General features: G+C 45.1%; 1 protein-coding gene across 2 annotated transcripts; it reads right to left on the reverse strand.

Moving 5' to 3' along the window:
- Positions 1-176684: 176684 nt before the first annotated feature.
- Positions 176685-973016, reverse strand: Grid1 (glutamate ionotropic receptor delta type subunit 1). Of its 2 annotated transcripts, XM_045137810.1 has the most exons (17): positions 972892-973016; positions 970374-970529; positions 798818-799102; positions 725675-725880; positions 480227-480280; positions 432553-432723; positions 418147-418308; positions 416590-416709; positions 302474-302575; positions 300790-300987; positions 297178-297505; positions 295467-295605; positions 221740-221935; positions 194482-194648; positions 187747-187987; positions 187401-187491; positions 177211-177347 (listed from the first exon to the last, which is right to left on the reverse strand). In XM_045137810.1, the coding sequence occupies exons 1-16, from the start codon at positions 972968-972970 to the stop codon at positions 187402-187404; spliced, it is 2694 nt and encodes an 897-aa protein (XP_044993745.1). In that variant the 5' UTR covers positions 972971-973016; the 3' UTR covers positions 177211-177347; position 187401. The 2 variants fall into 2 exon arrangements, with proteins under 2 accessions (XP_004658066.1, XP_044993745.1); XM_004658009.3 differs by lacking the exon at positions 187401-187491 and having other exon boundaries at positions 176685-177347.
- Positions 973017-984756: the final 11740 nt, after the last annotated feature.

Genomic DNA, 984756 nt, shown 5'->3' on the forward strand with positions numbered 1-984756 from the left:
TTGTTCTGTTTTGTTTTATGGTCTGTTTTTTGCAAAGTGTCCTGGCATGTTTTTATTCTCAGTAATTTCTTTACACCTCAGGGTTAGATCTAAAGATTATTATTGTCTCCCTCAGATGCCCCTGGAGGATAACCGTTTTTTAATAGAATCACATTCCTTCACGGAGACTTCCCTGCAGGACGGCAACTAGGGGCAGCCATCAGCCACAGAGTTCACCTTGGCTAGGAAGGAGGCCATGGGTTTCCCTTGGGCCAGCAATACATGCAGTGAATTGGGGGATGGGAGGCCAGCCTGGCTTTGGCTTCCTGTCAGCGAGTCTGCCTCCAGGATCCACCTTCTCCCCACAGACCAAATGTGCAGTGGTGGGAAAATGTTGCTACAGAATCTTGGAGGCCCACAGGCAGAAAGCTGATCCCATTACCCATCAGTCTTCATTCAAGTGACAGAAATCAGAGTTGGGAAGGCCCCTCCGGGTTCTCCTGAGCTGCCTCCTTCCCTTTCTTGCAGAGGGTCACCCCGACAATTAATTGCACAAAAACTTCTTGGAGAATTACAAATTTTCAACTAAAGATAAAACTGCCCATTTAAAGGAATCTAGTTCTATTCCTTTTCCATGGCTGCTTCTATCATTGTTTTGTTGTTGTTGTTGTTGTTTTTATTATTTTATTATTTTTTTTCCTATTTGACGTGCCTAAAAAGGCCCAGTGCAGATGCTAAGGTCACCTCTGTTCTATGAGGGAAGACTGTAAGCCCCAGACAACTGGGATCAGGAAAACACCTTTCCAAGGTCCTGATGCACCTGGAGAAGCTTCCTCCAACCTTCTGATGTGGGAAGAAAAATCAAAGGGGGTTCTGACAGTGAGGTTCCTAGCCCTCTAACATTAGAATCACTTGCAAATTGATAGAAATGGAAAATTTTGGACCCTGGTTAACCCACTGAGTCCAAAATTGTGAGGGTAAAACCAAACCACCTGTGTTTTTTTTAACTTTATTTTTATTTATTTATTCATTTGAGAGAGACACAGAAAGAAAAAGAAAAAGGCAGAGAAAGGGAGAGAGAGAGAGAATGGGCACAACAGGGCCTCCAGCCACTACAAACGAACACCAGACACACGCACCCCCTGTGCTTCTGGTTTACATGGGTACTGGGGAATCGAACCGAGGTCCTTTGGTTTTGCAGGCAAACTCCTTATCTGCTAAGCCATCTCTCCAGTCCGCACCTGTGTTCTAACAAACCTTCCAGACAATGTTTATGTACACTCCAGTTTGAGGAGCACTGGGCTAGACATCATGGATCCACAGGGTCAGCAGGACTCTGGGGGAATGTCTGGCACGGAGGAACAGAAATGACGCTATACTCGAACTCCTGAGATGGAGGAATAGCTGAGTTTAAAATGGTTTGTTCAGCCATTACAAAAGCAAGGGTTAAGTAGATGGCCTGTAAATGCCTATACATCTCAGGAGCTTAGCCCATAAAATACAAGTCATTGCAGTTCCTCCAGGACACCACCTTCGGATAGTGCCTCAAGCAGTCCAGGTTATCTCCATTTTCTAACTCGGCTGACATGACATGCCAAAAGGTCATGTTGAAACAGCCTGGTGCCACTCAAGAGGGTTAGACTCATGCAGGGACCGAGGCCCTCACATGCAGCACCAGAGTTTTAACCCCACAGTTATAAGCACATCCTACTCGTCGATGGTCAGAAGCCTGCCTTGCGCTGACGGTGGTCGCTGGCACGTGAACTGCCTGCCTGCAGCTGCACCCAAATGCCCACCAGTCAGGACTCGACACGGTCCACATAACTGAATTATTCTTTAGCCTGAAGGTCCACACACTGGGAGTTAGGAGTGGGCATTTTCTGGTTAGAGCCTTCTCTGCATGGGGCATCCCATTCCCTAGAGAGCTGCTTGCATATGGTCAGGGCTGCGTCCCCTGTACAGCCCAAGCAAATGTTCTGACCAAGAAGGTTTATTTACGCTTCTCTGGATCCAGATGAGTTCCACCATCTTCTGTTCCAGTGACCACACAGCCATGGTGACTGCCTGGGAGCAGAGCACATCTCTTTTCCTCTCATCTCACTGCTAGCAGAAAACTCCTGCTTTTGAGCTCCCCTGATGAAACTGCCTGGGAAATTTCAAACTCCATGCGCCCCAAAAGCGGAGACATGGTGATAAAACAAGTATACTCTCAGGCAAATGGTTAAAAGAACATTATAACAAACAGAGTTCCCTAGTAGCACTGAACCTCTTATGTGGCTTCATCCATTTCATTATCTTTTCATGGGAAAATTGTATCTTAAATTTCGCGTTAGCCACTCCTTTCTTTTTCCATAGATTCTGGTATTTGTCTATATTTCCTTAAAAACAGATACAGATGTGCTACTCTTGAATTTTTCATCAGAAGAGTCATCACGTTTGTGTTTGCCAGAAGTACATCTTCAGCTCAGTATCGCTTTTGAGATTTATTTGCACTATAACATGTTTCTCCAATTTGCTTATTTTTACTTATGCTCACAACTGTATTGTGTGAATGGACTATACATGTTTATCCTTACTGCTGTTTATATATGCATAAGTTGTTTCTTTTTGTTCACACGCATGACTGTGCTATGGACATTTAGACGTGTGTTTCCTCACGAACTTTCTCTAGAGTATTTCAGCATATGCACTGATGAAATGAACTGCTAAACTATATAGCATTCTCATTTTCACTAGGAAATAAGCAACGCTTTATGCATAAATGGAATTTGACAATCATCTATGCTGGTGATGCCACGCAGCAATGGAGATTCTCATCTACTTCCAGTGGGAATGCATGTTGATAAAAACCACTTTGGAAAACAATTTATAAAGGATCCTCATCATCAGAAACAATGTTTGGGATAAAAGGATAATGACCACGGCATTCTATAAATCTTTGGATGTTGCTTCTGGCAGCAACATGAGATATGAAAGCAAATTCACATCTAAGACAAAAGGCTTTCTGGTGGATACAGACACAACTGTGATGAAAATCTCATTTGTAATGCAACGGGTTACTACAGGTATCCTGCTAGGTAGCTATCTGATTCCCCCGTAGAACAGAGATATGTCGGGAGGTCCACCCTGTTCTCAGCCATAGATACACAGACAGGAAAGAAAAGATGGCTAAGTGAGTGGTGGTCAGGAGATGCCTAAGTTGTCTAGTCCATGTATTTTCTTCACTCCTACGGCTCTAACCACTTTCACACAGCTGTACTTTAGTGGCTGACAAATGACATCACATATATCGACTCTTTTCTCATCCTATGTGGCAGTTTGAATGTAAAATGTACCCCATAGACTGGTTTTGTTTTTGTTTTTGTTTGAATGCTGAATTCCCAGTTGGTGGTGCTATTTGGCAAAGTTGTGGCATCTATAGGACGTCGAGCCTGGATGGAGGAAGTATGCTACTTGGGTGCAGGCCTTGAGGTGTGACAGCCCAACCCCGCTTGTTCTCTCTGCTTCTTTCCTGCTGATGTGATGCCAGTCTTCCTATTTAGGCCTACCACGCCTTCCCTGCCATAATGGACACTTACTCTCAAAACCTCAAGACAGAATAAACCCTTTCCTTGCTTGAGGTGCTGGTAGTTAGGTATGTTTGCCTGGCAACAAGAAAATAACTGTGCCTTCTGTCAAGATGATATTGAGCGGAACTTCTACAGTGGTTCCCATTTACACAAAGTAAACAACAATCATCCCATTAGTGACACTTTGAGAAATGCCCCAAGAATCTCATTTTCCTAACTCCTGTCACTAATTCTCAAACCTTGTCCTTCCAAGTAACTGATTACTAGACACAACCATTTACCATTGCCCATGAAACAATGTATGCGTACACTTCTAAATATTTCCTCTTTCCAAGCAAATTTACCAATCAATGTCTTGTCCAATGATAAAACATAACTGCCCAGTGTATTGTACCTACTCCCCGTTGGTGATACAAAATTGGCCATTGCAGATATATTGTGCGTCAGAGCCATCTATAAGACAAGACTAAAATATCTGGTCACAGAAAACTCCTCATCAGGCTGAGCGGGATGGCAGTGCAATGAAAGTGAATGTCGTGGAAATCTTGTGCTTTTCACAATCTGCATAAGCCTGGTCTCTCATAAACCATTTCTGGGAACCAGTGAGGCATTTCAAAACACGGCATGCATTACAGTCAGAGTGATTAGACAGCAACATGGTGTCCCATTATCATTCACACTTTTTCTACCACATTCCAATAAGAAACCAGAAATATTTTGAAGAAAAAAAAAATGTGTAGAGTTGGTAGCTATCAATTTCAGTGTCTACCCATAGACACAGAGAATCAAGTGGACTCCACAGATGCATTCATGCGTGCCCTAAAAATGAAGACATGCCTAAAGTAAACTGAACATGATACAAACACAAGTCCTTCAGTTGGGGTTAAAAGATGATAGATAACTCAAAGCTATATGTCTTTGACAAAGGTAACCACAGAGGTCAAAATCAGATGACATGCTTACATTTTTTTTTTTTGATTTATCACTCCATTGTTATTTCCTATGAGGTTTAAAAGACAAATACATAACTATAAATCTGTTATTGAACTAGTGTGCAAAGATGTAATTTGTGACAGCAGTATAAAGGGGACAGAGCTACATAAGGGGAGCAGGTACTTTGCTGTTTAAGCTAGCTCGATATTAATTCTTATCAGATTGTTATAAATTTAGGATATCACCTATAACTCACTATAATCACTCACAATTAGAATCCATGGCAACCACTAAAAATATATCTAAAATATATTACACAGAGAAAAATTAGAAAACAATCAAAATGGCACATTGCTAAAATCAAGCACACATGAAAAGTAGGTAGAAATGGAGAAAATTAGGAATAAAAGAGATAAAAGTTACATTAAAGCAAATAGGAAAATATAAGAAATCATTCCACTCAATAACTGATTTCTATACAAATGAATCAGATACTCCAATCAAACTATATAGCTAGGTAAAATGGATTTGTAAAAATAGCTGAACTATATGCTGTCTATGAAAGTTAAAGTTTTGATTCAAGGGCAATGTGATAGTTTGAACATGCTCCCCCCCACAAAAAAAATTAAATAATGTCAGAAAGTTAATCTTCAGTGAAATATCTTAAGAAGTGATAGCTTTGAGAGAGAATTGATCTGTGAAATCTCTGCCCTCATGAGTGGACTAATGCCAGTTATAAAAGACCCACGGCTAAGAGTTTGATTTCATGACCTCTTCTGTGTCCTCTTGCCCCATGCTTAATGCCATAGGCTGACATAACCAGAAGGTCCTTACTAGATATCAACTCCTTGATCTTGGACTTCTAGCCTCCAAAATTATAAAGAATTAAATTTTTTTCCATTAAAAATTAATCAGTATATGGTATTCTGTGATAGCATAAAATAATGGTCTGAAACAGAAAAATAGGTACTGAAAAGTTGGGGGTGTTACTATGAAATGTATAGAAATGTAGAAAGCAGTTTTGGAGCCTCATGAGTACAAGCTGGGAGAACTTGAAGATGCACGTTAGAGAAAGTCTCAATGGTTATGAATTAAAAGTAATTATGGTGAGAGCTCAGAAAAAAGAAATATAGAGGAAGTCTGGAACACCATAGAGATCATTGAAGTAGTCATGACCAGCGGTGGAATACATGTGGATGGTACAGGCAATTCTGATGAAGATTTAGATGGAATGGAGTTATGTCAGTGCAAACGTGAGTGAAGCCCATTTTTGTTACGTAGAACTTGGAAGGAGTATCTGTGTCCTAGGATTTTTATGCATGGCAGAAGTTAATGTTGACAGGCTAGATTGCCTAGCAGAAGGAATATCAAATCAGAAACATGTTCAAGGAATTTTATGGCTTCTTTTGGCTGCTTATGGTGAATGAAGAGAAGTAGTAATAAGTGATTCAAAGACTAAAATGATAACATGAAAGTGTTTCTTGTCCCTGTTTTCTCTCTGAATAAGTTAGCCAACATACATCTATGGCATTGAATAGATTTGAAAACTAATACAGGGTGTGGCTTAAATTCATATTATTATGATCATTTTAATTGAATTTCCTGACTCCTGCATGTTTAAATGTCAACTTTTTCCATTGCATTAAATAGTAATATTAGTTAAAGAAAAAGAAAGAAAGAAAGAAAGAAAGAAAGAAAGAAAGAAAGAAAGAAAGAGAGAAAAGAAAAGAAAAGAAAAAAAAGAAAAGAAAAGAAAAGAAAAGAAAAGAAAAGAAAAGAAAAGAAAAGAAAAGAAAAAAGAAAGTTGAGTTAAATGCTTTAGAAAACTCAGGCTGGCCAGGTAAACAATAAACAAGGATGCTCAGGAGAGGATGCAAAAGGTTTGGCCCATTGACTATTTATTAAAGATACTGATATTAATAAAAGAAAACTGGGACTGAGGAAATGGCTCAGGATGGGGCAGGGTAAGGCATTTGTTGAGAAGGCATAAAGACCTGAATTTGGATCCCTACAGTGCATATAAATAGCCAGGCATAGTTTTACAAATCTGTAATCCCAGCATGAAAGAGGTTGTGTGAATCTCTGTGGTTTACTGAATTGGTGAGCTCTAGGATCAGTGAGAAAGCCGGTCTCAAAGAAAAAATAAAGAAAGAAAGTGGAGCGTAATTGAGAAAGACACACAAAGTCAACTTCTGCCCCCTGCATGGGCATCCATATGGAACATGCATAAACACATGCACACATGTAAACATAACCAAAAAAAAAGAAAAAAGAAAAGAAAAGAAAACCAGTTTTATTCCTTAGGCCCATGAGATAATGACCTGTAAAGCTTTTGACAATATTTGACACAAGTTATGAGCTTTAAGTTAGGATTCCGAAAGACACACCACGGGGCATCAGCACTCACTTCTGGGGCTCCTTCAGGGTTCTGTTCCTGGATTCAGTAGCAATACTCTTCTGCTCCCCTACCCATGGCTCACATCAGCCCAAGTGTGGCTTGTACTGCAGGCCTGAGAGGCATAAATGGTCAGTTTAGATGGCATCCATGTGTTAATGGCTCTTATGACACATGACTGAAGGAGCTATGACAGCCTCCACCTAGAAGTCAAAAGATGTCCTGCAAAGCCTGGAGGCTCAGACAAGGTTTTCTACAAGGGTGAGGCTAACATAGATGACTCCTGACTAGCTCAACAGCTAATGGAAAGTCACAATGAAACAGAATCCCTGAATTGAATGGCCGCCCGTTTTGATTGCAAGCCTAGGAAAGTTATAAGTCACAGAAACATGTTCAAGGAATTTTATGGCTTCTTTTGGCTGCTTATGGTGAATGAAGAGAAGTAGTAATAAGTGATTCAAAGACTGAAATGATAACATGAAAGTGTTTCTTGTCCCTGTTTTCTCTCTGAATAAGTTAGCCAACCTAAATAAGACACCAACCTGTGAGAGCTTCTTGAGTCCAAGAAAGTTATATGCAGGACATGGAGTCAAAGCTGATTATGCTGACATCTTAAATCTAATATTACCTTTCCTCTTGGGTTGTGAAGTGATGTGAGGACAGTTATACATTTTTTGTTTGTTTTCCTTGCTCATTTCTTCCTTTAAGAATGGGAATATACATGTTTTCCCCATATCACCTCTGTGTTTTGGAAGCTTGATAATTTGTTTTGATATCATGAGTTCACAACTGCAGGGGAAATTACCAAAAGGTAATATGTCCCTTAAATCTCACGCATGTATGATTTGGATGAGACTCGGTGTATTGACCTTCTGGGTTTGTATTGGAATTTGTTTGTTTTGAGGGTATTGAGGTGGAATGAATAAATTGGTATGTGAATACATCATGAATTGTGGGGGGACAGTGGGTGTAATGCAGTAGTTTAAATATGTCTCCCACATACACTGGGATGTCGACAGCTTAATTACTAACACAACATTATTAAGAGATAGCTGATTAGAACATGAGGACACCACCCTTTTGAATCGATTATTGCCAATTGAAATAGTGCTTGAAACTTCAAATTTGATCTCTTGTTTTCTAGCGCTCAGTAATTCCTTCTGTCTCCTGCCACAGGATGAATGACACAGTAAGGTCCTCATTAGAAGCCACACTCTTAATCTTGGACTTTCTACCTTTCAGAAGCATGAAAAACAAATTTCTCTTCCTTCTAAATTACTCAGCCCATGGCATTCTGTTATATCAGTACAAAACAGGCTAAGACAGGCATAAATATGCTGAAAGTGAAAGGATGGAAAATATATTACATGCAAATGGTAACCAAATAAGAGCTAAAGTGGCCACGCTAATACCAGATTAAACAGACTTTAAGTAAAATACTACTAGAAGACACAATGAAGGACACTGCATATTTTTAAAGGGCCAATCTATCAAGAAGCCATAACAATTACAAAATGCATGCACTAAACTCCAGAACATCAACACAGATGAAACAAGCATTAATAAAACAGAAGAGACTAGAGCATAGTTCCATAATAGTATTTGGAGGCTTTAATGCACCACCTTATTATGGGTAGGGCTTATGGACTGAATATAAATAAGATGCTGAGGTCTTTAACAATTCTGTGAATCAACTAAATCGATGGGTACACATAGAACATTCAGGGCATCAGCAGCTGAGTATACATTCTCAAGTGCCCATGGGACAGTCTCTAGACTAGACCATTGGTAAGATCACAAACCAAGTTTCAGAGAATTAATACTGAAACCATACAATGTCTATTTTTCCTATAACAATGGAATATAGTCAGAAGTCAGGAAGAACTAGAAAACATATTTTAAAAGTCGCATGGGGCTGGGCGTGTTTACTGCTGAGACAAAATACCAACTGGAAGCAGCTCATGGAAGGAAAGGGTTTATTTCAGTTTAGAATTGGGAGGGGAAGTGCCCGTCATGGCAGGAGAAGCATGGCACAAGGCAGGGCAGATAGCCAGGCATCACCTCATCAAGGAGGAAGTAGCAGAGATGAATTGGATCAGCCAGCTTTCTCCTTTTAACCTAGCCCACAAACCTAGCCCAAGGATGGAGCTGCCCAGATATGGTGAGTCCTTCACCTCAACTAATGTAATCTAGAAAATGTGAGCAGAGATTTGTTCCCATAGTGATTCTCAATTCTGTTCAATTAACAACCAGAGATTAACAATTACAACAGCCTTAAATAAGTAGTGGATAAACCAGTGGAAATTAGAAAATAAAAAAGAATGAAAAAATTTTTAAATGAGCCAAATGAAACTAAAAGAATGCAATGTAAGAGTACTCAGGGTATATCTCATCATTATAAAAATCTTCAGTATGTGCTGGACATAATAGCATGCATCTGTGATCACAGCACTCAGGAGACAGAGGCAGGAGGATCAAGAGTTTGATCCCAGCCTGGGCTACAAAGGAGACCCTGTCTTAAAAACAAACAAACAAATAAAAGCTACATTATGGGTTTTGAGTACAGCTCAGTAGTAGAAAACTTGGCTGTCATTTGTAAGCTTTTCAGTTAGATATCCAGCACCACAAAATAAAAACTACAACAGACATCAACAACCTGTCTGTAGAGATGTATCAGCCATTAATCAAAGCCTGAAAGACTGGGTTTGACTACCCAGCACCCACATAAAGCCAGATGCACAGGGTGGCTCATACATCTGAAGTTCATTTGCAGTGGCAGGAAGCCCTGGTACACCCATTCTCATTCTCTCTATCTCTCTCTATTTTTGTCTCTCTCTCTCTCACTGTTCTCTGCCTCCCTCTGCTTGAAAATGAATAATAAATAAAATATTTTTAAGAATCAAGAACCTAAATTTTTATTCCTATGGCCTTATGAAACTAGATTAGAATGTAAAACTAAATATAGAAATATAGAAAGAATAAGAAAATAAAAATTAGTGTTTAGATGAGTGAAATAAAGAAGAGAAAATGGTATAAAGAATTATTGAAACTAATAATTGATTATTTGGTAACATCAAGAAAATTGACAAATTCTTAGATATACAAACAAAGGGGGAAAAAAGAGAAGGTAAATATCAGAACTGAAAGCAGGGGCATGACTCCAGCTCTTGTATAAATGAAAGGTGTTACAGGAAAATAACGGGATCTATAGCCCACAAATGAAATAACCTAAATGAAATTACTGAATTCCTAGAACAAGCAAACTATTGAAACTGGCTCAAGAGAAAAATAAAAACTCTGCCAGTCTGGGGAGAAGGCTGGGTGGACAAAAGTGCTTGCCTTGCCAGTGTGCCTGAGCTCAGATCCCAGAAGGCACATCAACCTGAAAGCAGTAGCACTGGCTTCTGCAACCCATGCGTCCTACAGCGATACGGGAGGCAGAGACCAGAGAATCCCCTGGAAGTTCACAGGCCAGCAAATGCAGCAGTGAATAATGAAAGATGCTGGCTCAAGCAAATTGGAGGGCAAGAACCAATATGCAAAGTTATTCTTTGACCTCCAAGTGCATATTATGGCACATTCACAGTTATACTCACGAACACAGCCACCACCCGCCCCCGACACACACACTCCAAAAATCACAGCACCAAATGACATTTTAACCCAGCACTATCATTGCATTCATTAGCAGGCCAGCGCCTTTTATAAATATAGATTTCAATGGCTTCGTAAGATACAAGCAATCTAAATTTAAATCTGAGGACATTAATAATGTTTATACAGCGGTTGGGGATATGGTTTAGTGTTAAAGTGCTTGCTATACAAGCATAAGGATCGAGTTCGGATTCTCAGCATCCATGTAAAATGCTTGCTGGTTTGTAATCCCAGAACTAGGGAGGTGGGGACAGGAAGATCTCTGGGATTTGCTGGTTCACTTCTCTAACCCAGTTGGTGAGTTCTGGGTTCAGTGACAGATCCAACTTCAAAAAGTAACTGTGGGAGATGGCTCCATGGCTAAAAGCACTTGCCGCTGAAACAGAGGGCCCCTCCAGCCTGAGACCACCAGGACTTACTTCTCAGAACTCTCCTATGAAGCTGTGTGTGACCACTCATCTATGTGGCCCTAGTCTGGGAGGGGGATGAAGACCAGAGAATCACTGGAACTCACTGAAAGACATCGGCTCCAGGTTGAGGAAGAGACCCCGTTTCAGCAGAAAAAAAAAAAAAAAAGATATGCAGATGAGCAAAAAGAGGAGGAGGATACCTGATGCTCTGCTCTGGTGTCTGTGTTCATGTATAGAGATGTATATAGCAGACACATACTACACCACACACATATACTACACACAGACCACACACATGTAACACATATAAAGATGTGTGTGTGTGCATGCACGTGTGTGTGTGTGTGTGTGTGTGTGTGTAGAGACAGAGATTAAGATACCAATGTTGATACCACACATGGGCACAGATAAACATGTGCTCTGGTACACAAGTGTGTACCACACACATACAATAATGCATACACACACCATACTCACACACATACACACTATACACTGTGGCCCAAGTGAGGCTTGTGTTGAAACACAAGAGTAATTCACCATTTAAAAAATTAACCATTATAACACATTATATTAACAATGAGGGGAAGCCCAGTAACCCCAATAAATGCAAAAAAGCATTTAGAAAACTTCAATGCCTTTCCATCATTTAAAAACCACTCAGAAAAATAGAAGCAGAAGGAAATTTTAATGTGATAAAATATGTTCCTGAAAACCTAAAACTTATACCATACTCAATGATGAAAGGTAGAAAACCTTTCTCTAAGACCAGGTGAAAGTCAAGGATTTCTGCTTTCACTAATGCTATACGAAGTTTACTGGAAGTTTGAGACAGGGCAATTAGGCAAGAAAAATCAATGAAAGATGTCTCAGCTGGAAGAGAAGTGAAATGTTTTTTATTTTCATATGGCATTATCTTATATATAGAAAATTCCAAACAATCCACCAAAGGCCATTACTGCTAACAAAAAATAATCTAGAAGAGTTGCAGAGCAAGCAAAGTAAACTTGCAAATAATTATTTGTGTTCCTAATATACCATCAGAGAACAATCCAAAACAGAAATTAGCAAAGCAATTCCACATAGAGTAATATTGAAAAGAATAAATTACCTAGGATTATATTTACACAAGTAAAGGATTTGTTCTGCATGTTGAAAATTTCAAGTCTTTGCAGAGGAAATTAAGAACTCTGAATAATATAAAAAGCATTAGGTTAGTAGATTGGGAATGTTAATATTGCTAAGATCTATATATGGCCCAAAGTGATACATAAAGTCAATCCAATTCCTACTCAAATTCCAAAAGTCATCTGTGTTGGTGTGTGTGTGTGTGCATATGTGTATGTGTGTATTGTGTGGTATATGCACATTCCATGCACATGCATGCTGAGGCCAGAGAGAAATCAGGTCTCTTCTTATTGCTCATTCATGTATTTTCCAGAGACTGGTTTCTCTCTCAACCGGGAGTTGCTGTAACTGAGCCCTAGCAATTGCTGGGTCTCAGATCCTACCTACCTTCCCCCAAATCCCATGGACTGGGCTTACAGAAATGCATGGCTGCCCAGATTTTTACATGTGTGCTAGGGAGTAAAAGTTGGTGGTATCTCTCTCCAGCTCCCCAACAGTCATGATCCATTTGCTTATTTGATTTTCTTTTATTTGAGATAGTATCTCACAATGTAGCCCAGGCAGACCTGTAACTCATCATGTGACCCAGGGTGGTCTCCAGCTCACAGATCAGCCTTCCAAGTGCTAGGATTCTAAGTATGCATGAGCTACCATGCCTGATACTAGCTGTTTGTAAATCAGCATACAATATAATGGATTTTATTATCACATGCACTTTGCATATATCTTTGGCTCATATTTACCTGCCCTGCAACCTCCTTTTTGCCTACTCTTCCTACTATACCCTACTTCCCCCAATAGTTCCCTTTTACTTCATGTTATACTTATGTATCTTTATAAAATCTAGGTTTCACATGATATGGAAAACATATCTTTCTGAGTCTGGATTATTTTACTTAACATTATGGTCTTCAATTTCATCCACTCCCTCCAAATGATATGATTTTATTCTTCTTTTTGGCTGAATAAAACTTCATTGTGGGGCTGGAGAGATGGCTTAGCAGTTAAGTGCTTGCCTGTGAAGCCTAAGGACACCAGTTCAAGGCTCGGTTCCCCAGGTCCCACATTAGCCAGATGCACAAGGGAGCACACGCATCTGGAGTTACTTTGCAGAGGCTGGAAGCCCTGGCGCGCCTATTCTCTCTCTCCCTCTATCTGTCTTTCTCTCTGTGTCTGTCACTCTCAAATAAATAAATAAAAATTTTTTAAAAAAAACTTCATTGTGACTATGTGCCATAGGGTTAATCATTCATCTGTTGGTGGACATTTAGGATGGTTTTCTATCTTGGCTCATGTGAATAGTGCCAAAATGAACATGAGTGTACAGGTATCTCCCAGCATCCATTTAAAAAGACATAGGCTATTCAGCCCTCAAACACCTTCTGCAAGGGTCCCTAAATAGGTAAGATAATTTTGAAAAACTAAACTTCAATGATTTTATAGAATCTCATTTTCTGAGATCAAAACTTACTTCTAAGCTACAGAAATCAAACAGTATGTTACTAGCATAAGGATACAAACAGAATAGAATGGAGAATTCAGACATTAACCTACACATCCCTGGGTAGTGAGCTTCAACGTGACTACCATGATCATTCCATAGAGGAAAACATGTTCTGTACAACAAGTAACTTTGGGATAACTAAACATTGAAATGAATGATGCTGTACCTCTATATCACACTACTTGGAAAACTAACTTCTTCTGACCTTTTTTTTTTCTTTTTTTTTTTCTGAGGTAAGGTCTCACTGTAGTTCAGGCTGACCTGGATATCACTATGTCAACTCAAGGTGGCCTTGAACTCATGATGATCCTCCTGCCTCTGCCTTCCGAGTACTGGGATTAAAGGCCCGGCTCTTCTGACCTTTTTTAAAGCCAGTGGTTGCATGCATTATTTTGTAAGTTGTTCAGAGCAGCCCCTCGCGTCTTACCTCAAGATCTCAGAGTAGTCCCACAAAATCACTCTCTCTCTCTCTTCATGTGCAGCACCTTCCACATCTGGAGAGAATGAAGCAAGCATAGAGCATTGGCTCTAAGACATTCTCAATCATGTGCCAGTCCTCTGCACTTCTTGGTTCACCTCCTCCAACCTAGTCTTCATTTTCGTTCCACAGTGGAGACTGTAGTGACATCACTGATCATACGAAAACCAGAGCAAAATACCTGAGTATGCTATGGCCACAACCTCAAAAGTTATGAATTTTCAAGTGATGCTTATAGATGTTGAATTAATGTATTCACTGGATGCAGAACTTCTGTTTATCTGATAAAACAACCTCTTAAATTAGATCAGATGACCGCCTTTTAAATTAGTTTCACATATATGTTATCCCAAATTTTCTTAGGACTCTACAGAGAAAATAAATAATAGCCTTGAAGGGAAGAAGGAGTATTTTATAAATTACTAAATGAAAAGAGACTTTTATAATTATTATCTAAAGTTTGTAATGGAAAATTATTCTATTTAGTTCTAGTAATTGGTCATATTTTTCTCGTTAAGAGAAGTAAATGAAATGACTGAAAGCTCATTCTATCCCAGAACTTGGGGAGGAGAGGCAGGAGGATGAGGAGCACAATGTCATCCCATGCTTCAAAGCAGAAGTTAAGGTCAGCCTAGGGATAAATGAGATTCCATATCCAAAAAAATAAAAAGCTTTATTCTACTAAAAATAAAACATTAGATGTTATTATGAATGTAGTTTGAACAAGAGAATTCATTTAAAATTAATGTGTTGTTCAGTAAAAGCACAAATAAAAATTTTAGTGAAGTGCAACTTTATCATCTTTATTAAAAGAACATTAGGGCTGAAAAATGGCTTAGCAGTTACACGCTTGCTTGTGAAGCCAACAGACCCATGTTCAACTCCCCAGAACCCACATAAGCCAGATGCGCAAGGTGGTGCATGCATCTAGAGTTCATTTGCAGTGGCTAGAGGCTCTGGTGCACCCATTCTCTCCCTTTCTCTCTCTCTCTCTCTCTCTCTCTCTCTCTCTTTCTCTCCCCCTCCCTCTCCCTCTCCCTCTTTCTCTCTTCTTCCACGTTCCCCAAATAAATAAAAAGAATAAAACACATTTTTTTAAATTTAAAAAAGAACATTATACTAAATGGACCTATGGATCAAAAAATGCGCTAGCAATTGCTAGTAGTTGTGGTAATTTGAATGTGAAATGCCCTCCTTTGTCTCATGTGTTAATGATAAAGATAGCTTAATGGTTAGGGCACTTGCTAGCAAAGCCAAAAGGATCCAGGTTCAGTTCCCCAGTAAACACATAAAGCCAAATGCACAAGTGGCACATGCATTTGTAGCACGTTTGCAGTGGCCGGTGGTACTACTGCACCCATTCTCTCTGTCCGTCGGCTTTCCCTTCTCTCTCTCTCTCCCCCTCCCCATCTCTCTCCTAAATAAATAAATAAAACATAGAAGAAGAAAAAGAGTCTTAATCACCAGCTGATAGAGCCTTTGGGAGGAGGAGCCTTGCTGGAGGAAGTGTGTCATTGGGATCTTATAATTCAAGTCTGCTTGCCACATTCTGATTATTCTACTTCCTTCCTGCTGTGTGGAGACATGATGTCCTGGATGTCCTGCTCTCTGCTCTTGCTATTGTTTTCCTAATATAATGAAACTTCCCCTTGATACTGTAATCAGCAGATAAACCCTTTCCAACTGCTTATTTTGTACCCCCAATGAGGAGGTATAGGAGTGAGCCTCAGGTTGCTAGGATGAACTTACAGACCAGACACAATTTATGGGAGGAAGGGATCTGTTGAAGCTGACAGATGCAGAGGAAAGTCCATAATGGCAGAAGAAGTTGGTCCCCTTCCACAGGCCCAGGCAGAGAGAAAAGCAACCACCAACACAAGCAAGAACACTTCAGAAACCCGAAGCAGAACTCCAGCACTTTGCCTATCTTTGGCTGGACTTCAGATCTGCCACCAAATATACCTTATGGCTGAATCCCAGGATCCACCCAACCAGGTACCTGGAGATCTAAATAGATGTCTCTTAAGACATCTATTCAAACTACTACAGGAGGTAACTGCTACTCTAGGAACACATAATTCCTGATTGTTTTTAAATAAGCCACAATATTCTAATGATAGTGAGAAAAACAATAGCCAAAATACATGACTATTAGCATATACACAGAACAAGTAAATGACAGAATGCATGTGACAAACATGTTGACTGCAAAAATTCATTTTGGCAACACATGCTTTTGACTTTGTCTCCTGATATCAGTCAAGTAAAAAAAAAAAAAGTTTGAGCCTTTAAGGAAATATTTTGTAAATTAGATGTCTTACAATGGCATTAAACATTATTTAAATGAGTGTTATAAATTTGACATGCATTTTATCCAAAAATATCTATCACTTTTTAATAAGTTTACTCAACAAATGATTCCCCAAAAACCCAGCTTTTGAGCTTTTAGCAAATTGAGATTTTTGAAAGGCAAGATTGCAAACAAGAAGACATTTAAATTTAATCTTGCGAAAGGAAAACTGAACAAATTAAACAGAATTCAAGTGGTATTCAGGATTTAATTTTTAAATTCTAGATTACTCATTCAAGTATCTTCACTTGTGAGAGGGATATTTTAATAGCAATTTTATTTTTATTACAGCAAATTGATTTTCAGAGGCAAAGCAGAATGAAGTTTAGATGACCTCTAGTTTTCTGACATCTGCGTTTGGTAAAAAAGTCAAAATAATTATAAACATACACAATTTATTTAGCATTCAATTTGTGAAAATATTTCTCAATGAAAAGTACATTTGATTAGCATCTGAAAATATATGATCTAAAGTAGATATCAATTTAATCCAAAAAATAGAATCATGAATCAGCTCTGCTTAGCAGTGTTTTCCTTGAAATTATCTAACATATCCGCACTTGTAAAGAGTACTTTTTCATTTGGAAAAATTATGATATGCAGAGAGGAAGATTAATTGAACATGTCAACAATTTGAAATTTATTATCTATAAAATACAGGTTCTATCTTTTCAGCTAATTCTCTTTAAAAAATAACTAATAAGTGCATATTAAAAGCATTGCAGGAAAGAGGGCAGAAAAAATGTAAGAGCCACAGGGTAAGAAATGCTTTGGGAAATTGCCCTTGGACATGAACTGACTTGATACATTCATGACCTCACAGTGGATGACATTACCCCCATAAAGTGTACACCACGCTGAACCCATCAGCATTTAGAGGAGAACAAAATGAATGAAGCATCAAAACAGAAAGACTAGGGAGAAAGGGAGGGGCTCAGTGGAATAGCGGTGAAAGACAAACGAGGGGAATAGGAGGGGATTATGATCAAATTATAGTATTCTCAAGATCAAAATCTTTACTGAAAATGGAGAATGAGATATAATGCTCAGAAAAATAGCAGTGACACCAATACATTGCAAAACTTATGACAATATACAAGTGTGGGCCAATAATAAATTATTTTGATTGATTTATTTTATTTCACCTAATCAATATAAAGTCAGAGTTAATTTTTAACACATCAAGAGACATTGTCTTAGCAATGACTATGGAAATATTTTTGATGAGCACTATTTCATATACCTACCATAAAATCCACACAACTTGCCAGTTATTATGTAAGTACTTAATATTACATGGCGGTAGTTTGGTAGTTATCGAATCAGCTCCATCTACCACCCACTTTAAGTTCTGATTCTGAGGTATCAGTTACAGCGTGCCTAAGATAGATAGCATGCTATATCCAAACTGAACTAAACAGATGTAAATAAGCATGTGTGAGAAAGAATATAACTTTTGAGTTGTAACAATAGATTCTGGTGCCATACTAGAGTTGTGGCCCTTAAACTATATTATCTTGCCTCAGTTCACTTCTCTAGAGGCTCAAGGGAAATAGGCTAGCTGTGTGTGTCGTGACAACCAACGACTGAATGCATATCAAGCCTTCACAGCAGTGCTCACGCTTAGCATGAACATAGCAGGCATTGGTGGTCTCAGTCCTGCAGAGTGAAAACAATCAGCTTTTGGTCCCAGGACTTCCATGGACGCTAAGCAATATGGAGATGCTCCAGTGTCTTATGTAAAATGGCATCTCCACATACATCTCATGCGCATCACAGTATAAATGCCATGTGAACAGTTGTTATATTGTCTAAGGAATTGCTGTTAAGGAAAATGTCGGTGAATGGTCTGGCAGGGCATCTGATCTTGTTTTCAAATATTTTCAACCAGCAGTCTGATGCATCCTAGGATGCAGAACCTGTGGATCCAGCAGGCCAAGTTTCCCAGACGTGTCTTCTGTCCACAGCTTTCCTCCCATCCTCAATTGGCCACTTTGAAACGCCTTGTATTCCATTGACTTTTTCCTCTTCTCTGTATCAGTAAGCAGTTCTATAATTTAATATTTATTTATTTATTCATTGGTTGGTGCGGCAGAGTCTCAGTGCATTGCCCAGACTGGCCTCAGACTCACCATGTAGTCCTGGCTGGCTTCAGTCTGACTGTTACCCTACTGCCTCAGGCTCCTGGTGCTAGGATTACAGACAGGAGCCACCACACCCGGCTATATCGCATTTGTTTTTAAATATTCCTTGTTTCTGTGCTAGATTCCCTCTGTATTTCAATTTCCTCTGCTAAATCTGCCAAATCCGTGGCCAAGCATGGTCGACCAGCAGTAAGGACATGTGTGAATAGAATCTGTCAACAGGTTAACAGGTGGTACATCCAGGTAAGTCACAATGTCCAGATGGGATATTCACATGCTGGCAGGGGGATGGGTTTCTTCTGCCTGTGATCCCTAGGAGACAACAGATCCACATACTGTCCTCTCTAACAAGCCCCCCTCCCCCACACTGCAGCAACACAGCCTTCTGTTGGGCACAACACACGCTCTACAGGTGACTGGGATGGCTTCACATGTGAGTTTTGCCAAGCCGCCTCTGTATTGTGAGGATTTGGGATTCTAGCAAAGGGGAGGCCAGAGTGGCTTCCAGCCCAGGAATGCATTTGTGAAAGGACAAAGCACACAAGAGAAGCAGGAAAATAACCAGCCAGAAGTCTTAAGCAAATGTTTCCCTTTAATAATTGTGACTGGTTAAACAAGCAGAGTCAGCTGACTATCCTTGGCTCTCACAGCAAAGGGCACTAAGAACTTTTAGCCTGACTCCTATATGAGAGAGCGAGAGCATTTCCAGGAGCCAAAATCTCATCCACACTCTAGTCATAGAAGCCTCTGGGCCAAAGTAACCCAATCATGGAGAGCTCCCAGATCTCCAAGGTAAATTCTCAGCAATAGTAAAAAGACTTTTCCCTCTAATTACAGGATTATGGAGAATCGATTAACACATTCATTTTCCTTTCTTTTGAATTTTGCCACGTTGGCTTGATCTGTATTTAAATTTTCTTACTTCATGGCTAAAACATGACATGTTTATCCCCTGACTCTCCTGTGGTGATGCCTTTCTTGGCCCACTTTCTTCTCCTATTTCTTGGCTTGACACTCAACATCTGTGGTCTTCTTCCAACCCCTCATCACCGGCCACATTCCTTCCCTGATTTCAGTTGCCATGTTTGGTCTCCTAAATGTTTGCTCTCCATCAACTGTCTCCATAATATCAAAGTAGGAAAAAGAATCTCTTCTCCCATTACCCGGGGATCTTCTTTCAGCAGAAGGTTATTATTAGCACAAGCAAGACCACGATTGTGGTCTTTATTGTATTTATGTGTGTGCGTGTGTATACACACACACACAGACACACACATACACACACACACACACACACACACACATATATATATATGTCATATATATATGTATATATGTCATATATATATATATACATATATATATATATATATATATATATATATATATATATGTACACATTTGACACAGAAAAAGGCCAAGAGAGAAAGAGATGAGAGACAGACAGAGAGAGAAAGAGAATGGTCATGCAAGGTCCTCCAGCTGCTGTAAATGAATTCCAGACATATGTGCCACCTTGCACATCTGGTTTACATGGGTCCTGGGGAATCAAACCTGGGTCCTTTGGCTTTGCAGACAAGTGCCTAAACTGCTAACCCATCCTCTAGCCCTACTGTGGTCTTTCTAATCTAGTCTATGGAGATCCCATTGAATGATACTTATCAACTAGTCTTAACATTTTCCCTTCCTTCTAATAAGCCTCAGTCCTAAGACTACCAAACTCACAGGCAATATCATTCAGTAGCCATTTCCTAATATTGAACAGTTTTAAATGCTGGATGTTTAAAATCAACTGCCATCAGTGTATGTTTCTGAAAGTACTGAGAGAAAAAATAATCTATCCCGTGCCTTTCTCATATCCTTTGACAGTTCCCAAACACCCTGGGCATTCCTTCAGCTCTAAATGTATTATTCCAATCTCTGCCTCTCATGGGCTTCTTCACTATGTGTGCCTGTGTCTTCCTATATCTTCCTTCTATAGAACTATTGATCTAATTGAATTTAGGATAGGTCCTAATCAAGAATGGCCTCATCTTAAATTAATAAGTTATATCTGCAAAGACTATTTCCACATAAGATCATGTTTCCAGGTACATTCATTGACTATTCAGCTTGGTACACATTTCTTTCAAATTCACACTGACGATTGAATATTTAAGAAATCAACTACCATCAAGTTTAGTATGAGTTTTGCCAAATATCAGCTAGGAGAGCAAACACGGCAAGGAAACACTCAATGAGCTCAGTAATAGGACACAGTTCCCCTGAACATCTACCTTCTTAAATGAAAGTTGAAGGCTGCTCAGGAAATGGTAATCCCACAGTTGATGCTGGTTGTTATGATATGAATCAGCACTATGTTGTATATTTATTTAATGTGCTAAAGGAGTCCCAATGCAAGAGAAAGAAACAAGATGTTTGTACAAAATGGCAGACAGGTGAAGATAATGAATGCATGAATACTTTCTAGAAAAAGAAGTGACTCTGAGAAGACCTTGATAGAGGACAGAAGATAGAAAATGAGGGACTCTGTCTTGATAAATGCAAGGATTATAGGAGGCATTCAAGTGTCCAAATGAAGTTACCTTGAAGTTTAGAAAAGTGATAAGATCCTGTCTACAGTCATACCATCCTGAATGCACCCAATCTTGTCTGAACTGAGAAGCTAAGCAGGGTCAGGCCTGGTTAGTACTTGGATGGGAGACAATGGTAAAACCCCAGAAGTTGGAAGATCCTAGGTGCCAAGGTATTGGATGTATATTTCTGTATCTGACCTCAGTGATAACACTGGGTCCTATAGTACCTCAAATTCCACATCCTTTAAATTGTGTTAATGGCCTGGTAATGAGTACAAAGGGCTTTATGGACGGGGGTCATGAGTTCTAATAACCATCATAATTATCAACACTCATTAAGTGCTCTCTGTGAAGCAGTCCTGGGGGGGGGTGTCTCTTCTTATTTCCCTAGTTTGCAGAATGCTATAGCTACAGGACAAGAAACTATTCATCAGTGTATCTGACTCTGGTTGTGCACCTGTTGTAGACCACTCTTCTCTGGACATGTTCTTCCATTGCTCTCTTTAACTTTTCTTTTTTCACTAGTTTACCAGAAGGAAACCTGCACAAGATTGGACCCATTATTTTTGTGTAAAGTGGGAGGTAGGTGATATGAGTTCATACCCTTCCCCAAGGGTTTATTGTAGACAATTAACAACTGCCATGGCTGAGGAACTCACAAGATCCACTCTTCCCAAAGTATATACAGTTAACAGTTGTCAGAGAAGAAAGGGAGATGTTTTCATCAGTGCTGTAACCCCTTTTAAGTTGCCTATGCTCCTGTAAGTAAGCCCTCACCCATCGCTAACTTTACCTTCACTTTGCTGGGACAGAACACCCAACCAAGATCAGCCGATGGGAGGAAAGTTGTGATATTTTGGCTTACAGTCTCAAGGGGAAGCTTCATGATGGCAGTAGCAGAGGCTGTACATCACAACTGTGCCGCAGCAGGTGCAAAACAGTAGCAAGAGAGTGAGCTAAACTCTGGCAAGGGGGAAGCTAGGCTGTAACACCCCAAAGCCTGCCCCCAACAACATACCTCCTCTAGCAAGTCTCCACCTCTTAAATTGTCACCAGCTAGGGAACAAGCATTCAAAACACGTGAGTTTACAGGGAACATCTGATTCAAAGCACTCCACGCATGATCCTAAATAAGCTCCACTAAACTCATTGGTTCACCAAGCTACACTTGCATGGTTTGGTGGGTTGAATGAAATGTCCCCTATAAGCTCATATGTTTTGAATACTTGGTCCACAGCTGGTGGCCAACTGGGAAAGTTGTGTGGCCTTTGGGAGGTGGAGCCTTGGTAGTGGAGTGTGGTACTGCAGACTGGCTTTCAGCTAATATAGCCCAGATCCAAGCACAGTGCTTAGACTATTTCCTTCCTGCTGCTGTGGAGATATGATGCCTTGCCTGGCTGTTCGCTCTTGTCATGTTTCCCCACCATGAGGAAACTTCCCCTTGAAACTGTAAGCTGATGGGCTGAAGAGGTGGCTTAGCAGTTAGGCACTTGCCTGCGCAGCCTAAATCTCTGGTTTGAGGCTTGATTTACTAGGACCTATTTAAGCCAGATGCACAAGGTGGTGCATGCATCTGGAGTCTGTTTGCAGTGGCTGGAGGCCCTGGTGTGCCCGTTCTCTCTCTATCTGCCTCCTTTCTCTCTGTGTCTGTCACTCTCAAATAAGTAAGTAAAAAATAAACAAAAATTTTAAAAAAAAGAAGAAACTGTAAGCTGAAATAAACCCCATCCTTCCATAGCCTGCTTCTTGTGGTGTTTCATCCATAAAAAAAAAATAATAATAACTGCTCTACATGGAACCCTTCCTTTGAATCTGTATGTTACCTATCTGAGGTGAGAGAGGTTTTTCATTCACATTGTCTCAGAAACAGTTCATACCCCTTCATACCCCTTCACAACAGCCACAACCAATAGACTTTGCTATTCTGAAGAACAGACTTGGAAGAGGAACTGATGTCTAAAATAATGGTGAGGTCACTTTCCTGCCTTAAAATGAGTCTCTACAGAAAACTGGCAACAACAACAAAAAAGTCAGCATCAACAGGAGATACGGAATCTGAGTTTTCTCGGGCCGGGGGAAGATTCGGTGAGGCTGTGCTGCTGAGCATGTGTTGGTTTCATGCTCAGCAATACCTCAAGGCTCCAGGAATGGAGACAGTTCAATAGTGTGAAGGGGCTCTTTGAAAACAGGGGATCTCTAAAGCAACCTGAAGTTAAGAGGCATGTGCTTTATGATAGAATAAAGACTTGCAAGGATATGAGACAGGAAGTTTTCACTAGTTTTAAGATTTCACAAGAAGATGCTGTATAGAGCTATTTATCACCAGCATGGACTGTAGCCCAGGGAGCCATATGCTGTTTTGTGAGGCCACTAGATAAGGCCTCACAACACTCATCTTCCCATGAGGTATAATCTTTATCCTCCCAGCTTCACTATGACATATTTATATTCACATTAAAGCTCACTTCAGATTTTCTGGGAGCTAAAGGTAAAAAACAAACAAAAAAAGGACTATATTCCATTCTAATACTACTGGTCATTGTTTGGCCAATAAGATAAACATGGCCATGGAGATTATGTTACCAGGATTCAAGGAAGTTGACACCTGTTAGGGACAAGGTTCCTCTTCCTAGATGCCTACCAGAACCAAATCAATCCAGCCATTACCCATTAAACAAGTACAGGGAAAGACGAACAGCATGACTTCAAAGAAATAAGGGCTCAAACAAGAGAAGATAGATGAGTGAGACTTCAGGTTTCAACTTTGCTTTTGACCAAGTGGAGAATTATTTTTGGTATCAGAAACCAGTGGGTTTATGACAAGGCTTGTTAAACCTACTTTACCATTTGGAAAACACACTAAAAATCAAACTTCCAAAATGTATCATTCACACAAAACTTCATATATAGACAGGTATCCAAGGCCAAGCAAGAAACAGACAAAAGCATATCAGCCTGCCAACGTATGTATGCTAACTAATCTTGGCCAAAATCGTGCATGGAGACACGCACACACATACACACGTAGGAAAGTGATCAATCTGATCTCCAGCTATATAGACATGAAAGCTATGCTGTCCAATGTGAGGGACACTGTCACCACACATGGCTAGCCAGCACTTACAATGTTGGTAGTATGACTTACAAACAGAATATTTAACACTCTACATCTTACAGAATCAGCAACATGATAGGAAGTGAAACAGTAGTCATTTACTACGACTGTCAGATTGTTGATTTTACTTGTTAATACTCCCACCAAGCGCAGAACAACCATGTTTCCTGTTAAACACACATCAGCATCTTGGCATGACAGACACACTAAAACCCATCTCATGGTCCTCAGCTTCCTTGCTGCAGAAATCTCCTCCCAATGCAGTCAGTTACCACGCTCTCGAGATTCTGCGGCCTCGGGGCTTTCTGATTTTGCTAGCTGCTCTCCAGTCTGTGAGCCACATGCACACAAGCTTTGCCTAGAATTCTGCAGAAGCTACCCAACTAAATGGCTGCTGGCTAGATTCGCCTACACCCTTCTTTCCCATGCATTCCTTCTACCCTCAGACCGAAGTTCACATTCTGCCCCTTTGCATGACTTCTACTTTCCACCACCACCCCCACTCCACAGCCTTTGAAATTGTCTGAGTTCTTTAGGAAGCTGTCCAGACCTCTAACTACCCAAAGCCTATGAAAGATAATCTATTTGTTCATCTACAACACCCTGTGTCTAGCTATGAAATGGTTTGTCACAGGACACTACAAACTTGGTGAGAACACACTGCCCGCCTTCTTCACATTTGTGCTCACTGCAGAAAAGGCCCTGTAGATGCCGTGTGGGTCTGAGCCATTCACAGCACCAGAGAGGAAGGATTTTATAAGGACACAACAATAAGGCACTATTGACCTAGAAGACAGGACACAATAGGACCCAAGCCTGCTGGCACTTTGTTCTTGGACTTCAGGCTCTAGAACATGATATATTTATGTTATTTTAGCCAGCCAACCTCTGGTACATAGTATAAGAGGCTAAGCAGGCTTATATGAACATACATACATATATGTGTGATATATGAACATATAGGCATATGTTTTCAGGTGAACATTTGGAAATATGCATATGTATGTATATGAAATGTATATGTGCATTTTTTATGATATTCAGGATTGAACCCATGGTCTTGTGCATGCTAGGCACCTGTGTGTGTGTGTGTGTGTATGTATATGTGTGTGTATGTGTGTGCATGTAGACCTTGAAATAGATAAAAACTACCTTAAGGGTTGGAGAGATAGCTTAATGGTTAAGGTGCTTGTCTGCGAAGCCAAAGGACCCAGGTTCATTTCTCCAGGCCACATGTAAGCCAGATGCACAATGTGGTGCATGCACCTGGAGTTCATTTGCAGTGGCTGGAGGACCTGGCATGCACATTCTCTCTATTTGCTTTCCCCCATCAAATAAATAAATAAAATATATTTTAAAAAATATAGAAACTCTACAACTAAAACTAAAAACATACTAAAAACAATGGGACCCAAGCCTGTCTTCTAAACAATGGTGTTATCTCCAGATTACTTTCATCTGTTTCTTGTCCAACTTGATAAGGTAAAAAACTGGTAGTTTTTTGTTTTTTTTTTTATTTGCTTATTGGTAAGTTTATTATATGAACATGTTGCAAACTGGTCATATTCCAATCTGGTTATATTTTTATATCCCCTCTCACCTGTCTGTATTCCACTGAGGAGGGGCTGTGGGGACCCAGTGTGGGGACATGAATGTACCAGTCAGTCTCTGTGGGGGACAATGCCTCAGTGTACGTTCTGACATTCAGAAGTGTGAACCCCTCAACAGTATTCTTTGTCCTAGACTGTTTTCCAGGACTCCCTTGTCTTTTACTGTTCTGTATGAATTTGGGGGGTTTTCATAATCAATTTCTAAAAACCAAGTGGTTGTAATTTTCATAGAGATACCTGAGTCTTCTTATAAATTGAGGCGTATTTGCAGCTTGACAGGATTAGCTCCTCCAGCTGATGAACACGGGTCCTTGCTTTGCAGTTTGGATACACTGAATCCTTTCTGATGCTGTTGTGAGTGTAATTGTTTCCTTAGTTGTGTTTCTATGTTATCCATTCCTAGTGCGTAAAGATGCAATTGATTTGGACATTGATTTTGTATCCGGCAACCTGCTGGATAGCTTTGTTGTCTCTAGGAGACATGTTTCAGATTTGGGCCTTGGAAGATTTCCTATATAGAAATTAAAGGTAGTTTTACTTCTGCCTTTCCTACATGGATGCATTATTTCATTTTCTTACCCAGTTCCCTGGCACAATTATGAATGACACAACAAAGGTGAATGTCCTTTTCTTATTCCTGCCACTAGTGACCAAGTCTTTCACTCTGAGGATGGTGTTGGCGCTGTGCCATTTCTAGGTGTCCTGTATCATGTTGAGAAAAGTTGATTTTGTTCCTGTTCGCTGACTGTTGTCATCATGGGAAAACATTGGAATTGTTTTAACAAATGCAATTTTTGCATCTACTGAGCTGATCCTGTTGGCCTCCCTTCCTTCTACTAAGGTAGCGAATTCCATTGATTGATTGAGTCAACTTTGGTTTTAGGAATAAGTCCCACTTGTCCACGTGGCTGTGGTAGATGTTCTTAATATACTAGAGGACTTGGTTTATTCTCTTGAAGAGGATTTTTGTTTATTTGGATTTTCTTGTATTTTTTTTATATTTTTTTAGAGATAGTATCTTGTTCTGGAGCTCTGGCTGGCCTAAAACTCCTTATGCAGTTTAGGCTGGCCTTTAACTTGTAGCACTTTTCCTGCCTCTGCTTCTTGAGTGCTGTGATTACAGGTCTGTGACACTGTGTCTGGGTTTTTGTTGTTGTTGTTTGTTTGTTTGTTTGTTTGTTTTGTTTTTGTTTTGTCTCTTGCTGAGGATCCAGCCCAGGACATTGCACATTGCTAGTTTAACACTCCCACTGCTTAGTTACATCCCTATGTGTCCCTCCCTCCCTCCCTCCCTCTCTCTCTCTCTTTCCATACAGACACACACACACACACACACACACACACACACACACACACATATATATATATATGTTGAGTCAGTGTCACATTGTTGCTCAAGCTACACTCAAACATCCAATCCTTCTGTCACAGCCTCATGGGTTGCTGGGACTAAAAGTGTGTCTCCATCCCCTGACTAGCCTCTTCTTTAGTGACTTCTTATCTGGTTTGGATACCAGAGTAAATTTGGCCTCATAAAATAAAGTCAGGGGCTGGAGAGATGGCTTAGTGGTTAAGTCATTTGCCTGCAAAGCCAAAGAATCCTTGTTTGATTCCCCAGGACCCACATAAGCCAGATGCACAAGGGGGCACGTGCATCTGAAGTTTGTTTGCAGTGGCTGGAGGCCCTGGCACACCCATTCTCTCTCTTTCTTTTTCTCCCTCTGCCTCTCTCTCTCTCTCTCTCTCTCCCAAATAAATAAATAAATAAAATATATTTTAAAAAATAAAATAAAGTCAGAACTACTCGTTGCTCCTTGAGATTTTTATTTTTACAAAACTTGCACAGGATTAGTGCTCATTCATCTTTAAATGCTTGTTATAATTCATCAGTTTAGCCATCTGTGCTATCTTTTTGTAGAATTTTTTTTTTTAATTGCTAACACATTTTTACTTGCTAAAGGTCTATCCAGATTTTCTATTTTGCTTTGAGTCTCTGCTGGTGACTTGCATGTTTCTAGGGATTTCACCTCAGTCACATGACTTGTTTGTAAGTGATTTTTCATAGGTTTCCTCTATTTTGTGTCTGCTATTGGTGGTAATGTTCCACTTCACAGTCATTGTACTTTCTCCTTGGGTCGTAGTTAAAAGTTCAGAAGAGCAGGTTAGAAGGGGTTCCCCCTAGTAAACTCAGGGTCTAGTAAAGCAGTAAAGTATACATAATGACATAGTAGATATAAACCGGTGAATGAAGGAGGAAGCCATTAGTCCACACGATCGTAATTAAGTCAGTGAGGATGTGGGTGGAAGAAAACTCTTCTCTACAAGAGCATGCCAACTGTGCACTGTCATCAAGGTCGTTGCTGCCTAGCAGCTTTTCTGTCAGTGGTGAACTTCACATAGGAGGGTAGGCACGTATCCCATCAGATTATGACGGAGCTGAAAAGTTCCATTGCCCAGCATCACGTCAGCTATCATGGTGCAGCAAAACGGGTTACTTGTGTGTTAGGTTAGCATGATGTCAGTACAGACCAACCCACTGCATTGTCATTGGTCATGCAGAAGTGCAGTGCATCCAATCATAAACAGCACACACTACTTGACATTGAAATAAATTCTCACACTGCTGGTTTTTGGACTGACTATATTAGACTTGTCACTACTTTAGCGTGTCTTCTTTCTATTTATAAAAAAAAGATGACTATAAACATGTGCTATGTTACGCTGGTAGCAGCCTTAGTCACCTCCTGATTACTATATCTCTTGGTTACATCAGGAGGTTCACCTGCACAATCCAGATTCGTGTAACTCTGTGATGTTCACACAATGTGGATTCATCTAGTGTATGTATATTTCTCAGAATATATCTATGCCATTAAGTGACATGTGGCTATAAAGAAATAAAATTTGAAAGCCTCTATCAGTAAAAAATTAGAGAATAAATGTTACATCAGATATATATATATATATATATATATGATTTTGTGACTATATATATATAGTCACAAAATCATTGACTTTTTCACAAAGGAAAATGCTCATTTCATGATTAATAATCTGATTAATTCCACACAAACGACACGATGAATGATATTGTTACTGTCATATTCATTATTGGTTGCTCTAATATAAAACTTGAGATGGGGTAATTTCTAAAAACGTATTTAGCTATGGTTCTGGATGTTAGAAAGTCCATCAGGTGGTTACAACTGCTGATGGTCGTATGTTGCACAAGTGATGATGAAAGGCCAAACTTTGGCCTAGTAAGCACATGCACAAGACAAAAAAAAAAAGAAAAAAAAAAAAACGAAGAAGAAGAAGGTTGAACTCTCAAGAGAAAGGTACCAAGTCATGAGGGTTCCACCTCCATGAGCCAAATACATGCCACTAAGTGTCATCTCTTAGCTCTGCTGAGGTCTCTAATTATTACGTCACTCCATACCACTCCTTCCATTCCTGGCAATCCTTGCTTGATCTATAGACAGGCTCATGTGTTGAGTGCGTATTCATTTGTGCATTGCTTAATAATGAGGGGTAATTCTAAGAAATTTGTCATAGAATTTTGAAGGACACACTCACACTGTATCAGTAACACTGGGAAATATAAAATCACTATTTTATATTTGATGCATTGAGGAGAGTCACTACTGTTCATAGGAATAGAAAGAGCATTAATATATAGTCATAGAAACATCAGCCAAGCACAAGTCAACGAACACTGAAAAACGTGTTGTATTCAAACATGTCAAGATCAAGACACAAAGTAAAATCTCAGGAACTATTCCGAAGTAAAGAAGACTAAATATTCATGATAATTACATACAATTCACAGTTTTATATTGGACACTGAGCTTGGAAATTACTATGCAAAGGACATCATGTGGCAGTTTAATAATAATTCAACCAATTCTGTGCCTCGTTGTTATAAACTGCCAACTCGAGATAAACCTGCGCATCTCTAAAGGTTACTCATGCATACAACAAGATATCTTTGCAAAGCGTGTAGCAAGGGTCTGAGCACAAAGAAGGTGTAATATTCCTCATGGATAGCCCCGTATTTACTATAGCCCTTGTCTTCCAATTCATGATTCATTATTAATCTGTTGGCCAATTCTGCCAACTTATGTTTGTCAGCCAGCTAGTTTAGCCTTCAGGATAATTTTTGGCAACTGTCCTACCCAGTCTCAGGTTGGGGCCATTTTGTTTCTCACCTTTGCCTACCTGTGCCCCCTTTATCCAGTCTCTGTGTCTTTGTGCAATTACTTTAGAGTACACCCTTTCATTGTTAAAAACAAAAAATGTTTATCATAAAATAGTCAATGTTAGGCTAGCAGCAGCCTCATGTAGGTCATGTTAGTGATCTCTTGCTCATAGCAACAGGCTAAGTTGAATCATTTAACCATGAGTGCACTCTATGTGCTTGCCCAATGTTGAAATTGCCTAATGGTGCATTTCTCAGAAGTATCTTTATTGTTAAAGCAGTGCACAACTGTATATGCGTCTGAGTAATTCAATACCTATTGCAGTAGTGTAATAACTACATATTTCAAAGTGCCACTCTTAATATGATCAGACCCTTTATTGAAACACCATTCACCGATGGCAACAAGGCAGATGCCAGCGGCCTTATAGACCAAACAGACTGCACTGGTGCTTACAGAAGAGCCTGCCCCTCAGCAACATAATCCATATTCTTCTCAAATGTACACATGTATAGTTCTTTGGATCAACTGCATGTTTAGGTCACAACACAACTCCTAACAAACTTAAGAAGACTGAAATCTTACAAATTTTCTTTTCCAAGCACAATGGCGCACTAGAAAAAAAAATTAGAAGGGAAGTTTCACAAGAATGTGGAAATTAAAAAAAATAATAATAATTCACACCCTTGGATGCCCACTGGGTCAAACAAGAAATTAAAAAGAAAACAAGGAAACACTTTGAGAGCAATGAAAATGTAACAAACAGAGCATAACAAAATGTTGGAATGCAGCAAAAGCAGTAATAAAAGTGACTACGGTAACAATAAACATTGCATTGCAAACATAGGGTTTCAAGTAGCAAACCAACAACGCCTCACGGAGGTGAATAGAAAGAACAAACTAATGCACAACTCAGCCTTCTTCTCTTCCTCACGCTCCGCCTGCAACAATGTTAGAGATTATTCCTAGGACCTTACATAAGCTTATTGAGCATTCTACCACTGAGCTACATCCTCAGCCTTGAACATAATTAAACTCCTTTTAATTTTTTAAATTTATTTAAGAGAAAGAGAGAGACAGAAAGGCAGATGGGGAGGGAGAATGGACACACCAGTTTCCTTCAGCCACTGCAAAAGAACTCCAGATACGTGTGCCATCTTGTACATCTGGCTTGCATGGGCCCTAGGGAATTGAAGCTGGGTCCTTTGGCTTGGCAGGCAAGCACCTTAACTGCAAAGTCATTTCTCCAGCCCATAACTAAACTTTTGCTGAGAACTGTCTTCCTTTGCAAGAAAGGCTGTGCTTGGCAAAGAATAGAAATAGACTCAATAGATGGATGGATGTTCTGTGATGCTAGTAGCATCAAGAATATTTGATGTTTTAACAAATTTTCGCCTCCATTTAGAAGCCTCTAGATAGCATTTAAAGTATTAGTGACTTTGTCATTACTGTGACAAATACCTGACCAAAGCAACTTAAGGAAGGAAGGCAGGAATGGTTTGTTTATTCCAGCTTACAGTTAGAGATGCAGTCCCTCATGGTGGGGAAGACACGATGCACACACAGTCAGGCAGCAGAGACTAATAAATGTTCATGCTCAGCTGGTGCGCTCTCTCTCTCTCTCTCTCTCTTTTTGTTCAATGCTATCTAGGATGCTGTTGCAGCCACCTTCACATTGCTGTGACAAAACCTGACCAAAAAGTAGCTTGTGGAAGGAAAGGTTTCATTTTGTTTATAGTTTTGGAACAAGTTTCATCATGGCATGGCAAACATGGCAGAGAAGGGCCTGGGCATCACATCTTGTCACACCAGCTGGGAGGTGGGAGGAAGAGTGAATGGGCCCCGGTCAAATGGAAGCTGGGCTCCACCTCTCAAAGGCTCTACCTGCTGGGGGTTGAGTATGAGGCTGAATCAAAAACACATAAGGCTGTAAGGGACATACATTCAAACCACTACATGCCAACCCATAGAATGGCACTTCTAAAATTTAGGGTAGATTCTCTCTCAAAAAAAAAAAAAAAAAAAAAAAAACTTACTGTGGAAAATCCCTCACAAACTTATACAAATATTGATTTCCATAGTGATTCTAAACCCAAGTTAACCAATACTAGCTATTACAATGAATCTAGACCATTCTCTGTATTGCATTCCCAGGAAAGAAAATTCAGAAGTTACCTTTGTTTTCTAGCTTTTTTTTTTTGTTGTTATACAGACACTCTGATTTTCAGCTATTTATTGATCATTTTCATACATGTATATAAAGTATTTTGATAATAATGCCCTCCCATGACTTTTCTTTTTCTTCCTGAGGTAGGGTCTCACTATAGCCCAGGCTGACCTGGAATTCACTATGTAGTCTCAGGGTGGCCTCAAACTCACGCATGGTGATCCTCCTACCTCTGCCTCCCAAGTGCTGGGATTAAAGGCGTGCACCACCATGCCAGGCCCTCTTACTTTCTTTTGTGCACTTTCTCTCATCCCCCTTTCACTGAATGCTTTCCTCTCCAAACGGGCCCCTCTTCTATTGTGATGTCTCTTGGCTCACTCCTCTATTATCCATGACAACATGTTGATGGACCTAACATCATACAGGTCTTATGCAGAGATGACAGCTGCTGTGAGGTTATAAATGACTCTTAAAATTCAATTTAAGACTGGGTAGATGGTTCAGTAATTATAGATACTTCAACAAAGCCTGCTGGCCTGGGTTTGATTCCCTCATACCAAGTAAAGCAAGATGTACAAAGTGGTACATGTGTCTGGAGTGTTTTTTTTTTTTTTTTTGTATGTTTTGTTTTTTTTTCTCAGTAGCAAGAGGCCCTGGCATGACCATTCTAGTTTTTTCTGTGTGTGTGTCTCTCTCTCTCAATTAAATAAAATTATTTTTAAAAATTCATGAGCTGGAGAGATAGATTATCAGTTAAAACACTTGCCTGTAAAGCCAAAGGACCCAGGTTTAATTCCCCAGGACCCATGTAAGCCAGATGCACAAGGGTGCTCATGCATCTGGAGTTCATTAGTAGCAGCCAAAGGCCCTGGCATGCCCATTCTCTCTCTCTCTCTCTCTCTCTCTCTCTCTCTCTCTCTCTCTCTCTCTCTCACACACACACACACACACACACACACACACACATACACACTTCTTCTCACTCTCACTGTTAAATAAAGAAATAATATTTTAAGTATTTTATTTAATTAATTGTCCATTCTAACCCATTTCAAAGTTTCCTGAGTAATTCATATCTAAGTTTCCCCCTCTAGCGATAAATGACTTTGTGAAACAGAGACAGGACTGCCTCAAAATTCATAGCTCTTCTGCCTCCAAAAATAAACAACAGCCACATTTGTTCACCTGAAGTCACATTGAATCTAAAATTTTTAAATACTTTGAAGAATGTTAGAGATTCTATCATGTCTCCCTGTCATCACTTTGTTCACAGAAAGTAGACTTTTATTTCATTCCACAAAAGGGAAAAAAAAATTGTTGGAGTGAATAATTTCGATTCCTTCTGCATTTCTTACTGAGTTTGAAAGCACATTTAATTTGCTTCAAAACTGGAATAAGTTCCTCCTGTCACTTCCTAGTTTCTGATTCTACTGTGAAAGCACGGGCCTCTGCGTTCTCATGCACTGAAACTGGAGCAAGTCCCTGTCCCTCACCTCTTCCTACTTTGGATCCAAAACTGGTAACCCTCTTTTGGTGTCAGTTAACTGGAACCCCCATATTGAAGTCTTAGAGGAGCATCCCAGAAATGAATTAGTCATGTAAGATGTTTCTTGCTTTTTCTTTAACTCTGCTGGAACTCGAGAGACAGGGGAGGGGGTATTTTAATCACTCCTTCTCAACTTCAACAAAAGCAATTCTATAATTAAAGCTTTCAGAGATTCTAAATAAAATTGAGCATGAAACAGTATTTTAATCTAGAAACATCCCATAGCTCAGCTTTGTCTTCTATGAACCACGGAAACAGTGTGAGGGAAGACCTAAGAAAGAGCTGCTACAAGGCAAAAGAAAGGGGCAGGAAATTTCATTTTTAGACCTAGCTGATAGTGCTGCCTAGCCCTGGCTGGGCCAGCACTGGGGGGAGGTATGTGGGCTGGCGGTAGAATTAATTGAATTTCACAACTTGCCTCACATTCCTGCTGGCACAAAGTGCCTTGGAAGGAGGGAGGCATCCTAGGAGGCCGACACAACGACACAACGGCAGGACCAAGGCTGGGCACTGCTGTGAGCCTTTCTTTATACAACTCCCGCCTCAAAATAGCTTGCCTGTTAGCACCCCAGCTGAGATCCCCTACAGGCATAGGAGGAAGAAGTGTGCCGTCTCTAAGATACAGGCTCTTGCCCTGTGCTCCCAGATGAAGCCCTGAATGGACTTGCAATATCCTTCCTTCTCTGAGCCCTAGAGCCTCCCAGCTGCCTATAAATAGAGGTATTGGAACTCTATAGATATCAAATCCTTCCCATCTGAGACATGGGATTCTCAGGACCTGAAAGCCAATTCAAGGCTTCTTTAGTCTGGGTCCTCCAGCCCCAATGATGTGCAGAGTCTTACATATTTAAGGCTCAAGTTTCCTGTTGCACTTCTTTCTTAGACACGAACCAAGCAAAAAAATGTTCTGCACCAGACACCTAGTCTTTAAATGGTCACCATATACCATTTTCACAAAGATACTATAAGAATTAACAGTGAGTCTTATTATGCCAAGAAGGAAAGTATGGCTTAAAAGATTTTGGAGACACAGGGCTAGAGAGATGGCTTAGCAGTTAAGCGCTTGCCTGTGAAGCCTAAGGACCCCGGTTCGAGGCTAGATTCCCCAGAATCCATGTTAACCAGATGCACAAGGGGGCACATGCATCTGGAGTTCGTTAGCAGTGGCTGGAGGCCCTGGCATGCCCATTCTCATTCTCTTTCTCTTTCTATCTCTTTCTCTCTCTGTCTGTCACTATCAAATAAATAAATAAAAATAAACAAAAAATGTAAAAAACAAAAAGATTTTGGAGTCTAGCCCAATGGCAAAAAAAAAAAGTACAATAAAAACAGAATTTGAATTTAAACTCTACACCTTAAATCCAGGGCTGTTGATACAGAACTATTCTATTCACACAAAACTCAACTTACTTGCGTGACCATTCCTTTGTCCCATGGTGCTATTTTTCTTAGTACCTGGCATAACATTACTATTAACTACATGTTTATTAATCAATGGCTCTCTGAATGAATATGTGATTTATTGGTTTAAATACATTAAAGAATTTGATCAGTGAGCATTATCGCTAATAACATTGCAAGATGACAACTCTGGCTTCCTTAAATAATATTTCTAAGAATATGTCTGTACAACTTCCATTTATTCATGTATTCATGCATTCAGATATTGCACCTACATGAAGCTAGGCACCATGCCAGGGGTTGGTCCCAAGAAAAAATACACTCAGAATACACAGCACATACTGTCCTGGGGGAGGACAGCCTAAATGAAATGAATATTCAGTTGCAACAGGGGTATGTACTGTGAAGGAAAAGTGCTCTTGAGTTACGGATGTGTTCTGAGGAGTCAGGATGTGTGTGTGTGTGTGGGTGTGGGTGTGTGTGTGTGTGTGTGTGTGTGTCAGAGAAAGAGAGAGAGAGCTTCAGGTTTGCTGAGATGAACTTCCAGATCAGGCACAGCTATGGAGGAAGGGATACTTATTGAAGCTGATAGATGCACGGGAAATTCCATAAAGGCAGAAGAGGGGCCAGGCAGAGAGAGAGAGAAAAAAGCAAAAACCACATAGCACACTTCAGGAACGCCTGGTGGAACTAAACACTTTAAACACTTTGCATATGTATAGACTGGAATTTCAAACCCACCACACCTTAAGATCTGCCCAGTGACACCTCCTCCTACAGCCAGGGGGCTGCTGATGCAAACCACAAATTAATAAAACGCTGACTATATTGGGGGCCATCTATTCAAACTACCACTCTGTGTGTGTGTGTGTGTGTTTCTGTTGATCTTTCAGGATGGAAAGATGTCAATCAAGTGAAGACAGCTGACAGATAACCACTCTGGACAACAGAGAGCAAGTTCAAAGGTGTGTTGGGAGGAAGTAGCCTGACCCACTGCATGGGCAGAGTGAAGGCTGTGGAGGCTGAGTTGAACCTAAGAGGGTCTAGTGGCTTTATCTCCTGTGGTGGTTTGATTCAGGTGTCCCCCATAAACTTAGGTATTCGGAATGCTAGGTTCCCAGCTGAGGGTGATTTGGGAATTAACGCCTGCTAGAAGCAGTGCATTGTTAGGGGAAGACTTATGGGTGGGATAGCTGGCTTCCCCATGCCAGTATTTGACACATGCTCCTGTTTCTGTTGCCCATCTGATGTTGGCCAAAAGGTGATATCTGCCCTTTGCTCATGCCTTCATTTTCCCCTGCCATCATGGAGCTTCCCCTCAAGTCTGCAAGTCAAAAGCAAACCCTTCTTTCTCTCACAAGCTGCTCTTGGTTGAGTGTTGTCTGACAGCAATCTGAACCTCACTGCAACACCTCTCACAGGAAAGAGATGACTTCTAAGACTAATACATAAAAATATTCTGACATTTTGAGTTATCTGGACCTTCTTCAAGGTCCTTTCGCTGGAGAATCCTTTCTTTTGAGAGTGTCAATCCATTCATTGTCTGCACCTCATTCCCCATTCCAATACCACACAACCATTTCAAGGATTATACATTTTTTTGTTGATTTTTGAGTTCAACATAATTGAAGCACTTTTATCTTTTTCTAAGTTACTATTAGCATATAAACATACCATACGTCTCCCAGCTAAATAAAAAAACTTCATTGACGCCCACATCCATTTCTTTTTATAGGTGATATTCTTTAGATGTCTTATAAGCAGTCTTTCTTTCTCTTCCTTACTCCTCTGTGTCTCTCTGTCTCTCTGCCCCTCTTTTACTTTCTCTCTCCACCCACACACACATATACACACACACACAAACACACACATACACACACACTTTTTGCTTTAATAAAATTGGAAAATATAGCAAATATTTACAAAGAGTCAATGATCAATTAATTGCTACTCAGAATTAGAAAGGATGGTAAAACCGTCAGCACTTTAGAAGTCTCTACCCTTCCCATTTCTCTTTCTCCACCATAGACAACACTATTCTTAATTTTACTTAATAACCTTCTTCATATGCTTTATAGTTTTAGCACCTATATCTAATGTTTGCATAACAGTGACCGACCACCTGGCAGAAGCCACTTGAAGGAGGAGGGCTTATTTTGGCTCACGGTTTCCAAGGAGACAGTCCATCATGGGTAGGGAAGGCCTGGCAGCTGGAGCAGCTGGGTCTGTGGTGGCAGCTTGCTCACAACAAGACATATTAAGATGCATTGAGGTAGCTTTGACAGGTAGTTTAGGGTGACTGGGACCCTGAAAGTGAAAAGTAAGAAGGTCTTTGAGCCTATCTTTGCAGTCTCCACTTTTCTAGAGACCAAAGCGTGATCTGTCTTCTTATCTCTTCCCTAGGTCTGTTCCACATACAACCTGAGCTCCTCCTGGGAGGAAGGTTCCCTTTCCTTGAATTTAAATCTAAACCTGACATTGTGGTTGAATAAGTTCAGCTACCAGAACTTGGCATCGTGGCTAGCCTCTTTCTGAGACAGCCTCTAGCCCAGACAACCAGCTGTCCCTGTGGCTCACCTGAGCTGGAAAGGAGGGCCCACCGCCATAAGGTTATAAATACATTTACCAGAGGAGTCAAGCTCTCTGGACTGGCTCCTGAACTTTGAGGTTCTGTTAAGCTTCCCTCATCTTAGCTAGGCTGAGCCAAGATGAGGGAAGACACCTCCCTTCCTCCCACTTGGGCTCTCTACTCCCTCCTGCTCTCTACAGGGCAGAAGCTATCTATACTTTTTCTTCTTTCTAAATCTCTTTTGATATTTCTTATGGGTCCACAAGGACTCTCAGACCACGTCTGTATATTCACTTTCCTTTTCTTGACTTTGTACTTTCCTAAATAAATATAATAATTTAATAATTATCCTTCTCAGTTTGTTTTGCCTAATTCTTAATTAAATGCAAACATGAACCTAGGGTTTAGGGGTTCAAGGACTCTATTCCTGTACCCTTAACATCCCATTTCAGGATCAGAAAGCAGAAAGCCCTAGCCAGAACCAGAAGTGAATATAATATTCAAGCCCACCCTTGCTCACTCACTTTTGATAGAAAGGATACAGATCCCAAAGGTTTCAAAGTTCAAAACAGTGCTGCCATCTTGGGACCAGCTATGATATACATGAACTATGGGGCCATGACACAACATGCATGTGTTCTTTAGTGCTATGTCTTAGTTTGCCTAGAGTTGGTTGCATGCAACTTATTTTTTAAAATATTTATTAATTTATTTGAGAGAGAGCAAGTGAGAGAGAGAAATGGGCATGCCAGGGTCTCTAACCACTGCAAACGAACTCCAGACACATGTGCCACCTTTTGCGTCTGGCTTATATGGGTCCTGGGGAGTCGAACCTGGATCATTTGGCTTTGCAGGCAAGTGCATTAACCAATAAGCCATCTCTCCAGCCCGCATGTAAATCATTTTTGTCAACATCATGTCTGTGAGATTTATCCATTTTGTAGCACAAAACTGTTATTTACACAAAATCTTAATTATATAAATATAGGTACTTAATAGTTCTTTGTCGATGGACATTAGATTGGATGTAACTTTGAGTCCATAAGTAACGCTTCTCTCAGTATCCTTTCATATGTCTTCTGCACACGGTGGTAGACATTTATCTGGATATAACTAAGTGTGAACATGGGAAGTACAGGCTTTACATATGATCAACCGTAGTACATAATGGCAGATGCTTTCCAAAAACTTAAAGCAATTTACTCTCCCATTAGGATAGGATATAGTTTATTTCACATCATATTAACCAGAATTCAGAAACACCAATTTTGTGGGCTATAGGAGGGGATAAAGACACTCTTGCTATCTTGCTCAGGATGACCACGAACTGACAATCAATCAATCCTACTGCCTCAGTCTCCCAATTGCCAAGATTGCATGCATGAGCCACCTCACCCAACTTTCCTTTTTTATCTCCTGTCGGTTCTTGTGGGTGGAAGGTTGCATTGCATGTGATCAAATTTCTTTTTCTTTCATTATAATCATAATGTTGAATGTGTTAAAAATATTTTTAAGCCAGATGGACATATAATTTGATAAAACACATTTTTTAATATAACTTGGCTATTCTCTTATTTGTACCAATAAAGTTTGTACACAAGCACTATATTTGTTATATACATTGCAATGTACTTTTTTACTTTGTGGCTTATTTATTAATTTGTCAATCATGTCACAGAATGCAGAAGGTTAAATTTAATGTAGTAAATAGTTTTCAATAGTTTATTTTATGTTTATAGATAGTTATGATTTCTTTTTCTTTTTCTTTTTTTAATATATTATTATTAACATATTATTTATGGATACATTGTATGTTAGTACCCTCTTTTACCTCCTACCCATCTCCATTCCTTTGGGAATGCTCCTCAATGGAGTTGCACTTTTTCCTCCTAGGGTTGTGGTTTATGAGTTGTGGGAGCAGCAATCAGTTATTTGGGGAAGGGAGGGAGAAAAGGAATGCCTCTGGGCATTACATCCCAACCTGTGGCTCTTACAATCTTTCCACCCTCTCTTCTGCAAAATTGCCTGAGCTGTGGGGGCTGAGTTTTAAGTCTACTTCTGTGATGAGCTCTTAGGAGCCTCTGGATCTCTGCTTTGGTAGGTGCTGAGAATCATCAGGGTCTGTCTCTGTTGCAGTCAGGTTCACATTGCTGGTAGAAATCAGCCAACCAAGAGCAGCTTGTGGGAAAAAAAGAGGATTATTTTTGGCTTACAAGGTCAAGGGGGAAGCTCCATAATGGCATGGAAAATGATTACACTAGACAGGGTGGACACCACCCAGTGGACAACGGGAATAGGAGAGTGAGTGTGCCAAACACTGGCAAGGGGACACTGGCTCTAATACCAATAAACCCACTCACAACAAGTAACACTGCCTCCAGGATGCATTAATTCCCAAATCTTCATCAGCTGGGAACCTAGGATTCAGAACACCTAAGTTTATAAGGGACAACTGAATCAAACTGCCACATTCCATCCCTGGTCCCCATAAACTGATAAGCATTTTGTAAAATGCAGTGCATTCATTCAACTTTAAAAGTCCCCATATTTTTTATCAATTCCAATGATGTTCATACATCCTCATTGTCCAAGATATTTTAACTGAGCCATAATGCCAAAAAATAACTTCAAAAACCCATAATGGCATATAACGAGCATTCACACTGCAAAAGATGGCATTGGGCATAGCAAAGAAATACTCAAACAATACATGATTTAAACAGGGCAAACACCAAACTCTGTAGCTCCAAGTCCAACGACTCTAGTTAGTGACAAATCCCCAAGTCCAATAATTCTAACTAGCAACAAGTCTCTGGAGTTCCAATCCCGCCCCTCCAACTAGGCTACTCACAGTCCTGGAAAACTTCATTGCGCTGGCAGCTCTCCTTGACAGCCAACTCATGGTTCCAGCATCTCCACTGGGTCTCCACTGCAATCTATCCTCAGGGCCCCATGGGGTCTCCATGCAGGCATCCAGAAAACCTGCTTCACACTGCCCATGGCTATTTCCAAAATACAAGACTGTGTTGCAAACTCAATGACCTTCTCTTTTCTGCACTTCTTATATTCCACAATACCAGGTGGAGTGCCAATTTTTTAATCCAGGTGGTTTTTTAATCCAGGTGGGAATAAAGCAGACACTGAAGAACAGGACACTCCTTGAGCACTCAGGCCCCTTCATAAGAGTCTATATTCTTCCTGTTGCCCCAGTGCAGGTCAGCTGGCCCGATCTCAGAGGTTGTTATCTCTCAAACAATTTGCAGGTGAATGAGCAGGAATTTAGGCTCAAATATTTTATTTTTTCTGTCCTATATCCCTCTGTTCACCCTAGTTCACTTCTATGCAAAGCAACCCTGCACAACTTCTCAGGACACAGGTATAATGGCAAGCTTCTCACACAAACTGCTAGCCCAGTCCAAGCAAAGCTCTTTCTCACCCTCATAAGCCAAACCTCACAGTCCATAGTTCTTACTGCATTCAGGTCTTTGAACTCTGACCAGAATAGCCCATCAAGCTATACTTACAGCACTGCAAGGCATCTCTTATGCTAAGGTTTCAAATCCTCTCACATTCCTCTTGAAAATCAGCTCCAAAAGGCCAAAGCCACACAGTCAGGTGTCTAGCAGCAATCCCACTCCTCGGTACCACTTTACTGTTGCAGTCAGGTTCACATTACTGATAGAAATCAACCAACCAAGAATAGCTTGGGGGGGGGTGGAAAGAGGCTTATTTTGGCTTACAGACTCAAGGGTAAGCTCCATGATGGCATGAGCAGTGGGTAGACACACCCTGGCCAATATAAGGTGGACCATAGCAACAGGAAAGTGTGCCAAACACTGGCATGGGGAAACTGGCATTAATTCCAAAATCTCCATCAGCTGGGAACCAAGCATTCCGAACATCTAAGTTTATGGGAGACATCTGACTCAAAATGCCACAGTCTCCTACACCCTGGCGCTGATTATCAAGTTCAGCATGGAAGCAGCACTCTTTCTTGTCTCCCCAATTCCTCTGTGGTTTCAGCTGTAGCTTGGCTGAAGTGTGAGGGGGTAGTTTATCTCCTTGGGTCTCACTACCTTGTGAAAAAGAACAGATTCTCCAACAGAGTGAAATCAACATAGTTTAAATGGCATAAGCATTATTAATTTAGGGAGTCTTTTAGGCAAGACTAGTGAGTGCTTGACACTGGAGAACTTAATCTTTCTCCCCATAGGATTCTGATCTGGAATTAAGAACCAGATCAGAATCCTATGGAGACAAAGTTATGATGTATCTTTATTTATTGTTTCTCTTGTGTTGGTATATGTGAGTTGTGTTCATGTGGACACCAGACAACAATCTCAGTTGTCCTCCACAGGCATATTGCCCACCTCTTTGATACAGGGTCTCTCATTAGCCTGGAACTTAATGATTAGGTTAAACTGGCTGCCAGCAAACTCTGGGGATCTACTTGCCTCCACCTTTCCAATTCTCTGATCATAGGCAACCACTACACTTGGCATTTAGGTGGGTACTGAGGGTTGAACTCAGGTACTCACATTTGCAAAGCAAACACTTTGTTGATTGAGCTATCTCCCCTGCCATATTGATTGCATAAGATTGAATGATGGATTTGCACACATACATGTGGGAAGGAGGGGTGGGAACACTAGGGAGTCTTGCCACTGCAAACAAACACCGGACACTGATACCACTTTTTGCATCCACGGGAGTGGCTTGGGAACTGAAGCCGGGCCAGAAGACTTTACATGCTGAGCCATCTTCCTAGTCACTTTATGTCTTATTTTATAAAGCTTTCTCTACTCCAAAGAATGAGCATATATTCGAATATTATATACTAGAAATTTTATTGGCTTGCAATCTACATAAAAATTTACAGCCCCTCTGAAATTTGTTAGGTACAAGACCAGGGTCACATTCCATTTTTATCCATTTTGATGCCCAATTGACTGAGAATCTTTATTACAAGTACTGTTTTCTGCTGCACTGTAGTTCCTTCTTTGCTTAAAGCAGGGAGGGACCCTCTACGAACAGGTATGTCTGTCAGCTGTTTATTACTTTGGTCTACTTTATTGTTATACATTATTATTTATTATATAACACTGCATTATATATTGCTATACATTGTTATTGTTTATTGTCTTCATATTGGCTTTATGTATGGCTTTGAAACCAAATTTTTTAGAGATAACTTTAATCAAATCAAAGCAATTCTCTTCTGTTCCGAGTTTCCAAAGACATCAAAGATGAATGGGTAGTAAATCGTATCAGCATCTTTACATCATTTGTAATGATCATATAATTTTTCTTCCTTTTTCTATTAGTATGATAAATCACATTATTATACTGTCTAATGTTTAAACCAATAATGGCACCTGGCTTATGGTGTGAAGCTTCACACTTTTCATATATATTTTTCGCTGTTTTGACTCACTGAATCTTTGAAGAGTGAGAGGGTTCTTGGCTTTGTTATTTACGTGTGTTAATTGTCAGATTGTCACACTAAGGTTATTCTGGACTCACAAAACAGTAATAATCTTTTGATAACAAATTTTTTGTTTGACTCCATATGTCATAGAGAAATTTTTAAAAATGCTTTCAAGTTTTGCCTTATTTTCTCTTAAGTAACAGAATAGTTTTCCAAAGGTATTCTATTTCAGTATAAACTTCCATTGGCTGAGGGCTGTAAATTTCAGATTCACTTTCCTTCACATTTAGAAGATTCCTGATTTTTCTCTTTCCACCCATTTTAATATTTTATTTTTCTAGTTATTTCTTTACTTGGTATGCATTATGGTCATAATGATTTCTATATTTAATTATCTAAAATTCCCTTCACATTTGCATCACTAGCCCATCTCTTTCTTAAAAAATGGATTATTGAATATTTACTTTTATGTATTTTTGTACAGGGGGTTGAGCCTATAGGCAATGGCAAACACAAAGGGTTGTTAGGTTTAAAGCCTGGTCCCTGAGTGTCCTAACAAGTTAGACTCAGCCAATTAAACAAGTAAGTAATAGTGAAAAGCAGAAGAAAAAAAAAAGAGATTTATTCAATGTGGCCACAGTTGGTGCAGGAACAGATAAGAGGTCCAGTAACTTCAGGATCTTGACATGAGATTGAGGTTTAAATAGCAAGCAAGAGGTACGCACATATTTGCAATCCTGCTCAGGGTGTGGTCCTGCCCATCACTGACTCATCATTATTTTGGCTTCTGGCTCCTGGTCTTTCCTGAAAGATGTCAGCACTATGGAAAACCATTTTCTGAGAGATAGGCTGGCTCTGTGGTCCCATCCTTTTCCTTTCCCACCATGAGAAATTCCAGTTCGTTGAGGACTATGATCCCAACTGTCTGTTAGCCCAAGTGAAGGGAACAGGGTCTCTCTTTCGAATAGCTTCTCTCCTGCCAGGATTGTGAGAATACTAAGACTTCTCTGCATCTCCAGAACTCTTGTTACTTTTAATTTTGAGAGAGGGTCTTAAAAAGCCTAGGATATCCTTGAACGTACTCTGTAGTCCAAACAGGCCTCAAATTTGAAACTATTCTGCCTCAAACATGAATAGCCCAGGGAATAGGTCTATGGCACCAATTCCCACTTAAACATTAATTTTTAGGGCTGGGAATATGTCTCAGCAATTAAGGCATTTGCCTTAAAAGCCTAAGGATCCAGGTTCAATTCCCCAGTACCCACATAAATCCAGATACACAAGATAGTACATGGATCCAGTTTGTTTGCAGTGGCTAGAGATCCTGGTGTGCCCATTATCTCTTTCAATCTGCCCCTCTCTCTCTTAACTATCTGTGGTGGTTTGATTCAGGTTTCTCTCATAAACTAAGGTGTTCTGAATGCTAGGTTCCCAGCTGATGGACATTTATGGGTATTATAGTGAATTTCCCTTGCCAGTGTTTGGCATACTTTCCTGCTGTTGTGGGCCAACAGATGTTCACCAGGAGGCGATGTCTACTCTCTGCTCACGCCATTGTTTCCCCCTGCCATCATGGAGTTTCCCCTCAAGTCTGTAATAAACCTCCTTTTCCCCGCAAGCTACTCTTGGTCGGGTGATTTCTGCCAGCAATGCAAACCCGACTGTAATACTTTCTATCTCTCAAATAAATATATATATATATATATTTTTTTTAAAAAAAGCATTAATCTCCTTCATATGTCTTTTGCAGTTCACAGATTTCTTATCTTATCTTTGCTTTTCTGTGAGGTGAACCTGTCTTACTCTTTTGCCTTCTTGAAATGGCCACCTAGATCACAAATTATCAGCTTTCATTGTTTTATAATATTCACATTTGGTAACAAAATTTCCTTCAATGATGCTTGTTTACATTTCAAAGTTTTGATATGGAGCACTATCATTCAGTCGAAACATTTTTTTCTAATTATATCTGTTATTTATAGATACATGTCTTAGAACTCTACTACCAAATTTTTAGGTAAATGGGAATTTCCTACTTACATTTGTTTTTTCTTACCAGGTACTCATTTAGTACCATTATGGTTAATCAACCTTCATAAAATTTTTTTAGCCTTGTGAAATTTCCTTTATGGCCTACTGTGGTCAATGTTGGCAAAAGCCTTATGAGTACAAAGTGACATTTGTTTAGTATTTGTTGTAAGCACTGTCCTGTGTATTGCCTACTCTGTCAGATTTGCTAGTCATTTGATTCAAATTTACTTTTCTTCTGGTCCTTCTTTCACACATTACACAGAGGAGAGCATTAAAACTTCAAAATATGATTTGGATTTGAACATATCTCTGCTTCTGTCATTGTTTGCATTAAAGTCTTCATTCTGATATTAGCAGCACACACACTAGAATGGATAATTGCACTCTGAACATTATGAAAAACTGCATGTGCTGCTGAAAAGAATGTATGTTCTGCAGCCTTTGGATGAAATGTCCTGTATATACCTGTTAGGTCCATTACTTCTATGACCTCATTTAGTCCAGATGCCTCTCTGTTTATTTTTTTCCCCTGGATGACCTATCAATTGATGAGAGCAGGGTATTGAAGTTACCCACCACCACTGTGTTTGGTGTCCTCTGTGACCTTAGTTCTAATAGTGTTTGTTTGATGAATTTGGGGGCCCCCATGTTAAGTGCATATATGTTTAGGATTGTAATGTCCTCCTGTTGGAGGGTGCCTTTAATCAATATAAAGTGGCCTTCTTTATCTTTCCTAACCAATGTTGGACTGAACTCTACCTTGTCAGATATTTTCCAACCTTTCACCCTAAGATACTGTCCATCCTTTGTAGAAAGGTAGGTTTCTTGGAGGCAACAAATTGAAGGATCGTGCTTTTTTTTAAATTTTTATTTATTTATTTATTTACTTATTTGAGAGCAACAGACACAGAGAGAAAGACAGATAGAGGGAGACAGAAAGAATGGGCGCGCCAGGGCTTCCAGCCTCTGCAAATGAACTCCAGACACATGCGCCCCCTTGTGATCCCCGTGGGATCTGGGGAACAGAGCCTCGAACCAGGGTCCTTAGGCTTCACAGGCAAGCACTTAACCACTAAGCCATCTCTCCAGCCCGAGGATTGTGCGTTTTAAACCAGTCTGCAAACCTATGTCTTTTGGTTGGGGCATTGAGGCCGTTGATATTAAGAGCTATTGTTGAAAGGTGTGTATTCATTTTTGCCATTTTTTTATAGTTCTGGTGTTACCTTTACTCTCTTGCATTAACTAGTATTTGAGTATTGTTTGTTTTTTTCCCAGTTCCTTATATGTGTGCTTTTCTTTTTCTTCACCATGGAGGATTCTTGCAAGTATTTTCTGTAGAGCTGATTTTGTCTTCAAATACTCCTTTAGCTTGCTTTTGTCTTGGAATGTCCTTATTTCTCTATTTGAATGGAAAGCTTTGCAGGATAAAGTAACCTTGGTTGACAGTTGTTATCTTTCAGAACTTGGAATATATCACTCCAAGCCCTTCTGGCTTTTAAAGTTTGTGTTGAGTAATCTGTTGTAATCCTGATAGGCTTGCCTTTGTAGCTAACTTGATTTTTCTCTCTGACTGCTTTCAATATTTTTGCTTTGGTTTGTGTGTTTTGTACTTTGATTATAATATAGCAAGGAGAGGTTCTTTCCAGGTTTTGTCTGGCTGGTGTTCTAAAGGATTCCTGTATCTGCATTGGCACTTCTTTCCCAATTTGGGGGAAATTTTCTTCTGTGATTTTGTTGAAGATGCCTACTATGCCTTTGGAGTGAAATTCTTCTCCTTCCACTATGCCCTGAATTCTTATGTTTAATCTTTTCATAGTGTCCTGATTATCTGCAAATTCCCACTCATACTTTTCTATTAGTTTATCTTTCTCTTTGTTGGACTATATTAGATCTGCCACCTGGTCTTCTAGCTTAGACAGTCTGTCCTCTCCTTCATCTATTCTACTGGTGAGATTTTCTACAGAGTTTTTTATTTCATTAACTGTGTTCTTTACTGCTAGTAATTCTAACTGGTTTATCTTTTACTTTTTTTTTGTTTTTTTTGTTTGTTTGTTTGTCTGTTTGTTTGTTTGTTTGTTTTTCAAGGTAGGGTCTCACTCTAGCTCAGGCTGACCTGGAATTCACTCTACATTCTCAGGGTGGCCTTGAACTCACGGAGATCCTCTCACATCTGCCTCCCGATTGCTGGGATTAAAGGCGTGTGCCACCGTGCCCAGCTACTGGTTTTTCTTTATTGTTTCTATTTCCTTATTTATGTCTAATATTGACCTATTTATTTCATTAAATTGGCATCCTGTATCTCTTTTGCTTCCTTTGATTTCTTCTTTGAGTTCTTTGAACATATTTATAATCATTCTTTTGAAATCTTTCTCAGGCATTTCCTCTAACTTGTTTTCACTGGAGGTCATTTCCAATGCATTAATACTTTTTGGTGGATTTATATTGTCTTGATTTTTGTTGTTTCTTATGTTATAATGTATATATTTTTATATCCTGAATTATTTAATTATTGGATTTTCTAGTTAGCTGGGTATTATTAGATGTATCAATCAATCTGATGTTATATATCTTCAGGGTAGGAGCTTAAGGCACTAGGTGTAGCTCTCAAGACTCTCAGACTATCTATAAAAGTTACTCTGGGTGTTGGTTTTGCCTGCTCTCATAGTATTCAAGTAGGCTGAGTGGAACCAAATACAGATAGTTTCTAAAATTTAACTAAACATTATACACTTTCAGTAAAAAAGAGTACATAGTATTTATCCAAGAGTAGGAATTATGACAACCAGATCCTCTGTCTGTCCCTTAGGCTGTGTGGTGCCCCACCCATTCTCTTAATCCTGACAAGAAGGAGGTTAATATTTCTGGTCAGCTTGTGACCAGGTGAGACCCTTCCCTAATGTATAATAGAGGAGGAAACAAAGCCACTATAAATCAAGAAGCAACAAATAACAAGCCCAAAATACAGCTTATTTAAGAATGGCAAATCTGACCATCCATCTGATTTAACATATAATTTATCCTGATATGGAGGGTGCAATTAGCACTTCTGGTTCAGGCCTATATACCAGGTTTATTAAGTGGGTACTGACTTGGTGTAATCCCACTTACCTGTTGGGATGATTTGGGTCTAAGTTATTCTGCTCCTGCTTGGGTCCCTCCGTCTGCTCAAGTTGGCATGGCCGTGTCCCTGGACCGCTGCTTTGTTCACTGGAGCTGGGCACAGGCAGTGGGGGAGGGGAGGCAGCCGATGCTGCTCTAGTTCCCCCGCTGTTCCACGTGTTCTTCTACCTTGCGGTCTGCTCCTCCGTTGTTCACTGCCGCTCTCCCTTCACGTTCCTTGAGTTTGCGGAGAGCGCGGTGTGAGGGAAGCGCCCGCACCTGGCTTTTCCTGCGGCTCACGCCGAGCCTGGTGGCTGGCTTGCACCACCGCCGCCACTGCCGCGGGCCCGTGTGTGGACCTGCGGAGGCGCTTCTGCTGACCTGTGCGGGCTCTGGATGCTCCCAATCTCTCCTACTCCTCCGCTGATGTTTCAATTTCCTATACACGTCACTTTTTAGTAAAGTGTGTATTTTGCTGGGTTTTTTTTGTTTTGTTTTGTTTTTTTTTGGCTTTTTCCCCCCCTAGGCTACTTTGGCGTGGTACCTGCACCGCCATCTTAACTGGAAGTCTGAAAAACTCCATATCTAGATCCATCTATCCCATTGCTCACTCAGTGCCTTCAAATAAGGGCCCAGTGGCCTTGCCAAATGTTACATATATGCAATTAATTTCCCCTCAAAGTCATTCTTCCTCATGATATTCCTCTTCTGTGAAATAAAGATGACTCCTCTTACTATGCAAACCATGACTTCACAAAGACTTCCTGATGTCCCTTTTTCCCCAAACTTTCACACGTGTCATGGTCTGAAGAGCAATGACTTAATCTCCCATCCTGCTTAGTATTGTTCTCTTCTTCATGCTTTTTATCCTGCCCCACTGTTTGTTTCAACTCCCTAGGGTCTTTTCCCACATCAGATATTTGCACATACTCTTCTTTGTGCCTCAGTTCCCCCCCCCCCCCCGTTATTCAAGTACACTATTCTTTGGGGCACTGGTAGTGTAGTGGTGAGCATAGCTGGCTGTATTCCAAGTACATGGTTCTTTTTCTTTAAAGGAAAGCCTTTAGAATGGATAGTAGACCACTTGTTTTGCTAGCATCCCATTCTCTTGTTTATGCCTGTTGTTAGGATCTAGAAGCTAGAAAAGACATAGAGATTCCCCTTGAGGCTTCTAGAGGAAACATAGCCTAGAATGTTCATGTTTGCTTGAGAATCTCAAGAGATTGATTTTTCCTACTACTGTCATTCTACTTTGCAATTATTTTCATGCCATTTTCTTTAATTATCTTCGCCAGTCAATGAAAAAGACCCTTAAAAGGAAATGTTATGTTTGTCTTGCACTTGCCTATGCCTCTGGTGACTTGCCCTGTGCTTAGTACAGGAAATCAGTCAATAGGCTCCTATTGAATGCATAAACAAACAAAACACTCTTCATGCTAATAGTGAGGGGATCTTAAAGGGGGTATAGTTGAGGATTTGATCTGATCTTTTTACATCTTGCAAATATCATTCTGGCTAGTGTGTGGAATAATAGTTCAGAGGAAATAAAAGTGGATGCACGAAGACCACTCCACATAAGAACTGATGTCCATTGGAACAAGGAGCAAGGTAGTGAAGTGGGGAGAAATTGTGGTGTCAGGAAGGGTTAAAGAATGACAATTTCATTTGTTCTTTGTTCAGCAGAATGTTATGGTATTTACTGAGGTAGGGAAGAGGCTGCCTATGAACAGGGAATGCTGAGAGTTCAAACTTGGAGATATTGACTCTGAATGAAGAATGAGGAAATGGAGAAATCAGAGATTGATTGTGTCTTGGGTTTTTCAGAATCTCAAGTGTAGGCCAATTGTTCCAGTGTCAGATTTCAGTAGCCTCCTTTCACTCTCAGATTTATTTGTTTAGGTATCTAGCCTCGGAACTTGACAAGGTTGAGGCACATGTGGTATTTTTCTGTAAATTGAATTCAAGTACTGGCAAAGGATGTTGCTGCTTAAGGAGAGAGAGAGAAAGAGCATAGGACCAAGAAAGGATCAAGGACCTGTGACAAAACTGAGACTGCTGAGCCAGCAAAGGAGATAGATAAGTTTCCTCTATGAAAGACAATGCATAAAGACAATAATTCCTATAGTTTTATATAAAAAGATGTTAGATGGGTTTACATTGGCAGAGTATTGATTAAATATAATAACAATGAATAGCACTAACTTGTTTGATTCTAAGGTCCTTCTTTCTCTTTTAACTTATCACTTCCCAAATAAGCACTAGAATACAATTAGGAAAATGTCACTGGGACATGAGAACAGAGAGAGATGGGGCGGGGGGGAAGGCAAGGGAACAAGGTATACACAGGCCTTATCCAGGAAAGAAAATTGTTCAGAATATTTAGTGAAATAGACTGTAAGGAGTTTAGGCCATAAAGAATACGCAGGCTATAAAGACTTAGTGCAGGCTTCCAGATGGACTGGACATCAAATAGCACCACAAATATAATAAATAAAATAGTGGCAAACTCACAAAAAAAAACCTTTACAAATAATGGTTTATAAAGAAAATAATTTCTTTGCCTGCTATACAATGAAGCCTGAATTTTCATATCTTGGTAGAACAATGGATCCTCAAACATACTTATATACTAATTCCCCAGACTTGTGAATGAATATACTGCCTTATCTGGAAAATAGAACTTTGCATATGTGATTGAGTTACATACTTTGATGTGAAAAGGTTACTATGGCTTATCTAGATGGGCCCATTATATTATAAGACACCTTACAAGCCAGAAGCAGAAATGAATGAGTAAGAGATTCAAAGATGCTTGCCAACTGGCTTTGAAGGTAGCAAAAGAGACTGAGTCAAGTGATGAAATTAGGATCTAGAGGCTGGAATGGACAATAGAAAGAGATTCCTCTCTAGTCTTCTAGAAGGAACACAGCTTAGGTAACACTATGGATTTAGCCCAGTAAGACTCATTTAAGACTCTTCTTTATAAAAATGTAAGAAACTAAATTTATGCTGTTTCAAATCGTTGAGTTTATGGTAATTTATTACAATTGTGATGGGAATTTAATATACCTGCACATCCAGAAATGAAAGCTGATATGTGTATTTTTCATGCTGTGACCTCTCAAGCAATGAATCCTTCTCAGAAATCATTTTCCATGTTTCCAAGTTTCTGGATGTTAATGGAGGCTATGTCTGAGAAGACAAACGTGGGCAAGTATGTACATAAAAATTCAGTGTTTTTTTTTTTTTTAACTAAGAAAGATTGGAAAAATATGATTCCACAAAAAAACTTCTTGTCTTTAGTCACATTGCCAGATACTGCTAAATGTATGAGACCCAGATTCTCTTACTTCCCTATCAGCATTCACTTTATTATTCTTTTTTTTAAAATTTTGTATTTATTTTAGAAAGAGAGAAGGAGAGAGGGAGAATTGGTACACCAGGGCCTCAGACACTGAAATTGAACACCAGACTCTTGTGCAACCTAGTGGAAATGTGAGACCTTATGCTTGCTTCACCTTTGTCTGGAATAAAGAGATGTCTACTTGCCAGGTGTGGTGGCACACGCCTTTAATCCCAGCACTCGGGAAGCAGAGGTAGGAGGATCGCTGTAAATTCAAGGCCACCCTGAGACTCCATAATGAATTCCAGGTCAGCCTGGGCTAGAGTGAGACCCTACCTCAAAAAAAAAAAAAAAATGAGAGAGATATCTACTCGATCACTCAGATAATTCATGATTCATTTATTTACTTACTCATTCACCAAGTAATTATTAAGTGGCTAGACTATGCCAGACATTGCTATAGAGATGGAACACGGTGTTCATTAGAATAGCCAAGAGCTGTATGTTAAAGGATTTTCATTACAAAAGGAAAAAGCAGACAATGAAGATCTAAAATCAACTGTAGTGATGGGGGTCACATTAGGACAGAAAGGTTTAGAAGCCTGGCATGGCCGTGATAGGCTCTGTACAGGGATGATATTTAAGTTTATGCCTAGATAAGAAGAAGACTCCAACCAACTCCAGCTCTACCTAGAAGAGCATTCGAGGTAGAGAGGTCGGCAAAAGCTACAGGAGCTGTGCATTCACGATAGAATACAACATGCTAAGACAGTCACTGACATGCACTATGTCTTTTGCAAGTTAGATATGTCACCCAAAGCAAGTTACTTATCTATGACCCAGCTATGTTCTCTTCTAAAATGGAATAATCAAATAAGCTTCACTGACCTGTGGTAAAATTAAATTAGATAATATTTGTGGAAGTGCCTGGAGCAACGTAGAGGGCTCACAGCGCTTCTGCTTTTTCTTTTGAAAGAAGATACACATTGGTTACCTGCCTAAGTCTTTCTTTCAAAGGCACTTTCCTAGCAGGTTTACAGGAAGGCGGGGTCAAAGGAGACGAGGAGACCCACAATCTATTTGCAACTTAGAGAAGAGATTGAATGGGGAGATTATATCATATTCTTGTGACCGCATCAACGTAAGGACAGAGAGCTTTCAGATGCAATTGGCAAGCAGATTATTGGTTGTGCTTCGGATAATTGGTCAGCGTCCCTGAGGGGGTAAAAAAAAAATGATAGAATTTGGACACCATCCAACTTTAATTTCTCAAGCTATGAACAATGTCCCTCCTTTGGTTATTTTCCCAAACCAGCTAATTAAAAATGTCTTTGCCCAGTGAGAGGCCATGATTGACAGTCACCATCTCTTAAGCATACAGCTGTTAAACAGTGTGTTGCTTTTATTCTAACATTTGCACTTATAATGGATAAATTGTCATCACTCTGTGAAATTATCTCAGAGCACTCTTGTGTGTATTGTGTGGGATATAACTACTGAGCCCTCCCTGGGGAGCGGGCTGGATCAGCCTAAGCAGAACAAGTGCTGAGAGCTCAAAACGAAGAGCTCATGAGGTTGCACGTGAGCACTCTCAGGAGGCCCAGTCACAAGGCTAGCCCTAAGAAACCTGCAGATGTTCCTAGGAGGTATGCGTGCCGAAAGCAGATCTCTGGAGGCAGAGGGATACCCAGACTCTAAGAAGGAGAAAAGGTGTGTGATTATACATCTGTCATGTGTCGGATCCATAATTGAGGACTTCAAAGCATGCAAAATTCTGCAGGAAATTATTTCCAAAATTCACTTTTTTAAAATTTTATAATCCCTGCCGCACTAGTATAATCTGTCTTCCATGCCTACCTCCCACTTGAATCTGGCCTCCCTGGGAACAAACCACGTCTGCATGCTTTAATCTTCAGTTGCAAGTCCTTGACCTTCTAATCATCTTCCCCTTCGTACCATATGATAGACAGAATACTTTCTTCTAGCCACTGTCCCTCTGTTCAGTATTTTTGCAGCCAGGTTCGCATTGCTGGTAGAAGTCACCCATAAAGAGTAGCTTGTGGGAAAAAAGAAGTTTATTTTGGCTTACAGGCTCAAAGGGAAGCTCCATGATGGCAGGGAAAATGATGGCATGAACAGAGAGTGGACATCACCCCCTAGCCAACATAAGGTGGACAATAGCAACAGAAGAGTGTGCCAAATACTTGCAAGGGGAAACTAGCTATAACACCTATAAGCCCACCCCCAACAACACACTCCCTCCAGGTGGTATTAATTCACAAATCTCCATCATCTGGAAACCTAGCATTCAGAACACCTAAGTTTATGAGGGACACCTGTATCAAACCACCACATTCCGCCCCTGACTCCCATAAAGTGATTTTGGCACATGAGCCAAAATACAATAGAGAAGGAACATGGTGTTCATTAGAATAGCCAAGAGTCCCCATAGTTTTTATCAATCCCAATGATGTTCAAATATCCCCATAGTCCAAGATCTTTTAGCTGAGCCATAATACCAATAATAATAATAATAATAATCCCCCAAAACCCATAATGCCACAGAATAAACATTCACACTGTAAAAGGTAGCATTGGGCATAGCAAAGAAATACTCAACCAATATAAGAGTTAAAAACGCTGGGCTTGGTGGTGCACACCTTTAATCCCAGCACTTGGGAGTCAGAGGTAGGAGGACTGCCATGATTTCGAGGCCACCCTGAGACTCCATAGTGAATTCCAGGTCAGCCTGGGCTACAGTGAGACCCTACTTCAAAAAAAAAAAAAAGAAAGAGTTAAAAACAACCAGGGCAAACATCAAACTCTGTAACGTCAAGTCCAACAACTCTAGTTAGTAACAAATCTCCAAGTCCGATAATTCTAACCAGCACAAGTCTCTGGCATTCCAATTCCACCCCTCCAGCTAGGCTACTCACAGTCCTGGAAAAATTCATCCTTAGCAGCCATCACATGGTGCTGGCATCTCCACTACAATCCATGGTTCATCCTCATGACCCCATGGGGGGGGAGGTCTCCATGTAGGCATCCAGCAAACCTGCTTCACACTGCCCATGGCCGTTTCCAAAACACAAGACCGTGTTACAAACTCAATGACCCTCTCTTTCCTGCATTTCTTATAGTCTATAACAACAGGTTGGATGCCAGTTTTTTAATCTGGGGGGAGGGGCGGTGGATAAAGCAGATTTTGAAAAACAGGACACTCCTTGAGCACTCAGACCCCTTCAAAAGAGTCTACATTCTTCCTGTTGCCCCAGTGCAGGTCAACTGGTCCAATCTCAAAGGTTGTAATCTCTCAATTGCAGCTGAATAGACAACAATTCACCCAAAGATTTTTTTTTTTTTCCTGTGCCATATCCCTCTGCTCACATCAGTTCACTTCTATGCAAATCATCCCTGCACATCTTCTCAGGACATGGGCATAACAGCAAGCTTCCCACACAAACTGCTAGCCCAGTCCAAGCAAAGTTCTTTCTCACCCTCATAAACCAAACTTCACAGTCCATAGTTCTTAGTGCATGCAGGTCTTTGAACTCTGACCAGAATAATCCATCAAGCTGTATTTATAGCACTGCAAGGCATCTGCTAAGCCAAAGTTTTAAATCCTTCCACATTCCTCTTGAAAATCAGCCCCAAAAGGCCAAAGCCACACAGCAGGTATCTAGTAGCAATCCCACTTCTCGGTACCACTTTTCTATTGTAGTCAGGTTCACATTGCTGGTAGAAATCACCCAATCAAGAGCAGCTTATGGGAACAAAAGAGGTTTATTTTGGCTTACAGACTCAAGGGGAAGCTCATGATGGCATGCACAGAGAATGGATATCACCCTCTGGCCAACATAAGGTGGACAATAGCAACAGGAGAGTGTGCCAAACACTGGCAAGGGGAAACTGGCTATAACACCCATAAGGTCTCCCCAAAACTACACTCCCTCCAGGAGGCATTAATTCCCAAATCCCCATCAGCTGGTAACCTAGCATTCAGAACACCTAAGTTTATGGGGGATACCTGAATCAAACCACCATAAGTATTATGTTGGTCTCCTGAGGCTAAACATTGTTAGTCTCTTTCATTTCTCTTCATATGCTTGTCTAGAAAATTTAGTTGTGGCCATGGAACCAGCTACCAACCAAATGTTGAACACTATTACTGGTACAAAATGTGCCACCTTGAAATTCAGACATAAGTGGCCTGTGAATAGACAGATAAGCATGAGCTTTCTTCTCTACATGGCTTAGCTTGAGCTCTGTCCAAGGGACATGCTATATAATGTGGCCACTTTGAAACCTAAACACAGCCTTTACTTGCATATTTATAATGTATCTAAGAACTTTATCTAAATCTTTAACTAATTTACAAACACCTTAGCAACCTTAGAATTTGAATTAGCATAAATCCTAATCCCATGATAAGGAAAAGTGCATGTAATTCACACATTAACTAGCGTCTCTTGATCTATTGATATAATAAATTCACCTATAATCCTCATTGAGGTTCTCATGAATTGGGTCTCAGCTATGATGAAGTAGCATATAATTTGTGGATTATTACCTCTTTCTCTAAGTGTTTCTATTTGTATGGTATGGTAGTTTGAATGCATGCCTCCCAATAGGCTCAGGTGTTTTATTAAAGCTTACAATTTGGATTCCCAGCCACCTGGCTGGAAGAGCTGTCACTGTGGGTGGATCCTAGGGCCCACCCCTAAGGTGTGTCTAGGGGGCAGATCTGATTTCTAGCCCAAAAATATTCAGGAAGGGATTTTGAGCTCTGCCCGGGCCCTTGCTGTTTGCTGCGTTTGGTATGTGCTGGCTGGTGTTGGTTTCTCTCTGCTTTGGTCTGTGAAAGGGGCCCGTCTCTTCTACCATTATGGAACTTTTCCTGGCTCTGTAAGCCTGAAATAAATCCTGATCCTCCAATGAACTGGGCCTGTTTGAAAGTTCCAACAATGTGATACTGTCTACTACAAAAGCATGTCACATGAAAAACATCTCCTATATTTTTATTCTTTCTCTTCATTCTTTTTTTTAATTATTTTTTTGTTATTTTTATTTATTTATTTGAGAGAGACAGAGAAAGAAGGAGAGAGAGAGAGAGAGAGAGAAAGAGAGAGAGAGAGAGAGAGAGAGAGAGAGAATAGGCACACCAGGGCTTCCAGTCACTGCAAACGATCTCCAGACGCATGCGCCCCCTTGTGCATCTGGCTAACGTGGGTCCTGGGGAGTTGAGCCTCAAACTGGGGTCCTTAGGCTTCACGGGCAAGTGCTTAACTACTAAGCCATCTCTCCAGCCCTCTCTCTTCATTCTTAAATGTGGGCTCCATTAACTCTTTAATTTACGTAATGAACGTTATGAAAGTTCATTGTAGATGGGAATGGGGTGATTAAGACAGGTTTTAACATCAACACAAAATACTAAACATCTTTATTCCTGTATATCCTTCTCTTGGCATTCTTGTTCGCATGAGATGTCCTATTCACATGTCTCTCTGGTTCTTTCTCCTCAGGAAAACTATAATTGTTAGAAATAATGTCAAAGGCTATCTTTGAGAGCTCTCAAAGACAGAGGAAAAGAGACATACCAGCCAGTGACCTAAATGGCAACCTAAATGGCAGGATACCCTAAACTTCCATACTCCAACAAAGGAGACTATTCCAGGCCCAGTATTTTCCAAATCTCAACCTAGCCAGAGAAAACATTCCAGGAAGGTCCATTTCTCTGCCAGATTAATTGTCAATCTGCCTGACAGGAGATCTGGCAGTACTGTCTGCCAATTTTTGGCTTAACTATTGTATGTTGATGAGAACTGTGTCCCTTGACAAGTAGCATCATGTAACCATGTGAACCTCATAAGCAGGTGGGATGTGTCTTTTGAGCTTCACAGTAGGATGGCATTCAAAAGACAGCACTGAGGTGACAAGGGCTTGAATACCTGCATTCAGTTACCTAACTTCCCTGAATTATATAATTACAAATGTGTACACTGATACAAAGGCCATGGCTGATTACTGGGCCAGCTCGCTAGGAGGTACGCAGATGCCATTTCACCAGATACGAGGTATCTTTATTATTACTTTGTTAAACTGTGACAAAATGGCTTACAGGAAAAGTTTATGGGAGGAAAGACGTGTACTTTGGATAGTAATTTTATAGGGTCTCAGTTCTTCATGGATAGGGGAGGCATGACAGAGTCCATGTGGGCAGGGACATGTGGCAGATGCTCCTCAGATTATGGATGACCAGGAAGCACTACCATAGCGGAAACCAAGCGCAGGCCAGAACTTTCAAATGCCCTCCCATACTGACTTATTTCTGCCATCCAGGCCCTGCCTCCTAAACGTCTCACAGTCTCCAAAAAGCATGCCACCAGCTAGGGATCAACCACTCAAACATGAGCCTAAGGGAAAAAATAATTTTGATTTAAGTCGTAACAGTATTCAGTATAAGGAAATCATTTAAATAATCAAGTAAAGCAAGACCTCCTATTGTGTGTCCAGCACGGCCCCTTCCCTTATCCATCCTTTCACCTGATCAATAGGTCCCTGAGTAAAGTTACAAGGGTGGCATTGACGGGAGCTAAAACACAAGCCTGACAACACAAATTTAATCTTACCAAAACTGATGTGGTTTCTTCCTGTGCTGAGTGCCCACGCTACTGAACTAAGTGCCTGGTGTGGAACCTGTGATCCAGCACCTCTCACTGTTAGCTGTCTACGGTCACCAGATCCTTTCCATTATAGAGCAGAGAGATTTATCTTTTCAAGGATAGTCTTTTATTCTAGACACATACTTGCCTTCCCCATGTAACATGCTTCTTCTAATACTACCTTTCATGGTGTCTTATTATCCCTCTAGGGCATTATTTCTGTCTGACCAAAGATTTTTTTTTTTAATAGCAGTATAAGTTTGCCATGTATTTTTGTCCATAAAATCCTCTGATCAGGGCTGGAGAGATGGCTTAGTGGTTAAGCGCTTGCCTGTGAAGCCTAAGGACCCCGGTTCGAGGCTTGGTTCTCCAGGTCCCACGTTAGCCAGATGCACAAGGGGGCACACGTGTCTGGAGTTCGTTTGCAGAGGCTGGAAGCCCTGGCGCGCCCATTCTCTCTCTCCCTCTATCTGTCTTTCTCTCTGTGTCTGTCACTCTCAAATAAATAAATAAATAAATAAATAATTTAAAAAAAAATCCTCTGATCATATCCCATACTCCATCACCCCAAAGCAGTTGGCCTGATAGAATGGCAGAGCACCACACAGAAAACCCAGTTAAAGTGCCAAAACCCTGTGAGTTAGGTCAGCTGCTTATAGATGCTGGTAGCTAGCATCTCTAGTAGCAGCCAATGCATGCTGCTATTTATCCCTTGCCACATTGCATGGATCCAGTACTCAAGGAGGAGAGCAACCTAAGTCGTACCGAGCTTTTTTTACTTTTAGTCCTTGTGATGGGGAAGGTGGGGTGACTCTAGGTTTAGAGGTTGGCTCCAAAGGAAGAAAACTTCCACCAGGTACTGATAAATAGCTCCATTGACTTGGAAGTCACTGTTGCCAATAGACAAGCTATTGAACAACTTGACGGGGAATGATGTATTCATTGAACTGGCATTACTTTTATTAATTAATGAGAATTGGGATACTTCTACCAAATAACACAGAGAGGAAGATATGGATGAAATAGTCAGTAAATATGTCTGGAACCCAGAGGACTGATTAGAACACTCATTTCTAAAAGTAAAATGAGATGCAAATCAACAAAAACAAGTTGCATTTGGAAATGCCAGAGTGAATGAGACCTAAATCTTCCTGGCCACCATGAAATGAGCAGCTGGGCTCCATCATGTCCTTCTGTCATGGTGTTCTTCTCCAACTCACTACAAACTCAGGAACAATGAAGCCAGCCAACCAGAAACTGAAACCTCTGAAAGCATGAGCTAAAATAAATCTTTCCTGTCTTTTTAGTTGTTAGGCTCAGGTTCTTGTCACAGCAGTGAAAACCTAATACAACCTTACCCTACTGGATAAGAATCGCAACTGTACAGATGTTGCGTGAAGGCTAAGAAAAGAAGAAATTAACTAGAAACAGAACCAATATGGCAGCAGCCATGCACACTTTTTTAAAAATTTTTATTTATTTATTTGAGAGTGACAGAGAGAGAAACAGGCAGATAGAGAGCGAGAGAGAGAATGGGCACACCAGGACTTCCAGCCACTGCAAATGAACTGCAGACACGTGTGCCCCCTTGTGCATTGGCTAACTTGGGTCCTGGGGAATCAAGCCTTGAACCAGGGTCCTTAGGCTTCACAGGCAAGTGCTTAACCACTACGCCATCTCTCCAGCCCATGCACATGTTTATTAAATATACCGGTACATATCCATCAGCTGTCTGCTCTTCTACTTTGTCCCTCTCCTTACCAACTTTCATGAACTGTGTAACTGGTATTAAAGGTTGTATTTCACCTCATAAGCCAAAGAATAAAATAGCTAATGTGGAAAAGTCTGTCCTTTGCTAGACTCTGAGACAGGGCCAGTGAATGGCGGGTTTTTTGTTTCCCTTTTGGTCTCAAAAAGTCGCCTTTATATGCAAGTTAAGTAAAAGCACAAATATGAGAGGAGCTACTAACAGCATGATGGACATATATCTGTTTCCTTCCAGACATGTTGTCTTTGATTAGAGTCCAGAGAAGAAGCAATGCAGGGAGTCGGAAGCAGTATTAGTAGCAGTGAAGCTGGAGTGAGATGGGAGGAAAATTTTTCAAAAACAGGAGGTCGATTAAGGAGAAGTGAGTACTGTAAGTTCAGTGAAACTGTCAGAGCAGACTCATACCACTGACAGCTGAGTAATGCATGAGAATGACAGCCTAGATGGAAGGGTTAGATTCCTCTTTCAAAACAGCTTCACCTGACATGCTAAACAAGACAGATCGGACCCCAGACATGGAGCATGGCATGGGGAGACCACAAAGCTCCCACCACCCAGAGCGTAGTGGTGGTTCAGAGGTTGTCTCTGCAGATACAAAGAGAAATGGACTCTGAGTCCAGTAGATCCTGACTGTGGTTAAAAATCAATCACTCTGTAATTGCTTACCTTGCTTGCTTGCATTTTGACATTGAGTTCAATGCTGTGTGAGTTCAAACCAAGTATCAGGTATGAACACAACCGCTGGCTCATGAGCTTAGCATACGGGTGAGATTTGATTTAATGGAGGCGGCAAGGAGAGGGCAGGTTTAGCAAGACAAAGGACATGTACTCATCAATCCCAGGAACTTAAGTACAAAGGCAGAGTGCTGGGGCATGAAAGGTGAGCAAGAGAGAATACGAAGAACAGACACAACCAACAGGCCAGGATCAGAATAGCGAGGACTAATGTAGAGGATTTCCAAGCAAAGTTAGTTTCATTTAAAGACAAACTATAGCCCCAGGGTATGCACCAAGAATGCTACCAAGTGATATAAAATTCACAGACAATAACATATCAAACATTTGGAAGGAGAAAAAAAAAAACAGAGAGAAAAGTATCCTATTGTTTTGAAGGCAACTGGCTTCCTCCTACTAGATAGCACGTAGCTTCTAGCAGAAGAAAGAGAAATAGACTGGAGGAGAGAGCAGCCAGACAGGCAGTAGGGAGAATAATATTCACCGGTACCAACTGGCAAGAAAGATGAGATGTGCTTGATGAGCCTTGAGCAAAGGGGTAGCTGCTGGCCTGGGACTTTCCCTGCTTTACAGCAGAGGCTGTGTCTACAGCCAGAAGGATTCTTGGGCATTGAGGTTGTGTTTGCAGAGAATGTTATTAGCTTTAAGAAATAGGAAAAACTCCCCAGAGCTAACCAGCCTGTCCTCAGGAGTGATGGAATGAAAATGATTTCAAGCTCCTTCTCGCTCAGGCAAGGATCACACCCACTGTGCTGTTTGCAAGGACCCCACTACAAAGTCACAGCACTCGGGGTACATATCTCTCCCCAAAGCAAACAGTTCCTGGGCTCCTACTGTTTGCCCAGGTTCAAATCGCTGCAGGGAAGAGGTAGGACTTAGAGAAAGCCACTGAACTCAGGGAACATACTGTCTAGAAGGAGAATATGACAAGGACTTAAATATGTATTAAGAAAAGATAAAAAAGAAAAGGGACGTGTGGCTGCAGACAAGGAGAGATGAGATTATTATTCTGTGCGCTCATGGTACAGCTCTGCCTGCCTGGAACTGCCCTGGGCAGACTGAGTTTGAAAGGCTGCTCTCTGGCTTTGGTATATTACTTGTTTTCTCTCTTTCTGCACTGCTTACATTCACACTGTCTCCACATGTGCCCCAGCATTATCCAGCCTATAATTGGATCTTGCACGCATCAGTGTAACATCATGTAAAAACAAACAAACAAACCAAAAAACAGTATTGGATGTATAGCATCCTTTCATGCCTTCTTGCCTGATTTTCTTTGTTTAATACACTGTGTTGGTTCAGGGTACACATCCAGGCACTCGAATGTCTGTACACATGTGTGTCAGGTGCCCACTCATTGCTGGGACAAAACACCCAACCAGAAGCAACTTCTGGAAATTTCAGATTAGGGTCTTGAGGGACAGTGTCATCATGGCGGGAAAAGCACAACAGGAGCAAACAGCCAGGAGCTATCACATCGCCATAGCAACAAGGGAGAAGAAGTTTGAGCTTGAAGCCAGACTATATTGCCCCAAAGGCCACCAGCAGAGACACACCTCCTTCAGCCAGGCTCCACCTCCCAAAGGCCCCACAACTTACCCAGTCTGCCACCACCTGGGGACTAAGTTTTCAAAAGGCATGAGCCTATGGGAGACATTTCACATTCAAACTACCACACCACACATGTCACACTGTTAGGTTGTCTCAGCCTTCACCCAACTCTGTTTGTCTCCAGGTGCTGTGTCCAGAAAGCTGAGCCTTCTGCTCTGCTCACCCTGGAGGGCTTCAGTTATAACTGGGGGCCTTTTGCTTGGGAGTGAGTGGTCCCTTTTGCTTGGGAGAGCCGCTTGTCCATCATTGCTCTGTTTAGTGCAGAGAGGTTCATGGTGTGAACTCCAGTACAATTCTGACCAGCCATCTATGTCATCTTCTTTGATCCCCACCATACTCAGGGGAGGTCAGGAATATCATAAATCATATGGCAGTTTTTCATATAGAAGATATTAAAATAAAAATTTCACAAGTACTTGGTTATGTGGAAAAGAGTAATAGTGTATATTCATATTTTAGCTGTAAGTAGGGTTAGAAACAATAACCTAACCAAATCAAGCCTGTGCTATCATTAGAATGGGAACTTGACTCCATAGTTGTTGAGCTCCAGAGATTGTATATGATATTGTTTTATCACTTTACAGGGGCTGGAATTCATGTCAGGTCTTATCAGTCTGAAAAATGAGCAAGGATAGCAGCATTTTAGACATGTGAGTTTATAATGGACAAAGTGCCGGGTATCAAAACTATCAGATGCATTTTCAGAAAGATCAGTACTCAAAACTAAAGCACCTTCCTTCCAGTGATCAGCCTTGTAATATGTCCAACCTGTCCATTCCAGTAAAGTCACAACACTTATTAAATACTTCTGCATGCCCTCCACTAGGTACTGATAATGTAAAATGAGGGAGGATGAAGAAAGTTTTATCCTTTCTGTTAGGGAACTCCCAAGCTGATAAGAGGAAAAGATATCTTAACAAGAATGTTTACTACTGTCTGTATGTTAAAAGGTATGATAAGTAATGACCAGGGCATCCTAGAAACACAGGGAAGGATGTTATCAACATTCCTAAGGTTTCAGAGAGGAGATAAAAAGACAAATCTAGTTTCTAGGTGATATAGAAATGCAAGTGTAGCAGTCACCTTCTTGTTGCTGGGATAGAATAGCCAACCAGAAGCAGCCTTTGGGAGAAAAGGGTTTATTGCCACATAACAGTTTCAAGGGAAAATTTTTAGCATGGCAGGAAAAGTATGGTAGGAGCAGACCACCAGGTGTCACATCTTCTCATCAGCAGAGAGAAAGGAAAGTAGGCTCAGAGTGGCAAGAAGGGCTAATCTATGACACACCAAGGCCCATTCCTCCACCTAGACTCCACCTACCAAAGGCTTCACCGGCTGAGGGGCTGGGTATGAAATACCTGTCATAAACACTGATGCAATGAAACACCGTGCCAAATGAACTGTTAAGTCATATCCCTGCATCCTCTGAACCCCTGATACCCAGAAGCAAAGACTCAGAGTAGTATGGAGGAGAGGAAACACACTAAGGCTGGAAGAGAAGGTTGGGATGGATCTCTGCTGAGACTGCTTTCCCCAGAGGAAATCCTCCGGGCAGAGGCTGGCCAACCACCATGGCTGAAGGTGTAGTGAAGCCATTGTCTCCTGGAAATACCAAGCTTATTGTCAGCCTCATCCAAGAGCAGTGCTTGCACATATGTTTGGTGTCTCTCACAAGAATGAGGATATATATATATAATGTTTGAGATAAGGTTGCATAACCCAGGCTAGCCTGGAGCTTGCTACAAAGCTCAGGCTGGTCTGGAACACAAGTTCCTCCTGGCTCAGCTTGTCATGTGCTGGGACTGCAGGCATACTCAACCACATTCAACAAGAACACATTTTCCCCCACATGAACCCTCTGTCGACAGAGCTCCTACTTATGGGCTTGCTGTCTGTCCTTTTTCCGTGAAAGGTGCATGGAAAGCTGCAATATAAGGAGTAATTTCTTATCACAGGGCTATCAAAACTATTTCATTCTGGAGACCGGTCACAAACAGCACAGCATTGGAGCCTGTCTTTCCAGGGTGAAGGGTGAAATGCAGCTGTGCCACAGAACTCTCTGGACCTGACATGTGAGGAAAGAAGGACTGTGTAGGGTGGAGAAGGTGGTGAGAAAGAGGTGGACACCTTTATTCCTATTGTCTGCTTTTTTTTTTTTTTTTACTTCTTTCAGTTTTCAAATTCTTCTTATGTGACTTGATAGCCAGCACTTTCTCCAAGGCCTGCAGTTAGTATTTCTAAACACATAGTTTTATTTATTTATTTATTTTTGTCATTTCTCTTTCAAATCCCTGCCCTTTCTGAAGTGCAGATGTTGAGAACTGGAGTTCGAGAGAATAAAGGCATGACCTTCATTTTCATTCTTATGAATTTACTGTCTAAAGGGGAGGGGCATCACTCAATGTATCAGATTAAAAAACAAAAAAACAAAAAAACAAAAAAAAACCCTCCAGTTCAATGGAAGAGACAGGCCTCAGAGCTGAGAGTTTGTAAAAAGGAAGATCCTGGAATGTAACCCATAGCTGGAACTGGGAAAAAGTCAAAACCATATCCAAAAAATGAGTTCACTCTCCAATATCAAGCTCCCTCCAGTCCTGAACTACAAGAGGGCCTACATGTATTAAATTATCTGTAAAATAATAATAGTTATCCCATTTATATGGTGCTGACTTTACTCTCCATTGGGGAATCTGCTTCTCTTTTTCAGATGGACACAGAACCTGAGGAGAGATTCAGTCCATTGCACCTCACCAGGGCCCCAGCTGAAACCATAGAGGAACTGGGGAAATGAGCAAGGTGCTGCTTTCTTGGTGAGCCTATTACCAGCACAAGGGTGAAGCAGATAAACACAGAGAACATTCAACTCCTATCAAACCAGATATCCAGAGACACAGGCTCCCAAGACTTCATCACTGAAGTAGACCTAAAATGAACCCAACATGGCTCAGGGAAATTCATGGAAGAAGGGGAGGAAATATTGTTAGAGCCACAAGTTGGGACATTATGCACAGACACATTGCCTCTTCCCCATAACTTATGGTGAACCCCACAATGCATAACCTACAGTCTCCAAGGAGGAGGGTCCCTTCAGAGGGGAGAGGACAGGGAGGAATCTAATGATAGTACCAACTTGTGCTTTTTACACACTGAGTAGGTACCTAACTAATAAAGAAAAAAAAGTGTGTGTGGGGGGGAATGTTTGCTAGTACATAGCAGGGACACCTAAATTAAAAAGAAAAGACATTTTAAAAAAAGGAAGACCCTGGGAGCAGGAGTGGACAAGACTTCTCAGGCATGCCAACTGCCTAGACTAGATAAAAAATAATGTTCATACCCATATATTAACACTAATCACACTTTTGGTTAGTGACACTTCCCTTTTCATATGACAGTGACCTTGGGATAACACAAAAGGCACCATGATGCTGAGAAGAAGTGACAGAGGAGTGCTCAGCACTGAAACATCTCTATCACATCTTCCAAGGCTCGGGGTCCATTGTGGAAGATGGTGGCAGAAAGAATGTAAGAGCCAGAGGAAGGGTAGGACTCCTTACAACATGCTCCTCCAGACACAAAATGGCCTGGATATGATGACCTCACAATGCCTGACACTATCTACACATGACCATCATGATAGGAGGAAAAGATCATGACATCAAAATAAAAGAGAGACTGAATGAGAGGGTGAGGGGATGTGATAGAGAGTGGAGTTTCAAAGGGGAAAGTGGGGGGAGGGGAGGAATTACCATGGGATGTTGTTTATAATTGTGGAAGTTGTCAATAAAAAAAAATAGTAAGTTGGAAATATGTTTAGTGTTAATGACAGTGTTGACCATAATAACTGTTCTGAATAGGTGGCACAAAGCAATTGTGAATCAACACAAACATAACAAGTGCTATAGAGAAGAAAGTAATGGAGTCACAGCTTTGTTAGGAAACCAAGTCAGCTCTCTAAGTCTTTTTTTTTTTTTTTGGTTTATTTTTATTTATTTATTTGAGAGCGACAGACAAAGAGGCAGAGAGAGAGAGAGAGAGAGAGAGAGAGAGAGAGAGAGAGAGAGAGAGGGAGAGAGAATGGGCACTTCAGAGCTTCCAGACACTGCAAACAAACTCCAGATGCATGCGCCCCCTTGTGCATCTGGCTAACGTGGGTCCTAGGGATTTGAGCCTCAAGCCAGGGTCCTTAGGCTTCACAGGCAAGTGCTTAACTGCCAAGCCATCTCTCCAGTCCCTTCATTTTCTTAATCAGAGACATGGCTTCACAGGCAAGTGCTTAACTGCTAAACCATCTCTCCAGCCCCAGCTCTCTAAATCTTTAACAGATCAAACAGAAAATAGTAAATGAGTTTGGGTAAGACTGAACAATATAATAGAATTGATTTGCTAGATTTTTATTTTGTATTTGTGGTAGTTTGAATGTGAACTATCTCCCATTACCCATGTGTTTGTCATTAAACCTCAGACTCAATCTCCAGCTGCTAGGCCCTGCCACTTAAAGCTACCTCCCAATAGGGTGGTGCTGGAGACCAAACATTTAATACATGGGCCTGTGGAGGACTTTCCACATCTGAGCTACATTCTATACCCTTACTCCTACTGTTTGGAGACAGTCTTGTTGTTTCCTATTTTTGTCTTCTATTTTACTTTTCTGTTGTCATTTTTAAACAAATATTTTATTTACTTAATGGAGAGAGAGAGAGAGAGAAAGAATAGGTGCACTAGGACCTCTAGTCACTGCAAAATAACTCCAGATGCATGCCCCGCCTTGTGTTCCTGGCTTATGTGGGTACTGGGGAATCGAACCTGGGTCCTTAGTCTTTGCAGGCAAGCACCTTAACCACTGATGAATCTCTCCAAGCCCCATGTTGCTGTCATTTGCTTTTCTTTTGCTTTAATCTTTATGTTTGTGGAGGGGCACTAATAGAATGAAACACTCTTACTTCTTCTATTAACTTCTCAGCAACACCTCTCTGAGGTGTTTTTAGTAATTTCTCTAAGTACTAACAGTCCGTATGTTGCATGTTCACTAGTTAGATGAACATTACAGTGCTTACACCTGGCTCTTCCACCTCTGACGGCACACATCTTGCTTTCCCTTTATACCTCCCACTTAGCACTTTTCAATACAGTAGCTAAAGTCTAGTAAAATGATATGCACACAGTCTCTTTGCTTGACGATATTATGTCATTTCCTATTGCCTTATGATGCTACTTTTATTTTAATCTCTTATTTTTATGGGAATTATAAACAGAAAAAAGGCACAGTCTTTCATGTATAACTGGTTTGTTTGCACGTATTTGTATGCTCGTGTGTGCTCCTGGAGGCCGAGGAGGTCAGAGGACAGCCTTGGGTGGCCTTCCTCAAGCACCAACCACCTTTTTATAAATCAAGGTCTCTCATTGGCCAGAAACTTCCCAATTATGGCCAAACAGCAAGCTCCAGGGATCCACATGTCTTTGTGCCTCCCCTGCCCCCCACCCTTGATTTTTTGCATGGGCTCTGGGAATCAAACTGAGGCAAGCACATTACCAAATGAGCTCCAGTCCCATTCCTCTGTATAACTGTTTATGTTTCATTTCTGTTGCCTTTATTTACTAACTATATGTATCTGAAATCATTTTGCTTTGGCTTTAAGAACATTTTTTTTGTTGTTGTTGTGCTGTTGAGTTGTCAAAGTTCTTCTTAAAGTTTGGTATTAATCCTTTATTAAAATTTCTAATTTTACATGGTAACTAAATGAAAATTTTAAATGTGGCAGTTCTATTTTGCCTCTCCATTGTCTGAAACTCTGCAGAGGATTGCCACTTCATGTCACAGGAAGAATCAGCCATCAGCCACCACCCACCAGTTAGGACTCTCTCTGTTTCTCTTGCTGAAGGGTCTTGGGCCTCCTAGAACCTGGAAACTTTTTATCTCAGAATATTTGTAAGATTCCTGAACTTTAATAGACTCAGTTTTACATGGACTAATTCCTTAACGTTTTCCAGAAATTATCTTTTTTTTTTACATATTTTGTTCATTTTTTATTTATTTATTTGAGAGCAAAAGACACAGAGAGAAAGACAGATATAGGGAGAGAGAGAGAGAGAATGGGCGCGCCAGGGCTTCCAGCCACTGCAAACGAACTCCAGACGCGTGCACCCCCTTGTGCATCTGGCTAACGTGGGACCTGGGGAACCAAGCCTCGAACCGGGGTCCTTAGGCTTCACAGGCAAGTGTTTAACCGCTAAGCCATCTCTCCAGCCCCAGAAATTATCTTAAATACCAGCTTCTCAAAGCTTATTCTTTTACAAATGTTAACACCTCTTGCCCCAGCCCCGTTTTTCTTTATGACAAGACCCTGTTAATTCTCTGCTACTCTTCACACTTCTAAATGTTCCATGTGTTATAGTCTCTCCTGCCATGAAGGAGGAGACCTGATCCCCCCTCCTGTGTCCTATGGACCACAGGAAGTGCCGTGTCTCTCATTTACTCTGGTGTCACCCTGACAAGAGGCATAAAAGTTGTAAAACCCACAAATGTATTGATATCATTAAGTTAACCATATCTGTAAAAGTCAAAAGCAATCTCAGTGGTTCTCAAAAGAGACTTGAATAAAATAAATTATTTTATGCTTGATAAAATTTTGAAATCCCAAACAAGGTACGAGGATGTCAATGCTATTGAATATTGATCCAGAAAATGGAACCCAATGTAATTAGAGTCAAAATAATCCATAGCCAGAGTAAAAGAGCAGACTAACCAACATGACATTATAATGAGATTAATGGGCACTCCCTTTTCTGCCTGGCAGAATGGGCAGAGAGGTAAAAGGGCCCATGCTTTGCAGTTAACACAGTCTTGGAGGATCCAGTTTGCAGCTGACTTGTTCAGCCTCACTGGTAACTAAAATCCCGCAGGTCTTGGTAGCAACAACATGGGCAATTCACTCTGTATTGGGCCTAGAGATCAGATGGGAACTCAGTCAGTGTTGTGTATTGCTTTTGTTAGTGTTACAAAGATGGGCTTTTATTTTGGGTTTGAGAAGAAAATCTATTAAAATAAACATTACTAAAAGAAGTAATGAGCAGCATTCTGTGGGATTTGGTATTTTTTTTTTTCCTTTTTGATTTTCTTTTACTAGGGATTAAATTAGGGCTTCAAATATATGCATGCACTGTACCACCAAGATGTATCCCAGTCTTTTTTTTTTTTTTTAATCTTTAATTTGGGACAGGGTCTCACTCAATTGTCCAAGCAGTCCTTAAAATGCAGTATTTTTGCCCCAATTTCCTAAATAGTTGAGGTTTCAGGCCAGATCCACCAAGCCTAGGTAAGCTTCCCTCTTGATGTAACCAAATATGAAAGATGCAGGAACAGTAATTATGGGAGAAAACAGAAGCCAGAAGGGGGAAGGGCAGGCTCTTCTTACCCTACTGGTCCTGCAGAGCTCTAATCTAAAACTGGGTACTTTCTTTGCTGTCTCCTCTGTTAACAACCTGTGATCTAGGGAGGGTGCTATCCTGGTTCATCCCCTTCTCAGTGCCCACACCTTGTTTTCAGTGACCAGTCTAATGTCTGAAAGGGATGAAAAAAGGAAGTCTGATAAAAGGAAGGAGAGAGGAAGGGCAGGTAGAAGTTTTCTTAGACCCATTCAGTCTTGCTATTATGATACTGAACCCCTTGCCTTTTCATCCTCAGCTGCAGTTCTTAAAATAACCTAAACCTATGATCCCTGAAACTGACAAAGAAATGAAATCAGAAGTAATCTGATTTTGCCATGACTCCCTTTGCTATTGTCTCTGAGGCAACTGGGAACAACTGGGAAATTGTTCCAAGCAGGGGAAAATTAGGTGTGCTCTTTCAAATGCAACATATAGCTGGGAGATGGGCCTGGGTTTAAAGCAAACACTGTCTCGAAGGCTCTGGAAAGCATTTAGACTCAAATTCCATCTCAATCCTCCACCACCGAGAAAGCCATACCTCAGCATGTCAGCTGCATTTCTTCTCTTCTTCATCACATAGGACTCCAGTGGATGAAGAAAGACCTTGCTTCCAAAGACAACTGTACTTGGTAATTAGCCTGAAGCCTTTGAGCAGCCAGACAATGCACAAATTAGCCTGAATTGATTAGGAAAACTAGGACATGAGGAAAAAGAACATCCCGAGTTTATAACAATTGGAGACTCCCAGGAAAGTACAGTCAGCCTTCTGTGTTCATAAGCCCTGTGTCCATGAATTTTGTATTCCCTAAACAATGTAGTGTGACAACTGTTTACGTAACACTTGCATTGTATTAAGTATTGTCACTCATCTGGAGATGATTTAAGTTATATGGAAGTATGGGTTTGGCTTATATTGAAATGCTAAGTGGGACTTAAGCATCTGTAATTTGGGTATCTGTGGGAGGTCCTGTGAGCCCCTCTGACCAATCTGCTGAAGCTACCAAGGGATGGTGGTACCACTCAGAAGACACCATCACCTCTTTCTTTGCTAGCATGCTATGGGTCCATCTCTGTATGCTTATCACCAGTGATCTCTCTCTCTCTCTCTCTCTCTCTCTCTCTCTCTCTCTCTCTCTCTCTCTCTCTCTCTCTCTCTCTCTCGGGCTTCCAGTTTCTTAGCTCCTTGTGCAAAGAATTAGGAAAGATTGACACACAAAGCACAGTTAAGTTTGATCAAGAGCAAAGCAAAAGTACAAAATTTGATATACTACCAAGAGAGCTCACATATCCCTCCACCTAGATTGCCCAAAAGCAGCAGTCTGTTTTGGCTTCTTTCAGGAGGTCTAGGAGAAAGAGTGGCTGGTTAGCACGTAGCATAGTGTGGGTGGTTCTCTGGATTGACAGTCTCTGGTTATGTAAGCTTTCCTCTACTGTACATGTCCCTTCCCATCATGCTTCTTATTTTAATCAAATAAACCCCTCCCAATTACAAATAGTTATAAGATGGTGAATAGGGTATTCTTCATAGAAGCTCACTCAGAGGATACAGTTTCCTTACTGCATGTGCACCCCTACCCTACTCCAGTCCAGATTTGTCTGTTGTCTCCCCACCTAGGGAAGATATACCCAGGAACATGTTTGAATAGAAACTTAAGCATAAGGGGAATTGCTAAAGGTTTCCAGAAGAAGAAAGAGACACTTAGTCCATTATTCAAAGCAAGGTGTCCATGCAGCTCAAGTGCAGGTGAGGGTTATAGTAGGTTGCTAATTGGTGCAATGTTGGCAAAGGAGTGTATTTACTGTCCAAGCCCAGTGGCATCCTGTGTTGTTAAACTCTTCCCTATGCTTGCTTGACTCACTTCCTTTTGTTTAATGTTGTTGTAAGTTTCAGTAGTGACCAAGACCACAGAGAACACTCTAAGGCAAAGATGGAAGCTTTTATTTGGGAAAAGCACAAGCTGCCAGGACTGACTCTCAAGAGCAGAGCACAGGTAACTTTGAGATTACAAATAGTGGGCTATACAGAGCTCTTCAGTTGGGGAAAGGTAAGGAAGGGAAAAGAACTCCTTTGTTCTTTACATCAGCCATTTCACATAGCTAAGGTGTGAGACCAGAACAGTGACCAGGTGGGAGATAAGGGGGCAGGAAACCTAGACCTGGTGTATTGTTAAGCAAGGAAGGGATAATGGCTGGGCGGTTTCTTGAAGAATGTGGATGACCCACTTCCTTGTCTCTGTCACCGTCCTGCTGTCTTTGGTGATTCCATTTTGAGAAGCCCATCCTGACCCAATAGTTGTATGTATGCACCTAAAACTGTGTGAGGTTCTAGGACTGATCATGGTAGTGCATGTGTCAGAGGCTGTGGGAAGAGGTACAACAAGATGCATACAGCAGCAAACAAGACAAGTCTCCTGTTTCTTCCACATGTCATACAGTGTCCTAGACTATAACGGTATAGGTACTGTCAAGGAGAAACACAGGCTGGCTGTGACTCTTATGAACTGAAGCCACACTGAGCTATGCTGGCAATGAGAACCCTTCCCTTGTTCAGTGTAGCAGACAGCTTCAGGTTCACTGAGATGAGCTTCCAGACCAGGCACAGTTATGGAGGAAGTGATATTTATTGAAGCCCATCGATCCAGGGGAAGTTCCATAAATGGCAGAAGAAGCTGGCCTGCCTTCGCAGGACCACGAAGAGAGAAGTATAAGCCAAAAGCCACAAGCCACACAGCACAGCACACTTTGCATATCTTTCGATTGAAATCTGAAACCCATCACCACACCTTAAGATCCACCCAGTGACACTGCCTCCAGCCAAGTGGCACAGATGAAAACTGCAAAAATAAAAATCTGAATATATTGGGGGCCATCTATTCAAATCACAACATTCTGCCCCGACCCCCAGTATATTTATGACCATCACACGTTGTAAATTGTACTCAGTTCACTTTTAAAGGTCCCCATAGTCTTGACCAATTTAAGATACTACGACATGTAAAATCAAACAAGTTAAACACTTCTAACATATAAAGGCACAAAGTAAACATTTTCAACTGGTATAATGCATAGCAAGGAGAGACTAAAACAATGCAAATCAACCACCATCAAACAAACATCAAATTTCTGCAGTTTAAGTTCAATATAACCAGAGACTGACAGTCTCAAGGTTTTCCAATTTGCCCCTCTATCTAGGCAGGGTAGCCAGGGAACACTTCAATCCTAGACCAACAGTGCCCTCCATGGTAGCCCTTGCACAGTCCTGGCATATCCAAAATGTTTTCTGGTCTCCATGCAAACCACAGTCCATTTTGCCAAGGCTCTTTCAGACTATCAGGACATCAGGCCCAGCCTCATGCTGCATCTCAGCAGCAGCTCCTGGAAGCATGTGCAATTCACAACCACTCTTTGCATTTTTATGTTTCTGAAACTAATACCAGTTGTGTAGGACACAGCCATATTCTTAATTCAGGGATGAAACAAATCATAGCCTTGAAAAGCAGGTTCCTTCTCCAGTCAACTCTTTTGCAAAGTGTTTACATTTCTATGATAGTCTTTCCTCAGGCAACCTTTCCATGGTAAAGCAATTGGACCATCTTCCTTAAGATTGCCAGTGTGTTGACAATAGCAGCTTTAGTAGCCTAAAACCAGTCTCTGTGCCAGTAAACGTAACTTTCTTAAGGTTTTCCAGCTTAAAAATCCCAAAGCTCTCAGTCCAATATCTCTAGCCAAGCACATCATCCCATAAAAATGTAACCTTGATCAAACTCTCTGGGCCTCAGCAACAGAACTCAGCCAGCCCTTATGCCAGTAGCCCTGTTCCAACAAAGTCCTCTGTAGTCTTTTCTTCCCCTTAGAAACCACAATACTGTCTTGCACTTAGCATTCTCAAACTCTCATCAGAATAGTCCACAAAACTTGGCTTACCGCTCCAGAAGTCATCTTCAGTTGCAAGCACCAAATCCAGGCCTATTCCTCCAAGACAAAGGTTCCAAAAGACCAACATCCACATGGCCAGGCACCTCTCAGCCCACTCCTCGGTACCAAGTTCTGTAGCAGACAGCTTCAGATTCACTGAGATGAGCTTCCAGACCAGGCATAGTTATGGAGGAAGGGATATTTATTGAAGCCTACAGATCCAGGGGAAGTTCCATCAATGGCAGAAGAAGCTGGCCTGCCTTCACAGGTCCAAGTGGGGAGAGAGAGAGAACAGAAGCCTAAAGCCACATAGCATAGCACACTTCAGGAACTCCAGCTAGGCACACTTTGCATATCTTTAGATTGAAATCTGAAACCCACCACCACACCTTAAGATCCACACAGTGACACTGCCTCCAGCCAGGTGGCTGCATATGCAAAGTACAAACAAATAAACTGAATATATTGGGGGGCCATCTATTCAAACCACCACATTCAACCACTCAAAAATTGTTCAAATCAGTTAAACACAGTTTAGATACAAAAAAGGGAGATTTTGAAAGAAGACATCATTGAACTGGTCAATTGAGTGTTCTGTGCAAATAGAAACCATTGTACAAATGAGAATGTGGCTGGAAACGGAAGATGGGCTGTGTGTTCCTACCATGGTGAATGGACAGTGTAGCAGACAGCTTCAGGTTCACTGAGATGAACTTCTAGACCAGCCCCAGTTATGGAGGAAGGGATATTTATTGAAGCTTACAGATCCAGGGAAAGTTCCATTATGGCAGAAGAAGCTGGCCTGTCTTCACATGTCCAAGCAGACAGAGAAGCACAAGCCTTAAGCCAAAATCCACACAGCACAGCACAGCACACTTCAGGAGCTCCAGCTAGGCACACTTTGCATATCTGTAGATTGAATTCTGAAACCCACCACCACACCTTAACACTGCCTCAAGCCAGGTGCTGCCTGCAGATGCAAACTACAAACTAACACAAAGCTGAATATATTGGGAGCCATCTATTCAAACTACCCCAGACAGATAGAAGGTGTGGAGAGCAGGTGGGCGCAGCACAGCTAGTAGGCGAGTTGCGGTGGCAGGAGACATAGGAGATGTAGGTAAGAAGAGCCGAGAGAAAGGGAAACAATAGAGAAAACTGTGGTCTGGGTTCCAGGCTTGAAGGTTTTCTATTCATGCTGCAAGTTGGAACCCTTATGGTCCAATAACAGCCATCTCTGAAACGCATTCTCAGCTCATTTCTTCCTATGGTCTTGGGTGGTGGGCATTATTATTCCCATTTTACAAATAAGTGAACAGAGTTTGAGGGAGAAATTTTTAAGAACTTTTAAAACAACTCTACCTATGACCTAGTACAATACTCATATTTTGCCTTTATTTTCTTTATATTATTTTATTACATTGCTTCTGTTCTGGCAAAAAAAAAAAAAATCTTGTTGGCTGATCATCTGCTTGTCATATAAGTCCCACCTGACCTTGGTTTCCCAGCCTACGGTACATGGGTATTGACCTGGGGCATCTGTAAAAGCCCACCTTACTCTAATGTACCAGGTATCTTATGAGGGCACAAGCAGGGAGAACTAGTCAAAATGTATCACTAAGCCATACAAGAATTGAAGTTCATTCTTGAATTCCATAGCCATGCTCTGTGATTGCCTGTAGACTACAGCAGAGTCATTTTAATGTAGATATTCTCTCTTCAAATCTCAGCTGTGACCTGACTGTGTGAGCTCATGAAGCTGCCTTAACAACTCTGAGCACCAGTTTCTTAGTCAAATAAATGAGGATAATTGTGCTGACTTGAACCAGCTATACCAATGATCAAGGAAAATGATTCTTCCTTCCCTTTGCATAAGAAGATATCCATCCCTCCCTGGCAATGGCTAATCTCCAGGAATTTAGATCAGTCTATTGCTAACATAAAAGGAGCCTCAGTCTGATAGATTGTGCTGGTCCAGTTCTCTATGAGATGAAAACACAGCTGGGCTGGAGATATGGCCTAGAGGTTAAGGTGCTTGCCTGTGAAGCCGAGGGACTCAGGTTTGATTCCTCAGGACCCACATAAGCCAGATGCACAAGGTGGTTCATGTGTCTGGAGTTCATTTGTAGTGGCCAGAGACCCCAAATGTCCAATCTCTCTCCATATCTCTTTCTCAAATAAATAAATATTTAAAAAAGGATACAACCATGTATGCTGACCCCTTGAGTATGTCACGTAAAAGTACTTCCAGTGAGACCTGATGGTTGGGAGCTTGTTCATAGTTGAGTTACAGGTCTGCCTTCCAGATTGGTGCTGGGTGATGTGTGGGGAGGAATGACAGTTTGGCAGACACTTTAGGGAACAGAAGTGTCTAGAATGCCCCTTTCAAGATATTTGGGTATTTTCCTCCAGTACGGTGAGCCAAGATGATGATATTAGAGATTCTTAAGTGCCATGAGAAGCTGAGCAATGACAAAGATACCAGGAATCATCATTGGGAGTCCCTGATTGGTGGTAACCTCCTCCACTCATATTCTACCCCTGTTTGGGGATATAGAATGCTGTTATCATCACAGGAAAGTGAATATCAATTTATAGAATCCAGAAGAACCAGCTTTCCTACATTCACATGTCTGAATTTAAAGGAAGTGATATTGTGCATGGAGAAAAGTTATAAAGGAAAAGTTCACCTCCAAAAGTCTTTTCCTTTTAGATTGTTTCCACCAAGATGGGAGGAAAGAGAGAAGCTGAGAAGACACAGGGAGACGGACTAAAAGCCAGGGCTAGTGAGGAACCCCAGCAGGATACGTTAGAGCGGGACAGCTGCATGGGCTAAGCCACTGGAGGCAAGCCTGTGAGGGACTTCTCCCCATTCACTGAGAAAACCACCATCTCCAGCCTTGACCTACATGAGGAAGACCTAGGCTGTGTGAAGGACACATGATGGTCCTGGCCCTGTGCTACAACTAACTTGGCATATGTGGTATCCCATTAAATCTCATATCATCCATGAGAAAAATTAATAAGATTCAATGTCACTGACTAACCCAGAATCATGTAGGCTCTAAGCGCACTTTTTCTGGGTAGACAGAGAGGAATTTCCTTGGTTGGTATTCAGGTTCATGCCTTTTCCAGGTCATGTCTTACTCTGTGGTCGGATGCACAGTGAATACAGGCTGTGTCAGGGGTTAGTGAGCCTGGAGACCAGTCCAACTTGTCATTATGATTAGTGCATAGGCCAGACTGTCTGAGGCCAGGCTCAGATAAAACTAAGGGCAGATCAGCGTTGTGCATTAGAATATCCCTGTCGGCACCTGGAGTCTTCCTGTACATTCAGGGCTCATTTCTGTCCTTGGCCTTCTCCTCCCTCACCTGAGTTAGCAGTCTGTGTCACCCTACACACCACTTCTAGCATAACACACCTCCACTGCAGAGCATGGGCCCTGAAGCCCTCAGCACCAGGCCATGACTCATGCCTACTACCAGAAGGCTCTATTCCAAAATGCCAATGGTAAGACAATACAGAATGCTGCCAGGTGGCCCTGCTTTCTGGACAGCCCATGTTATTCCCTTACCTCCAACATGAAAAGATACATGAGAGAGAAACAGAAAAACACAAGCTGGGAGGAAGAGAGGTATTAAACCTCAGGAAATTCAATTACAATTAAAGCTGGATTGCAATTGTCACACTATCAGAATGGACCATCAAGTCCCAAATCCTCTTCTGCACATTTTCTAGTAGGTTGCCTGCAGAAATGGAAAGGGCATGGGAAGTTTGCCGTCTCCTCTGATGTTCATTTCCTTCCCCCAAAGACACAGAAACAGAACTGGGAACTACCGGGACCCAAATGTGTAACATACGATGTGGCTAGGAAGAGTGCACTAGGAACCAAACTGACTGTCCATTTCACTCCTCTTGTGGTAATGAGAGAGAGGGAAGACTAGAAAAAATATTAAGAAGCAAATGGCTAGACATGTTGTGAACTTCCCCCAAGGATGTACGGTGTGGTGGTTTGAATGTAAAATTGTCCTCCATAGCCTCATGTGTTTGAATCACCACTTAGTGGTACTATTTGGTGAGGTTGTAGAGCCTTTAGGATTGGGATCCTTGCCAGAGGAAGTATGTGACTGGAGATAAGCCTCAGTGTTACATCCCATCCTCACTAGCCACACTAAACTCACTCTCTATTTCTGACCTGCTGATGTGAAGATGGGATATCCAGCTGTCTGCCCCTGCCAAGTTTTCCTCACCATGACGAAACTACCCCTTGCAACTTTGAGATGAAAGTAAGCCCTTTCTTTCCACAAATGGCTTCTTGTCAGGTACTTTGTCCTGGTGATGAGAAAGTAACTGGTACAGGAGGCATCTCTGCAGATGGACTTGGTCACAGGATCCAGGACTACATGTTGAAGCTAACACCAACAAAACTTTCCTCCTGAAAACAGCAACTGTGAAAAGCAACTTGGCCATATACAAGTCTTAAAAATGCCTGAAACTATTGCTCTACTAATTTCACTTCTAAGAGAATTTTATTGTAAGAAAACCATAGAACATGTAAACCAAGATACATTTCAACACAGATCATAACAGTGAAAACTGGAATATAACTTGGAAAATTTTCAACACTATGGGAATAGTCTTGAAAATTTTAATGGGGATGAACAATGGAAAAATATCATGCCACCAAAAAAAATGATGTTTACAGGCTGGAGGGATGGCTTAGAGGTTAAGGAATTTGCCTGCAAAGCCAAAGGACTCAAGTTCAATTCCCCAGGACCCACATTATCCAGATGCACAAAGAGGAGTATGCATATGAAGTTCATTTGCAGTATCTGGAGACCCTGGCGTGCCCTTTCTCTCTCTCCCTCCCTCCCTCTCTCTCTCTCTCTCTCTCTTTCTCTCTCTCTCTCTCCCCACTCAAATAAGTAAAAATTAAGAGAAAAATGTGTTTACAAAGAATCCTTAATAACACAAGGAAGTGAATCAACAAAACTTTTAACCATTCATTCAGCTTACAAATCTAACAGAGCACAGTGACCTTAGCTGTTTTAACTACCAGCTGTGTCTTCATATAGCTTTGAAAACCTCATTGTAGATGCTTTAAAAATTATGAATAGTAGTTATTGCTATGTTTTGAGCTCTTGGGAGAGTTAAAACATTTTTAAACTATTTTAAATATCTCATAGAGATATGCAATGTTTGACAAGCTGAAAATGTGCAGCCCTTCCCCTGTCTCTTTCTTCCCTCATACCGAAGGCAAGCTGCATCTGAGATCATAGGCTCTGAGGATCTCCAGACCCAGGCTCAGAGACTCTGACTAGAGAGGAACTTGACTCTGTAGGAACAGTGTGTTTACTCATCAGAAGCAGTAGCTTATAAGGTGGCCAGAGCCAGATGAGGTCCAAGTGACAAAAATGCTCCTTTGAAAGTGGTTGCTATTCTCAGAATGGAGACTTAAAGAACCTAGGATGTTGGCTTCAAACTCCTACTGCTATTACCCAAAGTGTTGGGACTGGGTTCTATAAATCTGCATCATCCAGGAGGTTGCTAACAGGCAAACTTGGCAGTTTCACCCAAGACATAATGGGGCTACAGTTTTCATTTAATGAGATTCTTCGATGAAGCTTGTGTGCCTTAAGGTTTGAACGTTGCTGTTCACTATAGATGTGCAGCAGCCTGGGTGTGATGAAAGAAGGGCAAGAGGATGAAACGGGGCCCTTGACCTTTTGTACCAGCTCTGTAGCCCCAAACCACATGACCTAAAAAAGCTACATGCTCTTTCTTGAGGGATATAACATCTAGATTGCCATTATTACAGCTAAAAGATGGGGATAATAAAATATCTCCATCACAGACTTTGGATGAATCTACTTATGGTGTAAAAACCTGTGTGATACTGTGATATTACCTGAGCCAGAACAAAACGCGTTTAATGACTTTCACTATTGTCATTATAATTACGCATGACAGTTGTAAGGATCAAATGAGATAATGAATATTGAAGGTTGCTATAGATGCCAGTGATTCTTGCGCAGATGTGAACAGAAATTATTTACAGATGTGAGGACCCATTCTCATCCTGAAACCCAGCTGTGAAATGATATTTGGGGAAAAAATAAACAAAACATAGGCTTATGGGTAAGTGTGGGCTCCCTGGGCCTAATGTGGCAGAATTCAGAGAGGAGGAAGAGAGTGGGGAGGGTGAAGTTTCTCTCTTTATTCAGTTTCCCTCACTCAGAAAAAGAGGGATGCACATCCTAATCCAGAGAGTCAAGGGAAGGTTTAATGAATCTGCTCGCTCATTGTTTCCCCCCATACTTTCCAGATAATCCCAGAAATCATGCATATCACATAGTCTGGGAGAAAATGCATCAAGAATGTATCCCTGGAAGAGAGGCTGGAGAGCAAAAGACAGAACAGGATGGACCAAAGCTGAGAAAATTCACAGGGATAATCCCAAGTGGGGACAGACCTGTGTCAAAAGAATGGGTACAGAAACCCAAGGGAAATGGGCTGGAGAGATGGCTTAGCAGTTAAGGCATTTGCCTGCAAAGCCAAAGGATCCAGGTTCCATTACCCATTACCCAGCTAAGCCAGATGCACAAGGTAGCACAGGCATCTGGAGTATGTTTGCAGTGGCTAGAGGCCCTGGCATGCTCATTCTGTCTTTCTCTGTCTCTCAGACTCTCTCTCTCTCTCTCTCTCTCTCTCTCTCTCTCTCCTTCTCTCTCTGCCTCTCTCTGTGTGTCTCAGATAAAGATAAAATAGAATAAACTTAGAAACCCAAGGGAAAGTGACTTAGTATTGCTCTTCCTTTAGCTTTAGTCATTGGCCACCTAAATTAAAGCTCAGTTGCTTTTGCTATAATCCTTATAGGATAAAATCAATCGAAAAAGTAAACTAAGAGGCTAGGGAAATGGCTCAGTGGGTTAAGCTCTTGGCACTCAAGCTGGAGGACCCAAATTCCAATCCCAAATCCTATGTCAAAAGTGAGAAGCTATGCAGTCTTCCATAAGTGCAGCATACTGGGGGAAGATTGGAGGCGAAGGGCAGGAGAATTTTCCAAAGGCTATGGCAAGTGCAGCAAAGAAATAACATTGGGGAGAGAGTCCAGAGAAAGAAACCCTCCCCAAAAGGAGGCAGAAAAGTGAGAGCCGACCACACAGTTTCCCTCTCATCTCCACACATGTTCTGTGGTGGTGGCCACATGTCTGCACTCATATACACACCCATGCTCACACAAATGCACAGTAAATCAAACAAAAGATAATTTACCTTTCAGTTTTTACAAAAGCATATTGAGGACTGGTAAGGTGGAATCAGTGGTTAAAGGAACTTCCTTGCAAAGCCGGACAGCCTGGGTTGGATTCCCCAGTAGCCACATAAAGCCAGATGCACAAGGTGGTATATGCATCTGGAGTTTGTTTGTTCTCTCTCTCTCTCTCTCTCTGTCTCATAGATAAATAAATAAATATTTAAACACTAAAAATGTAAACTGACTAGTAAGATCAATAGGATGATTGATCCCTGGAACACTCAGGAGCACATGGCCATGCATGCCGCAGGATTTTTTTTTTTTTTTTTTGACACAGTCACCAGACAGGAGCAGACTTGGTATTGCTTGGGTTCCACTCAATAGACCTCAGAGGTGCAAATAAACTGATCTTCTTCAGACAGTAAAGCTGCTCGTTGCCTCTCCACCTCTCTTCTCAGAGACCATCCGGTCTCCAGGCTTCCTGTGACCCTTGTACTGTGGTCTTCCCCAGGCTGACTTTGATGGGCCCCAGAGTTCTGTTACTATGAACTCAAATGCTTGAGGGCCAGGGAAGGAAGACAAATGTGTAGATGGATAAGGGATGGTGTGGAGCGTGTAAACCTGGAAATGGAATGTTCTGCTGAAAAGATTGCAGAAAGTTTTGTGGGATGCCTCTGGTGCTCTCCATCATGTGATGATGGCTGTCTCTTAGTTCAGGCCAGCCAGAGTGATTAGTTTCACACAAACTTAGCATCATTTTAAAGGGACAGTGTCAGGATTTGTTTTTCTGTCCAGGCCTTTATGGACACCATAACTCTGTGCTCTGGCTGTGTTTGAACCCAGGAAGAAAGCATCAGGAATGAAGTTAACCTCTGCATCTCCATCTCCTGCCTTGTTCCATGCATCCGTGGGCCACCTCAGAGCTTGTCAATCTTTCCCTTAGGGCATCACACTCTTAACACGAGCTTTGTCCTCCATTTTATCACTAGCCACTTGCCTGATTACTATTTGTTTTTCACAATTCTATTCATCTTGGGACTCCTGCCATTCCCCTCTTAATGTCTGGATCTCAAGAACATCCAAAGGCCATGCTATGAACACCTGATTTCCAGCCTGTGATGCTATTGGAAAATGATCAAACTTTTAGCAGGTGGAGCTCAGTGGAAGGGTGGAGCTCATTGGGGTGGGGGTGTCCTTGAAGAGAATGTTGGATCCTTAGTTCTCATTTTCATGACTCTCTCTCTCTCTCTCTTTCTCTCTCTCTCTCCCTGCTACCATCCAGTAATGACGAGCTTTTATCCACCATACATTTCTGCCTTGATGCTCTGCCTTACTTCAGGTTCTAAATTATTAGAGGTAACTGGTTATGGGCTGAAATCTCTGAAACCATGAGCCAAAATAAGCTTTCTATAAATGGATGGCATCAGCTATGTTGTCATAGAAAGAAAAAGCTGACCAGTAAACTGCCTCCTTCCAGTTATGTTAAATCCTTTCTTTCTGTTTGCATTCTTCTCTGATTCTTTTTTCTTATAATTACTAATTTCTTCTTTAGCTCCTACTAATATTAGAATATTTATGAAGGAGAAAAGACTTTGTATTGCATTCCTAATGTGTGACGAATTTCTGTCATTGATTAAAGATTTGTTCAATGAATGGATGAAGGAATGGATGCATGCATGCACACAAGTATGTGTCCAAGTAGGCTCATAATCTTCCTGGCACCACATGCCCTATTTTGTATAAGAGCAATATCAAAATATTAAATATTATGCAGGAGTTATTTTCCATATGGAAGTCATGCAATAAATGCGAACCCTTATTTAAACTATAAAAATAATATTCGAGAAAGTGTGGCTAATGAACAAGCAACAAACATGGCCAAAGTGATTTGATTGTTTAGGGGAGTAGCTAGAGACCAATATTACTATTTCAAGAAACACTTACAGGACATGTAGTTAATGCTGGGTGAAGTATACTGTAACACCAATCTTATATTAGAAATATCAATTATTCACCAAGCTGTAATTACTATGAAAGCAAAAAAAAAAATATTTGCCTTGTTTAAAAAAAATTAAACCAAGTTTTATTGATTTACTTGGGCGTGTATGGGCACATATGCCAAGGAATGCATATGGAGATCAGAGGACAACTTTGAGATATTACATGGGTACTGGAAAAATTGAACCAGGCCAGCAGGCTTTGCAAACAAGCTCCCTTAAACACTGAGTTATCTCTCCAGACACGAATTTGTTTTAAACCAAAATATATATATATATATATATTTATTTATTTGCAAGCAGAGAGAAAGAGAGAGACAGAGAGAGAGAGAGAGAGAGAGGAAAGAAAGACAAAGCATGAGCACACCAGTGCCTCCATCCCCTGTGAACTCCAGATGCATGCACCACCTGGTGCATCTGGCTTTATGTGGGTAATGGGGAATCGAACCTGGGTCAAAAGACTTCCCAAGCAAGCACCTTAACTACTAAGCCATCTCTCCAGCCCAAATTTTAAACTTTTAATACCTGAAGGTAAAATATGAATTCAAGACAATATGATATAGTGAACTGAAGTTTCCAGAAAAAGAAAAAAAAAAGACAAATCTTTGTTAAAGACTCTGGTAGGCTGATAAACTAAATAGAACTTCCCTGATTTCAGAGAGTTGAAATGTCTCTGGTCTAGAGTCAAATTATAGGGGACTATATTTAGTTCCCTTAATAGCCATTCAGTGTCCCACTCTGTGTATGACCCAAGATTCTCGGGACTATTAGATAAATCCCTTTGGAATGCACCATGAGACCACTAGCTTCCACCATCTGAGGCCTAAAAAGAAAAAATCTCCACTTTGCTATAACCCACTTACCTGATGTCTCCATCAGTAATGTATCCTCGGCTGCAGAGATGGCTTAGCAGTTAAGGTGCATGCCTGCAAAGCCTAAGGACCCTTGCAAGATTGATTCTCCAGGTCCCACATAAACCGGATGCACACAATGGCACATGTGTCTGCAGTTCATTTGCAGTGGCTAGAGGCCCTGGCACACCCATTCTCACTCTCTCCCTCTCTGACTCTCATAAATAAATAAATAAATCTTAAAAATAAGAATGTATCTTTAGAACACTTTGGGGATGGAGAGATGGCTTCACAGTTAAGGCACTTGCCAGCAAAGCCAAAGGACCCAGGTTCAATTCCTTAGCATCCACATAAAGCCAGATGCACAAAGTGACATATGCATCTGGAGTTTATTTGCATTGGCTAGAGGCGCTGGCATACCCATTCTCTTCCCCACCCTTTCTCTATCTTTTACTCTCTCAAATAAATAAGTAAATAAATAAAGTATTTTAAAAAGAAAGAAGGTTAAAATGATAAAATTAATTATATAAAGAGGAACGCTTAGATTTATGATTTCCTTTGTTCAGTTACCATAAAAACTTCAGCAAACTGTTACTACATAGAAACATGGTATTTGGGGCCATCTGGATAAGTGTTTTCAAACTACCTCATATATACCTTTGGGGTGAGAGCTGTTTTTCTGTCAACAATATCCCAGCAGTGAGTACCCCTGGTTACATCTTGGGTTTTAGTTAACAACAGACTACTTGTACCTGATGTCTGCGGCGGATGAAGATAATTGTGAAAACTGTCTTTCAAGGTGCCGCCAATTTTGCTGCTCTGCGTAGGAGGGAGGGAGAAGCAAGCACCCAACACCTGTTTCTGGGAATCATGAACCTGTGGCTACCTGGTCTGAGGCCTCAGATCATCCTTCCACAGAGATAGCTGTTGTCATTTCACTGTTCATTTTGTTATTTGTCTCCATGATTCCACTGTGAACGTTAGGAATTGTTAGAAACTTGGGAGTCAAATTTCATAACTTGAAACAAGTTAGCTTTTCTTTTGGAACTTTGGGGTGCTTTCCTAAGCCAATAGAGAAAACAAGAGAAAGATTTGGCAGGCAGTAATTGGAAACGGAAGGACATTCCATTGAAACCCTTGTGCCGTATTGATATCATCTGTTTTTGGAGTTCAATGAGCACCTCAGGTGGGCTTCCAGGTTCTGGGACAGAGACGTGCAAATAGAAGCAGGAAAAACTTATCATCAGTCAACAATATGCTTTCCATGGGCCAGGATGAGGAGGAAGTTTAGCAGCTCAAACAGCAATGATGGTACAAAGGATGCGACTTTTATGTCACAAGGTGCAGGCTTGCTGGCTCATTTGCATAGCATTAGCTTTCTAACATATGCTCCGTTCCATGTATTTCTACATACAACTTCATACATCCCATGTCTCATGGGCATCTTAGTCTCTACCCAGGAGATTATTACTATATACTGAGCCACAGGTCACCTTCAGACTCTCTGGAGATCCTCCATGCCTGAGCCCGAGGCTCCAGCCAGTTCTAGTTGGCCTTGGCTAAGGGTTTCAGTCTTCCTGTTTTTCTCTCTAAGGCTGATTTGGTTGCCATGTGTAAGGTGTTCCCGACCCCGCTCTCCCCTCAATCCTCCTGCTTTAATAGAAACCATGAGGATCTTCAAAGAGGCAGAAGTGCAAGATGTTAAGGAAAAAAGTAAAAGGGGAAAGATTATGTAAACTGATTTGACTAATCCCAAGTGTGCAGTCAGTGACGGTGAACTGACCACTGCCGAGCAGATGTCCTTGCAGGGGCATTTTCTTGTCCATGTGTGGTGCATATGTATGCAGACTCACATGTATGAGTACGTATGTGTAGGTGCTATGCACACATGTAGAGACCGTATGTTGATGTCAGGAGTCTTTCTTAATGGCTCTCCATCTTATGTGTTTGAGGAAGGGTCTCTTATTGAACCTGTAGCTCACCAATTGGTTCTGTCAGGCAATCGTGCCTGAGAACCATTCCTTAACAACCTCCTTGCTTTATTTATTTTTGTTATGACTGACACAAGTGACAACTTTCAAACCTGAGACACAGGGACCAAACGGAGAAGTTAAGTAGGTTTGGCCAGATCATGGGGAATGAGGGACAAGAATTCCTTCTTCTTTTTTTATACTTATAATGTCCAGAGCTGAATTGTTAATTGATACTTGTTTTATGTTTGTTTTTGTTTGGTGCCTAAGCTAGAAGCAGCTTCAATAAGGAGGTTGAGTACCCTGGAAAGAACTAGAGATTCTGGAATTTTTGTTTTCAGTTATGTAAAATAAACATATTTGAAATGGATGTGTAAATGTCCATTTGTTATTATTATAATCTCTTACTTTATCTTCATTTCTGATTACTATATAATCAGCAGTAGCTTGGAACACTTCAGCTTTTAGTTTCTTCCTCTGTTAAGCAAGTAATGATCTGTAAACAAACACTTAAATAAGTGCTGTTTTAAAAGACCTTTTCATCCCTCTGTAATGTTAAGAATCATTTCGTGATGCAAATGAATCTACCCTCTAATTTGCAAGTAGTATATTCACAGACTCCATTTACCTATTCTGTTTAGAATTTAATTGTACATGATAGAGTATATACTCGTTCTCTATTGCTGCTCTGATAAATTTTTACACTTGCCCGCAGAAACAAAACTTTTTATCCTTTTATTAGCTCACATTTCTGCATGTCAGAAGTCTCATCCAGAAGGACTCAGCTGGGTTTGTACACTGTGTCTCATAGGGAAGGTCTGGCCAAGATGGACTTGCTTTTGAAGGCTCTGGGAAAGAATCCATTTCTAGTCTTACTCATAGGGTTGGTAGTCTTGGACTCCCAGGGTCCCCATTTCACTGCTAGATATCACTTGAGGCCTACCCTGTGCTCCTTTGAGTCAGGAACTGAATCAGGACAGGAAAATTGAAAATTAAAGTGCACGGGGAAGAAAAACCAACTCCAACCTCCCGGCGTCTGGTTTGTATTTCTTACAGGCTGAGAGTAAAATTTCCCGTGTAACTAAGAAAATCTGTGGAAATAGCTTATACAATATTCCCTTTCCTAAAGCTTATCTCAAACAAGAGTGTTAAAACAGCTAATGAACTCTGCTTAAGTATGTAAAAAAAGTATGTAACCTTTGAGTTTCTATCCTTAAGAGTTCTCCTTTCTTTTATGGAAACCTGTTTAATCTCCTGACCTGAAGACATGCTATGGAAATGGAAGGAATGATTATCCCCTTAAAGAAATAATGTACTTAAACCCAGAGTAGCTCCTCCTTCCAGGCGGCAGGGGTTGGAGTCGGGAAGTGATTAGATTTCTGTAAAGACACGGAAGACGTCCAGGCCCATAAACTCCAACTTCGGGGGTCCTTATCTAAGTTACCAAAGAATTGCAAATGCAGACTTAGGAAAGGGTAAATTATGAATTATGATATTTCTTTTAGAGAGAATTTTGACTCAGAGGGAAGGCAAGCAGAAAAGCCAAAAGAAATTCCAGCCAGGCTAGGAAAGGGAAGGATTAATGAAGATTTTAGACTTAGAGAGAAAGGGAGGGGTGAAAAGTGGGCCAAGAGTGCTCACACAGGTGGCTCAGGAACACTACGGGAATGAAGCATCCAATCAGAATTAGCCTCATCATCAGGAAGAGACCTGATTGGTTGGCGGGCATAAGAGGCTAACTCGGAAAGGCCAGGCCAGGAGTTGAGGATACAGGAAACTGTTTCTGAGGTTGGGTTTGGAGGTTGTTGCTTGCAGCCATCTTGGGTGAGACCGAATTAGATAGCGGGTTCGAGTCTTGCCAGAGCAGGCAAGAAGTCATCCGTGTTTCCACAGGATAGTCCCTAGTTACCTAACAGAAAAGGAAAAAACAAAAGCTATCTTGTTCCTAACCCATATCACAGACAGTTACTCTTTTCTGAGTTCTAATTCACAAGAATAACTTTTCCTACTTTCTGTTTCTTCTCTGGATCTGACCAAAATCCCAAGCATGTTTGCCTGCTGTGATGCTCTGGCGTTCTCATTCTTTCTCAGAAGACTCCCTCCGCGTTTCTACAGCTGCTTGCAGATCTCCATTGTTCAGCTTACATCAAAAGGCGTCTCTCTCTGTGTCCTTCCTCCTTCCGATAGCTGTCAAGATTTACATCTTGTCTACTCTGTTGTTTTTCACAAAATGGTCTTTATGTGTGTGTTTCTTTTTTCTGAGATTCCATTTTAAAATTCTTTTATCAACAAGATTAATAACCCATAAAAGGGAACTTTGCTTCCCTAGCAACTCACACTTAAGACAAAGGGTATATTGTGCTTTCCTTAATTAATCCCAACTCTGTATCATATTGGTTATACTGAATTGTCTTGAAAGTTTGGGGGTTTTTTGTTTGTTTGTTTGTTTTGTTTTGTTTTTTTTCCTCAGCAACGGCCACGATCTTGGCTTTGGAAGGAACTCCTAAGGCTGTAACTTGGAGTTGCATCTCCTGCTGCTGTTGACGAGGCCACCTACTGTCCTTCTTAAGCAGGGTTCTAACTTCACACTAGCAATAATGTACTGAAGTCTCTTTTGTTCTTCATACCTGACTTTTCCCTCTGCTGTGGTCTCTGAAAGAAAAAAAGGATTACTCACCTGTGGTAGTTTGAATGTGAACCATCCCCCATAGCCTCATGTGTTTGTGTTTAAGCCTTATATTCAATCCTGGTGGCAATTTGGAAGGTGGAACCTTACGAGAAGGCAGAAGGATCTTGAGTTCAAGGCTGGCCTGAATTGTATAGACAGACTCTATCTCCAAAAAACAAGTAAAGCAAAAAAAGTAAAACAGATGTGATTAGGACTATCACAAAACTTGTAAGCACGCATCAATAGGATTTTATTATGGGAGGAAGGGTAGGTTCAACTCCAAATTCAGCATGAGCAAGTGGGGATTTATAGCTGAGAGGCATGCTGGGTTTGGTGGGTGGAAATAAAGAGAACATCAGTAGCAAAGGGTTTCCCGACTGGTGTTTGAATGTAAAATGCTCCCCCCACCCACCCACCGCCCAGCCTCACATGTTTTGAATACAGGGTCCCCAACTCATAGCAATTCTGGAGAGCTGTGGAACCTTTGGGATGCGGAGCCTTGCTGGAGGAGGTATGTCACTGGATAGGAAGATTTTGAGGTTGGTTAGTCCAGCCCACTGTGTATTCAGAACCACTTCTCTAAGACTATTTGCTTCCTTCTGCTATAACAAGATGTGACACCTCACCTACCTGCTCTGCTATGCTCTTCCTGCCCTGACAAAACTTCCCCTCAAAACTATAAGCTGAGGGTTGGGGAGGTGGCTCAGTGGTTAAAAGCACTTGCTTGCAAAGCCTGCCATTCAGTTGGTTTCCTTAGTACCCACATAAATCCAGAAACACAGAGTGGCAAATATATCTGGAGCTTACTGGAAGAGGCAAGAGGTCCCGGTATGCCCATTCTCTCTCTCTCTCTCTCTCTCTCTCTCTCTCTCTCTCTCTCTCTCTCTCAATCTCTCTCTCTTGATCTGTCGATCTATCTACCATCATCTATCTATCTTTCTTTCTCTCTGCCAGCAAACATATAATCAATAAAAAAATTTAAAAACTATAAGCAGAATTAAATCATTTCCTTCCATAAACTGCTTCTTGTCAGATGTTTTGTCCCAACAATGCTATGCTGACTAAGGCAACCTAACAGAATTCATGCTGAAGATAGGCCAATGTGATCAGCCATCACCTGGGGAATGGCTGAGGGTAAAGGGCTCTCAGGATAAAGGACTGAATACCCAGAATGAGGGTTTTTTGATAAACTGACTTAGCAGGTATATATATATTATATTTTATTTTATTTTACTTTATTGTTTATTTGCAAGAGAGAGAGAGAAAGAGGGTGGGTGTATGGATGTACCAGGACCTCTTGCTGCATCTGGTACTGCTGCATGGGAACTGGGAAATTGAAACCCAGGCTGACAGGCTTTGCAAGCAAGCGTCTTTAACTGCTGAGGCATCTCTCCACCTCACAGGGTTCTTCTTAAGCTTGATTTTGTAAGGTATACACAAGGTCAGGAGCCTGATTGAAGTCAAGTCAGACAAAGAATCTGTACTAAGAAAATTTTGTGTGTTTAAGGACTTGTGACTAGTTCACCCCAAATATCTCTCTTTTGTACCATATAATATAGCTGAGCCATGAATATACTGCCTTGACATTTGTTCCAGGGATTAAGACATGGAATCTTGAGTGCCATTCCTGGAAATTCCTGTCCCACATGTATTATTAAATAAAAAGTATAAGAGACCATTGATTTGGGCTAAGCTCTACACTGGGCCCCATGAACCAGATAAAAATCAAAATAGAGTCATGTGGGCTTCAGAGATGGCTTAGCAGTTAAGGCACTTGCCTGCATAGCCAAAGGACTCAGGTTCGATTCCCCAGGACTCACGTAAGCCGGATGCACAAGGGGTTGCTTGTGTCTGGAGTCATTAGCAAGCAGCTGGTGGCCCTGGTGTGCCCATCCTCTCTCTTTCTCTTTCTCTCTCTCTCTCTTTCTCCCCCTACTCTCTTCCTCTCTCCCTCTCCCTCCTTCTTTTATCTCTTGAATAATAGATAAAATATTTTTTTAAATATGTTTTAAACTGGAGTAATGCATGCTAAAGTTCAGGTTCAACAAACTATATTATCTGATCTTCCAAGTAGAGAGACAACAGCTGTGTTTTTCAAGTGGGCTAATTTTAATTCAATTTTAATCATATATAAAAGATCACCTGGAATAGTCTCATGTTAACCCATCAGCCATTTTGCTATTACTCTATTTCCCTTTCCTTGATTTTATAATGAAAAGTAACTTTGAAATGACCAATCTGTTTTCTGTTCTTGGTTTAAGCTTCTTTCCCCCTTATCTATTTATAAAACCAACTGCCTCTGCTCAGCCCTTCAGAACACTTGCTCTATTTTTATAGAATGTAGTGTTTCTCAATACTAGAATCACAAATAAAGCCTGTTGAGATCTTTAAACTAAATTCATTGTAATTTTTTCCCCTTTAACAATCTCTGTAGAAAAATGGCTCCACAGTCTGTATCCTCCTTCTTCCCTTCTCTTGACTGCTCCCGAAGAAGAGCCACCCTTAGGCAAGAAAAACGGGGAAATTGGATAAAAGTAGACAGAGTACCAGTGACAGTGTGAGAAATCAAATAAAAACATGGATTTCTCAACAATTTTCTCAAGTTAACATCACTGAAAAATAGGAGCTTCTGCAAGAGGGCTGATCTCGAGTGCTAAAGAATCAGGCTTGAACCAGAAGGAACATACATACACAAAGTGAAATTTTCTCTATGCAAGAAAAAGCAATTCAATGGAGATACACACACACACACACACACACACACGCACACGCACACGCACACGCGCACACACACACGCACACGCGCACACACACAATGGTGAATAGAAAACCTCTTGGTGGAGAAATTATATGCTAATGGGCAACTTAAAGTGCTCTAGATTACTAAAAAAGAATGAGTCAGGGTGATTGGATCAGTTTAGCTGGTTCCTTGTTTCTCAGAAAGTAAGAAGGGAAGGAGGAGGATGGGAATAAGGAGGGCAGAGGAAGATGAATGATCTTTGCAAGTGTGTTAGCAGTCATTTAAGAGGAAAGCAACTTTTCCTTGAAAATACAGGTGATTTATTCTAAAAGTAACTGCCTAGTGGTGAACAACCTCCCCTTGCTTGTCTGCTTTAAGTCCAGACCTGCCAAGGGCCCTTTCCTGAGTTTCTGTTTAACTAAACTCACATCGTGGGAAGAAAGACTGCCAATATGATGGGACAGACTTTGTTACAAACCATTGTCTTCCATTTCGATTTTCAGTCCCACTCAGTGTTCCAAAGGCAATGATTTTCAATCTGCTGTATGCCCTGTGGGCACAATGGGTTTTGTCTTGGGTCATCACATCTTTCTCTAAGCACATTGAATTCCACTAAATCATGTACTGTCCCCCTGGAAGTTGTCTACATTCCTCACTCCTCCCTACTCTCATGGAAAGGGGGTCATATAACCCCCAGAGAGTCATGTCTAGCTAAGTAGGTCACTACATTATGGGATGGCCTCCCTGCCTCTATTAGCTCTGTGTGTCTTTTCTCCTATTTAAGCCTTCTACAATCAGTTCATGGCAGCAACTCTTCAGAAGGTGGAGGGAAGATAATTCCCTTTCCTCCTACACTTTAAAATCTTCTCTGGTGAGGGTGAACATACACTGTTTGTCTATTGCCTAGCAGATTGAGAATACTAAAGAGTTCTCATGAAAACTGACAGGTAAGAAAGCTCAGAGTTAAAGCTAGATGTTCATTTCTTTATGCATTGTTTATAAGTCTATCTTAGTCATTTGTTTGCATTTAAGTACGTACCCCAGTGTATTGGAGCTCAAGCTGAATAATTTATTAAAATCTTCTACATGCTGTGGGCAGACAGAGTCTTCATGAAGCAAAGAATTGAAAAGAATCTGGCTGATGTTCATTCATTTTTCAGTAGATACTACTGCAAGGCACTGTTGTGGAAAAGGAGGAGACAGAAATGAACAAGATGTGTCCCATCCCTGACCTAACTCCTCACCTTAGAGTCTATTTGAAAAGTAGTCTTAGAGGCCCCAATGGTCCTGGGCATGGGATGCAGATTTGGGAACTGCAGAATGGTGGCCCTGGAGGAGCTTGTCCCTGCACATACCCCCTTGAGGCACCAGAGTTTACTCAGAGTGGAAGTTAGCTTTAAGGGTCCATCCATGTCATACACAGAGTGTCCCATTACATCATGCAAGCTCAAGTTCACCTGGGCTTGCCTGAGTAGATGGAGGCATTCAAATGGGAATATTTAATCCAAAGATAGCAAGGTTTATCTAAGGATTCAGGAACCCCTGACATTTAAAACACGTAACAAAATTCTGACTTGATTTGAGCACAAGGACCTAACTGCCTTTCTCTCCATTAATTCCATTAGAAGGATTGGCAGGTAGTAAAAAGTAGGGAAATTTTTCATTAGGCTTGGGTTGTGATCAAAAATGAAAAATAGAAGAATTTGGGATGGGACTTCTGGTTAAGATGGTGGCATAGGCACCACGCCAAAGCAGCCTAGTGGGTAAAAAGACCAAAAAAAAAAAAAAAAAACCTCAGCAAAATGCACACTTTTACTAAAATGTGAGGTATATAGGAAATTGAAATGGCAGCGGAGAAGTAGGAGAGATCCAGAGCATCCAGAGCCTGCACAGGCTGGCAGAAGCGGCCCCAGCAGGTCCACCAACTGGGGCACACCAGAAAGCTGCCAGAATTGGATTGAGCTGCAGGAAAAAGCCAGGTGAGGGGAGCTTCCACTCACACAGGATCTCTACAAACTCTTGAAACTTAAGGGAGATTGGCAGTGAACAACGGAGGAGCAGATCACAAGGTAGAAGAACACGTGGAACAGCAAGAGAACTAGAGCAGCATTGGCTCCCTCCTCTTCCCCACCGCCTGTGCCCAGCTCCAGTGAACAGAGCAGTGGTCCTGGGACCCGGCCATGCCAACTTGAGCCGACAGCGGGATCCAAGCAGGAGCAGAGTCCAGCAGCATCACCAGCAGCTCCAGCACCAGCAACAGCTGCCCCAGCAAAGGTAGATCAAGCAAGCAGCTTCAGCAGCAGCAGCGGTGGTTCCAGCAGCAACAGCTTCAGAGCCAGCAGCAGCGGATCCAGAAGTGGCAGCTACAGAAGCAGCAGCAGCAGCAGTGGCAGCAGCAGCGACAGATCCAGCAACAGCAGTTTTAGCAGCAGCAGCAGCAACAGATCCAGCAGCAGCAACTTCAGCAGCAGCAGTAGCGGTTCTAGCAGCAAGGGTGCCGATCTGAAGGACCACAGTTGCCAGGCTCAGTTTGCCCCACAGGAAAATCCAGTGCCCACCTCCAGAAATCAGAATAGCAGCCCAACGACAAAGCCAGCAACTTAACTGAGACCAAATTCATCCAAAAAGGTAACTGGGATTTCATCAGGGAAGGGTCTCACTTGGTCACAAGCTGACGTGGATCCCTCAATGGACCAGAAATCTTAACCTCTTTGTTGATAGAGGATCTGGTAATTATAATACCTACTCTTACATAAACATTCGGTGCTGTTTTTGATTGAGTTTAGTTAAACTTTACTATCTTCCTGTATTTTATTCCACCCAGCCTACTTGAATATTTCCATAGCAGGCAAACTCAACCCCTAGGAACACCTTTGTAGATACTCTGGGAGTCTTAAAAGCCACACCTAACACCTTAAGCTCCTACCCTGAAGATAAATAACATCAGATAACTTGATACAGCTAAGAATACCCAGCTAGCTAGAAAATCCAAACATTAACTTAATCCAAGATGCAAAAAATATATACATCATAACACAAGAAACACTAAAAAGCAAGACAATATAAATCCACCTGAAAGTATTAATGCATCAGAAATGATCTCCAGTGAGAATGAGTTAGAGGAAATACCTGAGAAAGATTTCAAAAGAATGATTGTAAATATGTTCAAAGAAGTCAAAGAACAAATCAAAGGAGTCAAAGAGAAAATCAAAGGAATCAAAGAAGATTCAGGATACCAATTTAATGAAATAAAGAGGGCAATACAAGCATAAATACGGAAATAGAAATAATAAAGAAAAATCAGTCAGAATTACTAGCAATGAAGAACACAGTTAATGAAATTAAAAAAAAAAAAAAAAAAAAACTCTGTAGAAAATCTCACCAGTAGAATGGATGAAGGAGAGGACAGAATATCAAAGCTAGAAGACCAGATGGCAGATCTAATATAGTCCAACAACGAGAAAGATAAACTAACAGAAAAGTATGAATGGGAATTTCAAGATATTCAGGACAATATGAAGAGATCAAACATAAGAATTCAGGACATAGTAGAAGGAGAAGAATTTCACTCCGAAGGCATAGTAGGCATCTTCAACAAAATCATAGAAGAAAACTTCCCCCAAATTGGGAAAGAGGTGCCAATGCAGATAGAGGAAGCCTTTAGAACCCCAGCCAGACAAAACCTGGAAAGAACCTCTCCTCATTATATTATAATCAAACTACCAAACACACAAACCAAGGAAAAAATATTGAAAGCAGTTAGAGAGAAAAATCAAGTTAGCTACAAAGGCAGGCCCATCAGGATTACAGCAGATTATTCAACAGAAACTTTAAAAGCCAGATGGGCTTGGAGTGATGTATTCCAAGTTCTGAAAGATAACAACTGTCAACCAAGGTTACTTTATCCTGCAAAACTATCTATTCAAATAAATGGAGAAATAAGGACATTCCATGACAAAAGCAGGTTAAAGGAGTATTTGAAGACAAAACCAGCACTACAGAAAATACTAGAAAGAATCGTCCATGCTGAAGAAAAGGAAAAGCACACATATAAGGGACCTAGAAAAAACAAGCAATACTCAAGTACTAGTTAACACAAGAGAGCAAAGATAGAACCAGAACCACAAAAAAAAAAAATGGCAAACATAAATACACAACTTTCAATAATATCTCTTAATATCAATGGCCTCAATGCCCCAACCAAAAGACATAGGTTTGCAGACTGGATTAAAAAGCAGGATCCTGCAATTTGTTGTCTCCAAGAAACTCACCTTTCTACAAAGGATGGACAGTATCTTAGGGTGAAAGTTTGGAAAACGGAGTTTCAAACAAATGGGCCTAGCAAACAAGCAGGGGCTACTATCTTAATATCTAACAAGGTAGACATCAGTCCAATGTTTGTCAAGAAAGATAAGGACAGACACTTTATATTGATTAAGGGCACACTCCAAGAGGAGGACATTACAATCCTTAACATATATGCACCTAACATGGGAGCTCCCAAATTCGTCAAACACTATTAGAACTAAGGTCGCAGATAACACCAAACACAGTGGTGGTGGGTGACTTTAACACCCCACTCTCCTCAAGTGACAGGTCATCCTGGGAAAAAATAAACAGAGAGGTATCTGGACTAAATATGATCATAGAAGGAATGGACCTAACAGATATATACAGGACATTTCATCCAAATGCTGCAGAATATACATTCTTTTCAGCAGCATATGGAACTTTCTCTAAAATAGATCATATATTAGGACACAAAGCAAATCTTAACAAATTCAGGAAAATTGAAATAATTCCTTGCATTCTATCTGACCACAGTGGAATTAAACTACAAATCAATATCAAGAAGGGCTATAGAGCATACACAAAATCATGGAAGCTAAACAATACACTACTAAATGATGAATGGGTCAATGCAGAAATCAAGAAGGAAATTAAAAACTTTATAGAGTCAAACGATAATGAGAACACAACATACAAAAATCTCTAGGACACAATGAAGGCAGTTCTAAGAGATAAATTTATAGCTTTAAGTGCCTATATTAAGAAATTAGAAAGGTCATAAGGAAACGACCTAATGCTTCACCTTAGAGCCTTGGAAAAAGAAGAACAAGGCAAACCAAAAATCAGTAGACGGGAAGAAATAATAAAGATTATGGCAGAAATTAATGAAATAGAAACAAAAAAAAATCCACAAAATTAATGAAACAAAGAGTTGGTTCTTCGAAAGGATAAACAAAATTGATAAACCCTTAGCAAATCTGACCAAAAGAAAGAGAGTAGAGACACAAATTAATAAAATTAGAGATGAAGAAGGTAATATCACAACAGATTTCAGAGAAATTCAAAAAATCATAGGGACATACTATAAAAGCATATATTCCACAAAGTATGAAAATCTGAAAGAAATGGATGATTTCCTTGATTTATATGACCTACCTAAATTAAATCAAGATGAGATGAATCACTTAAGTAGACCTATAATAAGCATGGAGATCCAAACAGTTATCAATAATCTCCCAAATAACTAAAGCCCAGGCCCCGATGGATTCACTGCTGAATTTTACCAGACCTTCAAGGAAGAGCTAACACCATTGCTTCTTAAGCCTTTCCAGGAAATAGAAAAGAAGGAATTCTACCAAATTCCTTCTATGAAGCCAGCATCACCCTGATACCAAAACCAGGCAAAGATACAACAAAAAAAGAAAATTACAGACCAAGCTTCCTCATGAACATAGATGCAAAAATTCTCAACAAAATATTGGCAAACAGAATACAAGAGTATATCAAAAAGATCATTCACCCTGACCAAGTAGGCTTTATCCCAGAGATGCAGGGATGATTCAATATATGCAAATCTATAAATGTAATACATTATATAAATGGATTGAAGGACAAAAATCACATGATCATCTCATTAGACACAGAGAAAGTATTCGACAAAATCCAACATCCCTTCATGATAAAAGTCCTACAGAGACTGGGGATAGAAGGAACATATCTCAATATAAATAAAGCTATTTATGACAAGCCTACAGCCAACATATTACTAAATGGGAAAACACTGAAAGCTTTTCCACTAAAATCAGGAACAAGACAAGGGTGTCCACTGTCCTCACTTTTATTTAATATATTTCTGGAAGTCTTGGCCGTAGCAATAACGCAAGAGACACATATAAAAGGGATACAAATTGGAAAGGAAGAGATCAAGTTATCATTATTTGCAGATGACATGATTTTATACATAAAGGACCCTAAAGACTCTATTAGCAAACTGTTAGAGCTGCAAAGAGCTATGTGGGAGTCTCCAGAGGGGCATCGTGGAGCCTGGCACACGTAGTCAAAGCACATCAATTCCTAAGCCCACATCCAAAAGTGAGGTTGACAAATGTTCCTGGCTGCCTGGGATCCTTACATGGCAAGAGACAGAACGCTGTACTGAGAGGGGAAGTTGGGAGATGCTATACTCAGTCTAGCACAGGAAGGAGAAAAATAAAGGAAGGGTGCTGAACCCAGGAAGATGGAAAGTCATGAGATCTCAGTGTGTCCACACAGGGTGGTGAGAAATCCTACATTCCCCAGTCACCAAGAGGGGAGCAAGGTTAGAAGGCAGCCCAGGCCAGAGCAGCAGCTCTCTTCCTCCATTCCTTTTGACATGGGCAGGTTGGGTTAGAAAGCACCTGCCCAGCATCCCAGACTGTGAGCCTGGAGAAAATGGCAAGTGGAGCCACAGTGGTGCCTTTATAGTAGCGCCCACTGCACAGGGACCATGACTGCCCCGCTTTCCAGATGAGAAAACTGAAGGCCACACGCACAATGCTTCTTAGCGGTACATAGCATGATTCAGAAATAGGATTCTGAGCATGACAATCAGATTCCAGAAAGAGAATTCACCATGACTGTATCACATTGCCTCTGTCAGGAATAACACTGGACAGTGCTATTGATTTGTAGCCAGATGTTAATGAAAAACAAAAAAGCCAGTGAGGAGGCTGGCATCAGTGCTACATCATCAAAATGGAGATTAGAATATTCCACCTCCAAATATTCCACTGTGGCCTATGGAGACTTTTGAGTTGAGGTCCGCTGAGAAGCAACGGATGCAGATGTGTTCTCGAAGCTCCTCTTACCTGGCACGAAGTAGGCTTCTGGGCTAAACTGCTGTGATGTGACTCTTCAGGGGTGTTTCTTGGCCATGAAGAAGATGGAAAGTCCTTATCAAGATGGCTGTGAATAAGCAAACCTTCCTAAAATAACCTTTATTGGCTATGGCTGTTTGGATCAGGTGTCCCCCAATAAACTCGTGTGGTTTTAATGCTTGATCGCCCAGTCTAAAGCAACTTGGGAGGTGTGTTGCTGAGGGTAGACCTTGAAGTTTATTAGCCTTAGCTTGCCAGTGTTAGTGTGGCTCACTCTCCTGTTTTAGTTGCCCCCCACCCCCCCCTGCTGTAGCAGACATCCTGTATAGCCTCTGCTCATGCCATGTTTTCCCCTACCATCATGGAGCTTTCCCTCAAAACTGTAATGGGCTGGAGAGATGGCTTAGCGGTTAAGCGCTTGCCTGTGAAGCCTAAGGACCCCGGTTCGAGGCTCGGTTTCCCAGGTCCCACGTTAGCCAGATGCACAAGGGGCGCACGCGTCTGGAGTTCGTTTTCAGAGGCTGGAGGCCCTGGCGTACCCATTCTCTCTCTCCCTCTATCTGTCTTTCTGTGTCTGTCACTCTCAAATAAATAAATAAATAATTAAAACTGTAAGCCCAAATAAGCTTTCCTCTCACCAGCTTCTTTTGGTCGGGTACTTTGTCCCAGCCACATGAACGTAACTGCAACATTAGCTACCCCACGCATTTACCTTCACACGATTTACTTTCCCTAGACCTTCTCTTTCTAGCTACTGTCCCACCATTCATTACCCTTTGTTGAAATGGTATGTAACCTTCCTAGTACAGACACTTCCCTGAGTTTTCCCTTCCTTTCTGAGAACCTCCATGCACATAAGATATCACCATTTGCATACTTTTATTCCAGCTCTATTTTTTTTTTTTTGTTTTTTGTTGTTGTTGTTGTTTTTTGAGGCAAGCCCAACAGACTGGCCTTTTTATTTACATGTGTGTGAGAGAGAATTGGTGTGCCAGGGCCTTCAGCCACTGTTCTTCACACATACACACAGTGGCTAAATGGACATTTTAACCCTTCTCTGGCTGTCCATCATGCTGGGAACAGATCCACCATCCGCAGCACAATCCGCATGGTCTGGTCCAGCCTCATATTTTCCATTCTCCCCCTTGCCCACTTGGCTCCAATCCACTGAAGAACTCGCTAACTGTCCATGTGCCAAGTGTGAACCCAGGGGGACTTTTTATATGCTGTTCTCTATTACAGCTTTTCCCTGGATAGTCACATGACTCGTCCCTTTGGTTCATCATAGTCTCTGCCAAAAGGCCACTCCTCAGAACACTCTTTGCTGCACCACTTATCCAAGTTGACAATCTCCTTATGCTCTGCCTCCTTGCCCAGCCCAGCTTGGCTATCTCTTCTCACACCTCCTTGTGCTTAGTTATTAGCTCACTGCCTTTTGCTTTCCTGTGACATATCACAGTGTTCCACCCAATGCTAAGACCAGGGCTGGCAGAGAGATAATCAACCATTCAATAAAAATTACTTGGGCTGTAGCGATGGATTAGTGGTTAAGCACTTGCCTGTGAAGCCTAAGGACCTCAGTTCAAAGCTCGATTCCCCAGTACCCATGTAAGCCAGATGATGCACAAGGTGGTGCGTGCATCTGGAGTTCGTTTGCAGTGGATGAAGGCACTGGTGTGCCTATTCTCTCTCTCTCTGTTTCTCTCTGTCTGTCACTCTCAAATAAATAAACAAAAAATTTAAAAAAATAAAATTACTTATCCTTTCTATTTTTGTTCCCCATCTTCTCTCACAACAAAGAATCTCAATTCTGAAAGAAAAGAAGATCAGAGTTATAACTTCATGAGGGACAGACTCAAACCACTCCCTGGCTCCTGCAGGCACATCAGCTCCACCTGTCAAAGCTGGACCAAGAACACATGCTCTGTCCACTTCCTCCTCCGGGTCTTCACCACCTACAGTCTTCAGAGCTCTGCATCCATTTCCCCAGCTATGAGGAAGCTTCCCAGCAGCTCCTGCCTCAGCCTCGGCCCTTCGGCTCAGCCCCCGAGTAAGTACTTAAGTAGAACTGTGTGCTCTGCATCCAGTGGCTGGTATCTTTACAGCCACCTGATAAGCTTTATGATCCTTGATGGCACTCGATAGCTAATAAATAATAATATACCAAGAGATGATTAATATATGACTGCTGCTGTGATGAACCACTCAGTAGGAAGTAATAACCATGAGCAAATAGAAAAGCAAACAAAGAAACAATCTGTTTTTCTGCACCTAATAATAAATCTAGGAAGACAGAGAGATTCATCAGGAATTGAAATATTTTGTTGACAAAGCCGCAGGGGTAATAGGTGTGTTTAAACGTGCCTTTTTCCGCACAGCTTTGCTATGCAATGCCTGCACACCACTCTCCAGCCTTCACATCGCAGCCAGGGAAAAGGCATGCACTGCCTCCTTGTCATATTTGTGACTTGATACGAACACCCAAATGTATTTTGTCCAAGGGAAGCTGGTTTCATTCTGAATCCAGCAGGCCAGCAGTTGGACACTCATAAATGAACAAAATAGAATAATGATTCTTTAACAGACTCTACTCAATAGAAAGGGAATGACTGTATATTTTTTGTCCCAGTAAGAGGAATATTACTGGATGTCAAAATGCCTACCAGCAACAAAACACATCATTTGGTGTCCCAAATTGGATTCTGTTAAAATAGGATGGATATACTGTATCATTCCATTTATAGAACAACCTTGAAATGACAAAATTATAGTGATGGAGAATAGATCAGTGGTTGCCAGTGGTTAGGGGTAAGGGAAAAGGTGTTGGCTATACACAGGTAGCATTGAGGAGTTTCTTTCTAGCCAAAGGGGGAGAAAAAAAAGATTTTATGTATTTTCCATGTGTTAGTGTCAACACCGGAATTCTATAATGCCACCACCATCATCACCACCATCACAAAATCAAATAAAGCCTACAGTTTAACTAACAATATTGGATCAGTGCCAATTTTCTGGTTTCGAAATTATACTCTCATACATATGTTATTATTGGAGAAAGCCAGGTGAAACATATGCAGAAACTTCTGATATTATTTTGGCAACATCTGTAAGTCTTAAATTAGTTCATATAAAAAGCTTTATAAAACATAAACTTAGAAGAGTCCACTGGATGTGTTCCAGTTTTGCGTGTTTAGGAGACTCAGCTTCTGTTGGCTGCAAAGTCACACTTGGACAAGTTATTTCAGGGTGCTGAAAAGCAAACGGTAACAGGAAGACTGGGAAAGAAGACCAAAATTCCACCAAAACATGATGCTTATAGATGTTCTTTGTCCTATAGCATTCCCTGGTTTAAAAGCATTTTTAACTCGGACATTGAAGCCTCCAGTTTTGGATCAAGGGGCTGGACAGAATCATGAAGGGAATGTGGATTTCCTTGCTATGGTGTTTTTGTTTTTGTTTTTGTTTTTGTTTTTGTTTTTCATCCTCTCCTCTGGCCTCTCTTGCATTCAAGGCAGTGGTGGGCGACGCCTCTCACTAGCAGAGCTGCAATTCTAGTGGTATGTAAAACAAATAAACAACCAAACAAACAAACAACCTCTCCCTGTTTCTTCAACAGTAGTTCTCTGGACTCTGGACAAAGGTGTAACTTAGAGGTGCCAACAAAGCAGAGGAACTAAAGCCACTGTACTTTGTATCAAGGTCAAAGAAGAGGAGTGCCAGAGACACTTCAGAAACTGTTAAGAACCAACGGGCAGGCTGTATCTGGGAGACTATGAGAGTTAGAGCATCAGAGAAACACCCAACAAACTCAGAGAGTACCTTCTGGCCTCAACGCCAAGCTTTCCAGGCACAAAGATGTCTCTACTCAGCATGCAAAGGATTTGGATAGTTGAACTGGTACACAAATTTTCCAAACTCTGAGATCACACATGGGACAAGTCTGAACAGGGAGCTCATGTCGCGTCCACATCTACAGAGAGCTAGTTAAATTCATAGTTGAAATCTAACCAAGTCAAACTGAGAATTTAAGGATCAGTAGTAACATTAGTCATCATCTCCCTCTCACAGCCTCCCTTCCTTTCTCTTCTTCTTTCCAGTAACTGATTGATGATTTACTGGTTGATAGTTAGTTGACTGATGGATTGAATTGTCTGTCATGGCCTCATTATGTAACCCAAGTTGGCCTAGTTCAGGCTCAACTTGAACTCCAACTCTGTCTTCCTCAGCCTACTCACTGCTGGGATTGGAAATGGGATTACAAGTAAGGCAGTTTATGAGATCATTTTATGACTTCTTGATGTGGTAAAATTTTAACAGCTTGTGCAAATAGGATGCCCATTTTGTAATTGTGGCAGAAACCACTAAACTTTACAAGAGTTAAAAGAAGATGTAATGAAGACAATACAAAAAGCACTCAGTGAAGGCAAGAGAAAAGAAAAAACAGCAAGAAGAAATAGTCTGAGAACAGAAATTGAATGGTAGAGCTGAATCTAAATCTACTAATAATTATCTTAAATGAAAGTAGTCAAAACATAGAAATTAAATGAGAAAGACGTTCAGAATAGATTTTTTTCTCTTTTTTTCAAGGTATGGTCTTGCTCTAGCCCAGGAAGACCTGGAATTCACTATGTAGTCTCAGAGTAGCTCCGAACTCATGGCAATCCTCCTACCTTTGCCTCCCCAGTGTAGGGATTAAAGGCATGAGCCAACACACCTGGCTCAGAATGGATCTTCAAATGGCCCAACTGTATATGATCAAAACAATCTCACTTCAAATAGCCCAAAATACAATAATTAAAAGCAACAGAATAGACTACCATATCTTTCCCCAGTTACAGTCCACCATTGTGAGGAAGGATTGACAGCATGAGCTGGTTATGCTCAGTCCATTGTGCTTAGCCAGTTCTCACATATGCAAGAAGTCTATTAAACAAACCAAACTTATAATTGAAAAACAGATTCCCAATTTTTGATAGTTTTGTGGGCAAATTATATCAATTAAAATATTTTATTTATTTGAGAGAGAAAAAAAGGCAGATAGATGATGATGATGATGATGACAGATAGATAATACATAGATAGATCATAGATAGATAGATAATACATGATAGATAGATAGATAGATAATACATGATAGATAGATAGATAGATAGATAGATAGATAGATAGATAGATAGATAATACATGATAGATAGATAGATAATACATGATAGATAGATAGATAGATAGATAGATAGATAGATAGATAGATAGATAGATAGATGGCCTGATAGACAGATAAGATAGAAAAAGAGAGAGGGAGAGAAACGACATACCAGGGCCCCTACTCATGGCAATCAAACTCCAGATGCATGTGCTACTTTGTGCATCTGGCTGATGTGTGTCAAATCTGGGTCCTTAGGCTTCACAGGGAAATGCCTTAACTGCTAAGCAATCCCTCCAGTCCTTTAATATACATATTTATTTATTTGAGAGAGAGAGAGATACACAATATGGTCACTCCAGGGCCTCCAACTACTGCAAACAAACTCCAGATGCATGCATCAACTTGTGCATCTAGATTTACATAGGTACTGGAGAATTGATCCTGGGTCCTTAGGCTTTGCAGACAAGTAACTTAACTGCTCAGCCATCTCTCCAGCCCCAACATTTTTTTTATGTAACACCTTTTAAACTAAAAGTTTTTCAGATGATAAATAAAAAGAAATACTTCCAAAGATTATTTTATGAAACTATATAACTCTATGCCAAACTAAGCAATTGTATTAGAAGAAAATGGAAAAGTCCAAACAAAAATCCTTCATTAACTGTGAAATTCAACAATAAATCATGAAATTACATAAAGCAATATGACAGTAATACAAATCACAGTATACTATGAGCAAATAGAATTTACCTCAGGAAAACAAAGCTGGTTCCAGGTTTGAAAAAGAATCAATCAGTGTGACATCCCTTATTGGTTCTAACAAATAAAATATTAGGTCAACTGATTAAGAAGAATTTGGCAAATTTTACCTTTATACATGATCACAACAAAAATAAACTTCCCAAATATTTACTAGCCATTTGTGTTTCCACCTTTAAGAACTGTCAAATCACTAGCACATTTACTAACTTCATGATTTGAGGAGGGGGGTGGTGATAATTTTTAGAGTTGCCTAAAATTCTAATCATTAATCCCATATATACACGTGTGTGTGTGTGTGTGTGTGTGTGTGTGTGTGTGTAAACACTAGCAAGTGCTTACATCTAATGCAAAATGCACACACATTTATATTTTTTACATATTATATATGTATATATTTACATTTATATATGTAGCTAAGATTTTTCTCCCATTCTGTAGTTTATTGGCTTTCCTGATTGCATATTTTGCTATTCAGAAGCTTTTTATTTTTCATGTGAGTCTGTGTCAATTTTTGAGACTATGTCTTGTGATATTGGAGTCCTTTTCAGAAAGTCCTCACCTATGCCTACGTTTTGAAATGCTTTCCTCTATTAGAGGAGGTTAGACGGAATAGGAAAAGGCAGTGGAAGGGGGAATCAGAATTATAATTCTATATATATATGTATATGTACATGAAAATTCCACAGTGAAATCCATTACTTTGCATGTTAACTACAATAATAATTAAAAATAAAACTTTCAGCTGAGCATGGTGGCTCACACCTTTAATCCTGGCACTTGGGAGGCAGAGGTAGGAGGATTGCCACAAGTTCGAGGCCAACCTGAGACTACATAGTGATAATCAGGTCAGTATGGGCTAGCGAGAGACTCTACCTCAGAAAAATGAAAAAAATAAAAATTAAAAAATTAAAAATATAATAAAACTTTGCACAAACTAGAAAAAAATGTTTCAATATGATAGGGGGTACCCAAAAATATAACCTAAGGTAATATCATACTTATGAGTAAATTTTTTAACATGAAGAATAAGTTCTGTGAATTGTATTGTCCAATTTTTTTAAAGTTGTAATATTAATCAAGATAGTGTTGTACTGATGAAGGCTTTGGAATCAATAATTTGAAATACAATGTCCGGTAACAGACTCACACAAAAATGGTCAGTGAGGGCTGGAGAGATGGCTTAGTGGTTAGGCACTTGCCTGTGAAGCCTAAGGAACCCGGTTCGAGGCTCGACTCCCCAGGACCCTCGTTAGCCAGATGCACAAGGGGGTGCAAGCATCTGGGGTTCATTTGCAGTGGCTGGAAGCCCTGGTGCACCCATTCTCTCTGTCTACCTGCCTGTTTCTGTACCTCTTTCTCTCTCTCAAATAAATAAATAAAAATAAAAAATTTAAAAAATGGTCAGTGATTCTTGACAATGCTCAAAAACATCTCAATGGAAGAATTATTCTTCAACAAACTGTAATAGAAAATTAATATACACAGCAAGCAAATCATAACCTGTATCTCACATCTTATGCAAAAATTAGCTCAGATTTTATAAATCTACACAAATGGAAGGAGCATAACGAAAAATTTTAAGAGAAAAAAATTTGTAATCTAGGGCTACATATGCAAATAGAATTCTTATTTACAACAACAAAAACCAGAGCAATAAATGAGAAAAAAAAGAAGCCAAATTTAACTTTAGCAAACTTTACAACTTTGACTCTCACAAGACAGAAAGATGGAAGGAATGTTGCAGAATGGGAGAAAATTTTACAAGTCATATATCTGTCAAGGGGTTTCTATCTATAGTAAATACAGAACCCTCAAAACTCAATAACAAAATAGCGCTATTTTTTTTTTCTTTTCCAAATGGCAGAAGAGATTGACAGATAATTCCTCAAAGAACATACACAGCAGGCAAATCACCACGTGGCAGTATGTTCAGTATCATTAGCAAGTAATGCAAATTAAAATCATGATGAAATACCACTACCACCTATTGCACGTCCAAACTACACAGTACTGACTACAGCAAGTCCTGGTGGGCATGTGGAACCGTCTCTTATATCTTGGTGGTGGGACTATAAAGTGATGCAGCCACTATGGAAAACAGGTGCATAGTGGGATGGTTTGAATGTGAAATACCCCTATAGCCTCACAGGTTTGTGATTAAGCCTCATAATTGAAGCCTTGCTGGAGGAGGCATGCCACTGGGGCTGGCACTTGAGGTTTATTAGCCCAGCCCTACTGGGTATTCTCTAGCTAGCTCACTCTTGCTGCTACCACCCAGCTGGCATGACAAGATATGATGCCCAGCCTCTACTCTGCCATGATTTCTCCACCATGATCAATCTTCCCCTCCAGACTGAAAGCTGAAATAAACCCTTTTCTTCCACAAGCTGCTAATCCCAGCAATGCGAAGGGAGCTACAACAGCTTCTTTAAAATAATCAAACACTTATCGTGAGTCAGTGTCTCATCCTCTTATTTATGCTAGGGAAATGAACACTCTCGCTCACATAAAAGTCTATATAAGGATATTTATACCAGTGACTCCTAGTTAGGGGATAGGTAAACCAAAGGTGGCACATTCAATGGGAGTATGCCTCAGTCACAATTAGGATGACCATGTTCCACCAGAATGTGAGTGAATCTTCAGAGCATTACACTGCGTGACAGAAGCTAACCGCAAAAACTTGCATACTGTATTATTTCATTCTGATGGAATTCCCTAAAGGCAAAGCTATTGTAATGAAAATAAGATCCAAATTGGTGGTGTCCAGAGGCTGAGTGGGAGTGGGAGGAATGAGTATAAAGAGATAGCATGATGGGCTGATGAGATGGCTCGATGGTGAAGACACTTGCCTACAAAGCCTAATAACCTAGGTTTGATTCCCCAGTACCCATGTAAGGTCAGCTGCACAAAGTGATGCATGCATCTGAAGTTCCTTTGCAGTGGCTGGAGGCCCTAGTGCACCCATAATCCCTCCCCACTCTCTTCCTCTGTCCTTGCAAATAAAGAAAATTTTCTTATACTTTTTTGTTTATTTATTTATTTTATGTATTTATTTGATAGTGACAGAGAGAGAGAGAGAATGGGCACGCCAGAGCCTCCAGCCACTTCAGACGAACTCCAGATGCAAGCACCCCCTTGTGCACCTGGCTAATGTGGGTCCTGGGGAATTGAGCCTCGGGCCGGGGTCCTTAGGCTTCACAGTCAAGCAATTAATCTCTAAGCCATCTCTCCAGCCCCTTCTTATAATTTTTTTTTTTTATGTGAGAGAGAGCAAGAGAGAGGGGAAAGAGAGAGAAAGAATTGGCATGACAGGGCCTCCAGCCACTGAAATCAAACTCCAGAAGCATGCATCACCTTGTGCACATGTGCGACCTAGCACACTTGAGTCACCTTGTGTGTCTGGCTTACATGAGATCTGGAAAGTCAAACATGGATCTTTAGGCTTGGCAGGCAAGTGCCTTAACTGCTAAGCCATCTCTCCAGCACAAATAAAAATATTTTTAATTAAATAAAGAGATAGTAATGGTTACAGAAATGTATATATGAATTAAAATTCATAGGCACAATAATAATATAAACTGTGATATTAGCAAAAAATAAGACAAACCTATCATTGGGGTATAATGGGGAGTGTGGAAATAACCCACATGCACACTGTTATCTTTGATTAGAGAGTAATGTAATTCAATGCACATGGATAAATGATAGTCTTTACAATAAATAATGTTCAAGTTACTGAACATTCACATCACTCTTCCCAAATGAATCCAAACCAATAATTTACACCTATTCCAAGCATTAAGTCAAACTGGAACACAGACATCAATGTAAACACAGGACTATGAATTTCTAGAAAATCTGCATGGCAGTATTTTTTTTTTTAAATGACACAAAAGCACAATTCATGGAAGGAAAAATCAATAAGCTAGACTTCCTTAAAATTGAAACTTCTTCTCCATCAAGAGTTAAAAATACCATCAAGAGTTAAAAAATGCCACAGCTTGAGAAAGATAACTGCGTAACAGATACCCTAGTTTCCAAAATGTACAAAGAAAATTTAAAACTTTAAAGAAAATGATTAAGTGAGCAAAACGTTTCAATACAAATTCACCAAGGAAGATATACAGATGGAAATCAAGTATATGAAAAAATTCTCAACATCCCATGTCATTAGATAATAATTATTAAAAATCCAGTACTCTGGCAAATGTTAAATGCTGCCCAGAGCAAAGAGATCAGGAACTCTAGTTCATTGATAGTAGGAGAACAAGATGGCACAGCCGTGTAGGAGGACAGCCTGGGCATTTTCTACAAATGTAAACACATAGTCTTATACAGAAATCACCAAACAAAATCTAATGTCCCCTAAAACCTGCACAGGAATGTTCACAGCAGCTTTATTCTTAGCTGCCAAATCTTCAACAAATGAATAGACTGTGCTTTATTGATACAATGGGGCATGACTTGTTAAAGGCATTTGCTTGCAAGTCTGCAAGCCTGAGTTCAGTTGCCCAGAACATGCAAAGTGGTGCAAGAGTCTATAATCCAAGTGCAACTATGGCAATAAGAGGTGGAGCTAGGAGAATCCAGGTCAGCTGAAGTGATGCATAGGCAACAGCAAAAACAAGGGAGATCATGCCTCAAGCTTGGTTGAAAAACAGGACAAACACACTCAAGTTGTCCTCCGACCTCTACACATGCACTGTGACACACACACACCCATACATGCATACACATCATACCCATCCACAATGCGTCCATACACATACACACACCATAAAACACTTAGCTCTGGGCTAGACAGATGGCTTAGCAGTTAAGTAGGCAGCCTCTCATGGCTGAGATGGACTTTCAAGTGAGGTACACTTATGGAAGGAAGGGAATTTATTGAAGCTTAAAGGTCCAGGGGAAGTTCCACAATGGCAGAAGAAGGTGGACCTCTTTCACAGGCCCATGCTGAAAGAGAAAAGCAACCGGCATCAAAAGGAAGCAAGCGCACTTATGGAAGTCTGGGCAAAGCTCCCGCACTTTGAATATCTTTAGCTGTAATAACCAAATCAAGTCCACCCCACACCTTAGGGCTGCACCCTCAGATCTGCCCTCAGTGTGGGATAATTTATTGGCAATCTAAATGATAAGCTTTAATAAGCTCCTGAATATACTGGAGGACTTCCATTCAAACTACCACACCTGTGAAGCCTAAGGACCCAGATTTGATTCCACCAATACCCACATAAGACAGATGCACAAGGTGGCACATGTGTCTGAATTTCACTAGAGACCAAGGCATGCCTATTCTCTCTCTCTCTTATAAATAAATAAAAATAACGTACAAAAATGGTCTTTTAAAAGTTAGTTTCAGGATGGAATAAAACATGGATGCACCTTAGGGTGCATCTTACTAAGTTTAAGAAGATAGCCCGAAAATACCATATACCATGTTAACTACATGATTTTCTGAATTAGGCTAAAACATAGAGGCAATAAAAATACCAGTGGTTACTAGGGATGAGAAAAGGATATAAGCAAGGATATGTAGGTAGGTGTTTCAGTCCGGTTCACATTGCTGGTAGAAATCACCCAACCAAGAGTAGCTTCTGGGAAAAAGAGGTTTATTTTGGCTCACAGGCTTGAGGGGAAGCTTCATGATGGCAGGGGAAAACAATAGCATGAGCAGAGGGTGGACATCACCCCCTGGCCAACAGAAGGTGGACCACAGCAACAGTAGGGTGTGCCAAACACTGGCAAGGGGAAACTGGCTTTAATACCCATAAGCCCGCCCCCAACAATACACTCTCTCCAGCAGGCATTAATTCCCAAATATCCATCATCTGGGAACCTAGCATTCAGAACACCTAAATTTATGGTGGACACCTGAATCAAACCCCGCACATTCCGCCCCTGGCCCCCATAAACTGATATCCATACATGATGTAAAATATGATGCATTCAGTCTGACTTTAAAAGTCCCCATAGTTTTTATCAATTCCAATGATGTTCATACATCCTCATAGTCCAAGATCTTTTAACTGAGCCATAATACCAAAAAATAACCTCAAAATCCCCACAATGGCACAGAATAAATATCCACACTGCAAAAGATGGCATTGGGCATAGCAAAGAAACATTCAACCAATACAAGATTTAAACAACCGGGACAAACAAACTCTGTAGCTTCAAGTGCAGCAACTCTAGCCAGTGACAAATCTTCAAGTCCGATAATTCTAACTAGCAACAAGTCTCTGGCATTCCAATTCCGCCCCTCCAGCTAGGCTACTCACAGTCCTGGGAAACTTCATCGGGGCCGGCAGCTCCTCGGCAGCCATCTCATGGTCCCAGCATCTCCACTGGGTCTCCACTGCAAGCCACGGTTCATCCTCATGGCCCCATGGGGTCTCTATCCAGGCAACCAGCAAACCCGTTTCACACTGCCCATGGCCATTTCCAAAACACAAGACCGTGTTGCAAACGCAATGATCCTCTTTCCAGCATTTCTTATACTCCACGATACCAGGTAGGGTGCCAATTTGTTAATCCATGGGGAATAAAGCAGACTTTGAAGAACAGGACATTCCTTGAGCACTCAGGCCCCTTCAAAAGAGTCTACATTCTTCTTGTTGCCCCAGCACAGGTCTGCTAGCCCAGTCTCAAAGGTTGTAACCTCTCAGTTGCCGCTGAATGGGCAACAGTTCACCCAAAGATTTTTCTTTCTGTGCCATATCCCTCTGCACACACCAGTTCATTTCTACGCAAAGCAACCCTGCACAACTTCTCAGGACACAGGCATAAGAGCAAGCTTCTCACATAAACTGCTTACCCAGTCCAGGCAAAGCTCTTTCTCACCCTCATAAGCCAAACCTCACAGTCCATAGTTCTTACTGCCTTCAGGTCTTCCAGCGCTGACCAGATTAGTCCATCAAGCTGTACTTACAGCACTGCAAGGCATCTCTTAAGCCAAGGTTTCAACTCCTTCCACAGTCCTCTTGAAAATCAGCTCCAAAAGGCCAAAGCCACAGTCAGGTGTCTAGCAGCAATCCCACTCCTCGGTACTACTTTACTGATGCAGTCCGGTTCGCATTGCTGGTAGAAATCACCCAACCAAGAGTAACTTCTGGGTAAAAGAGGTTTATTTTGGCTCACAGGCTTGAGGGGAAGCTTCACGATGGCAGGGGAAAATGATGGCATGAGCAGAGGGTGGACATCACCCCCTGGCCAACAGAAGGTGGACCACAGCAACAGGAGGGTGTGCCAAACACTGGCAAGGGGAAACTGGCTTTAATACCCATAAGCCCGCCCCCAACAATACACTCTCTCCAGGAGGCATTAATTCCTAAATACCCATCATCTGGGAACCTAGCATTCAGAACACCTAAGTTTATGGGGGACACCTGAATCAAACCACCACAGTAGGGCATCACAGTTTTTTAAGGCAGTGAAGCTATTCTGTATGTAACTTAAAAAGCAGATCCATGACATCAATAACCACAGAACTATATTGTGCAAGGGAGAATGGTAAAGAATGAAATTCAATTAATATCATAGAAATACTGATCCATTTAATTATAACAAATGTCACATTAACACAAGATATTAACTATATGGAGACTATGGACATGGTGTGATATATGAGAACTCTTTACTTTCTCTTCAATTTTTCTGCAAACCTAAGACAAACCTGAAAAGTCTAATACTTTGAAAAAAAAACACAGGCTATGCACGGTATTGATACTTTCAAAAACAAATAGAACTTAATATGGGTGTCTAACAACAGTGGAAAGTTCACATGTATCTATGGTCAAATCCACTCGCTTATAACAAATTTCAGCAGTTAGCTTTGTATTCATGTGGCAAAACTACCTGAAACCATCAACTTAAAAGGAAGAAGAGTTTGCATAGCTCACAGTTGTGGGGCCTTCCATCCATGACTGGCATTTGGGACACTACAGCGCATCATGGCAAAGGCATGTAGTCGAAGAAGCCCGTTCATCTTGTGTGGCAGGAAATTTAGAAAGGAAATTTAGAAAGAAATAGAGAGGCACTCGGACCTGACAATCCTCTTCAAAAGCACACCCTCCATAGCAGCGACCTTCTCATTCCTTTGACAAAACACCCAACCAGGAACAACTTATGAAGGGAAAATGCTTCATTCCTGGCTTACCCTTCAAGGGGCAGCTTCATCATGGCGGGAGAAGCCACAGCTGAGAACTGGGGCTCCTATCTTGTCCCATCGGCATGGAGGAAGGAGAAAGAATAAGCTGGGAACACCCAGTAGTGCCGGACTGACCGACCTCACGACCCTTCCTCAGTGTTATACCTCTTCTCACAACACACCACCTCCCAAAGGCTCCACCAGCTGAGGACTACGTAGGAGGCTTAATCACAAACGTATGAGGCTAGGCAGGACATTTTACATTCAGACCCCACCACCACCACCAAAGACCTGAACATCTTACATTCGAACTAACTTATTAAAGGTTCCACCACTCCTCCATAATGCCATGAGATAGAGATCAAGTCTTAAGCACATCCCGGCCAAAAATTAATTTATATTCCTGTAGACTCTGTATGACATTAAAGAGAGAGATATCCATTTTAAGAGCATTATCATTTCTTTTCCTTCTTTCAGTGAGTGTTATTTATTCTCTCCATTTCATGAAACCCTCAAACTTATGAAACCGTTTCCTTTCTCCATTATACATTGAATCATATCCACCAAAGCCTGCCATCATTGCACTCACAAATGCAGCCACATGCTGAATCATGGTTGCTTTTACTGACTAATACAAAAGAATCTTCATTCCTTCACATATGTTCCTGTGGTCTCATCGTACCAGTTACTCCTCTAACTATTACCTCTCTAAGCGCTTCTCTCTACCAGCTTCCTTTCCCCAAAGCATTTATGCTTCATCAAATCTTTCCCAGCTTGGGGAGCAAACATCTTAAACACTAGAGAGCAGAGACCTAGAGACCTTCAATCCTCTTTTATTTCCTTTAGTGATAGGTATCTACTCTCATGATATCTGGTTTATCACTAACCACTCACTTCTCTTTTTAAAATATTTTTAATTATTTATTTGCAAGGAAAGACAGACAGACAGGGGGAGAGAGAGAAAGACAGAAGGGGAATGGGCACACCAGGGCCTCTTGCCCCTGCAAGTGAACTCCAGATACCTCTGGCTTTATGTAGGTACTGGGGAATTAAACCCAGGCCATCAAACTTTGCAAGCAAGTGCCTTTAATGGTGAGCCATCTCCCCAGCCTCCACCACTTACTTCTGAATCCACATCTTGTGACTTTTTCCTTTTCTCACAAGGCCATATTTATAAAGGTAATATTTAACAGTTTGGTAGTAAATCCAATAGGTACTTTTTCATGTTTATTTTCTGGTCTCTTATCAACACTTAATAATTTCTTCTTTTAGTTATTGTGACTTCAGTTTCATAATGTTCCTGATTTTTTTTTTTTTTGATCTTTCACAAACTCCACTGTCAGCTTTTGTTCCTTTGTCTCTCATTAAAATGTTGATATTCACTCCTGACACATGGCCTTTGAATGACTCCTTTAGAACCAAAAATGAATCTTTTTATAAAAAAAAATTTTTTATTGACATCCTTTATCCATATATACAATATGCCCTGATTGTAATCCCCTTCCAGCACCCTTCTTTGTTTCCTCTCACAATCTTCCTCCACTGAACCCTTTCGTCTTTCTAACGACTACCTCTCCTATTTTTACATCACCAAAAATCTCTACCTGACAACCAGACTTGTTCCATAAGACCAGTGTATATACCTATAGATTTTATATAACTCATTGATTTGAGATTTCTCCTAACATAGCCCTCTAACATCTCATATCCAGTCAGTTCCAAATATCTAGGTGTTTTACCACCTAGATTTTCTTGAGTATTAGTGCGGTGGTTTGAATGTGAATGTATGTCACCAATAGTCTGAGGGATTTTTGGTTAAAGTTAAGCTTGCAACTTAAGTCTCCAGCAGCCTACTGAATGAAGTGTCACGGGGGTGGGTCTTTATTCCTGTTCAAAGTTGTATTCTGAGCACTGTGAGCTCTGGCTGTTCGTATTTGCTGGCTGTCGGTGGTGTCTCTTTGCTATGAGTCTATGGAAATGGGTCAGGTTCTTCCGCCATTGATGATGTTTCCCCTGGATTCTGTAAGTCCGAAATAAACTATTTCTTCCTATAAGCTGCTTTTGGCCTGGTGTTTGTCCAAGCAACAAAAAAATAACTTCAATAGCTACTTACTACTCTCCAACGTTAATCACAATCTGAAATCAAACCATCATCACATTGCATCCCAGTTCTGGGCTCTATTGCATGACTGTTCTCTTGCCTCTGATAGATTTTTTTTTTTTTCATATTAGGGTTTTGTTTATCAAGTAGTATTCTGATCATGTAATTTTCCTTCTTAAACTACTTCACTGGCCCCTTTTATGTTTAAAATTGTTTTCCCTTTAGCGGTTGATGAACCTTCACTATTTGATTGCATCAGATCTCTCTTGACTCATTTCTCACCATCAGCCAGTCAATTTCAACTCTTTGCAATTCCCAAAATTCAGTGTGGCAGCTCTTGTCTCATTCTGGAACAGTGGTGCCCCTCCCCCCTGGAATCTTGTTATTTTATCCACACTAGCTTCCAGTTATACAGCCATGCTCAGCTCTAATACCACTTTCCCACTTTCCTCTGGATAAGGACTGTCACCAAATGGTATGCCTTACATCATAGCCACTGTCACACTATGTTGTATTGATTGCTTACTTGTCAGTTCTTGCATTGTGGGAACTCCTTAAGGGCAAATTTAAACATTCCATTTCATTGATCTCATTATTATTTCTGCCTAGTCCAGTAGATAGTCAGAAGTGTGTGAAAAAGGATGCTTTGAAGGAAGAAAGGAAGAGAGGGAAACAGGGGGAGGAGGGAAGAAGGAAGGAAATTTAAGGCTATCATTAGATAAAGCTTCATACATACTAGCAGTTACTTTTTACCAGCAGGGAATCACAGTGATTTTCTTCTAATTATAAGGCATATCTAATCTCATCACATTTCTCCAAAATGGTTTTTTATTGTAAAGGTAGTAACAAGAGATCTAGTTATGTCAGAGATGTGTCTATGTTCTCCCAAAACAACAATAATAATAAATAATGTCTAAAGCAGTTGAATTTCACAGCTTTACCCTGTGTTAGTTTGGTCATGAGACTAAATTCCAACACAGTGAATGTGCCCAGCTGCGGTACAGATCCCCTCCGGACCTGGTTCACAAAGCCCTGTCTCAGTGATCCTCTGTCTTTCCTACCCATCCGAATGGTGGGTAGGAATGACACCAAGAACTTAAAGAAGAGAAAAAGTAGTTTAAAAAAAAAAAAGTCCTTTAATGATTTCTTAGAGAGCTGTTCTAGAAGAACCACTTGATTGAGTTCAACATAAGTAAAATGTCAGTTTCTGTGGAGACAAACCACCAAGATTTTGAGAGTATATTTATATGGCATTTAAACTAACATAACACACTCAGTATACAGTTTAGTAGAGTCCAACCTAGAAACCATACAAATCTCTTAAGAGCATGTAAGAAGCTGATAGCGACAAATTTGATTCCTCAGGAATGAAGAACTTAATGAATCAAGGGAAACAATTTGATCATAGACTGCTTGAGTCTGATGGGAAGTAGAGGAGATATTACCCATCCTCTCAATGTTACACATGAACATTCTGAATTCTTACTTCCAATTCTCCTAACTCACATGTGTAAAAGACTTATCTGGAACAGCTCTCAATCCACTGATGGCCCAGGAAACATGAACTCTGTCTAGATTCAGGCTTCTCCCTCAAATACCTCTGGCATTCCTTCTGGATGGAGCTGTCTCTGGTGAAGACAGATCAACTTCTCAGATAAGGGGAGACAAATTCTTTGACTCAGAGCATTCCCCCCACAGTGGTTTTTAAACTTCACCTGGAATGAGTACCATATATTGGATGCAAAAGTAAACATATCATATGATAGAAAAATGAACTGATCTTGCCATAGCATATTTAAGAATTCTTGTTTAAAAGAAAGACATTGTAGATTTTATTATCTAAAAAGAACCTGGGATATTATCGCTGAAAATAAATGGAATTCCTCACTCGCTTCTGACAGAAATACAAAATGAGAAGCCATTCAGAGCTCTCTGGGCGTGCCAAGGGAAGGTATATTATGTGTGCATTAGATGACCCAGCCGCACACAAATAAGGTCCTTTCAAGGCTACAAGAAGTCAGCTGCAAGGACAAAAGGTATTTATTTGTTTCTCAATTGAATAAAAGCAAAATCAGATGGATAGATATGGAAATACAATATAGTGCTCATAAACACTGTAGATAGAAATCCCTCAGCAGTATTCAAACCAAATATTGAAAAACAAAGTTTTTAAGAATATGTTAGAAAGCAAAGCTCCATCCCTTATATGCTAAAGATACATACACACACACACACACACACACACACACACACACACACACATATATATATATATATATATATATATGGTCTGAAGAGGTTGCTTAGTGGTTAAAGTGTTTGCCTACAAAGCCTAAGGACGCAGATTCAACTCCCCAGTACCCAAGTAAGTCAGATGCACAAGATGGTACATGCATCCGTAGTTCATTTGCAGTGGTTGGAGGCCCTGGTGCACCCATATTCTCTCTCGTGCCCTACAAATAAAAAAATAAATAAAATATTTTAAAAAGATACATAGATATAATGAACACACATATACACATATAAATTTAAATACATTGAAAACAGCATAAAGTTATTTTCCTTTTTATTACAAAGGTTTTCAGGCATACAAAAGTATACACAATTAACAAGAAACTATCCATTATCAAGTTTAAAATCAAATTATGCCAAATAAAATTCAAGTTTAATCAAAAATTAAACTTCTAAGAGAATATCCTCTCATAAGATTTTAAATTAGTCTGACTTTTTTTTATCATGTATACTTTTTCATTCTTTCACACATCTATTTCTGCACAAACAGTATATAATATTATTTTGTATGTCCAAAGCTTTTCTAGAATGAGATTACATTATACATGCAACTGGATATATATATATATATATATATATATATATATATATATATATATATATATATATATATGTGTGTGTGTGTGTGTGTGTGTGTGTGTGTGTGTGTGTGTGTGTGTGTATGTATAATAGTAAAAATAAATATTATATAAAACTATAGTAAAAATAAATATTATATATAATACACTGCACATTAATTCCTTTGACTGACAGACAGATAATTACAATAATAATTTTGCAATAAGTATTTTTTTTGTGCTCTTCTTCTTGTTCACATGTGTTTTCACCTAGGAAGAGTCCAGATCCAAAACTTACAGTCCTGTGGCATTTGCTTGGTTTGACAAGATCATGACCAACCATAATTCCTGTTCCATTCTCATCAGAGTTGCAAGATGGCAGCCACTCCTCTTTCTTTTTTCCACATCCTTGCCAACACATGTCATATTCAGGGCTTGTTACTTATTGCTTTTTAATTTTATTTATCTCATGAAAATAAAAAAAAATCTTCTAAGGTTGAGAATTACAGCATGTATTATTGATTCTTTTGGGTTTGCCTGTTTATGTGATTTATCTATATAGGTTTTCTTATTGATTTATGTACTTCTTATATGCACTGGATGATAATGCTCTATTTTTATACACTGCAAATCTCCTGCTCGTGTCTTATTTTTCAATATTTATGCTTTTGCTACAGAAACTTTTTAAATTAAAATTTTAAATACATCTTTTCCTTGATTGCTCACATTTTTCTTAAAGGATTTAAAAGTATTCTTCAATATCAAGGTCATAAAGATGTTTGGTTATATTTCTGGCTAAACATTTTAAATTTTTATTGTTCACACTTACCTCTTTAATTGAATGGAATGGATTTGTTTTACAGCATGACTATAAGAGTCGATATAATCTTTTTCATATGGATAAGCTATAGCTCCTGAAATATTTACTGAGCCATCCCTCCTTCCCAACCGATTCACATCAATTTTCCACTCATTTACTAGGGTTTCTCTATCGCAATTATAGCACTGTTCTGAACCCCAGTATCGGGGATAAAATAATTCTGTGTGCATCTCACTCTGATTCCACTCTGTCTCTTTACTAAAGTTTACACTTCTAAGACTAAAAATCTCATCCTCGTAATGGCTATAATGTTTACATAGTCACACCAGTAAATTAGTTTCCATTCTCCTGTTCTTATGTTTACAATTATTTTTAAATATACTTGGCTTTTTGATCCTATATTAATATACATATTATGTTGTTTGGGACTTTTTTCAACTTAATTTTGTGTGTGTGTGTGTGTGTGTGTGTGTGTGTGTGTGTGTGTACATGCACATATGTGCTTCAAGCACACCTTTTTCATCTGGCCTTATGTGGGGACTGGGGAATGAAACCCCAGGATGGCAGAATTTGCAAGTACCTTTTACTTCTGAGCCAATGCTCCACCTTTATATATATATTATGTATATTGACTGGTCTTAACAAAGCAAATCCATGTCCTAATTAGACTCTCTAAAAGCATAGCATGCAAGATAGATTCTTGTCAAAGTGCTACTTTTGAAAAACAGAATGATGAAGGGAGGCAAGACTGTATGGGAGAGAGTTCTACTATGCAGCCAAGGACAACAGCCCAGCAAAGAAGGCAACTGGGTGCCATGGCATCAACTTTCCTGGCAGGTAAGGGACATAGCAGGGCACCAAAGTGATCCACTGTAGTCCAGAATATGATTTTTCCCCCAAAACAGAACCCAAGAATGCAGATTTTACACATTGTGGTTATTATGGTTGCAGGAAAATGAAGTTTAATAGGTTTTAAAAAGCCAAAGGGATTTCTTACCAGATGTTGAAGGGCAAAGTTTTATTCATGCACATATTTGTATTGTGTATTACAATAAAAAGCTGGTGTACATAAATACAGAGTAATCAATAAATACACAATCCCAACTCCAAGTACACTGTTACCTTTTAAAAACATTGATTTACCAAGAGCCTAGGAAGCCCAAGAACTGCTGAGGTCTATAATTTAGGTGGTTTTGTTGAGCTTTTGTAGCTCTCTTCTAATGAGTCAGTTTTCAGCCTCTGTTCAGTTGTAGCTTTTAATTGCAAACTTTGGGACAGCCTAAATTATGGGATGAGCAAAGCCAGATTCACTAAAATCCAATACACACTGATGGGCTTAATTTCTTTTCCCTTTGTGGGCTTGTTTTCAGCCTCAGCTCTTCCATGTATTTGCATCATGAAGAAGATTTTGTGTTCTGTTTTATTTATGCCTAATACCATGAGCATGGTCTTTGCTAAGACTTGTTTGATATCCAAGATATCTCATGGGTAATATTTTCTATGCTGGCTATCTTGCAAACAGAGCACAATTTATATTCCACAGTCCACCCATGGTCTTGCTGCTTCCTGATTGTCTGGAAGCACTGCTATATGATTCTAAAATGCAGACAAGTGTTGTCAATGTTGCTGCCTCGCTTGACATGCACAAAGCTGACTCTAGTGGAACTTGAGAAGCAATGTGGGGAGCAGTAATATGGTAGAAGGAATTATCATTAATCTTTGCACCAGTGCAGCATCCATTCAAATGTTCAAGAGAAAAGGAAACATAGAAGCAGTAAAGAAATGAAGAGGGCTGGAGTTAAGTTGCTTGACTGCAAAGTCTACAGACTCACATCTGACACCCCAGATCCTGCTTAAGCCAGACACACAGTAATGCAAGTGCACACAAGGGGTGTACACATCTGGCGTTTGATTGCAGTGTTTGAGGCCCTGGCACACCAGTTCTCTCTCTCTTTCACACACACACACACACAGACACACACACACACAATCTCATTCTTGCATAGAAATGCTATTTGGCTTTTCTCAAAAAATTAATTAATTAAATTAAATTAAGAAATTAAGAGCTAGGCACGATGGCACACAACTTTCATCCCAGCATTCTGGAGGCTGAGATAGGAGGATCACCATGAGTTCAAGGGCAGCCAGGCTTACATAGTGAGTTATAGGTCAACCTTGGCTAGATTGAGACCTGTTTCAAAAATAAATAAATAAATAAATAAAAGAAAGAAAGAAAGAAATTAAGCGAATTAAGCAAAAAGCCCCATCAATGTTATTTAGCTAAATTCCTGGCATGATAGACTGCTTTGCCAGCCAAGGTTTGGAAGGAAGGGTTGGGGTGTTGGTGTTGCCTGATGCAGAAAAATTTGCCTTGGTGCCAAATTAATCAGAAAGGGATAACTGAGGTCCTATCTTTTTTATTTATTTATTTATTTATTTATTTATTTATTTATTTATTTATTTAAGAGCGACAGACACAGAGAGAAAGACAGATAGAGGGAGAGAGAGAGAATGGGTGCGCCAGGGCTTCCAGCCTCTGCAAACAAACTCCAGACGCATGCGCCCCCTTGTGTATCTGGCTAACGTGGGACCTGGGGAACCGAGCCTCGAACCGGGGTCCTTAGGCTTCACAGGCAAGCGCTTAACCACTAAGCCATCTCTCCAGCCCCTGAAGTCCTATCTTAAATGAGAATAAGAAAAAGAAATGTACCTATGTGGCAGGAAATGAAGAACAAGTATGCTTATGTAAGGATGGGGGAGGGCTTGCAAAATGTCTTCTACATACTTTATGGAAATTAAGCTCCTAAGCCTTTTCATGTATGGGAAGGAAGTCAAAATTCTCTATGCTCCTAAGCATGGAAAATAATCCATAATTAAAAAAAAATTGTGAGGTTTAGTTCCAAGCTGATAGAACTCTTAAGCTGTCTGGCAAAACCAAATGTAAAGCAATCCACATTCACATTACACAAATTAGAATGTTTATGAACATAACAATCTGTGCTTAAGATGTGCTTACATAAAATAAGGGGAAGATCCACCACGAGGGAAGTTAAGATACACAACGCACAGGAGATTCCCCACAACATGGAAGCATAAAGGAAATAATATGAAGAGAACCAGTGTGGAGGTTTAATGTAAAATATTCCCCACCCACTCAAGCATTTGAATAGTTCATCCCAAGCTGTCAGCGCTGCTTGGGAAGGTTGTAGAACTTTAAGAAGTGAAGCCTTGCTGGAGATAACATGTCAGTGGGGGCATAATTGTCCTGGAGAGCTAACATTGCATTCCTACGTGCTCTTTGTCTATTCCTTCCTGCTGAGGTGACAGTGTCATAGGACACGAGCTACCTGCTTCTGCCATGCTTTCCTCTAAACTATAAGCGAGCCAGGAACAGTAGTGCATGCCTTTGATTCTAGCACTGTGGAAGCAGAGGTAGGAAAATTGCTGTGAGTTTGAAGCCAGCCTGGGTCTACAGAGTGAGTTCCAGGCACCCTGGAGTAGAGTGAGACTCTACCTCAATAAAATAAAATAAAATAAAATAAAATAAAATAAAATAAAATAAAATAAAATAAAATAAAATAAAATAAAATAAAATCACCTATAGGCAGAAAATAAACTCCTGCTTCTGGATGGGTATTCTCAGCAACATGTAAGGAATGGATTCAACCAGTATCATAAAAAATTAAATAGATAACAAAACATAATCTTGAGGATTTAAGCTTTAAAAATTGTTCACTTTTGGGCTGGAGAGATGGCTTAGCAGTTAAGTGCTTGCCCGTGAAGCCTAAGGACTCTGGTTAGAGGCTCAATTCCCCAGGACCCACGTTAGCAAGATGCACAAGGAGGCACATGCATCTGGAGTTAGTTTGCAGTGGCTGGAAGCCCTGGCATGCCCATTCTCTTTCTCTCTCTGCTTCTTTCTCTCTCTCTGTCTGTTGCTCTCAAATAAATAAATAAAATAAACACAAAAAAATTAAAATGTTCACTTTTTTAAATACTCACAACGACAAAAAGGAAAGAACACACTCCAAGAATCAGAAATGAAAAGGAAGACAAACTTAAAACAAAATTCAATTATAAAAAAATTATAATTTATTATGACTGGCATAAACAAGGAAAATATAGTCCTTTTCTATAATGAAAATTTTAGCCTTCTTTCAAAAGATCCATTCCAAGTGAATGGGCAGTTCCAACTGGCTTTACAAGGAAAGCCTGGCAATATCAGAAAAGAATAACATGAAGCTCAGAGAAAATTTTCCAAATAAAGAAAAAATAAGAGCACTGACTAAGAAACTCGCTGGACATTGTGTTGTACACTTGTGATCCCAGTACTCAGGAAGATGAGGTAGGATACTCACAAGTTCCAGTCTAGCATGGGCTACGTAGTGAATTCTGGGCTATGTAATGAGCTCTTTCTGAAATAAATAAAGGTGAGAGAGAGAGAGAAAGAGATCAAAAATAACTTGGCTTTAATACATGATGCAACATTTAAAATAGGAAAGGTATTGGCCAATAATATGTATAAATGCAATTTCTTGACAATGTTTAACAATAAAATCTACTAATACAAAACATTATAACATGTACAACTGAAGTTTATTTCATGATGGTAAGGTGTAGCATTTGAAAATCAACCAACTCCATATATCTCATCATGAGAATAAATCATTATGTCAATGGGTACCTAGCTATCGTTGGATAATATTCAACCTTCATAAATTGCAGTTCAAGAATGTCAGTGTTTCTCTTTATTGTCAAGTAAAGAACAAAAGCCTTCTGCTAATTAGCAACCGATATTTTCACCCTCATGCTTTGATTCAACTTGGTAGTAGTAGTCACAGGTATCAAAATGCTCCAAGAACTAGAAAACAAATATATAATGAGCAGATAGTAAGAAACAAGATATGACTTTCTGTATATTTAGCAAAATTTTTAAAATTTCATTTCCAATGGCATGTGTTCAAAAAGAATATACAAATAAATATCATACCATATAATAGAATCATCATATGTTAAAAGAATATCTTATAGCTATAAGTGAGTGAACTAAGACTATCCATGACATATTAGTCGGTCGGCTCTGACAAGTGCATTATTGAGTAAATATGCCAGACAAAAGAGCAGGTTTGTATAATGTCACAAATGAACTGTCAAAACTGGTAGGACCATGAGTGATGGCCATAGCTACTGACTTTTATCTGGGGAAAAAGATCAGTGAAATGATTGACAGGGAATGAGAGAAGATAATGAGTTCCTAGTAAACTTTATTTTTAGAAAATATGGTGATCATACCAATACGTTCGTGGGTCATTATTTGCCAGCTTAAAGTCCTAACATTAGCTTAACATTATACATTATAGAATATGATATTAATGTTTTAAGAGTATAATCAAGAAAAGTACAAAACAGGGTTTAGAATGTTATTTTCTGTGGTAGGAAAAATGAAAAATTTACCTATCTTCTAGCTATACATAGACACACACTTTACCAAAGACACACCGAGAAGTAAACAATTCTTTCAACAGAGTGAAGAATCCAAGTAAAATTCATACAGCATAACTCTTAAACATACTTGGTTTTGAACCAAATAAATGTTTTATGTGTTTAAAAATGGGCTTTTTATAAACAGTCCATGAAATGAAAAAAAAAAAAAAACCTTAAACAGACTTTCTCTTCTTCTATTAGTATTTAGAAAGTTAAAAACAAAATATTTTTACATGCTGTCATTGTCAGCTTTACGTTGCTGGTATGAACCTCCAGACCAGGCACAGTTTAAAGGAGGAACATAATTTACTGCAGCATATAGATTCACAAGAAGTTCCATAATGGCAGAAGAAGCCGGTTCCTTTAAGACAGATGCACACAGAGAGAAATAACACCACCAGCACCACAAAACAAGCACACTCCACTAGTCCCAGGCAGAACTCCAGCACTCTGCATTTCCTAGGCTGGAATTCACATCTGCCCCCAGTAACACCTTAGGGCTGGACACTAGGATCTGCCTGTGATGACACCTCCTCAAGCCGGGCAGCTGGAAATCCAAGAAGCTTTAATAAAACTAAATTTGCTGGGGGACATCCATTCAAACTACAACACATGCTATCTACGAAACAATGATCTTGCTATACAAAAGAAAGTAGGAAGGGAATGAGGAAGGGAAAGAGAGATGAGAGAAAGGAAGGTGGGAAAAAGGGAAGGAGAGAGAGAAAGAAATGGAGGGAGGGAGAGAGGGAAAAGGAAAGGGAAAGGAAGGAGTTCTCCCCTATAACCTTCTGAGAAATCTAATAATGCTAACACAGCAATTCCAGAAAAGCATAACAAATTATAGGATAAAAATGACTGAAGGCTAATGGAGAAATGAGAGAAGGAAAAATCCACCACAGTGAGTTTTAGGAGGAAGTTTGGAAGGTTTTAGCCAGCTTGCCACGGCCACGCATGGGGCAGCAGGGCAATATGAATAAGAGGCAATCCTGCCACAGATTATATCTGCACCCCCAGGAGCTCTTTCCCATGGGGCTGTATGGAGTGTTTATGGCGAGTCTGCCCAGGGGTGGATGCAGAGAACTCGCGGAGGAACTGTACTCTCCCATCCCCCAGCTGAAGGCATCAGAGGCACGAACGAAATGGAAATGTTATCTACCTAGCTTAGCCAGGCTTGAAGAGGAGCAGTAGAGCTGAAATTTGAACATTTTGTACTCTTCTCTAAGAGGATGTGAGAATACAGAGAAACCTGTAAAACACAAGAGTTGAAAAACACCATCATGTAACCAGATCTCACTAGCATTTATGTAACAGTTCACCTCAAAAGTGCAGAGCACCCATCACTTTTAATGATATGAATGAACAGTCACCAAATTATACCAAAGTACTCTGGGTCCTAACATACGTTGGTATCAATAAAAAAAAAAAAAAAAAAATAACTTAAAACAATATGAAATACATTCACCAACCAAAAAGCTGTAAAATTAGAAATCAATTAGCATTAAGGTACCCAGAAAATGTTCCAAATATTTGACTTTTTTTACTAGTGCCACTTTAAATAACTCATTAATCAAACAAGGGACTGAAACCACCCTGTCAGGAATTAAATATTCTAAAAAGACCCTCATTCCCCTTCATTTGTCTATTGGACCATTGAGAAGGTGGATCTCAAGAAATTTGAATTTCCCCAGGAATCTCAGGTTGGGTAACCGGAAGGCTAGGATCCTGCTACAAGCCAGATGGGGAGCTTGTCTCACAGAATGATTTCACTCAAGGCTGACAAGTCGTAGGAAAGACTGAAGTTCATTGATTATGGGCAGGACCACATCTTGAGCAGGACTGCTTACTTATGTATGCCTCTTGCCTTTTATTTAAACTTGAACCACATGCCATGACCCCAAAGATTAACTCAGATGTGGGTTTTGGACCTTGATATTCCTCTTTCCCCATGTGACCACATTCAATAAATCTTTTTTTTTTTTCTTTCTGCTTTTTAGTATTGTTTGTGCAATTTGGTTACTGAGGATGGGTACCCAAACCTAGCTGATTAGGGTGCTATTAGGGATCAAGCTCTGATTCCAATATTTCTAGTAACAGAATCAGAAAAGAGACATTTTAAAATATTTCAAACTGAGTAATGAAAAATAAAAGAGAGAATGATTGAGATACAGAGGGGATATGATGGAGAATGGAATTTCAAAGGGGAAAGTAAGGGGGGGAGGGTATTACCATGGGATATTTTTATAATCATGGAAAATGTTAATAAAAAATGAGAAAATAAATAAATAAATAATCAAAAAAACTGAGTGATGAAAAAAATATGACATTGGTGAATGTGTGGTTACAGAGTTATCTTCTGCTATCTGTAAAATAAAACAGCTTCTCCACCCAAGGATGAGAGCAAGTTTGATTACAGGGAATATGCATAGGAGCGTGGAGATGTTTTGAAGAGGGGTACTCACTCCCCTTCTACCTGGGATACTGGGAGCTTCTCTTTAGATGTCTTAATTTTCCCCACCAGGGGATTCTGACTTGGTTCCCAGTACCAGTTATGAGCTCTCTCCCATTGAGTACCATTGAGTACCAGTTATGAGCTTTCTCCCATTGAGTACCAGTTATGAGCTCTCTCCCATTGAGTGGGCCTCATGTCCAATCCGAGGGGCAGTTGGTTACCCACAAAGGCTGTGTGCCACTATTGACTGTGTACTTCTTCTCTGGTGGGTGGATGCGTGTCGCTTATTCATGCTGTTTGGTGATCTTGTTCACTCAGTAGCTTCCTTAGCACTTCCTAGCGCTATGAATGTTTGACGTCCTCTCACGGTCCACATTGTCCGTCCATGTGCAGACACGGCAGCCTGCAGTGTCTTCAGCATTAGGGTCTTATCTTTTAGCTCTCTGAAGTGCTAGGCAAAGGCCAGCATGGTTTGGGGGGATCTCATGGTTGAACCCCAGGCAGCTGCTTGCTGTGGGGGTTAACCCCGATCTGGTCGTGGGATCCATTAGCCAGAGCCAGTGGCTTAAGGATTCAGTTCTCTCCACCTTCAAGAGAGGATTTGGGTCTGGTCTGTCCACCTCCCTTAACTGGAGGTCCCACCTGGGATATTGTTGTGTTGACCACTTTAGCCTTTAGTTTTGCGTAGTTCCCCTCCACACTCTCCCTTTCCCTGAATCTCCCCTTACACCCCCATATTCTTTCTATCTACTAGTTTTCCATAGTTCTACTTCTCCTCCCTCCCTGGTTCCTTTTTCTCCTGGTCTCATTCTATTTAGCCATCCATAGACCTAATGCTTACTCCTTTTTACACTCTTCTTGACCTGGTCCAGATTATGAGCCACATGTGACAAGAAGAAGAAGAAAAAACACTGTGACATTTGCCTTTCTGTTTTCCTGTGAATTTTGTTATTTCATCTTTCCTTACTGCTGAGTAGAATTCCACTGTGCAAATGTTCCACATGTTCATTATCCCTTCATCAGCCGATGGGAAACTGGGTTGATTCCTATTTCTACCTGTTGTGAATAGGGCAGTGATAAACATGGTTGAGCAAGTATCTCTGAAGTAGAGAGCGGAGTTTTCAGGGTACATAACAAAGAGTGGGGTAGCTAGGTCAGATGTTAAATCAATTTTCATCTTTTTCAGGAGTCTCCATACTGATTTCCATAGTGGTTGTTCAACTATGCATTCCCACCAGCAGTGAATAAGTGTTTCTCTTTCCTCACAGTCTTGCCAACATTTGTTGTCATTTGCTTTTTTGATGATTGGCATCCTGACTAGAGTAAGAAGGAAGCTCAAAGTTGTATTAATTTTCACTTCCCTACTGACTAAGGATGTTGAACATTTCTTTAAGTGAGTATTGGCCATTTGACATTCCTCCTTTGAGAATTCCCTATTCAGTTTTCTGTCCCAATTTCAAGTGTATTGTTTGATTTTTAAAAATATTTTATTTGTGGGCTGGAGAGATGGCTTAGTGGTTAAGCGCTTGCCTGTGAAGCCTAAGGACCCTGGTTCGAGGCTCGGTTCCCCAGGTCCCACGTTAGCCAGATGCACAAGGGGGTGCACGCGTCTGGAGTTCGTTTGCAGAGGCTGGAAGCCCTGGCGCGCCCATTCTCTCTCTCCCTCTATCTGTCTTTCTCTCTGTGTCTGTCGCTCTCAAATAAATAAATAAATAAATAATTTAAAAAAAATATTTTATTTGTATTTATTTATGAGACAATATGAGTGTACCAGATCCTCCAGCCACTACAAACAAACTCCAGATGCATGTGCCACAAAATATATTTGATTTCTGTGGCTCTGGGTAATCAAATCTGAGTTCCTAGACTTCACAGGCAAGCACCTTAACTGTTAAGCCATCTCTCCAGCCTTAATGTTCAATTCTTTTATTGCTTAGTTTTTTGAGTTCTTTGAATCTTCTAGATATCAGGTTTCTGTCAGAGGTATAGCTGGAAAAGATTTTTTTTTTCCCATTCTGTTGATTGTCTGTTGGCTTTGTTTATGGTATGCTTATCTGTATAAAAGATTTTTAGTTTCACAAGCTCCCACAGATTGTTTGTTTAATTTCCTGAGCTCCCAGGGTCTTGTTAGGAAGTCTTTCCCCACTCCTATGTTTTGGAAAATTCTCCCTATCCCTCCCACCACTCATTTTAGAGTTTCAGGTCTTATATTAAAGTCCTCAATCCATTTAAAGTTGATTTTGTGTCAGGTGAGGGAAATGGATATAAATTCATTTGTCTGCATGTGGTGGTCCAATTTCTCAACATTTGTTGAAGATGTTATCTTTGCTCCAGTGTTCATTGTTAACTTCTTTGTCAAAGATAGGGTAGCTGTAGTTGCTTGAATTAAGAACTGGATCTTCTAGTCTGTTCCATTGATCTATATGTCTGCTTTTGTGCCAGTACCATGCTGGTTTTATTACTATGGCTTTGTACTATAATTTGAAGTCAGGTATGTTGATACCTCCAGAGTGTTTCTTTTGCTGAGGATAGTTTTGGATATCTGAGGCCTTCTGAATTTCCATATGAATTTTGGGACTACTTTTTCTATCACTATGAAAAATCTTGCTGGACTATTTACTGGATTGCAGTAATCCATAAATTCTGTAAATTGCTTTTGGTAGAATGACCAGTTTTACGATTTTGATTTTTCCAATCCATGAGTTTGGGAGGTCTTTTCACCTTCCTATATCTTCCTCAGTGTCTTTCTTCAGTGTTTTATTGTTGTTGTTATTGTTTTTGTTGTTGTTGTTTTATGTTGTTGTTGTTATCATGGTATAAGTCTTTCACTTCACTGGTTACTGAAATTCCAAGATATTTAATATTGGGTGGGATATCACAAAATGGAACAGACTGATTTATACCATTGCCGACCACTTCCCCCAGTAACTCATGTAGTGCTTTCCAGCACTAGATGGACTATCTGGGGACTGAATCTCTTCCTGATTCCAGCTGTGGGGGCACTGGGCTGATGCCCCAGGCCTGGGAGTGATGTTGCTTTGCACTGAGGCAGTGTGGACCTCTCTGTTAACAACTACCTCTAGAGGAGCATGATCTCCTGAGGCTGACCTTCCAGCCTTGCTGTACTATCAGCCTCACAACCCTGTCTGCAGGGAAACTGCAGCCACAGGCTTGATGGCCTGGGTGTTCCTTCTGGTGGGTAGTCTCCTCGCCTGTTGAACTTCTTAAATCTCTTGTTGGGGAGAAAGCTCCCCTGGGCTTGAATACCCTTCCCAAATGGCAACTTCACTTCTTCCCTTGCCTCACCCACTTTCTTACAAATGTTGCTTCTTGTGTGGCTTCCCTGCTGGAGGTCACTGCATTCCTAGCAAGCATGCACTCTGGCAGGAGAATTCCTTAGTTCCCTCTCCCTGGCTCTCAATACTCTGGAAGCGTTCCTCAAGCTCCTCTTCCAACCTCCTGGTGCTGGCCCAGCGCTAACTCAAACCCACCCTAGTAGCTCCCCACTCTGCCTCTCCTCTCCCTTCCTCCCACACCTTAGGGTGACCACTCACACTGTCACTCCCTCACAGACTGTTCTGTTCTCCCACTTCCTCTGTGACTTTCTCGCATTACTCAAGCCCCAGGGACTCCCACCTCAGTGCCAGCTTTGATTTTCATCCTCTGCTGCTGCTGTCCAGGCTTGGAGCCACATCTGGTCAGTGTGAGTAATCATGGGAGACTCTGATAACCATTGTTCCTTTGCTGAGTTCTCCCTTGTGTTAGAAATTATTGACCGGCCTTGATTTTGGAGGGTAGTGGGGGAGACTTGTCTCTTGGTTCCCTGACTTTTTTGGCTTGACTACTACTCTGCCATGTTGACTAGAAGCCCAGCAATACATTATTATTTTTTAAGAATCACCTTACTAGCTGGGCGTGGTGGCGCACGCCTTTAATCCCAGCACTCAGGAGGAGGATTGCCGTGAGTTCGAGGCCACCCTGAGACTACAAGGTGAATTCCAGGTCAGCATGAGCCAAAGTGAGACCCTACCTTGAAAAAAAAAAAAAAAAAAAGAATCACCTTACTTATTAGCAATTTAATTTACAAAAGAATTCTTTTCACAAAGGAAATTCTGGGCCCAGAAGACTTCAATAAAGCCTATAAAAACAAAAAGTACACATACTACACAAATATTTTTAGATCAAAAAATAGGGGAAACAGAGTATTCTGACATATTTCATGCAAATGACAAAAAATTGATGCTAATATGTGACAAAAACACTTTTAAAGGAAAATGGTTACCAATCGATACCTCTCACAAACATGGACATAAAATCCTTAAGAAAATATTAGTGAATCCTTCCCAGCAGTATATAAAATAGATAATAAATCATTACTAAGTTCAATTGATTTCAAGGATGCAAGACTATGCCAACATTTGAAAATCAGAGGACATAATTCACCGTATCAACAGGAGGAAGTAGAAGAAAATGAGCGAGCATATCAATAAAGGCAAAAAACTGTTGTTTAAATTTACAGCCTCTGCACAATAACAATTCAGGAAACTGAGAGCACAAGAAGCACTCTTTACTTTGAAAAAGGTTTACAAGGTGAAAACAAAAATAAAAACTACTGCATGTGACATCACACCTAATGGTGAAACACTGAACTCTTTTCCCTCACAGTAAGAATGGAGAGAATGCTCAATGGTTAAAGGTACTTTCTCGAAAATACTGCCAGCCTAGCAACAAGAATGTTGATTATTATTATTATTTTTTTTTTTTTTTTTTGCTGCTCAGACTAGGGACAAAACACCCAACCAGAAGCAGTTTATGGGAGGAAAGGGTTTATTTCAGCTTACGGTTTTGAGGGGATGTTTAATCATGGCAAGAAGATGCAGGGCACCAGCAAGCCAGCAGGAGAAGGAAGTAACAGCAGTGAGCTAACTAGCCCACGCCCCATAGCAGTAAACCAGTAACCCAGAAGGTCCATCCCCAGTAACACCCCTCCCCAGCTGGTGGCAATGTGGGAGGTGGGGCCTTGTTGGAGGAGGTGTGTCTCTGGGAGTGAGCCTCCATGTTTACTAGGCCAGCTTGCCAGTGCTAGCTAGCTGATTCTTGCTGCCACTTCCCAGCTGCTGCGGCAAGTTGTGATGCCCAAGCTGTGCTCTGTCAGGTTTACTCCACCACGAAGCGGCTTCCTCTGGAAACATGCCTCTACGAGCTGCTTTGTTTGGGTGTTTTGTCCCAGCAATGACAAGGGGACTGCAACAAGCAGGAAGGATGACTGGTAACAATTATTCCACCATGGGTAGAAGCAGAACTCCATATATATATATATTTTTTTTCATTTTTCAAATTTGCAAACCACCAGAAATTCTGAAAGAATATTGGCAACTGTTAACAGTTTTCAACTTTAAAAAAGTTCTCTCCCTGCATCACTTTTGTCCCAGTCAGTTTTGGACAAGCTACAGATTTTAGAACAACAGATGCTTTATAGGTTTCTTCTGAATGAAGACTTTCCCCAATATAATAATATTTTAAAACTAATTATTAATTATAAAACTAGTTATTAATCCCATAATATCTAAAATACATTCTAAAGCCGGGCGTGGTGGCGCACGCCTTTAATCCCAGCACTCAGGAGGCAGAGGTAGGAGGATTGCCTTGAGTTCAAGGTCACCCTGAGACTCCATAGTGAATTCCAGGTCAGCCTGGGCCACAGTGAGACCCTACTTCAAAAAAAACAAAATAAATAAATAAAATAAAATAAAATACATTCTATATGTGAACTTAACTTTAAAATATGTAACTGTTTCTTTAAATTATCTCAACAGATCATTTGTTTTGATTGCATATTTATTTAACATAAAATTTATTGAATAATGGATCTCTTTAGTTTCATTGTTATCTTATGCTTTTGTGATCTTTTATATCTAGAGCAGAAATCCTAGTAATTTCTTTTTGCTCTTTCTTTCTGTCTCTTTTCTTCTTTCTTTCAGGGTTTTTTTTTTTTTTTTTTTTTTTGACAGAGATATAGCTCATTCTAGCCTTGAATTTATGACCCCCTGTCTCTTCCTTCCCCAGTTGCTGAGATTACAGGTATGTATCACAATATATAACCTGTCAATTTCCGTTATAAAAGAGTCTTAGCCATCTGTTCTACTACAGGAATTTCTACATTCTGAATTTTCCTCATAGTTTATTGATGCTGCTGCTTAATGCGTTAATCATCTTCTATGATTTAGTTAAACTTAACCTTAGTGCTGAGATGGCTCAGTGAATAAAGCACTTGTCAAGCAAGCACATTGACCTGAGTTCATATCCCCAATACCCATATAAAAATAACATTTTTGGTGACACATACTTATAATTCCATTGCCGACAAGTCTAAGATAAGTGGGTCCCTGGGGCTTATGGGCTAACTTATCTATCCAGATCAATGAGCTCCAGAATAATTAAAAGACTTGTCTCCAACAGTAAGGCAGAATGTCACTGTGTAAGTGAGAATTTAGGTTTGCACTCCCCACCAGGGCTTCTAGCTGCTGCAAACAAACTCCAGATACATGTGCCACTTTGTGCATCTGGCTTTATGTAGGTACTGGGGAATGACAAGAAAACATAGCACTAGAGGAATCATCTCTGTTTCACCCACCATGTTCTAGGAACTATTTCAGAGAACTGACAGATAAAATAAGAGTGCTGTTGTCATAGCTAGCCTGAAAACCTTCTCTAGGGAGATGCTGGTAGACACTGAGGAGAGTCAAAACTTAACTCAAGCAGAAAATCAGAGGCTGCTGAGAGCTGAATCCTACAGGAGACTTACAACATGCCCTTCAAGGCTCATGATGAATTGCAAAAGAAGGTACATAAAGAATGTAGGGGCCACACACCATATGAAGATGTGCTCTGAGGCTTTGCCCCTCACCAGAGACTGACCGGTGCATTCATGACCCCACTGTGAGTACTGATAACCCCATTGAGAAGGACCCTCAGTGGAATAAATGCAGAACAGAAGGGACAAAAGAATGTGGCCTGTTGGGAATATGACTAATTTACAATATGTTCTTCTATTAACGTTCTCAATAAAAATTCAATTATTAAAAATAAGAATGATGAGGACAGACAAGATAGAAAGGCACGTGAAGCAAAGGTCCTTTAGAAAAGCAAATGGAAGTGAAGCAGGACAGCCCCTCAGCTGAGAGTTGAGAGCTGGGCGGGGTCATAGCGACTTGCGTGGGGTGTGGCTTTTGCCCTTTTGCAGCATCAGCATGAGTCAGGGCCTTTTGAATTTTAGTTCTTGGATTTGGCTTTCCTGACTCACTACAGAAAGCTCTGTGCTGGGCTGGAGGGATGGCTTAGCAGTTTAGGCATTTGCAAAGCCAAAGGACCCAGGTTTGATTCCCCAGGACCCATGTTAGCCAGATGCACAAGGGGGCACACGAGTCCAGAGTTTGTTTGCAGTGGCTGGAGGCCCTGGAGCGCCCATTCTCTCTGTCTGTTTGTCTCTCTTTCTCTCACTCTCTCAAATAAATAAATCAATAAAACTTAAAAGAGTAAAGCTCTGTTCTGGTAAGCTCTAGCAGGCCATGGAGATAACTTGTTAGTCTTTTTGAACTAGTAAGCCTAACTTCCTACTAAATGGGGCTGACTTGGACTTCCAGTCCCTATCACTGTGTCGAGGTGGAGCGCTGAGTGTGGAGGCCAGGCTGACTGGGGTTTCCTTCTTTGAAGGCAAGATGACAGCTACAGGCCTTGTTAAGTTCCAAGAGCCATTTACCAGGGCGCCTCCTGTGGGCATTTCCATTTGAGTGGGGTGCGGTGCTGATGGACCATCACTGATGATAGTCCTGTGTCTCCTGCCTGCAGAGTCCAGCAGACCAAGGCAGGTGGCAGAGTGACGGTACCTGACCTGCGTGTGTTAAGACAGGCTATGCACGGCACAGCCCTGGTCAAATCCTGTGGATGGCTGCAGGCTACAAGAAGCAACCTTCTAATGAGAGCCCTGCCCTGGCCATAGAGGCTGCAGTGGCTACTTGCACCTTGTTCTGCAGTCCTGCCTCTGCCCTCCTGGGCTACGATGCAAGACATCTGGAAAATGAGCAGGAAGGAGCATCCTGCTGCCTTGACTTGCACTGAGAGAGAGCCAGGCTTCAAATAAGCTGTCCTTAATCAGGCAGGCCAGATGGAAATTTCCACTCCACCTGATGGAGGGAAGAAGAGCCTTGACGAGAGGGACTAATAAGAACAGGAGGAATCAGATCCGTCATTAGCATAAAGGGAGGGAAGGCGGAGCCTGCCCTGATACACTGCCCATCCGCAAAGGCTGCTTTTGTTCATAAGAAAGCAGTTAGCTTTGTTTTCTCTGCATCTCTTAACTTATGTCTGATCTGGGGTGTCCAGTTCTTTGCTTTAAGGAAAAAACCCACACCCCTAGAAGGCCAGATGGCGCCAGAGCTCTCCCACTCCTCCAGCCCCCAACCCATCACAGTGGTCCGTCTCTGGACAGGGATTTTCTTTGTGAATTCCATAAGGATTGACTCATTTCCCACTGAAGATATATGGGTTTCTCTATTGCAGTGGATACAAAGGTGTGTGTAAATCTCCTACCCAAACATTCACCAGTGGTAAATGCCAGCTTACCAGCTTGAGCAAAATAAATTTTATACCCAAGGGCATCTTCTCTTTCCTAAGCCAATTATCCTCCTTCAACGCAGAGAAAATGATCCTACAATTGCTCTCAGAACTGGACATGACTACAGCAGAACCTGCTCCATTTTATCTCTGTCTTATTTTCTTGGGATTATTAGTCAATTATCTAACAGAAATTCAAAAGAGTGGTTAATTTCTTTCTGAAATAATAAACTTCAGTTCAACAGCGCCAGCTCTTCTGAAAATCATTCAGCATTCTTTAGCTCAAATGCTCTTGATCAAAGTCCTAGCCATTCTCTTTGGTGAAGGGACTCATTGGGACAAAAGGGGCTCTGGTATGTGACTATGCCTGGAGAGATGTGAAAAAAAAAAAAAAATCTATTCAGATAAGGCACCAATGAGAGACCAGTGAATGAAAGTCTAGCTTCCTGAACCAATGTATTTATCAAGGTTACTTACATGGGTGACCGGAGGGCTCTATGCGTGACAACGCAGGAAAGCTACATCCAGGGAGTTCCCTGCCCAACTTGCAGGCAAATCCTTGGAAGAGTTTCCTCTTCCTCAGCAAAGTGAAAAATCTTGCAGGGGGAAGAAGAGGGTTCTTCCTATGTTTTATAACTTCCTGAATCTTATACATTTTATTTATTTATTTATTTATTTGACAGAGAAACAGGGGGGGAAGAGAATGGGTGCTCCAGGGTCTCTAGCCACTGCGAACGAACTCCAGATGGGTGCACCTCCTTGTGCATCTGACTAACATGGGTCCTGGGGAATCGAACCTGGAAATTTGGCTTTACAGAAAAATGCCATAACTGCTAAGCCCTCCCTCCAGCCCTGAATCTTAGAAATTTTGGTGAGCTTCCTCCATTTCCTGAGTCTTATGGGCCTCCCTCTGGAAGGGAATGTTTCAGTTGGAGGAAATACTACACTAAAGGGGCCCAAGGCTTGAATTCACAAATTCACTGCCAAAGGAATTAGGTGACATTTAATTCTTCACACTTACTACTTGATAAGTAAATGATACTCCACTCTTTCCCAGCCTTCAAACTTGGGATGCATATCCTAGTTCTCAAGAATTACTTTTTACATTAGAAAAAAAAATAATACAAATATAGGCAGTATTAAAGGAGACACTATAGAGCTGTGTGTGTGTGTGTGTGTGGTGCGGGGGGTGTTCTGAGAGAATGCTCCATTACCTTAGCTCCTTGTCCCTTTCTCTTCAAGGCTTGTGAAACCTTTGGCCTCACAATAAACACAGGTGAATGGAATCTCTCTCACATCATAGTTAAGGATGTCAAGATCACTGACCATAGTCGAAAGCACTTATCTACCCACTTGACCCATTCTGAACCTCCCATGAAACACAGTCCCAATTCATCTATACTAAAGGATTTTCCGGAATCAGGATTTTTAGTTCTATAATTAGGGAAGTGAAAGATAAGCAGGAATTCCCTGGATGAAATTGGTTTCTCCTCAGAAACAAGCCTTATCTGTGATCCATTTCCATTTCAGTATCTTCTCAGATACAACCAGGATCAGAACCACAGGGAGCTATCAGGCCAGACTGGTACATGTGTAATAAGGCAGAAACATGTCCTCTGAGTGAACTTGTAGAGAGAATCCCCTATTTACCATCTTATTACTAACATGCATAACTGAACATACATAGGATTCAAATCAGATGTATCATGGGAAGGAACATATGGAAGAGAGAAAAGGTTAAATAACTCAACTCTGTCATCACAATAGAGGAAGACTATGGTCCTTAACAACTGGACTCTTTTTGTGCGCTCCTTCAAAAGAAGCCCTGGGCAATAACCAGGAGGACTCTTGAGTCCTTCCCACTGGAGTGAAGTATATTAAAATTTTTACTATTGCTTGCTCCTTTTGCTAAACTTTTTTTTTTATTAAGAATGTTCAAAGGAGAAAGTGTTGGGGGAGGGAGGGAGGGAGGGAATTACCATGGGATTTTTTTTTATAATCATGGAAAATGTTAATAAAAATTTAAAAATTAATAAAAGAATGTTAATACATGAATACACACTAATTTGATCATCTTCCCTTCCTGTTATTCTCTTTTATTCCTTCACCTCTTCTCTCTTCCCATTTAGTCCTTCTATTTTTTTAAATATATATTTTAATTTATTTTATTTGTTTGGAGTGAGAGGTAGAGGCAGAGAGACAGAGAATGGGCACACTGGGGCATCTAGCCACTGCAAATGAACTCCACATGCATGCATCATCTTGTGTGTCTGGCTTATGTGGGTCCTGGGGAATTGGACCTGGGTCCTTTGGCTTTGCAAACAAGCACCTTAACCACTAGGCAATCCCTCCAGCCTAGTCCTTCTGTTTTGATGTCTCATTCTTTCAGTTTCTTGCCCCTTTCCTATTTGTGTATGCCTATGGTGGTTTATATTGATTGTCAACTTGACAGAATGTAGAATCTCCTAGGAAAGGGGCCTCTGGGCATTACTGGGATAGATTATCTTGATTAGGTGAATGGGAGTAGGAAGATTTACCTTTACTATGGGTGGTCTCATCCTATGGGTGGAGTCCTGGACTAGAGAAAAATATGAAAGCTCGATACACACACTACCATTCATTGATCTCTGCCTCCTCACTGGAGGCTGAATATAATTGCTTCAAGATCCTACTGCCTCACCTTCCCCAACATGATGGACAGTAATCTCAAACTGTAAGATGAAGTAAATTCTTTCCTTTCTTAAGCTGCTTTTTGTCAGCTATGTGGTCATACTAATGAATAAAGTAACTCATACCGTGCCTTTCTTAATTTTTTTGGATAAGACACCAGGAGCCTGGAAACACCCACAGACCACAAGTAACAACAGAACACACACACACACACACACACACACACACACACACACACACACACCTGGAATAGTACTCAAACTTAAAGAAGAAAAAATTCCTGTTTATTCCTAAAACGTGGGTAAACCTGCTTAGTGAAATAAATCAAGCACAAAGGCAGATATTGTATCTTCTCTCTTACATGTACCATCTTGAAATTCTGCCTAGATGTACTTAGTGGCCTGTGGCCACTCTTCATGAGAGGGTGGAGGGCCCAGAGAAAACCACCTGCTCCAGTGATGTTCATCACCCCTTCCTAGTGCGCCTTGCACTGCTGATAATGTCCAGTGTTCTGCTCATCACAGGTCAAGATCTCACTTAGCTTCTGGAGTCACAAAGGATGTCTTTTGGGGAATAGAGGAATAATCTTTTATATAAATTATCCAAAATTTTCAATAAGTACTGACAAAAAAAATTCCAGGAGACCAACACATACATGCACGCACACACTCACACACACCAGGGAAGAAAGCATGGGGGGGGGCATTAGAGAACCTAACGCCTGGGGGCGTATCACTCTGTGTGGTTATAAGACAGGATGTTTGTTTCTCTGGGTCTAGTTCTCTTTGCCACAAGAGAGAGTTAATGATGAAATGACTTGCTACAATTACTGTTTGGGATAGTAACTGCCAAATGGTAAGTGATTGTTAATGGCTAACTTCCCTTCTTCTCTTAAATTAAGAATCATGGTCTGGAAAGATGGCTTAGCAGTTAAGGCACATGCCTGTGAAGCCTAAGAACCCTGGTTCGATTCTCCAGGTCCCACGTTAGCCAGATGCACAAGGGAGTGCATGCGTCTGGAGTTTGTTGCAGTGGCTAGACACCCTGGAGTGCCCATTCTCTCTCTCTCTCTCTCTCTCTCCATCTCTCTGTCTCTAATTAATAAGTAAATAAAAGTAAATCTTTAAAGAATCACAAGATTTCCCTGCCCAGGTTTTTCTTTTGGGGGGAAGGGGGCTGGGCTGAGTATCCAGACTCATGGATTTTAAAAGGTTTCCAGCAGCTCATGCCTGCCCCTCCCCACCCAAGGTGAAGGTCAGTAGAGGCAGACGGGGTATTATGAGTGTCATTTTGCTAGAGACAGAGTCTCTCATCTTCTATGTAGGACATGTGGTGACCAGATTCTCCTGGGAAACACTTGAAGTCAGCAGCCATTCCACCTGTGTCCTCACTGACAGTCGGTGTTGAAGGTGCACGTGAGCACTAATTGAATAAAGCTGCCTCAGGATCAATATGGCTTGAGTCCAAGTAAGCCAACTATTGAAATAAGCAGAGGGAAATGCTACTTACTGGCCCCTGCTGTTTGTCTCCTAATTGCGAGCATAGTTGGCTGACTCACAACCAATTTATGCATAGAAACTAAACAATTAAAAAGGTTTTGTGGCTAAAACCTGGGTGGCCTTTTATGCAAATGATGCACTGAGATATCCAGGGATTTACTTAGCAGAAACAAGAAGCTGAACTTGGGAGCATGTGTACTTCCAGTCAAAGGAAGGTTCCCGTCTGGGTGGAGCCTAGGGCTGCCTTTCCTGGCCACCTTGTGTGGGGTGGCAGAGGTCAACAGCGGCTGTCCTTTGGCCTTGACAGTCCAATAAATAACCTCAAAGCGAGGAGGTCATTAGCCAGCGAAGCACCCAGACACACGGCTCTTCTTCGAAACCCTGATCTCAGGCGCCACGTTCCTCCACTCCAGATTCTTGCACTTCCGCACGTTTTCTGCCACTTTCACCTAGAGCCACACCCCGAGGTCATATCATGATCGTTATACAAGCAAGAGTATAAATACCCGCCTACTCCCACAGAGCATACCATATCCCAGGCTGTGCTAAGTGCTCTGCAGGCAGTATCCCATTTAATTCCCACCACAAGCTTTTGACATGCGAGCTATTATTATCTCTACTTTACAGATTAAGTAATTGAGTTCCAAGTTCACACAGCTCATAACTAAGAGACAAGACTCACGCAGGTGTGTCTAACATCAAAGTACATATTTTTTTTTTATCCGTTCCACATTTTCGTTTCTTTCTTTCTTTTCTTTCTTTTCTTTTCTTTTCTTTCTCTCTTTCTTTCTTTCTCTCTCTCTCTCTCTCTCTCTCTCTCTCTCTCTCTCTCTCTCTCTCTCTCTCTCTCCTTCCTCCTTCCCTCCCTCCCTCCCTCCCTCCCTCCCTCCCTCTCTCTCTCTTTCTTTCTTTCTTTCTTTTTTCCAGTAGTTTAACCTTTCAATGTCTGACTGCGGCCTCTTCCTTCCCCAGCCCCTGTAAAGCTGCGCCGCTGTGAGGCTCTCTGGACAGCTCCAGCTCCAGCTCCGGCCTCGCTTGATCGGTCCAGCCCGCCAACCTCCTCTCAGCCTTACGCTCTCCTGGCAACCTGGCTGCTGTTGTCAATCATTTTAACTACATGTTTACCAACTCCCTCAACTCCCCTGATCCCTTAATCTTCTTCCACGTGGGCACTGAGGATGCCCAGGTCTGCCTTACCACAAACAACTGTTTTGCCTTCGGCTGCCCTGGCAATGAGGAGTCTGTTACAAAATAATAATAATTAATTAATTAACTTTTAAAAACCCACTACATGTATGTAAGTCCAGCCTTTCTGGAGCCTTTGGCCTCCCTTGCAGTCCTCTATCCTGCTCTGTCCTCTCGCTGAGGACATTCATCCCTTTCTCTCTCTCTCTCTCTCTCTCTCTCTCTGTGTGTGTGTGTGTGTGTGTGTGTGTTGAAGTCTCTGTCAGGGCCCTGCCCTCATTTCCACTGTCTCAACAATGAAAAAGCATGCTGTCATTAGGAAAATTAGAATCGCTAGACATAAACTCCTGCAACTTTCCTCTCAAAATCCCTGCATCCTCGTTTTATTCCTCACTATTGCCCAGATTTCAAGAATCCTCACCTTCAGCTAGAACAACCATACTTGATTTAATAAAAGGGGGAGGGGGGGGACTGGAGAGATGGCTTAGCAGTTAAGTACTTGCCTGTGAAGCCTAAGGACCCTGGTTCGAGCTCGATTCCCCAGGACCCGTGTTAGCCAGATGTACAAGGGGGCGCACACATCTGGAGTTCGTTTGCAGTGGCTGGAGGCCATGGTGTACCCATTCTCTCTCTTTCTCTCTCTGCCTCTTTCTCTCAAATAAATTTAAAAAAAAAATGAACACACACACACACAAACACACACACACACACACAAACATTCCTCAGAAAGAGGGCTGGGGAGATTGCTCCGTGATTAAAGGAACTTGCTTGCAAAGTATGCTGGCCCACGTTCCCAGTTCTCAAGCCACCTATGTAAGCTGGACACAAAAATGCCTGGCAATCATTTGCCACAGCAAGAACCTTGGTGTGCACACACACACACCTGTGTGTGCAAATAATTTAAATCATTGGCTTCAGGCTCTATTTGCTATGAAACTCCCCCTGTTTCTTAGATTTATCATGCATGAGTCCGTTCTTTCCTAACTCCTTGACAATATCCAATGCCCCCTGTGGGAAAACTAGGTCCCTAGTTCCCTCTTGATTCTTCTCCCTAGCAGACATTTAGAGTTTCTATAGTGCACCTCAGGACTTATTTTTGGAAATATTCCCCCCTTGACTTCTGTAAGGGCACACTGTTAATCTTGGTGGGTATTTGAGGTCTTCTTGACCTCTTCTCTCCTCACTGTGCTCACATCCCCTAACTCCATCCATCAGATTTGATCCACAGACAAACGCAAGCACTATGTGTGTTAATCTGCTTTAATTGACTCATCTGTTGCACTAACAAAACGCCCAAAGCTCGGTAGTTTATATAAAGAAAAGAGGTCCATTAATGTAGAGTATTAGAGGCTGAAGGTAAAAGACTGAGCATCTCCATCCTGAATGAGGCAGAGAAGAGGCAAGAAATGGCCATGTGCAGAAGGGGTCAAGAAAAAAGAGGGAGCTCCCTTATGACAATCCACTCTAGCAAGGACTAACTCACTCCAGGAAACCAGAAGCACAACACCAGCGTCACCTAATCACCTTCTTGCAGATTTCATTATCTGTCAATGTACTAGGCAGAGAACCAGTGCTTACACTGGTTGGGGGACATCTTTGAAACAGGCTCAAGCCACATCATCACCTGTAAGTTAATGGCTCAAAAATCAGTGTTATAAATTTTCAAGCCCAGCTCTCAGATAAAGATCACTTACACAATAAAAATTATATCTCAAAACAAATCCAACTTCCTCCTCTTAAACCTAGATTTATTTTATTGTAGAAATCCCAACAGACTGGCCTTTTCTTTTTCTTTAATGCAGGAGAAGAGAAAGAGAGAGAGAATTGGTGTTCCAGGGCCTTCAGCCACTGTAATCAAACTCCAGGTGAGTGTGCAAATCTTGTGCGCAAGTGTAACCATGCATGCTTGGGTTACCTTAAACTCCTGGGTTACATGGGATCGAAAGAGGTTAACATGGGTCCTCAGGCCTCACAGGCAAGTTGTTTAACTGCTAAGCCATCTGTCCAGCCCTAAACCTAGATTTTGAATGACCCATTTAAGTTAATGACATTAGCACTGACCACATCACTAAAGCAGAAGCCTATGAATCAAAATTCACTTCTCATCAATTCTTCTTATCAATTTATTCCCATACCTGTGCACAATATAAAATAGATCACATTGATAAAAATCTCATTCATTCATTCCCAAATATTTCTTTGAATCCTCACCACATGAAGTGAGTAATTCCAGCTGCAATGATGCACAACTCCCAGAACATCAGGAATTATGTGTGACATAATGACTCTATGAATCAGGATACCATACCTGGGAATGTAAGAAGATACATTATATGACATTCTTTGCCCTTATGGCTCTTAAAATCAAATGGAAATACATATGGTATGAATAAGATAAATGGACTTGGGCTGAAGAGGTGATTCAGTGGTTAAAAGCACTTGCTTGCAAAACCTGATGGCCTGGGTTCAATTCCCCAGTGCTCACTTAGAGCCAGATGCACAAAGCAATGCATGTATCTAGACTTTGTTTACAGTGGAAGAAGGCCCTGGCATGCCCCTTCATCTCCTCTCTCTCTATCTCTCTCTCACAAATAAAGAAATAAATATAAAAATGTTAAGTAGACTTCAGTAAATGATGATTGAATTAACAAATGAAGGATGAGAGAGGAAGAGCTGAATAGAAAGATGATAAATGAACTTATGCAGGGTTCTTCAAGAAAATGTCTTGGGACAGAGATGCTAGGAGACACAATTGTCTGAAAGACTGAAGCAGAAACTAATATGAAATTGTACAAAGTGAGACTATAAGTTAGGAGAAAAGCAGACCATGCAGAGCCTTGACCATATACATAGAGCTGTGTCTTGATCTGTTCCAAGAGCACTGGCAAGACAGTTATAGACAGGGGAGAGGGGGAAGAGAGAGAAGAGCAGAAAGGAATTTTGAGAAAATTACTCTGGCTGCAGCATGGCCATCAGCTTGTTTAGGAGCCAGGGTAGAAGCGGTGACATGTTTGGACAGCTGTGTCAATGTCTGTGGCAGGAGAGGAGAGAGGTCTTGATAGCTCTTGAGTCAGAGTAAAGGGAGGGAGTGTGGAAACCAATGGTTCATGAGTAATTTAGAAAGTGGAAATGCCAGGCTGAACACCATGACATGTTAAATAGGAAAGATGAAGCATAAGGAAACATCATATCAAATCCCTACAGAGATTCTTGGCATTTATAATTAGGCAGAAGACTCAGAGGATAAGGGAAAGTGATATGAGACAAAGGGACAGTACTGGGGAACCATTAGATTTCGATTTCATTTCTGGACATACTGGCTTGCAGAGACTTTCAGTCTTCCAAAAGGAGATAGGCCTTGCAAGTCTGAAGCTCGAGAGAGTTGAGGCTGCATATACATGTTTGTGCTGTGTGCATATTGATAATCACTGAAGTCGTGGTGTAGATAAGAATGTCCAGGGAGAAAAACTAGAATGAATAGAGTGGGGGTGTAAGGGACTTTGCACAAAATAAACCAAAGAAATGCCAACAGAAGTAAAAGCCAAAGAATGTTTTCTGACTCACAAAAGCCAAGGGCTTTTAAACATTTTAAAAAGTAGGTTATCATCACATCCAAAGGGTGATTCTAGGGTTGTTTTCTTGTTGTTGTTGTTAAGTTTATAGAAATATCTCTATTCAGTGGCACTGCCTGGAAGTAGGATTACCAGAACCAAAGTCACATTGGAATGATTCAGTAATAAGTGGAAGAAGATTTCATTGAAAGATGAGAGAAGGCAGAGAAATAGCTTCAAGGAATGTGGAGATGGGCATGAAGTTTTACTCAATGGAAAGGGCTTGAACAAAATTGAAAGCTAGCAGAAAAAATAAATCTAGTTAACTAGAGAAATCTTGCTGAAGACACCAAATGCTAGACAAAGAAATCACACAGGACTGACCAGGAAACTTCCTTCTTACTTGTTAGCTTCCATAGTGCAGGAAGGAAATGCAGATGGTTAAGGTAGAAAAGTTATCAATAGTCTTACCAAGTTGGGGACCCTGTGTGTTCCATTATCAGCCTGCTAGGCAAAAAGAGTCCACTGGTACAATAGTGACATGGCTGTTATGGCAGTAACCAACTGTGGATTGGATTTGAGCTCCTCTTCACATGGGAGAATTCATTTCTGACGCTGGGACCCTTGTCAAAAACCCATGGCTGAAGAGATCATAGAACCTAGGGGAGAACCTATTACTGTTATTTACTGTTGTTATACTAAATGTGCAGGTTGTCAAATTGCCATCTAAATATGTTTATACCATAGATTTAATGCTGTTCTCAATCTCATTCACAGGAGTTTCTTTTTGCAGTAGGTAGAGGTTAATACCAAGCACATATCTGCTGAAAGTGGTGAGACTAAGTGACTATTGTACGTTTAGCCCTAAGTAGTACATCTATGTCACCCCTTTGAAGGCTCAGGGAACAGAGTAGAAGAGGGAGTAGAAAGAATATATGTTGTATGGCAGGTTGCTCCAAATTAAAACATTCCCTCCTGGACCGAGGAGAAAGACTTATGAAACTCAGAAGGTGAACAATGGCTAGGAAAGATGAAACTTGAAAGATCCACAAGGGGGATGGAGAGATGGTTTAGTGGTTAAGTACTTGCCTGTGAAGCCTAAGGACCCGGGTTCGAGGCTTGATTCCCCAAGACACATGTAAGCCAGATGCACAAGTTGGCACATGCATCTGGAGTTCTTTGCAGTGTCTGGAGACTCTGGCATGCCCATTTTCTCTCTCTCTCTCCCTCTTTCTCCCTTTCTTGCTCTCAAATAAATAAATAAAAATAAACAAAAAATATGATCCACAAGGACCCTCCCTAACGTTATAAATTGTTTAAGCTGCCTGCAAATTGTGCTGTCAGTTCAGAGATGTAGTTTCCATGAGTCATCCCCTATGCTGGGTGGGCTTTTACTCATGCAAGGGCTTTTGAGTCACGCATGTTCCTGTAAGTAACCCCTCACCCATACTCCTGTAAGAAACCACAATAAACTCACTGGTTCACAAAGCTAGACTGGGATGGAATCTTTACTTTGGCCTGTCGTTGGCACCCTATCTAGAGTGGATGGATAGTTGTTGTTGCTGCTGTTCACATAGCCCCAGGACAAGTTCACACATCGATGCAAGAGCTGAAGGATGAGGAGGAGTGCTGGGGAATGCTGTGTTCTAGACACAGCACGGTCAGTACACTCATGAACTCACGAATATGGTTGCCTGCACAAGACTGAGCCCATCAACATTCCATCATGACTGGGGAAGGGACTCACGAGATCCCACTCCCAGAGTAGATACTGGCAGTTTGTATGTGGTGGCATGAATGTTTGTATGTGGGAGAGGATGGGTGTGGGTCAGCACACATGTGCACGCATATGTATGGAGGCCAAAGGACTTCCTCAACCGTCATTTCTCAGGATTCACACACATTTTCTTGAGACAGGGTCCCTCATTAGACTACAGTGTGACAAAGTAGGCTGGCAAACAAGCCCGTAAGATCCACCCCAGTGCAGGGATGGCAAACATGTGCCACTCTTCCCGGGGAGAATCAAGCTCAGCTCCTCATGCTGGCAAGGCAAACGCAGAGCCAACTGAGAAATCTCTCCAGTGCTCAAAACTTTTTATATAGCTGCATATATTTATATAATTGTATCGGGGGAGTGATGTGCATACAGACTAATGAAATAAAAAGCAAACATTTCAACAAATCAAAACATTGGTTGGTTTTGACAAAAGTAAAAAAAAATAAAAAAATTAAAAAAAAAAACAACAACTCTCCCAAATGGAAAAGAGGCCTTGCAAACAAATGGTGTTGGAGTAAATGGATATCCTCAGCTAAGCAATGAAGGAGTAAACCGTAGACCTGAGTCTCACACTTTGTATAAACAGTAACTCAAAACAAATCACACACTAAAATGTGGTCTATAAAACTTCTATAGAATTGTGCAACCTTTTTTAATTAAAAAAGCTTTTTTATTCATTTATTTATTTGAGATAGAGACAGAAAGATCGAGCATACCAGGGCTTTAACCACTGCAAACAGAATCCAGATATGTTCACCACCTTGTGCATCTGGCTTAACTGGATGCTGGGGAATCAAACCTGGGTCCTCTGGCTTTGCAGGCTAGTAGCTTAACTGTGAAGCCATCTCTCTAGCCATATACAACCTTTTTTAGGAAAAGAGAATATCTCTGAGATCTAAGGCTAGGAAAAAAAAAAAAAATCTTAAGCATGACTCTAAGCCACAAACACTATCCATAAAAGGAAATTGGTAAATTTAGCTTCATCAGGATGGGAAACGCTTTCTCTGTGAAGAGGACACAAAGACAAGCGACGTGCTGGGAGAGCACTGCAGCAACCACAGGTCTGACCAATGACTCATTTTAGATTACATAACAAACTCTCGAAACCTAGCACTGATGTCACAGTCCAATTTGGCAAAAAAAAAAAAAAAAAAAAAAAAAGGCAAGAGACACAAGAAAACAAAGGATATGCTGATGGCCAATAAATGCATGAAGAAATGTTAGATACCTGCTCAGGGACCTGCAGATGAAAAACAGACTGAGCTATCTTTACAAAGCTCAGAATGGTTAAAATTAAAAGGTTGTGTAACACCAAAGGCTGGCAGGGATGCAGAGAAACATCAAGCTTCCTTTGCTACTGGGAATGTGAAACAGCATGGTCATTCTGGAAGACTGTTTTTTGTTTTTTTTTTTTTTTGTTTTTTTTTTAATGGCCACTTTGTAGCTATCAAAGTAATTGTTTCCTATAAGCAGTAGGACGAACCCTAGCGTTCTTATAAAGTGCATTCTTTATTTGTAATATACAAAAGGTCAAAACAACCTAAATGATCCTCAGTGAATAAGCTGCGAAAAGCATGGTGCTGTGTCTACATCATGCGATGTTAGCCAGCATACATAGGAACAGATAAGGGGTATAGCTCAGGGGTAGAGCATTAGACTGCAAAGACACAGCCTATTAACACACAATGATTGCAACATGGATGGCACATGCTGAACATGACTATAAGCCTGTTGAGCATCTACCTATCTATTAATCTATCATCTCTCAATATCTGTATCTATCTATTCTTGAAAAGGCAATATTACCAGCATACAGAACAAATTCGTATTGGCAGAGGTTGGGAAGGAGGAGTGAATGGAGTGACGAAACTCTAAGAGAGCAACATGAAGATTGTGGCTGAAGTGTAAGCATTCTCTATGCTGCCTGCAACAGTGACGGTCTCCTGGTTTTGGTATTATACCATAATTTTGCAAGCTGTTACCATTAGAGGAAACTGAATGAAGACTACAGGGAATCCGTGAGTATGATTTCCTACAACCTCATGTGAGTTTATAATTGTCTGAAAATAAATGTGTAATTTAAAAAAAGTGTCAAGTGAGGGAATGGAGGCATGTTTACATATTTTTAAAGTGTGAAGAGTTTATAAAGAGTGTAAAGATTGAATTGGCCCAAAATTCCCAATAGGATTCCCCAGGCCTCTTTGAGATTGGTAATCATGAGTTTATAAAGACAGCAATCTGCTCTCCTTTGAAGCTCTCATTGCCTGTGCTCCACTTTCTGGGTGTAGAACTAAATGAGACAGGTGGTTGTGTTGGTTTAGTACACAGGTGTCCAAACAGGTGCAACACAAACAACAATAACATCATAATAGTTTCTCAAATCCATTTCTGTCCTTTCCAACTTCTATCCTCTTTCCTTGGCTCAGAAGGTTTTCCCGTCCCCTCAACATCCCCAAGCCCTTGTCTCTGTTCTTCCTTCGTTAGTCTTGACCTTTAACCAGTTGCTCTTCAAATTTCTAGGCCAAGAGAAAACAATAGCAATTACAACTCTACATATGCTCATGTTAAGCAATCTGCCACTGACTGAAATCTAACATGTATTCCTAGCTTCATTTCTTAAAAATGTACGTTACTTCTATTTATTTATTTGAGAGAGAGAATGGTTGTGCCAGGGCCTCTAGCCACTGCAAACAAACTCCAGATGCATGCACCACCATGTGCATCTGGCTTCCATGGGTCCTGGGGAATTGAACCTGGGTCCTTTGGATTTGCAGGTACACTCCTCATCTGCTAAGCCATCTCCCCAGCCCCTTCCTAGCTTTTTTTTTTTTACATAAATCTATTATATTACAGTTTCCAAGAGAAACAAAGAGAACAGGAGGGAAATGTAGAGAGATAGACAAATGAATGACACACAAACAATAGGCGTTAATCTATTTTAAGGGATTGACTCACAGGACTTCTTTTGCAGTACTGGGGAGTGAACCTAGGGCCTCATGCATGATAGGTAAGCATTCTATCACTGAGCCATGCCTCCAGCTCTGGCTCTCGTGATTATGGAGACCGACAAGTCTGAGAGGCAAAGGACCCCAGGAATGTCTTGGAAACTCTTTTGGAGACAATGTTGCCATATAGATCCAAAGGCAGGAAGCCGCTTTCCCCTTCTCTTAAGTTCAACTTGTCAGATAAACCCAACCTACATTATAGAGCTAAATCAGCCTTCCCCCAAATTGATTGATTTAAAACAGGGGTGTCAAATCTCTGGGCCTCAGTGGATGAAGAATTGTCTCAAACTATTAAAATTGTCATAAAGCAATATTTTCATAGTCTATCACTGTGAAGAATCTACGCCAAATGCAAGTATAATGACTCTAGCCACCTTGACACAAAACTAACTGCCACGTTGACTGCAGCTAGAGTGACCATATCATTTATCCTTCTGAGTGGAATGATATTCTCTTTGATGGAACAGTAAAGTCGACTGTCTCTGACAATGTAAGACATGAGAACACCCTCATGCCTGTGTTCTTACAGTATGTTTGACCTCCACGGAAGTGTATCTCCAGGAGATACGGAGGCCCTCCACCTTGTGGTATTGGATAACTGTTACCCGCCCTCCTGGCCCATCTTGATTTCTATGTGTTTCTGCGATTTGTCCTCACCTTGCTGCCCATCCTAGGTTCTTCCCATCTTCTCCCAGACTCATCCAAGAGACAATGTGCTCATTCATTTTCTGTTTGGCCCTACAACACAGCAGCTTATTCAGAAGCAAGGATCAAGGAAATGAACAAGACATTGCCCAAGTTGATGGTGCACCTGCTATTGATACCACACCTGGGCCTCAGACTGCCTGATGTGACAGTCACACCATCCTCCTAGCCCTTCCCTTGGCTCCCTGTGCTCTGCTATGGTTTTGCCACTACCTGCTCAGTCGCCAGGATTCCAGGTGGCCCCAGTGAGCTGGCCTTGTCGGTGGCCTTTCCCCAGATGAGTAACACTGTCTCCTTATCCTGCGGAGTCTTTGTATCAGCCCCAAACTACAAGGTCACCAATCAATACCCCGATGGCTGCTATTATCTGGATTACATTGCCTTGTCCACAGGCATGAGCCCTGAGTCATTGCAAGTATGAAACCAGAAGTTCTTGAGACTGAATTTCACCTCCTCTGAGTCCTGACGTCACTCTTGAAAATCCCTCACCATGAGCGTAGCACCTATCTCCTGAGCTCCAAGGGAAGACCCCTGCCGATTGCTGGAGGTGTTTGCTTGTGTTGTGGTGCACACTAGTGTCACCATGCCGCGTAGCAGGAAAGCACCTGAGACGAGCTGTGGCCTCCTGGCTTCCTAAGACGTGGACTTATGCTGCCTTGATGCCCATGGGGCTTGCCTGCATTTCTCCTGTGGAACCAGCGTGTGCTTGGTTCCAGCAGCCGTCCTTGAGCTTTGCCACACTGCTTTCATCTGCTCTCAGTAACAGAACACTTGATCCTCCTTCTGTTCTAAGATAGGGCCTCCCAGAAGGTGCTTCGGCAGGGAACATTATTTGTGTGACAGCAAATACCAATATTTAGGGGTCAAGCTGGCATGGTTGCCACGTGGACTTAACCAGCTCTCATGTAATTTCCCAGCCTCTGTGATCCGATCTCACAGTGTGTCTGAAGGAACGTAGGTGAAGAATTCTACGCAGTGACTATTGCTGAGTCAGTCCTTGCTGTCTAGGACCTACAGGGCTTGAACTGCAGGCCCAGTGTTCCTACACACTTCCCCTCTGGGAGAAGCTAGGCTGCTCGATATGTTTTCTAAGCAGCTATTTGGGATACAACAAACCTCTGATTCATAGTGCTTGCTGATTTTCATGATGTAAATATTTACACTGTGACCGGTTTTCTGTTATGCAATGTGACTAAACACAGAGCAAGGAAAAGATAGACACAAGAAAGCTGGAGGGATGGCTGAGCGGGTAAGATGCTTGCGTGCAAAGCCTAAGCATCCAGGTTCTATTCCTCACTACCCACATAAACCAGATGCACAAGGTGGAGCATGTATGTGGAGTTCATTTGCAGTGCCTGGAGGCCCTGGCGTACCCATTCTCTCTCTCTCATAAAATAAATGAATAATAAAAATTTTAAAAAATGATATTGTTTATATCTTTATTGTTTTTGTGAGGTGGTAAGATCAGGCTCGAGCCCACCCTGACATGGGAGCTATGTTCTTTCCTGGAACTGTTTTAAGGCACACTCTGCTCACTCTGCCTGCCGCTGAAGCTAACTGGCTCCTTCATGCTCCTGGGGGTGACACTCAAGAAAACATGGTCTCATCTTTGCAAACAACATGATGCAAATGATCCTGTTCTGCAGAGAAGCGCAACCTCCTCAAGCGTAGCCATGCATCCGTCATCTCATAACGTCGGTGGGAAGGACTGCCCTTCTGGGAGCTTTCCAGCAGCCTCGGTTTCACTTCTTTACTCACAGCTGTATGAACACCTGCCTGCAACTTTTACTCCTTATAAGTAAGTGGCCCCAGGACTTTCATTTCTGTCTATTAAGACCAATACTTCCAAGAATAACATCTAGACAAGCTGATTAAATATAAAGAAACATCTGCTGTCAGGTATTAAGGAGTTTCTGAAACAACCAAGATTAGAGGAGCGCAGTCCAACAGGGAACGATGGGAGGCTTTCCCAGATTTCCATGGCCATTTGCAGCAAGGAGCTGAGAAGTCAGCCAAGAAACAAAGCTAAATATGGGGAAGATGGTGGACTGGAAACTGCCTGTCAGGTGGGGAGTTTGGGTGGAAGGGTCAAGAAAAAAAGACATCAGTAGAAGAGAGAGAAAGAGAGAGCTACAGACAGTGGAAATATGATTAAATGGATACCCCCATCCCCCACAAAGTAGCCAGCCAGGGCACTCAGCCATACCAAGCAGCAACAGGGCTGGATCTTGCCAGGGGAGAACTCCAAGCACTCAGAGAGCTGCAGAGCGACAGTTTGCTCTGCTGGAAACCAAGGGCTTGAACTCTGTGGCTGAAGAGGAAACTGGACCTCAGGCATATGCTAGAAATGGAGTACCAGATTATGCAATTGAGAAATTTCCAACGTGCCCAATCTGTCACCCCTGCCACGGGCCAGAGATCAGACTGTGGGAGATGAGCAGAGCAGAAACTAACTCAGTATGCCTGACAGTGCCAGCGGAGGAAAGAGGCTCAAGCGACCCAGAGACACAACTCCAGAGAAGGGGTAAGGCACCAGAACACTGAGAAACAGGCAGTGCTTATCGTCCTCCCCATCCCCAGGGATTGCTCCATGGAGCAGGGGATCCACAGGGAACCTGGGAAAATCTCAGCCGAGGTGGAATGGGATGCGGCCTCCACCGGGAGTGACACCCTTCAAGTGTCACAAGCTGCACAGGGAGTAGCAGACGAGAGATGAGGGAGGTGGAAGCTGGGAGACTCTCAATACCCTCTCCTAGGGCCAAAGAAAGGGGAGTTATGGGAGTTTGCGATAGAACTAGGTGCAGTATCAAGACAGAAATATGTTAAAACTTAGAGGTGGGCTCTCTCCCAATGAGGAAGAAGCATTGACTGGGATCATAAGACCCTCTATGTCATTTTACTGATGCTTCATATTTATATATTTCTAAGTTTTATTATATATATATATGTATTTATTTAAATTTTAAGATAATTAGCATAAATGATTAGAAAAGAAAAAAATGTTTCAAAATGCCCCAAATAGTTAACTTCATCTTATCAGACCACAGTGGAATGAAACTAGAAACAATAGCAAGACTAAAATAATACATAATACTTGGAGACTGTCCAACACATTTTTTATTAGATATGGACCTATTTAGTATGTAAACAACACATGTGTACAACACACTTTTGAATAATCAATGAATTACTGAAGAAATAATAGTGGAAATTGAAAAATTACTTCAACCAAAGGCAAACAAGAACACAAACTTATCAGAACCTGTGAGATGCAGCCAAGGTAGTCCTAAAAGGCATGATATCTCTAAGTGCTCCCATTAAAGAATCAGAGAGATCTCAAATAAACAACCTAGAGATTCACCTCAAGCTTCCAGGAAAATAAGGATCAAACACAAATGCAGCAGATGACAAAAATAATAGAAATTGTCGGGCGTAGTGGAACACACCTTTAATCCCAGCACTCTGGAGGTAGAGGTAGGAGGATTGCTGTGAGTTCAAGGCCACCCTGAGACCACATAGTGAATTCCAGGTCAGCCTGAGCTAGAGTGAGACCCTACCCTGAAAAATACAAACAAACAAACAAAGAAATTAATGAAATTGACTGCAAAAGATCAATGCTTAGAATGAATCAAGAAAACAACTCGTTGTTTGAACAGATCAAGAAAACTGACACACACCCCCCAACCAAATTAACCAAAAGAAAGAGAAGACCAAAGTTAATAAAGTTAGAAAAGGAAATGAGTTATTACAAGACTCATGAAATTCAGAAGATTATTAGAGAATACTTGGAGAACCTATATATTCCACAAAATTAGAATATCTAGAATAGATGAATAAATTTATAAATTTATAAGACTCATTTAAAGCCAAAAGAGATACAATTTAAATACTCCCATAAGAAACAATGATATTGAAGATCTAGTACCAACACTTCTCAAACTCTTCCACAAAACTAAAAGGGAAGGAATACTATACAACTCATTCTATGAAGCTAGTATTATCCTGGTGCCAAAACCAGATGAAAACACAACAATAAAAAAATGAACATGAGCTGAAGAGATGGTTTATCAATTAGAGCATTTGTCTGCAAAGCCAGAGGGCCTTGGTTCGATTCCCCAGGACCCAGATGCACAAGGTGGTGCATGTGTCTGCAGTTCATTTGCAGTGGCTGGAGGACCTGGCATGCTCTCTCTCTCTCTCTCTCTCTCTCTCTCTCTCTCTCAAAATAAAAAATTAAAGTAAAAAAAAAATAAAAAGAAACACTATAAACAATTTCATTGGTGAACATAAATGAAAAATTTCTCAATAAATTACTTGCAAATCTAATTTAAGACCACCTTAGGAATATCATGATAAAGCTGGTTTCCTCCAAGGAATGCAGCATTGATTCACCATATGCAAATCAACAAATGTAACTCAATTTATCCATATGCTTCAAGAGAGAAATAATATAGCATGTGGATATGTGCAGAAAAGATATTTGACAAACTTCAACACATGAGAAAAGGAATGGTTGAACATATACAAGCATAAAATAATATATATGGCAAGCCTATAGTCAACATTATACTAGGAAAAAATCTAAGAGCATTTCCTCTAAAATTTGGAATAATACAAGGCTGCTGTGATGGTTTGATTCAGGTGTTCCCATAAACTTATGTGTTCTGAATGCTTAGGTCCCCAGCTGGCGTCAGATTGGGAATTAAAGCCTCCTGGGGGCTGTGTCTTGTTGGGGATGGGCTTATAGGCGTTATAGTTAGCATTCCCTTGCCAGTATTTGGCACACTCTCCTAATTGCTGCTATCCACCAAATATGGTCCAGGAGGTGATGCCCATCCTCTCCTTATGCCATCATTTTCTTCTGCCATCATGGAGCTTCTCCTTGAGTCTATAAGCCAAAATGAACCCTTTTCCCCCAAAACTGCCCTTGGTTGGGTGTTTGCTACCAGCAATGCAAAGCTGACTACAATAGATGCCAATTCTCTCCACACTTACTCAACAAAGTGCTCAAAGTCTTAGCACAATAAGACAAAAGAAATAAATAAAAGAGATAAGTAAATAAAAAATAAAAAAGTTAAGCTATGTCTTTTCGCATATGACATCATTCTACACTTAAAAGACCCCATAGACTCTTCAGGATACAAAATCAACACAAAACCTCTGTAGTTTTTTATATGTACCAATAGCAAACTGTCTGAGGAACAAATTGGGGAAAACATCCCATTCATGATAGATTTAAAATAATAAAATATCTAATAATAGACCTAATCCAGGAAGTAAAAGACCAATATAAGGAAAACTTTTAAGATACTGAAAATAAATTTAATATATCACTAGACAATGGAAAGACCTTCCATGTTCCTAGATCAGCAAAGTTAATATTGTGAAAATGGCTATATTATCAAAAGTAATCTATAGATCCATAGCAATCCCCATCAAAGTTATAATGAATTCTTTTTTTTTTAATATTTTTTATTTATTTATTTGAGAGCGACAGACACAGAGAGAAAGACAGATAGAGAGAGAGAGAGAGAGAATGGGCGCGCCAGGGCTTCCAGCCTCTGCAAACGAACTCCAGACACGTGCGCCCCCTTGTGCATCTGGCTAACGTGGGACCTGGGGAAGCGAGCCTCGAACCGGGGTCCTTAGGCTTCACAGGCAAGCGCTTAACCGCTAAGCCATCTCTCCAGCCCTATAATGAATTCTTTAAAGAACTCTAAAAAAAATTCTAAAATTCATATAGAAACACAAAAGACCATGGATAGTTGAGGAAATCTTAAGCTGAAATAATAGAACCAAAGGTATTGTATTACCCAACCTCACTCTGGAGGATAGAGCCATGATGACAAAGACAGCATGTTCCTGGCACAAAATCAGCCATAAAGACAAGGTGAGTGGAACATATGGAGGACCCAGAAATAAATTCACATAACCACAAAACCTAAATTTTGACAAAGGTATTAAAAATATACACTGGGAAAAAAAAGTCTATTTGCTGGCAAAGCTGAATACCTACTTGCACAAGAATGATATTAGACTCATATATCTCACACTGCACACAAAATTCATTCAAGGGCTGGAGAGGTGCTTAGCGGTTAAAGCACTTACCTGAAAAGCCAAAGGACTCAGGTTTGATTCCTCAAGACCCACATAAGCCAGATATACAATGTGGCACATGTGTTTGGAGTTTGTTTGCAATGGCTGGAGGCCCTGGCATGACCATTCTCTCCCCCCACCTCTCTTTCTCTCTCTCTCTCTCTCTCTCTCTCTCTCTCTTAAAAAAGAATAGATAAAATAAATTTTTAAAAAATATTCAAAATGGATCAAGGAATTCAATTTAAAATAAAAAAATGCTGAAACTACAAGAGGGAAAACACTTCAGGGTATAGATATAAGTGAGAACTTTTTGAGTATACCCTTACCAGCATAGGAAATAGCGTCAAGAAATAACAAATAGGATTACATGAAATTAAACAGCTTCTGCACATCAAAAGGAACTATGAGCAGAGTGAACAGACAGTCCACAGAATGTAAGAAACATCTTTGCCAACTATTTTCAGATGAGGGGATAACTAATATGAAGAGTGTATAAAGAACTGTGAACCTTAAACACACATGCAAAGAAGAAACCTTCAAAAGCTACAAGAGTCGGACTTTTTTTGGTTAAATTAGGAACCTTACCAGTGAAACTCAATGAAAGATAATAGTCAACATAATATATAATCTCCTCATATACAAGAGACAAAAACCTATAGGTGAACTTATTAGTGAAAGTGAGATTTCCATGGGGAGGCATGTGGGAGCCACTGCAAGGAGGTATTAATCAGCGTGCCAGGGCAGACGGAGCTGTTACGCAGAACCCTGCAGAGCCTCCTGCGAAGAGCATCCTCTTACACACTGGTCCTATGGCAAAGGGAGAAGCTGATGCGGAGTGGTGGGAGGCAGGCTGGGGTCCTTGGGAACTCCCCGGCAACAACTTAGTCCATGGGATTTAATTCAGCCATAATCAACAATGAAACTTCCAGAAAAATGAATGGGACGGGAAGACATTATATTCAGTGAGATAACTGAGGCTTAGAAAGACAAAGTATACATGTTCTCTTACCGATATGTAGATCCTAGCTTCTAATTTTTATAAATGTGTAATTATGTGAGAATGATTGTGGTTAGATGCCAGGAAACCAGAAAAGGGTCCATGAGAGGGGATTAAAGGAGACTTCAAGGAAGGGAGTATGGGGCGCACACACACTATGAATGGAAGAAGGAATCCTGGGTGTGGAAGAGTTCATGCAGGGATGGGGAGGCAGAGTAATATAGGGAAGAGGCATGGGAGGTGAGGGTCAGTCCAAAAAGTATCTAAAAACTACAACAAAGAAACCTATTATTTTGTATGTTGACTTAGAAAAAAAAATTCTTAATGTTCAAGAAATGGCATCACCCTAACATCATGAGTTAAGCACAGCTCTCAGTCTGTCACAGACCAGGAGAAATAAAAGTTGTAGATTAGGCCCATTAAGGCATCTAGATCTTGCAGGTTCTCACTGGTTGAGTGGGCAGAACAAGGGAAGATAAGAGCCACCCTATGCCAGTTTTCCTAAGAACAAATTAGGTTATTTTTAGATTGCATGGGAAACCAAATTAAGGAGCAGACGGAAAAGAGACTAGGAAATGGTTAGCAGACTTTTTATCCATCTGACAATGGTGAAGAGACAAAACAATGAGATGAAAGAAAGTGTTGGTAAGCATAACACATGTTCATGTGGTTACCAGAGGTCAGCATCTACGGGTAGGGAGGAACAAGGATTTGACAATCTTTTAAGAAGTAAGAGACAGGCTGAAGTCAGTTCCATCCTTGAATAATGGAGGGTTTTGGAGTTTTGTCTCATCCTAGTTGTCTGGTGTAAGATTGAGTCAATTATCTCGGGGGAAAGAAAATGCCATCTGTACTTCCACAGTTTTTTTTTATACACAATGTCCAACTTTCATTAAAATATTGTCAGTTTTTCTCTCTGTCTCTCTCTCTCTCTGTCTCTCTCTCTCTCTGTCTCTCTCTCTCTCTGTCTCTCTCTCTCTCTCTCTCTCTCTCTCTCTCTCTCTCTCTCTCTCTCATTCAGCTATAACAAGGAAAACACTGAAGAAACTGAAAAAATCATCTCTGACATTCATCATAGCAGTAGTCTTACAGAGGAAATCATTTCACCCCAAAAGGATAAAAGACAAAGTAGCAGATACAGGAAATCACAGCTTGTCCAAAGGACACCTGCATGCAGAACCCACTGTGGAAGTCAGACCCAGACTGTCTCTGGTGAGCTAATGGAGGTTCAGATGGACTGAGCTGAGAGTTGGGAACTACAGGTAGGACAGACAGAGGAAGGACTGTCACCCTTCCTGACTTGTACCCAGAAGCTTTGTCTACTTCTCTCCATGAATATCAGAAAAATTCCTTTCATGTTTTTGGCAGTGGGAACAGAAGAGAAGGGATTTGGAAATATGTCATAGCATTCTGTTCCTAATGGCTGCAGTCAAGATGAACTGTTTTGTCAAAGTGGAAACTAGCAGGGTTTTATCAGAGCCTAATCAATTCTAGCACCTTTCAAGGATGGGCTGTCATCTCTGGGAAAGATGTGGAAGCAACAGACACACCTGTGAAATTCATAACCAAGAGACACAGGCTCATTAAAAAGATGGGCACCTCATCATAGGACTACAGAAGGCTTCCCCCTCCTAAAGACCTTGCCACCAGAGTCCCATTGATTAAATACATTATGGTTAAGCTTTCAACAAAACACTTATAATAAAGACATCATAAGGTCAAAACTAAAAATTAGGAGACAGCATCATGGGTGGGGAATGTTGGATTGGTAAATATCAGAAATTTAAAATCACCATGACTAATATTATATAGGTTCTAATACGAAAATAAGACAATAGGAGAGAAGATACAAATGGTAAAGGAGGGCTGGAGAGATTGCTTATTAGTTAAGGAGCTTGCCTGTGAAGCCTAAGGATTCAGGTTCAATTGCCCATTAACCAGGTAAGCCAGATACACAAGGAGGTACATGCATCTGGAGTTCATTTGCAGTGGCTAGAGGCCTTGGCTCACCCATTCTCTTTCTCTCTATCTGTCTATTTTGCTCTCTCTCAAATTAATATATAAATAAAATATTTTAAAAATAGTGTAGGAGAGATATGGAAATGTTAAGAAAAAAATTAAAAAGAAATAATGCAGACTAAATCCATTGTCATAGACGCGAAGGATAACTTTGATAGACTGCACATGGCTGAGGAAAATAATCTCTGAGCTTGAGAATATGTCAAAACTGGAAACAGAAAAGGACACAGAATGCCATGGAACCACATATCCAAGAACTATGCAACAATTACAAAAGGTTCAACAAATACATCATGGTAATATTGGGACAGGAGAGAGCAAAAGAATCAATATTTAAAACCAATATTTAAAATCAAAAATCAATATTTAAAATGATGACTGAAAACTACTTGATCAAAAATCCAAGAATTTGAGATAATACCTGTGATCTCTAATCCAGAAACTACACTGTCAGATAACTTACACAGTATATACAAAATCAAAGGTAAAGAAAAGGAAAATCCCAAAAGAAGCTAGAGGAAAGCCATAGAGGTTAATCATATTTGCTGCTTGGATCACATCCGAGTTGTCCTCAGAAATTCTGTGCAGGAGTACAGTGAACTACTTAAAATGACAAGAGGGAAAATAACACCAACCTAGAATTCTGTCTATAACAAAATTACCTTTCAAAAAGAAAAGAAAAATAAAAATTTCCTCCAACAAGTAAAATGTGAGGAAATTTATTTCTAGTAGACTTTCCTTGCAACAAATGGTAAAAGAATTTCTTCAGGGAATGGAAAAATGACATAGGTAAGAAACTCAGATCAAATCATCAAAGGAAGCTCATGGAAGAAATAAGCGAAGATAAAAGGAATTTTTTTGTATTCTTAAGCTGACTTAAAAGATAATTTGTGCAAAATAATAACAGAAAAACTTTCAAAGATTATACCCTATGTTTAGATGAAATGAATAGCAGAAATGGTAAAAAGAATATGAAAGGTAATTAGAAAGTCTTATATCCTATAATGCTGTATGGTGATATAATATTATCTGAAAGTGCATTTGGATTAGCTATAAATGTATATCACAAACTCTAAAAACACTGAAAAAGTTGAAGACATATAAATGATACTCTAAGAATGGAGATAAGATAGGATTTCATACACTGTCCCATTAAAATCACAAAAACAGGGGCTGGAGAGATGGCTTAGCGGTTAAGCGCTTGCCTGTGAAGCCTAAGGACCCCGGTTCGAGGCTCGGTTCCCCAGGTCCCACGTTAGCCAGATGCACAAGGGGGCGCACGCACCTGGAGTTCGTTTGCAGAGGCTGGAAGCCCTGGCGCGCCCATTCTCTCTCTCTCCCTCTATCTGTCCTTCTCTCTGTGTCTGTCGCTCTCAAATAAACAAATAAATAATAAATAAATAAAAATTATAAAAAAAAAATCACAAAAACAGAAAGTGGAAATAAAAAATGAGAACAAGGCAGGGCACTCTGGAGGCAGAGGTAGGAGGATAGCTGTGAGTCTGAGGCTACCATAAGACTACATAGTGAATTCCAGGTCAACCTAGGCTAGAGTGAAAGTCCACCTTGAAAAACAAAACAACAACAACAAAAGGAGAACAAATTAAAATAGTAAAAAAATTGGTAAATATTTATCCAACAATATCGGTAATTTACTGTAATTATTAAGACCTAAACACACAATTAGAAGTCAGTTTGTCAGAGTAGATAAGAAAACAAGACCCACTCATCTTTGCCTAAGAAGTTCCTGTTGAATTTAAAATGCACATAGATTAGAAGTACAAGAATGGAGAAGGTACATTATGCCGGTGCTAATCAAAAGAAAAAAACGAAGCTCTGTTAATTTGAGTGTACTTTAGGTCAAAGTAAAGTTACCAAGAGTCAGGTAAGGCATTGTATAACAATAAAGGGGTAGATTTTAAAAAAATCCATTGCAAGTCTTAATGTGTAAGCACCTAACAATATAACATCAAAATACGTGAAGAAAAAACAGGCAGAACTTTATGCAGAAAGAGACTAACATAGCACAATACTTTGAAAGCTTAGCACTACTTTATCAGAATTGGGCAAAGCCAGTGGGCATCAGATCAGTAATCACATAGTTAAAAATCAATATCCATCAATTGTAGATAATTCACACTTCATCCACAAAGAAAAAAATGCAAAGACCTCCCAAATACTGACAGAATATTCACCAAGGTAGATGTAATTCTAGGCCAGGGTAAGCAAGAACACTTTTTAAAATTTATTATTGTTTATTTTTATTTATTTATTTGAGAGAAACAGACAGAGAAAGGCAGAGAGAGAGAGAGAGAGAGAATGGGCGTACCAGGGCCTTCAGCTACTGCAAACGAACTCCAGATGTGTGTGCCCCCTTGTGCATCTGGCTAACGTGGGTCCTGGGGAATCAAGCCTTGAACCGGGGTCCTTAGGCTTCACAGGCAAGTGCTTAACTGCTAAGCCATCTCTCCAGCCCAAGAGCACTTATTTAAAAAGTAGGAAACATACTGTATTTGTTCTCAAATCAAAATGGAATTAAACTAGAATCAATAGCAGACATATAGTTTGAAAATCCTGAATCCTTGAAGATGGAACAATACAATTCTAAACAACACATGAGTTAAGGGGGAAAAAAAAATCTCAAAAGACATTTGGAAGTATTTTGAAAGAAATGAAAATGCAGCCTGTCAAAAATTTTTAAGGTACAGGAAATGCTGGAGTTTTAGAAAACAATGACAGCATTGAATGTATATGTTAGAAACAAAATGAATTATCAGTGCTTCAGTGAAAAAATACAAATAAAATTAAATCCAATGTAAGAGGAAACAACTATAAAAATTAATGCAGAAATCAATGAGATGGAAAGTAGTAAGTTAATAGAGGAAATTAACAAAATCAAGAGCTAATTCTTTAAAAAGACAAATATACCTGAAAAAGCTCTTGTAAGCCAAGAAACAATGAAAGAGAAGACAAAAATTACTAAGATCAGAAATGAAATGGAAATACCACTGCATAGTTGAAGGACATTAAAACATAGTAAATATATAATATGAACAGAATATGATGGTACATGCCTATAAGGGAGAGGCAGGGACAAGGGGCTCATGAGTTTCATGTCAGCCTGGACCATATAGAGAATTCAAGACCAGCCTCAGCTATCTGGATGCTGTCTCAACAATAGCAACAAAAACAAGCAAACAAAGTAAAAAGAACAATAATACTATGAATAGCACTATGTTTACAGGTGAGATAACCTTCATGAAACAGACCAAATTTCTGACTCATCTACCAAAACTCATACAAGAATACATGTGAGCAGATCTAATAAAGTTATGAAAACTTCAAGCCAATAATTATCTCTGGCAATAGAAAACAATGGGTCAAGACTGATCCATGGATGACTACTGCCAAACATTTAAAGAAAAACAAATCATACCACTGATCTATAATCTTTTCTAGAATATTCAAACAGAGGGAATATTCTCTAATTTATTCTATGAATCCAGTATTACTCAAATGATAAAGACATTAGAAGAAAGAAAATATTCAGTGAGCTTATTCATAAACACAGATGGAACATCTCCCAAGAACCATAAACAACCCAAAGTTAATAATGTATGAAAACTGATATACCATGATTAAATGCTGTCTATGCCAATTTTAAAAAAATCAACTAATTAATTAATCCCATCAATAAACTAAAAAAAAAAAAAAAAAAAAAAAGAAGATCTGGCTGGCAGGATGACTTAGAGGTTAAGGCACTTGACTGCAAAGCCAAAGGATCCAGGTTAAATTCCCCAGAACCCATATAAGCCAGGGGCACAAGGTGGTACATGTGCCTGGAGTGTGTTTGTAGTAGCTGGAAGCCTTGGCATGCCCATTCTTTCTCTCTATCTGCCATTCTCTCCCTTGCTTCCTCTCTCCCTCACACCTCTCTATTAAATAAATAAATAAATAAATAAATAAATAAATAAATAAATAAATAAATAAAAGAAATATTTAAAAAGCGCATGATTGTATCAAGAGATGCAAGAAAAGCATTTGAGAAAATCCAACATTTATTCATCGTCAAAACTGCTCACTGAAGAGTTGAAAAGAAGGGTTTTTTACTCAATGATGAGAAATTAAAAGCCTTTATAGGATGATTAGGAAAAAAGATAGAGATGTTTTCTCTTTTCTCTCTCATTTGCTGTCTTTGAGACAGGACCTTGTGTTGCAGCCTAGGCTGATCACAAACTTATGATTCTCCTACTTGCTCCAGACTCCCAAGGACTTGGCACACAGCATCACATCTGGATATAAATAACACTTAAACTCAACAATGGTAAATTAAAACTCCAAATTTAAGAGAAATTACATATTATGAAATATTAAGTATTATTTTTAAAAAATTACAAGTGATAGCTGAGTGTTCAGCATTTGATCAGTCATATTTATCACACCCTCTAATTGCTCAGGGACTATTGTGGACAAAGTGGCAGAAAGAATCTAACAGCCAAACGATGGTGAGGAGTACTTTGCAACACTGGTTTCAAGACACAAATTGATTATTGTATTTACTACCTCATGGCAGCTGTCATTACCTACACAAGACCTGTATAATATTAGGTCATCAATGGGTTTTCATGGATGATCAGAGAGGGCAAAAAAGGAGACATCAGAGCCTGGAGAGATGGCTTAGCAGTTAAGGACACTTGCCTGTGAAGCCTAAGAACTCATGTTTAAATCTCCAGATCCCAAGTAGCCAGACACACAATGACTCAAGCACACAATGCCACACCAGGGGGTGCATGTGTCTGGAGTTCATTTTCAGAAACCTGAAGTTCCTAGCATACCCATTCTCTCAGTCTCTCTCTCTTAAAAAAATAATAATAATTTAAAATAAGAGACACCAGGGCTGGAGAAATGCCTCAGTGGTTAAGATACTTGCCTACAAAACCTAATGATTGGAGTTTGATTCCCACGAAGCCATGTAAAGCCAGATGCACAGAGTGGCACATGCAGCTGGAATTTGATAACAGTGTATGAAGGCCCTGGCACACCCATACCCCCCCCTTCTCTCTCCCCTAGTAAATAAATAAATCAATATTTAAAAAAGAGACATCAATATAGAAGCAAGAATAGTAGGAAAAAAGAGGGGTCTAGGGAAAGGGGATGGAGAGGAGGACAAAGGAGGCTGTTAGGAGATGGTTGTGTATAATTTAATAATTTTTAATAAAAATTAAATCATAGGAAAAAGACACTAAAAGACCCCCTCCTCAAAGAAGAAATACAAGTAGCAAAAACATATGTGAAGATGCTCTCCATTATATATTATGGAATTGCAGATGAAAACAATGATGAGATCTGCTGTATCTCTTTCAAAATGAATAAGTCTGAGATAGTAATGACCCTAAATTTGAAGTCACGGGGACTTCCACTAACTGATAGTGGCTACAGCCACCTAGCATTCAGTATAGTAAGTTCTATCAAGGTCGGTATTATCATGCTATAAAGCAAGTATACTTCTTGGTGTTTATCTAACAAGTTGAAAATTTAACATTCGTGTTTATAACAGCTTTGTTCAAAATTGCCAAGTCTTGAGCTACAGCAACTGGTAAGAGCCAAAGATTGGGAGGAAAGCTTTGGAATGCTGTCTCCACGACACAAAGCGGCATATGCATTTATGATTTCACAGTTATTGCTGCTACCTGCACAAGATCTGCATAATATGAGAGCAAAACAGACATCAAAATAGAAGAGGGACTAGCTGGAAAAAAGGGATTCAGTGAAGGAAAAATGGAGAAGAGGTACAAAGGAAGCTAGTGAGAGGGGATTACAATCAGGGCTCTCTCTCTCATTCATATATATATATATATATATATATATATATATATATATATATATACATATATATGAATAATCAATTGTTGAGCAGTAGCAAGAGAATATTATTCAGTGATAAAAGAATTAAGTATCAAGCCATAGTGACATATCGAAAAATCTTAAATGTATATTGCTAAGAAAAAGAAGCCAAACTGAAAAAAAAAAAACTACTCTCCTATGTGAGTCCACCCAAGCGACCTTTTGAAAAGACAAAACTGTGTCCACTAAAAAGATCAGAGTCACCAGGATTTGGGGGTGGGGTAAGTAGTAGGAGAGTAGAGGATTTTTTTAATAACCGTGCAGTTTTTCTAGATGATACTAGAATAGTGGATTCATGCTGATATGCTTTGAATGTGTTCCCTGCAACATTTAGGTGGTAAAATTTAAGACTAACGTAAAGATATTTAGAGGTGAATACAGGCAGGCAAGCATAGTGAAAGTTATCAACCTGGGACCCCAACCTACACCCAGGTGTTCATACATCCCACTTCAAACAATGGTACAGGCTTCCTATGCCCTAGTGACCATTACTTGTGATTGGCTTCAGTTCAAGTATGACTTGAGATATGCTGGCGATTGAAATCGCAGGGGTCCATCCTGCCTGGACTGGTTTTGAGTAAAGGAGCAATTATACAAAGTCGGTGTCTTTTAGATGAAATTTTGGGGAGAATTCTCTATTTATTACTTTCTGCTTAAGCATGAATAGGCATAGATAGGATTTAAAATGGATGTCCCATGGGAATGGAACGTGTGCAATAGAGCAAAGGTTATAAACCTCATTTGTCAATCAAATGAGAGCACCACCCAAACTACACCCCTAGGAACTGACCCCAGACCTTCTCATAGACTCCATAAAAAGAAGCCCAGGCAATAACCAGGGTCCTTAGATACTTTCCACCGAGCAGCCTGCTGATCCTCTTAGCAGCGTATACAAACACATCAAGAGCACATCACATTCAAAGTAGTCCAGGCTCTGCCTCATTAACCGTCAGGACATCCATATTAAATCCTTCATGGACGTACATTCCAGGGCCTAGAGATGTAGTTTAGCTGGTAGAGCACTTGTCTTCCGTGCACAAGGGTTTGGGTTTGATTCCCCCCCCCCAAAAAAAAAACGACATAAAATTGGGCATAGTGGTACATTCCCATAATCCCAGCACTCTGGAGGTGGAGAAGGAGCATCAGAAGCTCAAGATCATCCTTGGCCACCAAGAAAGTTTAAGGCCAGACTCTGTCTCACAAAAAACAAATAAAATAAAATGTGTGATATCAACAATAGCAGTATGGCATGAAATATCAAATCAGCACAGCTCTTTCTGGAAACTTTCTAGCATTATGTACATCAAGTTCAACCTATGCATGCTGATGACTCAGAAATCCAGCAGAAAAGCAAAATAAATCCAGCCAACATGTGCACCACAGTTGGTCATTTTATAACTCCAAATGAAAACAAATTAAAAGTCAACTAACAATAGAATTCATACATGGCGGTGTATTCTTCCAATGGAATCCTCCAGAGCAGTGAAAATGAGCTGCATGAAGAAATGTGGATAAATCTCTAAGGTGGACATAGAATGAAACAATGGCCAACAACAGAGTGGATTTTCTCTAAATATAGTTCAGAAACTTATATCAGTAGCACCACTTGAGTTCGGGGTAGGGGGCATCATCCGCAGAGATGGCATAACATGAGCGTCAGGCAGGCTGGTTGCATGTTATTCTTACTTTGGTTCAGGGCTATACAACAGATCTTACTTTGCTCAAATGAACTGAGCTATATATTCACAGCAAGTCTGCTTTTTCATGCATTTTGTATTATTTTAGTTTTTTTTTTAAATTTTATTTATTTGCAATCAGATAGATAGAGTGAATGGGCATGCCAGGGCCTTTATCCACTGCAAACAAATTTGAGATGCACATGCCCTTGTGCATTTGGCTTACATGGATCCTGGGCAATCAAACCTGGGTCCTTTGGCTTCACAGGCCAATGCCTTAACCGCTAAGCCATTTCTCCAGCCCCATTTTATATTTCTTAAGTAATACTTTAAAACGGTGGCTTTGTAGCTGGGCACGTTGTGCCCATGTTTCCTGTACTAATAATGGTCATAATTGATTAAGAGCTTACCGTATACCATGAATTAATGGTAGCAGTAGGTGGTTTAGTTTAAATTTTCTCAATACATCCTTTAAGATAGAATGGTTGTCCTCCTAGTGTGGATTTCACAGATGTGCCTGCTGCTGTTCAGAGAGATGAAGTGACTTCATATTGCTAGAAAAATCACAGGACCTGGCTTCAAAAGCACACCTTTCTCATTTCAAGACATTGAGCCCTGTCTAGCTCCCTGCTTTCTTAATCTTGGGGTGGGGGTGGGGCTTCATGTAGAAGAATGGCCTCATAACCAAACCACACAACACTGCAACTGCAAAAGGCAGTTTCTCCACTGTGCCACGCCCAGCCTCAAGCTTGCAGTCGCTGGTGACGGATGCCGAGGTCGGCAGCGGTGTGGCTTGGCCTTGCTCTCTTGTATCTACATCTCCTCAGCACACAGCGTGTCCGGCGTAGAAAAAGCACAGTTTTTATTTACTCTGGTAGGTTATTTGGATGACCTTGAGCTAATCTCTTAATTACTCCAAATCTTTTCTGTAGTTTGTTTCTACGTTTGCCAAAAATTTTTCTAAATGACCCAGGGGCAAAACAACTTAGTTTTAGGAGGCGATGAACATACAGTTCATGTGGATTGTTATTCTTTTTTTTTTTTTTTTTTTGATTCTTCTATGTTTAACTTCATTGAACCAAGCATGGTTAGGGAAGCCAGGAATCTCAGCCGTTGGGAAGCTGAGGGAGGAGACCAGCCAGGTTCACATAGTGAGTTCAAGACCAGCCAGGGCTATGTAGTAAAACCCTGTCACATACAAATTTTTTTTTAATTCGCCACCCCTACCACTTCTCTTTCCTCATATATATTCTCTACATTTCTCTTACTTCTTGTTCCCAGGAAGTCAGACATGAACAGCCCCACTGGGCTCTTTTGTGGTTAAGAGATTAGAAGCCAAGGGCTGCAGACCGGTGTGGTTAGTGTGTTTCCCCTCGCTCGCTGCTAGTAGATCCGCTTATTTCTAGACTCAGCTCTGGTCAAGTGGCCTTCCCATGGTAAGAAGACATGGTCCCTCCCACTGCCCTTTCAGTCTTTAGGGGGTGAAGGCTGTCTCCAGCCCCAGGCTTTTCCACTCTCCTTGTGACTTATTCTGTGTCCATTGCTGTGAGCACTCTCTCCGAATCCTCAGCATCCGGGCACCATCACTTTCCTTGCATGGAGGATTACCGCTGATAAAGCAGCCCACTATGTCATTTCCTCCCAAATGCAACAGGCACGCCATCTATGTGAGATAACTTAGCGGGTCCTGATGATAAGCAGCAGAATGAGAAAGATTAAACCAGTGTGGGCTGCACGCGTCAAGCAGCGGGAGGAGCTAAAATATAAACACAGGTAGAGTAAACGTGAAATGATCCGCCACGCAAATTCCTCCAATATGTGCATTGATTTTTCTTTTTCCCCATAAGACACAAGGAGGTTGTGTCCCACTTCAGAAGTAAAAGGCTGTCATCTTAGGAAGGTCCCTGTCATTTTATAGAAGACTTCATCAATGTTTCCCTCCCCACGATACACACACTTAGAGACATGACTCTAAACCCCTAACACACAAAACTCAGCTGTCTTCTTTGCATTTCTTCATAACCATGCCTATAAGTTGAAAGATCCTTGGCTCGACTACAGTCAGCTTATAATCAAAGCGTCCTCTCCAGCTAAACCAGGCCACTTTTCATTCGCTTCTGGGAACAATCAAAATCATGCGTGTGGGCCTCGGGAACAGTGATGAAGGCTGCTGGTACTGTGAGAGCCCAGCAAGGCAAAAAAAAAAAAAAAGGGGGGGGGATGCAAAAAGCAAAGCAAGAGGATTAGTTATGGAGATGTGGATGGAAATGATGCACTCTGCTATCCTCACAGACAGCTGTTCTACCTCTGCCCAGGCTGGGAGCAAGTAAAGGCACCTTACCTGCCTCGTGAGATCCTCACAAGGACTCAGAACCATTCTACAGCTGGGGGGACAGTACAGAGGCTCAGGATGGCAGTAGGAAGACTAAGCATACTCACAGACTGGGTGAAAAGAAGATTTTAGGCAAAAGGGCTTTCAAGTCCCAATCTCAACTACCGAGTGCCAGGCCGGGCTGCTCTTTTCAGGGGTGCATTTGCCCTCACCTCAACGCAGAAAGAATATAACTTTGGTGCCAGGAAACTGAGCTAAGCACAGCTTTGCTTGTCAGACGTCAGCACTGGCCTTTGGGATCTGTGTAGTTTCTGCCAAAGGCTTACGTTGTCAGGAGTGAGAAGCGTACGGACTGGGAACACTTCATTCCAGCTACTGTGGACCACAGAGAGCTTTGTGCATCCCCTCCCAGCACTTCAAATCCAAGAGCACACAGCTGTAATGCCAGAGCAAAATGCAAAACCAGGCGATAATGCAGCATTGTCTCCATCAGAGGGGCATGATACCTTTCCTTGCCCCTCTTTTTTTCACACTTTTTTTAACTGACAAATTTCATGATTGCATGATTGGAAACAATATCCCATGGTAATTCCCTCTATTCCCCCACTTTACCCTTTGAAACTCCACTCTCCATCATATCTCCAATCCCTCTCAATCAGTCCCTCTTTTATTTTGATGTCACGATCTCTTCCTCTTATTACGATGGTCTTGTGTAAGTAGTGTCAGGCAGTGTGACGTCGTGGATATCCAGGCCATTTTGTGTCTGGAGGAACACACCTTCCAAGGCCACAGGGTCCATTGTGGAAGAGGTGATGGAAAGAATGTAAGAGCCAAAGGAAGGGTAGGGCTCCTTACAAAATACTCCTCCAGACACAAAAGGCCCCCCTTGCTCTAGGAAGCCAGGCCTGGAAAACCAGAAGTTCCAGGCTCTGCACTGACTCTTGCAGATGCAACGTAGGAATTCACCTTTGCGCGTGGGCTGTTTGCATGACACATCCCTCCACCATGTGCTGTGAGGCCTGAACGTAGATGTCCCCTCAAATCCATGCTTAAATTCTAACACCTTAAGGTGATGGTATTAGATAGAAGACAGGGCTTCTAGGTAATTAGGTCCTACGTGGGACCACCAGTCTTACCAAGGGGACGCACAGAGGGTTGTGAGACTCCTGCCACCTTGTGAGGACCCTGAGAAGGCACCGTTCATGAGCTACGAAGGGAGCACTCGGTAGATGGGAAGCAGCACCTCAATCACGAAGTCCAGAACTGTGTGAATTCCATTTCCGCTGTCAATAAGCAGCCCAGTATCTGGCATTTTGTTGTAGCCACCAAGGTGATGAACACCCTATGCAAGCCAATTGCTGAACTTCTCTGAACCTAATTTTCCGCAGTGATCACAGGAGGATTTGGTGATATGAAACGGAAAGTTCTGGCCCATAACACACACTCACTAGGGTCTGGATAGTATCATGGTACTGGCTATAGAATTCTTACAAAAAAAAAAAAAAAGAGGTTATTGTCATTAGTATGTTAAACAGACTCAATGTAAAATGCCACTATCAGTAAATTATAAAAGCAGGATTCTAGAGCTTTCCTTTGTAATTTTTTGTTTTTGATATTTATTTATTTATTAGAGAGAGAGAGAGAGAGAGAGTGAGTGAATGGACACACCAGGGCTTCTAGCCACTGCAAGTGAATTCCAGACACATGCATCATCTTGTGCATCTGGCTTATATGGGTACTGAGGAATTGAACCTGGACCTTAGGCTTTGTAGGCAAGCACTTTCACCACTAAGCCATCTCTCCAAACCTCCTTTGTATTTTTAAAATATTAATTATTATTATTTTTACTTTGTGAAGAGAAGGAGAGAGAGACAGAGATTCCAGGGCCTCTGGCCACTGCAAACAAACTCCCTGCACTACTTTGTACATCAGGATATATGTGGGTACTGGGGAATCTAAGCCAGGCTGACAAAGTTCACAAGAAAGCATTTTTAACCACTGTGCCACCTCCCTAGGCCCTTCTTTATATATTTTTTTATAGTATTAGTATCCACAAACATGGGTTTTTCCTAAGACATACATCTGCATATGTATGCATCACTGTGCTTTGCTCAGTCACCCCTGCATGTCCCATTGCCTCCTCTTGACCATCTCCCTTTGCACCAGGATTAGGCAACACCTCCCATGACCCATGACACTAGTGGTTCCTACTGTGCCTCTATGCTCAATGATGGGATCTGTTCCCCGCAGGGTCAACTCCAGAGCCGTATCTACAAGGCATTTCACATACTCATCTAATTCTTCTGGCTACTATTCCAATCCTCACATCAGATGAATATGCAATTGAACGTGGAGGGGCTTGCTGGAGAGTCAACTCCATAGAGATTTTATACGAGAATTTTAAGACTACATTGGAGGATGTGAACCCCATTCTGGGAAAATGTAAACCCATAAACAATCTTCTGAAAGGTTCTTGGCACCTCATACATTGCACCCGAGGATTTGAATTTCTGATATGAGAGAAACCTTGAATATCTCTCGAGCACTAGTGACCCTTAAGCTTCCCTTGGCATGGGACAGTTCACCATCTGCAGAAAGAAGGGCTAGTTCTTGAGGAGAACATAGGAGAAGCTACTCTTCATCCAGGTAAACCCAGAAGACCCCAGTGCTTTATGTGGCTGAGGTAGATTGAAGGGAAAGGATCCCTGGCCCGATTGAGCTCTGTGGGTAACAGTGACCATTCTGGCTGACCCTGGCCATTGCAAGGGCAGAAACAGAAGCTACGTCAGTCAGACCCTTTCTCCTTGGTACTCAAATACTTGAGTAAAACTACATGTGGGAGAATAGGTGTACTTAGACTCATGGTTTTAGAGATTTCCATCCATCATGTCAGATAGGGTGAGATAGAGCTGAGCAGCTCATACCATGGCTGAGAAGCAGAAGGAAAATGCCAGTTCTAGTAGATTTTCTCTTTTTTCCTATCCTGTACCCAGAGTGAATCTTCCTTCCTTAGTTAATCCCATCAAGGAAACGCTGTCACTGAATACTCTGATGGTGTTTTACAAATCTCCTAAGGGCTTCTTGATCCAGTCAAATTAGCAAGATGAACCATCCTTTGTCAACTTGACAGGCAAACACATCTTAAACTGTGACATTCCACCCTTGTAATGGAGCAGTACAGCATGTACTATGGTGTCCAGGGACAGAGAAGTAGAGTAACTACATAGCAGGCTTTCTTTTTCCTCCTGTAGTTAATGTACGTACCCTTCCCCAGACAATGAGACAATGTCATCCATATCCAGAGCCTGTGTCCCCCTTCTGGAAAACAAGCTCGCAGGCACACTGAGAAGTATGCTTTATTGATATCTTAGCTATTTTCAAATTGATAATCAAGATCAATATCACATTCACCCAGATATCCTGAGGTCACCAAAGAGAAGGCAGCGGCTGTGGAGGCCAAGGGGCGAATTGGTGTTAAGGACACTGTAGCTTGGGACAGAGAAGGCCAGCCTAGTTCCAGTGGCTGAGAAACAGTATTCTTGCTTCCTTCTGGGAAAACCAACTGCAGCAATAGGGGCTTGCATTACAACCTCAAAGGGAGTAGAAGTGAGGGCCAGAACACACTCTCCCTCACTGAACAGATCACGCTCCTAGTTTTCTGTTTCTCTATGCATACCTTGCAGATAATACCTTCTACGTTGCACATATGATTTTAGGATAAGAAGGTGTTCGAATATAAGTGGTAGTCTCTGGAAAATGATATGTGATCGATCAATGGTTATGGATATGACCAAAGTATTTGATTTGGAAACAATTATGATGTCTTGGAGAATAACTGGACCCTTTTGCATATTTCAGGGATTCTATAGAAATTCAATATTTCAGAGTAAACAATAAGAAGAGGATGGTCTGTGTGTACAGCAAAACATCTGAAAGGAAAGAGGCCACTTTGTAAGGAGAATGCCTCCTTACTGGACAGCTGGTTGCATAGGTAGGACTGCTTGGCAAATTGCGTTGGGCAGGAATGCCTTGAAGTAGCCTCTTTCCTCCCCTAGACCCTCTTTCCCAAGACTGATGAGCAGAACTCCCTGCCTGATGGGCTCTAGGGCATTACCTTGTGCTTTTAAGCTGTATGTGTGTGCTGTATCGGGTGAACATGTCTGTGTATACCTGTATGTTTACTCCTGGGCATGTGCATGTATGAATATGTGCCTGTGTATACTTATTTTGAATGTCAAAAGGCTCTATGTTGCTTTCATTTGAGCTTTGACATCTGGTGGCCCTTGGCAATCCCATGCTAGCATTTCCCAGCCACTGAGTTATCCTTGAATAACACTTGGTCAGGGGAGGAGCTGGCTCTTGCAGATCCTGGCTACTGCCCATTTCCGTAGCTGCAGAGAGGAGACCTACCGCCTCTGGAGCTCAGTGCGAAGCTCAGACATGAGAGATCGAGAGCTGAGGAGGTCAGGAGTGATCAGAGAGTACCCCTTTTGTAGCCAGTGACTATTAGCTCACTGTAGGTATCTGAAATATGTGAATTTCACTCTTGAATAATTTCTTCTGATTAAAGTACTGCTGAGAGAGGAAAACAAGACAGTGATTAAAGTTATTGGCCATGAAAAGAGTTATTATCCAGACTGTCTTGGTATGAAGGTGAGGGTAAGAATGAAGCACAATTGCATTTATTAGAAACAACTAATGGCACGAGATAAAAGGATGTTTCCGGCACCGAAAAATGTTGCATTAGAAAGAGAAATGTTGCCTCTTTTGCTGTGACTACAGAAAGGAAAGGTCAGCAAAAACGATTTTTGAGCTTGTATCTAATCGGGCAAAGCGTTAAGACACAGGGCCTCATTCATGAGCTTGTACTTATAGGCATAAAGATTTACTGCACAGAGAGGTAGAGGCACACCATTAACTAACCCTGTGGACATGAAAGCAGAAGGTGACATAGAGGGCCACATTATCCTTTAGGCACTGCCCACTTCTATAAGATACATAAGCACATTTAAATAGAATTATGGCATTTAATTATATGAAAATATTCAACACTCTTTTTATTATGTATTCTTAAACTAACAACTTTTGAAATGAAGGGGAGGTCATAGACAGCAAATACTCCATCATGCCACCATACTACGAAAGTAAATACTCCATTGTGCCACCATACTACGAAAGCAAATACACCATCATAGCAAACCAGTGCCTTTTCTTGGTGACACTGTTCCTCTTCCAAGCTTGAAAAGAAAAAGATTAGGTATGGGGTTGATTTAGTTTGTGTATAGTTTGTGTGCTATGGAATTTAGGAGTAGGGCTTTTTTTTTTTTTTTTTTTTTTTTTTAAGAGAAGAGAGTGCTTTGGAGGGTGCCTGAGGCTGCTCCTATCTATCCCATTGGTCCTGATAAACCTGAGAAGTTTCCGCCTGCCCCATTTCCAGTGTGAGGAGCTTTCCCCCAACATTGGAAAAGCCCACTATCAGTACATAGGTGTAAAAACAAAAACTGGACGCTCACCTTTGGTCTTCAGATATTTATCATGAAAAACAACCTCCTCAACTCAGCCTGACACCCCAAGGCTGACAAAAGTGCTGTCTTCTCCTAAGGTTCCAGGAATTGGAAGACACATTGAGATGATGTAGATGGGGCTTGGGGCACACACATCTGGGAAGAAAAGAATGAGGAATTTTGGCCAAGGAGATGGTCAAGTATGGGGCATGTCCTTGAAAGAAAGAGATACACAGACCCTGCAAAGGCCAAATGTTCATTAAGTCAAAATGTGAGAAGTAAGTATACAGGAGTGAGTTGGACCTGATGCCAGAGAGAACACAGAGATGGGAAATAATGATTATTATGTTCTGCGAATTATACTCCCCAAGAGCCTCCTAAGAACTTGATAAGCATGGAGTTGCCACCCAGCCTCCCACTCTCTGCTGGCTGATGTCAGTGGACTTTAGATACACACTGGAAAACAGTGCATGTCCCTGCTATACCTAAGACCCACCTGGAATGAAGGTGCTCCAACTACTGTGCCTGCCAATAGAACTCAGGCCATGGCTGCAGCACACCCAATCAGACTGTACTTCTCCAGTCCAGAGAATAAGAGTATAGGGAGCAGACACGTTTTATTAAACAACTTTAATCCAAATGCTGATTATTATTTGCAGTGTCTGAAGGCACAAAATATACCTAAAATGTATGGAAGAGTCTAAACAGAGTTATAAATCCACAGAGAAAAGCATGAAAAAGATACATTCTGAGCTGACACAGAGATCAGAGTTGGAAAGATTCTGGTTTTTGTTGTTGGTTTTCCTCTTGGAGAACTTGCTTGGGTATCAACCATTTCCCGTTATGCCATGAGTAGGAAATTCAAATGACATAAACATAGTGAAGATTAATACCAAGTGGTATCAAAGGCTTTCCCCCACAAAGATAATGTTCCCCCCGCTCTCTCTCTCCCTCCTCCCCTCCCTCCCTCCTCTCCATCTTTCTCATTTCCTGACACATTCTAAGCAAAGACATCCAAGAACACATCCACATCCATGGCATACCAAAGACAACAGGTCATCTCTGGGGGGAAAAATAAATCAGACGTGGATATAAGATAAGGCAGGGAGACCATATTTTTTTAATAGTGTGATTATTTATATGAATAAAAAAAACCCTGACCATCCAGAACAGGTCTCCCAAAGTATTGATGGAATAACAGTTTTCTGATCCTTAGGGTGATAGTTAGCCAACCCAGGCTTTGGCATGCAGCGCTGACTCCAAGCTCCACAAACTGACTAGAGATGTTACTGGAACACTTGAAGAAGCACTAACATCAGACCATCCCCAGTATCCAAAGATAAATAACGTAATTATAAATGCTCTCTTCCCCAGTGTGCTTTCAGCTAACTGTGAAGTAGTCAGTCTTTACTCTTCAATCATGTCACTAGAGATATTTGGAAAGAAATCAATCCTGGGAAAGCCTCATGAATACATTTCTCGAGTAACTCAGCAAGGATAGGCAGGGAGCAATAGAGAGGATGTTGTATCTCTCCTTATCCATAAACCTAGGCTCTCAATACCCTGATTTCTGATAGGGGCAGAAGTGCCATAGCCACACCCATTGGTTATGGGTTTGGTTCATCAGCCCAGCAGTTTGGGAGGTTAGCATCACCTTGGTATTCAGAGCAAGTGACTGAAGGGGCATAGCTCGGGTCCCTCTGATTACTCAAGTCCTAATTGTTCTTTGCTTCAAAAGTTTAATCCCCAGAATGGCAAAAAGGGGGAGAGGAGGACTTTTGGTTGTCCAAATCTTAGGGAACAGGATTTCTGAGCAAGTTTTCCAGCTCAGGCAAAGCCCTGAGGATCTCAAAGGATGTAAGCTTACAGTCTGCATAGCCTCTCCTAGGGACTGGATCACTCACTACTCGAAGCCTCCTGATCTAGAGAGAGGAATCAGCTTTGGATGAGGCCAAGCGCTAGAGTTTGACTCTATTTGGCTGGCTTCATGAAGGATGAAATACCCAGAGACATGTCTTTACTTGGGGATTATAGGTAGCTTCCCTAGGGGAAGACAGCTATTGTCACATTACAAAGCTACTCCTCCCTACAAAGAAACAAGCCTTCTTCCTACCTGGCCTCGTTTCTCTTTTCTCCAGTCTTCCCCATCACCTGGAGACCCCCCCCCCCATGTCCTTCTAATGGAAGCCTAATTTTTTTTTAATGGAAGGAAAAGTTTAATTTGGCCTAAAGTGTTACAGGGTAGAGTTGATCATGTCAGGGAAGACATGGTGGGCCTGTGTCACGTTTGCATGGAGGAGGCAGAGAGAGAAAGAATGAGAGAGAGGGAGAGTGAGTAGCTTATGAGGCAAGCTAAAAACACCTCAAAGCTCACCCGCAGTGATATGCTTCCCCCAGCAAGGTCCCACAACCTTCCAGAACAGCATCACCAGCACCTAAAGCCACGAAGCTTCTACTCCCTGCATAGCTGACAACACACTCCTCTTCTCACCCACATTCAAGTAACTAGTCTTCCTCTCCCTGGTTTATTTTAATCTTTTAAGACGACTCACTGTGCACTATGAGGACACGCCTACGTGAAAGCACACAGAAATGGTGACCTCAGTCTAGGCAGCTTCTCTGGGCCCAGGAGCGGCTGCACACTAGACAGTGTGATGCATCATGGGTTCAGTGTCTTGATGCAGCTTGACCAGGACTGCCACATACATGGGAACAGATCACCCTATACATCAGGTACCCGGTGAGCCCAGTGAACATGGGCTGTGCACTCTCGTCATCTACTGGAGGGTACACAAGGAAGAATGAGGGACTGTGTGCAAAGGAATGAGACGTGGACACAGCAGCAGGCAGCATTCGGGGCTTTGTCCTCCTTGTCCCCAGCAGGCAGGGCTCCTTATTGGATCATCCTTCCTGCCCTCAGGAAGGCCCAGAAACGGGGGTCCCTTTGGTACTTCAGAATGATCACAAGTAATTTGCTTTTATTCATATAGAACAAAATTTACAAAGTCATTCATACAGTTTTTGTGTTTTTTTTTTTTTTTTACTGACTTCGAAAATTGGGAATATTCAAAATACACTTTTACCCCACTCCATTCTTTCATTATTTACACATATGTACAAGAAAAATGAAAGAGTCTCTGTGTGTATCTGTGTGTGTGTGTGTGTGGTCTGGGTCGTTATTTTCTTGTATTAAAAAGCTCTGCTGGTCGGGTGGGTGGGTAGGTGGACGGGCAGGAGGGCAGGCGACGCGGTCAGATGGAAGTGCCGTGGGAAGTGTCCAGGGCTTCTGGAAGGACGCCTCCAGGCACCGGCTGGAAGGACATAGGGATGGGGGTCTTCACAGGGCTCTGTCGGAACAGCCCCCCGTTGGGTGACCTGTGTTTGCACTGAATGGAGGGCATGGTGGCAGAACTGCTGAGTGGCAGTGGCAGGTTGCTGCTGGGCCCTGATGACAGTGTCCGGCTGGTGCCATGGCTGCTCTGCTCAGGCAGAAAGGTGCTGACCGAGAGCTGCGTGTTCTGGTACTCCCGTGTGGGCTCCAAGGTTTGGCTGGGAGCCAGGCCCCCCATCTCCAGGGCTGAGAGCTCAATGGACGCTGGGGAAATTTGCTTGTGGGCAATGTCTTCATCCATGAGACTGTTTATACGCCGATGCACCTGCTCCAGATGCACCTCTTTGTCCTGGAGAGAAAGCACAGGGAGGTCAGAGCCAGTTCTGAGAGCACGCTGTGCCCAGCTCGCTGCACACTCTGGGCACTGGGAGGCACCAGGCCAGTTCGGCCTGCCAGACAGAGTATCCCCACCCACTGCTCCCAGCTCCCCTCGTTGGATGGCCAATCCTCTGCTATCTGGGGAATCCGTAATCTGGGACACTAGTGCTCATATAGCCAAGATCCTGCCAGCAGGCATAGGCAGCCTCAGAATCACGGACATACTCGGAGGCAACCTTGTGACACGATGCTTTGAAGAGCTGGCAGAGACAGGAGATAACTAGAGCCTCAGGAGAGCAGAGAAAATGGTCCTCAATGCCCTAACAGGCACAGTACATTTGCCACTTGGGTTCACTCCCCTCAAAGGCTTGATTTGGCCTCCTCTGTCCTGCATAAAAGGAGGCTCAGGATCAGGAAGGACCCACGGCCTCATGGCCTAACCAGTCAGGAGCCCCATCCATGAATGTTAGGGATGTCCTGAAACCTGCAGCGGGAGAGCGGCCTTGCCCCACCCTGTAACCTGTGTTCTCTCTGTACAGCGTCTCCAGGCCACCCCAGCAGGGGACATGTCCCTATCTGGCTAATGGGGTATGGGTTTCTGGGTAGGGATGAGGAGAGGGGACAGGGAGGAGAGGGGCTCTTCATGTTCTGCTGACTCCTGGGTATCAAGGAGGGCTTGAGGTTGCCCAGGTTAAGTGTTCCTCACCCTTGATAGTGCCTCCCATGCACTGGCGTAAGAGAAGACTGCTTGGCTTACTTATGTACTCAAGAGAGGAAACAAAGCAGGCTAGTGTTATGCTTTTCAAGTAAGCTGATGATAATGCCTTCAATGTTAGAATGAACCAAGGTGTTCCCACTGCTTGAGAGCTAAAGGAAGATGTCACCCGCTCCCTCTGTTCCCTGCAGGGAAGAGTACACTGACAGAGCAGCTGTGTGTGTGGGGGGGGAAGCCACACAGCTGCTGGAGGTTAGAAACTGAAGTATTCATTGTTGACCCCAGGGTAACAATATGCCAGGTCAGATGATGGATGCTGATATCCCTGCCCACGCCCACCCATGACACCTGCCAGGAAAAAAAAAAAAACAAACTTTGCATCAAAGCTTATTTATAAAACACAACCCTACCAGTGGTCGACCCAAGGAAGACTCAATTCATCATTTTAGTGGATCAAAAACTAAAGAACCTGTAACTCGTTCCTTTCCCAACATGGGGGTGGGGGGGAATCACTTCTGTCTGCCCTTATGACTTCATAGCTGACACACAGTGCTTGTCTTCTTTCTGGTGAGACACTTACTGTCATTCTCAGAACCTCTCCTGGGACAAGAAAACTGACAACTTCCATAAGACAATGGAAGACTCATTTCAGGCCAGGAGGAAATCAGATGATAAGAACACACACTGATTTGAGGGTGAGGAAATACTTTGGAATCCAGCTTGGTATCAGATGGAGATGACTAGCCAGGCCCTAAGGAAGAGCCTGGGAGTCCAGTGATCAGAATCCACATAGCTCAGCTGGTTGGTGCTTAAGACCATCTCTGAGAAAAGACTATCTCTTGGTGACTTGTGCTATGTGTTAAAATAGAAGATTGAGCCTGGAATACAACACCTTCAAAAGTTTGTAAGCTAAAGATGCTTGTGGAGGTTTAGATGTAAAATGTCCATGATAGCCTTGTATATTTGGGATTGACCTTTTTGTTTTAATGCGCTCATTAGAGAGACAGAGAGAATGAATGAGAATTGGTACACCAGGGTCTTCAGCCACTGCAGCCAATTTCCAGATGTGCATGCCCCCCTAGTGTGTGCGTGAGCAATCTTGCACACTTGCATCACTGTGCATCTGGCTTACGTGAAACCTGGAGAGTGAAACATGAGACCTTAGTCTTCACAGGCAAGTGCCTTGATCACGAAGAAATCTCTCTGTCCTAGGGAACATAGGGCCTCATATTTGATCCCAAGCTGGCAGAGCCTTTGGGAGATGGAGCCTTGGAGAAAGTGTGTTGCTGGGGGTGGGCCTTGAAGTTTATTTGTTCAGCCTTATTGTGTGTTCGTAGCTCAGTTCATTCTTGTTGCCTCTTACAAGCTGATGAGACAAGATGTGATACCCAGATGTCTGCTCCTATCCTGCTCTGCACACCATGATGAGGCTTCCCCTGAAACTGTAAGCCAAAGTAAGCCCTTTCCTTTCATAAGCCGCTTCCTGTCATGTGCTTTGCCCCAGCAATGTGAAGGTAACCGCTATAATGCTCCTCGGTTTAGGAACTTAAATTCCAAAAGTGTCACTGCAAGATCAAAATCACCATAAGTCAACAATGCATCTACTCGACCTAGCCCATTGGGCACCCCACTTCACAGCATAGCACACTGTAGAGCACTGACAAGTTCTGCTTATGATCCTGTGCCTCCCAGGGAACTGTGGCTCACTCCTGCCGTCCAGCATTGTCAGGGGATGGGACCACACAGTGCTTGCTCAGGAAAAGATGGAAATTAGAAGAACAGTTCCCATTGAATGTGTACTGCTGTGGTACCACGGTAAAGGTGGAAGAAAAAAAAAAAAAAACAAGCAACAAAAAACATCAGTTGACCACAGTAAATTGAAGACTATCTGTATATTTAACTAATCAAATTTCAGTTCTTTTCTTAATTACCTTATACCACAGTTGAGCCATGTCTGTGCAACTTTTCCCCCATTGTGTGTTTTTGTCTGCTTTGGTTTTGCATGTAAAACTTTTAGAATAGTATTTCCTACCTATTACTTGGGGGCACTAGCATCTTTGAGTCACTAGGCATTAATGCCTTGAAGAAGCCCATGATTTCCTTACTTTGGGGAGTTATTTGCTTGGGGGGGGTTTACTATCTGCACTACTGAGTTTGGTAAGTGACCTTCTTACTAGTGAAGGGGATGAAGGCCAAACAAGGTGAACAGACTAAGTCTGCGTCCTGATCAGAGACACGGATTCAGGGAGTAGCTGGTATTTCCTTAAGTAGCAGTAGTGCTCCGCTCAACTCTCCGTTCTGCGCTGGAGCTCCTCCCCGAACCTCTGAACAAGTCAGGGCTCTGCCTGCCACCAAACCTGCACCTTCAGCATGCTCATGGCTGCCATGTGCTCCTGAGTAGCTTCTAGTTTTCTTTAAAACATGGGTGGGGGGCGGGGGGAGAATGGGCATGCCAGGGCCTCCTGCTGCTGCAAACCAACTCCAGACTCATGCTCCGCTTTGTGCATGTGCCTTTGTGTGGGTCCCGGGGAACTGAACCTAGGCCATCAGGATTTGCAAGCAAGAGGCCTTTAACTTCTGGGCCATCTCTCTGGCTCCATGAGTAGCTCCTGTTACACAATATAGCCTCTTGATGTTCATCAGCCAAAGTCAGTGGCACAATTGCGCTGGTGAGTGTCTTCAGCCACAAGCAAGTTTCTCTCAAAGAGGTACAAAGGGCACAGGACAGCCTGGAAGCTGGAGACATGGAGTACACTGAGTGAGAATTTCAGATGCTCTTCAGGGTTTAAGAAGACTCCTTCCCTTTTCTGTAGCCAGCAAAGGCTGGACCAGCTGGCAGCTCTCACTGCAGAGCCTGTGATTTTCATGGAAGGGGAACTGATCAACAGGTTGTGTTGTACTGAGGATATTGGAAAACTGATTAGTTGTATGACCTTGGCTTTTCCTCCTTTTTGTACTCCCCCCACCCCCGCCAAGGACTGTAAAGCTTCAACTAGAGATGGACAGACATAATTTATAGAGTGAACTAATTTGTAGCACATAGGAAGCAAGCGTCTCAGTTCCAGCTGTGTTCACTCTGGATTCTGAAAGGTGGAACAGAAAGCCTGGCTCTTTAGTTCAGAGTCAAACACTGGGCCCAGGATAGGTGTTCAGGAGACCGTGTTTTATTAGGGGTCGGAGACAGAAAAAGGATAACTTCCGGACCAAGAATGCAGCAGAGAGACAGAGAAATAAACCTACTTGGGTAGAAGAGAGGACAACGAAAATCCTTTGGAGAAAAATGTGAGCCAGGGAAGTATCCTAGGTACATGCCTTCACCATGGTGGCACAAGGCACAGAAAGTGGAGGCAGTGGATTGTGATGGAGGCAGATCACAGGCAGCAAGCCTGCTTCAGTACAGCTGTGAGGACAGCCTCTGTGAGCAGCTACCATCAAAGCACCTACAATAAAGACCAACCAAGGTAGTGGGCAATTACCTTTGGGTCAGTATTTCTAAAGGAAAGGGCTTGAATAAATAGGTTCTTAAACCCACATAGTTTTTCCTTACCTCAAATTAAAGATGGACAAATTGGTTCTAAGTAGTGCAAAATCATGTAGTATCAATCGACTCCCAGTCGTGGCTATCCATTAGCCTTTAACCTCTCCACATCAGGACACACAGAAAATGTCCACACCAATTGAACAAATTTTCCATAGGGAGCTTCCCACACCAAATAGTTATCAAGGATCCAAACTCCCCACACCAGCGGGACTGCTTTCTATTCAAACCCCATTATTCCAGTAGTGTCAACAGCAAGAGAAACCCTGGGAGGTGAGGGGACCATCAGGAGCCTCCTGTACTAGGTTAACTGCCCAAGAAGATGGGTAGAGCTGGCACAAAAGAGTCCTGAGCACTGTGGAAAATGAATGCAGCTAGATTTCCTTAGACTCTCAGCAGCCTTAAAGCTGCCTGCCCCTGGTGCTGAGCATGGGAGTCAGAGCTGAGCAACACAATGCCAGCCCACTTGTTTAGGACCCTGGAAGCTTCGTCTTCTTGTATCACTAGGGTCACAGACTTAGCACATACAAGGTCATGTCTGACTGTACCTCCTGCATCTCTGGTCAAGGAAAGAAGAGGCAGAAGTAATCAGCTTACCCAGGGAAAGAGGCAGGAGTGATTTGAATAATTATCCATCTTTCAGACAAAATGGTGCATTCTAGAATGTTATGCAAATTCAAATAATGGGCTTTTTTTATGTGAACTACATCAGTTTACATTCTCATTATCCGAAGGTTTCGGTGTTGAGCCAGGTAATGACAGCTGTGGAAAGAGACCTGGAAACTTACAGCTGCCTTCATTAATCTACCATAGGTAACTGACCTAGTCAAATGCCCCTGAATATGACATAAAATTCATTGACTGTGTTCATCTATGAGCAGGCTGGGTTCCAGCTCTGCATTCCTCACCCTGTATTAAGCATGGCAACAGATGCAGCAACAGAGGTTACCAAGGAACCTCTCTCAGGCATTGTCTTGAAGAGATAAAGTTCCGTAATTAAGCCGCTGTTCGCCAACGTGGAAATAATACAGTGTATTGGAAAAATGGTAATTAACTAAACTATCATCTATGTAACAGCCTGTTACACGTGGGGCTCGTTAGAGCTGACTTTGTTTAAAGCCCAACAGCTCCCATTTTAAGTTGGGCAGGAACAAAACTAGGACCAAGGGACTGACCCGGATGGCTGTTGGCAGTGTTCTGTTACCACTGAGACCAACCAGGTGTTGAATGACACCCAATTGCTGGGAGCATGCCACCAACATAGTCTCCTTCAGTGTGGCTAGGAGCTGGGCTGGCACCTCAGAGTAAGGATTGGGCCAAAGCAAAATGGGTGAAGGTCAATACGGTGAAGTGAACATCATGAGGACCAGTTCTGTTCAACTCACAGATTTTGCTGGGCAGGGCAGGGAGAGGGGACAAGCAAGCACTATGCATCACCGGTGGGAGCAGCAAGACAAAGGAGTAAACTGAGGCTCGGAGTGAGATGACTTGCTAAAGGACACACAACTCCACGACAAGGAAAGCCTCAGGATCAGGACTCGCGTCTACGTGACTGCCAAACGTGGGTGTTATTCCACAGTGCCAGTTGCACCTTGGCTGAAAGCTAGCAGAAGAAGGGGTTTTTTGTTGTTGTTGTTGTTTATTTGTTTGTTTTAAATCTTCGGCAGGATATCAGAAACAAGCGTGGAGACTACATAAATTATAGTTTTCCCAGATCTCCTCAATACGACCCTCTGGAAAACCAAGTCCATGCATATGTATTTCTAAAAAGCTCCAATATTAATCACCTCTGATGTGAAGCCAGAACTGAAAGTCACTGAACCAGCTGCAATGGCTACACAGCAATATAACACGAGTAACAGTTTCTTTATAAAATCCCAGGTTGCTTTATTCATTCAATAAATATGTTGGAGCCCTACTACTGGATGAGCTAATGTTCTTGATACAGCATTCATCCCTAGTTCTTGGCACAGAGAAGATGCTCAGTACTTCGACTGTGTTCATCACCCCTTAACAAGAGAGAGCTCCCTTGCTGAAGAGAGTGGGCAAAGTGAGGGGAACACAGAGGTGGGAGGAACTGGTAGACGTGAAACAGAAACAGGCAGGTGAATAGTCACCGGCAACAAGAGCGGAGGGCAGTGGCCGCAGGTAAGGGAAGGCTTTCTCGAGCACATGGTTCTAAGATACTATGTGAGTGTTCTGTGTCTTCTTGGTGAGCTAAGTATTAGAACATGGCTCGAGCTGCCTGATCTCAATAGCACAGCTGTTTGGCCAGACTCCATTTTTCAGCAGAAGAGAAAACCCACGAAAGAGTTAATGCTCCATGGAAGAAAGGCGAGTCATAACCTCCTTTCGCAAAGCACTCTGGGAAATGCCGGGGATGAGCTCATCATACTGCACGCACCTGGTAGAAAGGCCAGTGCTCTTGTTCCGAGACAAACCTGTCTCTGCCTGGCATGAAGGCAGATGCATCGTTCACTTGCTAGCTCTGACCCAGTGACTTCGGACTTTCTCCCACTCCTCCTAGCAACAAGGAAGTCTTCCTCGAGTGTTGTTGAAGAGAGGCCAGAAGACAGAATGTAATTTACCCAGCACGGGCGTGAAGGCAGAGAAAGAATGTAAGGTGGAAGTGAGGACCCCTAAGATCCAATCTCCCATGGGAAGCAGCACCGAGGGGCGGGCACTGGCCAGAACAGAAGGGCACTTGCTACTCTGCCACTTGCCTCCCAGTCACCCTGGTCTCCACTATCCCGTCAGCCTCGGAAACACAGGGGAGGGAAGGGGAAGGCAGGAGAGGCAGGAAGTGACAAGAATTGCGACTTCCAGCCTCATGATGGATGATTCATGTCTCAATCCTCACGTCAGCTCCCATTAGTGCAATCCTCATCTTTATTTCATGAATATTTCATCCTTGCAGCAATGGTTCCTCATCCCCCATAAATCCAGCGGGTGGCTCTTTACTGCATTCTGAGAACTTGGTGCACTCACCTGCATTGGGTAACTACATAATTGTCTGATTCTTCAGGAAAAAAAATATGAGCTCAGAACGCACATGAATATTGAGGGGTTGAACGCACATTACTACTCTTCCCCAAGTAGGTGTCTAAACTCTGAAGACATTGCAGCACAAGCCATTAAACACAGCTTGGGCTCTACCCAAAGACAAGTTTCTGACTCTTAAGAAATGCAGCCAATGCCCCCAAATGAAATATTCAAAGAGTCACCAGACACCCTCACCTAATTGCAGCACTGATGCATAAAACATGGGCCACCAGCATCACCATCATTATTTCCCCAAGGTTTTCAAGATATCCTTCTAAAATAACATAATTTCAGACCTGTCCCTTGTCCGAACTCCTCACCCTGGCCTTGAGGCTTTGGGGGCAGGCTCGGCTTGCTACTTGAGCCTCGTATGTCAGCATCTTCCTCATTCTCTGACTTTCTGGTAACCTGAATGGAAACTTCACATTTTATCTCCAGCTCTGGGATGTCTACAATTTCTCAACTGTCCATATTAACATCCCAATGCCCCACCCCCACTGCGCATGCGGGCGGTGGGGGGGACCTTCACTAAGCATCACGCCTATCCACCAGGTGCTATCTCGGTTGGGCCTCTGCAGACAAGTGGTTCTCACAGGCCACTTCTGGAGAGCCTGGTGAATAAGATGGAGATGGTGAGCTCTGCTTTGGCTGCTCAGCTGCCCATGAGGAGGCCTGTACTCTGAGGGGAGGACCCATAGATAAAACTGCTAAAGGAAGCTGGGAGGTAGGTGGGACAGACCACATTTGAAAATTGGAAATGTTCAGTAAAGGATGCGATAGTTCCAGGCAGCTCTCCTGAGCCACACCAGAATGGGAAGCATGAACATCAGGTATCACAATTCCTCCCAGTCTCTCTATCAAGTGCTCACTCCTCCCTGAAAGCCCGCTGTGGCTGGGGCAAGGAGACCTGCATCTTAAAACACGGAACCAGCACATTCATTCTTTGGTACCTGAGACCTTGGATTGATGCAGAAGTCAGAAAGGAAGATGAGATGCTGGCAAGAAAGGGGTAGTGTCTGCCAGGCTGGTTTGGTCATCTCTTAGTCTCCTGGCCTCTTATTGCCTCAATCCTCCCTCAAATAAGTTAAGACTAAAAGCAGACAAGGCCACTCAGTTCAAAACACAGCCTCCCCTGCACTTGGCACACAGGTGATGTGTTACAGGCATGACCTTGAGCCCACATCTTTGCTTATGCCAGTCAGGAAAGCCACCTCCACAACAGCATAAAGTGTACCCAACTGGAGACCCTCCCCTGCTCCCCTGATCCAAGGGGTACTTGCAATGAGGAAATCGGGTGGCTGACAGAGGATAGCAAACACAGCCTTGGCGTATAATGTGGGTGCCAATCCACCTACCCTCTCCCTGTTCCTACTGAGTGGCTCTGGATCCATCCCACCCTGCCTTCCTGGAGATGCTTCTATGCAGACAGACTGGCAGAGAGGGAGCCAAAATATGAAGCTGCACAGGGCATGTGGGATTCTTCTTTAAATCTACTCAGAACAAGTCACAGTCCCTTCTCAGTGGAGATTATATATGCGTGCATGCGCGTGTGTGTGTATGTGTATAGTCATGGTCCCTTCTCAGTGGAGATTTTATATATGTAGTGGAGTCATTAGCTGTTCATTTCAGTGAGTTTTCCACAAAGTGATTCCTTGTTTTCCTCTGTGACCTAGGAGTGACAAGATGGCCACTGAGGCAATGATGGGACCAGGCCTTATTCTTCCCTTCCATGGAGATATTAAAAGGCAGGAGGGGAAAATGCATGTCACCAAAGTACTTTGTGCCTCAGCAGTGTCCTCCTTTCTGGGAGAGGGAAGTTGGATGATAGAGCTTACTGCATGGCATAAGTAGAGAGCCACCGAAGGATGCAGGGGCGGCCATTGCCCTTGCCAAGGCTTTCTTAAAGGCTGATGGGTAAGGGTGTGGCCAGCCTATCACAGCGGATCTCAGAGACAGAGCCAACCCTGCTGTTCAGAGGCACCAGGCTGAGCAGAATGGTCAGCTCTTTCCTCCTGCTGCTGGCTTCTTTTGGCTACCCACTTTAGTTTGCCTTCACTCCCTACATCTGAAGCTGTTTTATGAATTTGTCATGTGTCAGCTGAGCCTCCAGTAAACACAAAGACAGGCAATAAAGAAGAAAAAAAAAAGGAGCTTTTTTTTTTTTTTTTGGACAAGCTGTTGGTTGCTTCACAGCTTTCTGTTTGAGATTTATCTCCATTCGCCCCAGCAAGATCTGTAAGCAGAGGTTCCTCACATAGCTAAGGTGTGTGTGGCAGGCAGTGACAGACAGTGGATGGGGTGGCCAAGATTGTGTCACAAAAGCCTGTATGCAGGTTTGTGTGGGCTGAGAATAATCATCTCTGAGTGATATTCCTCGTCACCCTCTTTTAGGAGAACTGTCTTTAAAACGCTCATTTCCAAAGAAAGTAAAAACTGAGCTTGGAGAAGAACAGACAACTGATGAGAAAGAAGTGTTGAGAGACCAAGTGGTTGGCACACACACACAAGGAGAGAAGCGTCCAGAGCCTGGGGCCTGGATAAAGTGCCAATATCCTCTGAGGGGTATACACTGGGAGGATAGTGGGCGAGGCTGGGCCCTGTAAGGATAAGGGGAAGAGGGAGGAAGGGATGATGGGAGGGGCAGGGACCCCTCACTCTCTAGGGCACAGGGCCTGTGGCTCCGGGTGAGAGGTCAAAGAGCAGGGAAGGAATGCGGGCTCCTCTCTTACCCTACAGGTGGTCTCTCCAGGTCAGGGTGGAGGCACATGAGCGGGGCAGGGTAGGGAAGGGCTCTCTGGCGCTGCCCACGCTGTACCTGCTCTATAGATAAATACAGGACTTTAGTGGCCATGATTGGCCCCTCAGTACTTTGTTCAAACATGAAAACATACCCTACATTTTATCACTCCCTTTATAAACAACAAAATGAAACCATGACACAATCCCCCAATAGCAAACACTGCTGTGTCCAGACAAGACGACTCAGGTCAACAGCAACTGCAAGAAAACCACCCACCCCAGAAGTGACCAAGAGGACCCCCGCCTCTAGGCTGTGGTAAGACCCAGGGTACCAACCTCTTTGGGGGTCTCCTGGTGGCATCGATTGCTGTTCCACCATAATTCCAGGGCAGCCACCAGGCAGGCAAGGAGAAGGCCAATGGCCAGGATGCAGAAGACCCCAGCAAAGCTATGTAGCTTGAGGGATTTGCCGTCGGTCTGGGTGCTAGAATGGCTGGTGAGGTCACAGCGGCCTGTATGTGGCCACCACTTCTGCTTGAGCACATCCAGGTCCCCTGTGTCTTGTAGCTCCAGGATCCTGTAAGATACACCGCAGGTGAGCCATAGCTACTGATCTCATCCACTTAGCCATGGTCCTGGCCCCCTGCCCAGCCTAGGCTGGCCATACCATGGCAACCTTGAACCATCATAGTGGCTCTCTGTCTCAGCTTCCCCTGCAATTCACTGTGTACCCTGTAGCTGGAATGCCCTTCCCAAAATGCGGATCAGGTTTTGTCTCTCTCCTAGCCCCACATTCCTTCCGTCCTCTCCCACCCCACTGCACTGGTGTTGGACAAGGTCCAGTGATGAATCATGTGCAGGAAGCACTCACAATAAAACGGGGAAAACACAGAAATGCAGTAGGCAAACACCCAGAATGTGGACCTAGGATGCCCCTGGTTACAAAAATGCTTTAAAAAAAAATCTTCCAAACTTCAATGTCTGTAGTTAGAACATTCCGATTCCAATAATCTGGAATTCCAATACTTCAAGATCTGAAACTTTTTCAGCACCCACACTGATGCCGCAAGTGGAAAATCCCACACCGGTTCTTTTCTCGTTCAATGAACACCAACTTTGTTTCACACCCAAACTTATTTACAATAATGCATAACATTACATTCAGAGTGTACATATATGATGCACATGACACAGCAGTGAATTTCACTCTTACACTCTGGCCTCATTCCTAAGGTAGATCAGTGTGCCTGTGCAAATATTCCAAAACTGCATAAACATCCGAAGTCATAAATGAAGTCGTGGGCATTCTTGTCTGTTCTACATCTGTCTCTTCCAGCAGGATCCACGCAGCCCTTCATTAATTCATTTGATTTGAGAAGCTTCCTCACTGTAAGTATGAGGCTCAGTGCTGCTGAGCTTGTGTCCCAGGGACACAGACAGCAGTCTTGAGACAATGAGAGCAATCATTGTCAGTGCAGATCCTGCAACGTTCAGAACTCAAGACAGAGGCGCCTGAAAATGGGCACAAGTATGGGTGACTTAAGCTGGAGACTTAAGGAAGCACTCATGGAAGAGTGAGACATGAGCCCAGAAAAATGAGTAATCATACAGCAGGTCACAGTGGTCTTGCAGCTTCTGGGAGACAGGAAGTATCTATCCTAAGTGCTTAAAAGTAAGTGTCGAGTCATGTCAGTGTTTCGACGTGGTTAGTACTTTTTCTCATTTTTTAAAGAGAAATAAATGGAGGCAGAGTTTGGTAGAATACCTTCTCCAAAATCACTTGGAGCCTGGCAGGGCTGGCTACCTTTGGGACTGGCATCAGTGTTTGGACAGGGGCTCATCGTGGCTAAGCAGGTGCAATGCGGCCAGGGAAGCTGCCAAGTGGCAAGTGAGGATGGAGGTCTGAGATGAAGAAGATGAAATTGGAGCTGAGATACGGGCTCTGACAGGGTAAGAGTGGAGTGTGGCTTCTATCGCTGTGGCACTATGTGGATCTCCTCTGCAACCCAGGACCCCACGGTAGCCAGCCAGTAGTAAGAGATAGGTAGCTTCCAGATGCCCAACATGAAAGGTTTCCATTTGATGAGACACTTTGAGTCTGATCTATGGAGATATATTCAGCTCACAACAGTGACCTCCCTGGGCTCTTGTGTGTACAGCTAAATGGTAGCAGTCCTTCACCAGCTGAGGCTCAACGTGGGTGATTGCTGTCTCTGCCCTGGACCGAGCTTAGGAGAGACCAAAGATGAGAGCTCATAGGGGTCCATGAACATACCAGCATCTTGGCCCCCAGCACAGCATCACCTCTTACTGGCTGGAAAGAACCTGGCTTGGGGCTAAGAGCAGGCTTTGGAGGCACCAGATTCCATCTGTGGTTCATTGGATGAGGTACATGCCCTCTTAGACCTCAACATCCACATCTTTCCGACAGATTTCAGATTCTCACCTGATGAATAGGTCAGTGGCTTTGGGGCAGGGGCTCTGCTTTCCTTACATCATTTCCATATACAAGCCTGGAGCCCACACAAATGGCTACCAGCAGATACACTTATTCCACCAATAAATGCACAAATGCATTTACTGAACAATGAAAGCCAAAAAAAGTGAAATAGCCATGAGAAGATCATGCCATAATAGTGTCTGGAGAAAGACTAGAACACTGAGAGGCCCACAAGACTTAGGATGTCACTGTGCATGGAGGGACTCTGTCTTCCCAATAAGTGCATTTGTAAGAATGCCTCGGAGCATCGTAGCTCTCCCAGATGGCAAAACTCATGGTTAACTGGTCAGTTGCAGTTTCTCTGTCATACCCGCACATGGCTCTTGTCAGGCTGGGGAAGCTGCCCGGCCTGTGCACTGTGCACTGACTTTCACGAAGTATCGGCCAGCAGGGGTGAGCTGGATGGGATTTCTATAAGCTACAGGAACTGCTGTGTAATGATGCAGGATTTCAGGACCCTGGAGAAGGCTAGCGGCACAACTGTTGGCTTGCCATGGAGACATGTGGACATTGGCTCTAACTGACAAACATTAGTTCAAATCTAGACTTGGAACCTCTTGACCTTAGCTCTCTTATCACTAAACTCTGATATTGAAGGCACATGCATCAGAGGCCTTTAGCGCAAAACCAAGCAAGGAATAACAACTCCATAAAAGGAGGTCACAAGCAGATGGCCATTTTGACCAGCAACTTTCTTAAGCCAGTCTTCAAGTGGGTGACTTCTTACTAGCAACACAGTAGGGCCAAATGATTGCCACTGCCTGAATCCTTCTGCCAGTCTAAAGCACCTTTTCTATTCCTGTTTACTTTCTGAAGCTCAGAAGTCTGTATGACTTGCCCAAAGTTGCAATTAGAAAGTGTCAAGGCTTCTCCTCAGATCTGTACCATTCTGACTGGAGAGGCCTTGCTCTTTATAGAACAAAAGGCTATTCGCCAAAGGTTAGGTTCTGGCCTATGGGCAGGGTGAAGCCCTGGACAGACCATGGGGTCATATGCCCTTACGGTTCTTGGGGAACATCAAGCAGGCTGCTTAAATTTGCTGACTTTCTTTCCTGGCCTTTCTTTTCCTCTATAATTGTATGCCTCTTTTAGGGCCAGTCTTGTTCCAGGATGAATGGGAGACAATTTATAAGAAAACACAGGATAAAACAAAAATAAACAAACCAAGTAAGAAATGTAAATATGGAAGCAATAGGGGGAAAAAAAAAACAAGTCACAGACACAAAATATCTTCTAGAACGAGGCTGAACTAATGTACACCATAATAACCCATACTCCTGCTTACGAGGAAGCCAGAGCGATAATAGCCACTTCCTGAAGCCAGTTGCTCTATTTTCCAGACAGATATAATTGCAGGTGCTTTCCTTTATTCAATAGGCATGGAGCCTGCTACACAGTAGGTGCTCAATAAATGGCTATTAAGTTGCTAAACATTTATTGAGTGCCCACTCTGCATGCTGTGGTCTGCAAACTTGTTACAGCACATAACATCTAACACACACAACTACCTTTACCCTGGCATATTCCAAAGCAGGGGAAGAGCTTTGCATCCAGAATGAAGGAAAATGTAGTTACAGAAGCTTGACGTAAGGCCCTGACTTGTGATTTATCCATGGACCCTTTATCGACAAATGGCATAGCTCATGAGGCCCAGAACGATACCCTTTCACTCAGAGGCATGTTCGAGCTAAGCAAAGCTCCCAATGCTGCTTTCACCATGCAATGCAGATCTTTCTAGAGCCATTGATAGCAGTAAATTAGCAGAGGTCTGAATATTCCCCCCACAGTAGACACCTGTCTGTTGGGAATGCTCAAGGCAGGCTGCACCATAGAGGCACATGACCATCTTGCAGGAGACCTGCACAGCCCACTGAACACACAGCCTTCTGCTCAAAGTTAAGAGGAAATCAATTACTTCTCGTGGGGCATGAAAGCTGGAGTAACCACTTTTATTTATGTTGAGCACTGGGAAACAGGGAAGAAACCACAATATTCCCAAGGGGGGATCTGCACGGGAGATTTCACAGTCATTAAGTCAACACACCGCAAGCTACAATTGTTCCAGAGCTAGCCTCCCTCTCTGGAACCTTGGGCTCACAAGATGGTTCTTGGTGTACTGTTTCTGGAGTCACATAAAGAATATTTAGCTCTTTCTCTACCCAGAAAGCCCCCTGCTCATTTCTATCTTCTCTGAGATAAGGACTTTCATACATTCTTCTGATCTAACTGGAGTTTCCCCAACCACCGCGGCTGCCCTGACTCCATCAGACAATCCAAGCTTCCCAGTCAATGTCTGCTTTCTTCTCTCTCCAGTGCATTGATGCTCAATTTATGAAGACTTGTGGTAGGTTAACTGAGCGGTAGCAGAACATGGGGCTCTCACCTCCCCTCTCAGGACCCTGGTGATCCCATGAGCATTGTCTTTGGTCCCATTAGCTGTGTGGGGTGCTGCTACTGTGTTGGCCCATGGGCTGCCTTACCATCTGCTCCACAGAGATGCTCTTGGGCTGATGGTCTGTGCCATCCCGCTGTGCCTCCCATCTAGGGAAACCAACTTGTGTAAAGTTCAAGAACTGCGTGTTCTGTACCCTGGAGCAAAGCCAGCTTTTCTCCACATCTTTGGTGTGAGCCATTGAGCCACCAACTCCTCCTCTCTTATCCCTGCCCTCTGCTACAGGGAATAAAACTTATACTTGATGAAATTCTAGAGAAAACCCCAAGATGTCTTTACTGGTCCTAACCCTGTACCAAGTTTTCCAAATAAGACGCTGGCTGGACTAGTTGCAATCCCTCCTCCTCAGCCTCCATGATGGGGCCGAGGCATGGGTGATTAGGAGCAGAATGAGCCAGTCTAGGAGGAAGAGGAGAGAGATTGTAAGCTATTATGACCACAGGCCCAGCATTGGAGCTCAGGAGATACACATTCCGCTCCCTGTCTGTCAGCAGCCAGATGAATAACCACGGGTGATTATTTCCTGAGCTCGCAGATAGATAATAGATGGTCTTTAAGGGCATTCCTGCCTCTACTTGGATAGTCCTCAGTGTTTGAATTCATATGTAAACCAGACAACTAGGAGTTACTCCTTGCACTGAATAGGCATTTTCACATTGATATTCCTGCCACATCTTGGAGTTTGATGGACCAAGACAGAGCCTCCCCAAATCGCTTCTTCACTGGGTCTGAAATTCTACCCTCTTTCATTCAACAGGATTCTACCTCACAGACACGTGCAAGAAGAAGACACCAGGCTAGACATACTTGAGGACGGGAGTCCGTGCTGATAAATGGGCTATGAGAGAGAGGGTACCAATGTTACCCCTGTCCTTCAATTCCGCTCCCGCTAACCAAGGCCAGGTCACTCACTGATCAAAGGAGGAGGACTTACGGCTGAAATTGGGAGTAGGATGAGCAGAGCATCATGCTGAGGAAGTTGTGCAAGTTTCTGGAGGGAGCACGTGTTAGCGTGATCATGCCCAAGGGCCCAGAGCCAAGAGTGCTCCAGGGATGGACTTACCAGCAGTTGCGAAACTAAGCTAAATTTAAATGCAAAGTAGACATGCTGCATTCCTTTCTGGTGGTGGGTGCTTGGTCAAGGCTGAAACCTTCTCACCCAGTCCTCACTTCCTTTTCCCTCCGGCGTGCATGAGTATTCCCAAGTGTTAATTAGCAGAAACGAGGATTGATTTTTCAGAAGATACTTTGGCAACCTAGAAACTCTTCTGACTTGGATGGGTAGGGGAAGGCAGGTAATGAGTGTCTAGCCTCTCTTTCCAGCAGAGGGCTAGGTCCATTCCTCACCCCAGCAGGCAGTATCTCTTCAGCCAGGAAACCCCTGGTCTAAATTCTTTAGCCCCTAGGGTCATGGGCACGTGAACGTGGAGACGTTCTTCTTGTGTGAGCCCATTACTTTAAGATGACACACTGGGGCTGGAGACATGGCAAAGCCAAAGGATCCTGGTTCAACTCTCCAGGACCCACATAAGCCAGATGCACAAGGGGGCACACGCATCTGGAGTTCGTTTGCAGTGGCTGGAGGTCCTGGCATGCACATTTTCTCTCTCTCTCTCTCCCATAAATAAATAAAGTATATAAAAAAGATGACACACTGATGATGGCCACTTTGAATAAACCTTTATCTTTATATGTGATTGTTAGGCCTCTCTAAGATTCTATTCATTCTTCATTTATCTGATGAACTCTTACTCCAACAATATGCCTTAGGGATCATGATCTCTGAGAAGTCATCCTGGGTCTCCTAGATACAGTTAGGTGGCTTCCTCCACTCCCAGCACCCTGAGAATGTCACCCCTACAACATTTACACCCTGGGATGACATTGCCTGTGCACATTACAGCTCTGTTCATGATATGTGCCTGTGTGGGAAGACATGCACATCTCTTCACGGAAGGACTGTTCAGGGTCCCGGTGAAGGTGGGAAGGAGCCTATAGTGGTACCTAGGAAGAAACAAGTGTGTTCATGCTAGCTCTTGTGTTGCAAGAGGAGGCTGTCCTCCTACCCTAGTGGCTGCAGTTCCAAGGCTGCCGGCATTGTCTTGTTGACTGTGCCTACCTTTGGGAGAAGAGGTCCCTGTAGGGGCTGCCATGCTGCAGGGCAATCCCATAGCCCTTGCTGCTGATGCTGTTGCTAATGACAGTCACCGAGCAGTCATCGTCTGTCAGGGCTGCGTACTCCACCACAGCCACGTCCCAAAGAAAGGCGTAGTTCCCCTTCTTTGCCTGAAAAAAAAAAGAAAAAAAAAAGAAAGAATCCAAATCACCGTGAAGTTCATCAGGCTTGTTTGACTATGTTAATTTTAAGAAGTGAGACATCTCAACTGCAGCATTTGAGGCAAACCTCTAAATGGTCCTCTGACAAGGAGACTCTATATCAACCTCTCCTAGCATTCTCTGATCTACAGAAGCCAACACTGACTAGTTAATGCTCCTTATTTAAGTTACATACGAAGAACAATGTAATGGATGGGCCTGGAAAGGATTATACTTTGCGCGGTAACCCTGGCCCAGAAAACCAAGTTAGCATGTGTTATCTCTCATATGTGGATCCCGGCTACTAATGTTTGGACTTGTATGTAAGTTGGAATAAAACTCGGTAGCAGAGAGGCCAGGAAGCTAGGAAGAGACTCTAAGAGAAGGAAAAAGGGTGGACTTAAGGGGATAGTGATAAGGTCTTATTTAGCCCAAGTTTGGCATTGAACTCATGATCCTTCTCCCTCAGCCTTCCAAGAGTTGAGATAACAGAAACACACCAGCGTCACTAGGAGGATTTTTATCTTATTTCAAGATCCTATGTGACCATGACCCAATACATCCCATTTCCTTGTCAGATTCTTTCCATTGAAAGGATTTGTGGACAACTGGGTGACCTCCTACAATGGCAATCTGCCACCTTGTCAGAGATGACACACACCTGTGCCACCCATTGCCTTTCACCTCAGGGAGCAATTCCAATATCACACCAAAGCCCCACTCCTCAGCCAATCCAATTCCAGAAGTCTTAAACGACTCTGACCCAGGCTACAAAATTATACACATCTTTCTCTCTGTCCACATAGGAAGATAACAGGCTTTGAATTTTTTTTTTCCTGCTGGCAAACAAGGTTTCTCATGAAAAGATATAAATTTTCAACCTCTTAGTAACCAACTTTCTCAGCAGAATGTTGACTTATGACCTAATATTTGGCTTTAGTCAGACCGCAGAGCATTTCACATCCATGCTCGCAATTCAACATGACAATCAGACACTGTTATTTGTACGATTTCAAAAGGGCATGTCATGTTGAAGGAAGAATTAAGATCAGCTTCATTTCTACCTTTCAAGGGATGTCGTAAGAAGGAAAAGAAATGGAAATAAGCTGGCTCAGGCCAACTGGAAACTGACTCTGGGAAAAGCTCACCACCATGGCCACTTGGATGTGACACACCCGGATGCCTTTAAGCCACACTGTGGCTGCAGTGTGGGCACACGGGCAGGTGAGCTCAGCTCAGCTGGAGGGGAGAACCTGTATTTGCAGCCTTGCTGGACTAAACTGTGGAGGGTGTAGCATCCAGAATTCATGCTGGCTGTGCCCCAGTTTCCACTGCCTGCTTCTCCAGTTATCCAGACAACAGGGTAAAGGAGAAATCTCCTTCTTGGCCTGCTGGGTGACCATAGACACCCAATGCCCCTCCCTTTGTAACTATCAACGAAACTGACGACCACTGTATTTTTTGTGTTTACTTGAGGAAGCATGCGGCTAGAACCCTAATCTAACCAACGGTGCTAGAACAGAAGGACTTGTGGAAAGTGACATGTCCCTTATTTTAATGGGACCAGTTCAGGATCTTCCACAGTGGAGAAACAGGCCACATATAGGGTCTCTCTATATAGCCTATACCTTGTTCTCAACATCTTTGTATCCCTTCTCGGCATACTACAGTCCGATAGCCCACCTCTCTCAGCCCAACACCTGGCAGAATATCCAAGAGAACATTCTGAACTTTGCAAATCAAATCTCTATTCTTTCCTGTTTGGCCCAGAGGATGTAAGAGACAGAAGCCATATTCAGTCAGACCATGAATCAAGAACATTTCACGTGCAACTGTAAGAAATTAACCCAAGAGATTGCTTAGTGGTTAAGGCACTGACCTGCAAAGCCAAAGGACCCAGGTTCGATTCCCCAGCACCCACATAAGCCAGATGGTCAAGGGGGCACATGCATCTGGAGTTCGTTTGCAGTGGCTGAAGGCCTTGGCACACCCATTTCTCCCCTCTGCCTATTTCTCTCCCCCTTTATCTCAAATAAATAAATAAATAAATAAATAAACAAAACAAAATAATCCAACCCACCCCATTACAGCTCTGCTGACCTTATGTAGATTCCTCCCTTGTTGCCTCTTCTTGTGAGCTTCCTGCATATAAATATCTAAGATATACTTGCAGGGTCAGCTCCACATGGCCCTTAATAACTAACAATCCACATCCTTGTTCTGTGCTCCTTGTCCAAAAGCTTAGCTATCTCGTGTCAAAGACACTCAACATAGCAAAATGTCCAATATACCTAGGAGAGCTGAGAACTTCCTCTCTTTCTTGTCCTTTCCATCACAAGCTCACCTCCTCTTTTCTTGGATATTACAGTTTGAATGTGAAATCTCTTGCAGGCTCATATTTTGAACATTTGTTCCCAAGCTTGTGGTGATATTTTAGGAGATTTTGGAACCTTTGGGAGGTGCAGACTGGTTGGAAGACTTTGGTCACTAGCAATAGGCCTTTGAAGTTCATGCCCAGCCCCTGGCTGCCTTACTGTTTGCTCCTGGGTTCACCATGATGTGAACAGCTTCTACTATGTGGCCCCTACCAACGAACCGCACAGCTCCATCGTGACTTCCCTTCCATGGAGAACTGAACCTGAGACAAAATGAACTTTAACAAAATGAACTCCTTTAAGTCACTTCTGTCAGGTCTTGTGGTCACATAAATGTGACTGTAACTTACACATTATCTCTCAGCGTTTCTCCCCAGCCTGCTCTCAAATTGTTACATCCTCTGGACCCCAACCTCTTGTTAAGTCTCTGGCCTCTTTGGAAGAGTATGTCTATCCTAGCTTTTCATTGTCTATCCCTTCAGCTCCATTTCACACTAGGGGACATTATCAACTTCGTATTTATATTAACCTACCTCCTCTTTCTATAGAGAATGTTTTAAAGTTCTTATGAAGACTGGAGGCAGAATTGAACCTGCTCTCAACTATGCACCATTGGCTGGGTCTCACAGAGAAGGTGAGACCAGCTAACTACTAACTACTTGCAGTGTCCTAGAGTCCCTTTACTAAGTATCCCAACAGATTTTTAATTTCATTGCTTTTTCTCTTTTCTTTCTTTCTTTCTTTTTTCTTTTTTTTTTTTTTGACATTTCCTGTTCTTATCAACATTTTCTTCTTTGTATTTTCTGGTCTGTTTCTCTCCCTGCTTCCCAGGCAGCTGTGGGATTTTTAGAGAAGACAACGTCTGAGAGCAGGCATGACAGGAAGTGAGCTGTTTATAAACAGTGTTGACGATATTCCATAAGGCCTAAAAAAGAAAAGTAAACCCATTGCCCTGTGTTCTGCTATTAAAACCAAACCAAACCAAACACTAGATTCCACCTATATACTGTGTTTAATTACCTTCATCTGGCCAGTTCTCACTACTGATTTATATGTGTCATGTGGCTCTCATAAAGCTGGGCTACTGTCATGTAGCTGTTACAAAGATGGGCTATAGACAGGGTCACTAATAGAGCCTTGTGTCTCATATATCTATGTAAAGCACCAATTGTGCACCAATACTCAGCTTCCCAGGTTCCTGTGAGCCTAGAAAACCCTTGAGGACTAGCTTCAGGGTCCTGGGATGTAAGTTCAGACTTCTTCCAAATGCTGCAGAAGGGATAGCAAGCAGATATCCTAAATTGATAGAGCCTAGAAATACATTTTAGCATTTTCTACGATATGATTGTCCATCAATAGTACTCAGTGTTGGTGATGCTCTGGCAAAATGGGATTATCTTGTACAGCCATTGGCACTGGAGGAAGGCACAACATTTTGAAAAGCAATGCAACAACATGTAACATGAACATTTAAAGCTACTTATCCAGACAAATTGAATTTAACCTAAAAATAACTCAAATGTATCTCCAAGACGTGACAAATCTCTCAAGTGTAGAGCTGATGACAAGGCAAACATGCAAGCAGTTTAAGTGTTCAATGCTAGGGGAATAACAAATTAGAGTTTATAAATATGATGAGATTTATGCAACACACTAATTAAAAGGACTAAAGAACTGTATACATAGCCTTAAGGCACTTTGGAAACTCTCCCTGACATCGTGTCCCACTTCTAAACATTTCTTTCTTTTCTTAAAAACAGAAAATATTTAGAAAAAATAAACCAACAAAAAACATTGGCACAGACATTATAAAAACAGATGTGAGGATATTCAAGAAAGGAGGCAGAATATCTTTGCCAGCCAAAGGACATCCAGACATCTATAGGCAGAATGTCACACAACAGCAGGTGTAGGGACCTCTGGCTCATCTCCCATCAAGCATCTTAGCAAACAAAATCCATGTCCATCCCAGATGTAGATTCCCTTCCCAATCTGTCTGTATACTGGAGAGCTGCAAATGGGAAGGAATAGAGATCAAGAGGCTGCCTGGCCCAGTACTCTGGACACCCTTTCTAACATTTGGCATAAAATGATAAGCCAATATTGCTAAAGGAAGGTTGGGCACTATAAAGACAGCCACAAGTGAGCTGCAGCAGTGGTAACTCGCTGGCTCTCCCTTGTCTCACACTGGTAATAAAATGAGATTGCTCTGTCTTTCATTGTCCCATTGCTTTGGACCTTTCTGGAGCTCACTTGGAGTACAAAATTTCAGAGCCTTCAGCCTTTGAGAAAAGAGCCTCATTACACTTTTCTGTGCCATCCTAAATGTTTTGAGAAAGAGGCAAGCAACTATATATCCCCCCTCCTGCCAAGAATGCTGGTACTGCCAACACCAGCCACAAATACTGGAATGAGGTGGTGAAGGAAGCCAGGTGTGTATAGTGCCAGGTCTCGGCTGGGTGTGGGGCATCATCTGAGTGCCAGGGCCTTTAGCAGCCCAGTACTTCAATATGTAAGGGCAGAGCATCTATCCCCTTTTGTAGATGAAGAAACCAAGGCTCAGAATAATAAAGCGACTTGTCCCAAATAAGCTCAGATAATGACCAGTGGAACCAAGTCAACCTGGGTGGGTTACAGCTGTTGCCACAGAGGCCTGTGCTTTCTTCTCTGCCTGGCTTGAGCTCTCACGGAAGGAGGGCAGACTGGTGTCTGTGCCCTTGGATCTTTTCCCAGGGGAGGATGCTGGTGACAAACCACATATGAATGACAATACTTGTTTTTCTCTGGCTTTGCACACAAAGGGGAAGGGAGAACACAGTGTCTGCGCCATCCCTGGGGAGGCTTAAGGACATCCAACCCAACTGAACCACCCACCTGGCACCCTCACTGCTTTCCCTTGCATCCACCCATTCACCTCCACGAGACAGAGCTCCGCTTGTTAAGTCTCAGCTCCTCTGGCCATGTTCTTACAGTGCAAGTACATGGCCAGACACAGCCTGAGCCCTGGCTATGGTAACACTGCATTGTGCACCGTGCCAAATCACAAGAGGCAATAGTAAAACCCTACACCATCTGCAAAGAAAAAGGATAATTTTACAGCTTGCTGGTAGGAGTGTGGGCTGGCATGATATTTCTGGAATGGCAATTTGGTGGGAATTGAATGCTTCTAAAAATCTGCATATGCAGTGGTTCTACCCTTTGGGATTTATCCTATAGAATTTCTCTGTTGCTGAAGAGATGCTTATGCAAAGATTTATTTTTTTTTCAGAGTAATACTGTTAAACTAGAATAAACTGGAAACTATCTAAATGCCCAAAACGTGAGAATCAGGTAGGTAAATGGTATTATTAGGTGACAGAATATTATCTTTCTGCTAATATGGTGCTTCAAAAGAACACTGATTGCTGAGGGAAATGTCCAGGACAAAACAGAGGCAGCCCTGGGCTGTTTCAGAGTCTAACTGCATGGATTTGAATCCCAGCTGCATGATTTGCCAGCTGTGTAAGTGCAGATAAGTTGTTTAACACCTTTGGGCCTACATGCTACTGGATATAAAATTATAAAATGGACACCATTCTGACGAGAATTAAATCCCTCAACATATATGACATGCTTAGGGCTCTCCTAAGTAAATTACAACTAATATTAGAACATTTAGTGAAAAAGAAACTGCTGTAATAGATGATAGCTTTTTTTTTTTTTTTTTTGCAATTTTCTTATCTAAGGTTTGTACTTTTAAAGAATCAAAATCAAGTACCAAGTATAAACAATTGTCATCTCAGGGAGGTGCCATTATGGGAGAACTAAAGAAAAAATAATTCTGAGTTTTCCATGCTTTTGCAGTGCAGTGAGTCTTTCTTTCGTGACTGCAGATATCTAAGAAGGTAATATTAGAAATTCCCTCTCATATCTTTAGCACCGTGTGAGGAAAGAGTGGCAGAGGAAGGTCAACCCTTCATATCCAGTTATTGGCCGGACGTACATTCTCGGGAGCTGATTGCTTCCAAAGAGAACTGTCCTCCCGTGAGAGTCCAGAGTGCAGAGCACTGGGTCTGGCACAGGGCAAGAATCCCACAGGGCCTCTGCTTCCTCCTCCTCCAGTCAGTCCCAGCAGGGGTCAGGAGATGAACCCACCAGCTGGGACCAAAACACCCTTCCTCCTGCTCACTCCGCATCTGAAAGCTATCCTTTCACTTTCACCAAGCCAACAACACACACTGTGTGAGTAAGGCATGGGTGCAGGTCTGTGAGAACGTGTGTTCTAAAATACAAGTATTTTTTTTAATTTATTTTTTAAAATTATTTATTTATTTATTTATTTATTTGAGAGCGACAGACACAGAGAGAAAGACAGATAGAGGGAGAGAGAGAGAATGGGCGCGCCAGGGCTTCCAGCCTCTGCAAACGAAGTCCAGACGCGTGCGCCCCCTTGTACATCTGGCTAACATGGGACCTGGGGAACCGAGCCTCGAACCGGGGTCCTTAGGCTTCACAGGCAAGCGCTTAACCGCTAAGCCATCTCTCCAGCCCTAAAATACAAGTATTTTAGAGTGGTGTGTTCATATACCTAAGTATGGGGAATGTATATGAGCGTATATATGCATACAAAAATGTGTGTTCACATAAAAATATGTACCAGAATGTTTATCTGTGTAAGTGTGGGTGTGAGAATTGTGAAAGCATATGCATGCGTTTATCTGGCTATGAGTATATATGGGTATGTGTTAGTGTGTATGTGAACGTGGGTGAGAATCACTTGAATGTACACTTGTATGAGCACATCCTCGTACAAGAATTGTGTGGCTGTGCCGGTGTGTATGCATGTGGAAATTTATTTGTGCTTGTGTATGTGTGCAAGAAAGAGAAGAAGAGGGAGGAGGGAGAGAGAAAGAGAGAGAAATTATGAGCCTCACATCTCCCAAGGAGGCACCAGAGAAGAGAACTCAGATACTCAAGTACCTAGAAGCCCATGAAAGAAGCAGGAAGATTATCTTTTTCCTCTAGAATTAAGAAGCCAGCTGTCTTGGTCTTTCAGAATAATGGAAAGAGGTTGTCTCAAATGACATGTCATTACACGAGACAAAGCCCCATTGAGGAAGCTGCAGGAATCTGAGATCCAACGAGTGTTAGCTAAGGACCTTACCTGGCCCAGACCCTAGACCAGCAGGAGGAGGAAATGAGAATAAGGCACATTTAGAAGGAGAGAGATCATCACAGCTGGTTTACCCCACTTGCTACAAAAGTGATTTTTCCTGACGTTCATGGGGTGCAAAGTCAGTTGGCTCCTGGCTTCAGACCACAGTGAATGGCACGGAGCTGGGCCGTGAGGTAACACAACCACAGAGACATCAAGGCAGAGGGACATCCTCAGCGCATGGCCATGAGTGGAGGCATGCAGTTTGGTGGTCACACCAAGACTAACTGTTCCCTCTGCAAGAGGACAGAGGGAATGGACACTAGAAATTTGGTCCATGATTGCTCATCCTCTTCTAGTGTGTTGCTGGGTCCTGAGGAGCTCATTCTATAGTAAGAAGCACAGCAGACAGAGAAAGCTGCAGGAGATTACACATCTCAGCAAAGAGCAACAGCGCCTGTTAGGCCCTTTAACACCCTCCCTAGAGTCTTCAACCCGAGTTCATGGGGAGCACAGCATGCTGTATTGGTGAAATGATTGGACATAGTAAGCCAGGCTGTTTCTTGGCATTCTTGGCCAGCCACTTGGGTCCTGTAAGTTAGTGGCCTCACTTGGAGGGCAAGCATAGCATGTCCATCTCACATGCCTGCTAGGGGGGAAATAACATGGGAAGTGTCTGACCCACACACACAAAAATTCAAACGAGTGTCAACACATTATCCTCGTGATCACCAACATCACAGCATCAAGTTTGGATCTTGATTAAAATGCAATTGCCTCGGGATAAATAACACTTGAAATTGTCTTCCATCAGCCTGGCAAATTAGAAAGACTATTAGACTGGGTTACAGTCTCATACCAATTACCGACTCATTATCAATTTATGAAAATGCAAGAGATTCCCAGACGGTCGTTAAGATCTTCTTCCCCAGCTTCAATATCCTCCAGGTCTATGTGGAACACTAGTAGTCATCCAAACGTGCTCAGGGACCGGGTACACCTGCATCATGATGAACTTAGCGTGCATCATGAACTTACCAGCATCATGGAGAATGTGTAGGAAGCGTAAATTCCCAGGTCTCATGCCAGAACCGCTGCATAAAGGTGAGATTTAACCATAGATAGATAGATAGATAGATAGATAGATAGATAGATAGATAGATAGATAGATAGATATAGTTCCTGATCTCTCTTGAAATTAGATTTGAAAAGACCTGGATACCAGGGCACAAAACTCTAGAAGGAAGATGGCAGCATAGAGAGACCAACGCTTCTAAACACAAAGCTTAAAGGAAAGTCACGCTGGACACCTTCCAGAAAAGGCCTCTGGCTTGGTGCTTTCCCACTTGTTCTTCTCCTGGAAAGTTCAGGATTTATTTACAAACTGTGTCTAGTTCCTCCTCAGGAAATGGAGGCTTAGAAAGAACTCTGCCCAAAGCCACAGCCTCAGCTTAAATCTCTGTGCTTAAACTCTCCCCCGATCTCCTCAATTCGCTTTCCTTTCTTCCACATCAAAGGTTCAATACCAGTCGCCCCAAAAAGCTCCCACGGTGTCCCTTCAGCAAAAGGCTGCATTCTAACGGTTATTCAATGTCAACCATCAGAGTCTGATCAAGTTTTGGCAATGGACATCTGCCCTGGAAACTGAACCTATATGGCTACATTCCTTTTTGGCTCTTGGGAGAGACACAGTCTGGTGTAATAAACCTTCCATCATCCTACTGGGACAAGGTTTGCCACATATCCAAGGGAAAAGGAGCATGTTTGGCATTAAGACAAAAGAAAATTCCTAACCTGGAAGAATCTATGGCTCCTGTCTTGAAATGTGGGACTGTACACCATCAGCAAAACTAGGGGCTATAAACAAGCTTCTCAGAGGGGCAAAAGTACATGCTGATTTCCAGTGATGGGTCAAAATTTTAAATTGTCCAATGACCATGATAAATAACAGGCTAGCCTAAGTTATTCTATGGGGAAAAAATAAAGAATGATCTAGAAAGAATAGGTGTGTTTGCATAGATACCAAGTAGGATGAATGAAGAACGAAAACTGTCATCCCACAGAAATGAAATAGTCTAGTGAATACGTGAGTCCAGAAAGCAGAAAGTGGCATTTGCGTGGTCAAAATTCTCTCCAAGTATAGGGGCAGGGTTGTGTAGATGTTCCCTATGGACCATGCACACATGCACTCCCTCACATGCACAGAGACGTAAGCTCTTATCCTCTACCCATCTAGCATGATGCCTAGAGTACGGTTGGTGCCAGATAATCTGAGGAGCTCTGGCCCTTGAGTGAGCGAGCTGATGTGGCCATGTCCTGTCTGTCCCTCCAGAGGCATTTTCCATGCAGAAATATCACCAATGGACATGCTGGGACTAGCTAAGAGGCAGTTGCTAAAAGTTACGATGAAATCAAGTATTAATAAAAAAAAAAAAATCAATGATAGTAAGTACAACTCTCAAATTCAAAGAACCACAAGAATCAGCTGGGGGGGGGGTGGGCATTGTAAAACCCAGGTGCTAGCCTCCTCACCCCTCAGCTTCTAATTCACTAGACTTGGATCAGAGCCTTAGAAGTGATGTTTCCAGTAATTTCCAGTGGGTTGCTAGCGCTGCTGGAACAAGCCTACCCTACGAACCAACTCTAAGGGGTTGAATTACACTCTGTAAGGAATGATGCTAATCACTTTACATCACTTCTACCCTTCATAATAACTCGGGGAAGGTCAAGTGTTATTCTTTTTTTCTTTTCTTTTCTTTCTTTTTTTTTTTTTTTAGACAGAGAGAGAAAGAGTGAGATAAAGATTAAGAATTGGCGTGCCAGGGCCTCAGCCACTGAAATCAAACAAACTCCAGATGCTTGTGCTAACTTGTGAGCATGTGTGACCTTGTGTTCACCTCATCTTTGCGTGGCTGGCTTATGTGGGATCTGGAGCGCTCAACACAGATCCTTAGGCCTCATGGGGAAGTGCCTTAACCTCTAAGCCATCTCTCTAGCCCCTATTGTCCTATTTTTGAGAGTTACTTAACCTGTTCAAGATCCCGTAACTGGCAAAAAGACCAGTTTGGTAAGAAACAACCCCAGTTCTTACTGACTCATACCCCGTATTTCTATTCACTACACTATGAGGCAGTGTGAATGTAAAATAACCCCCATAGTCTCGTGTGTTTGAATACTTGATCCCCAGTAAAGTAGCACTGTTTGGAAAGGTTATGAGACTGTTAGGAGGTAGAGCCTTGCTGGAGGAAATTGGTCACTGGAGGTAGGTGATACAGCTCACGGCATGCCCTGCTTCTCACTTGCTACTTCCTGCTAATGAGATGGTATGACACTGGCTTCCTGTCCCGGCATGCTTTCCCTGCCACAATAGACTCAACCATGTGGAACTGAAAGCAAAATTAAACGTGGTTCCTTCCCTAAGCTCTTTCTGGTCAAGTTATTGTTTCCTAGAGGTGATAAAGTAATTAGTATAGTATGTTGCTGTAACAGAGCATGCGATTTCTTTGAGGTAAAGTTTAAATGAGACACAGAGTGTCTGGTCTTATCCCCTAACACAGATGTGGTTAAGTGTTCCTTCACAGCCTCTACTAAAATGTTAGCCTTAACAGAAGGAGTTTATATTAGTCTTTAAATGCATAAAAGGAATACTTGATGCCATTCCTGACCGGGATTTCCAAAGGGACTCCAATCCTTCACATTTAGACAAGATCCAGGCTTTACCCTTCAGTACTTGCAGCTTTGTCAAGTGGTACCAAGTCAAAGTCTGTACCGCCTTGATGGAGGCCCTGCCTGTAGCCCAAGGACATGGCATCCCTACACTTTCTTGAAAGTCCTCTTGGTCACATCCCTATGTAGCTAACTTTCATCTGGCACCTGGAGCTCATGGAATGGGCTCAAGGCCGTCTCCAGGGGAGGACCCTTCAGATGTGAGAGATACCAACTTTCACGGGTGAAGACTTTTGTTACCAGGAGAACCATCCCTGCTTCCCTTTCTCGTATTCTCCAGAGGGATGCTCTTCTGAGCTCTTCTACTGCGTTTCCTGGTCTGGGGATGTTGAGTTAATTGATCTGTCACAATCTCCATGCTTCTCTCTGTCTGTCTTTTAAAATTTTTAAATGTTTAAAGTTTGCCCGCAGCAAATCTCCGTACTTCTGTGTTGGAGAGCAGGGAACTATCGACTCTTTATTGAATTTTCGCAACCCACTAGCAACCATCATTCCTAACCAGGTGCCCTCATACTACTGCTGCTGCTGATAGTCACAAACCACAGGATGATAGGAGAGGCATCTTATCTATGGACAACTGGCCTAATTGTTTCATACTTGGCATTCCTCATCTGCCAAACAGCAGCATCACAAAAATGCTCTGCACAGGAAGCTTGGATGACTCAGCCCACTACCACAGGTCTCCAGTCCTCCGTACATGTTATTGCCCCTTCCTCTCTCTCTCTTTTTTTTTGTGCCTATAAAAAGACTATCATACCAAGAAAATGGAAATAAAAATAAGCTTAACAAAAATGACCAACAATTTGGTTGGTACAACAAATCAAAGTGTTCTCATCAGCAATTGCTTCTTGATTTTAATGTAATCAAATAACAAAATGTTTTCCTTCAAAATGTAAAAACTCACAAAACCCAAAAGCAATAATACTCAGTGCAACCAACAGGATGGAATTGGCCCACATTTACAGCCAGTGCTAAGATAAAGCACATCAGGCTGAGGTACAATGAAAATTATGGAGCAGAGGAAATCTGAAAAAAAAAAAATCAGATTTAAGGGGAATCAACATCCTCCCACTCTCTTTAATTAGGAGTTTGAAAATAATCCAAGTTAGCATGATGGCATGGATATTGGTTTGACTCCAGAACTTACCGTACCAAATTATAAAAATTGCAGAAGAAGGTAATTGAAGAATTCATAACGAGATTTGCTTGGCAATGCTCAAAACCCAAAGCAAAGTAATTTAATAAGGAAGGCTCAGAGGGGGCTTTCCTTGATCTTTGGACTGTATTATCCCAAACCAGTCACCATCAAACAGAATTAAACAGCAAGGGGGTCATGCAGGGGCCAACTCAATCAATTGTATGGTAAAGAACTCCAAAAAGACAGAGCCAGCACCCAGGGCTGTCTCATCTTACCTCTCTTGGCTAGTCTTTCACCTGAACCCCAGTAATTCAGTTCATGCATGTTTAAGATGGAGAGATGGCCATCACTGCATTTCCATCCACTTTCACTTCCTGTTCACTGAACCTTTATTTTGTTTGCTTAAGTACTTAAGTGATTTTGAATGCGCCCATGCCTTATCCGGGTGCCTGTCTCCACCCAAGATCACACGTGGAGAGAGGGAATAACAGCTAGTTTCCCAAGGCCTGGGATGTACTGACGCCATGCCCTGGAGTTTCAGTGTGGTAAGAAGAGGCGGGAGGCGTGAATGCTCCCGTAAAGGCTCAGCACACAAATTCTGGTGCCTCCCCCTTCCCACTGCTGGAGTTATAAGTATGACCAACTTTACCCAGCTCTGAGCATTTTTTTTTTTTTTTGCTCTTTTGCTTTTTTTTTTTTTAATGTTTTTTAAAAACAGTTTTTAAAAAAGAAAGAAGAGCTACAGACAGAGAGAATGGGCATGTCAAGGCCTCCAGCTGCTGTAAACGGACTCCAGATGCATGAGCCACTTTGCACATCTGGCCTTATGCAGGCACAGCGGAATCAAACTCAGGTCATTAGGCTTTGCAGGTAAACACCTTAACTGAGCCATCTCTCCAGCCCTGCCTTTATTTCTGATTCCCCCAAATAAGACTGCAACTCATTCAAGCCATGCTTTTGATAATACTCCATATTTTTGTCAAGAGCTTTAAATATTTATTATCTTTTGATGTATATTAATTTTACCTTTGAGAATTAGACCTATAGGAATGAATGTTATAACTGGAAACAATTAGGGATGAATATGTTCTTTACAATGTTATTTATATTTCTGAAAAGCTGTAATTTATCCAAGTGACAACAAGAAGATGTTTACATAAGTCCTTTTATATCTATTTGATGAAATATTAGCTGTCACTAAATGATTAAACGTTACAAAAGCATTAGAATAATACAGGATATGCCACATTAAAAATTTATTTATTTATTTGAAAGATAGATAGATAGAGAGAGAGAGAGAGAATGGATACACCAGGGCCTTCAGCCCCTGCAAATGAACTCCAGACACATGAGACACCTTGAGCATCTGGCTTATATGAGTCCTGGGGTATCAAACCCGAGTCCTTTGGCTTTGCAAGCAAGTGCCTTAACCACTAAGCATCTCTCCAGCCTGGTAAACCACATTTTCTAGAATATCTAAGTATATAAATCTTTGGTTGAATTTTGGAAAAAAGATAAAACACAAGTAAACAAAAAATTTCTGGCATCATAGTTAGAAGGTAAAGAAAGGTAATAGAACATTGTGCTTATATTAGTTTTCTAACTTACTCTAACATTTTCTAAATGATCAAATACATTACATGTAAATTATAACCAGAGAGCCTAAATATTTTTCCCTCCAAAACCAGGTGTTAACAGTGACTCAAACTGCATTTGGAAATGTGTTTGGACCACACCGGTATGACTTGAAGAAAGAGCTTGGGCATATCCACTTGTCAAGGCATCTTGAATTCAGCAGTCTGAAGCCCAAGACCATGCAAAGGGGTTTAGAAAACAACAACTGTTAAGCAGAAAAAACAAAAAAAACAATAATAGAAAATAAACAAAAACTCACCACCTTCATTCTCCTACCAGGAACCCTACAGTTAGTAGAAATGCAAGTGGCTCTGTTCACATGGAGTTCAGCTGCCTTTTCTGCCTCTCTGATTTCCATTATCTTTCTGTACATTTAATTTCCTGCTTGACAGTTTTCGCTCACATTCTCATACTTTCCTCTTCAGTACAGAAAAGGCACCAAGACATATGGACTATAAAATGCATGCGCATGATGAAACTGTTGTGGGAAGCTTCCAGTGTCACTAAGTAAACAAAGCCTCGCTCTGTAACCCATGGTCTTCTCCCTATTAAATCACAGCCAGTCGCTGCTGTCTACCAGAAATCAATTAGGGATACTCTGATATTATGATATTAAGGATATTCTTTTAAATTTTTAAATGGTTTATTTGTATATTTTAAATGTGAACAGATACATTAAAAATATAAGCAATGTGCACAGTTAATGTTTGATATCTATATGCATTGAATCATGTTTAAATCTGATTAAACATACTGCAAACAATGACCATCTTTGCGTGGCTAAAACTTTCAAATTCCTCCCTACTAGCTATTTTAGAAGTGTGCAGTACATTATTATTATCTACCAAGGCTTCCTATTTTGGGAATGAAAAACCTATATATAAAACTCGAGAAGGGGCTGGAGAGATGGCTTGGTGGTTAAGAAGCTTGCCTGTAAAGTCTAAGGACCCACGTTTGATTCCCTAGTATCCACTTAAGCCAGATATACAAGGTGGCACATGTGTCTGGAGTTTGTTTGCAGTGTCTAGAGGCCTTGGTATACCCATTGTCTATATCTGCTTCTTTCTCTCTCTCTCTCTTTCTCTCAAATAAGTAAATATTTTTTAAAAAACTCAATGGATGCAGTAAAACAGTGCTTAGAGGAAAATGAATAGCTTTAAGGCTTATATTAGGAAAGGAATCAATATAAAATTAATTATCTAATTTCTAACATTAAAAATCTTTAAGAAGAAACAGCAACTTAGATCTAAAATAAATAAAAGAAAAATGATTTAGAAAAGTCACAATTAACAAAATAGAAACAATAATGAAAATCAATGATGGCAAATTTAGTTGCTTTTTGTCTTAGAAAAGCAGGCTCATGAATTCAGTATCATGTTCCCACAGTATTTCACCATATTAAATATAATGTTATCAAAATCCTTATAATCTTTGTGAATAAATTAACAAGATGATGCCAATACTTAAGTGGAAATGCAAAGAATTCAGAAATACCCAAGCAATCTTACATACAAAGGTGGAATGGTTTATGTTAGTCATAAATTTAAGAATTACTGTAAAACTATAGTGATCATTTTTGTGCTGGTATAAGAATAGACAAATAAGTCACTAGAATAGAGTGAAAAAGTCAAAAACAGAGTAACATGTATACAGCCTTAGATTTCCAATCAAGGAATCTCATCAATTTGTTAAAGCAATACAGAATGTTTTAGTGAATTGTGCTAGGCCAAGTGAACACGCATATCGACAGTAAGAAAACATGGAAAAATTTCTCATACAAAATGTTAATAATAAAATTGATATAAATTATTAGAATAAGCCTAGAACTAAGCATAATAGCTTATAGAAGAAAATTTGCAATGTTAGACTAAGCAAAAGTTTTAGATCGAACACAAAACATATTAACCATAAAAGCAAAGAAAAAATTGATGTGTAGTGTCTTATCAAAATAAAAAATTCTACTTCCCAAAAGATACTATTAAGGGCTGGAGATGTGCCTTAGCGACTGAGCTGCTTTCCTGTGAAGCCTAAGGACCCATGTTTAACTTCCAGGTCCCACGTAAGCCAGATGTACAAGGTGATATAAGCATGTAAGGTCTCACATGTTTAGAAGGTGGTACGTGCTTTTGGAGTTCAATTACAGTGGCTAGAGGCCCTAGCACCTCAATTCTCTCTCACACACTCTCTCTTGCATAATAAACAATGAAGTCCAGTCTGCTGGGCTTGCATCCAAAGAAAATGAATGGGCTACGCATGGTGGTGTATGCCTTTAGTCCCAGCACTTGGGAGGCAGAGGTAGGAGCACAGCTGTGAGTTCAAGGCCACCCTCAGAGTACAGAGTGAACTCCAGGTCAGCCTGGGCTACAGTGCAACCCTACCTCAAAAAAAGAAAAGAAAATGAATGGGCAAGTTACAGACTGGAAATTATATTTGTAGTACTTATATTTCATCAAGAAGTTATATTCATAATATATTAAAACTCATATAAATCCACAATAGAGAGATGAAAAGCCTAATAAAAATTAACAAAAGACTTGAGGGCACACCTCTGAAGAAGATATATGGTGGCTAATAAACACATGAAAAGGTAGTCAACATGGTAGTCAGGCACCAACTCAAATCAATTAATATGATAGTGCTGTAATTTAGTCCAAAGTTAACACTGGAAATACTTACATTGGTTAGGATGTCCAGCAGCTGGACTTATGCATATAAAGTGAGTTACTAGTAGAAATGTGAAATAGCATGGCTACGTTTGAGATGGCTGTTCACTTCCCAAAATTAGTAAATATACACCTGTACTTTGACTTAAAAATTCACCCTTTAGAGGAAGCAAAAGAAAAATGGAAACACATTCAAGAGAGAGAAGCTGGTTAACCCACAACAGTCAGGCCATCACTGTACCAGTCAGACATCCTGCTTGGCTAATCAACTATGTAGCATACAGGGTGCATAGGTGGGCAAGACTACTGGTGACTTTTCTCCCCCAGCAGCCTGCATAGCACCTTCTACTGCTATGAAAGCTAGCCAGCAACACTTCCAGCTCAGTTCTAGCTTGATTTCTATATGTCCTACAATCAAGGCATGTGATGTTTTCAACAACAGGGCCTGACCATCTAGTTCCAGTGGATAATCAAGGACAGTGGAAAATAGCCTGTTCTGTTTGGGGGTACCAGGAACCTCTCTGGCTAATAGCTAATAAGGAGATATCCCAACCATGGCACTAGGAGTTGTATTTAATAATTTAAGGCTTCTGCAGTAATTAATCATAAATTCTAGTGCCAGGGGTGAGACACCTCCCAATGAGTTATTGGTCATGAAGGCTACAGAGGCCTCTAAAACAACATAGGGCACTGCCATTGTTTTTGTTTGCCCACGGAATCTAGATGGTAAGTGTCCATTGCTAAAAGATGCCACATGTTTTCTCTGCAGGACCTAAGAATCTAAGCCGGAACTGTGGTGAATGCTTCTTGCCTGCCAACTAGCTTTCTTTGTACCAAAGGTGCTATACAAGCTGCTGGGGGAGAAAAGCCATAGACAGTACTACGCAGCTATGGACCCTTTTTATTCTACAACTGACATGCCAGGGCAAGGTATGCCCACTGGCACAATAGTGGTATGGATGCTACAGGCGTAACCATTTGCTTTCTGATCAGATTTAAGGCTCACTCCACAGGAAGGATTTTATGCTTGGTACTATAAACTTGACAAAAGCCTATGGGATACAGGCCCTAGGGGGCTTCCTACTGCTCTGGTTATTCTAAACAGACAGCATGCCAAACTGTCTTCTAAACATCTATATTTGCTTCCATAGATCAGTGCTGCTTAAAGTCTTGATCTCGGGTGTTTCTTACTACAATGGACAGTGGTTAATGTGGAGGTGCATAGCTGGCGGAATTGCTGAGATTAAGGGACAACTCAATCAGGACATCTAGACCACCCCCTTCAAGACTTAGGGAACTTCTCAGAAGAGGAAACTGAAAGAATGTAAGAGTAGGGGATGGATGGGGCTGCAAAGTCCTGTCTTCTGGATACACTCATAAACACAGAGTAGCTGTGGTTTTGCTGCAGAAGACCAAGCTGGTCAATACTTCACCACCCGTGAGGGAGGGACACTTGAAACCTCAGACCTCCCGGAGTAGCTAATGGTGGATAATGGTTGCTGAGAGGAGGATAGTCAGGTTCATCAGTAGTGAGCCACCGGTAAGCTGCCCATTTCACAGGAAATAACCTTCTACCCATGATCATGCAAGCCACCCAAGTAGGTTTTTAAGTCATAAAGGTAAGCTGAAGATTATTCAGGAAAAGGAAGCTTACCAATGAGAGGGAGAGTAGATAAGAAAAGGTAATTGGGGAAAATAAGACTAAAATATGTACATGTATGAAAATGGTTTTAGAAAAGTGAATGTTCTTTTAAAAATAGCCTAAGGCTTCTGGGAACAGCATCACCCACCCATGCAAGGCAGCTCTGCTAAACTTTCTTTAATTTATACTTTTGAATAGATTGCTACTAAGAGTACTGTGTGTGTGCGTGTGTGTATACACAGATAGATAACTTTTTTTTTTTGTTTGTTTTTGAGGAAGAGTCTTTCTCTAGCCCAGGCTAACCTTGAATTCACTCTGTATTCTCAAAGAGGCCTCAAAATCACAGTGATCCTCCCTCCTCTGCCTCCCAATTTCTGGGATGAAAGGATTGTGCCACCAAGCCCCATTCCCTATGTTTTTCATACACCGTTAGGTTCATCTCCCCCAACTCTCTCCTGCCCTTCACCCCTTCCACCCTCATCCCAATTTAACCCTTTCAGTACCCAATATTACTTTCTTCTACTTTCATATATTGTGTGTGTGTGTGTGTGTGTGTGTGTGTGTGTGTGTGTGTGTAGTTTGTTTGTTTGTTTGTTTGTTTTTCGAGGTAGGGTCTCACTCTAGCCCAGGCTGACCTGGAATTCACCATGTAGTCTCAGAGTGGCCTCAAATTCACGGTGATCCTCCTACTCCTGTCTCCCAAGTGCTAGTGTCAAAAGCTCCTGTCACCATGCTCAGCTAGTATCCTTTTTGCTTATTACAATAGTATTCTATTTTTAGACTAAATATCAATTTGTTTTTCCACTCTCCTATATGTACATTTCTGTTGTTACTAATGTAAAGCCATTAGGAATAGGACAATATAAATATTCTCTAACATGTCCTATTAAAATATATGTTCTCACTTTTTTTCTTTGCTACATACAAAACATGGACTTACTAGTTCTCATACAGGTGTGTACTTACTGCTGGTTGCCCAGTTATCTCCAATGCATCCTTGTGATTTTACATTGGCACTAGTAAAACATTACTCCCACAGGAAGGAAATTCATGCCTGATACTTTAAACCTATCAAAAAGTCTGTGGCTGGGGATGTCATAGGCACTTTGGGGACGTTACAGCTGTTGTTTTGCTAAATGGACATACTGTACCCATCAAACTTCCTTCTAAGTATTTATATTTATGTTTATGTCCATAGATTAGTGCTGGTCAGCTTTTTTTTTTTTTTTTTTACAGAGGGTTTTGGTTACTGCAGATACTTATAACTGGCCAAAGGGATGAAAATAAGGGATTCAGCCCTAAAATGGGGCATCTATATCACCTCTTCTACGACTTAAAGAATATCACAGAAGAGACAGCAAAAGGAATGTAAGGTCTGGAGGACAGAGAAACATGGCACGGCCACTGTGCTTGTGAGCTCATAACGGCAGCTGCGGGCCTGGCAGCGCCCCATGGCGACAGGGGAGGGACTCATGAAGCTTCACTCCTCTCCGAGGATTGTTTGACAGCTAGCGGTTGCTGGAGAAGCAGGAGACATTTGCTTCAGTGGTGCGGCCACTGGTAAGATACCTATGCTCAGGTCAGTAAGTTCTAGACCACGCTCATGCAAGCAGTCTTAATTAAGTTCAGTGGATTGATCACCAAAAATATCATGGAATAGAAGGGAGATGAGATGGGAAGGAGAAGGAATTCGGCAGGAGTGGCATGGGCATGAGAAAGATGAAGGGGGACAGTGTGGCCAAAACACATTATGTGCATGTATAAAATTGACAAGAAAAAGTTCAAAAAAGAAAGACAAAAATACTCACAAATAAACAAAAGGAAGAAAAAAAAACAAAATACAATACTAATGCTTATAATATCATGGGTAAGTCTTATAGACTTTTTCTTTTTATTAGATAACTAAGTACACTATGGGTTTATTATAATAATATTTTATGGATCGATATATAATACAGTTAATAAATGCCTATCTAGTAGAAATTTTTATGTAGAACTTTAACATATATATTTTCTCAGGTAGAATAAATTAAATACAAAAATTATATTTGTATTCCATTTATATGAATGATAAAACAGGTAAATTTCATCTACTTGTTACAAATCTATATAAGTAGTTATCCCTGGGAGTATGGAAAAGTCTAGAACTTGACAAGAGAAACCTTTAGAAGGTGATGGAAATGTCCAACATCTTGTTTAGAGTGGCAATTATGCAATTTATGCATATAATTATCTAATGCATGATAGGCACAATGTATGTGCATAATATTTCATGTGTGCCAATTATGCCCCATGTAAAGATTAATCGTTGTTTGCCTTTCTTTCTTTAATTTTCTTTTTTCTAACATATGGCAGATGCAAATAGACAGTGTGCTGTCATCTACAGCAGATCTCCTGTGGGCTACACTGTACACTTTACACACCGGTGATCTCACATCTACGCTGAGCAGGCTTTCCTGAAGTCTCCACAGATGATTCAAAAAGATGAGCTCACTTGCTCAAAGTCACAGATTAAATTAGGTAGAAAGTATAATTTAAACTCCTTTAAAAAACTCCTATGCAGAAACCACTCAACCTGCATGTCTCTATGGATGAACAAGTGAGTGAGTGAATGAGTAAAGAGAACAGACCATCCGACCTGTAAAATGGATGAAGTGCTGAGAAGCACATACAGAAGGCATAGAAATGAACAATGGATCGGCTGAGTGGTTGAGAAAGAAGAAGCTTCTAGAACCCCAATCCACACTGACTTGGAAGCAGAGAGAGGACTGCATTTGTTTCTTGAGGCATCCAGTGGCTAGTATTGAAGGCTCTGTCCTTGCTTTCTACTACAGAGAGAGATTTACTCCCTGCCTGCCAATCCCTTTCCTGAAGGGCCAGAAGTACCACCTACCCATTATCTGTGTCAAACCCTCCTGGTCTTTGCCTCAAATCCCCTAAAAGGACAAAGAAGTGTCTGGCCATAGAAGCTTCCCTCCCTTCTCTGCAGAAATTCCCATTGTGCTATGAACCAAAGTACCAGCGCACATGATCACCCCAACCCATCTTGCTCTTCGCAAAGGTAGGTTATACGGAATCACACAGTCCCTGGCCTTTCCACAGAAGACTTCAGTCCTTCCAATGACCACTTTCCCCTGCCACAGAATACAGTCCCAGATCTTCATCAGAAACTATGTGCAAGGAAAGCAACCCCTCCTCACAGGGCCGGAAGAAGAGCAGGGATGACTTCAGGCACTGCGAGGTGGTGCCAGGGCAAGCATTAGAGATTGGGAGGAAATAAATAAGATTGGTGAGCCGTTTTCTCTCTGCATTTGCATTCACACTTTATGAGTTCAGCATTATTCACTGAGTGGAAAAAACCACCTTCTGTGAAGACTGCTGGCCTCAAACACTACTTGATGCTGAAAAAATACTATCTCCAGCCACAAGGTCTGAGACAAGCTGCTCATCTATTTATTCAAAGAGCTCAATGGGCTGTAAAGATTGACATTTAAACTATTAACACTATATTCTATTTGACAATGTTATTAAATATTAGGTCTGATTTATGGAAAGACTTAATCACTTGGCAGTCAAGGTCAGCCTGGTACTGCACAGACATTGGGTTACATTGGAGGTTACTTGGTGGCACTGATTGAACTAAAGAAAAAAAAAAATTCCCACCAGCAACATTCAAGTCTGACTTCATGGGACACAGTTATTAACATATAAACTTGAACCACTTGCCAGCTCATTTCTGTATATCAAAGTTTCTCCAATGGACAATTTTAAGTTTGGAAATCAAAAAATAAAATAAAATAAAATTTCACACTTTAATAAATCTTTGCTTTGACACATGGACGTTGGGAAAGGACTTTCAACATAGAAGCCATGTGTGTATCTTGCTATGTCGATGTAAGCATGGAAGGGAAATAAGAAACAAAAGTATGCAAAGTGATGTCGACCCATCCAAGATGAAAATGGCAATCTTGCCCTGGGGAAACAGGCAACACTTGGGGTGAGGTATTCATGACTGTGCCATTTTTTTTTTTTTTTTTTTTTTTTGTCTGTGTGACCTTTGGCAAGTCAGCTTTCCTAAGTAAGGCTCAAGTCCCATTTCTACATGATGGGGATCATAAAACAAACCAAGCAGGCTATTTAGGGTGAAAGCAAGAATCCATGGAAATCATTTGACATGGTGTCTGGAGCTCAAAGACTGCAATAGATTTTTAGGGTGACACGAATGAAGGCCAGGACAAAATCTGGGGCCCAGTGTAATAGGAGAGAAGTCCCGCAGCTACCAGACATAGATGGCAAAGGACACAGGGCAGAGAACTATGCACTAGGTAGGGCAGAAACAGATGATGGGTTACTATAGGTGCCTATGAGCTCTCAGATAGCTCAGAACCCTGTTACAGGCCAAAAGACAGCTTTTTTGTGGGGGGGGGGGGAGGGAAGGATAGATAATAAATGTTTTCGGTTTTAAAGGCCTATGTCTCTGTGACATTACTCACCTGTGCTGAAGGAGCAGAAAAGCAATTGAATAGATGAAGATTTTTTTTTTTAAATGTGAGTACAATTGTGTTTATATAGGAGTACCCACGCATGTAAAAGCCCAAGGACAACCTCTAATTTTACTCCTCCAGAACATCTATTTTTTAAAAAAAAAAAAAAAGTATTTTATTTTTATTTATTTATTTGAGACAGAGAGAGAGAGAGTAGAGAGGAGGGATAGAGAATTGGGAGTGCCAGGGCCTTTGGCTGCTGTGAATGAACTCCAAGGTGGCATGTGCTACCTTGTGCATCTGGCTTACGTGGGTCCTGGGGAATCGCACCTGGGTCCTTTGGCTTTGCAGGCAAGTGCCTTAACCACTAAGCCATCTCTCTAGCCCAGGAATATCTTTTTTTTTTTTTTTTTTGAGTCAGGGTTTCTCATTGGCCTGGAGTTCACCAAATAGGCTAGATAGGTTGGCCAGTGAGCTTGCCTCAACCTTTTCAGTAGTTGGATTATAAATGCCACCATACCTGGGGATTGAATTCAGGTCCTTGTATTTACACAGCAAACAATTTTTGGACTAAGCTATTGCCCCAGCCATGGAGATATTTTCTAATAAAAATTAACAAAACCATGTTTGGACCAAGGGCCATAGTTTGCCAACATCTGACTAGTCTTTCATGGGTCTGTGAGGTACATGTGGCTGACAGGAATAAAGGAAGTCTCATCCCTTTCTGTGACACCACATCTCTCAGGACAAGCATGATCCCTACCCACTAAAAGGCTATCAAGAAACAACCTGAAAATAACCCTGGAAATATTGCCCTCATTCCTTCTATCACAGACAGTAAAGAAGATAACCTGCTGAGTCCAGGCACTATGTCACTGCCTCATCTGTCTTTGCTCCATCAGACTGTGAACAGGTGAATCATTCAGGAAGAATGCAATATTTATTGAGACATACCAGATGACAGGCAGGCTTTATAAGTGACTGTTGCACTCTCTTAAAAAAACAATCCCTCCTCTTTCAAATTCCTCCTTACTCTCTTCACCACGACCCCCAAGATCTGTGTCCCTCCTTGGCTGAGCAATACGGACATGAAACGGTGGACCTCAGTGGTACAGCAACCATGGCCCGATTGTTTCCCAATTCTGCTACTGGAGATAAAGACTTCCTCTTCCTGAGCAATATCCCGCCTAAATTGGTTTCAAGTCATTAAAGGCTGGAGTACTCCCCAGTAAAAAATAACAGCAGCTCTCCAAGGTTACCCGGATACCAAGCTCCTTGACATCAGTAGCAATTAGACATTCACTCCACTATTGCACACTGTCTGGAAATGGAGCCAGAGCCGCCAAAGAGCGACTGGAAATTAGAAGTGTGATTGTCCTTCTGTGTCTAAAGCAGGCTCCAAAGTCCCTTGGTGGGCATCTCTGGCCTTTGCAGAGCAGCCTGCACTCCGCATGAGCGGGCTGTTTGGGGCTTGGAGAGGCAGCTCTTGGGTGGATGCTAGGCTGCAGCCCATATTTCACTACTTGCTGGATTTTTCCCTCATCATTTTTGGATTCAGAGAATGGTCCTTGTTTAGGGCACGGTCATCCCTAGTCTCGCTTGCTTCAGTCCAGTGACCTACAAAGATACCAAATCTGTCCCCTGGGGCAGTTCCACGGGGAGGGCGGGTGTTTCAGTTCATGGCTTGCAGACAGGCATATGCAGGAGGAGGATTCTTTTTCCAAAAACAACAACGAAAATGTTGCCACTTCATTTTCCAGCAATACTATAAACTTTTTTTTTTTTATGGCACTAGTTATAAAAACCTTAACATTTGTCAAGTGCTGCCAGTCTTTCCCCCACCTCCCGTGGAGTCAAATGCAAAAGGGAGATTTGTGACCCAGCTCAAGGTTTACAGAATGACGGTGTTGTAAAAGCAGTACACTCCCTCTGCAATATTACCTTCTGGCCCATGAAGCTATAGAGTTTGATAAGGAATCCTTTATCTGTATTCGTTGCTATTTCTACAGTTTTATTCACAAGTGAGATTGACTTATTGCCAGGCAGTAAACAACTTCTGATGTGACTACCAGTGGATGAAAGAGGAGAAGAACGATGGGAAAAGTATGTCCTAGATGACCATCTCCAATGCCTGCCACCCTCCAAAAGAATTTTTAAAGGTTTTATATTAGCACATCTTAGTTATGCTTAGTGGCACAATGATCCCATTGTTAATGTTTTTATACACATATAATGCCTGTTTATCACCTTAATCCCCACGACTCTTTCTCATCACTCCGACTGCAACTGCACCCCATCGCCTCAATCAAAAGCCCTCTTTCATTTTCATGTCATTGTTTCTGATGACCCAATGAGTTTAGTTAAGGTTACTGACAGAACCATAGGGGAGGTTATTTACGTGAGCCTGGGCTACGTGACCGTGGCCACACCACTGAAGAAAATGCCTCCATAGCGACTTAATGCTGTGTTTGCCTTCTTCAGGCGCATCAGGGCAGACATGGAGATGGTGCCAGAAGGGCTGGCCCCAGGTGGGAAGCCAAATCCTGCCTGCCTTGGCTTGAATTTGCTAATTTGGAAGAGTTGAAAGGTGCACAGAATGACATGACTCTATAATAGGAAATGAAGCATTAAAATAAAACCATGCTAATCTAAGCCTAATACTGACTTTGACTTAAATGTAACAATGTTTCTCTTATTCCTATTTCTCCATACCTCCCGCCTGTAGCAAACACTGTGCTGAGTCTTATATCCTATTATAATTTTGGATGTGCATATGAGTGTTTTTAGACATCATTAAAAGGGTGAGATGGCAAATGTTATTTTCTACTAGTTGACCCACATGAAATCACCCATAATGCTTTCTTGCTCAGTGTTACCCTGTTAAGACTCAGCTATGCTATGTAGTCTGGCTATAGCTCATCCACAGCTTCATAGACGACTTTTTTTTTTTTTTTTCCCATGTCAGAGGTCATGTGGATTGCTTTCAGGGATTTGGCTCCATAAACAATGCTACCATAGGCTTTCTTGTCTTCATCCATTCACATGGGCATTTATTTGGGGTGCAAACACAGGAGTGGAGCTGCCAGGCCAGAGGATACATGATGTCCCATTTTATAAGAGAATGACAAACTTCCCCAAAGTGGCTGTGCTGCGTACACTCCCACCAGCAATTAAGCACCTGTTACTCTGCCTCCTCTCTAGCACCTCTCATTTTATGCCCACCTAATTGGTATAAAATGATATATCTTTATGGTCTTGATTTGCATTTCACAGATCACTAATGACTTTGAGCATCTCTTCCTAGGATAACTGGCCATATGTGTATTCTCTCCTGTGAAAGGCCCAGGCAAGTCTTTTACCCATCTTTCTACTAAATTGATGGAGCTTGGCTTGTTGATTTGTTCATGAAGCATTCTTGATGTTGATCAGATATCAGTTTCACATGGTTGTAACCATCTCTATGATGCCTGCCTGCATCCCACCACAGAGCTATGGGGCCACATAGGAGCACATTTCTAATAAATGCCAACTTTCAGCTGGACCGCAAGGAGTCACAGTGTGAGAACCTGACTAGAACTGTGACGTATGAGCGTCTCTGAGCTTCATCGGTGTGACAAGATGATAATGTGCAGTGCGGGCCATTGTGTGGCATGCGAGGGATAAAGGAGCAAAGCCTGGCGTGCTGCTCGAGAGAGCAGCGATGCCCATTCTCAGCCCTTGCTCTTTGGCTCTAGCCTCCACCTTCTTGTCCTTCCAAAGGGTTTTTTTTTTTTTTTTTTTTTTCCCCAGTACAGGTTCCATCCTAGGACCACTGTCCTTACCACTATTCTCTAAACACACCATTCTCTCTAAAGTATGACCTCAAAGATGTGTCCAGTCCTCCTGAGAAGGCTTGCCCTGTGTGTGGTCTTCTGTTCCAACCCTGTGGCCCATGTGCAGGCATAACTCTTCTGAAATGGCTGGTTCCCTATGTGGTTCAATTGGTGCTCCCCTCCTCTTCTGCCAAGTGCTCTTACCTGCAGAGGGCAGGCTCCCTGTGCCACCAGCCCACTAGCCCAGGGGGAAAAAAAATAGGTTCAAGGTTCTAGCCTGCATCCCTCAGGAAACTCAGAAGGCATCTATTGCACAGCCCCTTCATTCCAGCAGCCAAGGACGGACTTCCTGCAGACAGATGCCCCTAGGAAGGCGTTTCTGACCTTAGCCATGGCCATATCTATGAACCCCATCCCAGTATATATGCCCAGGCACGAACAACCCTACTTACCTTCCTGATACCTTCTGAAGGATTGGACACACAATTGTCAGCCCCTCCATTCTTGCTGATCGTCCGCCAGAGCTCAGCAAATGTGCTATCTTGCTCCAGGGGATTGGTGCCCTTGGCTCGGAAGTATTCATAGACAGCAGAATCCCGGACAGTTCCATAGGACATCTCCAGTTGTTTGGACAGGTCCTGGAATGTCCTAAAAGGAAGAGAGACAGCAAAGAATGGGCACATGCTACATACGACACATTGCCAGTCCCTCCTGGTCTCTGAGCCCTCCCCTAACCAGCTTATCCACATTCTGCACACTTAGCTCCAAGTATTACCCTTCTCTCAACCTGGAGCTGGCTTGCAAGAGCTCCATCTTTCATAGGTATGTCTTCTCAATAAGGTCACCGAACACATAAAACCAGATTCTGTACTGAGCTCAAGGCATAAAAGGATGGATAAGAAATGGTTGCTGACATCAGGGAGCTTAGAGTCCAGCTGTAGACATAAACATCTAGACAGACAATCATCATATAACAGAGTCAGGGCACCACAAGACACTAATTACTGAAGTCTTCAGATTTGAGCACCCACGGAGGCTGAGCAGGCCAGAAGGACATCAGCCAAATGGACGATGACAATGAGTGACACTGACACGCAGGGCTAGTGTGGGACAAAGCACATGCTAGATGGCTGGACAAATTAAGAGTCCCCCCCTCCAAAGTGTATGGAGTAATTGAGAACAAATTACTGCCCCTGAACAAAAGCCACAACCAATTTGTGTTTTGAGAAAGTACAAAACCAGATTTTTTACTTAGCTCTCCTAATTTTTAAGGGTTTAAATTTACTTAAAAAGATACTGAAGACTAAGCCCAAATACTTTTGAGGGACTTGGATTTGTTGTATGGACAAGAAAGGCAGGTAGCTCCAGGCAGGTGCATAGCGGAAGGACAGAAGGCACAGGGAAGGCCCGTTAGCAGTCAGGCAGACAATTGAGCTTGGATAGAGGAGGGTATTTCTTTCTGGAAGAAGCACTGATGCATTTGATTTAGGAGATTACATCGCTACAAAACCATCTGGGCTGGAGAGATGGTTCAGTGGTTAAGGCGCTTGCCTGTGAAACCTTGGTTCAATTTCCAAGTACCCATGTAGAACCAGATGCACAAAGTGGCATGTGCATCTGGAGTTCATTTGCAGTGGCTGGAGGCCATGGCATGCCCATATTCTCATTCTCATTCTCCCCTGGCAAATAAATATTTACCAAAAAATAAAATAAAAACATCTGGAGCTGAAAATGTCATCAAGTTGAAAATGTGTTTAATACACATTCTCTATTTTTAAACATTCTATTTATTTATTTATTTGAAAGAGGGAATGAGGCAGAGAGAGAGAGAGAGAGAGAGAGAGAGAGAGAGAATGGGCATGCCAGGGCTTCCGGCTACAGCAAACGCCAGATGCATGTGCCACCTTGTGCATCTAGCTTATGTGAGTACTGGGGAATTGAACCGAGGTCCTTAGGCTTTGCAGGAAAGCACTTTAACTTCTAAGCTATCTCTCCATCCCTACATTCACTATTATTTTAATGTTTTTTTTTGTTTTAGTTTTATTTATTTGAGAGTAAGAGACAGAGAGAGAAAGAGAGAGAATGGGCACACCAGGGCCCCCAGCCACTGCAAATCAACTCTAGAGGCATGCACCACCTGTGCATCTGGCTTACATGGGTACTGGAGAATCGAGCCTCAAAGAGTCTTGTACTGTGGTCCTTATGCTTCACAGGCAAGCGCTTAACCACTAAGCCATCTCTCCAGCCCTACATTCTCTATATTTAATGCATCACTTATGCTCACCTATACTTAGGCAAATCATATAACACAAAGCCTATTTTATAGTAAAGTCTTGAAAATCTTGTGTGATGTATTTAATGCCTGTGTACACACACACACACACACACACACACACAAAGCCTGTGAAACTGGTGGCAATCTAGCACATTGTAGAGGATCAGCTGTTCACGCACATGATTCGCCCCGTTCACTGGGATCTGCAGCCTCTGTCAGTTCCCAGCCTCATAAGATCACCAGCCTGGAAGGGGATCAAACGCAAACTTCGCAGTACAAGTTCCACTACCTGTCTGTTGCCTTTTACAAAGGCATCAAAACAATACACATTCGTAGAAACAAACCATAGTTAAGTTGGGCGTCGTCTGTGCAATGAGAGCAGGAAGGATTTTCTTATTTGCCCTTTGAAAAGCAGTGCCCATCACGATGCGTTGAGAGAATACTACGTACCAGGCAGATTTGCAAATATCAAAAGATCCCAGTGGGAATCTAGGCTTTCTCTCCAGGGTCCAACCAGATTGCTCTGTATTTATTTATTTATTTTCTTTGGGAAATCTCCGTCTCATCTTTATCAACCCACATCATTAAGTGAACATTACCTTGGGAAGAGGTCCATCAAACCAGTATTCCCAGCACATTCGGTACAATTTCCTTCTTCTACCCTCCTCTCTAGCATTTCCTCATCCCCACCCAGCACCATTGCCAACCTGAAATTGAGAAGTACCATCTGCTCCTGCCTACAACACCAGGCCATGCTGCTCCCACTGCCTAGAATGCCCCATCTCTGTCATGCCTCTGCATGCCCCTACCAGCCCCTGAAGCTCTCTTCCCTTGGGAAGCTACCGCACATCCCTGGCCTCTCGATACTGTCTCCACACCTTAAAGGCTTTTGTAGATGCAGCATTTCAAGGATCATGTACCAGAGCAGGAGCTCTGTGGTCCAATTACCTGCCTTACTTCCCATCTTCACCAAGATTAACACTGCAGGCCTGTGCACGTTATCTGATATCTCTGTGACTTGGCTTCCAAATCTTTCTTTTTAAAATATTTGTTTGCAAGAGAATAGAGAGAGAGAGAGAATGGGCATGCCAGGGCCTCTAGCCAACGAAAACAAACTCCAGATGCACGTGCCACCATGCATCTGGCTTTACGTGGATTTTGGGGAATTGAACATGGGTCATTATACTTTGTAGGCAAGTGCCTTAACTGCTGAGCCATCCCTCAAGCCCCAATCTTAAGCTGGGCCATAGAAGCAGAGCCTGCAGCGGTCGGTTGATCAGAGGGCTCAATGGGATGTGTGCTCAGCTCATAGAGAAGTACCTGGAGCAGTCAGCGTCTGGTCAATGGTACTGCGTTATTATTAATCTGGGTTCACAGTAAGTGTAAGGATTTGGATGACTGGAACTTAAGCTGTCCCATCATCATGCTGTAGACCCAGGGATGGTAGCAGCAAGCACACAAAAGGACCAGAAGTGTGCAGGAGGTTCCTCCTGCTCTGTAGCCACCCTCCAAAGCATTCCTCTAGTCCCTGCCTATATGGTTCAGAAACAGAGCTCAGGATTCATTTCAATACATTCCAGATGAAAGGAAACATAAAATAACAAATTTGATGAAGAATTATTTCTAACGATTGTTCATTATTTATATCTAATTGAAGCAAGATGTTCCTTTGCTTGAAGGGCCCCAAGGGTTGTAACTCTGTTGTAATTTGCCTGTAATGAAAGGAGGGGGAATCTTTCTTCTGTGCTTTTTTAAATTTTTTTTTCTCATGGTAATATAAACAAACACAGGCTCTGATGAATGGGAAATATCAGGATAAATTACACAATTGAGTCTAAACACTGAACTACTCTAAATGACTACAGTTTCTACAAGTACAAATGAATGCATAACTTCCAGGAAGCTCAGATCTCCTGCTTCACCCCCACATTTGAGATGGAGATTTCCTCTCTCATCCTAGTAATTATTGATGGTAGTGTCCATGGCCAGAGGCTCCTGGAGTGTCTCTACATGACAGCAGGCAGCTTAAGTGCTTATGCCTCCGTGTTCCCTTCTGCCCCAGAATAACTCACTGCTCCCTACCTAAAACACCAGCCCAGTCCTTTTGCTGTTACCTTCTACCTGACCCACGGGCCTGACCCATTGCCTCTCACATCCACAGATCTGCAGAGAGATAGCTCTCACCACCGACACCCTCTGTCTCTCTCAACAAACTCACTAGAATGCCTGGGACTCAGTACGTCCTACCATCATATTTATTTATTTATTTGAGAGCGACAGACACAGAGAGAAAGACAGGTAGAGGGAGAGAGAGAGAATGAGCGCGCCAGGGCTTCCAGCCTCTGCAAACGAACTCCAGACGCGTGCGCCCCCTTGTGCATCTGGCTAACGTGGGACCTGGGGAACCGAGCCTCGAACCGGGGTCCTTAGGCTTCACAGGCAAGCGCTTAACCGCTAAGCCATCTCTCCAGCCCCCTACCATCATATTTTCAGAGTGGATAAAACTAAAACGGCAAGCTGGCATACAGGGAGTGGGCAAGAGGGCTCAAATGATACACACTAAAGCCATCATCTCCCTGGGTCTTGTCGGAGTGCAGAGTTCAGGAAGAGGCATGAAGGAAAGGGTAATGGAGGTAAAGGACAGCCAGCCAGCCAGGCTGCCAAGACAACACTGGCAATCTGCAGGAACCAGATGTTGAAGCCAGATAATAAAACAAAACACACACACACACACACACACACACACACACACACACACACACACACACAAAATAAAAACTCGAATACAGCTTCACCAGCAGGGGGCAGCACGCACAATGCAGCCCTTTTCAGAAGCCAATCTCACCAGGCTTTTCCTGTTCCACACAGGTGAAGAGCATGCGTGCCCATCACAGGAGGGATCTATGTCAAGGCAGGGTGCACCATACACCTCAATAAAGTCCTTGAACCGGTCATCACCATATGGTGTCTGTCCTCTAGGCAAGGCTCAATGGGAACAAGGGATAAGCGATGAGCACCTCCCAGAGGTCCGCAGTGGGAGGTGGTCAATGGCTGGAGAAGTAAACCAACAGTGATCAAATGCCAGTGAGAAGAAAACAAAAGGGCCAGTGGGGGAACATCTCAACCCCAGGGCAGAGCCACTAAAGGCTGAGCCGAGCTAAGGAAAGGCTTCCTAAAGAGGAATTACCAAGCTGTCATGAAGCATGATCGAGGCAGCAAGGGGGAGAAGCAAGAGGTCTGGCGTTCTGAGAAGAGAAGACATTACCTCAGAAGGCTCTGACGGGTGAGAGGATGCGGCTCTCCGGGGACTCACACTATAAAACAACTCTTAGCGGCTGCCACACAGCGCTTCTGTAACCTGGTAGATCTGGCTGTGAATGTTTTGGTGGTCTGATGCAGTCTGATAAATCTCAAAGTGGTCCTTGGCGCTGTAGTCTTGGCCCTAGGGCCTTATGAGAAATGCAAATCTTTGTCCTCATCCCAAACACATCAGTTCAGAAGCCACTGGGATGGCGCTAGGCAGTCTGTGTTTTCACAGCCCTCCAGGTGACCCTAATGGATCTAAGCTCCAGAAACACTGGTCAAGAAAATATACTTGATGTCAGAGGCCTTAGTGTTCATAACACATACCTATCTCCCAAGGCTGATGAGCATTAATGATCACGGGCATGCATCAAACAGGTAGTCAATGTTTCATGAACGTCTGCTCTTCTATTAGACTTCCAACAAGTAGTTCAAGAAGTTCAAGTATCAGGCCCCTGTGCAAGAGTTAAGGGTACTGAATGGAAGACAGCATGGGCAGTGAAGGGTGCTAGCTGAATGGAAGAAAGCGTGGGCAGGCTGCATCTCTGAGTTTCCAGGATCATGGGATCAGAGCCTATCTCTTTATTGGTCTATCTATCTCCGGAGTAAATACACCATGGTCCATCTTGTTTCCATATCCGTACCAAGGCATAAGCAATCAGGTCCTACCAGCATCTAAGCTGAGGACTTAACAAGAGCATCCAGTGGAGGTGTCCAGGATTCCTAATGTCATGGCCTGGAGACGTTTGAGACCAGATTGAGCCTAGAGATTCAAGAACTCCACTGTCTTGCTTTGTGGGTGAAATAGTCACTGAATCAAAGAGGTCACCTGGGAAAGCAGAGGACAGCTGGGCAAGGAACTGCTCAGGATAATTGGCTTCAAAAGCATCATCCCTAGGGTGCCCACATGGCTGCACTTGGATCGGTTGCTGCAGTGCCACAGTGCAAGCTTACTGCATGTCCCTGGACTCTCCCCTGGCTTCACCTTTCATAGTATTGTGTTAGAACCTTCCCATGGTAAAGCCTGTTCTTTCCTCCATGCTTATGTTCAAACAAATATCATCCTCTCAGCTACGCACCATCAAAAGTGGGTTTGGCGGGGCTGGAGAGTTGGCTCAGCAGTTTAAGGTACCTGCCTACAAAGCCCAACAACCTGGGTTCAATTCCCCAGTACTCACAGAAAGCCAGATGTATAAAGTGGCACATGCACCTGAAAGTTCCTTTGCAGCAGCTGGAGGCCCTGGAGTGTCCATTGCGTGTCTGCCTCTCTGTCTCTCACTCTCTCTTACTGCTTGCTAATAAATGAAAATATTTAAAAAGTGAGTTTAGAACCAGTAGGAGCTGCTTCTCTGTATCCTTTGCCCTGGATTGGTGGGTCTTTCCTTGCTGAAATCACAGCTGACACTAGGAGCTCCTTAGAGCATCTTGCCACAAAGCTTTCGCAGGTACCCCTTGGCTCTGAGAGCAGGTTCCCCTCCACGTGCACATTTGCCCCCTACAAGCCTCCTTGAATCACAGCGAAGGTCAGTCTCCCCAGCTAGGTCTTACCTCACTTCCTCCTCACACCTTTCCCTGGAAATCAATCTTACTACTTCCTAAATACATTTTCATTAACAAAGAGATAAATGCGTTTGCAGCATGAGAAAAAAAAAACAATCAATAAGACAGAATTTATAAACACATCTTTGCATGTCAACAAAAATATTCACATTGGCAATGGAGACCGATACACTTGCGATGAGTAGAATCAACGTCCAGTATGTGTACAATAAATTTCGACCACTTGGGGATTGCCATGTCCTGGGCCTGGGGAATCTACACCCAGAAGCTCTGTTATTCTTCCTGAGGGAGAAAGGAAAGCAGCGGAGGGAGGGCGGTGATGGGACACTCACCCTCATGACTGGAAGTTGTCTCGAGTACAGTGCATAAATGCATTTGCTATCACCACAGCACACTTGTCTTTGTCTCATGTCTGAATCTACAGAGGACAACTCTGCACTCGGCAAGGAGCCCATGTAGGTTGGGCTCTGCAGCCCACTTCTGGGACCTTTGGCACTGCAGTGTCTTCCCTTGCCTTCGGTCTTCTCTCTGAGGTTTCTGTAGCAGAGCTCCTCCCATACCTCATTCCTCCGCCTTCTTCCATGCAGAGCAAGGCTTTGCATGAGTCTTCCTTGTCTCATTCCCTCATTATTCAGTAAACCGCACTTTCTGAGCATTTGCTTGTGTGAGGCCCTTCTCTGGGTTTAGGGAATAGATCAAGGACAACATTGAATTCCTGCTGTCATGGTTTTCACACAGTAGAGAAGGAGACAGACTAACAAGAGCCACCAGAAACAATACAATAATTAGGTGGTGCTGGGTCTTCAAGGAAAGAGACACAAATTACATATGTAATTTTAAGGCCATATGCAGCTCTGTCATATGTTCTTTGCTTACGATGAGTTTTTGTTTTCCTCCACTATTTAAAAAATAATAATTTTGAAGCAGTCTAAGGTTTGCAGGTTATGGGAAAAATAGGGTGTATGTCAGAAATGACCTGTGAGGGAACAGCCAACCAGCTGCTAACATAATGCATCAAGGGAGGAAACTGCTGGAGAGATCAACAAAGTGAACTAGGAGTCTCAGAACATAGCTTGTGCAGGCCAGAGACGACCACAGTACTAGTTTAACTCACAAAAGACTGCTTTGAAAAATTAAAAAAATAAAAACACCTCAAAGGATTTTAACACAATATATAGTCCCATCCTTACTAAAAGCAACAATTAATAAATGTAAATAAATATAAAAACAAAATCAATAGGAAGTCAGGAGCGGTAGCACATGTCTTTAATGGCGGCTCTATGGAGGCAGAGGTAGGAGGATTGCTATAAATTCGAGGCCAGCATAGGACTGAGTGAGTAAGTGCCAGGTCAGCCTGGGCTACAGTGTGAGACCATACTTTGAAAACAAAACAAAATAAACAAAAAGGAGAACTGGACAGATGGCTTAGTGGTTAAGCACTTGTCTGTGAAGCCTAAGGAGCCTGGTTCGAGGCTCGATTCCCCAGGATCCACGTTAGCCTGATGCACACGGTGGTACATGCATCTGGAGTTCGTTTGCAGTGGATGGAGCCACTGTGTGCACCCGTTCCCTCTCTCTTCTCTCTCTTCCCTCTCTCTCTCTCTCTCTCTCTCTCTCTCTCTCTCTGCCTCTTTATCTGTTGCTCTCAAATAGATAAATTAAATAATTTTTTAAAAAGAATAGGAAAACATGGTTCTAAGATTTCCAGTTCTCACAAATATATTTCTGAAAATTTTGCATTTTTATTATGCTAGAAAAATGTGATCAGAATGATTTTTAAATTCCCTCTGTTATGCAAAGTCAGTTCTGAACCTTGAGAACTTAGCTGTACGTTCCCTTCTCTCCTTGGAAGCCGCTCTCCTCCTCCCGGGTGGACGTGCCAGTCCACTGGGATTCATCTGCAGAAGGAAGCTCTTCCCCGCACCCCACTCCCAGCTCCATCAAACACCTGCCCTGCATGTTGGTGGTGGAGTAGATTTGTTCAGAGATCTGTATCTTTAGTCCCCAGAGCTGGATGAACCCAATGGAGCCCAAGGCTATCCCTTCACCCTGGGCTCACGGATGAAGTTTCTAGTCCAGGCAAGCTAGAGTTTCCCTCATTTTTGCATCTGTGATGGTTTGAATGTGAAATGTCCCCCATAAGCCTATATGTTTGCAATTAAGCCTAACATGTCATATCCAACTGGAGAATCTTTTGGCAGGTGGACCTTGCTGGATATAGTGTATCATGGGTGGCGTGGGGAACTTGTGTTTTACTGGTCTAGCCCACAGGGTGTTGAAAGCTAGCTTGCTCGGACTCCTTCCTTCCCCTGATATCTTCCTTGCTTGTGCTCTGCTTTCTTTGACACGATGAATCTTCACGTAGAACTGTAAACTGAAATAAACCCTTTCCTCCTGTACGCTGCTTCTGGTCGAATGTTGGGCTTCAGCAAACTGCAACAGCATTTTATCCCCACATTCAACCCAGGTATGGTACCCTGACACGACACCATCATGGCTGGGGGTAGAGTCCCTGAAAGTGAGCGTACATGGTTTCCATTGTGCCATATTCAGCCTGCAGTCTGGCAGTGAGTAGAGCTTAGTGCTGAAAGCTGTGAACATCTGCTCCTCAATGAGGTCATATAACCACGAGGCCAGGTGCAAAGGTAAAGTCCTTGTATGTGGCAGAAATTTAATGTCAATGCTCAAATCTGCAGGCTTCTATTGCCCTGGACAAATAATAATAACAATAATAATAATTTTAAAAGGCTTGTTGGGCTGGAGAGATGGATTAGTGGTTAAGCGCTTGCCTGTGAAGCCTAAGGATCCTGGTTCGAGGCTCAATTCCCCAGGACCCACATTAGCCAGATGCACAAGGGAGCACACACGTCTGCAGTTTGTTTGCAGTGGCTGAAGACCCTGGCGTGCCTGTCCTATCTCTCTCTCTCTCTGCCTCTTTTTCTGTCTGTCACTTTCAAATAAATAATAAACAATTTTTTTTTTAAAAAAAAAAAGGCTTGTGCCTTCTGAGCTCCAATTAATGCTTCCTCCAGCCACTTCACCATGGTGGGTTCCTGGCCTGGAGGACCCTCTGTGTATTCAAGTCTCCCTGCCTACACTGAGGCACACTGTCTGTCTGCTAAACTATTCCCAACTAATCAGCCCGCTAGATCCAATTCAGTCCGCATGTCCTGGGCTGAGCTCGGTCCTGATGTTGACCCCTTGTACACCACGTGTTCTGACTTCCAACTCGACCAGGAGCTCCCTTACGCATGGACTGCGTTTGTTACTGGATCCACTCACCCCACATGGGCTAGGATAGACACGGGTATTGAATTTATGGTTTTGAAAGAATTAACTCTGGCTTTAACACATTCTATGCTCATAGCTAACAGGCTGAATGTAGCTGGAGTAGGGGAGGGACGAGGTTGGAAACCAGCAGAGGGATAAATCTAACATTAGAATCACAAACCCTGCTGACTTTAAGAAGTAGACCCCTGATGTTGCCTGGCAATCTTGTAAATTTCCCTGTGAAATTCATTCTCCCACTCCTTTGGATGACTCGTAGAAAATGGTTCTGCTTAGATCGTACAAGAATACAGAAGCAATAAGTAAATAACTTTGCTTTAGTAATGAATTCTGTTTTCTAAAACCACTGACTGACGCCTACCTGACCTCCTTTTTAAAACTGGCAGCTCTGCCCTTGCTCGAGTGTAGATCTAACTCTGTACCCTAGATCCAGGGCTTGCTTGCCTTCCTACATTGTTCTACCTGTTGTCAACCCTGTCTCTTATGTCATGAAATTACTTCTCTATACATAAGATCATCTCCACTGAATCAAACACACACAGAGAGGTAATAGGTAGGTAGATGTATACTTCTTTGATACTGCATTCTTCCAATCTCCCCTCCAGTTCTTTGGAAGAGTTACCTGTGCTTATCATTTCCATCACCCTCTTCCCATTTCTCATGATTTTGCCTTCCTTAGGTTTTCATCCCACCACTCAATGGAAGCTGTCTTACTCCAGTTCATCGATGGTCTCCCAATGAGTCCACACACCTCCCACGCCAGCATTAGACAAAGCCATCACGTTACCCTTCTTGAAGCTCTCTTCCCCTGGGGACCCTGAGACCTCACTCTCCATTAGTTCTTCCATCTTGCATGCACCTTCTTATCCCCTGAGTTTTGGGGGTGTCCCAGAGCATTAACATCAGATTCCTTCTTTTCTCTGGTGACAGAACTTTTCCTAAAATTTCAAGTCCATAGCTAGGGCTACATCTCTACACATCCAGCTCCCTGTGGACCACCCAAACCTGCTCTGCTCTGTGGACTCCAGGAAAAGTCCCAACTAAGAGGTTAATCAGTCCCCAGACCACATAGGGTCAAATTCAAGCACTTAACCTACAAACTTCCAAACTCACATGAAAATCTGTTATTCCTCTACTTTTCCCATCTCAGTCAAATGCTGCTCTGTTCTTTGAGATGCTCAAAGCTTTGGAATCGCTATACATTCTCTCTTACATAACTCATACACAATTTCAGCATTTCTGATATCTTCTAAAACAGGTATAGAAATCTTTTAACTTCTCACTTCCACAGTGAACCACCTTACCTAAGTATTGAGATTATCCCTTGAATGTTCTTACTGCTTCCAGAATTAAACCCTTGGGGAAGCAGAGCAATCTTTTCAAAATCTATTCATGTGCATGTCATATCATTGCTCAAAACCTTCCAATGACATTTTGTCTCTTAGAGAAACATTCAAGATTTCCTCATGACCTTAAGAGCCCCAAATTACTTGGACTCCAACACATCTGCTCTCAAAATATCTGCCTCTCTGCCTTCCCACTTTGGGGGTTTATAGCTGTATATTATCATTATCTTGGTATACTTTTTCCTCCAGCCTCTGATTACCCCCTCCCTTGGCATCTTGAATCTCTGAAAAATGTCACTGTCTCTATGAGGCCTTTGCTGACAACCATATGTAAAATACCTACTCCTTAAGGCATATGATAAAAATAAAGAAGGGTATATTAACCTGATATATGTCTATTTAATGCCAATTCTCTCCTGACGATGGGACTGGACTTTTAAAATTATTATTGTTACATCATCAGTGACCAGTTATCTCCATTTTTCCAGGACTGAGAGATTTCTAGGGGTGTAAGACTTTCAGTTCTAAAACCAGGAAGCTCTAGCAAAATCGAGATGATGTTTCCCTGCCCACAACACTGCTTGTTGCATGGCATACTTTAATGAACATAGGTTATGTACATGAATCATAAAAAATAAACAAATTAAGCCCTTCTTGCCTATATAACATCTAAGTTGGACACTTGGGTTGACCAGTCTCATTTCAGGACAATAGTTGGGTGGATCACCTGCAGAGATGCGGGCATAACCATGGCTTGGGCACTTGAAAGGAAGAGCTGTGGCCCAGGAGCCAGAAGCCTCGGCACGGAGCTGAGCAGGCGACAACCATTCCAGTCACCAAGGAGGCCAGGCATCAGCCCTGCTTCCTCACAGGGTCCATTTCCAGAGTGTTGGAGCTTCAAGGTCGACTTTCTTTGTGGGTCTAGCGGAAGTCAGCATCTATCCGCCGAGAACTCCCCTGGGAAGCAGCCACTGCCTGCTTCCCTGGTTTCTGTGTCCCTGCTGCTGGGGGGTGGGTGGGGGGAGAGAGCCTTGCACAAGCAGCCCTGCCAGCTGCCAGCACCTCAGAGCCAAGAACATGGCTGGCTCCCAGCTCTCAACACCCGCAAATATTTGCTGCCACAAATCAATACAAAAGCAGAATGCACCATTAACCTTTAATATTATCAGTACCGGGGCTCTTAATCCATTATGGGGCTGTCATAAATGTGACTGGAATGCAAATCGTAAGGGTCACCCTCCCGGGAGTCTGTGAAGGTGCCTTCCCTCCCACTTGGCACAGCTGACCTCTCCTCCTCCTCCACGGCAAAACCCAAGCCCCTTCTCTCCCCTGCCCGCCTCTTCTCCTTTCTGTGTGTCTGTGGCCCTATGTGGACACTGCTCCTCTGTCAGTCCCTTGATATGCTAAGAGAGAGATACCGTGGCAGCAACTCACAGACTCTGTAAATGTCTTATTTACATTACTTCATTTTGCCTGGCAATAATGCTTTTCTAAGGTTATTACAAACCCCCATTCTACAGATGAGGAAACCGAGGCTCAGAGACTTAAACAATTGATGAAAGGAGCAAGGCAAGAAGTTGACCTCTGGATGTAAAAACCTTTCCACCTTGGCATCATCTGAGGATGACACTAAGTAGACAGAGCTAAGTGTGGAGGGTTTGAAAGCACACAGAAAAGAAAGAAAATCTTGCAAACTGTACGACTAGGGCTGAGCACAGAGTCATGGGAACATGATACTATCCTATCTGGGCTTGTCAGGTGAAGCACTGTGGCTTCATTTGGAAAAGAGAGAGTTAAGGAAAGAAGAGGCCAAGAATAAGACTTGAGAAAGAAGAGAGTAACTGATGTTCCAGACCAAGATACTTTCAAGTCATGGGTGTGTGTGCAAAAGTGAAATATTCGGGGAATCATTCATAGTTCACTAAGGGAGGCAGAAATAGTGAATAACAAAGGGACATTAAGCCCAGGATCAGGATTCAGCAATTGCCCATAAAATACTTAGAGGGCAGTTATAATGGAACCATAGAAGTGCACAGATAATAGAAAAATGACAAAGTATCAATGCTACATAGACAATTAGGGGTCAGAGCATGCAGAGATGAGCAGGTAGCTTGTATTGTGCACCGGACAGTGGGAGGCCACTGTGGAAAGCTGGCTGCACGCATATTAGAACAGAGCTATGGCACAACGGTGCGTCCATGTGCTTGTGCATGTGTGTGAGCACATGAACGTACACCAGCGCAGGCCTTCGTGCCTGCATGTGCGAGTGTGCATGCACTCAAGGAAAATAGGGTATGAAGAAGAGAGGAATAGCCACTTCCTCAATATTATTACTAGAGGGCTGGGACACTAGGCCTAAGGAATTCCACTCATGGGGATAGACTTCACAACCAAGGAGGAGCTCTGGGTTTCTCAGTGGCAGGATAGTAACCTTATAATGGGGCAGAATTTGTAACAGACGAAAAGTCCAAGCCAACTGGAGCAGGGATAACTCCTCAGGAGACCTGAGTTTCTTCGTAGGTCAGGGCAATCAGCAGTCATGGTGCAGGGAAACAGACTCAGGATGTTCCCTTGCAGCAAAGCCCAAGAGAAAACACTAACATGCATGAGCCTATTACTGAACAATGCAAAACCAGCTGGGATTAAGTGTGAAGCTACAAGACGCTAGCCATTCTGGGTCAGCCTGCAGAAAAATCACTTAAACAGGGGTATAGACTCAGGTGGAAAGGTGAGGAAAGAAGGTTGAGAGGAGAAAGTGATGTTTATTATTGATTAGATTTATTTGCCTTCTGAGGCAGGAAGGAGCCCAACTCTGAGACAAATGCCTGTTAAACTGACTGGTCTCTCTTTTCATCTTCAGAAACCTCCCCGCTCTCTGGCCAGTTATTCTTCCTCTATCCTTGGGAGGAAGCCTTTGCTCCCTGGAGCTGGCACTTGCCCAGAGCTGGTTAAGATGGCTTGTCAGCCCAGCATGTCCAAGATGCCTGAACGTTAATCCCAACCCAACTCTTAATTAGAGATGATGTCTGGGCATGGACCATTCACATACAGCTGGTTTTCTCTAGGACAGAAGGTTCTTGTGGCACTGTTAACAAGGGCAGGTACCAGCCATACCACTCCAGGAGCTCCATAAGCCCGCTGGTTTCAGCCTGGCACTCTCTCCAGCCAGTGATGGGAACTGTCTGCTGCCAGTGTCTGCGCTCCCCAGGTGGGCATCATCAAAGGTATCATTTGGAGTCTGCCTGTGCCCCATCAGAGCAGGACTGTCTACAGCTGCAGCACCAGGATGTTGGCCAGATGTCTGTGGTCCTTCTTCTTGTTCTCTGGGATAATTATTCAGCCTGTGAACTTCTTACGGTTTGGGCAAGACATTGGGGATCCATGTGCCAGTGTCCATCAGCACAATGTCTGAAAGGAACACAACCTAGAACTAGATTAAATGACCATAGAAAATGACTGGCAAAGTACATGGAAGACGAGACCGGGCATTGAGGGGAGCATCAAATTCACCCAGGCCCAGTGACATTCCGTTTTCCGTGGGATCCTCATAGCAGCCCCGAGAGGCACAGTCCTCAGCCAGCAGCCCCTAACTTCTCCAAGAAATAGAGGTGTGCGCCAGTTCCTCAAGAAACTCCAGCTGATCGCCACAGAAACTGCGTCTGGAAACCCCTGTGCTTGCCCTGCAAAGCATGGCTCTATCTCTGAACATTTACCTCTTGAAAAACAGAAGAAAACTATGAAAGAAATACAGTTCCGTTCAAGCACTATCGTTTTGAGAGTCTAGCACCTCATCCACAGACCATGGTACAGTTCTGCTTGGAGGGCACCCTGCTCAGGTAACACGTATAAGGACAGGCATTCAGGACTTGGGCATAGGAGTCAGAGTGTGTTTTGGAATACCATTCTAGGGCCACTCATGGATTGGGTGAATTCAGGTAAAGCCCATGAGAAACATTCCCCGAGAAACAGTTGCTATGATAAGCTTAGTTATTCAGACAAGCAAATGAGAGAACCAGGATCTATAGTGGTCACAAACAGTCAAGTCTGTATGACGGCTCCAGAGGTACTTGCTTGAGCTAGCAGAGGGCATGCTTGTTTTAAGGTGGGTGTTCTTAGTGACTCGTGATTTCTGGATATTCACAGGCTTTCTTTACTTGCAGACTGACATTTACATTCTCTGTCTGGCCCTGTAAACATGTGCGATGAAAACCTCTGGACAAGAGGATAGCCAGATCTTCTCCTGCTGTGATAATTTCATCATCTTGTAGCCTTGACTGGAACTAAAAAACAAGCAAGCAAGCAAGCAAGCAAACAAACCCCACTCATCTTGTTTAGGATTTTTCTCTTCCAACAAGTCAGTGAGGACCGTTTTCTCTGAAAACTGGAATCTCTTTCTGCAGGGTCTGTCGGACCTCAGAGCTACTGAGAGGAGGATCTCACAGATCTAGAGCAATTCCCATTCAGTTCGTCTGGACACAGGGGTCACTGTCCCTGCAGGACACTGGCAGCTCTTCTCTACAAGGAGGCTCTCCAGGAGCTCCTCTTCAAGTTACAACAAGGTCACAACCACATCATACCCAAAGGGGTGGGAGCCAAAGTCAATTCAACACTTCCAAGAGCCATCAGTTCAGGTGGCTCTGGGCTACCCTGATGTAAGGACCTAGTAATCCTTATCAGTGCCTTGAGATGAAAAATAATGGGCAAAACCTAGCCACAAACCTGGAGCAAGGCCAAACCCTCCCTCAGACATCAGTGGGAAGAGCTTGCACTGAATTTCTGGTCGGATGCTTTAAGAGAGATAAGCATTCCTCGGGAGCCTACACAGCTCTGTGTGACCCAAGGTTGTTTCTCCATACTGCTGGCCCTTCCAAAGCTCTATCTGCTAGAAGCCAGGTCTTCTGGGACATTTTCCTATGCCACATTCACAGGGTGTCCCCACATATTTTGGGGGCTGATTCCCCAGGGTACCACCAGGGCCAGGAAACATATTTTCTTCTGGATCCCACAAGAAATGGAGTAAACAATGTGCCTACTGCTTCATCTCTATCCGTCTGCATTGTTTTCTAGACACTTTAGTCAAACAAACAAACAGGAATGCTTACTTCCCTCTGAAGGCATTTCAGAAGATTTCCTTGCTAGGTTTGGCCAGACAGACTACAGAAATAAAGGCAGAAGGACCATGGTCCACTGGCCGGGAGGTCTCCAGGGAGAGATGGGTCAGGTGTGGAGATGGTTGGCTTCACAGGCAAAGTGAATGGAATGAAAGAAGACATTTGAGGGCAGGCAAGGCTATCCCAAGGAAGCTCGGCTCTCTCCTAAGCCTGGTCACTATATCCCATCACGGCCAGAACTCTTCCCACCCATCCACTCTACCAATGCCAACCACAGACAGGTTCCTCTCTTCCAAACACCAGAACCCTTCTTCTGTGGAGAAGACATGCTCCTCCCCACACCTAAACGGAACATAAACTGAAATGTGGCTAACAAAACACAGATGGCTCCCTGTTGGAAGAGGCACAGTGGCCTGCTGCACAGCCATGACAAGATATTCCTGGGGAAGCAGTGACCAATTTTGACCATATTTTTTTCAGGATAAGCGCTTCACGCACCACCTCCCCCCACTGCTGTCAGATTGAAATAACCCCTCCAAATACAGCTCTGTGGGTCACATAGGACGTCACTTAGTCATCTAGCAACCCCCTATACTGTGTATTTTGGCCAAACTGCAAATTTCTCCCAAGCCTACAGCAGTGTTTTTTCTCCACTCTGGACTCTTCCATTGGCGCAAGGTAACACATCTACCAAAGCGGGAGGCCAGCTCTTTAGGCTCCAGGGCGAGGCTGCATACCACTACCTCCACGCTTCCACCCAGCACCTTCCTCCTTTCTATGGGTTGAATTGCATCTCACAAAGCACATGGGCTGAAGTTGTAACACCCCTCTCCCTATTATCTGTGAATGTGACCTTATTTTGAGATAAGCTAAGTGGGGTGGACCTTATTTAATACAACTGATGTCCCTATAAAAAAAAAAAAAAAGGAAGTTTGGGGGCTAGAGAAGATGGCTTAGAGGTTAAGGCACTTGCCTGCAAAGCCAAAGGACTCTGGTTCGATTCCCCAGCACCCACATAAGCCAGGTGCACATGGAAGCACATGCATCTGGAGTTCATTTGAAGTGGCTGGAGGCCCTGGCACACCAATAGTCTCTCTCTCACACACACACTCTCTGCCTCTTTCTCTCTCTCAAATAAATAAATAAATAAAGTATAAAGGAGGAAATTTGGGCTAGAGAGATTGCTTAGTGGTTAAGGTGCTTGCCTTGAAAAGCCTAAGAATGTTTATGTGAATCTCCAGATCTCATGCAGCCAGACACCAGGGACGCAAGCATACAACGCCACACAGGCACACAAGGGGTGCGCATGTCTGGAGTTCGTTCACAGAGGCTGTCTCTCTCTCAAAAATAAAATTTTAAAAAAGGGGAAATTTAAGACGCAGATACACTTTCACATTTCATTAGGTGAAGACAAAGGTTGAGATCAGAGTTGTGTGTGCGTGTAGAAAGCCAGCGAATGAAGAGACGGTCAGCGACCATCAGAAGCTACTGCAGGGATGGTGAAGGACAGACGGTTCCTCTTAGCCTGCAGAAGGCGTCAGCCAGCATCTTGAGCTGAGACTTCCAGCCTCTGGAATTGTAGGACAATACATTCCTGTTATGTGAGCCACCTAATCCATCGCACCTTGCCCTGACTGCCCCCAGGAAACTAACACAGACCCCCATTTCTTTTGGCAGTTACAGGGATGTCCCTTGCCACAGTGCATTCTTGCTGCTGGGGACCGCCAACCAGTACTCCGCCAAGCTTGAAACATCTCTTCATTTCTACATTACTTCATCGATCTATTTATATTTCATATGTTTGGCCCAACACAACGCTAGACACATAGGAGCAAGTGATTTCTTTGCTACGGAAATGTCTGGATGATGGATGGTTGTGTGGATGGATGATGGATGATGGATTTTTGATGATGAACTCTAGTCAACACATCACTTACTTATATGCTCACACCTCTTTGGAGCTGTTAGCCCACCAATGCCCAGCCCAGCCTGAGTACTGGATGTGCTCAACGACTGCCAGGTGGGTGACTACGTGAGCAAATGACTCGATCCACTTGTGAAGAGACATCGCTGGGAGAAGAATTTTCCACAGGGAGTAAGGGTTCAGTATTATTGTACAGCAGAGCCAGAGGACTCCTGACTGAGGGACCCAAAGTCACATCCCCTTGCATGATGGTCTGATGCCAACATGTAAGGGCCTCTAACAAGGATAAGTGTCCTGTCTAAAGGCTGTTTACTTGTTGGAACCTGGGAAAAGTCCTCATGAACTCCAAAAGAGGCAAATATGAACATCACCTTCCTAGGAGGATACTAAGGCACACAGGAGAAGTTAGCAGTGGGGGTGGGGAGCACTCTAGACATTAAGAAGGTGAACAAGGATTTCTGCCTAGCGGTGCATGAAACAAAAATGCTTTTCCTTTGAAATTAGAGCAGTACATTTAGACTAAGCTTCCAGCTCAAACTTGACATTCTCTTTCTGGCTTTCATATCTCACGCTGTCTGAGTATGAGATGATTATGTGGAGTGTGTTCGCAGTCCCGGCCAACGTCAGCTGAACATGGGAATCCCAACTGACGAGCTCAGCCTTTGCAAAGGATCAAGCCAAAGTCCGCAGCCATGAGCGCTTGAAGGGGCAGGAGCCGTGATATTAGAACGCGAGGTTTCATTTCCCCCCCCAAAGGAAATGAGACCCAGGAGAATACAATAGTCTCTTCTCTTCTTGGAGATTTTCTTTTCAACTTTTCAAGCTGAATAGGTTTCATTAAGTGATATGTGCCAGGAAAAAGTGTCCTTTTTGATTCAAGAAGCTTACATTTAAATATGCCACACATCAGTTGTATGGACTGGTTTCTCTGCTTCAGATTTCTTACTTGCAATAACAGCTCAATGCAGCAAAAATTAAATTATATCACCTATTGAGAGTACATAGTTTCTAGCATGTAGTTATAGGATACAACTGCCTACACACACATCATTGACGCTCCACCAATACACACAGATTTTGTATCTAAGGGTTCAACCAAATATAGGTTGACAATATTTGGGGAAAAAAATTGTATCTATAATGAGCATGTACAGACTTTTCTTTGTTGTCTCTACTCCCTTAACAATGTTACATTATTTAGATACACAGCATTTATACTGCATTAGGTATTATGAGTAATCTAGAAATTTAAAATATATGAGGGACTATAAGTAGGCTATGTGAAAATACTATACAGGTGACTTAAAGACTTTTGGATTTTCATTTCCAGTGGAGCTGGAAGAGCTACAACCAATTCATCACAGCTCCTGGAGGATAGTGTAAATGCACACATGGACACTGAGTACATACAATGTTGTAGAATGCAGCACAATAATAGTAACCACTCAACAAACCACACTCACTGTTCGCATCACCACTCTATTATTAGTAAGATATTGGTGAGGCAAATTGCCTTAAAGAGTTGACAAAATAGGTGTGTCTAAAACTTCAGTTGGCTCCCTCTCAGTCAAACCAACCTGCTATAGATTTTTGTTCACAAAAGAAAGCCCCCCCAAAACCCAAGGGTCATCTCTGGGCAAGGACCAGCAATGGAACTCAGGATGAAATGTATTAAAATACACATCCAAACCCTTCAAAGAATTGCCTGGGAGCTGGAGAGACGTCTCAGTGGTTAAGGTGCTTGCCTGCAAAGCCTAATGACCCAAGTTTGATACCCCAGTACCCATGTAGATAATGTAAAGCCAGATGTACAAAGTGGCGAATGCATCTGGAGTTTGTCTGCAGCTACTAGAGTCCCTGGCATGTCCATCCTTCCAGCCCCCTCTCCTTACAAATAAAATTTTTTAAAAAGAATTACTTAGGTCCATAACTGCATTCCCCACCCTCCTTCTTACCATAATCCTAAAGGGCTAGCATGGTTAATGAAGCCATGGGATCCTAATTCTTACGATATTAATTAAAGTGAAAACTGCAGATGGTGTTTAATAACAACTTAGTCCCAGCAGGTTCCAGGCACTTTACCTAAATCAAACATATCATAAAGTTGGCATGAGAATCACAGAGGCTGTCCTCGCCACATCTGGCCAGGGATGCATGTTTTCACCTAGAGTGAAAATAATTAACCATCTCTAATACTAATGCAGATGTGGCCTTAAAATTGCTTGACAGTCTGACTTTACCCTGCCATCTTCTTGAGCCACAAATAAGGGAGTATTGATTGCAAAGATTAATAGCAGAGCTCAAAAAGAAAATGGTGCAAAACACCTTCTTTCTCTCCCTTCGTGATATAAATGCCTGCCACCCCTGCAACCTAATTTTGTCACCCAGCACACGGGAGTGTATTAATTAAAGTGACACCAAGGACAGGAAAATCTGAGCTCTTGGTGTGATGACTGGAAATACATAAATATGCATCTTCAGACTGTCTCAGTGAGAGAGACACATTACCAGGCAAGATCAGCATAATTCTTCTAAGGGGAGGGGCATGCATGGCTCAGCCCTGGAGGTCAGGGCTCAGGTTCTGACAAATACCTTTCAAACCTAAACAAATGAATTACACAAAGAGTCACTACCTGATAGTCCAATTCTTTTGTAAACAACTAGACTATTGCTTTCAGCAATGTCCCTAAATAGGACCTGGGGAGTAGCTAATATTTCATGAATATTCATTATGTACCATGTCTTCAGAATACAGATGGTCTTTGACTTCCGCAATAGTTCCACTTACAATCTTTTAACTTTGCCGTGGTGTTAAAAGGTTACATATTCAGGGAAAACATGCTTTGAAGTGTTGATCTTCCAGCAAGTAAAATGCTATGCAGTGATCTCCATTCTCTCATTAGGTGCTGGTCAACAGCAACATCTGAAAGCATCTGGACTTAGGATGTTTTCTACTTACAGTGGGCTTATTGAGACACAGGCCCATGCTAAGTCAAGGAGCATTGGTACACCGAGAAAAATAGGGCACTGTTATTTTATAGGTGAGGAATTTGAGGATCAATGGAGCCCCGCCAGAACTTAAAACCAAGTTTGACTAAAACCTTTTCCGTACACCATTCTGATAAGAGAGGTGGACTGAAGGGCAAGGATAGAAGGAGCAGGCATTTCCCAGGGGAACAGTGCTAGAGCCATTCTCTGGGATGGTGTGGGTGTGATCTTCCCTCCAGGCTTGACATCTTCCTCTGAAGAGCCATCCTTATGACCCCCTCCTACCTACAAAGGGTGACCTGGGACGCTGATTCCCCAATCAGGAGAATTATTTCCCAGAGAGGGGCAGGTCCTGATACCCTTGTGTGGAGAAGTATAAACTAGGTTGGGATATCATGTAGGGCATGAAAAGAAGGTGAATGATTTTTACAGATGTTCATGTTTGCCCTGCCTTATGTAGGTCAGTTTTTCTGCAATCAATAAATCAGTCTCAACAGCCAAGTCTTAACTGTCACTACCTGCTGGAGGTCTCTACTTAAGCACCTAACTAAAGGACTGTCACATGGACTTGCCTCCACACTGACACGATGGCACTTCTAAGCTGGCTCCTCCTCTGCCTACATATCAGGCACAGGGATCATCATTCTCCCAGATACTGGAGTCAGGACCCGGGCTGTCCTGCCCTTCAGTTCAGACTTGCTTCCTTGTCAGTTCCCAACAAGCACCGATCAAACTGACTACACAGTGTTTCACAGATCTCCTGTCTCTGCCAATGTCAGTGCTACTGGCCTAGTTTAGGGGAATGCGGAGAACAGTCATTAGGCTAGGACAAGAGAGCAGAAGGAGAGAGGAGCGGGGCCCTGCTAACAGCAGAAAGGTGGCACAGGCCCGTATCCCCATCTCCTCACGGTGCCAAAGGGACAGCATGGGTAAGGGTTGCACATGACACCTTTAAGCACTGAGCCACCTTTCCAGACCTGCTTTGGTGTAAATCAACACCTATTCCTCATTTCTGAGAAATGTGCCTGTACCTCCCAGGACAACTTTCCCCAGTATCCTTCTGTGACCTGGGACCTCCAAGTACGGAAGACATCTTGATATGTAGTATCTTCTGTCTTTAATCACACACACACACACACACACACACACACACACACAAAGAGAGAGAGAGAGAAAGAGAGAGAGAGAGAGAGAGAGTTTTATTTGCCTCCTTTCTCCACTAATAGGCTATGATTTTTTTTTTAATAGAAGAAAAATAAGAGGAGATTATTTGTGTATGCTATGTACAGAACACCGTTCTGAGTATTTACAGAGCACCCCTTTTAGGAAGGGCCTATTATTATCCTTAATCTACAGAGGACGAATCAGGGGTTAGAAGGTTAATTAACTTACCCAGCATCACAGATCCATTAAACAGTGGATCCAACGTATGAGCTCAGATAGTCTAAGAATGAAACTCCTAACCACACTCCTATGCTTTATGCTCCCGAAGACACATGATGGGTCTGGCTTCTTCCTGAATGTATCTGCAGAGCTAACCATGCCACCTGATACATAGCAGTTGGTCAACAGAAGCAGTGAGTCAGTGACTTGGTGAGTCCACCCTTCCACGCTGCCATGCATGACTGCAAACTCTTGATGAATGGGTCAGTGAGCTCCATCGCTGGCCCAGCAGCATAACTCAGCTTCTTCACTCCTCCTCACACAGAAAATGGCACTGTCTTCTTCCTCACCTCTCTGTGAGTGTTCGTACCGAGCCCGTTTCCTCAATACGGGAGAACAGTGTAAAAGCAAAGTCGCAACCACACCATCGATATGCTCGCCGGATGTCAGAGGGGAAAAAAAGTTCCTGATGCTCTGTGTTAAAGCTCCTCACTTCAGAGACCAAGACAATGAGAGGATAAGAACTGTCCCAGGGCACACGGTGCATGAGTAATGCCCAATGCTGACCTGATACCCGAAGGACTGTGCAAAATGGCCAAGGGATTGCTACAAAGCCTGTCACTGCTGAAAGACGGACTTGACCTCACACTTTGGTGGTGGCAGTGAGACATTCTTCCAAGAGAAGGCCACCTCAGTCAACGTGGCGCATCACCGAGCAGCATCCGTGGTTCTTGCAGCATCCAGTCTTCCCTGAGCCCAGAAATTAAGTCATGGCAGCACAGCCCTATCTAAAGGGCGCAGCTGTCAGCACCCAGTGGGCTCACAGTGGCAATGCCAGGAGTCGGAGCAGCATTATTTGAGTTAACACTCCCTTGGCATCCATCACCAAAGGATGATACATGGCTGCCTACAGGACTTCCCACTTCAGGCCTAAGCAAGGACGTTGTCCTAACTGGACTGAGCTTGACCACTCTGTCCAATAGCTATTGCGCAGTGACGACTCAAATGCAGGGCTGTGCCTCCTCCTCCGACTCCACAAAGTGGGGCAGTAGGGAGGAAGAAAGAGGCAGAGGAGAAGAGGATAAGGGGTGATATGTTACTCTGAACAGCCCCACAGCAGCATTTCTTTGCATATTCGCTGCCTTTGGGGATGTTAGCATTATATCCTGAAGAGCATAGTGAGGAGTTTTAAACGCCAAGGAATCCTTTAGGGGTCATGGAGGTGGGCACCAAAGACAAATAATTTTCAAAGTGCGCAGGTTGGCTGGGGAAAAAAAATACAAATTCATCCACATAGAGCAATGTTCATACTCTCTGAAGCCTCTGGATTTATCCTCCACAACTATATCCCTCTCCCTTGACTCCTGGTCTATTTTCCATCCACAGATACCTCCTCTGACTTCACTTTGACTCTGGCCCTACTCCTCATTGCCTTTACCCGATTCTTGCCATCCTGTCTTAATTTGTAGGTTGTGACACTCTAGGGAAGGGCTTTGGGTTTCCACTTCCCACATTGATCAGATCCTGGGGCACTTTTCCATACCCTGTGTCAGCTGAAAGCCAATGCTTGCATCTTTGTTTTGTGAGATAACAAACAGAAGATCCCTTAACCAAGTTTACTTTTCAACATGGGCCTAAAAAGCCTTAGCAATCAATGAGCATGGGAGAAAGAAGACCACTCCAGCTTAGTTCATATTTTTCCATTTCTCAAGTGAGTAATATATTTTGCTGTGTTTTGGCTTGTAGTGAGGACTACTGACAAAGCTATGTCATTAAAAAAAGATATTTTATTTCCTTTGAAATTGTGATGAAAATTTGTCTTTCAAGTTAGGTTACTGAATTGTCTTTTTTGTATATTATTTTAGATAAATATTTTCAATGTTTTCGAGTACTTTTGGGAAATGCTTCACACTGCACCTCCCTCTTGGAGACTTAGGGTGGATAATAATACAGCAAAGACTCTGAAGTGTCCCTTAAAAGACAACTATTAAATATAGACCAGGTTTGTTCATCTCAGAGAGACAGAGTAACTATGAGTTCACCTGGGAAATGTACTGACTAGACAGAGACCAGAGCTCTGAAGTGGGCATAATTAAAACTGAGACCTGCCTCAGAAACAGAACAATGAGGGTTTTATCAACACAGATGAGATTTCACTGGGCTTTTGAATAAATTCATTGTCTTTCCATCTTGAATACTCTCCCTTAAGAGGAGAAATCTCAGGCAAAGGGCCCAGATACAGTCTTTCCCAGTTCAAAATGGGAAGTGGGAACAAAAGGACATTAAAGACACAGACTTTAGGATCTTTAACCAAATGAGGTGCAGCTGAGCGCACAAGAAGTACACGGACGCCTTGAAGCCCCGCGGGCTTTGAGTCTTCACCCCCTGCTGCCTGTCTCCTGATCCACCCCTCAGCTTGCAGGACCTGTGACCGTGCCCAGATCAGCGGACTCCACAGGTCACCACACCTGGAAACTGCCTTGCCCTTGTACACCCATCTTTATAATGTGCTGTGTTTCTCTCATGGGATTGGCACAAGCACCTCCCAAAGTCAAGTGCGTATTTTCACTCTGCGTATCTGATCACTCAGCCCTCTTCTTCAGAAGCAAGCTCACCTCCTGGCTCCCATATTATTGAATAGGACACAGCCATTCTCTTAATGCCCCACAAATGAGGTCTTAGGATGCCTTATTTAGCCTTTATTTTTCTACGTGTTCCATGTGTTGTCAACGGTATTCTACTGTCTTCCCCTGCTCATTTATTCCTACTGTGAGTAACCCTTTAATTGAGTCTCGGTTCCTCCTCTTACTCTCCCACTATTTCACTCTCTCTCTGCTCTAGTTGGACAGAGATGACCACAAATCTCTCTCTGATCGTTCTTCTGAACTGATAAAATCCAATCTCAAATGTTACTTATGTTAAAAATGTGTTTGTTTTTCAATATTTATGTTTATGCCCGTGTACTAATGCTATTCTCGCTTTTGGTTAAAGAAGCTCTTTGTAGATGAGAGAGACTACGGGGGAGATTCAGAACTCGCCCATGCACTGAGAAGAAGTGATAGTTGGGTGCTTAGCACTAAAAAAGACATCTCTATTGTATCCTCCAACACTCTGGGACCACTGTGGAAGAGGTGGGGGAAAGAAAGTAAGAGACAAAGGATAGGAGGGATGCTGTGGAATGCTGTTTTCCAGACAGAAAGTGGCCAGTGCATTCATGACCTCATCGGAGTTGCCCTGCCATGGATTACGAAGGAGTGAAAAAAAAAAAAAAGATATAAAAATGTAAGAGGGAGTACTTGGAAAGAGTATATTTGATGGAAAGGGGATAGGTAACAAATGAAAGCAGTGAGAGTGGGTTACTATCAAATTACATTAGTGTACGTATGGAAATTATTGATTAAAAAGTTAAAAACATCTCCTTCGAGCATCTATCTTTCTAGTTTCCCAGCTAGTCCTATTTCAGATCTAACTTTCTTCATGCTCCCTTCTAGCAACTTGGCTTGTGTACTGAGACTTTCCCCATGGGTCACAATGACATGGACCAGTCCACCATCCCTTAGATTGAGGAGAAGCATGTATCTTTCCTCATTTGGTACTCTAGTACAAATTAGGCATCCCTAAGAGAACCTCCTTTAGACCAAGTGCCCAAGAAATGTGTGTGAAAGAAAGATCCAACAAATTAGAGGAACTTTAGCATATCCCATTGCACAGCTCAAAGTTCAAGGAAGACTAATTATAAAGCCCTATTTCAGAAATTGATGGATTATAAAGCTTATAGGTTATATCTCATAGGATACCTTAGAATAGTCCAGGAATCATCATAGAGATTTCAATAATTTATCAAGATGACTGTCATATAAAATCAACTGCAATTAATTATAATCATGCGAATGACAAGGAACAGAGGCTCTCGGAGGTTAAGTTATTCAAGATCACAGGTGTAGTATTTTATACACAATGTAATCTCTTCCACATCAACCAGCACATGGAAAGTCGAGGGTAGACACTGTAGGTCTGAGGAGATGGCTCAGCAAAGCACTTGCTACACAAACGTGAGGCCCAAGTTCAGATCCTAAGGTCCCATGTAAAGTTGGACATAGCAAGAGGTATCTGTACCCCCAGTGTGTCTACAGCAAGACGGAAGGTAGGGAAAGGAGACTATCCAAGCATCCACAGGCCAAGTAGCCTGGCAACCAAGAGACCCTGCTTCAAACAAGGTGGAAGGCAAGGACACTCAAGATTGTCCTCTGACCTCCACATGTGCTGCGACACATATATGTCTACACACACACACACACACACACACACACTTTAAAAAAGTGAACATTGTAGTATGTTTATGTGCTATATAGGTCTGTCCTTTGCCATCAAATGGATTATCTGCCTTGGACACACCCAGTGTATGCTCCTGGAAGCTCATTCATTATTAATGTAAATCATAGCCAAAGACATTCTAGGTGCTTTATCCCCGGAGGAGATAAATGTAGGACAAACCATGAGCGTGAGGCTCAGGCATTCAGAGAAGCATTCTGCCTAACATGCTGATATATTCTGCTGGAGCTTACTGAGAATTATTTTTTAGAGCTCACTTCTGGGTTCATGTGCATTGCACTATCAATGGCATTACAGCTGTTTCAGAGGAGATAAGAAGCCGTCCATCAGCCTCAATGCTGCTGGTGTGTGTCATTTTTTGTGTTGGGAAAATTGCCTAGAAAAAAAAAAAGGGGGGAGGGCAACCCATTCCTAGGGAAGGTTTCCAAAATCATTCACACTATTGGAAGATCTAGATGAAACCTAATGATGGTGTCTACTCCATGGTGGCACAAACCTGAGAGATGTGGCAAGGAGGCGGTAATGAGATCTACTAAGGCCACCAGTCCACCAATTGATTATGTGTGGGACATCTGAAATGCAAGTGTCCTCTTCTCCTTCATCTCCTCTACCCCCCATCTGTCCAAGCTGCTCCCTGGATAACGAAAATGATGACCAACCTCGTCCTGGGGCAACATAAAGGAGGAGGGGCTAGAAGTTACAGCAGGGCAGCAGGGAATTAAAGTCTCAGGTTGTCAGGGAAGGACGCTTGGAGCAATGGCATTGCGTGTGCATGTGTCACCTGGGGAGTTGCATGACCCCTAGTCTTGCCTCTCATTCCTTACTGACAATGTCTGAGATAACAACAAAGCAAGTTAATTAAAATATGTTTGTGTGATGGAAAATGAACTCTACCACTCTCCACATCATCTTTATCTTTGCCCAGCAGAGGGACACCATTAACACAATAAGCGCAACATTTAAACTTCAGGGATAAGACGATTAGAAAAATGTCCTTTCAATGTCCATGGGAGTCTCTGGTTTAAAAAAAAAAATGCTGCAAACATTGATATAACATTAACCCACACAAGATTTGAGGTATCAGCTTCAGTTTATGAGAGGGACAGGCTATGTACACACACACACACATTTATAAATATATACATATACATATATATAAAGAGAGAGAGGGGAGGGAGAAAGAGAGAAAGTACTGTGTCTTTATGGAGGGCAAATGTATGTATGCAAATGCACGTACATATGTGTGCCTGCATGTGGAGCCCAGAAGATAACACAGGTGTCATTCTCACACACACAATATACACAGTCTCTCTTAGCTTAGAGCCCACCAATTAAGCTAGGCTGACTGGTGAGTGAGCTTCAGGGGTTCCCTCTCCTGCTTTGTTTTTTAACCTTATTGTTTATTTCTTTACTTGAAAGAGGGAGAAGGGAGGAGACAGAGGGAGGGAGAGAGAGAGGGAGAGAGAGAGAGAGAGAGAGAGAGGATGGGAATGAAGGGCTTCTAGTCACTACAAATGTACTCCAGAGGCATACACCACCTTGTGCATTTGGCTTTACATGGATACTAGGAAATCGAACTTGGGTCTTTAAGCTTTGCAGGCAAAAGCCTTAACCACTGAGTGATATCTCCAGCTGCCTCTCCTGTTTACAGTGCTAGGCTTATAGGCCTGTGCCACCTGGCTCTGATTTATCTGGGTACTGAAGATCAAACTCAGGTCCTCACACTTTCAAGGCTACCACTTTCTTGATGAGATGGTCTTGTAAGCCTCCTACCCTCTGCAGGCTTGGTTCTTGACTTATTTGGCAAAGTGTGGGGCAGTCCATGTCAGGATACACCAAGAGGGTGTTGGAGGTTTTCGGGCACCGTGTGAAGGTTGAGGCCTGCCTGTGAAGTAAAAGTTCTGACTGGGAAGTGAAGATACATTCAGTCAGACACTGGGTTCAGAATCCTGGGCTTGGTCAAAGGATCTTTGGAATCTTCTGCACCCCTGCCCTGTTTGTGACATAGACTTGCACGTGGCTTGCAAGGCCATGGGATGAGACCCAACAAGATGCATTCCTTGTCAACAAAGACACAGGTACATACTGACTCCTACCTTGTTGCAGGGAGGTCACCAAAGACCTGCAGAGGCTACTTTTAGTGCCCTGCCTAGAGACCCCCTTTGAATTAGTCCCTTTTGCAGGTTCTGGCTGCTAATGTGCAAGTACCGGCCCCTCCCCAGAGGGAATTGCTGCCCCTAGAAATGACCCTTCTATTGCTTCTTCAAGGGACATGCCACAGCCAATGACTGAAGGACATGAAGCGATAAAATAACCCCTACAACTGGGGGTAAAACCAACTTGTGGGGAGCAACTTCACCCCAGAGCCCTCCTAGTTGAGACTGCGGCGTGTTTCCAGTCAATGCACCTTCCCTCGTACTTTGTCTGTCTTCCCTATTTTTCTCAGCCTGCTTCTCCTGAGACTTCCCCATCTGCCCCAAAACCTATCTGAGCAAGAAGCCTCAGCTTATGTTGTAGTTGTGCAGAGCCTACCTAAAGGCACAAGGACTTTGGTTTTGTTATGTCATGGAGGCACAGGTCCAGTGAGCTTCTCTCTGCCTTAGGCTGTTAGATGAAGCTAGAACACTTGGGATTCCAAGTTATAAAAGCTATTGGGCATGGGACTGAACACATCCCAAGCACTCAATCTGTCCTGGAGGTCTGACTTGATTGATAAACCCCCACATTTTCATATGCCTGGCTCTTTGCACACTTGCATTCCTGCTTTTCCCCAAGACCTCAGAAGTCAGTCTTTGCAAGGACAATTAATCTCACTTGCTCACCAGATTCAAGCGCAATTAAGTCACATTAGTTAATGGCAGGCAGAGTTGTCAAAGCCCTAATTTTCCCATTTGGGGAAGGAATAAAATAAATAAGGCCCAGTAGACGAGCTGACCCCATACTTTCTGTTGCTTGCAGATTATCTGAGAAGGCACAGGGCTAGCCACTGCGTCTGGATGGCACATTTCGACCTTCACCATTTTAGACAGTGTGACAGGTCTCCTCTGACACAGTCAGGCAACCTTCCCCCATATCAGCACGGCCACTCCAGTTGTAGGCCTGAAATCCGTTTCTAAATCAAAAATTTAATTTTTGACAAGCTGGTTAGCGGGATAGGAGATTAAGGGGAGATTGGGCTAGGTAAGTTGTAATAGAGCCCAGGATCCAAGTGTGACAGTAGTAAATAGACCAAGAATGCCCACTCTGAGACATGCCCAGCACAAAGTGGCCAGAGAGCAGCAGAAGGTGGGACTGGACTACATGAGTCAGCCATGCGCTTCAATCAAGGGATGAAAACACAGCCCAGTGTGCATTTTGGGGTACATTAGAAATGAAGGGGAATAAAAGGAAGGGGATGACTTGAAGTCATGCTTGAACTCACACCAACTGCCTTTTAACCCTTTTTTGTAGCCTTACGGAGAAGGGATTAGGATTTCTATCTAGGAGCCAAACAGAGGTGAGGATATATAAAACTTAACTTGTCATTTAGCAAAATCTAAGCTCTGCCCCATCATGCTTTTACCCCATACTTTTATCTTTTATTTTTATTTTTATTTTTTTGATGTAGGGTCTCATTCTAGTTCAGGCTGACCTGGAATTCACTATGTAGTCTCAAGGTGGCCTCAAACTCTCGGTGATCCTCCTACCTCTGCCTCCTGAGTGCTGGGATTAAAGGCGGACACCACCATGCCTGGCTTCTCCATACTTTTAAGGCATCTCATTTGGATCGGGCCTTCTCTGTAGAGCACGGGCTTTCGGCTCAAGGCCTGCCTCCCTCCAGACCTAGTGCATATGACTGCGCTGTATGTAAGAAGTAGAAAGTTTAGGGTAAGTGAATTGCGAAGTGAGTCTAGCGTAAGCAGTGGCGGCATAATGGAGGGCATGGTCCACTTCTCAGCCTGGTGAAGACGGACGAGCAAGTTGATCAGGCTGCATCTTGAGATGCAGACAAAGGAGAGGCTAGAGAATGCAATGGCACACCAAGAAATCAAGTTCATAGAAAAGGGGGGGGCTGGTTTGCAAAGAGGCCACTGTATACATGTGTTTGTTCGGCACTCAAAGACCAAGGAATCCATTTCTGACCACTAGCAGCACTTCCTGCCCTACCCTACACCTCAACTGTAATTTGGCCCGAAATGAGCTAGGATCCAACCATCTTTCGGTGGTTTGATTCAGATGTCCCCCATAAACTTAGATATTCTGAATGCTAGGTTCCAAGCTGATGGAGATCTGGGAATTAATGCCTTGTGGAGGCAGTGTTTGTTGGGGGTGGGCTTGTGGGTCTTATAACCAGCTTCCTCTTGCTAGTGTATGGCACACTCTCCTGTTGCTATCGTCCATCTGATGTTGGCCAGGAGGTGATATCCACCCTCTGTTCATGCCGTCATTTTGCCCTGCCGTCATGGAGCTTCCCCTCAAGTCTATAAAGCAAAATAAACTTTTTATCCCCACAAGCTGGTCATGGTCAGGTGTTTCCTACCAGCAATGTGAACCTCACTGCAATAACATCATAAGTCTTTTGACTCATGTCTCAGTGAAGTAGGAGACTCACTTCCCTTCAGGGTGTCAAGAAGAATCACCTTCCTCATCCTGCTGGCTAAGCAGTCATAATCCTCCCCACTCCTTTTCTAAAAAAATTTTTCTTCTTCTTGACCCTGGCTGCCCTCAGTTCAAAAGTAAATCAGGTCTGCCTCATTCTAAAACAGTAACTACAACATCCAAATCTCCTTGGACAATGGCCTTAACCAGTCCCTGCCTCTGGCACACCTGGAAGAAATTGCCTTCTCTCCCTTTCCTTTCACCATGAAAGTGTGCAATAGCAATATTTCCTCAACTCTGGTTCGTTATACCCATAGCATGGTGGATACCATGAGTTAGGGAGAGGAAGCCACATCCAACAATCCCCCCCCAACGCATGTGCACGCGCACACACACTGCTGCCTAACACATGCAACTGTAGCATATCTATGCCTGGCATAAGAGAAAATAGGGCTCCGAGGAACACTCGTGAATTCATTTGACATTTATTCCAGTATTCTTTCTAGCCTTGAATGCCTCATCACAGAGCATTGTCCTACTGTGCCATAATGCCAGTGAGCTTTGGTGGTGTAAAGGGAATAGTTTCAAAGTCTCCCCAGAGTATCCCTCCTGGAGTACCCAGGCATCTCATCTGCCCAGACCTCTCTCTCTCCTCCCTACCCATGACCTTTCTCTTCTTCTTCCACACCCTAAGTAGGACTCCTTTCCAAAGTTTCTATCCAAATCCTTTTGTGTCTCAATCTATAGTTTCTCTGCTGGGAATCCATTAGCTTGGCATATGGCACCCATGTACTCTCCTTCTCCCTGCTCTTCGGCTGTGGGTCTTTGAAGGAGACACGGAGGGTTCTGGGCTTAGCTGCTTGGGCTTCTCTCACACCAATAGGGACATTGCTTTTCAGCTCCTCTGTTCAATCTGAAGGGATCTTGGAAGGGCTTTCAGAGGAAAAAATAACTGAGTTGAGTCTTATGGGATCGATTGTTTGGAGAATCAGGGCTACAGAGGGAAAGATCCCCTGACACGTTAAGCAAAAAATTCACTGGGAAGATTATGGATGTAGATGGGATAAGAATCTTTCCAGAAGAAAATGATACCCTACTAACTGAGAAGAAACTAGGAGAGGACCTAGTGACATAACCAAGGCAGGAAGTCTCCATAAGTTCACATGGCAGGCAGCCAGCGAGGGTCACTGCAGAGCCATTAATTCACTCAATCTCTGTGACAGCTTCACTTACTACGAGGTCAGAGTCGAGCAGAGGAAGCTCATGATGGGCCTGGATGAAGTGGTGGCTCAGCATTCAGGATACAGTAGGTGTCTAGAATCTCTGAGATGAGCGTTCAAGTGCCGCTGGGTTCCATCAGCACACAGGATGGTTTACTCACATCATATCCGCTCCCTTCTGATACCTAAAGCAGTGCCCCCCAGGCACTCCAGGATGCCCCAGATCCACCAATAACACTGAAGAGCCAAGTGAGAATAAGTATGCATAGTGGGGACAGCATGCAAAATGTAGCACAGGAAGTCAGCAAGTAACAACAAACAGAAAGGCCAACTTATCACTGCTTAGACTCCTTCCAGACTGCAACCCAGCAGCACCCTTCGCCCTTGACCCTCTGCTTCTTACACGCTTTGCATCCTTCACTCAAGATGCTCTGCAGACGACACTCTCAACTCTTGCCTAGCCTAGGATTCTGCAGCTTCTCTGTCCAGCCTATGTGCACGGCTCATCTCCCCAATATGCCACTGTGCTGACAGCCAAATCCTGATCAAAACTCTTTACCTGTAACTGAGGTTAGAAATCCTTAAACTTTATTAACATCTCTCCAGGATCTGGCCCAACTTAGCATGCATGTCAATCCTCATTTTCCATCTCATTCTGAACCCAGGAAGACAGGAAATGAGTTTTGACTTTGTCCTCAGTACCTAGGAGGGCACCCAACATTTGTAAACATATCAGCTTTTTAATCCTCTATTTAAAATAACCCTTGCTGGGCTGGAGAGATGGCTCAGAGAGACTTAGTTTGGATTTCTAGAGCCTGATGCAGTAGCTTGTATCTGTAATTCCAGTATGCATAAGGCAAGAAAGGAGGCAGAGTCAGGAGAATTCTTTGGAAGCTCATGGGCCAGCAAGCCTGGTGAACAGGACCCTGGAAAAAAAATGAGAGACCCTGACTTAAACCAGGTAGAAGGAAAGAATAGACTCCCAAATATGCTCTTGGACCTTCACATATGTGGGACCTCTGCATGCCTGCCCCCGTAGGCACGCACGTGCACGCATACACACACACACATGCAAACTCTCAAAACAAAGCCCTTACAAGGAAGATACTTTATTTTCCTTCATTTCTGAAAAATAGAGGAAAATGAAATGGGTTTGGAAATTTTCAGCTATTCGAGCTTTCGTAACTTCTAGGGCATTAATTATACATTTGGCAACCCCATGTCTTTCTCCTGCCCTCAGAGCCTTGGGGCTTCCCCTAAAGACACTGTGGATCCTCATCCCTGGTTTACCCAGCATGCACTGGCCCTTTGCCTGGAATGCCCCATTCACCATCACTCTCAATCTGAAGCACCCGTCACAGCCCAGCTCTCTTCTTGCCGCCTCGGCTGAGGATAACTATTTCCTCTGCACTGTCTTTGGCCCACGCATTTTGCACATCTCCATGCTATTCTGCCAGCATGGCTCCTTCTCACACAACCTACATAAAAACAGCAGTCTCCCTGACAGAAGGGCATTTACAAGGACAGGTCTCCATGACCCACTCTCCCAACAAGTGTTCAGCATGGCTTCTATAACAATAAAATATGTAAATAAGAGCTCAACTAGACTTGAATGGAAGTCGGGATATCTCAAGAAACTCATCCTAAAACACAATTCCTGGCAGAGCTGCGACAACAGCCAACCAACAGTAGGAGAGCAAGCCGGCCACCTCTGAGAACGCTGCGCACTATTCTTCAGGTGGAGGAAGCCACAGAGAGCAGTGGCTCAGGATGACATGGACAGGGAAGGCAGACATGCCTTATTCAGAACCAGCTGGCTTCTTTTCAGTGAGCGAGGCTCTCAGGCAAGACCTTGATGATGCAGAGACAAGGTGACACACCAGTAAGAAGGGTGACTCCAGGACCACATCCCTCTGAATTGCCAGGTAACAGCAAATAAGGTTTTTCCCTTTCCAGATCCAGGTTTCTCTTCCGTGAACTGAGAATGACAGAGCGCTCATGGCTCAGCGACTTGGGAAAGGTGACATGAGACCACATGGGGAGACATTTACTACTAAGTAAGTGGAATACATCAATTACGGTCAGTACGATGAATGTTCAACAGCAGATTAAATAAAAAAAAAATAAGCAAAATAACGCTGCATTGTAGAATCTGGTGATTTCCATGTAAAAGTACCATGGAGAAAATGAAAAGCGTGCGTCGCACAGTTACTGGGAGCTCACCCGCCAGCTGCAGCATGCCACTGCTCATGGCTCTCACAGTGTTCATGCCTTCCGTCTCTCACTCCACCTCCCTATCTTCATAGACAGAATTCTTTGCTAGGTGAAGAGAGGCTAACAACTGTGCCCTCCAACTGGGGATTTGAAGGAGAATGGGACCTGAGGCCTCCTCCAAGCCTGGCTGCCGGGCATCAGCACAGACAGCGCAGAGCAGACGCGTAGCCTGTGTGTAGGCTATCATTAGGTGCATGGAATGCAAGTACCTGGAATCACAAGCCTGCCTGTCCTGAGATTTCCCTTCAAATGCACAAGATCTGCCTGGTAGCGTCATCTCCAGGGAGGATGGTGCATAGCTAGACAGCCTTCCCACTGTGATCATTTCCCGCTTTTTAAGGATGTAAACAACATACTTATATTTTCCCTCATGATCCATTCCTACTTTGTTTCTTGGTTTTCCTTGGTTATTCTGGAAAAGCAAACTCTTTGTAAATCAGTACTTAAATGATAGTTCATTCCCATGGAAACAGGCTGGGCCAGTCGCCTTCACACACAGTTTACCCTACCCCCCAGAAGCACAGAAACTCCAACAGATCTTCCTACTGTGGTGGTTTGAATGAACTACCTCTGCATAGGCTCATGTGTTTTAAGCACTTGCTAGCCAGCAAGAGGCAACTGGGGAAAGTTGTAGGGCCTCTGGAAGGTGGAGCCTTGCTGGAGGAAGTATTTTACTGGGTGAGAAGATTTAGAATAATGGAATATGGAATGAGTTGTAACTAAACCAGACCATAAAACCTGACTCCATGTATGTTTTCCCCTTCCATGATAATCTTATAAATCACCCATTTAGAATGGAAGACTCGTAATATGTCAGATTTTGAATGCCTTTGACATCCTGGCCCAATGCCAACCCTGTGAACTATACTGGACTGTGTTACAAGCTACAAATGATTATGTTGAGACATTTTAGAAGCTGGACATTATGGTACATACCTGAAATTTCAGCAATTGGGGGTGGGGGAGGCTGAGGCAGGAAGATTGCAATGAATTCAAGTCTGGCCTGGGCTACATAGTAAGGCTCTACGTGCTAAAACTATAAAAGAAAAGATAGTTCAGTATTCACTTGTTACCACTAAACATCTCTATTCATCCCTCTGTCACAACTTACAAGATAAAGACAAGGAAAATGGAAAATTATAGGTCAAACTGCCTTAAACGCATGAATGGTGGTTGGAGAGATGGCTTAGTTAAGTTACTTGCCTACAAAGACTATGGACCCAGGTTTAATTACCCAGGACCCACATTAGCCAGATGCACAAGGTGGCGTATGCATTTGGAGTTCGTTTGCAATGGCTGGAAGCCCTGGTGTGTGTGCACTCGGCTCGCTCTCTCTCTCTCTCTCTTTCTGTCTCTCTCTCATAAATACATAAATAAATAAAATATTTATAAACAGGAATGAAAAAGTTCTTTAAAATTAGGAAAATGTATTCAGAAATTTTCAAAAACAAACATGGCAACAAATTGGGCTTCTTTCAAAAATGCAAAGCTAGGCTAGCAGTAGCAATATCAATATAACTTTCCATATTAAAGTAGAGAAAGTCTGTGATCAACTTCGTAGTCTCAGAGAAAGCATTTAAAGATGTAGTAATACCCGTTCTTCTTAGGGCAAAATAAACTTTGAGCATGGCAGAAATTTCTCCACATGGTAAGTAGTATCTGTGAAACACATAAAACTGCCTTCTAAATGGAAAAATGTTAAAAGCTCTTTCTCTGAGGCAAGAAACCTGTGGGACATATCCGCAGCAGTAATCAGCCCAGGTGACAATGACAACACATCACAGGCTGAGCGAAACAAATGTATTTCTCACACTTCCGGAGGCTGGAAGTCTACCATATTTTCACTGTGCATGCAAGTGTGTGTGTGAGAGAGAGAGAGAATGAGAGAGAGAGAGAATGAGAGAGAGAGAAGAGACAGAGCGCATGGCACACCAGATTATTTCATGCTTTCTTATCTTAGAAGACCACTGCTGATTTGGATTCAAAGCCTACCCTTATAACTTCATTCAACCTTAATGACTTCCTAAAGACTCGACTTGCCATGACACTAGTACCTAGGGCTGTAAAATATAGATTTTTGTAAGGATTACAATTCAGTCTCAAGTATCCATTAACATTGCTTTTGTTCAACGTTATACCCAAAACATTATTTAGTGTTAACATAGGGATAAAACTCTCAGGACAAGAATAAATTAAAATTTCAAGCTTCACAAGTGACACGATTATGTACATAAAATTCTAATAAAATACAAGAATTAGACTTTTTTAGAACTAATGAGGCTGGTTCATAAAAGTGACTAGACATAAAATCAATATTTAAAATCAATTGTTTTTCTATATATCAGAGATACAAAAGTGAAAAAAAATGTACAATATCATTGAAAACACCATAAAAATGTCAAGCATCTATTAATAAACCTAATGAATGATGTGTGAGTCTTCATGGTAAAAATGCTCTTGAGATAAATTCAATGGAGAGAAAGGATGATTCAAATGAATGGAAACTCTACCATGAATTATTGGAAGATCCAGTGTGTAAACATGTAAATTCTTCAAAAATTGACTTATAATTCAATGTAATAAAACTCCTCATAATACTCTTGATAAACTGAAATTTATATGGAAACAGAGTCAAGAGTGACCGTATTTCTTGGAGGTTACCTACAACAGAGGAATGACTACACCAGGGATCTAGATCCCTTATGAAATGATGTTAGAACAGGATAGTTAAACAGCGAACATTAAGTAGACTGAAGGGACAAAAGTCAGAAAGCCTGCAAACGTGTCTGCATACAAATAGGTCCTTTTGTGATAAGGAGCCATTATACTGAGGGAGGGGCAGAATTCTGATAGGGCAGTAACAGCACACACACACAAAAATAGCTGACTTACTCAGGGAAATTTTGTGGAAGAGGGGGCGGAAAGAATGTCAAAGCCACATATTGGGTCATGATATGCAGAGACATTTATCCCACCCCTAACTGGGCTAACTCCACAATGTATGACCCATATACCTCAACAAGGAGGGTCCAAGTGGAGGGTGTAGATCATGGATGAGCCTAATAATGGCACCAAACTGACTGTATTTGCTGAACTAATTAATAAAAAATAATAAAATTATATTTTAAAAAGAAAAAAAAATGGGCTGGAGAGACGGCTTAGCGGTTAAGCGCTTGCCTGTGAAGCCTAAGGACCCCGGTTCAAGGCTCGGTTCCCCAGGTCCCACGTTAGCCAGATGCACAAGGGGGCGCACGCGTCTGGAGTTTGTTTGCAGAGGCTGGAAGCCCTGGCGTGCCCATTCACTCTCTCTCCCTCTGTCTTTCTCTCTGTGTCTGTCGCTCTCAAATAAATAAATATTCTTAAAAAAAGAAAAAAAAATGTAGTATTTATACTAACAATACAAATGTGTTTGTTATATATCTAATAAGCAATGGGCAAGCACTCTATTAAAAACAACTTGAGGGCTGAAGAGATTCCTTAGTGGCTAAGGCACTTCTTGCCTGTGAAGCCAAGGACCCAGGTTCGATTCCCCAGGACCCACATAAGCCAGATACACAAGGTGGCACATATGTCTGGAGTTCATTTGCAGTGGCTAGAGGCCCTGGCACACCCAGTTTCTCCCTCTCCCACTGCCTCTTTCTCTCTCACAAATAAATAAGGTTTAAAAAACAATATGAATGATTAATGATGAAAATGGAAATATTCTATATGAAAATGTCATAAACATACTATGTATGCTCAAATTTATCTTCAAGTATATTATAATTTTGTTTTGTGAAGGATAAGCTAATTGAAAAAATGTATATGTGTGTGGGTCATACAAAAACATAAAACACACAGGAAAATAAGAGAAAAGCTAATTAGAAAAAAAGGTGTTCTATACAAAGAAGACAGGGAGAGAAAACAAGACGGGAGAATAGGAGGTATGATCAATATACATTATATACATTTATAAAATTGTCAATTAAAAAATAAAAGTAGGGCTAGAAAAATGGGTCAGCAGTTAAGGTGCTTGTCTGCAAGTTCTAATGACCCAGTTTAATTCCCCAGTACCCATATAAAGCCAGGTGCTCAAAGTGGCACATGCATCTGGAATTCATTCGCAGCAGCTAGAGGCCCAGACACACTCATTCTCTGTCTCTCTTCTGTTTCTCTCTGCTTGCCAATAAATAAATAAATAACTTTTGAAAATAAACAAAATATGTATACATACAGATAGATAGATGATACATAGATATAAAAAGAATTATGCTTCAGTAAAGTTCTTGGGAAAAAAAGACGAATGTGAAAGGCACAACACTACAATAATCAGACAAATATGGTTAAACAAACATTTCTGGAAAAGAAACTAAGACTCAGAAAGAGTCTCACATAAACCCTACTTCTGTACTTAAAGAGATGCTGGGAATCAGTGAAGATTGTCAAAACCCACAGAACTTGACAGCACAGTGTGAACTTTTATGTATAAAAATTTTTTAGACATTGGTTAGGAGTTCCAGGAAGTCCAAGATGGAGTTTATACTATATCACAGGAAAAGCAAAGTGTGATTGGCAGTGATGATGTAACCACTGGATACCACAGGAAAACGGAGAGAACCCAAGGAATTTTAGAAAATAGTGATTTGAATGGAACTTTTAAGACTAAATACCAAACACTGTTTTAGTGGATAATGTTGTCTTTCAGGGGAGTAGCTTATCAACTCAACTCTGAAAATGATATATATGAACATTAGAGCTGAATGAATAGAAATAACTGAACCATGGGTAGTGGGATCCAGGTTTGTGACTGAGAGGACATTGCAGATATACTAGGTATGAAAATTAGAATGGATCATGTGGTACTGGATTGGGGCTGGAGAGGGAGACAGTAGTATTAATTCATGTTTTATTTAATGAAGGTAGAGGTGAGTAGATAAAAATTACAGGTGTGTGAATTCATGGGTTAGTATACTTACAGATAGTTCCTATCTTGAAACCTCAGAAAGTCAAAGAGCAGTGACATCCCAGAAGTCAAAAGCATGCCCACAATTCATGTCTTCTCATCTAATACATTTTAAAATAAAGCAAACTTGTAGAAATAGGTGATTCTAGGGCTGAGGTAAGAAATATTCCAAATAAGTGACAGAAAGCAAGGAAATGCTAAAAGACAGAGTATCCCAAAGAAACACTGGGACCAGCCCAAAGGTCAATGCTGAAACAATCTGAACAAAATCAATATGGTGGAACAATAATGTAAAGAATAAAGTATTCTTGAGTCTGTACTAATGTAAATTAATGGCTTAGTAAATAAGTAAAGAAAGAGTAGGTAATTTTCCCTTTAGAGAAATATTCCAAATAATCCACATTGACCTTCCCTCTTTCAGGAGGTGAGACATAACAGTTCCTTAACAATACAAGAATCTGTGCTCAATGATTCATTTCTAAAACAGAATGCGGGGCTGGAGAGATGGCTTAGTGGTTAAGGCGCTTGCCTGCCAAGTCCAAGGACCCATGTTCAATCTCTCTCCAGATGCCGCGTAAGCCAGATGCACAAAAGCGAGGCAAGCGCAAGGTCACACATGCCCACTAGGTGGCTCAAGCATCTGGAGTTCAATTTCAGTGGCTGAAGTGCTGGTGTGCCAATTTATCTGCCCCCTTCAAAAAATCAAAAAATAAAACAGAATGTGGCAAAGAGGATAAAGTCACTTCACTCTGGAGACTGGCAAATACAGTTTTTTGGCTGAATGAACAAGAGTGAGACCATGGGTCATCCATAATGTCCTTAACATGTGCAGTTTATCTGATGTGTTAATAGTGGCATTCCTCTGGGGTACTTCTTGCTGCACTCGTAACCCTGGTCTCAGCATGGCAAAAGTAGGCAATTCCGAAATAAGAGAATTCTTCAAAACCATCAGACTAGTACTTTCTAAAACTACCTGGGTCATGAAAAATGAGGACTTCCAGAGAAACCATTAAGATTAAATAAGCTTACGGAGAAAAATGGTATCCTGGGTGGGGTCCTGGGACATAAAAAAGAACACTGGGGGAAATCAGTGTAATCCAAATAACTTCCAAGCTCAGTTCATAGAAATAAACAGTGTTGCATTGTATTTGTGACAAATGCACCTATATAACGTCAGAGAGGTGAACAAGAGGGGGAAATAGAAATCCTCTGAACTGTTTGTCAACAGCTGTGCAAATATAATATAAATAAGATGCTTTTAATCAGATGAAAGATGAAGACAAACATGGTGTGGTGTTTTGATTCAGGGGTCCCCCATAAACTCAGGTGTTCCAAATGCTAGGTTCCCAGCTGATGGGGATTTGGGAATTAACCTCTCCTGGAGGGAGTGTATTGTTAGGGGCGAGCTTATTGATGTTATAGCCAGTTTCCCCATGCCAGTGTTGGGCACACTCTCCTGTTGCTATTGTCCATCTTATATTGGCCAGGGGGTGATGTCCACCCTCTGCTCATGCCATTGTTTTCCCCTGCCATCTCGGATCTTCCTCTCGAACCTGTAAGCCAAAATATACCTCTTTTTCACAGAAGCAGCTCTTGGTTGGGTGATTTCTATCAGCAATGAGAGCCTGACTGTAACACATGGGATCTTCAGTAAATACTGCTGTATAAATTGTTTTTTTCACATAGGTTAAATAACATTCACTAAAATATATGTAAGATAGATAATCTTTATGCAAAAATAATACTGTATAAGTTTATAAACAAATTATATGTGCTGGACTTAGGGATGACATATTTAAAAAAATACACAGGTAGGAAAAACCCAATAGGGAATAATTTATAAACTTTACTGTATTAATACTAAAATTGCCTCACAGTAAAGAAGCTGGGTAGAAAATAAAATACAGATTGAAAGAAAGTGTCTGTATACATGTAACAGATATATGTACATAATGTAAGTTAAAAAGGCAAACATATAAACAGAAAATACGCAGAAGAAGCCCCATATAAATAAAATTATAAAAAAGAATTTCAGCTCACTTGTAATCAGGGAAGCACAAGTTAATATAGTCATCAAATAGCATGTGATGCCCATCAGATTGTCAAAATTGAAATGTAAGAAATCATCAAATATTCAAACCGTTGATAAACACTGTGTGCTCACATACATAGTTATTGACAATGCAAATTTGCAAAGTCACATTAGAGAGCAATTTTGCAATGTCTAATAAGATTAAAACAGGCCCATACAAATGAGCCAGCAATTCCATTACGGGATATGTATCCCTGGGAGCCCATTACTGTGTACACAGGACACACACCAAAATGCCCACTAAAGCAGTCAATACTGACAAACTGAAGAAATACTGTAATATTTCCAACATCACTAATGGTGTAGAAAAACATATGGCTATGTGAACTTTGCTTTTCTAGATGAAATCTTAATAAGTGTACTAAGTCCATATATACCATATCTTGATTGTAAAAGGCAAAATATTTTCTACTATATGAATGTTACATATAATTTATTTCTATAAAGTTTATACATACGTAACATAAGGATACTAAATATATATACATAAGTATCAAACAAATTAAGACAAAAATATGTGAAATAATTATATATTTTAATTATAAACACATATAAATGTTAAAGTTCATATATCCATATATATGTGTGTGTATATATATATATATATATATATATATATATATATTCAGTTCAATATACTGAATTCATGTCAATAAATCCCTGCAGATAGAAGGAAAAATCTGCCTTTAAGTATGTATTCAATTATACTTATAAGATTTTATTTTTAAAAAATGGAAACAAATTGATTAAATAACATCTGTCATGAGGGAATGACGATATAAGCTTTTGTGATTTTTTAAAAGTTTTTGCATTTAAATGTTTGTACAAAATCTAAGAAAATTAATGAAATGTGAACTATGTTAAAACTATAGCCATTGAGCAGCCCTGAATTCATTTACATATAGAAATAATATTTAGCATCTTGGAATAATTGTGGTTACATAATATAAATATATACTCAAATTTTTGCAATACAAATATATTAACTAAAAATACAAAATGATGCTTAGGGAAATAGGATGATATCTCTATATGATAATTCCCCTGTTTTCCATAGATGAGACTCAAATAATTAAATAGGCAGTCAAAAGTACACCCATATTCTCTCTCTCTCTCTCTCTCTCTCTCTCTCTCTCTCTCAATAAATTAAAAAGTACACCAAATTCTGCTTCCAAGATTTAACTTTATAACTGAAGGATAATTAACAAACCAATATCGTTTGTGATCAAGAAATGCATATAGCAATTCAGCGATAGCTTCAGCCACATCTGCATTCATCTTCCACAAAGTCAAGTTAAAATAAATGCAATGGCTGCTACCAAAAATTGTACTATCATATAATCCCATTGCTTTTTAGATTACTTCTCTATAGGGATCCATAAACAAGTAAAACCAGGCACATTGATTTCACAGCAGAGATGAAAGAACTTTGGTAATTTTTCTAATCTATTGGACTTTCGGGATCTTTTTTTTTTCTTTTTGAAAGGCAATAAAAGCAAACACAATATAATGCAACCATCATTATTTTACAATGGCAACACAAATAAAGTACAGTGTGGTAGAAAGAGAAAACATGTCACAAAGTATTTTAATAAAGCAAACCCCAACTAAATTGGCAAAGTTCAAGAAATATCAGAGGAAGAGCCAACCTTACTCAGTCCTAGGGAGACTTCAAAGAAATCCTAATTTTAACAAAGAAGAGCCAGAATGAATGTTAGGGGGATTGGAGGTGGTAGAGAACAAGCCTGAAATAACTGGTATCCTGACAGTGAAGTGACTGTATTTAAGTGTGTAGGAAATATGCTACATTAAGGGCACAATTTCAATGGAGGGAGTTGGCACTAATACTGGCATGTGAAGAGTGCTGGAAAAGCCCAGAAAATGAGATTGTTCAGAACCTGGCAGGTCATCAAGGATTTGTAGTGAATGGGACTCTTGAGAAGGTTCTAGAACGGAAAATTATGAGTGCTCTAGGAAGATGAGGGGAATAAATTATTCCAAGACAAAAAGAAAAAAGGAAAAATAAGAAATGCAAAAGACAGAAAGGAGACAACTTGTTATGACTTAAACATCAGCCCTGCCTGGCCTTGGAGAACTGAGCAGACAGGCACAGGCTTTGCTTTTATTAAGTTCCCACATGCTGGAGAAGTTTGAACTCCTAAAAGAAAATCATTAGCATACTTCTTCTTGAGATGGGGAGGGTAGGGAAGGCATGGGAAAATCACATGCTCCAGTGTGATTTATCTGTTTAAAAGACTCGTAAGGTAGTGTATTGAAGATAAGAATAGATTTAAATACATGCAAGGGCTGAGAAGTAATCCAGGATTACAAACACCTGATTCAAAAAGTACAGCAAACAATGAGAAATATTTATGAAGGAGATACAATATCTAGGTGGCAAATTATTTCTTGTGGGAAATGAGGACTGTAGGGGGTTAAGGGTGACTAAGTGACCAGGTGGAATGTGACACTCTTCTGCTAATGAGTAGGTGGTTAGGCGGTATGGAATTGAGCTAGCTAACAAGCTGAATGCTTAACAAGTTGAGTACAGGTGCCTGGCCTGGACCAGGTGTGACACCCCCAGCATGTGTTGGTAATTGAAGTGTGAAGGGCATTGCCAGGAAAGACTTAAAGGGAGCCGAGCAAGCCTGGGAACACACCAAGGCAGGCATCCTCCTCTTCAGGATTCAAGTGACATTATTTTTAGGCAGGATGTCAGATTTCATTTACTCATATCGTTGGTTTCGGCACTCTGTTCCATCCTGTTGAAATCATTTATAATCTTGATTCTGTAAGTCAGCATATCAGCCACATCAGGCTTGCCTGTTGAAAATGGCGTCTGTCTGGCACCTTCTAGTCTCCTAAACATCTAACAAAATAAACATAAAGGGGATAACATGCCATGCTACCCCTAAAACATAACAATTTTATAAAATGGCAAATGTGCCATTTCTAGATAAGCAGTTTTACAACTAGCTCAGACAGCATAAGAAGAAAACAGCAAGAAATGAAAATTAAATAGGATGAGGGCAGAAATGCAATGATTAATAAAAAAAAAAATGAAGGACTACAAGGGGAAAATTGAAACTGCCCAAGTAGCTTCCTTGTGGAAAGAAAACAATAAGTTGCATGAAGGATACATTTTACTCTGAACCCCAAGTAAAAGAATAAAGAAATTGGAGGAAAATGAAAATAAAAAGATAACTATTGCAGGGTCTAGAGACCAAGGTAGAGCAGCTGAGATAAATGAAACAACTAAAATAGAAGAGTAATAGCCTAAGTTATTATGGAAGAAAAAAAATCAAACAATAAATCAACAAAAGAAGCAATCATGAAAATTAAAAGAGTTCATCATATTCCAAGGGAATCCAGTAAAAGGAAACAAGCAGCATTTATATACATGCCAACAAAATTCTTTCAGAAACTATGCTCATAGGAATGTACTTTTAAGGGAGCATTTCAAATGCAGGAAAATAAAACATACATTTCTTCCTGTGTATTCCACAATGGTAAAGAATATAATCTGGATCCAACCAGCCATACTATGATCATGTATAATAAAATACGCATCATGAGCTGGAGAGATGACTTAGCAGTTAAGCGCTTGCCTATGAAGCCTAAGGACCCTGGTTCGAGGCTCAATTCTCCAGGACCCACGTTAGCCAGATACACAAGGGAGCACACACATCTGGAGTTTGTTTACAGTGGCTGGAAGCCCTGGCGTGCCCATTCTCTCCCTCCCTCTCTCTCTCTGCCTCTCTCTCTCTCCCTCTCTCTCTCTCTCTGCCTCTTTCTGTCTCTGTCACTCTCAAATAAATAAAAATGAACAAAAATTTTTTTTAAAAAAGAAACACGCATCAAACACAGCTGCCAAAATGTAGGAGTTTACAAAACAAAATGCCTATGTTTTCTCATTTAAAACACCTATTGAAAACCAACCAAGAATTAAACGGATGTTATATGATCCCCACATACATAGAAACATTACATAAAATGATTTTCACATTTTGCAAGACATACGTCAGCCAAAAAAAAAAAAAACTCACCTTAAAAATTTTCTATGGCTGCAGAGATAGCTCAGTAGTTAGGGCACTTGTCTGTGAAGTCTTCAGACCCAGGTTCAATTCCCCAGTACCCACATAAAGCCAGCTGCACTAGGAGGTTCATGAGTCAAGTTTGTTTGCAGTAGCTAGAGGCCCTGGTGCACCCATTCTCTCTCACACACAAATAGATAAAATATTTTTAAAAAATTAAGGGAGAATGTTTTATATGCCATGCCTATATGAACTCACCATAATTAAATCTGTAATAAAATAACTATATATTGAAATATACAACCTAGTGATTTTTACACTTTATAAAATTTTCTTTTAATTCTCCAGATAGTTCTTTTTAACTATATACTTTTTAATACCAAATTTAATATAAAAACTTAAGTTCTTCAATTATATGTCATTTTCAAAATTAACTAGTATGCCTTGTTATGCTGTTATGTCTTAGATTACTGTTACACAAAAAATGTTTTAAGATCAGAACTTTATGCTATTCAAATTGGCAATCAATGGTCACCTTTAACTAATATTGGCTTATTAATATTCTCATACAGTTTATAACCAGTAGCAATTTTATTTAATTATGTAACCACATTTTCCTTACTTGTCCATAAGGTTGCTATGCAATACTACCAAATGCATTGCCGAGTTCAAGATATCCTAGTTTTACACTTATCCTGACTTTTCAGCCTAATAGACCTATCTATCAAAAACAAAGAAAAACAAATTGCAAAAGGTTAGTCTAACACAACACAATTTGTTCTTGGAGAATTGATATGACCACCTAGGGATCTTTTCTTCCCTTTCTGAGTGCTCACACATCTCATTTCAAATAAATCATTTATAAGTACTGTGCAGTTACATGTCAACTTCACTGGTATAGCAAATCAAAAATTCAATAATAATTGAAATCTGTTTTTCAAAGTTATATATTTAACCATCTCCAATACTGTTTTATCATTACAATTTTCAAATGTTATCAGAAGACCACTTGCATATATATGCAACTTATTACAGTGTCTTGAAACAGCTTTTTCAAATTGAATCTAGACAGGGCTTTTAAGAGACATGAAAGTAAAGATGTAGTTACTTACTTGATGATGGCCATGTGAACGCCCACACCATTCTGATCTTATAATATGAACTTTAATTACCTGATGCAGCACAGTGCTGAATGGGTAGAATTATGTTTATTTTATAACTGGGAAAGCCAAGCTTCAAACTCACACAATGGCCATTGAAAGCCACGCAGCCAACAAGCCACAATTTTAGCAAAAATGTTGAACCTGATCATTCTTATGCAACAGTAGCAGTTCTGTTTTACTTTACTGTACATTAACTCTATCCAGTATTCCTAAATACTATACAGCATCATTGTACATTAACTCTATCCAATATTCCATGGACAAAAGCTTAAAGGAATGAAAATGGAATGGGGAAAAGTAAGTCAAACACTGTTAAAGTGGGCTTTATCCTTGATTATGATATTTTTAGCCAAAACTATACTTTATAAATCAATCCTACCCAAACTTTATCATTTTTTTCAGTAATTGCCCCTAGTTGAAGCTCATTCTATAATGTGGTCCTACTTGCATCAACGGTCAAGTGGATATCCTTGTTTTACTGCCCGTCACCATCTCTGCACCTCCATATTTTTGGTCAAAGTCACCTGACCTTGTGGAGAATCTGCAGGAATCTTTCTCCTTTCCCTCACTGAGATGTCTGGGGTGAGACCACCATGGTTGCAATACTTAATGATGTTTTTTTATCTCGTGCCACTGTCTCAGACCTCAGAATATTCCCTTTAGTAAAAATGTTGGAACTCTGCTTTTTTGTAGTCTGAACTGTCAAATCATGGTCTGGTCTTCTACTTATTCTTGTCTAGTATAATCAGTATCAATAATAGTATGTCCTATTCTCCCAAATTTCACATTGCATTATCTGACAGTTATTCTTTCCCTTATTTTGAAAATGCAAACAGCTCAACATGGCTCCAAATTTGTCAGATTTTGTTTTCTGGGCTTGGGAAATGGCTTAGCTGTTAAGGTATTTGCCTGCAAAGCCTAAGGACCTGGGTTCAATTCCCCAGGACCCACATGAGCCAGATGCACATGGGGTGGTGCAAGCACATGGAGTTTGTTTGCAGTGGCTAGGGGCCCTAGCATGCCCAGTCTCTCTTTCTATCTGCCACTTTCCCTCTCTCTCTCTCTCTCTTTCATAAATAAATAAAAATATTTTTAAAAAATATTTTGTTTTTCAAGTCATACGACTTGAACCTGCTAGAAGATATTCAGTCACTGAACAACAGGCACAGCCAGACTATCTTCTTTTATTTTTATTTTTTTATTTATTAGTTTTCTTTTCAGCAAATACAGGCAGTTTGGTACCATTGTTTAGGCTCATCCATGACCTACTCCCTCCCAATGGCCCTTCCTTGTTGATGTAAATGGGTCGTGCATTGTGGAGTTAACCCACAGTTATTGGTATGATATATGTTTCTGCATATCATGACCCAACATGTGACTGAAAGAATGTCAGCCAGACTATCTTATTGCCACTTCAGATAGCTCTTGGCCAGGCATCCCATGGCATACTTGGGGGTACTACCCCAGGTCATCACTGTACCCCTCTTAGTACTCTATTGTCACATGCTGTAAGCCTAGTGGGGAGCTCATTTTCAGTCTCAGCAGCAGCTCTTCTCCAAGGTGTTAGCAGGAGCCCCCATCATGATATTTCTCTCTACATGTGCTCCTTCTCCCAGCTTCCAAAAATCTTTTTTTCTCATTACTTAGTTATCTCTGGGCTCTAGGTGACCCAAGTTTCTTTAGATCCTTGTCTAATCATTCAGACATCTACTCAAAGCTTACCAACTGTCAAGTGTTCTGCTTAGTATCGAGAATTCTAATATAGACATAATACGTCTGTCTGCAAAGAAGTCACACTTAGCAACTGCGAAGAGAGATCAGTGGTTAAAGATGCCTGCCTGCAATGTCTACCGCTCAGGATTTGATTCCCTAGTACCCATGAAAGCCAGACACATGTGGGGTTCATTTGCAGCAGCACTAAGAGGCCCTGGTGTGTCCATACTCTATCTCTCAAATAAATAAAGTAAAAATTAAAAAAAAAAGTCATTTCTGGCTGGAGGAATGCCTTAGCAGTTAAGGCACTTACCTGCAAAGCCAAAAGACCCAGGTTTGATTCCCCAGAACCCATGTAAGCCAGATGCACAAGGTGGTGCATGTGTCTGGAGTTTGTGTGCAGTAGCTAAAGGCCCTAGTGGGCACATTCTTTCTCTATCTGCCTCTCCCTCTCCCCGCTCTCTCTCCCTATCTCTTTCAAATAAATAAAATAAATATTAAAAAGCCGTGTGTGGTGGTTTGAGTCAGGTGTCCCTCATAAACTTAGGTGTTCTGAATGCTAGGTTCCCAGCTGATGGAGATTTGGGAATTAGTGCCTCCTGGAGGCAGTGTATTGTTGGGGGCGGGCTTATGGGTGTTACGGTCAGTTTCCTCATGCCAGTGTTTGGCACACCCTACTGTTGCTGTGGTCCACCTTATGTTGGCTAGGGGGTGATGTTCACCTTCTGCTCATGCCATCGTTTTCCCCTGCCATCGTGGAGCTTCCCCTCGAGCGTATAAGCCAAAATAAATCTCATTTTCCCAGAAGCTGCTCTTGGTTGGGTGATTTCTACCAGCAATGTGAACCTGACTGCAACACCATGACTAATGAAAGAGAGAAGTTATAAATGAATAGCAACAACTCAATTTTAAGAGCTCAGTGATTAAAATGCAAAGATGACATGTAAGTAAATAGTTAAAATTCTATCTAAAAATTTATGCAGGAGATACAATAAACATAACAAAGAAAATTATATAGCAAAAAATACAAGGTAATTTTAATCAGATCCCCTCCCCCTTAAACTTATGTTCTGAATGCTTGGTCCCCAACTGGTGTTAATTTGGGAGGTGAAGCCTTGCTGGAGGAAGTGTGCTATTGGTGGTTGGTTTAAGGGTTTATAGCTAACTTCTGTTGCCAGAGCATGGCTTCATCTCTTGCTTCTATTTTCCAACTGCTGTGGTAGAAATAAAGTCCAGCCTCTGCTCATGCCAAGATCTGCCTTGTCATCATGAAGCTTTCCCTTAAGACTGTAAGCCCAAATCAACTTTTTCCTCCCATTGGCTGCTATTAGTCAGGCATTTACTCCTAGAAACATGAAGGTAACTAAACTACCCTGAATTCTGAAACTCTTAAAGGAGCTAAGATCAGGGAGTAAGTACATCACTATATTTACCAAAGACCTCACTATCTGAGTACATGCAGGTATGCACAAATTGAAGATCTAAAGGCAAGGGTGATCCTGGACTAAGGAAGTTCAACTTTAACCTCAATATTGCAGGGAATACCTGGAGATTTACAAGCCAGGAACTGACTTGACCAGACTTTATTTTTACCAAGATATTCTACTACCAGCATGAGTAGAGGTTTAAAGGAATGAAAAGGGAATGCGGGGAAGGTACATCAAAGATTGAAATGAACTAAATGGTCATCAGAACTGAGATATGTCATGAAATACAAAATGATACATCTGAGATTTAGGAGTAGACTGAATAGACTCTGCTGTTGGAGTATTTTAGGAAAGTGTCGTCCAGGAAGATATCTTAAATGGTTCTAATTTCTAGTTAGTTAATGAAAACTAAAGAGAAAGAGGAAGGTGGATAGAACACTGTAGAACACTGATATGTCTACCTGGCATCGGCATTTGTCCTTGAGCTAGAAGTTAAAAAAAAAAAAAGAAAAGATAAAACCTCCAACATAAAAAAGAAGAAAGAACATCTAAGCCAGCCTCTCCTTGTGCACAGAGCTCTAAGAAGAGCGAGACACAAGGAGGCAGGAGCATAGAATGCATGACTTCAGAGTTCACATTAAACACTTACGATCTGATCTCTCGGCTAATGCAGACACACCTCAGAGACGTGCAATACATCACTTCCCGAGGGTGTTTATTCAACTTCAGACAGTTCTGATGCCAAGAAATGACTTTGATGTTTTCACCCTGAACTAAACTCTGGCTGGAACTCTTCTATCCAAAGTTCCTAATTCTGAGGCTGAAGAGATGGCCAGGTTCCATTCCCCAGTACCCATATAAGCCAGATGCACAAGGTGGCACATGTGTCTCGAGTTTGTTTGCAGTGGCTAGAGGCCCAGATGCACCCATTTTCTCTCTCTCTCTCTCACACACACACAAATAAAAATATTAAAAATATTTTTTAAAAATTCCTAATTCTGTATCCATGAGCCAAAAATAACATGTCTTCCTTTAGTAAATAAGTCATCAAATTAATATTTGTATTGGGTTGTATGCTCTGCAAGCATTGTGCTTAGTGTTAGGTATACAAATAAGAAGAACAAAGTCTCTGATTACAATAGGATTATTATCCAGAGGTATGGATGCATTGTAAACCAAAAGTAAGTATACAAATTTGTAGATGCAGAGAGTAAGAAATAATAAGAAAGTAAGTAGAGCTGGTTAACAAACAATATATATATATATATATATATACACACACACACACACACACACACACACACACACACACACACACATATGGTCATTTAAACTGAGATGTATTCAGGAGGCCACTCTGAGGAAGGTACCATCTGCAGAAAGATTTGAAGCCTAAGGCAAAGTTGGCCTAGTGAAAAGCAGAGGGGAAAAAAGTGTTTTAAAAGTAAAAACCAAGGCCAGGCATGGTGGCGCACGCCTTTAATCCCAGCACTCAGGAGGCAGAGGTAGGATGATAGCCATGAGTTCGAGGGCCACCCTGAGACTCCATAGTGAATTCCAGGTCAGCCTGGGCTAGAGTGAGACCCTACCTTGAAAAACCAAAAAAAAAAAAAAAAGTAAAAACTAGGCAATGTAAGGACTAGAGGCCAGAACAGTGGACAGGATTTAAGGACACAACAGAGGTCAGGGAAGGAACAGCACAGAAAGATGGAGCTCACGCCCACAGTAGGCAGGACACCACCATTTGTGGTCTTCATGTCAAAAGCTAATCTCCTAATTTTAAAGAATTATTTTCACCCTTTTGGATCATCTGTATTTACATTCAGTTCCTAAAAATGAATCTATAACTCAGTTACAGAGATGTCTATTTCAGCAATATTGTTTCCCAATCCATGAATATGAGAAACCATTCCATGTTTTCAAGACCTTTTTCACTTCACTTCCCTTCACAACACGTTACAGCTTTCAGGGTACAATTCTTGTATCACTTTAAAATACAAGTTCCTGAAAGTTGTTAGCTGTGTATGCTTTTATAATTATTGAGCATATATTTTATTTTACAGTTATTGGTCATGAATAAATATATATATGTATGTATATATATACATATACATATGTAAATATATATACATATGTGTATATATATATATATATATACACACACACACACACACACACACAAAACAATGTTTTATTGTGTATCAATGCTATTTCCACAACATTTGAAAAAATATTTACTAACCTAAAATTTATTTGGTTGTTGGGATTTCCTACAAACGCTATCATGTCTCCATATCGAGAAGTTTTGCTTTTCAAATCTGAACACCTTCTACTTCTTTTATCTCTTCTTGCTCTGGCAAGAACCTCTGTCTGCTGCGAAGCTCTTTCATGTCAGGGTAAGTTCTCATTCATAGTCAGCTGGTTATTCCCTTTATCCAGTAATAGGTGATTGCTCTTTTCTATTCATTAATTCACTCTTTCCTTATCTTGGCCAGGTTTTTCTTTGAGACAGGGTCTCACATTATAGCCCAAGACATCCTGGCATTCACTATGTTGCCCAGGCTGGCCTCAATTTCTTGGCAATCCTCCTGCTTCAGTCCCCCTGAGTGCTGAGGTTATAGCCATCAGCTGCCACATTTTTTTTTCTCCCCATGGCTTGAGATGATATGATTTTTCTCCTATATTGTGTTTATATAGAAAATTATATTGATTTGGTCTCAACTGTCTTAACAAGTTTGTATCTTAAGGTTAAAACTCCACTTAGGTATAGGTTATTATCATTTATATGTAGCATTGATTTAACTTTTAGGATTTTGTTGAGGACTTCTGCATTTAAGTTCATGGATTGTATTGGTCTATAATTCATATTCATATCCTCTCTCTCTCTCTCTCCCTGCCCCTCCTTAAAGGATTAAAGGATGACCTTTAATAACTGGCACTCCAGCCTCCATCTCTCAAGTTCTAGGGTTACAGGAGTGTGCTACCATGCCTGCTCATATAGCATTCAGGCTCCAACTCATAGATTGCTAGTCATGCCCCCTACCAACTGAGCTACATCCCAGCCCCAAATATTCATTTCTGGCACAATCTTTTTCCTTTCTTGGTATCAGAGTTATGATAGTTTTATTAAATTTATTCTTGAACATCACTCTCTGGAAAAAAAAAATTGTTCTCTGGAAAAGTTTGTAATTAGCATTATGTCTTCAAGGACTGTATAGAACAAACCCAATATTTGTTTTAAGACAAACTTGTCTTTTTCATCTCAGTTGCTGAATTTATTATTCATAGTATTATCTTCTTATCCCCGAATGTCTAAAGAATCTGTAATGAAATCCTCCTTTCATATCTGCTATCAGTGTTGCATCTTTTTTTTATTTTATTGCATCACTGTTTTTTGAGAGAGAGGAGGAAGCCTCACAGCTCAGGCTGGCCTGGAAGTTGGTATACAGCGCAAAGCGGCCTTGAATCCACAATCCTCATGCTCCAGCCTTCTGAATGCTAAGATTAGAGAATTGCACAATTACACCCAGACTTCTCATTCAGGTTTCTTCATTAGTCTTACTTGAGATGTATCTTTAGTAAAAATTCAACTTTCAGGGCCTGGCTTAGCAGTTAAGGTGTTTGATTGCAAACAAAAGGACCAAGGTTCCATTCCCCAAGACCCACGTAAGCCAGATGCACAAGGTGGTGCATGCATGGGGAGTCTGTTTGCAGTGGCTGGAGGCCCTGGCACGCCCATTCTCTCCCTCCCTCTCTCATAAATAAATAAATAAATAAATAAATAAATAAATAAATAAATAAATTCAACTTTTAGGCTTTCATGTTATTATACAAATTCTATTTACACCTTCAAAATTACTTTGAGTTAAGCTTGTGTTAAGTTCTTTTTCTCTTTTTAAAGGAAAACCTAAAAACCTGGACCTTAATCGAAACAATAAATTTTTATGAGAATATAAATCCAGTTAAACTTAATCATAGCATTATTTTAGCTATATTTCACAATTTGTGACATACAGCATTTTCATTATTATTTAGTTAAAAATATTTTAGGGTTGCTTTGTGTCTTTTTGCTTGACGTGAAGGTTATTTAGAATTATGCCTGCACCACTCACTCCTTGTACGGGGCAATGCCTCAGGTTATTCCCTCCCACCCCTTGGCTCTTACAATCTTTCTGCCCCCTCTTCTGCAATATTCCCTGAGCCTCCAGGAGTCTGTTTATATTAGTCTTGAGCTCTCTACAGCCACTAATGTTTCTGCTTTAATAAGTTTTGAGACTGTTTTTTATTGGTTGCTGATTTAGCTTAATTGTGAAAGACTGAATATGCTTTATAAAATTTAGCTCTTGGAATTTATGAAACTTGAGCTTTATGACTCAACAAGTGGTCTCTCATTTTACATGATTTCTATATACTTGAATAATGTATATTTTACATGTTCTACAGATGTCGACTATGTAGAGTTAGTTGGTGGTGTTTGGATCTGGTTTATCTAATTGTATTTCCTAAGAGAATAAGGTTACATTTTTTTATGGTTTAGATCGTTTATATTTGTCCCATTAGATTTATCAGATTTTACCTAAAAATCTTTAATGTTCCCTTTATAAGTATGTGTGTTATAAATATATGTACATATGAAATTATCTTTTGATAAAATCATATAAAATTATGCTTTTTTCATTATGAAATATCCCTCATTACCTATAATGATACTGTACAGTAAGCCTATTCTGTGAGGTTATATCGATGTAACCTTGTCAGCTTTCTTATAATTATTATTTGCAGGATATATCATCCCCTTCTTCTCAATACACCTATGCCCTAATGGTTGAAAGGTTTCTGTGTTTCTTTCAGAGTCATATCATTAACAATGAAATGTCTATGCATGAATCAATTATTTAATCATGGTGTATAAAGAAACTCCCACAATATTATTTCATGAGCACCATTATGATATGCCACCTTCTTTATCCAGTTTGTGGTGCTTCAAAGGCAGGAACTGATATATAGCTGTAATAAAATGCATTTTGTGACATCGACAATCGCTTCAAGCTAATGGAAATGCATAGATCACCTTTTTCCTAACTAGAAGAACTGTTTACTGAGCATGAATGTGAATTAAATCACTTCCAGATCTATTCATATGCAGCCTCTGCTCCAGATCTATGATAAGGCCTGAGATTCTAATTCACCTCAGTGATGCCAGTTGACGTACCACCTTTTCAACAGAAGGAAGTTATGGTACTCACTAACTCCTGGAAAGCCACTCACCTACATGCCAAAAGTTAGAAGCCTGAATGCCTTTGTGGTGGAAGACGGAATGTGAGTGTGAGAAGTCAGCAGGTGTAAGAGAGCTCTGCGTCCAGAGGCAATTTAAGGAGTACAAATACAACACACACACGCACACACACACACACACACACACAACATTCAAAATAAAAAACATAACACACAGTTCTATCAAAAAAGAAGCACGTGGGTCAGATAGTATGTGACTACCGATGATTCTTGTTCCATGTTTTTAATCTATGCATTAATTAAAAACTGGAATCTGCACATCCAAAGTGATAATTACTCATAGAGATAGACATTAATTTTAGTCTCCAAAGAGCAATTAATCCATGTCATCTGTCCAATTCATATTTCCCAAGTTAAATAGCCATTATATTTTCTAAAACCTTGACATAGATGTTTTTAGAATCCATGTGTTATTTCTGTTTATCTTTCCTTATCAATATGCACTTAGTTTCTTCTAAGTCCTTTTCTATGTTCTTTTCCTTTCAGTTCTGAATGTGCTGTTTACTTATTCACCTATTGAAAAATATTGCTACTAAGGTTTTTAAAAACGGCTGATGAAGATATAAATATTTATTTACTGGCTGGGCACAATGGTATATGCCTGTCATCTAGTTACTTGAGAAGCTGAGGCAGGAGGCCACAAGTTCAAGTTTAGCCTGTGCTACATAGTGAGACCATTCCAAAAAAAAAGAATAAAAACCAGCCTATATGGTGGTACGGCTAGTATGGTTTCAACTATTTTGAGCAAATAGCAACAAGTGTCATTGTTATGACATGGTAATAATATAGTTTTATGACACCTCTAAACTGTCTTCCATATCGTCTATGCCATGAACAATGGGTAAAAACACCTACTGCTTCACATCTTCATCAGCAGTTGATGTTTGAAATGCACCTTGAACTCTGGTGATTACAGCAGATATCTAGTACAATACCACTGTTCTTTTAATTTGAAGTTCCCTAATTACATAAGATGTCAAAAACCTATTCATCTCTCTTTGGCCTCTGAATATCTTCTTTGGTGAGGTAGCTGTCCTTATCTTTTGTCCATGGTTAAACTGGTGCTTTGTTTTGCTGTGATCTAGTTTGGAGGGCTGTTTTCATAGTTTAGATACTGGACATTTATCTCCTGCACATTTTCCAAAGATCTGCTGCTGGTCTATGACTTGCCATTTCATTTCCTTAACAGTATCTTTCACAGAAGTCAAAAATGTTAACAGAGTCCAACATACCAATTTTCTCTTTATGTATTACATAAGACCATCTAGATTTTCAATGTGCCATAAGAACTCTGCAAATAAAAACTATATCTCAAATCAAAAGTTTACAGCTACTTCTGTTTACAGAAAAAAAAATCTAACTTTGCATTAAAGCAAACAGAAGGAAAACCATGTTTGAACACATTAAGGTTCTGGTGAATTCAGTTATTTTCATCCCCTTGAAATGGTAAGGATTTGGGGGTGTAATATAAAGCTACTTTTATAGGCTGCCTATTTCCCTTCCCTCAACAGAAGGCTTGATCATCAACAGACACTTGCTCATTTTTAACTTACACATCTGGTGTTTCCAAATTCTAGGAGCAGATGAGCAAAATCTAAACTTGCATGTGCACCAACTCCTGGCTCCCCAGTGCAGACACAAAAGCCAGCTCAGTGAAGGGACAAATGCCACACAGCCAGTCTGTCCCAGTTCCTTCTTCCACCACAGTCATCTGTTTTCCCCTATGTTCAAGTCATGGTGCCTTTCCTCAGTCTAGGACCCCAGATCCCAGAATTGACCCTTGACTAAGGTCCTAGATAGCAATCAACAACCACGGTCTAATGTTCTTATGACCCTTTCTGTGAACCAGGTAACTGTGTAAACTCTAATATGTTCGTTAGTAATTCTCCCAGTGACTCTGTGAGAGAGATAAGTGTTCTCCTTATGTGCAGATGGGAAAGAGATGGGCAAGGTGACTTCTATCGACTAGGCCACAGAGAGTAGAAAAGAGATGATGTGAACCTAGGTAGTCAGGCTCTAATGACTTTTCTCATGAAGGCAGTTATACAATACCAACTCTCTGGACCAGAACCTTGGACTCCTACTTTCCAACTTGACCCTCTAGGCTGAATGTGGCCTCTCTGAATATAGGCTGCCACATGCCCAGGAGTTTTAGCTAAAGTAGTTTCTGAACAGAGGTACTTATGAGACAAAGTGTCTGAGGAGTCCAGTCACCTGCCAATGCCAAATACTCAAATGATTCTGCCGTCAACAATGATGAATGACCATCTATTAGTAAATGCCATGGGGATGGAAGTAATCATAGCATTACCTTTAATGAGACTTTCGAGATGTTCCCTCTTTGATGAATGACCCCCCACCCCACCTGAAATGAACAGGTAAAAGGCATTTAACATAATTGTTAAGTATGAATTTTTGCTCCTTTTAAGATTCTTATTCTCTCTTGGAATCAGTATTTTCTGTATCTCCTAAGGAACTTATGCTTCTGGGAGAATTTATGTTGGGGGAGTGCTTATAAATACTTATTGAATAGGTACATGTTACATTGAATTTTTTGGTTGAAAATTACTTGGATTAATAAGAGAGATATTGATAGAGGACAGATATCCATCATTAATCCTTCCAGATACCTACTAAAATGACCAAGCAATTTTTTTTTTTTAAGTTGTAGGGCATCATGCACCACGAACAAGAGCAGGATGTTACACTCTCATTAGACACTGAAAAATGTCAGGAGGATAGAGGTGAAATTAATAAGAGGCTCAAATTTATCTCACTTTGAAAATACATCATCACAGCAGATTTCCTCTTATATATACAGAGATGAGAAAGTTTCAAGTAGCAACAACAGAAAGCCCCTGGGTTCCACTCAGCTCTGAGGATCACAGTATGCAGAAACCCAGCTCACTGGCATGTGTCTTTGACAAATACTAATTTGTCAGTAAAATGCAGAAAATAGTAATGACAAGGAGGAGGTGAAGACAACCTCCACTGTGGCTTTTCTTACTATTACAGGAGCAGATCAATCAGAATGCTAGACACAGAAACTTTGACACTGGGGCAAAAGAAAAACTTCAAAAGGGAAAATTTCCCACCAAGTCAAAGTCATAGGAATTTACAGCATAGTCTTTACCTGTAATCGCAAACCCCAGATTAAGATGAGAAAACAGAATTACAATTACAGCCAGGTGTACTGCTAGGAAATCCAAGGAAACTTCCTGTTTGTCTACGGCAAGAGTTCTACATAATCAAGGAAACTAAGTGGCAAAGACAACCTGGAAGAAAGATTTCAATAGACAATAATACCTAAACATATTTTCATATTGTAGCCAACATCCTGAAGAATATATGGCTAGAAAAATATATGTTAGAGAGAATGGAATTTAAGAAAAGAAAACACTTGTTTCTGTAACATTAATTCACTATATCAAGGACTCAACAACAAAATTTGAAAAAAGAAAAACCCATAAAAATTAAATCCATGAAATTTTGGCTGAGAAACCAAAGAGGTATTATAAAAGCAGTAGACAAGAGAATAAAGAAACAAAACTTGGTAAGCAAAGCTTATCTGTCATGAACATTGCCACAAAGAGGAAGAATATAAAACTTGCAATGGGGACTTGAAAGATGGCTCAGAAGTTCAAGCACTTGCCTTCAAAACCTAATTGGCCTAGCAGGGCATGGTGGCTTACGCCTTTAATCCCAGCACTCAGGAGGCAGAGGTAGGAGGATCACCATGAGTTCGAGGCCACCCTGAGACTACATAGTGAATTTCTGGTCAGCCTGGGCTAGAATTAAACCCTACTTCAAAAAACAAAAAATAATTAAAAAAACAAAACCCTAATGGCCTAGGTTCTAAACCCTAGTGCCCATGTAAAGCCAGATGAACAAAGTGATTCACGCATCTGGAGTTCATTTGCAGTGGATGGAGGCCCTGGCACACCCATATTCTCTGACTATCTCTGTATCTTTTATCTTGGTTTCTGTCTTCATACAAATGAATATTAAAAAAAAAATCTAATCAGAAGTGTTAAACACAAACACAAATTCCCACAAATGAGAAAAAACAGAAGATGAAAGTAATCCAAGAGAGCCATAGCTATGAAGAACTCATAAGGAGCCAAGGCTTGTGGAAAACAAACCAGAGATGCATGGTCTCTAAGTTATATAAAATGATCCAATACTCAGTAACATTACTTGGCTAGAGAATAGGCATGTTTTTGTACACAAGGCTTACAGAAATCTAAGTATAATTAATGGCACACAAACTCAATCAATATTAGAACAATATCTTAGTTAGGTCAATTAAAAATAATCACAAGATGATATAGTAAAAAGAGGGAGAAACAAAGGAGCTAAACAAAAGAGAAAAAGGACATGCATGGGGAGAAGTTTAAGATGAAGAAGAAGAGCAAGAGAAGAAACAGGAGAGAAAGGAGTTGAAGGGAAACCAGAAGAAACAGAAGAGAAAAAGGCATAAAGTAGCAAGAAGGGAGGTAAGGAGGAAGAAAAGAAGGGGGGATGAGGGAAGAGAAACAGAAAGCTCAACGTCTGACCCCATGTTTTATTGCACTAACCTCCATTTCATTAATTTCTGGCCTGATGCTTTATTATTTCTTACTTTGGGTTTGGCTTGTTTTTGTTTTACTCACACCTCGAGTGCCATCATTAGGTTGCTTATTGGAGATCTCCCTGATTTTTTTTTTAGTGTAAGCACCCATAGCTGTGAACATTCCTATTAAAACTGCCATAGCTATATCCCACCATTTCTGGTAAAGCTATGCTTTCATTTTCATTTGATTCTAACAATTTTTCAATTCTTGAACTCTGATTTCTTCAACATTGTATCAGTTCCAAGTATTTGTGTAGCTTCTCTTTCTTTCTCTCCCACTTTCTTTCTTTCTTTTATGAGAGTGAGGGAGAGAGAGAGAATTGGCACTCCAGAACCTCCATCAACTGCAACAGACCTCCAGACGTGTATGGTACCTTGTGCACATGTGCGATCTTGTGTACTTGTATCACCTTGTGCACCTGGCTGATGTCAGACCTAGAGAGTCAAACATGTGTCCTTAGGCTTTTCAGGCAAGTGCCTTACCCAGTAAACCATCTCTCTGGCCCTGTAGCTTCACTTTCTACTGATTTCTAGTTTCATTCCACGGTGATTTTACAGAATACAAGAGATTATTTTAATTCTTTCATATTGGTTAAAACTCGCTTTGAAGGCGTGGCTCAGTGGGAGAAAGAGAGGTGGTCAAGTGCAGGTAATGAGAGGGGACTGAGATCAAAACACATCACATATATGTAAAAAACTGTCAATAAAAATTAAACAAATAAAATGAACGAACTATGGGGAGGGTCTTGCATTGTGGCCTAGAATATATTCTATCTTAGAGATGTTTCCATGTGCTGGTACAAAGAATGTGTGTGGCATTTCTGTTGGATGGAATAACCTGTAGGTATCTGTTAGGTCTATTTGAGCTTATTGTATAGCTTAACTCTGGAGTTCCTTTGTTCATTTGTAGTTTGGATGATTTATCTAATAAAGACAGAGTAGGGTATTAAAATCACCTGTTATTATAATACAAGGACCTATGAGATCTTTATAGGCATTAGTATTTGTTTGATGAAATTGGGGTCCCTAATGTTTGATATACATACATACATACATACACACAAAAAAAATACATATCTGATATGCACATATCAGCACAGCTATTCCAGCATTCACTTGATAAACTGACTTTCATCCTTTGACTCTCCATCTGTGAGTGTCCTTACCAGGAATATGAGTTTCTTGCAGACAACAGACAACTGGATCTAGATTTTCTTTAATTCATCAATTTATTTGTAACCTCCTTGAGGTCATTTAGCATTTTCACTAATAAACTTTTGAAACTTTCATCAGGCGTTTTACCATTTCATTGTCTTTAATATTTACTTGTCTATCTATCTTGACAGAGAGATAGAGGCAGAGAGAGAAAGGGTGTGCCACGCCCTTCGGTCACTGCGAATGAACTCCAGACGTGTGCGCCCACTTGTGTGTGTGCACATGTACAACACTGCGCACTTATATCACTGAGCATCTGGCTTATGTGAGACCTGGCAATTCGAATATGAGCTCTTAAACTTTGCATGCAAGTGCCTTAACCAATAAGGCATCCCCCTAGCACCTTCTGTGTCTTTTTTTAAATTAAATTTTATTTTTTTAAAAAAGGTTATTCTCTTAGATACCCTCTCCTCTGTTCCCATTCCAATTAGGGCCCTTCTCATTGGGATTATTGGCAACCATTGTAGGGTCATGAAGGCACCATTAGAATTTTATAATCCATTAGCTGAAGACATGTGATCATTTATTTAGAAGTTATACCTTGTATTTTCATATTTCTTGTGTTTCTTTGATGTGATTTTTCACATCTGTCTAGGCACCACTTCCTGTTATATTTGAGTATCTTCTTACTGAGAAGCCCACTCTTGAGGGTTCAATCCCTAGTAACCCTCTTGGAGGAGTCTTCCACATCTCCTCTGGGAACTGTGCCTCCCGAATAAGTTTTGGTTGATGTAACAGTCACAGAAAGAGACCCTCAATATTCTATCTCAGAAATTCTATCAGCCTTGTTAGCTGTGACCTCACACAGTTACTTGAGATGATCAAAAATTGATAAAAATTAAGAACTAAACTATGACTAAATTTCAGTGTTAAAAAGCATTCACTCCATGTTAAAATGGCTATAAAATGGAATTTGGTGAATTTAATTACTATAGACATAGATGGATAAAACAAAAGAGTCTACAAGCTAAACATCTATCTTAAGGAAGCCATGAATGACTTAAAAGAAGAAAATGAAGAACTTGGCCTAAAATTCTACCAAGAAAAGTATTAATCAGTTAGAAAAAGAAGAGAATAAAATGATACTCTGGAGTTACCTTACATAAATAGAAAGATGAAAACATGATTTCACTGTAAACTCTAACACAGGCATAAGAAATATATATGTTTTTAAGTCCAAATGATGCCAATAGAAGTTAGAGAAGATATTTAACTTTAAGTACTTGGGGGAAATCTCAGTAATAACAGTGGTGACAGAATAGCAAACAATATGTAAAATGTATAGATTGACACAACAAAGGATCAAATATAATTATCAGTGGTTAAGTGGTCTCTTTAGAGTAACTTTTTTTGTTGTTGTTGTTGGTGGTGGTGGTTATGTATTAGAATTAAACCCAGGGCCTTGTATATATGCTAGCCATATGCTCTACCACAGAGCTACATCCCTATCCCACCAATGTTCTTCTTTATAAGATGAAATTGAGTCCAAATTCAGATGCATACTGACTATAAGAGAACCACAATGATTTGAATATAACAAATATTTTCAAGATACACAGATAAAAATAATAAGGGGAAATATACCAGCTCTTTTATGAAGTTGGCTTTTAAGCTATATAACATTAAATTGGATGACAATTTTTGTATCAGTAAAGTTTAAAAAGCTAATGAAGTTGGGGATTACAGAAGCATGTAAAGCAAAATCTGATTAAAAATAAGAAGAAAGTAGACTCAAAGGCATAAAGACAGCCAATCCCCAGGCTGTTAATCATTTATTAAGAAGAATGGAAATTAAAATAACATTAGACAAAAGATTCAGTGGTAATTAAACTCACAGTGATGACAGAAAGAGAAGGAATGGATAGAAATAAAATTAAATTGAACACTTAAAAATCAGTAAGTCGGACGCACAAAATGGTTCATGCCTCTGGAGTTCTTTTGCAGAGGCTAGAGGCCCTGGCATGCCCATTATCTCTCTTTCCTCTCTCTCTCTAATAAATAATTGTTTTTGAAAATTAGTAAGTGGTGATATGGGTATGTCACGTGCCATGTTTTACTGTGCGCTTAACACCACTTGTGGTTTTTGTCCCCTCTAACCCCTTTGGGTGAGGTAAGCAATTATCATCCTTTTATGAGAAAAATGAGACATGAGGAAATTAATTAATTTTCAATTAATAAAACAACAATTTGGTCCCTGATAGCCTAACTTTTATACTATAATTAAGTGTGCACAGTGTAGGATAACCTGACAGTAAAATCCAATGAGAAAGTCTAGGAAGGAAATGATATGCCCAGGCCTTAGGATGAACACAGGGCAACCATTACACATGCACAAGTACAGACACCAAGAAAGGAGAGAGAACAGAGAGCAGGGGAAAGCAGGAGAGCAGGGAAAGGGAGGAGAAGAGAGGAGAGGGGAGGGGAGGGGAGGGGCGGGGCGGGGCGGGGCGGGGCGGAGCGGAGAGGAGAGGAGAGGAGAGGAGAGGAGAGGAGAGGAGAGGAGAGGAGAGGAGAGGAGAGGAGCGGAGCGGAGAGGGAAAGGGTTAGGAAGAGAAGGGGAAGAGAGGAGAGAAAGATATAGTAATATATAGTGCTCCATTCAACAGTTCAAAAAGAAATTACCAAACTGGGCTAGGCATGGTGGTACACACCTGTAATCCCAGCATTTAGGAAATGGAAGCAAGAGTATGAGAAGTTTTCTGGGCATGATGGTGCATGCCTTTAATCCCAGCACTCAGGAGGCAGAGGCAGGAGGATCATCATCAGTTTGAGGCCACCCTGAGAATACATAATGAATGTCAGGTCAGCCTGGGCTAAAGTGACACACTACATCAAAAATAAAAACCCACAAAAAGAGTACCAGAAGTTTAAGGTCATCCTCAACTACACATCAAGTTAGAAACCAACCTGAGCTACATGAGACCCTTCTCAAACAAACAAACAAAAAACATCAGAGGGTGTACAACTGGACTGGATTATAGTTTTATGGCATTAAAAATCTAATACGGGGCTGGAGAGATGGCTTAGTGGTTAGGCACTTGCCTGTGAAGCCTAAGGACCGCGGTTTGAGGCTCAATTCCCCAGGACCCATGTTAGCCAGATGCACAAGGGGGCACATGTGTCTGGCGTTTGTTTGCAGTGGCTGACAGCTCTGGCGTGCCCATTCTTATTCTCTCTCTCTTTCTTTCTCTCTCTGTTGCTCTCAAATAAATAAATTTAAAAAATAAAAAAATAATAAAAGATATATTCTTTAAAGATTTTTAATATGAGTCTAAACTATATTTTTATAAATTAGGATTCATTGTATAGGAATTTCTTCCAGCCGACGTTAAGTTCCAAATTGAAATAGAGGCCTGTTAGGACTCATGAAGTTCCAAAGCTTGTGAACGCTCAGGATATAAACAAGTCTGAGGACCTCACAGCTCTCAGGAATTTCCTGAAACTTACAAGATTTACAGGCCCTCCCCAAGGTTATAAAAGGAGTAAGAACTACTTGAGAGAGGAGGTATAGAGCAGCCGAACTACCTGGAGGTAGCACAGTGAGCCCCAGAGATAGCTCTCCTGGATTGCCACCCAGACTGTGGCAGGCTTTTTCATAATACAGCTGTCTTTCACTCACCCACTCTTCCGTAATAAACTCTCTGGGTCACTAAGTCACACCTGGAATAATTCTTTGATCTGTTGTTGGTACTAATGGATTTTTATTCACATCTCCCAAGGAAAAGTTAATGCTACAGATAGTTAATTATAATGCCCAAAGCAATGTGAATAATAACTGATAATTACAAAGTACATAATATGTACAAAGAAACAAGGGAATTTAAATAGTAAAAATATATATTTTATACAAATAAATGTGGTAATGCAGAAACTGATAAATTATAAACAATATGAGAATATAGAAACAAAATAATACAGAAGTTAATCCTTACCAATGATTATGTTACATTAAATATAAATGGATTAATCTCTCTGCTTAAAAAGTAGAATGGCTTTTTTCTTCAAACTTTGAACTAAGTGTATGTTATTTACAAGTGACTTGCTACATTCAAAGGCACATAATTAAAAGAATGGAAAAATATTCCAAGCAAACTGAAAACAATACAGGTATGACTGTGTTCATATAAGACAGAATCTATGTTAAAAAATCCTAAGAAATAAGAAAAAGCATTACATAATGATAAAATCAATCATTCAAGAGGGTACATGTATATACTAAATATTGTACATAAATATATTAGGAAAATATTAACAAAGCTGAAGGAATAAAGAACAACTTAAAAAAACATGGAGGAGGGCTGGAGAGATGGCTTGGTAGTTAAGGTGCTTATCTGCAAAGCCTTAGGACCCATGTTCAATTCCCCAGAAACCACATAAGCCAGATGCATAAGGTGGCACATACATCTGGATTTTGTTTGCAGTGCTGTGCCCAATCTTTCACTATCTCTTTCTCTCTCTAATAAATAACATAAAATAAATGTTTAAAATATGCATAATAAGAGGAAGCATGGAGAATATCATTAATCTACTTTCAACAATGATCACTGAGATAAAACAAAATCAATTAAAAACATAGATAGCAGAACATTTGAATCAACAGCAATAAAATAAAATGTTTGTGTTTGCTTTTCAAAACCAGGTGGAATATTCTTTAGTAACAATTACATGTTAGGGCATAATACAAGTTTAACAAATTCAAGATTGAAATCTTATCAGGCATCTTTCCCAACCACAAAGCCAAGAAACTAGAAAGCAGTAAGAAGAGAACTAAGAAAATTCACTAAATGTGGAGATTAAATGCTACATACCTCAACACCTGAACAAAAGTGCCTAAAATATATCTTTAGACAAATGGCAACAGAAAATCAACCTAACAACATGGAGCAGTAGCGGCTCTAAGCATCAATAGTAGTTCTGAGAAGAAAGAAATGATTACAGACTACAATGAGATGTCAAAAACACCCTAACTTTACAACTAAGAAAATCAGAACAAAGCCGGGTAGTGCGTGCCTTTAATCCCAGCACTCTGGAGAGTAAAGTAAGAGGATTGCTGTGAGTTCAAAGCCACACTGAGACCACGTAGTGAATTCCAGGTCTGGAATTCTCCATCCTGAGCTAGAGGGAGACCCTACCTCAAAATAAACAAAAAAAAATATACATATATAAATGAAAATGAAGACAACTGTTACCACAGAAATATAAAGATCTCAAAACACTATGAACAATTACACACCAACTAACTGGATAGCCTAGAAGGAAAGGGATAAATTCCTAAAAGGCATGCAACCTGCCAAGATAAGAAACAGAAATTCTGAACAGTAAGGGGATGGAAACAATAAACAAAATCCTTCTAATGAAGAAAAGCCGAGCGCTTCACTGGTAAAGTACACAAATAATTAGACAGAAATTAATGCAAATCCTCAAACTCTTCTAAAATATTAAAGTGGATGGAATACTTCCAAACTCACTTTATGAAGCTACCATTACCATGGTACCAAAGCCAAACAGCAATAATGCAAGAAAAGAAAATGACAGTTTTATATTCCCAACTAACACAGATACACAAAGCCTCAATGAAATACAAGCAAAGTAAAAGCAATGCATTAAGACAATCACACTCCAGAACCAAGTGGACCTTATTGGGAAGATACAGGAAGGATGTGAGAATAGTCAAATACAGACACACCAATGATTGTGACACACTACACTAATATAACAAAGAATAAAGATTACATATCCACCTCAGCAGATGCCATAAAAATAGCTGATAAAACCCAAGATCCATTCATAATAAAATGATCTCATGAAATTAGAAACAAAAATCAGCATAACTGGGCTGGAAGGATGGTATAGTGGTTAAGGCGTTTGCCTACAAAGCCAAGGAACCCAGGTTTGATTCCCCAGGACCCACGTTAGACAGATGCAAAAGGGGCACACACATCTGGAGTTCCTTTGCAGTGGCTGGAGGCCCTGATGCACCCATTTTCACTTTCTCCCTTTCTCTGTCAAATAAATAAATAAATAAACATAGTTTTTTAAAAAAAAAAAAAAAAAAAAAAACAAGTGTAACTGAAGGCTACCTACAAGTCCCACAGCTACAATCACTCTTACTGGGGAAAAGATGAAAGCTCGAGAGATCAGGAATAAAACAAAACAAGGACACTCAGTCTTGCCACATATACTCAGTGCACTGAAAATCCTAGCCAAAGAACCAGAATGCAAAATAAATAAAAGACATTTAAAATTAGAGAATATAAAGTAGAAATGCTTCTGATTACAGATGAAACAATCTTCTATTATCAAGTAAATATCAGAAACAATATATTTTCAGGATTCAAAATTAACATAAAATCTGGAGTACTGCTATACACTAACAATGAACATGAAAAATAAATTAAGAAAAACATCCCAATCATAAAATATAAACTTAGCAAAGGAAGTAAAGGAGATATGCCATGAAAACTATAAAATATGTGGCTGAAGACTTGGCTTAGTGGTTAAAGAGCTTGCCTATAAACCCTAATGTCCCTGGTTTAATTCCTCAGTGCCCATGTAAAACCAGAAATGCAGGAAAGAGAGTTTGCAACACGGTCTTGTGTTTTGGGAATGGCCATGGGCAGTGTGAAGCAGGGCTGCTGGATGCCTGCATGGAGATGCTGGGACCATGAGATGGCTGCTAAGAAAAACTTTCAGCCCTGATGAAGTTTTTCAGGACTGTGAGTAGCCTAGCTGAAGGGGCGGAATTGAAACTCGAGAGACTTGTTGCTGTTAGAATTATCAGGCTTGCAGACTTGTCACTGGTACAGTTGTACTTGGAGCTAAAGAGTTTGGTGTTTGCCCTGTTTAAATCATGTATTGCTTGAGCATTTCTTTGCTATGCCCAATGCCATCTTTTGCAGTGAATGTAATTTGTAATGCATTCTGTGCCATTATGGGTTTTTTTAGGTCATTTTTTGGTATTATGGCTCAGTTAAAAGATCTTGGACTACAGGGATGAATGGGCATCATTGGAATTGATAAAAACTATGGGGACTTTTAAAGTTGGATGAATGCATTGCATTTTATATCATGTACGGTTATCAGTTTATGGGGGTCAGGGGTGAAATGTGGTGGTTTGATTCAGGTGACCCCCATAAACATAGGTGTTCTGAATTCTAGGTTCCCAGATGATGTATATTTGGGAATTAACACCTCCTGGAGGCAGTGTATTGTTGGGAGTAGACTTTCGGGTATTATAGCCAGTTTCCCCAAGCCAATGTTTGGCACACTCTCCTGTTGTCATGGCCACCTTATGTTGGCCAGGAGGTGATGTCCACCCTCTGCTCATGCCATTTTCCCTGCCATCATGGAGCTTCCCCCTGGAGCCTGTAAGCCAAAATAAATCTCTTTTTCCCCACAAGCTTCTCTTAGTTGGGTGATTTCTAACAGCAATGAGAACCTGACTGTAATACCTACCTTAAAAAAACAATAAAAATAAAATAACACTACTACCTAAAGTAAACTATATACAGTAAGTGCAACTCCTAACAAAATTTTCACAGACATAGCCTAAATTTCCCATAGAACAAGGAATGACTACTGAACAGCTGAAGCAATCTTCGGCAGCTAAAACAAAGATAGCAGTGTCATTATTACTTGATGTCAACATATCCTACAAAGCTTTAGTAAACCTAATACCATAGCACTGGATAAGACAGACACAGAGACAGATAATGGAAGAGAAGAGAGAGCCTAGAAACAAACCTGTGCATTCACAGTGAACTGATCTCTGAGGAGGCTGCCAAGAGTACACAGTGCGGGGGGGGGGGGGGGGTGACAGGGACACATACTCTCCAACAAATGGCACTGGGAAAATTGGATATTTCACATGCAGAGGATGTACAACCCCTCAAATCATATATAAAACTTAATTCAAAATGAATTCAAGACTTAACCATAAGCTATGAAGCTAACACTTCCTAAAGAAAACTGGGGAAAAGCTTTTTGATGTTGCTCTGGACAACGATTATTATTTTACTGTTGCTGTTGTTAACACAAGAATACAGAAAAACACAGCAAATAGACAATTTCAACTGCAACTAAAAATCTTCAACAGAAAAAAAAAAAAAAAAAAAACAAACTTCTACCCAATAAACAAACATGCTTTGGAATGGTAGAATATATTTGAAAACCATAAACATGATTATGTGCTAAAATTCAAAACATACAAGCCACTCACAACTCAACAACAAGAAAATAAGAAAAAACAACTTGATTTAAAGGTGGCAAGGAACTGGGCAGGGTGGCACATACCTAAGGGAGAAAGATGGTGAAAGTGAAGCCAGCTTTGGCTAAATAGCGAGACTGGCTCAAAAAAAAAAAAAAAAAAAATTAGTGAAAGGTCTGAATAGATGTTTCTCAAAACATACAAACTGACAGTAAGTGTGTAATAAAATGTTCTAGTGGTCAGATCATCACGAGTCAAAACCACAGTGGTATCTTACTCCTATTACAATGGCTATTATATTTAGGATGCATAAAAGGGACAAGTTTACACTGTTTTTGAAAATGTTAATTACCCTATGCATTATGGAAAGGACTTCAGAGATTCCTCACAAACTACATATAGAACTTCTATATGATCTAGGAACCCAACTTCTTGGTTAATATGTAAAGAAAAATGAAGTCAATCTCTTGAAAAGAAACCTCTACTTCCATGTTCATTACAGCACTATTCGCAATGGCCAAGGTAAGGGATTGACCTAATCAACCACGAGAAAACAAAACAAAATTTCTATCTATGGAAGAACAGATAAAGAAAATGTGGTATAGATGATAGATGAAGCGAGCAGGGATGCTAATTTGGTTTTTATAAAGGAAACTGACATTTGTAAAATCATGAATGAACATTGATGCCATTATTTCAAGTCTAAAGGCAGAGGCTGGAGAGATGGCTCAGTGGTTAAAGGACTTGCTTGCAAAGCCTGATGGCCTGGTTTTGATTCCCAAGTACCCACATAAAGCCAGATGCACTAAGGGGTACATGTATCTATAGTTTATTTGCAGTGGCCGGAGGCCTTATTACACACATAGTCAGTCTCTCCCCCATGTCTTTCTGTTTCTCTCTTAAAGTAACTAAAAAAAAATTTAAAAAATAAAAACGGGAACAGAGAAACAAATGCTACATGATATCACCTATATGTTGAATTCGAAAATGCCAAATTCATAGAGTCACAGAGTAGAAAGGAGATTGCCAAATACTGTGGACTGGGAATGTGCGTACAGAATTTAATCATGGAGAATAAAGGAATACTTCAACCTATACCTTAAGTCTGATATAAAAAATTAATTTCAGGGCTGGAGAGATGGCGTAGCGGTTGGGTGCTTGCCTGTGAAGCCTAAGGACCCTGGTTCGAGGCTCGGTTCCCCACGTCCCACGTTAGCCAGATGCACAAGGGGGCACACGCGTCTGGAGTTCACTTGCAGAGGCTGGAAGCCTTGGCGCGCCCATTCTCTCTCTCTCCCTCTACCTGTCTTTCTCTCTGTGTCTGTCGCTCTCAAATAAATAAATAAAAATATTTTTAAAAAAATAATTTCAAATTGATTACAAGCCAAAATTAAAAATATAAAACTATGAAAGTTTCAGAAGAAACAAAAACAAGAGAAAATATTCAGACTCTCAGGCCAGGCAAAGACTTGGCACAAAAACATACAGGAACCTGTCCATTTCTAAATTGGGCCTTATCAAGCTGCAAACTTAAGGGCTAGGGATGTAGCTCAGTGAGTAGAATGCTAGCTTAGTATGCATGAAGCCCTGTGTATGATCACTAGTGCCACATAAATTGGTTGTATCGTGGTAGATGCTTATAATCCCAGAACGCAGGTGGTAGAGGCAGGAAAATCAGAAGTTCAAGTTAATTCTTCAATGCATAGCCAATTCAAAGCCAGCCTGGGATATATAAGGCCACGCCTCAAAAAAAATGAAACTTTTTGTTGTGAAATATCTTGTTAAGAGATTGAAAAGACAATGCAGAGTGGGATAAAATATTTGCAAGCCACATTATCAGACAAAGAGCTATTATCTAAATTACATAACATTTAAAAAAATCAATGGTGATCATCACTGTCCAATTAAAAAATGGGAAAAATATACCCAAGTATTTTTAAAAATAATGTATTTATTTGCAAACAAAGAGAGAGAGAATGAATGAGTGTACCAGGGTGTCTAGCCACTGCAAACAAACTCCAGATGCATGTACCATTTTGTGCATCTGGCTTTCAGTGGGTACTAGAGAATTAAACCCAGATCATTAGGTTTTGCAAGCAAGTGCCTTAACTGCTGAGTCATCTCTCCAGCCCCATCCAGACATCTTAATGAAGAGGATACAAACACACAGGCATATTAGAAGTGTTAAATCTTAAGGATATATAAATTAAAACCACAATGAGATATCACTCTATACATATCAGAATGATCAAATGAAAACTAGAGACAATACTACTACTAAAACTAGAGACCAAATACTAGCACAGTTTCTTACAAAATTCATGCAGTTGCTATTCAGCCTAGCAACTGTGTTCTTGTGTATTGATCACATGTAAATGAAACCTTATGTTCACGGAAAAAGCTATGCACATAGTAGCTTTATTTATAATTGCCAAGAACTGGAAGCAACCCAAATGTCCTTCAATGGGTGGATGGTTAAACAAGCTGTGGTACATGGACTACACTAGTCTGTTAAATTCAATGAACTATGAATACATACCACAACCTGGATGAATCTCCAAGGAATTACGCTGACTGGAAAAGCCATGTCAAAAAGCACTATTTATGTAACAGATTTGATGCGGAATGTGAATAAACCCTGCCAATTGTATCAGTGTCAATACTCTGATTGTAATCTAATACTGCAGTTTTGCAAAATATTTCACTGGGGAAAACTAGGTTGATCCTAGGAGACCTTTCTGTGTTATTGCTTACAACTGCATGTGAATCTATAGCTATTTCGATAAAAATGTCAATTTCATAAAGATACGAGGCAATACCATATTGAATTTTGAACCCTAATCAAGGACTTTGAACCCTTAACCAGGCAGTGGGGAGCCATTCAAGCAGGTTGAATATGGATGGCTTAATATATCTGTGGATCAGAAGAACCAATAGGATGGTGGTGAGTGTGATGGATTAAAGGAGAAGTTATTCAAGCAAAAATTCCACAAGCAGAGCTCAATATTGAAGCCAATATTGTTTCCAACTAAGTGTGACAATGATCTATGCTCATGACCACTTCAAGAACTACATATGCAGTCCACACTCATGGGACTCAAGTTCCTTGGCAATTTGCCCTTGTTTGGGAATCTGATTATAAAATAAAGAGAATGTCCGGAGTTGTCTCGCTACATTGAACTCATTATTTTATTCCATGATTATACATTTTACAAAAGTGAAAAAGTACTTGATATTTAAAATGCTACACCTTTATAAACGTAAGTAAAAGAAAATGTTCCAGCCTGGCGTGGTGGTGCACGCCTTTAATCCCAGCACTCGGGAGGCAGAGGTAGGAGGATTGTGGTTAGTTCGAGGCTACCCTGAGACTCCATAGTGAATACCAGGTCATTCTGAGCTAGAGTAAAACCCCACCTCAAAAAAAAAAAATAAAAATAAAAATAAACAGAAAAAGCGCTCCAATCCTTGCAATGCTTAGCATGCCTGTACAAAACAATTTTAAGATGTTTGAAGGTTTGAAAATATATTAAGACATGGGATTTTAATTAATTTTAGGTAAATGTTGATAGAATTTGGAATCCAGGTTTAAATATCTGAGGAAATTTAATTTCAGTGTTTTGATTTACTAGCTTTATAAGCAGTATTTACAGGTTCCAATTAATATGATTTCATTAGCTTGTATATTTATGTAATTGCGCATGAAATACAATACATGATAGCAGCTCTTCTCACATCCTAGGCATCCTCATTATCCAGTTGGATATGTGAGTTTATCTCTGCCTGGGATTCTCTCCATGACGTTGGCCCACCTTTAACAGGGTCATGGGGCCACCGTCCAATCATGGTTTGAAGCCTTTCAGAGCCGAGGCTGCAAAATTCAGAAGGAAAACGAGCTTACCTTATGGGATTGTCCATCCTGGATACCGTAAGGAAGGCAGCAAGGTTGGCTGTGTAGGAGGAGCACACAATGAGGGTGAAGAGCCACCAGCTGCCCATCACAATGCGCATGGCCACCGAGTTCACAGAAGACTCGCCACCTGTGGGAGACAGACAGAGGGGTTGACCCATGCCTGCCACTCATTCTTGTCACTGGGAAGATTCTGTCCTTTGGACAGACTTGTCATTGCAGATGCACTGGGGAGCTGGAGAATGACCATCCTTGGGCTGTATTTTTTTTTTTAATAGGGTCTCACTTTAGCCCAGGCTGACCCAGATCTCACACTGTAGTCTTAGCCTGGCCTCAAACTCACAGCAACCCTCCTACCTCTGCCTCCCAAATGCTGGGATTAAAGGCGTGCGCCACCACGCGCGGCTTAGTTATTTATTTATTTTTAGGAAAAGTCCTTAAAGCTATCAGTACTGGACAAGGTCAGAAGATCACAAAAGACAGAAAAAGTTAAAATTGAACTTTGTCTCAATATCAGGATCACACCAAAATCTTCCAGCTCGAAGATTTGGCCTCATAGTGGAAGAGCTCCCTGGGCTACAGGGTATGTACGTCTAGCAATTTCAAATTCACATGAAGTAGACAGGAATTCTGTAAATACAGAATTACTTCCTGCCTGGAGGCCTTCTCAGCTTTCCTTTGACCCACAGAAATGAGATATACCATGTTACTTCTATTAATATTCAGCCCTCACTGGATGATTTTTTCCCCAGGATTTTTAGAAATCACAGAGTGTAACTTTCAGTGAGAAAATGCTTCTTTGAGGCCAATTATTATTTCTCTTTGGTCCCTTAGGTGGTAGCAGAGGAAAGCTTCTCTCTCACTATTTCCCTTATATACCCTTGCTAAGCTTTGGCCGGGATGCACATAGGGCATTGAGAACTTGGCAAGTTAGGGCTGGAGATGTGGGCTAGCGGTTAAGGCGCTTGCCTGTGAAACCTAAGGACCCACGTTGTCCTCTCCAGATCCCACGTTAGCCAGATGCACAAAGGCGAGGCAAGTGCAAGGTCTCACATGCCCTCTAGATGGCACAAGCGTCTGGAGTTTGGCTGCAGGGGCTGAGGCCACTGGCATGCCAGTTCTCTCTCTCTCTCTTTCTCTCTCTCTCTAAAAAAGAAAGAAACTTACAATGTTCACTTAAAAAGAACTTGACAATTTAATCATTTCCAGCCCAAACTGCAGAATCCTGCAACTCGCCAGTGCATGGGAATGTTCTGAGAAGGAGACCTCTTAGAACCAGCAGACTTTGGATCCCAAGAATCACTGGAACGCTGCCTATGTGACTGCAGCGCAACTGCGGTTCATTTTTTCCCCACTAAGGCTGCAGAGTTAAGCAAGCTTTGGCGTTTCACTTGACAACCTCATGCGCATGGCAATCAATCCATGGTGGAAGGTCTGGTGAATGCAAAGATCTCCCGTTAATTTTATCTGAAGTGGGGAGTCAGCATTGGAAGCCAAGCTCCTCGTTGCCATTTCACTTAATTGCTGTCTGATATTGCTGAAAGAAACCAAGTTGAGCCTGATACCAACAACTGTCCTAAAGATTATCATAGAACTGCATTTGAAAATGCCTTGTAGGGAAGGCCTCTGAGAACTCTGCCAGAGGAGAGATTCCTCCAAGTGCCCCGGGGTCTATTCAAGCATCAGGACACTGGGAAGGTACCTTGCTGGACGAAGGCTCCGTAGACGATCCAGATGGCACTGTGCAAGGTGGCGGAAGCGGAGGAGGGCCGTGGCTGGGCGGCGCTCTGAGCCCTCACCGCCTGGATCCGGTTCAACACAAAGATGAGCACGCCGACCACGGGGACGGCCGCCGCGATGCAGGCCCACACCGCGAAGTCGAACGGGGCAAAGAGGGAGAAAATGCTGATTTTTTCCTCGGGCTTCTTGATGAGAATGCCCACCGAGTAGTCCATGTACCGCTTGCTGAAGTCCACAACGCTCTCCCTCTCTGGGGTGATGGTGATGGCGGAGATTGCCAAGTCTGCTCTCTGTAAGGCAAGGGCAATGTCAGCTTCCTGTTTCTCCACCTAGGTGGAGATCCACCCTCTGCCCACTGAGCAGTTCTGCTCAGAGGTGATGGATTTGACAGCTGATCCTCTGGGACTTCAGAAAATATAAGTGTGTGTGGGGGGGAATCCAACACCATACCTATTATTTCTCTCGTCTTAGAAACTTCTCTTCTCATACCTAAAAGCTCCTCAAAATTTCTGGATAATTATGTCTACCAGGGCTGGAGAGATGGATGAGCAGTTAAGACACTTGCCTGCAAAACCGAAGGACCCAGGCTTAACTCCACAGGACCCAAGTAAGACAGATGCACAAGGTGGCACATGTGCCTGGAGTTCTTTGGCAGTGGCTGAGGCCCTGGTGCACCCATTCTCTATCTGTCTTTTACTCTCTTCCTCTTTCTCTCTCCCTCTCAAATAAATAAATAAATAATACAAAAATATATTTTAAAATGTCTAGGAATGTGACTTTACTATTCTAGGAACTGCAGTTGGTTTTCACAATTTGATAGTTCCACTTAGCAAACGTTATCTCCCTTGTTTTGCCTGTATTCCAGTCACACGTGAACAGTTGTGAAACCTACTACTGGGAAGAAGTTTTACTAAGAAGGTTCCTTTGCCTCTGACCTCCCACCAAGACACCTCCACCTTCTTGGCTCATCTGTGCCTTCCTTCTACATCAAGGCCACAGTTGCTTCCCCCACACCTCTGCCACATCCCCATCAAGCCTCGGCAAGTTCTATTAACCCACACTTACCACTCACTCTTTCAAAATACTTCAGAAGTTATATGGTGAGTCGTACAACTACAGAGTCTCATTAACATACCAGTCTCTTGTTTTATATGCAAATCCTCCTAATAGAACGGTCAGTGACTTATTTCTTTCTTCTACTACCCTTAACTCAAAGCCTGAAGATGTGAAGGGCTAAGTCCTCCTATATAAGGAGGAATAGCAATGTGAGCAGGGAGTCTCTCTGAACATGTCATATGTGACCTGAAAATTATATTCCAACATTTCTCTTTCCAACAGGATTCAATGTAAAGGCAGACAGACCACGATAAGATGGAACCAGGATGAGGAAGAAGCTGCCCATTGTAGTGGGGATTACAAGCCCCATCCTCGATTAGTGAACAGCAGTGAACAATGGAGTCTACAGCCCCCCCTTTGACTATAAAAGTACTGAAAGGCAGCCAACAGCTTGGCTCTTGGGCCTCCAAGTGTGAGTCATCAGAAGAATCAGGTGTGTCTCAGAATGAGCAATTATAACCTCAGATCCACCCTATATGCTCAACTGAGGGGAATTCAGATAGAACTGCATAGGGTTTAATGTGTGAGCTGGAGGGCTAAAGTCCCAAACTGAAATCCAACAACAGGGTAAAAAAGAAATAATGGTGGAGGGGCCTATGTCAGAGCATGTCTTGTTCTCTCTCTCTCTTCCCAGGAACCAAAGATCCAGGGTCCTCTTTGAGAACCAGAAAAGCTTGACCCATATTTAAAAGCTGTAGAAGATGCTTGGCTGGAACAGAGTAAGTTAACAGCATAGGAGAAAGGAGTCTTAACTTATGAAGAAAGATGTGTGAGAGGCACAATGGAGTCAACCTGTGTCACACATGTACAGATGGCAACTTGAGTGAAATACAGGGGATAACAGGTACCCATGTGTGTGCATGTCATAACGAGAACGTCATATCCAAACACCTTGATTTATTTTCCTGACTTAATTGAGGACAGAAGGTATTTAGGTAGCTGGAGGAGAAGGGTACATTTTGTGACCATATCTGAGGGATATAATCATGGTTTGCAACAAAGCACAAGTTGAAGGGATTTGAGCTGTATGTACTGGAGGTCTGGCCAAGGATGGAGACCATACCTAATGAGACCTTACTCTGTACCGACTTGGCATAGGCTTTTCTAACTTACATGGAGAAACCTGGATGCAGAGCGTAGATGATAGAATCTATTTAGGATTTGTATGTAACAAGGAAATCTAGGACACAGGAAATCCCATGGAATGAAGTATAACGGGATTTGTGTGGTCAACCACAGGACATGCATGATAGGGAAGTCTGCAGAATCAGAAGGGTACAGAAATATCCAAGAGGGATGTACCCCAAATACTTAAGTCAAGGGGGAAAGAGGCAGACACCAAGGCTCATGCATGGACCTCCGCTTACATGAAACGTCCCCTGTACAGAACTCTATAGAGAAAGCAAGTAGGTAAAGGTTTGCCTGGGCTGGAGGTGAGAATGCCATTGGCTGTCAACAGAAAGGAGTGGCTGCACACAGGAGTAATGACAGTGCTCTCAAGCTAGACTATGGCAATGGCTGCATCACTTGGGGCATTAACCAAACATCATTCAAGTGAACATCTAAAATGGTAAATTTTATAGCGTTGAAATTCTATGGCAATAAAGTTGTTTTCATAGAAGAGATGAAGGAAAATTGGAAAAGTAATGGGCCTAGCATCTACCTCCGCAGATCTAGAAAGCAAAGCCACCCATGCTTCAGAAATAAAGCCCCCAAACAGGCAGAAGGATAGCTTGTGGTCACGGAGTCAGACAGTGGCTGGCATGCAATGCTGTGGACACTGGAGCCACACAGCAATGCTCACGGGAGGAGAGGGCTCCAAGCCCTGGGAGTCTAGGCTCTTCCATAGCAACGTCAGAAATTGAAAAGGTTGGTGGAAGCAGTGATATTAGAGAGGGGGTCACCGCTGTAAATAACTGTGGGTAAATGACCCGGATGTTGTGAGGTGACAGCGGCAAGAATGGGCATATGGTGAATTGTCTTCATGCCATGAGTTTCAGTGGGGATGTGTTCTCCTGGGAGGGTAACATGTGAGAGGCATGCAAGGAGCTTAAGAACTGCATTGCTGACACAGCAGTGCGGACAATGCACACGTTCATTAGCATGGGCCACTTACACCTGCTTGAGTACACGCTGCTCTTGTAGTCTATAGGAGAATAAGCACTCGGTAGAACCCCAGGGACTGGGATAAATTTCCTAGTTCAACCTTAGTGTAAAGATGATTTACTGAAGTGTGTATTGCAGAGAGACAGCAATGGGCAAGGAAAATAAAGGCAGAAGGTCAGAGTGTGAGAAGATAAGAGAAACTGGCATAGCAGGAAAAGCAAGGAGAAAAAGAGGGCTTCGAAGGGTGGAGGGTGCTAACTGTGGTCAGTTCAGCTACCCCGAGGGCCAAGTTCAGGTACCTCCCAGAGACAGCAGCCTATACCCTCCTTGTGGCCCCGATCGTGGGACCTACCTTACTGATGAGCTCCCCGATCATTCCGTTCCAGGAGGTGTTCTGCAGCTGGTGACCGTACCTGCCGTCAGGGGCCTGGTAAATCTCATACTTGAAGCCCAGAGCCTTGGCCAGTGCATCTAGCACATCTATGGAAAACCCTTTGTAACGCTTGGGCTGTCCAAGGATGTTCTCCGCCACCATCACGAAAGGTTCTTCCTGGGGACAACAGAAGGAATGTTCTTCAACTCAGCAACAAGTTCACTGACAAATACTTCCAGGCCATTGCTGGAAAGACAGTTCTGATGAATCATGACTTGAGAATATTGAGGCAGGGAGAATGGCTTGGTGGTAGAGCCCAAGATGAATGCACATAAGGCTCAATTCCATCCTTAACTTTAACAGTATTAACAACAGCAATAATAATAGGATGTTAGCATTTAGCCAACTTCTACCTCGAAGCTGAATTCCTCCACCCTTTTTGAAAAGCACTTTATAGGTAATCAAGGGACAGAAGAAACCTCAGAATCACTAGGGCTACATGGGAAAGTGGAGATTTAATTGACGTATATATGTCTTCCCCAACCTCTGCCCTAACTCCTAGACCCTTAAGTAACATGGTGTGTTTTCTTAACGTCATTTGCAACATTCACACTGAACCATGAGCCTGTCCTCAGGAAATGCTCTGCATCTATGGGAACCATACAAGAAATATGACCTTCTCGTCCAGGATAACACATGGCAATAAAGCTATGTTGATGTCAGGCTGAGTGAAGACAGCTTTATATCTATCAAGTCGTACTAGAAAGGAAGAGCCGATTAATAGACCAAGGTCACTTCATAAGTCAAAGGACAGATTAATTAAGCACATGGATGCTAAATCCACAGCCATGCTAGGTGAATACAGGTTGTGTGCTTTGCCCTGTGGGCCAAGTGGCCAACTAGAAAAACCTCTCAGCCATCCCCATTGTCCCTTCTTGTGTGAAACTAACTATGAAGAGGCTTTTGGCACAGAGCCTCAATAAATGTATCTCATTAAATTAATTTTCCTAAGTAACTAGGTTATAAGGATTATTTGTGGCATACATATATGTAAATGCAGAAATACTTTAGGTAAATGTTTCCATATCCCTGGAATGGAGGGAAACATTTTCACTATATCTGGCCAATTGAAAAAAAAAAAAAAAAGTTCTTAAGGAGCAAAAAAAAGAAAAAAAAGAAAAGAAAAGGAATATGTACCTAAGGTGTCTCACTGAATGAAAGTCAATGATATGAGGAAAACTATTCAGAAATATTCAACTAATTAATGGCCTTCACAGTAAACTTCATATCATATGTGACCATCAGCAATCCTCTGCTAGGATAATGTCATCCTGCTAGCATTTCTTTGGAAACCCAAGCTGCCAATCCTAGTGCCTCCAAGCCCCAAGGAGCAGCAGTAAGTCAAGGCCCAATTGAATGGCCGAGTGTCCTTGGGAACCCAGCACAGGTGGCAGAAGTGGTCCTCAAATGCACCCAGGGGTTTCACAGATAATCTCTATCTTCACTCTCCCCTTAATTAATAACACAATTTGAATGGATGAAAGGCCTCCCAAGAACTCAAATAACCCCTTTGACATCCTCTTTAATCCCACATTAGCCAGAGAGAAACCTCTGACTTAGAAGCCTGGATGGTGAAGCTCCCACGACATCCCCAGGATCCTACCAAGACAGTCACCACTTTGAGAGTCAGTCCTTGGAGGCGGCTGCCCATGGGCCTCTCCTGCAGGCTGCCATTCAAGCCCTTCTCTGAGTCCCATGTCGCAAGCTGTGGAAGAAAAAACGGGATGTGAGGGATGGAAGTGGTACCCATGCATGCCTTAGGAGCTCCTCCTAGACCAGGATCCTGAATCAGGGAAGTGGGCAGAGAGTGGCTGTGTGGGCTTTAATTGAAAGATCCAGTGCTATCTCAAAACTGTAGATAAGAGAGGTATAACAAGACAGAAAAGTCCACTTCCTCCATCAACTTACCTGGAACTCTGCGATCTCACACATCCCTAGAAGGAAACCAGATAAGAACGTTTCTCTAGAATGAATGTTCATGTCCCATTTTATTCTGCTCTTCCATGGAGGCCATGCCATTGCTCCTTCCACAGTGTCCTCTTCTCTAATTACACCTTTGGCTTTCCTAGGCCATAGGGCCCTTATCTCTGGCCATTGCTACTCCCAAGCGCAGAATGAAATGTGCATTCTTGTCTTGTCCCCTGGCACCTACTTGCACCCAGGACCAAAAGCACCCTGTCCCAACACCAGAACTTTCTCTGATATGAGGTGGAAACTGAGAGTTAAACACATATGCTCTGTATCTACTGTATCATTATGAAGCTATAGGCTGTGTCCAACAGACAAATACATCTCCTCTGGGCATCATCAGGTGATGCAGGAGGACCCTATCTTGACTCAGAAACAACAGAGGAGGCAGGTATTCTTCAAAGTGATATTCCTCCTTTCATCCTTTAAAAGGATTTGACAAAATGACCAAGCCTTCATGTTACCAGTGCTTCTTAATTATTAACTGAGGAGCTACTAAAACGTATAGACACTAGACCCAGCTCAAGCCAACTAAATCAGAGCCTCAGGTTTTGGTCATGCGAGCGTTGATACTTCTGGAGTGGTCCTGCTAGCTCTTTGGGTCCCTGGGCTTCTAGCTTGGCTGCACATCAGGATATCTCAGAGGTCTTTTCGAACATACTGAAACCTTGCTCCACCTCCCGAGAGTCTGATTTAGTTGGTTTGCAGTGGACTAGACACGGATATTTCAGCTCCCTCCATGATTCAGACGTACAGCCGGGATGGTGAACCACTGCTGTGGATTAAAGTGGGAATTCTCAAACAATGGTACCTCCATAAATCACCTAGGGATTTTGCGTGAACTTTCAGATCCTGGGGCCTCAGATTATTCGTGTCTAACAAGCTCCTGATTGATGCTGCCATTGCGAGGCTGCTCCTGTATCGGGCCGTGTGGGTGTGTTTAACCCAAGCAGAAGAATGTACCGCTCTGTGACCATTTCCCACGGGCCCTGACACCCATGCCAGGACCTGCACACTGGACCCCAATAAGCCACGGTCCTAGAAGCTGTGGATCCTCTCACTTGAGACACGCTGCAGTTCTGAAGCCTTAAGCAAAACCACTGGAATGAGGCATGGAGTCTTAGATGTAGCTTAAAAGAATCTGGGGTCTCTTATTGCCACTTTGGACACAAAGCCTACTAAGTCCCACGCTACCCTATATAATAAGCTGCTTGGCGGTGAGGAGTGAATAATTTAATTCAGTGCCTGGCCATGTCCTCTGAAAAGCCCCACAACCACTGCTAGTTAGTCAAAGGGGGCACTGCAGGAAAGAGAAAGCTGAAATCTACCCAGAATTCTAATCAGAGGCATCAAAGATGTAAATGGCATCATTGAGATTCAAGAAACAGCGCTGGGAATTAGAAGCACTGAAGCTGGATTAAAATGCTCGTCAAAGAGGAAAGGAGGGGCTGGAGAGATGACTTAATGGTTAAGGCACTTGCCTGCGAAGCCTAAGGACTCATGTTAGACGCCCCAAGTCCCACGTAAGTCCGATACTGGAAGTGGATGCAGTGGGCAGGAATGTGTGTACATTATACCAGCTGTATCCACATTCCCATACCTGCTTAGTGGGAATTAAAGCTGTTAATCCCTGATTTGTGTTCCATACTCCCCTTGAGTATATGAAATTATAAAGCCCCCAACATGACCACCAGCGACTCAAAGAGTCAAGATGGAGGCAATCTAGACAATGACATATCAACTCTAGACAGCAAACATTCTGTAGTGTGTTGGAACAGGATTCTTACATCTGCTGCCAAACTGCTCTGGCACTGTGAAGGGAAGTCAACTCTTTGCTATCTTGGCCTGGATGAGCCAGGCTTTACCTAGATTTATACCGGGGACCATGCTTGGGCATGGGAATGGCGGGTAAAGTCAGGATGAAACATGGGATGAAGCCCAGTGCTGCTGGGGTTTCATATCAGCTCAAAGAAGAGCTCTGACTTGAAGTTTCTCCACAACATGCTCTGCTTCTAGGCACTTCTGTCTGGCTCCAGGCAGCGTCACCTCTGCTGCAGACCACAATGCCAGTCTCCTCCTGCCCTCCACACCATCAACCTCGCTATCCTCACTCTAAGCACTCCACAGTGCGCTGGCACACACCTTTAAAATAAAAACAAACTTAAACATCAACGATACTTATCAAAATGTTCTAACAATTTCTCATTTCTTACAAAATACACAGGATTACTTGTAAGTCTGACCTAAGAAGATTGCCCTTCCTGACTTCAAGCCTGCTCTTACTCTCAGCCCCTCTCACTTTTGCTAGCTATGATACCCACCAACCCCATGAGATCCTTGCCTTTTCTCACACACAAGCGTGCTTCCCTGGATATTTGTATCCAGTTTCTTCTGCCTGGGATGGTATTTCTCTTCTTTTGGGTCTAGTAAACTCTGACCCATTAAAAAAAAATACTTTCGGCCTGGAGAGATGGCTTAGTGGTTAAGCACTTGCCTGTAAAGCCTAAGGACCCCAGTTTGAGGCTCGACTCCCCAGGACCCACGTTAGCCAGATGCACAAGAGAGTCTGGAGTTTGTTTTCAGTGGCTAGAGACCCTGAAGCGCCCATTCATTCCATCCCTCTCTCCCTCTCCCTTCTCTGCCTCTTTCTGTTGCTCTCAAATAAATAAATAAAATAAACAAAAAAATACTTTCACCGTAGAATCCTTTAGATTTACAAAAGTGTGCAAAGGTTTTTCTGCATTCCTGATTCCCAGCTTTCCCTAATGTTAAGCCACCAATATATCATATATTAATACATTACATTCATCATAACTAATGAGTGGTTCACACAGTCTCAATGATTTATACAAAGCTGAAATGGAAGTGGCCTCCAAAGCTTTCTACTCAGCCCAAGTCTCCGAGGCACAGGCAGTTTGGAACATCATTTGGTGTCCTGATCTCTGGGACCATATGCTGCCGCTGGCCTCGCTCCTTTCTATCTCTGGGTCCCAGCCTTGCCCACGATACCATACTTGCTCTCCACTATCAATTTTAGAACTGATGTAGATTCAGAGAAGAAGGGCATTTTAGATGTTCAATTTGACTTTTATCACTGACCTTAACGACATCAGACAGCCCACGTGACGTCATGTGCTTGAGACAGATGGCAGTACTCAGACACTATTTTCTTATCCATAAAATGGGATACAAATATCTTTCCCGCCTACCAGAGAGAATTGGCACGCCAGAGCTACAGCCAGCACAATCAAACTCCAAATGCTTGCGCCACCTAGTGGGCATGCACGACCTTATACTTGCCTCACCTTTGTGCATCTGGCTTATGTAGGATCTGGAGAGAGATCCAACACCGGTCCTTAGGCTTCACAGGCAAGCTCCTTAACCACTAAGCCATCTCTCTAGACCTCAAACTAGATTTTAAACACTATGCAGTATATAACTTGAATTATGTTTACGGAAAAAAAGGTAAACATAGAAGGATATATATTAAAGTGTTATTATAAACACTCATATATATTGTATAGCGCTGGAAGAATCACGTATAGTAATTATTGCTATCTTTATGCTTGTATTGCATTTAATAGGATTTTCACAACCTTAATGGGAAGGAAAGGAACTTTGAATAAAAATGAATAGCACAGGTGATTAACCAAAATCCTGTCATATGCTTTTTTATGATGAGGACTGAATGACAAAGAAACAGAGAAATTATCTGTCAGTAAGTTAAGGCCCTTCTGAGAGACAAAATCAAATAAATCCATGTTCCTGCTGCAAGGAGTTAGAGAAATTCCTCATCTCCTCAAGGAGCCATATCAGTAGTTAAACCACTCTCACATTCCAGGACACTTCCACAAACCCAATGGATTAGGAGATGGAAAAGAGCCACAGATGAGGCCCAGACCATGAAAACAAGAATTCTTTCCCTTGTAAGACAGCAGGACGGAATCAAACATTGCCATTAATATTCAGACATGGGGCTGGAGAGATAGCTTGGTGGTTAAGGCATGTGTCTATGAAGCCAAAAGACTCAGGTTCAGTTCCCCAGAACCCATGTAAGCAAGATGCACAAGGGACACCTGCATCTGGAGTTCATTTACAGTGGCTGGAGGCCTTGGTGTGCCCGTTATCTCTCTGTCTCTCTTCTTTTCTCTCTCTCTCTTTTTGCTTGAAAATATTTTTAAAAAATTAAAAAAAATATTCAGACAACTCTAATGAGCAAAGAATGTTTAAATCCAAGTAAATTTCAAACAAGAGGAAGAAAGTTCTCTACATTGGCAATCATCCCTACCTTTGGTTCTCAACATACCTGGGACTTAAAGAGTTTTTTGTTGTTGTTGTTTTCTTATCCTTTAATACCAGATTTTTCTCTTTGGCCTTTAGGTATCCTATACCCTAACAAAGAAAGATGAACTACTTCAAAGTGAAAGTCAAGTTCTGCCTTTCAGACATATCAAAGTGCAGCCGTGTTCCAGGGCTAGGGGTCCTCCATGGTGGGCAGGACAGCTTATTCTTCTCTCCCATCAGCCTGGAGCCCAGAGCTCTGGGCTGGGAAAATCTGCCCTTTTCCACAAATCTATATGCTCTTGCCAAAAATCTTAAATCCAGAACAGGAGCTTTGATCATTTCTGAGCAAGACCATTGCTTGGAACACTCCATATACAGAATTGGACAGAGAAACAGAGCTCAAATGAAAGATTCCAGTGACATATTCCCAACCTTGCAGCTAGCCGACACGGGGACCGAATGCATCCCACCTTCATCCTGAGGGTGTCTGGTGCTCTCTGTTCAGAACATCGAGGAGAAGGTCTCAGTCGGTAAGAATCAAATGAGGCTGATGGGCTCGATAAATGGGAAGCCAGGAAAGCCTTTTACTTGAAGTCCTGACACTTAGTCACACTGCTCTACACCATTTCATTTGTACCAAAGTACATCTACTCAGACTTCCCCTTAGATTTTGCAGAGGGAAATTCTTTTTATGGGGTCGGCGATTTTTATGGCCATAGACACCCACTTTTGACAGCTGACCTATCAAGATCAGTGTCTGAAAAACTAATTTCCAGCACTGTTAAACAAAACGAGTACTGCCTCTAGTTGATAAGATCCATGGGTTTTCATTCATTGCCAAAATCTACTCTTCCTGGGCCAGAAATGTGGATAGAGCCGGGGTTACAGCATAGTCATTACTTGAAAGGAGATATATGGGTTCAAAATCTGACTATGACAAACAACTGTTGAAGAGACCAGCCAAATGGAGAATAAATTTCGTAAGTCACTGGTCTCAGAAGAATGTATTTTCCGATTCACTAGGGGTATTCTTCATGTTAGTGCTCCGAAGTTGTAAGATGTGAGCATTCAGAACTTTGTGGCCCTGTCCTTAATAAACGTAGGGCTATTAACCCTAAATGGGACAAGCTTCCTTTGAAAGACTGGACTTTGTGATCTGTGACTGCACTGCAGAGGTATCTTAAAGTGTCATTCTCTGTTCATAGGAATGGAAGGGCAAACCAACTAGATCGCAGCTCACAGACTAAATGGGAACAGTGTTATATAGTCTGTCTGATTCACAAGGTGGAAAAGACAAAATGAAAGATAAGAAGAGAGAGAAAAGGAAGGGAGAAAACTTGCTTTACTTAACCCCAAACCTCATGCCCAATAATATCCAACAACACAACAGGTAAGTGATATTGTGTTATAGTAGAAAGGGATGCTTTTCTGGGAGGCCTCTCACGGCAGAGCACTAGATGGGTTTCATTTCATGACCGTATCTGTCAGAAGGCACTGCCAGAGCTTAGGTCCCATGGGAGCTATAACCTGGTCAACCTGTGGTTGCCATCATCTGAATGGGATGGCCTTGAGGCTTCAGTGTGTTACTTTATCATTGCATCAGAGAAGGGGACTTCCTAAAATTATATGCTATTTTCACTCCTTTGCCCACTTCTTTGGAAAACAAAGGGGACAGTATATGCTTCGAAGGATTGCAGCTTTGGATTAGGGAAAGAAGGTGAAGATGAACCCATTATCTGAAGTCAGCTTGAACTGAACATTCAGCCAGCACTTAGTCAGGATAATTAACTACAAGTCTCTGGGTTATTGAAAAATATTTTTACTTTGTTTATTTTTTGAGAGGCAGAGAAAGAGAAATAGGCAGAGAAAGGGTGGGGGCAGAGAGAAAGAGAAAATGGGTGTGCCAGGGCCTCCATCCACTGCAAACAAACTCCAGATGCAAATGCCACCTTGTGCATCTGACTTATGTCAGGGTTCTGGGGGATTGAACCTAGGTCTTTTAGCTTTGAAGGCAAGCACCTTAATAACTAAGCCTTCTCTGTGGTGCAAGGTTTGTTTTCTTTCTTTCTTTTCTTTTCTTTTTTTTTTTTTTTTTTTGTCTTTTTTTGAAGAAGGGCTGTGGGAGGTAGGATTCTAAGCCCATCCTCTGGCACAGAGCCACACTCCCAACCATCCATTGCAATCCCTAAGCTTCAGACAAACGTATGGACAGCATGTTTCGAGAAAAACATGGCACCTTAGAAGCAGAGGGTAGGTAGGCACTCTAGGATAGAATGTGGATACTTGTAGGTAGGATTCCTAATGCAACAACCAATTCAAGAATTCATCTGAGAAATTCTGGATTAGCAGGGCTGTTAGGGATAGGCACTGGAGAATGCAAATTGCAGTTGGCAGCCAGCACCAACTTAATTTAGCTGCTGAACAAGGGGCGTGAACCACTCCCGAAGCTCCCAGATGTGCCACAGGACAGTGCAAAACTCAGAGTTCCTGTCTCAACCAAGACCAGAACCTAACTCTTCAGAGGGCAAAGCTGTGAGAAACAGAGTAAACTAGAAGGGAGAGAAATCACATATGGGGACTTCATGGAAACCTTTTCACAAGGATTTAAGAAAAGAAAACTAACCATGGGGTACTAGAGAGGAGAAAGAGAAAAGCTAGAAACAATGGCATTTGCCCTGACCATGGCTCATCATGGAGGAGGCAATGCACATGGCTAAGCCTTGGCCTTTGCCACCCCAAAGCCAAGGGCACCAAGGGCTCAATGGGATGGAAGGACGGACTGACTGACACTAATAGCGCCAGCAATAGAATCATTCTAGCACATTAATAATAATAATGGGGTTCCACTGCTGCCTAAGATACACAAAGCAAGTGAAACAACATTGATGTGATTGTAACAACAAGACAGATAATCAACAAAAGCACATTTGTTTTCTTGCATATTCCTTTGCTTACTGTATTGCTTTTTAACGCCTTATTCCTTTATTTTTGTTAATTTTTTTCTAATTAACATATCAAGTAATTAAGTCTCATTATATCATATTCATGCACCCTTTGTTATTATTCATACTAATTCCTTATGCCCCTTCCCTGTCCCCTCTACCTCCTTTCCACTGGTTCTCTTTCTCCCTCCAGTTAGTCCCCTATGGCGGTTTGAATCAGCTATCCCCCATAGACTCAGTGTTTGGAAGGCTTGGTCCCCAGCTGGTAGTAATTAGGTAGGTGGAGCCTTGTTGGAGGAGGGGTGTCACTAAGGTAGCCTTAGGGCTGTTACAGCCAGCTCTCTCTTGCCAGAACTCAGATAACTCTTGCTGCCTTCTGCCAGTTGCTCTGGAAAGATGTGTTGTCCAGTCTCTGCTCTACCGACTTTACCCTGTCACACTGAAGCTTCCCCTTGAGACTATAAGTCAAAATAAACACTTAGCCCCCCCCCCCCTGCCCAGTAGCTGCTTTTAATCAGGTGTTTTGTCCAAGCCATGCAAAGGTAACAATAACACCCCATTGTGCTTTCATGTCAACGGTATTCTATTTCCTGTCTTCCCCTACCAAGAGCGCATTCCCTCCAGTAAGGTCCTTTTCCTAGTTTCATGACCTACACCTGTTACACTTAACATATGTATGTATACTAACTAACACATAGGATCCGAATGAGAGAAAACATGCTGTCTTTATCTTTCTGAGTCTGGTCTGGGTGACTTCATTTGATAAAATAACTTCCAACATTTTCTTGAAAATATAATTATTTCATTTTTCTTTACAGCTGAATAAAATTCCACCAAACATAGGTACACCTCCACCTATTGATTGGCATCTAGGCTGTTTCCAATTTTTTTAGCTATTTTGAATAGTGCAGCATTAAACATGGATGAGCAAGTACCTAAGTGGCAGGAATTAGAGTCCTTTGGGTACACAGCCACAAGTGGCATAGTAGGGTCCATATGGGAATTATGTTTCCAGTTTTTCAGGAGCCTCCACACTGCTTTCCATAATGGCCATACCAGTTAACACTCATACCACTAGTGAGTAAGAGTCCTTTCTTCCTTCCCCACACCCGCACAGGCGTTTATCATCATTTGTTTTCTTCTTGATACTAGCCATTCTGACTAAGGTGAGATGGGATCTCAAAGTCATTTCAATTTACATCGCCCTGATGGCTAAGGGTGTTTAGCACATTTAGCAACATTTACCATTTCTGTGACTTCTTTGTGAACTATCTGTTCCACTTATTAGCCCATGTCTCACTAGAAGATTTGTTTACTTGGTATTTAAATTTTTACAACCTTTTATATATTATTGAAATTAAAACTTCGTTTGAAGCAGAGCCAGCAAAGATTTTCTCCAAGCCCGCATGTTGTCATCTCACCCTGCTCATAGTTTCTTTTACTGTGTAGAAGGTTTCTGTTGCTGTTAATTTCATATAATCCCACTTGTCAATTCTTGAGGTTGTTTCTTGCGTTATTAAAGTCCTTTTCAGGAAGTTTTCTTTATTCCTATATCCTGAAGTGTTTCCCTAATGTTTTCCTGTAGCAGTTTTAGAATTTTGTATTAACATCCTTGATCTTATGTTGAGTTGATTTAATAAAACCAAATGTTTAAATGCCTATGAGAGACCTGTAATCACAAAACCATGGGCAATCGTTCAGAGTGAGACAGGATATAAGAAACTATATCACTGTGGTAGCTTGAACATGAAATATCCCCCCATTGCTTCAAGTGTTTGTGACTCAAGCTCAGTCCCCAGCTGGTGGAGTCTTTGGGAGGTGGAGCCTTGTGGGAGGAGATATGTCCCTGGGAGCAGATTTGGGCTTATCAATCCAGCCCTACAGGTCATTGGCTAGCAAGCTCACACAGGACTATTACCTTCCCTGGCTATTCTTTCCATGTTTTCCCTCCCATAATGAAGCTTACCCTCAAAACTGTAACCTGAAATAAACTCTTTCCTCCTATAACCTTCTTTTGGTTGGTTGTCTTCCCACCTCCAAACAACAAGGAGGTAACTGCAACAGACAGTTGGTGCCAAGAAGTGAGGTCATTGCAGAAAACCTGACCATGTGGATGTTAGTCTGCTGGAACTTGTTTGTGGGAAGTAATAAGTGCTTGGAACTTTGGACTAAAGAAGCCTTGAATTTCTGCTGTACAAGAGCAGAGAGAACTATGGACTATAGAGTCTTAGCCAAGTGTTTTGTTCCTAGTGATAACAATGTAACTATTTTTTTTTTTATTTATTTGAGAGTGACAGACACAGAGAGAAAGACAGATAGAGGGAGAGAGAGAATGGGCGCGCCAGGGCTTCCAGCCTCTGCAAACGAACTCCAGACACGTGCGCCCCCTTGTGCATCTGGCTAACGTGGGACCTGGGGAACCGAGCCTCGAACCGGGGTCCTTAGGCTTCATAGGCAAGCACTTAACCGCTAAGCCATCTATCCAGCCCAACAATGTAACTATTACAATCATCTTTCTTTGGCTGAGTATGGGCAAATGATGAGGTAGCTGCAAAAGTGAGCAAGAATAAAAATAATCTGAAGTTTTAATAAATTATTAAAGGCTAGATACCATGTCATATGACAGATAAGGGTCTTAAGGAACCCCACACTGAAAAAAAGATATCATACCTTCATTTATAAACTCTTTTCTACCAAGTGTTTATACCAAGTATACTAAGTATTAGGATAAAGCAGTGCAGAATACAGTAATTAAAAGTAATGGGCAAGTATCAAATCTATATACACCAAATAGAGGACTGGAGTCAGCAGCATGTATAGAAAGCTTACAACTCAATTATAAGAATTAAATTTTTAAAACTAGAAAAAAAAAAGGACTCATTTTTCCAATGAAAATGAGTGGCATGCACCTTAAAATATACATGATCAACATCTGAGTCATCAGTAAACTGCAAAATAAGATCACAGTGAGACAGTTAAACTCACTAGAATGGCTAAAATCTAAACCTGGCATCACCAAGTGTCACTTAGGATCTGGCATAAAAAATCATGCACTAGGAGATGATTTGCCAATTTTGTATAAACACACACTTACCATACAATACACGCTAGGTGTTTTATAAGGGAAATACAAAATATGCTTATCCAAAGGTTTATATGGAAATTTTCACAGAAGCTTTACTTTTATAAGAAAAAAAAAAAAATGGTAGTGCCCAAATTTTGGTCAGCTGCCAAATGGATAAACAAAGTAGCGTATTTGTACAACCAAATATTATCTCAGCATTAGAAAGTAAAAAGCGACAGACACGTTCTTCATAACACGTGACACTAAGAAGCACTACAGCGAGAGAATGAAGCTCAACTCAAAAGGACCCACACTTCATGATTCTATTTATAAGACGGTCTCACAAAGGTAATACTACAGGTGAAGAAAATAGGTCTGTGGTTGCCTGAGGCTAGGAACTGGAGGAAGATTATCAAATGGAAGAGTAAGCAAGGGTTCTTGGAGGTAATTGAGGTGTTCTACATCTGTGTGCCTTGATGGTCACGCCGACATATATACATTTGTCAGAGTTTACGGAACAATGTATACCTCGATTGGGTATACAGAATAACTTCCAAATTGCCCGTGTGTGTGTGTGTGTGTGTGTGTGTGTGTGTGTGTGTGTGTGTGTTAGTGTGTGTGTGTGTATGCCATGTATGTGTGTTCAAAGAGAAAATGATGAGTCCATGTGCTGCGGAATAGGGTTAACTTGTCATGTGATCCAACTATATCCACTCAGCCAGGATAATAAGAAAGGATTCTCAATATAATAATATAACTAATGTTCCTGTAGTCAGGATCATGTCATAGCTACCTTGAACCCTAGAAATGGATGGTATTAAGTGGCCAAGAAATTGCCATTTTTAAAAAACTGAATGCGGGCTACAGAGATGGCTTAGCGGTTAAGCGCTTGCCTGTGAAGCCTAAGGACCCTGGTTTGAGGCTCGGTTCCCCAGGTCCCATGTTAGCCAGATGCACAAGGGAGCGCACACATCTGGAGTTCGTTTGCAGAGTCTGGAAGCCCTGGAGCGCCCATTCTCTCTCTCTTCCTCTATCTGTCTTTCTCTCTGTGTCTGTCGCTCTCAAATAAATAAATAAATAAATAAAACTGAATGCATCTTTATTAGCCTCTAAGAAGAACAAAAAGGAAGTCATGATGGTACAATATTTGTTATCTTAGCTCTTAAGAGGATAAAGCAGGTTGAATGCCATGAGTTTTAAGGTCAGCCAGACTTTGTATTAAAAAGCAAAAGGGGGCTGGAGATATTGCTTAGTGGTTAAGGCATTTGCTTGCAATGCCAAAGGACCCAGGTTCAATTCCCCAGGGCCCCTATAAGCCAGATGCACATGGAGTTCATTTGCAGCATTTGCAGTGGCTGGAGGCCCTGGCATGCCCATTTCTCTCTCTCTCTCTCTCTCTCTCTCTCTCTCTCTCTCTCTCTCTCTCTCTCTCTTTCTCTAGCATTCCCTCCCTCTTTCTCTATCTCAAATAATTTTTTAAAAATAAGAAAAATTTAAAAAAAAAATTTAAAGGAAGAAGAGAAGCTTGCTGGGTACTAAGGCATTTTGGGTAGATTCAGGTTAGGTGCTGTAGATGAGTGAGACTATGTGGCAATTTTCTTTCTGTGATTGGGTAAGTTCACTGAGAATGATCTGTTCCAGGTTCAACCATTTTTCCCTCAAATTTCATTGTCTGTTTTTCTTACTGCTGTGAAGAATTCCATTGTGTAGATATACCACAATTTAGTTGTCCATTCTTCTAGTGATGGACACCTTGGTTGATTCTAGCTCTTAGCTACTACGAATTGAGCCACTACAACCATGGTTGAGCAAAATTCTCTGGCCTGTGGTTTAAAAGTTTTAGGGTAGATGCCCAGTGAGAGAATAACTAAGTCTGTTGGTCTCTCTACATTCAGCTTTTACAGGAGTCTCCATATTGTTTTCCAAAGTGGTTGTACCATCTTACATTCCCACCAACAGTAGATAAGTGTTCCTAATTCTCCACATCCTTGCCAGCATTTATTTTCATTTGATATTTTTTTTAATTTTGGTGCATTTTTATTTCTTTATTTGAGAGTGACAGAGACAGAGAGAGGGAGGCAGACAGAGAGACAGAGAGAGGATGGGTGCCAGGGTTTCCATCCACAGCTAACGAACTCCAGACGTGTGTGCCCCTTGTGCATCTGGCTAACGTGGGTTCTGGGGAATCGAGCCCCGAACCAGGATCCTTAGGCTTCACAGGCAAGCGCTTAACTGCTAAGCCATCTCTCCAGCCCTCATTTGAGTTTTTGATTTTTGCTGTCCTTACTGGGTAAGGTGGAATCTCATAGTTGTTTTAATTTACATTTCCCTGATGATTAAGGATGATGAGCATTTTCTTTTTTTTTTTTTTTTATTTTTATTTTTTTGAGGTAGGGTTTCACTCTAGCCCAGGCTGACCTGGAATTCACTATGGAGTCTCAGGGTGGCCTAGAACTCATGGCAATCCTCCTACCTCTGCCTCCCGAGTGCTGGGATTAAAGGCGTGCGCCACCACACCTGGCTAGCCTTTTCTTAAGTGTATTTGCCATTTGTATTTCTTCCTCTGTGAACTGCCTGTTCAGCTCTTTACCCCATTTTTTGAGTGGGTTGTTTGACTTTTTTTTTTTTTTTTTTTTTAAATATTTTGTGTATTTTTATTTATTTATTTGAGAGTGACAGAGAGAGAAAGAGAGAGAATGGGCGCGCCAGGGCTTCCAGCCTCTGCAAACGAACTCCAGACGCGTGCGCCCCCTTGTGCATCTGGCTAACGTGGGACCTGGGGAACCGAGCCTCGAACCGGGGTCCTTAGGCTTCACAGGCAAGCGCTTAACCGCTAAGCCATCTCTCCAGCCCTTGTTTGACTTTTTATTGTCAGGTTTTTGAGGTCTTTTGGAAATAGGTACACTGTTACGTATAAATAGTTCCATGATATGTGTATGTGTGTGAGAGACAGATGGGGAACATACTACATAACATTATATATAGGAAGCATGTACCTTTAACCTGTGAGCCATCTCCCCAACCCAATACTATGTTTGTAATGTTTCAATTTTTCTAATGTTTATGTCTTTCAGCAAGACGATCCACATATATGCCAAAAACACAAAGGATACTGTGCATGGTTCTTTCTGGCATCGTTAGAGCAGTGGCCAGAATATGTTCATCTCTTGCCCATACAAGTCTGTAATATGCGAGTTGTTTTACAGAGAGGAAGCACTGCTTTTATAATCACAAGAAAAACAATGAAGCCATTTTCATTTTGAAATTTCATTATGATCTACCTTATGACTGGAAGCGTTGGTTTATATCTCTGTTTAATTATTTTAGGTGTATTGGGTTTTGCCTCTCCAAATAAATTGCAAGTTTTAGCAATGGCGCTCTCCAAGGTAGAACAAGCCAGGCTAGAAACCTTTTTTCTTCCACTTATGAATCTAGGACCTCCAGTGAGTTACTTTAACTGGTCATACACTTTCCTTGGTTCAAGCACCATGATCTGTAGCCTATATCAGATGCCATTTTTATGAAGAATCATTTATTCCCTCTTGGGCCTGTGCTTTGCTCAGGCCCATACTAACAGCTTATGAAAGTCTCATTAGTTTGAAGTGTCTAGAATTAATGGCACCCTGCGAACTATTCATCAGTCTGAATTCTGACAGGGTACATTCTGCCAGCCTGTTATATGAATTTCCAGATTAAAAAACAAAAAGTGGCAGGTGTCTCCAGTTATACTCTAAATTCTTGGCCATCTTCTCTTCCTGGATCACTGTTTACTTTTTTTTCTTTGACTCCAACTCATCCTTTAAAAATCATTCTTGAGGTCCTTTTCAAATCTTTGAGAACAAGGAGCTCCCTTTGTTTATGTATAATGTTCAGGCCATGGTGCTGTGGAAACACTCTTCGTAATCTAAGATTTCATGTCTGTCTCTAAAGAAACAGGCCATATTTCCTTGAAGGCAGGAAATATTGCTTCTGTGTTTTAGTCATTCAATAAAATTATTACAAAAATTAAAACACTTGATAATCCCCTGGTAACCCACTCACTAGCTGCCTGTGTTATCATTTCTGCAAGCTTTAGCTTTTAACAAACTCATGTTATGCCCCACATCTGCGCGTGGAAAATGGCTTATTCACTCATGCTGACATAATTACAATAGTTCAAAATTTCTGGGCTTAGTTTTTTTTCTTTTGCTTGGTTTTGTGTTAAAAACTAAAATTTGTGAATTGTTGGGAAGCACCAGTAAAATGAATAAACCATTTCCATCAACAAGGAGGGTCCATTGGGAGGGGGTAGATCATGGATGAGCCTAAACAATGGTACCAAACTGCCTGTATTTGCTGAAAAGAAAACTAATAAATTAAATTTTTAAAATTGGCGCTGGAGGCTGAGGGTGTAACTCAATGGGAGAACAAATAGAGTGCATTGTCCAGGTGCTAGCTTTTTATTCCTAGGACTACAATCAGTCAATCAACCAATCAATAAATTGTTATGTTAAAAAATACCTCATATAGCATTACTCTGGACCACAGTACATGATCAGTGGACCAGAAGAATCCCATCTAGGGCCCACCCCAAATTCATAGAATCAGTGTCTAAATTTAACAAGTCTCTAGATGACACACAGACAGAATAAGGTTTGTGAAGCACAGTCATTGGGTCACAGCACCATTGTTTCTTTCCTGGAATCTTCATGACCTGTCTTGCCTACCTCTTGATTCTTCTGCCTCCTATCTGACCTCTACCCAATGGTTAGAATTTTCTTTCTTTTATTTTTTAAAATTAAAATTATTTTATTTCACTCTCAGACTCTCAAGTTAAAGTTCACAAGTGTGTTTTCATTAAATCCGAATAATCTTTACAAGATCTGCAAGATTCTATTCCATCTCTTCCCATCAAACTCAACTCACATCCCACTTTGTACCCAGCTCACTACGTCCCACCAACACTGGCTACCTGTCATTTTCTCTCAAACCAAGGTCCTTGCTGCTTAAGAACTTGTGTACAGTCTTCTATTTCCTGATAAAGCTTATCTCTGTGATTCACATCCCATGCTTGGCTCTTTCTCATCTGCCTGGTCTTGCCTGGAGAGTTACATTCTCGATAAAGCCTTCCCAGTTCACTTATCCCAAGTAATTGTAGTATTTTCTAGCACAGGACTTGCCATTTTCTTCACAGCTGCCCAATGTTACAATTGTGAACAACATTATTTGTGGTAGATATTTGTTTGCTCACTGTCACATATTAATTATCTGACATCACTTCTTGCTCATTATCTTGCACTTAACAAATATCTGTTTAATAAATAACTTGATCATCTAGTCCCCCACAAATGGCCAGACTGTCATCCTTGAAGTGTAGTAGGATTTGTGGTCTCTGTAGTCAACTCTCTGATGAATTTAAGTAGGTTGTGACAAACTTTACTTACAAAATAAGTAGCAGGCTGGACAAAGCAAAGAAGCCACCATTTGCTAATCTACCAGCTACCAAAGACTTTATTTCTAACTTTCCTCCCCACCGCCCCCCCATCTAAAATATTTTCCCCTCCAAGTTCACTCTCAAAGAATTACCCTTCTCTGAGGATTTCAATACTTGTTTCATACGTTGTTTGTTATTTCCATTTTACCCCTCTAACAAGAAGTGACAAGCTCACATGCATTCTTATGGCATTATGCCAACCCTTCCTCATGGCACTGATCATATCAGAATTCCCTGATAGTTCCTGTGTCATACCGTATCTTCTAAATGTGACCGTAACAGTAGCGCTTGCTCCTCATGCTCTCGTGCAAAGTGATTTCTCCATCTCCTACAGTAATGTGAAATCCATTCGCAAGCTCTTGTGGACTAGTCTGAATCTGTGTGTCTTTGAGTCTTGGTGGGAAAGGCCAGTTAGTTTCTACTGGTTCTCTTGAGATGGTCCCTCTATGTCAGTGTTCCTTGGCACCACTGGTATCTTGGGTCAAATATATGTATTTTTTGGTAGTTGTGCTATCTTTGTACGTTACGAAGTGTTCAGTCACATCCCTAACTTTTATCATTTGTATCCCCTAGGGTGAGAATAAAAATAACTTCAGACATTGCCAAATATGTCTTGTAAGACAGAATTATCTGACAACCTGTCCACTGAGAACCATTTATCTAGGAGAATTTGGATTCCAATGCTAGTACAACAATGAAAGCCCCGTGCTAGAGGGACCACATGTAGCTGTTCTGGATGACAAACCCAGGTAAGTCTAGTCTTCTAGCCACCTCCTCCATGACACTAGAAATGTGAGTGAAGCCATATTAGGTCTTTAAGACACAACCTATTAACCAAGGCAGTACACCTAACTGACCTCAGTTAATATCAGAATATGGTATTCAAAAATAAAATTATTTTTTTCTTCCTGTCTCTTTCTAAAAACATCCTGAATGCAATCATCAAATACTACCCAGAATGCTATCTTCTCAAAGTGACATGGCCGTTATGCTCATGAATTTACAATGGATGTGGTTTCCTGCACAAGACTGAGTCTGTTGATATTTCATCACTGATGGAGGAAGAATAGTTTATGTGACCTCACATCTCCCAGAGTAAGGAGTCATGTCCTTCAGAGGTACAGCCATTGGTAAGTTGCTCATTCTCTGAAAAATAACCTCTCATCCCATGACCATTCAGGCAACCCTTATTTAGCCCTGTTGATCAAAAAATACACACACATGAAAAACAGGATGTTGTAGAAATGGGAAGAATGGTCTTAGGAGAGGTATGTGGTGGGTTTGAATGTGAATATATGGTCCTGTAGGGTCAAGTGTTTTATTAAGGTCATAAGTAGGGTCTTCAGCTGTCTGGCCAGAGGAGGTGCCAATGGGGTGGGGGTTTGCAGACCCTAGTGTGCAGCCCAAAGGTGTGTGGAGAGCAGATGGTGTGCTGGTGGTACATGCTTGCTGTGTCTGCTGTTTGGTGTTTGCTGGCTATTTGGTGGGTTTCTCTCTGCTTGGATCTATGAAAGGAAGCCAGCTTCTACCATTGATGGAGTTTCCCCTGAATTTGTTAGCTGAAATAAACCAAGTCCTATGTCTGGTTGGGTGTTCATCCAAAGCTTAACGTGGAGCTGACTGCTACAGGGAGTATGGCAGAGGGTACTTGGGAGATAGTGGGATCAAAATGTAGTGGGGTACACATGGATGAAAGAAGACAGAATAATTTACAATGTTATATTTCTGATGGGAAAATAATGCTCATCGCTTCGTTGTAATTTATATTCCCCTGATTACTAGTCAGACTGAACAGTTTATAATTGTTGATTCTCAATAATTGCTCTAATGTGAGTAGCATGCCTATCATTTAAAATGTGGGTGGTCCTTTTTGTACTGATTTGTAACAGTACTATGTGTATATGGCTTTTAATAATGTGTATGCTATATTGAGATAGAATTAAAACTAATATTTCCTCCCAGAAAAACAATTTGTTTGCAGTAAAACAAGAGTCTGCATATAAAACCCATTCTTAAGAGCTCAAAATTTATTTGAGATAGTATCTTATAGACCTTATAAAGAGACAAAAGGATCTCAGAAGGTATGAATCATAGACTCTTCCTGTACATATTACAGACAGCAGGACATCTGAAAACACATTGCATGCTGTTAGGGAACTGAAGGTAAAGAAGATCCTGCCTCAAAGAAATGCAGTGGCATGCTATCCTCTCATGTAGTGAACAATAGGCTTAACAAAAAACTCACACAGTCTTAAAAGAAATTACAGTGGGCAGAAGTACAACTAGGTCTATGAAATGGGTTGGAGAGAACACAGAATTAAATAACATTAAATTCCTTAACTTCTTTGAGGAATAAGACTCTGAGAAATTATTTACCTGAAAATAGAATGTGTGATATTTTAGGGGAAGGGAAGGATGACTGAAAAAGCAGAATCAATATCACAAAGCATAGGCAAGAGACAGAGAATCATGCCCTAGAAGCACCACAAGGCCCATATTAAGGAGCTCATGACCTGAGCCCAGCTAGATATCAGACGTACAATGGATGAGCGGTCACAGCACCTCCTAATTCATCCCTCTGATCTGCATGGGGTGTTTATTGCAGCCATCCTCATTATCTCTGAAGGGATCATACCACTTACCTCGTCGATTGACGTCTTCACATTGAAAGCCACTGAACTGCATCTAGGAATAGGTACCCAGAAGTCTCAAGGGAGTGGGGCTTTGGTGTTCTTCACAAAGGCAATGATAAAAATCTTTTCACTTGAGAGAGGTGTGGATCATGTGACCATCAGAAGCAGGTTGTACCTTGCAACAGTAGCAATAGTATCATTTGTCTCATGAGATCTCTCAGCACTCCACAAGCATATAGAGCCGGACCCCTCTTCTCTTTCCAAATCTTAACTGGTTTTACTTATAATACGTATATTATGGTGTAAATTATACCACACGACTTTTGATTGGCTATGAAATATTCACTTGATTACCCCATGACCCTTGCTGTTAGGAAACATGGCCATTATATGAGAGGTTCAACCATTTTAAGAGCACAGTGTAAAAGCGACTACACACAGGTGCCCAGGAAGTTAGCTCCAGATGAGCTCAACCTTCCAGTACCCTTCACCAAGGTACCAGCCATTAACGTGAAGCCCTCTTGAACCCTCCTGAATATAACTAAGTGCCACAAGGAGAAAAAAAAAAATCACCCAGCCAAGCAAGATATAATAAAATAAAATATAATTAAAGCAATAGGTTATACTATCATGCAATCATTGTTGTTTTAAGCCATTAAAGGCCAAGACCATTTATTATGCATCAGTAGTAACAGTTTCTGATGCATTTGCCCTTGAGTTCATCTTAAAAACAGGGGCTGGTTTATCCCTTTCTGTATTTTCACAGCATCTAAAATAATGCCTCTTATATAATGGTGGACATGTTTACACTTTGTAAAGACTTGTCATATACAAGATCTCTCAGTGCTACAAATGTTTTGTGACATAAGTAAAAAATAAATGATCATCATCAATTTTTCTGTTATAGAAACCAGATGGTCTGGGAATGTAAGGTCAGTAGTAGAAGGCTTGCCTATTAAGCACAATGCCCTAGATTTGACCCCCATAAGGGAGGCAGGGAGGGAGAAATGGGCTAAGGAGAAGGGAAGGAATGTAAGAGGAAAGGAAGGAGGGATGGAAGAAGGGTGGGTGGGAAAAAAAGAACTGGGACTCAGATTGGGGAAATGATGGGCTAATTATCTATTCAAGCCAAAGAAACAATGCACTCTTTCAATCTATCTACGCACATGGGACTTCCTTCATAAGATTCTCACCCTGTGCAGTCTGTATAAGCAAATGGTTCTTCAGTGGAAGAAGGGAAAAGATAGGGAACAGGAGGTAAGTAGGAAAAAGGGAAAGAGCAACTCCAAGATTGCTCGTTTCCATGATGATGGAATTTTACCTGAATGCCAGAGCTATTGATAGGCCTCGGGACCCAGACAAATTCCTGAGGTGAGCATTCTGCCAGCTCCCATTTTTTCTTACAGTTTTTTTGGGGGGCATCCTGGAAGCTATACCATTGCTTTGGTCCTACCTGGAAATCTCACAGGCCCTGGGAATACTTTTCCTTGTGCCTTCCTGTTAGCCCCACAGATCTGAGGTCTCTCCATCTGTGTAGAGGGTAAATGACTCACAGCACCAGAGTGCAATCATTGACTTTACCCAGAGAATGGAGGCCAGAGCTATCAAGGAAATTAAAGCCTTCCCTGAAATGATTAGTATCTAAAACTTGGAGGGACATTAGGAAGTGAGAATCAAGAAATAAAGGTTTAGGTTTTGATGGGGCTAGAGAGATGACTTAGTGGTTAAGGTGCTTGCAAAGCCAAAGGACCCCGGTTTGATTCCTCAGTGCCCACATAAGCCAGATGCACAAGGTGAGACATACATCTGGGGTTCTTTTGCAGTGGCTGGAAGCCCTGGCGCACCATTCATTCATCCTCTCTCTCTCTCCCTCCCTCCATCCCTCCCTCCCTCTTTCCCTTTCTCAGATAAATAAATGGATTAAATTTAAAACAAAATATTAAAAAGGAAATAAAGGTTTTGAAAATATCTTTATGTTTTGAGGGACATTCGAAGCTTTGAGCTCAGAGAAGCTATCTATGGGTATAAAGCAAAGGAAAGCTTTCCCCATCTCTAATGCTTTCCTGTGATATTTCATAATCCTAAAGAGTAAATAGTATTTTAGTTCCAGGGAGTCTTATTTAGATGACATGTAAGCTGGATCTGAACTAAATAAACCACATTTCTTCCTATAATAAAACAAAAGAGCATAAAAGGGTCAATACATTGCTTTGTAAGACCTGGAAAAGGCTGTATCCCAGAGCTTTGAGGATATGGCAAGGAAATAAGTCTCAGTAGTGAGGTGCCTCTGTCCCCACAGTTGCGAGCACTCCAAGGTCAGCAGCTGAGTGCCTGCCTCTCTGTGGCCTACAAAGACACTAAGCGCGCAGCAAGCAGTCACCGAGGTCATTATCAACTACACAAAAAGGAATGGAATAAAAGGGAGTGGAGAAAAATGGGCACAAACTCCCTGCTAATGAAAAAGGTACCTCACCTAGTGCCACATGTTGCATTCAAAGAGCTTTCAAAGAGGGAAGTAGCTGGAGAAATCACGTGTGGCCTTAGTCAATTCATATGATTACCCAATGTCCTATTATCTTCGCCTGAAAGTGGAGAGTGTAACTCCTTCCTATCTAACCTCTTCACCATGGAACTGCGTATCGAGGAGGACGGCAAGCTAAGAGATGGACTAGACAAAGATGTTAAAATAACTTGGTAGAAAGTGTCTGACAGGACTTGAATTTGAATCTCACCTCGATTACATTTATATACTAATGATGACCTGGAGCAGGCTGCTTAATTGTCTTAGCTACATTTAGTTTCTTCTTTAAGGGTAAATTATGAAAGATTTTAAGAGAGAATAAAAGCAGAAAAGCTCCCAAGCTAAGAGCACTTTGAGCCCTTTCCCTGTCCAGGCTGGGAGTGGGAACTAAGAAGGAGAAGTCAGGAAATCCTAGGTTCTTTAGAATAGAGAAGCACACAGGGCTGGGACGATGGCTCAGAAGTTAAGAGCGCTTGCTACAGCATCGATAAGGGACTTTCAGGTGGAAGGCAACCAAGTTCAACTCCCCAGAAGCCACATGAAAACCTGTGGATGGCTATGCACGTTTGTAACCTCAGTCTGCGAGGCAGAGACCGGGAGAACCGCAGGGGCTCACTAATGGACAGCCGCTTTGGGTGGGTAGAAAAACCCCATCCCAAGGAAATACATAAATGTGGGGTAAGAGAAGGACACCCAAAGTCCCATTCCTGGCCTCTGCATGCAAGCTTGTAGTACACACATCATCACATACACATGCATACACTATACACCACACACACACTCTACATACATACACATGCAAATAAAAAAAAAAAACACAATAACCAAAGCCCTGTGTGTGTGTGTGTGTGTGTGTATGTGTGTGTTTTAAAAATAGGCTTATAGTTTGATTGCTTCCAAATTTATATACTTAAATCACATTTCATCCCTGGGCTGCAGACTCTTGTGTTAAGATTCCAACTTGACATCTCTTGCTTGATGCCAAAGAGACAACTCAGAGATAATCATTCACAAAGTAAACCTTTTATACCAAAAGTCCTTGAACATGCCTCTGACTACCTTTTTACCTTTCAAATCTCCCTGTGCTCTGTTATGAGCATCATCACCTACCCAGTTGCTTAAGCCAATGACTTGGCAGTCATCCCTGATCCGATCACCACATCAAAGCCAACTGCTAACCATGATGGTTACCCTCAACCTGTTTATGCCCACCTCACAAGTGCCAGCTGCCATCACCACCTGGATCACTGAAACCGAGCTGTAACCAGTATCTGATCTCCCCACTGGCCTCATGTGCCTATAGGCAGTTATCCCTGAAATAACTCAAGCCTCTTTTCAGCGAGACTGGGGGCTACATACCTGAATCCTAACAAACGATACATTAGCAAAAACGATTATTAAATTAGGCCTAGAACATGTATCTCTATGCTCACCCTTCCATCTCTTCTATGGGGGTTACCTTGGAGCTCTTATGACAGGGTGGGGGAGGAAGGGGCCACTAGACTGACAAAGTCGTGACCTCTTCGTCAATGCACGGAGAAGATATTCTACAGAGAACTATCTAGCCATAGGTAGAAATAAACCTTTATTGTGTTAACACTGAAAATAATAGCTCAGCCTATCTGGACCGTAACTCATCCTCCACATACACGGCAGAATGATATTTCAGAGGTACCAATCATTTCATGTCACTCCTTCGTTCCAAATGTTCTCTTGTCATCCACTTGAAATAAGACCAGAATCGTGAAGCATGACCTACAACAACTGCCCTCATCTGATCCCCAATGCTGATGGCATCCTATCACTTTCAGTTGTGGAAAGCAGCCACGCTGGCCCGCTCTCTGCTCCTTGGGCATCCCTCAGCTACTTTCACCCTGTGTGCGTGCTCTCGAAACGCTTTTGCTCAGAGCCATGTCGGTTGTCATCTTGCCTCTGTCAGTCCTCATTCCCCTGAAAGGAATTCTTTGTCAATATTCTATAGATTCCCACCAGGCTTGGTGGGGTGGTGCACACCTTTAATCCAGGCAAAGGTAGGAGGATTGCTGTGAGTTCAAGACCACCCTGAGACCACATAGTTAAATTCCAGGTCAGCCTGAGCTAGAATGAGACCCTACCTCAAAACAAAAAAAAACAAAAAAATAATTACAGATTCCCCTAGATTCTTGCTATTTTCCTGCTTTACTTATTTTTTTTTATCTGCACACATGTGTGAGAGAGGATACACAAATATGTGTGTGTGCATACACTAAAGTCTTGCTTTTGCAAACAAATGCCCAATCCAGCCTTATGTGAGTGGCTGGGGAATTGAACACAGGTCAGCAAGTTTTTCAACCAAGAGCCTTTAGCCACCAAGCAATCACCCAAGCCTTTCATCTTTTTTGGTTTATTTTTTAGTTTTATTTATTTATTTAAGCTACAGGGAGAAGCAGAAAGACAGACAGGAGGGAGGGAAGGGAGAGGGAAGGGAGAGGAAGAGGCAGAGGGAAAGGGGAGAAAGAGAGAGAGAGAGAATGGGTGCACCAGGGCCTCTTGCCACTGTCAATGAACTCTAGTTGTATGCAATACTTTGAGCCTCTGTCCTTACATGGGTACTGGGAAATCAAACCCAGGCCATCAGGTTTTGCAAGCAAGTGCCTTTAACTGCTGAGCCATGACTCCAGTCTCACCTGTTTTAGTTTTGATAGCATGTATGTATATGTGAGAATATCCAGATACCAGGATTTAATTTATGAAATCTTCACATCGTTTTTTTTTTTTGTCAATATCTCATCCTGGAAGGTCAGCTGCCTGAGGACAGAGTATTTTTATCCCACATTCAATAGTACCCTCAGCACTTCTTAAAGTACCAGGCACAGAGCAAACATGCACTCAAAGCCAGCAATTAGCACCATCTTTATCAGAAAAATGAAGATATTCACGCCTAGGTTTATTATTAGCTGAGTTCCAGCAGGGACATACACCCTCAGACAGGCCACTGCCAGGTGGAGCTGGGAGAATCCTAACACAAAATCACATGGGGTTTCCCACCAGTGAAAATTCAGAGGAACACAGGACTCTTCTGCCCCATGTCCAGCTATGAGTTTTGGTGCCTGAACGTCAGCTGGGATGCTTCCCACAAAAGTAAGGCTGCTGCCCTTAGAGAACCTTGCCAAAGAAAATGTAGGAAAAATTGAAAAGGAGGAAAACCAGAGCAAATAAGAGAATATTCAATTCTCCAGCAAACATAGGATTATTCAATCTAACAACACATGAAAGTAAACTGTTAGCATATAATAAAAATATTTTAAAGTGGGATATCTAATGGTGACATTTATAAAGTGAGCACAGTGATGCCCCAGGGCAAACTGATGTTCCATGGGGGGAAGGGGAGCTAGCAGCAGGAAGCATCAAGAGCATAACCAATGTATCTGTTGACAAATAATGTTAATTCTAGGGATTTATTTTTAATAAAGGCCTTCTGAATATTAGTAATAAATACAAAGGTTATACACAATGATGACCATTAGAATAAGCATAATGGCTAACAAACAAAAAGGGAATCTACCTAAAATCCAATTAAATGGGAATCATCAAGTAGATATGGCCTGTCCCCTCAATATAGCATTAAGCAGCATTAAAAATGACTTCCATGATACCAGCAATTCTAGCACTTGGAGGCTAAGGCACAAGAGTTGTATGAGGTCAGCTTGGACTACCAAGCAAAACTATCTCAACAATAAAATTATCATTACAGATAAAAATTGTTATGCATAAACTGGGCACGGTGGTGCACACCTTTAATCCCAGCACTTGGGAGGCAGAAGTGGGAGGATCGCTGTGAGTTTGAGGCCACCCTGAGACTACATAGTGAATTCCAGGTCAGCCTGAGCTAGAGTGAGAGCCTACTATGAAAAACAAAAACAAAAAAAAAATTATTATGCATGATGACAATAAACATTTGTATTATCGCTATCAATGTGAACCATTATAAACATTAAAAATGTCACGGCTGGGTTGGACAAATGGCTTAGCAGTTAAGACACTTGCCTGCGAAGCCTAAGGACCCATAATCAACTTCCTAGAGCCCACATAAGCCACAAGGTGACACCTGCACACAACGTAGTTTGACTGTACTGGCTAGAGGCTCTGGTGTGCAAATTATCTCTATCTCCTCTCTCATAAAGAAATTAAGATAGTAAAAATGTCATGGCCATAAATACTGGGTATTAATACTAAGGGGAGTCATGTAACTTCTAGAGAAATATTAGATGGTAGAAATTGGGTGGACTGATGGAGCCTGGGAGTTTTAATGACAAAGTAAAAGGAGACTCTCGCTGTTTACATTCTGGCAATCTCAAGAGATGAAAAAGACAAGAATGTTCGAGAATATAATTAGATGGAGCAGGATGACTTCTAGAGCCTGACCTGCCCAGCACCATTTCCGGATGCTCTGAGTCCAGGCTCCCTTTTCTCAGCACCGATACTAGAAAGGACACTAGTCACCCACAAGAGAAGCAAGCAGGCATTAGGCTAGAGGCCAGGAAACCTCCGAGAAGCTTTGCTCAGAGATAGATGTGGGGAAGAGTTCAGGAAGGGTTTGTGCAGGGGATGCAAGGCGACATCAGGAAGAGAGAATTAGAAGCAAGAACGGACAGCTGTTGCAGCTTGAGAGTAATACGGCAGCTGTCACACCCGCTGGCATTGTCCCCATCACATCAGTGAGGTCAGCTGGTTTCATCAGCCTGGTGGCTCTTCTGTTACACTGAGGAGAAAAATCTAGAGCCAAAAGTCACAGCACAATTTCCTTACTAGCTCTTTGGTCAGTCTAGTTTGAAAGTGGCAAGTTAAGAGTGTGATATATATCATTTATCTATCTTTATATACGTGTGAATGTACTCTCTCGTCACAATCATACAGATATTTGTGTATCATAATAAATATATATGATAGGTGGTATGAGGATATATGAGAGATCCGAAAGTTAATGAAGTTCACTCTCACTCACTGTAAACATTCTACCACTGAATTATGTCCTCAACCCTAATAATTATTTTTAATGAAATCATTGCTTTTTTTTTCCAAATTCAACTCTCTATTATGAGCTTGGCTTATTTTTATAATGTGAAGAATTATAAAAATCAAACTTTAAAGCCATGCTTTTATATTTTTATGAAGTCAGGGTCATGGACTTGCCATGTCAATAAAGAGCTAACACGTCATCTCCACACTGCTGCTGTGTTAGGGTGCTCTAACTAACCAGGAAACAGCCACATCAGTCTTCTCAAAACGGCCTTTCCTTGGTCCCCATTCTTTAATGAAGCTTGCAATAGATAAACTGTACAAAGAGCCAATGTGCCCCTTGAGTGGATCTTTATGAGCTCCATAATTAGTGTAAGACCAAGGCACACACACTGCCAGCCATTGGGCCCTTTATGACTTAGAGCTGGTGGGAAACACATCTCAGGACCAGCACTGAGCTTATACCTCACCTGCAAAACCTCCCCAATCTTAACCTGTCCTTGCAGGGTAAAGACTGAGAAATGACTCACCACCTTCAGGGCTGGAATATCCTTTGAAGGAGTCTCCCATCCCATGGTCAGTGCATGTGCTAAAACCTTCCCTCTGAAAGCATGTCAATCATCATACCAGTATATGAATGGTTATTTATGAATGACATAGACACACAAACAGACATATTGCAGATATTATGATGTATATGCATTTGGTAGAACTTTTACAAGTGGGAATTCAGGTGAAATACATTATTGTTCAATTTCTTGCTAGATCTGATAGTTCATGTTGTCATTAGCAAATACTTTAAGACCTTATAACAATATATAGTTGTATCAAGGTGCATAATTAACCACTATAAACTTAGTTTGACGTTTGAAACAATTCTTAGCTGCCTTTATGTATTATTAGAACATTCTTTCTTTTGCTTCATAATATGATGGAAACATCATGAGGCTTTTGGGGAGCTCAGGCTAAGATCTGAAGAAGTACCCATGGCCATTTTTATATTGCTAGTTGTGTTTGCCTGGCTAGTATTAACTTCAGTTAGCCCACTGTTGATAGCTAACTTTGAATCTATTATACTAATTCCTCTATGGGTTATTTTAGTTAAGACTCAATATTATCCATAAATCCTTTACTTGGTAAACAAGAATTATAATGCATTATACTTATTGAAATCAAATAAAACCCTAAGACACTCCAGAAAATCACTTATTTCTAAAATCCCTGCTTTTCCCTTGGCTTGCCCATTGTTCTCCATTTCCATGCAGCTCAGAATGTGCTCTGTGGGGCTGCGCCAGCCCTAAAACAGTCTCCAGCCCTTGATGAGGTAGCAGAGATATCCAAAGGAAATATTTATAACCACCCAGCACTTGACAGCCAGTGTAAGCTTACAGGAGGGACTTGTAACTTATTTATCTTTCATTTCATTTTATTGCTTTATCAGGTCATCTGATTACACTTTATGAAACTATAGGCTGGGGACAGATGGAAAATAAAAGTAAGTGGCCTAGGCTGAAGAGATTGCTTAGTGGTTAAGGCAGTTGCCTGCAAAGCCAAAGGATCAAGGTTCGATTGTCCAGTATCCACATAAAGCCAGTTGCACAAGGTGGCACTTGCATGTGGAGTTCCTTTGCAGTAGCTAGAGGCCCTGGACTGCCCATTCTCTGTCTGCCTCTCTTTCCCTCTCTCCTCCCATAAATAAATATATATATATATATATATATATATATATATATATATATATACACACATATATACACACATATACATATACATATATTTTTTTTTAAAGTAAGTGGCCCATCATGAGAACCAAGAAGCACTGGTATATAGGATACAAATGGCAGTGAGGATGCTACCCAGCACACATCAGATCAGGCCAGGCCAGGGCCAAAACCTGGCAATTCAATATAAAGTTACTTTTAGATTCCATTTACCATATATAAAGATGAGGAAAGTAAAAGAGTAGCCAAGAATTGGGGAGATGGCTCAGCGGATAAAGCGCTTACCACACAAGCGTCAGTACTTGAGTTAGGATCCCTGCAGCCCACCTAAGCCAGAAGCCGTACAGGAAATCCACAAACCTAACACACAAGGGAAGCAGAGACAGGAGAGCCCCATGGGAGCTTGTGGGAGAGCCTGCCTCGAATGTGGCCGAAGGCAAGACCACACCCACAAGAAGCTGTCTTCTCACTTCCACGTTTGCCCTGACAGGTGGGGACCCACACTCTTTCACAAAACACCCATCTGCACACACTCCAAACCAGAGTAGCCACAGGTACCAGAACCTTAAATCTTTATTCTACAGGCCAGCAATAGAAAGAGCACTGAACCACTGAAAGGAAAGGAGGCGGGGCTGTAACTCGAGTGTAAGTTACTGTAGCTGAGGAACGCGTTCTAAGCCTCGGCTGAGCGGTTTTGCACTCTGTGGCTACATCCTGGAAAGGCAATGCATTGACTAGTACTTCATAGGCACCTAAGAAGAAATGAAAAACGGCCTTAGGGGGACTGGAGGGATGGCTTAGCAGTGAAGGTGTTTGTCTGCAAAGCCAAGGGACCCAGGTTTGATTCCCCAGGACCCACATAAGCCAGATGCACAAGGGAGCACATGCATCTGGAGTTTATTTGCAGTGGCTGGATCCCTGGCATGCCTATTCTCTCTCACTCTCTTTCTCCCCCTTTTTCTCTGTCAAATAAATAAATATGTTTTTAAAAGAAAAAATAAAAATGGCCTTAGGAGAGCCCTTCATAGCCTCCTTAACCTCATGTTCTAGGAGGATAGGAAGGTAACCCATCCGCATGTCCATCAGCTGCAATCCCAACCTTAGCCCGGACGGCTGTCTGGCATAAACTCAAGGCTGTTGGGGCATCATGGTGGAGCCCTGTGTCCATGAGGCATCAGTGTCCATTCTTACAGCACATAGTGTAAAGCTTAAGTTCTTAGGTCTCTGAGGGGAAAAAAATAGTTTAATCATCATTTATGGGTCCATATCAGTCATGAGACCAATAACATAGCAAAGTCTCCATAGGAAGCAAGAGTCTGCATGAAGCAACCTTAACTGATGACCCTGCGCACACCCAGTGGATGAGGAGAGGTGACAACTTTCACTGGAGGGGTGACTGTCCAAACCCAGACAATGATTCACAAAGCAGCTCTCTACTGAATCATCAGCCTAGTCATTAATTAAACAAGAACTTATTGGACCCGACCACCTGCTGGAATCTGACAGGCACGGGTCACAAAGATGAATAGAACATGATCCCTGCCCTAGAGAAAAATCTAGGGTCTGCAAGCGGGAAAAGGTTGAGTGAAAGGCTCTAATTAATTCCCTCTCACTATTTATGTTCATGCCCATGGATGAATGCTGCTCTCACCTTTGGTCAGTCAAGTTTCTTTTTGCAGTTGTTGGCAGTGACTACTGGGGAGACTCAAAGCACATCAAAGTGCTGAGAATGAGTGATGAGTAAACGCTACAAAATGAGACACTGCCATCATGCCCTCCAGGGCTCAGGAAACACTGTGGAAAGTGGGGCAGAAAGGAGGTGAGAGCCAGTGGGTAAAGAATGCTGTCTTCCAGCCATGAAGTGCCTACTGCATATATGACCTCATGGCACTGGTCATCACCTGAACAATAACTGTCCAACACTGAGTCTGGCAACAGTTCACCACGGACAGTGAAAAGGGGCAGAAAAAAAAAAAAAATCAATGTAGAAGACAGACTCGTTTGAAAGAAGAAGGTAGTCAGTGGAAGGGGGACAGCTGACAAGAGAAGCAAACAGGTGAACTATGATCTAAATACAATATGTACCTGCATAAATATCATCACTTAATAAAGAATAACTACATAATTGAAATCACAGGCTACATGAGAAGAGTGTTCTTAAAAGACACAAGGGCAAGAGTGATCTTAGGAGTCCCCAAGACTGAGGAAAGGTGAGAAGAGAAGAGGAAGATGTGATAATAAAGTTAAGCAGCAAGTAGGATTTTCCCAGAGAGTGGTACAGAGACCCTTGCTGTGAGAGGAATAGCATGTGCAATGCAATGGGAATTCAAAAATCCATACAACCTCTTCCTCCCGCCCGGCCACATACACCTTTCCTTCAGTTCCCCCCCGTGGGTTGAGAGAGAAAGAACAAGTCATAATGACAGAGGCTGGGCTTGAGAATCAAACCTGGGACACTTTGTACTCCCTACAGAAAGCATGAGCCTTTCAAGGCCACCCTTAGACTCCATAATTAATTCCAGGTCAGCCTGGACCAGAGTGAGACCCTACCTCAAAAAAAAAAAAAAAAAAAAGAAAGAAAGCATGAACTTGTTTGAGGAAGAACTTGGCCTTTTTCCTTCTATTTCTTCACCAGCCAAATAATTAGGTTAATGTCTGTGTACCCTAAAGAATTATTTACAGGATAGGATGGGCCATATATAAAATGACTGGCATATTGATGGTACTGAACTTATTTTTATCATTGTTACCACTTTTCTTAAAGAACTGGGGATGCTTTTAAATTCGCTTTGTCTTATTGGTAGTGACAGCTCTCTTGGTCTTGAAGTACCTTACCATGTGCCTGTAAGTTTTTAGTTTTTCATCTCATCTTCTTTCCCCATTATTTCTTGTGTTTGAGTATGGCCTTATTCTACCTCAGGCTGTCCCAGAACTCACTATATAGTCTCATGCTGGCCTCAAACCCAGCAATCCTCCAATACCGGCCTCGCAAATGCTGTGATTATAGGTATGTGCCACGATGCCTGGCTATTCCCATTATTCCTTATGAAGAGTGTTTTACTTGGTGGTCATTTTTCATGTGCTGATAAAGGGACAAATAGAAAGGAGCTTAGGATTCCAGACCTGGGGAGAGGAGGATCCAGGCTTCAGTGCTTCAGTCATCTATTACAGTGAAATAAACTTCAAACAACTATGACTTAATATCTCTAATAGCTCAGGGGCACCTAGGGGACTTCACTCAGCCAAGACCTGAAATGTCTTCCCTGTTCACTTGACATGGTTATGGATTCCTTCCTGGGCTCTTCTCTACCCAAGAGGGCAAGACAGAAGCTATGGGGTCTCCAGCGGCTCGGGCACTTCCACAGTCACTTCTGTGGTGAGCTGTGATTAAAAGCAGGGCAGGAAGGGAGGCTGGAGAGATGGCTTAGTGGTTAAGGCACATGCCTGTGAAGGCTAAGGACCCAGGTTCAATTCTCCAGGTCCCACGTAAGCCAGATGCCCATGGTGGCACATGCATCTGGAGTTCATTTGCCATGGCTGGAGGCCCTGGGGCGCCCTCCCCCTCCTTTCGCCCCCTCTTCCTCTCTCTTCCAAATAAGTAAATAAATAAAATATATTTTTAAAAATCAGGGCTGGGGCCAGCACAGACTTTTGGGGTCTCTCTCTCTCTCTCTCTCTCTCTCTCTCTCTCGGAGGGGAGGAATAGGAACCCCGCCTAGCTCCTGGGTGTGCTTGCAGAGAGATGCCTGCTCCTGAAGTCGGAGAACCTGACACTGCAGGACGGGGGGGTGAAGGGGGCATTCTCATTTCCTAGGCTCTGCCAGGGCACTTCCTCAGGGACACATTTGGATCTCCAGGATCCCAGAAGGCCAAGAGGTCCCATGCAAACAGGTGGTGGGGCTATGACGAAAAAGAGAGAGAGAGAGAGAGCCTGCCCAAGAACCCCGCTCACCACGCTGAGATACATGGTAAAGGTCCGACAGGAGCAGGCTCTGTGAATCATGCAGGCCGTGGGCAGCAGTTCCTTTACCCCTGGTGCCTCAGAGCCCTTCCTACAGGCTCAAGGACATACTGAGATCCTGCCATGCACTCGGTATTTCTGGAAGGAGCTGCAAGCCTTCCCCTGCCATGACTTTCTCCCACCCTAGCCACATGTTCAGTGGTCCCTCTTTATTAACTTATCCAACGAGGCCTTACGTAAGCTATACCAGGTGCTGCTGTGAGCATTATAGAAGCATGTGTCTCTCTGGTCCTGACAATGGAGAAGGGAAACCGCCATTACTGTCACATTACGCAACGGGGACACAGGGAGGAAGAATACTTGGAGTAGTTGTATCTTCTCATTGCTAGGACAAGCACCCAATCAGAAGCAGCTTATAAGAGGAAAGGGTTTAATTTCGCATGGAGCTTTACGGCTAAGTTTCATCACGGTGGAGAAAATGGGGGTGGGGCAAAGATAGCCAAGGCATCACATTGTGTCACAGAAGAGGAAAGGAAGTGGTCTGAATGCACTAACTGTGAACACCTGGCGGGGCAGAACGAATCACCCTCCTCCAGCAAGGTGCCACCTCCCAAAGGGTCCAAGTTGTCTCTGCAAATTGCCGCCAACTGGGAACCAAGTGTGTAAAAGCTGAGCGGACAGGGTCCAGAATGCCTGTATCATAGCACTCCTTATACAGGCCGACAGTCCTTGCACGCTTGGGAAATCCTCACAGAATCACCAGTGGAGGAGAAAGACAATCATAGCCGGGTGAGCAAACTCCTCCATCTCCATAATTCAATTTCTGCACCCACTACTTCCTAACTATATCATTTTCAGTAAGTCCAAGACCTCTTCAAACCTCACGTTTTGTACTGTAAAGTAAAGGCATCAAACAACCTGATTACTTTTTACTACATTATCAAATAATAACTTTACGGCTTAAGACAACCATTATTTTCAATCATTTTATTATTTGCCCTTTTTTTTTTTTTTTGTTTTCAATTAGGACAATGTTTGGCAACTGCTTGCCTCTGTGCCCTCTGTGGCATGAGCCAGGGAAGACGGTAAAGCTGGAAAATCTTCATGCTGCATAGCTTCACTCACAGACTGGAAAGCAGGAAGGACTATCAGATGGCAGTTTAGTTGGAGTCCGTGTCTTGAGCCTTAGTTTACCTCCATATTGCTTCTCTACAGAGCTTTGAGTCTAATAGCACTCTGACTTTTTGCGTGTGTGGTTTTTCAAGATAGGGTCTCACTCTAGCCCAGGCTGACTTGGAATTCACTATGCAGTCTTAGGGTGACCTTGAACTCATGGTGATCCTCCTACCTCTGCCTCCCAAGAGCAGGGATTAAAGACGTACGCCACCACGCAGTGGTACTCAGACTTTTGTATGACAGCTGTCACTCCCCAGAGGGCAAAGTGATCAGAAGTTTGAGGCCCGGTTTTGCTACATTGTAGTGATTAAAGCAGATCACAGGGCAGCCCCCATTCAAAAAGCGGTGAATGACCACCTAAGTGTGCAAATGCCAAGAGATATGATTGGCCAGATCATCTACAATGACCTGAGGCCCATGCTACCCAGCCCTCATTGCTCCATGTGACCCAAAAGGAGCCAATTGTGTTCTTCTGTCTCCACTAATAACCAACTCCCTTTTGGAATACGTCTCTCTGACGTTTCCTTGACTAATCACTGCTTGGAAACAACCCTCTCTAACCAAAGCAAAGTGTTCTCCTGGGTGGTAAGAGGCGATTTGCACAGTGATAGAAAAATATCATTTTTTTATCCAATCCATAATTAGGTCTCGGAGAAACAAATTAAATGAAGGCAAAATCATGTTTCTTTAAAGCATGAATACTGATCTGCATAATGATGTACATTTAATGATTTTAATTTCCAAGGGAAACTATTTTTAAAATGTGTTTGGAAAATGTATTTTCCCCTTCAATTTTACATCTATAAAGTTAAGTCCTCAGGCCCCGTATTGCATCACTCCAGCCTGCAATCCTAGCTAATCAGTGATGACATTTGCAACCTAATACAGCAAAGGCACCTTCTCCCTCTTAGGGTACCCTGCCATGTCAGGTGGAGGTTTAATGCAAAAGATGATCCCCAGAGCATCTGCCGCCACCACATTTTCAAATCTTTATGCCTAAGCCTTCTCAGTGAAGTCATGATCATAGCCATGGCTGTTATTGTGAATTACATAAAACATCATCCTGACATTCATGGTTAGCGGTACTCGATTCTACCTCCTTGGAAGGTGGCATTATGGTGCAAAACTTGAACCTGCCACACACAGTCTTGCTTGACTGCAGTTAGGGCAGCCATAATTGAAATACATAGAAAGAACTGACCTCAAATATTCTTGACTGACACTGGTGGGAATTTTATCTGACTCAGGTTTATTGAGTGCTTGATATATTACAAGTACAAGTACTCAGTATATTATTATTATTATTAGAGTTTTAATCTAATGTCTTTTTTAAGTAGAAATTTTGTATGGACACATCATGTGTTTGTAACCATCATTGCCCTCTTCCCTGGCAGCCCCCATCCACTGAGGACCCTCCTAAGGGGCATTGTTGGTATTCACCATGAGGTTGTGGACTATGAGCTATGAGAGAATCAGTCAGTCTTTGTAAGGGGAGGCAGTGCCTCTGGACATCACCTTCTACTCTGTGGCTCTTACCATCTTTCCATCCCCTCTTCCACAAAATTCTCTGAGTCATGGTGGGTTAATATTATTATTACTATTAATTATCAGTATAATTTGGGCAACACAACTCTAAATGGAAATACTACAACCTACTTCCCAGGTTACTTCTAATATGACATGAAATTAAATGAGATAATATGCTTGCTATTCAGTTTGGCCACAAGTCCTATGAAAACAATTCAGCTCGTTTGTTTTGTCCATTTTGTGTTTACCTCCATTCATTTGGCATTCAATAAACTAGGACAACTCAACAGAAGTTATGAGGGGGGGGTCTCTCCCCTTTTAGCTTGCCTGTGTCTCAGCAAAGCATTTGAGGCTGGTCACCCTGATTTTATTAGCTAATGTAAAGTAGGTCAATAATTAGTATACATTTGCAATACATTACACAGAGTTCCCAAACCCCTTGTTTTATGGCCCCTCAAAGTTCTGTGATGTAGGAGCAAGTGTGTGTTTTCTGGGTAGCAGTCATTCCGCTTGGCTGTAGTGCTGTGAATGAGATGGGCTCTCCCAAAATGCCCCTGCCAGGGAAAGCCACGTGTCATGGGTCCTGACCCCAGCAGTGTCATCAAACTCCACCAGAGGCAGGAAAGTTCTCAGAAGCACAGGGAAAAGGCATTTCTTCAATGCAGCAAGATTAGCCCTCTAAATTACCCCGCCCATCTGTGAAATGTGGCTTTAGCCTCATGGGATTGATAACCTAAGAGTACTTGTAGCTTTCTTTGAAAGGCTTCAGCTTGTGGGTCCTTGATGAATTCTTAGACAACTCTTCAAAAGATAAAGATTGGGCTCAGCTGTACAAACAGATAGTCATTTCAAAGGTGCCTCAGGAAGCAGAGAGCACCTGCCACCCATCAGACAGCATGATTTCAGAACATCCTCTCAATGATGCAGGCAGTGCCACAAACCTCAAAGCCAAAGTGAGGTTGACCAGTTAGCTGGTAGCCACCTTATCAAGTGGAAGACTCTCGTGTCCAACACTAACGGTATTATCCGGTGGTAACACCAAAACCGAAGATAACAGCTTTTAGGACAGCTTGTCTGGGCTCCACAACTGTCAGGAAAAGTGTGGAGGGGAGGAAGTGAATCATGTCCTTTCCAGTCTGATTGTCAGCTCAAACAAATATTTGTGTACCTGAGCTTACACTGTTGTGAAAGTAAGGGCAGGACAGCCAAGCCAACACAGGGCCATCACAGGAGGATCCCTAGAGAAAAGGCAATGGCAGTGGCTTCTAAAGAGTATAATCCAGCCAAAGGAATGAGTTGGATGGAAATAAACGACAGATAAACTTGACCTGGGACCCCAAGAGGTAATCAACCAATAGCCTAAGCTTGGAAAACATTAGCGTCCACAGTGCCAATGTCCATGTGTCCATCTGACAGCTCCTGTATCACCGCACCCTGCTCCTCCAGAAACACTCAACTCACACTGCCAAAGTCCTGCCAAGCACCTTACTTCCTTGAGTACTCCAGACTGAATTCTCCAACTCAGAAGAGGTCAGGGTGCCACGAGAACAAAGAAAATAAGAAGATGCTTAGGACAAGGAAACAGTTTTGTCAGCCTACTCAAAAATGTAATGTGCTCCTCGCCAATATGTTGAATACATTGAAAAGCCTTTTCAAATATTGCAAACGTCTGCTGAGTAGGTCAAATACCCAATCCCATCCATTCCACCAACCATTTTTGTATCCATCAAGCCTTCTTCTATTAAGCAGCACTCAATTACACCATGCAGAAGTTTGTAGCACAATCCTCAGTCCAGAACACATGTTGGGGCAGTTTGTCTCCCACTGTCCGCTGGGCATGCACAGCAATGCCAATGAAATGCACGTGTATAATAATTAAATTTGGTATAATTACTTTTCCAAATGATCACTGACACTCCATTGTTCTGAAAAGGATTAATCCTCAGAGCCTTCCAAATGCAGTCTGGTTTCTGGATCTAAATGAGATTTCAAAGAACGTAATTTATAATAACCACAATCCCTAATGCACACTTTAATATATCCTTTCTTCGTTACAGTCATTCGCTGGCAAAATCCAGCTGAATTAGAATTCTCCCAGGGTGATAAGCTACCTGTCCACAGATGCCATCAGGACTGTCACAGACATGCCAACTTGAGAACCTGAACATGCAGGAGTCACTTCCTGATTAGCACCAACTCCAGGACTGTGCTGAAAGCTGCCTCCAGCATTCTCCAAAAACCCTAGACTGTACCACGTACCACACAGAGGGAATGGGTTGCTTGTTCCCTTCCTACTGACCACAAAAGGTGCCTGGAGCTATGGCAGTTACAAAAACATCAGACCAGAGGAAGTGCAATATGGTGGGGACAAGAACTCTACTATTGATATGAAAACATACGGCCATCAGGTTAGAAGATAGGAGGACTGAGCGCATGCTCGGAAGCAGGTGACTTACCAAATGCTTGATATATGTGAGCTCACCGATACAAAGCCGAACCATCTTAGGAAGCAGGCATTTCCATACTCCCATCTCCAAAAGGTTAAAACCTGACAAAAGTCACACCTACTAGGTGGCAAGACTAGGATGTGCAAGTGCATATAGGGGACTAAAAATCTGGAAACTGGGGAATCCCAGCAGAACATGGAACCTAAGGGGTAAAGAGTAGGTGACAAGCAAAGAGGCAAAGACCTCCTGAGGTCAGGCGAGCTGAAGTCTTGGTCTCCACTGTGAGCGACCCCTGGCTTCAAGCCCACCTTGAAGTTCTCATGCCCAGTCCTCTGTTGCTGTCTGTCTTGTTCCCGTGCCTTCTACTCCTTGGAAGTAAGAAAGGCACAGCCAACTGCCCAAGGATGCCCACTTAGTAGATAGGCCTCCACTACATTTTCTCCTGTGAAGGAGAGCCGTTGACCATGACCACCCTTTCTTGGTGAGACTCTGAGTGGGAAGCACATGGCTGGGGAGGGAGATACTTTGCCCTTCCTATCACCAAAGGTCCCTTCATACTGTTGTCTGACACACCATTTCCCCAAGAAACTGACAAGGCAGCCCTGTCACTACCTTTATGTTTATACAATGTAACATAGCTTGGAAAAAAAAATCCTTTTGGCTAAGCCACCTTCTCACTCACAGCACCAATGTATCCTGATTATGAAAAACCCAAGTGACGAAACATCACTATGGATGCCATCAACGTGTGTCTGATTCACAACCCATGCTATTTTTTTTTTAACCTCACTCTGTAGAAATGGATAGCACAAATGGCATTTGCACAGTGACTTGGGTATTTCTGGTATTTTAAACAACAGCCTCTGCATTCAAATGTTACAATCTTCAGTATTTATGCAGATATGAATATGTATAACGTTTATTAACAGTGGCATCAGCAATGACATTTCAATTTAATCAGTTTTACTACAGATGAATAAAGTCATTCTCCTGTACTCATACATAAACACTATTATCTCTTCATTTCCAAAAGGTACCATTTCGTGATCCAAGGTGCTCAGGGAATAATTTCATCTCAGCAGGGGGGTAGGGGGTGGCAAATGAGGAAGATCCAGCCGGGTCTCTGTGAGACGGCATCTGAAGATTAAATAATGCATAAATTACAGTGAAGGCCACAGAAAGGGAGATCTCTGGAGACTGCTGGAGGCTTCACCATTAGTTCTTAATGAAAGTTAAATAAATATGTTGTTTTTTTGCCCAGAGGAAGCCAGTTTGCTCAAGAACAAGAAGACAAGGCTCAAACACAGTGAGTCATCCCACGAAGGGAAGACAAGAAGTGACCAAAATGCCCACCAAGGCCTTCTTCCCAGGACCATGAGCAGCCTGGCTTTAGTCAGTCAGATCCACAATCACCCCATCCTCTGAGCTCTCTTCAAAGAATTACACAGACTCCTCCTGACAAGGGCCTTGACTTAGTAGATGCCCTACCAAATTTAGCAAACCAATCCATCACTGGGCTCCAGAAATAGACGTGGGGATGTCCCTTAGCCCTGAATAGGAATCTGTGGCAAGACCCGCAAGTCCCCCATGATAGCGTGTGAGGAAGGAGCAAGTCCAGCTTTCAGGGTCTCTTTAAGTCAGTCTTCTTGGTCTGTAAGAGTTTAACTATGAGGGCTCCTGAAGGGTAATTCCAGGGTCCCACAGAAACCCAGGAAATAAGGGTCAAACAGGGAAAGATGAATGAGTTCCCCCGCCCCTGCTCCTCACCGCCCCCCCCCCATGCTCAGGGGTGGCCTGTCAAGTATGGGCTTTCCTCCCAACTCTAAGTCAGTAGAGCTGTGGCCTGCCTTCCACCGTCCTGGATGCTAGGGAGAACTTTTGCTCCATTCCTAACAGCAGGTGTTTCCGTAGCTGCCGCCCTCCCTGCTATTGGCTTGCACACCATGGTTCAAGCTGCACACCAGCCTCCATCCACAATTCAAAGTAAACAGAGCATAAACATGACCCTAGCCACTGCGAATGAACACCTGTCCAACTTTACATGGGTGGCTGAGGAATTGAACCTGGCCTGGCAAGGCTTTGCAAGCAAGCACCTTTGACTGCTGAACCTTCTCCCCAGCATCTTCTTTTCATTTTCTGTTCTTACCCAGTATATCATTATGTCTGACATTTAGCTAGAACTTAAGATGTGCATATTCTTTTTTTTTTTTAAGACGTGCATCTTAATCAACAGCACACCCTGCGAGCTTTACAGCTGGATAGTCACGCTAGATACACCCAACTGGTGTAATGGGGGCAGGTCAGTAATGGGGAAAATCAACTGCCCTCTAATTGGACTTGCACTCCTTGCCATGGGAGGGAATTCGTGTCCAGTGCTGAAATTCTAATCAAAAGCTTATGAGTGGGTAGGTTATAAGTCCTGGGGTGGGGGGAATACTACTGTTTGTTGGATAAGGAGAAATATTATGCTACCCAACTGCCCCCTGAATATTTAGGTTTATGCCAATATATTTATACTACTCTCATTTTTTTTTTTGTGAGAGAAACATCTCTTTCACATGATAGTGACCACTGAGAAGACTCAAAACTCAGCAAAGTGGTAAGAAGAGGAAACAGTGTCATGTTCAGCACTGAGACATCTCTTATCACACCCTTCAAGGCTCAAGGACCATTATGAAAGAGCTGGTAGAAAGAACATATGAGCCAAAAGAAGGGGAGGAGTGCTTTGTGATCCTGCCTCCCAGACACAAAGCAGTTGTGGTATTCAAGACCCTACGATGGCTGTAATACCTACATACAACCTGCATACTTGGAGGAAAAAAATGATGGCATCAAAATAGAAGAGAAACTACTAGGAAATGGGAAGGGATTCCATGGAGGGGATATTTGGGAGGGGAAAAGTAAGGTGATGGGAAGGGATTATGATCATAATATATTGCCTAAACTTAAGTTTTCTGTCATTGTTGTTGTTCAGTTTTAAAGCCAGGCATGGTGGTGCATGCTTTTAAAACCAGCACTCGGTGGCAGTTAGGAAAATCATCCCGAGTTGAAGGCCAGCCTGCAGCCAGAGTGTCAGTCAGCCTGGGCTCGAGTAACACCCTACCTCAAAATCTCTGCCCTCACCCCCCCCCAAAAAAAAGATACACAAAGAAGCATATGTATATGTCTTTTAGTCTTTAAACAATCTGTATTGACTTTTTCGGCAGTACTGAGGATTGAACCTAGTGCCTCATATACAATAAGTGAGTACTCTACTATTAAGCTAAATATATCCTTGGCCCTTTTAAATGATTTTCATTATGATTTGTTTTCTTAATAAACATTCACTTTCATACCTGGTTTTACGTTCACAATTTCATGGCTTCTAAAACTGCATATGTTTTATGTCTCTCAAAACCTGGATCTGCCTTGTCTGAAAAGATAACTAGAAGGAACGATGCTCTCTTCCATATGGTAAGGATATGTTTGTACTCCCCCGGCTTCCTGTAACCAAATCTACATCTGTGACTGTCAAATCCCAGTGAGACCTAAAATTTCTTTAATGAGAATTTGGGTCTTTGACAGAATTATGACCTACAATTTAGTATCAGAAGAAGTGGGGCTTCCCATGTACAGCCTTTTTGCAAAAGTGGTAAGTAAATCTTCCTTTTTCCCTTGTCTTATAGGAAATAGGATACAACTAACTCACAATCACACAGACTCATGCAGTTTCAGTTTACGTGTGTCGATGTTCCTTCCATACCACCACTCATCCATGCCTTATGAATTTCTTATCTTTCATTATCTAGGCCCCCAATTCTACCAATTATATTCTCTTCTCCTTCTCACTTTCATTAACTGGCTCAAGTGGTTTACTCGAATTCGTTAAAAATTCAGATAAGTTTAAGAGCATGGCTAATATACAACAAACGTGTTTATTTGTATAATGGGGAAATAAACTTTAAACAGGAATGCAAAAACAAACAAACAAACAAACAAACAAACAAACAGGACCCAAAATACTAGGCCATTTTTAATTTGCCAGAATTTTCATCTTGTAGCTAAGCATTCCACAAGCAAGACTTTATTACATGGGAGAGATGGAAAAAAGTACAAGGTGGAATTCAGGAAAATGAGTGGCATTTCTTTCAGTTATCTTTCATGTGCTTGATAGCTGACCACTTCCTTCTTGCTCTGTGCTCTCCCTTTCCAGATGTGATCCCTATTCCATCTTTATTTTTTCTGTTGGGTTAAACGTGTGTGTGTGTGTGTGTGTGTGTGTGTGTGTGTGTGTGTGTGTGATATGATGGGCACACTCATGCCATGGAATATATGTATGTCAAAGGACCACCCTGGGGTAATGGTCTTCTCTTTCAATCTTGTCTCAGGGTCTCGATTTTTGTTTTTTTTTCTTCTTCCAGAAAGGCCAGACTAGCTGCCCAGGGAAGCATTCTGGGCATGCTTAACTTTGCATCTGGCTTTACATGGGTACTGATGATACAAATTTGGCAGCCTTGCAGAGCAAGTGTCTTTAACCGCTGAGCCATCTCTCCAGCCACACCTCTGATGTTTTTAAGAGAGTCAATACTTGTCCTATCCTGTAGCAGATTCATTCGGCAGAAGTTAGCAAAACACATTTCTGAAGAGTTCTCTACTTGAAATGGTTGAGTTGCTATTTGACAGCAGTTACCATGAAGGTTCAACTGACATCTGGAACCTTGATGTGCTGCTTGTGGACAAGAAGTCTATCGGTAAGAGAGAAACAGACCAGAAAGGCTTGGGAACTACATAGTAACCCCAAATAGAACAGGGACTATAAATGCCAGAGGCCCTTTTCACCTTCCTGGGACATTCAAGACTAAAATCCGCAAAGGCAGAATGCAAGTTGGGCAACAACTTTCAAAACCCTACTTGAATGTGGAGAATATGAAACCATGAACAATTGGTGGTATGGTATCTAGACAACCATTAGGGAAGAATTAAGCGGGACCCATTCTTCCAACCATGCAGGCAATGCAGAAGGGTGAATTCCAAAGAACCAAAGACTTAAATGCATCAAATTAAAACTAAGATGTAATACTGGAACAAAACAGAAAATTGGTTTAGAATCTAGAGTTCATGAAATTAAAGAACGCTAACTGGACTACATTTAAAAAAAAAAAAAAAAAAAAACTTCCCAGCCAGGCGTGGTGGTGCACACCTTTAATCCCAGCACTCGGGAGGCAGAAGTAGGAGGATCACCGTGAGTTCGAGGCCACCCTGAGACTACATAGTGACTTCCAGGTCAGCCTGGGTCAGAGTGAGACCCTGCCTCGAATAAACCGGAAAGAAAAAAAAAACAAAAACAACTTCCTGCTGGGCATGGTGGCGCACGCCTTTAATCCCAGCACTTGGGAGGCAGAGGTAAGAGGATCACCATGAGTTCGAGGCCACTCTGGGACTACATAGTTAATTCTAGGTCAGCCTTAGAGTGAAATCCTACCTTGAAAAAAAATTCCTTAGAGTTAAAAAAAAAAAAGTGATGCTAATAATAAGCAAAGCAAGATGACTAATAATATTCCAAGGAAAACACTTGCAATGTGAAACACTAAGTGTAATAGCCTTGGTATATAAAATCAAAAGGAAGAAAGATCAATAAGCCACTTTTTAACATGGAACATTCTATGACAAATCATCAATAAAATAACCATACAGCTTTAAAACATTTGAAAAGATAATGCAGCTTCACAAAGGGTGAAAGACATACCAATTTCTATTTTTGCTTGGCAAAACCCCAAAGTTTGGCAAAAGCATTGAGCTGACCACATGAATGTGAAATTATATTCACAGATATAACTGATAGTGAAATTGATTCAACCTCTACAGAGGACAAGTTGGCAAAATTCTGCAAAACCACAAACATACACACACACACACACACACACACACACATATATTCCTTTAACTAGCAATATTATTTTTAGGCACTGATCCCAAAGTTATTCTCCCAGATTGTGAATTAACACATGGCAATAGTGTCTCATTCAATATTTTCAACATCATAAGACTACAAATAGACTAAATGCTCATCCTTTGAATCCTAATAAAATAGATCCATTCTAGTAAAAGTATCACATGTATAAAGACACAGACAAAAGGCTAAAACAATGTGCACGTAAAGAAAAGAGAATTCTCTCTCAAGTAAAGAAAAAAATTAAAGGATATATATTTTGTTTGTCTATGTGTAGTTTAAAGAAAAAACACACAAAGCTAACATTAGGCATCTACTGAGGCAGGGGTACAACAAGTATTAAATAAATAGGAGTTATTCTACTTGTGAGTGAGAAGGAGAAGTTTCAAAAAACAATAATTAACATTTTTCAACCAGGTGAATATATTACATAATCAAATAATTTTAAATTTACAATTTGGGGCTGAAGAGAGTATTCAGCGAGTAAAGTGTTGTCCTCACAAGCATGAGGACCTGAATTCAGATCCCTAGAACCCACATAAAATGCTGGGAGTGGGGTACACATCTGTGTTCCCACCACTTTGGGAGGCAGAGATAGGGAATCTCTAGGATTCAGTGGCTAGCTAATCTAACCGGATTGGTGAACTGTAGGTTCTCACAGAACATGGTGGAAAGTGTTAGAAGATACCTGACATCTGGCCTCCATAGGCACTTGTACACAACATGCACCTACACGTGTATGAACACATGTACATGTAAAAATTTAGAATAATTTTAACCCAGCGAATGTTTGAGAACAGTATTTGTTGGGACTGAGTATATAGTCCAGCAGTTAAGAGCACTTGCCACCGAAGCATGAAGGCCTCTCAGGCCCCAGAACCCAAGTAAAAAGCCGGGTATGAGTACACATGGCTTTAACGGCAGTGTGTAAGGTGAAGGAGGCAGGTCTGCTCTGGCTGCCACATGCACGGGCTTAGAGCGTGTGCATCTGCACACAGGTGCGAACACCACACACTACCCCTCACATACTCTACATCCAGACGCACGCACACAAAAATGTAATAATCGCCTAGTATCACAAAAGAGAAAACAATCAGAAAATGCAATCAAGTGTACCTTCTGGCCTTGCATGGTGCAGATGACACACAAGGCCTTTGCTATCACAAGAGAAGCTACAAGAGTTCAAAAGCTGTCCTTGATACTGTAAACCCAAGGCCTTAACACGTGAGACAGGAAATGAAAATTAGTCCTCAAAGCAACCCTGTTTCATAAGGGAGAAAAAGCAAGACTTAGGTAAATGGCGTGATTTCCACAACAAAGGGCATGGGACAGAGAGTTGATAGAAAATATAAAAGGCTTCTAAATAAAGTTTTTAAATGTTATACACTTCTCCCATTCAGGAGAAATTCAGAAGTAAGCTTTTACAAGACAGTACTAGGGTCCTGACTGGCACACAGCTGTAGGCCACCTATGCAGAGGACAGGCATATAATGGAGCAACCTATGCTGACGCACACAGCCCTGAAGGGATGGGGGAGGTACAGAAGGTGAGAGGAACACTAAAGAAAAAAAAATGTGATCTAAACATCAAGAGCATATTCCAAATCCTGTGACCACAGCCCCAAACCAGGGTGACCTCCAACTGCTAACAAGCAAGTATTCATTCCTCAGTATCCACGGTGATTACTTACAGTCATGATGTTATTTGTATCTGAAATGGCCCCCAGTAGACTCATGGGTCGAAGGCTTGGGCCCACTGTAGCAATATTCAGAGGTGAGTCTCTGGAGAAGTGCCTAGACATAGTTAATGGATTAATCACCGCTGAAGGGACTCAGGAGATGAGGTAGGAAGTACAGAAGGCAGGACCCGATTGAAGAGAATGAGTGCTTGGGCATACTTTTAGGGGCTATATCTTGCCCTGAATGGTCTCCACCATTTTATGTCTCTTGGTCTTTCTTCCTCTGTTCCTTCTTCTACCTGCCTCTCTCCCTCCTTTCTGGCTGCTGTGACAGGAGCAGCTCCCCGGCCACACTCCCACCTCCATGACATCCTGCCTCACCTTGGGCCGAAAGCAACAGAACCACCTAATCATGCACTGGAATCCTGAACCAAAATAAACCTTTCCTACATGAGAGCTCACACAATTCCCTTCTATAAAATGGCCTGATATTTGCATAGAACCTATGCATATCCTTCTGCATACTTTAAAAATGTCTATGTTAGTTATAATGTCCAACACAGTGTAAATGCTATGCAGATAGTTGTTAAACAATATTGTTTAGAGAATAACGGCAAAAAAATAAATAAATCTGCAAATGTCCAGTACAGATGCAATTTAGAATTTATTTTCCCCCATCGTGGCGGGTTCAATCTGTGGCTATGGAAACCAAGAGACATGGAGGGCTGGCTGCACTACGGATCATCTGATTGCCCAACCTCCTCTCCCAGGACAGAGAAGATCAGGCTGCAAGGTCAATGGCTGTCTGAACTGAGTGAGCCAAGCTGTGCATGGAGAGGCAGGAAAGAAGCTGACAGACAAGCTCTAGCAAAATCCTCCAATCTCCACTGTGCCATTAAAGCCCGAGGCCACTTGTCCCCACGTGGCATCTTCATTAGCTAAGACTTACAGGGCAAAGGAACAGGGAGGCAATCTCCAATAAAATATCAGCTACCTTTAGTTACTCATTGTGTGTGATCATTATCTGGATTAAAAAAAAAACACACACACAAAGAATAAGCTTAATGGACTATGTCGGTGATTTGCCATTTCCCACTGTCAAGGAGCCGATGTCAGCATGAACCCTCACCTCCATCAACGCATCACCCCAAAACATAAGCACAAGTGGACACCTTCTCAGTTGGTCTGTCAACCTCTACCTCTACACCCTAAATGGGCTGTAGCTCAGGAAGATGTTACTCTCAGAATTAGCCGCAGGATAGGGGCCATTTCTATTCAAAAGTGAAGGGTCTCTCTATACCATGGGTCCACCTTTCATCCATGAAATCTTACCAGCATGGCTTTGTCCATTCAACAAATTTACTCACACCTGAGTCGCGTCCCCCTACCTCCTGTGACGGCAGGTTTGAACTCTGCTAAACACTGGAATCCCTGGAAGCCTTTAAGGCAGACTGGTGTTGGCTATCACCCCAAACTTATGATTTAAAGGGGGGGGAGGGTGGGCTTGGATCTGGACAGTAGATACTGAAAAGCTCTCAGGTGATTCTAATGTACGGCAGGGACTAAGGACCTACATTTATCTCATGGCTGTCTTGTTTTATGTCTTTGACATTCTCAACATCTGTCTTCATAAAAATTGCTCTCTAATGGAGGACGCAGCCAAAATTCACATAGCAGAAAAATAGCCAACTTTACTTGACTTTCCTCTGCTAAGAGACTTAACTGGTCACAGCTCAGGATAGGAGGACCAACATTTCCATGCCTAGGAACCTCTTGCTCCCAGCCAGATCAGAAGTATTGACTGCCATAACTCAGTATCTCACTTCACTAAGAAACAGAGACATTTATAGCCATAAATTTACCTGAGAGATCATGGGGAAGACATTGAGGAAAAGTATGAATCCAAACCCCAAATGCATGTGTGCAGATAAATCTATCACCTTAAGAAACATTCACTTATCCAGCTCTTGGGCATCTCTAGGTCATGTTCTGTGGCCCATGGCATCTACAGGGAGGGCAATGCCCCTGTGGTTTTCAGGAAATGGGCAAGTGTAAGATGAAAACAGAAAAACAATGGTAGCAGGATTGCCACAAAGGAACAGAGGGGCATCTATTGGGAGCCATCATCCCTAGTTAGCCTTCAAGGTGCCCACATGGTCACATGAGTTCTCATACCAGTGAGGCAGGAGAGGGAAACTCCAGTAGGGACCCTGGGCAGATAGTGAGCCATGGAGAGACAAAGTGATGGCCAGGTGGTTCAATGAGGCCGGCAGACGACAGTGGATGCCTGGTAATTACTGTGATGCTAGTCTGTGTCAAGCACTGTAATAAGTCACCCCTGAAAATATGTGCAGCGCCTCTTTCCTCTGTCTGCCACTGTGAGCCCTCAAGAGACTGCGGCGAATGGAAGAACGCAGTTCCTGACCTCAGCAAACTCATTTTGTAGTGTGCGGGGAGACCTCTTAGAAATAATGTCAGGGCCAGGGACGGCATGCCACACACTTGCTACGCAGACGTTGGATTTTAACTCACAGCCAACAGGAAACCAGGAATTCCCAGCAGGAAAATGACCTCAGCGGTGTGTGTTAGTAAAACGCAGAGCAGGAGAAGAAGCCAGTGAAAGGCCTTCGGAGCTGGAGCCTGACACACTTACTGGGAAAGGTGTGCCACAAAGATACTATCCCCAGGAATGGCCATATTTAGAAAAAGGGTAAAGGAGAAATGTGAGGAGACACTAACTACTTAAATACAGAATGGATTTAGAAGTGGTTTCACTTGTCATTTTCCCACATCTTTTCAGTGAAAGAAAAAAAAAAATACTTTTTGTTTATGTAAACCCAAGTAGCTGTTGAAGAAAAACAAAGAAAGAAAAAAAAAAAAAAGAAAAAAAGAAAAAGCTCAGCTGCCTTTCAATGAGGGGAAATGGGACCTGACCTAGGAACACCTTACCTTATTTGCTTGTGTTTCTTGCCGCAGAAGGTTCCACACAAGCTCAGAGAACACACCAGACAGAAACATGGCTGCACCGCACCCCGCCAGGCTTCAGTGGGTCAGAAAATCCCAAAGCTCCTTGAGAGAATGAAATCAGCAAAACTCAACGGCCACCTGCCCAGATGTCCTCCCACATGTTTTTGCTCCACATGGATCGCTGCAGACGATTTCTGATCACCTACTAGGTGCTCCCAACACACTCTTGCTGCTCGCAAATGTTTCGAGACAGAGACCAAGAAAATGATCCACTCTGCTGCAAATCAGAAAGGACAGCCTCGACTGTTCTTCTCTCTCTGCCCAGCCCAGGCTTATCTGCTTGAATTAAAACATGTTGAACACCAGAAAGATTGGACAGCATCTGACAGTGTTATCCACTCTACAAGCTTAAATGTGATGAGGTTAATTGAATTGTCTAAAGAGGTCCTAACTACCCCTTTCAGGCATGTTCTCCAATCAGTTTACCCCTGAGTGGCTAGTAATGTCTCCCCATCTCAGCTAGCAATCAGGCAGCAGAGTTCTTGCCTAAACACAGCTGGGAAGGGAAGTAGGGAGCTTAATGTGCGGGGGACAAGTGCTATGAACATGACACTAGTTTCAGGCAAAGGGTCCTTTGCATGGGCACTGGGTTGGATGTGCCCACTAGAGGACTGGGATGAAGGAAAGCTGCCATCAGGAATGGGAAGGGGTGACATTCTGCCTCCTTTTCATGGACTAGCATGGGGTGCTGCTCCCCCACCTTCACACCAGGAAGTGCTCTGGATGAACAGAAGGAGACAAGCAATTCTACCTTTCAACCTGCTCAGGGCTGGGAAGACGTCTTAGGCTTGAAGCCTATAGCCAGCCCCACAGCACCAGAGCCAACTTACTAGATAGGAAAGAAGGGTCTTGTGGGGAAGACTGATTTGTTTTATTATTTTTTTAAATATTTTATTTACTTGAGAGTGACATAGAAAGAGGCAGAGAGAGAGAGAGGGAGAGTGGGCGCACCAGGGCCTCCAGCCTCTGCAAATGAACTCCAGACATGTGCGCCCCCTTGTGCATCTGGCTAACGTGGGTCCTGGGGAATTGAGCCTCGGGGTCCTTAGGCTTCATAGGCAAGCGCTTAACCACTAACCCATCTCTCCAGCCCTTATTATATTTGAGGCAAGCCCAACAGACTGGCTTTTTTTTTTCTGCAAGAGAGAGAATTAGTACACCAGTTCCTCAGACACTGAAATAAAACTCCAGTTACATGCCCTCCCCGTGTGCGTGTGTGTGACCTTGCGTGTTTGCATCACTTTGTGCGTCTGCCTTATGTGGGACCTGGAGAGTTGAACATGAGTCCTTAGGCTTCACAGGAAAGTGCCTTAACTGCTAAGCCATCTCTCCAGCTCAGTACTGATTTCTTTCTTTCTTTTTATGGTCACTTAATGCCAGGTTTCTCAAGGAGAATGTGTGTGTGTGTGTGTGTGTGTCACTGTTACACTCCAGTGATTTGTAAAACCCAGCCAGATGACTACTCGGAGCTCTGTCTGGAGTATAGGGGTTCCACAGCGGCTTATCATAGCTGGTCAGAACTCTGGGAGAGGAGATCTCACATACGCAGGCCTCCAGCATGTCCATCACATCTTATCAATACCTGGCAGCACACCTGGATGCTACTGGTCAGTTTCAGGTTAGTTCCAGGGGCACCCTCACCATGATGCTTCAGCCCCTTTGTCCTTCTCTCCCATTCACATTGAACAAGGACATCACCTTCCTAGACGGTAGTGTCTGAAGACACTACCTGTATGGGCAACGTATGCACCTTGTGTCCAGGCTTCTGATCACTTGGTACCAGGCTTCCAAGGGAACTTCAAATGAGCGACCAGAGCCAAGGCTTCACCTATTGCCAGATCTTCATAGGTTCATGAGCCAAAGCCAGCCTGAAGCAGGTTATGGGGAGATGTGGGATAAGGAGAACCCATGAAGATGTAATGCTACAGAGAGAATTGGAACCCAGATTTCAGTCTGTAACATTGGGCAAAATTCCATTTCTCCCAGAGACTATGGACACGAAAGCACATTCCAGATTTTGCCTCCCATCACTGAAAGGTGAACAATAAACCACCCCTGCTAGGACCAAGAGGCCAGGTGTAAAGTGCTGGGCACAGAGCAGGCTACATAGGAGATTAGATGGATCACAAGAGCATTTGTGAGTCAACGTCCCAGAGACAAACAGGCGGGGACAAATCTCCACCCCTGTCCAAATGTGTGACACGGGGAAGCTATAGCACTCTTGCCTCTTGTTTAGAAATGAGATACCAATATGCATTCCCAGTTACGGAGGATTAAGTAATTTAATAGATATAAAGTGGTTTGTAGAACTCTTGGCACACACTAAGTGTTTGATAAATATTCATTGCTGTCACGATTACGAGTGTGTGATCTTGCGAGGAGAAAGAGAGTGGGCCCTGCTTGGACTCATGTGAACTTCCAGAGTGGGAAAAAGTATACTGAGGCGCCCTAACCATGGACGAGTCCTGAGCGGTGACCTGGCTCAGGAGTGCCTGGGAGTGAGGAGCTCTCTGAACTACAGAAGGCTTCCTCCAGTACCTTCAGAGCTCCGGGCCTCCTCCTGGTTCCTCACCGGAAGCAAAGTGAGGAGCAAGGTGTTTGTGGGGTGAAGAGCTCACATTTGAATCTCTGTTCTCAGAGTGGGAAGGCAGCAGAACTAGTTTTTAAAACTCAATAGGAAATCATGGATAATTTTCTCCTCTAGTAGAAAGAAATGAAAGCTCATTTTCCTGGACTCTTGAGTCATGATATCATTTGAGGAAGATCATTTCCATTCAAGTATTGAGACACCTTTCTATGGTCCCACCATGTCACATGAACACTACTGGTACTGCCAGAAATTCATCCTTTGTCCTCTGAAATCTATATAGTTTTCTTTTTTAAAATAATGTACTTCTGATGAATGAATAACCTTTAGTAGTTTCTTTTTTCTTTCTTTCTTTTTTTTTTTTTTTTTTTTTGCCAAGGCAAAGAGCTTTATTTCAGAGTTAAGCTCTGACTTTTGACTTCACCAGCCCAGTGGATCTGTGCAAGAGCCCCCAGTAGTGGGAGGGCAGGGATTTTATAGGGATTTGAACAAAGAAGTAGGGGGCAGTTACATGATTGGTTGGTTTAAACAGTAACTGTACTTGTATTCTTTTGATTGGCTGGGGCAGAGAGACAGAAGGGACAAGTCTTGGACATGCCTGGACATGTCTAGGGGCTGACTCAAGTCCCATGCTTAAGGGGGAATTTGAAACTTAGGCCTAGCTGGGGCAGCGTCTTACTGAAGCCTGTCATGGCGCCAGTCTGGTTTCCGGATCTTTCAGTAGTGTCAGGCACTATGAGGTCATGGATATCCAGGCTAACCTTTAGTTTTGTAAAAGATGACATTATTGACTTCATGAGCTGAAATACAATGGTGTCAAGCCAGTTGCAAGGAGTCCAGATGAGAAAATATCTTAATGATACTGGACAGTGACTAGCTGTCAGTTCCCCAGTTACCTCACAACCTGAGGATTTGGCTATGGAAACATTAATCTGTTACCGTCAATTTGAAGAAAACTTTTTTAAAGAATGCCTGACCTTGATAAAAGCATTTTGTACAAAGGATCATGTATTTAAACCTATGAAGTAAATATCATTATCTCCATTTTCCAGCAAAGAAGCAGGAACTTACTACCCATTTTTAAAAACCTAGTTTAAAGCCACCAATTAGACCTGGATTTGAATTCAGAAACATATGGTTTTACAAGTGATGGTTTTACTCAGAAGGTCCTAAAGAGAGATTGTTGGTTATTTAGGAAGCCAGGGATCCTCAATAGTTAAGCATTGGTTTGGCCTATTTTATTAGTCTTTTGTCTCAAAATTAATCTTCCTAAAGGCACAAATTAAAAGTTTAATTATATCAAATCCAAATTAATGTTCTCATAAGAATTTCATAACATGTTTAAGTTGAAAAGCCAGCCAGGTTGGGAGGCCAAGAGTTTTAGCACAAAACGATAATGACAGTAATAATACTAATTACAACACTTTAACAATTAACCCTTAGACCAGAAATGTGCATGCATACACACACGGCACTCTGAATCTACATCATAACCAAGAAAGTAAAGGAAATGCATGGAACATTGCTGATCAGTGCCACACTAGCTCTCTGTGGGGTGAACAGTATATTGTGTATTGACAGCTTTCCAGCAAAGTTTCTTCCTTCCTTCAGTGAATTATTACTGAGCATGCAGGGCCTCTTGTCCACCTTGAGGAACCAGCAGTAAGCAAATCAAACCCCCAAGCTGCAGTGAAGCTCAGGGGGATGGACAGCAAGTCAAAAAGAAGACTGTGTTGGTGTGCTGGTTGAACTCATGTGTTCACTTAGCGGGGCCATGGGGGGCACCTTCTCCTCAACTTATTCTGAGTGTTCTGTAAGGACACCCTGGAGAAGTTTGCCTTTTGAATCAGAGAACAAAACAAAGCAGAGCCCCTCTATATTTGGCTGGGCCTCACCCAATCCATTGAGTTCCTGAACAGAGCAAGAGGTCTGACCTTACCCAAAGTAAAAGAAAATTCTTCACACCTGACATCCTTCATTATGGGGTCACTTATTTTTTTTCTTGTCTTCAGGCTCAAACCAAAATATCAGCTCTTGGGCTGGAGAGATGGCTTAGCAGTTAAGCACTTGCCTGTGAAGCCTAAGGACCCCAGTTCGAGGCTCGATTCCCCAGGACCCACATTAGCCAGATGCACAAGAAGGCACAAGTGTCTGGAGTTCGTTTGCAGTGGCTGGATGCCCTAGCACACCCATATTCTCTCTCTCTCTCTCTCTCTCTCTCTCTCTCTCTCTCTCTGCCTCTTTCTCTGTCTGTCGCTTTCAAATAAATAAATAAAAATGAACAAAAAAATTTTAAAAAGTATGTCAGCTCTTCCTGAGATGGAAGCCTGTTAGTCCTTGTAATGGAACTTACCCCATTGACTCTTCCAGGTCTCCAGCTACTGAATCATGGATCTTAGAACCTTTCAGCCTCCATTTTCGTTCTCATTGCCTCTCCTTTATCCTCACCTTGCTTGTCTGAAAAGTCCTAGAAGACTAAGAAGAATAGCTATGTAGAACTAGAGAGACTGCCTAATGGTTAAGGCACTTGCCTGCAAAACCAAAGGACCCAGACTCAATTCCCCAGGACCCAAGTAAGCCAGATGCACAAGGTAGCACATGCACCTAGAATTAGTTTGTGGTGGCTAGAGGCCCTGGTGTACCCAATTCTCTCTGTCTCTTTCTCACAAATATTTTTTTAAATTAAATTAAAAAAGAATAGCTATATAAAAAATAACAATAGTATATGTTAAGGGTTTAAATTTTAAGTAGAATAGACAAAAAAACCCTCATTTAAGGTAAGATATATGAGAGAAATACAAATAATTTGAGGAAGTAAGCCAAATAAATATCATCAAATCAGACCATCTGAAGCTGAGGGAAAAGCATGTGCAGAGGTCCTGAGGTAGGCATATGCATGAAGACATGAGGAACAGTAAGGCCAGGGTAGCTATAGTTGTATCAGGGAGGTCAGGAGTCACCTTCTAGAGTGGCAATTCTAGAAAAGACTTATGTACAAGTCAGATAATTTGTGTGGTAGCCTTCTTTCAGTAGAGATTTCGGGCATCTTACAAAGTTAGTTGCAGTGAGAGCATATATTGACAATATCAAAAGAGGAAAGAAAATGAGCAAGAGTGCTGCTTTCTTGGTGAACCCGCTACCTGCACAAGGGTGAAGGAGAGAGACACAGAGAACACTCGACTCCTACCAAACCAGAGATCCAGAGACAGAGGCTCCCAACACCTCTTCACCAAAGTAGACCTAAAACCAACCGAACACAGCTCAGGGAAACTCGTAGAAGAGGGGGCAGAAAGATTGTTAGAGCCACATGTTGGGACATTATTCCCAGAGACATTCCCTCTTACCCGTAACTGATAGCTAGCCCCACATTCCCCAACAAGGAGGGTCCCTGTGGAGGGGAGAGGACAGGGAGGAGGCTAATGATGGTATCAACTTGGCTGTATACACACTGTGTACTTAATTAATAAGAAAATAGTAATAATGAAAAGAGCTGGAAAAAAAAAAAAAACTAGAGTAGAAGTGAAGTGGAGATGCCAAGAAAAGGATCTGCTACCATATCTCCGACAAGAGAAGCACAGTGGAAATGCTAAGAAAAGGATCTGCTACCGTATTTCCTACAAGAGAAGTGCACTCATGCCCTTGGCCTTCTGAGAGTCAGACTGGTGGGAACCACAGAATGAAGCTAGCTGGACATGCACCACATTCATAAATCAGACATACGCGTCACTCTCGAGGGTTACAACTGGCTTGGACATTGTAATCACAGGAAGACTGTCTCTTGGGGGATCATAAACTCAGACACTGTGAAGCAACGTGAGTGGCAGGAACATTAGCAGCATCATTGTCATGTATGTGACCAGAACTTCCTGTCCCTTACACAGCAAAGTGCAAGGTGCTCAAATCCTCTGTTGAGGACACACGCTCTGACTCCGGGATCTATATATATAATATATATACATATACATATACATATATATATATATATATACACACACATATATATATCTATATATATCTATCTATCTATACATATATATATATATATATATATATATAATATCAAGAAAGGATTTTCTGGTGCAGTGGTGCGTTCCTGTAACACCAGCCCTTAGAAGTCTGAGGCAGGAGGACCAGGAGTGGAAGGCTAGCAGCTACACGGTGAGCTCAAAGCCAGCCTGCACTCACGAGACCCTGTCTTGAGAAAAAAAATACAGAGGAAAGACCCCTTGTCTTAGTGGCTAGAGTTTCTTAGAGCTCATTTGTGGCCGTCAAATGCAGCAGGGAGCTCTGTCCTCTGCTGGTTCTGCCCAGCAAACTACTGAAGTGTAGCTTTATGGCTGCCAGGTGAGAAGCAGCCATCGAAACTTGACAGGTGTGATGGTTAACTCTGATTACCAATTTGATTAGGTTAACAAATACCTGGGGGCTGTACTGGGTTGATGGCTCAGTGGATAAAGCAATCTGATTCACAGCCCTACATAAAGCCAGAAGCTAAAGCATTAGCATCCTAAATCCAAGCATGTCAACAGACACAAAGCAGCTAGAGATAGAATTGCCTGGAAAACTGTGGCCCCGGTTAGCCTGGCATTCACAATGGTGTGCAACCAGACACTTTGCTTCAAACCAGGCAGTAGCTGAGAGAACTGGCTCAAGAAGTTGTCCTCTGTCCTCCATACATGTCCCACAGCACACAGGCACCCATACACACGTACACGCGCTCATAGACACACACAGACTAAAACGCAAACAAAAAAATGCCAGCAGCATTAGTGAGGCATATCTCTGGGTGTGTTTGGGAAGACATTTCCAGAGAGGATTAACAAGGGGACCCCCCCCCCACACACACACACACACACTTTGAATATGGTCAGCACCTCCCATGGGCTGGTGTTCCAGACTGAATTAAAAAAGAAAAAAAGAAAAGAAAAGCCCAACTAAGTGTCAGCATTCCCCTCTCTCTGTGTCTTCTTTCACAGAGGTAAAAGGACGTGAGAAGTCCCGGAGGAATGTTCCTGGCACCGTGGAGCTGCCTGGCACCACCGCGTCACCGCCACATTCACTGTGCCACCTCAACCCACAAGCCAAAAGAAAAGGCCCTTCCTCCCTTAAGTTGATTTTGTCTGGGAACCTGCAATAATTGTAACTTGCTTTTTTTTTTTTTTTTAAGGAAGAAAAGAATTAATGCAGAAAAGTAATGCCCAAAAGTGGGACTGTTTATGTGACAAACCTGATCTTGTGGTTCTTGAATCTTTGGAACTTATTTGTGAGTGGAAAGATGAAGAACTTGGACTCTGGGCTAGAGAAGTCCTAGAATGACAGAATGCCCTGCTTAATGGGCCATTGTCATGGGACTTAGAAGACCAGCATGCCTACAGAAATGTGGGCTGTCAAGGACAGGCTCATGAGGTTTCATAAAATCTTACTGAGGATTAGACCAGAAATCATTCATGTTATTTTTTAAAATATTTTATATTTTTATTTGAGAGAGAGAGAGACAGAGAGCAAAAAAGGAAGAAAGACTAAAAGAGGCAGAGAAAGAAAGAGAGAGAGAGAGAGAGAGGGAGGGAGGGAGGATGGGCATGCCAGGGGCTCTAGCCACTGTAAACAAACTCCAAACGCACACACCACCTTGTGCATCTGGCTTTTGTGGGTATTAGAGAATCAAACCTGGGTCCTTACGGCTTTGCAGGCAAGTGCCTTAATGGTTAAGCCATCTCTCCAGCCCTTCTTGTCACATATTTTTCAAGCATCTGGCTATATTCTGCCCATGTCCTGAAAATACGAATAGGGTTGAATTCTAACGTAATGGGCTAATTTGTTTGGTGCAGGATATTTGGATACAGTGTAGCATTCAGGCTGTGGTACTGTTACTGCCCACTGTTCGTAGGTTTACACTGAGAAAGAGCAGCAAATGGAAAGGAATGGGTATGAAAAACGTACAATTTGGTAAGGAAAGGAACATTAATTACTTACAAATACCTAAGTTGAAAGTTGTAGCAAAGCAGGTACAGACAAGCATCTTTAATAGCTAATGATTTTATTGCCATTAAAAGAAATTATGGGGCTGGAAGGATGGTTTAGTGGATAAGGTATTTGCCTTCAAAGCCAAAGGGCCCAGGTTTGATTCCCCAGGACCCATGCACAGTGGGGCGCACATGTCTGGTGTTCATTTGCAGTGGCTGGAGGCACTGGCACACCCATATTCATTCTCTCTCTCTCTCTCTCTCTCTCTCTCTCTCTCTCTGTCCTTCTTTCTCTGTCAAATAAATAAAATATTAAAAAAAGAAATCATGGACTCTGTACAGGGACCATGGGGATGGTGCCATTGAGTATAAGACTCCATCAATCAGAGGTTCTAGGGTGTAAATTTACAAAGCCATTTGAACAAAAAAGATAGTGCCTGAACACAGAGCCCTGTTTAAAAATAAACCTCTCCAAGAAATATTTTCCTAAGTTCAGCTGCCCAACCAATCAGAGGTCGCGACTACTGAATTAAATTGGGAGGTGGAGGGGCTAAACCTAAAGCTGGAAGCAGAACTTGCTGTTTTCCGTGAGGTGCTGGCTTTCCTGGGTGTGATATTCTGGAGAAATGGGACTTGTGCACTGAGGCTCCAAAACGCTATCGAGGCAAGTTTGAATTCCCTGTAGGAAGGCACAGAAATGCCATTGCAGGATGTTGGGAAGATGAAAGCTAAGTTGCAATTGAGATTCCAGAACCATGGGATGTCCACCAAAGAACGCTGCAGGAATGAGGTGGAATTCGCCCAAATCAAACTATAGGTACTGTAATGACGGGACAGGGCTATGGCCTGTTGGAGCACAGATAATGTTACCACAGGTCTCAGTTGCCAGACAGCTACAGAGTTCGGTATCTGCCCTTCTAGATCTTTAGTCTTGCTTTGGTCCAATCTTTCCTTACTATGTCTTTATCCTTTCTGTGGTGCTTTGATTATATAGTGTCTGTCAAAGCCTCATACATGTGTGATCACTCCCCAGCTGGTGGAGACTTCAGGAGGTGGGCCATTGCTGGAGGGGCATGTGTCTGCAGCAGGGTTTGGGATTTATTAGCCCAGTCCCACTAGGTGGTCAGAATTCCTTCTCTCTACTTCGTCCCTGCTGCTGTGGAGATGTGATATGCAAGTGTCTGCTCTCCCATGCTTTCCCCATGATGATTAAACTTCCCCTTGAAACTGTAAGCCAGAAATAATTACACTTTCCTTCCACAAGATGTTTTTGGTGAGGTGTTTTGTCCCAGTAACAAAAAAAATTATGGCTATACTCTCTTTCTGAATAAGGATGCCTATTCTGCATCATTATCTATTAGAATTATATAACTTCTTTTTGTTTATTTTAGGGGCTCACAGATAAGAGACTGTGTGCATACTTGGTTACGTACTTTGTGCCTTGAGTCTCAGAAGAGAGTTTCGGCTTTTCAACTGCATTAAAACTGTAAGACTACAGGGGCTTTTGGAGTAGGACTACAAATATTTTGTTATGAGATGACCATGGTCCCATTGGGGGTTCAAATATGAAACGTTATGGATTCAATGTGAAATGTCTCCTACAGGTTCACGTATCTGCATAGGTGATCCCCAGAGGGCAGCACTGTTGTGGGAGGTTATGTTACCTTTAAGATGTAGAGCCTACCGGATGAACTGGTTTAACTGGAGGGAGTTGTGGATAGGTTACAGCCTGGCCTCACTTCCTGCCTCAGTCTCCTCTTCCTCCCTCCCTCTCTCTCTCTTTCTCTGCTTCCTTATCCACCCTGACGTGAGCACGCCCTGTTGTCACACCTTCCCCACCACAAAGATTTGCTTCCCCTCAAACTGTGAGCCAATGTAAGTCCTTCACCCCTTGAGTTGTGATGTCAGGTATTTTGTCTGTCACAGCAACAAGGACAGTAACTAGTATAGAAAATTTAAAAAAAAAAATAACCTTTCTAGAAACTAAGGGTCTTACTGGGAGGACTCCACACCTTCATCACAAGGCGAGCTGAATACTAGCACTGACTAGGACAGGATTCACCTTTGAAAACTGCTGTCAGTATGTACCTATGCGTGGACTTACGACTCAGCTCTCCCTTTCAGCCAGCCTTGTCAGAATCATATTAAAGAAATGCAAAATCATTAGCATCAGATACTCACTTGAGCCAAAACAAAACATCCCATGAATGTCCAGAGAGGAGCAGCTTTCAGAAAAGCTGGCCAAGCCGAGGAACAAAGGTTAAGTGGGTGCTTGACAACTTGAGGATCAAGAGATACCTCTAGCATCAGACACACCAGAAGGAGGGAGTTCATAAGAAAAGCAGCACGTAGTGTATAATTTCTATATGGTCTCCTAGGTGGGGTACTGTGAGTGACCTGATCTCCAGCATGATAAGTCACTCAGAAAAATTTGCTCTAAGTGGGAAAGACCTGAAAAATTTCTAGCAAAGAAAAATAATGTATATTTTGAGATAGCATTGACAGTCCCTAAGAAGAAATAAAAATATGAAAGTAAAAATATAAAAATAAAAAGAGGGTTTCTTATTAGCCAAGAAGATCTCAGGTCAACATGTTAAAATTATATTAGATATTTATAAAAATGTTCTCATCATATGTTCTCATCATAACATATGGATCATGTCCATTTATTTATGTAGGAAGACTGGATATCAAAAAATTGACTATATAATCATATATATATATATATATATATGATTATATAGTCAAATATATATATATATATATATATATATATATATATATATATATTATAATATCCTACCTCAAATGTATCCAAGCAAACCCAGGAGAGTGGACCAGGGGCCACAGTAGCTACGGAAGGTTCTTCAGAGAACAGAAGCCAGAGCAGTGGCAAGACAGGAGCAATCACAAGAGCTTCCAGGAAACTTAGAATCACACTGTCTCTCAAGTGAGAGGGTTTACTTGCCCATATTTTTTTCTTGTCACAGTTCCAGGACTCTGTGTGTGTTGGCCATAGGACTTGTGGTTCCAAGCAAATGAGAAGTTCTGACTTGTTTGCTTTCAGCAGTGTCGATGGCATCAACTACAAGAGACTCAGTGCAACCTGGAGTCGCACGGCCTTTGAACCAGATCACAGGCTGGGCAGGATTAGAAGATGTGTGCATCAGGAATGAGTGACATATATATATATATATATATATATATATATATATATATATCAGACTCAAAAGGTAAAACAGTATCTGGTGATCATAACGGCTCACTGGGAGTGAGATTTTGTTGTTGTTGTTGTTGTTGTTCACTGGGAGTGAGTTTTTAATTGTTTATTGTTGTTGTTGTTTTGTTTTTAGCAGATTACCAAGTTCTTTTTCTTTACTTTCTGAATGCATGTTTCAACTCCACCTCCAGCCCCACTTATACTTCTCCATGGTGATGTCACTGAGTCCTCTCAATGAGATGTGACAAATGACACTTCTATCCTGGTCCATGCCACCCCAGGATATCTATGATGCCCTCCCTTAGGTGAGAGCCAGCATTGCTTTGCAAGCAATCATCAAATCTGAGAGCCAGTACGACAGAGGAGGGTGTGTGCACACATATACACATGTATACACAGCATACGCAGTATACACATACACAGACAAATCACACACACACACATACACATATAATCTTAGGTCCTGCTACACTATACTGTGTGAATTGAATTTTTTATAAGTCATTCCCCCAAGCAATTATGTTTCCCAAATAACAGAAGGATAGAATCCTGTTTCACGGACAGACTGCTGCCTAAATTACATAATATCTTCTTACATCACTTCACCAAGCACTTATTAGGCATCTGCCACCAGCCAGATGCTGCATTTGGCATTTCAGAAAACTGGGTATAGGGGACTTTATCCCTATTCCCAAAGGGCTTTGCAAGCAGACTGGGGCAGTTGGAGCTGATCCCAGGAGCATCACCTGTTTTGCTGTACAGTTCAAGGTCTCCCTTTTGCCCATGAAGCAACCCAATTCTAGAATGGTCCTCATGACCCATCCTCTTTTCCAGTGGTTCAGGGACTTGTCCACTTACAGGCTCCCTGGACTCTAGGGAAGAAAGGGTGTTCTTAAGAGGGCAGCAAAAGACTCAGAAGGAGCAAGTTGGAATGGCTCGGGCGTGTGTGGAGCCGCAATGCCTCACGCTTCCCTCCCTATCCCACAGCCTCTCCTAGGGGCTTGTTTCTATTGACAATCTCACCACTGCACATTCACATTTAGATAAGTGGCACTAAAATAAAATGGACTATAATTATTGTTATAGATTACAGTAATTATAGAGGGGGAAAGAGCTTATTAGATTAGCACGCCCCACCCCCCATCTGAGATCAGGCTGATGTCAAGGAGGTTTGTGCAGAACGCCATGAAAGTGCTGAGAGCATTGGATGCCTCCATGGCCTCCCAGGGACCAGGATGCAAAGGATCAAGCTAGAGAGCAAGGATGGTGGGAGGGAAAGGCTTTCCACCTGGAAACAAACCAGCCATTAGAGACTAGGGCCTCTGGCCCGCCTGCCTAGGGGCAGGGCTCATGTGCAGAGCAGGGCTGCTCCTGTGGCTTGGTGCAGTCACAGCGTGGACGTCCTGACCACGAGGAGCTACATTTTCTGTCTACCTGCTCTGGGCAGCTGTCTCCATTGGTGCCTTGCATGCCTTAGTCCTGTATCCACTAGGGAGAGCAGTGACATTGAGCAAGCTGCCTCCTCCTCCACAGCAATAGATAAAGAAGCCATTCCCATTCTTGTGGTGATGTAGTGAGATCACAGAGAGTGTCCAGGACAAACTGTGCCTGGGCAGGAAGGGAAGGAGACCACTGGAAAATGTGCCTGCTCCTTCTCCCTCCCTGGCTACTCTCAGTCCCAGCTGCAACTGCTGATGCCCCCGTGCCCAGTGCCCCAATCTGAACAATATGTCTTCGTGGAAGTGCTGAGCCTGGAGTTGCCTCGTTCAAGGAATCTACATTGTGCCATGTGTCTGCTCCCCGTGGGGGCATCGTCCCTGGCTGGTCCACACTTCATGTGAGCTTCCAAGGCCCAGGAATCATCTCTCACTCATCCCTCCCACAGGAATGAAAGTCCTGACAGGAACCCTGCTGCAGGACAACTGCAAACTGCAGACTGGTGTCATGCGTATCTCTTGCCCAATGAGTCCTATCACCTATTGTCACCCAACAAGCTGGGAGCGAACATTAGTGAGATGGTACCTTGGTAGTGCCAGGCAATGCTCGGTCCAGTCACTACCCATTAGTTGGACCTCCATACCCCAGGGAAAACGGTTCCTCAAACCCTGGATGCGTGGCTGTTCTGTCCTGAAGACACCCCATGACCCTATCGTGGGGCCTGAGAAGGTCCCCCTGTGGCTCTCAGAATCTGCTCCAGAACCGCTCCCCAGGGTTTGGCCCTGTGTACGCTTTCTTACGCCCTTCTCCTGTCCCTCCTGCAAGATGTTTGTCACCAACAGGATCTGCTTACTCATCAGTCACCCTCCAGAGACTATAAAGTTCATTAAAAAAAAGTTATTTTTGTCTTTTAATTACCCCATAGCAGAGTGTCTGACACACAGCAGACACCAATTAAGAACTGATGAATTAATGAAAAGAATTGGGACTATTGACTGCCGAGCAGCTTCTAGCCCTTCACTTTAATTTGTACCTTCTCTATGGGCAAAAGCTCCTTACTGCATGGGCTTGGTGCAGGAGAGGCAATGAGTCTGGCCAGAGGCAGAGGTCAATCTCAGCACTAGATAGAGAAGGGATGACAATGTGAGGTCCAGCGACTGGAAGCGACTGGCTAGCAGGGAGGGAGGCCGACAGGAAGGGAGAGTTATCAGGTTGCACAGGGAGCCCCATGGTTTTCTCTAAGAGTCACGTGAGCTGCAAGTGCAGAAACCTGGCCTCTTAAAGGCTGCCTGGACCCTTGGGATACGGCCTTAGTTAGTTAGTGTACTCTAAATAGCAGACATTCAACTTCCCCAGGGCCTCGCCTCCTGCCATTCCTACACAAGTGGAAACTCCAAAGCCTGAGGAGGGTCATATACAGCTCAGGAGATAGGGCCAGACTATCACAACTGTTCTTACAGCATAGAGAAACTGAATCTACCTTGAATGTTTTCTTGAAAATATACAAAAGGCCACAGGGACCATCCTTTAGTTCGGGGCTCAAAGATCTGTGCTCTGGGTAGACTGTCAGAACATAGGTGTGACATGGAGCAGAGGCAGGGGCTGTGTCATCACATCGCCCCAACAACTAACCCCTCCACTTGCATTAACCCCGCACAATCACACACTCAACCACCTTTGCCCCGGAGGACATCTGCAGGATGCAGAGCCTCCAAACAATGACTGTGGTGGTTTGAATGTAAAATGTTTCCCACAGGCAGAGGTATGTGGTTGAATGCTTAATCCCCAACTGGTGGCTCAGGGAAGGTTATGGAGCATTTAAAAGGTGGGGCTTGGGCTGGAGAGATGGCTTAGCGGGTAAGCACTTGCCTGTGAAGCCTAAGGACCCCGGTTCGAGGCTCGGATCCCCAGGTCCCACGTTAGCCAGATGCACAAGGGGGCACACGCATCTGGAGTTCGTTTGCAGAGGCTGGAAGCCCTGGCGCGCCCATTCTCTCTCTCTCCCTCTATCTGTCTTTCTCTCTGTGTCTGTCGCTCTCAAATAAATAAATAAATAAATAAATAAAATTTAAAAGGTGGGGCTTGGGGCTGGAGAGGTGGCTTAGTGGTTAAGCACTTGCCTGTGAAGCCAAAGGACCTCAGTTCGAGGCTCAATTCCCCACGACCCACATAAGCCAGACACACAAGGGGGAGCACGCGTCTGAAGTTCATTTGCAGTTGCTGGAGACCCTGGTGGCGCCCATGCTCTCTGCCTCTTTCTCTTTCTGACTGTTGCTCTCAAATAAATAAAAATAAAAAATATTTAAAAGGTGGGGCTTGCTGGCAGAAGTGTGTCACTGGAGGGAGGGTCTTGAGGTTTTATAGTCCAGCCCCACCTGGAGTTCTTTTTCTGCTTCCTCAGTGTAGATGGGACAATGTGAGGCCAGGCTTCTATCTCCTGCTATGATTTCCCTTCCATGAAAGACTTCCCTTCAAAACTATGAGCGGAAAATAAACCCTTTCCTTCCTTAAGCTGCTTCTGGTCAGGTATTATATCCAGGAAGTGGATGATACAGCGAGCATGTGTAGCAGGGTGTCTTGGGACTCTGCCTCCCATGGGATAGGGCTCACCAAGGGCGTCTCTGCTTGCGTTCCCTATCTGCCTACGGTGCCCTGTGAGTGGCTCTGAGGCCAGCGTCTGACAAGATGGAAACATGGTCCATCTGATCTGCGTTATCCTGACCCTGCAATGCCCCAGGGTCAGATCGCATTGATGTCAGGAAGTGTCATTTCCCTGTATGTCTTAATGGCGTTATTGAATTTGGCCACCTGTCCTGTCCTGGGAATCTCCTGTTTACCACTAATGGTTCAAGTGAGGCAATGGCTTGTGAGCCTTGAATGCAATTACACAGCACAATCCTCAGAGAGACTATGTATAAAAAAAAAATATATATGTATGTATATGTATGTGTGTGTGTGTGTGTGTGTGTATATGTATGTGTATATATATATGTATGTATATGTATGTATGTATGTATGTATGTATGTATGTATGTTAGCCATGGTCACTACTTGGACCTTAGGGTCTGAGAGGTTGTGTGGTCTCCTAATCTTGGTCTCTAGTCTAACTCATATCCTCCAATCCTTCAAAGACTCAGGCCTGGGAGGCTCCAATTTCACCTTCACCAGGCAGGGACCATCCTTTCTGGAGAAGATGAAGAGTAACCTCTCATTCAGCTATTCAAACCCTAGAGACACTCATAGTCACAAGGATCTCCCGCCTGGATGCTTAGCCCTGGCCTTTCCCTCTGCCTGGAATATAGTTCTACTGGCTCTTTCTGTGGCCTTCTGCTTCTCAATGTTTACGTTTCCATCTGCAACCTCATAAGAAGAGCCCTGTAGATCAGCCTCCGCTATACCATATCTGTAGTACTCTGAACATATATCCTGCAGTAGAGTCTGATGTTTTTATTAAAGCTTGTCTCCGGCTACCTGGCTAGAGGAGGTATCTCTTGGTGGCAAATCCTGGAGTCCAGCCCTAAGGTGTGTTTGGGGGCAGATCTGACTTCTAGCCTAAAGGTATACAGAGCTTTCTGAGCCTGGGTCTCTGCTGTTTTGCTACCAGTTTTTGTGCTTACTTCTGGCGGTCTCTCTCTGCTTGGATTTATGAATGGGAGCCAGCTTCCTCCACTATTGACAGAACTTCCCCTCGGATCTGTAAGCTGAAATAAGCCCTGCCTCCTACAGACTGGATCTGTGACACTGACTATACCATCATCCTACTGCCAAGCCAACTCCTCACTACATCTATGAGAGCCTCTCTGACTACTGCTCATTAACCAGCCAGCACCCTGAAGGATGGTTGCTTGAGTGTGTGCTTAAGGCTGACCTGCCTCTCCTACAGACCTTAAGAAAGCATGAATGAATTCATCTGTCCATAGTCCTGTCTATGGCTCCTAGCATGGTCCTGGCTCAGAGGACGGTTGATGAGGAATTTGTTGGCTAATCTTGTTAACTTACTCTGCAATGAAGAAAATGGCTAGGGCTGGGGATATCATCAATTGGCAGAAAGTTTGCTTAATATGTAGGAAGTGCTGGCTTCCATCCATAGCACTACATAAACTGGGCACATGGGTGCAATCCCAGCACTGGGAAGGTAGAGGCAAAACAATCAGAAGCTCAAGGTTATATTTGTCTATATAGAGGGTTCAAAGCCAGCCTGGGATGCACTGGACCCTGTCTCAAATCAAGAAACATACACATATAAGTGTTAACTTTTCTTTTTTTTTATTTTTTTTTTATTTGTGAGTGACAGACACAGAGAGAAAGACAGATAGAGGGAGAGAGAGAGAATGGGCGCGCCAGGGCTTCCAGCCTCTGCAAACGAACTCCAGACGCGTGCGCCCCCTTCTGCATCTGGCTAACGTGGGACCTGGGAAACTGAGCCCCGAACCGGGGTCCTTAGGCTTCACAGGCAAGCGCTTAACCGCTAAGCCATCTCTCCAGCCCAAGTGTTAACTTTTCAAGTACAAACTACAAATTGAATACTTTCTTTAGGTTTGAATATGAGGAAAGGCTCATATTTTCCTCTCAGGAGAGGTTGGTACTTTAAAAAATATTATTATGGGCTGGAGAAATAGCTTGGCGGTTAAGCGCTTGCCTGTCAAGCCTAAGGACCCCGGTTCGAGGCTCGATTCCCCAAGACCCACATTAGCCAGATGCACAAGGGGCGCACATGTCTTGAGTTCCTTTGCAGTGGCTAGAGGCCCTGGCAAGCCCATTCTCTATCTCTCAATCTGCCTCTTTCTCGCTCTGTCTGTCGCTCTCAAATAAATAAATAAATATTATTATATTAGTTGGTTTTTTGTTTTCTCAAGGTAGGGTCTGGCTCAAGCCCAGACTGACCAGGAGTTCTTACATAGCCTCAGCAACGCTGCTCCCTCAGACTCCCAAGTGCTGGGATCAAAGGCCTACTTTTGAGTAGGACTTGTTTCCCTCTTTGCTGTGGCTAGCATTGGGTGCAAGAGGCCATAAGGAGTTTCTGGAGCTAACCTGGAGCAACTGGTCAAGTCCTTGGAAGACGAGCTAAGGAGCACCAGACTGCATCATCCAGGGGGCTTTTGTTGTCTCCAGCCCCCGCCTGATACACCTGGGAAATAGAACTGGGCTGCAGGACGCGGCACTGAGACGCGACGGTGGAGCACACACAGCGCACACCTGTCTTTCCCCCAGCTTCCTCTTGAAACCCTGCCCTCATTTTCTCTTTGCCCTGATTTCCTCCATGTCTTAATTAGGAAAAAAAAAATAATTCAACTCTCCAGTTGTACATTAAGTATGTCTGCACAAGGATAAGCTCCCACTAATCCTTTTCTGGAAACGAGGCAGGGTATAAATAAATAAATAAAAATAAATAAATAAACTCCGTCTTCCCCTAGGGTGCCCCACTCTGGATTTAGGTCATCCACATATGTATTTATGATCTATTTTCAAATTTGAGGATTCTGACTGCATAAGCAAACTGCTGAGCTGGCTCTGGGGCTGAGACACTTTGCCAAAGCTCGCGCGCAGGCTGATACTCGCTCAGGGCCATGGCAAAGAGGCTGGAGCTTTGCAGAGTGGAGTGGCCCGTCTGCCTCCAGGCCTGGGCAGCATTTCATAAACAGAAGAGTAATGAGAAATCTAGGGTTTCGTTTCCAGCTCAATTTACATGGGCTTAACGTGGGTTTGGGTTGAAGCTCATTCATTAGGAGGAAGAGGAGTGGATTTCACAAAGCTCCTGAAATAGCATCAGGGCCAATGCAAAGTTCTTACCCTAAAATAGCCCTTCCAGGGGCACAGTGGGCTTCAGATGGCATGGTTTTAGCAGTGGCCTTGTGAGTGGATACACGGCCCCAAGAGAAGTAGTTTCAGAGGAACGAGGAAGTTCCAGGCTGGATTCAGACATGCCCAGCATGGGATTGTCCCCCTGGCCCCTACATGGTTTGAGAGGTGCTTAGTCAAGAGGAACTGAGATTCAACTGGAGGGGAATAACCAGCCCCCCAGGCTTAGCTTGAGCCAGTCTTGGACATCCCCATACTGGTCGTGTCTCTAGAAGGCAAACCCATGCATGCATTTCCTAAGAGTCTAAGTACAGAACCCACCTACTTTCTCTTCTGCCTCAGCGAAGAGCTCTGGGGTTGGCAGCACCTCTTCCTAAGCCTTGCGCAGTCATACGTGCTCCGCCATCTGCAAGGAAACCCTCCCTGTTCTACTTCCTTGGCTGTGTGTTTTAGGTCTTGCCTTAAATGATCCTCTGCCAGGAATCTTACCCTGAAGCCCCCACCACCTGACGACTTGCTGTTCTGGGGACCCTCCTCCCTCCACCACAGCACCCAGTAGTTCTGAGCCTTTCTATAAAGGGAATCAAAGAACAGTCACCCACCTCTATGTACAGTAGGGCCAGGCTGCATGTCCCTTCATCCCCTTGTCATTTCCTAACATCTCACCCCATGACTGGCAGATACCAGAAACTCAATAAATATAGATTGAGCAGAAGAATGATGAAATGAGAGGACGTACAGTGTGCCAAGCACCAGCAGTTTGTCACTAGGCAATTGTCCTCAGGGGACCTGGCTCTCTACTCAGGGGTCATTTCAGGCCTCGCAAAAGGGAAACTGGCAAGAAACAAACAAGGTCTGTGTCTGCAGAGAGAGTACGGGACAAAGAGACAGAGGACCGGTGGTGGTAGGGACATATGCCACAGGGAAGGTCTGGCTGGGAGAGCCGGGGACAACAGGTCACACAGCAGGGGAAGTGGGGCTTCACACCCCTCAGCATGGAGAATCGGGACAAACTGAATCGCTTGTGGGGCCCACCCTAACCAGGGCCGGACCAGAAGCCATGTGGCAGGGTTCTTGGGCCTGAGCAGAGCACAGAGATAGAAACTGACACAAAACTGTTGTTGGGTGGGGAGCACCCTGAGATCAAGAACGAGGTGGCTATGGGCGGACACCCCACATTGTCATGCTGTGCACGTGTGCACTGTGTGGGACATGAAAATGATCCTGACGCTATCCCGACCTGGCCCTTGTCCTGCACTGCAACGGACCTCAAGCCAGCAGCTCATCCTGTCTCACTAGGGAAAGCTCCCAAGATGCCAGCCAGGTTTTGAAACTGTCAGAGACAGAACAGAAATTCGCTGGGCTCTGACTCCAATCTTGCCAAGGTCCTGGTATGACTCTATCCAATGCCACCTTTCCCAAAGAAAATGAGGAGGTCTTTATCCCTGGACACTCCAAACCACCCCAGACAGTGACATCTAAGGAATGAGGAGGCCACTGTGGCTGGCCACCCTGACAGCTCATGCGCTGAACACATTCTAGATATTCAGCTGTGTGGGATTGTTTCTGAGAGCTCAAGAAAGAAGGGAGGGATGTCCCTGAAGAGGGCCGGTCAGTCCCTAAGTGTACCAAGTCACCCAATGGGGCCGAGAGCACATTCTCCAGTGGCAAAGCAACCTTGAGAATCAGTGTCCCAGGGTCTAAGCCAACACCAGACGCTTGCGCCACCTAGTGGGCATGTGTGACCTTGCGCCTGCCTCACCTTTGTGCGTCTGGCTAAGGGGGGATCTGGAGAGCCGAACATGGGTCCTTAGGCTTTGCAGGCAAGCACCTTAACGGCTAAGCCATCTCTCCAGCCCTCACTCAGATTTTAAATCACAGAAGCAATGGAGATGCGTGGCCACGGGAGAGAATGGCAAGCAGAGTGAACGGCCCTCCAAAGAACACAGCTTCTTCAGCAAGCCTGCCCTGTTCAATATCACAGCCCTACCCTTTCTCCAGCACACTTCAAAGATGTGTGTGATATTCGGAAAGGAAGTCACTGTAAATACACAGAATTTCCCCCAAAACTGATGTTGGCCAGGGAAAGGAGGGAACATCAGAAAAGCAGATGAAGAAAATGTAAACCATCACAGAGAATTCTCGCTTAGGGAGGACAAAGAAAGAAAGAAAAAAAAAAGGATTAAGAGTTCAGACAAATATGCTGCCCAGCCTCAAAGAAGCTACAGATAACATAACCTCTCGAAGGGAAAGAAATCTAAGAGATCCCAGAGTTCAAAGAAAAGGTTATAAAACAACAGGCTAGATGAGAAGCTGACAGTAAAGTTTAGGAAGGGAACAAAGCTGGACACCCTAAGGTGTTTGTTCAGGGGTCACAGACAGTGGGCCTGGGGGCAGAGGCTAGGGAAAGGGAGGCAGAGCTAAGAGGTGTGGAAACAGCTAAGCCAGGGAGGTGGGCCAGGGCAGCAAGGGTCCAGAAGTGAATTATCCCTTCAGGTTCGGAAGGTAAGACATTATTCAAGTCAGCCAGACCATAGTGCATTGGCTTTCTCTTATTCTTTTGCAGACAAGGGGCTCCTATGTCATATGATCCTTTTGCCACCCTGTGGGTTGATCACACTCCATCATCAGAGACCTGGCATGACATTGGAAATGTCGCTGCAGCAGGAAGAGAGACAAGCTGTCGCTGTCAGCTCTGAAATGCAGATGGTGTTGTACCTGTCTCTAGATGATGCCACTGGACTAGGGACCTCAAATAAATCTTCTATTGGGTATTTCTACCAGTGGAGGGAGCCCTGGCGAGGTGCCTTTAAATATTTTTTTTAAATGATTTTTCCTCTTGGCTGTACTTCATAAGAAGCCGTCAGGCACGGGGAAACAAGAAATCTGCTTTCTTGCTGGAATGATTTGTTCCCCGGTGGGGTGTAGGGTTTATTACTGGGGAATCCAGCTCACGGTGAGTTACTGACATCCTGGGGACCCAAGCTCTCTTCCCTCCTGGCATCGTTGGCTATGCAAAGTGACAACTGGACTCTGTGGCAGAACGAACAGCCACACGGGGCAGCAGGGCCAAAGGAGGCTCACCCCAGACTCTCTCAAGGAAGCCATCAGTCATCTTCCCCTTGAAGCTGAAACCTCCTATCCCCGGGACCCCAGCAGAATGATGACAATGACACCTACAGATGTCAAAGTGAGGCAGACACAGAAGGACCAGCCCCTCAGAGAGACCACAGCAAGGACAATGTGGAACAGTTCAGACCAAATCAGCTGCCCACCTTCTTTTTTTCTTTTCTTTTTTTGAGGTAAGGTCTTGCTCTATCTCAGGCTGACCTGGAATTCACTCTGTAGTCTCAGGGTGGCCTCGAACTCACGGTGATCCTCCTACTTCTGCATCCCGAGTGCTGAGATCAAAGGCGTGTGCCACCACACCCGGCCAGCTGCCCACTTTGATGCCAGAGTCTACCCTGGTACTGAGGAGATTGCTCCATGGCTAAGAGCACTTGCCGCTAAAGCATGAGGGCCTCTCACGTTGGAGGCTGCCAAGTTCAATTCCCCAGGACTCACATAAAAAGCAGTGAGAGGGGATGACTGAGGCTAATGGACAGTGGCTCCAGGTCGATGGAGAGATCCCTTCTCAAGGAAAGAAATACACAGATGAGGGAATAAGAAAAGGACACTCAACATATTCCTCTGGCCTCAACACACATGCACATGGGGCATATACATCCACACACAGGTGCCTATACCACACATCAAACATACCATCATACACACACAACTACACAAAACCAAAAAAGGGGGGGGGGGGGTTCTGCTATAGAGCTCTGACATACCTTTGTCCCACCCTACTTCCAGTAGCTTTTACAACATTAATTATCTGTATGACGAAAGCCAACTGTTGGATCCAAGCGAGAGTGTTTCTTGTACAAGAGCAGATGCAGGCCCACTCCCAGTTCATTACGTGGGAATGGGCAGCCTCTCCAAGCCTGCCCTCGATCTTTGCCTCTCAAAGAGAACTGTGATCCAGCCACAGGAAACTCACTCCCTGCTCAAAGCAAGTAAGGTGCTTCCTGACACGTCATACCGCACGCTGAAGAGAATGCGTTCTGCCTCTCAGCCAGGACTCAGCCTGCGGCCCACATGCCAACCCCAGCAGGGAAGTGGGGCAAGTGGGCCTCCCTTGGGCAAGCTGTTCTGCCCTCTAGTGACCAAGCACTTCCTCTTGTGGCTTCGCAGACACTTTCTCCTGTGCAGACTTAGGCTGTTGTTTCCTCGCTCGCCTGGCACCACTTTTGATCTTACATCCTTAGAGACAAAGTATACATCTTATTTATAATTTTATTCATACAATCGGGCACAGGTCTGGAAGACGGTCGGGGAAAATGTGAGTGAAGGAATCCAGGCCTGTTCTTGAACTAACAGAGGTCACATGCAGTTCCCAACCTGGTCGGAGACTGATGGGTCACTCCATGCCTCCCCCCTTCAGTGCGCACATGGGCACTAACTTGGGTTAGGAACAACCTACAGAGATTCCGTAGTGGTAGTTGTTACTGTCACTGAAAGGAAAATCAAGTTCCAGGCCAAGAGTGAGCAGTGAGAGTTAAGGAAAAATAAAAATCATTGTTGCAGCTGGGGTCGATCAGCACAGAGAAGGAAAATGCACCACCGGTCTCAGAGGGAAGAACTTAACCTGGCACTTTCTTCCCAAGTGAGCCGTACAGGAACGGGGCTCAGGTCCTACAGGGAACAGTCACAGTAAAATCCCTGAGGCAAATGAACTTCGGAGGGAAAAACAGATGCAAAAAAAAAAAAAAAAAATTAAATCGATTTCTTTACTACAGACGTTTACTATGCTAATACGTGTGTGAATCATGCTAAGATAGATTTAACAGAAAGCGCTTCACACACTGAGCGCTCCCTGGGGTCTTTCCTCCCGGAAGCATCTCCATGAAGTAGGGCTGCTCAAAACACACTTTTGGAGAAGCCGAATTAATCTCTCTGTCAGAACAGGTGTTCCAGTGGATTGCTTTGGCCCAAATGAAGGCTGTAGATTTTCCCCTGCTGAGGTGATTTGGTTAGCCGCCACATAGCCTGCCATAATGATTTAAATATCAACTTTGTCACCCATCGTCTTAGCTCCTTAATATGATCAGTAACCTAATCATTTATAAGATTTATAACATCATAAGAAGGAAACAAGCACTGCTATTTCCATCCCTGCAACTGAATCTCAGAGCATCAGCGCTGAGAGAGAAAACACATGTCAGGCGGCGAATGTTTTCAGGATCACGCTCTCAATAAAGACAGTAATGAGTTTCAGAAGCGTGTCTCTGGCCGTGTCCTGCATGACAGCCAGTGACATCACACCAAAAATATTTGATGAGATGGGTGTCCAATGAGTAAAGCAATTCTCACAGAGGGAGCGAGCTTGACAGACTGAATAATACTATGGCTTTGATGTGATTTATCTCCATCAAAACAGATGTTGAAGTTTGATTCTCCAGAGTAACAGGAGTTCAGAAGTACAAGGACCTTTAAGGAGAATTCCTACTTTTCCTTCAGGAATCAGTCCTCCTGTTTATGAAACTTGTTTGGTAGCCACAGGAGTGAGTCATCAAAAAATCAATCCCGGCACATTGCCTCAGTTTCTCATATATGTATTCTTCTATACCTTTCCGTTGGTGACCAGCATGAGTTTCTATAAACTTACCTTTGATGGGGGTCAAGAGGTGCCAAGTTCAAAGTTTTCCTTCTAAACCAAAGTTTGGATGCAGCCAGAATTTACCATAGAGCATCACTGGAATCAGTTGCTGTAAAAGATCCACTCGACCACAGACAACAACCTATCCTGTTGTCATTGTGAGGAAACCCAGCCATGCCCTTGAGGTCAAGTTCTCATTTTAAAAAGTGCCAAGCGGGCACACTTCCAAATGACTGCTTTTCCTGCCCAAGAGAGATAGCAAATTCAACGTGGAGGAGCTACCAACCTCTTCTACTACATCTATACGTCTCTAGCTTAAAATGGCAGATGATACATCCTCCCTCCAACTTCTAAATAAAATATCCTCACAGGCACAGGAATGATAAAAGGATAAACAGAAAGAGAGTTGCCCTGTTACAAACACTGGGAGAATGCCCTTGCGTACAAAGTGGACAGGTGTGGATTGAGAAATGTGGTCACTGGACTACCTCTCCTCATCTCCAGAAGACAGGATGGCCCCGCCACTCAGAAACCCCCGTAGAAGGATATGTTAACGTGCTTCCCCTTTCATTGCTTGCTCTTGGCATTGGAGGTCCAAAGCTTGTAGCAAATTGAATCAAGAAGGCCATCCTCCCATGGTATGAACACTGCTCCTGGGGCAGCCGGCCAGTGTCCTGAAACTCCCAAATCGGTGACCTCAAAGAATTTGAAAAGTTGCTCTGCAAAATATCAGTCTTACAAGATGAACTTCAGAGATGGACTATCCTCGTCTCAAGGAGTAACAGAGCCATCAGTGGCTCTGGAAAGCCATTATGGCTTTCTGCTTTTTAAAAAAAAAAAAATTATTTGCAAGCAGAGTGTGTGTGAGAGACAGAAAGAGAGAAAAGAGAGATGGATAAAGAGAGAAGGGACACGTCAGGGCTTCCAGCCAGTGCAAACAAAGTCCAGACGCATGCGGCCCCTTGTACGTCTGGATTACGCGGGTCCTGGGGAATCAAACCTGGGTCCTTTTGCTTCACAGGCAAATGTCTTAAACACTAAGCCATATCTCCAGCCCCATTTAAAAAAAATTTATTCATCATGGCTTTCTTTAATTCAATGTAGTCCTTAAATGCATTTAGATACACAGCATTTTAATTCTTCATGTTACCTCAACAATCTCCTGAAGAAATAGTATTCCTTAAAACCTATTTTCAGATGATGCTCTCAACTTATTCAGGGCAAACCATTTCTAGAGAAGATAGGATATGAAACAAAGAATACAATGAGCACTGAGCCCTGGGAAATGTAGTCCACGCTAGCAAAGCTCCTTAGACTGAGAAAGATTTAGAAATATTCTCAATATTTTATGGCAAGAATTTCAATTGCTCATTGAGTAATCCAGATAAGGTGAGATTGTAAAGTGACTGCAACATATAACTTAGTATAAAACAACTTCAAAATAATTCAAAAAGTTCACTTTTAGTGGAACAGTTTCAAAGAACTAAAAGGCAGACAACAATGGCAAGTCACGGGAAAATATGGCAAAATAACAAGCTGAGATTAAAAGGGGAGCTGGCGAGTTTAAGCAGGAAGGATTGCAAGTCTAAGTGAATTTTTAATCCCAAGATTAAAGTCTATACTGGAACCAAGGAAAAGAAACCATCTGTAATGCAAAGCCTCCTCTCTCAGATAATACAAAGGAATGCCATGAACAGAAAGAGCAAGGCCTCAGGGAAAAGATGTGGCAACAACAGAGCATTGTGGAAAAACAAATGTAGAAACCAGAAAGCATACAAAAACTTTAACAAGATTAAAGAAGGAAAAATTAAGGAAATATTTTTTGAATTTGAAAGGAATTAACTATTAAAGAAATTTGCAAGTCTTTTAAACACAACTATTTTGATTTTTATTCATGATATTCACTATAATATAAATGCCTTGATAATACCATTTTGAGGAATGAATGACAAAAATAACTTAATATGTTAAGTTCAATTAAAAAGGAATCTTCCATTTCTTCACAAAAATTATTAAAAGAAACCTAAATATGTATTCTTATTTTTTAAAGGTATGTGAATTCATACCATAACAAATTTTTATAGAGGTAAGAAATGGTGTTGACTAAAAATATGCTGGATCTTAAATCTCCCTTTTTTTTTTTTTTTACACTAAAAGTGGTGGTGGTAGGGGGTGGGGAAAGCCTTCAGCTTATCCAGTGACACAGGAAATGCATTCTACATTAAGACATGACAAGATGTAAGACAGGCAAATGCATAAAATTACCTACTTGGAAAAATACCATGAATATGTATAAAAGATAACAGAATTAAGAAATCAAGATGGGCAAATCATGGTAGAAAAGAAATGACTGTGAAGTGAAGTAATTTAAGCACATAGTTAATGCGTTTTCTGATAATTCTATGGCAATCTGTCACTTTCTGCTTCAAAGTAGATGGGATATCAAGAAGCATTACTGATGACCTGCCTTTGTTTGGAGCACAGGAAATGTCTGTCATGGATTGGAAAGTAGGTAGAAGTCTTGCTGGATCATCACAGCACGGGCTGGGGTGGGGATCAAGGTCAAGAAAGAGGAGAAACGATCTCTGAGTGAGGGCAGAAGCACGGTGGAAGGAGAGAATGAAACAAGAGAAACAAGATAAAAACTTCCAAGATTTACAGAAAGATGGATGGTGTGGTGGTTTGTGTGAAAATGGCCCCACTTGGTCTCAGGTTTTGTTTTGTTTTTAACAAAGATAGAGAGGAGAGAGAGAGAATTGGTGCACCAGGGCATCAACCACTGAACTTGAGCACCAGATGCTTGTTCCACCTAGTGGGCATGGGTGACCTTGCGCTTGACTCTCCTCTGTGTGTCTGGCTTACATGGGATCTGGAGAGAGATCAAACATGGGTCCTTGGGCTTTGCAGGCAAGCGCCTCAACCGCTAAGCCATCTGCCCAGCCCTCGGGTAATTTTTATGAAGAAGCAGGGTCCTACCTAAGTGTTCATCAGCCTGCTGGAAGAAGCACATCGCTGGGGGCAGAACTTGAGTCCAGCCCTATGGTGTGTACACAGCGAGTTTGAGCTCTGGCTGTCCATACTCTGTGGCTGCTGGCTATGCCTCTCTGCTATAAATATGTGATGGAGTTAGCCAGCGACCTCCAACCTCCACCATAGCCATGCTTCCCCTGCAATCAGTAAGCCCATAATAAACTCTTTTCTCCCATCAGCTGATTCTGGTTGGGTGTTTTCCTGGCACATTAAAGGTAACTGCAACAGATTGTATTGGAGAGAAATTAACAGAGAACGAAATACAGAGAAGTGAGAAAATATAAGAATTGATATTATAATGAAATTTAAGTATCTCCACAAGAAGGGGGAAATGTAATATTACAGTTTTCAAAATATGTAGCTTTCAGAACTCTTTGATATTAGAATCTCCACTGTATTAGGTTCAAAAAGCAATGGAGTGATGTTTTCAAGGTATAGTAGATGAAGCAACATTACATTTAGAATTTATATCCAGCCCACCTGTCCTTCCAAATGTCACAAAGATGCTTACAGACATGCAAGGCTTCATGAGAATCACTAAAACATTTTAAGGGTCTTGGGAGATGGCTCACCAGTTAAAGGTGTTCGCTTGCAAAGCCTGCCAGCCCAAGTTAATTCCCCAGCCACCCACATAAAGCCTGAATCTTTTGTTTATTTTTAATGTCAAGATACCCTGGCATTCCCCCCATGCCTTTTCTCTATTAACACTCTAAAAGGAAAGAAAAAGGACACCCATTATCAACCAAAATGAAAATTTCAGGGCTGGAGAGATGGCTTAGTGGTTAAGCGCTTGCCTGTGAAGCCTAAGGACCCCGGTTCGAGGCTTGGTTCCCCAGGTCCCACGTTAGCCAGATGCACAAGGGGGCGCACGCGTCTGGAGTTCGTTTGCAGAGGCTGGAAGCCCTGGGGCGCCCATTCTCTCTCTCTTCCTCTATTTGTCTTTCTCTCTGTGTCTATCGCTCTCAAATAAATAAATTTAAAAAATTTTAAAAAAATGAAAATTTCAGAAAACAACAGTGATGTGGGTGATAGTGAGAAATTAACTGTATGAAATTTCTTATTTTTAAAATATTTTATTGATATTTATTTATTGGAGAGTGAGAAAGAGGCATAGAGAGAGAATGAGAATGGGTGCACCAGGGCCTCCAGCCACTGCAAATGAACTCCAGATGCGTTCATCACCGAGTGCATCTGGCTTATGTGGGTGCTGGGGAATTCAACTTCAAACCAGAGTCCTTACGTTTTGCAGGCAAGCATTTAACCACTAAGCCATCTCTCTAGCCCTCTTATTTTTTGAAACAGCCCAAAATATTAAAAGTCAGAAAATGTTAAATAAGTTGAATCAAACCTTCAAGTGGCAGAAACATTCAAATTTGATTTCACAATAATTATCTTCTGTATATGGCAATGGTTGGGGAAATTTTAGCTAATATGTGGTTTTTCTGTACCTTAGAGGCACAAAAAGATTAAAAAAATAAAAGAATGAGGAAATATATCAAGCAATACTAATAAAAACTATGTCACGCTCAGAGTAGATACTAGGGAAAAACGTGTAGAGAACATAGAGACTGTTGAAGGGGTGTTACCTCAATATAGGTAGAGCAAATACACACACACACACACATATACATACATACGTACATCTTCATCCATCCATCCATCCCCAAAAGGCTTGGGGACACAGACATGTAATACCAGCCTCTTGGGAGATTGAGGCAGGAGGATCCCAAGGTCAAGGACTAGAGTTGCCTCAACAAGGCCAACCTGAAAATCTTAGTGAAATCTTTGTCAAAATAAGAAGTAAAAATGGGCTGCTAATGGAATGCACAGGTTTAATATCCAGGACATTAAAAAATGACACAAAGAGTATAATTAAAATGGAATAATGTCAAATTTTTAGGAACTTTCATTGGTAAACCAAATAATCACTAAACACCTAGAAAATAAGAATAACACAATTGAATGAGCATATCATTGTGCACTAGATAATTAAAAAGTGCAATTCTTCTCAGATACATGTAGTTCATTTCCAAAGACAGAATGCATATTCAACACTAACAAGCTATGTCCTTTACAAAAATGTTACCAGTTAACAACAAAAACATAAATAAAATTTTCCTTATCAACATAGCAGATTAAAAGTACGAAATAAGGACTGGATAGATTGCTTAGTGGTTAAGCACTTGCCTGTGAAGCCTAAGGACCCCATTTTGAGGCTCCATTCCCCAGAACCCACGTAAGCTAGATGCACAAGGTGGCACATGCATCTGTAGTTCATTTGTAGTGGCTGAAGGCCCTGGCACACCTATTCCCTCTCTATATGCCTCTTTCCCTCTCTGCCTGTTGCTCTCAAACAAATAAATGAAAATAAACAATATTTTTAAATGTATGAAATAATATCAGTTTCCTCATGATAATATTTTAGTAGCTAGGGAAAACAAAGATGTGTTGAAAGTCACATAGAAATGACTCAAGAAGAAATAAAACATGAAAATTTCTAGAGGTTTTGGTCCCCAAAGGGATGTAAATAGTACAAGAAGAGAATTTAATAGGCCAATTCATAAATAGGAGCCAAGTATCTAATAGGACTCTCTGGAATGTAATTCTAAATAAGCAAGTACAATACCATATAAATTGGATTACAGAAATTAATGGAGAACACCCATGTTATCACAGAAGTGTGGGAAGCTTTCTATAATACTCTATTTCTAATTATAATGGAAACCAGAATACCAGTAATAGAAAGTTCTTTATTTTGATTGAAGGTACCTACAAAGTACATCCAGTAAGCATAATCCTAAATAGGTAAAATGTGAAGCAATTATTTAAAATCATAACTATGAATGGGTATTCACTGTTATCTAATGTATTCCACATTATACCAGATGTTCTAGAATATACAATTACAGAAAGAAAACCAACTATAGATTATAAATGAGAAAATAAGATTATTTTTAGATTACATGTGTATACATAAAAGAAATACATAATCTTGAGAAATGCATTAACTATAAGAGGTGAATTTGTAGAGAAGAATGAATATGAATTTCCTATGTGAAAACTGATTGCATTTTATACACCAAACAATGAGAGAACTGCCTTTAAAGGACAGAATGTGACTAAATAAATATCACATTATTGAAATTTGTATGGGGGAGAGGCATGGAGATGGCTCAGCAGGTGAGTGTGTTTGCCATGCAAGCATGAAGACTTCAGTTCAACCCCTAGCACCTAAGTATAAAAGTTAGGTGTAGCCACGCTTTCTGAGGAGCCTGGTGCCCAGGAGGACGGAGACAAGATAATCCACAGAGCTCATTGGTAAGCCAGTGTGATTGAAAATGGCAGTCCCAGGTTCAGTGCATGTAAAATTAAATATTCACTGGATCAACAAGCAGATTGGACACAGTAGACTATGGAGGTAGGTAGGCCAAAGACATACCCAGAATTCAAATGAAACAGAAAAAAAAAAAAAATGACAGGGAAATTAACAGCATAAAAGACTTGGGTTTCTGCTAAATCTGTCTCATAAATGTATAATTCTTGGTTAAAATAGAAAGTATTAAAACCTATGTTATAAGAAATAATGGCTATGAATTCCCCAAATATGATAAAATAAACCAGTTAATTGGCTTGATAACTATAGTGAAATAAAGGTAAGGAAAACCACATATACCCATATACATTATAGAAAAACTTCTGAAAATTGAATGCAGAGAAAAACCTTCAGCTACAGAAAAAGTATATGTTCCCGTGAAAGGTGCAATGGTAAGACTGATGGCTGTCTTATCAAAAACATCCGTCTACACGGTAGAACACTGAAAATATATGAGGTTATCATAGAAAAAGAACTAAAAACCTGGAATTTGATGTATGCAAAGTATCCTTCAAAAAATGATGGTGAGGGTGTCCACACAATGGCAGTGTGTGTGTGATGTGATGATGGTGGTAATATAAAGAGGTTCTAGTGTGCTCTCAAGATAGAATTGTGAATGCTTCATGATTTTTTTCTTCTTCCCTGGATCAACTTAAATCACATAGGACCACAGTTTCAGTTCTAAAGTTGCATGAGCCTTTAACATCCATCCTTACTTATTGGAACTATAATGTCTGGACAAAATGCAGAAAATAATTATCCAAGGATGCTAAAGGATTAAGAAACATTGGAAAACTGTGGAAGGAGGTCAAACTAGAGAACAAATAGCAAAAGCAAATTTGTTGTGTGTGTAAGAGAGAGATAGAAAGGAGGGAGGGAGGGAGGGGGGAAGGGGAGGGAAGATGGTAAAATTAGGTTGTCAACTTGATTGGATTAGGAATCAAGAGACACTTCTCTTGGTGAGGTGTGTGTGGATATTCCCAGGAAAGATTAAACGAAGGAAGTCCTTCCTCCAGAGTGGTCAGCCTTTCTGGTGGTGGACTATAAATAAGCTCAGGAGAACACAGTCCATTTTTCACCTGGCTGTCAGTGATACTCTTTGGTAAGCCTTTCTCCTGGCTTCCTGTGCTGTTCATGCATAAGTACATCTACCCTGTTTTGACAAGCCTCCATCAGCACTGGAACCAACAAGGACTTCAGACCAGTGGTTCTTCATGAATTCTTTTTTTTTTTAATTTTTCATTTATTTGAAAGAGAGAATGGGTATGCCAGGGCCTCCAGCCACTGAAGATGAATTGCAGACGCATGCAACACCTTGTGCGTCTGGCTTATGTGGGTCTTACAGAATTAAGCCTGAGTTCTTAGGCTTTGCAGGCAAGTGCCTTAGCAGCTAAGCCATCTCTTCAGATCATTCCATGGATTCTGTAAGCCTGCAGTGCCAGGTTGGGACTGCTGTGGCATTCAGCCACTTGGACTGAGCAGCTGCTAGGTTTCTCAGTACTCAAGCCTATAGACAATACTGTTGGATTGCCATACACTAATCCATGGAATATCCTGTTGTAGCAGTCAGCTTCAGGTTCACTGAGATGAACTTCCAGACCAGGCACATTTATGGAGGAAGAGATTTATTGAAGCTTGCAGATCCAGGGGAAGTTCCACGATGGCAGAAGAAGCTGGCCCTCTCTTCACATACCAGGCAGAGAGAAAAAGCCAAAAGCCAAAAGCAAAACCACACAGCACACTTGAGCTCCAGGAGGAACTCAAGCACTTTACATATCTTTAGATTAGAATTTCAAACCCACCACCACACCTTAAGATCCACCCAGTGACACTTTTCCCCCCACCAGGTGCCTGCAGATCCAAACTACAAACTAATAAGACACTGAATACATTGGGGGCCATCTATTCAAACTATAATACCTATATCATATAAAAGTCTTTCTAAATTCATTCTATGGGTTCTGTTCCTCTAGAGAACCCTTACAAATGCAGAGTGTGTATGAGTGTGTATATGTGTGCATGAGCGCATGTGCACATGTTTATCTCTCTCTATTATCTCTGTGTTGCTCTTAAGTGGCCTCATGTGGATCTACGTGGTGATGATGGTACATAAATCTACCACAGAAACTCATAAACTCATTTTATGGCTCAATATTTGGTGAATCTGAACATATAACATCAGAAATTGTTCAATCTGAAGATAAAAAGGGGAGAAACAGGGAGAATAAGAAAGATGGGGGTATCTCGGGTCTATTGTGTGTGTGCGCGCACACACACACACAAAGAAGGGAAAAAAGGCTATTACATAAAAAATTTAAAGCAACAGCTAAAGAAAACCTCCCAAGGGTGCTAAAATTATATATATTTACAGATTCAGACACTCAATGAACTCCAAAATTATGAACACAATGAAAACAATGTGTAGATACATCTTAATCAAATTGCTAAACACCAAAGGAAAAAAATGTTGAAACTAGAGGGAGACAAATGTCCCATTTGTTAAAATCACTATTAGCATTACATGAATTTCTCGTGAGAGAACAAAGCTGGAATACAGTGGAGCAGTATTTGAGGAGATTGTTCAGTGGGTAAAGTGCTTGCTCTGCAAACATGAAACAAATTAAGTGATGGGTGTGGTGGCTCATTCTTCTAAGCCCAGTGCTGGGAAGGTGGGAACAGGAGGATCCCTACAGCTCACTGGCCAGACAGTTTAGCTTAACTGGTGAGCCTCAGACCAAAGACACCATGTCTCGGGGGAAAAAAATAAAATGGTGGATCACATTCCTAAGGATAACTCCCAAGCTTGTCCTGTGCTCACAGCCATACATATTTGCACACTACACAGAGACAAATGCAGAATGCTAAGCAAAAAGAAATGCCAACCAGAATTTTATATTCAGTGACAATGTCCTTGAACAAAGAATAAAAATTAAAACCAGCTCAGATGGAGGAAAACAGTAGTTTTTAGCAGCAGTGTTGCTATGCCTTAAAAAAAAAAAAGAAGAAGAAGAAGAAGAAGTCCAGGACTGGAAATATAAAATATTGCTCAGGGGATCAAATGTCCTGCAACTCTGATTTCCTGAGTTCAGATCCCAAACTTCACCTAAAAGCTAGAAGTTGTGGTGGGCTTCTGGGATCCCAGTTAACCTATGGAGAAGAGGCAAAGACAGGGGAGTTTACCAGAAGCTCAATTGGAGCACTGAACCCTGCTTTCAAATGACATAGAGGATGAGGAACTGCCTGAAAGTTATTCTCTGACCTCCGAACACACACACACACACACACACACACACACACACCAATTTTAAAAATGTTTTAAACTATTCAATAAATTGCGTAGTTAGCCAGGGAGACCCCTGAGGTACCCAAAACAAGGTAGGGCATTGCCAAGCATTTGGTTACCAAACAGAGCTAAAAGGTAAGACTCTATTGTTGAAGACAACACAGGCTGCCATCTCAGGACACTGAAAGACTACGTGGGAACAGAGAGGAAAGCAAATCCTCTTCTGGAAAACCCTCATGGTGCTGGAAAGTGACATGGAAGCTGCTATGTGACAATGATCACCAGCAGCACAAATAAGCAGGAGACCCTGCAATCTACCACCTGGAAAAGACATACCCATTAGTACAACAGTGTCACACAGCCTCCATAGTTAAACAACTGCCCTCCAATTAGACACAAGGCCCGCTCAGTGGGAGAAAAATCATAACTGGTACTAGAAACTAAGTCAGTGCCCCACAGGCAGGAAGGCCACCATCTCCAGAGAGAAGCTCCCATCGTCCTCTGGACAAGTGCAGTGGGTATCCTCATCAAAATGTTTCTCCACATTATATGCATATCCCCCTTAATCATAGTTGATCTCATCCTTGGGTGGAAAATCTGCTTTATTTTGCAGGTGGCAGAGAAGACTGGGGAGATCCAAGATCCATCCATTTGTCAAAAAAAAAAAAAAAAAGGAGAGAGAGACAGCCAACTGCTTATCATAAGATGAGCCACCTCTATCACATTCACTGGGGACCAGAAGAATCTACAGAGGAAGCAGTGACGAGTACTGCTCCCAGTGCTAGCCTGACAACCACCTCCGGGGAAACAGCAACAAACTCAGCAGAGAACTGAAATATCTTAACAGAAATAAAGAGTCAGCAAAGAACTCAACACTAAAATCAAACTGCTAACACTCCTGCTAAGGCTCGCTGTAGCAGAAGAGGGGGCAGGAAGACTAGGAACCACAGGATGAACAGAAGTATCTTGAAACACAGTTCCCCGCCTCGCTCCAAGGACTTACAGAGGCCCTAATTACCCCACAGTGAATAACGAGAACCCTACCAAGGAGCACTCTCAGGGAAATGGAGACCAGGGGAAAAGGGAGATAAGACTATACAACCCATATAAAAATTATGTATTTTTTTAAAGGGAGAGAACACTTTACCCACTCATTTAATAAAGTCAGCATTTATCCTAATATAATCCATGACAAGGAAACTGAAGACTGATGTATTTAATGGGTTGAGCCATACATGAGGTAAACAATGCATCGTGAACAAGTGGCATTCATCTCTGAAGTTCAAGGATGAGTTGGGAAGGTAGAAAACTTGCCTGGCAAGCGAGAGGCACTGGGTGTGAATCCTCAACACAGAATAAAGTTGGGCACACTTGTAACTTCAGTACTTAGAAGGTAGGAACAGGAGGATCAGAAATCAAGGTCATTCTCAGTTACATAGCAAGCTGGAGGCCAACTCAGAACCCAGGAGACCCTTATCTAGAACAAGATTCAATTAAGATTAGAACCTCTCAACAGTAAAAGACTGAGAGCTTTGTCCCTAAGAAAGAGAACAACGAAGGAACCCCTTAACTCATAATCCCCAATTATTCTCTTCTTGGAATGTCATAAAAGGAAAAATTTTTAAAAATACATAGAATTGTATTAACAACTGAAATTATCCCATGTGCATAAAATCATAAAGGATTATATTAAAAAGCTACTGTTTGGGGCTGAAGAGATGGCTCAGGGGTTATGACACTTGTCTATGAAGCCTAATGACCCAGGTTCAATTCACCAGCGCCCATGTAAAGCCAGATGCACAAAGTGGCAAATGTGTCTAGAGTTTATTTGCAGTAGCTGAAGGTCGTGGTGTGCTTATTCTCTCTGTCTCTCTCCTCTCTACTTGCAAATAAAAAATAAAAATAAAATTTAAAAGCTCCAGTTTTATGCATAGATAAATTTAGCCAAGTCACAGCATAATCACTCACATTATACTAGTCTTGAATGTAAATCTTTCCAACTTCCAGAATAAAATTTAAGGGAAAATCTTCATGATTTTAGATTTTTGAGCGAGTTTTCCATGATACAAAAAGCATGCTCCAAGAAAAATATTAATTTGAAATTTAAAAATAATTCCACTAACATTTTTCTTGTTAAAAAAACCAGAACTGGGCTGGAGAGATGGCTTATCTGTTAAGGTATTTGCCAGCAAAGCCTAAGGACCCAGTTTTGGCTCCCCAGAACTCACATAAACCAGATGCACATAGTGACACATCTGTCTGAAGTTCATTTGCAGTGGTGAGAGGCCCTGGCATACCCATTCTCTTGCTTTGTCACAAATAAATAATTTTTTAAAAAACTTGAAAACAGTAAAAGGCAAGTGATAAATGGGAAGAAGTTTAAGATACATATTCAATAAACAACAATGTTAATGGTACATATACAGAAAATACTTTAAGCTCAACAATAATAAAGTGAAATAAATTCATTTTAAAAATAGATATAGGTGAGTTCAAGGCCACTCTGAGATTACATAGTGAATTCTAGGTCAGCCTGAGCTACAGTGAGACTCTATCATGAAGAAAAAAAGAAAAAAAGATATAGGGGCTGAATAAATGGCTTAGCAGCTAAGGCACCTGCCTGAGAAGCCTAAGGATCTAGGTTTGAGTCCCCAGTACCCACATATGCCAGGTGCACAAGGGACTTCATGCATCTGGAGTTCATTTGCCGTGGCTGGAGGCCCTGATGCACCCATTCTCTATCTGCCACTGTGTCTGTGCATCTCTCTCTCTCTCTCTCTCTCTCTCTCTCCTCTGTCTCAAATAAATAAATAAAACAAAATTATTTTTAAAAAATAGATACAAATAGCTGAATGGATACATCACCAAAAAATACATACAGATGGCAAATTAGCACATAAGTTGTGGCATTTGGCATTGCACATCATTATTAAAATGTAAATTGACACTACAGTGAAGCACTCCAATATATTTACTAGAATGGCCAAAAGTAATGTAAAAACAATTAACTGAGTTACCAAATCCTGAGGAGCATGTGCTGCAGCAAACACTTTCATTCACTGTACCCTAATATGCAAAGTCGTGCAGCCACTTAGATAAAGAGCTTGGCAGTGTCTTACAAAAATATGAACACATTTCCCACATGTCCCACCAAGCCCATTTCTAAGTGTTTGCCCAAGTGAATTGAAATGTATTTTCATATAAAAGTATTTACACAAAATGTTGATAATACTTTTATTCAAGAATGTCTAAAACCTAGAAATAACTAAAATATCCTTCAACAGCTTGACAAAAAAAAAAAACACACAAGTACACTCATTGAATGGAATCCTATTCAGCAATCAAAGAAATGCTAAATTACAGAAGTGTGCAGGTGAATATTAAGTGGATTTTGCTACATAAGAGAAAACAAGACTACAAAGGCTGTAAATCATGTAATTCGTTGATATGAAGTTCTGTCAAAGTCAAAACTATCACAGGAAAAATGAGGTTTCCAGAGGGCTGGAAGATTAGGAGGTCATACAGGGAACAATTTTTAGTGTTGAATTGTCCTATTGGTGGGGGGAATATGCAAAGTTGTGCTTCTGTCAAACTCATAGGACTATATACCATGAAAAGTAAACTTGATCACTTTTTAAGAGTAAAGTCAAAATGTCAGCAGATCCCCAGATAGAAAGTGGACTATGAAAATACGAGTCTGACTGCATTCATGCATGTAAGGCATCACCCTCACTGGAGATGCCGAGGGAAAAAGGAGTTGACTTAAGTAGCTTTGGGAACCAGTGTTTTGCTTGGACAGTGTGAAGCTAAATACCACAAGTACTATTGTTAAACACTGTTCTGTAGTTGGCAAATTTGTTTCTCACAAGCCTGCTGATTAGCAATTCTGATACTGCATGTATTCAAAGGTTGGAAAAATAAGTAATTTGGAGGTAATGGCAACCAGGTTTGTTGTAACTTCCAAAGAATGAGATAGCAAATGATCAGGGAGAGAAAGCTCAAATGTAACAGTTATGATTGAGTGAGATGTCATGATTATTTACAGATACATACATGTTTGAATCCATTCTCATCAATCTGTGTACATTCATATAAGCACACAGAGGTAAAGATGAAGTAGATAAATGATTGATAGATATTAGAGACTGATAAACATAAAATAGGTATAGATGAATATCAGATAGAAATAGATGATAAATAATTGTTGTCCTTACCTTTGTGTTGCTGGTATGAAACACCTGATCAGAATTAGTTTATGGGAGGAAAAGATTTATTTTGGCTTAGAGTCTCAAGGATATCCTTCATGATGGCAAGATAAAGCATGGTAAGGGCAGAGGCTGGATATCACTTCCTTTTCACAGCAGGTGGAAAACAACAGCAGTAGAGTAAGGCAATCCTCAGCAAGGTGAACTTGCTATAACACCCATAAGTCCACACCAAGCAACATACCTCCTCCAGCAAGGCTCCAACTTCCAAATTACCATCACCTTGGAACCAAGCATTCCAAACACAGAATTTTATGGGGGAATATCTTATTCAAACCATCACATTCTGCCACTAACCCCTATAAACTCGTCCCCATCTAACTGTAAAATGTGCATTCAGCCCAACTTTAAAAGTCTCCATAGCTTTTATCAATCCGAACATTGCTCAGAAGTCCAAGAACTCATCTGAGGCACAACACAGTCTCTTGACTACAAACCTACAAAACCTGAAACACAAGTCAAAGATGGCATAACAAGAAAAGATTGAACTGATGATGCAGAATCTAGAACAAGCAAGACAAATATCAAATCGCGCCGTTCTGTGTCCACCTAGAACCCACAATGAAGTCTAGGGGTACCAATTCCAGGTGTGCTGCTTACAGCCCAGGGAAAAACTCCATACCCAGCCAGGCGTTTCCCTTGGCAGATGTTCTATAGACCTGCCCTCTCAAAAATCCTGGGGTCTCCATTGCAAGCCACAATTCATCATCACAGCTCCACTGGACCTCCATGCAGGGACTCCAACAACTCTGCTTCACAATGCCCACTGACCATTTTCAAATAACAAGCCACATTGCAAATCTAGTGACCCTTTGTTCCCTGAATTTGACATATTCCCATAAGTACCAGGTAGGCTACCAAATCTGTTAGTGCAGGGAAAAGTTAAGCCAACATTGAAGAGCGTGCAAGTACCTTTAGCATTCTTCCTTCAAGACATCTCCGTTCAAAGTATCATCATTCATTCTACTGCCCAGTATGGAATAACTGGCCCAATCTCAATTCTGTTAATCTCTCAAATTACTGCAATGGAAGCAAGCTGTTATCTCATGTCCAAATCCTTTCTTTCTTTGTGTGCTATATCCATCTGTTCACAGTAGTCCATTTCTTCTAAAACCAACCCTGCTCAGGCAGAATGCAGCTAGCCTCTCACAGAAACTGCCTTTCAGTACAGTCCAGACAAAGCTCATTATTCCTCTCATAAGCCAAAGCCTCACAATCCAAAGTTCTTTCTGAAGTTTTCAACTCTGACCAGAGTGGTCCATCAAACTCTCTTAGTTCAAAGTTTCAAATCCTCCAGCAAATCAGCTTTAAGAGATCAAAAGACACAATCAGGTTTTGAACAGCAATAACCCTACTCCACTGGTTATTAATTTTCTTTTATAGCTATCTTCACATTGCTGGGACAAAACACGCAACCAAAGTCACTGATGAGAGGAGAGGATTTATTTTGGCTTACAGTCTTGAGGGGAAGTTTCATGATGGCAGAGAAAAACACTGTATGAAAAGCGGCTGGGCACCACTATTGTGCTATAGTAGGAAAACAGCAGCAGGAGAGTGAGCCAAGTCCTAACAAAGGGAAGCAGGCTATAACACTCACAATCCCATCCCCCAAAACACACCTCCTTTAGCAAGGCTCCACCTCCCAAACTGCCATCAGCTGGCAACTAAGCATTCAAAGCACATGAGCTTATTATGGGGGATATCTGGTTCAAATCATCAAAGTGATAGACAGATGATATAGATGGATGGATAATAGGTAAATAAATATAAATAGATGATAGATAATAGATACAGATGAATAGATACTAGATAAGAGAGAGAGAGATGATTCACAAAAGGATGATAGAGGAGATATATATATGGATAAATACATATTTGTGTTTACCTGGAGTAACACACATGCATTTATTTTCTCAATCTGTCACTTAAAGGTCTTGGAAACATTGATATATCAGTAACAAAAGACAAATCCATCACCCAGATTTTAGTTTCCAAATGCAACTTCTCAATAAAATAAACTTGAGTTCCTTGAGAAATAGCTAAGTTCAGGTCAAAAGCAAAGGAAATCTAGGACATGTCAAGGATACCTTGGGCATGGGGAAAACTAAGTAAGTATATAAGTCCAAAAGTCCTGAAAGGGGGGTTGTGCGGGAGAAACACAACCAAACAGGAACATGGGGAGAACAAACAAAACTATTCTTCATACAGGACTTCTAAGCAATGTGAGAGGACAGATAGAAATATAAAATATCCCAAGGGCATGGCAGTGATAAGTGCTTCATGAAGAACCCACTGATATATGCTAAAGCAGTAAGCAAAAATAAAAGACCAAAAAGGATGGATGTATGTGTATGTATATGTGTGTGTGTGTGTGTGTGTGTGTGTGTGTGTGTGTATGCTACACTTATACCTATATTTAACAGCATTGTCCTAAAATTAATTATATTGTGTGTGTGTGTGTGTGTGTGTGTGTGTGTGTATATATATATATATATATACACAATACTTAACAGCATTGTCCTAAAATTAATTTCTCAGTGTTGATATGTTTGTCATGTAAGATATTAACATTAAAGCAAGTTAAAGGAAATGTATATGATTACTTTCAGTTCTTTCCTTGCAACTCTTCTGACAAATCTCAAATTACTGTTTTATAAAAAACTATGAAAACCATGATTATACACTGCTATGAACCAATCATAATGGGTAACTGTATTAAGTTCATCCACACAAACTGTAGCCAAAGATGCAAAAATCTCGTCCACTGCTAAGGGAAATAAACAATTTGGAAGGTAGATTGGAATTTTCCTTTAAAATTAAGCATCAATTTGTCATGTGACCCAGGTATTCTTCCTCTTTGATATTTATCAGAGATATGTCAAAATATATGCTCACAAAAATATTTGTGCAAAAACATGTGTGCTGGTTTTATTGCACATAGTTAAAATCCAAAAACAACCCAAATGTCCATAAACAGATGAGCAGAAAAATAAAACTTGGCTCTCACATATAATGAAATTACTCAACAACAAAAGGCAATAGCCATAGCTGAATCTTAAAATACTTAATCTAAGAGAAAAAGTACAAATGAGAACATATTTATATAAAGTCCTAAAAAAAATCAAATAAACTTACAATGGAAAACAAGTTGGTGGTGACTGAGAATGAATAAATGGCATTAAATAGAGGGATGCATAAGCCAAATTAGGAAGATGCAAACATTTGTTATGCTTACTGCAATAAAGTTGTGTGTGTCTGTGTGTGTGTGTGTATGTGTGTGTGTGTGTATACATGCATACATATGGATTTATGGATGCATTTGTGAAGATGTGTGCATGTATATGGAACTTGTTGAAATTAACATTTTAGGTATTTAAATTATTTTAATTTTTTATTATTATTAACAACATATTCCATATGGATATATCATGTGTTAGTACCCTCTTTTCCCTCATACCTACCACCATTCCATTGGGGATGCTCCTTAGTGGGGTTGCAGGTATTCCCCATTATTTATTTATCTCTTGCTGCTGCAAACAAATACAAGGTGCATGTGCCACTTTTTTGTACCCAGCTTTACATGAAACTGACATTTTCATAGTCACGATTTCTTGGGCTTTGATTATCCCTTTGTAGAGTTGCTAAATGTCCTTATACACTGGAAATTGATGTATTTTATGAAATATGAAATGCACCTCAGATAAGTTTATAAAAACATTAACATATTCAAGAAAAATAGAGAAAATGTAAATTATTTAAGAGATAATTGCAATTTAATTGGAATCTATTAAACAAAGGAAATATAAATTGTGTGTCAACTGAACACAAAGAAAAGAAGAAAATGCTAATATGAGGTCATATTCAAAATCTGAGTTCCAAAAAGAAGAGTGAAAATGCACCAAAAGCAATACACTACAGTCCAAAACTCTTACAAAATGGATAATATATTTAAATACAAAGAATCAAGTTATCTTATGAAGACAGTGCATGGGAAATAAAAAGAAAACGGTATCTGGGCACTGTACAGCTACCAGAGGAGGAAACACATTTTACTGTCAAAAGAGAAACGATAAGGCTGAGCAAACACCAGTACTAAAGGGATCAAGAAGAAAGTGGATGATAACTTTAGAATGCTGAAGAATAAAACAGCTGCTAGGAATTCTATACCCATCTCCTTCATCGATGAGTATGGAATAAAGATACATCCAGAGAAACAACCAAGAGAATCCTTTTCACTGAAGAGTATACCTGCACTAAAGAAAATTCTTCAGGAAGAAAATAGTATTAGAAGAAACTTGCTGGTAAGGGAAAAGAGATTTCATATTCAGGGATTATTTATATATTTTATACTTGGATTGGAGTTAGGAGAGAACAAGCACAGCAGAAAAGTCAAATATGTGGACCAACATAGTTAAGTAATAATTAAGATTATTCAAAAATAATAGCAATAAAGCAGGGAGTTGAAAGTGTGCAATTAGGGCTGGAGGGATGGCTTAGTGGTTAAGGTGTTTGCCTGCAAAGCCAAAGGACCTTGGTTCAATCCCTCAGGACGCACCTAAGCCAGATGCACAAGAGGGCATATGCATCTGGAGTTCATTTGCAGTGGCTGGAGGCCCCCGACACACCCATTTTCTCTGTCTCTCTCTCTCTCTCCCCCTTCCTTGGTCAAATAAATAAATAAAAATAAAATATTTAAAAAAAAAGAAAAGCACACAATTAAGCCATGTCCTGATAGGGCTAAGAGTGAAAGATAGAAGAGAGGTTAAAACTGGAAGCAGTAGTCAAGAACAGATTTTAAAAAATGATGCCAAACTGTAATGAATCAAAATGTGTCATTCAATTTGGATTATTCACAATTCAAAAGATAGTAGTGGTGGGTGATGAACAAAGTTAAAGAAGAATCACCCAATAATACCTTGAGAGACAGATATGTCATCAACAAAACATAAAATAAAAGTGAATTTAAAAATGCAAGAAAAAATGATGACTGTTAATAGCAGAAAACAGAGTACTATTCCCCCCTCAAAAAAAACTCTCCAAGTTTCAAATGGAGGTGCCAAATGAAAATTCGAATGATATTCTTCACAGAAATGAAAGGATAAAAAAAAAAAAAGAAATGAAAGAATCAGTATTAAGGTTGGGAAGATGGCTCAGTGGTCAAAGGTGCTTGCTTGCCAAGCCTGTCAGCCCAGGATCCATTCCTCAGTACCAATATAAAGTCAGATACACAAAGTGGCTTATGCATTTGGAGTTCATTTGCTGTGGCAAGAGACCCTGGCTCTCTAGATCTTTCTCAAATAAATTTAAAAAAATAAGCTGGATATGGTGGCTTATGCCTTTAATTCTAGCACTTGGGAGGCAGAGGTAGGAGGATTGCCATGAGTTCAAGGCCACCCTGGGACTACATAGTGAATTCTGGGTCAGCCTGAGCGACAGTGAGACCCTACCTCGAAAAACCAACAAAAAAAAGGAAGAAGAAATAGTAAAAGAAAAATCAAAATTCATATGAAACCACAAAGACCCTTAATAGCCAAAGCAATCCTGAATAAAAGGAACAACTCCAGAGGAATCATAACACTTGACTTCAAATTACACTATAAAACCTTAATAAAAAAAAAAACAAACAAACAGCAAGACACTGGGGCAGGGGAGGGAAGAGACATGTAACAGACAACCAAAAAATAAGACACAGATATGGCCATCTAATTATTGACAATGTGCCAAAAAAAAAATGCACTGGAGAAAAAAGATGCTAGGAAAACTGGATATCAATATGTACAAGACTGAAACTAGAGCTTCCCTCACACACTGTATAAATACCAACCTCAAGAGCTGGAGAAATGGCTCAGAGGTTGAGGCACTTGCTTGCAAAGCCCAACCGCCCAGGTTAGAGTCCCCTGTACTTATGTAAAGCCAGAGGCACAAAGTGGTGCATGCATCTAGAGTTTGTTTGCAATGGCTAGAGGCTTTAGCATGCCCATCCTTCCTCTTTCCCTCTCTGCCTGCAAATTAATAAATTAATGAAATATTTTTAGAAATTTTAAAAAGTAACCTTAAGAGTTGGGGAGATGGCTTGCAGTTAAAGGTGCTTTCTTGCAAAGGCCTACTTGCCTGGTTTCAGTTACCCAGTATTCACTGAGAGCCAGATGCACAAAAGAGCCCATGCACTGACAAGAGGTCCTGCTACATCCAGACTCACACTCTCCTTCCAGTAAATAAATAAAAATATTGAAAAATACATCCTAAAATGGATCAAAGAGCTTACTGTAGAACCTGAGACTTTGAAATACCAGAGGAAAACACAGGGGAGACAGTTAAAGATCTGGGCGTAAGCAATGACTTTGTAAACAGGGCTACAACAGACTAAGAAATCACAGCAAGGTGCATGAGTGTGACCGCACTGAATTTAAAAGCTCTGAACAACAAAATAACCAGCAAAGTATACAGGCAGCCTACAGAAAGAGAAAGAAATCTTTGCCAACTTTTCATCCCACATGTGGTTAATATCTAGACGATATAAAGAAGCCAAGATATTAAACATCAGAAGAGCAAATAATCCAATCAATAAACAGATAAAACAAACTGAATCAATAACTTTCAAATGAAGTATAAATGAACCACAAATAAATGCAAATGTTCTAGTCATTAGGGCAATAAATACAAATCAAAAGAACCTAGCTAAGAGATTCGCCCAGCGGAAAGGAACCCATAGCTACACTGGGGAAACAAGACAGAATCCTAGGGAGACCAAGATTGTGGAATCCAATGAGAAGCTCCCACTAGTCTTTGCCAAAAGTGAGGCCACAACATCAGAATCTCTTTAATAATAATACTTATTCCCTTTAACCTATTCTGATCTTGATCTCTCCTCTCTCTCTCTCTCTCATTCCTTCTCAAAGAATCAGCTTTTCCTTTTCAGAAAGCAGCCAGAACCAAGGACAACCAAAATCCATCAACAAGACAAGAATAGATCGCTGACTCCCAGGCAGGAAGGAGATGAACTCAGCAGCCAGGGTCCAGGGGAAACCAGAGAGGAATGGCGAGATGAGCATGCATGCTGCTTCAACAAAGAGCCTGACAACCTGTGCCAGGGTGATGCAGACAGACACAGAGGACACTCAAAACACAGCAGAGCAGAAACCCAGAAGCTGCTGAGAGCTCAACGCTAAAGCAGACTTAAAGCACAGCCGCCAAGGCTCAGGGAATTTTGCAGAAGAGGAAACGGAATATAAGAGCCACAGGATAGGAAGGAACATCCAGAGACATTGCCTCTCCCCACCCCCGCAGTGACTGGCTGCTGCTCTCACAGCTCATAACCCGCAATTCCATGGTGAATACTATCAATCCCACTAAGGAGGACCCTCATGGGAGTGGGGGGCAGAAAGGAGGGAAATGATGGTACCCAGACGTAATGTATTCATTCAAAGTTTCTACTCGATAAAGAACAAAATAAATAAAATGTAGAACAATCTTGGCCATGAAAGACAATTTAGACAAAGCGGACAGATTCCTTGAAAATCATAGATAAACAAAATCGACTCAAATACAATAAATTTAAATATGTATACTATGTGTGTCAATACATAATAAAAATGAGATCGCTGCAGGGCGTGGTGGCACATGCCTTTAGTCCCAGCCCTTGGGAGGCAGAGGTAGAAGGATCGCTATGAGTTCAAGGCCACCATGAGACTACATAGTGAATTCCACATCAGCCTGGGCCAGTGTGAGATGCTACCTCGAAAAAGAGAGAGAGAGAGAGAGAGAGAGAGAGAGAGAGAGAGAGAGAGAGATTTAACCATGAGTGAATTCTAAACACTGAGATGAGAAGTTGTTTATAAGTTTATTAAAAAATTTTTAAAAGGGAAATATTTTACAGTCATGTGCAAGAATAATTAAATGATTAAATAAATCTATTTGAGAAGGCACTTTAAAACAAAAAAGGGAAGGACTTTTATGTCCTTTTTAGGACACACGCCTCAATAATCTGATTAAAACACGTAAATGCATACATATGGCATGAAATACAGTAAATTTATACATATGACATAAAAGTAGAAGGGGTTCTTCCTGGAGACCAGCAACGAGGAGAAGGGACAGGAGAATAAATATGAGCAAAGTATAATCATATATATGAATGAAAACTCAGTAATGAAACTGATTATTTTGTAGCCTAGCTAAAAAAGTTAATTTCAAAAAAAAATGTATTTCAAGGACATTGCCACATAGAAAAACTTCAAACTCTCCATGAATATAAAAGCTTTATTAAGAAAATATTAGCAAATCATATGTGATATATAGGATACTAAATTATGATCAGATATAAATAATTTCAACAAGAAAATGCATTTAGCTTTCAAATATCCACACCAAGGTGAGAGTTTCTAAGCAAGATAGTAGGCTTATTTCTTCCTGCTAAATACAACCTTAAACCATACAAATAATGCAAAAACTATCATATAAGAATTGTGAATGGTGAACAGAAGACAAAATGATAAAGGAACCCAGCATTGGAGAACAGAAAACACAACGGCTAGGTATTTTACATCCTCCAACTCACAGAAATTCAGGCAAAAAAACAAAATTATCTAAATCACAACCAAGAAAATGATATAGTCCAAGGCAACCCATTTTTACCTAATAAGACCAGCTCTGCTGCACCACAAAGAGCAATGAATAGGAAACCCATCCAGCTCAGCCTTCAAACATTCTTCACTGACCCCCTTGACCTACTGAAAGGCATCAAGCAGTTGAGCAGCGCTGATACAAAAGTAAGTCTAACACCCTAAGCATATAGTTTAGAATTTATTTATTTATTTATTTATTTTATTTTTATTTTACTTTTTTTTTTTTGTCACTGTGGACTCCATTCCAACTTACTGAGATGTTTTACAGCCAAGAGAGAAAAACAGAAAATTTTACTATTAAGTGCCCATTCTATGTAAACCCTTCATCCACCCAGAACTGAGTTCTCCTGTACTGGTAATAACAAGTGATTATAGGTACAGAGAATCCAACCTCAACCAGAGTCAAACTAGGGAAGTAGGTACCTATGGGTAGGATGCTTGGGTCTCACAGTCCTGGAGAGTGTTACCTTCACAAGGCAAAAGACTCCCTAGCTTCAATAAGAAATTCCAATCAAGCCATATGGAGGAACATCCTTTCCCCAGTACCAGAACTTGAGAAAGGAACTAACAGCACCAGATAAAGCAAGCAGGCCAACTCAGTACCACAAGCAGAACCAGCTACACAGTGAAGTTTGGCAGCTGAGGAAAGCACAGCAGACCTGGGAAGACGAGATCTATAAGCTGAAGCCAACCAAGATAAATCCTTACTAAAATAAAGGAGTTAACTAGCACCCAGAGTCTTTAGGACATAAAAGAAAATTACTCAGGAAATAATGAACCAAGAAAATCATAATTTGAATGGGAAAAGATAATCAACTAATGCTAAGACCAAGAGGAATCAGACATTTTAATTACCTGTTGAACACGTTAAATACATCATCATAAAAATGTTTTAGCAAGCAATTACAAATTCTCCTGAAGCAGATGAAAAAAAGAAAATCTCAGCAAAGACAAGAAGGTATAAAATAGAATTAATATAATTATGCAACTGAAGAAATTCACTATGGTTTTATGCTGGAATATATCTAAGCATTACTATAACTACCCCACATGCACAGAGTCCTGGTTTTGATCCCCAGCATGGCAAAAATTAATTAATTAAAATAATAATGAGGGACTGGAGAGATGGCTCAGTAGTTGAGGCACTTGCCTGCAAAGACTAATGACCCAGGACTCAAGTAAAGCCAGGTATACAAAGTGGTTCATGCATCTGGAGTTCATTTGCACTGGCTAGAGGCCCTGGTGCATCCATTCATATTCTGTTTGTGTGTGTGTGGTCTCAATCTCTTTCTCTCACTGCTTGCAAATAAATTAAAATAAAAATGAACTCACTGGATGGAATCACTCATAATGTTTATATGATATAATACATAATTAGCAAGTAAAAGATCAGTAAAACTTAGCAAATGTGAATAATACAGAGAAAATAGACTCAAAGAGAAATGAACAAAGCCTCAGAGGTCTGTGGAAAAATTACAAAAGATCCAACCTCTAATACTCATTACTCTGTAATATCAGAAAGAAGAGAAAAAGAGTGAGTCAAAAAGCTGTTCAAATATTGAAAAATTTAAATGTATAGATTTAAGAAGACAAATATAGATTTAAGAAGACAAATCCAAGAAAATTTATATCATAATAAATAAAAACTTCTGAAAATTAAATTTAAATATACAGGTAGGTCAATGATAGATGATAGAGAGATGGTAGATAGATTGATAGATGACAAGTAACAGAGAAGATTATCCTTTGGAGGAAACATTGTCACAGAATCCCTCACAGATACCAAAATTAAATCAAAGAAAAACTTATCAAATGCAAAAAATTAAAGTGAAATAAAACATCTTGAACTACATAAAATGAAGCTAAAAGGTTTTGATAGAGAAAATATACAGTATTAAAAGTTTGTGTTAGAATGCCAATTATCTCAATCGAAGATTATACCTCAAGACACCAAGAAAAGTGTGAGCAAAGTAAGCTCAAAGCAAGCATTAATAAAAAAAAATAACCATAATACCAAATAGTATCAAAGTAGAAAATGGAAAAATAATACACAAGATTAGTTAAACTAATGGACAATTCTTCAAAAAAGTTACAAAAATTGATAAACTATCAGGCTCAACTAACATAAATAACAGGGAAGAGATAAATCATCAAAGTCAGGAAAGACACAAAGGATTTGATAACAGATCCCACAGCTATTTAGAAGAAAGGTAATAAAACAAATTTATCCTCAGAAATTTGACAAGTTAGAAGAAATGGGCCAAGTCTTAAAACCCACAGCCAACCAAAATGCAGCCATCAAGAAACTGGCCAGAAGAGTTGTTCAGCAGCCATCAAATAAACTGACTCTGTAATGTAAATCTCCTTTAAAAATATCTTAATAGTTTTACTGAAGAATCCTTTCAAACATTAAAAGAATTTAAACAAATACCACAGTGTCACCCCAAAAGAGATGGCAGGCAGAGGCATGTTCTCCAGCATGTGCTTAGTCTATTACTTCCCTAAGGCCAAAACCAGATGCACAGTACAATGAAGGAAGGTGATAGCCTGATACCTGATATTCCCAGAATGGAAAAGCCCCTAAATAGGAACCAATATTGTATGAAAAGCTACAATACTCAAGGCAGTGCCGTCCTAACTCAGAATTAGGCATTAGAATTAGGCATACTTTTCAATGGAACAGACAACAGATACCACAAATGAACTCACACAAATATTCACAAATGACTTACAGCAAAATCGGAAAGTAGTTTGATGGAGGACAGAGAGCCTTTTATCTTAAATTATGGAGAAATACATTGAACATTCCTAGGCAACAAAATTAAAATCTCAATCTAAACTTCATAATTTAAAAAAATAACTCAAAGATAATTGGATTTAGGGCTGGAGAGATGGCTTAGCACTTGCCTGCAAAGCCAAAGGACCCAGGTTTGATTCCCCAGGACCCATGAAGCCAGATACACAAGGTGGCACACACGTCTCAGCTTGTTAGCAGTGACTAGATGCCGTGATACACCTATTCTTTCTCTCTCTTCCCTGTTCTCTCCTTCTCTCTGCCTCTTTCTTTCTCTCTCTGTTAAATAAATTAATAAAAATAAAATATATTTTTAAAAGATAATTGGGTTTAAAGGTACAATGTGAATATATGAAAATGTGCAATGTGAACATAACTGAGAAATGGAAGAGAAAAATTTTTAGGATATGAAGATAAGCAAATACTTTTCAGGCTTGACATCAAATGTATATCCTTATCTGATAATTTAGGCAACTAGAAAACATGAAAAATATACTTGCCAATTCTATATCCAATAGAAGTCTACTAGCTGGGGTATATAAGGAACTCTCAAAACTCAATTGTACAAAATAGGCAAAACTATTGGACAGGCTTCCAACTGAAGAAGCCATCCAGATCACAAATAATCACATGAAAAGTGTTCATCGCCACTGGTCACTAGTAAAATGAAGGTTAAAACTACAATAAGATAGATATGTCTTTGCAATTATCAGCTAAAATATTGATAACCCCAGAAGCTCTTGAAGCTGAGGGAAAACCATTTATTGAATACTGCATGGTTGAGGTATGAAATGGTAGTTACCCAAGAAAATAGCTGAATTGTGGTTTTTATAACCATAAACACACAATTAGCACATGACCCAACAACCGCAGTCTTGGGCATTAATCTCAGAAAACTTACACACTAATACTGTTCCTTCGCAGATTTAGTCAGACCACCATGTTGCCAAGAATCTAGGTGTCCTCCAATGGTTGAATAGGTTAGAAAGACAGTGAGCATATCTGTTTCCCCAAAATATATTGAACTATATTAAAAAGCTATCGATGTATGTATGCAGCAAATTGAGTGGATCACTAGGAAATTTAAATGAATGAAAAAAGCCATCCATAAGATTTTAGTACTAACTCATTCAACTATGTAACAGTTTTAAATTTTAATATTTTAGAAATGGGGAAAACATAGATTACTGGTTGTCAGAAGGTGAGAATGCACAGCGCATGGGCACATGAAGAAGGGAGGTGTGGACAAAAATAAAAGAGCAATTTGAAGCCAGGCATGGTGGCATACACCTTTAATTCCAGCACGTGGGAGGCAGAGGTAAGAGGATCGCTGTGAGTTTGAGGCCACCCTGAGAGTAGAGTGAATTTCAGGTCAGCCTGGGCTAGCGTGAGACCCTATGTCAAAAAAAAAAAAAAAAAAGCAATGTGAGGAGTCTTTATGGTAACAGAACTATTCTCTGTCCCCACTTTAGTGACAGACACATCAACTAACACGTGATAAAACTGAATGGAATGATACATGCATGTGCACACAAATACAAATAAGACTGGGGAAATGTGGACCTGAGCCAGATCTATGGGCTGTACCAATGCTAACATATCTGTTAAATCACTATAAAATAGGATGATGTCAAAGGAAAAGTCAGCAATATATTGGCTCCCTCTATATCACACATGATAACTTTGCATGAATCTGTATTAACTTCAAAATAAAAGTTTACTTAAAAGTAATATGACTGGGCATGTTGGCACTCATCTTTAACCCAGCACCTGAGAGGCAGAGGTAGGAGGATCACTGTGAGCTCAGGGACAGCATGAACTAACAGAGTGAGTTCTAGGTCAGCCTGGGCTAGAGTGAGACCCTACCTCAAAAAATAAATAAATAAATAAATAGGGCTGAAGAGATGGTTTAGTGGTTAAGGTGCTTTCCTATGAAGCATAAGAACTCATGTTTAAATCTCTGGGTCCCACATGAGCCACATGCAATGACACAAGCGCAATGTTGCACATGTGCACAAGGGGGTGCACACTTCTGGATCTCTCAAAATAAGCGTGTGTGTGTGTGTGTGTGTGTGTGTGTGTGTGTAAATATCACATGTCATGAAAGCAGAATGGGAACTATTCTGAAGGAGGAAGCAGAATAACAAGAGAAGGGTGGGGATGAGGGAGGACCAAAGGGGATAGTTATTAATAAAGTACGATGATACACGTGTATAAAAATTTCACAAAGAGCCAGGCATGATAGCACACACCTTTAGTCCCAGTATTCAGAAGGCAGAGGTAGAAGAATCACCATGAGTTCAAGGCCAACCTGAGACTACATAGTGAATTTGAGATCAACCTAGGCTAGAACAAATTGCTACTCCCCAAAAATGCAGCAAAAAAGAAACAAAGGAACCAATTTGTCTGTATGCTGACAAAATTATTTGTATAATAATATTTGGAAAAGGAGGAGAAACTAGAGTGCACCAATATTTTTAAAAAATATTTTTATTCTTTATTTATTTACAAGCAGAGAATGGGGGGTGGGATATGGGCTTGCCAGGGACCTCTAGCTGCTGCAAATGAACTCCAGATGTATTCGCCACTCTATGCGTTTGATTTTACGTAGGTCCTGGGGAAATGAACCTGGGTCTTTAGGCTTTGTAGGCAAGTGACTTCCCTGCTAAGCCATCTCTCCAGCTCCAGAGTACCAATCTTAACAACTATTGGAATGTATTTGTATATATGCACATGTGTATGTGTGTGCACGTGTGTGTGTGTGCATGCGCACGCATGGGTGCAAGTGTGTACACATGTGTGTGCATGACAGAGGACAAGTTCGGGAGTTGCTCTTCAGATACCACCCATCTTTTTTTTTTATTTTTGAGATAAAGAATATCACTTGCCTGGGACTCACTTAAGTAGGCTAGACTGGCAGGTCAGAGAACCACCTATTTCTACCTCCCCGGCATGGGAATTGCAAGCAAATGCCAACACAGCTGCCTTTTTTTTTTTTTTTTTTAAAGCATTGGTTCTGAGGATTGAGCTCAGGTCTTCATGCTAGCAAGGCAAGCATTTTACTACTGAACTGTCTCCCCAACCTTGGAACATATTTTAAACCTTCAAAGTAGTATAGTATGATATCGATAAATAAAAATGAGCAACATCAAAAAAATAACTGTCCAGTTTACTGGGGTTTTGATTTTTTTTTAATTTCTTTTTATGTTGCGGATAGTAACCCTGTGTCAGCTGTATAGTTAGCAAGGATTTTCTCCCTCCTGCAATCTGTTCTGTCACTTGGTTGCTTCCTTTGGCTTGTGCGCATGTAGTCATATATGTGTGGAGGTCAGAAGTCAACATCTAGTGACCTCAGCCACTATCCACCTTGTTTTCTGAGATTAGATCTCTCACTGAACCTGGGGCACATGGATGTCAGCATGACTAACTACCCAGCAAGCCTTTGGGATCTGCCTGTCTCCAATTCCTGAGCTCAAGAATTACAGGTGCACACCACACACGGCACTTTACACAGACGCTGGGATTTGAACTCAGGCCTTCATATCTGCGCAGCAAGCACTTTACCCACTGAGCCATCTCCCCAGGGCCCAATACAAGCTTTTTAATCCCACGAAATTCTACTTGTCAGTTACGGGCACTGCTAGTTCCTGAACTTGTATCGTGTAGATATCTTGAAATGTTTCCTCTACTTTTTTTTTTTAATATTTTTTGTTCATTTTTTATTTATTTATTTGAGAGCGACAGACACAGAGAGAAAGACAGATAGAGGGAGAGAGAGAGAATGGGCGCGCCAGGGCTTCCAGCCTCTGCAAACGAACTCCAGACGCGTGCGCCCCCTTGTGTATCTGGCTAACGTGGGACCTGGGGAATTCAGCCTCGAACTGGGGTCCTTAGGCTTCACAGGCAAGCGCTTAACCGCTAAGCCATCTCTCCAGCCCATCCTCTACTTTTTCCTCTGTCAGTTTTAGGGTCTTAGGACTCACATTATTATCTTCGATTCACCTGGAGTTGATTTCATTACAGTGTTTGAGGTAAGAAAGATGAATCTAGTTTCATTCCTAGGCTTGTGGTGATCCAGCTTCGCCAGTACTACGACCCAGTCAAAACTGAGCCAATAAAACGAGGAGACGGTGCTCAAAAGATAAATACAAATGGACAATAAATATGTTTTTAAAAGTCTAACATCACTAGCCATAAGAGAAGTATAAATAAAAACTGCATTGAGATACCATCTCACCTCAGGATGAATGGCAGTCATGAAGAAAACAAGCAGTAACAATTGCTAGTAAGGATGTGGTAAAGAAGATCAGTATGATCAGTATGATGGCTGACCAAAAACCTGTATGACCCAGCCATTCCACTCCTGGCTATCTCTACCCAAATCTCAAGGGTACATGCACAGCATTGTTTATTTCAGCACTATTCACAATAGCTAAATTATGAATTCAACCTAGATGTCTATCAGCAGAGGAACGAATACATAAGGAAAATGCAGTTTGTATACATTGAGGATTTTTTTTTTTTTTTTTTTAGCCATAAAGAAGAATGAAGGAATGTCAATGGTAGGATAACAGAGGCAACTGGAGATAATTATGCAAGTGAATCAAAATCAGTTTCAGAAAACCAAATGTCACATTTTTCCCTCACTTTTGGTCCCTAGTCTTTATAGGTACATAAAATAATGTATGTACCGATGACATCAAAGCAGAAGTGGCCTGGTCTAGGGGAACAAATGACCCTAGGGAGGGAGGAAGAGGAGGGGAGCAAAGTATGGAAGAAGGCACTAAAGCGTATTATATGGTGCATGGGAATAGCTATATGAAACCCTGTATAATAAAATAAAAAATAAATTTAAAACAGTCAACATAATTTATCATATGACCAGGAAAAAGTAGGATTAACACATATCATTGTCTTCATAGATTCAAATTGTCTGACCAAATGTAACACCCATTCTTGATAAAATTATGAGAAAACTGGGAATGTGAGGGAATATCTTTGTTTTCAAATTAAGAACTGAAAAAAAAAAGGCAATGAAGAGCGTCAGAGGAAAAAAATAATGGGACCAATTATGAGTATAGTGACCAGAAAGGGACACATGGGAGACTATGATTCCCTTGAGTTCTAAGTATTTCTGTATGTGAATGTTGCATTTCCGTTTACATTACAAAAACACTAGGATTCAGTCACAACAACATTCCAAAGGCTGGAAGCATAAAAATCGAGTATCTCACACTTCCTATCATAGCTTTAAAACAACAACAAACACCAGGCAGCAGGAGAGAAAACGTAAGTCAATTCAGCAGAATAATAAAATACTACAAAATTGATTAAGCAAACCGAGCCCACTTTGGGGGCGGGGGGAATAACAACTCAAATCCCGGGGTCTGTGGAGACGGCTCGGTGACTAAAAGCCAGTGTGATGTTTGCAGTGGTGGACAGTAAGATCGAGAACCTGTCTCCAACACGGGGGAAGGCAAGGACCGACATGCTGAGGCTGGACTCTGAGCACTACACACTTACTGTGACACACATGTTCAACAGGCACACACACACAAATAAAAGCTTCTGTTAGGTCTCATCAAGAAAAGAAAAAAAAAGAAGTACGTAGGAGCACTTGCTGCACACACATGAGGTACAGAGTTAGATCCCCAGCACCCAGGTACAAAGCCATGCACGGCCATGCCTGCCTACAGCCCAGCGCTAAGGAGAGTGGACACAGGAAACTCAGTGAAACCGCCGGTCAGCAGTAAGATGCTCCAGGTTCAGAAAGAGACTTTGCCTCAGGAAAATAAAGTGGAAGGGATCATCTCCCTCTGCTTCCTGTTGGTATCTACACACACACACATGCACAAAGCACACCTAATACACATATACAGAAAGAACTCAAAGAAGGCAACACAAATATTTAATTGTAGGAATGAAGAGGGAGAGATTTCAGGTTTTTTTTTTAAGTTTACAAATAATATATAGAGCTTTAGTATTGAATTTGGCAAGATTTTTCTGTGAAGTACATTGCTGAAAATAATCTGATAAAATGTAGAAACCAGGAAAATGTTCCCAACATATCAAAGCAATAGCTCCATACCAATAACTAGATCAAAGAAATCCACAGTCAACTACTTCCCAACTTTAGCGTGAAGAAGTAGAAGGGGACTGAGGAGGTTTCTCAGTGGCTGAGTGCACTATCTGTTCAAGCATGAGGGCCTAAGTGGGCCTGAGGCTGCTCAAGTTTGAACCTCCAGAACCCACGTAAGCAGCTGGGCTTGCCCACACACATCTGTAACCCAGTCCTGCGGGACAGACTGAAAATTCAATGGGCCTTGCAAAAGACAAGCTCCAGGGCTGGAGAGATGGCGTAGCGGTTAAGTGCTTGCCTGTGAAGCCTAAGCACCCCGGTTCGAGGTTCGGTTCCCCAGGTCCCACGTTAGCCAGATGCACAAAGGGGCACACGCGTCTGGAGTTCGTTTGCAGAGGCTGGAAGCCCTGGTGCGCCCATTCTCTCTCTCTCCTTCTATCTGTCTTTCTCTCTGTGTCTGTCGCTCTCAAATAAATAAATAAATAATTTAAAAAAAAAAAGACAAGCTTCAGGATCAATAAGAGGCTTCATGGCAAGCAGAACAGATTGGTGACTGGTGGAAGTGGAAGCTCAACATTCTCCTTCAACCACCTGCCAGCACCCAGCAGGGTGTTACACCCTGGGTGTTACACGAATGTACATATAACACACACACACACACACACACACACACACACACACACAATACACGCCATATATACCATGCACACACAAAATGTAGAAAAGGATGTTGGGTGGAAGGTGTTTTTTTTTTTTTTTTTCTCCAAAGGAAGCATGCTTGCACACACACAGTTACATACTACACACACTATGCACACACAAAAATGTAGAAAAGAATGTTGAGTTGGAAGTTGTTGCAGTCAGATATGCCCTGCTGGCAGAAATCACCCGCCCATGAGCAGCTTGTGGGGGAACAAAAAGGTTTATTTTGGCTTACAGACTCAAAGGAATGCTTCATGATGGCAGGGAAAATGATGTCATGAGAAGAAGGTGGACATCACTTCCCAGCCAACATCAAGTGGACAACAGGAACAAAAAAGAGTGTGCCAAACACTAACAAGGGGGAGCTGGCTATAACACCCATAAGCCCACCCCCAACAATGCACTGCCTCCAGGAGGCGTTAATCCCCAAATCTCTGTCAGCTGGGAACCTAGCATTCAGAACACCTAAGTTTATGGGGGACACCTGAATCAAACCACCACAGAATTTCTCTCCCCCGCAGAGGAAGCATGCTTGCACACACACAAATACATCCATGCACACACAAAAACATGGGTTGGAAGGTTCTTTTTTTTGTTTTGTTTTTGTTTGTTTTGTTTTTAGAGGAAGAGTGCTTGTCTAGCAAGTGCAGGGCTCTGGATTTGGTCTTTGGCCCTGGGGACAGGGGTAATCACAAAAAGAAATAGTAAAGGATGAGCGATTGTTTGTCCACACCATGAGGAGAGCAGCAGCCTGACTTACACTAAGCACAAGCACCAGAGAGGGGAAACCATGGCAGCTCCACGTGCGTATGAGTGGAAACGCTCAAACGCAAAATGATGATGAAGAAGAAACAGGCCTCAAAGGCCAACTCCACAGAAGCCCGTCCCATTCACACGAAGGAGTCGCACAGAGCAGAATAGCCTTCTTCCACATGCTGCCGTCACCCTGGGTATGACAGGTGAAAATGGCCCATCTTTCCTGAAACTAAGGACAGTTAAGCTGATGCCCAAAAAATGGCCAACTAGAAAGATGGAAGGAAAAAAAAAAATACCAGAGCCTTTGATCTGAGCAGCGAGCTTCTAAACTGGCCAAGCGTGAAGCTGTCTTATCTGCAGACCCCTTTGAAAGCGAGAAGAGGTTTGTTTCACTATGTATGGCACTGCAAAGGGGTCATTCTGCTACCCACAGACAGGTACATATCAGTAAGGTGCACCAGTGAATTGCATTACTCTGAGGTGGATAAAAGTAGAGAAAGAACTACAAATGATAAACTAGGAGATGGATATACAAATTTTAGAATGGCATAGGATAATATGGGACATTCAAGTCAGTGGCGGGTGGAGGGAAGAAGTAATATTCCAAAAAGTGAAACCAAAGTCAGCTCATCACAGCTCATTCCAGACCCATCCTTACAGATGGCAGAACTGGCTGAAAGAAAATCAAACTATGAAACAACTAAGAGAAGCATTCAGTACATACCATCTACTCTTCAGTTTGGGTAAAACATACAAATATGGAAAAAAATACTGCACATGAAAAATCTAAGTATTGGACCACATAAAAAACTAAATATCTCGGTGAAGATACTTTTAATTCAAAAGAAATTTGTTGAGACAAAATATCAGCCCCAACTACAAATTCCCTTCTTCAAAGAAATTTTTATAAGGTGATACATCCCCATAGAAAAATATACAAAAGGGTATAAATTTGAATTACAAAATGTGACATAAATGATCAATGATTATATTTTAATGTATAATATCATGAGAAAGTCAAATTTAGTAAAATCATTCTTATTGTTAACATATTAGTAAACAAATTTAACTTATCAGTAAGATTTTTGAGCATAGGTGTAATACAAATCCCACAAACTATGAGTGGATATGAAAATGACTATGCCTTTATATAATTTAAAATGTGTATAAAGTACATAAAAATTATTATCCTTGGTTTTATAAATTTACCTCTTAAAATATATAAGGAAGAAATAAACATGCATCAAATTAAAATATTACATATTTTGTATGTTCATTATGATACCATTCTATAATAACTTGATAACAATGCAGAAATATTCATCATATAGGAAGATTAAACAAATAATAGCTCCCTGTAAACTAAGCAATTATGTTCTCATTAAAAAAAAATAGTTGTAAAGAATAGTTTAAGACATGAGAAAATATTTGCAATACACTGCCAAGTGAGAAAAATCAGGACATAAAATGTTATGTATAATAAATAGCAATTTGGTAAAGATACACATCACTATCTCTATCCCCATGTAGAGGGAAGGGAGAAACCTATAGAAACTGCACCAGAAATGCAAACAATCTTTATTTCTTGGCGCAGAGATTATAGCTGACTTTTATATTCTCCACTTCATTTATCTGTATTTTCTAAGCATTCTACCCAAAATGAGCAAGTATTGACGAAATGTTACTTAAAATGAAAGGCTTAATTGCATCTCCTCCCTCTGCCTTTTCTTGGATGAAATGGCAATGTTTGTTTTGGTCCTCTGCTTTGTCAAAGGCAGTTCTTGCACAAGGGTTCAGAACACTTGACATTTTACCAGGGAAACTTGCTGCAGGAATCGTAATCCAGGCAGAGAATGAAGCTTGTTTCTCCTCTGCAGCTCTCTGTGTGCAGCCAGGAGCCTCTATGACTGCAGACATCGTACAAAGTTCCCAGTGCCACCCAAACTATTACTGGAGACTATGCCCACTTCGGGGCTCCTGGCACCAGCTACTAAAACCACCATGGTTCTGTTTCACCACCATAGCTAGCCTGGCTCTTCGGTGTCTTTTCAGCCCGGCCTTTACAATTTAGAACTCAAAGAATGAAAGACAGTTTGTCACAACGTGTAACAGATACGAGCAAGAAGGCTAATGACGAGCTTCCAAACCCAGCGAAGCCTGGGGTCCCATCACGTGGCAGTCACCACACGATGAGCAATTATTACTCTGTGAGTTATCAGCAGCCACAAAGCCCTCCTGGGGACATCACACCAAGGGGACATTTGATTCCTGTCTAAAGCCAGCTTTTATAAATCAGAATTGGCAGAGACAAAAGAAACACCAGAAACTTGTATGGGAGAATGAAGCCCTCCCATTTCCCTGGGTAACCGCTTGAACGTGGAGGGGTGGGCCAAGGTTAAGTGGTGGGACTTGAAGTTAGAAGGCTCCAGGACGTGAGGAAGGGATGGCAATTCTGTAAGGCTGGCTTAAGGGAGAAAGAGGATTGAGTAGAAAGTGGGCTAGTGGGAGTGAGAGAGTCAAGGAACGGCACTGTCTCATGTTCAGGAAGGCAGTTCTGGGTCCTCCCCTCCCCCCTCACATACACTAGAGAAGGGGGGGGGGAGATTTTCCAGCCCTGGTACAGCCACATTCTGTGTAATTATGCTACTACATAGTACTTTCTAGTCTATGGCCCTTAGATTTCTAGAGATGCCAGGACAGACAGGAGGTGCGTTAGAGAGCCTCAGAACTTCTTGCCCAGATTCCTCATCTATTGCAACCATCACGTGTATGCTTCTCCAGTTGTTAGTACTGTCAAGCAGAACCTGACAGCCAAGACTTCAGAGGCTACAGAAAGGCTTGAATTCCACCAGGCTCATACCTTCTCAGCCTCTCTTATTCCTCCTTCAATTGTCTATTCTAGAAAGGGGCATAAAGCAGCTGTGCTATCTCATGCCAGCCCAGGGTCCCCTTAATCCTGGGAGGCGAGGCATAAAGTAAATCCCATAAACTATCTGTATGCCCCGCCCACTCCCCCACCTTCCTTCCCAAATAAACGCTGCTCTCCACTGCATCAGTGAATCAGGTGTGTACCACCTGTGGAAAATGAGGTTCAAAGGGCCTGCAGGCAGCTAGCACATTTTCCAGGGTTTCGCTGCACCAGGGTCCTGTGTTTTAATAGAAGGTAGTTAAGTTCCCTGTGCCAATGTCACTAGGATGGAGAAGGGCAGGCAAGCTCAGCAGTCCTGTCATGAAAAAAAATATTTCCTCTGGGCTGTTGCCTGGTCTTACAGTCCAGGCAAATCATGCTCAGAAGGGAAGGAAGAATCAAGCATCCATATTTTCTATCTCCCATGGATTACATCAACGCGAAAACATCTCCCCAAATAAAATCTCACTCAGAGGTAAAGCCAGCAAGACTCTGCTCTAGACACACAGTGAGAGCTAAGTGCAGCCCCAACTCACCAAGCACCTGCTCAGAGCCACACCTGAGCTATTATTTATTTAATCTTCCTATATGATGAATATGTACGCATTGTTACCAAGTTGTTATAGAATGGCACCGTAATGAATATACAAAATATGTACTATTTTAATTAGATGCACATTTTTTATTATATACTGTAAGAGGTAAATTTATAAAGCCAAGGATAATAAATTTTATGTGTTTTAGACACATTTTAAATTAATCATGTAAAGGCATAGTCATTTTCACATTCACTCATAATTTATGGCATACACCTATGCTCAAAAATCTTACTGATGGGCTGGAGAGATGGCTTAGCGGTTAAGTGCTTGCCTGTGACGCCTAAGGACCCCGGTTCGAGGCTCGGTTCCCCAGGTCCCACGTTAGCCAGATGCACAAGGGGGCGCACGCGTCTGGAGTTCGTTTGCAGAGGCTGGAAGCCCTGGCGCGCCCATTCTCTCTCTCTCCCTCTATCTGTCTTTCTCTGTGTGTCTGTCGCTCTCAAATAAATAAATAAATAAAATTTTAAATAAATAAAAAAAATCTTACTGATGTGTTAAATGTGTTTACTAATACGTTAGCAATCGGAAAGATTTTTTTTTTTTATTAAATTTCTGCTTCTTGCCTTAGCTTTGGCACCTTGTATGATGAGGACCTTCAGTCTTCAGCACTGAGGCAGGAGACCCATGCCTGCTCTATGCTGCCAGGAATATGACTTCAAGTGCCCAAACCTGATGGTCCAGCCACACAGGAGTGCTCACCCTGACAAAGAGAATAATTATGTCTGAAAGGAGCTTCTCATGGACAGAGATAATGCTGACACCCTCCATCTGAAGAAGAGTCAGACAAGGGAAGGAGCTACAAGACACAGGAGAGGCGGAGCCAAGAGAAACCCAAGGCCTAGAGTCAATGAGGTGACGTACCCACGATGCACCTCTGTGTACAGTAGATGTTCAGTGGTTCCTGCTCTGCTCCCTCTTGTCCTATGCTAAAAGCTCCCTGAATAAATAAAAACAAAAATAAAAAAAAATTAAAGGGTTGGAGAGATGGCTTAGCAGTTAAGCACTTGCCTGTGAAGCCTAAGGACCCCAGTTCAAGGCTCGCCCAGGACCCACATAAGCTAGATGCAGAAGGGAGTTCATGCATGTGGAGTTCATTTGCAGTGGCTGGAGGCCTGGCACACCCATTCTCTTTCTATCTGCCTCTTTCTCTCTCCCTCCCTCTCTCTCTCTCCCTCCCTCTCTCTCTCTCTCTCTCTCTCTCTCTCTCTCTCTCTCTCTCTCTCTCTCTCTGTTGCTCTCAAATAAAAAGAAAATGAAGGACTGGAGAGATGGCTTAGAGGTTAAGCGCTTGCCTGTGAAGCCAAAGGACCCCGGTTCGAGGCTCAGTTCCCCAGGTCCCACGTTAGCCAGATGCACAAGGGGGTGCACGCGTCTGAAGTTCGTTTGCAGAGGCTGGAAGCCCTGGAGCACCCATTCTCTCCCTCTATCTGTCTTTCTCTCTGTGTCTGTCGCTCTCAAATTTAAAAAAATAAATAAAAAATTTAAAAAAAAAAGAAAATGAACAAAAGTACACTCCCATGTGGTGACACTTTACCCCAGCTGGCCTCCGATACACCAAGCTCATGCCATGAGGTAAGAGTAGTTGCACTGACAAGCCCACGAAACCCTCTTTTGGAAACTCTTGTTTAGGCAAAGACTAATAAAGCCAAGGTTGGGCTGGAGAGATGGCTTACAAAACCAAAGGACCCAGGTTAGATTCCCCAGGACCCACGTAAGCCAGATGCACAAGGAGGCCCATGCATCTGGAGTTTGTCTGTGGCAGCTAAAGGCCCTGGCACTCCCACCCTCCGCCTCTCTGTCTCAAATAGAGAGATAGATAAACAGAGAGGGAGAGAGAGATGTAAGGTAAGGGTAAGGGTCAGGGTAAAGGGAAGGGAAGGGAAGAGATAAGATAGATAAGAGATAAGAGATAAGATAAGGCATGAAAAAGCATGATCCCAATAGGATGGAGAACAGAACCTCTCCTAACAGGTCAGCCAACTCCACCAGTGACAGGGGTGACATCCTGGTAAACAGTGCCCCCAGTGGCAGACACAGGCCAAAAAGCTCCAAGAGCAAGACAGAGACAATTGCTTGTCTGGAGTTCACCATGAACTGTCTGTGAACCATCTGCCCTTACATTTTTGCCATGCGGTGCTGCCTCAACGAGAACGCGCCTCGGGGCAAGGTAATTTAATTAGCATTCGCCCAGCACCCTGCGGCGCACGGACAGCACGCACTGGCTCCCTCCTATGCAGGGCTGAGTAATCCACAGCCTCTCCATTCCACTTACTCTAGAGAATCTGGGTGACTCACCCTCCCTGAGATGTCCCTCCAGGGCATTTAGTTGAAGAAAAATATCCATTCGCTCCCTAATTTAAGTGATGGTGCCTCTTGGTTTCAATGTCGGTTCTTGTTTGGTCTTGTTTGTTGTATTTTTATTTATTTTTTTATTTTTTTCAGTTTCAACATACACGGTGAGCAGCATCATTACAAGAAATCCCTGATCCTGCCCAGGATGACAGCATCCAGCCATCTTCCCAGGTGCTTCCCAGGCAGCTGTGGGCAGCGCAGGGATGCAGAGAGCCTCCGTGTGCAGGGCTTCTCAGAGAGCTGCTCTTTGTACTGACTCCCTGGGCCTCAGGACACCCTAACCTTCCCCTCAAATCTGCAACCCACCTTCAGCTATTTTCTCTTTTATATGTCAATAGCCTCCATCATTACTTAAGTCACCCTAAATTCCCAGCATCTTGCACCAGGGAACCACAGCTCCGCTGCCCTGCCTTTAAGAGGTGCCCTGTGTCCACCAAACCATATCCTAACATCCTCTCCTGGCTTCATCCTGATCCCCACCCCACTTCACTTGAATGCACCCTGGGCCACAATTACAAACATTTGCTGTGGTAAATCCTATTCTCTGCCTCCCAGATACCTTCTCCTTACCAGGGATAAGCTGCTAGGCAGACAGACAACAACTGGGAAATGCAGTTATTTAGGGCAGATTTTCAAATGACAAAAGGGTACATTTTAAAATAAAGCCCACTTGAAACTCAGCTTCCTTCCAACTCAATTACACCCAGGGCTCCTGCTCAGAAGCTCCTAATAGCCAAGAGATTCCAGCTCCCATTGGCTTCGGGGTTTTTGAGGAGTGTTGCCTTGGTAACATGGAAGACCCTGACACCTGAAACAGGAAGTGAGGACACAGGGCCCCTCCTCCTCTCTCAGGCACCTAGAGTGGCCAGGAGGGTGCAAAGCATGGGATTCTTGAGGCTGTGGCATGAGCTGCCTAAGGGGGCAACGACTCCCATAGCCAACACTCTGCCCACCATGGCCAACTTGGTATCGGAGCACAGCTGAAAGGAAGGTGTGGGAAGAGCCTGCTTGTCACCAACCACAGAGAAGCACTGGGGGATGAGAGCAAGTGCCTAAACACTGTGCTGACATGAATGGAGATTTCAGCAGGCAGCTGTACTCTGCAATCGCACACAGACACACACACACAGCCAGACATGGTAGCACGTGCCTTTAATCCCAGCACTTGAGTAACAGAGGTAGGAGGATCATTGTGAGTTCGAGTCCACCCTGTGACTACATAGTGAATTCCAGGTCATCCTGGGCTACAGTGAGACCCTACCTTGAAGAAACAAACAAAAAAAAAACAAAAAATGACTGAAAGAATTGCTTTGCCTGCTAATCCCTGACTAAGTTAAGGATTGCAACACAAGCCAATGTTTCTTATCATCCTGGCCCACACCAGCACTGACCATCCATCCCCATTCCCCCAATCTCCAAAGTTGTGGGCATCCCTTCCGGACATCATAGGCCCTTCCTGACACACACAGGCCCTACAGGATGTCACAAGATCACCATCACTACAGGCACGCCTCTACGTTTAGAGATGTCACCAAGCAATATACTCCAGCCATCGTACTATGATTACTGAACCTCCAGAATTTGTACGACTGCCTCTTCACAAATCCTCCACAAGCAAAATCAAAGCTTCCCACCCAGATTCTCGGGATTCTCAACACCCCAATATTACCTAACCTTTGCATATCTCTGCACTGCCCCTAGCCTGGCTCTAGGGCTCTTTGCTAAGGGTTTATCCAGGCCCCTGCTTAGAGACCATCATCTATAGGGATCTCCTCCATGTGCGAAGTGCCATCATTGGTGAAACTAAAACTCCCTAACATATGAAGAAGGATGTGTGTTAGGGCCCAGGCACAGTTTAGTGTATTTGTTGCTGAGGGTGTGTCAATCAGTCAACGAGTCCATCCTTCCTCAGGAAGACTGCCTTCTTGCAGTTCCTTTGTACCATAAGCAGTGCCATCTCTAGAACCAACAAGCATGTGGGCCTCCTGCATGGGCTGTTTCTGGGAATGCATCCAAGGCAGCTGTGCTAGCCAGGCCCTGGACTACAGCCTCTGTCCTTCCTATGTCCCCATCATTGGCTCTACGCTGGCTTACTGATCGTCTCTGAGGTCCTTCCTTTGGATAATAATGCCAAGTCTTTCACAGTTATATGAACACCTTGGTCCAAACTTTTATTAGACCCTTGGCTTCACAGACTTCACTTAATTGCAGCTTTGGGGGGTGGGTCCCCCACTCTGGGTAAAAGACTTAGGTGGCTGACACACCTGGCCTGATGACATTCTGTGCTCCCTGCTGGGCTTGATCCTGAATAATCACTCTCCCCTCCCCCAAAAAAGAAGAAAGAGAAAGCAAAAGTTTACCAAAAAAAAAATCTCCTTTGGCCTGCCACCTGCATCAAATAAAAAAGTCAAGCTCGAGGTGTGGCCCTTACCTGTCTCTTATTTCTCCTTCCATCAGGCTCCAGGGAATCCCTACATCCCACCCTCTGTACAGCTCAGTTTTCTATCCATAGCCTTGTCCCACTTTTGGATCTGAAAGGTGCTCTGGCTTTCACCTCTGTCTCCAGTCTCAAATACAAGTGCCACAGATCTGAAGTTGAACTGACTGCATGGCTCGTGGTAAGAGTGTTCATCGCTCCAGCATCGAGGCAGTGGCAGTACCCGAGTCGAAGGACCCTGCTGTTCCTAAGGGGCCTCCGCTGGACTTCAGAATTATACTACTGGCACTTCCTGTCTGGGAACCTCTCTCCACTCCCTCAGCATGCCCCAGAAATGCCAGCAGAAACAGCTGCATCAGCAGAAAGTCTGGGAGACGGTGGGAAGGGGGGGTTCCTCTGCCAGTGCCATCTTCAGAGGCACTACAGTGGGAAGACCAGGAGGTGGAAACCATGGGGCCTACCTTGCGCATGTCCTTGCCAAAGGTCTCACTGTAGGTGGTGCCGAGGATTTCAAACTGGACGTAGGGATTCGAGCTGTCCTCCCGAAACTCCATCACTCCCGTGAGGCCAGTAATGTGGCCCTGCAAGAAAGGAGACAAGACCATCACAGGTGGGGAAAATAATGGACCCACCAAGAGGGAAACAGTCACCAAGACAAGGTAGTCTGGGTCTTCAGGAGGCCATGGATAACATTGGCAGTCCTAGGCCTCTGGAACAGGAAGAATATTTCCAGGGTCACCCTTTCACAGGAGAAATCCTGAAGATCAGTACCTGCTAACCTTGCAGATAACATATTTAAAGTGATTGCCATAAGCCAGGCACTGAGATTAAAATGTGATAGCATTTGTCCCTACCTTCCTGAAGCTTTAGTGCCCCCGCCCTCCCTGGGCAACCAGTTTCCCAGGGCTTCCCTTATCCTGCCACAAGAGGGAAGTCAAAAGTCAACACAAGCCGCATCTGACACATGCCCCGAAGTTACTGGGCACCAAGTAGCTTGAGGGCTGGTTTTTGCAGCATGTGCCACCTTGGGCAGATCATTGTCCATCTCCCATCCTCAGCTCGAAGTTAATCAGATCCACATCACAAAGCCCACAGGGTAAAGGAGAAAATGTGTTCAGAGAAAGTATGTTCAAAGAGTGTGTGGCACACGCTGGCTGTGGGTGGCATGCCAGCCCCACGCCTCCGTCGATCAGCCCACTGGGATCCGCAGGAGCAGCAGGAGTGGGGGACTGTTGAGAGAGCTGTGATGAGGCGCTCTCTCTTTCAATCGAGGCTACTTGACTCACTTGACTTTATTGCCTGTAAACCCTAGGAGCAGGGAGAGTCCTAGGAAGTGAGTTGGACTCTTCTGAGGTACAGGAAATCCAAGCCAACACCAGAACTTGTTCACTGCAATTCAAACCATGTGCAATTTGTTGTGACTAAGACTCCTAATGCTATAGATTTCCCTAAATGCTCTTTGGAAGCCTCTCAAAGCCAATTTACTCTAACAAGTCTTCTGTGGCTAACCCAGTCCATTTCACACCCAGCCATGTGACATGGGGCACTCCTCATCACATGGGACACAGTACAAATGCACAGTGGATATGCACACATGAGCACACAGGCATGCACACCCACTCCCATACACATGCTGGGATCATCATGTGGAAGTGCCGACTGAAACAGCCTCTCTTCTGGTCAATGGCAGCCTACATGGAGGGGCATTTGGCAGACATAGAATGGGCAGATACCTCCACAATGTCCTTACTTGTGACCTTGGCTATTTAACTTTCCAAAGGCAGATCTCTTTCTATTGAGGTGGAAATAATAACACATAATGTCCTTAGGCCACAGTTCGCTCAGATTTCTAATATGGAGACGGGAAAAATGACAAAGACCCCTGTACAGGAGACTAAGGCAGTCACACACAAGGGCCCAGCCTCAGGCCAGATGACTGACGGAGAGAGCAGGCGTGCAAGGAGGGAATCCATCTCCAACCTTAGTTCACTCCAGGCGTGCACCCCCTTTCTGCATACCTTTTTGATCGTGTCCAGCATGGATCTTCCTCCATTCCATGGCTTGGTGGACTTCCTTATGCAGTTAAGGCTTGCCATGCTGTGCCACTTCCGGTCCTCCAACTTCCTGTGGAAGGCGTTGGCCAGCATCAGAACACTGTCGTACAGGTAGAGATTGGAGATCTGCAAAGACAAAGGCAATGAGACTCCCTGCACTGGTGCACTTCCAGAGGAAGCTGAGGCAAAGCCTCGGAAGGCTGGCCGATGTGAGATACAACACTATTCTCTTCCAGTCCTGTGGGCTTTGTAGTCAATGGACCTCTGGCTTCCTGGTGTTCCTTCAGTAGCCCAACCCAGCTGTCAGAGAGTTGGGAGCAGAAGTCCTAGCCTACCTCATGAATGACAGAGAGACATGCATCTGCACAGCAACAAGGAGAACCTGTGTCATGAGCACTGTGATTGAGACTTTTCAAGCAGGCAGTTTATCTGCTTCATTAACAGGATGGAGAGCAGGAGGAAGGTTACGGGGGAAAGGGAGGATGCAACAATGCAAAGGCATGAAAGAGGAAGGCCTCTAGCAGGGCCTTGAGATTCATTAGGATTCTCTGCAGAGGACCAAAAGCAAAGACTGTAGGTTTGGGGGGACTTTGAATCTGTTTTTAAAAATATTTTTATTATTATTTATTTATATATATAGAGAGAGAAAGATGCTTGGGGGATGTGAGAAAATGGGTGCACCAAGGCCTTCAGCCACTGCAAATGAACTACAGACGTGTGCGCCCCCTTTCGGTGCATGCACAACATTGCTTGTGTCACTGTGCGCCTGGCTATGTGGGACCTGGAGATTCAAACATGATTCTTAGACTCCACAGACAAGCGCCTTAGCTGCTAAGCCATCTCTTCAGCCCTGAATAGCTTTTTTAATTGATGGATGCTGCTGTTAAAACCTGAAATCAGGCACAGATCAACAAATAGGTGCAGCCATGTACCAATAAGACCATTTCCCAAATGGACAAGGTGCTACATTCACCCTGTGGAGCCCATGGTTGTCCAAGTTCTTGGTTAGAACAACTGAAATAAGTTCAATATGCCTATGCTGAAACTTAATATGACAGTGCCAAGAGTATGGCCATAGATGGGACATGCTTAAGAAGAAGGAAGAGGGCTGGAGAGTTGGCTTCGCGGTTAAGCGCTTGCCTGTGAAGCCTAGGACCCCGGTTCGAGGCTCAGTTCCCCAGGTCCCACATTAGCCAGATGCACAAGGGGGCGCACGCGTCTGGAGTTCGTTTGCAGAGGCTGGAAGCCCTGGCGCGCCCATTCTCTCTCTCTTCCTCTATCTGTCTTTCTCTCTGTGTCTGTTGCTCTCAAAGAAAGAAAGAAAGAAAGAAAGAAAGAAAGAAAGAAAGAAAGAAAGAAAGAAAGAAAGAAAGAAAGAAAGAAAGAAAGAAAGAAAGAAAGAAAGAAAGAAAGAAAGGAAGGAAGGAAGGAAGAAAGAAAGAAGAAGGAAGAAAGGCTGGAGTGATAGCTTAGCAGTTAAGGCACTTGCCTGCGAAGCACAAGGATCCATGTTCAACTGCCCAGGACCCACTTAAGGCAGATGCACAAAGTGGCACATGCGTCTGGGGTTCATCTGCAGTGGCTGAAGGACCTGGCGCACCCATATTCTCCACCCCCTTCTCTCTACCTCTCAAATAAATAAGTATTTAAAAGGAGGAAGGAAGAAGGGTTTCATCATGAGTCTATGCACAGAAAGCTGGCAATTAAACTTGGTTATAAGAAAGACCACTCCAGTGTTGACAGACCCATGGTGAGTAGTGGCCTGAGTGACCACGTGAAGAAGTGGTAGAGATTCCTGTGTCTGACGGGCAGTGCCATCCAGTCAGGGACACACCGGGATTTATAAGGGGTTTGTCTGCAATAAAGCTGAACCACACAGGAGACACAGCACCATCTCGGAGCAAAGCCATGAATGAGAGTCTGGAATACCGCAGGTGAAGGCCAGCATTGACGCTTATAGCGTTAACCTGCCTGTGGGACAGCTTTGGCTCGCCCTTCCTGCTTGTGATCCCAGTCTCGCTGAGCACGAAGGCCAGCAGCTGCCCTCTGAAGAACCCTGAAAGAGTCCTCTGCATAGACAGGAGACGCCTTGTTCTCAGCTGCCCTCCCCCTTATGCCACCCCATCCTCCAAGAGGGCATCAGGGCACAAAGGAAAGGAGGAGGTAGGAAGGGGTGAGGGAGAGCAATATGCATTCCCAGGCAGGACTAAAGCCCCTCAGTGACAACTTACACAAACAGCGGTCATCCAAAGTGGGTCAAGGGAACCACATTCTGTATACACCCAAGCAACAGGTGGCGTGCTAAAAATACTTCAGAAGAAAACATAACCAGATAGAAACAGACTATGTTGGCCTCACAGGACTCCTGAGAAGATCAAATGGATTCCTTGGGCTGAAGGAAGAGCCCCATTACCCCCACCTCACCATCCACCCTTCTCCACATGCCCCTGGACCTGATACCCTGGTTCTCTGCCTGCATTTTCTCACCCATCCTAGTGTGAATGCCCCAGAGTCCTAGATAAAAACTTAGGCAGGAATAGTCCCCCCCCCCACACACACACACATCTAAAGCTAAACTTAGAGGTGGGCCAAAGGGAGAGGTACAGAGCACCAAAAAAAAAAAAAAACCCTCTGCTATAGCATGCCTGTCCAAGAACTGACATTCGCTCTCCAGGGCCATTTACATTATGCATTCACTTCCCCAACAAATACCCTTGTATCACTGCCTATAGCGAAGATGCTAGTTTATTTGCCTTGTGTGCTTGCTTGAGGTCGCCACGGGCTTTGTGACTGCGGCGTCTCCACACTACAAGAGTGAGAAGTGGGTGAAAGACAAATGGATGTGACAGAAGTGACAGGAGTGTGCCTGGACGACTGACCAATGCTGACCAGACCAAGAGTCCCAAGACCAGAGGAACCCACGAGTTAGGATTAAGTATGGCCCTCTTTAGGGACTTGTACCACAAAGACACTGACCCAACAGAGAGAGAGAGAGGGAGAGAGAGAGAGAGAGAGAGAGAGAGAGAGAGAGAGAGAGAGAAGTGTTTTCACCACTAGAAACTTGATGCTGTCATGCACAGAACACCATGGCCGAGCATGTTCCCAGCCTCTAAAGCTTGGGAAGGTACCTTCTCCATACCCAGGGCTAACCCACTCCTTATTCCTGCCATCAGCTCAGGAGCCCCCACTTCCACAAATTGTTTTGAAGTGTCTCCCACCCTCTGAAATACAAACCTATAATGGAGATGCTATTAAAAGGGAATATAAGCTACTGATGAGTTGGTGTGGGGCTTGGGGCCTGGGTTCCCCCCCCCACACACACTTCTTTTCTCTTTTTTAAAAGGAGAACTGGCAACGGAAAATCCTTAATGATGTGCAGGTTTCTCAAGACATTCATGGAACACCCAGCCACCCACTCATAGCGAGTGCTATTGAGTCAGCCAGGAACCTGTGACCCACGCCCACACCTGCCTATGCACTGGCACATCAGGGCAGAGCTTAGAGCACTACTTCAGCTCAGGCTCAGACCAGCACTCAGCAGAATTTCTCTTTTCCCTCCAGCACTTCTATGCACAATGAATTCAGGCACTCAACCAACGTGTGAATGCAGAGAGGCCTGCAAAGAAGAGGGCAAAAAGCGGAAGATGACCCACAAAGGCCAAAGAAAGCCCTGAGTCCTCCCACGAGTGCATCTGCTTGGAAGAGAGAAGGCATTCCAGTTCAAAGGAACACGCTTGAACAATGCTCTTTTTCAGTCATGGATAGGCCTTTCCAGCAACACCCCCACCCCCAGCCATATCGCCTGGAGTGTACCGTCTTCATAATGCACTGCACACTCCTAAATGTGTTTCCCTCACCAAGCTCCTTAAGGGAATATCTCTGGAACCATCACAAACAAGACACATGGCTGATGCCTAATGAATCTTTGACTGATGAATGCATAATGGGTACACATATGCATGGATGGAAAGACAGGTGAGTGGGTGGATAGATGGATTAGTAGATGGATATATGAGTAAGTAGGTAGATGGGTGGATGGATGAGTGGGTGCCAGGATAGAGAGATGATGGATGTGTGGATGAATGACGATAAATGGATGAGTGGATGGGTGAAATGATGGACACGGGTGGATGGATGGATGGATGGATGGATGGATGGATGGATGGATGGATAAATGAGTTGATGCATGGTTGGGTAGGGGTAGGCGGATGGATGGATGGGATGGTTGGTAGATAAATGGATGGCTATTATGTTATAAATGTACATACCAACCATGTCTCATTAAAAGAGAAAATAAAGAAAACAGCATGAGAAAAACTTGCTGCCTAAACTTTGGTTTGGGAGGGAACCTCATTCACATGGGTTCTCATTTATATCCTACTCCAAATGTATTTTTAAAATATTTAATTTTTGTTTATTTGACAGAGAGAGAGAGAATGGGCATGCCAGGACCTCCAGCCACTGCAAATGAACTCCAGATGCATGCGCCCCCTTGTGCATCTGACTAACATGGGGAATCGAACCTGGGTCCTTTGGCTTTTTAACCGCTAAGCCATCCCCCAATCCCCCAAATGTATTCTTGGTGCTCCCTTGGTGTTCTTTCCACTTATTTTACTTATACTTGCCCCTTTCTCCTGGCCATGTTTTGTTCCAACAGTTCATCCACTTTTAGGAAGAAACTAACACTCCAACCTCAGAATACTCAGGTGGATCCATTTTTTTGTTGTTGTTGAGAGCAGACCTAGATGATGGTTCCTTGGTGGAGATGCAGAGACCAAGGCCCTCGTTTTCTTTGAGAAGGGGCTTTTGTACAAAAGAGCATGAACAGATGGTAGGAAGATAGTCTATGTTTGGGGGCCCTCTCCAGATTGCAATAAATTAACAGAAGCCTTTCCTCGAGGCAGCTGGGTGGATGCGCATGTCAAAGCTGGCCATGCCAAGGCCCTGAGCCAGAAGTTATCTGGAAGGAGAGGCTCTGAGCTACATGGCATTCCCTCAGGATCATAAAGGGCCAATAGCTGAGGCTGGAGCTATGTGCCATCAGAGAAAGGGAACTCGGCCTGGCCATCCCTGCTTCCCTCCCTCTTATCAGAGGGAAGGCACCATATGCTATTCATCAGCACTGGGAAGATGAGCAGAGCAGATACTGTACTAGGAAAACTCTTATCCCCATGTACGAAGGAGCCCAGGGCTCTGGCTGATCTGGCGACATTGTGGCAGAAAATGACAGAAACCAATAAAACATCCTGGAGGAGCGTAAGTTCAAGAATCAAAAGTAAGGTCAAGATATCAAGGCCAAGGTCACGACACAAAGATATCCAGCTACAAATCAAAAGATGTCGACTCAGGTCAGAGATGCCAGGCAGCGTGAAGCCAGGGGCAGACAAAAGATATATTCTGGAGGGTGTCAGGCCTCTCTGAGAACCTGGGGCTCATTCTAAATGGGCAGAAAGCTGCCAGGGGAACAAGCTGGGCCGTTTCTCCACTTCTACACCCCGTGTTCCTCTTTTGCTTGATATCATATAGTTACAGTTCTCATGCTACCCTGTCCCCAGCTTGAGGGAGCAGCCTGACAGGATCAGCCAGAGCCTGAGATGCCTCACAGCCTGCACCAGCTCTGCTCCCTGCCTGGTCGGCCAAGTCTGCACTAGTCCGTGGATAGAGCGGACACTCGAATGTTCATCAGCTGGGTGAACCGGATCTCCCCCTGCGCTCGCTTACTGAGTGACATTGAACGCATCGCTTTGCATGTTTGGATTTATCTTGATGGCAGTACCATACAACACAATCTGGACCCGTGGTGCAACGTGACAGTCTTGTTTTACCCCTTTGTTCAAGGCAAACTGTAATATCCCCTGTCAGCCAGGGCTTTCCTAATCATCTCTGTGCACATATTTTCATTCTGAGAGAAAGCAGAGACAGAAAGGAATAGAAAAGCCAAGGGAAGAACTGGCCCTGATTTCAGTGCAAGTTAGCTGAGGCCTTTGTCCAGGGGTGACCCCAACGGCAGGAAAACTAGCATGGGGTCTCATGAGTCTGGTGGACAGAATGTGGGCACTATGGGAAAATTAAATTCTTATTTTTATTTATTTATTAGAGAGAGAGAGAAAATGGACAAACCAGGGCCTCCTGCCACTGCAAATAATGCCAGATGCATGTGCCACCATGTGCATCTATCTGGCTTACATGGGACCTAGGGAATTGAACCTGGGTCCTTAACCTTACAGGAAAATGCTTTAACTGCTAAGCCATTTCTCTAGCCCAGGGAAAAAAAATTAACTTTTACCTGCCACTGCTTCTCATCCTCTTCCCCAAGGTCCTTGGCCCTACAGACTCTCTAAAGCACATTGGGCGTCATATCTGCTTCATTAAGCTTATGGGTCAGAAGACGGAGCTAAAATTCGCTCTGGCCACTAACTCCAGCCGCATCTGCCTATGTAGGCCCCCTGGACACACATTGCTGGCCTCCTCCTGGCAGCACAGTCATAGTTTCTACAGCTTCAGGACCTGAGCTTGGTATTTCTTGCCCTGAGGTATTGCAGAGCTTCCCTTGGAGGGAAAGCTCATTTCTCTGATCCCTAGCGCCCCATAGAAAGGCCAGCAATGGAAGGCTCAGAGTGTTTGATTAAGGGTGGAGAGATCTACATACGCTGAGTCAGGTTCCTGAGTGGGAAGCAGGACAACATACACTCACACTTTGGGGATAGCTCATCTACAGGAACCTTTGGCGTAGACCATTCAGTGAGACCACCATGGGCCCAGGGGAACTGGGAAGGCAGGCAGGATATGACTGAACGAAGGGTCCACAGCAGCCCAGCACCAATGGAAAGCACCATGCTCTGTACCTTTCCAAATCAGATCATTTCCCTGCCTGGATTCAGGGTGCAGTACTTGGGAAGGCTCTCCAATGTCCTTCACTGTTGCTTAGACACATTTATTTCTCCCTCAGAAGATGGTAACTACTGTCACCTTGTCTCCTGATGGCAAGCATCCCCTATTCACCCAGAACAATTGTCCTTCTCTTAGACACATCCTATCTTATGGACTCTCCAAGGGTAGTACCCCAATATCTTTCCTCCTTTCATTTCACCTCTTGCCTCAGATCCTCTCCAAGGTTCCTAAGCCTCTGCGCATGTCATTCTCCATAATAAAGACATACCACAAAATTCCCAATTTGAAGGTGCTTGTGTGAGTGGAGACAGAACATGTTAAGTTTCTAACATGAGCTCTGGCTCATAAGTACTTCAAGTTTTCTGAATTAAGGAAAGTTGAATGAATAATTCTTAACCTTAGGATTCATCATCAACAAAAAGGCAGACATGCAGGTACTTGCATAAAGGATGATTCTTGTTAACACACAAGGGCTGGTGCATAGAGGCTACCTGGGGGAAGAGACAGGAACTCTGAACAGATCATCCTCACCTCCAGTCACAAGCCAGGGCTGCACATCTCCATCTCCATGAATCAGGAGGCAAGGCAGAAATCTTTGACTTCAGTTACCCATGAAGCTGCGCTCTCAGAAACAAGAGGGGAAGCATGTATCTCTGGGAGGCAAAAGAGGAAACTCAGTCGTGAGATCTCCATGGGGGCCCATAGCTCTTGAGAAAGTCAAATGGACTTGTTTGGCCACTGAAAAATTAGACACCAAGCACTTGAAGTCGACTGAGACCCAAGGATGGAAAGATTGATCCTTTTTTTCTCCCATAAGAGTTAACAGCAGAATTCCCCATAGATTAGTACCTGAGTTTTACTCAGGAACACACCTGTGTCAGCAGGAACAAAATATCTTCATTGGTAAATAAGAATTCGCTCCAGAGTCAAGACCAGAGAGATAAGCAGAGGAAAGATAAGGAGACCAGAAAGATAGACATTGGCACACAAGAAGCAGCATTTAGGAACACTGAACCCTCCTGAGAAAGAAGAGACGTAGAACATTAATGGCTCCATGCTGTCCCCTCTTTCCATAATACCACCTCAGATGTCAAGACGGTCTTCATCAGCTCGCATTGCTATCAATGAATACCACAAACTGGGAACAGAAGTTTGTTTCTCACACTTTTGGAGGCTCAAAGTGGAAGATCAAGGCTGTGACAGGTTTACTGTCTCATTAGGACCTATTTCCTAGGTCACAGATGACCCCCTTCTTGCCATGTCCTCATGATACTGAAGAGGACCTCTTGACACAGCAGAGGAGCACCCATCTTTTCTGATTCATTTTTAGGGTGCAAGTTCCATTTATGAGGATTCTGCCTTCATAACCTAATCTCCCCACAATGGGCTCAGCTCCAAGTATAGTCCCTTTAAGGACTAGGTTTCAACCTATGAATTTTGAGGGGACACAAGCATTCAGAGCTCAGTAGGAACCTTATGCAGGTAGGGACCTCTTGTCCTGCTGGAAGCAGGAAGGAAGAGCTTTCCTTCCTGAACAAGCACAACATGGCATAGACGCAGCACGTTGGAAAACCAGCTGCCCTGCAGGACCCACGGGCCCACTGGAGAAGTGTGCTTGGCTCCTGAGGAGAGTTCCAAGTATCCAAGCGCATGTGGATGCCAGCAGCCTGATCCCTCTCCATCAGCCAAGAAGGAAGAGGAACAGGCAGGTCAGGAGAAGGGGCCTGCCATGCATTGCAGCCAGACTGTCTGCCTCCCCAGCACTGGTGCTTTCCCTCCCCTTATTAAACCTGAGGCTCCAGTGAAGAGTTATTAGGGTGCTCCAGCTGTGTCCTCATCATGCTGTAGGGGCCCAGGGATGGCAGCAAACTTCATTATCAGGCAAAGGAAGATGAATGGCAGGCCAAGGTCAGAGACACACAGGCCAGCAAAAGTCTCACACCAAACCATTATCCTCCCAACACCAGGGCTAAAAATGCAGGAAGATTTTCATTAAGAAAAGCTGCATTTCCTCCAGGCTTCTCCAGAGCCCAGTGTTCTCTTCCCTCTATCATTCATCACTCAGAGTGGGCTGTTCCGGGAGATCACACAGGGACAAACAGCAGGCACTGACCTCTGACCAGATCTGCAGACAGACTGCTGGTTGGCCGGCAATGTCAGATAAGCAGTGGACAGAGGGTCCAGCTGGGAAGACAAGCTGACGTCCAGATGCCTCGGCTCAAGGAATCCAACCCCAGGCAAGGCCTCTGTGCCAAACTGTGGCCAGACCACCTGTCCTCAGAGATGGCACCGTGGCCAGGCCAGAGGATGGGGCAGATGGTGGAAGAGGTCAAAGGGGACACAGGGGCCTACGCTTATCACTGAATCAGAGGGGAGGCTGTGTAGCACACTGACGGGGCAGCTGTCCACATTCAAGGCTCTCTGGGCTCCCGTCATACACGAAGCCACCTACAGCCCGACTAGCAGCCAGCTGCCTTCTGTTTACCTGTGTCTGGCAAAGGGCTCCATGCTAACCTTGTCAAATCACCTATGTGGGTCTTTGGGGCTAAGTAAACCATGGAAAGTAACATGAAATCCAAGGTAGCTGGCTCAGGGAATCCTGCAAAACTCCAGACAGGTTGACAAAAACCTTATCATCATGGAAGAGCTGAGGAAACAGGGGTAGTATGTGTATGTGTGGGTGTGTGTGGGGGGTGACTGCTTTAATAGATCTTGTGCAAAAAGGACGGGTGAGGGCTGGAGAGATGGCTTAGCGGTTAAGCACTTGCCTGTGAAGCCTAAGAACCCCGGTTCGAGGCTCGGTTCCCCAGGTCCCACGTTAGCCAGATGCACAAGGGGGCGCACGCATCTGGAGTTCGTTTGCAGAGGCTGGAAGCCCTGGCGCGCCCATTCTCTCTCTCTCCCTCTATCTGTCTTTCTCTCTGTGTCTGTCGCTCTCAAATAAATAACTAAATAAATAAAAATTATAAAAAAAAAAAGGACGGGTGATTCCAACAAGCCATCAAACATGTTTAAATACACAAAGAAGCAAAACTCCAACCTGAGGGAGCATTTTATCACAACACCGCATTAGTTCTCTCAGCTTAATTCTTAGATCAGGTGCCACAGTGACCAGACAGCACAATTTACACCATCTGCCTTCCATCCTTTGGAAACACATTTGAATAAATGGGGAGGCAAAATGATAATGCATGCCTCTGTTGCTTCAATTACAGGTCTGAAGTCACTGTGAGGTGCAATTCCAAAGACAGCACAATACCAAGTCTCCACGGAGCGAGGCGGCATGGGAAATCTCCCAGCTAAGGCTCGGAGATCTGAGGGTTATTACTTTTATTACCAGCTGTGTCAGACCAGCCCTAAAACTAAGTTGTCAAGAAAAGAATAGGAAATACCCAAATCAGACAGTGCTTTGCGGCGGCGGGGATAGAGGACGAAACAACAGCACTGCGTGCCGGCAAATACAATGGTTTTGGGACCACTAGAAGCTACTAATTTAGGTATTTTTCTTCCAAGGAACTTTCTACTAAATAGCAACCAAGTTGATTTGCTGTAAAAGTAGCTGGTTGGCTTCCGAAAACAGAAAGCCCTGACCACAGGCCTCGCAGAAGAAGATAAGGGTTTCCGAGAGCGGTTCACTTTGCCCGAGAAGCCAGGGGACGGGTGACCTTGTGAAGTGTCCTGCTGTCTGCTGTCCCTCCATCTCCTAAGCCAGAATCGTCATCCCAAGAGCCACCATCTGGAGAAGGAGCTAAGATACACTAGAAAGCTCCATTTCCGAGGGAATTTTCATTAATTTCATCAAGACAAAGTTAATAATCCATGACACCAATGTTGTTGTTTTTTTTTTTTTTCCTTCAGTTGGTTGTTCTAAGCATGTTAGAGTCTTTTCGATAAATCTCACAGCTAGAGGCTAGTCGAAATTAGTTTGTCTTCTACACTGTCATTAGGAAAAAAAAAAAAAAAAGAAGTGGTAATAGTTTCTGAGGAAACTTGAAGGGAATAGCTTGTAAATGAGATGAATCTACAAGCTGCCCAAGTGTTGGGCAGGAGGAGTAAATAAATCCACACTTCTCTCCTACCACAGCCCCTCAGGAGAATGCAGATAAAACAAATGGAGAGAGATTTCTTCAGTAAAGTGCTTTATTCATCTATATAGAAAGAGGTTTCTGGAGAATATTTAACTTGTGTCAAGACCTACGTTCTTAACAGACCCATCCCATACATCCTCACCGAGGGTCTTCAGTGAGCAAAGTCTTTCATAAAGAGCTAAGTGGACTTAAAAGCCATGGTCCGTCCTCTCCCAACGAGGTGGCTGTGATTGAATATCTACAACAGTGACAAGGACAGTGAGAAGAAAAGAAGCCTAAGATACAGGACGGGTGGAGGGAGGGTAGATAAGAACTACTCTCATACATATGGTGGTGCTTTTAAGAAATGTGTGTAGGTTAAAGGAGCAATTGCATCATGACCTCACAGTAGCTGTTGTTGCCCGAACAAGACCTGAACCATATTGTACCTGTACCACCAACATTCCAAAATGGATGATTGAGGAGGGCATAAAAGATATCCCAATCAGAGAGGGACGAGTTGGAAAGAAGAAAGGACTCACGAGAAAGGAAATAGAGGGGGAACATAGGAAGGTACTAGGAATGGGTTATGAGCAAATGCATTATGTACATCTATGAAAACTGTCAATAAAAAGTAAAAACAGGAAATAACTGCCCAGTGTGGGAATGTGTGTCTTTCCTCTCATCACTCTGGAGGATCACCATGTGTTGAAGGCCAGCATGGGCTACAGAGTGAATTTTAGGCCAGGCTGGATTATAGTGAGACCCTGCCTCAAAAAAAAAAAAAAAAAAAAATTAAGCCTTTACAGTAGGAAGGTAAACATAAAAGAATAAAAATGATACCGACCTACTTGTAATGTTTGAAATGACATAAGGTGGCTGGAGAGATGGCTTAGCATTTAAGTGCTTGTCTGTGAAGCCTAAGGACCCTGGTTCGAGGTTTGATTCTCCAGGACCCACATTAGCCAGATGCACAAGGGGGCGCACATGTCTGGAGTTCATTTGCAGTGGGGCTGGAAGCCCTGGCACACCCATTCTCTCTCTCTACCTGCTTCTTTATCTCTCTGTTACTCTCAAATAAATAAATGAACAACAACAACCAAAAAAAATGACATAAGGCATAAACCACGTAAGACCTGGAAAAACAAAAGAAACATACCCAGGAAGATAGTAGACTACATGGTACCCATATGTACATATGTGGATATATTGAGCCTTTCTTTTTATTTATTAACTTTTTTTGTTTGTTTTAGAGAGAGAGAATTGGGGTGCCAGGGCCTCAGTCACTGCAAGCAACCTCCGGACGCTTGTGCCACCTAGTGGTCATGTACAACCTTGCACTGCCTCACCCTTGTGCATCTGGCTTATGTGGGATCTGGAGAGTCAATCATAGGCTTTGCAGGCAAGCACCTTAGCTGCTAAGCCATTTCTCCAGCACTATATCCAGCCTTTCTGTGGAAACCCTGATCACAGTGACTACTGATCATCAGCATCCATGATACTTTTAAAAGCCCAGCCTTTTTAAATGTGGTTTCCATATGTTCTCTCGTTTAGTTTTAATGATGACTGTCACAGGTAGGAAATATTCCAACCTCCAGTTGTCAGAGCAGGAAACTCAGGCACAGATGACACATAACAATCGTGTGGTAAGTAGCTAGCACTGCTGGGATTTGCACCCAGGCTGCCTGGACCCTGACCTCCTCTGCTGCCACCGCCAGGTCTCTGTGGCTTTGCTCACGCGGTACCTGAGTCTCATCAGGAACTGAGCTGGGTAAGGGCATCCCAGGGCTCCGAGCCACACTCCTCGGCTATGCGTTTACCTCTTCACCACATCATTGCAGGATGCTGCTAGCTGGACTTCCTCTCAAAAGGAGGCATCACAGACCTTGACAAAACAGACTGTCTACGCCCTTCTGTCTCATCCTGTGCTGCCCGCTTTTACATAATGGGAAATTTAACCTCCTCTGAGGTAAGCTGAGGCAGTTTGAATTAGCAAGAATGGAGAAATGGATAAAGGCTCAGGATTTGGGGTTGGGGCAAGAATCGCATCCTTTTGGAGAGTATTAAAGCCCATCAAGGGAGAGAGGGCTTGAGATATTGCTTAGGAAAAGAGAGCCACAGGCTCCAGCCATGAGCCAAGGCCCCTCTCGGTCTTGCTGATGCTGTTGATCCTCTCTCTACACCAATTCTTGGTCACCTCAGAAAGACCCCAGATATCCATTCCAGTCTGCCCGTTCTTCCAGTGCACTCCCTGGTGTGGTGGGCACGAAGGCAGAGGGAGTACTCTAGCAAAAATCAAGGTCAGCTGTGTTCCCCATCCAGTGAGCATATTTTTCTCATGTTTATTATCTGTGAAGACATATTTTCTCCCTCCTCCCACCAACATAAGCTTATAATGTAGAATCAATGTTTTGGGGAAACCACATATATTTGCAGCCCACCAGAGATCCCAATAATCCCCTCCCCAAAAATGTAGGACTTCTGATGTTGAGATACCAAGATGTCCTGGGTGAGGCTGATCTGAACTCCTGAGTTCCACTTCTCTCAGCTGACTGGATCCAGAGGATGGGATGGATTTCAGATGCCAAACGCTGCGCATGTCACATAGTACAGACTTGTAGGCAGTTTCCACAAACCCAAGAGGACACGTTTCCACAAACCCAAGAGGACACATTTCCTCTTATCATGTGCCCCCCCACACACACTACCACTGAGCATCAACAGCAGTTTTACTGTGCACAAGCTTCCTAGCGGTGGATATTTTCAAGCAGCCGGTGGGCACGCTCAGCACTGCTTCCAGACAGTAATCCACCTGTCGCCACAGGCGCCATATTCCAAGGCCACAGGTGAGCCAATGCAGATCACACATATGGCAGAGGAGTGTTTGAAGAACTAGTAGTAAACATCTCCTACTCCTTATCTGCGAAGGGGTGAAGCATATGGGCATGCTCTCATCCTGCTCTCTGCCCCCCTCTCTACACAGCAGGGAACCACAATCATCCTGGCTGACCTAACCCTCGGCATTCAGCAGATGTACTGGGGCCGCGCCAAGGATATTACAAGCATAGTGTCTCTATTAGTGACTTATTATGAGGACAGGCCCAGAGGATCTATCCTTAACCCCACCAGAAGGCAGTCAGCACAGAGGCCTAAGAGACCCCTCCCCAAGCAAGTAACTTTTAAATACCAGAGGCTCCTTGTGAGCTAACAGGTCCTGCCTGCTGACACCAGGCATAATTGTCTGCTAATGCTACTCAGAGATGTGGTCCAGTTAACTGGTTTTAATTTCAGCCAAAAGAAAAAGCATTCTAGTTATTAAAGTAAGCAAGCTGTAACGGGCTCAGACAGAGCTTGGAAGGTCCCGGCAGGAAGGAGGTGAGAAACCCTCCCCTGAGGACCAGTGCACACTGACCTGCAGCATCTGGAGGTAGCCTTCCTGTGGGTCGCAGAGCAGGGAGGAGATGCGGTGATTGTTCCTCATGCATTTCTGATTGTCCTTTGCAGATGGAAAGATTTGCCGGACCACGGTCATCCTGCCAAGAGCACTGTGGACCAGATCCAGGATCTCGGGGTCACTGATTTCCTGGAGAAATAACCAGATGCATTTTTATATCCTCATGTACTATCCATGAGCAAAGCTCACCAGGAGGCATCTAGGCTAACAGCCTGAAGGGCCAACGAGAGGTCAAAGGACTGGGCCATGGTTAAGCACTGCGTGAGCTGCATAGTTACAAAGAGCACTCAACACCTTCATGGGTATAAACACATAGTCAACATTTTCCCTCAACCCAGAAAGAAGTGCTTGAGGCTAGCCCACTAGTGTACTGATTTCCATAAGGCTGAGCCTGAGGAAGCAATGCTGGTGTGCATCACAGTAAGCCTGAGCCAGAATCCAAGGCAAAATGCTCGACTGGGGGTCATCTACCTGTTCTAAAGAGGGAAAGCTGGGGTTCTCTGGCATCAAATTGCAATAAGCTTTCTGAAAGTCTTTAACAATTAGATTCTTTTTATGAAAAGATTTGCACATGAATTTTTCAAATATATCCACTATTCATCCACTCATTCATTCCGCAAAACGCATTTCAACATCCCTTCTAAGACTTAGTCTGCAGTAAGAACCAGGAATACAGTAGGGATAATCCTTTTTCATCACAGGATCAGGTAGACTGAGTGAGCCCGAGGCCTTTCTGTGCTACGCCCAGGGGCCGCTAGGCTCGTTATGTGCACCTGCTCATCGGCTGCTCAAAACAACCGTAGGAATGCTATGAGGGACAGCTTCCCATCACTCTGTTCCTCCCCCATGCAAAGAAAGTGAGAGGAAATCCACCTGTAGGGAGCTCTGTCCTGGAGGACACATCTATCAGATCAGCCGTAAACCAGCTTGAAAACAAGCTTGTTAGGCAAAGTGCTTATCTGGTTGGTTATAGCTGAGAAGCGGGCGATATGGCAAAGGCCAGAAAGAGCAGATACTCTGTGACGTGTAGAGGCAGCACGAGAAGAGACTGATGGGGGAGCAGGGGTCAGTTCAATTTTACTTTAAAAGAAGCGACAAAAATACTTACATTACGGGCAGTCGGAGTCCTTTAAAAATTTTAGATACATATAAGGTATAATTAGAATGTTTTTTTTTTTTTTTTGAACCTCTGGCTGCTGTAAGGAGAGAGGATTAGAAAGAAACAAAATGGAGAACGAGAGGGCAGAGAGGAGGGTGAGAGACTATGTAGCTGGGCCCAATACAGGACTGTCAAACCCTGATAACTATTCACCAGGCATTCCAGCAACAGGACCAAGGGACATCCAGGTTAAGATGGTTCCAGGTTCACTGAATCTAAGACATGACTACATCACTGCCTAGTTGCACGTCAATGTGCAGCTAGAAGAGCTGTGCTTTAAAACCACCTCTAAATCTTTCTCCTTGAAGACAAGCCATTTTAGCTTTGAGACACTGGGATGGTATAAATGGAGCTAATGCGGCTAGAAATTAGTGGTCAGGATTTCAAAAATCACTTAAACAAAGAGCACTGCATTTTAAAGGGTAGAAGATCAGCAAAGTGCTTAGGCTCCGTCTTAGGGAGCCGCTGTGTGTGTGAGGGAGGGCAGCGTGATTGGCTGAAATCACATACGGGATCCGGGAGAGAAAAGATGGAGATGTGAATCCTTGTAGAACACTCAGTAGTTCCCAAGTGTATTGAACTGAAGGGATCTCACAGAATTTGAAGTGTCATACAGGTTGCATTTGGGCTTATGTCACTAAGGTTGTATTGCTGACTTGAGACCAAAAGTTAATCAAATGTAAAAAATCATCATCATCATCATCATCATCATCATCATCATCATCAGTTGGGACAGACTCCAGACTCTGAATGCAGCAGGCTTCAGGAGTGAACAGAAAATCAAGGATCAGCTCTGCTCTAACTGACCCGGGGACCAGAGACCTGTCTAGAACACAGGATAGAGGATGAGAGAAAATCATGGTACCTATATACAATGGAGTTCTACTCAGCAGTAAGGAAAAATGAAATTCACAGGAAAAAAAAAAATGGATGGACAAAAGACACGAAGTGAGCTAACAGGCTCAGAAAGACAACCACCACATGTTCTCTCTCATGTGTGGACCTACCATGAGATCATTTGATTTGTTTACAAGTTCTAGTGAGCATGAGTAGTGCCAGCTGGAAAGCTAGAAAAGGCTCTGAGAGGTAAGCAGCAGGGAGGGAGGAGAGCAGGGACAGAGCCGAGGCAGGTGGAGGGACCAAATACAGGGTGGGGAAGGACCTAGCGAGTGACGGGGGAAACGGAGGGAAGTTTGGGGCGGGATACACAAAACAAGTTACTGTAGAAACCTACTTGTTTGTGACCACATCCTAATCTCAGGGGACACAGGAACAGAAGAGGGTAACAAGTCTAGAGTTAGTTTTTACCTAGGAGGAGGATATGGAAGATCTGGGGAGGAACTTTTTTTTTTTTTATCTAGAGAAAGCATGTTACCATCAAATTCATGACTGGACTTATCCACACTGGTTTGAATCAGAGTCAGCACCACTCCCAGAGGAAACTGGTGTGTCTCAAATGCCTTTTGCTTATCCTACACATTCATAATGACAGAAGCCACTATAGAAGCAGTGGCCATTTTCCTAGAAGCCCTTTATCCAATGTCTCCTGTTTCCTCAACTTCCAGTTGGGTAATCCAGCATCGTTCAGGTCTCCACACTGTACCACAGGCGCACCATGGAGATTTGTTCAAGAGGTGACTTACACAGTGGCCCAGTGCCTTCCGTGGAGGCCTGCAGCAGCACCTAGGGAGGGAGACTTGGTGAGCCAGGGGAGCTGTGACATAACTGGTGACGGAGATTCAGTCCTTGTCCCTACATGCTCTGATCTATCTATATACCGTTCCTCTTCTGCTCTGTCTGCCCGAGACTTCTTGCAGACTTGGCACAGATCGATGCCAAACCATTAGCTGCCATATGGTTTTCCTCACTGTGCGGATCTGCTGGAACCTTGTACATCTTCCTGCCTCCCTGGCCTGTTCTGATCCCTTTGCCCTGGGTAATACCAGCGTCACTGCCTGACAATGTCTTCTTACTCAACTCCTTATTCCTCTGCATTATCCTTCCAGCCCAGTCCAAAGATATCAACATTCAAAATGTAGGAGTTCACTCAAACAACTTGCCCAAATCTTTGAGAGCCAAGGAAAAAAGGACACCTCTTTTCCTCACACTAAGTCTGAAGCTATGTGATCAGTCCATTCTATCAGTACCATGCCTTGCTCTGTCTTGCTGCTCATTCTGGGTCCCTCATGGATGCTTGAGGCAAGCACAGGGAAGCACCCCTTCTCTGCTCATTACTTTCAAAGTACATCCCTGTCTACCATCATGAGAAACCTCAGCCTTCCAGCCTTCTTAAGGATACAGAGGGAAATCCAAGCAGCCAATTTAAATAAGGAACCTGGAGAACAAACTTTGCCCCTCTCCTAGTTAGACATTCCTTGCAAGTAGTACAAGGATTGATGAACAGAAGAAGCCAGATGAAGACACCACCATCAAATGTCAGTAAGCTAGCAGTGGGGGGGTGGGGGGGAGAAGGGGTGAAGGAGCCCACATCATACAGATTGTTGACTGTAGGGCACAGCCTCAAAATAAAGCTTGCCTATTTAGGTTGTAAACTTGTTTGTGAAATGTATCATATACATAAACAATACATATATTAAGTAGGAATAATAAAATTATTTGATTGCGCCTTTTCTGAAGCTAAGAAGTAAAATAATGGCTACATCTTGGGTGGATAACCCCATGCTTAATCTTTCCTTCTTGCCATAAACTTCTGTCATAAACTTATGATGTGACTCATGATTGTACCCCAGATGGCAGCCCATAACGTCTTGTGCGTTTTGTCTAGCTTTGTGGAAGCAAGAGAAATGCATCCTGCTGCAAGTGTGGTTCTCAAACTTCCTTGTACATCCAAGTCACCTGGGAAATTACAGAGGTTCAGCCCTGATCCCCTTCAGCAAGCAAGCTCTTGGGATTCTCCATGAGGACTCCAAATAATTTCAGTACTCGCCAAGGTTTAAAACCACTTATTGACTATTAAGTTGTGAAGGTTTAGCCATAGCACTGTGTGTAGCTCTTGTGTAGTCATTTCGAAGCTATATACTACCACACTATATAACGAGCTTATGGTGTGTTCACTCATTGATAATTACCCTCTGGAGGTTTTGCTGGTTTGCTCTCACAAGCAAAGCTTCTGTCACACTTCTCTTGCTTTTGTGCACTGTGTGCTTGCATAAGAATTTCTTCGGTAACTACAAATTTAGGAGAAGGTTTACCTGATAATAGAGGTGCATTTAAATGAACTAGACAATGCGAAATTTCAAAAGGAGTTGTTCCCATTTGCAAGGGCAGAGTAAAGGTAATTTTAGTCTTAGATCTCTGCATATACCTAATATTATGATTCCCTAACATTTTTCAGTCTGTTGAGTATGGGTTGGAATAGTGTCAGTTTTATTTTCAATCCCTTAATTCTTATTTGCACACGCATGCATGTGTGCACAGGTACACACTTGTCAGCATCTCTCACTTCAGTAAATGAACTCCAGACACATGTGTCATTTGTGCCTGGCTTTACATGGATGCTGGAGAATTGAACCCTGGCCAACAGCCTTCAGAACACTACCTGTATCTGCTCAGCCATCTCCCTCAGCCTCATTTCCTTAAGGATTTAAATTTGATCTCTTCCATGCATTTCTGGGTCATTTTAATCTCCTTTCCTGTATTTGTGTTCCACTGCGTTAAGTCTCTTGCATACCGATCTGTGGATCGCTTAATTTTTTAAAATTTATTCTAAACAGTAAGCCTTTGTGCCATATGGAAGATGTCCCAATTTTCCACAGGCTGTGAAATGTTGATAGGACCAACCTATAAATCCATGAAGCTTGGGCTATGCAGAGGTTTGCTTTGCAACAACTCCTACAGTGGTATCATGTGTATTCACGACACATCTGTTGGAGTCAGGGGTCTATTTTTAGGCCCAGTAGATCAGGAATTTGTCAAGCCTTGTATTCTATTTATATTACATAGTTTGAGGATTTGTTATTAGTAACATACAAATTTAGAATTATAGTTCTTTGCCAAGCTGACCCTTTAATAACAAGGTAGATTTGATAGGCATCTTTATTTCTAATAATGAATCATACATGAAAGGTTTTTGTCCCTGATATTAACATAGCTATACCAATGTAAACAGTGGTTAATATCCAGCTCTAGTGTTTCTCATCTTTTTGATCTTTATCTAACTCGTATTTTAGCTGAGAAAGCCCAAAACAAAAATATACTAGAATTTTTTCTTGCTCATCCATCATATATTAGAAATTTTAAACAACTTACATTGATTATTTGCATATTTTATTGATTTCTATCAAATTATTTATATTACATATTTTGCTAGGGTTTTTTCTTCCCATAGTTTTTACCTTCAGAATTAATTTTTCTAATTTCCTTTATCTGCCTCTTTGGGAGTTATATTTTATATGATTAACCATCACAAGTCCACCCTTTGTCAACCTGACAACCAAACACTCCGCGTTTAAACATGAACATTCAACCTCCGGTCCCCATGGGGTGATGGTCAGCTCAAAATGCAAGATGAACTCCCAAATACCCCACATTCTTAGTAGCTTCAACACTGAAAGTCCTAAGTTTCTTCTGAGAGTCAAGGCAGACTCTTAACCGAGATACACTATAGAATCAAAAGATAACGTCCATGCTTCCAGCACATGCAGCAACACAGAAGATCCTGCATCCAAAAGGGAAGAAAGGGACATAGAAGGAACAGTCAGACCAAAGCAAGACAAAGACCTAGGAGGGAAAACACCAAACCAAACCCATCAGCTCCATGTCCAGCATCTGCACTTCTTCACGGCATCATCTGGGCTCTAACAGTCTGAGGTCGCCTCACCCCTCCAGTCTGGCACCTGTAGCACAGGTGGACTCGCTCCACTCCCTGCCTGAAGCTGTTCTCAGCAAACATCCCACGGTGGAAGCATCCCCAGCCTCCCAGGGTCTCCACTGTGACATAGGTCTGACCTTCACGGCATCACACAATGGCCTCTCAGGGCCTCTGCAGACAATGCAACTCTGCCCCACACTGTTTAACCTCGGTAGCTTCCACAAACCTTGACGCAAGCTTTGTTTCTCTTTTTTTGCACTTTCACTTTTGCCTCTCTCTACACACCTACAGAGCCAGCACAATGTGGACAACACTGCCAAACTGAAAATGCACTCTGGCCACAGCTGCAGTGGCTTCTGCATGTTTTGGCAGATGAACCCAGGAGAACACTTCCCTGGGCAGTTGTTTTCCAGCACCGTCACTCTCAGCTCACACTCCCTCACTGCAAGTCAATCTGAACTTTCATCAGGTGGAGTCTCTGATGGGTGGGTCTTGTGCACAGGGCTCCTTTCCCATTGTTCCAATGCAGATTCTGAGGACTTTCTTTTTTTTTTTTTTTTTTTTAATTTTTATTTATTTATTTGAGAGCGACAGACAGAGAGAAAGACAGATAGAGGGAGAGAGAGAGAATGGGCGCGCCAGGGCTTCCAGCCTCTGCAAACGAACTCCAGACGCGTGCGCCCCCTTGTGCATCTGGCTAACGTGGGACCTGGGGAACCGAGCCTCGAACCGGGGTCCTTAGGCTTCACAGGCAAGCGCTTAACCGCTAAGCCATCTCTCCAGCCCTCTGAGGACTTTCTTTAATGGTTCTGATCTCTGACAATGAAAGCTGATTTCTCCACACCTACCTGTCTATAATTTTAGACTTGTTCATGGTTCTTTCCATGCCAAACTACATATGTTTATATACTTCTGCATACACACACACACACTCTCTCTCTCTCTCTCTCTAAATCTGACTAATAGCAGCAAGCAATAACTCTGTCACAGCCTGATTATCATGCTGTCTTGAAATTCCCTCAGTCAAACAGCTTAGTTCATTACTTTTAAATTCAGCTTCACTTGAGTTTTCAGGATATGGGCAAAATACAACCAAATTCCCTGCCATGTAATGTTACATGAGGGGCTATGTTTCCGACATTCTTTTTCCCTTCTAAAACCTCATGAGCTGGGTCTCCACCGTCTGCACTTCTCTTACCATGCTAGCCAGAATGGCTCATTAAGCTCTCATTATACCATTCTAGAGCTACCATAGCTCACTGCTCAAAACACTTCCCAATTCCTGCTACAAACCATTTCCAAAAACCTAAAATGCACAGAGTCAGATAGTGACAGCAATGACCCACTTCTCAGTAACGATTTTATGCCTTAGGTACTTTTCTCATTGCTAGGACAAAATACCTGACCAAAGCAGTTTAAGAAGGAAGAGGGATTTTTGCTGACAGTTTGAGGGGGTGAGGCCCATCATGGAGGAAAAACAGGGCAGTGGAAGAATGAGGCAGTTTGGTCACACATAGTATAAGTAGTCAGAAAGCAGACAGAGCTGAATGCTGGGCCTCTTTCCTGACCTTCTACAATGCAGAACCTTAGCCCATGAAATACTGCCAACCCCCACTCAGGGGGGGTCCTCCCTTCCTTATTTAAACCTCTCTGGAAATGGCCTTACAGGCATGCCCAGAGGCATGTCTCCTCAATGATTTTAAATCCCATCAAGCTGACAATCAAGATTAGTCATCACACCTCCCTTCTACATAGTCAAATGTCTCTGGTTTCCTCTCATAAGGATACTGGGGATTACATTTAGGACCCATCCAGACAATACGAGATTAGGGATCCCATATTCTCATTTCAAGATAATTAACTTCATCATGGCTGTAAAATTTCTTGTCATATTAAAAAAAAATATATTCATAGGTTCCAGGTCTAGCCCCTGAGTATTTCTGGAGGCTATTATTCAGTTTATCATACATAGATATTAAAAGTCAGTGGCAGCAAGAGATTTTTTTTTTTCTCTCTGGATACAGTTTAAAATTTCCTTTGCCTCTGTTATTTCACAGTGTCACTCAATGATGTACTTTTAAATTTTTATTCTGTTCTTTACCCTTTGTCTCCATAGAGCTGGGGTTTTATTTCTTTCAATAATATATACTATCACTTAATATTGAAATATTTGAATGTGCATTCTTCCCCATTTTCTCAAGTGCATGTTAAATATTATGATTCTTTCTATATATCCTAACCTCCTTTATTCCACCTCTTTTTCTCTGGGACATATTATAAATAACCTCTCCATAAGTTCCAGTTTGCTATCTTTCTCAGTCAACTAAGTCTGGTTTGATGTTGAACATCTCCTCTAACGTTCTCAACTCATAATTACCATGTAATGTTTTGATGCTTGGTTCATTCCTCACTTCTGTTTCCATTCTTCTGAGCCTTTTCCTTTTTACTCATTTTTTCCACTCTATTTTTGAAATGTGTGTAGGCATACTAAGTACACTTACCTAATACTTGATGTTACATAATGTTTCCTGGATCTCATTCATTCACAGTCTCTTTGTTTTCTCTCCCTCCCTCTCTTTTTCTCCTTCCTTAGGAACTCTTCTTTTGATTGCAACATTCACATTGCTTCAAAGTATTTATGCTTGCTTCTCCTATCTATAAATTATACTATCCCCTGAGCCTTGTTAGATTCCATAGGTGGTATAAAATTGGGTCAAAATATACATAAGGATTATCAGGTTTTTAAATTTTTTATTATTTATTTATTAGAGAGAGAGAGAGAGAGAGAGACCAAGAGACTGGAAGAAAATGGGCTCGCCAAAGCCTCTAGCCACTGCAGATGAACTTCAGACACATGCGCCACCATGTGCATCTGGCTTATGTGAGTTCTGGGGAATTGAAACGGGGTCCTTAGTGTTTGCAGGCAAGTGCCTTAACCACTAAGCCACCTCTCTAGCCCTGACAGTTTTTGACAATACGCTCTCATTACCACCTGCCTCCAACACCAAAGTCAAAATAGATTTTTATCACAACCTCCTTCTGCACATTCATTTCTCATCAACCCTTACACTAAGGACTTTCAAGCTGCATGAGAAACTCTTTCACTGGACTCCACATTTGATTGGTCCTTAGGATTTTCTTCAATGCCCTATTCCCCAGATACCTGTAAAAATCAAGGTTCACCAGTCATGGTGGAGCAAACCTTTAATCCCAGCACTTGGAAGGCAGGGATAGGAGGATTGCGGTGAGTTTGAGGCCACCCTGAGACTACATAATGAATTCTAGGGCAGTTTGGGCTAGAGTGAGACTCTAACTCAAAAAACAAAAAAAGAAAAAAAAAATTAAGGTTCAACATTTCTGCAGTTTGGCCAATTCATTTTTAATATTCTATTTTCGGCTGTTTTGGTTATTTTACTTTTGGGAGTATTGCTTGGGCTAATTATTCTTGCTTAAAGAAATAGCACTAAACTTTCTGTATGGTATGTAAATTCTTTAGTTCGTGACCCTATTCTTTTTTCTGAGACACACACCTGTGTTCTAAATTGCTCCCCATATGTCCTAGCTGTGAGTCTGACTAAAGCTCAGTTATTGCTGCTATAATTTATATTTACTTCACTTGACTGCCTGTTCCTAAGTTTGTCATTATTAATATTACAAGGAAAGTCATTACAAAGGGCTCAAAAAGAGGATGTGCAACCTCTCCCCCTGACCAAACCCTCTCTGTGTTCTTGACTCACCTCCACAGGGTGGGTACAAGAAGATGAACATTCTATAGAGTCCATCAGACGTTATTTGTTGTGTCAGAAATATCCCCATAAATCCCTGTTTATCTTTCCCTCAAATCGGCCTAATAGGTTCCACCTACAAATCCTCTCTCCTCGATACTGCTCAATCAGAAAAATTAGCCCATGGGGGCTTGAGAGACTCACAGCTCACATCAAAGCACTGAGTTCATGCTCAAGCTACTGCGTCCAACTCCGTATGCTGTGGTGGGCTTCTGTAATGCCAGCATGCTGGCATCAACGCTGAGGTGAGAGGAGAGGCAGAGACACAAGGGCTCCCCTGAAGTGCAAGGGTAGCTTAGCAAAGAACAGCAGAGCAAGGTGACAGAGAGAGCAGCCCTGCCTCCGATGAGGTGAAAAGAGCGAGGATTGACCGGAAAGTTGTCCTCTGACCTCAACACACACACTGTGGTACACACACGCCCCCCCCACACACACACAAACATACACATACATGGAAATGTGTGCACATACTCATATCCACACAAACTAAAGAGGATCTCCAAGACAGACGGTGGTCATTGGGACTGAGGTGTTTGCAAATGGGTAATGTTGACGAAAGAGTCAAAATTTCAAATCTGGAACTTACTGATCATGGAATTGAAATAGAGAAGGGAACACTCTGAGGGGGGGTCTACCTATTTTCCAGGAGAGATGTACATATTTATGGTCTGATAACAAGCATACTGTAATAAGTACAGAAGAAATGGGGCTAGGGGTTTCCAGTTAACACAGTTCTCACATTCTTTGCCAGTCATCAGAAAGGAAAAAGACACTCTTTGTGTCCAGTAGCATACTTGCAGGAAAGTCTCTGTGAACACAATAAAGTGTGAGAAATTGCTTCATGCACTGAATAATAAAATTACTCACATCTCCAATTCTGTGCCAAAAATGTTCATTGAAGCTTAGAAAATATGCATTTTAAGTGAAATAACTTATTAAGAAACCTCTATAAACCTCTCCACTTGCAAAGGGTTAAGTCCAAAGAAAAGGTAGCAGCATTCTAAGGAAAAGCCAATCCTCACATTTTCCCAGGAGGCACATACTTAATTCACTGATTGAAAGCAAAATTGTCCATCTTGTAGTGCACACTAAGGAGAGAATGGGATCTGATTGCCTCTGTTCCCAGGAAATGTGTGTCTTCAGCCAGTGTCTATGGCTAGCTTCCCAGGGGGTCCTATTCAAAAAAAAAACGCATCATATAGGAGTATGTGTGCATTTTCCTGTGGAGATAGACCAAAGGCTTTCAAAAAGCCTTTGTACCCCTCCTTACAGAAAAACAAGGTGATGAGCAATTGATAGGGAGGCTAGAAATGGCTTTTAAAGTGCTTCGTGTCACTGGGAGGAGAATGGAAGTGATAATAACTCTAGCAGGATAAACTGGAGACACAAAGGTTTCACTATCTGTCAGATGCAGGTACATTTTCTTACTTCCATTCAGGCCTTGGATGTGCTCCGCAGACAAGAGAATCAAAGAAGCAACGGAGTTTATTTGGTGAGCTACTATGTGGTGGTTGTAAAAATGCCCTAATAAGTCCACAGCGACCCATAATTACCTGCACAGACATAGGCAACAGAGTGAAGGAAAAACAGAAAAGAGAAAGAAAGAACAAGTTACCAGAAAAATGCACAAAATAAAATACACTTGTAGAGATATATGTAACAGCATCAGGAAAACTTATGTGGGAAGTACACACATGTGCTTTAGGAGAGTGAGTACCCCTGGCTAATAGAAGAAAATAACAGAATTTTTTACCTACACTTTCCCTTCTTCCATGTGAGCATAACCCTGATATGTATTTCTTGTTTATTTTTCCCCACTTTCATGTGGTAGTTGGAGGTGATTCTATACTCTGAACCACAGATATACCCTGCTTTGTGTGATCTTAGGCATTTTAGGCAGTGTTAGGAAATCAACATGACCCTATTTCCAAGTGACAAGAAGGGAAACAGATTTCTTTAGTGGATTGTGAGGTTTAAACAATCCCAACCCCTAACAAAGATAGCACCATTCTGCCCGCAGACATTTGTGTCATAGGCAGGTTTCTTGAGGGCAGGTCTATTACACGGCAGAGAACAGGGATCCTGAGGGTTCTGTATGTTTGTAAACACACACATGTTGCAGTTATGGGGGTCAAATCCATGGTAATAAGAATGCTAGGTTAAGTGTTCTTCCACTGGGTTACCTCCCAGCCCTTGGTTTTTAAGACAATGAAACTTGATATGCAACGCAAGCTGGTAATGATGCAGCCCAGACTACCTCAAATTCACAATCCTCCTGCCTCTGCTGAAGTTACTGGTGTTCACCAGTGAAGGACCCAGAAACTGAATGATGCCACTACAGGCTTCAGTAGAATGCTGCCTGGGTTAGGCCTAAGTTACAAGTTTTAGCTTAGACAAACAAAGGGGCACCTGCCCTGCCCCCTGCCCAGGACACCTGAGACTTGCCCCTCCTACCTCCCTGCTCTGGCCAATTAAGAAATTTATCCTGCCTACCTCCCTGTCTCAGCCAATCAAAATACATACAAATGTTATTGCTGCTTGTTGCTTAGTTACCTAGCTCCCGCCCACAAACTTTGCCCGCCAAAATCCTAAGCCAATCAGAAGAGTACAAGTGCAGTTACTGTTTTAATCAACTGATCATGTACCCATCCCTTACTTCTTTGTTCAAATCCCTATAAAAATCCTGCCCCTCTGCTGCTGGGAGCTCTTCTACGGACCCACTGCTTTGGTGAAGTCAAGAGACCAAGCTTAAGCCTGAAATAAAGCTCCTTGTCCTTGCCTAGGTGTTTGGTTCTCCGTGGTGGTCACTGGGGACGCCGAGAACTGGGCATAACAACCAGCACACCTGGCCTGTGAATGCTACTTAGCCTCTGAATCCTCTTGCCTAAACCCTCACAAACTACCTCAGAGTCGTTGCTCAGTAAGACAATACATTCTCAGACATTCAAGAAAAGCAAACTTCGTTTTTCCTATCACTACAGTTACAAACAACCTGAATACTGTAGAATCCTATAGGATTGGTAACTGACAACCGTTGTATGTGAAAGTCGGCTTCTTAAAATTTGAGGGGCAAGAATGTGGATATTTGTTATGTCACTCTCTGTAACCTTTATGCTTTTTAGAAATATGTTATTAAAAACAGAAAGACTGTGGAGGACTTCCTTTAAGTCAGGGTATGCACTGAAAATGATAAATTTTTATGAGAAGAAAGTTTAAACATAGCAATTAAAATGGTAAGAATATCCTTTTTCTAAAATACATTTTGACAAATGATTCAAAACTCACATTTAAGTATGCTTTTGGCTGATCGCCAAGACTTCAGTAACATTGCTGAACCTTCTGACGTCGGGAGAAACATTATTAAACATTTATATGGATCTCTAAACTTATACAGCCCTATACAATCAAATTATTAGTCATTTCTTTTTATTCCTTAGAAAGCTCTAGATCAAACATCTGTGTGATACCAGCATTATTCCATCTCTGGAGAAATAATAAAGTTTATTTCCCCCTTTAAAAAACATGGTGTCAGTAATCTAAAGTTAATGAGAGTGGAGAAATTTCATAGACAAGCCTGGCTTGAAAAGCTAAGAAAAATAGGAGGATTCAATAAAGGAGTGATGAAATATTTTGCCTCACTGAAGTCAACAAGATTTTAGGAATGTCTGTTTCATTGAGGACCTCTGGAGCATTTAGGCTAAGGTGGGCCAATGTCTACTGAGATAAGGAGATCCTGGTGAGGAGTGGGTGGGGGAATTCCAGCCAGGCTTTGTGCTGGTGACTTTTCCAAGACAGTACAACAGGTAGGGGGGACATCTGAGAGATTGTCTGCCCACACACACATCCTGCCTTAGTTGCCCATTAGAAGTTTATGGGGTGTGCAGGAGTCTCTCAATTTTATGCAACATATAGAAAAGTACAAAGACTGAGATGGAGAGATGGATTAGCAGTTCAGGCACTTGCCTACAAAGCCAAAGGGCCAAGGTTCGATTCCCCAGGACCCACATAAGTCAGATGCACAAGGTGGCACGTGTATCTGGAGTTCTTTTTGCAGTGGCTGAAGGCCCTGGTGCACCCATTCTCTCTCCCCCCACCTCTTTCTCTCTCTCTCAAATAAATAATGAAAAAATAAAAATTTTTTAAATGTAAAACTTTTAAAAGAAAATACCAAAGACGACCCCCTTGGCCTCCCAAAATGTGATTCATAAACCATCAGCATCAGCATATTCTGGGAGCTTGTTGGAAACGCAGAACCTTGGGTCTTGCCATAAGCCAGAGACAATCTCATCTGAATAAGCATGAAGTGATGAGATAGGATATGCATCAGTTGGGTCTGGGTTCCAGTCCTGGCTATAAACTTGGGCATCACCTGATTTCTTTGAATGTCATCTTTAAACTAGCACAATTTTATAACCAATGGTCCATATCCTTTTAACTCAAAAGCTAAAGGTTTTTGTGCACCCTTTGAAAGCCAGCACGTACCTGCTTTGGCCTAGACTCCATGCAAGAGAACAAGAGCCCTTTGCTCCCTAATATCACATCATTGCTCTTATAATCTCCTCCAAATGCTTAACGAGCCCATAGCAGATGTGATGGTTTAGTGATGTCAATGTGGTCAGATGAGAAGTGAGCGACATGGCTGTGTCCAGGAAAGAGTAACTGAAGGAAGAAGTCTTTCCCCCAGAGTTGACAGTTCTTCCAATGACGGACTCCACTTGGCCTAAGAGAACACAGAGCTTTTTCTGGCTCTGGCTATGCTTGCAAACTGCTGGTGCATGCATCTGTCTGCCCTGTAGCTGCTATCCTTCTCAGACATTGGAACCCAGCTTCATCAGACTTCCAACATGGACTGAAGAACTATAACTCTTAAGGAATCCTCTAAGCCATCAGTACCAGACTGGGGATACTGGAGCAGCCAGTCTATGGACTGAGAAGCTACTGGGTTCTCCAATTCTGCAACCTATGCCCAGCCTTGTGTACTAACGGAACAAACACCAGGTTCTCCAACTCTTCAGTTTTCAGACCACCTCACCGACTGAACAGCTACTGGATTGTCTGACTCTCCAGCCTCCAAACAGTCCGTGTAAGGTAAGCCAATCTAATAAATCCTCTTAATACATATCTCTTCTCTCTACTGTGTTACTTTAGAAAACCCTGACTAACACAACAGACTACTCCAATCTGTACTTAGCATTTTCTGTTCTTTACCTCCAAGGCATCCAGCTGTCCTTGACTTCCTGCCAAGACATCATATCCAGATCCAACCATCCTATCATTGAATAAGATGGGCTGTTGTTTGAAATCCACTATAGCTTCTTTATTTGTATAAATGATATAAGTGGCTTCTGCTACAGGAAAGCCAGCACTCTGCTTGCCCCTCCAACCAGAACTGCCCAAGGACACAGAGGCCAGAACTTTGTCCCCATTCTCTATCACTTCTCATTTCTACAAGGTGGCCCAGTCAGCCCAGCTTGCAACTGTCTGCTCATCTAATTCCCTGAAGACTGGTACCTAGCTGTGGTCATAGGGTAGGATGGATGTCCTTAAGGCTCTCTGCTTCTGTGTGGAAAACCCTCCCCAGCCCTGCTAGTTTTCCAGGAGACTCTATTATCCTGGCCAGAATTGTCCAAAGACAGTCCATGGAGCTTTGCTCTTGCATTCTATTTTCCAGGAGTGAGCTTGGATTTCTTCACATTTTTTTCTAGTGCGTTTGATCATGGGCACAAGATGCATATCTGCCCCCACCATGAGCTATGGGATTCATGCACATACCCAGCATTCCCTGGGAACCGTCACTACAGATCTTCTGGCTGGCTGCTTAGTGGTGGACTATGGAGAGGCTTGGGTGGCCAAGAGACTTAGGCATCTCTAGCTCTTTCCTGTGTCCTATATTCATTTTCTCTTTTCCCTCCTTTGTCTCTGGCTCTTATCTCTCCTTCCGTCTTCTGTGAGCTTCCTGCTTCCACCAAACCAGAAGGTGCTCACCACTGCATATCACCCGTTCCTGCTCATGCATGCCCCCTTATTCCAACAGGATCAGGCCAGGCAAAGAAGGGCCGAGCAAGTCCAAACAGGGGGTTGGCAACAGCTCTTCTTACCTTGACTTTTTTAGATGTGACATTCCCGAAATATGCTCTAAATTGTACCTGAAATGTAAACTTCTGCAGGTCTGGGTTTTGAAAGCACTAAAATAGCTCCAGGGACAAGCTAAAAATAGCTTCACCTGGAATTTGGAAAGCAGGACAAATCTAGAGTCTCTGCAGTTCAACACCTCAGGATGGAGTCCAAGTAAGAAGTCCCTCAAGTACACAGGACTCCGTGGTCATGGAGACTTCTTGCCACCTTCTGCCATCAACAGAGTAAAGTATGAATGAGGCCAGAGAGGAGGGGTCTCAAGAGCTGTATAAAGAAACTCCACCTAATCGGATCTGAAATTCTGAGGATCTTCGGGCCCTTTATATAATACAGTCCATAGCCTTGATTCAGTTTAGCTCTGAATTCAACATCCTCCCAAGCATACAGAACCAGAAGTAAACCACAGAAATGAATCCACCACTCATCTAAGCTGTAGTTAAAACCAGACCCATGCCTCAAGAGCAGAGCATGAATCTGATACTCGGCTGGCTTCCTAGTGCTGGATACCATGCAGGGAAGGAAAGAAAAGGAAGGAGGGAGGTAGTGGAGGGAAGGAGAAGGGAAGGAATGCTTTAGAATCCTCTAGAATCACACCCACTCAAAATTTTTAATATTTAAAACCATGACCTAAGGAACTATCTCCATAGCACAAAGCCAATGCTTTTCATTCTGTCATTAAATTTTTTAAAGCTAGTTGGGTCCCTTTAATTTGCAGCTTGCTCCCCAGGCAGATATTCAAACAGAAAAATAAATATAATAGCAGCTGATCTTTCATAGCACTCATTTGCTTGCTTGTTACAAACCATTTTAATTATTTTGTTTGCAATACCTATTTGCTTGTCTCAGGAGAATATTTAAATCTGCTTCTATTTGTGCACAACTGTCCCTACCACCAGGAAAATGAGACCTTGTGTTTTGCATTAACACTTCATGGGGTTATCTTTATCCCCAAGGAGCTGATGGAAAATTATATATTTTAATTGCATTCATAATTTAAAATCCTGAAATATTACCCTAATTTTTTTTTTCCCAAAGATGATTCAAAACTTAGCCTTTATGGCCTAGAACCCTAGTATGGGCTGGTTCTGAAGTTTAGAGCTTGGTGTTTAACATATTAAAAATCGTTATACCTGAACAAGGTACAAGTGTTTCAACACAAGGGAAAGCATACAGAAATGCAAGCTGAGAAGGATATAACGGGTGGTGATTATGAGTAGGAAAACTGGTTATGGTGGATTAATATGAGGTGAGTATGCCTATATTTCAAATAACTGAAAACAAATATATCAAACAATAGTTTTTGAACATTATACAACAAGCATACCTAGACAGCAATAGCCCAGAGAAGCGAAATAAATGAAGTGATTCTGAGGCTGCTTCCTAGAGAGACTCTGCAGTTATAGCAAAAGAAGGAGAAACCCACGAAGACCATGAAAGTCTCTATGAGCTGAAAAGCGAGTTTGAAGCATTAGGGGTCCAAAGCAATTAGGATTACATAAGGCAGATTCACAGCACTGGTAAGTACATGTGTATGAACAAACTACCTCAATCCAGGGAAAGGACCAGCTAAAAGAAGCAGATAGAGCAATTCTTGGCCATGGTCAAATTACATAGATGAAAGAAATATGCCTAGCAATGGTTCAAAGAAAGTCTTTAAATATCAAAATATTCCAGAGTAACTTAACTGCATCCCAGGAATGGGAGAGGAGTTATTCAGAGGAAGAAAAACCAAGTGACCAACCGTACAAAGTGACAGTCTCTTCTATTTAATCAAACATTACAGTTAAGTGTTCACCACCAAACAAGACAATGTTGAATGTGCCCACCACAGCTCAAGGAATATCGCAGAAGATGTGGTGGGAAGAATTTAACAGCCAGAGGATGGGAACAGTGCTTTGGAACACTGTGTTGTGCCCATATGGCATGGCCATAGTTTCATGACCTCACATGTCATTGCCTACCCTATATTGAGTCCTCAACATGTCATAGTGAATGATGGGGAAAGGCAAAAAATAAAAAGACATCAAACCAAGAAAACTAGTTGGAAAAAAGAATGGGTTGTGTAGAAAGGGCATGGGGAAGGGGGAATAAAAGAACATAATTGGAGGGGATTATGACCAAAATACATTATGTACATTTATTAAAATTGTTAGTAGAAATTATACTTTAGAAACAAACAGTACAATGAAATTTTAAAAATTAGGAAAATACAACAATGAGGGGAAATACTAGTCAATATAAGCAGATTCGGGAAAAATACAGATGGGGGCTGGAGAGATGGCTTAGCAGCTAAGCACTTGCCTGTGAAGCCTAAGGATCCTGGTTTGAGGCTCGATTCCCTAAGACCATTGTAAGCCAGATGCACAAGGAGGCGCACGCATCTGCAGTTCGTTTGCAGTGGCTAGAGGCCCTGGCACGTCCATATTCCTCCTCCCTCTCTCTCTCTCTTTCTCTCTCTCTCTCTTTTCCCTCCCTTTTTCTATCACTCTCAAATAAATAAATAAAAACAAAAAGGAAAATTACAAATGCAGTATGTAATATCTGGGGTGAAAAAAAATGCACCAGATGAAGAAGTAGAAAACCAATGAACTTGAAACTATGGTGACATAATTGCTCAAAATGAATCACAAAGAGAAAAGTACTGAGAAAAATAAACTGAGAATTAGTGAGAATAGGACAACTTCATGAACCCTAGAGTGAGTAAGTGTGTGTGTGTAAGTTCATGATGGAGAAAAGAAAGAGGAGGTGACAAAAAAATATTTAGAGGAATAACAATAATACCAAATGCAGGCTAGAGAGATGGTTTAGCAGTTAAACTGCTTGCCTGCACAGCCCAAAGACTAAGGATCAATTCCCCATGAGCCAGATGCACAAAGTGGCACATGCATCTGGAGTTTATTTGCAGTGGCTGAAGGCCCAGGTGAATCTTTCTCTCTCTCTAGTAAATAAAAATAAATGAAATGCTTACAAATTTGATGAACAAAAATAAATGAACAAATACATAATCAAAGAGAAACAAAAATATTACTGAAGTCAGAGAGAAAAGATTCAATAGAAATAAATAAAAAGAATGGCCAAAAAAAAAAAAAAAAGAATGGCATCTGACTGACTTCTCATTAAAAACAAGGCATAAAGATTCAAGTGCTCTGTAGATGTTTGGGGATAAAATCATTTTATGCTTGCATTTAAACTTGAAATGTATGAACAGAATGAGACAATCAGTTAAATTCAGAAATGAGAAATGTTGTAATTTAATGGCCTTGTGCTGTAGCAATAAAGCAACCCAAGTGCAATGACTTAATAAAATCATCTTTCAAAAGTTGCTGCTATGAATACTTTCAGTTCCAGAATTCTACCCTTGCTTTAGCACTTTAGCCCACCATGCCTTCAATAACTATTATGTGAGAAAAAAAGTTTTCCAAAACCTCTATGTACAAAAAAATAAGAATGACTTTTTTCAGAAAATAAAAGACAGAAAATTTAGAACTGGAGAACCTGAGCCAAAGAAACTTAAATAAATGGACAGTTTCCTTTAAAGACACAAACTGGCGAATCCCACTCAGAAAAGGCATATAAATAGTTCTTTATCTATTAAAGAAAATGGAACCTGGTATTAAAATTACCCATGAAGGTCTAAAAGGAGGCAGGAATTCCATGTGCCACATTAATGGCTTGAATCTGATATGTCCCTCACAGGTTTCTGTGTCAAAACGATTGGTCTTCAGTTGGTGGCACTATCTGAGGAAGTTATCAAACCTTTAGAACATGGAGCCTAGCTGGAAAGTGTAGGGCTTTCACACACAATGACAGTCCTTCACACAGCCTGATGCTTCAACCCCACCGACGCCTTGCCCACCATAACGGACCAAATGTGAGTTCAAATAAGCTCTTCCTCCCTTACATCGCTTCTGCCAGATATTCTATCACAGCAACAAATAACCAATGTACCCAGGTAACTTCATTGGTAAATCCTATTAATTTCAGGTACAAACAATGCCAATTATGCACAAACTTATACAGAAAGCTAAGGAGGAAGCAACACGTTCAGCTCATTCCGGAAGGTCAGCAGTACCCTGAAAATGAAAATAGACAACGGGTTTATAAAATAGGAAAACTCCAGGCTGCTAACCCTCATTCACAGAGATAAGAGACTTCTTTAAAACACCTTAGCTAATGCATTTGCAAGACAGCTTTCACTACGTTTTAATCCAGTAATTGAAAAAGAACATGATCAAGTGAAGTCTATCCCATGACTATTGATTTGCATAAAGAAATGAGTCAATTTACCTCTCCTTATTAACAGAAAAGAAAAAAAAACTATATGATCATCTCAATAGATAAAAATAATTTAACTAAATCCAACATCTAATTAAAGTCATGGGCCACAGAAAAGTTTTCAATGAGATTAAAAGGCATTTGGATCAACCTGCATCTAACATAATGACCAGAGAAGCTTTCCTCCAAGAGCAGAAAGACAGGTGTCTGCTCCCATTACTTTTCTCAACCAGTCCTGGTCCTATGGGATCCCAAGATCAGACATGATCTGTCAAAGTCTTATTACTTCTATTAAACACTGTACTTGGAGGGTCAACCCAGTGCAAAGGGAAAAAACAGAAATCAAAGAAATACAGTTTGGAGAGTGTATTTATCTTTATTATGGATGGAATATTTCTGTACACATCAGATCTAAGGAAATATAATTGAGTGTAGCAAGACTTCATTTCTACATGTTAGCAGCACACAACTCCAAGTTGCAATTGAGAAGAAATAGAATTAATAAGGGTATTAAAAACATTAGATACTTGGAGATGAATTTAACAAGACCTGTGGATTGAATTGTGCAAATATTACTAAAAATAATTTTAGGTGGACTTTGAGAGCAGAAAGATAATCCCAGTGCAAATATCACTATTACTAAGCCAAATCCCCACTAACTCAATAGTTTCAATGCAATTAAAATTAACATCCCAACATGCTTTTATCTAGAAGACAAAACGTTAATTCTAATACGTATGGAAATACAGAGTCCTAACTAGGCTAAGGCACTGTCAGAAACTCAAGAGTAAATTCTTCTAAGATTCTGTGCCCTGGGTACTCTTTGAACTCATCCCAGTCCCAACTCTATGAAAATATGAGGGGCATATAAAGGTGAAAATAAAGCCTCCAGAAAATAAAAAGGCACTGAACTTACTCCACTTGCTTTGATTATAAGGAATAGTTACTAAGAGACTGTATTATTGGTGCAAAGATAAGACATGCAGAACAATGAATCAGAACAGAATGGGTCCACATATTGAAGGCCATTTGATTTTTAGCAAAATACTCAAAGAAGAAATTATAATATCTTTAATAATTGATGCCATAACAATTAAATTATCATGTACAAAAATAACATAAAATAAAAATTAAATTAATCACTTATCTCTCACCACCAATATACAGAGCACAACATGAACTAATCTCAGAATAGACAGATATGTGAATGAATAAAGACAGACCAAAAAAAAAAAAACCTACATATATTATTCCAAGGATGCAAAAATCTATCCTTGCACGCACAGGGTGTGCACATCTGCAATCACACATGCCTATACCACATACACACACCATGCACCACATATGGAAAACATAAATAGAAAGATGATTTATAGATAGATGATTGATGATTGATAGATGATAGATAGAGATAGAGAGAGGTAGGTAGGCAGGCAGGCAGGCAAGTAGGTAGGTAGGAAGATGGACAGATGGACAGACAGAAAGACAATCAATCAATTGACTGATTACAGGTTTAGGTGGTTTGAATGTACATATCCCCATAGCTTCAAGAATTTTTTTAATGAAGCTTCCTACTTAGTCTCTGGCAAGCGGAGTACTGCTGGAGGGGTGTCTCACTGGGGGAGGGGGGGTCTTGAGCCTAGCTTACAGTGTGTTCAGAGCCAGCTTGAGCTCTAGCTGCCTGCTCTCTGCTATGCATGTATGACGAAGTGAGCCAGCTTCCTTCACCATGATAAAGCTTCCGCTCGAGACTATAAGCCCGAAATACACCCTTTCCTCTCATAAGCTGCTTTTGATTGAGTGTTTTGTCCCAGTAACAAGAAGACAATAGCACAAGGGGTTAAGAGTGCTTCCCTCGCAGGCATGAAGTCTGAGAGGACATGACTCAGCCTGGGTTCAGTTCTCCAGAACCCACATAAACAGGTGGGCATCACCACGCACAGCTGCAACTCTAGTCCTGTGGGACTCAAAGAATGGAGAACCATTTGGGTTCACTGATCAGTGTACATCGGGGTGTACAGGGCGCATGCACACCTGCACACACAAGTGCATACACCACATGCTCAATGATAAATACATAAATGAAGTTCTAGGGGCTGCGGAGACATCTGTAGTGACAAGGCAGGTCAGAGGTTGCTTAGAGATTGGGTGGATGAAGAAGTTGATTTCCTAGAGCATGAAGCAAGTTTTGTGGGTAATATTAATATTCATTATTATAATGGAAAAAGTAGTTTCACAAGAATATATACCAGGGCTGGAGGGATGGTTTAGTGTGGTTAAGGTGCTTGCCTGCAAAGCCTAAGGACCTGGGTTTGATTTCCCAGTATCCATGCAAGCAGGTGCATGCACAAGGTGGCACATCTATCTGGAGACTGCAGTGGCTAGAGGCTCTGGTGTGCTCATCCTCTCTATATATCTGCCTGTTTATCTCTCTCTCAAATATACACTTAAAAATAAATATTGTTTTTAAAAAGATCATATATCAATACTACAAATTATATTCATCAGATTGAGTAGATTTTTTTTTTTTTTTTTGCTTTTCTAGGTAGGGTCTCACTCTAGCTCAAGCTGACCTGGAAGTCACTATGTAGTATCACGGTGGCCTCGAACTTATGGCAATCCTCCTACCTCTGTCTCCAGAGTGCTGGGATTAAAGGAGTGCACCACCACACCTGGCTAAGATTGAGCATATTTTTTTAATGACAATTATGCTTCCCAAAGTAGGTAAAATAGGTGCAGGAAATGGCTTAGCTAGTAAATGCATTTGCTTGCAAAGCCTATTGGTCCAGGTTTCTCTAGTACCCACATAAAATAGCCACATAAAGCCAGATGCACAAACTGGCTTATGTGTCACTGTGACTCTTCTATAAACGTAATTCAGATTATATTACTCCTTAGCTTAAAAATGCCTGAGTCTCTTCGCAGCTTGTTCTAAATAAAAGGCAAAGTCCCTGGAGTAGCAGATCACACAGAATCTCTTCATAGTCTTCCTTCCAAGTGGCAATCACACTAAGAGCCACTGCCCAATTATTAGCTATCTAATAATTTCATGTCCTGGTTGTCACCACATTTCCCAGCGCAAGTGGCTTTTCACTGTGATTGCTTCTCTCTGGGGTACACATTTGTCTCAGTTCATTTTCTGTTGCTCTATCAGAATAACTGATACTGGGTGAGGTTTGAAGGCTGGAGGCTCCTTTGGTCTCGGTGCTGTGGAGGCTGGAACATTCTGAGCTCCGCTGACGGCACCCACTCGGGTTCCGGTGTGGGCTCGTGAGGCACTCGTGGCAGAAGGCACAAGTACACGCACGCGTGAGATCAGGAAAGAGACAACAAGCCCGGGAGCCTGGCTCTGTAACCGCTCTGGTGGCAGCTATGATCCAGCGCCAGGAGAGCGAAGAAACCACTCCCGTGAGAAGGCGTTACTCCCTCCCAACAAGCAAATCCCCTCCTAAAGCCCCCACCACCGTGCGACACTGTCACTCGGAGGACCAAACTTCAATGCCGAGTTTTGGAAAAGACCGAACCCACCCAAAGCACAGCAACTGCCTTCCAAGGACTGTGTGCTGTGAGCCCAGGAACAAAAATCCCAATGGACTCCCTGAAGCAAGTATTTGGGAAGTCAAAAATGGGATGTCATAGTCAAGTGAACCATTTTATTATTAAAATGAAGTTTGCCTTTGAGACACCGAGACCTACCAATGTGAAATCCCACAGGCATGCCTGAGCCAAAGGCCTATCTACTGTCCAAGGAAAAATCACTGAGAATCAATTCATTGACTCTAAAATCTCTCACCAATGAAGGTATGAAAAATACACATAATGGGCCGGGGAGATGACTCGGCAGTTAAAAGTGCTTGCTTGCAAAGCCTGATGGCCTGAGTTTGATTCCCCAGTACCCACATAAAGCCAGGTGCACAAAGTGGTACACGTATCTGCAATAGCCAGAGGCCCTGATGTGCCCATTCCCTCTGTCTCTCTCTCTCCCTCCTTGCCAATAAATAAATAAAAATAAAATATTATAGATCACATGAACTGGTGGGAAAGAGAAATAAGAAAAAAAAAGAATGTGACTGATTCGACTACTGTAAGGGTGAGGGGCACCCATCTTCTACAGAAAGTCTTCTCTCAAGGACTTCACAAGGGCCACAGACACAGGACAGAGCCAGGGCAGGGCCTTAAGGTGCTCTGCATTTAACCAAGCCTAACCTCACGTTGCTCTGTTACAGTCTGCCAGCATCACCCAAGACTCATGTGTTCCCAGCTGGAGGCGGTACTGAAAGGTGGTTTCATCTTAAAGGTTCCTCATGAATTAACCCACTGATGGATCTGTAGCTGAATTAGGACATGGGATCTCGTTGGAGGAAGGAAGTCCCTATGGGAATCTGGTCCCAGCTCCCTCCTTGCTTGTTCTCTCTGCTTCTGGCTGGCATGAGATGCACTGCTTTGCTCCACCATGCCTTCCTACCGTGAAGCTAGGACTCATCATGGCTGACCAATAGGTATGAAGTGACGCTAGGAGCCAAAAGAAATCCTTCTTCCTTTGTATTGTTTTTATCAGATATTTTGTCACAGCAATGAAAAGCTGACTAACAACCACTAACCCTTTGAACCTGCTCATTCATTCCCTTGAGATGAGCATTTAGGTAAATTTTGTGACTTCTTTGTTTATTCTTAGTTAACTGAAAGTTCAATGTCACCTTAAGCTGCAAAACTAAATTTTAAAAACAAAATGATCGACTCAAATATAATAACTGGGAGGTTGACTTGAAGGCACCAACAACAAGGTAGAAGGCTGTGGCACTATTTACAAGAGAATTAACCAACCTAAGTTTGCAACAATGGAGAAGCTTTGCATAAATTGTTATTCCTTCAAATGGCAGAACACTACAAGAGCATTAATTTTATCTTAAATGCTATTAACTGACGTGACAAAATGCTAATATTATATTAATTGAAAACAGTGGGATTCCACAGAATTGAAGAAAACAGTAAACATATCAACTTGGAAAAACAATCTGCATATGTAAGAGTGTTTGAAAGCTGATTCACTGATATATTAATTTGTATTGTGTTTTACCATTACAGAATAATCAGAAGGAAATTAGAACTATTTTTCCATGTTTTCCTTCTATCGTCCCTCCTCTGCCATCCACCCACTCACACAGAGGTAAGCAATTCTTTATGCTGTAGAAAGTCTATCTTCTTATTTCTCCAAAGAACTGTGATTTGGAGAATAAGAATGATCAAAGTGATAGAGCCAAGAAACTTTCAACAGAGGTCAGATAAGAGACAGAGGAGGAGTGTATGGTTAGCACCATCCCCTGATAGATACTCACCCCTGGGGTGAAATATCAAAGCAATGAAGCTGATGGCCATTTTAGAAGGTTGGGCCCTAAACCTGGGGTGCTCACCACCCAGAAAGAAACCACCTTGGCTAACACAGAGTCTGACGTGACATACTGAGTGTTCACAGATATCTTCCTTTGAACAATTACTATTTATTATTGAATTGGCAGATCAAACTATAAATATTTGCAATGCACAATTTGATATTTTGAAATATACATACATTTTGGACTAGTTAGCTTAAGCTGATTTGCACATCTACTTCCCCAGGTAATTGCTTTCTACTCTTGATAACTTTTCTTCAGAGTATACACTTGATAATTTTCACATATACAGTACAGTCATTAACTATAGTCCCTATGTTGTATACTAGCTCTGCTGAAATATTCATACTAATTAGTATTTTGTGTTCTTTGTCTGATATCTTGTCAACACCCCACTCAAGCCCCTGATAACCCAATGAAGTAGAGAACAGAATGATGGTTATTAAGATTCTACATTACAAATAAGGTCATGATACTTGTCTTTCTGTGTTTGGGTTATTTCACTTCATACAGTATCATCTGAGTTCAACTATGTTGTCACAAATGACAATATCGAATGGCTTTCTATGTGTATTATGCCTACTCCTCCACGCATGGGCACAGTTGATTCTGTATCTTGCTTACCGAGCACCATGCTACAATAAATATATGAGTGCAAAGGTCTCTTCAACATACTGGTATTCTTTCCTTTGAATATATGTGAGTAGTGGGACTGCTGGATCTACAGATGTTCGTTGAAAACCCTGGGACCATGCTGGACACGATGACACTTGCCTTTAATCCTAACACTTGGGAAAGCAGAGACAGGAAAATTGCTGTGAGTTTGAGCCAGCCTGGGATTACAGAGTGAGTTCAAAGTCAGCCTGGACTATAGTAACACCCTACCTTGAAAAAAAGCCTTAACAACAAAAAAGAAAAACTCATGGACTTTTGCATAACCTTCATGAGGACAGAGAGGAAGAATCCTAGTTTAGAGGATCAAATTTCCTGTCATCCCTCCAAACTCTTGAACCAACTTGTTTTAAATGTTTTTATATTATGTCTTAATTTTTCATTCTTGACTATTTCATACATGTGTATAATTCTTCATTTTGATCTCCCCATTTACTGGCTCTGTTACCCTTTCCCTCCCACTAGACCCCTATCTTATTTCCATGTCTTGTCTATTTCATTGTTTGACCACTAATTTAAATTAGGGTCACTTATGTAATAATCATGGGTGGGAGGTTACTTACAGGAGAATGCTATCCTCTTGTGCCTGCCCCCTTTAAAAGACATGGCATCCCCTCTGTGATGGTTTGAATTAGGTTCCCCACATACACCCATGTGTTGTAAATATGAGGCCCTCACTCAGCTAGTGGCAGTTTTGGAATTGGAGCCTTTCCAGAGGATGTGTGCTGTCAGGGGCAGGCTGGTGGGTGTTTAGCCAGCTTCCCCTTGATAGGGTTTGGCACAGTCTGCTGCTGCTATTATTGTCCACCTGATGTTGACCAGGAGGTAATGTCCACCCTCTGCTCATGCCACATTTTAACTGGCTTCCCCTCAAGTCTGTAAGCCAAAATAAATCCTTTCTTCCCACTAGCTGCTTCTGGTCAAGTGCTTTATCTCAACAATGAGAAGGTAATTCACAACACCCTCTCAGAAATCATCAGCTCAGATTATTTTCTCTGGGAAGTGTGGGGTCTCGTGGACCACTTCCTCAACTAAGATGAGACCAGACGGGCTCAGTTCATTCAGTTCATGTACAGGAAGCGACATCTGCTGTGAATTCATGAGTGTAGTAGATTGTTTGTATCAAAAAAAAGTAATAATAACCTAGCATTCCAGAACCCACTTCCTATCCTCCTGCTCTTGCAGTCTTTCTGCCCACTCCTCTGCCAGCTTCCCTGGGCTCAGTAGATGTGATTTGGATGTCACATTGAGGCCTGAGCACAAACTAGTCATTTATTCTTAGTAACTTTGTCATCTGCGTACCTCTGCATTCATCTCTACTTGTTTGCATAAAGAGACCTCTGCGTTGGAGGCTGAGAGTAGTGCCCATCTATGGGAACAGACGGGTATCTAGAAGGTAGTTTGGCACTCTGCTCAGCTGGCTAAACCACAGTATTATGTTCCCCTCTAGGGCCCTAGGTTACCAGCCACAGACTTTTGGACAGAGTTACAGTATCAGGCACGATTCCCTCCTGGAGAGCAGGCCTCAAATCCAATCAGAGAGCAATTGTTTACTCCTGTCCCCCCCCAACCCCCACCGCCACTATTGCACCAGTGGACACGTCTTGCCTTGTAGGCTATGATGAGGTACACATGACCCACAGCCGTATAGGGTCAAGGGCCTTTTTCTCCCCGAGAAACTTGCATAACACCTTCTGGCATGAAGAAAGCTAGCTGGCAGCGAGTAATCCTCCAGCTCAGCTCCAGTTTGGTCTCTTGACTTCTCACAAACAAAGCAGGTGGAGTTTTCAGCAAGCGGGACTTGCCATCTAGTTGTGACAGGCAACTAAGAGCAACAGCCACTATTGTTTCAGGGATCTCGCTGACCAACATCTCATTGCAAGGAATCACATCCCTGGCACAGGGATTTTTGATTAATAGCCTATGGCATCTGAAAGTATCTTTTCTACTTATTTATTTACTTTTAAGACAGAGAGGGGGAGTATAGGCATGCCAGGGCCTCTTGCCACTGCAAACAAACTCCAGGCACACGTGCTACCTTGTTCATCTCACTTATGTGGGGACTGGGGAATGGAATCTGGATCCTTAGGCTCTGTGGGCAAGCACCTAAACCACAAAGCCAGCTCTCCAGCCCTGCAGCATCAGTTTCTTTACCTGCTCATAGGAGTCATAATAGCTACCTGCAAGGAGACTTGTGAAACAGACAGTGGGCGTTCTGAAAAGATAGCTTTTATCACTAACAAGTGCCTAATGTCTTGCAGGACAGTTGGTCTTTGGACCTAACGAAGAACACGCCCGTATGTAGGAAACTGACTTGAGGTCCGAACATTCTTGATGAGGATGGCAAGGAGGGGGGACTTGTTTCATTGCCTTAACACATCTGAGCCACAACACTGATGCTTGTGTCCTGGGCTTGCTGGGAGCCCAAGTGTCCTGCTCTCTGCCTTGCAAACCCTTTTAGTATAGCTTTCCTAAAGTGTAAATATTTTAAAAATCCATCTATACTGCAATGTACAGCAATAGTTCTTTGCTGTTATTGAGAAGGACTGTTCTCATGTGTGAGTATACCACACCTATTGATGGACATTTAGGCTATAAATCTTTGGGTAGGACATATAGCTGCTTTGCATATATGTGCATTGGTCTTTGCAAAGATGTATGCTATCATTTTTTTTCTGGGGAGGTATGTACTTTGACCTTAGACACTATAATGGTTGTGTTAACGGTTAAGGCTCAAAGTATGCACCGGGCATGGTGGCACATGCCTTCAATCCCAGCAATCGGGAGGCAGAGGTAGAAGGATTGTTGCGAGTTCGAGGCCACCCTGAGACTATATAGTGAATTCCAGGTCAGCCTGAGCTAGAGAGAAACACTACCTTGAAAAAAAAAAAAAAAGACTCAAGTATATAATTTCTCTCCTTGAAACACCCATGGATGTCTTTCATGGCCTTTCCAGCACCCCAGATAACTCAAGCTGTGGCCCTTAACTTCTCAGGTTCTCTCTTCCCACCACACAAAACACTGTTCTTTCATCATACGTTTACTGAGTTGCTCCAAGGCCCTAGAGCTGCTGCTAAGAATTTGAGACACATGGTGGCCAGGTTGGAGCATCATGGCCGAGACGCAGACATCCATGGATCCCTGAACTACGGTGAGCAAGGGCTGAGGGGGCCTTTCTAAAGCCTCTTCTCAAGTCCACACTCCTTCAAGACAGGCATCCTGTCACTGCTGGGGAGTCAGAATCCATGTTTTCGGAAGTGAGTCAATTGTTTCCCACAAACATATTGCCATTTTGCAGAGTTTTGACAGAAGAATGCATGGGGAAGGGAGTGCAGACACTTAAGGAGTTTCAAAAATAGCTTTAATTGCCACGTGCAGCAAACTTATCTGGAACGAAAGGTTAGCATCTACCTTTGCGCATTCCCATCCATCGCTCTTCCCACAAACGGATGCCGGATAGATTCTGATGAACTTGCTGCTTGTGCCAGAAAGGCCCTATTATCTGCGTCTTCTACCCTGTTATTACACCTCCTTTGCCAGGCTGGGTAATCACTATGCATTGTATGGAGAAAGGGAAGCCAGCACGCCTGCATGCATACGCGTGCACACACGCAAGGCTGCAGCCTCACACACAGAGCACGGGGATTACGGTCTCGTGGCAGAGCTGCCCAAGGAGGCAGCATTCAAAGCCGGAACACGGAAGCAGAAACAGGCAGGAGACAGTTTACACCATCAGAACTTAGCAGTGTGAAGTGGCTTGAATGATGTGTGAGGACTTAAAAGACCACAGCCTAGGTTTCTGCTCTCTCTTCGACTGCTTCAAACCTGGGGGATATTATGCATACTGGGGCAGTGTGTCTCAGAGCTGAGTGGAAAAGCCCAAATGACTATTAGACAGTTTTAGAGAGAAAACTTTAGCTGTCAGTAGTCAGAAGTAGGGTACAGTTTCCTATAGTCCCAGAGAGAAGTTTGTCAGTGGCTGAAGCAGAGGGGGGCTTTCTCCAGCGGTGGAGAAGGCAATTGATGCCACCTTCCTACCTCATAATTTCTAACGATCCCTGTGAAGTTCCTCCTCATCTGTGCCTTGCTGTTTCTTCTCTGTGTAGCATTTCAGTGACAGCTCTGGCCGCAAGAAAAAGGGAACTCACAGTGCTGAGTACCTACTGCGTGTTAAGTCCTTCTGGGAATGCTTTATAGCTGTTTTAAAAAGATGTTTTCAGGGCTGGAGAAATGACTCAGTGGTTAAGCGGCTTGGCTGAGATGCCTAACAACCCAGGTTCAATTCCTCAGTACCCATGTAAGGCCAGATGCACAAAGTGGAGTTCATTTGCAGTGACTAGAGGCTCTGGTGTACCCATTGTCTGTCTGTCTGTCTGTCTCTCTCTCTCTTTCTCAAATATATATATATGTATTGGTTTTTTACGGTAGGGTCTCACTCTAGCTCAGGCTGACCTGGAATTCACTATGTAGTCTCAGGGTGGCCTCGAATTCAATGATCCTCCTACCTCTGCCTTATGAGTGCTGGGATTAAAGGCACGTGCCACCATGCCTGGCTATATTTTTTTAAAGGAGAAACTAAAAGCTCAAAAGAAATAAATAAATAAAACAAAGTCATACCAGTATTAAGTACTGGAGCCAAAATCATATTTGTTTCCGAAAACTGACCCAGAGCCAAAAAGAAACATCTGACTTACCCCCCAAAACCACCATCTCTATAGTACCAGAGCCCTGTCCACAGATTCTAAAAACATTAAAGGCCACTATATAACAACAATGCCCCCATATGCCTGTAACCATAAATGTTAAGTCTCATAGGTTCCATTTGTGTTAAGAGAGAAAAACAGAGTCATCCTAATTAGTGAATGGAAGTACATTTCAGAAACTATAATTTGTTTCCTCAGATTCTATTATATGACACATAGTACATTGTTTACATTGGCTTTTCTCAAGTTCTTTAGCCTTTTCCACATGTGATTTTTAAAACAAATCTCCAACATGCAAAATAGCATCACAGGGAGAATAACAATGGAAATAAAGAGCAAACGCTTCACGGTGAGACTGTCCTCAATGAAAACACTGTTACTTCTGGAGCTGGCTCCACGAGTGAGAGCACGTGCTTACTGCAGAACATGAGGACCAGACTTAGACCCCCAGCGCTCATGTAAAATGCCAGGTACGTCACGCATGCCTATAAGCCCCAGCAGCTGAGGGGGCAGAGACCTGACCATCGCTGGAGCTAGCTCTTCAGCCAATCTAACAGTAAGACAACACAATCCCCAGGTTCAGGGAGAGACTTTGTCTCAAAGAAATGAAGCAGAAGTGCAGGGATACCCGATGTTCTCAAATGTCCTCTGCATGTGCATGGAGTATGCACACTGACACAAACGCGGGTGTTCTTACACAGCACACACCACATACTGCACACACACTCACACACACACACAAATTAGACAAAACAGATGGGTGAAGCAACACTGTTCAAAATGGTGGACAGCGGTGAAGCTACAGACCCTTCAAGACAGGACACAAAATGAGCCCCATAACTGCAACCAGACTATTGTCTTGAGGGAGTTTCCATACCACAGTCGAACAGGCGAGCAGGGATGGGCGGAAACCGACAGACTCAAGGCATTAAGTATATGGATCAGACAGGCCTGGAGAACTAGGAAGCTAGAGGTCACATCACTGAAGGCCCAGAGAGGAGCTAGATGAATGGAGAGAGAAGAGCTTGCTTGTACTGAGAAGATCCCCTGAACACTCAGCAGAGTACTGATCAAGTGATGCATGTAAGGAACCAGGCTGGGATATGGGAAGTAACTAGAAGGATAAGACAGATGAGTGTGTGCAGCTTACCTGAGACTAGGGAAAGGGTGCCTTCTCATCATTCAGTGTGGAACACTTTGCTCTGTGTGCTTTGGATGAGTGACTTGGGTTTTTCTAACTTCACTAATACGGAATCATTAACACTAGGCCCAGACTGAGTCTAAATCAAGAAATATTCAATAAATCGTAAAACAAGAGCAATAACCTTCTTGTTCCTGGGACACAACACTGGGCAGCAGCTGATGGAAGGAAAGGATTTATGCTGGCTGACTCTCTCAAGGGGAAGTTTCATCATGGCGGGGACAGCAGAGCAGGAGCAGGCAGTGGGTGCCACATCTCATCACGTCAGCTAGAAGGAAGCAGCAAGAGTGAGCTGCTAACACTGGCAAAGAGAGCTGGATTATAGAACCTCCAGGCTCACCCCCTCCCCCCAGTGGCACACTTCCTCCAGTAAGAGTCTGAGACTTAACCACAAACACATGAGACCGTGAGGAACAATTTATATTCAAGCAACCGCAAGAACCAAACTGATTCCTAACAACTATGTCATAGAAAAATCTCAAAACACTTACAGAAAACTAAAAGGAGTCCAGACAACAAGGTATAATTCACGAAGTCGGGCCTTCAAAGATGACCAGTCATGGAAAATAAAGCATTACTACATAAAATGAGCAATTAGGATAAGGATAGTCAAACCTTACCTATAATGTAAACAAAACAAAACAAAAAAATCTTACCAGGCAATGATCATAAAGTTACTGAACTTTATTTTACATGTTCAAAAATACAAAGAGACATTTAAGATTTAAAGGAGAGTCAATTGAAAGTTCTAGAAATGAAAAGTACAATAGGAGAATAAAGAGACACGGGTTGGGGTTATTGGCAGATTAGACACTGAAGAAGAAAAGATCAGCAAGGCTGAGAAAATATGATAAAATTATGTAACACACAGAAAAAGGGATAAGTACAAAATGAAAAAAGATCCAAAATATATAGGACAACCTTAGAAACCCTACTGGATATGCAGTTATAATCCTCAAATGAGAGGGCTGGGATGCACAAAAAAGTAACTGAAGAAATAGTATGAAATCCATCTTTACATTTTGAAGAAACAATTTATGAAAATTTTGAGGAAACCCATAAAATCTACAAATATAATTCGCTTAAAAAATTCACAGGCACAAGAAGGAAGACTGAGAAAACAATACTATATGAATATCATAATAAGAGAAGAAACCCTCAAAAAAAATGCAGAGTTAAAGGACAGCATCAGATTTCTTGTCAGTAACAGTATGAGTTAGAAGACACTGGGGTAACATTTTTAAGTTCCGAAAGTAAAAACTGTCAGTTTAGAATTTGGTACCCAGAAAAAAAAAAAAAAAAAATCTTTCAAATTGAAGGTGAAATGGACATTTTTAGATGTTAAAAAAAAGCAGCTGAAAAATATCAAAAAGCCAAAAGCTTTCATTACCAACAGAACTGCACTATAAGATGCACTCACTTAAGTGTTGTGGGCAAAAGGAAAATGATACCAGATCAAAATATAAACATCTCCACAAAGAAATAAAACATCTGAAATGGTAGCTATACAGCAAACAGTGTGAGAGCTTTCACAATCATTTAAATCTATTGAAAACACAACTGAAAGGCAGAGAAGATGGCTCAATGGTTAAAAGTCCTTGCCTAATGGCAAAAGCCTAATGGGGCAGGCTCAATTCCCCAGAACCCACACAAAGCGAAACACATAAAATGACCCATGTGTCTAGAGTTCATTTGCAGTGGACAGATGCCCTGGCATGCCCACATTCATTCATTCTCCTTCCCTCTCACTTTCTCTCTCTCTCTCAAATAAGTAAATAAAAATATTTAAAATAAAAAATAAAAGACAATTGACTTTGAATAATACAACAGCAGTATATTTTGATGCATATAATGTATACAAAATTAGTATCTATGGCAATTGCATTAAGGCTAAGAAAGGCAAAGTAGATGTATTTCCTTGTCAGGTACTTACACTCTATATGAAGTGGTATACTGGCACATAAAAGGAGGTCCTGGTGATTTAAAGACATCCCTGCTGGCTCTCCATATGCATGGGCTCCACGTTTGCAGATTTAGTCAACCACACAGAGAGTATTTCAGCTTAAAAATATTACACAATGGCTGAATTGTAACTAGGCCTATAACGCATCCATACTGAATGTGGACAGAGGTTTCTTCCTTGTCATTAGTCCCCTACACGACACCCACCTTGTGCAGGCACAGCTTGTGTTACTGTGTGTTACTTTACTAAGCTTCAAAGTTTTGGCAACTGTTACACATGGAAGGTTTGAGGGAACCCGGACAGCCCAAGTCTCAACACCAGTTCACCAAGGGTGTCTGCTCACTCGGTGTCTCTGTGCCACAGTTCAGTAACCATCACAATGTATTTTTTAAAACTTTTCCATTATTCTTACAGCTGTTACGGTCACTTGGGGCCCATATATGTGGGACTGCTACTATGATAATTTTGGGACACCAGCGTCTCATTCATACGAGATGTCAAACTTACTAAGTAACTGCTTTACCAATTTAATACTTCCCTATCTGTCCCTCCACCCCCCCCCCAACACCACCAAACAAGTCTCTGGTCATTCTAGGTCCTGAGAAACAGAAATGTTGAAATAAGCTCAATTCACAACAGCACAATGACCTCTAAGTCTTCAAGTAAAAAGGCAGAGTCCAGCATCTCTCAATTTATATCAAAAGCTAGAAATGTGTAAGCTTAGTGAGAAAGGCATGCGGAAAACCACGATAGGCTGGAAGTGAGGCTTTTTGTGCCTGTTAACCAAGTACACAAACACGCAAAAGATTTATTTCTGATATGGAAAAGTCTCAGTGGTATGGATTTAAGATTGAGCCAGTCCTGACATTGTCTTATGGTAAGTCAAGTCTGAGGCAGAGCAAGGTCCTCTCTTCCATGAGGGCAGAGAGTGAGAAGGAAGCTGAGGAAGAAGACAGTGAGGCCCCAGAGGCTGCTTCGTGAGGTTTCAGGACAGACAGATGTCACCTCCATAACCTCAACCTGCAAGGTTGCCGCCAGTGACCCACAATCAGGGAGGATGTGCCACGCCAACAGATTTTCAGTGTAGATGAAACTTCATCACACTGTAAGAAGAGTGCCATCCAGGACTCGACAGCTAGAGAGGAGAGGTCAGTGACGGGTTTCAAAACCAAACAGGGCATACTGTTTTGTTGTTGGGAGCTGATGCAGGGGATAAAGTGGAGGCCTACCCTCGTTTCCCATTCCAAAACGCCTAGAATCCCTATCAATTGTACTATGTCTCCTCCGCTGTGCTCTGAAAATGAAATGGCAAAGTCTGAAAGCCAGCAAATCTATTTACAACATGGTTTTTAAATGTAATTTAATTTTAGCTTTTAATTAACTTGTAATGATTGTACATATTAATGAGATAGTGTGATATTTTGACACATATTCAGCATGCACTGATCAACTCAGCACAATTAGCATTTCCCTCTCTTTATCGCTTCTCTCTGTTTCAAGACTTTAAATTCCTTCCATGTATGCCTTCTTTAAATATCTAATTATTTATTGTAAACTATATGCATCCTCTGTATTACAAAACAGCAGAATCACGTTTTCTGCCAATCTTCGTTCTGATATCAATTGTCCAACCTCTCTTATTCCCCACCTTGACCCTGCCTAACTTCTACTGATCATTATTCTATTGAAGAGAGACATGTGGAAAGTTATTTCACTTAACACAGTGCCCTAAAGTTGCATCCTTTATTTATTTATTCTTTTACAAATAACAGAATTCCACTCTCTTTTAGAGCTGCACAACATTGTGTCATGCCTATGGACATATGTATATATATCTATCCTATTTTCTTCACTCATTCATTCGTGAGCACCTAGGTTGCCTCCATACCTTTGTTACTTTGAAAGTGCAGCAGCCAACACAAGAGTGAGTATAGAGATCTCTTTGGTATGGTCAATTTCACGTCTTGTGAATACATATATCTGTAAGTGTAATAAATGGATCATATGATAGATTTCCTGTTAGCTTTTCTTATTAAGTATTTAGACCTAATACACAGGAAGAAAAAGTCCTTTCAAAATATTTCTCAGTATTTTTGGTCATTGACAAGGCGCCCAGTCACCCAAGTGCCGTGATGGAGATACATACTGAGATTAATGCTGTTTTCATGCTTGTTGACACAACATCCATCCTGAAGCCTATGGATCAAGGAGTAATTTCAACTTCCAAGTCTTATAAAATGGCCTTACTAATATCAGGTAAAATATATTTCAGGGAAGAGAAAATAACCAAGGATAAAGGAAGTAATTTAATAATGATAAAGGGTCAATTAATCAAAAAAATCCTTAGCAGTTATAAACGGTTATGCGCTGGTAATAAAGCTTCAAAATACATTAAGCACAAACTGATAAAATTAAAAATAAAATAAACATAATTGTAGTTAATATTTTAATATATATCTCAATAGTTGATAGAACAAACAGACCCAGAATCATCAAGAATACTAAAGGCCCCCAAAAAACTATCAAATTGGCTTAATTCAACTTTATTGACAGTTCAACACATATACCAAGAAAAACAATATACTGCAGTCTCAATAAGAGGAGGAAAAGATCATGACATCAAAACAAAAGAGAATGATTGAGATGGGAAGGAGATATGATGGAGAATGGAATTTTAAAGGGGAAAGTGGGGGGGGGGGAGGAAGGGTATTACCATGAGATATTTTTTATAATCATGGAAAATGTTAATAAAAATTTAGGAAAAAAATCAAAGAAAAAGTTTCAAGTACTCAAGAAACTCTAACCACACTGGAATTAAATTATAAATGGATAACAGAAAGATCCCTGAAAAAAAATCCCCAAATATTTCAAACAAAATAGCATACTCCTAAATAATCCATGGGCCAAAGAAGAAATCAAAAAATAATACACAAGGCATTTTGAGCTTAATAATGAAATATAGCACATCAAAACATATGGGATGGCACTAAGTCACTTGAAGACAACACTAAAGAAAAAAAAAAAGGTCTCTCTTGATGCCAGCTTCCCTCCCCCGCAAGGAGCTCAAAGAAAGAAGAGTAAAGAAAGCGCAACGTGAGCACAGGAGTGGAAATAATAATGCCAACAGCAGAAATCAATGCAAATGGAAACAGAAAAATGAGAATATCAAAGCAATGAAAAACAAACTGGTATTTGGAATCAATAAACCTCTAATCAGAGATGGAGAAAAATTTTTAAAAAGATAAGCTTTTTGGATGAAAAATAAGAGACCTCTTATATCTACTAATTCAAGCAATATTAAAAAGACAAGGGAAGGGCTGGAGAGATGGCTTAGCAGTTAAGCACTTGCCTGTGAAGCCTGAGGACCCCGGTTCGAGGCTCGATTCCCCAGGACCCACGTTAGCCAGATGCACAGGGGCGCTGGCGTCTGGAGGTCCTTTGCAGTGCCTAGAGGCCCTGGTGTGCCCATTCTCTATCTATTGGCCTCTTTCTCTCTCTGTCTGTCGCTCTCAAATAAATAAACAAATAACAAAATTTAAAAAGACAAGGGAAAATTATGAACTTTATACTTACAAATCTGACAACATAGATGAGATGGGGAAACGCCTTGAGGAACCCATACTCATTAAGCTCACTCAAGAACAGATATCCTTACATCTACTAAAGAAATTTGATTTAAAGTTAAAGCATTATTATGATGGAAATGCCAAGGCAGATGGCTTCACTGGGAAATCCTAGTATCACTTAAAAAAAAAAGTCCACATAAACTTTTCTAGAATTGAACATTTCTCAACACACATTTTGAGGCCAGAATTACACCAATACCAAAACCAGTGAGATATATTTAAAGGACGGAAGTAAAGGATGGAAGGGAGAAAGAAGGTTCTAAGCAGTGGAGAAAAATTCTAAACAAAATTTTCTCAAATTAAATGTGAAATACAGAGTAACATTTTCACTAGTAAATTTTATCTCAGTGTTGCCTTAAATTTAAAACTTATAATTTAATTTTAAAATTTTAGATTTATCAATGTGGTTTGGCACATTCAGAAACTAAAAGAAAAAGAAAGCTCATATGATCATCTCACTAGATGCGGAAAGAGCATTACACAAACGTCAACATGAATCCTCTTAAGAACTCTAAGCAAGCTCTAAATAAAAGAGAATTTCCCACTGGGTGTGGTGGCGCTCGCCTTTAATCCCAGCACTTGGGAGGAAGAGGTAGGAGAACTGCCATGAGTTTGAGGTCACCCTGAGACTACATAGTGAATTCGGCCCAGGCTAAAATGAGATCCTACTTCGAAAAACCAAGGGGGGAAAAAAGAGAGAATTTCCCTAGTGTGGTAAAAGGCACAACCTGCATTTGAATTAATGCTTAGAAACAAACACTACATTTTCTTCCTGATAATCCCTCACTATTTACATTCACCATTATACTGGAGGTCCCAACCAGTCAGCAGAGCTGGTAAGAAGAAAACCCACAAAACATCCTAACTCAAAAGAAGTGGTAAAATTGTCATATTTCCAAAGGCCAATGATAGTCAATGCAGAAAATCTCAGGGAATCTGTGAAAAAGTACTAGCTAGACTGCCTAAGGCAAGGTCTAAAGACGCAAGATCAGCATACAAAGCTCAAGGGCATCTCTATTTGTTACCAATGAGTGACTGGAAATTAAAATGTCTTAAATGTCTTAAAAGTACCATTTACAGGCTGGAGAGATGGCTTAGCACTTAAGCGCTTGCCTGTGAAGCCTAAGGAACCCGGTTCAAGGTTTGATTCCCCAGGACCCACGTTAGCCAGATGCACCAGGGGGCGCACTGTCTGCAGTTCATTTGCAGTGGCTGGAAGCCCTGGCATGCCCATTCTGTCTCTCTCTCTCAATCTCTCTCCTCTCTGTCTGTAACTCTCAAACAAATAAAAAAAAATACCATTTACAATAGTATCAACAACATGAAGTATTAAGAGAGAAATCTGACAAAAAGATTTGAAAGGACTAAACACTGGAAATAATAAAATATTATTGAAAAAAAATTTAAGAAGGCTTAAATAAGTGGAGAGAGCCTCTTTGTGTGTGAGAAGATTCAGTTCTTTTAAGATGTCAATTCTTTCCAAATTCTACTGTAGATTAGATGAAATCTCAAATAAAATCCCAGTTATCATTTTTGTATCAGTGACAAGCTAGAACTGGTTACAAGCTAAGTCTAAGTTTTGTTTAAAAAAAAAAAAAAAAAAGTCTAAGGACCTAGGATAGCCAAAACGATTTTTCAAGTGAAGACAAAGTTAGTTGCCTAATAAATTATGATTTCAAATCTCATTACAAAGCTATGATAACCAAAGGAATGTGGGGATAGCATAAATGATAGGGAAAACTAGGACACTGGAACAGAAGAGAGAGCTCAGAAATTTATCACTTACACACCAAAAGCAAAACTGATGCAATAAAATGACAAGTTGCACTTTTATCAAAATTAAAAGGGTGCCCTTTAAAACACTGTGTTGAAATGCAAATACAGCCCATAGAATGGAAGGAAATATTCGCAAAGTATGTATCAGTTAAGTAATTTATATAATCAATACATAAAGATTTTTTTTTTAGAACTCAGCTGTAAAGAAACAGATAGCCCAGTCAAGACAGGTAAAATATTTAAGTAAATAGTTTACTGTGGCTGACACATAGACATAGGCCTAGCTATACGGCTCATTTGTAGAATGATTGCCTGACATGATCAAGACCCTGAGTCTGATTTCCCAGTTGACAAAAAAAGAGGGGGGGGGGAAGAGGGCTAGTATGACTCTCAATGTCATTAGTTATCAGAGAAATGAAAACTAAGACCATAATGAGAGCCATCACACAACCATTATAGTGTCTAAGGTCAAAGGATATACCTCCCCAGAAAAATGATAGCATACATCTTTGCAAAGACCAATGCATATATATATGCAAAACAGCTGTATGTCCCACCCAAAGATGTACAACCTAAATGTTCATCAATAGGTGTGGTATACTCACACATGAGAACAGTCCTCATCAATAACAGCAAAGAACTGTTGCTATACATTGCAATATAGATGGATTTTAAAATACTTACATTTTAAGAAAGTTATACTAAAAGGAAAAAACAAATATATACTATAGCATTCTATTTATGTACAACTCTGGCAGACAGACATAACCTTTTTTTTCAAGAGGGGAGGATTGGCACGCCAGGACCTCCAGCCACTATAATCGAACCCAAGGCATGTGCATCCCCTTGATCACACGTGCGACCTTGCATGCTTGCATCACTGTGTCTGGCTTATATGGGACCTGGAGAGTCAAACATGAGTCCCTAGGCTTCACAGGCAAGCACCTTAACTGCTAAGCCATCTCTCCAGCCCAGTAGAAAGTAATCTTTAGGTGCCAGAAACGAGTGAGTTAGCTGTCTGGGGAGTCAGAGAGGGTGGAAAAGGAGGGTGAAATTACAATGGAGTACAAGGACACATTGGGGATGATGGGTGTGTTTGCTACTTTCATGGTACTTGTGGCTCCTAAGTGTATACGCATGGCAAGTTTAACAACTTAGATATGTGGATCTGTTGTTTAATCAAACCTGACAAGAAAGAAACAGCAGCAGTGCCAGTCCCCATCTAATGCCCTACCACTAGAAGTTGCTCTTCTTCATTCCAGTCGTCATGCTGGGGCTGCAGGGGTGGTTAAGATGTGGTCCCCGTCCCCAAAGACTCCTCCATGAGGCTGGGAAGCAAGTGGATAGATTACAACAAACCTAATCATTTCGAAATATTAAGTTAAATTTAAAGATGGGAAATGGTGCAGGGACTTAATGTTCAGACAAAATTAAAACCTTCAAAATGAAAGAAAAGGAGGGGAAAAAAAAAAACTTAGCTCCTTCACTCTCCCTGAAGCCACAGTGATGTCTTAACACTGTCTCAGCTTTCACATGATTGCTTTTTCTTTGCTCTCGTCTCTAAAGCCTTGGCATCTCTTTTGTCTGCGTCAACTATGTAACCTAATCTTATGTTTACTTTTTTGTTGTTTTTTTACTTCATTCAGTGGGTGAGGAGACTTGAAAGTCTAGAGTGATGGTTTCTGGACTACTGACAAAAATCTTCTCTGTTGTGCTGGGGATCCTCTGAGGTAGTTGTCGGATGCAAACAAGAGGAAAAATGTAAATGGATGTGGGGCTTGAGAAATAAGTACAAGACAGAATTCCAGGCTGGTGTGCTCTTGAAGTAGCTCTATTCACAAGATGCCAGTAGATGCACCACCCACCAGGGACCTACTCCAGGGGAGATAAGCATGGGAAGACCAAATGTGCATGGACAGGCTTGGTGAAATCCAGTGCATGTGGCCGACTGCGTGCTGCCTCACCCTTGGAAAGGCACAGCGTACACCGGGGATACCTGCAGGAGACGTCTGTTCATCTCTACTTAATGTTATTCATCCTTATCCTTCAATCACAATATCCTTTTCCACAAAGCCCCTATGAATGGCACAACACGTTTCCCCACCCTCAATGTATAATTTGGGGCTTTCCACAGGAAGTCTGACCGTTGCGTCCTCTGACTTCTTCCCTATAATCCACCGCTTACCAAAGACCAGGCCCAAGGCAAGAGGAACATGCATGGGTCTCCAAGAACACTCTTTTCCTCTACAAGTTTACTGCAGACAATGGACAATGGAACAAGGAGTCCTGAGACTGTGGTTCATGGAGTAGATGATCGCTTTCTGAAGCCATGGAATGGAATGGTTATCAATGCCTTTCTTCACACACGTATACTGAGACAGGAGAAGGCAAAGCAAGGAAGGAAGAAGCAGATGGGTGGTTTAACGAGAAAGCTCCTCCTCATGTGAGCAGCTCAGGCTGGGAACTTCCTGGAGACTTTTCAGTTGGAGGTGGGCATCAGCTCCCAGCAGTGCAGGGCAGGGGGAGAAGAAGGAGACAGCATGATTCGCTGAAGCACTTGGAGTCTTCTCGGCAAAACCACATTTAGAAGATCCTTGTGGTAAAGGTAAATCCTAAACAAGGTATAACAGGCAGACAGAAGTCCTGCCCACCCCCAAAAAAGCCATATCCAGGATGGGAGAAGAACCGAAGTCCCCCACAGAGATGAATTGCAGAGTGGTTAAGATGTCACTAGTGAACGCCAGGCGTGGTGGCGCACACCTGTAATCCCAGCACTCGGGAGGCAGAGGTAAGAGAATCACGGTGAGTTCGAGGCCACCCTGAGAATACATAGTGAATTCCAGGTCATCCTGAGCTAGAGTAAGACCCTGCCTCAAAAAAAACAAAGAAAAAAAAAAAGATATCACTACTGGTGGAGATGTAGGGGTAGAGTCACTCTGGAGTCACGTAGTGTGAGCTTTTCTCCACAGGCTGGAGTCAACCAAATCATGGGGACAGTTGTCTCAGAGATCAGGAACACTCAAAAACACTTAGCTCAGGTGGGGAAGGGCCATCTGCAGTGGCTTGCATGTGAATGTATGCCCCCCATAGCCTTGAGAATCTTTTGATTAAAGTTAAGCTTCCAGCTGAAGTCTCTAGCAGCTTACTGGAGGAGGTGTCACTGGGGAATGGTCCTGGGGTCCAGCTCTAAGGCATTTTGGGGGAGCAGATCTTAATTCCAGCCCAAAGCTGTGGCTAGAGCAGCATTAGCTCTGGCTGTTTATAGCTTTTCCCTGCTTGAATCTTGTGAAAGGGAGTCAGATTCTTGTGCCACTGGAACTGTAAAAGTTGAAATCAATCCCTTCCCTCCCATAAACGGAGTGTGGCTGGATGTTCGTCCCAGCGAGTGGAATGAGTGAAGAGCTCTGGGCCTGGAGCTCAAGGATATGGTTTAGAATGGACAAGGTATGTAGATTGTGGACGGACGTTGCATGGGGCCATGGTGTTGAAGGCCTGTCATCTATGCCTCTTCCCTTCTGAGAACCCACTTCCTCCTGAATCCCGATAGCTGATCACCACTCAGAGCTTCACTTTCTGATTAGCATGCATTTCCACATTGTCTGGTAAGCATCTCGAACCATTTTTATCAGTGTGCAATGATTCTAAGTCTGGGGGAAAAATGTCTAGCAAATGCTTGCTGTCGAGTAACAAATAGAACATTTCAAAATCCTGTCACATTGGGTCCTTCTGGAGGCTGAGTGCTAAACAGCACACAAAAGAATTTCCTGCAGAAAGTTCCCAAGAGGACAGAAGATAAAGTGTGGTTTCTTTTCTTGCCTGGAGATAGACCCTCATGAGAAGGCATTATCTTCTCCGTTCAGTTTTTAGTCAGCACCAAGCAAAATTGTCACCAGACAAGGTATAATGACCTCTAACCTGGGATCTGCTAAAGTTCACACAGAGATGAAGCACTTTGTCCAAGCTCATTGGTTCCCACAGCCACCTACGTCATGCAGAGGCAACTGGCCTTGAACTGGCAGTGTGTAACGGATGACCCAGACCAGTTCCCTTCAGCTCCAAGGCTCAGCTCTTAATTGTTGCTTTCTTCTCTTTGACACAGACTGTGAAGTGCTCATCAATGCAATTTGCTCGACGCTGTGTACATCGACCAGCCTTCAAACCCAACCCTTCAGCAATCTATTCTTTGAGAGGGGCATGGGAGACTCAGTGACGAGCTACATCTGACTGTGTCCTCACAGGACTGGTAGTTCTACTTAGCCTCCTTGACCAGCAGTCCACTGTACTTTCCACTGGTCCTTTTGAACCCTCTGCCCTCCTTAGAACTTAATCCAAGAAAATGTACTTTGTATCAAAATTCGATCGGGTTGCCATTGAACCAAAGTGGAGCCCACAGAGTTTTGGAGTCTGTCGGAGAAGGGCACAAGCCCCGCCTCCACTTAGCGCTCCCCGCAAATTAGACAGGTTTACAACACACAACCCCACTGTGCAGTGGTAGAGAGGTCAGCTGTATTCAGAAAACAACAACAAAGAACAGGAAGCAAAAACATGTGCCCTTGAACAGTGATCCCGAATCTAGGAGAACTAATAAGCAAATCTAATGCAGAGGAGAAACTGGAGGCTAGAGCCTACGAGGATTTAGTAACCAGGGGGAACAGCTGGAGGACCATGATGGAAACCAAGGAGACAAGCACGATGATGAGATGGAAAGGGAGGAAACACAGACCCGAGCTTGTTTGCGGGGGATCAGTTTCTTCCAGGGAAGTGCAGAGTGGCTTCAAGAAGGGGGAAGACAAGGCCTGGGCAGCTGCTGAATCCTAGAGATTAGGTTGGAAGGCAAGTCACCTGTCTGCCTTTGACTCCACCTTTATTTTAGAGAGCGGGCGAGCAAGAGATAAACAGGGGAAGAGGAGAGACATTGAAATGGTGCTGCAGGGCCTCAGCCACTGAAATGGAACTCAAGACACTTGCGTCTCTTAGTGGACATGGGTGACCTTGAGCTTGCCTCACCTCTGTGTGTCCGGCTTAATGTGGGATCTGGAGAGCCGAACATGGGTCCTTAGGCTTCACAGGCCAATGCCTTAGCGGCTAAGCCATCTCTCCAGCCTAAAGTCTCTTTTCCTTTTTTTTTTTTTTTTAAGAATTCGTTCCATATTTTATTCCTAGGCATTATATATGACCCACAAAGAACAGTGACTGGAAGCTATTTGTCTGTGGCTCTATGTTTGGGTATCTTTCTTTTTTTTTTTTTTTTTTGCAGAGTATAAAAATGTTACAACACCACAAGAAAGAGGCTGGGACTTCCCCACCCCCCATGGGGCTGTAATAGGAAATATGATTTCTTCATGTGGCTTGCTCCACAAACAAGCTGACATGCCCCTGGGAGAATACCTCTACCACTAACCAGAAGCTGAGCTGAGGTCAAAGCACTCATGGGGTCTGTACCTGGAGACTACAGATTTTGACAACGTCTATGTGCTGGTACCAGCCAGTGTCCTCCCTGGTGCATATCCCAGTCCCACTGACTGGCTCTATAGAACCAGACACTGGCCACAAGTTCGGAAACTTTGCCGAGGTCAAGGGCACCACAGTTTCATGGAGAATAACGCTGTGGAGCTAGCTACTCAGGCTTCATGAAGTGTCCCACAGGCACTGTGTAATCTTTGTATGACATGACCTTGGACAAGTGATTAGACCTCTGGAGCCTCCATTTTCCTGTCTGGAAGATGGAGTTGACAGTAACTGCCTTCCAGGGCCGGTAGGGAGCCCTGAGGGAAATGGCAAACGGAAAATGTATGGGAAGCATCTGGCAAGCATGTCACAAGCGATCAGGAAATGTGAGCTGCAGTCTTGGGGTTCACACAAAAAAATAAAAATAAAAATAAACAAAAGAGCCTCTGTTTAAGCAGGAAGCAAGAAAGGAGGAAGCAGGCTCCCCAAAGCCCCTCACTTCTGGAGGAGGACATGTCTACCCGAGGACTCTCACAGACAGGGAGAGCTGCTCGCTGAGGTGGAATACGGCTCCTGGGTGTTGGTACTGCATGACAGCCCTAAGAGGTGCCCCACACCTGTCTCCTGGTAACACTGGGCCCTGGGTTCTGGCTGCCTCTGAAATACCAGGGTGCCCAGAGGTGAAGAGTGACCTCAAGGCACCTCACACTGGGGTGTCTGAAGTTGAGCCTGGCCCTAGAAAGGAAATCAGGAGAGACAGGCACTGGGGCCTTGGGGGCCTCGGGGCCAGCGGGGAAATCAAGGGAGGGAACAGAAACAGGTTAGAAATGTAAAACGGCACAGCCTTTGAAGACTGGCCACAGAGAAACACGGGCTGATCTGTGTGGAGGAGTCATCAAAAAAGTCAAACCAGCACCAGACATTGTACTTCAGGGACACATGGAAGGCTTCCTTTCACTGGAACAAAGGACACTGGGCTTTGAAGAACCTGTAGAGAGGCTACAAAGCTCAGAGAATCAAAACTTGCCGAGGATCAAGAAGACCTGGAGCCAGTTCTGAAGAGTGGGGAGGGGGTGGCCACAGCCCCGCTCCTAATCACCTGCGCAGCCATAGACCCACCCCTCCCCGCGGTCAGTGAGCGGCTACTGCGCATGCCTGCCTCCCGTTGGCCCATGTGGACTTGGAGCTAACGAGATGTAAATTCGTGGAGGAAAACCATGAACAGTGGGGCCCCGGCAAGTAGTGACCGTGCAACACCACCTGCGCCATTATAAATGTCAGCCACCCAACTTAATCTCGGCCGTATTAGCACTGAGCTAACGAAGAAATACCTATCATAAAAGAAGAAATTACCACATAATAAACCTTGCATCTCCCAGAATGAAGCCATTAGAAACTGATCAGCTAACTTAGGAGCAGCTGAAGGCTACAGCCCTGCAAAGCTGTAGCCGGAAGCACTGTGGGAAGTCTGCTCCCAGTTCACAGCAATGGGGACCACAGACACCATGCTGGTTCATGCTTCCAGAAAGGACATGAGGACAGATGACCACGGGTGACGCCTTCAGCATGGACCAGGCAGGGAACCACCGGGAAAGATCACATTGAGCCCCAGCGATACTTCATACTCCCATTCACCTTTGGGGCCGAATCAGTGGGGTGCCAGTACTAGAGGCACTTCCTGCCAACACCCTTTGAATGGGTGCATTGCTCCCATTCCACTAGCTGAACAAAAGCACACACACATACAAGCAACACATACCTTTATCACACGTATACATTCAAGCTTACACACACATATAGACCTGTACCCTCATGTGCACATACTTTCACATATACACCCCTATATGTTTACAATTCACATACACAGGCACATTTATATACACATACTCACATACACATACAATTCATGCGTTCATGCAGACGTGCAACTCACACACATATGTGTTCATAAATATATACTCCCATGCCCATGTAACACACATCGCAGATTCACATATCCATATATACATAAACCTAAACATACAATACAAACCTGTACCTCCAGATAGACTCATAAGTGGCCTCCAGCCCATGGTGATCTTCCTACCTCTGCCTCCCGAGTGCTGGGATTAAAATTGTGTACCACCACACCTGGTTTACACATTCCTTTTATCTGTGGCCTACATTCACACTCAGATTCTCACCCTCACATATTTACACATATACACACAACACACTCAACACAACATTCTCAGATACGTACGAACTCCTGCTTGCCCTTGGGCCCACTCGCTCACATAACACTCTCACACATCTTTAACATCCTGCATGAGATACGGCCTCCATCCCCCCTCCCCTTACTCCTTTGTCCCATCCTGCCTGCCCCCTTTTTTCTAACCTGTCTTAATTGTTCCATCCCAGGCCCCTGGCTGGCTGCCTCACCTCAATCCCTTCACCTAGTGTCTGATAGTACTTCTCCAGTTTTTGCCTTTCTCATGGACTGAGACCTGTATTCTTCTGCTGCCTCCCACCTGTTCCAAGTGAACACATTGCCAGGTCAAGTCCAAATCTCCAACCTCTTGTTGTGGATCCCCAAGTTAGAATAGGGCACGAAAGGATTGCTCTGAACTCTCCCAAGGGGAAGGGGTTCAGTGAAGGTTACACACCCTCACCAGTCTGGGGCTCTTACCTCATTCACAAAGACCCAGTGGCTGTCCTTGGAAGCCAGGTTGGTCTCCACAGCCTGCAGAGAGAAAAAGAAGGCACATGAACAGAGGCAAGCCAGCTGCTAGCGGACGCAGGGCGACTGCTGGGAATGAAGTGTATCAATACCGCCCGTGCAGGATTGTCTACTCACAGAACATGCTGTCCCCCTCTGGGGCCCATTCTGGCTGCCTTTGCCACAAGAGGCATCATATGAATACAGATATATGATTTCCCACTGTTCTTCCACACTCCCCTGCTCCGGCCTGAAGCAAGGCTGGAGGCTCCAATTCCTACAGGCATCACAGGGCCACAAGCATGGGCACAGCCTCCCTTGCCTCAAGGATGCCTGCAAACACCTTTCTCCAGGGACACTTAGGGACAGACCTCATCTTGCTTAAAGCTACAGCATCAGGAAACTGGAACATCAGACTGCTGGCAGCTTGTCCTGCTGTGCTGAGTGACACCAGAAAGACAGGAGACGCCAGCTAGCTAAGGCTCATAGTGCCTTCCAGTTTGCCTGGCTCCTTCTCACTCCTGGGCAGAGACCCATTTTTGCCATTCCCTCTCTCAGCTCTTGCTTTGTTATTGCACTTGCCTTCTTTGTGTGTGAATAGCTATTAATTTATTTATCCTTAGAGTCTATATGCTCTAATGGGGGAGGGACTCCACAGGGTCAAGGGCCACATTTCTTAGGACACAGGTGTATCCCAGAACTTCGCACTGTGGTAGCAGGTATCCGACTGAGCAGCCGAGGCAGACGGTACCCAGTGCCTTACTCATATTTTGTTGCATATTTTGTCTGATGGATTGCTTATTTGTTTGCGATTTTGTTAAGTTTGTTGTTGTTGTTTTTGACACAGGGTCTCAAACCCAACACTGGCCACAAACTCACGATGTATGCAAGACTAAGGCTGAACTCCTGCCTCTACCTCCCAAGTGCTGTGATTACAGGCAGGTGCCACGATGCTTGGTCCTCCCTCTCGTGTTTATGAACGCTCTTCTCTGCTTTGAACCGGAAAGCTGACAGACTGGAAGCATTGGAAGGGTCTGGTGATTTTCAAGCACGTCCCCTGAGAACACTCACGGTAAGCAGATGCCAAGGACTCACTGCGCACCAGGCTCTGTGCCAGGCCACGTATAGACTCAGAAAGAAATTTCCTTTCAGCTTGTAGCCCTTTACATTAAAAAAAATTTTTTTTATATTCTGGTAATACAATTTTATGACTTTTTTGAAAAGTCTAGAAAAATTGAGATGTGTAAAACCCTTCCATGATGCCTCCCTATTCATCCACCATCTCTTCTCTGGTGTTAGGGAATGAATCCAGGTCTTATAATGATTAGATAAGTGCTCTGCCACTATACTATCATGCCCAGTCCCTCCCGCATTTTTAAATACTATGTTAATGTAGTCAACACTCCCCACTTATCTATCCAGATTCATCCCCTCAGGCGTTGTCTGAAGTGCCCCCTTCCAGAAACTTCTACAGTCATATCTGCAAGTACATATCTACATCCATATATTAGACAAGTGTTTTGATTAAAACCATATCAGGAAACACACATCATGTTGCAATAACAGTTCTAACTTAGCAATATGCCAACTATGAATATTCTCATCAGTATGTAGAGATCTAACTCTTAACAAATGAGGTACAGAGGCGTCACACATGACCCAGCCATTATGTAGACTGGCTGGGTGTTCAGGCCTGCATGGTGCTGCTGGCGGCTCTGTCAGGACTCCAGGGGAATGGATGAGGGGTTTTTGTTTTGTTTTGTTTTGTTTTGTTTTGTTTTGTTTTGTTTTGTTTTGGCAAATACAGCAAGGTCAGAAATATAAAATCCATACAGTACCCTGGTGAGTTCTAGTCCGGCCCCAAGTCCATTACACACAACAGTCCTCAGGACATCACGGTGAGCAAAAGCCTTTTCCTGGGCCAGTCAGGGCTAAAAGATGCAGACTTCCCTCTGTAGCCTCACAGTGACACATTTGAGCAGGAATCTAAACTAGACGACCTCTACTCTACTGTACCTTATCCATTCTGGTCGTCCATAAAATGTGTCTCACACTTGGCCCCTCCTGTCAGCTAAATTACATAACCTTAAGGTCAGGAAGAGGCAAACATGGGAAATGATGTGCATATATAACCCAAGCATTTTATAGGAAGAGAGACAGGAAGCTGGTCATTTCTGTCCTCTGGGAATCCATCCTCACTCCCCCCCCCACCCTCACTTCTAGTTTTTATCCTCTGGCCACATGATCCTCACCTCATGAATATTCTATTCCTGGAGGTAAGTGAATCACATCTAAAAATGCCTAGGATCTACATCCCTGCCCCAGGCATGAGGCTCCGCCTCAAGCCCTCGAAAAGAAGCAGGTGCCAGAGAGACCAAGGGCATCTGCACAGCATGGGATGCTTCCCACTCCCTTCTGCAAGCCTCCTAAGTCAGACCATCTTCAGAGAAGCTTCTAGGACTTACGTGCCAGTGGCTCTTCAAGGAGCCTGGACTGGGGCTGGGGAAGGGAGGCTACCACAAGATGGCTTCTTGACAATCCAGTCTATCCCATATAGCTCCTCTCTTCTCAACATGCAGACTTCCAAAGATGTCTTCAGACACCCAAGACACACAGACACATCTTTGTGAGGAGGAAGAGGCGGAGGAAGAAGGGAAAGCACATGGTCTGAGAACAGTGCACACTGCTCTCCTCTACCTGTCCCCAAGTCCTGGCTTTTTGCTTTTTGCTTTTGTGGAGACACTGGCAGCTTGCTCGTCAAATCTGTCCATGATTTAGAGGTCAGAAGGACTCACATGGTTCCAGAGGCTAGACTACTGAACTGAATTCACTGTAACAAAGCTCAATTCTTGGTTTCCAATAAGAAAAAAAAAAAATGGCAAAGGCATGAGTGAAACGAAAGCCAATCAGTAAAAAACCAAGGATTCATGGAAAGACAGAGAGGGAGGTAGCTAGGTTCTGTCCTTGTGTTCCGATCTAGTGAGCTGAGCCAGTTAAACACACAACCATGAATGCATACAGACTAAGGCAATACAGGTGTGTCTGAGCAAATCAAGTGTCATGTGCAGAAGAGACTGACTGCTCTTTGAAGCCTCTAAGAATAGATTTAGAATGAATACATCTAGTAACCAGAGATGCACATCAACTCAAGTGAGGAAGAACTTTCTGTAGGCTGCCCCCGTGGTATGAGGTTCCATCACAGGAGGTGTTCCAGTGTTGCCCGTGTTCACGACAACTTCATGGGAAGTATTTAAGAATGGCTTTGGAAGGTGACTCTGGGTGAGGGACATTAACCAGCATCTATTTCAATGAATATCAAGTCTGGCTATATATAGAACCTCCTAAGGATGTTCAGATGCAAAGCCGTGGCTAGGGATTTTTATTCACTAGGAGCGGTGATGAGCCTGAGGCCCCATGTGGCTTCACAGCTCTCACCCACATCTTGCCCTTGTCTTGTCTGGGATCCCCTTCTACTCCAGAACTTGTAACTCGGTGAATCTGAAGGTGCAGTTGAAAGGGCCTCTGCTTGTCTGCCCAGGTCCCAGCAACGCAGGTGACTTGAGCCAACCGCCGGGAGATATGGGGAAGCAGGCGGAAGCCTCACTCCCCTAACGAGTCCCCCCTACCTGGGATTAGACTCATTCATGGAGGATATTGGCAAAGAGAATTGATCAGAAAAGCCTGCAGGATGACTGGCCAACTTCCCTGTCCTACTTTCCTTCACCAATTAAGCATCAGCTAATTTGTTAAGCCTCTTTTCCCCACATGGAGATAAATAGCACTTGGCTGCAGCCTTTTTTTTCCAGAGGGTGAAACTCATGCAGAGATTGGGAAGGGGGGAGAGAAGGGGCAGCTACTGCAGACTGAGAAAACACACTCCTTTCCTCCCTCCCTCTGCGGTTACTGGAGAGCTGACAACTCTGTGGGAAGAGCCCAAATTGCTCACAGACAAGAGGGCAGGGCTTCTCCCAGTACCACCCATTCCCCTTCTAAGTGCCAACCTTTGCTTCTCAACCCAGTTATGTCTGTAGCTGGAGAAAGTCCATCCTCTTGTCGTCCAGGGAGCAAGCGTGATACAGAAGAGACTCAGCAGAGTGCTCCCAAGTGACCAGCTTCACTTCTCCAAGGGTGTGGCCCATGATCTAATAGCAGTCGAGCACCAGCCATGCTTTGATGCTCTGCCCCAGCCCCCCTCATACCTCAAGGGGATATTTGATTGCCCAGCCTCCCCGTGTGTTCACTGCCACCCACCACCCAAGGCCTGCGCTGCCAGAACGCTTCTTGGCACTCACGCTGCCTGGGAAGGTACATCCCTCGCCAAGGACTGAGGTGCCACAAATGCAGAGCCCAGTTGGCTTGCTCCTTTGATAGACACTTCATCCAGTGCCACTGCAACTGTTTTGAGAATCTCCCTGCAGAATAGGACCAGCATCATGTCACTTGGCTTCCTTCACTTCCCAGTTCCATGCCCCTAACCCCTGCCGGCTTTCTGTTTTAATTCCTCTGGGAACATTTCTTAATAAATAATTTTCGTCTAAGCTCTCCTCTACAAGTCTGGGGAACCCAACCTAACACGAACAGCTCCTCTTGAAAATCAACTGGTGAGAATCCAGTGCCATTACACATGAAGCCACCAGGCCAGTAACAAACTCCGTAGATGATCAGCCAATTGAACCCCCTTCCCCCCGCCTCCAACACACACCCCTGTCACCTTCCCCCAGTTCCTTTAGCCTTTTCATCTCCTGCCTGGTCTTCATTCTGTGGTGTCTTTTGGAAGTGCACAGATGTGAAATGCCTCCCATGGCACTTCCTTCACTTGACAGACAAGGCCTGCCGGGCCCTGGCAGCCATCTTCATGCTGCATATATGGCTCACCCAGAAGCCACGTCCTTGCCAAATAGCGTAGGAATAGTGGCCAAATAGTGATGGTAAAGAAAGCAGGTGCAGCTTTGTAACATGGTAGGTGCTGTCTCCTCCAGACTCCCAGAAGCCCCCCCACGACAGGCCAGCATGGAACCTCTGCTCATCTTGGCCATGGCATAGTTCTCCATACACGTGTTGCCATTGGCATCTTCAAAGAGCTGACAAGGCTACTCCAAGAATATTCCTGTATCCTGCACATGTTGGGAGAGAAAAATTGGTCTCCCACTCTGGGTGGTTCCCCACTCACTCACCTCAAATAGGTGAGAAGGCTAGTTTCTTGTAGTCAGGCTAATGAATGGAGCTGGACGCCATGGCCATCAGGCAATCCTCTTGCCAGATTAATGGCAGAGTGAGGCCTGAGCAATGGCAGGATTTGCACCTGGACCATGTACAAGCCAGGACCCAGGTCTCAGTGAACACACAGGGACAGCTGCAGTGACCCAGAGCCTCAGCAGACTATGGGTAAGCCGGCTAAGGTGTCATGGAATCCTACAAGGTGCCCATGTGCATGGCTCTTGTACCCACCTGCTACTGGCAAACACACATGTTTAGAATGACTTTGGAAATAGGGCTTCCAAGGGATCAAGTTCATTTTGTCCCAGCTGTTTTCAACAGAGGATGTGGCAGCTACCAATGGTGGTCACAATGTATGGGGACAGACTGGGTAGGTGGGCAGAGACAGCTGATGGCAGGATGCATGGCCTGCAGAGGCAGATGATCGCCCATGCGCCACTTCCAAGAACACCCACCTATCTCCCTCTGCAGGGGAACGGGTGATGTCATAGGTAGACACCCGCCAGAGGAAACAAAAAGTGACTCTTCTTCCCACCCCTGGGGAAGCCGAGAATGGATGGGAAGGCATTCCACTGCTTATGCTCAGCAGCCTCCTGTGACCCTCGGGTGCCGACCCCTATTGCCAACACAGTAACAGTCCTTCACTCAAGGACCCGGGACATGGGTGTGCTTTTGTGTGGGCCCACTGGAAAATGGGACATTGGTATTCTGTTTTTGGCCACCCTAACAATCCATGGTTTCCATAGAGAAAAGAGATTCAGGCTAAGTTCCAGTCCCTGGATCCCCTGCAGACTCTGGACAGAAAGCAAGCTCTGAGCGCAGCAGGAATGGCAGGTGCTGGGCGCCATGCCTAGATTGGGATCAGAGAGGTTTGTGAGAGGGTTTGCAGATGCCTCCTAGTCATATACTAAAGAGGATCAGTTCAGGGGGACAGAGAAGACAGAGGGCTGACCACATCACAAGAAACACCTCCAGTCTGGGTACCATTATGCCCTCGTGACAATGCAAACCAAGTTTCAGACATCTCTGTGGACAATGAGAGCTTGCTTTCACACAACATCTATTCTATTGCACAAACCGCACATCGCACGTTCCCCCAACAACCTACATAGGTAGCAACCTCATAGACAGGGATTTGAGAAGTCCATCTACTCAAACATCTTGCAGAAGGGGGCTCTAACTAGTACTCAGTAGAAAATCAAGGTTGAACCCACACCCAAGTCTATATGCTTATCCCTAAGTCAGGCTGGTCTCCAGAAGGACCAGTAAGTATATGAGCCTCCCAGGCTAGTCATGGTCCCATGACAACAGGAACAAAATACCTTTTATTTTTGTCATATCTGAACAAAACCATCCCAAGCAGCTATGCTTCCTTCTCCAGGTTAACGTGTTCTCATATGCCTAAGACCATATTCCACTTGCATTCTTAAATGTGAGCCTGTGTCATTTTATTTTGGCCCACAGGATTAGTCAATGGAATGTGGGAGGTGAGAGGGGGGACAAAAAAACCTCCACATGGAAGCCTTCCAGCTCCATAACGAAGGATTTATTTTGCAAAGTGCAAGCGCCACCAATTATTTATGTGTGCATTAATTGTTGACCATTTATCTAGACACCCCTCCCACCAACCCCCATGGCAGCCCAAGGAAATGAAAGCTTGTCAGCAATTAACATCTTTTTAAAACCCCACTCCACCACTCGAGAACATTCCCCCCCCCGCCCCCCGTGGAGCCCAGGACCTGGCAGTTGCCCAAGGACAGATACTGAACGAACTTTCAAGACCCTCTGCTGCCTTTGCAGCAACATGCTACTCAGGAACAATTCTCCCTTGGGAGCACAGCACGTGATGCCCCTCACTTCCATTAGCAAGGAAGGGGAGGAGCGGCTCGATGCTAGGCCACGGATGAGGGAAGTGAGGGGTCTATTTACCAGAACGTCAGCAAAGCCGCCACCCCAAGTCCTCAGTTTCAGAAACGATGCCCTCAACCAGGCAGCTGAAAAGGGTATAATCAGAAGCTATCTGGGGCTACTCTGTGTTTCCTCGGTTTTCTTGGACATAGGCACTTCTATTTACCCCAGCCTTAGTTCCAAAATCTCTTTGGTCCTTTTCTTTACCAGAAAGTGTCCTAAAATTCTCTCTATGGCTCTTACTTCTGTCTCCATCCTTGGTCCTGGATGCCATTGAGAAATCTGGGACCCAAGGTCTTTCCAGTGGCCAGCCAGGAGTCTACCATGGGGAGTCAGTAAAATCTGGACACAGGGTAAGGGAGTGCAGCTCAGGGTGGGAAAGGGACAGGGTTCTCTATGCTATCTACATGCTAATATTTTTCATGGGGAGGGGACAGAAGAGGAAATCCCGATAAACTAGGATCTGGACAATTTCTACTCTATCACTGGACTTCTGCCTCTGTCATCTCCACTGTCAGAGTTGGAGATAAGTAGCCAGTCCAAACTGGACAGAGGGCAGGAGTAGCAGCCCAGAGCCTCTAGGGGAGGAAGATTCATTACAGATCGTTTGCAACTCCTTCAGATGAAATAGAGACAGGTTCCAGGGCTGGGCAGAATGTGCAATTTACTGTAATAAAAAGTGAGAATATGCTACATGTGGACAATTTATGAGGAAGCGTTAATATCAGCAGAAAAATGAAATGGAGTCTGCTCCCAGGCACGATTGGTTTAATAAGATCAACTCAGAGAAGTGAAGCCAGGCACCACGGTGAGTATCGCCTGATGGATACTTGGATTTTAATCAGTGATCTATAATATCCCTACCACCTGGAGGCACAGGAATCAAATAAGGTTGTCCACATTCTCACTTGCATGGGTACTTAGGCTGTACCCTGAAGGGAGGCCATGGGAGCCTGGCTTCTCTTCCTGATCATGTCTCACAGATAAACGAGTGAGGTTTTCGGGCCCTTGGCCACATGGATGCTGTCATGCAATCTCTTTTGAGAACCGAAATCTACAGTAGAACAAATCGCTTCTGATTTTATTTATGTCCCAATCTGGTTTGCAAGAACAGCCACCAGCCTCTGCAGTGTGAGCTGTGAACGACTGAATGAGAGTCCTCGCCTCCACTCCGGGGCAGGGGACGCAGACGTGTGGCAGCTGACTGCTGGGAGCCGTTTCTCATACACCTGCTGTTCAGCTCCAGCTTTAATAGCTACAAACACACAAACAAAGCGAAGTCCCAAACTGATGAGCCATACTGCTTCTCCTTCCCACGGGCATTCCTCCGTTCATCCCAGAGCCTGCAAAGGAGCTGCTTGCACCCCAAGGCTGGCTCAAGACACCCACCACATCAGACACGGCTGATGGGGACCCAGGGAATGTGTGTGGCAAGAAAGTCCCTCCCGGTACTATAGGGTCACATCACGGCCCTCTCTCCTGTGTATGGCTGTCAGCCCCCAAGAGACCCAGACCCCCAGTGTGGACTTCCACTGGGAGAAGAGTGACGTCATCTCAAGCTGCTCCGTTCAAGCCTCAGTCTCCAAGGTTAACGCCGTGACCCCGTCAAAGCTTGGACAGAGTCGTGCCTCCGTGACAGCTTCTGCACACAGGCCTAATTCCTTTCCTCAATCCAAATTGTTTTGAAAAGATGGAAGCATTTGAATTCTTTTTAAAGCAATAAAGTTGAAACGCACAATTCTTTACCGAGCTGATAAGAGCTGCTGGGTGTAATTTGTATTCTTTCTTATGAGCCTGACTTTTTGGAGAATGAAACAGAAAGAAAAAATATCTTCTTTTCAGTTCTGAAGACGAGATTTTTTTTTCCCCCCTCAGTGTGCCGGGGAGGAGCATCCTGGCTCGGGAACAGTGAGAAAAGTAGCCCCTGATTTGGGACGTGGGAAACCTGAGGAGATGCATGCGGACCCAATGGGGAGGTAGGGAGAGGCTAGAGACAACTAGAGCATGAATTATAGCTGACCTAGGCAACTCTGACGCTCAACTTGGATCTCTGTACTGTGCAAAACTGACCAGGAGGGTCCTGATGAGATAATAAGGGATGGATTTTGCAAATCAGATAACTGTTGTGGATGGAAGCAATCTATTTTCTTTAGCATGCACAACATAAAATGTTTTGTGATCTTACAGTCAACCTCTCTCCAGATATAAAGGGCCACCTAATTGGGTTCCAGAGTTGGGAATGGTTTGAGTTTTAGCCCAGTGTCCTATGGGAACCCCCAGTGACTGCGCTCAACCTCAATAGCAAAGACAGAACAGAATCAGACAATAATATGAATCAGCTCCAATGTCCATCTGTACTTCTGGCACACAGCAAAGGCCCCACCCATAGAAGACACTGTTTAGAGAGAAAGTGAACAGAAGGTTTTCAGAGAACCAGCACACCTAGGCCTAGAGGAAAGGAAGGGTATTTGCTCTGTAGAGATGGTTGAGTCACATGTGCGCACATGCTGTGATTCTAAAGTTATCAGATGAGGCAACAATCAATTCTAAGCAAAACGAGCCATGAAGATTCATTAACACATAGATAAAGCATGGTGCAGAAAACCCAATTTATATAAAGCACAACTGTATCCATTTCTTTCACCTTTATCAATCAATGTTTCCCTATAGCCCTCACTTCGAGCAGCATTTTTATCTGTCTATTGATCATATATCATCACCACTTGCCTAGTTCTGCTCCATCTGGCCACTGCGCTATCCAAATATCCCAATCACACTGGAACCTATTTCTTCCTAGAAAATAAGGATAAGGGAGTTCTGCATAGAGAGCCTGGGCAGCCTGGCCTTGTGGGGAAACCCGGGGACCATTTAGTGTTCTTCCTGCTGATCTCACTTACTCTGTTGAGATTCACTATGTCTGCTGCCTTTTGATGCAGTGGCAACCTGAGGACCAGTGGCACATGATGCATCTTCCCTGTTGATACTGCTCTGGCTTAAAGTCAGAGGAAGGGGGACCCACAGCCTAAGTTAAGAGTTACCACCCGAAACATGACCAAGGAACCACCAGAACTCTACTAGGCAGTGGACTCTGACTTCTCTGCAAGGTGAGAGTTCCCAACTATGTTCCATGGGATGGAAAGGTCTCGGGAGAGGCTCAAAGTTTTCTTGCAAAACCTGAAAACCTGTCGTTGGAAGGCTTGAGAATGTATCGCATTTCTGCCCCACCTTGAGACTCAAAGCATACTAAGAGAAAAGTTCTCGTATCACAGAAACGTGTCAAACTTGGCTTAACCTGCTCTTTTTCAAACATCTCCCAAGATACTAGATTTCTTTCTTCAGGACACGTATTGCTATTGCACAAGGCACTAACATTGCAAGAAGTATTGCAGGGAATGAACAGAGCTCCAGGTCTTGGGACCGTGGAGTGGAAGCCATGATAGGAAGTTCCTGGTCAGAACTGGGGACCAGAGAGGCCAAGATGACCACATGGAAGTAAATTTCATGAGCGGGAGGGAAACATTTAGGGAGTCAGTTGAGCATAGTTACACTGCCTCCCCACCAAAAAAAAATAGTGTTGAGGCCCTCAGCATGCCAGGAGTCATTTGCTGAAGAGGATGGAGTTTGACGTCGCTCCAAAGAAAACATTGAAGGGATGTGGTGATTAGTAGGAAATCAACTGGGGTTAAATGGAGAAAACATAATTCCGACATAACTTTTCAGATTCAACTGCAGAAAGAAACTTGATCATGTTCAATAGGGGAACATGGTAAAGTCAGACGTGACTTCCTGTAAGAACAGGAAGTTGGATGAGCCAATTTAAGTTTTAGAAAGAGGGCCTAGGGAGATGGCTCAGTGCATAAAGCACCTGTTGTGCGAGCAGCAAGACCCATGTCCAGGTCCACAGCACCCACACGAATGCTGGATGGGTGCTACAGCCACCTGTAAACTCAGCAGAGAGGTGGGGATAGGAACCCCCCTGGGCAAGCTGCTTCACTAGACTAAACCAGTGAGCTCTGAGCTGAGGTCAGAGACCAAGGCTCAGTAAAATAAAGAAGACACTGACTGAGGAAGACCATACCCATATCCATACGGCATACCCAAACATGTGTGCCTATACACATATACAAATGCACACGCATGCATGCAAGAATAAAAGTCTGGGAAAGGTAAGTAACAGGGGAGTGAAGGCAGGATGAGGAAGCCCCATAAGGACAGAGCAGTTCCTACAGTGACAAGTTAGGCTGGAGAGCCCCAATGGGGCTGGAGGGATGGCTTAGTGGTTAAGGTATTTGCCTGCAAGGCAAAAGGACCCAGGTTCAATTCCCCAGGACCCACATCAGCCAAATGCACAAGGGGACTCACGCATCTGGAGTTCATATGCCATGGCTGGAGGCCCTGGCGCAACCATTCTCTTCTTTTCTCTCCCTCTTTATCTGTCAAATAAATAAATAAAAATAAAAGCTTATAAAAAAAGAAAGCATCAGAAATGGCTGATGTGAACATGGTCATCTCCAGCTGAGGACCATGACTTCTGAAGACCAGTCCGTAGGAAGGGGAAAGCAGTGAAGAGAAGCCACTCACGCTCTATCACGTCCACAGACCACAACTTCTTCACTGTTACCAACCACCACATTCCTAGGGACAGCAGAGCTTACGGCTAGATGCCCCATTTTCAACTACCAAGAATATATTTATTAAGTTATGGGTTATACACGGGAGTGTGCACATGCATACACACACTTCCCCTACGTGCTCTGTACTGGATAAAAGGATTCCCAGGCCTAACTAGAAGACTTCTCATCCATTTTATAAATGGCATGCTGTGGGGATCAGTGCACCAACTCTATCTGAAGCATTCAGACCACTCTGGATCCTCATTGTACCTCACAACACTGTCCTCTTCACCTTGCCTTTATCAGGAGCAAGCTTATGAGGCTAGCACAGTGCTTCCTCGTGAACAAGACCAGGGACCTGGCTTTTCTTTTCACTTTCCAATTCTCTGGATGCCATTTTCTTCATCTGAAAATTCTGAGAGGAAAGCAAGATTGATAGCTAGGCAGAAGAGAAAGTTTTCAGAGGTTTGGGAAACATCATTGGTCTGAGGAGAGAGAGAACAGTGTCCCTATGAAGGTATGTAAGAGACAGTGGTATAATTTGGGCTTTCTAGTGTCAGAGAATCTTTGATGTGTAGAGGTGCCAACATTCATGTTGTGGAAACTTTATCCCCAATGTACCAGTGTTGAGCAATGGGACCTTGGGAGGTGATCAGATCATGAGCACTCTACCATCATGAATGCACTGATAATAAATGCTATACCAGGACTGGGTTCCTGGTACCCTCCTATTCTCTCCCACTTTCTAATTCTTCAACCTTCCATCACAGGGCAGCATAGCGTAAGGCCTCTCACCAGATGCTGGCCCTTTGATCTTGGACATCCCGGCCTCAAGGCCTGTGAGTAATGAATGTCTTTCCTTGCAAATTACTCATTCTGTGGCACTATTACCCACAGTTCTCTGGGTTTCATTCTCGCTCATCTGTCCACCTCTGTGAGTTACATAATATCATTTGAATAAATTCCTTTTATTTCTTATTAACTCTGTCTTAAAACTTTATATTAACAATAGAGAAAATAACACTTATTTTTTAAAATCTGAATATCAAACACTTGGTAAAGCCTGAAATAAGAACATAACCAAATGTTTTCAAAAGGAGAATAAATTGAGTAATTTCAAAGCACAGTGTGACAATTATAGACAATAGTTTACAAAACTATTATTCAGTACTAAATCATACTTTTTAAGAAGTAACTTTCAAAGTCTTTAATTTTAAAAAGGCCTTCCATTTCCCAGGGCCTCCTGCCACTGCGTCCTGCTCCCCAGAAGCAAACACTGCAACTCTTCCATGTACTTCTCTGTGAGTTACTTCCATAGTTTTGAATTACACTAATTCATGTTTGTCCTGCTATGTGTGGTTGATCCATTTTAGCCATTGGCATTATCTATTATCTTAATGATAGGGTAATGAGGATTTTTTTTTAATTTTTATTTATTTATTTGAGAGTGACAGACACAGACAGAAAGACAGATAGAGGGAGAGAGAGAGAATGGGCGCGCCAGGGCTTCCAGCCTCTGCAAACGAACTCCAGACGCGTGCGCCCCCTTGTGCATCTGGCTAACGTGGGACCTGGGGAACCGAGCCTCGAACCGGGGTCCTTAGGCTTCACAGGCAAGCGCTTAACTGCTAAGCCATCTCTCCAGCCCGGGTAATGAGGATTTAAAGCTCTCCTGTAAATCTTTACATTTTCATTCCCTTTCCCAATATTTCCAATCTGGTTATGTCACAATTTCTCTATGAAATTTTCATTCCTACACTGATTTCAGTGCCATCCACAGTAGCCAAGATGTGGAGCCAATGTAAGTGTCCATCAACAAAAGAATGGATAAAGATGTCACGCATAAATATCATGGGATGCAATTTGGCCTTTACAAAGATGGAAACCTTGTTTTTTGTGACATCATGGATGAGCCTGTAGATCCTATGTCAAGTGAATTAACCCATCAATTTCATGTGTACGAATGCTCAGAAAGTCCAGTCTATGAAAGAAGGGAGTAAGAGAGCAGAAAGGTATTTATCAGAGGCCAGCAGGCATCTGGGGATATCGGTTAAAGGACACACAATTACAGATTGTTGGCAGGACTACCCCACCACACACACACACAAAAAAAAAAAAAAAAAACTATATGTATTCAGGGCTGGAGAGGTGGCTCTGCAGTTATGAGCACTTCCTGTTAAGAATAAAGGCCTGAGAGACCACTTGAGTTCTATCCCCAGGACTCATATAAACAGCTGGGAATGCCACACACATCTGTATCCCCAGTACTGTAGGGGAGCAGAAACTGGAGAATTGCCAGGGCTCATGAAAAATTAAAATTAAAAAAAAAACAGCAGGCTCCAAGGTCAGTGAGAGACCCTAGCCCAAGCAAGAACAGACAGAAGGATTGGAGAGATGTCTTAGTGGTTAAGGTGGTTGCCTGCAAAGCCTAAGGACCCATGTTTGACTCTTCAGATCCCAAGTAAGCCAGATATAAAAACGTGAGGCAAGTGCAAGGTCTCACATGCCCACTAGGTGGTGTAAGCATTGGGGAGTTCAATTGCAAAGGCTGAGGGCCTGATGCGCCAATTCATTCTCATTCTCCCTCTATTTTTCTCTCTCTCCTTTAAAATTAAGAAGAACCGACTGAAGAATAATGGAGCAGGACAATGGACATTTCCCTCTCGCTATCACAGGCAAGCACACCTGGCCACAGGCCAGCACTCAGGGTACCGCATCAGCACATACATTATACTCAAAAAGCAAATAAATACGTGTATTCGAATGCTAAGGGCTGGATGATGCTGTTTACATAAAAGGTCAACTGTATGACTGGTGAGTTTGATCTCAACAGAGCCCTGTTTTAAATAACTAAAAATGTTAATTCTAGAACACAAGATTCTCTACCAAACTCAATTGTGAATTATGACAGTAGTAGCTCCTGTCTACGCAACTGTTGTTTTTTCAGGGGCAGCTACAAATGCCTTCATTTATATTCATTTACACAAGTGCTGTGAAATTATGCTTGCTTAATGTGGTGGTTTGATTCAGGTGTCCCCCATAAACTTAGGTGTGCTGAATGCCATGTCCCCAGCTGATGGCGATTTGGGAATTAAAGCCTCCTGGAGGCAGTGAATTGTTTGGGGTGGGCTTATGGATTTTATACCCAGTTCCCTCTTGCCAGTGTTTGGCACACTCTACCACTGCTGTTGGAAAGAAGGTGATGTCCACCCTCTGCTCATGTCATCGTTTTCCACTGCCATCATGGAGTTTCTCCTCAAGTCTGTAAGCCAAAATAAACCTTTTTGTCCCCAACAAGCTTCTCTTGGTCAGGTGTTTTCTGTGCACAATGTGAACCTGATTGCAACACCTAACCTTACAAAATAGGCTTCTAGTATAAAATGGCCATGGAGACATCCTATGACAACCCTCACCACTGGCCTCTACTTGGATGGCTTCTGCTGAGACTCCCTTTGCCCCTTTGCTGCCTGCACTCTCTTAACTTGTTATTGCTAACTTGTATTTACTGCTTTTGTTTTTGTTATTTTTTAATCTATTTATTTGAGCAAGAGACAGAGGGAAGTAGTATCTTATTCTTGCACAAGGTACTGCCTGCATCTGAAATTCATTTGCAATGGCTAGAAGCCATGGCATGCTCATTCTCTCTATCTGCTTCTTTATCCCTCTTTGTGTGTCTCAAATAAATAAATAAAAATAAATATTGTTTTTCAAAAGATCACATATCAATACTACAAATTATGCTCTTCAGATTGAGCAGACAGAATGAGCCAGGGCCTCCAGCCATTGCAAATGAACTGCAGAAGCATGTACCTCATTGTGCGTCTGGCTTACATGGGTACTGGAAAATGGAACCTGGGTCCTTAGGCTTTGCACATAAGCACGGTAACCACTAGGCCACATCTCCTGCCCTTATATTAAAACATTTCTATTGAACGTTTTAGGTCCAGTCATGCATTTTTGTGAACATTCTCCTCCATTATGTACCTCTTTGCCTTTTTGTTTTGCTTTCCCCAACTTTTTTTCTTATACTTCACCTAGGGTTTTCATTTATCTTTTGTTCCTTCAGTTGTGACTTTGTGCTTTCTGTTCTTTTTCACAGTATTTTGTTCATGCACTAATGGTGTAATTTGTTTTCTGTTTCTTTATGGCTCTCAATAGCAGGGTGTTGAAGATTTCACAATGATCAGCTTATCCAGGATCCCCTTTGCAAGTTCTATCTTTCACCTAAGAGAAGCTTCTGAAATGCATTATGAACTTTAAGTGATTTTCTAAAAATATTTTTATTTATTTGACAGAGAAACAGGGAGGTAGAGAGAGAGAGAGAGAGAGAGAGAGAGAATGAATGGGCACACCAGGGCCTCTAGCCACTGCAAACAAACTCCAGACACATGTGCCCCCTTATGCATCTGGCTAACGTGAGTACTGGGGAATCAAACCTGGGTCCTTTGGGTTTGCAGACAAATACCTTAACCACTAAGCCATCCTTCCAGCCCCTCTAAGTGATCTTTCATAACATAACGTGAAGCATTGAAAGCTCGATAGCACAGCTTGTATCCAATAGGCTTCTTCTATCTTTCTCCATTTCCTCTTGCTAGACAAAAATACTTCAGGCTAGAAAATATGTAAAATTGATTTATTTAGCTTTCAGTTCTAGAGATAAATGGAGCCACCATGCTGGTGAGGGCTTCCCTGGATGTGTCACAAGAAGGTGGGTGACATCACAGTGGAGGAAAATGGAAGAAGAAAGATCACATAGCAAGAGAGGCTACGTGAGCGACTCGGAGGCCAGGCTTTGCTCTCTGTATAACACTTCACCCACGCAAGACTAAACTGTGGTCCTAAGAGAACAGCATTATCTTCGCTACGGATAATGCCCGGCTTTTGCTGAATTACCATCCTCGAGGCCCCACCTCTGAAAGTTTCTCTCGCTTCTCACCATCACCATGTGAGGACCTGGCTTTCAGCATGTGAAACTTTGAGAGACACTTGCAAAGAAACCACTGTCAAACCGTAGCAGCTCTTTGTCTTTGCCTCAGGAGCCACCCCTCTCCTTGTCTTCTCTTCTGTAGTATCAACACTTGGAGGTCTTTTCTCTGGAACTGTCTTAATTCTCCAGATAGAGTCCTCTAACATCTGCGAGTGAGGTGTGCTACTCAACTTCCCATTATTAACAAGTACTTGAGATAAAAGTTTTCTCAGAGCTAGAGAGATGGTTTAACGGTTAGGCACTTGCCTCTGAAGCCTAAGGAGCCCAGTTCGAGGCTCGATTCCTCAGGACCCACATTAACCAGATGCACAAGGGGGCGCAAGCATCTGGAGTTCATTTGCAGTGGCTGTAGGCCCTGATGCACCCACTCTCTCCCTCCCTCTACCTCTTTCTCTCTGTGTGTCTCTCTCAAATAAATAAAAATAAAACAAACAAAAAAAGAAACAGATAAGTTTTCTCCTTGGAAGCTGGTTATTTTGCCTCACAGTTCTGGATAAGTCAGTCCATGATTCATTAACCCCATTGTGTCGGGCCCAGGGCAAGGCAGTGACCATAGTGGGATCCCCTGGTTAAACAAAGCCATTCACTGCATCAACATATGGCGAATGAAAGTGAGGGGCTGTGGCCCATCAGGCCCCTTCAAGAGCACACACCTGATGACATAAAGATCCCCCCACCGACCAAGACTTCAACAAATGGGCCTTTTGGAGGCCAGGGATCTTTGGACTCTCATCCAAACTTTAACAATATACTTCAGCTATCAGCAGAATAGAAGCAGATGACGAAGACAAGCTGAACATCTTTGCTTTTCAACACACACACACACCCTGTACCTTCTTTTCTCCTCCTTCCCTGCCTCACCCCACTTACTTAGGTTTCAGGGATGAAATTTTCTGACACTTGCAGGTAGAATCGGTCTGCTCCTTGTTGTGGTTTGAATGTAAAAATGCTCCCATTAAGTCATACATGTGCCATCCCCAGTAGAGTCCTGCTATTGAGGAAGGTTGGGGAACCTCTAGGAGGTGGACCCTTTCTAGATTTGTCACTGGCCTCAAGGTGTTATGGTTTGTCCCACTGGTGGTTCACCCTCTCCTTTCTGGCTCTGATACAAAGTGGCCAGCTCTGCTCCCATTCCAGCCTTCCAGGTTTTCCCCTCAAAGCTGTAAGTAGAGTTAAATCTTCTTCCTTATCCTGCCTCAACTCCAAGTGCTGCATCACCATGCCCTACCCTCCATTCACTTTCTCCTTTCTGAAATACGGCCTCGTGTTTCTATCCCGATGCCATGTACCTTTGACCTAGTGAGTCATAATAATTCAACATTAACTGACATTTCAAAATACTGAGATGCATGGCAGGTAGGTGTGGATAACTAATCATAACTTCTAATAAATTAAAAGACAAGAAATCAGGAAGGCACACAAAAGTCAGTAAGTGTTCTCTTTGCTTAAGCTCAAGGGAGCAAGTTTGTGATGATGGCAAGCAAGAATGCTGACTGCTATGGGCTGAGTCTCCCTCAGGAGAGATGCTTGAGCCCGGAAGTCAGATCTCCAAATCTTTAGATTTTAGACACCTCTTTGGATTAGGAATATTTGAAGAGCTTCCTTGGTACCTATGCTCTCAACATTTTCGATTTTGGAACACTTTGGATTGGGGGGATGGGGATTTGAAATCTGCCCTGTACAAAGCTAAGCGGAAGTGAGCAGCCTGTGCCCAGCTGGCGGAAGATGTCAAGTTGGCAGCAAGGACAGCAATGAACAGGATGCTGTTTTTCTGCACTGTGCTCTGAGAACTACCTGAGAAACAAACTCCAAGATGCTCTACACAGAATGTATGTTCCTGAGCTCAGAAAGGTCAAACTGCTGACCCCATACTTTGGGACAGTGCACGGTGACTTCCATTTGCAGCTATGGCGATGAAGGGGACTCCATGCTCCGTGGATTCCAGCAGCAAAACAGGTACAGCTTCCTAGACAATTCTCGATCAAGCCTACCAGTCTGTCTCTGGGCTCAGGCCTGTTTATCACTCCTAGAGGAGAAGGATGTCAGATTCTTATCCAACAGCTTCATTCAACAGCCCATTTAAATGAGTGTATGTCAGGCAGTCCGCAGTAAGCAGAGGAGAGGATCCATCAGTAACCTTGGGACTGACACCCGGTCAGGTGGATGTCACAAGGACTAGGGATTTATACCAGCCTGCTCGAAAAAGTAGGTCAAACACACAGGCTCACTTGGATCAATACATCCCTCCAGAAGGATGAGTGGTTTAAAAATCTACAGAACAGAGGACACAAGATGTACAGCCATTCTGGGTACCCTGTACTTAAAGCAGGTGAGTTTTGGGTCAATAAGGAAGTTAAATATGGTCTCTTTCTTTGATCATACTGGGTTCCACTGAGGGAGAGGGGGTGAGGGGCAGGTAGTGCATGGGGTCTGTGGAAGTGGGAGCTGTCTGGAGGACAGGTGATGGGAGAAGTGAGTGAGAAGGACCGAGAAAAGACCACCCTGGCTGGGTTATGAACCACCAGATAGGAGGCTAGACAGGCCAGCTCTAGTCCCTGGTCAGGCCTCCATCTGGCCATGTACCTAGCAAATTCACCCTCTTTCAGAGGGTCTGAGGGAGGTGTGCTGGAGAGGGCTCCTATAACTCAAGAAGAATTTTAGTGACTGGAGAGATGGCTTAGCAATTAAGGCAGTTGCCAGCAAAGCCAAAGGACCCAGGTTCAATTCCCAAGTGCCACGTAAAAGCCAGATGCACAAGGTGGTACATCTGTCTGGACTCTGTTTACAGTAGCTAAAGGTCCCAGAGCACCCATTCTCTACCTCTCCATCAAATAAATAGGTAAATAAATAATATTTTAAGAAGCAGATTAGCAAATACTGGTGAGTCCTGAAAACCTAATAATGTTTTTATAACAGTAACACATGTTTTCTGTGTTTTGCCAGAGTGGGAATAAAATCCAGGTCCACACCCATGCTAGGTAAGCACTCTAACACTAAGCAATATCCATAACCCTCAGCAAAGATAAATTCTACAGTGAGTTAACATACATCATGGGGAAAAAGGATGGATGAGCTTCACAGAAAGGAACATTGAGTGGGTGCTAACTAAGTTAAGATCCTGGCTAAGCACTGTATAGAGATGACCTCACGGGATCCACTAGCAGCCATGGCATCAAGAGTTCCGTCATCCTTACAATTAAAGATGACACCACTGATTACCCTACAGCCAAGGACACACAGAAAAGAAGCTGAGTCAGGACAGAATCTTAAGTCTACTGCTTGTCCAAGCCCCCTACCCTACAAGGAAAATGGCAGAACAAGAGACCACCCAGAGGTTGGAATGTCTCAGAGGTGAATTTGTGACCTGGAGACTACATATGTCCTATCAACAACTTTGTGTGGTTGGACAGGGCATGCTTAAGAGTATGTGCACCCCCCAACCTTTTGACAGACTGCCTAGAGACCCAATATACATACAAGGGTCAGCTTAGCCCCCATCATTCCCAAGAAGCTGTACATAGGACCTATTTTGAATGACCAAACACTAGCTGTGTGCCAGCCCCAGCATAGGCAATATCTCAGCCCTTCTACCCACTAATCCCCACAAAACAGCTGCAGGGACATCAAAGCCATCAGTCATCATCATCACTGATAGCAATTTCTACACACTAGGCACTGTACTGGGTTCCATTCATCAATCCCTTCACTATCCCCTCAGCAATCTCGAGAGGGAAGTTCTAGCTCTATCTTACAGATGAGTAAGTAGAGGCTCAGAGAGGTGCTTTCACATGCCCAGGGCCAGAGAGCCAGAGGGCTAGACAGTGGTAGCGTCATATTTCTTGATGGTGGGATACAATCCCTAGAAGAAACAACTCAAAGGGAAGAGCACGATTTTGGCTTGTGGTTTGAGGAGATACAGTCCATCATGGCTGGGAAGGTGTGGCAGCAGCAGCTCTGTGACGGAACGGCCAGGAGCATGCAACAGCTTTCTCTCTTCTCAGCAGACCAGGAAGCATGAAGAGACTAAGTCTAGAAGCAAGCTCAGCTGGGTCCCACCTCCTAAAGGCTCCACAAACCTCCCCCCCACACACACAAAAAAATACTTGGGGACCAAGTGTTCAAACATGAGTCTGTGAGGGAAGTTTCAAATTATCACATTCTACCCATGACCCCCACAGACTCATGGCCACATGATAATGCAAAATGCATTCACTCCAACTTCAGTGGTCTCCATGGTTTCATGATTCCAAAGCTTTTCACAAGTCCAATGTCTCTTCTGAGACTCAAAGGAATCTAACTGCGAGGTTCTGCAAAGTCAAGAAGAATGTTGCACATTTCCAGTGTACAATGGCACAAAGCAAGCGTTCCCATCCCCCCAAAAGAGAAAAGACACGAAGATGCTAAAGAAAGACTGAACAAAGACAAGAATCACATCCAGTAAGGCACACACTAAGCTCTTCATCGCCGTGTACAGGATGCAGGGCTCACAATGGCCTCATCCAAACAGCTACTTGGGGGCCTCCCACCTCCACAGCTCTCCTGTCGGCGGTATGCATGGACTCTTTCTTGGGCCAGTTCTACCCAATGCCTGAAGCTTTCCTGAGTGGATGTCACATGTACCCGACATATCCAGTGTCCTGAGTCTACAGTACAACTTGGCTTTTTTTTTAAATGTGAAATCTTCATGTGAAAAGGGCCTTACAACACCTCCTTGCAGGGAATCCAACCCCGCCATGCATCACGTGGCCTCAGCAGCATTCTAGAGCCATGATGCATAACACAATAACCCTGTCACTCTTGAACTTTGCATAACCAGGACAGTGTGGACAATGCATGCTATGTTATCTGTGAAATTTTCTCCAACAAGTAATTTAGTCCATTACTTTTGAATTCAGCCTCACTCAGAATTTCAGCTCCTGTGGCAGAACATATCCAGATGCTTTGCCGTCCACGGAACATAAATGGCCTGGAGCGCAATTCCCCATAGGACCTTCGTTCCCTTCTGAAACCTCGTGAGCCTGGCCTTTAATGCCTGTATTTTAGTCAATATACTGGTTGCCTTTACTTTTGCCAGAATTCATTTCCCCCTACCATGAATCCAAAACATTTCAAACTCTTCCACATTCCTTTATCGGACCAGTTCTGAAGGCCTAGGAACCACATGGTCAAATTTCCCACATCCAAAGCAACAGCTCACTTCTCAGTGCCAATGTCCTGTATTTAATAACTTTTCTCACCACTTTGAAAAAATTTCCTGACAGAACCGACTTAAGGGAGGATGGATTTTCTGCAGCAGCTCATGGTTTGGAAAATACGGCCTGTAGTGGAGGAAGAGACCTGGCAATGGGCGCCTCCCTGAGAGCAAGGGTATACATGGTTCTTTCTCACATTCTGGAAGAGCAAAGAAGCAAAGAGAGACAGCAATCAGAAGCGTGACTGGATCATGGCCCTCAATACCCACTGCCCGCTTCTTTCGGCTAGGCCATGGCCATTCCTAAAGTTTCCACAACTTCCCAAGGGAAGTGCCACTAGATGTGAACCAAAGTTTAATCACACAGGCTTGTGGGGACCCTGGCAATCAGGTGCCAGAGTCTGAGTTCTGTGCATATGACCTTGTTGGCATGTCAAATGAATACCTATGAAGGCCTAGGTGTCTGAGTCAGTGGAGCACAAACAACTGAGATCAAGCCTCCCCTTTGGGTCTGTCTTCAATGCAAACACTGAGACAAGCATAATGAATTGGGAGCACGGTGAAGAGGGGGTTCAATGGTCATTGTATGAGCACAAAGTAGGTCACATGACATGACCTCTGGGAGTCAGGGATGGACTTTTAGAACAGATGATGCTGGAGTGAGAGCTTAAAAATTAAGTGGAAGCTAGCCAGCAAAGAGCAGAAGAAACATCAAATTTTATTTCTTCCAAAACCTCTCTAAACTCAGCACTGTGCCAAGTCAAATCCCCAGGAAGTTTCAAGTGGAGATGATATCATTTCAGCTTTCCACAGAAAAACTCGGACTGAACTAAAATATCGCATCGTTGATGCCTCTGGCTTGCTTTCATCCAGGGCTGATATAAGAGGCGGCCATATGAATCACATTTGCATTGTTTGTGAAACTGGGAGCAAAGACACCATCCATTATGCGGTTCCATGTCCCTTATCTACAAACCCATGTGATGAATGTCTCCCAAAGCACTAAGATAAAAAGAAGATTTGTAGAAAATAGAAGCTTCTCTCCCAGTGGGCTGGTATTCTTTGTAGTAAGCATGGCGGGCCAAACCTGGTACTGTTTGTTGCCTCGCTTACCAGGAAGCTCGGAGCTAAGAACAACTTCATAGCTTTTCTTAACCTCTGTTTTCTGGTATCAGATTCTTTTGGCCTTGGATTCCTGGTTTATCTTTTCATAACTACTCATCCAATTGCCAGTACTATTATGACGAAATGTGGCATATAGACAATGTCTGAGTAGGCTATTTTAATACTTAAAATACCACTAGGATCCCTAACTCCCCATTATATACTTTCTTTCAAGCTTATATATCCCTTTATATTGAAATGGGATGAGCCTGGCTCTTCTATCAAATGCACAAGGATCATGGGCCAAAATTGTCTCAGTGTGCTGCCTGCAGAAATCTATGCTGAGGTGTCTCCTCTTGGAATAGAAGAAAGTCTCTTCTGAGCATCTCTACAGTAGTGGCTTACCACTCCAGACTTCAGGACCACAGGCAAGTCTAAAGACATGTTTCTTGGGACTCTGAGCATTGGAGCAAGCTGCTGAAGGACTTGAGATAATTCTTGTGAAAAAGGAATGTGACACCCTTTCAGAATGTGTGTGTGTGTGTTTTCCCAAATCCACCAAACACTTCATGCTTCGCCCTGACATGACTGTATTAGTTACTCTTCTCATCACTGTAACAAAATAGCTGACAGAAGCAACTTAGGGAGACAGGGTTTGCTTTGGCTCACAGTTCAGGAAATAACATCATGGTGTGGGAGGCTGGTAGCTGGAGCAGCTCAGGGCAGAGTGACAAGAGCTTTAAAAAGTGGCTTTTATAGGACCTGAGCAGGAGGTCGAGAGGGAGCTCCATAGGAAGCAGGGCTAGGTTGCAAGCCTCAAACGCCCATCCATAGCAAACCATTTCCTCACAAAGTGCCACAACCTTCCAAAACAGACCATTAGCACAGGAGCCCATGGGGGACATTTCACATTCAAACCATCATCAAATGGCTGGTGCAATTTTCTTTAAGACAGTGTCTCACTCTGTAGTCCACAGTAGCCTGGAACCCACTTTATAGTGAAGGCTGGCCTCAAATTTGTGACGATCCTTTTTCCTCAGCCTCCCAAGTGCTGGGACTACAGACATGTGCTCAGTAACTAATGCATTCTGAGCCTTACCCACAAAGTAAATTTCGCAGGGAAGCACAGGAACTTAAGATATTCTCCTCATTCATCCTTTCCATGCTAAACTCAACGCCCATGAGATGGATACTGTGTCTGTCATGTGGAATGTTGTCATCCCAGAACCCAAGACAAGTCCTAGCCCTCACAAGCTACTCAGCAGATCACCAGTGCTTAGAATGTACAAGACTCTCTCAATAAACATTGCTTGAATGAATCAATGAAAGCAAAGAGATCTGAATAAACGACATGGGGCTCAGCTGAACCACATGGTTACTCTGCTTTGTTTTACTCAGCTATGTAAAAACATGACCTCCTTCCTCCCCAACATTTTTGTCTCAAGGCTCCCACTCTTGAGTACCAAGGAAACAAATGTGGCAGTTACAATAGATTGTGTGGGTCACTGTGGGGTCGTTTTTTCTCTGGCAGATGCTGAGTCTCCTGGATATCTGCACACCTGAATCTGGCTCCTTTTCCCAAGGGTGTCTCAGTGATGGTGGGTTTTGACCACCTAGGCACTTAGGTGGAGAGGACCCAGAACCAACCATTATTTTCTGGTCCCTCTGGCCTGGTCCTTCCCTACTTGCTCTGGCCTTACTATCGGGGTTGGTGGGTGGCTTCCTATTGACTTGGCTCCAAGATACTCAGCGCCCTCTTGAACTGTTATCGTAGTGTCCCTTTGACTGCAGCCTGCCTTGTGTTCCCAGAGGTCCTGCAGGAAGGACATTTCATCCTTTCTTAAGGTAGATTATGAATTCAGCTGTCTCCTTCCTTTGCTAGGCACATCTGGGAATACCTAAACCTCTCACTTATTTTTCCCATCTATTGGCCTGGGCACGGGCCGATGCATGGATGAACAGATCAGAGGCGTGGATATGTGTGCCCTATGTCTTACACACCCACTACTCAGGAAACTGTTCTCCACTTCTTTGCCTCCCAATTTCTAGGACATATTGCACACCCAGTGGGCACCACTGAGATCCATTATATTCAAGTGAGCTGCGGTGAACTTTGAAAGCAGCTAAAATTACTTAAATTGGATATGGCTCGCTCCTCATTTCCAGGTTTATGTTAAGGAAAATTTAAGTCTGGACTTTTAGGAAACTAGCTTTCATAACCTGTTCAAAAGGAGAACTTGACTCCATGTTGAGAGCAAAAGCTGGCATCAAATATTTTTACTGCGTTATTCTGATATGCAATTAGAGGACATTTAGTTAAAAGTGAGTTTTAAAATGGCATTAATAAAATCTCTCTGGCACTGAGAGACTGACTAATAAGGAAATTTTAATTTGTATTTGTTTTTTTTTTAAATCAATGTGAGTTTAATGTTATCAAATAAAACAATGATTTGATGTCTAGAGGTGGCCATTATTCAACTGTCCTGATGTGAACCCAGACCCGACCTGAAGAGACACTGCCAGGGCTCTCAGAAGTCTGGTTCACTCAAATTCTCACTTACTGTCTTCGTTCTTTCTTAAGACCAGCGGTTCTCAACCTGATTTACCCTGAAAGCATTTATACAACTCCCAACTCCTGGAAATGAACCCCATCCCCAGAAATTCTGGCTTCATTAATTTGGGGTAGGGCTTGGTCATCACTAATACTTCTAAAATGTGACAGGTACTAGATACAGACATAGTCCATGAGCAGTAATTCATGGGAACTGCTCAATCTAACATTACAAACCATATATAAGAAATGAAAAAGCGAAGAGCAGTCTGAGGTCTTTTGCAACAGAAGCAAAGAGCAGCATCCCCCAATTAGCCCCTGTGGGCATCAAACTGGTATTGAAGATACCGAGCCAGAAGAGGACGATTTCTCATGTACCCAGCAAGGTGTCTGTGGTGAAGGTTCTGCCACACATCCACCCCACGCCTGGCTCACCTCAGCCTCGTCTCCTGCACAGGGTCAAGCTGACTGGGCTGGATCGCGGAGATGTACTGCCGTCAAGTGTCTCCTCGGCAAAGCTGCCATATTTTTGATAATGGGGGCTGAGGGTAATAAATATTTCTAATAGCATCGTCTATGCCCAGCAGTTCTCAGCCAGAGACCAGGGAACACTTACAACATCTGGAGACATTTTTTAATCATTTTTCTTTTTTTTTGAGAGAGAGAGAGACAAAGAATGGGCGCGTCAGGGCCGTTCAACAGCTGTTAGTGAACTCCAGATTTGTGGGCCCCCTTGCGTGCATGTGCGACATTGTACGCTTGCATTGCTGTGCATCTGGCTATGTGGGACCTGGATACTCAAACATACGTTCTTAGGCTTTGTAGGCAAGCACCTTAACCACCAAGCCATCTCTCTAGCCCCAGAGACATTTTTCATTGTCATAACTTGGGGAAAGGAGTCTAGCACCTACTAGTATCTATTAAGTAGAGAGTCAAGGATGATGCTAAACACTCCAGTGCATAGAACCAGCACCCTACCACAGAGAATTACCCAACCCAAGACAGCAGAGTTCCTGACATACTCATTCATCACCCAAAGAAGGTCTAAATAATCCACTGACATCTAGATTCTTCCTGCTGGACTTTTGAGCTACCTGCTCTCAATTGGACAAGCTTTTGAACGCACGGTCTACAAAGTGATCATCCAACCAAGTTCCTTCAGAACATCTGAGTACTTCCATTCCAACCATGATCCTTACCAGAAGGAAAGTAGTTGAGGGAGTTGGGTTTCTCAGGGCCAGCTCTCAAGAAAATCCACCTGAGTTTGAAAGGAAGTGCACCATCAGGACACACTCACTTGCATCAGATTCAATATCGAGAGAGTTCTGCCACATCCATCTCTACTGAATCACCAACATCTACGTGTTCAGGAGGGATAAAGTCTACCCTTCACATGTCTAAACTTTCATCAGAGTGTTCTCCACGTTACATCTTCTGAAGTTATCAACAATAAGGAGAAAAGACAGATATTTGAGCACTTACTGGATGCTAGGCGATGTGCTCTGGGATTTATACAGCCTACTCCTTTAAATCTCACAGCAACCCCATGGGGAAGTTTCTATTATGATGTCCGCCATGCAAATGAGTAAAATGAAGCTGAGAAAGTGATAATATGCAATGACACAACGCAGCCAGGATGGGCCTCGGGGACAGTGAGCAGTCATGCTGAAAATATTCAGAAGGCTTTCAAATTCTAACTGGATTAGTTGCTTTCAGGGTGGTAAGGCTGAGACAGGCTCGCCCATGCTAACCAGTCCTATTTTGAGAGCCAGAGCTCTATGGGACATTATCTATATCAAGGTCATTATCCCTATCAGGCCAGAAACTAATTCTGACAGTCCCCAGCTGGGCAACTGTCGATTGTCACTGAACTTCTGACCCCAAAAACTTTAAAAAATTAATATTTCATGATATCAGCAGTAAAAAAAAAAAAAAAAAAACCTTACATTGAACTCAAAGAAGCCACACATAAACACTTCACGTAAAATCCCTTTTTGAAGTTCATTTCCTCAAGGACTAGGAGTACAGTTCAATGGATAAGAACTAGCTCAGCATGTGCGAGAGTCTGGACTCAATTCCCAGCACTGAAACCACACACACATACACACACACACTCTCCAATTAATTAATCAAGTAAATTTGAGCACATTTGTTCAAATATCCCAAAGGCTGGTTATTTTCCAAATGGACTTTGATAGTTTTAGCCTCCTTGAAAGCTGGGTCTTGTCAAACGGCTGCCCTCAGGTCAACCCTCTACAGATGGGTCATTGCTGAATCGCAGCTTGATCTGGTCTGCAGCACCACCTTTCTGCCTCAGGGGACTCATGGCTTCTTTTACGAGAGTCAACATAGCTAGGTCAAGGTCAAGTCTGTGCCCTGCTAGACCTCCTTACCTAAGTAGGTTTTGTTGGGCTTGCTGATGCAGACGTTTTTAATTACTCATGGAAAAGATAACATCTGGGGCCTTGAGAGACGCCTTAGTGATTAAGGCACTTGCCTGCAAAGCCGAAGGACCCAGGTTCGATTCCTCGGGACCCACGTAAGCCACATTCACAAGGTGGCGCATGTGTCTGGAGTTCATTTGCAGTGGCTAAAAGCCCTGGCAGGCCCAATCTCCCTCTTTCTCAAATAAATAAATAAATAAAATAAAAAGTGAAAAAGAAAAAAAGATACATCTTTCCTAGATCTCTATTGCTGAACAAATGACCACAAACACTGTGGCTTCAAGTAAGCAACAGTACTATAGTGGGCATGGGTCTCACTAGACTCGAGCGAAGGTGATGACAGGGCTGCACCCCCCTCTGTAGGCTGAAGGTTACAGGCTGTTTTCTTGTTCTCTACACCTTCTAGAAAAGGCTGGGATTCTTAAGTTGTGGTTGCTTCCTCTGACTTTGAAGCCAGCAGTTGCATCTACCTGTTTCTTTCCCAGTAGTCACACAGTTCTGACTCTTGTCTTCTCCCTCCTCCTTCCACCAGTAAGAACCCCTTTGATTATACTGAGCCCCCCGCCCCCCGCCCCAGGATTGCCCAGAATAACCCTCCTATCACAAAAGTCAGCCTTATTAGCAACCTTCATTGAAACTTCAACCTTAATTGTTCTGTCCCAGGTGATAGACAATAGTCACAGTTGCCAGGAGTTAGGACATGCCAAGTCCTGAGCTAAGAGTATTCTGCCCACCTCTCTCCGATGGAGTCGAAAGCCATCTGAGGAATTACCAAAACAACTGAACGTTATCCATTTGGACAATATGCCAGTTCTCCCACTTTCTACCATCCTCCATTGCCTTCATCTGCCTTACCTGCCTCCAGGACCCACATAAGCCAGATGCACAAGGGGACACATGCATCTGGAGTTCATTTGCAGTGGCTGCAGGCCTTGGTATGCCCATTCTTTCTCTCTGCCTCTTTCTTTCTCTCAAATAAATAATTTTTTTTTTGAAAGATAGGTGCAGTCATGTATAGCGTCAGCTATTCTTTTAGGAATCTGAGCTCAATGAATGGGTCCCATCCACAGATCCCAAAAGCTTGTGGCATCATTGTGCCAACTGTAGTCTCTCTGTGTGTTACGGGGACATGAATACTGAGTGGAGACTCATGATGCAGTCACACAGATGTAACTTCCAGAAAAGAAAGCACAGGAACATTTACTGCTATCCACATCTCGGTGAAGACTGTATGATTAGCCTGAATTGTATAGGCCCTTGGTTTAACCCAGCTGAAACCCAGTTACTGCCTCCACAATAAATGAGAGGGAGTCGGGTAGCTTTGTTAAGTAGCTTAGGGTGAATGGGCCCTGAGTGTAAAAAGCAAAAATGTCCTTAAATCAGCCTTTGTAATCTCTACGTTATTAGAGCCCAGAGAAGGATTTCTCCTCTCCTTACCTCTTGACTAAAGGAGTTACCTAGATCTATTTTTGTTTTTGTTTTTTTTCCCCCAAAACAACCTAAACCCCTTCTGGGAGGGAGTTCCCCTTTCCTGGCACTGTGGTTGGTCAAACTCAGCCCCAAAACTTTGCTTCATATTAATTGTCTGCTTCTTGAACTAGCCCTAGCCCAGGACAATCAGCCCTCACTCTGGCTCAGCTGAGCCTGAAGGTAAGGCCCACCACAGTAAGGTTATAAGTAGATGCAAAACAGGTGGGCAGAGGTGGTTCCCCCCCCCCATTTATTTCTCCTGAACTTCCAGGTCCCAGTAAGCCTGGGCTGAGACAAGAGGAGAAACTTCCCCCCACTATCCCCTACTCCCCCATGGACACAGTACCCCTTCCCAACTCCCACATGACAGGAACTCTCTGTGTTTTCTCCTCTTTCCTTTAATTAATCTAATAACATCTCTTTAAACCTTACCCTCTGGTCTATCGATTTTCATTCTTTAAATCCACAAGACAAGAATCCAGGGTATCCTAAATTTGTTGGTGCACTGGCATATTGGTGTACTGGCAAGGAACCCCAAAATTATTACCATTTCATAAAGTGTTTGGGTTGATCACTTTAACTTTAAAGGGGTACTAGCAGAATCTGGGCTGCTTGAGTTACTTAAATCTTGTCCTCCCCACACGTTCTGATATGACCCACACAAAAGCACTGTGGGTCTAGAGGAACAGCCTCGGCAGCAGAGGTGGGATATGTAGATAGGGCAGAGCCAGGGTCTGGCTGCCAAAGACATGAGTCAGACACTTGGCGAGTAGAAGAAACCAACACAGAGGCTCAGGCTCACGGAGAGAAGAGCCTCAGAAGCATTGGCCCCTCACCAAGGACTCCTCCGAAGGGTTGCTAGGAACCAAGACCAACCCCAAGGAGTGAGACCAAGTCTTACCCTACTTGTGGAAGTTGGGATCAGGGAGATATGGGAGCAAAAGGAATTGAGTTTCTCAAGAACTCCCACAGGGCAGATACGTCACCTCAACCTATCTCGTTTCTTCACTTATTCTTCTACCCTTAAGAGAGTTGATCCTCAATCAAGAAGACCTAAGTTAAAACCCCAGGGGCACACTATATGCCAAATAGATGTCCTTGGATAATGTGGCTATCTTTCTGTCCCTCATTTTCTCATGTGTATTTAGAATTTATAGTATAAAACCTCACAGATAATGAAGCTTTTAAAGTGTTTTCAAGGGATATTTAATAGCACAGGAAAACACTCATTAGCAGTATTGAAAGAAAAATAGATGATGATAAATAGAAACAATATAATTCTGATTTAGTAAAAAAAAAAAAAGACTATAGCCTGAATGGATGCATATCTATATACATTAAATAGATATGCATATATATTAGATACAATAAATAAGAATATTAATGAAGGTTATTTCTACATGGTGGGAATTCAAATGATTTAATTTTTAAATGTACTTTTCATAGTTTGCAAATTACCTACAATGAACATGACATACTTTGCAATATTTTTCTAGATTTGCATTTTTATTGCAAAAGTGATCCGTGTACAATGTAAGAAATTAAACTTTGTCACTGCTAAGAATAGCTTGTTATGAAACCTTCCAAAAAATTTTTTTTTCTATGCTTACCTAAATGTGCACGTAGAGGGCGGGCATGCATTTCACAGGCCACAAACTTGGGAGGTGTGCAGAAGAGGGAATCTCTAGGCTTCTGAAACTTCGTGTGTTTCTATAATGCATTCCCATGATACCCACAGCAGAAACTTAATTTTAAACAATGGAAAGTGTGCTCAGGAAAACAAGGATTTTCTCAGTATTTTTTTTCTCCCCTGGGGATTTAATTGTGTCCACCTACTATGGTTTGGATTAGTTTATACCCCAAGGGTTCATATTTGAAAGTCTGAGCACCACTATGGCAATGTGAATTGGTGATAGGACCTTTTAAGAGATAAAGTCTTCTGGGAGATAGGTCAACTGGAGACACTCCTCTCCAAAGCAATTACAGAGTGAATTCTGATCTCACAGAGGTATTCGCACAAGAGCAAGCAATTACACGTGACAAGCCTCAGTACTGAATGTCTCTGTAGTTTCCTGCTCATGTGACTTTACCCTTATGAACATGCTTCTGCCATGGTGGTATCACCCACCGTGAGAGTCTCACCAGAGGCTGATTGGATGAGGCAACCTGATCCTGGATTCACCAAGTCCCCAAACTAAGAACTAAATAAATCCGTTTGCTCTATAAAATAGGCAGCCTGTGACATTTGTTAGGACATCAGAAAATGCACTTACCTGAACCCCGTGTCTTCTCCCTACGCCTGGCCCTCACGCCATCCTTTGCTTAGACAGCATTCAGGTGAACAGCGAGTGGGGCAGGGGAGAGCTGTAGGGACCTAGTTATCCTCCATCTATGCCAGTTAGAGCCAAGGTGGGCTTTGTTCTCTGCTCCTGGTCTTCCAACATATCCACATTTCAAATATGTACCTGTCAACTCACACTGAATGATCTGGGGCACCCCATTCTCAGCTGCAAGGACCCTCAAGTCCTACAGCCTTGGGCCTTTGATCTCACAAAAGGACGTACTTAAGAATTCTGCCAGGCATGGTGGCACACACCTTTAATCCTAGCACTCGGGAGGCAGAGGTAGGAGGATTACCGTGAGTTTGAGGCCACCCTGAGACTACGTAGTGAGTTCTAGGTCAGCCCAGGCCAGAGGGAGACCCTACCTCAAAAAAACAAAAAAGAAAAAAAAGGAATTCTGGAGGCTTCCCTAAGCTTCCCAGGAAGGTTTTCACAGACTCTCCCAATCTCCAATGTCCTCAATCATGCCAACTTCTACTGTTCTGAGGCTGTGATCACCTGTCTTCAACGATGTCCAGGAGGGTCACCACGTCCACACAGTCCAGGTGGGGTCTATGGTTCTCTCATCTCCAGATACATATGAACTAACAAGCAGACACTGGGTGGGGGGGAAGGGGAGACATTTGCAGCTCTTCTCAGATTCCACCCCACCCAGAGAACTAGATTCTTCTGCTGCTGACATCCTGCATTATCTCCTATACGTGGGCCCCTAGGCAGCTCGGTCCAAGGGTTAGGACACAAACGTGAGGCCAAGAGTCCCACTCAGGCTGGGAGACTACCCAATTCTCTTTCTCAAACCAGCATTTCTATCTTGGATTCTATGCATCCACTTTGAAATTCCAAAGTTGAAAACGCACTTTTGTTCGGAGGTCTCCTGTGCTGCCTGGAGACTGGAGATGAAGGATACTTGGGTATATACAAGTCAGAAAATAGAAGTGTGGTCACTTCAAAATTAAAATGTTAAACATGGGAAATAAGATAATTTAATGGGAGTATTATGGAATGATAATGTGCATGCTTTCTTCATTGTCAGTTTTGTCATCAAACAATATGTCTTTGAGTCATTTGGATGGTGTAGTCTGTGATAGCTGAGCAATATTTTATTATCCTATTTGGTTATCACTTGTTTCTGAAATAGAGTTGTTTTCAATTTTCTACTCTTTAATGCTACAGCAAGCACCCTGGTGCACATCTCTTGCTCTTCTGATCAGTTATTTCTTTTTTAAGAAAAATACATAACTTTAGAGATGGAATTGTTATATGAAAGAATATTGCTAAATAGTCTCCCACCAGCAGATTACATATAAGAATTTTATAGATAACAAAAATAGACTTTCAGTGCTGCAGAAAATATGATACATTATTCAATAAGTAAATACATTAAAAATTTTATAATTAATAATATATAAGATGCACTCCATATTTTTAAAAAACTAACCTTCAGGAAGATTAAAGCCCTAAAGAGAAAATATAAGTCACAATATGAGTATTAATGCTTCTTAGAATGAGAGCTTCCTAAGCTAGGAGATTGTGTGTGTGTGTGTGTGTGTGTGTGTGTGTGTGTGTGTGTGTGTGTGTGTGTGTGTGTGTTTGAAATGGGGGCCACATTGTGTTATCCAAGCAGGCCTCAAAGTCCCGGGCATAAGCAATCCTCCTGCTTCAGCCTTCCAAGTAACAGGTGCAATCTTCACACTTGGCTCCACATAATTCTTTACCACAGTCAAAAATAGCACAAAAATAAACAAATGAAAGAAAAAAAGAAATATTCTTATGCATGTAAACAGCACCTGGTTCATATCATAATAAGTAGGAGTTCTTTTAGCATTAATAAGAGAGAGAAAAAAAAACAGCACAAAGAAGGATTGATAAGAACAAAAGAGACAGGTTTGAAGAGGTAGGTTTGTAAACATTGGCCACAAAAGTTCCCTCATCTGCCCACTCTCTCTACATCCTGAGTCTGGACTGGCCAGTAAGAAATTTAAAATATGGCAAAGGCAAAGACTTGAAAAGTGCTTGGCATCAGAGCTGGCCCTGCCATTCAGCTGTAAGATAGGACCCTGCCACAGATGTCCAGGATGTGAGAGAAAAATAAAAAAAGTCTAGGCTAGCTTGATGATTAGAAATACATGTCCCATTCACTCTCCCGGCCCTGGCAAGCATGTAGCTCACTGCCAACCACCCAACTGACCTCTAAATGAACACTTACCCTTGAGAGAGCTGAGCCCAAACCAACGGCTGATCTGCCCAGAGGAGCCCAGTCCAAACTGGACAGAGAATCATGAGCTCCAGAAATGGTTGCCTTCAGGAGGCCAAGTTTTGGTGTGATTTGTGGCATAGCAAAAAAAAAAAAAACCCTCACTAGAATAGCAAATAAGCTAATAAAAATGACTTGAAGCTCATGAGCAGAAAATTTAAACCAAGCCTAATTTCAACTATCAAATTAACAACAATAAAGAAGAATTATAACTTCAGGCAAAAAATGATAAAAAATAAATATTTTCACTCCTTACTGACAATGTGTAAATCACTGAAAATTTATTTGAGAAGTAATGTGGAATGAGAATACTTTTTAAGACTGAAAATATATGTAGTTACCCTTCCATATTTGCGATTTTGCTTCTGGTAGTTTCAATTGCCCATAGTCAAGCACAGTTTAAAAAAAAATAGGGCATTGCCCCCAACCCCGAGTAACTGACTGCTGCTCCCCAACAATCCCATGGGGAATACCAGTAACTCAGGAGAGGGAGGAGGGAAAAGATGGTACTAACACATGGCACATCCATACAAACTATGTTCTTAGTAAATAAAAAAATTAAATTAATAAATTATAAAATAATTTATAACCTTAAATTTCAAATAGTTTCTACTAGTTATATTAACTGTTGTTAAAAATCACTTACTTTGCCTATTTATTAAACTTTATATATATGCTTAGAAAAAAATCTTATGTGTCTGTGTAACAAACCACATAAAATCCATGGGTAGATGATAGATAGATGTAATGTATAAGCTTTGATCCTAGAGTCCCAATTTTGGGAATTTATCTTATAGAAAGTATAAATGCATGTGGATTATTGTTTGTGTTTAGGGGGACATATCAGAGGAAGAGGAAACAGAAACATGGAAGAGGACAGGAGGGATAGGAAAAAAGCCTTAGGACAGCCACTCATAGGAACAGGAAAATTCATTCAATAAAATGTCATCATGCCAGGAGAGGGGACGTATTACAACTTATGTTAAAAATGAATAAAATGGGCTGGAGAGATGGCTTAGTGGTTAAGCGCTTGCCTGTGAAGCCTAAGGACCCCGGTTCAAGGCTCGATTCCACAGGACCCACGTTAGCCAGATGCACAAGGTGGTGCACACATCTGGAGTTCATTTGCAGTGGCTGGAAGCTCTGGCGCGCCCACTCCCTCCCTCCCTCCCTTTCTGTCTCTTTCTCTCTCTGTCTGTCGCTCTCAAACAAATAAATAAAAATAAACAAAAAAGAATAAGTCAATAAAAAATGTTACTACAGGCCATTTACTATGGACCACTGTGTAAATATTAAAGGGTCAAAATAGAACATTATCAACTTGCAAAGTCAATATAGCAATGTTGACATTTTTACAGGAAGCTATTATGTAACAGATATGGCATGATTCCATTCTTCTAAATAAAAAGAACACCTAGGTACTTAAGTTGCAGTACAACACTGTTGGATTTTGCATGTGTGTGCACATGTGCGTGTCAGTGCACGCCTGTGGTGGCCAGAGGACAACCTCAAGGGTCATTCCTCAGGAATATAATCCCCATTTTTTTTTTTGAGACAGGCTCTCATTGGCCTGACGTTCACTAAGTAGGCTAAACTAGCTAGCCAGTGAGCCCCGCAATCTGCCTCAGGGCTGAGATGACAAGCAGGTGGCACCATACAGTTTTTTTTTTTTTTCAGCGTGGTTTTTGGGATCAAACTCAAGTTCTTTGCATACACAGCAAGCACTTTACCCATTGAGCTATTTCCCCAGCCCTACTTGTTGGAATTTATCTTATTTTAATATTTTATTTATGCATATGCAAACAGAGAGAGACAGAGAAAGAGAATTGGCACACCAGGGACCCCAGCCACTGCAACTGAACTCCAGATGTATGAGCCACTGTGCATCTGACTTTGCATGGTTTCTGGGGAATTGAACTCAGGTCATTAGGCTTTATAGGCAAGCACCTTAACCATGGGACCATCTCTCCAGCCCCTAAATTTCAATTCAAAATGACAAATACACAACAGATGTTATATTACATTCCTGGCCTTTGGCTTGCATATGATGTAGGCCTCGAAAACTGAACATCTAAATTTCTATACCTGTCACTAAAACAGCGGGTGGTGGTGTCCCACCATGTTTGTACACAGGTACTTAAGGCTTCTGTTCCTGAATTACTGTAAGTACTACAACATACATAAAACTCTACATATTAAAATGATATCCAAAAAAGAAATGATTTTTAAAGTTATACATACAATTTTTCCTATTTCTTCTTAAATATTTGCATTTATTTATTTATAGGCAGAGAGAAAGAATGGGCACACCAGGGCCTCTTGCCACTGCAAAGGAACTCCAGATACATCTGGCTTTACGTGGGTGCTGGGGAATCAAACCTGGATGGCCAGGCTTTGCAAGCAAACACCTTAACTGCTGAGCAGTCTCACCAGCCCCCACCCACCCATACTCACGTTGTTGCTCTTTCTAAAAACATATCCTTCATTATATACAACTTTCAATCTAACTAAAAATATTCTTTTCAATCTTTATTTAATCATTTGTGAGACAGTAATTTCAAAACCAGGCTCTGGTTTCCATTTATTTTAATACTAGACTGCAGTGGGTATTGTGAGTGAAAGGGGCAAGATTGCTCTACACTGAACAAGTTCGCTGGTACAAAAATTTGTTCCCAACCTTAAACCCCAAAGAATTTTCCAAAAAAAAAATGCGTGAAGTATATTTTTGCCTGTCCCAAAATGATTTGGTTCTTACAAAGGCCTCTCAACATATTAAAATGCCATGACTTTCCAGAATAATTTCAAAGCACACTAAATTTTCCATTCTTAAAGATTCTTATGATTTAGGAAATTCTGCTTCCAGGTTTGGGAAAATGATGAGGTTTTCAGAATTTTAATAAGCTACTTTAATCCACAAGGGAAACTCTTCTGAGTGGAACTTTTAGCATACAAGTTAGAAAAGTCTATTTTCCAGGTTTCTTACTATGCAAATATGAGCGCTTTAAAAAAAAAATTATCACCCATGAGTGACACACACTGTTTTCAGTAATAACCAAATAATAACAGAAATATTTTCAAACATTTACTTTTGAAATGCTTTCTGAGAACAAGAGTTTCATTCAAAAAGCAATTACTTTCTCATGCATTGTTAAAATGTCAAAGGGATAGATTAAATGTGTTTGATTTTTAAAAAATACCTGCTAGGGAGTACTCCAATGATCTTGTCTTATCACACACAAAAAAGAAAAGGTCAGCAAACTTGAAATGTCTTTTTGTGAAGGAAATATTCCTTAGCTTCAAGTTCAAGTCTTTTAAAGCACTTTGTCATAAGATCTTTGGTGAAATGAAACGCTGAATAGTACAAAAAGCTTTCAAAACTTGCTCCCTTTTCATTAGGAGGATCTGTAAAGAGTCTACCATGGAAAGATCTTGTTTTGAATCACAGTATTAGCTCATGGTACCATGTAGCCAATTAGAAGGGATATGCATGACACTGTGAGCAGACAGCCAGCCCAGTAAGGTCATTGTTAGGTCAAGACAGGCTCCCAAGATGGAGTCACCACGGTCAGCAGAATGGTGACAGAGGCGTGGGGAAGCGGACTGTTCCCGTTCTTCAAGAAACTACCTGGTCATTACTCCCTCCTTGCCTAACAATGCCCCAGGTCATGACTTCCTGCCCCCTTATCTCGTGAGTCACCTGGTCACTGTTCTGGTGTCATTCTCTAGCTATTTTACCACAATCATGTGTGAGTGGTTAATGTAATGTTCTCCCCTAAAGGAACGTTTCTATTCAAGTTAACAAGTGAGTTATTTTCCCTTGCTCACTTTCCTCCAACTGAAGAAGCCCTATAAAGCCCCCTACCTGAAAACTCAGGTCGGCTGTGCTCCTCCCCGTGAGTCAGCCCTGGCTGCTCGGGCTTTCCCCAAATGCACGCTTTCATCTTTGCCTCAGAGTGGCCTGCGTGGTCTTGGGCACTCCTCTAAACCTTCTTCAGCATCAACTCAATTTGACCCAAGTGCCAGCATACTAAACATCAGGAAAGCCTGTGTGCTTCCAGTTAGTAAAGTGCCAGGTTTGTAAGCCTGAGTACTGGAGTTCAATTCCCACACCCTGCACAAAATTTCTGGGCAACAAAACAACCAAACTGGATGTTAAGGCTTTGTCTGTGAAGATACCCCACATTTCAGTTATAGGGGCTTCAGAAACTAAACTGTAACTGGCCCGAAAGCTTCCTTTCTCCCTGCTGGCTAGCTTTCTTTGTACCAGAAGGTACGATGCAAGCTGCTGGTAGAGAAAAGCCACCAATATTCCTTCCCAGTTGTGGTCCCTGTGTCTCCATAACCATCTTCCAGGCAAGAGATGTCCAATGATGTAATAGTGGCATGAGTGTTACTGGAGTAACCAACTGATTTCTGATTGGATGTGAGGCCCCTGCAGGAAGGAATTCATGCCTGGTGTTATACTTCTGTCCAAAAGCTTAGGGCTAGGGAGATGGCCCTAGGGAGGAAAACACTGCTGTGGTTATGCTAAATGGATAACATGTCAAGTTGCCTTCTAAATATCTGGCTTTGTTCCGCAGATTAGTACTGCTCCAAGCCTCCCTCACAGAAGCTTCCAACTACATTGGCCAGAGGTTAATGCTAAGTGGCGTGGTTAGCAAAATTGATGAGAACAAGTGACTACTGAGTGTTCAGACTCTACCAGGCCATCTAAACTATGCCTCCTCCAACACTCAGGGAACATAACGGAAGAGAAGGTGGAAATACCTAAATTGGATGTAGTGTCAAGTGTTTGAAATCCTAGCCCTCTTGAAGTGAGATGAGAGGTGACAGGAGAATCCTGAAAGGCTGGCCAGCCTGGTGGTCACACAGTGGATGACAAGAGATCCTACCTCAAACAAGGTGGAAAGAAGATGGACAACTAGGGTTTTCCCCTTACCTCCACATACATGTTAACCATATGCACCCCCACTGACACACACATTCATGCGCGCGCTTCCTCCCCACCCCCACCCCCGCCAAATATAATTTTAAAAGTGCTCGGACAGTATGAGACGAGAAATAGGCCAATAAGTTCTCAGAATGGGTGTTATTCCTGAGCCCTGGGCCAAAAGGAGGGGATACTGAGGAAACCCTCTGGTCCATCTCAGCCACCTTTGAGGAACCTTGTTTTCAATGTCATTGGCATGAATAATACCACTGTTCCCAGACATCCAGAAAGGCAGATAGAAATAACCTCATGGTTTCCCAACCACATGACCCAGTGTGGCCTCAGACCTGCCCGGTGTCCAGAGAGTCTGGGACGAGGAAAACAAAAGGTAAGGATCAGATGGACAGAATAATGAGTTCCAACAACATGTAGAAATGGGGAAGACTCTGGGACCACAAGAAAGAGGACAGCTAGTCCAGAAAGAATATCATATGGCCCAGTAGAAAGAGGACGGATGATGGCACCCAGCTGGGGCAGTCGCAGACACCACTGCTCCACTCCCAGTGCCAAGGCACAGCAGCGGTTCCACGAGGAGGAGGAAAGAGGAAACTCAACTGTGGCTGGCCTCACAGAATGGGAAACTGAGGTAAAAAGTCAATCAGCTACAGACATGGACAGCCGCATTGTCTTCACCCTGAATTAGAAGTGTGAGCTAAGGATCCATTCTGCACAGTGGTGGGGTTTTTTTTGTTTGTTTGTTTGTTTTGTTTTCTCCCCTCAGAGATGTGAAAAAGTATATTTCTGGGTTATTAACAGGGCTTCCTACAGCAGACTACAATCAAAGAGTGGCATGGGGGCGGGTGGGAGAGTCCCTGAATTAGTGCATGTTTTTCCATCACCTTTCTTGTAATGACAGCCCTAAGTGACTCAGATAAACCAAAATGTAAAAATAGGAAGCCTGAGAGTCCACCAGCAAAACAAAACAGTGAAGTTTTCAGAATGCAGCTGTGACCACACATTGCCCTAAGAGAGTCAGTTGTTATGCTGGGAACACTGCCCCTGCCCGCCAGGCTGCCACAGAGCAGTCCCACACAGCAAGTGTTGACACGCCTCTACAGGAAGACACACCGAAGTAGCACTGATATACTGCAGTTGGCCTTGAGAACTTTCTCTAAAACGCTTAGAAAAGAACAAAGCTGTTAAGCGGGGAAGAAACTAAAGACATGGCAAAAAGCAGAAAGCCTTGTCAGGAAATCTCTTCGATCTTGATCTAAGTTTACTCTGCAAATCACCTAGGGGTGTGGAATAAAAACAGAAATGTCCCTCACCCTCACCACTGGAGATGTTGCAAAAGACTTGAGAGAATGTTGAGCCGGGCATGGTGGCACACACCATTAATCCCAGCACTCGGGAGGCAGAGGTAGAAGGATCTCCGTGAGTTCAAGGCCAGCCTGAGACTACATAGTGAATCCCAGGTCAGACTGGGCCAAAGAGGAACCTACCTCGAAAAAAAAAAAAAGAATTTAGAGAATGTTGATGATCACTAAGGTAGCATGCCACTTTGACAAGTCTACTAAGTTAAAGAAAATCTCTGAAGTGGTATTATTTTAGTGGGTTAAAAGGAGAGTGAGGAATGGAGGAAAAAAGAAGAGGAGGGGAGAGGGAAGAAGGAAAAAGAACATGAGGAAGAGTCATCTTACATGCAATGTGTTCCTGGAAATGGGTACAAAGGTATTAATGGAAAAACTGGAGACATCAAAATAAAGTCTGGGGATTAATTCAGATGTGCAACTGTTAGATTCTTAGTTTTTGAAAGAATATTTATTATTTATTTGCAGGGGGAAGAATAAGAAAAAGAAAAAGAGAGAGAGATAATGAATGGGTATGTCAGGGTCCCCTGCTACTGCAAACCAACTCCCAATGCATACGCCACTTTGGGTGTCTGGATTTACAAGGGTACTAAGAAATCAAACCTGGGCCATCAGGCCTTGCAAGCAAACACCTTTAACCACTGAGCCATCTCGCCAGCCCTCGAATCTTAGTTTTGATAAGTGTGCCATGGTCATGTAAGATTTGATCATATCAGACAACTAATCCCAGGGAAACTGGCTAAAGGATAGACGAAAAATTCTCTGTACTGGTAAATAACCTAAAACCACTCCAAGTGAAAAGTTTATTCAACAATAACAGACTGCTGGGTGGGGTGGGATGTGCCTCTAGTCCTCTGAACTCAGGAGACTGAGGCAGAAGAATCATAAATTTGAGGCAGTCTGGGCAACCTAAGTGAGCTCTTGTATCAGAATCAATTAAAATTTCATAGGAAAGACCGATGCCAATGTAAGGAGGGCAATGGCAGGGAGCAGGATTATCAAGCGGTTGAAAACAATGAAGGAAAATCATCTGTTATAGTGCTAGTTTCCCTCTGGTCCACAGAAAACCAACTGTGAAGGAATTAACCATAGATGCCACTTTTTCTTTAAAATGAAAAAAAAAAAAGGGTATGAAAGGTAAAACTTTTTATATGACAAATCCAGAATTGAGATTAAGACACTATTAACCTATCTTTTAGAAGTGCTTACAATATCCATTAGCCTAGTATCATATAGCACAGAGCTGTAATTGGCTAAGATCTAAAGTAGTTTTGCATGTAGCTTAAGTTACTAAAATGTGAGATGGTAGTTTTCCTTTCAACACAGTGCATATATTCTTTTTGTAAGATGAATACCCACTGATAACAAAAAAGTAGCTCTTTATTGATATCCTAAAGGCATCCAGGTCTGCACAATCTTTTCAATTCTTTTAAATAAAAATGTATGTTCTAAGGAAAAATAAAAAAATAAACTTGTGTGATCTCCCAAAATATTTTGACCTCTCAGCAAGGTCATATGATATTGCTGTGTTGTCTTAATTTATAATTTTGATTATTAAGATCTACTTTTAAAATCGCACATAACATATAAATGGAGAAGCATGAAACTATGGAGAGAGGAAAGTTGAATCTGGGCAAAGAGGAGAAAGAAAGGATGCAACCTGTGGGAAAGGAAGAGGTGCTTATCCCAGAGAGGGGCTCCAGCAGCTTTGGGGGCCTGGGAACAATCAACTCATCCTTCATATCAGGAGTGGTAGTGCAAAGGAGGCTTTTAAAACACTATAAAAAGTATCATTAATATGCCCAAAGATTTCAAGCCAGTTTTAATTGAAAACTTTCTATTCCCCAACCTCACCTGTCAGAAGTATTTCTTTTAACTGCACACTTTGAGACATCCTTCCACATCAATTCTTTGCACATCTAAGGATATAAAAGCTTAGAAGACATGGGGTCATATTGTCATAGCTATTGTATGTGCTTCATGATTTGTTTTGTCCTGAAGCAATAGATCATGGACATTTCCCCACCCTTGGATGGATGGATGGATGGATGGATGGGTGGATGGATGGATGGGTGGGTGGGTGGATGGGTGGATGGGTGGATGGGTGGGTGGGTGGATGGGTGGATGGGTGGATGGGTGGGTGGGTGGATGGATGGGTGGATGGGTGGATGGGTGGGTGGGTGGATGGGTGGGTGGGTGGATGGATGGATGGATGGATAGATAGATAGATAGATAGATAGATAGATAGATAGATAGATAGATAGATAGATTGATTGATTTAATTCAATGTATTAGAAAGCTGCATTGTATTCCATTTTACAGATAAATTTAAATTATTCAGCCAGTCTCCCATTGATTTTCATTTACACTGTTTCTACCATTTTCCTATTACAGATGGGGCTGCCACAGTGAATGTGCTCTGGTGAACAAAGACTTTCAATCAAACTCCACAGGCTCCCATCCTGACACCCCCATGTAGGGCCTTTGAGGGGTGGTGTGTGCAAATATAGGAGATAGATGGATGGATGGATGATAGATGATAGGTATAGACAGATGGATGGATGGGTGGATGGATGGACAGATGAATGATAGGGGAAGATAGATAGATAGATAGATAGATAGATAGATAGATGATAGATAGATAGATAGATGTGATAGGTATAGACAATATAGATAGATAGATGGGTGATAGGTATAGACAGATTAGATAGAGACATAGATGCATAGATAATAGATAGATAGACAATAGGTATAGACAGACATAGATAATGATACATACATACATACATACATAGATGATAGAGAAGGTAAGAAAGCCCAGCAGAAGTCATTGCTCACTCACAGAGTATGGAAGAGATTTGTTAATGATCAATAAGCAAGCTTCATTCTTTTCCTCTCAAATAAAGCCAAGAAAGCACAGCGGTGGTGGTGGAGATTTGCACCAGTTGAGGAATTAGCTTGCAGAGTCAGCAACCTGCAGCGTTGACTCAAAGGGCCGTGGGGAGTAGCGTCCCCTCCATGGGCTCTTCTGGACCCAAGGAGGTGCGGCTTAGGAAATGAGAGTGGAGAAAACACTGAGAGAAGGTCGCCCTGCCATGCTTAGGACTAGTGTTCTCAGAAGGCAAAGCTCTCGGCAGGCAGCAGGAATCCATCCCAGACATCAGCAGGGGAAGCAGAAAACACACCCAGAAAAAAATGGGATATAGTTCTATATCCCAAGACTCTGAAAAGTGACAGGGCATCAGATGATGAGGTTCTGAGATCCCAAGCCTGACCAGACTAAAATAAACAGGACTGAGGAGGAAGATGAGGAGAGGGAGAGGACTTGTCAAAAGGCTGTGAAATAACTAAATATTTAAAAGCAAGAGCACAGCTTTGCAGTCCCCTTCACTTCATTCCCCAAGTCTATTAATCTTTGAATCCAGTAAAAACTTATGCCTGGACCAAGCATATTGCAGAGGAAATCTGCCTAAGACCTGTTCCACTTCCAGCTCCATGGGCTGTGGCTGCCAGCCACCATCCTACCCACCATGAGAGGACCAGGCTCTGGGCTCTACAAGGACAGGGGCTCACTTGCATGTTTGTTGAATAAATAAATAATGTGACAGGATAGAATCCGATCGGCAAGAAAAAGGACAAGCGGAACTGTGCAGACAGAAAATGAGAGAGCTCCAGTGCGCTCTTGACTGGCCGGGCCCCCGTGCTCCTATCTGCACCTCTGCCTGTGCCAGCTGCACTTAGAGCCCTTCTCCGGCCAGGCTCTACAGCTCAAATCTCTCCACGTTTGCTTCCTGCACTGCTTCCCCCACGTGTTCTTCCCAGCTGCTGCCAGATCAGGCTTCCCTTCAGTCTTCGGAACTCCCATTTGCACAGGATCTCTCACTTCTGCTGGTAACATCTCTCTTTTTCTACCTCGACGTAAGGCTACTTATTGACACTCCTGCGTCAGACATAACCCACAAGCGCTACCCCTGGTGACTACAGGTGTAGCTAAAGGCTCGTATCCAAAACCCTTTCACTGAGCCACGGAAGCCCAGGAGTGCCTGGGAGTTGCCACAAGAGCTTCATCTCCAGCCCAGGGCACACAGCCTTCAAGGTCAGGCACCCTGCAGCATCTCTCTCCTGTTCCTAGGTTCCTGCCAAGGCCTGGCTTAAGATACTCACTCTCCCCACCTCAGTCACCCCTCTTTTGTGCATTTCCCCCTCCTTTAAGACCTAAAGAGCTTACAAACCTGCACCCCAGGACTTGCTTCTAAGGGACACTAATGTTGCTAATATCCCATCTCGCAGCAAGCATCTTAAAAGCCAAGCTGTGGTTCTGTCCCCCCTCCTGTCTCCTTTAGCCCAAGCCAATGTGGGTGCAGCATCCTCTACGGCAGATGAGGAATGTGGGAAATGAAGGGAAAATGGAGAGGAGACCAGAGTCTTAGTGAGCAAGGTGCAGCACGTGCTGGAATACAGTGCTGGAAAACAAACTTCTAGAACCACCGAACACTTCTCAACATTTGGGAGAACAACTAAAACGGGCCTGTTATTTGTAGCTCTTTCCAGATTAAAAACTTAAGTCATGGATATTTACAGTTTCAGAAAGTCATCTTTGCCTGCATGGATCTCCTTCAGTGTTTGCTAAATTCCTGGGCTCCTCTGTAATGAAATGGACCCTTTGGCATCAGTTGCAATGACACTGCAAAACCAGCAGGGCTAAGGGCAGGATCTGTCCTGAGTCTACTGTGGAAGGAGGCTTGCTGTGCTCCAAAAGCTCGCCCTCCTTTCCAAAGAAAGCCACCTACCCCAAGAAACACAGAGACAGAGAGAAACCAAGGACGAATTGAGAAAGTGAGGCAGAGAAACAGCAAAAGGGGGGGGGGACAGTCTTGTAAATTGAACTAAGACACACACAATTTCTTCTGCTTCTCTGGGCCATCACTTTGGAACAGCTGTGTAGGATTTAGGCTACTTTTTGAGAAGAGACTTCCAGGCTACATGTAATGAAGAAGGATCTCCTCACTGAGCGGAGCCTGCGCCCACCACTAGCCTCTCAGCGCCAATCTCCATCACATCCCCGCCTGTCACTTCGGTGCCCGAGGGCTGCGTGCTAAGTGCGTCACAAGCCCCAGCAGGGAGGCACCTCCCTAGCATGTCTGAAGGCCCCGGCGAAACTCTCCCCACGTAATGCAAGCACACGCTCCTCGACACACCCTTAGCAGAAACATCCCACTGTCTGGTTTTAATATTCATCAGCTGCTTTTCCATCCAGAGCTCCTGATTCTCAGTGTGGGACAATGTTTTCCTATTAAGCGTTTTCCCCTAAGCCTCATTACCTCTCTGTGGTAGAAAATCACTGTGGTGCTTTGGCTGCCTTAGCGGGAGAGGAAATTAATTTACAAAAGAGGGCAAAATAATCTCCAAATAACAAATCCCTCCAAAGTTGGAATTTGGCACTTTACCATGAAGACAGGGGAGACGAGAAGACTGTGACCATGCAGCAGTTTACAGGAGCCGCTGCAACTGGCTGGGAATCAGCAGGTGTACAACATGGAGGGACAAAGGGAGCCTATGGTATGGCCGGGCCATAGAGAACCATGCTGTCAAGGTCCAGGAGTAAAGGTCATTAATGGAAGCCCCTTTCAGGACTGGTGATAACCGAAGAGGAGGTAGAATTAAATCTAAACTCTAACCAAAACGTTTGTACCATCCCTTCCACTACAAACCAATGGCTGCCAAGTATGCCATGGAACGAGTAGCAAATGCCTCTATGCTTATCTGTCCGTATCCTGGACTCTAGTTAATGGACTGAGAGTAACTTGAGGCAATGGGAAATCTCCAGAAATTAGAGCTACATGAAAGCTTACATCATAAATACGGGAAATACAAATGGCCCTTATGTCAGCACTCTAGGCATTAAAAAAAATATTCATGCCTTCTTTATGATAATGGAATTCGCTCCTGAAGTACACAGAATTGGCCGTTGATATATTTGTGCAAAGGATCCCCAAATCTTGCATTACTGTATTGGTAGGTGAGAGGAATTGGCTAGGCAGTCAGGGTAACAGAACGCCAAAGTGAATACTTTTGTTTTTCTTAATTAAAAGCAGAAACTGTCATTAAGCTTATTAAAAAAAAAAAACAACCTGGATTTTCTTCTTCCATGTATCCCTTCCCTGGAAAGTTACAATTCCCACACCCCCAGGAAAGTTCTCTAGATTAAGCCTGTGCCCTTCCTAGATGACAGAAACCCCTACCCAACTGTAAAATCTGGTCTTTGTGGGCTGGAGAGATGGATTAGCGGCTAAGCACTTGCCTGTGAATCCTAAGGACCCTGGGTCAAGGCTCAATTCCCCAGGCCCATGTAAGCCAGGTGCACAAGGTGGCACATGATCTAGAGTTCGTTTGCAGTGGCTGGAGGCCCTGGTGTACCCTTTCTCTCTCAATCTGCCTCTGTCACTCTCAAATAAACAAACTAACAAAATCTGGTCTTTGTCACATAGCAACCTATAAATCTGGTCCCTGGCAGATAGTACTCTGTGCCACCTCCCATGAAGATCCATGGCCTGGGCCTTGAGGGCGGCTTCTCAGGAAAAAAAAAAGAAAGAAACCTTTTGCCTCTTTGGGCAAGAGCTCTGCCTTCCTCTTTCATGGGGCTAGGCTTAAGGCCCCATTCTTGAAAGCTTCAAGCTATAGAACCTTAGCATCTGATCTGTGAATTTCATTCTTCAAATTCATAAAACAAGGATTCTGGTACACCCCAAATAATGGGTACATTGGCATAAAAGAAACCCCAAAATTCCTGTATCCATATGATCCAATTCTGCATAAAGTATTCCCTCCAGAACAAGCAGGAAATAGCTAAGTCAGGTGATATGTGAACCAGCACAGCTTCTCCGGTCTTTACAAGCTACTGAACCATGTTAAGCGCCCAAAATGCAGATCAAAGTAGTAAGTTACACCAATAAGTGCTGAAGTGGTGTGAACTCAAACACTAGCCGTGCAACGTGGAACACGTCTTTCAATCCCTCTGAGACCCAGTGCCCCCATGGAGTTGTGAAACTTAAAGGAGACCTTGTATCCAGAGCGTCAGACCCACTGCCAACACTGTTTGATTTTGTTTTGTCTCCTTCCTAATACAAACTTTGAAACTGATGTAAACATTTGATTTTCTCTAGGAACAAGTGCATGAAGTGCTGTGACACAAAGTTGTCACCTCAGTCCCTTCCCACTTCATGTCAGGGAAGGATCAATGGATTCTCCCGAAGGAACTGGACGCTGAGGCCTAAGAAAGAGACTCCATCTCCCTCACCCTTGGATGGGACAGGGAAGGACTCGTTCCCCCACAGGAACTGGGATGAAATAGCTTATCTCCCCTTGCCAACAGGCCCAGCCCACAGAGAGGAGCGGTCAACACCAAGATGGAGATCCTCTGGTCAAGAAGAACGACCCACAGAGGCACCGAGAGAACCTGCAGAACCTGCACCCAGTGACCAACCCACACCCATGACAGAGGATGGCTGGAGTGCCCAGAACCTGTATGTAAGCTTCCCTTAGGAGTTGGGCTGCTTAAATCAGTGGTGAAGGGCCTGGCTGGCCCCTTGCCTTAACCCTGCCCTGAAGGTTATCTGTCTTCAAAGCAAGAACTCAAACTCTACCCAAAGATACTGAAAATAGTAAGGGCTTGGGGGTGGGGGGGTCCCAGCGCTGTCTACTATAAGAAAGAAGAAAACTCTGGCCAGCTGCTGTCAGGGTCCTGTGAGATCCAGAGGTCTCTCTGCAGAATGGAATGGCACCTTCAGGCTGCCCTTTCTTCACGAGTCACCCAGCAGCTTCCTGAGCCTCCCCCATGTCAGACAGCTGGCCACTCTCTGCCAATGACACAGTGGTCAGTGGGGCTGACCCAGCCCTGGACTAGGACGACTCCCTTCCAACTCCTAGCACCTCTCCGTGATGCCCCCACCAGCCTTCCTCACCTCAGCTCCACAGAGGAGAACCAACCAGTTGCCGTGGCCCCCAACCCTCCCTCATCCTCAGTATAGTGAAGAAAGCAGACTTGCACAGTGGATTCTTGTAATCTAGGCCCATCTGAACTCACCTCCGGGCATCTGGCAGAATAGAGTTTCAGGTCCTCAAAGTGAAAGTCTTTAGTCCTGATACAGTTATTGGGATGTATGGTGGCCAGGCCACAGGGCAGCCTCACTGGCTATAACCTTTTTTCTTTCAACACCCATTATACTCAGGCTTCATCATCCAAATCAGTGACTTTATTTTAAGTTTAACTTGTGTAGTTTCTTGCATCAAAGTGCAAGCCATGGCCTCCAGTGACTTGCCCTTGCCAAGTAAGTTCTAGGTATCAGAAACTTATAAGTTTCTAACCCTGGGGCACAGCAGGACATGAGAGCCATTAGTTGGCTGTGTCAGCTCCCTTCCTGAGCAATTCTCATTGCAGCCAGCTCCTGCCTGCCCAAACATCCCCACAACTCCTCCCTGGAAGCTTATTAAGCTGTTGATACTCCAAGTTCATGAGGACATTTCTATCTTCAAAGAGCTGAGTTACATAAATGTCATGCCTTACAAAGTATCAGGGTTTCTATATTAAAATGGGGGGGGGGATTAAATGCACTGATGACCCCAAGGGAACATCTTGGCCTGCTTTGGGCTCAAGCATGTGGTCTAATTACACTAAGCTGCATAAGGACTCGGAGGTGGCACAAAATCAGCCCCTTCACCAAGCACTCATCAAAAGATATTCACCAGGGGCTGGGTGGATAGTCCCCTCAGCAAAGGGCGTGCCTTACAAGAGAGAACCTGAGTTTGATCCTGGGAACTCACATAAAACAAGCCAGGTGTGGTGGCACACGCTTATAATCCCAGCGCCGGGATGAAGGGAACAGACAGATCCCAGGAGCTCACTGGCTGGCCAGTCCGGCCTACTTGGTGAGTAGAAGGGGGCAGTGACGGAGCCTGTCCCCATGCCCTGTGGCCTTCATAGACTCACATCTTCACACACATGAACACACACACATACCCTTATGAACAAAAGACATTTACTGGGAGCTTAACTGAAAACACGCCCTCCTCTGTGAGGAGACCGGCGCGAAACACAGGGGGATGGGAAGTGCCGATCTGGAACAGATCCAAGGAAGCATCTATCACCAATTGGTTCTTCAACTCAAGCAATGGAAACTGATTCTAATTAAAGTCACAGAATAATTGGGAGGACTCTGGGAATTCACAGAGTCACTGCCAAAGAGTGGGGCTGGGATGGAAGGCAGCTCCTGGGCTTTGGAGAACAAACTGCAAAAATAACTTTGGAGCTCTGAAGCAGGAATAATGTAACCAGTGTCCCTCAGCTCCAACTCCCTATGTAGGAATGCCGGCTGGGTCTTAGGGCCTCAAATTTGAGGAGCCCCACAGAAAGCATGGCCCGATGAGGGGTCGTCACTTTTTCTGATTGCACTAGACAGGAAGAATATCACACTTGGCTTCTGTAAATGGGAACACACACAAATGACGGTTTTAACCACAGATCAGAGGCTAATGAAATGAGTGAAAGACTAATATCTTCACTCAAGGATTTGGGCAGCCAAAATGCTCTCCCCTGGGTCATTCCATTCTATCTTCCTAATGTGAGGGGACGGAAATGAACTGGGGGGGGGTGGGTTTCGGTATCCATAGTCCATGGGGTAGGGTCACACTCCACCCAAAGCCCTGGTTCTCAGATGCAGTCATGTGACAAGATGCGGAGGCACAGGTAAGGGCCCTGGGCCACTGAGGGTTAAAATGGGCTTGAGCTGCCACGCACGGCTAAGGACCCCTGGGCTACAGGAAGCCCCTCCCTCTCCAAGCCCAGCACACCTAGGAAACTCCTTATCATCCAGCAGCCTTCACACTACCATCCCCCTGTGGCCCTCTTCCTCCTCCTATGTAGATCACCTGACTCCGTAAGTGCTGGAATGAATGTTCCTAGGCATCAGCTAGCAACCTCTGAATCCACCAGACCCCTTAGGACCCTCCTCCCATGCTCTGTCTCTCAACTGCGTATATACCCATTTCCCTGTTGAATAAACCGAGCTCCTCCCTGAAGCTGTCTCCCGGGCGTGCATTTCTTCCCGCTGCACTCGCGGCAGCTCAAGACCCTGCTCTGCAAGTTGCCTGACCATCTCCAGGGAAACCGCAGCCCCGGGGATCCAGGGACCAGCAACAAGACCTTAAGGCCACTCTTCAGGGTCCTCTCTTCCGACCCATACTGAAGGATCATCATACTTTTTCAACTAGCCCATCCCCAGAGCAAGAGAGAGGCAGATCTAATAAAAAGGAAACAAGGGTTGGAATATCAGGATTTTTGCTTGCTTGCTTGCTTATTTTTTTCTTTTTTATTATCAGGGTAACTTGACCCTGGAGGCAGGTTTTGTCAATCTGGCTGTTAGCTATTTCAGAGCACAGATGGAAGCACAGACATCCCCAATCAACAAGATGGAACATGTGAAATGCCTAAAGCAGGCTGGTAACCTGCTGGAGAGGCAGGTTGATGATGGCAAAACGTCACCGCGGACAACGAGGCTAAACTTCCTGGAGCCACTGTTGCAGTGAACTTCCCATTGCTGGCACAAAGCACCTAACCAAAAGCAGCTGGCGGACTTAAGGGAGAGGTCAAAGATGGCAGGGGGCAAACGTGGCATGAGCAGAAACTAGACATCCCTTTTCCTGGCCGATGTCAGATGGACAACAGCATCAGGAGAGAGTGGCCAGCATTAGCGAGGGGAAGCTGGCTGTAACACCCATACGCCCGCCCCCAGCAACACAGCTCCTCCTCCAGCAAAGCAGCAATTAGCCAAATTGCCACCAGCTGGGCAGCAAGCGTTCAAAACCTATGAGTATGTAGGGGACACTTAGTTCGAACCACCACACCCGCTGTCACTCAGAAATCCCTCCAGAGGCTCAGAGTAGGTAGGTCACCCAGGCCTTTCTGGAGCCCGCAGGGCTCTTTGGCGGTGGGCATTAGCACCGTTTGAGTTTCACCTCCAATGGGTGCCATTTTCTTCGTAATGGTCACTCTCACTGCACACAGCCTCCTTGAACAGGGACTCCAGGGGATGTTACAAAGAACTCTCCTCATTCCCAGGCAGCCTGGGATAAACTGGACGTGTGTGAACACTGAATGATGCCATTCCCAGTCACTGCTGAGAGACATCCTTTGGTGTCACATGGAACCATTTATTTCATGTCCACTTGACTAGGCCACAGGGCGCCTGGACACTTGGCTAAGCATTATACCGGTGTGTCTGTGAGATGATTCTGGATGAGGTTAACATTCCATCAGCACATTAGATGAGGCCCACTCGCATGAAGAAGGGCCATTTACTCAATCATGTGAAGACATGAAGAGAATTGAACGAGCCAGAGGAGGGTGTTTTAACTGCCTGACTGCTTGGGCTGAGACATTAGTCTTTTCTAGCCTGTGATCTTTAGCTGAAACTAGAACTTATGCCACTGACACTCCTGGATCCCCAGGGTGTCAATTGCTAATAATGGGGACTTGTCAACCTCTGCAGATGTGAGAGCCAGTTCCTTATGTCTACATGTTCAGATACACTATTGGTTCTGCTCCTTGGGAGACCCTCACTAGTACAACAGGGCTCAGACAGACCCACCCCCTTTGGCAGCCCCCCTAGTCCCACCCCTGAGGAACCTTCGGCCTCTTCTCAGCCTGGAAAATAAAGGGAGTGAAACGTAGGCTTAGAGGGCACCTCCAGGACATGGTCTTGGGCTCTGCCAGCATCTCCCCTTGAGGAGCACAGGTCACATGGTTGAAAACTGAACATACCTGGACACTCACAACGCTAAACATGACACAGCACATCTTGCTGCTGAATCCGGTGTATCACCGGCAGGTTACACTTGTCCTGCCCAGCCTGTTCCCTGACCTCGTTCCCCCATCTTCAAGTAGCCACGGCCTGCTTTCCATCACCACAGATCTGATTTGTATTTTCCAGGTGTGATGGCTAATCACAATTGTCAACTTAATTGGATCAAGAAGTGCCTAAGAGATTAGCAGAGCACATGCTGGGAGTGCTTAGGAGGATATTTCCAGAGAGAATTAACTAAAGGTAAAGACTGCCCTACATGTCAGTAGGAGCGTCCTACAGGCTAGGGACCTGCGAAGGATGTGGGGGGCAGGCAGGGAGAAAGCGAATACAGACACGCATTTACTCCTCCTCTCCTTCCCTCTCTAATCTCACCTTTCTTCTCTTCTCCCCTCACTACCTCCTTGTCTCTGCCTCTGCTCTTCCTTCTCTTCTCTCTCTCCCCCTCTCTCTCCCTCTCTCTCTCCCTCTCTTTCTCCCTCTCTTTCTTCCCTTCTGACTGCCATTTTGAGAGGTGCCCTGTTCCACCATGCCTCCTTCATCGTGATGGACTGAAACCTCTCAAACTATGGGCCAAACCTAATCTCTCTTCCTTTAGGTTCTTTTCTCGGGTATTTGTCACAAGAAAACCGACTAACATACTAGGAATCAAGGATTCATAAAACAACAACAAAAAAAGCCTATTTAGGATGTATCCTTGTGATTGGATGTAACACCAGGCTGTTTCCTTTCAGTACTGAGTACTCTTCCAAACCTGAGCAGTGCCCAATGTGGTTACCTACTCACCTGTTGGCAGGCATTTGCATCATTGTGTAAAGCTGCATAAAATGTTCACATGCCCAAGTCTTTGTGTAGATGTATGGTTGCATGGCTGAGGAAACTTTCAGGAGCACAACATTAGGGTCTGAAAGTAACTTTCCAAGGAAAAAATAAAAAGCTATACTCCCAAGTGGTCATACCACCTTGCATTTCCTCTAGCATAGGCAGGGGGTGGAAGTGTGCAGGTGTGACCTAAGAAGAAAACGTTGTGACTGGCAGTAAAGCAGGCCTTCCTGGCTAGGTAGGAAGCCCTTTTCTTCCGTAGCCTTCTCCAGCCTTGAAGCTGAGCTCCCCTCTGTAACCACCAGGCGCAGAGCTAGGTAACCATATAACCTGCCCACGCAAGGGGAAAGGGCATATGTTCCTACCAGCCACTGGCTGGCCCCATCTTATTTGCCTGTGTGTCTCTTCCCTTGGCCCCAACAACCCTGAGGATCATATGCCATGCCTGGCATTACTAATTACAGCTACACGTGTAAAGAGAAATTGAGTGCATGAGGGAAGACCTGGGTTAGTCATTGCTATCACCCTGCCTGTCTCACTAAAGGAGCACCGCTTTCTACTCCAGGTACCCAATTTTGAGCCCTGATCCCTCTCTCTCTAAAGGTAAACATTTCTTGTGTTGTTTTGAGAACTTCTGGGCCTCATGTGGGTGGCTTAGGGAGGGAGGAAGCCTATGACCCACACTGAATTCCAAAAGGTTTTCTTGGTGGCATCTCTGGCCCTCTTTGGTGTGCTTGTCATGGTCTGGAAGTTAAAGGTCCCAAAGCTGAGGTCTGTGAATCTCGGCAGTGGCCCTTTCTCTGCTGAATGGCGGGACGTGTACATAGAGATCCTGCTACACTCACAGCACTGCTCCAAGGACAGAATGAGATAATACATATGAAAGGGCTTTGAAAACACTAAATTGCTCCCCAAACACAGGGCTCCATTATCGTGCTGCCCTTGGTTCTCCTCACGCTGCTTGCCCCCACCCCCTTCGCAGCCAGCACCAGGCTCATTAGCTGTACAGAACAAGTCCTCCGTAGCTGTCAGCCTGGAGGCGATGAACAGACTCGCCGTCACCACCCACCACTGCCCCTCAGACCATGGGCACAGTGAGACCCACACTAGCTATGGGGGTGTCCACTGCTCACACCGTGAGGCAGAAGGAAGCATATGGCTTGAGGCCACTGACCGCAGGATCCATGGACCACACCAGCTGCCTTCCCTCCTTTTTATCCTATCTTCCCTCCCCTTCTTCCTTCCTCCCAGGATTCCCTTTGCGCATCCGCAGGTTCATCTTGCTCTCGTACAAAGCTGCTCAGCATCTGGTAGGTGAACCTGGGTGGGCCGCCCCTACAGCCCGTTCTCCTTGGTTCTACTTTGCTTCTCTGCATAAGGAAATAGCCTGAAGCTGTCAGTCTCTAAAATCAGAGAAGGTCCCAGGTTAGCTAAGCAGCACCGCTGAGCACCTGGCAAATGCCATGGTGTTCAAAAGCTCTGCTTGAAAAGAATCATGCCCCGAGAAGCCATATCCGCCTACAGTCATATCCACTCCCCACGTGGACAAGGAGAAAAACACACCATCACAGATGTCCAGCACAACCTGGGCCTCACAGCATGCTGCAAGCCCTAAGCAGGGATCCTGGAATGCCAGGTGGTGGCTCTGAAGAAATCAACGCAAATCCAAGGGCTCCCCTGTCTCCAGGGAAGCTGGAAATCTCAAACAATTAATAGCACCGCGACATGACAAATAAGCAAGCAAGGCTCCTGTCCCAGCAGGAGACCACCGTTGCTAAGCGGTATGAGAGCCCCGGTTGAGTGTCCACTCCCCACCCCAACACCAGCTCGTGGGCTTCCAAGACCCTGGGGAAAGGGCAGTAGAGGCTAAGAAAGGGCTTAAAGTTTCACATGACAATGGCAACAACTAAGACAGAAAGAAGCACATTAGGGAGAGGACAAGTCACAGTGGGCCATGCTGAGCTGAAAGACACAGGCTCCTTGCTTGGTGTGGATTCACAATGCTGTCTACTCTGGCACACCAATCCTTGCACACAGGGGCCACTCTCTGTGGACTCTTAGCATCTTGGGGCAGAGACCCCCTTCCCCCCACCCCTGCCAATCACACTGCTTAGGCATGGGAGGCACTGAGGTTGGGGAGGGTCTTAGAAACTGATGGGAACCCTCAGAACTAGCTAGTCACACCACCCCCTTTCATTGAGATCCCCAGCACCCACTCTGAGTTCAATGCACAGTTGACCAAGCTAGAAATGCAAGGACGAGGCAGGACTGGTTGCTAGGCTGATGCAACTCACTGACAGGAAGCAGCAGCCCTCAAGCGGACCACGCTGCCCATGGGAGAAGCCCTCGGTCAGTCCCAGGGGAGCAGCACACGTGTGAGGGAGACATCTGGGCCAGCCAGGCAAGTCTGCATGCCTCAGCTGAAGATTGCTTCTCCTCTGTCCATGTCCCCTGATGCAAGTGGCACAGACTATATATAGCCTGTGTTTTGAAGGCAGTTGGAACCTAAAGCACCCGGTCATCTTCACAAGGACATGCCATATCTTTGAGACCCCACAGGGGGGCTCTTCTGACCTTTTCCTTCACATATAACCAGGCCTCAAGGATTACACTACTGAGTTCTCTCTCCACTCTGTCTATTCCTCCCTGATTCATCCACTGGCACTGCCTTGTTTTCCCATGTCATTACCTGCCTACCTAAACATAATGGTAGACTTCTTTCCCAGAATCCTCATCTCTGGCTCCGCTCACCTTCCTATACAGAGCTGCCAGAGATTCTCCAACTTTCCTTAATTTTTAAAAAATTTATCTTGACAGAGAGAGAGAGCTGGGCACACCAGGGCCTTCAATCACTGCGAATGAACTCCAGACACATGCGCCCCCTCGTGCACATGTGTGACATTGCATACTTGTGTCACTGCGTCTGGCTACATGGGACCTGGAGAGTCAAATATGACTTCTTAGGCCTCATAGGCAAGTGCTTTACCCACTAAGCCATCTCTCCAGCCCAGTTTTTTGGTTTGTTTGTTTGTTTTGGTTTTTTGAGGTAGGGTCTCACTTTACCCATGCTGACCTGGAATTCACTTTGTAGTCTCAGGACAGTCTCGAACTCATGATGATCCTCCTACCTCTGCCTCCTGAGTGCTGGGATTAAAGGTGTGTGCACCACCATGCCTGGCTTTGCAGACCACGTTTCTATAACCACTATCAAACTAGTTTGACAGACTTCTGCTCAAGTGTCTGACAAGGGAGCCCATAACCTTTCAGAAAAACGGACCTCCTTACAGCAGGCCTTTGATGACATCTCCAACCTCCACTCTTCACCCTCCTCCCCTGGACTCCAAAGCAACCCCCAAAGCCATGAGATTAGTTCATATCTGAGTATTTATACTCATTCCTTAACAGTATCTCTCCATGTCATATCTTGCCCCAAAACAGAAGTAACCACCAAGCCCTTGAGCTATTACTTTACTCCCAACACCCTCTGCAATGTTTAATAAGATTAGGCAGAAGCCTAGTGCTTGGAAACAAGTGTTTCCAGTTTTGTGTTCTTTAGCTTGCTTTGTAATGTTTTCATAAATATAATGAGGTATCTTAGGGATAGAACCTAGTTCTAAACATTAACTAATTTCTGATTCTTACACGTTATAGACACTTTTTTTGTACAAGGGATTGAACTAAGGGTCTTATATGTGCTAAGCAAGTACCAACAACTGAGCTTTATTCCCAGCCCCTGTTCTTACTTTGTTTTTTAAAGACAGCATCTCATTAATTTGCCCTCACATGGCTTGAACTCACTTTTCTCCTTCCTTGCCTTCCAAGTACCTGGGATTAAAGGCCCAGCCTGAAAGTAATCTGCCACAGAAGTGTTGATGGGCCTAGATTTTTACTGTGGTCCATTATATGAAGTAAGGTGTGAAATTTTCCACATGTTTCTCACAAAGCTGGGGAGTTTGAAAATGTTTAAATTTTAGATGTTTGGATTAAAACTACTCAACCATAGCTTTACTGCTCTTGTATGCAATATGCCTTTCTATGTTCATATTATGAGTTATAAATAAGCTAGCACACATCCCTCCCTCCTCTCCCTCTCTCTTTCTCTGTGTCTCACAGCACAAAGTATGCAGAAACTACTCAAAAGGTTATCAAATTAAAAGAGAACTTTGGGAATGACAGGGTGAGGGCCTTCATAATAAATTTCTCCAATAAAAACACAGACAATTGTCCAAGCTATGTTTTTTAGAATATTGGGAATTAAATCCTGTAACAACATTGGAAGCATTTATTCAGAAAAACAGCTGAATGCTGGGCTGACATCAGCTTTGACCTTTTATGTGGGCCTATTCCCATCCCCTCTTCTCCAGCTTCTGAGCAGTAGCCTCTCAGCCCGGGTGGCTGGAAGGAACTACCATCTCCATAGTTAACACAGGGGAAGTCTCAGGATCTGCTCAAGAAGTTTCCCAGAAGATCCTTACTCACAGGGTGTCATCATGTGACCTATGTGCAGGAGGGGTCCAGCACAGCTAGCCTGATTATGTAGCCTCAAGAGTGTCTGGGGAGGCAAAGCTAGTTGGTTTCAAATAATATCCTGGCCAAGAACTTAATGGGAAAGGGGGATAATGAGATATCCCTGGAGAGCTTTGAAACTCTCTCATGTATTCTTAGAAGGCTGCACGAACTGGCACCTCTAGGTATATGCCCAGAAAAGCCCCAGTATCTCACTTGTCCCCCAGGATCCACACAAGCAGTAAAGGAAGCAAAGATGTAAATGTTCCTGCCGGAGCATTGGAGGAATGTCCCAACACATGCAAAACTCCCAGATAAAGGGCAAAAATAAAAAAATTTTAAAAAACACTGACTGATTTAAAAAGCCTTAGGTAAGACCTTATTGCTAAAGATACTACATGCTGCCAACACAGAACATCTGAATCTCAAGGGACTCCAGTTCCCACATGGTTAGCCCATGTAGTGCTGAGAAGCGCTACATGAGCCGCTGAGGGAAAATAGACAACATTGTGAGAAAGCAGGGGGCAACCAGCCTGATAAGATGTACAATACATGCAATAGTGGCACATGGGCTAGGTGGGTAACCAATGGCTCTCTGATTGGCTATGAGATCTGCGCATGGAAAGGAAGCCATAGCTGGAACTGGAAGCCTAGTCAGGATCTTCTGGAGACCAAGATTATGGACTCCAATGAGAAGCTCTCACTAGTCTTTGTCCAAAAGTGAGGCTACACACAGCAAAACCTCTCTATATTAACAATGCTTATCCCCTTTAATCTATCCTGACCTCCCTCTCTATTGGAGAATCTGTTTCTCTTTTTCAGAAAATGGTGATAACTGAGGATAACCAAAATCTAGCAACAAGATAAGCATAGACAACTGACTCCCTGAAAGGAGATGGTACAGCAGCAAGGGCCCAGGTGAAACCACGGAGGAATTGGCAGGATGAGCAAGAGTGCTGCTTCCACAGTGAGCCTGACAACCTGGGCCAAGTAATGGAGGCAGACAATGAGGACACTCAAAATTCACCAAAGCAGAAAGCCAGAAGCTTCTGAGAAGTTCAACACTAATGAGACCTAAAGCATACCCACCAAGGCTCAGGGAATTTTGTGCAAGAGGAGGTCAGAAAGAATGTAAGAGCCAAAGGGTGGGAGGGAATATCCAGAGACATTGCTCCCCTTCCCCACAATGACTGACTGCTGCTCTCACAGTTCATAACCCACAACTCCATGGTGAACACCAGCAAGACCCACTAAGGAGGGTCCTCAGTGGAGTGGGGGCAGGGACGAGGGAAATGATGGTACCAACATATGATGTGTTCGTACAAAGTTTCTACTTAGTAATATTTTTTAAAACAAACTATCATGCATGCCATTAGCTGCCTACTAAGTAAACTGAACAAAGCTTTCAATGGCTATACACATCATAGATGAAGCATCAGAAAATGATTTAAGAGGCCACTAAAGCAATGTGCAGCAGAATCAAGACCATGGGGAAAAAAGATTGTTGTTGGACTGGAGAGGTGGCTTAGTGGTTAAGGTCCTTGCCTATGAAGCCTAGGTACCCAGGTTCAACTCCCCACAACCCACATAAGCCAGATGCACATAGTGGCACACGCATCTGGAGTTCATTTGTAGTGGCTAGAGGTCCTGGTGCACTCATTCTTCCTCCCTTCCTCCCTCTCCCCCCCCCCACATCTCTAACAAATTAATAAAAATAAAATATTTTTTAAATAGCTTAAAAAGAACTGTTGTTGTAGTTAGAAGGAAAAGGAAGAAGAAAGAAGGGAAAGAGGCAGAAGAGAAGGAACAAACTCTGGAGAGGAGAAGGAATCCAAGCCCCATACATAAAACATCCAGATTAAAAAAAAAAAAAAAAAAGTCAAGACATTCAGATAAAAAGGAAAATGCTAAATTTAACAGAAGCCGTCCCAAAGGGCCAGATGTGGAATTAGTAGACAAAGAACTTAAATCAGCTATCATAACTATGTTTGAAAAACTAAAGAAAATCATGTCTATGGAATTAAAGTACAACAACAGCATTTTATAACCTAGAGAATATCAATGAGATAGAAATTTTAAAAATCCAAAGCTACCAAGTAAAATTATGCCATCCAAGAGCTGTAACAGATGAAAGCTAATCCACAAGGGTTGAACAGTTGATACAGACCAGAGTTTGAGAATATCTTGATTGACAGGATCCAGCCTGGGGAAGCAAAGAGGGAAAGGCTCGTCTGGGTTGGAAGAACACACACCTGTAAGCCCAGCATTCACAGGACGAAGGCAGGAGAATCACAAGTTTGACGTCAGCCTTGACTACATACTGAATTCAAGGATAGCTGGGGCTATATATCAACACTACATCAAAAAACAAGGGCTGGATAGATGGCTTAGTGGTTAAGGTGCTTGTCTACAAAGCCTAAGGACCCAGGTTTGATTCTCCAAGACCCACGTTACCCAGATGCACAAGGGAGTACAAGCATCTGGAGTTTGTTTGCAGTGGCTAGAGGCCCTGGTGTACCCATTCTCTCTCTCCCTCTGTCCCTCTGTATCTAATAAATAAATAAATGATAATTTAGAAGAAAAGACAAAATCAAGTGCTAGAGAACTTGGGAGTTAAGGCGCTTGCCTGACACCAAAGGACCCAGGATCAATCTCTTTCCAGATCCCATGTAAGCCAGACACACAAAAGGTGAGGCAAACACCAGGTTGCACATGGCCACTAAGTAGCACAGGCATCTGGAGTTCAATTGCAGTGGCTGAGGTACTGGCTTGCCAGTTCTCATTCTCATTCTCTCTGTCTCTCTGTGTGTCTGTCTGTCTGTCTCTCTGTGTCTGTCTGTGTGTGTGTGTGTGTTTCTGTGTCTGTCTCTCTCTCTAAAAAGTAAAAATAAAAATCAACAAGGTGCATTCATGCATTGGTGGTCACCCCACAGTGACTACCAATACCCCCACTGAGAAGCACCTTCAGTGGAATGGGGTGGAGAGGGAACAGAAGAGGATCATGGGAATAAGGCCAATTTGCAGTATACATTGAAGTCCCCAGTAAAGATTATTTTTGAAAGTGGGGTGGGGGGGAGACAAACAGTGGTGTGAAAGGAGGCTCTGGTCAGGAGAGGACACAGATATTTAGGTAAGGGGAGGAAGGGAAACAATTTGAAATGTGAAATCTAAGTCTTTGTCTTCTAAAAGAAACTAAATTAAAAGAAACATTTCAAAGGGCAAGGGGCCAGGAAGATTGCTCAGTGGTCAAAGGCATTTGTTTGTAAAGCCTGCTAACCCAAGTTTAATTCTCCCCAACACCCACATAATGCCAGAGGAAAAGTGGCACATGTATCTGTGATTCCAACACAGCAATGACAATGGGAAATGAATGAGAATCCAAACATAGCAGGTCAGCTAAAAAGACTTTCATTCACAGAGACCCTGTCTAAAAGAAGATGAAAAAAAATAACATACCGCAAAGCTGACCTCTGACCTTCACATGAACACCATGGCACATGCGTACATATACACATACATACATACAAAATAAGTTTTAAATTTATAAAAATGACTGGAAAAGAAAGCAGACTGCACCCACAGACATGAGCAGGGCCCAGTAAGCCCATCACCATGTACTTAATATGAATCATAGAAAGAAAGGAAATGAAAGAATATTTCAACAATAAGAAAGATCCAAAAACTTTCTCCATTTGATGAAAACCATTAATTTAAATATCAAAGAAGCTCAATCAATGTTAAGTAGGCTGAATTTAGGGAGACTCACACCAAGAGGTAGTATAAAACCAGAAAGGAGAGAGGGAGGGAGGAAGGGAAGGACAGACACACACATTTGAAAAATGGAAAAAGAAAAATGAGTCATCACAGAGAAGAACTAAGACTGCCGTCTAACTTTTCACTAGAAACCATGGAGGCCAGAAGACAGCGAGGAGACATATTCAAAGAGCTGGAAGAAAAAGACTTTCGCCGGGCGTGGTGGCCCACGCCTTTAATCTCAGCACTCGGGAAGCAGAGGTAGGAGGATCGCCCTGAGTTCAAGGCCACCCTGAGACTACAGAGTTAATTCCAGGTCAGCCTGGACCACAGTGAGACTCTACCTCGAAAAACCAAAAAAAAGACTTTCAACCAAGAATTCTCTGTACAGCAAGAAGCAATTAAGATAATCACAGAAAAAAAAATTAAAAAAAAGAAGTTATCTTTTGTTCGCATATCTTCCCTACAAAGTATGTTATGAAGGAGTCTGGTTAGGCTGAAATAAAAGACAAATAGTGGCCTGAATTGATATGAGAAATAAAGAACTCTCTGCGGCAAAAAAAATTAATTTTTAAAAAAGAAAAATAAGGGCTGGAGAGATTGCTCAATGGTTAAGTCACTTGCCTGGAAAGCCTAAGGATGCGGGTTTGATACCCCAGTACCAACGTAAAGCCAGATGCACAAGATGGTGCCTGTGTCTGGAGTTTGTTTGCAATTGCTAGAGGCCCTAGTATGCCAATTCTCTCTCTCTTTCTCTCTCTTATTCATGAATAAATAAATAAATAAAATATTTTTAAAAGAAAATATAAAGAACACTGATAAAGGTAAAAACAAACATGAAAATTTAAATGAATTTTTGGGCTGGGGACATAGCTCATTTGGTGAATACTTACCTCACAAGCATGGGGGCCTTAGTTGAATCCCCAGAACCCATATAAAAAGCTAGATATGGTGGCTCACTTGTCATCTCAGAGCTTTGGAAGTAGAGATAAGTGGTTCCCTTGGGCTTGCTGGCTGGCCAGTCAGCGAGCCTAGTCTCCTTGATGTACTCCAGATCACTGAAAGACCATCTCGTAAAAGATAGCCAGTACTTAAAGAACACCACCCAAAGTTGACCTCTGCCTACAAACTCACACACACATACCTGCATAAGTAGAACATTAAAAAATCATATACATGTGTGTGCGTGTGTTTATATATATGTGTGTGTGTGTGTATTATACATATATCTTAAATTCTGTTCTACTTGATTAAAACAATTATATGACACAGCACTGATACGTTTGTTAATGGGCCTAAAATCCATCTGTAATTTGCATGGTGTGGTGGTTAAATTCCATTGTCTACTTGATCAGATCAGCAATGAAGTAATATTCAAGCCTCTTGGTTGTCTGTGTTAGAGTGTTAGAGAAAGGACTAAGAAAGACCTTTCTTCTGAATGGAAATGTCTTCCAGTGTAGGAGTCAGTGAGTGAGAGAGAGTGAGTATGTTTGTGTGTGTGTGTGTGTGTGTGTGTGTGTGTGTCTCCAAGATAAAACAGTCTTTTGCCCTGCTGCCTTTGCTACTCACTGGTGTTGCTACTATCCTTCACAGACATTTGACCCCAACTTCATCAGCCTTCCAATGTGAACTGAATGTAGACCAGGGGCTCCCCAGGAATCCTCCAGGCTTTCATTGTCAGACTGACAATGCCCAGCATCCAGACTTATGGGCTGAGAAGCTACTCGGTCCCTTGATGCTTAAAGCCTGCAGACAGCTATTGTTGGATTGCCTAGTTTATATGCTGTAAACTAATCTAAAATATCCCTTTTACAATATGTATTCATTTTCTCAGTTTCTTTCTTCTAGAGAACCCTGACTACCATATATGGCAAAAGTAAAAGATGGAAGAAAACATCTCTATGTGAACAAAATTCTTATATGATATTAAATTTTACTAATCACTACTAATCTGAACTAAATTGTTTAAGATGTTAAATGTAACTCCCAGGGCAACCACTAATAAAAAGATACATGCGTACATACACATTTTATTTAAAGATGCAAGATAATTAAAACATTACACTAGAAAACAGCAAGTGAAAAGCTAAAAGTCATAAGAGCAGAATAAAAATATGAGGCATATAGACAACAAATAGAAAAATGGAAGATGAAAATTCCATTTTATGTGTAATTATTTCAAGTGTAAATAAGTTAAACCTCCAGGCAAAATGAATCTTTGAAAAGATTCTACCAAATGTAGTCTGCAAAAGGCATGCTCCAGATTTAAAGATATAATATGCTGAAAGTAAGAGAATGGGAAAACATGTGCCATGCAAATAGTAACCAAAAGACAGCTGTAGTGATTAAGACTAACATCAGATGGAATAAATTTAAGATGAAAGGCATTACTGGAGACAAAGCATGACATTTTATAATGATAAAAGGGTCCATACATCAGGAGACATAATTTATTTACAATTATATCAATATACATATCAACTATATCAAATAACTCCATCCTAAAAACACCCAAAACAAAAACTGATAGAACTGAAAACATAAATAGATAATTCAAGTAATGTTTAGAAAATATAATATTTTGTTATCAAAAAGTCATAGCAGGGCTGGAGAGAAGGCTTAGTTGTTAAAGCACTTGCCTGCAAAAGTCTAAGAACTCATGTTCTAATATCCAGGTCCCACGTGAGCCAGGAGCACAGTGATGCAAGCGCACAAACTCATACATGCACACAAGAGGGCACATGCGTCTGGAGTTTGTTCGCAGCAGCTGAAAGCCCTGGTGCACCCATTCTCCGTCTCTCAATTAAAAAGAAATCATAGCATACACATCAATGCCAACAATGAAATTAACTTAAACAACACCATAAGCCAACTCTAATACCTAATCAAAAGCTATAGACCACACCCCTCAACAATAGAGAAACAATCTCCACACACACACACACACACACACACACACGCACACACACACGCACGCACTATTCCTTCAGTATAGAGTAGACAGTACACAGTGGACATTATGCTATGCAATGAAATGAAACAAAATTAGGAAGATAAAATCACTCAAAGTGTGTTAGTCGACCTCAAATGGAATTAAATGAGACATCTGTAAAAGAAGGAAAAGTTGGAAACTCATAAATATGTGAAAATAAAACAAGATAGTACTGGATAACTAAAGGGTCAGAACAGAAATCACAAAAGTTTAGGAAGTTTAAAAACACTTCATGAAACTATCACCTGGACATGACAAGGCCATCCACGATAAGGCCAGACAACACATTGTCATAGATAGATTGACAGGCCGCTCCCCTCCCTGAGGAGCTAATGACGGAAACGAGAGACAGCAGTAAGTGGCACTGAGGAAGATAAGGGACAATAATGTCAGGTACATGTGATCAAAATCCAATATGTGTATAAAATTATAATGTTATTAGTAAAACTATAAGTTGAATGACAAAAATTATTCTTAAAAAAAACCCTACTTTGAGATTAATGAAAAGCATGGAATGGCATATCATAACTGAGAGGTTCTGCAAAAGCAGTGCCTAGAAGGATATATGTGGCCATAAACACCAAGATTGAAAAGGGAAAAAAAAAAATCTCAAATCAGTAACTTAACCTTCTCCCTTAAGAAACTAAAACAAACAAACAAACAAAAAAATTAATCTTGGCATAAGTTCAAAAAAAGACAGAAAAGGAAATAATAAAGAGTAGAATGCATTGGTCAGTTTTCCATCACTGTAACAAACTATCTGAGATAATCAACTTATAAAGAGCGAAGGGCTGACTGTGGCAGCGCACACCTTTAACCCCAGCACTTGGGAGGCAGAGGGGCCACGACCACCATGAGTTTGAGGCCAGCCTGAGACTACAGCATGAGTTCTACATCTGCCTGGGCTAGAGTGAGACCCCACCTCAAAAAAACAGGGGAGGAGGGTAGTGTCACATGCCTTTATTCCCAGCACTGGGGAGGCTGAGTTAGAATTGCCATGAATTTCAGGCCAGCCTGATCTACAATGAGACCCTGCCTCACAAAAATTAAAATAAAACGTAAAGGGGAACGATTTAGTTTGGCTCATGGTCTCCGAAGTTTCAGTCCATAGTCATTTGGCTCCAGTGTTTCAGGATACCACAGTGGGGAATGCAGAGTGGAGCAAAGCTGCTCATCCCTTGGTGACTGGCACGGATGGAAAGGAAAAGGTAGGAAAGAGCCAGGTTCTCTCCAAGGGCATGCTGACCGTGATCTAAACTACCTCCTCTAAGCCTGGCCTCCTGAAGGGTCCTCCAGCACAGACCAGCAACCAGGCCTTCAACACATAGCATCTGAGGGACATTTAAAGCTCCAAGCCTAACAGAATGAAAGTAAGTACAAAAACAAACAAACCAAAACCAAGGTATTCGCTTAACAAGGTAAAAATCTGACAAACTTCACTAAATTTACCAAGTAAAAATAGAAGATTCAAATGGCTAGAATGAGAAATAAAAGAGCAGGCACCACCACCAATCTTTTAATTCTTTTTTATTTTTATTTGAGAGTGACAGAGAAAGAAAGAGGCAGAGAGAGAGAAAGAATGGGTGCGCCAGGGCCTCCAGCCACTGCAAACAAACTCCAGACACATCAGCCCCTTTGTGCATTTAGCTAACATGGGTCTTGGAGAATCGAGCCTCGAACCAGAGTCCTTAGGCTTCATAGACAAGCACTTATCAGCTAAGCCATCTCTCCAGCCCACCACCACCAATCCTAAAAGGTAAGAAGAGCCTGAGAGAGCTCTATGACTAACTTGATGGCAATAAGTTAAATGGCTGAGATGAAATGGACAAATCCCTAGAAAGACAAGAGCTGTGAAAACAGTGCACTGTCTAAACAGGCCTGTGACAGAGCTGAATTAGTAAGTGGAAACTTTCCACAAAGAAGAGCCAAGGCAGACACCTTCACTAGGGAATTCTTTCAGACATCTAAAGAATGGCATGATTTCATAAATCCTTCCTAAAAATAGAAGGGGAATTAATAGTGCCCAATTAATTTTATGAGGCTAGTATTATTACCCTGGTACTAAAATCAGATACCATTATCACAAGAAAACAAAATATAAGTAAAGTACATCCAACAGCATATAAAAAGGATGATGCACGATGATGTGCGACGATCTCAGGAATGCACAATTTGTTTTAACATTAAAAAAAAACAATCAATGCAATACATCATAGTAACAGAATAAAGTGTTCTTAAAAGACACATGATTACTTGAAAATATGCAGGAAAAAGAATTTAACAAAATCCAGCACATTTTAATGATTGATGTTTTAAAAAAAAAGAAATAAAACAACCCTTAAAGTAGGAATAGAAGCAAACTTCCTCACCTGGTGCAGGACATGTATGAAACAGCCCCAGATCACATCATACTGACTCCCGTGTTTTCCCCGAGATGAAAAAATGCCATGGGCATATCCATTCTTGAAACCTCTACTCAACACTGTACTTAAGGTTCTGATCCATGCCAGTCAGAAATACGAATCAAAAAGAAAGAAAAGGCAGGAGAGATGGATCAGTGGTTAACGGCACTTGCTTGCAAAACCTGCCAACCTAGGCTTAATTCCCCAATACCCTTGTAGAGCCAGATGCACAAAGTAGTTCATGCATGGACTTCTTTTACATGCCTAGACTTTCTCTCCCTCTCCCCTACCCCTCCAAAATAAACAGAAATGTTAAAAAAGAAACCAAAGATATCTAGACATCTAGAAGTGGAAAGTAAAATAGTGTAATTATTACTATTTACTGGTATTCATGAAATATTTAAGATATTCTGTGAAAAAGCTGTTACAACTAATAAATGAATTCGGCAATTCTGCCAGATATGCGATCAGTAGATGTTCTACTCTATTTTAAACCAGTATCAAAACAAAAGATGGAAGTAGCAGAACAATTTACAATAGCATGGAAAAAGACTGAAAGCTTAGGAGAAAAGTTAATTTAAGACAAAACTGTGGCCAGGGTTCCCCAGTAACTGCCTGTCCCTGGGAAATACTTGGTTTAGACTTAAATATAAAACTAAATCTTCTAAAAGGAAACACAGAACGCAGCTTCATGACCTGAAGGCAGGAAAGACTTCTTAAATGGGACTCAGACAACAGTAACCATAAAAATAATGAGCAACTGTAGTTTATTGAATGCTAGTAATGCTGTTCACCTAAGGATAGTTGATCAAGAAACAGAAAAATAAAATATTCATAAAGCATATGCTTCCAAAAGACTCACACTCAGCAAAGGTGGTAATACCTTTCCTTTGGTAGAAGAGTTGATTACTTTGTAAAGTGCTATAATGTTTATGGCATGAGAAATCAAACTACTGTTAAGTTTTGTCTAGCTCAAAATTGATGTCATTTTGTAGGATTTTTTTTTCTTTTTAAATTTCAGCATAAGCTTGCTTTTATCTTATCTAGAAAGAATGTATACTTTAAAAAGTATCCTAAAAAATTAAAAAGGAAAAGACTAAGCTGGGTGTGTTAATCCCAGCACTTGGGAGGCAGAGGTAAGAGGATCACCGTAAGTTCGAAGCCACCCTGAGAATACATAGTGAATTCCAGGTCAGCCTGGGCTAGAGTGAGCTACCTCGAGAGAAAAAAAAAAAAAGGAAAAGACTAGCAACCCAAATGGGAAAAGTAAAGTTTTCTGCGCAGACCCATTCAAAGAGGAGAGCAGTGCTTTCTTCACCGTGATGGTGAAGTCTGTTGTCAACTTGATGCCGTTAGGAATTGAGTGAGAGCGGCACCTCCTAGGCAGGCCTTATCAGGGTGAGGACATTCCCAGGAAGCATTAACTGAGGAGGTCCTTTCTCTAGAGCAGACAGTCCTTCCCATAGAAAGCAGCCCTTTCTTTCGTGTGGCTGTCTCTGGTACTGGCTGGTGCGCTTACTTGCCTGTGCTTCTACCATTCAGCTGTCCTCCAACTCTCCAGCCTGCATCCAGCCTCGACAACATCTGGGCTCTCTGACTCCCCAGCCTTGCAGACCGAGCAGCCACCGAGTCCTCCAGTTCTCTGGCCTGCATCCGGTGTTGTGGGCCAAGCAGCTACTTACTGGGTGCTCTGACTCGCCAGCTGATAGACGGCTATTGCTGGACTGTGCAGCTTGTATCTTGTAAGCTAATCCAATAAATCCCCTTTTCAGGACACATTCATCCCATTGTTTCTGTTCCTCTAGAAAACTCAGATGGGGGCTGGAGAAATGGCTTAGTGAATAAGGTGCTTGCCTGTAAAGCCTAAGGACCCAGGTTCGACTATCCATATCCCATGTAAACCAGATGCACATGGTGGCACATGCATCTGGAGTTAGTTTGCAGTGGCTAGAGGCCCTGGTGTGCCCATCCTCACTCTCTCCCCCAACCCATCTCTCTGCCTCTAATAAAATAAATGAAATAAATCTTAAAAAATGTTTAAATCTCAGATGGATACAGTCGCTGAGCAACTTGAAATCCCCAGTGAGAAGCTGTCTACCTCCTTCAAAAAAAACCTGAAATTGGACTGGAGAGATGGCTTAGCAGTAAAGCGCTTGCCTGTGAAGCCTAAGGACCCCCATTCAAGGCTCAATTTCCCAGGACCCCGTTAGCCAGATGCACAAGGGGGCACACGCATCTGGAGTTCATTTGCAGTGGATGGAGACCCTGGCACACCCATTCATTTTCCTTCTCTCTCCCTCTCTCTCTCTCTCTCTCTCTCTCTCTCTCTCTCTCTCTCTCTCTCTCTCTCTCACTCTCAAATATATAAACAAAGAATTAAAAAAAATGAAAAAATAACTGAAATTGAAACACTTCACATTAGGTGCAGAGCAGATGATGTATCTGAAACCTCCATTCATTGCTAAAGAATGAAAATGGCTGCATCTGCTTATGGAAATGTTTGCCAGCCTGTCCAAAGCTGCTTACGTGTCTGGTGATGGTTTTCAATCCTGTGTAGCTAACAGAAAAGTAAATATTGCCCACTGAAAACACCAGGGCAAGAAGATTAACAGCAAAACAGCAACTAAAAACAGACCAAATGTCCATCAACTATGCAATGGGACAATAAATCCCATTATAGCCATACAATGGAATGATACTTAGTGACAAGTAAGGACCAACCCCTCATAGATTCAGTAACAAGGAAATCTAAGAAACCATGTTGTAGGACACAACTCAGACATAAAAGAACATATACTCTAAGATCCTACTTATTCCAAGATCTGGCAACAGTAAACTGCAGTGGTAAAAGACAGCGGTCACCTCCAGGTGAGGACAGGCTACAAAAGGAGCTGGATGGGACCTTCCACAGGGGTGTGAGGCTCTGACACTCGGTATTTTCACCTCTGTACTAGTTACATACTGTGTACACATGCAAAAATAAAATGCGTAAACTGAAGCATTTTATGTATGTAACTAAACCGTGATTTTAAAGAGCTAAAAATAAAATACATAAAACAGCAAAAAAGAAAAAGAAAAAAAGAGTAAGTTAAAAAAAAAAAAAAAAAAACAGCATCCAGGACACCAGTCTGGCTCTGTCATCTTTTGCCCTGTGTCTCATGGATCAACAAAAAAAAATAAATAAATAGATAACCTGCAAGTAATTCCTTTTTGTTTTACTGACGCTAAAATGTGGTGGTTTATAGTGAACTTGGAGTTAACTATCATTCTCAAGTCTTTTCTGCTCCCTGTACAGTGAGGATGCATTACCCTCAATCTGTCCTTTTATATCTTTTAAAAAATAGCATTATTATTGCTTGCTACTGCAAAAATGTAGCAATCCTAATGGAAAGCCCTCACAACAGAGAAGAGGATAGCTTCCCACAAGCGCTTCCATCCCGCCAATCATCTAGTTCCACAGCTCTCGAGTCTGGCCACCTACATATTTAATTTTTATGCACTCATAATCACCTCGCAGAAACAACTCTGTTTTTATGCTTACTATAGCACTATAAATCTTTTACCATAATCTCTACCATTATCATTTTCACCGGCTACATTATAGTCGATTGTGTGGCTACCCCATAATTTACTTAGCCATCCCCTCTATTAACAAGGTAGGCTGTTTCCCATTTTTCATATGGAACATAGCATTGTGATAACATCCTTCTGCGGCCATTTATTTCTCACTTAAATTATACTACTAGAATGAAACCATTAGGTTAAATATATGAACATGTTAATGATTTTTTTAAATGTCTTATTGGAAACTTCCATAAATATAGACCATATGCCATGATCATAATCCCCCACCACCATCACATATTAATAATTCTAAGAATTTTTTGCACAGTGTTTTTTCTAATTGATCTGATCATGAACAATGTATGCAGGTATACCGTTTTTATCACAACTTTGGCAATACTATCCTAATTTTAATCAGAGATGATAGATTTAACATAATTTAATGGACTTCATTTTATTTTGCAATTCTCTGATTACTCCTGAAGCTTTGTTTTGACACAGTTGTCGCCGAGTGTGATGGTTTGAATGTAAAAATGTCCCCCTGGAACCTCAGGTGTTTATGATTAAGCTTCTATTTAGTCCCCAGCTGGCAGAGCCTTCGGGAGGTGGAGCCTTGCTGGAGGAGGTGTATCATAGGGGCAGGGGAGCATCAAGGTTTACTAGTCCAGTGTCCTGGGCATTCAGTGCTAGCCCGTGCAAATGATTTCAACACTGCTGCTATAATAAGATGTGATGTCCACTGAATGCCAAGCTTTCCTGACCACGACAAAACGTCACCTTAAAACTATAATGCCAGTTACCCCTTTCTTCCCATAAACTGCCTCTGACTGATTCCAGCAATGAGAAGGTTAACTGCTACACTGAGATCCTGGTGTTCAACCAGGCCCAGGCACACAGCAGGGCTATGCAGAGACTCATCTCTCTGCCCATTGTTCTTTCACACTACTGTCCACTCTGAAATCACAGTTCTCAGATTCACCTCACTCACTTGGGTTAGGCATTGACAAATATGTTCAACTTTTCATTTTGGCCATAAGTACCTTTCCCTCTGTCATTTCTTTCTTATACTTTGTCTTTTTAAAAGAATGTTAAAATTTTTATAAAACTGTACTTATCTACCTCTTTCATATCTTTTTCATTTTAAGATTGAAGAATTTATCTGAAAAAAATGGATATAGTTTTGCTGATTCTGTGGTCCTCGAAATATTTAATTTCTTTAAAGAACTAGTGTATATTTTTAATTTGTGATAAGATATGTGGCTTTTTTTTTTTCCAAATAATAAGCTCAGCCAACATCATTTACTGCAGTCCTTGTCTTGTGGTTTTTGATTCCTCCTCTATTCTCTCTTAAATGAGTCTGGGTAATAGGATCTCCTTTGGACTTTGTCACTTATTGCTGTCTCTGTTCTACAACCATGTGTGGTGTGGCCAATTCCTCCTCACTGAATACTGAGAAGAGCTACTGTCATCATTGTCAAAAGCAGCTGGGACTACTAATGAGAGACTCCCACAGAAGGGAGGTTTGGGGAGAACCATCAGACCCTCACCTACAACCTCAAACATCTTCTGTGCCAGATTATGCAAAAGTGCAGGAGGCCTTGTGGCCTCCTGGAGACAGAGTGTATGGAGGGTAAAAGACAAAAGAATAAGGAGCCCCCACAGAAATACTTCTTGGGAGGGTCTCCATGCTCTATAGTCCCCTGAGGCTGAGGGAAGAGCATCCATGGGGGTAATCCCAACACAGCGAGCTCCACCTAAGCGGCCATGGGCAGGTTGTCATCCAGAGCAGGATGAGACTCCTCAGTGGTAGGGCTGGTTGGGGTGCTCCTAGATCTGCAAGTAAACTTTCCCTCCGAGGCTGAAGGAAGTGCATCCACAGAATGTTAACACAGGGAGCTCCATCCACGGGACCCCAGAGGGATGTCATCATCTACGCTAGAATGAGACTTCTTGGCGGTGCAGCTGCTCTGAGGCTCCACATTCCTGCAAGCAACCCCTCACTCTGCTCTGATGTCAAAGTCTCATTGGCTCACCGATCTGGTATTGGTACAACAATACTTCGGTCAGCCGTCCAAGTCTTATCTGGGGTAAAGGCATGTGTTCCCATCTCCCCAGGGGATGTCTCCCTGACATAACTGCTGCTGGTTTATGTGTTCCAAAATCAGTTAATAGTGGTGTCCTGAGTTAGTTCCTCTTTCCTGAAAATTTTTTTATGAGCCAGATTTTCATTTCCAGTTTTATTTTCTAATAATTTTGTAGAAATGCAATTAAAAAAAAAATTTGATTGCAATCCGGAGAATGATTGAACTACGATTAAAAAAAAAATTGTGAATATACTTAAAAAATAATCACGTAGTCAGGGGCAATAGTAAGTCTTCTCAATTCTTCCATAGAGATATAATTAGGAGCCAAAAACAATGGGCTCCAGAGTCAGATTATCTGGGATTGAATCCCAGCCCAATGACCAAGCAATAACCTGCAGCAGTCAGTGCTTCTGTAGGAGAAATAATCACAAACCCCTGGTGTCACCCAAGACTGAGGATGGATTTCTCACACTTGAAGGCTGCAGGGGCAGCTACGCAGCACCTGCTCCACACAATTCATTCCTGGGCTCAGGTAAGAGACAGCGAGCACCCAGGCATCGTCTCCTCACGGTCAGAAGCAGTGGGAAACACGTCTGCCACTTAATGGAGGTGAGGAACATGCACACTTTTGTTAGCAAACAAGCCATTGGCCAAGGAAAGTGCACGGCCAGGCCCGGGGTCAAGCTCTATGGAAACATGGAAGTAAATCCATCAATCAGTACTTGGGGAAGGAAGTGAATATTTGCTATGCAATGATTAGTCTAAGATACCACGTGGTTTAGAGAACTTCACTTGAAACCCATGACTTAGCCTTTCTTTAAGTTTTCTTAACAAAACAGATTATCAGCCTGCCCTTCCCATGGGGTAGCGTGAAAGCTAAGAAGGGTTTCATCTAAGAACAGCTTGGCACTGTCTCTGACCAAACAGCTAGAGCACAGTAAATGCCAGATATGATTATTGGTTTCAATTACAGACCAAACATTGCAATTGGCCTTTTGAGTTCAAGTAGGAGAGTTTCAATTTTTCCATGTCAGATTTCACCTTGTTGCCTCTGACATACTGTTAGGATTGTTGGAAATGTGTGGGAGCCTCATCCATCAGGCAAATAAACAAATTCTGAGCGCCCCATACCAAGTCCGTGTCACGTATCACCTGGCAGGCTTGTGTGACATCAAAGAAACAGGGATCTTCTTGGCTTCATTGATTTCCACACGGGCAGTCAGCTATCACTGTGCTGCTCATGAGATGCCAGGTCCATGAGGGCCACTCGCATGCGTGGCCCACATGCAGTTCTGGGCATCTGCTGCTTCAGGTCCGTCCTCTCTTACTTTGCCAAAAGTACTGGGATCTCTTGGAGCTTCTTATTTTTCCCTTAGTTTTTCTAGGTAGAGTCTCACTGTAGCTCAGGCTGACCTGGAATTCACTATGTAATCTCAGGGTGGCCTCGAACTCATAGCGATCCTCCTTACCTCTGCCTCCCGGGTGCTGGGATTAAAGGTGTGAGCCATCATGCCCGGCTCTTGGGGCTTTGTGAAGTCCTCCTTAGCAAGGTCTAAGGTCATAGCCTTCCCTTCCAGATGTCTCACAAGGCTCTATTCTACGTGACCAACTGGTTCCTCTACATCAACCACATTTAGGACCAAGCTGGCAAAAAGTCCTTATTCCATCCTCTGTCACATAGAAATAGACCTGGCAGATGTGGTACCTGTGGAAGGGACTGGCTTAGGGATTAACCTACAGTTTGCAGACAGAAGAAACCATACGTCCTCCCCATGGATGAAGAGCTGGGTCCGGAGTGCAGTGGCCATGCTGGAACCCCATCCTCAAAGTACTGACTTGTGGTCAGTGGTTTCTAACTAAGTACCCACGAGTCAAGGGATTGCACAGTGGGTGATCAACAAAAAGCAATCCATCACAGCCGAGTTCTTTCTCAAAGACCGTCTTTCCCCAAAGTTAGCTTAACTCAAGCCGCACATAATAGACAAGTGACTTTCCACCTGCATCTACATGAGAAAGACCAACTTTTTTTTTAATTTTTAATTTATTTATTTGAGAGCGACAGACACAGAGAGAAAGACAGGTAGAGGGAGAGAGAGACAATGGGCGCGCCAGGGCTTCCAGCCTCTGCAAACGAACTCCAGACGCGTGCGCCCCTTTGTGCATCTGGCTAACGTGGGTCCTGGGGAACCGAGCCTCGAACCGGGGTCCTTAGGCTTCACAGGCAAGCGCTTAACTGCTAAGCCATCTCTCCAGCCCAAGACTAACTTTTATATGGTTTCCTTTATCATTCTTGTAAACCCTAAAATTTAGAAACAATGTGCCAGTGTTCACCAGGAAGCCCCAAAGGCACCTGCCTACAACTTGTGTGCCCTCTGTTCATTGCACCAGACAAGACCCTTGGGTGGCAAGTGCGTGTGAGAGTAGCCAAATCCTCGGCATCATAAGCCTTGCGTCTCTTGAGATCTACACATGACTGTGTCATCCTTGTCTCTTTTATTTTTATTTCTCATTAATATAAATGCATTTATTTTCTCTAATTTGGTTGTCCTGCTTTTGTTCTATTTGTCAAGTGAAAACAAAATGACCGGGGATCAAACTGCGATCGTTTCCTAAAGCAATTATCTACACACAGGGCCATGTTCTTCTGAGCACTTTGATCCCAGTTAATCATGACACTGGATGGTGCTCCATCAATACCCCACAAATGCCAGCATGCCCTGCAGTCACACGGTGACAGAGTCGGGATGGCGCCTGACTGGGTGAGGACAGGCTTTACCTCCGGTCATACAGGAAGTAAGTGAAATACAATACCCACAAGTTGCTCACTAGACCCACTGCTGGCTTTGTCCAGAGAATGGTGGCTTCCTTCCTGGCACCCTGTGACTTAAAGGAACTCCCAGAATCCAGCTCCTCCAGGCACTCACTGACAGTGTGAGCTACCATGTCCTTGTCAGAAAATCTGGCCTACCCGAGTTCCCTGCCACTTGCCACCACTCGTGACATCCCCGTGGGGGTGAGCCCCTAATCCAGGCTGACACTTCTTGTCCCCATGGCCCCAGAGCAACAGAAAGAGAGGCTGTGGCTGCTGTAGGGCAAAGCTTGAGCAGTTTATCTCCTTATCTCTGTGTCTGCTGAAGAAAAATTCTGCCCTCAGGCCTGAAAGTCTTCCTGATGTGACAGGCAAAAACAGAAATGCAGAGTTTCCACAATTTGAGAAAAACTCCACACACTAGAACTGGTTTGTTCCAGCCATAACAGGAACTGATCAGCAAGCTGTAAAGTGCTCAGCAGATGCCAAGGGGACCATTTGCCTTCTCTGGCCCCAAGTACAAGACACTAGAAAGGGTGTATGTAAGTAGCAGGCAGGAGCCAAAGGACTGGATTCTAACACAGTCTCTGCTCTCTGAAAAAGACCAGCTCCAGGGGAAGGTCCAGCCCAGGAAGCCTGCAGAAGCCAGGACCACACTCGCCTTCCCATCTGGTCTGGGCTCAGCCCCCTCCGCTACAGATGGGATTCATATCCACATTATAGGACTGACAGAGTGTGGGAAGACCAGAGGTTTTTGTTTGTTTTTTTTTTCCAGTGTCTTATTTATTTACTTACTTATTTTGAGGGGGAGAGAAAAGGCATGTAGAGAGAATGGGCACTCCAGGGCCTCCAGCCACTGCGAATGAATTCCAGATGCATGTGTCACCTTGTGCATCTTCTTTATGTGGGTACTAGTGTATTGAACCTGGGTCCTTAGGCTTTACAGGTAAGTACCTTAACCACGAAGCCATCTCTCCAGCCCCCACAGACCAGAGCGTTAAGAACACATTCAAAAGTGGCTGCCAGGTAGCAATTCTTCTCAAGGACTCACAGAGTGGACAACAGGCAGGTGCTCCAGGCACGTCGCAGTGAGAAGAAGGCCATGGATGGAAAAGCCCGTGAGGAGGTTCAGATCTGGGGCTGATCCCAGGAAGCTTACCACACCTGAAGATATTCTAATGCGTGAAACACTATGCCAGTCACCAAAATGTATCTTTGAGCTAACTTCAGCCTATAAGAAGTGAGTTTCTACTCTGGAACAGAGAAGAACATGGAGAACAAAAAGTAAGCATAGTAATAGTAGCTATGGAATGTTTCTAGCAACAAAAAGTAAGCTGAGGGAGTGCCCTCCCCACAACCCGCCAGGCTCAGATGAGCACAAAGTGCTAAGTACTCCTGCAAAGCTGGCAGCTCCCAACGCTGCACAGACACACTCACGAAGGCGCCTCTCCGGACGCAATGCAGTGAGCTTATCCACTTTTCTGCTCTAGATTAGATCACCAGCCCCTACTTTACATCCAGAAATGCCTGTCCAGTCTTTTTGTAACCAACAATCACTAGCCCTTGCTGAAAGGGACATGCTAGGCCACCATTTCTTTGAGTATTTTATTTTTTATTTATTTGTGAGAGAAAGAGGCAGAGAGGGAGAGGAGAGAGTAAGAATGGGCGTGCCAGGGCCTTCAGCCACTGCAGACGGAACTCCAGGTGCACGCACCACCTTTTGGCATCTGGCTTACGTGGGTCCTGGAGAATTGAACCTGGGTCCTCTGGCTTTGCAGACAAGTGTCTTAACCACTAAGCCATTTCTCCAGGCCCCCTAAGCAACTATTTTAAGTAGCATGCCAAGCCAGACATACGAGTATCCCTGGGCCACACAGCCCAGAACAGAAGATATGAGAACAGACAACCACCATGGGGTCCCCTTTAGATAGTCCAGGTCAGTTGGTCAATAGTATAGAAAATGTATGCAGGTCTCTGATAAATGACTAACCTTGTCCAGTTCCCCCAAATCCTGTAGCTCTCCTTATGGTCCTTGCTTACTTCTGCAAAGCATAATGTTCCATCCTCCCTCCATCATGTGGCCAAAGCTCCGTTCTTGGGGATCAGGCTCAACAGTACGCAGGCCCCAGGGCTGTTGCTGTCCAATGGCTTAAAACATTGTGTTTGCTTAGAAGCATTTTCTCCGAAGGGACTCGGGCAGCTGACCACCAGGAACATATTTGATCAACGGGTACAACATAAATAAAGCCTAATAAACTACAACCAGGGAAAGGGGGAATGCAACTGTGCAGATATGAATTAATGGGCTTGACCTTCCCAGCAGTGAGAGCCAAACAGGAAAGGCACTGCTACATCCATCACGTTGCTGGAGAGGAAAATCAGATATCCCCTAAATCCTGAGTGGCGTTCTTCCAAATTACCTAATAGGAAGAATGTTCAGGGAAAAGCAAGGCCTTTCTGAATGTCTCCTGGGGGCTAGGCACCCTGTGAGCCTCTCAACATGTAAGCTTCTCCCAGTGCCAGCTCAGAAGCACTTCTTCTCAAATTAGAACAAGACAGGTGTGGTAGGGCACATTTTAATCCCAGCACTCACGAAACTGAGGTAAGAGGACTGCTGTGAGTTCAAGGACAGCCTGGACTAGAGTAAAATCCTGCCCCCCAAAATGACAACAAAAATCAGAATTAATTAAATTACCCCTTCTGGGCTGGAGAGATGGCTTAACAGTAAAGTGCTTGCCTGTGAAGCCTAACGACCCTGGTTTGAGGCTTGATTTCCCAGGACCCATGTTAGCCAGATGCACAAGGGGGTGCACGCATCTGGAGTTCATTTGCAGTGGCTGGAGGCCCTGGACTGCCCATTTTCTCTCTCTTTCTCCCCCCCACACGTCACTCTCAAATAAATAAACAAAAAAATTAATAAAAAATAAAATACCCCTTCTATACAAGTGGGTCAGCTGCAAGGTTACATGCAGGCTGCCCTTTATTCTTACAGTAATCCTTCAAGGACAATAGTTCCAGTTCACAGATAAACTAGGGCTCAGGACATATATGTGTACTGCAAAGCCAATAACTGACAGCCTCATTGTCTGGCACCGTACCACTGCTTCTTGCAAGACCCTTGACAAGAGCTGTCTGTCACTCTGTGAAAAGGACTCCCTTTTTTCCCCTGTGAAACGAAGTCTCAGGTAGCCCAAGCCGATCTCAAACACACTATGCAGCCAAAGCTGGCCTTGACCCCTGATCCTACTTCAGCATCTCATATTATGAGATGACACGTTTACACCATCACGCTCGGCCTACCAGACACTGCTAAAGGGGCCCGGGGACAAAATGAAGGTCAGCTGTAGTGGTTTCTGAAACACGTAGCCTTGGCTCCCTCCCTGCCAGCCTGGCACACTCTCCAGCCTCACCAGGAGAGCTCCAGCCACTACCACCACATCTGCATCAGCACCTCGGAGCCTGGGCTATGCTCAGAGGGTATAAGTCTGTCCTGCAGTGCCTAGACTAGCAACCAGGGCGTGCTCTCTGCCAGGACTGCTATAGCCAAGTACCAAAGACTGCTGGCATAAGCGGTAGAAGCTGCGATTTCATGGCTCTGGGGCTGGAAGCAGAAGGAAAGCTGCCAGGGCTCCTGTGAGGGCCCCAAAAGGGCGATTGATTGTAAGCCTCTCTTCTGAGGCTTCGCATCATCGTCTTCCCTCTACGTCGGCCTCACTTTCCACGTTTTTCCTTCTTAAGGACCAGTCATATCGGATCGGAATCCACCCTCGTGAACTCATTTTACTTTGTCATCTGCAAAGATCTGTTTCCAAATGAGGTTATGTGCTGAGCTTAGGACTCCAATGTATCATTTTAGGGGTGGGGGAGGAGGAATTTGGGGGTCTGGCGGTGGACACAATTCAACACACAGCAGGGTCACAGCAGCGCCGTTGTCCTTGGTGGCGGCAGTTACCTGCAAGGCTCAGAGGACAGGCAGAGGACAGGTCGACCTGTGGCCCACTCCAAGCCACCTTCATCTGCTGCCCGAATGACCTCCGTGGCCTCCTTGCCGATTTTCACTCTTCCACGGTTGCCCTTTCTCCATCCAGGTGCCACACAGCCGCTGCAGTAAACTTTTCAATCTGAATACAAATCCGATAATGGCAGAACCTGCTTAAAAGCCTTGATGGGCTGCCCATTAGGCACGGAGGGGAACAAAACCATGCCGACCTCATTTCCCTCCAAATGCTGCCTGGTTCCAGGAACACTCAGCCCTTCCTCCTCCCCCTCCCAGGACTTACCAGACCCGGTGCCAACTCACCTCCTATTTGAGTTAGCTCTCAAAACACATAGGTGAGCCCTTCCTGTGTGTCCTTTCCCCACAGAAGGGCAATCCCATCAGGTACACCCATGTGCTCTTGGCTCCTGAGACAATGCCAGGCCATGTTTGAATGGAGAGAAATGAACCGCAAATTACGCTGGGTGGGCTTTTGCCCTTTCTGCAAACCTACCGTGCACAAGGCACAGGGTTGGGGAGCTTTAGACACAAGAATAACCTATGTGTCCATGAGAACTGAGGAGGAACCAAGTTTCCAAGCCTAGAAATAACTTGCCCAAGGTCATGTGGTCAACGCTAACCGACTTTAGAGCCTGAATTCGCGATAACTAAGCTTTGCCTTGCCTGGAGAATTACGAAAGAAGAGATCCAAGTTCTCTTTTGCAACTTAGCTCTGGGTGGTTTCTGGGGAGAAGAGAAACCTATCTGGTTCCTTCCTCTCCCTAGAAAACACATTCATATTCTAGATGAAGTCCTGGGGTAAAGGGCTGGTAAGAGGATGAATAAAGCTGAAAGAGCACAGCCAAGAAGGGGGATCTGCCTCCTGACAACACATCAGTGAACTGAGCACTGGGGACGAGAGAGTCCCACACAGGGCTTTACATGCTGGCCCTGCTGTTCACTCGAGGTACAAGTCCGCTGGGGAAGTCACGGGGTAGTTCTGACAGCTCTCTTCCTCTGTAGGAAGTACACGAGAGAACGCCGTAGCCCACTTCACACAAGGATTAAAGAGCCCCTGATTATATAACTCGCTGGTTAGTTCCAGACACTATGAGCACTCAGGAACGAGACTTGCCTCTTCCCTCCCTCTGGCCAGAGCTACACCTTGGGAAGCTGGAGCCCCTGGGAGAAGATGGAGAAGGACGATCGATGGTGGTGTGAATGTCAAGTGTCCCCCGGAGTCTCATATGTTTGTGATCACGCAGCTGGAGGAGCCCTTGGGAGGTGGCGCTTTGGAGGAAGAGGAGGAGGAGGTGTATCACTCAGGTGGACCCTGGGATTCTGTAATCCGGCCGCACTGCCTGTCAGTGCTAGTGAGCTCACTATCGCTGCCTTGCCCCGGCTGATGTATGACGATGTGAGCCAGCATCCTGCCCCTGACATGCTTTCCCTGCCAAGATGAAAGGACCACTCCAAACTGTAATGAATAAGCAAACTCTTTTGTTCCCTAAGCTGCTTCTGGACGGGGGTTTTGTCTCAGCAGCGGCAGGGTAACTGCTACATAGTCATTCTCGGTAGCCAACTGCTGATGGCAGCCCAGGAAACTCGACAACTAACCAAAGCCTATGTGTTCTGGGCCAGTCCCATGAGCCAGGAGCCCACAGTGGCCAATGTGGCCACCTTTGTTTCCCCAACACACACACACACAGACGTGGCAGGTCTAACCAGGCCTCCTGGAACCCACACTCTCAATTAGACAAGTAGCTGTTAAGACAAGCTCCGTTTGGTTTTGCTCTATTTTATGCCCTGAAATATGTAACAGAGGATGTGAACCACAGTCACTCCAGGGGAAAAGCCCTTGTAGAGCAGCCTTTGAAGACGAGGGAAGCCAGCTGGCTACATGGATGCTAACTTCACACAGGCTGCCTCACTTGATCAAAGCCCAGAGGCTACTGAGAACCTGGGCCAAGAACTTCATGCCAGCCCCCTTCAGATGTGCCAGAGTGCTTCCAAGCTCTGCTGTCCTGCCCCAGGCGCTCCAACACCCCGGCGCCTTACCCCTGGATACCAATATTTGGAGGCTTACAAGTATGTGGCCTTCCCTTTCCTTTACCATTTTTTTTTAATCTCCCCATCCTCACTACCCCTTCATTCTTAAAGTCATACTAAGTGCATATTGTATGCCAGGTGCTGCTGCTGTAGGCACCGAGGGTAGAAGAGGGACAGGAAGAACACAGCCCCTTTTATTACAGCCCAGTGTTGAATAAACAATTAGCTAACAGCCAAATTAGCACACGATGTTAGAGACAAACCCAGGAAAAGCAGGGTATGTGCTGCAGGAAGGCGTAATTTTATACAGAGTGCTCAGAGGTGCCAATACAGTAAGGAAGGGGACAAAGCAGACTTCTTCAAAGGTCCAGGTAGCGAAAAGAGGCAACACAAAGGCCCTGAGGTAAAATCTTGGTTAGAGTAGCATTAATGTCTGAGAATGAACATTAAGAGAAGTGCTCACAACGGGCTCCTCCAGACACAAAATGGCCTGGATGTCCACGACCTCACAATGCCTGACACTACCTACACAAGAACCTCATAATAGGAAGGAAAGATCATGATATCAAAATAAAGAGAGAGACCGATTGAGAGGGGAAGGGGATATAATGGAGAATGGAATTTCAAAGGGGGAATTGGGGGGAGGGAATTACCATGGGATATTGTTTACACTTATGGAAGTTGTCAATAGAAAATAAATACAATAAAATAAAACAAGAAACAAATATCTTGGTTAGAATGTCTGAGGACAAGAATAAGGCCACAAGTAACAGAGGACAGAAAATAGAGAAGAACCTAGAGAGAAAAGGCCTTAAAAGGTGATGAAAACCCTCTTGCCCACAAAGGAAAAAAAAAAAAAAAACGGGCAATTAGATGAGATGATAGCTCCGTCAACTTCTAGACTCTAGAAGCAATGTTGAGTATCACCGTCTATACAGACACCAAGACAGGCTGTGTGGTAGAGAAGAAGCTGAACGTTGAACTGATTCACTGAGTTACTATAAGAGTTCATTGCTGAGGAGCTAAAACTTATCTTTGTCAACAGATGGAAAAATGCCAAAGAAGGAACTATCCAAAAGGGCCCAAAGGGATGGTAAGAAGGAAAGACAGTTTAGGCTAAAACAAAGTAAAATAGTGTTCATTGTTAGGGTGGTCTGACTACAGAAAATGGTTGATACGCACATTGCCACATCTTGTTTGTTCACTTAGCCCTCCCCTTGGCTATGAGAACTGTATAATAGAAATAATATCTCCCCTGGGGGCCAAATCTGCTTGGGAGGGCTATCTCAAGCTCCTTGGCCCAGGGAAAATAAAGTCCTCTACCTTTAGTCATACTGGCATTGGAATGATCTTTCCAGAAAATTTTTACAACAGCTGCACACCTTAAACATAAACAATAATACTTTTAAAATTATGTATTTATTTGAGAGGGAGAGAGATACTGTGTGTAGGCACACCAGGGCCACCAGCCACTGCAAACGAACTCCAGACATATGCCCCACCTTGGTGCATGTGGCTTATGTGATTCTTGGGGAATCAAACCTGGGTCCTTTGGCATTGTAGGCAAGTGCCTTAACCACTAAGCCATCTCTCCAGCCCCACAATAAAGCTTAATGAAACTTCTAATGTGAGAACAAACACCACTGGAAGCATTTTAAGCAAAAGTGACCCAAGCTATAATCAAGAGCGTTATTTATTCCAAGGAAAATTGATTCTAGGGGTCAAGGGTGAAAGACACTCTTGTGGCCATTGTCTGTTGAGGGAGAGCTGAGGGTGGCTGAGTGGTGTTAGGAGGTTCATGGTGAGCCCATCTTTTGGCAACTGTGCAAGGACACGTTGAGACATTTCTGAGTCTCGATGTGTACCTGTGCACACTGAGGGCAATCCCATACCACACGACCTTCTGAACCATAACAGAGTATATTCAAGTGGCTGTGCACCACACTGGATTTGTCCCAGCACCTCAGAACCAATGGCATTCCTGCACCCTCTGTGAGTGTATCTAACAGTGGTGGCGGGGACTCTCCCCACAGTAGCTGTCATTCCTAGAAAAGGGGCTTAGAGGAGGCCCAACTTTCTCAGCAAGAACAATCTGCAGGCAAAAAATAAATAAATAAGCAAAACTCAACAACCTCTTAAATCAGAACCTTAAGAACCATTAAAAAAAAAAAAAAAGACAACCTGGCACTTTTATAGATCCCTGAAAGCACTTCAGAGACACACGTGGCATTTCCTCCGAAGCCCCTGCACTGTGTCGATCCAATTAGTCAATCGGCACTTGAAACAGCACAGAATTCCAGAGCTTAGGGGAGGTTGGGCAACTGGGACTTGCAGAGGCATTCTGGGAGGCGGAGCTGTCCAGTCTAGAGTAGGCGCTGACCATGACCTGTGCACAGGTCTCCCTGGGGACACAAGGAGCAGCCTCCATCCTATGCCCACTAGACTGAAATGAGCATATGGAATAGCCCCTCTTGAGACGCTGTTAACACTACAGTCAGTCCTGGGACTGTGGTAGGGCCTGACTGATCCAGGAAGGCAAGGAGAGAGAAGTAGTCACCGTGCGAACAACCCCAACCAGCGTCAACCAGTGTGTAACCGTGCACTGCCCAAGCCCGGCACAGACCCTCCGCTCTGCAGTAACTCCGGACTCTGCACGGCCACCCATCTGCAGAAATGAACCCAATTAAGCTATATGGCTGTCCCATGGGATAGAGTGAATATGGTGATGCCACTTAAAAGACTAGAGAACCAGGAATGTGGGGACTGGAACAGAATAGGCCACCTTTACCACTCTCGGTACCCATCTCCTCTGCTGCAGGGTGTGACATTCAGAGGTGTGAGGAGGCAATGAGCCTCTGGCCCCTGTGAATAGTCAGTATAAACTGGCCTGGCCAAGGGTACTTTGGAGATTCTAAGGCAGCTCCAACTTCTCCTTAGGGCCGTATGTCACAGCTAGCGGGTTCCCCCTTACAAGTCTTGGTGGAAAGAGAGAAGACCAAGGCACCCTCCCCTGGGCTTGAGAACTTCTAAGAGAAGGCTCCTTCCCTCCCTCCTTCAGAGAATAGTATATACCATACTCCCCGAACCCCTCAATTCCAGCTTGTTCAATCAAATCATCTTCTCCTCTTCCATTTCGTAGACCCCAGCTGTGAGTCTAGCTCCTGCACACACTGCTATACCTCAGACCCTGGCCACTGGGCTTCATGAATCCCACCTGAATCCACCATCTTCACACCTCTACATGCAGCCTCATCATAGAGAAAAGCTGTGTCAAGATATGCCCTTTGCCCCTCAATCCCCAGCCTGGGGGCTTCATCGAAGACCTGAAACCAGTCAAAATGGAACAAAATTTCTTCCCTTTCCTACGACCATTATCACACTCATCACAAGCCCAAGTGTCTGCTTCAGGCCTGAACCCAGTGAACTCCAATATCCATGTACCACATAAGCCACCTGGGACCAGAGCATGACTTAGTTACACCCAGAAAGGGGTCTAGATGCAGAGGGATCCTGGAAGGAGACTCTTTTGCCAACTGCAGGGTCCTACGGGCATGAGGGATAGGCATGTGTCCAGGACCCCCAGGGGGGGAGGGATGGAAGGATGCCCATGTCACTGAATACAAGTGTAAAAGGAACACTGGTCAGTGCCTCCTCTAGTCTGGGCAGCCCCTCCTCCCAGAATACCTCTAAAAGTCCCAGTTGCCCAAATCCCAGCACAGGCCAGCAAGTCAGAAGAACTGTCAATGCCAGGCAACCCTTGGAAAGTCTGTGAGACACTCCATTACAGTGAGAGTGTGGCCCAAGAAGTGGAACAGAGTGTTGGCCACCAGCAAGGAATACAGGACTCCCTAAAAATACACATGGGTAGGCTGGAGAGATGGATCAGCAGTTAATGTGTTTAACTGCAAAGCCAAAGGACTCAGGTTCAATCCCCCAAGACCCACATAAGCCAATGCACAAGGTGGCACATGCAACTGGAGTTCGTTTGCAGCAACTGGAGGCCTTAAGTGCCCATTCATTACCCCCCCCATGTGTGTGTGTGTGTATGTAATAAAGAAATATATTTTAAAACCACACAGGCACATTTGCAGCCTCACCCTGCTGAATAGCAAACCCATGGAACATGGAAGCACCTGGTGAGGGTCCAACAAGGAGCCTACCAGCTCTAACACTGAGTCTAATGCAATTGGCCTTGACTGACACCCTCTTGGGTGCTCAGGGCTCGGTGATGCTTCATAATTTGTGCCAGGTTTCTCAACCTAGCACTACTGACATTTCAGGCCTGATAACTTGCAGGGGTGAAGGGCTGACCTCTGCATTGCAGGATGGTTAATGGCGTCTCTAAGCTCTGCCCACTAGGACACCAGCATCATTCCATCCACCCAGCCATTTGAACTGAAAATGCGTTTAAATGTTGTCTGGGAGACACAACTGCTCCTGAGTGAAAGTCACTAACACACAGCACTTAAATATCACAATAGCGACAGGGGTTTCTACTGCAACTTACAGGTAAGAAACTGATGCTCAGCGGGGTTACTTGACTTGACAGAGAGGTCACTAGGCAAGTAGCAGCGCCTTCTGATTCAAGCAAGTGCTTTAAACACTGGGCCATCTCCCCAGCCCCAGGGCTTTCTGATTGAAAGTCCATGGCGCTTCCCACCATATAACTCTATCGTCACATGCAAAAACCAACATCAAGTTGCTGCCTACCTCAGTCTTTCTCATCTGTGACACAGAGGAAGAACCCTGAGCGTGTTCTGGAAAAGAGATGGCTCGACTGCACATGTAACCGAATAGCAGCCTTCCACAGCATATGTTAAGCTACAGAGAAGGTAGTCTCTCATTATAGGAGCCACTGTGAGCCAACATCTAGGGTCCACACACACCCTTTATTCACCACCTAGTAAAAAAAAAAAAAAAAATCCCTTGAGACTGTGTCCCAGCATGCCCCAACTGTGAGCCTCTCCAATTCCACCCACCTTTCTCTCTTCAGGACCGTCACTGGTACCTAGGAGGGTTCTATCCCTGGATACAGCCTGACTCAAGCTACATCAGGAGCTTCCCAGGCCACAGGGGGAAGCAAAAGGACAACCGAGCTGGCGGCGGCCTCCAACTCCTCCGCAGGTCAGGCTCATGAGGAGAAAGAGAGTAACGCCTGGCTTCTGATTACAGACCCCGACCAATTTTAAATATGCAGTTTCACCTCTCAGAGCATTAATTTACTCCTCCGAAGAGAACATATAACAACACCTACCTCAGAGGGTTGTGGCAGAAATAAAAACAAGATGTTGGAAGCTATGTGCCTGGCACAATGTCTACTGCAATTCAAGGTGCTCAATAATTCACTTAATAAAATTCTGAAACACCAAGCAAGACTATGAGAAAAGTTTTGGATGCCTCCCAGGTGTTTTTACTAACCAATGAAATGCACTGGGTGGGTACATAAATGGATGCTAAGGAGTCCGTGGTAAGTCACTCTCCTAGGCTTGAGGCAGCCCACATTTAATGGAGAAGAGCCTGAAGGGTAATGAAGTTGTCTCAAACCAAGAGCCTTCATCTTAAAGGCAACTGCCTGCAGATAGCAAGCCCAGAACATTTCCAAATGAGACGCCCTGGGGGAGCCTTAGGTGGGCACCAGAGCAGTCAGTCCAAAAGAAAAATAATCATAATAACACAGGTAGCTGTCTGAGACATTTGTCTGCGCATTCTGTTGGAGAAACAGCATTAGCTGCAGAGACGGGCCTGGCAGGGGGGCCAGATGGGAAGTGCATCACATAACAATTGGATAAATACAACAGCTTGGAGAAACATGGAGGCACTGCCAAGTCCTTCTGCAGCCTGTCCCTTCTGCCAGCCACACTCGGAGAAAGAAAAGGTCTAAGCAAGCAAAGGCAAGTCAGCCAGGCGCGGTGAGGTGAGGTGAGGTGTGGGTGGGCAAGGAGGCCAGGCCTCTGAACCTTGCCCTTGCTGCTCTCTGGCTCAACTCACTCTGTACTTGCCATTGTCTAAGACGTGCATGCATTTATTTATGTAACACATGTTTGTGAAGCCTTATGTAGTCCAGAGGACTGTGCTAGATACTTGGAGTCAGGTGCTGCTCATAAACTCATGTGTTTGGAATGCTTGGTCCCCAGCTGGTGACAATTTGGGAGGTAGAGCCTTGCTGGAGGAGGTGTGTTGAAACCGTTGGGTTTGGGGGTGTTATAGCTGAGATCCCCCTTGCCAGAGCTCAGCTCAATTGCCTACTGCTAGTTTTCACCTGCTGTAGCAAGAAGTCATGCCCAGCCTCTGCTTGTGCCATGCTTTCCCTTGCTGTCACAAAGCTTCCCCTCGAGACGGTAACCAAAATAAACCCTTTCCTGCCATCTCCCGCTTCTGATCAGGTGTTTTGTCCCAGAAACACAAAGTTAACAACTCCAAGAGCCCTGAAAGTACCGCAAAGAACCACACAGGGAGGTTCCATCTGACTGAGGAAAAGTACCCACCACATCTATTTTGCTCAATTCTGCCCTTCCTCCCACTTAGTACTTTAAAAGGAACTTCTCCTTCCACATAGCCAAGGGTGCCAGTACTGAAGAGAGCATGTCTGTCCTCGGAACCCTGTCCTAACAGTCTGTTCCCCACTTGTGACCAGTCTGGAGGAAGGAGGGCACTAAAGGTAACCCTCAGAGGGCCCCAGGCCAGCTCCTGAATTTTCAGGTCTTAGAATTCCCCCCAGCTTGCCAGCCTTCTCGCACAGCATCGGGGCAGTCTTTCTAAACCCTGCTGAGTATATGCCACTACCCCCAGCTTCTGAAGATCTATTCCTGTGCTCTTACAAAAGTCTGACACCCCCTGAGCTAGAAGGGGCCTTCTCTTGTTCAGCCTCGCTTCCCTAGTCTCACTCTCATCCCGGTCCACTCACCCTGCCTTGTGCCTGAATCCAGAATGTTCTCCACCTCCTCTCTGACTTCACACACTGTTACACTTAAGATCCAAGTCTAAGTGACAAGTCCTTGGGAGCCTTCCCAGATTCCCACACACCTGAATCAGCGTCCCAAGAACCGGGCTTTCACATCTCCGCTCTGCTTGTGACTCCTGTGTGAGCGTCTATCTCCTCCAGTCACTGGAAATGCAGTCAAGGAAGACGACGTGTCAGGTTTGCACGCCACGTGATCCCTCTATCACCGAGGCTGGCACCAAGTAAGTCCTCAGAAAACAAAACAGCTGCTGGGCGCTCATGGCGGCATCTCCCCTTCCGACCTCCACCACCTCCTGCCAAGTGGGGGCTCCCACAGAACTGCTCTCCCAACACCTCGTATTTCCTTCCGTCATTACCAGGCATCCCACTAGAACCCCATCACTGACTGGCCCATCCGGCGCTGGAGGACAGAGGCAGCTTCATTTGACTTTCTGTACCTTGCCCTTCATACAGCACCCGGGGCAATTTCCGTGTTATGTAAGTGAAATTTAAGGATGAATGGATGACTGAGTGAGGGAAGTAACAGACAGCAGGAATTCTCCCAGGCTCTTCAGTCTGAAAGTCTTGTAACTATTGGCAAAGGCTCCATTAACAAAGGCATTATTTACCAGCACAAGTGACATTTTCAGATAATTTTGGAAGCTGGCTCCCCCAGCTGGGCCTCTCTAGATCCCTGTGCCTGAGCAGCCACAGAGTGGGGTAAGGTGGAGGCAGGGCAAGACATGTATGCCCAGGGTTTCATCTGCCCACAGTGGCGGGGTGGCCCAAGAGCTGAAGGACCCTGAGCTGTGGTCATGGTTTTCAAACCCCACAGTGGCTGAACAGTGTTACCCTTAGTTCTCAGGATGTGTGGGAGTGAAAGTTGGGGGAGGGAACTGTGGCCAGGACAATTCTGACCAAGGGCTTCTATATGTTTATACAAGTTGGGAGGCTTTTCAAATGTAGCCCTGGAATTTGTGTCTGGCAGGGCAAATACACACAGAAATGACTCTAAAGGAAAAGGGCTTTTTGTTTGTTTCTTTGTTTGTTTGGTCTTTTTGGTTTTCACTATAGGGTCTCACTCTAGCCCAGACTGATGTGGAATTCACTATAAGGTCTCAGGGTGGCCTCGAACTCACAGCAATCCTCCTACTTCTGCCCACCACCCCCACCCAGTGCTGGGATCAAAGGCATGTGCCACCACACCCGACAGGTTTGGTGTTTCCAAAGGTCCCTAGAAACAGGAGGGAGGCCATGCAGGGCCACATGAGGGTTCACTAGAGTCAGACGGGGGGCAAAGTGAATGGGGTAAGATATGACCAAGAGTCCTGCCTGTGCTTTCGAGGGGAAGAAACTGGAAAGGCAGAGTAAGAAGTTTCAGGGTTGGCTGACATCCTGTTGTTTGGTGCTTGGCCCTGGGGGGTTTTGAGTAGAGAGCTTTATCTCGACCACTAACAATTCCCTAAAAGGAGGGTGGCTCGGGTGTGTTTGTGAAGTGGGCTCACAGACTGTTCCTGGTTCACCAGGCTCCAAGATAGCAAAGCATCGTAAAACCTAGAAAACCAAATAACGGAAGTGCTCTACAGGAAGGAAAGAGAAAATACTCATCTGATGCTGCTCCTGTGGGCTACCTGTGCACCCCACCCCACTCCACCCCACCCCCAGGGCATATGCTGAGCCTGAACCTTCCTGGTGATGCTGTTAGTGGGAGGGGCCCACATAAGGCTATTAGGTCCCAAGGAAGGGACTCCCAGGATGAAATGAGTGTGCTTATGAAAAAGGCCCCCCGGGTGCTTCTTTTCCCCTTTGGCCATGTGAAGTCACAGCAAAAAGATGAGACTCAGGGGCTCTCTCAGACACTGTATCTGTCAGCACTTCGAACAGAACTGTGAAAAATAAATATCTGTTTTTACAAAGCCACCCAACACAGGGTGTTCTGTTAGAACAGCTCAAGCCCACCAAGATCTCTTTCTCTCCTTCTTTTTTAGCATTATACTATATTTCATTAATACAATAACAGCAGCTACATCTAATCAAATGCTTGTTTAAAAAAAACTTTTAAAATATTTTATTTATTTACTTGAGAGAGAAGGGGAGAGAGAGAGACAGTTAGAGAGAATGGGCGTACTAGGGCCTCTAGCAGCTGCAAATGAATTCCAGACAGATGTGTTACCTGTGCATCTGGCTTTATGTGGGTACTGGGGAATCAAGCCTGGGGCCTTTGGCCTTTGCAGGCAAACACTTGAACTACTAAACCATCTCCTCAGCCCTTTTTAAGAAAAAACCATTTTATTGACAATTTTCATATATATACATAATGTATTTTGGTCACAATCCCCTCCCATTATCTTCTTTTTTCCCTCCTGTGCCATCTCTCTTCCAGTGAACCTTTTCTTTCCAAAGAGTCCCTCTTCTACTTGGATGTTGCAAAGTTTTCAAAAGCATATGACTTGCCAATCATGCAAATAAATGGACATGAAACGAAGGCATCATTAGGTTCTCATATCCACCCTTTCCCACATTGCTTCTGCTCAGCAGAGAATCAAACTGTCTTTCTTCTTGGTGACTAAACCCAAGAAGAAATAATTCCTTATAATGATATAAATAAGTCAATAGGTAAAATGAATCTTATTTTATTTTTACATTTAACAAGTAGTTATTATGGCTTAACCCATGTCAGATCTAGTGTTGGGCTCAGAGGGAGTGACAGATCATGGCAGAAATGCTCTGCTGCTGCTGCTGGAGTTTGGATATAGAGTGTCCCCCAACAGTCTGTATGTGAAAGTCTTGGATCTCTCACCCATGGCTCTGTTGGAGGTGGTGGAGCCTTTAAGAGGTGGGTGTACTAAAAGGAAGTTAGGTCAGTGGGGGGTACCCTTGAAAGAACTAGGAGGGCCCTAGCCACTATGAGGAGATCAGAACTCTGCCACAGGTACCTACCATAATTACTGTGCTGTACAGGCCTAAAGAAAGGAGGCCAAGTTAATGCTTTCCTCCTTAGAAGTTAACTACCTTGTGTATTGTCAGTGACAGACAGCTGGCCAACTCACATGCCCTCACAGGAGACAAACAGTGGAACAAGACATTGAAACAGTAATCAAGTGAAGGGTGCTAAAAGAAAGACAGAGAAAAACAAACTATGCCCTGAGCTTGTCTTTTTCACTGTGATGCTCCTTTAAAAAAGTGAGAAAGAAGAGCTGGAGAGATTGCTCAGTAGTTAAAAGGTGCTCGCCTTCAAAGCCTAATGACCCGTGCTCAATTCCCCAGTACCCACATAAAGCTAGATTATAAAGTGGCACATGTACCTGGAGTTCATTTATAATGGCTGGAGGTTCTGGTGTGCCCATTCTCTCTGTGTGTGTGTCTCCTTGCAAATAAATAATTTCTTTTAAAAGTAAGAAAGAATCATATCACCTGTCCTAGCCCTAAGGTTACCAAGAGCTCAGAATGCTACAGGAACGAGAGGGTCCCTCTGACGGGAAAGAGGTGGGTTTACGGTGGCCCCTGTGCAAGTTCAGGTTTTAAGTTTAATGGAACATCTCTGAAATGTCTTAAGCAAGGAGGGATGTGGTCAAGTTTATTGTTAACTGGTTTATTCAACAACATTAACCCAGAAAAAGAAAAATAGACATTCTTCTTTTCCTTCAACTGCTCCCCAGTCATAGAATAATGCCCATAGCTTTAAGGTCACTTTGAGTTATTCAAAATGGTAGGTTCAGGAAAGAGAGATGGCTTAGTGGTTAAGGCACTTGCCTGGGAAGCCTAACAATGCTTGTTCCAATCTCCAGGTCACATGTGTAGCCAGACGCAAACGTTGCGCCAGCATGTAATTTTACACATGCACACAAGGGGGCGCACACATCTGGAGTTAGTTCACAGCAGCTGAAAGGCCCTGAGGCACCCATTCTCTCTCTCTCACTCTGCCGCTTTCCCCCCGCTCTCTCAAAAAATGAAAATAAATTAAAGATTAAAAAGGTAGGATCCAGGGGCTGAAGAGATGGCTTAGCAGTCAAGATGCTTGCTTGCAAAGCCTAGGGACCCAGGTTTGATTCCCCAGTACCCATGTAGACCTGATGCACAAGATGGTGCATGCATCTGGAGTTTGTTGGCAGTGGCTAGAGGCCCTGGCACATCCATTCCCTCTGTCTCCTCCTCTCTCTTAAGTAAATAAATAACTATATTTTTAAAAATGGTAGGCTCACTGTACCCTGATCAGTGCTTACCTCCCCACTCAATAGTGGCACAGCCAATCTTTGTTCTGGGGAAGGAGCTTGATCTCTTTCCAAGAGACCTTTCACACCCTTCCCAGCACCTTGGAGAAAATGTTCTCGCGCTTTCTCTCAATTTCTCTCCCCCTCCCCCCTCTCCCTCCCCCCCTCTCTCCCTCTCCCCCTCTCTCCCCCCCCCTCTCTTTCTCTCTCGACCCACTGGGGCTAGGGAAAAGTACAGATTGATAACAGGAAATCTTTTAATTTCCTGTCAGGGAAGAAAGATATTCAGGATTCCCCCGAGTCTACCTCCTCATGACATTGATACATCCATAAAACTGAATACAGGGTATGAGGAAGATGGCAAAATCCAAGGTGATTCCTGCTATGTGCTCAAGTGAATAGATGGCTACAGAGTCATTGTGTGAGGTTGGGAGAAGTGGGGGAGGAAGAGGTTACTGGGACATGTCTAGGTCAAACTGTCTGTGTGATATTCAAATGGATGGTAAGGCTCAGAGGGAAATTATGGGAATAAGACTGGCATTCTGAATAGCTTAATATGTAAATACTCAAAGCCTTAGGTCTCCATGACACCAAGAGGGAAGTGGGAGGGGGAGGGAATTACCTTGGGATATTGTTTACAATCATGGAAGCTGTCAATAAAAAATTAATTCATTAAAAAAAAAAAAGAAGTGCAGAACTAGCCCTTGGGGAGCAGGAACAGTTGGAGTTATTAAGCGGGAAAGGTGAGCCTGTGAGAAAGACTGGGAACCCTGAAGTGAGAGGGACAATGATTACACCAAAGGACGGAAAAGAGGATTTTTTTAAAAAACAGGTAGGGCAAGGCTTGGTCTGACGTTACTGAAAGGGAAAGAAGATGAGAACCAGCAGCAATACTGGAAATACACAATCAGTTTGGCTTCGCCAAGGTCCTATCAAACAAGCAAAGTTGAAATCAGTAGGAAAGCTGTGCTGGGTAGAAAAGTTAACAGAAGGCAAGAGAATAGAGTTGAAAGAAACAAGGTGTTCACTGAAAGAAACAGGCTGGAAAGGGGGTTAAAATTGTGTGTATGTGTGTGGGTTTCTTAGATGGAAAATTCTAAAAACAATTTCTACACAGAGCAGCAATGAGACGCTGGACTTTGGGGGAGACTGGTGATTGCTAAAGTCTAAATGTTGAGCATTCCACAAAGGCTCGTGTTTTTAAGGCTTGGTCTCCAGGACGGTGCTAAGTGAAAAGCAGCGGGTGGAAAGTCCGGGAGGTAGTGCCTTGTGAGAGGTCCTTAGGTCACTGAGGGCATGTTATGTCACATATGACCTATTGGTAGTTCTTTAACAGAGGGGAGGGGAGGAGCCCAGAGTCCAGGAAGGAAGTGGCCACAGGAAGGAAGTGATGTGAGGCACAGTGTTTAAGGGGAGGGGAGGAGTAGTGGGTATGGCCAATACAGTTGTTGATAGATACTGGCTGGAGTTTGAGCAGTTTCACTCAGGATTGAAACTTCATCTTGCCCACGCCCAGATGCTGGTGCTGGGTGAGAACTCACGGCATCCCCTGAGGCCAGACCAGGCTGTGGGTCACGAAACAGCATCTGCAAGTGGCCACATGAAGGGTCTGCTTCTAGACTGGGAAGATGAGGCGAAGGGCCAGTGAGAGCAAACGTCGGTGGGCATATCCCCGAAGATGGAAGTGAGGAGCGTTACGATGTGAAAGTGAATTGACCCCCCAGCAGACTTATGCATTTGAACAATTGGTCCCCAGATGGTGGCACTGTTTAGAAAGTTACAGATCCTTAGGGGACACAGATGGAGACTCCTTGGGGAAGGCCTTAGTTCTGACTAGAACACTCTACCAGATCCACCATGATGTGAGGAGCCTCCTCCCCTCGTTCCAGGGGCCATGAACACTGCCATACCTTTCCCACCATGATGGATGAAACAGGGATCGAAAATAAACATATCTTCCCTGAAGGTGCTTCTGTGAGGTATTTTTTTTAATCTATTCATTTATTTATTTGTAAGCAGAGCATTTATTTATTTATTTGCAAGCAGAGACAGCCAGAAGACAGAAAGAAGACAGACAGAGAGAATGGGCAAGCCAAGGCCTCCAGCCACTGCAAACGAACTCCAGATGCACGCACCACTTTGTGCATCTGGCTTTACGTGGGTCCTGGGGAACCTGACCCAGGTCATTAGGTTTTGCAGGCAAGTGCCTTAACCACTGACCCATCTCCCCAGCCCTGTGTCAGGTATTTTGTACCAGCATCACAAAAAGCAATTAAGTCATGGGAAATATTATATGATGGCTACCGTGGAGAGTGGAGGGGGTGAGGGTCTCAGAGCACATGGAATGTAAAACATCAGTTTAGGGCTGGAGAGATGGCTTAGCAGTTAAGGCACTTGCCTGTAAAGCCAAAGGACCCAGGTTCAATTCCCCAGGACCCATATAAGCCAGATGCACAAGGTAGCACATGTGTCTGGAGTTTATCTGCAGTCGCTGAAGGCTCTGGCACACTCAATCTCTCTCCTCCTCTAGTAAATAAATAAACGTTAAAATTTTTTTAAAAAAATTTATTTTATTTTATTATTATTTTAATTTTTTATTTTTTTAATTTTTAAAAATTTTTTTTGCATTTTCCATGATTATAAAAAAAATCCCATGGTAATTCCCTCCCTCCCCACCCCCCACACTTTCCCCTTTGAAATTCCATTCTCCATCATATTACCTCCCCATCACAATCATTGTACTTACATATATACAATATCAACCTATTAAGTACCCTCCTCCCTTCCTTTCTTTTCCCTTTATGTCTCCTTTTTAACTTACTGGCCTCTGCTACTAAATATTTTCCTTCTCATGCAGAAGCCCAATCATCTGTAGCTAGTATCCACATATGAGGGAGAACATGTGGCACTTGGCTTTCTGGGCCTGGGTTACCTCACTTAGTATAATCCTTTCCAGGCCCATCCATTTTTCTGCAAATTTCTTAACTTCATTTTTCTTTACCGCTCAGTAGAACTCCATTGTATAAATGTGCCACATCTTCATTATCCACTCATCAGTTGAGGGACATCTAGGCTGGTTCCATTTCCCAGCTATTATAAATTGAGCAGCAATAAACATGGATGAGCATGTATTTCTAAGGAGATGAGATGAGTCCTTTGGATATATGCCTAGGAGTGCTATAAAAGTTAAAATTTTAAAAATTATTGAAAAAAAAAACCATGAGTTTAGGGAGGTGACATGGAAGCTATGACAAATGATACAACATAAAGCCGGCGTCCGGAATCTGTCATTGTCCCAGCAACACCCAGCAGCCAGGTACCAGGTGCAGAGGAGCACGGCAGGGTTCATTTTCACTTGTTGAATATCGTCAGAGAAACAGACTGTGAAAGCTAGGTCCACAGAGAGATTTTTATGCACCAAAAACTAAAAAGACATGAAGACTAGGAAATTGTGAAAATACAGGGTTGGCAGTCACGCTCAAGTCAAAGGCTGGTTCAGTGGAAGAATTGGGAATAGGTGGAGATTGCTATGTAGTTTGCCATGTCAGATATGCTGTGCTGTTGGAGGTGACCTTGTACAGGGTCCATCTCCACCACAGGAGCGGAAGGCTCGGGTAAGTGAGAAGTGTTATTCATGAAGATGAGAAGTGAAGGACATGAGAGCCAAGCTGTAAATGTCCTGAGTTAGATTTGAGGTGGAAGGGAAGACTGAGCCAGGGCTCAGTGAATGGTGACAGGAGGGGCTGAATTGGCTCCAGCCTGCGGAGAGGGTAAGAGAGGCACATTAGAAGGAGCTAGAAAGGGGCAGGGGAAAGCTAGAATGATATAGGGAGGAAGGAGAGAAATGGCTTGCAGACCATGGCGTGGGTTAAGCAAAAGACTGCCTGAGGATGATGGGTAGAGAAAGGAATAAGACCTTCACCTTGCTTGGCTAGCCCCAGAACACACGTAGGCTTGAATTAAAGTAAGAGGTGGAAAGAGAGGGGGAGTGGACGGGAAAAGAGGAAAGGGGGAATGAAGGAAAAGGAGCAAAGACGAAAAGGGGAAGAGACGAGACGAGACGAGGTCGAGGCTGTGCAAAAGTGACCTTTCTTTACATAGTAATAAACATTTTAAAGGCATAAATGTGAATGGAGTCAAGGACGGTACTATTTCTTATTATTAGCAGTTAATAATTAGTAATTTCCAGTGGTAACGCACTAGTCCCAGAAATTGGTACTTTTGTACAACTTAATCTTCCTTCACACATGTGAGGAGATTCGATCGTTCATTTACATTTCAAGCACGAGGAAGTTTCCCAAGAGATGAAATGACATGCCAAGGGCTCACAACGAGCAAGAGAAGGCGGCGAGGAAGAAATTATGAAAAACTGTTGTTTTGATATATTTAGCACTTACTCCATATGGATGACCATTTTCACGTGCCTTCTCTAATTTAATCCTCATGGCAAAAACCATAAGGTGGAAATGCACAATGCCCATCTTATAGACAAAGGAATTGTGGCTTGAATAATGACGAGACCTGCCCGAAGTCGAGGCCGGCAGACCCTCTTGGCCGCGGATGGGTCACAGATGATGTCTGCGTGCCCAGCAAGCGGAAGCCATGCGCCGAGCCCCAGCAGGCAGCCGCCCCACTGAGTGACCAGATTCAACACAGAGCGGGTGGCCCTGTCACAGAGATGGACACTGAAACTTTTAACCTCCTTGGACTCTCACCCTGCTGAGCCATCTTCCATGATGAGCCAGCTAATCAAACATGTCCTGGGCCAGGGGCTACAAGCTGCTTCCATTTTTCAGGCACATCAAACAGTAGGAAAGAAAACCGAGCAATCTGGACCCAGGAAGAAGCTTGACCTGACGCCTCCTCCCCCACCTTCAAAAAAAAAAGCTCTTCCCAGTCTAGAATCAGACCCTCCATCTGGGCTTGCAGATGCTGTTTCGTGACCCACAGCCTGGTCTGGCCTTAGGGTTGCCACTAGTTCCCACCCAGCACCAGCATCCGGGCGCGGGAACAATGAAGGCTGACTGGGCAGACTCGGGATTGAAACTGCTCAAAATCCAGCCAGTATCCATCAATAACTGATTTGGCCACACCCATTGCCCCTCCCCTTACACACGGTGCCTCACATCACACAGAAGTCCAGCTGCCTGCTTCTGCAGTAAGCATGAAGGTTCATGGGCCCAGGAGACACGGCTTTTCCCCTTGGTATCTGCATGGGATTCTTTTGTTTTTTAAACATTTATTGACAAGTCCCATAAATATCCATGACATACCATGATCATAATACCTTCCTACTATGTTGCCCTCTCCCAAATCCCTGCCCCTCCCAAATCACTTCTTTCCAACTTAATTTTTCTAGTTTGATGTCATCATTTTTTGCCTCCTATTACACAGGTCTTGTGTAGGTAGTGTCAGCCACTGTGAGGTCATGAATATCAAGGCCACTTTGTGGCCTGGATGACAGAACTATAAGCATTCCTCACCTTCCTTTGGATCTTACATTCTTCCTGACAACCTTTTCTGCAATGGCCCCTGAGCCTTAGAGGGTGTGATAGAGATGCCTCAGTTAGTGCTGAACACTCCACTGTCACTTCTCAGACTTTGGCCAGTTTTGAGTCACCCCAGTAGTCACCACCATCTTAAAAGAGAGGCTTCTCTAACCAAAAATGGGAACAACATTAATATATAGGCATAAATGTAAGTGTTTGGAGGGCATTTAGTCAGACAACAGTAGAAGTTTCCTTGCTATGGCCTATGACTTCCTCAACCATAGGCTTTTGACTAGCTTTCAGTACATGACACGAATTCCCTCCCATAGAGCAGACCTCAAATCTTCTGCAGGGGATTCTTAGTCTTTATAAGATCCCCTGTAAGTATCAAAATCTACAGGTACACATATTCCTGATATAAGCTCCTTGTTAAAAAAAAAAAAACCAGTATATTGTTGGCATAAATTCCATATACATTCTCTTTTATCCTTTAGTTCATCTCCAGGTTATGTATAATACCTCACACAATACAAATGTTCTGTAAGGAGCCGCAATATTGTTCAGGAGATTATAGCCATCACAGTCCCAACTACGTTCCCGGTCAGCAGCTGAATGAATGCTTCAATGTGTAATCCACAGGTACAGAAGGCTGACTGTCCTGGGAGGCCCTGAGATGAGGGAGCAGAGAACCATAATGGGCTCTCTGATTGTATCTGAGGCCCGCTCCATGGGAGGAAGTTCATGCCTGGGAATGAAAACCTACTCAGAACCCCATGGCTCAGGAGGTCATAGGCCCTAGAGAGGAAGAAACTACCACGGTTGTTTGGCTATATAGATATATTCTGCCCACAAAACTGACCTCTAAATAACTATGTTTATGCCCATATGTCAGTGCTGCTCTCACTTTTGTTAGGGAAGCTTCTCTGTTCAGATGCTGATGACAACTGGAAGACTCAGAACTCATCAAGGTGCTCAGAGGGGACAGCTGAGTGTTCGGCGCTACATGAGATGACTCTGTCATATCCTCCCAGGCTCAGGGACCCTTGAAGAAGAGGTGGAGGGAAGAATGTAAGCTACAGAGGAGAGCTTTGGAATGCTGTCTTCCAGATACAAAGTGGAGGTTGCATTCATGATCCTACAGTGGCTGTCATCTCCAGCACAAAAGCTGCACAATCCTGGCCCATCAACATGTCATCATGGATGATGGAGGAGGTTACAAAAATGACATGAAAATTCAGTTGGAGGGCTGGAGAGATGGCTTAGCAGCGAAGATGCTCATCTTCAAAGCCTAAGGACTCATGGTGAATTCTCCAGGTCCCGTGTAAGCCAGGCGCACAGTGATGCAAACACGCAAGGTCACACATGTACACAAGGGGGTGCACACATATGCAATTCAACTGCAGTGGCTAGAGGCTCTGGTACACTAATTCTCTCACTCTCACATTGAAAAAGTGTCAGTCTATCAGGCTTGCCCCCAAAAAAAAAATAATAATAATAATAATAATGGGATGGAGAGACGGCTTAGCAATTAAGGTGCTTAGCTGCAAAACCTAAGGACCCAGGTTCAATTCCTCAGAACCCATGTAAACCAGATGCACAAGCTAGTGCATGCATCTGGAGTCTGTTTGCAGTTTATGGAGGCTCTAGGACACCCATTTGCTCCCTCCCCTCAAATAAATAAATAATACAAAATCATTTTTAAAATGACATAAAAAACAGAAGAGACTAGTTAAAAAAAAGAAGTGGTTCAGTGGAAAGGGGATGAGGAAGGGAGACTAATATAAAGGAAGATAGGAGCGCTCCATCCTGTTTGAAACACCAGGGTCACGTGTAATGTGTATAGTGAGCTTCTGGGTATTCAGCATACAACTGTAAGATAGTGGCAAGTGAACTGGGGAGATGGCTCAGAAGTTGGGTGCCTGCTTGCAAAGCGTGACAGCCTGGGTTTGATGCCCCAGTGCCCATGTAAAGCTAGATGCACAGAGCAGCGCATGCATCTGGGCTTGTGCTCAGTGTTTTGAAGTGGTGGGAAACTTACACACCTATTCTTTCATTCTCCCCCTCTCCCCCTCTCTCTTTCTTTCTCCTTCAAATTAATTCATTTTTTTTAAAAAAAGACACTGCCAATGGACAGAATACTTGGGTCATTCCAGAGCTTGCCCAGTGGCAAATGAACCCATTGGAACCCTATCTCCAGCTGTCCTGTAGAAATAGGTAAGGTGGCCCATGGTTTTAAATACAGAGCCTTCAGCAGATCAGAATCTGCTGCTTTTGAATTTAGTTATGAAGTTCTTGGAGCAATAACATGAACCCAATGTATGATAAGATGCTTGATAAGAAAGAAGACATCATGTTCTGCACAGTGGCCACTGGACTTGGACTTTTTTTTTTTAAAACATTTCTCCCATACCTGACCCACACAAGTAACAAAAAGCACAGGGGCCCGTTGTAGACCCTATTTGGCTTCGTAGGCTTACTATAAAGATGTTTTAAAAGCATGTATTTGTGTCTTCTGTTCTTTTCACTTATTTTCATGTTAGACTTGGGGATTTTTATGTTAAAGGTAATTTTCCCGAAGTGGAGACCTGTCTCCATAGGGGGAAAAAAAAAAAAAAAAAAACCTGCATCCACAGAAAACTGAAAGTTGACTTGGAGCAACATAGCTGCATCATTCAGTAATGCAGATCTCAGTAATATGCACCACTGGTGGTGGAAGTCTGACAGAATGATCATGGGATGAAAAAAGTACCCAGTGGGTAGCAGGGTACCCAGCCAGTAAGCAGCTCCCCAACTATTGGCTGTCTTCCTTCTCACGGACTTCCCACTATGACTACCCCACTAGAGGGTATCCAGCCATAGGGGTGAGGAAGGACTGGGAAACCCACTTCCATTTTCACTGTAAAAGAGCAGAAAGCACCACAGGTGACTTAGATGTGTGTGTCTGGTTAAGATCTGCTGGCAAGAGATAATGGGGTAATTACACTCCACCCTGATTTTCTGCCTCAAAGTAGCCACGAACCTGGAAGGAATGCATGGAACAGCTAGTCAAAGAATGTGACAAGTGCAGAGACAGGCAGATGGGGAAAGAAGATGAGAATGAAAAGAACACTGGACTCTTTTGTTAACAAAGATTTTCTTGGCCGGGCATGGTGGCGTACACTTTTAATCCCAGCACTTGGGAGACAGAGGTAGGAGTGTCTCCATGAGTTCAAGGCCACCCTGAGACTACATAGTTAATTTCAGGTCAGCGTGGGCCAAAGTGAGACCCTACCTTGAAAAACCAAATAATAATAATAATAATAATGATATTTTTATTTATTTATTTGACAGAGAAAGAGGGAGGGGAGAGAGAGACAGACAGACAGACAGACAGACAGAATGGGCACTTCAGGGCTTCCAGCCACTGAAAAGGAACTCCAAACACATGCTCCCCCTTGTGCATCTGGCTAACATGGGTCCTGGGGAATAGAACCTGGGTCCTTTGGCTTTGCAGGCAAACGCTTTAACCGCTAAGCCATCTCTCCAGCCCCCCCCAATTTTTTTTATTTATTTTAGAGAGAGAAAGAGGCAGATAAAGAGACAATGGGTGCTCCAGGGCATCTGTAAATGAACTTGAGATGCACGCACGTGCATCTGGCTAACATGGGTCCTGGGGAATAGAACCTGGGTCCTTTGGCTTTGCAGGCAAACGCTTTAACCACTAAGCCATCTCTCCAGCCCAACTGAACTCTTTTTAAGTTTATTAGGTTCTTATGCTGCAGTCCTCTTGCCCTTTCACAATCAAACTGGGTGCAGCCTCAAATGTGTGTGTACAAGACAGCAAGTTCTCAAAATCCACAGGTTCCCAGATGATGGGCCATCAAATGGGAGAGCCCAGGAGAAAGAAGGAAGTGAGGATGTCGTGGAATAGGAGGAACTTAGATAGCCACTCCACCAAGGTATCTTTAAATCCTTATGCTCACTCCTGAACTGCCCACTCATGGATAGGATCCTAATATTTTAAAAATCTGAGAATAAAATTGAAAGACAGATGACCATTAGACTAGCCACTGGGTTGGCACATACAAGAGAAAAATAACAAGAGCGCTGTGAGCACTCTGAATGTTGAACTGGCACTGGAAACAGCCCAGACAATGTGCGGGCACACGCGGTTCTGAACCAAACCTGGCAAATAAACAAATTAACAAACATCCTTCATAGGATGTAAACGAGCCCAGGATTTCATCAATGCTAAAATCACTCAACATAAAGTCGAACTTGCTCAGAATGAACAACAAAACCTCAACTCATATGGTAAAATATTAACAAACATCAATGCAAAGATAACAGATGTTGGAATCTCCTGGCAAAAGCTTTAAAGCAGCTATTGTAAGTATGTTCCAACAAGCAATAACTAACAATAAATGAAAAACAAAAGGTCTCAGCAAAGAAATAGAAGAGATGAAGGGAAGCCAAAGGAGAATTTCATGCTGAATGGAAAATAATTGAAATTAAAAACAACAGAAAAACAACTTCATTAGATGGGCTCAGTAAAACAGTGGTAATGATAGACACAGAGAGATTTCAAGACCAATCAAAAGAAATTATCCAACAGACAACAGAACCATGATTTCCAAAAAAAAAAAAAAAAAATCAAGAATCTGTGGGACAAATACAGAATGTCAACTATTTGTATCACTGGGGTCCCATTTCAACGACAAGTAAGTAAACATACCTGAACCTGTGACTGACAATTTTCCACTTACGATGAAAGAGAAAAAAAGCCACAGAGCTAAGAAGTTTCGTGAACTTCACAAAACGACAAACATCCCATTCTCAGGCACATCAAAACAAAACTATTAAAAAGTCGGGGCAAAGAAAAAAATATTGAATTAAATCAAGGTTATTTATACATAATAGATACTCTCCTCATACCCTCTAAAATATGTTTGTTAGCTAAAACAAAATCTGACAGCTTGATGGAATTTTTGACACATTTAAAGGAAACTAAGTGGCAGAGAGAATTCCATATTCCCTGTGAAGTGATAAATCACCCACTCGGTATTCCATGAAAAGGAAATGTGCATACTATTATTATTTTTATAATGGTTTCCTTGGAGATAAAAGAAACGAATCAAAATCAAAATCTATAAATTCAAACTGACTGTATTAAAATGATTCAAATATTCCAAAAGAAGTCAGAGAAAACAGAAGCACAAAAATGATAGGATCAAAAATAAAGTCTACACAGAAACTACATGTAAAGAAAGACAAAGCCGGGCTGGAGGGGTGTGGCTTAGCAATTAAGGCATTTGCCTGCAAAGTCAAAGGACTCGGGTTCGATTCCCCAGGACCTATGTTAGCCAGATGCACAAGGGGACGCCCGCATCTGTAGTTCGTTTGTAGAGTCTGGAGGTGCTGGCACACCTATTCTTTCTTTTTCTCTCTCTCAAATAAATAAATATTAAATATAAAAAATAATGGCATTGTAAAAAAAGAAAAAAAAACTATCAAAATTTTTGAGAAACAGGTAAAGCAGTACTTAGAGGACAATTTGTAACACTGAAATTCTCACATTAAAAATAGATGAAAGAGCTTAACTCATCATGATCATGACTATGAGAGACAAGAAAAAGAATACAAGATCATTAAGCAAAGGAAGCAAATAAAGAAAACCAAAAAAAAAAAAAAAAAAAGACAGGATCAAGAGCTAAAAAAAAAAAAAAAAAGGGGGGGGGAAACAAAAACATTGGATAATGTCAATAAATAGAATCAAAACACTTGTTTGGAAAACCAACAAAATTGATAAATGTCTAGCCAAACAATTTTTTGAAAAGAAACAAAGACACAAATTACCAGTGTGAGGTAAGTAAAATAAAACAACCTAACAGAGTCACCATTTATGGAAATACCACAAACAACTAACTCAATTCTCAAACCTATCAGCAGCTTAGATAACATACACCAATTTGTTTAAAAGCACAAAAATTCTCACAGAATAAAACCAATAACCTGAACAGTCCTATGTGTTCTAATTAAATTTAACTTAACACATTCCTTCCAAAAAAAAAAAAACAAACTCTTCAAAAGAAAAAAGCTCTCTAAAACAAAAATTCTACCAAACATTTTAGGAAAAAAAATAATAACTGTATTCAAACTCTTCAGAAAATTGAAAAGACGGATATATTCCACAATCATGTTATGAGGACACAATAACCCAAATGAAAGAGTATAAGAACAAAGAATATAAACTAATACCCTTCAGGAACATCAACACAAAAGTCTTAAAGAATATTTTCAATATTAGTAAAATCATCCAATACGAAAATAATGATCTACCATGACCGTTATGATTTCTCTCACAAATGCAAGACAAATTAAATATGTAAAAAAAAAGTCAAGCCACAGAACACAGTCTACTAATAAATTAAACAAAAAAAACCCACATGATCACTTTATTAAAGGAAATGAATAAAATTAACCAAATGCAGCTTTCATTCATGACAAAAATCTTAGCAAACTAAGTATAAGAGAACACCCTAAATGTAATTAAACATGTCTATTTTATTTGAAAAACATACAGGGCCAGAAAGTTGTCTCAGTAGATAGAGGTAATTGGTTGCAAAGCCTGACAGCTTAGGTTTGATTCTCCAGTACCTACGTAAAAAAGCTATATGCACAAAGTGGCACATGCATCTGGAACATCTGGACTGGCAAGAGACCTTGGTGCACTCATTCTCTCTCTCTCTCTCTCTCTCTCCCCTCCTTCCTCTGAGCTTACAAATAAAGTGTTTTTTTTTTGTTTTTTTTTGTTTTTTTTTTAGTTTTTAAGGTTTATTTATTTGAGAGACACAGAGAATGGGTGCACCAGGGCCTCTAGCCACTGCAAACACACTCTGGGCACATGTGCCACCAGGTGCATCTGGCTTATGTAAGTACTGGGGAATCAAACCTAAGTCTTTTGGCTTTGGAAGCAAGCACCTTCACCACTAAGCAATCTCTCCAGCCTCCAAAGAATGACTCTTAATTTTTGGACTTACAGTAATCATCAGCGCTGAAGAGATGGCTCACTGGTTAAAGGCTCTACTTGACAATCTCACAGCCCTGGTTCAGTTCCCCAGTCAATACCCATGCAAAGCCAGATGCACAACGTGGCACATGTATCTGGAGCTCCTCTGCAGTGGCAGGAGGCTCTGGCGTGCCTAGATTCACTCTCAGTCTATATGTGTCTGTCTGTTTGTCTGTCTGTCTGTCTGTCTGTCTCTGTCCCCCATCTCTCTTTCTCTCTCAAATAAATAAGTAAAAATATTTTTTAAAGACTGCATTGTGTTGGTGAAGGGATAAGTAAATATACAAATCAAATAGAATAAAGAGTCCAGAAAAAAAAAACTCAAGTAAATATGGCTAGTTGATTTTTAGCAATAGTGCATGAAAACCCTGAATTAAGCTTCACACTCCAAAGGTTACCTCACTCAAAGGTTACTTCAAAAGACAGTTGTGATGAGCTGGAGAGGTTGCTCAGTGGTTAAAGGCTCTTTCCCACAAAGCTTGATGGCCTGGGTTCAATTCCCCAGTACCTATGTGAAACCTTGTGCACAAAGTGGCACATGTGTCTGGAATTTGTTTGCAGTGCCAGGAGGCCCTGATGCATTCATTCTCTCTATTTCTATCTCTTTCACTCTAATGAAATCCTGAGAAAAGATAGTTATGATGAAGCAGGCATGTAAAACCAACATTCTAGAAGCAGAAGCCAGAGGACTTCCTTTGAGACAAGCTGGGCTAACACAGCAAGATCCCATCTCAAAAAGCAGCAACCAGAAATATTTACCTCAAAGTGGACCTGTCATTCTTGCAAAGTCTGTCTGTTTTGACTAAATCCATGCTAATATAAGGCCCAGCAAAATCTTTCCTTAGTTTTCATCCTGAAAGAAGTATGACTTCACTTTAAAAAATGTGCACAAAAAAGTGTCTCAAATGATACTGTGTGAAATCAACAGAAACGGGAAATGACCTCAGTTATCCTTAAGAGGGTGAAGGAATAAATCAGTTCTGCTGCTTATTGAAATCCTACTCTGTCATCAAAAAGGATAAGCTATTCCTACACACGTTCCCTTGGATGAGTCTGATCCTGAACGACTCCACTGTGAAAGTAATTCGTTTGTATTTGTACAGCATTTTTTAAATGGCAAACTTTCACACTCAACAGATCTGTAGCTGCCAGGGTTTAGGTGTGGAAAATATAGCAGGGCTACCAGAGGAGAATATAAGTGGAGCTTTTAGTAAAATTGTTCTGAAACTTGATGGGATCTTGACTCTAAATCTTTAAGCATGCTCAAATTCAGACCTGCAAACACCAATAAACCTGACAGAAAACTACCTATAAAACTATACTGGAATCAGAAGACATGGCAGATAGACTGGTGAGGCATGACGGGGCAGGGCTGAGCCCTGAAGGACCTCCCCTCACTTCAGTTCCAAATTGCTCCTCTTGAGCATAAAGCCCCATTCAGTCACTGTCCCTAATCGTGGTTAGATCCTTAGATTTCAAACTTGTTTGTACATCTTATCAAATATGTCCTAAAGGAATTTGACCTTTCAGAGGAAGGGCATCTGTCTCAAAAGCAGCTCTCCTTCACTGATGACGATCATCCGTCACACATCAGTAGCTGATCATCCAAAAACGCCTGTTTTTGTGTGCAGGATATGCCTGAGAGTTAGCATCATTATCAGAATGTAAGATTTAACAACGTGAGTTTGGTATGGCTGCTAGAACAAAGTACCACAGTCTGGGTGGTTAGAAAAAAAAAAAAATGCATTATCCCACAGTTCTGAAGGCTTGAAGTCCAAGGACAATTTACCAACAGGGCCATGCTCCCTCTGAAGCCTCTAGGGTACGCTTCCTTCCCTAAGTCTTCCAGCTTCTGGAAACCACAGCCATTCCTCAGTTTTTCCCAGCCTCTGCCCCCACCTTCACACGGGCATCTTCCAAAAACGCAAAGACCCTATTTCCAAACAAAGCTGAGTCTACAAGTACCTGAGTTAGGTCCTCAACATTCCTTCAGAGGACGTATAAAATACTAAGATTTCAATTTTTTTAAGGACTCCACACTCAACTACAGAGATACATACACATCCATGTTTATGGCTGCTCTGTTTACAACAGCTAAGTATTGGAATCAGCCAGGATGCCCATCAACAAATCAACAGATAATGGACATATGGCAAATACACACAACGGAATTTGTAGTCAAGGGTATAGAAGAATGAAATGCTAAAGAAATTGGGATGGCATGCCAGGCGTGGTAGTGCACACCTCTAATCCCAGCACTTGGGAGGCAGAGATAGGAGGATCACTGGGAGCTCCAGGCCACCCTGAGACTACACAGTGAACTCCAGGTCAGCCTGGACCAGTGAGATCCTATCCCTAAACCACCCCCCAAAAAAGAAAAGAAATTGGATGGACTTGAAAAAAAGTATGTTAAGTGAAGCGACCCAAGCTTATGTGGATCCTACCTTGGAATATACATACATTACAAATATGTGTTTATCTATGTGGTTAATATACATGGTTAGTGTGGTGGTTTGATTCTGGTGTCCCCCATAAACTTAGGTGTTCTGAATGCTAGGTTCCCAGGAGTGTGTGTATTGTTGGGGGTGGGCTTATGGGTGTTAAAGCCAGTTTCCCCATGCCAGTGTTTGGCACACCCTCCTGTTGCTGTGGTCCACCTTATATTGGCCAGGAGGTGATATCCACCCTCTGCTCATGCCATCGTTTTCCCCTGCCATCATGGAGCTTCCCCTTGAGCCTGTAAGCCAAAATAAACCTCTTTTTCCCAGAAGCTGCTCTTGGTTGGGTGATTTCTACTAGCAATGCGAACTGGACTGCAATAGTTAGTTATAACTAGTTAATTATGGGGGCAATTGTGAGTAAGAGCTATAAAGGTAGAATGGTAACCAAGATGGAGTATAAATAAATGGGCAGAAAGAGGGATGAGGAAAGGGCAAGAGGGCACACGTGGCATGCAAACAGAAGGAGGAAAGACAGCGGAAGGGGAGGTGGGGGAGGGGGGGGGAGGGGGAGGAAGGAGGATGTGGGAGGAGAGGGATAAGGGGGGAGGGGGAGATGGGAGGCAGGGGAGATTGACAAAAAGAGGGATGAAAATCAAACAAAATTAGTTTTGAAAATGCCACAATGAATAATATACCTAAATCTCTGTATGCCAGCTAAAACTAAGTATTATTTAAACACCCAGATTTCATAGAAAATAGGAAATGAAAAGTAACAACAATGCCGGCATCGATCTGTTCAATGTACTAATGCCAACTAAGTTAAAAAAGAAAAACATTAAGAACCTCCTCCCTTATCCAGCATCACCCTTTAGAAAACTGCTCAGGGAAAGGAAAGAAAACAAAACAAAAAAATAACACAACAGCCTTCCCCTGGATTGTATGTTTTAATGCAATGCAGGCTGTACTTCTGTTTAAAGTTGTTGAACCATTGCTTACAGATCTAAAATGTTATTTTTTTTTTTTTTTTGACTCACATTCTCTTATGTTTCAATTTCCTGGTCTCAGCAAAATCCCTATTTAACTGCCTGGCCTTTTCACAAAATTATCATGGTAGTTACTGGTCCTGGGAGAAGTATAATCAGAGCTCCCTCTCCTTACAGCTCCCCAGACTCGCCCACATGTTCCGTAGTAAGAAAGAGACACATTTATTGCTGTGATCTTTCATTTAAAGGGACTACATTGTGCACACCAAAAAAAAAAGGGGGGGGGGTAATTAAAATTTTTACTATACAGATACAAAATTGGCATTTCAAAACCATGGTTGGTAAGGGTTATTATACCTACTTCCACTGGTTTATATCTTCACGTGGTGAATGAGCACAGAACACAAAGGACATCCATAAGCCATGGATTGCGCTTGGATGCAAAGACAGGTAGGAAAAGGCCCTACAGGGTCTTAAGCTACCACCATCTACCACAGCAGCTGGCTGAGTCATGGGTCATGTCACTAGGTCATCAGTAGCGAAGATGTCTTCCCTCTGTCCATCCCCCCACTCAAGTGGCCAGAAAGAGGCCAAACCTAAACTGCGGGGCCACCTAAAGACATTCCTTTCACAATGAGGGAGCTTGTGCCTGTAACAAGCCAGGTTCTGAGCCAGGCAGGGGAAGAGCGGAGATGAGGCAGCGCCTCAGGGCGGCTCCCCTCAAAACTTCTGTCTGCTGAAGCCTGCTCAAGGGGATCTGCAGGATGGGGAGCCCTTGGTGCATCAGCTGGCTAGGGGAGCCTTGCGGCAGCTGCCAACTGCTCCTCCAGATATGGCCCTGCTGTCCTGAGGTCATGGCGGCTTCATGCTCAAAAACAAGAAGTATTTTTAGTTCGTTGGCATTTGTGCCCTATTTAGAATACCACTACAGACGCTCATGAGAGAAGCCGAAGTGTTTCAAACTCCTGAGTATTGAGGAAGCTTCCTGAAGCTACCAAGGCCACCAGCAGCCAGCAGAACTCGGGTCAGCTGGTTTGTGGAGCCCCAGGTAGGCCTGAGCACATCCTAGCTTCACAGCCTACACATGCAGGTAGGTGGTGTCACCAACAGACACTTGATGTGAGGGCTGCTCTCTTTCTAGAGAGTTCTGGAACCTAGTGGCTCTAGAGCATTCAAAGAGATGTCTAAACATCTGTCAATAGGGGAATATGCATTATGACAAGACATCACTTAGGACCATCTGACAGGCAAGGATTTTTTAAAGTGCATTAAATCACTGGGTCATTAGCCAGACTGTGAAAAATAAAACGCTTAGAGAGCCCTTGGCAATACCCAGGGAAGCTGCCGTGGGCCTGCCCAGCCTGCAGCCAATGCACAGGGCATGAGGAATGGATGGAAGGCGCTCACCACAGCACAGCCCACTCTAGCACATGCTATCAGTGCCTCTGTGTCTAGTGATGCCGAAAGGATATGAGCTGTTTTGCACCAGGGGTCCAGATAGTGGGGCCATCTATGACCACCTGCAAAGGAGGTGTGCTAGAAAACTCTTTTCCCAGTGGGGTGACTGTTATGAGCATGTAAGGACCAGCATATGGTCCAGGGACAGTTTAGATAAATAAGTTTGTTTTTCTTTGTGTGTGAGAGTAAAATTGCAAAGTCAACCTTTGTAAGCAAAAATCTAAGAATAAGCTGAGTACAATGACATAGTAAGAGATTAGCAGAAGGTGTGTGTGCAACCCTAGATAAGTAGTGGAAAATACAAAAAACCCAGCTGCTCAGCAGCCGTTGTCCCAGTCCTCCCGACACTATGACTGACTGAACGGCTGCTCAGCAGTCCGGACTGAGACCTCCGCGAGACGCATCACCGATCCCAATTCACCTGCCCGACACGCTGTCCGAACGACCGAGACGACCGAGACTCGCCTTGAAGCACCGCGAACTGAGGAAAAAGTCGGAGCACGGACCCCGCGCCACCAGGTTGTAACGTCAGAAATCTCGCAGACAGAGTCTCGCGTTGAGACCGAGTCTCACGATACTGCGTCCCAAGTCTCGCGATATCAGGTTGTATACATGTTAGACTCGTTAGAAATATTCTTGTGTTAGTAGTGATGAATATAATTTGGATATATATTATATTAGCTATAATATTAGTTGTGATAGTTTGGACTTGCTTGTGTGTGACTTTCATCCCAGTAAACTCCTTTGCGAGTACACCAGCGTCTGAGTATTATTGACCTTCGTGGGCGGAATCCTCTCAACCAATCATCTTTGAGAGTGCTCGCGACAGGTGACTAAGGCCTGAAGAAGGTGAGTAGCATGCCTGGGATTACACAGCTACGAAAATACAACCCCAGGCTGCCCAAGCCAAAACCTGAACTCTTAATCCTTTCCTGCGGCACCGTGTTGGGGAACTTGGAAGTGTGTGGCAATTCTCTCTCCTTGATGGCCAACACTTTGAAAAAAAGTCTTGATTAACCAAGGACACATGGAAGCGCTGCAAAACAAGAGTTTTCCAAAGTTGCTCTATAGTTATTAATGTCATGTGCCAACCTGGCTGGACTACTGGGTACTAAGGGTTCTGTGGGGGCCCATAACTATTATGTGTATTGGAGGGAGGGGGACACGGAGGGAGAGAGGAGGACACAGAGGGAGAGAGGGGGACACAGAGGGAGAGGGAGAGGGACAGAGGGAGAAGGAGAGGGACGGAGGGAGAGGGACGGAGGGAGAATGGGTGCACCAGGACCTTCAGCCACTGCAAACAAACTCCAGATGCATGTGCCACCAGGTGTATCTAGATTATGTGGGTCCTAGGGAATCAAACCTGGGTCCTTAGGCTTCATAGGCAAAAGCCTTAACTACTAAGCCATATCTCCAGCCCTATTTTTTGTGTATTTTTTTAATTTTTCTAAAAAATGTATTTATTTGAGAGAGACAAGTAGATAGAGAATGGGCATGTCAGGGCGTCTAGCCACTGCAAGTGAACTCCAGATGTATGCACCACCTAGTGCATACAACTTTATGCGATATTGAAGAGTCAAACCTGGGTACTTTGACCTTGCTAGCAAGTGCCTAAACTAACTAAGCCATCTGTCCAGTCCTATTATGTGTATTTTAAAAACATATTTTTATTTAAAATGTGTACTATTTTTACTAATTCAAAAAACATATTCCAGATGGTTCAGTGAGCTTCTTTTTAGATGAGGTTTACATTTAAATTGGCTCACCTTGAATAAAAGTGATTGTCTCCCGTTATTGCATGGGTGGGCCCCATCTAATCAGTTAAAGGCTAAGGCCTTATGCTATAGCAAACAAGGGAGTGACCACCCAAAACAAGAGGAAACGCTCCAGCATTTGGATTCGTCTCTGAACTTCTCCAGACTTATGGGCTCTTTCCTCGATCTCCAACTTATGGTCCACTGTGTAGATTTTGTATTCTATCAGTGTATCAGATAATTCTTTTAAAATCTTCCTCCCTTTTCCTCCTTCTCTTTTCCTTTTCTATGGCTCTATTTCTCAGAAAGGCTCTGACTAATCTACTCCCCTCTATAGCCCTTCCTGGCAGGGCAGGGCTGAGCTGGGCTGTCAGACAAAAAGTGAGCAGCCCGGCTACATGGCTGTGACTCCCTCCTGTCTGGAGACTAAAGAGAGCCACAGAGAAGTCATCAGTGGCCATTGTGTCATACTCTGAGGTGACTGTTGGCCATCCCACTTTATAAGAAGGAAAGCTCAGGTTTAGAGAATTAACAACTTAACAAGGCTTTACACAAGATACCAGAGAAACTGGTGAGGCACAAGAGCCACGTCTTTCCCATGGGAGCAGAAAAAGCAGGGGCCTCAATTCCAGGTATGCCTTGGCTCTGCCAGCAAACACAAGGGGACAAATGCCATGACCCAGAGAGCTGGTCAGTGGGGCTCTGATTGGAATATGGCTCACTTTGGCAAACCCTGTAGGTTTGACCACAGTGCTAGTCAGCCACGCGCAGGGCCCCTTTCCTATTCTCTTCGGACTATTTTACACTTTGGAATAAATAAGTGCTTGTTAAAGGAGGAACAAATGCAAACCCCATTGTCCCCTCCTCCTGGGGGCTATCCTAAACAGCAACGAGGCCAGGTTTAATCATGCTGCCCAGGTATCAGGTGAAAAGGGGAGTGACATGGCTAGAAGTAGACTATTCAATAAGAAAGCACAGGGTGACAGTATTACCAGGACTTGAACACCAACACCCATCTTTAAAGTGATGTTAACCACCCGGCTCAGAAAAGGGGATTCACACGTGGGGCCAAGTCCCAATGGTTGTCACAGGATGCTCCTGGTCAACAATAAGCTAATTCTAAAACTTAAAATGACGCTGTAGAGATGGTTTAGCAGTTAAGGCGCTTCCTTACAGTGCATAAGGACCCAGGTTCAATTCCACATCAGCCAGATGCACAAGATGGAGCATGTGTCTGGAGTTTGTTTGCAGTGGCTGGAAGCCCTGGCGCAACCATGTTCATTCATATTCTCCCTCTCTCTCCTTGCAAATAAATAGATTAAAATATACTAAAACTTAGCCGGGTGTGGTGGTGCGCGCCTTTAATCCCAGCACTCGGGAGGCAGAGGTAGGAGGATCACTGTGAGTTCAAGGCCACCCTGAGACTCTATAGTGAATTCCAGGTCAGCCGGGGCTAGAGCGACACCCTACCTCAAAAAAACCAAATTTTATATATATATATATAAACAAACTTGAAATGGAGTAATTATGATGAAAGAATGGCCAATACACTTCTACGAAACAACGGTTGAACAGAGATTTACTATATGAAACATCAAGAATTACTATGAAATGGAACTGGAGAAAGAGACCTCAACGTGCTGTCCTTCCAAGCAGAAAAAGCACTCTTTGATCCCCAAAGCACACTTAAAAAATAAAAAAAAAAAAGCCAGGCATAGTGCCGTACACATATAATCCCAATGCTGGGGAGGCAGAGACAGGGAGACCCCTGGGGCTTTCTGGCCAATCAGTCTAATCTACTTGCCAAGTTTTGAGCCAGAGAGCAACTTTGCTACAAAACAAAAGGCTGGTATCTCACTGGGTTGTTCTCTGGTCTGCACACACAGATGCTAACGCACACATTCACAAATATGTGCATATACACATGTGTGCATGCGCGCACACACACGTACACACACACACAAATTCTTATGAAGCGAAAGCAATGAAGTCATCATGGCTGCAGAAGTTAATTAACCAGCATAATAAAACCCAAAGCCCAGGAATTGGTATTGTTGAGACAGCAAAACATTTTAGGTGACAAAAAGAGGTCATCTCTGTCAACACCTGATGGTTTTAACATAAGTGAAATGAGAAAATGTAGTTATCTGCTTGGGAGCAATGAGTAAACTTTAAAATCTACCTCATTATAAAAACAAAATTTAGAGCTCGAAAGATGGCTTAGTGGTTAAGGAGTTTGCCTGCGAAGCCAAAGGACCCAGTTTCAATTCCCTAGGACCCATGTAAGCCAGATGCACAAGGGGCACATATTTCTGGAGTTCCTGTGTAGTGACTAGAGACTGCCCTGCCCATTCTCTCTGGCTTTCTCTCTGTCTCTGGCTCTCGGCTCTCTGTCTCTGTTTTATTTTTCTCTCTCTCTCTGCTTGCAAATAAATAAAAATAAAAAATAAAAATAAAATTTAACCACATCTGGGTTAATATTCGGATGACAAACCATTGTTAAGACTTTTATGTTTAATCCCAGCACTCGGGAGGCAGAGGTAGGAGAATCACCGTGAGTTCAAGGCCACCCTGAGACTACAGAGTTAACTCCAGGTCAGCCTGGACCAGAGTGAGACCCTACCTCGAAAAACCAAAAAAAAAAAAGACTTATGTAGGTCATCAACTGCCTTCCTGATGTATTTCTAAAACGATAACAAGAAGCTATGTTGCTGGGGGGGGGGTGGGGTTCAAGTCTACAACCCCAGTACCTGGGAAGGTGAAGCAGGAGGGGGCTGTGAGTTCAAGGCCAGCCTGGTTTACAAAGCAAGCCTTCTGAAAACAACAAAAATCAAAGCCAGAACAAGATACCATTTTAACACACGTTCTGTAAGCACAGAGCAAGAAGGCTACAGGGCCTTAGACAATGCAGACTGAGAGCCTCTCCCAAGCTTTGCAGATAAGACAAATTGATATTATTAATTCAGCAAACAGTTTGCAGCTTAACATGAACACTGACAGAGCTACTCTAGAGAAATGCGCACACACACGTTAGCGCTGTGCATAATAGCGAAATCTTGGCACCATGCCCGATGCCCATCACCATTTGCAACAGCATCCCATTGTAATATTATATAGTACTCAAAATGCTATAAAATGAACTCTGGTCATATGTAATGATGAAAGTGTGCTGTGAATCAGGAGTTATTATGAATCGAACTCTCAGGTCCAACATGTAAGTGAAAAAAAAAAAAAAAGCAGGGATTTTATTTTTGAAAGGATATTTCTCTTTTCCTGGGTAGATAAATGTGACTTCATCCTTGCAAAGGAATTAAATATTTATTGCAGAATAATTTTTTTAACAGCAAGTCACTCCTGAAATTCTGCAAACCAATATATAAATGGAATTTCTACAACAGCATCCAGCAAGATGAATTGGGATTTAAATGACAGGGGATGGGGTTTAGCCACATTTTTATTTATCTATGCATTCAGGCAGAGCTAAGAGAGAGAGAGTTGTGCAGCCCTGATGATAAAAGTTAACAGGACCATCAAGCTACAGAACTTGGGAAGGAAATGGCTTCTAATCACACTGTCTACTGGAACCAATTGCCTTAGCGATAAAGTCAGGCCATGCTATTGAAGATGGATAATCAGGGGTTTATTGGACAAATGAGATAGTGGGTGATAAAAGGGAAGGTGTCATTACCAACAGGGGAAGCAAATATAGCCAGATCAATAGAAAAAGTTGTAGTAAGAGTTTGGTTTTCAAACTCTATGTTCCTCCCCTGCAAAGACTTTCTTGCCCTCCTAAAACATCTTTGGAGAACAGTGGGCATGGATTCATCACTGTAGTGCCTTCCTATCCTTTACTGCTGCATTCAAACCCAAGGCCCCAAGGAGATACGGGACACCATGCACAGTACGGAACTCTTTATGTATTATGTTTACTCTTTACATAGACACATTTCATAGTTTAATTTATAAAGTATCTATAGTGAAAGATTTGCATAATAGCTAATAGTAACATAGAAGTCTTAACCATGTACTCTAACAATACCACCAGTACCATCACTCCTGTGACTTGGGAGTCCATTACTAAATAAAGCATGTGTTTCTTGAACCCAAGCACTGGGGTACCACAATAGTTGGCCTGGTAACAGAGATGGCTACAGAATAACCAGTGTGGGAGGCAGACACTATGGTAGTGTATACAGCCTGGATGCCTTAGACAAAGGAATGATTCACATTCCCGGCAGGATGGAGTGGGGCAGCATGAGATTTCACCACACCACTCAGTCATGTGTAATTTTAAAAAAATGTAAATTATTTATCTCCAAGATTTTCCTTTTAGTAATTTTAGATCATGGTTGATCCATGGGCACCTGAAATCATGGGATGAAATTTTTGACTAAGCAGAAGACTCTTGCGTCTGGCATCTCCCTAACCTACACTGAGGACTATCAGCTGGCAAACCCTCTGCATTAAATGTCAGTGGACATGAAGGCAGATCAGCTTTAAAAAAAAAAAAAAAAAAAAAAAAAAAACTTAGATCAAGGCTGGGGAGATGGCTCAGTGGGTGAAAGCAGCTGTTGCCAAGTTTGTGTCACCTCAAGTGTGGCAACCTGAGTTCGGATCCCCCAAACCCATGTAAACCCAGAAGTGGTAATGCAAGTCTATAATCCCACTGTGCCTACAGCAAGAAAGGAGGCAGAAACAAGGATACCCAGAAATGTGTGGGGCAGCTAGCCTGGTTAGGTGACAGAGACAACAAAGAGACTGTGTCAAGTTGAAAGACCAGGACCGGCACCCTAAGTTGTCCTTTGACCTCCACATATGTGCAGTGACACATATGCCCACAGTCATACACATGAACACACACTCACATACAAACACAATATATAGATTTTTAACATTGGGTCCCCAATATTACCAGATAAATAGGCAGGAAAGTTATAAGGCTGAAAAAAAATCAGGTTGCAATGGTCTCCAAAGCACTAATAGAAAATTGGCTACCTTGCCACCACCTTGACTCCAGACAGTGATTCAAAACAAGCAGTTGTCTGACTCAGGTTTGAATATCATGCATGAAGTAGGATTCTGAAGAAAAAGGTCAAGCAATTCTCAAACACCACATTGAAAAGTGTTTACTTCTTAACTCAGTCTCTTTTCCCCCAGGAAGCCATCTCTGACTACACTTAGAATCCCTGAAGGGTCTCTTACCCAAATAACAGTAGTATTACCATCTATCCTCATTCTGGTATTTACAGACTGGGCTACCATTAAATCAATACCATGAGGCAGGAAGGATGGCTTAGCAGTTAAGGCATTTACCTACAAAACTAAAGGCCCCAGGTTTGATTCCCCAGGACCCACGTTAGCCAGATGCACAACCCGGCTCTCATGTACTCTCTAACATATACACACTCTCTCTCTTTGTCAAATTAATAAAAACAAACAAGATGGACATCATAATGCTATTGATTTATTAGACAAATATCCATTGAATATCACCATGGCTGAGCGCTGGTACCACAGCGGCAAGCAAACACAACATGGTGCAAACTTGCTTGGGCTTGCTTCTTAACAAGAGTCAGAATCTTTCATCAGATTGTTATATCACAGTACGTTTGATTATCAATCAAAGCAAGGGCTGTGAAGGGCAGGCAGGATCCTGAGGCCCAGATCATGTTGACAGGACTGGGAGTTGGGATGAAGGAATGAAGGTTATATTGATTTCTGAAAAATGAAAAACAAGTAAACAAGCTGAAGGTGCGTGTGCGGGGGTGGGGGGGGGGCAAATAAAGGAGAAGAGCGGGTTGAGTGACGCATAGATTATGAAGACCATACTCAAGACTGTAGTTTTTTTTTTAACCTTTTTAAAAAAATTTTATTTATTTGAGAGCTACAGACAGAGAGAGAAAGAGGCAGATAGAGAAAGAGAGGGAATGGGCGCACCAGGGCCTCTAGCCACTGCAAACGAACTCCAGACGCGTGCGCCCCCTTGTGCATCTGGCTAACGTGGGTCCTGGGGAATCGAGCCTCGAACCGGGGTCCTTAGGCGTCACAGGCAAGTGCTTAACCGCTAAGCCATCTCTCCAGCCCAAGACTTTCGTTTTTAAATTCAATAGAACTCTTAAAAGGAATATCCAGTTAGGGGAGGATTAAGTAAGGGAAGTGATTTTCATGTTTCTTCATTTTATAATCACTCTGGACTAACAACTCTAATTCTATAAGTAGAGTACTATCCCAGCATCCCTCAGAGGGCCAGGAGCCTAAGAAGAAAAGGACTAGACACATGCACGCACACACACACACAAAAAAAAATACAGCAGGACTTAGCTAATTCATACCAGGCACTTATGTATGGGAATGAATCCTGAGAGGACTTCTCTCCAAGGTGAGGAACAGCAAGACTTCAGATTAAACTAAGTCAACTGATACAGTAGCACGTGGCCAAAATGCTAAAATCGATGTCCTAATTTTAGCACCTGGGAGTAGTTCAATTTTTTTTTTTTTCTGTGCTACTCAGCAAATCTCTAGACTCAACAGTGATCAGCTCTAAATGTAGCGGAGATGTTAGAACTTCTTTGACATGATATGGAAGAACTCATTCTGAGACTTAAGGAACACTCGCAAGGATTCATTATGGCTTATACTCCCCTCGCCCTTAACTATAATCCCAAAAGTCAAGTGTTGAACGATACGCAGGTGAGATGTAGACTAGAATGGGGGGAAGGGGGTGGAGGTGGGGTTAGCGCCTGGTCTCGATAGGCTATAAGCCGCTGGTCAAGTAAAATTTAAATTGGCCCTAGTCATCAACTGAGGGGCCCAGTGGAAGCACCCAAACCCCAGCAGCACAGTAAGCTTGGTGCCTGGGAGAATCAGCAGAGCCAGAGTGGTTGTCAGAAGGTCCTCTACCCACAGATAGAGCTGGCTGAGGTGACTTGGCCCTGAGGCCTCCCCAAATGAAAGCAGACGAGTGACCCACAAGGTCTCACTGAACTTGTGGTACTAGAGAAGTAGATTTTTTTTTTTAAAGGCCCTATTTCAGTCATAAAAAAATAGTGCCATGCCCCCAAGTGGTATTATTGGAAAAGGAGGGACTTTTGAGAGGTAGGACCCTGTGGGAGGTCCTTCAAAGGAGGCATGTCCTCAAAGGTAATAATGGTGTCCTGGTTCCTTCCTTTTTCTGTTCTTTGCTTCCTGACAATGAAGTGAGTGGTTTTGCTCTATCATGTATTGTTGCCAGATGGGCACCCAAGTAATGGGCCCATCCAGGTTTGAGACTTCAAAACTGTGATCCAAAATAGTGCTCTCTCTGTAAGTTAACCGAGTTGAGTTATTTTGTTCTGGTGACTAATGCAAGGCCTTTGGGAGGTAATCACATCATGATCATGAGGCCAGAGCCCTCACGAATGGAACTTACAACTTACACAAGGAACCCGAGTTTCTTTACTCCCCCCATGTGAACATTCTCAAAGAAGATGCCTCCCACTAACCAGAAAGGGGCGCTTCCACCACAGATCGGAGGCCACATTGATCTCGGAGTTTACAACCTCCAAAACTAAAATATTTCTGTTTATAAGCTACCCACACTGTGATATTTTGTTGCAGCAAGCCAAATGGTTTAAGACTATCAAGATAAATATATATTGGAGGAAAGGAAATACGTGACCTTTTGGGTAATACTGCATAGTAGACCTTGACTAATGCTAATTTCTATAAACAAGATCTGTTCATGGTCAGGGCAGGGGCTAATAGAGGCCAAATGAAAAACGGGAGGTTGTTTTGTGGGGGTGAATGGGGGGTGAAGCGCATATGTGTATGGATGCCAGAGGACAACCTTGGGTGTCATTCCTCAAGATGACACTCGGGGATTTTGAAGACAAGATCTTTCATTGACCTAGAGCTCACCAAGCAGGCTGTAGTGGCTGGCCAGCAAGCCCCAGAGATGCACCTATCTCTGCCTCACCACCACCGGAATTACAAGCAAAAGCCACCACAGTAAGCTGTGTGGACAGGGGTTCTTGGGACCAAACTCAAGTATTCATGCTTGCAAAGCAAGCGCTTTGCCAACTCACCTATCTCCCCAGCCCACACACGGAGCTATGACCTTAGTCAGTCCGATAATGACGGCACAGGGGCCTCACACCTACTCAGTGTGCATTTCTCCACTTTTTGAGTACATTTGGGATCATTTATCTCCAGTAATACAGTGAACTTTCTTAACTGACTCCCTTAAAGTTGAGTAAGGATCAAGAAATCAGAAAGGGGGGGGGCTGGAAAGATGGCTTAGCGTTTAAGCGCTTGCCTGTGAAACCTAAGGACCCTGGTTCAAGGCTTGATTCCCCAGGACCCACGTTAGCCAGATGCACAAAGGGGCATAGATATTTGGTAAAAATAAATAAATAAATAAATAAATAAATAAAGCATAGGGTTTCAATTATAACCCTATGTAACTTTCCAGACTGGCAAATGATAAGTCATAGATCACAAACATATTCAAGGAATGACTTTAATTGCATCTTCTGCCCCCGATATGGCTTCCTGATTGGATTCAATCAGTATAAACCCTACCTACTGGTATAGTCATTGAGCCATCAGTACACTGTTTCCCTGTATTCCAACAGCAAAGACAACCCAAGCCAGAGAGCCTACTAGAAAGTACAGGTTTGCTTTCTCCAGACAGGTAAACAATAAGCTATTCCTATACTTGTGTAGAATGTCAACTTTATGACCTTGAGCTACATAGACCATGGGGAAGGGAGAGGTATTGGTACCATGGGAACACAAGATCCAGGACATGGAACAGTTTCCAATGACACAGAGACCCTGGTGTGGCCATGGATGGAGGAAGGTGAGGTGGAACTGGAAATAGGGAGGTCAGGAATTGAGAGGTCATAGCAGAGAAAGGTCTCCACCCAGTCAAGTTAACCAGCATTAAGTCTAGACCATAGCAGGCCAGCAAGACAGTTCTCCAGGGAAGCCAAGATTAGCCGCATGATAAGCCAGAAGCAGGAGGCCAAGCGGAACACTCGGAGTGGCCTTGCATAGCAGTGTGTGTTACAAGAGTGTCAGAGATCCTTGCTTCCAAACCCCTGGGGCGTAGAAGAGCAAATGTTTGCTGAAGAATCAAATGAAGCAAGATTTCTTCATGTGACTGAGTGATAAGTGAGCTTGTTCCCCGGCTGTTCTCTAAAGCACGTGTGGACTGGTTCCATGCTCTTCCCTGATCCCTTCTCAGGGACAAGCACAGAGGTCAGCACAAAATGGCTCCACAGTTTGGGGTATAAAGCAAATAAGTGAACTAAAGTCTCCCTCTGATCTCATATCTGTCTGTCTGTCTGTCTGCCTCTCCAGCTTCTGTAACATTTTATTTTCAATGCCCCTGAAGAATGACTGGCTCTAAACCCACTCCTTGATGTCCATAACACCGTGGCTGAGAGACTGTGGACTTGAGAGCCAAAGGCATCCCCCCACATTCAGCATCTACACGCAGAGCAATGTGCTCTGGTGACAGGCACTACTGGTCTTGGGTCTAGCACCAACTCACTCAGTCATCCAACAAACCTTCTGTAAGTGCCTGTAAAATGACCTATTCCTGAAATAGAAAGGGTCTAAGACCCCCAAGGAAGAGTTTATACACATGTGATTGAAGAGATCAGTGGGTACAAAAAAGAAAGAATTAATGGGGGCTGCAGAGATTGCTTAAGACATTAAGACACTTACATGTGACGCCTAGGGACCCAGGTTCAATTCCCCAGTACCCATGTAAGCTGGTGGCACATGGTGGCACATATGTCTGGAATTTCTTTGCAGTGGCTAAAAGGCCCTGGTGCACCCATTCTCTCTGCATTTTTTTTCTCTCTCTCATAAAAAATGAAATAAAATATAGGGGCTGGAGGGATGGCTTGGCAATTAAGATATTTGCTTGCAATGCCAGAGGACCCGGGTTCAATCCCTCAGGACCCACATAAGCCAGCTGCACAAGGTGTATGCATCTGGAGTCTGTTTGCAGTGGTTAGAGGCCCTGGCATACACACTCTCATATTCTTCTCTCTCTCTCTCTCTCTCTCTCTCAAATAAATAAATAAAAAGGATTGATGGACTTGCTTCATCAGTTCAAATTCTACCCCAACCACTTACTTGCTGTAGTGCATCATTTGAGAGAAAATGACTCAGAACTCTCCGAGGTACAGTGCTTTCACCTCTCTATAGGAATGACGGCCAGAAATAAAATTTCTGACACATGGATGATTATCAAGAGACATCTAACACCTTTTCTAACTCCTTGTGTCTGCATCTCTCGTAGGCCAAGCATGGGGCTGGGCGCATGGCTAGGGCTGTTAGGGAGGCAGGACCACAGTTCTCAGGCGGGCTGCAGGAAGCACTGATGACTCCTCAGACTGTTGACTTCCCCTGGGGACCTGCAACGTCAGCCTGCCAAGGGGACCCAGCACCAGACCACTGCTGACCCCACCTCGTCTGCAGAAGTGTCTGCTCTGCAGCCACCCTCCCAGGGATGCTTGAACAGGCACGTCACTGCCCATTTGGCTGTGTTAGGCCAAGGACAAGGGTCAGTCACAGGTGGCACACTGCCTAGCTGACAACCCCAGTGCTCTCTGCTCGGCTCACACGAATGGAGGGAGCCAGCCCTGACAGCACTCACGACAGGCTCGTTCCGCCCAGGTGGTGGGGAGAAAGGAGGCTGTGATTGTTCCAGAAGGAAAGAGGGGTGGTGGCGATGACCAAGACCCAAGTCCAACAGGGGCACTACATCGCTGCACGGAGGAAAGGAGAGAGAAGACAAAGTCGTCGCAACATAGCACATACACTCATCAGTGTGTTACCACAGTTTAGTCCGAGGAGGTTGGCAAGTAACCAGTGTCTGAGCCTGTGCCCATCTGTGAACCTGCCGTCACAAGCCCAGCTCCACACCACTTTTCCCAGATTTCCCCAGATACCTCAACCCCTGCCTGCAAATATCCATCCCCACTTCTTACCTTTCCCCCTCTACCCCTGGCCACAAATAGATAATATGCTCACTCCATAACCCCAGGAGAATCGAGAACTATCACATCCCAACAGATGCTGTGTCCATGCAGAGGTGCTTGTCCCTAGGATCCACCACTCAGCCATGGAAACAGTGACTTCCCCGAGCTCCATCATGCCACTGACCACTGCCAAATCTTGGCACAAGAAGCCTGTCCCTGAAGCCCACCCGAAGCACACCTGGCATGCTCGGAGCTCTGTGAGCACCTGCAGCAGGTGTGTCTGAAGCAACCGGCATGGTCTCCAGCCTCCCATCACCCTGTGGACAGAGATCAGACAGGCTTCTGACAGTCCTCAGCTAGACAGACGGGATACCATGCCAACCCGTCTGGGGAGGCACTGTGCAATCCACATGCAGCATCTCCACTTGGCACAACAACCCGTCTCTCACTCCCACAGTCCAGGTTATTACCACCGCCAGACCAAGAGCAAACAGCTGGCTTCGATGTGTGCCTGTGACCGCAGGTGCCTGTGCTTTCTTGCTGGTCAGAGCCTTCACCTGGCAGAGCTGCAGAAGCCACTGCCAGAGCTATTTCTTCTAGACCACACCCCACCCACACACACACCCTCCCTGAGAGCCCAGCAGCCCAGACAGACTACCTGGCTGCTGGGACCACACCATCTCCAAGACTTGCTAAATGTGGCCTATTACAAGGGATAGCTTATCTCCCAGCCCAGCCAGAGACCGAACGGCAGAGACCCAGAGCCCTGACACTATCCACGCGATGTTGTCCTCTCTATCCCCATAACAGAGTATTTATGCAATGTCGCACGTGCGCCACAATGGTACGCACACATCTGGAGTTCATTTACAGCAGCTGAAGGCCCAACTGTACCCCATTCTCTCTCTCTCTAAAATAGAAAGAAGGTATGTGACTTACTTTGAGTTACACAGCCAATAAACAGCAGATCAGGATTCAAACAGAGGTCTGACTCCAAGTTAGGTCTTCAGAGGCCAAAAGAAGTCAAGCAGATATCTGGCCAGGGCCACGAGCCATCCTGACCAGGGAACCTTGGGTCAAGGCACCTGGTGACTAGCCAGCTCACTGGCATCCTTGCTATCCTGCCTGCTGTATCACTGAGGGGGAAGGGCAACCCCAAACACACCAAGGGCTTGGGAATCCCCAAGCCAAAAAAGAATTTTTTCTCTCTCTCTCCTCTAACTGTCCTACCATGGGAGAAAACATGACAGACATCATACATCACCTACAGCCAAATTCAATTTATACCCATTTATAACACCAACATGTCTCGGGCGTACCATCCGTAAAGCTCATTTAGCATTCTGTCCGCTCCCCTCAGAGCTGGCAGCATGGGCTGCAGCGAGACAAGAAGAGATCTACTTAGGAGCAAACTTGTTCCTGGGTGGAAGAGAAATTAGCTCACTTTAGATAGCGGAGGGGGGAGCCCGCCCACATCTGTGAAGTGCCAGACAGAGCAAGGATGGAGCCTGGCACAGGAGAGACACCAAAGTTGAGTTGGCTGTCTGTGCGCCTTGTGATTGACGGGTCAGCTCTCAGGTACTGACAGGCCCGAAAGCAGGATGAACGTCACGGCCTCCACATTGAGCTAAATCACAGCTCCCAAGCTACGGGGGAGGTCTCTGCCTGGCCTGTGGGATCCTGGAGGGTCTGCTGAACTGGGCTCCAGCCTTCTGTTATTTATTTGCTTGGTGGCCTTATTAAAGGTTCGTAGTCTGGGTTTCCTGGGGGTGAGTTAATGAAGGTGACAGTATCAGAGGAGAAACAGCTGGAGGAATAAAAAGTACTTCGCCCAATAGAGTCATATAGTAAAATTCACAATCCATTAGAAAAAAAATGGAGGGAATAGTTGAAGGGAATAAAGGACAGAGGAAGGAGGCAGAGGGAGCAGTTAGGGGTTGGGGAAAAGACAGAGGGAGGCAAGGCAACTATGATAAAAAAAAATGCATTTATTTGAAAGAGAGACATATATATATATATATATATATATATATATATATATATATATATGGAGAGAGAGAGAGAGAGAGAGAGAGAGAGAGAGAGGAGAGAGAGGAGAGGGGGGGAGAGAGAGGAGGGGGGAGGAGGGAGGGAGAGGGAGGGAGGGAGAGGGAGGGAGGGTGGGAGGATGGGCACATCAGGGCCACTAGCCACAGCAAATGAACTCCAGACGCATGTACCATCTTGTGCATCTGGCTTACATGTGGTACTGGGGGATCAAACCTGGGTCCTTAGGTTTCACAGGCCAGCACCTAACCATTAAGCCATCTCTCCAGCCCCTCAACATACATTTTATATATATTCATTAAAAACTGTCAATAAAACAATAAAAGAGGAACTAGCTGGAAAATGGAGACTCAGTGGAGGGGCATAGGAGAGGGGAAAACGGAGGCTGGTAAGGTGAATATGATCATGGTATATTGTTTATGTGTATGAAAATTGTCAATAAAAAGGTTTTATTTATTTATTTATTTATTTAGAGGAAGAAGCACTTAGAGAGGGATAATAGGCACACCAGGGTCTCCAGCTACTGCAAACAAACTCTAGATGCATGTGCTACCTTGCGCATCTGGCTTACCAGGTTACTGGGGAATGGAACCTGGGTCCTTAGGCTTTGCAGGCAAGCACATTAACTGCTAAGCCATTTCTCTAGCCCCAATAAAAAGTTTTTAAAGAAGTGCTTTGTAATTCACTACCATTAGCTCCATCTCCACTATGTATAAGCCCTGAAAGCATCATCCAGAATTAGGGGCACCATACCTCCCCCCCCAAAAAATTAGCAAGAACAGTAGCAGACCCCAGAATTGAGAAGGGAAACGCCTCCTGGGTTTGGTGACAGTGAGAGCTGACAGTGCTGTCTTTGTTCAAATAAACTATGTTTCCATATTTATGGGCATAGATACCCTTACTGGTGTACTGTCACGGCTGAACACGCAGCTCAGTATTTGCAAATTCCCTCCCCCGCCCTACACCCAGAGGGAACCACGTTGTAAGTTCTTCTTGTCCGTTCTGGTTTCCCCAAATGAGGTTAATTCGGCCCAGGCCAGACTGACTGGGACAATGATAAAAGTGCTGTATAAAAAGCCACTCTGCAATGCAAGGGCTGTGTCCCCCATCAAAGCTTGGGAGGCACTTGCTTGCCATTGTGGGATTTCCTTGATCTCTCAAACAGAAGCCCGCCAACTTAAGACAAGGCACCCCCTCCATTTCCAAGCCTCTCTGGGTGACTGGGGAAGAACTTCTGGGAGACGTCTTGGTCACCAGGCAGCTCTGCTCTGCCGCTCAGTGGGGCCGAGATGAGCATCCCTGGGAACATTCTTGGCTCTGCTTGACATGTCAGGAGAGGGATTGAGAAAATTTCTGACGTTTATTTACTCCTCCCAGACTATATTGGTGGCACCTAGATAAGTCTGATTGATTTATTTACTTGAAAGACAGAGTGAGAGAGAGAGAGAGAGAGAGAGAGAGAGAGAGAGAGAGAGAGAGAAGATGGGCACATCAGGGCCTCTAGCCACTGCAAATGGAGTTTTTAGTTGTCTTGTTTTACCATTTTTCTCTCCTTTGAGTGAAGTGTTTTGAGGTTTTGAATCAACTTTGATTTTAGCTGGGTTTTTTGCTTTGGAGTCAGGATCTCCCTGGCCTGAACCTCGTCATGTGGCTCAGACCAGCCCCAAACTCATGAGCCTCCTGCCTCAGGCTCCCTGGGGCTAGGATGAGAGGCCCGCGCTGCCACACCAGGAAGGGTGGTTAATCATCTCTGGTGGTCAGCTTGACAGGATTTAGAGTTAAATCTCTTGGCAAGTCAGTGCAGGGATTTTCTGCGTGACACTGAGGGGGGAAGCCCACCCTGACTGTGGGTGGCACCATCCCACGGGCTGAGGGTCCTGTTCTGCAGGAAAAGGAGGGAGCGAGCGGAGCATCAGCGCTCATCCCTTGCTTTCTCTCTCCTGAGCTAGCTTCATGCCCCCACCATGTAGCCCACCCCATGGCACACCACACTGCCTGTGACGGTAAGCTGAAATAACCCTTTGCTTCCACGAGTTGCTTCTGGTCAGGTTTTGTGTTTTTGTTTTTTTGTTTTTGTTTTTTTGTCCTAACAAAAAGAAAGTAGCTAATACGCCTGGCACCGGACTTTGTTTTTCAGAGCAACTTTAAGTTCACATCAAAACTGAGCAGAATGTGATGTCATCATTTTTGAACCTCTAGTAGCTGGTATCTTAGATTTATTTGAAATTGGCGAATGAATGCTCTTTTCATAATAAGAAGCCTCTGGATTGTTTGCCTCAAATGTACTCACTGGACTTGTATTCCAGGATGCAGAATCTGTGGCTTTTTTTCTGAAGGCAAGGACCAGTTAATGTGCCGGTTGTTAGAGTGGAAGTAAAGTTGGGCTGGTAAATTAAAAAAAAAAAAAAACTGAGCAGAAAGTATAGTGAGTTCCCATTTACCCACTGCCCCAACCGTGAGCAGCCCTCCTCATTATTACTGCCTTAACTGCTGTGTGATTGAGCATACACCGACACACCACTCGAACCCAAAGTCCAGTTTGTATGGAAGCCGATGTTGAGTTTAAGCCTCGGAAACATGCCCACGCACCCTCATGGCACATTTTCCAGCAAGGCAGCATTGCCCTTGGGTGTGTATGGAGGCAGATGGGTGACTTTGCAAAGGGTTTGCGGGCTCCAGACAGCTGAGCTTATAAGAAGTGACCTTCACCCCCAGGCTGTCCAGAGCAGACCTGTCCAACAGAAACGCGAGGCAAGCCAACATTCTATGTGAATTGTCCTACAAGCCACCGCTAAAAATAAAATAAAATACCGTAATAAAGAAATAGGTAAGGGGCTGGAGAAATGGCTTAGCGGTTAAATGCTTGCCTGTGAAGCCTAAGGATCCCGGTTCAAGGCTCTATTCTCCAGGACCCACGTTAGCCAGATGCACAAGGGGGCGCATGTGTCTGGAGTTCGTTTGTAGTGGCACAGGCCCTGGCGTGCCCGTTCTGTCTCTCTCTCTCTATCTGCCTCTTTCTCTCTCTCTGTCCGTCACTTTCAAATAAATAAAAATAAACAAAAAAAAAAAAAAGAAATAGGTAAATTTGATTTTAGGACTGAGGATGGTTCTGTGGCGTATCTGTGTTCATATAAAAGCTGGATGCAGTGGCAGGCATTTGTAACCCCAGCCATGCCTATGGATGAGGAGAGAGGCCAAGACGGGAGAACCCGAGAATGCTCAGTGCCTGGTGGACTCAGCCATCAACAGTACGTCTCAAACAAGGCAAAAGTGAGTACCAGGACCCAAAACTTGTCCTCTGACCCCACACAAACACCGTGACACGTGTACACACCTGCACTCACTATACACACAAAAAATTAATTTTTGTTCATTTTCATATATTTATTTGAGAACAACACACAGAGAGAAAGAGGCAGATAGAGAGAGAGAGAGAATGGGCACACCAGGGCCTCCACCCACTTCAAACGAACTCCAGGCGTGTGCACCCCCTTGTGCATCTGGCTAATGTGGGTCCTGGGGAAATGGAGCCTCGAACCAGGGTCCTTAGGCTTCATAGGTAAGTGCTTAACCACTAAGCCATCTCTCCAGCCCCCAAAATTAACTTTAATACTATATTTGATTTAACCAAATATATCTAAAATATGATCGTTCCAACAAGCAATCAATATAAAAATTAATAAAATATTTCACATTCTTTGTCTCAACTGGAGTGTGTTATATAATCATAAAACATACTAATCTAAATGTTAAATTTTCAGCAGAAATAATTTATCTGATCTCAGATTTAATTAAATTTATCTTTAGAAAAGTAGATTCACATAATCAAGTGTTTCCAAACATAGCTAAAATTTTTCTAATACTTGAATCAAGTATCAGTGTTTAAATTTAAATTGATTTAAATTAAATATTATTAAATGTTCAGCCCTCTATAGCAGCCACGTTTCAAGTCCTCAATAGCCACCTAAGGTTGTTGGTTCTTACTGGATGCAGCAGGATTACGGGCATGGCTGTCAGCTTCACTGGATCTCTAATGCAGATCCCTCTTTAAAAAAAAAATATTGGGCTGGAGAGATGGCTTAGCGGTTAAGCGCTTGCCTGTGAAGCCTAAGGACCCTGGTTCGAGGCTCGGTTCCCCAGGACCCATGTTAGCCAGATGCACAAAGGGGTGCACACGTCTGGAGTTCGTTTGCAGTGGCTGGAGGCCCTGGCGTGCCCATTCTCTCTCTCTGTCTGTCTGCCTCTTTCTGTCTGTCTGTTGCTCTCAAATAAATAAATAAACAACAACAAAAATATTTGTGGGCAGAGGTGGGCAAAGAGGCAGAGAGACTGCGCACAAGCGAGTGAGCATGTCACAGCCTCTTGCTACTGCAAATGAACTCCAGATGCATGTGCCACTTTGTGCCTTCAGCTTTACAAAGCTGGTGTTGGGCTGGCAGGATTGGGAAGCAAATGCCTTTAACCAGTGAGCCTGCTCCCCAGCTCCAGACCGCTCTCTTGAATAGCATCTCTTTGTGCTATGTGCTTCCTGACACTCCTTGCATGCATCCAGTTCAGTCACAACCTTGTTCAGAAAAGCCACAGCTCCGCTCAGCACCTCTGCTGGCTCAGTCTTCCTTTTGACTCCTGCTCCCCGACTCAAGCACAGTTTGCACAGGCATGCAAGCAAGAACTTGGGCCACATCCGAGATTCTGCTGCCTCTCACATCTGTCTGCTGCCTTGTTACATCTCATTATATCTTATCCCCTTAGCATGACTCAAGTAAGCTCCCTTTCCTTTATCCTGTGTCATATGCTACAAGGATCTTACCCTCTTCTCACTAAGGCTACTGTGAAATACACAAATAAACATACCCAAAAAATGTCTTCAATGGTTATGAAGAAGAAACACCTTCCTTTTTTTTCTTCTTCTTCTTCTTCTCATCCCCTACAGTGCCTCTGAACCAGAGTATTCATCCATTTTTCTATCCCTTTCATAAAATACCCAAGGCTGGGTAACATTATATAAAAGGAGGTTTATTCAGTTCATAGCCATGGACATTCAAAAGCATGGGTCTTGCATTGGCTTGGCTCTCATGACAACTTTGCAGTGATGGCATCAGTAGTGGAGTGTGGTAGGGGAGATCATTTGTCCAAATATCAAGTGGTACGATGCAGTCCTCTGAGGAAAATAGCTATTACTGTCTTTACTGGGAGCGGCTGTGGCCATACATTAGTGACTCTCCAGACTGAGCCTGTTGATGTTCCCCCACAGAAGGAGAGGGGCAGGGAAGGGTCATCAAACCCTCACCTGATGTCTCAGATAAACCCTGCTAGCTGGATGCAATGGTACATGAAATCTCATGACCTCAGAGGAGAAAGTGAGTCTCCAGATGGTGAAAGGTCATGGGACAGCAAGCACTGCCTTTTGGCCCTGGAGAAGTTGTTGGCTATGTTGGGATGAGACCTTTCAATGGAGCGCTTTGGTTTCCCCACACTCCTGAGAGAAACCTCTCTCTCACCCACGCTTCCATAAAGCCCCATGAGCTCATTGATTCATGAACGTAAACTTCAGTGGAATCAGCCTTTAGTTTGTTGGAGGTGCCCTGCCTGGGGTAGTAAGCACTCACTGACTTCTCCCCAGAAAAGAGTTCACACAATGGCAAGCCAGGACAAAGGAGGGGCCAGTCCAGCGACCCAGATCCCACCTATGAAAGGTCCCACAACTTTTCAACCTCACTGCAGAGAAGCCCACACTCCCAACACATGAATACCTACATGCAAACCACATCTAACGCATGGCCAGCCGTGAGCGCCTGTGAATGAAGGCAGAAGAGCAGTCAGATCTCCCTGGTCTACAGGCCTTCCCTCCATCAGTGGATGCTGAGAAACTGGGTGGACTTCGCACTCTGGCAGCCTGTGAGGCCAGTAGAGGTGAAGCAATGTCTACATCAGAGAGTCTGGGGTGAGGCCATCCAGTTCCCAGGACGTGACACAGACCTATCTGGAAAGGTAAGAACCCCCACCGAATGACTCGCCTACTTCCCCAGTCACTTGCGGCAAACGGCCCATTTCAATGCTCAGAAGTGAGGGCAAGAGGCTGGGTGATAGGGTAGTGGGCACCCAGGCCCTGGGCAGTGATCGCACTGCGCAGGAGAGAGGTTTCTGGCCTTTCTGTCACTCTCATCTGTCACAAATCACGTGAGAAAAGATCTGTTTTCTTCCCCCAGGCAGCATGCCTACAACTTCAATCAGCCCAAAAATATGCTTGGCTAAATGTGCTTGTGAGATGTTCTAAGTGGCATCCAGTATTCCCTGAGAAGCCATCATGGGAAGCTGAACCACGATGTCACAGTACCAGGGTTCCACCAGGTGAGCAGATCTGAGCCAAGTGCAGGCTCCTCAGGTCAGTGGACAGCTCCATACGGTCACCTTCACCGGCCTGAAGGGTTCCCTTAAGGTTTCAAGTGACCTCAACTCGGGCTAGCCCAGGATTCATGGCTTCAACACAGTAAAGAATTTGAGAACAAGGCAGTGAGACGTAGAGTTGGAGATTTTATTAGAGATATTTATTTTAATATATATTTTAAAGCATGAGGGTGCAGAGAAACAGCAATTCAGTGAACAATAAGACATATCCAGGAGTGGGTACAGATACTCAAAAGAGTGTGGCTTGGGGAAAATAAACACAAGTCTGGGCTCTTTGGGAAAGTCACTTGGGATAAGAATGAGGGAGACATACCCAAGTGTGGATACGGGAGAGTGGCAACTGAGTGTCTTAGCCTTAGCCATATATACCATTTTGGTGGCTTTCAAGTTACATCTCAAAAGGTTGCTAAGAAGTATTTTTTTTACCTTTCTCTTTTTGATAAGGAGTATGACAGAGTGGCTATGGAAGTAGCTTGGGTGGAGCTGTAATCTGACAAGGTAAAGCAAAGAGCCACAGGGCTGTACAAGGGTGACAAAACGCCCTTTCCTTCTAAGTGGACTTTCTGGTAAGATTCCAGAAAATGGAGGGTTTACAGCTGAGATAGGGAGAAAGGTCCTAGGCAAGCGCTGTGTTTGAATTCTTGCCACTCAGCTGGTTCATGCAGATTCCAGCGTAAGGGGCTTATTTTACTTTGCATGTCCCCGTAATTTGTTTCCTGGCCCCCAGAAGAGCGTCTTGGGTTCTAAGCGCCACTTCTTGGGCTTGCTGTGGTGCAGACTTCCTTTCTATCCCCAAAGCTACTTTCCTGAGGCATCTCAGTTCACTCCCTGGCTGGACAGGGGTGCTCTCCTCCCTCACCCTGGCAGATTTCCCCTCTATCGCTCATTGCTGATACAGGCATGTTAGGGGTCCGCCTGCTCCCCAGCTCAGGGGAGACACGGGTGGGGATTCCTACCACCATCTGTCAACACACAAGTAAGGAAACCATCCACAGTGTCGCAGGGGTCTTTATGCCAGGCTCACTGCAGGAAAGCACTCTCTGCAACGTCAGATCCAATGAGCAGAAACCGGAAACAGCACAAACCTGCCTTACACATAAAGCACGGGGAAAAGAAGGGCTCAAAATACAGAAGGATACCCTCTCCCCTATTTAAGGAGAAGTCGCCCTGGTGGAGGAATAGGCCACAGAGCCATGTGTGCAAGATGACACAGGCCTGGACACCATTCCTGTCTCTGTCATCAGCTCTATGAGCTGGGATTCCCCCCCACCCCCAACCTTCAGCTTCCACTCGCTGAGCCACAACCTCCTCAACTATAGGCTGGGCATAATAACTGAGCCATAACTTCACTTGCGGGTGGAGAGTACATAATAAAATGCACAAGAAGCATTTAGCCTGGTGCATAGTAAATTTTAAAACCTGTGTCTGCCCAGCCCTGAAAAGTAGATGGCTCCATCCCTCTGGGTTAACCAGCTAGTGGCCTCACCAGCTTGATGCCAAGTAGTTTTTACTCATGACGATTGGTTTCCCAGAAGGGCCTCGTGGTATAGTCCTGGGATCCCAACCACCACCTAAGGCAACTCAACAAGCGAAAAGTGCAGTGGGGGATGTTGCTCAGTGATAGAACGCTTATCCTAGCATGAACAAGGCTCTAGGTTCAATTCCCCACTACTGGCTTTTGTCCCTCATGGGCATTCCTGCAGGAATGTCACAGTCCAGAGGTCCCAACGAGGGACAACCCATTACACGTGTATTCATGTCTATTTCTTTTCCAATAGTATTCTTTTTGTTGCTGTTGTTGTCCTGACTATAGCCTTGACAAGCTGTGATCTCATTTCCCAAAGGGAAAAAGTCTTGGGAAATTGCGTGTTTCCCGCAGGCATCACAGAGCTAGTCGGCAACGGGGATGTACTTGGAACCCTGGGCGGAAGGCAATGCTGTGCTCGGCACTGTGTGCATACACGTGGAGACCACGCCGCCTCGGTCGGGGCGGAATCTAGCCTGGCAGGCAGCTGCACTGCTCACCGTGAATTAACAACCCAGTCTCAGGATCACAGTTAACCAGCCATAGGGCCTCTGGCCCGCCCACTCCTTCCCCCAGAGCCCCAGTGAACAGTACACTGAAGGGCTACGCAGCTGAAAGCCCGATCCCTACCCTGCCCCTGAGCCCTCTCTTCAGGGCAAGGCCCTTCTCAATTCAGGGGCAGGTGGCCACAGCTATGAGAGCCACACAGCTCTCTAGCTCTGCGACAGCCAGACCCACACGGGTGACACCACTCTCAGGCTTGCAAAGGCAAACATGCCCAACACAAGCTCCGTGAACCCAGAGCGCTGATGACAGTTAGCTCAAACGAACATATTGCAGTGTCTGTATTATTACATAATTTATATGCATTTCACGCTGTTTGCGGGGGATACGAGCAGCACACCAGAAAGTATTTGCATAGAGATGGGAGGTTAGAGACATGTGCCTGCATCTGACGGGTGATACCTGACCTACCCACACTGCGCTGGCAAGCACGGATGCTTGCTTTCTGCCACGACCTGAAGTACACGGATCCCTTTATCAGTTTGTTAATTTTTAAAACTTACAATACCTAAATGTCCACTTCTGAACACAGAAGCGATACTCAACTGCTTGATGAGCGGTGGAGGCCAAGCAGTCGGGGGAAAGCAGCTTCACTTAGGAAGCTGGGAGCCGGGCTCACGCTGGTTGCAGTCATCCAGATTAATGGCTGCCGAAGAGTAAAGCTATTCCCTAAGTCTACTTGGCCATCTACCCCAGTGACATTTATTTAACAAACAAGCACTCAGCTTCAATACTTTGCCTGGCACTGTGACGGCCACTGGGGACCCAGAAATGAACCCCCGGCGAGAAGAAGGCAGCCCAGACCCAGTGCACAGAGCAGCACACAGCAAATACTCAATAAATCGCAGCTGCCATGGAAGTGAGCGAGAGATTGGTTTTGTGGGTCGCAGGCCCGGCCCCGATGTGAAGATGCATGTGAGCATGTGCTTGGACCGCTGTAACAAAGAGAAATCAGCTGACACTCAGTAGGGACAAGCCCACCATTCCCACAGAGATGCTGCAAATATGAAGAAATGGAGAAAGGACCCTGCTTAGAGCATTCACACTTGTGTCTGAGCCATTGAAGGTAGTAGGAAACACGGAAAGGGGCTCCAGGCCTGCCAGGTGTCAGTATTTGTGACATAAAATTCACCATGATAGCCACTTAAAGGTGCAACGGGCTGGAGGACCTGGTGTGCTCATTCTCTCTTTCTCTCTGTCTGTCGCTCTCAAATAAACAACAGGAAAAAAAAAAATTTTAAGGTGGATATTCTGGAGACAGTTAACATATTCACAGTGTTGTGCAGTCATCATACCTAATGCGTTCTAGAATATTTTTTAATCTCCTCCAAAGGCAAACTCCACACCCATTCTCCCTCCCCTTAAGTCCCTCCCAAACCCCAATCTCCTTTCTGTCCCTATGGGTCTACATACTCTGGAATTGTTCAATATTTGTTCTTTATCATTCAACATACTATTTTTTCAAGTTTCACCCAAGCCATAGCATGCATCACTAATTTGTACCTTTTATGGCAGAATAAAATTCCACTGGACGAAACTCCATAGCTAACGGAAGTCGGGCTGCTTCTATTTGTGGATGATTGAGAATGGTACTATTAGGATCCTGATCTGGCGGTAACAGAGAGAACAAACATCACCCCAAATACAAGGTGGTTCTGTAAAGAACGCAAGTCCATTACATCACTCAGGGAGTATGGAGAGGCCCCCTCCTGATGTCTTTCCCCCCTGAAGAAACTTTGGTCTCCAAGAGTCATCAGTTGCTGCCTTTTGGTCCACACACACCGTCTTGGATTTTCACCAGATACCACCTTGTGTTTTCTCAGCTGGGATTTCCTAATTGATTTATTGACATAAAACCAATGCTTGCATTATTGCAATAGTCATTAAAGAAGTTGTTCATCGTTAACCTGTAACTACTGTCATCAAGAATTTCTTGCTGTATGCACGAAGATGAGGAAGGAGATTAAAAGACTCTGCGAGCATGACCTTTGGTTCTTCCCTAGGCTCTGCGCCAGCTCCTTTATAGATGTTACCTGACTTGTTCCTCACGAGCAGCTGTGGAGGTAAGAATTAACATCCCTTGATACACAGATGAGAAAATTCAGGCTCAGAGAGGCAAAGTGACTTGTCTCCAGTCACACTAATGAGAGGCTGAGCTGGCATTCAACTGCCAGGTGCGTTTGACTCCAAAGCTGCCTCCTGAGTCATAGCCAATGCTTCTTGATAGAATAATTATGAACAGTGACTCGATGTGGCCTGCTGCCGTCACATCCATGCACCTCTGCCCCATCAAACAGCGCACAGAACTCTGCAGAGAAATCTCCTGTCCTTGAAGCTTATGTTCAGGACAGTTCTACTCCCTTCATCGTGGGAAGGTTCTGGAAGCAAAACTAGGGAATTTGAATCCTAAGCCAAGGACCTAGAAGCCAGTCTGGTATTCCCTGATTTACCATCTGACTTCAGGAAAGCCAGTCCAACCAAACAGACCCTTATGTTCCTGCCACCAGAAAGGAAATCTGTTATGGGCCTAGAATGTTCTAGAAATTATGTGAATTGCCTTTAAATACATGGTTCTCTATATAGTCATGTGAATATTCATGTAAGAGATCTGAGTTTTAGAAGGAAAGAGCAGGAGATACTCAGGACTTGCCATAGAAAATATGTTCTAAACATCCAAGGCTCCCCTAAGTATGCCCTTCAGCCTGTGCCCGGAGCCCAGGGGACTTAACCTTGTTCCTGAACAGTTGTGTGGAAGATGAAACTCAGGGGTTGTAGAAGGGGGTACACCTGTGACTCACCTTAAATGACAGGTTTGTAACTAAATAAAGGTTGTACCACCAGGAAAAAATTATACATAATTTTTTTAAGTCCCAGGTCTTCCAGAAAACTTCCAAATCAGAAAAATCAGAAGGTCATAACTTTCCCCTAATTCTGGGGTGTGAGAGGCAGAGAAAAGGCAGATGACTTAGGCTCCCACCTTTAGGCATGTCAACAAACTCTGGGACTAGTCTTCTCTCCTTTACCCCAACCCCTCAGTTCTCTAGAGTCACATCTTGATAGAGTCGAGGTGGTATCCTCAGCCTCACACTACTGCCTTCCCCAACATGCAGAGAGGCATCTGCCACTCCCCCTTCTCCTGCGGGCCAGTCCACCTGTGCCTCCACCATCTCTAGCATGGTCCATCCACCTGCCTCCAATATATTTCCATATGGATCTGTACCTCAGAGAATCTCAAATTTAAATATCCAAAATCAGACTCCTGGTCCCCATGTCCTGCAAAACCACCCTCACGGTCCTCTCTCCCTGAGCCCTAAGTGTGACGGCAGCATCCTGAATACCTCCTATTCACTCGGGACCAGATCCACACACGGGAGACCCCAAAACTCTGACCTCCAAGTGCAGCCCAAACCTGCTCCCCTTATCAAAACTCTTCCCAAGTCTCACCCGGGTTGTTCCATCATGGTTCTTAAATTCCTCCTTACATTCCCTGTCCCATTATGGTCTGCTCTGCACAACAGATCTGCTCAAATTCCCCACCGGCTTCCAACTTAGAGAACGACCTCACTTTCTTCACAAAGCCGCTCCAGGTCCTAACTAACAGGCTGTCAGGTGACTCTTGAACACACCAGATATACTCACTGTTCTCACGCCATTTACTCGTTCTGAGGACATTTCCCACAATGCGGCTCATTCTCATTCCCATCCGAGGCTTCCCAAATGCCTATCCCACCCTCCTCCCTGTAACATGACATCAGCTCCTCTCCATTTCCATCCCCATCTCTATTTCATAGGAAGTATCAACACAAGCAGTACTCTTAGTGATTATCTGGTCACTATCTGTCTAGCTGCACCAGTTAACTCAATGATCTAGCACACAAATGTCTCCCACTGGTCGGCATACAGTAAGGGACCCATGTGCAGGAGAATAGGGGGAGAAGCAATGCTTCAAACATGAAAATTCAAGTCCAAAAATTTAACTTGCTCAAATCCAAATAGCTAGAGCAGCCGGAATGTCAGTAAGCCCAGTTTCACTAGCTCCAACGCCTTTGCCCTTTATGCAACATTGAATCGCCTCCGCGGACCAGAGTCATTGTTGAAATTGAAATCACTGTCCTGAGTCAAGCAAAAAAAAACTGGAGACAGACACCATTTCTAAGGGGGAAAAAATGTGAAAAATAAATGTTATGGTAACAAATTGCCCATGATCTAATTATCGTCATCAAACATGTATTAAGGGCCCATGAGCACATGGTGTCCTGCTCAGCACGCTCCTGGGAGGGAGGAAGAAGCAGAAAAGCAGGCAACAGGAGGCCCGTTAATGTGAAGGATGCTTCGGCCTTCTGTGCTATCCAGGAGGTGGGAAAGCAAGTGGAATGGGAGAAGGCAGAGAAACAAGCGTAGACTTCTTTTTCGAACATTCTATGCAGGCCAGTGTGTAAGGCACCTGGAACCCTTGTAGGAGCAGCAGCCACATCCTGTGGAACCATGTCCATAGGGCAGCCCTGAGCAACAACCAGACAGGAGGACACTGCAGAGCTCTTCCCAAGACTCCAGGAAGATGAACCACCTGCAAAACCCTTTCCACCTGAGCTGGGTTTCCAAGCTACACAGGACCATAGCTCGGCAAGGATGGTAGCCTTTTGCCACTGCACCCACAGAACCAACTGCCCCCTTGGGATCCAGCTAAATGTAAATGGTAGCTCACCGTATTATAGCACAAGGACTGATTCCCCCCTCCACTACCAGTTCCAGTGTTGACAGGGCTCCGCTCAGATCCTCTAAGTTATGGAGGCCATCAGTGAGGACCAGAGGGTGTCACCCCGCACTGTCTTGTTCCCATTCACTCTAGAGTCTCCCCCGTGTAAGGTTTATAGTTGGATTCACTGAAAATGCCTTTTGGGAACAGTGTTATTCAAACTTACAACTTCAGAATCATAAATTGGCTTATATTAAGTCAATGTACCCTTCCGAGTAATCAAATAGAAATCCCAAGGTTCCTGAAATGCTATTAATGTTTAATTTTTGTGATGAGGTGCTTAGAGGTGTGCTAACACAGCAAATGGCACCTAAGCAACAGGTGTCCTTAGAAGATACCTAGGAAAAGGGAGAGCTGACTCTGGGTTGAGTCTTAAATGCTATGTATGCGTGCAAGTATGTAGTTTAGAATGTGGGGTTTATTAATATATTTTTTAATATTTTATTTTTATTTATTTGACAGAGAAAGAGGGAGAGAGAGAGAATGGTCATGCCAGGGCCTCCAGCCACTGCAAACAAACTCCAGATGCTTGCACCCCCTTGTGCATCTGGCTAACATGGGTGCTGGGGACTCGAACCTGGGTCCTTTGGCTTCGCAGGCAAATGCCTTAACTCCTAAGCCATCCCTCCAGCCCATATATTAATATCTTTAAACAGTGTATTACAAACTAACTGAAGAGGAGCCTGACGTCTTAAAAATGGAAAGGAGCCAAGCTATAATGGCAGACATCTTCCAAGCCCATCACCATGGTCTTCTCCATGGTTGCTAGAAAGAAACCAGGTAGAGAGCCTCGTCTCCATTAGACCGGGGGGTGGGGGGTGGGGGTGGGGGTGGGGGTGGGGAGTGGGGGGAGCGAGGCAGCAGCATGAGGGCCATGGCTTTTGCACAGTCATTGAATCAACTCTTGGCAGAGGGAAATTCAAAGCTTTGTGTGAATAGTTGGTTCCAAAGCAAATATTTTCTTTCCACCACGCCACAGTGTTCGCCCAGCTTCAATTCCTAAGAGGACGCCTCTTCTCGGGCTCCCCTGGCATCTGGGAAGTCCCCCTGTAATCACACAATGTGTGTGATTACACCCACCTGTTTTTTCTTTCGTCTTGTTCACTAGACTGAGTTTCTCGGAACAAGGGCCTGAAGTCTTTTTGCTATTGTATCCCTGCACGGTACCTGGATGGACAGGCAGGTGGCGAAATGGGCGAGTTAGTGGATGAATAAAGGAACTGGTGGGTGGGTCAGGGGGTGGATAGATACAGGGTATTACAGAGGACTAGATTCTAGCCTTCAGGTAGGGTGGTTACTTGAATAGAAGTCACCAAGGTACACTGGGTGAAGGTCTCCCCGACCAGTAAAAAGGTCATGTCCATACTGATCATCTCACCAACAGCCTGTATTTTTTCTACCCAGTTCTAACAGGTTTATTGTCCTTCATCATAAATGGCAGGAGATTTTACCTAACAGCTCTGAAATGGATTTCTCCAGGAAGGGTTGTTCCACACTAACTGATTCTATGCTTATTCATGTAGCTTTTTGATCCCCTCCTTAGTCAGGCTGAATTACTTGCCTCCATGAAATTCTTCAGGATGGAGTTCCAAGGGTTGATTAATTATATATTGCAAAAAAAAAAAAAAGATTCCTGTATGCCTATTTTAAATTTGCAATTTTTCAGTGTCATCAGGTGCCCTCTGACTATGCAAAAGCACAGGTGACAGGGAGGGAGCTGGGCGAATCCATGCTCAGCCTGGTGTGCACAGTCCCAGGCCCCAGCTGAGGCCGCACCGCCAGGTGAGACCGTGAACTGTGTGTCTAGACTCAAAGCGGACTGGTAATGTGGAGCAGCTCTTTGTGGCATCCCTGCATTTCTTGTCAGCACTCAGCTTCAGACATTCAACAGGCGTCTTACTGAGCACCCACTAAGTCCAGGTCTTGGGCTAAGCACCAGTACGATCTAGGGAACAGAACAACTGTGGTCCAGGAGGGAGACGGACGTTAAGTGTAAAGTAGGTCAGTATGTTTGCAGTGTAAATAAATGAATGGGTAAATGCATGAATATTAATAAGTGGATAGTTATAAGGTAAGATATACACAGTGTGAAAATAGCAGGTTCTATTACAGAATGACATGGGGGTAGAAAAATGTGGAAAAATCTCAGAGCAATGACACCAGACACTTGGGGTAGGAGCCTCCAGCGACAGCTTGACAGAGCATCCTGCAGCCCCATCCCAAGAAGACCCGGGAGGGTTACCGTGAAAGGCGGGGCTATAGGGTCACCTCGTCAGAAGTATTTTGGAGGGAAGGGGGAAAGGCGATGTCCTAGGAGACCCCTGGGAAGGAAGCTTAAAAGAAGCAGAAGTGGGAGGCTTTCATACAGCGCCAGTCATCTGAAAGGTGCCCAGGACCCTAGAATCTAGCCTATAAGGCCCCAAAGCAGACAGGCCCCAGGAAGCTCAGACAAGTGCCTTGCCCACTCTGAGGCACTGCTCCCTGGGTTGGCTGCATTCGCCAAGGCAAGGGGGATATGCGGCATGGGAATTCTGACCTGGAGGCACACAGGAATTTTCTTGAATGTTTGCTGTGAGTTTGTCCCTAGGATGGAATATCAAGGATATCAAGCTTGGAGGCTTTCAATCCAAATGTTCTACTTCACACCTGCTGATAGATCTCCCAAGAAATGCCATGACTTGGGATGTCTCAGAAGCTGACCCTTGGTTCTGACACCATGTTTCCTCTGAGACCCTCTCACCAGCTCCACAAAGGATTAGCTAGAAAGCAATACCTAGTCCCTCTATTGAGCCAAGCCACTCTTCTGTGGCCAGCAGAGGTCAACAGAAGTGGCTCTGTCCCACATTCCCTACTGCGCTTATAAATCCAAGGCCTCAGTCCCACCCAGCCAGACCCTCAGAGGGAAGCCAGCCTCTGACCACTCGGTGGGAGGAACAGATGGAGATGTGTAGCCTTACAGGGCACAGCGAGGAAAGACTAACACACAGCCGTGAAGCAGGCAGTACACACAGTGGCCCCCAGCTTCCGTGTCTGGAGATGCCGCACTCCCCCGCGCTCTGTGGCTTCCCGTTCAGTGGCTGAAACAATGTAGGCTACATTACAAATCAAAATAAGCAAGAGTGCATTTTATAATTAGCCACAACTTGACAAATTAATTAGTACAACAGCACAGTGTGTTCCCTAAAGCACGGCTTACTATATTTTGCCTCGAGAATATATGTCACAAATTACAGATGTATTATTCAAAGTACTTATGCAATCAGAGTGAATTCTAAAGGTGCCCTTTTGATACCACATTCTGAGATGGAACAAGGGCTCAGCTAGAAAAAAAAAAAAAATCATCAAACTTACCATGCAAGCTTTGAGCTACAAAGGTATTTGCAAAGATTTACTTTTCCTGGAGGGTGAACAGAAGCAATCCAGGACCAACATCTGGCCTCTGGAAGGAGTTAATGACAATTAGTGACTCAGAATGCTGTGAAGTGATGGAGAATTGGGGTTCCTGGAGTCTGGGAGCCTGAAGATCAAGAGCAAGTGGCTAAAATCCTACCTGCCTCATGCTAGCTATTGCTGCTAGCCAAATGTCTCATGCAGAAATGGAGACAGTGGGAATAATAATCCCTACCTTCCAGGGTTATTAGAAGAACTGGGGTATTATTACTTCATGTATACACCAGAGCCTGGTGCATTGGAACCTATGGATAATACTAGCTACTGGGGCTGGAGAGATGGCTTAGCAGTTAAGAGCTTGCCTGTGAAGCCTAAGGACCCCAGTTCGAGGCTTGATTCCCCAGGACCCACGTTAGCCAGATGCACAAGGGGGCGCATGCATCTGGAGTTCGTTTGCAGTGGCTGGAAGCCCTGGCACACCCATTCTCTTCTCTTCTCTTCTTTCTCCCTCTCTCTCTCTCTCTCTCTCTCTCTCTCTCTCTCTCTCTCTCTCTGCCGCTCTCAAATAAATAAGCAAAAAAATATTTTTAAAAAACTAGCTACTGAGAGTATCCAAGATGCACAGGAGAAGAGGGTCCTGTCTCAGGAAGCCTTGTAGGCAGATACTTGCATGCCTCAGAGACATCCATTCTTTCAAGGACAGTTATGGGCCTGTCCTTAGTCTAATTAGCTTAAATGTTCAACACAGAGGTAGAGGAGATTACTCAATGTTTAAAGGTACTTACCTGGAAGGTGCCTACTGGTCCAGGTTCAATTCCCCTGTACCCAAGTAAATCCATGTGCACAAAGCGGTGCCTGCATCAGGGGTTTGCCTGGCATACCCATGCTCTCACGTGCCCTCTCCCTCCCTCTCTCTTTCCCTCTCTCCTCACAAATAATTTTAAATATTTATTTATTCGAGAGAGAGAGATAAATAGAAGAGGCAGAGAAAGAATGGGCATGCCAGGGCCTCTAGCCAACAAACTTACCTGTGAAGCCTAAGAACCCCAGTTCAAGGCTCAATTCCCCAGAACCCATATTAGCCAGATGCTCAAGGGGGCGCACACCTCTGGAGTTCATTTGCAGTGGTTGAAGGCCCTAGCATGCCCATTCTCTTTCTCTCTCTCCCTCTCTCTCTCTTTCTCTCTCTCTCTCTGCCTCTTTCTCTATCTGTCACTTTCAAATAAATAAATAAAAATAAACCAAAAAAAGTCTATGGCAGGGGAGGTCATGACCTGTAGAGGTATTAAGCCTGCTTTTGTCTGGATAAATGAATACATTATGCTCACCAAACTTCCCTGAAAGCACTACACTTAATGTTCACAGTCATGTATTAATGCTACTCTCTCTCACTTTTGGTTAGAGAAACTTCTCTTTTCAGATGGCAGTAACCACTGGGATGACTCAAAAGGCAACATAGTGCTGAGAAGAAGGGACGGAGGAATGTCTGGCACTGAAACATCTCTATCACATCCTCCAAAGCTCAGGATCCATTGAGGAAGAGGTGGCAGGAGAAATATAAAAGCCAAAGGAAGGGTATCAATCCTTACAATGCAACCGTCCACATAGAAATTGGCTTTGAGCCGGGCGTGGTGGCACACGCCTTTAATCCCAGCACTCAGGAGGCAGAGGTAGGAGGATCGCCATGAGTTCAAGGCCACCCTGAGACTACATAGTGAATTCCAGGTCAGCCTGAGCCAGAGTGAGACTCTACCCTGAAAAACCAAAAAAAAAAAAAAAGAAAAAAAAAGAAATTGGCTTTGATATCCATGACCTTGCAGTGCCTAGCAATACCTTCACAATACCTTCATAGTAGGAGAAAAATATGATGATATCAAAATAAAAGACTAACAGCAAGAGAGAGAGAGAGAGATTATGATGGAGAATGGAGTTGTGAAGGGGAAAGTGGAGGAGGGGATGGAATTATCATGGTTTACTATAAGTATAGAAGTTGTTAACAAAAAATATTTTAGGGCTAAAGGGATGGCTTAGCTGTGAAGGCATTTGCCTGCAAAGCCAAAGGACCCAGGTTCGATTCCCAAGGACCCAAGTTAGCCAGATGCACAAGGTGGCACACGCGTCTGGAGTTCTTTTGCAGTGGCTGGAGGCTCTGGTTCACACATTCTCTCTCTCTGTTTCCCGCCCCCTCTCTCTCTCTCTCATTCTCTCTCTCTCTCTCATTCTCTCAAATAAATAACTTTAAAAAATTTAAATGGCTGTAGTTAGAGACAGAGCTTAAAAATGGGAATCAAGTTACAATCAGGTTAAATGGGTAGACTCCAATCCAAAACGACTAGTGAGAAGATGGGACTTGTATGAATGCACACGATGATGTGAAGACAGCGAGACGTCAAGTACATGTATGCACCTGGCAAATAAACAGAGGCTCAGCTAAATCCAGCTCTACTGACACAGTGACTGTGGAGTCGCAGCCTGCAGCCACCCAGCCTGTGGGGCTCTGACACAGCAGCCGGAGCACACTAATACGCCCAGTGGGACGTCTCTGAAGGGGGCAGACTGGGAACAGGCACACACATTGTTCTCACCCCGTGAAGACGAAGCAAGCTGAATGAATGCCAGCTAAAACTGAGCCTGGGTTTGCCAGGTCACATCCCCAGGTCAGGCTGTGTTCTTTGCTATGAGGCAAACCTGCCTGTGAATTAAGAGCAAGAAGTGACTAAGGGGACAGGAGGTCTTAACCTAATCCTAAGGTGGTGTGCTTGCCAAAAGGTCTGCAAGCCCCTTAGCTTCGGGAGGGGGGGGCCTAAACTGATGAGGGCACTACCAATAAGGCATGCTTCTGAAAGCAGGGCCCTGGTGCTGTGTCTGTGCCCGTGAATGTGGCCGGTGCTGGCCTCTGCAATGCTCCTTCATCTTGGCTTCTTGGCAGACCAGCCTCCAACCTGGTCCTCCTACCTATTGCAATTTGAACTTCCGCTGGGGAGCGTGAGGGTGTCTGTCCAGATTCACCAGGTGCTGGGGAAAAGCAGAGCTCTTAGAAGATACTTTATTGCTCGTATTCCCCAGATGCTGGAGGGGGCCGCAGACCACCCTCTTCTCTTCACCAGGCTACATTCAGATTTCTAATCCCAGAGCCTACTCCAAGCCAGCCACGCGGGGGGAGGGGGGTGAGGGAGTACAACAAGCCGTCAGCAAGGCTCCACCAAGTTTGCTTTCCAAATACTTCGGAAATCTCTCCTCCCTCTCCATCCGTACTCTTTTTATTATTTTTTTTCCCTTTGGGTTTTTTTTTTTTTTTTTTTTTTTTTTTTGAGGTAGGATCTCACTGTGGTCCAGGCTGACCTGGAATTCACTATGTATTCTCAGGGTGGCCTCGAACTTACGGCCATCCTCATACCTCTGCCTCCCGAGTGCTGGGATTAAAGGCGTGCGCCACCACGCCCAGCTCCTGTACTCTCATTAGATGTGGGCTGGGTTACATGGGGCACTCAGTGGGATTTCCAGGTTCGTGGGTCCTGGAACAAGAATTTGGAGCATGTGCACATGGATGGCGGCAGAAAGGGAAAAGTTATTGAGAAAAAAAAAAAAAAAATCACTTCCGGACAAGGACACTGGGAAAGTGAGAAGCTTGGCGGCCCCAGGGCAGGAGAGTTCTGGCTCACTGAGGACCGTCCCCTCCCTAGCCACCTCCTACTGCACTTGTGAACGCACGCACGCACACACGCCTGCATGCACGCACACGCACTCATGCTCTGGCCCGTACACGCAGCCCTCCGCCAGGGGCACCCGGGCCTTGTCTCTGTCATTGGTTTCTTTTCACACATCGATCTTGATGCCTCGCTCCCCACCCTGTGCTCCGGTGACACTACTACCACGCCTTGCCTGTGGTCGCCATCACATTCTTCCGGGACAATTTAGTTGTCACCTGACCAATCACGGCCCCATAATCTTACTCCTTCCCTAGCTCCCCCCACCCCCGCTAGAAGGTGTAGTCTTCACAAGGCCCATCCGACTTTGTCGTTCCTCACTGCAGAACGTTCTGGAGTCTTGAGCTTCCTGCGTTCCCCAAGCCCTTGCCCTCCACCCTGGAATTCTAGATGAAGTGGCTCAGCCCCTCCCACGCTGATTCACCTTTGTACATACCATCCTTCCCGCCCCGTCCCCTCTGACTAGCTGAACAACTCCTACGCATCCTTCAAAACCCAATCCTGAGTCATCGTGTTTTTCCTAGGCCATGTTAATGCATGATTGAGAGAAGTCCTGGATATTAAAGAAAAACGTTCGCCCCTTCGATATACTAAGAGAAAACATCCCCCGTCTTTTCACTTCTCTCAGACATCTTATGGGGATGGGGGAGGTCACACTTGCACGTTGAGAAGACAAGTTTGACATCCATTGGCCCACCTGATTCTCATGGCCTCAAGTGCAAGCACAAGGCTGATCAGGGCCTGGGTCAGGTACCCCAGGAAGCTGACTGCGTGTGGTTCAAACGTGCAGTGAACTGTCCTCAGGTAAGAAACCAAAGGAGGCATTTGAGTCCACGGTCGGCCTTGGCTGCTAAACAAGTCTTTAATTCAGCAATGAAACAGATGTTTCAGCATTGGTCCAAAACTCAGATAAATTTGGTAAAAATAATAATAATAATAATTGCCCTGCAGAAGCAGAATGTGGTAAGAAGGCAAGAAAATACTTCAAGGGGAGGGGAGGGTTCTGGTGCTATGCCCAAGCTCTGGGAAGTGCCGTCCTGCTCCATTCCAGAGGGCCCGCCACAGTGGCGGAGCAAGACCAGAGATAGACAGGGCTAAGATGTGCTCTGCACCCTGCGGTCCAAGCTCTGGACCGCTCAAGGTGGGCATGCCCCCACGACCCAAGAACCCACTCTGCGAACCTCTACCTCCCACTGCCCCGTTTCCCTCATCACTTAACCGTCACTCACGTGGATGTGTCACCTGTTAAACGGCTAACTGTTGTGCATCCAGCGAGGTGCCGGCCACTCCATTCTTCCCACTTCCGCACACAGAGGTCTCTGGGAACATCTCAGACCACTGGATCTGGGGCAAGTCTACGGCCATTTGTTTCCTGCCAAGCGACCCTGAGTGTGAATCATGGGACAAGTCTACAAGTCCCTGAGGATCCCCTGGGCCAGGTGGGTGATAAGTCTGGGTGCCAGGAGCCTCTTCTCAGCCAGGGTGTCAGTCTCTAGCCTTTGGATATTGGACACTCGGATGTCAAAAAGGGAAGCATCTAAGAAGCCTAAAGACCTAGAAAGCAGTGGGAGGCTGGGTAGAGTCATCACCAGGATGCAGAGCTATGGCAAAGTAACAGCCCAGACCTGTCTGCAGAGGCTGAGCTACAACCTCCTCTTCCATGGTGAGCATCACTACTGGGGCAGTAATGTGAGCAAAGACCTCCTGAAAAGCCATCATGAGATCCATCTCACAAGTGCAGAGCAGAGTCACACAACCCTGGCTCCAACCCACATTGCCCCTCCCAACCAGGAAACCCTCTCAAAGCCCCCAGATTAGCATGTCCACATTCAGCTGTGGCCCTTCTCCCCTCTGTGGCTCTCTCCCTCGATCTCCCCTAGTGCTTTCCCCCCAGGGCGTCAGAGTCCAGCAATATGGATGGAACTGGAGATTATTAAGTTACCTGAATAAACCAGATGTAGCAGGATTAGTCAGGTGCAATCTCAAAGGGTTGTTCTTTGTGTGGTAAGGCAAGGTATATGATTTAAAAAAAAAAAAAAAAAAACAGGGCTGGATAAATGGCTTAGCAGTTAAGGTGTTTGCCTGCCTGCAAAGACAAAGGACCTCAGTTTGATTCCCCAGGACCCATGTAAGCCAGATGCACAAGGGGGCGCAGGCATCTGGAGTTCCTTTGCAGTGATTGGAGGCCCTGTTGTGCCCATTCTCTCTCCCTTTCTCTCTCTCTCTGCCTTTCTCTCTTTCTCTATCAAATAAATTAAAATTAAAATTAAATTAAATAACCACCATTATTCAAGGCTCGGTACGTTACTTGCCAAGCATATGTGTGGTCCTGGATTTAATTGCCATCGACAAAAAAAAATAAAAATAAAAACTACTAGACAGGCAAAACATGAACGAATAAAGTTGTTCCCAAATGCTGACAGAAGCACTGAGGGTTCCAGAGGCTAGAAAGAGAACCAGGAAGATGGGGAGGGGGAGGGCTGGGGTTGATTTGTGGGGATTGGGTTACAGTTGGATAGGAGCAAGATGTTCTGGTGCACTATTGTACTGCAAGGCAATTAGAGATAAGAATGTACTATACATCTCAAAAAGCTAGACCAAAAAACAAAAAGGAGTTTGAACTTTTTCCCATGCAGAAATAAATGCTTGAGTTAATAGATGCTTTTACTGACTTCAACAAAATACAATGCTTGCATATATATATAGACATATATATATGTAAATATATATATATATATATATACACACACATACATACATAAATACACACACACACATACATAAATACACACACGTGTGCGCATGCACTCAAAAGTAGCACATTACCATACAAATATGTGTACATTTTATGTTTTTATGTGCCAGTTACAAAATAAATTTTAAATTTAAAAAAAGTTTCTAAAAACAGAACTAGAACCTGGGGACCAAAGCCCAGAACAGAGATTCCTCCCCATCCCAGTAACATTACAGCATAAAGAGGAGACTTACAAATGGTACAGAGGGGACAGGAGCCACACACCCAAGCAAGGAGCAAGAAGCCCAACGCGGGAAGAGGGAACGTCCCACAGGCATCCCCTGGGAGTGTCTCCCACAGGCCTGAGCCAGCAGCTCTCCTGCAAGCTGTTCCACTGCTTCAGCCCTCATTACTGCTGATGGGATCCAGGGGTGCAGGTAAGGGCCCAGGTGAGCAGGCTGCAGGCTATAGGTGACCTATCTTTGCTGTGCATCTGGCTAGAACTCCAATTTGATCTCTGACAAACTCACAGCTCAATTGAATTCAATATATATATATATAAAAAAAAAACCCTCTGGAAGTGAACACTGCATTGTAAATATCTGACTCCCAGGTTTTTGACCACTCTTACAAAACAATTTCTTTTCACATCCTCTCACGGCTTCCATTTCCCAAATGTCAGCCCTTCCACGGAATTTCACCAATCTACAGAAACTAGCACTTTCCAGAACTTTAGGTAACTACATCTCCCATACAAGGTGACCTGTCCCACTGTGAAGTGAGCCCAGGAGATGCTAAATTTCAGTGACGACCAATGCATGTTGATAGAACTGAACACAAAGTTATGTAATATGATTATTCAAAGACTTGCTAAACATTGTAACATGTATTTAAGGATAAGAAAGCAAGTTGCAATATATATATAGACATACACGCATGCATACATACACACATCCTGTTTCCTTCAACAGTCCACTGAAGAAAAGTCAGATATTTTACCAAGCCCTTGTATAGAAAAAGTACTCAAGACAGCGTGGGGTTTTCAAGGTCAGGAAGGAACAAAGCTATGTGGGACTCTCTACCCACTGTGTCTGGCAAGTTCTAGGCATATAGTAAAGTGGCATATAAATGTCTGCTGAATGAAAGCAAAGGAATTAACGACATTCCACTACACCGGTTATTTTTTTTAAATCACAGGCAAAGCCTCCCACAACCCGTTTCCCTTCCCTGCTTACTGAGCAGAACACACACACACCTACAAGCCAGGATCGACCTAAGTGTGTCTGGCCCGGCAGCGAGGGACTTTACAGGGGTCAGATTCAATTGCCAGTCCTTCTGTTGAGTAGGAAGACTCGAAGCCTTACTGATCCAAAGAAGAGGCCTCATTTGTTTAGAACAGAACCAGCAGACATCCACAAAAGCAAATCTCGATATATTATCTTGCTCAGCTCTACAGTCCGCAGAGTAAATTACAACCCGTCATCCCGGGGGTCCTGAGACCTTGTCTCCCCTAGGAAACCTTACTTAAAGGAGGAACATCTGTCTCATCATGCTGCACAGGCACTATTACTGGGAAATTCCCCCCGAGAATTCAGGATGTACAAAAGTAACATGGGGCAGGGCAGGGGACACACTACTTAGATGACTTCCAAGGGACTCGGGGAAATCATGGTTCTCTGCTGGAGGTGGTGCAGGGTGTTGTCAAAGCCCCTTGTCCTTGGATACAGCCTGGGAGGCTGGTCTTCATCGGTGATCTTAGGCACACCAACAGTCCTCACTGTTTGGACAGCCAAGCCGCACACTGCAGCCACGAGCCCTGATCCAAGACAAGAGCACCCCTGGGCCCTGGGTCAGCATGGGGCAAAATCACACACGTTATCACACATTGAGGCAATTGCCATGCACCAGGACTTGCTGTCAGCACGGAGATCCGAGAACTTACAAATGCTGTTCCCATGGCGCCTAGCAACCAGTGGAAATTGATTATACATGGACAGCGTGTGCTGAGTGTTTATCGTGTGCCTGATAGCGTTCTCAGAGTTTTATGTGTATTAACTCATTTAATCCACACTGCAGCTCAATGTGGTAGATTATGTTATTATCCACAAGAGAAAAAAAGTGAGGCACAGAGGAGACGTAACTTGCTGAACACCGCAGTGATGAATGGCAGGGCTAAGATCCAAACCCTCACTTTCTGCCTCAGGAAAACCAGACCTGCAACCGCCCCGGTTGCTTAGTGACTAGAGGTATTCTAGAATCCCTCGGTTCTCTTTCCCACACAGTCCCTAGCAGTGACTGCAGAGCAAAATGAACAGATGATGTAGGGATCGATAGAGTAATGAGGTGGGGAAAATTAGCTTGACAAGTGCAGCAGTCACATTGTAGGACAAAAGGCCCAAACAAAAAGTAGCTGTTGTTACGGTTTTGAGGAGCCTCATGGTGGCATGACAGCAGAGGCCGGGTAGGGCATCTTGCCACAGCAACTGGGAGGTGGCAGCAAAAGCCGACTGGCTTAACACAGAAAAGGAGGAGCTGAGCATCCCTAAGCCCGCCCCCCCCCCAGCAACATACTTCCTCCAGCAAGACTCCACCTCCCAAGTTGCCACCAGCTGGGCGCTGAGAATGAGGGTTAATCACAAACACATAAGGCCACGGGGGACACTTTAAGATTCAAAGCACCCCTACAAGTGAGACCCATATTTTCTCTTAGGGAGAGAGTCATCCACTGAGACCATCTGACAATCGCCTAGGGCAACAAGATGAGCCATATAATGGCCTGCACGTTAACTGGCCCACACTTCAGAGGGAGGAGGGATGCATCCTGTGTGGTAAAGAAGTGCACAGAGCTCTGGAGACTGGCTGGTAGGAAAGGGTTAAGAGAGAAGGAAGAGCAAGATGGCAGGGAGACTGGGCCCTGGGTTGACGGCAGGCCAGCTCTGTACACGCCACACAGAAAACCACGTGGAAAGTCTACTGCGAGTTTTATGAAATCTTGGTGATCGCTCACTGGTGGGAGAACAGCTGCTATGGAACGACAGGAGGGTCAAGGTTCCACGGGTGAAGACCGTGCATAGGACAGGAGCTGCAGTGCCAGCTCCCTGGCTCAGAGAGCAAAGCAGGCCACTGGGATCTACGCAGCTCTCCACGGTGAGCTTTGGACTTCCATGGTCATGGGGATATTCAAGGGTGTTTAGGGAAATCTCACCTAGATCTCAGGCCAGGCAATGACTGTGGTTAAGTTCTGGGTCCTAGCCAATATGACCTCATCACATATACTTCTTTGTTCCTTTTGTTTTTCAAAATCTAGTCCCCAAAGAAATTATTTGATGACAAGCATAGATGATAATTAAACCTTTAACTCACCTCGATTCACTTGGATTGATCTCTACATGCCAAGCCAAGAAGGATAATTAATATCTTGACAAGTCACACTGTCAAGAAAGGAAGTGCCGTTCTCTCATCTCTGGACAAGGTTTTCCATAAAAACCCTCAACATGATCACTTATACATAGTCTCTTTACATCTGTAAGTATTCTGAATACCTAATACTACACACTGTTGAACCCACTTCATTAAAGAGGATGAAGGAGGACTGGAGAGATGGTTCAGGAGCTTTGCCTGTGAAGCCTAAGGACCCAGGTTTGATTCTCCAGGTCCCACATAAGCCAGATGTGCATGTGGTACATGCATCTGGAGTTCATTTGCAGTGGCTACAGGCCCTGGCATGCTCATTCTCCCTCTCCCTCTCTCTCTCAAATAAATAAAAATAAAATCTTTAATAATAAAAAAGAGGATGAAGGAGGCTCAGACATGTAAAGTGATTTCTGAACAAGCAAACCAGTGGGGATGGCACCCGGGTCTACCCAACAGCAAAGACATAGCCCCTCCCCACTGCTGCCCTCAAGTCAGGTAGAACCATGGTTGCAGAACTTTTCCATGGCTTGGTACCACTTCTCTGAATATCAGAACAAGTGTTTGCATTGAAAATAATTAGCAGCTCATACTCAAAATCAATTAGCCCTAGTTAAGCTCATTGAACTCTCAACCTGGATTCACATCAAAGATGGCGTCCAGCAGGAAACTGGCTCCTGTAAACGAGTCAGCATCCTGAGCTCTGGACCTGGTTGGGAGAAGAAATCCTGGCAAGCAGAAGAACAGTAATCCATGGTGTGGAGCTGAGCCAAGCCCGCCGACAGGACCTGGGCCAGGCACACATTATTAAAACATAAAACCGAAAAATCATTTCTTCTGCATTAGGTGATTAATAGCAGTGGCCCCTTCCCAGGACGTAGCAGCAGCCCTGAGAAATGACACAATTACTCCCAGTGAATGGGGACATTAAGGGACTTGTTACTAACAGGGTGGTGTGCACAATTTCACGGTTAATTAGGGCTTGGGGGGGGTGCACCGCTAACATTACACAGCCTAAACAGAGCTCCTAAGTTGCCCCTCTCCTTGCCTTCAAACTGTTATGAAATAAACTTTAAGAATGGAGGAAATCAAAGATGCTGTGGGTTAATTAGACTCAAGCAATGATTGCCGGTGATGATTTGGGGCGGGGGGTAATCTTGGATGAGCAAGGTCCCAGCAGCCTCTCGTCGGCAAGCGTGCCACCCCGATGCCCTCCACGGCACAGGAGAAGCACTTGGAGATGTGGTTTCCAGGGAGAAAAATGACTTTTAATCAAGACTGGGAAATGGAATTACATGTGTAATTAGAGAGAAACAGCCACAACACCACAAGCTGGGGGAGCTCACTGCAATATTGAGCTTCTGTTCGTGGAGGCTAGCGAGAACTTCGGCGTAAACTATGCTGATGAAGGCATTTGGGTGTTTTGTTCTCTGGCCAACTGGAACTTCCTGGGAGAAAAAATAATACTTGCTTTGTACTCAATTGGGAACACCCCACGTGGTGATGCGATGGCTGCGTTCCTGTTTTTTTGGGGGGGCTCCAGCTTTTTTGCTCTCCTGACTATGACCTCAAGCTTACCACCGTTGCACACACATGACCACGTGTGCACTCTTCTCACTTTGGGGCACAGACTTCAGATGCTCCATGAAGAAGCCAAACTCTTCTAAGGCTCCAGGCTCAAGGTTACCAGTGGGGAGGGGGGGACTCTAATTTGCATGCATTTCAGGCTCATAGGCATCTGAAGCAGAGTACCACACTCATTTTAATAGAGACAGTGATTTCTTTGACCTCTCCAGGATCACATGAGGACCCATCTTGTGCAAAACTAGGACAGAGAGGCAGCCACTGCCTGGGATTATGAATCTATTAATATACGCTCTTCCCCCCAGAACCTGGTAAAGCCTTCAGGGCCTTCAAAAGAGAAAACACCCAAACTCAAAGCCCTGAGACCTGATATTCTGAGTGTGAGAGGTCTGCCAGGTATGTGAGAGTAGGATTCAAGGCAGGGGTGTGCAGTAAGACCTAGAAGTAAAGTAACTCCAAGGAAAAGGAGACTTGGGACAATGGCTTAGACTCGAGTCCAAAGGTAGAGGGTCTACAACGGAGCATCCAGAAAATGGCAAAGGCCTCTTTGCTCCTGAGCTAGGATTGTGAGTACATGAAAATGCCATGAGAGGGCTGGAAGGGTGGCTTAACAGTTAAGGTGTTTGCCTGCAAAGCCAAAGGACCTCGGTTCAATTCCCCAGGACCCATGTAAGCCAGATGCACAAGGTGGCACATGCATCTGGAGTTCATTTGCAGTGGCTGTAGGCCCTGGTGCACTCCTTCTGTCTCTCCCTCTTTCTCTGTCAAATATATAAATAAAAATATTAAAAAGAAAAAGACATCAGAAAGGAGGCAGGAGACAAAAATTGTGGCTCCACACTGCCCGAAGCCATAGTCACTATTTGTTCATGACATATGACAGTTTCGCCCTGTTCATAATCTCTTAGAATATGTCAAAATAATAATAAGATGAGTGATTAGCGCATGCTGGACAGTTCACAAGAGTCCTACAGATGTGGATTCTTGGATTTCTTCTCTTTCCTAATACTCAATCTCTTCTCTGTAAAATGCAAAAAGTAATTCACCTCCTTCACAGAACTGGTCAAGAAGTGAATATATACAAAGGAAAAGCCTTATGTTGAGCTCATGTTCAGCACCATTCATATGTCACCCATCCTCAGGCCACCTATGGGCCTGGCATCACTATTATATCCTTGATTAGCAGGGGAGAGAGGCTGAGGTTCAGGGAACTCAGGCAAGCAAACATACTAGCTGGTAAACGGCAGATCGACAAGCAAGCTTTACACTGACAACAGATCCTGGCACACTGTTACTAGAGCGTGCTAAACCTGTGAGCAATTAGTGCAGTCCACGGAGCCTGGGTAGTGGCCACGTGGTCTCACATCCCCCTCTCTGCCTGCCAAAGGACTCCAGTTAGACCACTGGCATGAGGAGACGTTTCTGATACAGTGCACTGACCCACATCTAACTCTACCCTGTTAGATTTCACCCATCATTCCAGCAATACAGACTTCTTCTAATTTCCTGCTTGAACTCATGATTTCCCACATGAAAAAAAAAAAAAATAGTAAGTAAAAGTGGGGAGAGTAGATGACTCAGGAAAACATGGCCTGGCATGAGCTCTGGTACTGAGCAGTAAGCAAACCAGGGACAGGCACACTTAGTGTCCACAAGAAACACAGCCCATGTCCACTGGAACCAAGAAAACCCACCCATGACTCAGCTATGGGGGCCCAACCGGAACTGGGGTGACTCTAATTGTCAGGCATTTCCCTGGGCTCCAGGCTTATTGGTGGGCATGCCTGCGTGGCTTAGTTTGACTATCTCTGGGATCACATTCCATCCATGAGCCTCGCCTATCCAAACCTTCAGGAAACACATAATGGCTTCTCATAAACATCTGGTCCCTGCCTGCAACTCAAACCTCCCCCCTTTGCTTGTCATCACCGAAGCCTTTCTTTAAACAGAAGGTCCATGTGCTTTGCTCCTCTAGCTGGTTTTAGAAGGTAAAACCCTCTTCCCACTCTGCTCATGGACACGTGTGTGCATGTTAAGCACTCACTTGGCACGACCTCAGAGCAGCTGCTAATCCACCGGTCAAACCTGGCAGGCACAGGAGAAACGAGAGGATCTGTGCGCACACAGAAACTCAGGTGGGTTCTTGCAAGCCTCCACCACAGGTGACTCCACAGCTCACACCAAGGGACACTGGGGGAGAAGGTCAGTACATTTATGTGCAGAGACTAGGAGGGGAATACTTGGCAGTGACAATTAACAATAAATCTCTATTCTTCTGATAGTTCATCAAGCACTGAACTTCTCAATTTGGTAAAAATCTACATAGAATTAAAATGCTCAAAAGTGTATGTGTTATATGAATAGTGTTAAGTATTTAATTAACTGATTTTAAATAACTTGAACAGTTATGAATAATGGACTGGCAAATTTTTAAATGTGGAACCATGGCTAAGTTTGGGCAAGAACACTTGGAAATACATGAAGAAATATCAATATACTTCCTGTAAGCAAATGTAGAAAATTTAGTAATAGTAGGATACAAAAAACAATATGAAAAGGTCAGTTATATATGCAAAAAAATGACAAACTTTAAGACTTGAAGAAAAAAGGTATAAAAAGATAGAAAGGGGCTAGAGAGATGGCTCAGCAGTTAAAGGCATTTGTTTGCAAAGTCTGACAGCTTGGGTTCAATTCCCCAGTATTCACACAAAGCCACATATACAAAGTGGCACATGCATCTGGAGTTCATCTGCAATAGCAAGATGCCTCACCGCACCCACACTCATTCTCTTTGTCTGCCTCTTTCTCACTACCTGTAGTCTCCCTCTCAAATAAAGGAAAAATATTTTTTTAAAAGATGGAAAGTTTGGGCTGGAGAGATGGCTTAGCGGTTAAGTGCTTGCCTGCGAAGCCAAAGGACCCAGGTTCGATTCCCCAGGACCCACGTTAGCCAGATGCACAAGGGGGCGCACACGTCTGGAGTTTGTTTGCAGTGGCTGGAAGCCCTGGCGCACCCATTCTCTCTATCTGTCTCTTTCTCTGTCATTCTCAAGTAAATAAATAAAAATGAACAAAAACTATTTTTTAATAAAAAGATGGAAAGTTAAAATACCCAGCAATAAACTCACCTGATGTATGAGCCTAAAAGAAAGGTGTAAGACGCATGGAAACATGTCACCTTCATGGCAAGCGCTCTCATCTATGCCTAATCTATACAGCTTGCAAAGTATTCCCAAGGTTCAATAGGACATCTTGGGACATTAGATGGGCTAAATTTAAAGTTCAAAGTAGAAAAGAAGTAGAGAGAGGAGCTAGGGAAGATAATTAAAATACATACAGATAATCTATAAAACTGGAGTCAAATATTTTAGTATATTTATATTAACATATTATGCTAAAATACTAGCCATTAATATATTACAAAAATGATATCACAATTCAATTAGAAAAGGATAAAATATTCAATAAATAATGAGATAACTATACACCAAAAAGAAATGTCTAAATGGATTTTAGATCTAAATGTTTTAAAGGGAACCACTAAAGTACTTACTAAATGCTGTACAGGGGAATGTTTTACCATAAAACATGATACCATGAAAGAAATGATCAGTAGTAGCTCTGGTGTACATAAGTCAAAACTTTCCTCGGGCTGGAGAGATGGCTTAGCGGTTAAACGCTTGCCTGTGAAGCCTAAGGACCCTGGTTCAAGGCTCGGTTCCCCAGGTCCCACGTTAGCCAGATGCACAAGGGGGCGCACGCGTCTGGAGTTCGTTTGCAGAGGCTGGAAGCCCTGGCGCGCCCATTCTCTCTCTCTTCCTCTATCTGTCTTTCTCTCTGTGTCTGTCGCTCTCAAATAAATAAATAAATAAATAAATAAAATTAAAAAAAAAAAAACTTTCCTCATTTAAAAAAAAAAAAAAGGCAGAGTAAACAAGCCACAATGCTGAGTTCAATATGGCCAAAGCGTAGGAAAGGTTGAGGGATAGATAAAATTCCCACTATGCACAGCTCCTTGAAAGCAATAGAAAATCGGGGCAACATGCAAGAACACGTGGCTCACCCCAACTGAAACACAAGTAACCCCCAAGCACGTGAAAAGATGCTCACTCTCATTCAAAAGAAAAATGTAAATTAAAGCTGTGCTCTCCTACTATTTCCATCAACTGGGTTGGCGACAGTCCCAAAGTTTGATAACGTCTTGTGTTGACAACACTATGGGCCAACAGGCATGCTATACATTGCAGGGTGTACTATCAACTGGCACAGCGCTCCTGGAAAGGCGTTCTGCGGTGCCTAACAGTTACAAATGCAAACTTCTTACTGTGCAACTCCATTTTTAGGAATTTACCTTATAGATATATACATTCAAAATTGTGAAGTGAGTTGATTGCAAAATTATTCTACACAGCTTTGCTTTTCTTTTTGAAGAAAACCCAACAGACTACCTCTTTTATGTAAGAGAGAGAGAATGAATGAGAATTGGCACACCAGGGCCTCTAGCCAGTACAAATCAACTCCAGACACATGCACCCCCTTGTGTGCATGTGTGACTTTGCATGCTTGCATCACTGAGTCAGGCTTACATGGGACCTGGAGAGTCAAACAGGAGTCCTTCACAGACAAGCCCATTAACTGCTAAGCCCACAACTCTGCTTTTTGAAGGAAAGTATTGGATAGAATCTAAGTGCTATCAGAGTGCATAGACTATATAGGTCATGACAATGCTATGCAAGCAAATGCTGTGCAGAAAGCCAAAAGGATGGATAGACCTTTCATAAACCAATAGAAGTATCTCTAAGACTCATATGCATGGCATTCCCTCATGAGTACAAAAAGCCAAGAAAATACAAACGTATACCCGTATCTACTTATAAGAAAATCTTAGACCTCCTCAATTCACAATGTGAATATGTGGAATAGATTGCAAAGTGAAGAACTTCAGTAACTTTTGCACTGTTCATTTTAACCATGTGAATTCATTACTCCTCATGAGTTAAATAAATATGCTAAAGTCTTTTCTTAAACTACAAGCAAATGTTAATGGAATCAAGCCCAGAGATTACATAAACAAAAGAGAACTCTAAAACTACTAAGACAGAGAGTATAAAATGAAGGGTAGCTGGAGAGAAAGAGCAAGGCTGTGAGGGACTAAAATAAAGGGAAAGGACATATGCAAACGACAAAGTCTGTGAAGAAATAAAATCTACAAATATGCACCATAGTATGTTTCGACTGCTCACATGCGTTATAGAAAATTCATGCATACATATATGCATTTCATTATCCAAAACATCTTAATAGGCGATGAACATCCTTTGTCCCTAACAACGGTATATCCAAAAGTTGTTTTATAAGGAAATCATGATAAATGTGTCCAAAGACTGAGGAGCATGGCTATGTCTCAAAACCCTTGGTCAAAAATAGAACAACGAATAAATCATGACCTCCTATACAATGGAATGCCAAGCAAACACAAAACTTATGCTGTAGAATTTTTAATGATATTAAAAGATGTTGACTCTCTGCTACACTGATGAAGACCAACATGTCCAGTTATCTCTAGGAGAGGGAATTACAGGTGACTTATTCTTTTTGCATATTCTTTCCATTTCTTATAATGAATATGTATTACTTGTGTAATATAAAGGGTTATTAAAAAGAAAAAAAATCATGGACTGGGGAAAATGACTCCACAGTTAAAAGCACTTACTGCCCAAGCCTGCTGGCCTGGGTTCAATTCCCCAGCACCTACATAAAACCAGATAGAAAAAGCGGCACATACCGCTGGCATTCAGCTTCAGTGGCAAGAGACACTGGCACACCCACACTCATACATATGCAAGTAAATAATTTTTAAAAAGGAAAGAAAGGGGCCAGCTTAGCTGAATGATATCTGGGAGAGTTGCCCTACTGAACATCTACTTGTCTAGACACTCGGCTTATACTTTTGAAACTATGCTATCGTGAAATCCAAACTCCTCTTTCAGGGGCTGCCGACGGCGAGAGGGATGGGGACAGGAACCTCACAAGCTCCGTGGCTCTGCTGTGCACTCTTCTCCCGAGAGTGGAGGAAGAGGGCACGAGCCAGCCATGGCAGCTTCACTTTCCCATATTGTGCAAATAGGCCTCCTGCCTAAGACTGAACTGTGACAAAGGAGTTCGCAAACAAATGAAAAGCCCACAGGACTACTATTCCAGGAAGCCCTGACCTTATGTCATACTCTGAGAAGCCACTTAACGCTCATTACACCTAATGCTGCCTTCTCCGAACTCAGGGAATGAGTCTACGGCCATGCTGCCCAGAACACACCTGAGCTCGTCTGACCTGGGAAGCTAAGCAGGGTCTGGCCTGGTTAGTTCTTGGATGGGAGAACTCAGCTTGAAAGGCCATTAGTCCAGGCAGGTGAAGGAGCAGTACAGGGCTGGTGGGGAGCCTTTGGGGATTTAGAGTCAGGGGCGCCCAGCAGGCAAAATGAAACCACAATAGAAATTCTTTAAAAAAAAAAAAAGAAAGAAAGAAAGAAAAACCTGGGCTGGAGAGATGGCTTAGCGGTTAAGCACTTGCCTGTGAAACCTAAGGACCCCGGTTCGAGGCTCGGTTCCCCAGGTCCCACGTTAGCCAGATGCACAAGGGGGCGCACGCGTCTGGAGTTCGTTTCCAGAGGCTGGAAGCCCTGGTGCACCCATTCTCTCTCTCTCCCTCTGTCTTTCTCTGTGTCTGTTGCTCTCAAATAAATAAATTTAAAAAGAAAAGAAAAGAAAAGAAAAGAAAAGAAAAGAAAAGAAAAGAAAAGAAAAGAAAAGAAAAGAAAAGAAAAAAGAAAAGAAAAGAAAAGAAAAGAAAAACCTCTCTCTCACACACACACAATGGTCAGGGAGCCTTCTCCAGCAGATAGAGGAGCTCAACATGCCTTGGTCCTGGAGGCTTGCTTAGTCACGACTCTATCATCCAGAGGCTTTGTTTCTGGAGATGCGCACTCGGACTGGGCAAGGAGCTCTCAGAAAGGGTCAAGACCAGATCTGATGTCCTTCTTTTAGGTGGGGCCCTCATTTACCCACAGCTTTTCTCCCTCTGAAGTGTGATGGCAGGAGCAGGGTCGTGGACAAAGGAGCAGGTCGGCTGTCCGCTGTGTTTCTCATGCCAGCCCTTGGCTACTAAGTGGCTGACCCAACGTCCGGTCGTGAAAAGGTTTAAAAAAATGGCATAATTGCCGCTATCATGAAGTGTATTTTCCCCACTTACCAGGCACCGAGATAACGTAAGCAGTCTCACGATTAGCAGTAAGGCTATGAAGCAGTGTAAAAGACTCATTGTACCAATGGCTCAGTGTCTCCCGTCCCTCCTCCCTCTCTCCGCTGTGTGACTTTGTAGCTCCTTCCATTAGGAGATGAAATCTGTATTTCATTCCTTGACATTGGGCAGGTTCTATTACACTCTTTGCCTAATAGAATGAGGTAAAAGTAGCAGTATATGTGCCAATTCCAAGCCTAAATGTCAAGGGCCTTGGTACATTTTCATCCCTTCTATTTTCTGTTGGGTTCTGTCATTTGTATAAGAACTAACCAAGGCTAGCATTCTGGACAATAAAACCATATAAACAAGCCAACCCTCCAACCAGCCATAGACATGACTGGGCCTAGCCAAACTAGCTTAGTGACCCAAACCATCTCACCTATCTGACTCACAAAAAGTCTCCCAGCACTCAGGAGGCAGAGGTAGGAGGATCACCATGAGTTCGAGGCCACCTTGAGACTCCATAGTGAATTCCAGGTCAGCCTGAACTAGAGTGAGACCCTACCTCAGAAAAAAAAAGAAAGAAAGAAAGAAAGAGAGAGAGAGAGAGAGAGAGAGAGAGAGAGAGAGAGAGAGAGGGAGGGAGGGAGAGAAACTAAGAAAGAGGGAAAGAAAAGTCATATATAGGGCTGGAGAGGTGGTTTAGAATTAAAGTACTTTCCTGCCAAGCCTAAGGACACATGTTCAACTCTCCAGATCCCACATAAGCCAAGGCACAAAGGCAAGGTCAGCTCAAGGTCGCACATGCCCACTAGGTAGTGCAAGCGTCTGGAGTTTGAGTGCAGTGGCTGAGGCCCTGGCATGCCAATTCTCTTTCTCCCTCTAAAAGTTAAAATTTTTAAAAAACAGAAAAATAAGAGCCGGACATGGTGGCACATGCCTTTAATCCCAGCACAGCACTCGGGAGGCAGAGGTAGGATAGGCACCCTGAGACTCCATAGTGAATTCCAGGTCAGCCTGGACTGGAGTGAAACCCTACCTTGAAAAAAAAATTTTAATAAATAAAACCTGGAGAGATGGTTTAGTGGTTAAGGTGCTTGCCTGTGAAGCCTAAGGACCCAGGTTCAACTCTCCAGGTCCCACATTAGCCAGGTGCACATCATGGCACATGCATCTGGAGTTTGTTTGCAATGACTGGAGGCCCTGGTGTGCCTATTCTCTCTCTCTCCCTCTCCCTCTCCCTCCTTCCATCCCTCTGTTTCTAAAAAGTAAATAAAAATGACAAAATTGAATTGAATTTAAATTAAATGAAACTAAAAAGTCATATATAGTCATTGGTTTAAACTGCCATGTCGAGGAACATTTGTGATACTATGTTATCAGAGCAACAAACAACTGGGCAAGGTGGGTGGGCACCTTATTGTTGCCAAACTCAGGTTAAAGAAAGAGAAACTCTGCCATTGTAGCCTGAATATTCATTACCCCAAATGTTCTGGTGTTTGGAAAGGGGCTCAGGAGGCAAACAGAATTAGATGAGGCGTGAGGATGAGGGCCTCGTGAAGGGATTAGTGCCTTTCCATACCACAGAAGTCCCTCTACTACCTTCCTCCTTAAAAAAAAAAAAAAAAGGCCAGGAGAGATGGCTTAGCGGTTAAGCGCTTGCCTGTGAAGCCTAAGGACCCTGGTTCGAGGCTCAGTTCCCCAGATCCCACGTTAGCCAGATGCACAAGGGGGCGCACATGTCTGGAGTTCGTTTGCAGAGGCTGGAGGCCCTGGCGTGCACCCATTCTCTCTCTCTCCCTCTATCTGTCTTTCTCTCTGTGTCTGTTGCTCTCAAATAAATAAATAAATAAATAAATAAAATATATACATTAAAAAAATACTTTATTTATTTGACTGGTGGGGGGTGGAGGAGCAGATATCTAGAGAACGGGTGCGCCAGGGCCTCCAGCCACTGCAAATGAATTCCGGATGCATGAGCCACCTTGTGCATCTGGCTTAGGTGGACTCTGTGGAGTCGAACCTGAGTCCTTAGGTTTTGCAGGCAAATGCCTTAACCACTAAGCCATCTCACCAACTCGCCTTCCTCTTCTTTGTCCTCTTCTTCCTTATCCTTCTTTCTCTCTCTCTCTCTCTCCCTCTTCCTCTCTCACTCTCTCTCTCTCAGTATATAATATGAAAAGGCAGGGCTGGAAAGGTGGCTCAGCAATTAAAGCCTGCAAAGCCCAAGGACCCGAGTTTGATTCCCCAGTACCCACATAAAGCCAGATGCACAGTGGTGCATGCATGTGGAGTTGATTTGCAGTGGCTGGAGACCCTGACACACCTATTCTCTCCCTCCCTCCCTCCCTCCCTCTCTTCTCCCTATTTCTCTCTGCTTATGAATAAATAAAAATGCATGTTTAAAAAAGAGAAAAGAAGGCAGCAATCCAGGAAGGATAATCCCTTCCAGAAACCCTGATGGCATCCCAATATCCGTATCTCATCTCATGAACTGTGAGAAAATAAATGTCTGTGTTAAGCCATAACATGGTATACTGGGGTACCTGGCTAAGAAAACAAAGATAAGATCTCATAAACAGTAGGTGCCATGGTACAAATCCACAGTCTGTCCATAGATGGAAAGACTGCAGGACCTTGTCCCCACTGGACAACCAAGGCCGTGTGGCTGCTCCAGCCCACTGGCATCATGGAGACAGCAAGGAGCAGCCTGTACCTGGTAGGAAACAGACCCTCAGGTCAGCTGAGCCATGTCTCCAAGGCCACATAGTGGGTCTCACAGCAGGCCCTGAAGCTTACTGAGACTGCCGCCATACATATGGCAGCCGGCTTCTGTGAGCCTGCAAAGCACACAGCCATCAAGAGCCTCTAGGGCTTGGGGCCCATCTGCTATGCAAAGCAGGGCCTTACAGGAGCTGTCACGGAGCCTCTGGGAAGGCCTGCCCTTAGCCTTTGAGCCGAGGCGAAACTCCAGGGAAGGTGAAAGTCCTCTTAGCCCATAGCCAGGGAGCTTCTGTCTGTGCAGCTCTGGGGCCATTCAATGAGCAAGGGAAGGTCCTGGCTTCAAGACAATGCTGTGGGGATCCTACAGACGTTTGTACAGAGGGGTGGCTAGGTGCAGAAGGCAACTAATTCCATCCAGAGAGAGAAGGGGAAGGTTTGCAGAGGCTCTTCCCTGCCATCGCTTCTCTAGGAGCCCCCAGAAGTCACCCGCGACCCTCAGTAAGTACGAAGTGGGTGACAACTCTGCCTCCTCTAGCTCCTGACACCCACCTCTCAGACTCCTGAGTTCTGCAGCAATGGGTCTGCTGCGATTTTCCTCCATGGACAACAAAACCTTGCATTTCCAGCCCACTTACTGCCACCCATGACGCTACTCACCACCGACCTTTACTGTATTCTTTTTTAAAAAATATTTTGTTCTTATTTATTTATTTGAGAACAACAGACAGAGATAAAGAGACAGAGAGAGAGAGAGAATGGACGTGCCAGGGCTTCCAGCCACTGCAAACGAATTCAGATGCGTGCGCCCCCTTGTGCATCTGGCTAACGCGGGTCCTGGGGAATCGAGCCTCAAACCGTGGTCCTTAGGCTTCACAGGCAAGCGCTCAACCGCTAAGCCAATCTCTCCAGCCCCTTTTCTGTTTTCTTAAGAGAGGGTAACCACTCTTGGTTTGGCCTATGAGATCAAGCAGACCTGGCCTTGACCCAGTCCATCAGCCATGTGCACTTCCTCCGTACCCCCTGTCTTGACCGGGTTCCAGGTACCCTAGCTGTCACTCACTTCTCAGTCAACATACCTGAGCCCAGGCCCTTGGCATATACTTCCCCTGACTCAAGTTCTCACCTAAGGCTCACTTCCTCTGCCAAGTGTCTCCCTGGGCCTCCGGGCTGGACCAGCTTCCTTGCCCTCACTCACAGAGCCACCATTTTATTTCCCTACACTGTCATGGGGGTTAGTAACACTCCTTTTTTTTTTTTTTTCTTTTGGTTTTTGAGGTAGGGTCTCACTTTGGTCCAGGCTGACCTAGAATTAACTCTGTAGTCTCAGGGTGGCTTTGAACTCATGGCAATCCTCCTACCTCTGCCTACCTGCCTACCGAGTGCTGGGATTAAAGGCGTACGCCACCACGCCCGGCACTAACACTCCTTTTGGTGGAAGGCTTTGGTGCATTCTGTCTTCCTCACTAGTCAGAAAACCTCATGAGGGTAGAAACCGTTCCGCTCGCTGCCTGTACGTGCACGCATAATTGCTAACAATGCAGGCACGCGGTGCGGGCTCAGCCAAGGCTTGCTGAATGGATGAATGAGTATCACCACAGTTCTAACCAGGAGTTATGTTCTGGGGCCGGGGGGAGAGACCCTGACGTTTACTCGGCCTTCTGAGATTGGGTATCTTCAAGGCATACCTTGGGACCAAAATCCAAGTAGAAATCACTGCATTTTGAAAGTGAAATTATGATAAACTGAAAGAAAGAAAGGGCAAGAGGGAGGCAGACAACAGGAGCACATTAAGGAGAGCCCTGGACTAGGGGAGTGAGGAATGGCAAGGAGGGAGAGAGGGAATGAGAGGCCAGTGGGCACCTGAGTGCAAAACGGGTCAGGCAGTGCTCAAAGACCTCATCTCCTTTCCACCTGGCTTTCTAGCTGGGTTCTGGGGCCTCCAGCTCCAGCCAGGGTCAATGCTGACATGAGCGTCTCTAGCCCAACCCCCTGCCATGTTTTCACTATTACTAGTTCCTCATTATCCCCCAATTTCAGCTCCTAAACTACAGAGATCTTTTTGGATATCTTTCATCACACAGCCCTGGCTCCTAGGAAGAGCAAAACTGGACTAAACTGAGTGGCCTAATTCATTCCTTCCTCCACACCTGGCATGAAGATGGTGTTCCAAGCAAGATCTCCAGGCAGCCACATGCCTTTGCTTCCCGAGCCCATCCGACCTAAGGGGAAATGACCGAGTCCAGCATCCGCCACGTATCTGCGGGGACAGGGTTCAAGACTTGGGAAGCACGTCTTGAACTACACTGCTCATTGTCCATTGTGGTCCCACCCTCCCCTGAGCTTATTTTCTCTTTGTCTTTTTTTTGGGGGGGGGCGGTTGAGTGAGGGTCTTACTCTAGCTCAGGCTGACCTGGAAGTCAATATAGAATCTCAGGCTGGCCTCGAACTCACGGCGATCCTCGCACCTCTGCCTCCCAAGTGCTGGGATTCAAGGCGTGCACCACCACGCCTGGCTTTATTTTCACTTTTGATTTTTCGACTCTCCTGTGTTGCCTGAGCCAGCCTCAAACTCATGATCCTCTTCCCTCAGGGCCCCAAGTTATGAATACAAGTATGCACCATGACACCCAACTCAGATGTGCTTCCTTATGCAAGGACACCAGTCACCCAGCCACACGAGCAGTAGGTGTTACCCTGAGCATGTGTCCAACATTGCACATGTCGAGGAAGACCAAATTTCTGCCCTTGTGGGGCTTATATCCCATTGGAGGACAGGTATGCCAATCAAATAAGCATTGCTAAGTAACAATTGGGATAAATGCTGGGAAGGAGGAATACTTGGCCCAGTGAGAGCACCATATGGACAGGGAATAGCTGACCTCTAGGGACCAGGGAGGACTCCTTGAGGAAAGGACACCAGAAACATATGCAAAAGTTCAGGAGGTTAAGAGCTGGGGGTGGGGAAGGGTGCTATCCCTATGAGAGGAAATAGAATGTACATGAGGAACAAGGCCAAGGCAGACTGGTGAAGGATGAAAGCAGATGTGGTCCAAGATGAGGAAGGAAAGGAAATGAGGACATGGAGATCTCAAACTCCAGTACGTAAGAGGATATCAAAGGATCATATCACTAGGGTCCTGGAACATGACAGGTAAGGGAGTGTGGGCAAAAGGACCTTTTTGTCCATTTCTTTTTAAAAAATATTTTATTTATCTATTTATTTGACAGAGAAAGAGGGAGATAGAGAATGGATGTACAAGGGTCTCCAGCCACTGCAAACGAACCCCAGATGCATGCGACCCCTTGTGCATCTGGCTAACGTGGATCCTGGGGGATCAGACCCAGATCCTTTGGCTTTGCAGGCAAACGCCTTAAATGCTAAGCCATCCCTCCAGCCCCTTGTTGGCCATTTCTTAAATGGAAGGAGGAGAAAGGTGCAGTGGAACTCAGGCAAGCGGACAGCTGAGCACATACTATGTAGCATCGGAAGACCACAGAGTCATTCCTTCATTCATTCAATCCATCAATTCAACAATTATCTGTAGAGGCACCATTGCTCTCCCTGACTATGCAGGGGAAAAGATAACTTCTCATAAAATTGTCCTTCCAAAAATGCGTAAGTACAGACTGGAGGGATGGCTTTGCAGACAAGGCATTTGCCTGCAAAGCCCAAGGACCCAGGTTCTACTCCCCAAGACCCAAGTTAGCCAGATGTACAGGGAGGCGCACACATCTGGAGTTCGTTTGCAGTGGCTGGAGGCCTTGGTGCGCCCATTCTCTCTCTCCCTCTTTCTCTGTCAAATAAATAAATAAATAAAAATTTTTTTTATGCCTAAGTGAACTCACATTGAAACCCCTTCTTAAACCTCTCCTATTGATGGGCAGTTCTCTCATTTCCTTTCTCTTAACCAACACAAACCATGTGAGGAAAAAGACATTAACCTGAGGTAACTTCAGTCAATGCTACTTGTGATGCTCATAAGGTTGTCTGATAGAATCGTTAAAAGAGAAGGCAAAGCTATTTAACCCCCATTTAATAACTATTCCTGGGTTTGACCTTAGAATCACAAGCTGGGGCTGATGTTCTAAATAAGCCTTTTTACAAATCACTTTGAAATGTAATACCATAAGTAGTTAGATTGTGGAGATCATGAATATACACACATATAAAACAAGTGGAAAAAAAAAAACTCCTAATGGTATGCAAATGAGTATGGTGATTGGATAAACTCTCCAGAGATAGCATTTTACACAGATCTACAAAGTGCTTGATCTCAAACCACTACAATCGAAAGCGAGATCCTGTGCCCTGAAAAAACTGGGTTAGATGCTGCACACAGTAACTGTAGCAATGACAGGTGCCTAGCTCTGAATAAAATCAGTCCATAATTATCCCTCTCTCTAATAAATAAAATATTTTTAAAATAAACACCCCAGAAAATTCGAGGAGGCGGCAAAAACAGGATCTCTAAATTAACATACTATTTAACATATCAATTTACATATGTATATGCAACTCAATTAATAAATGAAATGTTACAAATAGGCATCTGACTCCATCTACTTCTCTAAGAGTACTTATGCTCAACTTCAGTTTGATCCCCTCTCCTGTGTGAGTTCTTCCCACTGGAAACATGCAAAACAAAATTATATGTGTGTGTGTGTGTGTGTGTGTGTGTGTGTGTGTGTATGTATGTATACATGATGAGCTGTTGTTGACATGAATGTTCCAGCACTTATGGAAACAAGTTCAGGAGTACAATGGGAAGCTCATGCATACAGAGCCCCTGTAATGGCTGCCCAAACTTTGGAGTTAGTCGATGGCCATCCTAATGATAAAGGGTCAGGTCCAGTAAGGCCTGGAGGCTGACCAGCTTGACGGTACAGGCGTAACCGGCTTAACCAGGACAGGGCCCCACTCTGAAGGCCATGTCACTCAACCATACCAGGAGTTCCTGGATTCTAGACACCCCACCATGGTGGGGCCTGACCTCAGTATCTGACACCCTCCTTCAGCACATACCCAGAAGTCCTGAGCTCAGGCTGCGTACTTCACTCAGACCTGGCAGCGGACAGAGCCCTGGCCTGGGCTCAAGACTGGAGCCCCGAGGTTGCAGCCCACTGCCTCCACGGACTGGTATCCATGTCTCCCCCTCCCCTGTCCAATGGCAGCTCTTTCTTTCCTAGATGTCACAGTCTTCTGTCACCAACTCCAGACAAAGCTGACAGAGACAACAACCCCCAGCATCTCTCTGCTGCCTGAACCCTCCTTCCGGTCGCTGCCTCGGAACCCAGGGCACTGGCCTTTTCTGGTGACCACTCCCACCCTTCCCTTCTTCCTCCCTCCTGAATGTGGCTCTCAGAGCTGCATTGAGCCCCACATAACCCCAGCACTGGCCTGTCTCCCTCAAGAGCTCAAGACCCTCTGATCTGAATAGAGGCCAAAGGAACAAATGCCAGCTCCCTGCTCCACTCGGTCAATGAGGCCCACATCGGCAGGACCTCGCAGTCACCCTAAGGCAGGAGGCCTCGACACTCTGCCTCGACTGCCATCCTTCCCTCTCCACGCTAACTGCCCGGGATTTAAGCAGTCACCTCACACTTGACATCAAATGTGACTTCAAAATGACATCCCTGCCAGCTGGTTCACCCCCTACAACCTGTCCTGCTCCCTACTGCCAATATCATAGTCCCCAAAGCACAGCCACAGGCCTGCCAGTAGGATGGCCCCCAGGCAAGGAAAGCCACAGTCCCCTGTTATTTCAGATGGTTACTGGTCCCCTGAGGCCCCTCACAAAATCCTCTTTAGGACACACCTGCCTCCCACAGCTCCACTTACTCCGTCCCTGTGGCGGCACTGAACAGTGACGCCACGGCCACTCCCTCAGGCACCGGCCGTGACTCCCGCTCTGGAAACGTGTCCCCGCATTCTGGATCTTTCTAAGAACAGGTGCTCCGCCTTCCACACTGCAGCAGGGACAACGCCCAGCGGGCTAAGCCATGGGCCCCGCTTAGCCAAGCGCTGAAGATGAATCATCCCTCTCTTCTGGGCTCAGTTTTTCTATCCGCACAACAGAATACTAAGGTCCTAGTGATGAAGTAACATTCTAGCGAGGGGGGATGAAATTTTGTTGCAGTCTTCACGTGGGACTCTTGCTCAGGGACTGTCCCTCTGGCTACTGGGTACCAAAAATCACACTGAGGGGTTGGGGAGATGACTTAGTGGTTAAGGCAATTGCCTGCAAAGCCTAAAGACCCATGTTCAACTCTCCAGACCCCATGTCAGAAAGGCGCACAAAGGTGAGGCAGGTGCAAGGTTGCACATGCCCACTAGGTGGCGCAAGCATCTGGCATTCCTTTGCAGTGGCTTAGGCACACCACTTCTCTTTTCCTCCCTCCCCCCCCCACCCTCTCTCTCAAATTAAAAATAAAAATAAATTTAAAAGAAATCACACTGGGGCAGCTGCCCTAGAACACTCTTCAAAAGCGAGGAGGGCAGGAGGATGGACATCTGCTTTCCTGTACATGTACAAATTTTAAGTACCCATGGTGCACTGAAAACCACAGGTCTTAGATAAACACATGTTGGGTGCTAGAATGTAGAAAGGGGCATGTTGTGAACTAGACAATTGGAAGCAGGGGCGGAATGAAATGTCAGGATGCAAGAGCAGGCCCCAGAGGGTGTCTCAATGCCACCTGAGCACTCACAGATCCCAGACTCCACAGAGGTTACTGAAATGACCAGTAGAAAGAATATAACATACAGTGCCATGTTTTAGTATAAAGGAACTACAAAGCCTTCCAACAGCATAGGACTGGCTAAATAAATCTTGAGTGGCACCGTAACGTATTTCACCAATCTGCCATTGTAATAAGAAATACTTTGCAGCTCTTAGAAAAAAAAAATTAAAATGAGCATATGTTTATATGAGAGGCTTTCATGATCTGTCATGATTTGAAAATTCAAGTTTCAGAAGAAAACATAAGCCTGGCTATTTCCACAAATCTTGGATACACATGAACTTTTCATGAAGTCTGGAATGGATGTCAGAAAACTATAGATGGGGCAGTTTTTATAAAGACTACACCTATGGCCATTCATTAACTGTCTGTGGTGGTTAAGCTGCAAGGGTGGAGTACAGCAGCTATGACAGACTGTGTGCTACCAACTACATACAGGATCTGCCCTTTTTTTTAATTTTTTGGTTTTTTCGAGGTAGGGTCTCACTCTGGTCCAGGCTGACCTGGAATTAACTCTGTCATCTCAGGGTGGCCTTGAACTCATGGCAATCCTCCTACCTCTGCCTCCTGAATGCTAGGATTAAAGGCGTGCACCACCACGCCCGGCTTAACTTCTGTCCTTTTAAGAAAGCTTGTTAAGGGCTGGAGAGATGGCGTAGCGGTTAAGCGCTTCCCTGTGAAGCCTAAGGACCCCGGTTCGAGGCTCAGTTCCCCAGGTCCCACGTTAGCCAGATGCACAAGGGGACACACGTGTCTGGAGTTCGTTTGCAGTAGCTGGAAGCCCTGGCGCGCCCGTCCTCTCTCTCTCCCTCTATCTGTCTTTCTCCCTGTGCCTGTCACTCTCAAATAAATAAAAACTGAACAAAAAAATTTAAAAAAAAAGAAAGCTTGTTAACCCTGGTGTAGAGAGGAGATATCAAATAATCATTATGCGTATTTCAAAGTAGTAGGAAGATGGATCATGTTTTCAATTAATTTAATTAATTAATTAATTATATTCTATCTCCATGGCAATGTTCGGTCTTCTAAAAAGCATATACCTTTGAAAAAACTCTAGTCACATATTTATTTAAATATAAGTTCATAGTCACATAGATATGAAGACACCATGGTGAAATTCATTACTTCACACACAAACTAAAATAAAATTTAAGAGAATTTCAGGGTTCGAGAGATGGTTCAGCAGTTTAGGTGCTTGCCTGCAAAGCCTAATGGCCCAGGATTGATTCCCCAGTACCCATGTAAAGCCAGTTGCATTAAGTGGTACATGCTTCTGGAGTTCATTTGTGGTGGCTAGAGCCCCCCCACACACACACACACACTTACAAATATTAAAATAATAAAAAGTAGTAATTGCATGAATGTTTATGACAATAGTCTCAATTTTATAGCTGAGAACGGAATTTTGGCAAGTTCCAGCAATCCCCTCAGTGTTTACATTAGACCTCAACTTGGGTGGTCTGACCAAAGACCTTCTCAGGACAAGATGCTGAAATGTCAAGTCCACAGTGGACGGAAGGACCTTAGCTCCTCGCCTGGGTTGGCAGGGTAAGGAATCCCTCCCACGAGAAGCATCATCATAAACCGACAGGTCCTCCTTAAAGAGGCTAGCCTGAAGAGGATGCATCACACCAAAGCTGTTGAGTATAAGAATACCATGTGTGGGCTGGAGAGATGGCTTAGCGGTTAAGCGCTCACCTGTGAAGCCTAAGGACCCCGGTTCGAGGCTCGGTTCCCCAGGTCCCACGTTAGCCAGATGCACAAGGGGGCGCATGCGTCTGGAGTTCATTTGCAGAGGCTGGAAGCCCTGGCGCGCCCATTCTCTCTCTCTCCCTCTATCTGTCTTTCTCTCTGTCTCTGTCACTCTCAAATAAATAAATAAATTATTTAAAAAAAAAAAAAAAAGAATACCATGTGTGACCCGCAGTGTTTAGCTCAGCCTATCAGGCCAGCTGGTGATGGGTACTGAATTACCTCTTCTATTACCTCATCTGTTGCCAGAGGAACTGAGGCCAGCAGGCAAAGCCAGCCATGTTACATTGGAGATCAAAAATTAAACATTTCTCAAACTCCTATTGGTCCTCTCCTGCCTCCTCTTGCCATCCACTCACTCCTGCTCATTCCCTCCCCCCCCCCCCAAGTGATCTGGCCAATCAAAAAGCTCACATTTCCCCAATCACGCTACTTCAGGCTTCTGCACATTTACGCCCATGCTTCCTTTCGCACAAAAAGTCCATTCTCTCTCTCCCAGGCCACCTGGCAGATTCCTATTCATTCTATAAAATAAAGGTCACAGACTAAAAACTCACTATCCATATGAAGGCTGCAGATGCATTTTCTCGGCCCCCATGTGGCATTGTAAAAAAATAAGGACATTTTATATTAAAAAAAAAATTTGAAATTCCCAGGCTTTCCAGACTGAGCAGATCTAGTAACACTCATCCCACAGCCCCACGCGGTAATCACAGACTGTGGCCAAGGAGCAGCTGCTCTCTTCTCGTAGGGTGCGGAGCTTCCCAGGAGTCGGCCACAGACCCAAGTGCCACCCCCCAGCCTCCCCTGCTGGCCTCTGTGGATATCTACCTAAGATTGCCCAACTGTCGCCTCCAAGGCTTCTGGTATTAAGTGAGCTGCCTGACCCAGCAGAAGCACGTGGAAAGGGGGAGATAGCCTACAGCTTAGTGGTAGAGCGCTCGCCTAGAAATGAGCACTCCTACACCCCAATCCAAGAACCACCGAGTCAGAAACTCCACGGCTGGGGCCTAGAAACCTTTGCTGTAGCAAGGCCTCCATGGAATTCTTGCTCCTGCTCAAGTGGAGAATTGCTCTGGCACTTTGGCCAACTTGCGCCGCCCCCCCTCACTCCCATCCTCGGTCCCATCAAAGCGCAGTGCTGAGGAGTTCCCTAAGTACCGTTTACCCACCTTCCCACCCAGTGAGATCTTTCGGGACAGGGCTCTTTCTGACTCTTCCCTCCCCAGTGCCCAACACAGAGGCAGCTCCTTGGAAGCTTGGGAGCTTCTAAGTTGAATTGGTTCCCTGAGTGGATATTTATGCCCCCCCTCCAATTTAGAGAGACAGGAGTGACCACGAGGCACCTTGGCTGTCCACTAACTCAACAAGGCGGGCAAGAGTCAGCTAGCATGCAGCTGCAAGAAGCAGGGATATTTCAGCAGAAGATGAAGCAATTCCTATCCAAAGCATCTGTTAATCGCTCACGATCCTTCTAGGTGCACGGAGCTATAGAATGAAAGGTGTTATTAATGAAACCATGCAGACTGGAAGGCAGTTCTGAATAGCAACCCTTCTTCCCAACAATACCTTCCTCCTGCAAGTTAATCCCCTGTCATTATTTTAAATTCTTCAAGTGCTAGAAAAGTCATGTAGGTTGTTTTCCCGAACAGTCACTTAGCTGACAAGCATTTTCTAATTGACAGAATGTTCTGAATAGACAGATTAAAGAGTGGTGGGGGGAGCAGTAATAAGATGCTGCAATTGCCCCCACACAGCAGGAGGCTGAATGGACTAAAATGTACAATTCCCCATGAGCAGTTATTCATCATATACCCAGTCCTGCAGCCCCCTTCCTGCAGAGAGGAATTCAGAGAGGGAGGTTCCACCACAGAAGACCCCCACCCAATCATGCTCCCAGCCAGAGGGGCTGCTTGTCTCCCACAAACTCAAGTCTAAACCAAGAATCTAAAAGCCAGTAACAGTAATAAATTGGTTAGTAATGGTTCAGCTGCTAAGATGGGTCAGAAACTTCCCAATTGGCTGTGCGCCAAGGGGTTTACACTTACTCAGTAGGATTTGGCCCCAGTGAAGAGACAGAGATGCACCCAAGTTCATGTTTTGTCTAAGCGTTAGGGTGAAGTCCAAATCCAAGGGCGTCTGACTCGGGAAGTTCCACGTGCTTCCTCCTGTCACATGGCTACCTCTTCCCCTTTAAGGGAAGGTGCTTTGGAGGCACTGCAGAGTGACAACGTGCTCAAATGGAAAATTCTGTGAGCAACAGCATAGAACTGCAGCGAGGAGCTGCTGTGGAAGATGTGTTCCCTCGGTGCTGCCAGGGTGTCCTGTGGGTCACTGTCACACTTGTCCTCTTGCCCTTGGCACTGCGGATCCTGCAGATAGGATGCCCCATCAATCAGGCCTCCTTTAGTATCACATAGACCTGATGGACTTCCCCAGTGGCCCCCCAACCACACACGCTCTGCACAGCTAATGAGGCATGCCGCGCGGCCGCGCCATCCAATGTTTTCAGATTTCCTGGGGTGAGATAATGCCGCTGACGAGGGAGTATGCACTGAGCCATCCCAAGCGGTGAGAAGGTGTTAATAAACCTTAGCGAATGCTGATTAGAGCCGGCTCCAGCAGCACACAGCCACGCTCTGCACACTCGCAGGAGGCTGGCCAATTAAACATGGGGAGCTTCTCACTTTGGAATTGATCCCAGGATGGCAGCAGAATGAATGCCACTCCAGTGCCTTCGAGGTGCACATGGGCCAGTCAGGCTTACCTGTGGCTAGGTCGGGGTTCCCAGCTGGAAGCTTAGCACCAAGGGACAGTGCAAGCAAGGAGCCTTTTGCAGACCTAGCCTGAAAGGGACAAAGGCTCGACCAACACCTATCAGGCCACAGATAACCTTTAGGTATCAGGTGTCTGAGAATGTGGTTAAACTTTTTCTCAAGCATGTAATTACAGCTGATTAAAAAAAAAAAAAACTCTTGGGGTGAAAAATTTCAAGATAGGTAAGGGGACAACAGTAGATGAAGGTCTCCCCAACTGGTAAGCTCATCCCTCAGCTATTATGGTATGGGCCCTAAGCACTGCATTGGGGTTCTGCTGCACCAAGAAGGGGCAAGAGACTGTGCCCTTCCCCATGGCTTATGAATATCTGTCACAGGACACCCAAGCCCAGCCCTTCCTATTCCGGGCCTCTCCCTGGAACCAGGCAAGGCAATGCTCAGTGAAACACCAGCTATGTGCTTCATATCCTTAAGAAGCCCACCTCAGATGTGCCCTGAATACATCAGGCTTTGCCAGACTCTGCTTCCAAAGGAACTAAGTTTTATAGGGGAAAAGGGAGAGGGAAAGAGCACTTTTTTTTTTTTTAATCATCCTCACTCATCAAGTACCACGTGAAACACTTTTCATTTCCTAATTTAGAAACTTTGCTATGAAAGCTTGGGAGGGCGAGAACGATGTCACCATTCGCAGATAAGAAAGGCAAGGCTAAAGGAAAATAAAATAAAAATAAAAGTAAATCAAGGCTATGGGTGGGGAATGATCTGCCAAGGCCACATAGTTCCTCAGTGGCTAAGGAGATTCCACCAAGAGCTGGTTGCCACTGAAGGGTGTTTCCCCCACTGCATGTGGCTTCCTCGTGTCCACGAGGGCAGTATGACGTGAGAAGACAGAATGGAGTTCAAGAAAGATGCAGCCTCCCCACACTGAGATCAAACGTCCACTCTGCTTTCACACATCCCTGGGTGGAATGGACAAGTTGGCTGGCAAGAAACTGACCACTCACCCCGCCACTCTGACTCTCAATTAGAAAATACATCCTACATTTTAATTTTCAAATGCTCATTTCACTGGTCATCAGGTTGGGGCAAATGCTCACATGTCGGGTTCCTACCTCAAGGGCCTAACAGTTTCAATGCAGGTTTAGAGACGGTTCCTGCCAGGGTCAGGGGCTTCTGATGCTCTCAGTTGCATACTCACTTGATGAAAATGAGCTGTGTAACACACATGTCGGGGAGGCAGCTCGTTCCGCCGGTGTCCACCCAAGGACACTGCCATTCCTAAGAAGGCAGATAGTCTAACCTCAGTCAAAACCAACCAGCGGCGAAATGTGCCACTGCTGCCGTGTAGACATTAATTACTGTCCTGTGGCCTGTCACTGACAGGCAGAGGCCATGAGCAGGATCAGAAGGAGGCGGCAGCCTCTTCCTCGCCAATCTGTATGCCATGCCACGAACCCCTTCCCCACTGTCCAGCAAGTCCCGCCTCCCACGGCTACAATCAGAAATCCAATCTGGTCCTCAGCCCCCGATCTGACCATTTCCTAGAGATGCCACAAGGAGGAGCAATGTATATGGACAGATGGGCAAGACTGGATAGTGGAAAACGGGGAAGGCAAGGGGACGCGGAGGATGGAGCCTGGGGGTGTTTATGTGCCTAAGGAGAGCTGCAGGTGGAAGCAGGGATCTGATCATCTGGTCCAGCTTCGCAACACACCTGGCCCATGCAAACAGCCCAGGGTTGGGGGAGGGGGTGCAGCTCAGCCCCTAGGTGAGCAGAATTATAAGCAGGCCTGAGCTCTCGGAGGCCAGGAGGAGGAGTGAGTGCAGCGGACCACACAGCTGCAATCAAGAGTACTTCCCTCTGCGGTATCACGAGCAGCCAAGAAGCTTCATCAAGGGACCAGGCTGCGTCTTCTTTTTTCATGGGGGGAAAAATTGCCTGGGAAGCCACGAGGCGGGCTGCATCTCCATTTCCTACAGGTCAGAGCATTCCTGTAGGCCTCCACTCAGGTCTGATAGGGAGACAAGGTCATTCACTGTGTAAATCACACAGACAGCTGAGGGAATCTGACCACAGCGAGGCAGGGGTGGCCAGTGTGGCGCTGCTATGATGCCCACAGAAGGCACTGAGCTTGGGGAAGGAGCGCAGAGAGCCCAGGAAAGGAGCTGCTGTGGCGCCAGCCCTTCAGCATCACTGAGGCCATTTCTCAAGAAGGCCCGAGGATCGGGAGAGCAGTCCTGGGCCGAAGGAGGGCCAGTGCTCTGGTGGACAATGCATCCTGCATTGCACACTTACTTGCATCACGTGCCTGGCTCAGAAATCTTCTTTGGAAGTTCTGTTCTCTCCAGGCTGAGCTAACCAAAGAAGTCACAGGCGTGGGGCTCGAAATGACACTGGCAGAGTCCATGGTGGCTGTGGAAACCAAAGCAAGCCCTGCTGCAGGAGCCTCTGCCACTGAGCAGTCTCCTGCCAGGATCCAATCTTCCCCAAAGGAGACTATTCCCTACGGACCCAGGTGCTGAAATTAAGGTAACTAATCTCACATGCTGGCCAGGGTAGAAGTCCAGTCTCCGTGACCTTCCTCTGACACCCATCCCCTCTGCTCACAGCGTCCCTGAGGGACTGTCACCCCCATTACTGTGAGACTGGTGTGAAGTGAATTATATGGTTGGGGGGGGGGGAAGAGTGGGAACTCAAGCTCACTTCTCTCAGCAGCCATGGGGAGCACATTAGCCTTCCCAGAACCGTACAGCAGCAAAAGCATTCTCCATCACGTGACCCGGAGAATGTTCCGGGCCCCTTGCTCCTCCCTGTCCACCAGCCTTTCCCCTCCACACGCTTGTGCATAAATCACCTGTTGGCAAACATTCGCCATTCCCCGCAGACACAGCCTCATCCTTACCCTGGAGGAGGACTTTTTTTAACGCAGAGCGATGGCTGGAAAGGCCAGCGTCAGTAGAAGACCACGACATACACGCGCCTTCCCAAAAGCCTGCCGCTGCATCCCTGGAACCTACTTCTGGCCCCAAACTAACTAGCAATTTGCTGCTTGTTGATGGGCAGGATACCCAACTCGAAGCAGCCTGGGAAGGGAAAGGTGTTCTTTTAACTACAATTATGAGGGGAATGTCTCATCACGGCGGAGGAACCAAACCAGAGCAGAATGAGCACCACATTTTGTCCCATGAGTTGGGAAGAAGCAACAGGTGTGAGCTTGCTAGCACCCTCGGCGTATCGGCCTCATGCCATCTGTGTGAGTGTTTTTCATTACTTTGACTACTTTTAAGACTCCGATATAAAGAACTCCTTGGTAATGAACCCACATGGAGAAAATACAGACAGACAAACACACACACACACACCAGGCACACCCAGCCCATGCCAGCAGACCTTACAAGGGTAGTAGAGAAATGGTCTAAACCTTCTGTGGAGAATAAGGGAATTCCTAGTTTGGCTCAGCAAGCCCACGCGTGTCATAAATGCCACAGTTCGAGCACAGCAGGCTGGTGGCACGGGACTGTGGTCCTGGTTCTCCCCAGCCATGCTGTGGAATCTCAGCAGCTGCCTTACCTGTGAGCCTCCGGCTCCTAATCCACCAACCTGGGTCAGCCCAACACACCCTCTCTCAGGTGCATTGTGATGGTCCAAAAGGTGCTCGGTAGTTGATTGTTTAGATAATGGCCCCTAAAAGCTACCAAATGGCCTGGATATCCATGACCTGACAGTGCCTGACACTACCTACACAAGACCATCATAATAGGAGGGAAAGATCCTGATGTCAAAATGAAAGACTGATTGAGAGGAGGAGGGGATAAGATGAAGAATGGTGTTTCAAAGGGGAAAGTGAAGGGAGGGAGGGAATTACCATGGGATATTGTTTATAATCATAGAAGTTATCAATTTTAAAAAAAACTTTAAAAAAGCAATCTTTATCTTCAAATCCAAGAAATTTCCTCATTCTACTCCAAGTTTTATTCCACTAAACTCATAAGCCTCTCTTTTGACTAAGCAATCTGAACACTTTTTTCTTTAACTGTGACATTTCCAGAGCACCTACCAGTGAGGGTCAGGTCATACACTTCAGGAGTGCTGAAGAGATGAAGGCAAGGTAAGGTCCATGCCCTCAAGGAGCTCGGAGCTACCTGGACAGTCCACAAACGTCAGACAGAGGCTGGTCACAGAGAAGGAAGCACACACTGCCATTTATGAAGCCTCCCAGACAGTGAGAGAGGGGATTAGGGAGTCCTGTGGCAGTGACCTTTTAATTGCTGGGTCTGAACATCCAACCACAGGGCTTGATAGACGGATTAGCAATTAAGGATGCTTGCTTACAAAGCCTGATAGCCTAGGTTCAAACCCCAAATACACAACCATAAAGCTAGCTACAGGGCTGGAGAGATGGCTTAGCGGTTGAGGTGCATGCCTGCAAAGCCTAGGGACCCAGGTTCAGTTCTCCAGGTCTCACATAAGCCAGATGCGCATGGTGGCACATGAGTCTAGAGTTTGTTTGCAGTGGCTGGGGACTTGATGCGCCCATTCCCCCTCCTCTAATAAATTTAAAAAAATAAATCTGTTAAAACAGCCAGATGCATACAGTGGTACATGTGTCTAGAGTTTGTTAGCAGTGGCAAGATGCCCTGGCTTGCCTATACTCCTTCTCTACCTTCCTTTCTCTCCGATTGCAAAGAAATAAAAATATTAGAAAAAAAAAAAAAACACACCCTACCAGAAGCAGTTTGGGGAAAGCAAGGGATTATGTTAGGCTTACAGTCTCGAGAGGGAAGATTCCTCTTAGTAGGGAGAAGATGGCAAAAAAGAGAAAGAGTATACTGGCTAGCACTGAAAAGGCTGAGCAAATCCAGGCACGGTGGTGCACACCTTTAATCAAACCCAGCACTTGGGAGGCAAAGGTAGGAGGATTGCCAAGAGTTTGAGGCCACCCTGAGACTCCATAGTCAATTTCAGGTCAGCCTGAGCTAGAATGAGACCCTACCTCGAAAATCCAAAAAGAGAGGAGAGGAGAGGAGGAGAAAAGAGAGGAGGGGAGGGGAGGGGACCTGGACTAGAATTAGCCCTCAGTGACACACCTCCTCCAACAAGGCTCCACCTTACAAACGGCTACCAGCCAGGAACCAAGTATGAGGCTCAATCTAAAAAGCAAGAGGCTACACTCTACGCTCAAACTATCACAACTCTCAAAGGAAGGAACAGCACCTGGATAAATGCTGAAGGACAAAACAGAATAACGAAGAGAAAGGGACCAGAAGTCAGAGGCACTGGCCTGAACCGAGCCCAAAGGGGCAAAGGTGGTAAGAATGAAATGATCATTTGACATGGCCAACAAAAGGGGGAAAGGTTGGAGGGATGAGGCGAGATGGAGGAAAAGTAGGCTGGATTTTAAGGGGTTAAAAGACTGAGACAGTACTGTGGTGCAATGGAGAACCTTGGAAGGCTTTTATACAGAGAAGTGACAAGGTAAGATTTATATTTTAGACATTTGGGTTTACAATATTGTCTAGTAATGATCCATACTTCAATCAACTTCCCTCCAGGAAAAAAAAAAAATCTATGATAACTCAGACAAAGTTGAAAATAGTAAACTAAGACTTATCAATAACCAAGAGCTAGATGTAAGGAGAAATCCTGGCAATTCATAATACCTGTGGTGCTAAGAGACGACTCATGGGTAAGGCATTGCCTGCCCATTTTTCAGACCACTAGTTTTTTTCCTCCCTCAGGCAATAACAAGTTATTTCCTCATCTTAGCTAGAGGAATCAATAGCTACTCGTTCAATGTGTTTTTATTCTATTGGGTAAAGAAATACAGGCATGTTTCAGGAAATATAAATATGTTTTAAGTGGATGAGGTAATTAAAGTAAGATACATTCATTCCAAATTAGTAGAGAAAATAATTGCCGATAGAATCCCAAATGGCAAATAAAATGAAAAGCCAGAATAAACAGCAAGGGAACAAAAATATGAAGGAAAATGTCACAAATAGCACAAAATCAATGATGTAGGATGGTAAGTATGAATTAAGTAAGTTCCCAAGCCAAGTCAAGAAACAAAATCCCAGGGTTAGAGAGATGGCCCAGCAGCTAGGAGCATTTCTCTGTGCAGGCATGGGACCTGACAGGCTGCTGGAGTTCGATCCCCGATACCTACACGAACAGCTGGGCATATGAGCAGAAACTTGGGAAGCACTGGGACTCACAGGCAAGCGAGGGGAGCGTACGGATGGCAAGTTCATGGACCAGTAAGAGACTAGCTCAAGAATCTAAGGAGAGGCCATGCAGCAAGACATCCAACATTCCACTCTGCTCGCACACAAACTAACAACATCCAGCCACATGGTAACGTGTGGACCCACACCTAAAAGGAAGTGGCTCTGAGAAAACCTCGCTGTAGGCCAGCCAAGTGAAAGCTGAAAAAACCGTACTGTATGCAGCCTTACGGGAGACACAAGTCATCAGCGGTGAAGACAGTGGACACTGGAAGCCTCCTATTTGGCCAGACAGGCCAAATGACGGAACGGATGCAATAGTGGCATGTCTGCTCTGGGGCAAACTAACTGCTCTCTAACTGGACTGGAGGCCCGCTCTATGGGAGGGAATACATGCCTGGTACTGAAAACCAAATCAAAAGCCTGTGGTAGGGAAGGTTGTGACCCTTAGGGGTATAAAGCCTGCTCTTATCTGGCTAAATGTATATATTATTCTCACCAAATGTCCCTGAAAGCACTGCACTTAATGTTCATATTCATATATTAATGATACTCTCACTTTTGGCTAGAGAAGCTTCTCTTTTCAGATGGTGGTGACCACTGCGATGACCCAAAAGGCAACATAGTGCTGAGAAGAAGGGACAGAGGAGTGTCCGGCACTGAAACATCTCTATCACACCCTCCAAGGCTCAGGGTCCATTATGGAAGAGACAGTGGAAAGAATGTAAGAGTCAAAGGAAGGGTACCACTCCTTACAATGCCATGATCCAGACAGAAATTGGCCTCGATATCCATGACCTCGCAGTGCCTAGCAATACCTTCACAAGACCCTCCTAATAGGAGAGAAAGAGGATGACATCAAAATAAAAGAGAAGCTAATGGAGAGAGGGAGGGGATATGATGGAGAGCAGAGTTGTGAAGGGGAAAGTGGGAGAGGGGAAGGAAATATCATAGTTCATTGTAAGTATAGAAGATGTCAATAAAAAATGAAATTTTTTAAAGTGACTCAGAACTCATCAGCTCAGTGTCCAATCCTCATTCATGTGCGTTTGTGTCACAGTGTGTTCATCAGTCCATCCCATACTGATTGTCAACCTCAGACCCCAGGCTACCCTGAGGAGACATGAGAGCCCCTTTGGCAGTGTATGCAACAAGTGATCTAACTTGTCCTCACTTTAGGCACACCGCTGCAGCCTGGGAAAGCAAAAAATCCTGTCCAGTGAACGTACACTGGTGTCTACACAGCATGCAGGGGACATGTAAGGCTCCGTAATTCTATCAGGCCATCCACCAGTGCCAAAACAACACTACCTGAAAACATCAAGCTGATAGAATTTGACCCATAAATCCTTATCCAGGTGAGTAGTTTATGAGTCTTCCAAATAAGGAATACTGGACTGGAGGGATGGCTTAGCAGTTAAGGTGTTTGTCTGCAAAGCCAAAGGACCCTGGTTTGATTCCCCATGACCCACGTTAGCCAGATGCACAAGGGGGCGCATGCATCTGGAGTTCGTTTGCAATGGCTGGGGGCCCTGGCGTGCCCGTCCTCCTTCTCTCTCTCTCTCTCCCTCCCTTTTTCTCTGTCAAATAAATAAATAAAAATATTTAAAAATTTTTTGTTTCAAATAAGGAATAGATAGTGAGCATCAACCTTCATATTTTCCAGCTTATTAGTATGGGCTTAAAAAAATCTGCCTGTTGAAGAGCCGTAGGAAGTAATGTTACCATCCCAGGTATTCCAGTAATTGGAATAAATTCTCATTAAAATGATCAGCAAAATACAAACTGCAAGCAACTAACAGACGAATGCACGTGCTCATCCACAGCATGACCCTAATGGTGAACGGTTTGTTCAGCACACTACTCTCCAGCTCTGCAAGGCAAGGAGACCCCTGTTGATTCCCAGTTAGATGGCACAGGGTAAAGTGAGGCACTTTGTATCCTGGAGACTGGCCATCAGACAGAAGCCACAGCCTTCTTCAAGAAGGTTCTGTGCCCTGCTGTTGTCATAGGGTATGGTTGCGTAGCCTGAAAGCGTAGATGTTTTCTCACAGCCTACTTGAATGACCCAGGTGGATAAAGGAGCTGATGTCCTGCCTTGCTCTAGGGACACTCAAGCCTCCACTGAGCTACAGATCACAATGTGACAAAACTCAAAGGCCAACTTGAGACTAAGCCAGACAACAAGAGATGACGTCACTCAAAGCCTGGACAAAAAGACTCAAAAGCTCTCAACCAGGTTGACAACATGAAGGTCTGGACTTTCCTCTTACTCGGGGAAGGATGAACAGTCACATCACCAGCTGACAGGCTCTCTGGACCAAGCAAGTTGAGAAGGAGTGTGGGAGACATGTCTACCCTAGGCAGAAGTGGCCAAGAAATTATGTGGACAGCCAGCCTGCACATCCATTCCTTGCCATACTTATTTTCCTCCAGTCTTGGGAAAGCACAAGATGTTGGAGGAAGGTGGCAGTCACCACGGTTTAGTTGTCAGAAGCAGCAAGGGGGGAAAACCACCCTTTTTTAACATTTTTGTTTATTTATTTGAGCGAGAAGCAGAGAGAAAGAGAATGGGCACGCTAGAGCCTCCAGCTGCTGCAAACAAACTCCAGATGCATGCAGCACCTTATGCATATGGCTTATGTGGGTCCTGGGGATTCAAACCAGGATCCTTTGTGATCCTGGGGCCTTGCAGGCAAATGCCTTAACTGCTAAACCATCTCTCTAGCCCTGAAAAGCCACCCTTGATTTCTGCATTCTAAGGAGCACTACAAGAGAAGGGAAGGAACCCTGTTAAAATCTGATCTCAGCTCCTAGTACACAGACAGTACAGGGCACACCTATATTTGCCTTTGAGAATGGACCAAAATGAATAAAAGAATGAATGATGGACTGGTATAAAGGAACAATGTGGGAATTGTGGAGGGAAGAAGAAAAGGAGGGAGTGACTTTATTAGTGTCTGGTTTAATGACAATTATGTGGGCATCACTATGTGAATGAATGGGTGAATCAATGTAGGAATGAGGGGCTGCAGAGATTGCTCAGTGGTTAAGGTACTTGCCTGCAAAACCTAGTGACTGAGTTCAGTTCCCTAGTACCCAAGTAAAGCCAGGTACACAAAGTGGTGCATTATCTGGAGTTCGTTTGCAGTGACTAGAGTCCCTGACCCATTCTCCCAACCCCTCTCTCCTTGCAAGCAAATAAATAAAATATGGGGGGGAAATGTGGGAATGAGGCACTGAATGGATAAACAACTGAGTATCACTGTGCCTATAGAGCAAATGTCAGAATGTGAATGAGTGAACTTTGACCTCAGCCTGGCATCCACAATGGGAGACAGAGGTACAGGGCACTGGTTCAGCTCATCCACTGTGGTCCTCACAAAAGAGTTTCTCATGAACCCACCCAGCCAGCCACTCTGGCTCACTGACAGCAATTGTAGCCTTCTATGGATCACACTAGAAACTCCTCTAAGACATTCATACACTGTAGTCCTCACTGAAAGCAATTGTAGCCTTCTATGGATCACACTAGAAACTCCTCTAAGACATTCATACACTGGAGTCCTCACTGACAGCAATTGTAGCCTTCTATGGATCACACTAGAAACTCCTCTAAGACATTCATACACTGGAGTCCTCACCTCCAATACCACAGAATGTGTGGCCATATTTGGAGACAGGGACTTCTTTGTTATTACATGCTATCATAGTTTTTATTTAACATATGCTTCATTGTGTAAAATTAGGGATTCAATTACGACATTTTCTTCTAAATATATCATGTACTTTATTCCTATTACCCCAGTTCCCTTTTGGTTCCCACGTCTCCTTCAAACTAGGCCCCTTCTTCCCAAGTCATTCTTCTACTTTCAGAAGTGTGTGTGTGTGTGTGTGTGTGTGTGTGTGTGTGTGTACATCTATTCCACATATGAGATATGTTTATGTGGAGCATTTGTCTTTTTATAAGTCAGGCTTATTTTGTTTAACATGATGGTCTCCAGTTCCAGCTATTTTTTTCTACTAAGTATATAATTTTGTTCATATTTATGGATGACAGTTCATACACACACACACACACACACACACACACACACAAACACACACATATATATGATGTCTTCATCTGTTGATGTGCACCTATGTAGGACCTATGATTTGGTTACTGTAAAAAGGGCCACAAGAAACATGAATGTGAGCTTCTCTGTTGCATGCTGGCAAAGTCCTTTGGGCATATTCTCAGGGGTGGTGTGTCTGGATCACGTGGTAGCCCTACTTTCAGTTTTGTGAGGAATGGAGGTGGGGTCTTAACAGAGGTAATCAAGTTAAAATGAGGTCATTAAAGCAGCCCTAGTTCTATATTGTGGTAACCCCCTACAAAGGGGAAACCGGGAGACTGATACTGGGAGCACAGCGAAGCAGCAGCAGACACCAGAAGGACAACTCCGAAAGCCAGCAAGAGCGAAGCCTAGAACCCCCTACCAGCAGAGGAGTGGGGCGGACGCTACCAAACCCGAGTTTTGGACTTCAAGCCTCGAGAACCAACACACCCAATGTAACTGTGGTGCCGTGCTCGAGCAACCCTAGCAAACAGTACACGGCCACTGTCGGGGTTTCCCCCTGGGTCCCTGCCCATGGTCAGGTACTGCTCACGGCCACCATGCTTCCAGAAGTGTGGACATCTTGTTGGGGAGCAGATGCCCAGAGGGAAGAAGCCGTGTGGAAGCTCCTCTGGAAAAACAGTGAAGCTCTCTATTCACAGACAAATCTGGAGATCTGCGCCAGCCAGGCTGGTTGGCATGCATGTTACTTTCCTCATTGTTATGATAAAACACCTGATAGAAGCAACTTAAAGAGAAGAATTGTGTGTTTTGCCTCAGAATTTCAGAGGCATAGTGGTTTAGTAGAGCAGGACAGCTGACATTACGCCACCAAAGTAATAGGTAGAAGGCAATACAAGAAGGGGCAGGACAAACTCCATCTCCAGCTAACACCAGGGAAACGTTCTCAGTGACGTACTCCCTCCGAGTAGGACCCACGTCCTTCTTTCACACCTCCAGTAATGCCATCACGGTATGAAGCCATCAAGGGACTGATCTATTCATTCATTAGGTTAAAGTCGTTATGATCTAATTGATGGTGGAAAACACCCTCCCAGACGCTCCCTGAAGTGCACTTTACTAATTGCCTAGGTGTTTCTCAATGCAATCAAGTTGACAATCAAGATTAACCATCACACCAGATATGTGGGAGAATCTCAAGAGGACAGCGTGTGGCAGGTACCACTGAGCACCGGAAGTGGCTATCCCAATCTTCCCCGGAGGTCATAACTGCCAGTGTCTATCTCTTCTCCACAGAGCCAAGACCCGTACAGGGATCCCCAACACCTGCCCGAGACTTGGCACGTACTGAATACTGACAAGGTTTTGATAAGAAACGGAAACAAGGAGAAAAAGTTCACGAAACACAAACCGAAATGGTTTCTAGTACTGGGGGAAAACACAGTCTTTTGATCTCAGCAGGTTGTCAGCAAACTGTGTGAGAAATGGCTTTTTTTAATATTAATATTTTATTATTTTATATTATATATTTTTAATATTAATATTTAACATTAAATCTTAAGTCATTCTAAGTGAGGAAAAAAAAACATTTACTGCCAATATATCTAATCCATTACTTCAGAGAGATTATTACTGGGGAAGGCAGTAATAGTTAAGAGGGAAATTGAACGAGCATGGCGACATGTACTTGCAATCCCAGCACTTGAGACATTGAGGCAGGAGGGCAGGGCCAGTTTAGCTACTTAGTGAGTCTGAGGCCAAGCTGGCCTACAGGAGACCTGGTTTCAAAATTCAAAAGGGGGCAAAAAAAAAAAGGGGGAAATTTGTTTGGAGGACATTGCTAAGTATCAAACAGGGGGTATGAAAACGAAGCGAAAACTGTGGCAGTCAGTCCTGAATCAGTGGAGAATAGACCATCCGTCTGCGGCAGCTGGAACTCAGCAACAGCCTGGCCGAAGCTGATAGAGGAGCCAGCGTTCTGCGGAGCAGTAAGAAGTGGGCAGATACGCACGGCACGGAAGGGGGAGACGAGACAGAGACAGACAGACAGAAAGGAGCACAGCACAGCACAGGAGGGGAGGAGTGAGGAGGGGAGGAGTGAGGAGGGGAGGAGCGAGGAGGGGAGGAGCGAGGAGGGGAGGAGCGAGGAGGGGAGGAGCGAGGAGGGGAGGAGCGAGGAGGGTCGGGGGTGGGGGGAGGACAGAGAGGAGAAACCGATTTCAAAGAAATGGCTCAGATGAAGCTGGTAAGTCCGAAAGTCTAAAATCTTCAGGACTAACCGAGTCACAGACTCACAGAAGACCCCGGGCTGCAAGTTGGAGGCCATCTGTGAGCAGGATGCTCTCTAGCTGGGAGAGGTTAGTGTTTGTTCTTGTCAGACCTTCAACTACGTGGACGGAGCCCACTCAAACTGTGGAAGGCAACCTTCTTTAATCATGTCCACCTGTTGGTTAATCTCATTTTAAAACAAAAATGCCCTCCCTAACCAACATCCAGAATAATTTTTGACCACATTATGTGGGCACCATGGTCCAGCAAGATGGATACAAAACTGTCATGGCTGGGGAAGTTGGGAAGGTGGCTTCTGAGGAAGAATCAACAACTCCCAGAAGCTCAGGTGACCAGAACAATGGCCAGCACCGTGCTAGTCCATTTGGGCTTCCATAACAAATTTGGAAAAAAAAAAAGAAAAAGAAAAAGAAATTTATTTCTCATAGTCTGGAGGCTGAAAATCCAAGATCATGGCACCAGAAGATTTAATGTCTGCTGAGGGTGAGGGCCACTTCCTCAGCACGGTGCCCGCCAGGAGAGACATAAGACTCTAAGCTGGCTTTCTGGGTCATAGGCGACTGACCCTGTGTCACTCACAGTAGGTGGGGCCAAAGAATGTCTCTGAAGGCTATGTAATTAAGAGTTTAGCCACATTCACGAAGGCCCTTTCTTCATGACCACATCACCTGCCCGTGCCGCCGCCTCCTGAGACCACACTGGGGAGACCCATCGGCCTTCATCCTCCCGCTCGCTGGAACACAAACCTCTCACTGCCCTCCCAACTGCTAGTCTGGCCCCCTCCACTTTCCTCTTTAAAAATGGACCCATGGTGGGCTGGTGAGATTGCTCAGCGGTTAAAGGTGCTTGCTAACAACGGGGAGGGTCTAGGTTTGACTCCCCAATACCCACATAAAGCTAGGCACACAAAATGGCGCATGCATCTGGAGTTTGTTTGCAGTGGCAGGAAGCCCCAGCATGACCGACCCCTCCACCCTCCCTCCCCCTCTCTAATCAATAATATTTTTCAGGCTGGAGAGATGGCTTAGTGGTTAAGGCATTTGCCTGCAAAGCCAAAGGACTCACATTTGATGCCTCAGGACCCACATAATCCAGATGCACAAGGTGGCACATGTGACTGGAGTTCATTTATAGTGGCTAAAGGCCCTGGAGCACCCATTCTCACCTCGCTCACTCACTCTCTCAAATATAAAGATTTTTCAAAGGTCTTATGAATCCAATCTTGGCATCATCTCCTCAACAGCCTCTCATCAACCCATTTCTCCTCCCACCATTTGCCTGCAAGAATCAACCTCAACGCCAGGTATGGTGGCACACGCCTTTAATCCCAGCACTCGGGAGGCAGAGGTAGGAGGATCGCCATGAGTTCGAGGCCACCCTGAGACTCCATAGTGAATTCCAGATCAGCCTGGGCTACAGTGAAAACCTACCTCAGAAAAAAAAAAAAAAATACTGGGTGAATGTGAGGAGTGATTGCCTGGTATGGAAGGAGGAAGAGGTTTGTCTGCATCCTATCATGTCCCTACCTGGGAGCTCCATGCAGCCCTCTGAGAACACAGACTGTCAGGATGAGAGCCCGGTGAGGGAGCGGCAGAGAGCAGGCCTCTCGGTTTCAGAACCACACACTTCCGCATGAAGCCGACAGTGGACATCGAGTGACCTTGAGTGAAGGATGACGGCTCATTTGGCTTAGCCTGCAAAGTAAATCTAGAAAGCTTTGATTCAAAAGCTCACCTGGAAGGTCCAACCTGGAGTCCGGTCTAATTAACGCTCTAGGGTTCTCCAAAGCATGGGATTAAAGAGGGCTCAGGATACAGGGCTGGTGCTTGGTGCCAACCCCGCCCCCAGGCAGGCCTGGCCCCGAGCACCCACAGGCTGTCTCCCAAGACATGCCTAGAGATCGACTGCCAACTCCACGGTCAGAAAGGGGGCTGTGGCCACACTGCTTGTCTTTCTAGAAGGCCAGGAGGCAGTGACCACTCTCGGGACATGCTTAGCGAAGCTCTGGGACAACTTTAATGAGCAACGCAATCGACTCACTCCTTCCCGGGCTTTCTGCCTCCTTCCGGTTTCCTGCTAAAATGCTCAGCTGCTTCTTCATTGTACAGAGCCCAAAGTGTTAAAAAAAAAAAGTCAATTGGAAATGTCCTGTGGACAGTCCACAGCTGGCCGCCCGAGTACAGACACGACAAGGATGGACAGCTTGGACCAGCGACAGCTTCTACAAGCACAGGTCCCTGGCGCCACGGCCCACCCTTCCTCTCCGCCCTGGAAATCAGAGAACTCAGAGCCTGTTAGAAGCCTTCCCTCATGTCCTCTGTCTCCCCTGAATAACGATGAGACATGGGATCGATGCAGGAGCACATGGCCCTGACTTCAACACTGTCCCTTCCTACTATTCACAAGGCTCAGAGAGAACTCAGGGTCCACAGGGCTGGAGAGATGGCTTAACGGTTAAGGCGCTTGCCTCCAAAGCCAAAGGGCCTTGGTTCGATTCCGCAGGGCCCACGTAAGGCAGATGCACAAGGTGGCGCAGGCATACAGAGTTCGTTTGCAGCAGCTGGAAGGCCTGGTGCGCCATTCTCTCTCTCTGTCTCCTGTCTCTCTCCCTCTCTCAAATAAATGAATGTTAAAAAAAAAAAAAAAAAAAGCTCAGGGCCCAGAGAGGACTAGGAAATGGGAAGGAAAGTGAGCGTTTAAAACAATCTGGAAAATACTAAACCCCAGCTATTCCTCTGAAGCCCAGGTCCCTGAACCCTCTGGCCTTGCAATTTAAAAAAAAAAAAAAAAAACTTTATTTATTTTGTTTTTTTTTCTTTTTTTCTTTTTTTGAGGTCGGGTCTCACTATAGCCCAGGCTGACCTGGAATTTACTATGTAGTCTCAGGGTGGCCTCGAACTCACAGCAATCCTCCTACCTCTGCCTCCCGATTGCTGGGATTAAAGGTGTGCACCACCAGGCCCAGCTTTATTTTGGTTATTTTGAGAGAGAGAAAAAGACAGAATGGTTGCACCAAGGCCTTCAACTACTGCAAACAAACTCCAGAATCATGTGCCGGCCTGTCCATCTGGCTTTACATGGGTCCTGGGGAATCGAGCCTCGGTCTTTTGTCTTTGAGGGTAGCGCCTCAACGGCCAAGCCAACCTTCCAGCCCCCAGCCTTGCAATTTTAAGCCCAGGCACTGTGCCTCCCCTCTCCAGTAGCAGTAATGCAACCAGCAAGGCCATCAGACAGGATTGGCAGCTTCCCCGGGGGGCCCAGAGCTGTAGAGATTTATGTCTGCCCAATGCAGCCCAGCAGTTTACAGAGGAGTAGAGCTACCCCACACAGCGCAACAGACGCAGGAAAACCAGCATCCAACCAGGCATTATCTCATTCCAAGGCAGGAAGAAACAGCTCTTGGCACCCAGTATGCCTGCTCCAGGTATCAAACAATGGGTGGAGATGCACTCTTCAACATCAACAAGGCCAGGATTCAATTCCTGGAAGGAATTTCTAAGGCTGACCTTATCTCCCATTGACCATCAACACTCCAGGCCAGTGAGGCAGAGATCTACCTGCGGGGGACTGTGGCTCTGTACTGCTATTTGCCTCCAGGGCTTCAAGACTCAGCCAAATTAAGGCGTAGAGAACTAACTTGGAAAAATAAATAAATAAATAAGGCATCCATCAGGCCAAGTAGTAAAGGGGGGTGGGGAGAAACCAGGGTCTACTTTGTGTCTCCTATCTCAAACAAAAGCTCCTTAAAAGGAAAACAACGGGACAATCCAGGGGTCATACCATATACCAACCCTAGCTGGGCCAAGTCACCTGTCACTCAACCTCTCTGATTCCGTGTCCTCCCCTGCAAAGGTTTAAAAAAAGCACCTCTAGGGCTGGAGAGATGGCTTAGCGGTTAAATGCTTGCCTGTGAAGCCTAAGGACCCTGGCTTGAGGCTCAATTCTCCAGGACCCACGTTAGCCAGATGCACAAGGGGGCGCACACATCTGGAGTTCGTTTGCAGTGGCTAGAAGCCCTGGCGCGCCCATTCTATCTCTCTCTATCTGCCTCTTTCTCTCTCTGTCACTCTCAAATAAATAAATAAAAATGAACAAAAAATAATTTTAAAAAGCACCTCTACAACAGGGCTACTAGGATCCAAGGAGCTAGGAGATGCTAAGTGCCTGGCATTTATCAGGCCCTTGATGAATGGGGTCACCTCTGCCTTGACCTAACAGTAAGAGAAAAATTAACTCCCACTCTTTTTCAAGTGAGTCATCTTTTCTTTCTCTAGCCTGGCCGGTCTCCGTGGCAGCGGGTAGGATGGCAGGAGAGCTGGAGGAAGTCCAAAGGGAGCAGGTGCGAACACCCAGGTGAGGAAGGTCTATGGCGCTTAGCTCAATGGAGGTGTCCCCACGAGGGCAATGCTGAAAGGATGCTGAGCCTACCCCAGTCAGAGGGCTGTGTGTGAGTTTGAGTCTCTGGAAACAAACAGGAGACGTCTTTAGGGTAAGAAGTTCGTTTGTGAGGCACACGGAGAGTGTGTAGTGTACTGAGCTTCTTGTTACTGGGACAAAACACCCAACCAGACGCAGTTGATGGAAGGACGGGGTTGATTTCAGTTTACAGTCTCTATTACAAATTTCATCAGGGCAGGAAAGGGTGGCAGGGCAAAGGATAGGTAGCGGCAAGAGTGAGCTGGCTAGCACTGGCAAGCTGGGCTAACGTACCTCAAGATCTGTGCCCGCCCCCCCCCACCCAAGTGACACATCTCCTCCAGCCAGACCACACCTCCACATTGCCCCCAACTTGGAAACAGGCGTTCAAAACACGTGAGACTATGGGGGATATCTCATTCAAACCACCACACATGGAAAGAAAGGAGCCTGTGAAGCAGCCAGAGGTGACTACGGCTGCCTCTGGTGAGGACACAGTGCGACACACAGCCTTGGGATTCTGCTACCCAAGGAATGGTCTATCTACACAGCACCTTCAGCCCACCTTTGGCCAGGAACTGTTTCTCTATGGGCTAATTCCCTCCTACTTCAGCCTGCTGTGAGGTGTATGGCTGGATTTCTTCTCTAAGCCCAGGCAGATTGGCTGGGACACCTGGTGAAGGTGTGCCCAGGTGGGATGATGCAAACCCTATATCCCCCTGGATCCATGGAGAGAGGGGCCCATTTTTCCTCTCTCTCTCTGGAGCTGGCAGCAATGTTCTTTTGATCTTTGGACGGGCAACAGCTCTTTCCCACCCTGGCAGCCATGCTGGAGGAGGAAGAGACACCTTTTCTTCCCTGTATTACTATCTTCACTTTTGATCCTTCTTCAAAACCCATATGATTTTTAAAATTCCCTCTGAGATTTTTTTCTCTAACCTCTGAATCTGATCACATGGGCTCCTGAGCTACATGTGGCCCACAAGGGCTTTGGGGCTCCACGTGGTATATTCCTCTTCTCCCAAAGTTTATCTCCCTAAGTTTATCTCCCCTAACCTCCCAGCCTTCCCCTTTCCCCACTACTCTATGAAATCTAAATACAATGTGGTACTTTAAAAATCATTCTCTTGAATCTAAAATTGCCAATTCTTTGGTTAGTTTTCAAATGTGAACTCAGGGCTTAGGGTTCCAGGAAGCACCCCAGAACCCCAATTCCCCCATTACAAGTCAGGCACAGCATGGGTCTGAGGGTCTAGAAAAGGCTGGGGCACAGGGATGTGTGCAGAAGCTCATGAATGAACAGGGGAGGGGTGAGGGTAAAGACAGGCACTGCCTGATCCACACCAGAAGGACTCCATGTGAGAATGGGAAGTTTTGAAGTGGAAATGATAAGTGCAAATAACTCTTTCAAAGAGTTCTGCTTAAGGGGGAACAGAGAAATGGGACTGGAGGAGTGGGTTGAAGACAGAGCTGTGCACAGATGCAAAGGGGTAACAGCATGTTCTATACCTGGGCAGGTCTAACCCATTTGAAAAGAAAAATTTCATTATGCAACAGTTCCACCTGGAGTATAAGACAGACACTGGTCTTGAGGTCCACATGGTGCTCATTCAGAACACTGGGGCAGAAGACAGGCTTGTGGCTACCAGTGAAAGGAGCCAGTGGGCGTCACAGTGGGGACATGAATCCATTGTCCTTATTGTTCCCACTCCCTCAGTAAAGTCAAAAGAAAGTTTCATGGGGCTGGAGAGATGGCTTAGCAGTTAAGGCACTCACCTGCAAAGCATAAGGACACATGTTCGACTCCCCAGACCCACATAAGGCAGATGAACATGGTAGTACATGCATCTGGACGTTGTTTATAGTGGCTAGAGGCTCTGGTGCACCCAGTCTCTCTTCCTCAAATTAATATTTTTTTAAAAAGCAAGTTGCTTGGGTCGCACATTGTGGGGTTAGCCATCAGTTATGGGCAGGAGGAAATGTCTTTGTGTATCATAACCCAAGGTGTGACTCTGACATTGTTTCTGCCCCCTCTTCTGCAAATTTCCCTAAGCCATGTCGGGTTCATTTTCAGTCTGCTTCAGCGATGAGCTCTTGGGAGCCTCTGTATCTCTGGATATCTGGTTTGGTAGGAGTTGATTGTTGCTAACCCCAAAATGCACGACCCATATACTCCAACAAGGAGGGTCCCTATGGAGGGGGGAGGACAGGGAGGAGGCTAACAATGGTACCAACTTGACTGTATTCACTAACGACAAAACTAATAATAAAAAAAGCAAGTTACTTACATTAATAGTAGCTTCATTCACAATCACCAAGTGTCCTTCAATATGTAGATGGGGGTTGGAGATGTGGCTTAGCAGTTGAGGAGCTTGCCTACAAAGCCAAAGGACCTTGGATAGATTGCCCAGGACCCACAGGAACCAGATGTACAAGGCAGCGCACATGTCTGGAGTTCGTTTGCAGTGGCTGGAAGCCCTGGCATGCCCATTTTCTCTTCTTCCCCTCTCTCCCCCTCTCTCTCTTACCCCTCCCTTTCTCCCACCCTCTTTCTCTCAAATAATTACATAAAAATAAAATATTTAAAAAAAATAAGTGGATGGATAAACTGTGGTACAGCCAGGTAATGGAATGTTATTCAGTGTGAAAAAGAAACCAGCTGTCAAGCTAGGAAAACACATGGAGGGATTTGAGGTGCTACTGCTGAGTGAAAGAAGACAATCTGAAAAGATTATAAAACTGCACAACTGCTGATCGAAAGCATCCTCTAAAGGGCAGTACTATGCAATGAAAAACCATGGTCACTAGGGGTGGGAAGGATGGATGGATGAGTAAAAATACACAGAGGATTTTTAGGGCAGTGAAACTACTTGGGGTTACAGTCTAATGGTGATACATTGGTCCAAACCTATAGAATAAATAACACAAGAGTTATCCCTCATGTAAACATGGACTTTAGTTAATAAAACAACAAATCAGAACTGGCCTACCAAATTGCCACAGTGATTATAAAATACGGTTATTTGGGAGTGCTAGGGAACAGACTGAGGGGGGTATATGGATCTGTCTGTATTATCCATTTATCTTTTCTACAAACCTAAAACTGCTCCAAAATGTAGTCTACTTTTAAAAATAAAAGGTTTTTTTTTAAAAAAAAAAAAAAGCAGGAAAATATAAATAGAGAAGGCATTGCAGAGGCCTGAGCAGAAGGAACGAATGAACTAAATGGCCCAGAGGAATGTGATAGGTAGCCAGGAGTTCCCAAAAGCCAGACACAGCCTGGCAATGCCCAGGCCAGCTCTCCCCCCAGGCACTCAGGCACCCACGTGCAGCCGAAGGAGAGAGGAAGGTGGCCTGGGGGCCTCTGGGCAAGCATGCTTCACATTCCTCTTTGTTTCCTCCTTTTCATCTCTCACCTGGGCCCTTGTGACCGTGTCTAAGTCGTCCCCAGGCTCTAGCCCATTGCCATTCATTGCCAGCCTCAAAGGAAACACATCAACAGGCCTCCGGCCTCTTTGCCACCACCACCAAGACAAGACACTGCACCTCCACATAACCCACAGGAAGGTGTTGGCCCCCCAGGCCTAACCTAGCTCCCCAACTATGCCTCCACCCTCACTTCTCCTGACACCCCGCCATGCAGAGATCGCTTCCCCACCAGGCCTCTGTGCCCTGGGTGCACACTGACCCCTCTGTCCACACCACCCTTTCCTTTCCTCCTTTGTCTGCTGAAGCCCAGCTCCAGGGCTCCCCCGCCCACAAGCACTCACTACCCTTCCCACCCTGTCCGGATGGACTAGGTGAGAGCCGCTGGGGGTCTCAACAGTTCTGGGTCCCAGTTTTGATTCCCGTTTGGGAGCTGGAATGTTGGGAGGACTTCCCCGCCATTCTGCTCCACTAGAGCAGGCATGTCTAGAATGTGGCAGATACCATACCATGACCTGGCACCAAGCCAGATCATGGTAGGAGCTGAGCACTGTCTTTGAAATGATGAACAGAAAGGGCGGAAGTGGACTCAGATGTCACTCTACCCTGCTGCCACCTGATCTTAGAATTTTAATTTTTTTTCTTTGTTTATTTATTTGAGAGCGACAGACACAGAGAGAAAGACAGATAGAGGGAGAGAGAGAGAGAGAATGGGCGCGCCAGGGCTTCCAGCCTCTGCAAACGAACTCCAGACGCGTGCGCCCCCTTGTGCATCTGGCTAACATGGGACCTGGGGAACCGAGCCTCGAACCGGGGTCCTTAGGCTTCACAGGCAAGCGCTTAACCGCTAAGCCATTTCTCCAGCCCTGATCTTAGAATTTTAAAATAACACTCTCTCTTCCCTTGAACATTGTATTTTATGCAATTATCTCTAAAGCATTACTTTGTGGGGAATGGCCCTGTCTGAGAAGATCACGGGGGTCTGGATTCATTTTGAGGAGCGGAACCGTCAAGGGGAACCAGTTGCCAAGTGTGGTCTGTGCTGCATTCACACCACCACAGGCCCAGCACGTCCCATCTCCATCTCACACACTGCTGTGAGATCCTGGTCAAGTAAGGGGTGCAACAGGTCTACACGGTGCCAAGGCACAGTAGGTGCCCAACTGCTGCCCGTTCATTCTCTCCCTCCCTCACTAGAGGGACCCTGCCTGTCAAGAGTGTGCTCCTTAAATCTTCCTTCCTAAGCATACATTGCCCAGATGATAAGGACAGCGACAACTTATATTGCTTTTCCAAGTGATAGTAAAAGGCTATCCTGATCTAGTCTCTTGGCCATTCTGAGAAATGAAGGAGCTGTCAACTAAGTCACAAGGGATGTAAGTTATGTCATTATCTTCACCCCTGGGAGGAAGAAGATGATAAATCTGTCACCATTATCGCAGGAACCGGGTCACCTTGGCCAACATCACCAGCAACCTCCCATAGGCACACACCGGCATGCAGCGGTCTACGTGAGCTCCCCTCCACCACAGACCACGCCCCAGCTCAGCCCCTATGGATTGGTTTTTCCGTAGTTTCTGCCTCTGAGCCCTGTAGCCTCCGAAGGCCACGATCTAGAACTATTCCAACATCATGCAGAGCTCGGGAGTGCCTTTGGCCAGCAGCCCCAAGGAAGGGGTCACAGGGTACTCTTCCTGCAGCTGGATCCCTGTTATTGGAGACCAGCTTAAGAGTCAGGGTTGAACGTGCATTCCACCAAGACAGACCACTGCCTCCTGAAGTCAGGCCTTGAAATAAGCACTCAGTATGTCCAAAATGTCTCTGTGGACACCCAGGACTTGGCCAAAGGGAGGGACAGAGAGAGGGAGCGAGGGATGCGGGAGGGAGGCAGGGCCAGAGGGATGCAGGGAGGGAGTAGGCGGGTGTGTAAAATCAAGGCAATCCAGAGACTAAGAGATCACAAAGAACAGGTGCACAAGACATTCAGGAAATGAGATGTCAGTCCCAAGATCTCCACTGATCACATGTTCTGTGACATCAAGCCAGGCCCAGGCTGGTCTTCATACCCACTGAGCCCTAAACCCCAACCAAGGCAGAACTGAGCATCTCCCATGCTGCTATCCACTCCCCTATGGGATAGCTCATAGGCAGGCCTGGCACAACATCCAGATCCGGTCTTGACCCGTTTCCTTTCTGGCTCTCCAGACCCTCGCCCCGCAGTGGCTTCTGTTCCTGGAGCTCACTTTGCTCCCCAAGGCCTTGGGGCCTCTGCACTTGCTATCGCTTCCACTGACAGGGTGGTTCCCCGGTCTCCCCATGGCTGCTTTGTGCTTAGTTTTCAGGCCTCAGCTCAACCATCACTATCTGCAAGTGCCTCCTCACACTGCTCTGATGCCTCAGTATTCCTCTGCCGTCTCTCCTCCTGCCGGCACGTAACCATGTGACCCTGAGCACTAGGGTCTTGTCTGTCACCTCTGGCTCAACTTTCAAATTCAATACCAGTCACATAGAAGACAAAAAAAAAAAAATTGCAAAATGGGTAAACAGGGCTGGAGAGATGGCTTAGTGGTTAAATCATTTGCCTGCAAATGCCACAGGACCCAGGTTCAATTCCCCAGGACCCACGTAAGCCAAATGCACAAGGGGACACATGCATCTGAAGTTTGTTACAGTGGCTGGAGATCCTGGCACGCCCATTCTCTCTCTCTCTCCCTCCCTCCCCCTCCCTCTCTCTCTCTCTCTCTGTCAAGTAAATAATTTTTTTAAATGGGTAAACAAATGAATGTCATTTGTCAAGTCCTCTTAGACCCATTGTTTCATCTTCTATCTAAGCAAATTGATTTCAAGTTGGAATTACTATTCCCACCTCAATCGATAGGGAGGTGAGCACAGACTCAGTCCAGTGAGGCAGGGGCAGGAACAGGAGGCACAACCGTGCCCATCTGAGGGTCCTGCAGAGCCAACACAGTCATGAGAAGCAGTAAGATGGGTGGAAGAGGGGTGTGTGTGTGTGTGTCAGGGTGTCTGAGCATCTTTGCCCAGGACTACAACCCACCGCACCCCAGCCCAGGGGCTTTGGAAGAGAAGGACCCTGTCTTTTCCCATATTCAGTGGCCAGGACATTCCTCAGACCCTGAAGTTAAGCACTTTGCAGACTCCAGGGCTAGGCACAGGTGGACACTACCACTGCTTTAAGTTCCTTTGCCTGTCTGTGTGCGTGTGTGCGTGTGTGTGTATGAACACAAGTGAGTCTCCGCACATGAACTCACCACACTTTGCAGCTATAAAACGAACGAACTTACATGCATAAGGGCAGTGGTGCTGGGACCAACTCGAGGCACTTCCTTCTTCTTGATGGCTGCACACACTCCATCTGTGCCTCCTCCAGCTATGGTCGTCTCTATTAGGAGACGGGGTACATGCGCATACGGTCTGTTCATCAGGGAGCTCTGTGCTTGGATCTATGCATCTGTGTGTGACATGCCTGTGTGTCTGCACCTGGCTAGGAATGCACGTGTGGATCTGAGCGTGTTTAGAGAAATGGGAGAGTGAGTGAGTCAGTGGAGTCAGGGTGTGAGTGAGGAGGGAAGAAGGGAAGGAGGGAAGGAGGGAAGGAGTGTGTGTGTGTGTGTGTGCCTGTTTCTTACATCTTCCCGCAGACTGTAAACTCCTGTTAAAACCCAAACCTGATCACCATTTTCCTTTATTCTTCTTCACTGGCTACTTCCTAAGTATCCCAGAAGCCAAGTCAGCTAATTTGTCCATTCACAGGGCTCACCTTCCCAGCATGCATCACAGGGTGAGCAGCAGCCCCGCCCAGGCAGCACAGGGGGCAGTGCCCACTCTCCCCACACTTTCTGCTGCATCCACCCCTGGACGACTGACACCCTGTAGGAAAAGGCAGCTCCACATATCACCCGCAGGGTCTGCAAAGGAGGACGGTGCACACTCGAGGCCCTGGCTGCAGAGGCGGGCTCCTCCTCACCCCTACCCTCCCCAGTGCATGCAGGACACGTGCTGGGGCCAGTGCCGAGCCCTGTCCTCACCAACAACAGTGGACTGTTCTGGCCCCATGAACACTTCCATGGCTTTGTCTCCACTTAAAGGCACAATCTTGCTCCACCAGTTAATGAAACACCTTCTCTCCCACAATCCCTACGTCTCCCCAAAGGCAAGTGTAAAGTGTATACAATTACACAGCCCATGGTTTGATAAAGGAAGGTTTTACATCTTTAATAATTCTCAATGAAAAGAACATCCTGTGGAGAAATTGTTTAATTAAAAGACAACAATGGGATAAAAGGCAGCTAAAAAGGAAGAGACAAAGACGGAGAGAAACAACCGTTAATTCAAAACTAAATAAATATCCTCCACTTGAGAGCCTTTATAGACTTTCACAGAATCCAGATTCATTTGTTTAGCATGCAAATGGATTCTACCATTAAACATTTTTGAAAAATGAACAAATATTGATTTTTTTCCCCTCTTTGCTCAAAAGAATGATGGGCAGGATTCAAAGGGTATGAGGATTCTACTTCCGGGGCAGTGAGAACTTCTCCTGGGCAAATGAGGGATTGCTGGAAGGATACTGGCTCAGAGGAAAATGTTTTCAGATGAACAGACACGGGAGAGAACAGTCCTGCAGCCAGGTATATTCCCCTAATAGTCTCACTAAACACAACCCAAAGCCCCTCAAACTCTGAGGCTTAGAAACTGAAAAAGAAAGAAGGCAGAGCAGCAAGGGACCCCAGGACCCAAAAGAATGAAAGGATGATCAGGCCCCCAACTTGTCCTTCTGTCTCGGGTATCCCACACTTGAAGACTCAGCAACCCAGAAATGCTAACAAGCACAAGGTGGGATGGAAAGTCCCAACCAAAACCTGCTCCCTCCAGCCCCTTATCTAGGAAAGAAGCAGCCCAAATGCCAGAGCTCTGTAGATACTGACCCCTCTATTCCACCCAAGAACTACAGGGGAGGTGGGTGCCACCATTACCCACACCTGCAAAGCCCAAGCAGACCCCTAGAACTTATTCCTTCACCAGGCTGAAACAGGATCACCATTCCCCTCCCTGGCTACTATCCAAAAGACCTCATGCCAAATGGGAGCTTTCATTTCCTTCTTGAGTGTACGCCCACAGATGCCTACACATACATATACCACCACAGTGCGCAGAAGGCCTAATAGGGAGCCACGGTAATACATTTCTACCTCGCCCAACCAGCGTTGGGTCAGTGGTGACTCCCCCTCTGTGCCAAGTCATGATAGGAAATATCCAACCTAGCTTCTATAGAAGCCAAGGGAAGGGGCTAGAGAAATGGCTGGGCACTTGAGGCACTTGCCTGCAAAGTGTAGGACTCAGATTCAACTCCCCAGTACCCATGTAAAGCCGGATGCACAAGGTGGCACATGGTTCTGGAGTTCGTTGGCAGGCTAGAGGCCCTGCGTACACATTCATATTCATTCTCTCTCTGTCTCTCTCCCCACCCTCAAGTAAATATTTAAAAAGGCAAGGGAGGAGCCTGGTTGTCTCCTCTTATACAGCAATAATGAGAAAGCAGCATCTCAGGTGGTACTAGAACCACCAGCTAAAACAGAAGGTATTAATAAAATCTAGAGGTTTAAACCACAGTACCCTGAAATGTCCAGGTTTCAAATGGCAATCATTCATGTCAAGAACCAGGAAAACTCAAACTGAACAGAAAGGATCAAAACCAGGTATCAGTCAATTTCAACACTGAACGGCAGATATGTTAAGAACTTGACAACCACTTTTAAGCAGCCATAATAAAGACTCCAAGGAACAATTGCCAATATAAATGAGGTAAATGACAACAAGAAAAAAAAAATCTCAAATATAAAACATAAGGAAAACCAAAGAGAAATTTTGGAAGTGAAAATAAAGTTCAGAGTATGAAGGGGACAGAGGAAAGAACAGTTAATTCAAATATATAACATCAAACATTACTCAATCTGAAGAACATAAAAAGAGGCCACAGAAATACTTTAAATATCTAACATTTGTAATTACAGAGTCCTAAAAGGAAAGAAGAAAGAGGGTGAGCCTTAAAAAGTACTTGAAGAAATAATGGCCAAATACTTCCAGAACCTGGAAAAATATATACATCTACAGATTCAAGAAGCTTAATGAGGAGAAAATTAAAACAAAGAAATACATGTTAAGATATATAGATATAGATATAGGCTGGAGAGATGGATCAGTGGTTAAGGCACTTGCTTGCAAAGTCTAAAGGCATAGGTTTGATTCTCCAGTATCCATGTAAAGTCAGATGCACAAAGTGGTGTACATATCTGGAGTTCATATATTACTGTAAGAGGTCCTGTTAACACCCACTTTCCTCCCTTTGTGTCTTACTCTATGCTTGCAGATAAATATACATACATATATATACATACACACACACACACACACACACACACACACACACATCTTTCAAACATGTGAAAAATGAAGACAAGGAAAAGGTCTGGAAAGCATCAAGGGAGAAACAGAACATTGCTTATAAGGAAAAACAAGTAATTCATATGGCAGCAAATTTCTCACCAGAACCTATGAGGTCATAAGTAGGTGACATAACATCGTCCATGAGGAAGTATGTGACATTATTTAAGGAAAATACATGTCATTTGGATTTACAGATTCATTGAAAAATATTTTTCAAGAATGATGGTAAAAGGGGCTGCAGAGATGATGGTTCACTGAGTGAAATGCCCATCACTCAAGCATAAAGACCTGCTTGACTCCCTGGCATCCATGAAAAAATTGAGTGTGGAGGCATGTGCCTGTAATCAGCTCTGGGAAGGGGAGGCGGGGATCCTAGGACTTGCTGACTGCTAGTCTGGCTGAGTTGGTAAGCTCTAGCTTCAGAGAAGAGATGCTATACCCAAAAATAAGGTAGACTGATCAAGGAAGACACCTGACATTGACCTCTGGTTTCCACATGCAACCACACACACAATTGTATCTACACACATATGACCATGCAGCCAAACATGCACACAACACCACATACATGAAAACAAAAGAATAATAGGAAAATAAATACATTATCACATGAATAAACCTAGAGAATATTCCAGGAAGCATAACCAAAAAAAAAGGGGGGATGCTATCGTAATTCTCTAAGCTGAAATTGTTAAGCAATGTGCCTTGGAATATCACAAAGAAGGGAAGAATATGGGAAGAAAAAATATAAGCAAATACAATATACTTTTCTTCTGAAGTTTTCTAAATTCTGTTTAACAGACGAAGCAAACTTGTAATACTGGTAAGACAGTACATATATGTAAAATGAATATGTAAGATATAATACATAAACAAGGAGGATTCAAAAAAAGTAAAGTGTCAGATGTGGTGGCACACACCTTTATTCCTAGCATTTGGAAGGCAGAGGTAGGAGAATCGCCATGACTTCAAGGCCACCCTGAGACTATATAGTGAATTCCAGGCCAGCCTGGACTAGAATGAGACAATGCCTTGAAAATAAATAAATGAAAGAAAAAAAGTAAAGAGAAATAAAATGTCTACACTTTGCTTGAACTGGTGACATGCGGACAGTAGGGATGGAGGTGTGGCTGAGGGTTAAAAATGCTTGCTGACAAAGCCTGTCAGTCCAGCCTCAATTCTCCAGTACCCACATAGAGACAGATACAAAGCGACACAAGCATCTGAAGTTTACTTGCAGCACGTGAACTCACATACTCCTTCTCTCTTTTCTCCCTCCCCCAACACACAATTTTTTTAAATAAACTACCAACAGAAATAGATTATAATGAAATTATGGAGTGTGTGCGGTATGTTTTCAAACTGGGAGGAAAAAAAACTTAAAAAATATTTAAATAACCCATGGAAAGGTAGAAAATAAGAATACACAAATAAATATCAAATAAAATATAATAAGTAAAACAGATGTAAGTTCTAATATATCAATAAGGACATAAAATGCTAAGTATTATAAATACAACTAAAGAACAGAGATAAGCAAAGAAGACTTAAAACCATGACCAACTATGTGTTGTCTTTAACAAACTTGGGATTGTTATAACAATACTGTTCTAATATAACAATAAAAGTAAAATGATGGACAAAGACACATCACGAAAACAGATCAAAATAAACAGATGAAAGTAAAACAAGGACTGCTCATTAATATTAATATCTGAGGGCAAAGAAGATCAATAGGGAAGATATACCATAGAATGATTACAAGTTCAATCCACCAAGAAGCATACATTTTAAACATATGTATACCACACTGCATGTGTGTAAGGAAAACTGAGAGAACTGAAAGGATAGGCAGATCCACAACTGTAGATTTCCACACATCTTAACAATAGAACATCTAGATGGGAAATAATGACAGAAAAATAACAATATAAACCAATAGCATCTAACATACAGTTGTGCAATACCTAACTCAATAATCGCAGAACACACATTCTTTTTAAGTACGGAGAAAATGCATGGCAAGATATGCTTACTCTTGGCTGGGGACATGATTCTGTGGTTAAAGACACATGTTTGCAAAGGCTGATGGCGAGGGTTCCATTCCCCAGTACCCACATAAAGCCAGATGCACAAAGTGGTGCAGGCATCTGGAGTTTGTTTGGAATGGCAAAGGGTGCTGGCATGCCTGTAATCATTCTCTGTTTATCTCTTTCTTACCCCACCCATCCATCCATCCATCCATCCATCCATCCATCCATCCATCCATCATCCATCCCATCATCCATCCATCAGGGACTTAATCTTTAAAAATCTATAAAAGATATTTACGTTTTGAAATTTTACATAACGTGATTTCTGATCACAGAGAAATCTGCTAGAAATCATTACCATAAAAATAGTAATACCCCAAAACAACAGGCCACACGAGAGCATATGAATCAAAGAGGATGCTTCAAATAGTGTCCAAAAATTCTCCACAGTGAAGTAAAATTAAAGTGAACTACACCAAATGATGTGGAGCCCAGCTAAAGCAGCATTGAGAGGGGGAATTTATAGCACAAGTGAATACATTGTTAAAAAAAAAAAAGTCTCCAATCAGTAAATTAAGCCTGTACTTCAAGAATCTAGAAAAAGAAAGGCAAAATAAGCCCCAAACAAGCAGAATGAAGGAAATAGTAAAAAGGAAAACTGAAACTGGTGAAACTGAAAAAAGGAAAATAAAAATGAGTTAGCTATTTAAAAAGCTCAATAAACGTGGCAAACCTGTACCATGATGGCAAGTCAAAAGAAAACACAGGGCTGGAGAGATGGATTAGTGGTTAAGCACTTGCCTGTGAAGCCTAAGGACCCCAGTTCAAGGCTTGATTCCCCAAGACCCGCGTTAGCCAGATGCCAGGGGGCGCACGCGTCTGGAGTTCGTTTGCAGTGGCTGGAGGCCCTGGCGCGCCCAATCTCTGTCTCTCTCTATCTGCCTCTTTCTCTCTCTGTCTGTCGCTCGCAAATAAATAAAAAAAATTTTAAAAGAAGAAAGTACCTGTCACGGGAACAACGCTCTGCATAGAAATATGACAACTCAGTGAAGTGGACCAGCTCAAAAAACATTAATAATCATGATTTACCTATTATGAAACATCATCTGTGTAGTTCTATGCCATTGATAAAGTTGAATTTATTTTAAAACTCTCCAGATATATAGTCACATATAGATAGTCTTCACTAAAGAATCATATCAAGAGTTCAAAGATGATTCCAAATCAACTCTACACAATCTTTTCTAAAATAGAAGATAAACTACTTCCCCTTTTTTTTGTTTTTGAAAGAGAAAGAGAATTAGCGCACCAGGGCCTCAGCCATTACAATCAAACTCCACACACTTGTGCCCCCTAGTGAACATGTATGAGCTTGCAATTGCCTCACCTTTGTATGTTTGGCTTACATGGGATCTGGCGAGTCAAACATGGGCTCTTAGGCTTCACAGGCAAGCATCTTAACTGCTAAGCCATCTCCCCAGCTCTTCCCCACATATTTTATGAAACTGATATTACCCCAATACTGAACCTTACAATGACAATAGTAAAGAAAAAAATTAAATCCCTAATACATATAGGTGCATAAATTCTTACACTATCAGGCTTACTTCAGAGATGCAAAGATGGCTCCAGTTTGAAAATAAATCAGTGTAACACTCTACCATATTAAGAAGCCAAAGAAGGAAACAAAAATCATGCAATAATGCCCATCAGTAAAGAAAAGACATTTCACAAATTTGTGTTTGTTATTATTACAGAAAAAAAATCTCTGAAAACAAATGGGGGAAGGGTTCATTGAGTTGTCATTGAGTGTCCCCAAGCAAGCTACTACGACCATCACATCCAATGACGGAGATAAAGCCAAATGAATGCCCCTTCTTCATTTGTTCTTCTCCTGGTAGAGAACAAAATAAGAATATTATCAATCACTCTTTTGCAGCATGCTGTTACAATTTTTAGGCAGTAAAGTAAATTTTAAAAACTAAAATAAAAGTCATACAGTTTCATGGGCTGGAGAGATGGTTCAGTGGTTAAGGCACTTGCCTGCAAAGACTAACAATGCAGGTTTGATCTCCCAACACCCACACAAAAGCCAGATGCACAAAGCAGCATATGCGTCTGGAGTTCATTTGCAGTGGCTAGAGGTCCTGACACATCATTTCATTTTCTGTGTGTGTGTCTCCTTGCATAAAAATAAAATACTTTTAAAAGTCATACAGTTTGGCAGGCAGTATAGAAAATTACAATGAATTCAGAAAGAAACTTAGAAATAAATGAGTTCAGCAAGACCACTTGACATAAGACAAACATAGAAAATCACTTGTAATTTTATATGAAATGCAGTTTGTTTGCTTATTAATTTGCTTATTAATCACTTTCCATGATTTATAAAATTTTTTGTTTATTTTTATTTATTTTTTTGAGAGATTGAGAGAGAAAGGCAGGCAAAGAGCAAGAGAGAGAATGGGCACGCCAGGGCTTCCAGCCACTGCAAACGAACTCCAGATGTGTGAGCCCCCTTGTGCATCTGGCTAACGCGGGTCTTGGGGAATCAAGCCTGGAACTGGGGTCCTTAGGATTCACAGGCAAGCGCTTACCCACTAAGCCATCTCTCCAGCCCTAAATATATTTTTACTTACTCATTTGCAAGCAGATATAGACACAGACAACAAACATGCAAATGAATTCCAGATGCATGCACAACTTTGTGCATTTGGCTTTATGTGGGTCCTGGGAAATCAAACTCAGGTCATTAGGCTTTGCAGGCAAATACCTTAACTGCTAAGCCCTCTCTCCAGACCACTTTCCATGAATTTAGCTATCCCATGTCAACCATAGTCCAAAAGTATTAAACATAAAATTACACAAATTAATAAGTTTTAAATGCACTATTTTTTAAGGGTGAGATAAAAATCTCAAGCCATCCCACATCTTCCTGTCTAGAATATGAATCATCTGTTTGCTGAACATATCCCCACTATATAAGTTGCCCTCCTATTAATCACATGGTGGTCACCAGAACACTTGTAGTATCATAAGGCTTGTGTCCAAGTCACCCTTCATTTCCTTAATAGTGGTCCCAACAAAACACAAGAGTAGTGATGTTGACAATTAGGATCAGCCAGCAAGAAGCCTTAAAAGACTTTCTTTAAATGAAAAGGTGAGAATTCTCAATGTAATAGCAAAAGAAAAAAAGCAGTGGATACTGAGGTCGCTAAGAACTCTGATAAAGAGTCTTCTACCCGCAGAACTACAAAGAAATCTAAACCTGCACAAGTTTTGCAATCATACTCCAAATTCCAAAAGTCATAGCCACAGTGCACAATATTATTCAAGTAACAAAAAGTGCATTGCACTTATGGTTAAAAGTCATGAACATGAAACATTTCAATGGATCGCAAGGTCTTATATCAGAAAGGATTGTTAAATTTTATTATTAGTAAATTTGACTCTCTTAATGTGCTTAATAAACTAAACTTTATAATAGGTGTGTATGTATAGGAAAAAAAAAACATAGTATGTGTACCTGCAATTTTCAGCATCCACTCTGGCTCTTGGCATGTATGCCCTCAGGTAAGTGGGGAAACCTGTACTAGAAATAAACAGACATTGACACTAAAAATGAAATGCTATTCGCAAGGGAGATAGGGAGGAATTGAGGGAGAGAAATCTAAACAATGTGTAAGACATATGTGCTGAAAAATGACAAAATGTTGGGCTAGAGAGAGGGTTTAGTGGTTAAGACACTTGCCTGCAAAGCCTAATGACCTGAGTTTGAATCCCCAGGACCTATGTAAAGCCAGATGCACAAAGGGGCACATTCATCTGGAGCTGCTGAAGTCCCTAGTGTGCTCATTCTATCTCTCTCTCTCTCTCTCTCTGCTTGCAAATAAATAAAAATATTTTCAGCAAGACGTGTTGGCACATGCCTTTAATCCCAGCACTCGTGAGGCAGAGGCAGGAGGATCGCCATGAGTTCGAGGCCACCCTGAGACTTCATAGTGAATTCTAGGTCAGCCTGGGCTAGATTGAGACCCTACCTCAGAAAACCAAAAAAAAAAAAAAAAAGTTCAAAAAATAATGTTTTTTAAAAATCTATAAAATGCTAATAAAAGAACTCAAAAGATTTAAATGAACAGAAACACTATGTTTGTGGACGGGAAGGCTCAACATATTACAGCTCAAAATTCTATCCACATTGACAGACAAGTGTAAGATATTTTCTACCAAAATCTCAACAAGATTATGTCTAGATACAGACAATGTTCATCTAAAATTTGTAAATGCAAAAAAAAACTGGAGTCACCACAAACCACTTGGAAAAATATGAGAGTGGCAAGAACCCACCCTGTTTCAGAACCTAGATGGCAGCCAGGCATGGTGGCTCTCATCTGTTATCCCAGTACTTACGAAGCTGCCACAAGTTCTAGGTCAGCCTGGGCTACACAGTGAAACCCTGTTTCACACAAACAAGAAAGCAAAATAAAAAGAACTGTATTACTACAGTCATCAAGTCTGTGTGAGTCAATAAAGAAGAAAAAAAGAAAAAAAAACAGAGCAAGGGGACAGAATTGGAGAACCTAAGCCAAATCTACACAAATGTGCTGAGCAGCCTTCAGCAAACGTGTAAAGGACTTCAACAGATGCCAAAAGACCTTCGTCATAAATAGTCCCTGGACTGGGGCTGGAGAGATGGCTTAGTGGTTAAGCGCTTGCCTGTGAAGCCTGAGGACCCCGGTTTGAGGCTCGATTCCCCAGGACCCACGTTGGTCAGATGAACAAAGGGGCGCACGTGTCTGGAGTTTGCTTGTGGTGGCTAGAGGCCCTGGTGTGCCCATTCATTCTCTCTCTCTATATATATACATAGACAGACAGACAGATGGATACACACACACACACACACACACATACATATCTGCCTCTTTCTCTGTCACTCTCAAATAAATAAAAATAAATAAAAATTTAAAAATAGTCCTGGACTGAACTCTAAAAAAGTCGAGAAAAGAAACCTCTGAAACTAAGTCTCACACCTAATATACAAACCCACTCAAAATGGATCAGAGAATTCGATGCAAAACCTAACACTCAAATATACAGAAAAGCAAACCATATTATCCTTAGGATGTGTGCACAATGCATAAAATTAACTGGACTCAAAATGAAAACTTTTCTCTGAAAGGTCCCACCAAAAATAACGAAAAGACAAACCCCAGGCCAGGACAGTGTCACAGAGCAGACACCTGAGGAGACTTAACAGTCCAGACATAAAGAACATTCCACAGTGAAAAGGCAAGAGAGCCAATTAAAGAATGGGAAAACGACATCTCGCTTGACGAGGAGATGCAGACGACAGCTCAGCACATGAAAAGATGTTCCACATCATTAGGCACCAAGGAAATGCAAATTAGAACCACCACGAGCTGTCAGTGTACACCTATCAGCTGGTGACAATAAAAAATACTGAGGAAGCCAGGCATGGTGGCACACGCCCCTAAGCCCAGCACTAGGGAGGTAGAGGTAGGAGAATTGTGAGTTCAAGGCCACCCTGAGACTACATAGCGAATTCCACTTCAACCTGGGCTAGAGCAATACCCTACCTCAAAAAAAATAAATAAGTAAATAAAAGATACTGAGGTGCTGGAGAGATGGCTTAGCAGTTAAGGCACTTGCATTCAAAGCCAAAGGACCCAGGTTCAATACCCCAGGACCCATGTAAGCCAGATACACAAGGGGGCACACATATCTGGAGTTCATTTGCAGTGGCTGGAGGCCCTAGCACACCCATTCTCTCTCTGTCTCTCTTTCTCTGTCCCTCTCTCTCAAATAATTTTTTTTAAAGCACAATACATTTTTATTTATTTATTTGAGAGTGAGAGAGAGGGAATGGGCACACCAGGGCCTCCAACCACTGCAAGTGAACTCCAGATGCGTGCGCCCCCTTGTGCATCTGGCTAATGTGGGTCCTGGGAATCGAGCCTCGAACCGGGGCCCTTAGGCTTCACAGGCAAGTGCTTAACCACCAAGCCATCTCTCCAGCCCTCAAATAGATAACTTCTATAAAGAAAAAAATACCAAAAACGCCAAACGCTCAAGTGTGAGGAGCACAATGGTACAGCCACCTTGGAAAGCAGTCTGGCGGTTTCAGATAGAGGGAGGAAGGACGAGCTGGGGAGATGGCCAAGTTGGTAAAGTATTTGCCTTCTAAGCATGAGGTCCGGGATTCAGATCCCTAGCACCCACATAAGTAGCAGGTGGACACAGAGGAAACAGGGGGCTCACGGAGCAAACTGGTTGTCTAGAACAGCCTGGTGGGTGAACACTGGGTTCAAGTCAGAGACCTTGTCTCAAAAGAGTGGAGAGTGCTCAAGGACACACCCAATTTCAACTCCTCACCTCCACATGCATGCACACACATGTGCAGATGCACACACATACACCCACACACATATGAACATACATACATACTCAGACCCCCACCCCAACACACACATGCAGAAAAAAAAAAATGAAATATACAATTGCCTAGAAATTCCACTCCTGGGCATCTATCCTAGAGAAATAAAGACACACTCACATGGAAACTTTACACAAATGCTTATAGCAAACTTATTTTTTTGTTTTTATTTATTTGAGAGCGACAGAGAGAAAGAGAGAGAATGGGCGCTCCAGGGCCTCCAGCCACTGCAGGTGAACTCCAGACCTGTGCGACCCCTAGTGCATCTGGCTAACGTGGGTCCTGGGGAATCGAGCCTTGAACCTGGGTCCTTAGGCTTTACAGGCAAGCACTTAACTGCTAAGCTATCTCTCCAGCCCTAGCAACCTTATTTTTAATAGTCACATCCTGTTCAAAACAAAGAATAAGCTGTGGCTCAAGTTCGACTCTCCAGATCCCACATACACCAGATGGAGAAAGGTGAGGCAAGCACAAGGTCCCACACGCCCACTAGGGGGCACAAACGTCTGGATTGCAACTTCAGTGGCTGAATCACTGGCACAACAATTCTCTCTCAATAAAATAATAATTTAAAAAAAAAAAAACAGGTGCCTTTGAAGTGCGACTAGAGAAACTGTATTACCTCATGACAGACGTGGAATACTACTCATGATACCACAGAATTCTGTGAATCAACTCTGGGTCCAGGTAACAACCTGAACAAATCCTGAGGATATTATTCTGAATGGCAAAGGTCAGCCCCAAAGCTACACACCGTACAATCCCATTCATATAGCGCTCGTAAAATGACAGCATTGGAGAAATGGAGAGCAAATTGGTGGTTGACAGAATTTAAGAGTGGAAATAGGAAGTGGCTATGGCTCCAAAGGGGCAGCCAGAGGCATCCTGGCAGGGATGGAATGCACCCTCACCACATGACCATCAATACAGAGATAATGCATTAACACTAAGCAGGATGTGACCACTTGGGAAAGTGGAGAGGGGGTATGAAAGTATAATCCAATGGGAACATGACTAATTTAAGGAATGTTCATACAGTAAAGTTCATAATAAATAAAGTACATTGGGCCTCTGTGTTACATCCCACAACTCCAAGAAAATATAGTTAGATTTTTTTTTTTCAAGTTTATTCAAAACCACATTGAGAGCAGGGAGAAACCTAGCATTCTGAATAACAAGCAGCAAGGGGGACAGTCATTTCCAAGAGCTGCCCAGAAACAAGCAGCCTGGTTTCTAAACCTAGTTGGCTCAGGGCACCGGAGAACAGAAGCAAGGCTACTCTTCAGTCCTTCTCCAGGGCATCTAAATGACAGCCAACTCAGGATCTCGAGTGAGTAGCCCTGTCTCAAGGCATTGGAGCTGAAGATGGTGGCAGAATCACCGTGTTCTGGGGGCACAGAGCTGGCCCGTGTCCACATTTGTCCACAATGGCTATGAGGCTGAACCCCTCTAGGAAAGTACATTCAATTCCAGCCACAAGCTCTGAACATTCAAAGCTTAAAGGGTCTCGAGCAAGCCTCTAGTCTAAGACACATTCTGGGAAATCCCAGGTTTGCATGATGTCCTGAGGAGAAGATTTAATGATCAGATCAGTTTGGGGAAATGAATCCTTAGAGCCTTCTTGGTAATTTGTTGTGTGCACAGCATACTAAAGATGTCGAAATAGTCTCCCATAAAAGCATCTGATTTAGGGCTGGAGGGATGGCTTAGCAGTTAAGGCACTTGCCTGCAAAGCCAAAAGACCTTAGTTTGACTTCCCAAGACCCACGTAAGCCAGATGCACAAGGTGGCACTTGCATCTGGAGTTTGTTTGCAGTGGCTGGAGGCCCTAGCATGCCCATTCTCTCTGTCTCTGTATGTGTCTGTCTCTGTCTCCCTCCCTCTCCCCCAAATAAGTGAATGTTTTTTTAGAAAGATTCTGATTTAACTTTGTTTGAACCAGCATCTTGTAACTCCATTGGTCAAAGCACTATGGCCATTTGACTTTTTAAAATTTCTTTTTTTTTTAAATTTATTTGAGAGTGGCAGAGAAAGAGGCAGAGAGAGAGAGAATGGGCATTCCAGGGCCTCTAGACACTGCAAACGAACTCCAGACGCATGCACCCCCTTATGTATCTGGCTAACATGGGTCCTGGGGAACCAAGCCTCGAAATGGGGTCCTTAGGCTTCACAGGCAAGCGCTTAACCACCAAGCCATCTCTCCAGCCTGCGACTTTTTATACTGAATTGGCCCATAATAATTTGTAGATTTTTTACATGTGCACAATGTGTAGTGATCAAACCAGGAGAACTGGCATCATTTATGGGTTTGGAAGCTGCAGTCTTTTCTAGTTATTTTTGAGATCAAGAATTATAATCAACAGTGGTCCTACTGTGCTATAAAACACTAGAATTAATTCTTACTATGTTTTAGTGTTCATTATTTAACTTCCTCCTATCCTCTACCAACTCTTCCTAGTCTCTAGTAACCACAGTTCAGTTTTCTTATTCTCTAAATTAACCCTTTTAGCTTCCACCAATGAGTGGGAGCATGCAGAATTTGTCTTCCTGTGACCAGCTTCTTTCACACATGTGTTCTCTAGTCCCACCCATGGTGACAGGCATTTTGCTCTTTGTATGAATAATATTCATTTATACACAAACGTACCTATCACATTTCCTCTGTCTACTTCTGCATTGACAGACACCTCAGCAGATTCCCCATCGAGTCTGTTTGAGTAAGACTGCCATGCGGAAGACAGGTTCTCTGTGACGCATCCCTTCCCTTGGACAGATAATCAGTAGCAAGATTACTGGAGTACAGTGAAATTTGATTCTTGCTATTTTAAGGAACTTGGAGACAATTTTCCATAATGACTGCATTAATATACATTCCCACCAACAGTATATTATAGCTCCTCCTTTCAAATATTGTTACCAGCATCTTTTTTTTTTTTGTCTTGTTGATAATAGCCATTCTAACTGGGGTGAGATAACACCTTGTCATTTATTTTTATTTTTCAGTTCGTGTGTCAGCATAGGCGTCTAGGTGTGTGGAGGGAGAAGGGCGTGCACGCGTGCACATACCAGTGCGCACGTGCAGAGGTCAGAGGACAGCTTCCCAGGGTCAGCTCTCACCTCCCACCTCATTCCAGGCAGAGTGGAGTCTTTTCAGGGTTTTTTGGGTTTTTTTGTTTGTTTGTTTGTTTGTTTTTATCATGACATGTTTCAGGCACTTCCTGGACATTCTCCTGTCTCTGCTTCCCACCTTCCAGTTGACATGCTGGTATTCAGGAGCCTGTCATGGCTTCGGGTCTGAACATGAGGCCTGTGCTTCCAAACGGAGCTACTCAGACTTCCGCAGCAAGCTCTTCACCCACTGAGCCATCTTCCTGCACCCCAAAACAGCATCTGCATTTCCGTAGTGATTAGCGATGAGTATTTTTTTCATCTACATTTGGCCAAGCACATAGCTTCTTTTAAGAAATGTCTATTTAGATCATTTGCCAATTTTTTTTTCCAATCAGATTGTTTCTTGTTTGAGTTTTTATACATTCTGGATATTAATCCCTCATCAAATGAAGGGTTGGCAAATAGTTTTTCCTGCTCTGCAGGTTGCCTCTTCATTCTTGTTTCCTGTGCTCTGTGAAGCTTCTTGGTCTGATGTAATCCCCTTTGTCTATTTTTGCTTGTGTTGTTGTCTATGCTTTGGAGTCTTATTCAAAAAAATCTTTAGTACAAGTGTCTGAAAGCTTTTCATCTGTGTTCGTTCTTCTAGCAGTTTCATAGTTTCAGGTCTTTCAATTTGGCCTTTTATCCATTTCATGATGATTTGTTACATAACAAGATGGTAGAGATCTAGTTTCTTTTCTGCATATGTATGTCTGGCTTTCCTAACCTCATTCCTCATAAAATATCAAGAAATAAGTTCAACAGAGGAAGTGAATGACCTCTGTAATGAAAATACATCAATGGAAAGATATGAAAAGAACAAATACAAAAAAATAATACTGGGCATGGTAGCTTATACCTACAATCCCAGCACCCAGGAGGCTGAGATAGGATGACTGCTAATTTTGAGGCCAGAGTGAATTCCAGGTCACCCTGGGTTAGAACCAGACACTGCTTTAAAAAAAAAAAAAAGAAAAAAAAAACTTCCCATATCCATGGTTTGAAAGATTATAATGTCTCTACTACCTGAGGCACTTTATACTCAACATACTCCCCATAATAATAACAATGACAATTCTCAGAGAAACACACTCAAAGAAAAATCACAAAATTAATGTAGGACCACAAGGTCCTCAAATACTCAAGGAAATCCTGAGCCAAACAAAAGATGGAGACATCACCATACCTCTTTTTCATACACACTACAAACCTATTACATAGTAATAAAAAGCATGGTATAGAATAAAAATCAACATATAAATAAATATCAGAATAGAAAGACCAGAAATTAATCTAGGCACATACTTCCAAGTGATTTTTGACAAAGATTTTAAGAACATACATTGGAAGGAGGACAGACTCTTCAGTGAGTGGTTCTCAGAAACTTGACATGCACCTTCCCTTTAGATGACGAGAACACACACTGCCCTTAACTCCTATCAGATTCAAAAGACGCAAGAGAATGGTTGCCAGTTCCTACTTGGAGATGTGCAGTACAGGTGAGCACCTTGCTAGACAGCGGACAGTTACAGCTGGGCATGATTCGAAAACCAAAAGCCAGAGAAAATGGTCTATGCCCGAATTTGACAGTGCTTCAGAACTAGCTGTAGGGTGTTAAGATGGACAATTGCTTAATTTCCTCGTGTATAAACTGGAGTTAACGATGCCTGCAGGGGATATGAGATCTCACTAAGATTAATAATAATGCCCGCCTTCACTAACTGTTCGTTGTGGGGCAGGTGTGGTGGTTCTCTGCTCAAAATCTACCACTTGTAAGGGCAGTACTTAGCATGCCTGTGGTACAGAGTGGGAGCAGGAGCTTAAAAGTCAGAATTTGACTTTAAAAAAAAAAAAAGATTCAGTTTTTATTTGTTTATTAGAGACAGTGAGGGGAGAGGAGAGGGAGAAAATGGGTGCCCCAGGACCTCCAGCCAGATGCATGCATCACCATGTGCATCTGGCTTACGTGGGACCTGGAGAATAGAGCCTGGGTCCATAGGCTTCACAGGCAAGCGCCTTAGCTGCTCAGCCATCTCTCCAGCCCACAAGCTAGAATTTGAACACGGACACATCTGATGCTGTGCTCTTGCGCCAAACAGAGGTAAAGACCCTTCACATGGTGGACGCTGGGGCTTTCATCAACCTGTGCAGCTTCCACATCTGTCCCCAAGCAGCTTAGGATGTGAGAGTCACAAAAGCATTGCTCTTCATTTGCCCAAAGTCAAAGGCCCAGCTTAGGTCGGTGACAAAATACATCCAAGTGAACACTGCAGTAGACAGCGCTTCATAAGAGTTTCTGAAGGAATGGTATAGAACATTTTTAATCATAATAGGTATTGCTAAGTTGTCACCCCAAACAACTATAGTAATTAACATTCTAACACATAGAAATTTAAAATTTATCTAAAATTTCTATATAAAATGTCTATGATGTGGTTCAAATGAAAAAAAAAAGTTAAAATGTATACTTTGACCCAACCATGCTCTTTATAAAAAAGATAGTAATAATTACACACCAATATACATGCAGGGAAATACGGACACAAAGGAAATGAGCCCTCGATAGCTATTATCTCTGGAGAGTGGGAGGTGATCAATCATGATTGTTGTTTGTAAAACTTCCTCTTAAGTTTGCAGAAGAAAGCACTCAAGCTACTTCTCAGGGAAGAGATAGTGACAAATAGCAAAATACAAAGCAAAAAAGTTTCCACATTCAAGGAAGATGCAACCCAGTGGTTTGTCTCCAGTGTGGCTCATCTTCCAAAATCCTCCCTGTATTTTTTTAATTTTTTTTTTTTTTTTTAGTTGAGAGTGACAGAGAGAGAAAGAGGCAGATAGAGAGAGACAGATTGGGAGTGCCAGGGCCTCCAGCCACTGCCAATGAACTCCAGACATGTGCGCCCCCTTGTACATCTGGCTAACGTGAGTCCTGGGGAACCGAGCCTCAGGGTCTTTAGGCTTCACAGGAAAGTGCTTAACTGCTAAGCCATCACTCCATCCCCTCCCTGTTTTTTTCATAAAAATGAACTTTTGATGAAAGAACTACTCAAGATAAGTACCTTGTTGGCCCACTTTGCCAACCATGCACCCCCATTCTGGCAGCATCCAGGTCCTCTCTTACAACCTTAAGCCAACGTAGTCACTACTTGATTACTCCCATATGGAAGGAGTACACGTTTATTATTCAAATGGTGATTGATATTCAAGTCACCCATATTCATTCTACCCTCACACAACCCATTAACGCTTTCATTTTACTTCCTCTCAGATTAGGTTCTGTGCAAAACCCCCGCAGAACTTCACCTGTTGCAGTAGAATGCTACGTGCAATATTTTTGGGGGTTTTTTTTCCCCTCATAGTCTGCTTGGGCATCTGATGCAGCAGTCCAGTGTTCAGGGGACAGCTACAGGATCCTGTCAGGGATGTCATTGCTTCTCTCACAGCACCTCTTAAATCTTAAGATCATAGATCATTTTTCTCCTTGCCCATTTATCTATCTATCTATTTACTTATTTATTTATTTGTGGTTTTTCCAGATAGCATCTCACTCTAGCTCAGGCTGACCTGCAATTCACTATGTAGTCTCAGGGTGGCCTCAAACTCACTGTAATCCACCTACCTCTGCCTCCTGAGTACTGGGATTAAAGGTGTTTGCCCATTTTTAAAAATAAATTTTTAATTAAAAAAAAATTTTTAAGTATTTTAAAATAATTTGAGAAAGTAAGAGGCAGAGAGAGAGAATGGGTGTACCAGGGCCTCCAGCCACTGCAAATGAACTCCAGATGCATGTGCCCCCTTATGCATCTGGCTTAAGTGGGTTCTGGGGAATCCAACCTGAGCCCTTTGGCTTTGCAGGTAAGCGCCTTAACCACTAAGTCATCTCTCCAGCCCCATGCCTATTTTCTTTAATTCAGCTATTTTGAATGACTTCATGTAGAAAACGTTCTTTGTAACTGGGATAACTTGTTGAGATATATTCCTAGAAATGGATTACGAGGTGCAAGGGAACAGATATTTTTGGATGGTCCCAGATTCTCCTGACTAAATTCTCCAGAATGTCTCCACCAGGGCACAGTAGAAGAGACAACGGGTCATGCCGCCAACATCTCCCCAGCACTGGGTCTTCTTCCACAGAGAGGTGAAAAATGGCATCCTGTTCTAGTTTGCATTGCTTTGATTACAGATAAGGCTGCAGTAGCGTTCCTTATGCGTGTTAACAAGATGCATTTCTTCCTGCAATTGGGCTGTGTTCTTTGCACATTTGCCTACAGGGAATGACAATGGCTTTGTCACACTCCCTCTACTACTTGCAAAGCTACCAGCTGCCATTGTTGCACACTAAAATAATTCTATTAGTGACATTTTGGATGTTCAAAGTCCTTAACACACAGAGAGAGAGAGAGAGAGAGAGACAGACAGACAGAGAGAGAGATCTGATTTTCACTACTGTTCTATTATAAGACTAATGAGATTCGCAGTTCCCACTTTACAGAGCTTAGCGGAAAGCAAACACCCAAAACAATAGACTACCTGCTTTCCAAACCAAAAAACACTAACTAGCAGGGCCGAGACCCAAATGTGTCCTTCAATGCCAGCAGCCCAGGTAACACAGTGGGTAAGAGTCCAGGCCCACTGCCCACCTCTGCCTGCCGTCGCCTCCAGGGCAGGTGAAAAGGTCCAGTGAGCTAGTGGACACGGGAAGCCTGGTGCAGAGTCTGGCTCATGGCACCTCCATGCTACAAACCTTTGCCACTGGGGCTGAGCACTCTACTGCACGCTTGGCATACGGAGCTGAACAGGGAGCTCAGAGCCTCGAGGAAGAGAAAGACGCATGGACAAGGTCCAGTCACAGTAGCACACCCAAGTGAAAGTATGGGCGAGACACTCAGAGAGCTCAACTCATGCCCTTTATCCCTCTGCCAGGGCAGAATCTCCACTTGAGGTCAAATTCATCATTTTCACATTTCACATTTAAGCATAGTCTGGGGCTCCTCCAACCCCGTGTCATCCATGAAGGATCACAGACCAGATGGAATAAGTCTCATCAACTTCCACACATCCCACCGTCAAGCCCTCCCCCTCCATGCCTGTGTCTGTGATCTTGGCTCAGAGGCCCCATCATCCATCCCCAGAGCCCCGACCACTTCAGAGGCTGCAGAGAGAGCTGCCCTCCGAGGCCTCCACTAACGGGGGCTGCTGTGGTGGCTGGAGGTGGCAACGAGGCAGCCTTTGGCAGTTTACGGGTCCTGCCCTATACCTGGCTCCTGGGGATGTTTGGGACCCATGTCAGTCTCCTCGTCCCCACCCACAATGGGCTAGGGGTCCAATGTTATCAGTCCTGCCATAGGACACGGGTGAAGGATGAGAGGCCAAAGCCTGCTGATGTCATAAAGGAGCTAGAGGAAAAAATACACAGCTCTGGCTGATAGAAACCCCAGCTAGCTTCTGACTCTGGACGAGAAATGGCCTCCTTGCACCTTCATGCCTTATCTCTGAGGCCAGAATTCAAGTACATCTGGCTCCAAAGGCTTATCATGCCAAGTATTGCAAGTTACACGTAACTGAATTCCCAATTCTCCCCTAGAGTACTGAAGCCACAGAACGACAGCCCCCGATTACTGATCACTCCGTGTGCACGGGACTGTATTTTAAACACAGCTCATATGTCATCTCAATAAATTCTTAGCATGGTCCTATTCAATTACTTCGCTAAATATTTATTGAACCTTTTTCTAGGTGCTAGGGATACAGGAATGAACAGAACAGATGAATTGTCCCCCACTCTGGTGAAACTTTCACTTCCAGTGAGGAAGACAGAAAATAAATAAGATTAATAAATAAAATGTATGGTAGGTGATAAAGTCACATGTGTCGAGCAGAAGAATAAGGCAGACAGGAAGATACAAAAACATCAAGCTGGGAGCTAAGGTTTAGCACACTGGCCAGGGACAGGCTCGCTGGAGGCTATCAGGAACTGTTTGCATTATTGATCATATCCACTTCCCTCCCCCATGAGTGAGGTGTACTGCACAGCGGCGCCCTGCTGAGCACACTAGGATGCTAACAGACGTGATACCAACAGAAGCTTGACATAGTACAAGGATTTGTCATCATGTTCTCCTGCCATGGCGAAAAGAGAGTTCCCATTAGCTAACTGCTGCGCCTCCAACTTCCACCCAGCCAAGAGTGCTGGGAGCAGAGCCCACCAAGCCCAGCCCGAATGAGGTTACCCAGGCAACCTACCCAAGGGGTACTTGAGACACTGATGCAAGCAAGACTGGACGCTGTTTGTTATGCGGCATCTTACGGTCATCAACCACTAACAGACTTTGGAGTAAAGACCTTAAGATAGGGAAAGAAAGAGCTCCAGCTTTCTGAAGACAGACTGCCCCAAGTGGCGAGGAAGTGAGTGTGCAAGCCACAGTCACCGCCATCCTAGCATACTCAAGGAACAGCAAGGAGACCTTGGCAGCTGAAATGGGAGATCAAGGAGGAGAATGGCAGGAACTAAGGTCAAAAAGAGGATGATAAAGGGCTGGCTCGTGCACAACTGGAAGAGCTGACTGAGCATTTAATTCATCATCCACACTAGCACACATTTTTGAAACTGAAGTATAATTTATACAAAGTAAAAATGCATTTCTTTTTCATGTACAGCTCTATGAGCTTGACAAATTTAGACAGTCATGTAACCAACACCATAATCAAGTCACAGAACAGTTTCATCATCCACAAAAAAAAAAAAAAAAAAAAAAATTCCTTCATGGCTGTTGGTAGTTGACTCATCTATCCTGAGCCCTGGAAAACTCTGGTCAGTTTTCTGCCTTTATAACTTTGCCTATTCCAGGACATCAATCACCTGAGTAGAGTCTGGCTCCTTTCAATTGGCATATGTTTTTCAGAATCATCAACTATTGCCGTGTGTGCACCCGCCTTCCTCTTCAATGGTGACTGATCTTCCACTGTAGGAATGTACTATGGTTTGCTATCCATTCACCAAGGAGACACTGAGGACCTTCCATCCCATGGCTATTATGAATAAGGCCATGGCATACAGTCACGTATAGAACCAGATCATTTTGAAAGTGAATAATGCCCCCGGAACAAGAGGTGTGGGTAGGGACTGCCCTGGGTAGGAAGTATGTCCATCTGCCTAACATTATTCAAGGTAGAGACTCCATATGTTGCCCTGGAAAGACAAGAAGATGCTTCACATGGCAATGATGTGACAGGCTGAAAGTTTAACAGTATCACTGGCTGCGTCCGAACACCAACTTGCAGAGGTCAAGGGCAGAAGCATGAAGGCCACAGAACTGAGCGGCTAAGAATGTCAGTGGCCTAGACCAAAGAGGGTTCATCGGGTGCTGGGTATGAATCACATTCAGGATACAGCAAAAGCAGGGCTGACAGCACTGTTGATGGACTGACTATGAGATGTGAGAGAAAGAAAAACCCGAGAAGACCCCAAGGCCTGAGCAACTGAAGACAGTGTGATGACCCCATTTCACAGAAGGCCCAGGATGAATGAGGCACGTGCTCAAAGCCACCCACTGAGAGGGTAGAGCTAGAATGGAATTCCAGAACCCTTGCTCACCATCCCCATCCTCTTGTCTCATGCCAAAAAAAGAACAAGTGTTCTCCTGCTAAGAAGGAATACTTATGTGATCCCCACAACCCAAGTGGATCTTCCCACAGGGCAGCTCAAAACCACCCATGAGGGCAAAAGAGGGGTAGGAGAATGCACAAAGGCTAACGAGAGGGCTGCAGGTCCCTGCACGCTGGCACCGAGGACAAAGCCAGGAAAGAGGGCAGAGTCAGCTGCTACTCTGTCTTTTGAGCCCGGCTGCGGCAGGAGACTTGGAGGGGCCAGGCAGGCATTCGCTGCGATCCACATGAACTTGTGGTGAAGGTCGTTAGCCTTTGGGGTCCCCGAACCTCATTAAGTTCAGTGGCTGGCTAGATTCTCAGCGAGTCACCTAAACCCACAGTTGATTCCTACACCCAAGGGCCTTGGGATAGAGCCTGCATAGAGCCCAGGAGCCAGAAAGATTTCCCCCGCTGGTCGCCGCAACTCCTCCGTAGGGAAGAGGGACAAGCTCTTCCTTCATCTGACATCGTGTCTCAGCCGCTGATCTTAAATGCTTATACTAGCAGAAACCATTACGGAAGGCACAAGCACTACATCCTAAAGGTAAGAAAGACAAAAACAGCCCCTTCTCCTACACTGCCCATGTCCCTCTCTATCCCAGCCATGTCACAGAGGAAACAGAAAGTCATTAGTTAGCATGCTGGGCCAAGCCCTGAGCACGAGGAACAAATTAGTCATCCCACGACAGCACTGGGCATATCCTTCAGGATGCTCCCAACCCTCATCAGATATCAATTACACACTGCTCGTTTCTTAGCCTAAAAAGGATAGCTCTTCTACCCCCGGCCCCTACTGTCCCTTCCTCATGCTCATGGCTCTCTGGCATGACAGCATAGTCTAACTGCACACATGCACGTGCGCACACGTGCTGAAGTCGAGCAGGGAGTGGGTGCAAGCCCTGATCACTGGGTAAGGTATCCTTCCACTACCTGTTTGGCTCACTCTTCTCAGCTGAAGAATTAATGGAGAGCAAGCGTAGGGACAGGGTGTGAATCCAAACCAGGCAAAAAGACGAAGCTCCACCAGACTGGAGGAATGGCTTAGTGGTTGAGGTGTTTGCCTACAAAGCCAACGGACCCAGGTTCGATTCCTCAGGACCCACATTAGCCAGATGCACAAGGAGATGCACGCATCTGGAATTCATTGGCAGTGGCTGGAGGCCCTGGCACGCCCATTCTCTCTCCGCCACCCCTCTTCTTTCTCTGTCAAATAAATAAAAATAAAATACTTTTTTTTAAAAAAAGATGAAGCTCTGTTCTTTTGCACAGGTGCCAGCCAGCGCTGCTCAGAGCTCAGGGTGCACCAAGCTTGCTTGGCTCTGGGAACAAAGTCTCAACGCCTGCAAGGGTGCCAGAAATACTCATAAGAACGTCTGCCACAGGCCTCCCACTCATAGCCTCTAACCTGTCAGGGGCACTTTTTAACCAAGGCTTGGCTCCCCTCCCAGGGTTCAGCTGACCGAGGCATGTGGCTACCCATGGTCACTGCATCCCAAAGCCAGCCCCAGCAAGCAGCAGACAGTGAGTCCCAGAGGTGACCAGAGAACAGCTCCACCCCACACCTAAGGAGCAATCCTCAGCCAAGTGAGTGCTAAAATCCATTCACGCCTTCCTACTACTCCCCAGGCCCTGTGAACAACCAGGGTCTGCTCTGTCCCTTCATCTGGGGATGTACCTTATGTAGACGCCACTCAAGGCAGCCCAGCTCCGCAACCCTCTGGCACTTGTTGCAACGCCCTGGGCCTGACCATGTGGCCTGCAGTGGGACAGCATATTGGAGGGCAGGTGGCTGGGATCTGAGACGCAGGGGAGATGGCAAACAGCACGGCACACAGGAGCCAGGAAGCAAGCGAGGCCTACAACCAACGGGTGACGGGGCTGTGACAGGTCCCCTGCCTCCACATGCCTGCACTTGCTGCTGAGATTAATCTACCTGACAAATCCATCCCACCCACTTCAGACTTCATTATTTATTCACATAATTAGACCCACATTTGCACTTTTTTTTAGTGTAGTGATTTCCAGTTGCTCTGAACATCTGGATTAAGTTCCCTACACCCTCTTCCATTAAGTAAGCGCTTTCAATCAGTGGGCTGTGTTTTCTCAAGAAACTCTGCTCCAAATGCTTACAGAGGAAAAGTCAACTTATGCAGAGACCAGGGTAGCTTCAACATGACCAAGCAGACAAAGAGGGGAGGCACAACTGTCCCCAGACTCAGAGGAGCCTGCCTCATGCCCATCATGTGTGGGGAAAGCGAGACGCAGAGGGTAGAATACTCGGCCGAGGTGGAGGCACAGGGTGCAGCGTCCCCTGGACGGAAGTCCTCTGTGCTTCAGGAGCCCCGCGAGGCTCTGCGCCACGCTCTTCCTGGGACGCTGGATATGGCACCATCTTTGCTGCCTGTGGCTCTCACACGATTTTTTCAATTCTTTAAATATTTTAGTTATTTATTCCCTAACCCTATTCCCACGCATGGGTGCACCAGGGCCTCTAACCATTGCAAATCAACTCCAGATGCACGCCCCACTTTGTGTATCTGACTTAAGGTGGGTACTAGGGAATCGAACCCGGGCCCTTAAGTTTCACAGGCTAGCGTCTTAACCGACAAGCCATTTCTCCAGCCCTCTCACACAATTCTGATTTCAGTCCTGATGCTCTTGGGTTTGTGTTCTGCAAAGAAAGCAGACCTCAGTAGGCCAGCTGCCGCTCACCAGTGCCACGGGCTCATCCTCCCTTCCGCACGGCAGGCAGGCAGGCAGGCAGTGGGGGAGGACAACAGCCAAGCCACGCTCCCTTCTCTAGCGAAGATTAGAAAACAGTGGGCGAGACTGACATTAGTCAAATGAGCGCATGACAGATAAGATGACTGCAGAGGAAATGAGATCTCTGAAGGAAAAGCTCAGGGTGCCCAAGGTCCCACAGTCCCAGATGCACAGTAGAAACACATCCATGCACAGCAGGCCTGGGGAGAGCAGGTCGCCGGGGAGAGCCTGGTCGGCGTAACCGGAGGCAAATGACGAGAGCTAACGGCTGTGCGAGTGGAGAGAATTCAAGGTTAGGAATCCTTCTGAGGAAAGATTCTGGAAAGTCCCATATTCCCAGTTGCAAAAGGACAGTAACAATCCCCATCACCCAACATGGTAGCCAAGACCAGGAAGATGCCAGTCACACACAGGCACTCGCCCAGTATCACCTCCTCTCTTGACCTTCTGACCTGCATCAAGAAAATTCTCATCAGTCGGGATCAAAGGGGGAAAATAAATAAATAAATAAAACACAACCCATGAAGGTTTTTTGTCAAATAAAATTGACTGGAGATTGGAAACAGCCACCACATCCGATAACAGGAAACATTAGGTGGGTTACGGAACATCAACTCTTCATCTCAATGCAATCATTAAAATGATCGTAACATAAGCTTTGCGGATACACAGGAAATGTTTATACCAGGATGTTAGGTCACAAAAGCAGAATGCAAAATTACATCCAGATTATGTGTTTACATATAAAACTGGTATGCACATGTGGTCAGAGAATACAGAAAAACCCAACCAAGGCAATTCCTCCTGACATGGAGGTTTCTGAGTTGAGGATCCAAAGAGGGACCCGCACTCAGGTTTGTGGATAGGAGGATCATGAGTTCAAGTTGAAGGGCTACTCCTGTGATATATTCTTAGGATATTTGCCCCTCTCAGGGGGATGGGAGTGAGGTCAAAGGGCAGGCCTGGGGGAGTCAGGGAACCAGATGGAAGTATTGAGTAGTGGCTGAAGGTGGAGCGGTTCTGGGACTGGGGATGAGGTCCAACATCAGGCTACTGGGGCTGGTGGCTATGCGAGAATGGAGGGTGGAGGTGAGAAGTAGAGGTGAGAGGTGGGAGGTGGGAGGTGGGAGGTGGGAGGTGGGAGGTGGGAGGTGGGAGGTGGGAGGTGGGAGGAGGTGAAGGAGCCCTTAAGTACAGAAGAAAGTGAACTGAAGGGGCATTAGGACAGGATGAGTTCCTAGGACCCTGGGCTCATAGATCAAGACCCGGATGGGTCCTGGAGGCTAGAGAATGCAGCCACTTGTAGCGGGTTGGTGTCAGACCCGTCTACGGAAAATCCCCAGCTGAGACAAATGGAACAAGGTACTGTACTATAAGCCTCGGACAAAGAAACGTCCCAGTACATGCGCTGCAGGGATGCCCAGGGTAGAAGCCTGGTGACGGCTCACTGAAAATCACTGTTGTCACCTGAGGTGGCACTATGTCTACTGTTGACATCATTAGGGACTTACAGGCCTGAAGCTTCCAACGACCAACCCTCTCAGCACATGGTAGTCAGAACACCAAATTTTGGGGTGGCCTAGGGATACCTCAGAGACCCTGGGAGATGGAACCCCACAATCCTGGATCTATCCAGGGCATTGCCTTCACACTGCAATGCGGGCTACTCGAGACAGGATCACGGCAGGACGGGGCCAAAGTCCTGTAGCTCTGTCCAGACCGAACAGTTCTTTTGCTCAAGAAACCTGACTGCTGCAAGTATGACCTGACACCTATCCAGTTACGATGACCCTACACTGAAGACTGTCTCTTGATGTATACAAACACACAAACTGTGCAAATGTTCACAGCAAGCCTTAAAGGAGAGCCCCGTGATAGACCACAGTACACAGATTCTTTGCATCTTTTTTCCAAACAAAATGGCTACTTAAAAAAATACTACGGGCTGGAGGGATGGCTTAGCGGTTAAGGCGTTTGCCTGCAAAGCAAAAAGAACCAGGTTCAAATCTCCAGGACCCACGTTAGCCAGATGCACAAGGGGGCACATGCATCTGGAGTTTGCAGTGGCTGGAGCCCTGGCGCACCCCATTTTCTCTCTCCCTCTTTCTGTTAAATAAATAAATTTTAAAACAAAATACTACTGCGGGCTAGAGAGGTAGCTTAGCAGTTAAGGCGCTTGCCTGCAAAGCCAAAGGACCCAAGTTCGATTCCCCAGGACCCATGTAAGCCAGATGCACAAGGTGGCGCATGTGTCTGGAGTTTGCAATGGCTAGAGGCCCTGGCGTGCCCATTCTCTCTCCCTGTGTCACTCAAATAAATAAAAACTAAAACAATATAAAAAACACTACCTTGAGGGTCTTCAGTGAGACCTGACATAAAAAGTGTGTTGCCCGCAGTGAGTGACAGCAAGCATTAGTTTTTGTTCCGACTGCCTGCCTGGAATGGAGTTTCAGCCACCAAAGGTCCCACTGCTTCCGTCTGGGAATAAAAACTGCCATGAACGAAGGTGTTCACACGTATATGCATTCACACCTATGCCCGTACACTCACACATAAACACATACTTTAGGCCCCAGGGTCCTCAGCTATGAGATATCATGCTCCCCATTCATACAGAGACTGACTGGTATTCATTGTTGGGACCAAGAGGCCTCAATCACCCCACCAAAGACCCTTAGCAGAATTGGGCTGGGGCAGAAGAGGTTTGTGTGTGCAACCTTTCTATTAAAAAAAAAAAAAAAAAAAAAAAAGCAAATCAGGGCTGGAGAGATGGCTTAGCAAATAAGATGCTTGCCTGAAATGCCCCAGGACCAAGGTTTGATTCCCCATAAGCCCGATGCACAAGGCGGCACATGCATCTGGAATTCATATGCAGTGGCCGGAAGCCCTGGCATACCCAATTTATATTCATTCTCCTTCTCTCTCTCAAATAAATCCAAGTAATTTTTTAAGCCAATACATTTTAAAATATAAAATATCTTAGGAAAGATATAGCTTCTAGGAAGCCATTCATTAAATGTTAAAAATCCTAAGCAAGTCTGAAAAAAAAAAAAAATGAAGTAAAATCCAAAGAGCATTTCTCTTAGGCGATGCAGAAAATGCAGATCCGCAGCCTGGCATGGAGGAAGTGCTTGACAGTTAGGGTTACTGCTGTGCAGTCACACGCATGTGTAAGTGCCTTACTCTTCTCCTCTGGGAACACCCCTGTACACACAGTCATGCAGCCATACTTTTGTATTCTGGTGCCCGGCTCAGCCTCCGCAGAGGAGCAGTACCTCGGCAGCCCCGCCCTCACGCCTGCCACTGTTATCAGGCTCTACTTTCCTCACGGTGAAGCCTGTCTTTGTTCTCTGTCTCACCCCTAGTCTTCCCGGCTGTGTGTTCTCTCCGATTAGTGTTCTGGGTTTAACAGACGGGGGTCTCTCAGCACCTGCAAAGCTCCATTGGACTCTGGGAGAAGAGGAATCTGCATCAGAGGCTTTGATGCCTGCATCTGGTGGGCGCTGGGCCACTGAGTACTTGGTTTCTCCGAGTTGCTTGATGGCAGCTCCTGACACAGTACCATGTTTCAGTCTCTACTCTCGTTGGCTTCCCTCCAGGAACCCCACCACACCCGCATGGGATCCCCAGCATCTGAGGCCTTAGCCAGGTTCTTAGCTCTGCCCGCTCCAACACCTCTGATATAAAAGACCTCCAGCTCCCCATCCTATGTTCCCTTCGCAGTCCTCTTCTGCCTTTCTTGCTAAGCCCTTTTCTAGCAAATTCTTCTAGCATGCCTATATGTTACACGTATTTTGCCCTCCTGTTTGTGATTCGGGGTGGTTTCCCTCATCTTTAAGTGAAAACAACCATGCTCTTAACTCTGCAAAGGGCCTCTTCACGGCAGCTAATAGCAATACTGAGCAAAGAAGGAAGGACACGTTTCCAAGGTGCCAAGAAAAGGAGACTGGTTGGCAGACACAGCACTCACGGGTACCCTGCCCCGGCCGAGCGTAGGTGACCGTCTCAGCAGGGGAATTGGTCCCTCAACACAAGAGGCCTCTTACCTGGTTCCAAGAGCCTCTGGTATGAAGGCCGGAAGCAAAAGGTACCTTCAGGGTCACAAGGGTCAAGGAGGCTTAAGGCTCTTTTTCCCAGCCCATTTGGCTCCATCTCAAACGACAGCCTCGTGGGACAATCCTGCATCTTTTTTTAAATATTTTATTTATTTGATAGAGAGGAAAAAAAACAGAGAGAGAGAGAGGCAGATAGAGAATGAGTGCACTGGGGCCTCCAGCCACTGCAAACAAACTCCAGACACATGTGCCACCTTGTGCGTCTGGCTTATGTGGGTTCTATAGGGAATCGAATCTAGATCCTTTGGCTTTGCCATCAAGCGCCTTAACCGTTAAGCCATCTCTCCAGCCCCAGTCCTACATCTAGATCTGTGTCCCCATGGCACTGTAGTGACGTTCTGGCATGAACACAAGCGAATCCACCCCTGACATGGCATGGTCAATCAGGTCACAGAGGACCTGGCCCTCGTGGTCATCAGATCCACTCGACAGATTTTTTTCCCACCAGGAGGTTTAGATAGATAGTTCTGTTTCTTTGTCCTGGTTCCGGGAATCAGACCCTGGGTACCACGCCTGCTAGGGAAGGACGATCAAAGAGCACTTCTCAAAGGGAAGGAGCCTGGCACGGAGTAAGCACTCAGTTCCAACCTCGGTCATCCCACCCCTAGCCACTACTCCCCCACCATCCACTGTGTGGCCCTTGCAAAGGACTTTTCCAGAGAGAAATAGAAAGACCTCCCCTATCCGGCTGTGTGGGCTGTCCCAACTGGCCACACAGTGCCAAAGATGGTTTAGGTAGAATGCCTGCAAAAAGGATGCATCAAACATTCCCTCATCCACCACCACCCAATAGGAAGGAGGAGAAAGGAAGGCTAAGCGTCTGAGAGCCCTTCAGGCCCCATCCAGCACACCTGTGGCTGGCTAACCACCACTGGTGCAGCCGTTATGAAACCAGGCTTAGCGTGCCAGGTCTTGGCTCATGGCATCTCATTCTTCCTCCTTTTCCTAAGCCGTGACACCACACAAGGGGACTAAACCCATCTGTCATCCTAACAGAACTCAGAAGGTGGCAACCAGATGAGAGGGTGGCACGCCTTCATCCTTGTAACAGCCCAATGCTGAGGCAGAATCAGCCCAGTAATCAAGCTCCGCACTCAAATGAAATTCTTCACTCATTCATCCACTTCAGCTTCCCATTCAGCAAATAATGGTTAAGAGCCTCTTCTGAGCCAAGTGTGCTGTGTTGACAGTGGAGGGCACAGAAACACAAGCATCTGTGTATCAGTTGGTTAGTGCCAACATTATACTGTGGAGTCAACGGCCCCAAACTCAGTAGCTAAAGCGACCATCATATTTTCTCACCAACGGGTACATTGGTTGTGACCATCAGCTTTTCACTGCAGGGCCTGAGCATTGGTTCAGTGGCTCTGCAATGCCCTTGGGTTTCTCATCCTCCATGGGTCAGTTTTCGAAGGCTTCTGCTTTCTCTTCATGATGATCAAAGTCATAGAAACTCAAGAGGATCGACACAAACGCCCAGTACCTCCTATGGCTCATGCCCAGAACTGACCCGTGGTCATCTCCACCTCTCTATGCCCTGGGCAAATCAAGTCACATGGACAATTACAAAGCCAAGGGGCAAGAAACTAGACTCCACTCACCAGAAGACTGGCCAGGGTGTGGATAAAGGGTGACGAGAGCTAGCGAGGATAACCATGCAGTGGGACACACCCACCCTCTGTCCTAAAAGACCTCCCGAAAATGTTGTGTTAGTGACATCTGGTCAAAGCGCTCATGGAGAAGAGGAAATGGATCTGATGTTCACAGCTTCTCAAGTCTACCAGGTACCCAAGATTTTCTGGTCCTACCAGTTCTGCTATTTAAAAAAAAAAAAAATCAAAAGCTTCAAGCTGGTGGGAAGAAACTGAGAACCATGCACAGCCTTAATCCATGGGAAGGTACCAATTTCAGGGGCAGGAGTGGGGATCAGAAACTTCTGGATGACATTCCATGCTCTAGGAACTGCCCTATCCAAGTCCCTCAAAGCGCTGTGAGGTTCCAAACTCCATTCAACAAATGAGCCCATGGGCGATCAAAGACCATGGTCTTTCCTCAGCCCCACAGCTGGCGAGTGGCAGAGATAAAGGCAATAAAGGTCTTGAAACAGAAGGTGTCTGAGTGCCTTGGACAACCCACCCCAGACGAGGATAGAGCACCCAATTAGACAACATGTAGTGAAGGAAGGGAAGATAGGGCCAAGGCTCAGGGCAGCCCGGAGCAGATGGGAGAATTCTCATGCTGCATCTACAGGTGGAGGGCTGGCCTAGCTCTCTGCCCCTCTCTCTCTCTCATAACCTCCTTGAACCAATCTCATTGGCCAGTGACAGATAAGTATTCTCTTCCCAGCTCCTCAAGTGAACATCTGTTTTGCTCAGAACTGTGAATGTCACGTCAAGATTTTCCAATTACCTTTGCCTTGGTTTTATTTAGCATCAGTGTATTGGAGGCATAATTAGTCTGAGATGAAAACCTGTATTGTTCCCTTCTCAGCAATGAAATAGGTTTCCAAATGTGCTAACAGAGAGGATCCTTCTCCAAAAAATGACAAACAGTGAGTGAAGGTTGAAAGCAGCAGTGAAATACAGATTAGTGACGAAGGCAGGTGAGGAGAGGTGGGCGGGAGATGTGAGGGTGAATGCCTGCCTCAGAGCTCCTGCTTCAAATCCCACCTCTTCCGTGCTCCCAGTGAAGACAGTCCCTCTCCACAGCACAGAAGTGACGCAGATCAAGAAAAAGACCAGTTTCCACTGATGTGCTTTCTAGTGATACACCCTGAGTGTTGAGGCAGCTGGATCGGGATTTGGGGTGGGGGTGGGGGTCCCTGTGAGATGGTGTCATACTGTGTTCTGTCCCCAGCATATCCATGCTCAGTACCTGGGGGCTTAGGCAGAGAGGTACATGTTTTGCATTGACCAGAATTGGGGTACACACACACACACACACTTTTCATAGGTGTAAGTTTGATATTCAAGGTACCAAAGACTCAGGTGGCCTCATGAGCTGAAACTCTTGCCCAAGCCTAGACTTCTAGCCTCTGATCTGTCCAACGCTTGTCAAGGTGAATTTACTGGGATCCCTGTGTGTGTGTGTGTGTGTGTGTGTGTGTGTGTGTGTATTAAATGCATTTTTTCTTTTTTAATTTTTATTAACATTTTCCATGATTACAAAATATATCCCATGGTAATTCCCTCCCTCCCCACCCCCACACTTTCCCATTTGAAATTCCATTCTCCATCAAAAAAAAAAAATGCATTTTGATCACAGTGCCCTCCCATCACCGTCTCCTGACATGCCTCCCTATACTTCTTCCCAATTTGGCCGCCTTGATGTCTATTTCTTGAGTGTGACTCACGGAGCTTGGTTAGGGTGGCCTGTATGGGCTCAGGTTGGAAACTATTTACCAAAGTACATGGGTCCTGCCAGGCACTCTACCACTGCAGAAAATGTCTCCCATTCCCCCAGTCTCCACTAACTGCCTGCAACGACTCAGGGGGGGATGGGCACCACATGCCAGCCTCCACCATCCATGCCAACATATTGATGGACCCAATACTGTGTGTGTCCTTTTGTCACTGAGACATGAATGCAATGACCGTGTCGTGCATGTATGACAGCATTCCACAGCTCTCCTCCCCATCCCCTGGCTCTTACATTCTTTCTGTCCCCTCTTCCACAGTGCGCCCTGAGCCTTGGAGAGACTTAGATGTCTCACTTATCGCTGAACACTCCAAAGTCACTTGTTCTCAGCACTATTATGAGTTTTGAGTCTCCTCAGGAGTTACCACTATATGCAAAGAGAAGCTTCTCTGATCAAAGATGAGAAGGACACTTTTCTATGAGCATAAAACACACATGTTTAAAGGGTACTTTAATGAACACACAACATATCCATTTACCTAGACAGCATTAGTAGCTTCTCACTTAGAGCCTATGACCTCGCCAGCCATGGGCTTTTGACTAGGTTTCCAGTATGAATCATGAATTCCCTCCCATGGATCATTTGCTTGTCCCGGTAATCATCATGCCACTAGGGCAGCAGTGGGCACGTCCTGCACGGATGATCAGCTGTGTGGCACAGAGGACCATTGCTGGGAAGACTGTTGATGGCTCTTCTCCTGCACAGCATCTTCTAACATTCTGAACGCCAGCCACAGGGAGGACGTTTCCAAATAAGTACTAGCTTGATTTCTCAGTGCGTTAGAACCAAAATTCACACTTGCCTCCCTAACAGTTCTTTTGCACAGAACAGCCGGAGGGGGAGGGTGGTCACTAAATGAGAAATGGACCATGCCATCGCCCTATACAAACTCTCCCATGACTTGTCATTGCATTTGAAATGAAACCCCAACTCCTCACTGGGACCACAGAACCCTAAGAGGTGGTCCCTCACCATGTGACTCCCTCTCCCCAAGCTCCACCCGGGCTGTATTGACATTGTCTTTCTGTCCTACAATGTGCCAGGCTTTATTCCCACCTCGGAACCCTGGCAATGGCAAAGATTTCCTTTATAAAACCAACAGCCCCTCAGGCCTGATTCCATCAAGCAGCTGTCAGCTCATAAGCCAGGGGCTGAGCATACAGCCAGCAGCAGTTCCCGGCCAGTCACACATTCATCTGTTGTGCACTTCTCAGAGGACTCTTCACCATGTGGTATTATCTTGCTTTGTGCTTTAGCATCTCACGCCAAAAGTATAACTCCGATGGGTGAAGAGACCTTCCCAGCAGCCTCCAGCACCTCTCACAGTGCAAAGGGGTCCAACGCATAGCACATGCTCAGTCAATACTGATGGGTGCAAGACCACTGAAGAAGTTGGTGGACAGGCATATCAAAGAGATCCAAAAAGTCCATATATTTTATCTTCAAATAAAGAGGATGATGTTGGGAAGAGAAAATAGGATGGTTGAGGATGTGGACTGTCAATCCAGGATGAGGCAGCTAAAGCTGTAGAGCAGTTTGCTTAACAAAGCAGTGCCTTTCTCCCTGCTGAACTGACCACCACCACCACGGTTCCTTAAATAAGGAGGAGTCCTCCATCTCCTGAGGTGTGCAAGCAGAAGCCACGGCCGGAGCCTCATAGCAGAGCAGTGAGCCTCCTAAGTCACACCGACTTCTCTCTCAGGCTTATTCTCCCAGCCAGGCCACAAGTCACCGAGGAAGGACAGACTCATCCTCTGAGCCAGCTGTAGCTCGCACAGGGTGGCTGGGGCACTGGGCCGCACACACATGCCTAACACACACAGAAGTCTCCATCCTCCTGAGGTGTAAGGTGGAGGCTCCACATAGGATGATTTTCTTTTCTCTCTCTCTCTCTCTCTCTAATGTGATCTCTATGGGAAAGCTACACATTTCTTCAGGGAGACAACCTTGGAGTGTGGACAGGAAAAGAGTTAAGAAAGCAAGCAGTAACGTGACACCTCGGAGGGCTTACCTCAGTTGGTTCTTCCCAAACTCCTGCAAGGAGACGGGGTGGCATCGCTTCTATCCCACATGCAGGAACCCAAGGCTTACAGCTCGGGGAGTCACAGCACGGGCCCACGTCCGGAAGTGGGTCTGGGAGCAATGGCCACATCTGACTGCTGTCGTCACAGCCTTCATTCTTGCCTCTTGATGGCCAGGCAATTATCCTGATCCCAGACCTCTCCAACTTGAACCATTCTCTTCCTTCTCCCCTCAGAAAAGAAACACCCTTAAATCTCTCAGGTCAAAATCTAGTAAGGGTGCCACTCGGTTTCCTGCTCTGACCCACAGCCCACCTGGAGGGAAGCTGGTGGTACAAACCCGTGCGCTCACGCCTCCTCCCAGCCACGCGCCAATGCACAGCGACTGCGCTTCTCCAGAGCGTGGCGCCACCATCCAGCTGCAGCTGCATCCGCTGGGGCACGTGCCCACATGAGGCACCGACTACAAGAAGGAACCGAGTGAATGGGCGCCTTCTCCATTGCTCAATGGCTTTCTTCTCAGGCTTTCGCAAAGCAGAAAAATTAGAGACAGAGAGACAGGAGAGGAGGGAGGAGGAGAATCAAGACTATGTGGGCTATGAAATGTGGCCTATCTGCAGAGCTGGGGGAGAAAGTAGCTGGCGAATGTCAGTGAAGAGAAACAGAGTATTTTAAGAAGTGTCATTTTGCTATGAAAGCCTCCTCTAACGTTCCTCAAAGAATAACAGCAAAGAGTTGCACATTGTTACCCTTTTTTTTGTTTTCTAACGTGACACCACACAGATACTGGGACATGAGGCCCCACTACTTAGTCTTGGGATTACAAATGAATGGAACAATAGATGAATGAGAGAACAAATGAATGGAAAATTTAAATTCCACTGCTGAGTTCCTTAAGTCCTCAGTCCCTCTTGCCTGGGTTGAAAACAATAACAGCTAATATTTCCTAAGTGAAAGTTTGTGGTGTGCCACATACCTTTGAAATACTTGGTGGGTAGAGATTGAGGCTCCTTGTGGTGGTTTGATTCAGGTGTCCCCCATAAACTTAGGTGTTCTGGATGCTAGGTTCCCCAGCTGATGGCAATTGGAAACTAAAGCTTCCTGGAAGGAGTGTGTTGTTGGGGGCAGGCTTCTGGGTGTTATAGCCAGTTTCCCCATGCCAGTGTTTGGCACACTCTCAGGTTGCTATTATCCACTTTATGTTAGATAGGGGGTGATGTCCACCCTCTGCTCATGCCATCATTTTCTCCTACCATCATGGAGCTTCCCCCTCAAGCCTGAAAGCCAAAATAAACTCTTTTTCCCAGAAGCTGCTCTTGGTTGGGTGATTTCTACCAGCCTTGTGAACCTGACTGCAACACTCCTTAACTTAAACAAGGGTTATGTCCTAATAAACCCAAGATAAGTTGAAAGTATCACTAGTGCAAAACTGTATCTCAAACACCCAGCCTATTGACCATCCTTCATAAATCGGGAGCGTCTCACCACCTCCTTTCATCTGCCTCGGTCTCTGCAGTGTCTTGGGCATAAAGGACAATGCTGACACTCTCGGTACTGTTTGCCCAAAGACACTCATGAAGGAGTCCAGTCAGGGCAAGGCTGGAAACTTGGCAGGATTTAGAGGAGCCATTGCGGGGAGGGGGATTCCACGACCATACAACCCTGAACGCACCCGATCTCGTGTGATCCTGGAAGCTAAGCAGCGTTGGGCCTGGTTAGTACTTGGATGGGAGAAGCCATGGCTAAGAATCACTTGTGTATTCCAGAAGTCACCTCCAGCTCTGACATACATACAAAAGGCAGTGTACAAAGTGCTTGTAGGTTTGACTTGAATTATGTGAAATCCAGTGTCCTCCTAGTCATCAAGAGTGGAGCAGCCCTAACACCTGTGGATATGCCTGTAAAAAACCTGTGGATATACCCCACAGGCAGGGGCAAAGGCTCGTCAGCTGAGACTGAACGTTACTCACCTTGGGAGCCCAAGATGCCAATCAAATCCTCAATCTACTACCAACCGGACTGCCCCTTGAAGTTAGGCACATGCTGGCAAACATAGCCAACAGAATGATTCTCAAAATGGCTCAAGACATCCCTCCTGCCACTGTGTCCACTACCACCACCTCCATTTCCAGCCCCATGACCGTTACCACCACCACAATGGTCAGCATCCCCACTGACAGGCCTTCCACCATTATGACCACCACCACCATTACTCTAACTACAATTATACCACTACTACCATCACCACTGCCATGAACTTTTCAGATTATAGTTCATTTGTCCTCCCCCACCCAAAAGAAATGAATTTAAGTCCCCAATTATAAAGAATTCCAAGTATTGTATGTAGATCCTCCACTGCACGTGGTGTCATCTTCCAAGAGTGCAATATCAGAAAGGAACTACAGTGACCTCACAGGGAAGAAAACTGACAAGCAGCATAAGCCAGGCAGGTAGTCACGGCCGACATCAGCCGCCGTAAATCATGTTGACAGGATAGACCTTTGATAGAGTGTGATGAGAATGGCAATAATCCACTTTTGTGGTCTTCCTCCCCTAATCCTATAACCCAAATCAAATCATGTGAACTTCACATGAATCCCAAGTAAAACCAATGCAACCAAGTATATAAGATAGGATACAGATTTTTTAAAAGCTGAAAACATTTTTAAAAATTAACTTTAGGCAGGACTGGAGAGACAGCTCAGTGAGAAAGGCACTTGCCTGAAAAGTCTAACATCCCAAGATGGATTCTCCAGTACCCAGGTACAGAGAGATACACAAAGTGACATGTGCATTTGGAGTTCATTTGCAGTGGCATTATACCCTGGCACACCCATTTTCTCTGTCTCTGAGTGAAAATAGATTTTTAAAAATTAATTTTTTAAAGAGCTACAGAAATATCTTAATGGTTAAGGTGCGTGCCGGCGAAACCTCAGGACCCAGGTTCAATTCCCCAGTACCCACATAAGCCAGATGCACTAGGTGGCGCACATGTGTCTGGAGTTCATTTGCAGTGGCTACAGGCCCAGGTGCACACATTTTATCTCCTTCAAATAATTTAAAAAAAAAACTTAAAATTAAAAGTTGAAAAAATTAACTTGAGGTAAGAACTAGAGAAAATAAATGAAGTATGAACATTAATTAATGGCCTATCATAGTTGTTCCATTCATTATGACTAGCATACTAATATAAAATGCTAATAGAATGGCGTAGATGAGAACTCTCTGTACCAACTTTGCAAATTTTTCTGTTAAGTCTAAAATGTTTCCAAAATTGGAAAATTGTTCAAAAAAGAAACAGAGGGCTCACCTTAAGTTCATAGAATACACTCCTGTAACAGTTCCTCAAAATGCTCGCTCTTCTTCAGTGACCCCACCTTAGCTCAGTGCCGTCAATGTTCACCCCGATCCTGGCACCTTCCTTCCTTCCCTGGCCCAGGAAGCCCATCCCATCCATCCCAAGTCCTAGGGGTCACCCAGAGCTTTCAGAAGCACTAACTAAATGAGTTTCGCCCATATCATGATGGCTCCCAGAACCTTAAGGATCAAGTCCAGTCTCTTGGACTACATTCAGGGTCTTTTCCCAGCTTTGCCTCTTGCCCGATGTTGCCCTGTTAAAATACCTATTGCTGAGCTGGGCGTGTTGACACACACCTTTAATCCCAGCACTCGGGAGGTGAGGATCGCCGTGAGTTTGAGGTCAGCCTGAGACTACAGAGTGAATTCCAGGTCAGTCTGGACTAGAATGAGACTACCTCAAAAAAAAAAAAAAAAAAAAAAAAACCTATTGCTCACACACTCACCTTCCACCTACAGATCCCTCCTGCCCCCACCCTGGGGGTGTCTTTTCACAACTGTTCCCCCTTGTTGGCTTTTGCCCCCTCACCCTTCAAACACTGCTTCCTACAGAAAGCCTTCCTTCCTGTACTGTCACGCATTGCTTTCTTGCTCAGAGGACAGGCACGAGAGCTCTCTGCTGTCTCTCGAGGACCACTTTTCAACAATTGTTTGCTGAATGATGAATAAATACCTGGGGGAGGGGGAGGAGAGGGAGGCAAAAATCACTGCCTGTAATTGAGGGTCTTTGTTTCTGGATTTTAAATTTCAAGTCGTACTCTTTGGAACTCCATTATCCTCACTAGAGTCCCATATAACCACATTCCATTATATGGTGATGTAACAGATTACTAGATTTAATTATAACAGGATAATTAATGTCGAGGTACTGTCAGTTTGGATATAAAAATTAAATACCACCTTCCATGTAACTACTCTCTAAGCTTCATGATTACCAAGCTAAGAAATACCTTTTTTTTTTTCTGATGAGAAGTGCTTCTGTCATGGTGGAGGCGATGCCAAGCAGAACATCGGGCCCGCAGGGTGCCACAGTGCTCCAGGCAGCATGCCTGCTCCCTGGCTTAAGGCTGAGTGTCACTACACCCGGCCCTAACATGAGCCATCTTCCCCCTGCCTTACCTCACCTGGCCTTCTAGGTTGCTTGAGGGATTCTGCTGAGGTCCCTTGGAGAACCTCTGAATCATACATCCCTTCATGACTTCCATTTCCTTCTAGAACACAAATTATGGGCAACCTCCAGTGACTTTCCAATTAGGTTGAAACAAAGTCCACAATCCTATCATGAACTGAGCTTTATGCTTAGAAATGAGGACGTCCATCCACGTCTCTCTATTCTTACCTTGACTCACCCTGGGCCAGACACACACCCTTCTCCTCACTGGTCCTCCAACATGCTGAGCTCAGTCCAGCATCTTTTCACCTTGTTTCTTGTTGGTGGTACTTGTTGCTGTTGTTTGGTTTTTGGTTGTTTGGTTTGGCTACCAGGCTGACCTTGAGCTTGTAGCAATCCTTTTGCCTCTGCCTCCTGGAGACTGGGGTTGCAGACATGTGTCACCCTCCCTGGCTCTTACCTTCATGGAGGCGATCACTACCTGAACTATTCTGTTTACTGCTGGACCTTCTGCCCACAGGGTATAGGACAGGGCTTAGCCCATATTCACTACTCTATGAATAACCAGCCCATTTCAAGGCAGTCAACAGAGAATCAAGGCACTGGCCTAGAGCTATACAGGGAACAAGACCACCAGGGTATGAATCTTTGCTCCAGAGCCCTGGGGAGCTACTGAGTATGGTATATGTGGGACCTGGCAGCTCCTCAGAGGGCTAGTTGACATACTGTGACTCACCGAGAGCCTTTCTCCCTGACTATTCCATGCACCTTGGGAAGCAGCTGAGAGGCAAGACTGGACCTTCTCAGCAAGTGAGCAATGGCGTTAGATAAACCATGCACACATCCTGAGGCCCCAGTGACTAAAGACTAGCCTAGGTCACGCTCCCCTGGGACGCTGCCTTCACAAGGTCAATAGAGCCTGGTAGCTTAACACAGAAACCATGATGGCTTCGACATTGCTTGGAATGGGCAAGCTCTTGCCTTCAGACCCTAAGTAGGAAACTACTTCTCATGCTGAAGATCAAGCAACCCCAAACCCTCCACACCCTAGAGAAAATGGACAGAGCCCGTGTGTTCTGAATACTGAAAGGAGAACTCTAGAAAACCCACGGAGAGGAAGCTGCCCAGCCCAGGATACTAGCAGCAGTTCAGGGGAACATTGTCAGGGGCGGCAAACAAATACCTGTGATGACTAGCTATGGGGTGAGTTGACCTCACACAGGGAAGAACAAGAAACCAACCCAGACGCCTGCCCACATTACAGAGCTAGCATTTAGGGTAGGCTTTGAATGACGTCTGATCCTCCCCTGCAAATACATAAGCCCTTGGGGCATGTCGGCAATGTCCTGGAACCGGTCACGGGACAAAGGAGCATTGAATGCACATTAGGCTGGGTGTAGGACCTTGGCGATGCAAGGGAAGAAGGAACAACTAGGGCCACCACACTGAGGATGAGGGCTGACTCGTCCTGAGAAAGCACTAGAACGGAGGAATACCTCTGCCCATCCTCACACTCACAAGGCTCAAGGTGGCAGGTTCCAGAGGCTGCCACATGCCAGTTTGCAAATGCCGGCCCTGCACACACACACACACACACACACACTTGGCTATCAGTTTTTAAAATTAAAAAAAGTTGCCATTCGTTGCTAGCATTTAAAAATTATGAGATCTTTGCAATAAAGTACAATTCCTGGGATGCTGTAGCCCCAGGGGCCAGCGCTTGCTGTACTCTCAGCTCTTCTTACCGCCCGTGCACTTTTTCTATAGCTTGGTGTTCCTGCCTAGAGACCTGAGGCATACAGATTTGTGACCTGTGTTTTATCTAGCTATAGCCCTTCTCATCAAATCCCTTGGTTGTCTTCAAAGCCTCCTGGTATGGAGAACTATCTTAGAGTAGTTTAACACGGTTGCCTGCATTGGATGCCTCCTCTCCCACCACAACGGAGCCGAAAGCAACCACCATGCAAAGACCCCCCCCCCCCCATACCGTAGCAGCAGGCATACGGCCATTTCCAGTTGGGAGCTCATACCTGGGCACCAATCCCCAGGCTCATGGCTCTTCCTGAGTGTAGGTTTCTTCTCATTAGTTTAGTCTTGCAGCTCTTCAGGAGCAGAAAACATGTCCCTCCCCCACCCCCACCCCCCAAAAAGCCCGAGAATCCAGGCACGAGGCCCATGAAGTGATAAGTGATAGCCTGGCCATTGAAAGACTCCTGAGAGATGCTTTCACTGCTAAAGAACAACTCTAGAGACAGAATGCGGCCACTACTATCCCTCCTCCTATGTGCCCAGGAACCAGCAACGCTCCACTAACATGCTGTTACCGTCAGGTTCGCGTGGCTGGCAGAAAACACCTGGCCAAGAGCAGCTTGAGGAGAAAAGAACAAAAAGGTTTATCTGGGCTTACCGACTTGAGGTGACACTCGACAATGGCAGGGAAAATGATGGCATGAGCAGAGAGTGGACATCACCCCCTGGCCAACATAAGGTGGACCATAGCAACAGGAGAATGTGCCAAACACTGTCAAGGGGGAAACTGGCTGTAACACCCATAAGCCCACCCCCAACAATATGCCGCCTCCAGGAGGCATTAATTCCCAAGTCTCCATCAGCTGGGAACCTAGCATCCAGAGCACCTAAGTTAATGGGGGCCACCTGAGTCAAACCACCACCCACGCCATGTAACTGCTATTCACAACCCAAGAGGACTCTTCCATCCACAGGTAGAATCTCTTTCCCTTACCCATTTGCCTGACTGTGGCTAAAAGAACAGAGCAGAATTAACAGAACCTGAGCCTAGGCTTCCATCAGCTCTGAGCACAGCCATTGGCTGTCTTGGACTCTGCAGCCGCCATAGAAATATGCATGGACTTATGTGGCTGTTCAAAGACCAATGGCCTGGTCATCCCATCATGCCAGATCACAGCTGGCCAGCTCCTTCTTTATTGGTCATTCGGAAGCACAAGCTTGTCCAGCTAAAGTCAGTTGATTTCACCTAGATGCATTGGCAAGACTCAAAAAAAAAAAAAAAAAAAAAAAAAACCTCTTATTTTGGTACAGCTAGTTCCAGGATGCTTGTTACACTGTATTAGCTAACCAAGGACGCCTCCCCCCAAGCTGGCCATGCAGCCCCAAGTAAGGTCTCCATTTGGAAGCTGTCAAGCGCAGAGCACTCGCCCAGATGTGGACTGCATGCACCAACAGCTTCTAGAAGATGAGTTCATACCAGTTTTCATGGCCTCGGCTCACCTCTGCCTTGCATAACCTCTTCTGTGGCTCCCTGCTGGGCTTTCCATCCAGCTCCTGGGACAATGCCACCTCAGGAGAGGCCTCAGAAGCTAAAGCCCAGGGACACAGAAAGGGCAACTCAGTCATTTCAGCTGCTATCGGCGGCCTTCCCATCCAAGTGCCTATTCCTATGTCTCACGTCTTCCCTGAAAAGGGCCACCCGCTAACAAGCCATGGCTCCTGCAGGGAAGAGCTGATGCTCTGCTCGGCTAAAGAAAGATCAAATCACAGATGTCTTTGGACCCATGCTTCAGGTCCCAGAGCTCTCATTCTCTCTTTGACCCCAGGGAGGAACCGACAGACCTCCCAAGACAGCAGGAGTAAGGCCTCCAGCAGGCCTGGGCCTGAGGAATGGAGCGGCGCCACTCGAGAGGCAGCTCGGAATAGAAGCAACACTTAATGGAGAATAAACACCCAAGTCCAGTGGCTTTCAGGTCTTGTCCCTCAACGACTGCTTGGTTGCTTCTTTGAAACAGCAATTCAAAATATTAAATTCTTTCAAAACTGTTATATTCCAGTGCCCCTGTTTGGAATGAATTAAGATTGAGGTTAGTCTGCCCATTGGGGAAGTAAGGTTTCCTAACAATGTTTCTGGGACAGGCTTCTGGGATCCCATCATCCATCCATTTGCCAGATAGCATGCCCAGACTTTGAAAGAAAAAAAAAAAAAAACAGAAAGAAAGAAAGAAACAGTCTACACTTGACAATCCAGGTCACAGGAAAGGGGGATGCAGGAGCTGGTCTGGCACATGTGTGGGTGCTGGTCCAGCTCTGAGCTAAAGTATTTGTGGTAGTTTAGATGCAAATGCACCCCACCCCCTCAAGCCTCATGTGTTTTTGATTAGGCCTCATACTTGGTGTCCAGCTGATGGAGCCTTTGGGAGGCAGAGCCTTGCTGAAGGTGTATCACTGGGAATGGGCCTAGGGCTTATAAAATCCAGCCCCACCTTTCCAGTGCTAGCCAGCTCACTCTCGCTGCTTCCTCCCTGCTGATATGGGACAACGTGAGTCAGCCGTCCACTCCTGCCAAGCTTTCCCCAACATGACGAAACATGCCCTTGAGACTGTCTGTAAGCTGAAATAACCCTTTCTTTCCCTAAGCTGCTTCTCATGGGGCATTTTGTCCCAGAAATGAGAAGGTAATGGCTACAGTATCAGTGGAGGCATGTTCAGGAGCCGGCAAGCCTGAAGATGTGGCAATGCTGTCACAGAGAAGAAATTGTGGACTTGGGATGCCAGAGGCCAGCGGTGGCCCAAGGCAACGTCTTACCTTGCAATGGGCTTGGAAAGACAAGCAGGAACGGGGCCACAGCTGCCAGGAAGGGTCTCTGAACACGGGCCCTGTTGCGAGGACTGTTGTGTCCTTCCCCACCTCAGCCAGGGTGAGGTGCCTCTCACAGAGGCTGAGCTCCAAACCAGCCAGAACAAACTATAGGAAGGATTTCTTCCTTGTGATCTCATTTGTAAGAATTTCTAAGTGGGGAAAAGAAATGAATCTCAGATTCATAGCACTTTTGCTGAAGTGCTAAGGAATGCTCTAAAATCCGTAAACAGTAGGATATAATTAAATGCAAATGCAGGGCCATATTAAAAAATTAATCTTTTACAATTAATCAGTAATTTAAAATATCCTGGTAAATTATACTTAAATACTTAAATGGCATAGAATTATGCTAGCTCTGAATGTTAACGTTGCCTGCTAAAGATTTGCTGTGTTGGAGTGAGAGAGATTTGCACACATCATGTGAGACAACAGAACATTGTGATTTGCTAATTTACCTTTTCTTCGCTGTAGTGAAAAGCTAGTCTTTATACTCAGATTGCGGGGGATTCACTCATTGCAGCAGCATCTGAGAAGCAATTGATTGGGAGCAAAGAGTCAACTCAACTCCATTAAGGATTAAACTGGCCTCCAGCCACACTCTAGGCCTGGAAAGCCAAGCTCAGGAAGGGTGCTGGGGTGGGCTCCTTTGACACCCTGAATCTTCTACACAACCACAGAGAAAGGGGCCACACACTCCTGGAGGAATGGGCAGCTGACCGACAGCTGTTCCCTTGTCCTTTCTCCCATTCTGACACCACAGAAAGTTCACTGCCTAACTAAGTAAGGTAAATGGCACCAACTACCTGTCATTTTGTCACCACTGTTTCCTTTCCAGCACGCAATGTCTGCTCTGGCATGTTGTCATCCTGGTTGATATGTGCATGCTACTACATGGGTTTCCCCCAAGTGTATGTGTTTAAGTGTGTGCCAGTCTCAGAAGGGCTGTGCCAGTCTGAGAATCTGGTTGTACCAGTGTATGTAGCTACTGGTCATGTCCCTGGGTAGTCTTGACTCCGTGTGTGTGTGTGTGTGTGTGTGTGTGTGTGTGTACACATGTGCATGCATGTGAGTCCAGTCTCCCACACCTCTCTACACTGATGCTTCACCCCAACCCAGCACCCAAACTCATCTTTCTGTACCCTGCTGGCCCTCCTACCCACCACCAAAGCCAGAATCCCAGAACCTGCTGTCCCCAGCCAACACTGGCCCTTGTGAAACAGGATCACAGGAGGGCCGGTGGTGCCGTGTCCCCACGGGCCAGGACAGCCTGCAGCGTATGGATTTACTGCGGACACTGCTCGGAAGCAACTTCCAACGTGGCTCATCAACAGCCTGGCACATCACAATGTGACACACTGCCTGTCATGCAGAACTTGTTAATGACAACGAAAGTGCCAATCATAGCCGAGGATTCACATGTAATGGAATGTAAGTCTTCCTTGCCCATTCATTCCCATTTAGCCAGGATTTTGGAGTGGGCAAGAGGCCATGCTGCAGTTAGGAAGGCCACACAAACTGTACGGATCTAGCTCTTTCATGCCCGCCTAACCTACACAGTACTGGCGTATCACCATGGCATCAGGCTGAGAGGCCATTTACACCTCTTTAATAGTGTTCTGAGTTCCATCAAATTCAGGCAGTAGGTCACCCCCGGGAACACCATCTACCCTTGTCCCAATAAAGAGGAAATTGGGTCAGTCTGCTGAAGAGGCCCAAGCAACGTCTCCAGGCAGTGATATCCCTTTGTGTAGAATGGCATTCCCCAGTGTTCAGTCCAGATGCCTTCCCCAACCATACACTATGACTCTTTAGCATGAGAGTATACTGCCAGACCCTGGACACAGGCAGCTGAACCCATCTTCCCCCACACAGCTGGCATAGCCACATGCTGCCCACAACAGAAAGTGCGGCATGTTGTGTCCTCTGTAATCATCCTCCATGAAGAAAGGGCTCCGGAGCAAGCCAAGCCTGGACTGGAATTCTGCTTAATCCCGTGGCGACAATGTGTGACTAAGCAAGTCACATAACTTCCATGTTTCAGGTTCCTCATCTGCACAGTTTGCTGATGAGAGAATGCACACAAAGAACCAGGGCCATGGTGGGCACCAGGAAATGGTGGCTTCCTCTACTCCTGATGGGCAGGGGACCAGAGACCAAGACCCACCCTAGTGGGAGGTGAAGACGAGAAGCGAGGTGTCATTTGCTGTGTACAAAATTCAAAGGTTATCCTCTCATTTCAGTCTCCTGTCACCACTCCCGGGGACTTGTTACTGTTGCCGTTGTGGACAGCAGCCGCTCTGCTGGAAGTCCCACAGCCCCGAAACACCCAGCGACACAAAGGTTTTGTCAACAGTGTGGAGGATTAGAAAAGATGACGAGGTGAATGCAGTCAAAAAGAGTGGTGCCCAGGACTACCGGAGTCTGCACAGTGCGTCACGTGGAAGTTGTGTCTTTCAACCATGCTGAATTCCAATAGAATTGTGTGTGTGTGTGTGTGTGTGTGTGTGTGTGTGTGTGTGTGTGTTAGAGAGAGAGAGAGAGAGAGAGAGAGAGAGAAAGGGGGGGGCTTCTAGAACAAAGACGCACATGTGTCTCATAGTACAGATGCCTCTCCAGAAACTTGGTGCTGAATGTTTTGATCATCATTTAAACCTCCTTCATCACTATTTAGCAGATGTAGAAACTGAGGCTACGGAAGTGAAGCCAACTGACCGAAGCCACACAAACTGGACATGACGAAGCCGAGACTTAACACAAATCTGTCTTTCCATTCCCAAGTTCACAGCGGACCAACGGCGGGACGTAAACAAAGCAACCAGAGGGGAGAAGGAATGAACATGAAGACCAAAGAGGGGAGGCTGGTGACAGAATCAGCAAGACACGGTCGCCAAGCAGACACCCACTGCCAGTAAACAGCACGGGGACCCGGGGGGGAAGACACCCCATAAGCCAACTTCTCCAAGTGCACCACCAGGGACATCCTGAGAAAGGCTGGACACGTCAGTACCGCTGATCTGAGGCTACCCATAACGGGCTGAATCACGGCACACAGAGAAGGATGTTCTCGTGGAGATGCTGAGAACCAACGTGACAGCCCTGTCCAGCTGACCACCAGTGTGACTGGGACCCCATTAGCTTAGTGCCTCAAGGCTTCGGACCAATGGCACCAAATTAAGTGTTCCCAACATTCAGTTCTCCTCAAGTGGGCTTTGTGCTGGTTTCGGGTACATGAGGCAGTGTTTTGAATAACTAATTAGAGGGGAAAGCAGAAGCTAGCAACGTCCATGAGGTGGAACTGGTAAAGCCTTCCCACCTCACTTACGTCAGAGGCAGCCCCCGCAAGGTGGCTTGGGTGGGAGAGAAAATTCGGGAAACAACCTGCTGCTCCAGGACCCATTCACTGTTCTGCTTCCAAGCAGCCATGCCTCCCACCGTGTCCTTCTCCAGAAACCAAGGAACAAACTGGCAGCCTCTGGATCACCAGCTCTTGGCCACTGAGTCCATCAGGGTCACACACCAACCAGCCAGCGCATTCGAGGTCACAGTTTTCTAGCTGGACCTCACATTAATGGATCTGTTAAGCCAGTGGGTCTTGTCTTTGTCAGGCAGTCCCAGCTCCTAATAGGGATGTTTTGAAAAGCAGCACACACCCCTTGAGACGCAACAGATGCTAACAGATCCCACGGCAGACCTGCCCACCTCAACAGAGAGAGGTAGGCATTTATTTTATCCCTGAAAGGTGTATGCTTGTCAACAAGGAGAGGAAAATAAAAAATAAAAATAACCCTAGTTTCATCTCAGAAATTTCTAGCAGTCATTTCTTGCAAGCCTGGACTGGACTTGAGTCACCTGTTGGGAAGCAATCAGCAGGTGAGTCATGTTCAGGCCTGCCCCAGGCGCTGTGGATGGAGCGAGCACCCGTGCGCCCTGGCTTCTGCTTCCGGTCATGCGCCTGAGCCATCCAGTGGCCCCCCAGGCTCCAGAGGCCTCAGCCTCCAAGACATACCTCGTTGATGAAGGAGTGGGCCCCCTGTGGGCTGAGCAGCAGGATGGCGCGGCGGAGGGTGTCCCGGTAGCGGTTCAGCTCCTCCGTCTTCATGGTGGTAAAGAGGCTGGTGAACACGTGGCTGATGTTCTTATCCACCTTTTGTAAGGAGACATCGAGACCCAGCCGCGAGGCCTGATCCAGGAAGCTTTGGAGCCCACGGATATCTGAACATGGGAGGAGGGGAGGAAGAAAGAATTGTCTGTAAGTGGGAAGGGATCTGGGAGGGCAACAAGTTGCAAGACGCCCCACCACCAGAAATGAGGGTTCCAGTCTATCTCGGTGGTTCAGAACAGGTTGCAAGACCGTTGCTGAGTCCCATTCTCTCTCTAATAAATAAATAAAAATAAAGTATTTTTCAAAAGTCTACATGGTGATCTCCAACACTGAGGAAAGAGATCTTGTCTTGCTTTAGGATCTGATTTTCTTTTTTTTTAATATATTTTATTTATTTATTTATTTATTTATTTGAGAGGGGTAGAGAATGGGCACGCCAGGGCCTCTAACTACTGGGCAAACAAAGTCCAGATGCATGCACCCCTTGTGCATCTGGCTTATGTGGGTCCTAGGGAATCAAACCAGGGTCTTTAACCACTAAGCCATCTTCTCCAGCCCTTGATTTTCTTTTCTAACCCTTACCTCCTCACACTCAGCCCTAAGAGGTCATTCACCCCATGTCCAGTCAGAAGCCCGCGTCCTCACTGGCTCAGGTTTGATTCTCCATGTCCCACATAAGCGAGAGGCACAAGGTGGCGCATGCGTCTGGAGCTCATGTGCAGTGGACTCAGAGGCGTGATTCCTATGAGACTGCCTACTCGGGTCCAAAAGCTGGCACTGCGTGGACCAGAGAGCAAATCTCATGATGACCCATGTGGAGGACACTGTGGTACCCAAATAAAGACCCTGGGGGCCGTTCCAAAGGCAGCCAACGTGGGACTGACAGGTCACACACACAGAAAGGGTAGTACCTCTTAACCCCAACGGAGAAAGTGACAATGCCCATGGAGAGAGATGACACATGGTTTCAGAAGCACAGCATGGAAAGGGGATTCCCCAACCAGAAACACTTAGTACAGGTATCAACCCTGGGCCTGCCTTCTGAGCACAGCACAGCCCACATCTGGCCATCATAACCTAGAGGACGTCTCAGTACCCTGCAACTACCTGTGCCAAAACCAGCAATATACTCCTATACCTGCATGCAGCAGCTTTCTATATGTAGAATATATACATATATATACACACATACATAGAATATATAATACACATAGAAATATACATATACAGCCAACAAGACTTCCCTCTTATACATGGGCCCTTCCCAAAGCATAACTACTAGCAACGTGATTTAAATTTCAATAAAGGTAGCTTACTAATTGATCAAGAGCTAGGGAGATAGCCTCGTCAGTAAAGCCCTCACACCTCAGGAGTAAGACAACGTGCATTTGAGCCCCAAAGCCCACATGAATACTTTGCATGGTGATTCCCTGGGGAGGTAGAGACAGGCAGACCCCTGGCGCTTGCTGCCCTGCCAGCCCAGCCTCATTGGTGAACTCTAAGCCAATGAGAGCGCCTGTCTCAAAAAGGCGGATGGTGAAGGCTGTGGGCAAGCATGAGGGCCTGAGACTACTGAATTTAATTCCTCAGCACCTAAATGAAAATTTAAAAAAGAAAATAAAAATCATCTGAGCAAGGCAGAGACCAGATCATCACCAGAACTTGCTGACAGAAGCAGCAACAGCTCCAGGTTAAGAGAAAGACCCTGTGTCAAGGAAATAGGCAGATCCTCTGGCCCGTGCATGTGCATGCATCTGCACCCACTCGCATATGCATACATACCCCATACACACACACATCACAATTATCTACACACACACACACACACACACATACACCACAACTAAAAAAAAAAAAGATGGTTTTCCTGAGGATGACATATAAGGCCTTCACATATGTGCACAGAGACACACATGGGCACATGCATGTACATACCATTCAAAACATATTAAAGTGAAATGAGCCTTCATGCTCTGTTCCTCAGTCACAGCAGCCACATGAGCTTCTACCTACCATACTGGCAGTGCAGACATAGATCAGAGGTGAGGGGCCATCACAGGAAGTCCTGCCTGTTGTAGAGCAGTCCCTGGAGATACTTCATATATTAACAACATACGTTGTATGGCTATGTCACGTGTTGGTACCATTTCTCCCCTCCTCCCTGCCCTCATTCCGCTGAAGGCCCTCCTCAGTCAGGTTGCTGGTACTTCCCATGGGGTTGTAGGTTATGTGCCGAGGGAGCAGCAGTCAGTTATTGGGGGGAAGACAATGCCTCCAGGCATGATGTCCCAACCTGTGACTCTTAAAGTCTTTCCATCCCTCTTCCGCAAAATTCTGAGCCTTGAGAGGTGTGTTTTAAGTCTACTTCATTGATGAGCTCTTAGGAGCCTCTGGATTTCTGCTTTGGAGTGTGTTTAAGCAGTGTACCCTATGTGATGTCCCCAGGCATAGGAGACTGGCTGCCTTCAGGCCCCTGGCAATGGCCTCTTCTGTTACTTTGAAGACCCACCTCCCACTATCTAATCTCTGGCCTTGGCCACATGGATAGCTTTGGCCTATAGGACAGTGGCCAACTTAGCACAGATTGTTAAGAGGATTGAATGGGTGCTTGTGTATTTGGTTTCTGTCCTTGAACTTGCCCCTCCCCCATGTGAACATCCCCAGGATTGCCTGGGGCGGGGTGCAAAGGCACAGAAGAGAACGAAGCTGTGTGCCAGCGCAACTCGCTAACACCTGAGCATTGCCAGGCTGAGCTACAGATTCATCAAAAATAACAAGCGACTCTTATTCTAAGCCACAAAATTTGGGGATGGCTTGTTTCCCAGCCTTAACTTACTGGTAGGCCAAGGTCAGTGGGTGGGTCATGTCTGGTACACCTCATGAAGATGTAAATAAATGGACGTGGAGATTGCCTGTGGCACTACCCATGGGAACTGAGTGATCCAGACCCCAGGTAAGAGCATGTGTCCTCAGGTGGCTTATGCAGACTTGCTTCTTACCCGGAACACCCCCAGCCCTCGCTGCCCTGTGACCTTGTCTATGGCCCAGAGCGGACCACAACTAACAGGATATGCATGAAGGATCCTGAAACCCTGCTGCCACACCCTGCTCTGCTGTGTACATTTTAAGGGCACTATGAACTGGGAAACTGACAGAAAAGGATTACTTCCCCAGTGAGGTTTATATGTCATGTGCACCATAAAAGGTTATGTGAGGGGCTGGAGAGATGGCTTAGCGGTTAAGCGCTTGCCTGTGAAGCCTAAGGACCCCGGTTCAAGGCTCAATTTCCCAGGACCCACATATGCCAGATGCACAAGGTGGCACATGCATCTGCAATTCATTTGCAGTGGCTGGAAGCCCTGGTACACCCATTTTCTCTCTCTCTCTCTCCCTCTCTACTCTCTCACTCTCTCTCTCTCTCTCTCTCTCTCTCTCTCTCTCTCTCTCTGTCACTCTCAAATAAACAAAAAGCTCATGTGAGTTCACGGTTCCGGAAAGAGGACACCATGCATCAATGCCAGCATCACCAATAATCTCGGCCTGGGAGAGGTGTCCCCTTCAAGCCCCCTTCTCAGAGGCTCCCCACAGCACTATTTCATATCCTTGGGGCACAGGAGGTACACAAGGGCGTGCACTCACAGACAACAAAGGCCCCCAGAGCTCCTGTGCGCCCTTGGTGTCTGCACTTCTGGCTTCAGTTCCAATAGCCCCTAGCAGAACTGAGCCGTCAGGGAGAGTTTAAGCTGCCTTCAAGCAGAGAAGGGCTCCTCAAGCATGGAATAAGTGATGCTGCGGAAGATAGCGTTCTCAAGGGACCCCATCCCGGGCTACCACCGCCTCTCCCACTTGGCTGAAAAGGTCAGGGCTCAGCCTCTCTGGAGCTTATTCAACTGCAGGAGCGGAGGACGGAAGCAAAGCCGGCATCACAAGCACGAGCTGACTTTGCAGCCCTCTTGCCCATTCCTCAATATGAGGGCCAAGGAAGCCCAGGCCAGACTCCATGCCTCCCTCAAACTGAAATGGCATTAATTAGTATCAGTACATAATACTAGACAGTCTGCAGGAAGCTGAAACTGGCTGTCTATCCAGCCAAGGCTCAGCCTTGGCCACAGGGACAGGACACAGAAGTCTGCAGAGTCGTTGAACCAGAGAAAGCACGAGCCTCAAGCCCAGCCTACCGTCAGCACACGCGTGCAAACACCATTTAAGTCAAAGCCCTGTTAGGCAAGGAAGTGAAGTTGGGCAAAGTTTGTCTTCTAACTCTAAGGTGACCGTTGTGATGATCCCTCTGCTTCTTCATAAAGATCAGACAGACACACCTGGCATTTTAAACACCTCCTTTCTGAAAAGTAATTGAAATGAAAGAACACACTTCAAATTGCTTCCCCTACTAGTTCAATTTCTGAGAAAGACCGAGACACAGAGAGTACTCACGAAGAATATTTTACCATCTGTCATGCACACATCTATGCATGAAGGCTCACACCTCACACCCAGGAGGAGATCACAACCACCAGAAGAGTCTGGGGCTTATTGGCAAATTTTCCAAAGGCTGAGACACAACTTTGAATCGACATATTTTTTCCCTCTTCTTTCCTATCTGGGCTCCCAAAAATAGACTTTGACTTTCTTCCCAGGTGTAGCTCACCCACCACTGCAATTCTTTCCTGAAACCTCTGTCCAGACACTTCATCTCCTTTACTGAAGCCCAGGCCCCTCTCCACTGTAGCTGCATACACCATCAAGGTTCTCGCAGGCACAGAAGCAAACAGCCCCCGGAGCAGCCCGGGTCTGCGGGCGAGGAAGCATCTGCCACTTTACCGTCGCAGTCAGGTCCGCACAGCTGGCAGAAACCACCCAACCAAGAGCAGCTGTGGGGAAAAGAGGTTTATTTTGGCTTACAGGCTCGAGGGGAAGCTCCATGATGGCAGGGAAAACGACGGCATGAGCAGAGAGGGTGCACATCACCCCCGGCCAACATAAGGTGGACAACAGAAACAGGAGTGTGTGCCAAACACTGGCAAGGGGAAAGTGGCTGCAACACCCATAAGCCCACCCCCAACAATACACCTCCAGGAAGCATTAATTCCCAAGTCTCCATCAGCTGGGGACCTAGCATTCAGAACACCTAAGTTTATGGGGCAACACCTGAATCCAACCACCACAAAGTCCAAGAAAAGAGATGCCAGAGACATGCATGCCCTGACTCCAACCACAGGGAACATTCTAGCCTCTTCCCAAAATACTTCTGGTGCCTTCTCTCCCCACAGAGCTTCCCAGTTCTGCATTTCCTCCCTCCTTTCCTTTTGTCCCTCTCTACATCTTTTCTTCCCTCCCTTGCTGCTTCCTTCTTGCCTTCCTTCCTGCTTCAAATAGTCCCTAAGCAGTGTTCTGAGCCAGGCCCCAAGCTGGTTACCAGAGCGTCAGTGTGCTTAAACCTCACAGCCTTGCCTAAGAGCAGGAGCTCCTAGCACCATGGATAAGACTGACCAGGGAAACAGGTAGTGGCCATTTGGCCATTCATGGAGCATCCTCTATGTGCAGACTGTCCTCCATTTGCAAGCCACAATTCATGAATTAATTAATCTGTGTCATCCCTCCATGCAGGGGACTAGGAAAGTCAGGTAGAGCACCAAGCAGTCCAATCCAGCAACAAAGGGAGCAGAGACAAATGAAACAGGAAGCGGGTCTCTTCCTGTCACAGGCAGGGTTTGTCCTCAGGTGAGGAGGGTGCTAGTGAGACAACATCCTCAGCAACCCAGAGCCTCTGCTCTCAGAAACAGGCCTCCCCTGTCCTGGTCACACTCCACTTGCCCAGACCAAGAAAGGCTTGGTCTTAGAGGACCTTCAGAGTGACATCATATTCCCCACCCCACAAAAGCCAGCCATTTGTGCTAACCATGTCTCCTATTTTCCGTGATGTGATGTCTTGAATTCAGGAGTCTTGTGGGTCCTAGACACTCCATCATAGGGGTTAGCCAGTTCCTGGAGATAGCCCAAAGGCCCCAGAGCACCCTTTTTCTATGCAAACCAATGCATCCTGAGCCCATTCCCCATCCCCTGCATTCCAAGCTCTCACAGTATCTTGACTATACATCTACCCTGATCACCTCAGGACCAAGGGCCAGACAAGCATGCTGTGCAGAGCCCACTGCGGTCATCCGGCAGCCAGTCCTGACCATGCTGGCCGGTCTCCCCTATTCAACCCATGAAAGCTTTTGCTTCCACACAACACGCCCTCCCCAAACTCTTTGCCTCCTGCTTCCTTACGTGTCCCTGAAACATGGTATAACCAGCTCTCATGGGACATTAAACTGTACTTTCACTGTCTGTCTTCTCCTTGTCTTTTGCCCTTGCTAACCCTAAATAATAATAATGATAATAAAACCTATATTAAAACTGCCATGCTTGTTGCAGCTCTATTCATAATAGCCAAGTTGCAGAATCACTCCATATGTCCAACAGATGAAAAAAAAAAAAAAAAAAGACATGTACCATGTGATCTCCTTCATATGTAAAGAATAAAGAAGTTGAACTTACAGAAAGTGGGGTGAGCTGGTCGTTTGAGTAAATTGAAGAGAGGGTGCTAAAAAGACAACTTTCAATTTTAGACAGAAGGAATAAGTTCAAAAGATATTGGGGGGTGACTACAGTTAATAATATAATTGGTATTGGGAAATTATCAAAAGTATGTGACTTAGTATATGTGCAACATAGCTTGATATAGCCACTATACAACACACACACACACACACACACACACACACACACACACAAAGTTATAACCCCTGAATATTTAAACTTTCACTTATCTAAAGTATATGGTTGCCTAGGATGCAGAGCTCTAGGAGAACACTGAAAAGCAGCCCATGGCCCTCCTCCCCCAGGGGAGCATGGAATAATCACAGGTATGAATTCCAATCCACCCTACACTAGCTGGGTGACCAAAGGCTCTGCCACTCTGAGCCCATTTCTTCATCTGTAAACTGCCACCACACCTTGCTCAGAAGAGCCCAGCCAGCCTTCCACGAGGCACACACCACAGCTGGAGCTGTGCAGAGACGTTTGCTCCATCAGCTCCCTTCCAACCTTCTCATCAGCACAAGGAACACCCCCAAAAGGGGGAGGGGGAGCGAATCATTTCCCTTGTTCTCAAGGCTCATCAAGAAAGGAGGGGCCATCCTGACAATAGGCTGATACAATAGGAGACTAAAAAGGTTGGCTCTCTCCTCTGTGATAATGGGAATTTCTAAGTTGTAAAGCAGCTGAAGGGAAGGGCTGTCATTGAAAACACCAAGAAAGGGGACACATTTCTGTCTCTAATGAGGACCAATAATATCCAGGAGGCTTCTGGTAGGGCAAGATTCATGATCAGCTATGAAGCTGGACAAGGGCAGACTCACTAAGCTGGGGGAGGAGGCCTGGATGTTTCCATGTGGGCTTGATCATACAGTGCATCTACCCATGTTCTAGTTCAGACAAACAGGTCCCCATGGGGTGGACCCACTCTCCTGACCCCCACCTGGGACCTTGGATTTGGAGGCCACTAGTTGATCAGAACACATCCCATTTCTCACCAAATGCTATTGCCTTCCATTTAAAAAACAAACACAAGGGGAAACAACATTTTAAATAATCAAGCTGGAAGATCAAGATTAAAAACAATTTGAAACAAATGTCTACTCTGGCACTTTGGAAAAAACATACCACGCTGCATTAAGTGCTTTGAATTAAGTAAATTACACCAAGTAACTAATTTACATAATGATCAAGATTTGCATTTTACACATGTTATAATGAAAATGGGTTTATAAAATAATTCTTCACCAACTTCTGTTCCACACTGGGTTCCAGCATTTGGATAAAACTGTGGTATTTATCTGCTACTGTCTTTCATGTTTCAAATCTCTGGCTCCTTCAATAGTTCTTTTTTAATCTGGGAGGTCCCTTATTCCCAGAGCAATAAATAGTGCCTTTGATTTACAATTCCCTCCTGTCAACTGCATGAGATCATATTTTTTTAAAGAGTCTATAATATGCTAATGATTTTTAGAATTTTCACAAATAAAGTTTGATGGTCCCATCACCTTTCACTTGCAATGTATTTGGGATTGATTTTAGCCATGCTTTTTGCAAGATTTGGGGGACTGTTTTTCAAAGTCTCACTGCTTCAGATGCTGGCTTCTGGGGATGAGGCCAGCATGACATTTGCCAGTAGCCTTCTGTCCCTGCATCAATGGCTCCCTTCAGGCAGAAGCAAGAACCCAGCTGATAATGCCTACAGGTGCTTCAGGCCTCTAGCCTCGCCTCAGAAGCCTTATAGCAGTTACCTTCTTAGGGCTGGGACAAAATACTGAGCCAGCAGAAGCAACTTTTAAAAGGGAAGGGTTTATTTCTGCCTACAGTTTCGAGGTAGAGTTTTATCAAGGTGGGAGAAGCATGGCCGAACAGACAGCATGCTGGGCATCCCATTTCCACAGCACCAGGAAGAAAGAAGTCTGAGTGAGCTAGCCCTGATCTCCCAGTTGGACTTGACTAATAAATGTCAAGGCCCACACCCAAGGGACACAAACTCCTCCGGCAGGCGCCACCTCCCTAAGACCCCATGTAGGAGACCAAGAAATCAGAACACACGAGCCCATGGGGGACGTTTTGTTCAAGGCTCTCCCTGAAGTAGCAGTGCAAGAGCCGCTGGAGGCTCACGCACATCACATCTTATTCCCTTTCCACAGCCTATTCCACAGCGATCCTAGTCTACAGATGAGAAAAACTGAAGGCCAGAAAGGTTGAGCACTCCAACACCACCAGACAAGATCAATTCACTCTGTACGTTGAAGGCACTCTGGATGTCCTCCTGAATTTCTATGTAATTGAAGAAAGACCCCAAAGCAACTGTAGAGGAATAACTTCCAAGTGTTTACCCCAAACAGACAGATTGCCAAGGGGCTGCAAGGTGGTAACGTTGCTTTTTGTTAATACTGCCAGTAGATAGGCTATGGCCACGCTGAGGGCACCTGAGTGTTTGTGTCTCTTCAAATTCATATGTTGAAATCCAATTCCTGGTACCTTTAGGAGAAGTTGCTTTTTGTGGGGGGAAGAGGGGCTATCAGGTAATAAAGCACAACCCAATGATGGATTAGCACCCTGATAGGAGAGAGACCCAATGACTTTCTTCCTCCCTCCCTCCCTCATGTGAGAAAGCATTGATAACGTGGTACTTTGTAAATCAGGAGGGCGGACTTCCAGCAGACACCAGATCTGCCACACCTCCATCGTGGACTCCTAAGATTCAGAACTGTGAGAAACAAATGCTATCTAAGCCATCCAATGCAAGACTTTTTAAAAATACCAAGCTGAGCAGATTAGTAGACAGCACAGGCTTATTAAGATCTGACTCCGTGCCAGGTGCTATGCTAAGTAATTTGCATCTGCTCCCTCATAAATCCCGAGGAGAGCCTCATGTCTTGCCCTACGTGGTTCAGACACAAATAAACTGAATGGCGGTTCAAACCCAGGACCTCAACTCCACAGCCAGAGCTTTGAAGCTACTGCTTAAGCAGAGCCCCCAGCTCTGTTCTCCTGGGAGAGACCCTGCTTCCCTGTAAAGCACCAAAGGCATGGAACACCCACCCCAACCCTCCCGGGTGTTTCCCCTAAGCACACAGAGATCCAGAAAGACCACACAGGACGCTGGCCAAGTGCTGGAGTCTAGCTTTTAAGAATGGCACAAAAAAAAAAAAAGATTAAAACACAAAGCGTGTCATTAGTAGCAGCTAATTTGCAATCAGGATTAATAAATGGCATCACCCAGTGAAAGGCAGCACCATCATTAGTCTCTAAATTATCACTGAGGCAAAGCTCACATTCCTAGAAGCAGCAGCCGTAAGTGAGACGGCTCAGAGGCGACCTCGGGTTGGACCCACCTCCCCAGCCCTGCAGGGAAGTCTGTCACCTGCCCACCCACAGGACCACCAGCAACCCAGGTGTGTCAAGGTACCTTCATCACTACTCAAAGCCACCATCTACCAATGGCAATGGCTTGGGGACTGGTGACATTAGCTCCCTCACTCAGGCTTTCTCCAATCCCAGATCTGGCGCTCAACTAGGAATGTTGTGTAACTCATGCTTGATGGACAGATCGGTCAGGAGCTTAAGTGAACACAGGCACACACGTGACATTTGAACAGCAGGAAGTACACATGAAGGTCTGTTTGCATGGGGAAGATGGTATCAAAAGAAAAAAAGAAAGAAACCTGCAGAGAGTTAGGTCTTACAGGATTATTAGGAACTATACACATGAATAAGAATTCCAGACCCAAAGAATGTCAAGTCAGGATCATAGGCCTCATAGAGCCCTGGGGTCCAGCTTAGTGATTCTATGTGGGCATGAGGGTTAGAAGGCCTTCAGGGCAAGGCTGTGGCTTCTAGGTGGGAGAAAGGGTAGTCTTTGGGACCTGACATGTGGAAGATGAATTCAGACAGGCCTGAAACTTAGTCTTTACTTCTGTAAAACTGGCCTGGAGTAACCCTTTCTAATGGTAAGACCGTTTTAAGGAGCATATGGAAATAAGGAGTGAAGGCATCTAGCGGTTTAGGTGCAAGGATGTACTCATTATAATCTCTTTGCTGGGATAAAATACCCAACTAGGAGCAATGTATGGAAGAAAAGGGTTTCTTTTAGCTCACAGCTTTAAGGGGAAGAGTTCATCACAGCAGGGAAAGCGTGGCAGGAACAGAGAGCTGGTATCACACCCTCACATCCGCAGGGGAGAAGTAGACAGGCGAAGGCACAGACTACAATGTTGACTCGAAGCCACTCCCAGCAACACAGCTTCTCCAGCAAGATTCTACCAACACCCCAACCAGCACTGCCACTAGGGAATAAATATTCAAACACACAAGTCGATGGGGGACATTTTATATGCTAACCACCACATGTGAGGATTCAGAACCCCAGGCCTCGCCTTCTCCTATGGCATGCCGCTGTCACCGACGCTGGTCCCTCCCTCCTGCATCTCCCCAGGCCTGGCACAGGAGGCTGCCTTGATGCAACCTGGTGTCTCTTCTCTAGCATGGTGAGCAGGGTTCTTGCCCTACTGTGCCTAGACACAGACCTCATGACAAGTGTCTGTAATTTATGGATAATAATTATTCTCTGATATGAACTTGGGTTTAATGGATTTCCTCTGGAACCTACCTTGGAAGAGGCAGCAGCCAACTGAGCTAGGAGAAATGCAGAGGAGAGGGGCTCACAGATGCTGTCACCCCTAAATGGGGCTTCCCAAATGTCACTGCTGGAGGAAGACTGATTCTGCCCACGTTGAAGGTACCACAGTACCATGGAACTGCCTGGGCACATGGCAAGCGTCGCTGTTCTTGCAGAGCATACAGTGGAGAGGTAGAGGCAGGTTAATACTCACCCTAAGGACATCTCTCGATGTCTAAGATATGGGCAGTGCCAGGCACAGTAGGGCAAGAACGCTGCTCACCATGCCAGGAAAGAGACATCAGGTTGCATCAAAGTTAGGTAGAGGGGATGGGGGCCCTTCAGGAGACAGCAAGTGTGGCAAAGACATCACCAGGGCATTCCTTTCTGCAACAGAGGGTCAGGGTGTCCTACAGATAAGACTGGGTCCACAATAGGGCACACCACAGAAGGCGGTTGTAAACGGATAAAGGCTTGAAAGCTATAGCAAGCAAGGACCCACGAATGAAGGTGGCTGGAAACCCTCAAGCAGACAGGAAGCAACTGTGGCTGCAGAGTGGGAAGAAGTTCAAAAGGAGCAAGAGACGACAGATGTCGGGTTAGACCTGCCAGGGCCAGCGGGCAGGAAACAAAGGGAAGGGGGTACACACTCAGCCTGGACAGACAGACATCAGCACAGCCCCATGCCTGACACTACCCACTGGGCCTCCCACCCCACTCACTGCCCCAGGCACTTCCACCTGTCCACGTTCACACACTCACATCCATTCCCCGCAGCTGGGTCCACCTTCCCTCGCACACTCACACGCGGTCACGTTCACTGGTGAACGGGCTCACTCACACACAGTGCGCAGCAGCCCGCTGTACCTCACCTCGTGAGAGCCCATCATTAGATCTTCAGGAATTTGGGGAGTTTCTAAATAGTAGCCACGATCATTAAGTTACACCGAACTCTAATTGAACACATTATTTAACAAACAAAACTTACCCCTTTCTAGTCATTTTGCTGCGGTTTGCTATGATTTATGTTCTGAGGCTATTCATACCGTCCCTATCTAAAGGACAAGAGAGTAGTGTGTTGTCTCTGGCCAACTCCATGTGCAATGTTGTCACCTGGCTCAAAGGCAGCCATGGTTGGAGGATTTACACAGAGATGGACAAACACTGAAAACTGGGGCTTTTGTTTTTCTGGGAAAGCCAGTTTTCAGACATTTACCTGTACACCATGGCTTATAAGACACATACCTACATTCTCCCCATGGCCTCCACCACACACACACACACACACACACACACACACACACACACACAGCTATCTCTTAGCTCTATCCTACAGGGACAGTTCCAGAACTCCTGGACTCCAAAACTCTTCCAGGCTCCAGTCCCTCACATACAGGGGCACAGCATTTGCACTGAGCCTGTGTACTGCCTCCAGTACACTTTCAATCACCCGTACTCTACTTGTTAGACCTAATGCACCGTAAACACTATGGAAATCAGTGTGGCACTACATTGTTTGGGGAATTCTGACAAGAAAAACAGTCTCTAAGTGTTTGCTGTAGCCATATTTTTTTCCTGAGTACTTTCAACTGGAAGTTGGTTGAACTCACGGATACAGAATGTTCAGACTGACTATCCATTGGTTTAGACACAAAAACACTCAGACACCCACAATGATATTCACTCAGACATCGACAGTGTCATAAATACAGTCACATTTCACACATGCGCTCACAATACGGTTTCTTACACACAAACCAGAACCCACAGGGAAGACAGCGGAGATTGCTCTAATGCTAAGAAAGGAAGTCACTTCACTTGCCCTCGCCTTCCCTGCCGGCACCCTTCACAGGTCCCTGTGGCTTCCTCCCCAAGCTGCATCAGAAGCAGAGACTCTGCTCCCTCGCTCTGGCTGTTGGAAAGCAAGATGACAGACCGCAGGGAACAGTCAGGAGAAGGCTGGTTGTCAGCACAGGCAGGCGCTCTGTAAGGAGAAGAGGACGCAACTGGAAGGTAGGCCATTCTAGAAGCAACCACAGGTGACCAAGGCCCTCTGTGGACCCATGTAGCTCTGCTCTTGAAACCTGCCATCTAAATCCCCCAAATTAAACCCCCATCTATATTAATTAAGAGCCAGGATCTGCAAGGCTAATGGGGCTGCCAGCCCATTCATCACAAGCTAGTTACCTCCCACCAGAACCTCTTGGGTCAGCTTACAAATGGGATGTGGGGTGGGGGGCCAGGCAGCAGGATATTATCCTGAAATATAATTTGAACTTTCCTTCCAAAATACCATCCTCGGGCTGATCCATCACATGCCTATACCCGCCCGGCCCTGCCACAACTGAAGGGCTGGACGGCAAGGCCATCCATCACAGGCCACTGGAAGGCCCTGGAAATGCCAAAACTGCTCTTGGGCACAGAGGAGGCTGCGGACTACTGGACTAATGGTAAGATCAATGCCAATGGGATGGACTCCTGTAAGGGGCATGCAGCTGCCCAAACCAGCACCACTGCCCATACCCTGGGAAGTAGATATCCTTCCTGCCAGGAACTCAAAACTCAGGGAATAAGCAAGGGAGCCTTTAACAAGACACTTTCTCTGTGCTGCGCGCGCGCACACACACACACACACACACACACACACACACACACACTCTTTTTCCTCGTCACAGCTTGCCTACAAAGGCAAAAATATTTATTCCTGCTATACAGGTGAAAAAACTGAGCCCAGAGACCTTAGGAACTCGAGTGAGTGGTTTATCCAGGGAGAAGGTTGTCACCAAGCTCTGCTACCTACAGGACAGTGAACCCCTCAGAACAGTGAGCCCCGGGATCTATACTCTGGTCTCCAGGAAGGTCCCTGACTTCTGGGACAATATCCAAAGAGGGCCATTCCCAGCATAAGAAGATATCTCTAGAGAGTAGTCCCAGGTTTTACGCATCTTACTTGCTACTGCATGTTCCAAAGATGGAGTCAGGCAATAGGGACAGAGAGAAGATGCTGAGCTTGACTAATGGAAAGAATTCTACCTGCCCTTAGCCTCTCCGATCCACAGGGACATGTCTGTCAGGCAGATGTCCCTCATTTCTGTCAGCCCACTTCATCTTCTAGGGGAAACCAATAATCAAAAACCAAATTCAGGGCTGGGGAAATACCTTAGCGGTTAAGACATTTGCCCGCAAAGCCTAAGGATCCCTGTTCGGTTCCCCATGACCCACATTAGCCAGATGCACAAGGGGGCACACGTGTCTGGAGTTTGTTCGCAGTGGCTGGAGGCCCTGGTGTGCCCTCCCCCTCTCTCTCTCCCTCTCTCTCTCTCTCTCTCTCTCTCTCTCTCTCTCTTTCATTCTCATTCTCCCCCCCCCCTTAAATAATAAATTCACATATGGCAAGGCACCCACTTCCCAAGCCAGCAATATGGATGGGCTGCACAGCTTGCGACAGGCTGGGAAATGCTCCTTTGAGTAGTGCTGCCCCAGCTCGAGCCCACAGCTCAACATGGCCTTTGCTGGGCCTGGCCAGGCCAGGTAGGCAGTCACCTGTCAGTCTTCCACACAGCAGCCACCCAGCCTCCGCTCAGGGCACCGAACAGGCCCTCTTTCATAGCCCATAACCTGCCTTTTACACGGACTTTGCAGGAGCAATTGGAGGTGCAGATTCAGATCCCGAGTCAGAGCTTTCATGGCGATTACAGTGATTTCCAGGTTAGAGGGAAATGAGTACCCCAGAAAGCATTTAGAATTAATCCTACCACTCTAGAGTAGCAATAAAACTCCACGAGGAATGAAATATGAGCCATTCATCATAAGCCCTGTCACTGGGAGAAAAGACAGATCCAACTGCCTGTCATTTGGCACTGGTCCCCGAGGCGGTTGGAGGTATCCAGAACTCTGGCGGAAGTCCCCCCCCAACACACACACATACACTCCTCTCATCCCACTTCTCTGCCCTTTCCACCGACTATATACGACAGTACTAGGCCAGGAGACAGGTTAATAGTGGGCAGGATGGAGTTGGGGCGTGGAAAGGATGGAGTGGGAAGGAGCCGTGACTCTCCAGCTGAGGATCCATGGACAGGTGCCCAGAGAAGATGTATTCAAGTCTGCTGGGGATCAGGGTCAAGGCCCAGCTTGTCGAGAGCAAGATTCAGTACCTGATCAGACCTTGTGCTCCTCCTGGGAGGAAGCAGATCAAGAAGAAAAAAATTCCAATCATACCACAGCTTTCATCTTGGGCTGGGAACGTCCCTTAACATCGAGGCAGTCCCAGGATTCCAGTGGTGGGATCCCAAGAATGTGACGTGACTGTGCAACACCCATAGCTATGGAAGATCCACAGTAATCTCACCAGCATCTCCAGAGGACACCAATTCTTTTATTTCCCCTCCCCCCTACTCCTGTGGCTTCAAATGACTCCCACACTACCCTCGGATGGAATAGGCATTTCAAACCTAGCCAGACCACAATAGGTTTCTTCATCCACATCTGTGATGGTTGACCTTGATCTTTGGCTTGACTGGATCGAGAAGCACCTGAGAGATTAGTAAAGCAGACCCGTTGCAGTTACAGACAAGCTTCCCACCAGAAGCAGCTTATGAGAGAAAAGGGTTGATTTCAGGTTTACATAATTCAGGGGAAATACCATCAGTAGTAGAAGAGGCTAGGTAATTTCCATCGATCCAGCAGAGAGACACCAACCAACCAATAAACATGAGCAGTAAGAGCCCAAACGTCTCTGAACATACCTTAGGAATAGACTTGAGATCCACCCCCAGTGACACTTCCAAAGGCTGCTGGAGACTCCAGTTGCATATTTAATCATAAACATCTCAGACTGGGCTAGAGAGCTGGCTCATTGGTTAAGGCACTTGCCTGCAAAGCCTAACAACACAGGTACGATTCCCCAGGAAACACAAAGCCAGATGCACAAAGTGGCACATGCATCTGGAATTCATTTGTGGAGGCTAGAGCTTGCTTGCACACGCCCTGTGTCTCTGTCTGTCTGCAAAAATAAAATAAAATAAAAATTTTTTTAAAGGCCTAGCATGGTAGCATACCTTTAATCCTAGCATTTGGGAGGGAGAGGTAGGAGAATCATTTTGAGGCCAGCCTAAGACTGCATAGTGAATTCCAGCAAGACCCAACTTTGGTGGGGGGAACCTCAGACTATGGGGGCATACATTACAATTCAAATTACCACATTGGGACTGCCGGGTAAGATGGCGGCATAGGAGCCACACCAAACCAGCCTAGGGAGGGATTTAAGCAAAACCACAGCAAACTACACTCTTCTAAAAAGTGAAGGAGTATAGGTTATTCTTAGACACAGTGGAGAAGCAGAAGAGACCAAGAGCCACCAGAAAGGAGGGAAATGGCCAGAATCCCACTGAGGCACTTGCAGCCCGCCATTCATGCGACCCACACACCCACCTGTCACTCGCCAGGTGTGCCAAGCTGCGGCAGCAAGGTCAAACAAGGGGATTTTCCAACGTCATCAAGCCTCCTTGCAAAGTCAAGAAATCTCCAGGAAAGACAGCCGAGATTTACTAAGGAGCTACTTACAGGGATACTGGGACTGCGTGAGCAAGTCCAGGCTTTCTGCACTCCCCCAACCATCAGCAGTCCCCCCAAAGGCTCTGTCTGCCCCATGAGCAGAGGCACAAGAGCCTCAGAGAACTTCCATGGGGTGACTTTGGGAAAAGTAAAGAGGAACCATACCAGGCCAAGCTTCCCAAGGAAACAGAGCCAGCAGAGGTTTACTCCAAGGGGTGGCTCAGAGATTGTAGATGATGTAGTCTAAAATCTACAGGGCTGCCTACAGCCATACCACCCTGAATGCATCCAACCGCGTCGGAAATCCACGGGGCAGGCTAGCAGCCGCATAAAGTTATTTGACTCGAAGTGCTAGGCACATCTGTAAAGAACCTCTGTGGCAACACCCAGATTACCATCTGATTGAATAAGTGGATTCTGCAGCCTAGCCATGCAGACACTGAACACTAACCATGCCAGGACTTAAGAACATACTGAGCGCAGGAAGGACAGTAAACGCGGTTGACACTTTCAAGGCCCCTGGGTCTGGGGGAAGGCAGGAGCTTGGAGAAGCAGGAGAGCAAGGGGAAGGAGCTCCCTTCTTCCTGCTATAGAGGAGATGACTGGAAGACAAGGAAGCAGGGATAAGGGTAGAGTTATAGAAAATGGGAACTTACCAGCGAGGCAAGGCTCTTTAGCAGAACAGAGAGGATGAGAGCGGAGAGCAATGGGACACGACTCACACTTTCCACGGTTATCAGGGACACGGCTTAGCTATGAAATGTCCCCCTAAGGCTCATGTGTTCAAGGCTTCGCTCCCAACACAATATTCAAAGAGGCGGCTTCGGTGAAAGAACTGCGACTTGGGAATTCTGGCCTCATCAGTGGATTAACCCACTGATGGATTTATATTTTATGGGTAATTGAGAGGTGATGGAAACTAGAAGACGGAGGCTGATTGGAGACAATGGATCACTGGGGCTGTGCCTTTGAAGAGTTTGTCCTATTCCTGACTTCTTCCGCTTAGTCTATTTTCTGGCTACCATGGGGTGAACAGCTTTCTACACCCCCACATATCCTACTGCTGATATTCTGTCTCACTTCAGGCCCAAAGGAATGAAGCCAGCCAGCTCTGGATTGCAGCCTCTGAACCATGAACCAAAAATCAACCTTTCCTCATTTAAGGTGATTTACTTGGCAAATGTCTAACATAGGGAACCAAGATCTATATAAGCGGCCCCCAGACAGACACTGGAAAGCCAAATGGGTGCTGGTCACTCAGCAGAGACAGAATGAACCTACTCCACATCCATACCAACACCACAAGGAGATACAGTCACCCCAATTTTTGGATAAGGAAATTAGAGCCCACAGACAGCGAGGGATCTGCTAGGCAGCAGGGCTGTGCACTCTGATGCAGGAGGGAAGACGGGACAGGATGGGGCAGACTCTAGGTACTTGTTGAACTCTTAATTCTTGCTAGGAAACCTCAAAGCCCACAGGCCTGGAGACCTTCTGCCTGTCTCCCAGATGTTACTGGCTTTGGCAGAGATCAAGACGAGGCAATCTTCTCGCTCAGGAGTCTCAGTTCTCTGGCAAGAAACAGCACTCAGCTATGGGTTGGGGCTACTGCTTGCAGATGCATTGTCTAACAGCCCATATACCCAGTAGGTCCCTCAGCAAATCCAGTGCTCATCAGGGGCCGGTGAGGACCTGTCACGTCTTAAGCTTCAGCATCCTGAAAGCCAATGGGTGGTGCCCACTTTCAGAACCACCTTCCACAGGAAGTTCGGAGTTGGGAAAATTTCTAGGACCTGAAGTTCTTGGACCAGCTCTCTGGCCCGCCTGCCCATGGAAGAAAATGAATAGAAAGCCCAGGAAGTAACCATCACCTTAGCCTTGAATAACTGGGCCATGCCGAAATGAGAAGTGAGCAGTGAATGAAGGTGTGGGCCACCTTTATACCTATAACCTCGGGCATGTGTAGTACCTTTCTCAGGACCAGGCATTGCTGCATCCTGACCCCTCTACTCCATGGGGTTCAGCTCCAAGGCTGTCTTAAAGAGCTCCTGGATACAGAGGACAAGAGAGACAGAAAGTGTCCACAGGTAGAAAGTGAGCAGCTAAGTAGTGTGTATGTTCCAGGTCTTTCTAGTCAGGCTGGACATACTGAGGGGACAGAGGACAGGCCCCCCGAGACTGTCCGACATGGCAGCGGCATGAGCCCTTCATGGCTACTGACCAAGCACACATGGCTGATTCACTTTAGATGGGCTGTACTTGTGAAACAGATGTTGAATTTCGAAGACTTATTATAAAACAAAGAATTCAAAATATTTCATTTTTTTTACTTTAATCTCATGTTGAAATGACAATAATGAGCTAAATTAAATATATTAAATTAACCTGCTTCTTACTTTTTTTAAATTTTTAAATTACACGTGTGGCTCGTGTTACATGTCTGTGACAGCTGAGCCAGAGCCTGCTGCCTACCCCCCAAAGTCCTGCTCAGCCGGCCACGCACCTGCCGGGTGGGGGAGGCCGGGCTGCGCAGTGGGTAAGTCAGCCAGGGTTTAGCAGTGGGATTCACCCAACAACTTGCCTGTGGTGGTTTGAATAGATGGGCCCCAATATATTCAGTTTATTCGTTTGTAGTTTGCATCTGCAGCCACCTGGCTGGAGGCAGTGTCGCTGGGTAGATCTTAAGGTGTGGTGGTATGGTTCAGATTTCAATCTAAAGATATGCAAAGAGCGCCTAGTTGGAGTGCCTGAAGTGTGCTGTGCTGCGTGGCTTTGGGCCTGTACTTCTCTCTGTCTGCTTGGTCCCGTGAAGGCAGGCCAGCTTCTTCTGCCATTTATGGAACGTCCCCTGGATCTATAGGCTTCAATAAATATCCCTTCCTCCATCACCGTGCCTGGTCTGGAAGTTCATCTCAGCGAACCTGAAGCTATCTGTTACATTGCCATTACACAGTTTGTTGAGCCCCTCTCTGCCTCTGTTCCCCCTCCATAGGACAGGAAAGGTCATAACACCTGATTCACAGGATTCCTATGAGAATGAAACAAATTAGCCCATGCCAAGCAAGACGCTCAATACCCAGCATGTGCCAGGGACTCTGTTGGTTCCATTAACACCATCACTGGTCCCACCATAATCATCATGACTACCCCCACCACCACCAACGTGCCCTCATCAACACCGTCACTGTCGCCAACGCCGTCATCAACAGTTTGAGTTAGACATAGACTCTGGGGCTGATGTTTGAGTTCCGACACAGAACTTCTGAGGTACGAGTGCCTGAGAGGGTCTCCTAGGGCTCACCTTTCATCCATCAGTCTGCCTCCTCCAAAATGCCGCAGAGCTCAGAGCCTTACCACTCTCCCCCCTCCCCCCTTCTCAGCAAGGTGTTCAGCAGGGGAGCCGCAATGACCCGCTGTGTAACTTTTATGCACCACACGGCTAGACGGCCAGGAGGCGATGGTAGTCAGGAAGGAACTGGATCACTCAGTGGGCCAGGGGCGGGAGGAATTGAGGGCAATGTCTCTATCCCCTAGGAAACTCAGAGGGGGAAAAAAAAAAAAATCAAACAGAAATTACATCCAGCTTCTTTCCTGCTAAACCCAAATCAATAGAGAAGGCAGAAAAACAAGTGTGTTTTATTTTGCACAAACTTCCAATTTTCACACTCTGTTCACAGAAGGAAAATGCCAACGGTCCCGCAGGAAGAGCTCAGGCTAGCTGGCTGCAGCCAGGCCTGTACTGGGGGACAGAAGCAGTGGAGCTGGGACAGGACATGCTGATGCGATGTAATTTTACTTCTATTAAAACCAAATATTAAACAGTGGGCATGTCCTGGGGAATTTCAACTTACTAAATGGATTGCCATACTTGGGAGGACCCAGAGAGGTAGAAGGAAGAGGGAATGGTCATCACAAAGCCAAAATGTCCAGGAGTAGAACGGAGAACACAGTAAAATGACATAAACCTGCCAAGGTCCAGAAATCCTATCCTCCCCGCCTTAGAAGAAGAATCTTCAACACCCCCCCCCCCGACCACCACACCACCCAAAGCCCAGCCAGCCACCTCCTCTCCACATAGAGGCCACTGGGAACAACAAAACCACATGCTGTATATTCTACATCCCTGGAAACAAAGGACAGCTGAGCCCAGAGCGAAGAGCTCCATCACAGGGACAGAGGACACATGCCCATCTATGGATAAGGCGCACACAGTCGCTTAAATCCAAATTTCCCTTCCCAACTCTATAAACCCAATCTTCATAAACAAGAGGTTTCTTATGCCTAAGAAAAGTCAGGTCATTGTTCCAGATGCGAAGAAAAGAAAAAAAAGGCTCTCTGGACCCAGAGATCTGTGACTTGGTAGGCAGGCAAGGATGCTGGATTGTTGGGTGTTGCTTGGAGCAGCTGTGGAGTACGGAGGCCCCTGGTTTGCCCCTACTCTGACCTAGGGCTGGAAATGGGGTGATGAGGTGGGGAACCTGTGCTCAGATTCTGTTAGGGCATCTCATCATAGTAGTGAGGGGCCAAGAAAGCAGGGGTGGGGTTCCCTCTGCCCGGGTGGCTTTCACTAGTATCAGAGGCTAGTAGGACCCTTCCCTGGCCTATGGAGGGGGTATTAGGGAAGAAAGGTGTGACAGTTAATCTCTTGTCAACTTGACAAGATTGAGACTTGCCATGGAGACAATGTCCAGGGGTATACGTGAGGGGTTTTCTAGATTAAGGTTCGTGGAGGTAGGAAGATCCACCGTAACTGTTGGTGGATGCCGTTCCATGAGCTGCAAGTCCTGGGCTGCAGGAAAAGGAGAAGGCTACATGTCAGCATTCAAGGCCCTCTGCTTCCGGCCACAGACACCGTGGGACCAGCTCCTGTCACCATGCCTTCCCTGTGATGCACTGGAACCTGTAACTGTAAACTAAAATCAACCCTTGTGGAAGTTGCTCTGCTCGAGTATTTGGTCACAACAGTGAGAAAGTAACCAATATAGGAGACATGGGGCTCCATGAAGTGGAATACGTGGGCTACCTCGGGACTGGATCTTACGTGGGCCGGGAGTACCACACCCTGAGTGGTTCAGATGGCAGCGAGCCCTCCCTTGCAATGCAGAAGCCAGGTACCCCGTCTACCTTCCAAATTCACACAGAGGACCCACACAGTCCACAGTGAGCAATCTCAGATATATGGCTGAGAGATGGAATCCTTACAGTCCTTGCCCGTGAGCTCTCAGTAAACAACCCACACCCTCTTGGAACTCCTGTCAGGTGGCCTTGCTGGGAGAAGCATCCACAGCCCATAGGACCTGCTTATGATAGCCCATCTCGGCCCTGGGGTCCTGGTTGCCCTTGTCCATTGCAGAGAAGTCAGAAGTTCAGAGACACTGGCTTCCTGGCCGAGAGGCAGCAAAGATGGGGAGAGTCAGAGGAAGTGGGGCAGAAGGGAAGATGCTTGTTACGGAGGTGGCTATCTTTTTAGCACATCAGTGGGACCTGGGCTACCAAGGTGGAGATGTTGGGCCTGGACCCATCACAGGACGAAAACACCCTTCCTTCAGGCTGTAATTCTCCCAGGGGAGCTGTTCTCAATAAGCATGTTATGGGTCATGCTTCACGCCTCAGGGCTGAGATGGGCTATCATAAATAGGTCCCGCGGGCAGGAGACACAAAACACAAGTGACCACACTGTGGGGATGCGCCGGTGGGGGCTCCAGACTTCTAGTTCAGTGGTCACCAAACTGGAGAGGTTCACTCTCAGCACATCAGAGTACAGGGGCCTGAGGGAGACAGTTGGCCTGAGACTCAAGACCAGCAGCCTTTGTCTGTGCCAATCTGATATAAGGCAGGCAGGTATAATGCCAAGCGATGGGAGGCAGCGAGGTGCTTGGCACTGGTTTCTGAGCCCCATGGATATGCTTGCCGGAGTGCTGGCAGGGTTCTCGATGGCCCCTGTCACCCTGGATCCCACAGTAGGCAAAGCTAGGAGACTCCAAGGGGTAAATGCCGCCCCCCCCCCCGCCCCAGCGTAGGTCACAACAGCCCTCATCCTCCCATTGACACCTCAGTGGACAAGCCTGGGATGGAGACGTGAGTATTGCGTTCTAGAATGGCATGGAGGCAGCAGGCAGGTGGCACAGAGAAGGAGGTAGGCGCTGAGACTTGGTTTGAGCCCAGCTGGTCCACTCTGGCAGCTCCTCTGACCCAAAGACACGAGCGAAGGCTACACACGCGAGGCCGGGGAGGAATGGTCAGTGTGGAGGCCCCGCTCGCTGGCAGGTGCTAGGGAGTCTCTGTAGGAAGGGTTACCTTTTTTTTTCCAGGAGACGTGACTAGCTGAGAGAGGAGAATGGGGGGCTGGGGGGGGATCAGGAATGGCCCCAGGCACCCATATATCTTCAGGTATGTTCTCCCACCACACTGCCCCCCAGAAGCTATTTGTGGAAGGTAAAGGAGGGTCTGCGTCCCAAGACCCCTGGCCTACCTAGACTTCCCTTCTTTACCCTATGTGGTGAGCCCCTAGCATCCAGATGGTAACCACAGGTGACCCCTCCACCCCCAACCCTCACAGTGCTCCCATGAGTCTCCAGGCCGGGCAGGATAGGAGAGCCACGAGAGCTCAGTGAATAGATTAACCGCTTCAATTATTTTATCTAACAATGACATTTGTATTGTAAAAGTCAGCACAAAAATCAATGAGTTTTAAAGGACAAAATCTGGGGGAGGCTCCAGCTCAGCGACCTGAGACGCAGCTCAGGAACCAGAGGCTCGGAACTGGAGGTGACAGAGTCTAGGATGCCACAGAGCACGTGGCTGGGCCCGGTCAAGCGGCACTGACTGAGAGACGTGGAGGAACAGAGCTCAGTGCTGACGCCCGGGCCCCGATCCCCCGAGCTTGGGCCACAGCGTGTTCAGCACAGCAGATCCCGTGCCAGGAGGCCTGCTGAACAGACAGAGAGAAAACGCCGCCGCAGTCACTCGCTCACACTCAGCACGGTGTGGGGACATGAGTCACTGGCCAATAAAGCACACAACGAATTAGGTAACTTACAATTAAACAAGGGCGAAAGCATAGCTTGTCAGAGGGTCAGAGAGAGTTTCACAAAAAAAAAAAAAAAAAAAAAAAACACCTTTAAGCTGAAGCTTGCTGGGAGGGGGCTAGGTAAGGAGGGGTTGCAGAGTTGGGTGGAGGAAGGCCACTCAAGCAGTCAGAAGGGCATAAACATAGGCGGGAAGCTTAGTTGCCTCAAAGATCCAAGAGAAACCTTTCCCTCCAACCCACTGCATTCAGCACCTGCTTGCCCCCCACTCCAAGCCAGAACCCATCCCCCGCCCCACAGCACTACAGGATAAAGGTAAGGCCGTGGCACACCTCCCTTTGTCTCAGTGGCACAGCTCATGCTAAAGCAGACACGCACAGATTAGAAACAAAGTGAGAGCCCTGGGCTGCAGAGATGGCTTAGCGGTTAGGCGCTTGCCTGCGAAGCCTAAGGACCCCGGGTCAAGGCTCGATTCCCCAGGACCCACGTTAGCCAGGTGCACAAGGGGGCGCATGTGTCTGGAGTTTGTTTGCAGTGGCTGGAGGCCCTGGCACGGCCATTCTCATTCTCTCTCTCTCTGCCTCTCTGTCACTTTCAAATAAATAACTAAAGATAAACAAAGTGAGAGCCCTGCATGGTGGTGGCACATGCCTTTAATCCCAGCACTCAGAGGCAGAGGTAGGAGTTCAGGGCACCCTGGGACTACAGAGTGAATTCCAGGTCATCCTAAGTGACAATGATACCCTCTCTCAGAAAAACAAAAGAAAAAAAAACTGGAAAAAAAAAAGAGAGAGAGCAAAGAACAAGAGGAAGAAACCAGTGTGCAGGGAGGGCAAAGAGGAAATCTGGGGGGCCCAGAAATTGATTTCACCTGGCCTACTCTGTGCTCCGCGGGCAGAATGTACTTGGATTTCGGAGTCAGTACCAGGGCTTCCCTCCAGCCCCAGCTATGTCCAATAGAAGGAAAACAGTTCTGTGATTCTAGAAATTTGCTCTCCATGGAAATTCCCTTTCCTATGTCACACTCTGGGAGCTGGAGTAGATTCAGGGTGTGCGGGGGGGGGGGGAGGCTGGTGAAAGCTAGGCCAGGACCCAGGTAAGAGGAGTGGTCATTAAAAGCACCTGCGGTTTGCCGAGGTGCCTGGGCTCAGGCTTTCTGGAGGAAGACACCTGAACAGGCCCTAGGCCATGGCAAGAAGCAGGTAGAGAAGAGACCGAGGAGGAGAGAAGACCGAGTGTGCCTGGCTCTGCAGGCGGAACTACGGTGCTGGCTGCTTCCTGGAGATGGGAAGCTGGCAGGAAGAGGGCAAGGCAAGCACTGGGATGGTGTGTGGGAGGGGAGGTAAGGGCAAACAGTAGTCATTCCACAACCCTGGCTGATACTGCTGGGGGACCAGCTTGGGGCCAAACAAAAGGAGGGGCCATCGCCGGCAGGAGGCAGACCCTCCCGGCTCCTGGATGTGGGTCCCCAAGGCAGCCTGAAGGCCAGCATATACTCTACCAAGAAACCAAACTGAGCCTTAGTTCCAGACAGAGACCCCTGCCAGCCCTGAGGCTGCGCCTGCCTCTCGGGGAGTGCCACGCATCTCCCAGAGATGCACTTTAATGACCCCAGAGGCCACAGATGTCCCTAGACCCGGACGTTCCCGAGATGCCAGAAGCAGGCAAAGGAAGTCGCGGTCCTAGGAGAGCTTGCTGGGAGCATCCCCGTTGCCCTGTGCCGCCGGTCATTCCTCACCAAGGCCACTGGGGCTTCGCAGTGACACACCTGCTCCAGAGATGAAGAAACGAGTCCAGCTCCCAGCCACCACGGGGTTAGCCCTGCACAGCATATTTTAGGCCTTTTGCTTTGAAACGTAAGACTGAGGCCGACTCTCTTTCTCTCAGATACCCGTCTCAGATTGGATCATCTACACCCCCCAAGCTTCAGCCCAAGCATCTCTAAGGACATTTGCACGGCAAGAGCAACAAGTAGGGCACTTGGCGAAGAAATGAGTTTGCACCTCAGCTGAAGTACTCACATATCCAAACGTGTACTGCGTGCGTGCGCGTGCACACACACACACACACACACACACACACACACACACACACCTGTACATGAGTGTATAGTTAAACATCTGCTTCTGTGCTTCGAAGGCGTGGGCATTCCTGGTAGCCTTCCCTCTGGATCGTACCCTCCCCTAAAATAAACCTTATAATTCATAATTTACCCTTTGTTAACTTAAACAAGGACTCAAAAAATTGGGGTTCATGAATCTGGAGTTTCTGGCATCTATACAGAAACTATCCCTCTCCCTGAACCCAAAAATTCACATCATGCTCCCCAGTGTGGGCTGGGACCAAGGGATCCCAGGAAGGGTACATTACAGGCAAGAGACACAGGAGATTCAGCATCATTCAAGAAGATTCCCCCGGGGTCCATAAAGTGTGAACTTAACTTTGTAAGTTTAGCTCAGCCAACAGGTAAAGGAACTGAAACTAGAAGAGGACTTCCGGTTAAGATGGCGGCTTAGGTACCACACCAAAGCAGCCTGGGGGGGGGAAAAAAGATCAAAAAAACTCAGCAAAATATACACTTTTACTAAAAAGTGAGGTGTATAGGAAATTGAAGCAGCAGCGGAGAAGTAGGAGAGATCTAGAGCATCCAGAGCCTGCACAGGCGGGAAAAGCGGCTCCGGCAGCTCCACCAATCTCGGCGGTGGCGGCGGTGCAAAGAAAGCCACCAAGCTCGGCTCCAGCCGCAAGAAAAGCCAGGTGCAGGCGCTTCCCTCGCACCGCGCTCTCTGCAACTCGGAAAACGTGAGGGGAGAGCGGCAGTGAGCAGCGGAGGAGCAGACCGTGAGGTAGAAGAACACGTGGAGCAGCGAGAGAACCAGAGCAGCCGCGGCTCCCTCCCCTCCCCCACCGCCTGAGCCCAGCTCCGGCGAACAGAGCAGCGGTCCCGGGACCCGGCCACGCCAAACTGACCCAAGCAGGAGCAGAGTTCGGCAGCAACATCAGTGGCTCCAGCACCGGTAACAGTGGCCCAAGCAGCAGCAGACCGAGGAGCAGCAGAAGCTTCAGCTGCTGACAGACCCAGTGGGGGAGCTGATCTGCAGGGCCACAGTTGCCAGGCTTGGCTTGCCCCGCAGGAAAAGCCAGTGCCCAGCTCCAGAAATCACAACAGCAGCCCGACGACCCAGGCAGCAACTTGACTGAGACCAAACTCATCCAAGGTAACTGGGCTTGCACCAGGGAAGGGTCTCATTTGGTCACAAGCTGACTTGGATCCCTCAACAAACCAGAAATCTTAACCTCTATGTTGATAGAGGATCTGGTTGTTATAATAACTACTCTGGCATACATACTTGGGGCTGTTTTTGACTGAATGGGTACAGTGTTTAGTTAACTTTTAGAATCTACCTGTGTTTTATTCCACTCAGCCTACTTGAATACTCCCATAGCAGGGAAACTCAACCCCTAGGAGCACCTTTGTAGATACTCTCAGAGTCTTAAGAGCCACACCTAACACCTCAAGCTCCTACCCTGAAAATATATAACATCAAACCAATTGCTACAACTAAGAATACCCAGCTAGCTAGAAAATCCAAGCATTAACTTAATCCAACATGCAAAAATATATACATTATAACACAAGAAACACTAAAAAGCAAGACAATATAAATCCACCTAAAAGTATTAATGCATCAGAAATGACCTCCAGTGAGAACGAGTTACAGGAAATGCCTGAGAAAGATTTCAAAAGAATGATTGTAAATATGCTCAAAGAAGTCAGAGAACAAATCAAAGGAGTCAAAGAGGAACTTAAAGAGGAAATCAAAGGAATCAAAGAAGATGCAAGACACCAATTTCATGAAATAAGGCAATACAAGACATAAATAAGGAAATAGAAATAATAAAGAAAAACCAGTCAGAATTACTAGCAATGAAGAACACAGTTAATGAAATAAAAAACTCTGTAGAAAATCTCACCAGTAGAAGGGATGAAGGAGAGGATAGAATATCTAAGCTAGAAGACCAGGTGGCAGATCTAATACAGGCCAACAAAGAGAAAGACAAACTTATAGAAAAGTATGAGTGGGAATTTCAAGATATTCGGGACACTATGAAAAGATCCAATATTAGAATTCAGGGCATAGTAGAAGGAGAAGAACTCCACTCCAGAGGCATAGTAGGTGTCTTCAACAAAATCATAGAAGAAAATTTCCCCCAAATTGGGAAAGAGGTGCCAATACAGATACAGGAAGCCTTTAGAACCCCAGCCAGACAAAACATGGAAAGAACCTCTCCTCGCCATATTATAATCAAACTTCCAAACACACACACCAAAGAAAAAATACTGAAAGCAGTTAGAGAGAAAAATCAAGTTATCTACAAAAGTAAGCCCATCAGAATTACAGCAGATTATTCAACACAAACTTTTAAAGCCAGAAGGGCTTGGAGTGATATATTCCAAGTTCTGAAAGATAACAACTGTCAACCAAGGTTACTTTATCCTGCAAAGTTATCCATTCAAATAGACGGACAAATAAGGACATTCTATGACAAAAGCAGGTTAAAGGAGTATTTGAAGACAAAACCAGCTCTGCAGAAAATACTTGATAGAATCCTCCATGCTGAAGAAAAGGAAAAGCACACATATAAGGAACCTAGAAAAAACAAGCAATACTCAAATACTTGTTAAAAGAGCACAGCTAGAACCGGAACCACAAAAAAAAAAAAAGGCAAATATAAATACACACCTTTCAATAATATCTCTTAATATCAACGGCATCAATGCCCCAACAAAAAGACATAGGTTTGCAGACTGGGTTAAAAAGCAGGATCCTACAATTTGTTGTCTCCAAGAAACTCACCTTTCTACAAAGGATAGACATTATCTTAGGGTGAAAGGTTGGAAGACGGTGTTTCAAGCAAATGGGCCTAGAAAACAAGCAGGGGTTGCTATCCTAATATCTGACAAGGTAGACTTCAGTCCAACGTTAGTCAAGAAAGATAAGGAAGGTCACTTTATATTGATTAAGGGCACACTCCAACAGGAGGACATTACAATCCTAAACATATATGCACCTAACATGGGGGCTCCCAAATTTATCAAACAAACACTATTAGAACTAAGGTCACAGATAACACCAAACACAGTGGTAGTGGGTGACTTTAACACCCCACTCTCACCAATTGACAGATCATCCCGGGAAAAAATAAACTAGAAGAGGAAAAGTCCAGGGTCCAGCCAGACACTCAGCTCCACCTTCAAGCAGCTCCTTCATGGTTACACAAAATGGGTGGGGGGCTCACGGGTCCTGCAGAGAACCGCAGGAGAGTGGGTTTGATGTGAGAGGTGTCTTTGGTGCAGTGGTCCAGGCCAACTGAAGACCTGACACGGATAGGAGGAGCAAGGCACAATTACAACAAAAATTAGAGGCAGGCCTAGGGATTTGATCACCACAGACCCAAGGCGTTACAATGACCCTTGGGGTCGTTGCTCTGAGATAGCTATGTGCTTGGTCCTACAGTGACTCTGGCATAGTGAACAGAGGATGACAGAGGAACTGCTGGGTCTGTGGTGCCATCCTGCAGCACTCGGGCAGTGGTGTGCTGGGAATAGCTCTCCGGAAGAAAAATAATAAATAAAGCCCTGACTTACAGTATTTGGTGATGATTCTCTTGGTGCAAACGTTCCCACCTTGATTGATTTTAACCTACCAGAATGACTTTACTGAGCCTGGAGCTGCCACAGTAGCTGGTGTGAGCTGCTTCCAGCACACCCCTGCCAGGGACGCTCACATGTGCCCAGTTCCATCATAAAAGTGTGGAGGGACGCTGCCAAGAAGAAAATGGAGGTGGGAATCAAAGCCAGTGACATTAGGAAATGCTGACGGGGCACCACTAAGGCCTGGCAAGTAAAACTAGTCTGAGAGTCACACAGCCCCTCCAGAGGACTCCACAGCAGCTGTCTCAGCTGGAATTTCTGCTGCACAGTCACCAAACCAGGTCCCTACCCCAGCCAGCCAGCCCTACTCAGGAATCCCCAGAGGTCAGCCTCAGTCCCAGCCATCATCGTTCTCCATTCTACAGAAGTACCCTCCTGCAGATGCCCATCCCCGGGGATATGTCACCAGCGGATGCTCCTGGGAACCCCTCTTCTTTGAAATATAGCCACCTCACTTATCCTGCTGCTCAAAACATAGTGGGAGCTGAGGAGGGTGAACAGAGGCGAGAGAAGGACCCACAGCAGCCTCAGCTGTGAATAGGCACCCTTGAATGTACTCTACTCGAAAGACAAGCCAGGGCTGGAGAGATGGCTTAGCGGTTGAGGCACTTGCCTGCAAAGCCAAAGGACCCAGGTTCAATTCCCCCAGGACCCAGGTGCACAAGGTAGAGCATGCATCGGGAATTCGTTTGCAGTGGCTGAAGGCCCCGATGCAATTCTATCTGCCTCATTCTCTCTCAAATAAGCAATGATTTTTAAAAAAAGACAAGCCATCCACCATCCTGAATGGAAAGCAGTTCCCCAACCACGTCTTCCAAGAAGATCCCCAGGAAACTAGGACACAAACGAATCAAGGTGCCCCCCACCAAAAAAAAGAAAGAAATGTGCAATGACAAGGCCCAAGCAGGCACCTGTGTGGCCTGACTGACAGTGCTGAGTCTCTACACTAGCTTGCCCAGAGAAGCTGGGAATGCCAGGCTGGCAGCAGTTGACCCTGGGTGCTGGGAGCAGCGCCATCCAGCGTAACATAACTAGAAAACCCCAGTTCTAATCCAGCCTTCACCACTCACTCAACAGACAAGTGGGTCAGCAGCATCTCGAACTATGTGTGCGTGACTCAAGGCCCGGGGGGAATAATGTCACGCCAGCACCTGCCCCCAGGAGCAGAAGAATCATAGGAAAACAACACACACACACACACACACACACACACACACGTCACCACGGCTGTGCAGTTGCCACACATGTACATGCCTAGCGTCAGAGGATGACTACCACGGCATGTTCAGTTGACAGGAGGAACAACCTTTCTTGGGGATGTGTCAGAGGAGATGGTGAGGCTATTCCTGTCTGTTCTAATGCTAAATTGGATTATTGAACTATTGCTTACTGTCTATTTTTAGTCGAATGCCAAACCATTTAAAATAGCATGTTTACTCATAGGTTTTCTCTACAGGAAAGTCAAGAAAAATGTTTACCCTCCATGCTTCGTCCCCCACTAATTAAGAGCTCAGGGGTTTTCTCCGCCTTCGGACGGCCAGCTCCCATTCAGCGCATGAGGTGCTGGCTCTCGAACCTCCCTGTGTCTTAGAATCCCATCCCCCGCCCCAGCTCGCCATAATCTATCACCTAGACCAGTGACATCCAGTAGCTAGAGGAAGGAGGGCCAGGACATGGGGTTTGAAGGTTGGCGGGTTGGTTTTTGCTTTGTGTTTTAATTCCTTCAGAGACTGCATTGTGGGAAGTGAGCTTTGGCCCAGCCAGTGTAGCGAGGGTTTTAATTGAAGGCAGAATAATCACTCCTCGTCTCATCCACAGCGGAATTGCTGGAAGGGACCTGGGCAGCAGGAAGTGCTGCTCCAGCTCAGGGATTTGCTCTGCAAACCCGAAGCTGAAGAGAAAGGAGATCCCCAACATGGGGGGCCGACTGTCATTTCTGCAGGTCAGCTCGCTCGCTGTCTCCCTCACGACGTTTGAGGCGATTAAGGAATTACTGAAGGAAGAGAGAGAAATTAGGAGGTGGGGAATCAACTAGATTAGCTACTAATTAGCTTGATATCTCTTAATGGAGGTGAGAATCTAACAAGTAAAGTTGTTACCAAGACTGAGGCATTGGCACGATTCCCGTGGGAAGTGGCGGGGTCCCAGGGGAGAAGAATGCTAAAATGGGTGTGTGGATTGTTGGGGGGGGGGGCCTGTGTGTAAAATGCTGCCTTGGTGACTGTTGGAAGGATATGAGTTTCGAGAGAAATTTCTCTTTTAAAGACCAAAACTGTGGAATGATGTGAATAATCTACTTTAAGGCAGTTTAGGAGGTTTTTAATTCCAGATCAGTGTGTGGTCATTAAACACTTGAGATGGTAATTTCACCAAAACGACTCACTTCTGAGTTTCTATAGCATGACGTGTATTAAGTGTTCTGGAAAAAAATAAAATAAAGTGCTGTGAAGCTCGCTTGTCCCAAGGACTTCAGCAGCATGCCAAGAAGACGGCGGCCCAGGTGACTGATCACAGTCTTCCATTTAATCCCAAATGCTATGATATCGGCAGGGCCTGTATTCACATGATTTCATTGAAGTATGGTTTACACACCACAAAAATCTACCAAAGTTTTTTGTGTTTTTTTTTTTTTTTTTTACTTTCAACAGACACAGGGCTGAGGATGGAAATAGGCCATGAGGAATGCTAGCTACTGCAAATAAACTCTAGATGCATGTGCCTTTTTGTACATCTGGCTTTACATGGGTACTGGGGAATCAAACCCAGGCCATCAGGCTTTGCTAGCAAGTGCCTTTAACCACTGAGCCCCCTCTCCAGCCTGTCCTAAGTATTTTGAAATGTACAATTATTATACCCAGGGTCATGTGACCATTGCCACATTCTAATTTTAAAGTATTCCTCTCACCTCCAAAAGAAATGTCCTGTCCATTAGACTCCCCAAACCTCCTGGCTCTATACCATCCCGGTCCTTGGCTATCCAAGACATGTCATTCAGTGGAATTCCACAGGATGTGATCTTTTGTCTGGCCTGTTTAACTTAGTAGATTGTTTTAAAGATTCACCACACACACCACTGTATGACATGCATGTACTTTACTCTTTTTTAGTAGCTGCGTACTATTCCACTGCCTGAGTACATGGCTTCATGCTCATTGTAATGATGACTGTGCAGTAGGTACCATCTTCATCCCCATTGTGCTCAAGGGCAAAAGATCACTAAGCGTGGAGCCAGGCAATCTGCCTCCACAGCCCAACACAAGCCTCCATCATGAGCTCTGTCCTGTTGAATTCCCCAGGTATGACTCATTCTGTAGCTCAAGAAGGGCTCCATTATATGCATGTGATTCTGTACAAGTAACCTGGGATAAAAGCAAGCTGTCAAGGAAGCCAAACTCATAGCTTCCTGTTCTCATTAATACATGCACATTACTTATCTAGCCATTCTGCCACCTGCTTCCTCTCACAAGCCAGCCAGTGATAACAGAACATAGGACTTCACAAAAATTAAGGCAGAAAATCTAAAATGAAATATTAACAATATTCCCAGAATAGCTAAAGAAAAAAAATCTATTACATGATTTTATGTTAGTTTTCATTAAGGAAAAAAAAAATGTGCTGGATAGGGGCAGTGGACCCTGTACATCATTTACCCAACACCAACTTTTTCCACCTGAACCTCAGCTTCCTCGCATTAGTTTGTTTTTTTTTAATTGTTTTTTTTTTATTTATTTATTTGAGAGCAATGGACAGAAATAGGCAGAGAGAGAGAATGGGCGCTCCAGGGCCTCCAGCCACTGCAAACGAACTCCAGACGCGTGCGCCCCCTTGTGCATCTGGCTAACGTGGGTCCTGGGGAATCGAGCCTCAAACTGGGGTCCTTAGGCTTCACAGGCAAGTGCTTAGCTGCAAAGCCATCTCTCCAGCCCTCACATTAGTTTTTGAAGGAAACCTCCAACAGCACATCTTTTGCATGTGAGCACTCACTGTGACTGTAAGACTACAGGGAAGTATTTTTGTTTTTATTGTGCCATGACATACCTGTGAGACACCATGAGAACACCTTTGAAAAGCAAAGTCCTTGCTGGGAGAATGGTTCAGTAGGTAAAGTGCCTGGCTCACTACTCTGAATACCCGAGTTCAGATCCCCAAACCCCACATAAAATCTGGAGGCTATTGCATACACACACACACACCAATTTCATTTTTGTTGTTGTTGTGGTTTCCCCAAGGTAGGGTCTTACTCTAGCACAAGCTAACCTGGAACTCATTCTGTAGTCCTAGGCTGGCTCTCAAACTCAGCAATCCTCCTACCTCAACTTCCCAAGTGCTGGGATTAAAGGTGTGTGTCACTATGCCCAACACAAATAATTTTTTAAAAAAGCAAATTTCTCAGCATCTACCAATATCTAGTCAACATTCAGAATTCCAAGATTACAAGACTCATGGCCTCAAATAGAGCTTAATTGTTTTTTCAAATGAGGGTCCTGATGAAGATCATGCACACTGCCAATTGTTTATCTCTCCTGTCATTTTCTCTCAGTACTTTTCTGGTTTTTTGTCGTCGTCCCCCCCCCCCCCAAGACAGGAGACCAGAATTCCATGGGACATCAAGAAAAGTATATGAAGGTATGTATGTGGACATGTTGTGCTGGGTGCATCATATAAAGAGATGCAGACATGGGTACGAAGATTAGTAAGTACAGGTTATCAATTGGTGAGCCAAGTAGTTCAGACATAGGTGTAGAAATAGGTACGGGTATAGAAACCGCAACATGCGTGGTACAGGTCAGATATAAACAAACACAGATGGACTGTCTCCAAGCATCGATCCAGCTGTTAGTTATTCTCCATAGATTTCTCTCTCCTTTTCTCACTCATTTATACCCAAGAGCAATTTCATCTACTTTTCCTGCGAGAGAAAAAAGAAAAAGAAAGGACTGTAGCAAGGTCAGCCTATGACAGAGAAGAAACGAGGCCAGCTGTTTGCTTCTTGCTTCTGAAATCCAGGATCCCCTCAGTCTAGGAGAGGAAAAGATAGCAAAGAAACTAAGACCACAGGCCGCAGGGAGGGACAGCAGAGGTAGCAAGATTTCCCATCCAAGAGGACTGAGGACGGAGCCCAAGAAGGAGAGCCCCTCCCCCCAGACTCCACTCCACGGACCTCCAGCCATACTTTATTCTCCAATCCCCCCATGAGGGGCTGGGAGACAAGGGAGGCCCAAGTTGATAGAAGCTGTACCAGAGGGAATTCTGTTAGCAGAGGGAGTTGTGGCCACGAGCCACAAGTACCCGTAATGTGCGAGTATGAATTGGTGTGGAGATCGAGCTAGACAGCCTCTTCACGGGCATTTAATTAAGTCTCTTCTCTGCCAAGCACTGGAGATAGAGATAAGTAATTGACGGGTATAGATGGACAAATCAATACACGGGGAACTGATGGATGGGTACCGCTTGTACACACGCATGCAAGCAGCCCTGTGCATGCGCCCTTGCACACACGTCCATGTGCCCTTGCACACACATGCACACACACACTAGCCAGTAGAGCCGATGAAGGTGAACTAGAGGCTGATGCTGAGTACTTTGGCTTGCAGCAGGGTTATGTTTCCCACCACAGCCCTCATTGCGCCTTCCACTCTTTCCACCTTGTAGGGATGGGCGACTGGACACCTCCTATCTTCCCTTTCACCCAGCTGATATCCCCTTGCACCTCCTGTGGTCATCAGGGGTAGTTTTCACTTCCTCTGCAAATGACAGCACTCGTGGCTTTAGACATGTTAAAGCCAGGTCACATGAATAACAGCCAGTGGCTTCACCAAAGCTCTCCCATGTCCACTGCTGACTGTGGTTCACTTTGGCCTCTCGTAGGCTGTGTGATTTTTGCCTAAGTTGCTCAGCCTTCCTGCGCCTCAGTTTCCCAACTTGTAAACTGAGGTGATAATTTCTACCTCATCGGTTGCCATGGGGATGAAATAAGCTGAGGACTATGGGGCTGTTGGCACGGCACTTCCCATAGAGCAGGTGCCCAGTGTTTGCTGAAGGTGAACCCAGCATCTGGTCCCATGTGAACGCACGCACACACACGCGCGCCCGTCACACCAAAGAAAAGCGATTTCAAAGGGCTACAACCACGAGGAGGACACACCTGCTGCTCTGAGCGACCCTGCAAGTGCTGACCTTCATTAGCAAAGGCAGTGAGGCTTCCAGAAGGCAAGGCCACAGCACGCAGACCCCACAGTAGAAGCCACAGGCCAGTGCGGGTAGCTCAGTGTGCAGTCTCAGCCAGAGAGCAGCGCAGCAAGAACATGCCCGCTACCAAGTCACAGTTGCTGCACTGGCCCAAGATCTGCTTGCTTGTTTTGGCTGAGGAAAGTGGGCTGAGGTCTCCAAGTAGAAAGGACAAGGCAGCTCTTAGGGTCTCCCTGACCCACAAGAGGTACATTTATTCCCCTCTCATCCCAGACTTGCATACCGGGAAGAGCTGGTATAGATCTTCCCTAGCTCTAGACCTTTATAGCCCTCCTCTCCTCTCCCCTGGCCATTTAAACCACACACACACACACACACACACACACACTCCTTTTCATCCCCTCTTCCCTCCCTCCCCCCACCCACTCCACGAACCAGAACCTATGTGCATCCACTCTGCCCTGGCTGCAGAGTCTGATCCATCTTCAACCTCAGCATCACAACTTCTGTGTGGAACATCAGCCTATCCCAAGTACCTGAGCTGTTAGGACCACAGAAATGCCCTTGATTTTGCTGTTATTGCTGAGCCCATGTTTCTCATCTGTAAGATGAAAACAGTAATGGCGGCTCCTGAAAATAACACCAGATGTGAGAAGCACTTGCTGAAGCAATGAATGAATGAATGAATGGGTGTATGGATAAAGAATCTCTCAAAGAGGGCTGGAGAGATGGCTTGGTGGTTAAGGCACCTGCCTGCAAAGCCCAAGGACCCAAGTTTGATTCCCCAGGACCCACTTAAGTCAGATGCACAAAGTGGTGCATGGTTAGTTTGCAGGGGCTGGAGGTCCTGGTGTAACCATTCTCTCTCTCTTTCCCTGCCTCTTTCTTTCAAATAAATAATTTAAAAAAAAAAAAAAAAAAAGAATCTCTCACAGAGCCTAGTGCAAGAAACCAACGGCTGCAAGCTCCCTTCCCCATATTGATCGGGAACAAATCCTGCATGGCACCACTGCTGAGGGAGCTCTGGCTGCTCTCACACTGTGCTCTGCACCCCCAAAGGGCTTCCAGCCTGGCCTCCTCTGCCCGACGCCCACCCCGCCTGTACACCCAGCTCTAGACAAGCTGAGCTCCAATGTGTTCTGCTCACTCTAGCCAGTCACCAGAATGCGACTCTGGCCTCAGCATATGGGGCTGTTCCCTCCCTGTGTCCCCACCATCCTGGACATTTGTGGACGCTGTCCCCGACCACTTATAAATAAACCATTGTCAAAAGCCCCCTGCCTGTCCCCACGCACCCTGTTTTGACCATCCTACGTCCAGAGGCCAGTGGCCTGCCACGTCCTGGTAGCTAGTGCAGTGCCACGCTGCGCCTGCTCATGCCTGGAGGCCTGGTGGTCACGACCAGGATACCCAGACGCGCTTCTCGCCCGGCGTGAAGGGCGGCCCTGCAGTCTCTTCAGAGCTAGAGCTCCTCCATGGCTTAATGGTGCTGCAAGAAGTCAGGTGTCAGGGCGCAGCTCATTTCCATCAGTAAATGACACATGTCTTAGGCACCAGATCCATCATCCCCCCTCTCAACAACTCAAGGACATGGCCGAGCCGGTTGTACCTTCCCTCCTCCATGGTATGCTGCATTCAGGGTCATTCCATCAATAAGCACCCTGTCATACCTGCATCTTCATAAACCTTCTCTTTCGTGACACCCCAACCCCTCGTACAACTGCATCCTCACTTTACTCACCTGACAGAGTTCTCTACCCAGTCTCTTCCCACCTGCCCCAGGACCCACTGCCACGTCCTGCCCCCTGCAACCCATCTGGTCAACAATACCACAAGCCTCTCTGCAACAAGCTCAAAGGTTGATACTCAACTCCTGATGTGGCCCCAAGTCTAACTGGCATGCAGTATGGGTTTGGTAAGCTTTTGTAGAGTGAATTCATCTGCGGTGGGGTGGGGGGGCAATACCAAGCCCTGGACCAGACACTAGGGACCATGGAACAAAGCCTAGCTCCTACCTTCAAACATTACGGCCTGGGGCGGGAGGCAGCGGCTTGGGTACAGGAACAGATGACAGATGAGTAAAAGCCGTGTGTGAAGACAACCAGCGTCACAAAAGCAGGTTAAGTGGTTAAGCGCTTGCCTGTGAAGCCTAAGGACCCCAGTTCGAGGCTCGGTTCCCCAGGTCCCACGTTAGCCAGATGCACAAGGGGGCGCACGCGTCTGGAGTTCGTTTGCAGTGGCTGGAAGCCCTGGCGTGCCCATTCTCTCCCTCTCCCCCCCCCCCCGCCTCCTCTCTGTCACACTCAAATAAATAAATAAAAATAAATAAAAAAACTTTAAAGAGAAAAGGAAACACGTCATATAACAAAAAGCAGGAAGAACAGAACTAGCACAGGGCGGGCATCTACTGCTACCGAGAGGAGCAAACGAGGTTCTCTGAGTCACGTCTTCAAGGCCTATTAAATTCACCAGGCACAAGGTGAAGGTCGGCAAGGGCAAAGGCACCGAGGCTTAGAGGGATAGCAGCACCCGCAGGGAGAGGTCCGCGCCACTTCTGAGGACTAAGGGAATCCAACACTGCTGAAGAACAACGGAGAAAGTAAGGGACAACGAAAAGCTGGTATAGCACAAGAAGGGAGGGGTCAGGTCAGGAACTCTTGGATGCCATGATATAAAACTTGAACTTGAGCCGGGCATATGCTTTTAATCCCAGCACTCAGGAGGCAGAGGTAGGAGGATCGCCGTGAGTTCGAGGCCACCCTGAGATGACAGTGTATTCAAGGTCAGCCTGTTCTACAGTGAAACCCTACCTCAAAGAAGAAAAAAAAAAAAAAAAACTTGAACTTGATCCTGAGGCAATGGACACCCACTCCCCATAGTTTGTTAGGCTGGGAGTCAACTAGCCAGACATGTCCCCAAGTCTCCTCTGATGAACATGAAGGTGGATTCGAGAAAGACACTGTTGGTGTCACAAAACTGGCAGGTGGCTATTAAAGAATCGGGCGAGACTAGAAATGGTAAGAGTCATCAGCAGTAGGGAGGGAGAGGGGTAGACGGGAGGATGAACTGGAAGAGCTTATGCTCCAGCAGCTGAAAGCTGATAGAGGAGGACATCAGCGGACAGGACAGAAGTGGGCAGCTTGGAATGAGAATGGTGCCTTCAGATACAGCAGCAGTGCATGGCCGGCCTCTGTCATCTTGCTGTTCGGAGTTTCACCCTGACGGCCACAGACAAGCAGCACGTGGGGTCCTGTCTATCCTGGGAAGTCCTCCATGACAAAGTGTCTCCCAATTTATAAGAAACCCCACGGAACGTAAAGCCACTTCTACTTCTGAGAGCATCATGACCTCCAATACTCACAGAGCAGACACAGACCTGTGCCTCCCTCAACACAGCTCTTCCGAAAGAAACCTCCGACGACTTCCTTCTCCTCCACCAGCACACGAAACCAGACGGGCCAGGCTCGCCCTGCAGCCCCTGAACCCAGCCACAAACTAACTAGCTCCATGCCGCTGCTCTCTCTCCTCCCTCCATCCTTTTCCCGGGCTTTTCTAGGATCCAATTGAACATGTATTGTCATCCTTCTTTCAGGTCCTTCCTAAGGGTGTACCAGAGATGCTCTGCCCACCCCCCACCCACCCCCCCCCCCCCGCACACACACAGCTCAATTCCTCATCGTAACCACGACAGGGAGTTAAGTCTTTCCTGACCACGCAGAGGAGGAAACTGCAGGTCAGAGAGTTTCATTTACTGATCCAGGTCCTGCAATCTGCAAATGGAGAGTCACATACAACTGCATTTCATTTGCATGGAGCCCAAATCTGGTTGGGCTCCAAACCCTCTGCTCCCTGGGTCCTTGAGTCATTGTTCCAACTGGCCATGAGACAGTGTCCTATAGAAATGTATTTATGAACCATGGGGTCACAACTCACAGACTACCCTGCCACCCCAGGCCTGTCCATTACAAAGGATACTCTGGACCAAAACCAGTGAATTGGGCCTATGTACATATTTGTTAGGTTTTCAGCCACTTTAATCATGGTGGGGGTGGGGGCGCGGGATTCTGACAATACAAAGTCATAACATGAGATCCTTCTCATGGGGCATTCATGGGGGTGGCCATGAGGAAGATCCTTGCCCCCACTTCCCCCTTTCCTGTAGAGAGAAGAAAGTAGATTCATGCTTGACTCCACACCTACCTGGACCCAGGTCCCACACTGCACACAGAGGGGCAGGGACATCTGGAAAGACCCACAGTCGGGGCCCGGTTCATGTGCACAGGCCTCAGGCACCACCCAGAAGCTGAAACTCCTCAGGGCGTGCACAGAAGCCATGTAGGAGCCCATGTGGGTGTTCCTGGGAAAAGGGAAGGGCAGCTGCAAGTAAGGGGAGCAGCCAGTGGGCCCCTGAGAAAGAAGTTTCAGCTGGAATAAAGGACAGAGACCAGAGAATGCTATGAGCGTGGACCATGACATGGGGCTGGCTACGGTCCCCTCAGGCCCCTCTCTTCCATCCCACCTTAAGTGACAACGGGCACAGAGACCAAATCATTGTTCAGGGTCATTCTTGGACAGGTTTGACTCTCGATCTCTGGGACTCCTATACCTGATCACGTCTCAACCATAATTAGAAGCCATAGTTCTGTTGAGCACAGATTTCAGAGTATGGAGTCAAGGTCAAGAACAATTTGTGTGGTAGTTTCCAACCCCGGAATTGTGGGTATGGGCAGTGGTTCAGGCACTTGGGCACCTCGTGAGAGAAGCCCATGTGTACACCCCTTCCCTTGGCCTTCCCCACCTGTCCCGCGGGTGTATTTATGGAAGGCCTCGTGTTTGTGGACTCCATTTAGAACACCCTCCACTTCCTAAGGACAGGCCCTGGATCTGAGCCACAAACATCCTCTGACCCTGTGACACAAAACAGCCCCAAGGTCGCATAGCAACCTTCTGAGATGGAGACAAGGGAATTCCAGAGGAAAACTAGGGCGGTCTCAGACTCCAGCAGGGACCTAGTAAGCTCAAGACAGGTTAGGCTAACCTAGAGGGGATGAGGTGGTGCGAAGTACCAAGGTGGGCAGGTAGAGGCCCTCACTTGACTGCTGGCCATGGGGGTAGTCGGGTCTAAGCTGAGGCTCCCTAAAACACAGCACAGGGGCAGGATATAGCCTGCCAACCATTTGAGGCCCTGGCACACAGCTATGAAGCCTATTCCTAGTACAGATGCAAGAGCAGGGTAGGTTCTTGGGTATGTCTACCTATGAAAACATCACCCAGCCACCATGGTAGACTTGGTTCCCAAGTCCACACAAGGCTTCCCACTGTGGTTGTCACTTTATGGCTCTAGGCAATCAGGCTGACGGCACAACTGGGACGAACAGCCCCTTTGCCCAACCTCCCCAAATCCTTGGTTCCCAGAACCCAGCCCTCACATGCAGGGTGGAGACCCTATTCTCACGAATACAGAGGTGCTGGCAGCCAAGCAACATAGCAGCTGCCCCTCAGGGAGCAGGTGAAATGTGCCTTCTAGTGGACAGTGACAGAAACCCAGAGGGACCAGCATTGCAGAGTCCAGCAAGGACAGGACGACACAGACGTTTCTAGAGCTGACCATGGTGGGTTTAGGAAAGGGTCAGTAATGGACACTTGTGCCCATGGACATGAAAGAGTGCTGGTGAATGAACTCGTTCATACTTCCTTCCTTGGAACATGGACACGCTAGGTATCTAGTAATGAGCATGCACTTCCCTATAAGGACAAAAAAAAAAAGAAAAACATGGGGCTAGAGAGATAGCTTAGAGGTTAAGACACTTGCCTGCAAAGCCAAAGGACCTCGGTTCAATTCTCCAGGACCCATGTAAGCCAGATGCATCTGGAGTTCATTTGTAATGGCTGCAGGCCCTGGCACACCCATTCTCTCTCTAACTGTATCTCCCTCTGCCTGCTTCTCTCTCAAACATTTTTTAAAAACCCTGAAACATGGGGCTAAGTAGATGGCCCTCTGGTAGAGCAACTACACAGTACGTGTGAGCCCCTCCCTTCAATCTCCCACACCAGAAAGCAAACAGACACATACACAGGGCTGGGAGGAGGACTCAGGTAAGATCACTTCCTGCACCAGCATGAAGAATACCCAGGTAAATAGATAACCATTGCTCACACCTGTAATTCCAGTGCTAACGGAGGCGGAGGCAGGCAGAAACAGCAAGATTGCTAGGGGTCACCGGCCAGCCCATCTACAGAAAAACAGCAAGTCACAGACCCAGTCTCAAGGAAATACAGCGGAGGGCAATAGTGGACACCCAAGGTCCTCCTCTGGCGGCCTCTCACAGGTGCTCACTGGGCACACGCATTCCCATACACATACACGCACCAAAGAAAGGAACACATGAACACTTCCCCGCACTATTCTATGACATACTACTACAAACCCTAAGAACATGGAGGAAGAACCTCTGAATGGGACAGTGTCGTCAATCTGAGGCATTACGTATGAAATGCTTACAGTCCTTGCCTTGTTGGCTGCCTTGTGAATTTGTTCTGTCTCCTAGACTAGACAATAAGCTCTGTGAGCCCATCAACACGTCTCCCTCTCCACGAGCCCCCAGAGCCTAGGTGCAGAAGGCACACAGTAGGTACTGACAGGGACAAGTACACGGATTGGAAACTTTGCCCTCCCGTGCTCGGAAGCTCTTGGCACAGGGTAAGTGAAACGAAGCAGAAGGCTTGACACGACCACCTCAGCTTCCCTGCACAGCTCCTAACATCAGCTCTCCAGAGCTCTGGAGCCGGGTTCTCATTCTTCCTAAAGGCTGTGGGGTGAGATAGGGTCTGTAGGAACTTGCCAGGGACCTTGTGCTGAGGATGCCTCCCACCAGGCCCTAGGAAGCAGCCAGCAAGCTGGCATGGAAACCTCTGTGCCAAGGCAGGGGGCGACTCTGGGCCCTGAAGCCACGATGCAGCAGCCCGAGGGAGCCTCCACACTGCTTCCCGTTGATCGCCACAAATGAATTTCTTTGTGGAAAGGAACAAACTGCTCTACAGAGAGACCAGCCAAGGCTGCGCCAGCACAGCAGCCTGGTATCTTGGGCATGCTAATTACCACGCTATCTGTAGTTCAACTGATCGGCTTCTCCCTACTACTGTTCCATAAGTGATATGCTGATCTGTCCCCATCTGATGGCTTACTGAGCTGGCCAGTGACTTAATAAACTCTAACGTACACAGGTAATAAAGGAAGAGAATCATAGCATGGAGATTAAAAAGCGTGATGTCAGCTTTGAGAAGGCCGCAATTCATTTAGCTGCTTCTGTATTGCATTTCAAAGGTTATTAGTTGAAATCACTTATTGCATTCAGGGGCTCCTGCTCAAAGATAATCCCAGATGCTCCACCCTTCCCTCCCATGTGTGTGTGACAGAAATTCCAAGCCAGCACGGCTCACTTCTGTGTCAGATGTTACAAAGCTGGATTCTCTAACAAGCCCTACGAAGTCATGAGGGATGTGTAATTACTTAAGTGAATCCAGACACAATGGTGTCTCGGTGCAGAGACAGAACTCCGGTGACAGGCAGTATATAACCAGGGAAAGATGGTAGAATTTGCTTAATGGCTTTATTGAGGCACAATTGGCATGTAGTAAGTTGCATGTTTGACATATAAATCTCTAATGTCAGGACGGTGAACATACCACAAAGTTTTCTTGTGCCCTTCATCTTTTTTCCCCCTCCTGCCCTGTCCCGACCTAGGTCCCCAAGCAACCACTGATCTGCAGCCTATCACAATAGATCAATTGGTCTGTGCTAGAGTTTTATATATAGTCTGTACTCTTTTCGGCCATTTTCTTTTGCTCCACCTAATTGTTTTGAACTCCATCCATGTTGCTTACTTGGACCAGTCATTGTTTCTATTTTATTGCTGAGTGATATCCCATCATATTGCCGTACGACAATGTATTTACCCATTTGCTTGCTCATGGACACGTCAGCTTCTAGTTTCAAGCTATTATCAACTAAGCTACCGTGTAAATCTTTGTGGACTTGGCCTGCCTTCCTCTTGAGTAAATCAATATTGAGGGGCAGAATGGTTCATGTGGCAGGGTGCATGTTTAGGAAACTGCTAAACTGTTCCAAAGCAATGCTGTCACTTTCCAAACCAACAATGCTACTTAGTCTCATTGTTTCATAGCTTCAAGAGGATATGGGAAAGCTGGGCATGGTGGCGCATGCCTTTAATCCCAGCACTCAGGAGGCAGAGGTAGGAGGATCACCATGAGGCCACCTTAAGACTCGATAGTGAATTCCAGGTCAGCCTGGGCCATAGTGAGACCATGAAAAAAAAAAAAAAGAGGGCATGGGATAGGTTGGTCCTTTTTAATTCTAACAGCTATGTAGTAGCATTCCAATAGTAATAACATAATGTATCTTTTCATGTGTTCCTTTTTCATCTGTACACCTTTGGTACAGCATCTACCCAAATGTTTTCATTCTTTAGCTTGCTTTTGTTAAGGTTTCAGAGTTACATTCCACACCCTTTATCAGATTTAGGACTTGTAAATATTTTCCCTGTCTATGGTTTGTTTTAATACGTTTTTTTTGATGTTGGGTCTCACTTTAGCCCAGGCTGACCTACAATTCACTACGTAGTCTCAGGGTGACCTCGAACTCACGGCGATCCTCCTACCTCTGACTCCCAAGTGCTGGGATTAAAGGCGTGCGCCACCACACCCGGCCTTAATATTCTTCCTAAGTATCTTTCAAGAGCAGAAGTTCCTGACAATCATGAAATCGAGTTCATCTATTTTGCTTTATGGACTGTGCTTTGGGTGTTAAGGCTAATAACCCTTTGCTTTGTCTAGGCACAACCATTGTCTTCCAGGTTTTCTCTTAGTCACTTTACATTGTTTACACCAAAAACTGATTATTTCCTTTTTATATGAATAGTGCAATGTGATTCAAGTACAGTTCTCTGCACAAAGATATTTAGGGGTTTCACACCACTGGGTGAGGAGAATCTTCTTTCTTCACTAAACTGCATATGCCGCTCTGCTGAAGATCAAGAGGAGTCTCTGTGCTTTGTCTATTCTGTTAGAGTGCTCTACCTGAGTAGGCTTCCACTAACCCGTTTACTGTAAGCTTTTAGTGTTAGCCCTCCATGGTTTTTCTTCTTTGCTAGAGTTGTTTTGACTGTTTGAAAAATGCATACGGAAATTTAACATGTTTAGATCAGCTTAGCAATTCTATCCCCCAAAAGGCATGTTGGGATCGCAGTGAAACTTGGGACTCATTTGGAGATAGCTGGTTTTTTTTTAAGTATTTTTTTTTTTTTTTTGAGAGAGAGAGAGAGACAGGGAGAGAATGGACATGCTCAGGACCTCCAACCACTGCAAATTAACTACAGATGCATGTGCCACCTTGTGCATGACTTAGTCCTGGTAAATTGAACCTAGGTCCTTTGACTTTGTTGCAGGTAAATACCTTGAATGCTAAAGCCATCTCTCCAGCTCAAGCTAGTATTTTAATAGTAATGAGTCTGATAATCCATGACCATGGCACATCCTTCCACTTTTTTCAGTCACCTTCAGATTCATAGCTTTTGGATACACACCTTTTTGGTTGTTGTCATACCAATCTCTAAATAGATCAGATTTTATGCTCTTGTAAATAGCATTCTTTGATTTCAATCGTCCATTGTGAGTATATAGATGCAATCAACTTTTGTACAGTCCCTGCAACGTTGCTCAATTCACTTATTAATTCTAATAGCGTTTTTATAGATCCCATTGCACGTTGCATATAGATGATCACATGCTCAGCAAATAAAAAGTTTTCCTTTCCAATCTAGTTGCCTTTTATTTCCTTTTCTTGCTCGATTATGCTGTCTACACCTAGGTGCAATGGTGACAGATGCAGTAAGCAGAGACATGCAAGCCCGGATCTGATTTTAAAGGAATAACACTCGGTCTTTCAGTCTGATATGTAAGCAATGGGTTGTTTATAAATGTCCTGTGTGAGGCCAATCAAGTCCCCGCATATCTTCAGTTTCCTGAGAACTTTGGCACAATCGGATGCCGGATTATTTCCAGTGCTTTTTCCTATAACATAACCATATGCCTTTGCTTTTTAAGTCTGCGGTCGTGGTGAATTACAGAGATTTTTAATATTAATCCATCCTTGCATCACTGGACTAAGGCCCCCTTGTCCTATTTAAAAGCTGCTGCTAATCTTTGAGGGTTTTATACGTGTATGTTTATGAGGCAAATGAATGTGTGTTTTTGTAGTATTTCTGGTCTGCTTTAGACTTAGGATAATACCAGTCTCATAGAATGAGATAGGAAGCAGTCCCTTTTCTAGAAGTCATGTAGCATTGGTCATATCCATAAATATTTGGCAGAATTCAACAGTGAACTCAATAAATTCGTTGTCTATAATAGCTCTATGACTGTTCAGGCCTTCCATTTCTTAAATAGGTTTTTGCAAATTTAAGAATTTGTCCACTTCAGCTTAGTTGTCAGATGTGTCAGTATGATGGCTTTTTAATATTTCTTTATTTGGTTTTTAATGTATGTGACATCCACATGCTACTATTTCTGATGATAGTCATTTATATTTTCCCTTGGGTTTGTTGATGGGAGGCTGGTTGGTAGTCTGGTTTTAAATTTTCCCGATCAGTCTGTCTAGAACTTTATCAGTTACATCTTCATGATCAACTAGCTTTTTGGGTTTTTTTATTGCTTTTATGTGTTCTATTTCATTGCCTCCTACTCTGATCTTTCTCATTTCTTTTCGACTTATTTTGGATTTCCTCTTCTCCCTTTTTTGAGCTTCTTAGGGTGGAAGCTGAGGTAACCAATTCAAGAAGTCTCTGCTTTTCGACCCGGTAATGAAACTTGAAGCCACGTAGCCACCAGCTTTTGCCTTCCTCACTGGATGGCCTGTGTTTAGTTACTTGAACTTCAGTTTTCCTATCTGACAACAATCTGAGGAGGTTAATTTTTAAACACTAAGCCCAATGTTGCGCCCCCGCCCCTCAAAAGAGCGATTGCTTGGCAAGCACCTCTGCTCTTCCTGTCCCCCATGAGCAGCAGCTAGCCCACCGCTTTAACATCCTAGGGCACATCATAAGCACTCTGCCATCACCCAGCACACAAGTTGATGCATCTACAAGAGTCCAGCAGATCCGATTTGTTCAGAGAAAACTTGAAGTGTGGGGACTAACTTCCGAGCAGAGCTACCTGCTCTTTGAGATGAGCTACAGGGACCCACGCTGAAGAAAGAGGAAACCCAGAGGCAGGCTCATCCCTGTCATCACATTAAGTAACCACCCCCCAGAACAACCAGGAAAAGGTATCCTCAGGACCCCCTTGATCATTTGACCCTTCCCTGAACAAAGCCTCAGGAGTACAGATCGGCGTGCGTTATCACAGGGAAGGTAGCATTTAGTGTCAATGAGACCTGTTCTGCCACACTGTGACCTCAGCACAGTGACTCAAGCTCTCTGAGGCCCACTTCATTGTCGACACAACAGAAGAGGTGGTGAGAGCAAAGGACTGTCACACACCCGCTCACCACGCTGGCTGCATTCGGTGTGCCGAGTGCTCTCTCCACAGGGCCAGCTCTGCTCAACGGGCAACCCAAGACAGAGCGACTTCTCTGGACGCGGGATTCGAACTCAGTCTGCTCCCCAGAGCCACAGTGCTAAACTGCCACCGTCCACTGCTGCTTACTGTCCTCCCGGGACCCGGTGGAAACTAGCAAATACACCCAAGGGGCCTAGCATGCAACCAGAACCATGAACATCTCCAGGAGGAGCAGCCAGGGTGCTGGAGTCCCTGGAAGAAGAGAGGAGGTTCCCAGAAACTAGTCAGTGGAGGGGCTGCCCTAGTTCCATAGGAGGTATTTATAGTACAGGAAGCGGCAGGCCTGCTCAGCTGAGCTAAGCCTGGAGCTGATTTGCACATGGAATTGGCCATTATCAGCTCATTTCCATAAGGCAGCTACAGGGGAAAACTATTTCAAGGAGAAACACCCCCCCACCCCCCCCCACCACCCATCCCCTAAGGGGATTCTAGTCAGAGCTGCTACATAACACACATGACCAGGGCTGTCACAGCCAGGGGGCTCACCAACCCATTCTGACTGCTGAAAGGAAAGTAAGTCCCAACCAGAGGAACAGCCAAGCCCAAGGCCCGTGGTTGGATGGGAGCAGACTGGGGCAGTCTCAGTAGAGACTTCAGGCCCTGCCCTGCCCATCCTTTGCAAATAATGGCCAAGCAGCCCCTCAATGACGATGTGACAAAGCAAACAGAGTAGTTTGTGTATGTATGGCCTCTACTCAACCTACAGCAAATCGGACATTCTTTCTTCATTGAACAGATGGGAAGACAGATTAACTCAACGGCACCTAGACAGCGAGCAACAAAAAGCTCTCAGTCTATACTCCACTCCTCCCACTGCACCAAGCCGAGTACCCTTGTGGCCCAAGGCTATGGGTGGAAGACCTCACGTGGGTGGCTAATGTCTGCTCCGCTGTGCTGATGGCCATGCCCAGGTCTTCAAGGGCTCAGGCCCCATCCCTGGAGGAAAAACCAGTCTAATGTCCTAAACAGCAATCCAAAGGGAACAGGAGAGCTACGTACCACTAACAGAGCTCCCCCCTCCCCGCGCCTGGCCTGATACGCCTGTTACCGTGCCAAGCCACCCATGGCCCCTGAGCACATTCCTCAAGCCACAACTTTTTCTGCCAAGATACCTTGCCCGAAAGAGGCAAAAGCTGAGGCTGCCAGAGGGTGAAAAGTGATGGCACAAGCATTTAAAGTGTTCTTCTCCCTCTTGGGGCACCAACAGGCTGGCAGAGGTACCCCGAGGCTGTGGGATACATGTTCACTAAGCACATTGTTAACAGCTGCCTTCGCATGGCTGGGACAAAACACCTGACCAGAAGCCACTTGTGAGAGGAAAGGGTTTACACCCCAGGCTTCTAGCTTCCGTGGGAAGTTTTGCTGTGGCAGGAATCCACAGCATGTACAGATAGTCAGGCACCACATCTTGCCACATCAGCAGGGATGGGACAGCTAACCTGAGTGGTAACAGGGGCTAGATGATAAAAATCTCAAGGCCCACTCCCAGTGGCATACCTCCTCCAGCAAGGCACGATCTCCCCCAAGGCTCTGCCAGCTTGGGATCAAGTAATCATAAGCACGTGAGGCTCTAGAGGGCATTTTACATCCAAGCCACCACAACCAGCAGCTGCTGCCCACTACTGCCAACTCCTCTGTTAGCCCAAATGTGCCAGGCCCGGAGCAAGACACCAAACTGATCTTATTTAACTCGATGACCATGCTATGGAACTGGGCCCTGGGCCAAGTCAGAGAGAGGCAGGGGCAGGACCCCATGGCACAGCCTGGCTTTGTAGTCACAGAGCCTTGCTGAGACTCAGAGAAGTCCAAGTGAACCACAGGTGACATCTTTACCCAGCAGGGCCTGCAGAGCACAACGAATCTAACATCCCCTCCCAGCACACGCCTGGCACGTGAAGAATTCCACCTTGAGGGCTGGAGAGATGGCTTAGCAGTTAAGCACTTGCCTGTGACTTCTAAGGACCCTGGTTTGAGGGTCAACTCCCCAGGAACCACGTTAGCCAGATGCACAAGGGGGAGCACTCGTCTGGATTTCATTTGCAGTGGCTGGAGGTCCTGGCACACCCATTCTCTCTCACTCTCTCTCTCTCTGTTGCTCTCAAATAAGTAAAATAAAAATAATTTTTAAAAGTTTAAAATAAAAAAAAATAATACCACCTTGATCTGTGCCCTCGGCCCTCCACAGAAGCCCATGCCAGCTTAGAAGAAAGGAGGCGAACTTACTGTTCTTTCTTGGTGACTGTTCACAAGATTCATAGCTAGCCACAGACCACATTCATCTATACCTCCGAATGTAATTACCACAGGCACCTAAGATGTGTGGATGCAGGTGTCTGTGTGTACACGCTCATGTAAATGTGCACGTGTGAGCATGTGCGGACGTGTATTCAAGCACCCCAGATCTCTCTCACTTCCAGCCCACGTGCCGGTGCACACAATAGGTGTCTGCTAGGGCCTTGCACAGAAGCAAGGTCAAGCATTTGGGGCCGTGGTTTCAAAGTCAAGAGTACAGGATTTATGCCCTAGACCAGCTGAATCACGAGAACAGAGACAATGCAGGCAGTGGGTGCTCCCAGTAAGACGCACCGAGGGCCGTGCGGCGCACAGGAGAGACAGCCTGTCTGGTGGAGGAGGCTCTCAAGGCAAGTCTTGATGGCAGAGGAACAGCTGTCAGACAGGAAGGAACCTGCTGAGGAGAAGAGCCACAGAGGCAAGGCAGTGTTTGGAAAGCAGGTTCCTGGGAGCGGAGGTCTCAGCCAGTGTGTCCTACATCCACCCACTGCCTCTCCAGTAAAACAATTCTTCCATTCTATCCCTCCTCACCCCCCAGCCCACCCCTGGAAAAAAAAAGCCTGTCCCAGAGTCATTCCAGTTCCACCCATCAGTAGGAGGCAGGAGACATGATAAGAGGAGGAAAGCCAGGCATTTTGCCCTTTTTTTTTTTTTAATTTTTTAAAGTTTAGATACACTTTGTTAGATTAAAAGAGTATGAAGAGCTCCTGCCCATAAAAAGGCAGGGGGTGGGAAAGCCCCTGTGTACTTATTTATATTATTTATTTTAATATTATTAAAATATTAAAATATTATTATTTATATTATTTGTTTTAATATGACATGCGTGGCAGCACATGCCTTTAATCCCAGCACTCAAGTGTGAGGCCACCCTGAGAATACACAGTGAATAGGTCAGCCCGGGCTACAGCAAAACCCTACCTCACAAAACCAAAACATACATATACATATGCATATGTTTATGAATATGGGCATGCCAGGGCCTGCTGCCACCACAGATGAACTCCAGATACATGTGCCACTTTGTGCATCTGTCTTTACAAGGGCACTGGGGGATCAAACCCAAGATGGCAGGCTTTAGTAGCAAGTGCCTTTAACCATTGCGCCATCTCTCCCCCAGCCCGTATTGCATTATTAATATTATGTTTTTTTTATGCAGGGTCTCACTCTAGTCAAGGCTGACCTGGAACTCACTCTGCAGCCCAGGCAGGCCTCAAAGTCACGGTAATCTGGTGCACGCCACCGCACCCTACTGAGCACCAGGGCACACACCTGCGGTTAGGAACAGTGCGCGCGTTGCTCAGGACTTCAGTGTGTGGCCTGGCCACATGAGAGATCATCGAAGTATCCATTATTTTGGCCTGCAGTTTCAGCTGCCTGTCTCCTACACAATGCTCACCCTATGCGCACACTCTTCTCGCTGGCATTCCTCAGTTCCGGCAGCTTCACCTCTCCTGGATCCTCGCAAGGGGCCCAGCTGGACTTCCGTGCTCCCAGCTCCCTCGAGACACAGCCCCTCCAACAGCTCTCAGTTTCCACCAGGTGGTCCTGCCTCTAAGACCATTTGTCCGTTCAGCTCCCGCTCAGAATTGTTCCACAAAGGCACTTCCAGTCCACCTGTTCTCCTGGGTGCCAACAGTGCGCTCATCCTCCATGTGAAATCTGTGAATGGTGGAGCGGTGGTGGGGGGGGGTCTGCTTTCCCGCCTGAGCCCCAGCTGACGCTGCTCATCACTGGGCTCCAGGAGTGATGAGAAAGGAAGCTGAGGGAGGGACAAACCTCGAAGCTGCACGGGATCGACAGGGAAATCTGATCTCAATCCTTACAGACGGCGGACCCATTGGGAGGCGTAATCAGGGTGATGAGCTGAAGAAAAGTGACTTTGGAGGCACCGAGAGGAATGAATGGATGTCTTCCAAACAGCATAGCATGCAAGGACACGAGTCCGCACCGGCCTGGGGCGCCTCCACACAGCCACCCACAGAGGCTCCAGGGACAGACGCGCTCGCAACACACTAGGACAGCACAATGGCTAGAAGGTGGGTGCAACCCCCCAACACACACACACACCCCGAGGATGCAGCCCATCGCGTGACCAGAGAACGTACTCAGCCTTGGACGGAATGAAGCTTCAGGACACAAAGGTAAGTGGAAGAAGCCAGTGGCCAAGGAGCAAATACAGAGAAGACCCAGGAAGAAAAGAAGCTGACCCCAGAGACTGGGGCGGACCTCTTCCTTAATGCCCAGTGTGCTCGGTCTTGAAACGGGAATAGCAGAATGCATTCAGTGAAAAGCAGCAAATACGGGATGAGTCCACATCCCTCTCTCCTAGGCCTATTTCTCTCACCACTCCCACAGACCCCTGTGTAACCAACACCATGGGCCCAGGCAGGCAGACAGACAGACAGCCCCACTCGTTTGAAGGAGAGCATTTACCATGGGGAACAGAGACAGGTTCCTGCACAGGAGCCTGGGACAGTCAAATCCACAGAGGGTGAGAGGAGAATGCAGATTCCCAGGAGAGTTCACTGATACCGAGTATCAACTGGGAAAGAATAGAAAGTTCTGGAGATGGCTGGCAGTGATGGTTGCACCACAAGGTGGATATACTCATGGCCACTGGGCTGTGCACTTAAAAAATGGCTGACGTTACAAATTTCTGTGTGATATGCCTAATTTTTAAGAAAAAAAAAAGTCAAGTGGCTGGACGTGATGGCACACACCTGTAAGCCCAGGCCAAGGTAAGAGGATCACTGTGAGGTTTGAGGCCAGCCTGAGACTACAGAGTGAATTCAGGTCAGCCTGGGCTAGAGTGAGACTTTAGATAAAAGTTAGTAAAGCTAGAATTTCTCCATACTCAGCAGTATCTGAGGCATAAGACAAGTGTCCACAGGAAGCTTGTATCAATACCACAGTGACCATGACCTAAGTCTTGGGACCTACGGCTCTGCTAAGTACCTATTGCTGTGTGAATGACATAGGGGCGGGAACTGTGTATATTGTGACAGCCTGGGGAGCAGGTAAGGAGAGGATAGGGCAATCATAGCAGGTCTCCTCTTCAAACCCCAACATCAGCTATCTCAGAAGCCCTCAGATGCCATCCTATCCATTCCTTGCCTCCGTCCACATGCCAGGCTCCCCCAGACCCAGAACATACCTCTCGGTGGCTCGTATGATGGGGGCCGTCTGGAGAATGAGGGTTTGCAATTTACATCCTCGCTGACAGCTGGAGCCTAGAGGAGCGGCTGGCAGAGGCCCACCTTGCTGAGTGACTGTGAGACAGAGACGAAGTGGGGCCGTGCCTGGCGCAGAGCGATGAGGTTTCAGTCCCTTCTGCTGCAGGAAGCATCTAGTCTGCTTATAAACCGGCAGTGAAGCTTGACTGAATGCCTTTGGTAAGCCTCCAGGTACAGGGCAGCAAAGCCCATGTTGTCCAGCAGGACTTCAAGTCCATAATGACCAGCCAGTCACCCAGACATTTTCTCATAGCTGCCCCAGAGCTAAGCATCTTCCTGCCAATGTCTGAGCTCCCTAGCACATGGAGGAAGACTGTTCAGACAAGCTGACTTCATGTTTTTTATATATATTTCATTTACTTATTTGACAGAGAAAGTGGGGGAGAAAGAGAAAGAGAATGGGCACTCTAGGACCTCCAGTCACTACAAACGAACTCCAGACACATGCGCCCCCTTGTACATCAAGCTAACGTGGGTCCTGGGGAATAGAACCTGGGTCCTTTGGCTTTGCAGGTGAACTCCTTAACCACTGAGCAATCTCTCCAGCCCCATGACTTCATGTTTTAAATCCTACCTCCCACATCATCTCCCTGGTCATCCAGGTGCTGGGCCTGAGCCACTCAGTCCCATCCAGATCCGTGTGCACATGGCACCCTTCCTCAGCCCCAGTGAGTGAGAGCTTGGGGCGCTTCCCCTTGCACTTCATGTCAATTTGGCTCCATTTCAGAGAGGTGCAAGGCCTTCAGGGTAAGACACACGTGGAAGACAGCTGCCTCCCACCACCTCACAGGCTCCAAGCTACAGGTGACTCAGTTCTGAAATCGTTTCTCAGAGTTGCCACCCACTGAGCTCAGAGGACCCTGGCTACAAGTCATCTTGCTCTGACTTTGAAAGTTTGTCCCTGACTTTTGGCCTAACCACATCTCCTTAGCAACATAGCACCCAAGAAGTTCTCTTTCTCTGAATCCTGAGGAGAGGAAAAGGGGGGGGGGGGCGGCAGAACAGAGCCGGCTCTCCTCCTGCTGTCTGATTTTGGTAACTGACATCTCACCACCTTCTAGCTTCCTGATTTGAAGAAGGGTTCCCTGTGCCCCAGGAACTCGACTTTCTAGCAATCCATCCCAGAGATATGCCTGGCTACAGGCACAGAGATGTCCATTCAAGGGCACACCCCTCGGCACCGTGTGGCAGCCAGAAAGCAAGATGCTACTGAATTAGGAAGCGGTCAAAGACAGACCACGGAGATCCTCCCGTGGAATGCTGGGTAGCAGGGAAGAAGCAGAGCCAAGCCAGTTGCATGGAGCCAGGGCTCCGGAGCCCAGGTAAAAAGCATGCCTCAAAATAGTTGCCTCTGTTTGCATACAATGCTGTGCATGCAGGTGGAGACATGTGCATGTCCATGTGGTGTGCCCAGGAATGACCTCTACTGCCCTTTGGGGGGCCTAAAAGGTGTTTACTTGTTACCCTAAGTGTTCTTAATTTTGTCAGCAAAAAGTTATCACTTGTGTACTACTTGTAAAATAATAAGAACTGGTTTCAACACCAAAAGAATTACAGTCTGTCCTCCACTTTCCCTAGGTGGCAGTCAGGTTCACATTGCTGGTAGAAGTCAGCCAACCAAGAGCAACTTGGAGGGGGGAAAAGGTTTATTTTGACTTACAGGCTCGAGGGGAAGCTCCACAATGGTAGAGAAAATGATGGCATGAGCAGAGAAGGTGGACATCACACCCTGGCCCACATAAAGTGGACAACAGGAACATGAGTATGTGCCAAACACTGGCAAGGGGAAACTGGCTAATACAACCATAAGTCCGCCCCCAACAATACGCCATCTTCAGGAGGCTTTAATTTCCAATTGCCATCAGCTGGGGAAACTAGCATCCCGTACACTTAAGTTTATGGGGGACACCTGAATCAAACCACCACACGCTGGGAACACATTGTCTTCCCACCACTTACTAGACCCTCCTCACCCCGTCAGGCTCCACTAGAATGCACCTTTGGTGCCCAGAGAACCCTCCCAAGCATCAAGGTGGCTTTGTGATGGGCCCTGTGTGGCCTCCGGCATGCCCCAGGCCTAGCTTCCTCAGTCACTGTCAGGCCAAGTGAACAGAGACCGCATGTGCCTGTTTCCCCCTATTTCTTCCCTCCAAACATCTGCAAAGGCCTTCCAGATGTCCGTGTTCAATGGAGCTGGGCTGAACAAACGCACGAAGCCACACTCAGTGGGGCGACCAAGACGGTTAGCTAGCCAGACACAGATCCCATGACATGTATCAGAGTCAGACAAGAGAAATTCCCAAGGAGGCAGGTCCTAGTGCCCCTCCTGCCCCACCTAGAGTCGTGGGGGTCCACCCAGGATGGGAAAGGCCATGGTAGAGTGTTTGCCTGAGAAAAACCCAAACCCAACCCTGTTCTGCACTGGCTACAGAGCTGAGCTCCCCAGGCTCCCCTATGAACATCAGGCCCTTCTGGGGGGAAATCCCACGGATAGGCTCGAAGCCTGATCCCTCTGCCTCTTCCCTCCCCATGTTGGGTGGGGGACCTTGTCACTGACATCTTCACCCTTAATTTTGCTTTGCTGCCAGAAAGGACGACCAGGGGCATTCTTGTCAGCCAGCCCCCCAACCCCTGCAGCTTCAGGCATGGTTTCTGAGTCTGCTACTGCTTAACCTCACCATCAGTGTAAGAACCATCCAAAGACCCCGCAGATCCTCTCTGAATGTGTTCAGGAAATCAACACTTTAAAGTGAGAAGAGACTGCAACCCAAAACTATTACACCAAAACTCAACACACATGCCCAGACTCCCACGGAGCCTCCAGCCCTGGCCAGAGAAGTTGCCCACAGATGTGTCCCTCCACCCCCCCCCCGCCACCACACACACACACACACACACACACACACACACACACACACGCGCGCGCGTGCCCAGTCACCAAGCCAAATTGCATAGAGGACAACTTCTAGCAAGTGATTACATTCATGGAGGCCAGCAGAGAATGCTTCCCACACATAAGTGGCCATATCCAGGTATGATCCTGTCTTCCGGTGCTCAGTGGGGCCTCATTGCCCCTTCAGAGCCTCACCATAGACACGCGGACTGGCAAATGCCACCGAAATCAAAAGCAGCTGGCTTCATACAGAGACACAGTCACACATGTGACAAAAGGCAACAAAAAAGGACAGGATTCAATTCTCGAGCATTCTGACTAGACAGGAGAGAGCTGGTATCAGAGGTCAAGCCCTGATGTCCCAGAAAACATGACCCACATCAGAATAGATCGAGTCTACCGTGTAGACAGCAATCGATCACTACGACCCCTGTACCTCACCCAGTCACGTAGTGCGGTTGTAACCTCTTCCTTAATGCCTTCTTTTTCTTCTCAATTTGGCTCGAAGCCTCACTAGCCATCCCAAAGCCTTCTCCCTTCTCCTTTCTTTTCCTCCTCAATCACCAGGGCAGCGCTGAGCACCTACCCTGCCATTCAGGTGAACAGGCAGGGACTGAGCAGAGGGGTTTTGCTTTTCTTTCAGGCATGGAGGCACATACCTTTTTAAAATATATATTCTTTATTTATTGGAGAGAGAGAATGGGCACGCTAGAGCCTCCAGCCACTGCAAACAAACTCCGGTTGCATCTGGTTTACATGAGTCCTGGAGAATCGAACCGGGGTCCTTTGGCTTTGCAGGCAAACTCCTTAACTGTTAAGCCATCTCTCCAGCCCAATACTCAAGAGTTCTATACAGGAGGTGGAGGACAAAGGCCATTTCCCTAAACATCCCCAAACTCCATAGGAGGTACATATTACAGTTGTAACCGGAAATCTCAAATAAAGAAACAATGTTTGGGCTGGTGGCATAAAGCTCAGTAGTGGAGCCCTTGCCTGTTATGTGCAAGGCCTGGGGTTTAATCACCAGTATCATTTTTAAAAAGTGCTTCCTAGGAAAGTAAATAGGCAATGAATCAATAACAAAATACCAATACATACCACATATTGTTACTAGAAAATTTTCGGTGCCAGGGCTGGGATACTGTCCAGTGAGTTGTTGGCCAGGGAGGTCCCTGATATCCACAAAACATTACAGGCCATTGCCAAGGTCCTTGGTTTCCCACCAGGAATAAATGGCAAGACCCTATTGCTGAAGACTCCACATACTTGAGCTGCAAGGCCACTGAGAAATCCTGCTGGAACTGAGCTGATGACCTCCACCATATAGACCAGCTGACAGAAAGCTGGAAGAAGCCATTCTGTATGCAGTTCAATGGGAGAGAAATCACCAGTGAAGACACTCAACAGTGGACACTGCAAGCCTTATATTTGGCCAGCCAGGCCAAATGAGCCAAAAGGTGCAATAGTGGCAACATCTGTTATGGGGAAAACCAACCACCCTGTAATTGTACTGGAGGCCCGCTCCATGAGAGGGAATACATTCCTGATACTGAAAACCTACAACAGAGGTAGTCATGAGCCCTAGAGTTGTAATGTCTGCTGCTGTCTGGCTAAATGGATGTACTATGCTCACCAAACTGCCCAGTAAGAATTTCTCTTAATGTTCATACCCATATATTAGTTCTACTATCTTTTGGTTAGAAAACCTCTTTTCAGATGGTAGTGACCTTGGGATGACTCAGAAGGCACCATGGTGCTGAGAAGAAGGGACAGATATATTTCAGTGCTGAGCACTCCTCTATCACATCTTCCAAGGCTCAGGGTCCATTGCAGAAGAGATGGCAGAAAGAATGTAAGAGCCAAAGGAAAGGTAGGGCTCCTTACAATGTGCTCTTCCACACACAAAATTGCCTGGATATCTATGACTTCACAGTGCCTGACGCTACCTACACAAGACCATCATAATCGGAGGAAATTATCATGACATCAAAATAAAAGACTGAGAGTGGGAAGGGACATAATGGAGAATGGAGTTTCAAAGAGGAAAGTGGGAGGGTAAGGTATTACCATGGGATATTGTTTGTAATCATGAAAGTTATCAATTAAAAAATTAATTAATTTTAAAAATACCAATACAAGCTGGGCATAATGGCACATGCCTTTAATCTCAGCACTTGGGAGGCAGAGGTAGGAGGACTGCCACGAGTTCAAGGCCACCCTGAGACTCCATAGTGAATTCCAAGTCAGCCCGAGCTAGAATGAATGAGACCTTACCTTGAAAAACTAAACAATAAAAATGAAAAAACAATACATTCATACACTCAAATATTTAATGCACACCTACTAAGTTTCAAGTGCTATTCTAAAAACTGCAAGCTCAGTATCCTTTAACAAAGAAAAGTAAAAACCTTCCTGGAGCAGCTAGACAGGAGCAATAACCTCTGATGTCCTGTAGCATAGGAGGATAACTACAGTTGACAGCAGTTAATTGCCGATTTCAAAATAGCTAGTAGAGAAGGCTTTGATGTTCCCAACACAAAGTAATGATAAATGACTGTATTGTTTTTTTTGGTAATATATATACTGCAGGTGACAGATATGCCAATTATCCTGATTTTCTCATTGTATATCATATACAGTGTCATATGTACCCCACAATTATGCTCAATCGTTACATGCCAATCAAAAATAATATTTTTAAATAAGCTGCTTATGCGGAGTTGTTGCTTTACTTGGGACAAGACAGACAACAGACACTGAGTAAACACAAATAAATACAATAGAGGGAAAAATAAGGTGGGAAGGGGTGCAAAGAGGGAATAAGGTCCTGAAGATGAGGGAGCAGCCCCAAAACATTGGTAGGACGAGTGTCCCAGGCAGAGGGAACAGCCAGGCAAAGCACAAGGCAGGGTTGTGACTGGCATGTTCAAGGAGACTGGGAGGCACAGGGAAGGAGGCAGCAGCCGGGCAGGGAATAGAGACCCAGTGCCCCCCCCCAACACACACAGGGTAGCAAAAAGCTCTAAGAGTCACAGGTAACCATTCAATACACAACTAAATACACGTCCATAACCCTCTGGTGTTCTCAGACTTCCCGATTCCTCAAATCCCCATGGGGACTAAGGCTTCTTAAGCTAGTCAAGAGATGCTATCTGGGCACAGGCTGGGCAAGATCCCAGGGACCTGGAAATCAGCCACATGAGGGCTCGACAGCAAGCTAGAGAAACCCACTTTCTGGGCATCCCAGCAGGTTCATTCGGTCATGTGGCATCAGCCAGAATCCTGTGCAACAGGCAGAGAAAAGCTCATAAAACAGAGCACTCTTTTGTCTTGTCACCATGCTGCAAGCTGGGTAGACCAGAGCACAGCTGCTCTTCTTCCTGTTCTAACCTTAAGTTTACCACGTAGCTGAGACTAGCCTTGAACTACTGATCCTTGTGCCTCCACCTCCCAAGTGATAAGGCTGGAGGAGTACACCAGTACACCACAGAGCCCCTCTTCATCTGTGGGTTATTCTCCATATAGGGTCCCATCATTGAAAGTGAGGGGGGTTCACAAAAATTGACAATGGTAAGACTTTTCTGAATATTCGATTGCCAAAAATGAATTCAAAGTCAATGAATCCAAGGTGTTTCTGGCAATGTTCACCCATACCTCACCACAGAACCTCACCAAGCCTTGGCTCCGAACTTTGTACTGCACATGCTGTTGACACCACACAGTACTGAAGACGCTGCCTGGAAGATTCCAGTTAGAAACCGCTGCACGTTATGACTTGCAGCGTTCCCTTTTCTACTCTCTTCTAATACCTGTGTATGTGTGCATGCATGGGTAGTTAGGTGGATATTCATGTTGTTGGGTGGGGATCATGGGTGTGTACAGGTGTCTGCCAGAAGTCTACCTCAGGGGTCATTTCTCAGAAACGCCATCTGTTTTTTTTTGAAACAGCGCCGTTCATTTTTCAGGAACTCACCAATTGGGCCAGACTAGCTGGTCAGAAGCCCCAGAGATCCGTCTGTCTGTCTCCCCAGTGCTGGGATTTCAAGTGCATGGCCACTGTATCACAAGTTCTCAGAACCAAACTCAGATGTTCATGCTTGCAAGGTAAGCACTTTATCAAAGGAACTGTCTCGGGCCGGACGTGGTGGCGCATGCCTTTAATCCCAGCACTGGGGAGGCAGAGGTAGGAGGATCGCGGAGAGTTCGAGGCCACCCTGAGATGACACAGTGAATTCCAGGTCTGCTTGGGCTAGAGCAAGACCCTACCTCGGAAAAAAAAAAAAAAAAAAGGAACTATCTCCCTCGACTAAGTTTTCTAACTTTTTGAAACAATGTTTTAATTATGGAAAGCCAAGACTTTTAAAATCTTTTGTTCATTTTTATTTATTTGAGAATGACAGAGAGAGAGAGAGGCAGAGAGAGAATGGGCACGTCAGGGCCTCCAGCCACTGCAGACACTCCACATGCATGCGCCCCCTTGTGCATCTGGCTAACGTGGGTCCTGGGGAATCGAGCCTCCAACTGGGGTCCTTAGGCTTCACAGGCAAGCGCTTAACCACTAAGCCATCTCTCCAGCCCATCCAAGACTTTCAATACATTCCTACCATCGTTCTTCAGCACATAAGTAGGAAATTAATGCATCTTTGAACTCTGTGATAACACTGAATTTTAAAAATTACTGCTTTACTAAGGTCCAGGTGAAACCACAGTGGAATTAGCAAGACAAGCTAGACTGCTGTTTTCAAGGCAAGCCCGATAACCTGTCCCAGTGTAATGGCAATCGACACTGAGGATACTCAATGTACCAAAGCAGAAATCCAGACACTGCTGAGAGCTCAGCACTGAAGTAGACTTAAAACACAACCACCAAGGCTCAGGGAATTTCGGGGAAGAGGGGGTCAGAAAGTCTACAAGAGCCACAGTGGGGAGGAAATATCCAGAGGCATTGCCCCCACCATCACCACAATGACTGACCGCAGCTCTCACAACTCCTAACCCACAACCTCATGATGAACCCCAGCAATCACACTGAGGAGGGCCCTCGGGGGGGACAGGGAGGAGGGAAATGATGGTACCAACACATGATGTGTCCATACAAAGTTCCTACTTAATTTAAAAAAAAAAAAAACCTGCTGCTTGGGCTACTGACCTGAATTTCATTTTAAAAAAATTGTTAAATGGGCTGGAGAGATGGCTTAGTGGTTAAGCACTTGCCTGTGAAGCCTAAGGACCCCGGTTCGAGGCTCGATTCCCCAGGACCCACGTTAGCCAGATGCACAAGGGGTACACACGTCTGGAGTTTGTTTGCAGTGGCTGGAGGCCCTGGTGTGCCTATTCTTTGTGTGTGTGTGTGTGTGTGTGTGTGTGTGTGTGTGTGTGTGTGTGTGCCTCTTTCATCTGTCTGTCAGTCTCAAATAAACAAATTTTTTTTAATTGTTAAATGAATTTTGGTTTGGGATTAGAGAAAAACTGTCCCATAACTTCAGAAATGGTTCTAAACTTACTTCTACTCTTTTGTACTATACTTACATGAAGCATTGTTTGTACTGACAACTACCAAGTCAAAGTTTGGATTCATGACAATAAAAAAAAATGTAACTGTTCTACATCCCGCAGTATCAGGTAGTCAGCCAATATTTCCCGTGTGAAAACAAACAAGGCACTGGGGAGAGAGCTCAGTGGATCAAGTACCCAGCACCCAAGCATAGGAACCAGAGTTCAATCCCCAGTACCTATGTGAAGAATGCCTGACATGTGGCTGTATCACCAGCGCTTCTCCCACAGGACCCCTGGAGATCACTGGCCAGCCAGGCTACAACTGGTGAGCTCCAGATCAATAAGAAGCCGGCCTCAAAAAATGCAGACAATGTCTCTGAGGTCTACGTCCAAGGTTGTCCTTTGGCCTCCACACGCTGACAGGCACACACGCACATGCCTCCACACACATGCATAAAAAAACAAACATGGACTGGGTGTGGTGACACACGCCTTTAATCCCAGCACTTGGGAGGCAGAGGTAGGGGAGGATCATTGTGAGTTCAAGGCCACCCTGAGACTACAGATTGCGTTCCAGGTCAGCTTGGGCTACAGTGAGAATCTACCTTTAAAAAAAAAGAGAAGGGAAGAAGAAACAAAAATAAGCGTGCATATGCATATCCATCTCATTAATATGAAAATTTGCCTTAGTCTTTAAGCAAAAAATTAAATGTATGCCAAAGATTTAAAATAAAGTTCTTTAGTATTTATTATCAGCAAATGTTAGGCTTGCATACCTATTTTATATGCCTATATACTCAGGGTCATGTAAACTTTTCTCGTGTATTAAGAGGTCATGAACAGAAAAAGTTTAATTAAGCCAGGGCTTCCGGCAGCCATGACTCTGATTAAGACAATCAAGGGACTGGAGAGATGGCTTAGCAGTTAAGCACTTGCCTGTGAAGCCTAAGGACCCCAGTTCAAGGCTCTATTCCCCAGGACCCATGTTAGACAGATGCACAAGGGGGCGCATGCGTCTGAAGTTGGTTTGCAGTGGCTGGAGGCCCTAGCGTGCCCATTCTCTATCTCTCTCTCTCTCTCTGCCTCTTTCTCTGTCACTCTCAAATAAATGAAAATTTTTAAAAAAATGAAAGAAAATCAAGGCCCGGAAGAGCATGGGGCAGCCAGCAGAGGCAGTAAGCAGAAATGTGAACTTGGAGTTGAAGACCACATCTTACTGGGCCTTGTGGCATTTACGAGCACAAGTTCTCTAAGCTTCCTCTCACGTGTGCAGGGTTGAGCAGCTCTGGGCGGGGGCCTGGCAGGGGTGGGACCATCAACTAAAGCCCGTACCTGTCCTCCAAGGGACATGTTGTGGAAAAATCCAGACAGAAGGGTTAGCCAAGGTCTTGTTCCCAAGACTTCTCCCACAGGATCTGGCTAACCGATGGCATCCACACACGTGGGAGCTGGTGTGGCCTCAGATCCCAGCCTGTATCCACGTCAGCAGCAGGCATCTCACATCCCCAGACACCCCAGAGCCCGATGCAGGAGGGAGGGAGCTACCGAGCTAATGAACTTTAATCTTCTGGTGAATGCTACAATTAACACACCCCAAAGTACAGCTGCTTTGTAATTAGATTGAAGAACAAAGCCCAAAACACTCTCCGAGCAAAGTTCCTGCCCAACTTCTTCCTTAAGTTTCCTAGCAATTAAACTCGCTTGCTCATTTCATCTAGAAAAAAAAATAGTATTTATTACTTCAATTTAAACTAATCCCATGATACAGGGGTGCTATTCGTGAGTTCTTTCACCTCACAGTGGAGCCCTCCTCCGGCCTGCTCTGCCAGGAGATGGAACGGAGACACTGCTGGCCAGCAGCACGCACCGGCCGGGATGGCCCTGGCCCTGACAACCCTCCTTCCTCCGCGGAGGGTCATTACAGGCGGCCTCTCAGGGTGAAGTCAAACAGCCAGCAGATCCTCACTGCAGAAGCCAGTCTGGCTGCCCTGAAGGTGTAAGGGCTCACAGAGCCGCCAGTGTGCTACAGGGACATGCCCGGGACCAGGCAGCCAGGCCCCTGCTGGGGGCAGGGATAGCGCCCTGCAGACAAGAGCACTGACCCCCAAGTTCTGTCACCCGGAGCGTCAAGAGCGCCGACGAGACGCTGCTACGCTGCGGGCTGCAGAACAAGATAGATAGTTCACACACACCCCACCCCTGGGACTCGGCAGCTTCCTTGGGATGTTGCAGGGATGCGTGGCAACGGGTGCCGTGGCTCCATCAAGTGCATGAGCAGCACAAAGCCAAGCCCTTCTCATGAGTCATCCCTTAGCCCACACACCCACTACACCGGGTGGTGGGACAGTGGCCATCTTACCCTCTCCATACAGTGAGCAAGCTGAGTGCCCTGCCCAGCGTCACACAGCTATAAAGGCAGATCTGGGATTGAAGCCAACAACGTCCCTAACTGCTAACCCCAAGGATTGTCTGCAGCCAGAGAGGCAAAGATCCAAGTCCCTAGCACCAAGGCAGCCCTGAGGTCCCCCGCTCCCGTCTCCACCACTGTGAAGGGAAGAATGCCACTCCTGGTCCCCACATGGGGGCTTACTGCCATCACACAGACTACATGACAGACACGGCTGTGTGCTTTCCCTCCCAGCCCAGATGCCACCTTTGCCTTCCACAGAAGGGGAAGCTGACACAGGGAGAAGTCACCATGAGCAAGAGGAGAATGGGGGCTGGAGAAATGGCTTAACGGTTAAGGCGCTTGCCTGCAAAGCCAAAGGACCCAGATTCAATTCCCCAAGACCCACATAAGCCAGATCCACATATGTCTGGAGTTCATAGACAGTGGCTGAAGGCCCTGGCATGTCCATATTCTCCCTCCCTTCCTCTCTCCATCTCTCCCTCAAAAAAAGGTAAATTAATTTTCTTTTTAATGTAACAAGCACAGGAATAGCTATCTATACTTACTTTTATGCCTTTGTTTTTCACACCAGATACAAAACTCCAAAGAAACTTCAGTAAAAATATATTTTAAGGCTGGAGAGATGGCTTAACCAGACACTTGTCTGTGAAGCCTAAGGACCCAGGTACAATTCCCCAGGACCCACGTAGGCCAGATGCACAAGGTGGCACACTCACCTGGAGCTTCTTTACAGTGGATAGAGGCCCTGGCGCACCCATGTTCTCCCTCCCTCCCTCTTTCCTTCACTGTCTCCCTGTCTAAAATAAAAAATATTTTCAAAAAATTATAATTCAGGCTGGAGAGATGGCTTAGAGATTAAGGCACTTGCCTGCGAAGCCCAAGAGCCCCCGTTTGATTCTCCAGGTCTCACATAAGCCAGATGCACATATTGGCACATGTGTCTAGAGTTCATTTGCAATGGCTAGAGGCCCTGGCACACCCATATTCATATTCGCTCTCTCTCCCTTCTTCCCTCCCTCCCTGTCTCTAAAAAATAAATAAAATTTAAAAAGAAATGACACCCATACATACTCGCCTTTCTCAAGGTACTAAAACACCCTTCCTTATAGTGACTAACTTTCCCGGGCTATTGTGAGTGTCTGCTCAGGTACACATGTCCTGAGCACACGCTTACAATGAAACGGGGCTCTCCGCCATTTTTCTCTGCTTGTTACTGTCATGTGTTAGAACCACTATTTTCCACTTAGGGTACACATCCTAGTATACAATCAACTAAGGACAGATATTTAGGCGGTTGCCCATTTCTGCTGTGACCAAAACTGCTACAGTTAAATCGTCATGCACTAAAAATAGACTCTACCTGCGGTGTGTGCTGGCCCCAGCTTTGCCCCCGGCAGAGGTGCCCAGGAAATCAGACCCTGGCAAGCTGCCACTCATCAGCCATACCCTAGCCTATAGCAGTCCACACTCAGCTCAGAGGGTGGCAGCGGGGATGACACGAGCTGGTGAAGCGAAAACCTCCCGCGCCACCCAGCCCAGCCCAAGGGAGCAAGAGCAGTGTTCACCGGGACGGTCAGCACCGATGCTGAGCCCAGGGTTTGTCCACGGTGGAACCACAGCTCCGGCAATGGCTTGGCCTCTTCCAGTTTGTTTGCAGTCAGAGTTGAAACAGGAGGGTCAGAGCCTGCTGGGTGTAAAACCAGCCCATCTCCTTTGCTGCACTTGCGTCTCTGGACTAAGGTATGACGGATGGGTGACCGGAAGTAGTAGAAAAGTTGAAGGGTTCCCAGGGACTCGTGGCTTCTCTGCGGGTCTCCTGGGCCTGGCCGACCTGTCTCTCTCTAAGCTTCATCTTTGGCTGGGGTGACCTGCATGTAAAACATCCCTCAAATAACCTCAAATATCCGTGACTAAGCTTCCTGCTTAGGCCCCAGCCAGTGGAGCCTTTGGGAGGTGGAACGTTACTGAAGAAAGTTTGTCACTGGAGGTGGCCCTTGACAATTGTTAGTCCAGCCCTACTGGGTGCTGAGCTGGCTCACTCAAATGACTTCCTTCACACTTCGTTTAGAGACGCGATGCCTCAACAGCCTGCTCTGCCATGCCTCCCTCTGTCATAACAAATCTTTCCCTTGAAACCGGAAACCTAAAATAATCCCTTTCCTCCCGTAAGTTTCTTCTGTTCAGCTGTCGTATCCCAGTAATGAGAAAGTAACTGCTATACTGGTGTTGGCCCCTAATCCAGCTACATAATCCTTCCTTCTCTTGGTTGTTCCCAGACTGTTCCACATGTTTTTACTTCTGTCTGGAATACCCTTCCCCTACCTGACCCACGCTCTACTATTCTTTGCTTATGTAACTTCTAATTGTCCATTATACACTAGCTTAAGCCACACCTCCTCCAGGAAGCTCTCCTTAACCATCTTTCCACAGGCCATGTTAGATAAGCATACCTTCCTTCCTCCTTCACCATCTAAAGTAAGCATGAGCCTTTCTCCATCACCACCAGCTCACAGCAGAGCCAGACAGTGTCTGGGAAGGAATGCTGGCCACCGCTGCAGAGAAAGGCAGACACAGCCCAAGCTGGGGTCCACCTGTAGATGGACAGGTAGACATTCAGGACCTTGTTTCCATGCATAAAATAAGCAAGACACTATCAATATCACATGAGAAAGGAAAATTCTTTCTATTAATTGGAAAGCAAGGGACTAGAGAGTTGGCTTGGCTGTTGAGGTGCTTGCCTGCAAAGCCCAAGTACCCAGGCTCGATTCTCAAGCATCCACGTAAACCAGATGCAAAAGGTGGCGCATGTGTCTGAGGTTTGCTGATGGTGACTGGGAGCCCTGGCACACCCATACTCTTTCTCACGTGCAGGCCTGCTCATGTGCTCTCTCTAATAAATAAGATTTTAAAAAAATAATACAAGCAAGCTAATCATAAAGATGACGATGTTTGACAACAATACAATAAAGACCTTCTGCTCATTTAGACAAGCAACTAACCAAAGGAAGGCATTTGCCACTCTCAACTCACCGAAGAAAAGGCTCAATGTAAAAATTAACAGTTACAAGCAAGCATGTCATGGAAAACAAAAACAGCCGGTGAAGATGGGAAAATATGTTCAACCTCACCTACAGTCAGGAAAACATGAACCAATATCAGAAGACAACATTTTATACCGGAAGCCTCCAAATAGAGGGTGGTATAAAGTGGCAGAAAGGTTGGAGACCAAGAGAAGCATTGTCAGTGGTCATGTACATAGTCAGGAACATTGAGGGACTGACTTGCAAGATGTGAATTAGGTAAAACACGTATGGACCCTACAGTCCAGCAATTCTGCTCCTCAGAACACACCCCAGAGGTCTTCACAAAACACCCACAGATGACTATGTGAATGTTCTTATTGGTGCTGTTTATAACATTGAAGACCTGGAAATAACCAGATGCCCATTTAATATTAAGATTGATAAACTCACTTACTACACAGCAATAAAAATGATTGATAGACCCGCATTAAAAGGATAAAGCTAGGGTTGGAGGGATGGCTTAGCAGTTAAGGTGTTTGCCTGCAAAAGCCAAAGGACCCAGGTTCAATTCCCCAGGACCCATGTTAGCCAGATGCACAAGGGGGTACACACGTCTAGAGTTCATTTGCAGTGGCTGGAGGCCTTGGTGAACCTATTCATTCTCTCTCCCTCTTTCTCTATCAAATAAATAATTTTTTTTAAAGCATAAAGCTAGCTGGGCGTGGTGCCACACACCTTTAATCTCATCACTCAGGAGGCAGAGATAGGAGGATTGCTGTGATTTCGAGGCCACTCTGTGACTACATAGTGAATTTCAGGTCAGCTTGAGCTAGAGTGATACACTACCTTGAAAAAAAAATACACACACACACACACACAGACACACACACACACACATATATAGCTCAGAAACCTAATGTGGAATGAAAAACGCAACCACAGATGCCCTGTGGTGGTTTGAATAGATGGCCCCCAATATATTCAGTTTTTTATTTGTTTGTAGTTTGCATCTGCAGCCACCTGGCTGGAGGCAATGTCACTGGGTGGATCTTAAGGTGTGATGGTGGGTTTCAGATTTCAACATAATATGCAAAGTGTGCCTAGCTAGAGTTCCTGAAGTATACTGTGCTGACCTATGTGGCTGTTGGCATTTTGGCTTGTGCTTCTCTTTCTCTCTCTCTGCTTGGTCCTGTGAAGGCAGGCCATCTTCTTCTGCCATTATTGAACTTCCCCTGGATCTGTAAGCTTCAATAAATCCCTTCCTCCATAACTGTGCCTAGTCTGGAAGTTAATCTCAGTGAACCTGAAGGTGTCTGCTACATGCACACATACAAGGTTCATTAATGGGCCAAGCACCCGATACATGTTTCAGGGTCAGTAATCACCAGATAAAGCTGAGGACTGGTTGGTACATTATTTAAGTAGCAGTTCAGTGGCCTTGGTAGGGAGGAACTGATCAGAGGAAGAACAAAAGGGCTTTTTTGAACTGATGGTAGGTTGCGGACATCCATTTTATCATTATTATACATTATCAGCATGTATGACTTAATTCTTAAAACGTAATTTTAAGGTGAGCATAAACATTCTTACTTATAAAGAGCAATGAAGGTTCCAACCCATCCCAGCTTATAGCTACAGCTACTAGTAGTCACCCCCAAATACACACGCATGCACGCACACACACACACACACACACGTGTGTACACACAACCCAGAATATGAAGACAGAAAGTCCTCTGTTCTATTCCTTCCAACTCTTGGTATTTTAATATTACAGATTTTCTAGCTCAATTTTCAGTTTTATTTTATTTTTTTTTTCCTTTTGCTGTCAAAACAAGCAAATAAGTATTTCCCATGGAATTTTTTGCCAATCTCATATTTTGTAAACAAGATGCATACAATACTCTCTGTGCTATTTCCCACAGCTTATTATCATTACCATGAAGCACCTGAGGTGATTACCATATAAAGAGAAAAGCTTATTTTGACTCTTGGTTCTGGAGGTTCAAATTCAAGATCACCCACCTCACTGCTTTGAGCCTCTGGCAAGGGCAGGACATCATGGTGGAGGGACATGGCGGAGAACACTGCTTGCCTCACAAGCCAGGAAGCAGCGAGCCAGACAGAATGGGGTCCCACAATCTCCCTCAAGCAAAGGTCTAAAATCTTCCCTCTAGCTGGGCATAGTGGCACACGCCTTTAATCCCAGCCCTTGGGAGGCAGAGGTAGGAGGATCACCGTGACTTCGAGGTCACCCTGAGACTCCAGAGTGAATCCCAGGTCAGCCTGGGCTAGAGGGAGACCCTACCTCGAAAAAAACAAACAAAAACCACCTTCTTTCTAGACTCCATCTCTTTTTTTTTCTAAGATTTATTTTTATTTATTAGCGAGAAAGAATATGGGCACGCCAGGGCTTCCAGCCACTGCAAACGAATGCCAGATGCATGTGCCACCATGTGCATCTGGCTTAAGAGGGACCTGGAGAATTGAACCTGGGTCTTAGGCTTCATAGGCATGTGCCTTAACCGCTACCTCTCCAGCTCCTAGACTCCACCTCTTAAAGGTCCACAGCGCCACCATGCTGGAGACCAGGCCTTGGGAGACATTCAACATCTAAGCTACAACACACCCCACTGTCAAGTTGTCTCTGGGCCTTTCCTACTCTGATCTGACTCCTGTCCAGTGCATGGTTATGCTGGGTCAAGACATTCCTGGGTTTAAAGACAGCAGGCAAATGAGATTCCTCAAAGGAGGGATCCTATATAAGATACTCCCAAAGGCATAACAGGTCCATTCTCATCTACCCTTCTTCCTCCTTGGCAGCCTCTGCCTGAGTGGGGATAGAAGAAGGAAGCTAGAGCCTACTGAGCCCCAATTCCAGAGATAAAATGGTGCCCTGGAAAAGTGAATGCGTCTTAAAGTTTTAAAAAAAAAAATCCCCCTGATCCTCATTTGTAAAATGTAGCAGTAAAAATGAAGTACGATGTGTAAGGATACTTAAAGATCAGCATCAAAAAAGCCCCTATATCCCAAACCACCTCTGTTTGACTTTAGACTGGATAAAACAGTCTTTACACTCAATTTGCTTTTTAATTGGGCTCATCAGCTAGCGCTGTGGTGTGTGAGGTGGACGGAGGGCCATGAGCAGCTCTGGAAACACCCTTGTCACAGCCACGTCGTCAACACGAATCCACCCATGGTACTCAGACACCCCACTAATAGCTACGCTGAGAGCCGAGGGGCTGCATCTAACCACGTGTGAGCCTCATCATCTCTGGCTTGCCTAACACAAGGCATGCTGGGAAACAGGCTGGTATACATAGGAAGAGAACAGCCAGACCAGACGCCAAGTGTCAGAGCAGAAAAAAAAAAAAAAAATTAGAGAGAATGTTTGGAAGCACAAATTAGTCTAAAAAGTTGTGGGAAATACGTGGTCAATGATCACCGTAGGCAAAACCAGAGGTCATGAATAGACCACAGTAAGAGTCATGGTCCTCAGAAATCACCAGGGCCAATTAGCGTCAGCAAACACCAGCAAGTGGCTGCTAGTCCCTCCCTTCCAGCACGGCAGCCCCCAAAGCATCCTGAACAGAACTTTCTAGGGCTAAGCCCACATTCAGCCTAAGAATTCTTCCCAGCACAGCACCAACCACTTACAGCAGTCCACTGAGCAAAAGCTACCAGTCTCCTCACCAAATGAAACTTCAGGAATGGCTGAAAAGTAACTGCAATCCTACTGAAAGTAGCCAAGCCCAGAACAGAGAGCCACGCCTCCTGATCTGCTCCAGGGTCTCTGTGGCAAGGAGACAGAAGAGACCGGCAGGGGAGCCTTTCGGCGGGATGGAAGGAGTTTTATAGCCCCCTGCCCTCACCGTGACTCAGAGGTCAGACTACCCAGCGCTTTCATCTTTCTCCCCGCCCCACCTTTAGCTTTTACAAAACTTGGTAAACGCCACGTCATTGCCCATGTGCTTTTCATTCCCATGGAAGCAGGCTCCGTGCTGGGCAGCAGGGACACAGTCAAAAGCACGTGGCCCTCTCTGCTGAGGCTGACAACTTGGTGCAGAAGTCCAGCATGCACCAAGGGTGAGTGGCAGGCTAAGTGAGCCGAGGGCAGAAGAGGATTGAGCAAGAAGCCAGCTCTGCAGGACAGGGGGAATGAAGACGCCTTTCCTAGAGGACTTGCTTCCCGAGTTACGTGGTGAGCGTAGTCATAAGAAAACAAGATGGCTGGGCAACTGCCCTCAGGGCATCATTCCATCTTCAATAATCACAGGTGGGCTAGAGAGCTGACCCCCTGCTTTCCTTGTGACTGAGACTCTTGAGAAACCCTCCCAGGCCCCAGGGAGAGAGTCATGTGTAGGCTCGAGCAAAAGCAGGGAAGGGGGCTGGAGAGATGGTTTAGCGGTTAAGTGCTTGCCTGTGAAGCCTAAGGACCCCGGTTCAAGGCTCGATTCCCCAGGACCCACATTAGCCAGATGCACAAGGGGGCGCATGTGTCTGGAATTCATCTGCAGTGGCTGGAGGTCCTGGCGCGCCCATTCTCTCTCTCTCTGCCTCTTTGTCGCTCTCAAATAAATAAATAAAAATAAACCAAAAAAAAATTTTTTTTAAAAAAAGCAGGGAAAGGGACAATGGAACCTGGGAGGGAAAGAGTGGGAAAGGCCCACACACACTGGAACGCAGTATGCCCCCACCCTGGCAAGGCCCCTACCCTGGCAATGCCCAACACCTCCCACAAGGCGCAGCCTCAGAGCAGACTGGAGGACTTCAGGGTTGAGACTGCCAGTCCAAAATGTCCTCAGGGAGTAAAGGACTGGCTTCTATTTCAAGGTCCTAAACCCCACCCCAAGGACCTGAGGCTGAGGTAGAAGGGAGAGGCCAGTTCCTGGACAGTGTCCAGTCAAATCCCTGAAGTCTCAGGCCACCCTTGCCCTCCCCACCCCCACCCCCACACACACACACCAGGGCCCCATCATCTTGATTTCAGCACTGTAACTGTTTGCTCTTTCAATTCTTCCTGGAAGGCTCCAAACAGTGTATTTGTTCAAGAGCCTAAGGACAGCATCCCAGCCCTAGGGAAGCAGAGTATTTAGGCAAATGCAAACATATGCTGATTTCTTTTCTTAGTTACATTCTTGGCAAAGGGATTACTTCACCAAGAGATAAAAATGGGACTTTGAGGAGTTCAGCCACTCCATCCTGGCCCCAGCCAGGGGGCTGCTAAGCTTCACCAGTCCCCTGCATCCTTAGCAGGTGATGGAGTGGCTATAAACAAGAAGCACAGGAATTGCAGAGAGAGAACTACTCTGGATGCCAACTGGTAATAACATGCGCATGCACACTTGTGAAACCACACACACACACACACACACACACACACACGTCCACGCCCACAGTCAGCTGGGCCTGAGTACATGAGAACTGGTGAACTATGAACAAGGCCCACAGATTGGCACCAATGTCAAGCACGGGTTTTCATATACCGCCCCGGCTAGCAGGGTGCTACCCTTTGAGGGAACATGCATGAAGGGCAGATGAGGTTCCCTTGGCATCATTTCTCCTGATTGGATGTGCATCCCTCCCCATGATCTCCAAACAGTCCCTTTTAAAACGCACGACATCGGAGACCATTTCACCTCAGGACTCGGGCTGGTCTGTCTACCCAACAGCCACGGGCAGACGTGAAGCTGCTTCTCCAGAGCTCACTGCTGTAGTTTCCAAAGAAACCGCGCTTTCTTCCGCAGGAGAGTTCTTCAAAGAAACCACACTGATATGTATGGACAGCCTCCCTGGACCCACCAGCCCCGGGGTTTGCCCTGCTGAAGACTCTGAAACCTGGCAGATCAAGGTGGAGGGCCACATGGAGCCGCAAAGGCTGAACTACCACCCAGCATGGAGGGGGGCGTTCTGCAGAGGGGAATGCCCCCCAAGAACACCCAGGCTGGGAGTCTTCGCCACTGCCTGCACGCAGCTTTTCGGATCCCTGCCAGCAGTTTATTAATATTTTATTGAAAACCCTAAGATGATTCAAACTTCAGCTGTCATGATAAGGTGCTGTTGCTAGGCAACTTTAGTGCCTGTCTATGGATCTGGGTTTTGTTTTGTTTTTTCCTAAACAGCTCTCATGAAGCTTAAGGTTGGACCCTACCACCCTAAGAATCACTCAGCCCAGACCACCAACCCAAGATCTGCGCGTCCTCCCTGCCAGTTTCCTGGGGCTGAGCCTCGGGTCTTGGGACTACCAGTCCTCAGCCATCCCAGCACCCGAGACCCAGAGCAGCCCCGGCCCACCTCCCCCCGCACGCACGCACGCACGCACGCACGCACGCACGCACGCACGTACGCACGCACGCACGCACACTCACCGTACTCGCTGTCATAAAACATGACGAACTTCTGCCAGCGCAGCTCGGTCACCAGCCTGAGCATGACGTCGTTGAGGCGGACGGGCGGCCGGGAAGCCAGGGTGTAGGCCTCGCCGTCCGGGCTGGGGTTCAGGTGGCAGGCGGTGCGCGGCGACCCGCCGGGGTTGCGCTGGACAAAGAGGTGAGGGATGTGCATGGCGTCCGTGAGGGATTGCAGCGCGTTGGCCGATGCGCAGCCTGTGGACGTGACCAAGGCCAAAATCCCCTGGGTCATGAGGTCACAGGCTAGAAAGAGGGAAGACAGAAGGGGAGGAGGGTCAGTCAGCAAGGGGTACTGCCATGTGGGCTTCATTCCCACGGCGCCACCCAGCGGCTCGGGCCTAAGGCCCCAAGATGCTGCGGCCTTCTAGAAACCAAGTGCCCGCCCCCACCAGCCCTCGACCAGGAAATGGAGATTCGGAAGTGGCAGAGTCACTGGACTCTTGCTCAGAGACTGGCCAAGAGCCATGCCACATCTTCCTGAACCCACCCAACAGAGCTCTCGTTTAGCCCCTCTGCTTCCCATCTGGGACCAACCAGGAGCCCCTAAAGAACCAAAAATTCACGCTGGGGAATCTGCGTGTCCCTATGGCCTAGCCACGGACAGAGAATAGACTGTGTGCTCTGCTGAGCCAAAAAGTCTATGACGGGAAGGACTTGGATATGGCATCCTGATATAAGGAAGACATGCGCTTACCCCAGAGGGCCCAGGATATGGGGTGAAAGGCACAGGCGCCAGAAACCTCAGTCTCCTGGCCAAGTCCACTTGAATCCAATCATGAAAGTAACTGGGTCAAATCCCAGATGGAGTGGCTGGCTCCTGAAGCCCAGGGATGTGCAAAAGCCACTTGGCAAGCACAAAGACACAACCACAGCTCAGTGTGGGCCAAGAGGAGAAATGACTGAGTGGCCAGAGGTGCTTTCTGGGATTGCCATGCTCAGAAACTGGACTTTTCCATCTCCCAGGAGCCATGAGGGGCACCACTTGGAGGCACAAGCTCATGCCTTTTGGGGACATCAGAACAGCTAATAGAAAGCTGCAGTTCCCAGGCTGGAGAAATGGCTTAGTGGTTAAGGTGCTTGCCTCCAAAGTCTAAGGACCCAGGTTCAATTCCCCCAGAACCCACGTAAGCCAGATACACAAGGCGAAACGTGCATCTCGAGTTTGTTTGCAGTGACTAGAGGATCTGGCGTGCTCATATTCTCCTTCCCTCCCCTCCCCACCCTCGCCTTCCCCCCGCCTTTTCACAAATAAAAAGTAAGTAGAAGTCGGGCATGGAGGTGCACGCCTTTAATCCCAGCACTAGGAAGGCAGAGGTAGGAGGTAGGTGGTTCGAGGCCACCCTGAGACTACATAGTGAATTCCAGGTCAGCTTGGGCTAGAGTGAGACCCTACCTTGAAAAACCAAAAAAATAAAAATAAGTAAGGAGAATTAACTTTAAAAAAAAAAAAAAGAAGAAAGAAAGAAAGAAAGATGCCCTTCCCTACACTGTAACCCCCTTCCCAAGTTTTGAGGCAAACACGTCTTACGCACACTTTGTGTGACGGCAGGAATGTGAGAAAGCAGATGCGGTCTCAAAACACAGCCTGTGAGTGGCAGCGGGCCATCTGCCACACGCAGCAGACTCCGAACAACTCTGACAATGTGGTTCCTTCGCAGGAGCCCTGGAGTTACATCATGCTTCAGACAGGGCTGGGAGAGAGAAGGCCAAGGGAAGGAGACGGTAGGAGGACGCTGGGGAAAGTGTGAGGAGAGGGCACTCGCCAGCAAATGCACTTGCTCCCATACTAGGGCCTTGCCCCTTGGAGAGCACCACGTGTAACAATTCAAGTCCTACTGAAATTCCCGCTGAAATTTCTATGTCCCAGGCCCAGGGCTGGGGCTGGTTAAACAAGGAACAACGAATTATCTCCACGTTCTCACACCCACCCAAACGCCCCGCCCCAGCGTTACAGAAATTCAATTGTGCCATGCATGTTTCAAGTCTTCTAGTAGCTTCCAAGAGTCTTGAACTCCTTAGTCACGCCAACAGGCACGTCTGGTGCCTATAGCCTCAAGGTTCTCACTGCCACACCTCTCAGCCCTACCCACTAGACTCCAAGAAACCGTCCCCCCATCCCAGCCCCTCACACCAGGACTGACTGGACTTCCCCAGGCCGGCCAAGGGCACTTTGCTGTAGGATCTCCCCCCATTCCGCCTATCTCAGCACTATGTCTATATAACCATCTGGCCTTCCTACTAGGCCTCAAGCATCCAAAAGGCAAAGGTGGTACCTGTGGTATTCCCCATTCCCAGGCATACAGGGTCCAGAACACAGCAGTTTATAAAGACTCATGCAAGGATACCACAGGGTCTGACGGTTGCAAGCCCTGTGGTCAACTGCTCCTCTCTGGTCACCTATCCCAACTGTGGTCACAGCTAGATCCAAAAGCATGAGTACTCTGGGAATATTGCAAGTGACTGGGAAGACGCAAGTAGATGCGTGGTCATGCTGTTTGCCATAAGCACGTGTGACCTTTACAAACACCTGCACACTGAAACACACAATAACGTGGTCTGGTGATCTGAACGTAGCCTGGTGTGTTTGTGATGAAGCCACGTATTTAATCCCCAACTGGTGGAGGCTTTGGGAGGTGGAGCCCTGCTGGAGGAGGGGTGTTGCTGGGGCGGGGCTTGGGGTGTTGTAATCCAGACCAACTTGTTCCACATAGCTCACTCTTTCTACTTCCTCCCTACTGCCATGGAGATGTCACACCCAGCTGCCTGTTCCTTCCATGCTGGGACAGAAACTTCCCCTTGAAACTGTAAGCCAGAAATACATGCCTTCCTTCCATAAGCCGCTTTTGGTCAGAGGTTTTGTCCCGGCAATGAAAAGGTAACTACTATATATGGGGATGTATTTGTCATAAAAGGTATGTAAAAAAAAAAAAAAAACATCCAAAAATATATACCTTCTATGATAACTATTAAGTGAAACACACAAAATGCATGAAAAACAAAAAAGGAAATAGTACAAAATGTTAAAAGTGATTGCAATTTGAAAATGTGTTTCCTGACCAGGTGTGGAGGTGCACGCCTTTAATCCCAGTGCTCCAGGAGGCAGAGGTAGAAGCATTGTTGTGAGTTCTAAGCCACCCTGAGAATACATAGTGAACTCTAGGTCAGCCAGGGCTGGAACGATACCCTACCTCAAAAAAAAAAAAAAAAAAAAAGGCAATATTTTCAAATAAACTAAATGTCACAGAGCATAGATAGTCCAGGAACTCTACCCTTAGTTGTCAAGAAATGGTAGAACCATTCCTACAATCAGACACTCTTGATTCCTTCCCAACTCATCCCCTGTCTTCTGCTGGCCAAGGCAGGTCCCTAGTCCACAAATGCCAGACTCTGAAATCACACAACCGCTCCGAGCTTCGGTTTCCCCATCTGGACACGCACGCCACTGCTCACCAAGAACTGGCTCCTGCCTTCCTGTACGTTTCAGACACGTGTCTGGCACACCCATCACACACAAGCCTCTTCCTATGTAGTAAGCCCTTAGGATCCACCCAGGTGACACGCCCTACGATTTGGAGTGAGGAAAGAGAAAGGGAGCGGACGCAGAAGAGGACGTCCTCAGATCAGCAGAGGGAGATACATGAGGCGGGTACAGCGCAATACGTGCCCCGGGAACCCGGCAAAACACTGCAGCTGCTGCTACCTTACCAACGGTGGGAGGAAGGACATAGAAATCTCATGGACTCAAGTTCCAGTTCTGGCCAACAGCATGGGCAACAGGCTTGTGGGCTCCGAGCCTCGGGTTGCTATTCCATGAGGGTGAGCATCTCTACCCACAAGGGCCGTGACTTAACTACCTGGATCACCACTTGCTGCACACATCAAGACGGCAAGCAGGTATCCATGTCCCATCCCTTTCCATACACCCTCCCTGTTCCCCCATCAATACCCGCATCTGCATCATGCCCCCCAGGATCTGAAGAAATACTAGTCGTGGCTAAGTGTAGCGGTTCATGCCGGTAATCCCAGCATTGGGGGGGGCTGAGATGGGAGGATTTCTATGAGTTCCAAGATGGCCTGGGCTAAAGAGTGACTTCCAGGGCTGGAGAGATGGCTTAGCGGTTAAGCGTTTGCCTGTGAAGCCTAAGGACCCTGGTTTGAGGCTCAGTTCTCCAGGACCCATGTTAGCCAGATGCACAAGGGGACGCATGCGTCTGCAGTTCATTTGTAGTGGCTGGAGGCCCCATTCTCATTCCCCCCACCGTGTGTGTGTGTGTGTGTGTGTGTGTGTGTGTGTGTGTGTCTTCCTCTCTCTGTCACTCGCAAATAAATAAATAAAAAACAAACAAAAAAAAAAAACCTTTTAAAACAGTGAGTTCCAGGCCAGCCAGTGTTGCATATCTAAATAATGTCTCAGATCCTATCCGCCCCACCACCGCCACCGAATCACCTCTGTGGTGGGGAGAGAGGGCAAGGGAACACATGTGACATGGAAGCACAAGGGGACCCCTGCGGGGGAAGAAAAGGCTCTGCAGGAGGGAGGCAGGGAAGAGGGAGAACCAAAAGAACAAAGCACATAGGACAACACCAGAATGAAACCCCTAACTCTGTATTTTAATGTTAAAAATCCCCAAAACAGGAGGGGGTGGGAGAGATGGCTTAGCAGTTGTGGCGTTTCCCTACAAAGCCAAAGGACCTTGGTTCGATTCCCCAGGACCCACATAAGCCACATGCACGAGGGGTTGCATGCATCTGGAGTTTGTTTGCAGTGGCTGGAGGCCCTGGTGTGCCCATTCTCTCTCTCTCTCAACTAAATAAAACGTATTTTACTAAAAATACATTAAAAGCTGGGCTTGGTAGTGCACGCCTTTAATCCTAGCACTTGGGAGGCAGAGGTAGGAGAGTTCGAGGCCACCCTGAGACCACATAGCAAATCCCAGTTCAGCCTGGATGAGACTGAGACCCTACCTCAAAAAAACAATAACAACAAAAAATAAAGTAGAACAGGAACAAGTAGAAAGTAGAACTGAAGAGGAAGAGATTCAGCAGTAGAAAGTGGGCAAGAGAGGAATGGGGAGTGAATATGATCAGAATGCATTATAGGTACATAGGAAATGTCATACATATGTATATGAATTGTCAAAAAAAATAAAGAATATTAACCCCTCAAGAAACAAAACTAATTTTTATAAAAATAAAATGTATTTTATTAAACATACATGAAAAGCCGGGCTTGGTGGTGTACGCCTTTAATCCCAGCACTTGGGAGGCAGAGGTAGGAGGATTGTCATGAGTTAGAGGCCACCCTGAGTCTACAGAGTAAGTTTCAGGTTAGCCTGGGCTAGAGCGAGCGCCTACCTCGAAAAACCAAAAGATAAAAATAAAAATTAAAGTAATTTTTAAAGTATTAGTTTTTATACCTGCGAGCCAACTCACTGTCCCCACCCAATGCTGGCAGCCCTCCCAGCAGAGGAGGTATGGCTGAGCCTCCCCTCCACAGCCACCCGCCACAGCACGAGCACCCAGCCACCGGAAGAGGGTGGGTGATTAAGGCTGGAAGTCTCTCCCAGGCACTAATGGAGAGGCCCAGTGCGAGTCAATTTTCAATCCACTGTGAATGGCCTGCTAATTGGGACCCTGTTGAAATGATTATTTGGAGGCTTCTAACATAAAAATAATAAGATCAAAATATATCAGATCAAAGCCAAATCAGCTATTAGCTTAATCAAGGTTGTGCAAGATGGGACATTACACAACTCATGGCCTGCCTGTGGCGAGATACACCGAACTGGGTCGGAGACTGGGCCCTGCCATGAATGAGGGGAACACGCTGATAACTCGGTAAGGAGCTGGTTCATGTTCATAGTCTCTCTCTCTCTCTCTCTCGCTGTGTGTTTGTGTGTCCCTGTCTGTCTGACTGTCATCAAATACAGATGATTGACATGCACTTCAAACTCCAGGAAGGGCTTCGTTGCCAGTCCTCTCCAGGCACACATGGTAGCCAGGCTCCAGCAGCTCGTTTAGAAAGACTCCTGCAAGGATCTCACAGGCTCCTGTGACATTTCCCTGCCCTGTGTTCTCTCTCTCTCTTATTTTATTTTATTTTATTTTATTTTATTTTATTTTATTTTATTTTATTTTATTTTATTTTATTTTATTTTATTTTATTTTATTTTATTTTATTTTATTTTATTTTATTTTGAGGTAGGGTCTCACTCTAGCTCAGGCTGACCTGGAATTTACTGGGTAGTCTTAGGGTGGCCTCGAACTGATGGTGATCCTCCTACCTCTGCCTCCCAAGCGCTGGGATTAAAGGCGTGCTCCATCACGCCCGGCTCGTGTTCTCTCTGTGTGAGGAGTCTTGCACTCATCCTGGCTCTGCAGCAGGAACTCAGAAACCCAGGCTCTCCCGCTCAGGGCTGGAGTATTCACATGGCTTGTGGGAAAATAGCTGCTTTTAATATCAGTCTTTCCTTCCACTATCACATGGTCATGAAGCTGATTTCTCCTGATCACCATGCAGGCTTGATAGGCTGGTAAGGGCTCCCTGAGTGCAACTTGTGGCAGGGGAAGAAGCAAGCAGAGATGAATTGTAATGAGCAGCTCTGGGCCAGGAACACAGAGGGTCTCCACAGAGGTCTCTAAGCCAGTCAGAGACAAGAGAGGTTACTCAGAGTTCAGGGCCAAGACCTCTCTAACCCAGCATCCCAGATCCACAATCTCCCTCCTGCCAGCGACCCCTGCACCATGTCAGGTGCAGTAGTGAGCACAGTACAGAACCTCAGTAACACTCACCCTAAGTGACCCCGTCTCCTAGTGAAAAAACCTCAAGCAGGGCTGGAGATGGCTCAGCAGTTAAGGCACTTGCCTGTAAAGCCTAAGGACCTGGGTTCGAGTCCCCAGTAGCCATGTAAAGCCAGATGCACAAAGGGGCGTGTGCATATGGAGTTTGCGGTGGCTAGAGGCCCTGGTGTAAACACACCGTCTCTGTGATTCCCTCTCTGCTTGCAAATATTTAAAAAAAAAAAAAAAACAAACTAAAGCCCAAAGAGAGTTGGTCATGTGGCAGAAGGGTAAAGGGAAGGGATAGTAGCAACAGGAGAAAGACCCAGAGATCCGCATCTGACCATATACACAACCTTTCCTGGAAGGAAATGCCTGCAACAGCTTCAAGCTTAGCACTTCCTACGTGGTTACAGATATGAGACTTGCCTCCCAGATACAGAGGTCTTTCTAGGTAGGGGCCCTTCTCCATCCCTCTGAGGATGGCTAGGAAACTCTAGAGGCTGGTGCTGGAGGGAGAGCCACCATGCTGGTGCTGACTGGCTTAGAGACCCCACACCACCAGGGACACCAGACAATCCCTGAATACTTGGGAATCAGTCCTTGTAACCCTTTTCCTCTGAGATCCCAAGCTCTTCAACAAGTATCTTTGCTTTAACTGGCTTCTGATCTCCACCTCAACAAGCAACAGGGCCATTTCCAGACAGACCAGGCAAGAGAGGGGCCCCACCTGAGGGAGAAATCACCTGGTATAGGTGCTTCATTTCAGCCAGGCCTGGCCAAGTTCAGCTGGTCCCTGCAGGTGGCAGAAAGGGAGGCAGGCTGGGAGCAGACTCAGAGGAGCCCTTCCCAGCGAAGAGAATTAGTCTCCCCTGAGAGTCCAGCACCTACCTTTGCCTGCCCCTGCCTGCCCCCCCCCCACACCCCCGACAGGCCTTCTCACAAGCAGGACTCCTGGAGCTGCCCATTGCTTCACATAATTTTAAGAGGAGCAAGAATCTATTCTCTCCCAGTCACCCTTGTTACTTGTCCCTTCCTCCTTTCAACTAGCAGCAGCTTTATGAATATTTGAATTCTAATGGCTAATGCTTTAAATTAAGGTAGCATTTATAAATACTTGATAGCCCATGAATAATTGACCAAATTTAGTATTGTCATAACTCATCGTAAATTATTGATCTATAGAGAATAAATATTTTTCATCTTTTATTTAGACATGAAAAGGGTAAACAAAACCATGGGCTAGGGAGCTGAGGGGACAGTGCTGTGGAAATCCAGTGCCGGATTTGTGACCCCAGGGCTGGGTTTCTGGCCCTTGAGCAAATGACCGTGACCCCCCACCCCCTGCACCCAATGGTACAGAATGACACCACCCTGTCCCTCACTCTTTCCTCCAACAACTTCCTCCCTCTTCTCAGACCTCCCAGACTTCATCCCCAAGTTCAACTAATGACCTTGCCTCACTCTTCAGAGATAAACTAGAAGCAATCATCATAACAATCAACCCCCTGCCTCTGAGATCTTCACATCTGCCTGTGTTCGTGCTGAAAGTTAAAGAAGATCCTAAGGTCCCTGCTCAGACCTCTGGGATGCCCACCGCTTTGTCTTCTCCCACATGGGGGACCCTCCTTCAGGCTCCATGAACTCAGCCTTCTTGGCATATCTGCCTCTGAGCATTAATTCCCGGCCTTATGAAAGCCTCCCCAGTTGCCGTTCCAGCCCATGATTCTCCCTTTGTTTCCGAGCCCCAGCTGCGTACATGAGGGAAGGTTAGACATGCGCACGCCTGCTGGGGAAGTGATGATGGATTGAGCCAAAAACCCCAACCACGTCTGCACCTGGGGAGACTAACCACTCACACCTGACACCACCAAGCTCCCGCAGCTGGGAGCCTGCTGTTCCTGCTCTTCCAGCCTCGGGAAAGTAGCACCCCTGCCACGGGTTCTTAACCCATCTCTCTCCTTGGCCCTCTGCACCCAAGCCTTCACCAACACCTGGATGTTTCACCTCCCAAATACATGCTGAGTCTCAACTTTCCTCCACCCTATGATCATCCCTTTGGCCCAAACCATCACCACCTCTCCAGCAGTCATGCATGTCTAACCTCCCTCCAACAGATGCATGGCTCTGGCACACATCCGTTGACCTGGCATTCATGAAGCACCAACAAGCTGGGTTGCGCCCACTTACAGCCACCTCCACTTAAAGCCATGGTAGCTGACCAGAGTCCAAATAAAATGAAAACAGAGCCACTAAGGTCCTGTCTCGACATTACCTAACTCTCCTCCTTATCATGCTTTGTGAGTGACCATCATTCCTTCTAAAGAAACATTTTTCCCCACCATGGTTCCATTCACACCACCGGACAACGTTTGCCATGGGAGACTACTACGTGGCCACCGCTCAGTCTCCATCCCATGCCGCCTGGCACAGGTGCAGAAGCACTTGCCTGCTTGCTCTCGGCCCCTGGCTGGGGTAGCCACACCGTGAGCCTTGACGGGGACGGTGGTGAAGACAGTAGCCTGGGCCCAAGCTACAGCCTGGGTGTCTCTCCTGAAGCCCCACTTGGCCATAAGCTCCCACGCAACCCTGGCCTCAAGTTCAGCCCAGTCCAGAGAACCCAGAAGCAGTAGGGCCAGAGGGCCCCACTGGAGGATGGACTATAACCTGGACAAGTGGGCAGAAGGCATGGAGAGGACTGCATAGAGCCAACCAGGAGGGCAGGGAAGAGCTGGCAGTACCATGGGGGCCTCTGGGGCCCCATCCCTCTGCCAATTAATGAATCAAAACCGATTCCCTGCTCCCGCAGGTTGCAAAGCTGGGTGGGAGAGTGCTCGCTTATTTATAGCTCTCCAGCTCCTCGTTAATGACTTTTACTGCTCCGCCAATGGAACACCAGGCTCCCAGCCGGGATTCACACAGAGGCCTGCTCTGAGGAAGTTAAATCAGGACAGGATGAGTCCCGGGCACGTCTGCACAGCACAGCGCAGCTTTCGAGAACTTCGAGAGTGCCAGGCTTTCTGCAATGTTCTCAGCACCAAAGCCCAGAGGCCCCCAGGGCTTCCCATAGGCCCTCAGAGGCTTCCTCAGCCTACCCCCCAAAGCCTGCAAACCTCTAGCCACCCCCACGTTCATGCGCATCCTTACCCACTGCCTGCTCTCACCGCCCTCCAGCCCTCACTCCACACACCAAAGTTCAACACCAAACATGCCCCGGAAATACCTGCCACATCGCGATTGCCTGGCACTGCAGTCAGCTTCGCGTTGCTGGCACAATGCACCCAACCAGAAGCAGCTGGTGGGAGGAGAGGGCTTCTTTTGGCTTACAGCCTCAAAAGGGAAGCTCCATGACGGCAGAGAAAACCGTAGCATGCACAAAGGTGGACAACCTGAGGCAGACCACAGCAGTAGAGAGTGGGCCAAATGCCAGCAATGGGAAGCCAGCTTTAAAACCTATGAGCCCGCCCCCAACAATACATACTGCCTCCAGGAGTCTCCAATTCTGAAACTGCTACCCAGATGGGGACCTAGCATTCAGAACACGTGCGTTTATGAGGAACACCTGAATCAAACCACCACACCTGGGAATCAAACTCCAGCGGCCACCTCCTCCTCACACCTGAAGAGCCCGGTCTACCTTCACCTGCCCTTTAGTGCTTGGACGTGATCTGTACTTTGTATATCTGGTACCCTTTTCCTTGAATGCTCTTTGTCTTCTTTGCCTTTCAAACTCCTCGTCATCCCTCAAAACCCATCTCAAATGCCTCTTTCTCTAGGGAGCTCTTCAATCTTGCTAAGCAAAGTTTCATCAGTTACCTTCTCATTGGTGAAACAAAATATCTGACCCAAAAAAAAAATTACTTTAGGGGCTGGAGAGACAGCTTAGCGGTTAAGGCATTTGCCTGCAAAGCCAAAGGACCCAGGTTCAACTCTCCAGGACCCACATTAGCCAGATGCGCAAGGAGGCACATGCTTCTGGAGTTTGTCTGCAGTGGCTGGAGGCCCTGGTGTGTGCATTCTCTCTCTCTCTCTCTCTCATAAAATAAATAAGTAAATAAAATCATTTTATGAGATGAAGGGTTTATTTCAGCATATAGCTCCAGGTCACAGTCCATCACGGTAGGGAAGACACAGTGGCAGCAGCTTGAGGCAACTGGTCACATTCTGTTCACAGTGAGGAAGCAGAGAGTGATGGCTGCTGGAGCTCAGCCAGCTCTCTCCTGTTTTCAGCCCAGGACCCCAACAGTGCTGCACGCAGTCACCCCACAGCTAAGGTGCTCTTCCCACCTCGAGTAACCTAATAAAGATAACCTCCACCTCTCACAGGTTGTGCACACGGAAACACAATACTGTCCTGGAGCTGCCCAAGGAAAAGAAGGACCCGCACCCCAAGGTGAGGACAGTAGTGTCCATGGAGCCCATGTGTGAGACTACTTGGGGTCTGAAACTGTGCAGCAGAACTGACTGAGGACAAAGCAGAAGCTCCGGGGTCTGCTCTATCTAGAACATGGACCAGGGGATGAAGGGTTACAAGCGTATGATCATATCCAGGGAGGCTGAGCCAGCCATGAGTCTTCAGGGAAACAAGCAGGTGCCTATTTAGAGAAAGAAAGAGGGGCCAGAGAGATGGCTTAGCAGTTAAGTAGCTAGCCTGTGAAGACTCAAGGACCCAGGTTCGATTCCCTACTACCCACATAAAGCCAGAGGCACAAGGTGACACATGCGTTTGGAGTTCTTTTGCAGTGGCTGGAGGCCCTGGCATGCCTATTCTCCTTTTCCCTCTCTCTCGTTCTTTCTCCATCCACCTTTGTCTCTCTCATACAAGGCCCGCTCAGAGCGGCAGGAGGAGAAACAAGTGAGGGGATTTTCCACTCACATCAGCCTCCTCACAAAGGCAAGAAACTCGAAAGGGAAGACACCAGAGACCAGCTGGGCAGCCGCTGAAGGAGACACAAACAGGAACAGCTCAGAAGCTCCCCTATGACTCCGGCACCCTGCAAAGCTTCCCATCCCCCAAGCATCAAGGCCGTGGATGTCCGGAGAGCTCATTCACCCCCCTGCAGCCCAGCACCAAGAGTGATCGAGGTGGGCACTCAGCATCAGTGAGATTGAGAGCCACCCAAAAAGGTAACAGGGCCTGCTTATACAAAGCCAAATACATAGGCCTGCACTGGAAGTGTTAATCTCTCTTTCCATGTCAGGAAAGGTTATGTGTTACATTTGACTGATATATTCTTAGTTGGCTTTACCCTTCTCAAACAAGCTATATTTTGGTGTTGACTATTGTTGCTTTTGATATTTCCTGATTTTTTTTTTTTTGAACCTTTGTCTTTTTCTTGACTCACTATTGGGGACAGGGACTAACTGGCCCCAGGCTGACTTGGAACCAGTTTCAGACTAGAAATGGAAATCTCCCAGTTGACAAGATTAAGGGTGTGGGGCAACACACACCCTTAGGGACTTCGGCTTTACTAGCTTATCTATTTAGTTTAATCCCCACACTTGTATAAATGTCTATATTGCTTAGTTGAATTTTAGAATTTGCCAGTAATTTGCTTCACTCAGTCTGCTACATTGCTTGAATAGGAGGCAAACTCAACACCTAGGGTCACTTCTGCTATTTTTCTTGGAGAATAAAAGCTATACCTGACACCTTAAACTCCTAGTCTGAAGATATATAAAGTCGGATTTATATAGCTAAGAACACAGCAGATAATTAGAAAAGCATCAAATTAACTCAAGATGCAAAATTCACATCAAAATAAAAGAGAGACTGATTGAGATGGGGAGGGAATACGATTGAGAATGGAGTTTCAAAGGGGAAAGTGGGGGGGAAGGAGGGTATTACCATGGGATATTTTTTATAATCATGGAAGTTGTTAATAAAAAAAATTTTAAGGCAAAAAAGATACAAAATTCTCTACATTATAATACAAGAAACACAAAAAACAGACAGTACAATCCCACCAAAAATTATAAATCCATCAGAAATGACCTCCAGTGAGACTTCTTTAGATGAAATGCCTGACAAAGATTTTTAAAAACTGATTATATCTATACTCAAAGAAATCAAAAGAATCAAAGAAGAAAACCAACTCCTAAAGGAATCCCAAGAGAACACAGGAAACCAACTTAATGAAATAAGTAGGTCAATACAAAACATGAGTAAGAAAATAGAAATCATGAAAAATACCAAACATAAATACTAGAAATGAAAAATAGAGTAAGACAAATAGAAGACTCTGTAGAAAGCCTCATCAGTAGAATGGATCAAGGAGAGGACAGAATATCTAAACTAGAAGAGCAGGTGGAAGATCTAATACAGTCCAACAAAGGGAAAGACAAACTAATAGGAAGGCATGAATGGGAATTTCAGGATATACTATGAAGAGATCAAACATAAGAATTCAGGGCATAGTAGAAATTCACTCCAAAGCCCTAGCAGGTATTTTCAACAAAATCATAGAAGAAAACTTCCCCCTCATAGGGAAAGTGATACCAATGCAGATACAGGAAGCCTATAGAATGCCAAACAGACAAAATCAGGAAGGAACTTCTCATCATCATATTATAATTAAACTACAAAGCACACAAACCAAAGAAAATCTACTGAAAGAAGTTAGAGAGAAAAATCAAGTCACATACAAAGGCAAGCCCATTAGGATCACAGCAGATTACTCAACAGAAACTTTAAATGCCAGAAGGGCTTGGAATGATGTATTCCAAATTCTGAAAGGTAACAACTGTCAACCAAGGTTACTTTATCCTGCAAAGCTATCCATCCAAATAGACAGAGAAATAAGGACATTCCACAACAAAAGCGGACTAAAGGAGTATATGAAGACAAAACCAGCTCTATAGAAAATACTGGAAAGGATCCTCCATGCTGAAGAGAAAGAAAAGCCACACATAAGTAACCTGGAAAAAACAAACCACACTCAAATACTAGTTAATACAAGAGAACAAAGGTAAAACCAGAGGAACTACAAAATAAGAAAAATGGCAAAAATAAATACATACTTTTCAATAGTAGCTCTTAATAACAATGGCCTCAATGCCCCCAACCAAAAGACACAGGTTTGCAGACTGGGTTATAAAGCAGGATCCTTCAATTTGTTGCCTCCAAAAAAACTTACCTTTCCACAAAAGATGTACACTATTTTAGGGTGAAAGTTTGGAAAACAATGTTTCAAGCAAATGGGCCTAGAAAACAAACAGGTGTCACTATCTTAATATAGGACATGGTAGACCAAACCAACATTAGTTAGGAAAGATAAGGAAGGTCATTTTATATTGATTAAAGGAACACTCCAACAGGAGGATATTATAGTCCTAAACATATGTGCACCTAAAATGATGGCTCTCAATTTCATCAAACAAACACTATTGGAACTAAGATCACAGATAACCCCCAAAAAAGATGTGGATGACTTCAACACCCCACTCTCATTGATTGACAGGTCATCCCAGCAAAAAATAAACAGAGATACATGTGGATTAAATGAGGTCATAGAACAAACGGACATTTCACCCAAATGCTTCAGAATACACACTCTTTTCAGCATCACATGGAACATACTCTACAATAGACCATATATTAGGACACAAAAATCTTAACAAATACAGGAAAACTGAAATAATTCCTTGCACTCTATCTGATCACAATGCGATTAAACTACAAAGAAAATCTATAAAGCATACGCAAGATCATAGAAACTAAACAATAAAAAAACTAAACAAAAAAAACTGAATGGTAAATAGGTCAAGAAGGAAATCAAAAAATTCATAGAATCAAATGAGAATGAGAACACAACATAACAAACTTTTGGAACAAAATGAAGGAAGTCCTAAGAGGGAAATTTATAGCTCTGAGTGCCTACATTAAGAAATTAGAAAGTTACAGGATGGAGAGATGGCTAAGTGGTTAAGCTGTTTGCCTGCAAAGCCAAAGGATCCCAGTTCAATTCTCCAGGACTCATGTAAGCCAGATGCATAAGGGAGCGCATGCATCTGGAGTTCATTTGCCGTGGCTGGAGGTCCTAGCATGCCCATTCTCTCCTCTCTCTCTCTCTCCCTCTTTCTCTCAAATAAATAAACAAACAAATAAAAAAATAATATAAATTAGAAAGTCACAAACAACTTAATGCTTCATGTTAATGCCTTGGAAAAAGAAGAGTAAGACAAACCAAAAATCAGTAGACGGGAAGAAATAATAAAGATCAGGGCAAAAATTGATGAAATAGACACCAAAAAAAAAAAAAAAATCCAAAAGACCAATGAAACAAAGAGCTGGGTCTTTTGTTTTGGTTTGGTTTTTTTTTTGTTTTGTTTTGTTTTGTTTTTTGTTTTTCGAGGTAGAGTCTCACTCTAGCCCAGGCTGACCTGAAATTCACTATGTAGTCTCAGGGTGGCCTCAAACTCATAGTAATCCTCCTACCTCTGCCTCCTGAGTGCTGGGATTAAAGGCATGTGCCACCACGCCCGGCAAAGAGCTGGGTCTTTGAAAGCACAAACAATATTAATAAACCTTTAGCAAATCTAACCAAAAGAAAGAGAGAAAAGACACAAATTAATAAAATTAGAGATGAAAAAGGCACCATCACAATAGATACCAGAGAAATTCAGAAAATCATAGGGACATATTATAAGAACATAAACTCTACTAAGTTTGAAAATCTGAAAGTAATGGATGATTCCCTTGATTTATATGACCTACCAAAATTAGATCAAAATGAGGTTAATCACTTAAATAGACCTATAACAAATACTGACATCCAAGCAGTTATAAAGAAATCTCCCAACTAAAAAAAGTCTAGGCCCAGATAGATTCATTGGTGAATTTTACCAGACTTTCATGGATGAACTAATTCTAATGCTTCTCAAACTGTTCCATAAAGTAGAAAAGGAAGGAATCTACCAAACTCCTTCTACAAAGCCAGCATCACCCTGATAACAAAAGCAGACAAAAATAGAACAAAAAAAAAAGGAAATTATAGACCAACCCCCCTCATGAACATAGATGCAAAAATTCTCAACAAAATACTGGCAAAGAGAATACAAGAATATATCAGAAAGATCATTTACCCTAACCAAGTAGGCTTTATCCAAGAGATGCAGGGATGGCTCAACATATGCAGATCAATAAATATAATACACCACATAAATGAACTGGACAAAAATCACATGATCATCTCAATAGATGCATAAAAAGCACTTGACAAAAATCCAACACCCCCAAAGCGGAAAGTGTGGGGGGAGGGAGGGAATTACCATGGGATATTTTTTTTATAATTATGGAAGATGCTAATAAATTTTTTTTAAAAATCCAATATCCCTTCATGATAAAAGTCCTACAGCAACTGAGAATAGAAGGAACATATCTCAACATAATAAAGGCTATTTATAACTAACCTACAGCCAACATAATACTAAATGGAGAAAAACTTGAAGCTTTTCCACTAAAATCAGGAACAAGACAAGGCTGTCCACTGTCCCCACTTTCATTTAATATAGTACTGGAAGTCTTAGCCAGAGCAATAAGGAAAGAGAAGCACATAAAAAGAATACAAATTGGAAAGGAAGAGATCAAATTATCATTATTTGTAGATGATATGATTCTATACATAAGGGACCCTAAAGACTCTACCAGCAAACTTTTAGAGCTGATAAACACCTATACCCATATAGCAGGATACAAAATAAACACACAGAAATCAGTAACTTTTCTATATACTAACAACAAACACACAGAGGATGAAATCAGAGAATCACTCCCATTCACAATTCCATCAAAAAAAAAAAAAAATGTACCTTGGAATAAACCTAACCAAGGAAGTAAGGGATCTCTACACTGAAAACTTTAAAATACTCAAGACAAATATTGCAGAAGACATTAGGAAATGGAAAGACATCCCTTGTTCTTAGATTGGAAGGATCAATATTGTGAAAATGGCAATCTTACCAATACAACCTACACGTTTAATGCAATCCCATCAATTCTATTCACGGAAATAGAAAAAAAAGTCCAAAAATTCATTTGGAAGCACAAATCCCAAAAACAATACTAAGCAACAAAAGTAAGGCTGGTGATATCACTATACCCAATTTTAACCTTTATTACAGAGCCATAGTAACAAAAACAGCATGGGACTGGAACAAAAACAAACATGTAGATCAATGGAACAAAATAGAGGACCTAGATGTAAGTCCAGGTAGCTACAACCAAATGATCTTCAACAAAAAGCCAAAAATACTCACTGAAGAAAAGACAGCCTCTTCAGCAATGGTGTTGGGAAAACTGGATATGTATCTACAGAATGATGAAAATAGATCCTTATCTCTCTCCATGCACAAGAATTAAGTCCAAATGGATCAAAGACCTTAATATCAGACCCAAAACTGAAATTACTAGAGGAAAAAGTAAGGGAACCCTTCAACATGTTGCTCTTGGCAAAGACTTTCTGAATATAACCTCAATTGCTCAGGAAATAAAACCACAGATCAACTGCTGGGACTTCATGAAATTATAAACATTTTGTATGGCAAAGGACACTGTGAATAAAGCAAAGAGGCAACCCACAGTATGGGGAAAAAAAAATCTTTTCCAGCTGTACATTTGACAGAGGATTAATATCCAGGATATACTAAGAACTCAAAAAACTAAATAACATGAAGTCAAACAACCTGATTAACAATGGGTTTGGAACTAAGTAGAGAGTTCTCAAAAGAAGAAATGCAGATGGCATATAAACATCTAAAAACATAATCTAAATCCCTAGCCATCAGGGAAATGCAGGTTAAAACTGCATCGAGATTCCATCTCACTCCTGTCAGATTGGCTACCATCATGAAAACGAATGATCATAAATGCTGGTGAGGATGTGGAAAAAGAGGAACCCTTCTACACTGTTGGTGAGAATGAAATCTGGTATAGCTATTGTGGAAATCAGTTTGGAGGTTCCTGAGACAGCTAAAAATAGATTTACCATATGATCTAGCTATATCACTCCTAGGCATATATTCTAATGACTCATCTCACTACCTTAGAGATACTTGCTCAACCATGTTTATTGCTGCTCTATTCACAAGAGCTAGAAAATGGAGCCAGCCTAGATGTCCCTCAGCTGATGAGTGGGTAGTGAAGATGTGGCACATTTATACAATGGAGTTCTCCTCAGCAGTTAAAAAATGAAATTATGAAATTTGCATGAAAATGGATGGACCTGGAAAGGATTATACTTAGTGAGGTAACCCAGGCTCAGAAAGCAAAACATCACATGGTCTCCCTCATATGTGGTTCTTAGCCACAAATGATTTGACTTCCCTGTGAACTGGAATAAAACTTAGTAACATAGGCCAGTAAGCTATAAAGGGGATAAAAAGGGGGAATAGAAAGGGAGGGAGGGGAGCTTAATAGGATAATATTGTATATATGTAAGTAGAAGAACATATCAATGGAGGTGGAAAGGCCTAAGTGAGGTCAGAGGAAGAGACTGAGTAAAGGAAAGGTGGGGGAAGGGCTAATCAAAATCTAAGAGGGTATGAATAAGTCATATGGAAACCTAATTTTTTGGACAATGGAACACTAAGAAGCCATAGATTGTCACTAGAAAATTTGCAGTTCTAGGTATGGGATACCTTCCAGTGAGTTGTTGGCCAGGGAGGTCTCTGATGCCCCTAAAACATTTCAGGCCATTGCTGAGGCTCTTGGTTTCCCACCAAGAATAGATGGTAAGACCCTATTGCTGAAGACTCCATGTACTTGGGATGCAAGGCCACTGAGAAATTCTGTTAGAGCTGAGCTGAAAACCTCCTCCATATAGACCAGCTGACAGAAAGCTGGCAAAATCTATAGCACATGCAGACCAAGGGGGAGAGAGAGAAATCACCAGTTGAGATACTCAATAGTGGATACTTCAAGGCCTAAATTCAGCCAGCCAGGCCAAAGGAGCCAATGGGTGCAATAGTAGCATGTCTGTTATGGGGGAAACCAACTGCACTCTACTTGAACTGGAAGCCTGCTCCATGGGAGGGAATACATGCCTGATACTGAAAACCTATGACGGAGTAGTCATGAGTCTTAGGGGTGTAATGTCCGCTGCTATCTGGCTAAATGTATATAGTATGTCCACCGAACTTCCCAGTAAGCCCTTCTCTTAATGGTCACACTCATATATTAATGCTACTCTCACTTTTTGCTAGAGAAGCTTCTCTTTTCAGATGGCAGTGACCTTGGGATGACTCAGAAGGCACCATAGTGCTGAGAAGGTGTGACAGAGGAGTGTTCAGCACTGAAACATCTCTATCACACCCTCCAAGGTTCAGGGTCCATTGAGGAAGAGGTGGTGGAAAGAATGTAAGAGCCAAAGGAAGGGTGGAACTCCTTACAAAGCACTCCTCCAGACATAAAATAGCCTGGATATCCATGACCTCAAAGTACCTGACACTACCTACATAAGACCATCATAATAAGAGGAAAAGATGATGGTATCAAAATAAAAGAGAGACTGAGAGGGGGAGGGCATATGAAGGAGAGTGGAGTTTCAAAGGGGAAAGTGGGGGGAGGGAGAGAACTACCACGAGTTATTGTCTATAATTGTGGAAGTTGTCAATAAAAAAGTAAATTTTAAAAAATAAGAGCTCCAAAAAGGACTGCCTTCTTTCTAGTATGTATCCTTCACAAAGTGTCTCTTATAAACACACAGCAGAGTTTGAGTGAGGTGGGAATTGGTCCCAACTCCATCTAGGTTCACACTGCTTCTTTCCTGAGGTAAATATTGTGGTTTGAATCAGAAATGTCCCCATCAGGCTCCTGTTCTCAGCAGTGGTCCTCAACTAGGCCACTACTTGGGGGAGAATGTAGGCAGTTTAGGAGGTATACCTAGATGAAAAAAGTAGATCACCAGGGGTGAGTATTTGAGGGAACATCTGCATCCAAAGCATGGCAGTGCCTGAGGCCTGCTGGGAGCGGGGGGGGGTGGAGGCCACAAGGACCACTTGAGATAGCACAGCAGTACCACAGCATGCTGAGCAGAAAAGCCCTGATCCCTCCCAGCCAGACAGCAGCAGTCCAGCCCTAAGGAAGAGGAGAAGCCAGTTCCTGAAAGCCTGTGCCCGTGGGTTGAGAGCTCCCAGAAGCAAGACCTTTCCTGTGGTCACAGGACCATCACTAGACGGCACTTGTCCGCAATCTTGGCCCACTCAAGGAGGACCGGCCAACCAAGCAGTACTCCTGGCAGCCCTGGCACCCACCCGGTCTCCTAGCAACAGACCACTCACAAATCCCTGAACATCAAGGCTGAGGACACTTGAGCCAAGCTTAGATGTCCATGGCCAGCCATGCCACAGAGCCCGCATCAGCCTGCCCCACCCCCATCAGCAGAACCACTGAGGACAGCTCCAGTGACCAGCCTCCTCTGTGTCCTGAAAACAAAAGATCACCCAGACACCAGGGCCTCGTTCTGGCCCTTACAAGCTCTCCTTCTCAGATCCCAGTGGCCCCTCCCAGGTGGGAAACAGACTCAGTGAGATTTCTGTTCTCACTCTTCATCTCAGCCTATATCTGATGTCCAGCCTTCTCTGGATATCTCCTTTTTTAAATTATATTTATTAATTTGAGAAAGCAAGAGAGGGAGAGGCAGAGAGAGAGAGAGAGAGAGAGAGAGGGAGAGATAATGGGTGTGCCAGGGCCTCCAGTCACAGCAAACAATCTCCAGATGCATATGCCACCTTGTGCATCTCGCTTACGTGGGTTCTGGGGATTTGAACGGCGGTCCTTTGGCTTTGCAGGCAAATGCCTTAACCACTAAGCCATATCTCCAGCCCTCTCTCTGGATATCTATTACATTCTCCCTGTGATTACTTCTTGCTTCCTGAGCCTTTGTGCGTGCTCTCTCTCTCTCTCTCTCTCTCTCTCTCTCTCTCTCTCTCTTTCTCTCTCTCTCTCTCTCACACACGCACACTCTCTGACTCAGTTGTATGTGACAGGCAGGTGTGTGTGCATGGGGACAGAAGTCTTGCAGTCTCACCGTCTACCATCACCACCCGTGTCCTCTTTCCCAGGTCAGGACAACTGCTCCAGTGGGTACATACAGCTCTAATCTGTGCCTGGCCTCCTGCCTCCATCCAGAGTTCAGAAGTTGGCCCAGGACATTGAACTGCTAGACCCTCAGGTTTCCAGTCTCTCTCTCTCCAAGCCCAGTGGTCCTTCTAGGAAAGGTCAAAGAACCCCCATCCTGCCAGGCCGGACACGAATCCCATAGCCTGTCCATCAGACTTCTCAGGGCTCCCAGGAGCCTCACGGCGGCCTGAAGGCTCCGTTGCGTTGATTTCTGACACCTGCTGCTCCCCGACAGAAGCCCATTTCAGCGCACCTTCCTGGGCTGTTGTCTACCTGCTAAGCCCCGTGACCCACGAAGTGCCTCTCCCTCCCCAGGAACACCCCATCAGGACACACAGGTCCACCCTCTACTTCTCTTGCTGTATATATGACCGCAGCTCAGCCACTGTTGGCTCGTGGGTCTCCGTCACACCTGGGATGAGCTTCCTAAGGATCTCTCCGTCCCCAGTTCGCAGCCTGAGCTTGGACACTCAGCGCCCTCAGAGCAGCAGGACAGTACGGGGCCAATGTACTTCTGTCCCTGCTCCACCTTCTGTCATGGGGGCAGCCCAAGATGGGCACGGGTATAGAAGGCAAAACTTTGGGTGATGAAAGAAAGTTACCACCCTGTGGGCCTGTCTCCGGGGTAGGCAGCCACAGGATTAGCCACACACTTTGCTCCCTCTATGCCTGGATGGGATGAGTATGAGCAGATACAGACCTCTGTTCCTTCATCTGACACTTGCTGAGGAGCAAGGGCTGGCTCACCTTCTCAAGGGGAGGGTGCCAACCCTGAGAATCCCCAGTGACTGAGGTCTAGCCACCCAGAAGAGTCCCCAGGACATCCTCTACCTTTGTAGGGACCTGCGCCCAGCTCCCTAAACATGATCCTTGAGCCCAATGAATAATGTCCCCTTTAGCAAGAGCCTACCACACCCCCAGCCCCTCCTGCCCATGCGCCTTGAAGCCAAGCCCAGCGAGATGACCAGTGAGGGTCGTTCCACGTCCCCTTCGCACCTCCGCACGATGCTCACCTCAGTGCTCAGCCCCACGGGGTAGGAATAGGAGAGGAAGAAGCTAGGGGTGTAGCTGGGGAAATGATGATGGATGGTGCTGGCCCCAACACCTCACGTTCCAACCTGTTTTTCACAGCCCTCCAGTCAGAGTCCCTATCTGGAGAGAAACTCAAGCAGGATGCTATCTGCCCTCGCTGGCCAGAGCTTTCACTCTGGGGACCTGAACAGCAGGTGGAGAGCATTGTCGAGGTGTCGCTTACACACCAGCTTCTGCCCGTCAGCCCTGGGGAGGCTCCTCTGGGGACAGTCGGGACAAGACAAGAACAGCCTTGACCATCACAGACCCCATCCCAGTGCTTCCGTGAGCGGCCCGGGGCCCAGGCAGATCCCTCCACACACGGGAACCTCAGCGCCCTACACTGTAAAACAGAGGGAGGATAAGGAGGTGGCAGTCACAGTACCCATGTCACGTGACCAGCATGAAATGACAGCCCCAGGCACAAAATATCTCTTGTGTGGATTCTAAAATATTTCCCCCTTGGGAAATGTCCATACATTCATTTATTCTTTTACTTGCGAAGTGCCAAGCGCCATCGCCCCGCCCCCTCCCTTTCTGGGCAACTTGGAAACTGAAAGCCGCCCACCCTGATCCAGAGGATATCCCCTAACACAAACTGGAAGGTGGCAGGCTGCCCATCCAGCCTCTGGAGATTGAAACAGAAAGAATGAGGCTCTCTCCCCCTTGTGGACAGCTGGAGCAGCCCAGTGGCAAGAGGCCAAGGTTGGCATCGCAGCACCTGAGGGCAGAATCTGTGGCTCATGCTGCACGTGACTCTGGCTGAGCCCAACGTGGGCAACGAAAGTACAGAGAATAGCTGGACGTGGTGGCGCACGCCTTTTTTTTTTTTTTAATTTTTTATTTATTTGAGAGAGACAGACACACAGAGAGAAAGACAGATAGAGGGAGAGAGAGAGAATGGGCGCGCCAGGGCTTCCAGCCTCTGCAAACGAACTCCAGACGCGTGCGCCCCCTTGTGCATCTGGCTAACGTGGGACCTGGGGAACCGAGCCTCGAACCGGGGTCCTTAGGCTTCACAGGCAAGCGCTTAACTGCTAAGCCATCTCTCCAGCCAGGAGCACGCCTTTAATCCCAGCACTCAGGAGGCAGAGGAAGGAGGATCACCATGAGTTCAAGGCCACCCTGAGACTCCATAGTGGATTTTAGGTCAGCCTCAGCTAGAGTGAAACCCTACCTTGAAAAATCAAAAAAAAAATTTAAAAAAAAAAAATAAGGAGTACAGAGAATGGAGCAAGTTCAGCCCAGGAAATACTTCATCCCAGCACAGCCCCCGTTATCTCAGGTGCAGAGGGGTGAGCCCAGTCAGGTTCAAAACCAAGGGAGAAAGAAAAAGGAAGGAAGGGAGAAAGGAAGGAAGGGAGGGAGGGAGGGAACAAAACAGCTACAGAAGGCAGTCCTGCACCGATGGTTCGCAGGGCAGCAGTCCGTGGCTCATCAGGACTGTCCCCAAGCAGAGCCTTGCTGCAGGTGAAGAGTGAGGATCTGATACCCAGTCGGGTTCCTCGCACCTCAGCCCCGTACCCACTATTGTGGCAGCGTGCCCTGGAAACCATGGAGACACGTCCCCACTAAAGAATGAGGTCATAAGAAGCACCTGCCACAACGCCAGCATCATTTTCGGAGAGGAGCATCACGAGGGTCTTTCGAGGCTGGAAAGAAGATGGTGGGGTTCGGCCGGGCCCCCCCAGGCAGCATCCTCAAGGTACCACTCCGCTCCATGGGGAAGGACCAGCAGAGTCCCCGTCCCCAGGCCATAAGACCACTGACTCTGGCCGAACCCTGACTGGGAGGTCTTCTGAGAAAGCGCCCAGCTGGCCGGGGACAGTGTCCGTCACAGCCCCCCGGTGCTCCTGAGCAGATGGGGAGAGAACGCAGAACTCTCCTGCAGCCAGCAGGGATAAGAAGGGATCTTTGCCAGTGATAATGAAAATTTTCACAGTAACAGATGCTCAGGGAAAATTGAAAAACAATACCACAAAATTCACAAACCCAAGAAAGGAACTCGAGAGAAACCTGACCAGTGAGGCTTGATTTTTGTTTTCCCATCAACACCTCACTCACCGTAAGAAGACAGATTGGGAGCCATTTCTTTCCCAGCAAGCAATCAAACTGCCCACTGGAGCCCACTGGGAGGGTATCCAGTCACCTATGCACCAGCCTGGGGAATGTTCTAGAGACACAAAAATGATGGGGATCCTAGCTTAAGCCCAGGCAAACTGTCTAGAGGACACTGGGCAGAGGGGATGTTTTATGATGCCTGATTCACAGACAGTGGGTGGGCATCACATGGCTGGGGTAGCGTGGGGGCTCCTCAGAAGGCAGCAGCTGAGCCAGGGGCAGAGAAAGAGGACCAGGCAGGTCAGCCTCTCGGTTAGCTAGTCTCCAGCCAGGTACGATTCTCCCCTTGGCTACTGAAAGTGAACAAGACAGAACTCAGGTTCAATGCTGTCCCCCTAAGAACAGGCCGTCTGCCTTAGGGTAGGTGGTAGGCCCAGGGGACAGGGAAGGACAGGAGTCAGGTGTCTCCTAACCCTGGAGGGAACCGGTCAGCTCTTCAGTCCTCAGTCAACATACATGCTCAGAAGATTGAGAGACAGAGAGATGTGAACACCCAGGGGTGGAATGGTGGGGGACAACCAGTCAGGGTGGAGAGGAAACGCAGGCCCTTCGCTCTGCTCTGCTCTGCTCCCACATGAGCTCCACAAAGGCCACGAATGCCACAGGCCAAGCTGAGCCTCGGGGGCCCAGCGGGTGGAGACACAGCACACCTAGCGGGAAGAGGGATGGCTATTTGCCCCACAGGAGGAAAGGACTCTGAAAAAGAGGGACTCCAGGAGAGATGGCCCCACAGTGCAAGACATCAGGTCACAGGGCCTATCATTGGAATGGATCACATCCAAGACCTCTGAAGGGGACAGAGGGTATGACACCCGGTAGAGTCACCAAACCCTCCTAGTTGGTAGGACCAGTGGCCCCCTGAGCCCTTCCCTGAAGCCTAACAAGTCAGCCAGGCACCGCTTTCTCACCCCAAGCCCTCAGGAAAGAAGAGTACACACCCAAAATCGCACCATCACCTGGTGACAACCCATTCAAGGCTACTCTTGCTCCCCCAGGGCAAGCACAGCGGGGATCACTGGGTGGCTACAGTGAGCCAGGAGCTCCGGCTGGCTCGAAGCGGGACTGCAAGACACATGTTCGCACCCGCGCAGCAGGCTGCTCCTGCAGGGCAGCGTGCGGCTCTCCAAAACCTACAACACCACGTTCCCGTGATTTATACTCCCTCAAGTCACCTTCCCACTGGGAAGAGATGCCCCCCTGTCCTTTCCTCATTTGACCAACTGGCAATCCTAAAGATTATTGCCCCATGTTTCAGATGAAGACACTGAGGCTAAGAAAAAGAAGGCAAGAACAAGCAAGTGGAGATGAGAGTGAGAGGTGAGGACCAAGAACCGTGAAGACCAAGCCAACTAGTGACAGCCTGGTGTTCCAAGTCACAGGAAAGCCTTCCTGCTCTGTTCCAGGCACATGCCCGCCCCGCCCCCGCCAGAATGGATTCTAGCCTCCCTCACAGAATGCCCACTTTCTCCAGCCCTGACCCCCACACTCCCCTCATACACAGACTCACTTATCTGCGCCCTATATCTATCTGCACTATAACAGCATCCATTGGTTAAAAAACGTGGTGCTGGTTGAGCCCAAGCATAGGCATCTATACCGAATTTTACCAGAGGGAAAAATCACTTCCTCTTTTTGACCTCCCCTTCCTCACTCCCATATGGTTACAGGAAAGAAAAATGAGCCCAAAGCCTCAAAGCACACACAGCCTGTGTTCATCACTTTTCTGCATATCAAGAGCAGCCTGGTGGGTTTAGTCCCTGGTGGTGGGCGAGGCATGGCAGCATGAGCGTGAGGAAGCTGGTCACATTGTACCTGCAACCAGGGGACAGCTGACGGTGCTCAGCTAGACTCTCCATTTTATTCAGTCTGGGACCCCAGCCCATGGAATGATGCCACCCACAGTTAAGGGGGGGTCCTCCTACTTCAATTAACTTAACATAGAAGTTCCCTCACAGGGATGGCTTTGCAGTTAAGGCACTTGCCTGCAAAGCCAAAGGACCCAGGTTTGATTCCCCAAGACCCACGTAAGCCACATGCACAAGGTGGTGCATGTATCTGGAGTTCATTTACAGTGGCTAGAGGCCCTAGCGTGCCCATTCTCTCCCTCCCTCTCTCCCTCCCTCTCTCTCTCCCTCCCCCCTCCCTTCTCTGCCTCTTTCTTTCTCAAAAAAAAATAAAAATAAAAATTTTAAAGAAAGAAAGAAAGAAAGGAGGAAATTCTTGCACAGACATGCCAAGAGGTTTGTCTCTGAAATTGCTCTGGGTCCTGACAAGCTAACAGTGTTCAACCATCATCACACAGTCCATTCCTCCCAAAAGCCTCACATTCTTCCTGTATCTCTATCGATCCCCAAAAGCTCTGACATCAGCTGTGGAGATACCAGCTAGTGCCTTTAGAATACTCAAGAGTATAAGCCAGCCACCAAGATGAAACTGACCACTGTCATACCAACGCCCAAGCCCAGGGTGCCCCATTCCCCTTTCCCTCCTCCTTCAAAACTCAGTTCAAGTGTCCTCTCCTCTAAGAACCTCCTGGATGCTTAGCCTATGACCCGTCACTCCAAATGTTCACACTCTGTATGGACCACCAGACTGTAAGCTGCTGGAGGTCAGGGATGGTGTTAAGGCCACTTAGGGGTCCCTAGATACCTGGGGAACGTTTTATTGGAGGATAGCATGAAGGTGATGCCTTAGATCCAGGTGGGATGGGTTAGTCTCCCATGGGAAAATCGATTTCCCCCCCAGATTCTGTGCCTCCAGCTTTGCAGCTCAAGACCATGGTTTGAAGAGAGAGGCCAGGACAGAAGGGAAGCCAGGCCATTTCTAGTCACAGGTGGATACCTGCGTGGCCTGTGTGTCACCATTCTCTACCTGCCTTTCTCCAGCTAGGATGCCCGTCAAGGCAGTGGCCTAGAGAGTGCTCAGCACTTTTTCCCCCCCATTAAATGGATAACTTCTTGAGTGGCTTTTAAAAGAAGGATATAACACCAAGGGAAGCAGTACTCTAGCTGAAAATTACGAATATTTATGGTGTTTAAGTATAATCGTACACGGTGACAACTGTATTGCTCCCTGTCATTTGCACTCCTCTTAGAACATATATTGTAGGGAAGGAGGACTGGAGCCTGGAGCTTGCTAGAGACCTGCGGTCCACAGGTACACAGAGGGTCCCCGGTGTCCAGGCTGCAGCCTGGCCCAGCTTCCTGTCCTTGGACAGGAGCAAGAATGTAGGGGGGGGGGGTCCCAAGTTATGGAGAAAGGTGGAAAGATCTATTAAGAGTTCATCTTCTGTCTCTTTGTGTGACCGAAACTTCATAAAGTCCCTAAAATGGCCCCTATACCAGACAGTCATGTTTCAGCACCAGCAACAGGACATTCCTCGAGACCCAGAGTTGAGATGCACCCAGTAAATGAATGGCATGTTGTTTCATCTGCCACAGCATCGTGTGGACAGAGTGGGGAGGGAGGGAAACAGGCCACCGTCAAGGTTGAGACCACCTTCTGCAGAGCTGAGGGCTCCCCACAATCCACTCGCTGGGGCTTTGGGTTTCCACAAGCCAAATTCAGTTACTGATTGTTTGGCAAGTTTGTCCAGACCCTGCGGGTGGACAGGTGGGCTGACGGGACACCATGCAGAGACGCAAGGAGTAAGAAGGTAGGAAGCAGAGCATTCCAAAAGACCCTCCAAGCCGGACACTGAGGGAGGGGGCCTGTGTGTCCCCATGCTGGCCTACAGAGCCTCCTACCCACTCTCCCGACTGCTGCACATGCCCACACACATGCACCATGCATACCACATGTAACACAGCACATACTCCCTTCCCTCCCCACAGGCAAAGCTACTAACAGAGCCAAAGCCAGTGGAGCCGGGGGCACGGTCCGTCCTGCACACTCTCCTGCCCGCTGTGCCACTGGGTGTAGGTGGCAATGCAGCATCTCTGGATAAGCATCTGGCCCACCTCAGTCTCAGCCTCTTCCCTTCTCTCCAGCAGCAGCCCAGGAGAGCAAGCCCCGCTGAGCTCAGCCAGCTTGGGTGCTGATGAGAAGACGTCATTGCCAAAGGTCACCTGCAGCGACCTCAGAGATAACCCAGGCCCCAACCCTGCCATTCTTCTGACGTGGTGCTGGCTACTCGTGATGCAGGCTTCACGCTTGATTCTACGCTTGATTCTTCAGTGCCACCCGAGCCACGCGAGCAGCATCTGGGCAGCCCTAGGTGTGCGTGCAGAACGCGTGGAGAAAGGATGTCCCTATGGCACACGCTCTCTAGCTGCCGCCATAGCTGGGCACGGCCCCTGCGGGAGGGGTTGTCGTGGAGGGAAGCCTTGGGAAAATGCTGAGCCCAGTGTCAGAAGGAACCTATGGGAATCTGGGGATTAAAAAAAAAAAAAAAAAAACAGTAGCAACGCTGTGGAAACAGCCCCTCCATTCACAGGGGCCCTCCTTTTGAGGCACAGGAGGCCCTTCAGCATTGCCAGTAGCCCCCAGACCCAATGTTAAGGGTTGTGGGGGGCAACAAATCGCTCTCTGGGAGAGCTGGCTCCCTAGCAGCCAGAGCTGTGTAGCCCCCGCACCAGGGTGGCAGCAGAATCCTGGATCAGGGGCTTCTGTTCTTTGTACCTTCCAGCCTCCAGCCTCGCCCCTTAGAGCAAGATCCTCCTTGCTGGAAGAACCTTCCCAAAGCCAGCCCCTGCTTACCACCCACAAGGATGCTGTGCCCCGTGGGTCCAGACTCAGACCCTGGCCAAGACCATCTTGACACAACCCTGCCTGGGCTCTCCGGACTCTTCCCAGTACCTGCCCCCACCCACCCTCCTCCTGCCCCATAGTCCTTCCTCAAAACTCTGAGCCCTGGCTCCTCCTGGTCCTATGCCTAAAGGACACCAAGCCAAAGTCCCAACGAAGAAGTCCCTGCCTGGTCCCCCAAGACTAGGCAGGAGCATGGCTCATGCCCCAAGGAGGGCTAGATACCCCTCCAGTGACAACCCTCACCTTTATCACAGGACCTCTGTACACTGACCCTACCTACTGAAAGTCACTGAAAGACTTAAACCATGCCCCCTTTGTGCCTAGATCCTGGGCCAGTGTAGTGCCTGGCACCCGGCGGATACACAGTAAAAACATGGAGGAAGAAAGCAAATGATGATCACAGAAGGACGGATGGGGGTGAAGTGGGGTGGGGATAGGTGGTGGATGGATGGATGGATGGATGGGTGTATGATAAATGAATGGGTGAATGGACAGGTGGGTAGGTAGAGAGATGAATGTGGTGTTATATGTGTGTGTTGTGTGTGGTGTGCAGAGGATAGAATATGTGTGTGGTATAGAATAGTGTTTGAATGGAAGGAAATAAAGGGAAAGGAAAGGAAGAGAAGAGAAGGGAAAGGGAGGGGAGGGGAAGGAAAGGAAAGGAAGGGGAGGGGAGAGGAGGGGAGAGAAAGGAAGGGAAGAGGAGAGGATGGAAGGGGAGAGGAGGGGAGGGAAGGGGAGAGGAGGGGAGGGAAGGGGAGGGGAAGGAAGGGAAAGGAAGGGGAGAGGAGGGGAGGGAAGGGGAGAGGAGGGGAGGGAAGGGGAGAGGAGGGGAGGGAAGGGGAGGGGAAGAAAGGGAAAGGAAGGGAAAAGGAGAGGAGGAAAGGGGAGGAGGGGAAGGAAGGGAAAGGAAGGGGAGAGAAGGGGAAGGAAAGGGAGGGGAGGGGAGGGGAGGGAAACGTAAAAGAAGGGGGAAAGGGAGAGTAGATGAATGGGTAGGTGGGTAGGCAACTGGGCAGGTAAGTAGGTAACTAGATGGGTACATAGGTAGGAGGGAAATGTTAAGACAAGAGGAAGCATGACCTTGCCCTGGCCTTGGCACCCGCCCTCCCTCCTGGCACCGGGAACACAAAGGCACTTCAAAGGATTAAGCCTCCTGGATACAAGTGGAGCAGCTGCAAACAGCGCCAAGCAGCTGGCAGCCTCTGCCTCCAGGCAATCAGCCTCAATCAACACCCACCTGGCCCCGCTGCCACTTAATTCCACCTGACACCCTGGCTAGGAATCCCAGAGCCACCAGGTGTCGGAGGGACGGGAGGAGACAGGCCTACTCAGCCAAGGCCGCAGCGGTCGCCCTCCTGGGTGCCCAGTGCCCGTGGGGACAACAGTATCTCCAAGGGCTGTAGCCAAAAGCAGAGCCTGGAAGCAGCAGGAGATCAGACACTCACAAGGACCTGCCCTGCCTCTCCTCGACCTGATGTTTACCAGGCTGTTGCCCTAAGGAGCTGGTACCGACCGGAGAGACTTTAAGAGCTTCCTGAATCGGAATGAACTGGTCTTGAATACTACAAACAATGACATGTCAGTCACTATGCCAGAGAGAAGAGTAGTTCTCCACCAGTCCACCGCCGGCCAAGGACCACCCCGAACTCTTAAGAGTGATAGTGTGGAGGTGGCTGGCAAACCCAGTGAAGGAGGGGCTGCCTTGGTCCAAGGTGAGACACGGTCCCAAGAGGAACAGCTTGAAAGTCAGGAGACATTCCCAGATCTCCTCTGGGCTCCTGCTTCTTGAGGGCTCCCCACTCCTGGCTCCCTCCGTCCCTGCCGCCAAACACTTCTGGTGCCCGCCCCCCCCCCAAGCTTAGCCCAAGTCCTTCAGCCTGAGCCAGGCTGCCCTGACCTATACACGTGTCTGGACCAATATGGCCAAACCTTGTCCTTCCAAAACACCAGGAGTCATGAAAGTGGAGTGTGGGGTGCACAGTTAGGAACCAGGAACCACCAGGTTGCCAAGGCCAAAGCCAAAAACTGCTGTTTATCTAGTTGTTCGACCTTGCTTGAGAAAAGAGCCTGACCTCTCGCTGCTTCATTTCCTCACGGGCAAAATTAGCCTGTAACAGCCCCAGTGCAAGAGGCTCCCCGGGCGAACAGTACAAGGGAGCCTGGCTCACAGGGAGTCCACTGTGTTCTTCGGTCCTCATAATCTATGACCTGGGTGAAGGCAAGCTGGCCCCTGTCATTCCCAGCCTGGAAGCTTAATTCCTAAGCGGGTTTATCATTGGCTGGAGCTGCAGCACAGGATTATCCAAATGGACCCCAGACACCTGGCCTGTGGCCGCTCAGGTCCCAGGAGTCTCCTGTGTTCCTCTTCGCCTACAGCATGCTGGGAAGGCTCTGGGCTGTCCTCTGCCCATGTGTTGGTCCCTGAGTGAACACTCTACCTACCCCCAAGCCCTGTGCCTTACGAGAAGGTGGCTGGGGCAGACAGGTGCAGGGCAAGTGGTGCCCGAACGTGACCAATGACACAGGCAAGAGCTAGGCCTCCCCTCCCACCCGGGACCCGGCCCCTAAGCCGCCTCCATGCCTGCCTTCACTCAGGCTCCCAAGCACAGTCTTTAGGTGGCCAGCTATGGCTGATCATTAGAATGATTGGCCCCACAGACTCAGTCATTTTGATTAAACTTCCTCCTTGAGCCCCTGGCAAGTAGATTCCTGCCACAAGGGGTTTGTCACTGGGACGGGTCCAGCCCCAAGGTGCGAGTTTCGGGGTGGATCTTCAAGACCGGCCTTACTATGTGCGTTCAGGGCAGAAGAGCTCGGGCGGGTCGTGCCCGCTGCCGCCGAAATTTGCTTGCTGCTGTTGTGTCTCTGTGCTTGGATCTATGACAGGGAGCCAGCATCTTCGGCCACTGATGGTGATCCCCCGGCCCCTGTAACCCTGAACTAAACTCCCTTCCTCTCATATCTGTGTCTGGTTAGCTGCTTGTCCCAGCAACATGGAGCCGAATGCAACCCCAATCCCGGTTCCAGACTGGGCTATGTCCATTAGAAGGCGCCCTATGCTCACAGCCCCTCTCAATGGTACAGCCACACCTGCCTGGCTCGCCTTGGAATGCCAAGGCCTGTCACAGAGCTCACCCAGAGCAGCTCCCTTCAATGTCTGTTGACCCAACAAATGACAGCCAGCAAAGAGTGAGGAAGCAACACTCTCCTGACACTCCACACTCCTAGAACCAAGTCACCCTTAACGCTCCTTCCCTGTGCCTATCTGACGAGCTACCTCCTCACATAGCCTACTGCCAAGACTGTCCTGGCCTGCCCCTGCTTCCCACCCGGTTGCCAGCTCTGTCCGACTTCCCTCTTCATTCCCACCTCATCTCAGAACACCGCCCAGCCAAACTCACCCAGGGCTGGAGAATGACACAGGAATCCAGGTGTGGTGGCGCTCACCTTTAATCCCAGCACTCAGGAAACAGGGGTAGGAGGATCAGTGTGAGTTCGAGGCCAGCCTGGAACTACAGAATGAGTTCCAGATCAGCCTAGGCTGGAGTGAGACCCTACTTCGAAAAAATAATTTAAAAAAATAAAAAGTAATAATAACACAGAAGAGAAACCACCATGGTCCCCTTTTGTCACTGGTCACACAACCACATGGGAGATGTCATCAGGATCTCTGTGTCACAGATAAGGAAATTGAGTCTCCAAGTGGAGACAGGGACATCACGATCACTATGCTACATGTAGCTTCCCTTGGAGTTGAGAACCTTACCCTAAGCCCCAGAAGCCTCTCCGTCATCACACAGCACAGTGAAAGGGCGTCGGCATACTAAGCCCAGAACAAGGACATCTGCAGCCCCTTCAGTCTCCACACCCAGCTTCTCAATGTCCCCGGAACCACTGCCCCTTTCCAGAACGTGAGCTTTTGCACACGGTTTTCCTACCTGTGGAGCACTCCTCTGCCTACTGCTCAGCCTGACTCCTATCTCGGGAACTTGCTTAGTCATCACTCTCCTCCTCCAGGGGCCCTCCTTGATTTCTCCCAGGTCTCCTCTGTGTTGGCAGAGCTGTTCCTCTCTCTGGCCAGTGTCTTTTCCCAGGCAGGGGCAGGTCTGCACCTTGAGTTCACTCTCTACCCAGCTCTGCCCTGGATGTCATGCCAGGATCCCTGAGACTCTCACCACTGGGCCTAGCCTCTCACCACTGGGGTCTGTCCAAACGTTTACCTTTGCAAATCTGACTGTAGAAAACCCAGACAGCTTCAGTGACAACCTGGACTAGAAGAAGCATCGCCTGCCCAGCCGGGTTTCCAGAAGGAGCCTGTGAGGCACGGTTTGCAAATGACAGGAGACATGCATGTGAAAAACGGTGCACAATCAATTTCAAAACCCAAATGGAAATGGTTGGTTTGCTGAAGTCCCAGCTAATTGGCCCAGAAATCTGAGGAGCGTGTCTCCTGGGCAGGCAGCAGGGGCCAGACAGGTACACCCTCTTGACCCACCCACCTGCTCCAAATGCTCGGGTCACAGCCCCTGTACCTGAAAAGCAACAGCCAGTCGCTCTCTGCCAGGGACAATAGTTTGAGATCTGGTGGTCCCTGAAACAGCCGGCCCTGGGGAACCCTGCCTCAACAGATTCCTATGCCCTGAGCCAGGGTGCTGAGCCCGGACAGGCACAGGGGACCCTTTCATTAGCCATGTCCTCACCCACAAATGCCCACTAGAGACATCACTGTGGTTTGAATATAGTGTCCCCTATAGGTTTGAATACCTGGTCCCCAGCTGGTGATGCTGTTTGGGAAGGTTGTGGAGCCTTTTAGCAGGGGGAGTCTTGCTGGAGGAAGTGGGTCACGGGTGGGGGGTCATGTTAAGGTTTCATAGCCTTGCCCCACGTCCTGATCGCCTTCTGCTCCCTGATTTTGAACATGATGTGACCAGCTCTGCTCCCATTCCTGTCACCACGCCTCGCCTGCCATCATGGACTCGACCCCCTGAAATTGGAAATAAGCCCTTTCATTCCCCAAGTTGTTTCTAGTCAGGTAGTATTTGTTCACAGGAATGAGTATGCAGCCGACACAGACACCAAGTCCCAGTAGGTGTCCAAGCGATGGCACGCCCAAACTTCGCAGAAAGCCCACAACCTGGATCACCGCGTCTCTGCAGGCCTCTCTCTCCAGGCGACGAGGGGGACACACAGCCCGCCCAGTAGGGTCTCTAAAGAGCATCTGTCATCTGGGAGGCAGCAGAGGGTAAGCAACTATTCTTAGCCACCACAGGGGTTATTAGAAGAACCAACCTTGGGCTGGAGAGATGGCATAGTGGTTAAGCGCTTGCCTGTGAAGCCTAAGGACCCTGGTTCGAGGCTCGGTTCCCCAGGTCCCACGTTAGCCAGATGCACAAGGGGGCGCATGCGTCTGGAGTTCGTTTGCAGAGGCTGGAAGCCCTGGCGCACCCATTCTCTCTCTCTCTCCCTCTACCTGTCTTTCTCTCTGTGTCTGTCGCTCTCAAATAAATAAAATTTAAAAAAAAAAAAGAAAGAAAGAAAAAAGAAAAACCAACCTTGCGCTGGAGAGATGAAGTAATGGTTAGGGTATTTGCCTACAAGGCCAAAGGATCCTGGTTCAAATCTCTAGGACCCATGTGGGCCAGATGCACAAGGGAATGCAAGCATCTGGAGTTCATTTGCAGTGGTTGGAGGCCCTGGTGTGCCCATTCTCTTTCTCTCTCTCCCCACCCCCTCTCTCCCTCTCTCTCTCCCTTTCTCTCTTTCAAATAAATAAATAAATAAAATGTTAAAAACAGAAAAGAAAACCCAACCTTGGGCTTAGCGGTTAAGGCACTTGCCTGGGGAAGTCTAAGGACCCATGTTTGTTCTCTCTCCAGATCCCACATAAGCTAGAGGCACAAAGGTGAGGCAAGCACAAGGTCGCACATGGCCACTAGGTGATAGAAGCATCTGGAGTTCTACTACAGTGGCTGAGGCCCTGGCATGTCAATTCTCTCTCTCTCTCTCTCTCTCTCTCTCCCATGCTGTTGCTCTTGCTCTCACACTCTCCAAAAAGAAGAAAGAAAACCTAATCTCCTTGCCCCATTGTGTTTGCAGACCCAATGTCTGCATTATTCGTCAGCAAGCCCTTCTACAGCAATCTGCATTTCATTTGTCAGCATGTTGCTCCAAGAAACGAGGTAGTCTAGACCCCCATGATTGACCATGGTTCCCCAGAGCCACATTAAACAAGTGCATGTGGTGGGCTAGAGAGATTAGCAGTTAAGGTGCTTGTCTGCAAAGCCAAAGCACCCAGGTTCAATTCTCCAGGACCCATGTAAGACAGGTGCACAAGGTGGTGCATGTATCTGGAATCTGTTTGCAGTGGCTGGAGGCCCTGGTGCACCCATTCTCTGTCTGTCTGTCTGTCTGTCTCTCTCTCTCTTACTCTCTCTCCCTCCTCTCTCCCTCCCTCTTTTCTCCCTCCATCCCTCCTTTCAAATAAACAAATAAAAATAAAAATAATAAAACAAGTGCATGTGTAGAGAGAAAGGGAGGAAGGGAAAGATAGAAGGAATGGAGAGAGAGGCTGAGTCTTGTATTGCAGCTTTTCTGAGACATTTTCATTGATATTTTTTCTAGGATAAGAGAGGGAAAAAAACTGCATAGAGAGGGAATAACATAAGCCCTAAATCCCAATGCCCTTTATCTGAAAGAAAGACAGCCCCTAAATAAGCAAATGCCCCAACTATCACAAGATGCTGCTCCTTCAGGAAGAGACACACTGAGAGTTCCCTAACTGGCAGTGCCCTGGTATATTTTTGGCCTCAGTTTCCCCTTCTCTATAATCAGTCTGAGTTGAAGCAAAAAGTCTTTAGTCTCCACCATCATGATGTGAAACAAAGCAGCCCAGACCACAGAGAAGACAGGCTGAGGGGTCGCTGGAACAAGGGCCGGCAGACAGTTTAGCAATGGGGAGTAGGGATGCTACAGTATAAATGCCCACTTTCAAACTTTTCTCGAAGAATAGGGAATGCTTTAGCAGGGCTCAGAACAAGGCTTCCTTTTCAGAGAATTAACAATTTGTATTTTCCACTATCTATCTTCCTCGCAGGGAGGGGAAGTCTATAAATATGTTTTTTTTAAAGAAACGACTGAATTTTGATGAAGTCAGCTAAGCGAGTGCTTTGCATATGAATGGGATCTGATTAGCTAGCACTTTCCTGTGCAGAATGCGCCACAACTCCAAGCTTTCCAGAGAGTTAAAAAAAAAAGTTGACTCGTCCACACTGATGTGGTTCCTCTAATGAAAAAATCATGCGGTTTTCATTATTGATGCTTGGCTCTGATAAATATCCTCATCTAAAATTCTTCACTCGCAGGAACCCTTCAGGATAATTTCTCAGGATAACCAAAAGGAGTGCTTCAGCCAGCCCCTTCACAGGAGTCCAGGAGGCTCTGGTAGAGGTAGGGGGAACAGGAAACCAGACAAACAGAAGGGGCAGGCTGGAGTGTTTGGGTGACTGTTCAACAGTCCCTAGCCACCTCCAAAGGGAACTCCCTCAACAGCACAGGGAGCTGTCCAAGTTCAGGGCAGTCTTCATAGTTTTCCTGAAGAAAGGCTATTGCACAAGTGAACTCCCGCGAAGGTCAGGAAGCAAGGTGTCAAGTTTGTGTACACTGGAGGTACCTGCTATGTGACATCACCAGCCCGCGGCCCCAGCCATGCATCAGCGTGAAGGCCATTTCCTCCCAGGACAGCAGGCAGCACTGATGCCCCTCCTGGACTGCTCTGACACATTGGTCTTTTCTACCCACCTGCTCTGAACACTGGGTGGCTGAGGCCCAGGGATGCCCTTCCTGCAGCATGGTGCCTCAGTCAAGGGAGTCACCTCGTCCCAGAGGTGCTCCCCAGCCAAGGATGACTCATGGGCAATGTCCCATGGTGGGAGGAGCTGCTTCCTCGGACCTTCAGAAAGGACATCTCTATGGTCCAAGTCCCCAGACCAGGACAGGCTAGGGAGACAAGACACACTGCTTCCTACTTAGCTCCTCCGGCATGCTTCCTTCTCTCTCATGCCCCAGCCTGAGTCCTAGGCTCAGCCTCTCTATGCACCGGACCCTCCAGCTCACTCACAGCGCTTTGGAAGGCCGTCTACAGCGGCCTTCGTGCCCTCCGACCTGTGGACAGTGGGAGTATCAAGCAGAAAAGGAGAGGGTGAGAAGAGCCGTCCAGGGCTTTCTCCGTCTTCTGCCACCTCCAGGCTACGCTGGCAATTCTGCATGTCCTGAGTTAGCTGCTACCCACACCCTTTGCCTCTTCAGGACCCGGGATGAGAACAGCTCCCCGGTATCAGATGCCTCGGAGATTCTTATCTCAGTCACCTTGACCTTCACCCTTTTACAAAGACCCTGCTCAAAGTGCATCGCCTGCCAGACCCCAGCTGGTCCGGAAGCAATGCTCTTGCCCTCATCAGTGCAAAAATATTTGTTTCATCAAAGCTAGCCCCTGACATATCAGGCCCCGATCTGCTCAGGGGCCCCTGCTCCTCACACCACCTCCCCAGTAGAACCGTAAGAGTCAAAAAACCAAAGAAGGGGCTGGAGAGATGGCTTAGCGGTTAAGCGCCTGCCTGTGAAGCCTAAGGTCTCCAGTTGGAAGCTTGATTCCCCAGGACCCACAGTAGCCAGATGCACCAGGGCGCGCACGTGGCTGGAGTTCGTTTGCAGTGGCTGGAGGCCCTGGCGTGCCCCCCCACCCCCGCCGTCTCTGTCGCTCTCAAATAAATAAATAAAAATAAACAAAATTAAAAAAAAAAAAGGCACCAATTTTGCCCAAAGTCCCTAGCGTGCATGTAGGCACACCAAAGTGCCGGCCCCTCCCACTCATGGTTCCTTAGTAACTTAACACATTAAGAAGATGCGATGTGAAGCAACAGATTAAAATTTCATTCATTTTGCTTCAGAGATCTATAAAAACTAAGTTTCCTAGAAGAAAGCAGAAAACCCTTTTCTCCAAGCAACACAGAAAGCAAGCCATGGCCCCACACTTCCTTGGGTTGATGCAGAGGTGTAAATCTTTAATTTCATTTACTGCCCTCATCCTCTGACCTCAGCAGCATTGCATAAATATTTAGGCAGCCAGCGCCGGGCTTGTTTTCCACTTTGGAATGCTAATGATGGGAACAGCAGTCTCCGTGGTTGAGCGAGCTCCTGGCCCATCAGCAAAATACAGTCAGTGTTCTGGAGACCCGAGGAGCCTCGGGCTTCCTTAACGAGCCCAGATGCGGTTCTGGCTACCTGTGGGGGCCTGGACAGTGGAACCAACCGCCAGCTGAATCAATAGCAGTAAAGGAACCTTCGGGGACGAGGCGGTGTGATGGAGAGAAGAAAGGGTTTCGGGGGCATGCATGAAGATGGGTGGTTCTCAAAAGCGCTGGAGCTGGCTCCCTGCACCCCTAGTCAGACTCCCATCCGCTCCCTCTAGCACTCTGCCACACCTGCACCCTAAATATGCATACGTAAACTCTCCCTCAAGACCTGGACCCTCCCTCCAGAAGGCCCAGTGCCAACCACCTCATCCTCTACTCAACAACTCAATGAAACCACAGGTTCACCTAGGATCCTGCCTCGCAGGGAACGGAGGTCTCTCAACTCCCGCCCACCAGCGCCCTCTGTATTTCTTTCTACCGGGTAGCTGGAACCAAAGGCACGGTGCTCTCAAGAAAGCGAGACCTGGTTTGAATTCTGTCATAGTTATTTATCAATTACGATCTTCAGCAAAGTTGTTTGCTTTTAAAGAAAAGCCTTCCTGAAGCGCAAATTGCATTCTGCGAAAGTTACTCATGTTAACAAGTCATCACCACGATCCAGTTTTAGAATGCTTCCATCGCTCCCAAAAACTCCCTCATGCCCATTTGCAGTCAGTCCCTGTTTCTACCCCCAGCTCCAGGCAACCGCTAATCTCTTTCTGTCTCTGTGGTTTTTGCCTTTTCTAGAAATTGTCACATAAATGGAAGAATATGATGCGGAGTCCTTTGTGTATGCCTTCAGTTGTATTTGATGTGTGTGTGTGTGTGTGTGTGTGTGTGTGTGTGTGTGTGTGTGTGTAATTCCATTACATTTCTGAGCAGCATGCCACTGAATAGGTACACCTAATTACATCTGTGTATTCACCTGATGGGTGCTGGAGTGTAGCCATGGTCTGGGGCTTCCATCAACAGCATGGTCGGGTCTTGGTACAGCCACATTTCTAGTTCTCTTGCATCAATTCCTAGGAGTGGAACTGTTGAGCTATATAGTGTATTATATGCTTATCTTCTTAAGAAGTTATGATGTTTCTTTCTACCCCCTCATAAGCTAGACTATTTTGCATTCCCACCAGCACTGAATGAGGGGTCCAGTGGCTCTATGTCCTCCAAACATTCGCGCTGTCTTTCATATGACATCCATGCTAGCTGGGTACACAGTCGTGCCTGACTGCATCTCGATGCCCATCCCTAGTAGACAATGATGCTGAACACGTGTGCGGAGTGTGTGTCTGCACATACATATTCAAAATATTTTTCCCGTTTTGTATGTGGAGGTTTGTTTTATTTACTGAGTTGTAAGATTTATGTATATGGTCAGGGTAAAATTCCATTATCAGATACATATGATTTGAAAAATGCTTTCTCTTAGGCAGCATTTCAAGTTCTCAATTTCTTTACCTACAAGTGGAGCTCATCCTGACACCTTGTTGTCGGGAAGAACAGGGACGAAGAGCAGTCGGTGCCTGGTGTGAGATCGGGCACATAAACCTTCTCCACGTGTGGCCACTACCACCATAAATGCCACCACCAACACCACCGCCACCCCACGCTCTAGAACTCTGGATCTGTGCGAAGCCCAGTCCAGGCCTGGTGTAGGAAAGGATGACACCAGCATGGACCCCTAGCCACCCCAGCATGTCCTCTGCAGGATGCCCTCCTCAACCGGCAGCACCAGCCCAGGTCCTGACACAGAAAGACACCAGGCCAGAGGGCAGATTCACAATGGGAGCGCCAAGAACAGGACACGGTCTCAAAGGTGACAGGGGAATGTACCAGGGGAACATCACATATGTCCTAGAAGAGCAGCTAGCAGAAGCAAACAGAGGCACAGAGGGACTGGACTCAGAGCACATTCTGGGAGCCCAAGGAAGGCTGATCTACCTGATCCACCACCCTGAAAGTGAGGGTCAGGTGGACTCTGAGGGTCACAGGAGAGGAGGCAGCAGGGTGACAGAGCCAAAGCCAAGCTAGGCCAGAGCTTACTGGGGCACTGCTGCTGAGAACGTGGAACAAAAAAATGCAGCCGTGACAAAGTCTTAATGCCACATGCTGACAAGATGGCAGAGTGCTCTGCTTACCCTTCCCTCGGAGCTCTGCCACCTCGGAAAACTGGGGAGACCTCTGGGCCAGGGGCAGTTTTATGAACCAACAATGCCATCCCTTAACTACAATCCTGAAATGGGGCAGTTACTTCATGTTAAGGGCTAAAGCGTGCTCTACCCACCCACTCCCCCCACAAAGAAAAATGCCTACTAAATCCTAACCCCAAGTTCCTCACAAAATGACTGCAGCTTTGAACAGGGTCTTGATACAGATGGTCAAGTTAAAATGAGTTCAGGAGTCGGAGAACATAATTCAAGACAAATAGTGTCCTTGTAAGAAGGGAGTAGGACAGAGACGTGCACAGAGAGACACCATGTGAAGACACGGCTAGGAGTGCATCCCCAGTCAAATGAGCCAACGGGTGCAATAGTGGTACGTCTATCATGGTGGAAACCAACTACCCTATAATTAGACTGGAGGCCCGCTCCATGGGAGGGAATACATCCCTGATACTGAAAACTTAAAACAGGGATAGTCATGAGCTTTAGGGGTGCAACGTCTGCTGATGTCTGGATAAATGCTTATCAAACTGCCCAGTAAGCACTTCCCTTAATATTCATACCCTTATATTAATGCTACTCTCACTCTTGGTAGAGAACCTTCTCTTTTCAGATGGCAGTGACCTTGGGACAACTCAAGGTATCACAGTGCTGGAAAGAATTGACCAGAGTACTGAGTAATATCTCGATCACACTTTCCAAGGCTCAGGTTCTAATGCGGAAGAGGAGTTGGAAAGAATGTAAGAGCCAAAGGAAGGGTAGGACTCCTTACAACGTGCTCCCTCCAGACATAAAATGGCCTGGATATCCATGACCTCACAGTGCCTGACACTACTTACACAAGACCATCATAAGAGGAAGAAAAGATCATGACATCAAAATAAAAGAGTGACTGATTGAGATGGGGAGGGGATATGATGGAGAATGAAATTTCAAAGGGGAAAGTTGGGGGAGGGAAGGTATTACCATGGGATATTTTTTATAATCATGGAAGATGTTACTAAAAATTGAGAAAATAAAAATAAAAATAAAAAAAAAAAAAGAGTGCATCCCCAGAGAAGGTCAGAGGCCAGGGAAGAACCAGTCCCATTAACACCTGCATCTTGAACATAGCAGCCTCCAGGCACAAGAAAATAAATGCCTGTGGTACTTGGTTATGAAGGAAGTACTCCCTATTCCCCACACAGTGAAACTGGGCCCCAGCAGGGATACCGTGGCTGAAGCCCACATGTGGTCCTCTTGGCCCCCGCCCTGCGTGCCACACCAGCACACTTCTGCACTGGGGCATGAGCTTTGAGGGCGCAGTCTTAACCTGGGTCTGTGCTGGGAACAGTGACACTCCAAGACCATCTAAGGAATGGCAGTGGAGCACTTCCTCCCCTATCCCACGTTGGAGGGACAGCGGGGTCCCCAGAGGAAGAAGCCAAGAAGGCAAGGAGATGGAGGAAGGACAGTGAGGTGATGGGAAGCAGGTTGCCCACAAGGCCTTGGAGCCTGGAGCAAGGAGGGAAGACATGTCCGGGGCCTGCCTTCAACGTAGAAAGAGGAGCTCTGTGGAGGACTGAAAGCAGCTTTGTACTCCAGAGGAGATAAGTCCCACCCAGGTAGAAAAGTCCCACCCAGGTAGGGGGTCCACAAGCAGCCTCAGTGCCATGGAGATGTCTTCACGTAGCCCGGGGTTTGGGCAGCTGTTCTCAGCCCCTGGCACATGCAGAGTTGGGGTTCCTACGATAGCGGTTACCTTCCTGTTGCTGGAAGAAAACACCTGACTGGAAGGAATTTGTGGAAGGAAAGGACTTAACTTCAGCTCACAGGTTTGGGAGAGAAGATGCACCGTGACGGGGAAAGTTCGGCCAGAGCAGACATGCAGGCATCATACCTCATCACATCGTCAGAGAGGAAGCAGTGGCAGGGAGCCGTGAACACCCAGTGGGGGCTGGATGGACTAGTAAGTGACGTACCTCCTCCAGACAGGCTCCACCAGCTAGGGATTAGGTGTGAGGCTTAATCACAAAGACACAGGCCCAGGAGTGCCTTTTACATCTGAACCACCACACCCACCCGTCAGCACACAGCGGGGCAGCTGCAGGCAGACCAGGGTGAAAAGGAGAACGGAGACCCCACCCTGATGGAGCGCCAATGCTGCTGCCGAGCAGAGGCTCCTAATCACTCCCACCATGTCCCCATCCTCCGAAGGCAGCATCCTCCAGGAACTGGAAGCCATGACGAGAGAGCTTTGTGCAATGCTCGCACAGAAAGATGTGGAAAGCCCTTCCTTTCTTTTTTTTCAAGGTAGGGTCTCACTCTAGCCCCAGGCTGACCTGGAACTCAGTGTGTAGTCTCAGAATGCCTTGAACTTATGACGATCCTCCTACCTCTGCCTCCCGAGTACTGGGATTAAAGGCATGTGCCACCACACCTGGCCCTTCCTTTCACGAGCACCCCCAAGTACCCACTACCGCACCAATGCTGAATTCCCCCTTCACCCTGTGACCTCCCTGCCCAGCCTACCCAGGCTCTCCCCAGCTCCTTGCCCTGCTTCACCCTATGTCATGTTCCCTATGAGAGCATTATTCCTCTTCCTACCGATGGCCTCCATCCCTACCCTTCTGAGAAAAAGCCCCTGCCTCGGAAACGGCCCCTCTGTCCCTGGAAAGCTAAGTGAGACACCCTTAAAGACATAACAACCTGTAAGTCATATATTATGCCCACCAAACTGCCCTCTAAACACTTATGCCCATATGCTAATGCAACTCTCACTTTTAGTTAGTGAATCTTTTCTTTTCAGATGGCAGTGACCACTAGGGTTACTCAAAACTCACCACTGAGTGCTGAGAAGAAGTGACAGGGGAGTGCTCAGCACTGGGACGTCTCTATCACACCCTTTAAAACTCAAGGTCCATTGTGGAAGAGGTGGTGGAAGCAATGTAGGAGCCAAAGAAAGGGTCGGATTGCTCACAATGCTGTCTTCCAGGCACAAAGTGGCCCTGGTATTCATGACCTCACAGTGCCTGGCATTACTTATACAAGATCTTCACAATAGGAGGGGGGAAATGATGACATCAAAATAGAGAGAGACTAATTGGAAAGAAGAAAGTCCCCAGTGAAGGGTGGGATTTGAGACGGGGACAATACGAAGCGATGGGAGGAAATTATCATGGTTTACTGTCTATACTTATGGAAATTGTCAATAAAGTTTTTTTAAAGGCCAGGGGTGGTGCAGCACACCTTTAATCCCAGCACTTGGGAGGCAGAGGTAGGAGGATGGCCATGAGTTCGATCCTGAGACTACATAGTGAATTCCAGGTCAGCCTGGGATAGAGTGAAACCCTGCCACAAAAGAAAAAAAAAAAAAAAGCAGGGGCTGGAGAGATGGCCTAGAGGTTAAGGCACTTGCCTGCGAAGCCAAAGGACCTTGGTTCAATTCCCCAGGACCCACGTAAGCCAGATGCACAAGGTGGCACATACATCTGGAGCTCGTTTGCAATGGCTGGAGGCTCTGGCATGCCCATTCTCTTTCTTTCTCTCCCTCTCTCTCTCTCTCTCTCTCTCTCTCCTCCTGCCTTGTTCTCTCTCTCAAATAAGTAAAACAAAATATTTTTTTTAAAAAAAGACACTACAGCCTGAACAAAAGCCTAGCCCTTAGAACCAACACCCCTGTTTGCCAGGCCAGCACCACCCATCAGTCCACACCACACCATAGCCAGGACTTTCAGGCCTTGGCTGTTCACACCTCCCTTAAGCGGGACTGTTCGCCAGACTATCTGACCATGGGGGAGTTAATATCACTAACTTCATTCCAGACAGAGTGTGCGTAGTTATTTCCACAGTTTTGTTCAATTAATTACAGCAATATCAATAGACCTTTAATTTCTCATCAGTGAGTTATGGGAAGGAGTCTCAGCACCACAATACAATTCATTAACTATAAGTACTGAAGTGCGCTCCTACACAAAGTCCCGCGGGGGACAAACTCCCAGCCGCAGCCTCTGGGAGGCCTTTGCCAGCGACAGCATGAAGGCTACACGTGGTGGCACGCGCCTTTAGTCCCAGGACGTGGAAGTCTGAGGCAGGAAGATCACTGCGTTCAAGGCCAGCCAGGGATACAGAGTGAGCTCTAGGTCAGCCTGGCTAAAGTAACACCCTGCTTCAAAAAAAAGAAAAAAAAAAAGCGGGGGGGGGGGGGACTCGAGAGATGGCTTAACAGTTAAGGTGTTTGCCTGCAAAGCCAAAGGACCCAGGTTGAAGTCCCCAGAACCCACATAAGCCAGAAGCACAAGGGAGGCGCATGCGTCTGGAGTTTGTTTGCAGTGGCTGAAGGCCCTGGTGTGCCCATTCATTCTCATTCTCATTCTCATTCTCTCTCTCTGTCTCTCTCTCTCTCTCTCTCTCTCTCTCTCTCTCTCTCTCTCTCTCTTCCTCCCTCCCTCCCTCCCTTTCTCTGTCAAATAAATTAATTAATAAAAATAAAATATTTTAGAAAAAGAAAAATGCAAGGGCAAGAGGCCAGTCCCCAGGGTATTTTCAGATACCCAGGAAAGGCATCACTCCTGCCAATACTCATGCTGGCTCTATGGGCAGCCACCAGCAGTAGGAGGCGACATACATTGTCACCAACATCTGCTCTAGACAGCCCTTCACAAGGTCCTGGAAGAGTATGACGGACACAATGCACCTGCTCGGTGGCAGCTGGGGGCGCTAAATCAGGAGCGGAGCCTTCTGAAGGCCAAGATGTGCTCACCAAGTCCAGAAGTGCGTCGTGAGATCCAGGTGGAAAAGGCAGAACATAAGAACTGCTTGTCTACGATTATGGACGTTGTCAAAAAATAATAATAATTAAATTTAAAAGAAAGAAAGCCGGGGCTGGAGAGGTGGCTTAGCAGTTAAGCACTTGCCTGTGAAGCCTAAGGACCCGGTTCAAGGCTCGATTCCCCAGGACCCATGTTAGCCAGATGCACAAGGGGGCGCATGCATCTGGAGTTCGGTTGCAGTGGCTGGCGGCCCTGGCACGTCCATTCTCTCTCTCTCCCTCTCTCTCTCTCTCTCTCTCTGCCTTTCTCTCTCTATCTGTCGCTCTCAAACAAATAAAAAGAATGGCAGGCTGGAGAGATGGCTTTTAGTGGTTAAGGTGCTTGCCTGTGAAGCCTAAGGACCAACATTTGACTCTCAAGATCCCATGTAAGCCAGATGCACAAGAAGACGCAAGCATGCAAGATGGTGCACATGCCTGGAGTTTGATTGCATTGGCTGGTGGCCCTGGCCCTGGCATGCCAATTCTCTCTCTCTCTCATAAAAAAATATAAATAAATAAAAAAGGATGGGCTGGAGAGATTGCTTAGTGGTTAAGGCGCTTGTCTGTGAAGCCTAAGGGCCTAGGTTAGACACCCCAGGACCCATGTAAAGCCAGATGCTCATGGCGGCAGCAGGCTTCTGGAGTTCATTTGCAGTGGCTAGAGGCCCTGGTGTGCCCATTCTCTCCCTTCCTCTCTCTCTCTCATTAGATAAAAAATTTTTAAAGAAACAAAAGAGCGCATATGATACTGAGGCAGGCTTAGGGAGACAGTTCAGGTACCTCCTACCCTAGCTCTGGTTGCTGAGGGCGCTGCAGAGCCAGGCCGTCACCCTTGTACTGGCAGAAGATCCAGGAGGGAACAGGAGCCCGTCATGATAGCTACCCACTGGCGAAGAGATCCTCCGAGGGAAGCCTCATCCTGCCCAGCCCTGCCCAGCAAGTCAGTATGGATAGGGCAGCTGAAAGAGCAGAGACTAAGGCTGAGGAGGCACCAACGTAATGGAAGTGGCCAGCCCACATGCCTTACCCATCAGCCTCCGGGCCTTGGCACCAGCCCTAGACTACCCCTCACTAAGCCCTCCCAAGAATCAGAGCTCAGATACCAATCTAGATGCTTCCCACCGTAAACGTATCCTCTCCTCTCTGAGTGATGGCCTCCGGTCCACAGGAGAGGACACTTGGCAGCTTGCCCACTGAGTACCAGGTGGCAGCACAAGAATCTGACCCTGACCACAGATGGACATGGTCTCTCTACCAGCCTTACAATGCTCCTCCCTCTGGAAGGCGCAGGCAGGCCCTGGCTCAACTTCCCTGTGCCTCAACTCCCCACCCTTGTGACTAGGATCATCATCCCCCTAACCCTCCACGGTGGAGGGGAGTGACAACGTAGGACCCAGGGCTAGCGTCCGGCACACGGTACAAGTGACCTCGGTCTGCCGTGCCGTTGCGGCTCCTATCATGGTGGTGCCGACGCTAGGTTGTATCAAATACCTGGTGCGGGCAAAGGCCCCATCGGGGACAGGCAGCAACTCAAAGGCAGTAGAAAAGGAACCCCCAACAGGCACGTGCCACGAGCGCCCCAGACCAACAGCGTCTCCACTGGAAGAGGCCAGGGTGGAGTCACTTGTGCTTGGAAGGAACCTCTGGACACTCAGTTATTCCTAAGCCCTACCAGAGCTGAGCGTGGAGAGCCCACCCGTGCCAGGCTTGCCCACCTTCCTCGTTCACATGCATCCACCACCCAAAGCTACCCAGCCATGGATCGAGTGTGCCAGGTGCCAAAAAACACTCGGCACTTGCCACCACCCCGGCAGCTCAGCTGTTAAGTGCAGCTAGCAGGTGAGGAAGCCAGGGCTCAAACGGGCCACACGACAGAGACAGCCGTGAACAGGGTAAGGCTGGTGAGCAGTCGCTCTGTGACAGGCCCGGGGGAGAAGGACCAGCAAGAGCTTTACCTCTGCATAACTGTCACAAACAGCCTGAGCTGGAAACCACTGGTGCCGTCTCGCAGGTGGGGGAAACTGAGGCTAAGCGATGGAAGTGCCACCGCCATTTATTACCAGAGCCGGGATTCACACCCGCCAGGGTGGCTTTGATCTGTGTGTCCCACGGCCCTCAGCCCAAGGGACGATGCTAGGGCTGAGAGGGGCCACCCTGCCCTGCAGGGTGTTTAATCGCTCCACGCTCACCATTATCTTTCTACACATGTGCACGCACATGCGCGAACTCCCGTCCGTGAACACACTATGTGCGCAGACATACCTACTCATTACCCCCACATACGTGCACAGGCACATGCCCTCTCCTATCCATTTCCCAACTGTGCCGTGTGGGGATGGACAGCAGGAGCTGGGCAGGTAGATCCCACTTCCCGTCCACTCTCCCCCAGTGGCACAGCAAGCCTCAGCAGAATCGAGCTGGAGGCAGCGGTGACGCAGAGGAGGCAACGCTGAAACCTTCTAGATGTCCAAGGGCTCGGCCAGGGGTTCAGCAGAGCCAAGGTCTCCCAGCCCCCACCCCCACCTCAGAGGCCTAGGCAGGAGCCAGTACGGGAGCTCTTGTCTTGTAAGAGACATGGTGATCCAATGCTCCAGCCCTGATTTCTCTGGCTGCTACAGATTAAATCAAGGATAATGTTCCTATCTAGGTACCGGATTGGATGCAGCTTAAAGCCTGCTCAGACATCGCACCATTATGCTAAGCAGTGTGCCAGCAAGGGCTGGGGGAGGGGGGGTGCTGCTTTTCTCCTTAATCATCCCCAGCCAAAGGACTACAGCCAACCCAGGCACCAGCCCCTCGGGCAGGAAACAGAAGAGGGTGGAGGGGCCGTGAGGCTCTGGTCCCCCTCTACCCTCTTCTGGAAAGGCAGACAGACAGACACAGGCCAGCCCTGGTTACCTCCCTATTCCCGTAGGCCCAAAGAGACAGCCGCAGTGAGAAGCTATGTTTCGAGACATCATTTCGTACAGCCCGAGCTGAGCTAATACTCAAATATCCTCCGAGATGTAAATTATATGGGTTGAACTAATGGGCTATATATGTATCTTTCATCCCCTAATTAACTGTGGTTTAATGAATTTCTCAGCGCATTGCTGCCAGAATAGTCCTGCAAACCAAAAGACTTTTTTTCCCCTACATTGCAGGTAAATATTTAAAGACCCCAAATTAAAGGGAGCACAGGGCCCAGAATTGGAACCTTGATGCTACCCAGCATAATTAGAGCCTTGTCACATTGATTCAGTGTTTTGATTTTATCCTTTCTCCTCCCCCAAGAGATACAGCAAGGGACCCTGGGCACCAGGACCTGATCTGGCACAGATCCCAGGGCCCCTTGCAGACCTGACAGGCCTGTGTCCAACTCCCACTAACTGGCAGCATCTCTCCTTGGCTCAACCCAGGAGGAGGGAACAAGAGACATTACCCATCTGCTGGTCCCAAGTTGGCACAGAAAACCCATAGGATGTGGAGACCAAGACACATTGCCCAGGGCTCCTGGGGAAGTCAGAAGCCCATCTAGGGCTCATGCATGTCCCAGCATCCACCCTGCCCAAGGGAGTGGATAGAGGGGTGTCTCCCCTCAGATGGTCAGCTCTCGACAAGGCTTATCACTGTTATCATCACAACACCCGATGTCAATAGTTTTACTCTATTGTTCCGAAATAATCTATAGTCAATGCTTAAGACACTCCTCTCCTTAAGACTTCAACCCAAGTGATGAGTGGTCATCTCCTGTGGTCCTTGAAGCCACATGGATAAGCAGCTACTACATATCTGCCTGAAAGCTGTTCCCGTCCCACATGGACAATAATCAGATGCTGGCAGCGCTGAGCAACGTCGGGCAGGAAATGGCAGGAGGACTGATGAGCCAGTTATGGTCCCCTAACCTCAGCACTGCGGCCTTACTGAGCAGAGCATCCGTGAGTCATCTTCACGGACTGAACAAGGCTTTGAAATACACACTGAGGAAGACATGAACCAACAGTGTAGCATTGGGCAGGGCAAGTGCCAATGTGCCCAAAGCTGAGACAAGTGAGGCCAGGGCAAAAGACAGGTGGAGTGCAATGGTTTCCCAGCTCTGCCCTTCCCGGGGTTACACAAGGCAGAATGGATTAATTCCTCCAGTCGTCAGGGCCTGCATTAATCCTAGGGCCTCTCCAGCCAGGGTGTAGGGCCAGTGTAGAGGGTGAAGGTTAGTCTCCCCTGCCACTCACCAGCACCCCATGACCAGGACCACTCAGGGAAAACCAAAGGCCCCTGAGAAGCCACAGTCCACCTGGGCTCTCTGAGGACCTGGCATGGACACTTCTCATCCTCAACTGGCCTTTCTCTGGTGATGCAGACTGTGTGTCTAGCACCTTCAGCAAGACCAGTCCAAGGAAAACAAGCAAAAGGAGCACCTGACAATAACTTCAGCTGGCTCACCACTGCCATAAACCCTGTGGGCCAGTTCATAAGGCAGAGAAGTGAGACCCTGGAAGGAGCCTGAGGGTCTTTCCAGCCACGTGGGGTCACGAAGCCATCTTCTCTACCAACATCCACCTCTGCTGTCCATCTGGTACCTACTTAAATCCCCCACAGTGCTCCTGTTTCTCCTGGACCGCTTCCTCACTCCCCTACTGGTCAGGACCCCAACCTACCTCCACACCCCTACCCCTGGCCGGCTGGTGATCATAGGAAATGACATGGTCTGAGCATTTGATGTAGTCCTATTGTTGCTGTGGTAATCTCTCCAAAGCCACACCCCACACAAGACCTTTCCCAGCTGGGGTGGCTCCCGTCCTCCTCCCCATGTCCAGCTCACACCACCTTCAGTAGCAAGCCCGTGATGAGCCCACCTGTGCCCTCTGCACAATCACTTCTCCACGTGAAGATGGCCCCCGTCTGTTTTGAGGTTATCAGGTGGCTGGCACTATGCCTAAAACACTACAGTGCCAATAAATACTAGATGGGAGCTGGAGGGATGGCTCAGGGGTTAAGGCGTTTGCCTGCAAAGTCAAAGGGCCCATGTTCGATTCCCTAGGGCCCACATAAGCCAGATGCACAAGGCTGCGCATGCATCTGGAGTTCGTTTGCTGTGGCTGAAGGCCCTGGCATGCCCATTCTCTCTATCTGCCTCTTTTTTTTTCTCTCTCTCTCTCCCCCTCCTTCTCTCTCAAATAAATAAAATAAATTTTAAAATAAATAAATAAATACTAGCTAGATCAATGACTAGATAGACTAAATGGTCAGATGAATGGACAGATGGACAACTAGAAAAATATGTGGGTGAATAGGTGACTTGATGGATGGCTGGACACATGGTACATGGGTAGATAGAAGGATGTATACATGGAAGTGTGGGTGGCTGGATAAATTATGGTGAATGGGGGAATGGATGGAAGGATGATTGGATTGATGAAAAAATGACAGATGGATGAATTGGTACATAGAGGGATGGATGGATGGATGGAAGAATGGATTAATGATAGATAAATGGTATGTGCATACATGGATAAATTCTCCATGTATTCACCAGAGGCAACAAACCAACCCTATAAAATCAGAAGTCTGTCTATGTGCTGTCTCCAAGGTCAGTAGTCAAAGGAAGAGCATCTCCTGGGGCTCTTAATAAATAAAGGTCATGCCAGACAGGTCAAATGACAGAATGGGTGAAACAGTGGTATGTCTGATCTGGGGAAAACCAACTGCTCTCTAATTGGACTGGAGGCATGCTCTATGGGAGGAAATGCATGCTTAGTACTGAAAACCTAATCAAAAGCCTATGGCAGGGGAGGTCATGAGCCTTAGGGGTATAAAGCCTGCTCTTATCTGGCTAAATGCATATATTATTCTCACTAAACTGCCCTGAAAACACCACACTTAATGTTCATATTCATATATTAATGCTACTCTCATTTTTGGTTAGAAAAGCTTCCCTTTGCAGATGGTGGTGACCACTGGGATGTCCCAAAAGGCATCATAGTGCTAAGAAGAAGTGACAGAGGAGTGTCCAACACTGAAACATCTCTATCACACCCTCCAAGACTCAGGATCCATTACGGAAGAGGTGGCAGAAAAAATGTAAGAGCCAAAAGAAGGATATAACTCCTTACTGTCCAGACAGAAATTGGCCTCAATATCCATGACCTTGCAGTGCCTACCAATACCGTCACAAGACCCTCACAATAGGAGAAAAAGACAATGACATAGTTAGTCCCAAGTCAGCCTGGACCAGAGATGAGACCCTACCTTGAAAAACCAAAAAAAAAAAAAAAAAAAAAGGCATGCATTTTATATGCAATATTGTCAGTCATAGGCAGGGCCCTGGGTTAAAGCAAACCTAAGCTGTCTGACACAAAGGCCCCAGGTTATGGAGGGGTCGTAGCAGCCTGAACTGCCAGTTCTATCTTGGGACCAGACCAGCAGGGGAGCTCCTCCCCCAATTCGCAAGGGTTGCAGTGAGCCAGGCTCCTCCCCCCATTCTTGGGGGTCACAGTGAGCCTGGAACCCTGGACAAAATCTTGGACCCTGAGATCAGCAGGAAGTAAGGCCACTCCCTCTCCAAGCATGGGATATCCGGACATTCAGATAAGACTTAGGCTTTGCCCATAACCCTGTGGCCTTTGGCCAGTTGCCTAGGAAACTCCTTAGATGGGATCAGCCAGCACCTTTGCACAGCCCCTGCCCCTGCCATTGCCTGCGTGCTGGAATGAATGTCCCCATATGCTAATTAGGCATCAGCAAGCAACCTTGTACCTCCAATCCCCTTAGGACCCTCTTCCCACCCTCAACTGCTTATAAACCCATTTCCCTGACAATAAACTGAGAGCCGTTCACCAAAACCATCTCCTGAGAGTGATTCTCGCGTGCCCAACACCACGGTTGCCTGGGACGTCTTGGGGGACCGAGGCCGGCCCTGGAGGGAGGACCCAGGAACCCACACAATATGACAAATCATGCACAGCCTTGTGGCATGGCCAGTCTCTCCATGCAAGGCTCATAGCCACTCCCCTCTGCCAGGCACTGGTGCCTCTAGCCATGTAGATCGTTTTCCTGAACCCATCCTAGGTTGATGGCCTGCTGCGTGGTTGCCATCAGGCTCAGGCCCTGGCAGGGAACCCACTGGATTCACTGCCAGAAAGGCAAGCATGGGAGCTACCGCCGCCCCCCCCCCCCGCCTCCCGCAAATTTTGTTGATGGGTGTCACAGCACTGGCCAGAGCAAAACAGGTTGTCCACAGCCTGGATGCCTCTGTGTTCACTCAAGCACACCATCACTAGGAATGGAACACACAGACGTCATCACCACAAGAGCAGGAGGACGTGGGTGGCCAAAAGTGCTTCTGCCTAGGCCAGAGCAGCTCAGGGCGGGACACCTGCTGAGGCTCCTCTGAGTCTACCAGGGACAAGGGCCACGCAGACATAAATATCCATGAGCGCCAACCTCCCCGGGGAACATCCTGACCAGTGCTCATGTGACCCAAATAAGGTGCCCTGAGCAAGGCAAAAACTTCAGTAGCACCCGCTTAGTTCATGCCATCCCTGCTCCCCAGAAGATAGCTGGTGACTGTCCCGTTTTATACATGAGAAAACTGAGGATCTGACCACACTTGAAGTCACTCCACTACTAAGTAAGGGTCAGAGCTAGGTCTGAAGCCCAATTCTAGCTGACCCCAGGGCCTACTGGGATTTCTCCCACCCCTGTGGCGTCTGAAGCACCCATGGGTTCCCTGGGAGGAAGGATGTAACCAGAGCTCTCTCAGCTAAAGACTTGGATTTGGCTCCTGGAGGGCTTCAAGTTCACAGCCAGCTTAAAGCCTCTTCCCTCAGCCCCAGGACGTCCAAGTCAGCCACATCCTTTCAGACCCTGGTCAAGCCTCACCTTCCCAAGGGCCCCCTCCTCTGGGCTTCCCCAACTCCTGCACATTTGGTACAACCTTCCATTAATACACCCTTCCCGCTACCCCGTAATGACTATTTACAGATCTGTGTGGATGGACCCACTAGGTGCATGAATGAACGGATGAACAAATGAGTGCGTGGTTTGATACCGAGTCTGATTTGGTGTGTAAATTTCATATGTCACCAGGAACACAGGGAAGGCATCTTCCCCCGACAAGCTGCAGTCGATGACTTCCATTTTCTACACCAAAGACACTCAGCATCCGTCCCCTGTGTGGGGAACCAAATGACATCGCTGGTGTCAAGTGGGGCGGAGTGGTGGAAGGATGTATTCACACAGCTTGTGTTCCCTGAGAAAGCATTCCTGTCCCCAGGGTCTCCTGGTACGTGCGCAATGCTGCTGCATGGTCTGAATCCCCCTGCCGTGATGATTTCATGCTGAATTTGCTGAGTCTCCGAGCCAAGTCACAAATGCCAGGGAGGAACGCTTCTCCGGGCCTTCACCATATCTTTCATCCAGAAAATAAGTGATGATAATATTTGTAATGTGTTTACTGACAGAACCAGGGGCTCTGTACAGATAACTCTTTTATGACACGAAGTACTTAGCTAAGATGGAAAATGGCATTACTCATGTTAAATTCAAAATGAGCATTTTGTCCCAGATTGCTAGAAACCCAGTAAATGTCATTAGCTATCTGAGGTTACAGTGAAACCCGCAAAGGGTTACTCTTTGGTAATTACATTATGGTAGCTATAGAAACAAGGGACATCAGACTAGCCTGGCTGACAGCTCTGTCTTTCCCCCTAAGAAGGCATGCTCATGTGCGTGGGGCCATCTCCAAAGACCAGCCCCAGATCACAGCATCTCATATCTCGGCTCAGCTCAGCTCAGCAGCGTGCTCTCTGGAGGACTGTTTTCCCCACAGGCAGCAGGATGGAGCCCCGGGACATGGGCTGCTGTGATTCTTGATTGGAAAGTGATGATAAAAGACAGAGATGGAGGATGCTCTTCCTGTGGCTTCTGCATTGAAATGTGTGCTGCGCTCCTGAGCGTGTACTAGGAAGTTGGGCTTCCTGGGGCCATGGTTCTGTGGCACATGCATTATTTATGGCCAGCGTTCTATTGTGCAAAGCACTTCCTCACACAGCTCCAGGCTGCCTTTTCCCAGCATGCCCCCAACACTACTTCCTCCCAAGGCAAGAAACACACACACACACATACATACACACACACCAGAACCAGGCCTGGAGCTCTCTGGGCCTTCTGGGACTCTGGACACATTGCAGAATAGGTAGACAGCAGATCAGGTCCAGAGCCAACAGCATAGGGGAAGTGGAGGGAACTTGGGGCCACCATGAGAAATGGAGCAGATGTCCCAGCCAGTGAGGTAGAAGGGCCAGCCCCCTCCCTCCCCATCCCTAACGCTATCACCTTCCCACATCATCTAAGAGAGACAATACAGCCCTCATCATCCGGAAGGGCCACAGCATGTCAATTGCCATACCCAGACCAGCTATAGCAGCTGCTCCTGGAACCTTGTTAGAATTTGATTCTGAAGATGCAGTGTTCCCACCCAAAAGCCAAGATGCAGAAATTTTTTTGGCGGGGGTGGGGGAGGAGGCAGTCACATCCCTGTCATCTGGGTTTTTAACAAAACTACTGGGGCTGGAGGCACTGCTTACTGGTTAAGGCGCTTCCTTGCAAAGCCAAAGGACTGAGGTTCGGTTCCCTGGGACCCACATAAGCCATATGCACAGGGTGCACATGCATCTGGAGTTCGTTTGCAGTGGCTAGAGGCCCTGGTGTGCCCATTCTCTCTCTCTCTCTCTTCCTCTCTCCCTCTCTCTCTCTCTCTCTCTCTCTCTCTCTCTCTCCCCCCCCTCCCCTCCCTCCCTCCCTGCCTGCCTCTTTCTCTATGTCAAATAAATAAATTAAAATTTAAAAAATAAAAGAAAGAAAAAATTTCTGGGTCAATCTGAGGCAAATGTTTTGCTCCCTAGATACATTCAGGTAGCTTTCAAAAGCCCTGATCCTGTTGGCATCCTCAGAGTGCAAAGCCCAGTATCTGGATTTTTCTAGCTTTTTTAAAAAAATGTCTGTCCATGTATGTATGCATAGTGTGTGCAGATGCATGTCCTCTATACATGCATGCAGAGGCCATGGGAGAATCTTGGGGGGGGGGGTCCTCTCCTATCGCTCTTCAGCACTCTTTTTTTTTGTTGTTGTTTTATTTATTTATTTGAGAGTGACAGACAGAGAGAGGAAGAGGCAGATAGAGACAGAGAGAATGGGCGTGCCAGGGCTTCCAGCCACTGCAAACGAGCTCCAGACGTGTGCACCCCCTTGTGCATCTGGCTAACATGGGTCCTGGGGAATCGAGCCTCCAACCAGGGTCCTTAGGCTTCACAGGCAAGCGCTTAACCGCTAAGCCATCTCTCCAGCCCAGCACTCTTTTTTTGACAGGGGGTCTATCGCTGAAACTGGAGCTGCTGATTTTTTTTTAATCAGTCTAACTGACCAGAGAGTCACAGCAAGCAATCTCCTGTCTACAAGGGACTGAAATTACAGGCTTGTGTGGCCACTCCCAGCTTTTCATACGAGTGCTATGGACTGAACCCAGGTCCGCCTGCTCCTGCGTCAAGCACTCTTACCTGCTGAGCCAGCTCCTCAACCCCGTGTCAGTGCTTCCCCATGCTCCCAGATATTTTGCAGGTGCAACCCAGTTGAGAGCAGCAGTGTGACCCCGAGTGTGTTCCCAGAAAGCAGAGGGCCCAGCAAGATGCCGCTGGCAGGTCACTTAAAGCCCGGAGTGATGTGTCTTACCTGATGGCCAACAGCTCTCCACAGGGTCACAGCAGTACCTAGGGCAGCAGGGTTCCTCGCCTGAGCTGTCCCTGCTATAGTGTCCCAACCAGGACTCCCTAGGCTGCAGGGGGACCCCAAGTGGCCCTTCCAGGCGCCCCTCACTGAAAGCCAATGAGCTATATTTTGGGGGGTTGAGTTTCCAAGGTAGGGTCTCACTCTAGCCCAGGCTGACCTGGAATTCACTATGGAGTCTCAGGGTGGCCTCGAACTCATGGCAATCCTCCTACCTCTGCCTCCCGAGTGCTGGGATTAAAGGCGTGCGCCACCACGCCCGGCTTCAATGAGCTTTTATGGAGGCAAGAGACCCAAATCAAGAACCCCAAGGGCAGGTCCAAACCCAGAGACTTTACCCCTCACAGCCAAGCCCTCTCCCCCATACTCTCTACTGCCCGGCCGGTTCCATGGCCCTCCGCCCACCTGAATGTCTCCATGTCACGCTTGTGCACCTTTCCCTGAGGAATCAAATATGTGAGAAGGGCCTGCAAGTAAACAAGCCAAGATGCAACTTTTCTTGCACTTTTTTTCCCCTGTTCTTTCCTTTCCAAAGGCTTTATACTTTCAAAATTAATAATGAAAACAAGCCATGCACGAAGGTTCACCCCTGTAATACCAGCTAAGGCAGAAAAAAAAATTGCAGGCTTCAGGCTATCCTGGGCTAGGGTTGTGTCTGAAAAGCCCCAAAATAATAATAAATACCAACTGTCTCTATGCCTCAAGGCCTATGCCACAATGCAGAGGCTAGCCCACAATGTAGAGGCTAGCCTGCCAGGGGCACCTTTGTGTTCTACGCCCTCAGAATACCTTGGCTAAGCTCTCCTGCAGCATGGACACACCTGGCCCGGGCCCTGGTCACCTTGGATCAGCTCAAGACACCTTCCTTGTCCTGCCCTCACAAGCTCTCTTGAACCATGTCTCACCTGCCTTCAGAGGCCACCCGCACTGAAAATCCCCCTAGGGTGTGGTCAGCAGTGTTCCTAGAGGAATCCAGCTTGGTAGTGATGGGCTGAAGTCCCAAGTTAAATGCTGAGCCCATTCACCTACGCTGGGTCAGCGGACGGATGGCTAATGAGCCATGGACTCAATGGGCCTCCCCTGCCCTGGCCAGCCCAGCCCAGCCTAGACGTCCTCTCACATTCCTCCAAACCATACCAGCTCTGTCTCTATAGCAGGCTGTGCCCTAAGTGCCACACAGCTTACCTCAGAGTCATGTGACAGTCTCCACCCAGAGCTCCTGAAGAGGACACAAGGCCATTTGGATTGCACCCCCTTCTTCCCTTTAAGTGTGAGACAGTCAGACCCCAGAGGCTCTTCAGCAGGTGGCATATCACATCTGGCCCTGCAGGTGTGTCTATGTGAATGTTGTCTGTGTGTGTGGTCCAGGAGAGACCTGAGCAGAAGGCACCACCCAATTCTCCCACTCCAGCTCTCCTGGCTGTTTATCTCTGGTCCAAGGGGTGGGGGAGCTCTGCTCCCTCCTTGCATAGCCAGCTGGCTCCCATTGGGCATTTAATTTGTCAGAATGATGCAAATAGCATCACACCCTCATGACTACAATAAAGCTCACAGGCAACCACAGAGAAGACTCTCTTCATTCCAGGGGATCACCAGCCCCGAGCAGATAGCTAAGGTGCGAGGCTGTTTAGGACATTAGTGACAGTCACACAAAGTTGAGATGCAGGGGGACTTGGATGGATCCGCATACGATCACAGCCTGACCTTAGCTGTGCCATGGACTTACACATCCCGGTCCACCCTGCTGTGTGCCCGGTAAGGCTGGCCTCTAGGGCATCAGCTGAGAGCCCCTTGCCCTCTAGCTGCTACTTAGCTTTGCTGACAGGAGACCTCAGTAGGGGATGAGAGGTTGAGTGGAGCCTGATTTGGCGGTGGCCACGCTCTCCTGGGAGGACAGCTCCCCTCTTTGAGTGAAGTATCATCTCCTCGGCTCAGTAACCTTGGCTCTGGCCTTGCTTCTCCTCTTCAAGCCCAGAAATGCTGCTGTTCCCCATGCCTGTCAGTACCTGAGTGCTTGCCTACCTCCAGCTGGTTTCTCTTCCTTCAAATGTGCTCAATAGCTGCCTTGGGAAGGGGCGATCTGGTTCTTGCCAGCCACAGGCAAAATCACCATCTTTTGGCAATGATGGAATTCGCCAAGAGATTCACACGGTCCCTGTCGGGTACGGGCTGACTGGCAGGCAAATTAGGTAGATCCAAACTGGGGTGGCTCCTAACAACTGGTAGGGTCTCTAGTAACACATCTCGGGGCTGTGGCCTCAGACACATCTTTGTGTCAGTAGGAATGGTTTGGCAGAGGATGTTGACTGCTTCTGATAACACTCCACAGATGATTAATGTCATATTTGGTATCCACGAGGATCTTGGTCATCTGGAACAATAGGCCACATTGAGCAACACAGAGCTCAACAAAGATAGATGTGAAGTCAGATCAAAGAATGGGTTGGGGCTGGAGAGATGACTTAGAAGTTAAAGTGCTTACCTGCAAAGCCTAAGGACCCAGGTCCGATGCTCCAGATCCCACATAAGCCAGATGCACAAAGGTGAGGCAAGCGCAAGGTCACACAGGCCCACTAGGTAGCACAAGCATCTGGAGATGGTTTGCAATGGCTGAGGCCCTGATGCGCCAATTCTCCCCCTACCCCAACTTTTTAAAACCAATTTTTTTTAAAAAGAATGGGTGGAGAAGATTCGAGGGGAAGTTTGTGGGAAACAGGCTTGGGTGCAGCCACGTTTAGGTTTAACATAAGCTGACAGACTGATGCGTCCATCACTGGAGGCATTAACAGTATGACAGGTTAAGGATGGAGAGAAGCCCGCCTGGCAGGCCAGATGTCAGCTGCAAGCTGACTTCCATCTTGGAATCAACACTTAGGAGAACATCGGTGCCATGCGGCCGGAGTGGAAGGGTGCAGCCAGCCAGCCAGCCAAGCAGGACACGGAAACCCATCACAGGATACGGCTGAGGCATCTGGGAAGAGCCAGGAAGTGGACTAAGTGTGAAGGTGACACAAGGACCAGCTCCAGACCCCTAAAAGGATTACCCCCCCCAAGATAAAGCAGTGGGGAGTAAGGCCAAGCGCTTTCTCCCTCTGACCCAATTAACACAGTCTGCAGCCCAAGCAGCATCCTCAGCAGCATGAAGAGCAAGGAGTAGCTGGGCGTGGTGGCGCACACCTTTAATCCCAGCACTCGGGAGGCAGAGGTAGGTGGATTGCCATGAGTTCAAGGCCACCCTGAGATGACAGAGTTAATTCCAGGTCAGCCTGGACCAGAGTGAGACCCTACCTCGAAAAACCAAAAAATAAAAAAGAGCAAGGAGCCAGAGTGTGCCTGGCTCTGACCACCAGCAGCCTGCCACCAGCCAGGGTCGAGGTCGAGGTACCCCTCCAGCCCCACAGTCAGTTTCCCATCCCAACTAGGCTACTGAAATGCCCTGGAAAACATAAAGGAATAACAAAACAAAAAAAAAAAAAAAAACCCAAGGATGCATAAATAAATCAAAGAAATTAAAACCCCCTGCAATCTAATTTTAAAAGGGGAAGTAGTATAATTTCAGAGAAACAGCCAGCCCTAAAATAGCCTCCCATATAGAAGCACAAGAAGATTTTACAAAAACGCTATCAGTCATTTGAAAGAGAAGAAACTACATTGATTATACCCAAACAAATTTGTTTGAAACAAATTAATCTCTATGATTCTAATAGATCTGCTGTTTAAAGATACAGCAAACAAAATTGGTACAACAAAAAATATGTCATATCTGAAAATGAAAATATACATCTAAAACTGTAATGTCAGGTTAAGCTATGATATGACGTCATAACAAGCAAACCCAAAAATGTCAGTGGCTGAAATCAACCAAATCTTATTCTCCTCACACTACATGTATTGCAGGAAGGTTAAAGCTCCATTCCAGAGGTTTTTGGGTTTTGGGTTTTGGGTGTGTGTGTGTGTGTGTGTGTGTGTGTGTGTGTGTGTGTTTCAAGGTAGGGTCACACTTTAGCTCAGGCTGACCTGGAATTCACTATTTGTTTGTTTGTTTGTTTGTTTTTCAAGGTAGGGTCTCACTCTAGCCCAGCCTGACCTGGAATTCACTTTGTAATCACGAGGTGGCCTTGAACTCACAGCAATCCTCCTATGTCTACCTCCAAAGTGCTGGGATGAGAGGCATGTGCCACCATGCCTGGCTTTTGTGGGGGGGGGGGGTTGAGGTAGGGTCTTGCTCTAGCCCAGGCTGACCTGGAATTCACTATGTACTCTCGGGGTAGCCTTGAGCTCATGGCGATGCTCCTACCTCTGCCTCCAAAATGCTGGGACACCGGCTGCTGTCCACTTTTGAGTCAGCGTTGCCAAGCACGGACTCCAAAGCTTCACAGTGCATCACATCATGGCCATTGTTATACCAATTCTCATACCCAGCAGGCACCCTGTGCTCTGTCATGGTCTTGGCTTCTGTGAGGACACAGACACCAACGTTAGAGTATATTCTAGAAGGTTCAGGACAGGGCCCTTAGTCACGGGGCCAGCAGATGAATGAGCAGGTAGAGGTGGGAACTGGGCCTCCTCTGAACATGCACAGTGACAGTGGCCCCACTTCCCTAGCATCCTGTTGCAAAATGTGATCACCATGATGACAGACAGGCCAGTGATGGAAAATACCCCAGGGAGGCCCAACAGCCAAGCCTACCCCAATGCCAGCCTCGCGCTCCGACTGAGCCACTCTGGAGCTGACAAGACAGATGGTTCCTTTGCTTGTGATGGAGGGAACGTTTTGTGTGTTCTGCTCTGGCTATCATTTAGAGCTTAAACAAAGGCCTGGCTGGTAAAAGATGGAGCGCTGCCTGGGGAGCCTGCTCCACGCAGCCCCGACATGCGTTCTCCAAACCCAAGACACAGAGCAGGGGGTGTTGCAAAGACCAACTGGGGGACTTCCAAGCCCATTCCACAAGGACACAATGACCCAAACACAATCTGCCAGGCTTTGGGCCGAAGGGCTTTCTGTTCACAGTTCAAGGGGAAACTGAGGCTCAGCCAAATTATGTGATAGAGTCAAATGCAAAGCCACCTCCTATCTAAGGCCAGGGCTCTCTGGGTCTCTGGTGGGGGGAAACAGCACACAAGACCTGCTGGCATGGGACGGGGTGGGGCACAAAGCTGGCCACAAACTGTCCCTTTGCCATGAGGATGACCTGTGAAGTGCTCAGTAGCCGTCCTTCCTCAAAAGGATCAAGCTCCCGTGAGGCCAGGCCTTGCACACTCTGTCTCAGGGCTGGGCACACAGTGGGCACTCCACATGCATCTGAACATTACTACTTAAGGAGCCCACTGTGCACAAGACACATCACTCTTCAGAACCAGTCATGGAAAGCGACTGTTTTTCGTTCTGGTATCTGCAAGTGGCGAAAGTGAGGCTGGGAGAGGCGATGCAATTTCCCCAAGGTAACACAACTAGGAGGGGATGGTGGTCAATGTGGGTCTCCTAGGAGAAGGAGAATAAGAGGGAGGAAGGAAGATCTGCTGAAAGCAACTTAATTTGGCCAGGGCTGCCTCTGTGTCCTGTTCCTATTGAGCATAGGGCATATGCGGCCAGTGGGCTGTGCCTTGAGGGAATCAACCTCTGTCTCTCTATCTCTATCTCTCTATCTCCCAGGACAAAACACAGAGGTTTTGCTCTGAGATTTGATCCCACCAGGCCAGGGGCTAAGCCCTAGCCAGACCCTAGGAATCCAAAGATGGGCTGCTTTGTTACCCATAGGCACCTGGGGTCCCTCAGTCCAGCTTGGTGACCCACTCCACAGAGCTAAAATCCCAGCTGCATAGCATCCTCTTGGCTTACTCCCCTCCCCCCCCCAAAGGGAGGGAGGAGGCAGGGCCAGGCCCATGGCTCCAGCCCCAAGACGTGCCAGGTCCTCTGGTACTACCTACAAGTCTGTTCTCATCTCTTTTTTTCATCTTTTTCCTTGATTTTTTAAAAAATATTTTATTTATTTATTTCAGAGAGAGAATGGGTGCACTAGGGCCTTCAGCTGCTGTAAACGAACTCAAACTTCAGACACAGGTACCACCTTGCACACCTGGCTTACGTGGGTCCTGGGGAATTGAACCTAGGTCCTTTGGCTTTGCAAGCAAATGCCTTAACCGCTAAGCCATCTCTCCAGCTCTCTTTTTTAAATATATATATTTGCAGGCAGAGGGAGAGAGAGCGAAGAAAGACAGAAAGGATAAACATGTCTTAAGTGCCTCACCTCGGCCTTGCTTCACTGGGCTCAGGGAGGTTTAAATAAAACTTGTGCGAAGTTTGCTCCGCTGTGCGCAAGCTGTAAGAGGCTCGGTGCTAACCGCAAGGACGCACGGGACCCCAATGCCAGCCAACCTCGGTTCTCAGGAGGTGGGCGAGGCGACAGGTGTGTGATGCAGACCCCCCTACCCCTCCCAGCCAGGCCTGGGAAGGACAGGCGGGCGGGCGGGGGGGGGGGTGCAGAACCACCCCAAGGCTCCCCCGGGCAGGAAGCGTTCCCAGAGCCCGCGCCCCTCCCCTCCCCGCCCCCCAGGCCCGAGAGGGAGCCAATTTATTCCGGAGAAAACATCTTTGTTCTGCGGGTGAAGGGGAGCCGTTTGCAACAATTTAATGCTCTGTTCGCGGGGGCCCCCCGGGCTGGGGGGCGGCCGCGGAGCGAGGCTTGGTCTTCGAGGCGGAGTCCGCACATAATGAGGCTTCTCACGGCCGCTGGCCGCCGCAGTGCCAAAAACCCAGGACGGTTATTTATCCCATTAATCTGACATTGCACTCCCTGCATTTTATCTGCTTAAATAAATTTGGTGGGTTTAGTGTGGTGTGTGTGTGTGTGTGTGTGTGTGTGTGTGTGTGTGCGCCTAGAGGAGAAAAACTAACGCGTTCAACTTGCTAGGTGCCAACACTTGCAACATGGTCCCTAGTGGGCTAGCCTTTGACACCAGGGGCCTCAGTGGTCCCAGATGGGAAACTGAGAGACAGCCAGGAGGTGGGCCAGGATCCAGCCCCCGCTCCCCCCCCCCACACACACACACATCCTGAAAAAGACAACTCTCCAGAGAATGACTGTCTGGAGCCCCTGCATGCAGCACCCAAGCCCACTGGCCTTTCCCACAGCAGAGCACACCACAGTCTTCCTCCCTTCCTCTGCCACCCTGCCCAGCCCTCAGAGCGGGATCCGAGGCTCCAGGGCCCAGGCTGGAATCCTGGCTGTGCCACTCATGAGCTGTGTGACCATGAGACACTGCCTCACCTCTCTATGCCTTGGTTGTTTTTTGTTTGGTTGGTTGGTTAGTTTGGGTTATTTTTTTTCCCCCAGTCACTCTCCCAGAGCTGTTGGAAGAATTCAGAGTTAATATTTGTAACATGCACAGTACCTGGCACATACCAAGTCTCAGTTTACTCAAAAACGTGCCTCTTTTAAATCTAGGATGCGTTCATAAGTCAGCTTTGGAGATGCACTAAATCGCTGTGTTTCCTCACCCACTGCACTATTTAGGAAGGCTGGGGTTCACCAAGTACTCCGCGTGAACAGAGGGTCCCACTGATTGAAAACGGGTGACTCTTGTTTCACAGGGAAGCTAAGTAAAAGCCACAGAGTGGAAGGAACCTGTTCCAAGGGTCATGAAGTTCACAGCTGGGGCCAGAATCCAGGTCTCTCACTTGAAGGCTCAAGGGTTTGGTTTCGTTTTGCTTTGCAGGGCGACCTTGGCATGTTCATCTACCTCATTTTTCTTTGAGGCCTTACTAACATCTCGGGCTGACACACTCAGGCTGGGCCACGGAAGACACTGGCTGGGTCAAACCTCCTCTCTCACCCCAGCGGCGGCAGCGCCTGGAGCTGGGAGGCCAGCTCTTGATCCTCAGATGCCCCCACCATCGCCACAAGGCCTGGCCACCCCGTTTTGTTTGCCCTTCATCTGTCATTTCCTTCTATCCCCTCTGCAGCATCTCCTTGGAACTTCCAGCTGGTCCTCTCCGTATCTTGTGTGCCGTGCGCGTTCTTTTCGCTAAGGCTGGAGCCTGCAACCTGCCAGACCCGGGCTGGAATCTGCCCAGCTCCTGCTACCCACCCTCCCATCTCCACCACGCGGCCCTGGGTACAAGGCCCCTGCATACCTCTTGAAGCAGCTTTGCCCTCTGCGAACCCAGCCTAAGCTCACCACCACCCCCACCACGGCCCGTCCCCAGCCAGGCCTCGTTCCTTGGCCACTCCAAGAACTGCAGAGCGAGACTTGGCGCGATCTTCTCTCACTGTGATCTCTCTGTGGAGGTCGTGTCGGGAACGAAGCGCTGAGTCTGTAACCAGAGAGAAGAGCAGTGTGTCCCACGCAGGAGCAGCTCTGCCCAGGCAGCTGCAGGCCCAGCCCCTGCCTCCTTCAGAGCAACAGAGAGGCAGGCATGCGGGCAGACAGACGCCCAACACAGAGACCTCCCAACGCCCGTCTGTGGTGCCCTGTCTTCCTTGGTCCCACAGATGAGGAAGGCCCCTCCACCGCACTCTGCTGACCAAAGGCTCCCAGAGGAGAAGGGCTTCTTCCTGGCCTCCCCCAGGAGTCATCCCTCGCCCCCCAACAATGCCATCTGCCACCAAAGTCTGGAACTTGCACTTTTTCCACCTTTTCCTTCTTAACTACTTAGCTACAGTTAAGCAAATACTACAGGAAAGGAGCGGGCACCCTGGCCACACACCAGGAGCAGACATGGGCTATTCATTGGTCCTACACAACCAGCCTGGCCCAGGCCTTCAATCTGAATGGCCCACCCCCCCCCCAAAGAGAACATTTCAAGAGCCTCTGCCTTGGGAATGGCTCCACTGTTAAAAAGGGGGGGGGGGGCTGGAGACATAGCTTAGCCGTCAAGGCGTTTGCCTGCGAAGCCTAAGGACCCACGTAAACCAGATGCACAAGGTGATGCATGCATCTGGAGGTAATTTACAGCAGCTGGAGGTCTTGGCATACCTATTCTCCCCCTCTCCCCCCCGCCCCGTGTCTCTCAAAAAAAATTAAAATTAAAAAAAAAAATCTCACTCCTTTCCCATTCACTTCCCTGCTGGTTCCCACTCTGCCGTCTCTTGTTATGCTCTTGATCTCACCATTACCTACGCCCGACCAATGTCGACGCTGAGAAAGTGATACAAGCCCCGAATCACATAAGCTTCTGGTCATTTCAGCCGCCGCTAGTCCTCACCGTCTGTGCCAGGAACTGTGCCACATGCTTTTGAAAAGTCAAGAGTTAGAGACAGCCTCCCACTGTACAGATGAGGACGCTGAGGCCTGTCCATGGGCACACGGCTTCAAAGTGGCCCAGCGTGGATTTGAACTCGGTGGTGTCAGGATCCCAAGCCCTGAGTTTCCCCCACAAACTCTGCTGGTGGCCAGCTTGCCCACAGAGCTGCTCTTGCCCCCACGCGGGGCCATGCGTGAGGTCAGGCATGGAGCTCCGCTCCTGGAGCCATGAAACAGGAAGTGGAAATGCCGGGCCCCACGGGCCCCACACGCTGGGGGTTCTGACCGGAGGGCCTCCCTAGCATTGATGGTGCCACTGCATCTCACCCGTCCTCGGAGAGAGGGAATCAACATTTTCCAGCAATAAAAGGTTGCTCCTGATTAGACATTACATGAATCGGCCTTGTCCAATAGTTAATTTTCATTTTGCTACTCTCCCCAGTGACAATAGCGAGTAATGACTCTGTGGATCAAGACAGTAACTGATCTGTGGCCCAGCCTCCCCCACCCCACACTTCTCCTTAGCTCTGTACCTTCTGTGCCCTTGTCCCCTGTCCCAGACTCAGAGACTCCTCCCTGCCCAGGGACCCCCTTGGAGAAGCTCTGACCCAAGCTGTTCGCTGGAGTACTATGGTAGTTTGAATGCATGTCCCCAATAGACTCAGGTGTTTTATCAAAACTTGGATTTCCAGCTGCCTGACTGGAAGATGTGTCACTGGGGGAGGGGGGCAAAGTTTAATGCACTGCATTACTGATTCCCCTCTACCTCCCAAACCCTGTCATGATACACCGGGGGGGGGGGGTGACTCTTTGCCCAGTTCCCACAGATTCCGTCTTTTAAGAACAACAGTAGTGTGGGAGAGATGGCTTAGCGGTTAAGGCACATGCCCGCAAAGCCTAAGGACGCCGGTTTGATTCCCCAGGTCCCATGTAAGCCAGATGCACATAGTGGCGCATGAGTCTGGAGTTCGTTTGCAGTGGCTGGAAGCTCTGGTGTGCCCATCCTCTCTCTCGCACACCCCCCCCAACTGTAATAAATAAATAAAAATAAAATCTTTTTGTAAAAAAAGGAACAGCAGCAATGTCATCCAGTGAGTGTCCCTGTGGGACAGCAGTGCTGGACAGGCTGGACAGGCCTCCACTGAGCCCACTGCTACATCCACATCAGCCTCACCATGGGGGGGGGGGCAGGGGGGCTTCCTGCCCCAGAACCGAGCTCAGCATCAGCCGGTCACAAACATGCAGTCATAATGAATGGATGAGGAGCCTTCCACCTGTGACTTCCTGAAACAGCTCGGCCCTTCAAGCTGGGAATGCCAAGTTCAAGTGGTAAGAAACAAGCGCCAAGATGGCAGATCAAGGGCCTGAAGTTAGACAGCCATCAATTGGTAGAGCCATGGTCAAGTCTGAGCCTGCTGAAACCTGACCTGCTTCCTGGGAGTCTCGTGGACCCGTGCCATCAGTACTGACAGGTCAGCCCAGCTTACCTTTCTTGGTCAAGGACCCTTGGCTCAGGGCTGCTAAGTGCCCATCTTTTCCTGACTGTAAACTTCGGCTCCAGGAAGCGCACGCAGCAGCCCTGCATCTCCCTGGCAACCCAGGAGCTTTTGTTCACCAAGAATGGAGCTGATTCATCTCCCCAGGGTGAGCAGCAGGCGCTGCCGGCACGGGAGGGGGTGGGGGGTTAGCCGTGCCTCCATCCTGCACACCCAGGCTGGGCTGATGCCCACCAGGATGGAGGCTTTGCTGGGGATCCTGGGCAGGCAGTTCTCAGAAGCCACCACACGTAAGTGACTGGCTGCAGCTCAGCTGGAGGAAGGCAGAAGGGACGAAGGGAGGTAACATCCCGCCGGAGAGAAGCAGCCTGACTCCCGGCTCTGCCCGGCTCCTAGGTCACACCAGGGCTGAGGTCACACAAGCGACATCAGGCTGCTCCGGCCATCGATGTCTTGGCACACCCGCCCCTCAGACAACACGGTCCCTTCCTTTCTTGTTCTTCACTGGGGATGCCTCATCTTTGAACTGGAACCGCAGCTCTTGCCGGGGCAGAATGAGTCACCGCGCGCGGGCGCACCCCACACCCCGTGTGTGCTTGCTGCGTCACACGCGCTCCTCACGCGGAGGTAACCCCTTCTCGGGCTATGACTGTCCTTCCAGGAGAGGGGGCAGGGCCGCTCGTCTCCACTGGGCAGCCTCAGCTCGGGCACAAAGGACCACACCACACACCCTGGGACCCTAAAAGCCATTACTGGTGGGGAAAATGCCATCTATACTGTGACAGCAACTGGTACCAAAGCCAGATAGGCCCCTCACACCACTGAGTCAGGCCTGGCGTACGACCCGAAACTGGTCAACGTGAGGAGAGCAGTTCTGGTAAACATGCAGCAGGAATTTCAGTCGCATCTAGCTCTGGGGGGTGGTTTGATGCCCCCCCCCCCCAATATATTCAGTGTTTTATTAATTTGTAGTTTGGATCTACAGCCACCTGGCTGGAGGAGGTGTCCCTGGGCGGATCTTAGGCGGGGAGTTTGGAATTCCAATGTAAAGATATGCAAAGTGCCTTGTTTCACCTGGAGATCCTGATGTGTGCTGTGTGGCTGTGGCTTTTGGGATTAGGCCTTCTCTCTCCCTCTCTCTCTCTCTCTCTCTCTCTCTCCCTCTCTCTCCCTCTCTCTCCCCCCTTCACCCCCCCCCCATCTCTCCCCTTGGACCTGTGAAAGCAGGCCAGCTTCTTCTGCCATTATGGAACTTTCCCTGGATCTGTAAGCTTCAATAAATATCCCTTCCCTCATGCCTGTGCCTGGTCTAGAAGCTCATCTCATGTGCCAGTCTGTCCCCTCCAAAGCAGCATTGCCAACAGTGCTCCACTGCGGCCCACAGGGGCGCAGCGCCCCACCCGGGCCAGCAGCCTGAGAACGAAGCCGGGCTCTCAGGTAAGCAGGTTGTCTGTGACTGCCGCAGAGGCCAGCCTGTTCCAACCTGAACCAGGACTGAGAGAACTGGGCCAGCACGGGGGTCAAGGGACTCGAACCGGAAGCCACTTAACACCCCAATGGCATCCACATAGGCCTGGTGCTACTGTATCCCTATATGCCCAAGGCAACCTCTGAAAAAAAAAAAGAGAAGAAGAGGAGGACGAAAAGATGAAGAAGAGGAGGAAGAGGAGGAGGAGGAGGGAAAACAATGATGGAACATGTTAGAAATACTGAAGTTTGCAGGACAGGTTTAAGTTTAAATCCAAGCCGCCGCATCCAACTTGGAAAAATCACTATACTTCTGTGGGTTGCAGCTTCCTTAACCTAAAACAAGTGCCTCCCAGGACATTCTTACAATAGCAGCAGTACAGGGCTGGGGAGATGGCTTAGTGGTTAAGGTGCTTGCCTATGAAGCCTAAGGAGCCAGGTTTGATTGCTCAGTTCCCACATAAAGCCGGATGCACATGGTGGCGCACGCCTCTGGAGTTCGCCTGCAATGGCTAGAAGCCTTGGCACGCCCACTCTCTCCCTCCCTCCCTCTCTCTCGCTTTCTCTCTCACATACATACATACATACATACAATATTAAAAATATTTTTTACACAGCAGGAGTACAAGCATGTAAACTGGGAAGCACCCATTGTTCAGGGTTTCTAGGACCTTTGACCTGCTCCGCGACACCTGGAGAGATGGCTGGAAGGTAAAGTGCCTGAGCCCTGAGGTGGGCAGACTTCAGACAGTCGCGTCCTTCACACCCACGGGGCAGAGGCAGCCAAGTGCCTGATGTACCAGATGTACTGCGGTCACCAAGCCCTTTCTCCCTGTTATGCCCCTCCCCCTTCTCACCCATGTTCAGAGTAAGTCTTTCCTGGGTCCTCTGGGGAACCCGCACCCCGGCCACACTGACCTCTGTTCACAAGGAGCCCTCCTGTCCCACACACCCCTCTCTGTCCTCAGTCCTTCCTCTCCCCTTCCTGGCCACAGCTGGTCCCCTCCCAGGTCCTTACTAGACCTGCTTTCTCTGCTCTTTGGTCTCAATTCCCAAGCAGGAAAGACTTCAAGGCAGCTGGGAAGTAGGGACACATTCCATTCTCTTCTTGCCGTCCCGCCCAGGGTCTCTGAGAATTCAGCGCTTAAACCAAAACCCTAATTGTTCCTGCTTGGGGAGGCTTCGGGCCTGACGGGGTGGAGACCTGGGACTCATATGAGAATGGCCACTGGAGAGCCCAGGTGGGCAATAACAAGCCAAGGATTTATTCTATCGCGACAGCGTAACCACATTTGCCGACCACCTCCCTGGTACGAAGAACCCAATATGTACAACTGCTCACATCCTGTAAGAATCCTGCCATTATCCCATTTCACTGCTCATGTGGCCACTCAGCCCACCCGCCTCCCCCACCCCCCCCACCCCCCGGGAGCACACAGCTCCTCTGATCCTGTGTCCCCAGCTCCTTCTTACAGTCTCTTCACAATATTAACTACCCTCCGGCTGGAGGGATGGCTTAGCGGTTAAGGCGCTTTCCTGCAAAGCCAAAGGACTCAGGTTCGACTCCCAAGGACCCACCAAACCACGTAAGCCAGATGCACAAGGGGGTGCACACGTCTGAAGTTCGTTTGCAGTGGCTGGAGGCCCTGGCACACCCATTCTCTCTCTTTCTATCTCTATCTCTATGCCTGCCTATTTCTGTATCTCTCTCAAATAAATAAATACATAAAATATTTAAAAATATATATATCCTCTTCCTTAATGGATGAAGAAATCTACCCTGCTCTGTAGACCTTTCTGGAACAGCATGAAAACTGCAATGGGAAGGTTTTAAATGAATCTAATTCTTCATCGTTTGCAAACTGGAAACATCTGTTCTGTCTCAACATCCTTACCTCAACAACTATAACCCATTTCCCACAACCCTTTCAACTGTAGGCTCCATGAGGGCAGCAGCTATCAACCGCCCCACTTAAGACCCACTGGGGCCTGGCAGGGTCCTGAGCAATGCAGTGAAATAATCAAACCCTCCCTGTCCCCGTCCCTCCTCCCCCCACACTGTCATTCATCCCATTCCTTCCATCACTAAACGAGCTCAATTTACCAATGTTCAAAGTCAAAGCAATTTGTTATTGCTGTTACCTGGCACTTGGGCACATAAACCCACTGACTGCATTTTCTACATTTTAAAAAGAATTCAGAAACAGAAGAGTGTTAAGGGAAAAGTGAATTTATTTACAGTCTTGCCAAACTGGGGACAGAAACCCTAGGTTTCTCTCCCCCCCTTTCCTTTAAAGTGTGACAAGTTTATTTGAAAAGTTGATCTGTGAGATAAGCTGTCGGAACTGTGTGGAGTCTCTTCCTGCCAGGCAAGTTCCTCCTCGGGCTGGTACCAGGGCTTCAGCCTTCCCTTTCTCCTAGCACAGGATTCCTGGGAAATTCTAATTTCTGGGGATTCACTGTTACATAGCCAAAGGGATGGGACCAGGTGTCTTCTTTTTAGAATATATTTATTTATTGAAAATTCCATACATGTAGACAATGTGCTTTGACCATGTTCATTCCCATCACCCTCTCATCCCCTTGCCACTCCCACCGACACCTTCCTCGTCACAAAAATTTCTCCTCCTTTCCTGTCTTTTTAAAAATAATTTTGGGCTGGAGAGATGGCTTAGCGGTTAAGCGCTTGCCTGTGAAGCCTAAGGACCCCGGTTCGAGGCTCGGTTCCCCAGGTCCCACGTTAGCCAGATGCACAAGGGGGCGCACGCGTCTGGAGTTCGTTTGCAGTGGTTGGAAGCCCTGGCGCGCCCATTCTCTCTCTCTCCCTCTATCTGTCTTTCTCTCTGTGTCTGTCTCTCTCAAATAAATAAATAAATAATATTTTAAAAAATAATAATAATTTTACTGGGGCTGGAGAGATGGCTTAGCAGTTAAGGCGTTTGCCTACAAAGCCAAAGGACCCAGGTTCAATTCCCCAGGTCCCACGTAAGCAGATGCACAAGGTAGCATATGCGTCTGGAGTTCGTTTGCAGTGGCTGGAGGCCCTGGCACGCCCAGTCTCTCTCCTTCTCTCTCTCTCTCCTCTCTCTATCCCACCCCCCCCGTCTCCCTCTTTCTCTGCCAAATAAATAAATAAATAAAAATAAATACAGTTAAAAAAAATAGTGGTTGGTACCAGTGGGCAAGTCGCGCCTGGCAGGTTAATATAGCAGCATGCAGGTTTCACAGCTGGGTAAGATGGTTGGTGGCTTTTCTCCCACAGCAGCCTGAATAGCCAGCTAGAGGAAGGTTCCAGCTCAGTTCCAGCTTGCTCTCTCTATGTCCTACAACCAAAGCATGTGGTGTCTTCAATAACAGGGTCTCTATCTAGTTCTGGTGGGTAACCAAGAGCAGTGGCAATCATCTGTATTGTTGGAGGACCTCTGGGGCCTCTCTGACCAACAACTCACAGAGGGGTAGCCCACCTCTGGCTCTAAGATTTTAGTTTAATAAGTGACGGCTCCTGGGGGCAGCATTATCCACCTACGCATGGCACCGCCAGCCAATCTCTGTTTGTCTTACAGAGATTCTTCAATTCGCTTACAGAGGAATAGGTTTCTTTATGGATTTTTCATGCATCCTTAGTTTTGGTTAATATTTACCTCCCAGCCCCTTATCTCCTCTATCCCCTTCCCCGCCCCCACCCCCCTGTGTCGCACTTTAGAACACCTCCTCTCCAGCCAGGCCTTCATCACAGAATCATGGCACCACTGCTGCTTCTGACAAAGATGGGAAGACAAGGGCCGTATCTACCCTCATTGCTAGAACAACTAAGTAGAAAGAGGAGACAAAACATATGAAATGTGAAACAAAAGTCTTCAAAACGCTGCATATGACCATGGCATGTTGTTTATGTTTATGAGAGTTGTCCATAAAAAGTTAGGAAATAAATAAGGCATAGAAAGAAAAGTAATTGGATGTGAGACAATGACGGACCAATGGGCTGACTCAAAGGCAGCACAGTGCTGAGAAGAAATGACAGGGGAGTGACTGGCACTGAGAGAGACATCTCTACCACACCCTCCAAGGCTCAAGGTCCATGGTGGAAGAGGTGGCAGGAAGAATGTGAGAGCCAAAAGAAGGGGAGGAATGCTTACAATACTGTTTCCCAGACACAGCATGGCCTGGATCTTAGGCCCTTACAGTGCCTGACACTACCTACACAAGACCTTCATACGAGGAGCAAACGGTGATGACGTCGGAATAGAAGAGAATAGAAGAGAAGCAGAAGAAGCGATCCAGTGGAGGGTGTATTTGGGAGGGGGAACAGGGAGGTGGTGGGAGGGAATTATCATCGTTTACTGCCTATACTAATGGAAACTACCAATAAAGAGTGAAGAAGAAAAGATTTAAAGGAGTAGTGTGTGGTACTCCTATAGACTCAGGACGGTGCTTAGTTCCTAGCCACAGTGGAAAACCTCCAAACTCCCAGAACAGGAGGGCGAGCGCAGGGACCAAGCCTTCCGCCCTGTCTGACAACAGTAAAAGCAAGGCACCGAGGGCCAGAAAGCTCTGGAATTCTTCTGAGACCGTGAAGATATCGTTCAGAATCCACTCAAAACTCACTGGATGTGTTAAAAACTAAATAAATAAATAACAAATAAATAAACAAAAAAGACTGAAAACGCTACCCATAGGAAGGGGGGAAATAATCAGAATTGAACCAGACGGTAGCAGATAAAAGAACTAGTCGTTAAACGTATTGAAACAGCCTCTGTACTGTGTCCTGTGTTCAGAAACTCAGTAACAGCACGGACGCTTTAAAACAAGATGCAAATGAACTTCTAGACATGAAATCATAATGGGCGAGATAAAAATTAAAGTAAATTGGATGAACGTCAGATTAGATATAGGAGAGAAAAAAAAAAACAGCAAATTTATGAGATGGAAAAAGAAACTCCCCAAAATGAAACAGAAAAACAAGACCGAACCAGTGTACATGTAACTAGAATTTCAGATGGGGGGAGGGGAGAGAGAGAAAAAATATTGATAGAAATAATTCATAGAAATTTTCAAATTTGACCAAGACTATAGACCCATAGATCTTAGAATCTAAAGAAAGCTTGGGCAGAAGAAATATGGGGAAGAAAACTGCATTAAAGTGTATCATAATCAAATTATTCAAAGCCAGGATAAAGAGAGACTCTTAAAGGCAGCCAGCAAAATAAGACATGCTATCTTCAAAGGGATTAGGATAAGGATGACAGCATGTCTTATCAGAAACCATGCAAAATAAAGAGAGCAGAGCAATGGCTTTAAGAGAGAAAAACAAAAACAAGCTAGATGTTTAGAGCTGGCAGCAATGTCTTTCATAAATAAAGGCAGAGCAAAGGGGCAGTAGAGCCAGCTCTCCCATCTCATCTCTGGGGGAGGAGGGGACATTTTCAAAAAGAAAACAGAAGCTGGCAAAGCTAACTTTATAAGAATTCTGTCGTGGAAAATGCTAATAAAAATTTTTTTAAAAATCTAAGCGGATATAAAAATTAAAAAAAATAATAATTCTGAAAGAGTTGGTAACAAGCAAAAATATGTGCTATGGGGGCTGGAGAGATGGCTTAGCGGTTAAGCGCTTGCCTGTGAAGCCTAAGGACCCCGGCTCAAGGCTCGATTCCCCAGGACCCACGTTAGCCAGATGCACAAGGAGGCGCATGCGCCTGGAGTTCGTTTGCAGTGGCTGGATGCCCTGGTGCGCCTATTCCCTCTCTCTCTCTCTCTCTCTCTCTCTCTCTCTCTCTCTCTCTCTCTCTCCCTCTCCCTCCCTCCCTCCCTCCCTCCCTCTCTCTCTCTCTTTCTCTCTCTGCCTCTTTGTCTGTTGCTCTCAAGTAAATAAATAAAAATAAACAAAAAAATTTAAAAAAAAGAAAGACATGTGCTATGGCATGAACCTCAAGTGTCTCCCAAAGGTCCTGGCTGAGGCACCAGTGTGTGGTGTTACTGGGGGATAGCCGAGCCTTGAGATGGAGCCTAGCAGGAGTGAGGTAGATCATTCTAGCATGCCCTTGACAAAGATGGTGAGCGACTGGCCCCTTCTCGTCTTTGCTTTGAAGCGAGCAGCTTCCTCAGCAAGGGACTCCCATTGTGACATACTGCCTCCAGAGCAACGGTGCCTGCCGACTACGGACTGAACCGTCTGAAACCCTGCGCAAAAATAAACTGACTTTCTCAGGCATGTTGTCACAGGAGTAGAAACCAAACACAAGACTTCACCAAAAAACCAGGACTTAGGGCTGGGGAAATGGCTCAGCGATTAAAGATATTTGCTTGCAAATCCTGAAGGCCTGGGTTCAGTTCCCCAGGAGCCACATAAGCGGGATGCACAAAGTGGTGTGGGCCTCTGGAGTTTGTTTGCAGCAGCTCGAGGCCCTGGCATACCCATATTCTCTCTCTCTCTCTCTCATCCCCACCACCCTCAAATAAATAAATTTAAATTTAAAAATATAGGACTCAGACTTCTAGTCCCAGAGCTTTCACCCCATTCAGATCGTTCCATGTGGTAGGACCCCAGTCCAGGCCACTGGCTAGAGGGGAGGGTTCAGCTGGGCCGAGCAGGGTTAAGTGAGACAGGCCTGCTTAGGGCAAGAAACGTGGCTCAGAACAAGCTGTGGCTATGAAGTTGGCCCACGTGACACACACATGAATGTTCACACACACACACACACACACCTGCCCTCACACTCACTTTCCTTTACATAGATCTGCCTTCTCACATATACTTGCACACACATACGCCAGCCCCTTAAATGTGCTCACGCATACTATACACACACAATACCTCCCTTCACACACCTGTACTCACGGAAAAACCTGAACACTGGCATACACACACGTGGACATCTGCCACACCTAGCCTGCCCTCGCCTGACCACTACCACACTTCCCCCTCCAGGTGGAAATCCCACTGGCACCTTGGCAAACTCCCATGAGGCTCTGCTTCACTGAAGCAGACAGGAACAAGGGGGGACCCGTCTCCAGACTAAGAGGACTGTCTGCTCCTTTTACACAAAGCAGAGTACCAGCTCACATAACCAGGCAACTCTGGAGTGAGCCAGGCAGCCCCCGGGTGAGGCTTGAAAGCACCACCACACACCCGGGCAATCAGAATAGGAGCAAAGATGGAGTGAGTACCCCAGTAACAGCACGTGCTGGAGGCAAGGTAGGACAGCTTCCGTGGACAGGCACCCACGCCCAGGGTCAGCATCTGAGGGCGGGGGCCTGGGTGCCAGCAGAGGGAGGGGGGCTGAGATGTCAGAGCAGGACCAGGCAGGCAAGGGCAGATTAGAAAAAGAACCTGCCGGGCGTGGTGGCGCACACCTCTAATCCCAACACTTGGGAAGCAGGGGTAGGAGGATCGCCGTGAGTTCAAGGCCACCCTGAGACTCCACAGTGAATTCCAGATCAACCTGGGCTAGAGTGAGACCCTACCTCGGAAAGAAAAACGAAAAGAAAAGAAAAAAAACCTGTGTTCATTCAGACCTGGCTCTGCCCCATTCACAGGGTAGCCTGGTATTGCTTCATCTACAAAATGAGATAAGCAGATGTACTGATTCATTGCACATAATGCCCCAAGCCCCTAGCTTGCTCAGCTGGCTTTACAGCCCCTGTATCAGCAGTTCTCCCTCCCTCGGGGGTTCAGTTAGGACAAGCAGAGAGGAAGGGACCTCCGAAGGCCAGGAACCTTAGCCACTGGCCATCCCCTCCATGGCCCTGAGCCAGCAACGTCTGATTCTGTAACCTAGTTGGGCCCTGCTTCCCTCAGCAGGCCACCGCTGGTATCAGCTGGCTGCAGTGGCTTTAAAGCTCACAACATGTGGGCCAGACACCACCTCCCAGCATCTGTCCCTGGCTGCCAGAGGGGGCGGTTCCTGGATGGCACATTTGGGCTCACACTCTGCGTGACGCTCATGGTGCCATCCAACAGTGACATGCTTACCTAAACCAAATGTGACATTCTTAATGACCCACAAAGAGAACGTAGCCAGGGAGACTTGAGCCACTACGTGTCACAGACACAAAGCGAGCAGCTTCTAGTCACCATGCTGCCTAAGTGTCCAGGGCCAGCCCCCACACACAGGGCAAATGAAACAAGAAACCTGGGCTGGAGAGATGGCTCAGCGGTTAAGGCGCTTGCCTGTAAAACCTAACGACCTGGGTTCGATTCCCCAGTATCCAAGTAAAGCCAGATGCACAAAGCAGCACGTGCATCTGGAGTTCATTTACAGTGGCTAGAGGCCCTGGTGCTCTCATTTTCATTCTCGCTCTCTCTCTCTCTCTCAGTAAATAAATAAAATATTTATAAAGAAAAATAAGAAACCTGCATGGTGCCACCTGTAAGTCAGGCTGAGGGAAAGCCAGGGGGAGTCACAGATACACTCCTGTCCTCATAGATCTACACTGCCCACCCCTGGCCTTCAGTCATAGGGATCATGCCTGAGCACTTCCCATTCTGAGCTAGGCATGCAGAGCCGGAGAGACCGCTGTTGGTGCAAGGTAGATTAGCTATTAGCAGGCACAGATGATGTGTCGGTATAGAAAGAGGTATGGAGGAGATGAAGAAGAAGATATAGGTGTAAGTGTTAGAACAGGTGCAGGTACAGGCGAGATGAAAGTAGATATACGCACGAGTATAAATACAGATATAAGACGCGGCTTAGTGATGGAGATGGCTAAACAGGTCACAGGGAGAGAAGTGTTTGGCTACATGGGGGTGTAGGCACACTCAGGACAGGTTCGTGCTTGCCGTGGCCCTCACCGTAAGCCTAAGGAGACAGAGAGGAATTCTACACCTAAGGAAGCAAGGATGGAGGTGAACGTGGGCCATCAGCCGACAGCGGCCTGAGAGTCAAGCCCCCATCTAAGACCCAGAAAGGGTGCCTTGGGGAGTAGCCTGCATCCCCTAGCTCCGGGCGGCCAAGGATAGAAATGAGGCAGTTACCATGGCTCCATCACCAGCAGGAAAATTCCAGGCTCACGCATTTTTTTCCCCCTCTCGTGCTTGTTTTTTTTTTTTTTTTTGTTTTGTTTTGTTTTTACCAGGTTTGGGGAAAACCCAGTGTCTTCACAAAGCCACCCACTTGCTCCCTGAGTGAGGCCACAGGAAACCAGGGGAGAATTTGCAATATGCCCTTCCCAGAGGGCTTCTCCAGGAAGGCCAAGCGGCTCAGCAGCTCAGCATGAGGTTGAGATCCTGGGACGGGTCACCCCAACACCCCCACACTGGGCAGAGTACACTCACGGCCCTGTCAGGCACTGGCTCTGTGACCATGAGGCTTGCTTCCTCTGTAATGTGAGGGTGACAGCAGTGCCTGCCCTCAAGGGGAACCCAGCACTTTGCCCTCAGGCCCAGGACCCAGCAAGTGCTCCGGGGTGCCAACACTTACCAATGACCTGGGAAGGGATCGGTACACACAGAGAAACTATGGGGCAGAGACTAGGGCCCTTGGGACCACCCCGACAGGAAGCCTACTGAGGCTCAGCCGCTGCGGCCCGGACTCCGGTCAGCCTCGGGACACAGACGCGGCCATGTGCGGCTTGCTCCCGCGGGCTGTGCTCTCGCAGGCTCTCAGGCACCCAGGCTGGTGGGGGAGCAGGTACGTGGCTTCCAGCAGTGCCCCGGGGGCATGGGGAAATGACCGAGTGGGGAATGTTGTGCAGGGTGGGGAGGAGGAGGGCCAGATGAAAGCCACCCTGCCCTGTGAGAAACATAAGCTGCAAAGGTCTCCAGATTCTCCCCCATATCCCTGAGGGGCTGGGTCAGGTCGTTGATTAATCTACGCCTAACTGAAAGTTGAAAGCTACCCAAAACAGGAGACGATGAGCACTGGGCCTGGGCCTGGTAACGTATCACTCGATTTATTGGAGTTGCTACTATTGCTTTACTTGAGTACCTTTCACAAGCGAGAGAAGCAATAACAGCGACCCACTGGGGGCTGGAGAGATGGCTTAGCGGTTAAGGCGTTTGCCTGCAAAGCCAAAGGATCCCGGTTTGACTCTCCAGGACCCATGTAAGCCAGATGCACAAGGAGGCGCATGCATATGGAGTTCGTTCGCAGTGGCTAGAGGTCCTGGCATGCCCATTCTCTCTCTCTCTCTCAAATAAATAAAAAAATACATTTTTTAAAAAGTGACCCACTGAACAATATGGTGTCAGCACCCTAGTTTAAATAGGCTTTACGTACCAGAAGAACCATGTGTGGGGCTTGTCCTGAGGCCAAACACATCAGGCTCCTGGCTTCCTAGCCCCTAACCATAGCCAGCTGGCCATCAGAGAGGCCACAAAATAGAGGTGACCAGCCCTCTCCACAGAGCCCCAGCACAGGAGGTAAGCCCAATGTTTGCCACGACTGCCTGGGCCCAGTGCTCTCCCGAATCAGGTAACTTCTCAGCAGAGAGTTTAACTCGAAGCCATGGGCTTTCGTGAGCTTCTGATGTCCTGGCATTTTCTGAGGTCCCGCAGACACTCAAGCTGATCATCTGGATCCAAAGCAGATATGTCCACAAGCCCAGGAAAATTCTCACTGGTCAACAAAGGTCTCTTCCTGCTCCATCATTCCTAGCAGCCCAGCCCTACAAAATTTTGCCTTCACCAGAAGCACACGTGGCCACACTTCCTCTGGGAAAAGGCACCTGTAGCTATGGTCAGAATGCTCCGAAGTTATTCTGCCAAATGCCAGGCCATACAGCTGAACCCAAGTCTATGCACGTTCATTGAGCACCAAGATCCCCACCCCCACCATGGCTGAAGCCACAGGCCAGACACTCACCACTGCTATATCTGCTTGCCAGGCCAAGTTCAGTGGCAAATGCCCAAGAGTCCTCCACATGTCTCTTGCACAGTAACCCTCAGCTGGGATACCTCAGCCCTGCTCAGGAAGCCAAAGACAGCCAAGTGTCCCCAAGTAAAACTTTACAAGGATAAACAGCTCCGTCGACCAAAGGCACCCATTCAGACAGGAGGTGCCCTCTGGCAGTGTATTTATAGCAAGACACGGGTACCATGCCCAGAGGTGAAGCTGTGATGGGGCAGTCTCTCACTGCTATCCCAGAAGGTGATCAACATCCACTCTAGAAACTTGGTCTTCAATTGACTCAAACAAAGTGGAACTTCCCGGGGGCCAAGAAGTCCCGTAGAATGGTCGGAAGTCCTCTCAGGGACTCTCCTCGGGATGAAGAGCAACTTAGTTGTGTCGGATTCTCCTTAAACAGGGCGCCTCAGTCCTCAGGCTCACTCTCAGACTTCACCACACAAGCCCCAAAACAGCAGTACACAAGCTACCAGACACCCCCATCCGCCACGTGGTGGCCAATGCCTTCTGTTCAAATATACCATCAGATCTCTCCCTGGGAGCCAGCGGCAGGCTGAGCCCGGACTCCCTGGCACAGCACTCGGATGGAGTGAACATAGCTACAGATGGCTAGTGGACAATGTCCAGCACCTCAGCACTCATCTCCTGTTCAACAGCAGAGCAGGGCTCTACACACACTTTCCCCCGGCGTCTGCCCAGACATCTATGAGGACAAAGGTCTCAGTGAATACCACGTGATGTCCCACGGCTCTTCCCTGCTAGGGCCCTAGGGACCACAACTTCAACTACTAGCTTGAGAAGGGGGCTCAGGAGACCCCGGAACTCAAGGCTACAAACTGACGGGTGAGGCCCACCGTGAACCCAAGTCTACGCACGTTCATTGAGGACCAAGCCCCCCACCCCCGTGGTGAATCCGTGGTGAAAGCGACAGTGCCGAGAGGAGCACCGCAGCCTTGGCTCTCGTACTGTCTGGTGAAGCCCAAAACAATGGTCTTTAGCCCAGGAGCGTCAGCCAGCGGAACGAAGAGGGAGGTACGTAGGCCAGTGCACGCAATCGCATCACTTACATCACCTTCCTAATTGCAAATTCCCGACAGACAGAGCAATAGTTTTCAGTCTCCCACAGCCCGTTTGCTTCCTTTGGTGATTCAGCGGAGGCCAAGTCATGCCCTCCCACCTGGGCCTTTTCCACCCACTCAAAACCCAGATGCTGTTTTCCAAGGCCCAAGGCTCACTGCGTTAGTCACCTGTTTTTCCCCCTCCCCTTAGGGAGAGAGAGAGAGAGAGAGAGAGAGAGAATTGGCCAAAGTCTCTAACCACTGCAACTCCAGACACACGTGCCACCTTGGGCACGAGTCACGGTGAGCATCTGCCTTACGCTGGTTCTGGGAAGTCGAACCTGGGTCCCTAGGCTTCGCAGGCAAGCTCCTTAACCCCTATGCCATCTCCCCAGGCCCCTTCGTCATCTTTTCATTGCTGGGACAAAAAAAAAAAAAATACCTGATAAAAATCAGTTTAAGGAAGGAAGGGTTTGCCTCAGCTCGCAGTTGGAGATTATGATACCGCGCGGAGGGGCAGAAGCTCAAGTCACAGCTGGGCACGCAGGGAGGGAGTAGGAAGGGATAGATGCCAACGCTCAGCCAGCGCTCTCCTCCTCACACAGTCCACCACCCTGGCCCATGAAATGGCGCCACCCACAGGTTAGGTGGGTCTTCCTACCTCAGTTAACCTAACCATGATACTTACTCTCACTCAGGTATACCCAGAAGTTAAAATAATCTAGATACTATAATAATAATAATGCCCTATATAATACTATACTATAATAATAATAATTCCCTATAATAATCATCTGGATACCCATAATAATAATCTAGATACCTATAATAATAATCTAATCTAGATACTACCCCCACAGATGAGTCTAGGTCCTGTCAAGTTGACAGTCAATATCAACATCATACCCACCCACCCTCCTAAGGTCTACTGGATTAAAATTTCTGAAATGGATCCGATTCCCCACCCCCCCCAGTTCCCAGTTTACCAAACCCAAGCCATCTACTGCTCCAGCCTGCCTCACCCCAAACTTTATTCTGAAGGGATTCCCACCTCCACTTCTAGTCCGAGACCTCCATACACTGGCCACCCCCCTACTCAGAAGTGGCCCGGTCCCACCAGAGTGTCCCTCCCGTGAACGGCTCAGGAATGATCTGGTAGTCCAAACTGGACCAACAGGATCCCTCACTCTTGCCCATGTTGTGGACACTGAAGACCAGATAAGCTGTAGCTCCAGGCCATCACCTTTAGTCAATGGGCAGGTAAGTAGGACATTCCTATGAGAGAACCCAGTAGAAAACAGGGGAGGAGAATGACACAGAAGAAAAAGAAAGCTGAAAGAAAAGGGTTTTATGACCACGTGTGAATCTAGACATACATACCTGGAGCCAGCAATATCTTGGAATATAAGCTAAAAACAAACCCCTTTTAAAAATTATTTATTGGTGCCACATGTTCTCTCTCATATGTGGATCCTAGCTACAGATGATTGGGCTTCTGCGTGAGAATGAAAATACTTAGTAGCAGAGGCCAGTGAGTTAACAAGGAGACATAAAGGGAAGAGAAAGGAAGGGAGGAGGGTACTTAATAGGTTGATATTGTATATATGTAAGTACAATGATTGAGATGGGGAGGTAATATGATGGAGAATGGAATTTCAAAGGGGAAAGTGGGGAGGGAGGGAATTACCGTGGGATATTTTTTATAATCATGGAAAATGCTAATAAAAATTTTTTTAGAAAATTATCTATTGGGCTGGAGAGATGGCTTAAGATGGTTAAGGCGCTTGCCTGTGAAGCCTAAGGACCTAGGTTTGATTCCCCAATGACCACATAAGCCATATGCACAAGGTGGCTCTCTCTCTCTCTCTTTCTCTCTCTCAAAATAAATAAATTATTTTTAAAGAATTATTTATTTGCAAGCAAACAGAGGAGAGAAAGGGGCAGGGAGGAGGGAAAGGATGGTGCCAACATGTGCTGTTTACATACTAAGTATGTCCATAACTAATAAAAATAAATTTTTAAAAAGCAGTGTGGAGTGAGTCAAAGGGCGGTTGAAACTAAGAATGAGGCTGAGGTGGGTCATGAAAGAAGGCTCTCTTCTGTCAATGAACTTTACTTCACAAGCTGTCAAAGAGCACTCGCCCCACACCACGGTGTATCTTGAAGCCCAGGACAGTGGAAGGAGCCGTGGAAAGGAAGCACCCCAGGACGGGATGAGTTCTGGTGACCTCTGTCTCAGCAAAGCATCACAGGAGGAGCAGAAACGGCTCCAGGCCCTGAGAGTTTCATGAGCCCAGAACAGCTGACCATAGAATCACACCTCAGCTTCTGTAGCTCAGAGCCCGTCCACAGGGTGGCCACCCAGGACCGTGCGCAGGAGGCCTGATGGTGAAGCAGACAAGAGGCCCAACAGCAGGAGGACGAGCAAGCGGAGTCCAGAGGGACCCCGGGTCCACACGGCACAGTAAGTTAGAGAAGAAGATGAGAAGAACTCAGACCCCCAAATGCCTGCCCCACAGACTCCACACCCCTAGCTCTCAGAGGGTGGCAGGGGAGGAAAAGACCTTTAACACAGGGAAGAAGCTATTCCCAAAAAGGGACAGTCAGGAGCCCGCCGGGAGAGGCTTGGGGGAAGCCCTCCAAGCAGTGCCCAGTCACCCCACAGAGCCTTCCAGGTGACAGCCCTTTACAGCCACCCTCCAGTGCATCCTCCAGACACGGGCTCCTGGGCAGGGCTGTTGTCCCCCAGCGCTGTGTTCATCCCAACCCACCCATGGTGCACCCCGTATTGGTGTTTTTCTGCCATATATCAGCCCGCAGGCAGCAAGCTCTGTAGAGACGAGGACCACGTCCAGCTAATCTCCAAGGCCAGGGCAAATTGACCACTTGGGAAACAGTAGCAGCACAGCCGGTGACCACCACAGTCGCAGCTCCTGGCCAAGGACTAGGGTGAGGTCAGGTGGCAGCAACTGAACGGGGGCCCTAGAAGAGGGTGGGTGTAATCCTTTCCATCCAGCCAGGGCCCCACATCTAGGACTCACACCCAGAGGGTTCCAGGCCAGCTCCACCACCTTTCCTATTACCATCTCCTGGGCGTGGATCTCCCAAGCCTAGACACGGGCCAGGGATCGAGGCTGCACGGGCTCACATGCACAGAAAGGCCCCCGCTTGCAGGCCACAGGCGCGCCCGGGGAAAACAAGGGCTACGGACCCATGCAGGATCGGACATTCCTCCTCCCAGACTTAGTACCTGCACCTGTGCGTGGGGAAGAGCCCACCGCTTTGCCACCCCCTCCGCCCCCTCCCCACACACACGTACACAGGGCTCCTGGTACCCTCAGCAAGCTCCATTTAAGACTTCTCCAACTGACAGCCGGGATAGACAGGGGGCAGCGTGACAGGGAGAATTATTCCTGTGTGTCACCTGCAGCCACATGCCCTGGGGCAGCACTGTAGTCCTAGAAAGACAGGCTCAGGTTTCAGGAGCAGCAGCACCCTGGCATGTATTGGTAAACTCCGGTTGACAGCCCTGAGAGCCGTGGCTGCCCCAGGCACTTCCTTAGGGCCACGTGAGCCAGCAAAGATCTGCTCCCCTGAGACTGGAGAGGAGGCGGCCAAGCGCCAGCCTTCCTCCCCCACCCCTCCTTCCTCAGAGACAGGGCATGTGCAATGCTAGGGTGTATGAATGAGCCACGAGCTGGTGGAGGTGACTGTGTGAAGAGATGTGTGAGAGAGGATGGAGCACGTATACATGGTCGTGCATGTGAGAGTTGGTAGCTGGGGGAGTGAGGGTATGTTAAGAGATGGATTCGGCCGGGCGTGGTGGCGCACGCCTTTAATCCCAGCACTCGGGAGGCAGAGGTAGGAGGATCGCCGAGAGTTCGAGGCCACCCTGAGACTCCATAGTGAGTTCCAGGTCAGCCTGAGCCAGAGAGAGACCCCACCTCGAAAAAAAATAAAAATAAAAAAAGAGATGGATGGATGGATGGTTATGGATGGATGGATGGATGGTTATGGATGGATGGATGGATGGATGAACGGATGGTTGGATGGTTGGATGGATGGATGAGAGCTCATGGAATAAAAGCAAGCAGGGTCTGAATGCCAAAGCAACTATAGACCTCAAAGCCCAGAGGCCCTGTTGCCCTTTGGGCTCCAGCCCTGGCACTATAACCAACCCAGAGCTGTGCCCAGTATGCCAGCTGCACATGCACTGCCTCCACCCACCCACATGGCATTGGCTTTCTGGAGCCGTCTTTTCTATCACAGGCCATCGCTTCCTTCCCTTGCAGGGCCTCCCGGGGGGGAAGGAGGCACACAACAGTGCCAAGCAAGAAGAAGCAGGCTCCACCCTCCCCACACCCCATCCGGGCCCCCAGGATCGCCCCCCCCCCCCCAAGAACTTTCTCATCCAGCAATGCTCTGGGGACCAGAGGCATAAAAGTAGATGTGTTTGATTTGATTACTTGGCTCTGCCCAACAGAGCCATTTACATGTTAAAGATTTTTTTTCCTTTTATTATTATTCTGAATATTACATTTCAAACAAAAGCCCAAATCAGTGCTCAGAGCGAAACCTATTTTTATTCTCCACAAAGCAATCTGAGGTTTGCAGCCCCCAAGCTCTGGGTTTAGAGGTGAGGGCCCTGAGGGTTCTGACCTGCAGGAGCAGGAGAGTTCTATCTGGGCCACACACAGGGTGAACCACCCCACAAACCACCAGCACACACTAGGGTTCAGGCATTGTGCCCGGGGCCATTCCCACCTGACAAAGACCTCTGTTATCTTGGGGCTCCTGCTGCTGAAGGAAAAATACAATAAATACAATAATAATGAATAAAATGTTTAAAGTCAATAGAATAGGCCAATAAAGTCAAACATGTAAAAGTCAATTTAAAAAAAAAAAATGAATCAGGCCGGGCATGGTGGCGCACACCTTGAATCCTAGCACGGGAGGCAGAGGTAAGAGGATAGCCTTGAGTTCGAGGCCACCCTGAGACTCCATAGTGAATTCCAGGTCAGCCTGGGCTGGAGTGAAACCCTACCTCGAAAAAAAAAAAAAAAAAAGAAAGAAAGAAACAGTAGAAGAAAGAATACATTAGTAAATGATCAGACGTGTGGATAAAACCAATTCAGAGCGGGGGACCATGACAGCCAGAACAGAGGCAAGAAGCCACTGTGAGAAGATGGTAGGCAAAGGCTCAGAGATAGGTGAGACCCTTGTGGAGCTCTGGCGAAGAACTTGGGACAGAGACCCTAGGGTGGCTGGAAGCACGTAAGGGCGCTGGTGGGAGCCCAGCGGCTTCTCACGACTTGGCAGCCACGTGGCTTTGGTTCTGGTGTGATGGCAGTTGTGACTTAAGCTATCTGCACCCATGTTGTGATAACAGCCCACAGTGTGGGGTAGGGAGGAGGCAGAGGCTGGCACATCTGTCAGAAAGCAGTCCCAAGAGGCAGGGTAAAGAGTGGCAGCTTAGGGGCTGGAAGGATGGCTTAGAGATTAAACTGTTTGCCTGCAAAGCCAATTGAACCCAGATTCAGGTCCCCAGGACCCACGTAAGCCAGATGCACAAGGGCGGGCATGCATCTGGAGTTCATTTGCAGTGGCTGGAGGCCCTGGCACGCCCATTCTCTCCCCCCACTCTCCCCCCCCCCCACTTTCTCTGTTAAATAAATGAAAATATTTAAAAAAAAAAAAAGAGTGGCAGCTCGGACCAAGTGACAGCTGTACAGGGACACGTGTGATGAGCTGAAAGATCGGGCTGCTGGGAGGTCCCAAGAGAAGACTCCCCTCGCACTTCAGCAAAAGGTCTGAACTTGTTGGAGACATGCTTGTTTGAGCAGCCTGAAAGTCACTCAGGTGGAGAAAAGCAAGTGGTCAGTCTGTAGCAGGTGACAGAAGTCGACTGGAGCACATCCCACAACTGCCATCAGCTTGCAGGTCACAGTTAAGCCACGAGGAGGATCCAAGACACCCTGGAAGAAAATATGGTCCAGGTCTGAGCCACGGGATGTGTTGAAGTTTAGAGGTCAGGAGGTAAGAAAGACCCAGCGGGACTAGAGAGTTGGCTTGGTGGTTAAGGCACTTCCCTGCAAAGCCAAAGAACCCAGATTCAATTCCCCAGGACCCACATAAGCCAGATGCACAAGGTATCACATGAGTCTGGAGTTTATTTGCAGGGCCCCGGTGTGACCATTCTCTCTCTCTCTCTCTCTCTCTCTCTCTCTCTCTCTCTCTCTCTCACACACACACACACACACACACACACACACACACACACACAAATAAATATGAAAATTCTTAAAGCCCCATGTTCAATCTCTCTCCAGATCCCCCATAGGCACAAAGTTGAGGCGCAGGTGTCTGGAGTTAGATTTCAATGGCTGAGGCTCTGATGCACCAATTCTCTCTCTCTCTCTCTCTCTCTAAAATAAGAAAGAAAGAAAGAGAGGGAGGGAGAAAGGGAGGGGAAGGAGGAAGAGACTGCTATGGCAATGGCTTTGAGGTAGCTAGAAAGAAGGGAAATATAATGCCCAGGGGGAGGGCCGCCCCCAGCAGGATGTGGTTGGACGAGCTGGATCCAAAGTATTAACCCCTCACAGGCCAGTAAGCATGAGGTCACGTATGGTGGGGGTGGAGCTCTAAAAAAATGCCCATGCTGTGTTACCTTCTCTCCTGGGGGGGGGGGTGAGTGACATGGAAAAAGAGAAGTGCTGAAGATCTGAAAAGAGAGAAAATTAAGGGGAATGAAGAGGGAGTGGACTGGATAAATGCAACCCAGCTGCACAGATGTTTGTTTCTCTCCACGACCATGGGTTTATGCGATGAATTATACCAGCCATTCTCTTGTTCATATTTTTAAATAACTTTTATTATTTTTATTTATTTATTTGCAAGCAGACAGAGATATAGAGGAGAGAGACAGAAAGAAGAGAATGGGCATGCCAGGAGCTATAGCCACTGCAAACAAACTCCAGACGCATGGGCATCTGGCTTACGTGGGTCCTGGGGAATCGAACCTGGGTCCCTTGGCTTTGGAGGCAAACACCTTAACCACGAAGCCATCTCTCCAGCCCCTCTTGTTCATATTTGTCCCTAGTCACCTAGCAACATTCTACAGATACTCAAGAAACATGAGGACAAGAATGATCACGGAGGGAGACACGTATACCACAGCCACCTGAAACAAAGCCAGACAGACCTGGAAGACCCCACGTGCATCTCCACTGCACAGGAGGAACGCCCAGCAGGGCAATTAAAGCAAGCTAGCCCATTTCTCCTGCAGATGACGCCCATGCCTCCTTGCTCCGGTTGCCAGGGAGATTTGAGGTTTAAGGAGCTGGGCTTTGCCAAGCTCTGGCATGCCCTACTGGAAAACAGCCCTTTCTACCAGCCTTGAGTTAATCACAGTGGCATCCACATTGTGGCCAACAGCCAAAGCTTACCTCTAACACCCTCACACATACTTTGGGGTGCCTGAGAACAAGCATTTAGTCCCCTATCTTACCATTCAATGAGACCATTTGCAAAGCTCTGTGGTAAGAAGGAAAATTATTATAAAATGGCATAAGAGAAGCCACTATTTCCACTGTTATCACTGTGATTACAACTGTGCCCACCAGCTTACAACTTCTACATGAAAAACTTAAACCTTCCTTATTAAATCAGAGAGACTGTAGGTTACACTTTGGGGGGGGTGTTTGTTTGTTGAGAGAAAGAATGAGGGAGAGACAGAGAATGGGCACATCAGGACATCAAGCCACTGAAAACAAACTCCTGACGTATGTGCCACCCTGTGCATCTGGTTTATGTGAGTCCTGGGGATTTGAACCTGGGTCCTTTGGCTTTGCAGACAAGCGCCTTAATCGCTAAGCCATCTCTCCAGCCCTTTTGTGCTTTTTTAAAATGTATTTATATACTTAGTTGCAAGCAGAGAGAGAAAGAGATAGAGAGAAGAGAGGCAGTCAGAGAGAATGGTTGCACCAGGTCCTCCGCCCACTGCAAACGAACTCCAAGTGCATGTGCCACTTTGTGCATCAGGGCTTTCTGTGGATCCTGGGGAATCGAACTCGGATCCTTATCCGCTAAGCCATTTCTCCAGCCCTTGTGTTCTTTTGGGTTCTGTGATTATTGCTGCCATTTTGGTTACCCGAGAAATGACAGGATTTTTTTTTAAATTACTTATTCTTCCACAGACAGATTATGTGAAACACTCATTATCTGAAATGCCTGGGCTCAAAGATATTTTTGATCTAAGCATAAAATCTGTGTATGTTCCACATACACCTTGTACATGTAGCTGGGAGGTAATGTTGTGCAATATTTTTAATAATTTTGTTCATGAACCAAAGTTTCACAGTGCAAAGTTTTCCGCTAGTAGTGTCTTGGTGTCTGTGTTCACAGAGTTCCCAACTCTGGAGCATTTCAAATTATGAAGTTTTGGATGAAGAATGCTCAGTGTGTACTGTCTTCCAGACATACAAAGCAGGCAGCGAGATGAACAGAGACCTCCTGCGAAGAGGCAACAGACAATGTCAGGACTCGGGAATGAACTTCTCTAGACTGGGCATGACCTACATAAAGAAAGCCATCTGAACTTTACAGGGAGCCATAAAAGATGATTTGAGGGCTGGAGAGATGGCTTAGCGGTTAAGTGCTTGCCTGTGAAGCCTAAGGACCCCGGTTTGAGGCTCAGTTCCCCAGGTCCCATGTTAGCCAGATGCACAAGGGAGCCCATGCATCCGGAGTTCAACTACAGTGGCTAGAGGCCCTAGTGCACCAATTCTCCCTCTCTCTCTCTCTCCCTCACTGAAAAAAGGCCAGTCTGTTGGGCTTGCCTCAAAAATATTTTACAAAAAAGTAATTATTAAGGTACTATAGAAATGGCATGAAAATAGAATTAACTATTTGAATTTTTTAATCCAGAAATAGACCTAATACACACAAAAAAATTTATTGTATCATGAAGTAGGCACCAACAAACAATGGAGAAATAAATTTCTAATTAATAAATCATACTAGTAGTTTTGAGGAAAGGTGGTTGATTCGGACACATATTTTACATAACACACCAAAAAATAAACTCTGGAGAGATTAAAGGGTTAATCAGATAAACTTAATGAAAGAAAAGCATAGCTGGAAAGAGAAGGAAATATGTATTTCTTCTTTGGAGCAGGTGATCCTTTTTCAAGTCTCATACTGGCAAAAGTCTTATAAATAAAGAGATGACAGATTCAATGATATACAAAGTATTGCCAGGGACAGTGACACATGCCTTTAATCCCAGCACTCAGGAGGCAGAGGTAGGAGGAATGCTGTGAGTTCAAGGCCAGCCTAGCATTGCAGGATGAGATCCAGGTCAGCCTTGGACAGAGTTAGACCCTAGAGAGACGGCTCAGCAGTTAAGGCACTTGCCTACAAAGCCTATGGACCTGGGTTCAATTCCCCACTATCCACATAACGCCAGATGCACAGAGTGGCACATGCATCTGGAATTCATTTGCAATGGCTATAGACCCTGGAAAGCCCATTTTCTATCTGCCCACTCCCTCTCCCCCCACCTTAAATAAATAAATAAAATATTGTTTTAATTTATATATTATTTATTTATTTATTTGTTTGAGAGAGAGAAAGAAAAAGAGTGAGGGAGAGAATGGGCACGCCACAGCCTCCAGCCAATGCAAACGAACTCCAGATGCATGTGCACCTTTGTGCATCTGGCTTACGTAGGTCCTGGAAAATCGAACATGGATCCTTTGGCTTTGCAAGTAAACACCTTAATTGCTATGCCATCTCTCCATCCCTGCTTTAATTTTTTTAAAGTATAAAAATTCTGGGCCAGGCGTGGTGGTGCACGCCTTTAATCCCAGCACTTGGGAGGCAGAGGTAGAGGACTGCCGTGAGTTCAAGGCCACCCTGAAACTCCATAGTGAATTCCAGGTCAGCCTGGGCTAGAGTGAGACCCTACCTCAAAAACCAAAAAAAAAAAAAAAAAAAAAAGTATAAAAATTCTGGGCATAGTAGTGCAGGTTTATCAGCCCAGAACTCAACCAGCTTAGGCAGAAGGATCTCAAGTCCAAGTCAAGCCTGAGCGACATAGCAAGACTTTTTCTGTAACATAAACAGAAAAAAAAAAAGTACAAAAGCTTTGTGGAAAATAAACAGGATAACTAAAAACTATGAAAAATATTTATAGCAAAACGATCACCAGAGTGTAGATAGCTCTATAATATAATATAATATAATATAATATAATATAATATAATGTGAATGGTATTAAAAAAAAAGAAAACTTGGCCGGGTGTGGTGGTGCACGCCTTTAATCCCAGCATTCCAGAAGTAGAGGTAGGAGGACGACCATGAGTTCAAGGCTACCCTGAGACTACATAGTGAATTCCAGGTCAGCCTGGGCTAAAGTGAGACCCTACCTCAAAAAAAAAAAAAAAAAAAACTTTAAGATGTCAACAGAGAATGGGCAGAACAGAAAATCTACCCATGCAGTGACATCATTACTCAAGACAGAGTAAAAAATTCATCTTTGGAAATCAAATAGGAAGCCATTTCACATCTATTGAAATAGCAAAACAGAAAGAAAGAAAGAAAGAAGGGAGGGAGGGAGGGAGGGAGGGAGGGGGGGGGGAGGGGAGGGGAGGGAAGGGGAGGGGAGAAAGGGAGGGGAGGGGAGGGGAGGAAGGGAGGGAGGGGAGGAAGGGAGGGAGGGGAGAAGAGAAGGAGGGGAGAAGAGAAGGAGGGGAGAAAGGAGGGAGGGGAGAAAGGAGGGAGGGAGGGAGGGAAGGAGGGAGGGAGGGAGGGAGGGAGGGAGAGGGAGGGAGGGAGGGAGGGAAAGAGAGAGAGAGAAAGAGAAAAACAAAGATTTGTAATTGCACATTGGATGCTAGCTGAGTCATAGTAAATCTGATCTTCTCACACGCAGTCAGAGCCAAATGACGCTCTTTGAAAACAACGTGGAGTCACCATTCCAAGTACCACAAAGCTGCTGTCTGTACGCTTGACCTAGCCGTCTCGCTCTTTCTCAGAAAACAATTCATTAGGAAGGAAGGGCTACTTCAAAGAGGCGTTAGTCATTTCATAAGTCACCACATCGGAACTGGAAAACAGTGTACACCTCTCATGAAAGGGGATGTTTAAATAAATGAGAGAACATCAACTTAATGGCCAATTTACGCAGCCACTGAAATGATAATTATGGAAACTCAGTAGCAACAGTGAAAAATGTTTACAGTGCAATAAAGAAAGTCATTAAAAACTATACGTGTGCTTTGATTAAAAAATATGCCTATGGACCAGTGGCAAGAAGGAGCCATGCAAAATGAAAACGGGACCGTGAGGTCGGCTCTGTGGTGCCCACCTGAGGGGAGGAGCATTTGGGGTGTTACATAAAAGCCTCCCTGGCTGGGCAGTCAGCCCCACCTGCACTGCCCCAAGTGGCAGAAAGCCCCACGCTGGGCACCCTCTGGCCATTTTCAGGACCCACAATTCACCCAGGCCTAGCCTGTCTAGGCTCTGTTACTTCTAGAATGCCGAAAATGCCCTCCCCTGCCCCCTTGGGAAATTCCCCCTCTTGCAGAGTTCAGTCCAGAGCTGGACATGCCCTGTGAGGTTTCCTTACTTTCCTCCCTGTGTTTCTTACAAACTCTCCCATCACAGCCCCGACACTGCCTCCAGGATAGTTGCCCAACACATCTGTCTTTCTACGGCCTTGTTGAAGGTGGTGGTCTGCCAAGTTTGCCTATAGAGGGCCGGCTCTGAGCTCCGTGCTGTGTCAGAGGGCATCAGTAAAGGTTGGTTCATCGCTGACACAGTAGTACCACCAACTTTATGCCAAGCTTCGGGTACCACACGGAAAGGAAGACAGAGCAGCACTGATACCTTGCAGACGAACTAGAAAGGACAGGAATCTCATACAAAGGTGACTCTATTTGGGTGAGGAAGCTTCTGAGTGCTATCCCACCAACCCCACTCCCTGTTCCAAAGGCCCTCTGCTTCCCACTGACATTCTTGCTTTATCAATAGCTGAACATGGGATGGTCCTGGTCGCTGGGACGACACTGAAGTGACAATTCAGCTGAGCCAGGATCTGCCTAGACCTGGTCAGGTGGGACATGTCCTGGCTTTAACAGTATGCCTCAGTAATAGCCCCTGAGCCCCAAAATGTGATCTTATATAGAAATAAGGTGTTTGAAGATATTATTAGTTAAGATGGGATCAAAGTAGAATTAAGATAAGCCCTAAATCAAGAGTCTAATGTCCTTATAAAAGGATGATAGGACTGATTCGTGGGCCCAGGGAGGGAAGAAGGTCATGAGAAGACAGAGGCAGAGGTCGGTGGATATATCTAAAAGAAATGCTAAGAGTTACAAGGAGTCGCCAAGAATAAGGAGGAGGACAGGAAAGGTTTATGTCCAGCTAGGGGAAGAATGTCTCTATGGTGATGAGACTTCCAGGCTGGGATGACTGTGCAGGGCAGCCCTGGGGAACCAACGCTGACCACTGACCACTAACGCTGCCCTGCTTTCTCCCTCTGCATCTTCGATTACAGGCTGTCAACCGCAGTTCAAACACACGAAGTGTAAAATTCCAGAAATAAACGATGACTAAGGTTTAAGTCAAGTGCTGTCTCTGAGTAGCGATGAGATACAGCCAGAGAAGAAGCTAGAATATCATTCCTTACCACACAAAAAGAAAAGTGAGTGCATATAGGAAGTTATTTTGAAGGCTGAGGTTATGGCTCGGTGATACAACACTTGCCTCTCATGTATGAAGATCTGGATTCTGTCCCCAGCACTAAATATATACATATATATGTGTGTGTACACACACACACACACACACACACTTTGAGGGCTGGAGAGATGGCTTAGTGGTTACGCAATTGCCTGTGAGGCCTAAGGACCCTGGTTTGAGACTCGATTCCCCAGGACCCACGTTAACCAGATGCACAAGGGGGGCTGCACACATCTGGAGTTTGTTTGCAGTGGCTGGAGGCCCTAGTGCACCCATTCTGTCCTATCTATCTGCCTCTTTCTCTCTCTGTCTGTCTGTCACTGTCAAATAAATAAATAAAAATAAACAAAAGAATTTTTAAATACATACTTTGAGAAAGAGAGATCTCATTCATTCACATAGCTGTCATGATAGTGCATTGCTATAGTTGTTCTGTTTTAGTTGCTATTAAGCTCTTGCTAATTTATAATTAACTCTGTCCTAGGTATGTAAGCATAAGAAAAAAACACGGTATATATAAGGTTCCCTGAGATCTGTGATTTCAGGCATCAGCTAGAGGGTTCTGGAATGAATCCCTCAGCAACAGAACACTGTATGGTGTCCTTGGAGGCTCCACTCTCTCAGTCCAGACCTGCTCTTGGTGTTTCTTCAAGATCCCAATTGAGTCATCAAACACTTTTTTTTTTTTTTTTTTTGAGGCAAGACCAACAGACTGGCCTTTTTTTTTTTTTAATTAATTAATTTATTTATTTGAAAGTGACAGACACAGAGAGAAAGACAGATAGAGGGAGAGAGAGAATGGGCGCGCCAGGGCTTCCAGCCTCTGCAAACGAACTCCAGACGCGTGCGCCCCCTTGTGCATCTGGCTAACGTGGGTCCTGGGGAACCGAGCCTCGAACCGGTGTCCTTAGGCTTCACAGGCAAGCGCTTAACCGCTAAGCCATCTCTCCAGCCCTGGCCTTTATTTTTAATGAGAGAGAGAGAGAGAGAGAGAGAGAGCAGGAGAGAGAATTGGCACACCAGGGCCTGCAGCTACTGTAATCAAACTCCAAACCCGTGCGCCACCTTGTGCACATGCGTGACCTTGCACACGCATCACCATCTGGCTTACATGGGATCTGGGGAGTCGAACATTGGTCCTTAGGCTTTGCAGCAAGCGCCTTAACTGCTAAGCCATCTCTCCGGCACAGTCAAACACATTTGAATGAAGCAGCGGTCATTTGGGCACAGAAGCTTCTGAGCCCGTCGCTTCCTGGCCTCCACCCCTAATCGAAACAGCTGACCCCCACCCCCTTCTGGAGAATGGACATAGAGTCCAGTGCAGCCACGAGGGAAAGATGGGAGAAAGCAGACCCGTGGTGTCAGGGGCAGTGGAGAGGGCACAGCGGCAGAAGCTGTGGAGGCAGAAAGACGGGGTTCAAACTCTGCCTCCACGGCCTACCAGCTGGGTGATCTCAGAAGCACTGAAACTGAGCTATGGCACGAGTGGCAAATACGTGCAAATAACTCCCCCTGGGCACTCCTCCATTCAGTACGGAACAAACATGCACAGGCCTGAGGGGGCCCCCTGCCCTCTGAAGAAGGGTGAAAGAGAAGTAACCTCCCCCCACATTCAGGTGCAGAAGAGGGACAGCTGGCCCAGTCACCATGGAGACCAAGCCGCAGGTGACAGGCAAGCTCAGAGGTACTGGCCTGTGACCCAGATGCCTCCATGGGTCCTGACAGATCCTGACTTAGGGTGGCTTGTCAACTTCCCGCTTCAGGTTACACTGGGGGAAAAAAAAAAAGTCCAAAATCAATTAGTTCTCTCTCTCTCTCTCTCCCCCTCTCTCCCCCTCTCTCTCTCTCTCTCTCTCTCTCTCTCTCTCTCTCTGCCACTGACACCCTTCATTTCCATTCATTTTCCTTCCTGATGTGCTAATGGTGTGTGGCTAAGCCACAGCATAAAAGAAGAGATAAAATTATACAGTATTATCTTTCCCCTGAGCCTGGACACATGTGCTCTCCTCTCCAGCTCTGCCCACTCTAACAAGGGAAGTGGGCTCTCTCTCTTTCTCTCTCTCTCCCAGTCCTAAGCCTACTTGCCAAGGAGTGCCCCGTCCAGCCAGTGGATCCCCAGACACAAAGTACCCTTCTAATCTTGTGTCCTGACCTTCCTAAGGAAAGCTACAGCGGGGACTCCATAGGCCTTGGAAGGAGACATCCACCTTCCCAACATGCAGCCCCTGCCTCTGAGCACTGTGTGCCTTAACCACCGCTATCACTGGTCCTACAGGTTGAATTATCACTGGGGACACACACCGGACTCCCCTTTTTTTTGTTTTGTTTGTTGTTGTTGTTTTGCTTTTTTTTTTTTAAGGCACATTTAATTTAATATTAGAGTGCAATATAAAAGGCCCAAATACAATGAAGGAACATATTCCCCCCCATAACCACCAACAGCAATGCTCTTTAACACGTGCCTGTTGAATAGGAAGAGGGTTTACTGAGCCTTGTCATGGCCAATATCCTTATACACCAGTTGTGAAATAAATGTTCACAATGCTTCAAACCAGTTTAAACCTCAACTTTGAGACCACACCTTCATGTGTGTGCATTCCTCAAGTAAGATTATCTATAGTTTCTGTGACCATTCAAAGAACAAACCCTTGAGGAGAACACTGCTCTAAGACTATTATGTAATAAAGATCCAAGAGCTAATTGATTAAGTATATGTATTACTTGTACTGCCATCTGTGATCTGATTGTCTCTTGACTACTAAAAGTTGGTAATTGACTGGGCGTGGTGGCGCACGCCTTTAATCCAAGCACTCGGGCAGCAGAGGTAGGAGGATCGCCGTGAGTTCAAGGCCACCCTGAGACTACATAGCGAATTGCAGGTCAGCCTGAGCTACAGCGAGACTCTATTTAAAACTAACAAAAAAAATAAGTTGGTATTTAGCACATAAACTCTTTTTTTTTTTCTTTTACTTTTTTTTAGCACATAAATTCTTGAAATGTAAAATTCACCTTATGTGAGTTTTGACACAGGTAGTTCAGAAATCATGAAGTCATCGGCAAAACTGATATATAAAGTGCCTCTAAATCACTATGCTCAAGGTTAAGAAAGATGCATAGTGCGTTTTTACATTTTACTGGAATTTTACATGTTCAATTCATGATTTGAAACCTCTACGTTTTCAATCCTCTAAACTGTCTGAAGACAGTGTGCCCCAGATTTCAGACTTCTGTTTCTCCCTGTAGTTTCTTCAAACAGAAATATTTCTCAAGTGTCTATATGTTCTAGAAGGGGAACTTTTCCCTACTCCCCTTCTTAAGGCCCTAGTACTATTAGAAGGGCAGGTGTTCACTGCCCTTGAGTAGTCATTATTCTGACCCAAGAGAAAAAAAATGTTTCTGGGATCTTACATAATTACATGAAGGAGCTGCTTAAGCCATCAAAAATATATTCACCTCAAAAATGGGCTCAGACACAGGCTGTAGCCTAAGCCTCAGGCCATGTCCCCTTCCCCTAGTCCACTTCTTGCTCCTGGACCTACCTTGGAAGCTTCCTTTCCTGGACTGACTCTATGTCTTTATCTCCCCGCCCTCACACATGGTGTACATACACCACATCCAAGTGGGTTCCTACAGGACATAGCCCAGCCTGGCAGGTGGACTCTGGACACAGCCAGCAGTTCCGCCATGGAGGTCACTTCATGGAGTGTTACCTTGCAGAAAGAGGTACTGGTAGCCTGGAAAGGGGGCTCAGTGGTCAAGAGCACTTGCCACTTCAGCATGAGACTGCTGAAGTTCAATTCCTCTAGAACCCAGGGAAATAGCTAGGCATAGCCTTACACAGCTACAACCCCAGTGTGGCAGAGGGCAAAGATGGGTGAATCGCTGGGACTTGCTGACCAAAACACAGAGCTCCAGGTTGAGAGAGAAAGACAGCACACCTATATAAAACAGCAATACAGTAGGGCACCCAAAGTCATCCTCTGGCCTATGCATGCACCCACACAGTACACACGCATCTGCACACCCACACACACACCACATATGCCACACACGCAACAGAAATACGCATTGTCCCCAGCCAAGAGGACTGCTTTTGATGCCCCTGGAGGATGAGAGAATCTGCCCAACACGCCTTTCGTAAGAACTTCTAATATCCCTTTAAGACTCTGAGGTAACAGTGAATCCATCTCTTCTCTCCCCAAGATGCCCGTGCTTACAGTTAGCACAGCATTTGCCTACAGGCCCAAGTGGTCAGAAGGAACAGAAGTCTGATGCCCAGTCATGAACCAAAGCGAGAGTATTAACTGTGCTTCTCGGGGCGAAGTGACACAGAACACGCAGCATTCCAACCACATATTCCTGCCACAAACGTCTTCCCCGCATCACACCTGCCTCCAGACCCACCGTCCCGATTAAGGGCCATGCGAGTATAGAGGAACAAGGTAAATGACCCTACGAGGAAGCAAGTGGGTGGGTCCATAGGGACAACTTTCTAAGGACAACTGACCCACACTGTGCACGCTGATGTTATAGAAATAAAGGAGGGAGCCGGGCGTGGTGGCGCACGCCTTTAATCCCAGCACCCAAGAGGCAGAGGTAGAAGGATCACCGTGAGTTTGAGGCCACCCTGAGACTACATAGTAAATTCCAGGTCAGTCTGGGCTAGAGTAAACCCCTACCTTGAAAAATCAAAAAAAAAAAATGAAATGAAATGAAATGAAATGAAACAAAGGAGGGCTGGAGAGATGGCTTAGCAGTAAGGTGCTTGCCTGCAAAACCTAAGGACCCCGGATTAATTCCCCAGCACCCACATAAGCCATATGCACAAGGTGGCCCATGCTTCTCAGTTTGTTTGCAGTGGCTAGAAGCTCTGGCAAACTCCCCCCCCCTGTATGTATGTATGTATGTATGTATGTATCTATCTATCTATCTATCTATCTATCTATCTATCTATCTCTGTCTCTTTCTTTTTCTCTCTCTCCAATAAATAGATAAGAAATAAAGGAGACAGAAGAGGCTTGACGTTAGAGAAATAAAGGGGCCAGAAGAGACTGTGATGCTTGTTACTCAAAGCATATTCCATGGATCACCAGCTGCTTAAAAGCTTGTCAGAAAAGCAGAAATCCAAGCCCAAATCAGTTGTGAGATAGCAGGAACTCTGGGTAATTTGTATGCATACATGAGATTCTGATAACACTCACAGGGACTCGGGAGAAATAACAGCCAATCACAAAGTGTTGTCCTGGATTGAATCCCAACTTGAGCCAATTATTCAGAAGAGATGCTTAGGGGCCAAGCAGGCATATGTGAATATGGATGGTGTTAGATTATATTACGAAACTGTGATGGGAGCTGGGGAGATGGCTTGCTTCGGGAAGCAGGCTGGCCTGGGTTCAACCCTCCAGCCCACGAAAAGCTAATGTAAAGCGACGCATGTATCTGTGATCCCAGTGTGCCTATACCACTGGGTGGGAGAGCCTGGAGAATCTAAAAGTCGCAGGCCAGACTCATTTGCAATGGCAAGAGACCCTGTCTCCTAGAAAGTGGGACACACAGACTTTGGGGTTGTCCTCTGAATGCACATGCACACACACACACACACACAAATAAAAACGTCGAAAAGAAAGTAAGTTCTGACTGGGATACCTAGAAAAATCTCCTATTTTTAGGCCTGTATTTACATCCATGAGCCCCTCCTTACCCAACAGGTGTGTTTCCTGACCCACAGCAAATGTCAGAGACCACAGATGGTACCAGACACTGTTTATACCAGATCTCCATGTAGACGTTCAAAGCCCTGATGAAGTCTAACACATAAAGTGGGCACAGCAAGAGAATTGAAACAGGGCTGGCAGAAGGTTCAGTGAACAGAGCAGTTGTGTGCAAACACACGTGCCTGAGTTGAGAGCCCCAGAACCCACACAAAAGCCTATGTCTGTGGCAGACATCTGTAATCCCAGTCTCCCCGTGGTGACAAAAGGAAGTGGAGACAGGAGAATATCCCAGAAGCTCGTAGGCCAGCTGGCCGGGAGAATAAGTGGTGAACTAGGATGAGAGACCCCTTTTTTCAAACGAAGTGGAAGAGGTGGACTGACACCCAAATTTGCCTTCCAGCCTCCACACGTGTGCCATGGTGAATGCACACCCATGCTCACACACATGAACACACACACCAGAAAATAAAATAAAATATAACGGTTATAACAAGCTGTAGTAAGAGTTATATGAATATGGTCTCTCCTCTCTCTCTCTCTCTCTCTCTGTCTCTCTCTCTCTGTCTCTGTCTCTCTCTCTCTCCCCCTTACTCCCCTCTCTCCCTTCCCCTCCCCCAATAATTTAATGTACTTTATTCACTCCGCTTTTGACAAATAACTAAAACCATAGAAAGCAATATGGTAGTACTACTGTATTTAGTAGTGAAATGTCATGATGTTTGTAATTTACCTTAAATATTTCAGCAAAAAAAGAAAAACAACATGGATGGAGCAAACAGATGGCAAAATGTTAAGAACTGTTTAAATCCGGAGGCTGGACACGGCGTGGGCAGCATGCAGGTAGATCAGCCCTGATCTGAGATGCTGAGACTCGAGAACACTCGGATTTCACATTTTGAAGAATGTTCACACACATAATTAGATGCCTTGTATAAAACTAAACAAAAAGCCCACATGTGTTTCTTTTATACACATGGCCCGGAGGAAGTTTTAATTAATTTTAATAATTCTGCATATTAAACACAGTTTCATGGGGTGGAATTTTCCACTTGTGGTGCTGAAATCTTTACAGATTTTGGTGCAGCTAGATTTCAGATTTCTGGATTGGGGAGGCTCAGCTTTTACTAGTATAACTATCTCTCTATATGCATGAAAATGCTTAATAATAAAATTAGGGACAGTTGGAATAAGGGACTCACTGAGGGGAGGATGTTGAGAGGGGCAAAATAGTGGTGGTGGGAGGGTATGATGATCATAGTATATTGTCTGTTTATGGGAATTGCCAATAAAAAGTTTAAATAATAGGGCTGGAGAGAGAGCTTGGTGGTTAAGGCACTTGCCTACAAGGCCTAAGGACCCACGTTCAACTCTCCAGATCCCACATCAGCCAGATGCACAAAGGTGAGGCAAGCACAAGGTCACACATGCTCACTAGGCAGTGCAAGTGTCTGGAGTTTGATTACAGTGACTGAGGCCCTGGAGCACCAATTCTGTGTTTGTGTGTGTGTGTGTGTGTGTGTGTGTGTGTGTCTGTCTGTCTGTCTCTGTCTCTCTCTAAAAAAAAAAAAGTAAATAAATAATAAAGCTTAAATCATAATCATCATAATAAAATTAGAAATGAAACAAATGAACTTTTTTTGACAGAGAGAGAAAGAGGCAGAGAGAGGGCACACTATGGCCTCCAGCCACTGCCAACAAACTCCAGACACACGTGCCCCCTTGTGCATCTGGCTTACATGGGCCCTGGGGAATCAAACCAGGGTGCTTTGGCTTTGCAGTAAAATGCCTTAGCTGCTAAGCCAACTCTCCAGCCCCAGAATTTTTTTTTTTTTTAGTTTTTTATTTTTATTAAATGAACCTTTTATTTATCAGAGCAAAATACCAGGAAAGATTCAACTCTGGTTATCTCCCCACCTGGCAGGGCTCTGACTCACTAAGAGGAAGGCACACCTTCCCTTTCCTTACTTATCTTCACACCAGCCCATGAAGTAGTCTTTTAGCCCCATTTTCAGATGAGGCAACTAGGCTGCCCAACAGGTACATCCTGCATCGCCCCACGTCACACAGCTATTAGGGGTGAGGTTGGGATGGTGGCAACAGAAGCTCACAGATGCCACTGACATCACCCGACCCACCTGACCTTTCTTCTGGGCACCCAGGTGCTGGCAGGACAAGACCACAAGGTTCCTTCTGAGTGGGCACTACGGCTCTCGGGCCTTTTCCGGACACTCCCTGCAAGACCCACCTCTGCATGTCATCTCTGAGCTTAAGTGACCTCATCGCCACACATCTTTTAAAGACCTCATTTTCCCTAGTTAGTCTCAGTTCATTACTTCCTGTGACACTTTCGAAGAACAGCTTTGGCTGTCATGGGAATCTGGAAATGTTACGTGTCACCGGCAGTTGTGGGGCCTCGGAAGCAGATCTATCTGCTCCTACCTTGCTCACAAGAAGCCCCCCGTGGGGTGCCAAGGGCCCACTCTCCCCAGCTTGCTGCACTGAACCTCCTCCCTGCCCTCAATAGACTGTTCAAGATGCATTCTGCCTTTCATTCACCCTGTGGTCCCTCCTGGAGAACTCAGACGCTGGCTGTTAAAGTGGCGCCAAGAAGTTACTTTCTTGTTGCTGTGGATGACCACATACCAAGCAAGAAGAAACCTAGAAGAAAGGAAGGGTTTGCTTTTGGTTGACAGTTCGAGGTTCCGCGCATCACAGTAGGGAAGGCACAGCGGCAGGAGTTTGAGGTGGCTGGTCACATTCGGTCCACGGTGAGGAGGCAGACAGGGATGAATGATACCTCAAAGCTAACTCTCTCCTTCCTATGCAGGCCAGGACCCCCGACCGGGAAGAACAGTCTTCCCACCTTAAATAACCTCATCGAGAAAATCTCTCACAGTCGTGTCTGGAGATCGGTGGTGATTCCAAATCCTGTTGAGTTGACAACCCAGAGTGACCATCACAAGGCTTGATTACAGCAAGGGCACTACACATGAGAAACCCCACGCTCCCTGTCCTGGACGTCACACTCCATGTCCCAGTCTCAGGTGCCTCACTGGGCTCCTTGTTAAGCTGCCCTTTGTCCACTCCTGGCTCTGCCAGAGTCCCACCTGATCTTGGACCCTATGTAGGTCCAGTAGGCACCCACTAAACAGAACTCTACTTCTCTCCACTACCCCAGCCCAGGAGGCAAGAAGATGCCAGAACCGTGAGCAGAAGCCCTCAGAGGCTAGAGAAGGAGCTGAGACATTCTTTTTTTGTTGTTTTGTTTTGTTTATTTTTATTTATTTATTTATTTGAGAGCAACAGACAGAGAAAGAGGCAGAGAGAGAGAGAGAGAGAGAGAGAGAGAGAGAGAGAATGGGTGTGCCAGGGCCTCCAGCCACCACAAACGAACTCCAGATGCGTGCGCCCCCTCGTGCATCGGGCTAATGTGGGTCCTGGGGAATCAAGCCTCGAACCAGGGTCCTTAGGCTTCACAGGCAAGTGCTTAACCACTAAGCCATCTCTCCAGCCCAAGACATTCTTATAGTACGGTTCATGGTCAGACATTCTACTGGCTTTGCCATCTGCATGACGCTCAACCAATTTCCAGCATTCCTAGGAGATACAAACTATCATTTTTGCTTCATATGTAGAAAAGTGAATGCCACAAGAGATAACCGGTAATGGATCTTTGCCAGGGACGTAGGGAAGCAGAGGTCAGAACCCAGGTGGGCATACGTCACTCGTTCTGTGAGCACTGTGAGATGTTCTCAGATCTGAGCCGCTTGGATCTCAACATAGGCCACAAGGAGGATTTTGAAGCCCTGGATGGCATGACTCACCTGTGAAGGTTACTTTTTTTTTATTCTTACTTATTTATTTGAGAGCAACAGACAGAGAGAGAAAGAGGCAGATAGAGGGAGAGAGAATGGGTGCGCCAGGGCCTCCAGCCACTGCAAACGAACTCCAAACGCGTGCGCACCCTGTGCATCTGCCTAACGTGGGTCCTGGGGAGTCGAGCCTCGAACCGGGGTCCTTAGGCTTCACAGGCAAGCGCTTAACCGCTAAGCCATCTTCCAGCCCAACTTTTAATATGTCAATTTGGCAAGGCCACCATGGCCAGTTGTCTAGTCAAACACTATGGATGGTTCCCTGATTTACAATTTTCCAGCTTGCTTGAATTTGGATCCTTTCCCAGGCGAGTAGTATGTGGTCCCATCCTCTCTTGCCATGCTAGACAACAGCAGCAAGCTGCAGCTCCCAGCCAGGCACACTAGAGTGAGCAAAGACAACTCTACATGGCACGGTGCTGCCCAGCCAGGATGTCTGGCAGGGAAGAAGTGTTACATGCATTCTCCACTGGTGCTACGTTCAAATTCTTATGAGTTTATCAGAAAGTAGCCTATCATAAGTCAAGACACACCTGTAGTCTGGAAGCTGCTACGAGAGCATTTTTCAGATGTGATTAACATTTAAGTCAGCAATCTCGGGCTGGAGGGCTGGCTTAGCGGTTAAGGCATTTGCCTGTGAAGCCAAAAGGACACTGGTTCGATTCCCCAGGACCCATGTTAGCTAGATGCACAAGGGGACGCATGCGTCTGGAGTTCGTTTGCAGGAGCTGGAGGCCCTGGTGTGCCCATTCTCCCGCTCTCTCTCTCTCTAATAAATAAATAAAAATAAATTTTTTTTAAATTATTATATCAGCAGTCTCTGAGTAAAGCAGAATATGGCGTGGGTGGGCCTCACTGCGTCAGCTTGAAAGCGGGAGAGAAAAGAGGCATTTTGCTCCCATGCTGCCTTCTGCCTCCTGTCTGTGCCATCAGCCTCCCAGTGTCCAGACTACTGGCCTGTCATGTAAGCCCCCAGCCATGTTAGCGCGTAAGCTCTTCCTTAAAATAACCAACTGATCACGCAGTAAGTCAGTCTCTCTCCCCCTTCCTCCCTCCCTCTCTCCCTCTCATCTTCCCTCCCTCCACTAGTCAGAAGCACAGAGAGGCAACCTGCTTCCTGCTTCGAGGTGTGTCCCATAAACCTTTTTTTATTTCTCTTGAAGTGACTATAAGTGACCTGGCCAAGCACTGATCCTGGCTTTACGACTGTGTAAAGCTCAAAGAACACGGCTGTTAGTATATAAGCCTGTGATACTCGGTCCCCACTGCTCCTCCTCATCCCTGTGCCCTAGGAAGCCACCGAGTATCAAATACCCGCCTCAAAGACCCAAAAGCCCGTGGTGCAGGAGCAGGGAAAAGCCCCCCGCACGGAGGGTCTTTTTGGTGGAGCCGCCTCCGTGCGGAGACACAAGATACTGGCTCTCAGAAACATCAGGAATTGAGAATTTCAGCACAGTCCTTCCTCAGGGCCAGGACACATTCGCTCAGGGGATTCCGAACACAGTCGCACAGGCCTCAGATCTTCTGAGGACACGGGGAGGACTGAGACGCCCATAAAGCACCTTCTCGGCTGTGTCCGTGACCATCACAGCAATACGTCAAGGTAGGCAACGCTGTCGTGTTTTAGAGTTGAGGGACTCGAGGCTCGCGGAAGTGAGGCACATTCATTCCCCACTCCATGGGCTTTGCAACAAGACCTTCACAAGTCAGAGCTGCAGACTTCAAAGTGCATGTCACGTTCCAGTCCAGTTCCTCCCATCATAACTTGGGGGGGCATCAACGCCCCAACTCCTATTCTGGGTACACTCAGAAATCTTTCTTCCTCACATGTCTCCCAGCCACGGGACGTGATGCCTCCACCTGACATGGGGAGGCGGAGAGGGTTGTAAATTGATATAGCCATTGTGGAAAATAGTATGGCATGTCCTTTAGAACACTAAAAATGGAATCAACATGCAACTCAGCAATTCCGTTTCTGGGTGTATATCCAAAAGAACTGAAGCTGGTATGTTGAAGAGGTGTGAACCGAACAGAGCCTTGAAAGACCATCCTATGTGGACCCTGTAGATAGGGCTTCAGCATAAAAATGGTCCGAACTTGAGAAAAATCATACTTTTACCTTAAGATCCTATCATAGGTCCCTCATGCTACAGTCCCATGGCTCAGCTGGCCCAGGTTCTAGCCCTAGCTCCCACGGGGCTGTGAGGGTTAACGGACTCTGGTGGCTGACCCTAAGGCTCTTCCAAGGCAAGGCCAGTGGAGAAGTCCTTTATTAAAGTCATCACTCTGCCTCAAAACTGCTTCCAGTCATGCCTAGAACTCCCTAGAAGTAGAGAAAACTAGCTGAAACTCCAGATTATAAATAAACCTGTGGTAGCCTGAGCACAGAAATCAAATGGGTCTCCAACCCAGAAAGGTCCATTAGACAAGGCTCGATTCCTCCCCGTCTCCCTCCTGTCCCTGCGGTGAATCTTGTTTCCAGAAGACAACAGAGCACTGCGGTGAGGTGGGGAGGGGGAGCAGGAGAGGAAAGAGGGATGGTCCAGTGCCCACACCAGAAAGTGACAGTCTCCCCCTGAAACACAAATCCAAAAAGACCTTGAAGAGCAGGTTAATGCAAAGATATCTAAGCTGCCCACGACGACTGGAACTTCTAGACAGAGAGGCTGGGGGCACCACAGCCCTCGGAGGTCCCCAGCCAGGTTATGAGGACCGCCAGGGTCTTGGTGCTGTCCGAGGTGCTGGCCTGCCCCGCCCACAGTGTGCTTGGCCACTTCAGCGGGACAGCGGGAAGAACAACCCGTTCTTTTCTCTTTCGTTTTCAAGCCCACCTTTGTTGAAGTATAACTGGCGTATGAAAAGTGGCACACGATCAATGTATGCACTATCATGACTTCCTGTCGTCATCGCCACAACGCAGATAATAAACATATCCACCACCTCCAAAAACGTCTTTGTGTCCCCAAATGACGACAAGCAGTGGTAAGGATGTGAAGAAACAGAACTTGTGCAACGCCACTGGTTGGGCTGTAAATTGGGACAGCTGTTATGGAAATTACTATGGAACACCCTTAAAACACTAAAAATAGAACTAGCATACCATTCAGCAGTTCCACTTCTCAGTATACATCCAAAGGAACTGAAATCACTATATTGGAGATGTATTTGCACTCCTGTGTTTACTTCAGCGCTATTCACAGCGGCCGAGATACGCAAACAGCATCAGTGTCCCTGAGCAGATGAACAAAAACGTGCAGTGTGCACACGCATAACAGAATATTACCCAGCCTTAAAAAAAAGAAAGGAAACAGCAAGGAATCTCATCATTTGCAGAAACATGAACAAACCTAGGAAATGCTATGTTTGGGATGGAGAGATGGATCATCAGTTAAGGCACTTGCCTGCGAAGCCAAAGGACCCAGATTCAATTCCCCAGGACCCACGTAAGCCAGATGCACTAGGTGATGTGTGTGTCTGGAGTTTGTTTGCAGTGGCTGGAGGACCTGGTGCACACATTTTCTCTCTCTCTCTCTCTCTTGCTCTCTTGCTCTGTCTCCCTCCCTATCTTTCTCTCTCTCAAATAAATAAATAAAAATAAAAAAGAAAGGAATCTTGTCATCTACAGAAACATGAACAAACCTAGAAAATGTTATGTTTGGGCTGGAGAGCTGGCTTAGTGGTTAAGGTGCTTGTTGGCAAAGCCAAAGAACCCAGGTTCAATTCCCAAGCACCTATGTAAAAGTCAGATGTACATGATGGCACATACATCTGGAGTTCATTTGCAGGAGCTGGAGGCCCTGGTGTACCCATACTTTCATTCTCTTCCTCCCCCCACACACACAAATAAATAAATAAAATATTCTTTAGAAAGAAAATGTTGTTTGCAGTAAGCCAGGCACAGACAGACAAGTAGTGCATGATCTCACTATTTTTTTAATATTTTTTGTTTGCTTTTATTTATTTGAGAGTGACAGAGAGAGAAAGAGGCAGAGAGAGAGAGAGAATGGGCGCGCCAGGGCCTCCAGCCACTGCAAACGAACTCCAGATGTGTGAGCCCCCTTGTGCATCTGGCTAACATGGGTCCTGGGGAATCGAGCCTCGAAGCGGGGTCATTAGGCTTCATAGATAAGGGCTTAACCGCTAAGCCATCTCTCCAGCCCATGATCTCACTCTTAAATGGGATCTACAGCAGTTAAACTCATAGGAGCAGAGAGTAAAAGGTGGTTTCAATGGAGGCAGTGATGAGGTTTTGGTCAAGGATACAAACTCACTGTTAAGAGATGAGTATAGTCTCAAGATCTCACATACAGCACAGTGACCATGCTTAATAACACAGTAGTGTGTACTTGAAATGTGCTGAGACTATCTTACATGTTCTCATCCCCCACCAGAAATTATTAACTAACGAACTGTGTGGAGTGATGGATATTTTAATCAACCTGATTGCAGTGATCATGTCATGATGTCTGCTTCAAGAAGCATATTTACATGTCTTAAGTATGTGCTTTGGGGATGGAGGGATGGCTTAGTGGCTAAGGCGTTTGCCAGCAAAGCCAAAGGACCCAGGTTCGATTCCCCAGGACCCACGTTAGCCAGATGCAGAAGGGGGCACATGAGTCTGGAGTTCTTTTGCAGTGGCTAGAGGCCCTGGTGTCCCATTCTTTCTCATTCATTCATTCATTCATTCATTCATTCATTCATTCTCTCTCTCTCTCTCTCTTAAATAAATATTTTTTTTAAAAAACTGCAAAAACAAAAAGGAAACTTCTCTTGTGCCTTTTTGGATTTTTACTAATAGGTACTTCAAAACTATCAACAAGGGATCTACCCTCTGAACACATGTCGAAGCCCATAATATCTACTGCTGACTACAAGCACCGTGCTGCACGGCGGCACCCTGCGCCTCACCCCAGTGGCACTCATGTCACTTCATACTCACTGGACCATCCTCCGTATCCCCTCTCCTCCCAGAACTGCTGTCCTTCATCCACCCCTGGCCACCACCTCATGGGGAATTCTACCATCCAGCCTCCAAGGGGCCTGGTCCACTCCCACGTCCACCTGCCACGTGCCTCCAGCCCCTAGGCTACTCCGCCTACATGCTCACTTCCTAGCCTGACCCTGATGAACAGCTCCTCTTTACCTTGAACACGTGGACTGGGCCCTGCCCAAAGTGGTTAATTGTGCCCTCCTACCTTTGACCTTTGGCCCAGCCCCAAAGCTACTTCCATAATCTGTAGATATTTGAAGTAAACAGACAACTGTCCCAAGCATCCTGCCGAGTGGACAGGGATGGGGCATGTTTGCCCAAATAGACTAGTGGAATAGGAACCTAACAGACGCAAGCTGAGAGCCACCTTCACCCTCTGTTCGCCAGGCACGGACTCTCCGTGAGTGGTGCAGACCAAATGAAAAGTGTGTCCCGTGGCAGAAGGAAACACAAGACACGCCTGGCCAGAGGGTCTCTAAGGAAACAGTTATTCAGTTCTCTGTGCTTGGAAATAGTCTCTGTCTGTAGGAAGATGATGGAGTAAATTGGGAGATTTAGGAGCAGCTTGTCTCAGCTCCTAGGATTTATAAAGTCACTGTGGAGTTAAGAGGATAGGAAGCTGTAGAGAATTAATTTTCTTGAGACAAGAGTTAAGGTGAGTTCTAAACATGGCTGGAGTTTGGCAAAGTGAAAAACAAAAATAGGATCCAGATGAGATGAGAGCCTATGGGCACTTTCTCGGTCACCCATTAAGGGATCCCTCCTCATGCTAATGACATGGTCATTAATAAACACGCAGCGAATAAAGTAACCTAGCAACACTGGTTTTTGTAAGAGCTGTCGTGAGGGGAGGAGAGGGGAAATGAGGAAAGCTTGGAAGGAGTTAAATAAATGAAGAATATTGACTACATAAAAAGACATGAGGGCTGGAGAGATGGTTTAGCAGTGGAGGTGCTTGCCTGCAAAGCCCAAGGACCCAAGTTCGACTCCCCAGTTCCCACATAAGTCAGATGCGCAAGGTGGCGCATGCATCTGGAGGTTGTGTACAGTGGCTGGAGGCCCTGGTACACCCATATTTCTTCCTCTCTCTTTCTCTCTGTCTCTCTCTCTCCCACTCTCTCATAAATAAATTTTTAAAAAAAAAAATTTAAAGACATGGCTGAGGACACAGCTCAGTGGTAGGGCACTTTGCAGGCATGTTCAGTGGTAGAGCACTTGCCAAACATGCTTAAGGCCCTAGATTGAATTCCTGATGCCACAAGAAAATGAAAATGGAAGTAAATGTGGTGGGGAGGGGAGAAAACCAGATGGTGAAACCTGCAAGCTCAGAGCTCTGGACACTGTACTTCCTGCGGTACAGTGTCTTTCCCTCCAGGGTAAAGATCTGGATGGGTCCACATTGACTCATCTGTGGAATCTCTGGCTAGAAGGAACCCTAGGCTGGAGAGGGCATGAGTGTTCTTTAAGAAGGTACTTGCCCTATAGTCAGGTGGCCTCTGGCCTCCATAGTTACTGCTATCAAAGAACAACCCAAGAGAGGTCCAGTGAGCTTCAAATAGGGTCAACATTCGTCCTTCTACACACCCCTGTGCAGTCCTTCTCAGCATTTTCACTAGAGTCCCTCTTCCTCCATAGCCCCTGGCTGGGAACCCATCCCATGACAGGCCTTATCGAGAGTGCTTCCATGAGCCTACCTGCCAGAGCCCTAAGCCTGTCCTTCCTCCTCACCTCCTCACTACAGCAGCCGGTTCCTCTCCAGCTCTCCAAGCCACCCTCACAGTCTGATGTACCCAAGCCCATCACTGTCCCCTCACGTCCAAGCTGCTGGCCCGAGGCTGCCTTCCAGGGTCTACAGCCTCAGCCCCACCAGCTGCATAGCACAAAATTACGTAAGATTTTTTAAAAATTTAAAAATAAATACATCCGATATTCTCAGAACACAGTTTGGTGAGTTACCTCCCCACTGCCCTGCCAAGTCTGCCATGACCCAGAGCAATTTCAAGACAGCCTCTGAAGCCCAGATCCTTCTATCCACACTCATGGCCACTAGACATAGCACAGTGCCCCCAACCACTTCCCAGCACACCCTTCTTAGAGGACCACACCCCATAGGCTCCTGAGGACAAAGTCACATTGGGGTTCTTTAAACACCTATGATGCTCCCAGCTTGAGGCGGTGAGTGGGGGGGGGGGGAGAGGTCAATGCTCATCAGACTTCAGCTTGTACCTGACATCACCAATGTGACCTGACCCCCAGGACCCGAATTACAGTTGAGTTCCCAAGCCTGCCAGTGCCTTTTGCTGGGGTCCCAGGTGTCTAACGTGGCACAAACAGGTCTAGCATTCTGTCTTCCAATTGTCCTCCCGTGTGGTTTGTGTATCAGGGTGGAAACTCCCGAAGAGGCGGCTGCTCCACTCAGACCCAGCCAGGCTCGCTGGCTGCCCTTCTGTCATCTTGGTCAGAGGATACCACATACACCCCAGTCTGCTGGAGGCTTAGAATTTCCCCACTCCCCCCCCCCCATACACACACACATTTATTTTTGAAGCTTCCACAAAGCCAGTCAGAAGAATTTACAACTTGGCCAGCTCTGCCAGCGCCATGCAGCCGTCGGCCCAGTAATAGCTGTTATCTCTGAGCTCAGATCTCTCCAGCCCAGACAGCAGAGGGTACAGGAAGGTGAATGTGATAGATTTCCAGCCACTCCACCCTACAGAGACGTGTGGGTCACCATGGGGAAGGATGTGGGCGAGAGGAAGACAGGCAGCAGAGGAGGAGGAAGAGAGGCAGGTGGGACACACTAACACTCTCTAAGGCTAACACCTCCTCTGTGCCAGCCTGGGAACCAAAGCACCACTATGACACCCTGTCCAAGTCCCCAAGAGCCTACAAAGCAGGTATTATTCCCACTTTACCAAAGAGGAAGCCAGGGCTAAGAGAGTTTAAAACACATCCTTGAGGGCTGGAGAGATGGTTTGTCGGCTAAGGTGCTTGCCTGCAAAGCCTAACCTGGGGTTCAATTCCCCAGGACCCACGTAAATCCAGATGCACAAGGTGGCGCGTGGGTCTGGAGTTCGTTTGCAGAAGGTGGAGGCACTGGTGCACTCATTCATATTCTCTCTCTCTCTCTCTCTCTCTCTCCCTGTCTTTCTCCTCTCTCTGCTTGCAAATAACCATGTTCTTCCCGTTGTCTCATTGGCTTCCATGGGGCAGTGGAAGAAACTTGGGGCAGCCAAAAGACCCATAAGGGGACAGTGGGTGGCTGTCACTCATATGCTTGACCCTGAAACTCTCTATCATATACTTGTGGTCCACAACAAAACTTGCCTCTGTCGAAGCCTGAGGGTATAAATACTTCCCAGCTGCGTCTCACAGACAGGCAGGACAAATGAGGTACCGGGGGCTTCCTATATCCAAAGAGAAGAAATGAGTCACGATGCCTCCCCACCAAGCCCACTGCCCCACACTACCCCCTCCCCCCGCCCCCACCCCTCCACCAACCTGAGCTTGGTTTCAGAAGGAAAAAAAAAATCCACTGGCAGTGTGTCTTAATTCAGTGGCTTTGAAACTCTCGGGCGCATAGCTCCAAAGGTCACTTGCGTGAGTCATGCCAGGGCGCCCCCCCACTCCAACACACACACACGTAGGCAGAACTAGGTAGCACACTTCTCCCCTGGGGGCTGGGCTTAGATTCCCAGCAAGCTGTCATTTGTGCAAAGTGCCTGGTGGCCCAGTGCCACCACACAGTTGCTTTCTGCTGACCGTGCACTTTTGCAAAGTTCTGCCCGCCCTGGCTGCTGTTAAGTTAAATGTGGGTGAAAACAAAGCAACCCCTATCTCCAAATGTTTCCAGATGGCTTAGCTCCTTCAAGCGCAGATGACATCAGCGTCACTTCACTCTCAAAGCAGTAAGTCCCTCAACCTGGAGAAAATGGCTCTCTGTGGCAGGGGCTGGCCAAGTCCCCGCAGTAAATGCACTTTTGGGTCCCCCCACCCCACCCTGAGCATGCCGTCCCTTTCTCCGCTAGAGCTGATGACAAGAGCACTCAGTCGTCACCTCCTGAGGAGCAGGCTCACCCTTCATTAGTCAGCAAGGAAAGCTGATTGCTTTCCTTCCTTTCAAACTGCTCCAGGTCATGATTCTCCCCATCCGCGCAGGAACAGATGTCCTGTTCCCCCGCCGCCACCACCACCACGGACCACAGAGGAGCCCATCTCAGACCTCAGGCCTCCAAGGATGGCGGCGTGATGAAGAGCTGGTGGTGAGCAGGAGCCCAGGAGGAAGGTTGTGACCTGGCTCCATCACTTACTCAGCCCACGACGTGGGCAAGATACTCCTCTTTCTAGAAAGTACCATCGATCAAAATCTTACAGGGCGACCAGGACGATGCAGTACCGTAAGACCTGACACCTGCACCCACCAGTACCACCCGCACAGTCTGAGGCGAACAGAGCCCCTGGAACAGGAGGGGTCAGCAAACAAACTCCAAGGGTGGCCCATCCACAGAAGAAAGGGCAATGGCATGACATCATGCCTCTGTAGGACAGGAAGTCAGGATGCCACATTCACAGGGGCTCCTTCCCTGGCTGACTGAGTGAGGTGTGGGAATGGAACTATAGGGCCAAATTCACACAAATGTTAGGAGGCCTGAACCCCAACCTCAGGCTTCAGCTACAGCACGGGATCCAGGGCAGACCAGATGATTTAAGCTCACGGGGAGCTGGCAGAGGGGAGCCCAGAGGACAAACACATCCTTAGCTGGGCCTAGCCTTGAGACTCGGCAACACTTGGAAGGACAGCAGGGGCTGGAACGTGGCAGGCTGTTTAATGGCCCTTCCCTGCCCTGACCACCCCCCCCCCGCCACTGATGACAAGAATTCCATTCCCCAGTTCTAACCATGTGCCAGGCCCCTTACATGAAGGTCTCAGATCATCCCCACAACCCCGCGATGTTGATGGATGAGGACACAGACACCTGGAGAGGACCGGAAACGCGTCCGCCACAAGTTAGATACTAGGTTCCTTCTGGTCGTGCCAGGCCATCTCTTGTTCACATGCGCTAAGCATGTGGAACATCTGTGTAACCCACAGAGCATTCTCAAGCCCCACATCCCTGCCACAGATCTTGTGGTATGGCCCAGGACCGGGAAGATCGTCTGTCTCAGCGTCTCTGTGATGGGGCCCCCCAGGTCTCCCCTCTGCTATGACCTTGATGCACGATGCTGATGTTCTAAGAATCCACCATCATCACCGGAAACCCCACAGTCTCAACCTTCAGCCCACATTCCAGGCTCCAGAAGCTCGATGCCAAAGCCCAGAAAATCCAGGGCACGAGAATGGCCACCCCCCAGACTGGGGAGCAGAGAAGAGCCAGGCCGCAGCGCCAGCTGGGCTGTTCCACTCTTTCCCTACGTTCCCTGGCCTACAGCTGGACCCTCCTGGGGGCTGCTCTGTGATGGACAGCTGGGCCTGCTGGCGCTTGTTGTTTCTGCTAAACTCAATGCTGTTAACAACAAAATCCCTGTACTTCTTGCAAACAATTTTCCCCTTTGCAAACTCATAAATTAATTCCCTCCTTTCGAGCTGACTGGCTTCCTGCTAATCTAACCACTAACCTAGCCCCATCAGTAAACTAAATGATCCGTAAACAGTCTCCCATCCAAGCCTAATACACTAAAATTACTTTTGGGGTTTTCGTGCTTTATCTTTGCTAAGGACGGCTCGCGTCTGGCTGCCTTTCTCCTTCCCCCCAACGTAGAGGACTTCCAGCTCTTCCTTGCTGAGGCTCTACTTCCTACTTCCTCATCCTTCAGGCTCTGTAGGAAAAAGTAGGGCTGACTGCCAATGCCAAGACATAACGCAGGATCTGAACTAATAAGGAAGATTCTTTCGCCTGCTACCTACCATCAAACCAGCCACACCCAAAAGCGCACACTAAGCAGGTTCCAATGGGGGGAGAGAGAAGAGGTACACCAGCTTGGATGGCACAAGCTCCAAACCAGGGGGAGTGGCTCAGCTCCCTGAGTTCCGGGCTCCTTCCAGTCTAGGGACCCCAGTGCAGATCTGCCTCCCCAATATTCCAGGATGGACATGGCAGTGCCTGGGACCCTCCCTCTGCTTAGGCCTGCAGCCCAGACTCTCTATCCAATCTGCCCTTCCCAGGAATGACCTCATGCCTATGTCAAAGAGTGTGACCTTGGGAAGGTCACAGACATTCTCCTACCCGGGGACCCATACCCTTCGCTGGCTGGAAGATGACACAGCAATGATCACAAGGCACTTTGCCCACACCCTGGTGAGGACTCTATAAAGCAAAAGTCCGCGTTCAGCCCCGGCCTCTGTCACTGCTCTCTTACTTTATCCACACATTCTGGCCAATACTCCCTCAGGCCCAGGTGGCCACATCCACCAACCCAGGGTGGCTGAGGCATGGGCAAAAGGAGCAGGGGCCCTTGGAGAAGAACATGGTTCTCGTGGGCCAGGAAAGGGGACGGGGGCCTCTCTTCTAACGGGCCTGTGGCTGGGTGGCTCCCAGTTGAACCTCCACAGCCTCCGAGTCACTCGAGGAACTGAATTTTGCATACCTTACCACAGCATAATTTTTTTTCATGACTTAGCCTTTGCAAACCACCTGATCTGCTTCCTACCACACGTTTTATCTATGTATGTCCATGACCCATCTACCTGTACTCAATCCCTTACCCCTTCAGCCATCTGTCCTCCTTCCAGGTAATTCATACCTTTGTGTTTTCTTCAGCCACCCATATTCATCTTCCTCCTAACATGCACCCATCTATCTGTCCATCCCACCCACAATCCAACAATGTGGCCAGCCATGCCCACCCTCCAGTCGCATGGAAAGCCAGTCCTCAGCAGCACAGCCTCCCAAGGACCGCCCACACAGCCAGCCACAAATTTAGCCAAGTATTCATCCATCTACCCATCTACCCATCTTTCCAACCCCTGTGTCCAAACACCATCCACTCATCGATCTACCCATGTGCACGCACACACACACCCATTATCAGCTATTCCCCCACTTGCAGATCCAGCCAACCTAGATTCCCCTGTCCACGTAATAACCCTGACGGGGAGGGTCAGACTACAAGAGGAGACTCCAATGGTCAGGGCAGCGCTGTCCACCGTACCCCACACCAAAAGCTCCCACTTGGCCAATACTTCCCAACCCCCGGACAGATGGTGATTGCTCGCACTTTCTGCTCCACCCAAGGGGCACGCTGCACTCACTCTCTACCCGCCCCACACTCCAGAGCACAGCCAGGACTGCCAGCTCCTTTGTGGCAGAGATTTTTGCAGGCCCAGGCTGCAAATGAGCCCAGTCGTCAGAAAGACCCCTTCAAGGTCTCCGACAGTCACAGCTTGTCTCTACAGGTCTGTGCGCCCCGGAAACCAGGCAAGGGTGATGTTTTCCAGCCACACTGGAACGACACAGGTGAAGCCACCAAGTGATAGGGCAGGGCACAATGAAGGATGAGCAAAAGCAGCAGGAAGGGCTGGAGAGATGGCTTAGCGGTTAAGCGCTTGCCTGTGAAGCCTAAGGACCCCGGTTCGAGGCTCAATTCCCCAGGTCCCACGTTAGCCAGATGCACAAGGGGGCGCACGCATCTGGAGTTCGTTTGCAGAGGCTGGAAGCCCTGGCACGCCCATTCTCTCTCTCCCTCTATCTGTCTTTCTCTCTGTGTCTGTCACTCTCAAATAAATAAATAAATAAAATGAAGAAAAAAAAAAAGCAGCAGGAACCCAACCAAAAAAGGGTTCTTACTCCTGAGCACCAGCTTTCCAAGGTTGGTATTTGCAGACACCATTCACAGACCCAGGCTCCAGAAAGACACCTGTTAGTATTATGTACTTTTCCATGAGACAGGGACCACCTGAGTTCAGAAGCACCCTATCTAAGCCAAGTTTCTTCTTTTTTTGTTTATTTTTATTTATTTATTTGAAAGTAACAGAGAGAGAGAGAGAGAATGGGAGTGCCAGGGCCTCCAGCCACTGCAAACAAACTCCAGACGCGTGCGCCCCCCCTTGTGCATCTGGCTTACATGGGTCCTGGGAAATCGAGCCTCAAACCGGGGTCCGTAGACTTCCTAGGCAAGCGCTTAACCGCTAAGCCATCTCTCCAGCCCTAAGCCAATTCTCTTCACGTTGAGAAGGTACAAGAATTCGCAGGCCCTCCTTTCCCCCAAGATTCTGGGAGACACTGGTGGGAAATGGGGACAAGATTCTGCATAAAGGCCCAGCCTTGGTGATTCTGATAAGGTGGTCCTACAGTCACTCTTCGAGGAACAGTACACATTTAAGTCCCTGCAAGAGAGACCTGCCTGGGTCTGGAGAGATGGCGCAGCAGATAAAGCACTTGACTATAAAGCCTAATGACCGAGGTTCAATCCCCTAGTACCCACGTAAAGCCAGATGCACAAAGTGGTGCATGCATATAGAGTTCGTCTGCAGCAGCTGAAGGCCCTGGCATGACCATTCCCTCTCTCTCCTCTCTCTCTCTCTCTCTCTATCTCTCTCTCTATCTCTCTATCATTGCAAATAAATAAATAAACCAAATCTTTTTACAAATGGCATGCCTGGCTCTCCATCCCTCATCCCTTTGCAGGAGTCCCACCCAACTTCCAACCAACTTGCCTGTGCCCTTGTTCAGGACTCAACTCAAGCCTACATGTCTGCCCCTTTGTCCTGACCCTCACACCTTGAGCCTAGACACTAGCCCTGCAGCTCATTCCTGGGCCCCAGGCCTTAAAGCCCAGATCCTTCTGCCTGATAAGCCAGCCTGCCCACAAGTGCTGGTGTCAGGAGTTTGTCTGCAGCGGCTGAAGGCCCTGAATGCCCATTCTCTGTCTCTTTCTCCTCCCTCCCTCCCTCTCCCTCTCTCTCTCTCTCTCTCTCTCTCTCTCTCTCTCTCTTTCTCTCAAATAAATAAATAGAAATAAAAATATTTGGGGGCTGGAGAGATGGCTTAGCAATTAAGGCATTTGCCTGTGAGGCCTAAGGACCCAGGTTCAGTTCCCCAGTGCCCACGTAAGCCAAATGCACAAGGGGCACGTCCATCTAGAGTTTGTTTGCAGTCACTGAAGGCCCTGGCAGCCCATTCTCTCAATCTCTCTCTCTCTCAAACAGTTTGAGTTCAAGACCACCCTGAGACTATACATAGTGAATTCCAGGTCAGCCTGGGTTAGAGCGAGACCCTACCTTGAAAAACAAAACAGATAAATAAATAAATAAAATGTATTTTTTAAAAATTAAAATTTTTTTAAAAAAAAGAACAGAGGGCTGGAGGGATGGCTTAGCGGTTAAGGCATTTGCCTGCAAAGCCAAAGGACCCTGGTTCGATTCCCCAGGACCCACGTTAGCCAGATGCACAAGGGAGTACACGCATCTGGAGATCGTTTGCAGTGGCTGGAGGCCCTGGTGTGCCCATTCTCTCTCTCTCTCTCTCTCTCTCTCTCTCTCTCTCTCTCTCTCTCTCTCTCCCCCCATCCCTCTTTCTCTGTCAAATAAATAAATAAATAAAAATATTTTTTTAAAAAAGAACAGAGCTGACCCCAGAAATTATGTCTCCACTCTGGCTCACTGTGACACATTACATCAGACATAGCCATGGCCACCACAGCGACCCAGCAGCCACATCAGGCCTGCCTGCAGTCAGGTCCAGCTCCACTGCAGTGGCTCCACCTGTAAGGGCCAGTCCATGCCAACAGCCCATACAGGCTGAAGGCTGAGTATAAAGCACAGATTCCTGCCTCCTGCCCTGAAAACCCCAGCTCTGATATACCGGGGACGTTCTTGAGTCTAAAAGACAAGCGAAACCAAGAAGGCCAGGCCTGGGTGCTGCCTGTCTTCCCCTGCAGGGACACATATCAGCCTGGGCAAGGCCTAAGGAACAGGCAAAAGGCAGGAAAATGGAGACCCAACTACAGAAGGCAGCTGGCAGATGCCTTCCCTTGGGGCACCAAATGGTTAGAGTTCATGTGAGACCCAAACAGTCCCAGGCCCCTTCTCTTGGAGCATACAGCCCAGAAGGAGAGAAGGGGTGGTGGTCTGATTCAGGTGTACCTCATAAACTCAGGTGTTCTGAATGCTAGGTTCCCAGCTGATGGAGATTTGGGAATTAACCCCTCCTGGAGGCGGTGTATTGTTGGGGGCGGGCTTATGGGTGTTATAGCCAGTTTCCCCTTGATAGTGATTAGCAAAGTCACCTGTTCCTGTTGTCCACCTGATGTTGGCCAGGGGGTGATGTCCACCCCCTGCTCATGCCATCGTTTTCCCCTGCCACCATGGAGCCTCCCCTCGAGTCTGTAAACCAAAATAAACCCTTTATTCCCACAAGCTGCTCTTGGTCAGGTGATTTCTGCCAGCAATGCGAACGTGACTGCAACAGAAAGCATGAAGAAAAGAAACAGGGAAGTAGGTACACACAGCATTTCAGAAGTGAGAAGCTTTAGAGAAAAAACTAGAGCAAGGCCGGGCGTGGTGGCGCACGCCTTTTGTCCCAGCACTCGGGAGGCAGAGGTAGGAGGATCACCGTGAGTTCGAGGCCACCCTGAGACTCCATAGAGAATTCCAGGTCAGCCTGAGCTAGAGCGAGACCCTACCAAAAAGGGAAACAAAGGAAAATTGGAGCAGCTGGAGGGATAGCTGAGCTGGTAAAGTGCTTGCCTCGCAAGCATGAGGACACAAGTTCAATCCCTAGTGCCTACATTTAAAAAAAGAAAAAAAATTAGAACAAAAGAAAGGAAACGGGGTGGCAAGTGGGCTTTGATGTAGAGGAAATGGTTAAAGCAGGTGACATGCGCACATGCTGGAGCGAGGAGAGGAGTGGACACAGGAGGGAGTCTTACCAAGGGAGCTACAGGCAGTGCAAGGGCCCTGAGGCTGGGCTGGGCCCGGGGCTCTGGAGGAGCCGAAGAAGCACAGAAAGGAGGAGTGGAGGGCTGGGGACACAGGGAGAGGCAGCACAAGACCCTCACCTTCCCCCCGGTCCTAAGCATTGGGTGCCCATCCTTCCAGAAGGAGCAAACCCGACCTGCCCCTGTAGGCCCAGAGGTTCCATTTGCCCGTGTGTAGAAGAAAATGGCATAGGTGAAAGCAGGTGATATTAAACAAGCCAGACATAGAACGATAAATACTTCATGATCCCACTTGCGTTCTTTTATGTCGAACCTAAAAGTCAATCTCATTAAAAAAAAAAAAGCAGGGCTGGAAAGATGGCTTAATGGTCAAGGCAACTGCCTGCAAAGCAAGTGCTGGCATTAAAGGTGTGCGCCCCCACGCCCAGCTTGATGAGTCACTAGTCAGAGCACTTACATCACAGTGGAGCTGGGGGCGGGGAGCAGACGGCTCAATGCATTGTGCACTTGCCACAGAAGCCTGCCAGCCTGAGTCTGGATCCCCAGAACCCATGTAACGCTGGATGTGGCAGTGAACACCTGTAATCCCAGCGCTGCTCCAGGGAGAAGCGAGGTGGGGAAGGCCAAGGGCAGCAAACAAGTGACCCTACCTCAAACAAGGAGGAAGGCGATGAGCACAAGCACACTGTCACACCCTCATTTGCACACACACACACACAATCTGCACGTAAAAAATTTATAAATCACATTACAACCCAGGACTACGCACAATTATGGACAAGTAAAAGTAAGCTGACGGGGCTGGAGAGATGGCTTAGCGGTTAAGGCGTTTTTCTGCAAAGCCAAAGGACCCAGGGGGCACAGGCGTCTGGAATTCGTTTGCAGTGGCTGGAGGACCTGGCGTGCCCACACTCTCTCCCTCCCTCCCCCACCCAATAAATAAATAAATAAATAAAAGTTTAAAGAAAAATAAGTTGACAATCTTTCCACCCCCTCTTCCACAAACTTCCCTGAGCCATGCTGGGAGCCTTTTAAGTCAAGGAAGGCCTCTTCAGAAAAGGGGCTAGGAAAAGGGAAAGGATGTTACCAACATGTGTTGCTTACATACTAAATATGTCCATATCTATTTTTTTAAAAAAGCAGTGCTGGATAAATGGCTTAGTGGTTAAAGGCATTTGCCTATGAAGACAAAGGACCTAGGTTCGAGTCCCCAGGATCCACGTAAGTCAGATGCACAAGGGGCACATGTATCTGGAGTTCATTTGCAGTGGCTAGAGGCACTGGTGTGCCCATTCCTGTTTCTCTTCCCTCCCTCCCTCCCTCCCTCTCTCTCTCCCTCTCTCTCTCTCTCTCTCTCTCTCTCTCTCTCCTTGGAAATAAATAATTTTTTAAGTAAAAAAAAAAACAGTTGAAAAAAATCTTCATTTGCTGTGCATGGTGGTGCACACCTTTAATCCCAGCACTCGGGAGGCAGAGGTAGGAGGATCACCATGAGTTCGAGGCCACCCTGAGACAACATATTGAATTCTAGGTCAGCCTGACTAGAGTGACACCCAACCTCAAAAAAAAAAAACAAAAAATAAGTAAGTTGATTAAGGGCTGGAGAGATGGCTTAGCAGCTAAGGTGCTTGCCTAAGGACCTATGTTTGACTCTTTCAGGTCCCACATAAGCCAGGCACAGGTGATACAAGTGTGAAAGGACTGCACATGCACACGAGGTGGCGCACATGTCTGGAGTTGACTACAGTGGCTGAGGCCCTGGACCGCCAATTCTCTTCCTCTCTCTCCCTCTCTCATTGTCTCACATTCAAAAAAAAAAAGGCCAGTCTGTTGGGCTTGCCTCAAAAAATCAAGAAAAGATAAAAACAAACAAGTTGATAAAAATGGTGAGCTGGGCGTGGTGGCACACGCCTTTAATCCAAGCACTTGGGAAGCAGAGGTAGGAGGATCACCGAGAGGTCAAGGCCACCCTGGGACTACATAGTTAATTCCAAATCAGCCTGGACCAAAGTGAGACCCTACCTCAAAAAACCAAAATAAATAAATCAATCAATGGTGATAGAAGAGCCGGGTGTGGTGGTGCACACCTTTAATCCCAGCACTCGGGAGACAGAGGTAGGAGGATAGCCAAGAGTTCGAGGCCACCCTGAGACTACAGAGTGAACTCCAGGTCAGCCTGGGTTAAAGTGAGACCCTACCTCAAAAAAAAAAAAAAAATGATGATAGGAGACCACTCCCTCAGGGATTGCATGAGAAAATGTGAAATACGCGGCGTCTAGATGTCGGAAGCCGTCACTGACAAGGACAGAGACAGCGGCAAGAAGGACGCAGCTGGGGGTCTCAAAGGGGATTTTCTGGGTCTGGAGCCCGGGAGGCACCCAGGGCAGCTCTCCTCTCCCGCCCTCCACCCCTCTCCCCCACCAGCCTCTCCTAGGGCCTGAGGACAAGCAGCTTGACAGCACCTACCGCTCTCTCGGTGACAGCTGCAGCCCAATCACGTTGGGAAACCGCAGTCACAGCGCTGGGGTGCAGCTCGGTGGCAGAGCACAGCGGTAGAATGTCCCCCGAGCATGTGCGAGGTTCCATCCCCAGCACGGCGAGCAAATAAATGCAGTTACATGTGTCGACACCCCCGTTTCTACCATCACTGCCGCCCCACCCCCACAGGACCGAGTCCAGGGCAGATGTGGGAGCAACACAGTAGGCTAAACTCAATTGATAGATCAGCGCAAAGCGAATATATGAGCGCAAACTCTTGGGCCACCTCTGTTGGGAGAGAAATTCCCTTTTCATTTGGCTCCGGCTTGAAGATGAATCATTAAGGCCACGCGGACGAATGGGTATTCGGAAAGAGCTCTTCGGCACACAAGCGAAGACAGTCACTAGGACCACCCCCCGGGGAGTCTCTGTGGACTCCCAAGCATGGAGGAGGACAGGGGTTTCTCAGGGAGGAAGGGTGACAGGACGGGCATTTGAGACACACACACACAACATGGGTGGGCCTGGAGGGTACAATGCATTGGTCACAGAGGGCAAATGCTACGCGGTTTAGCTACCACTCAGGGGCCTAGAGAAGTGACATTCACAGAGGCAGACAGGAGAATGGGGACCAGAAGACTGAGAGGGAAGGAAGAGGGAATTACTGCCCGGTGAGTACCCATGTCTCTGCATAGCAAGATTAAAAACGTCCCAAGACTGACAGCAGCAATGGCTATGCAGCGTATAAACAACTGAGTCCACTGATGGCTACATCAGCATAGGCAAAGCTGGGTGCATGGCACCACAGTACGCACGTGCATGTACACACACACACACACACACACACACACACACACACACACCACCTCCTCAGAACTCTACTTTAGGAAAACAGGCCCTGAGGTGGACAAAGTTTCAAGCGCAGGATGCTCGATGCAGCATTGTTCACCAGAATAAACTACTGAGAAGAGAAACAGATCAAGTAAGGTATGAGCGGTATACACAGTCATTACATAGCAATCATAAAGAAAATTTAATGACCATAAAACTAATAATTCATATCATAGTAATTGTATAGAGTGACATGCTATATTTAAGTCACTTAGGGAAGAATGTCACTCACCAAGAAAAAAAACAAAATAAATCAAAAATTGATCAAAATAGTGGCCAAAAGGGAACCTTGGGAGCTGAGGACATGGCTCACTGGTTAGGAGTGCTTGCTGCACCCAGGCCGAACGAGCCAACGGGTGCAATAGTGGCATGTCTGTTATGGGGAAAATGAATCACTCTCTAATTGGACTGGAGACCCACTCCACAGGAGGGAATACATGCCTGATACTGAAAACCTATAATTTGGGAGGTCATGAGCCCTAGGGGTGTAACATCTAATGCTATCTGGCTAAATGCATACATTATGCTCGCCAAACTGCCCAGTAAGCACTTCTCTTAATGTTCGTACCCATATATTAATGCTACTCTCACTTTTGGTTAGAGAAGCTTCTCTTTTCAGATGGCAGTGACCTTGGGATGACTCAGAAGACACCATGGTGCTGAGAAGAAGTGACAGAGGAGTGCTCAGCACTGAAACATCTCTATCACACCCTCCAAGGCTCAGGGTCCATTGTGGAAGAGGTGGCAGAAAGAATGTAAGAGCCAAAGGAAGGGTAGGGCTCCTTACAGTGCACTCCTCTGGACACAAAATGGCCTGCAGATCCATGACCTCACAGTGCTTGACACTACCTCCACAAGACCATCATAAAAGGAGGAAAAGATCATGACATCAAAATCAAAGAGATATTGATTGAGAGGGGGAGGGGATATTATGGAGAGTGGAAGTGTGACGGGGAAGTGGGGGAGGGAATTATCATGTTTTATTTTCTATAATTATTATAATTATGGAAGTTGTCAAAAATGAAACATCAAATTAAATTTAAAAAAAAAAAAAGAGTGCTCGCTTGCTGCCCAAGCATGGCAGCCTACAAGGCTTGATTCGCCCTGAGTTCGATTCCCCAGCACTCATGTGAACAGATGGGCATGTCACATAAGCCTATGACGCCAGGTCTGTGGGGAGCAGAGACAGGAGACTCACTAGGACTCTTTCCTCAGCCAGTCTGATGGAAAAACAACAGCCCGTGATTCAATGAGTAACTCTATCTCAAAGAAACCGTGAGTGGAGTGATGAAGAAAAAGATACCCAATGCCTTCCACTGGCTTCTGCATACAGCATACATACCACACCACACATACTGTACACACACACACACATTAGAAAAAGATACAATCAATCTGTTCTTCCCAAAACAGAATCATAGAATTAACATAAAAAAGGCAAAACAGAAAAGCTTATTTTGGATCCTTACCACACAGGCAAATGAGAATGGGTTTGTTTTGCTTTAAATATTTTTATTTATTTATTTGTGAGAAGACAGAGGGGAGAGAGAGAGAACGGGCACACCAGGTCTCTTACCAATGTGAACTCCAGACTCATGCGCCACTTTGTGCATCGGGCTTTGCATGGGTACCAGACACAGGTCATCAGGCTTTACAAGCAAGCACCTCAACTGCTGAGCCATCTCTCCAGTCTGTTTGCTTTGCTTTGTTTTGATGCTGGGCATCAAGCCCAGGGCCTCAGGCTTACTGGGCGTGTGTTCTACCACTGAGATAAATCCCCAGCTCCAGGAACATGGCCAACAGGACAAAGTCATGGCAAAGTTTGGAAGGCCAAGTTGATGGGTGCATACAAGAACTGGAAACAGAATCTTGGCCCAAAGCACAGGCTAGAACGGGTCACGGGGGGATGGAGTACCACATGAGAAGCCTAGAGAACCCAGGCACCGTGGAGCCCCAAATCAAACAGCAAGCTGGCTGGTAGTAAGGCAGTAATACAGGGAGTGGGCTACAAAAGGACATGGGCAGCAGGAGAAGTGGGGCACCTGGTCTCCAGGAAAAGGAAATTCACCTCCCCTGGGGTGGCACTGAGTCTTGGCAAAAGGTTAAACCTCACAGTCAAAAGCCTGTAGCAGCCAGGTGTGGTGGCGCACGCCTTTAATCCCAGCACTTGGAGGCAGAGGTAGGAGGATCGTCATGAGCTCGAGGCCACCCTGAGAATACAGAGTGAATTCTAGGTCAGCCTGGGCTACAGTGAGACCCTACCTTGAAAAACCAAAACAATAAAAATAAAATAAATAAAAAACCCTGCAGCATCCCAGGGGCTCTTCTCAGCTATTCAGCACCACAGACAGACCCACAGCAACTTTCAAACACAGAGGCAGGTATGCAAGGCAGAACTGTCCCCTGCTCATCAAGCTCTGAGACACACCATATGGCCCATGGGTATTATGACAAGCCAAAGGGGCTAGAGAGATGGCTTAGTGGTTAAGCGTTTGCCTGTGAAGCCTAAGGACCCCAGTTCAATGCTCGATTCCCCAGGACCCACGTTAACCAGATAGATGCACAAGGGGGCGCATGCATCTGGAGTTTGTTTGCAGTGGCTGGAGGCCCTGGTGTGCCCATTCTCTCTCTCTATCTCTCTTTCTCCCCGCCCCCCTTTCTCTCTCTGTCTGTCACTCTCAAATAAATAAATAAAAATGAACAAAAAAAAATTTTTAAAGACAAGACAAGGGAGCCTTTCAAATAAGAAAACACGGAAAAATGGGACCTGCTATTGTAGTGATTTAAAAAGAATGACCTTGACCACTGGATGTGTAGTGGCAAGACACTTGCCTAGCATTCATGAGGCCCTGGGTTTGATCCCCGTACCTAAATAAAATGAAAATAAATTTTATCTTGGAGCAAAATATTTCATCATTTGAGTTTTTAAAGGGGCTCACTAACAACTGGAGCAGAAGAAGACAAAATGAGTGACCCAGAGGATGGCAACAGGAATTCTCCAAGATGGTAGGAAGGGCAGAAAGAACAGAAAAAGGAAGATATGAGCTCTAACTGCCACCTGAAAAAAAATCCCAAAACCAGATGCTGAAGGATGTATGTAATTCATTTTTTTTTAAGGAAAAAAAAATGTAGAAAGACAGGATTCTCTCAGATTGACAGAACACGTGAAAAATAGGATTATATAAAAAGACGATATTTAGGCTCAGAGTGGTGAAAATTCAGAACTTAAGTGGAAAAGATAAAAATGCCAAATCCTCCAGAAAGAAAATGACACAGATGGCCTGCAGAGAAACAGAAGTCACAGCGGTAAATGTCAAATGCTTGAGAGCCAAGTGGCCTGGGTGTGACGTGCAAGCCCTCTGTCACATCTATGAGTGCCTGCTCCCTCTGCCTCACTTTCCCTAACTGGTAACGAGGACCCGCAAGCAGGACATCACAGCTACGTGAGTCATCCTGCGTGAGCCGCACACAGAGCACGTGGCGGCACCATCAAGGGGAGCACCAGACGCACGCCAGCCGACGAAGCACAAGTTCACACGCCTTTGGGAAGGAAACAGAAATGTAAGGATGCAGAAAGTCCACTTTCTACAAACCTGCTTAGAGAGAACTACGAAATGGTGCACTTCAGCCAGCAGAGACATGAATCCAGAGAGCAGACGAGCGGATACCTGAGGCTGCGGAAAGGGTAGAAAGTAACTACCTACCTGCTAGACCCAGTTTCGTTTGGGGATGATGAACATGTCCTGGAATTAGTGGCGGTGGCTGTACAGCACTGGAAGTCACTGGAATATGTCTGGAATATGTGTCGTCGTTGTTTTGCGTTTTTCAAGGTAGGTCTCACTCTATCCCGGGCTAACCTGGAACTCCCTACGTAGTCCCACAGTGATCCTCCTACCTGTACTGGGATTAAAGGCATGCACCACCATGCCTGGTGTAGTGTTTTCTTGGTTTTGTTTTCGTTTTTGGTTTTTTGGGTTTTTCTTTTTTTTTTGGTTTTTCGAGGTAAGTTCTCACTCTAGCTCAGGCCGACCTGGATTTCACTGTGTAGTCTCAGGGTGGCCTCGAACTCATGCTGATCCTCCTCCTTAAGCCTCCCAAGTGCTGAGATTAAATTGCACCACCATGCCTGGACCACAGCGTATTTTTTTGAGTGCCTAAAATTGCATTATGTGAACCTTTCCTCGATTAAAAAATATCCAAAATAGCCAGGCATAGTGGCACATGCCTTTAATCCCAGCACTTGGGCCAGCCTGAGGCTATGTAGGTCAACTTGGGCTAGAGTGAGACTCTACCTAGAAAAACCAAAAAGAGAAAAACATCCAGAAAATATAATGTAGAGTATGAATACTGTTGTGAGGAAAGTTGAAACTAATGGTTAAAAGTATTTACTGAGGACTAAGGACGTAGCTCAGTGATAAAGTCCTTGGCAGGCACGGGCAAGCCCCTGGGTTCGATCCCTGTGTCGTGCTCCAAGAATCAGTCCTTCCCAAAATACAGCAGTGCCCCTGTTCAGAAAACTGCCCTAAGAAACAAAGATTGTAACAAAGAAAAAAATAATAACAATCCAGTAAAAGGCGAAAAAAAAAAAGGAGGGGAGTTAAAAATAGTACATGAGGGCTAGAGAAATGGCTTAGCAATTAAGGCACTTGCCTGCAAAGCCAATGGACCCAGGTTCAATTCCCCAGAACCCACTTAAGCAAGATGCACAAGGTGATCCATATGTCTGGAGTTGGTTTGCAGTAGCTGGATGCCCTGGTATGCCCATTCTTTCTCTCTCTCTCTATCCTTCTGTCTCCCTACCCCTGCCCCTGCTCTCTCAGGTAAATAAAAAAAATAAATAAATAAATAGTACATGTAAAAATAGTAAATACAAAATGAAGTGCCAAGCTAAGAGTTGAAGCACACTGGCAATTTCAATAAATGTAAATAGGTTAAATTCCCCCTACTAAACCTTCCATAAACACGTCAGATTTTTTTCATCATGACGTAACTTATTGCAAAAGATGGAAACATAAACACCCACAAAGGTTAAAAATAATTGGGTGAGAAAAACAACACCAGGCAAAAGATAACCCAGAAAAAGGTGTTTATCGGACAAAATAGATTCCAAGGTGGAAAGTACTCTGAGGAACAGAGACATTTCATATTGATAAAAACACAGCCTAGGGCTGGAGAGATGGCTTAGCGGTTAAGGCATTTGCCTGCCAAGCCAAAGAACCTCGGTTCAATTCCCCAGGACCCATGTAAGCCAGATACACAAGGTGGCACATGCCTCTGGAGTTCGTTTGCAATGGCTAGAGCACCTATTCTCTCCCCCTCTCTCCCTCTCCCTCTCCCTCTCCCTCTCTCTCTCTCTCTCTCTCTCTCTCTCTCTCATAAATAAAAAATAAAATATTTATTTAAAAAACAGCCTACACCAAAGATAGAACATCTGTGGCACTTTATGAACTTTACAACATGACTTCAAAACAGAGCACAACTGATAATAATTACAAAAAGGAAACAAAAAATCCTCCATCAGGACTGGGGAGATGGCTCAACAGTTAAAGATGCTTTCATGCAATGCCTGCCAGCCTGGGTTTTATTCCCAAGTACCCACATAAAGCCAGATGCACAATGTGGTACTGGCGCCTGGAGTTTGTGCATAGTGGAAAGAACCCCTGACATACCCATACGCGCCTCTCTCTCTCCCTCCCTCTCTCTCTCTCTCTCTCTCTCTCTCTCTCTCTTTCTCTTTCTCAAATAAATATATTTTTAAATCCTCTATCACAAAGATAATGTCAACATTTTTTCACTTGAAATTAGTAACTGAAAAACCATATGGAAGACTTGCAATATACATCTTCTTGACAAGTGTATTTAAGAATGTTGTTTTGTGGGCTGGAGAGATGGTTTAGCGGTTAAGGCACTTGCCTGCAAAGCCAAAGGACCCAGGTTTAATTCCCCAGGACCCATGTAAGCCAGATGCACAAGGTGGCACATGCATCTGGAGCTCGTTTGCAATGGCTGGAGACCCTGGTGTGCTCATTCATTCTCATCCTCTCTCTCTGTCTCTCTCTCTCTCTCTCTCTCCTCCCTCCCTTCCTCCCTGTTTCTCTCTGTCATAACTAAACAATGTTTCTTAGCCCCTATATATTATATTAAATATTATGTTCCAAGTTCTAATTTACAGTTCTGTATACATTAACTTATTCCTACTGTTAGAAGATAATGTTATAAAGTAGGCACTTCCCAGGTTACAAATGGTAAAACTGACCCCCCCCCCCCCCCACACACACACACACACACAGCAACTTGCCCAGCACCATGCAGCCACTTAGGAGGTCTGGAATCAGACACTGACCTCATTTCATACACCCTCAGCCTTCACCCCCCACCACCACCCCCAATCCCTCTCCTGAGAGCCTGGAGGCACCACAGTCTTTTCCACACACATCTAACTTTCCATAGTGCGAATCTCAGTAAAAGGACAGGTGTTCAAAATATCATTATATAGTAACCAAGTCCAAAGCAGTGAGGCTAGGAATAAATAGGTAAAGAGCCCTCCTTTCCAGTATCTACTCCAAACACTTAAAGCATTCTTCTTCATAATGACTGGCTCAACAGCACATAACAACAGAAATTCTAAACAACTGGAAAGTTAATTGGAATTATTTACGGAGTTTGGCCAAAATAGCATTCTTGGTAAAAATCTTAGCATCAAAAATCTTGGAATCAAAACCTGGTTTGGTGGCACATGGCTTTAATCCCAGCACTTGGGAGGCAAAGGTAGGAGGATCATGATAAGTTCAAAGCCACCCTGAGACTACATAGTGAATTCCAGGTCAGCCTAAGCTAGAGTGAGACCCTACCTCAAAAAAAAAAAAAAAAAAATCTTGGCCCAGCTATAGCACTTCTAAGGACTCATCTCATTTCCTTAGAAGTACGTGCTCAACCATGTTTATTGCTGCTCAATTTATAATAGCTAGGAAATTGAACCACCCTAGATGTCCCTCAACAGATGAGTGGATAATGAAGATGTGGCACATTTATACAATGGAGTTCTACTCAGAGGTATAGAAAAATGAAGTTATGAAATTTGTAGAAAAATGGATGGATCTGCTAAGAATTATACTAAGTGAGGTAACCCAGGCCCAGAAAGCCAAGTGCCACATGTTCTCTCTCATATGTGGATCCTAGCTACAGATGATTGGGCTTCTGTGTGAGAAGTAAAAAACTCAGTAGCAGAGGCCAGTAAGCTAAAAAAGAGATACAAAAGGAAGAGAAAGGAAGGGAGGAGGGTACTTAATAGGTTGCTATGTATATATGTAAGTATATATGTATATATGTATATGGTATATATGTAAGTAGAACAATAGATTAACGGGGGTGAAAAGGCCCAAAGTGAGGTCAGGGGAGGAGACTAAGTAAAGGAAAGGTGGAAGGAGGGCTAATCAAAATCTAAGAGGATATAAATAAATCAAGTGGAATCCTTCAGTTTTGGACAATGGAACACTCAGGAGCCACAGATCGTTGCTAGAAAATTTTCAGTGCCAGGGATGGGATACCTTCCAGTGAGTTGTTGGCCAGGGAGGTCCCTGATGCCCCCAAAACATTATAGGCTATTGGCAAGGCCCTTGGTTTCCCACCAGGAATCGATGGTAAGACCCTATTGCTGAAGACTCCACATACTTGGGCTGCAAGGCCACTGAGAAATCCTGCTGGAACTGAGCTGATAACCTCCTCCATGTAGCCCAGCTGACAGAAAGCTGGAAGAAGCCATTCTACATGTAGTTCAATGGGAGAAAGATACACCACCAGTGAAGATACTCAACAGTGGACACTGCAAGCCTTATAATTGGCCAGCCAGGCCAAATGAGCCAACGGGTGCAATAGTGGCACATCTGTCATGGTGGAAACCAACTGCCCTCCAACTGGACTGGAGGCCCACTCCAAGGGAAGGAATACATCCCTGATACTGAAAACTTAAAACAGGGGTAGTCATGAGCCCTAAGGGTGTGTAACATCTGCTGATGTCTGGATAAGTGTATATACTATGCTTATCAAACTGCCCAATAAGCACTTCTCTTAATATTCATACCCTTATATTAATGCTACTCTCACTTTGGGTAGAGAACCTTCTCTTTTCAGATGGCAGTGACCTTGGGACAACTCAGAAAGTATCATGGTGCTGGAAAGAAGTGACTAGAGTACTGAGTAACATCTCGATTACACCTTCCAAGGCTCAGGGTCTAATGCGGAAGAGGTGGCAGAAAGAATGGAAGAGCCAAAGGAAGGGTAGGACTCCTTACAACGTGCTCCCTCCAGACATAAAATGGCCTGGATATCCATGACCTCATAGTGCCTGACACTGCCTACACAAGACCATCACAAGAGGAGGGAAAGATCATGACATCAAAATAAAAGAAAGACTTATTGAGATGGGGAAGGGATATGATGGAGAATGGAATTTCAAAGAGGAAAAGTGGGGAGGGAGGGTATTACTATGGGATATTTTTTATAATCATGGAAAATGTTTTAAAAATTGAGAAAAAGAAAATAAATTTAAATTTAAAAAAATCTTGGGATCAGAAGGAAGTACTCAGGCTGCAGAGATGGCTTAGTGGTTAAGGTGCTTGCCTGTGAAGCCTAAGGACCCTAGTTTGTTTCCCTAGTACCCAAAGAAGCCTAATGTGCAAGGTGACACATGTGTCTGGAGTTCATTTGCAGTAGCTGGAGGTCCTGGTGTGCCCATTCTCCCTCCCCCCCCTCCCTCCCTCCCTCCCTCCCTTCCTCTTTCTTGCTTTTTCTGTCTTTCAAATAAATAAATAAAAATATTTTTAAAGCTGTTTCTAATTTTTTAATTTATTTTATTTATTTGAGAGGGAGAGAGAATCAGTGAACCAGGGCCTTCAGCCGCTGCAAACAAACTCTAAACGCATGTGCCACTTATGCATCTGGCTTACGTGGGTCCAGGGAGATTGAACCTGGGTCCTTTGACTCCACAGACAAATGCCTTAACTGCTATGCCACCTCCTACAGCCAGCACCAGACGTGTGAAATGTTGGAATCTCTACCACTATCGATACTTAGCACTGTCCTTGACAATGCAGTAATGCTTCAGAAAGAAATGTGGATAAATGTTGAAAAGGGCCAGACAAACTGTCATTGTCTGGAGAACCTTCACAGCCACCCAGAAGCTCTAAGAGAAACATCTAATAAACTATTCAAACTCATAGGAGAGTTCAGCAAAACTCCCAGATATAAAATCAATGGCAGAAATCAATAGTCTTCGTGTATGCCAGCACTTCCAATTAGAAAATGTAATCCAAAAAAAAGCTCGTTCATATTAGAAGCAAAAAAAAAAAAAAAAATCTATAAAACTCCTGGGGATAAACCTAATAAGAAATGTGCAAGAAAAAGAAAAAGTAAAACTTGACCAAAAACATTAAGGAACTCCCCAGTAAGTGAGGGGAGCCTGGACAGCACCGTCATCACTATGGAGGTGACAGCTCTTGCTTAACTACTCAGTGTATCCGAAGCACCCAGTGACAGACACACTTTCATTTATAACGGCAGGTGACAAGTGACTCATGATTATTCATAAGAATTGCATGCATTTTGCAAACATTATTTACTTAATCAAATATTTGAAAGTTTTAAGAAGGTTAAAAAGGTCTGAGCCACATGAGAAATCAGAGGGGGAAATTAACAAACTAGAAGGCAACTCAAATAGACCATGAAACCAAAATTAAAACCTAAAGCCACAGAGACACCAAAACGCATAAAAGAAAGATGGTGGCGGATCACCGGAAGAGAAGGAATGGAGATCTACCGAACCAAGCCAACCGTGCCAGGACTCAACGAGCTGAAAGGCCCATCAGTACAACATGGGCAGGGTGATCACGGCCGTGGGCACATCCCGGGTTAAATGGGTGGTGGCAAGAGGAAAAGCACGTGCCAGGCTACTCAGCAGGAAGCTAGCAAAGTGGGACCCCCAAAACACATTTGAAGAATTTGATTCCATCGTAAGTCACCCAGGGAAAACGAATGCCTTGTCAGGCTCCCTCACATTTATGCTCTAGTTTGATGTTCACCGTGGTTTATTTTAAGTTAGATATGGAGATATGGGCAGCCTAAAATCCCAGCGATTACAGGGCCCACAGGTGCCACTGTCACCCTTGATTCTATGTCCAGTGGCATCTTGAGGAATTGATATAAGCAGCCAATAAACAGCACACCCACGGGGAAGACAGCAGTTCCACCCATCAAAGAGCTATGGGCAGCTGCGTTGCCTGCTCTCTTAAGTTCCACCGTTGACACAAGGGAGGAGCGAGGCATGAGTAGCTGTGTTTGCAGTGAACTGTTTGAGTAAATAAATCAGGTAATACTTTTTATTAGCCATTCAGATCTGTCAAGATGGCATATGTTATGTAGGAGGGAGAAAAAAAGACATAGTAATTGGACAAATGCGAATTAAAATAACAATGAAGTATGCCTGTGAACGGCTGGATTGACAAAAGTTAAAAGGCTGATAATATCAAGTGTTGGCAAGAACGTGAGGAAGTGGGTGTGCTCCTTACACTGGCGGGTGGGAGTGCAAATTCATTCAGTTTCTGGAGGGCAATTTGGCAGAAGCTACTTACACAGTTCAGTGCGCCGGCTGTTCAGCCAAGCAAGTCCACATCTTGGAATCTACCTACATAAATACTCCAAGGCATGCATGGGAATGCTCACCACAGTGCGATCTGTAATTGTGAAAGATTGGAAGAACTTGGGCATCTATTAGCTCTGTAAACAGGGAGACATGTATGAGATTCTGTTAAAAGCACGAAGGGCTTGTGTGTGGGCACACGTGCTCTGAAGACCAAGTGCAAAGTGAAAACAAGCAGGGTGGAACATGTTTGGAGCAGTCAGTATTATTTATGCATTCGAAGCACACAAGGCAAAGAAAAACTCTATCCCATTGTGGGCGCAGATAAATGTAATCACTGAGGGAATGTTCTAGAAGCATATACCTGATAAATGGAACTTCTGTTTCTTTCAGTTATCTCTTAAATCTTTTAGGATGACAGGTATTGTGTATTGTTTGTGACATTTAAAAGCATAAATGTGTTAAAGGCTGAAGGTGAGAGATAAAAAAAACCAAGTGAAGTATGTGTGGGGCGGTAATCAAGGAGAGGCATGCTCTCCGTGTGGTCGGCTCTGGCATCCGGTGTCCCATAGGGTTCTAAGGGCCATGGAAGGCTGTAGGCCAGGCAGAGACATGCTCCTGGAACAGTGACAACCAGACACATCCCGCCCCACTTCATGACAGCAGCACCACGACCCATGTCCTGTGCCTCAGTGGCCTGAAGCCCTCTCACTCACTCAGCTACCTGGGAGGCTAGGGGCAGTCTCCTCTGGGGCTCCAGAGTTCTGCAAAGCCAGCTCGTGACAGCCTCTCCTGACCTTCCCTAGTGGCCCGACTCCTTCCCCCACTTTCCCGAAGTGATACCCAGAAACAGCCAGAGGAAGCTCCTCGAGGGCCTGCATGCCTCCCAGAGCCAGCCTCCACACTGTTCCCCAGCACGTACCCCTGCCACTTTCCAATGCCAGGCCACACCTGCTGCCCTGGGGCCTGCTTCTTCTCCCCCCTGGGACCCCCATCTCAAGCCTGGCCTCTACTGAGGCCCACACCAGGCTTGCCCTCCACTTGAGACTGCGCTGTTCTCACCCAGTGTCTGGAGGGCAACATCACGCTCCTGACCCACCGGCATGCAGCCCACCTGCCACCAGGGCAAGCTCCCAGAAATAAAACCGCATCTCACACACCCCCACACTTTCACCCTCTCCCTTTCACAGACCCCCTATCTTCCACCCACACCACCACCCCTGAGCCCCCCCCCCCCAGTCCCCTTCCTGCCATCCTGAGACTCGCCCGCCACTCCAGTCTCCAGCCTCATCTTCTTCCAGGTTCTCCCTGGAGGAACCGCTGAAGCAGCACACCCCTGCAGAGGTTCCCACCGCATCTCCCTCCTCCTGCTGTACCGGAGGCCTTTCCAGGGAAAGGCGACTTGTAAGGGTCAGTCCAGACTGCCCTGCGGTTAGCACAGGGCCCATTTTGCAACGAGCTTGCTGACTGGAGGCACTGATAAATCCGCCCCAGTGCTGGATGCCAGCCCCGCCACCTCCTCCTCTCTCCTCCTGCACCTTCATCCCTCCAAGGAAAGCCCCTCGTCCCCATACGGCCCAAGGCAAAGCTGTTTTTCACATTGCCAGGCCCCTCACCCCATCCCTCTGCCCTGTTAGTGGAGAGAGGCGCCCCGTGCCCCTCGCCTGGGAGAAGAAGACCCAGCCCATGCTGCTCCGCATAGCACAGCGCCTGCTCACATGTCAATTAAACTTATAATGAGGTGGAGAGAGCATATAATTAAAATAACACGTTCCATCTCCTCATTTACTGCTGCTGGCTGTCAGTTTGAACTGAACCGGATCCCAAGCTCCCAGGAAAGAAGTGGCGGGGAGGGATCGTCCTTGCCTCGGTACACATCACACTGCCCTTCCAGGTGTCCCCTGTGGCCTGAGAAAGCCCTGGCCCACTGGACTGAAAGGGCCTTTCTCTTGCTGTGTCGTGACTAACCTGGTCATGGCTCATGTCACATGTCAGACATTCTCAGGCCTCAGCGGAGCACCAGCCCTTCTGCTGTACGCGTGGGGACTCCTAGTCCGCCTTCGGAAACCCAGTTCTGATCTTCGCCTGCGCCGGGTTTTAGGGACAGACGATATTGGGCGAGACGCAACCCTCCAGAGGAAGGCAATGAGGATCCCTCATCCTGTGCCAAGAAGGGAGGCTGAGGATGCGGCTGAAGCTGTGGGACCCTTCCATGGTCCTCCCTCTGGCGGCTGCGGGGCCACCCGTCCAAGGACACGGGTCTGTTAAGTCGCTACCATGGCCTGGGCCGGCGGGTCAACCGGTCAACAGAAACGGGGCCCGGAGAAGCCACTTACTGCAGGACGGCACTGTGTAGAGAGGACTGTCCTTCACGGCCTGCTGGAAGGCTTGTGCAGCCCCATGGTGACGGAGCCTGGCAGAAACCACTCCTTACCTCTTGCGTCTCTGACTTCTGTTACTGTAAGTACTAAAACCCGTGTGTTACCTGCCATCCAGCTCCACCCAGCTGACTGGCAGCCCGCCAGCTGGTGCCACCTTGACCCCATAACGCTGTCAGGACCAAGTGGAGGAGAGGGGCTACTGAGCGCCTCCTAAGAGCAGGCGGTCTGCAAGGCATTTTACATCTGCTGCCTCAGTATTTCGACTTTTATTTTTAATTTATTTAATTATTCATTTATTAGAAGGAAAGAGAGAGAATGGTCCTCCAGCCACTGCAAGTGAACTCTAGACACATGAGTCACTTTGTGCATCTGGCTTTACGTGCGTTTGGGGGAAATCAAACCTGGGTCCTTAGGTTTTGCAGGCAAGTGCCTTAACTGCAAAGCCATCTCTCCAGCCCCCATTTCGACATTTCTAAGACCAGTGTCTTAGAAAGAGGGAGCTACACAGGACGTTAATAGGTGCTCAACGGGAGATAATTCCATATTCAAGTCAGCCTGCAAATGCTGAGTTCACGGACATCATCGAGTGGCTTTGCTGCAGGACTTCTGAGAGCCTTGAATATGATATGTGCGGTGACATTCCCAAGACACTAACCAGCTGGGTGACTTATGTTCAGTTACAGTGCTCTCTCCAAGTGTGAAAAAGAAAAAATAGTTATGCCAAGCTTCATTTGGGACATGCTATCTGTGACAATGAATCCTGATTGTCAACTTGACTAGATCTGCAATCAACTACACGACCAATCCCCAGGTATGACTGTCAGGGAGACTCTACATTAAAGTCATGCGAGGTGGGAGACCGATGGTGCCGTTACATGGGCTGGGATCCCGGGCTGAATAAAAAGGAGAGAGCCAGCCAGGTGTGGTGGTGCATGCCTTTAATCCCAGCACTCGGGAGGCAGAGGTAGGAGGACCGCGTGAGTTCGAGGCTACCCTGAGACTCCATAGTGAATCCCAGGTCAGCCTGGGCTAGAGTGAGACAATACCTTGAAAAAATAAAACCAAAAAAACAAAAAAATAAATAAAAGGAGAGAGCCTACCTGAGCACCAACGCTCAGCTCTCTCTGCCTCCACACTGGAGGTCCACTGTGATCAGCTGCTTCATGTTTCTTTCCCCACGTCTGCCCCACCAGGATGGGAGATGGCCTTGAAATGTGAGCTGAAAGAAACCCTTTCTCCCACAAATGGCTTTTGTCAGATTAATTTTTGTCCCGGCAATGGATAACATAACTAATATGATGTCACTTCATCTCGTTTTCCATCAGCCTTGGATGGGGAGATGTCTATCCCCCATTTCAGACACACAAATCGGGCACATAAGTTCTCCCTGCGCGCTTAGGTTTCCACAGCAGGGCCACCACTCAGCGGGCCTTTGACTGTTGGCTGGGAAGCACACGCGGAGATGTCAAGCGAATGACCACGGCAAAGAAAGCTGGGACAGGCTCTGGAGCTCCAACTTCACACTCTTGACACTCTGCTGAGCCATAAAGGTGACAGCTCCTCTGCATCCCACCCCAGCCCTGGAGAGAAGAGGCACTGTGAAGAAATTGAATACATGGGCTCCTGAGCCAGATGTGGCCCCAGATAAGCCCTTGGGAGGGAGCCCCAGGTCATCCTGAGCTTGATCTCCTGGGGCCAGCCAGGAAAGGGACAGGAAGCCGGGGGGTCTGTAGCCATCACACTTCTGAAGATCTTTCTGAACCTGATCCATCCTAAACAATGCCAGGTTCCCTCCTAGGAGTGTGGTCCAGTGCTGTGACTAAGGAGACATTTTCACTGTATTTACAACAGAATATATCATACACATGGAAACACACTCACAGGGGGCATCCAACATCAGACACAAGCTAAAATGTCACCTCCAGGGCTGGGCAGTTGGCTTAGCGGTTAACTCATTTGCCTGCAGAGCCAAAGGACCCAGGTTCGATTCCCCAGGACCCACGTAAGCCAGATGTGTAAGGTGACACATGCGTCTGGAGTTCATCTGCAATTGCTGGATGCCCTGGCATGCCCATTCTCTCTCTTCCTTTCTCTCCTTCTCTCTGCCTCTTTCTCTCTCAAATAAGTAAATTTAAAAAAAAAAAAAAGTCACCTCCACTAGACTCCCTCACTCCTGGCCCCAGGCTAAGCATGCAGGCATTGACAAGGCTTTGGTGAGAGTGACAATGATGTGACATCCAGGAATACAAGTGTCTCTGTAGTGGGAACACAACATGTGACCACCACCACCCCCCCAAAGCCTGCTATAGCGCAAGCAGCAAGCAAAGAAAAAAAATGACCTGGTGTCACAGCCTGGCCTCTCCACCACCATCACCCCCACCCACATGCCCCTATACCTCTCCACGCCCCACATCCCCTGGGTGCCCTGAGCCCTAGGTTGCCCCACCCAGCCTGCTCCAAGACTGGCTTTTCATAACAGATACTAAAGCAGGATGATTAGGTGACAAACCTTGTTTGCCACAAGGCAATCCGCAGAGTCATAACCAGGCCTGGCTCCATGGGAACAAGACTATAAATTGTTTCTGACAGTTGTGTTATTTCATGGGAGCAGTCACCCACTCATCCATACGTGTTTCCAGAAAGATCCCGACACACAGCCCCGCTGACTGCCTGGCCCACTCTCTGGCTGGCGGGTTGACTGATCGGCCAACAAACTGAGGGACCACAGCTAGTTGGCAGATCTCAACCTGGCCTCCACGTCGGACACCCACAGACAGCCCACATGCCTCTCCAAGCCCAGCCAGGCAAAACAAGGCAGCAGCTGCCTCCGTGGCTACATGGCCCTTTGCAGGCTTGGACTCTGCGTGTCTGCTCCAGGAGTCTGTGGCCAAGGGCTTCCCGGGATACCATCCCATAAACGCAGGAAGCGCCAAAGTCTACTGGACCAGCTGATCACCACAGGGAGGGCTGATACCACAAAGCTCCCGTTTTGAGACTCCCTGAGAGGTGATATCCTGAAATCAGGGAGGAAGCCATCCCTAGGAGTGAATCGGGGAGCCCTGAACACAGCAAAGAGAGGACTAGAGCAGCAGGTGTCCAGAGCTGCTCAGCGGGAGTGCTCTTGACAATGGGGCGATCACACAGCTCTAAAGAACCAGCGCGTGCATTCACTCATTGCCTCACTGTCTGCTATCTTTCGCCTCCCTTTGGGAACTTTTTCTATTTATTTATTTATTTATTTGAGGGAAAGAGAGAAAGAGGCAGAGAGAAAATGGGCAGGTGCCACATTGTGCATCTGGCTTTATATGGGTCCTTTGGCTTTACAGGCAAACGCCTTAACTGCTGCTAAGCCATCTCTCCAGCCCTGGGAACTTTTTCTAATCCCATACAGTCTTATAGAGGGGGAGAGGTGCCTTGTTCAGGCTGCCCAAAAAAGTACCCTTCCCCACCCTAACTCCCCCCCAAAAGGTACCCTTCCTCAATATCAGGGATTGTAGCTCAGATGGGCACATGAGGCGGGCAGGGCCAATCTGAGTCCTCTGACAACCTCTCCCTCAAAGTGGCTGCAAAGTGTGTTCTTTTTCTCTTGCTTATTTTTGCTAAGCACAAAGAGTGATGGACCTATGGAGTGAACCTGGCATAAAAATGAAGTCACGGGGCTGGAGAGATGTCTTAGTGGTTAAGGCGCTTGTCTGCAAAGCCAAAGGACCTCAGTTCGATTCCCCCAGAACCCAAGTAAGCCAGATGCACAAGGGGGCGTATGCATCTGGAGTTTGTTTACAGTGGCTGGAGGCCCTGGTGCACCCATTCTCTCTCTCTCTCTCTCTTTCTCTCTCTCTCTCTCTCTCTGTCTTGCCTATTTCTGTATCTATCTCTCTCTCTCTCTCTCTCTCAAATAAATTAAAACTAAATAAATAATGAAATCACAAGACCACAATCCACAACCCAGACCCGTGCCCTCCCCAAGTCTCCTTTTGGCAAAGCTGGATCTTACCCGTGTAATTGAATTGACTGACGCTCGCCAAGGAAACTTGTGCTTCTTACTATGCTGGGGGCCCACAGCACTGGCACCAGGGAGAGCCAGGGTACCATCAGAGCACCATGATGACATGCACCCCAAGACATGGGATGCTTCCCTGCTCCCCTTGCACAAGTCCTCAAAGTAAGCACAAAAGGGTGCCACTGCCAGGAAGGACCACTCAGCTGTGTCCTGCGCTGTCCAGCACAGCTCGCATCTTGCACCCTCTTTTCCATTCCCACCGCAAGTTCCTGGGGCTCCAAGGCCAGATACATATCACCCCCGCGCTCAGTCACAGGACCTGATACAGGGCACATGCTGGCCAATCTGTTGTACACTGGGTAAGTAAGCACCCCTTGTATTCACACAAGTGGTCTGGAGGTGAGTTCTGTGTCTACCCCCATCTCATTAAGGAACATGACGCTCAGGACTCAAGGTCAAAATCTGGTAGTTGGCAGAGCCAGGGCTCAGCCGGCCGGCCTGCCTCACAGCTCCCGCCGCACTCCAGGCGAAGACCAGCTCATCACCGCTGCACGGCCTCCACACCCAAGCCTGTGCCTGACCCAGATGCGCCATCGGTGAGCATTTCCGAAGTGAGCAAGTGTCCCTGAGGGCATCTCCTACGAGCCTCCAGGAGTCTTGAGCTCCAGAGAAGGGTCACCTGCAGTGCTAGGAAAGGCAGGGACGGAGACAAGGTGGCATGGGGCAGAGAGAAGCCATGGGGCTGGCACGGGACTGGGCCAGAGCGTCTCAGAGCCCACGCCTGCCCTTGGGAGTGGAATCTGTGATAACTGATGCTGCTCCGGCCACACTAATTAACTTGCTGCTCCCAAGGGTGCAGTTCCCGCCACGCGGGTGGCTGAGCCAGGCAGCACACGAGCACTGCAGGGCGCACACCAGGGAAGATGGGGCCTTGGTCTCCCACCTGGGAGCCGGAGCTGAAGGGATTGTCTAGGACGGGACCCCTCGGCAGACTGATGGGCAGCTGCACCCTGCTGAGAAGACAAGAACAAAAGCGGGAATGAGTGGAAGAGAACAGCTTTGACTGGGTCACCAGGAGTGGCAACCTCGGGAAGGAGGTGTCCTCGGGAAGAGGAGATCTCAGGCAGAGGTGCCTTCCAGAAGGTCGCAAGACAACACCCCTGGGCTAGGGTCTAGCAAAACCAACTCGGAGGTATTCCATTATCCATGTAACCTACATTAAACGGAGCCCCTGCTGGGTACCAGGCACAGTGCCTAAGAAGGGGACCCCAAAGACAGTGTCTCCTACAGCCCCCCCTCGCGGATGGGATTGACAAGCAGTGCAGGGGCAGTGACGCGGTCTGAGGAGAAGGGAGCCTGGGAGGGGGGCAGCGCAGAGGCAGGGGTGACCGCCAACAGCAAAACCCAAACTGGGAGCTGAGGAAGGACTGTGTGGAGCGAGGACAGAGGCAGCGGCCCAAGTCTCCAGGGGATGGAAGCAAGGGAAGAGAGGGACAGGACATGCAGGGAACACACAGCGCTGGTCTGACCAAACCAGGAAGGAGCGTGGCAGGAACAAAGGGCAGGAAGGCTGGGGACACGTGCGGGGACACAGGCCGGAGAGCCTCCCACCCAGAGAGGCCTGCACTGACTGCTGTGCGCACCAGCGAAGGCCAAGGGCAGGCACCCAGTGCGCCCTAGGAGAAGATGCAGGGAAGGACCCCAGAAGCCTCTGCAGCCCAAGACCGACAGGGCCCTGTTTTCTAGACGGTATGAAACGATGTACCTGTGGAACTTGTACAGAACCAAACATGAGGGAGGAAAGAGACAGAAGGAAGAAAGAGACGGGAGAGGAGGGAGACAGGGCTGTCAGCACTCCCAGACCCCAGAAGCCCAGAAGCCCAGAGATCAGCCAGGGTCCACAGGACACCTGAGCTTACAACTTGGAGGGAGGCTGCCTTGCAGGCGGCCCTGGAGCTAGCCTGGAGAGGAAGAAGAGGCCAGCACTCTCTGCCTCCCAGGAGCCCTGACAGCTCCATCCTCCTAGTCCGGGACCCCGGGCAGCCTTCTGTCCCTTGACTCTGAGCCTCCCTGGACCGGTGTCACGAGCAGATACAGGCCCAGGCCAGGAGCTTCAATCCTGCAGGACAGACAAGGCCTTGGGCTCAGCAAGCCCTCTTCTGTGCACATGCGTATGCACGCGCATGCATGCGTACACACGCTAAACCCTGCCTTTCCTCCAGAGTATACACTCTCCTGCCTCCGGACCTCACATGTAATGTTCCCCACCCCCACCATCCCAGCCTGTCCTTGCAAAAAAAAGTAAAATAATTCATTATCCTGCAGGCCTCAGTCCCCGCTCTAAGAACTGCCCCTGAGCCCCCACCTCCGCCCTCCCTCCAATATCCCCTTACCCACGGGAGAGAGACTCTATAGACAGAAAAATCCTACTGCCAACATGAAGCCTGACCATGCTGGCAGATGCCACGGGGCCTCCGCTGCCTACCTAACAAGGCAGAAGGGTAACCGAGAAGACTGGGGCAGGGCCACCAGCCTGTGCCAGCACCTGTCACTCACACGGCACTGACCCTGGACGTCCTCTCACTATTTGAGACAGGATCTCACTAAGCTGCCCAGGCTGGCCTTGAACTGACTCTGTAACCCAGGTAGGCTGTGAACTTAAAGCTCTCCTGCCTCGTTCTCACAAGTCTGTGAGAGTGCCAGGCTTCACCAGGCCCAGCCGGCCTCCTTCTGTCATGGCACATGTCATCTCTGTCCACTTGGGTATCTGTGCCATACCCAGCTCTGTGGCTGTACACAGGGCAGGTACCAGGAGGACCAAGCTGGTTGCTGCTGGACACAGCTTAGCCTAGACAGTGGGTTCTGCCAGGAGGGAAGCTGTCTTCTCATCCCCAGCAGCCTCACATCCCAAAGAAGGCCACACTTCTTGCTGGCCCACAGCTTTCTGCACGGAAACTTGATGATTTTTTTCTGTTGTTATTGTTGCTTTGTTTTTCAAGGTAGTGTTTCACACTAGCCCAGGCTGACCTGGAATTCCCTATATAGTCTCAGGGTGACCTCGAACTCATGGCGATCCTCCTACCTCTGCCTCCCGAGTACTGGGATTGAAGGCGTGGCCCACCACACCCGGCTTAAACTTGGTAACTTTTTAAAATATTTTATATATTTACTTATTTATTTTAGAGAGAGACAGAGAAAGACGAAAAAGCAGACAGAGAGAGTGGACTCGCCAGGGCCTCTAGTCACTGCAAATGAACTCCAAATGCATGCAGCACCTTGTACATCTGGCTTACACAGGTACTGGGGAATTGAACCTGGATCCTCAGACAAGTGCTAAGCCAACTCTCCAGCCCTAAACTTGATCATTTTAATGTAATAAGAGCTAGAGAACTGTAGCCAATGATGATGCCTTCCCCCTTCCCAGCATGGTTTTGAAGGACTGCTTGGTAAGGGCCCTACAAGACCCAGCAGGGACAACCTCTGCTTGCAACCAGCAACCAGCCATCTGAGGAGACCTGTTGGGGCGGCGGGGGGGGGGGGGCGTCTTAAGGAGGAGAAGCAGGACCAAATTCTGCCCCGTTATGCAGTCAGGAGTTCTGGTCACTTGTGCAGGGAAGGTGACGCCTTGCAACAAAGCAGCCCATCTACACACTGGTGGCCCTGGGGACTGTCACAGAGCTCCAGGAACATTCAGAGGCTGGCCCAGGCCAGGGGCAGAGCTTGAGCTCAGACCCCAGCCCAGGCTCCTCTTTACCCCTTGCAATCTGGAGGGAGCTCCCAGGAGCCTCGGGGGCGGGCTCACATGGGAGCAGAGCTGTCAAGCCACAGAGTGGGCTGAGGGGTTGGGAAGAGCCACTCCGAGGGGGAAGGCTGAGGCTGCAGCTACGTATAAAGTGAGAACTCATAATAGGAGAAAAAGACAATGACATTAAATAAAAAAGAGACTGACAGAGAGATGGAGGGAGGGGATATGATGAAAAGCAGAGTTGTGAAAGGGGAAATGGGGGAGGGAAAGGAAATATCATGGTCTATTGTCTGTAAGTACAGAAGTTGTCAATAAAAAATAATAATAATAATTAGGAGCTGGGCGTGGTGACACACGCCTTTAATCCCAGCACTTGGGAGGCAGAGGTAGGAGGATCACCGTGAATTCAAGGCCACCCTGAGGCTACAGAGTGCATTCCAGGTCAGCCTGAGCTAGAGTGAGACCCTACCTCAAAAAAAATATAAAAATTAGGGCTGGAGGGATGGCTTAACAGTTAAGATGCTTGCCTGCAAAACCAAATGACCCAGGTTTGACTCCCCAGGACCCACGTTAGCCAGATGCACAAAGGGGTGCACACGTCTGGAATTCATTTGCAGTGGTTACAGTCCCTGGAACACCCATTCATATTCCCTCTCTCTCTCTCTCTCTCTCCCTCCCTCCCTCCCTCTCTCTCTCCTTCTTTCTCTGTCAAATAAATAAAAAATAAATATTTTTTTAATTTAAAAAGAAAAAAAGCAAGAACCAAGAACATGAGGCCCAGACCCTGTGCCTCGGCCTGCAAATGGGCCTGAACTTCACACAGGCTTCAGAGTAGGGGGCTGGTCCTAGCAGAACGGGGTTCTTTAAGGAGTACAGGGAGCAGCAAGGTAGGTCCACCTCCTAGGCATCAGACCAGTTCTGCTATCAGAACTGGAGGACGGACAGGCTAGGTCATCCCCAAGCAGGGATGAGGCACCCTTCCCCCAACACCCGCCCCACTCTTTCCTCACTACCCTCACCCCATCCCACAACTCAGCTGAGTGTGCCCCCAAACTGTCTGCTCCCCTTCACGAGCTCTCTTGGCCTGCACGCTGGCCGTGTCCCTGTTTCAAGGGCCATCCTAGGCCCACCCAGCTCCTCCTCCAGTGCCTACCGAACGGCCACTCCCGGCCTTTCCCCACTACCCCTGCCTGGCCCAAGACAGACTTCACATCAACACATGGGGGGGGGGGTCCTGGGGTTCACTGGGCAGGAATATCCTGCTACTATCTACAACCCCAGGGCTCCCCATCTGCTCTTCTGACGCAGCCTGTCCCCAGTGCCCCAGGACCGAGGAATGCCAGGCAGAACACGGTTCCAGGTGAAACCACCATCTCTGCTATATCCCTCTGATGCTCAGCCCAGGAACTGGGCAGTGCCGAGGTCTGGTCAGTCAGGACATCCCACTCCTCCAGGACCAGAATCGATTTCAGAGGAGCTGACTGGTGCCCTGCCAGACAGTAGCAGCAATCCCGAGACCCTGGCAGTGATCCCGCTAACCTCCTGCTTCCTGTGAGGAGGGACCAGGGGCTGAGCTGAGCAGACATCAGCCTGCGACAGCCAGGATGCCACCTGGGAAGGAGGCCCACCCAAGGGACAGCAGGGATAAGTGGTGGGGAGAAGGAGGCGTCACCACAACCTCTGAACCCAACAATATGCCTGCAGTTCACAACATCTGCCCTTTTCCATTATATATCCCAATAAATATCCCTCTTTGCCTAGGCCAGTCTGTGGGCTCCTGACACCTGCTGGCTAATCCAGAAGAGGGTGGCAAACCCGTGTCGGGTTCCACTGGTGTGAAGACAGCAGCGGAATTCTCACATGGTCTGACAGCCTTCCCAAGAACACACATATGAACACTTTCCTCATAGGCCATGAAAGGCCAAAACATTACACCCATCCCAGAGGCCCCTGGCTCAGCTGCCGGCTCCACAGTCCTGACGGGAGCTTCTAGCACCTTCCCAGCAAGCCACCAAACTGGAGAGGGGTCCCTATACCTGCCATCCCTGGGAGGGGGGGGAACCGGGTCTCAGTCCATCTGCAGGTGGGAGCTGTGAGTTCAACAGCTCACACAATCGTGTGTAGGCATCAGCGAGAGTTAGCCACTCGGCGAATGCTCAGCTCCTGCAGAGCCCTGTGAGTTCAGAGATGCACTGCTGCCGCTCACGGAACTCAGAAGACATGGTGAGGGCTTCCATTCGCCATGTGACCCGTGATGGAGAAGACGGCCCGGCAACGAGGTGGCCCCAACCCCGCAGACAGCAGCGCAGAGCCGTCCAGGAAGACCGTCCTGGGCTGAGGGGAGGAGGAGATAGGGTCTGAGGTCCAGCGGTGTGTGTGCTGGACAAAACAAGAGAAGAGTAGGGACCAGGCAGGACTCTCAGCCAGGGACAGACCATGTGGCCTTGAACGATAAGCACCCGACACTTGGCAGACCCTTGGTGGCAGGCCCTTAGCTGCTTTCTGCAAGCACATGGCTCTGGGCAGGTGCATGTTAGGTCAGGACAACAATGGGGTCACAGCAGGAGGGTGACAGAGACACATGGAAGTGGGTCATCCACATTCCTCAAGGAGCCACCCAGCCATCATCCCTTCCTTGCCTAACAATGGCCCAGGTCTAGGTTCCCTGCCCCCTTATCTCTCAGGTCACCTAGTCACTGTTCTGGTCTCACGCCCTCGCTATTCCCCCTCCTCAGTTTCCCCCAACTGACGAGCCCTATAAAGCACACTATCCGTGGGACCTCAAGTCGGCTGCTCCGCTCTCGAGAATCAGTCCTGGAAGCTCATGTTTCTCCCGAATAAAAGCTTCTATCTTTGCCTCAGCGTGGTCTCCGTGGTCTTGGTCACTCCTGGACCTTACAATGCAGGGGTCAGGACGACCCCCTAAGGCCCAGGCATGCCCCTGCCCATAGCATGTCTGTGGACACACAGCATCCCAGGGAGAACACACCTGGTCTCCGAGCTCCCCTGGGACACTCGCCAGGGACAATCAGTGGGTGCCAAGCGTTCCAGACCTCGCCATCCTCCCTTCACCAGTGGTGTTAATGTCCTTCGTGGCAGCTAAGAGTTCTGCTGTGGCCAGTCCCTCACCCCAGGTCCTGCTCAGCTTCTCTTGAGGGGGATTTGATCATGAACAACAGAGCTCTGACATCTCTATGCCTGTTCCCTAGAAGGTTCCAGCACCTTCTTCCTCAAAGTCAGGAGGGATGGTGGTGGTGGTGGCGGTGGCAGCTGGCTCCATTCTTGCACGTGAGCACCTCTCACCAGCTCCTAGAGCACCCGGAGGGAGGTGCTGATGGGAACATGTGGCCAGTGGCCCATTGTGCTCAGACGGGCTGGCCCCAGACTTGAAGTCACCCCTGCAAAACAGTCCAGGCCCAATCTCCTGTCCTACTGGATCAGTGTATAAGACAATGTCAGCTCCTTCTCACATGTGGAGACTCAGGCTTCTGAACTTGGCAGGGGGAAGCTTCCAAGCTAGACAGGAGAATGGAAACCCAGGTCCCGGCACCCAGGCCCACACAGTGGTACCCTTTCTGCCCACACATGCATAATGCACTGTCCAGGAAGCTGGGGCCTAAAGACTTTCTCGTTCCAGTCCGTGGGGGTCAGAAGAACCTCCACTGTTGCTCTACCCTTTCTGTAGGGCCTTAGAAAGCGCCTGTGATCAGCAAGCGGCCACTACCAAGTCTGTGAGAGGCGGGATTAATAGCTCTCGACTGTTCTCTCCCATCCTTCAAAGGGGAAAGAAGGAAGAGTAAGTTCAGCGGGAGGAAGAGCCGATATGAACAGCCCTTAGGTGGCAGGTGCTGGTGACAGCAAGCCTCCAGAGCCCACGAGCTGTATATACCACAAGGGCCACGTGGTCATGGGGATCAAGAAAAGACCAAGCCAGGTGTGGTGGTGCATGCGCCTCGAATCCCAGCACTCGGGAGGCAAAGGTAGGAGGATTGCTGTGAGTTCGAGGCCACCCTGAGACTACATAGTGAATTCCAGGTCAGCCTGGGCTAGAGTGAAACCCTACGTTGAAAAACCAAAAAGCAAGAAGAAAGAAAGAAAAAGACTACTAAAAGCAGCTTGCAGAGGCTGTGGTAAGTAAAGGCCCGCATGCCTGCTGACCCATCATCCAACTAGGGACACTTACTAAGCACCTATTGCTGGCCACACGCCAGGAGTCTCCGGAGACTCGACAGTCAACAAAACTTCTCTGCCCAAGCAGACAGTCCTCACGAATAAATGAGTAACAAGCATGTGGCAAAGGAAAGGAACACTTTCTAGGGAATGACCTAGGCCCTCCTTATGGCCATAGAGCCCCTCCAAAGATGTAAGAGCTGAGGCATAGCTGAATGCTGACAAGGAGCCCATCACTCAGAAAGTCTTCCACGTGGCAGGCATCACAATGCTCGAAGACCCCGGGGTAGATGCAGACTTGGGCTGTTGAAGAGTCCAACGTGGCCGCAGCAGTGAGGTCAAGAGGTGTGACAAGAGAGAAGCGAGGAAAGTCACTCTTGGCCAGGGTACTTGAGGCGCTTGTCAGCCCCAGTGAGGCGTCTGGGTTTTGTTCTTAGGATAGTGGGGAGCCATTGAAGGGTTTCAGCAGGAGAAAGACATGAGTAGATTGATTTTTTTTTTTCTTTTTTTCAGATAATCTGACTGCTGCCTGGGCAGCTGGCTAGAGGGGAGGGTAGAGTCAGTGAGCACTGAGGAGGTGACCTCAGGAATGCAGGCAGGGCCAGACACAGAGTGGAAAGATGGCACAGGACAAAGGCAGGGATCGGGGCAAGACCAGGTGCAGAGCGTGTGGGGAGACACAGGGAACAGCAGAGCTGGCCAGGCTGTTGGTTCCTCACCTTTCCAGAGATGGCTCTTGATCTCTGGGTGATCCGCTATGCTGCCCTGGGCTGGGCTGAGACGAAGGACCTGCAGCCCTGGCAGTGTGCCAACAAGCAGATGCACCTCCACTCTTGGCAGCACCGACTCGGAGCCTCTGTGGTAGAATGAATGCTGCGGGGCCTATCACACCTTTTCCCTGATGGGACTTTTGGATCAGCTCCGAACACCTCCAGGGAAATGACCACAAGGCTCTGCAATAAAGGATTGGCAACTGGGCACCCAGGCTTCCAGCAGCCTGGAGCCCTGTGATTCCATGGAGCACACATCATCCCCGGCATAGGGACAGAAGCAATGAGCAAAACCTGGCAGGCTACAGACAACGCATCCTTCTTCCTTGTGTAAAGATCCCGGGGCCTTCAGTAGTGGCATTGCCTGCTACGTGGGAAACCAACTGCCCTCTAATTTGACTGGAGGCCCGCTCCATAGGAGGGAATACATCCCTGATACTGAAAACCTACAACAGGGCTAGTCATGAGCCCTAGGAGTGTAACATCTGCTGCTGTCTGGCTAAATGTAGATACTATGCTTATCAAACTGCCCCGTAAGCACTTCTCTTAATGTTCATACCCTTATATTAATGCTACTCTCACTTTTGGTAGAGAATCTTCTGTTTTCAAATGGCAATGACCTTGGGATGACTCAGAAGGCATTATGGTGCTGGAAAGAACTGACCGGAGTGCTCAGCACTACAATATCTCTATCACACCTTCCAAGAATCAGGGTCCATTGTGGAAGAGGTGGCGTAAAGAATGTAAGAGCCAAAGGAAGGGTAGGACTCCTTACAACGGGCTCTTCCAGACACAAAATGGCCTGGCTATCCATGACCTCACAGTGCCTGACACTACCTACACAAGACCACCATAATAGGAGGAAAAGATGATGACATCAAAATTAAAAAGAGATTGATTGAGATGGGGAGAATGGAATTTCAAAGGGGAAAGTGAGGGGGGAGGGAGGGTATTACCATGGGATATATCATGGAGTTGTTAATAAAAAAAAAAAAATGTGAAAAGAATAAAAAAGATCCCGGAACCAGAGGTTCATCCACAGCTACAGCCAGAGGTGACCCGAGAGCTACCGTCCACACGGGCTTCGTGATGAGAGAAGCACATCCAGAACAAGCTTCTGTATGGGTGAGACGACATCGTGAGGACAGCCACCATGGCTGCCCCTTGTGGGCAGGCACCAGCTAGGTTCTCTGTGGCTGTTAACTCATACAGCCCTTAAGATAACCTAGTAACAGAAACACCAATATCCCCATTTTACAGGCGAAAGGCAGAGGCTTGGTGTTGGAGTTACCTTCATGTTGCTTGACCAAAAGCAGCTGATGGGTTTATTTCAGCTTACAGTCTCAAGGGGAAGGTTCACAAAGGCAGGGAACAGAAGCTGGTACAACAGGGGGACGATAGCAGCAAGCGTGAGCTCTGGCCAGGGGGACCTCGCTACAACACCCTAAAACCTGCCTTCGGCAACACACCTCTTCCAGAAAGGCTCTACCTCCCAAATAGCCACCAGTTGGGAACCGGGCATTCAGAACACATGAGATTATGGGGGACACCTAATTCAAACCACCATGCTTTGCAAGCCAAGTTCCTTTTCAAGGGACATCAGGGCCACTGTGTTTTAAGAGGGTCACTGCTAGCCAGGCGTGGTGGCATATGCCTTTAATCCTAACCCTCAGAAGGCAATGGGTTGCTGTGAGTTTGAGTCCACCGAGACTACTACTGAATTTCAGGTCAGCCTGGTCTAGAGTGAGACCCTACCTCAAAAAAAAAATAAAAAATAAAAAATAAAGAGAGACAGTCACTGATTTAAAAAAAAAAAAAAAAAAGGCATGTTGGCAAGAGAATCAGGTAAGACTAACCAGGTTCCAGAGTATATATCCTGAAAAACCTCTGAGGCCCACAGTGACTGTGTTTAACTTTTGAACACAAATGCAGCACAAACTTGGGTGAGAGAGAGACATTACTCATCTGCAAAGGGGCACAGATCGTCCATGCTGAAGACCTTCTGCTCCAGATGCCTCATCAGAGAGACTCAAGGACCAAGTCCCTAGGAGGTCAATGCTGGCTATGGTTGCCACACACTGGATGCTTTAAGCAAAGCAAGTGTGGCGCCTTAAAGCCCAAGATCAAGGTGCCAGCCTGCTGGGCCATGGGGAATGGTGCATTTCCTGGCTGATGAAAGACAATCTCTCACTGTGTCCTTGGATGACAGAAAAGAGCAGAGAAGGGAGAAAGGAGGGGAAGAGAGAGAAAGAGACTGGCTCTAGACTGTATTCCAGAGGTGTTCAGTCCATGGCCCATGGGCCAAATGCAGCCCAGGATAGCTATGAATGTGATCCAAAACAAAACTGTAAGCTTACTTAAATTAAAACAGTATGACTGAGGAGATGGCTCGTGGTTAAAAGCATTTGTTTGCAAAGCCAGATGGCCCAGGTTCTATTGCCCAGAACCCACGTAAAGCCAGATGTATGAAGGGACGCATGTGTCTGGAGTTCATTGGCAATGGCAGAAGGCCTTGGTGGACTCACCCATACTCTCTCCCTCTGTCTGTCTCTCCCTCCCTCTCTTTCTCAAATCAACGAAAACATGTTTTTAAAACATGAGACTTTGCGTTTTGTTTTTGTAACGCGACCCGACCACACAGTTCTCAAGTGGGAACTTGGTAGGTGACAACATCCTGTAATCATGTCATGCAAAATAAATGTCTGTACGCTCCCACTGTCTGCATGCAAATATGGCTTCAGCCTTCAGTACTTCCATGGCTGTGGCTTCAGTGGATAAGCCTCTGAGCATAGACACACTGTGCTCAGAGGTGAACATGTGCTAATGCTGACTCGACAAGTAAAGCAAGAGTGATTATAATGTTTTAACCTACCATAGCAACAATAGGTACCAGATGTTATTTACCAGACGAGTCCTTTTAATTATTAAGGGAACCTCCACACCTCAGCCACGCCTCATACATGACCTCTGCCAAGCTATGCAACTGGCCTGCCCTGCCTTGCACTGCATTAGCAACTGGGATACTATAATGCGCAGACCTATTTTCCTGATAATTCATTTTCACGACAAAAGTAAATATAGTCTTTTATCTACTATTTTTAGTCCCAGCATGGCTTCTACAGCATCTTAAAAGAAAACAGGACCCTCAAAAACCTATGGATAGGGCTGAAGAGATTGCTCAGTGGTGAAGGCGCTTGCCTGCAAAGCCTAACAACCAGAGTTTGATTCCCCAGTACCCACGTAAAGCCAGATGCAAAAGGTGGCGCATACATCTGGAGTTTGTTTACTGTAACTAGAGGCCCTAGAATACCCATTCTCTTTCTCCCTCCCCCATGTAAATAAATCAGTAAATGAAATATTTTTTAAACATATGAATGAAGGCAGGTTGTCCACAAAAGTGGACAGGTGACTACTTTGTCAAGGCAAATGGTAAGCCACTGGGCATACCTTATAGGGAAGCTGTGGGAGTGTTCAAAGACCGTATGTGACAATACACTGCCAGACTCAGTGCAGAGCAAGGAGATGTCACAAGGACAAAATAGCAGAAGTGAAAAACACATCTCCTCAACTTTGTTAAAGCTATGACTCTGCTGATTTTATTGCAGAACCTAGTTGCGTGGTAGCATATTTAATAGCAAAATAAACAAAGGTATCCACTGAGAGTGAGTTTATGAAGCAATAAATGGACAGTATGGCATGGGCGGGGGCAGATACTTCTTTTTCTTAATGGTAGGATTTCCACGAGGTTAACACCAACACAAACTTCTAGCAGGCTGCTGTAGTTACCGTCTCATTGCCGGGATAAAGCACTTCAACCAAAAGCAGCGGATGGGAGGAAAGTTGCTTATTTTGGCTTTTATTATATTTTATGTTATATCAAATATATTATATTTATTATATTTCTTAAATTTTTCGTGACGGCAGGGCAGAGGCTAGACATCACCTCCTTGCCAACAGCAACAGGAAAGTAAGCCTTCTAACATTGGCAAGTTAGGGGACAATGAACCTCAAGGGCCACCTCCAGCAACACGCCTCCCCCAGCAAGGCTCCACCTCCCTAACTGCCACCAGCTGGGGACCAAGCATTCAGAACACCTAAGTTTATGAGAGATGCCTTATTTAAATCACCACACACATACACACACAGGCTCGGAGAACATTGCAGAGGGCGGGCAGAAATAATCCAAGAGCCACGGGGTGGAAGGATGTACTGTGAGGCATTGTCCTCCCGACAGGATATTTCTAAAATTAGTTTGTCTCACCCAACTATAGCCAGGCGAATGGGAGAAACCAAAAAAAAAAAAAAAAAATCTATCAAAAGAAGTTTAGAGGGCTGGAGGGATGGCTTAGCAGTTAAGCGCTTGCCTGTGAAGCCTAAGGACCCCGGTTCGAGGCTTGATTCCCCAGGACCCACGTTAGCCAGATGCACAAGGGGGTGCACGCATCTGGAGTTCGTTTGCAATGGCTGGAGGCCCTGGAGCGCCCATTCTCTCTCTCTTTCTCTCTATCTCCCTCTGCCTCTTTCTCTCTCTGTCTGTCGCTCTCAAATAAATAAATAAAAATAACCACAAATTTTTTAAAAAAGTTTAGAGTTGTTTGTTTCTATTAATGATGAGCTTTACTGTATGAACATATCACATACCGGTCATATTCCCGTTGAGTTATACTCTCATATCCCCTCTCCCCTGTCCCCATTCCACTGAGGGCCCTCCCTAGGGAGGTCATTGGTATTCACTGTGGGGTCCTGAATGCACCACTCAGTCTCTGTGGAGGAGACAGAGCCTCGGGGTACTCCTTCCCACTCTGTAGAGGCACTAATTTTAAATGTTATGGTTTGGTGGTGGGTGACATCACTAATACTACAAAAACAGCCCAATTTGCCATTTTTATTAGCAGTATGAATGACGAATGTAGTGTCACTGAATAAATGGTTCTTTAGTACCATTAAAAGACACAACTAAATCAAGAGATTTATATGTAGCAGTAAAAAATAGTTTAGAGTGATTTTCGTTGTCCCCTGTCCCTATATCTGGGAAGGCTTCTGAAGGTGCCTGGTAAGTAAAAGAAAGGAAGAGGGCTGGAGAGAGGACTCAGTCAGGAAAGTGTTTGTCGCACAAACATGTGGACCTGAGTTTGGATTCCTATCACCCATGTAAAAACTGGTGTGAAGGCTGGAGAGATGGCTCAGTGGTTAAGGTGCTTGCCTGAGAAGCCAAAGGACCTAGCAGCCACGTAAGCCAGATGCACAAGGCGGCAGACATGGCTGGAGTTTCTTTACAGTGGCTGAAGGCCCTGGTGCACCCTTTCTCTCTCTGTCTGTCTGCCCCCCCCCCAAATAAAATAAAAGTAAAGTAAAGTAAAAAAGCCAGTGTGCAGGTTGGAGAGATTGTTCAGTGGTTAAGGATGCTTGCTGGCAAAACCTAATGACTTGGATTTGATTCCCCAGTACCCACATAAAGCCAGATGCACATGTGTCTGGAATTTGTTTGCAGTGGCTGAAGACCCTGGCACAACCCTTCATATTCATTGTCTCTTTCTTCCTCCCTTCCTCTCTCTCTTTCTTTCTTTCCTCTCTGTTTGCAAATGAAGAAATAAAAATCATTTTTAAAACCTGATGTGAGGGCTGGAGAGGTGGCTTAGCGGTTAAGCGCTTGCCTATGAAGCCTAAGGACCCCGGTTCGAGGCTCGGTTCCCCAGGTCCCACGTTAGCCAGATGTACAAGGGGGTGCACACATCTGGAGTTCGCTTGCAAAGGCTGGAAGCCCTGGCACGCCCATTCTGTCTCTCTCCCTCTATCTGTCTTTCTCTCTGTGTCTGTCACTCTCAAATAAATAAATAAATAAATTTAAAAAAAAAAAAAACCTGATGTGATAGGTAGCCGGCACCTGTAATTCTAGTACAGGGAAAGCTGACAAGATATTCCCTGGGACCTGCTGGCCAATTAGTCCAGCCTACTGAGTGAGCTCCCGGCTCAGTTAGAGATCCTGTCTCAAAAACAAGGAGGGCTGAAGGGACGGTTTATCAGTTAAGGTGTTTCCCTTAAAAAGCCAAAAGCCAAAAGCCAAAAAAACCAGGTTCCATTCCCTAGGACCCACATTAGCCAGATACACAAGGGGGCGCGTACGCCTGGAGTTCGTTTGCAGTGAGTGGAGGCCCTGGTGCACCCATTCTCTCTCTCTTTCTTTCCCCCTTTCCCTCCCTCCCTCTCCCTCTCTCTCTCTCTGTGTGACTCTCTCAAAATAAATGAATAAATAAACTTAAGAAAAACTTAAAACAAAAAAATAAAAACAAGGTGGAGAGTTATGGAGAAAAATACCAGATGCTGACCTCTAGCTTCCACGTGCAGGCACTCACCCACACATATTCATGCATACTACATGCACATACATAAAAAGGGAGAGGGACTTATAAAGCTAATGGAAGACAATGTGACTGCCACCCTAATGAGGTAGTACTGCACAGTACATCAAAAAAATTCATGTGCAGGAGTAGGGAGATGGTTCAGCAGTTAAGGTCTGAGGGCCTGATACCCCCATAGTGTGTAACCAGTTAGGCATGGCCATCCACATCTATAACCCCAGACCTATGTACAGAGAACAGAGAATAGCTAGGGTACACTGACAAAAAAAATGAAAGTGAAAACAGCAGTTCTGGGTTGAGTTAGAGACACTGTGTGTGTGTGTGTGTGTGTGTGTGTGTGTGTGTGTGTGTGTTACTAATTTGATAGAGAGAGAATGGGTATGCCAGAGCCTCTGTATCTGCACATGAACTCCAGACACATGAGCCAGACACATGTGTTTCTGGCTTTGACATGAGTACTGGGGAATTGAACCCAAGCCATCAGGCTTTGCAAGCAAGTGCCTTTTACCTCTGAGCCATCTCTCCAGTCCAAGAGACTCTATCTTAAGGAAAAGGGAAATAGGTGAAAAAGAAGAAAACACCCAAAGTTTTCCTCTGGCCACCACATGTATGTGCACAGGGTGCACACATCTACACACACAAACACATACACTGCACATACATCACACACTACACACACATACCCAAAAAAATGTATGTGCAAATGCATTAAAAATGGGTAACATCGGGGCTGGAGAGATGGCTTAATGATTAAGGCACTGGCCTGGAAAGCCAAAGGACCCAGGTTCGATTCCCCAATACCCACATAAGTCAGATGCACAAGGGGGCGCATGCATCTGGAGTTTGTTTGCAATGGCTAGAAGCCCTGGCATGCCCATTCTCTGTCTGTCTTCTCTCTCTCTCTCTCTATCTCTGCTTGAAAATAAATAAATAAGTAAATGGATAACATCATGGAAATCATTACCAAGCATGAATAGGGGCCAAGGGATTTAAATCATTGCTAATTCCAGAAATTCCTTAAAAGTGTTGATGCTAACTATAGAAACATCATCCACTTTTTCTTTTTAAGAATAGAACTCTTTATATATTTTTTATTTTATATTTTAATTATTTTATATATGTATTTATTTGAGAGACAGAGAAAGAGAGAGAATGGGTATGCTAGGGCCTCCAGCTGCTGCAAATGCACTCCAGATGCACGCACCACTTTGTGCATCTGGCTTACCTAGGTCAAGGGGAATCAAACTGGGTCCTTTGGCTTTACAGGCAAATGCCTTAACTGTTAAGCCATCTCTCCAGCCGTGTATGTGTGTGTGTGTGTGTGTGTGTGTGTGTGTGTGTGTGTGTGTGACTTTCATAGTTCTTATCTTCCCCAGAGACAAATCACAATCATGCCTTACTCATGTCATTGCTTTGTGGCAGCACCTTACATTTATGAGCAACTATTTCCCAGCATGCAGCACAGTAAGAGCAAAATTAGATCCCCAACGTCTGATTACCACCTGAGTGTCCAGGCAGGGCTGCAATCACTCCCATGAACCAGAAATCCATGCACTCGTTCCTCAAATACAGGATCAAGCATCCCACTAATTTTCTGTTGCCCTGTTTTTTGTTTTCTTTTCAGAATGAAGAATTTTTTTAAAATATTTTGTTTATTTACTTGACAAAGAGAAAGAGGCAGAGAGAGCGATAGACAGAGTGAAAGAGAAAAGGGAATGGGCACACCAGGGCCTCCAGCCACTGCAAACAAACTCTAAATGCATGCACCTTGTGTATCTGGCTTATGTGGGTCCTGGGGAATTGAACCTGGGTCCTTTGGCTTTGCAGGCAAGTGCCTTAACTACTAAGCCATCACTCCAGCCCTTTTTTTTTAAATCAATGATGAAATCTTATTACTTAGATATGTTCATTTTCTTCGTTAGTGACTGCAAACTTGGGGCTACTTAATAACTTTAAAAGCCTCTCCGAATGAGCATGGCACCACATAATTAGGATTATTATGTGAGGAGTTTATTTTTCTGATTGTGGTGGTAGATAACATGAAAATTATACACAGACTGTTTATTTTTTCTCATCAGCTTTCATTTGTGTTTGTGTACTTAATGTGTGACCCAGTTTAATTCGTGTTTGTCCAAAGTGGCCCAAAGAAGTCAAAAGGTTGGACTCCCTTAGCTAGACTCTAGTGTCTCTTTCTGTAAGGCTGCCAACCCCATCACAAGGGTCCTATCTCCAAACCTCACCTACACCTTTCTCTCAAAACTCCACCCCCAAGCTGGGCATGGTGACACATACCTTTAATTCCAGTACTTGGGAAGCAGAGGTAGAAGGATTGCTATGAGGTCGAAGCCACCCTGAGACTACATAGTGAATTCCAGGTCAGCCTGGGCTACAGCAAAACCCTACCTCAAAACAAAAACCTCCATCTCCAGCTGTCACTATATTGGATGTTAGGGATTCAACAAATGGATCTGAGGACACAAGTACTCGGGCCTGTCACATTTCTGGACCATCGTGGAGCCTGGCCTTGGCTTTTCTAGGCCCTCCCAGCTCTAGACATCAGAACAATGGGACATCTACTGATGTGAGAAGGACCCCTAGGGATGCTGCATCTGAACAGAGACCTCGAAAATGCCTCAGAGGAAGGTAAAGGTTGAGGGGCTAGTTAGGCTCTAGGCAGGAGCAAGAACTCCCTGCTCAGCACTGCAATATCTCTATCACACCTTCAAAGGCTCAGGGTCCATTGCGGAAGAGGTGGCGGAAAGAATATAAGAGCCAAAGGGAGGGGAGGACTCCTTACGATGTGCCTGGATATCCACGACCTCACAGTGCCTGACGCTACCTACACAAGACCATCATAAGAGGAGGAAAAGATGATGGCCTCAAAATAAAAGAGAGACTGATTAAGAGGGGGAGGGGATATGATGGAGAGTGGAGTTTCGAAGGGGAAAGTCGGGGGAGGGAGGGAATTTCCATGGGATATTGTTTACAATTATGGAAGTTGTCAATAAAAAAATTAAAGCACAGTAACTCCTGCTCCTTCCGCTGACTGTGGCTGGGTAACATGGGAACAGGCGATAGCCTCCACATGTGTGCATGTGTACACACACACAATCCCATGTCATCATACACACACAAATAGAAAGCAGGGCAGGGAAGCTCTGTGTAGGTTTCATGAGATGCCCAGGGGCCCAACCCAGCCCTCTAAACAAGCCCACTTTGTTGGCTCTGCCCGCCACACCACCTTCCCCTTGCCGACGGGGCTTCCAGCCTGTGCGTTCTCAGGAAACAAGGGACACAGGTGTCCTATGCAGCCCAGCTCACCTCTGTGGACCACGACAGCCCAGCTTCAGGCCTTGAAAGGCTTTCCTCAGTACAAAGAGAAGCCCCACACTGAGGGAGGGGTTCTCGTGCTGACCCGGGCCCCACGGGCTGGACTGGCTCCAGTGTGAGGCCTGTGACAGGCAGTGCCCAGCCGCAGAGCTCTGGGCCCAGGTTGTAAACCTGCAAAACTTAGAAGTGCTCCACTGTTTACATTATTTGGGCTGTGGGAGGCAAGCACCCTGCGAGCTTCTCCAGTCTGGGAAGGAACACCATTTGACACGCACGGCCATGACAGATGAGGTGGCATGAGCCTTGGAGCTGAGCCAAGTCAATGTCACTTTAGCATCAGGTTGGAGCCATGTGAGTCAGGACACCTCTGAGGCTCCCCAAGACCAGAGGCAAGACAGCAGCCAGAGCGCGGTCCCACACGCCCTCACCATGTCTCTATTAAAAACTCAAATATGCCGGGCGTGGTGACGCACGCCTTTAATCCCAGCACTGGAGAATCACTGTGTGTTCAAGACCAGCCCGGGACTACAGAGTAGCTCCAAGTCAGCCTGCTCTAGAGTGAGACTCTATCTCAAAAAAGAAAAAAATAAGCTGGGTGTGGTGGCGCACACCTTTAATCCCAGCACTCGGGAGGCAGAGGTAGGAGGATCGCTGTGAGTTCGAGGCCACCCTGAGACTACAGAGTGAATTCCAGGTCAGCCTGAGCTAGAGTGAAACCCTACCTTGAAAAACCAAAAAAAAAAGCTCAGATACAGGCTGGAGAGATGGCTCAGCAGTTAAAGGTGCTTGCATTCAAAGCCTGACAGCCTGGGTTCAAGTCTCCAGTACCCATGTAAAGCCAGATGCACAAAGTGGCATATGCATCTGAAGTTCATTTACAGTGGCAGGAGGCCCTGGCATGGCCATACTCATTCTCTCTGTTTCTCCCTGTGTCTATCTTTTGCTCTCTCAAATAAATGAATAAATATATTTTTTAATTCAGCCAGGCATGGTGGCACACAAGTTTAATCCCAGCACTTAGGAGACTAAGGTAAGAGGATCACTGTAAGTTTGAGGCCAGCCTGAGACTACATAGTGAATTCCAGGTCAGCCTGGGCTAGAGGAACACTACATTTAATGAAAATAAAAATAAAAATAAAAAAACAGTAGCCTTCAGCTACGAGGTCAGGCAGAGGGGTGGGGACTGGACCAGGCTGGCCAGTTCTGTGCCCAGAGCAGGCAAAGCTGCAGATATTAAAGTACCATGCAGTAAGCTAGGCATGGTGGGGCGCATGCCTCTAATCCCAGCACTCAGGAAGCAGAGGTAGGAGGATCACCATGAGTTTGAGGCTACCTTGAGACTCCATAGTGAATTTCAGGTCAGCCTGAGCTAGAATGAGACCCTATCTCAAAAAAAAAAAAATAATAATAACATGTGTATATTTGTGTGTGTGTGTGTGTGTGTGTGTGTGTATCACGCAGTGACAGGTCACAGCCCCAACCTGGACAGATGGCTCCAAGCCACCTCCTCAGGAGCCATGCTGGCAGTACTGACATCCTTACCAGCCGCACACACAAGAGCCAAAGCTCAACTCCAAACACAAGCCTCAGCAGCCTGGGGTGCGGCAGGGGCATCATGAGCCCTGCTCGGCCTCCCACAGGGTCAGGACAGGAGCAAGACCCAGTGTCTCCTCGGAGACTGCTGAGGCCGCCGCCACAGCACCCGCCCTTCCTTGCAGCTGCCTAGGGATTGCCTTGGCCTAGACAATATCATACATTTCCTCATCCAGCCTGCGGCTGGCCTTTGTGTCTGTCGCCACACTGACAGTGGGAGAAAAGGAGATAATCTGCAGGTCACAACAGAGCAGGGACGGGAGCCCCAACCCTCGTGACGGGGAGCAGCAAGGCTCCTGGCCCGCTCAGCTCCTGGGCTCCTGTCTGGTCCTGGCTCTGTGAGTGTTGGGGCCAGGTGGCAGCAAGGTTTAGGAACAGATGCAGCAGCATCTGGCCACCTGGCGGGGGCCTGGCAGAGGCCTGTGTGAGGGCAGAAAACTGGGAAGACATGGCTGGTCAGTGTCCTCCAGGTAGCTGGAATATAAGCTACCTGAGGACCACCCTTTACCACTTGGTACCCTGCCCCACCCACAGCTTGGGCCCACAAACAGGTGGAAGGGGGCTAGCTAATCACTCCCAGACCCCTGCCTGTGTTTCAGGACTGGGAGAACTCTGGGTCTCCCCTGCCCTGCTCCCCCACAACCCATGGCCGTGGACCAGGAAACTGTCTGTTTAAATGTGAAAAAGGGATAAACTGGCGTGGTGGCGCACGCCTTTAATCCCAGCACTCCGGAGGCAGAGGATCACCAGTGAGTTCAAGGCCACCCTGAGACTCCATAGTCAATTCCAGGTCAGCCTGGGCTAGAGTGAAACCCTACCTCGAAAAAAATATTAAAAACTAAAAATTAAAAATATATGTTATGAAAAAAGGAAACCCCAGAGGATGAAATGTTGGTACAAACCCAACCACCTTCCTGAACAAACAGCTGTCAGAAAAGGCCAACCCCTTAGAGAAAAGACTGGTAAAGGCCAGCCACAGAGGGGCATGAGCGAGCTGTGTCCTGGTCCTCTGCTATTGTGCTGGAAAGCATGTGAGAAGACCCAAGAGGCCTGTGGGAATGAAAAGGTAACAGAGCGGAAGCTGTAGGAAGCCCAGCTACGGTTGGGTCACCGCAGTTGGTCCCACTGGTGGATAGACCTAAATTTAGTCACTTTTGTTTCTTTTCATTTATTTTATTGATATATGGAATTGTGTGTTATTTATTGTACTAATACACATTCTGGAATGGTTCTATCTAGCTAGTCACCTCACACAGTTAACATGTTTGTGGTGAGAACACAATACCTGCCCAATGCTTTTCAAGACTACAAGAGCCATCATTAGCTCTACTCTCAACCCTGTATAGCAGATCTCTTTTTTGTTTGTTTGGTTTGGTTTGGTTTGGTTTTGAAGGTAGGGTCTCACTCTAGCTCAGGCTGACCTGGAATTCACTATGCAGTCTCAGGGTGCCCTCAAACTCACAGCGATCCTCCTACCTCTGCCTCGCAAGTGCTGGGATTAAAGGCATGCACCACCACATCAGGCTATAGCAAATCTCTTGAACATATTCCCCTATCTGACTGGAGTCATATATCCATACACTAACATCCTCCCATCCCCTGTGACCACACCAGCCTTGAACTCACTGCCTAAGAAAGAAGCATGGAATCCCAGGCTCCCAAGAGCTGCCATTGCAAGCCTGAGTTTACAGACAAGAGCCTGGTAGACACAGAGGATGTGTAAGTGAGGCTCTGGTGGGGATGGGAAGCTGTGCTTCCTGGCTTCCAACCATACCAGAAACCTGAAAGAAAGGCCACATAAATGAATATGCAAAGGGAAGTGAGGGGACAAATGAGTTTGGCCCAATCAGGGTGCAACACCTTCAATTCTGTTAATATTTTGTTTCTTGGTTGCTGGCGTTTTGAGTCACTAAATCAAGGGATTATGTTTCCTTGACACCTTGTGACTGACTTGGGCCACCTTGGAGTTTTGGACAATGACTCATAAGCAGAAGTAATGACTTAGGTTACATCCAGGCTAAGCCTTACCCCTCCTGTCTAGAACAGCAATTGGAAACCATCAGATGGAGTGACCGTGACCATGGGGAGTTGGGTTTCCAGCTAATGAACAATACATGGTCAGAAAATAAAATTGCTATTGCATGAAGTCCCCGAGACACAAAATGAAACACAGAACAAAATCAAAGGCTAGGGACAAAAAGACCCAGCCCTGGGTCACAAGTACATAAGCAATATCACCTTCACAGATCAGACTGGATATGCCTGAGAAGAATGACAGATACCCAGTGCTCCAAATTTTTAGGCAACAGTATTTTCTAGGGAGTTATTTTAGCTATCGATCAGTGCAAAAAAAAAAAAAAAAAAAGTTCTGACATAAGCAATTTGTAAGAAGGAAAGTCTTATTTTGACTCACAATTCTGGAGGCTCCAGTCCACTGCTGGACTGTGATAAGTGGGCACACTATGGTAGAGGCACAGTGTGAAGGAACACAGTGCAGTTCATGGCCAGGAAGAAAAAGAGGACCAGGGGACCCATTTCTCCCTTTGAGCAAACACTCCTGAGGACTGAAGACCCCACCAATAGAGCCCAACCTCTTAAAGGTTCCAACACCCCTGACAGCACAGCATCACAGACTGGAGACCAAGCCTTTAACACAATAGCCTTTGGAGGACGCAGGCTGTCACAGCAGTGAAAAGTTAAGGGAGGAGGGAAAACGGCCGTGAGAGGATAAGACCAGGGTTGACCTGGCAATGACAAGAATGTGAATAGTCGGGCTGGAGAGATGGCTTAGCGGTTAAGCGCTTGCCTGTGAAGCCTAAGGACCCCGGTTCGAGGCTCGACTCCCCAGGACCCACATTAGCCAGATGCACAAGGGGGTGCATGCATCTGGAGTTCGTTTGCAGTGGCTGGAGGCCCTGGCATACCCATTCTCTCTCCCTCTTTCTATCTGCCTCTTTCTGTCCCTCTCTGTCTCTCTCAAATAAACAAACAAAAATAACAAAAAAAAAAAAAAAGAATGTGGATAGTCGCCAGGCATGGTGGCATACAACTTTAATCCCAGCACTCAGGAGGCAGAGGTAGGAGGATCTCCGTGAGTTCAAGGCCATCCTGAGACTACAGAGTAAATTCCAGGTCAGCCTGAGCTAGAGTGAGACCTTACCTCTAAAAACAAAACAAGGGCTGGAGAGATAGCTTAGCGGTTAAGCGCTTGCCTGTGAAGCCTAAGGACCCTGGTTCGAGGCTTGATTCCCCAGGACCCACGTTAGCCAGATGCACAAGGGGGCGCACGCGTCTGGAGTTCGTTTGCAGTGGCTGGAGGCCCGGGCGCACCCATTCTCTCTTTCTCTCTCTCTGCCTCTTTCTCTCTCTGTCTGTCGCTCTCAAATAAATAAATAAAAATAAACAAAAAACAAAACAAAATAAAGAATGTGGACAGTCTGCCCTGCCACAACAAGATGTGGCTGTGAGACGGAGGGATCGATACAGGCAGGCCTCCAAGGAAAACCTGAAGAAGTAACACCAGTCCTGCCCTGGGAAGTGGAGGAGGTTGTTCAAATCCCCACAGCAGCAGCTCAGGGGCAGCATGGGCAGCAAGCTCCTCACCAGACTCCTAGTCTCCTACCACATGCCTGGCATGGGGTATGTGAGCTTGCTGCCAGATAAGACCCACTTCCTAACCAGGGAAGCAGAACAAGAAAAGAGAGAAAACCGAAGGACATCTCCTGACCGCAAAACACAAGGAGATCGGTGGGGCAAGGATCCAGCAGCTTATAAAATTAGAAAGTGCGCACACCTACATGTGCATGCGTGGGGGTGTGTGCACAGGCACGGGAGTGAGCGTAGAATGAAGGAAAACTTCTCAGACCAGAAGTGGAGCAGAGGGGAGATCACAGCTGTTCCCCCCGACGCGTGACCTTGTGAGGGAGCCAGGGAGGGGACTAGATAGTTTCAGGTGCCCAGGCAGACTCTAGTAAGGGACCCTTGGCACCTGCAGCGTTGGTGTGACCATCTTCCGGGTTGAAGGATGGCTGGCAGCAGCACTGGGGTGGAGGGACAGGAAAAGCAGCTTCCTCTGGGGCTCAAGACGTAAACGCAAGACTGTCCTCATCAATGGCTCTCGGTGGGTGCAAGGAGATATGGGAGGAACCTAACCAGACAGAACAGGAGGCTAGGGGCTGAGGAGATTGCTGAGTGGTTAAGGCGCTTGCCTGTGAAGCCAAAGGACCCACGTTCGACTCTCCGGGTCCCAACGCACAAGCTGACGCAAGCGCACAAGATCGCACATGCGCACACGGTGGTGCACGTGTCTGGAGTTCGATTGCAGCGGCTTGAGGCCCTGGTGCACCAATTCTCACTCCTGCACTTTCACATTAAAAAAAAAAAAAAAGAGGCTGGAGAGATGACTTAATGGTTAAGCGCCTGCCTGTGAAGCCTAAGGACCCTGGTTTGAGGTTTGATTCCCCAGCACCCACGTAAGCCAGATGATGCACAAGGGGACATACGCATCTGGCATTTGCAGTAACTGGAGGCCCTGGCACGCTCATTCTCTCTCTCTCTCTCTTTCTCTCTCTCTCCCTCTTTATCTCTCTCTCTCTCTCTCTCTCTCTCTCTCTCTCTCTCTCTCTCTCTCTCAAATAAATAAATGAATAAAAATATTTTTAAAAGAACAGGAGGCTAGGGTCTAAGTGGCAGCCCACCCTTGCAGTCCAGTCCAACAGCAGATTCCATCCCTCCCAGTGAAGCAAGATCCAGGCCCAAGGAAGAAGCCTTGTGTCATCCCAGAACGTTATGTGGAGGCCCAACAGGCCTACAGTGTGACATCTCCAGAGCCAACCTTGTGGAATGGAAACCTGGCCACACATCCCAAGGGACTCTAGCCAGACTGGCTAAGACCTGAGGGTGCCAACACATAAACAAGAGGGCAGCCACGCAAAGCCTACTGAGGTGGCAAGAAAGTGGAAGGTGACACCGTGTGCCACAATGGGCACAGACAGGTGTGCCAACGTGACAGCGCAACAGTGACCAACAAAGACAACCATGTCCTCGTCCCCAGAACTGGGACTATGCTAGGCTAAAGTGGCAACGGAGAATTCTGGCTGCAGGCAGATTTCGGTTTGCAAATCAGCTAACCTTCAAACAGCCTCAATAGGACCACAAAGGTCCTGGCAGGAGCGAGAAAAAAGGAATGAGAAAAGAACAAGATGGCGAGGTGAGATCAGATGACAGGGTGTAAAAAGGACCAGCGTGGGGTTTGAAGAAAGAAGAAGGGGGCTTGGAACTAAGGAAGCAGCGCCCTCTGGGAGCAGAAAAGGATAAAGACACGATCCTCTCCCTGGGGTCCCCATTAAGGAGCCATCCCTGCCAACACCCGGATCCTAGCCCAGTGAGACCACGTCAGGCTTGTGACCTGCAGAGCTACAGGATAATAAATGTGTGCTATGTTCTCCGACTAACTCTGGGCTAAAACATGTTTCAGTGCCAAGAGGAAACTAACACAGCTGAGTGGATGGGATTGATGGCACTAGGCTTAGTGGCATCTTTTTATTAATATTTTATTTTTATTTATTTGAGAGAGAGAGAAAGAGGTGGGGGGAGAGAGAATGGATGCACCAGGGTCTTCAGCCACTGTAAATGAACTCCAGATGCATGTGCCACCTTGTGCATCTGGCTTACGTGGGTCCTGGGGAACCGAAGCTGGGTCTTTAGGCGTCACAGGCAAGCGCCTTAACCGCTAAGCCTTCTCTCCAGTCTGAAACCTGTAATTTTTTTTTCTTTTTTTAAAAAAAAATATTTTTATTTTATTTATTTGAGAGAGGGAGAGGGGGGAGCACACCAGGACCTCCAGCCACTGCAAATGAACTCCAGACACATGTGCCACCTTGTGCATATGAATGACATGGGTTCTGGGAAATCAAACTGAGGTCCTTTGGCTTTGTAGGCAAATGCCTTAACCAATAAGACATCTCTCCAGCCCTTTTTTTTTCTTTCTTTCTAAATATATTTTATTTGTCAACTTATTTGAGAGAAAGAAAGAGGCAGAGAGAGAGGGGGAGAGAATGGGTGCACCAGGGCCTCCAGCCACTGCAAATGAACTCCAGATGCATGCACCCCCTTGTGCATCTGTCTTACGTGGGCCCTCGGGAATCAAACCTGGGTCCTTAAGCTTCGCAGGCAAGCGCCTTAAAAGCTAAGCCATCTCGCCATCCCCTGGGATCTGTAATTTTGAATGGAGACAACAAAGAAAGCCACAGTAAGGAGCAAGACCCTCTAGCAGGGTACAAGCGCCACCACGGCAAGTGGGCACAGTGCCCACCAAGGAGGTGACCAACGTAAACTGTCCAGAGCCTTCAAAAAAATGCACATCAACAAGCCTACCTGGTTTCTTTTATCACACTTCTCTACTGTGTGAAAAGTAAGCTACAGTCGGGTAAATTTCACTTTATATTTCCTTACGTGGTGCTGAGGCTCGAACCCGGGGCCTCACACATGGTAGGCAAGCACTCTACTTAGCCACACCTGCAGCCCTTACCTAGTCATCTTGGAACACTTTTGGTCTTATGATAACTAGAAGGAATACTGCCTCACATACATTCCTCTTTTTTTCTGCTTCCTCCTTAAATTGTTATCCTTCCATGATATGACAGATAAATCTACAGTACAGCCAACTGACATTTTTTTTACTCACAGTAAAAGATTACACTGCAAAGAGGAGGCTCATGTTCAGCCAGTTCTTTTGTGCATTCATGTAATCTTCTGTTTGATCAGGTACTTAAAAACAATACAAATTTTGGGGGCTGGAGAGATGGCTCAGTGTTTAAGGTACTTGCCTGCAAAGTCTAACAACCTGAGCCCAATTACCCATTACCCACATAAAGGCAGATACACAAGGTGGCACATGCAGCATTTGCAGCAGCTGAAGGCCCTGGCATGCCCCTCTCTCTCTCTCCCTCTCCCGCTCTCCCCCCCGCCCCCCGCTTTCTGTGGTATAGTGGTGCATACTTTCAATCCCAGCACTTGGGAGGCAGAGGTAGGAGAATCACTATGAGTTCGAAGCCAGCCTGAGACTATACATAGTGAATTCCAGGTCAACCTGGGCTAGAGCAAGACCCTTCCTCAAAAAAAAAAAAAAAAAAAAGCAATTTGGGGGCTGGAAAGATGGCTCAGCAGTTAAGAAGCTTGCCTGCAATGCCTAGCGACTCGGGTTTGATTCCCCAGTACCCACATAAAGCCAGATGCACAAAGTGGTGCGTGCATCTGGAGTTCATTTGCAGGAGCTAGAGGCCCTGTGTTCCCAATCTCCCTCCCCCATCTCTCTCTTTGCAAATAAATAAATAAATAGTTTTTGAAAACCAATATTTAGCCGAGTATGGTGGTGCACGCCTTTAATTCCAGCACTCAAGAGGCAGAGGTAGGAGGATAGCCGTGAGTTCAAGGCTACCCTGAGACTACAGAATGAATTCCAGGTCAGCCTGGGCTAAAGTGAGACCCTACCTTGAAAAAAAAGAAGAAATATTTAATGCACATATGTTCGTGTGTGTGTGTGTGTGTGTGTGTGTGTGTGTGTGTGTGTACACATGGAGACCAGAGGACAGCCTCCATGTCATCGTCAGGAACACTGTCCACATTGTTTTGTTGTTTATTTGTTTGTTTATTTATTTATTTGGGAGGGACAGAGACAGAAAGAGGCATAAAGAGAGAATGGACGCACCAGGGCCTCCAACCACTGCAAACAAACTCCAGATGCGTGTGCCACCTTGTGCATCTGGCTTGCATGGGTCCTGGGGAAAGAAGCCTCGAACTGGGGTCCTTAGGCTTCACAGGCAAGCACTTAACCACTAAGCCATCTCTCCAGCCCCTGTCCACCTTTTCTTGAAAAAGAAACTCTCATTGGCCTGCAGCCCACCAATTACACTAGACTGGCCAGTGAGCCCAAGAAGACTCCTGTCTCTGCCTCCCTAGCGCTGGTATTTCAGGTGGGCACCACCACATCTGGAATTCTTACCTGGATACTAGGGATCAAACTCAGGTCCTCATCTTGGAAGCTATCTTCCCAGACTCATAAGCTCCCCCCACTCCCAATCAGTCTCTCTTTTATTTTGATGTCATCATCTTTTCCTCCTGTTATGAGGATCTTATGAAGGTGGTGCTAGGCTCTGTGAGGTCATGGATATTGAAGCCAATTTCTGCCTGATCGATTACACTGTAAGCAGTCCTACCTTTCCTTTGGCTCTTAAATTCTTTCTGCCACCTCTCCCACAATGAACCCTGAGCCTTGTTAAGTGTGATAGACTCCGAGCGTGGTGGCGCATGCCTTTAATCCCAGCACTCAGGAGGCAGAGGTAGGAGGATCACCATGAGTTCTAAGCCACCCTGAGAGTACAGAGTGAATTCCAGGTCAGCCTGTGCTAGAGTGAGACCCTACCTCAAAAAACCAAAAAAAGAAAGAAAGAAAGAAAGAAAGAAAGAAAGAAGGAAGGAAGGAAGGAAGGAAGGAAGGAAGGAAGGAAGGAAGGAAGGAAGGAAAGAAAGGAAAGTGATAGAGATGTTTCAGTGCTGAAGTTTTTTTAATTAACAAATTATTATCTCTTTTCATGTTTGACAGAACATAAATTTTCGTACGTATTAATATGGTCTTTGTCAGATAAAGATGCAACACTTTAGTGTTTTTTTTAATATTTTATTTTGCTTTATTTATTTGAGAGACAGAAATAGGCAAGGAAAGAGAGAGAATGGGTGCACCAGGGCCTCCAGCAGCTGCAAACAAACTCCAGATGTGTGCAATCTTTTGTGCTTACATGGGTCCTGGGGAATTGAACCTGGGTTCTTTGGCTTTGCAGGCAAGTGCCTTAACTACTAAGCCATTTCTCCAGCCCCAACCTTAGAGTTTTTGTTTGTTTGTTTGTTTGTTTGTTTTATGTTCTTTCTTTTTTTGTTGTTGTTTTTTGGTTTTTCGAGGTAGGGTCTCACTCTAGCCCAGGCTGACCTGGAATTCACTATGGAGTCTCAGGGTGGCCTTGAACTCAGGATGATCCTCCTACCTCTGCCTCCCGAGTGCTGGGATTAAAGGCCTGTGCCACCACAGCCAGCACTTTAGAGTTTTTAATGTCCTGTATTATTTGCTAATTTTAGACCTCCATCAACTGCTTATTTTATTAAATGATCTATTCTTTTACAGAAACTCATCAACTATCCTAGTGTTTTGTAAGGACTATGTACAAAACCAGCCTGAGGAAATCACAGGTATAAATCTTAGTGCCAGCATATCCAAGTAGATTTTCTTGTTTTCATGAGAAATACTTAAGCTGCATATCTCAGCATAAAATGGTTATATTTCTTTTTTTAAAATTCACCCAGGATAATATGTGCAGGCACTAGAAATAATGTTTACAAATAGTTCATGGTGGTTTCAGAAAAGCCAATAATACAGTACATGAAACAGAATGAGAGCCCTCTGCATTTACAAAACACAACTGGAAGAAAAAAAAACTAGAAGGAACTAACAGTAGGAGAATTCAGGAAGATTCTGTTCTTCTTACTGCTTTCCTGAACCTTCTACATTTCTACATTTTATACAATGAGCATGTACTAGCCATATATACATATATATGTAATATATATATCTATATGTGTATATATATATATATATATTAAAGTAACACATGCTCATCGTAGCAAAGCATTTCTTTTATAACTGAGGAAAGGAAAGTAAAAGCTGAAAATGAAAAGATCACTTAGGGTCCTCCCTCAAGGAATTCACCAGCTTAAGAAACTATGTGGCTGAAAAATATTAACAGTTTGAAGAGAAGCCGAGATGGAGTTGTCGTGGGGTCAGAGGCAGGGAGGGAATTAGTGTTTACCGAACACCAACCTCAGGCCTTATGTAGGCAATTTATACGTGTCTCATCTCATTTAATCCTCCCAATAATCCCAGGAGGCAGCTAATATAATTATTCCCTTTTAATAGATCTGGAAGCAGATTCTCAACGCAGGGCCAAGACTCCCCCAGTGTCCTAGGGAGAGTGAGGCAGAGTCTCAGCTAGATCCCTTCAGGCTCCTATCCCTGCATGGTGTCGCCTCTCAGACAAATCCAGGCAACAGAGCTCCATCCCCAGGGACCTTGGGGAGCTCACTGCAGACTTGTCCCGTTTGTGACAGAGACTCAGTCCAAGTACATAGCTGCTCGCTACAGGCCTGGCCACTGCCCTAAACAGCATCTACCAGCCATGTCCAAGGCCAGGAGAAAAGGGCTAAGGTAGCCATTAAGCCAGGGCCAGCTGCCAGACAGACAAGCACCTCACAGAACACAGCCAAAAAAGGGAGACCCAGTGAGCTGAACACTTGCTCACCACACCCCAGGCAAAGGAAAAGAGGCTTCTTAACACGTCTCTGCTCTCCCAGGACCTCCAGTGGTTGGCTCCTCCATCCCCTTGTAGACAACCAAGAACTATGCAAGGTAAGGAGATGATGCAGTGGATTTCAGCCCACGTATCTCATAAGGTTGAAAGTTTATTCTAACTGTAACCAGCACACAGCCTCTGGGGAACAGACAACCTAGTGATAAGTACCTGGCCAACGTCCCTTTGCCAAAATAACTGTGATCCTTGGCATATAACTCTCTCATTCCAGATGTGTAGAAACATTCTCAGACCCTTCTGAGACTGTGTCAACCTGCCACCCTTGGAGCCTGAGATGTTTTTTCAGTTACACAGGGAAACTTAACACCCATATAAACAAGGTCTCAACCAGTAAAAGGCCCTGGCTAGAGCCAGGACAAGGCTGCATTTGAGGCTTGAAGGTCAAATGTTGCTTAAATTGTTTCAATAGTGACAACAGTTAAAAATCAGATTTTTTAAACAAATTAATTATCTATTTATTATTTATTAGAGACAGAGGGAGAGAAAGAGGGGGAGAGAGGGAGGGAGAAAGAAAGAAAATAAGCACATCAGGGCCTCTAGCCACTACAAACAAACTCCAGATACATGCGCCACCATAAGCATCTGGCTTGTGTGGGACCTGGAGAATCAAGCCTGGATCCTTAGGCTTCACAGGCAAGTGCCTTAACCACTAAGCCATCTCTCCAAACCCCCCCCCACAAAAAAAAATATCAGATTTTTAAGGTCAGGTGTGGGATACACACCTATAATCCCCAGTGCTCAGGAGCTTGAGGCAAGGAGATCCCACAAATTTCAGGCCTACAGTGCAAGACCCTATACAAAGTCCAGATGGGGAGCACCTCTTACACATATACCAGGATGCTTCACTCCAAAGCAAAAGTCAACTGAAGCTGTGTGTCCTTCTAACAGAGGTGATCTCTATAGGGACCCCACTGCACAGTGGAGCCACGTGTGCACCTGCCTGGGGTTGCAGCCCTGTGTAAGAGCATCACCCCTGGCCCCAGAGAGGCTGGATGGGTTTTGTTCAGGGGCAGAATGAACGAACACGGGATGCTCCACATTGCGCAGGGGTCATGAGAAGCAAAGCAAGTCCACAGACCTATGCCAATCTGCTGTGCATTGTAGGCAGGGGCACCCAGGGAGCTGTGATGAGAGCCCCTGAAAAGATGACCAGGGGCAGAGGGTATATGGACATAGATACTGGGGCATGGAAGGCCAACCGATAATACAGAGCAGAGGCACCACCCCGCCCCTTTTCTGTATTCCAGGAGACAACAGACATCCCGAATCTGGAAGCAGCAGCTCCCCATCATACACAACACCAGCATCACCTCACGCATCACCACCCCAAAGCAGCACTTGGACGACCACCTTCAGACAGCCTTCCACCGTCCAACTTCATAGCCAGGCAGTCCCTTACCCCAAAGCTGGCCCCTCTGTTTCCTTTGCTGCATCCGAGAACAGGAGGACCTCAAAAGACTTTTCTCTCTCCCTCTCTCTCTCTCTCTCTCTCTCTCTCTCTCTCTCTCTCTCTCACACACACACACACACACACACACACACACACACACACACACAAAGACCCCTAAGGCCAGCTCATTCTGGACCACATCGGTCGATGAGCCGTCCCATCCTCGTAGGAACCAAGCGACTAGTAGCCAGTGGCAGCTGGAGGACTCCCCGCTCCGCCAGGCAGAGTTTCCGGAAAGGCGGCTGGCAGGAGCCCTCAGCCAGCCAACTTACTCCCCTTCCCCACGACCCCCGACAGTTCTTGCAAGGAATGCCTGCATTCTGTGCCTCCAGCTGTGGCCCAGGATCCTCACCAGTCCAGGGCACTGGCCACGACTGTGGCAGACGAGACAAGGGAAGAAAAGAGGCTGGGGAAGTGTCAGGGCCAGAGACAGCCCTTGGGCACCCTGACCAGTAAAGCAACAGCAAGGGAAGGAAGAAAACACGTAGGTTTAGGAAGCAGCTAGCAAGGGTGGGAGAGAAGGGGATGTGAAAAGGAGGGAAGAGGAGAGAGAGAGATGCGGGCACTCACGCACTCGCCGCCCACCTGTTGCTCTTGCTGGAGCCCGACCTGGGAGAGCGTTCGCTGCAAACGACTTAGGGCTCCAGCACCCACCGCTAGGATTTCCCTGCAAGCGGACCTGACCCAGCTTCGCTCTTTTCCTGGGCAAACAGCGCCCACCTCCGGCCCAGGGACGGAGCCTCGGAAGCTCGCTTGCGCACCCGCGCAGCATCCGAGAAACCTCCGAGGAGGCGAAGCCGCGCCTGCCTGGCTGTGCTCCCGAGAGAGGGCAGAAAGGACGAGCGCCCCGGAGGCGCTCCTGGGCTAGAGGCCAAGAAGACACCGACTTTGGGGGAAAGGTGCACGAGACACGGGCATCCGGCACGCAGACACGCCCACCCACAGACACGCGAGGAACAAAGCCAGCCCGGAGGCACGCGGCGGCTCGGAGCGCGCGCGCGCGGAAAGGAGCCCCGCAGCCCCGGGCAGGAGCGCACAGCCTCTCCCCTCGCGCCGCAGAGGACAAGCGCCCTGGGCCCCAGAAGGGGACGCGCCACCACGCTTGGCCTGGCCACGGCCTGCCTAGGCGCGTGGCAGGGGGGGGATCCCTGTGGCTGTGCCGGCCTCACAGGCCTCTCGGGCCCAGGGACTCACGGGCTCAGCCAACTCACCTTCCTGCACGGCCTGGAACGGGTTATTGGCCTCGATGACCTTGATGGAATAGGTGATCTTCTCACTCTGCAGGATGTCATCGTTGAGGCTCAAGTCGGATACGGCCAGCTGGAACACTCTGTCGTCCTTGGCTGCGTTCTCTTCGAAGATGGCACCTGGAGGAGTAGAGGAAGGGGAGTCAAGACGAGGCCTAAGGAAGAGCCCTCCCCTCCTTCCTCTGACCCTCGGGTCAGGGCACTGCCCTTTCCGCTGAGTACCAGGTGATGGGGGAAGGGGAATTTGAGCTACGACTGAGTTTTTTATTATTATTGTTGTTGTTTTATTTGATTTTTGAGCTAGCTCTGGCTGGCCTCAAACTAAACGATCCTCCTGCCTCAACCTTCTGTAATGCTGGAATAACAGGCTCCCAGCTCTCAGAAAGGAAGGCTCTCCCTTCCCAAACCCAAGCAGAATATGTCCCCTCACAGCAGCGCACACGTGCGCACAGTTGACGTGAGTTACACATGCATATCCCACATGCTGCCACCAGGTCACACACGTGTTTCACAGCCAAAGCACCACACGCCCCAGCCATGCCCACATTACCACGAACAGGGAAACGGGTGGCCTCGGGCTGCCCTGAAATGCTCTTGTCATGGTACCTTCAGTCTCATCCCAGAGTTCCCTGGGAGGGCAATGTCCTCTCTCCCCAATCCCAAGATGGAGAGAAGGCTTGTTCCTGCCATTCCTATCCCTTGCTGAACGGAGATGGGCAGCGCAGGTCCACAATTAACTCTCCTGAGCCTAGGGGGTTTGTTTAGGAATAAGACCGTGGTTGGCTCTCAGTTTGGATGGCCAAGACGCTGGCCAACCTGGAGCCCAGACTCCTGTCCCTGCTCGTTTCCTTCGGCTTCCTCTTCCAGTGTGTGTGGAGGGGGGGAGGCTGTCTCCTAAACCGCTCGGGGCGTTCTGATCTAGCTGGATTGAGAGTCCCATTGGAGCGGCTCCTGAAAGGGCCTTCTAGAAGCGCGGACAGCTCCTCTAAAGCGCCGGCAGACTTGGCGCTTCCGCGCGCGGAGCACTGCGTGGCCAGCCCTGCACTTACAGCCGAGATCCATCTGTCTAGTGTAGGGGCCTGGACCTGCAGCCTGGGCACCTCCGGGGTCCCCACCCTGGACCTCCACCTCCGAGGGTCGCCCGGGTCCCACGGCTTGGCCTAGTTTTAGTGATTGCCCCAAGCTGAGAGCTGACTGGGAGGAGGAGAAACCGACTCCTCGATTCCTCGCTACACTCGCCGCAATGCTGACCGCAAGACCCGCGCCCGCTCCTAGGCGGGAAGCAGGCTTGGATTCGGGTGGGGGGGGGCCTGCGAGGGGGGTATGTCGTTGCAGCTATTGGGAGTCCCTCACCACCCCTTCCACCCTTCGCCCCATCATTCGCTTCTTCCCCGTCTTTTCACACGTCCCTACCCCCAGCTTCTCGGTGTTCACTGGTCTTTCCCAACTTCCGGAAAGCTGACTGCAGAGGGGCTCCCCCAAAGCGACCGCTGTCAGTCCCCCCCCCAAGCCCGACCCAACTTCCACCCACTGCTCCTCCGAGCGCCCCTTTTCTTTTCCCCATCTCCGTCCATCCCTTCCCCGCTCAGCGTCCCGCACCCCCGCTGCCCACGCGTCTTCTCTCTATCCGCACCACCCAGACGGTATGCTGTCCCCAAGACTTGGACCAGGCAGAAAACTCTGGGACTGTCCAGGATGGAGCTGCAGTCGCCACAGTCGGACGGACACACACACACACACACACACACACACACACCAACACACACACACACACCAAGAGCTTCACAGACACATACCGGGGAGACAGGCAGGCGCTGTGTCCACTCTAACAGGCTGACCGTCGTGATGGCACCAACAAACACGCTCCGATGGCCCCAACACACCCCAACACCCTCTCACAGCAATGCCAACACGGTGCCAGGTGTACACACAGTGACACACGCTGACAACACCCATTCACATTCACACATGGTTCCGGTTCGGCCTCTTTGGTCTTGCCGTGCCAACTTAGCGAGCCTCTCACCATCCTCTCCCACCTACCCACACCACCAACCCCCGCCCCCGGCCCTGCCCGCCCTCTGGTCCCCACGGCTCTGAGCTGCCCCTAAGGGCCCAGTCTGTCGACAGCCCCGCCGGGGGCGCGGATCTCGACCCGCGTCCATCCACGCGTTCCCCGCAGCCATCCGCGGCCCTAAGTGACGGCAGAGGCCGCGGACCGGCCCCCCCGCCCGCCCCGGGGCTCGGAGAGAGGAGCCCCCGGTGGGTGCGCGGAGCGGCCGGTGGACAGGTCCTCCGCGGGGCGGCGCGGCGTGGACCTTCGGGGTAAAGAAACGCCGCCCTCGCCGAGCCCCTCTGCCCGGAGGGGAAAGCGCTAAGTTTGGACGCCACGCATCCCCGGCTCTGTCGGGGCTCCCCGCCGCCACCACCACCACCACCCCGACACCGCGCGCCCAGCCTCGGCCGGGCCACCCTGGGCGCTCACCGATGTGGATGATGGAGTCGGCCCGCACCGTAACGCACTGGCAGATCCAAGGAAGAAGCCACAGCGTCAGCGCTTCCATGTCCCCCCGGGCGCGCGGCTCATCCGCCCGGGGCCCGGGGCGAGGCCGTGGGCAGCGCGGAGCGGGGGAGACGCCGGTCCCGGTGCAGTCCCGGGCCGCTCCCCGGGAGAGCCGAGCCCGCCCCGTGCGTCTTCCCCCCCCCACCCCGCCCGCCCGCCCCCCGCCCCTCGCCCCTCGCGCGCGCGCGCACCCCGGCCCCGGCCCCGGCCCCGGCCCCAAGCCCGGCGCGATCGGGCTCCCGCGCCGGCTCCCGGTGCTGCCGCTGCTGCTGCTACTGATGCTGCTGCTGCTGCTGGTGGCGGCGACGGCGGGGACGGCGGCGGCTGCCCGAGCTCAGGCCGGCGCGGCGGGGGCGGCGGCTCTTCCCGAGAGGCTCTGGGGGCGGCGGCCGGGCGGGCGCGGTGGCTCCGGGGTGGCTGTGTGTCTGAGCCCCGGCGAGGAGCGAACTGCGGAGGACGCCCCCTCCCCTCCCCCTCCCCCGCTCCCCTCCCGCCTCCCTCCCTCCCCCTCCGCCCGCCCCTCCACCACGTGACTGCGGAGCCGCTGCCTCGCCGCGCGCCGCTCGGAGGGGGTGCCGGGGCTCCTGCGCGCCCGGCCGGGGGTGATGGTGGTGGTCGGGGGATGGGGGGAAGGGATGCTCCGAGGACCCCCCCACGGTGATGGGAAGGTAGGATTGCGGGGCAAGCGGAGACTTTGGCGATCTGGGGCCTCGCCTCCGGCTATGCGGGAGAAACGGAGGATGCTCGGCCAAACGGATGCCCTCGTAGTGGGGGAGAGGGTCGTCTGGGGAGCTGCTGGCTCCGGGCCGACCTCAGCTTCCAAGCATCTCGGGTCAGCCTTCCCCCCACCCACCTCCCCGACACACACACACACCTCCACCCCGCGGAGCGGACTCCCGACCCAGCGCAGCCTAGAGTGTGACGACGCGGCGCGGGGCGCTGAGCGGATGCCGGGATGCAGGTTCGAACCCGGGCAGGACGGGTGGACCTCGGCGGGCGCCCATCTCCTTCCTCCTACCGCCCCCCACCGACACACACACACACCCGCCCCCCGCCCCCAGGGCGGTGCGTCCCGCCCTCCGGGAGTTGGGCAGGAAGGCTGGGACTCTGAAGCCCAATTCATGGCCGGAAACCGTCGCAGCCGTGACCGCGGCGCCTGGACGTGAGGAGCCTTCCAAGCGAGCCCCGCGCGCTCAGACCGCGAGCCGAGCCCGCTGCCAGCCGCTGGAGCCCAGCCGGGCCTGGAGCCCACCTTCCACTGCTGAGGAGTCAAACCTGGGGACGGGAGAAAATCCGGTGCACCCACACCTTCCCCTGAGTCCCCAGCTGGACTGGGCTCACTTAACACACCCAAGATTTCGAGGGAACAGCTGAGCCCTCCAGGGTCCGGTGCCCATGAGTGATGGGTGCAAGGGACCCAGAAAGGCTCAGTCATGGCCTGGCCTTGAAGAAGAGGCAGACGCCCACACAGACCATTACAAAAAAAAAAAAAAAAAAGACATGGGGAAGAGCATGGATGAGCTTTGGGCCCTGAGCCAACTTGAGAATGAAGATGGCTTCCTGGACGAGGCAACAACTCCAAAAGCCGAGCGAGGCTACCAAGGGAGGAGAGAGAACAGGCCCGGCGCTTGTGGGCACGGATGAGTGAGCCAAGGCAGGAAGAGAAGAAAGACGTGTGGGGTGCGTGCGTCTCCGAGTGTCTCAAGCTGCCAGCTACCGAGTAGTCCTTGGCAAATTGTACTTTGGAAAGGTTGGGGAGGAGGCTGTGCAGAAGGGCCAGGAGGGGCCCACGAAGCTCAGCAGAGGCAGTCTGCCATAGAACAGGAACTGGGCTGCAAAAAAATATCAAGGAACGCTGTCTGTGGCTTTTGGAATAAAGGAGACCAGTTGAGAAGAATAGAGAAATGACTGTGTGCCCATTGGAAGCTGAGCTGCGAGGCTAAGTTGGCCCCAACTTCGTCTTAGAAGCCTGGAGGAGGGGGCCGGGAATCCCACACCTTTGTTCCAAATCCCCCCCCCCTCCGTGCCTCCCGATTCTTATTCCTACCAAGTTACACCATTCTCTGGTTAAAATTTTGTACAGAAAGGGAAATAAAGGATGGGTTTCAATATGCAAGAGCTCTTTTCCTGTTGAGACTGTCTCCACATAGGATGGATAGTCAATGTGCTCACCAAAGTCTAAAGTCAAGAGTCCCGGGGTCAGGGACAACCCCCCCCCCAACCTCTTCCAGCCACCAACTCCTTGTTTGGGCTCCTATATAGTGGGTACATGATCCACCCAGTTATTTTGATGTATAGTTAAGGGGTAGAGGCAGAATGGTTGCAGTGAGTCAAGCCTCAAGACCCCCAAACATGACTAAGACAGAGTCACCACATACACCATTGGGGAAGACTTCTATCGAAGTCTAGTTATGGATGATAAGGTCACTATGGTGTTTGAGTCACGAGTCGAATCGGAGCCCCTATCAACTGTTGTCCTAGAGCAAATTCCTCTCCTGTCTTGGGTGGTCTCTTCCATTCCAGCTCCTAGGCAAGGGAGGTGAGGGGGGGGGGGTTTCCCATGGCCACAAGCCAGAGCCATAGAACATCCCAGCCAGCCAGGCCAGCAGGCTCTGGACACCCCTCCCCTAGCCATTTAGGGACACGACATGGCTTTAACTTGTAGAGCCCAAAGGTCACTGGAGACCAACACAGACGCACCTCTAGGCAGGATGATTTTGATTCTCTCTTCTGTCTGAAGCTCAGATGACCAGCTTTCAGGGACACTGGGTATTATTGAGGATTTGCTCATTAAATCCTAAATGACCTTTTGTTTCTGGCCCAGCCCACCACCCCCCCCCCAATCCCCTTAAATCCGGGTAGTCTCCAAGACTGTAAAAATTCTTCCTTCCTCAAAAACCCAGAAGAAGCAACTCAGGTTCACCACTCCTGTGATAACCTGCGTAGGGAAAACAGAGCACTGGGTTCTGAGGGCGCATATCCGTTTCACAGTGGGGAAGACGAGAAATCCGGGGTGCTGCGGAAAGAACCAGGACCCAGCCTTCCCGGTTCGTTTCTCACCACGCAAGCAAACATGTGTCCACAGAAGTGCAGAGTGAGTCAGATCTCCTCTCTCACAGTTCAGCCATCATGTGTGATGATGGCCTGTTCTCGAATGCTCTTTGGGAATGGAAGAAGGCAGCCAGCCATCAGGCAAGTCCGCTGAAGGACCCCTGGGAGCCATCAAAGCGCCAGGTGAGATGCCCAGCGAGAAAGACCACAAGGGTCCACCCGGAAGCTACAATCATTGTGACTGAAGGTTTTGACACTCGAGAAGACGCACTCTCCCCCTTGTCCATCACCACCTTTCTCACTCTAGCCAATGACTGGGCTAAGGAAGGATGGTTAGAATCCTGGCCATGCCTGTGACCCCGTCACCCTGACACAGCCCTGAGGAGCCACTTGCTCAGTGGAGAGCCACCACGGACCACCCCCTACGCAGGTGCTCCATCAATCATGTTCTGCTGGAGAGCCACCCAGAGAAGCTGCGGTCCAGTCTCCTCTCTCCCATCACAGCTCAGTGGCTTGCAGCAGCTGGCCACATGACCCTGGAGGAAGAACAGCTGGAAGAGAGACAGGAGCCCAAGGCAGGGCACACTGCAGCTTTGGGCATGGAAGCCCAGCCCTCCTATGTACTAACCAGAGCCCCCAGTCAAGCCACAGAGGGTTTAGTCAACACGTGGGAAGGAACTGAATGGCAGCCCACCCCCACACACACCCCCACAGGCTCCAGGCGTCCCGTTCCCTGGCAGGACCTCAGCCTGGGAGACTTCCTCTCTCAGCCTACCCAGGTTCTCATTTTGCCTTGTTTCACTATGTTTTTGTTTTTTTCTGTTGAGAGAAGGTCTGGATCTGCAGCCCAGGTACCCTTGAATCCTCCTGTCTCAGTCCTTCCCTCTGCCACTCAGTTGGGATTACAGGTGTGCCGTGGGCTGCGCCCCAGCCCGATTTGATTTTATTTTATTTGCTTATTTCCTCAGTTCCCTCAGTAACCGCCTGGCGCATCTGTTGAATGTTAATGGGCCATCTCGACTTGGTCTCCCTTACCCCTCTCGCCAACCTCTTTCATCTCATTTTATCAGCTTATATTTATTTGATCTTCTTTTATATGACTGTTTTTTTTTTTTTTTTTTTTAGTTTGTTTTCACTCTCAGTAGTCCTCTTGGGTTTTTGCTTTCAAATTTCCCAGGCCGGCAATCTCTGGCCTCGCTCATTCTGTGATTCCAGACTTCTGTTGATTTAATCCTTGGTTGAAGGAGGATGGCAGAGTGGGCGGAGGGAGTGGACTGCCTCCGAGTGGCTTCCCTGACGTAGCTTGCTGAGCCCTGAGGACAGGGGTTGATGGCCTGCCTCTTCCCCTGCCCATACCTCTTGCACCCTTTTCATGGCCATGCCAACAGCACTGGGCAGCCTCCATGGCTGGCAGCCCAGGTGGGAAAGGGCTTCAGCTTGTTAGAGACACGCACTGTGGGCAAGGAAGAGAAAGATCTTACAGTGTGTCCTCCCTAGACACACCCTTCATCTCTGCAGGGCAGGGGTCTCTCTTTGTCTCTGGAACAGGATGCTCAGTGTACCTAGAACCAACCAGTCCAAAAAGTTCCCCATGGGAAACTGCTCCCTTTGATAAGGCAGGCTGGAGCCCAGAGCTCTGGTCTCTGCGCCCAGGCAGGTGGTAGAGCCAAATCACACTTCAGGTTACCTGCGGCTCTTATGCAAGCACCCTGGGATCCCCTGGCTCCTTGGGCCCCAGCAAGATGCTTTGGTTCCTTGGGGCCCTCTGAAGGTTAGGTAAGACAGAGTAGAGTTTGAAGAACATCAATCCAGGTGCCAAAGTACAGCCAAAGGGAAATGAGGCTCAGGTTCCATTCGGGCTCAGGTTCAGGGCCTTTCTGTGATGTCATTTCTGTGATATCCTTCTGTGATGTCATTTCGGGTCTCCAGGACGGATTTGTTCCCCTGCCTCCCAAAGCAGTGCTCCCGCAGCCTAGGAGCAGGCAAGCTCCGCGCAGCAGGCTCAGGCTCCCGGAGCCCCATCAGCCTCACACAGGCATGCTGCAGCCCAGAGATGTGTGAAGACTGGTCTTTTGCTGCCATGCTTAACCTTTGAGGCCACAGCCCTGACAGGTGCTCCAAGCCCTAAGACTGTCCCGCTTCCATTTGCTTCCTGGGTCTCTGGCTTCCTGGCTGCAAAGTCTAGCATAGTTTCTCCATCCCTGTTCCCCAGCCCTAGGCCCTTCTTGAAGTTTGTGGATCGCCCTCTGATGACTGGCAGGACTGAGCAGCAGACTCCATCGAACCCTGGCCCGTCTGCCACCAACGCTGGCTCAGCTGAGCCAGGATGCAGAAGCTCTGCCCTTCCCAGCTTCTGCACACTGGCTTCCATGTCCGTGTGCACTCGAGCTGAGAGCCTGAGTGGGGTTCAGCATGAACATGTTTGTCCTAGGCAGGGTGGGGAGGCTTCCAAGATGCTAATGAAGTAGAGGTTGGCTGGATGCCAGGGTAGAAACTGCCAGAAAAACACTAGTGGGAAATGCTGGGGCCAGACACATTCCTTTACAGATACTTTTTTTTTTAATTTTTTTTAATTATTTTTTCATTTATTTATTTAAGGGAGAGAGAGAGAATGGGTGCACCAGGGCCTCTAGCCACTGCAAACAAACTCCAAACACATGCGCCACCTTGTGCACCTGGCTTACATGGGTCCTGGGGAATCAAACCTGGGTCCTTTGGCTTTGCAGACAAGCGCCTTAACAGCTAAGCCATCTCTCCAGCCCTCAGATACTCTTTTACAGAGCAGACACCCTGGGTGGCCTCCTAACAGCCAGGGTCATGTCAACCATCACGTGTTCAGTGGGTATCCTCGAGCAGCCAGGCCACTGATGTGCGAAAGAATCCAAACGGAGAAAGGGGGGATTTTTTCTCCCTGGTGACCAGGAAATTCGTGGGAGACTATGCTCCTGACTCTGAAGGATGTTTTCTGCCAATCATATGTCCTCTGATGTCTCCAGCAGTAAGGCCATGGGTAACCACATATGAGGAAGGTCTCTAGGGCTCGGAGCCCCAGCCCAAGCCTACCCATTGTCTGTGGTGAGGCACCTGGATGCCAGCCTCACGGTGGGCTGTAAGATGTACCAACCCTGGATGCAGCTAAGTATGGAAGATCTGGCCAGCTCCCCATGACTGAAATCAGGATTAGCCAGAGCTTCCCTAGCCCAGGCCTGGACACCCCAACTTCCCTGGAAAGTGAGGTCTCCCCCCAGCACCCTGCCTCACCCCGCTTATCACTGGGCCCTCTAGATAGACCCAAACAGATGTGAGCACCAGCTCGTGGGCTCGCCCATTTCCAGGAGCGGGCTTTTTGGCCTGTAAACCTCATCTCTTATCCAGCAAAGAAATAGAATTGTGATTGATTTTCTCTGTCTGGATGTAATGGTGCATTTAGCGCCCTGTGAGCCCAAGGAGGGAGGCGTTGCCTCCCAGCATACTTCTGGGGGCTTGGCTTGGCAAGGGCTACCAGGGGCTCCTTCAGAGCCAGGAGAGTGGCATGGGCCTGGCTTAACCATCAACATGGAGGCAACCTTGGGCAATATCCTCACTGCCCAAAGAGTCACCAGAAAATAAAGATGGACCTGGGGCTTTGATGTGGAGACACAGGAAAGGGACTAAGCTACAGGCCACCCGCCTCCCTGTGCAAGATGGAGAGGGGACAATGTCCACAAGTAGGAGGCTCTCAGGCTGCATACCACCTGGGTCCTCCCTGTGCAAGATGGAGGGGAACAGTGTCTGCAGGTCAGAGGTTCTCAGGCTGCAGATCACCCAGGTCCTCTCTTTTTTTGTTTTGTTGCCTATGCTGACCTCAAGCTCCTATTTATCTATTTACTTATTTGCTTATATATGAGAGAGAGAAAGAGAGAATGGGCACAGCCTCTAGCCACTGCAAAGGAACTCCAGACGCCTGTACCACCTTGTGCATCTGGCTTACTCGGGCACTGGGGAATTGAACCTTGGTCCTTTGACCTTGCAGACAAGTGTCTTAACCGCTAAGCCATCTCTCCAACCCTTACCTCAAACTCATAATCCTCCTGTCTCAACCTCCCAAGTGCTGGGATTACAGGGTCTGTCATCATACCCACATCTACCTCAACTGCCGCAGGCTCAAAACAAATCAAAAACAAAAGGGAAACAAGGGAGGAACATCCCTCAGAGATCAGAGTGGAGGCTCGGGGCTCAACTATGGGAGTCCCACATCACCCTGTCACCTGCTCACTTCATGCCGGTGATCTAAGAAGACCTTGTGAGAAAAGAGGCCCTGTGCCCACCACACACAAGATCCACCGAGGCTCCCGGCCTGTCATGAAGATGCTAGAGAGGTGACATCTATAAGAATCCTGACACGGGGCTGGAGAGATGGCTTGGCTGTTGAGCGCTTGCCTGTGAAGCCTAAGGACCCCGGTTCGAGGCTCGGTTCCCCAGGTCCCACGTTAGCCAGATGCACAAGGGGGCACACGCGTCTGGAGTTCGTTTGCAGTGGCTGGAGGCCCTGGCATGCCCATTCTCTCTCTCTCTCTCTATCTGCCTCTTTCTCTCTCTGTCACTCTCAAATAAATAAAACAAAAATTTTAAAAAGAAAGAAAGAAACCTGACATACAACTGTCTTGGATTGTCCCTCACAAGTGTAAGTGACGCTTATAAGTGCATCTCACAAGCATAAGGACACTTATAAGGTAGCGGGAGACAGAAAACTGCACCACCACAAAGGCAGAGATGGTGGAGTGAAGCATCCGTGAGCCAAGAAGTTCTAGTGACTTCCGAAAGCAGGAAGAGCCTGTGAGGAGAAAGGAGAGGGGGCTCTGCCAGCCTCCAGCCTCCAGAGTAAATGCCCGCTGTCTCCGCTTCAGTGAGCTCACAAAGAGCCACGGGGCCTGAGCTTAGAAACAAACTCCAGTTCTTTAAAAGAAAGACCAACATAAGCCCAGGCTACAGCCACCGCAAGCATTAAACACACACACACACACACACACACACACACACACACACACACACACCCCTTTCTAGACCCCAGCAAAGGGAGAGAGCCTTCCTGTCCCTGCCTCTCCATCACGCCAGGCCAACCTGCAGGGGTCTACAAGACTGCAGAGGTCAGGGGTCAGTGGCAGGGACCTCCGGACTATACCACCAGGTGACAGGTGTCTGAGGCCAGCTGCAGCTGCCTTTTCTCCGCCTTTCCCATCTCCACATGGCAAGCCACCCTCACTCTCCTTTTTTTAAGACACAAAAGAACCTTTATTTTCTATTTACAAAAGTTTGTCTCAGGCTGGAGAGATGGCTTGGCAGTTAAGGCGCTTGCCTGCAAAGCTCAAGGACGCATGTTCGACTCTCCAGATCCCACGTAAGCCAGACTCACAAAGGTAAGGCAAGCACAAGGTTGCACATGCCCACTAGGTGACACAAGCGTCTGGAGTTCGATTACAGAGGCTGAGGCCCTGACGAGCCAATTCTCTCCCCCTCCCCCACCCTCTCTAAAATACAAATAAATAGCAGAACATGGTGGCTCATGCCTTTGATATCAGCACTCAGGAGGCAGAGATAGGAAGATTGCTGTGAGTTTGAGGCCACCCTGAGACTCCATAGTGAATTCCAGGTAGGCCTGGGCTAGAGTGAGACCCTACCTTGAAAAACCCAGAAAATAAAAATGTAAATAAAGGGCTGGAGAGATGGCTTAGCGGTTAAGCGCTTGCCTGTGAAGCCTAAGGACCCCAGTTCGAGGCTCGGTTCCCCAGGTCCCACGTTAGCCAGATGCACAAGGGGGCGCACGCGTCTGGAGTTCGTTTGCAGAGGTTGGAAGCCCTGGCGCACCCATTCTCTCTCTCTCCCTCTATCTGTCTTTCTCTCTGTGTCTGTCGCTCTCAAATAAATAAATAAAAATTTTTAAAAAAATGTAAATAAAATATAAATGAGTAAATAAATTAAAAGTTTGTTTCAGTGTCTGCTTTGGTTTAGAAAATGTCAGGAAGAAAATCACAATAACCATAACATATTTTTCCCAGTGCTCCTTAGCCAGGAGCGGTCATGTGAGTCCTTCAGAGCCACAACACACTGGCCAGAGCTCTGCTCCTGGTGGATAAAGATCAGGCTCTCGAGGTGGGAAGTGACAATGCCCAACCTTCTTCCCGCATCCTACCTTGAGAAGCCACCCGGGTATGGCCATGAGCTGGCCCTTCACCATGACAGAGCAGCTGAATCTCTGTGTCAGCTATCACACAAACTTCTCAGTTGCTAGTAAGTGACAGCCAGTCCTTGCTGACACCACAAGCCACTGACAGCATGACAGTTTTCGCTCTGGGATTTTTATTATTTCTTTTGTTGTTGTTGTTGTTGTTTTCAATTTTTAGAATTTTTTATTGAGATTTTTAATACATGAACATACTGGAACTTGATTGTGTATTCCCATCTCATCATTTCTTCTTTCAATTTTGAAAAAATATTTTATTTTGTATTTGCAAGCGGAGAGAGAGAATGGGACCTCTAGCTACTACAAACGAGCTCCAGACACATGCACCACCATGTGCAGCTGGCTTTACGTGGGTACCGGGGAAATCAAACCCAGGCTGTTAGGCTTTGCAAGGAATGCCGTCATTGCAGAGCCATCTTTCCAGCTCCGTTTCTTTCCAGTTTTGACTCAGGGCCTTATTATGTCAGTCAGGTTGACCTCAAAATCAGCATCCTCCTGCCTCAGCCTTTCAAGTGCTGGGATTGGAGCACCGCTTCCAAAGACCTTTCCTTTTATTCCACTCATGTATAGAAACAAACGAAAATATCACTTCTTTTTTTAATATTTTTCTCCTTTTCTAAATTTTATGGGTTTTTTTAATTTATTTTTTATTGACAACTTCCATAATTGTAGACAAAACCCATTGTAACTCTCTCCCTCCCCTCACCATCCCCTTTGCGACTCCACTCTCTCTCATACCCCTTCCCCCCTCTCAATCTGTCTCTCTTTTATTTTAACGTCATCATTTTTCCCTGCTATTATGATGGTCTTGTGTAAGTAGTATCAGGCACTGTGAGGCCATGGATACCCAGGCTTTTATTGTTTTGTTTTGTTTTTGTTTTTCGAGGTAGGGTCTCACGCTGGTCAAGGCTGACCTGGAATTAACTATGTAGTCTCAGGGTGGCCTTGAACTCATGGTGGTCGTCCTATCTCTGCCTCCTGAGTGCTGGGATTAAAGGCATGCGCCACCATGCCTGGCCCTCCTTTTATTTTTTAGGTAGGCAAATTCTAGCCTTTTAAACTAGATTGCCCTTTCAAAGGCAATAATTGCAACTAGAACCCTTCTTGTTCTTAATTTTATGTGTTTGAGGTATATATATATATGTCCTGGAGAATCAAACCAGAATCCTTTGGCTTTGCAGGCAGATGCCTTAACTGCTAAGCCATCTCTCCAGCCCCTTTATTTCTTTTTTAATGAGAAAGAGAGAGTATGGGCTCGCCAGGGTTTCAAGCCACTACAGATGAACTCCAGGTGCATGCACCATTTTGTGCCTCTGGTTTTACATGGGGACTGGGGAATCGACTTCAGATCATCTGGTTTTGCGGGCAAGTGCCTTAACCTCTGAGCCATCTTTCCAGCCCCAAAATATGATTTTTTTAAATGCTGGTTACAGTTCTGCCCCATAGATCTGCCCTACTTGATTAAACCAGTCACTTCCTACTAGACATTTTTTCTCAATTTTCACCATTATAAATGGTGCTACTGTGAGATATATAGATATATTTCTACATGCATTTTCAGCTCTTGTGCAATTATTTTCTTAGGATAAATGCTCAGAAATGGAATTTTGGGTCAAAGGCTATGAAAAATTTAAGACTCTTAACAGTTAGCTCAAAACTGCCCTCCAAAGCTATTTTTTAAACCAAGTTAAACTCCCATGGGCCACTCTGCACCTTCTCCAACTCTGGTCATTATTAATTCCCCCCTCCCTTTTTTTCCATTCTGATAAGTGAAAACGTTTATTCAGAGTATCTCAATGCACGTGTCCCGCTCACTGGGAACACAATAACTTGTTTTGCTAGTGTGACTCTTTGGCAGGTCCGCCCTTGAGAGATGTCCTGAATCGGCCATCCCCCTGCAGGTGTGAACCACAGATGGTGATGGAGGGATCCGCTTGACCCTCTGGGAGGTGTAGGAACGCCCCCGGAGTCCAGCAGACCGGAAGACATCCACGTTAGGCCCAGAGTTTAAATGCCCGGTTCCGAGTGGAGGCTACGGTCTCCCGCTCTGCTGCCCACCAGGAGCGGACTGCGCAGAGGACGCGGCGCTGTGGATCCCAAGGCTGGACCAAAGGAGCCCCTGAGAGGCAGCCGTGGTGCGATGCTGCCCTCTGCCGGCGTCCAGAGAAAACACAGGGCTGCTAGTTCCGCAGGAGAGAAAATACCTTGGTATAGACGAAATTAACCACCACAAAAAAAAAAAATCAACAGCATTCACATAGCATTTTCCATGACCCGGACACCGTTCAGATGCTTTACATACGTTATTAAAATGGTAACTTGCTCATTTAATCCCTCATAAGGGAGGCACTCGGTCCATTTTCTGTTGCTGTAACAAAATTACCGAGACTAGATCACACATAATAGACCTTTAGCTGGGTGTGGTGGCGCACACCTTTAATCCAAGCACTCGGGAGGCAGAGGTAGGAGAATCGCCATGAGTTCGAGGCCACCCTGAGACCACATAGTGAATTCAA

This window comes from Jaculus jaculus, chromosome 18, assembly GCF_020740685.1.
Source record: "Jaculus jaculus isolate mJacJac1 chromosome 18, mJacJac1.mat.Y.cur, whole genome shotgun sequence".
NCBI lineage: Eukaryota > Metazoa > Chordata > Mammalia > Rodentia > Dipodidae > Jaculus > Jaculus jaculus.

Coding starts and splice junctions, on each gene's coding strand:
- Grid1 (XM_004658009.3), bottom strand. CDS start 972,970: ATGGAAGCGCTGACGCTGTGGCTTCTTCCTTGGATCTGCCAGTGCGTT. Junction 187,988..194,481: donor AGGGACCTCTTCTCCCAAAG/GTAGGCACAGTC, acceptor TGTATCTTACAG/GATCCTGGAGCTACAAGACA. Junction 177,348..187,746: donor ACCAGGAGACCCCCAAAGAG/GTTGGTACCCTG, acceptor CTTTCTCTCCAG/GACAAAGAGGTGCATCTGGA.